Here is a 1,153,433-nt window from a genome sequence, read left to right as displayed (position 1 = left end):
ATTCAGCCATTCCCCAACAGATAGATATCCATTCATTTTCCAGTTCCTTGCCACTACAAAAAGGGCTGGTACAAACATTGTTGCACAAATAGGCCCTTTTCCTTGTTTTATGATAAAAGAGAAAATATTTTTCTTAGAATTTTTTTGCATTTTGCATACAATTATTATACATCCATTTTATTGTTTTTGACTCATTTGTCATTTTCTAATGCTTCATGCCTCCATTTGGGGTTTTCTTAGCAGAGATACTGGAGTGGTTTGTCATTTCCTTTTCCAGTTCATTTTACAGATGTGGAAACTGAGGCAAATAGAATTAAGTCTCTTGCTAGTATCTGATTTTTTTAAAAATAGCTTTTTATTGACAGAATTCATGCCAGGGTAATTTTTTACAACATTATCCTTTGCACTCACTTCTGTAACAATTTTTCCCCTCCCTCCCTCCACCCCCTCCCCCAGATGGCAAGCAGTCCTATTACATGTTAAAGAGGTTACAGTAGATCTTGGATACAATATATGTGTGCAGAACCAAATAGTTCTCTTGTTGCTCAGGGAGAATTGGATTTAGAAGGTATAAATAACCTGGGAAGAAGAACAAAAATGCAAGCAGTTTACATTCATTTCCTCATGTTCTTTCTTTGGGTGTAGCTGCTTCTGTCCATCTTTGATCAATTGAAACTAAGTTAGATCTTCTCTTTGTCCAAGAAATGCACTTCCATCAGAATACATCCTCATACAGTATCGTTGTTGAGGTATATAATGATCTCCTGGTCCTGCTCATTTCACTCAGCATCAATTCATGTAAGTCTCTCCAGGCTTTTCTGAAATCACCCTGCTGGTCATTTCTTACACAGAAATAATATTCCATAACATTCATATACCACAATTTATTCAGCTATTCTCCAATTGATGGGCATCCACTCAGTTTCCAGTTTCTAGCCACTACAAACAGGGCTGCCACAAACATTCGTGCACATACAGGTCCCTTTCCCTTCTTTAGTATCTCTTTAGAGTGTAAGCCCAGTAGAAACACTGTTGGATGAAAGGGTATGCACAGTTTGATAACTTTTTGAGCATAGTTCCAAATTGTTCTCCAGAATGGCTGGATGTGTTCACAATTCCACCAACAATGTATCAGTGTCCCTGTTTTCCCACATCCCTGAGCCCAGATTTGAACTCAAGAAGAAGTCTTCCTGATTCTAGGCCCAGTGCTCTATCCATGTGTCACCTAGCTGCCCAAAAATATATTAAGTGTATTAAAAACTAGGAGAGATATAAAGTTCAAAACAAAATCCCTGCTCTCCTAAAATTTTGTTGTAGCATTGTTAGATTCCAGGGAAATTAGTTGAAAAAGTGGAACCTGTAGCATGTTCCAGAACCAATTGGTTTGTAATGTCACAAGCATATTCATGAACATCATAGTCACTCAACATCAGAGAAAGAAAAGATACCACCCAGGAAAATGAGCTTTTTGGATGTTCTGATAAAGCACAAATGGAAAATTGGCCTTATAAACAAGGTGACTGAGTTGTTATAGAAAGCCCTGATATGAATGAGGGATAGACATTGACCCCAAAGGGATTCCAGTTGAGAAAGAATGACTAAGTCTCTGAGAATCACACTGAGGCTTCATAAAGAGAAACTATGAATGATTGGTCCTGTGTGAATCTTGATTTTGAGGGTACGGGGAGAGAATGGTTGCCAGCAACAATAACTGTAATAACTGTGGCTATCTGCCCTTTGTTTTTGAGGACCCTGACATTAGGGAGGTGATGCCATAACATGTAAGTAAATTGGATTTAAGGGAGGGAGGACTGAGCAAGTCACCTGCCTCACTTTCCCCTCCAGAGTCAGCTGGGCCCAATGATGAGATATAGAATAGTAGGACTTTAGATTGCCCTGGATGCAGTGGAAAACCTTCATCTTTTTAAGCTAAGGTCTCAGTTTGACTGAAGCAGTCACAGATTAGGAATAGATAAGAAATGAGGTACAATATGTCCTCTTTTACCTAGTTTAAACTTTACCTAGTTTTATCTAGTTAAATAGACATAGTATGTATGCAATACAATGAATGTTGATAACTTCTGTTTGGAGAAAGCAAAGATCAGAGATCTGATCATATTCTAGGTATCTGAATGGCACAGTAAGTAGAATCAAGGACATGGAAGTGGGAAGACCTGAGTTCAAATATAGACATAGACTCTTATTAGCTGTTTGATCCATAGCAGATTTCCTAGCCTTTATTGTTTTCAATTTCCTCCCAGAGTTGTTGTGAGATTCAAATAAAAAGTAAATATAAAGCACTTTGCACAATTCCTGGCTCATAATAGGTATTGCATAAATGATAACTATTATTATTATTATGGAATTTTTTCTAGTTTTATCACATCCTGATTGCTTGCATTTTGACTTTAACTTTGTGTTGTTGTTGTTGTTTTATTTTGTTTTTGGTACACGGAATTACCATGGAGGAACTTCCTCTTCCAAAGTATACTGGTTGATGCTCTACATCTTCTCTTTTAGGGAGGTGTCTGGGGAACTGAGCTATTCAATGCTTGCCCAGGGTCACCCGGTGTCTTGCCCAAAGTCACCCATTCTCTATATGTCTGAAGAAACGATTGAATTTGAAGCCAGCTCTCTAGGTACTATACCATTTCGCCCTTGCTTGAGTATATAAAAGTATATGTCATTATATCAGTGTAGAACTAAGCACATGTGTAAGAGCTGAGGGAGAAGGTTATGATCAGAAGGGAAGGAAAGGACAGACTTCTTGGAGAACATTGCATTTGTACAGAAATTTGAAATATTTGAAGGAACTCAAAAGGCAAAAAGAAAGCAGGATGAGATTTGGAGCCATGAGCAAAGTCAGGAGAGCAAAGAGAGTGTTTCCACATGTACTAATCCCGTGGAAATAGTAACACAATGTTCTTTTTTTCCTAAATCACTTTGAATTTTTTTACTTTATATACTCTACCACATTTGAAAGCAGCCATTCATGTAAAATCTGTTGCTCTGCAAAATTCAATAAACAAATTCTAATATTTGCATAGAATGTTAACTCTATTATTATCTTGTTCAATTTTCAGAAATGTATCATACAAAAAGAGAAAACATGCTGATCCCCATTTTCTAGATGAGTTGGTAAGACTCAGTGAAGTGAGACAGCCCACTTAGCCAGGATGAAAAAATTGTTTAAAAATAGCCAGAGGGCAAGAGTAGAACCCAAGACATCTGTTTCCTTTTCCAGGGGCATTTCCACCTCTCACTAATGTGCTTTATTTTTGTGCATCTGTTTGACTCTGATGGAGTCCAGAAAGAGTCAATAGAGCAAGAAAAGAAACCTTAAGCCCTACACAACATGGTTGATATATGGCTCCAAGAGAAGAAAAATAGATTAAAGGAATTCGAGTAAGTAATTATCACTTTTTGCAGATGATATGATGCTTTATGTAGAGAACCCTAGAGAATCAACTAAAAAACTATTAGAAATAATCAACAACTTTAGCAAAATTTCAGGATACAAAATAAATCCACATAAATCATCAGCATTTTTATTTATAATTAACAAAACCCAACAGCAAGAGATACAAAGATTTAATTTAACATTTAAAATAACTGTAGATAGTATAAAATGTTTGGGAATCTATCTGCCAAGGGAAAGTCAGGAACTATATGAACAAAACTACAAAACACTCTCCACACAAATAAAATTAGATCTAAACAATTGGAAAAATATCAAGTGCTCTTGGGTAGATTGAACAAATATAATAAAAATGACAATACTACCTAAACTATTCATTTACTGCTATACCAATCAAGCTCCCAAGAGACTATTTTACTGACCTAGAAAAAATAACAACAAAATTCATCTAGAAAAAGAAAAGGTCAAGAATTTCAAGAGAATTAATGAAAAGAAAAGTAAATGAAAGTGGCATAGCTACACCAGATCTAAAACTATATTATAAAGCAGCATCCATCAAAACCATTTGGTACTGGTTAAGAGTTGATCAGTGGAATAGGATAGGCTCACAGGACAAAATAGTCAATTACTATAGCAATCTAGTGTTTGGAATAAAAATTTACTATTTGACAAAAAGTGCTGGGAAAATTGGAAACTAGTATGGCAGAAACTAAGCACTGACCTACACATAATAGTGTATACCAAGATATGTTTGAAATGGGTTCATGATCTAGACATAAAGAATGATATTATAAACAAATTAGAAAAAACATAGAATAGTTTACCACTCAGATCTATGGAGGAGGAAGGAATCTGTGACCAAAAAAAACTAGAGATCGTTATTGATCACAAAATATATAATTTTTATTATATTGTTAGAAAGGTTTTGTACAAACAAAACTAATGCAGACAATATTAAAAGGGAAGCAATAAACTAGGAAAATATTTTTACATTCAAAAGTTTTGATAAAGGCCCCCTTTCCAAAATATATAAAGAATTGACTCAAATTTATAAGAAATCAAGTCATTCTCCAATTGATAAATGGTCAAAGGATATGAACAGACAATTTTCAGGTGAAGAAATTGAAACAATTTCTAGTCATATGAAAAGGTGCTCCAAATCTATTGAGTAGAAAAATTCAAATTAAAACAACTCTGAGATACCACTACACACCTCTCAGATTGGCTAAGATGAATATTATTATTCTGTAGGGAATGACCAACAGAATGATATCAGAGAGTCCTGGAGAGACTTACATGAACTGATGCTAAGTGAAATGAGCAGAACCAGGAAATCATTATAAAGGGCAAGAAGACTATAAAAATGATCAGTTCTGATAGATGTTGCTTTCTTCAACAATGAGATGATTCAAACCAGTTCTAATTATTCAGTATTGGAGAGAGCCATCTGAACCCAAAGAGAGGACTGTGGGAAGTGAGTATGGACCACAACTTAGCATTTTCACTCTTTCTGTTGTTGTTTGCTTGCATTTTATTTTATTTCTCAGGTTTTTTTTTCCTTCTTGATGCATTTTTTCTTGTGCAGCAACATGTGTATAAATATGTATACATATATTGGATTTAATATATATTTTGACATATTTAACATATTTTGGGTTACCTGCCATCTAGGGGAGGTGGGGGGGGGGAAGGAGGGGAAAATTTGGAACAGAAAGTTTTGCAAGGGTCAATGTTGAAAAAATACCCATGCATATATTTTGTAAATAAAAAGCTATAATAAAATGTAAATAATGTAAATTTAAAATTGTAAATAATGTAAATAAAAAAATAAATATATTTAACAAAATATATGGCCCCAAGAAATGAGATTTAGTCCGTGGTCTCTTTTTTTATTTTCTATTTTAGGTGAGTTGATTGGACCTTCTCTTGTAGTGAATTTCAAAAGATGAGAAGAATGAGTGACAGATCTTCCAGATACTCTAGTGTTGGAACATTTGAGTTCTGTAACTTCATAGGACCTATGTAATGCTTTGTCGAGCTTCCTGTCCACAAAGACCAGGGAAATATAAGAAAAATTAAATCACTGAGAGTTTTTTGGGGAAATATTATACCTTTCTTGTTCTTATACTTTTTTAAGTAAATATTTTATATGAATTTAAAAAATAATTTAAATATACAAATTAAACAAGGTACAAGTCACTGGTACCTCTCAATTTAGAGGAGTAGAGTTAGTAGAGGTTTAAATTGTGGGTAGAAGAGAAATGAAGAATAAGAATCCTTGAAGATTCCCCTGGAATCATGAGAGGAGTTAAAAGCAGTTTGACTCTGGAAAGGTGAATCAGAGCATACTTGATATAATATAATAGTGAATAAGTGGTACTTTGTTTTATTGTTAGTCATATTTTAATTATTTTCTCTCACCCTTTCACTGAAGAGAAAAAACAAATGCATTTTATGTAACAGCAGAATTAAGCAAAACAAATTCCTCATATAAACCATGTACAAAAATGGTTGCTTTATTCTATATAAAGACTTGTAAGGGTAATAGCATTCTTCATCAATATTTCTCAAGAATCAGGTTATCCTTGCATCAAGCAGAGTTCTTCAATCTTTGAAGTTGAATATGAATATAATGAAATACCACTGTATCATAGAAAAACAATGAATAGAATATTTCAGTGGAAACTGGAATGAAATGAGGCAGAATTAAATGAGAAGAATCAGGAGAACAAGTTATCTGATAATGAACTGTTTTGAACATAGCTAGGAAAAACACTGTTCAAGTAAAACATAGAAATATACTAAAGGCTTTTTAACCATATGGGAAATACTGAGAACTATCCTTTATTGGAATGGTGTTCAAACATTCCAAGAGGAAGCTTAAGAGAAATGCTTTGCTAATTGAAGAATATCACAAATCATGATTTGATAGATTTGGAATAGGGAGAGAACCCAGAGGTTAGATACTATACCAGTCCCCCATTTTAGAAATGAGAAAACAAAAGAGAAGCTAAGTTTAGTAGCTTATCAGTAGCTTTCTCATGGGTTCCAAGGGAGTAAATGTTAATGTTAATGTTTGAATACAAGTTCTTCTGATTAAGACCCTGATCTCTTTCACTGTATGGAATATTTTCATTTTTTTATTAGCAGTGAAGAAATGTTGATATTACCTTTAACATTTTTAGCATGATATATCTCAGAACATGTAATTGATTGTTACAAATATCAAATTACAAAAAGCACAATTCCTTTTAAATTTTTCAGAAGCAAGACTTCTTATTTTTTATGTATTCAAGAACTGTGTTAGATATAAATTGATCATTTGAAATTCAAATGGGCATAGTTATAAACCTGCTGACTCATTAAAAAAAAAAAAACTGGAACTCTAGCAAATACCAGGATCTTAATGCAATATATGATTTACTGAACTTTTATGATAATTTTGATAAATTATTGAATCAACTCTGTAGTTTTACAAATATGCTTCAAAAATATTCAAATAGTTCCAAAATTGAAAACCATTTTTCCATCTGTGTCTTTTGCCCTACTTAGAAAAACACATTTCTGCTGACAAGCAAATGTGAGACATCAAACTGCTCATCAAAGAACAATAAGATTAAATTATTTAAATTTTTGCAAGTTCTATCCCTGGGAAAAAGAACTCAGATCCTTGTTGCTGAAGTCGACTGTACTGGTCATCAGTTAATGTAGGGCTCAAAAAGACATAAAACTTCTATTATCTTTTTGAACTGTCATGTGAAAAATAACCACAATATAACCATAACAAGAAACAAGCAATCAGCACTGGATTTGAAATCAGAGGATCTGGGTTCAAATGGTAGCTCTGAAGCTTACTATCTATGTGATTATGAACAAGTCAGGTCTGTTTCCTCAGATGTAAAATGAGCACACTGAACTAGATAATCTATAAATTGCCTTCTCATTCTAAATTACATGTTTCTATAATTTATTTCTAAGAAAATATTTAGTCTTCTTTCTGAATTTGGCAAAGAATAACTAAGAGTATTGGTCTCTGGAAAGCTGTAGTTTCCATTATCAGGAAGTAGCATCTGTATCATCTTTATTTGCTTTCCAATGACAACAGGTGCTGAAATGTGAGTCAACCATTTTACATTTTGCTGATGTCTACACAATGGAACAGCTTTGTTTGTACAAATGTGACTGAATTGAAAAACAACTGAAAAAATTCATTTGGCTCAAGTTAAATTCATTTATTGATGTGCCTAAGACCTTACTGAGAACCAGATGACCTTGTCATGATATTTTTATAGTTGCTGGTGAGCCCAGAAAATCAGATGGAGAATTTTTGGGTCCTAGCGTCTTAGAAAATTGGCAGATGTCCAGCTACTCTGCTAATTTATGTAACGAGATTCTATCTACAATTATATAAGGAATCTATATGTGAAGAAGGAAGTAAGGAAAGAAGAAACAAAGGAAGGAAAGATGGAAGGAAGGAAGGATTTCAAAATTAAATTATTTGTTTATACGGCTTTAATTAATTGGATAGCTCCCAAGAAGATCTCCTTAGTTTCTTCCCATTTCAAGTGAGTGGATTGGATTAAGGGATATCTAAGATTTATTATACCACTAACACTCTATGTATCCATCACTTTAAACTTATTACATTCCCTTTAATAACAAACATTTCTTAATTCCTATGGAGAGGGGTGACCCGATTTTTTTATACTGTCTTCATTTCAATTAACTTCCAGCGTTGCTGTGATGATCAAACTGAATTAATATTTTTAAAGCTTTTAGCAAGTTTCTTGACCTAGAGAAGGGGTTTAATAAATGTCGATTTCCTATCCCTTCCCTTTCCTTTCATACCATTGTTCTCTTCTCTGGTGTACTTATGCTGCTAATCATTTTGTCAAGTGTCTTTAATTTTATGTTACTCTATGAATTGTTCTTCTTTCAGTGTGAATGATCCTCAAGATTGTATCTTAGGCTTTGTCAACTTCTCTCTTCATTTTATCTCAGTGATTTCATCAAAATTCACAAGTTCATTAATTTTCTCTTTGCAGATGACTTTCAAATCTATATTTTCAGCCCCATTGTCCATTACGATCATTTAATCTAGAAGTTTGAAGGGCATTTATTGATCTTCTTATCTAGATACTAGAAAAAAAATCATCCATACTATACCCTACAACTTTTAGATATTTTGAATGAGAAACACAATGTCTTTCTATTGAACTTGGACTTGGCTATCAAGTGGTAGTATAACTTTCATTGAATATTTCCAATAGAACAGAATCCACAATTCCTGAGACAGCCAATAACACTTCTGGCCTACTTTAATTATGAAATTATTTGTTTTCCTTTTTACAATGTTTGCCTCGTGGGATTTCTATCTACCACTTTTAATTCTCCCCTACAAGGAAAAAGAAATGAACAAACAGCACCAAAAGTTAATTCGTACACCATAAGGTATATGAAAACATTTGCAATATCCCAATTGAAGTCTTCTATTCTCCAGGTTGAATAGCCTCAGTTTCTTTAAAAGATAACTATATGTCATATACTAAAGACACTTAACCATTCTCATTACCTTCCACTGGATGCTTTCTGATTTACCAATATCCTTGCTAAAATATGATTCTAAAAACTTAACATAGCACTGTGGATGTAGAAATTTTGAGCTGCCAACTTACATGAACAATTATCTCTTGACAATTATCATCTGGTTAAACAGTGCTCTCTTCTTTTTCATTCCTTAATTTTTTTTAAATCAAATTCATTTTATACCTGAACCTGCTGTCTATGTATGTTATAGCTCCCTGATATTTCAACTATTTCTTTTTGGTCACTAGAAAAACTTTTTCCTCCAGCTGAAAATTTGGAAATTTGGATATAATGTTCATTAGAGTTCCTATTTTGTGATCCTTTTCCTGAGGTGATCAGAAGATTTGTAAATGCCAATGTTGCTTTCATGTTCCAAGAAGTCTTGGCAGTATTCCTCGATGATTTCTTGAAAAATGAAATGCCATCCATCCTAAGGATGACTTTCAAGTAGTCCAGTGATTCTGACATTATCTGTTCTGTATCTATTTTCCAGGACAGTTATTTTTTCCAATGAGTTATTTTACATTTTTCTTCCTTTTTCCCAGTTTTTGAAATTTGTTTGATTTATTCTTAAAGTCTCAGAGTCATTAGCTTCCACTTGCTTAATTATAACTTTCAAAGAAAGTTATAATTTTTCAGTTAACTTTTATACTTCCTTTTCCATTTGGTCAATTGTACTTTTTAAGAAGTTCTTTTCTTCAGTGATTTTTTTCCAATTTGGCCAATTCTATTTTTCCTTATAACAATGGCTTTTTATTTTTCATAATACATGTAAAGATAGTTTTTAACATTCATCCTTGCAAAATCTTGTGTTCTAATTTTCTCTACCTCTCTTCCCCTCCCCCCCCTTGGACAGAAACTAATCCAATATAGGTAAAGCATGTGCAATTCTTCTAAATGTATTCTCCAAATGATGGGCATCCATTTAGTTTTCAATTCCTTATCATTATAAAAAGAGCTACTATAAATATTTTTGCATGTGATTTCTTTCATATTTTTTATGATCTCTTTGGAATACAGATCTGGAAGAGATAGTGCTGCATCTAAGGGTATGCACAGTTTTATTATCCTTTGGGTATTTTTCCAAATTGCTCTACAGAATGGTTGGATCAGTTCACAACTGCACTAACAATTACTGTCCCAGTTTTCACATATCCCTCCAATATTTATCATTACCCTTTCCTTTCATCTTGGCCAGTCTGAGAAGTGTCAAGGGATACCTCACAGTTGTCTTAATTTTCATTTCTCTAATTAATAGTAATTTATAATATTTTTTCATATGACTAGAAATTGCTTTAATTTTTTGAATATTGTCTGTTCATAAACTTTGACTATTTATGGATTGGGGAATGGCTTATAATCTTATAAATTTAAGTCAATGCTCTCTATATTATTTTAGAAATGAGGCCTTTATCAGAAACATTGGTTGTAATTCTCTTCTCCCCATTTTTCCCCTTCCCTTCTAATCTTGACTACATTTTTGTTGATCTTTTTTCTGTACAAAATGTTTTAATTTAATATAATCAAAATTATCCACTTTCCATTTCATAATGTGCTTTTGTTCTTCTTTGTATGTGAAATCCTTCCTTCTTCATAGATCCAAGGGGCAGGCTATCCCTTTTTCTCCTAATTTGCTTATAATATAATCGTTTATGTCTAAATCATGAACTTATTTTGATCTTGTATTGTTATAGGTTATTAGATGTTGGTTATTTGCTAGTTTCTGCCATGCTATTTTCCTGTTTTCCCAGCAATTTTTGTTAAATAGTTTTTATCTCAGAAGTTGAAGTCTTTAGGTTTATCAAACACTAGATTACTATAGTCATTCAGTATTGTATCTTGTAAATCTAATCATTTCCACTAATCTAGTATTCTATTTCTTAGTCAGTACCAAATATTTTTGGTAGCCTCTATAATATAATATAATACTATACTACTATACTATACTATACTACATAATATAATACTATACTACTATAATATAATATAATACTATAATATAGAAAGATAATGCTTTGTTTTGCTGTGTAATTAATTCTTGGTTATAGTTCACCTGTCTTTGCCTTTTAAAATATCTTTTAAAATGAAAACTGTTACATCCTGGATTATCCAGATTGTAGTTCCTTGATATAGAAATTGTTTCTTTCTGGATGTTAACAGTATTTTCTCCTTGATATGATAGTTCTGGAATTTATTTACAATATTTTTGGAGTTTTCCTTTTGAGATCTCTTTCAGAAGACAGTCAGTGCTCTTTGAACGATTATTTTACTCTCTAGTTCTAAGATATCAAAATAGTTTTCTTTGAGGATGTTTTGAAAGATGTTGTCCAGTCTTTTTTCATCACAACTTTCAGGTAGGACAATAATTCTTAGATTATCTCTCCTGGATCTATTTTTCAGGTTAGTTGTTTTTCTAATGAAGCATTTTGCATTTTCTTCTACTCTCTCTCTCTCTCTCTCTCTCTCTCTCTGTCTCTCTCTCTTTCTCTCTCTTTCTGTCTCTCATATTGTTTGACTGATTCATGATGTCTCATTAAGTCATTAACTGCCATTTATCCCAATGTATTATTCACTTCCATTTGTCCAATTGTAATTTTTACTAAATTTTCTTCATGGTTTTTTTTTTTTCTGTTCCTTTTGCATTTGGTCAGTTGTACTTTTAAAGGTGATGTTCTTGTAGTGTTATTATTGGTTTTCAGGAGGTCTTGGAGCAGCCTTTATTTCAATAGAGTAATCACCACAAGAATATCCAGGTGTTAAAGTCTAAATTCTTTATTGCCTCCTTGCCTGGGGTCCAGCTAGCTTTCTTGAGGCCCTTCAGACAGACCTTAGTCTCAGTCGGGGGAGCAGGAGGAAAGGCCAGACACCATGAAGTTGATGAAGATAGAATGAATGTCTCTGAGTCTGAAGGTTTGTGCTCCAACCTCCAACCACCAAAAAGGTGGACAATGGAATTAATCTGTCTCTTAGTCCCACTCTGGCTGAGTTTGTCCCAGTTTATATGCTCTATTAGAATATACACTGAATATAAACCAATCATTATATCACTAGGGAACCATTATTTGTGTAAGATTAAATCAATCATACTGAACTAGAGAACTATTAATCACCATGCTAAACTAGATAACCATTGTATTATTAATTCCTTAACACCTTGTAAGAATCCTTGTTTCAAGTACAGAGTCCTGGCCCATAACATCTCCCACTTTCTTTTGTTTTAGAACATAGGTAGTCATACCTTCCCTGACTTCTCAGGGAGGTGAGAACCCCCAAAATGAGGTGATCACACCCCTCCTGACTTCTCAGAAAAGGGGGATGAAAACACCACTAAAGGAAGTGATCACACCCTCCCTGACATCTCAGGAAGGGAGATGAAAACACCAAAGGGAAATGGGTAATCAAACCAGATTAGTGGGTTTCTGAAGGGTCTTACTTGAAACAGGTATACATAAATCCATCAACATTGGAATTATTACAAAAGCACATAGGAATATAGCACAGGCTTGTAATGATTTAACAACAACATGAATCAATATGAGCAATTATACATGTCTATAAGTCCTAGAAATAGTCCAAAACCAATCTATTGTGCATTACTTCATGTGTCAAGGAAGTCAATAATTCCTGCAAGTTTTGAAGTCCTGCAATAGTCTCATCTTATGTTAGGGAATCCAATAATTACTGCAGATTTTGAAGTCCTGTATCAGTCTTATCATGTATCAGAGAATCCAATGATTGCTGCATATTTTGAAGTTCTGCAATAGTTTTATCAACAGTTTTTCATCTTAGGGAATCCAGTGATTCCTATGGATTTTGAAGTTCTGTAACAGTCTTATTATGAGTTATCTTTCAGTGCCAAATGTTTCTTAGGTCTTCTCCTTTGTTTTGAGGTTTTTCTCTTTTTCTGTCTCTTTCATATGGACAAGGTGAATACGGCTTGTTGGCACCCATCTGATTCCTTCCCCATTTGTAGAAATACAAGCAAACTCTCTCTCCCAAGCAGTTAATCTATCTAGTTCCTCCCATTCACCACTTTTGGGATCTCTCCACATCACCCGACAATTATTTTGAAGTTGTTTGCACTGGACACTCCCTTTTTGTCATGTAAAACCTGTATTCTCTCCAATTATAATCCCTTTCTCCCATCTGGTTGCTTCTCTGATGATTGATTATATCAGAGTATTGAACTTCTAAAGACTCTTGGGGTGTAAACTCGTCTGCCATCATGCCCCATCTGTGTTGTTTTTTGTTTTTTGTTGTTGTTGTTTTTGTTGTGGAGCTGGGCCCTGCTTCTCATTTTCCTGGGTCAATCTACCTTCTGAGGTCCAGTGGAAGCCCTTATGGCATTTTGGACATGGGGTTTTGGGTCTTGTTCTTTCACCCTGTCCTCTGACTCTATCTCTTTGCCTACATTGAGCTTTTAGATGCCTTATTTTACCACATTGAAAGCATTGACAAGTCTCTCTAGAAGTCTCTCTGGAAGTCTCTTGCCAAGAGGGACCCGCCCCATGTTCTGCATCATAGCCTGAGTATAAAAGGCATTTGTGCCCACTGTGGCACAGCATTTTATGATCTCTTCTAAAGGAGCATCCTTGTGTAGTCCTGGAATAGTTCTTCTACAAACCTCAGTAGCATTTTCTCTAGCAAGTTGTTTGATCATTATTCCTGTAGCTGTATTTTCAACAATGGTTCTTGTGACAGCTGTCTGCAGATGTCCCACAAAATCAGCAAAGGGTTCATTTGGACCTTGCTCTATTTTCATGAAGGCTCCTTGAGGCTGATAAAGATAGAATAAATGTCTCAACCTTTAAAAAGTCTGAGGGCTTGTGTTCCAGCCTCCAGTCACCAAAAACAATGGTATGAATCTGCTTCTTAGTCCCTCCCTGGCTGAGTTTGTCCCAGTTTATGTGCTCTATTATACTTAAATTATTTGCAGTATACTGAGTATAAACCAATCATTATATCACTAGTGAATCATTATTTGTTGTAAGATTAAATCAATCATACTGAACTAGAGAGCTATTAATCAACATGCTAAAGTAGATAAACATTTTCTTATCAATTTCACTGACTTAACATCTTGTAAGATTTTTGTTTCAAGTAGAGTTCTGGCCCATAACAGTCTGTTCATTGGATTTTTCCCCCCATTTCACCAATTATGTTTTAAGGAGTTGCTTTCTTTTTCTGTTTACCAATTCTACTTTTCAAGGATTTGCTTTTTCTGCTTTTTGCCAAATCTCTCTTTTAAGAAGTTGTTTTTTCAATATACTTTTTTTTTTTAAATTTCACCAAATGTATTTTAAGGAGTTGTTTTCTTCAGTAATCTTTCCTTTTTCAAAGCCTTCTGTGAATCTCTCATTTCTTTCCCCCATTTTTTCTAACTTTTTAAAGATCATTTTTGAACTCTTTCAAGAGAGTCTTTGAGCTTAAGACCAGTTTATATCCTTCTTTGTAGCTTCCCCTGGAAACTAACTTTGCTTTGGAATCCTTTTCTGAGTTTATGTTATACTCTTCTCTGTCTTTATAATATCTCTCTGTGGTCAGAGCTCTATTCTCTTCTTTGATTATTTTTAAAGGTTGAGTTCTGCTTTTAAGGCACAGGGGAGATTGTCCCAAAATTCTCTACTAGATGACGGGCTTTTCACTTTTTATGCTGGGGTTGATGGTGCTGCAGACTCACCCACTACACCAGGTGTTTGTTTGCTTACTATTTGCCTTTGATAGTTACATTAAAGGTTTCACAGCTAGTATTTAATCTGCTGGGCTTCTGAATCAAGACAGAGTAGTCAATGCTGCTAAATTTTGACTAAGTGTTCTCTATTAGGTTTTCTGCACTGGTCCTCTTGGTTCTAAGACTCCCCATATCATATCTGTGATGGGTCATGTTCCTCCCCTTCCAATTTACAGAAGTAAAACAAAAATGCAAACAATTTACATTCATTTCCCAGTGTTCTTTCTTTGGGTGTAGCTGCTTCTGTCCATCATTGATCAATTGAAACTGAGTTAGATCTTCTCTTTGTCAAAGAAATCCACTTCCATCAGAATACACCCTCATACAGTATCATTGTTGCTGTGTATAATGATCTCCTGGTTCTGCTCATTTCACTCAGCATCAGTTCATGTAAGTCTCTCCAAGCCTCTCTCTATGCATCCTGCTGGTCATTTCTTACAGAACAATAATATTCCATAACATTTATATACCACAATTCACCCAACCATTCTCCAATTGAGGGGCATCCATTCATTTTCCAGTTTCTAGGGCTGACACAAACATTTTGGCACATACAGGTTCCTTTCCCTTCTTTAGTATCTCTTTGGGGTATAAGCCCAGTAGTAGCACTGCTGGATCAAAGGGTACGCATAGTTTGATAACTTTGGGAGCATAATTCCAGATGGCTCCCCAGAATGGTTGGATTCGTAACCTAATTGATTTTTAAAGGAAATTTTTGTGTTCTTCCAAGAGGACTTTTTTAGTTTAAGATCAAATCATATTACTCTTTTGAGGATTCATATGTAAACATTTTAATATTTTCATTCTCTTCTGAGTTTGTGTTTCTATGATTTTTAACACCATCATTTTTGGCATTGAATTATAAAGTTTCCAATTAACTTTAGTTGATCTTTCCATGACCCTTTATTACATGTAATTTTTATTGTACTCTAATCTGAAAGGGAGTATTTAGCATTTTTGCCTTTCTGCATTTGATTTTGAGATTTTTATATCCAAAAATAGGGTCAGCTTTTGTGTGGATGTTATGTGCTGCTGACAAGAAGGTCTATTCATTTCTATCCTCATTCAGTTTCCTTTAGAGCTATTTTTTAGCTTACTTATTTTGTGATTAAGTTTTTTTCTGATTCTGAGAGGCGTATGTTGAGTTCCATCATTAGTAATATTTTGTTGTCTATTTCTTCCTGTAACTCAGCTAACTTCTGTAAGATTGTGGATGCTGTATCACTCAGTGCTTATACATTTAGCAATGATATTATTTCTTTGCCAATAGTACCTTTTAGCAATATAATTTCCTTCCATGTCTCTTTTAATTTGATATATTTTTCTTTCCCTGAGCTTAGAATTGCTATGCCTCCCCCAAGTTGAAATACAATAGTTTCTGCTCTAGTCTTTTACCTTTATTCAGTATGTGTTCTAGGCTTCAGTTTTTTATTGTCAACAACATATTGTAGGATTCTGGTTTGTGATTCAATCTGCTATTTACTTCAGGTTTAGAGGAGAATTTATTCCATTTACATTCACAGTTAAGATTTCTAACTATATTTCCATTCATTGCCTCCCTCAGTCTGTACTCCCTTTTATCAGCTTTCTCCTTTTTTCTTTTCTCTATCCCCTCCTACTTTTATTCTAGGATAAGATGATTTTTTTTTTTTTTTACACAAATGTGTATGTTATTCCCTCTTTGAGGCAAATCCACTGAGAGTAAAATTCAAGCGATGCTCATTCCCTCCCTTATATTGACACTTACTGTGTATGTTTACCACCCTAATAGAAATGCAATTCTTAAGAATTACAAGTATCATCTTGCCACATAGACATGTTTACCCTTATTGAATAACACATCTTCCCTCCCCCACCCCATCTTTTCTGTTTAACTTTTTATATTTCTGGGGCTAGTAACTTGCCTACTATTCTAGGGATACTTAGCCTGGTCATAATTTTGTAAATGGGGTTTTGAGTTTGGCAATTTTCCTGGCATTCTGGGGCTGGAATCTTGTAATTGGCCTGCTGTGATACTATCCTGCTTAGCCAGGACTAAAAAGCCTTGGTTACTACTGATCCATGCTATGACCAAGTGCTTACCGCTGGTTTGCCCCGATACTTCTAGTACTGGGCTGCTTTGGCCCAAAGAAGATAAACCTTTGCAGCAGTCCTTTTAAGTTATCTTTGGCTGTAACATTGTTTGTGCAATAAACTGGGGATAGATAGCTCAGGGAATTTCCTGGTTTCAGTGTTGTTATTGTTGTTGTAATTCTTCTTCTTCTTCTTCTTCTTCTTCCTCTTCCTCTTCCTCTTCCTCTTCCTCTTCTTCTTCCTCTTCTTCTTCCTCTTCTTCTTCTCCATCTTCTTTTTTCTCCTTTTCTTTTTCTCCTCCTCCTCCTTTTCCTCCTCCTTCTCCTCTTACTTTCTGTTTTTCCTTTTCTTCCTCCTTCTCTTTTCCTCCTCCTCCTCTTTCTCCTCACTTTCCCTATCTTCTGACTTTATGTTTATACTAATACATACCTCTCATTCCTCCATCCCTTCTTTCCTTCCTTCCTTCCTTCCTTCTTTCCTTCCTTTCTTCCTTCTTCCTTCCTCCCTCCCTCTCTTCTTCTCTTTCTTTCTCTTTTTCTCTTCCTTTTCCCTCCCTCTTTTCTTTTCTTCCCTCTCTCCCTTCCTTCCTTCTTTCTTTCCTTGCTTGTTTCCATACTTCCATCTTTTCTTTCCTTTTCTTTCCTGTCACTTGGAGACAAACAGGAAGTGAGATAAGCCACAATACCTGTGTATTCTCACAACTCATTTAATTGTCTTTTTTCCTACCCTGTCTAATTAATTAATTATTCATTTATTTGGGATTCCATTAGGGACATTGCAGATGAATCAGAAGGATGTAATTGTATCTTCAAAGAGCAAGAAGGGGGGAGGCAGCAGCTTAGATAGATAGATAGATGAATAAAATAAATAAAGATGTTTTTCAAATTCTAAAGTGGGTTAGTATGCAATATTATTAAAACTAGCTCAGACACCTTGTACTGCCCTTCCCTTCTCACTGTCCTGCCAGGACTGATACTTCCAGAGGGCAATAAGGAAAGGTAGAAATGGTATACAGCCAGAGTTATGACCAGGCAGGCACAGATGTAATGGACTTCAAGCCATTAGAGAAGGAAGAGTAAATTAAGTTTGTGAGAGTGACTGCTCCTATTATTTCTTGAAATCAATCTCTTTCTGGAAATTCTAGGTCTATCTTTTCTCTCTGCATCAGAGCAAAATCAGGGATCAGAACATTACAGAAAAGTTTAAAATGACCAAATGTATAAGGTGGGATAAGGTCTTCTCAAGGAGGTCTGATTAACTCCTCCTGATCCATGCTATGACCAAGTGCTTACCGCTGGTTTGCCCTGATACTGCTAGTCCTGGGCTGCTTTCCTCATTGGCCCAAAGAAGATAAACCTTTTTATTCCTAAAAAACTAACCAGGGGAGATGACAATTGGTTAGTTTTTTAGGAATAAAATATTCCATATTTGGGTTTATGGTTACTTATCAAAAATCAAATAAAAGAACAGAGACAGCATCCTGTGAATATCTTCCCTGGACTCGCTCAAAATGCTCATTTATAACATTTTAACAATTATTTCTATGTAACTAATTGTTCCTTTTAACAATTTCTCTAGTGCAATATTTTTTCAAGACATTAATTAGAATACAATAATATTTTGAATGTTATGTTGGCTTGTATCTACAGTAAGACATCTGTATTAAAGGAAGAAAAAAAGAAGGATAAACATTAGTTTATTATAGGTAACAAGGACTTAGACACACAGGACTAGGGAAGATAACTAAATGTAAAGTAATAATTGAAACAAAATATGGTATGTAGACCTATATTGATTATTAGGACAAACAGCAGAACTAATATTGTTCTTCATTCATAACACCCTAAGCGCTTTAGAGTCCAGACTGCTTTACTGTCATCAATGAATAGCTTGAGGAAGTTGTGTATTTTATCCCAATAAAAAATATAAGGTAGGAAAACTCACTTATCTTAGATTCATTTCTTGGTACAAAGTTACCTTATTAAGATATTATGACATTTTTCTATCAGAAATAAAACATCATGTTTTCAATTCTATGATCCAGAAAGGGTTTGACTACAGTGGCATATTATTATAATCATATATTCATAGTTAAGTTTTATTTTGAATCATTTTATTTACTTTTTGCTAACGTTTTAATATTACACAATACAGAAAATTAAAATCATATAAGCAACTTGTTAATCACCTCTTATCTATACTGTTATTCATATATGACATTGCATGATGTTTCATTTGTAAATAAAATGCATCAATAAAATTTGTTATATCATATATATCATATAAAAGGCAATATGATAGTAGATTAAAATAGTGAAACATGAAATCAGAAAGACCTTGGTTAAAATCTGCTTCTTATATTATAAAAACCTAGATAAATAATTTAATCTCATGCAACTCTTTATGGATTTTATACTGTTACAAAAGGCACATGTAATCATTAGCTCTGTTTTTGTTTCACTGGGGAAAAAATTAAGCCTTCATCCACTGATAATTCTCCCTGGTAATATATTGTTACAACTATTTTTTTTAAAGGAAGGAAATGACACTAAGACATTGGGTACATGAAATATCTGCAATATTATACATCTATGAGCCCAATTTCCAATCCAGTAACTCCAAACCTTACCCAAACAGGACTGCTTCATGGTTAGTGACTATTACCTTGTCTCAAAAATACTACTAGTGACAACAATAACAATCAACATAATAATAGCAGTAATTTGTTGTCACTAACATTATTGTTGTTGAGGTAATAAAACAGGGGATTTAACCTAATATGTGTGAACATCTGCACAAAGTAAAAAATTCTATATGTATGTCTTTCATTATGGCCAGAGAATCATAGCATCATAGTTTTAAATAAGTAAGGCACCTTAGAATTCTTCTAGCCTGGCCTCATTTTATAGATCATACAAGTACTGATATCTAAGGTACAGAAAGATAATTTTTACAAAATCATAATGATAGTAGGTAGTAGAACTGGAATTGTTTTTGTGTCTTTTTATTATTCTTATTATTTTAATTTTAACACATTATGAACTATGTTGGGAGAGATAAATAAAAGCACAAAGTAAAAAAAAAACATAGCAAAAATAAAAGGAAAACAGAAAGAAGAAATGAACATAACATGTGTTTATTTATATTCAGTCTCCTTAAGTCTTTGTCTGGATGCAAATGAAATTTTCTGTCCAAAGGCCATTGAGATTGCTTTGAATTACTGAACTACTGAAAAGAACCACGTTTTTCATATGTGATCATCATAAATTCTTGATGTTATTGTGTGCAATGCATTCTTGATTCTGCTTGTTTTGCTCAGCATCAGTTCATGTAAATCTTTTTAGGACTTTCTAAAATCGGTTTGTTCATCATTTTTACAGAACAATAATATTCCATTTCCTTCATATACCGCAACTTATTCAGCCATTCCGCAATTGATGGGCATCTTCTCATTTTCCAATTCTTTTCTACCACCAAAAGAGTTGCTACAAACAGTTTTGCACAAGTGGATTCTTTTCCCTCCTTTATGCTTTTCTTGGAATACAGATCTACTAATGGCACTTCTGGGTCAAAGGATATGCACAGTTTTATAACCCTTTGGGCAAAGTTCCTGATTGCTTTCCAGAATGGCTGGATAATGTCACAACTCCAGCAACAATGCACTAGGTGTCCCAGTTTTCCCACATCCCCTCCAAAATTTTTCATTATCTTTTCCTGTCATCTTAGCCTATCTGAGAGGTGTGAGATGGTGTCTCAAAGATATTTTAATTTTCATTTATCTAATCAATAATGACTTAGAACATTTTTCTTATGACTATGGATGACTTTAATTTCATCATCTGAAAACTGTCTGTTCATATCCTTTAATCATTTATCAATTGGAGAATGACTTGTACACTTATAAATTTGTCATATTCTTTATATATTTTAGAAAGAAAACCTTTATCAGAAAGACTGGCTATAAAATTTTTTTCTCAGCTTTGTACTTCTCTTTTAATCTTGTTTCTGCTGGTTTTCTTTGTGTAAAACTTTTTAGTTTAATGTAATCAAAGTCATTTATTTTAACTTTCACAATGCTCTCTAGTTCTTCTTTGGTCCTAAATTTTTCCCTTCTCCAAAGATCTTATCGGTAAATTATCTGTCAGTTTCCAAATTTATGGTACCACTTTTTATGCCCAAATCATATACCCATTTTGATCTTATTTTGATATGGGGTGTGAGATGCAGGTCTTTTGCGAATTTCTGTTATTTTTCAGTTTTCCCACCAATTTTTGTCAAATTGTGAATTCTTATTCCAAAAGCCAGAGTTTGGGGGTTTATTAAATACTAGATTGCTATAGGTCTTGATTATTGTATCATGTATCTGTTTTATTCCACTGAGCCACTACTGTATTACTTAACAATTACCAAATGATTTTGACGACTATTGCTTTATAATATAGTTTTATATTTGGTACTGCTAAGCCACCATCCTTTATTTTTTTTTTTCATTAATTCCTTTGATATCCTCAACCTTTTCTTTTCTTCTGTTGAATTTATTATTTTTTCTAGTTCTATAAAATTATGTTTTTGGCAATTTGATTGGTATGGCACTGAATAAGGAGACCAATTTTGGCAGAATTGTCATATTTATTATATTAACTCAGCCTACCCATGAACAATTGATATTTTTCAAATTTTTAAGATGTAACTTTATTTGTGTAAGAAGTGTTTTGTAATTGTGTTCCAATAGTTCTTGGGTTTATCTTGGCAGGTAGATGTCCAAATATTTTATTTTATCTACCATAGTTTTAAATGAAATTTCTCTTTCTATCTCTTGCTGATGGGCTTTGTCACTAATATATAGAAATGCTTATGATATGTGTGTGTGTTTTATATCCTGCAATTTTGCTAAAGCTGTGAATTGTTTCCAATATGTTTTTGAATAATTGTTTTAGGATTCTCTAAGTATATAATGATATCATTTGCAAGGAGGGATAATTCTATTTTTCATTGCCTATTCTAATCCTTTTTTTTTTTTATTTTCTTATTGCTAAAGCCAACATTTCCAGTGCAATGTCAAATAATAGTAGTGGCATCTCTTTCTGATCTTATTTCACTTCTGATCTTATTGGGAATCGTTTCAGCTTCTCTCCGTTACATATAATACTTTCTGCTTTTTTTATTTTTTGTTTTTTTTTTTAGATAGATACTACTTATTATTTTAAGGAAAGCTCCCTTTATCCCTATGTCCTTTAGTTGTTGTTGTTTTTTTTTTTTTAATAGGAATGGGTGCTATATTTTATCAAAAGCTTTTTCAGCTTTTAATCTTTTGAGATTATCATATGATTTGTTAATTTTGTTATTGATATGGTCAATGGTAGCAAAACTTTTCCTGATATTGACACAGCCCTGCATTCCTGGTATTAATCCCAATTGATCATATTATATTATTCTGCTGATAAGTTGTTGTAATCTCTTTGCTAATATTTAATTTAATTAATTAATTATTTTTTTTTTTTTGCTTCAAGATTCATTAGGGAGATTTGTCTGTAAATTTCCTTCTTGGTTTTGGCTCTTCCTGGACCTCATTTGTGTCATGGAGGAATTTGGCAGTACTCTTACTTTACCTATTTTTCCAAATAGTTTACACAAATTTGAATTAATTGTTCTTTAAATGTTTGCTAGAATTCACTTGCAAATGAATCTGGATTTTTGCTTGGGAATTTCAGTAATGACTTGTTCAATTTCTGTTTTTAAAATGGGACTATTGAAGCAATTTATTTCCTCTTTTGTTAATCTAGACAGTTTTTAGTTTTGTAAAGATTCATCATTTCAATTAGATCGTCAGATTTGCTACCATACAGTTGGGTAAAATAGCTCCTAATTATTGCTTTAATTTCTTTTACATTGGTGTTATCCCTTTCATTTTTGATGATGGAGATTTGATTTTGTTCATTCCTTTTTCTTATCAAATTTATCAAAGATTTAACTATTTTGTTATTTTTTTCATAAAACCAAATCTTAATTTATTTAATAGTTCAATAACTTTCTTAGTTTCAATTTTATTAATTTCTCACTTAAGTTTCAGAATTTCTAATTTGATATTTAATTGCAGGTTTTTAATTTGTTCTTTTTTCTTGCATTTTATTTGCATGCCTAATTGATTGATCTCCTGTTTCTCTATTTTATTCATGTAGCTATTTAGAGATATAAAATTCCCCTAGTAAATGCTTTGGCTGCATCTCATAGGTTTTGGTATGTCATATCATTATTGTCATTCTCTTGAATGAAATTATAGATTGTTTATGTGATTTGTTATTTGACCCACTCATTCTTTAGAATTGGATTATTTAATTTCAACTGGCTTTTAATCTCTTTTTCCCCGGTCCTTTATTGAATATAATTTTGATTGTATTGTGATATGAAAAGGAAACATTTATTATTTCTGCCTTTCTGCATTTGATTATGAGGTTTTTAATGCCCCAATATATGTCAGTTTTTGGGTAGGTGCTATGTAATGCCATAAAAAGGTGTATTCCTTGCTATCCCTATTCAATTTTCTCCAGAGGAATATCATATCTAAATTTTCTACTATCCTACTAGCTTCCCTTGTTTGTTTCTTAGATTTGTCTGGTTCTGAGAGGAGAAGGTTGTGGTACCCCATTTTTTGCTGTCTATTTTTCCTGTAACTGGCTTAAAATCTTCTGTAGAAATTTGCCTGGTCTACCACTAATACATACACATTTAAGAGCATTACTACCTCATTATTTATAGTATCCTTTATCAAGATGTATTTCCTTCTTTATCTCTTTTAGTAAACTTTTTTTTAATTTTTATTTTATCTGAGATCAGAATTGCTACTGTTTCTTTTTTTACTTCAATTGAAGCATAATAAATTCTGTTCTAGTTTTTTTACCTTTACTTTGTATGTGTCTTTCTGTGTCAAATGTGTTTCTTGTAAACAACGTATTGTAGGATTCTGTTTTAATCTACTCTGCTGTTTGCTTGCCTTTTACGGGAGAGTTCATCCTATTCACATTTATAGTTGTGATTACAACTTCTGTATTTCCTTCCATCCTATTTTCTCCCTTGTATATTCTTTTGTTCTATCTTTCCACCTTGCCTTCAGTGACTTGCATTTTTTTACCCACCCTACCCACTACCTTATCTCCTATCACAACTCAATCTTCTCTTGTATATTTTTTATTCCACTTCACACACTACCATATCTTGTACCAACCCTTCTCTTACATTTTCTCTAGTGTTTCTGAGCCTCTTCTATCTTGTTCTTCTCTTTTCCTCTTTATCTTCCTACTTCTTCATAGTGTCAGATAAATTTATATACCTAACTGAATGATTAAGTTATTCCTTTTTAGAGTCAAAACTGATGAAATCAAACTCCAGACAATGCTCATCCCTCTCCCTTTTTTCATCTATTGTGACGGGTCTTTTGCATCTCTTCATGTGAATTAATTTTCCCATTATACATCCCCTTTCCTATTTTTTTTCAGTACAGATCTTTTTTCACCCCTTAATGTATTTTTCTTTGATGTCATCATATCAGAATCCATTCACAACCACATCCTCAATCCATGTGATCACCCTCTCTGTCTACACCAGTGACAGATACAGTTCTCAAGGGATAAAGATACCATTTTCCCAGCTATGGATGTGAACAGATTAACCTTTAAATAACACATATGTATTATGTATTAGTACATATAATACAATAATACATATGCATATGTATGTATTTTCATCTATTTATTTTCCTATGGTTCTCTTGAGTCCTGTGATAATAGATTAAATTTTCTGTTTAGTTCTGGTTTTTTGAAATCAGATTGCAAGTCTCTTACTTCATTGAAGTCCATCACCTCCCCTGAAAGATGATGCTGAATCTCCCTGGGTAGTTAATTCTTAATTGTAACTCCAGGTCCTTTGCCTCCTGGAATATAATATTGCAGGCCCTCAGATCCTTTAGCATAGAATCAACTGCTTCTTGCTCCTTGATATTTGAATTGTTTTTGTCTGCTAGCTTACAGTATTTTTCCTGAACATTCTAGTTTTGGAGTTTTGCATAAATGTTCCTTGGGGTATATTCCTTGTGGGATCTTTTTCCAAAGGTGATCAATAGATTCTTTAAAACAGAATTTCCCCCTCTGTTTCTAGAATATTGGAACAATTTTCCTTAATAATCTCTTGTAGAATGCTTGCTAGGCTCTTTTTTTATCATGGCCTTAAGATAGGCCAATAATTTTTAAATTGTCTTTTTTGGATTTATTTTCCAGTTTGGCTTTTTTCCAGTGCATTAGTTAATATTTTCTTCCATTTTTTGTTTCTTTTCATATTGTTTGATGGGTTCTAGTTCTGTCTCATAAAGTCATTAGTTTTTAATTTGTCCTGTTCTAGTTTTAAATATTTGATTTTCTTCAATTAGCTTTTGTATCTCTTTTTCCAATTGGTTAATTCTCGTGTATAAGCAGTTGTTTTCTTCAGACATTTTTTCCTCTCCTTTTCCAAGCTCTTGACTCCATCATGCATGTCTTTCATTTCCTTTCCATTTTCCATTTTCTCTCTTATTTACCTTTTTAAAGTCTTTTATGAGGTGATCTAAATCATTATTGATTAGAGAAGTCCAAAGTAGGACAACTCTGAGGTATTATTACACACCTCTCAGATTGGCCAAGATAACAGGAAAAGATAATGATGAATGTTGGAGGAGATGTGGAAAAACTGGGAGACTAATATATTATTGGTGGAATTGTGAACTGATTCAACCATTCTGCCAAGCAATTTGGAACTATGCCCAAAGGGATACCAAACTGTGCATATTCTTTGATTCAGAAGTGTATCTAATGAGCTTTGGCTATGAACACAGGGGCCCTTTGTGTTTGCAGGGATTGGCTTTGCCTTCTTTTTTCAGAAAACAGCCTGGTTTCCCAGAATTTGACTTCTTAGCTAGGACTAAAAGCTGACCCACTGATTTGGTTCTCTACTGAGTCAGGACTGGAGGTCTTAGTTGTTGATTTGTTATGATTAGAAACCTCTCACTAGCTTTCCCACAATCTATTTGAGCTGGGCTGACCGTCTTTTGCAACCCAATGAGACTGATCTTTCTTGATGTTTGTTTGTTTTTAGTCTATTTTTTGCTAGAGAGGGGTTTCATTGTGTCAGACTATGTTCCAAGACTTGATTTCATGTGATTTTTGCAGGAAACTGGGAGATCTTGAGCAGCTTCCTAACTTTACTCTATCTTGGCTCCAGAGTCAGAAGTCCTATTCTTGTGCCTTTTGAATCTAAATCCCATATGTTTCCCATTATACCAAAATGTGTGTCAAACATCAAGCAGAAGAAAGAAACTCAAATTTATAATTGTACCTTACAAAGCTGTTAATATATTAATTCATTTTAATTTTGTTCTTTTGTGACCTCTGCCCATTTGTTCTAGTTTTTGCTCCAAAGCTAGGCATAAACAAAGGAATGAATGTATTAACAAATAATTAAAAATGAAACAAATAAATTGAAACTCTCTTCCTTCTAATAATCTTCTATGAAGTGCTCAGAACTAGTGCACCATGTTTGTTTATTACCTTCATCTACTGAAATATCACTCGTTAAAGGTATAGTTTCTAATATATTCAACGTCTGAACACTCTCTCCTATATGTACATTTCCAATGTCTTCCTAAAAGGTTTTACTCATTGATTATAATACTAAAGACCTTATCCCCTACCAGACCAGAGTACATATTGGAGGGTTGTGACTACTCTTCATTCAAACTCCATTTCTATTAATTGGCACAAGTTGTAATGAGGGGTCTAAAGCAGTCAGTCACATAAGAATTTTATATGCATAGAGCTTTTAGACAACTAAAACTTCTCTCTTTTCCTACTGAATGATTCTTTACCATGACCTGTCCCCCTATCAACTCTATACCTGTACTTATACCTCTTGGCATTTTAATCAATCTTTAATGCAACAAATTTACCCCTTTGAAATTACTATTTGGTAGAGTCATATCATTCTTTCACTTTTGCCTAAAATTAAACTCTTCCATATCTATCTATATTTCTATCCCTTTAGAAAATTGAGTAACTTGAGGGAAATAGTGCCACCTGAACATTAAATCCCCTCTAAAGGCAAAGAATTGTATGGATAAAAATAAATGCTTTCTAATATTTGACAATCATATATGTTTTAGATATTTTTTTCAAAAGCCCTTGCCTCAATTAGTCATCACCTGATAAATTGTACCCTAATCTTAGCTATCCTGCCACTGGGCTATGTAACAACAAATCTCCTACAGGACATTTCCAAGTTAATGTAAGCAGACCACATCACTCTAATTTGTCCACAAGAATACCATTTATAACTTCAGCAGATGTTCTGAAATTTAATTAGGTTTTTCATTTCTACTACATTTCCCTAATTTACCATTTTAATCTCCTTGTCCCAACAAAAAATGGAAAACGAAGCAGTTATTTATGCCTTATTTTTAAAGAAACTATGCTGTTTTGTAGTGACCAACACTTCTCTTTCCTAATTGTAATGGGCTGAAGCTCGAGTTGATGTACTGAGGTCCCAAGCACGTGGGGCTAAATAGTAATTGGACCATACTCTATTAATATATATGCTTGGAGAAAGAATGGCCCCCCACCCACTCTCTGTGCAAGTCCTGATGTGTTGTATAGTAAATGATGATTTTGGTGGGTGGAGGCAGAGGGGCGGAGAGAGGAGCGGAAAGAGAAAGCTGGCTTGGTTCTGGTCTGACTGGTTTGTGACTCAGTTGCACACATTGCAATCATGAACCCCCTTTCACCTCTGATCGCCCTTTACCTCTGATCTTCTTCACTTCTACTGAGAATAAAGATTGTGAAGATTTTCCCTTAACCTGAATTCCTGACTCCGACTGATTTTAAAATACACGGTCATCACACCTAATGATTATAAACCAATTCTTTATTGAAATTTTGAAACCATTGATTTCAAACTCCAGTTTAGATTTTATGGAGTCTATGTTTTTCTTTAGATATAGAATAAGTGCACTTCCTCAGTCTTTTGTACCCTATCACAATCATCAAGATTGCTCAAAGACCATTCACACTGATAAATAAACCTATTTCAAAGCTTTTTTTCAGGATTCTGGATTGGAATTCTTTCCTGTCTTACCACTACTATCAAGGAACTAGCTAACCACTACATAAAGTAACTAGCTGCCCTCAGAAGTCCATTTTTTATTTTTGACATTCACTTTATCCATTCATGTTTTTTATGTCTTTCCATTCTTAAATATTGTCGTCCTTGACAAAGAAGACAGCAAAATATAGAATTTCATACAGTTGGAAGGACCAAAGTATGCTCACACAGTAATATCACTTCTGCATTTGTACCTGACTTTTTAAAAAATGCTGACTTTGCAGTCAACTTCTGGCCATATTTCATCTAATGGCATTAGGATAAGTCTTCCATTAAATAATAAAATAGCTATCATGGAAATGTAGTCATATGAATTTCTCTTGTCTTTGTGATAGCCTGCTAGGAATGTACTATCATATTTAGATGAAAAGTAAGAAGCAAAACTGACAGTACTTTAGAGCCAGAGTAATAGCATTTATGGGCATAGCTACCTTTTAAAACTGAATCCATTGAAGCATGACTGATTTAGTCAATTCAGCCATTTTTGTGATGGACCATGCATTGATCAGTGGAATTCATCATGCTGCAATCTGCATTGATTTCTTCAATAGAAGAAATGACCTGATTGACTACTACAAACTTGTCACTTCAATTGTATGGACATAGTCTATAGCATAGGAGGTCATGAACTGTATATATTACTATATGTGATGATCATATTGATAGAAAACTGCCATGTTGATGTTTCTACTCAATTTTGTCTTGTTAACCAATGGAATAATTGAAGATGATTTTTTTTTAATTTTTGCTGCTAGTAACCAGAAATGTACACAGCAGTATAGTTTTATGGAATGAGAACTTCATTTGTAGAGCAAGGATCTGGCTTTGAGTACTCTGGTAATTGATCGCTTCCATAACTAATATAGGGCATCATTTACAATTATTTTGAAGGTTCCAAGCTCTTCATATATCTTATATTCTAGAGACACTGAATGCTATATAAGAGCCATAGACTCCAACTCTCCTATGATCCCTGTATTTATTCTCCCAGAGAAGAGTAACTTGTTTAAGATTAGAAAGTAGAAGAGTCAGTACTATAATCTTTCATTTTATCCTCATAACTCTGGAAGAAAGATAATATTTATACTTTAAAAATAATGAAAAGAGGCAGGCAGAGGTCAAGTGACTTTCTCTAGGATCACATAGTTAATGTGTCCACTGGATCTGAACACAAGTTTGCTTTGCTCAAGATCCAGTGCTCTTTCTACTGTACCATCTTGTTTTTCTTTAAGAATGTTTTCACAGTTATTGAGAAAAAGCAAAAAATCAAGTTCAAAGTAAATGTACCACTACTCAAGAACTTTCTGTATAGGAAAAAAAAAAAAAGCAAAAAGGAAGTTTATCTTTGCAGTTTCCATAAACAAGGGTAACAAACAGAAGACAAAAGATTGAATAACATGATTATGTTTCTTTAAGAGGGCAAGTATTTCTAATAAGTTATACCTGTGTTTCTGTCAATGCCAAATAATAAAAATACAAATACATACATAAAGTTGTTTTATGTCTTAGAAAAGAAAGTAAAAAAGAGAACCAAAAATAGTTGATAATTTGTTGACTTGACAGAAAACAGAAGATCATCTCTGGGAAAAACCCAGCATTTATAGAAGCCAACACTTTGAATTTGCCAGACCCTTCCAAGAGTTTTTTTTTTTTTCTTTCCTATAGAACCTGAGGAATGGTTGAGGTATTACATTTTCTCTTTCAACACTGAAAGCCAGAGGAGCAAGATCTCACTTTTGACCAACTCCCACTAACTCTACCACTCATAAATAGGCATGGGATATTGAATAATCAGTCTGCATCAGTGAGAAGTTCTGTACACATTGGTTTTGAGGCTGAAATTGAACGCACATTCTTCTGACTTTTGTTAAACATTTATCAGCACAGCTGGTATTGCTCTATATGCATGGCTTGATCTCAGCAAGAAGGTTCAGAGAATGAAGCCATCACCAAAACTAAAGCTTAGTGTACATAGGATTAGCATAATATTGACTAATACCTAAAAGGCACTATAATTTTGTGAAGTGCTGCATATCTTTTATCTCATTTGAGTTTCATAGCACCCCTGAATTACAGAGAATCTCCTGGATGTCTTCTGCAACTGAGACATGTCATAGGAATTAGCAATCAAATGACAATGAAGAAACTAAAATCTGATGACTTTGATCACCATTTGCCATGTTTTTTTCTCTTTTATAAGTGCATCGTGTATCTCCTTACTGCTATAAAATTATGGCTTATTTATATGTTTGCTTTTTTTAGAAGACATGAAAAATGTAGAAAACATGTCTCCTTCCTTCACAGAGATTAAATTAATGTTGAGGATAAAAAGACAGTTGGGGCCTGCACCTAACAAAGTTATTTAGCTAACTAAATCACAAGGAAGCATAATAAGATGACACTAGAATTTTTTTTATCAAATCAAATAATTTTATCTCTGCAAACCTGTATGAATTTGGTCGGTTATTTATCCATTCTGCACCTAAGTTTCCATGTCTGCAAAGTGATAGTAGTGGTAGACTAGTTAGTCAATACAATTCCATATGGACAATCTATTATTCTGTGACACTGATTACTTAACAAGTAATATGATGGAAAAATTTGAGAATTACATGGGATCATAATGGAAAAGTATGAGATACAAAGTGAAAGAACTATAGAAATTATAAATGATGATATTAATAAGAGCCAGAATATGATTGAGGCTTCCTTGAGAAGGTAAGATTTGATGTGACCCCTAAAAGGAATTGACAATATTTGAATAGGTAGGAACAAACTGGATTTTTTTTCCAACCTCATCACTGACACTAAGAAAAAAAGAGGTGTTTTCTCTGTCAGAGAAAATGGGAAACAATTTCAGTCTGCATTAGCGTATAGCCTTTGCTATTTCACCCCACACTTAGTTGTGGCCTGGGGAACCCAACTGTCCAAGAGCTCAGTGAGCCTGGGGTTCTGTCTTCAATTCCATTTGACACTTTCTGACTTTCCAGTGCAAACTAAGTGGCTGTGAAGACTGACATACCAAATGACTCCACAGTATAGAATCAGGGAAAATTACTCCTAATACACTTTCACATTTGGAGTGCATAAGTATTTGATCAAGTGTTTTCAGTAAGCAGAAACAAACCACAGGCTATATGGGCAATCTCAGCTCAAGGCTTGCTTGGTGACAACAATCACTCAGGCACTGGCATTCAGACAGGAAAGTGCTTGTCAAGATCAAAATGCTAATCATTGCTTGCTGGGAAATTCAGTTGTTCCCAGCTGTAGCAAATGCCCCACGTTGATCTAAGCAGCTATACAATATCATTAGTGCCTACTCCTAACTGAAGTTGAAGCCTCATAGAAGAACAATCTGAAAATGGCCCTAGGTTAAATCCAGGAGAATGTTATTGACTGTGTAACTATTGAGGGTGCTGTAAATGTCCATAGATTATTGGTACCAAAAAGCTTCTAATTCCTAAATTACTATATTCCTTGATTCAAAAGTTTACCCCAAATGCCTTGTCTGGGAGCTCCTTTGATTGTCCCCATGCCCCAACTATTCAGCTATACACAATGTATATCTACATATTGAATGCATCTAAGATGAAAGTCGTAAGTCTAATTCAGTTTATCAGACTTTACCATCTAATAGGATTTTAATATTTATCAGAAACTCATCCTAAAAGGGTGTGGGGGAGCAATAAAGAGAATGCAAACGATTTTTGAAGCCATCAACAACAACAACAACAAAATGTTCTAAATTGCTGAATTATCACAGATCGCCCCTTAATGGTATAATATATATCCAGATCTCAAATAGTTCTGAAGCACATACATACACAGTCAACTCCACTGCCCCCATACCAACATGATGCTCATATGACAATACAAACTTATTACTAGTCATAAAAGGAGAAGCTATGAATAACTCACATTTCTATAACACATTAAAGGTTACAAATCACACATATCTTTTTTTTTTTTTTTTCAAAATAGACTTAGGAGGTAGGCACTTACTAGTTTATTTAATTTACAACTAAGGGTATCAAGGTATATCTAACAGCACCCAATTAATGAGTGTTTGAGTCAGAATTATAATGATTTCGTTAACTCCTCTGACTTTGTCTACTGAAATAACAGCTATGGTGTATACTATCTTTATCTCATAGCTAACAGATACTCGGAATAAATATCTGATAGCTATATTGCTTTATTGTGACAAAGTTTCACCTTGCTCCTCAATGCTGACCCCAAGACCACATGGAATTTATCATGCAGTGTGCTTAGATTTAGTTTTCGTACATCAGCAGTGGGGATATTTGTTGATGTCATTTTCTAGAAAATCAAGTGGCTGGAGCACTCTTCAAGGCTATTGGAGGCAATTATTCCCTTGCTACCTCACTGCCCAGTTGGAATGCCTTTGCCACTGGAAATACAATTACGCCTTTGGGTAGTTAAGAAGGAAGAGACAATTACCTCAGTAGAATATAATTTAATATTCCTCTGTTTTATGCTATCTACAATTATATCTTTTCTCCTTTTTAGTGTTATTAGTGAGACAAAATAATATTTTCAAACATCTTATGCAGTTTTAGAAATCAAATGAAGATGAATGATACTTTCAAAAATGTATTTCTCTGCAGGGGTAATGCTGCAGGTAGAATGTGAAAAGATCAGGAGAGCTGGCAAAATGAAAATTGCTCCTTTAGAGAGGACTTATAGGAACGGCAATGTAATAAAATACCCTTTCCCTAACTGTTTCTTTGAATGGGAATTTCATGAGAACATGGACTACTGTAAGGCAGTGAGTGGTCTTGGCTGATCAGTGAAGGGAGAATGAAGAAAAAAAACCTATACTAATAGAAGCTTCTTTATGGGGAAGAAGGTAGATGTAGAGGGCCACAGATAGTGGGGGAACTCTGGATGAGGTTTAAGACCCTTCAGTCCAGATGGAACCTGCTAACAATGTCTGGTTCAGCTCCCCATGTCTCCTAAGGGCTCTTGGCCTTCCTAAGAAGGCAGGAGGCAGTGTGACAACTTGTGTTGCAATTAAAGCAGAGTAATACTAAAGTGGCAAAGAGTCATCCACATACAATAGCAAATTGTTTATATGGTCCAGTTAGCACATTGCAGTGTGCTTTAATCATATAAGAATATTAGGATATATAAGGCTGAGAGAAATTGGAATTAATGGACTCCATATTTGACCAACCATGTAAGTCTCCCCTCATCACTCCTTTTCTAAGACCAAGGACTGAAGCTGGCACTGAGATCGTCCAGAGAACTAGTCTGGACACAACAGGAAAAGTTTAATAAAACTGCAATTCTGGAAGTAAAGACATAAAAGTTAGGAACAAAAACCCAAGGGACATCAGCTTTGACTAAGAAAGAAAGCAAATATTGAGTTGAAGCCAACCTATGAGAGGCACATATGCCTATAGATTTGAAGGTCAAGTGGCATTTTGGGAAAAAGCTCTGGCTTTGTAGAGAGTGGACCAAGGTTCAAATATTACCTTTCATATTTATTGCCTACATCAATTTGGAAAAGTCAAAATCTATTTAAATATCACTTTCTTCAGAATTGGATTAAATGACCTCTAAAGCTTTTTCCAACTCTAAAGGTATGAAGCTCTGTCCTCTCATGTGGCAGGACTAGAAACAAAGCAAATGATAATGACACATACACATATTTACAAAGGTCATTTGGACTTAGGAAATACTATATAGTTATCAAACTGTGCATACCCTTTGATCCAGCACTGTTGCTACTGGGCTTATATCCCAAAGACATCATAAAGAAGGGAAAGGGACCTGTATGTGCACGAATGTTTGTGGCAGCCCTCTTTGTAGTGGCCAGAAACTGGAAACTGAGTGGATACCCATCAATTAGAGAATGGCTGAATAAATTGTGGTATATGAATATTATGGAATATTATTGTTCTGTAAGAAATGACTAACAGGATGATTTCAGAAAGGCCTGGAGAGACTTACATGAACTGATGCTGAGTGAAATGAGCAGGACCAGGAGATCATTATATACTTCAACAACAATACTATATGATGACCAGTTCTGATGGACCTGGCCATCCTCAGCAATGAGATCAACCAAATCATTTCCGATGGAGCAGTAATGAACTGAACCAGCTACGCCCAGAGAAAGAACTCTGGGAGATGACTAAAAACCATTACATTGAATTCCCAATCCCTATATTTATGCCCACCTGCATTTTTGATTTCCTTCACAGGCTAATTGTACAATATTTCAGAGTCTGATTCTTTTTCTACAGCAAAATAATGGTTTGGTCATGTATACTTATTGTGTATCTAATTTATATTTTAATATATTTAACATCTACTGGTCATCCTGCAAACTGGGGGAGGGGGTGGAGGGATGGTGGGGAAAAATAGGAACAAGAGGTTTGGCACTTGTCAATGCTATAAAGTTACCCATACATATAACCTGTAAATAAAAGGCTATTTAAAAAAAAAAAGACAACTCAGGTGATTGCTATTCTATATTTGTATGTAGCTTTCCACAGTTCCTCTATTTGTTCATTTTTTCCTCCTCAGTTTTCCTTAATCTGTATTTATTATATATATATATATATATATATATATATATATATACATATATAAACACACATGGAGTTTCTGTACTGTATTTATACAAATAAAATCATGGTCTAAAACACAGCAAAGAAAAATGGAAATAAAAGGAAATACTATATATATAGTTTAAGTTATTTGGCCATGACCCCAGAGTAAGTTTTAGGGTAAAAATTTCAATTCAACTGACAATCTCATTGCTCTTTATATTCCATAATAGAATAGGACCAATAATCTGGGAAGTTATGATTCCATTAGATCTCTGAATTTAGAATTAGAGGTATATATATATTTAATATATGGAGTTTACAAGAAACATATTTGAAATAGAAAGATACATACAGAGTAAAGGTAAAAACGGCTGAAGCAGAATTTAATATGCTTTAGCAAAAAAAAAAAAAAAAGCAGGGGTAGCAATTGTAGTATCAGATGAAGCAAAAGTAAAAGTAGATCTAATTATAAGAGATAAAGAAGAAAAGTATATCTTGATTAATAGTACCTCAAATATATTTGAGACTTAAGACTACTATGAGCTTTGCATGGATTTTGATTACTCTAAAGCACAATTAAATAATGATGGAGTTAGATTAGATGATGTTTAAGGATCTTATAGACCATGTCCATTTGTGATTGTAGTATAAAATTTTTATTCGTTGTGAGTCAACAATCTCAGAACAGTCATTGACTAGTTAAAAGATATAAAACATTACTGCTACCATCATCACCACCTCACTCCACCCCATTCATATATGCAGTCTCGATAGAATTCAAGGCAATATAGTAAAGAAAAACTCGTGGAAATTTTAAAGATGACCTGGGATCATTCTGTTAAAGAAAAATATACAAATTTCTTCCATGGGTGGAGCCAAGATGACAGAGTGAAACCAGGAAGAAGAAACCAGTTTCCCTCAAAAATGACATGAAAGCAAGCCTCTGAACAGAATCTGATGGAATGAAACTCCCCTCCAGCTCAAGATATATTGGAAAAAACTTCAAGAAAGGTCAGTCTCCCTGGAGTGAAAAGGGGGGTTCTACAGTTCAAAAAGAGATTAGGAAAGTCAGTGACAGGTTCTTAGTCAGAGCTGATCAGCAACTATGACTCTCGGTCCTGGCTTGGTTGTGAAATAAACCAGGAGAAGCTTTCAGACCTACCTCAGAAGAAAAATTCTTGGAAACCAGACTGTTTCCTGGAAAGAGTAGGCAAAGCTACCCCTGTAAGCAAAAGAGGATCCTGTTGTACAGAAAGCTTGGGACAGCACCCCCTTTGCCCCAGGAGCAGAGTTTAACCATAAAAGTTTAAAAAGTGGAAATAAAAAAAAAAAAAACGGAATAAAGTGAGCAAGGAACCAAAAATAATATAGACCCTAGAAAGTAAGTACATTGACAATGAAGACCAAAACACCAGACAAGGATAAAGTGGCACAGAGGAAATTCCAAAAAGTGTTATGAATTGCTCTTGAGTCTAAAGAGGCTTCTTGGAAGCGCATTTGAAAGACTTTAGGCAAATGAGAGAGGTAGAAGGAAAAAAAATGAGAAAATAAGTGAAAGGTATGCAAGAGAGTCAACAGCTCACAAAAGGAAGGCAATGTCTCAAAAATACAATTGGCCAAATGAAAAAAATATATACATATGTATGTGTATATATATATATATATATATATATATATATATATATATATATATACTGAAGAAAACAGCATCTTGAAAAGTAAATTTATTTTTTCTTTTTTTTATTATACCTTTTTATTTGCAAGATATATGCATGGGTAATTTTTCAGCATTGACAATTGCAAAACCTTTTGTTCCAATTTTTCCCCTCCTTCTCCCTATTTCCTCTCCCAGATGGCAGGTTGACCAATACATATTAAATATGCTAGAGTATATGTTAAATAAAATATATGCACACATGTCCATACACCCATTTTGCTGTACAAAAAGAATCGGACTTTGAAATAATACACAATTAACCTGTGAAGGAAATCAAAAATTCAGGTGGCCAAAAATAGAGGGATTGGGAATTCTATGTAGTGGTTCATACTCATTTCCCCGAGTTCTTTCACTGGTTGTAGCTGGTTCAATTCATTACTCCTCTATTGGAAATGATTTGGTTCATCTCATTGTTGAAGAGGGCCACATCCATCAGAATTGATGATCATATAGTATTGTTGTTGAAGTATATAATGATCTCCTGGTCCTGCTCATTTCACTCACCATCAGTTCATGTCTCTCCCAGCCTTTCTGAAATCATCCTGCTGGTCATTTCTTACAGTACAATAATATTCCATAACATTCATATACCACAATTTATTCAGCCAATTGATGGACATCCACTCAGTTTCCAGTTTCTGGCCACTACAAAGAGGGCTGCCACAAACATTCTTGCACATACAGGTATCTTTCCTTCTTTAAGATCTCTTTGGGATATAAGCCCAGTAGTAATACTGCTGGATCAAAGGGTATGCACAGTTTGATAACTTTTTGAGCATAGTTCCAAATTACTCTCCAGCATGGCAGGATGTTGTATTCCCAATTCCACCAACAATGTATCAGTGTTCCAGTTGAAAAGTAAATTTAATCAAATGAAAAAAGAGATGCAAAAACAAGCTGAAGAAAATTACATATTAAAAACTAGAATGGGGCAAATGGAAGTTAATTACTCTATGACACATCAAGAATTAGTCAAACAAATGAAAAAGGGAGGAAAAATGGAATAAAAAAACAGCTGAACTTAGAAAATAGATCCAGGAAAGACAATTCAAAAAACATTGATCTACCTGAAAACCTTGACCAAAAAAAAAAAAAAAAAAAAAAAAAGCCTGGATAACATTCTTCAAAAGATCATTAAGGAAAACTGTCACGATACATCAGAAACAAAGGTGGAAATAGTCATTGAAAAAAATCCATCATCCATCATTCAGTTCTGGGAAAGAGATCCTACAAGAAAAAAAAAAAAACAAAAAAAAACAAGAGACATTGTTGGAAAACCCCAAAACCATAATCTCAAACAAAAAAACATTACAAGTCACCAAACAAAGGCGAATCAAGTATCAAGGAGTAACAGTCAGGATTACCCAGGATCTGGCAACATCTACAGTAAAAGTTCAGAGGACTTGGAATGCCATATTCTGGGAGGCAAAGATCCTGGCATTACAACCAAAAATTAGTTACCTAGCTAGTCTGAGCATTATCTTTCAGGGGAGGGGATAGATCTTCAATGAAGTAAGACACTTTCAATTGGTTCTATTGAAAAAATCAGAATTAAACAGAAAATTTATTCTTCAAACACATGACCCAAAAGAAGCATAGAAAGGTAAGCAGGGGAAAATATATATGTTATTTAAAGATTAAATGTTCCATCCTTAAATGGTAAAATAATGTCTGTAATTCTTAAGGACAGTGTTTTGTTGGGCAGTCACAGAGGTGGGGCATCAAATTGATGAAGGGTGCAATGTTGATTGGACTCTGAATTGATAATACCAAATTAAAAAAATATTGAGGACTGGAAAAAAAATTGTACTGGGAGAAGAAGAGAAAGGTTATATAATGGGAGAAATTAGATCACAGGAAGAGGTTCGAAAGACTTTGCATTAGAGGGAAAGAAAGGAGGGGAATGAGCATTTTCAGAGGCTTGGTCCCATCACTTTTGGCTCTAAAAGGGAATAATTGAATCATTAAATTTGGTATAGGAATATATTTTACCCTATGAAGAAACAGCAAGAGAAAGAGGGGAAAAAAAGGAAATGGATACATAGAAGGGAGAGTGGAAACACTAGGAGAAAGGTATAAGAGAAAGGAGAGGGATGATAGAAGATAAAGCAGGCAAAGGGTGGGGTGATTAAAAACAAAACACTGCTAAGGAGGACTAAGGTGGAAAGAGAAAACAAAAGTATAAACAGGGAAAATATGGGATGGAAGGAAATATAGAGCTAATAATCATAACTATGAGTGTGAATAGGATGAACTCTCCCTTAAAGGGAAGCAAATAACAAAGTGGATTAAAAATCAGAATCCTACAATATGGAGTTTACAAGAAACATATTTGAAATAAAAAAATACATACAGAGTAAAGGTATAAAAGGCTGAAGAAGAATTTAATATGCTTTAGCAAAAAAAAAAAAAGTGGTTAGCAATTGTGGTATCAGATGAAGCAAAAGTAAAAGTAGATCTAATTATAATAGATAAAGAAGAAAAGTATATTTTGATTAATAGTACCATAACAATGAAGTAAAAATGATAATAAATGTGTATGCATCAAGTGGTAGAGCAACCAAATTCCTAGAGAAGATTTTAAGTCTGTTACTGGAAGAAATAGCAAATTATACTAGTAGGAGACCTCAATATTTCCCTCTCCGAATCAGACAAATGTAACCACAAAATAAATCTGAAAGAAACAAGGAAGGTTAAAACTTAAATGTTATAGACATCTGGATAAAATGCAAAAGGGACAGAAATGAATAGTTATTCTTTTTTCATTTTAATGCTTTTTATTTTCAAAACATATGCACAAATAATTTTTCAACATTGATTCTTGCATAGCCTTGTTTCAGATCCCCCCCTCCCCTTCCTCACACCCTCTCTCCTGGATTACAAGCAATCCAATATATGTTATACATGTTAAAATATGTGTCAAATCCAACATGTGTAAACATATTTATACAATTCTCTTGCTGCAGTGAAAAATCAGATAAAAAATAAATGAGTAGGAAAACAAAATGCAAGCAAACAACAACAAAAACGAGTGAGAATGTTATGTTGTGATCCACATTCACTTCCCACAGTCCTCTCTCTGGGTGTAGATGCCTCTCTTCATCATAAGATCATTGGAACTGGGATCACCATCTCATTGTTGGAAAAAATTACACTCATTAGAACTGATTGTTGTATAATATTGTTATGTACAATGATCTCCAGGTCCCGCTCATTTCACTTAGCATCAGTTATGTAAGTCTCTCCAAATGAAAATTCTCTAAACCACTGTTGATTAAACAAATGCAAATTAAAGTAGTTCTGAAGTACCACATCACATATCTCAGAATGGCTAAGATGACATGAAAACTAATGATAAACATTGGAGGGAATGTGGGAAAACTGGGACACCAATGCATTGTTGGTAGAGTAAGTGAACTGATCCAACCACTTTAGAGAACAATTTGGAACTATGTCCAAAGGGTTAAAAAAAATGCAGTTTTTGATGCAGCAGTGCTAATACTGGATCTATACCCCACGGAAATCAAAAAGGAGAAGAAAGGATCCACATGTGCAAAAATGTTTGTAGCAGATTTTTTGGGGAGCAAAGAACTGGAAAATGAGTGAATGCTTCAACTGGGAAATGGTTGAACAAGTTGTGGTATATGAAGTTAATGGAATTTATTGTTATATAAAAATAATGAGCAAGCTCATATGAGAATAACCTGGAAAGATTTACATGAATTAATGCTAAGTGAAATAAGCAAAACCAGAAATATATTATATACAGTAACAGGAATTTATGCAATGATCAACTACAAAAGACTTGATTCTTCTCAGTGATTCATTTACCAAAAGCAATACCAATAAACTTTGGATAGAAAACAAAACAAACAAACAAAAAAGACAATTATACAAACATTGTGGAAAGGGGGAAAATAGCACTATAATCCAGAAAAAAATCCAGAAAACTTTTATCATATCTCTTCTCTAATTTAAAACAAAACAAAACAAAACCAAAATGAACAAAATCTTTCTGTGGTTTCTTTATTGGTAGCATATAATCTTGGCATTAAAGACCCTCTATAATTTGACTCTATACTACTTTTAAAAATTATCAAATAATGTAGTTCTTTATTAATTCTCTATTAAAACAAACCAAATTATTCTTCATTCCTCATTTTCATTCTATATATTCATAATTCCATGTCTTTGCTTATGCTGTGCTCTATGATTGAAATGAACCCTGTTTTCCTTAACCATTTCCATACTATGACATACTTCTTTCTTTTTGAAGGAAACCTATGATATATCACACATGCTCTGATATCTAAAGGTAAGTGATTTCTCTACACTCAAATGGTATAGCCCATTTCTTTCGAATATTTTTTTTTAATTCATGCTACAGGTGTAGCTATACAATGAACTTAAACTCTTCGAATCAGACTCAGGTTCCTTCACAGTAAAATTAGTACAATCATATTTTCTCTAATTATCCCAAAGTTTTATTACGAGGAAAAGACTTTTCAAACTGAAAAGTATTGTGCATATGTTAAGTTGTTACTGTTTTTATTGTTAATTTTATGATTATAATTTGATACCTTTGCTATAACTGAGGTGTTAGGAAAGTTTAATTGTTGTTGTTGTTGTGGTGGTGGTTGTTTTTTCCTATATTACAACCAGGTTTAGCCCTATTCAGACATGTTCTTCTTGCTATAATCAACAATGATTCGTTCCACTAGTTTTAATTTAATCAATTAAACAATTAATTTACAAGGATATATTTATTATAAAAACATTGCAAGAACAGAAGTACAAATATTTTTCACACATACAAGAACACATTGTTCCCTTTATCCCTTTGGTCCATGGAGAGAGTAGGTTCAAATTTAACAAAGTTTAATAATATTCACTGGTACTACTGAATTCATTTCTAAATGATTCATAATTATTCCAATATTCTTGGTTTCAGTTAATGCTGGGTTAAAATCACAAAAGTTGTCCCTCTGGGTTGATTGCTAGGCAAACTGGCAATAAAATGCAACAGGGACTCCAGTCTCTGATTTCTGGTACTTTTTAGATTAGCTTTTGAGAAACAGAAATATATAGTTTTTTCCTAAATTTCTTCACCCAGAAGTAGGAAAGATTAGAAATAATGAGTGTATAAGCAACAGCAAGGTTGTGTGCTCATGGGATACATTACAATGACTAACAGAGATAAAGACCCCAAACCTCTCATTTCCCTGAAACTTTCAACAACCCTTGCATCTCTAATGGAATATATCCAGGCAAGAATAAGAACCGAAGACACTTTGTCTGGTTACTACTTTCAAAATGTGGCTGAGTTCCAGCTCTACAGTCAATCAAAAAGTTTCTGTTTACCAGTTATTAGAATATAACCAGGTAAATAGTTTCTATATTCCTATATCCATGTGAGGATTATATTGGCCAAGCACTCCAAACAAGCTTTTAAAGCCTAGAAGTATGGTATAGTCCTTGCATTTTATTTTGATCAATGCCATTGTCATTTTTCTACAGACCTTTACCTGTATTTGACTGCAAAATCTCTCAGAGCAGAGTACATCACTTTAATTTTTATTTATCCTTAGTGAAAACTACAATGTTTTGTAAGTAACTGATGCTTAATAAATGTTGAATTACAATGAATTCAGTTAAATAGAATCAAAAGAACTTTATAGATAGGAAATTTTACAATCTATAGCTATTCAACAGTAATTCTTTGTCTTTCAGGATCTTCTAGCTGTAAATCTAGTGAAATACAATCTATATTCACAATCATTCCATGGATGTCAGCCCAGACCTCACTGAACCAGATCTGACTTGATTGTCAAAGTAGTTTTCCTAAATAAGCTGACCATTGGAAGCCTGCCTTTTTATCCTAACTGACTATCTGGCAGGATTTCAGTACATATGCTAACTAATAACATCCCCTCCCATTTCTCCACTTCCCCTTTGAGAATGAGCTTTTTACCAATAGAAGTATTCAAAATGAGCCCAGTTCCTCCAAATAGAAGTACTTCTTGGCCAGGAACTAAACAATCAATTTGCCTTTATTTCAGTCTTCAGGGGAAATGTCAAATAGTGAGTCATTTTCCTAAGGCTAAAAAATTTGCCCTAAGGTATGACACAGATTCAAATATTTCTGTGACAGAAGCATATTTTCCTTTACTGCCATTCATATCGGGCTTGGATTATTCATTTTAGTCAAAAGATATACCCAAATCATGTCAGGACTCATAGCTTCCTTTTAGTAGATTGTGAGTTAGGCCATATAAAGCCTACAAGGAGTGAAACTATTTCTAGAACACAAAATGTTGATATCTTGAAATTGCCAAACATTAGGAAATCATAAAACAACTGTATTTAACAATCAGAAAGCAACTTTTCACATCATGTAATCAAACCCAAGTATGAGAAGTCATCTTCTTTATAAGATAAGTGCTTTGTAATGTAGCTTATTCAATTTCTGACAACTCTAATTTCTAGGAAGAGAAACATTTCTTTATCATGATCCAAACATTGCCTCAATGTGAATTTTATCCATTGATCCTAGATCTTTTCTATGGAGCCAGGAGGATCTGTTTTCAAACATTTCCACTCCATGACAACTCCTAAAATATTTGAATATAGTGATTCTCCTCTTCCTTTCCCCATGATAAACCCTTTATCTTCTCTGGGTTAACTAATTCCATTTCTTTAATCATATCTATTTGCCCCATTATTGAAAATCTCTTTCAGATCCAAATTCACATTGTTTGAATCTATTCTGGTTATTTAATATCTTGTTAATGTCTTTGCTGAACAATGAAGTCTAGAACTGGTCAAAATACTGCAGATATGTCTAAACAATGCAGGAGACAGTGGGACTATCACTTTATTTAATATCCTAAGTATTTATTAATGATCCTAAGTTCTCAATATTATTTTTGGCTGTTCCCTCTTACTGTTGACATACTCAGCTTTCCATTCAGAAAAAAAGTGAATTATTTCTTGCTATATAAGCCTCATATTGTACTTGTACAGGTGACGTTTTGGAATGCTATTGAAATTTACATTTATCAACATTAAAATGTGTCTCATTAAGTTTGGTCAATTGCTGTAAAATGATTTTCCATTATCAAAATAACTTACTCTTTGAATTTAACGAAACAGGAAACTTGGGGAGAAGAATCCTAGAGATTGAAGCAGTCCTCCTAGTTAAGGGATTAAATAGAACTTCTTGAGATATTGGTTTGACAGTTCCTATATACTACCTGACTCTTTGTACTTTTATTAGAACTTTTCATTATAATATAAAGTCCTTGAGGGCATAGATCTTTTCATCCTCAGTTTTAACCCAATGTATGGCACATAGTTCCATTTAATAAATTCTTGTTGATTTAACTTGTCTTGACTCCTGAAATACATTCTAATTTTCAATTATGAAAATTTCTTATATCATAAACCTTAGGGCCACCTAGGTAGCCCAGCAGATAAAGTGCTGGGCTTGAAAATAGTTTATGAGTTCAAATCTGGTCTCAGACATTTCTCAGATGTTTGATATTGGAGATGTCACTTAAGAGTGTTTATCTCAGTTCCTCATCTGTATAATAAACTGGAGATGAAAATATGTGTATGCCAAGAAAACCTAAAATGGGGTCATGAAGAGTTAGTCACAACGGAAAAAATGATTTAACAACAAAATTGTGGAAAGTACAATGGATTTGGAGACTGAAAAATAGCTACACAACAAAAATGATACTAAGCCTTTTTTTTTCTGACACTTGTGCAGCTGCCACCTCTTGCAAGCCCTCATCAGCTTCCAACTGAATTATTGCAATGGCTTTCTCATTTGTATCTCTAGCTATGATCTTGTCCCACTCCAATTCATCCTCCACTTAGCTGCAAAAGTAATTTTTCTCAAGTATAGGTCTGACCATATTATCCATCCCACACCAACTGAACAACTCCAATGGTTTCTTATTATCTCCTGGATCAAATGTGAAATGGTCTATTTGGCATGGAAAGTCAATCATACTGTGAGCTCTTTATTTTTACAGTCTTCTTAAATTTTATTCCCTTCCAGTATTTTACAGTTCAGTAATATTGGTCTTGTTCTTTCTCACAGACAACATATCATTCATATCTATTTCACTCAATGCCTTTCGTTCTTGGGATGTTCTACTTATTCACTGCTGCCTTTAGGCTTCCTACTCTCCATCAAAACACACTTTAAATCATACTTTCTGTGTGACATCTTTTCCAGACTCTCTCCATTCCCTTTCCACTTTTAGCACCTTCTCTTTGAGATCAACTTTAAGATGCATCACATACATTTTACATATATATATATGTATATGCATATACATTTGCATGCATATATATATATATATATATTCATGTATGTGCTTTTTCCTTGTTGAATAACCTTAAGATTTTCATAGCCCTATAAAACTAGAGGATAACATAGGTTTATGACAATACAAGATTCTCCAAAGAGGGAAAAAAGAGTTCCTTTGACTATTCACAAGTTGTATCTGTTGGACAAATAATCTTTAGCCTGTTTTTCTTTCATTCTGAGCTTATTTCCCTTCATGGGATCTAGAATTTTTTCCCCATTGTATAGAAACTTAGACACAAGCCAAATTCTGAAATGCTCAGTGAATATCTTTTGTAGGGAGAGGATTCTTCTCTCCAAATAACTGAGCAATTGAATCTAGTCCATATAATAACGAAGTTGATTAATGGCTTGCACCCTAGATTGTATCTAAAATGCTGTAAATCAAGAAATTCTTAGTTTCCAGTTGTTTAACATATTCTAAAAATGCTATAAAGAAAATGTTAGAGACTTCCAGCCAAGATGGCAGAGAGGACACATACATTTATCTAAGTTCTTTCTTGACCTCAAAATATTTTTTAATGACAAGGCCTCAGAATTAGTGCTTGACTGAAAAAACCCATGAATACATTACCAACAGAAGATATTCTTGAAATTTGCCAGAAAAGGTCTGTTTTTTGCTTGCAGGTAGGGATGGTTAAATCAGATCCAGACTGCAGGAAGGCAGCGAGAACACAACAGGCAGTGAGAGCACAGAGGACAGCTCACACTGAGCAGACCAGAGGGGAGGTGGATGTAGTCTCAGCCAGCAGAAAATCCATGGGGAGAATTTTACCACAGTATGGCTATTTTGTTCTGGCAGCAAGCCATTAGATTGGCAGAGAAGCTATAAACACATGGGGGGAAAGACTATAATCCTGAAATGCTAGGGTCTCTTGGGATCTGGCCACACTCACCCAGTACTGGGAATGACTCAGCACGCTCTCAGAGTCTCAAAGCACAGATACAGCATAGCCATTGCTGTCCTGCTGCTGCCTCACTGCTATCTCCTGTAGTGTGCAGAGGAAGCTTGGTAACACCACACTCCCCAAAAGGCAGACCACATTTGCTTTTTGTTTGTTTGTTTTCTTTGATTCTTCTTTGACAAAATGAGCAAAAAATTAAAATGGGGTCTAACTATAGATAGATATCCACACATGGATAGAGAGCAGACTTCAAACCCTGAGGAGACTAAAAACAGAATGTTTCCAGATGAATCCCCAAAGGGGGATATGGCCTGGTCCCCAACACACAAGACTCTCATAGAAGAAATTAAAAAGGCTTTTACAAGAGATCTAGAAGAAAAATGGGGAAAGGCAAGGGAAGCTTGGCAAGAAGGTCTGGATAAGTCATCCCATTCATTTAAAGATAGAATGGTTAAAGAAATCAAATCCCTAAAAAACAGAACTAGTGAATTGGAAAAGGTAAACAATTCCAAGGAAAATAGAATTACTGAACTGGAAAAAGAGAATAGCTCTCTAAAAAATAAAATTGGTAAAATGGGGGAAAAAATTCCATAGACCAAACAACTCACTTAAAAACTCAACTGGACAATTACAAAAAGAAATAAAAAAGTAAATAAAGAAAATAATTCATTAAAAATCAAAATTGAACAAATGGAAATGAATGATTCAAGAAGACACCAAGAATCAGTCAAGCAAAACCAAAAACAAAAAAAAAATTAAACAATGGAAAAATGTTTCCTCTATTTGGTAAAACAACAGATCTGGAAAATAGATCTAGGAAAGATAATCTGAGAATTATTGGACTTCCTGAAAATTATGATGATAAAAAGAGCTTAGACCCTATTTTCCAGGAAATTATAAGAGAGTACTGCCCAGAGGTTACAGAAAGAGAGGGTAAAATAGACATTGAAATAATTCATTGATCACCTACTGAAAGAGACCCCAAAATCAAAACTTCAAAAAATATTGTGGCTAAATTCCAGAACTATGAGACCAAGGAAAAAAATACTACAAACAGGTAAAAAAACAATTCAAATATAGAGAAGCCACAACAAGGATTACTCTGGATCTAGCAGCATCCACATTAAAGGATTGAAGGGCCTGGAATCTGATATTCTGAAGGGCTAAGGAACTTGGTATGCAGCTAAGAATAATTTACCCAGCCATTTTTTCCCCCAGGGAAGAAGATAAACATTCAATGAAATAGATGAATTTCATCTATTTCTGATAAAAAAAAATGGAATTGAACAAAAAGTTTGATCTCCAAATATAGGACTCAAGAGAAACATAAAAGGTAAAAAAAAATGTTGGGAACCATATTTCTGTCATAAATATACATAAAGAACACATATATAATTTGGTTTTACAAGTATAATATAAAAAAATGAGGTAGAAAGAAAATTGTACCAGAAAAAGGGTAAAACAGAAGTACTACATCTCACAAAGAAGCAAAGGAAACCTATTGTATCTGAGGGAAAGAAGGGAGGGGGATGAAGATAGTGTCAATCTTACTCTCATCAGAATTGGCTTAAAGAGAAAAATATTAGACATATTAAATTTAGGAAGAAACTTCTCCCACCTCATTGAAAAGTGGGAGGGAAAAGTGAAAAGGGAAGGAGTAAGATAAGCAGATGGAAATATAGAAATGGTGAGGAAAAGGGGTAAGAACAGGGAAGGAACTCTAAGGTGGGAGGAGGGATCCTAAAAAGGGAGGGCTGTGAGAGGCAAGTGGTGCTCACAAGTTTAATACTGGGGAGGGGGGTAAGGGAGAAGGAAAAGAGAAAAGCATAAGCAGGGGTTAATAAGATGGCAAGTAATACAGAATTAATAATTTTAACCATAAATGTGAATGGGGTAAACTCTGCCATAAAGTGGAAGCAAATAGCAGACTAGATTAAAAACCAAAATCCTACAATATGGAGTTTACAGGAAACATATTTGAAGCAGGGTGATACATACAGAGTAAAGGTAAAAGGCTGGAGCAGAATCTACTATACTTCAGGTGAAGTAAAAAAAAAAAAAAAAGCAGGGGAAGCCATCCTGATCTCAGATCAAGCAAAAGCAAAAATTAATCTAATTAAAAGAGATAAGGAAGGGCACTATTTCTTGCAAAAGGTAGCATAGATAATGAAGCAATATGAATATTAAACATATATGCACCATGTTGTGTAGTATCTAAATTCTTAAAAGAGAAATTAAGAGAGCTGCAAGAAGAAATAGACGACAAAACTATTATAGTAGGATATCTCAACCTTGCATTCTCAGAATTAGATAAATCAAACCACTAAATAAGAAAGAAGTCAAAGAGGTAAGTAGAATATTAGAAAAGTTAGGTATGATAGATCTTTGGAGGAAACTAAATGGAGACAGAAAGGAGTACACTTTCTTCTCAACAGTACATGGAATCTACAAACATTGACCATATATTAGGACATAAAAACCTCAAATTCAAATGTAGAAAGGCAAAAATAGTAAATCCATCCTTTTCAGATCATGATGCAATGAAAGTTACATTCAATAAAAAGCTAGGGGAAAATAGGCCAAAAAATAATTGGAAACTAAACAATCTAAAGAATGATTGGGTGAAACCGCAAATCATAGACATAATAACTTCACACGAGAAAATGACAATAATGAGACCTCATACCAAAATGTATGGGATGTAGCCAAAGCACTAATAAGGGGAAATTTTATATCTCTGGAGGCCTACTTGCATAAAATAGAGAAAGAGAAGTTCAATGAATTGGGCTTGCAACTGAAAATGCTAGAAAAGAAACAAATTAAAAACCCCCAGTCAAACACTAAACTTGAAATTCTAAAAATAAAAGGAGAGATTAATAAAATTGAAAGTAAAAAAAAAAAAAACTATTGTATTAATAAATAAAACTAAGAGTTAGTTTTATGAAAAAACCAATAAAATAGGTAAACTCTTAGTAAATCTGATTAAAAAAATGAAAGAGGAAAATCAAATTGTTAGTCTTAAAAATGAAAAGGGAGAACTCACCACTAATGAAGAGGACATTAGAGCAATAATGAAGAGTTACTTTGCCTAAATTGATGCCAATAAATTCGACAAATTAATGGAGGATGGAGGAAAAAATGGAGGAATACTTTCAAAAATATAGCTTACCCAGATTAACAGAGGAAGAAGTAAATAGACTAAACAGTCCCGTTTTAGAAAAAGAAATAGAACAAGCTATTATTCAGCTCCCTAAGAAAAAGATCCCCAGGACCAGATGGATTTACATGTGAATTCTACCAAACTAAATAGGGATTGACAGAATCCTACTAAATTCCTTTTATGACACAGACATGCTACAGATACCTAAACCAGGTAGTCTGAAAACCGAGAAAGAAAAGTATAGACCAATCTCCCTAATGAATATTGGTGCTAAAATCTTAAATAAAATATTAGCAAAGAGATTACAGAAAATCAGTCCAGGATAATACATCATGACCAAGTAGGATTTATACCAGGAAAGCACGCTGGTTCAGTATTGGTAAAACTGGTATTATTGGTAAAAAGTTGGTATTATTTGATTATTTGATTTGATTATTTTTTTGATTATTAGATTGTTATTATTTTGATTATTATTATTGATTATTGATAATTAATTATTGATTATTAATCAATAACTATAGCAATCTAGTATTTGACAAATCCAAAGATCCCAACTTTTGGGATAAGAATTCACTATTTGACAAAAACTGCTGGGAAAACTGGAAATTAATGTGGCAGAAAGTAGGCATGGACCCACACTTAACACTGTACAACAAGATAAAATCAAAATGGGTTCATTATTTATGCATAAAGAACGAGATTATAAATAAATTAGAGGAACATAAGATAGTTTACCTTTCAGACTTCTGGAGGAGGAAGGAATTTGTGACCAGAGAAGAACTAGAGATCAATATTGATCACAAAAAAGAAAATTTTGATTATATCAAATTAAAAAGCTTTTGTACAAACAAAAATAATGCAAATAAGATAGAAGGGAAGCAATAAACTGCGAAAACATTTTTATAAGTAAATGTTCTGATAAAGACCTCATTTCCAAAATATATAGAGAATTGACTCTAATTGATAAGAAATCAAGCCATTCTCCAATTGATAAATGGTCAAAGGATATTAACAGACAATTTTCAGATGATGAAATTGAAACTATTTCTACTCATATGGAAGAGTGTTCCAAATCACTACTGATCAGAGAAATGCAAAGTAAGACAACTCTGAGATACCACTAGCCACCTGTCAGATTGGCTAAGATGACAGGAAAAGACACTGATGAATGTTGGAAGAAATGCAGGAAAACTGGGATGCTGATGCATTGCTGGTGGGGTTGTAAATGAATCCAACCATTCTGGAGAGCAATTTGGAATTATTCTCAAAAAGTTATCAAACTGTGCATACCTTTTGATTCAGCAGTGTTACTACTGAGCTTACATCCCAAAGAAATATTAAAGAAGGGAAAGGGACTTGTATGTGTCAAAATTTTTGTGGCGGCCCTTTATATAGTAGCTAGAAACTGGAAAATGAATGGATGCCTATCAATTGGAGAATGGTTGGGTAAATTGAGGCATATGAATGTTAGGGAATATTATTGTTCTGTAAGAAATGACCAGCAGGAGGGATACAGAGAGGCTTGGAGAGACTTAAATGAACTGATGCTGAGTGAAATGAGCAGAACCAACAGATCATTATACACTTCAACAGCAATACTGTATGAGGATGTATTCTGATAGAAGTGGATATTTTTGACAAAGAGAAGATCTAATTCAGTTCCAATTGATCAATGATGGACAGAATCAGCTACACTCAGAGAAGGAACACTGGGAAATGAATGCGGACTTGCATTTTTGTTTTTCTTCCCAGGTTATTTTTATCTTCTGAATCCTATTTTTCTTGTGCAACAAGAGAATTATATGGATCTGCACATGTATATTGTATCTAGGATATACTTTAACATGTTTAATATGTATGAGACTTCCTGCCATCTAGGGAAGGGGGTGGAGGGAGGGAAGGGAAAAGTTAGAACAGAAGTGAGTGGAAAGGACAATGTTGTAAAAATCACCCATGCATATGTTCTGTCAATAAAAAGGTATAATTTTAAAAAAAGAAAATGTTAGAGAAATATATGTATTATGGAAGAATCACTGATCAAGTATTAATTATTAAGGGCTAACTTTTAAAGGACCATTTACTATTCTTAGTACTAATAATAAAACAAAAGGGAATAACAATGCCTACTTTCAAGCAACTTACATTCTCTTTGGTAGACAGCTTTCAAATAGTTGTTCATTCCTTCTTTTTAAAGATGACCAAAGGCATCATGAAATTGAGGTCAGAGTACAGAGTGTTCAATTGTATCTGATCAGTCTAATGTGAGTTCAGAAGACTCTACGACAGCTCAGGGACAAGTACAGAACAAGAATATATGGGATGGATCTCCCCCTGGATTTTAACAGCTCACGTTTCCATTATGTTATTCATGTTACTTCTTTGATGCAGCCATGCCTTTCTAAGGGGCTCTTTGCAAGCATCCCCCATATCTCACAATTGATACTTAAGTTCTTCAGAGAGATCTTGTGAGTGTCCTTTTGCCAGTTCTCCTCATATCTATGTGGGCACTTGCCTTCTACAAGTTCTTTTTAAAATAGTCTTTTAGGAAAGTATGCATTTGGCTTTTGTGCTACATAGCAAGCATATAAGATTCGGTCTTTCTTCAGGAAAGTTTGAATATGTGGTAATAAAACTTGAGAGAAAAAGTCAATTTTGGGCACATTATCATTCCATGTAGCCTTCAAAATTTTTGTAAGACAATTCAAATGGAAAGCAGTTCAGTCTTTTTGGCATTAATAGACTGTCTATGTTTCATAGGCAACAGGGAGGTCAGCATAACATCTCTGTACATATTCAGTTTAGCATGGAGTCTAAAGATTATTTTCTACACTTTTTTTTCATAACCTCCCAAACACTGATCTACTTCATCATCGCTGTGGACATATGTAGTCTTCTGGTTAGTTTTCTGGAGGTCTTGGGACCAGCCTTCATCTCAGTTCAGTAATCACCACAAGAATAACCAGGTATTAAAGTCCAAATTCTTTATTGTGTCCTTGCCTGGGCCCTGGGCTAGCTTGATCTCAGTGGAGGAAATGCAGGAGGACAGCCACCATGGTGGTATGAGATGGAGTGAATTTGTCTCTGAGTCAAGGGCTTGTGCTCCAGCCTCCAGCTACCACAAAGATGGACAATGGAATGAATGTGCCTCTCCTTGGATCCGAGAGCTTGAGCTCCCACCTCCAGTCCGCTGTCTTCTCCAAGTCTGACCCTGGCTGAGTTAGTTTCAGTTTATATGCTCTATTATAATTAGATCCATTTACAGCATACTGAGTATAAACCAATCATCATATCACTAGGGAACAATTATTTGTTGTAAAATTAAATCAATCATACTGAACTAGAGAACTATTAATCACCATGCTAACCTAGATAACTGTTGTCTTATCAAATTCTCTGAGTTAGCATCTTGTAAGAATCCTTGTTTCAAGTACAGAGTTCTGTCCCATAACAGACATACCTGGAAAGTATATTGCTATGGTAAGTAAACTGATGCATAGCATTGAAAATTTCTCCATTCACTATAACTAATGGTTTTATGTAAGAATGTTGTGATGCTGACTGGTGGAAGAACTTTGTTTTGTTGCTGTTGTGAAAAAATTAGCACATATGATAGGACAAAATATATAAGTAAAGGATAAAATTGGACAGAAAGTACTAGAGCATGAGGTTGGAGAGATAATCACTAAGACCAGAAAAACCCTCATTAAGAAGCTGTGATTTGAGATGAGTCTTAAGAGAGTACAGGGAAGTCATTAGTGAGTAATGAGCAAGGAGTGGAAAGGAAAGGGGAAGCATAGTTAGTATAAAATCTATGTCTGATCAACAGCAAGATCAGAGAGAACATGGAGGAGGAACAAAATGTGAGTAAACTGGAAAAGGTAAGAAAAAGGGACATTGATAAAAATCTTAAGTAATAAACAAAAGATGATCCTTGATTTAACAAGGGAGTCTGGAGTTCATTGAGTAAGGTCTGGAAGAAATAAAGAAAAACATTATGATACCTGTTTTAAAAGGAAAAAATCTTGAATCTTGACCCTAATGAAAGAGGTAAAATTAAGAAAAATAAAAATAATTAAAAGAAAAGTAAATGCACAAAATATTGATGGGATGTCTGTTGGGATTAACACAGAAGACAAATCTTAGGTACTTTTTTTTTTTTGGAAAAAAAAAAAACCACCCTTGTATAATTAAGAATAAAATTCCTAAGAAGCATGTTTTTACATGCTTATTTTGTCTCATTTTGTTTCAACTATTCCCATTTTGCCACATTATAAAGAAATGAAATTAGAGATATGAGAGTGGGATGAACTCATATACATGATTATCTTCAGATATCCAGGTAGGGTAAAGGAACCAATAGTACATGTCTCAAACTAGCTGATTTCCCCAAAAGAATAATTAATGCCATGTGCTGATTTGAGAGCATCTTTAGAGACAAGACTGAAAAAATGGGATCACTTAAAATGGCTCAACATAAATTTTAATAAATATGCTTTAAGAAAATAACTTTGTCATCCAAGTTTGAAGATCTAGATTTCACTAACTTGTTGATCCTTTCAGAGTGGTTATGAAAAAACAAAATCCCTGAAATCCAAGTTTCTCACTTATTATTTGGGTTGATACTTGACAGGATTATGATTATGAAAGTGACCTTTTTCTCTCAAAATCACATATTAATATGATTAATAACAATAATAATAAGCAATATTTACATAGTACTTCATGTTTTGCAAAGTTCACTACATGTATGATCTAATTTTATACACAGAACAAGCCTGAGAACAATGATCCCCATTTTTTTCAGATATGGAAACTGAGGCAGAGAGGTCAAGTAATTTTTCAGGGTTACGTGTTAGTAAATATCTGAAGCTGATTTTGACCTCAGGTCTTCCTGACTCCAATATTAGTTTTGTAACCATTTTACCACTCAGCTGCTATGCAAAATGAAACCTGACTTAAAATAAAGTATTATGTAATATTTGTGAAATGAAGGAAGGTTTCTAAATGGGGGGTATAGGTTTGAAGTGAATTTATGAAGGAAGCAGCATTTGACCTGATTTATAAAGTCTTCATAGTGTTTCAGCTTATAAAAATATTAGAGTTGAGATAACAATATTCTAAGTATAAGAAGTAATCTGAGCCAAAATATGAAGTCAAGAAACCATGGAATGTGGTGTTCTTTTTCCAAAACACAGCCAGGTGATAAAAGAGTTCAGATCTTTTATTGTTTTCTCAATATATCCCGGTTAGCTCAGAGGCCTATCTCTCTGCTTGGTTCCAAGAGATCTTGCAGCTTTGTCCTTAGCTTCTGCCTCTGCTTTCTTCAGCCCCCAGTCAGCACCAAGTTGGAAGATGCAATGAATCTCTTGCCTCGAAAATAGGGCTTGTGGGCTTCCTCCCAGAGTGCTCCTCTCCGACCCCAGTCAATGTTCCCAAGAAAAACTCTCAAGCTCTAAGAGCTTCCTGTATATATATATATGGTCTTCCAAAGGTTAACTCCTCCTTCTGGAGAGAGAGGGATTCTGGGTTATCTCCCAGAGTGGTCTCTGGCCCTAAGGGAGGTGTGAATTCAGATATCTCATACTAAGCCATACTAATCCCTGAAATCTCCCAAACGTGTGAACTCCATTGAGTACTTAAATACTTAAGAGCTCTCTAAAGGTGTGAACACAAGCATTGTTTCTGTCAGTTGTACTTGTTTCAAGTTCTGGCCCAAAATATCTCCAAGATCAAATCAATCATATTGAACCATGCCAAATTAGATAATTATTGTCTTTATCAACTCTAATGGCTTAACAATTTGAAAAGATTCCAATATCTCCTCTTTTCTTTTGATTTAGAACATAGGTGGTCATGACCCCCCTGACTTCTCATGAAGGGAGATGAAAACACCAAAGGAAATAGAAAATCAAATCAGATTAGCGGGTTTCTAGAGGGGCTCACTTGAAACAAGTATGAAACAAGGTGTACATAAATCCATCAATATGGGAGACATTACACATAATTACATAAACACATAGCAATATAACACAGGCTAGTAGTAATGTTAACAAATAACATAAATCAACATGAAGAATTTACACATGTTCATAAGTCCTAGAAATAGTCCAAAAGGAATCCATTGTCCATTAGTTAATGTGCCAAGAATCCAATAATTCCTGTAAGCTCTGAAGTACTGCAATAGTCTCATCAACAATTTTTCATCTCAAGGAATCCAATGATTCTTGCTGGTTTTTCAACAACTTGAAATAGTCTCATCTTGTGTTAGAAAATCCAATGATTCATGAAGATTTTAAAGTTATTTTAACAGTCTCATTATCAGCCATGCTCTTTCAGTATCAGATGTTTCTTGAATCTTCTTCTTTGTTTTGAAGGACTTGAAACAGTCTCTTCTTGTTTACTACCTTTGGGATTTCTCTTCATCACCTGGTAATTACATTGGAGCTGTTTGCACTGGACACTGCACTGTTGGGTTGAAAAATCTGTATTCTCTCCAACTGTAATCCTGATTGCTTTTCTGTTGATTAATGACATCAGAGTCCTGAATTTAAAGACTTCTGGTAAACCAGTTGCCATCTTGCCCCACCTGTCCTTTTTTGATTGATACTTAGGAGTGACCCCTCTTACTTCTCTGGGTGTCTACATTCAGAGTCCCAGGAAAGCCTCAATTAATTTTGATATGGAGTTTTTGGGTTTTCTCCACCCTGTCTTCTTTTATCTCCATATCTACAATGAGCTCTTAAATGTCCAATTTTCCAACTAAAAACATCAACAAATTTTAGGTCCCTTGCCAAGAGGGACCCGTCTTTTCTGTTCATCATAGTTTGGGTAAATAAGATTTGTGCCCACTGTGGAAAAGGTCTTATGATCTCTCAAAGGAGTATCTTTTTAGTCCCCATATAATTCTTTTTGCAAACTAGGCATTTTCCTTAGACAGATGTCTTGTCATTTTGTAGGCATTATTCCAATGGTTCTAATTATAACTGGAAAACGTCCCACAAAATTGAAAAGGTTCATTGGGCCTTTCTTTTTTTGTGAAAGCTTTATTTATCTTTTCTGTCCAGGGAGAGAATTTGCTTTTATTGAGCCTTAGAAATCTTTCTTACAGTTAATGGGATAATAAATTTTCTGAATTTCTGCATACGACCCTTCACTAAAGAAGTTTCAAAGTGATTGTCCAATAGTTCCTGTTTGCCTTATTGCATTGGGCTTGAATCACATAATTATGAAACTCTGAAAACACAAATTTTGTCCCGTTCTAAGATGTCCTCGCTATGAATTTCCAATATTAGGGTTGATTTTATAACACAAATTATCTAGCAAATGTTACATAAGATGATGTAGCCCCATTAAGAGGCAACCTTTTTTTCAAATCTTTTAATTTTTCCAAATTAAGAGGAGGTATCTTTCTCTTTTTGACCTGAAGGGCAAGTTTTCAATCACAGGATATACATGTATAAAATCAGATATATTTTCTCCTTCATTTTTTGCCTTAATTTTGCTTCTTCTAATCTTGTCATATTCTGCTTCACAGGAGACATGACTGTTTTGGCCTTTTCCCTTCCCCTTTTCCTCCCCCATGAAGGGCAGGGTCATGAGATGAGGAATGATCAATTCCTCCTGCTGTGAATATCCATAGAATTGTACTTAACTCCATTCTTATCTGAATTTTCCTGCTTATCACCTAGTTTAGTTGGCACTTTCTTCTTTTTCATTTTAACACTTAACAAAATTTCTTTGTTATACTCACTCTAATTTCTGGGTTGAGGAGACTTCCACTCAAACAGGGTCACAGGCTTTTCCACAAATCAGGATTTTGTCCCACGTTCAGGGTGCCAAAATGTGGTGTTCTTTTTCCAAAACACAATGATAAAAGAGTTCAGATCTTTTTATTGTGTCCTTTTAAATAGCCCAGTTGGCTCAGGCCTATCTCTCTCTTGGTTCCAAGAGATCTTGAGCTTTGTCCTTGGCTTTTGCCTGCTTTCTTCAGCCTCCAGCTAGCACCAAGGTGGAAGATGCAAAGAATCTCTTTGCCTGAAATGGGGCTTGTGGGCTCTCCCGATGCTCCTCAAACCCCAGTCAATGTTCCAAGAAAACTCTCCGCTCTAAGGCCCTTCTATATATTGATCTCCCAAAGGGTTAACTCCTCCTTCTGGAGAGGGATTCTTTATTCCGAATGCTCTGGGCCCTAGGGAATGTGAATTCGGAATCCATCTAAGCCATACTAAGCCCTGAAATCTCCCAAAAGGGAATCATTGGACTTGTACATGAGCTTCCTAAAGGGGAACACAAGATCGTTTTTAAAGTTGTATTTTAAATTTTGTTTCAAGTTCTGGCCCAAAATATCTCCTTCTAAGATCAAATCAATCATATTGAACCATGCTAAATTATATAATTATTGTTTCTATCAACTCTAATGGCTTAACAGTTTGTAAAGATTCCAACAATGTGGTGGAGTTGTGAACGAATCCAACCATTCTGGAGAGTAGTTTGGAACTATGCTCAAAAAGTTATCAAACTGTGCATACCCTTTGATCCAATTTTTACTGGGATTATATCCCAAAGAGAAAAAAGAAGGGAAAGGGACCTGTATTGGAATGTTTGGGCAGCCCTTTTTGTGGTAAAACTGGAAACTGAATGGATGTCCACGTTGGAGAATGGCTGAATAAATTGTGGTATATGAAATTATGGAATATTACTGTTCTGTGAAATGACCAAAGGGATTTCAGAAAGGCCTGGAGGTTTATGAACTGATGCTGGTGAAATGAGGGACCAGGAGATATTATATTTCCAACAATGCTATATGATGACCAGTTCATGGACCTGGCCATCCCCTTACTGAGATAACCAAATCATTTCCAATGGAGCAAAAGGAACTGAACGTTGCCCAGAGAAAGAACCTGGGAGATGACTAAAACCATTATGAATTCAATCCCTATTTATCCCACCTGCATTTTGATTTTTCACAATAATTGTACAATATTTAAGTCTGATTCTTTTTGTACAGCAAAAAATTTTTGGCAGTTATCTTTATGTATCAATTTATATTTTAATGTACTTAACATCTACTTCATCCTGCCACTGGGGAGGGGTGGGGGGGTAAGAGGTGAAAAAATTGGAAAAGAGGTTTGGGTTTTTAATGCTGTAAAGTCCATCATATATCCTGTAAATAAAAGGCTATTAAAAAAAAAAAAAAAAAAAAAAAGATTCCAACAATGGAACCTAGTTGACAAACAATAAATAATCCCATATGGTTAAAGGAAACTTCACTTGAATTTGTCTGCCATGTGAACTGAGAGAAAAACTTTCTCTCTCATTGATCCTGTTATTTCAGTTTTCAATATGTTGCTTGCTTCATTTCATTAGAAAAGCTGGAGACCTTCTACTAATCCCAGGTTTCTAATTCAATTCTATGGCTTTGGGAGTATTACTTTGCTCCTCTAGGTTCCAATTTCCTCATCTATCAAATGAGAGTTGTGCTAGATGAGGTACTTCATTCCAGTTCTAAAATTAGGACATCTCTGAGACTTTCTTTAATCTGTGAATCTTTATATACTATGTGATTACATGGCAAATTATACCCCAAGAAGAGATGAGAGGAGGCTGAGTATCAGAATATGAGTCATTGCTTTCCTCAGTTATCAGTCTTTTGTTGATCTAAGCAGACATAGCTAAGAAAAACATAGCTTGAGGTTGACACCCCTGGAGTGGGATCAATTAGTAATGGCTAAAGTAGCCCAAGATCCATGGTATGGTTAGTAAAAGCACTGATTAAGCACTCATTATATGAAAGATGTCATGCTAATCTGAAAGAATATAAAGAAAGACATGTGAGAAGTTCATAATCCAAAGGGAGAGATAAAATGCAAATCATTAAGAATAACTAATATGCAGAAAATTTAGATTGAAAATAATCTGAGGGGGGCGGAGCCAAGATGGCGGAGAAGTCACACGCGACTTTCTAAGCTCTTCTCTTACCCTCTTTATCAATATTATATCGAGCCTCAAAAATAGTCTTGACTGCTACAATTCGTAAAGATAAGAAGTAGAACAACTCACCGGCCGAAGAAAATCTGCAGTCTCACCAAAAAAGGTTGGTTCCGGGGCCAGGGGGGAGATCGCGCAGACGGGAGAGAAATTAGGTTCCGAGGAGAGTCCAAACCGAGGGTGAAGGCACGATCTCAGCACAAGGCAGCCCCAACCCGCAGTACGGGCTTTTTCCTTGGGGCAGTTGTGATCCTGCAAGGCAGGAGGACGCAGCCCAGGTTAGCCTCCAATCTGCACAGTGGAGCTGGGCTTGGGCCCATAGAGCTTTTCCAGGGCGATTTGCATCAGGCAGATACCTAGGTAGAGTTTGTGGCGGTCTGCGTTCTGCAGTCAGCTAAACCACAGTCCCAAAGAGGTTCCGCTGGGGCGGTGACACTTTCACCCTAGTCTCTAGCCAAGGGCAATCGATAATCCACTCAGCCCTACTAAGCAGTTTGATAGTTCGGCCAGTGCTGAATCCACCTCCTGTTGGGGAAGGGAAAACTCCACACGAGCACTCCATACCTCGGAGCCAAAATCGTTTACATCTTTCCCTGCTCTGCAGAGGAAGCTGGTAACCCCTTGCCTAGGAGACCTACCTAAAGGCTTTCAAACATGAATAAAAAGATGAAAAGAACAATCGACAGCTTCTATGCAGAAAAAGAGCAGGTCAGCAAACCTGAAGAGACCTCAAACAGCAAAAATGCATCAGACTGTCCTCCTTTACATAATGCTCTAAGAAGAGACCATTAAAGTCCCAAAGGAGTTAGAAGATAAATGAGGAAAGGAAAGAAGCCTTACAAGAGAAACAACTTCCTGAAATACGAATTGAAAAAGTAAAAATCTCAGGAAAGTAAGAATTGTGAATTGGAAAAAATAAAGAATTCACTATAAAGTAGGATTTGTGAATTGGAAAAGACAAAGAACTCAAAAGAAAGTAGGATCCGTGAATTGGAAAAGACAAAGAACATGAAGAAAGTAGGATCTGTGAATTGGAAAAAGAAAATAATTCACTAAAAAAAATTAGTGAAATGGAAAAAATTCCACAGACCAAAACAATACATTCAAAAACCAATTGGACATATACAGAAGAAGTAAAAAAGCTATTGAAGAAAAATAATTCTTTAAAAATTAGAACTGAACAAATTGAAACTAATGATTCATTGAGACAGCAAGAATCAGTCAACAAAAACAAAAAAATGACAAACTGGAAAAACCACGAATTATCTACTCACAAAACGACAGACGGAAAATAGATCTAGGAGAATAATCTGAGGATTATTGGACTTTCTGAAACTATGATGAAAAAAGAGCCTAGATACTATTTTACAAGAAATCATCAAAGAACTGCCAGATGTAATAGAATCAGAAGAAAATAGGCATGAAAGAATTCATCGAACACCTTCTTAAGAACCTAAAATAAAACCCCAAGGAATAGTGGCAAAATTTCAGAACTATAAGATTAAGGAAAAAATTTTAACAGCCAAAAAAACCATTTAAATACCGAGGTGCCACAATGGATCACCCAAGATCTGGCTGCTCTACATTAAAGGAAAGAAGGGCCTGAATATGATATTCTGAAAGGCACAAGAACTTGAGATGCAGCAAGAATAAACTACCCAGCTAAGCTGGAGCATTTTCTTCCAGGGAAGAAGATGGACATTTAATGAAACAAATGAATTCCATTTGTTTCTGAAGAAAAAACCAGAACTAAACAAAATTTGATCTCCAAAGAATAGAACTCAAGAGATGGCAGGGTAAAATAACTCTTGAAATTGTATTTCTTTGTGGATATACAAAAGAATACATGTATAATTTGATTGTACTGATATAAATAAAAAGTAGATGGAAAAGGGATGATGGCAGAATAAAGGTGGGAGGAGGATAAAAAGAAACCACATCCCACAAAGAGGCTAAGGAAACTTATCATATCTGAGGGAATTTAGGAGGGAGGAACATTGTGTGAATCTTACTCTCACCAGAGTTGGCTCAAAGAAAAATAATTGACATTTGTTTTGAAGAAATTCTCTCTCCTCATTAAAACGGGAGAGGAAAAAGGAAAAGAAAAAGTAAATAAAGGGAAGGAAGGGAAAGACCCAAAGGGGGAGGGAGGATTATAAAGAGAATAAGTATCGTGATACAAGAGGGTACTAAGTTTAAAAGGGAAAGAGGGTTGGGGAGGGAAGAAATAAGTAAAAGCACAATCTGGGGTTATTAGGATGGCAGGAAATACAGATTTAGTAATTCTAACCGTAAATGTAAATGGGATGAACTCCCCCATAAAGAGGAGGCAGATAGCAGACTGGATTAAAAGTCAGAACCCTACAATATGTTGTTTACAAGAAACACATCTAAAGCAGGGGGATGCATATAGAGTAAAAGTAAAGGGTTGGAGCAAAATCTATGCTTCAGGAAGTCAAAAAAGAGGTAGCCATCCTTATCTCAGATCAATCAAAAAGTAAAATTGATCAATTAAAAGAGAAAGGAAGGTAACCACATCCTTAAAGGAGCATAAACAACGAAGCAATATCAATAATAAACATATATACCAAGTGGTATGGCACTCAACTTCCTAAAGGAGAATTAAGAAGAGTTGCAAGAAGAAATAGACAACAAAACTGTAATAGTAGGAGATCTCAACCTTGCACCTCAGGAATTAGACAAATCAAACCAGAAAACAAATAAGAAAGAAATTAAAAAGTAAATAGAATATTAGAAAATTTAGTATATTGATCTTTGGAGAAAAATTGAATGGAATAGAAGGAATATACTTTCTTCCAGCAGTTCATGGAACCTTATTCAAAATTGACCATATATTAGGACATAAGACCTAAATTAAATGCAAAAAGCAGAAATAGTAAATGCTTTCTTTCAGATCATGATGCAATAAAACTACATTCAACAAAAATTAGGGAAAAACCAAAAATTGAAACTAAACAATCTCATCTTAAAAAGATTAAAGCAAATATAGATACAATTAATATTTCATAAGAAATGACAATGATGAACATCATACAAAATTTGTGGATGCAGCCAAAGCGTATAAGGAATTTTATATCCTTAGAGCTTCGAATAAAACAGAAAAGAAAAGATTAATGAATTGGCTTGCAACTAAAACTAAAAAACCAAATTAAAACCCCCAATCAAATACTAAATTGAAATTCTAAAACTAAAAGGAAAATTAAAAATATTGAAAGTAAAAAACTATTGAACTAATTAATAAAATAAGAGTTGGTTCTAAGAAAAAGCCAAAAAATAGATACCTTTGGAAATCTGATTAGAAAAGGAGGAAAAATAATAGTAGTCTTAAAAATGAAAAGGAGAACTTTCCACCAATGAAGAGAAATTGAGAAATAATAAGAATTTTTGCTCAACTTTATGAATAATTGATAACCTAATGAAATGGATGACTACCTCCAAAATACAGACTTCCCAGACTAAAGAGAAGAAGTAAATTTTGAAAATCCCATTTCAGAAAAAAGAAATAGAACAGAATTAAATAACTCCCAAGAAAAATCCCCAGGACCAGATGGTTTACATTGAATTTTACCAAACATTTAAAGAACATTGCCTAATGCTATATAAATTATTTGATAAAATAGGGAATGAAGGAGTCCTACCAAATTCTTCTAACACAGAAATGGTAATGTACCTAAACCAGGTAGGCTGAAACAGAAAGAAAATTATAGACCAATCTCCCTAATAATATTGATGCTAAAATCTAAATAAGAATTAAAAAGACACGAAAATCATCTCCAAGATAATAACACTATGATCAAGTAGGATTTATACAGGAATGCAGGTGGTTCAATATTAGAAAACTATCAATATAATTCCATGTCAAAACCAATTAACAAAACCATATTGATCATCTCAATAGATGCAGAAAAAGCATTTGATAAAATCCAACATCCATTCCTAAAAAACACTTGAGTATAGAAAAATGGATTTTCCCAAAATAATCAGCAGCATCTATTTAAAACCATCAGTAAGCATCATATTAATGGAGACAAACCAAATCCATTCCCAATAAGATCTGAAGGAAAAATTTGCCCACATCACCGTTACTATTTAATTTCATTAGAAACGCTAGCTATAGCAATAAGAGCTGAGAAAAGATTAAAAAAAAAAAGGCAAGAGAAGCCAATTCCTCTTTGCTTGAATATGGTATACTTAGAGAACCCAGATTCTGCTAAAAAGTTTGAAATAATCACAACTTAGCAAAGTTGCTGGTTATAAAAAACCCCATAAGTCATCCAGCATTCTTATTATCACTAACAAAATCCAACAGTCAGAGTTACAAAGAAATTCCATTTAAAGTAACACGATAATATAAAATATTTAGGAATCATCTGCCAAGGAAATTAGAACTTTATGAGCAAAATTACAGACCACTTTCACACAAATTAAGTCGATCTAACCAATAGGAAAATATTAAATGCTCTTGGATAGGGCAAACAAATATAATAAATGACAATATTACCTAAACTAATCATTTATTTAGCGCCATACCAATCATACTCCCAAAAACTATTTTAATAACCTAGAAAAAATAACAAACAAAATTCATATGGAAAAAAAAAGGTCAAGAATTTCCAAGAATTAAGAAAAAAAAAATCAAATGATGGTGGCAGCTACCAGATCTAAAACTATATTATAGAGCAGCAGTTACCAAAACTATTTGTAACTTGAATAGATTAAGTTGATCAGTGGAATAGATTAGGTTCCGGGATAAAAATTACCAAATAGCAACCTAGTCTTTTAAACCCAAAGATCCAGCTTTTGGGATAAGAACTTACTGTTTGATAAAAATCTGGAAAATTGGAAACTAATATGGAAACTAGCATTGATCCATACCAACACCGTACACCAAGATAAGGTCAAAATGGGTTCATACCTAGGCATAAAGAATGAAATTATTAATAAATAGGAAACATAAAATAGTTTACCTTCAGACCTGTGGAAGGAAGGTCTTTATGACAACAGAACTAAGATCATTACTGATCACAAAATAGAAATTTCGATTATACCAAACTGAAAAGTTTTTGTACAAAACAAAACTAATGCAGAAATTTAGAAGGAACAATAAACTGGAAAAATTTTTACAGTCAAGTTCTGATAAGCCCATTTCCAAAATATAAAATTAACTCTAATTTATAAAATCAAGTTTCTCCAATTGAAAAATGGTCAGGATATGAACAACAATTCTCAGAATGAAGAAATTGAAACATTTCTAGTCATATGAAAAGATGCTCCAAGTCATTTTAATCAGAAATGCAAATTAAGACAACTCTAAGATACCACACACACCTGTCGATTGGCTAAGATGACAGGAAAAATAATGATGATTGTGGAGGATTGGGAAAACGGACATTGATTCATTGTTGGTGGAGTTGTGAACAATCCAACCATTTGGAGAAAGTTTGATCTATGCTCAAAAGTTATCAAACTGCATACCCTTGATCCCAGCAGTGTTACTACTCAATTATATCCCAAAGAGATTATAAAGAAGGAAAGGACCTGTAGCACGAAATGTTTGTGGCAGCCCTTTTATGGCTAGAAACTGAAACTGAATGGATGTCCATCAGTTGAGAATGGCTGAATAAATTGGTACAAGAAAATTATGGAATATTACTTTCAAGAAATACAACAGGAATTTCAGAAAGGCCTGAGAGACTTACATGAACTGATGCTGGAGTGAAATGAGCAGGACCAGGAGATCATTAATACTTTCTACACAATCTAGATGAACCAGTCTGATGGATCAGGCCATCCTCACAACGAGATCAACCAATATTTCAATGGATCGAATGAACTGAACTAGCTATACCCAGAAAAAGAACTCTGGGAGATGACTAAAAACCATTAACATTGAATTCTAATCCCTTGTTATGCACTGCATTTTAATTTCCTTCAAGCTAAACATAATTCAAGTCTGATTTTTGTACAGCAAAAAATTTTTGGTCATGTATACTTATTGTGTATCTAAGTATATTTAATATTTTAACATCTACTGGTCATCCTGATATTTAGGAGGGTGGGGGAAGAGGTAAAATTAAACAAGAGGTTTGGCAATTGTTAATGCTGTAAAGTTACCTATGTATATCCTGTAAATAAAAGGCTATTAAATAAAAAAAAATAAAAAAAAATCTGAATTGGAAGTGAAATAGTAATCATTCACACCTCTATCGCCTGAAGGCTGTGTATTATATTTCCATCCCTCAAGCAAGTTTTTCTAGTACCATGTGGGCTTTAAGAAGCTATTTACCTTCTGTTATTGGATCTAACCCTTATCAGCAATCTTTCCAAGTGTTTGACATTCATGAATCCTAGTTCCATTGAAAAGATTTAAAATTCAGGTAAACATTTATCTAGAAATATTTATTCAAAAATATAATAGAAACACACACAAGAAACATCTCGGGAGATATAATCATCCTTATATATCTGTGGTGTCAATCATTTAGAAAGGAATTCTTGGAGGCCAGTATCATAACAAAGAAAACCACAAATTAACATTATGTTTTGTTTTGTTCTGTTTTCTTATTTTGTCGAACATTTCCCAATTAAATTGAGTGAAACCTATTGAAGTCATGAGCTTAATACCACTATTCTACTGCATCTTAGTCTCTGGCCGGAACAGGTAGATTAAATTCACGTTTAACTCAATTCTTAAATAGTATTATTACCCACTAAGTTCCAAGTCTAAAGTTATCCATGGTCTTAAATCCCAAGAGCTGGCGTTTCAGAGCTTCTACAATGATCTAGTTTCAATATCCATTCATGAAACTTAGGCTCTTAGTTTTCAGGGACTTAACATACTGAGTCTTGAATTCTGGTCTCTATACATAGAAATGAAAAAGATGAACAAATAAAACCAAAACCCCAAGGCATTTCTCAGGGTCACAGAGCTTAAGTGAAGGGGACAGTGGCTCTTTCCCACCTACATCATTGCACTGCATCATATTGAATAAATCATCTCTAGGTCCTGCTATAAAGAGAAAGAATGAAATTATGCCTCAATCAGGTATATTTAAACCAATTATGTGGCAGCTAATGCCGATTGCCCACAAATATACTAGTGCTTCCTTAAGAAGGTTCCGTGAGTCTCCCAGGTAAAGACTTAGCAATCTTAAGGAGTCTGGCTATGTCCCAAATTCTTGTAAAGAGACACCAGAAGTAAGGAAAAACCAAGAATTTTTTTTTTTTTTTTGCAGGTGGGAGTTTACCTGAAACTTTAAGGTAGCTAAGGAGACTGGAAGATGGAGATAAGGAAGGAGGATTCTCCAGACATTGTGTACAGTCAAGTGGAAGTGCCCAGTTTGGGGATTACTAACTTGCATGGAATAAAAAAGAATTCAGTTTCATTGAACAATTGAGGATGTGGAGGCAAGTGAAGTATAAGAAAACTGGTTTGGAGAAAGGCACCAGATTATGAAGGCATTGAAAAGCAAAACAAAATATTTAATAATTGATACTTGTTGTGATAGGGAGCTATAAGAATTTATTGAGTAGTATAAGGGACATGCTCAGAATTTTGCATTAAGATCACTTTGATAGTTAAGGGGAAAATATCTAGAAAGGGGAATAGAAAAAAGAAAGTAGTAAGACTAAGCAAGGACATTAACACAGACAGGAGATAATAAGGGCCAGCACCAGCCCTGGTAATGTGAGAGAAAAGAAGGAAGAGCATGAAAAATTTAGCATGAAACATATCTTGTGAGACTGGATGAATGGGAAGGAGAATGATGGAATTCTCAATAGTAAAAAAAAAAATAGGGAAAAGGGAGGGTATGTGGGAAAATGTAAGTTTAGTTTGTGGTATGTTGAGCTTGAGTTGCCCATGAGACATGATTCAATATATTCCTTAGGCAGTCAGATACTAGAGACTGGAGGTTGAGAAAGGTTAGAGCTAGATAAATAGATCTTTATTAGAATAAAGGTAATTACTGAATTCTTACAAATGTGAGAGAAAATGTATAGACTGTGTATGTATCACATGTGATTAGTAGGCATGAATTGGATGAAGCTACAGTGAAAGAAATGAGCAAACATTTTGTAATAAGATAGCTAAAAGAAAAAAAGAAAGACAAGAACAGTATTAAGAAGAAAAAATGAGCAAAAAAGAGAGAAAATAAAACATCAAGAAGAATGTGATTGACAATACTACTTGCTACAGAGAGCTTGAGAAGTATAAGGATTGAGAAACGGTCATTAGATAGGATAATTAAGCAATTGTAAATAAATTTGAGGAGCATAGCATTGGTTGAATGAAAGGTGAGATTACAAGGGATTTAGAAGTGATTGAGAAGACAGGTCATCTACAATAGGTACCTCCATTTCCATTCCTTTTAATTCTTAGCTGAAACTGTCTTAGTGTTTGGCAACTAAAAGAACATTAAAGTATTTGGAGAGAATTGTTTTAGTTGAATAGAAATCTGAGAAGAAAATGAGATAAAAAGCTATGGAAGTAGCAACTGGAGATGGTTTTCTCAAGAATTTTAATTATGACAATTTAATTATACCAGAAGTCATATATTTCATCTAGTTTAACAATCATTTTCTTTTTTCCATGTTATCAAAACATCACACTAATTTCTTATCACTATTTAATGTCTTACAATGGGATTTGTATCAACAGCACAGACCTTGAAAACTATACTAGGGAAATGTTAGAGAAAGTTTTAAATATGTGAAAATCTGTTGACTTTTATTTGGTTTTATTTCAAAGACTTTAATACACATTTCAAACTCTACGCTAGATGGGTGTTCAAGGAGGTGTAGCATTGCTGGTGTGGGAACTTGTTGAGTCTTTATGAGGCCTATTTATCCAGGCCTCTGGATGTTAACCTGCCACCCAATTTTCACCTGAGGCTCCAAGAAGCTATAGCATGCATAGTGGTCACATTCTGGTAAAATTGCCTTATCAGTTTGGCTAAAAAAAATCGAAAGTAACCAATAGGCTTCAAAACCTTAATGAGCTAGAGGGACTTGGAATTATCCCAAGCATGTGGGAATGGGTGTATGAGAACAGCTGAAGCAGGTGGGATAGAGAAATTAGAGCTTGGTCAGAAATCACAGATGGCAAGGTCATCTACTGCACTGTGGGCCATCATCAGCCCTCTTGACTTTTTTTCTTGTCACTCACTTTGGAAGAGAAAGTGAGGCTGAGAACTTTGTGTAACTCTACTTACACAAATCCAGCTTGCACACAAATCAAGACTTAATTCTGTGATTTCATTAGTCCTATTTAAAATTGAAAAACAAACAACAATCAAGACAGGGAGAATAGAGTCAATCCTCAAATTCACAGAGATACCATTCTTTTAAAATGACACAAAAGTAAAAATAGCATGAATAACCTATGGAAAATATTTTACTAAAGATAACTATAGAACTAGAGGAAAAAATGTTTTATATGTTACTAATTCTATGTACTACAACTTATGGGTTATTTAATTATTATTGGGTTAGGTAAAGTATTTGTTGTCAGAACTAAAGTTTCATTATAAAAGTTGTAAGTAGAAAGTACAGCTTTTATGCAAATCTGCTTCCCCTACTTGGGCTTCTGGAATAGAGGGTTCTGTAATATGAAGGGTCAAAGAACCCCCTTGAAGAAGCCCTTTTCCCCTCTCCATTTCCCAGCAATACAGGAAAATCCCCAAACTTTGTTAGCCAGCCTGTGTTCTCTTGCTCTGCCTTCAATGCCTGGGGAGGAAGAAGGGAGGCAAACCCTTAGTACCCAGCTACAGGGGATCCTGCCTTGAACAGTCTTTGAACTATCCTAGGAATAGCCACAAAATGACCCTGCTTAGGTAACATAATTCCAACAAAAAACTTGAGTATTAAAAGCAAACAAGGAAAATATTCAAAGAATTCATAGAGGACTATATACAATGGTTGAATAAACCATAAGCATTGTAACACCTAGGAGGGCACCAGCCTCTCTCTCTCTTTCTGTCTCTTACACATAGCCTTGGATGTGCATATTTCAAAAACAAAAATGAAAATGACATTACCAATACAATCATATAAATGCTTGAAGTTGCAAAAGTTAAAGGCACAAAAGTTGAGGATTGGCAATATAGAATGATTAGAAAAGAAGGGATATGTGGACAAGTAAACTGTGGACATGTTTGTAGGAAGAAGCCAATAGCTAAGGAGAGATTGAAAATTAATGGAAGACTAGGGATGATAAAATTTGCAGGAGAAGATGGGGTAGTATGGGATCACTTGTATGCATAGTATAGTTTGCTTTAGAGAGGAGAAAGGTTATCTCATTATGCGAGATCAAAATTTCTTTTAAATCATCTTTTAAGCACCCTTAACTTGGTTATGGTTACTATTGACTAATATTGACTAGGTTGAAATTTACTGAATTAGAGAGGTGTTTGTCAAAGAGATTAAGACTATGAAGGAAAACAATATTTGTTAGCAGTGACTCTGAGAAGGTCATTTAGTCCTTTGGGCCTTAGTTTTTTTCAGCTATAAAAGGAAGCAGTTTGACTCAAAGACCTCTAAAGTCCATTCTAGAGAAGGAAATAAGTGAGAGAATTTATCTGAGTGATGTGAGTGGAAGAGAGAAGAAAGGGAGGGGGGATGTAAGTGAATAGCTTCACTTTTTTCAGTGACACATGAGAAAAAATTCCCATCTTTGAGTCTTAGGAATGGGAGTCATGAGTGATCTGAGGATGGTTAGTAATGTTTGGGAAAGTTATTGTGGTGATTGAGTTAGTAAATCAACTGAGGTTTGATAAAATATTCATTGAAAATTTAATCATGGCTACAATCTAATATTCCAGAGTTAGCCTGATAGGTTTAGTTTAGCATAGAACATACCTATGTGTCTAGAACAAATTCTAATCTACTAGATCACAATTTATGAAGACTTTAAACGTGTTCCAAACTTAAGATAAAATGATTTTGGGGTCTTTCTTATCTAGGGTCTCTTTCTTTTTACCTACTAAAGTTTTGGCTTTTATCCTTCGATCCAGAATTTTTGTCTCACAATGAATGTTTAATAGATTTAGATTTAAAAGAGATATTAAAGGTCATGTAATCAAATTCCATCATTTTAAAGATGAAGAAATTGAGGCAAGGGAGCAGAAATTACTTAATTCAGTTTTCAATGATAGTAAAAATCAGTCTTTGCAACATAGTTTTTCCAACTCCAAATTGATGGTCTTCCATTGTACCATGTTTCCTTACTTTATATCTTAAGTACATATTTTGATATATACATCCCTGTTGTGTTAGGAGGAAAAAAAGAAGAAAATGATTTTAAGTCATAGAATTACACATTATTGCTGGAAAGGAGTTTAAAATTTGGAATATTGGAACTGGAATAGATCTTAAAACAGAATGTTACAATTATAGTGTATTAGATATCAAAGTGAGTCACTTTATAATATTGTACGTGAAACCCTTAAAAGATCTTCAAGGTTATATAATTCAGTGTATTAATTATCCAGCTTAAGGAATTTAGAAGTGAAGTCATCTACCTAAAAGAATAATTTGTGGCAAAGGTAATTTGTGGCAAATCCTCTCACACTCAGTTTGGTATTCTTGCTACCATGCCACATAGTTTCTAAATGAAAAGTAATTATTTTGAATCACTATATGTAACTCTTTCTTTCTTTATTACAGAACTCCTGAGAGGAAGGAATAAAAGTAGAGGGGTGATATGTGAGAGTTTGGGTGACAAATATATCAGCATTTGGGCATACAAAAAGATGGTATTTCATTTGAAGCAATATTCCCCGGAGTTCTTCTTCAGTCTATCAGTTGTGTCCAACTCTTCATGCTCCCATTTTGGGTTTTCTTGGCAAAGATAACTGGAGTGATTTGCCATTATCACATCAATCTTAGTTTAGTTGAGGAACTGAGGCCAATAGGGTGAAGAGCCTTGCCTAGGATCACATAACTAGTAAATATCTGTGGCTAATTTTGAACTCAGGAAGATGAAACATTCTGACTCCAGGAAGAGTATTTTTAGCTCCTGTGCCAAGTAGCTGTCCCTCACAAGTGACCATGTATCTATTTCAGGGAGAATGCTTTAGATCAAAAAATATGTCAATCTAGTAGTAGTGAGTGGAAATAGAGAGTATTTGAAGGAGCCAAAACGTATGATTAGCAACCTGATTTTAACCAGGAATTATCTCTGTGATCTTTGTCAAATCTTCTATTTTCTCATTTTGTAAAATCCCTTCTAATTTTCTTTCTGTGTTGTTAATTAAAAAAAAAAATGCCATCTACTACTCAGTGCTTCTATTTTGTTTAGTATCATTCACTTCTAAACTCTTTGAAAACTGTCTTGGATCTTCATCATTCAGCCCTCTACAAAATTACCAATGGCTCCTTAATTGCCAAATGTAATGAGCCGTAACTAGGGCAGGGTGATTGGTGCTTTGCCCAAGGGTGCTAAAATTTAGAGGACACTAACATTACCATTCCAGCAAGCATTTCAATACCTCACATTCTAAACCCAGTTATTCTTCTGGCTCCATATGCAAAAAACCCAATGTTATTTAATGCATTGCCTTATAAATATTATATGTTAAATAAATTTATGCACACTCAAAAAGTATAGAATCAGATAGGCATATAATTTGGAAATGGAAGATATCTGATCAACATTATTTTTGTACTCAAAGAAACCTTTTTTGTTATTTTACACTGTCAAATACCTTTACCTAACACTCTTTCCTCTCTGGGTTTCCTGCTTTCTTTTGGTTCTCCTACTAGCAACTCCTTCTCAGTAATCCCCAGCCTCAAACCATGATCTCTTTTATCCCTAACTCTGAGTATCCTCAAGACTCTGCCAAAGGATCTTTGCTCCTTTTTTTCGTTAGTGTAACTCATTAAATGATCTAAGCAAGTACTGTAGCTTTAGCTAATCAAATTAGACGATCAATAAGCAATTATTAAGTGGGTGATACATTCCACCCACTATGCTTTGTGTTAAATGATGTGAATAATAATTTCATCTGTATCTATATACATACATATATCTATATCTATATACTTATATACACACATACATCTATACCTAGATATTTATATCTAGGTATAGATATATACATATATATCTATATAAATTGTCTGTCTTTTACTTCTCTTCTGCATCTCCTGCATCTTCTCTAGGTAACTTGTTAAATCTATAAATTGCCACAAAGGAGCTGAACTATGCTGGTAAGAAAATTTCCTTGCCTGGAAATTCCTTAGATTAATGACATCACTAATTCTCATCCTTGTTGTTAACAAAGACTTACCTCAGTATGGCCTAGGGAAGAATCAAAAACATGACTTGCCTTTTTGTTCTTCAATTATACTTTCCCTCTCTGTCTCTGTCTCTGCCTCTCTGTCTCTGTCTCTTTCTATCCCTGTCTCTCTGCCTCTCTCTCTGTCTCTATCTCTGTCTCTCTCTCTGTGTCTCTCTCTGTCTCTCTCTCTATACACACACACACACACACACAACAGATAAATATAGATATAAATGTAGATAGATAAATGGATATAGAAGATGCAGACCTAAAAAGCACCATAACAATGTTCATTACTTGGATATTATTTATGCCCTTTCATTTGACAATAACTGGATTTGTATTATTTCTTCTGGGATCACAAGAATCTAAATTCTTCTGAAATGCTTTACTATGGGAAAAACTTAGTTACACTTTTAATTCCAAATGTTCAGTACTCTTTTTTTTTCCTCTTTCTTCCTTGTGTTATTATTTTCTCTCCTATTAATATGAAAAATATATTTCTGAAACTCTCAACTTTTTATAGGCTTTTAAACTTCTCTTCATTGCATTTTATTCTTTGTACCCCCCCACTCTCTTACAAAAAAAAAAATAAAACGAAATGAAATTCACTTCATCGTCCCTGTGTACTATAATGAGACTACTCTCATTGTCAATAATTGCCTATTGGCCTGTTTCAGAGAGACAGGATATGCCTGTACATTAAGTACTGAATAGAATGATCTTTTAAGAAGCATAAGTTGACCATGGAAGCCAAGGCCTAATAAGTAAACAAAGAAATGAATATATAATAATTGATTAATTAATATTTTGGTATTTTTAAAGGCACATTAGAGGGGAAGATAATAAAATTTAAAAGATGTGGGGGTGAAGAACTACTCCTTAGACTCATTGAGACAATGGTTATTGATGCCGAAGATGTGCTATTAATACTACAATTTCTGCTTTTTTTTTTGTCTGACAAGAAGAATGATTGCTATTCAGGAAAGCTCCAAACAAAAATAACTAAAAGAGATTTTATACTCAGTACAAGTAAGGATATAACGAGAGAGACTAGCTGGCCTTGATGAAAAAGAAAACAAGAACCTATTCACGTGAAAAAAGTTAGCAGAGAAAAACTCACTATCTGAACTGTTTCAAACAGTTTCAGTGTTTTAGAGGCAGAATATCCCCCAAACATCCGCCAATTTATAGGTGAGAATTAGACAAGACCAAATTAGAATGCTTAAACTTGGCATGCATCCCAGAAAAGTTAGCTAACTATTGTGTTAAGTCTTTGGTTTTGGTTGCCTGAATAACTATATGCCAAAAAAAGTACTTATTTTTTGTGATAATATTAAAGAATGTGGTCCCTCCATCCAAGCTCTAATAAAAACGGAATAAAAAAGAAATGAGAACTTTTCAGCAAGATACTTCTGACTACTTGACTGTAACTAGAAATGTTATATGAGCAGTCATTCTATTTCATCTATTTTTTTTTCTTTATTCTCTTTGTCCAATAAGAAAAGGATAGAAGTGGGGGGGGGAAACAAATAAAAATACAGAGATAAAAAGACTATGTCTCTCATTCCTGAGATTTGTTGCAGTGAACAAATGATGAAATTTATGAATTTTATAAATTGTATGAGTTCAGTGCATATTATTATGAGAATGAAAATGAATCTGGCTAAATCTATGTAATATACTATAACCATAATGTGAAATTCCCTGGATATCTTTCAGCATAAATTATTAGATTAGAAACAGGAATTTTAAGGAATTTGGATATTTGTGTTGAAATGCTTTCTACCTTTAGACCTTGTTCATGTTTTTATTTTCTCTTACCTTATACCATCATTGCCCACTGTTTCAGAGATGAAAAAACTATAGGTTGTCGCAGTTTTTTCAAGACATACAATGATTTTACTCACTGTCTGTTTGACAGTAATGCAGATATATTTTAAATATGTTTTACTTTCTGGGAACTGAACCCACACAGTAGAGGAAGTTTATTGTTCTGACTTATCACAGAGAACAACTGTGATAGAAATAGTATATGATTTATTACTGGAAACTAAGGTGCCCCTTTTTTGGTGAACATAACTTATTGACATGAACTTCTTCCCATTTTGTTGAAAAATGATTTGCATATTTATATTTGAACTGAACATTTTCAAATGTGATCAAGGTATATTTTATTTCAGTTTAGGGAAAAAAACTGAACTCATATATAACAGGTATAGCTTTGAAAATATAAATTGTTGATTATGCTCTGTCCAGACAGAATATTGCTCTGTGTGTATGTGACAGAAAGAGAAGAAGGGGGACAGAGAGAGAGAGAGAGAGAGAGAGAGAGAGAGAGAGAATGAGCACTTTGGAATTTGTGTAAAATTAGTGACTAGCTAGTGAAGTACATAGTGTACTAAATTTGGAGAATTAACTTCAAATTCCTCCTCAGTCACTTGTACCTCTGCAAACCTTGTCAAGTCAATTCATCTTTCTTTGACCCAGTTTCCTCATCTATAAAATGGGAATAACAAAAGCATCTATTTCATAAGGTTCTTGTGACAATCAAAGGTGCCACATGCAAAACACCTTGCAGTTTGGGAAATCATCTATAAATACCAGCAATTAAATGAGTTTCCATTTTTAGAGTTTCTGAATATATATATATATATATATACATATATGTATATACATATAAAGCAATCATGTTTCCATATATAATACAACACAAACCAAACACTTATACACACATACACAAACAGACACATACATATTCCTAAACAGAACATTCAGGCAATAGATTGCCTAGATACACTGACAATGTTTTTGCATTTGTGATTTGAATATAATTTAGAATACTATAATTTGAAATACTTAAACTATAATTTTGATATTGGAAAGTACACAGTATTCTGATACAAATAATTTTGTATCCATGATGCCCTGATCTAAATCTAAAAATGAAACAAATAATTTCAACATTTTAAAATCTGATTCCTATATCAGCCAGTGGGCCACGAGAATATAGAACTGTATATAGCATTACACTACTGCTTAAACCCCCCCCCCCTTGCCGACTTTCAAAACAAAAGTGTGTTTCAAGGGAAGAGTTGTTAAAATAGAATCTCAAAAGATTTTTGACCTTGAGAATTTAGCTTCCCTAAATGCCAATAGTATAATCCTAAAGTTAAAAAATTAATGAATGAAATGTCAGACAAGGACTCAGTTCCCCCCCACACCCTATTTTCTATAATACTTAGAGGTGTATTGTTGAAAGTGTGACTTTTATCCTGACCCATGTTTACAAATAAGAATTCTCTACCGAAAAAAATATTTCTGTCTTATCTGGTAAAATCTCTACCTTTAATCACCTTCTTGTAAAACTACATTTTTCCTACAACCACCATACATCCTACAAGCTTTTAGAATATAATGAGACAGATTAATAGGGGAAGATGACATTGGTGATTGCATGTGCTTTATAAGAAGAAAGCTTGAGATCTTTCCAAAATGATTTTTTTTTTTGGTGGTGGGGAGGAAACACCAAGATTAAACAGAACACAAATTACTGCAAGAAATCAAATGAGTCCATGGTAACTGTAATGGGGGAGTAGAAATAGCCATTTATTCCTCAACTACTAAGAAAAGAAGGTGAGGGCATCTTTTCTCTCTCTGATTCCCTACTAGTCAATCTACACATGCAGAGGTATTGTTTTTGTACTCATTTTTTTTCTCCTCCAAAGTTTTCTGATTATTTAACACAGACCTTTCCAATCACAGTTTTATAATTGTTGTTATTTTTGTCTTTAACTTTGAATCATTTATATAAAAGATTTCTTCTCTATTGATGTGTTGAATATGTCTGTAAATGCTAAATAATTCTTAAAGTTGACTTCCCTAGGTTTTTTTTTCCCTTTAAATTTCACAGAATGTACAATCTAGGTAGTATAGTATAGAAAGCACTGTATCTGAAATTAGGGAGGCCTGGATTCAAATTTAGTTTTGTAAACTTCCTAGCTGCATGACCCTGGAAAAATCACCTAATTGCTTCTTGCCCCAATTTCCTCATCTGTTAAATGGAGAAAACTAGAGGACCAACTTCCATTGAAAAAATAAATTGGGGAAAAAAATGTAACGTGATCTGCAAATGTTAAAGAGCTGAAAAATGGCCACTGTCATTAACAACTAGGATCCTCCCGTTCAGACTTCACATCAAGTGACCACCTGGGGCCATATTTTAATGAGCCATTTATTCTACATATGCTTTACAACTAAACTCCCAAGGTTAGAATCAATGTATATCATAGTTTACTTTCACTTTGCTCCTCTAAAACATGAGTCTGTCTTTCATTTTTAATTGTGGTAAGTACCAACCATGGCTCCCTGGGAGAGCCTGGAAGTCCTCTAAAGCTAATTGTTTTCCTTTTCACTCAGTCTTAAGAGATAAAAGAGAAAGAACACAGGAAGGAAAATGAGGAGAAATGATTAGGGGAGATATCATTATTGGATTTTGGGACTTTTTTTGGACTATATTCATTTCTAGGCAGGAAAGCCCAAAAAGATGAAGATACCGCCATCCAGGTAATACAGAGAAAATCAGAGCCACAAAGGAAAGAATCAGACAGATATGTTGTTTGAAATCCAAATATTGATAGTTGATATGTCATGATTAGATGGCAAACAATTACCACTGAACGAAAGGATACTGACTTCATTGATTTTGGTAACCATTCAGTAAGATTCAGAAAGATAAAACAATCCAAAATAATGACAAAAATGCTTACCATTTGCTTTATGCTTTACTGTTTAAAGCACTTTCACATTTATTAGCTTATCATCCTATAAGATAGGCATGAAAGGTATTATCATCTACATTTTATATAGAATGAAACATTATCATATACAGAGAATTGTTTCCCAGAGTGATGTGACAGAGTGAGAATCAAAAGCCAAAATTTGTAGTTTCTTGTTTAATACATTTTCTAGAGACCTGTAGTTCTTGACTTACAGACCTATTATTCTGAAGGCTCATTGAGTTATTGCAAGAAAACATCAAATCTATATGCACAACAACTATAGCTTTAATTTTATTTGTCTCCAACAAAATATTCAGTGCAAAATCAGTATTATATATATATATATATACAGATACATGCATGACATTTATTCTACAAAATTGTATTTGCTTTTTATTATACTATTTTTATTATGCTATATTATTATTTGTTATATATATATAACACTTTTTTCCAAATGTATATAGAGGTTGTTGAGAATAGAAAATAAAAAAATAATTTAAAAAGAATGGTGAAATCATCATAATAATACCTGACTAGAGCATATTTTAAAATTGGGGAAAATCATGTATAAATTGAATTGAGCCTCTATGAAGTAGAATCTACAGTCATTATTCAGCATTGTTATTTTATAGATAATTACATATATATCCTTGCCTAAGATCATACTTGTGAAGGGTTGGACATTGATTTTGAACTCAGTACTTCCTGATTCCATATTCAGCACTGTATCTAATCAACTATATTTTGTGTCTCTTAGTTTTTTTTTAAATGCAAAATAAGTACCATTTTTTCATCATTAATTTTCTCAGTTTATGGATACAATTAATATTTAGAAAGATGGGGAAAGTCTGAAAGGGTATTTTTAAAGTTTAAAAAAAATGACTCATTCTTGATAAGGTTGGGATTACTATATCACAACACACTTTCCTCTCATTGTATTTTTGCATAAATAAGGAGAGAAAACCTTTTAAAAAGTTGAAGCAAACTCAGAAGTTGTAGCTAGAAGACTTTCACACAAAAAGGCTCCCCCATTGTTTTCCTACAAGAGATGTCCACTTTTGAAATGGTGCCCTCAAAACATCTCTCTTTAGATTGACAACTATGTCATTCCAATTTCCATTCTGAAAAGAATAGTAACCCCCTTTCAAAAGCAATGTTAAATTTCCCTGGGTACTGCAGATTCTTGTAGGAGACTAAAACTGACATGTTATTCTAGCAACAAGCAATTTTTTTGAATAATCAGATCCTGAGCACCTTTCTAAAGTGGAGTCAGCTGGAATGTTACAGCTGAATTGCTCACTGTCAACTGCTACAAAATGTATAACTCATTTGGTGAAGGTGAAATCATTTGTTTTCCCCATTCTTTATGTGTATAGGAAGTAACACTTTCAAAAAACTATGGAATCACAAATATCAAGTTTCAAAGGAACCTCAGAGGTCATCTAGCCTAAGTTAAATTTCATGAGAAATCTCTATTATAACATTCAAAATGTGGTCATCAGTTTCTTTTTGTTTACCTTTAATGAAAGAGAACTTTCTACATATCTGGGAAACCAATTCTACTTTAGGACAATTCTAATTGCTATAAAAGTATTCCTTACCCCTCTTTCATGTGAACAACAGCCCTTCAAAAATTTGAAGAGAGCAGGTCTAAACAAGAGGATTTCTTCTTCTAACTGAAGTAAACTGAGATCTTTTTGGGGTCCTGGATCTCCTTCTGGGGAGCTCCCAGACCCTGGAAAAAGTCTGCAAACTCCCAGTTAAGTGGTCTCATTCAGTGGGAGATCTAGACAGAGATATGGCCCCACTGTCTATTGAGTTCAAGATTATCCTGGAACCACTCCCAGTGGCTCAAACTCTTGAGAGAAGTGATCCCTTCTAAGCCCAGGGCATTGACAATATTGAAATAATCTCATTCAATTTTGAATGGAAGCCCAAGCCTCAGAGGGCTAATAAAAGATAACTCTGCATCCCAAATCTTTACAGAAGTCCTAAACAGGATTATGCTTTGCCAAGGCAGCTCTCTTCTTAGCAAGGCTGTCTGACAGGAATTTTTCCTGCTGTGAAGATATTCTCTTCTCAGTGTTAACCTTTGCTACCTCTCTAACAGGACCTTTTGACTGATAAGTCTGATTTCCTAATAGGCTGGCTTCTCAATGCCAATAAAAATTCCTTTTGCCACTCAGATTTCTGGTTTATGAATTCTTTCACACTGGCTCTATACCAATTAGAGGGGATTCCCCACCCCAACTCTCACACCTCATCACAACTACCACTAACCTCATCATAACTATTCCTGTTTCATTATGATATCCTTATATGTTGCAGCTGCCAGTCTTGCTCACCTTTCTTTCAACTCTAAATTCTTCCTAAATTGTTAAGAAATGAATAGAAGTTAGATGATACATTTTTAGTTAAAATAATTTAGATTATCACTTAGGTACTTTTTCACCTAAGCTGCCATCTGGTCATATTTCTCACATGTTATATTGGATCATCTGGGGAACTTCTTATTTCAAGTAATTCTCAGACTATAAGTTATACTAACTGCTGAACTTCATCTGAGGAGAAAAATCTCCACATTAGAACTTTCATATCCTGAGATACATAATAGAAAGCTAGATGATAGAAATTAAAAACAATGTGTGCATAATACATATGCTAAAATATTCAAATTAATCCTATGGTGTCATAGATTTATTATAGGTAAAAGAAGAAATGACTGAGGAAACAAAGGCATGAGCTTCCAAGCATATTGATTTGTTAAGCCTAATAAATCAGGACCAACCTCCTCAAGTGGGTTGTGGATCCTGAATATAGAAGGAGATTGTTTACATATTTAAAGAAACAACTTACAGTATATAAGGCAAGATATATTATTAGATAATCTGATTTCTGATACATAAAAGATTAAAAGCTTTCTGAATTGAGATAGGTGAAATTCTCTGCAATGAGAAAATACAAAGCAAAAACATATCCCACTCTTCCAAAGTGCCTGTATTCAATCAAACAAAACAAAACAAAACAAAACATGGAAACAATGACTCATTGGTCCATATGGGTTCAGTTTTCTGATAAAATATATGAATAGTTTGGTGTATAAAACATGCATCAATTTTCAAATCCTACTGAGTTTCTGGTCAGTAAAACATCCATAGCTTAGGGTCTCTAAACAAAAGATAAAGGTGCTCCTCATCCAAGCAAAACTACCTTCAAATAATGTAATGAAGTTTTCCCACAACTCTCAAACTTGATTTGTTTTCACAAGACAGAAATTGCATTAGATCCATAACTGAACAGAAAGATAACTCTAGGATGGGGTCACATGATGTCAGTGTGATTCACTCAATTCCCATAATCCCCTCAGATTTTGATACTCTCCATAAAAATAATGACCAATTCCCATTCATAACTGTCTCATTCTATGCAACTCTTATCCAAGCTCTAAAAGTTCTTCAGAGGAGATTGACCCAGCATACTGGGGATCTTTTAAACACTGTCAAGATACTCATGAAGGATTGTCTTCATTCACATATTATTCTTCCTTCTTATTCCTTTGCCAAACATTTTTTCCTCATGTATTTACCTGGTAATGTCCTTTATTCCATTTTTCTTTATAATAGTACCCATATTTTAATTTCCTTAAACTCATTATGTCATTTTGTTGAGACTATTTTTAGTATCCCAACTTTTTCATTCATTTTATTATCATGTTATCTTTATCATTATCAGCTATCTTACCAAGCTTCATATAATTTTCACTAAAATAATAACAATGACAAAAAAAATGTCCATTGATGTGTGATACCAAGGAAGGCATTGACAAATAATTTTGAACAGAAGTGAGGATGATGTTTGTTTTAATTTTGTACACATATTCCCGTGTTAAAAATAGGTGAACAGACAAAAAGAAAGAATACACACACACACACACACACACACACACACACACACACAAGGAACTGGAAATATTTAGCCTACAGAAGATTAGGGATTGTATTTGGAACAGGAATAATACTTGTCCTCAAGCATTTGAAGGACAACCAAGATCAATTATAATCTTTCCCTTAAGTCCAGTAGCAGAAGCAATAAATAGTAGAATTTGAAAAGAATTAAATTAACTCATAATGTTTAGAAGAATACACACACTAAATGCACACACATTCTGGACAACTCTAACTGTTTAAAAGTATAATTAGCTGCATAAAAATGGATAGGTTTTCTCTGCTTGTAGATTTTAAAGCATAGCATAGATGACTATTTATTAAGTATGTCAGGGAAGATTGCTTTAACATACTGTCTAGATTAGATCACTGCTGAGACTGCTTTCAATTCTAATTGTTTACAGTTTTTAAGGACTTCTCTTTTTCTCCCAAATCCTTTCTTCAGCATTCACCTACTATGTCTGATATATACAGCTTTTTCTTTCTTTCTTATAATATTGAAGAGACTGTAAAAATGCATATTATCTTGAAGACAGAATGTTGATTTTGATTAGCCACCATTTGCTCCTTAGTTTGAAATGAATTATTAGGTAATTCAATCTTTTTCCTAATAAAAATGGTTCCTCTCATCATCTATATTACTGAATTTTGGTTTGGACTCTCCTCTGGACAGTATATTTCCAAAAACAATTAGTTTTACATGTATGCATTTTTCTTTCCCTTTCCCCTCATCCCACAAGTATAGCACAAGCTTTTTGAATGCAGAAATTTATCTTTTTATAATCCTTATTACATTTGAATTGAATTGAATTTAACCAGACTCTAACTGGATGAAATAAATGTTCAATTTGATCTTTTATTCAGTTATCTTGAAATTGTCTAGAACTATTATTTTTATATTTTTGATTCTTCATAGGTTTTTCTGAGTTTTTTGTTGTATGCATTTTTTTTTTTGACTGAAGAAATTGGGGTTAAGTGACTTCCCAAAGGCCACACAGCTAGGAAGTGTTAAGTGTCTGAGTTCAGATTTGAACTCAGGTCCTCCTGACTTCAGAGCTGGAGCTCTATTCACTGTGCCACCTAGCTGTCCCTGCTTGTTTGTTTTTAATTTGTTTGGTTTTGGCCTTCTTAGATCAAACCCTGGAAATTAATAAATGTTTGTCAGATGATTAGAAATAAAATTCTGGTCCAGTTAATATGTTCAAGGTAAAAAAGAGTTACTGCTCGGGCCATTAATTAATAAGCAACTTTTTTTTTTCATTAGGCAAGCAAAAAAAAAATTGTGAATGAATTAGGAAATAGCAAATAATTTGTGTCAAAAAGAAGGCAATTTGCTCATATGCTATCAAAGGGTAATTAATCTGTACTAAAGCATTTGCATCCTGACATTTACCTGCTAGTCGATCAAAGGTGACTCGTATATTAACTCCAGTTTGCCTATTTTGTTGGGCTTGTATTCTGCATAGTTCACTATACTCAGAATGCCACAACAAGTTATTTCCAGTTTCTACACATGTCCTTGCTATGGATTTCCAATCACTAGGAGTTAAAATTTAATAAGTCAAATCCTCTAATACCATCTTAACTTAAGATGATGAAGCCCCATAAAAAAAGTGCAACTGTTTTTGAAATCTTTGATTTTTTCCAGAACAAAAGGAATGCATCTTCTCCTTTTTTGACCTGAAAAATCAAATTCTTCAGTCACAGGGTATAGTTCTTTTAAATCAGATATATCCTGTCCTTTTTAGCTTTAACTAGTATCTTTTTTAATAGTGTCATAGGCTGCTTCAAAGGTGGTGCTGATTGTGTTACTGCCCCTCCCCCTCCTCCTTCTCCCTGCACGCATGAAGGGTTAATTGATGGGGGAGAAGGCCATGAGATGGGGAATGCCTTAATGGCTCCTGCTGTGAAGCACCACACTTCTTAATTTAATCAGAATTATACTTAACTCTATTCTTGTCTAATTCTTTATCCTCCCCTAGTTTGTCAGTATCCTCCCACTCCTGCACGTTCTTCTTTTTCCTTATTCTATAACTTAATGTAATTCCCTAAAGCCAATTGTATTAAGTTAAATGTATAGAATGTTTCTTTAGGAAATGAATCAGGACCACTACCAGTGTAATATTGTATCCATTGCTCTCCTACTAATTTCCACTTGTCTGGTTCTAATCCTTCTTCCTTTGAGAATCAAGGGGATGAGTACTGTAATGTTTCTAAAAGTCCAATCATTAGCTCCCAAGTTACAACCAAACCTTGGTTTTTCATGAGTTTAATAATGCTTTATATACATTTTCCTTGAGGTGGAAAAGGCTCCTTTTCCACATTTGTCCCATTTCAGCTGAAATACTAGTTTAGCCCTTAACAAATTTTCCTTCTTGTCTATTTTTTTTTACTTACCCTAATTTCTGGGTCAGGGAGACTTTTTCACTGAACTCAGGATCATGTCAGTCTGGCCTTAAATCCTTAGCCCCATGCTCAGGACACCAAAATGTGGTTTTCTGGAGGTCTCTGGACCAGCTCTTATTTCAGTGGAGTAATCCCCAGGAGAATAGCCAAGTATTAAGTCCAAATACTTTATTGTCTCCTTCACAATCTAGTTTCCTGGCCTGGGGCCCAGGCTAGGTTTCTTGGAGGCCTTTTGGAGTCTTTGGTTTCAGTGGAGAAGTGAAGGAGGAGAGGCCTGCCACCACAGTGGTGTGAGATGGAATGAATCTCTCTGAGTCCAAGGAACACAAGCCCTCCAGCCACCACCGAGGTGGACAATGGAATGTATCTGTCTCTGAGTCAGCCTTAGCTGAGTTTTTCCCAGTTTATATGTTCTATTATAATTAGATTATTTACAGTATACTGAGTATAAACCAATCATTATATCAGAGGGAATCATTATTTGTTGTAAGATTAAATCAATATATGGAACTATTAATCACCATGCTAAACTAGATAACCATTATATTATCAATTCCACTTAGCACCTTGTAAGAATCCTTGTTTCAAGTACAGAGTTCTGGCCTATGACAAATATGATAAGCTTTTATAGATGATTCAAGATCATTGTAAGATCCTGACCTTGCAGAATCAAACATATCATAGTTTCTATATTCTTGGAACTTGAAGTTTCATGTGTTGGTAAGGTATCTATAGTACATTCTTGAGATCCTTTCCAGAGCAATGTTTATATCAGATGGATTCTCTGCCTTCTGATTCTTAGATGACAAGAAGAGTTTGAAATCTATTTAGAGATATTCAACATCAAAAGGTACTATCCAAAAGATACATCCTAAATAGGACTATAACTTATTACAATAAAAGGGAGATTTCAAGCAAATAGAAGTGATTGGGGGGAGGAGGAGGGAAGGGGGCCTGGGGAAGCCACAGCAGATAAACGGAATTGAGAGGAATTATGAAAGACACAAGATGATAAAGAGTGATCAACAATTTACATCAAGAATCTTAAGATTATAATAAGGCCCCTAAAAATGTGTTTTCTTTCATATCCCTATCAATGATATGAGAAGCCATAAAAAGTATGAGGTGCTCAAGAAGACCAGGCACCTCCAGTGTGAGGCCTTGCTGAACACTTTTCAGTGACTCTCATGCACCCAACTCTCACCTATATCTCCAAGAAGGTATAGCATGCTTAGATGTCAAAAAAAATGATATAAATCATCTCAATAGATATGTTTAATTAGGTGAAGGGTACCCAATAGGCATCAAATCCGTTGCTGAGTTAGAGGGATGTCTAAGACCTCAAGCATGTTGAGGATTCCCCAGGTAGATGAGAACAATGTGTTTCAATATCCACAAAGGTGCCTGAAACAGACTCTATAAAGTGCTTAGAGCTTGGTCAGACATTAAGACACCAAGGTTATCTATTCACTGAATTGTGGGCCATCACCTATGGTTTTGACTTTTGTCCTGCCACTGGACTTCAATGACACTGGAAGAGGAAAAGCTAAAAAATGTTTGCAACTTTCTCTCACTTAAATCCAATTCGTGTATCAGGCAAGACATCACATGGAATATATTTAGTTCTCTCTGAAAATAACTGACAAACAACAAAATGAGAATCCATGGACATTAATTATAAGGAAGCAATAATTGATGGAGGACTATTGATTCCTTATTTCACAACTAGCAGAGTTATGCCATAAATATCAGCTAGTCCAATTTCCTCATTTTGTAGGTTACAAACCTGAGTGCCAGAAAAGGGCAATAACTTACTTGAGGTCAAATAGGTAGCTAGCTAGTATGAGAGCTGGATTCAGTTTGTTCTTCTTTGGTCTAAAGGTTTTCTAGGTTCAGATTTATTTTTCAATACCAAAAGTCTAGCATTTGAAAAGAAGTATAGTATAATTGTCAGAAGAAAAATTCTTCATTTGAGCTATCAATTTTGTTAATGAGGACAAACTAAGGAAAAAAAGATTTGAAATGAGGTTATTATATCAAGGTAGCAACACATTGTTGGGCTGATCACTGGAAATCAGAGATGGCTTCAAGATGTGGCCAATTTTTATTGCTAACCTTCATAACATTGACTTGAGATAGGTCAACATCAGCAAAGATGTTTGGACTCTTGTATTTCAGTTAGAGGCCATTTTTATGTAAGAGAACATGACAAAGAATAGATAATAGAAAACCCTGCACGTTGGGTTTTGTCTCCCCAATACAGACTGACATGCAGGTAAGGAACAATGATTCAGTGTCAACATAATTTTCATTATAATCCATATTAGGCAAATGCCTCAGCAAATCTAATTCTTTCGATTTTTTTTTTCATTCTACCATTTTTAAAGAGAAAATCATAGAGCTTTTCCCAATGCCCAAATTTATGGGCATTCCAGGCAAACTCCCACTTAATTGTTTGAAGTAACTTAGATGAAATACTGTCTCCAATGGTACTGATATCATTACTTCAGCTGAGTTTGGGGTTCCTGTTTACCAATGTGAAAATTTCCTAAGGTCTTTCCTTTTTTTAAAGAAATAAATTTAATTTCAAAAATCCTACAATTGTTTCTCATATGTCAGAGGTAAATTGTTTGTGACACAGTCTTCTGATTATCTGAATTGTAGGGGTATCAGAGTAAGTTATCATCTTCCATCATTACTACTTAGAATTTTGATTTTATCTTCAGTATTTTCTTTCTATAGATATAGTCCTCTCCCCATTCTGTCATTAGTGACTCTGGAAAATAGCATGAATGAGTATTTTGCAGACCTCAAATTTCATATTGAAATAAAGATTTATTCTCCCATAGATTTCTGATAGTTTTGTTCATGTGGGAATTGAGAGTTAAAGTTATTGTGCAAATTTAAAGATGTCTGTATTAACAAAATTGTAGTCTGAAAAGTGCATTTGCCATTCAAAACCTGCTGGGTCACAGTGAGCAAAAGTAAAAGCAGACTCATTTTACATCTAAAGGCTACATTTTGAAATATTTATTTATTTCATGCACCACACACATAGATAAATGTATGCTAAATAAATGAAATGCAAATATACAACTACTCCCCAATTTTTGTAGTGAAAAGTACTTGAGAAATAAATATTAAAGTCTATATTTTGATGGCCAGCAACTCTTCATCTATACTTATTAAACCTTCAGGAGACTGGCTCTGAAGGGAAGTGCTACCATAGTAACCCTCCAAGGGAGAAATTATCCTCTGGTCTACAAGGACTTACAGCTGCAGGAACAATATCATTGAATTACATCTTCCTTTCCCTACTTTAGCAGCAAAACATATGACGAAAGAGAGAAATTATATGAGTAAATATGGTCCTTTCTCAAAGAGACCATCTCAAGTCCCTTATTGAAGTTAAAGATCTCATAAAGTAGAAAAAATATATTATGAAAAGGACAACTCACACCTATTTCTTGTTAATAATATGTGGTTCTTGTAATAGTAAGCAGATTGCCTCAAAAATTCTATAAAATACCATATATAGCCTGAACTGTGGGAAACACAGAATCAATAAACCTCCAGAAGGTGCTACCAGAAACATCCTACCAGTTTTCAACTCCAAGTACAAAGAATTCAGGTAAATTAGAATGGGGATAAAAAGTAGTCTGATAAATTTTGCAAATATAAGACTGGCCTAAAATCTGATTATTATAAAGTTGTCAGCCTAGATTTTTTACTTTTAGATTTTGCATGTATGGGAGAAATGTTCAACATGACTGAGTAAATGGTTCCCACACATTAAAGATGCTTAGATTAGGTCCAATCTGTAATATATACATACATGTAAAAAGAATGCTAACATATAAAAGGAAATCTTTATCTGATGGGTGGCACCAGGTGTAATATTAATCTTGATGCTGGTCCATTATACATACATGTAGGTGAATCCGTATATGATAGACATGTGATACATATGCTTGTGTAAATATGTTTCTATATCAGTATGTTGTGCTCATTAGTATATATATATGTATATATATCAACTATATAATTATGTATTATTTTATAATATTTATATTATGTATACACTTAAAATAGCTAGCATTTATGTATCACTTTAAAGTTTTCAAGGTGGATTCACAAATACTAACTCATATCCTCAGAACTCTGGGAATTAGGTGCTATTATTATCCCTATTTTACAGAGTAGGAAACTGAGGCTGACTGAGGTTGGGATTTGTTCAGAATTATACAGCTTAGAAATAATTGAATCAACCTGTGAATTCAGATTTCTGGACTCCTTGTCTTATCTACTCTGTTATCTAGTTACTTCATATGTATTTTTGTATGTATATAAATGTGTTCTTGTGTATGTTTCCGTGTAGAGAGACAGATGAGGCAAGAGTCACAGAAACAGAGAAAGGACAACAGAAAGCCAGAAGAGGAGAAAAAGGGCAGCAGAGATAGAAAGAAAGAATCAGAAAAACAGACAAAGAGACAAAAATAGGTAAATGGATGGGTAAAACTCATTTGTTTATTTTACTATTCTAAAAGATTATTTTGGTTTACCCTGCCATTTTCCAGAAGGAATTCAGGGGCATCCTTCTTTCTACCTCACCTAAGGTCTCCTTGGAGAATAAAAGACAGAGAAGGCAGTGATCAGGCAGTCCCATCTTCTCACCTGGCACCCTATCAATGCAATATAATTCACATCCTAGTCAGCTCCCATTGATGTCTTGATCCACCCCCCCAAAAAAAGAAAAAAAACCCAGAGACCCCTTAGATCCCACTATCCAATTTCCAAAACAGCAGCTTCTACTATGACTGCAGTTCCTCCACATGGTTAAGGGCAAGAAGGATTCTCTGTATATGGCATTTTATTCTCTGGCTTTTTTCTTCCCGAAGCCATTTAAAGCTCAAATCCCATCAGGTGCCTGAAATTTGGCAATGGTTAAAATTACCAAACTACATCAGATCAATCTCTTCCTCAAGTGATTCTTCTTTACCTGTAGTTTGGTCAAAGACAGGCTACACCAGAAAGAGAAATATGATGTGGTAGGAAAGTTGGAAGTTGTGGTTGGAAAGTTGGATTTGGAAGCCATATTTCTATTCCCAAGTGAGTTTGACCTACACTGAAACTGCTTCTCTTTAGTGCCATTAAGTTACTTTTTATAGATTCAGTTTAATTGATATTTGTAAAGTGCTACCAGGTATATGAGCCAGTGTGGCATAGTGAAGACAGAATTAGCTTTGAAGTTAGCACCACTTAGGCTGAAGTCCTGTTTTTTTTGGTATATATTGGCTGAGACTAGATAGGTCACTTCCTTTCTCAGACCCTCAGACAATAGCCTAAGATTATAAATTGCAGAATAAATGCTCTCATTGACTTTATTTGAAGAGTTTTATCACTAAATATTCCCTATGTTAATGAAATTATAGACCAAGAATATTACACTTCCCCCCCAAAAAAAATCATTTCAGCAATGTAGACATGCAATGGAAATACAAAGAAGCCCTTGACCTCAATAGGATTACATTCTGCTAAAGAGGAGAGGTATGTGTACTTTAGTAAGTTCAATGTAAGATAACACTATGATGGGGGAGAAAAAAGAGAATCAGACAAAAGGAAATGTCATAGAGGAGAATAGGCTACATAAAAAAGGGGGAGAAATCACAAGGCAATAAAACTTTACTAGCTATTTTCCTTTTTATTCAAATGTAGACATCATGAATGAAGCTATATGACTATGGACAGAGAGCTGGCCTGGGAGTCTAGATGATTTAGATTTAAATTCTCTTTATGACATATATAAAGCATATGGCAATCAGCAGCTAATTGAGTAGTGAATAGAATGTTTGCCCTGAAATCAGGAAGATCTGAGTTCAAAGCTAGCTGTATGACTCTGGAAAAATCATTTACACCTGTTTGCCTAAGTTTCTCATTCAGAAAATGAAATGGCAAACCACTCCAGTATTCTGGATAAGGAAAAGCCACATGGGGTCTTGAAGAGTCAGATGTGACTAAACTGACCCAACACAAACAATAGGACATTTAACTAGGTGTCTGGAGAAGTCTAAGATAAATTGTAGAAATTGCCAGTTTCAATATTAAGAGAAAAGTTTCCACTTCAGATAATCTCTATGCCAATAAAATTATAGATCACAGCAATAGCATGAAAAAGTCATGATCTTTAGACAATCATGATTCCCCAACTAATAAATGTCAAATGATATGAATAGGCAGTTTTCAGATTAAAAAAATAAAAGTTATTTATAGTCATATGAAAAAATGTTCTAAATCACTATTGATTAGAGAAATGCAAATGAAAACTTCTCTAAGATACCACGTTATATCTATCATGTTAGCTATTATGACAGGAAAAGAAAGTGATAAATGTTGGAGAAGTAGGAAAATTGGAGACTTAATATATTGTTAGTGGAGTTGTAAGCAGATTTAATCATTCTGGAGAATAATTTGAAGCTGTGCTCAAAGGGCTATAATATTGTCATACTCTTTTAACCAGAAATACTAATACTAGTTCTATATCCCAAAGAGATATAAAAAAGGGAAAATGACACACATATAAAATATTTATGGCAGCTCTTTTCATTTTGGCAAAGAATTGGATATTGAGTGGATGCTCATGAATTAGAGAATGGCTGAACGAGTTGTGGCATATAAATAGAATGGAATATTATTGTTTTATAAGAAATAATGAGCTGGTGGATTTCTGGGAAAAAAAAAAAAAAACAACTTGAAAAAGTTACATGAAATGATGCTGAATGGAGTGAGCAGAACCAGGAAAACATTATACACAGAAACAGCAACATCATGACAGACTTAACTCTTCTCAGTATTTGGATTAGTAAAATGATCTAAAACAATTCCAATCCACATCCAGAGAAAGAAAACAAATGAACAAACAGACAACAAACTAAGGAGTCTGAATGGAGATTAAACAGACTATCCTTTCTTTCTTTGTCATGCTTTTCCCTTTTCTTCTAAGTCATCTTTCACAATATAATTAATGTGGAAATATGTTTAACATGATTGTATATATATCCTATCTCTGAGTGCTTGCTTGTTTTGGGGAGGGGGGAAAAAAGGAGGAAGGGAGCAAAATTTGGATCTCAAAATCAAACAAAAATTAATGCTGAAAACTATATATGTAGTTAGAAAAAAAATAAAACACTATTAAGTGAAAAAAAAGATAATCATATACTTTTTATGCTCCCATCTCTTTCATGAATAAAATAAAGAAACTGGACTACATGACCATATTTGTTTCCATCTATTAGATCATTTGACCAGTTAACAGTATTAACCATTTCAACAAGCAGAAATCACTGTTGCTTTGTGGGATTTTTTTTTAACTTATGGCTACATTCTTTTAACTAATCATTCTGACAGATGTGCAATTAAAGTTTAGTCACAAAAGCTATTTTAGCTCATTTCCAAAAAAAAAAAAAAGATTATTGTGGGGATGCAGAAAAACTTCAAAAAGCAAAATAAAAAGAATGAATATAGCCCTTTCTATGGGAAATTTGAAGGAATTTTTTTTCTAAAAGTATAAAATGCATTTTTCAAATAAAAAATATAGATTTTACCCATCTTTTCAACAGAAAAATTGAAAGAGTAAATTACAAGACAAAGTTTGTACAAATACTAAAGAGGCATTTCACTTGGAAAAATGTTAATGAAAAGAAAATACATGGAATACATAAGATATTGCCTTGAAGACTGACAGTAGCAGGTTTAAAATGTAGGCAGATGACTATTAAGGTGCCAAATTATTGAAAGCATTGGCATAATAATACCTATTGAAGAGCCAAAATGATTCTCAATGAAAGCTTCTGAAAGACACTCACAACATGCAAAGATTTCTCAAATATTGTCAGAGCCCAAAATTGTTTTATTAACATATTATACAGTTTATTGACTTTAAAGTCTTCTGGTCAGAAAAATAGAGATTCTGAATACCCAATTCTTTGGAGAAAAAAACAAATGAAGAATTAACAAAAATGATCATATTTATAAAAATATAATAGTAATCATTATTATAAACATAATTTTATAACCATAAGACTATGTGTGATAAAAATATTAGTATACATAGTACATGTCTACATATATGCATGCACAAATACATATATAACGTACATTATAGTATGTTTGTGTGTTTATGTGTATGTATATCAGCATATATTATCCATACAGTCCTGGACATGGCAAAATATGCAGCTTGTGTTGATATGTTGGCACCATTTAAATTTCCTACATTAGTGTAAAAATTTCTATGGCCTTATGTAAGTCAAAAGCATCTTTCTACTTCAGAACTGGACCCAATAAAAACCCTAACCGTTATGCCTCTATGGACTACTCTAACCTGGTAGCTCCCCTTTGAGCTACTCTTAATGCCCCTCCGTTGATGGCACGGCTAGGCCACACTTACCCGTCTTTGGGCATTAACCCGGATCCCACAGAGACAGATCACCAGTAGGTTGGGGTGAAGCAAAAAAGAACTTTATTTTTAGATAGCACATATTTATACCCCATCAGGATCTGGGGGAAGCAGGAGGTCCTTTAAGAACCTGGCATAATAGGACTGGCCCAAGAAGAAGAAGGGGTGTGTGCTAGGCTTTGAGAGCATTAAGGAGGGAGAAGTGGTATCTGGGGTTAGACACTACCTCCTGGGTCTACGCCCTATCTCCACGCCTGTGCCTTGGTATTTCTCATCCCTCAGGTCCTACCACATGCCTTGAACTGCATTCCTTGCACCCAGAGGCTTTTTAACCCTTACACATAACCAAAGTTCCAATAAGGAAAAAAAAATATCATCAGTTTTCCTCATGTACATATGAAACTTCCAAAATGTCAAGCATTAAACTGCATTCAATAAAGAAATCACATGTAAACTGTATCAGAGCTGAAAGAGTAGTGGAATTGACATAAAACTTTCTCTTTCTTCCACTCATCTGGCAATGATCAAGACATACCTTTTTGATAAGCTTCAATTTTTTATCATTAAAATGGGAAAAACCAGTAGATAGAATTAGACTTGGATTTCATTGAATGAGTGTATCATTATTCACGTTCTGGTTCTTCTCCTTCAGACATGAATAGTTATAGAGATAATTAATAAATGTTTATTGAATTAAAATAAATTTAAACTTTGGGCTTCATTTTCGTTCTTTGATCCCTAAACTGTTTTCAAGTTTGAGAATCCAATGTCCTTTTAACCAATAATTATATTGTGTGCCTCAGCAAGTTATTGAAAAGATGGAATGATAATCTAATAAGCATTATAATTAATCAAAAAGCCTTATATAAATTTGTCATACAAGTTCTTATCATTTAGGGGGAAAGATTACATAATGAAATTCCTTGAAGTTAAAAAATCTAGGTTCACAGCTTGTCCTTTTAATAACTTGTTCAATTTTAAGGAAATTACATGATCCCTTACTGTCTGTTGGCTCATTTGTAAATGACAATAGCCATTTAGACAGACTTAGACTCCTTTAACTTTGTTCTATGATTCGATCATAAAATTCCATATTTGACTGTTTATGCATGGACTCTACAAATATGTACAGAGGAAGCATATTAAATAGAGGTCTGGACTTGGATTACAACAAGGATCTTTGTTCAGATCACATTTCCAGTGCTTCATAATGGTGTGATCCTGTGCAAGTAATTTACACATTATTCATTCTTTACAATCTGCCTGTGACTTAGGTGATATTATTGTTATTATTGTATAAATATGGAAACTGATAAATAGTGAGTTGCCCATGGTCATAAAGATTTGAACTAGGGTCTTTCTAAATCAAGCATAATAGGTGTTTTGTCTATCAAACAACTTCCCTTTTTTGCACTTTTTGCTAATGAGGTGTTTCAGTTGTAGCTGATACTCTGCGATCCCACTTAAATTCTTAGCAAAAACAGTAGAATGGTTTGCTATTTCCTTCTACATCTTATTTTGTAGATGAAGAAAATAAGGCAAATAAGCTTAAGTGACTTACCCAAGGAAATTACACAATTTGAGGTCTATTTGAACTCAGATCATTGTTGTAATCCAATAGATGGCTATCTTAGGTTCATTTCTTTTGGCTATCATATCACATTCTTCCCTGAGGTTGAGCTTGAGCTAAAACTTCCAGAGATTCATTCTCTCTATCTCTCTCTCTCTCTCTCTCTCTCTCTCTCTCTCTCTCTTTCTCTCTCTCTCTCTCTCTCTCTCTGTATTATCTCTGTATCTTTTTTATATACGTTTCTTTATATATATATATATATATATATATAAAACTATACATTTGTCTATACCTATATATGTATCTATATACCTATAACCATACTTGTACATATATCTATATGTATACCTATATTATGCCTATATCTTTATTTAGACCTATACCTATATTGATATCATACCCATATCTATATTTATACCTCTACATATATATCTACATCTATTAGATATTTATATCTATTTCTATCTAATCTTATCTCTATATAGATGTCTATAGAATGATAGATTTATCTCTAACTATATTTATCTATTTATCTATCTATGTATATGTATATGTCTTTGTGTAAGCAATTTTCCAATTGGACTTCCTTCATAGTCTTTTTGATAAAGATCTTTTTAAGTGTCTCTAGTGTAAGATTTTTAATTTATCTCTGTTAAACTTCACTTTCATAAATTTGATCCATTATTCTGTTTTCATGTGAACATTTTCATTTATAATTCTACTATCCAATAAATTAGTTTCTCTCTACTCTGTCCTGTCCCTTTCTGCCTTCTCTTTTTTTCTACTTCTTCTCCCTCTGCTCCTGTTTCAATCTCTCTGTTTCTGTGTCTTTTTCTGTAAGTTATTGCTTATGCCTCTGTCTTTCTGTTTCTGTCTTGGTCTTTCTGTTTCTAGCTATCATTCTCTCAAACTTAAGTTGTCTACATTTTTTGTAAGCCTCAAGGCTTGTGTTCATCTAACTAATCAATAAAAATAATGAATAAAACAGTTTGGAGTTACGCCTCTAAAATCTTACCTCTGGATTGATATTGGTTCATTTATTAATACTCTTTGAGTCTCATCACTCCATTGGTGCCAAATCTGCACATTTGTTGTTGTTGTTGTTTAGTCATTTTTCACTTGTGTTTGACTCTTAATCCCCATTGGGGATTTTCTTGGCCAAGATTCTGAGTGGTTTGCCATTTCCTTCTCTGTATCATTTAAGATGAAGAAACTGAGGCAAACAGGATTAAATGACAAGTTTTTGAAAGTCATAGCTAGTAAGTGTTTGAAAGCTTATTTTTAACTCACAAAGGTATTTCCTGAATCCAAGTCCATTACTATATCCACTATACCACCCAAATTCCCACTAATAGCATCAGACACACAATTCTCCATTTTGTCCACAAAGATAATGTGTAATACTTTCTCAAATAACTTTTTTTTTCATAACCATGGCATTACCTTACCTACTAATCTAGCAATTCAGAAAAAAAATGAAAAAAGAAAAGGAAATTAATTTAATACGCCACAACTTGTTTCACAACCATCCTTTGTTGACTCCTAATCTAATCTCTCTTTTCTTTTTAAATCTCTCTCTCTCTCTCTCTCTCTCTCTCTCTCTCTCTCTCTCTCTCTCCCCTCCCTCCCTCCCTCTTTCTCCTATTCTTTCCTATTTTTTCATTATTTGCTAATAATGAAAGAATGAAAATCAAGTTTATTCTCATGTACTTTCATAATTGTAGAAAAATTTCATTCACTTTATATTCACCAAATGTACTCTAACTACATCTACAATGTTAATAAAGATAAATAATTATTTTAACTGCCTAGTTGAATTGTGTGAAAGTAAATGAAAAGCATTAAGCTATTTGTGATAATCTTGTTACAATAAAGAGATCAGGACCATATCCACCCATGTCTAACTGTATAATATCTCTCCTTTTATCACTAGTTTTTAAAGACAACTCAATAATATTTAGCAATCATATTCACAACATACAGAATCATAAATACCTTGCAGAATAATGGATCTTCATATTCAACTATATCAACCCCCACATTTTACATAATAAGGAAATTGAAATTTAGTATAGTCCAATTACTTGTCCAGAGTCAAAACATTACCAAGATAAAAGACCAAACAGTTAGTCTTCTGACTCTAAATCCAATATTTTTTCACTATGCCAATTTATTGGGATTGAATTTAATTCAATAAACATTTGTTGAGGATTTTCTATGTCCCAGGCTCTTTGCTAAGCACTAGAGGCATAAATAAAATAGAATAAAGGCAGTCCTTGCCCTTAAGGAGCTTACAATCCAATGATGACAAACAAATTGAATACTGGAAGGAAGGACACAATGAATTACTTGTTTTATTGTGGAGATAAATCAAGTAAAGCTGCAGATGGAAAATGTCTTCACTTTCATTGGAAAATATACATCCCTGATGTCTACAAAGGAATGCTTTGGCGAAGAGACTAATGTTCCTCCCTCTAACTATCCAATCATAGAGCAAAAGAGACTGAGGAAGTTTGGAAGGTATAAAATGGCTGGGTGGACCAGTGAATAAAATATTGGGCCTGAAGACAAAAAGTCTCTATTCTTGAGTTTAAATCTGACACCAGAAATTTATTAGCTGAATAAACTTAGGGCAAGTTACTCTGTCTCAATTCCTCATCTGTAAAATGAGCTGGAAAAGAAAGAAATGTCAAACTATTCAAGTATCTTTGCCAAGAAGACTCCAAATAAGTTCAAGAGTTGGATACAGCCAAACAATAACAATGATCTCTCCATGCTCTACCTTATTTAAATAATATGACTATATTGTAGCACGTGGTTCTAGGAAATCTGTTTTAGGACAGTTAGGTTGTACATGGATGAAGTACAGAGTCTGAAATTAGAAAGACCTGAGTTCAGAACTTCCTTCAGACACACACTAGCTGAGTGACTCTCACCAAGAAATTTAACCATGTTTGCCTTATTTCCTCATCTGTAAAATGGGCTGGGGAATAAAATAACAAACTACTCCATTATTTTTGCCAAGAAAATCTCAAAAGGGGACAAGAAGAGTTCAAATAAACATCAACAAAAAATATTTAAACAAGACGATGAGATTCCAGTTAACCAGCTTATGCTGGGATGGGCATATTTTCCTGTGGGGTTCAAACTAAATAGAGCTGCCAATGTAAATTGGCAAGGAAGCTATCATGTTATGTATATTAATTCCTTTAGTACCTTTGAATGTAATATATCTAATGATTTAATTTGTCATACAGTCAGTACCATCTCCTATTCCATCCATTTAGTTTAGTTTTAATTTCTTCTTACTTTTTCTTTTTCTATACTCCTCAACCTAAGGACAATTCTTATTGGTAGAAAAAATAGAAGAAAAATACAAATTCAGTAACTTCATATTCTTATGTTATGTTTCATTACTTCTTTGATCTGTTTCTTATTCTCTCCAAAGTAACATTTGAAAGAAAATATTTTGGATTTTCTTTAGCAATCATAGCCTGGGTGTTTGCATCTCAGACAGTTTTATAGGACCATGGCATTTATAGGAGTGGGGGAAGTGCATTTATTCCCAGTGAAGTTTTTTCATACACCATTCCAAAACCCAAGTTGGCCAAGGAGTTTTCTATGTGGCCACATCAAATGAAATGTCAAGTTCTCAGTGCAAGTGTACTTTTGTCGAACAAAAGTGAAACAATATATGCCAATTTTATGATCTATTGGTTTCTGGGCAGCTCATTTAAGATCAAATGCATTCTATTTAACTTTCAAATAGTTGAGCCACAAGCTTAAGAATGAAGAGTGCATGTTCAATCCTTCTTAACATGTGGCAAAGGACTTCTGACTCTGGTGCCCGGAAACCCTTGACATTGGTAGATTATTTGGAACAGAGAAGATCTGCCTGCCAGTTTCCCCATATAAAACTGCCAACACATTGTAATCCAAATCTGAAACCTCACAAATTCCAGTGCCAGTAGCCTCTTGAGAAAAATCTAGCTATCCTGCCAAGGCTTGTTGTGATGTTTGGAAATCTACAAAGCACAAGTGACCATGAGCCTTATTTCCATTCCATTTCTGACTTACTCAAGAGAGGTGGATTTTATCTCTCTCCAGAAAGAAAAGCCAACATACTAACTCAATGAGCTCCCACCCCACCTTGAAACACCTTGATACTCATGAATGCTGGTTTAAATTTTGTTATGACATGGTTAGTGATTAAATGAGTGAGCATGCAAGTTTGACAAACCATAAATCAACAAATAATCACAGGAATGAAAAAAATATTGGAGCGTCATTTCATGACACTTCATACATCTGCATTTGTCTGGGCAGGATACAGCCCTCCCAGAGTTGTTCTAAAAATCATCTTTTATACCTGAATGAGGAAGAAAGTGGAATTAAGCTTGGAGATGGAAAGCTGTGGCTAGGAACTTTTTATATACAAGCATAATACTTATAAAGATGGTATAATTGGGAAAGTATTCCTATTAACTGTGAATTTATAAGAATGTTGCAGATCATCATTAAACATGGGAAAAATGCTGGGTTTGGATTCCCAACACTTGTGTTTAAGGTTGATTGCCATTTAACAAGTGATTAGGAGAACATCACCTAAATCCTTTGTATCTCTTTACTCATTTATAAAAGGGGTTGAGTTAGATGATCACTAGGGTCACTTCCAAGTATGACAATTAGTATTTTGATAAATGAATAGATAATTAAGCCTCAGCTATATCAGGTACCTCAGAGGTTGTCTTTATGCTGTGATCTGTATCACTTTTACTTGATGTTAGTGGGATATAACCTCCTTAAAGCAAAAGGCTGATTCTAATTTTGTCAGTTTAAACCCAAGCACAATACCTTCTATATAGTGGATAATAATAGTAATAAACATTAATAAATTATTATTAAACTCAATCAAAATGAAATTTTCCCTCTTTCAAGCTTGTTTGGGTTTCTGGACCCACAAATGGTAGTTCTAATCCTTTTCCCATATAACTACCCTTCTAGGACATCAAAAGAGCTCTTATGGCCCATTATATTTTCTCTTCTTCATACAAAACCTCCCTAGTTCCATGAGCTAAAGAGGTTTGTGTCTATAGCAAATATGCCTGCAGTCCCCTAATTGTAGCATCAGTTCATTGGTTCCATCCTCCCAAAAGGCCTCAGTTGGCTCACAAACTTTAATAGGGGAAAATAATTATTCTTTGGGCCTATTGTTTCACCATAAAATTGTTTGAGTAGTTGGGTGCTGATTGAAGAAATTCACATGGAACCAAGAATGATGTTGAATTTTTTTTTTAAGATTCTAGTCTTAATTATTCAATTTCCTCATTTATTAATGAGATTTGAAATTTGATCCTAGAAATCAAAGATACAGGAGCATCAGATGATTTTAACACCTTGACATCTCATATTGATGGAAAAATGTAGAGATTTTAGGTATTCTGACAATTTGTCAAAGCCATTTGAAAGAGTCAGACTTTCCCAAAAGTCCTTACACTTGTGTCCAACTTTCGTAATATCCAGAAAAAGGCCCAGCTCTAGATTCTTCTCCCAAACTGGTCTTGGCAAACTTTGATTTTAGAGAATATAGGGGAATATAGGTTTTTTCTCCTTTTTTCTCTCTCAGCCAAATTTATGTTCAATTTCACAAAAGAATCATCGAGGCCAAAGTAAACTTTCAGAATTGTCAGGAGAATGTATCCTTGAGTAAAGGGATTCTTTGTTTTGTTTTTTGTGTGTATTGTGTGTGTATGTGTGTGTGTGTGTATTTTATCTTAGAATCCCCAGCATAATTTATATAAAGATAGAGATTGCAACTGTAATTTCATTGGAATATGACATTCCCAGATGAGGAACATGAAAGTTTGACAAGCCATAAATCAACAAATAATCACAGGAATGAAAAAATATTGGACCATGATTTCATGACACTTCATACATCTGCATTTGCCTGGGCAGGATACAGCCCTCCCATCTCTCAATTAATATTACATCTGTTCTACAAGTCATAGTCTCAAAGAGATTTTGGGGAGCACTGAGAAATTGTGATTTTTTCCTGAGTCTCCCCAGCTAGTATGTGTCAGAGGGAATTGAACCATACTTCAAATTTCCCAGCTCAGAATCTAAGTTTTGTGGTTCAGTGATTTCAATCATGTATGATTCTTCATGACCCAGTTTGGGGTTTTCGTGGCAAAGATAATTGAGTGATTTGATATTTCTTTCCCCAGTTCATTTTATAAATGACAAAACTGAGGCAAACATAGTTAAGTGATTTGGTGAGGGTTATACAACTAGTAAGTCTATGAAGCCAGATTTGAATTCAGGAAAATGAGGTTAACTTTAGGCCTAGCACTGTATCCCATCTTGCTGGCCTCTAGAAAAACAAATTCTCTACTCTCTATTCTAGACTGCCTCTCATATACTAGTGTATCTACAAGGTGCTTACTAAATGTGATTTATTATTGCTGCAACTCAAAAAAAATTAAAACACAGATCCCAAGGGTATACCCTCCAGTTTATCTTTCCTGAGTCTTCAGAAGGAGAGCTTTCCCATTCTCAGGCTTTACCTATCACTTGGTATTATATCTCTATAAAGCATGTTTCACATCCATTAAAGAAATTTGTCTTTTAGTATTATCCCTCTATTAATCTAGTCCCCATGAGGGAAGAAGTTGTCAGTTTTATCTGTAAAATGAGGGAACCAGAATGAATCAAGTGAGCACACATAAAATAATAATGAGGATGAGGATGATGAGGATGAGGATGAGGATGATAGCAAACATTTATGTAGAATATGTTATAAGCTCTGCTTTGTGTAGATAGTTGTTTTTTGTTTGTTTGTTTGTTTGTTTACAATTATTATCTCATTTGATCCTTACAACCACTCTGGGAGGAAGGTGTTATTATTGTCATTATTTTAAAAATAAGGAAATTGAGGCAGACTAAGGTCAAATGCTTCTCCAGGATAATCTAATTAATAAATGTCTGAAGTTCATTTGAAATTGATTCCTTGAATTCAAGCCTAATACTCAGTCCACCAATCTACTCTGACATTGTATCCACATTGCTGTGGATACAATTATTAAAATGAATGAATTTCTGCCCTAAGAAAGTCTATGTTCTCCCTTGAAAAATAAATGTAAATATAAATGTGTTTTAAAAGCTATATAAGGTGAATTAGGGCCACTAATATCTGGGGAAATCAAGAGAGGCGTCAGAGATGATGGCAACTTGAGCTGCATTTTAAAGGAAGTTATAGATTTCAAGTGATAAAAGACAGAAAAAAACCATAATTGGCACAGAAAGACACAAAGTATTGTTTTATTTGAATGTATAATATTGGTAGCAAATGTAGACTGGAACTATGACTTTGACTGACAGAATGCGTTTTATCTTGGGTGAAACAGAGTGGTGCTAGAGCTTTTAATGTAAGTGAATAATATGATCAAATCTGTGTTTGTCCCTAAATCATGAAAGTTGGTATCATGAAAGTTGGTAAAGACATAGAATCATTAAGATTCATCAATTGAAGAAATGTGATTGAATACAAATGAGGAAGAATGGAGCCAAATTTTGAACCTGTAGAAGCAGGGTAGTATCTTTCAAAGAAATTTAGAAGATATACAATTAGTTTTTTTTTTTTTTAATTAGTTTATCTTTTGTTAGAGGGGGCAGATAATAAGTTCTACTTGGGCATATTAAATCTGAGACATCCACAAGATGTCTTGATTCAGATTTCTAGTGGGCAATTGGTGATGTGATTCAAGAAAGAGCTTTGGGTTACCCAGATTATCTGAGAATCATTTGCATAAAATTATCATTAAACTCATGAGACCTAATGAGATGAACATAATTATACATAGAATTGAAGAGAGATTAGGTGTATGCTCTAAAAAATATCGTAGAGGGGAACATACATGCATACATGATTATTTATAGCAACTCTTGGTAATAGCAAAGAATGGGAAATTAAGGGTGTCCTTATTTATTGGGGAATTCCTAAACAAACCACTTTGCATATGAATGGAATATTAGTGTGTCTGAAGAAAAGACAAAATGGATAATTTCAGACTTGAACTAAAGTCTGATTAAAGTCACTTAAGTGACATATATAATCTGATCAAGAGTGAAGTAAACATAACAAGGAATTATGCAATAATTACATTATAAGAAAAACTGAAGTACTTGGGAACTGATTAATGTAATGATTAAGTACCATTCTATAGAACTGATAAGGATACATGCTGTTGTTTGTCTATGCTGTGCAAGGTCATCTGAATCACTTAATCCTCCAGAGTCATCTGCACCCACTGACAAGATATAGAGAAGGACTTCTAGATGAAATAGGAGATCTTTTTTAAGATTTTATTTTAAGATTTTTAAGATTTTTTTTAATTATAGCTTTTTATTTAGAAGTTATATGCATGGGTAATTTTACAGCATTGACAATTGCCAAACCTTTTATTCCAATTTTTCCCCTCCGTCCCTCCACTCCCCTCCCCTAGATGGCAGGATGACCAATACATGTTAAATATATTACAGTATAAATTAAATACAAAATAAGTATACATGTCCAAACCGTTATTTTGCTGTACAAAAAGAATTGGATTCTGAAATATTGTACAATTAGCCTGTAAAAGAAATAAAAAAAATTCAAGCAGGCAAAAATATAGGAATTGGGAATTCTATGTAATGGTTCTTAGTAATCTCCCAGAGTTCTTTCACTGTGTGTAGCTGGTTCAGTTCATTACTGCTCCATTGGAACTGATTTGTTTCATCTCATTGCTGAAGATGGCCAGGTCCATCAGAGTTGATCACCATATAGTATTGTTGTTGAAGTATATAATGATCTCCTGGTCCTGCTCATTTCACTCAGCATCAGTTCGTGTAAGTCTCTTCAGGCCTTTCTGAAATCATCCTGTTGGTCATTTCTTACCCCACAATAATATTCCATAATATTCATATACTACAATTTATTCAGCCATTCTCCAATTGATGGGCATCCACTCAGTTTCCAGTTTATTAAGATTTTTGTTTAAGATTTAGGTCTCAGTTTGCCTGAGGCCACAGCTATTCAGTGATTAAGGCTAGATAGTAATGGAAGCAAAGAATCTCCTCTTTCACCCAATCCAAAGAAATCTAAATAAATGAATGAATAAATCAGTGAACAACTGAAAGCTTTCTTTTTTTTTTGAGGATGCAGTTGTGAAAAAGATTTCTTTTCCTTTCAATGAGATGGAGTGAGAGGGCAAAAAAGGATAGGTTGGCAACAAATAGGGGTGAAATCAGAGAAGACCCAAGTAAGTATCTTACTTCACACTCACAATTAAATGGGGGGGGGGGGGGGGGGGGGGGGGGTGGGACACGAAAAGAGAACAGTCCGCAGTGTGGCTATGGTAAAGCAAAGGATACTTTGAAGTGTTCTTTAGAGAGATTTTTAGACATTTGTTAGACTAGTAGAAAGGACACCAAAAGAGAACAGTCCATAAACACCTAGTAACAAGACAGTCACCTAATGAAAAAGGCAGTCAACACTCTTGACTGCTGCAAAAAAGTCAAATAGGATGAATAATGATTAAAGTAGATTGGATTTGTTATTTAATAAATGCATGTTACTTTGGAGAGGGCAATTTTACTAGAGGGATGAGATAATAATTCAGATTACAACATGACCCAAAGTCAGGGGAAAGAAAATAGAGGTCATTCATGTAGATACAACTTTTTTCTCCTTCTCCCCATCGTACCTCACAAGAATTTTGGCAGGGAAATGGAAAAGAAAAGAATCAGGATATTAGAATGCAGGGATCTGGACATTTTATTTGGGATTATTTCATTTTCTCCTTTTGTATTCCTCATGCTTAGCATAGTCTTAGGCATACAATAAAAATTAATATTGATGAGAAATAACTTGAGGGATATAGATTTTTGTTGTTGTTTTTAATTTAAAGGACAAAGTAAGACCTTGATATAATGTTAGACAACAGGAAAAGGACCAATAATGAATAGAAAAGTCCCTTATAATTCTAAAGCTATGGCTATTACATTTATTTTAGCCAATTTTTGTCTATGTCCTTGTTCAGAATACACTGCCAAACTTAAATAAGTCTTCCTTAAATGTACTAATTTGAGTGATATAAAATTATATATAGTTATCTATATAATTGATACAGGTTTTAGGAGTTAAAACTCTTAAGTATTATTTAACCTTGTATGAATAACCTTGAATTATTCTACTTCAGTTTCCCTGAATTGTTTTTGCCTCAATGGCAACTCCCCTTCCTGATCATTAGAACTGATATAAATTAGGGCTGGAAGTCCTGACCATTAGCATTCCATAGAACCAGTATGTTAGCTAACTTCTTAAATTTTTGAGGGCTTCCTTTTATTCATAGGTATACATGGTCCCTCAACTAGACTCTATCAAATTGTTAATATGATATTACTACCTGATGACCTTCAAATAACAGAAGCATGTTGCGGGAGGGGGGGTGGGTCATATTAGGGAATAAAGATTATACAGCGTCTGTGGAAACCTGAGTTCCTCAGACTCAAGGCTTTCAAATTGTGAGTCTTCAGAAGACTTTTGAGAGTTACTTAGATAACAGAGACCAAATAATTCAGTATTTATAGAAATTAATTCAGATTATTCATTGGAAAGACAAATATTGGGAGCTGCAGTTTAAATACTTTGGCCACATAATTGTTATGCCAGTTTCCTTGAATTTTTCTGCCCCGGTTTCCTTGAATTATTCTACTTCAGTTTCCCTGAATTGTTTTTGCCTCAATGGCAACTCCCCTTCCTGATCATTAGAACTGATATAAATTAGGGCTGGAAGTCCTGACCATTAGCATTCCATAGAACCATAAATTGCAGATAGATTATTTAGAGCTAGGTAAGCATATCTCCTATTTCAGACATCCTGGCTCCTAGGTCCTCCTAAGTTATCAGAATTTATGATCCTTACTCCCGATCTGTCAGAACTGAATTTATGGTCCACTCCTGAAAGTTCTTGCTAACCATTGCTCTCTGCCTTTGTTTCTCTTAGCACCGAAGTCCTTTAAGAATCCTTGGAATCTGACATTCAATCTTTGAGACACAAATCCAATCCAGTCAGTTAACCCAGGCTCTCCAATAAAATATTAAAACTCTCTAATCTCTGCGTTGCCTCATTTTCTCTGGCATTACATAATGAGAAGACATAATTCAGTGGGAAAGATGATAGGAAAAATTGAAAGCAAAAAAAAAAATGCTAAGAAAGATTGAAAGCAAAAAAAAGGGGGGGGGACAGAAGAGGATGAAATGTATAGATAGTATCATGGAAACAATGAAGATAGGCTTAGGCAGACTTGAAGAGATAATAGGGCTCAGGAGGGCTCATTTGGGAACAACTAGATAACTGAATAACTACATTTTACAAACACTATTTCATTTGATTCTCACAACATTCTCTGAGAGATAGAAAATCATTTAATATTTCACCCATTTAACAGTTGAAGAAACAAAGGCAAAGAGAGAATAAGTGCCTTACCCAGAGTCACATAATAAGTGTCTAGGGGTCATTTGAAGTCAGGTTTTCCTCACTAGTTTAAGCCTAGGGTTAATGTCTCCTGCAACACCTAGGAGTCTTGGAGGCACTTGCTGCTTCTCTCTGCTTTATTACTTCAAAGCTCACCAAATAAAATATACTATTATCTCATTATGTTTACTAAGTAGGTAGAACATGTATAAGTAAATGGAATTGAGACTTATAAAAGTTAACCAACTTGTCTAAAATCATATGACTAACAAGTGGTAGATTTAATAGATGAAAGTTTATCATACTTAAAGTCCATTGATATTCCTAACATATCATGATTACATTTTGGTATACTATATAAGAATGTATAGTAATTAAAAATTTTCATAAAATTTCATAACATATTTTGATTCACTGAATTTTTTTCCAATATCATGCCTATGATTGCTAGTCATTTTAGACTAAAGCTTTGAGACATATTCCCTGAAGAATTCTCATTCCATCTCTTATGGCTTGATTTTTGGGGAGATAACCCTGTCATCTTGAAATTCTCTTTTTAAATATTTAATGTTTATACCACAATCAATGTAAAGAACACTTAATTTAGAGCCAGACATGACAACAAAATAGAAATATTTTGTAACCATATAATCATATATATGTCACTTCTTTTTGATTTAATTCTCAATCTGAAAAATGTTGATAGATTTACTAACCAAGCTCTGCTATGAGATTATGAAAAAACAAAACAATGTATGTATAATGCTTAATAAAATTTTAAGCATCACATACATGACAGATTCAGTTGGAAAAAATAGTTCTCAATTCTTTCATATTCAAACAAATAATAAGATAGGGGAAATACCTTACTTCTCTGGGTTCCACTTTAAAATGAGAGAGCTGGTGAGTTACTAAGGCAGATAACTGAGTTTTAGCATTTGATTTTCTGGCATCTAATTCCCCCAGTAAAGTTTCTCCATTTGTGGCATTCTCTGTTGTGAAGTAGCTTCCACCTTCATCAGTCTTTGCTCTATTTTCTCTCATTTTATGAGGCCCATTCAGCTTCATTTATGAGATTGCAGATGAAATACAATGGATGAAAAATTTTGAAGACTGAACTACTATTGATCACTGGGTAGTTAGCCTTACTGCTACCAAGAAAGTCTGGTTATTATGAAGATCAAAGTTAAAAGACATGAGATGGGGTGAGAGATATATTTTCTTGCTGATTCCTACAAGCAAAACACAGTAGAAGTCCCTTTTCCATATTGATTTAGCTACCAAGATAAATCCTACATGCTTTGATTCTATAAGTTGCTTTTAACTGTTCTTACCATTTTGATGTATTGATTTCTGAGAATTGAACTGATCGTTGTTGTAGGTATATAGAGGAAGAAGAGCCATGCAGGGTTTGCCATTTATGTGAAAAGCAAAGAGATGGTTTGGTCTATGCTGTCCAATTGGCACTACCCTGAATATCCTAGGGAGAGAATCTCTGGCAAAGAAAATGGACATACTATGCCAATCCTTAGGTTACACAGTTGAAATTGCCATGTGCCTCCCATCTCAACAATATTTTCACACTATTTATGCCATTAATTAAGCTTCTTCATCCTCCTCAGAGCTTTGAGGAAACATACATACTTGAGTGTTCAGAAGCATTTAAAAATATTCATTTAAAACAAATAAAAAATAGGAAAAAATTGCTAAGCACAGCAGAACTTGAGAGGATTCAAAATATGAAACAATCAATTTCCATTTCAAGAAAACCTATATATAAATAGTACACATTGTGTTAAGAACTATTATCTTTTCTTTGCTTCTTTTAGATTTTATTTTGTTCTCTGCTGAGCACATTTTTTCCCCTTTCCTTCACAGTTCCCCTAAGGAGAGTACAATTAAGCATGGATACATTTATATGTTCATATTGCATATACAAACATATATACATACCCACACTCATACAAACATGTTTATACATAGATATCTATCATCATAGATGTATACATTCATAAACATCCATATAAGACTGTGCTATATTTGTTTGTCCTCTTTCTCTAAAGGACAATAACATCATCCTTCATGAGTCCAAATTTTTCCTTTTTTTTAAAAAATCCACCAACTCGTCATTTTCTATATCACAATAATATTCCAACTTATACTGTCTAATTATTTTAAATAGTATAAAATAATATTCATTAATATGGCTGACATTACCATAATGTCTATTGTGATACAAATATTTAATTTTTTTTTTCCTGCCAGTGGCTGCTGGAGGTCTAAGACCTGTAGAATGGATCTCTTCATGTGAAAAGATGATGATGATACAAGAAGATTGAGAGCAGTTGTGTTCTTTGACCTCTCTCCTTTTCCTTCTGACTCCAATTCATTTCATTCTCAATCCACAAGGAACATCTGTGTTAATAAAGGCTGGTGTTTGCAACTCCTTCCATTGTTACAATTCACACCTGTGGAGGCTCTCAGAGAATTGATCTGCCGCTTCACTTAGGCATTGTCCTTAAAAATTCCATTTTTTTGTTTTATGAGACTGTGATTATTTCCCCCCCACAGCACAGTCAATAAGTTTATGCCTTAGCTGTTATGTGAGTCCACATGCTAAGGTATCTGAGTCTGCAAGCAAGGGAATTCAAATAGCAACATAGGCTGTGTTGAATCTTGTGAGATGTCAAGGAAGCAAATTTTCAAACAGTGAAGAGGACTATGGTCAGAACAAGCATTTTTCATAAGTCTCTCATCAGTCTCCTGGCTCAGACCTTTGATGTGTTGGCCCATTTACTTATCCTGATGAAAAAAAAAATTACAGGGTCTCTTCTCCCTTACCTTTCCCATGGGTTACTGAAGGAACTCTGGGAGAATCCTACTAACAAACAGCTCTTGGGTGTTGTTGCTTCTTTTTTTTTTTCCTTGTGATTCTTGTGTCCCTGTTCAGTGCCATATGTTGTGATACAGGAACCACCTGCCAGTGGCTGCTGGAGGTCTAACTCAGAGCTGTAGAATGGATCTCTTCATATGAGAGAAGGATGACAATACAAGGAGATTGAGAGGCAGTTGCATTCTCTGACCTTTCTCCTCTTCCCTCTGCCTCCAATTTATTTCATTTCCAATTCACAAGGAACATCTGACTTAGTAAAGGCTGCTTTTCAACTCCTTTAAGTGTTATGATTCACAACTGTGGAGGATCTTGGAGAATTGACCTGCCCTTCAACTTAGGCATGGTCCTTAACAAATTTCCATGTGTTTTCTTTTTTGATTAACTTGGTCTTAGATGTATGGTTGCCAACCCTACTTTTTTTCCTAATAAATTCTACTCTTGAAAATTAGTATTATACTTGTGTATATCTCTTGTTTCTTATCCCTGCTGTTTTGTTTTATTTTGTTTCTGTTTTGTTTTTATCTAGTGCCTATCCCTCCCCTCTCATGATTCCTCCCTTATTTCTCCTTCTACTCATCCTCTCCCTCTTTATCTCATTTCTATTAATTTACATATCTTATCCCTTTCCAGTTAATATGCACACCCTTCTATACTATCTTATCCTATTCTCTCTCACTCTTAATTCTTTATAAATTTGGAAGACTTTTATTCCTTCTAAATAACATGTAGATACAGATTTAAATAGAGATAGATAGGTAGACAGACAGATAGGTAGACAGACAGACAGACAGATAGGTAGATATATTTGTTCTTTTTTTTAACCCATTCCCAGTGGGAGTATCAGGCTTATTCTTTCATCTAATTTTTCATTGTTAGTTCTTCTTTATTCTCATTTTTGTAAGATAATTATTCTTTTTTCCCTTTTCCTACATGATTTTTGCTTTTTAGAATCACACCATATTTATCTATCTCCCAATCTTTCTTTTGAACTACCCATTCATTAATGACAGTCTGAAACATAAACAATTGTATTTCTTTTGAATATTATATGTCAAATTTTCTATTAAGTTCAGTTATTTTTGCAACAAAATCCTGAAAGTCTGGCAGTTCATTGAATATCCATGTTGTTGTGTTGTTATTATTGTTGTTCAGGATTACATTTAATTTTGCTGGGTATGATATTTTATACTGCAACCCTACTTCATGTTTCTCTACAAAATATAGTGTTTCAAGATCTGTAGTCTTTCACTATAGATTTTTCTAGGTCTTGTGTGATTCTAATTGTGGTTCTATCATTTTTGAAATTTTGTTTGCTTGTTTCTTTTTCCTTGATGTCCATAGTACTTTCTCTGTGACCCGGGGTTTTTGGAATTTGGCAATAATGTTCTGTAGATTTTCTTCATAGGATCTCTTCTAGGTGGTTACTGGTGTAATTTTATTTCTAATTTTTTTTCTTGTTCTAACACTTCAGGATAATTTTCTTTACTTATTTTGGTATTATACTTTTTTTTTTTCCCTTTTTGGTTATAGCTTTGAGGTAGACATTTAATCTGATCTTTTCTCTTCATGATCAGTTCTTCAGGTCAGTTGTTTTCCTTGTGAAATGTCTCACATTCTCTTTTATTTGTTCATTCTTTATATTTTATCATATTATTTCTTCATCTCTTATAACTTCACTGCTTCTCCTTGCCCAGTTATACTTTTCAAGTAGTTGTTTTCTTTTTTAAGATTCTGGATCTCATTTTCCAGTTGGTTGATTCTTTTTTTTTCTCATAATCTTGTTTTGCTTTGATTATTCTTGCTTTTTCCCTTGATCACTGTCATTTGTTTTGTTATAAATCCTTTTGAGTAAGTAAGTGATCATTTAACATTACTCTATGAGGTAGAATATGCCCTTTATTTTGCTTGTTTGTTTGTTTGAAATATCCTTCTCTGAAGATGAATCTCAGTCTTCTTTATTCCTGTAGTAACTTTGTGTAGTTGGGTTATTTTTTCTTTGCACAATCTTTTTTTTTAAATAGACTGTTAACAAAATCATCTCTAATCCCGTGGTATGTATTGTCCTCAGGTTCACTTCAATTTTTCCTCAGTCCTGGAAGCCAGAAACAAGAACTCTCCACTCCTATAAGTGCCAAATGCTAGCAGTATCCCTGTCCCACTCTTCTGGAGTCACCAGGTGTTTTTTGGTTCCTTCTCAGATGAGAGTACTTAACAGCACAGGTGGGCCTAGTAGCCCTTATCAGTGGAAGTTCACCAATATTCCCTGACTCAGAGACTGGATTCCCTGCACAGCCTGGAGCTACTGCCAAATCCAAATAGCCCCACAGCTAGGTGTCTGCTCTTTCAGTAATACTAGCCTGGAGGCATTTAAACTTCCCACAGGGCAAACCTCAGTCCTATCTTTCTTTCAATTTTCTTCAGCTGTCACAGGAGGAATACCATTCTACCTTAATTCTTATTATTTTTACAACTATGTTTTACCCGTGTCAGTATAAAAAGCTTGTGTTGTTTGTGGGGAAAATCCACACAACTTTGAATTTTCTGACCTACTCTACTATTTCCCCAGAATCCTCTCTTGAGAAGATTTTTTTTCTGAGGCAATTACAGTTAAGTGTCTTGCCCAGAGTGTTATACATCCAGGAAGTGTTAAGTATTGGAGGCTAGATTTGAACTCATTTCCTCCTGACTTCAGGGCTGGTGCTCTATCTGCTGCACCACCAAGCAGCCCCTACCTTAAATTTCAAATCATTTTCATATGTATTACTCCAATTGTATCTCATAATAAATTATGAAATAGTCAACACAATTCTTATTATCATCAATTTATAAATGCATGAAGGACTGAATTGTTATAATATAAGAAAGGAACTAGACGTATAAAAGGGATGGTAGACAAAAAAGAGGAAATTAAAGGTAAAATGAGGGAAATTACATCTCACAAAGAGGTAAAGGAAAGCTATAGTATCTGTGGGGGAAAAAGGGAGGGAGATGAACATTGTGTGAATCATCACTCTCATAAAATGTGGCTCAGAGAAAAAAATATTATACATAAAAGTGGGAGGGCAAAAGTGAAAAAGGAAGGAGTAGGCTAAATAGAAGGGAATACAGAAACAGTAGGGGAAAGGGATAAGAAAAGGGGAGGGACTTTAAGGGGGAGGGATTCTAAAGGGAGAAGGATGCTTGAGGCAAGTGGTGCCCATAAGTTAAATACTAGGGAGGAGAGTAAGGGGTAAAGGAAAAAGAAAAATGTAATCTAGGGATAATGAGATGGCAGGAAATAGAAAATTAGTAATTTTAACTGTAAATATGAATGTGTTTTGAACTGTTCCATAAAGTGAAGGCAGATAGCAGACTGGATTAAAAGCCAGAATCCTACAACATGTTTACAGGAAACACTTTTAAGGAACGGTGATATATACAGAGTAAAGGTAAAAGGCTGGAGAAAAATCTACTATGCTTCAGGTTTAGTAAAAAAAAAAAAAAAAAAAAGGATAGTGATCCTGATCTCAGATCAAGCAAAAGCAAAAATGGATCTAATTAAAAGAAATAAGGAAGGAAACTATATCTTTATGAAGCAATATCAATACTAAATATATATGCATCAAGTGGAATAGCATCTAAATTCCTAAAGGAGAAGTTAAGAAAGCTGCAAGAAGAAATAGATAGCAAAACTATAATAGGATTTCCAGCCAAGATGGCAGAAAGGAGGCACACATCTACTTAAACTCTGTGTTTTCTCTAAGAATTTAATTTATAACAAGCCTCAGAATCAGTGCTTGACTGAAAAAAAACCCACAAATAATCACGAAGAGAAGACATCCTTGAAATTCACCAGAAAAAGGTTATGTTTTTGCTCAAGGGCAGGGACGGTTTTAGATTGAGCACAGGCTGAGGGCAGGCAGCAAGAGCATGTCAGGAAGCTCACAACTGAGCAGACCAGAGGGGTGTGGGGTGTGATCTCAGGAGTCTCTGTGGGTAGAGCTTTACTACAATATTGAATAGTTTGCTCTGGCAGCAAGCCAGTAGATAAGCAGAAAAGCTAAAAACACAGGGGATGAAGACTATAACCCTGAAAAGCTAGCGTCTCTTGGGACCTGGCTGCACCCACACATAGTGTCTCAGCACACTCTCTGACTCTCAAAGTGCAGACACAGTGCAGCCATTGCTGTCCTGCTAGTTCATCGTTGCTGCCCCCACAGACTGTAGAGGAAGCTTAATAACACCATCCAGCCTCCCCTTCCCCCCAAAAAAGCAGATTGCATTTGTTTTTGTTTTTTTGCTAATTTGTCTTCTTTGATTCTTCTCTGACAAAATGAGCAAAAATTTAAATGGACCTCAACCACTGATAGCTTCTATATGGATAGAGAGCAGACTTTAAACCCTGAGGAGACTAAAAACAGACTGTCTCCAGATAAATCCCCAAAGGAGGATATGATCTGGTCTTCAACACAGATGAATCTCATAGAAGAAATTAAAAAGGCTCTCACAAGAGAGCTAGAAGAAAAATAGGAAAAAGAAAGGGAAGCTAGGCAAGAGTCTGGAGAAGTCATCCCACTCACTTAAAGATAGAGTGGATAAAGAAATAAAATCCTTGAAAAACAGAATTAGTGAACTGGAAAAAAAAAAGAGCTCTCTAAAAAATAAAATTGGTGAAATGGGAAAAAAATTCCATAGAACAAAACTACTCACCTAAAAACTCAATTGGACAATTAGAAAAAGATATAAAAAAGTGAACAAAGAAAATACTTCATTAAAAGTCAGAATCAAACAAATGGAATTGAATGACTCCAGTTGACACCAAGAATAAGTCAAGCAAAACCAAAAAAAAAAAAAAAAAAAAAAAAAAAAAAAAAAAAAAAAAAACCATGGGAAAAAATGTTCAATACCTTCTTGGAAAAACAACAGACCTGGAAAATAGATCTAGGAGAGACAATCTGAAAATTATTGGACTCCCTGAAAAATATGATTGAAAAAAAGAGCCTGGACACTATTTTCCAGAGAGATTATCAAAGAGATTTGCCCAGAATTTATAGAAACAGAGGGTAAAATAGAAATTGAAAGAATTCATCGATCACTTACTGAAGGGGCCCCTAAAATCAGACCACCAAGAAATGTAATGGCCAAAGTCCAGAACTATCAGACAAAGGAAAAAATACTGCAAGCTGCTAGAAAAAAAATCAATTCAAATACAGAAGAGTTACAATAAGGATTATTCAAGATCTAGCAGCATTCACATTAAAGGATTGAAGAGCCTGGAATATGATATTCCTAAAGGCTAAGGAACTTGGTATGCAACCAAAAATAACTTACCCAGCCAAAATGATCATCTTTTTTCCAGGGAAGAAGATGGAAATTCAACAAAATAAGCAAATTTCACCTATTTTTGATGAAAAAAAAAAAAAAAAACAGAACTTAATAAAAAATTTGATCTACAAATATAGAACTCAAGAGAAATATAAAAAGGTAAAAAGAAGTCTTGGGAACTATATTTCTGCTATAAAAATATATAAAGAATACATATATACCTTGTTCTAGAAACTAGAGGTGGAAAGGAAATTGTACCCATAAAAGGGTAAAGCGAGGTTACTATATCTCCTGAAGAGGCAAAGGAAACCGATTATATATGAGAGAAAGAATGGAGGGGGATGAACATAGTGTGTATCACACTGTATTCTATATCATCAAAACTGGCTTAAAGAGAAAAAATTTAGACATATTTGATTTATGGTGAAACTTTTCCCACCAAATTGAAAAGTGGAAAGGAAAAAGTGAAAAAGGGAACGAATAAGCTAAGCAGAAGGGAATACAGAAATTGTGAGGAAAACGAGTAAGATAGGGGGAGGAATTCTAAAGTAGGGGGAGGGATACTAAAAAAGGAGGGCTATGAGAAGCAAGTGGTGTTCACAAGTTTAATACTGGGGAGGGGAATAAGGGGAAAGGAAGGGAGAAAAGCATAAATAGGGGTTAACAAGATGGCAAGTAATACAGAATTCGTAATTTTAACTATAAATGTGAATGGGGTAAACTCCCCCATAAAGAAGAAGCAGATAGCAGACTGGATTAAAAGCCAGACTACTACAATATGTTGTTTACAGGAAACACACCTGAAGCACAGTGATATATACAGAGTAAAGGTAAAAAGTTGTAGCAGAATCTACCATCCTTCAGGTAAAGTAAAAAAAAGCAGGAGTAGTCATCCTGATCTCAGATTAAGCAAAAGCAAAAATGGATCTAATTAAAAGAGATAAGGAAGGGCACTATATCTTGCTAAAGGGTAGCATAGATAATGAAGCAATAACAATATTAAACATATATGCACCAAGTGATGTAGCATCTAAATTCTTAAAAGAGAAATTAAGAGAGCTGCAAGAAGAAATGGACAGCAAAACTATAATAGTGGGAGATCTCAATCTTGCACTCTCAGAATTAGATAAATCAAACCACAAAATAAATTTTAAAAAAAGTCAAAGAAGTAAATAGAATACTAGAAAAGTTAGATATGATAGATCTCTGGAGAAAACTAAAGGAGTACACTTTTTTCTCAGCAGTTCATGGAACCTATACAAAAACTGACCATATATTAGGACATAACAATCTCAAACTCAAATGCAGTAAGGCAGAAATAGTAAATGCATCCTTTTCAGATCATGATGCAATGAAAAGTACACTCAATAAAAAGCCAGGGGAAAACAGACAAAAAATTAATTGGAAATTAAATAACCTCATACTAAAGAATGATGGTAAAAGAGCAAATCATATAAATAATTAATAACTTCACCCAAGAAAATGACAATAATGAGATGTCATACCAAAATGTGTGGGATGAAGCCAAAGCAGTTATAAGGGGAAATTTCATATCTCTAGAGGCCTACTTGCATAAAATAAAGAAAAGGTCAATGAATTGGGCTTGCAACTAAAATACTAGAAAAGAAACAAATTAAAAACCCCCAGTCAAACACTAAACTTGAAATTCTAAAAATAAAAGGAGAGATCAATAAAATTGAAAGTAAAAAAAAAAAAAAAAAACTATTGAATTAATAAAATTAAGAGTTGGTTCTATGAAAAAAACAACAAAATAGACAAACCCTTAGTAAATCTGATTAAACAAAGGAAAGAGAAAAATCAAATTGTTAGTCTTTAAAATGAAAAGGGAGAACGCACCACTAATGAAGAGGAAATTAGAGCCATAATTAGGAGTTACTTTGCCCAACTTTATGCCAATAAATTTGACAACTTAAATGAAATGGAAGAGTACCTTCAAAAATATAGCTTGCCCAGATTAACAGAGGAAGAAGTAAATAGACTAAACAGTCCCATTAAAAAAAAAAGAAATAGAATAAACTATTAACCAACTCCCTAAGAAAAAATCCCCAGGACCAGATGGATTTACATGTGAATTCTACCAAACATTTAAAGAATAATTAACTACAATGCCATAAACACTATTTGAAAAAATAGGGGTTGAAGGAGTCCTACCCAATTCCTTTTATGACATAGACATGGTACTAATACCTAAACCAGGTAGGACAGAAACAGAAAAAGAAAATCATAGACCAATCTCCCTAATGAATATTGATGCTAAAATCTTAAATAAAATATTAGCAAAAAGATTACAGAAAATAATTCCCAAGATAATACACTATGATCAAGTAGGATTTATACCAGGAATGCAGGGCTGGTTCAATATTAGGAAAACTATTGGCACAATTGACTATATCAATAACCAAAGTAACAAAAAAATATATGATCATCTCAATAGATGCAGAGAAAGCATTTGATAAAATCCAACATCCATTCCTAATAAAAACACTTGAGAGGATAGGAATAAATGGACTTTTTCTTAAAATAGTCAGGATAGTCATATTTAAAACCATCAGTAAGTATCATATGCAATTGGGAAAAACTGGAACCTTTCCCAGTAAGATCAGGAGTGAAAAAGGTTGCCCACTATCACCATTATTATTCAGTATTGTATTAGCAACACTAGCCTCGGCAATAAGAGTTGAGAAAGACATTAAAGGAATTAGAGTTGGTAATGAAGAAACCAAACAATCACGCTTTGCAGATGATATGATGGTATACTTAGAGAACCCCAGAGATTCTACTAAAAAGCTATTAGAAATAATTCATAACTTTACTAAATTGCAGGGTACAAAATAAATCCCCATAAATCATCAGCATTTTTATGAATCACCAATAAAATCCAATAGCAAGAGATACAAAGAGAAATTCCATTGAAAATTACTGTCGACAGCATAAAATATTTGGGAATATATTTACCAAAGGAAAGTCAGGAATTATATGAGCGAAATTACCGAACACTTTCCACACAAATAAAGTCAGATTTAAATAACTGGAAAAAATATTAAATGCTCTTGGATAGGCTGAGCGAATATAATAAAGATGACAATATTCCCTATTCTATTTATTTAGTGCTATATCAATCAGACTTCCAAGAAAATATATTAATGACCTAGAAAAAAATAACAACAGATTTCATATGGAAGAACAAAAGGTCAAGAATCTCAAGGGAATTAATGAAAAAAAAATCAAATGAAAGTGGCTTAGCTGTACCTGATCTAAAACTATATTATAAAGCAGCAGTCACCAAAATCATTTAGTATTGGCCAAGAAATAGATTAGTTGATCAGTGGAATAGGCTACATTCACAAGATAAAATAGTCAACTATAGCAATCTAGTATTTGACAAACCCAAATATCCTTACTTTTGGGATAAGAATTCATTATTTGACAAAAACTGCTGGAAAACTGGAAATTAGTATGGCAGAAATTAGGCATGGACAAACACAACACCGTACACCAAGATAAGATCAAAATGGATTCATGATTTAGACCTAAAGAATGAGATTATAAATAAATTAGAGGAACATAGGATAGTTTACCTCTCAGACTTGTGGAGGAGTAAGCAATTTGTGACCAAAGATGAACTAGATATCATTATTGATTACAAAAAAGAAAATTTTGATTATATCAAATTAAAAAGCCTTTGTACAAATAAAATTAATGCAAATAAGTTTAGAAGGAAAGAAACAAACTGGGAAAATATTTTCACAGTTAAAAGTTTTGATAAAGGCCTCATTTCCAAAATATATAGAGAACTGACTCAAATTTATAAGAAATCAAGCCATTCTCTAGTTGATATATGGTAAAAGGATATGAACAGACAATTTTCAGATGAAGAAATTAAAACTATTTCTAGTCTTATGAAAAGGTGCTCCAAATCATTATTTACCAGAGAAATGCAAATTAAGGCAACTCTGAGATACCACTGCACATCTCTCAAATTGGCTATGATGACAGGAAAAAGATAATGCTGAATGTTGGAGAGGATACGGAAAAACTGGGATATTGATGCATTGTTGGTGGAGTTGTGAATGAATTCAACCATTCTGGAGAGCAATCTGGAATTATGCCCCAAAACATCAGCAAACTGTGCATACCCTTTGATCTAGCAGTGCTACTACTGGGCTTATATCCCAAAGAGATACAAAAGGAGGGAAAGGGAACTGTATGTGCCAAAATGTTTGTGGAAGCTCTATTTGTAGTGATTAGAAACTGGAAAATGAATGGATGCCCATCAATTGGAGAATGGTTGGGTAAATTGTCGTATATGAATGTTATGGAATATTATTGTTCTGTATGAAATGACTAGCAGGATGAATACAGAGAGGCTTGAAGAGACTTACATGAACTGATGCTAAGTGAAATGGGCAGAACCACAAGATCAGTATATACTTCAACAACGATACTGTATTAGGATGTATTCTGATGGAAATGGATTTCTTCCACAAAGAGAAGATCTAACTCAATTTCAATTGATCAATGATGGACAGAAGGAGCTACACCCAAAGAAAGAACACTTAAGAAATGAATGTAAACTGTTTGTATTTTTGTTTTTCTTCCTGGGTTATTTTTACCTTCTGAATCTAATTTCTCCTGTACAACAAGAGAACTGTTCAGTTCTGTACACACCTATATTGTACCTAGAATATACTGTGACTTATTTAATATGCATAGGACTTCTTGCCATCTGGGGGACGGGTTGGAGGGAGCGAGGGGAAAAGTTGGAACAGAAGTGAATGCAACGGATAATATTATAAAAAATTACCCAGGCATGGGTTCTGTCAATAAAAAAGTTATAGTTATAAAAAAAAAAACTATAATAATGAGAGATCTTAACCTTGCACTCTCAGAACTAGATAAATCAAATCACAAATTAAATAAGAAAGAAGATAAAGAGGTAAATAGAATACTAGAAAAATTTGGTATGATAGATCTTTGGAGAAAATTAAATGGAGACTGAAAGAGTACATTTTGTTCTCAGCAGTTCATGGTACCTATACAAAAATTGGCCATATATTAGGACAAAAAATCTCAAAATGAAATGCAGAAAGGCAGAAATAGATTTCAATAAAAGTCAGGGGAAAATAGACCAAAAAGTAATTGGAAATTAAATAATATCCTTCTATTGAATGAATAGGTGAAACATCAAATAATAGACACAATTAATAATATCACCCAAGAGAATGGGTGATGAGATATAATGAGATAACATACCAAAATTTGTGGGATTCAGCCTAAGGGGTAATAAGGGGAAATTTTATATCTCTAGAGGCTTACTTCCATCAAATAGAAAAAGAAAAGATCAATGAATTGGGCTTGCAACTAAAAAAGCTAGAAAAAGAGCAAATTAAAACCCCCCAATCAAATACTAAACTTGAAATTCTAAACATAAAAAGAGAGATTAATAAAACTGAAAGTAAAAAAAAAATTGAATTAATAAATAGAACTGAGTTGATTTTATGAAAAAAAAACAACAAAACAGATAAAACTTTGGTAAATTTGATTTAAAAAAGGAAAGAGGAAAATCAAATTGTTAATCTCAAATAATGAAAAGGCAAGGGGGCAAAGTCAAGATGTCAGAGAGGACCCATGTATCTATCTTACCTCTCTTTTAACTTTAAATTGTTTTTTATGAAACTCAGCTTCAGAATCAGTGCTTGAGTGTGAAAACCCATAAATATTGGGAGTACAAAACATTACCAACAGAAGACAATCTGGAAGCTAAGGAACTTGGTATGCAGCCAAGAATAAGTTGCCTAGTCAAACTGAGCATTTTCCTCCAGAGAAGATGGACATACATTGAAATAGGTAAATTCAATTTATTTCTGATGAAACAACCAGAACTAAACAAAAGGGTTTACCTCCAAATGTAGGACTTAAGAGAAGCATAAAAAGATAAAAAGAATTTCTAGAAACTATAGTTCTGTTAAGAGTTCACATAAAGAGTACATGTATAATTTGGTTTTACTGTTATAATATAAAAAAAGAATCTAGAGGTGGAAAGGAAATTGTACCAGAAAAAGGGAAAAGTGGAGGTACTATATCTCACGAAGAGGCACAGAAAAACTATTATATCTGAGGGATAGAAGGGAGGGGAGTGAACATACTGTGAATCTTACTCTCATCAAAATTGGCTAGAAGAGAAAATATTAGACATATTCAATTTACAGAGAAAATTCTCTCATCTCATTGAAAAGTGGGAGGGGGAAAGCAAAAAGGGAAGGAGTAGACTAAATAGAAGCAAATAAAGAAATTGTAAGGGAAAAGTTTAAGAAAAGGGGAGGGACTTTAAGGGGAAGGGAGGAATCCTAAAGAATGAGAGCTGCAGGAAGCAAGTGGTGCTCACAAATTTAATGCTGAGGAAGAGGGTAAGGGGAAAAAGAAAGAAAAAAGCATAATCTGGGGTTAACAAGATATCAGGAAATACAGAATTAGTAATTTTAATCAAAAATGTGAATGGGGTAAACTCCCCCATAAAGCAGAGGCAGATAAGCAAAGTGGACCAAAACCTACAAAATTTTACAGGAAACACATTTAAAACAGAGAGATACAATCAGAGTAAAGGTAAAAGGCTGGAGCAGAATCTATTATGCTTCAGGTGATGTCAAAAAAGCAGGGGTAGCCATCCTTATCTCAGATCAAGCAAAATCAAATATTGATATAATTAAAAGAGATAAGGAAGGGAACTATATATTACTAAAGGGTAGCATAGATAATGAAGCAATATCAATATTAAACATATATGCATCAAGTGGTGTAGCATCTAAATTCTTAAAGGAAAAGTTAAGAGAGCTACAAGAAGAAATAGACAGCAAAACTATAATATTGGGAGATCTCAGTCCTGCACTCTCAGAATTAGACAAATCAAACCACAAAATAAATAAGAAAGAAGTTAAAGAGGTAAATAGAATACTAGAAAACTTAGGTATAATAGATCTTTAGAGAAAACTAAATGAAGACAGAAAGGAGTACATTTTCATTTCAGCAGTTCATGGAAGCATAAAAAATTGGCCATATATTAGGACATAAAGACTTCAAGGTCAAATACAGAAAGGGAAAAATAGTAAATGCATCCTTTTCATATCATAATACAATAAAAATTCCAGAATTCCTGGAAACCATATTTCTGTTAAGAGTATACATAAAGAGTGCATGTATAATTTGGTTTTACTGTTATAAAAAAGAGTTTAGAGGTGGAAAGGAAATTGTGCCAGAAAAAGGGAAAAGTGGAGGTACTACATATCACAAAGAGGCACAGAAAAACTATTATATATGAGGGATAGAAGGGAGGGGGGTGAATATACTGTGAATTTTACTCTCATCAAAATCATAAAAATTACATTCAATAAAAAAGTCAGGTGAAAATAGACCAAAAAGTAATTGGAAGCTAAACAATGTCATCCTAAAGAATGATTGGGTGAAATCACAGACACAATTAATAATCTCACCCAAAAGAATGATAACAATGAGACATCATACCAAAATATGTGGGATGCAGCCAAACCAGTAATAAGGGGAAATTTTATATCTCTAGAGACCTACTTGCATTAAATAGAGAAAGAGAAAATAAATGAATTAGGCTTGCAACTAAAAAAAGCTAGAAAAAGAGCGAATTAAAAACCACAAATCAAACACTAAATGTGAAATTCTAAAAATAAAAGGAGAGATTAATAAAATTGAAAGTAAAAAATTATTGAATTAATATAAACCTAAGAGTTGTTTTTATGGAAAGAATCAATAAAATAGATAAACCCTTGGCAATTTGATTAGAAAAAGGAAAGTAGAAAATCAAATTGTTAGTCTGAAATGAAAAGGGAGAACTTGCCACTAATGAAGAAGAAATTAGAGCAATAATTACAAGTTACATTGCCCAACTTTATGCCAATAAATTTGATAACTTAAATGAAATGGATGAATACCTTCAAAAATACGGTTTGCCCAAATTAACAGAGGAAGAAGTAAATTGGTTAAATAGTCCTATTTTAGAAAAATATAGAACAAGCTATTAATCAACTCCCTAATAAAAATCCCCACCACCAGATACATTTACATGTGAATTCTACCAAACATTTAAAGAGCAATTAACTCCAATACAATATATATTATTTGAAAAAGTAGGGAAAGAAGGACTCCTACCAATTCCTTTTATGACACTGACATGGTACTGATACCTAAACCAGGTAGGACAGAAACAGAGAAGGAAAATTATAGACCAATCTCCCTAATGAATATTGATGCAAAAATCTGAAATAAAATATTAGCAAAGAGATTACAGAAAATTATTCCCAAGATAATACATTATGACCAAGTAGGATTATACCAGGAATGCAGGAGTGGTTCAACATTAGGAAAACTATTAGCATATAGAATATATCAAAAACCAAATTAACAAAAATCATATGATGATCTCAATAGATGCAGAAAAAATATTTGATAAAATCCAATACCCATTCCTATTAAAAACACTAGAGACTATAGAAATAAATGGACCTTTCCTTAAAATAGTCAGTAGCATGTATTCAAAGCCGTCAGTAAGCATCATATGTAATGGGGAAAAACTGGAACTATTCCCAATAAAATCAGGAATGAAACAAGGTTGCCCACTATCATTCATTGCTATTCAATATTGTATTAGAAGTGCTAGCTTTAGCAATAAGAGATGAAAAAGAGATTAAAGGAATTAGAATAGGTAATGAAGAAACAAATTATCACTCTTTGCAGGTGATATGATGGTATACTTAGAGAACCCCAGAGAATCTACTAAAATGTTATTAGAAATAATCCACAACTTTAGCAAAATTGCAGGATACAGAATAAATCAACATAAATTGTCAGCATTTTTATGCATCACTAACAAAATCCAACAGCAAGAGATAAAAAGAGAAATTACATTTAAAATAACTCTTGGGGCGGAGCCAAGATGGCGGAGAAGACACACACGACTTTCTAAGCTCTTCTCTTACCCTCTTTATCAATATTATATCGAGCCTCAAAAATAGTCTTGACTGCTACAATTCTTAAAGATAAGAAGTAGAACAACTCACCGGCCGAAGAAAATCTGCAGTCTCACCAAAAAAGGTTGGTTCCGGCCAGGGGGAAATTCCAGGACAGGGAAAAATGGGTTCCAGGAGAGCCCAAACCGAGGGTGAAAGGCAAGATCCAGCAAAGGCAAGCCCCAACCCGCATGGGCTTTTCCTTGGGGAGTTGTGATCCCAAGGCAGGAGGACGACCGGGTTAGCCTCAATCTGCCCAGTGGGGGAGCTTGGTTAGCCTTAATTTTTCAGGGCCGGTTTGTCAGGCAGAGACACTGGGCAGGGGTTTGTGGCTCCCTGCCTTCTGCGGTCAGCTGCTTTACCACAGTCCCACAAGAGGCTCCGGCCTGGGCGGTGACACTTTCACCACCAGTCTCAGCCAAAAGGGCCTGGTAAATCCACCAGCCCTACTTAAGCGGTTTGATAAGCCCGGCCAGTGCTGAATCCACTTCCCGTTGGGGAAGGGAAAACTCTCCTCCAGAGCACTTTTAATTGGCCGGAAATCGGTTTTACATCTTTCCCTTGCTCTGAGAGGGCTGGTAACCCCCCTTGCCGAGACCACCTTAAAAGGCTTTAAAATGAAAAAAAGATGAAAGGGAATTATCTACAGCTTCTATGAAAAAGAGCAGGTCAACAAACCTGAAGGACCTCAAACAGCAAAATCACGACTTGTCCTCCTTTAAGCTCTCATAGAAGAGACCATTAAAAGTCTCAAAGAGGGTTAGAAGATAAATGGGGAAAGGAAAGAGAAGCCTTACAAGAGGCAACAACTTCCTGAAATACCAATTGGAAAAGTTAAAAATTCCCAGGAAGTGCAGGGAAACAAAAATTGGTGGAAAAAAATAAAAAAATCTGGAAAGTAAAGAATTGGAATTGAAAAATAAAGAATTCACTAGAAAGTAGGATTTGGAATTGGAAAAGACAAAAGAACTCGAAGAAAGTAGGGATCCGTAATTGGAAAAGACAAAAAACGCAAGAAAGTTAGGATCTTGGAAATTGGAAAAGAAAATAATTCACTAAAAAAAAAATAGTGGAAATGGAAAAAAAATTCCAGACCAAACAATAATTTAAAAACCCAATTGGACATATGAAAGAAGTAAAAAAGCTATTGAAAAAATTTTTAAAATTAGAACTGAAAATTGAAACTAATGATTCATTGAGACAGCAAAGAACGGTCAACAAAAACAAAAAATGACAAACTGAAAACCGAATTTTCTTTGCAAAAGACGGACTTGGAAAATAGGTCTGGGAGATAATCCTAAGGGATTATTGGATTTTAAAAACTATGATGAAAAAAAAAGGCCTAGATACTATTTTACAAGAAACAACAAAGAAAATTTCCCAGATGTTTAATAGGAATCAGAAGGTAAAAAGGCATTTGAAAAGAATTCAAGAACACCCCCTGAAAGAAACCCCTAAAATAAAAACCCCAAGGAATATTGGAAAATTTCAGAACTATTGATTAAGGAAAAAATTTTACAAGCCCAAAAAAAACCATTTTAAATAACCAGGTGCCACAATGGATCACCCAAAGATCTGGCTGCCTCTACCTTAAAAGGAAAAGGGCCTGGAATATAGGAATTCCGAAAGGCACAAGAACTTGGGATGCAGCCAGAATAAACCACCCAGTTAAGTTGAGATTTTCTTCCAGGGAAAGTATGGAATTAATGAAACAAATGAATTCCATTTGTTTCTGAAGAAAAAACCAGAACTAAAAAATTTGATCTCCGAATTAGAACCCAAAGGATGCAGAAAAGGTAAAAATAACTCTTTTGAGAATTGTATTTTTTGGATATACAAAAAAGAATACATGTAATTTGATTTTGATATAAACAAAAAGAATAAGGAAAAAGGATGATGGCAGAACAAAGTGGGAAGGAGGGATAAAAAGGGGAAAACCACATCCCACAAAAGAGGTTAAGGAAACTTATCATATTCGGGGGAATTTAGAGGGGAACATTGTTGAATCTTTACTCTCATCAAGTTAGTTTCAAAGAAAATTAATTGAATTTGTTTTAGAGAAAATTTCTCCCTCATTAAAAACGGGAGAGGAAAGGAAAAAGAAAAAGTTAAGGGAAGGGAAGGGGAAAGACTCAAAAGGGGAGGGAGGATTATAAAAAGAGGATAAGTATCGTGATACAAGAGGGAATAAGTTTAAAAAGGGGAAAAGAGGGTTGGGGAGGCAAGAATAAAGTAAAGCACAATCTGGGGTTAATTAGGATGGGGCAGGAAATACAGGATTTAGAATTTAACCGAAATGTAAAAGGATGGAACTCCCCCATAAAGAGGAGGCAGATAAGACTGGATCAAAAAGTCAAAACCCTTACAATATGTTTTTAAAAAACATTTAAACAGGGGGATGGGCATAGAGAAAAGTAAAAGGGAGCAAAATCATTATGCTTCAGGTGAAATCAAAAAAAGAGGGGTAGCCATCCTTATCTCAGATCAAGCAAAAGAAAAAATTGATCTAATTAAAAGAGATAAGGAAGGAAACCACATCCTTAAAGGGTAACATAAACAAAAGGGAAGCAATATCAATATTAAAAATATATGTTCAAGGGAAAGGGCACCCAACTTCCTAAAGGAGAAGTTAAAGGTTCAAGAAGAAATAGAAACAAAACTGTAATAGTAGGAGATCTAACCTTGCAATTAAATTAACAAATCAAAACCAAAACAAATAAGAAAGAAATTAAAAAGAAATGAATATTAGAAAAATTAGGGTATGTTGGACTTTGGGAAAATTGAATGGAGATAGAAGGGAATATACTTTCTTCCCTTCAGAACCTTGTTAAAAAATTGAATATATTAGGAATTTAAAGACCTCAAAATTTTAAAGGAAAAGCAGAAATAGTAAATGCTTTCTTTTCGGACCATGCAAAAAACTTCCATTCAAAAAGTTAAGGGAAATAGACCGTAATTGGAAACTAAACAACCCATCTTAAAAAAGATTGGGTGAAGCAGCAAATTATAGAACAATTAATAATTTCACTCAAGAAGGTGACAATGATGAACATCATACCAAAATTTGTGGGAAGGCCAAAGGGTAAAAGGGAATTTTTATATTCCTTAGGAAATGGAAAAAAAAAGAAAAGATTAATTTATTGGGCTTTGCAATTAAAAAAACTAAAAAGAAAAATTAAAACCCCAATCAAATACTAAATTTTTAAAATTAAAAGGAGAAAATTAAAAATAATTGAAAGTAAAAAAATATTGGAACAATTAATAAAACTAAATTTTTAAGAAAAAGCCAATAAAAAGATGCCCGGGTAAACTGATTAGAAAAAGGAGGGAGGAAAATGAAATTAGTTCTTAAAAATGAAAAGGGAGAACTTTCCACCAAGAAGGAAATTAGAAAATAATAAGGAGTTATTTTGCTCAACTTTATGCCAATAAATTTGAAACCCAAGGAAATGGATGACTACCTCCAAAAATACAGACTTTCAGACTAACAGAGGAAGAAGTAAATTGCCCGAATAGTCCCATTTTCAGAAAAAAAAGAAAGAACAAATTAAATAACCCCTAAAAAAATCCCCAGGACCAGATGGTTACATGTAATTTTTGAAACATTTAAAGAAACAATTTGGCCCCAATGCCATATATATTATTTGATAAAAAGGAATGAAAGTCCTACCAAATTCCCTTCTAACACAGACATGGTTTGATAACCTAAACCAGGGAAGCTGAAAACGAGAAAGAAAATTTAGACCAATCTCCCTAATGAATTATTGATGCTAAAACTTTAAATAAGATATTAGCAAAAAAGACTACAGAAAAATCATTCCAAGATAATTTAATATGATCAAGTAGGATTTATACCAGGAATCGGGGCTGGTTTAATATTAAGAAAATCAATATAATTAATTAACCAAATTAACAAAAACCATATGATCATCTCAATAGATGCAGAAAAAGATTTGATAAAATCCAAACATCCATTCCTATTAAAAACACTTGAGGATAGGAAAAATGGACTTTTCCTTAAAATAATCAAAGGCATCTATTTAAAATTAATGTAAAAATTATATGTAAGGAGACAAACTGCAAACCATTCCCAATAAGTCTGGGAGGTGGTTGCCCACTATCACCGTTACTATTTAATATTGTATTAGAAACGCTAAGGCAAGAATAAGAGCTGAAAAGAGATTAAAAGGAATAAGAATAAAATAAAGCCAAATTTATCACTCCCAATGACATATGGTTATAGAGAACCCAGAGATTCTGCCAAAAAAGTTATTAGAAATAACCACAACTTTAGCAAAGTTGTTGGTTAAAAATAAACCCACATAAGTCATCAGCATTCTTATATACTAAAAAATCCAACAGTCAGAGTTAAAAGAAAATTCCATTTAAAATTTGGAAATATAAAATATTTAGGAATCTATCTGCCAAGGGAAAATCAAAACTTTTGAGAAAAATTACGAAACCACTTTTCACACAAATTAAGTCTGATCAACCAATTGGAAAAATATTAAATGCTCTTTTGGATAGGGCGACAAATATAATAAAGATGACAATATTACCTAAACTAATCTATTTATTTAGCGCTATACCAAATCGGAACCAAAAACTATTTTTGACCTAGAAAAATAAAACAAAGTTCAATGGAAAAACAAAATTTAAAATTTTAAGGGAATTAATAAAAAAAAATCAAATGATGGTGGCTTAGCTGTACCAGATCTAAAATTATATTATAGAGCGGCAGTTACCAAAAACTATTTTGATTAAAGGAATAGATTAGTTGATCAGGGAATAATTGGGTTCAAGGGAAAAACAGTCAACAAATATAGCAACCTGGTCTTTTGACAAAAAAAAGAACCCAGCTTTGGGATAAGAACTTACCGTTTGATAAAAAATTGCTGGGGAAAATTTGGAAACCAATACTAGAAACCAGATTGATCCATACTTAACAACACCAAGATAAAGGTCAAAATGGGTTCTGAAACCCTAGGCAAAAGAAATTATTAATAAAATTAGAGGAACATAGGATAGTTTACCTTTCAGACCTGTGGAAGGGGAAGGTCTTTAAGACCAAAGCAGAACCAAGTCTTAACCATCACCAAAATGAAAATTTCGATTATCCAAATTGAAAAGGACAAACAAAAAGGGACAAAGAATTAATAAACCAGAAAATTTTTAAACAAAGGTTCTGGATAAAGGCCCCATTTCCAAAATATGAAAATTAACTTAATTTATAAAAAATGAACCATTCTCCAATTGAAAAATGGTCGGAGGAACAGACAATTCTCAGATGAAGAAATTGGAAACTATTTTCAATATAAAAAATGCTGCTTAATTAAAAATGCAAATTAAGACAACTCTAAAGATACCACCACACCTGTCAGATTCTAAGATGAAGGGAAAAAAACAATATTGTTGGAGGATGTGGGAAAACTGGGACAACATTTTGGTGGGTTGCAAATCCAACCATTTTGGAGAGTAGTTTGGAACTATGCTCAAAAAGTTATCAAACTGTGCATACCCTTTGATCCAGCAGTGTTACTACTGGGATTATATCCCAAAGAGATTATAAAGAAGGGAAAGGGACCTGTATGTGCACGAATGTTTGTGGCAGCCCTTTTTGTAGTGGCTAGAAACTGGAAACTGAATGGATGTCCATCAGTTGGAGAATGGCTGAATAAATTGTGGTATATGAATATTATGGAATATTACTGTTCTGTAAGAAATGACCAACAGGATGATTTCAGAAAGGCCTGGAGAGACTTACACGAACTGATGCTGAGTGAAATGAGCAGGACCAGGAGATCATTATATACTTCAACAACAATACTATATGATGACCAGTTCTGATGGACCAGGCCATCCTCAGCAACGAGATCAACCAAATCATTTCTAATGGAGCAGTAATGAACTGAACTAGCTATGCCCAGAAAAAGAACTCTGGGAGATGACTGAAAACCATTACATTGAATTCCCAATCCCTATATTTATGCACACCTGCATTTTTGATTTCCTTCACAAGCTAATTGTACAATATTTCAGAGTCTGATTCTTTTTGTACAGCAAAATAACGTTTTGGTCATGTATACTTATTGTGTATCTAATTTATATTTTAATATATTTAACATCTACTGGTCATCCTGCCATCTAGGGGAGGGGGTGGGGGGGTAAGAGGTGAAAAATTGGAACAAGAGGTTTGGCAATTGTTAATGCTGTAAAGTTACCCATGTATATATCCTGTAAATAAAAGGCTATTAAATTATAAAAAAAAAAAAAAGAAAAAGAAAAGACCATTAGATTTGACAATTAAGAGAATTTGAATAAAAAGAACCCAGTTAATGGAGGAAAGAAAAAAAAAAAAAAAAAAACACACCATGAATAAAAACTGTTGGTTGACAAGAAATTGAATTAAGGTTATTGCTAATTTATTTGATGATGTTCTGGCAAATATTTACCAAATTTATTTTTTTTAAGTTATATACCAAATAAAATTTTCTTTGTGAAAAAAAAAAAACAAAAAAAAAAGATTTAAAACTATATTATAAATCAATGTGCTTAGATACTGGCTAAGAAATAGACTAATTGATCATTGGAATAGGTTCGATTCACAGGACAAAATAGTCAATAACTATAACAATCTAGTGTTTGACAAACCCAAAGACACCAGTTTTTGGGATAAGAATTCACTAGTTGACAAAAAAATCATGGGAAAATTGGAAAGTTGTTATAGCAGAAGCTAGGTATTGACCCACACTTAACACTGTATACCAAGAGAAGGTCAAAATGGATTCATGATCTCCAGGGATCTTCAAACTATGGCCTGCGGCCCAGATGCAGCAGCTGAGGGCATTTATCCCCCTCACCCAGGTCTATGAAGTTTCTTTATTTAAAGGCCCACAAAACAAAGTTTTTGTTTTCACTATAATTCAGCCCTCCAACAGTCTGAGGGACAGTGAACTGGCCCCCTATTTAAAAAGTTTGAGGACCCCTGATTCTAGGCAAAAAAAACAAAAACAAAAAACAAAAAAACAATGAGATTATAAATAAATTAGAAAAACAAAGGAGAGTTAACTCTCAGATCTGTGGAGGAGGAAAGAATTTGTGACCAAAGAAGAACTAGAGTTCATTATTGATCACAAAATAGAAAATTTCGATTACATTGTTAAAAAGTTCATGTACAAACAAAACCAATGCAGACAAGATTAGAAGGGAAGCAAAACACTGGGAAAAGAGTTTTACATTCCAAGCTTCTGATAAAGGCCTCATTTCCAAAATATATAGAGAATTGACTCAAATTTATAAGAAATCAAGCCATTCTCTAGTTGATAAATGGTAAAAGGATATGAACAGACTATTTTCAGATGAAGAAATTAAAACTATTCCTAGTCATATGAAAAAATGCTCCAAATTATTATTGATCAGAGAAATGCAAATTAAGGCAACTCTGAGATACCACTGCATACCTCTCAATTGGCTAAGATGACAGGAAAAGATAATGATGAATGTTAGAGGGAATGAGGGAAAACTGGGAAACTGATACATTGTTGGTAGATATCTGAATTAATCAAACCATTTTGGAGAGCAATTTGGAACTATGTTTAAAAAGTTATTAAACTGTGCAAAAATGTTTATGGCAGCCCTTTTTGTAGTGGCTAGAAACTAGAAATTGAATGGATGCCCATTAATTGGAGAATGGCTGAGTAAATTGTGGTATATGAATGTTTTAGAATAATATCATTCTATAAGAAGTGGTCAGCAGGATGATCTCGAGGAGGCCTGGAGAGATTTACATGAATGGATGCTAAGTGAAATAAGCAAACCCAGGAGATCATTATACATAGCAACAACAAGATCATATCATGATCAACTCTGATGGATGTGGCTATCTTCAACAATGAGATGATTCAAACCAGTTCCAGTTGTTTAGTAAAGAAAACAATCAGCTACACCCAGAGAGAGAACTATGAGAAATGACTATGGACCACAACGCAACATTTCCACTTTTTCTGTTATTGTTTGCTTGCATTTTTGTTTTCCTTGTTTTTTTCTTTCTTTCTTTCTAGATCCAATTTTCCTTGTGTAGCAAGATTAAGTGTATCAATATGTATACAATTACTGGATTTAACATATATTTTGGTATATTAAATATGTATTGGACCATCTGCCATCTATCAGAGGTGGTGGGGGAAAGGAGGAGAAAAATTGGACAAAGGTTTTGCATGGGTCAATGTTGAAAAATTACCCATGCATATGTTTTGTAAATAAAAACCTATAATAATGATAATAATAAATACAATTTCTTCTCATTTCTTTTTGCTTTTTATATCATTGTGTATACTTATCTTTAAAAATATTTTTTCATTGGCAAGGAAAGTTTCTCCTTTGAAATAGTCTTCATGATTTAAAAGTTATTTTTAGCCTTAAAAATACACCTCAACTTTCTACACATGACAAGCTGAGTTTATTCAAAATCTGTTTCCATAATTTTTGCAGCTCCAAAAGCACTGAACTTTCATTTAAAGCACTATTCAAAAGTGACAATGAAGAATCAAATTAGGCCTTCCATGAAATATACAAAGTCATGATATCCTTTGAAGACAAGGAACTATTCAATAATAGCTACTATCATTCAAGAATGATGGTGTATGTTTGTGTTCCCTACTGCTGGGTAGACTGACATTAACTTAGGTTTCTAAATTAAGAAATATTGTTCAGTTTTCATTGGGTGTTCAACCATTCATAACCACATTTGAGGTTTTCTTGGCAAAGATGCTGGAATGGTTTGTCATTTCCTTCTCCAGCTTATTTTCCAGATAACAAAACTGAGGGGTAATTAGAGTTAAGTGACTTACCCATGGTAACAGAGTCAATCATTGTCTACAACTAGATTTAAACTTAGGAAGATGACTCTTCTTGATTTCAGGCTCAGCACTGTATCCACTGAGCCACATAGCTTTATAAGTTCAGTAATTCAGTTAGATGCATTGATCAACACCTAACACCCTATACCAAAATAAGGTCGAAATAGGTTCATGATTTAGACATACAAAGTGATAATATAATCAAATTAGGAGAATATAGGCTAGTTTACCTCTCAGATCTGTGGAGAAGAAAGGAATTTATGACCAAAGAAGAACTAAGGAACATTATGTAATGCAAAATAGATAATTTTGGCTATATTAAATTAAAAAGTTTTTTTTTTTTTTTTTTACAAAGAAAACTAATGCAACCAAGATTAGAAAAGAAGCAAAAACCTGTGAAAATATTATATGCAAGGGTTCTAATAAAGACCTCATTTTTAAAATATGGAGAAAACTGACTCAATTTTTTACAAATACATGGCACTCAAAATGATCAGTGGTCAAAGGATTTGGACAAACATTCTTTTTTTTCCCTAGTAAATTTATTTGTCTTTAATACACATTGTTTTATAAATTGTATTAAGAGAGAAAAATAATAACAAAAGGGAAAAACTATAGGAGAGAGAAAAAAAGCAGAGAAAGGAAATGAACATTACATTCAATCTCCATAGTTCTTTTTCGTGATGCAGATTTCCTGGTTAAAAGGCTTTTAGTGTTACTTTGGATCACTGAACCATTGAGAAGAACCAAACTTTCAAAAGGTGATCATCACACAAACCATCAATTAAGGCCATCAGTTAACTCCACTGAGTCAGTGCAGTATTAAATCAATGGGGCAGCTCCCAATCCCAGCTTAGAAGGCAAAGTCTGGGAAAGGAGACTGATTGTAGGGGATAAAAGCAAACAAAGCTATCTCCTGTAAACACAAAAAACTCCTATGTTCAAAGACAAAGCTCAGAGCTGCATAGGAAGCATGAGACAGTGCCTCCTTTACCTCAGGAGCAGAACTCAACTATAAAATTTTAAAAAAAAAAAAAAAAAAAAAAAAGGAAAGAAAATGTGGAAGAAACAAAAAAGAACCTTGACAATAAAAAACTAATATGGTGGCAGGGGAGACTAAAAAACCAACTCAGATGAGGTCAAAAATGTTCACAGAAGAAATCTCAAAGAATGATATGAATTGGTTTCAAGTCCAAAAAGATTTCTTGGAAGTACTCATAAAAAATGTTAAAAAGAAAATGAGAGGTAGGGAAAATAAATGAGAAAGGAAATGAGAGGTGTGCATGATAGATTTAACTACTTGGCAAAGGAAGAAAAACATTAACTGAAGAAAATAATTCCTTAAAAAATACAATTTTGCCAAATGCAAAAAAAAAAAAAAAAAATCCACTGAAGAATACAATACCTTCAAAAATAGAATTAACCAAATAGAAAATGATATAAAGGTAACCAAAGAAAATCATACATTAAAAGTTAGAATAAGGTAAATGGAAGCTAATGACTCTATGAGACAGCAAGAATCAGTCATACAAACTCAAAAGAATAAGAACATGGAAGAAAATATGAAATACTTCAATGGAAAAGCAGCCAGTCTGGAAAATAGATCCATAAGAGACAATTTAAAAATTATTGGCCTACTTGAAGGCCATGACCAAAAATAGAGCACGGATAGCATTCTTAAAGAGATCATTAAGGAAAACTGCCCTGATATTCTAGAAACAGAAGGGGAAATACTCATTGAAAAAATCCATCAATCGCCGTTTGAAAGAGAACCCACAAGGAAAACTTCTAGGTACATTGTTGTGAAAGTGTAGAACCACAATCTCAAGAAAAAGTGGCCAAAAAACGCCCAAAAAACAATTCAAATATCAAAGAGCAACAATCCGAATAAATCAGGATCTGACTGCTATTACAATAAAGCATCAGAGGGTTGGGAATATCATATTATGGAAGACAATGGACCTAGAGTTAAAAACAAAAGTTAACTACCCAATTAGACTCAGCATCATCCTTCAGGGAAGGCAATGGAGCTTCAATGAAGTAAGAGATTTTTAATAATTTCTATTAAAAAAAAAAAGAGAGAACTTAAAAGACTTTTTTTTCTACAAACACAGGACTCAAGAGAAGTATAGAATGGTAAAAAAGGAGGGAAAATATATATATGTAATTTAAAGGTTAAACTCTTTATATCCCTAGATAGAAAAAACAAAAAGATATCTGTAGTTCTTATGAACTGTGTCTCTTGGAACACCTAAGTGGCACAGTGGATAGAGCACCAGTCCTGAAGTCAGGAGGACCTGAGTTCAAATCTGGTCTCAGACACTTAACACTTCCTAGTTGTATGACCCCGGGCAAGTCACTTAACCCCAATTGCCTCAGCAAAAAGTAAAAAATAAAATAAAATAAAAAAGAACTGTGTCTGTCACTGGGGCACTCAGAAGAGGGTATCATATGGACTGAGGGTGTAACTGTGAATTGATTCTGATGTCATGATCATTGTCATGATATCAAAGAAAAAGAATTTTAAGGGATGTAAAAAGGTCTCTAGTAGAAAAAGAAGAAAGGGGAGTTATAATGGGACAATTAAATTAAATGAAGAGACACAAAAGACATTACAATCAAGGGAAGAAAGTAGGGGAATGAGAATTGTCTGAAGCTTGATCTCATCAATTTTCTTCTAAAAAGGAAATAGCTTAATCATTCAACAAATGCTATCAAGAAGTAAGAGGAGAAAGAGGATAAGAAAAGGGAGAGACAGGATAGAAGGGAAGACAAGGACTATGGGAAAAGATAGGAAAAGGAGGGATGAGTAAGAGAAGATAAAATAGTGGGTGGAGTGAGTTAACAAAAAAACATTACTTAGCACAAGGTAGGAGAGAACAAATGTATATAGTGGTAAGCATAACTGTGCATATGAATGGGATGAACTCTCTCATCAAATGGAATTGAACAACAGAGTGGATTAAAAAACAGAATCCTACAATATATTGTTTACAAGAAACATATTTGACACAGAGAGACACATACAGATAAAGCTAAAAGGCTGGAACAGAATTTATTATGCTTCAGCTGAAGTAAAAAAAAAAAAAAGGAGGTATAGCAATTCTGATCTCAGATAAAGCAAAAGTAAAAAATAGATCTTATTAAAAGAGAAAATGAAGGAAAGTAGATTTTGGTAAAGGGTACTTTAAACAATGAAGTAGCAACTATTCTAAATGTGTATGCAACAAATAGTAGAGCAATCAAATTCCTAGGGAACATTTTAAGCCACTTACAAGAAGAAATGGACAGCAAGCCTATACTGGGTGGGAGGGGGAACCTCAATCTTTCTCTCTCAGAATTAGACAAATCTAACTAAAAATAAACAAGAAAGAGATGAGGGAGGTTAATAGAATTCAAGAAAATCTAGATATGATAGACCCCTGGAGAAAATTGAATAGGTACAGAAAGGAATACATCTTTGTCCCGGCAGTGTAGGGCACCTACACAGAAACTGGACATATATCAGGGCATAAAAAACTTTACAATCACATGAAGAAAGGAAAAAATTACACATGCTTCCTTTCCATACCACAATGCCATAAAAATTATATTCAATAAAGGGGTAGGGAAAGATAAACTAAAATCTAATTGGAAATTAAACAACCTAATTTTTAAAAAATGAGTGGGTCAAACAACCAATCAGAAACAATTCATAAATTCATCCAAGAAAATAACAATAATGAGACAACATACCAAAACCTGTAGGATGCAGTCCAAGCAATTCTTAGGGGAAATTGTAGATCTCTAAATAGCTATATTTACAATGAATAATGTAGAGAAAGAGGAGATCAATGAATTGGGCATGCAACTAAATAACTAGAAAAAAAATTAAAAACCCCAAATTAAATAAGAAATTTGTAATTCTGAAATTCAAAGGAGAGATTAATAAAATTAAATTAACAAAACTATTGAACTAATAAATAAAACTAAGAAATAATTTTAGGGGAAAAAAACAAAATAGATCAACCTTTGGCTAATTTGAATAGAACAAGCTAAAAAATAAATTAACAATATCAAAAATGAAAAAGGTGAACTTACCACCAATGACAAAGAAATTACAGCAATAGTTAAGAGCTATTTTGCCCAACTGTATGGCAGCAATTTTGACAATCTAACTGAAATGGATGAATATTCACAGAAATATGAATTGCCCACATTAACAGAAAGGGAAATAAATTATTTTAAAACTCCCATTTTAAAAAAGAAGAAATGTAAAAAGCCATTAATGAACTCTCTAAGAAAAAATCTCTAGGGTCCAGATGGATTCACAGGTGAATTCCATCAAACATTTAAAGAATAAGTAATTCCAATATTATGTAAAATATTTGGAAAAATTAATAAAGGTGTGCTGCCAAATTCCTACTATGACACAAATAAGGCACTGATACTTAAATTATTAAAAGCCAAGAAAGAAAAAGAAAATTATAGACCAATCTCACTAATGAATATTGATGCAAAAAAAAAATTAGCAAAGATTACAGCAACTTATCAGTAGAATAATATATTATAATTAAGTGGAATTTATACCAGAAATACAGGGTTAGTTCAATATCGGGAAAACTGTTACCATAATTGAACAGATTAGTTATAGAAACAAGAGAAACTATATGATAATTTCAATAGATGCAGAAAAAAGCCTTTGACAAAATACAGTAGCCATTCCTATGAAAAACACCAGACAGTATAGAGATAAAGGGAGTTTTCTTTAAAGTAATAAACAGCATCTGTATAAAATCAACAGCAAGCATTATTTGTAAAGGAGAGGAGCTAGGCACATTCCCAATAAGATAAAAGATTAAACGAGGATGCCCATTATCACTACTATGGTTCATCATTGTACTAGGATTGTTAGCTTTAGCAATAAGAAAAGAAAAAAAGAATCTAAATGAATTAGAATAAGAAATGAGGAAAGAGAACTATCTGTCTTTGTAGATGATATGATAATATACTTAGAGAATCCTAAAAAATCATTGAAAAACCTATTGGAAAAAATTCATAGCTTTAGCAAAATTGCAAGATATAAAATAAATACACACATATCATCAGAATTTCTATGTATTACTGACAAAGCCCATCAGCAATGGATAGAAAGAGAAATTCCAGTTAAAACTACTGTAGACAAAGTAAAATACTTGGGGGCCTACCTGCCAATGCAAACCAAAGAACTATTACAACATAATTATAAAACACTTCTCACACAAATAAAATAATTTCTAAATAGTAGGAAAAATATCAATTGCTCATGGGTAGTCTGAGCAATAATAAAAATGATTATTCTGCCTAAATTGGTTTACTTGTTCCGTGCCATGAAAATCAAGCTGCCAAAAAAATTATCTTATAGAACTAGAAAAAAATAATAACAAAATTCATCTAGGACAAAAAATCAAGAAAATAAAAGTAATTAATGAAAAAAAGCAAATAAAGGTGGCCTATCTGTACCAGATCTAATACTAGAAAAGCAGTGTTCATCAACACCATTTGGTCCTGGCTAAGAAGTAGAGTTTGGGATCAGTGGAATATCATATGGATATATCCCCCAAAATGTATCCTCCAAACCCCCAAATTTCAGGTTCTAAAATAACAACTCACTAACAAAAATTGCCAGGAAAACTGGAAAATAATATGTCAAAACTTGGGATAGACCTACATCTCATACCACATACCAAAGTAAGGTCAAAATGGGTACCAGATTTGGGCTTAAAGGATGATACCATAAATAAATTAGGAAACCATGGGATAATTTACCTATCAGATCTTTGGAGAAGGGAGAAATTTATAACCAAATAATTAGTAGAGAACATTATGATAGACAAAATTGACAATTTTGATTCCATTGAATTAAAAAGGTTTTGCACAAACAAAATCATCAGAAACAATATTTAAAGGGAAGTATAAAGTTAGGAAACAATCTTTACAGTCAATATTTCTGATAAGGTCTCATTTCTAAAATATATAGATTTGTGTCAAATTTATAAGAATACAAATCATTCCCCAATTGATAAATGGTCAAAGGATATGAACAGATAATTTTCAGATGATAAAATTTAATCCATCTATATTCACATGAAAAAAATATTCTAAATCACTATTGATTAGAGAAATGTACATTAAAATAACTCAGAGATACCACCTCACACCTCTTATATTGGCTAAGATGACAGGAAAAGTTGTAGGGGATGTGGGAAAGCTGGGACACTGATACATTGTTGGTGAAGTTGTGAACTGATGCAACCATTCTGCAGAGAAGTTTGGAACTATGCCCAAAGGGTTATAAAACTGCATATTCTTTGACCAGCAGTGCTATTAGTGGATCTGAATCCAAAGGAAATTATAAAGGAGGAAAAACATCCCACTTGTACCAAAATGTTTGTTGTAGCTCTTTCAGTGGTAGCAAAGAATAAGAAAATGAGTAGGTGTCTATTAATTGGGGAATGACTGAACAAGCTATTACATGGAGGTAATGGAATACTATTGTTCTTTAAAAATGATGAACAATCTTATTTTAAGAAAGTCCTGGAAAGATTTATATGAACTGATGCTGAGTGAAACAAGCAGAACCAGCAATACATTGAATTTAGGGTTATTTTTAAAAAGGCTAGCAACAATATGATGAGCACCTGGAAGCCAAGGACCACAAGTTTGCCAAGAAAGGACTTACTGGTCAGGTTAAAAAAATAAGAAAGTTTAAAACTTTTCCTACTGATCAGTAGGAATCTGCTTTATTTCTAATTTAGGTGTCATGGAAGCCCAGTTTGTGGGGGTGGGAGGGTAATTACACCAAAAATAAAATTTAATAAAAGAGATACATAGCAATATAATAGAAATGTGTAAATATTACATTATCGTGCAGTCCCATGTAATCAAGATGAATGAACAGTAGACTTTTAATCAGAAGAACAGCAGATTCTGTCATTTACTAGTAATATAACCCTGAATAATTTACACAATTTATTTCTTTATTTGTAAAACAGAGAAAATCATATTGGAAACACATTTCTAAATTTGTCTTTAAGTATCCAATGATCTTAGATATGGAAAAGAATTTAAAATCATGTCCAAATTTATCCTTTTATTGATAAGGGGAAGTGGGACCCAGAAAGCAGAATTGACTTCCAAGGTAACTCCCTCAGTAAGTAACAGAGCAGAATTTGAGCATAAATCATGACAATAGATATGAAAATGTTTTGAAAACTATAAAGTTTTATATAAATGTGAGATATGAAGGCATAGATGGAATGCTTATCAAATTTCCACATGACACAAAGCTTAGAGGAATAGCTAACATATTGGATGGCTGTCAGGATCCAAAAAGATCTTGGCAGGCTAGAAAGATAGGCTATATCCAAAATAAGAAATGTAATGTAGGGATCAAGAAAAAAGGTATATATTCACATTTTAATCATTCTAGTGTGCCAGTAGAGAATTGAGAAGCTTTTGGTACATGTATTCACACCAAATTAGAAAAAAAAAAAAAAAAGCATGGCCTTCATGTACCCTTCTATACAATGACAATCCTTGCTGTTCTCCAAATAAGACATTTCATCTTGTTTCTTCACCAGTTATCCCCCATCTTTGATACTGTTGCCTTCCTCATCTTTTCCCTAGCTTCTTTCAAGTCACAGCTTAAGTCCTATCTTTTACAAGAAATATTTTCTAGTCTTCCAGAATATAATACCTTTCAGCTTTGGAGTATTTCCAATGTATCTGATTTACCTTTTTATTGCATAAGGTAATTTGCATGTAGTCTCCCTCATTAGATTATGACTTCTTTGAGAGTAGGGTATATTTTTATCACTGTTGGTTTTCATGTGTTTTCCCCTATTTCTTTTTATTCCTTAGTACTTAGCACTGTGTCAATCACACCATAGGTATTTAATACATGCTTGATGACTTGGATTCACTTCTGAATGTTTTAGTTGCACATAGAATTATGTGGTAATCACAAAGGCAGACACTTTCAAAGGCTGTATAATCACTGAAGTAAATAAAGTGACAAATTTGCTTTCTTGTATACTAGTCAAAGTCCAGTTGTAGTACTTTGCTATTTGAAGGACACCACATTTATGGAAGAATATTAATAAGTAGGAGCCCATTCAGAGAAGAACAACCAAGATGGTGGGAACACTTAAGACTATGCAACATGAAGAGTTGTGAAAGGAAATAACAATGTTCACTATAATGGAGAAAAAAAATGTTACAATGTATTGGGTGTCTTCAACTATTTGAAGGGCTGTTATCTAAAAAAAGGAAGCAGGATTATTCTTCTTAACCACTGCAAGGAAAGAAGGAGGAAGAAAGGGAGGGAGGGAAAAAGAGAGGGAGGGAGGGAGAGAGGGAGGAAAGGAAGTCAAAAAGGAGGGGAGGAAAGAAAGGAGGAAGAAAGTGAGGAAAGAATTGGAGGGAGGTGTGGTGGTTTTCTTGGAGGCAGCCTTAGTCTCAGTTGAAATAAATAATTACTCCAAAATCGCAGCCAGCTGGTAAAAGTGCAAATGTTTATTTCTCCTTCCAGATTAGCCCGGTTAGTTGAGACCTAACTCTTTGCCTGAGCACTAAGAGATCTTGTAGCTTTGTCCTTGGCTTCTGCCTCTGCTTTCTTCAGCCTCCAGCCAGCACTGACTCATGGCTTCTCAATCTCCAACTGAGGTGAGTACCCTCCTATATCTCCCAGAATGCTCTATTTATGCTACTTCTCCGAGAGTGGGATTGTGGGATATCTCCCAGCATGCTCTCTGGCCCTAAGGAAGGTGTGAATTCAGATATCTCTTTCTAGACCCTGAATCTCCCAAACTGTGAACTCCATTGAGTACTTAGATACTTATGAGCTCTCTAGAGGTGTGAACACAAGCATTGTTTCCATCAGTTGTACTTAGTACCTAGTTTAAGTTCTGGTCCAAAATATCTTCTTCTAAGATTAAATCAACTCCAATGTCTTAACACTTTGTAAAGATTCCAACAGGGAGGGAGGGAGGAAGGGAGGAAAGAAAGGAAGAAAGAAAAGGAAAGAAGAGAAAGAAAGAAAAAAAAAACTTCCCAAGATTAGAGCTATTAAAAAATGGAATAAGTTTTTCTTTGGAGGACAGTGGATTCCACCACAGTAGAGTGAGCTTGATTCCCATTGTTGGGTTTGTTGCATATATAAATATATTGAAATATAGGCTTTACTAAAAGTCCTATGAGATTCCATTCAACTCCAAATCTCTGATCTCTGAAGGCACTTCTAACTTTAACATCTTTAACATTCTAAATCTCTTATTGGATTAAAATAGAAGGTGGATGATCATTTGTGAGCTAAATTTTAGAGATTTGTACTGATATATATATATATATATATATATATATATATATATATATATATATATATAAACTATAACTACCTCTGCTAACCCTGAGATTCAATTATTGCATAATTCTAGATAGTGTCTATTTATCCTTTTATCAGAAGATATAATTTGCTGATATATTTATCAGATATTCATAAAATCAGTGTTTTATAGAAAGGTGTTACCCAGTAAACAGGTTCCCAGTTGCCATAGAGTTTTATGAGAAACTAAGTACATATTTTTATGATGCGGCTTGCTTGCATCATAAATTTTAATAGGCTTTTGCATAGGGAAAATATGATTGTGACTGACACTGTATAATGTATACCAAGACATAGAGGAGTCTAAATAATACAGCTAATATGGTGATAAGGGATTCCTCCCTGCCAGTTTTGTTATATGTCTTAGTAAAGCCTTTTGGTGAGGATGTGATCCTACATACCCTTTTCTCTCCATGGATCAAATATGCAATTTGGATTTTAAAAATAATACTTTCTATAGCAAGGAGATAATTAATTGGTCCCAGTTTTAGGTGATTAGAAACTAATTTTTTGATCTGTTATTTAGTCATTAAAACACTGAGGAAAAATAATTTAGAAAAACATTCTAACAAGATTTTGATCCAAGTTTTGTACACTGAGTAGCAAAAGCAATCACATAAAACAAAAGAGAATCTTCAAAACTTCTGTTGACATTTTATCATAAAATTATTCCTATCTGATTAAATGTCATATATGGAGCTGGAAATTACAGAAATCATAGAATGGGATTGGTCTCATTAAACACTCCAACAAAAACAAAACAAAAATCTCATTCACTAAGGTTTGTTCATGTGCAAATATTCATAATATATGAACTATATATTTTTATATATATTATATTATATGAAATATATTACCTATAGTCATGGACTTTTTAAAGATTTGGGTTGGATCCTTATTGTTTTAGATCAAATTGTTTTTGGTCCTTATTTTGATTGTGGTGATTAGAAAACAGCACTGAACATTGGTGTTTGACCATATCCATCATGATGCTCAATAGGAAAATTGAAAGATATTGGCTTTACTCATGAAGAGTTTAGCAATCAAATACTTTCCTCCTATTCTTGTTTCCCAAACTTAGAAGAAAAAATAAATATTATTCTCCTTTGTAAACTGATATAGTTTGGAATAGTTTGGAAACTATTACTTAAACACATTTTATGATTGTGTCTAAAATTAATAATTATTCTCATTCATTCATTTATTCATTTATTTACTCTTTCATACTTATAGTCATTTATATACATCTTTATTAAATGTTGATTAGGTATTAGAAACACATAGTTAAACAATATTATAGATCCTGTCCTATCATTCTTTCTACTGGAGCAAAGGGATGATATAACATACATACAAATTAAGTATAAAAGATATCATCATGAAAGGGAGAAGTCAAGAAAGGTGCTCTAAGAAATTTTAAAGTAATACTAATTCTTTTTATGTGTTTTTTCCTAGTAAATTTATTTAATTTTAATACACATTGCTTTATCATGTTGGAAGAGAAAAATCAGAGCAAAGGAGGAAAAAATGGGAGAGATTTAAAAAAAAAAAAACAGGAAAAAGAAGTGAACATATCTTCTTTTTCTGGGTGCAGATAGCATTTTCTGTCCAAAGTCTATTGGGATTGCTTTGGATTTCTGAGCTACTGAGAAGAATTTCATAATTGATTATCTCACATTCTTGCTGTTATTGTGTGCAATGTATCCTTGGTTCTACTTGTTTCATTCAGCATCAGTTCATGTAAATCTCTTCAGGCCTTTCTATAATCAGCTTTTTCATCATTTTTATAGAATAATAATATTCCATTATTTTCATATATCACAACTTGTTCAGCCATTCTGCAGTTGGTGGGATCTACTCATTTTCCAATTCTTTGTTACCACAAAGAGCTGCTACAAACATTTTTGCACATGTGGGACCTTTTCCCTAACCATTATGATTTCTTTGGCATACAGACTCAATAATAACCCTGCTGGGTCAAAGGGGTACCATTAATTCTTTAAGTTTATAATGATCATTGAAGATTCATTGAAAAGAAAGCAATTGAGCTATGCTTTAAAAAGTAGAGTGATTCTTAAAGGAAGAGATGAAGAAGGAATGCATAGCAAGCATAAATCAGGGATTACATGAATATATCAAAATGGGGAGGAGAGATAGCACATTGAGTTCAGAAAATAGTAGACTGTAGCACAGAGAACCTGCATGAAATAATGGGAAATTTCTGAGAAGGCAGATTATAGTCAAGGGTCTTAGGGTTTTATATGCTAGGCTAAGAAGTTTTTTTTTTTTTTTTTTAATCCTAGGGAAAATAAGAAACCTTAATTATATTGGAAAAAAAAAGAGGTGTCATAACCAGAGTTGTTTATTAAGAAGATATTTTTCTCCTAAAATATTCAAAAATTCTGCATCATATTTGGAAAAAAATCTAAGGATAAAAATGCACTTAATGTCATTTATTTAACTCTAAGATTTTTAATCTTAAGTTTTCCTCTGTATATGTATGTATGTATGTATATATATATATATGTATATACCAACCAGAAATGTTGAATATATTCCTAATCTCATTCTTGTCATCTATCTTATCATGCCTATCCTGTATAACTACTTTCCATGTTTTCCTATAATTTTTTTTTCCCATTATGGGCACACATAATGTGTTGGAGTTCTTCCTCTTGATTTCTTAGTAGTCCTTTAGTAGCTCTGCAGTAACTGGCATGATGCATAGGTGGTGCATCTGTTGTTGTCTTTCTTCATGAGAGGTAAAAGTTCTGAAAAGATAAAAAATCTTCTGGTGCCAGGGAAAATGGAGGGGGTAATTTTTTTCTAATTTGGAGCAGTCAAATAATAGGAATCTTGTTTAATATCTAATTATTCCAGCTATTAGGAAAGACAAAGACACTGAACTTTTTAAAATAAAAATGCTACATACTTAGAAACCAGTGGAGATCATTGAAAACTTGCAAAAAAGTCAGTTTTTTTTCATTCCATGTAGCAATTAGACAGCTGCATTTTTCACAAGCTAAAATTGATACCATGAACATTGTGCCAGAATGGCATGAGCTAGAAATAGACTTTGAACAAGAGAATCGTCCAAAATGCCCGTGATAGGGTAATGTAAGTATCAAACCAGAAGAAATTTTGGCTGAGCACAATCTATGGGTAAAATAAAAAAAAATTAAAATATGAAGACTGTTTTTAAAGGTCATTTGATTATCTTACTCTTCTAAAATTGTCTTGATTGTAACCATTGAGTTTTTCTATAAAATACCCCATAGGAATGAGGGTCTCTACATAGTTTCTTTTCTTGCATTTTCCATAGGATTCATATTTTCCTGTTAAATTTTCCAAAAAGGCAGGAATATATTATAATATAAAGAGTACTAGAAATTAAATCAAGGAAGAAGAGTCTTCAAACTTGTCTTCCATAATTAGGTGGTTAAATAAAAGCAAAATATAAGCATGAGATTTTTCAAGACTTATTCAAAGTGAAATTAGAAGCAGAATAATAATATATAGCATAAATGATAAAGGTATCTGAATTCTGGGTAATTAATAATCCCAGAAAAACAGATATAGGAAACAATAATCATTTTGGCAGAAAGAAGGGTGCTAAAAGTACAGAATTTCAAATAGACTTAGACATGGCAGTTATCCAATGGTTTTCCTCAATTGTTTTTAGGTAGCTGGGTCATTCAATGGTAGAATACTGGACCTCAAAGGAGGAGACCCTTAGTCCAAATCCAGATTCAGATACTTTATTATTTTGTTTCTGAGTGATCTTGGAAAGCCTCTAAATCTTTATCACACTTTCCTCATTAGTAAAATTACAATTGTATAATTATATACTAGGAAATATATATATTTCCTAGTTGTAGGAGGATCAAACAAGATGATATCAAATAACATGTAAAGTGGAAAGTGCTCAAGACAGTGCCAGGAACATAGTAGGCACTTAATAAATTATAGCTCCCTTCTCTAATTTCAAGGGAAGGTTAAATTTCAGAGTTCAGAATTAGCAATATTATTTAAGACATTGTGTGTGCATGTGCATGTGTATGTTATAAAACTAAAAGTCATCAATAAGATTTGATTTAGTCCTTTTTTTTAACACTTAATTAGCAGTCTGACCATGAGTCTCTCTGAGCTTCAATTTTCCCATTAATAAAATTGGAATAATGACCACATCTCAAAGATGTTTTAAAGCTTAAACAAGAAAATGCCTAAAACGTAGTCACTTTGCAACTCTAGGTCTGATTCAGGAAATCTAAATTCAAATCTAGCCTCAAGACACTTATTAGCTATGTGACTCTGAGCAAGTTTCCCCAACAATAAAATGAGCATAACAACAGCAACTAAGTTATAGGGTTGTTTTAAGGATGAAATGAGATACTTTTTTTAAAAGCACTAAGCACAATGCCTTGTTCATTGTGGGTATTAAATAAATGCCAGTTTTCTTCCCTTCCTAATACCATTCAGCATATTCCAAACTTCAAAAATTCTTTGGGAATTGTGTTTTCCAATATGTCTTTTGTGGTTTTCTTTTATAGTGAACAGGATCTTGGAAGTGGATCTCATAAAGTGTAGATTCAAATACTATTTCTAGGGGAGCAGAGCCAAGATGGTGTAGAAGACACATGCATCATTCTAAGCTTCACGTCTATCACTATGAATTACCAAATTCAGCCTCAGAAATAGTGCTTGACTGGTAAAATCCACGAATATTGGGAGTACAACAAATTCCCAGCCAAAGATAATCTGGAAGATCACCAGAAAAGGTTTTTCCTAATGGGGCAAGCAGGTCAGTGCAGACAGGAAGGTAGAATGAAGAGGCTAGCACACTGAGCAGATAGGGGTGGGGGCAGCATCCATGGGTGGAGATTTTGCAGGGAGGACTCTACCACAGGTTGGCTGTTCTGCTTTGGTTGCAAAGCAGTAGATCAACAGAGAAGTTACAAAAAGGCCAAAGGTAGAGTGTACTGCAAAAATGCCAGAATCTAACAGGATCTGGCTACACCCACCCAGCACCGCAAGTGACCACAGACCACAGCACAGCTGTGCAGCCCCATTTTGCAGCACAGGTGTTTTGCCAGGAGCAGCCACAAATTTGCATGTGGTAGCAAAGCTCTGCACAGGGCAGCCACAAATCTGCACAACAGGAGAGTTCTGACTGGGGCAATAGAACTTCTACTGCATTTCCTAGGGCAGAAACACTCCCAGTGCAAGGCTCTTCCCAGGGCACTTCCACAGCTCAGCCACTCTTAGGAGCCCATTTGCAGGACAGCTATTGTCCATATATTTATCCCTGCTCTGCAGGGGAAGCTGGTAGCCTCCTTGCCCTGAAGGCAGAATCTAATTGCTTTAAAAAAAAAATTAGTAAAAAGGCCAAGCCTATGATAACCATGGATAGCTTCTATATAGAAAGAGAACAGGTTGTCAACCCCAAGGAGATTAAATAGCAGACAGTTTCCAGACAAAACCCCAAAGGGGGATGTAACCTGGTCCCTATCATACAAGGCTCTCCTAGAAGAGGAGAAAATTTCTCCTTGAAAAAATTATAAAAGACCATAAAAGAGAGCTAAAAGAAAAATGGGGAAAGGAAAGAGAAGTCCTGCAAGAGATTATGGAAAAGGCATATCATTCAATTAAAGAAAAATTTGATAAAGTGGAAAAAGAAAACAACTTCCTGAAATGTGAATTGGAAAAGATAAAGGACTCCCAGGAAACAGACTTTGTGAATTGGAAAAGATAAAGAACTCCCAGGAAAGTAGGATTTGTGAATTAGAAAAGATAAAAAAAAGATAAAAAAAAATTCCAGCAAAGTTGAATTTGTGAAGTGGGGAAAAGAAAATAACTCAGTAAAAAAAAAAAAAAAAAAAAAAAGAAAGAAATAGTGAAATGGAAAAAAAATTAGCATAGAGCAACAACTCATTTAAAAACTCAATTGGACATATACAAAAATAAGTAAATAAAAAGCTAATGAAGGAAATAACTCTTTAAAAATAAAAACTGAACAAATAGAAGTGAATGATTCATTGAGACATCAAGAATCAGTCAAGCAAAACCAAAAAAAAAGAAAAAAAATAGAACAAATGTTAAATGTCTATTTGGAAAAACAGCAGACCTGGAAAATAGACCAAGGAGAGATAATCTGAGGATTATTGGACTTCCTGAAAATTATGATGGAAAAAATAGCCTAAACACTATTTTACAGGAAATCATCAAAGAGAACTGCCTAGATATAATAGAATTAGAAGGTAAAATAGGCATTAAAAGAATTCATTGAACACCTTCTGAAAAAGACCCTAAAATAAAAACTCCAAGGAATATTGTTGCTAAATTTCAGAACTATAAGACTAAGGGAAAAAATATTAAAAGCAGCCAGGAAAACAAAACAAAACAAAACAAAAAACAATTCAAATACTGAAGATCTACAGTAAGGATCACTCAGGATCTAGCTGCTTCCACATTAAAGGATCGAAAGGCCTGGAATCTGATGTCCTGAAAGGCAAAAGAACTTGGAATGCAGCCAAGAATAAACTACCCAGCTAAGCTGAGCATTTTCTTCCAGGGAAGAAGATGGACATTTAATCAAAGAGGTGAATTCCATTTGTTTCTAATGAAAAAAGCAGAGCTAAACAAAAAATTTGACATACAACTATAGGACTCAAGAGAAGCAGAAAAAGGTAAAAAGAACTCTTGAGACCTGTATTTCTGTTATAGACATACATAAAGAATCCATGTATAATTTGATTTTACTGATATAATATAAAAAAGAGGATAATATCAGAAAAAGGAAAAAGGGGAGCTAAAAAGTGGGAAACTACATCCCACAAAGAGGCAAATGAAACCTATCATATCTGAGGGAATTAAGGGGAGAGGGAGAAACATTGTGTAAATCTTACTCTCATCAGATTTGGCAAATAATTGACATATTTGGTTTACAGAGAAATTTCTCTCAACTCATTAAAAAGTGGGAGAGGAAAAGGGAAAAGGAAAAGAGTAATAAGGAAAAGGTATAAGAAAGTATAAAGGATTCAAAGGGGGTGGTAGAGATTCTAAAGAGGAAGAGCTGCATGAGGCAAGTTTTTGTACGAATAAAACGAATGTAGACAAGATTAGAAGGGAAGCAACAAACTGGGAAAACGGTTTTACATTCCAAAGTTCTGATAAAGGCCTCATTTCCAAAATATATAGAGAATTGACTCAAATTTATAAGAAATCAAGCAATTCTCTAGTTGATATATGGCAAAAGGATATGAACAGACAATTTTCAGATGAAGAAATTAAAACTATTTCTAGTCATATGAAAAAGTGTTCCAAATCATTATTTATCAGAGAAATGCAAATTAAGAAAACTCTGAGATACCACTACACACCTCTCAAATTGGCTATGATGACAGGAAAAAGATAATGCTGAATGTTGGAGAGGATGTGGAAAAACTGGGACACTGGTACATTGTTGGTGGAATTGTAAATATATCCAGCTATTCTGGAGAGTGATTTTGGAATGATGTTCAAAAATTTATCCAACTGTGCATACCCTTTGATCCAGCAGTGTTACTGCTGGGCTTATATTCCAAAGAGATCATAAAGAAAGGAAAGGGACCTGTATGTGCAAGAATGTTTGTGGCAGCTTTCTTTGTAATGGCTAGAAACTGGAAATTGAGTAGATGTCCATCAATTGGAAAATGGCTGAATAAATTAAGGTATATGAATGTTATGGAATATTATTATTCTGTAAGAAATGACCAGCAGGATGATTTCAGAAAGCCTTGGAAAGACATGCATGAACTGATGCTGAATGAAATGAGCAGGACCAGGAGATTATTATATACTTCAACAACAATACTATATGATGATCAATTTTTATGGACATGGCTCTCTTCAACAATGAGATGAACCAAATCAGTTCCATCTATTCAATAATGAATAGAACAAGCTACACCCAGGGAAAGAACTCTGGGAAATGAATGTGAATCACTACATAGCATTTCCAATTGCTCTGTTTTTGTCAGCTTGCATTTTTTATTTCCTTCTCAGATTAATTGTACATTATTTCAATGTCCGATTCTTCTTGTGCAGCAAAATAACTCTATGGATATGTAGACATATATTGTATTTAAGATATACTTTAACATATTTAACATGTGTTGGTCTACCTGCCATCTGTGGGAGGGGATGGGAGGAAGGAGTGGAAAAATTGGAACAAAAAGTTTTGCAATTGTCAATTCTGAAAAATTACCCATGCATATATCTTATAAATAAAAGGCTATAATAATAATAAAAAAAACAAATACTATTTGTAATACTTTCTAGACAAATGACTTTTGAAATGTCACCTATCTTCTAACAGAATCATTTTCTTTATTTGTAATATGTGATGAACTGTAAATGATTGTTTTAGAAGCTTAAATGATATCATGTATAATAAATATTTTGTAATCTTCAAATCATTACATATATCAGTTACTCTTTTAGTTTTCTCAAAATAATAATGTCTGAATAAATGTAATCTTCGGGCTAGCTTTCTGGAGGTCTTCCAGATGGGCCTTGGTGTCATCAGGATAAATACCAAGAGAATGCACAAGATTAGAATCCAAAGTCTTTATTGTCTCTTACACAGTCTGTTGTCTGTCATACTCTGACCCGGTCTCTGTCTGACCAATCTTCTCCAGCAGTCTGACAGTTTGCCAATCTCAACCAGTCTACCCCTGAACCTGATTTTGTCCCCAGTTGAAATACCCTATTACAATTACATCATAACAATATACTAAACATATGTGAACTAGAAAACAATTACATCATCATGCTAAGTACTAAGTACATATGTGAACTAGAGAATGATCATCTCCTCAATTCCATTGAGTTAACACCTTGTGTCAAGTATACTTGTCCAGAGTTCCAGCCCTCTACAAATAAATCATTTAATCAAAGGATATTTTTAAGCTTCCTACTAAGTTTAGGCACTAAGAATTAAGGATATGCACAGAAAGAATAAAACAATTTTGGCTCTCAAGGAGATTTTTGACTCTGATAGACCCACCAAAATGTCATCAATATTCTGAATATTTCAATACAAAATCATCAATATGTAAGGACAAGACTTTAGATTCATTTATCTCAAATAATTTTAAGTTAGCACATGAAAGAAGAATCAAACTTTTATTTTCTATTTTTTGGGGGGCATACAGAAGATGAAACTTGGAAAAGTTCTCTTTCTTGGCCCTCCAGTCTTATACCACCAACAAATTGCTTTTCATTTCAAACTAGATGTCTTACTGCATCCTGAAATCAACATGTTCAAATAAAAATCTAATTGTCTTCCCCAAAAGCATGATCATCTCTATCCCTCCTCCAAACTTTTTTTTTAATTTCTGATTTTCTAACAAATACAATCATAACATTAGAGTTAGAAGAGATCCTTGAGATCATGTAGCCCAATACACATCTGATAAATTAATCTCTTCATCTAATTTTGAGTAATTACGATTTCCTAGCTCTGAAAGAAGTCCATCTATGTTATCATCAAGACAACCTCAAGTGTAGCACAGAGCCCTGGTTCTAGACTCAAGAAGTCCTGAATTCAAATTTCAGTACTCTTCTCTTAATACCCACACTTAGAATCATTTGCTATCTTAAAAGATCAAGTCGGGTGAAATTTTCTACTGTAAGCCTTTTTGTAGCTCTTAGTGACCCAGATGACCAAATTAGTAACTTTTCTTTTTAAATGTGGAATTCATTTCCTCCTCATAGAATATAAACTCCTTAGGGGATGAAATATTTCCAATTATTTTTGGAGGGGATGTATCTAGTCTAGCATAGTTTTGAACATAATGAATACTAAATAAATGTGTGTTGATTCAAATTGTCTAAAACTTACAAATAACAAGTGAGTTAATTCCAGCTCCCTACAAGAGAGGGAGAAGTTTGGAATGAAAGAAACAAATATTTATTAAATGCTTACAATGCGCCAGACACTATGCTGTTCATTTTATGAATATTTTTCAATTTAATCCTCACCACACCATAGGTATGTGCTTTGGGGATCATCATATTATAGTTAAGAAATCTGAGGTAAACTGTTGAGATGACTTTCCTAAAGTAACATAAGCACTGATAAGGGTCTAAGGTAAATTTGCATTCAGGACTTCTTGATTCTAGATCCAGGCATCTGCCCTACACTTAAGGTTGCCTGACAATAAGATAGTTGGACTTCTTTCAGAGCTAAAAAATCTTAATTGCTCAAAATCCTTCAGTCAAAACTAGATGAAAAGAATAATATATCAAATGTGCATTGACCTAGATGATCTCAAAAATCTCTTCCAACTCTAATGTTATGATTATATTTGTTAGAGAAGAATTCTAAGTCCCAAAATAAATGTAAGCTCTTTATGGTCTGGAGCTAGGTCTTTTCCCGCTTAACTTATCCTAATATACCAAGATAGTATAAATGGAGAAGCTGGACTCAGAATTAAAGAGATGGGGCAGAACATGTTGAGTGTAATGAATTGTTTTCAGAAAGTTGCTTTATATGTGGTTTTAGTTTTTGTTTAATACCCTTAATTGCTTCAAGTTTCTTTTAAAAACAATGACACATCATATCTCCATTTTCTCTGGGTGTTTTGGCTGAAAGAGAGAGAACATAGCACCTCCTGCAGTGGCAAATTCAAGGGAAATTAATGGTAAGAGTCCTACAACATGGACAAGCATGAAAGCGTCATTATCTGTATCATCAAAGGGAATGTACAAAATCATTTAAATAATAATTATAGGATTATACATGCAAAGTTGAATGAAATTTCTAGTGCCATCTAGTTCTATCTCTTCATTTTAAAGAAGAAGGAGCAGAGATCCAGAGAAGTTAAATGCACAATCCAAGGTCAAACACAAATATATGTCATAAACATCAGCTGTCAGATTTGAACCTATGGTTCAAACAATATTTTTCTTCCCAATATATCATGAAAGCCTTCCTTCCTTAGAGTATCCAAAAGCAACTGACAATATTTTGCACACCTAAGTACCTAAATGTTTATTGAATTGAAATGTAATTTACATTAAAGAGAAATTACTTAAAGCTACTTCAGAAATACAAGTTGTGAATACACACACACACACACCATGAATTGATGGAAGAGTTCTTTGATTTATGTCATTTGAGAACTAAATATGTCAAGAGCCAGAATATTCCAATTTCTGGAAAGTGTTCATTAAAAGACCACTGTGTATAATACTTAGAGTGAAGATAAAATGTTTTTTGTTTCCTTAGTACAGACATGACAAGAAATAATATGACATAGCTCTTCAGAGTTAACTAAAGATATTACCTATTGCTGAAAAGGAGATGTTTAGAATAGTGGTATTTAATTCATGTATTAAATATTTAGAGGAAGAAATAGATAGCAAAATTTAGTTATGATGCTATTTGGTTTTTCTTCAGAAGCATCTCAGAATAAATGTCTTGATAGGGGCAGACCGTCAGAGACTTTATCTTCTTCTAATGTATATTAGGCACTCCTGGAGACAGAATAACAACATGATGGAACAATTGGGGCTACATGTCATATGTTAAAACAGGCCCTCTTTTCTTGAAATCTCAGGGGAAAAAATGCATCCAGCATGTTGCATGACAAAACCTCCATTAGTGTTTTATTGTAAAGATGATGAAGTGATTACTCAGACATTTCATCAAATTCTTTGCATTGTCCCATTTTGAGCAATGTCTTAATAATATATGTAATAGCATTTTACCTGTAGTAGTAATATTATTGATCTCATGCCATTAAGGTTTGCAGCATTTTAAAAACCCATTACCTACTGTATTAACTCTTCCTGGCAAAAGCACATCACTTTTTCTGTTAAAGTTTGGCAGACAACAACACACAAAAAGGCAATTCTACCTGCTACAGTGTCTGTCTGACTACTTGATAATGTCAATCAATAAGTGAATCTGTTTTCCCACAGTCTCTGGAAAACAAGATGTCTTCTGCTGATTCAGATGCAAAGAAAAAGTAGCCTGGCAGAGGATATGATGAAGCAATGTGGATAATATGTTATACCTACCAGAATCCACCTCACTCTCCTTACTGGTGGTATATAGGACAGTGGAAGGACGACTGACCAGAGAGTTAAAGGACTCAAGTTCTAGTCCAAACTTTACTTCTAAGCAAATTAGAAGTGATTTAAGAATCTTTTCAGCCAGTCTAGAAAATATACCGAAAAGGGGGCCATCTGGGTTCTTATGTTTTAATTTGTTTTTGGATAGTTCTAGTTATTAGGAAATTTTTATTTGGTTGTTTTCTTCAAACTTAAATTTGTGCGCACAGTATCCCTATTTCTGCTATCCTTCTATGTTTAATTTATCTTCTATTTATTAACTATTCAAATACTTGCAGATATCAATCATGAAAACATATATGAAAGAGTCAATGATGGTACTATTAAGAGATGATTTTATAAGGATTGGGGATTTTGGATTTTTCACACGTACATATCTTGTGAAGGTTAGAAAAGTCATTTTGCATCAATTATTTCATTTCATCCTTATAGAAAAGATATGGAGACAATGCTATCATAACTCCTATTTTGAAGATGAAGAGACAATTGTCCATGAACCTCGGCTACAAAGCAGGAATTAAGCCTAGGTCTTCCTGAATCTAATTCTAACTATTTCAAGCAAGCAATGGTTTCTTTGAAGGTGAGGTAATTGTAGATATAAAATGACAACTCCTTCAGATGATTTTAAAGTAATTGTGAGATTTCAACAGTTGTTTTACTTCCATAATGCTCAATTTTTTCACCTTTCAAATGAGTTCATTCAGCTGACCTTTAACTCTCCTTTTTAATTTTAAGTTCTATGTCTCTATGCTATGTAACACAGGCAAATCTTAGAAGGAATCATGGCTCATATTAATATACTAACTTACTTTTTACAAAGAATTTTACCTTTATTTTTTCTATGTGTTTACTTATGGTTACTTTGTAACCATGGACCAATATCATTATTGCTATTATCTAAAAGAGGTATTTATTTTACTCAAAGATATGATCTAATTTGGCCTGGGCCAATAAAATTGAATAAAAGAGATCTAAAATTCAGATTTATTATTGTATTAATTTAGTCCCTTTATTATCAAATGTAATGGCTTTTTCTTTTCAATCTTCATCCTTCTTAAACATTTTGCAGCCTTTGATACTGCCAAACATATTTTCCTACTAGATACTTTGTACTCTAGCTTATAGTGACATCCTTCTCCCCTACTTCTTCTATTTGTCTCTCTCAGTTAGTCTAATGTCAGGTCTGTTTTCTAAGGTTAGTTCTTGGCCCTTCTTTTTTTTTTTTTTTAATTTAATAGCCTTTTATTTAATGGATATATACATGGTAACACAGCATTTTTCCCCTCTTTTCCAATTTTTCACCTCTTCCCCCCCCTCCCCTAGATGGCAGGATGCCATACATTTAAATATATTAAAATATAAATTAAGATACACAATAAGTATACCTGAACAAAACTTATTTTGCTTGAAAAGATCAGACTCTGAAATATTGTACAATTAGCTTTGAAGGAAATCAAAAATCAGGTGTGCATAAATTATAGGATTAGAATTCAATGTAATGGTTTTAGTCATCTCCCAGGTTCTTTTCAAGGCATAGCTGTTAGTTCATTTATCCATTAGAAATGTTTGGTTTGATCTCATTGCCAAGATGGCTGATCCATCAGAACTGGTTATCATAAAGTACTGTTGTTGAGTATTAGTCTCTGGTCCTGTTTCACTCAGCTCAGTTCATTAAGTTCTCCAGGCCTTTCTAAAATTATCCTGTTGGTCATTTTCTTATAGAACAGTAATTTCCATAATTTCCATATACCACATTTATTCAGCCTTCCCACTGATGGACATCCATTCAGTTTCAGTTTTAGCCACTACAAAAGGGTCCACAAAACATTCATGCACATACAGGTCCCTTTTCCTTCTTTTAATCTCTTTGGGATATAATCCAGTAAGCACTATGGATCAAGGGTATGCAGTTTGATAACTTTTGGAAGGAGTTCAAATTATCTCCAAATGGTTGGATTCTTCATCCACCAACAATCGTCAATGTCAGTTTTCCCAATCCTCAACAATCATCCATTATTTTTTCCTGTCATCTTAGAATCACAGTGTGGTGTATCTTAAGATTGTCTTTTGCATTTCTTGATTAATAATGACTTGGGCACTTTTCATATGACTAGAAATAGTTTCAATTTCTTCATCTAGGAACTGTCTGTTCCATATCCGATTTTTCAATTGGAGAATGGCTTGTTTTTATAAATTAGAGTTAATTCTCTATATATTTTAAAGTATAATTTATAAATATTTTCAGTTTAATTTCCCTTCAATTGTTGATTGTTTTTTTACAAAAACTTTTCAGTTTTATTAAATCGAAATTTTCTATTTGTGATCAGTTAATGATCTCTAGTTTCTTTGTCATAAAGACCCCTTCACAGTCTGAATGGTAAACTATCTATATTTCTCTAATTTTTAATGTTTAATTCTTTATGCCTGGGTCATATTTTGATTATCTTGGTTCGGGTTAAATATGGATCAATGACTAGTTTCTGCCATATTGGTTTCAATTTTCCCAATTTTTTTCAAACAGTGGTTTTTAAAAGCTGGGATCTTTGGTTTTTATCAGAACTAGGTTCTATTTTGTTGACTGTTTTATCCAGGCTTAATCTATTTCCACTATCAATAATCTTTCCTTGGCCAATCCAATGTTTTGGACTGCTGTTCTATATATAATTTTGGATCTACAATAAGCCAATCATTTTGATTTTTTTCATTAATTCCTTAAATTTTGGACCTTTTGTTTTTCCAATAGAACATTCTTTTATTTTTTCTAGGTCATTTAAAATGTTTTTGGTCTGTTGGTATGGCCTTAAATAAATGATTAGTTTGGTAATTTATCTTCATTATATTTGCTCCCCTATCCAGGCATTTAATATTTTTCCAATTGGTTGATCAGACTTATTTGTGTGAAAGTGGTTGTATTTTGCTCATAAAGTTTCTGATTTTCCTTGGGATAGATTCCTAAATTTTTATATTATCAGTAGGTTGTTAAATGGATTTCTCTTTTGTAACTCTGACTGTTTGGATTTTTTAGTGATATATAAAGAATGCTGATGACTATGTGGGTTTTTTTATAACCAAACTTTGCTAAAGTTGTGGATTATTTCTATCTTTTAGCAGAATCTCTGGGTTCTCTAAGTATACCATCATGTCATCGGCAAGGTGATAATTTGGCTTCCTCTTGCCTTTCTTATTTTAATCTTTTTCGCTCTTATTGCATGTAGCGTTTCTAATACAATATTAATAGTAATGGTGTAGTGGGAACCTTGTTTCACTCAGATCTTATTAGGAATGGTTGGGTTGTTTCCATTAATATGATGTTTATGATGGTTTTAAATAGATCGCGATTTTTTAAGGAAAAGTCCATTTTATTCCTATCTCTCAAGTGTTTTTAATAGGAATGGATGTTGGATTTTATCTGCTTTTCTGCAACTATTGAGGATGATCATTGGTTTTGTAATTTGGTTATTATGGCCAATTATATTGATGTTCCTTATTGAACCACCTGCATTCCTGGGTATAAATTACGTTGGTTTTTATCTTGGAGTGTTTCTTAGTCTTTTGCAATTTTTAGATTTGTTATTTAGGAGATGGTCTTTTTTCTTTTTTTTGTCTTGTTAGATATCTTATGTCTGGTTTGGTAGGCTTTCATTTCCCTTTTTAAATATTTATTAGCTGGACAATTGTTCTTTAATGTTTGGTAAATCATAAATCATCTGGTCCTGGGATTTTTTAGGGTTGTTAATTTGCCTTTCTTTTTTGAATGGGTTTTAGTTTCTCCTCTTTGTCTAAGTCTTTTTGGGTAGTATCCATTTCCTTGGTTGTCAAATTTTGGATAAGTTGAAAAATTTTGCTTGTTTCTTCCATGGTGGAAGTCTCCTTTTCATTTTAGACTACTAATTTTTTTCCTCCTTTCTAATAGATTTCAAGATCTTTTTTGGTTTTTAAGAAACTATTATTTTTTATTGTATTTGGTTTTACTTTCATTTTTAATTTCTCCTTTTAATTTTAGTTTTATTAGTATTGTTGGGGTTTTATTTTTTTGTTTTAGTTGTAAGAATTATTAATTTTTCTTTTTGTTTTAAGTAGTAGATTTTTTTATTGCTGTTAATTGGTGATTCCATCATTTTATTTCTTGATTATTAATTGATATTATATTTGTTTCATTATTTTTTAAATTAAAATTTTGTTTCAATTTTTTGTTTTTCTACTTTTTGTTGAATTAGTTTTTTGATATGATCCTTGAAAAGAAAGCATTTTCTTTTCTTTCTTGCATTAATTTGAGACTTTTGTCCTAATATGGTCAATTTATGGTTCATGAATTCGGAAGAAATTTTTTTATTCCTTTTTTCCAAGATTCCAAAAATTTTTTTTTTTTTTTTTTCTTCTTTTTTTCTTTTTTTTGTTTTGGTTTGATTTTCTAACTTCTGAGGTGCGTTGGATTCTTCTATATTAAGTTTGTTTCTTTTTTCTTGAATTTTCTTCTCCTTTGGGTTGGGTGCTCATTGGTGCTTTTATATGTTTGTTGTTGTTTAGTACCTTTAGAGGATGTTCTTTTTCTCTTTTAATTGATCATTTTTTTTTGCTTGATCGGTAAGGTTGCTCAATTTTTGGTTCATAAGATAATGATTTTTGTCTTTTTTTATTTATTATCCCTTTTAATGTGTTTCTTTAAAAACAATTGTAGGGTTTGACTTTTGGTCAGTCTGCTATCTCCTCCTCTTTATGGGGATTATCCCATTACTTTGATTAGGTTACTTAATCTGTTTTTTCCATTTTCTAATCCCCGATTGTGCTCTTTTCTTCCTCCCCCTTTTCCACTTTTAAATGGTATCTTTGTATATGTATTATTTTTTACCCTCCTCCCTTTGAGTTTTCCCTTCTCCCTTATTTATCTTTTTTTCCTTTCCCCTTTTTAATGGGGAGGAGATTTTCTTAAAACAAATTATTTTTTTTTTTGAGTAATCATGGGTAGTTTCAAATGTTTCCTCCCTAATTCCTCAGATTGATGTTTCTTAGTCTTTGGCGGGATGTGGTTTTTTTTTCCTCAACTTTTTTCATCATCTTTTCCATATTACTTTTTTTGTTATTCATTTATCAGTTATCATGTTTTTTTTGTATATCACAAGAATACTTTCAGAGTTTTTTTCCTTTTCTGCATTTCTTGGGTTTCTATGCTTGGTAATTTTTGTTTAGTTCTGTTTTTTCAGAAAAATTGGAATTTCTTTGTTTCATTAATGTCCATTTTTCCTGGAAGAAAATGTCCTTTACTGGGTAGTTTTTCTTGCGTTAGTTCTTGTTTTCAAGGATATCATTTGTTTTTGGCTTTTTTGAGTAGGGCGTGATCTTGGGTGATCTTTTGTGCATTTTTTAAAGGTTTTTTTGGCTGTAAATTTTTTTTAATGATGTTTCTGAAATTTTTGCCAATTTCTTGGGTTTTTTTTAGGTTTTTTTGAAGGTGTTCGATGGTTTTTCATGCTTTTTTCTTTTCTTTCATCATGGCGTTTCTTTGTGTTCTTGTAAAATGTATCTCTTTTTTTTCATTGTTTTTAGGAGTCAATTTTAGGTTTTCTCTAATCTTTTTCAAGTTCTGTTTTTGGAATAATTTGGTTTTTGTTTTTTTTTTTGGTTTTGTTGGATCTGATTCCTTTTGTTCAATTGATCATTGTTTTGTTGTTTGTTTTATTTTTAAAGGGGTTTTTTTTAGGTTTTTACTTTCTTAAATGTTCTTGAGTTTTTGATGTGTTGTTTTGGTCTGTGGATTTTTCCTTTCATGTTTTTTTTTTAGTGTATTTTTTTTCATTTGGATTTCCCTTTTGGGGTTTTTGTTTTTCATCCCAAAATTCCCTTTTGGAATTTTTATTTTTCATTCAATTTTTTAGTTTTTACTTTTTCCTTCGGTTTGGGTTGTTGTCCTTGTAAGGCCTTTTTTTCATTTCTTTAACTTCTTTTGGTTTTTGGTCTCTTCTAGGAATCATGTAAGGAGGACAGTCTGATGATTTTTGGTTTGGGTCTCTTTGGTTTCTGACCTGTTTTTCTTGCTAGAACTTTTGATCATTCTTTATTTTTTATTTTTAAGCTTTGGTATGTCTCCTGAAGGGGTTACAGCTTTCTGCAGAGAGGAAAGATTAAAGTTCAGTCGAGGTATGGGTTCTCTGGTGAAGTTTCTTCCCTCAACAGGGTGGATTTGCATGGGGGATTCAAATGCTTAGTGGCTAGTGGGTTAGGATGCCCTAGGTAGAAGAAGGGTGAAGTGTTACTTTCTAGGCCGGAGCTCTTGTGGGATTGTGAGTATACAGTGGACTGGACCACAGGACCTCAGAAGGTCCGGAATCTGCCTCAGTGTTCTCCAATGCACACCCTGGAAAAGCTCTATGGCCCCAAGCCGAGCTCCCACTGGGCAGATTGAGCTACCAGGGCTGTGTCCTCCTGACATGCAGAATCCAATGCCCAAGGAAAAGCCGTTACTCGGTTGGGCTTGCACTTTGCTGAGATTTGCTTTCACTTTGTTTGAGACTCTCCTCAGAACTAATTTCTTCCTTGCCTGATCTCCCCTGGCCCTGGAACCAACCTTTTTCAGACTGATTTTCTTCGGCCTAGTTGTTCACTTCTTATCTTAGGAATTGTAGCAGTCAAGACTATTTGAGGCTGATATAATATTGATAAAAGGGTAAGAAAAGCTTAAAAATGCTGTGTCTTCTCCGCCATCTTGTCCTCCCAGTTCTTGCCCTTTTTCTCTTTCTATACTATACATGAGTACCTCATCAAATCCTTTGTGCTCATTTCTGATCTTAGTGTAATTATCTATGTTTGAAGATAATTTGTTTTCTTATTATGAAGGTCAGATCTTGAAGTAAATCATATACTGTATTGACTTCTATTTGGAGAATAATGAATCCTGGGCGTTAGAGCTGTCACATGTTTTGTGACATTGGCAAGTAACATGGGTTTCTTACATTCCACTATCTCTCCAATAAGAAGGATTCAATGATCTCTGAAGTTGTTGTTATTGTTGTTGTTATGAACTTCTAAGCTTCTAGGGTAACAGAAGATTTCTAATCCTTATCTTGCAAATGGAGCCATTTCTGAAAAGTTATACAGTAGTTGGAATCTATCACTTTGCAACAGATTGGTTTTGGATGCTTGTTTTCCTTGTAGGATGTGCTACTAAGAAGAAATGAAGAAAATATAGGGCCTAAGCCAATAGTAAAGACCTGAATGGAAGCTAATTCACTTTCTTTTCTTCATACTAACCTGCCACATCCTCAGATCTCAAAGTTATTCCTACTATAGCCAGAAATCTCATTAGAATTTATAAATAGTTGTGAGAATCTTTTAATATGGGGGTGGATAAGATAAGATGGTAACTTCTACAATGGTGCTCTAATAAATCTTCCCTAGTAGCATTTTTTGGCATCTATTTTTTTAAACAGAAGTATATGCACATGTATATATGCATACACATGTTATATATAATATAACATATATAAATACACACACATATATAAATATACATATATATTTTATGTGAAAAACTATAGCATTTTCAAAATACTAAAAGCCCAAATTTGTTCAGTATCAAACATAGGTTTACAACCCAGATTTTGCCTAGTTGTTTTCTAGCTGATAAACTCCCTGATAAGTAGAAATGTTGATTAGTGTGGCCTAAATATGAAATCATCCTGGCAATAACCTGGAATTTGCTATTGATATGGATACCTTGTTTCTATTAGATTCTCATTTAATGCCTTGTTATAGAAAACAAGCCATCTGGATTTTAAAAAATCAAATTCTCACAGGACAAGTTCCGAAAGTTTCCTCCAAGACATAAAAATTTTCAGTTCAGATCTTGGTATGGTCTATCTTTATTCCTAGAAGATTGGCACCCGATGGCTGATTTGTGGAAACTAAATCAAATAAAAATAAGTCAGTTATTTTCTACAACTTTGTACTTTGAGGTACTACAATCTGTACCCATTGTTTTAATAATACATAGTAGTAATTATTTCACCCTCAGAGCTGGTTAGATCCTAAAGCCAACATCAAATAGAAGAAGGGAAGGAAAACACAAGAGTAAGGGTAACAGTGAGGAAGGGCAGAGAAGAAAGGAAGGGTGAAAAGAAGGAAATGTGGAAAGGAGGAAGAGAGAAAGGAAAGGAGGAAAGAAAGGGAGGAAAGGAAGGGAGGAAAGGATGAGAAAAAGAAGGGAAGATGGAAGAAAAAAAGGAAGGAAGAAAGGAAGAAAGGAAGGAAGGAAGGAAGGAAGGAAGGAAGGAAGGAAGGAAGGAAGGAAGAAAGGAAGGAAAGAAGGAAGAAATTCACACAAATCATCAGCATATCTATCTATTACTGACAAAGCACATCAGCAAAAGATAAAAAGAAAAATTCCATTTAAAATTATTATAGAGAAAATAAAATACTTGAGGGTCAGACAGCCAAGACAAACTCAAGAACCATATGAACACATTTACAAAACACTTCTCACATATAAAATCATATCTAAACAATTAGGGAAAAAAATCAATTGTTCATTACTAGCATATTATAGCAAATATAATAGACATGACAGTTCTGCCTAAATTGGTCTACTTGTTCAGTGCCATATCAGTCAAACTATCACAACATTATTATATAGAACTAGAAAAAATAATAATAAAATTCATATGAAAAAAGTCAAAAATTTCAAAGGTATTAAAAAAAATACAAAGGATAGTGGCTTAGCAATATCAAACCTAAAATTATATTATAAAGCAGAAGTAATCAAAACCATTTGGCACTGGGTAAGAAATAGAATGGCAAATCAGTGAAATAGATAAAATATACTCATCACAATAGACAAGGCCTATAGATATCTAATGTTTGATAAGCCCCCAAACTTCAATTTCTAAAATAAGAACTCACTATTTGACAAAAAGTGCTGAGAAAACTGGAAAACATTATTTCAGAAACTCAGCTGAGTTTGTAGGTCTACCTGAGATGTAGGTCTACATCTCAAATCCCATATCAAAAAAAAAAAAAAAAAAAGTCAAAATAGATACATAATTTGGGCATAAGAGATGATACCATAAATAAATTAGGAGAAAAAGGGATCATTTACCTATCAGATCTTTAGGGAAGAGAGGAATTTATGTCCATAGAAGAACTAGAGAACATTATCAAAGATAAAATGGACAACTTTGATAGTATTAAATTAAAAAGTGTTTGCACAAACAAAATTAACAGAAACAATATTAAAAGGGAAGTACAAAACTGGGAAAAAAAACCTTTACAGTCAGAATTTGTGATAAAGGTCTCATTTCTAAAAAAAATAAAAATAAAAATTGAGTCAAATTCTAAAGAATACATATCATTCCCCAATTGATAAATAGTCAAAGAATATGAACATACAATTTTCAAATGAAATTTAATTAAGCCTTCTATAATCATATGGAAAAATATATCACTATTAATTAGGAAAATGCAAATTAAAACAACCCTAAGATACCCCCTCATATATCTCAGATTGGCTAAGATGACAGGAAAAGCTAATGATAAATGTTGGAGGGGGACACTAATTCATTGTTGGTAGAGTTGTGAAATGATCCAACTCTTTTGGAGAGCAATCTGGAACTATGCCCAAAGGCTATAAAACTGTACATATCCTTTGACCCAGCAGTACCATTACTGAGTTTGTGTCCCAAGGAAATTATAAAGAAGAAAAAAAATGCACATGTTAAAAAATGTTTGCTGCAGCTCTTTTTGTGGTAGCAAAGAATTGAAAATGAGTACATTCTCATTAATTGGGGAATGGGTAAACAAGTTATGATATATGAAGGTAATGGAATATGGAATAGTATTGTTATACAAAAAATGATGAGCATGCTGATTTAAGAATGTCCTGAAAAATTATACAAAAACTGGTGCTGAATGAAACAAGCAGCACCAGGAATATATTGTACATAATAATAGCAAGAATGTGCTATGATCAACTATGAAAGATTTGGTTCTTCTCAGTGGCTCAGTGATTCAAAGCAATCCCAATAAGCTTTGGACAAAAAATGCCATGTGCATCCAGAAAAAGAACTAAAGAAAATGAATTCAAATCAACACATGGTATATTCATTCCTTTTTATGTTTTTTATGTCTTCCATGGTTTTTCCTTTTTCCTCTGATTTTTCTCTCCCAAGATGATTCATAAATCAATGTGTGTTAAAATATTTTTAAAAAGGAAAAAGCAAGACAGAAGGGAGGAAGGAAAGAAGGAAGGAAGGAAGGAAGGAAGGAAGGAAGGAAGGAAGGAAGGAAAGAAAGAAGGAAGGAAGGAAGGAAGTGAAAAAAGGAAGAGAAGGAAAGGAAGGAAGGACGAAAGGGAGGAAGGGGAAGAGGAAGGGAGAGAGGGAGGGAGGGATGAAGGAAGGAAGGAAGGAAAAGAAGGAGGATGGGAGAACAGAAAGAGAGGGATGGAAACATTTATTTAACATCTACCAAATTTCACAAATTGTGCTAGATGTTAAATGAATATAATCTCTTTTGCTCCTCATACTATCCCTGGTAGGTAGGTAGTATTATATCCCCATTTTTCATTGAAGAAACTGAAGCAGAGAGTTTGTGACTTGCCCAGTAATCAACAACATAGTAAATGTCTGATGCTGCTCTTGAACTCGTCTTTCTGATTCTAGGTCCAGTGCTATATTTACCATGCCACTAAACTACAATGATGGAAAGAGAAAGAGAGTTAGAGACAGAGACAGGGACAGACAGAGATTCAGACAGACAGTTACAGAGACAGACAGGGAGACAGAGAGATAAGACAGAGAGATACTTGTGGATCTTGCTAATTCATTTCCATGTACACTCTTTTTGACTCCATGAGCCATAGCACACTAGGTCTTTCTAGTTACCACTGTCTTTTGAAATTTGTCCATGTTCATCTTTGATGTTTGCATTACACTATTCATTTTATCTTCTACCATCCCTTTTTCTTTTTGTCTTCAGTCTTTTGGAATATTGGGCTCTTTCCAATGAATTTCATGTTTTTATTATGTGGCCAAAGTATATATATTTCAGTTTCAGTAAATATTCTGTGATAGATTGATAGATAAATACGCATATGCATACACTCACATATCCACACATACATACATACACATATATGTAATATACACGAATATAGATAGATTTATGTGTACTTGTATATGCACATACATGTATATATAAATATGCAGAAATTGCCTAGCTCTTATATCTAAGCTCTGGCACAATTCTTGAGGAATTGCTGCGGTTTGACAAAAGGCTTCTTTTGTCGGCTCTCTGTCTCCAAGAGATGGGAGAGAGGCTGCAAGGATTTGGAAAACTAAAAGTTTTTACCTGTCCACAATCTAGACACTTCCCTGCCTCTAAAATCTTTCCTGGAGCAGATTCTTTACTTGAGGAAACTCCCTCTGTCCAAATCCTTTCCAGAGACAAAGGCCCTTCCTTTGCATCTCAAAGCATTTCTAATCTTTTTTTCATCACTAGAAAGCCCTGTTCTCAGGCAGGGACTCCAAGACAGGACAGGAAGTGTCTCTTTAACACCCACCGACCCCCCCAGACCAAGGAGACACATGGCCGTTCTGCGGACCCCATCCTTCTCGGGGGTCCCAGGCCAGTGCTCTCTTTGATCTGTGCTGGGGAGATAACCGGAGAAACATAAGAGGAGCCGTGTTTGAGCCCTTCTCCCACTCCACTGTTAAATGCAATGGAGTTTCTAATGGTCAGGCTCCAGCTACGAGGAGAAAGGTCCCTGACTAGGGGTGAAGTTAGAGAATGTCTCTGCCCACGACTGCTACTCCCTGGACAGGGGTGAGCGGTCTCTCCTCCAGGCCCAATCTCTCCCAGCTTCTCTTCCTGTCTCTCTCTCTGCCTCCACCCACCAAAATCGTCATTTCCTGCACGGAGAGTGGGCAGGGACCATTCTTTATCCAATCATGTATATTAATAGAGTATAGCCCAATTACTATTTAGCCTCACGTACTTGGGACCTCAGTGTATCAACTCAAACCTCAGCCCATTACACTTATATATTTCTAAAGATTGACTAGTTGAACCTGGTTCATCAAAAACTCTAGCTTTAAGATTATAGAAGCTGATAATCTTAGAGTTTGATGAAACCTGAGATATCACCTGATCCAAATCCCTATTCAATGAAAGAATTGACTCCACCTGTTCTCAAAAATGGTTATTTAGTTGTTACAGAAATAATTCCAGTTTAAAAAGAAGAAAATCTGTTCCTAGGATCTTTTAAAAATATATTGAGGTACTATTCTTAGACTTAAAGATTTATTCATAATGAAATCCAGAAGTTTTATTTGTTGTGGTAATGTTTATGTATGAATAAATGTCATTTTAACCCCTAAATTACTCTTGTGCACATTGTAAAATGACTGATCTATGTTGCAAAATCAACATTTCCACCCTATACTTCTTCCTTTATTATTTGCTTCTACTAGCTTTAAATGTTTTGAAACCAGATTTATTTGAAATAATAATAATAAAGGCCACTGATGTGTTAACATTCAATTTTCATAATGCAGGTATCAAACAAAACTTATTTATTGAAATATGTTCATTTGTGTCATGCCAGTGTCCTGATCATGAAAATAAAACCAAGCAGAGATTTGAGTGCAACTAGAGCTTCTAGAATTTCTAACAAGAAGGCAGCAGGGTCATATAGTACTATTTTTTTTTGTCTTCTGACCATGCTTGTGTTCATTTTAAAGACTGCTATTTTTCTATTAATGATAGAAGTTGTTGGTATAGTAATATATAGTGCAAAGCAGACTTTTTATTCAATAGGTCTACATGTAGGTATATACCTTCCCTCTGTGTGAAGACTTCCATTGATTGGAGGAATTGACCAATTTCTGAGACAAGCTATTTAACTTTTGGAACATATTCGTTATTTATTTATTTAGTTAATTTTTTGTTTTTTTGCTGAGGCAATTGGGGTTAAATTAAGTGATTTGCCCAGGGTCACATAGCTAGGAAGTATTAAGTGTGTGAGGCCAGATTTGAACTCAGTTCCTCCTGACTTCAGGGCTGGTGTTTTATTCACTGCGCCATATAGCTGCCCTGGAACATATTAATTCTTCAAAAGTCTGTTGTTTCCTTAAAATCTAGTCTACATCAACTTATCTTGATAGCTTCATTTTTTCTATCCTCTGGGGCTAAATGGAAAAAAAAAAAAAAAACTAATCATTTTTATTATCTACAATCTTGACAGACATTTAATATGTTAAATTTATCTCTAAGTTTTGTGCAAACATCAAGATCCACAAACATAGCCTCTATAGATTCATTTAAAAATCACTGATAAAATACTATTGAGTAAATCAATAAATTAATCACATCAAACAAGATATGAAAATCCTAATTTAAAAAAGAAAATTTTCCAGCCATTGGATAAATGAAAAGGATAGTTTGAAGAGACTTAGTCTGCTCTGTGGGGCTTTGATGTTATAGAAAACCACTTCAGAATTTGACATTCTAGTGTTTGCTACCAGTGGTAGAAGCAGCTTCATTTAATCCTCTGAGTTGGACATACTTAAAAAGGCAGGGAAAGAAGATAGAGAGCCTTTGTCTCCCTGTATTACCATTTTCATATTGGCAAAGAAAACCTTGTGAAAAGCCTGAAAATTTGTATTTTGATAGACATCTTAACATTATTCCCAGGATGCCAGTGTTGATCTAGGATCTACTTATAAAGACACCCCATGAAAAGGGAGTGTCTCTGGAAGAAGCCCAACAGAAAGGTATACTACACTTAATGAGGACCAGATGAAGTAAGAAAAGGATTTTTAGAAATTGAGAACAATAAGTTGCCTTTTTTTCATACGTGATCAAATTTAAGCCCACTTTCCTTTTGACTCTGTATGTACTTGTGGGAGAGAGTGACTCATGTTTTTTGCGATGGAGGAGAGGGGAGTGTTTTTGTATTAATTGCTCTTTCTATAATCTTTTGTAAATTCTTGATTCTAAAATTTAATTAACTCTTGCAGGCTAATTGATACACAGTTGATAATTGATAATCACTGGAGGAAGGGAATCAGTATGAATCCATAATTTATAACCTCTATGGGCTGTTCTTAGAACACTGAGGGGATAAACAGTAGTTGAATTGGGGAGACCCAATCTGCCAGTGTGAATGAGGATTAGGAGAATAGTCCCACAGCTTGTTCAACAATCCACTTGGCCATTCTTATATGAAAGGTTAGGCTAAACTTCTTAGAGTGATTTAAAGGCCTGATTCAGGAGGCTTTGCAGTCTCTCAAGTTTGTTTGCAATCAACACAATGCCACTGGCAATAAGAAACATCTGGTTGGAAATTACCATATACAGGGAATTCTTAGACTTCAATTTCACACTAGATTTCCATGAAAATGGAAAGCAAAATTGTAGAGTGGGTACCCTCTGTTTCATGCCTTGCTTAATGGTAGAATTATAGAATCACAGACTTTCAGAGTTTGGAGAAATCTTAATGGCCTTCTAACCTAACTATAGTATGAATGAAATTCTCACTACAACATATACATCACATAGATGGGAACCATAAGATTATTGATCTAGGAATATAAGTAGGATTGTGTTGGTAAATGTCTAATAATTAGATCTTTTTGTAAAGATGCACTTTTAAATCTAATCTGCGTCATATTTTTTTTCTCCATCATATTTTTGTCTAGACATTTAACAGAATAATAAATCAAGCCTTGCTTATAGTATTCTCTGATTTGTGATGTAAAAATGTTCATACTTTCTCATAAACTAATATGAGCCAGCTTCAGCATCTCACTGGGAACTCGGTGGTTATTGGGTCTAATCCCTTCTATTTACAGATGAAGAAAAAGGCCCAAGATGGTCAAATGACTTGTACAATCTTGCACACTTAATGAGTGTTCATTAGGCCTCAGCTTGAGCACTTTTAATGAAGGGGAAATCACAGTTTTTTCTAGCAGTCAGTTCCACTTATAGATAGTTCTAATTGTTCAGAAATGTTTTCCTAACACCAAGTCTATATTTGTCTCTCTGTGATTTCCAAATGTTTTTCCTGGATTTGCCCTAAGAACAAAAAAGCAAGTCTAATTCCATTTATATATAACATTCTTTCAATATTTGAAGATGGTTTTCTTGTCTTCTTGAATCTCCTTTTCTCATTATAAATATCGGTTGGTCTTTTAATCTATCCGCATACAACATGAACTTAAGTTCATTTTCTAACCTGATTATGTGCTCTTAGATGATCTTCAGCTTGTCATATTGTACCCTAAATGTGGCACTAACAACTTCATAATCCTCTAGCTCTCCAGTTTTCAATCTGATTTTATGACCCAAAATGCAATCTTATACCTGAAAATAGGGAATGCAAAATTATGATTATTATCAGTAAATGTTTGATATGTATACATATTTTAGATTATATTCCTGGGATCATTTAAAATTTCTTGGGCATAAATGGGTTATGAGTGGGAAAAGTTTAAGAAGCCTTGATCTAGATGAAGCTTTGATCTATATATTCCCATGTAACCAATCCATCAATCAACTTAAAGCAAACAACAACAAAACCCAAGCATTTATTAAACAGCTACAGAGTGAGGCATTGTTCCAAGCACTGAGCATACAGAAACAAAAGTAAAACAGTCCTTCTTTCAAGGACAGCACAAATTAGGAAAAAATTTGCACACATAAGAATATACAAAACACAGAAAATAAAAGGTGGTTTAAGAAATGAATAACAGATTATTAACAGAATCAGAAAATATTTCATATAAAAGGTAGTGCTTGACTTGAAAATCCAAAAAAATCTATTGATTCTCAGAAGTGGAGAAGCAAAAAGCAATGAACACAAAAACATAAAGTGAGTAATATGAAATTGTTTATGAAGAACAGTAAAATGTACAGCCATGTTGGATCATAGTGTGTGTGGAAAACAATGTGTTAGAAAGTTAGAAAAGCATGTGTGGTCAAGATTATGAAGGGCTTTAAAGGCTATTTTCAGTTCAGTCATTTTTCAGTCAAATCCATGATCTCATTTAGGGTTTCTTTGTCAAAGATATTGGCATGGTTTGCCATTTCCTTTCTCAGTGAATTAGGGCAAGTAGAGGAAACTAAACTAAGGTCACAAAATGAGTATGTGTCTGAGGCTAGATTTCAACTCAGATCTTCCTGACTTCAGGTCCAACACTCTAGCCATTGTAACAGTGGCTGCCCCTTAAAATCTTTGTAAAAAATTTATTTGTTCCTAGAAATAAAGGGCAGGCATTGAAATATAATAAATATGGGAGATGACATGATCAAACCCAATCTTTAAAATAATAACTTTGACAAATAGGTTGATGAGGCATTAAAATTCATATGTGTAAGAAGAGAGACCAATGAGAAGGGTCTTTTAATAGTCCATTTAAAGAGTGCTGAGAGTCTAAATGTTGATGGCAGCTATGAAGATGGTAAGAAATCTGAGAAATGTGGATATAGATACTAATGATAAAATGTGTCAACTACTGAGTATATGGGGCAATAATTAGGGATAGGCAGAAAGATGGTGCTCAATAGTGATAGGAACATTGAGAAGAAACATGGATTTTGGGGTAAATGTCTAAGAATCCATACACTATATTTTTATGCTGAAATTCATTTTTAAATCCGACTTTATAATTTATATTCATTCCTATTAAATTTCTACTTATTGTATTCAACTCAATGTACTTTCAGCTGTGGCTTCTTTTTTAGATAATCTGTCATCCAATATGGTATCTATATCCTTCATCTTGATATTATCTGTATATTTGATAAACATAAGAATTATGTCTTTATTAAAATCCTAATAAAAGTAATGTCATACAGAACTAATAACAGTTTCCTAGAACCCTGCCTGATGACCCCAGGACAAGGTGACATGGAACATAGTAATTCAACCAGTGCTGAATCTAAATAATTTTATGGACATACAGTTCACATTTCTCCATATTTTCTATAGTAATACAACAAGTTATTTTATCAAAATATTTGATAAAAATCTATGCATGTTATGCTTATAGTTTTATCCTAACCTTATCAGTTTAAGGAAAAAAGAAGAGAGAAGGAAATAAGATGGGTCTACCATGAAACATTGTTTATGAAGACATTTGGCTTTTTGTAAGCCTGTTTCCTTTTCAAAATCTTCATTAATCATCTTTTATAGTGATGTGTTCTGGAATTTTACCATGAATTAAAGTTGAACTCACTGGCCACTACTATGCAGATCATATTGTCTTTCCTTTCCTTTTTTTCATTTATTTAGTATTTTATTTTCCCCTACAATGTGTAAAAATATATTAATATTCATTTTTAAACTTTGAGTTCAAGATTCTTTCCCTTTCTTCCAATTAATTTCCCTTCATTGAGAAAACAAGCTTTATATCTCTAGATGCTAACTTGAATAAAATAGAGAAAGAAAAGATAAATGAATTGAGACTGCAACTACCAAAGCTAGAAAAAGAACAAATTAAAAATCTCTAATTAAAATATCAAAATTTGAAATTCTGAAAATAAAAGGGGAGATAAAATTGAAAGTAAGAAAACTGTTAACCCAACAAATAAAACTTTTATGATAAAAATTTGATAAAATTTTAGTTAATTTGATTAGAAAACAGAGACAATGAAATTGCCAGTATAAAAAGTGAAAAGGGTAAACTTACCACCAACAGGAGGAAATTAAAGCAATAATTAGGAATTATTTTGTCCAACTGTATACTAATATATCTAATATAATCTTAGCTAAATGGATAAATATTTTAAAAAATATAGATTGCCCAGATTAACAGAAGAGGAAATAAATTACATTTGTACTCCCATTTTAGAAAAAGAAATTGAACAAGTTATTAATCAATTCTCTAAGAAAAAAAATCCCTAGGGCCAGATAGATGTACAAATGACTTCTACCAAATATTTAAAAAAACAATTAATTCCAATGCTACACAAACTATTTGGAAAAAACAGGAAAAGAAATCCTATCAAGTTCATTTTACAGCACAATATTCACATTTGTAAATATTAATACAAAAATCTTAAATTAAATATTAGCAAAGAGATTACAGCAACTTATCCCCAGAATAATACACTCTTGTCAAGTAGGTCAGGAATTCAGGGCTGTTTCAATATTAGGAAAACTATAAGCATAATTGATTATATCAATAACCAAACTAACAGAAATCATATGATTATATCAATAGGTGCAGAAAAAGCATTTCACAAAATTTAACAACCATTCCTATTAAAAACACTAGACATGTTAAATGCAAAATGGAGTTTTCCTTAAAATGATAAGTTTCATCTATCTGAAAGCATCATAGACAATGGGGATAAACTAGAAGCTTTCCCAATAAAATCAGGGGTGAAACAAGGTTGTTCACTATCACAACTAATAATCAATGCTATATTAGAAAGGTTAGTTTTAGTAATAAGAGAAGAAAAAGAAATTGGAAGAATTAGACTAGGTAATGATGAAACAAAATTATTTCTCTCCACAGATGATACAAAGCTATAATTAGAGAATCCTAAAGAATCAATTAAATAAACTACTAGAAACAATTCATAACTTTAGTAACATTTCAGGATATAAAATAAATCCATGTAAATCACTGGCATTTCTATATGTTATCCACAAAGTCCAGCAGCAAGAAATAGAAAGAGAAATCCCATTTAAAGTAACTATAGATAATATAAAATATTTGGGAGTCTATCTTCCAAGACAAAGCTGAGAATCACATTAACACATATACAAAACACTTTCCACACAAATATAGTCAGATCTGGTCAATTGGAATAATATCAAGTTGTCATGTAGGACTAATATAATAAAAATGACAATTCTACCAAGATTAATCTACTTAGTGTCATACTAATCAAACTCCCAAGAACTTATTGTACAGAGCTAAAAAAAAAAAAAAAAACAAAATTTATCAGGAAGAACAAAAGACCAAGAATTTTATGGGAACTAATGAAAAAATACCATATTATAAAATAGTGATCATCAAAAACATTTGGTACTAGCTAAGATATAGAGTAGTTGATTATTGAACTGAGTAAGGTTCACAAGACACAGTAATCGATGGTTTTAATAACCTAGTGTTTGACAAATCCAAAGACTCCAGCTTCTGGGATAAGAACTAAATACATGACAAATATTGTTGTGAAAATCGAAAAATAGTATGGCAGAAACTAGGAGTTGACTGACACCTAATAGCCTATACCAAGATAAGGTTGAAATGATTTCATGATTTAGACATAAAGGGGGATATTATAAGCAAATAAGAACAAAGGATAGTCTGTATCTCAGACCTGTGAAGAAGGAAGGAATTTATGGCCAAAGAAAAACTAGACAACATTATGAAATGCAAAATGGATAATTTTGAGTATATTAAATTTAAAAGGTTTTGGACAAACAAAACCAGTGCAACTAAGATTAGAAAGGAAAAAGAAAACTGGGGAAACAATTATACCCAGCTGTTCTGATAAAGCCCTTGTTTCTAAAATATATAGAGAACTGACTCAAATTTACAAAAATTTAAAACATTCTTCAATTGATAAATGGTCAAAGAATATGAACAATTTTCATATAAAGATTTAAAACCATTTTAAACCCTATGAAAAAAAATGCTCTAAATCACTATTGATTAGCAAAAATCAATTTAAGACAACTCTGAAGTACCACTACATATCTCTCAGACTGAGTAAGACAGGATAATATCATAATAAATGTTGGAGGGCAGTGGGAAATATTCTCTTTAAAATGTAATCTTCTCTTGTTGGAATTTTCTTGGGGTCTCTGGAGGCAGCCTTCCTTTCAGTTCAGTAATCACCCTAAATGCATCCAAGGTTAAAGTTCAAATCCTTTATTTCAAAGTCTTGTCTCCTTCACTTAGGGCGTGGCTAGTTTTTCTGGAGACCTTCTGGATCTTGATTTCAGTGGAGAAGTGAAAGGGGACAACAGCCTGCCACCACTTCTCTGGTCTTCCCTCATTCTGATTCTTAAAGTAAAGATTCTTTCCCCATCAGCTGGGGAATGGTTGATTAAGGTAAAATATATGAATGGAATGGAATGTTGATGTTCTATAAGAAACAATCAGAAGGATGATTTTAGAAAGACCTGGGAAGACGTGGATAAGCTGATGCTAAATGAAGTAAGTAGAAGCACTACACACCAAGATTATTACTTGGCTCTTTTCAACAATTAAGTCATTCAGGCCAGTGCCAATAGACTTGTGATGGACTATCTTTGCCTGTTTTTCCTCCCTTTTTTCTTTCTTTTTTTTTTTATTAAAGCTTTATATTTTCAAATATATTCAAACATGTTTTTCATCATTTATCTTTGCAAAACTTTGTGTTCCAGTTTTTTTTTTTCCTTCCCTTCCCATAACCTCCTCCCCTAGTTGGCAAGTAATCCAATGTGTTAAATGTACAATTTTTTAAAACATATTTCCACATGTGTCATGTCCACATTGTACATGAGAAAAATCAGATCATAAAGGGAAAAAATAAGAAAGAAAACAAAATGCAACAATAAAAAAGATGAAAATAATGGGTTGTGATCTATATTCAGTCTTCTCTCTGGATGCAGTCAGCTATCTTCCTTTATCCTAAGATTAATCATCATGTAATATTTTTGCATGTATTTTAAAAATAAAAAGCATTTTAAAAGTATGATTTAATTTATATTCAAACAACATCAGTTCTTTCTCTGGGGATGTATAGTATTTTTCACTATAAGTCCTTCAGAGTTATCTTGGATTACCGTATTGTTAAGAATAGCTAAGTCATTCATAGCTAATCATTTCACAATATTGCTGTTAGTTTATACATGATATATTTCACTTTGCATCGGTTCATGGAAGTTTTTTCAGATTTTTCTGAGAGCTCCTACTCATTGTTTCTTATAATAAAACAGTATTTCAACAAAATCAAATACCACAAATTTGTTCATTCATCCCCTAATAGATATCTGTGCAGCCTTTCAGTTTCCAATTCTTTGCACCCAGAATAAAAAACTATTATAAATATTTTTTGCATCTGAGTTTTTTTCTTTTTCTTTTTATTTATAGTTTTTCTTTTTAATCTCTTTTGGAATATAGGCCTAGTTGTGGAAATTCTAGGTCAAAGGGATGCAGGATTTTATAGATCTTTTTGTAGCTCTATGAACATAGTTCCCAATTATAATGCAGAATGGTTGAATCAGTTCACAATTTCATCAACAGTGCATTAATGTTTCATTTTGCCCAAATTCCCTCCATCATTTTTTATTTTCCTTTTCTGTTCTAGTACCCATATGTGGTGTTTTCTTCTTTAAAATATAATGGTTCTCTCTGGGAGCAGGTTTCTTGGGGAGGTTTTCTGGAGGCAGCCTTGGTTTCAGGTCCAAGTAATAATCACCTCAAATACAGCCAGCTGATAAAATCCAAACATTTATTTTCTCCTTCCTTGATTCCAAGAGCTCTTGCAGCTTGCCCTTTGCTTCTGCCTCTGCCTCAACTCTGATTAGTGGTTTTCAATCTTCCGAAATGACTTCTGGCTCTAGCTCAACTCCCACTCATGGCTTCTTCTGAACTGACTCTGACTGGCTCACTGAAGCTCTTTTTATGTTCGGTGTAAAAGGTTGACTCCTCCTCCGAGAGAGTGGGATTGTGGATTTCTGACTTGTGAATCTCATACTGAATACTGACTTATGAATCTCCCAAAAGTGTGAACTCCAATGAGTACTTAAATACATTAGTGAGCTAGAGAATTTGCTAAGTACCATGCTAAATTAGGCAACTGACATCACTTTGTACGGCTTCTAACACCCATATAGTATAAAAGAGATATTTTTTCAGAATTGTTTTAATTTTCCTTTATCCAATCAATGGTTGTTGTCCTTCATTCTTGAAGAGGACCAAAATGACATTTCTATGCTAGAGTCAAGTTACAGTGTGTCTGATTGTGTCTGATCAGACCAATAAAAGTCCTGAATGATCTGCCATGGGTCAGACACAAATAGTTTTTATGAACTTTTGGGGTAGACTCTCTGACTTTGCACATTTTGCATTTCTTCTGAGCTAATTCACTTCTGCTTTGCACCTTTTCTGATGAGGGCACATCATGCTACAGGATCCCTTGCCAATGTCTCCCATGTAATACAATTAATTCTAAGTTCTTAGCAGAGACCTTGAGAATGTTCTTGTATAACTTTTTCTGACCCCTTTGTAAGCGCTTTCCCAGTGTGATTTCTGCATAAATTGTCAAGCATTTGACATTTGAACAATGTAGCCTCATGGTGGTGTGCATTCTGTAGTAGAGTTGTGATGCTTTATTGTTAGTTAATGAAAATACCTTAGTGTTTGATATATTATCCTGCCAAGTGATCTTCAGAATCTTCCTAAGACAAATCAAATGGAAGCAATTTATATTCATGGCATAGCACTGGTATACTGCCCATCTTTCTTGATCATGCAGCATTGAGGTCAGGACAACAGATCTGAAGACATTCAGTTTAGTAGTTAGCCTAACACCTTTTCTTTCTCACACTTTTCAGTCTCCAAAACACTGAACCAGCTTCAATCTCATTATCAATATGGGCATCCCTGAAAAGTATATGACCAAGGTAAGTGTACTTAACTAGAGCATTCAAAACTTCATCATGTGATGTAACTGATGGTTCTACATATGGCTGCTGTAATGCTGCCTGATGTAGTACCTGTGTAATAGCTCTATTGGTGTTAATTTTTAGGTCAAAATTCGCACAAGTTGCAGATAATCAATCCATACTATACTGCATCTTGGCTTTGGAGGCTGTTTTGAGTGCCCAATTATCTGTAAACAAAATATCATGCACCAACACTTCCTCCACTTTATTTTTGGAATGTAATGTTTTCAAGTTGAAGAAGTTATTATCAGTTGTAGTTGACTAATTCCATGTTTGTCATTTCTAATAAAAGAGGTTTTGGATGGTTTATTTTAATATGACTATAAATATCTTTAATTGAAAACTATTCATATCTTTTGACCATTTATCAATTGGCAAATGGATCTTTTTACTATATAAATTTGACTGATTTTTCTATATGTTTAAGAAATGAGAACTGTATAAGAAAAACTTGATTAATTTTTTTCAGCATTTTTGGCTATTTCATTCTAACCTATTACACACCCCTCATTTGTTCTATTTTTTCTCTCCCTTTATCCTGTCCCTTCTCAAAAGAATTTAGCTTCTGATTACTTCCACCAACAATGTCCCTTCCTTTCTATAATCCTCACTTACACTTAACCCTTTCTTCTCCAAATGTCTTATGTGCTAAGATAGACTTTTATGTCCAATTGAGTTGACTGGCTAATCCATCTTTGAGCCATTTCCTTTTTTTTTTTTTTATTTAATATTTTTTTATTTACAGGATATACACATGGGTAACTTTACAGCATTAACAATTGCCAAACCTCTTGTTCCAATTTTTCACCTCTTACCCCCCCCACCCCCTCCCCTAGATGGCAGGATGACCAGTAGATGTTAAATATATTAAAATATAAATTAGATACACAATAAGTATACCTGACCAAAACGTTATTTTGCTGTAGAAAAATAATCAGACTCTGAAATATTGTACAGTTAGCTTGTGAAGGAAATCAAAAATACGGGTGTGCATAAATATAGGGATTGGGAATTCAATGTAATGGTTTTTAGTCATCTCCCAGAGTTCTTTTTCTGGGCATAGCTAGTTCAGTTCATTACTGCTCCATTAGAAATGATTTGGTTGATCTCGTTGCTGAGGATGGCCTGATCCATCAGAACTGGTCATCATCTAGTATTATTGTTGAAGTATATAATGATCTCCTGGTCCTGCTCATTTCACTCAGCATCAGTTCATGTAAGTCTCTCCAGACCTTTCTGAAATTATCCTGTTGGTCATTTCTTACAGAACAGTAATATTCCATAATTTTCATATACCACAATTTATTCAACCATTCTCAACTGATGGACATCCATTCAGTTTCAGTTTTTAGCCACTACAAAAGGGCTGCCACAAACATTCGTGCACATACAGGTCCCTTTCCCTTCTTTATAATCTCTTTGGGATATAATCCTAGTAGTAACACTGCTGGATCAAAGGGTATGCACAGTTTGATAACTTTTTGAGCAGAGTTCCAAACTACTCTCCAAAATGGTTGGATTTGTTCACAACTCCACCAACAATGCATCAATGTCCCAGTTTTCCCACATCCCCTCCAACAATCATCATTATTTTTTCCTGTCATCTTAGCCAATCTGACAGGTGTGTATGGTATCTTAGAGTTGTCTTAATTTGCATTTCTCTGATTAATAATGACTTGGAGCATCTTTTCATATGACTAGAAATAGTTTCAATTTCTTCATCTGAGAAATTGTCTGTTCATATCCTTTGACCATTTTTCAATTGGAGAATGGCTTGATTTTTTATAAATTAGGTTAATTCTCTATATATTTTGGAAAATGAGGCTTTTATCAGAACTGACTGTAAAAATATTTTCCCAGTTTATTGCTTCCCTTCTAATCTTGTCTGCATTAGTTTTGTTTGTACAAAAACTTTTCAGTTTAGTATAATCAAATTTTCTATTTGTGATCAGTAATGATCTCTAGTTCTCTTTGGTCATAAAGACCTTCCCTTCCACAGGTCTGAGAGGTAAACTATCCTATGTTCCTCTAATTTATTAATAATTTCATTCTTTATGCCTAGGTCATGAACCCATTTTGACCTTATCTTGGTGTACGGTGTTAAGTATGGATCAATGCCTAGTTTCTGCCATATTAGTTTCCAATTTTCCCAGAATTTTTATCAAACAGTAAGTTCTTATCCCAAAAGCTGGGATCTTTGGGTTTGTCAAAGACTAGGTTGCTATATTTGTTGACTGTTTTATCCCTGAACCTAATCTATTCCACTGATCAACTAATCTATTCCTTAGCCAATACCAAATGGTTTTGGTAACTGCTGCTCTATAATATAATTTTAGATCTGTAAAAGCTAAGCCACCATCATTTGATTTTTTTTCATTAATTCCTTGAAATTCTTGACCTTTTGTTTTCCATATAGAACTTTGTTGTTATTTTTCTAGGTCATTAAAATAGTTTTTGGAGTCTGATTGGTATGGCGCTCAAATAAATAGATTAGTTTAGGTAATATTGCCATCTTCATTATATTTGCTCGCCCTATCCAAGAGCATTTAATTTTTCAATTGGATTTAGATCAGACTTAATTTGTGTGAAAAGTGGTCTGTAATTTTGCTCATAAAGTTTCTGATTTTCCCTTGGCAGATAGATTCCTAAATATTTTATATTATCAGTAGTTACTTTAAATGGAATTTCTCTTTGTAACTCTGACTGTTGGATTTTGTTAGTGATATATAAGAATGCTGATGACTTATGTGGGTTTATTTATAACCAGCAACTTTGCTAAAGTTGTGGATTATTTCTAATAACTTTTTATTTTTATTTATTTATTTTTTTTTATTTAATAGCCTTTTATTTACAGGATATATACATGGGTAACTTTACAGCATTAACAATTGCCAAACCTCTTGTTCCAATTTTTCACCTCTTACCCCCCACCCCTCCCTAAATGGCAGGATGACCAGTAGATGTTAAATATATTAAAATATAACTTAGATACACAATAAGTATACATGACCAAAACATTATTTTGCTGTACAAAAAGAATCAGACTCTGAATTATTGTACAATTAGCTTGTGAAGGAAATCAAAAATACAGGTGTGCATAAATATAGGGATTGGGAATTCAATGTAATGGTTTTTAGTCATCTCCCAGAGTTCTTTTTCTGGGTATAGCTAGTTCAGTTCATTACTGCTACATTAGAAATGATTTGGTTGATCTCGTTGCTGAGGATGGCCTGATCCATCAGAACTGGTCATCATCTAGTATTGTTGTTGAAGTATATAAAATGATCTCCTGGTCCTGCTCATTTCACTCAGCATCAGTTCATGTAAGTCTCTCCAGGCCTTTCTGAAATCATCCTGTTGGTCATTTCTTACAGACAGTAATATTCCATAATTTTCATATACCACAATTTATTCAGCCATTCTCCAACTGATGGACATCCATTCAGTTTCAGTTTCTAGCCACTACAAAAGGGCTGCCACAAACATTCGTGCACATACAGGTCCTTTCCCTTCTTTATAATCTCTTTGGGATTTAATCCCAGTAAGTAACACTGCTGGATCAAAGGGTATGCACAGTTTGATAACTTTTTGAGCATAGTTCCAAACTCTCTCCAAAATGGTTGGATTCGTTCACAACTCCACCAACAATGAATCAATGTCCCAGTTTTCCCACATCCCCTCCAACAATCATCATTATTTTTCCTGTCATCTTAGCCAATCTGACAGGTGTGTAGTGGTATCTTAGAGTTGTCTTAATTTGCATTTCTCTGATTAATAATGACTTGGAGCATCTTTTCATATGACTAGAAATAGTTTCAATTTCTTCATCTGAGAATTGTCTGTTCATATCACTTTGACCATTTTTCAATTGGAGAATGAGCTTGATTTTTTATAAATTAGGAGTTAATTCTCTATATATTTTTAGAAATGAGGCCTTTATCAGACAACTTGACTGTAAAATATTTTCCCAGTTTTTGCTTCCTTCTAATCTTGTCTGCATTAGTTTTGTTTGTACAAAACTTTTCAGTTTGGTATAATCGAAATTTTCTATTTTGTGATCAGTAATGATCTCTAGTTCTGCTTTGGTCATAAAGACCTTCCCCTTCCACAGGTCTGAGAGGTAAACTATCCTATGTTCCTCTAATTTATTAATAATTTCATTCTTTATGCCTAGGTCCTTGAACCCATTTTGACCTTATCTTGGTGTCGGCGTTAGAGTATGGATCAATGCCTAGTTTCTGCCATATTAGTTTCCAATTTTCCCAGCAATTTTTATCAAACAGTAAGTTCTTATCCCAAAAGCTGGGATCTTTGGGTTTGTCAAAGACTAGGTTGCTATATTTGTTGACTGTTTATCCATTGACCCAATCTATTCCACTGATCACTAATCTATTCCTTAGCCAGTACCAAATAGTTTTGGTAACTGCTGCTCTATAATATAATTTTAGATCTGGTACAGCTAAAGCTCACCATCATTTGATTTTTTTCATTAATTCCCTTGAAATTCTTGACCTTTTGTTTTCTATATGAACTTTGTTGTTATTTTTCTAGGTCATTAAAATAGTTTTTTGGGAGTCTGATTGGTATGCGCTAAATAAATGGATTAGTTTAGAGTAATATTGTCATCTTTATTATATTTGCTCGCCCTATCCAAGAGCATTTAATATTTTTCAATTGGTTAGATCAGACTTAATTTGTGTGAAAAGTGGTCTGTAATTTTGCTCATAAAGTTTCTGATTTTCCCTTGGCAGATAGATTCCTTATATTTTATATTATCAGTAGTTACTTTAAATGGAATTTCTCTTTGTAACTCTGACTGTTGGATTTTGTTAGTGATATATAAGAATGCTGATGACTTATGTGGGTTTATTTTATAACCAGCAACTTTGCTAAAGTTGTGGATTATTTCTAATAACTTTTTAGCAGAATCTGGGGTTCTCTAAGTATACCATCATGTCATCGGCAAAGGTGATAATTTGGCTTCCTCATTTGCCTATTCTTATTCCTTTAATCACTTTCTCAGCTCTTATTGCTATAGCTAGCATTTCTAATACAATATTAAATAGTAACGGTGATATGGGCACCTTGTTTCCTCCAGATCTTATTGGGAATGGTTACAGTTTGTCTCCATTACATATGATGCTTACTGATGGTTTTAAATAGATGCTGCTGATTATTTTAAGAAAAAGCCCATTTATTCCTATACTCTCAAGTGTTTTTAATAGGAATGGATGTTGGATTTTATCAAATGCTTTTTCTGCATCTATTGAGATGATCATATGGTTTTTGTTAATTTGGTTATTAACATGGCCAATTATATTGATAGTTTTCCTAATATTGAACCAGTCCTGCATTCCTGGTATAAATCCTACTTGATCATAGTGTATTATCCTGGAGATGATTTTCTGTAGTCTTTTTGCTAATATCTTATTTAAGATTTTAGCATCAATATTCATTAGGGAGATTGGTCTATAATTTTCTTTCTCTGTTTTCAACCTACCTGGTTTAGGTATCAGTACCATGTCTGTGTCATAGAAGGAATTTGGTAGGACTCCTTCATTCCCTATTTTATCAAATAATTTATATAGCATTGGGGCCAATTGTTCTTTAAATGTTTGGTAAAATTCACATGTAAATCCATCTGGTCCTGGGGATTTTTTCTTAGGGAGATGTTTAATTGCCTGTTCTATTTCTTTTTCTGAAATGGGACTATTCAAACAATTTACTTCCTCCTCTGTTAGTCTGGGAAGTCTGTATTTTTGGAGGTAGTCATCCATTTCACTTAGGTTATCAAATTTATTGGCATAAAGTTGAGAAAAATAACTCATTATTTGTCTAATTTCCTCTTCATTGGTGGAAAGTTCTCCCTTTTCATTTTTAAGACTACTAATTTCATTTTCCTCCCTCCTTTTTCTAATCAGATTTACCAAAGGCTTATCTATTTTATTGGCTTTTCATAGAACCAACTCTTGGTTTATTAATTAGTTCAATAGTTTTTTACTTTCAATATTTTTAATTTCTCCTTTTAATTTTAGAATTTCCAATTCAGTATTTGATTAGGGGGTTTTAATTTGGTCTTTTTTAGTTTTTTAGTTGCAAGCCCAATTCATTAATCTTTTCTTTTCTGTTTTATTCAAGTAAGCCTCTAAGGATATAAAATTCCCTCTTATTACCCTTTGGCTGCATCCCACAAATTTTGGTATGATCTCTCATCATTGTCATTATTTTGGTGAAATTATTAATTGTATCTATAATTTGCTGCTTCACCCAATCATTCTTTAAGATGAGATTGTTTAGTTTCAATTACTTTTTGGTCTATTTCCCCCTAACTTTTTGTTGAATGTAGTTTTTATTGCATCATGATCTGAAAGAAAGCATTTACTATTTCTGCTTTCTTGCATTTTAATTTGAGGTCTTTATGTCCTAATATATGGTCAATTTTTGAATAGGTTCCATGAACTGCTGAGAAGAAAGTATATTCCATTCTATCTCCATTCACTTTTCTCCAAAGATCTAACATACCTAATTTTTCTAATATTCTATTTACTTCTTTAATTTCTTTCTTTATTTGTTTTGTGGTTTGATTTGTCTAATTCTGAGAGTGCAAGGTTAGGATCTCCTACTATACAGTTTTGTTGTCTATTTCTTCTTGCAACTCTCTTAACTCTCCTTTAGGAAGTTGAGTGCCATACCACTTGTGCATATATGTTTAATATTGATATTGCTTCGTTGTTTATGCTACCCTTTAGCAGGATGTAGTTTCCTTCCTTATCTCTTTTAATTAGATCAATTTTTACTTTTGCTTGATCAGAGATAAGGATGGCTACCCTGCTTTTTGACTTCACCTGAAGCATAATAGATTTTGCTCCAGCCTTTTTACCTTTACTCTATATGTATCCCCTGCTTTAAATGTGTTTCTTGTAAACAACATATTGTAGGAGGTTCTGACTTTGATCCAGTCTGCTATCTGCCTCCTCTTTATGGGGAGTTCATCCCATTCACATTTACGGTTAGAATTACTAAATCTGTATTTCCTGCCATCCTAATAACCCCAGATTGTGCTTTACTTATTCTTGCCTCCCCAACCCTCTTTCCCTTTTAAACTTATGTACCCCTCTTGTATCACGATACTTATCCTCTTTATAATCCTCCCTCCCCCCTTTGAGTCTTTCCCTTCCTTCCCTTATTACTCTTTTTCTTTTCCTTTTCCTCTCCCCGTTTTTAATGAGGGCGAGGAGAATTTTCTCTAAAACAAATGTCAATTGTATTTTTCTTTGAGCCAACTCTGATGAGGTAAGATTCACACAATGTTCCTCCCCTCTAAATTCCCTCAGATAGTGATAAGTTTCCTTAGCCTCTTTGTGGGATGTGGTTTCCCTCTTTTTATCCCTCTTTCCTACCTTATTCTGCCATCATCCCTTTTCCATATCTACTTCCCTTTTTTATGTTATATCAGTACAATCAAGTTATACATGTATTCTTTTTGTATATCCACAACAGAAATACAATTCTCAAGAGTTATTTTTACCTTTTCTGCATCTCTTGGTTCTATGCTTGGAGATCAAATTTTTTGTTTAGTTCTGGTTTTTCTTCAGAAACAAATGGAATTCATTTGTTTCATTAAATATCCATCTTCTTCCTGGAAGAAAATGCTCCAGCTTTGCTGGGTAGTTTATTCTTGGCTGCATCTCAAGTTCTTGTGCCTTTCGAATATCAAATTCCAGGCCCTTCTTTCCTTCAAGGTAGAGGCAGCCAGATCTTGGGTGATCCTTATTGTGAGCATCCTCAGTATTTAAATGGTTTTTTTGGCTGCTTGTAAAATTTTTTCCTTAATCTGATAGTTCTGAAATTTTGCCACAATATTCATGGGGTTTTATTTTAGGGTTTCTTTCAGAAGGTGTTCGATGAATTCTTTCAATGCCTATTTTACCTTCTGATTCTATTACATCTGGGCAGTTCTCTTTGATGATTTCTTGTAAAAATGAGTATCTAGGCTCTTTTTTTCATCATAGTTTTCAGAAAGTCAATAATCCTCAGATTATCTCTCCTAGATCTATTTTCAAGTCTTGTCGTTTTGCAGTAGATAATTCATGGTTTTTCAGTTTGTCATTTTTTGTTTTGCTTGACTGATTCTTGCTGTCTCAATGAATCATTCATTAGCTTCTATTTGTTCAGTTCTAATTTTGTAAAGAATTATTTTCTTCATTAGCTTTTTTACTTCTTTCTGTATATGTCAATTGAGTTTTGAATGTATTGTTTTGGTCTGTGAGAATTTTTTCCATTTCACTAATTTTTTTTTTTTTAGTGAATTATTTTCTTTTTCAATTCACAGATCCTACTTTCTTGAGTGTTCTTTGTCTTTTCCAATTCACGTATCCTACTTTCTTGCGAGTTCTTTGTCTTTTCCAATTCATAAATCCTACTTTCTAGTGAATTCTTTATTTTTTCCAATTCGCAATTCTTACTTTCCTGAGATTTTTTTACTTTTTCCCGTTCATATTTCAGGAAGTTGTTGCTCTCTTGTAAGGCTTCTCTTCCTTTCCCCATTTATCTTCTAACTCTCTTTTGATACTTTTAATGGTCTCTTCTATGAGAGCATCATGTAAAGGAGGCAGTCTGATGCATTTTGCTGTTTGAGGTCTCTTCAGGTTTGCTGACCTGCTCTTTTTCTGCATAGAAGCTGTCGATCGTTCTTTTTCTTCTTTTTATTCATGTTTTAAAGCCTTTAGGGTATGTCTCCCTAGGCAAGGGGTTACCAGCTTCCTCTGCAGAGCAGGGAAAGATGTAAACCGATTTCCGGCTCCGAGGTATGGGAGTTCTCTGAGTGAGAGTTTTCCCTTCCCCCAACAGGAAGTGGATTCAGCACTGGCCGAGGTAGCAAACTGCTTAGTAGGGCTGAGTGGGTTAGCGATTGCCCTCGGCTAGAGACTAAGGGGTGAAAGTGTCACTGCCCCCAGGCCGGAGCCTCTTGTGGGACTGTATATTGACTGACCGCGGACCACAGACCGCCAGATCGCGACTGCAGCCGTAGATAGCAGACCATGAGGCGCCCAGAACTCTGCCCATGTGTCTCTGCCCAATGCAAATCAGCCCTGGAAAAGCTCTATGGCCCCAAGCCGAGCTCCCCACTGGGCAGATTGGAGGCTAACCCGGCTGTGTCCTCCTGCCTTGCAGGATCACAACTGCCCCAAGGAAAAGCCTGTACTGCGGGTTGGGGCTGCGTGCTTGTGCTGAGATCTGTGCCTTCACCCTCGGTTTGAGACTCCTCGGAACCTAATTTCTCTCCCGTCTCTGCAGATCTCCCCTGGCCCATTGGAACCAACCTTTTTGGCAGACTGCAGATTTTCTTCAGCCAGTGAGTTGTTCTACTTCTTATCTTTAGGAATTGTAGCAGTCAAGACTATTTTTGAGGCTCGATATAATATTGATAAAGAGGGTAAGAGAAGAGCTTAGAAAGTCACGTGTGTCTTCTCCGCCATCTTGGCTCCGCCCCCCTCTTGGCTCCTCCCCCCGAGCCATTTCCTTTGAGAGAAGGGTTCATTCACTCCTCCTCAGGTCACCCTTCCCCTCTATATTAAAATCTTATTTTTTGCTTTTTTATGTTAGATAATTTACTCCATTCTATCTCTGCCTTTCCCTTTCTCCAAATAGATTTCTCTCGCACCCCTTAATTGAACTTTGTTGGATATCATTTCTTCACATTCAATTCATAAATGTCCCCTATCCTTAATTATAAAAATAATTGTTATGAGTTACTTCTCATATAGGAATTTAAACAGTATAACATTATCAAATCACCTTCTGGTTTACCTTTTGATATTTATCTTTCTTTTTTATGTGTTTCTTGTGTTTTGCATTTGACAGTCAAATTTTTCTATTCAATTCTCGTCTTTTCAACAAAAATTCTTGAAAATCCTCTATTTCATTGAATATCCACTTTCCACCAGAACGATTAAGCTCAGTTTTGCTGGGTAAATGCTTCTTGATTGTAATCCCCAAAAAACATTATACTCTAAGGTCTTCTGTCCTTTAATTGTTATTGATTTTTATGAGTTTCTTGAATCACTCATTTCTGAGCCATTTTCTCTCCCTTTCTTTTTTTATATATTTAATGAAGTTTTTTTTTATTTCCAAAACATATGCAAGTATAATTTTTCACTATTGACCTTGAAAAATATTGTTCCAATTCCCAAAATTTGCAAAGAGATTATACAAAATCATTCCCAGGATCATACACCATGACAAAATAGAATTTATACCAGGAATGCAGGGCTGGTTCATAATTGACTATACCAATGACCAAATTAACAAAAAAACATATGATTATCTTAATAGATACAGACAAAGCATTTGATAAAATCCAACACCCATTCGTAATAAAAACCCTAGAGAGTATAGGAATAAATGGACTTTTCCTTAAAATAGTCAGTAGCTTCAGCAAGCATCATATGTAATAGGAATAAAATGGAACCATATCTAGTAAGATCAGGGGTGAAACAAGTTTGCCCACAATCACCATTACTATTCAATATTATATTAGAAATGCTAGCTTTGGCAATAAGAGAAGGAAAAGAGATTAAAGGAATTAGAGTAGGTAATGAGGAAACAAATTATCACTCTTTGCAGATGGTATGATGGTATATTTAGAAAACCCTAGAGAATCAATTAAAAACTATTAGAAATAATCCACAACTTTGCTAAAGTGCAGGATACAAAATAAACCCACATAAATCATCAGCATTTTTATATATCAATAAGAAAATCCAACATTAAGAGATACAAAGAGAAATTCCTTTTAAAATAAGTGTTGATAGTATAAAATATTTGGGAATCTATCTGGCAAGGGAAAACAGTATCTATATGAGCAAAACTACAAAACCCTTTCCACACAAATAAAGTCAGTTCTAAATAATTGGAAAAATATCAAGTGTTCCTGGACAGGTTGAATGAATGTACTAAAAATGACAGTACTCCCTAAACTAATCTATTTATTTAGTGCTATACCAATCAAATTCCTAAGAAACTATTTTACTGATCTAGAAAAAACAACAACAAAATTCATCTGGAAGAAGAAAAGGTCAAGAATTTCAAGGGAATTAATGAAAAAAATAAAGCAAATGAAGGTGGCCTAACTGTACGAGATCTAAAACTATATTATTAAGCAGTGGTCATCAAAACCATTTAGTACTGGCTAAGAAATAGAGAAGTTGATCAGTGGAATAGGTTAGGTGCACAGGACAAAATAGTCAATAACTATAGCAGTCTAGTGTTTGAAACCTCAGCTTTTGGAATAAGAATTTACTATTTGAAAAAAAACTGCTGGGAAATTTGGAAACTAGTATAGTAGAAACTAGGCATTGACCCACACATAACACTATATACAAGATAAGATCAAAATAGTTTCATGATTTAGACATAAAGAATGATATTACAAAGAAATTAGAACATAGGATAGTTTACCTCTCAGATCTGTGGAGGGAGGAAGGAATTTGTGACCAAAGAACTAGAGACCATTGTTGATCACAAAATAGATAATTTTGATTATGTTATGTTAAAATATTTTTGTACGAACAAAACTAATGCAGACAAGATTAGGAAGGAAGCAATAAACTGGGAAAACATTTTTACACTCAAAAGTTCTGATAATGGCCTGATTTCTAAAATATATAGAAAACTGACTCAGATTTATAAGAATTCAAGCCATTCTCCAACTGATAAATGTTCAAAGGATATGAACAATTTTCAGATGAAGAAATTGAAACTATTCATAGTCATATGAAAAGATGCTCCAAATCACTATTGAGTAGAGAAATGCAAATTAAAACAACTCTGAGATACCACTACACACCTCTCAGATTGGCTAAGATGACAGGAAAAGATAATGATGAAACTTGCAGAGGATGTGTGAAAACTGGGATGCTGATATATTGTTGGTGGAATGGATCCAACCATTCTGGAGAGCAATTTGGAACTATGTTCAAAAAGTTATCAAACTTTGCATACCCTTTGACCCAGCAGTGTTTCTATTGTGTTTATATTCCAAAGAGATCTTAAAGGAGAGAAAGGGACCCACATGTGCAAAAATGTTTGTGGCAGCCCTTTTTGTAGAGGCAAGAAAATGGCAAAATTGTTTGCTTTCATTTTGTTTTCTTTCTCAGGTTTTTTTTTTTCCTTCTTGATCCAATTTTTTTTGTGCAGACAGACAACTGTATAAAGATGTATACATATCTTGGCTTTAATATATACTTTAATATATTTAACATGTATTGGACTACCTGCCATTCAGAGGAGGGGTGGAGGGAAGGAGGGAGAAATTTGTAACAGAAAGCTTTGCAAAGGTCAATGTTGAAAAATTAACCATGCATATGTTTTGTAAATAATTATTTTATTATTATTATTTATTTTATTAAAGCTGTTTTAATAAAATAAAAAAGAAATACAAAGTAAAACAATTGCAATATCACTTCATACTTATCAGACTGATTAAGATGAAAAGACACAAAATTATAAATTTTGAAGATGTTGTGGGAAAATTGGGATAGTAATATTCTGTAGGTAAAATTACGAATTAACCTAATCATTCTAGAGAGGAATTTGTAAATATGGTCAAAGTGCACCCAAATTTTTCATTATCTTTTGATTCAGCAGTCCTGCTACTAGGTCTATATCTGAAAGAGATTATAAAAAAAGCAGCTATATGTGTAAAACTATTTATAGCAGTCCTTTTCATGGTGTCAAAATATTAGGAATTGATGGGGGATGGCTGAACAAGTTATTGTATATAGATATAATAGGATACTATTGGATAATAAGAAATGATGATCAGGCAGATTTAAAAAAAAATAAAAGATTTGTACAAACTGATGCAAAGTGAAGTATGCAGAACTAGGAAAATATTGTACACAGCATCAATACTGTGTGATAATTTAGTTTTTCTCAGCAACACAGTAATTCAATGCAAATACAAAGGACTCATGATGGAAAATGCAATTCATATGCAGATAATGAACTGATAAACTCATAATGCAAATCATAGAATACATTTTAACTTTATTTTTTTAATGTTTTCCCTTTAATCTGTTTCTTCTTTCACAACTATGACTAATATGGAAATAAGTTTTACATAATTTTGCATGATAACCTATATAAATTTTCCTTCCATTTCAAGAAGAAGGAAAGGGAAAGAAGGAGGGAGAGCATTTGGAATGAAAAATCTTGTAAAATGAATGCTAAAAATTGTTTTGACATATAATTGGAGAAAAATAGTATTGGAAAAAAAAAAGCTGCTGTTACAAATGTTTTGTACCTGTGGGGGGTAGGAATCTAATGGCATATATTAATAGAAGTCAAAAAAATTCAGGCTTTACATATGCAAATCTCACTATTTCTCTCTGTATTTGAAAATAAGAATAGTTGCAGTTCATTTAGGCATGCTTTTCTTGTAGATTTCTACAATAATTTAGTTTCATCAAAAGAAAGAAAAAGACAGCTAAGCTACTTTGACAACAGCTAAAGCTCCTCGTTTTTGTCTGTACATCTACTAATGTTTCAAACCTCTATATCAAGATGGTATCTTCCTGCTTAAATGCTAATTAACATTGCTAATTGAAAACATACAGATCCTTTAAAACTAGTAACTTATTCTCTTCAATTAGACAGAGATTACTATCTAACACTCTACTTCTGTAGCATTTCCTCTTTAATGGTGAAATATCAAGTCAACATAAAAGAGCATACATTAGCTTATGAGTAGTAGGCTTTAAAACGTCACTAGTTGATTACACACTCTAAACCATTAAAGATAAAATGTCCTATCAATTTGAATGACAATGATAGTTTGGCATATCCATTAGTACATTAATACTACATGAAGCCATTACATTATTTCCACATATCTATTAATATAATTGGTGATAATATGGGGAAAACTCAATAATTTTTGAAACCTTAAGGAAAAAAAAATTCTCTAAGTGAACTTTTCACACTATAACATGATTATACTGTGCAAAGATCGTGTATTTTTAAATCAGCAGGAGTCAGGAATTCAGGTTAGGGGAAAATCGTCAGTCTTTATTCTCAGTGAAGAAGGATCAGAGGTGGAAGAGAATCGGCGATGGCAATGTATGCAGCTGAGTCAAGAAGCTAGCTCGACCAGCAGCCACACAACCAGCTGCTCGGAGTCTCGAACCCAGGCCCAATCTCCCCCAGCTTCTCTTCCTGTCTCTCTCTCTGCCTCCACCCACCAAAATCGTCATTTCCTATACAACACATCAGGACTTGCACAGAGAGTGGGCAGGGAACATTCTTTATCCAATCATGTATATTAATAGAGTATAGCCCAATTACTATTTAGCCTCACGTATTTGGGACCTCAGTGCATCAACTCAAACCTCAGCCCATTACAATACTGCCTTTATTATTTTTTTGTTTCCATGAAAAATTATCATAGATTATACTTAAAAAGTATTTCAGAATATTCAATATACTCCTCACCAAGCCAGGTCAGATAAGTAGGGTACTATAGAATCATAGAATGTCAAAGTTAGAATGAATTTATAAATATTCTATACATGAATACACACACATTTACATATATACAAATGTTCACATATACACATATACCCTTAAAAAATCCCCCAAAATGTTGTTTTCTTCTTTCATTTCCCCATTTTATAGATACAAAAACTGCAAAATGATGCTGTCCTCCTACACACACTTCTACTAATCAAATAGGTAATAAATTCTAGAATTAGAATTTAAAAGTAGTACTTCTAATTCAATACAAATATACTTTCTACCATACACAAGTAGAAAGTATCATGACACATAAAATAATAATCCCACATTTTAACATCATTTTCATTTGTACATTTTATTTAATGCTCCACAAAAATAAAAATGCTTGTCTTTTTTTCTTCCCATATTGTAAGTACATACAAATAAATTAAGCCATTAAGTGAATGCATAAACAAAATTCCACATGAATATTATGTGGTATTATTATGTCTTTATAAACGTATGTGTGTGAACAAAAACAGAATAACTTAAATATAATAAGGAAAAGCATTTGTAAACCTTGTACAATGTAACAGCAAGTCTTTATCCTGGAAGGGGATCACACTTTTATCTTTCTCATCTTTTGTTGAAGAGCTGGACAACTAGCATTGTAGAATGCTACAAAATAGTGTGAAAACTTTGTGATGCTTTATTTGGTTATAATAGTCTTTCTTTTTTCCTCTCCTCTCTTTTAACCTATATGAGAGATCAAGCTTATATATAGAAATGAATGTAATATGAATGTAAATGCATCAAAAATGTTAAAAAAAATAGAGAATTCTTCTATTAATTAACCATAAGTACTTTTTTTTTCATTAAAATCTTCCATTTTAAAGCAAGTTAAGTAATATCCATTTTTCAATCCCATTTAAAAACTCATCCTGCCTAATCTGGTGTACCAGTTATTTTGTATCTAACATTACACTAATTATTAGTGTTTCTGTATATTATAAGACCCTCATATTCTCTCAGGCACAAAGCATTAAGGAAAGGCTAGTGATATAGTTAAATATCAACAAGACTCAAGACTCTTTTTTTTTTTTTTTGTTTCATACTTGCAATTTAAATGCATGAATAGAAGCTGGTGTTTTCAAACCGTGAAGTGACAGTCGAGTATTCTTCAAGCTTATATTTGGAAATGAACTCCTGCTCCCTCAAGGCTTGTGCAGAATCCATACTCTTTCATATGTCACCCTCTTGTGTAGCGTGAACAGAAAGCTCACTGAAAAGGTCGGGATCTGGGCAGACAGGTTGAATCTGTCTGAGACGAAACTTCATTTGTTTCCACTTCGTATTATTTTATTTGAAAAGGGGTGTTTAAGTGATATTTGCTGGCGGGTTGCTTGAGAAACCACAGATAGTAGACAAATGGGTCAGTGGAAGACCTCAAGGTTTTTGTTCCAAGACTCAATTGAGAAGTCTGGAGTAAAAGTATCATAAGTTATTCTTTTTTTCCCCACACTGCAATGAGAAGTATATCTTTGTACAAAGTACTTCTTTAACATCAAAAAGGGACTTTAAAGGTCCTAAGAAATATGCTTATTGTACAGTTTAATTTTTGAGCCTAACTCAATAATTTATGTTTAATTTTTTTCTCTAGGCATAAAATAAAGATATTATAAGAATATGCTTTAGTACCGAAAACAGCATTGATTTCATCAGTGTGGATGCAGACTCCAGCAACACAGCAAGTAGATTTTTTTTGTTTGTTTTATTTCTTTCTTTTTTTTTTCCTTTTTTTTTAAATTCACAATTCACAGTTTTTGGGGATATCTCTAGCTGAGGGGGAAAAAATCCATTGACAGAGGAGAGAGGAGGAAGATGCAGTACTATGGATGGCTTCCCCATGGTTGACTAATTGTTCATCAGGCAGTAGGCAAACAGATCAGTGCTGGGCATATAACACTAAATGCCTTTACAGATTGGTTTGCTAATGATGACCTTTGAGAAACCAGGATTATTCTTATACCATAATTGGCAAGGCATGGAATAGCATTAATTTGTGTTATATTTTTAGGGTTTTTCCCAAATAATTCTATTTGTACTTAGTGGTACTTTGGATATCTTGTAGAACTTTCAAGTCCAGAGACTTGAGTTCATATACTACTTCAGACACTAACTACCAATGTGACATTTCTCAAGTCATAAAAATTTCCCTGGCCTCAGTTTCCTCATCTGAAAATGAGGATAGTAGTAACACCTACCTATTATGAGGATCAAATGAGAGAGACAGTGAGAGACACAGACACAGAGAGACAGACAGAGACAGAGACAGAGAGAGTAAAGCTTAGATGGTTATACATGCTAGGTAGTTCTTCATCTATCTGTACATAGATTTCAGCGTATGCAACGTTGCGCAAACTCATTTCATTAGGAGGAGGGAAGGAACTGCTCGAATTTCTCAGAAAAAAATATTAATATCACCCTTCATTTAAGTTTATATTTTTCTGTTGTGGCCACATGGTTATAACCTTTGAATGAAACCTCTGGATCCCTTGCTGATATAAAAATCATATTACAAATGGTAAATTTCAGTTAGAGGTTAGTAAAAATTAAGGCATATAAATATATATATATATATATATATATTTATAAGTGTATATACACATATATACTCACATACATATAAGTGTATATATATGCATGTATATGTAATATTAACGTGTCACATTATAATTAACAGTATATCTAATATGTTTACATCTTAACATTCATATGTAATATAATAAATCATACTATATAGGATATATTAATATAGAATAATATGCTAATATAATAAAATATAGCAATATATCAATTTTAGGATATGCTATATTATATAGTGTCTATACATATAATGCAAAATACATATATATGTGTGTATATATATGTAATGTGAAATATATTATAGCAATGAATGAACCAATTTCTAAGCTCAATTGATTTTATGCCACACAGAGAAGAAGTATTTTCCTTTTTCATTTGCTCAATTATTTCATTCACACATGATTGTTACTGTATTTGGAGTTTTCTTGACAAAGATGCTAGAGTGCTTTGCCATTTCTTTCTCCAACTCTTTTTAGAGATGAGGAACTGAGGGAAACAGGGTTAAGTGACTTTCTGACAGTCACACTGCTAGTAAGAATGCTATGTAAGATATGAACTTAGAAAGATGAGTGTTCCTGGTTCACCGTCCAGTTCTCTATCCACTGAGTCACCTAGTTATTCCATTCAATTAGTCATGTCTGATTCTTTATTACACCATTCAGGATTTTCTTGTCAAAGATATTGAAATGGTTTGTCATTTTCTTATGCATCTTATTTTATATAAGCTGGTGAAGTGACTTGGCCAGGGTCACAGATAGAAAATATCTGAATTTAGATTTGAACACAGGTTCTCCTGACTTCAGGACCAGTGCTATTATCCAATGTATTGCTTAACTACCCAAGTATTTTCTATATCTATACAATTTTTGCCCTGTGGGAAAAAAAGTACCACGTATATCACCCTGTTTATAATTCTGGAAGGGAGTTACTGAATTCAAAGTTTTTGTAATTCCAAAATAATAAATCTTTATATATTCATGATAACGTTCACAAAGTACTTTCCTAACAGCAACCCATTCTACGTAGCCATCTACATGATGGGAAAAGCCCCATCATGACTGCTAATGCCCCAATTGACTGCTAATATTGATTCCTGCAGAATATAAATAAGTCCAAAGAGGTAATTTTTTTTTTACTTTTAAGCTTCCAAACCACCTGATTGACATTTTAACCATACTTTTTTTATTAGATAAAAATGTGTACAATGGTAATCACAGATCATCATTATTTTTATTCCAATTGGATAATAAATGCTGAAATAGCAATTTTGTCCTGATTACAAACTGTTATTTTGATTAAATAAAATATGCTTAATATACTAACCTCTGGAGACCCCCTACTTTGCCCTCTAAAATTGCTTAGATCATGGCTGTACATATCTGCTATATTGCTATGATTCTCATATTATCCCTCCATTTCCAAAAGGTCCAGCATGACCAATACATATGATCACTTCCTCATCTTTGTTCTAACTGGATACTGATATTATTTGTCAGCCATTCATGTCAATATCCATGACAGGTTTTTCTATCCTGGCTAACCCTTGATTCTGAGTATACCTATGAGCAATCATCCGACCTCACTTAGCTTTTATAATGCTGGAGCAAAAAATGGAAAAGCATTTTATACAGTACTCAGAAATCATTTACAAACACAACTATTCCACAGCTTTAAAAACATCTGTGTTAATATTTCTAAAATGACCATTGTTTAGAATTCCACTGGCTAGGCATTTAACAGGAAACAGATTCTGATTAAACTATCTTTTTTTTTTTCTTTTCTGAAATACATTTATTTAGGGACCATTCATTCAGACATGTAGCAAATATTTAACTTTCTATGAAATGCAAGCATTGTACTAAGTTCAAGAAATATATAATGCTTAGCTAGGCCGTTGTTTCTCTGGAGATCAGTCTAAGAAGGTGATGTCATAAAAGCAGATAACTGTAATATTAAATATCATGTGATAAAATATATTAGAAATGGGCAAGACAGTCCATCAGTCAACACTGAGTGTTTATTAAACACTTATTATGTGCCAAAGATGTTGCTCAGAACTAAGAATACAAAGAAAGAGTAAATTCAAACTTGACTTTGAGGACTTAGGGAGATGGGGGGAGGGAAACAGAGTGTGCATATAGATCAGTATTTTTGAAATACATAGAGAAGAAAGGTTATCTTTAGGAGAATTTATAAGCAATCAAGGGGACCAGGAAAGGTCTCTTACAAAAGGTAACATTTGAGAATAGTTTTTAAGGAAGCCAGAGTCCAGGGTTCCTTAGTCCAGAGCTAAAGAGAAAGAACATTATTACTAACAAGGGAAACAGTGAATAAAAATATACAGAAAGAGGGATATATATATAACAACAGCACATATGTCACGTCACTGTGGTTGGATAATAGATGCATAGATGATAATGTCCAAAAAGACTTCAAAATCAGAGACAGTTTGTGTAAAGTTTTTTTTTTTAATGTAAAGAAGAAATGGATTGAATTAATATTGATTATTTTTTAAAGTTTAATTGAGAAGAGGAATAGATGTGTGTGTGATGATAGTGTGAATTATAGTATCTCTGGAAGATTTTGTTTTGAAGATGAGGGAGAATCAGGAATGGTTCTTCACAAAAGGGAAGCAAAAATTGATAAGGACCAATTGAAGATTACCTAGAAGTGACAGCTGATGATGGCAGCAATCTCCTGGAGAATGTGGACCTGGACAAAATCCAGAGTATAAGTATAGGTCTTTTTTCTTTCAATATGTATCACCTCCTCAATAGAGAATAAAATGGAGGATAAGTCAGGAGTTGTTGGCATATGAGATGAGAAGGAAGATATAAGAATATTTTGAGGAATGCCCTCATTCTTTTTCAATGAGATAGCAGTCTTCAGTCAACATGTTCATGGAAGGGGTTCTTGGCTTGAGGATGGGAGAAAAGGTAAGAAATAGCTTTGGTGAGATAAGCAAACGTTTAGGGAAGGATAGAATGATTGCCTTGCTGGAGCAAAGACCCACATGAGATTAAGCAACATAAAATTTGAATGGATTCAGTTAGCATCATTTCAGGACTCTCATCAAGCTCTTTTCTTTCCTAGAGGTGTAGGATTAAAGGAGCCAGATGGTGGGAGTAATGTGCAAGGATAAAATCCAAGAGAAAGAGATGGATTCTATAGAAACATTTAGATCAGAAAAGAGCTGACACTTGTCAATTTTCAGTTGTGTCCAACTCTTTGTAACCTCATTTGGAGTTTTCTTGAAAAGGATACTAGAGAGGAGGCAGAGCCAACATGAAGTGAAGACAGGAACTCATCCAACCTCTCCCCCAAAACACTCCAATTCATTTTTAGAATGACTCTAAGCAAATTTTAGGGCATTTGAATGCCCCAAAAGATGGAGTAGAACATTTTCCAGCTGAAAAGAACTTAGAGGATCAGCAGGAAAGGTCTATGACAGTGGGGTGGGAGTCCACTGTGCAGTCCCCAGGACAGGTCATAGCAGCACATCCCCGGTTCAATACCTAGCTCAACCTTTGAATTCATGGCAATATTGGTGGCTTCCAGACTTAGCCTAGAGACATCAAACAGCACCTGGAAGGTTAGCAGAAAAGGTTGGTGGAACCAGTATGGGAACCCAGCACATAATCCCAGCACAGACTTCACCAATACAGCCCTAGCTCTGGTCCTGGCCCCAGTATCAGCCAGGCTTTAGACTCAGCCTAATCCAAACCCTAGCATCCATGAGGTAGGGCCTGTTATTCAGCAGAGTGCTAGAGGCTTCTGAACTTTTGGCCTAGGAATAACAGGAAGGATTCCAGGGTAAGTGGAGAAGGTCTGTAGTAACTGTGGGGAGTCTATTGTGCAGTTCCATTGTAGGCTATGTCAGCACAGCCCCAGACTTAACCCTGGACTGAGCATCAGCAAGACAGAATTGGGTTGATTTAGTATAATATATCTTATAGCTACAGTAGAGCAGGGACACACATAACAGCTCCAGGGCAGAAAAGAGTGCTTCTGGTCAGATTCCTCAAAGGATCTCTGAAACAGCTGCACAAAACTTCTGAAGCCTGTGACAATAAAAATACCCTGAAAACAGAACCTTACGTTGAGTAATAAGCTAAGAAAATGAGTAGAAAATAGAAAAGGTTTCTGACCATAGAAAATTACTCTGGGATCAAGATCAAAACGTACTCAGAAGATGATAACAAAGTCAAAGCTCCTACATCCAAAGTCTCCAAGAAAAATAGGAATTATGGTCAGTCCATGAAAGAACACAAAAGGAACTTTGAAAATCAAGTAAGAGAGATTGAGGAAAATTTAGGGAAAGAATTGAAAGAGGTACAAAAGGAAATACAAAAAGCTAATGAGTTGGAAAATTCCTTAAAAAGCATAATTGGCCAATTGGGAAAAGAAGTACAAAAGCTCACTGAAGAAAATCATTCCTTAAAAATTAGAATTGAGTAAAAGGAAGCTAATGACTTTATGAGAAATCAAGATACAATAAAACAAAAACAAAAATATGAACAAATAGGGGGAAAATGTGAAATATTTCATTGGAAAGCAGCTGACCTGGAAAATAGATTCAGGAGAGATAATTTAAAAGGTATTGATATACCTGAAAATCCTGATCAAAAAAAGAGGATATTATTTTTCAAGAAATTAACAAGGGATGCTCTCCTGATATTCTGGAATCAGAGAGTAAAATAGAAATTCAAAGAAATAACCTTCTGAAAGAGATTCCAAAAGTAAATCTTCCGGGAATATTATAGTCAAATTCCAGAACTTCCAGCTCAAGGAGAAAATGTTGCAAGCATTCAGAAAGAAGTGGAACCAGTCAGTATGCACAAGATTTAGTAGCTTGTACATTAAAGAACTGGAGGACTTGGAATATGATATTCTAGAGAGTAATGGAGCTAGGATTACAACCTAGCTTTTTGTATCCATAAAAACTGAGTATGAGCTTTCAGAGGAAAGGGTTATCATTCAATAAAATAGAGGGTTTTCAAACATTTGTGATCAAATTGTGACCAGAATTGAATGGAAAAAAATTGATTTTCAAATACAGAACTCTGGAGAAACAAAAGGAGGTATATCATAAAAGTGATATCATAAAGGATTTAATAAGGTTTACCTGTTCACATTCCTACATGTGAGGATGATACTTGTAACTCATTAGAATTTTCTCTTTATTATGGAAGTCAGAAGAAATATATATAAACAGAGGGCACAGGTGTGAGTTGAATATGAAGGGGTAATATCTTTTTTAAAAGAAATGTAACTGATTGTATTTGAATACAGATTGAAGCATTGTCTTTTTCTCTCTCTCTTTTTTTAGCATAATTTTTCTTGAGGGTTTTTGTTTTAATTCAGATGAGAGATCTATATTTGTTTTTTTCACAATTTGACTTTTATGGAAATGTTTTACATAACTTCACAAGTGGTTTCTTAATTGTGGGTGGGGATGAAGGAGAGAACCTAAAAACCCAAAATAAAAAATATATATGTAAAATAATTTTCTTTAATGAAACTAGGGGAAAATACTAAATAAACAAAAACAAAGAAAAAGAGACTGGGGTGATTCGACATTTTATTTTTCTTGACCTTATTTTATAGATGAGAACCTGAGGGAAAGAAAGTCAATTGACTTTCCCAGCTAGTAAGTGTCTGAGGCCAGATTTGAACTTTGAAAGATGAATCTTCCTGACTCCAAGCCCATCTTCTATCCACTATAACAACTAGTTACTCAATGTTACACTGAAGATAGAATTTGAAAGAGTAATAATAAGTTAACAAGTATCAAAGGAACAGAAAATATTTTGTAGTAGAAAACAATGAAACCAAAAATTGTTATCTCATTTTTGAAGAGGTCTAAAGTGACACTACTATGTTAGGATCAAGGTACAATGTGTCCACCTATGGCTGATTAGACCAATATAAATTCAGCAAACTCTGCCATAGGGTGGACACAAAAAGCCCTTGTGAATATATGGAATCTAAATTCTAAACCTGTGCATTTCATATTTCTTTTTGAATGACTACAATTCTTCTTGGCTCATAGAACAATCTTCTTTGATATGAGCAGCCCATGCTGGGTGTCTGCTATGTCTCACAACTAATTCCAAAGTTCTTCAGAGAGAACTTAAGGGTGTCCTTATATTGCTTCTTTTTGGTAACAAAGTGAGCACTTGCCTTATATGAGTTCTCAGTAAAACAGTCTTTTAGGCAAATATGCTGTTGGCATTTAAATAATGTAATTGTTCCATTAGTGTTATGCGCTCTACAGCAGAATTTGAATGCTTGGCAGTTCAACTTGAGAAAAAAAAAAATATCTCAGAATCTGGAACCTTATCTTATCAGGTGATCTTCAGAATCTCTAATATAATTCTATTGGAAATTATTAAGTTTCTTGTAATGGCGCTGATATGCTGTTCAGTTTTCACAGACATACAACAATGAGTCAGCACAACAAAAGGCTCCATAGAACTTTAGTTTGATAAGCATTCTAATACCTCTTCTGTCCCCTATATTCCTTCATAATATGCCAAACACTGAACTACCTTTAGCAATGTGGTCATCAACTTCGTCATTTATGTGGACATCCCTGGAAAGTATACTGTTGAAGTAAGTGAACTTATCCACAGCTTTCAAAATTTCTCCATATGGTTCCATGTATGGATGGTGTAATGCTGGCTCGTAGAGAAGCTGTGTTTTCTTGGTGTTAACTCTTAGAGAAAATTTAGCACAAACAACAGAGAATTGATCCATATTTCTCTGCATCTCACCATCAAAGGGTACATTAAGTGCATAATCAGTGCCAAAAGTACAGATATAGAAAAGAATAGAGTCTGTTTGGAAATACTGATTTTTATTTGGACCATAAAGTTAGTAGAGAGATGAGAGAAAAAATATAGAAGATTTTGATCACATGAATGCAAAAAAGTCACAATTTTATTTGGGGAACAATTAGGTACCAGTGAAGTTTTTGAAGCAGAACAATGAGATCACATCTCTGAAATATTAGCTGATAGCCACATGAAGAATGAATTTGAGAAAGGAAATGAGAGAAACGGAATAGGGTTAGGAGCTCTTGAAATTTTAACAAAGTCACACTCTTGAAGTAATATCTGCTGAAGTTTGGACTATTGTTTGATTAGATGAGTTAAAAATTCAATGTTCCCTGATTCTACAGGTCTACTCAATCATGCTTACACATACTTTGGCTATTTCTCATGTTTATTCCAATATGCCATATTAGTAGTCTACTGTCTCATGCTCTAATGCACCTGTCACCTCTGAAAAATAATTAAAATTGTGGAGTAGCACCATTCATATTTGTCAACTTCATAAGAACTCTTTCAAAATAGATCCCAAATATAACATTCTTTTACTGAGATTTGATTTTTGGACTTGGGTTTCCCCAAATGCTACTATTACTACACCAACTGGAGGATGTCTTCTTATCTCTATACCTACAACCCACAGATACTCAAATCAAGATGCATTCACTTTGAAAGAAAATGGGCCTCTGAGGGTAAGTCCTTTATCCCTCTCTTTCTGGCCTATATATTGCCCATAATCTTCTAGAAAAGAGGTATGGAGGTAAGGAGAAGAGACTTTTGAGAAAGTCAAAGGAGCCAAATTGTTTGATATATTTTATTACCTCATTTATTCATACATTTTAATCCATATGCAAAACTGTGGAATACAGGCATATATATATATACATATATAAATATATATGCATACACACATGCATATGTGATACAAAGGTGTGCATATTCACCTATAGACACATGTGTGTATGCCTATTTATAAGCCCTCTACATGTGTGTATGTGATCTCTATTGATAAGCAAATGGTTAGAGATAAATTTTCAGGAAAATAGTTGAAATACTAAAATAATTCCTTGGAAGGACCATTTGAAATTTCTCTCATATCCCATTCTTCAGAGAGCATTACCAAATATCCAAGTCATTTAACTTTAATTAACAACTCACTCAACTATACCTTAATGTTCTCAATTGTGAAAACATAGAGAAAAGCTATCTTAAAGGTATAAAGCATGGTAACACTTTCAAGTAGGCCAGAATTAGAATAAAATATAATTTAGAAATATTTTAAAAAATAAATAAAAATGTAATAACATAAGTCACATTAACTTTTAAACTTTAAAATTAAATTAAAACTAAGTCAATATTTGGTAGGTATATTTATGTATGCATTAGTAGCCTGATTTCTATTTAAGTTCAACACCATGAAGTCAGATGATTTTTCAATTGTCTTCCAGTTCTAGTAAAACATGAATAACTGCTCTCCAGTAGATTATATGTTACCTCATTCAGACTCCATGTATTCCCATGCTCCCTCCCTATGGCTACCATGTCTACTGGTCTTTTATCTAAATGTATCTTTCTATGTATGTCACCATGATGAAAATAACATGAAACAAGATAATATAAAAAAATAATTTATGTGAATGGAAGATGAATACCATTTACTTTCTTCTAATATAAAAATATATATATATATATATATATATATATAGTCCTACCAGTTGTCTTTTGAAAATAATATCCCTAGCTTTTTTGTTTTTTTCCTCTATCTCTATCTTGCTTATTAGTTTTGCATAAGCAGTTTTCTCTGAGTTTCATGAACTAGACCAGATAATCTCTAAGAATTTGTAACTCTAATATTCATGATTTTTTAATAGCAGTTGCTATTTGGATTGTCATAGATGGAGCATTATAGAGTAATATTATTGATTATCAGCATAATGATTGACACAGCAGTAAACAGGAGTCTGCAAACTCAAAGAGTAAGTCAGGGATTGACATATATGCTTTGCATAAGAAATGCACATTGCATTTCTATTATCATGCTTATTCTTTATGGTTAGTATTGGCTGAAACCTAAAGCAAGATTTTTTTTTTTTTTTTTTTTTTTTTGCAGCATGCTGTTAAAGTAGAGACATGTTGAGTGAGACCAAAAGAGTCAATTCTGTAGAAAAGAGTTACTGTTTGTTAATTTTGGAAATAAAAAAAATATAATACCAGAGCATGAAAAGATTTTACAAGATGACAAGACTTCAGAGATTATTCCCACCCATCTGTCCCCCACTTTTCTTATAAATAAGGAAACTGAAATTTATTGAGATAACGTGAATTACCAGATATCACATGATTACAGAGTGACAGAGAACAGAATAGAGCCCTTTTTCCTGACTGCTAATCAGTGGTCTATGCACTCATCAAAACTGACTTCCTTTATCTGTTTCTTCACTGAATTTGATCTTGTGCATACCCTTTTGGCTAGAAGATCTTAATGAAGGGTCTCAAAAGAGAATTGTAAGGACAAGTAAAGTAATTTACTTGGAAAGTTCCATGCAAAAAAAAAAGCAATGTAAAGAAAGTGTTACAAGATTGAGAGTCAGGAATGTAATCAAGTGCTATCTCTTGAGACTAACTCAATTTGTGACCCTGGTCAAGTCTTTCTACCTCCCCAGTACTCAAATTTTCCCATCTTAAAAGAAAAATCACTGGTTTATTTCTCTATCACTCCTTTCAGATTGAACATTCTATATTTGAAAGTTCCTTCTGGCTTCAACCTTCAATACTTTTAAGTGACTTCCAACTCTCATACTTTGTCTTTCTATGACACTAGGTTCTTATACTTTAGTTGTATAAAAATTATCAGGGCCTACAAATAGCTATAGTGTCTTCATTGGTATCAGGTCCCAACAAACTAACTTCATTTCCCTTTTGGAGGGTTCAGTTACTAGATTCTTAAAACTGGGGAGTGCTGAAACTCCTTGGTTTCTCCTTGATTTAACATAGATATCATATGCATGGATATTGTCATGATATATATTTATATATATACATATATGCATGTGTGCACATATATGTACATACATATGTATGTGCACATATGTATAGCCAGGTATACCCAATATTATACATACATTAACATTGACTGCCTATAGCATGTCTAGTCATTTGAAGGGATTTGTAATCTGTGACTCAGGAAGACCAGTTTATAAATCTTTCTAAAAGGCAAACATCTTTTCTCTGAAAGGCTTTCCCTGCATCTACTGGTTCCACTCCAGCTTGTTTCTCAGCCTCATGTCTCCTTGTTCTACTAATGAGCCTGTTCTGGCCCCATGGTGTTATTTTGCCATCACATCCTCATCAGAGAATTGTCCTTAGGAAAAGCATTAGGCTTTCTTTTTCTCTGTGCTTATCACATAATTTTTACTCATTGTTTTTCCTTATTCTCCAAAGGTTAATTGATGCTTCTATTATCACTTTCCCCTCAGTCTTTTAGCACATTTTATATCAAGCAAAGCAGTGTGGGTAGGGCTGATCCTGATATATGTGGCCAACCAATGGACAGGACTTTTGAAGCTCTGATTGAATGATATTGGGTTACAATAAGAAAAACATAATATATAGATCTGGAAAAGTAATAAATTGCATCACCTCCCTGATGTCATAGTCCTCTTCAAGAACAAAGACCAAGCAACAACATTTCTATTCACCACATGAGAAACCTGACCTTAATTTAACTTACTCTACAGTTGACAAAATATCATCTTTGGCTAAGGTTTCTTTGATTTCTAGAGGTCAATGTAATTCCAAGGTAACATATTTATGAACAATTTTCAAACAGAGAACGATATGACATAATGGGTGGAAAACTGGATCTGATCAAGAAGACCAAAATTAAAATTTTGATTCAAATATATTAACATTACTTGCATGACCCTGGACTAGACATTAACCTCTGTTTGCACTGTTTCCTCATCTATAAAATATAGGTAATAGTAGCACTTTTCACCAGGGTTATTGTGAGGATTAAATGAAATAATATTTTTAAAATTCCTTACAAGCCTATATAAAATTGATATATTAATATAAGTGATTGTTGTTGTTTTGTTATTTCTATAAATAAAAGTGGAATTGACATTTTTGCATAATAACTCATAGAGACTGAGAAAAGATGACCAGTCCCATCAAAAATTCTAAGCCTGAAACGTTCCTCATACACTTCTGTGAGCCAATCTAAAAACTGAGCAGAAATTTTCAGGGTAATCTGAGAACCAGCTGCAGTTTTTGTGTATTTATGACACCATGATATAGGGAGGAGTTTTTGGTGTCTTTTTGGTCATATTGAATTCTTCATGACTTTTGGGATTTTCATGGAAAAGATACTTGAGTAATTTGTCTATTCTTTCTCCAATTCATTTTATAGATGAGAAAACTGAAGCAAATAAGATTGAATGTCAAACAAACTGTGGCAGGGTTTGAACTCAGGAAAATGATTCCTGATTCCAAGCCTGGTCATTTAGACTCTATGTTATGCTACATAGTAAGGATGTTTAAAAGATGGAAAAGTTAATGCTTCTACTGATGCATGATTAGCCTGATTTAAAACCTTATTTCCTCCATGCATATTTGGTGATTTTAAGACTGACAGCATGATCCTATTAAGACCTTGAAGCTTAGAAATGATTCTTCATTCCCAAAATATATTTTCTCAATTTTCTGTAATATCCCTAAAATGAATACATTATTCTTGATTTGATTGCAATGGCATGATAACTAAGGGGAAAAGAAGATATGGGGACAAGTCTATATTGGGGGTAGATCTATATTTAACCCTTAGGTTTGTTTTTCTGTTTTCCTGTGGCAGATGGTTGGTTGGTTCTCCATTACACATGAGTATACAATGATAAGGTCATTCAGAAATACCCCAGATGTATTACTGGTATGGTACTTCTTCAGAGAGCCACTTAATCTATCACTCTATTTGACTACTTATTTGAGAACCTAAGCTTAATGCTTAATGGTCAAATCTTTGGTAAATCACTGAAATGTCAACTTTATGCAGAAAATTCTTAATAATTGACACATTACCCAGAAACCATGAGTTTTTTTGGCATGGTTCAAAAAAAAAAGTCTGCATCTCTCATCATTAACTATCAAACACCACCATTTTTTCAAATACTTCTAACTGGGTTGAAATCATCTTGGAAAGGTCAAAGTGGCAGTAGACTAGATGCTTAAAAGAGATTCAAATTTTCTGAATGCAATTCTTTTCAAAAAAAAAAGTAATTTAGAAATGTCCTTAAAGGGGGAAGAATGTTAACAATTTAATTCCTCAAATTGGTATTTTTTTCCCCTACACATAAACTTTGCTGCATGTATGTGCAAAGGATTTGGATTATATTGTAGAATGGGGCCTTTCTCTTTTTGAATTGAGTACCAAAGAAACCACAGCTTTAATTAAAATGATAGTATCACCATTTAAAGACTAAAATACCTACAAGGACACAAGTAATAATGGGCTAGTTTTATGTGGCTTAGCAGGCTAGCTATCGCAATACTGGCTCTTAAGCACATTGCTTGCTTTGTGAAAGAGGCAGGCTGCTCTTCTAAAGATATGAATTCTGTATCTGATTGCTTCTGTGAAGAACATTTAAAGAGGGTTAGGCACCTCTGGCTGGGAAAAAATATATCATTTTGTGTTAAAAGTTTTAGAGTATAACTTCAATATAAGTCTGCTAAACTTTTCTGACTGAACTTGATAGCCTGAGAGAAAGCAGGATACCATGAAAACAACACTGGATTTGAAGTCAGAACTGACTCTAAATCTTGTTCATGAGATGGCCATAGACTACAGACCATATGTCCACAGACAAATTCCCAACCCACTCTGAATCTTTTTCAATATGTAAAATAATATTTCTAAATCATATAATATAATTGACAGAAAGCTATTCTTAGAGTCAGAAAGACAAAAATTCAAGCCCTGCCCATGAAACATACTAATTTTGTTACCAAGAACATGAAATTTAGCCTTTTTTTGCTCTATGTAATTCACCAAGACTATAAATTAGAGGCATTGCGATTCAAATTGGTGGAAGGAGCTTTCATATAGGAAATTTCTGATGCCATTGAAATTTTTGATCCAGACCAATATGTTATTGATACTATTCTTACCACTACAGCTGTCATTACTCTTATTACTACTACTACTACTAATAATAATACCTCACAAAGTTTGTGTTACAAAAAATGTAAAATTTAAAGCATTATTGAAATGTGTTATATTAATTATTACTGTTATAAGAAATTGATGCCTGTGAAATGGTTGCTTTAGCTCATAAACTACTAATAATTTACTACTTCTATGATTACTACAAATAATACTAATGCTACTATTAATAGTAATAACAATAACTATCTCACAAGGTTTTTGTTAGGAAAAAACCATGTAAACTTTAAAGCATTATTGAAATATGATGTATTAGTTATAGTAATTATTGCTGTTACTGCTGTCATTGTCATGGAAATATATAAAGGTCTTTATTCACGGGAAGCTAGCTAGGATGATATGATTATTAATAATTAATGACATTTACATGCTGCTTCTTAGTTATAGTATCTTAATTCCATTACTTCTGTTGATTTAATGTGTAAGAAATAAAGGCAGATTTTGCTTCAGTGGGTTTTGGGGTGAGAGGAGAATAACAAATTTTCTGATGATTTGGAATGTTTAGAACTGAATTGTTCTACTTTAAGAGGAAGTGAGTTCCACATCACTACAGGTTAATTCTATAATAAGGAATTCCAGCACCTGGAATAAATTCAGATTAATAAACATATGCTTGTGTTAGTGAAGGTGATATTGAGAACATAAAAGACCAGCTCTTTGTGTTGTTGATAGAAGCTTGGGACAGAAGTAATGTTGTCTAGGGAGATTAAGGAATCGCTTCTGGCTGGCAGGATTAGGTAGACGGCAAATCTGTGAACTAGGTATTGAACTTTCTGGAGAAGACAAAAAAATCATTTAAAAGTTCAGTGGTGACAGCAATAAGGATCTGGACAAGACTAGTGAATTTTCAAAAAAAAAAAAAAAGCAGTAGTTACTGAATTAAGCTAGCAGAGAAAAACTCTAAAAATAGCTGTGGGGTACAAGAATTGCTACAATTACTTCTCTTTGCTTCAGGAGGTAGTAAAGAAGCCACATGGAGTTGTAGCGAAAATATCCAGATATGTAGTAGTTAAAGGGAAATTTACGTTTCAATGAATGATATGAAATAGAAGTACTGCAAAATTAAGAGATCTAAAATCTCTTTTATTATTTAGTTATTAGTTAATAATAAAGTGTGGTTTCTGAGAGCATTCTGAAAACAAAAGAAAGATTTTAAAGATCATTGTTGATTATTTTTTAGTCATTTCTGACTCTTCATGACTCCTTTTGGAAATTTTCTTGGCAAAGATTCTAGAATTCTTTAACGTTTCCTTCTTTAGCTCACAGATGAGGAAACTGAGGCAAACTGGATTAAATGATTTGTCTAGGGTTATACAAATAAGTTTCTGAGATGAGTTTGTACTCAAGAAGAGTAATCTATCTGACTCTAGGCTCAGTACTTTACCCATTATATTTCCTACCTGCCCCTGAAGTAGAATGGAATAGGTATTTATTTAATGTTTATTCTAAGCCAGGCACTTTACAAATATTATTAATATGATCATCAAAACAATCCTGAAAGGCAAGTGCTATTATTATTCCATTTTACAATTAAAGAAATTAAAACAGACAAAATTGAATTAATTTACTAAGGATCACATAGCCAGTAAATGGGTGAGGTCAGATTTAAACTCAAGTTTTCCGGACTGCAGATTCAGAATTCTATCCACTGTGCAACCTAGCTGCCTCTACATAAGAACATTGGAGGACTGGGTTGGAGCCACATAGGCTCATGGAAATGTAGCAGAGAAAAGTGCAAGGATAAGATAGGTGTGTCCTTGTTCAAACAGTTCAACTTGTTGGAGAGTGATAAAGGCTGGTACATGCATGATGGAAGAGGGTTGCATATTCTCAATCTTTCCTGCCCCTCTGTCTCCCTTCCTTATAGATCCCTTCCTCTCCCTAAGATTCTATGAGGGCATGTTTGGAGTGTTTGAGGTGAGAGGAACAAAAAGAGTGTTCTGTAGAGCACCACACCACTCAGAGTAGAAAAAAGAAGCAGGAATACTTCACTACAAACCATCATCAAATGTCTTTACTATGGCTCTGAAGGAATGATCACTTCTCAGGGATGATATCTAGGGCAATTCCAGGTTCACATATAGGCTGTATTAGGTGATATGTCATTCTTTCCAATTGTACTATTCTTACATTCCATATGGAGAAGGTAAGTAACAGTATTATGGACTATTACACTGAATTTTAGTAGAATTAAGAGATGGAAAGTCTCACAATTATTAAATGATGGAAGCAGAATTTTAATCTAGATCATCAGAAATCCAATTCTCTCCTCATTCCATTGGCCACATTGCCCTACTGAATAAAGGGAAATTGGCATTCCCATTCCTTAAGTAGTATATTTACTACTTTAAAAATACTTTTAAAGATACTTTACTAGCTGTATGATCCTCCTTCACAAGTCACTTAACCCCAATTGCCTCAGCAAAAAAAAAAAAAAAAAAAAAAAAAAAAGATAATTTAGAACATGTTAAGTACCATTGGGGATTCATAAAGGTTTAAAGAAATATATATTGAAGTCAAGGTCTTTGGACAAATAACTTTACTTCTCAGAAGTTCCTTTTCTCCACTTGAAGATAATGTCAGATGCTTCATTTTATGGTGATTTCTGTGAAGATTAAATGAAATTATGAATATAAAATGTTATATGAATATATTTTATATTTATTATTACTCCTGAAATGGAGTCTTCCTCTTAAACCTTATCCCACCATGAAAATAACCTTGTACTACTTAAAGGTAAAACATAAACTTTAACAGTTTCTACTAAATCAGAAAAATGGCTGATGTAAGTCTAACTTGTTTATCTATCCATCAAGACCCATTTTCATTAACTGGAGAGAAGCTTATTAGCAGAAAGTTGGCCAATTGGAATAAAATTTGGGGGGCGATCATATAAGGCCTTAAAAATGTTTATTTTGTTCTGAAGGGATGGTGACCTATATGAATTATTCATAATAATGATCATTCTTCCACCAATATAAAAAAAAAAATCATTGATCAACTCAAAGAAAGCTTTTGTGATAAACACATAGGAATATTACTGTCAAATTTTGAAATCCCCACATCAAAGGGAATATTTTGCAATAAATGAGCAAAAGGGGCAGCTGGGTGGTGCAGTGGATAGAGCACCAGCCCTGGAGTCAGGAGGACCTGAATTCAAATTTGGGATCAGACACTAAACACTTCCTAGCTGTGTGACCCTGTGAAAGTCACTTAATCCCAATTGCCTCAGGGAAAAAAAAGGAACAAGCAAAACACAATTTAGATATTCTGGAGCTACAATTAGAATTGTACAGTACTTATAAACAATAATAATAAAATATCATAAGTTTTGGAATTATATATACTGGCAATAAAAGAATTAGGTCTGCAGCTAAAAATAGCATATTGAGCAAAATTATCTATAATATTGAATGAAAAAACATGGACATTTAATGAACTTATAGATTTTCAATTTTTTCTTTCATTCCAATCCAAATTCAATAGAAAATTTAACATATAAGAGCCTATATCCAAGATTAATTTCAAGGAAATTAATATGTAAAAATAATTTAAATTTTTTTTTATGGTTGTTGTTGAATGCAAGAAAGATTTTATTTTGACATACTTGTGAGCATGAGTGCTTAGGTTAGTAGACACACTGTTAGAACCATGAAGGCAGTATTTTATTTCTTATCCTGAAGGGCAAGTCCCTCCCCTCATTGCCCATTAATTAGATGTTATAGAAGTTACATATGTGACTCTCCACCCCTCATTACATACCCAGTCCCTGCCCCAAAGAAGGTTACATTTTTTTTCCTTATTTATATGTTTGCTTGTTTGTTGGTTTTTCTTTAATGCACATTGCCTCGTGAATCATGTTGGGAGAGAAAAAAAAAAAGACTATGGGAGAGGAAAAAAAAAAAAACAAAAAAGAAATGAACAAAGCATATGTTGATTTACATTTAATCTCTACAATTCTTTTTCTGGATGCAAATGGCATTTTCTGTCCAAAATCTGTTGGGATTGCTTTGGAACACTGAACCATTGCAAAGAACCAAGTCTTTCATAGTACATGATCACACATTTGTACTGTTACTGTATACAAAGTATTCCTGCTTCTGCTTGTTTCACTCATCATCAGTTCATGTAAATCTTTCTAGGCCTTTCTAAAATCAACTTGTTCATCATTTTTATAGAAAAGTAATATTCCATTTTATTCATATTGAACAACTTATTCAGCCAGTTTCCAACTGATGGACAGCTACTTATTTTCCAATTCATTGCTACCACAAAAAGAGCTGCTATAAACATGTGGGTCCCTTTTCCTTTATGATTTCTTTCAGATATAGACACAGTAGTGATACTATTGGGTCAAAGAATATGTCTTTGGGCATAGTTCTAGACTGCTCTTCAGAATGGTTGTATCATTTCACAACTTCATCAACAATGTATCAGTGTACTAGTTTCCCCACATTCCTCCAACATTTCTCATGTTTTTTCCTGTTATCTTAGCCAATCTGAGAGGTATAAGGTGGTACCTCAGAGTTGTTTTAATTTGCATTTCTCTAATCAATCATGATTTAGAGAAATTTTCAAATGACTATAGATGGCTTTAATTTCACCATGTGAAAATTGTCTTTTCATATACTTTGACCATTTATCAAGTTAGAAATGAGTTGAATTCTTACAAATTTGACACAGTGACAAAAGAATTGAGATCTTTACCAGAAACATTGGCTGTACATTTTTTCCAGCTTTGTATTTCCCTTTTAATTTTGTTTCTGTTGGTTTTGTTTGTGCAAAGCCTTTTTAAATTAATGTAATCAAAGGTGCCCATTTTGCCTTCCATAATGTCCTCTAGTTCTCCTTTGATCATTAATTCCTTTCTTCTTCAAAGATTTGATAGATAAATTAATCCTTGCTCTCCTTATTTGTTTATGGTATCATCCTTCATGCCCAAACCATGTACCCATTTTGATCTTATTTTGATATGGGCTGTGAGATATAGGTCTATTCTGAATTTCTATCATACTATTTTCCAATTTTCCCAGCAATATTTTGTCAAATCGTGAGTTCTTATTTCAAAAGCTGGAGTTTGGGTGCTTATCAAATACTAGATTACAATGGGCCTGTGTCCATTTAATCTATTCCACTGATGTACCATTCTATTTCTTAGCCAGTACCAAATAGTTTTGATGACTGCTGGTTTATATTATAGTTTTAGGTTTGGTGCTACTGAGCCTTTGTATTTTTTTTTTCATTAATTCCCTTGATATTTTGATCTTCTTTTCTTCCAGATGAATTTTATTATTTTTTTCTAATTCTATAAAATAATTTTTGGCAGTTTGGTATGGCACTGAACAAGTAGACCAGTTTAGGCAAAATTGTCATTTTTATTATATTAGCTCAGCCAACCCATGAGCAATTGATATTTTCCCAATTGTTTCTATCTTACTTTATTTATGTGATAAGTGTTTTGTAATTGTCTAAATATAGTTCTTGGGTTTATCTTGGCATATGTATGTATATGTGTGTTGGTCTGTGAATGACCAACCTGTGAATGGGTGTGAATGTGTATGTGTGTATTAAATATATCTGTGCTTATCTATAGCCTTTTTGGGTAAGATGGGGAGGGATTCTAGGGGAAAGAAGAATAAAATTTTAAGTGTGCAGAAGAGAACAATGAATATTATTTCTTTTACTATTATATATCCTTTCTTGAAAGAGAAATTTATTGTTATATATTTTGAATCCTCCTTGATGTCCTTCTGGATACAAGACAGCATTCTATTCTGTTTTGTTTTGTTTTTTTTTTTCTAATTTTTTTAATAAACTGGAAAATTAAAAAAAAAAACTATATACCCAGCATCTTTCTTTGCATTAAGCCAATATTTCTCTATATAGAGAGGATACTAACTACAACCATAGATCTTTTGATGTATTTATAGGGCCAAACATTGAGAAGTGGAAGGAATCCCATAGATTATCTAGTTGGATCCTCTCATTTTACAGATGAGGAAACTGAGGTCCAGCAATATTATGTCACTTGTCTAAAACCAGAACACTATTTAACACTGTTCCCCTTATTCTAGAAACAGTGTTCTTTTCAATAAGCCAAGCACTCTCCCTATTGGATTTTTATTTTTGTCACTAACCATTTACAAAAAAAAAAAACCTGGGCTATTCTAAAATAATGTTAGTAATAAATCAATGGTAAAATTGTTGAAGCATTATCCTCATGCATCGTATAACAGCCTATTCCTCTTATGTACTAAGTGCTTGATGGGGCTCAATGGATCTGATTTTGACCATCTGTAAAGGATAATAAAACTCTTTCATCAAAGTTCCATTGATGGATAATATTCAATATCACATTTGAACTCTTTGATTTCTGAAGGGGTTTCTCACCTCGGATTTGGCTCTCTTGTGAACTTTGAGAATCATCTAATCAAACTTTTTATTTATCAATAAATTGAAATGACATGTTCACACACCCACACTCCTCCAAGTATCAGAGGTAAGATTTGATTCCTTTCCCAGTTCTATAAGTTTTCTATATTCTTCTCAGAGGAGTTTGTATACTCTGTCAATATTAAAAATTTTGCATTTTTTTTGTTTTTTTTTCAGAGAAAAACTATGTTTTTCACAGTTCAGAGGAACTGTGGTATAATGTTCAAAAAAGTTTCAGAGTTGGATTTGAATCCACACCTAATTCAATTTTTTTGTGCTACATCCCTTTCAGAGGATAGGTTGGGAAATAAATGTTAGAATGAAAAATTAGACCTTGAGTGAAGAGAGTTTTGGATTTAAATCTGACCTATGAAAATTATTTGTTATATAACGCTGGATAAATCACATTGACTGAAATTTAATTTCTCCATTTACACAATAGTGATAAGATTACCTTTAGCACCCTCATTTCAAAAGTTATTGGTGATAGAGTAAAACAATACAATACTTCGCAAATCATAATAAAATGTCATTGTTGTCATAGATAATTCCATTCTCCCATGATAGTTTTCTTATTTTAGAGTCATCACCAATCCCCTCACATAAAAGCAACCACATCCAGGATCCTCTGTTTCCAGCTTTGACTAATCATCCCATTCATTTATTCAAATAGTTGTCACACAATTGTCTCTAATCTACAATATGGATCTTTTCCTTCCCTGCATTACAGAGCTCTCTATTACACAAGATATAGTCTGTTCCACTACAGGGACTCTCAGCACCATCAGCAGGTTATTTATTTATTTATTTATTTTTATATTGGACAGGTAAAGAATATGCAATATAGAGATCAGCAGCTAGGATAAGAAAGAAAGAGTATAGATTAGAAAAATAGAATTTTGCCCCAATTTTCCTTATCACCACTTTTGACTCAGCTCATCAGTAACATCCTCAAAGGTTTGTTATAGGATGAACATATGTCCTGCCTTTTCATTTAATTTCAGCTTAATTTTATGCAAGGACCAGTCATTTTTCTGAAGTCATTTTATTACAGTTCATGCAAGAAAGAGCTCTTGCAGGTAATTACTTCATAAAAGTGAAGGGAATCAATCATGAAACTTTAGAATTTGTAGAAATTGCATCGCATGAATCTCCTATACATATCAGGGAGAACCTAACTACTGTCCTGCCTAGAAGAATGTATTAGATTAAATGAAGACTCTTCTCTACCACCAACCCAATACACACATAACACACACACACACACACACACACACACACACACACTACAGTTTTATAATAAAGTAATCTGATTAAGTTGAAAGCTTTATAAGTTTGGAGTTCTAAATCCTTGGTTCAAATCTGAAGTCAGGTTTCTGCTACTTGCTTACTTTTTGCCCAAGGTACTTTACCTTCCTGACCTGAAGTTTCTTCACTTATATACAAGAAACAATGTTTTTACAGCCTATTTCTGAGAGAAATGTTCTTTGAAATCTGTAAGGCTACACATTATATGATCATCTTTATTAGTCATATCTACACTTGTCTTTGCTTGAGTCAGTCAATAAACATTTTTAAATTCCCACTTTGTGACAGATACTCTGCTATATACAGAGAGTAAAGAGGCTAAAGACAATGCTTGTCCACAAGAAGCATTTAGTCAATTGAATAAGACAACAATAAATATATACAAACTAGCTCTGCATTTCTCCCCCCAGTCCTTTCCCAGACAAACACACACACACACACACACACACACACATGCACATGTGATAAATAGTTATTAGTCCAATATCCTGAAATACAACTAGAGTCAAGAATGCAACTGTGAAGGAAATGGATCAAATCATATAATTTAGAGATAGAAGATAATTTATAAGATTTTAGTTAGTACTTAAAGCAAGCCAATAGGCAGAGAAAAGGGAAAACATTTCAGGAAGATAATACCTGATAAAGTAGGAAGAATGCCGAAAATGAGACATATAATGTCTTGCTCTTGGAACAGCAAAGAGACCAATGTCACAAACTGAAGAGTATATAGTTGTGAATAAGGTGCAAGAAAATAGAAAAGGTGTTGGGGAAGAGAGAAAAAGCTTAGAATACCAAACAGAATTTTGTATTTTATCCTGGAGGGATTAGGGACCCACTAGAGTTTATTATGTAGAGGTGACAAGCTCAGACCTACAGCTTGGCTAAATAGAGAATGGATTAGAGTGGAGAGAGATTTGAAAGCAATTCACAAGCAGAGTATTCCTATAGTCCAGACAAAAGATAATTTTCAAATCCTGCATAAAAATTAGAGTAGTGAATGAGGAAAGAAGACATATACAAGAGATGTTACAAAAAAAATGAAATTAACAGGTCTTGTAAAAAGACTGGATAGATTGATAAGAGATATTGGTTGAAGAATTGAGGAGGACATCTAGGTTTTGAGCCTGAGGGACTAGGAGAATAGTAGTGCTCTTTATAATTAGAGGAAAGATAGGAAGTGGAAAATGGTTCAGAGGGAACAAAAATGAACAATAATGAGTTGAAATTTGGACTTGTTGATTTTCAGATGTCTACCAGTCAGTTTGAGATGTCTGAAAAGCAGTTATAGACATAGGAGTAGAGTTTAGCATAGAGGTTAGAGCAAAAACACTCATTGGCTGGAGATATCACTAAGCAATTAAGAATTTAACTTTTCAAAAGTGTTTGAAGCAAAGTTGAGGAAACAAAAATACATCAACTAGATTGACCCCAAAAAGAAATAATAAGTCGAGGCCAGAGAAGAGAGACATATATGGACTCACAAAAAGACCTCCTCCTGGAAATAGAGCTCTGCCAAGACAAATTACCCAAGACTTATGATAGTGAAGAGGAGGTTCCAGTAGGATTTTTATAGCCACTGTCCTTATAATTTATTTTTTAAAGACTTTGTTAAGATTGAATTATCCTCACTGTTAATTATTAAGGGGAAAACACACTGCAGATGACAAATGAACCACAGTAATAGCAACACAGATGTATATCTCAGGGACCCCCATGTCAATATGAGTGCCAATTTGGTGACTAACCTAAGGAGGATGCTTTTTACGAATCTCCACTCTGAATTTCTCTCCCATATCCTTACCCCTTCTCCCCCTCCCCCACACACCAGCTAAATGGTCATTAATCTGGTTTGAGAGATCACTGGGTATAGGAATGTAATCATTAAGAAAATAGCTCATGTCATAGAGGTAGAGGAGATTCTTTCTTCTTCAATTGATGAGTAAAATCAGTGGAGTGTTTGCTAATTATTAACAATCACCAAGCTAATAAGTAGAATGACTAAATTCCAAGCCTGATGCTCTCAAAATTGATCAAATGTAGGGCCTTGTATATATTGCTTAGAAAAGTTCGAAGTTATATGTAAATGCTTAGTATAAATAATATAAATAATAAACATAAATAAAGCCAATACTTATAATACTTTTAATTATTGGGTAGTTCTTAATGTGTGTGTGTGTGTGTGTGTGTGTGTGTGTGTGTGGAGGGAAATCTCATTATTGCCAAAATCTCAGTCCTTTTAACTTCCATTTGTACTTCCTATTTTTGCTTGCTTAGGACTACTAATCAGAACAAATAATCTTAATGGCTTTTAATGGCTCATTGAATAATATAGACATGACTACTTGTAAGCAGGACAATTTTGTGTATTGGTCACAAAGCAATACACATATTTCTTTCTACTCAAAGTGGAAACCATTGATCTATATAAGTGCATATGGGGATTACAATATGCTATAGCAAATTAGAATATGGAATTTAGGAGTAAAAGTTCATACTTTAAACAGTAGTTTAACTTCTTGACTGTGAACTTCAGAAAGTCAGTTATAGTCCTTAATTTCCCTACCTTTTAAGTTAAGGAGGCTGGATGAGGTGATCTCCAAGGTTTCAGTGAGTTCTAATATACTATGGTCCTGTGTAAATGTAAAGAAAAAAAAAACTAATGTGGGATTCAAAATAATGATGGTAATCTGAAGCTGAGCAAGTTAAGAAGCATAGATGACAATTGAAGGAGAACTGCAGACTTTTTGATGCAATAGATGTAATCAGAAGAATAACAAAGGTAATTTGTAATGTTGAAAATACAAAAATAGGACAAAAAAATGGGCAGTATAATTGCAGTGTCAACTAATACGTGCATTTAAACAAATGACACTTTTAATCTTGTGCATAATATATCATTTGATCTGTAAAATAGTTCTGTCTGGAAAGCACTACAGACAGTTGCTTGTATATCTCCTTTCTATACATGAAGAACTTAAGATTCAGGGAGGTGATGATACTTGCCAAAAATCATACAGCTAGGAAATTCTGAAAAAAAAGAGTCAAGTCCAAGTCCCTTCTGATTGACTCTAAGTTCTAATGATTTTTCAATAATTCAAATTGCTTGGACAGAAGCATAGCAAGAAAGCCAGGTTTACCCTTCCAGTTTGCTCCAATAAATTCACCAACAACTATATTTAACTGCTTGAACCTGGTTGTTCTAGTATGTTTACCTCCAGGAAAAATGGGAACATATCAATCAATCAATCAATGTATTAAGTATCAATTTTATTACAGGCATTTTATTAAGCTGTGGGAACATAAAAAAGGAGGAAATGACAGTCTTTATTTTCAAGGAACTTGCAACCTAATAGGACAGACATTATGCAACCAAATATATACAAAGCAAATACAGACAGAATATGTATGTCTTGAATGAAGTGGCATTAAGTATAATGACATATTATTATGGGTTCATAGATCTAGAGCTGAAAATTACCTCATAGGCTATTGAGTTCAGTCATTTAACAAAGGAGGAAACTGAGGTCTAAAAAGAGTAAATATCTTGCTCCTAGTAGCAAAGTGGATACAGTTCTGTGGTGGAGTGGATAGAGTAAGGAGACTGGAAATGAAAAGATCTGAATTCAAATTTGACCTCAGCTGTATAATCCTGAACAAGTCACTTAACCTCTTATTTGCCTCATTATCTTCATCTATAAAATGGGAATATTAATGGCTTCTCCTTCCCAGGGTTTTTGTAGAGATCAAATGAGACAATATTTATAAAGGACTTATAATTGGGCATTATAGGTGATTAATAACTGTTTATTTCCTATCTTGCCCTTTTCAAGGACACCCTAAATAACAGATAAGAAAGCCAAGATTTGAACTTAGGTCCTCTGACTCCAAAGACCATGCCTTTGTTGCTTGTTTCTTGTCCTATTCTACCAGTCCCTTGAACTTGGTTACTCCTTTAAATTTTCTGGTTCAGCCCCAAATCCCTGGTATTAGTCTCTCCTCTCTATACTATAATCTAAGATAGTTGAAAAAAATAAATTTCTTAAGATAGAAACATGATTACTGGTATTAAATATTTCTTTTTCTTAAATGTTTGTTACCTTTTCCAGTTCCAAAGGCTGTCTTTTACCAATACCATGAGATACACACCTTCATAACTTGACTCCAACTTATGTTTTCAACCTTATTTAGCATCACTACACTTCATAAAATCAACAATCCATCTGAATTAACTCTCTTGTCATTGCCTAGTTTGAGTGTACCATCTCCTTTGTATGCTATCTGCATATCTTCTTCAGAAATCTTCCTCAGTCCCTGAAGGATTCTAATTTCCAGAAGTTTTATGGTCCTTCAATCCACAGCTGCCACCTATTCCAGAAAACGTTCTTTGTTCTTCCTCCCTCATATTTTCTAAATTTTTGTAGTCTCTTATCAATAATCATAGAACATTATCTCTACTTGTCTCTTTGTCCCCTTTATTCTCTTAGCTATATTATATTGATCTAATTCATATTATTTGCCTGACCCATACAATAGAACATAAAATCCTTAATGATGGAGACTATTTGTTCTCTTCTTTTTCCTTTTATTTACTATCAATTACTATATTTACCTATGCCATGTTTTATTATCGCTCCCTATCACAGTAATATCATATACCCTTCAATATGCATTAGATTGATATTACTTATATTAATCTATAGACATTGAATTAATAGATATCAAATAATATTAATTCTTGGTTAAATATCTTTAATAAATGTTAAATTGACTTTAAATTTCTCATAAATTTGTGTTTCTTCTAGACAAAGCTGGGAAAAGTAACTTGTGGTCTTAAATACTAATCAATAGAAAGCTAATTGGTACAGTACATAAAGAATTGGATCTGAAATCAGGAAGACAAGTTCAAATCTGGCCTTGATATTTGATAAATACGTGATCTTGGGCAAATAATTTAATCTCTATCTGTCTCAGTTTACTTTATTGAAAATGGGGATAATGATAATATCTACCTTATTGTGTTGCTTTAATGATTAAATAAATTAATATTTGTAAAGCGCTCAGCATAATATTTGACATATAGTAGGAACTTAAAAAATATTTCTTTCAAATGACCAGTGGGATGATTTCAGAAAGGGCTGAAGAGACCTACATGAACTGATCCTAAGTGAAATGAGCAGAACCAGGAGATCATTATATATGGCAACAAGATAATATGATGATCAATTCTGATGGGCATTGCTCTCTTCAACAATGAGATGATTCAAACCAGTTCCAATTGTTCAGTGATGAAGAGAGCCATCTATACCCAGAAAGAGGACTGTGGGAACTGAATATAGTTCACAACATAGCATTTTCACTCTTTTTGTTATTGCTTGCTTGCATGTTTTTTACTGCTTTGATTTGATTTTTTTGTGCAGCCCAATAGCTGTATAACTATGTATTCATACATTTGATTTAATATATATTTCTTTTAAAAAGTGTTTCTTTCCTTACTAAGCCTCTTGGTTGGGTAGGTGATAATTTTTGATAAAGGAAAGATACATTCAAAGTTTATTCTCTGGATGACAGAAATTGAGGATGAATGAGAGATTTCAGCTCTCTTATAAGGTTTTCCTTCTAGGGAAAAGCAGCCTGCTGAGTCCTATTGTTAGGTGTTTTTACCCTCCCTAGTCATTGTTTCCTTTCCATTTTCAGCAGCATTCCAATGTCTATGACAGTTCAAACTTGCCTGATTTCCAAAGCAGCAAACAATAAGGAACCAGCTGAGTGCTTGATTGTATATGTAATTGAAAAGAAAAGAGAAGCATTTACTTTCAGCCCTGTCAATCCTTATCTTAACCAGTCCCAAATTGATAGATTAACCAAGCTTAAAATTATGAGCAACACATAGTTTCAAGAAAGATTTTTTTGCCATTAAATTCAATAAAACTCATAAAGATTGATTTCTCCTGCTTGTGAAACGACCACCTAAACTTTTGTAGCAGAGAAACATGGTTAGTAATAGATATATTAGAGACCTGAAAAGTTATATGGTTTTAGGAAAGCATGGTGTGTGTGTGTGTGTGTGTGTGTAAGCATAATGAAGTTCAAAGAGGGCAGCTAGGCAATACAATGAATAGAGTCCCAGGCCTAGAGTCAAGGAGACCTGAGTTCACTCAGACATTTACTAGTTGTCTGACCCTGGACAAGTCCTTTAAACCTATTTGCCTCAGTTTCTTAACATGTAAAATAAACTGAAGAAGGAAATATAAATCAACTCTAGGATATTTGCCAAGAAAACAGCAAATAGGATCAATCATGACTGAAAAATGACTAAACAACTAAGTTGAAAGAGCAATGGGTTTGTAGTCCCAAAAGACTCCCAAGGATTTATATCCTACCTCTACCACTTGCTAAAGGTGACATCTTAAAAAAAAAATCATTTCTCTTTTGTAATGTCCGGGCTAGCTTTCTGGAGATCTTTTGTAGACATGCTTCTAACCATTTGCTCCTCAGGTGTACATCCCAAGATATTATCCATGTAATGTAACAACATTACTTTTGGAAATGATTCTCTTACTGGAGGAAGAGCAGCAGCAACATACATTTGACACACAGGAAGGCTATTTTTATTCCCTTTTGGCAAAATTGTCCATTCATGTCTTTTATAAGACTCAGCTAAATTAAATTTGGGCACTGAAAAGGCAAATCGTTTCATATCCTCCTTTCTAGAGGACTAGAATAGAAACAATCTTAATATAAGATGATATAGACCCATAAAGAGAGCAAGTTTTTTTCAAATCTTTGATAATTTCCAGATTAAATGGACTGATTTTTTTTCTTGACCTGAAAAATCAAACTCTCTAATCACAGGGAATACTTTCATTTTTAAATCAAATGTATCTTTCCCTTCCTCTTTAGCTTTAATTAATGCTCTTTGTAATTGTGTCATAGAGGGTGGACAAAACTGCTGATAAGTCACTGCCCTTCCCCCTCCTCCTTCCTCCTCCAACTTGGAGGGCAAATTGAGGGAGGATGGTCAAGAGATGGGGAATGTCCTAAGGGCACCTGCTCAGGTATAACTGAGCTCTGAAAGTGAGAAGCACCACACCTCTTAAGTTCATCAGTGCTGTTCTTGTCTAATTCTCCATGCTTTTCAACTGCTTTGTAAAAACACCCGGAATTCTTTAAAGCCAATTGTAATATATTGTAAATAAGGAATGTTTGTTTCTTCAGTAATTGAATCAGGACCCATAGCTTCATAATGTTCAATTAGTTGCTCTCCCATTGGTTCCCACATATCTGGCTCTAATTTTTCTTCCTTGGATAGCCAAGGAGACATGCACTCAAATATATTTGAGTCCAGTGATCTGCTTCCAAGTTACCAACAAATCTTGCTTCTTTATTAACCTAACTATGCATTCTGCATATTTCCCTTGGGATGGGGTAGATTCTTTTCTAAACATTTGTCCCATTTCTTCTGAAACACTAGTTTAGCTCTTACCAAAGTTTCCTGCTTGTCTACTTTTGTATTAACCCTATTTCTGGGTCACAGGGACTTCGCCACTGAACTCACAATGTCAGTTGAACTGCTGAGTGTAAATCCTTACATCTACTTTTGGGCACCAAAATGTAATGTCTGGGCTAGCTTTCTGGAGGTCTTCCAGAAGGGCCTTGGTCTCAGCAGGATAGACACCAGGAAAATGGACAAGAATAGAGTCCAGAGCCTTTATTGTCTCTTACACAGTCTGTGTCTGCCAGTCCCCTCCAGCAGTCTGCCAGTCTGCCAGTTTGACTTCTGTCTGACTGCCTGTCCCCAATTCTTATATACCCTATTACAATTACATCATTATAGCCTACTGAATATGTGTGAACTAAAGAAATATTACATTACCATTCTAAGTACTAAATATATGTAAACTAGATAATCATTGTCTCATTAATTCCACTGAGTTAACATCTTGTTTCAAGTATACTTCTCCAGAGTTCCAGCCTTCTACACTTTTTGGGCTTTAGTTTCACATATATAATATAGAGAAAGATTGTGTGATGCCCCTTCTAGAAGAGGTCTATTATAATTCATGGGCACTAGACTTGGTGCCTTAATGTAGGGTACACAAATTTTAAAAAATATATTATTTTCATATTTATATTTAAATACAATTGGTTCCTTTAACAATCTTATATATTTTATCAAAAATGTTTAAATCATTAGTCTAATAAATGGTACATAGGCTTCATCAGATTTTCAAAGACATCAATGGTGCAAAAAGGCCAGCAATATTTGCTTCTAGAGCTTTTTATTGACCCATTATTGCCCCCATCTCATTACAACTGCTCCCCTTTAACATAGGTTGCTTAAACTTCATTTAATAGTAAAGTCTAATACTCTAAAATGAAAACATAGTGATAGGAAGAGAATGTATTAGCAGTAACTAGCCTTCATGTGACCAAATCAACCATGTCACCTCTCCTCAAACACTGTAGGAGAGAAATTTGTGAGTTCAGTCCTTTCTTCATTAAGGACTAGACTTAACCCTGAAGTCAATCTAGGCAAGCTAGGAAAATTGAGATAGCAACTTGTCCCTCACCATAGATAGACAAAGTCTTTAGGTAAAGCATTGTATAGACTGTTATAATTAAAGTTAGGAAGACCCGAATTTAAATCTTATCTCAGTTATAAATTGCATCACCTTGAGATAAGTCTTTTCAGCTCTCAGCCACAGTTTCTTAAACCAAAATAAAGGAGTTCAATTTGATGCTGCCTCTAGTCTCTTCCAGTTCTAAATCTAAATCATAAATGATCTTATGAAACAGAAAACTTCCACTTCAACAGAAACATGACTATCACAGAAACTTTTATTTCTCATGGGAGCTATAGTCTAGAAGTCAAATTATATAAATTGTAGTGGCCTGGGCTTTGGGATGTGTTGATCATTCCGACTCTATGAGTTGGGAATAAAGCTCTACCTAGTTGTTCTGTGTCTCGTACATATGAAAGACAAAATGTACTACTATCTACCTTAAAGTAAATGTGTGTCTATCTATATCTCTGTTTATCTCTCTAACCCTTCCCCCAGTATTCCTTTCCTTAGTTCTTCTTTGCCTCACTGAGAGTATCCTAAAGATAAAAAAGCTCCTAAAGCTCAGCATTTAATAAGGACCTAATAAATGCTTTTTGACTAACGAGTCCCAAAATTTCATGGGACAAATAATTGGGATCACCTTCCCAAGAAATATGCTTCCCCAACATTAGAATCATATGAAAAAAGAATAATAGTAGTTGAGAAAGGATGAGGACAAAGAATAGTACCTAACTATTTTCAGTATTGGATGGCAGTATTAGACCAATAATCATGCAATTTTTTTTAATCCGATATACCTAATATCTAAAACCGTCAGACAAAATTAGATTTTGAGTTTTAATTTATCTGTGATTCAATTCTCCATCTCAATAGTGAACAGATTGTACAAAATGATGTCTATATTCCATTTCCCATTTTTACATTTTCTTAATAAGTAAGTGTAGGGAACTTCTATTAACAAAATTCCACATCTATATAAAGTCATGTCAATATGTCTGTTATATGGTAGATATAATACTGTGTTCATACTTGATCCATATGTTATAGCAGGGATATTGATCAATTATGGGGTTTCCAAAAGAGGAGAACCAGGATAATAAAGGAAATCTAAATAATATCATACTATAAATAATTAAAAGATTAGCCAGATGGCTCAATGGATAAAACACTGGACCTGGAGCCAGGGAGACTTAAATTTAAATTTGGCCTTAGACACTTAATTCATATGATTTTGGACAAGTCACTTAAATTTTGTTTTAATCTACTGGAGGAGGAAAGGGCAAATAACTCTCTCTATGCCAAGAAAACTCATCCATAAGATCACAGGGAGCCAGACATGTTTGAATAGCTGAACAACAAGGAAATATTTGAAGAGAATAAAGATATTTAACCTGGAAAATTAAAAGGTTATAGTTAGTTATATATAGTTATTGTTATATAGTTATAGTTAGTTGGTAAAATTTCATGTGGAATAACTATGAAACTTATTTTGTTTTTCATCAGATAGCTTAATCAGAAGCAATGTTGAAAATTATAGGTCAGGAAGAAATTTTCACTTCATCATGAGGACAAATTTACTGACAATTAGAAAGCCAAGCATTGTGCTCAGGTCTGGAGATCCCAAGAAAGGTAAAAAGAGTCTGCTCAAGATGCTCTCAAGAAGCTCATATTCTAATGGGAGAGACAATACATATATATACACACACACACACACACACACATATATATGTATACATACCTAGGTGTGTGTGTATATATATATATATATATATATATATATATATATATACATGTATATATGTATACATACCTAGGTGTGTGTGTGTGTATATATATATATATATGCACATGTAAATATGTATACATACATACCTAGGTGTATATATATATATATATATATATATGCACATGTAAATATGTATACATACATACCTAGGTGTATATATATATATATATATATATATATATATACATACACACACACACACAATAAACTGGAAACCTTGATCAGAGACATGGCATAGGTAAAATGGAGAGAGTATGTGTTTTTGCTAGAATTTGAAGAAAGCAAGGGAAGAGAGTTTTCTGTCCTTGGAAGTGTTAAAGTAGAAGTACGTATTGGAATATTATAGAGAGGATTTATTCTTCTCCCAAATATTGGGCTATATCATTTTTGACATCCCATTTAATTGTAAGATTCTCTGATTTTGCTCATTTTAAAAACTTATAAAATAACATAAATGCAGTCCAAAGAACAGTGAAATACATATGTTAATCCCAGACATATTGCTAACCAGACCTTGGAAAGCAATAATGGTACATACAAAAAGCACATATTGCCTGCAGAACACCATGCTTAGTGTCTTCCAGTGGAGCTATAAGTCTTGAACATCAAAGAAACTGTAGCTTTATAAGAGAAGATTCTAACAAAAATAGCTATAATGCTCAATTTCCTTGTTAAAAAAAAGCATTAAAGTTACTATATCAGGTATAGAAGAGGGAATTCAACTCAGAGCTCTCCTGACTCAAATTCAGAACTCTTTTCATTATGTCTTATTAATATCTGTGCAGATGGGAAAGTTTAGTGAAATGAATGCTACTAAACACTGAATAATACAATAATCATGTGTATTTTGTGTCAGAATTAGATCACCTTATTTTATTATTAATATTTAGTATTTTTTGACAAGGCAATTGGGGTTAAGTGACTTACTCAGAGTCACACAGGTAGTAAGTGTTAAGTACTTGAGACCAGATTTGAACTCGAATCCTCCTGATTTCAGGGCTGGTACTCTATCCACTACACCATCTAGCTGCCCCTTTTTTTTAGCATGTACTGAATAAACAGGAAAATAAAGTGGCTAGAAGCATACCAGAGTATAGAAGTACCACTAAATGGTACCTGTGTTAGCTTCTAGGTGATGGAGACAGAATGGAAGCAGGGGATTTTGTCTTTGGGAATGCTGATAGTACATTGAACCAGGTTAGGATTTAACCTGAGAGACCTATAATTGGAACAGTTACAATACTAGAGAAATGGTTGATTAGACATGGTCATATTGAGTTCGTTACATGTACCCACAGGGAGTCTTAGTTTTCCCAGTGGAGCTGTATAATATAGAAGGTGAAGAGGTGGGGGGAGGAAAGAGATAACAATTTAATCTTTAAACATATGCATATTCCAATAGGGAAGTAACATGAACAGTGTACATAGGAGCAGCTTTCAAGTCAGGAATACCTATGTCCCATTCTTAGTATGTAACCTTAAGCAAGTCCTTTCCCAAGCTCCAAATGACACCCTAAGACTTGATACTATATATAAGTAGGCAATTTTTACCAAAGATTAGAGATGTTTTTATTATTGTTTTGTTATGCTGTGATTTTTGTTGTTATTGTTGTTGCCATGGTTTTTTGTTTGTTTTGTTTTATTTTTTATTGGAAAATCTCCACTTTAATTAAATCACTAGTATGGACCTCTATCCATAAATAATCTATCTAATTTATAATCACAATTTCACTATATTTCTCCAAAGAAACTCAGCTATCCTGTTTTTGCTTTGTATTTTTTTTCCCTTTTATCTCATTGTTTGCTTCATTTTGTTTTGGTTTGTAAATTTAGGTTTTATTGGACTATGAAAAGTGACTTAAGTGATTAGGCATGGCTTCGAATGGCAGGTATATTTGCTGTGGCTTAACATTTTTCTTAATAACCAATAATAAAAAAATTGAATCAATAAATAAAACATGGTAAGAGGTAAGGTAAAACATTCCCATTTTTATTAGCCAAAAAGCAAAAAATTTGGGTCAATAAATCCCAAAACATTTCTGCCATTATATGCTCATGATTTCATATCTCTTTATTATTTTAGAAGAAGATAGTATCATAAAAAACTTTCTATATCATACATCTCCATGGGGAAAACTGAAGTTCCTTGTGGGTCCATGTAATAAACCCAATAGGGTCATGTCTGATCAAGCAGTTCTCTATTATTGTAACAGCTTAAATTATAGACCTCTCAAGTTGAATCATAATATCAACCATGGACCATTAACACTCACAGAAACAAAATCCCCTGCCTCCATACTCTGTCCCCATAATCTAGCGACTAACACAGGTACCATTTAGTAGTGCTTCTGCACTCTGAGACAATGAACAGGGAATATCAAACACCATCCTCACATGCACTCATACACACCTCCATGATATATATATATATTTTTTTTCAGTTAAAAAGACTATCTTCTCTGTACTCATTTCGATAGCATCTTACTTCTTGATCTCACATAACTCCATCTGGGCAATTTCAATAATTTTTTAATGTCTTGATCCTATCTCAAAACTTTCCTCTTTAATCAGTTCCCTACATAGCTTGAAAAGTGAATTTTCTTAAGTTTAGTTCAGACCATACCACCTCCCACTCACAAGTGAATTCCTATTGAATCCTTTTTGGTTGTTCAGTCAATTCCACTTCATGACCCCATTTGGAGTTTTCTTGACAAGATGATTTGCCATTTCCTTCTCCAGTTCATTTTACAGAGGAGGAAACTGAAGCAAACAGGGTTAAGTGACTTGTCTAAGTCACACAACTAGTAAACATTTGGGACTGATTTTAATTCATGAAGATGAGTCTTTTTAATTCTAGGCTTGGAAACTCTATGCATTGTGCTACCTAGCTATCCTTATATTCATTAGGCTGTTAGAACAAATGCATTTTAAACCTTTATCTCATTCTTTAGGAAAAAAAAATCTATTTTCATAGGCTTTATTATATATGGAATTCAGTTTAATAATATCCTTACATGATTTTAAATAAATATTTTAAATAAATATTCCTATTGTCATAAATTTCTGTTCATTTTTAATTGAGAAAATTGCATAAGTCTTTAAACAATAGAAATAATAATAAAAAGTAGTTGGAAGCCAATGATCTACAGTTTCTTTTCCAGTTTTCCTATTCATAAAATGGAAATAATAATAATATATCCCTAAGTGTTATTGTGAGGATAAATAAGATAATAATCATAACTGTAAAAATTTTAGCACACTGTTAGTCACCACCACCATTATTACTAATACTAACTGTTGCTGCTGTTACTCTCACTGTCATCATCATCATCATCATCACTTTATAAAAAACCTGAGACTCAGAAAAGTTAAGAGATTTGCCAATTGACACACTAAATAAGTGTTTAAGTGGGAACACAAATCCAATTTCTCATGCCAAGTTTAATTTTCATTCTATTACTTCATATTATTCTTAGGAACGTAACCCTTTCATGTGTCTCTTTAGAATGATGACAATAGAAAACCATTTCTTTCTCTTGAAAATTTTTGATCATATTTAAATGGACTTAATAGAAAACTTTGGATAAAAAGGATGGACAGTCATAAAATTGAACAGAATGAGAGTTGAAATTTTTCTTTCTAAAAATTATCTTGTATTTCAGCCTTTGGCATGGCAAGTACATAAAAAGCCATCCAAATGTGAACATTTTTATTTTTAAAGACTGAAGAGGTGCTTTTATAGTACATACCTTGTTTTGGTTTTTTTTTTTTTTTTTTTTTTTTTTTTCACCATCTTGATTGTCAAGGTCCCCTATGGTGATAAGAATACCTCGCAAATTAGGAGCCCTGCCATGTGAAGGGACAAAGTAATCCAAGTGTCCTATATAAGGCAGGGACTATAAAAATCTAAACCTATGATTTAATGGGGATGGAGTTTTGTCTCTCTGATCTCAGTTAATATGATAATCTATAACCTGATACCTTTATCATGTAACAACATCTCATTGCCTTAGAGAATTATTTAGTCAAATTGACATGATGTATAAAGAAGATAGTCTGCTGCCTTGGGTCCAAAATTTTTTTGGCTCAAGAAGGAGAACAGCATGATGGGCTAGCCAAGCAAGCTAAGCATCCATCTGGGAGTTTTAAATAGCACAGAAATTTCAGCAGTTTCCCAGTACAGAGAAGTCCAGCTCATTAATGAAAGATTTCAATCTTGGAGTTCAGTATTCTAATTTGAGCTGTAACCTCAACAGGGAACTAATATTGGGGGAAGAAAATAAAGATTTTCTTTTTTCCTTTTCTGCTTCTTGTCATTCCCCATGTGATTGGACCAAAAGGAACCTTAGAATATAACAGATTAGACCAAGGACACACAGAGAGAGGTTCAATGAGTAGAAACGAATATACAGATAAAGAAGGATAAATGCCCCAAAGAGTAAGAAACTTCAAGGAATGTGATTCCTGGTAGAATAGAGAATTCTACCCATAAAAGAAAAAAAATTCTATCTAGTTTATAATATTAAAGATAGTTCTTTTCCACATTTCCTACAATGCTTTGCTTCATTTTGTATTTTAAATTTAATTATGCTCTCCCCAGAGATTATGTGTGTGCACTCTAGTTTGTGGCTGGGAAGACATTTTATACCAATTGTTCTTTCTTTGTGAATTTAGGAAATGCATTTGGTAAAAGCTAATTGAAGTTATCTGCTGATAATCAATTGGAAATACACTGTTTTGGATTTATTAGAAATAGTCCAACACAGACCTTTTTGTAGTGGCTAAAAACTGGAAACTGAATGGATGTCCATCAGTTGGAGAATGGCTGAATAAATTGTGGTATATGAATATTATGGAATATTATTGTTCTGTAAGAAATGACCAACAGGATGATTTCAGAAAGGCCTGGAGAGACTTACACGAACTGATGCTAAGTGAAATGAGCAGGACCAGGAGATCATTATATACTTCAACAACAATACTATATGATGACCGGTTCTGATGGACCTGGCCATCCTCAGCAACGAGATCAACCAAATCATTTCCAATGGAGCAGTAATGAACTGAACCAGCTACGCCCAGAGAAAGAACTCTGGGTGATGACTAAATACCATTACATTGAACTCCCAATCCCTATATTTATGTCCATCTGCATTTTTGATTTCCTTCACAAGCTAATTGTACAATATTTCAGAGTCTGATTCTTTTTGTACAGCAAAATAATGGTTTGGTCATGTATACTTATTGTGTATCTAATTTATATTTTAATATATTTAACATCTACTGGTCATCCTGCCATCTGGGGGAGGTGGGGGGTTAAGAGGTGAAAAATTGGAACAAGAGGTTTGGCAATTGTTAATGCTGTAAAGTTACCCATGTATATATCCATTAAATAAAAGGCTATTAAATTTAAAAAAAATTAAAAAAAAAAAGAAATAGTCCAACAAACTCAGCCCCTCAGGATTACCATTGAGCCTTGAGGGGATAAGCTTTCATTGACCCTCTAGGGGACATTTCATACTAAAGTAAATGAAAACAGGGAAAGTAGTCACTTGGAGTGACTACTTAAAGTGTGAGAGTGGTACTATAATTATTATGTATATAATGACCTACATTTCCCCATAACATTCTGCTTTTGTTTTGTGAGACTTTTTTGTTTTGTTTTATTTGTTTGTTTTTGAGGCAGTTAGGGTTAAATGGCTTGCCCAGAGTCACGAAGTAAGTGTTTGGTGGCTGAGGCTGGATTTGAACCCTACCTTTCCTGATTCTAGGTCTAGAGCTCTATGAATTGCACTATCTAGCACTCCACAACATTTTGAGCTAAGGAAAATAATTCCACTTAAAAGAAGAGAAAATTTAATCTCAGAAAGAAACAAAAATAACTGATGCAAGTAGACATGGCTCACAAATGTTGGAGAAAGATCCTCAACTTAGATTTCTTATTACCAAAAATAACATTTTGGTTAGTTTACAAAAGATTAAAGAGCATATATTTCAAAGATTGTAGATTTTTTTTTAAACCTAGTCCTTCATTTTAGGGAAGTGAAAAATGAGGCCCACTGAGTTTTTTAGGCCCAAGCAACAAAGTCCCAGAGGAACTAAGTTAGGAGATTTGCTTTTTTTTTTTTTTTTTTCTTTCTCTTTTTATTGTCTCTTCCTTTGAAGCTAGTATTCTCAGGGAAGTCATTTTCTGAGCCTAAATATATTTTAATCTACAGTAGAAGAATATGTGACATTGCTACCTTATTTCTTTGTCCATTAGCCCCATAATTTTTACTCTTCTTTCCCTACACCAAAACATTCCTGTTACAACAAAAGTCTTAGAAATAAGCAAATGGATACAGTTATAACAACCATATACTTGATGGTAGTGGCAACAGATTCATCAATCTCTTATATACTCCCACAAAGAAATCATTTACAACAGCATTTCCCATCTTTAAATTTACTATACAAACAAGATCATTTAAGGAAGTTATAAGTTTCCAAGTTCTGTTATAATGTGGGGGGAAATGGAGCAGTGACCTCTGCTTACCCCAAAGGGCAGGAGTGTGCAGTGCATACTTAATATATGCATTCTACTAAGAAGTTTTTTTTTTTCCTTTTGCTGTTGTTGTTTTTATAAGTGAGAGCAGTGTGGTATGCCTCCATCACATCTTCTAAGAAACATCAAATTCTCAAAATTATATTTTCTTTTTCTATGTTTTTCCAATAATGCTAAATGGCTGTGACCAATATTTTGAGAATAGTTCTTTCATGCACTATCAGTTACTTCAGTCTTCAAGAACTTGAGTAGGTGGAATTGAGGAGGAGAAAGGAAGAATAACCTAAACCTCCTGCTTTGATCATAGGATTCAGCATTGTATGGTGAAAATATTCCAACTTTTAGAATCAGATAATCCAGGTTTGAGTGCTACTTGTGACACTTAGTAGTAATTGTGGGATATTCAATTCATTTACATCTCTGAATCTCAGTTTCCTCATTTTTAAAAATGGTGATGGTAACATTTTCAGGGCATTCCCTTTTTAATAGCTTTTTATTTAGTAAAAATACATGCAAAAATAGTTTTCAACATTCACCCTTGCAAAACCTTGTGTTCCAAATTTGTCTCTCTTGCTTCTAACCCCTCCTTCCCTAAAACAAGTAATCAAATATAGATTAAACATCTGCAATTCTTCCAAATGTATTTCTACATTTATCATGCTGCACAAGAAAAATCATATCAAAAGAGGAAAAAATGGAAAAGAAAAAAATAAAAACAAACAAACAATAACAACAAAGAAGTAAACATACCATGCTGTGATCCACATTCAGTCACCATAAGTCTTCTCATTTGTCGCAGATGGCCCTCTCCATCACAAGTCTATTGGATCAATGAATTCTTAAAGTGGTGAAGGATAAGCGTTCTGTCAACCATAATGAAGTGTCATTATGGTAAGGCCTTGAAAGAGTTAAGTTTTTCAGGCATTGGAGGAGGGTCTATTCAATGTGTTCAAAGCAGAGCTTATTTTTTTTCCTTGTAAACCATCAAATGTTTGTACTCACTAAGTTATTTCCATGAAAGCTTCATAAGGGATTTTCAAAATTGAATTAAGTGGAGAAAGAGATAGATTCTTATGGGCTCAATTTTGTTCATGTGGATCCTTAAGAACAGGGATTATTGTTCCCATTCAAGAACTTTTTATGACACTTCTTTTCTTTGGCATTAGTGGCTGGCAATTGGCTCTGAAATCAAGGAGGGAAAAAAAGAAAAAAAAAAGGAAAAAAGGAACTAAAAATAAACAAGGCTTTCCATTCACAGGGCTAATGTAGTTACATAAGTCAATGTGTCAGGTCATAGAATGTTTTTTCTGATTCCTTTCCTAAGGAAAGAGATTTCCTCTTTCCTTATTTCACTGGACTGCTAACAGAAAAGGAGGTGGGAGAAGAGGGCACATATATTTTTCAATTACATTGTCAATATTTTGACCAGAGAACCTATTTATAACACTCTGGATTATGGTTCTGCTTACAAGGCTCACCAGATGCTGCCATCCATTTGAAGCTAGCTTTGCAAAGGGAAGTAGCATGATTAAGTAAGGTGCATTACATCCTTTTCCATGCCTTATCTTCTGTCACTGAGGGAAGTATAAACCATTCATCTTTATGTCTGATGGTTTATCAGTTGCACTTAATTGCTTGCAGGAAGCCACCCACCATTAAGTAATAGTTTCTAAATTGTTATTTTGTCAAATTTACTCATTTATTTAGAAAACTCTAGGTAATGAGAAACAGTTGAATAAATAGCTGTTTTTGCTTAATGGCAATATATTGAAAGGAATTATAGACTCACAAACCCTCTGATGTAGAAAGGATCTTATGGGTTATTGATTCTTAATTTTTGCTCACAAGAATCCTCTCTAATGAGTGATCATCCAGGCTGAGCTCAATGGAGAGCTGACTTCTTCCTGATGCAGGGGATTGCATTTTTAGACAGTTCTAATTGTTAAAGAATCTAACTTTACATCAAGCAAAAATCTGCATCTTTTACCTCTATGAATTTTTCTAAGTTTGTCCTCTGGGTCTAAGTAATGCAACAGTTTTTCTTTTGTTTTGTCTTGTTTTTAAGTATCATGTTTTAATATTGCTTAGAATTTTGGGAACATTATCTCAATTGTTCATCATAACAATTCTAGGAAGTAATGCTATTGTCATACCTATTTTACTAATGAGAAATTGAGACAGAAAAGTTAAGTGACTTGTTCAGGATCACAAAGGCACGAACGAGTGTTCAAAGTCAGATCTAAACTCAGATCTTTGTAACAGGTTCAGAACTCTTTTTACATAGATGATAGTTATCATGCTTTCATTAATTCTTTTCTCCAGAATAAATAATTCTCCATTCCTCTCACCATCATGAATTTTTTGGGTGAATTTCCAGATTATCACTAACCTTCCTAATTTATACTCTCAAATTTTAATGCAGTATTTCAAATGTACCCCCTCATTATCATTCTAGGTATTCTTTTTTTTTTGTGAGATTAAAATTATGTAATTACTTTTTGTTGCCACATTGACTCACATTGAGTTTTCAGTCCATTAGATCTTCAATTACTTTGTTACATAAATTATATAGCTGTATGTTTCCCATCTTTTACTCATTAAACAGAATATTTGAATCTAAGTATAAGATTTTATATTTATCCATGTTAAATTCACCTTATTACATTCAGCCCATAATGCTAGGCTGTAGTTTTGTTGTTGTTGTTATTGTTGTTTTAAAATTTATACTCTTTTACTTAAAGTATGAGGTAATATTTTATGACATCTGAAAATTTGATAAGTCTGCTATCTATGCTTCATGTGATTTATCAATCACAAATTTTGGTCAACACAGGCCTAAGCTAGATTCATGTAGCACTACATTAAGAGTTTCCTTCTAAATTATCATCAGTGACTTCCTTGGGTCTGTTCATTCAGTGTTTCTAAATCCATCTAATTACATGCTGCAATTTAGTGTACATATATCCTTTTTTTCTTAAAAGCATCATATGAATACTTTCTAAAACATTTGAAAATATCTAGCTGTGCTACACTTACAAATCTTATCAAAGAAAGGAAATAAGGTAAGTCTAGAAATTCATAAAATCTAGAGATGAAAATTATCTTTAGAGTTCATCTGATCCAAACTAATATCCAATGTAGAAATCTTATCTACAATATTTCTGTGAAATGCAGATGAGGATAGCTAGTTCATTCTGTCAAAAGGAATTTTCTATTTTTATAACAAAATTCTAAGCACTTTAACTGAAATTCAGTTCAAAAGATGATGATGCCTACTTCACTGCATAGAGTCAGAACATATAAAACTCAGAAAAAGAAAGATATGGGTTCAAGTTTGAACTGTATCATAAACTGACTTTGTGATTTAAGGGAAAGTCATTTAATACTGTTATGGTCTGTGCAGAAATCTTCCTGTGACCAATCTCAATGGCTACTTTTGACCTTCTTCAACCTACCATCTCTCCAGTTTCATAGGGTCCTAGATTATGGACAGTCTGTTAGTGTTCCTCCTAAAACTTAAGTTCTAGAATTGAACACTAGAATTTACTTGCCAGTTTGACGATATTAATGTTTCTTGTATCTTACTCAGACACTAGCTGTGTGATCCTCAGCAAGTCATTTACCCTGTCAGGTCCTCAGTTTACTCATCTGCAAAATGAAGAAGTTGGAGTACCTGAACTATAAAGTTTCTTCCAGTTCTAACTCTATGGCATTAAGATCTTTTTTGGCTTATTTTTATTTTATTTTTTATTTTATTATTGAGTGTACTTCTATGAATTCAGATGTGGCAACTAAGTGAGATTTCCTGACCCAACTAAAAATTCAAACTGATTCTAGAAATGATACCTTCAGAGACAGTCAGATTAAAGGACTGCTGTTCTTTCATCTTTCAGATTTTTAAAATCTTTTGTAAATATCATTGTGCTGAATCTTAGGTTTTTCTAAGACCTCAAGTCTATGGATAGGAAGGTCCCACCCTAGGTCAAATGGTGCCTTGCCTTCTCTAAATTGTTTCAGTGACATTGTACATTCTCTGTCATCTTTTCACTTTGTGTTTAGGCAGGAGGGCTCTCTGCAATGGTTTCCATTTCATTTATTCTAAAGTCTCAATTGTCTGCTGATTTTCCACAGGGGGAAAAAAAGGAAACGAAAAGCAAGAAAAGATTTGTACATATATATTTTCATATCTGTGTGCTTTTGATTTACTTTTTCACTTTTTTCTTTATTTTTGATTTTTTTTTTAATTTTGAGTTTCAAATTCTCTCTTCCTTCCACCAATCTCTCTCCTATTCATTGAACAGACAAGTAATATATCAATTATACACATGGAATAAATATGCATGCCTTGTCTCCACTGAATGGTTGACTGCCTAGTTTTCCAAAAGAAAGCTTTTTATAAGAGAAACAAGCATGTTAGTCCTTATATGGCCCTTTTATCCACCACCATTTACCTGGGTTCCAGAGTAAACATGTTTGAGATAAATAAGCATTTAAACATGTTTGAGGTAAGGGGAGAACTCATACAACTTTGGTCCAAAATAATTTGTAGGAGAAAATATTTCAGAATGCTGCTGTGTAGAAGAGAAGAAAGATACCAGCACAATCCAATGATATTCTTTAGTTGGATGGAATAGAGCAGACCTGGGAAGATTATGAAAGAGTTTTTAGGTGATGACAGAGGGCCCTCTACTCCATTTGGAGTTTGCTTACAGATTTAGTTATCACTTTCATCCCATTTGAAGGTCAGAGTATGTAGTGTTCTTGGTTGTTTTCTGGAGGTCTCCGGACCAGCCTTCATTTTAGTCAGAGTAATCATCACAAAAATAGCCATGTGTTAAAGTTCAAATCCATTATTATCTCCTTCACAATTTAGTTTCCTTGCATGGGGCCTGGGCTAGCTTTCATAGAGGCCTTCCAGAGTCTTGGTTTCAGTGGAGACGCTAAAGAGGAGAGCCCTACCACCAAGATGGTGTGATGGGATGAATGAATATGGCTCTGAGTCCCAGGGCTTGTGCTTCAGCCTCCAGCCGCCACCAAGGTGGATGATGGAATGAATCTGTCTCTCAGCCCCTGCTGGCTATTATATACTCTATTATAATTACATTATCATAGTTGTGAACCTTGTGGAACTATATTAAGTACTAAGTACATATACTGAACTAGAGAACTATTAATCACCATGATAAACTAGATAACCATTGTCTTATCAATTCCACTGACTTAACAGTTGAGAATCCTTGTTTCAGAGTTCTGGCCCATAACAAGAGTATAGTAGGTACCTCTAAATTCCTCAAAATTCTTAACCAGAGGAATCTCTTTTACCTTTTAAGGGGTGGACTTCCCAACATCTATAATGTTATATACACACTATAACAATATCCTGATGAATTGGCTACATTATTAGTATCACTGGTGTCCAAAGATACACTGGAATCAGGCAAAGAAACTATGTCATACTCAAAGGAAAGTTCTTGAGTTTTCCATGGAAGAAGAGCATTTTGAGAAAGATGGAGCTGTGAGTGATCCCTTTGACAAATGTGCTTTCTGAATTTGAACTTATTTTCCTATGAACTCTACATATGCTTTTGGGAGCGTGTGTCACAAATGTTCAAGGGGGTATTTTATGCCAACTAACCTTAATACACTATCTTTGCTAAGAAAACTACATACATGTTTATGATGATTCAGACAACTGAGTGACTAACCAACAAAAAAACTGAGTATAAGAGAAGAAATCAGGTTTATTGAAGGTCTATAGATCCCCCCAAAATAGATGGGGGCATCCAGACGGGGTCTCTTTTAGAGGGATAAAGATTACTTAAAGTTTTGAATAGATAGTCAAGCATAAATTGAGAATGGACCATATGGACTATATATATATATATATATATATAGTTCCTGGGTTTGTCTTGGCAGATAAATGTCTAAGTAGTTTATATTGTCTGCTGTTATTTTAGATGGAATTTCTCTATCTCCTCTGGATGGGCTTTTTCAGTAATATATAAATATATGTATAGAAATTCTGATGATTTGTGTGGATTTATTTTATATCCTTGTAATGCAAACGTTGTTCATTATTTCCAATATTTTTTTTGAATGATTTTCTAGGATTTATAAGTATATCATTCTATCATCTGCAAAAAGTAGTACTTTTATCTTCTCCTTGCCTATTCCAATTCCTTTAATTTCTTTTTTTCCCCCTTTCCTTGCTAAAGCTAACATTTCTAATGCAATATCAAATAATAATGGCGATAATGGGGATCCTTGTTTCTCCCTGTTCTTACTGTGAATTCCTTTAGCTTTTCTCTATTACAAATAATGCATATTGTTGGTTTTATATAGATACTACTTATTTTTTTTTAAGGAAAACTCCCTTTTTCCTATGTACTTTTGTTTTTATTATGAATGGATGCTTCTGCTATGAAGAATAACAAGACCCATTATTTACTTATTTTTTTCTAAATAATGTACATAGTATTGGCATTAATTGTTCTTTAAATGTTTGGTAGAATTCACTTGTAAATCCATTTTACCCTGGAGATTTTTTCTTAGGGAGTTTATTATTGCTTGTTCAATTTCTTTTTCCTAAAAGAAATTTCTAAAAATTACTATTTAAGTAATTAATTTCCTCTTCTTTTAATGTGGACAATTTATATTTTTGTAACTATCTACCCATTTTGGTTACATTGTAAGAATTGCTGCCATACAATTGAGCAAAATATTTCCTAATCATTCCTTTAATTTCTTTTTTTTTTTTATTGGTGATAAGCTCACCCTTTTCATTTTTGATGCTGGTGATTTGTTGTTTTTTTGTTTTTCTTTCCTTATTCTAATCAAATTAACAAAAGGTTTATCATTTTTTTGTTTTTGTTTTTTTTTTCATAAAGCTAACTCAGTTTTATTAATTAAATCTGTATCTATAGATATCTATAGATATCTATCTATCTATCTATATATATATATATATATAGTTTGTTTTAGCTTCAATTTTATTCATCTCTTCTGTGCATTTCAGAATTTCTAATTTGGTATTTAATTAGGAGGTTTTAATTTGTTCTTTTTCTACTGTTTTTAGTTGCATGCCCAATTTATGTATCTCCTCTTTATCTATTTTATTCATGTAACTATTAAGAGATATAAAATTTCCTCTAAGTACTGCTTTGGCTGTATCCAACAGATTTTGGTTTGTTGTCTCCTTATTTTCATTCTTTTGGATGAAGTTATGGATTGTTTCTGTGATTTGTTGTGTGACCCATTCATTCATTAGAATTAGATTATTATTTAATTTCCAATTGATCTTTTCTATCTCTGGACCATTTCTTGAATATAATTTTTATTATATTATAGTCTGAAAGGGGACCATTTACTATGTTTGACTTCCTGCATTTGATTGTGAAGTTTTTATGGCCTAATACGTGGTTAATTTTTGTATAGGTGCCATGTACTGCAGAGAAAAAAGTATATCCTTTTTTGCACTTATTAAATTTTCTCCAAAGATTTATCATATCTAGGTTTTCTTGGATTGTATTAATCTCCCTAGTTTCTTTTTTTTTGTTTGTTTGTTTATTTTGTGGTTAGATTTGTTTGACTGTGAGAGGGGAAAGCTGAGATCTACCAGTAGTATTGCTTTGCTGTCTATTTCTTCCTGTAACTGGCTTAAACTTTTTCTCTAGCGTTACCATTGGTGCATATATATTTAGTATCCTTACTACTTCATTGTCTATGGTACCCTTTATCAAGATGCACTTTCATTCCTTACATCTATTTTTCTTTTGCTTTATCAGAGCTCAGAATTGCTACCCCCGTTTTGTTGTTGTTGTTGTTGTTTTGTTTTGTTTTGTTTTAGTTCACTTGAAGCATTATAAATTCTTCTCCAATATTTTACCTTTACTCTGTATCTTTCTGAGTCAAATTTGTTTCTTGTAAACATATTGTAAGAATCTGTTTTTTAATCTACTCTGCAATTCATTCTGTTTTATTGGAGAGTTAATCCCATTCACATTCAATTATGATTATCAACTGTGTATTTCCCTTTATCCTATTTTCTCCTCTGTATATACTTTTATTCTGTTTCCACCCCCTATTAGTGTTTTGTTTTATACCCACCCCACCCACTACCTCCCCTATCTTCTATTAACCCTCCCCCTTTTCTTACTGTCAATATTTTAATGTTAAGTCAATATTTTGTCTTGTCATTAAAATGGAATTTAATGGTTATACTCTTGTGATATTCCTCTCATTCAAATTTGTGGGGTAGATAGAGGTATCAGTTGCATTTTACCTTTTTTGCTTCCTAGTATCTCTAATTATGAGAACTTCTTTGTCCTGTTTTAGATATTGCCAATCTCTGATTCAGCCACCCATAAAAGCATTTTAGAGGCTGATTCTGCCACAGCTGTGAATTCCCATAAGATTTTGACTTGGTTTTCTTCTACTAGGATCCTTTTGAGATAAGGCTGACCTAGTGAAAAGCAGTCAATTTACAAGTCAAAGCTTACCTTCCTCTGAGGGGCTTTTCTCAAGCTCTTCCCTCCTGGAGGTGTAGGTCATAGAATTTCAATCCTCACCTTGGCTTTTCCTGAATAGACTCCATCTCATAGAATAAATCTCAGCCTGCTCATTCATCTCATTCATCTCCCTTTGTGAGAAGAGAGGGGAATCCCACTTTATTACAAAGCACCATGAGGAATTCACCAAGAGACTGACTGCTTACACTTTAGTGCCTGAGATGGTTTCTGCCCAGGGGCCAGGGACAGCTTAATTCCACAGTATTTTTGAAATACTTTGGGCCCAGCCTGCCATTCTCTCTTAAAAAGCTAGTGTGATTTCAAAACCAATCAGAACAACCAAGTAGTAAGTGAGGAACAGAAGAAATAGTGGAAGTTTTGGAGTCAGAGAGCATAGATTCAAATCTCAAATATATATTAGCTGTGTGACCCTATGGAGTAATTTCCCCTCCCAGTATTTCATATTTCTATGCAAAATAAAGACATTGCATCACTTAACCTGTAGTCATTTCCAAATAGTGTGATACAGAATACCAAAGTAACAAATATACTTTTCCAAACTGGAACCCAGGCTAAGTAGTTAAACAGGCAATGTTTATCTTCAGGTCTTGATCTCTAGCCTATCCTTTTAATATAATTAATAGAACTTGTTTCTCTTTCAATAAGGAAAAGGTATCTGATGTTTTTCACAGTATATCATAGTTGAAAGGGAGCTTAGATGGCACCTAATCTGATCCCTTCATTTTATCAATGGACAAATTAGAGAAGGGATTTAAGATTATAGATCTAGAGAGTGACACACCTTGAGGCAGTTAGGTGGCACCATAGTGCACAGAGAACCAGGCCAGGAGTAAGAAAGACAAATCTTCCCAAATTCAAATATAATCTCAAGCACTTACTAGCTAGGCAAGACTCTTAAATCTCTTTGTCTCATGTTTCCTCACCTGTAAAATTACCTGGGAAAACAGTTGTCAATCCATTCCTGTATCTTTGCTAAGACCAAATAGGATCACCAAAAGTTAATACTTGACTCAACAACAAGTGGCAAAGCCAGGTTCTCCAACATCAGTCTCAATTTCTCCAAGAACAAGGTTCTTTATGTAGCAGAAACTTTTTACAAACTAGAGAGTTGTTAAAACCACACAATATGAGATAGCAACAAAGCAAATTAATAGGACATGAGGTTTTATGAAAGAACCTGGTGTCTAACAAAAGAGAAAGATGGAGGGCCTATAGTATTATCTGTGGGGCAGCTAGGTGGCATAGTAGATAGAACATCAGTCCTGAAGTCAGGAGGACCTGATTTCAAATTTGATCTCAGACACTTAACACTTCCTAGCTGTGTGACCCTGGGCAACTCATTTAACCCCAATTGCCTCAGATAAAAAAAAAAAAATTGTCACAGAAGAAAGAACACTACCTCTAAAAAGCCATGAGTCAGAATTTAAAATCATTTTCACTGAGTCTCATTTCCCCCATCTTAAATGAGAGGTTTAGACTAAGTGAAATCTAAGATATTTTCAAATTTTAAGATATTTTAATATCAAAGGAGATAATGTTTTCAAAATAAATCCCTCTATTACTCCTTCTCTTCCTTTATTCCTCTCTCCCTTCTTTCTTTCTGTTTCATTCAGAAATGGGAGGGAGGCAGCCTAACACAAATACCTGACCACAAACGCCAGCATGGACAGCGCAGAGTCCTGGGGTGTTGCTGACTCCACCAGCATTGCTGACTCTGCAATGATTGCTGACTACATGGGGTGGTGCGGACTCCCCATGGCAGAGAATCTACAAACTGGAATCTACAGGAATCTATACTAGTGTTGGCCACTCTGCCCCGGTTGCAAGCCAGTAGATCAGCAGAAAGTTATAAAACATCCAACACAGACACAGAAGATCAATAGTGAACCCCAAAACACCAGAATCTCACAGGACCTGGCCACACCCTCCCCCAAACAGGAGTGAATCAGCATTGACCCATTGCAGCTGTGGCCACTTAGAAAATCTCCTCCTTGCCATAAAGGCAGAACTAAACTTTTAAAAAATAAAATGAGTAAAAAAGTAAAGTGAACTCTGAGGATAGACAGTTTTTATGTTGAAAGAGAAGAACAGATTTCAAACCCTGAGGAGACTTAAGGCAGATTGTCTCAGATGAAGCCCCAAAAGGCAATATAACTTGGTCCCCATCACACAATGCTCTCCTACAAGAAATTAAAAAGTATCTTAAAGGAGAGCAAGAAGAAAAATGGAGAAAGGAGATGAAAAATTTGCAAGAGGGTTTGGAAAAGGCATCACAGAAACTATCTGAAGAAAATTCACTACAAAATAGATGTAGTGAAATGAAAAAAAAAAAAAAGCATATAACTCATTAAAAGATGGATTTGATAAAATGGGAAAAGAAAGCAATTCCCAGAAAAACAGAATTTGGGAAACAGAAAAAGAAAAAAAACTCCTTAAAAACAGAATTTTTTTTCAAATTAAGACAACTCTGAGAAACCACTACATACCTGTCAGACTGGCTAGAATGACAGGGAAAGATAATACAGAATGTTGGAGGGGGTGTGGGAAAATTGGGACACTGATACATTGTTGGTGGAATTGTGAATACATCCAGCCATTCTGGAGAGCAATTTGGAACTATACTCAAAAAATTATCAAACTGTGCATATCCTTTGATCCAGCAGTGTTACTACTGGGCTTATATCCCAAAGAGCTCTTAAAGAAGAGAAAGGGACCGGTATTTGCAAGAATGTTTGTGGCAGCCCTTTGTGTAGTGGCAAGAAACTGGAAACTGAGTGGATGCCTATCAACTGGAGAATGGCTGAATAAATTGGTATATGAATGTTTTGGAATATTATAGTTCTGTAAGAAATGACCAGCAGGATGATTTCAGAAAGGCCTAGAGAGACTTACATGAATTGATGCTGAGTGAAATGAGCAGGACCAGGAGATCATTATATACTTCAACAACAATACTATATGATGATCAATTCTGATGGACGTGGTCATCTTCAGCAATGAGATGAAACAAATCATTTCCAATAGAGCAGTAATGAATTGAACCAGCTACACCCAGTGAAAGAACTCTGGGAAATGAGTATGAACAACTACATAGAATTCCCAATCCCTCCAATTTTGTCTGCCTGCATTTTTGATTTCCTTCATAGGTTAATTGTGCATTATTTCAAAGTCCAATTCTTTTTGTGCAGGAACATAACTCTATGGACATGTATACATATAATGTATTTAACATATACTTTAATATATTTAACATGTATTAGTCTACCTGCTATGGGGGGGGAGGGAGCCTGGAGGAAAGGAAGGGAAAAAATGAAACAAAATATTTTGCAATTGTCAATGCTGAAAAATTATCCATGTGTATATCTTGTAAATAAAAAGGTATATATATATATATAAAAAGAATTTGTGAAATGGAAAAAAAATCCATAGAACAAAACAACTCATCTAACAGTTCATTTGGACAAATACAAAAAGAAGTTAAAAAAAAAAAAAAGTAAATGAAGAAAATAGTTCACTATAAGTCGGAATTGACCAAATGGAAATGAATGACTCCATGAGACAATAAGAATCATTCAAGCAAAACCAAAAAAAGGAAAAAAAAAAAAGGAAAAATAATGTAAAATATCTAATTAGGAAAACAACCAACTTGGAAAATAGATCTAGGAGAGACAGTCTAAGGATTATTGGACTCACTGAAATAGATGATGAAAAAGAGAGCCTACCCACTATCTTTAAGGAAATCATTAAAGAGAACTGCCCGGATATAATAGAAACAGAAGGTAAAATGACCATTGATAGAATTCACCGAATGCCTCCAGAAAGATACCCTAAAATTAAAACCCAAAGGAATATTGTGCCTAAATTTGAGAACTATTGGACCAAGAGAAAAATATTAAAAACATCTAGAAAGAAACAAATCAAATACCTAGGAGCCACCATAAGGATTACTCAGAACCAAAGAGGTTCCACTTTAAATGATCGAAGGGCCTGCAATCCAATATTCCAAAAGGCAAAGGAACGTGGAAGGCAACCAAGAATAAATGACCTACTGAGCATGTTCTTTCAGGGAAGAAGGTGGACATTCAATGAAACTGGTGAATTCCTTTTATTTTTGTTGAAAAAACTAGAGCTCTACAAAAAAAGTGACCTCCAAATATAGAACTTAAGAAAAGCATAAAAAAGTAAAAAGTAAAAAACAAACAAACAAACAAACAAACCTCTTGAGAACTCTATTTCTGTTATGAGTATACATTGAGAGTATATGTATAATCTGATTTTATTGCATTAATATAAAAAAGAAACTAGAGATGGAAAGGGGATTGTAACAGGAAAAAAAGGGGGGAAAAGTGGAGGTAAAATGAGGGAAATTACATATCAGAAAGAGGCAAAGAAAACATATTATAATTGAGGGAAAGAAGGGAGGGTGACAAATATTGTGTGAATCTTACTTTCATCAGATATAGCCCAAAGAAAGAATATTAGATATGTTTGGTTTTACCAAGAAATATCTCTCATCTTATAGAAAAGTGGGAGGGGAAAAGGGAAAAGAAAAGGGGGGGGTTAGATTAAATAGAAGGAAAAAGAGAAATAGTAGGGGAAAGGTATAAGAAAGAGGGAGGGTCTCTAAAGGGAGAGGTCTGCTTGAGGCAAGTAATGCTTATAAGTAAAATGCTGGGGAGGAGGGAAAGGGGAAAAGGAAAAGGAAAAGTATAATCTGGGGATAATAAGATGACAGAAAATACAGAATTAGTATTTTTAACCATAAATGTAGTGAACTCTTTCATAAAGTGGAAGTGGATAGCAGATTGGATTAAAAACCAGAATCCTATAATATGTTGTTTACAAGAAACACATTTAAAGCAGAGTGATACTTACAGAGTAAAGGTAAAAGCCTGAAGCAGAATCTATTATGCTTCAGGTGAAGTAAAAAGAAGCAGGGGTAATCATCCTGATCTCAGATCAAGCAAAAGCAAAAATTTATCTAATTAAAAGAGATAAGGAAGGAAACTATATCTTACTAGAGGGTACTATAGATAATGAAGTAATATCAATATTAAACATATATACACCAAGTAATGTAGCATCTAAATTCCTAAAGGAGAATTTAAGAGTGCTGAAAGAAAAATAGATAGCAAAAGTATAACAGTGGGAGATCTCAACCTTGTTCTCTCAGAACTAGTTAAATCAAACCACAAAATAAATAAGAAAGAAGTTAAAGAGGTAAATAGCATACAAGAAAAGTTAGATATGATAGATCTTTGAAGAAAATTGAATGGAGATACAAAGGAGTACACTTCTCAGTAATTCATGGAACCTATAAAAATGATCATATATTAAAATATAAAGGTCTCAAAATCAAATGCAAAAAGGCAGAAATAGTAAATACATTTTTTTTCAGATCACAATGTAATAAAAATTACATCTAATAAAAAGCCAGGTGAAAATAGAACAAAAAGTAAATGGAAACTAAATAATCTCATCCTAAAGAATGAAAGGGTAAAACAGCAAATCATAGACACAATTGATAATTTCATCCAAAAGAATGACAATAATGAGACAACATACCAAAATTTGTGGAATGCAGTCAAAGCAGCAATATAGGGAAATTGTATATCTCTAGATGCTTATTTGCATAAAACAGGGAAAGAGAAGAACAATGAATTGGACTTGCAACTAAAAAATACTAGAAAAAGAACAAATTAAAAACCCTCAATCAAATACCAAACCTGAAATTTTAAAAATAAAAGTAGAGATTAATAAAATTGAAAGTAAAAAAGCTGTTGAATTAATAAATTATATTGAGTTGGTTTTATGAAAAAATCAACAAAATAGATAAAACTTTAGTAAATTTTATTAGAAAAAGGAAAGAAGAAAATGAAATTTTAGTCTTAAAAAATTAAAAGAAAGAACTTTCCACCAATGAAGAAGAAACTAGAGTAATTATCAAAAGTTACTTTGCCCAGCTTTACTCAAATTAAATTCACAACCTAAGTGAAATTGAGGAATACCTACAAAAATATAGATTGCTCAGTTTAACAAAAGAGGAAATAAATTACTTAAATAGTCCCATTTTAGAAAAAGAAATAGAAAAATCTATTAATCAATTTCCTAAGAAAAAATCCCCAGGACAAAATGGATTTACATGTGAGTTCTACCAAACATTTAAAGAACAATTAACTCCAATACTAAGTAAATTATTTGAAAAAATAGGAAATGAAGGACTCCTACCAAATTCCTTTTATGACACAGACGTGGTACTGATTCCTAAACCAGCTAGGATAAAAACAGAAAGAAAATTATATGTCAAGCTCCCTAAAGAATAGTGATACAAAAATCTGAAATAAAATATTAGCAAATAGATTACAGATAATCATCCCCAGGATAATACATCACAACCAAGTAGGATTTATACCAGGAATGCAGGGCTGGTCCAATATTAGGAAAACTATTAGCATAATTGACTATATCACTAACCAAATTAACAAAAACCATATGATTATTTCAATAGATGAAAAAGCATTTGATAAAATCCAACACCCATACATATTAAAAAAAACACTAGAGAGTATAGGAATAAATGGACTTTTCCTTAAAATAGTCAGTAGCATCTATTTAAAATCATCAGCAAGCATCATATGTAATGAGGATGAACTAGAACCATTTCCAATAAGATCAGGGTGAAACAAGGTTGTCCACTATCACCATTGCTATTCAATATTATCTTAACAATGCTAGCCTTGCCAATAAGAGAAGAAAAAGAGATTAAAAGGAATTAGAGTAGGTAATGAGGAAACCAAATTATCACTCTTTGCAGATGATATGATAGTATACTTAGAGAACCCCAGAGAATCAACTAAAAAGCTATTGGAAATAATCTACAACTTGAGCAAAGTTGCAGGATACAAAATAAATCCACATAAATCATCACCATTCTTGTATATCACTAACAAAATCCAACAGAGATACAAAAAGAAATTCCATTTAAAATAACTGTCAATAATATAAAATTTTTGGGAATTTATCTGCCAACAGAAAGTTGGGAACTATATAAGCAAAACTATAAAACACTCTCCACATAAATAAAGTCAGATCTAACCAATTGGAAAAATGTCAAGTGCTCATGGATAGATTGAGCGATAATCAAGATGATAATACTCCCTAAACTAATCTATTTATTTAGTGCTATACCAATCAAACTCCCAAGAAAAATTTTTGCTGAATTAGAAAAAAAATAACCAAAAAATGAATCTGGAAGAACAAAAGGTCAAGAATTTCAAAAGAATTAATAAAGAGAAAATCAAATGAATGTGGCCTAGCTGTACCAGATCTAAAACTATATTATAAAGCAGTGGTTATCAAAACCATTTGGTACTGGCTAAGAAATAGAGAAGTTGATAAGTGGACTATGTTAGGTTAACAGAACAAAATAGCCAATGACTATAAAAATCTAGTGTTTGACAAGCCCAAAAACTCCACGTTTTGGGATAAGAATTCACTATTTCATAAAAACTGCTGGGAAAATTGGAAACTAGTATGGCAGAAAGTAGGCATAGACCCACACCTAACCCATATACCAAGATAAGGTTGAAATGGATTCATGATCTAGACACAAAAAAATGATACTACAAACAAATTTGAAGAACATAGTCATAGTATTGTACCTCTCAGATTTGTGGAGGAGGAAGAAATTTGTGACCAAAGAAGATCTAGAGATAATTATTGATCACAAAGTAGATAATTTTGACTATATTAAGTTAAAAAGGTTTTGTACAAACAAAACTAATGCAGAAAAGTTTAGAAGGGACGCAATAACCTGAGAAAACATTTTTTACATCCAAAGGGTCTGATAAAAGCCTCATTTCTAAAATATATAAAGAATTGACTCAGATTTATAATAGTTCAAGCCATTCCCCAATTGATAAATGGTTAAAGGATATGAACAATTTTCAGATGAAGAAATTGAAACTATTTGTAGCCACATGAAAAGATGCTCCAAATCACTACTGATCAGAAAAATGCAAATTAAGACAATCTGAGATATCACTATACACCTGTCAGATTAGCTAAGATGACAGGAAAAGATAATGACAAATGTTGGAGGGGATGTGGGAAAACTGGGACACTAATACATTGTTCATGGAACTGTGAACGAATCCAACCATTCTGGAGAGCAATTTGGAACTATGTTCAAAAAGTTATCAAACAATTCATGTCCTTTGATCTAGCAGTGTTTCTACTGGGGTTATATCCCAAAGAGATCCTAAAGAAGGGAAAGGGACCCACATGTGCAAAAATGTTTGCAGCAGTCCTCTTCGTAGTGGCAAGAAACTGGAAACTGAGCGGATACTCATCAATTGGAGAATGGCTAAATAAATTATGGTATATGAATGCTATGGAATTGTATTATTCTGTAAGAAATGACCAGCAGGATGATTTCAGAACATCTTGAAGACATCTACATGAATTGATGCTAAGTTAAATGAGCAGAACCAGGAGACCATTATATATGGCAACAATAAGACTATATGAAGATCAATTCTTGTGAAGATTGTGTATTTTTAAATCAGCAGAAGTCAGGAATTCAGGTTAGGGGAAAATGGTCAGTCTTTATTCTCAGTGAAGAAGGATCGGAGGTGGAAGAGAATCGGCGATAGCAATGTGTGCAGCTGAGTCAAGAAGCTAGCTCGACCAGCAGCTACACAACCAGCAGCTCGGAGTCTCGAACCCAGGCCCAATCTCTCCCAGCTTCTCTTCCTGTCTCTCTCTCTGCCTCCACCCACCAAAATCGTCATTTCCTATACAACACATCAGGACTTGCACGGGGAGTGGGCAGGGACCATTCTTTATCCAATCATGTATATTAATAGAGTATAGCCCAATTACTATTTAGCCTCACGTACTTGGGACCTCAGTGCATCAACTCAAACCTCAGCCCATTACAAATTCTGATGGATGTAGTTCTCTTCAACATTGAGATGGTTCAAACCAGTTCCACTTGCACAGTGATGAAGAGAGCCATCTACACCCGTTATGGGCCAGAATTCTGAACTTGAAACAAAGGATTCTTACAAGGTACTAAGTCAGTGAAATTGATAGAGATAATAGTTATCTAATTTAGCATGGTCCAGTATGATTGATTTAATCCTATGAGGAAATGTTATGGGCCAGAACTTGAAACAAGGTACTAAGTGGAATTGAGGAGACAATGGTTAAATCTAGTTTAGCATTGATTTAATCCTACAACAAATAATGGTTTCCTAGTGATATAATGATTGGTGTGTACTCAGTGTGGGACATACAAGCAAGAAGCTCTCAGGGCCAGAAAGACAAGCGCACTAAAAGTTCTAGGAGCCTCAGCCATGATTTGGACAGGGAGATTCAGAAGACAGAGAAGGCAGGCAGGAGCTCAAGCTCTGAAAACCAAGGCAAGACTGGAAGGCTCTCCAGAAAGCTGCCTATCCCCAGGAAGGAGATAATAAAGGATCTGGACTATAAGAAAGCTAACCAGGCTCCAGGAAAGGAGATAATAAAGGATTTATACTTTAACACCTAGCTACATTTATGGGGATTGCTGAACTGAAATAAAAGTCTGCCTCCAGAGACCCCAAGAAAACCCCAAAAGAGAAGATTACATTTTAGAGAGAATATTATATACACCCAGAGGGAGAACCATAGGAACAGCATTCTCACTCTCTTGTTTTTATTTGCTTGCATTTTGCTTTCTTTCTCAGTTTTTCTTTTGCTTCCTTCTTGATCTGATTTTTCTTGTGCAACAAGATAACTGTATAAATATGTATACATATATTGTATCTAACATGTTTTTCAACATATCTCACATGTATTAGACTACCTGTCAGCTAGGGGAGGGAGTGGGGGGAAGGAGGGGAAAAATTGGAACAAAAGTCAATGTTGGAAAAATTACCCATGCATATGCTTTGCAAATAAAAAGCTTTACTATAAATAAATGAATAAGAAAAAAAAAGACAAAGATTTAAAAAAAAAGAAGAAGAAATGTGAGAGTTAAATTTATTCTCCCTAGAGGCGGATGCTAGTAAAGAAGCAATAGGGGAAGAAATGGGAATAGGAAGTTTTATATACTATAAGGAAAAACAAACAAACAAACAAATTCCTAATAGAGTTGTCCCAAAGTGGAATAGTTTAAAACTCAGGAAATAGGGATCTCCTCATCACACAAGTTTTTCAAATGCAAGGAAAATGACCTTTGGTTAGAGATGTTTTCAGTTGCATTTTCTGCTGAGGTCTGAGCATGTTTCATATCTGTTATAGACCTCAAATAATAATTATTATTTGATTGATAGCCATGCTTTTAAAAGAACTGCAACTTTCTTTGTTTTGTCCAAGAAAATGTGGGAAAGAAATGATAATGCTAAGAAGTGACACAGGGAAAAAAGATAAAACAGATGGATCATAGTGAATCATTTATTCATTCATGCATTCATTCACTAAAGAATTATTGAATATTTCTCAATGTACAATGTTCTGTGAGCTTTTAAAGCTTTCTAAAAATTCTTTAGAAAACCTTTGGCTTTGTTGTAGGTCACCAGGAAAGTGACTATCCTAAGAGGTAGATGCATATTTAAACTTAGAATATATCCAGGGCTGGCAAGAAGACCTGGAAGTGAGCTTTGGCTCTGTCACCAGATATGTGGCACAGTGAAAGCCAATTACCTTCTCTGATACTTGATTTCCCCAACTCTATATCTAAGATAATATTTTAATATTATCTTATTTAATAAATTAAATTTAAATTATCCTTTCCTATCACTGAGAGTTATGAGGATTAAAAGAAATATTGGCTTGAAAGGTCTTTTTTGAAAAAAAATTAACTAGACTAAAGTACAAGATTACTATTAATATTATCAAATGATTAGGAAGATTATTAGGAAAAACTTGAATTCATATTGAGTCTTCCAAAGCTACTTGTATGATGAGCTCTTACATTTTAATAAATTTCTATCTAAAACTTATACTCTTGTGCTTCTATATTGCTTAGCCTGCATTTTATACAATTCTGACATTTTAAATTGGGTTTCTAAGCAAATCTTTCTAAAGGGATTTTATTTACATTTTAAACAACTGAAATCATGCAAAAATCTGCATTTTGCATCTTTAATGACTTATGCTATGCAATCAAAATGATGTGCAGAGGGACCCATTTCACACTTCCCCAGTTCTTAAAGCCTTTGAATTTATGCCAAGCTTCTAAAGTAGCTAAATATTTTGCTATTTAGGTCAATTGATTATTGACATTGATTATTCCCATTTCTCAGATAGCCCCTTGAAATAAATACTGCCCAGAGAGAACAAAGGCAGTTAAATTTCAAGAGGTGATTACATTTTCAGACCTAATTATCCCCTTTGGGACTCCATGGAAACTAAATGCAACTCAAATGCTATAATGCGCTTTCAACTTTTCTTCAATAGATGGCTACTCATGGGCAAGCTAAGTATTATGGGTGATTAATAGCTGGTATAACTAAAGGAAACTTTATGTATATATCTTATTTTCTGGGAACATTATATATATATATATATATATATATATATATATATATATAAACTTTCAATTTCTCTTATTAAATAGCTGGAATATAAATTAAATATATAGAATTATATTTGATTACCAGTGAATACTTAGAATCTCATAATCACAGAACTGGATATTTTGAAGGGACCTTAGTAGACATCATTTAACCCAAACATCAAAGTATTTTCCCCTTAACAAACCTAATGCATGATTTTTCAGCTTCCATTTATAGATCTATAAAGAAGAATCCATAACCTCTTGTAATTTCTCATCTCACTTTTGTTAGTTCAAATTGTCAGTGAATTTTTTTCAGAATTCATGTATGTCTGGTATATATACATATTCCTTGTTTGTAACATTATTTCTGGTTTGCCAAAAAAAGAACTAATCAAAATCCTTTTCTCTATTATTGTCCCTCACATACTTCAAGACAATTTTTTTAGGTCTCTTGTGGGTATCCTGTTTTCCTAATTATACATTCTGAGTTCTTTTAACTGATAATTATGGGTTATAAAATCAAGGCCTCTAAGCACCTTGATTGCCTCTTCTATAAGGCATTCACCTTAGTATTAGCCTTCCTAAACTGTTGGGCTCAGAATTGTGTATAATGTGGAAGCTGGGATCAGGCAGGGCAGAATCTAGTAGGGCTGTCACCTCCTAAACCCTGGATACTATGTCTCTAAATGCAACTTCAGATTAATTTATCATTTTTGCTTGCCATGTCATAAATCAAATTATGATTCATTAAAACTCCAGGTAATTTTTTTCAGATAAACTTCTCATTATGCCTCTCATCTTAGATTTATGAGGTTGATTTTTTGAATCTGTGTGAGATTTTGCATTGATCTACTTTGAATTTGATTTCTTTAAAATCAATCTATTGTTCTAACCTACCAAAATACTTTTATATTCTAAGTTGTATCTAGTATGTATCCTTTCCCATATAATTTTCTGCCATTACAGAGATGATAAATTTGTCATTTAGTCATCTATTCAAGTTAAAAATGTCATTTGGCAAAGGGCTGAAGAATGATTCCTGAGACATTCCATTGAACACTCCTTGACTGGTAGGCATTGAAGAAAGATCTCCATTTACATAATAAAGGTCAGGTTTTCTTTCTTCAAAACTGAATTCTGCTTGGCAGTTTCTAGTGGAACTAGACATTGCTTTATCTTCATGAGTACAGTTGAAAAGCCAATACAATGAGCAACATGTGACTTAATTTTAGATTTAGAAATTTTGGACTTTTTATGAATTGTGAATGATTATATTATTGGGGCTTATTTCACTATCTGTATCAGGAGAGTCCCTTCCATTTCCAGTAATCTAGTCCCACAGTCAGAAGAACAATGGACTACAAAGGCTACATATCAGAAGACCAAAGTCCAAAATCTATTTGTTTTACTTATTATGCTAACTCAAGTAGGTATTTTAATCTAAGTATCTCTAAATACTTGTTTGGAAATAAAAGGAAATTATAATATTTGTTCTACCTATCCAATTATTTTGTTTAATTTTGTTAAAAGGAAATGAGAAGTGCTTAGGAAGATGAAAATATACATACAAACAAATGCATTTGCTTAAAAGTTTAGGGGTTCTTCTCCCTTCAGGCATCATGCTTTTCATTATCAGCTTATTTGAAAATCTTAGCTATTACACTTGTCTAGTTCCTCTATGATCAGGAAAAACTTAAGAGAATAACCATCCTATTTGTCCTGTGAGCAAGTTATATAAATATATATTTCAATGTAATACAAGGAAGAATTTTCTAATCATTAGAATTATCCAGTCATATAACCGGATACCTCAAGAAGCAGGAGTTTCCTGTGGCTGCAGATGTTTAAGAAGCCAATGACAACTTGGTAGAGCTTTTGTAGAGGGGAAATTTTGCTTCATGTTGTCAACTGGAATAAATGACTTTTAAGGTGCCTTCCAAATTTGAGAACAGATAAAATAATGAGAAAGAGAGATGGGAATATAACTAGTAATTGTTTGAAGCCAGATTTGAATTTACATCTTCCTGCCTTCAGGCCTACCCCTCCATTCCATCATACTACTTTGCTGCCTCATTATGATGATAATGGCATTGACATAGCAATTTAAGTGTTATAATGTGTTTACAAATATTTCTTTTGATCAAAAAACAAAACAAAAAACTTGTGATGTAGGTACAATTACTATCCCCTTATAGTGCATTCAACAAAACAAAACAAAACAAAAAACATGAGGAATTTAAATATTAAGTGACTTGTCCAAGTTATATATCTAATAAGCATTTGCAGATAGATTTGAACAAAAGGAAGGAAGGAAGGAAGGAAGGAAGGAAGGAAGGAAGGAAGGAAGGAAGGAAGGAAGGAAGGAAGGAAAGAAGGAAAGAAGGAAGGAAGAAAGGAAGGAAGGAAGGAAGGAAGGAAGGAAGGAAGGAAGGAAGGAAGGAAGGAAGGAAGGAAGGAAGGAAAGAAGGAAAGAAGGAAGGAGAGGAGAGGACAGAAAAGGAGAAGAGAGGAGAGAAAAAAAAAAGTTTGCTAACTAGGGGAAAAGTGTATTTAGCACACTGGTATTGGAATCAAGAAAAGCTGGGTTCAAATCTAACCTAAAAAAGCTGCTATTTTTGTGATCCTGGAGTACATAATTTAATCTCTCTGCCTCAGTTTCCTCATCCCAAAAATAAAGATAATAATAGTGCCTATTGCTCAGGGTTGTTGTGAAGATTAAACTGGATGTTGTTTGGACAGCACTTGTAAATCTTAAAATATTTTTAAGTGCTATCTAATGCCAATAAAAACATTTTATAAAGAAGATCTAAAAGGGATACAAAGAGGGTAATTTTGCTATTTGTGTGAAATTCAATATATACTTTCAAAGCTCACAGTTGAATATAAAGTCCCTTTTTTTGTTATTCTTTGTACTTTGTAATGTTTTATATTTGTTGATAAAATTAGTAATGATTAATGACAAAAAGGTATTTGGGGTATGACAAAATACAATATAAGTTGTAGTAGTAGTTATAAATAAGCTTAAGTAGCAGTGATAAGTTGTAGTAGCAACTTGAGGATGCAACATTTATGGTTCTGGCAAAAGAATCCTCAAATTTGTCCCAACCATTCATTTTGACAATGATTGGAGATTACTGTGAGTTTCACTATGATCTAGATGCTAATTTTTCTTCATTTTCATCTTTTTTCTCATCTCTCATCTGTTTATCTGTTAGAGTAACATGACCTTTGACTATTAAGTTCCCCAAACATGGCAAAAACAAATATCTAATAGTCTAAAGAACATAACTTTCTCTAACTTTGTGGTTCAAATTCTATGATGTTTTCTATAAAGATCCACATTTCAGACAGTTTTCAGTATAAATTCATCCCAAAAAATCCTCTAGGGACATGTGTGTACACACACACTCACACAGAAAGAGACAAGAGACAGAAATAGAGAGAGAGATACTGAAGCAGACAGACAGAGATAGAGACAGAGAGAAAGAGAAACAGAAAATAACCAATGAGAACCATTGTTCAGGATTCACTTTCTGCCAAAAATAAGACTTCCTTGGTTTTCTTGTTCTGCTTTGCTCTCATATCCTTAGCTTTTCTAATCATAATACAATGAAATAAGCTAACACCAGTTCAGAGCACCTAGTTTTAGCTGATTTTATCTGAGGTACCAACAGGTCACCTCAATGTAAGAAAGAAGAGAATAACATTGGTAGGACTATCCTAATAGCTACTACCTTAGATCACCTGACCTACCTTACCTTCTGGTTTATGATAATATGTTCTCAGGTTAGTTATCTCTCCTTGGCATCATGTATATATAATTTTATTTAGCTCAGACTCTCAAGTTTGGATGTAGTGAACATACTACTTAGCTGTCTCCTGTCTCCCAAATCTTTCTCATAGAATAATAGCCTATAGATTTATTCCCATAATAATTCTCCACTAACTTCAACAATGAGAATTTCTCCCCAGAATAATCATATTGGTAGGTTCCAAAATATATAGTTACATAACTGTAAATGTTTCATTCTTCATTTCCAGATGTCCACTAATCAGGTTTTGACAAAGAATTACTTCCTCTCATTCAGTAATTGAAAATGGATCCTGGTAAAAATGACAAAACCAGAAAGTTCCTTTTGTCAATAGGAAGAGACTGCATAGATAATAGTTATGCAACCACAGGCCTTGTTAAATTCATATTCATCCAAAATAATCAGGATCATAACAATATTTTAAAAAAACCTAATTTTCAGTTTCCAAATGATGATTCCTTAACTTCTCTACATTGCATCATTAACCTGTCAAGAAGCAAGTTTTTATCATTATATCTGAGACACTTTTAAAAATTAGTAATTGTGTTTTCATTGCAATCATCAGGGGTACATCAGAGTTCTTATTTTTTCTTAGATTTTTATGTCATTTTAAAGGATATAATAGTTTGAATAAATATGCAGCATCCTGATGCCTAATAGCTTTCTATTCTCAGGCTCCTGTCTTCCTTTTAAAATAGAATGAAAGCATTTAGTAGGTTCAACATTTCACAGCAAAGTGAGGTCTCCAGAAGTTCAGTGGATCATCTAAAGTCATGAAATTTTTAATTTATGTAGCTATGTCTCTGTCACTTCACCTCTTAAATTCTTCAGCTGAAACATCTTCAAACAACCTGCTACTACCGTTCATCCCAATATTATTTCTCTAATGTTATTCTCTCCTTTCTACTCTCTGACTTCTTCACAAATGAACACCTAGAAATTATATTGTCTTCTCCAAACACAACTTTCAGAGAAGAGGAAATGAAAGTGCATAGTGAGAGGCACAAAGGGATAAGAATTGGTTTGGCAAGAAGGAAATTAACCAAAATAGAAATGGAAAATATTTAGTCCCTTATAGATTTATTATCAGAATAAGAAAGTATTTCTTTTTTCAAGGGAAGGAAAAATATTTTTAATTGCAAAAATATTCCTTTAAGACAAAACTACAGGGTTTCTAATTCAAGTATAGCAAGAAGTAATTACAAAAATGGATAAGATCATCTATTTTATTTTCCTTGCAACATTATAGGCTTTCTAATATTAGGCAACTAGGTGGTTGGGAAATTTCTATATGAATAGGTCATCAAGATGTCATAAAACAATTGTGGTTTTCATTTTTGCCAACAAGATTATCATAGAAACCATAAGAAATTATGAAGTGAAATTTTATAGAAGAATATATATATATATATATATATATATATATATAATATAGAAGAAAATACAGTGGATATCATATGATTGAAAATCCAGCAAAAGAGACAGAGAAGAAGAGTTCAGAAATGTAGGAGGAGAACCATAAAACAGTAATGTCATGAAAACCTGTAGAGAAAAGAATACCAAGGAAAAGAGTAACGGACAGAGTTGTTAAGGGGCAGGTCAATTTTCTGAGAATCTCCACAGCTGTGGATCGTAGCATCTGAAGGAGTTGCAGGACAGCCTTTACTGACACAAGTGTTGCAGTCTGAGATTGAAATAAATTGGAGGCAGAGGGAAGAGGAGAGAGGTCATAGAACAGCAACTGTCTCTCACTCTCCTTGTATCATCCTCTCACACAAGGAGATCCATTCTGCAGGTCTGGGTTGCATCTCCATCAGTCACTGTCAGGTGACTCCCATGTATTCCAACAGACATTGTCAAAGGTTATGGAGAGTTGAAGAGAGTTGAAGATCAAGAAAATATTGTGAGATTGGCCAATTAAGAAATACTTAATTTTGGAGAGGGCAGTTTTATTTGAACGAGGTCAGAAGCTAGAATGAAGAGAATTAAGAATAGAGGAAGAAAACATTAGCATGTGTTAAAGACAAATTCTTCAAGGAATTTATTCACAAATAGGAGAGATACATAAAGCAATACCACAGTAAATAAGCTATCTTTGATAGTAAAGAAATTTCTTTCCTTAGAGGTCTTCCTGTGAACTTGGATGACTTCATTGTGTATTATGCTGTACAAGGGGTATCTGCTCAGGTGTGTTTGGACTCTATGCTCAAGCAACTCATAGGTTTTTTTTTTTTCTTTCCTTTCTAAGATTCTATGTCTCTGAGTAAACTCCTCTCCTGAGTGATGGAACATTGTATCTGACCACTATTTCCTTCATTGTACTTCAATGTTCCAGGCTATTTCAGATATCTATTCCTCATTCTCTCAATTTCCCCATCTCCTCATCCCAGTTTTTTTTTTTTTTTTTCTGGCACTCTGCTTTTTTCCAATGTGTGTTTTCTTCCTCATTAGAATGAAGTTCATTGAGGGTATGGGCTGTCCTTTATATTTCCATTTCTATAAATTATTTCATATAACAAATCCTAGTACAGAGTAATATATAAAATGATGCTTTCTCTATCATTTTCTCTGTCTCTGTTTCTCTCTATAACTCTGTCTCTGTCTCTTTCTAGGTCTCTTTGTCCCTATCTCTCTGTCTCTCTCTCTGCCACTATCTCTCTCTGAATGTCTCTGTCTCTCTGTGTCTGTTTCTGTTTCTCTCTTTGTGTCTCTTTATATGTATCTCTAGTTCTCTCTGACTCTTTTTCTGTCTGCCTCTGCCCCTGCCTCTGTCTCTGTCTCCATCTCTCTATCTTTCTCTGTCTCTGTCTCTGTCTCTCTCTGTCTCTCTGTCTGTCTCTCTCTCTCTCCAATAAGGCTGAAAGTTTCTTTAATGTACATGATTAAAATATTTTCCTTGTGTGGCTAGGGCAGAGAAAACTTTCCTCCTTTGATTAGTCTAAAGCTACCTAAAAAGACCAGTGTCATAGATTCTTAAATTTAGAGTTAAGAGAGATCACCGAAAAAAGTACCCTCATTTTACAGATGAAACTCATTTCCAGAGGTGTAGGGACCAGTCCAAGGTCACACAGATAGTATTTGGCAAAAATAATATTGGAATTAATGTTGTCTTAAAATCTAGTTCCTTTTTCCAAAGAAAATCTCTTCCCATGTTTCAGCTTCATATTTTGTTGATACAATATTCAATTTCTAGGCTCTAAATGTGCTTACACATAAAGCCCCAATAGGATAAATTTTCTCTTTACTGCTTAAAACTCTGTGGGTTTATTACTGTGATGTCATTAGTACCTCATTATCTCAAGAGCTAACAGTTCTTTTAGTAATGGCCAAAATTTCTAAAGCCTCACACATTGACATAATAACAGCTAATTAACCCTCAACTGAAGTCATTTCACTTTTGTCTCTACTTTGATAAAAAATATAGACAGAAATGCTAGGGGTGGATTGAGGGAAGAAATAGTTAGCCAAGATTCTATACATCATACTAACTCTGTTCACCAGATTATTACATGTACCTAGTTGGTTTTATACTTACTGAAAAAGATTAGTTTAATTCCATATTCTTAAGCAATAAAGCATAATATAATTAACACTGAAAGAGAAAGCTTGTTCTCCTATGGACCTGATAATGTTGTCATGGATATGTCCAATCCTATTTTACCCAAGTATTTATTAAATATTTGAGATGTGCAAGGAATTTTGCTAAGTCTTAAGGATACAAAAAACTATTTATAAAAATTATTTATTTAAAAATTTAAAAATTATTTATTTATAAAAAATATTTTCTGTTCTCAGAGACTTATATTCTATTGTTCCTTTAATTTCATACCCTTTTAGACTCTCAGATTGTGTGGACCAAGCGAGATGGAATATATTTCAGATAGCATCTCTCTGCATCTGCTTATTTATCTGGAAATAGTCATCATTATTTCAAAAGATTTCATAGATTGTCTCTACCAGTAAAGATCATAACCCCTCCATGCCTTGAAATTTTTTTGTGGCTACCAAAAAAAAAATAACTTGATGACTAAATTTCTTCTTCTTCTTCTTCTTCTTCCTTTTTTTTTTTTTTTTTTTTTTTTTTTTTTTTTTTTTTTTTTTTTTTGGCTTGGCTGGTCTTTAAACAATAAATACAATTCATTAAGGGTTCTGTACTCAACACTACAACCATAACTGGGAGGGGTGACTATTGTTTTATCTCAGGGTGCTGATAATACATATTCTCTCTGTAGACAGAAAATGAATTTAGCATCTAAAAGTCAGATGAAGACTTCTGATTATGTCCTGCCTGGTTCACATATCTGGTCATAGCTTTTTGGTATATCTCTGTCTAAAAAAAAAAAAAAAAAAAAAAAAAAAGGCAATTTCTGGCAATCTTCCATAAGGTTTCATATGCTATTGCAAGAGGAATTGGTTCCTCCTGTAAAATAAAACACTTATGGTCATATTATTTAAGTCATTAATTTAATAACCACAGGTTCCCTGACTGACCAAGACTCATTCAATAAACGTATGATGAAAGTGACATAAATGCTCATTCTGTTAGGTCTAAGGTTGTTTTTGTTTCTTTTGTTTTCTTTTTGGTGTTTTGTTTGTTTTGTGTTTTTTTTCTTGTGCATATTTAAGAAGTCTTAGATTTGTCTAGACTAGAAAGCACCAGGTAGGCAGCAGATAGGGATGTACAGTTCTTATATGCTCCATAGAAAAAAAGAAATCTCCCCTCTAGATCCACATAAGTGCCCACACCTGAATCTCAGGATTTAGCTACTCACCTACTACTATTGTCCCTCCAGGTGTCTGCTCCCATAAGTGCCCACACCTGTACCTTCACATATAGGTATTCACTTACTTAGTATTCACTACTAATATAGTATATATATATATATATATATATATATATACTAATATAATGAATACTCAGTATTCACTACTAATCAATTTTTGGCCTAAATTGTGTTCTAAGGTTAAAGATATCCCCTTTTTATCTTCTCTCCTGCTTCTTCCCTATTAAATTTATCTTGTCTTCATTCTGTGGTGCTTATCCCAAGTGCAAAAATTACAAACTATGAATCCATGTGCAATTTTCTAGGAGCTTTTGGATTTTTTTTTGCTAGTATTGGCTTTAGGAAGTGAAGATCACTTCCAAGCAATGCTGAAACATCAAAAAAATAAAAAAGGAAAATATAACCTTTCTTATTTATTTTGCATAGGTGTTAACGATCAAATTACCAATGAACATAAATGAATAATTTTTTTAAAATGAATGCATAAATCCAAAATAATATTGTCTCATTGAGTCTCATTGAAGATTCTGGACAATTCACTTGAAGATATGACTAGTGAATACGGACAATCCATATGGAAACATGATCAAGACTAGCACTATTTTGAACCGTCTCTAGAGCACTGATGGGATATATTGATCACACCAGAAAAACTCTGTTTAAAGGTGCTACCACAATCAGGAAAGCATTAAGGTGGCAGCTGCTGACAATTTTCCTCATAAGTGCACTTATCAACTGCCATTTTGAGGCAGCAAATAAAAACAGAAGGAATCCAGCCTTTTAAGCATGTGTTCTCAAACTGATTGTATATGCTGTGATTCTATGAGTGTATTGATGGAATGGCAGAAGATGAGATGAGATGATCTTCTGGTAGGTTAGTGTTGTTCAAGGATATTTAGTTAGTGACTTTCCCTATACTGGTAATGGTTCCTTTGTGCAATATAAACTTTAGAGAACTAATGCTCTTGGTTTTCAGGGACTGTGTTCAATTTTGGGAATTTTTCATAAATAATTTTTTGAGTAACCATGACTTCCCTGGGTATGTAATAATACGGTTTATCCTTATACCTCTAAAGAAAAAAAGAACTTTCATCTTCAGTGCAATAATACAACAAATAAATTAAAGTTTTTTTTTTTATTTAATCCAAAAGGGGGGGAAAGGGAACCACAAAACAGAATTAATAGTCAAGACTTTGAGAAGTCAAATAAAAATTCTTCCCTTAATTTAATTAAATATTTCCAATCTGTGAACTGACCAGTAACTCTAATGAACCTTACCTTCCCAGTAAAATGTATAGTTATCTTATATCTCTAAGATCACATATAAAATTCTCTGGTGTTCAAAGCAATGCCAAATCTTGCTCTCTCCTTACCTTTCTAGTCTTCTTACATCTTACACTCCTCTATAATCTGTGATAGTGACAAATTTTCCTGCTGTTCTTTGATGAAAATATCTCAACTTCTAAATATGTTCTTTTTTGTGGTAGGGATTAACTATTTCTCATATTTGTAATTCTCCATTTCATCTTCTTCTAGTTTCTGTCTTCCTCTACTATCTATAGGATTATTTTTCTGATCCACCTTAATTCTAATATTTTCCCTCTCTTGATCATTTCCAATTTATTCTGTATATATAATGTTTTCATGCAGTTATTTGCATGCTATCTTACCCTCTTACCTCTCAAACAATAAGTTCCGTAAGCAAAGTTTTATTTGTTTTTGTTGCTGTTTTACTTTTTTAAAAAACTTCTTTGCATTCTAAAATATGTCTGGCACATAGGTGTTTACTTAAAAAAACCACCACCACCACCAAAAAAAAAAAAAAAAAAACTGAAAGTACTAGCCTGATACAACCCCCATACTTTTAGAATTAAAGGTTAATAAAGGTCATCTTTGCCTCATCCTTATAATCTATAATAGTAGTCAAAGGCAAACTCAGGCATGAGCATAAGCCTTAAGCACTGGGCTATTATGAACTAAATTTTTAACCACAACTACCCAAAGGTTCTTTGGGATTGTGCTTTTGTTCCTAGGTCAGTAATATTGATAACATCTTCTAAACCCTTCCCTTTTCTGGGTGACTGTGCCAATGAGAGAATAGTGCTACTAGAAATGCTAATAAAGGCATTCTTCTAAAGGTTATATAAACAGAGGAGGGCTGGTACTTGATCTATCATATCACCCAAAAGAAGACAATTACAAATGGCTGTCTTATAAATAGAGCCTAACCTACATTTATAAAAATGAATTTTATGAATTAGTAATGGTACCAATGGGAAATTTCACAGTTCTGTAACCGATTCCTAAACATAAAAAAAGTTGTGTTGCAAGCCTGTTGGAAATTATCCACAGTCTTAGAGGCTATTTTCTAATTCACATAATTAAGGACAAATCCTATATTCTTGTAAGGTGATAACTCCTGTGAATATTCTTCATCTGAGCTTATTCGTTCATTTATTTTTGTTTGGTGTCATTTTTTTTAAAGACAAGACTACAGATGAACAGTGGATATATAATACTTTAACCTCAAGAGAAAGAGGGATCCTAGTCAACAGAGGAAAATATTGGTGGTAATTAATAAATACACAGATGTGGTCACCATTTTAAATTATATAAAGTACACAGAACTTTTGAATCTACAAAGTGTAATGGGTCTTAATAATAGGAAAGAATGTAGACCCAATCATATAATTGTTCATTTTATCTACCATTTAATGTTGCTGAGAAAGAAAAGGAAAGCAAAGCATCTTGAGTCCTCATCTGAGGTCTAATTGGGAAATTTGTCACTTGGAGGGAAAGAGGGAGTAGTGGGGATGATGTATACAGTGTAGATGGGTCTTGAAAAAGAATTTAAATATTATCTTTTCTGAACAGGATAAAGAAATTACTTCTCCCACCTCTGTACCCCCCTATATTTTCTAGCTCACAAAGTTACTTCTTCACCAAAGCTCTATCTAGGCTACTTTTTTCTCCCTAGTTCCTACAAATTGTTTTAAGATATAGATATGAAGGTTTCTAAATCAAGGTTGATTCCTTCTAAATCAAGGTTGCAAAGTCCTACCTGCATCTGTGTTACTTATATTGAAGAAAGGGTTTAGTTCTTTGCTAATCAAGACTCAGTATGATTACTCAATTATAAAAGACTCAATTACAAGATGATATTTTGTCTTTTGTTTTGATGAAAATGGAGGTGGGGACTTGGTAGTTTATCACAATCCAAATGGTTTTATATTTTGGTCTTTGTTTTAATTAGCATTACAAAAGAGACACATTGCATATATTAGGCATAATTTCCAACTTCAGATCTCAAATGTTGCTTTAAGTTCCAGAGCAAACACAATTTGAATTACTGTTTCCGCTCTGGGGAGGTTATATTTAGGCTTGTTTATAAAGTGTAAATTAAAGAAAGTGCTATGGTGTTGTACTGTAACATTGGTACCTGAATCTAATCAAAGGGGAGCTTATTTCCTTCCCAATGAATGGGAGATGAGATAGAAAGTTAAAGAGAGAGACACATAGAAGATAGATAGATAGTTTTAAATAGAATGATAAAAGCTGAAGGAAAAGGGAGCCTCATGAGTAAGTCTGATATATCTTTGTATATTTGTAGGGGTGTGTGTGTGTGTGTGTGTGTGTGTGTGTGTATGTGTATGTGTGGTTTTCCCCAGTTATGTTAAAAAAAATTTCAACCTTAAAGCTGGGGACTCTAAGGGAAGTTTAATTAGAGTTAATTACTGTTATTTAAAAATAGACCTGTTTTACTAATCAGCATTGTTTCAATGGGTTCTTGGTCTCATTTTTGCAGAGAAATTGGAATTGAGGTATTTTAAAGTGACAAATGAATCTGTATATTCTTTTTTTCCACCCCATGCTGACATAGCTCCTACCTAATGCACCACAGCATTTACATCTCCTCCTCTCCACTTTCATTTTTAGCATTGTTCATGATTTGAACCAAAAAACACATACTTAAAACTGCATGTTCCAAACAAAGCTTTTTTAAAAGAACAAAAAAATTCTCTCATTCTAAGTAGAAAAAATGTCTTTTCCTTTTTTTTTTTTTTTTTTTTTTTTTTTTTTTTTTTTTTTTTTTTGCTAAAAATTCTTTATTTAGAAGGGGGCCTTTCACGGGATTCCCTCTCTCATCCCCAGCCCCTCAACCATTTCTAGCGCCTGAGATTACTTTACTGTCAAGGGATAGAAAGTGTTGCATTTGGAGTCACAGAAACCTATAGATGAATCTGGCCCCAGATGGTCATTACTTGTGTGAGTCTGGATAAGAAATTTATGCTTTTATTCCTCATAATAATACTTGGGATATATGGAGTATTACAGGAAGAGAAGCACTTCTGGTCTGAGAACTTAATGAGTCCTTTTCAGGGCTACTTTATTCACCCACCATGTTGATCTGCTTCCCAACTCTCACCTCTGACTCCAAGAAACTGTCACAGCCACAACTCAGTAAGACTGAAGGTAAGTGACAGGCCTCAAACCTGTTGGTAAATTGTGGAGTTGGAGGTTGGCTAACCCATACATGTGAAGGCATTCCCAGATGGAATGAATGGATGAGAACAGTTCATTCCAATGACCATGAAAGTAGTTGAAGCAGGTGCATGGAATGTCAGACACCAAAGATACCAAGTCATCTATCACAAACTGAGCCATTGCCAGATGAATTGACTTTTGTCTTGCTATTAAACTTTGATGATTGGAAGAAAGAGTGAGGTTGAAGACTTTGTGTGCAATTCTACCTCACTTAAATCCAATTCATGTAAGAGTTAAGATTTTACCCAATTTGCCATTGAGCCTCTTCAAAAACACCACCACCTTCTAATTCACAGGTTTTTGTGAGAAGCAAATGAGATAAAATATAAAGCCCTTGGCAAACCTTAAAGTGCTATATTAGTGATAGACATAATTACTTTCTATTTATATTGTGTGTCTTGTATATACAAATTTTGTTTTCTGTAATTTCTGCCCTCTTCTGTCTATAAGAATATGAACTTTATGTTTTTCTTTTTATCCTCAATGCTTAGCATAGCACCTATGACATAGTACTGTTTAATAATTGATTTAAGATTGATTCTTCAATTATTAGAACAAATTTCACCTCCTTATGAAGGCTTATCAGATTGCAAGATGAAAGTAGATAGTCTAGAAAGCTAAAGCAACTACATTTTGCCAATAGTTCTTCTATATTGCCTTTTACAATGTTTGTTTTGCAACCCCCATCCCCATCTATGACCTTCCTTACTGTTGAAATATGCAGGAGAGTTCTATTAAGGCAGTTTTAAAAGATAGCTAAACATAAGGAAAGTCTTTCCTGCTACTTACCTCTAGGAAAGACCATATCCAACCACAAGGTATGAAGTAGGCAAATTTACCTCTTGTTTAAATTTAAAGCTACATAAACTTTGTCCTTTTGTTCCTTCAAGGAGTTTTCCCCTTACTGTCAAAATCAACACTCTTGTTGGTTCCTATATTTTTGAGTTTGGATTTGGTTCTGGTTCTGGTTTATTCTAGCACAGATAAGTTTGCCCACTGAAGTGATTCCTTTCCTCCTGGAAACTCACAGAATATTATTGCTAGAAATTATAGCAGAAATTATATAATCCAGGTATCTTATTTTAAACTATACATAATGAGGCTTGGTGACAGAAAATGACTTGTGGAAAGTCACAGGTTAAATAAAATCAGGGCAGAAATAGATGTCTCTTGAATTCTAATTTGTCTTTTTTGTTGTTCTTTTTATTCATTGTCAAGAAACAGTAAATCATATACTCATTAGATGGAAAGGCACCATTGAGATCACTAAGTTTAATCCTCTTTAAAACCATTCTTTCTAAAACTCATTTGGCTTTTATGCAATATTACCTCCTTCTGTTTGTTCTAAAAGATGCAAAGTTGTATATAATCAAATGAGCACTATATTAGGAATTAGAATAGCTGGATTTAACCCTTGACTTTGCTCCCAACTCGTAGAGTGACTTTCATTTAGCATATTTGTATCAGTTTCCTTGCCTGTGAAGTGAAAGGGATAGACTATATAATATCTAAAAATATTTTTTAATTCTAAGAATGTATGAATTTTTTTCTAAGTGTTATCCTGAGTCTGAGAGACTATCTTCTCATTACCATAATTAAAACAAATTCCATACTCCAGTGAGGTAATAGTCTTTATTAAATAATCTTTCTTCATCTTTTTGTATATGTATGTGTGTGTTGTGTGTGTGTGCGTGTGTGTGTGTGTGTGTGTATTATTTGGTTTTTACATAGCATTTTTTTTTAATTTTCAGGCAATGTAAAGAAGCATTTAATAGCATTTATTGAGTGGAGAGGGTCAGTGAACAGGGTGAAATACTATTGGTATTCAAAAAATATATAGAGCACTATTTCACAATATTTATTAAGCATTATTTGCATGCGTCTATAAAATACTTTAGCTATTAATGTAGAGAAGAATCTAGAAGTAGCTCTGCAATATTTACTGAGTACCCATTTGTGTGCATCTGTAAAGTACTATAACTTTAAGTACAGAAAAGAAACCAGAACCCGTCATACAGTAAAGGTTCGTTTTGTTTCACATTTGTATCTTTCTTTTCTTTTTTTTTTTTTTTTTTTACTGGACTAGAACCTACATGAAGGTGAGAACAACATGTCTTTGTTCTTTTGTCTCCTATAATATTTAACATAGCTTCTCACATATGCCTAAAATTCAAAGAAATTGATTGATCCAACATGGTGATTATTATTGCCATATAAAGGTTTTAGAATTCTAGTGGACTTTTAAATTCAATGTGAGTCTACAATAAAATATGTTAGCCAGAAAAACAAAACTACATTAATAGACTTAGCAAAGTGGGTGTATAATGTAAAGCTTAACATGCTCTTTTTGGAGTCAAGGAGACCTGGGTTCAAATTCTGATTTTTCTGTTGGCTCTCATTGTAGCAACTTCTCTTTATCCTTGAATGAATAACATTTCTTGGTTTCTTAAGTTTGGCAAAAATATGTAAGAGATTATTATCTGTTGTCATATTGCCTTGGAGAACACCAGCAGCAAAAGAAAACTTCCATGGAAATTGAACAAATATCCTATGCCCCAAAATACCTGTAGTCCTAATTTCATATCTGAATCTTTGAGCTATACTGCTTATCTCACTCAACATGTCTACCAACTGAAAATATTTTCATGATAAACAAAATTCCTTTGTACCAACAAATATATATATCTCAATATTTAGTATGGAGAAGGTAAAAATTAAAAAAAATTTGGAGGAGTAGACATGTAACTTGCTCTTTAATTCAAGTCTAATCACCTACTTGGTCCATATATAACTTCTACAATACCTTGATTAGTTTTTAGTGAAAAGGAAATTTCTGAAGATTACCCATTGAAAGAGGTTGCATTAGCAGAATTTTTAATCTGGATCCATGGATTAGTTTCAGGTGGTCCACAAACTTGGACTAAGGGAAAAAAAAATCTTAGTTTTTCCCTAACCTTTGATTTCCTATTGTACTAAATTATCTCTAAGGTTCCTTCTATATTCAAGATTCTGGAATTCTGTGGGGTTGATGTTACTGGCTAAAGTAAGGGATTTTTCTGTATTCCAATTATTCATAGTGACTCAAGTCTCCCACTGCTCTAGATAATTGAGAATTGGCTGCTTTAAGATAAAGTGTTTGTTATTTCACTCTTTGTGAAAAAGTTGGCCATCCTGTTGGCAAAATGGATAAAAGCCCTGCTGTCTTGAAGCCTTAGACCAACTAGCACACCCTCATTGACTGGATGTAATACCTAGGTATTTCTACTTGTCAGTGGGCAAAAGGTCAATTTTGCTTTCCAGCACTTCTCACTCATTGTAGGTAGCTCTTTATAGCCAATTCTATCATTTATGTCATTTTAGTGTACAGATGAAGCTATCTTTTTACAGCAAGATCAAGTGCAGAGTAACAGCTGTTAGCATTTATCAGGTGTGGTTGTAGAATATTCAGATAATCAGAAAAATGAAAGTGAATCTCAGAATGTCATCTTAATGGGCATTGCTTCTGTCTGAAGGGGTTCTCTCTGTGGGATCTCTCTTGACCTGTCAAAAAAAAAAAAAAAGGCATATTGCAGAATATAGTATTTTTGCCCTCAGGGGTTTAAGAACTTATTTTCTAGTCATATTCATCCTTTTAAAAAATGGTAGGCTCACTTTTACTCTAAAAATATTTATAAATTCTCACAATGAATTCCACTCTCTGGTATTTTATGGTTGAGACAGCCATATATTTGGGATCAGAAGGCCTGGATTTGAATGTTGCCTTTGTTACTTACATGGCCTAAATTCTTTGGGTCTCAATTCCATCACCTATAAAATAATCTGATTAGATTTAATTATCTTCAAAGTCTCTTCCAGTTATCATCCCTATGAAATATTTCTATCATTTTGATTAGTTAACTTTGGATATTAAACACCTTCTCAACTAGCCTACCCTCACTTCCCATCTAATTGGAGGACTTAAAGGTAGAATATTGAACTCCTTCCTAAGCTTTGCTTTTATAAAGGCCTGGGATCTAACTTTCCAACTAACTTCCCAATGTTCGAAAGCAATACTGCTTGAGTTGGACTGTATAGAAGATGATACTCCAAGCCTCAGTATCTCTAACTTTACTCAATCTAGGATTGCAAACCAAAAACCTAGTTAACTGACCCCTATTGGGGAATACTTTATAATGACTGCTATTCTTCTCACCTCATAAAAACTGTGAGGTAAGCACTGCTTTTCCCCAAAGTTTTTTTTTTTATTTTTTTTTTAAAGTTTATTGAATAGGGCAGGTAGGTAAAGCTGTGGATAGTATGAGAGCCCTGGACTCAGATACTTGATAGCTGTGTTGTCCTGGGCAAGTCATTTAATTGTGTTTGCATTTGTTTCTTCATCTGGATAAATGAGCTGGAGAAGGAAATGGCAAAACTCAACTATCTTTATCAAGAAACATCAAATGGGGTCATCAAGAGTCAGGACATAACTGAACAACAAGTTTGCCCCTCCTCCCTCCCCCCCCTCCCCCCGCCATGGGCTTTTTGTTAAGAAAATGAAATAATTTGTTAATACTTTCTCATTCCTCCAATAACTGCAATTTGTATCCATGCTGAATTCTTTTATTAGCATGTAAGTATATCAAGTAAGGATAAATTGTCATTTGTCTTTTTATCCTCTGCATCTAGAATAGTGCTTTGAATGAAGTGGTTATTTCATTTATGTTTGTACAGTTCTAGTCAATTCATAACCGTCATAAGAAGAACATTCCTACTTTGTATTTCTTTGTTGAAAATTTAGCATAAGAATCTCTACCACATAAATTTAATGCAAGTTTTATTGTAACAATGGAGATGTGTAATGTAGCATTAGCATTAAAATCAGAATCTGTGGGTCCAAACCCAAATCCCCTACTTTCTAGCTATATCAAAAGGATAAATCATTTCATTTTTCTCAGTTTTGATTTCTTGTCTGTAAAATTAAAACCTCGATATCAGTCTTCGAGATTTCATTATAGAGATCTAGAATGTTAGATCTAGATCTAACTCTAACATTCTAGTGTTAGAGCTAAAAAGGAAGGATTTCATACAGGCTGATATGTTAATTAATGAAGTTTGAGACAACCTACATAAGATTTTTTCATTTCAGTAGTGGCTTTCTATACCTTAAACCTGAGACATAAGTAATGTCCAGATTTGAGGTCCTATAGCATGGATAGAGAATGGGAAAATTTTGGAGGCAAAATTCATTTCACGGTACCCCTTGAAGTAGACATTTGAATGACAGCATTTTTCTTATGAATAAAGGCAGCAACAACACCTTACTAAGGAAAATAAACATATGTCTAGTAGGAAAAGACTGGTTTCTCATCTGAGGAATGTAAACTAACTGCCTCAGTCTTTCCTGGATATTTGAAAACTAATGTTCCAGTTTGAAGCCATGAATATAGGTGGCAGAGGATAGCAGATGCAAACCTCAAATAATTCTTCCTTCACCTGATATTAATGCCTCCAAGATGGTAGATGATAGAGGTTAATTGCTTTGACTTCAAAAGAACTGGCCCTTTTTTCTTTGGCCTTTGGAGAGATTTTTTGTTTGGTTTCGTTTTAGCTTTTTATAAAGAATTCAAATTGTTCAGGTTTCACCACTTGTTTTCCTCATACTTCAGATGTACAATTAGATGGTTTACTACAATTACTGCAACTTCAGAGTTTAGATTCTGTAACCACACCAAGTGAAAATATTCCAACTAGAGTAAGCATTGATTCAATCCTTCTATAGTATATAGATCAGTACTGTCTGTTGATTTAAAGGTATCCTTTAGTTCCCTACATTCATTAATACCAACTGAAGCATTGTTCAAGAAAAGCATTTGCAAATTTCTGACATTATTCTTTGGCATTAAGGAATGAGAAATGAAGATGCTTGGAAATTATTGTGCCTTCTCAATATAATCAGTAATTGTGCATTTTCATACTTCTTTTGCATGTTTTAAAATAATGTGTTACCATGATAATAAAAATATTTTTTTCTGTGATAAGCTGAGATTTTCTGGAGGGGGGGAGGAAGAAAGATAGGAAAATAGGAAGAGGGAGAAGAGATACTAAAAGATGCATGATTTATAATTATTATGAAACAATTATTTTTGTAAGTGTTTTAAATATTTGGTAATAACTGCTTATTTAGTTTATCTTTCTTAAAATATTTTAAACATTCTCTATACTCCTTATTCATTATCATGGATGTCTAGAAAATTATCTAGTAAATTAAAATATTAAATATTAAAGAAATAAAATAATGAATTAAATTTTTGAAAGGTTATTAAGTGCACATGGTTGGGCCATGCTAAAGTAATTCCCAAATTTAATGGCATACTAATAAAACTCTTATAGGATGATTTATAGAACATGACAAAATATAAACAAAAGTAATTATAATGAACAAAACGTCTATAAACTTTGGGTAAACAATGGAGGAAAAGAAATGAAGGAAGATTATTTCTAGATTTCAAAATATAATCTGACGATATAACTATCAACATTATTTGGTACTAGTTTTTAAAAATACAAATTGGTAGAAAAGACTAGATGAGGAGAGACCATAAAAATTGATCTCAACAGTAAAGTAATGAATTGGAGAATATAAATCACAGGGGAGAGGAGTACCCTTTTTTGACAAGAGCTTCTGGGAAAACTAAAAACTAGCTAGAAAGAAATTAGTTACATAAAGATTTTACACCAATTACCAGAACTAGTTCAAAATGGATACATGGCCTAAATGTAAATTAAAAAAAACCCACTTTTCTGCCTTTTAAAAATCTATTTATACATATTGCTTTATGAATCATGGAGGGAAAAATAATGAGAGAGAGGAAAATAAGTAATGAACAAAGCATGTGTTGTTTTACATTCAATCTCCATAGTTCTTTTTCAGAATGTAGATGGCATTTTCTATCCAAAGTCTATTGGGATTGCATTGGACCAATTCTAATTTGTGCTCAGTTAGTTTTTTGTAGTTCCTTTTTCATCTAAGTAAATGTACTTTTTAAGGAATTTTTTCTTCAGGAAATTTTTGCATCTGCTTTTCTGTTCGGTAAATTCTACTTTTTAAGCAATCATTTTCTTTTTCAAAGCTGTTCATTTTTTTCCATAATTCTCTTGATTCACTCCCATTTCTTTTCCCAATTTTTCTTCTACCTCTCATGTAATTTTAAGCTTCTTTTTTGAACTTTTCCATAAGTTCTTTGGAGATTTTAGGACATTTGTGAACTTGGGTAAAGGAAAATATAGCTTAATTTCAATATTTTAAATTTTTTCTTCCTATTTTTAATGCATTTAAAAATATTTTTGCATGAGTTTATTGATTCAGCAGACTGTCAAAAGAATCCATAACATACACACACACACACACACACACACACACACACACACACACTTTAAGAACCTTTATTTTAATGGTTGGGATGAATTTGCACTTTTCTGTCTTACAATCCTAAGAAATATTATTTGGCTTTTTATATATCAGACACTGTGCTGTTAGGTATATACAAAGAAATGTAAAACCAAAACAAAACAAATAAACATAAACAAAACAAAACAAATAGCCATTGCAGTCAAAGAGCTCACATTCTAATGTAGAAGACAACATGCAAACAATTATGTATAAAGAAGGTATGTGGAGGATATTTGAGTGTAATCTCAGAGGGAAGAGAATAAAAAATAAGGAGCATTATAAAAGGTTTCGTGCAGAAGGCAATGCTTTTTGAGACAAAGTTAAGGAAACTGAGATAGAGATGAGGAGGGAGAGTGTTCTGGAAAGGAGGACAGTTAATGAAAATATTTAGTCAGGAGATGGAATATTCTGTGTGAAGAATATCAAGGAGAAAATGACAAGGACAAAACCTTGGGAAATCTTCAAGATTATTGATAATTTGGTTAAAGCTAGAGGAAAGGGCAGGACAGGAGAGGAGAAAGAAAAGTAAAATTTAAAGAGAAGAGATTATTAGTAAGAAGAAGGTATTGACATTTTGAGAGTCTGAAAAAAATGAAGTGTTAGAGAAAGCAATTTTGACAAATAAAAGATCATTAAAAGCTTTGGAGAAAACAGTTTTGATAGACTGAAGTCAAAAGTCATAATGAAAAGAATTAAGAGTGAAAAAAAGTGAAGTGAGAGGAAGGGAATGGAATGAGCATTTAAATAGTACCTACTATATGTTAGGAACTTTGCTAGGCAATTTTTGTAAATATTTGATTTGATCCATACAAACTACAGAAAGAACATATTATCCCATTTTAAAGGTGAGGGAACTAAAACAGAAGTTAATTGACTTGCCCTATTTAACAAAGCTAATGTTTCTGAGGTTATATTTAAAATCAGGTTTTCCTGATTTCATTCCCAGATATTCTATTTACTATGCCATCAACTTCCTGAACTCCACTGGAGGTAATGATTCCTTTAGCCAGGTTTATCATAAACTCTGTGTGTGTGTATATGTGTGTGTGTGTATGTGTGTGTGTGTGTGTGTGTGTGTATTTGTGTTCAAGATGTTAATGCTGATACCCTTGAAGAAGGAAATGATAAGTTTCTTACAGAAATACTATCATTTATCCATTCTATTCATGCAATTCATTCTCCTGTCCTTTTTCTTATCCCTTCTCCATAACTTTACATGATCTATGTCTATTATTGTACTATTCCACACATAGCGGGAATTCAATAAAACTCTAAACCAACTCCTTAACTTTATAATAACTTATTATCCTAAACACACTGCAAACAAAAAGACTGAACTTATTTGTAAATTAAATATAAAACAAATATGTATTCCAGCCTTTCTAATGAGAGGAATGTTACTAAGCTTCATATTTCCCTTTCCTGTATCTGCTTTCTATCACAAATACTACTAGCTTAGCCTCCAGCTCCTGAGTTCCATTCAAAAGGAAAATAGTACTAGTGACTTCCCTCTAAAATTGGACCAGATGTTCCAGTTGCTTCTAGGTAAGGAAAATTAACATTTTAAGCAGTCAGTGGTAGAAATGTTCAAATCTCTTCTTTAATCTCTACTTCATGGCAAGCTCACTGAATGGATTCAGACTAATGATGAAAAAGAAGAGACATCAGAGAAAAAAAACTGATGGACAAAAATTGGCAAGCTTAGAGGCACCCTACCTGCCTAAGAACACCACTAAAGTGAACAGTTTGATAGAATTGTAGGTTTCTTCAGTTCTTGCATATTGCATTTTAGCCTGGCATTAGAATCTGGCCATCCATAAGGGTGGTCATTTATATTAGGAAGATTTCCTAAAATCCTACCTATTTAACATTAGGAAAAAGAAGAAAATAGGTTCCATACTTTTACAGACAAAATTGAAGGACTCCTTCATCCTGGCAACTAATTAGCTGGAGTCTCCCTCACTAAATATCCATAAGGAAGGGGAAAAGAAAGGATGAAGAAGAGGGAAAGGGGGTAGAAGGAGGAAAAAGAAGTGAGGGGAAGGAGGAGCAGAAAGAAGGAAGGGGAAGGAGGAGAAATAAGGAAAAGGGGGTAGGAGGAGTAGGCGGAGCCAAGATGGAAGAGAGGACACAGGCTTCTTTCTGATCTTCTCCCACAACCCTCAACTAATTAATAAATTTAGCCTCTGAATTAGTTCTGGACTGGTAGAATCTATGAATATTTGGAGTGCATGAAATTACCAGCAGAAGTTAATTTTGAAGGTTGCCAGAAAAAGTCTATTTTGGTGAGGCACAGAGGGAGGGCCAGGCACAGGCAGACAGAGCATGAATGCCAGCACACACTGTGCAGACCTGGGGTAGGGTGAAATCTCTACAGGGTGGTGCAGAATCCTTGCAGCAAAGAATCTACGCAGAAGAACCTGCACCAATTTTGGCTACTCTGCCCTCGTTGCAAGCCAGATCAGCAGAGAAGTTATAAAGCATCCAACACAAACACAAAAGGTAAATAGTGAACACCAAAATGACAGAATCTCATGGGACCTGGCCACACCCACCCAGCTCTGGGAGTGAGTCAACACAATTTCAGCACTGCCACAGCCACTTCACTGCTTGTAGAGAAAGCTTGGAAAACCTCCCTTGTGCTAAAAGCAGATCCCAACTAAAAAAAAAAAAAAAAAGAAGAAGAAAAAATAAGTATAAAGGAAAAGAGAACTCTAACCATAGATAGTTTCAATGGTGAAAGACAAGAACAGATTTCAAACCCTGAGGAAACTAAAAGCAGATTATCTCTACATGAAGCCCCAAAAGGTGATATACCATGATCCCCATCACACAAGGCTCTCCTAGAATAAATTAAAAAGTATCTTAAAATAGAGCTAGAAGTAAAATAGGGAAAGGAAAGGAAAACTTTACAAGAATTTGGAAAAGATAGATTTGACAAAATGGAAAAAGAAAACAACTCCATGAAAAACAAAATCTGTGAAATATAAAAGAAAAATAATTCCTTAAAAACAGGATTTGTGAAATGGAAAAGACATTCTCATTTAAAAACTCAATTGGATAAATACAAAAAGAAGTAAAAAAAAAAAGTAAATGAAGAAAATAATTCACTAAAAATCAGAACTGAACAAATGAAAATGAGTGACTTGATGAGACATCAAGAATCAGTCAAGCAAAACCAATAAAATGAATCAATAGGAAAAAAGATGTAATATATATACTCGGGAAAACAACTGACCTGGAAAATAGATCTAGAAGAGAAAAATCTAAGGATTATTGAACTCCCTGAAAACCATGGTGGAAAAAAAAAGAGCATAGACACTATTTTTCAGGAAATCATCAAAGAGCACTGTCCTGATGTTATAGAATCAGAAGATGAGATAACCATTGAAAGAATTCACCAAATACCTCCTGAAAGAGACCCCAAAATTTAAGCTCCATGGAATATCATGACTAAATTACAGAACTATCAGACCAAGGAAAAAAATATTGCAAGCAGCCAGAAAAAAACAAATAAACAAATATTCCAATACCAAGGTACCACAATGAGTATTACCTAGGATCTAGCAGCTTCCACTTTAAAGGAAGGAAGGGCCTAGAATCTGATATTCTGAAAAACAAAGGAGCTTGTAATTCAGTCAAGAATAAACTACCCCATTAAACTGAGCATTTTCTTGTAGGGGAGAAGATCGACATTCAATGAAACAGGTGAATTCCATTTATTTCTGATGAAAAGACCCAGTGATAAACAAAAATGTTGACCTCCAAATATAGGATTCAAAAAAAGCATAAAAAGGTAAAAAAAAAAGCCACTTGAAAAACTGTATACACAGAGAGTGAATGTATAATTTGATTTTATCATTATAATAGAAAAAAGGAACTAGAGGTGGAAAGAAGATTATACCAGAAAAAGGAAAAAGTGGAGGTAAAATGGGGGAAATTATATCTCACAAAGAGGCAAAGGAATCCTATTACATTTGAGAGAAAGAAGAGGGGGGTGGGGTGAACATTATGTGAATCTTACATCAGATTTGGCTCAAAGAGAAAATATTAGATATATTTGGTTTACAGAGAAACTTCTCTTACCTTATTGAAAAGTTGGAGGAGAAAGGTGAAAAGAGAAGGGAAAACAGAAATAGTAGGGGAAAGGTATAAGAAAAAGGGAAGAACTCAAAATGGGGAAGGGCTGATTGAGTCCAGTGGTGCTTATAAGTTAAATACTGAGGAGCAGGGAAAGGGGAAAATGAAATAGAAAAGTATAATGTGGGAATAATAAGATGGCAGAAAATACAGAATTAGTAGTTTTAACCATAAATGTGAATGGGGTGAACTCTCCCATAAAGTGGAAGGGGATAGCAAACTGGATTAAAAGCCAGAATCCTACAATATATTGTTTACAAGAAACACATTTAAATCACAGTGATACATATAGAGTAAGGGTAAAAGGCTCGAGCAGAATCTATTATGCTTCAAGTGAAGTAAAAAAAAAAAAAAAAAAGCACGGGTAACCATCCTGATCTCAGATAAAGCAAAAGTTGATCTAATTAAAAGAGATAAGGAAGTAAACTATATCTTGCTAAAGGGTACCATAGATAATGAAACAATATCAATACTAAAAATATTAGCACCAAGTGGTATAGCATGGAAATTCCTAAAGGAGTAGTTAAGAGAGCTGCAAGAAGAAACAGACAGCAAAACTGTAATAGTGGGAGATCTCAACCTTGATCTCCCAGAACTCGTTAAATCAAACCACAAAATAAATAACAAAAGTTAAAGATGTAAATAGCATAATAGAAAAGTTAGGTATGATCGATCTCTGGAGAAAATTGAATGGAGACAGAAAGGCGTACATATTTTTCTTTGCAGTTCATGGAACCTATACAAAAAGTGACCATACATTAGGACATAAAGGCCTCAAAATCAAATGCAGAAAGGCAGAAATAGTAAATGCATTTTTTTCAGATCACTATACAATAAAAATTGCATTCAATAAAAAACCAGGGGAAAATAGACCAAAAATTAATTGGAAATTAAATAATCTCATCCTAAAGAATGAAAGGGGAAAACAGCAAATCAGAGACACAATTAAAAATTTCATCCAAGAGAGACAATAATGGGACAACATAACCAAAATTTGTGAGATGCAGTCAAAATAGTAATAAGGGGAAATTATATATCTCTAGATGCTTACTTGCATAAAACAGAAAAAAAGATCAAGTTGCAACTAAAAAAGCTAGAAAAAGACCAAATCAACCCCCCCATACCAAACTTGAAATTCTAAAAATAAAAGTAGAGATTAATAAAATTGAAAATAAAAGAACGGTTGAATTAATAAATAAAAGTAAGATTTGGTTTTATGAAAAAATCAACAAAATAGATAAAACTTTAGTAAATTTGATTAAAGGAAACAGGAAATTCAATTTTTTAGTTTTAACAATGAAAAGGGAAAACTTTCAACCAATGAAAAGGAAATAAAACAATTAAGAGTTACTTTTCCCAACTTTATGCCAATAAATTTGATAACCTAAGTGAAATGGAGGAATCCCTGCAAAAATATAGATTGCCCAGATTAACAGAGGAGCAAGTATGTATTAAAAACACTAGAAAGTATAGGGATAAATGGACTTTTCCTTAAAATAGTCAGTAGCATCTATTTAAAACCATCAATAAGCATCATATGTAATGGGGATAAACTGGAACCATTCTCAATAAGATCAAGGGTAAAACAAATTTTCCCACTATTACCATTACCATTCAATATTGAATTAGAAATGCTAGCTTTCGCAATAAGATAAAAAAAAATGATTAAAGATATTGGAATAGGTTATGACAAAAACAAATTATCACTCTTTGCAGATGATAGAGAACCCCAGAGAATCAACTAAAAAGCTATTAGAAATAATCCACTATTTTAGCAAAATTGCAGGATACAAATTAAATCCACATAAATCACCTATATTCTTATACATCACTAATAAAAATCCAGCAAGAGATACAAAGAGAAATTCCATTTAAAATAACTGTTGATAATATATAATATTTAGGAATTTATCTGCCAAGGGAAAGTTAGGAGCTATATGAGCAAAAATACAAAACACTTTCCACACAAATAAAGTCAGATCTAAACAATTGGAAAAATATAAAGTGCTCTTGGATAGGTCAAGCAAATATAATAAAGATGACAGTAGTACATAAACTACTCTATTTGTTTAGTGCTATACTAATCAAATTCCCAAGAAGCTATTTTACTGAGCTAGAAAAAATAACAATTCATCTGAAAGAACAAAAGGTCAAAAATCTTAAGGGAACTAATGGGAAAAAAAATAAATGAAGGTGGCTAGCTGTACCAGAGATAAAACTATATTATAAAGCAGCCATCATCAAAACCATTTGGAAATGGGTAAGAAATAGACTAGTTGATCAGTGGAATAGATTAGGTTCATAGGACAAAATAGTCACTAATTATAGCAATCTAGTATTTGACAAACCCAAAGACCCCAGTTTTGGGGATAAGAATTCACTATTTGACAAAACCTTCTGGGAAAATTGGAAACTAGTGTGGCAGAAACTAGGCATTAACCCACACTTAACACCATATACCAAGACAAAGTCAAAATGGCTTCATGATCTAGACATAAAAAATATTATTAATAAATTGGAAGAACATGGGATAGTTTACCTCTCAGACTTGTGGAATAAGAAGGAATTTCTGACCAAAGAAGAACTAGAGATCATTATTGATCACAAAATAGATAGCTTTGATTATGTTAAGTTAAAAATTTTTTGTATAAAAGACTAATGCAGAAAAAATTAGAAGGCAAGTAATAAACTAGGAAAACATTTTTACATTCAAAGGTTATGATAAAGGTCTCATTTCCAAAATATATAGAGAACTGACTCAAATTTATAAGAAAACAAGTCATTCTCCAAATGATAAATGGTCAAAGGATATGAACAGACAATTTTCAGACATAGAAATAGAAACTATTTTTTTCATATGAAAAGGTGTTCCAAATCACTATTGATCAGAGAAATGCAAATTAAGACAACTCTGAGACACCTCTCAAATAGGCTAAGCTAACAGGAATAGATAATGTGGAATGTTGGAGGGAATGAGGGAAAACTGGGATGCTGATACATTGTTGGTAGAATTATGAATGGATCAACCATTCTGGAGAGCAATTTGGAATTATGCTCAAAAAGTTATCAAACTCTGAATACACTTTCATCCAGCAGTGTTAATACTGGACTTATAGCCCAAAAAAAATCATTAAAAAGGGAAAGGAACCCATATGTGCAAAAATATTTGTGGCAGCCCTTTTTGTAGTGGCTAGAAAGTGGAAATTGAATGGATGCCCTTCTATTGGAGAATGGCTGAATAAATTGTGGTATATAAATGTTATGGAATATTATTGTTCGATAAGAAATGACCAGCAGAATGATTTCAGAGAAGCTTGGAGAGACTTATATGAACTGCTGCTAAGTGAAATGAACAGAACTAGGAGAGCATTATACACTTCAGCAACAATATGATATGATGATCAAATCCATTGGAAATGGTTCTCTTCAATAATGAAATGATCCAAATCAGTTCCAATAGTTAAGTAATGAAGAGAACCAGCTACATCCAGTGAAAGAACTATGGGAAATGAGTGTGGACCACAACATAACATTTCCATTTATCTGTTATTGTTTGTTTGCAGTTTTTATTTTTCTTCTCAGATTATTTTTACATTCTTTATAAATCTGATTTTTCTTATGCAGCAAGATAATTATATAAATATGTATACATATATTGTATTTAACATATACTTTAACATATTAACATATATTGCATGCCTGCCATCTAAAGTTGAGAGTGAGGGGAAGGAGGGGAAAAGTTGGAGCAGAAGATTTCACAAGGGTCAGTGATGAAAAATTACCCATGCATATGTTTTGTAAACAAAAAGTTATAAAAAAATAAAGATTATCAAACTGTGCATACTCTTTGACCCAGCATATTACTACTGGGCTTATATCCCAAAGAGATCTTAAAAGAGGGAAAGGGACCCACATGTACAAACATGCTTGTAGCAGTCCTTTTTGTAATGGCTAGAAACTGGAAATTGAATGGATGCACATCAATTGGAGAATAGCTGAATAAATTACTGTATATGAATGTCATGGAATATTATATTTATGTAATTAATGACCAACAGGATGATTTCAGAGAGACCTGGAGAGACATACATGAATTGATACTAAGTGAAATGAGCAGAACCAGGAGATTATTATATACAGCAACAACAAGATTACACAATGATCAATTCTGATGGACGTGGCTTTCTTCGACAATGAGATGATTCAAACTAGTTCCAATTGTTCAGTAATGAAGGGAGCTAGCTACACCCAGAGAGAGAAGTTTGGGAACTGAGTATGGACCACAATATTGTCTACAATATGTGAACATAGCACTTTTACTCTTCCTGTTATTGTTTGGTTGCATTTTTATTTTTCCTCTTAGGTTTTTTTTTTCTCTCTAGATCAGATTTTTCTTATTCAGTGAGATAACTGTATAAATATGTATACATATATTGGATTTAACATATATTTTAACATATTTAAATGTATTGGACTACCTGTCATCTAGGAGGGGGGGGGGAAGGAGGGGACAATTTGGAACAAAAAGTTTTGTAAGGATCAATGTTGAAAAAATTACCCATGCATATGCTGCATAATAAAAAGCTATAATAAAAAAGAAAAAGAGGTGTAGGAGAAGGGGGGAGAAAAAAGAAAGATTAAGGAGGAGGAGAAATAAGGACGGAAGGGAAGGAGGGGGAGGGGGAGGAGGAGAACAAGGAAGAAGAAGAAAAGGAGAAGGAGAGGTAGGGAAGAGCAGGGAGGACTAATGAGAGGGAGAAGGGGAGAAAAAGAAGAAGGAGGGAGGAAGGAGGAATGGTCCCAGAGTGGAAATATTTATTTTTATTTTATGTAACTTCAGGTTCTGTCATCAGTCCTTTCACTTTCAAGGAAAACTAATTGCTAGTATTTCCAGTTACTCATGGATAGAGGAAGGAAATGTTATGTTTTAGATAAAAAACAAGAAGAGATATGGCACATAACATAATGGATAGGTCCCTGTTGGTTCGCCATTATAATCTGCAGATAATTCTCCTATACTAGGACAATGCCTTATTTCTCTCCGAGTTCATATTAGTGGATTTGGATTCAAAAGACTTGATTTGGATTTTGACACGCCTACTCCCTGCCAATTGCCCTTAAAAAGTCACATTAGCTCTCAGTTTATTCATTTACAAAATGGGGGGAGAGGGGAATTAATGGTTTCACTAACATTGCCTTATAATTAATACTTCTATTTTTTTCTGTGAAGGATCAAGTAAAATAGATGAACTTTCTTGAAAACATAAAGCAATGGCAAGTATGGAAACTAAAAATAGAATTATGATGTTGTTCGTGATTTTCATAATACTTTGTATATGTTATCTCATTTGGACCTCACAACAATCCTATGAAAGAAATGCTATATAATTCCCATTTTACATATAAAGAAACACACTGAAAATGGTTTAGTAATTTCCCCAGGGTCACACAGTCATTAAGTGCCTAAAGTAGGATTGAACCCATTTTTTTGAATCTAAATCAAGCACTTCATCTATTATAAAATCTAATTGCTTTTATATTATATAAAAGAGTTCAAACTGCAATGGAAGAATGGGAAGGGATCTAAATAATTAAAGTTTTAATGGACCTGGCTATTCCAAACTAACTTGGTGAATGTTGGTAAAGATAGCTTCAAGAAGATTTCTCACTATAGAATGATTTCCAGATTTTCCATTTAAAATAAAAGCTATGATCCAAAGTTGAGCATTATGACTCACTATATAAATGAAAATAATCATCTCAATCCAAAAAAGATGTAAATTAGTTGGATACAATTTACCAAAGAACTTTGCAAAGATGAGGGTCAAGGATGGAATTAGTTCTAATTGTAAATGCTTATTCAAACAAAAGAAAATATTCCTATAAAAAAGTAAGTTGAAAATCATTCTTTCTCAATAATCCTGTTAATCTTCAAGCTACATGACACAAACATTTTTGATTCATCATAAAGAAAAAAGCAATAACTGAGTCAATTATTTTAATATTTCAGTTAATGCCTCTATAAATTTTTATAACATATTTATAACAGTATAGAAAACTCACAGAAGCATAAGAATTATAACAGAAAGAGTCTGAATCAGAAATCAAAGGAGTAGGCCTGAAATATATTAAAATGTCAGTGGGAGGACAGGAAGGAGAGGGAGAAATGTGGATAGTTAATTGGTGGTTCTCCAAGTCCATATGTTGCCTTCAGGAATTAAACATTTCCTTAAATTATCCTATAGTAAAATTGCCTAATATTTCAGATGAGAAAATATGCCCAGATCCGACAAATGACTTGTTTATCTAATGTCACTCAGCTTGTATATATCAAAATTGGAATTTGACCCCAGCTGCTCTAATCTAGCATTCACATTGTACGCATGCAGAACCAAAGGACTCTAGAAGTTAATTAAATTCTATTCTAAAGTTCTATTTCTAGAACCTGAATCTGTCTTCTGATTACAGGTTCAGTGCTCTATTCAATGTACCCCATTGACAAAGAACACAGATGAAATTTGGAGAAAATTATTTCTGAGATGACTTCAAATGCATTCTGTAATTTTATAAACAGTTAAACAAGGTAATGTGTCAATATATTCCAACTTTAACAGCATTGAGACACCTGAATTCAAGGAGTTATAAGACCTGGGCTTCATCTGAACTTGGTTTTTCCTACTTTCTTAGCTTTTGGAAATCTATTTAAGATTCTAATATTAAACCTCTTGTTCTATGTAACATGTACTCTCTGACATCACCCCAGCCCCAAAAGCAAGCAGGCTGCATCTCTCCTGAGGGTACTAGGTCATCCTGAGGGGATAGTCATTCATTTAATCCCTCAGTGGTATTTCCCCTCACTGTCAAACAAGTAAAAATTTGCCCCAATTTTATTCAAACACTTAGTAGTACTTTTACAAAGAAATATTTACTACAAATTATATCAAGAATGATTATATCAACATATTTTCTGAAACCTTCAATTTATCTTCTCCTTTATATTACCTTGGATTTGGAGGTTAGGGAAGGTTCAAAACTTAATTTAGATCCTAGATAGCCTTGGTCTCCCCAAATATGTCTAATTTTTTTTTTCTATTGAAAATGAATGAGTCCTCACTTCAGTTTTTACTGGCATAGGACATAAAGATTGGCTTGTCAAAGCTGGACTAGTTGACACATTCAGCTTGGATTCTTACTGTAATACTCTAATGGCTAGCTGTAAAGTTTGGACTAGCCCTGTGGAGGACCTGGGACTTAGCCTGAGTCCTTGGTCTTAGTGAGGAGTGAAGGAGGCAGGAGAGCTACCATGTGGCTGGTCAAAGATGGAGTCTGGAATCTGGTGTCTTCTCTTGTGTCTGTGGCTGAGAGAGAATCTTCTGTGTCTGAGACTCCATTAAATACCATAGTAAGAGTACATCACTACTAACACACTGAGTACATGCAACCATTACATCACCATATTAAGTACTAAGTATATGCTTAACCTTGCTGACCTAGATTCAAGTATACCTTTTGAGAGTTCCAGGCTTCTACAGCTAGCTCTCTTAACAAAGATTGGAATACTGTTCTTTGAACACAAGACAGAAGGGGGAAAATGAAATAAAAGCAAAAATCTAAAGATTGAGTACTATTTTTTGAGTCAATATGGAATCAAAAAGGACAAAATCTGTGAAGCAATTTCTCCATACTGTAAAATCTCTCACCAGGTTCTGGATGTCATGAGCAAAATCAAAATCACTGAGCTCTTTCAGAATCAAATGAAACAAAGTGTTGCCTCAAAGTGAATGAGCTTTTTTAAATATATTGATCTTAATGGCTATGAAGCCAATTGAAAATGGGTTCCCCTAAATATGTGATTAATCAATAGACAATTAAGCACTTATAACTTTCAAAAGAGATAACAGACATTATACCCAAAGAACTGAAAATCTAATAGGGCAGAATGACCACATATATTCCACAGTCTCTCTCCCTTAAACCATTGGTATCAAATTCAAATAGGAACAGATCCCTGCAGCTGCATGTTAACTTAGAAAAACATAAATCAATATTAGCTATATAGTAATGAATTTTTATTCATTTTGTTGAACATTTTTAATTTGGCTTGGATACCAAGGAGTCTTTCTTATGATTGGTTGCTCCTGGAGCTAGTTTCCTCTAGGTTCTCCATTTGGAGACACTGCATCAAGTGAACAAGTTGATGGAGTCCCTATATGTTCCATATACCAATGTTACTTACACATTGAAATCAATGGATTAAATGATTTTGATGATCCCTTCTAGTTCCAAAGCCTATAATTATAAAATTCAAATTTGCTACCATTAATTTATAAAAATTAATTAAAATTTAGGTAATATATTTCAATAGAATTTCATGGTTACAAAAATCATACATGTGAACACATTAATTCCTCTGCTTCCCAAAAAAAAATCTTGTGAGGTAGAGAATGCAACTCTTAATATCCTCAACTGACAGGAAAAAAAAAATTAAGGTTTTTGCTAAGTGTCATGTTCTATTAGAAAGAGGCATAACTAAGAAGAAACTAAACTCGGGTCTATTTATTTATTTTACATGCTAGGTATTTTCTACTACACCATGTCAGGATTTTGAGAGAAAAAAATGTTTATTTCCTTGGGTTTTTTTGTCATGTAAATGTCAAAATTGTTTGGAAAAAGTCTAGCACTGAACATTCTTCTCTTCCCCTTACCCCATTTTCAGAATGGCTCACTTTGCCAAAACTACTTATTTGTACAAAATAGCAGCATTTTCCCAAGTCACAGGAAAAGAAAAGGAGAAAGAAATCCCTGAAAGACTCTTCCAGAATTTGCAAGCTATTGATTTATTTTGTTCTCTTTCTATTATAACCCTTTGATCTATGGTTTTATCATTTGACCTGCTTTAAATTAAACTGGAGGAACATTGAAGGAAATGAGTGATTGAAAGTGATAAGAGTTTGTCTTTATAAATCTGAAATGAAGAAAACAGGCCACTTCCTAACCTGTGCCAATTGTTGAAATGCTGGTTTTTGTAATGTCTTCAAATTGGCAGTTGTTACAGAAAGTCATATTGGAATTAAATTCACTTTTAAAACATACATTTTTCAATGTTTGGGAAAAAACAGATGCTCATCCTGCCAAAGGGGTTTTCAGTTTTGTACTTCCAATTCCTGTCTGATGGAGCTGGATTTCTTAAATATTACTGAGGAAGAGACGCTTAGGAAGAGGTGCTGATAGAGAGTGATTTATTGATATGGTGATAGATAAGATTTATATAGGTTTTTGTTGCTTTTGTTATTTGTTTACAAAGCAATTTGCTTGAAAGAACTAGGTGAAATTTTCAGTTCAATTAATAAAATCAATCATAAACAGTTAACCAGTACCTACTATGTACCATGCAGTGCAATTTGTGTTATTTCCATTTTACAGGTAAAGAATGTGTCATACAAGTCTGATGGGGGAGGATTTCCATCTGTTTCTCATGATACTAAAACATATTATTTGTTTGTCTGTTTACCTACTTATTCATTCATCCATTCATTTATTTGTTCATTTATTTTACAATGCCATGGATCTTATTAATCCACATTTTTTTTTCTTTCTTCCAGCAATTTTCGATTTCCCTGAAGTAGGTAGCCCAGTGGGAAGACTACTAGGTCTAGAATCAGGGAAAAAGATCTGAGTTCAGATTTGGATTCAGACATTTAATACTGTGTTTCCTTTAAGCAATTTATTCAACGTCTCTGTCACAATTTTGTCAAGTATAAATTGGGAGATAATAGAACCTATCTTCTAGAGTTTTTGGCAAAGATTAAATGAGATAATATTTGTAAAGTATTTAGCATAGAATCTGGCACATGGTAGATGCTTAAATAAAGGCTTATGCCTTTCCATTCCCTCCTGCCTCCCTCCTTAGTAGAACCATCATCAAGTAAAAAAAGAACTGGATTTATGTTTTATTTTTTCTCCATAACATACACGATTTTTGGTGTCAAATGCTCAAAAAACCAAAAATAAATAAAATATTGGGGAAAAAAGATTATGTATGTATGTAAACATCTTAGTTGATTAGGTCATTGAAGTTGAAAGATGAAATAATTCACTTATGTTAGCCAGTTCTTGAAGATAGTCTTCTACAGAGAAGACACAATCTAAAACTTTTAGTTTTAACTAATCTTTATTATTAACAATATGTGAAAATAATCTCTAACAATTGCTATCATAATCTACTAAATTTTGGTGTCCTAAAGAAGGTTTATTCTCTCTGCTCAATTTATGGGTTGTATGTGCTAGTTCATGAGCCTCTGTTTACCAGAGCATTTCACAGGATGGTAGGGTATTTTTTTTCCTATTCTATCTGATCTTACCCCCAAATTTGTTCTGATTTAATAATCTTTATATTCTAATAATATTAAATACTCTTTTTCATGATGTTTCTGAATTATCAGCTGGCTAGGAAGAAAAATTACTGAAAAGGATCAATTAAGTGAAGGATTCACAGGTGTGTTTGTGATAGAGTCAAAAACTGCATTTTCAAAGCCTTGATGGTTAATTTTTCATAAAAATTGCAGAAGAAAACAAGGAAGGAAGGAAAGAAGGAAGTCCAAAATTAAAATTAAAATTTTCCTCTCTTTTTTCAAATCTTTTACAGATTTCTTTAGTTGCTAATAGATTTGTCATTATCATCAATTAATCCAAGTATATTTATTAAGAATCTATTATGTACAAAGCATTTTGCTTTAAAATAAGGATATACAGATAAAACAAGGGAATAGAGAAAAAAGGAAAGAAAGATAAATGGAAAAAAAGAAATAAAGATAAAAAGAGAAGGAAAAATAAATGAAAAGTGAAGAAAAAGTAGTAGTGGATCTCAAAAAGCTTACATTGTTCTGGTCAGGAACCAACATATACAGGGATTTGCTAGTAAATGATTAATAATTAACTATTAAAAATATTAACATTGTATCACCACCATTTTTTCCATAACTTAAATCTTCACAATCAAAAAAATAAAAACAATAAATCAAGCCTTTATTTTCACTTTGCTGATTTCTCAGTGCTTTTATTAAGTGTATATAAACATGTTTGCATGTATGCACGCAAGCATGTTATTTATGCATGCATAAATTCCATATGTGTTTATGTATTATATATACACATACACATACTTAAATATTAAAAATTTTTTTGAAGGATGGTATTAGGCATTTGGAGCATAAAAAAGGGAATCCAAAAAAATGTCTTCTGTATAAGGTAAAGAACTGCAAAGGATTCTATGAAGGAGCAGTGAGGAGATACTACAATAGTATCCATTGGAACTGGTCTAAAAAGAGATGATACAGTTTCACCTGAATTTACTTATCTCTGAAGTTAGAAAGACTTTCTAAGTTCAAATCTGGCCTTAGACACTTAGTAGTTCAGCAGATAACTTAACCCTCTTTGCCTCAGTTTCCTCAAACTGGAAAAGGAAACTGAGTATCTTTTCCAAGAAAACCCTAAATGGGTCATGAGGAATTGGACTTGACTGAATTGACTAAACAACAGAACAACAAATTATCTGCTATTAGACTATAAATCTCATACATTTTCATACAAATTCATACATCTTCCCCTTGAAATCCTGAGAATATAGTAAAGTATACTGAACATAAGCACTTAATAAATATCTATTGAAAGAATAGATGACAATTTAAGCAAAAATATAAAATTTAAAGTTTGTTGTAAAGTGACATATGTATTTGTCAGTATGAAATAAAATGTACATAGCATGAATGCACAATCTAGGTATAAATACACACATGAATACACACATCCATATATATGGATGTGTGTTTATGCATATAATTTTCTGTCTTAATTGAATTTATGAGTGTATTATCTATTATGTCATAAAATGAACAGATATTGATGCCCTCTATTACACTCTTAATTAGAGGAATGATATGTGGTTTGTTTGTTTGTTTGTTTTGTTAGTAGTGGTAGTTTTTGTTTTATTTTTTTTTTTCTGAGGCAATTGGGGTTAACTTACTTGCCCAGGGTCACACAGCTGGGACATATTAAGTGTCTGAGGCCAGATTTAAACTCAGGTCCTCCTGACTTCAGGGCTAACACTTTATCCACTGTATCATCTAGTTGCCCCAATTGTGGGTAGTTTTAATGATAGGAAAAAAAAAAACAAAAACAAAGGGAAAAACACAGGGAGGGGTAGGTTCTTTTCTTTGTAGCCATGAGTAAACTTTGACATGAGGACAAAAAGACAAAGTGACATCAATACCCGTTTCCAAAATGTGAAAAGCATTTCTCACAATAAGACAGTTCTTCATAATCAATAAAGATTATGTTGTAATTAGGTGAACTAATATATGGCAAAATTGTGTTATGGTTGGGTTATACTCAAGAAAATCCTGATGCTTTTTTCTTCATTCTCCCTTTATGAAAGAAGTCTCTTCAATTCTTTAGTGATCCACTGCATGAGTTCCTATGAATATTTTTTTAAAAAATCACTACTTAGTGACTAGGCTTTCAGTGTTAACCCTTTCCTCCTCTGATGTGGCTTCAAGTACAAAGACTTAATCTATCACATGTTCATATTTGAAACTTTTTTATCTTGTTACGATCAACGAATGTTCTTATGGCCTTCTAGAACTCATCATCACTTTCATGTCATGATCAAGTTTCTTATCAGGACATGCTAATTTTATTCTAAATTAGACATAAGGAAATATTTTATCATTTCATAGAGCATGATTCAGTAAAATAAATAGACATCGAGTATTCTCTGTCTCTGGTTGGTTCTTGATCTTCTGAAAGGTCTAAATGTTATTGATCCAATTATATAACCTCACTTCTTTTCTAATGCAAACACTAATAACAATTAATATTACCTTAGGTAATTTTTTTTCTTCCTCTTTAGCTTTAATTTTATTACCTGATAAATTATACGCCTGTATGTAGTACATTATCTGTCTTTTTTTTTTTTTTTAGTTCTATGATTTTAAATCAATTCAAGCAACTATTTTTCAAAATTTTCTCTTTTTTTGGTAACTTTAACACAGGAAGGTAGAAGACTTAGGTAGGAGAGACTATAGACATAGTCTATTTTAAAACCTTCATTTTATAGAAGGAAAGCCTGTGCTTCAGAAACAATTTTGCTTGAGGGCACAGAAGTGCTAGGTCTTCAGTCATTTTTCAGACATTTCTAACTTCATGGCCCCATTTGTTTTGGGGTTTTAGTTTTGGTTTGTTTTTGTTTTTAAGGGGCAGAGATACTGGATTTGCCATTTTTTTTTTTTTTTTTCATTTTGCAGATGATAGTAAGGAAAGCAGAGTTAAGTGACTTGTCCAGGATCATAAAGCCAGTAAGTTTCTGAAACCAGATGAGAGGTCCAACACTCTATCTACTGCGCCATCTATCTGTCCTACTAAATATCAGAATTATGATCTAAATACAAAATTTCAAGTTAAGTATAACAAGATCTGAACACAGAATTTCTGATTTTTGATATTGTCCTTTTTCCTGTACTTTACTGGCTAACTTTTTTTCTGAGGGTATGATAGGATCACACCACCACCAACACAATAATAACAAAAATTCCTGAAGTCATTGATACAATGAAATAGCTCTGTCTGTGGATTCAGATAATGAAGGTTTGGAACTTGTTTCTGAAACTTACTACTTAAATGACCTTGGACAAGTTTCTTGAGCCCCATCTTCTTATGCCTGAAATGAGGTCTAGATTAGAGGCTAAATTGTCTCTCATCTACCTTGCAACCTTGGACATACGGTCTTATAATCCTAAATTTCAAGGAATTGTTGATTATAACACTGAGGTAATAGATCAGATGTAACTATGTAATTGAATAGAAAATAAAACCAGGAATTTCCTTCTCTGTCTGTCTGTCTGTCTGTCTCCTTCTGACCCTCTTTGTCTCTGTGTCTGTCTTTGTCTTTTTGTCTCCATCTCAGTCTCTGTGTCTCTGTCTCTTTGTCTCTCTGTGTATCTGTGTCCCTTTTCCCCCCTCTTTCTCCCTCTCCCCCTCTCTTCCTCCCTCTCCCTCTCCTGCCCTTTCACCCTCTCCCTTTTCCTCTCCCTCCCTTTCCCTCTACTGTCCTCTCTCCTGTCCTTTCCATCTCTTTCCCCTGTCCTTTTCACATCTCTCTCTCCTCTCTCTCTCTCTCTCTTCTCTCTATCTCCTTCCCTCCCTCCCTCCTACATACATACACACATACACACAATTACCTGTAGTCCCAGACTGCTAAGAAATAGCAAAAAGAAAAAAAATAGAGTCAGAAATTGCAGGGTCTAATGATAGCTTTAACAATAGTTGCACAACCTCAAGTAAGTCATTTTCCCATCTGGGTCTCAGTTTCCTTCTCTGCAATATTTTGTACTAAAATTTTCAAAGGTGTCAACACAGGCACAATATTCCTCATGGTACTAGAATAGGATCAAAATATAATTGGAAAATATTTATCAAAATAAATAAAGTACATTTTGTAAGATAAAATTACAAAAGTATTATAACATCGCAATTATAGTACATTGCATAGATAATATCACAATTTAATTTAAGTCAATAAAACAGGCAGTGATCTTAATGCATGTATTCTTGTTCATTCTGTCAGTTCTGACTCTTTGTGACTTCATGGATCTTAGCATGCCAGACCCTTCTAACCTATGTTCTCCCCAAGTCTCCTTAAATTCATACTCCTTGACTCCATGACAGTATCTATCCATCTCATCCTTTGCCACCTTTTTCTGTTTTTGAATTCAATCTTCCCTAACATCAGGTTTGTTTGTTTGTTTGTTTTTTCCAATGAGTCTTGTCTTCTCATTATGTGGTCAAAGAATTTAAGTTTCAGCTTCAGTATTTGTTCTTCCAGTGAATAGTCTGAATTAATTTCTTTAAATATTGACTGATTTTATCCCCTCGCTGTCCAAAGGACTCTCAAGCAGGACTGTCTAGCACCAAAATTAGAAAGCATTTATTCCATGGTGTTCAGTTTTCTTTATAGTACAACTTTCATAGCCAAATATAACTACTGGAAAATCTATAGCTTTGTCTATAGGAACTTTTGTCAGCAAAATGATGTCTCTTTTTTTTTTTTTATGATTTGGTTTTTGTTGTTGTTGTTGTTATTTTAGAATGTTGTCTAGATTTGTGATAGGTTTCCTTCCAAGGAACAAGCTTTTTTTAATGTCACAGCTGTGGTTGCCATCTGCAGTAATCTTTGAGCCCAAGAATACAAAATTTGATGTTGCCTCCATTTCTTTTCCCTACATTTGCCAGGAAATATGAGACCAGTTGCCATAATCTAAGTTTTTTTGTTCTGTTTTGCTTTTGTAAATGCTAATTTCAATCCAGCTTTTACAACTTCCTCTAGTTCTCATCAAAAAGCTTCTTATTTCTTCTTCACTTTCTGCCACCAGAATGCTATTATCTGAGATCTTTGTGACACCAAACTGAAATCTGGCTTTTGATTTATCAAGCCTGCCATCTCACATAATGTACTTGTAATATAAATCAAATAAATAAGGTGACCATATATAGCCTTATTGGATTTTGTTACTTCTTGGCCCATATACAAGCTCTTCAAAAGAGTAGTAAGGTGATGTAGCATCCCCATGTCTTTGAGGACTTGCTACATTTTGTTGTGCCCCATACCGTCAAAAGCTTTAATGTATTCAATAATTTGGGAGTATTTTTTTCTGTAACTTTCTTAATTTCTTCATTATCCAACAAATGTATACAATTTTGTCTTTAGTTCCATTGCCTCTTAAAAAAATAGCCTACATTTCTTATAATTCTTGGTTAACAAATTACTGAAGCCTTCCTTGTAGAAGGTTAAATAGAACCATGTTGATATGTGAAATGACAGCAATTGTTTAGTAATTTGAACATTTTTTGCATTGTTCTTTTTAGCATTAGGACATAAGATGAGGGATCAACTCTACACATTTCCCTAGATCACTGCCTTGTTGTGGCAGAAGGATTTGTACAGCTCAATTCCCATTCCAGTGGCTACAGTTGAACTTTCCAAATCTGTTGGCATATTATGTGTAGCACTTTAACAGCATTATCTCTTAGGATTTTGAATACCTCAGCTGAAAGTCTTTCATATTCACTAGCCTTATTGTCAGCTTTGCTTTCTAAGGCTCATAAGAACCTGATTCTCCAGGATATATGAATTAGTAACCACCCCATCATAGTTCTCATGGATATTAAGATTTTTTATGTAATTCTTTTGTTTATTTTTCCATATCTTAATCTCTTGTATTTCTATTAAGTCCCTACTATTTTTATCTTTTATCATGTCCATTTTTGCATGAAATGTTCCCTTGATGCTTATAACTTTTTGAAGGGCTCTCTTATATTTACCATGCTGTTGTTTTCTTGTGTTTCTTTGTATTGCTCATTTAAGAAAACCCTCTTATGCCTCCTTGCTATTCTTTGAAATTTACTTTCAGTTGGTTATATCTTTCCTTTTCTACTTCCTTTGGTTTTCTTATTTTCCTCAGTTATTTGCAAACTCTAAGCAGAGAACTAGTTTGTTTTCTTATTCTTCTTTTCTTTAGGATGCTTTTTGTTGCTCCATCTTGTACAGTATTTTGAATTTCTGTACACACTATGTCAAACATTCTATTTACCAGATCTAATCCCTCAAATCTATTCATATTTGTAAGAGAAGTTACTTGATCATATATTTATAGTCTAATGGTTTTCTATACATATGTAAGGATCATCTAATTTAAGTTTACCCATTCCTATCCATTTAAATTCACTAATACCACAAGATGTCAATGTTTAAACTTTCTGTCTCTTGTTTGAGCACTTCCAGTTTAACTTGATTCCATACATCTTACATTTCCTGTTCCTATGTAGTAGTGATCTTTGTAATCTTAGATTCATTTTTTCATCACCAGACACATCCACAGCCAAACTCCTTTCAACTTTGGCCCAATTACTTCATTCTTTCCAAGCTACTTTTAGTTATCCTCCATTCTTCCCCAGTAATGTGTTAAGACATTTTGCTACCTAAGGAATTCCTCTTCTGATATCATACACACACACACACACTTATAAAAATACACATGTACATATAGTTATATATGAAAATGTATGCATGTATGTATAGATAGATTTTTTTTAATGCTATCTATGAAGTTCTCTTGGCTAAGATATTGGAGTGGTTTATCATTTACATCTCCAGTGTATTGCCTTTTGTTTGCATGGCATAGTTTATAGTTTCATTGAGCTGTACAAATCCTTCTACCACAATAAGGCAGTGATCTAGGGGAATGTATAGAGTTGATCCCTCATTTCTCTGTAAGTTTGACACCACTATACTAATGACCTAGGTTCTTCCCAATTCTAAACTTTTTTTAAATCTATCAATACTTAAAAGTAATTTTGATTATTTTGTTGGCTTCAAACACTACTTCAGTGTGGAGTAATAAAAACATACCCCTGGACAAGAAATCAAAAGACCTGGATTCTCGTCCCTTGGAGCAAGGAAAGATTTGGGAGGAACTCTCAGAGACCCAATCCCCATCATCTTTTATCAAAGAAGATTCCCTCAAGGAACCCAGACTTCTCTATTGAATCAATTAATCAATGAATGACTGGTATGGAATATTTACAAAAAAGTCCTTACTCAGTTTACAAGGATTGAAATCTGTCAGTGCATAAAAAAGAGATGAAATATGTTAAATTTGGTTGAAGAAAATCAGACATTGCTTGTGGGACAATATTTAACATATAAATAGTCTTCTCTTATTAACTTCCTGTGTAACATTGAGTATAAATCCCTTTCTTTCCTTTGCCCTCTCATGTCAAATAGGGAAGCACTGTACAAGATGATTACTATGATATTTTCCATCCATTAGGTACTCTGATTCTTTTAACAAAATAAGCTACTTTGACTGTTTTTATGGAGTACCAAAGTTCAAGATTATAGCTTTAGAATAGAACTTAGTGAAACAGAATTTCACTCATTGAAATTAGTGCAAAAAGCTTCAGGTTCTAAAAATGATAATTTTTTTCAAAGTTTAAATATTTCTTAAATCAAGATAATCCCAATGCTGGGGGAAATTACAGCGAAGACACCCTTAAATAATTTCAAAAGCAAAGATTAAATCCTTAAATCTTGCCTTTCAGCATACATCAAATCCATTGAACATTTAAGATGATCACAGAATGTGAAAGGTTGAATAGACCTTCTGGGTTCAATAATTACTCTCTTCCAAATGTTCTGTCATCTGGGGGAAAATATTGTAATGGTTGTAGGAGGTGGCATTAGAAAAGGGAATGGTGGAAAGTACATTATATTGAAGCCTGTAGGGCTTTTAATTTTTTTCTAGTTATATTTTTTAAAAAATAGATAGACAAGATCTACAAATCCATTATTTTTATTGTATAGCCTCTTCAATTGCATAGCAAATTCTTACCTCTAAAACAAATATTTATGTGTATTTTCAAAGAAAGCATTTATGAGTTCTAACTAAATGTTTAACTTTTCTATCTTATTTCAGATTTAACATGAAAATTTCCTTTTCATTGAATTCAATAAGAATTCATATAGCACCAATTATATTCCAGTTACTAACCTAGATGCTGGTAATAAGAATTAAAGAAAGTCACATCTCAAGGAGCTTCTATTCTTCCAAAGCCAATGAGATGTCTTTCTTCTTTCATAAATTGACCCTTAATCCAAGAAAGAGAGAGAGAGATTCTTCAATGGAAAATAATTTTCTGATTTCACATGTACCTATATAATAGGAAGAATAGCCTGTGAAGAAATAAAACTAAAACCAACCTCAGATTTTTCCTTCCTAATACATTGAACAAAACTCTCAGGTTATTCTCTGGTTAATTTGAATCTAGCACTTGGGAGGTTGCTGAGATTTCTTTCAGCTAAGAATGACTGAAGGATGGCATGAGATATTTTCTGGTTTGCATGAAAACCAGAGGAATTGGCACTGTGAGTGAACACTTGGCTTTTTCCCCTTGGCCCCAAGTAAAAAGAACCATTTGTAAAATATTGGGTCTCAGGAGGAAGGAAAAGTCATTGTCTACTTGCTGATTCCCCCCTCCCCTTTAGGTGACTACTATATGTGCCTGAATGTATGATGATCCTCCCCTGTATGTGTGTGTTTATATGTGTGTGTAATTTTAATATGGTTATATATACTTCATCTTTTATGAATGAGTGTGTAGAAACAAAATTTACTTTGACAGATTCTGAAGTATGAAAAATCCTTCAGAGATCTCTACAGTAACCAGAGCATAGAATAGACTACAAGACTGGGTACAAAGAGCAGATCAATAGGAAAACTATGAACTTATATCTTATAAACTATAATTCACAAGATTCTTAGCTAAGCTGTCTGTACTCATGTCACAAGGAAATCAAACATTCTAATTTACAAAGTAAAAGAAAAGAAAACATTATTAACTATCTTAGTGTGCTCTAAGAAAACTGCTATATACAACAGCAGCATCCAACTAACATTTAGATAGTGTTTTGAAATTTGAATAGTACTTTATAAATACTCTTATTTGGATGTATAAACTATTATCCCCAATTTACATAGGAGGAAAGTAAGGCAAAGAGAAGTGATCTGCACAGAATAAAATGGTCTAAGATAGACTTTGAACTATTATTAGTAATGTCTAGGATTTATAGGGAATTTTAAAGTTTGCAAAGCCATTTACAACAGGACATTTCAATTATTACAACAATTAATTCAATTATTACAACAAGATTATTTCAATCCATATAGTAATCCTGGGAGATAGAAACAATTATATTTATTTTATAAATGAAGAAATTGAATTTGAGAGACTTTAAGTGACTTGACTCAGTCCATATAACTAAAAAGTATATAAGGTAAGATCTTCCTGACTCCAGGATGGGCTTTTTATCCATATACTACCATGTAACTTCCTCTGGGCAGCTAAATACATGTCTTTTAGGGAAGAAAATAACCATATAGATTCTAACTTCCATGCCCTTAGGAATATAGCAATACAAATTACAAAGTTTAGCACACATAAACAAAAATGCAAAACAAACGAAGTCTAGCATTGAATTAAACACAGTGGAAAATGATTATTTGCAATCTAAAACCAAACAGATTTTTTAAATTTTACTAGTGCATCAGAAATGAGATTCCCAGATGGAAAATCTCCCCCATGGGTCTTAGCAAATAGTCAATAAATCATTTAGTCAATAAATATTTATTAAATGTCTACCATGTTAGTTGCTAGGGATACAAAGAAAGGCAGAAGACAATTCCTGCCCTCAAGGAGAACACAATATAATGGAGGAAGACAATAGACAGAAACAAGCTTTTTTTCAAGCAAAGGGGGGAGTATCCAGGCTCAAAGGTATAATGAAGCCTTGTGTAAGGTGTCAGGGAAGGAGGGGATGGAAAAAAATGGCTTTCCTTGGAGCAAGGAAAGATTTGGGAGGAACTCTCAGAAGTCCACTCTTCATCATCTCCTATCAAAGAATGGATGATTAAACATCCCCTCCAGGTGCTTGGACTTCTCTATTGAAACAATTAATCAATGAATGACAGGTGTGGAATATTTGCAAAAAGAAATCCTTAATCAGTTCATAAGGATTGAAATCTGTCAGTGTATAAAAGGAGATGATAGGATGTAAGAAATACATTAAATTTGGTTGAAGAAAATTAGACATCCCATGTGGAACAATATTTAACACTTAAAGCTAATTGGAAGCACTTTATTCAGCATTAAAACAGTTAAGCTTTGATGTTTTCCAGGCTTAGTAAGACCCTTAGGAGGCTGAAACTGAAAGAAAAAAAAAATCATAGATTCTAGAAATGTATCATCGAACATATTACCAGAAATTAGATTTCTGAGACTTAACATAGATAATAGACAGACAGTTTTTAATATGGAGAGAGTAAGCCTCTATCTTTTTTCTCCTAGAAATTTAGATTCTAATGGATCTTTATACTGCTCAAGCAGGCCAATAGTGTGAGTGAAATTTACATATTACCATTGCTTATGTATCATCAATTGCTTAGAGAGAAAAAAGATAGCATGGTGCATAGCAGAAATTTAATATCTATTGATTGACATAATCCTCAAGGATTAAAATGTTCTGTGGAAGATCGATTTAAATATATATTGTTTGTTTACCTGTTTTTGTTTTCTCCTGCTTAGGCTTTGAGAGAATAATTTACAGGTATGAGAAAAGGAAAATTTGGACTTATTATCATCAAAAAATTCTTAAATTTTGAGCTATCCAACAGTAGAAATAAGTACTTCAAAAATAATTTCAAATTTACTGAAAAGTATATAGTCTGATGCTGAATGATCATCTGTCAGATTTATTTTATATATATATATATATATATATATATATATATATATATATATATATATTGTTAATTGGAGAGGAATATATTATAGATTGAAATACATTTTATCCCTTACAACTTTTAAAAGCTTGTGATTTGGGGATAAAATTCAGTATTGATAACATTGTGAAAATATTATTAATGATGTCATATGGGGCAAAAACAAATACAGTTGCTTACCTACCCCCAAGAAGCTCCAAGTGTTTTGAGATACAAGTGCAATGCAACTTGAAATATGTCTTTTCCAAAAGAAACATACAAGCCATAGGGAAGACAATACAACTATTGAATGTAATTTTATTTGCTAAAGAAAGGTCCTTTTGGTAGATAAAACTTTTGGAGTTTTATCTCAATTACCATGGGCACTGATAAGTGTGGTCAGCAGAATGTTAGATGGCTATTGATTTTAGGCATCCTGATTCTAGCTCCATCTTCCACTAAGAAGTGAGCTGATCAGAAAAATTGGCAGCATTTTAACCTGAGAGTGCAAGGGGTACATTTTATGGTTTGAGGGCTTTTTCTAATTTTATCAAGTCAAGCTCCTATTCCAGTGTGTTATCTCCAGTATCAATTTCCAGTTTTAGCATGTCCCTGTATTATTCATTGATCTATATAGTAACTGTAATACATATAAACATAATTCCAATTAACTTATACAAAGAGGTACTGAAAAGTTTTAGCAAGAACAGAAGTAATTTTTTAACTTGAATCTGAAGATCCCTACCCTTTAAACATGTAATTATTGGAGTATAATACATACACACTTAAATCATTTGCTACAAATGATTTTGATTATGAGTTGGACCATTGAACAATTCTTTCCTTTACTAAGGAGACTCAGCAGCTTACCTACTCTATCACTTAGCACAATGTAGATATGCTACATCTACACACACAGTAGATGCTTAATGTTTATTCACTGACTATTGAGCCAATATCATATTAGATCAATGAAGTTGCCAAAGGCTTTGGCCTCTTTCTATGATCAACTACATGAAAACTGTCATAGATCGTTAAATTTAACAAAAACTGTGGTTATATATAATAGTCCTTCACTTTTTTGTTTTTTCATTGTTTTTGAAGAAAAGCAATGATATCATGGATGATGACTTGGTTTATGGGTTTACTTGATTGAAGGGAGGCACAGTTATATAAAATCATCATTATCTCTTCTAGAATCTCTGAAGTTTAATAGCATGACAAAAGTCAAGGTGACTGGTGATGGCCCAGGATTCAGTAGATGACCCTGATGTTTATGATATCTAACCAAGCTCTAAGAGCTTCACAGTGCCTATTTCAATTGCCCTCATGGCTATTGAAACAAATTGTCCCCAATTTGGGAAGTCTCTACATAATTAGAAAAGACATCCCCCTAACTCACCAATGAGTTTGAGGCCTGTCAGTTACCCTGAACCAGGTTCAACCTGTCTGCCAGGATGGTTTACCAAAGAAATTGAATATGCTACAACTTCTTGGAGTCTCAGGTAAAAATTGAATACAAGGTAGATACTAAAGAAAGGTGAACAGACCTAAAAAGAGCTCAACAAGACCTTAAAGCAGAGGTAATAGTTCTGAGATACCCATTCTTCTTGTTAAAGTAAGAATATATACAACAAAGTATTTCCAGAAGGCAGGGTATAGCCATTTCTTATCTTTTCTAATGTGTATCTCTTTCTCCTAATAATAAAATGTGAAGAAGTATCGATTGATCTACTGTTCTTAGTTTCAAACTAATCACCACCATATATTTGATTGGGACCAGTCAAAAACCATAATTGGTTCTATATAAATCTTAGATTCATAGAAGTCTCATCACATTGACAGGCATCCTAACCTGATTATTGGTTTCACTAAGATGCAACAGGCATATATAGTCCTGATTCCATAAATAAATAATATAGCCCTTGAAAAGCAAGGTAGCCCAAAGGTTAACATTCAACCTGGAATCAAAAACACTTGAATTCAAATTTATCTTTAGCATCCATCTCTAAATGTTATTGTGAGAATTGAGTAAGGTAACATTTGTCAAATATTAACAAATTTTGATGTTGCAATGTGCTGAAAGAGGAACACCTAGGAGAAATGGGTGATACTTGTGGGGAGTCCCAGTTAAATATGATAGAAGCAAAATTTATTAATAATCACATCTGTCTAAATGTGGTCTGAGTAGACCTGGAAATTAAATTATTTCATATCACTGGATATCATCAAGAGGATTGTGCATGACTGTTTGTAAGGGATATTGTGGAGGTGAGACATAATTAGATCAGGGTTGAACATCTGAAGTTTCTGCTAATTTTGAGATTCAATGATTCTGTGATTTTTGTTTTTTGTAATCCAACTCATTGTCCAGTGTCAGACAGAGCAAAATAGACTAAGACTAAATAACTTATGAATATTTTAAAATCTAGCATGTCTCAAAATATTCAATGTATCTATATTTCCAAGTATTTGGTATTGAGTAGAAGAAAAGAGGAAGAAAGAAAGGAAAACAGAGAAGAAGAAAGAATGACAGATACCCATCCAGGTTTGATTACCACTGGGAACAGCAAGAATAAAAGTGTCTTAGTAAAAACTTGTCATTTTTAATAGTCATTTGCCTAGCAAGAATTGCTGGCTAGAATTGCTCTTTCAATTCCTCAGCCTATCTACACAGGTGGTCTCCATAATCTAATCCTTTAATCTTTTCCCCATTTGATGTTGAACTGATGGTAATTACCTTTTTTATTGTCTGTCAGTCAGGTTTATGAAGACAGACTTCAGTACTTTTAATCAGACAAAATGATTCTCATTTCTCTATTAGATTTCCCGACAGAACTATATTGAATGGTTACTAAACTCTAAATAAATTAAGTCTTCTTACCTTACAAATGTGCCAAAGAAAGCTATCGGTTTTGTCTGTCATGATCTGTGTTTTAAAAACCAGCACTTCTTGTCAACTATCAGACATTTTATCTCCAAGAAGAGTCTTTGTTCCATTCATTAAAACTGCCACAAATGTTGCTGGAAGCTTAGAGTGAGGATAAGAATTGGATGCAAATCTATTATGAAATAGACTGAAGATTAAATACCTATGTTCCTGTCTATGGACACAAAATATGTACAAATTTGAGAAATTTGCAAAAATAGTCCTGAGAAAAATCTTATGAAAATATTCAACTTATGTAATTTGAGCTTGAAATGTCATACACTGACTTCCTATAAAAATCTCCCTACAACAAGATATATTCTCTCAGTAATCTTTATTACTTCTTTTATGATATGGCTCAAAAAATGTTCCTCTCTCAAAGAATCTACCCTCACTTACTTCTTCACATATAAATAGTTCTGTATTCCAAATCCTCAAGTTATAATATGATACTATAATCAATAATTTTATTAACACTTATTCTGTACCTACTATAGTCAAAGTCCTGTGCTAAATGTTAATGATGTATACATTAACATTTTTAACATGTGTTGGTCTACTTGCCATCTCGGGGAGGAGGGAAGAGGGAGGAGAGGAAAAATTGGAACAAAAAGTTTTGCAGTTGTCAATGCTAAAAAATTACCCATGTCATATATCTTGTAAATAAAAAGTTATAATAAAAAATGCTAATGATGGGGAGGGGAAAACAAAATGAAATAAAAATGACACACCCAGGTCTTAATGTTTTATATTACAATAAGAAAAGGAAGTTTAAATGCCAAATTGAGAGAACAGCTTAAAGGAGGGGGTAGTATATAATTCTGCCCATATTCACCTCCAGTTAAATTCTTTTTGAGGTGATTTTCTATTGTTTTATCTCTTCAAGAAAATTGTAAAGTTTGCAAGAGCCTATGTTAATTATACCATATATACTTCCATTCTCAGAAGTCCTCAGCTAAATATAGTGCCAAGTTCCGTGAATGTATTTATCATTTGTTTATCTCTTTTATCTACTTCATCTCTTTAGACATGGCTAAGACTTGCACTCCTGGTATAAAACCTATCTTATTTTATTGTATGATCTATTTGATGAATTTATATTATTTCCTGACTAGGATTTTATTTAAGATTTTTGTCTCAGTACCCATAAGGAAAATTGGCATATAGTTTTGTTTATCTGTTTTTGCTCTTCCTAGTTTATTACAATCATATTTAAATCAGAAATAAATTGGTAGGAATACTTTAATTCTTTTTTTTCCAAATGGTTTGTATAAATTTGGATTAATAATTTCTTAAATGTTAGGTAGAATTCACTTTTAAAGCAAGTTTCTGACATATTATTTTCCATTTTTTCATAAGAATTTTGAGGAAATAGTGAATTCTTATCCCTGAAACTGGAATTTTGGAGTTTATCAGATACTACATTATTATAGTCATTGGTTATCATGTCATGTGTACTGATCCAACCTTCTATTTCTTAGCCAGTATTACATGTTTTTAATGATTGTTGCTTTATAATAGAGTTTTAGATCTACTGCTAGATCAACATCTTTTTTTTTTCATTAATTCCCTTGACATTCTTGAAGTTTTGTTCTTCTAGATGACCTTTGTCATTTTTCTAACTCTATAAAATACTTTTTTTGGCAGTTTTATTAGTATGGCATTAAAAAGGATTTTCTATTACCTTTTATTGAATATTTTTATTGCATTATGGTGTGAAAAGAATACATTAAATATTTGCCTTTTTTGCATTTCTGAAAGTTTTCTTCCCTGATAGATTGTCATTTTTTTTTGAAATTTCCATGTACAAATGAGAAAAAAGAATACTTCTTTCTATTCCCATTCATTTTTTCCAGATGTCCTTCTAATCTAGCTATTCAGAAATTTCTGTTCATCTTCTTAAATTCATTCTACTTTTTTATTATTATATTTGTCTAGTTTTGAGAGGAGAAAGTTGAGGTCCCCAATCAATATGGTTTTACTTTCTCCTTTTTTTTCCTATAATTCCTTTAGTGTTTCCTTTAGCAATCTGTATGCTATGTTATTTGTTGCAAATATTTTTAATATTTATATTTCCTCATTGTCTATGGCATCTTTTAGCAAAATGTATTTGTCCTACTAATCTTCCTTAGATAGATCTGTTTTTGCTTTTCCTTTGTTTGAGGTTATGATTGCTACCCCTGTTTAATTGTTTTTAAATTAGCATGATATTTTCTGCTTTAGCTGTTTATGTTAATTCTGTATATTTCTTTCTATTTCAAATGTAATTTCTGTAAATATTTTATTGTTGGATTCTGGTTCCTCTTTTTTACTTGTAGTAAGTTTATTTCTTTTTAATATATATTACTTTATGAATCATGTTGGGAGAGAAAAATCAGAACAAAACCATGGAAGAATAAATAAACAAAATAAATAAAAAAAGTGAACCTAGCATGTGTTGAATTACATTTTGTCTCTTTAATTCTTTTTCTGGATGCAGATGGCATTTTCTGTCCAAAGTCTATTGGAATTGCAATGGATCATTAAACTGCTGAGAAGAACCAAGCCTTTCATAATTGTTTATCAATCTTGCTTTTACTGTCTACAATGTATTCCTGGTTCTGCTTGTTTCACTCAGCATCAGTTCATCTAAATCTTTCCAGGCCTTTATATAATCAGCTTTTTCATCATTTTTTTTAAGGAACAATAATATTTCATTATCTTCAAGTACCAGAACTTCATTCATTCCCCAATTGATGGATATCCATTCCTTTTCTAATTCTTGCTACCACAAAAAGAGCAGCTACAAATATTTTTGCACATATGGGTCCTCTTGCTTCCTTTATGATTTCCTTGAGATACATATACAGTAATGGCACTGCTGAATCAAAGGATATACACACTTCTATGGCCTTTAGACATAGTGCTAGATCTCACTCCACAATGGTTGTATCATTTCATAACTCCACCAACAAAGCCTTAGTGTCCCAGTTTTCCCACAAAACTCCAACATTTATCATTATTTTTCCTGTCATCTTAGACAATATGAGAGGTATGAAGTGGTACCTCAGAGTCATTTAAATTTGCATTTCTCTAATCAATAAAGATTGAGTATTTTTTCATATTACTATAAATGGCTTTATTTTCATCATCTGAAAATTGTCTGTTCATATCTTTTGACCATTTATCAATTGGGGACTGACTTGTATTCTTATAAATTTGACATAGTTCTTTATATATTTTAGAAAAGATATCTTTATCAGAAATACTGGCTGAAAATTCCCCAGTTTTGTACTTCCCATTTAATCTTGTTTCTATTGGTTTTGTTTATGCAATAACTTTTTAGTTTAATGTTATCACATTTTTCTGTTTTGCATTTATACCATTCCCTAGATAGCCTTTGCTAATAAATTCCTCCCTTTTCCAAAAATCTGATAAATTATTGCTTGTTCTCCTAATCTGTTTTTGGTATCCACATTTATGCCTAAATCATGTATCCATTTTGATATTTTGGTATAGGGGTTTGAAATATAGGTCTATTCCTATTTTCTGACATATCATTTTCCAGTTTCTCAGCAATTTTTGTCAGTGATTTCTTATTCCAGATGCTGGAGTTTTGGGATTTATCAAATACTAGATTGCTACAGACTTTGATTTTTGTGTTGTGTGTATTTAATCTATTCCACTAATCTACCACACTTTTTCTTAGCCAGTTACAAATGGTTTTGATAAGGGCTGCTTTATAATATAGTTTTAGGTTTGGAACTGTTAAGCACCATCCTTTGTAGTTTTTTCAAAGATTTCCTTGATATTCTTGACCTTTTGTTCTTCCAGATGATTTTTGTGATTATTTTTTTTTCTAGCTATATAAAATAATGTTTTGGCAGTATGAGTGGTATGGTACTGAACATGTACTCCAATTTAGGCAGAATTGTCATTTTTGTTACATTAACTTAGCCTACCCATGAACAATTGATATTTTTCCAATTGTTTAGATCTGATTTTATTGGTGTGAGAAGTGTTTTGTAATTATGTTCATATACTTCTTGGGCTTGTCTTGGCAGGTAAACACCCAAGTGTTTTATTGTGTCTACAATAATTTTAAATGGAATTTCTCTTACTATCCTTTGCTGATGTGTTTTGTCAGTAATATATAGAAATACTGATGACTTATATGGGTTTGTTTTATATCTTGCAACTTTGCTAAAGTTGTAAATTGTTTCCAATAGATTTTTGAATGATTTTTTTAGGATTCTCTAAGTATATCATCATATCAACTTCAAAGAATGATAGTTTTATTTCCCCATTGCCTATTATAATTCCTTAACTTATTTTTCCTTTCTTATTGCTAAAACCAATATTGTAGTATAATGTTGAATAATAGTGTTAATGGGTCATCCTTGTTTCACTCCTGATCTTATTAGGAATGCATACAGCTTATCTCCATTACAAAAAATGTTTGCTATAGGTTTTAGATAGATACTATTTATTATTTTAAGGAAAGTTCCCTTTTTCCCTAGATTCTCTAGTGTTTTTTAATAGGAATGGATGATGTATTTTGTCAAAAGTTTTTTTTTTTGCATCTATTGACATTATCATATTATTTCTTTTAATTTTGTTATTGTTATAATCAATTATGGTCATAGTTTTCCTGATATTGAACCATCCCAGCATTCCTGGTATAAATTCCACTTGGTCATCCTGAAGATAAATTGCTGTAATCTCTTTGCTAATATTTTAATTTTTTTACAACAATATTCATTAGGGAGATTGATCTGTAATTTTTTTTTTCTCTTTTGGCTCTTCTTGATTTAGGTATCAATATCATATTTGTGTCATAGAAGAAATTTGGCAGGACTCCTTCTTTACCTATTTCTGAATAGTTTACATATTACTGGAACTAATTGTTCTTTAAATGTTTGGTAGAATTCACTTCTGAATCCATCTGGCTCTGGAGAGTTTTTTTTTTGAGGGGTGGAGTTCATTAATGACTTGTCTAATTTCTTTTTCTATAATGGGATTATTTAAGTAATTTATTTCTTCTTTTGTTGAACTGGGCAGTTGTATACTTTTGTAAATATTAATACTTTTTGGTTAGATTGTCAGATTTACTGCCATGCAATTGGGCAAAGTATCCCCTAGTTATTGCTTTTTTTTTTTTTTTTTTTAACTAGGTGGTAAATTCACCCTTCTCATTTTTCATGCTGATTTTTTTTTCTTTACTTGTTCTAATCAATTTACCAAAATGTATCTATTTTGTAGGTTTACCAATTCTTAGTTTTATTAATTAGTTCAATAGTTGTCTTAGTTCAATTTTATTAATCTCTCCTTTAAATTTCAGATTTTATAATTTGGTATTTAATTGGGGGTTTTTAATTTAATATTTTTCTAGCTTTTTTTAGTTGCATGCCCAATTCATTGATCTCCTCTTTCTCTACTTCATGCATATAGCTATTTAGAGATATAAAATTTACTCTAACCGCTTCTTTGGCTGTATTCCATAGAGTTTGGTGTGTTGTCTCATTATTGTCATTCTCTTGGATAAAATTATCAATTGTTTCTATGATTTGTTGTTTGACTCACTCATTCTTTACAATTATTTAACTTCCAATTATTTTTTTTTATTTAATAGCCTTTTATTTACAGGTTATATGTATGGGTAACTTTAAAGCATTAACAATTGCCAAACCTCTTGTTCCAATTTTTCACCTCTTACCCCTCCACCCCCTCCCCCAGAGGGCAGGATGACCAGTAGATGTTAAATATATTAAAATATAAATTAGATACACAATAAGTATACATGACCAAACTGTTATTTTGCTGTACAAAAAGAATCAGACTCTGAAATATTGTACAATTAGCTTGTGAAGGAAATCAAAAATGCAGGTGGGCATAAATATAGGGATTGGGAGTTCAATGTAATGGTTTTTAGTCATCTCCCAGAGTTCTTTCTCTGGGCGTAGCTGGTTCAGTTCATTACTGCTCCATTGGAAATGATTTGGTTGATCTCATTGCTGAGGATGGCCAGGTCCATCAGAATCCAATTGGTTTTTAATCTATCTTTCCCTGCCCCTTTATTGAATATATTTTTATTTCATTGTGATCTGAAAAGGAAGCTTTTATTATTTTTGTCATTCTGTAATTTATTGTGAGGTTTTCATGTCCTAGTACATGGTCAATTTTTGTATAGGTACCATGCAGTGCTAAGAAAAAGGTGTATTCCTTTCTGTCCTTATTCAGTTTTCTCCAGAAATCTATCATACCTAGCTTTTCAAAGATTCTACTAACTCCTCCAGTTTCTTGTTTATTTTGTGGTTAGATTTGTCTGATTCTGAGAGGGAAAAGCTGAGGTCCCCACTAGAATATTTTTTGCTATCTAGTTCTTCTTGTAACTGGCTTAAAATTTACTCTAAGAATATGCCTTGTATACTTATTGTGTACCTAATTTATATTTTAATATATTTAACATCTACTGGTCATCCTGCCATCTAGGGGAGGGGGTAGGGGGGTAAGAGGTGAAAAATTGGAACAAGAGGTTTGGCAATTGTTAATGCTGTAAAGTTACCCATGCATATATCCTGTAAATAAAAGGCTATTAAAAAAAATAAGAATATGCCTGCTCAACTACTTTGTGCATATATATTTTATTAGTAATTCACTGTTTACCATAACTCTTATCAATCTGTACTTCTCTTTCTTATCTTATTTTAATTAGATCTATTTTATTTTTGCTTTATCTGAGATAATAATTGTGATTCTTGTTTTTTTTTTAATTTCTTCAGCTGAAGCATAATCAATTCTCTCCAACTTTTTACCTTTACTCTGTACATATCTCTCTGTCTCAAATGTGTTTCTTGTAACCCACATATTGTATAAATTTTTTTTTTAAATCTACTCTATTATTCATTCCATTTTATAGGAGAATTTATCCTATTCCCATTCATAATCATGATTATCAGCTCTGTATTTCCCTCCATCCTATTTTCACCCCTAGATATACTTTTGTTCTGTCTCTCTACCCTGTCCTTAGTGCTATTTTTTTTTTACCCACACCATCCACTAATTTATCTTCTATTACCCCTCCCCCTTCCTCTTTCCTTTTTTTCCCCAATATGTTTCTCCCCTCCCTTCTATCTTGCCACTCCCTTTCCTTTCCTTTTTGTCCTCCTACTTCTTCATAGAGTTAGATAAATTTCTATACCCTATTAAATATGTTATTACCTCACAGAGCCAAAACTGATGAGATCAAGCTTCAGAAAATGCTCATCTCCCTACTTTTGTGTCTTTTCATGTGATCTAATTTGTCCCATTATACTTTCCCTTTCCTCCTCTTCCAATACAGACCTTTTCCCACGCTTTAATGTCTTTTTCTTTGATATCATCATATTCAGAGTTCATTAACAACCATGTTCTCTGTCCATGTGATGTTGTGCCTCTGTCTGTCCAGTTACACATACATTTCTCAAAAATTATAGATATCTTTTTCCTATCTAAGGATGTAAACAATTTAACTTAAATAATATATATTCTCCCCCATGTTTACCTTTCTTTGTTTCTCTTGAGTCCTGTTTTTGTGGATTAAATTTTCTGTTTAGTTCTTTTTTTTTTTTTTTTTTTTTTTTTTTTAAATAGAAATGATTTAAAGTCTCTTACTTTATTGAAGCTCACTCTCCTTCCCTGAAAGATGATGCTGAGTCTTGTTTGGTAGTTAATGCTTGGTTATAACCTTAGGTGTTTTACCTTTTGGAATATGGTATTCCAGGCTCTCTCATCATTTATTGTACTGGCTGACAGATTCTAGTAATCTTACTGTTGTTCCTCGATATTTGAATTGTTTCTGTCTGGCAGTTTGCAATATTTTTTTTTTTCCTTGAGATTGTAATTCTTGAGTTTTGCAACAATGTTCTTTGGGGTTTCCTTGTAGGATTTCTTTCTGATGGTGAGCAATGGATTCTCTCAATGTATATTTCTCCCTCTGTTTCTAGAATATCAGGACAGTTTTCCTTGATGATCTCTTCAAAAATGCTATACAGCTCTTTTTTTGGTCATGGCCTTTGGGTAAGCCAATAATTTTTAAATTGTCTCTTTTGAGTCTATTTTCCAGTTCAGCTGATTTTTCAATAAAATATTTCACATTTTCTTTCATTTTTTCAATCTATTTAGTTTCTTTGACTAATTCTTTCAGTTTCATAGAATTATTAGCTTCCATTTTTCCCATTTTGTTTTTTTTAATTTGTGATTTTCTTCAATTAGCAGTTTTATATCTTTTTCCATTTGGTTAATTCTACTTTTAAAGATACTCTTTTCTTTAGTGTTTTTTTTTTTAATTTGGCAAATTGTACTTTTAAGGAGTTGTTTACTTCAGTTAAATTTTTCTTCCTTTTCAAGCTGTTGATTTTCTCATGTATACCTCTCTTTCATTTCTCACTTTTTCTTCTATCTTATTTGCCTTTTCAGGTCTTTTATGAGAACTTCCAAGAAGTCTCTTTGGGCTCAAGACCAATTCAAATTACTCTGAGATTTCTTCTTTGGACATTTTGTCCTTCTCTGAGTTGGTGTTTTGGTCTTCCCTGTCACTATAGTAGCTTTCTATGGTCAAGATTCTTTTCTGTTTCTTGATCATTTTCTTTCCTTTCTTTTGATATCTTTTGATATTTCCTTTTTTTTTTTTTAACTTTTGTAGTTAAGCTCTGCTCCTGGATTAAAGGGGGCCCGGCCCAAGCTTCCTGTGCAGTTCTGAACCTTGGCTTTGAGCACGAGGGACTCTTGTGTTTACAGCCTGGTTTCCCAGAGTTGCCATCTGAGTTGGGACTGGAGGCTACCACATTGATCACTGAGCCAGATTTAAGAGTCTCAGTTACTAATTTGCTGTGATTAAACCCTGTCACTAGCTTTTTCAGAATCTGTCTGAGCTGGGCTGAATACCCTTTTCACCCCAGGAAGACAAACCTTTCTTGAATTTTTTACAATCTTGAGTTGGAAAGTGATTTCATTCCATTAGATTCTTTTCAGACACTTGGTTTCATGTGATTTTTGAGAAAAGGTAGGAGAGCTAGAACATTTAATTGTGGAAAGAATTCTCAGGGGTCTTGGGTACAATTTGCATTTTTTTTCCTTTGAGAGGCTTTGTATGTAGCCATATTCTTGATGTTGTCTTCTTCTGCATTTATGTATGTCTTCCTGCCACTGTGGTACCTTTTTAGGGTCAATTTATTATTGTTATTCCTGCTTGTTCATTTTTCTAATCTAGTTCTTGAGTTTGAAATTTATGTTAAATTTGAGCTCTGATCACTGTGGCTTAGGGAGAAACTCTCAGAAACTTCACACTTTTTCAGAGCTAATTTTGGGGATCTGCAAGTTTTCAATGTTTTCAAAGTAATGTGATGTAAGTCCTGCTGACCTCCTAAGTTTTCTTAGGCTAGAAAAAATTCTCACACTGACCTTTGTTTGCCTCTGCTGTTTCAAAATTTGATTTGAGGCATTATTTTAAAGTTGTAGGTGAATGCTGAGAGAGTTCAGCTGGGTTACCTCTAATCTTCTGTCTTCAGCATATTCTCTTTTTTTGTCATATTTCCTTCTCCTAAAACAATTAAAAATCACCTCCAGGCACTTTATCATATTAACTTTCTCTCTTTTTATTTAATACATTAAGGTTCTAAAAGTAATGTTAATTCTCCCATATTAGAATATAAGCAATTTATCATTTAATATATCCAATAAATTAAGTGTATTTCTCTTTCTGCATTTCTTTTTACTCCTATATATTTGATACAAATATCTACTCTGTTCAGACTTATCCTTCAGAAAATCTTGAAAGTCCCCTTTTTTCACTGAAGATTTAGTGTCACACATTCTCTCTCCAGCCACACTCCACACCAGTATGTTCATGTGTGAATGACATGCTTCCTGTGATTTCTAGGAACTGTGGTTTATTGTTGCTACACTGATTTGCCCCTGCTTTACTTGGAAACTTCTCTGGTCTTGTCATTCACTCTGGCTCTGGAACTGAATGATCAAGTATTATGTTAGATATTTTAGACTTTTCTCTTGCTCTCTGTCTACATGGCCTGTGCACTTAGGTTTCAAAGTACTCTGTTGGAGTCAGAGATTTCTTAGGATTCTGACACTACATTTGTATGGTCCTGCAGTAAATGAAGGAGCTTAAAGCTGTTTCTCTTCAGTATGTTTTATTGCTAGCTCATTCTCTGTTGCTCTCTCCTTCTCTCTGTTCCTATCTGTCTCTGTCTTTCTGTCTCTGTGTGTGTGTGTCTGTCTCTATCTCTGTCTCTCTGTTTCGGTCTCTCTCTCTCTCTCTCTTTTTCTCTCTCTCATTTTTAAAGAGTGACTAGAATTTTGTTTGAGATATAGATTCCTCAATGTCCTAACACGCCACCAATTTCACCTGACTTCCTGTTTATTGTTGTTATTTGCTGCAGAGATAATACATTTATTATGTGCTACACATTGTGCTACATTTTAGGGATACAAATATAAGTGAAAATGATAGTCTTACTCTCAGGAATAACAATATATAGAAATGAACTTAAAGGAGGAGGAAAGGATACAAGCCTTGGAGACAAAGCTAATATGAATAGAATTGGAATAGAAGGGCCATATCCTAGAGAGGGGCCAAACCCAAGCTGGTTCTTTGATTAGGAAGCTGAAATGCCAGGTTAAATTGATTAACAATCAAATGCCTTGGGTGATAGGAGGAATCACATTCTTCATCCATTCCAGTTCTGACTGGGAAAGACTTTCTTTTGAGCTTTACCGAGAAGTTGGATTTGACAAAGCAGGGAATGGAATGAATTATAAAGGAATATTGATTATTAAATGATACTATTTAATAATATATTAATATTTCTTACAAGGATGATCTCTTGGTTGTTGTCCTTCAATCTTGAAGGGGAACAAAATGACATCCTGGAGTCAAGATACAATCTGTCCTACTATGGCTGATCAAACCAAAAGAAACTAAATACTATCACAAAGAAACTTACCTTATGGCCTTAGTTTCCTTAGTAAAATGAAGGACTTGGCTACTTGATCTCTAAGGTTATCTTCAGTTCTATTTCCAGAATCATATCCTTCTTAATCCCAGTCCTCTCCAAGCCATGCCCTTTTCTATTCTTCCTTTTCATTACAACCTCTAAAATCCTATTCCATTTTAAAAGAATGCACCCCTCTCCATCTTAGATCTTCTTACAGATACTGAAACCTAATTATATCCTAAGACATTATGTCTGTTGGTATCTTTTTCAAAATAAATTGCTATTTCTTGTACTTCTCTAGCAGAACAGGGGAAATTGGCATACTTACTACTTCCCATTGCCATTTTAAGGCACTTTTATCACTTAGAAACTATCTTTCTACTCTCAAAGAGTACTTGATTCTACATAGATTTTTGTGGTGTTATTTCTGAACCTCCAGGCTCTCACCTCTCCCAAACGGTCAACATTTGACTCAAAGTCATCTTCATGGCTTTTAACTACTCTGTTCTAATAAATGCCATGCTCTCCCAAATCCTTGCAATTTCTCAACTTTTTTGAACACTATATCTAGTTTAGTCCAATTATGCATACAAAAGAGTTGTTACACCTCAAATTACACTTCCCCCATGTCCAAATTCCTCAGTATAGATCTGAATCTCTTGGCTATAAAATTATAAGAGGCCCAAAATGAGTCATTATTTAAAATACAATGTATAATGGTAAATGAAGGGTTAGGGCACTGTGACAGAATCCCTTGAGAAATTATCCCTTTTGCCATTATGTTAATCCTCCTTTGTCTACAGAGAATTAGAAACATCTGCTAGTATCTTTTTTGTTCTCTTCTTATTCCTGAGAGAGATTTTGAAAAGCAGTTATGTTCAGAATTGCTGATTTGCCACTGATTAAAGTGTTTGAAAAGAAAAAGGTGAGAAGACAGTAGTCTAAATATGTAACTATCAACTTGCAGATGTATACTTGGAATAATCACATTGACTCTAAGCAAATGTTTTCCCCTTTATCCTGAAGGAGAGTTTTGATTCTTAAAAAAAAATAAAATGAAATAAAAACTTTGTGTCATCCCCCTGCTAGCACAATGATTAGAACACAAAAATATTTAATCAATATTTATTTAATGAATTAATGATCTGGGTTGAAATTTGGTGACTTTTTGGAATAAACAGTTTCAACAAAATAAAATACAATTTGACCAGCTTGTCTTAATTGAAAATTTTTGTAAATAGTTTTGCTCTCAAGACAAAACAAAGGTCAACATTTACAATAATTCGGTATTTCAATGCTTTGATGGATAGATTTTCTCATTGATTTGTCAACTCCTTTAATAGAGCAGATCATAACACATCTTTTTTTATGAGATAGTACTCTTATTCAGATGCAGACGTGCACATGTGCAAACACACAGACACACACACACACACACACACACACACACACACACAAAGTTGTGAGGCATGATGAACATAAAAATCAAGCCAATAAATAATACCAGATGTTGAAATTTAAATGCAGAGCCTGCAGACTGAATCTGAGAACATTTCAAGTTGACCATAGCCAATCAGCAGATTCAAAGTAGAAAGACAGGAACCATTGAAACTCTCCTTAAATTCCTACAAATGGATTTAGGAAATGCATCAAACAGAATTTTGATGGGGAAATTCAGAAGAATTAAAAAAAAAAAAAAAATCATCAGTCCAGCCCAGTTTGATCTAGATTAATATATGGGAATGAGGTAAATCTAGGAATTGGGGTCCAGGAAGGAACTTGCTATGCAGACAGTATGGTAGAGCCCAAGAATAACATCAGCTATGTAATCAGGAAATAGGCTGGAAGAATGAGATGGAATGTGAGTGCCCAGGAAAAAAAGAAGTAGCCCTAAGATAATAAGTAATTATGATGTTGGAGACATTTAAAATATAAATGAAAAAAAAAAGCCTTAAAATATCTTTAAGAAATAGATGGGCATTTTGGATTTCCACAGTTATAAAAATTAAATTGGAGAAATGAAACCTACATGGACATCAAGGAATAATCGAGAATGTAAATTATATTCCCCCAAAAGAATGTAAGCTCCTTGGAATGGTGGACTGACTATGTAATGAGGAGTGGAGATTTATGCTATGTAACTTCCATAACCTCCAATTAATGGGGAATCAGGGGAGGGACTTGTGTTTCAGGATAGGAAATAAAATGTTGCTTTTGAAGTTTCAAAGTTGTGTCTACTCACCTAGGCATCCTTTCTTGCAAGAATGTAAGATAAATCTTTCCTGAATTCATCAGTGAGTCAGTGGAATTCTTGGTAAGATATTTTGTTTCTTACAGACTTCCCCCAATCATAGACTGACTAAGATCCCAGGACATCATTGGGAAATAAGGTTACTGATGAATCCAGGAATGGGGAAGGGAACAAGAATAAGTTGTGCAGCAGCCAGGCAACTCTGTGCACAGATCAAAGATAAGAATGTAAACTATCTAGTATTGCCTGGGGCCATTTTACGGGGTGTGTGGTGCCACACAGGTTAGCAAGATTGGGATTTAATGTTTCTAAGAAGTAAGAACTCCTGAGACATATCTCTCATATAGTCCTAGAAGAGAGGAAATGTCTAGAAATCTAGAGTTGAGTAAATATTAGTGACCTGGGATCACTGGAACATGTAAATCTCCATGCTGCAGTACAGGAAGGATCTTTACAAGAGAGATTTATAAGATATTCTAGTAAAGTAAGAAGTGGGGTTCCAGAAGAGAAGACGTTCTCCTCTTGGAAGTAATGGAAGGAACAACTCTTTATTAGACATAAAGAAAAGGAATTTCATAGCAGTTTGTGTTTATATGTGTATGAGTCTTTGTTTTGTCTTCTATTTTTTCTCAGTTAACAGAATTACAAAGTAAAAGAAATAGGTATTTTGAGATTTAAAAGCATTTGTTTTGTGCATCTTGATGCAAAATAGCCTGAATTTTTTTTAAGTTTTCAAGGTTCTCTCCCTAGGTGGTATTATCAAGGGTGCTGCATGTGAAATTAATGTCTATTCTAGTCTTTTCAAATAACAGTCTGCTTCCCCAAAACCTCAAGCTCAGGAGTCAGTCTCAGTTCCTTTCTAGATGGGTCTCTATGTTCCCCAACCTCACAGAGTCCCAAAAGTCTTCTCAGGGGACTCTGGATTCTGAAAAAAAAAAAAAAAAAAAAAAAGTATTGTCTATATCCATGTGGCTTGGCTAAATCTAGGGAAATTCATTTTACCTTTTAAAATCTTTCCCTCTTCCCAATACAGCAGTTCACAGAGGGAAGAATACAAAATTCAAGAGAGAGAATAGAAAACATTGCCATTTTTCTTCCATGGGCCTGTGTCTCCATTTCAGGTCTCAAATAGTTTATTGCCATTTCAAAAATGTTGGGCAGTCTAGGAGAATGGAGTTTTTGAGGGGAAAGAGGAGTTTTCTCCCAAAAATGTGACCTAAATTATAGTGTGTTTAATTTCAATGGTATATGATAGAATTACTTTCAACTGATGATTTTGGGAATATATTTTAGAAACATGTGTGCATTAATACCGTAGTATTACTACTAGAAGTTTAAATCTGTATTTGATTTTAAGTTTAAAAAAAGAATATTAAAATAAAGCTCCCTGATAACTTACCTAAAGAGGTCACATGTTTGTATCTCCTAATTAGATGAAATATATTACTTTCTAAATTGTATATTGGGCAATTTGTAAAAATTATGAGCTATGCTTTAAAATTTTGTCAGCTCTGCTGGACATGTGTATAAGTTTTATTTTTTTTTTTTTTTTGAAATTTGGGCCAAAGTTATTTAGATATTATCTATATTATGAATCTTAAAGTTTAAAAAAGGTGATGTGAAAAACAAAAGACAAGAAAGATTGATTTACAAAAATAAATAAATAAATAAATAAGGATAGTTTAAATGGAATCCAGTTAGAACATCACAAACTAAAGTACTGATTTTTAAAATTACTTTTTTTTTCAATTGGTGTATATATTAAAATTGGAAATGACTATAAATTATGTTATGTTCATTTGGCTCTCACTTATGAAAATTAGGAGGTTGCTATTTAAATTATTTGGGGTTAATGCCATAATAATGAAACCAAAAATTGATAAAAGGTCATGGGAAGAATTCATAAGGGGTTGTACCCAAAATGGAGGCATACAATAAACACCAGGACTGGTAAATATGAAATTTAGTGGGAGAGTATAAAAATGGGTTTTAATAATGATGGAGGAGGGGTCAGAGCCAAGATGGCAGAGAAGACACATGATCATTCTAAGCTCCTCTTCTATCGTCACTACTAATTACCAAATTCAGCCTCAGAAATAGTGTTTGACTGGTCAAATCCATGAATATTGGGAGTACAGCAAATTACCAGCCAAAGATAACCTGAAAGATTGGCAGAAAAGATTTGTTGTGATCAGTGGCAGCAGGCCAGCGTAGGCAGGGAGACAAAACACAGAGGCTAGCACACTGAGCTGACTGGGATGGGTGAGGTCTCTGTGGGTGGAAAATTTGCAGGGAGGACTTTACCACAGGTTGGCTGCTCTGCTTTAATTGCAAAGCAGTAGATCAGCAGAGAAGTTACACAAACTCCAAAGGTAGAGTGTAATCCAAAAAACACCAGAATTTAACAGGGCGTGGCTACACCCACCCAGCACAAGAAGAAACTGATCATGGACCCCAGCACAGCTGTGTAGCTGCATTCTGCAGTGTGGGGATTTTGTTCAGGACAGTCACACTTCTGCACAGCAGGAGGGCTCTGCCCAGAGCAGCCACAAATCTGCATGGGGGGGAGGGAGAGGCAGTAGAACTTCCCCAGCACAGCTGCACTTCCCAGGGTAGAGACACTTCCGGTGCAGGGCTCTTCCCAGGGCACTTCTGCAGCTTGGCCACTCTTGCAGGTTGTTTGCAGGACAGCTACTGTCCATATATCTATCCCTATTCTGCAGAGAAAATTGGTAACTTCCTTGCCCTGAAGGCAGACCCTAAGGACTTTTAAAAAAATGAGTAAAAAAGACAAGCATACTCGAACCATTGATAGCTTCTACACACAAAGCAAGCAGGTTTTCAAACTTGAGGAGACTAATAGAAGACAGTCACCAGACAAAACCCCAAAGGTGATGTGGCAAAACTGGGACACTGATACATTGTTGGTGCAAGTGTGAATACATCCAGCCATTCTGGAGAGGAATTTGGAACTATGCTCAAAAAGTTATCAAACTGTGCTTACCCTTTGATCCAGCAATGTTTCTACTGGGCTTATATCCCAAAGAGATCTTAAAGAAGGAAAAGGGACCTGTATGTGCATGAATGTTTGTGGCAGCCTTCTTTGTAAGTGGCTAAAAACTGGAAACTGAGTGGATGCCCATCAATTGGAAAATGGCTGAATAAATTATGGTATGTGAATGTTATGGGATATTATTATTCTGTAAGAAATGACCAGCAGGAGGATTTCAGAAAGGCCTGGAGAGACTTACATGAACTGATGCTGAGTGAAATGAGCAGGACCAGGACATCATTATATACTTCAACAACAATATTATATGATGATCAGTTCTGATGGACATGGCTCTCTTCAACAATGAGATGAACCAAATCTGTTCCATCTGTTCAATAATGAATAGAACCAGCTATACCCAGTGAAAGAACTCAGGGAAATGAGTGTGAACCACTGCATAAAATTTTCAATCCCTCTGTTTTTGTCTGCTTGCATTTTTGAATTCCTTCAGAGGTTAATTGTACATTATTTCAAAGTTTGATTCTTCTTGTGTGGCAAAATTACTGTATGTATTTTTATACATATATTGTATTTAACATATACTTTAACATATTTAACATGTATTGGTCTACCTGCCATCTGGGGGAAAGGGTGGGAGGGAAGGAGGGGAAAAATTGGAACAAAAAGTTTTGCAAGGGTCAATGCTGAAAAATTACCTATGCATATATCTTGTAACTAAGAAGTTATAATAAAAATTAATAATAATAATGATGGAAAGGGCAAGTTCCTTAGTGGAATTTGCCATCTGACAAGAGAAGAGAAATACTCCATGAAACTGGTGTGCCCTTAGCTGACAGGCTAAATTCTGAAAGGGATTTAGCACTCTAAAAGAGTTAGCTAGCTATAAGGAGAAGTGAGGCCAGGAAGCATAGTGGAATTAGGAGAGAGGCCATGTAGCATGGGGGAGGAGAAGAGGGAAAGACACCAAATGGTGAAGTTTTCTGGCAGTCTGACCCAAGAAAAGGCAGCAGTCAAGTGATAGCCCATAAGAAGATTTTACAAGGAAAATTTAACCTCAAGTACATGACTGGAATTCCTGACAAGACATGGCAAAGCAAAAGTGTTCAAGACTTTTTTTTTTTTTTTTTTTTTTTTTAATTTAATAGCCTTTTATTTACAGGTTATATGCATGGGTAACTTTACAGCATTAACCATTGCCAAACCTCTTGTTCCAATTTTTCACCTCTTACCCCCCTCCCCCAGATGGCAGGATGACCAGTAGATGTTAAATATGTTAAAATATAAATTAGATACACAATATGTATACATGACCAAAACGTTATTTTGCTGTACAAAAAGAATCAGACTCTGAAATATTGTACAATTAGCTTGTGAAGGAAATCAAAAATGCAGGTGGGCATAAATATAGGGATTGGGAGTTCAATGTAATGGTTTTTAGTCATCATCCAGAGTTCTTTCTCTGGACGTAGCTGGTTCAGTTCATTACTGCTCCATTGGAAATGATTTGGTTGATCTCGTTGCTGAGGATGGCCAGGTCCATCAGAACTGGTCATCATATAGTATTGTTGTTGAAGTATATAATGATCTCCTGGTCCTGCTCATTTCACTCAGCATCAGTTCGTGTAAGTCTCTCCAGGCCTTTCTGAAATCATCCTGTTGGTCATTTCTTACAGAACAATAATATTCCATAATATTCATATACCACAGTTTATTCAGCCATTCTCCAACTGATGGGCATCCATTCAGTTTCCAGTTTCTAGCTACTACAAAGAGGGCTGCCACAAACATTCGTGCACATACAGGTCCCTTTCCCTTCTTTATAATCTCTTTGGGATATAAGCCCAGTAGTAAGTGTTCAAGACTTCTACAGAGGGGGAGGGGGAGGGTGTCTTGGAAGTTTGCCATAATCTGGATTTCACACTAGACCACCTTCCCAAAGGGTGGGGCCATCAAGCTAAACTCAACCCTGCTCTGGGATCCATTACCCTGGTTTGTGAACTTGCCAGATTTAGATGAAACTTGGTTCTGGGTGTACAGTACCAATCTTTTCATCTTTAGGTTTCTGAAGGTTTTTGATTGGGATGTTTTGTAGTTAATCTGAAATTCAGAACTGAAAATTGTTTACTAGTTATTTTCAAGATCTGTTGCTTTGGGAAGATGAATACTTAGTCAACACTCTCACTGGGTGTGGCTGCTCCTTAGAAGTTGAAAAAAGCAATCCCATTCACTGGTGTTCACCCCCTCCCCAACTTCTGCCCTCCCCTGCTGGTTACATGAAATTACTTTAATATTCATTGCTTCTATTGTTTAAAGGAATAGTTTATGTTTACAAGGTGTTGATAACTAAATATTTGTTTAACAAGTCTGTGATTGTTTTAAGCTATATTATATCAAAGGTTCTACTGCTTAGCAATGCAAGGAATATCTTGAGAAATTTGTTAGATTCATGGTATACTACAAATTTTTCTGAAAATGGTTATTTCAAAACCCATTCAGGAAATTATCCAATATTTATGAAGTTCATCATGATCACATTGTTTAATGAATATGATAACAAATGTGCTTTCTTGAAGTACCTAAAGCAGAATTTCAATCTGACTGTCCTGCATCTAGTTTTGGATGTAGAATTAAGGATTAGGATCTAAAACCTCTGATTACTGAAACTTGGTATCAAGATAACATCTCTTAGAATTATAACTGATACTGTTTTGAGTTTTGAATTTGGGAATGATTATCAGAATTAAGTTAGTAACCCACCATTTGAGAAAAATACCATTAAGTTACTCAAATAGATTCCTGAGTTGGCTATAAGGTAGGATTGTTAGCTATTATAATCAAGCCCCTGCTTTTTCTTCTTACAACAAATTTCTAAAGTCATAGTAAATGGTCAATAGAATCCATCAGCACAGTTCAAGTATGTAATATCTTGTTGTTTTCAGCCTGAAAATATATAGTCATTATATATTATAATTAGGCAGATGAGCAATTTGGCTTAATCATCTATCTGTTGCTAGATATATATGTCTGTATGACATAAGGTCCTTAAAGGACCTTATGTAAATGTAAAAACAATTGATACAATTGTTGGTGGGACCTGTTATTTTTACTGATCATTGAAACTGAAGCTGAAATATCATTCATATGGTTTAGAAAAGAGGATTTTAGTGCACTCAAGTTTTCTTAAAGTTATGTAATTTGTGGAATATTTTACATATTAGTGGGAAAGTTATTGGAAAATTATATGTGTTATTAATGTGGGAATAATATTTGCTTGTATAGTGTTGCATAGTATGTATAGTGTTTTCTTTTGAATGATATGTATTGAAAAGCTACTGACCAGTCTATACTGGTCTCTAAAGCTACTGACCAGCCTATATTGGTCTTTCCCAGTCCATCCTATAATAGACCTTACAAAAAGAAGAGAAATATCTTTTTAAAAAAAAATACTGGCAGAGAGGCTCATGCCTCATGTAAAAGTTTGGGTTAATCTCTCTATCTCAATGATCTGATTTTGACAGATAAATGAGACCTGCTAATGAAGGATTTTGTAATATTTCTGTTCTGATGGTATTCCCCTTTTTCTCAAAATAGCTTTTGGGTTATAATATAATCCCTATTAAAAGAGATGGTGCTTAACTAGCTATTTGGATCTGAGTAGATTCCCTGTGAGGAGTCTGACAATCCTGTGAAGGGGGAAAGTTATCAGTGCTACTTCCCTGCTGCAATAGTATTTGGGACTTAGGATGGGGACATCGAGTTAAGATTTGGGTTAATATTACTGAAAAGTGATAGCCCATAAACTATTCAGTTTGATGTTTTTCAAATTATAGAATTGTAAAGGCTTGACTAGCCTTGACAAGTAAGTACAATTGTGTCCTAAAAGAGAAAGAGGTTTTTATAGAACTGCCTATCTAATTTGGAATAATGTTTGGTTTGCTTCAAGGGCTAGAAATTTAGAAAATTCAGATCAAAGTGTAAGTTGGTTATATATAATAGGTATAGATCTATTAGGAAGATTTGGAATCAAGTTAAGGACTTAAGGTAAGTGATAGACACCAGTGCTCCTGTAGAATTGGTAAAATAGTCTGTAAAGAATCTGAACAAAAAACAATTTCTACATCTGTGATACAGATTGTAGGTTTCCCCTTACCCAGATCATATCATTTCCTTTGGGTATGGAAAAAAACAAGAGAGTGAATTCTTTTTATTCCCCAAATAACTTATCTGAGGAAAATTGTAGTGCTTTTCTCTATCTTTCCCTTCTGTAAGGGAATAAACCAGGCTTTACTAGCCCCTTAGCTCTGGAGATTTATCAGCTTTCCTCTCATGGCAGGGTAAAAGATTCCAAAATTTAGGGATTATAGTGGCATGTATTGAGATTAGCTCTGGCAATTTTCAGAGATGAGCGTATTCCAAGCAAACCTTAGGTGGTATTGTGGAGGCAGTGATGCGGGTAAGCTCTGTAAAAAATTGTCCCTTTTTGATCTGTAATATTAACACTCTGAAATTATGTACCCTTTGATCTGTAAAAAAGGCAGATTCAAGTCTCAGGCCCTCCTGGAAAGCGTATTTCCCCAGACAAGTTAAATGGTATCATCTGACTGGACCTTTTCTAAGGCAAATCAGCTCCCCTCCCCACCCCACCCCCATTGTAGCCAGATCCTCATTCAGGAAGCCTTAGAAGTGATTTCCATTCAATTGAAGATCTGGGCCTGGGGACATTGGCTTTCTTTTCAACCTGAAACTTGACCCTCAGATTTCTATAAAGGATATTTCTAAACTCCTGATCCTTGCAGAAGTCTGGAGTAGGGCAGAGCTGCCTGCCAGGACTCCTGTCTGCTGTGAAGACATTCTCTTCTCAGCAAAAAACTTTTTGTTATTTCTTTGCCACTGAGGAAGTGTGTCTCCTAGCAAAGCTGACTTCTCATCCTACAATAAATGTCCCCTTTTGCCATTTAAACCTCTCAAGTTCGTGAATTCTTTCATGAAGGATCTGTGTTGACCAGAATGGGATTCCCACAGCTCTCTAAACTGCCTCATCAGCAGCACTCTTAAATCTGCCTTTCCTGGAAACTGAGTGTGCACCAGTGCACCTGTGCACTAATCCAATTGGCTACTCCTTTTACTTTGGCATTTGATGAAATAAGAAAGACTGAATCAAGAAGAATTAAGTCAAGAATAGTAACTGATAAATTCAATGCTAGAAATCTAGTTCTGGATTTAGGTCATTCCTTCTCTGGTGAGTAAATATTATTGGACAAGTTACATCAGAAAGGTACTGAAGGGAATAGCAGAGTAGTTAGATGCCACCAGCAGAATGGCATGAGAAAATAGAATGATTGTAGGAATGTTATTGGCAGGAAAAAATGGACATGTGTTACAACTGGAAATTTCACTCCTAGTAAAGGCCTATCAGAAGAATTAGCAGATAATTCAGGGATTAATTATCCATCCTATGTAAAGATATCTGTGCAGAGGTTAATAGACTTTTATGAAGTGGGTTGAAAAAACTTAGCTAAATTTGAGGGGTTAGAAAATGGTATGGAAACCAAGTTATTAAAAATAAAAAATGGGGAAATTGTGAAAAATGGATGGGCATTTTGGGTTTTCACAGTTATGAAAATTAAATTGGAGAAATGAAACTTAAATGAAAAAACTGAAACCCACATGGACATCAAGGAATAATCAAGGGTGGAGGTTATCTTCCTCCAAAAGAATTTAAGTTTTTTGGGGTCAGGGACAGACTTTTGTAATGAAAAATGATGGCCTGAGATTTGAAAAGAATCTTTTGTTCTTTGTCCCTAACCCTCCACTATTATTAGAATGTAAGCTTTATAGGAGCAGGGACTGGCTATGTAATGAGGGATGGAGATCCATATTGAGTAACTTCTGTAACCTCCAATTAATGGGGAATCAGGAGAGGGACTGATAAAATAAATCTTTCCCTCATTCATCAGTGAGTCACTGGGGTTCTTGGTAAGATATTTTGTTTCTTACACAACTATAGATAATACCTCAGAGAACAACATCTTGATCACAAACTCAACTATAATTGCTGAAAGACATAAATCAAGATTTAAAAAATCATTTATTTATCTATAAAAAAGAAACAAAAGCTGTTATGGGACAGAACTTGAAAACAGGGATTCTTACAAGGTGTTAAGTCAGTGGAATTGATGAGACAATAGTGATCTAGTTTAGCATGGTGCTTAATAGTTCTCTAAATTCAGTATAATTGATTTAATCTTACAACAAATGATGATTTCCTAGTGATATAATGACTGGTTTATACTCAGTGTAGAGCATCTAAGCTGAGACAAACTTGGCCAAAGGAGGCAGAAAGAGATTCATTCTATCGTCCACCTTTGTGATGGCTGGAGGCTGAAGCACAAACCTTTGGATTCAGACTCACTTTATCTCACATCACCATGGTGTCCTGTCCTCCTGCATTTTCTTCACTGAAACCAAGTGCCCTCTGAAGGCCATGCGATAGCTAGCTGAGCACCAAGTCAAGGAGATAATAGAGAATTTGGACTTGAACACCTGGTTGTTCTTGTGATGATTAACCTACTGAAAGGTGCTTCCAAAGACCTTCCAGAAAACCAACCAACAACATTACATTTTGGAGCAGTTCCTTAACACAAGATGAGACTACTGCAGGACTTCAAAACTTGAAGAGCCTTGAGAGTGTTCTCTTATCATTTTTCCTGATCACTTTGTGAACATTTGCCCTGTGTGAGTTTTCCATGATTTTTTTTCAGCAAGCACATATTTGGCATTTAAACAATAATGCCAGCTCAATAGAGTTGTACTCTCAGCAGTAGAGTTGGAATGCTTGGCAGTTTAGTTTCAGAAATGACCTCATTATCTGGTATCTTATTCTGTCAGGTAATCTTCAGAATCTTCCAAAGACAATTCAAATGGAAGTGGTTCAGTTTCCTGGCATGGCACTGATGTATTGTCCATATTTCATGGGCATATAACAAGAAAGTCAGCACAATGGCTATATAGACCTTCAGTTTGGTAGTCAGTCTAATAACTCTCCTCTCCCACAGTAATCAGAAATAGCAATGGTCAAATGGCTAAAATAAATATAAAATACAAAATATCTCATAAGAAAAACAAAATAACTAATCTCAAAAAAAAAGGATCTAGGTAAAATAAAATTAAAAATCACTAGGTTGTCTGAACCCCATGCAAAAAAAAGAATGAAAGGAATGAGAAAAAAAAATTTCAGGAAATCTCAAAAAAAATTTAACCTGGATCTTTTAGAACAAGAGGCAAAGTGGAAATGGGGGATACACAAAGGGAATAGACAATTCACTCTCTGAAAGAAAAAAAAATGAAAACTACAAATATCATAGACAAAATTCAGGGCTTTCCAGTAAAAGAAAAAAATATTGCAAGAAGCCCCAAAGAATACAAGTACCAAAGAACCACAGCCAAAATCACATCTGATTGAGCAGCCCTGACTAGAAAGAGGTAAATAATTTGAATAACTTATTTTCCAGAAGTCAAAGAATATTGACTTATAGTCAAGAATAACAGAATCAGCAAAAATAAGTGTAATATTACAATGGGGGAAATGGATTTTTAAAGAACAAAGGGGAAAGGATACTGGGGAAATCAGAGTAGGTCAGACAACTTTCAGCTTTCTAAATTTACAGAAAAAGACAAAACATTGCCTCAAAGCGAATATAGGGCAGCAGAAATAAATAAAAGTCAGGGCAAAGCAATAGTTTCTCCCAAGTAAAAAGAGCCCAGTAAAGATTTGACCTACCAGGGTGGAGGTTAAACCTTAGTGACATGCAAACATCTTTAGCCCAACTCTGCAGAATCAATAAATAACAATCCTTGAAGGAAAATGGGGTTGGGAGGCAGCATCAGCCTTAGAAACTTTCATCTCATGAATTATATTGTGTGGAGGGTCTGACCACTGAATAGGAGAAGATAGAAAGACCTTCCATTATTGGAAGCACAGCTGTGCTGAGTGGACAGATCTGGGCTGGGCTACTGCTACTGGAGAAAGGGGGCTGCTAAGTACTGTAGCAAGGGGAGGTTGTGAGCACTTGCAAGGAGCAAAGTCCCTGGTTTCAGTTGCAGAGGAAAGAGGACAAAAATAGTTTGTAAGCATAGAAGGGACCTCAGGGAGTATGACCATTTGTCTGACAGCACAGGGGAAGGGAAGGAAGGTGGTGGACTGGTTGGGAGATATGTGGCTCTACCCGTGGTGTAAGAGTGTAGAGGAGAGGCCAAGGTTGAACCCAGGACAGACTTTAGAAAATAACAGTAAAAAGAACCTAAGGCTTAAGGTATAATTCCCCTTAGCTCTAAACTAGAATTTGATCACAATAATAGCTAAAAGTATAAAAAATTAAAATGATCAAGCATACAAAAAGGAACACCATCATAGATAGCTACTATGGTCATAGAGAGAATGAGAATTCATATTTAGAGGAAGATAATGAAGCTAAAAAAAGCTACTCTTTTAAAAATTAAAAAAAAAAATGTTTGTGGGTCAGTATCCCAAGGAAATCATAAAGGAAAGAAAAAAAAACCCACATGTGTAAAAATGTTTGCCACAGTTCTTTTTGTGGTAGCAAAGAGGGAAATGGCTGAACAAGTTGTGGTAAAGAAAGGTAATGGAATATTATTGTTCTACCAAACATGATGAACAAGCTGATTTTAGAAAGATCTAGAAAGATTTACATAAATTGATGTTAATGAAACAAACAGAACCAGGAATACAGTGTATAGAGTAACAGCAAGAATGTGCAATGATCAACTATCAAAACTTGGTTCTTCTCAGTAATTCAGTGATTCAAAGCAATCCCAATAGACTTTGGACAGAAAATGCCATCTGCATCCAGAAAAAGAACTAAGGGAACCGAATGTATATCAACACATACAATGTTCACTTCTTTTTTTTTTTTTTAATCTCTCCCTGTTTTGTCCTTTTTGCTCTAGTTTTTTTTTTTTCTCCCAACATGATTCACAAAGTAATGTGTGTTAAAAATAAACAAAAAGGAAAAAAAATCAAAATATCCAATGTTTACATAATAAATACAATAGATTGTGCCCATAGATGTCCATCTTTTCTTTGCTTCCTTGTAATTTTTCTTTTCTTCCCTACTTTGCATTTTTTATTTTGTTCCCCCACCCATGTTTCCCTACCCTCAAAGGCTATAATTAAATTCAGATTATATACACACACAGATATATGTTTTTGTCATACACATCCACATGTATATGAATTCATATATATCTATGGAAGACCTTATTATATTTACATATTCTGTGCCTCTGAAGATAGATAATATCTTCTTTCATAAGCAAAATCCTTCCATATATTTTTAAATCCATCAACTCTTCATTTATTACACCATAGCAGTGTTCCAGTCTTATACTGTCTAGTTATTTTAAATCATCTAAGACAATATTGATTAATATGGCTAAAGTAGTGTAGTCTCCCTATTTTTCTCTTTTGATTGAATCTATTTTAGCTTACTTTTGTCTGAAATCATGAGTAATACTCCTGCTTTTTTTAAGCTCCTGATGTTTATTCTTATGTATATATATATATATATATATATATATATATATATATATATAGCTTGTTTCCTATCCCTCCTGACTGCTCTATTTTACTTCTACCTGCTATTCTGTCCCTCTATCACTTAACTTATCCTACCTCTAAGTCCGCCTGCCTAATCTTCTCCCCATCTCTTATCTGATTTCCCTTAATATACAAACTTTATTCCACTCCCATCAGTCTATATACTCTTCTATACTATCTCTTATCCAATTCTCTCCCTTGTATTTCTTCATAAATTTAAAAGACTTTTATTCCCTTCTTAATGTATATATTGTTCTCTCTCTAACCCTGATGTGAAATGGTTCCTAAAAATGACTCCCTTATTCTCTTTTCCCTCCTGTTCTTATTTCTTTCAGAATTTAGAAGATTTTTATGCACACACACACACACACACACACACACACACACACACACACATTTCGTTTTCTGTTTAACCTATTCTGGATGAGATAGGATTCCAGAATTACCAGCGGTCTCCCCAATCCAATTCCTCTGTGTTTCCTATAAGTCTCTTTGTTTTTGCCTTTTAATATCACATCTAACTCAGTTCTACCCCAATCTTCCTTTCAAACTTCCCAACTATTAATGACAATCTTAGACATATGCTTTCTATTTCCATATATAAAACACAAATTTTGGTTCTTATTGAGACGCTTGTAATTAGTTTTTTTTTTTTTTTGTTTACCTTATATTTCTCTTAGATTTGATATGTCAAATTTTCTATTAAATTTATGTCTTTTTGTAACAAAATCCTGAAAGTCTGGGAATTCATTGAATATCTTTTTTTTTTCATTCAGGATTATGCTTAAATTTTCTGAATATATTTTCAGTTGCAATCCCAGTTCTTTTGCTCTATAAAATATAGTGATCCAAGATTTGCAGTCTTTTAATGTAGTTGCTGCTAATCTTGTGTGACTATTTCCCTCCTTTATTTCTCATAACATTTTCTCTTTGACCTAGGATTTTGGGAATTTGACCATGATATTCCTGTAGATTTTCCTTGTAGAATCTTTCTTAGGTAGTGATAAATTTTTTTTTCCTATTTCTTTTTTCCCATCATGTTCTAACATTTCAGGATAATTTTCATTTATTATTGCTCATATTTCTAAAATCAAAATTCTTTGTTTTTAATTGTAGCTTCAGGTAGTCCACTTATTCTTATGTTTTCTTGATATAGTCTCCAGCTGTTTTTTTCTTATATCTCACATTCTATGACAATTCTTTATATTTTGTTTTATTATTTCTTGTCTCATAACTTTGCTGGTTTTTCCTTGCTCAATTTTAAGGAGTCTAGTTTTAAAGAGCTTTTCAAAAGTAAGGTTTTTAGGAATCACAGAAGAATTGGATGGGGAAGACCAACTGATAGTTCTGGAATCTTATGTCATCCAGAATAGATTAAAGAGAGAACTCTGTGTGTGTGTGTGTGTGTGTGTGTAAGTCTTCTAAGTTTAGAAGGAAGTAAGAGCAGAAGGGGATACACAGGAAGGAAGAGAGGATAAGGGAGGTGTTTTTTCTTCCTTGAGATTCTGGATCTTCTTTTCTAGTTAGTTGACTTTCTTTTTATAATCTTATTTTTCTTGAATTGTTCTTCTTAAAAGAAAAATTCCCCCCTTCAATTTCTCTCATTTTGTTTTTAAAGTCTTTTTTGAGTTCTTTTATGAATTATTTTTGGGCAGGTGACCATTTGGTATTCTTTTGAGGGGCTGGAGGAGTTTTTTTTTTTTTTTTTTTTTTTTTTTTTTTTTTTTTTTTTTTTTTTTTTTTTTTTTTTTTTTTGCTTCAGTATCCTCCTCTGCAGAACAGTGATGCTCTATTCCCATGGTAACTTTTCATAGTATTCTTTCTCCATTGCCTGCTTTTCTTATTTATTTTTATGTATAACAGATTGTTGGTGTAATTACCTCTATTTCTTGAGAGAGGGTGGGTTGTGCTTATAGTCTCATGTTCTTCTTCAGATTTCTTTTCTGACCTAGAACCCAAACCAAGAACTCCACTCTCCTGTAAGTGTCTACACTCAACAGAGTGCTCTCCCCACTTCTGAACTTAAAGGAACTATCATATATCCAATAGTTCCTTCTCATCCAGAGAAAAACATCTCAGCAACACAGTTGGACCTGGTGTTCCTTGTCAACAGAGCTTCCCTCAATCTTTCCGTGTGAGTCAGATGCTGGACTTTTTATGCTGTCTGCCAAACTCCTACCATTGTCTGGGAGGTGAAAATTTCTTTGGCTGAGACTACCTCCCTACTGAGCTAGGATTCTCTGCTTGCTGTTTCATTAGAATTAGCCTGTAATTAACAAGAGTCAAACCTCCATCCTGGTATCTTTCTTTTTATCTTTTCAAATTGTCACAGTTAGGACAATCATTCTGTTCCAATTCTTATTTTTATTGTTCTATATTTTCCCTAAGAACTATTTTTTTGTATTGTTTGTTGTGGAGATCTAGAGACCCTGAGATTTTCTGACCTTCTCTGTCATCTTTCTAGAATTCTCTTCAATCAATCCTTTTTTAATAAGACTTTTAAAAAACAAGAGAAATGAAGAAAAAATAATTAAAATAAAAGAAAATCAAGAAAATTATGTAAAGCAAGTTAACCAACTTGAAATAGAAAATCAAAAAACTTAATGAAGAAAATATTTCCCTGAAAATTAGAATCAAATAAAGGGAAGCTAGTAACATTATCAAACAAAATGAAATAATTTTAAAAAATGAAAAAAATAAAGAATATGAAACCTCTCATCAGAAAAAAATGATTTGGAGTACTGATTAAGAAGAGAAAATATTAGTTCAATTGATTGAAAATTATAATAAAAGCTGAATCTTAATACAATATTATAAGAAACTTTCAAGAAAAATTATTCTAAAGTTCTAGAAGAAGGCAAAACAGAACTTGAGGAGGGGGGAGAATCCATTGATGACCACCTAAAAGGCATCCTAAAAGGAAAACTTAATGGAATATCATAACCAAATATCAAAGCTTACAGGTGAAGGAAAAATATTGGAAGCAATAAAAAAAATAAATATTGTATAGCTACGATAAGAATTGTGCAAGGACTAGCAGCAGCTGCTTCAAAGAACCATAAATCTTGGAATACTGTTATGGGATTATGACCAAGTACCACTTAGCCAGCTAAATTAAATATAATCCTTAAAGGAAAAAAGGATATTTAATTAACTGAATGTCTTTCAGATATTTGTGACAAAACTAACAGAACTTGAGCAAAAATTCAATTCATAATTTGCAGGAGAAATATAAACATTAGGAACAAATTATAAGGTACTCAATAAGGTCAAATTGCTTACATCTTATATGTGAAAACATGAATTTTTTATGATTGTCATTTTTATTTGTGAAGTTAAATAAAAAGGCTTGGTCTGATCTTAGTATGATAGAGTGATTAAAAAAAACTGTTAGTGAAACAAAAAAGGAACAATGAACTTATTCAAATGAGGCTGAAAAAGGAAAAATAGAAAAAACCTAGTATAATAGTGTTTCAGCAGGTACTTCTGAAACCTTACTTTCATCAGAAATGGGTTAAAGAGTGAACAACATGAAGGCATGAATAGGTTGAATGAATATGAGGGCAAGGTAGCAAGTAGAAATAAAGCAGAGGAGTGAAGAGGGATAGGAACAGAGTGAGATGGATAGAAAGAAAAAATAAAAAGAAGGAAAATATATAAGTAATTATGATTTAGAATGAGAATGGGATCGATTTACCCATAAAATGGAAACTGATAGAAGATTAAAAATTTGTATTCAACAATGTGTTGCTTCTCAAAAATGCCAGAAGAAGAATAGAGAGAAGAGAGACACACACACAGAGAGACAGAGAGAGATAGAGAGAGACAGAGGGAGACAAGGCAGGAGGGAGGGAAAGAAAACTAGACAGACAGAGAGACAGAAAAAAGATTCACAAACATAAAATAATGGTCAGAATTAGAGTATTATACAAAAAAAGAAATGGTAGGAACCATTATTTCAGACAAAGTTTGAGGTAAAATAGTTTAAGTCAAAAGAGAAAAAAAAGAAAACTACACTATCACCCATATTATTCAATATTGTTTTAGACTACTTATAATAACTAGACAGTACAAAATACCCAAGAATATTACTACCAAAGCACTATAAATATAAATATAAACATAAACATGTTTATACAAAGTTAGATTTAAAATATTGAAACTATATTTATTGTTCATAGGTAAATAAAACCAATATCATAAAAAATTATAATTTTACCTAATTTATTCATCAAGTGCTATCCTAATTAAGTTACTAGAAAATGATCTTACTGAGAGGGAAAAAAACTACACAATTCATTTAGAGGAACAAAAATTCGGGAATTTCAAAGAAATAAGGGAGGAAAAGAAGGAAAGGAAGCAGATTTTGCATTATCAGATTTTTAATCATATTAGGTAAGAACATTTTTGAAGTATAAAACAGATAATTGTGATAATTTTAAATGAAAATATTTTATATAAAAACCTATACAATCAAGAATAGAAAGAATGCAGAAAATTTTCACAGGCAATCTCTCAGATAGAATATGATTGGATTGGAATATTGCTGTGGTCTAAGAAATGATGAGTTGATTGATTTAGAAAAACATGGAAAGTCTTGGACTTACAAAAGAAACTAGTAACCAAATCCAGAGAAATAGATCACAAACTAAAATAAGCATAGTGTTATATGTATATGTTTATATTTATATATGTATATATACATACAATATATTTATATGTGTGTTCATCCTGTTCACCATTTTTTAAAACATAATTGTATCCCATCACAAACACATAGCACAATCTGTTTAACCACTCCTAAACTGATGGGGAACTTTTCAATTTCCAACTCCATGACACAAAAAACAATTGATATACATAATTCCATATATACAGGTACTTTTCCCTTTAAAAAGAAATCTTTTTTTGGATATAGATATAATAGTGGCACTTCTTGATCAAATAGTATTCATAGTTTTATAGCCCTTTGAGCATCGTTCCAAATTGCTCTAAAGGATGGTTGAATCCTAACACTTCCTAGCTGTGTAGTTGTGTGACCCTGGGCAAGTCACTCAAACCCATTAACTCAGAAAAAAAAAAAGAATGTTTGAATCTGTTACAACTCAATTAACAAAACATTAATGTCTCATTTTTCGCACACCCCTTCCAACATTTGTCATTCTTCATTTCTCTCTTATTAGTCTAATAGGTTTGAGAGAGTACTTCAGAATCAATCAATGTGATTTGAAGAACTTTCTCAGACTTTGATTAACTTATTAGAAAGCAATTCATCTTGATCATTTATCAAATGAGAAATGGTTCTTATTTTTAAAAATTCCTCACTTTTCTATGTTTGAGAAATGAGGCCTTTATCAGAAAAATTTACTTCATTACTTCATTTTCTTCAGTTAGCCTTGATAAGTCTTTCCTTCAATCCTATTACTCCCCCCCTCTATTTTTTATGTTCTCTTTTATTACCCTGTCCCTCCTCAAAAGTGTTTTGCTTCTGACTACGACCTTCCCTAATCTGCCATTATTTTTATTGCCCTTCTTTCTCTTCTCCTATTACCTTCCTATTTTCCTGTAGGGGTAAGATAGATTTCTATACCCACTTGTGTGTCATTTTCTATTTTAGCCAATTCTGGCAAGAATAAAGATGACTCTTCCCTCTTATGTTCCCTATTTTCCCCTCTACTGTAAAAGCTTTTTCTTGCTTCTTTTGTGCAACATAATTTGCCCCATTTAACCTCTCTCATTCTCTTTTTCACAATGCATTCCTTTTCCACCCCTTAATTTTGATTTTTAAAAAGCTATCATTCCTTCATTTTCAATTCACACTGCTGCCTTCTGTCTATACATACTACTTCTAATTGCTCTAATAATGTGAATATTTTTATATAAAAGAATCATCTTCCCATCTAGGAATGTAAATAATTTAACCTTATTAAGTACCTTATGGTTTTCATTTTCCTTTTTACATTTCATGTTGGTCTTGTATGTGTAAGTCAAATTTTCTATTCAGTTCTAGTATTTTCATTAAGAATTCTTGAAAATTCTCTATTTCATTGAATAATTTTTTTTTATTCTGAAGTATTATATTTAATTTTATTGGGTAGATGATTCTTGATTGTATTCCTAACTCTCTTCAGAATAGCATATTCTAAGTTCTCTATAATTGTTGTTTAAATCTGTGTTATTCTGGCTGTCTCCACAGTATTTGAATTGTTTTTTTCTGTCTGCATGCAATATTCTTTCCTTGACCTAACAGCTTTGTATTGTGGCTATAATATTCCTGGGAAATTTCTTTTTTTTTTGATATCTCTTTCAGAAGGTGATGGATCAATGGGTTTGTTTAAGGTCTATTTTTCCTTCTGATTCTAGAATATCAGGGCTGTTTTCCTTGATAATTTCTAGAATGATGATGTCTAAGCTCTTTACACATATATCTATATTTATTTATTTATCTATTGCTATACGTATATAGCTATAAATAGGTAGATAGATATAGATCTATTTTCCAAGTCAGTTGTTTTTCCAATGACATATTTCACATTGTCTGCTATATTTCCTGAATTTTCTTTTTGGTTTTGTATTATTGTTTCTTGATTTTTTCATAAATCATTAGTTTGCTCAATTCTCATTTTTAAGGAATTATTTTCCTTGTTGAAAATTATCTTTGCATATATTTTGGAAATTAAAAGCTACTTTTGAAAAAGGAATTATTTTCTTCAGTAAGTTTTTGCATCTTCTTTTCCATTTGGCTCATTCTATTTTTGAGGATTCATTTTCTTCAGTGTATTTTTGTGCTTTTATTTCCATTGGGCAATTCTGCTTTTTAAAACATTTTCCCCTCATTGGCTTTTTGTACCTCCTTTAACATTTAGTCTGGTCTGCTTTTTAAGATATTATTTTCTTTAACTTTTTTTGGTGGATATGCCTCATTTACCAAGGTGTTGATTTTTTAAAATGATTTTCTTGTATTACTTTCATTTCTCTTCCCAATTTTTCTTGTACTTTTCTTGATTTTCAAAAAAAAATTAAAATGAGTCTTTCTATGACCTGAAACCAATTCTTTTTTTTTTTTTTTTTTTTTTTCATTTCTTGGAGGCTTTGGATGTAGGGTCTTGGATTTTATTATCTTCTAAATGTGTGTTTTGATCTTCCTTGTTACCATAGTAACTTTATATGGTCAGATTTTATTTCTGTCTTTTTGCTCATTTTTCTCAACTACTACTTGACTATTAACTCTTTGTTAAAGAAGGGCTCTGCTTCCAAAGTGAAGGAATGGACAGTCCCAAGCTTTGGGGATTTTGTTCATCAGTTTTCAAAATTCTTCTAAAGACCTATAAGTTTTAAATTCTTCCAAGGTAGTGTGATCTAAGAAGTATGGTTACTAATCTTGCCTGATGGTGTGGTCTCTGAGTGATCACAAGCATTATTATCTGACCTAGAATTATAAGAAGGATCCCTGATCCACTGAGACCAGATGTTCTAGTGTTACTCACAGCCAGGGAATGCCATCCAGGGCAGTGATCCAGATTTGACAATGGGCAAAGCAAGTTCTCTCTGTGTTCTAGGCCCTTGCAATCTCCTGATCAGTCGTTCAATCCCCTTACCTCTTTCGGCTGAGATTGCAGAGTACATACTGCCACCACTGATTCAATGACTCATAAGGCTTGGTTTGCACTGTCACAGTTCATGACTGTGCTCTATTCTTACTTAGGTATCAAAGACATTTCCTGTCCACCTTCTATGTTGTCTTTGACTAGAAAATTGCTTCAACCCATCCTTTTGCTCATTCTGCCACTTCAAGAATTGTTTTATGGTATTACTTAAAGGTATTCAAAGAGGATTTGGTGAGAGATCAGATGAGCCACTGTCCTTACTCCGTTATTTTAGCTCTTCCTCTAAACATAACAATTTGTAAGGATTAAAAAAATCTATACAGCTCTTTTGAAGGGGTAAAAATGGAATTCTGAAGAGATAACAATAAATTGGGGAATGGATGAACAAGTTATGGTACATACATGTGATAAAATACTATTGGTGTGAATTGTTTTCAGTATAATGACCAAACAGGATTCTAGAGGACTAATGATAAAAGATGCTATTTGCCTCCTGATATAGATTTGAAGGACTTGGAAGGATTTTTTTCCCTTTTAGATACAATTAATGTAGACGTGTATATTGATTGGTTATTTATGTGCATAATTAATTTTGTTTTTCTTCCTAAGAATGGTGATCTTTAGAAAATGGTGCAATTCATGATAATTTTAAGACCTACAACAAGAAAATTGAATGGTTGGACAACTTAATTATAAAGCTTATTGTTTTTAAAAATGTACACACATACACACACACACATGCAATGATGTAGCAATTGGATGATTTATACATAATATTTTAAATTCTTATGTGTGATAGATTTTGGAGACCAAGTCAAAACAATTAGTAGCCAAGAAGAGATGGCTTTTTAAAGTCACTTTAATAAATTCTGACTCTTCCCTACACTACTTCTAGCTGTTTCTACAAAGTATAAAATTACCTAATTCTATATAATAATATTTTTTTTCCTTAAAGGTTGAGTTCTACAAAAGAAAAGCTGTGTTACAATGTTTGTAACTCTCCAAACAAAAGTATCAGCCTATCTCTCAAAGACAAGTTCTAGCAAATGACAAAGATTTCTGGACAATAGAACTGCTGTTTACCAAAAGATTGGTAAATTTCTCTCCTATAAATATCATGCAATTGTAAAAACTGACTGCTAATAAGGCAATTGACCCAAAAGGTTATCCTCAAAGCTTCCCCATTATTTGCTTAAGGAATTAATTTTTATTTCATCTATGTGTAAATTGACATTCTGCATATGGTGATGAGGTGCCTTACAGGCAGGGTGGAAAATATAGATTTGCATTATGGAGACATCCTTGTGGTATTGATTTTCTTGAAGATACAATTTGAATAGGTGATACTTGAAATTCTATCAAGATACACAATTTGACCCATATTGAATTGCTTTCACATAACCTATCACATCTGATTATCCAGAAATTGTTAGCAGAATGCAGAACTGCCAAATTTAGAGGCAGAAGAGGGAAGGGAATAAATGCCCTTTTATAGTCTTCAGGATATACTGTCAGATTTTAACTTCCAATATCACACAAAAACCAGTATTTTTATTTATTTCTTTTCTGTTCTTTTATTTTAAATAGCATCTGACCATTAGATAACATGGGAGATAGCATGTTGAAAACCAGGGAAAAAGAAATAAAAGCTTTTGTGTAAAAGTTTGAAAGTATTTTCTCCTTGGAAAATACAAACATTTGAATACAACTATTAAATTGAGCAGATACATTGAAAAGTAGTATTTTATGTTCTCAAACATTTATAGAAAGTCTCTTTGTGGTGACAAAGAACTGGATATTATAGGGAATGGCTGAACAAGTTATGGTAAATAATTATGATGCTATCCTCCTGTGCTTTAAGAAGTGTTGAGCTCAATGATTTTAGAAAATCATGAAAAGATTTGCACAAAATAATGAAGAGCAGAATGAGTAGAACCAAAAGAATATTGTATACAATAACAGTAATATTGTTTTAACAACTTTGAGCAAATAAGTAATTTTGACTACTATACATACTCAAATGAACTATAAAGGTTACATAAAGAAAGAAAATATCCACATCCAGAGAAAAAATTGATAAATAAAAGTATATATAGAAAAATTATATATATATATATATATATATGTATACACACACACACACACACACACACACACACACACATACACACATACACACATATACCTATTTATGTCTAATGGTAGCTACCTATATTTTGTCCGGATGATCATCTCTAGTTTTGGGGTATGGAAAAAAACCCTCTTTAAGTTATCCCTACATGGCCTAGAACCTAAAACCAAGAACGTCACCCTCTGGTAAGTGTGTTCATAGTCAGAACTGTTCCTATCTCACATATTCTCCAGGAATGTGCTGTTTCCTTCTTCCCAGGGCCCTTTTGCAGCAGCAAAGCTGAGCCTGCTGTTCCTTATCAACAGAGGATTCCTCAGTCTTTCCCAATTTAGACTATTAACTCCCCACACAGTCTGGGAAATGAAAGTTCCCCTGCATAGGTGGTAAACTGCTTTTCAACCCACTTCAACCCCTGGGTTTCTATGGTTTCAAGGGAACTAGCCTGTAGGTATTTACACTTGATTCAAACATACTTCCTGGCAACTTTCTAAGATTTTCAATTACCCCAGAAAGACCACTTTTCTGCCTCAACTTCTATTTGTTTTTAACTGCTCTCTGTTCACTTGAGGCACGATCTTGCTTTGTTTGAAGGGAAGATTTGGAGAGTTTGTAATTTTGTGACAAACTCTTTTATCTTCCCAGAATTCTTCTTAGCATAGATTTATTTGTTTAGTTAGTTTCAAAGTCTCTCCTTCCTTTCCTTTATTTACCCTTCCCTGAGATAGTAAGCAATTTGTTAGAGGTTATATATGTACAATCATGAAAAACTCCTTCCCATAGATTATTATGTGGAAGGAAAAAAAAAGACAAAAAAACCTGCCAAAAAAGAAAAATAATACATTTTCATCTGCTTTAAGATTTCACCACTTCTTTCTCTGGATGTGGATATAAATTGTTATCATGAGTCTTTTGAAATATTTTCATATCATCATGTTGCTAAAAAAAAAATGAACTCATTCACATATAATTATTGAATAACACTGCTGTTTCTGTGTGTAATGTTATTCTTTTTGTTCTCACTTTACTGTTCATCAATTCATCTAAATCTTTCCAGATTTTTCTGAAATCATTCTTCTTATCATTTCTTATAACACAATAGTATTCCTTTACAATTATATATCACAAACTTGTTCAGCTATTCTCCAACTGTTAGACATCTCCTTCATTAACATTGTTTTTTGTTACACAAAAAAGCAGTAATCTATATTTTTGTATAAATGGGTCCTTATCCCTGTTTCAAAAAAATCACACTTTTATAGTCTACATTCTCCAGAATTGTTGGGCAAATTCAAAACTCTACCAGTGGTGTATTAATATCCCAATTTTTCTACATTCCACTAACATTTTTTTTCTTTTCTGTCATATTACTAATTCTGAAAGGTTTGAATTGTTATAATTTGCATTTATCTAATCAATAGTGACTTTGAACATTTTTGTATGACTAAAGATAACTTTGATTTTTTTTAAATCTGAAAACTACCTGTTAATATCCATCTACCATTTGTCATTTGGGAAATTATTTGTAGTCTTATAAATTTGACTTAGGCAAACTCTTCCCTGCTTTCTCAATTTGCATATAGTATCACCTTTTATTTATATATACATTTGGACTTTATATTAGTATACAGTGTAATGTGTCAGTCTGTCCCTAATTTCTGTCATATTGGTTTTTTTTTCTGTTTTCCAGAATTTTTTTGTTAAATAATGAGTTATTGTCCCAAAATCTTGAGGCTTTGGGTATAATCTATTCCAGTGATCCACCATTCTTTTCCATTCTGTTTCTTAGTCAGTACTATATGGAACACATAAATCTCATCTATTATATTACCAATCTTGACTTGCAGGAAAAGAGAGAGAAATAAAAGATATAATGTAAGATTAAGAAAAGAAATACATGAGCAGAAATGAAATGGAGTTAGACATATAGCATAACAATAGTTGACAAATAAATAATCCTAAATCTGTACTGATACCATAGAGTGTCAAAAGACCATTAGTAATACTTATAGCACATTGGACAAATACTTAAAATAGAACTTATGGGAAAACATACAAAAGCTTTATATGGGTTAAATTGTAGATAGGCTGTAATCTACACTGTTAAAATGAGTACTCAGCTCTATGAATTCACAGATTCACTGAATTATAATGAGTACATTTAAAAAATTGCAAGATACAAAAATTATAATAAGTGCATGTTATAAAAAGGGAAATGAAATCATGTGAAGTCAAAATTACTTCCAGCTTGGAGTTAGAGGTGTTGAGTTGAGAAGACTTTATTGAAGGTAAACATGTATGAGCTGCATCATGAAAGATCAATGGAATGTCAATATATGAAAAAAGTTGATAATGATATATTTATATTGCACTTGAAGAGGAAGATTTTGAATAATCATGGCTGCCATCTATATCAGGATTTTAGAGATGAAATAAATAGTACACTAGATTTGGAGTCAGGAAAAAATGACTTCAAATTCTGTTGGATATGTGAGACACTGGGAAAGTCACATAAATCTCCATGCTTCTCTATCCTAACTGTAAAACTATGTTATTATAAGAAAGTTCAAATTTTACCTTGGACACATAAATTTTTTTGATTCTAACCAAGTCACTTAATTTTTCAGTGCTCTAGCTAATTCACTACTAGTCTAAGTTCTGGTATTAGATGCAGTTTCCTCACTCAGAAATTACCGATATAAGTAAATCAAAGGTGTAGTCCATATCCCTCTCAACTGTGCAAAGTTATATTCTCATTTTGTATGGTTGAAAGGAAACTATTATCAGACATGAATAGGGAATGCACAAAACCAGAAGGTCACAAAGTCTTGGTATGAAAAAGTGCAGAGAAATATCCAATTTGAATGGAAAATAGTTACACAAAGACAACTGAAATGAGATATATAGACAGGTAGGCTGGAATCAGACTAGGAATACTGTTGAATGATGCTAAGGAATAAGTTTTGTTTTTTAAATTAAAGATATATCTAACAGCCCCTAATAGTTTTAATTAGTAAAATATTACTTTAATTTTTGTATCAGGAATTTGATATGGAGGTAGTGTATAGGATGGGGGAAATAGGGAAGACATTTAAAGAGTTTTACAGTAATGTGTATTGTCAACAAGCATTAATTATTCACCTATGATGAGCCAGATGCTGTTCTAGATTTTTAGGAACTTAGATAGAAGAGAAAATATTATTTTCTTTTTTTTTCCCTGAAGCAATTGTGATTAAGTGACTTGCCCAAAGTCACACAGCTAGGAAGAGTTAAGTGTCTGGGGCCAGATTTGAACTCAGGTCCTCCAGACTTCAGAGCTGGCACTGTATCTACTGAACCATTTAGCTGCTATGAAGATGATTCTTTATTCTCAATGAACATATATTCAATTGGGTGATATAGAGAGGATTAAAGATGGAAGACAGGTTAGGTGAATTTTTAGAAGACAATAGTATATATACTAAGGAATAAGGGCTTTAAAAAAGTTGTATCTGTAGAAATATTAAGGCAGGGATCAGTTGTTGGATATCTCTCCAGATTTATTGTATATCAATCATCCTTGTGTATCCTGTGATCCAGCAAAACTGATCATCTTTTTAATTCTGGAAAACAGTATTCACATTCCATTCCTCATTTCTGTACACTAATTATCTCTCATACCTGGAATGTAATCCCATCTAGCTATCACCTCTTAGAATCTTTTCTCCCTTCAACACAAAGTTCAAGTCTGATCTTTTAGATGAAATTGTTCCTTATCTTTTATACTAATTCTTTCCATAAATACTTTAATGTTAATTGTATGCATTATTTTTCATATTTATTCAACATATTATGTAGATGCATATTTTCTTGTCCAGAAGAACAGAAATTAATAAGGATTATTTAATTTTTAATAATTTCCATGTCATCAGTATTGAGCACAGTGCTTTACATGGAGTAATAAATGGTTTTGATTAGTTGGAGTGTGCAATGTTATTGATCTGCAATTTACAGAACTGGGTGGTTGCTTCACTGTCTGTAAGGAAGGAAGGAAAGAAAGGAGGGACGGAGGGAGGGAGGAAGGGAGAAGAGGTAAAATAAATGATTTATAATTTATCAATTTAGGCAAAGAAAAGAATGGGCATGTCAGAAATTAGGAAATTAGGAAAAGAAAAAATATGTACATATATACATGTATATACACACATACATGTATACATATGTATATATGTGCATATATGTGTGTATGTCCATACACACTCTATATATCTTCTATTTGGAATTTCAGTAGGAGAAATCGAATGCACAGGACAAATATTATTGGGGAGCTCAGGAGGCTAGATATGTGGAGGACAATAACAGCCCACATTAATATATTTATTTTTTACTAAGTGCTTCCTACCAAATATATACAACTATTATATTGCTTGGTAATATAAGTATCAATAAACAATTTAACAGGTGAAAACACGGAATATTATCTGGGTTAATTTGCTTTCCTAGGCTCACATAGTTAGCCAGCATGAGAGCTGAAATTCAAACCCATGTCCCTGTTGACTTCATTTTCAGCACTTCTTTCATTATATCACACTGCCTCTTACTTTAGGGAGCCAGTCATGATTACTGAGTCATTCATGCAGGTGATAGTTTAACTAATGAGGGAGAATGAAATTGCCAAGTTAGAAAATGTAGATAAAGAAGAAAAGAAAGATAGGAACAGATTGGTAGAAAATATTTTATTTAAAAATAATGTAGAGAACATATTTTTGAAAATCTAAATCCCAAATAAATGAGTTAAGTTGGTCATATTGTTAGATCCAAGTATATCAAATTCTCAATTCAATGGTCATTATGCTAGTTCATTACAAAAGTGGATCTAATGATTTGGGTATTATATGTGCCAATCTATTAGTTTAATCAGAATTATCAAAATGAGTCTTTATAGTTTCCTCTTTGTGAATGTAATTTTAAGAGAGAAAATAGTAATACAAATAAAATACAGAAGGTAAAAGCATAGATTCTTTTTTTTCCGACTTTGTATAAATCACTTCATTGCTCCTGTCCTTGGTTCTCGCTTATGTAAAATAAAAATCTTCAAGACACTTGACAATAAGAAATCAATTTTTATATCATAATTTGGATAAGCTCAGAAATTTACTTCCCCAATTCCTACTCCCACTGATGAATAAGGTCCTAGAGCTCTTCTACACTTGTCCCTAAAATGACTTAAAGTGTATAATTTCAAGGTAAGTAGTAAGACAACTGGCTTAAAATTCCACCACTGTACTTAACTCTGAGGTTATCAATTGAGAATTACTGAGTCAGTTAAGCAATAGTATTCACTAAGAGGATTCATTAAAGTAGTATATTGAGAATTGTTGGTACAAACCCATTTCCCCCCAAAAAAATAAAAGAAAAGAAAAAAGAAAGAAAAAGAAAACTAATATAGTCTCATAACAATACATACAGAGGCCAGAGAAAAGTGAACTCAAAGTGAAGCATAGATTGCAGAGGGATCACAACCACGTTTTAACTTCTAGAATTCTAATTATCTTCTATTTGTGAGGTACTTTTAAGCTCCCCTTAAGCATCATGTAGGTTCTTTACTGAACTCTTTGTAGAATTGTACATTCACTGTCATGCTTTGCCAAAGCATGAATTTTAGAAGGCTGGAGAATTAGATGAAGATTCAGATTTAAGTGTTTGGCATAGAATGTTCATCAATAGAGCAAGTGAAAAGGTATTTAAGAGGAGATTATAGTGTCAAGATTAGGAAGGGAGGTGGTAATTAATAGCCAGAGCAGGGATGACTTAGATGTAATCTATAACCTAAACTAGAAATGAGGGATTAGATTAGGATTAAAGGTGAGAATAAAAGTTAATTTAGGAAGATTGAGGCAAAGAGAAAGACAAAATAGTATAATCAGATAAAGGCAATTCAGAATTGTTGAATATGAAAGTAGAACACATGTAGATTACAAATCAAAAGAAATAAACCAATGTTGTTTATACCTAAGTATAGTATATTGTTGAGAGTTGAATATAAATTGGAAATATTGAAGAACTGGGAAGTTGAGATGTTTAAGAAGTATATATGGAAGTTCCTAACAACAAAGGAATGTTAATAAAGAAAACCCTACATATTACCTAGACCAGGGATCCTCAAACTTTTTAAATAGAGGGCCAGTTCACTGTCTCTCAGACTGTTGGACGGCCAGACTATAGTAAAAACAAAAACTATGAACAAATTCCTATGCACGCTGCATATATCTTATTTTGAAGTGAAGAAACAAAATGGGAACAAATACAATATTTAAAATGAAATAAAGTTAAATCAACAAACTTACCAGTATTTCAATGGGAACTATGGGCCTGCTTTTGGCTAATGAAATGTCAATGTCTGGTTCCATATTTGTCGCTGCTAGTCATAACAAGTGATGCAAGTGTGCATCCGTTAGTCTTGATCTGGTTGGAGATTTCAAATGTTTCATTCTAGAAAAAGTCTGTTCATAGACATAAGTGCTGCCAAAGATGGTTGCCATTTTGAGTGCATGGTTCCTGAGATGAGGATATGTCATAGAGGGGAGAGATGCATAGAAATTATGAAGGCTGCTTGACTTGAATGTGTCTTTCAGAGAGTCACAATTCTGCAGTTCAGCCAGTTCCATTTGGTAAATTGTATCCACATTTTCAATGTCAATAGAAAATGGGTTACAGAAAAGCTATAAGTCCTGTTCATGGAGATGAAGCTGTTTAAATCTAAATTGGAACCCCTTTTGCAATTTTCCCAGTGAATCCACACATGTTTTGTTTGGGAATGGAAACAGCATTTTTTTCCACTAACAGATTTTGAGTTGTGGGGAGATGGCAGAAGTTTTCCTCCACTTGTTTAATGAGGAGGCCTATTTTACTTCAAATGCTTTGACATGTGATTGCATATCAGAGATGAGCGTCCTCTTTCCTTGAAGTTGCATATTGAAATAGTTGAGTACTTCTGTTACATCTGTCAGAAAGGCAAGGTGTCATTTCCATTCTGCATCATTGAGCTCTGGTACTTTTTTGTTTTTTTAAAGCAGAAAAGTTGTAATCTGTGGAAGTAAGTCATAGAAACATTTCAAAACTCTCCCTTGACTCAGCCAATGGACTTCTAAGTGTGATATGGAACATCTTCATATTCAACATTTAGCTCAGACAGAAATTCCTAAAATTGTCTGTGATTTAATTCATTAGCTCTAATGAAGTTAACACAAGATACCACAATTTTCATAATAGAGTCCCACTTCAGTGATTTACTACACAGCACTTGTTGGTGGATGAGGCAGTGTATGGCTATTGGATGAGAATGTTTATGTTTGTCCATCTCTTTGTTAATGTGAGCAATTACTCCTTTCTTAGACCCCACCATGCTAGGAGCACCATCAGTTGTCATGCTGGCTAGTTTATCCCAGTCCAGCTCCAAACCATTGATAGTTTGGCAAACCTTTTCATAGATATCTTCTCCTGTAGTTGTTCCTTTGATGCTTTGCAGTGCAGCAAGCTCTTCTATGACTTCAAAATAATCATTCATCCCATAAATAAAATTTAGAAGTAGTGCAGAATCATGAACATCATTGCTTTCCTCGAGTGCCAAGGAAAAATAGGAAATTTTTTTTTATGGATTTTTGCAAATGCTGATGCAGATTGTCTTCCATTTCTTCAATCCTCCATATAATTGTAGGTCCTGAAAGACTCATTGTACTAAATAAACCGGCCTTCTCTGGACACATCTCTTTGGCAACAGAAAGAAGGCATTCTTTAACAAATTCTCCCTCCACAAATGGTCTGCCAGTGCGTGCTATTAATTGGCAACTTGAAAACTTGCTCACAGTGATGAAATATTTAGCAACTTCTGCTTCACAAAAGTATTTTGCTGAGTTGTCAATGTATTTTTCAGTTTTAATATTTTATCTTTTCTCACTTCTCCAACCAAATAATCATATTTATCTTTATGTTGAGTTTCATAGTGTCTATGCAAATTATATTCTTTGAACACAGAATATAGTGTCTGGCATATCAGACATACAATTCTTTCCTTGTATTGCACGAAAAAGTAATCATAAGTCCACTATTCTTTGAATATCCTAAAATCTTTCACGTGCTGATAGAAGGCAAAATATTTTGTCCCTACTTTGAATATGCTAGCCTCATTGGCCAAGTCCCCATTACATTTCCATTATTGATCTGGAATGGCCACAGATTTTCAGTCTGCCTTTAGTCTCCTAGGTAATCAAACTTCTGTGGGATTCCTTTCTCAATGAGAATCCCTCTGATAGGAATGAATCTTAAGTCAATTTTTCTTTTTCTTAACATCATTATTTCCTAGGGATTCCAAATTGCTATTAGTAAAATACCAATATATGTATATATGTGTATATATATATATATATATATATATATATATATTACAGCGCTATAAAAACAATATACCAGCAATAACTTTGCCCACACAGAGACATACAGACTGCAATGCCCAACTTCCTCCAAGCTGCTTCTGTGCTGTGATACCTCCATTTCCCGCACTCTCTCTCCAGTTCTTTGTGCTCCCGCTTCCGAACTTCACTGCTGCAGTGAATTCCCCCTGCAGCAGCCATGACATGTGCAGCATGCACTGTACATCCCCGCACCTGTCTATTGTGGTGGCTGCCATTACTGTACGAGGCCGCGGGCCATTGGTTCTGTCTTCTGCATCTCTTTCCCTTCCCCACACCTTATACCCCGGCCTGGGAACTCACCTCACCTCGGTATCGCCTCACACTCTGTCTCCGCCACCTCAGCCCAGAGCCGGAAGTGTGTGTTGCTTAGGGGAGTTTAGGTTGAATGTCACTTCTGGTCTGATTTTGCCATAATCCGGCGGGCCGCATAAAAGTCCTTAGCAGCCACATCTGGCCCACGGGCCGTAGTTTGAGGACCCCTAAGCTAGACTAATTCTTTCATTACTGTTAAGATGTTTAGTAGTTTATTCAGGTTGTTTTCTGCCTGACGCTTAATCCAGTTTCTTTTATACCAAATCTCATTAGATTGTGGACAAGAAGGATGTACTTGAGCCATTTGTATGAGCCCATTATCATCTTGTCTTGGGACAAGATAGGGATAGAACTCTCTAGAATGTAGACCCATACATGGATGGTAATTAGTCCATTTCATTGACTTATCCACCACCAACACCCTCATCAACAGTAAAAGGGGGAACGAATATTCTTGACTTTGTGTGGCTGACAGAGGGAAACCAGGTTTTTCTAATTAACAAAGAGTAAATTCTACCAAGATTCATTCTTATCAGAGGCATTCTCCTTGGGAAAGGAATCCCAAAGAAGTTTGATCACCTAGGAGACTAAAGGCAGACTGAAAATCTGTGGCCATTCCAGATCAATAATGGAAATGTAATGGGGACTTGGCCAATGAGACTAGCATATTCAAAGTGTGCAAAAAATATTTTGCCTTCTATCATCACATGTGAAAGATTTTAGTGCCTGCTTTTGGAAAAGCATGATAGTATTTAATAGAAGGATCTTCCTCTTTAATTATATAAACAAATATTCTAATCCTTTCTGGTCCCCTACTGCACCTAACATGTAGAAAATTGACTTGATTGAACTGCTGAGTTACTGGGAGTGTATACAAGAAACTCCCATGGAAGAGTTTTATTCTTCTTTCCCTTTCTTGTGGTAAGCAAGGATGAGTTAGTATAGATTTTCCATGGATGGGAAAAAGTCCTTAGTCTTCCTCTCACTTGAAGTTTTTGTAAAGTAGAGATTATATGGATCAATTGTTACTGAGAGAGATTGAAGCATTGTGACTAGTGGCCTTCAGTTTCCAGCTATCTCCCCATCCAAGTTGACACATGGTCCATGAATATTCACAGTTTTCCTTTTCCTCTTTGCATTTGTTCTTTTTTGTTCTTAAATGAAGAAGTTTGAAACCAGACTGTACAATCTTGTGAGCTTTGAAGTGAAAGGAGAATGATCCAGCAGAGGTTTTGGAACTGGAGTCATGCTATAGACTGTAGAACACCAAGCCCAGTAAGGATAGATAAGCTTTTCAATCAGGACAAACTTGGCTGAGAATAGAAATAGATTAATCTCCAATCAAAATTCCAGTTCTTCTTGGAAGAAGATAGTAATCCATTACCCATGACCCTTTTTTTTTTCTTTTTTATTTAATAGCCTTTTATTTACAGGATATATGCATGGGTAACTTTACAGCATTAAAAATTGCCAAACCTCTTGTTCCAATTTTTCACCTCTTACCCCCCCACCCCCTCCCCCAGATGGCAGGATGACCAGTAGATGTTAAGTACATTAAAATATAAATTAGATACACAATAAGTATACATGACCAAAACGTTATTTTGCTGTACAAAAAGAATCAGACTCTGAAATATTGTACAATTAGCTTGTGAAGGAAATCAAAAATGCAGGTGTGCATAAATATAGGGATTGGGAATTCAATGTAATGGTTTTTAGTCATCTCCCAGAGTTCTTTCTCTGGGCATAGCTGGTTCAGTTCATTACTGCTCCATTGGAAATGATTTGGTTGATCTCGTTGCTGAGGATGGCCAGGTCCATCAGAACTGGTCATCATATAGTATTGTTGTTGAAGTATATAATGATCTCCTGGCCATGACCCTTTTTTAAGAGAAATTGATGGATTAAATGCTTTGTAGAAACTGTTTCAAGTACAAACCCACTTTGCCCAGTAGCTGAGATAGTATTAGAAGAGACTCCCCAGATGCTGGGGATGGGTCAGTATTTGTATTTCCATTTTTGCTATATCTTCTCAATCAATATCCCTTTGTAAAAGTTAATTGATGTTAATTGATTAAATAATACTTGGGAGTTAATCTCTGTTAATAAAAGAAAACACATCAGAAAGGGGGGGTTCTGGCCAAAAGCATTAAAGAATCATTACCCTGACACTTGGAGGGCATCATTAGTACTCTTAGGGATCTGACTCATTAGTAAATTTGAAGAAAACCTCTAGAGCTTTATATGGGCTATACAAACAAGGAAAAGTAGAGTCAAGGTGAAACTTGACCATCAGGATAGTTATAAGGAGTGAGGAATTCTTTGGCTTACTGATTTGTTAGGGATTTAGGTTTGAATCATAGCTCTGCTACTTTTTACTTGTGTAACCTTAGATAAATTTCTTCTGCTGTCTAAAACTGTTTTCTTATCTACAAAATAAGAGTTTGAATTGAATATTCTTTACAGTTTCTTTCAATTCTAAGTCCTATAACAAACTTTGTGTCATAGATCTATGAGTTCATTGAAATAAGGAAATCTTGGTGATGAAAAATCCCCTAATAAAACAGCTCATTATCTGTTTGGAAATTTATACTCATAAACATTTTTCCTAGAAAAATGAGAAGTCATAACATAAATAGTATGGATAGGAATAGATAGCTAAAATTTTAACTCAATACTTTCTAATATTTAAAATTGTTCTTAGTCTTTATGGCACACTACCACTCATGATCCTTTTAAAACACAGGAAGTTTGTTGGTTTTTCCTTTATTCATTACATCTATATGAAGGGTAGAGTAAGAGCAAGTCAAGTTCATTCTAAATAAGACAGTCTTTGGATAAAGAAAAGAAAGCCATAACTATGAAGAGAGCCAAAAATGTCTTCAAATTTTCAGCTCCTTCCATTTAATGTAATGTTCATGAATTAAACAAGAAAATCAGATTGTAGATAGACTGGTGAGACCCCATTTATATTCAGGCATCCCCATGTTGTTAATCAAAGCTGTATTTGTATGTGTGTGTGTGTAGATAAAAAAGCTATATCCCTGAAGTCTACAATAGTAGAGTACTGAGCTCAGGATTCAAAGTCTCCATGGAAATGGGTCGAATTTTTGTCCTCTTTCTCCTTCTTCATTGCATGATAGTCGTTTTCCTCCTCTGAATGTGAAAGCTTCATGAGTACCTGAGTCTGCCAAATTCTAACCTATTTCAAAGAGCCTTCATTTTCTGCTTGAAATTTTATGGAACCAACTCTTTTACTGAGCAAGGTAGCAGAGCCACCATTTGACATGCTTGTTTAAAACAGTGGGACCATAGAGGCTTTTTTTTTTTTTTTTTTTTAAGACTCAAGTAATGCTTAAATTGCTACAACTGTTGTGCCACAGTTCCCTTTGATTGCTCTGCCTCAGTTTCCTTAATTGTCCTGCCTCAGATTCCTTGAACTATTCTGTTTCAGTTCCTTGAATTGCTCTGCCTCAATCCCCCTGTTTGAAGCCCTCTTTCTGACCATTAGGACTGAGATAATTTGGGCTATAGCTGGTCACTGTGACATTCCAAAAGAGTCCTAAAACTCCAGATGTCCTATCTCTGATCACTAATTGGTATCCTCTATGTCTATCTCTCCAGACGTTCTGACTCTAGTTGGACACCTCCCTAACTCCCAATTTGTAAGAATTTATGGTCCTACCCCCAACCTATCAGAACCAGACTGATGGTCCTTTCCTGGAAATTCCTGCTCTCAGTGTTCTGACTCCGGCTTGCCTTTTTTTTTTTACCTGATAGTTTAGAGCCATATATAAGTCATGGGAAACTCACTTTGAGACTTATTCAATCCTGGGGACAAGATGATACTGTTTTGCCCCCAGCACAATCTCTTCCTCTCAAATAAAATATTAAAAAACTCTCTGATCTCTATCTTGCCTCAGTTTCTCCAGCACTATACAAAAATATTCCTTTGTGCTAGTCATCTGACTTTTTTTTCTGATGACTACCTCCAATCAATTCAGTTCTACCTTTTGTGTTCCAACAAAACAATTGATAGAATTTATAATCTTAAATTTATAGAACATTTATTCTATCTGTGACATAATCTTTCTGAGATGAGCAGGTATTTGTCATGTTCCCCTTGAATCATTATTCATTATTCTGTCTTATTTTTTCCATATAAGGAGGGAAATAACTTGTTAATGATTAGATATGCCAAAGTAGAATTGATTGCCTTGGGCAGTATGATTCAATCAATATGTATTTGCCTAATCCCTGAGTGAGACTTGCATAAATTGAAGAGGTACTTGTGAGTGACACTATATGCTGTGTTTTCTTTTTGGGTATAGATTGGACAGCAACAGATACTCAGTGGGTAGAGCACTATGCCTGAAATCAGAAAGATCTGAATTCAAATCCTGCTTTAGATAATATCTATGTAATCCTGGGCAAACCATTTAACTTTGTTGACTCTAATTCACTGAAGAAGGGACCAGCAAACTACTCTAGTATCCTTGTCAAAAAACAAAAACAAAACAAACAAACAAAAAAAAACAGGCAACATTAACATGATGTGGTTCATGGGATCATAAGAAGTTAGGCATGACTGAAATATTAAACAACAACTACAGGTTGCTTTGTTACTCTTAAATTCCTCAAATTGTATAGCTTATAATTTTCTGAAATTCCTTAGGACTCTGGAATTAGAATTAGGCTTTTAGTTCATGGCCATTGTCTTCTTTAAAGACTCTTTAATGGCATTAGTTTAAGTGACCTTGAAGACTGGATTTAGAACTGCTTGATTAGTTGAGCCCAATAAGTGCCTAACAAATACAGTATCACTCCAATCATAAGCAGTATTATATAGGAGATAGAGTACCTGACTTAGAGTAAAATAATCAGAGGATTAATTCCTGGTCATAGCATTTTCTATCTTATAATAACTAATAACTAATTAATATTTGCATATTAATATATTATGTAATATTATTTTAAGTTATAATCATATAATAACTAATATTTATATATTAATATAAACATTATTGTTAATATATTCTATAATACTATTTTAAGTTATAATCATATAATACATAGTAATTATATTATGATTATATAATATTATTAATATGTATATATTTCAGAGTAGCTAGATGGTGCAGTGGATCATCATTAGCCCTGAAGTCAGGAGGCCCTGAGTTCAAATCCAGCATCAAACACTTAATGCTTACTAGCCATGTAACCCTGGGCAAATCCCTTAACCCCAATCGCCTTGACAAAAAAAAAAAAAAAAAATCATCAAAAAAGAAAATTAATATGTATATATTGCTTATTATTTGCCTGTACTAAGTACATTCCAATTATTATCTCATTTGATTTTCCCAGCCATAGGAAGTAAATGCTGTTATTATCACCATTTAACAGATGAAGAAACTGAAATAAGAAGAGATTAAATGACTGTCTTACACAACTAGTTGAGTAAGCAACTTAATCACACAGCTATTAAGTTTTTGAAATTGGATTTGAATTCAAGTCATCTTACAGAGACAGCACTCTATCCACTATACCATCTAACTTCCCAGTTTTATACCTATAAAACGTTAGAGTTTTATTAAACTCTCTAGAACTATAAGATCTAAAACTAGAAGGACTAGTTCAATAAAAAAAATTGGGGGAACAATTAGTCAATATGCAAATAAGTATAAATTAGTCTAGTCTTTCATACTTATTAAATATATTTAAATTTTTTTTGAAGCTATGGATATTTTATTTTGATCATGTATGCTTGCTCAGATGACTGCAGAGCTAAAAACACAACAAAAACAAAATTAAAAATAACTGAACAAATAGAATGTAAAGGAACTGGTGGTCCTATTTCCCTTCCACTGCCATACTTTAGCTCCCTTGGACAAGTATATTCTATAAATGACAAGTATATTCTGTCTTTTGCCTCTTTTTGAACCCTCAGCCCTTAGCACAGTATATGGCACATTGTAAATTCTTATTAAATACTTATTTATTAATGCAATCTAAGATTATTTTTCATAAATGTCCATGTTGGATTTGACCTTTGTATTTCCTTATGTACTTTTTTTTTTCCTTTTTTTTTTTTATTTAATACCCTTTTATTTACAGGATATATACATGGGTAACTTTACAGCATTAACAATTGCCAAACCTCTTGTTCCAATTTTTCACCTCTTACCCCCCACCCCTCCCTAGATGGCAGGATGACCAGTAGATGTTAAATATATTAAAATATAAATTAGATACACAATAAGTATACCTGACCAAAACGTTATTTTGCTGTACAAAAAGAATCAGACTCTGAAATATTGTACAATTAGCTTGTGAAGGAAATCAAAAATGCAGGTGTGCATAAATATAGGGATTAGAATTCAATGTAATGGTTTTAGTCATCTCCCAGAGTTCTTTTTCTGGGCATAGCTAGTTCAGTTCATTACTGCTCCATTAGAAATGATTTGGTTGATCTCGTTGCTGAGGATGGCCTGGTCCATCAGAACTGGTCATCATATAGTATTGTTGTTGAAGTATATAATGATCTCCTGGTCCTGCTCATTTCACTCAGCATCAGTTCGTGTAAGTCTCTCCAGGCCTTTCTGAAATCATCCTGCTGGTCATTTCTTACAGAGCAGTAATATTCCATAATTTTCATATACCACAATTTATTCAGCCATTCTCCAACTGATGGACATCCATTCAGTTTCCAGTTTTTAGCCACTACAAAAGGGCTGCCACAAACATTCGTGCACATACAGGTCCCTTTCCTTCTTTATAATCTCTTTGGGATATAAGCCCAGTAGTAACACTGCTGGATCAAAGGGTATGCACAGTTTGATAACTTTTTGAGCATAGTTCCAAACTACTCTCCAAAATGGTTGGATTCGTTCACAACTCCACCAACAATGCATCAATGTCCCAGTTTTCCCGCATCCCTTCAACAATCATCATTATTTTTCTGTCATCTTAGCCAATCTGACAGGTGTGTAGTGGTATCTTAGAGTTGTCTTAATTTGCATTTCTCTGATTAATAATGACTTGGAGCATCTTTTCATATGACTAGAAATAGTTTCAATTTCTTCATCTGAGAGATTGTCTGTTCATATCCTTTGACCATTTTCAATTGGAGAATGGCTTGATTTTTTATAAATTAGAGTTAATTCTCTATATATTTTGGAAATGAGGCCTTTATCAGAACCTTTGACTGTAAAAATATTTCCCAGTTTATTGCTTCCCTTCTAATCTTGTCTGCATTAGTTTTGTTTGTACAAAAACTTTTCAGTTTGGTATAATCAAAATTTTCTATTTTGTGATCAGTAATGATCTCTAGTTCTGCTTTGGTCATAAAGACCTTCCCTTCCACAGGTCTGAGAGGTAAACTATCCTATTTTCCTCTAATTTATTAATAATTTCATTCTTTATGCCTAGGTCATGAACCCATTTTGACCTTATCTTGGTGTACGGCGTTAAGTTAAATATATTTAAATCTTGGAGGGCAACTGTAATTTCCATGCTAAGTTGCCTCCTTCCCAGAATAAACATGCCCAATTCCTTCAGTCAGTTATTGACTGACTTGACATGACATGTTTTTCAGGGCACTCATCTGTTTGGTGACTTTTCTTTTAAAATATTATAGCTCAGAGATTCCCAACTTTTTATTTGTTGATTTCATGCACTCCTTTGGAAGTCTAGTGAAGTCAATAATAATGCTTTCTAAGTGCATAACATAAAATAAATAGGGTTGTCAAGGAAACCAATTACATTGAAGCAGAATTTATATATATATATATGCATATATATATATATATATAATATACACATATACACTATACAGTGCATACAAATATATATATATATTCTGCATATAGATACATTGTCAATATGTGTGTATATATTTATACACATATAAATAAAAGCAGTCTTTTATAGAGGGCTTTGAACTTTCAGAACTTTCCAGGCAACTTTCCATTCTCTCGCTAAAGTTTGGACTTTAGGTAACATGATGCCTCCAAATCAGTTATCTTCTAGTCTACTTCCCCTTTGTGTGCATTGTCTTTACTTCATTAGCCTATAAACTCCTTGATGGCAGAGCACTGTCTTACTACTATGATTTTTTTATTATTATTCATATCCTCAGCATTTAGCAAATAGATCCTATTTGACCTGTCTTTGGGCCTTAGAAATGGGCAAGAGGCCTGAAAAAAAAAAAAAAAAAAAAAAAAGATCTAGGGACTGAGCCAAAGGCTTTATACAACAGGAGCTCCTTAAACATTTCCTCTCTAGAGCCAGAATTGGTCTCAAATTTCACAGACCCTTTAAGCCCACAGGTAGAGGCAAATAGGGACACCTGGCAAAAGAGTTGGAATGAATGGGCAGAGAACCAGTCAGCTTCTGACAGAAGGGGAGTGTTGGCTTGGAAAATGGCAAACCACAGATAATCTGTTTAGCTGGCTTAGAGTCATAACAGCACTCTCTGGACCAGGAATACTTTTCATGGGGTATAAACCCAGCAAGAATGAAGGTAACTATGGCTCTGGCTTGGAATCTTAGCAAGTTTTGTCACTGTTGGGGATGGGACAAAGGCTCTAGAGGAGTGGGGAGAATCCATGAAGTGGATAATTAAGAGGGAGCTAGCTGATCAGTGCTGATCCATGAGCTCTGGGAAATTGGCAAATCTTAACTCTGAAGTTTGGTGCTTCATAGATAGAAAAGAAAACAACACACAAAACTCTGAAAACAAGCTCTTTGTAAAGTGATTTCACTGGTGCTGATTTATATGATCTTTAATATTTCCCTCATTTAAATATTGTGGACCCACAGGCCATGGTAAACATGTCATGGTCACATTGTCTCTCTAGAAAACAGAGAAAGGATAAATGACTTAGATTACTATAGTATTCAGTGACACAGAAAGATATCAAGCAAAGAAAGGATAATAAATAAACCAGCTCAAAAGCAAAGGGGGAACTATATCTTAGAACTGCACAATGTTAGAAATGAAAAGCATTATTTCTTGCATCTATGGTAATGTTGTGTCCTCTTTCTGCCATTTCTCATCATCATTATGGGTAGTGCAGAGATTGAGAATTCCAAAGATAAATCTGAGAAACTTTACTTAGGGGACAAGGAGTACAGAAAACTTACTATCCATTTCAACTTCCCAGAGGCTTTTTTAACCCATCTTTTTTATGATGCAGTTACATCTTGATTTTATTTAATTTGCAGGCAAATTTACATTAAGCCATGCAACTTCTAAACATTTTTTCATGGTTTTATCCTTCTAATTCATCTTTCATTTGATATTCCTTTGGTTAGAGCATTAACTTATAATATTTTCAGTTAAGGCAAGTGGGTAGAAAGAAAATGAGGTGAAATGATGGGGAGATAATTTGGGATTTGGTAGTACAAGTAGAGTTGGGAAAAAATAATCCTGATTTATCAGGAATTTTCTGTATTTCTAAAGAAGTGACCATTTTTACAAAGAGATGTAGTAGAGGGAAAGAGGTATAGAAGAAAATGTTAAACTTGTTGCAAAGAGGCAGTATACTAAAACTTTTGGTGGTAGAGTTAAAAATGGAAGAAAAGCTTCCTAGGAATGTGTGTAGAAGTCTGGAGTAATCTGTAGAGCAGAAAAAGCATCCAAGGATACATCAGGTCAAAGTGGTAGAGAACTTGAGAAAATTATATCAGTACTTTTTAAAACTCCACCCTAGAGCAAAGTCTCACCTACTTCACTCTTAAACAACTCAGTCATTAGTGTATTTTTGTATATATTTTGTTACATATTTTTGTACCCAATACCAAGTCATTATTTAAATGAAAAGTATAGGGAAGTCCAGCAGAAATAGACCTATAGTATCACACTCATCTCATAATAAACATTACTTTAAATCTTCCTAAATATAATTCAACTTTTATCTTTGTGTCCTGTTGATGAGAATACATACAGTAAAAAATTCTGCCAAATGCCTATGTGAAGATAAGGTTCAATTACATCTATAGTAGTCACCTTTTCTACATATCTAAGAACATTTTAAAACTAAAATGTCTAGTCTGGCATGACATTCATGTTGACTTCTAATGATCATTATTTCTCTTTGTAGGTGCTCATTCAACAATACATTCTAAAATTTTGCTAGAAATCAATATTAAGTTCACTGATCTATACTTGTAAAATATAGTGTATTTGTTTCTCCCTTTTGAAAATCAATATCACACTTGCCCATTTTCAGTACTGAAACAGTTTTCCTATTTTTCAAAAATGACAAACATCAGCTCAGCCATAATATTTACATGTTCTTTCAACATCCTGGATTAAAAGTTTTTGGAATAGATGAATTAATTTCATTAAGGACAATTAGAGTTTCTCAACAGTATTTGAGTTTAAATTCTCTTTTGAACATTATGCACTATTTTTTGTTCCCTGATTTTGAAGGTCATACTTTTCACTGGATTCTACATCTAAATCATTTCATATCTTTATTCTATCACTATATCATCTCATATCTGTGATGTTTTCTCTACTCATCCATATACTTCTCTTAGGGCATTATCATTTGATTTCCATATTCTTGGGACAGACTCTTAAATGGTCTCTTTGCTTCCAATTGCTGTCATTATACATGAAACTGCCTAATTAACATTACTTAGGTCTGACATAAACTTTACCTACTCAGAAATTTTCATTATCTCTCTATTTTCCTCTACAATAAAATACAAATGTTTATGCCTGACATTTAAAAAACTCCACAAGCTAGTTCTCTACCATTCTAAATTTATTTCATGTGATTCCAACTTATATATTCTAAGGATCAGCCACATTAACTTACACTGATCTGCTCCCTGAATTTGACATGTCATTTCCTATCTTCATATCTTTGAAATGACAGTGCCCCAAATCTAATCTTCTTTCCTTTCTTACTTTTGTCTCTAAGAATCTCTACCTTCTTATCTATAATCATATGGAAAAAAATTCTCTAAATCATTATCAATTAAAGAAATGCAAATTGAAATGACTCTGAGATAACACTATATATCTATCATACTGGTGGATAAAAAAAATTTAAAAATGATAAAGTTGGAGGAGGTATGGGAACATTAGGGCACTAGTGCATTGTTGGTGAAGTTGTGAACTGAAACTACCATTTTGGAAAGCAATTTGGAACTATGCCCAAAGGTATATTCAATTTCATAGATTCATCAATAACACTGTTAGGTCAGTATCAAAAAGATTTTTCTAATGGAGGGAGGAGAATTTATTTGTAGAGAAGTATTTATAGAAATTCTTTTTTGTGGTAGCTAAGAATTGAACATTCAAGAATATCCATCACTTGAGGAAAGGTTGAAAAACATTTGGTATTTGATTATAATGTAATATTATTGTGCAGTAAGAAATGACAAGCAGGAAGATTTCAGAAGAACCTGGGGAAAAACTTACATGATGTAAAGTGAAGTGAGCAGAACGAGGTAAACATTACACATAGCAACTTCAATATTGTACGATGAATTGTGAATGATTTAGCTTTTCTCAGCAATACAATGATTCAAGAACTCCTGATGAAAAATAATATCTGTCTTCAGAGAAAGAACTGATGTTGTCTGATTATACTTTGAAACACATTATTTTTCTCTTCTCTCATTCTTTCCTTCTCTCTCGCCTTCCCTTCTTTTCTCCTTCCTGCCTTCCTTCCTTCCTTTTCTTTTTTCTCTTCCTTCCTTCCTTTTCTTTTTTCCCTTCCTTCCTTTCCTTCTTCCTTCCTTTTTTCCTTTCTTCCTTCCTTTTTTCCTTTCTTTCTTCCTTTCTTCTATTTTTCCATCTTTTCCTCCTTCCCACCTTTCTTCCTTCCTTTCTTTCTTTCTTCCTTCCTTCCTTCCTTCTTTCTTTCCTTCCTTCCTTCCTTCCTTCTTTTCTTTTTTTCCTTTCTTCTTTTCTTCCCTCCTTTTTTCTCTTTTTTATTAGAATTTTCTTGCATAAAATGACTAACATGGGAATGTTTTACATGATTGTATATGTAAAACCTACACAGATCACTTACTGCCTCAGAGAAGGGGGAAGGGAGGAAAAGATAGAATTTGAAACTCAAAACTTAAAAAGATTAAAAATTGTTATTACATATGATTGGAGGAAAATAAAATATGAAAAAATCCCTAGCTGCTTTAGCAGTTATTTTTAATGAAAAACCTTTCAATATTTTCCTAGTTATTTGTACTCTTTCTCTCTTCTGTTGCCATATTGCCAGAACAGTGCAATGTAATCTCCCTTAGGACAGAGACTGTGACATTCTGTCTACATCTCCTCAGTATCTTGAGCAGTAGATTCTTAATAAATGCACGCTAGTTTAAGTTGGTGAAAAATAGAAACAACATATAAAATGCTTAACTTTTTTCTGCATCAGCCTTTGTCCTTATTTCCTACACTTCAAGTAGGAGAGTTATACTATCTTTTTTTTTGGTCCTAGCCAATTGCCATTGCTTTTGTTGCTGGCTTTTTTTTTTTTTCAGAAAACACCAATCATTCTCAGCTTAATCTTTATTAATATACCATAAGGGTATGTAACTTGGCTATATTCTGCATTCAGTTTTGTCTTTTAAAAAAATCTGATCAAATCAATGTCACTTTCCTTGAATGTCTTTTGCCATTTCTTCAAAATAATTTTCAATTTTCAGTAAACATTATTTTTGAAGTTTTCCTATTTTATTTATGCAAAATTCCATATCATGGCATCATAAGACTACTATGTATTTTTGGAAATCAGCTGAGTAAAAGTCTTGTCAAACTATATCCAAAATCCTTTCTAATTACACCTTCACTGGCATAGACACTTCCCTAGAGTCAAGTCATTTCCACTTTCTTATTGAGTTTTTTCTTATACTCATAGGATTTAGACCTGGAAGGATTTTTAGTGATCATAATTGATCTATCAATGAACCAGTCAAAAATCATTATTAAGAATCTACTATATAACAACTCCATGCTAGACATTTATAGCATAAAGAAAAACATTAAAGAGTCCCTCTTTCAAAGGACATTTATAATCTATCATCTAATCTAAAACCCTCCTTTTATGGATAAGGAATTTAATGATGAGAGAAATGTGAAGAATTACCTGATGTTACAGATCTGGGATTTGAAGCAGGCCCTCTGATTCCAACCTAGTATTCTTTCTATGACATCACACTGACCTCTGTCAATTATTGGTCAGAATCAGGTTCAGAATAGCTATACTTCTTCCTTCCTTTAACAAGGACAATGGAAGAAGAGTGACAATGAGACAATGATATGCTGAAAATGACAACTCCAGAACATTTGCCACTTATGATTGTCTGAATCCTGCATGTAAACATCAGGGCAGAACAATTCTCCATTTATCACCACTTTACCAGTGTCATAGCTATAATTTTCCCTTGTCCCTTCTATTTTTTTTTTCTCATCTGATCCCTTTCCTTGGACTGTTGATTTTCTTCCATGCTATCCCTCTAATGGCATTCTTTACAACATCTCTACCTAGGATGACTATAATGATATTGTGTTAGTTATGATTGCTAGACTTTCTCTGCAATTTGCTCTACAACATTCTGGTGACATGCCCAGTAGAGGTCAGTCCTCATCATACTGTGATTAAAGAAGGTTCATTCAAAAAAGTCTGATATTGTTATTTCTAATTGCATATCTATAACAATGAATGGGCTCCAAGTATTTTCCAGGAGTTATGATACTCTATGTATCTTTTTTATGTCTTTTTCTCCCTCCTGTATTTTTATTTATCTGTCTTTTAGTGTTGTTTCTTTATATTATTGTCTTTCTCTTTCTCCATCTGTCTCTGCCTCTTTTTATCTCTACTCATCTTATATTCCATATTTCTTTCTCTTTTCCTGTTTGTTTCATTTCTTTGTTTCTGTCTCTGTCTCACTATATTTCTTCTCTCGTTGTCTCTGTTTCTCTGCCTCTGTTACATTACTTTTCTGTCTCTGTCTTTGTGTCTCTCTCTGTCTCTTTCTGTCTCTCTGTCTTTTCTTTTGAATCTAGACATTCATTACAAACAATACAAATGCTCATCACAGCTATAAGAGTCACATCAGTATTTCACCAAAACAAAACCAAAGCTAGCCAACATTACCAGTTGCCAAAGCAACAAGCTATTGTGTTCCCTATTTGCTTTTCCTCTTTATATATAATTATTTTAGTGAATACCAGGCAGTTTCATTCCCTTCTGTGAAAATGTTGTTCACACGCATGGAGAACTGTTTAAAAAGAGCATCTACAAATTGGACTATATCCAGAAAAGGGCAACCAAGACATTCACTGGGGGAAGGAAGGGGTCTAAAAAGCATGTCATGTTAGTATTTGTAAAAGGAGTTGCCGTTGTTTAGCCACAAAAGGGAAGATGGAGCAACAGCATGACTCACTTTGCTTAAATATTCAAAGGGTTATCACAGAGGAGAGGTAATAGATTTGTTCTATTTGCATCTAGCATAGATATTTTTCATTAACCATGGTCAACAAAATTGGATTTAAAAATAATAATCCCTGTATTACAACAGAATTTTTTTCATTTTTAATTCTAAATATTTTAGATCATGTTTTTTAAAACATCTTCCTAAGCAAAGTTCCAGAGTTCCATTGTTTTTGCCAAATTGCCAAAGGAGTTGCACACACACGCACACACTTTAAGAATCTCAAGGAAAGAACTAGAATTATCAGAGAGGATCTACAAGGGAGAAATGCTGACAATTAGTTTGGTTTTATATTGTGAGTTACTAATGATAAGATGAGGGCAACTATGTTATGCTGTTGATAACTCTATCAACAGCCTGGCCTAGAGTCATGAAGACTCATCTTCCTCAGTTCAAATCTAGCCTCAGATATTTATTATGTGACCCTTCACAGGTCACTTAACTCTGTCTCAGTTTCCTCATCTGTAAATTAAGCTGGAGAAGGAAATAGCAAATCACATTATTTTTTTCTTTTTTTTTTTTTTTTCCAAAAAACCCTCAAATTGGGTCACAAAGAGTTGGATAGGACTTACTGAAAAAACAACTGAACACAACAGTTAAGAATGTGAAGGGAGAGAAGGGAATACAGAATGGGGGAAGGAGAAAAGAATGAGAAGAACAATGATAAATTGAGGGACTGGAGCTTCTGTTCAAGACAAATAAGAGAAGTGAGGAAAAGGGGGAGTTTAAACAATAGGAGGCTAGAACAGAATTCTGGAAAAGGTTGAAGGATACTGTTTGAAGACTTTTACCACCTAAAGTATAAAGAACCAGCTAAATGAAATTTGGTATCAGAAGCTTTACCTGAGTATTTTCCATCCTCTAACAAATTCTTTCCTGATCTAGCTGAGTGTTTTCTGAGCTGATTTAGAAGGAAGGGAAGACTAGTACTTTCTTTATTTTTTTATATTCCATCCCTTTAAATGATTTTTAAATCACATATTAATAAAGAATGTTTTAATGGCAGTTCTTGCATCTATAAAGTGATTTTATTGAACTAACCATTGAAGCTGAACTCACAGGACTAGTTTAATTTTAACCTGGTCTATGATAAGTGAGTACTAATCAAGGATGATATAGAGACCATTGATGCTTCAGACAGAAATAGAAATAAGTGATGAAGCAGGGATGAGATCATTAAATTTGGAATGCATTGACACAGATTAGAATTTTGATTTTGTACTTACTGACACTGTGATCTGAGACAAATCATTTAACTTCTTTGGACCTTATTTGGTTCCTTATTTACCAAGTAAGGGTTAGATTAGGTAACTGATAAAACCTCCTCCAGCTCAAACTTATAGATTCTCTAGTCTCTGACAACTCTTTCATCAATAGGAGTAAATATCTCTACAACTCTCTTAGCATTAGTAAAGTGAAAATAGCCTACCTTTGGGGTGAAAAAAGAAACACAATCTAATAAAACTCAATTTACTGTATATTTATATATGAAGTGCTTTTGATTTTTAAAGTACTATGCTAAGCAATAGAAATTCAAACATATACTCAAAGATATACACAAATATAAATATTTACTCTCCACATACTAGGAATTTGGAGTCTCCTAAGTAATAATAGCATTTATTGTCAGAGTATAACATTTTGAAGTGCTGATTCTTGATTTCCTGGGAGAGAGACCCCCCAACCCTATAATATCCCCCAAGATGTATTATGTATGACTTGGGAAATCTCTGCAGAAGCAACATTCAGTTTTCCAGTTGCTTATCCTAGGATTTTCCCCACTCTCTTCATAAAGAATTTCATGGTATTGAACGATTTTTTTAAGAGGGGAAGAAAATAAGCCTTCCCAGTTCACTTTCTTCTCTTGCATTTTTCTACTTAAAATTAATAAGTGAGTATTCCATTTCCTTCCTTCAAGAAGGATTTCATTTATGATTTCATTAATGAAAGTACTCCATCCTCCAAAAGGAATCACAGCACTCTTATCTTAACTACCAATTTCATGACTTCTTGTGGGCAAATTATATCATAGTTTCCTGACTATCCTTCTGCCACTGATTCTTTCTGTACTTTAGCTAGTCCTAGGAGAACAAACCCATAGACTGCTCCGGGCTCATACTTCTGTCCCTCATGCTTGAATATAACGCTTACTTCTTCCTTATATGGACCCTCTCATCCTTTGAGACACAGCTCAATAGATATCTTCTGTATGAAGCCTTCACTGATACCCCTATCTTTTAGGTTCTTTCTTTTCAAACTACCTTTACTTAATTCCTATATATATATATATATATATATATATATATATATATGTCTACAAACATACATAGACACATGTAAACAATCAGCATTCTATAAATGATACACATATGACTTCTTCCCATTCCAGTTTTTTCTGGTAAAATTTGGCATATGAATTGTTATCAGTTCTTTTTTTTTTTCCTCCAGTGCCATGGAGGTGAAAACAGTATTAAAAATGAGAGAAAAGAAGGAATAAATACTAGATAGAATAGACAAAGATAGATAAATGATAGATATTTAGCAAAATTATAAATTTGGACTAAATTACAAGTTATACTTCTTGCTCTTATATATTCTAGAGCAAGTAACTGTATTCCAATGAGTTTTATTTATATGTGTAATTGGGGTTCAAAACCATTTGTGTAAGAGCCTCTTCATTGTGGAGAATAATCACTGATCATTTTCTGTTAGCTCAAATATGGGGGGAGACAGAGAGAAAAACCTAGAGGCAGACAGACAGAGACAGCAAAAGAGGCAGAGAGACAGAGATAGAGACAGAAAAAAAGACAGAGAGAGAAACAAAGACTCAGAGAGAGAAAGAGAGACAGACAGACAGAAATTCCAAGATGATGCTCAAGGTAAAATTCTCCAAATTCTCAATCTCAGTAGGCTAGAATGAGAAAGATGATTGAGGCTCCACCTCTTCTATGAATTCAGATTCTTCTTAGTTTTCTTCGTTCAAAGACTCCTTTCTGCAAAGACACCTTAGAGTTCCTTCTGGAACCTTTCTCTCTGGAAACTGGAAAACAGAAGTCTTTATCTTCTCCAGTTTCGACCATCCCTGGCTTCTCACAAATGGTCAGAACATGAAGAAGTTATTTACTGCTAATAAAGAGATCTTCAGATCTAGGTTGCTTATGTGTTTAATGATTTCTTTCTTTTTGGTTTTATTTTTAGTTTCTTTCTGAATAGCTTTTTATTTTGCAAAAGGAAAAAAAAATCAATATTTTTTCTGTACTTAGATTCAAAGAATATGTAAAAAGTAAAGTTCAAGTGATCTAAACTTTAGATCAATAATTAATGTGCTTGATTTTAACTGAAGAATTACAGAATCATAGGCTCTTAGAATTGGAAGAAAGTTTGGAGGTCAAAAAGATTGACCTATAACATAAAAATTACATGTATACATATTAACAGATATATTTATAGGCATATATAAGATCCAAAGTCATTATTCAAAACCTAAATGGTCAAAGTATGTGAACAAATAGGACTTAAAATAATTACAAACTATTACTAAGCATATAAGAGAATGCTACACATCATTAATAATAAAAGTACTACAAAATTTAAATGATCCTGAAAAAACTTACCCTGACACTACAAAAATTAGCAAAAACATAAAAAAAATTGACTCAATTTTTAAGGAGCAATGAAAATATAGGTTCACCTCTATAGTGTTAATTAAACTATGTATCTACTTTGGAAAGCAATTTGGAACCATGGAAAGGGAATAAAGTGTCTATAACTTTTGTCTTGAGATTCATTTAGACACAATACCAAAGACATGACTGATAAGAAAATAGTTCCCTTAATATTCAAAAATATTTATATGTGCTTATGATTTCTATGATCCTTTGGAGATCTGATATATATCATGCTAAAATTTTATTGGTGATATGTGACAATGGATGTGACAGCTTTTTATATAACTATGGGGGACAAGAGAAAAGAGAGAAATTCTATTCTCATCCCTAATCAATTCCATTTCAAGGGTGACTGCTACTATAGTCACCTGTTGTTGAAATATATGATTCCCAACTATTTTGCTGTTTTATGTATCTTACTCTGTAGAGGACCACAGATATTGGGGAACTCTGAGAACAGTATACTTGAAGCGAGGATACTTACAGCAGGGTGTTTACTCAGTGTGATTGATGAGATAATGGTTCTCTAATTCACATGTACTTAGTACTTAGTGTGATATGGTGATATCTCTTCTACTGTTGGCACATGCTCAGTGTGCTGTAGTGATGTTATTATACTTAGGTATTTAAGGGTTGGGAGGACTGGAGACAGAGTATGTGCTGGAGCTCAACCTCAGACTCACAGACTCCAGACTCCAGACTCTAGACTCTATTCTTAATCATCCTCATGGTGACTCTCCAACTAACACCAAGGCTGGTCCAGAAATCCTCCAGAAAGCTAGGCCACACATTACATTACTCTTCAGCTAATGTTATTATTTCCCATGTGGAATTATCTGTCTTTATACAATGATCAAAGCGTCCACTCCAAATTAGTAAGAACTCATTTACACTTCAGAGAGAAGCATAAACTCTCCCATCTTATAAACTTACACAAAATAATTCCAAGAGGTTGAATGTACTATTAGAAGTAACACTTAATCTGTGTTTTGAAAAAACTCAGATATTTTTTCAGGTAGATGTGAAGAAGGAGGCTATTTCAAATATATGAGAGACACGTGTAAAAAATTGGAAAGAGATTGGATACAATGCACATAGAATAGCTAGCATCTCCATTCAAAAGGAATGGAGCATGCAAATAGTAATAGTAAATAATATATTGGTGCAAAACAAAATTTGGGGAGCATTAAATGTCAGGGAAGAACTTTGTATTTATCCTAAAAACAGTTACAAATCACTGAAGATTTTTAAGGGTGAAAGGGGCACATGATTAGATCTATGACTTAGGAATAGCAACTTAGCAGTTGGCTGTGTTGGGAAAGAATGTGAATGGAGAGAAATTTGAATCATGAGAAAAGTTAGACTGTTCCCATGAACTAAGAAAGAGGTGATGAGTTCTCAAGTTAAGCCAAGTTCGTACACAAATGAATAGAGAGGAAGAATGAGAGAGAGATGTGATGAAAGTGCAAATGAAAGGATTTGGTAACTTATTCTATGTATTGTGGTTGATGGAGCTCTTATAGTTCTACATTCTAAAATTTTAACTTTTTGTTTTGTTTCAGCTCAAACATTCATTGTTCCTATCTTTAGTTTGCCAATTTATTTTTCTTGAATTCAAATGCATGCTTAATGATTTTTCTTCTTCTTTGTCTTATCATGTCTTATTAGGAACTGGAAAATATCATCTAAGTATAGAATTAGTTTCAAGTTATAATTAAAATCAACATGCTTTTATTATGTTCCCCTTTATCCACAAAGGACTTACATTTTCCCAAAAGGAACAAAACATACAACATAAATAATTATAAAATATTAAAAAATCATTAATTCACAGACATAGATTAATCATTCAACTCCAAATATTAACTGAGAAGAACATCCATTTTTAGGGCATACTCATTCCTAGGATCTCAGAAGATTTTAACCAGTGAGTCTGGGAGCAGATATTTCTATTCAAACTAGATTGTAGAATGAGAGCTCACTAGGCCATGAGGGTATAAATTTCTAAGTAGAAATGTGACTCCCATCCAACAGCTTAGTCAACTAGTTATTAGGTGGATATAAAGTAAAGAACATGGAAAAGCTGATTATATAATCTTCATATTCAACATATTCTGATTTTACTATTGGTGGTAGTATAGTGATTATAAACAGGAATAATATATCTATCTTTATCCATGTTTTACAGTATTGATACTACATCAGCCACAGTAAAGTACATTTAATATTTGCCCTTTTGTGTCAGTGTTTACTCTCATTATGAAAGGAGGACACAACATTTAAGTCAGCATGAATCAAGCCAGGGTATCTCATGGGTATGCACAACTGTGTGGCAAGCTCAACAGCTGGTCAGTCAGATGTCCTGAGCCTTTTACTTCCACCCACAGATGTTACTTCACTAAGCCTAAAGCTAACATTCAAATCCCATGATTAGACTCATGGATTGAGTATCAAGAATCCATAGGAATATGATATAGTGTAAAATATTCCTAGGCCTTCTTAGTCTTGACTCCTTGAATAGGAATTCTCAGTTTTCTCCAATGACTATAAGAGAGATGAAGAAAGAGACAAAGAGAGAGAAGGAGAGGGGGAGAGGGAGAAGGAGAAAGAAAAAGAGACAGAGACAGACAGGGATAGAGATACAGAGACAGATAGAGAGAGAGACAGAGACACAGAGAAACACAGAGACACAGAGAGAACAAAATAATTCAAAAACTAGCACATGAGAGGACAAATTCAATTCAAAAGCAAGCAATAAGAAAAGCAGCCATCTGGGGAACATCTCTCCCAAAGAGTTTAGATTTTTATATCAAAAAACTTGACAGGTCTCTTATTTAGAGGATTCCTTTGAGGTTCGTATTATATGGAAAAAAATCATGAACCCATCACTTATTGTCTAAATCAGTGTCTCTCAATTGAATTTCTATTACTAAATGTCTTTGCCTTATGCTTAAATCTTAAAACCTTATGCTAATTTTCCAAAAGATTCATGGTTTTGTAAACATGAATTTTTCTTCCATTGATGCAGATGGCCTTAGTAGTCAATTTTAAAAGTTATTGTGACTGGAAAATCAATCACTTAGTGGTCAATACTTTAATGATGAATTTCTCAACTCAACTATGATAATTCTCATTCTAAAAATACAAGGACGTCTCAGACTATCTAGAGAGATTTTGCAACTATTTTCCTCTCCCCTCATCATCACCCATGAAAAAAGTTGTTCATGTTTCTGCAAAGATAGACTAACAGGTGAATGTGATTGGTGTATTATTTATAACTTGCTAATACTGATCACCTATATGTTCCTCTCCCCACAAATTGGAAGATAATTAAATTTATAAAATGGTCATAGGACATGCAGGACTTTATCTCCAGATAGTATAGTCTCTTTGAGAACCTTGGGTCATCTTTGTTCTACTCCAAGACTTCAAAGGAAGGTTCAACTATATGAAATCTTTTAGACCTGTATACATACCATCCATAGGCATGTATATATATGTATAACATGTGGATTAATGTATAATGTGTGTGCTCATATATACACTGTAATTATATGCACATGAATTGACATGTATAAGCAGATATATATATATACATATATGCATAAATACATAAGCATATGTATACAATATAGGACTTCCAGCTCAGTATTTATGTCAGATAACATAAGTATTATTATTCCTATATGACAGATAATTTTCTGACACTGAAATAGATGACATAACTTGATCATAGTCATACAATGGCTTTTCAGCTACACATGGGTCTTCTAATATAAACATTTTAATTTTCCTCTCATCTGAAAGATTTTATCACCTCTTTAGCTTTCAATACAATTCATAACTTTATAGTTAAAGCAAAAAATGAAACAAAACAAAACAAAAAGCTAATGTGAGTAAAGGTTATGTAAAAAGAAGCACATCATCCAGACAAGGGCAGGTGATAGGTATCATACCTATATTTTCTTCAAAAAAAAGTATTAAGCACATTTTTCTTGCTAACAGTTTGAGCAAACCTGTATTTCTTTAATTTACTATTTAGATTTGAATGACAATTGTTTTAAAGTCAATTAAATTCAATATAGTAAAAATCTAGTGAACTTTTTTTATTGTTGGTCTCTAAACTAAGTTTTCAGAGAAATACTATAGGTTCTGTTAGTGATTTTACTGCTATATGTTTACTTGATAGTCTGTGTATTCCTTCCACTGTGTGATTCCTAACCATGAGTTTTAAGGATTATTGTAGCTTAGATCTTTATTCATAATGGTTTTCTGTTGTTGAATTTCCATTTATTAGCTATGATGATGTTTGGACAATAAAGACAAATCCATTCCAAGACTAGTGAAAGCAAATCTTTTCCTCTCTGGTAGGCCTTGCCAAAATTTGTATTCCTTTGACCTTGATTTTGAGAACCCAGGACCTTGCCTACTCCATGAAAAGCTATCAGATGAAAGATGAAGAGTTATATTCAGTCAGTAAAATCTTTTGGATATCTGTGATGTGTAAAAACTCATACATACCTAATTCAACAGGTTCTGAACAATGACCTTTTGCATGACGTCTGACCTAACTCTAAATGTATTTGTCATTGAGGTACATGGAATTACTGAGTTAAATTATATGCAAAGCACACACACACACACACACACACACACACACACAAATACAATCATGTACCCACATATACAAATACATGCATGTATGCATGCACACATGAATACAACAATTAATAGTCCAGTGTCCCTGCTGAAAACAGTTCTACAATTGAATAACTGTCATCCATCTAGAGTGATGGAGCTCTGAGCATTTCTTAAATCCCTGAAACAGTCCCCAATGCTAAGTTTTAGACTGAGTGATATCAGAAATGAGTATCAATGCTAGCACAGACATATACTCCCCATGGGATGCTTATCTGAGGAGGCTTCTGTGATAATTGTTTATTCTAGCAAAAGCTGTACACATACTCACACAAATGTGTTTTGCTTATGAAATGAGTAAGGGTCATATTTGTTTGTAAGGGCAGATCAAAAGAAAAGGATGTTAGGAAGTCTGAAATCAGTCACTTGGGGATAATATCAGAGTACAGACAAATTTGGTATGCAGAATCAGGACAATAAAATAGTGAAAATTCTCATTCCTTTGTTACTTCCAAATTTTCAAAGCATTCATCCCTCAGAATCACAGAATTTATAAAAACATTTTTATGGCACTTTAAGGTTTACAAAAAGATTTTATATATGCTATCAAAAAGTATCATTGTTATGCACATTTTAAAGATGATAAAACTGAGGCTAAGGGAAATTAAGTGATTTAAGAGCTCTAATTCCAGATGCGACAGCACTACCATTGCCTCCTTGTTTATGTTTCTATTTAGAGAAACTATGCCATAATGAATAGTGAATTTGTCAAAAAGTCAGGAAGACATAAGTTCAAGGACTGTCTCTGATAATTACTGTCTGTGTGACTATTTCAAATCACTAAGTGCCCCCAAGACTTAGCTCTTAAACTATAAATTGCAAATCTTACTGATTTGAACTGAAAGTTTCCTACATCTATTAATGTTTCTACCTGCAACCCTCCCAAAAAATTTGAATTTTTAACTATTTTCTTCTGTTGATACAAATTGAGCTTGTCATTCATTATCATCCTTAAATCTTCCCTCACTCCCTCTTGAAGAACTATTATCTAGTAATACTGACCCTTTTTATTTTAATCTTTTGACCTCTGAGCATTCCACTCTGGGTCTTGCTGTCCTGATTGGTGACTGCTTTTTTTGGGGGGAGGGGGGATCCAGTGTCTCAGGAAAGATCCAGGAATGCTTTTCTTTATATTTACTCCCTAAATATCATCTCCATGTTGCCAGTGATGGCAAAAAGAGGGAAGGGATTAACATTTATATAGTATTTCCTATCTGCCATATGCTGTACTAAGCTCTTTACAAATATCATCTCATTTCACTCATACAACTTTGGTTGTATGACTTTGTATACCTTTGGTAGGTGCTGTTATTATGCCAATTTTACAAAAGGTAAATGACTAATTCAAGGTCATACAGTTTTTAAATTTGTAAGGTTATATTTGAACTCACATTTTACTGACTCCAGGCCTGATGCTCTGTCCTGTACTCAGGTAGCTACTTTCTTGTAGGAGCTTAACTTGTCCTACTGTTGACATATTCTTCTGATGACTGATCTAGGGATATGTGAAGTTGTTGCTGCATTGGGGCACTCTCTAGGAAGGAATAGTTGGTCTAGGAACAGTTGAGAACAATTTGTCTAACTCTCTCTTCTGCTGTATGGGACAAGAGGGTGGGTGAAACTCTTCCTATTTTGCCTCCCTTTGCCTTTTATTTTTACCTTGTCCAGACCAGGTTTCTGTTAACAGGTACTTGGCTTGATCTGTAAAGGGTTTGCAAGTCTGTTTACAGCTTTACCCCTTGAAGCAAGAAAGATCCAGCAAAGTGAGAAGTTTCCCTTGAGCTGTTGCTGCTCTGAGCTAGAAGTTCTGAATTGTGACCTGACTTGATATTTGCAAACTATGTGACCAATTGTAATTGCTTAAATTATAAGGAAATTGTGAAGAATTGGTGTGTGTGTGTGTGTGTGTGTGTGTGTGTGTGTGTGTGTGTGTTTGTGTAGAAGACTTAGCTTGGAAAAAAAAAAGATTAGAAAGCATGATGAATGTGTATGTGTAGGGTATTCACATAAAAGAGAGATTAGACTTTTATCCTAATAGGTCTTTGGTCTGAGAGGACACTATTATTTGTAAAGTAATATTAGAGATGGATCCTTTCCAGGTATGGATTGGGCCAAATGAAACCATCCAACTCTGAAATTTCTAGGTGGTAACTGGATACCAAATGGACTAGTAGATTTAGATCAGAAAGTCCTTGTTCAATTATGTCCGATTCTTAATGACCCCATTTATGGTTTTCTTCCAGGAGTGATTAACCTTTTCCTTCATCTCATTTTACATATGAGGAACCTGAGGTAAACAGAATTAAGTGACTTGCTTACTGTCCCACAGGCTGTGTCTGAGGCTGGATTTTAATTCAGGTCTCTTTGACTGTAGGCCTGGCACTCTATCCATTGAACCACTTAGCTGGTCCATGAATCAGGAAGACCTGAGTTCAAATTTTGCCGCAAGAACCTTTATAATTGTGATTTATTATCTAGAATGAGTAAGGCAATGATTTCTCCTTGGGCAGTTAGGTAGGCAGGAGAGAGAGAGAGAGTGCTTGGCCTGAAGTGAGGATGATTTAGCTTTCTAGGTTCAAATCTAGCCTCAGGCACTTACTAGGCAAGCCACTTAACCTTGTTTGCCTCAGTTCCTCATCTGTAAATGAGATGGAGAAGGAAATGGCAAACCACTCCAGGATCTTTGCCATGAAGACCCCCAAATGAGGTCACAAAGAGTTGGGCATGACTGAAACAACTGAACTTGCTTTGTTTTATTTAGGTAATATGATTTTAGTATAGCACATGATTCTGGGAAATCCATTTTAAGAAAGACTTTTAGCAAACAAGAATATTCAGAGAAGAATAGTTGGGATGATGAACAAATTTGAAAGCTATTCAATATAATGTTAAAGTAGCTCTGAATATTTAATCTGAAAAAAAAGGTTTATATGGAATGAATAGATGGCCACAAATATTTGAAAGGAATGAGATCTATTCTACTTGACAACAAAAGGCAAAATTAGGATCAGTGAATTTCTGCCTAATTTCTGGCCAAATTTCTTCATAATTAGAACTATCCCAAAGTAGCATATTATGTGTCAGGAGTTAGTGGTCTTCCATTTTTTTGAGATCTTCCAGAAAAGGCAGAGATATTGAAGAAATTCCTATTGAGACACAGCTTAGACTGAATGATCTTTGATATCTTTTTGAACTTTGAAATTCAATGATTCTCTATTAGGGAATTGAAAGACAGTAATTGGCAAAGTTGAACTCTCTGCACATTTTGGCAGTATAAAGAGAGTATTCAGCCTGAAAATCTTGTAAAAAAAAGTTTATTGGACTTATCTGAACCTCTAGTGAACAAAGCTAATTACAAAACTGCCATGGAAACATCAGCACTGTTCCAGCTGATTGATAGCCTTTGTTATCTTCTAAAACACAGAAAATGAGGAGGAGTAAGTATTTAAGTAAATGAACAATGAATAGATGTGAGGGGGAAAAAGGTTAACACATTAGTATTGAGTCTTGCTAAAGAGAATTGTATATCATACCAGTAAATATTTACTTTCCTTATCCATGGTAGTGGGGGCTGGTAGTGGAAAGGATGTGACTGAGACAACCAAAGAAGCTAGCATGATCTTCCATTGTTTTCATAGAAACAAAATGTCTTGAATGAGGGAAATGAGAATCATTGTTTTCTGCTCAGGTAAGACTGCCTCTGTATTATCATGCATTGAAATTGTCACTGGAATTCAACTTTGAAAAGTTCAGTCAAAATGGTGAGAGAAATAAAGAGCAGACCAAGAATGGTCTAGAGAAGCTGGGAATATTTAACCTGAAGAGGCAAGTCGCACTAGTTGTTTTCAATTATTTATAGGACTTTCAGGTTCAGAGGGGGTAATTTTGTCCTACAAGACCCAGAGAATAGAATTAGGATCAATGAATAGAAACCTTAAGGGCAAATTTCATTTTAATATCAAGATTGACTTCCTAACAATTTATAAATCAATACTTCCTGTGTTTATTATTTCACATGAGTATGCTTACCTATATTGCAACTACTTTATATCTTAATTGATAATCTTTGTAAATTACTATGGCTAAACATACATTGTTAAATTTGTATAGAGTGTTCCTTGACTAAACAATATACATTTGAGTATTGTATCCACAATTAAGCCCTTTCCAATTTGGTATATCTATTCAGAAGAGATGTGAATCCAGACTCAGGGACATACTAGCTGTATAACTGTAAAAAAATCATTTGACCTCTTTCTCAACCTTCATTTTTTAAAAAATGAGTATTATTTACCTTTGCTATAGGGTTGTAAAAATCAAATGAAATGAGGTGTGTAGGATATTTTGTAAAGCTCAAAGTACTGTGTTGTATACTGCTTTCTATAACCCCCAAGTTGGGGAGACAAAACATAGAGTTGCTTTCTAGAGGTGATTATAATATACTGTCCTTGTGGAGAAGTGATGAGGCAGAACTCCTGAGGATGGTGGGAAAATGGAGTCCATTTATTACAAGGTCTTTTCCCCTTTTATACCCTCATACCCTTATGTAACAAAAACACTGAGCATGTGCCAAGTATATACTACGCATGTGGGACCACATAAACGACTTGCTATTGTAGGTAGTTTGCCACCTGGTATCACTCTGCCATCCGATAATACTCTACTTCAATCACAACACAGGTTGTCATACCCCCTGACTGCTCAGGAAGGTCTAGAGCCCTTAGGGGAGATGGGGAGCCGAATCAGACATTGTCAGCCGGTTCCCTGTGGGCTGAAGGGTCTTATATCTCACCTAGAGTTCCCCCACTCCCTGTGACCCTCCACAATGCTGTATAAATGTTAGCTATTATTTGTCTTTTCTGTGCCCTTAAAGAATCTGTAATCACTTCCGTGCCATGATTGTTGTTTTTCATTCTCAAAGAGGACCAAAATGATATCACTATGTTAGAGTCAAGTTACAGTGCGTCCAACTGTAGCTTATCAGACCAATCTGAACTCATAATGCTCTGCCACAGGTCGGATAGAAAGAGTCTCTATGAACATCTTAGATGCCAGCTTTGCACATATTGTACAAGGAACATCATCAAAGGCTGCTTTGCAATTCCTTCAAGTGTTATTATGATCCACAGCTGCAGAGGCTCTTGGAGAATTGACCTGCCCCTTCACTTAGTCATGGTTCTTAACAATTTATTATACATTCTCTCACTATAGTGATATTCAGAGATTGAATAATTACTTCTTTTATTATGTTTTTATGGGATTAAGATGCTTTTTATTCAGATATGGTTTGAACAAGATGGTGTCATTAGGCTCCTTCTGACTTAGAACTTCTGTGGATCTTTGAAGTTATCAGTATCTCCAAATTCTGTAATAAAATACAAATGAAATTCTGATTTCTATTGTTTTAGATATCTGGATATTGTATTATATGGCTGATTGCTATGGCATAATACATAAGCCTTTGGAAAGAAAATGGCTAATGAAAAGTCTTTTGATAGAAATGAATGATCAAATAACTCACTGGTTCAAAGGCTGACAATTATGGCACTTCAGAGCCATATAAAAGCACTTGTAGACAACTGCTTCTTCATATTCATTCTGATGCTTCCAGGATAGGAAAGAGCAAAGACCAGACAGACTATATTGTTCTATAAGTACTAATGAATAAATGAGATCTTGTATTGGGTATCCTTAAGCTAGTGAGTATACAAACCTTTTTAAAATATACTTTTATGTATATTGTGTATATATAGGGATCTGTGTGTGTATGGGTGTGTGTTTGTATGAATATAAATAACTCCTTGGTGAGCTGGATAAAGGATCACCTTTATTCCTTAAAAAAAAAGATATAGGAAGTACCTTCAATTGTAGGGAAAAAAACTCACAAGAAAGCTCTGTCCTTTTTTATTTCTGTTTTATGTTTGTTCAAAGGAAATCCAAGGGAGCCTCTAAGATGGGTAATTTTCTTCTTTCCTCCTCCCACATAGGTGACTATGTCCATAAGAAATAGTTATGCTGCAGTTTTTAGGGCATTCAGTTGCAGACTGACTAGTAAAGTATATTCCTTTGATTTTCTGACTGTTCCTTTAGATCATTTCAATGTGTTTCTGTAGATAAGTGTGGAAACTGGTGAATGGTTCTCTCCATATTTCATATTCACATGTATGTTTTAGTAAAAAACAAAGCTTCCACTGAAGAACCACATGTCATAAACATGATGTTTTTCCATCTAAAACCTAATATATTTTAAGCTCCTGGAGATCTGAACTTCTAAAATTATTATTATTATTATTATTATTGAATCTAACATCCAGTAGAATGTCTTGAACATGGTAGGCAGTTACATGATAATAGATTGAATGTACTCCATAGATACATACATATGACCATAAACATTGTCCTGAGTCTTTTGCATTATCATTAATTCATTGATAGTTCAATATGTAATATTAATTGTACAGATATTTCTTAATTAGAAATTATACAAGGGGCACTGTGGTCAAATCTGGAAGAGTTTCAGTTTTATTAAAGCATTAAAATAAAGAAATATTAAAGCATTTAATAAATGCCATTATAATAGCATTAGTATATTTTTATAAGATTTATAAAATATTTCTTCAGTATCTTATTTGATTCTCACAACAACTCTGTAAGGTAGGTGCTGTTATTATTTCTGTTTTTCAGGAAAGGAAATAAGCTACCAAACCAGGAAGAATCTGAATTTGAACTCAACTCTACCTGATTCCAAGTCTAGTAATCTATCCACTGAGAATAGGGAGCAATGCTACCACCCACATGCCTTTAATACATATCATAATCTCAACTGGGGGCTGTGGCATATCCAAGAATTATTATAATAAAAAAATAGCATGTAATTTCCATGTCATTCCATTAATCATGTATAAAAGCAAAACTTCTCTAAGTTCCTAGAGATCATTACTGATAGGAGAGAAAAAAGAAAAGCTTCATGGAGCAAATTGTATTTGCACTGAGATTTGTTTGGATTTCAGATGGGGATTCAGTATTCAAATATGATGGATGCTCCCATCCATGGAGGAGTACAAGTGTAGAGGGCTATTGATAGTGCGGGAACTCTGGGTAAGGTATAAGGACCTTTGGCTCCCCATTTTCCTTTGGTGCTCTCACCCTTCCTGAGAAGTCAAGGAGAGCAAGACCACCTGTGTTCTACTTGAAGCAAGGGATACTCACAGTAAGGGGAATTTACTAATCACTTTCATTTTTCAGCCAAAATGAGGCAGATACTAAGAAAGATTCCCTCACAAGGGAAGTATGAAGCATGCTTAGTTAGGTTAACAGAGAAGAAAGGTTTGTTAGTAACTCAGAAGCAGATCAATGAGTTCTCAGGTGCTCAGAACAGCATGTTTCCTTGGCTCTTGAAGGGAACGAGATTAGAGCTAGAGAGGTGGAAGTTAATGGAAGAACTGAATTAATGGAATGCAATGAGTTAAAATTGGTTTTAAGAAATCCCACAAGTTTTAAAACTAGAAAAGATTTTTACTTGGATGGTGAAACAAGGAAGTATCAGGTGAGAAACAAGCAACGTACTGGGCTGTGGCCTCAGAGGGTACAGCATGTGGAATATAATTAAAGGAAGTCTTTTTTAGTATTTTACTGATTTATATAGCTGGTTACTGCTCTAGGAGATTTGCAGGACATAACCAGTTGGATGGGAAGAGAGTTAAGTATTTTAAGTATCATGGGGAATTGGGCAATAAAGGAATTAAGTACATTAAGTACTTTGGTGATGAGAAGGGGTGTGGTGCTTTTCACATTCAAAGCTTGGTTTCAATTTTGCCTACAGCTGAGCATGAGCCCTTAGGGTATTCCCCATGTTCTGACCCTCCTCCCTATACCCCATCTTCATGGGTAGGAGGAAGAGGAGTGGAAAGGACAACGATACCATCAGCACCACCCAGGAAGCAGTTTTGCCCACCCTCTATGACCTTATTACAAGAGGCAGGGCTCAGCTACAGGGCCCCAGGCAAAAAAATACTTGGGGTTTGATGGCAACTGCTATTACATCCAGAGAGTTTTTAAGCAAGCTGTTGGGGGAAGGGGATTGCAATTAGGGAGAATAGAGTTGTATGCAGCTGGGACTACTGAGATATCTTCTGGAGAAGTTAAATCTGTCCCTGCCTGGCCTATAGATCCTTTGTCTCCAGGCATAGTAGGCTAAACTATTTCACTTCCTGAGAGTACTTAGAAAACAGTGTCCATCCTTACAATGATTTTGGAAACTGGGGAATGTATACCTAATGTTCCAGTCACTAATACAGGTAGACAATGTGTGATCTATTGTCCAAGAGAACTAGTACCATCAGGCCTCCTGATTCATACTTCTGATATTCAATTTGGTGATATTTGTCTAGATTTTGACTCCAAACAATAGAACCCAGGAATATTCTGGACTGCAGCAGTTACAGCTGACCATGCTATGCTCACTATCTATGTAAATGGTATACAATTAAAAGGGTTGGTAGACATGGATGCATATCATACAGTCATTAGAGGTGCCAACTGGTCCAGTCATTAGCCAAAGATTACAGCAAACATCCATACGTCTGGCATAGAAGGATCAATAGTAGCTAAAATTAGTGTTACTCCTTTGAGATGGACATTTGAAGATAAGACAGGGATTTTTACTCCTTTTGTAATTTAAAAAAATCCCCATCAATCTGTGAGGAAGAGACTGGTTCTATTCCATCCCTCTAGATAAGGAGGATATGAAAAGATTTGTCTTTTCAGGGCCCAGTGTTAATTTAACTGTGCCTTATAAAAGATTTGAATGGACAGTTTTGACACAGGGAATGAAAAATAGGCCTACTATATGTCAAATGTATGTGGCTGCTGCTCTTACTCCTGTAAGAAAAGCATTTCTAAAAATAATGTTATTACATTACATGCTTGATATCTTGGGGTATGCATGCATCTGAGGAGCAAATGTTAGAAGCATGTCTACAAAATACCATAGAAACACTAATTATATAGCCTCAGAAAAATTCCAAAGGCATGCTCCTTTTCAATATTTAAGATATAAAGTATATCCTAAGGTGCTTACAATACAAAAACTTTCTTAAAGAACAGAGAAGCTGAACAATTTAAATGACTTTCAGAAATTGATAGAAGACATCCAATGGATGCATCCAGTATTAGGCTTGACTACCTATCAATTGCAACCATTATATGGTATTTTAATGGGAGACACTGCTTTAGACTCACCCCACCAGCTTACAAAAGAAGTTCAAGAGGCTTTGTGAGAGGCTGAACTGGTTTTATCGAATGTGGTTGAAAGAGTCACTGAAAAACTTTTAGAAATATCAGTTTTTGCTACAAAAGGGGCACCCACATCAGTCCTCCATCAAGGAGACAGTGTGATAGGGTAGGTGAACCTCCCAACACAACAGAACAAAGCCTTACTCCTTACCCAGTGCTTGTGGCTAAAATCTTATTAAAGTCCATTACAGGAATAACACAAATATCTGGGATAAGACCTGACAAGATATACACCTTTTATACTAAAGCACAATTTTTATTGGCCAGAGCTCCAAATTTTACACACAGGTCTCCATTAAAGATAACCAGACTATCACATAATTGGCGATGGATTCTTGAAGAAAAGATTTCTAAGGTTCCTCTTAAAGGATCTTTACAGATGTATCCAAATATAACATGTGTGCTGTGTACTCTTGTGACTCAACTATAAAGAGAGTAGTCAGAACTTCCTTTCAATTCACTCAGCAGAATGAATTGTATGCAATCATGCTAGGTCTTACCTATTACCCAGGAGATGTAAACATAAACATTTTGCACACTTTTGTGCCCAGTATAAGATTTTACACACCACTGGTATATCCTTTAATCCCCAAGGACAGGAAATTGTAGAGAGAAAAAACATCAAGACCCTCTTCTAAAAACAAAAGAAAGGGGAAGCCACAGGTAACCCTAGAGAACTTCAAAATTTAGCTTTTATACTATTAATTTTTAAAATTTTTGACAAACATGCACTGCCTCTGGCAGATGTTTTTATAACCCACCAGAAGGGCAATGTCCAGTGTGAGCAGCTCCACTATTTTTAGATAATTGCCAGGTGATATGGAGAGACCCATAAAGTGGTGAATGGAAGAGATCAGATAGGCTAACTGGTTGGGGGAGAGGGTTTGCTTGTATCTCCACAGGTGGAAAAGGAATCAGATGGGTGCCATCGAGCCATATTTGCCTTGTCCATTGTAGAGAGACAGAAAAAGAATAGACACTTGAAATGAAGGAGAAGACCCAGGAAACATCTGGTTGTTCCATCTCTGACTAAGTGTGCCACTGAAAGATCATGGCTGTTAACCCTCTGTGCAATTGACTCATGAACATCAAAAATTGTTAATGAGATTGTTGCAGGACTTCAAAACCCTCAGGAATCATTGGATTCCCTGACACATGAAGTGATGGACAATAAATTGGTTTTGGACTATCTCTTGGCTTCTGAAGGAGGCATGTGTGTGACTGTTGTTGCCATACTCTCCTTCTAGGACTCATGGACATCTTTTATAATATCATGTTGATTCATATTATTTGTTACATCACTATTAGCCTGTGTTATATTACTATGTGCTTGTGCAATACATCCCATGCTGATGGATTTATGTATTCCTGTTTCAACTAAATCAAGGGGGGTAGGAGAGAGAGAGGAGGCATGATCACCTGTGTTCTAATTGAAACAAGAGATACTTACAGTAAGAGGAATTTACATATTAATAGCAGGGTGCTTATATTTAACACATGCACAGTGTGCTATGGTGATTTAATGGTTCTACAGATGGCACATGCTCAGTGTGCTGTAGTGATGTAATTGTACTAAGGTAATTAAAGGCTGAGAGGAATTGAAATAAATAGACTCCATCTTTGACCATTCTCATGGGTCTCCTGCCTTCTTCACTCCTCCACTAAGAACAAGGACTTGGACTGGTTCCAAGATTCTCCAGAGAACTAGTCCAGATGGTATATTTTGGGACCCCAATTTGGAGGGTCTAGATAGCACATTACAAACAAGGACTCCAGCTTCTGCAACAGGAAAATGGAGGTTATATTTAGGAAAAAAGATTTATACAATGAGTGCAGATTATAGAAAATAATAGAGGGATAACTATAAGATAAAACTGAAAAGGTATAGGTGCTTTGGGATTATGAAGAACATGGCTATCAGATAATGACATTTAATTGAACTCAACAGACAATAGGGAACCACTGAAGACTTTTGGTGATATCATAGAATCTCAGAATGAGAAGGAACCTCAAAAGACACATGGTCTAAATTGTACATGAACAATGTTTTTTACATCATCAAAACAAATGATCAGCCATGTTCTTCTGCTTGAAGAACTCCATTGTTAAGGAGTGCTCCCTACATTCTAAATCCTCAGTTTCTTATTTTGGGCCACCACTCATTGCTAGGAAGTTCTGTTTTCCTCTCCAAGGTTTTTTTTTTCTTCTACTTCTAAACATTGTTTCCAATTGCACCTTCTTAGACAATCAAAACAAGTCACATCTTTTTCTTCACCATGACAATGCTTTCAAATACTTGGAGATGATTGCAATGTCCCCTATTATTTTCCCTTCTACAGTTTTAAAATTCTCATGGATTTTAAGTGAACATGGTTGATATCATGCGATGTGAAAATTAAGTTCACTATAAAATGTTGAATCCTTTTTGAATCATTATTCCATTTTTGCTCAATTTTATTCTGAATTAGGACACACCAAAAACTAAGACCTGTAAGAAACCTCAGCAGGCAAATATTCCAAATTATACTTTAAAAGCAATCCATTTTATAGCAGGAAGAAGAAGTGAGCATCAAATTATTTTTTTTCAAAAAGACTTAATAATTAAGGATCCAAGGCAGTGCATTCTACTTTGGGAGGTTACTAATTGCTTAAAATTTTTCCTTGGTTCAGATTAAATTTTCCTTTTTGTGAATTCTCCCCATCATTTTAAATTCTGCCCTATTAAACCAAACAGACCAATTCAAACTTCTCTTCTATATGAGATTCCTTCATATGCTTGAATACAATGCTCATATGGCCATGTATTTTTCTTTGTTTCTGACAAAATAAAAGCATTCTTTCAATATATCCTCATGGGGCATAAACTTAAGACCCTCTCCTCTAGATTCTCCAAATTTTATCATTGTTCTGCCAAAGCTGGAGTGCCAAGACCTGAACACAATGCTCTATATGTGATCTGCTCATGCTAAGTCATATAAAACTGCTGGTGCAAATTGATCTCATAATACACTAAAGTTCCTAGATCTTTTTCAGCTCAAGTGCTGTTTTAAATAATCCAAAATATATTTTCTAAGGAACAATTATATGTGATTCATTCTCCTTTATGTTGAGCAAATAAGGATGAAAACAATCTCAGACCTCAACGGTATTACACCGAAATTGGGATGGAGTATGAGGTTTATTTAATGTATTTATAATTTAGTGTAGTAGAAGGAAAACAAAGAAAAAGGGGAGAGAGAAATAACAAAATGTAGAAAAAGGGAATGTATAATGAGAGTGAGAATTAAGTATAGTTCATTTATGTATAAGTGCATAAAAGACTACAGAGAGGGAAGAGATGTAGCAGTGTGTTTGAAAAATAGCTTAGACTCCATTTGGACTGAAATATTTTTTGGGGGGAATGTTAAAGGAGGCTGAGCTAAGAGCTAAGGTTCTTGCCCAAGTGACCATAATTTTCTCCATCATCATTCTACCCACTGTTACTCTATTGTTTACTATACATCATGACCCCTACTGCTAGGAAATTTCTCTGGATTATTGTGTGAACTAATGGCATATTTCCATGAACAAATTACTATAATAGAGTCTACTTTCCCTTCCACAATGGGCAGGCATCATAGATCTGTAAGCGATTCAATTCAATAAATATGTATTAATTGCCTACTAGTCAGACACTGGGCTAAGAACTGAGGATGCAAAAAGAGGCAAAAGACACTCCCTGTTCTTAAGGAGTTTGTAATCTAATGAGGAAACAACATGTAAGTAAATACATGCAAAACAAAATGGGGAAGAAATAATTTTAAAATGCAAAGAGAGAGGTTATGGAAGACTTCCTGTACAATGAAAGATTTTAATTGATATTTAAAGTCAGTTGTTTGAAAAGAGGAGGGAAAATATTTCTCTATGGCATAGGTCATAGAGTCAGAATAGTTAGCATCAGGGTCCACATGGAGCTTATAACATACTAGAGTGCACTCTGAACCTGATCAAAAAATAACTGGAAATATTTAACAAAATTTTAAAAAGTACAATAAAACATATACTCTTTGACCCATGAGAAGTTCTTATGTTTGTTGATTCTGTTTCTATTTGAGTCTGACACCACTGATAGAGTTAATCTTTATTTTCTGAATGCTGAAAAAAATAAATACCAGAAAGACTGTTACTTAAAATAGCAAAGTCACTATTTGAATAAGAGCACTTTTCTTACTAAACTATGTTCTCTGCATACTTAGACTTGAAGTGAAGATCATAGGATTTTAAGACTCAAACTTGAAGGGTTTGAGTTTGAAAATGTGGTAACTGAATGCCAGATACTTTAAACAAGATAGTCCAGACCACACAGCTACCCAATCTAAAAGAAAGATATATGAAATGAATATTCCACATTCTAAGAGAATTGGTAATCAGTTTGGCATAGGAGAATATCTAGAATTTAGACTCACAAATCAGGTTTCTGTTCTTAACTTGGTAATGTGACCTTAATCTTAAAAGAACTCTAACTCTTCATCTTTAAAAGTGATTTTAATAATCTTTTCTTCTCTCCTTTAACGTTTTATTTTTGGAATCTAATGAGATAATTTGTGTAAAAGTGTTTGGTGAACAGTAACATACCATGAATGTATAAGGTGTGGATATAATGTTTTTGTGAAGTGTTATAATTTATTTTTTTATTATTGTAAACATGGATTTATTCTTCATTAAAACCCTACTTACAGTGCCTTGGTTTCTAAAAATTAAGGTTTTCTAATTCTATTTTAATTAATATACTATGTATCTATTTACATAAATACATGTTGTCTCCTAATAGAATATAATTTTTTATTAAAACTTTTTATTTTCAAAACATAGGTACAGATAATTTTCAATATTCACTCTTACAAAACCTTATATTCCATTTTTCCTCCCTTCTTCCTATCCCCTCCTCTAGAAGGAAAGTGATTAATATATGTTAAACTTGTGCAATTCTTCTATATATAATTCCACAACTATCATGCTGCATAAGAAAAAAATCAGATTAAAAAGGAAAAAAAATGAGAAAGAAAACAAAATGCAAATAAACACCAAAAAATAGTACTATGTTGTGATCTATGTAGAATTGAATTTTCTTAAGGATAAAGACTGTTTCTTCCCTGTTTTTGTGTTCCCATTGCCCAATGTAATGCCCAGTACATAATAGGTACTTTTTTATTATTATTTAATTATTTATGATTATCATTTCATTTATCCTTTGTCTGACTTAATTTTTGTATCCATAAGATAGGGATATTCATAGCAACTACTTTCAGGATTGTTGTAAGGACTGAAAGAGATAATATTTGTAAAGTACTTTGGGAATATTAAAGAACTAGATAAAAATGCTAAATGATGATCACAATGATGATGATAATTACAGTAATGGTGATGATGATGATGATGATGTTTGTTTGTGTGAATGTTGTTTGGTGATTGTTGTCCTTCATTTTCAAAGAGGAACAAAATTATATATATTATGCTAGAATTAAGTTACAGCGTGTCTGACTCTTGCTGTATCAGACCAATATGAGCTCAGAATGAGCTACCACAGTTTGGACAAAAATAGTTGATTTGAGGTACATTCTCTAAATGCATTCACTCACAGTGTTAGTAAATAAACTCACATTTCTTTTGAGCTACTTCAGTTCTACTTTGCTTATACAGCATAATACCTTCTCTGAGAAGGGCACAACACACTGGGTGGTCTTGTGCCAGTGACTCCCATGTCTCATAATCAATTCAAAGATTCCTAAGAGAGACCTTGAAAGTCTCCTTGTATTATTTTTTCTTAACACAACATGGGTACTTTTGTCTACTAATCCACATTGATTTTAAAATAATAATAATTCAAATAATTAAGTTTAAAAAAGTTTATGCTTACTATAAGTCTAGCCTATGTAAGTACTATGGCTACAAATAGAAAGATTAAGACAGTCACTACTTTCAAGTTCACATTCTACTTAGGGAGAAGAAACATATTTAAAAAATAGTTCAGTATAGGGCATGTGAAAAGATTTGGAAATTCTAAGGACAATAGTAGGTCTGATGGCAAGGACCAGTCAACCTTAAATCTGTAGTTCTGATGATAGTCCTGGAAGCTGAAAAAAAAATAGGGGAAGGGCAGACTGCTAGTTTTTGGCATGCTTCTTGGCACATAATAAGCACATAATAACTATTGTATTCATGTATTCATTTACTGTAGTGTACTTTACAGAGTCCCCATGCTGAGGTGCCAAAATATACCATCAGGACTAGCTCTCTGGAAGATCTCGGGACAGCCTGAGTCCTTGGTCTTAGTGGAGGAGTGATGAAGGCAGGAGACCCATGAGGATGATCAAAGATGGAGTCCATTTATTTCAAGTCCTCTCAGCCCTTAAATACTTAAATACTAAGGTACAACTATATCACTACAGCACACTGAGCATGTACTAACTGTAGTAGTATTATATAACCACAGCACACTGCACAAGTATTAACTATAAGCACTGTGTATTGACATGTAAATGCCTCTTTGCTATAAGTATCCCTTACTTCCAGTAGAACATAGGTGGTCACACCCTCCTTGACTTTTCAGAAAGGGTGAGAGGCACCAAAGGGAAATGGGGAGCCAAACCAGATATCGTCAGCAGGTTCCCTCTGGGCTGAAGGGTCTTATACTTTATCCAGAATTCCCCTACTATTTGCGGCCCTCTACAACTTACTTATTCTTTTATTCAGGTAATAAAGCCCAAAGGATCATATAATACATATTCCTATTTAGCTCAAAATGCTTTCCTCGTAAATTATTATTTTTATTATCTTCATTTTGATAAATGGAAAAACTGAAGTTCAGAAAAATGAGATGACTTTTCTTGATACAGAGCTTTGCAGTTCAGAATTCAAATTCAGCATCTAACTTTGTGTTCTTTCCTTTGCAGAGGATTCAAGGTTAACATCTCACAGAAAAGGCATTTTACTAAAACAATAATTCTGCTCTCTGTCTTTTCAATACATTCCCAAAGAAACAAAATGTGTGTTTCATAAGGATTCATTACTTACATCTTACAGCTATAGGATCAAATAAGATAATATCTACAAACCTCTTTAGTATAATGCCTGACATATAATAGACTACAACCCTTCCCAGTATGAAAAGAAATAATTTTTCTTGAAAAGAAATAATAAAATGAAATAAAATGAAAAGAAATAATAAAACAAATGTTCTATTTATCCCATAATACCTTGCAATAAAATAAATCTCATGAAATAAAGAGAAGATATTGCATTATCCTATCCTAATTGTTTATTAGGATTATGATTGTTTATAGGATAGATGCTATCATTCCTATATGCATGCATTGTATTGTTCATTCCAAAATGCAGCCATGTATTCCATTGTATGAGTTTATGGTACAATAATCTACTCAAACAATTGACCTTCATTTCCCTATTCAAGCATTCTGTGGGCACCATTATTATTATTATATTTTTTTAGTTTTTCTCCTCACATCCATTCTTTTCTCTCTATTTCCACTGTTGTTATCACATTCTACATGTTTACCATCTGATATATGGATTATGGAAATAGTTTCCCAACCATTGACCTTGAATTTAATCTGTTATTTTATCCCTCATGTCATCGCTGTTCTAAAATTGCCTTGATTGTGCAAAGCCCTTTTCTAAGAAACTTCTTATAACTACACATAGTTATAAGAATAAAGTCTAAATTCCATAGTCTAGGTATTTGAATGAAAATTGATCTGAAGTATTTGAATACTTTATGTTCCTTTTTAGTTGTTATCTTTATATTTATTCTACAAAAAAAGTATTTGTTGAATAGTTTTTGTTGATTGCATCTTACAATCTAAACTACTTGTGAGTAGGGACTGCTGCATATTAGGTACCTGTATTCCTAAAAGTTTTACATAATAGGAACTTCAAAAAAATATTTGTTGATTTATTGCACCTCAAAGGGTGAGAAATCTCTGAGTGATGGCAGTAGAGGGTAAGACTGAAACTGGAAGTTAGAATGAAGAGTTTCCACTTTTTCTCCTGGCTTATTTTGTCAATTTATGTAATGGGAGGTAGGAGTAAGGATAGGAAAAAGAACATGAAGTGAGCATTGTAGACAATGTTCTATGATAAGGTATCATTTTGACAACACAACTATGAGCAGAAGCAGATAAAGGATGAGAAGAGTCACAGAATGGTGCCATAGATAAAACATCTGGATTTGAAGAAATCTGAGAACAACAGAAACTGTGAGCAGAAGTAGATAAAGGATGAGAAGATTCAGTTTCCTCAAGTGTAAAATGAGAATAAGAATACAATCAATCTCCCAGAGTTTTTGAGAGGATCATAAGGAATATTTTTTTACCTTTATGTTTTAATATTTTTACTTTCCCATTTATGTGTAAATTCTTTTTACATTTGTTTTTTTAAATTTTGAGTTCTAGATTTTGCCCCTTCCTTCTCACTCCCTAACCCACATTGAAAAGTCCCCACATGGGATATTTTTTAAATGTTCAGCACAACACTCTTTTTCAGGATAAAAAATTCCCCACAATATTCTTTAATAATGACAAGCATCACTAAGTACAAATGAGTTTCAATGATATGAAATGTTAATGTGCTGTGTTGCACTGTGTCAATAAAAAGTTACTTCTCCCACTTTTTTTCTCTACCTTACCCCTATGACTCTCAACCCAGGAAAATAAATGATTGTCTACTGCATGACAATACCATTAGGTAAGAACCTTTAGTTCATGAAAAAAAAGTTTGCATCAGAACTATCAATCTCAGTATCCAAAGTCAGTTTTTGAACTTGTTGTCTATATTTTCAGCCATGTTTCTTCTAAAACATCAATTGAATATTATAGTCAGACTTACTAGGGACAAAAACCAGATCTATAAGATTATGTCTATCCAGTTCATTCAACCATTACATTTATCTTCCAAGAAGCCTGAACCCATCTTTAACTTTGTGTATTCAGACAAAGACCAATGGCTGATTCAACTTATCTGTCCTTAAGTTCATGATGTATAGATAAAAGTTGTCAAATAATAGGACAGTGATGTCTCCAAATCTAACAAATGCCAAATTCACTGACTTGTAAACTTGATAAATCTAAGAATATTGTAGTTGGCAAAGCTCACTGATAAAAGTGTGTGGACTGGATCTTAGCTGTGATATTTTTATCCTCAACTACAGATGATGTTTTTTTTTTTTTTTTTTAACAATGTTAGTTGATTTCCAAGCCATTCTTCAATTGATAAATGGTCAAAGGATATGAACAGATAATTCTCAAACTAAGAAATTGAAACTATGTCTAGCCATGTGAAAAGATGCTCCAAGTCATTATTAATCAGAGAAATGCAAATTAAGACAACTCTGAGATACCACTGCATACCTGTTAGATTGGCCAGAATGACACATAAGGATAATGTAGAATGTTGGAGGGTATGTGGGAAAACTGGGACACTGATATATTGTTCATGGAATTGTGAATACATCCAGCCATTCTGGAGAGCAATTTGGAATTATGCACAAAAAGTTATCAAAGTGTGCATATCCTTTAATCCAGCAGTGTTAATACTGGGCCTATATCCCAAAGAGGTTTTAAAGGGAAAGGGACCTGTATGTGCAAGAATGTTGTGGCAGCCCTCTTTGTAGTGGCCAGAACCTGGAAACTGAGTGGATGCCCATCAGTTGGAGAATGGCTGAATAAATTGTGGTATATGAATATTATGGAATATTAATGTTCGGTAAGAAATGACCAACAGGATGATTTCAGAAAGGCCTCGAGAGACTTACATAAAACTGATGCTGAGTGAAATGAGCAGGACCAGGAGATCATTATATACTTCAACAACAATACTATATGATGATCAATTGTGATGGACCTGGCCATCCTCAGCAATGAGATGAACCAAATCAGTTCCAATAGAGCAGTAATGAATTGAACCAGCTACACCCAGGGAAAGAACTCTGGGAGATGAATATGAGCCACTACATAGCATTCCCAATTCTTTTGTCTGCTTCCATTTTTTATTTTTTTTCATAGGCTAATTGTATACTATTTCAAAGTCCAATTCTTTTTGTATAGCAAAATAATTGTATGGACATTTATACATATATTGTACTTAACTTATACTTTAACATATTTAATATGTATGGGTCAACCTGTCATCTGGGGGAGGAGGTGGGGGGAAGGAGGGGAAAAGTTGGAACAAAAGGTTTTGGAACTGTCAATGCTGAAAAATTACTCATGCATATATCTTGTAAATAAAAAGCTATAAAAAAATGTTAGTTGATTTTTCTTCCAAATGCCCAAATCTTCATTTCACATTTGTCAGCACTGAGGGAATTCTACAGGGCTGTGCAAGAGACTTGATCTTGTACTTATATAAAACCACCTTGGTTATAGATTCAGTATGTCCAGTGAGTGTGTTCATGTAAGTCTGGTTAATAAGGCATATATTAATAAGGCACAAACTTTCACAGAAAATCCAAAGAATCATTCTCCAAGAGATCAAAGTTATCATTGTCATTCACATTGAATATTGAATCTGTATGTCTTCTAATGTGCTTTGTTCCAGCTCCTGAACTTCATTCCCAATAGGCTACTATGTTATCAAAATATCCTGCTCCAAGTTTCTGTTCATCAAACTTGTTTATCAAAAACAATATCACAAGTTCATGAGACATTGCATTGCAACTAGATTTATTATATGAAAAATGAACATGCATCTGGAACCCATAGCAAGCACAAAGAGTTCACAATCCAAAGAGAAATTTGTATATTTATGAAATTGTGACGAAGAGGAGAAACATACATTTCCACCTAAATGGGGATGGCAGGGGAAGAGAAATGATGAATAATCAAGATGGCAAAGCAGTAATCTTTTCCCTTGGGAACTGCTAGATTATGAAGATATGACAGTCTGACTATCTACAAGAGTCCCAGCTGTACAACCAATTTCCCCATATAGTTCAGATTTCCTTGGGCCTGTCTTGACTTCAAAAGTCACACAAAGAGTCCATCTCGAGCACAAAGAATAAATTATGTCAACTCAGAAGGCCCTTTATCTTTGACACTTTCAAAGCCTTCTATATTCTCCAGGACTTGTGTTTCTAAAAAAAGTATGGCAACTCAAGAAGACAAGTTCAGGGTACCTTCTAAGATTTTTTTTACAAACTTCACACCAAGTCAAGTGTGGTCTGGATGCTATATATGTTCTCTTCTGGGCTGATATGTTGGAGTTTTTTTAGACAAGTCATCTGATCCTTTACTGAGAAGTCCCTCTTTATAATAAAGTGCACTGTGCACTGTGCCCAATTAAAAAGAGGTCCCTCTATCTTCGTGTTCCTCCAATTGTCTCATTCTCAAAATTGCTTTTAAATGAACTTTCTTCCATTGTCAAAATATTCTGAGCAGAATCATGCATCTGTCAGTCCAAGTTTGGCTAGATGAACTGTAGTACTCTCTACAGGCACTTATAACTATATTTCACTAATTAGAGTTGAGGCAACATGTTAAAAAGGTCTGAGGAGTAAACTATTTTAATAAAGTAAAACTGAGTTCCTATGGAAGAAGTTTGAGGAAGTCTCACTTGATAGAAAATCTTTAGGTTATTGGAGAGATTTCTGACCTGGATTGTTCCACTGAGACAAATATATATATATATATATATATATATATATATATATATATATATATATATATATATATATATTTCCACTGAAGATATGCTCTGGGATCTTGAGATAGAAACACACAGCCTAGATACACCTGCTAGCAGAGTCTCACAATAGCCAGATCCTTTCAGCATCCATGGCACCATCTTACAGCATGCAGTTTAGACAACTCGATTTTCTTTGACTAATCTCAATATTAATTATTTTGAATAATCTTTGCTATTTTTACTTTTCTCTGCATTCATTCCAGGTTGTCATCATCCTTACTAAAATATGATGTTCAGAAATAGTAGAGACTCCTAATGAAATTGAACCCTCTCAAAATAAGATATTGCCTTCCATGTTCACTAAAAATCATATTAACTCTTTTGACTAACATGTTAGCAGCACTTAACCAAAAGCCCCAGCTTTTTTTTTTTAATATGGTGATTAGCCATGTCTTTTTAACCCTCTATTTTTGCAGTTAGTTTGTGCAATTCAAACATAGAAATTTGCACTTATTCTAATTATTTTCCCCTCCCCCCCTTTTTTTTACCTTCAATCTAGAAAAGTCCCTTTGGAATCTTCTTTCATCTCAGATATTGCTTGTTTCTTTTCATTTGCAAACATACTATCCACAAATTATGCTTTCACTCAAGTCATTTATGGGGATTAAAAAAAAAAGGTGAAGGTGAATGGAACAAAGCTAAAGAGCCTTGCAGATACTCTACTAAAGGTCTTTTTCCAAATTGTCATCAGTTTGTTAATAAACTAACAAACTGAATTTTTTCTAAGAGAAGGTTTTAAAAGGTAAATAGGTTTTTGGAGAATCAAATGCAAATTACCATGGACTGCATTTTTGTAGTAACAAAGCAGCTAATAGAACAAACTTTATGTGTAAAGATGTCAACCAAGGGCTTCTGTTTCTGTTGCATTTCAGTACACCAGGGATCTGCAATTTCTTCCTCTTTCTAGAAATTCCTAACATACATGCATATTCTGTCCATAAACATGTTTGGAAGGAAATAACACTTATAAAATGACCTATTAGATGTCAGTCACTGTGTTAAGCATTTTTAAAAATATATTCTCATCTGATCCTTAAAACAACATAATAGTACCCTACAAGGGTGGTAAGGACTATTACAATGCCAATTTTACAATAGAAAAAATAGACAACCAACAATTAAGGGACTTGACCAAGAACACATATTCAGTAAATGGGACGGCATGCTTGAACTCAGGCCCATTGCTTTATCCAATAGCCTATATTGGATATATATCCAAATGTATCAGCAGCTTCCATGCTGATACATTTTATTTGCCATTTCTTTGCCTCTGCCCAAGCAAACTAGAATTCATTGTCTTCTCAGATTTATTCAATTCTCTAATTTTCTTCAAAAAAATTAAAAGGTAGGAGGTAAAAAGCTACCTCCTACCACAAACCTTTCCTGATCCTTCCTTTCTTCATCTTCTATCCCTGTTAACAAAGTTTTATCACCTAAAAATTAATTTGAATTAATTTTATACTTATTTTCTGTGAGCTTATTAGCATATATTTTGTTTGTTTGTTTTTCAGTATTATATAAACTATTTGAGGTCAGGAATTATTTTCAAATTTGTCTTTGTATTCCCAGAATATCACAGAGTATCTAGCTCACTGTCATTGCTTAATAAATGCTTGTTGAATTCATTCAAATTAAACTCTGCATTAAGCCTCACAGATCCTCCTGAAACTCAATGAGTGTCCATTGTTATACAACTCAAGGATTTTAGAGTTTTCCTGATTTAGATATAGAACTTTTCCTCATGGTATACCATCTATGAGATTTTTTATAAAATTATAAATAATAACACCCAAGAATCTTTCACATAATAAAAGGAAAACTTGGGGAGTTTTCTCCAAGTTTTGTCCTTATTTTGAGGGATTTATTTACATAGCAATACAATTTGTAGAAGTGTAAAATTAACTGAAGTATATGACAAAAAAACATATTTTCAGTTCACAAATCTATTTGTTTTTCTTCAGCCCAATATCACAGGCAGGATATTGCCTTTCTCACAGCTTGAGAATTAAAGAAAAATTTCAAAACCTTGCCTAGATGCAAGGTGGTTTATGAACTCCGCATTTGTTATCCCACTGAGGTGCTTTGGACAGAGGACCAGCGTCAGGCAACAATAGATATGTCTTAAGGATCAACACTGGAATGGACTAGATTCATGCCCGTTTGCAGATAGTTCAGTATTGGAACAACATGAGACACTTAAATCATTCAATAATTAACAAAACAAGGTTACATAGTTATACCATAGCAAAAATATTCAACTATAATTCTGTAAGACTTACATTCAGGAGACATGGCCCCCAGTCTTCTCATCAAAAGATATCTGAAGATCAGGGCAAAGTCTGTAGGATCCAGTTCCTTCTGGCTGGAGCTTGTATTGCTTTAGTTGTTCAAGAAGCCACAGAAAACATGGCCCGAGAAATCATAATTTAAGCCTCAGCTTCCTGAACCTTTGAAATGTGTGATTACTTTGCCTTTCAGAAAACAACCAACCAACCAAAAAATAAAATAAAACAAAAACTTAGCCCAACTAATTTGGACAGTCATTGGTAGTGGAAAACTTGAAAAATATAGGTGTAGTCATATAATTATTGTAGGAGTGATCAATTCATGAGATAAGAATCTCTAAAAACTTTTATTCTTTTAGAAATGTAAATAGAAAAGAATTACCTGGGATGGGGTGAGGTGGGGGAATGGGAGGGGCAGAAGAGGAACTGTTATGATTATGTTCTTCAATAAAATATCCAGCCTTTATCATAATACTGACCTGAATATTTTCTAGGGAAGGCCATAAAGTCTTTCCTGCTTCCCAAGAAAATGGACAATTTCTAAGACCAAACCCAAACAAGATTCTCCCTTTTTTTATTTTCTTACATTCTTTTCACATACTCCCATCCCCTTCACATCCAGGAACTTATATGTTACATTCACATATATTCTTGTTTTTGTGCAATTGTCAATATATACCTGTTAACTGACAAGTAAATTTTAACAAACAAGGCTCTAAGTAGAAAATTAGGAATGAAGATAGAGGCTGTACCAGTGATTTCATTGCTATAGGGAAATGCTGATTGAGGAAGAATAAGGAAGCATCTCTGCAACTTATAATTTCAAACTATCCCCTAGCATTCTGAGAAGTTGAGAAGTTGATTTTCCTGTGGGCATACATCAAGATTGTGGGATTTCAATCTTCTTGGCTTGAAAGCTGACCATCCATTGTATTATCCTGAAAAATTTTAATTATTACTTTAAATTATATTATTCATCTCATTCTCACTATTAGGGTGTTTTGTTTTTTGGTTTTTTTTTATATGCAGGTAGCCATTGAAACACATTAAGTGTTATTTTTGGACACCATATCCGATACTAGTGTGATCTTGGAAGAATCACTGAAACTCTTTTTCTGACTCAGTTTATTTATTTATCTGTAAAATGGTATTATAATAATTCCTACCTCTCTGAGTTGTTCATGAGGATCAAATGAGAGAATATGTAAAATGATTTGCAAACCTATATAAAATTGGTCATAATTATTACTATTGTTATATTTAATATCCTTTAGACCATTGCATAAGTGGCCCAAATTACTGTGTTTCAAAACTGAATATAAAATCACAGAATACAACTTTCAGATAACTCTAATGACTCGAGAAATGACAATGATAATAAATACCTAATTCTGTTCCTCTATGGTTTTGAGTTCTAATTTGCTGTTTCTGTGTTTTTCAAAGCTTTCTATTCCATATAACATAGAGATTTATAAGTATTTTGGTGTGAAAAACTTATGAAAATATTGTTTTAAAATTTTTATGGATTGGTTTTTATATTGTTGGTTGTGAGCAAGAAATAGTTCTGTCTGTGGAATTGCTCCAGTTTCAAGTCAGTTAATTTGATGAATTCTCATAGATATTTTAAGATCTATTTTAGTAGTTTGGATGTTTACCCTCTGTGAATTCATTAGAAGTAGTGAGTTTTTGTTGTATATTTTTTGTCACAAGGTCATGTTTTCTTTAGTGTTTGGTAAATACTCAAATTTTTTAACCTGCTATGAAAATAGCCCAGTTTTTATTGTTTCCTTGAATACTTCTTATTGCTCAAAAATCTCAGACTTCTTAAGATCAACTTCTCTGTAATTCTGGTTTTGTGGTGAATAAAATATAATAACCAAGAAACTGAGGCTCATTTTTCTAAATAATGACAGTTTATTTAGAGTGGAATATATAGCTGTTAATAAAATGGTTCAGAGTAATACTTTCAGTTATGTCAGCAATGGATCAGAGAGAGAAAGAATCCTTTTTAATTGAGATTTAGAAAAGAAGAAATTCTGGGTGGTTGAGGAATGTCATAATTGTCTACAGCTAGGCAAGGTGCTTTGGGCTTCAGGTGATCATGAGCCTCTGACAATTCCTTAATTATTAATCATTTTATGTGATTCCTCTGTCTCTTGTTATCTTGGCTAGGATATGAGAACTACCATTTTGATCCTCATCAAGAGGGATCGAATTTCTCCTAAAATAATGAGAGACAAGGGCAGAACAATTGCCTTTTGGATGCAGGGGCTCCATTCCAAACTAGTTTTTATTTATAGACAACAAACAGTAGGGTCAGGATAAATTGTTTAGCTAGCAAATGTCCCAGAGGCTAGTTTCAGAAGTGACCACATCATTCCCTTTCAAGAATTCCTTTAAGCCATTCAAAGTTGGAGACAACAACATTTTTGAGGGGAGTGTATTCAGGTAGATACTAATCGTTTGAAGGACTGAATTACATTGTAAAAGAAATATAGTAGAAATAAGAGGAAATATTAATTTCTATTTTTACACAGTAGTGATGACCTGACCCTCCTTTTCCACAAATAAATCTACATGATTCACACATTTGTCCAACATGTGTTGGGATACTGTTGGGAGAATTCATATGGATGCTGCCCTTTTGATTGCATACTTGGAAGTTAGCCATTTCACAAGCCACATTTGGAAGAAAACCCTTTTAAATTACATTTTACGAATCCAGTGGTATATACCTACTATGAGCTTTTTATTGTTTTATGAAGTTTTTTTCAATATTTCTGGAACATTTAGTAAAGTAGTTCCATAACTTTTAGGATTAAGTTATTATGTCCTTTGATAACAGGTATCAAAACTTAGATATTTAGAAGAGATGTCTTGTGAGGGTGGGATAATGGATTGAGATTACTGTGTTCAACTATTTAAGGACCTTTTATGTGGAAGAGCAATTACTTATGTTCTCTCAGGCCTACAGATCGGACAGAGCCAGCTCTAAATAGCTCAAAAGAGCAAATTAAAAAAAAAATAATATGAACAATTTATGCCTCTGAAATCAGTGAATATGCCAATTAGGAGCTTGTATTGTTTTGTTGACTATCTAGACTTAAGAAGGTGATCCAGGAAATATTACTAATGCAAATTTAAATTTAAAGTGCATCCTGCATATTATTTATTTATTTATTTTTAGAAAACTAGTTGTTCAATATTTACTCAGAGGATTGCTAGGTAACAGAGTTAGAGAGTATGCTTTCAGATTTATGGAAGAAGATATTTCCTAATAATTAGGTGTTTCTTTTTTCTTTTTTTAAGTATTTATGTTTAAGTAATATGTTTCTCATAATCCCTTTTCCAGAATTCTTAGAAGAGATTTCTATTTTTAGATTAGATAATGTTACAAATTGTCCTCAGCCCTGAAATTTCCTAATTCTCTGTGGTGATGATGGGTTAGATTAAGGATGTCCTGAATACTACCCAAACCAGCTGTTGACTAGTGGACACTGACAGGCATGCAATATAGCACAGTTGCATATTCAGGGAGAATGAGAAAGGATGTACCAGGCAGGGCAAATTATCATTACTATTTTTCTTCCAGTCTTGGTGGCAACAGCCCAGAACTCAAGAGCTTAAGAATCTAGACTTTCAACCTGGCCTCTATGGTCAACTGTCTGAAGGAGATTTTGCAGAGACATACCCAATACCTTCCTCTGAAAGCTTTATACCTGTGTCTTGTCTCCTTAATAGTCACAGACGGTTAAAAAAATCTTGCCTCCAATACCCTTTCCAATTTCAAAGAAATCAAAAATAGATTTGACTTTATCAATAGTGATGTCACTCCCATGCGCTTTGTTGCTTTACACTATGCACTTGGCCTTTCCATCCGTCCTGTAACTGATCCTTCCTATGTATTTTGTCTCCCCTTATCTACATGCAAGGTTTTTGAGAGAAGGGAATGTCTCATTTTTATATCTGTCCAGAGGATTTAGCAGTTGAATTGGAACATAGAAGGAATAGATAGATAAAAAGATAGAATGAAAGAGACTAAAGATTTGTTCTAATTTATATTTAATGAAAGAGCATTTAAACATATTGATTAGAAAATCCAGGGAATTTGTGTATGCTTTCTTTTTTCCTTAATAAATAATCACTATCCTTCTTTTGTTAAAAAAAACCCTGTATTAAATGTGTCAGAGGGTTTTCTCTCTTAGAGCCCAGGTCCTTGACCAAGCAGACTTCCGTGGCCTATATATTGCCCACCTATCAGTTCGTTAAAACAGTTCAACATCAGTTCCCAGTTCCATTTTCATCTGCTACCACTCCTTTGATGTGTCTGTGTAAGAACAGCAATGGATGGTGTCATGGGTACTTGTCCCTGGGGGCAATCATCTCTTTAAACACCTCAATGGAGATCAGCTGGTGCCAAGATTTCATTTATAGCTGCAGGAATTGGATGTGAACCAATTACCTTGATGGGAAAATTCCATTGCTAGGGTTCTCAGCTATATGGCCCCTTCAGGAGAAAAGTTAACTTAATTAGTTCTCAAGACAACTCCAAAGCCTCAGGATTTTTTTTATTCTCTTTCTCTCTCTCCTACCTCTCTCTCTCTCTCTCTCTCTCTCTCTCTCTCTCTCTCTCTCTCTCTCTCTCTCTCTCTCTCTCTCTCCTACCTCTCTCTCCCCTTCCTCCCTCTCTCTCTCTCTCTCTCTCTCTCCCTCCCTCCTTCCCTCCTTCTTTCTCTCTCTCTCTGCAATTGATTTAGCTTTTTTTTTTCCTTAAAAAATAACCTCTGTAAAATACTTTTTGTCCCCTACCAAGGTCAACTACTTCTTTACTACCATTAATTTTTTCCACTATTTTTACTTTACTCTTTTCATAGTAGAATGTTATACATTACCAAAAGGAATTCTAAGAAATAAAAAGGGATATGAACAAGCCACAAAAAAAATCCCCTTCTATTAATGATTTTTATAACTGAAAAGTTTGTAGATTGTTTTGCATGCACCATCACATGTTATTCTCACCAAATCCTGGAGATAAAAGCACCTTATCAACATTTGAAAAAAATTTAAAAACTGAGGTCAAAAAGGTAAAGTGATTTCCTTACAGTCACAAGACTGTGACCCCAAATACAGCAGGATCTCATATTCCTTCATTCTGCATTAAAGCAAATGATTCTGCCCAACAAATCAAGTCAGTTGCTTCCTTTTTAGATTATTTTATTGTTTTGTAAGGAGTAGTTTGAGAAATTAGTTAAAAAATTGGAGAGTGTGAGATGTCATTAACATCATAAGATAATATATTATCTCTGAATATAGAATCTTAGAAGTGGAAGAAACCCTTCAAATTAAAAAAAAATGTTATCTTTGCAAATGACCTTTAATATCTAGGGGTATAAAAGACCACAGCAGGTCTATTTTTGCAGATGAGAAAACTGAGGCTTAGAGGAAAATTTAGCTGCTCAAGATTCCATGGTAAGATCAAATCTAATAAAATTAATTTTCTTCATAGCAGAGACTTTACCTACAGCAATCATTCCACTAAGCATAGATCCAGAACTGCCTTGAAAAAATTCCAGGGATTCTGAAAGATATAATGCTTAATTTGGGGGAGGGGAACTATTTGGAGAATAACAAAGTGCTTGGCCATATTGATAAATTTAGTGGCACAGGACTAAAAGTATTTGGCAATTTTATAAAGTGTAACAAGCTTTGAGTGGTCTTTGGCTCAGGGTGTAGGGTGTGTTCAGGAAACACTAGTACCTCTGGTGTGAAGACTGAAATAAAATTCATCTAGAAGAGCAAAAAGTAAAAAATATTAAGGGAATTAATTAAAAAATAAAACAAAGGATGGTGGCTTAGCAATGCCAGACAAAAATGGCTAGAGTAATGTTCTAAATCACTCTTGATTAGAGAAATACAAATTGAAACTACTCTGAGGTACTACTTCACAACTTTCAGAGTGGCCAAAATGACAGGAAAGGATAATGACAAATGTTGGAGGGGATGTGGGAAAACTGCATCACTAGTGCATTGTTGGTAGAGTTGTGGGATGATACAACCATTCTGGAGAGCAAGAGCATTTTTTTCATATAACTAAAATGACTTTAATTTCATCATCTGAAAATTGCTTGTTCATATCATTTGATCATTTTTCAATTGGCAACTTATATTCTTAAAATTTTGACATAATTCTTTATGTATTTTAGAAATATTTATTTATTTATTTTGTTTTGAAAAACATTTCTTTATAACATAATCCCTGCACTCACTTCTGTTCCGACTTTTTCCCTCCCTCTCTCCACGCCCTCCCCCAGATGGCAAGCAGTCCTATACATGTTAAATATGGAAATAAATATATTATGTATATCCTAGATACGATATATGTGTGCAAAACTGAACAGTTCTCTTGTTGCACAGGATTCAGAAGGTAAAAATAACCCAGGAAGAAAAGCAAAAATGCGAACAGTTTACATTCATTACCCAGCGTTCTTTCTTTGGGTGTAGCTGCTTCTGTCCATCATTGATCCATTGAAACTGAGTTAGATCTTCTCTTTGTCGAAGAAATCCACTTCCATCAGAATACATCTTCATACAGTATCGTTATTGAAGTATATAATGATCTCCTGGTTCTGCTCATTTCAGTTAGCATCAGTTCATGTAAGTCTCTCCAAACCTCTCTGTATTCATGTGCTGGTCATTTCTTACAGAACAATAATATTCCATAACATTTATATACCATGGTTTACCCAACCATTCTCCAATTGATGGCATCCATTCATTTTCCGGCTTCTAGCCACTACAAACTGGGCTGCCACAAACATTTTGGCACATACAGGTTCCTTTCCCTTCTCTAGTATCTCTTTGGGGTATAAGCCCAGTAGTAGCACTGCTGGATCAAAGGGTATGCACAGTTTGATAACTTTTGGGACATAATTCCCAATTGCTCTCCAGAATGATTGGATTCGTTCACAATTCCACCAACAATTCATCAGTGTCCCAGTTTTCCCTCATCCCTTCCAACATTCATCATTATTTTTTCCTGTCATCTTAGCCAATTTGACAGGTATGTAGTGGTATATCAGAGTTGTCTTAACTTGCATAGTGATTTGGGACACTCATATGAGTGAATAGTTTCAATTTCATCATCTGAAAATTGTCTGTTCATATCCTTTGACCATTTATCAATTGGAGAATGGCTTGATTTCTTATAAATTAGAGTCAATTCTCTATATATTTTGGAAATGAGGCCTTTATCAGAACCTTTAACTGTGAAAATGTTTTCCCAGTTTGTTGCTTCCCTTCTAATCTTGTGTGCATTAGTTTTGTTTGTACAAAGGCTTTTTAATTTGATATAATCAAAATTTTCTATTTTGTGATCAATAATGATCTCTAGTTCATCTTTGGTCACTAGAAATATTTAGAAATGAAACTTTTATCAAAAACACTAGCTGTAAAGATTTTTCCCAGCTTTGTATTTCTCTTTTAATCTTGTTTCTGTTGTTTTTGTTTGTGCAAAACCTTTTTAATTTAATGTAAGCAAAATTATGCATTTTGCTGTTCATATTCTACTTCTTCTTTGGTCATAAATTCCTCCCTTCTCCAAAGATCTGATAGGTAAATTATCCCTTGCTCTCCTAAATTTGTTTATGGCATCATCTTTTATGCCCAAATCATGCAGCCATTTTAACCGTATTTTGATATGGGGTAGGAGATGCAGGTCTGCTCTGAGTTTCTAACATTATTTTTCAGTTTTCCTAGCAATTTTTGTCAAATAATGAGTTCTTATTCCAAAAGCTGGAGTTTGGGGATTTGTCAAATACTAGATTACTATAGTCCTTGGTTATTGGGTTGTATATATCTAATCTATTCTACTGATCCACCGCTCTATTTCTTAGCCATTAACAAATGGTTTGATGACTGCTACTTTGTAATATAGTTTATTGTTTGGTACTGCCACGCTACCATCCTTTGTATTTTTTTTTCATTAATTCCTTTGCTATTCTTGACCTTTTGCTCTTCCAGATGAATTTTTATTATTTTTTCTATTTCTATAAATAACATTTGGTAGTTTGATTGGTATGGTACTGAACAAATAGGCTAATTTAGGCAGAATTTTAATTTTACTATATTAGCTTGGGCTACCCATGAACAATTGATATTTTCCCAATTGTTTAGATCTAATTTTATTAGTGTGTGAAGTATTTTGTAATTGTGCTCATATAGTTCTTGGGTTTGTTTTGACAGGTAGACCTCCAAATATTTTATTTTGTCTAGAATAATTTTAACTGGAATTTTTCTTTCTGTCTTTTGTTGATGGGATTTGTCGTGATACATAAAGAAATGTTGATGATTTGTATAGATTTATTTTATATTCTACAACTTTGGTAAAGTTGTGAATTATTTCCAATAGGCTTTTGAATGTTTTTCTAGGGTTCTCTAAATATATTATCAAGTCATCTGCAAAGAATGATAATTTTATTTCCTCCTTGCCTATTAATTCCTTTTTTTTTTTTTTTTACTGCTAAAGCCAACATTTCTATTATAATATTGAACAATAGTGGTGATAATGGACATCATTTTTACACCCCTGATTTTACTGTCAATGTATCCAGTTTCTCTCCATTACAAATAATGCTTGCTGTAGGTTAAAACCTACAGCTTATTTTTTTTTTTTTAAAGGAAAGCTCCCTTTATCCCTATGCTCTGTAATATTTTTAATAGGAATGGATGCTATATTTTATCCAAAGCTTTTTATATATCTATTGAGATTATCACATGATTTCTGTTGGGTTTGTTACAGATATGGCTGAATATGTTAATAAATACTACTTGGTCATAGTGTATTATCCTGCTGATAAATTGCTGTAATCTCTTTGTTAATATTTTATTTAAAATATTATTATTATTTATTAGGGAGATTGGTCTGTGATTTTCTTTCTCTGTTTTAGCCATTTCTGGTTTAGGAATTAGTGCCATATTTGTGTCATAGAAGGAATTTGGCAGTACCATATAGTTTACATAATACTGGAATTATTTGTTCTTTAAATGGTTAGTAGAATTCACTTGTAAATTCATCTGGTCCTGGAGATTTTTTCTTAAGGAGTTCATTAAAGATTTGTTCAATTTCTTCTTCCAAAATGGAACTATTTAAGTATTTTATTTCCTCTTCTGTTAACCTAGGCAATGTATATTTTTGTAAAATATTTATCCTTTTCAGTTGGATTTTCAGATTTGTTGCCATAGAGTTTGGCAAAATAGGTCCTAATTATTGCTTTAGTTTCTTTATCATTGATTTTAAATTCTCCCCTTTCATTTTTGATGCTGGTAATTTATTTTTTTCTTTCCTTTTTCTGATCAAATTAACCAAAGGTTTATTTATTTTGTTAGTTTTTTAATAAAACCAAGTCTTAGCTTTGTTTATTGGTTCAAAAGTTTTCTTTGTTTCTATTCTATTAATCTCTCTTTTGAGTTTCAAAATTTCTAACTTGGTATTTAATTTGGGGTTTTTAATTTGTTCTTTCTTTTTTTAGCTTTTTTATCTGCAAGCCCAAGTCATTGTTCTCCTCTTTCTCTATTTTATTCATGCAGCTATTTAAAGATATAAAATTTCCCCTGAGTACGGCTTTGTCTGCATCCCATAGGTTTTGGTATTTTATCTCATTATTGTCATTCTCTTAGATGAAATTTTGGATTGTTTATGTGATTTGTTGTTTGACTCACTCATTCTTTAGAATTAAATTTTAAATTTCCAATGGGTTTTTAGTCTATCTTTCCCTGGCCCTTTATTAAATATACCTTTTATTTCATTGTATTCTAAAAGGGAAACATTTACTATTTATGCCTTTTTGTCTTTGATTGTGAGGTTTTTATGTCCTAATACATGGTGTGTTTTTGTGTAGGTGCCATGCACTGCCAAGAAAAAGTTATATTCCTTTCTGTCCCTTTTCAATTTTCTCCAGAATTTTATCATATTAAGGTTTTCTAGAATTCTATTAACCTCTCTTGTTTCTTTTTTGTTTATTTTATGGTTAGATTTGTATGATTTTGAGAGGGGAAGATTGAGGTCCCCCAATAGTATAATTTTGATGTCAATTTCCTCCAGTAACTGGCTTAAAATCTTCTCTAGGAATTTGCTTGCTCTACCACTTGATGCACACACATTTTATATTGCTACTACTTTATCATTTACAGTATCCTTTATCAAGCTGTACTTTCTATTTTTACTTTTACTTTATCTGAGATCAGAATTACCATCCCTGCTTTTTTTTTTTTTTTTACTTCAGCTGAAGCATAATAAATTCTGTTCCAGCCTTTTACCTTTACTATTTATGTGTCTCTGTGTGCCAAATGTGTTTCTTATAAACAACATATTGTAAGGCTCTGCTATTCACTTCTGTTTTATAGGAGAGTTCATACCATTGCATTCATACTTATGATTACCAACTCTGTATTTCCCTCCATCCTATTTTATCCTTTTTATATACTTTTTTCTTTCTTTCCACCCTGTCCTTAGTCCTGTGTTTTTTTAACCCATCCCACCCACTACCTTATCACCTATTACCTTTCCCCCCTTGTCTTACTAATGCTTTTTGAAACCCACTCTATCCACTACCTTATCTTCTATCAACTTCTATTTTCTTACTTTTTCCCTTAGTGCTTCTGCCCTCCCTCCTATCCTTTCCCTCCCTTTTGTTTTCCTCTTTCTCCTCCTACTTTTTTATAGGGTTAGATAAATTTCTATACCCAACTACATGATTAATTATTCTCTCTCATAGTTAAAAGGAATGAGATCAAGCTTCTGACAATGCTTATCTCACTCCTTTCTTCCCCCAGTTGTAATAGGTAATCCTAATAAATTTTTATCCAATCTTTCATTTTCAGTCTCTATATTAAGTGTTTTTTTAAAATTATACCCTATGCCCTAATGTTCATAGCTATAATTATTAAATAAAGTCAGTATCTTAGTATGCACTGCTAAGTTGTCTTGAATTTTATAAGCATATACAAATCAAGGCATTAAAACACAGAGTTACATCACAAAACACACATAGGGGCATACCCACAGACACACATTCTACTCTAGTTATTGTAAACATACATACACAATTCAACATAGTTCTTCAATTACTTCTAATACTTCTATATATGTTTTTACATTTCCTGCCTGTCACCTTTTCTTAAGATAGCAATGTCATTTGGATTATATATCTCTCTGACTTGTTCTGAGATGCCCACAATAACAGATCTTATTTTTTCAACAGCTTATTTTATTGCAATGCATTGCATTTTTAAATACATATTTTAATCTATCACAATTCCATAAATCTATTTTTTACCTTTGTCAATTAAAAAGACGTCACTACATATTTTTCTTCAATGATTTCATCATTCAGAAAGCTTGTTTTCTTTCTCAAGTTGCTGTCTTTCTAGTCTTTAGATATCTTCAAATCAGAATAATGCACAATTTTTTTAACATGGTATTTTGTTTGTTTTTAATAATCTTGCCAAACCTGCTCTGAGAAAGAATATTATATATCATGTTTTGAAAGATTTATGGAATATATTGAGAGTAAGTTTCTTGATATTGTTCCCTCTTGTCCAATCATTATAAACCCTTATGTGGTTTTGATTAGCCTGTGAAGAATTAAATTGAATCGCCTTTAGTAACTCAGTAGTGAAATTCCATGAGCTGAAATAACTGTAACCAGTGTCCATCATTGACTTACAATAGCAAAAGTGACAAACTAGTCTGATTTTTCTAGGGATTAATCCAGAGATTTTATTATTTCATGGATTCATCTGTATATTGAAAGTATGAAAAAAGCTATCATTTCTCTTTTTTTTTTTTTTATTTAATAGCCTTTTATTTACAGGATATATACATGGGTAACTTTACAGCATTAAAAATTGCCAAACCTCTTGTTCCAATTTTTCACCTCTTACCCCCCCCACCCCCTCCCCTAAATGGCAGGATGACCAGTAGATGTTAAATATATTAAAATATAACTTAGATACACAATAAGTATACATGACCAAAACATTATTTTGCTGTACAAAAAGAATCAGACTCTGAATTATTGTACAATTAGCTTGTGAAGGAAATCAAAAATGCAGGTGTGCATAAATATAGGGATTGGGAATTCAATGTAATGGTTTTTAGTCATCTCCCAGAGTTCTTTTTCTGGGTATAGCTAGTTCAGTTCATTACTGCTCCATTAGAAATGATTTGGTTGATCTCGTTGCTGAGGATGGCCTGATCCATCAGAACTGGTCATCATCTAGTATTGTTGTTGAAGTATATAATGATCTCCTGGTCCTGCTCATTTCACTCAGCATCAGTTCGTGTAAGTCTCTCCAGGCCTTTCTGAAATCATCCTGTTGGTCATTTCTTACAGAACAGTAATATTCCATAATTTTCATATACCACAATTTATTCAGCCATTCTCCAACTGATGGACATCCATTCAGTTTCCAGTTTCTAGCCACTACAAAAAGGGCTGCCACAAACATTCGTGCACATACAGGTCCCTTTCCCTTCTTTATAATCTCTTTGGGATATAATCCCAGTAGTAACACTGCTGGATCAAAGGGTATGCACAGTTTGATAACTTTTTGAGCATAGTTCCAAACTACTCTCCAAAATGGTTGGATTCGTTCACAACTCCACCAACAATGCATCAATGTCCCAGTTTTCCCGCATCCCCTCCAACAATCATCATTATTTTTTCCTGTCATCTTAGCCAATCTGACAGGTGTGTAGTGGTATCTTAGAGTTGTCTTAATTTGCATTTCTCTGATTAATAATGACTTGGAGCATCTTTTCATATGACTAGAAATAGTTTCAATTTCTTCATCTGAGAATTGTCTGTTCATATCCTTTGACCATTTTTCAATTGGAGAATGGCTTGATTTTTTATAAATTAGAGTTAATTCTCTATATATTTTGGATGAGGCCTTTATCAGAACTTTTGACTGTAAAAATATTTTCCCAGTTTATTGCTTCCCTTCTAATCTTGTCTGCATTAGTTTTGTTTGTACAAAAACTTTTCAGTTTGGTATAATCGAAAAAGCTATCATTTCTCATAGAAATGCTTCTTAATGTTTTAAACAATCAAAAACTTATTTTTCTCTCAAAAACTATTAATGATACATCTAGGAGTACATTCTATCATAAAACCTGATTTTCAGTAAATTGTATTCCATATTTTCTATAATTTTCTGTCCTTGGTGAATAATACCTACATTTAAAAAATAAAGGTCATTGTTAAGTATTTTTTTTATTTTCTCTTTATTAATAAATCTTTGCTCTTTGATGAGAATTTGACTAGGTGAGTTGAAAATGTACTTCCTATAGTGATTTTTGTTGATCTGTATCATCTCTTCTCTTGTTCCCAATGCTTCTGGAGAGAAACATTTTTGCACAGTTTCCAGAGAGAGGAGAATATGTATTTTCAATTTATCTTTTGATAAAATTTGATGACTCATAAATGATCTAAACTCTATCCTTTTTCCCATTTTTATTTGTAAATCTTTCAAGTCTCCTTCCAGTTGAGGTCTTTTGATCGTATTTTCCAGTTTCTTTTTTTTTTTTTCATTTTTTGTGAAATTACCTCCTAGCAAAACAAATTTCTCTCTCAACAGTTTCATGTCTTTTTATTCAGTATTTAGACTAGTTTTCCACATTGTTAATTTTAAACACTTTATTGTATTATTCTTCTGTTGATGTATCTGTTTGTAAAGATATAGCTCTTTCTTTTCCTCTAAAATGTTTTCCCCTAATATGATATTTTATTTAAAATAATATTATTATTTTAGTGACAAGTATGTTAAAGTGAATCAATTAGTTTGACTTACCTGTGACTTCATTTTCTTGTTTGCTTATTTATATTTATTTACTTTCTGAAGAGGTTTTTTCCCCATTTAATTTTTAATTTTATTTTTATTTTAGTGATCTCAAATACTATATTTACTTGAAAAATTAAGATTTTCCTCTCCCTTACCTCCTTTTCATTTTGGGTTATTTCTATGTCCATTGCTATATAGAAGATCAAGTATCTAGAGTTGTCCATTATTTTTCACTCCTCCATGATATTTTTCTTATACTATCTCATAGTTAGGATTCTTTTGGTGCATATGTGATAACTTATCAGAGATGTCAAACTTGAAACCTTAGCCAATTAAAATGTGATTGGGAAATGTTTATCAAAATAAATAAAATACAATGAGACATAGATAAGTTTAATATATATTTTTAAAATCAATATGCTGCCACAGGGATATATTTCTTAATCTTTTCTTGAGTTTGAAATCATTGATTTAAAGGCCTACTAAAGTTCATTTCAAATCTTAAATTCTATAATTTGGTTTTATTTATTTATTTAAACAAATTAAAGTTCATTTTTTGGCATTAACTCCTGTAAAGTAACAAATATTTTGATTACCTTTTCTAATATTTATACATGACAGTTACAAATCAATTACCAAAGTAAAAAAAAATGAGTTGAATTGCTTTACATATTATCTTCTGTAACATCTGGTTGTTGTTACTACTCTTGTTTTCCAGCCACTCTTCCATTGCCCTGATTGTATAAGTTCCTTGCCCAATGGATTTTTTCCAATCTTTATAAAATGAAATAAATTCCATGCAAGAAATTTATAATTATGTTATTGTAAGCCGTGACCCAGAAAACCAAATCCATTTTGGTGTCACCCTAGTACCCAGCTGTTCAATTTCCATGCCATTCTTTCACTTCCAAAGTCATGATTTTTAACTAAATGAAAAGAGAACAATATCCCATATTCACCTTTCAAGTCTTTCAATGTCCTGTATAGCATTCCCAATTGACCAGAGATATATTAGAGATTCCTTGTTCTAGTATCATTTGTTACAATATACTTAAGAATATTTAAAGATGTTTGAAACATGTATGTAGAGTTGGAAGAAAAAGTAAGTAATAATTTTAAGGGGAAGTCATAGGGAAAAATGAATAAATGACTTAAAGAAGAAAGTGAAATTAGGGAAGAAACTAATTTAATATTTAAAACAACAGCAACAATAATAACTTTTCAAAAAGATCTCTTATGTATCTTGTGCTATGTACTTAACAAATGGTATCTCATTTGATTTTCAGAACAACCTGTGATATAGATGAGATTTTGATCCCTATTTTATAGTTGAAGAAACAGGCAAAGAGAGGCTAAGTAGCATGTCTGACGTCTCAGAGCTCTGATAATTGTGTGAGGGTATATTTTACTTAATTCTTCTTGACTGAACTCTATTGCACCACATAGTTGCCTCTAAACAAGGGGTCATCCAGCTTCTATTCAAAGATCTTCAGCAATGATAAAAACATACTATATAATGGCAAGCCTTTCCATTTTTAAAAAGATCTACTTGTTAACCAGTTTGGTCTTACATCATGCCAAAACTTCCCCTCTGCAACTTTCATCTCTTTCTGCCTTCTAGGGCCAAACAGACCAAGTCTTCCATTTTCCACATGACAGCTCTTCAAATCTTTAAAGACAAGTGATCTTCTAGTTCAACTATCTCATTTCACAGATGAGAAAACTAAGTCATAAAGAATTTAAGTGATTTGCCCATGGATACATTACAAACTAGTAAGAGATGGAATTGAACCATAGGTCACCTGACTTATACCAGCAGCAACTACTAATAAGATCATAATATCATAAGCTTATAGATTTAAAATTGGAAGGGACCTTAGAGGCCATTTATTCCCCATGCATACCCCTGGCACACATTTATCATATTATGAAAGAAAGGAACAAAGAGGTTAAGTGGTTTGCCCAATAGGTAGAAGAATAGTAAATGCTGACATTTAGCACAGATTTGGACTCTAGCCCTGTAATTCCAAATATGGTATTCCAACACACTCTCTCTCCTTTCCTCAGCATATTGTCTCAATACAATGGGCATGGGAGATGTGATTGAATAGAAGCAAAGGAAGGATATGAAAATATTTAGCTTTATGTTCACTTCTTTTTTCTGTTTTTTTTTTTAATCTCTCCCCACTGTTTTTTCTTTTGCTCTGATTTTTGTCTCCCAACATGATTCATAAAGCAATGTATATTAAAAAAAACAAGCAAATGAACTTACTAAAATGAAACAGAATAAAATTTAAAAAATATTTAGCTTTAAGATTTGTAAAGCACTTTACATATATTATCTCATTTGATGCTCACAAGCCTGGGACATAGGTGCTCCTTATCCCCACTGTAAAGATGAGGAAACTCAGACAAATAGAGATAAGATGACTAGTCCAGTGACAGAACTAGTGTCTATGGCAGAATTTCAACTTAAGTCTTTCTGATTCTAAGTCTAGGAAGCCAAAGATGACAGGCAATGGTCAATAGATGATATGAAAATTATAGAAACTCAGAAATGCATAAAATATGTGTATAATAATATCAATCCAAATTTTATAAGGTTGTAAACACCCTGCAAAAGAAAATGAAAAAGTTTAGACTTCTCTGATACATAGAGTGGTCCCAAAAATTTTATGTGGATTTTTCCAGATAGCAGAAACCACATCCCCAATTCCTACAATGTAGGAATAACTTCTTTGCTTTAGTTCCCCCTCTTTATTCTGAAACAGGGAAGTCAATATTTCACCTAGAATGCCTACCACACTAATAATTTCAACAGATTATAATCCTGAAAGAAAAGAGGATTTCAATCTTCATTTTATAATCAGCCTTTTAAATTAGATTTTTGTTTATTATGAAGCAGAAATAAAATTAATTTTAGCTTGATATTGCCCCAGTTTTTTTTAAACTTTACTAATTTATTTTTAATAAACACTAGTGCCAGAGAAAGGTCAGTCCCAGTATTTTCACTTTGAGGAGTTGTACCACTCTCTGATCTTGTATTGCTGCATGCAGTATTTGCATTTTAAATTATAGACTATAAAATATACTTGTGTAAAGTTAATTCATGGGGAATCAATCAAAATGAATCTGTATCTATCTATGTCTATAATATCTATTTTCCTATCTATATTACATCTATATTATGTGTCAGTGTATACTTTCTTGTTGTTGTTCATTCATTTCAGTCATGTCTGACAATTTGCGACCTCATTTGGGGTTTTCTTGGCAAAGATATTAGAATGTTTTACACTTTAGTTCTCTAGCTCATTTTATAGATGAGGAAAGTAAGGTAAACAGGATTATATGACTTGTCCAGGATCACATGATAAGTATCTGAAATCAGACTCGAATTCAGGTTTTACTTACTCTAGACCCAGAACTCTCTCCACTATACTATCATTTCTACTTATTTATTTGGTTGTTTCTTTGTTCATGCATGCATTAATCTATTTATTTATTTACTTTCTTATTCACTTATTTGCTTGCTTATTTATTTATTCATTTAGCTTTTTGTCTATTTGTTTGGTTTATTTGTTTATTCTCCATTTATTTAATATTCTATTTTCCCAGTTACATATAAAACAATTTTTAACATTGTTTTAAAACTCTGTATTCCAAATTCTTTCCTTTCTCCTTCTTTAATTCCCCCATTAAGAAGGAACACATGAAACTGTAGGAACAAAGAAGGAACAAAATTGTAAACTCCCACCATTACAGGTCACACCTAATTGCCAGGGCTTCAGATTATCTCTGACCACTGTTACACACAATGGTTCCTTACCAATCTTATCTCAATCAAAGGTCTTCAGAGATCTCTGGCCACTGCCTCACTGAGTGGTGGTTCTCACGTTCAACAGAGCACAGGAGGACAACTGCATGCAAGTTCAAGGTCTTTATTCCAGTTGTTCACACCCTGCCCTAGCTGACCTCCTGTTGACTAGAGTGCTTGTGGTAACTTACAGACCAGAGCATAGATCAGGAAAGTAGTAAACATACTTCTCCTTGGATTATATAATCTTAGAACAACTAAAAATCCTTCCCTAGAACAACTGAAAATCCTTCCCTAGAAATGCAAATTAAAACAACACTGAGGTATCAACACATACCTTTCAGATGGGCTGAGATAACAGGAAAATTTCTTGAAAGAGGAAACAAGAAAATTTCTTGAAAGATAGTGTCTAGGCTCCTTTTTTTGTTTTTTGATCATTGCTTTCACATAAATCATGTTTTTATTTATCTCTCTTGGATACATTTTGCAAGTCAGTTGTTTTTCTAATGAGATATTTCACATTGTTTTCTGTTTTAATTCTTTTGATATGTTTTATTGTTTCTTGTTTTCTCATAAAGTCATTAGCTTCCATTTGCTCAATTCTAATTTTTAAAGAATTATTTTCCCCAATGGCCTTTTGGACTTTTTTTTCATTTGACCAATTTTGATTTTTAAGACCTTTGTTTTCCTCATTAGCTTTTTGTACTTTTTTTTTTTTTTTGGCATCACTCTCATTCCTCTTCTCAATTTTTTTCCTGACCCTCTTACTTGATTTTTAAAAGTCCCTTTTGAGTTCTTCCATAGCTAAGAACAATTTTTAATTTTTTTTTTTCTTGGAGTCTTTGGATGTAGGAGATTTGATTTTATATCTTCTTCTGAGTGTGTGCTTTGATTTTCCTTATCATCACAGTAACTTTCTATGGTCACAATATTTTTCTGTTGTTTGCTTATTGTCCCAACCTGTTACTTGGCTTTTAATTCATTGTTAAAGTAGAACTCTGTTTCCAGGTTGGAGGGAGCAATGTAAAGTTTCAGGGGCTTTATGCAGCTGTTTCCAGAAGTTCTTCTAGGATTTTTTTCCCCTGGAACTGTAAGGATTGTTCCCAATTTACTATAGCTTTAAATCTGGTGTTCCAGTGTTTGTCCTCAGCCTGGGATTCTGAAATAGGACTCCATCCTGGATTTCAGTATGGGCTTTCCTCCTTAGGTACATCCCCTTTGCTATTATTTTATATTTGGAATTAGAGAATTTGTGCTCAAATTCTGTATCTGCCTCTTACTATTTGTGTAACCTTGCTAACTTCTCTGGACATTAGAATACATACATACATACATACACAAATATCAGCAAATCTGTAAATACCTTCTGGTTATATTTTATCATTATGAATAATATATGATATATTAGCATAATATATTGTTACATATACTTTATTTTAACTAATGTATATATAGAGAGATGGAAATATAATGATAAATCATAGCAAGAAATTATTTTGCCAAGGTTTGCTTGGCAGAGAAAATAGATAAACAAAAAGCAAATGGAAAGAGAACTAACCAGTGCTAGCCTTTTATAAGGTACTGCTAAATAGTCTCAGAATTTCATTATTTTACATTTAGAAAGCACAAGGTTGAACCTAGATGGAGGATAACCTTTCCCATCAATTCTTAATTCCAAATATCAGTTTCCACTCAATTGATCTGTACCACCTTTATCCCCATTGTTATTCTAGTTTTTGGATTCTTCCAACTCTTTGACACTCTTACTAGACTGAGTAACATTGTATAGATTTTTAATCATGGCTAAGAAGATGAGAAAAAACAAAAATCAAAGAAATCTCATATAAGTATACAACCACACCTTTCAATCTGAAGATATAGGAGAAAAACAGAATAGATCTAGAGAGTATGTTATAGTTGAATGAGTAAATGTAGATACTGCTCTTGGGAACTGAGAAATTTGACTTTAATATATATGGAAAGCTAATTATATACCTGATGATAGGCGAAGTAATAGAGAGATATTAAAAGAAGTGATGAAATTAATGATGTTAAGTGTAAGACAATGTTTAAAATTAACCAACTGTAGTATATTGTGAATGATAAAGAATACAAGATGATAAATTATTGATTAACAATCCCATAGCATCTATTAGTTGATTCATGTGCTCCATCCTGAATCATTATTAAGTATCAGGTGCCTACTGCTTGAATAATCAGGTTCAAAGACTTCAGTACCTAAAGAAAATTAAATGACAAGAACATTAAAGATCAATGAAGGCTTTGCGTGTTCACCAAATATAGCAAGAAATATTGTCTGGCATCTCATCTTCTTTAAATCTCTCAAAAACCATTGAGCAATTTTCCCATGTGGGTAAAAATTTTCAAGCACTAGGCCTGCATCCCTTTCTAGTTGCCTATAGGGCATTTCCTACTCTATGTTTTTCCATGCCATCAAATTTAATGTGTCTTAAAAAATCTTTCCTCCGGGACCTGTATGTGCACGAATGTTTGTGGCAGCCCTTTTTGTAGTGGCTATAAACTGGAAACTGAATGGATGCCCATCAGTTGGAGAATGGCTGAATAAATTGTGGTATATGAATATTATGGAATATTACTGTTCTGTAAGAAATGACCAACAGGATGATTTCAGAAAGGCCTGGAGAGACTTACACGAACTGATGCTGAGTGAAATGAGCAGGACCAGGAGATCATTATATACTTCAACAACAATACTATATGATGACCAGTTCTGATGGACCAGGCCATCCTCAGCAACGAGATCAATCAAATCATTTCCAATGGAGCAGTAATGAACTGAACCAGCTATGCCCAGAAAAAGAACTCTGAGAGGTGACTAAAAACCATTACATTGCATTCCCAATCCCTATATTTATGCACACATGCATTTTTGATTTCCTTCACAAGCTAATTGTACAATATTTCAGAGTCTGATTCTTTTTGTACAGCAAAATAACGTTTTGGTCATGTATGCTTATTGTGTATCTAATTTATATTTTAATGTATTTAACATCTACTGGTCATCCTGTCATCTGGGGGAGGGGGTGGGGGGATAAGAGGTGAAAAATTGGAACAAGAGGTTTGGCAATTATTAATGCTGTAAAGTTACCTATGCATATATCCTGTAAATAAAAGGCTATTAAATTTAAAATAAAAAAGAAAGAAAAAATAAAAAAACAAACAAACAAAAATCTTTCCTCCAAACTTGTTTCTCTTTTTTTTTACCCCATTATTTTATAGGATCATCACTGCATACAAAATCTCTTCTATTAAAAAGCTTGATATCATCTTTGGATTCACCCACCTTTTTCACCTATTGTAATTAATCAGTTACTAAGTCCTTTCAATTTGACTTTAGCAATAGCAATCAAATCCATTCTTTTCTATCTATTCCCACAGTGAGGATACTAATGCAAACCACATTAACCTTCTGGACTATTTCAATGCCCTCTTAATAGATAATCTAAATTCTTTGTCTCTAATCCATCTAATACACAGCTGTCAGATTGATTTTTTAAAAATTTTATACATATTTATATTCTGAAATATAATACCAAAATGATGCATTTCCTGATACACAACACAACACAAAAAAGGACATAATATATGGATCATGAATTTTCATTTAATAATGCTTGCTGTTTTAAAAGCATATCCTAAATTCTAAAGTACATATCTAATCATGTAACTCACCCGGTGAAAATTCTTCTTTGTATCTCTTTTATTCACATACTAAAATTTATATTACTTAATCTGTCATTCAAGGCTATCTATCCATTATTTGTTGCTACTCAGAACCTTTTCAGCCTTATCTCAATGACTCCCCTCTAGTTCTAGCCAAACTGGACTGCTTGCTTCTCCTTTTATAAATTGTGTGTCCTCTTTTGCAGTGTTCCTGATGCTTGAAATATGTTCTTTCTCTACCCTCCCTTAACGTTTGAAATTTTCCCCATACTTTAAAGCATGTCTCAAATGTCATATGAGACATTTTTTAATCAATTCTTTGTCCAACAATAATACTTTTGTATTTCTATTCATATCTACATTGTAAACTACCAATGATTCAATAAACCAAAAAGTCAGACAACATGCTTGAAGCATTTCCTCTGGGTCAATGGAAAAAGATCTCAAGCAGAACTTGAAGTAGTACTTGAGTTAAACTGTGAAGGATAGGGATTCTAGGAATTCTAAGAGGCACATGTTAAAATACAGTACTCTGGGGCCAGCCTGAGCAAAGGCAGAGAGATAGAAGATGGAAATCTATATATGAGAAACAGTAACATAAATAATTTAGTTATACTGTAATGTGCATAAAGAAGAAAAAAGATCTAATAATCCTGAAAAGGTAGTCTGAAGTTATATTTATTGTGTTAGGCTTTAATACTAAAAAATAAAAGTTTGTATTTTATCCTAAAGATAATATGGAACCATTGGCACTCTAGGAATGGAGAAAAGTCAGAGCTATATTTTAGGTCTATACTTTGGCTTCTGTGAACTTAACAGAAATGTTCAAGCAGTACTACCTATCGTCTTTGAAATATTTTGCTCCTCTTGGGTCTGATGTATCTGCAGTGTCTGTTGATCAATTAGACTTCCTAGGCCAGGTCCTTTCTGAAGCTCATTTCCCAATTGTCAATTCTACTGCTCTCTCTTGTTTGTTTGTTTTTTTTAATTGGTACTCTTCTGCCATTAATGACACTCTTCAGAGCTGCCTACATTGACGGTTTCTGATTTTTTCTGAGTGGGGTTTCATATTTAGGCAAGTAAAGCAATTGGAATAAGATATGGCTAATGATGAAGGATAAAAGAAATCCCTTTCTCTAACTCCCCTGATGCCCTCTGGTGCAAGTGTGAAATGAAAGGGAAAGGATAATTACCTGTCAACAACTGTGTTCTTCTATAAGTGATTCTACTTTAAAGTGGCAGGATTCAATTGCTACAAAGCTTTTGTTTCTTGATTTCCACCAGAACTGGTCAGTTGACTTTTTTTTTTCAATAAAAATATGTGACCAGTCATTGACTGTCCAATGACAAATTGTCTTCCATTTCCTTAAGGGAAAATATCACCCTTTATGAAGTTATAACTATGTATGTATATGTATATATATATATATATATATATTAATCTCATTTAACACTCATTGACATATTATCACTATTATCTACCCCATTTTATGATCCCATCGAAAGGACTGAGGAAATGTGCTGAACAGGGGTTATCTGACCAAGAGTCCAGTCTCCCTTATTTTTACATGGTTTTGAATTGAACCTGAGAAGATTATCTTTACCAAGGATGGTCAACATCTCTTCCCAAATTTAAAAATTTAGAACTTTGCCTGGGGTATTGAAAGGTTAAATGAATTGTGAAGGATCATATAACTAATATATATGAAAGGTAAGATTTGAAACCAAACTCAACTCTGTATTCATTACATCCCATGGCCTCTTAATAGGCAATAATAAATGTATTTAATTTAAAGTGGCTTTTGTTGAATTTAATGCCACCATGTTAGAATATAAGAGCCATAAGGCTAGATACCATATTTTATTTATCTTATCCAATTTCCTCAGGTCCCTAAAATAGTGCTTTGCTCATAGTAAATGCTTATTAATTACTTGTTTGAAGTTGTAGAAGATAAAATATGGATGAAGGGGAGATATCTTTCTTGACAATTGGGAATTCTAACCTTTTTATTCAGATGTGACACAAAAGATGTACATTTATGAAACATAATGACCAAATTATCATGAGAGTGAAAAGCCAAGTCCAGGCATGGTAAATGCAGTCTTCATTCATATCTCTAGATTAATAAGTAAAACAAGGTCAGCACCAATAGTGGAAGAAATTACCTATTTAGTAAATGCATAATGAAGCACTTCCCTCTAGGAGCTTTATTAAATGATTTTATTCTTTAAAAAATCTCTCCATATTCAATTTATATACATTTTACATTAATACCAATTAGACAAAAGGTGTTCTGAACAAAATATATTGCCCAGATCAATTTTTAAAAAACTCACTTTTGGAAAGTAAATTAATTCCAGAGTTCAAATTTGCTTTAGATAATTATTCCAAAGCTAGGGACCTAATTTTCAGGTTTTTTTTCAAGCTATCTCCATTCTGAAACTCTGTTCACACAAGAAGTTCATGAATAGAAGTTGTTTTTTTTTTTTCCCTTGACATACTTTATACTGTTTTTCCAATCCAAGTTTGAAAGTATATTTAGAAAAGAAAAAAGTACTGTTTGGGCTTGGAAAATGTCAGGATCTATTTTGGTGTAGATGAAAGAAAGAAGGGACCAGCATAAGCAGGTTGGAATGGTCAATTTGTAATGTTCAAACTCATATAGCTTAATGAGATGCTGCCACAAAATTATCAGGCTTTCATAGATGAAAGGCATCCAAGAACTTTATAGAATTAGAAAATGATAACAACTGAAAGAAACCAAAACAAAATATTAAAACTGGAAAGGATCTTAAAATATAGACTGCAGTACAGGTCCAAAAAGCATTGAATTCTAATTCTAAATTAAGAAATGGAAGGAACTTTAGCAATTATCTGATTAAATAATCTTATAGATAAAGGATTTGAGACCCAAGTGGAATCTAAGATTATAAATGAAGATTCTATACCAGCGAACAAGGCACAATGGAATGAATACTGGCTGAAAAGTCATATGAACTAGGTTTAAATCTCTTCTCTTAAAATTATGACCTTTGTTACCTTGGAGAAATCATTTTATCAACCTGAATACTTTTTCCTTCATTTCTTAAATGAGGGGATTGGAATAGGTGATCAATGAAATTACTTCTAGATATATAATTTCATGACATTAACCCCCTAAGAACTTTAATGCCCAAAGAAGTAAAGTTCTTACTGAAAGTTACACAATGGCAAATAAGAATGGTAGGATTTAAATCCATTTCTGATTTTCTGACAGGATCCAGATACTATTCTCTTTCCATTCTGCCTTGATGAACAAGACTGAAAATAAAACATTAATATCCTAATTTTACAGATTTTTTTTCAGTGATGCTAAGCAGGGAAAATAACATACTGGTATTATACAACTAGCTATTGAAAGAGCTGGGACTTTCTCGTATGGTGTTCTTTCCAATTTACTATGTAGTCATTGTGAAAATGTAGATAAAATTCCTATTAATTTGTCACTAATGGAGCAATAACTTTATTTTTTTTCTCTGATCCAGATCTTCCTTCTAAATCTCTAGGATTTAGGAAGAGCTGTTATAGGGCTCTGGAAAAAATATAAGCTCCTAAGAAAATCGCCTTAATTTGCAGGTAATTTGCAGGTAGTTCCGTACATAAAAGTCAGCTCTGAAAAGTGAATATACATGGAATTTCTAAACTCCTGTGAATTTAGTCACCAACTCAAATAATAAACCTGCAGTGCCTCCATGTTTTAGCTATAACTGACACCATAGAGCAATTCCTGTTTTCAATCAAAATATCAATTACCAAGAATGTTAAGATAGTGGTGCATGTGTTTACTAACCATTGTCACTGTTCTCCTCTGCCTAGTGGTCAAATAGTCTACTAAATGGGAACAGGAAGAAGGATAATTGCTGTTCCATAGCCCAATGTCATGGTAAACAAGCATACTGCATTTTCACAATGACTACACATTGAAACAGAATGAATGACTTGTAAGTCAAAGTGACACTAACTCAATTTCCATAAACTGAATAATTACAAGTTGAATTATGTAAGCAACAGCTCAAGGGAAAAAAAATAAGTATGACAAAGTGCAGTTTATTTGTCTATTCTGTCTTTTCCAGCTCTGCTTCTTCCCCATGTAATGTCAGTTCAGGCAAGAAAGGAGTTACTGAAAGCTTTGATGTGATATGATGGGCTTCTATTTAGCTCAAATGCTGACAGGTGTGAGTCAGTAACTAAATAACTTCATTCAGCAATTCCTCTTCTCTTGCTGAATTCGAATGCAGTTTTCTCCACAGTTTGTGAGTAATATCACCTAATTACTTTAATGCTGGTATGCCCAAAGATTTGATGAAGAACTCTGCTTAACTTGAGTAGGTAGTTATTTTGTAATGAGTTTTATTGAAGGAAAATTCCTGAATGCATCATTGATTCAAAATTTATAGCTTCACTTATAAAATATCCCAGCATCCTTTGCAACTCTCCATTATTGCTTTGCCCAACTATGTTAAGAGGATGAGAAGGTTTTTGCATGAGTGATAATTACAGAGGAAATATTTGAGGAGAAAAGGAACAGACAGAAGAAGTGATACCTTCCATATGAGGATAAGAGAAGGGAAGACTGTGTGAGCTCATTAATGAGAACTTAACAAAGCAGGATCAGTGAGAAAAAGAACAAACAAAAAAGATAGCAAATACTCTTATGGAACCTAAATTAAAAAACAAAAATGGGACTGTTAGAGAGATAGAGGATGGGACATCAGCATCTCTTTCTCAAAGACTTGCATGTAATAAGCAGTACAAAATTTCTCATCAAGGATGTTTGTTATAGGAAAGAGGTAGGTTGGCCATGTAGTTGTGGTGACAGACTACGTATGGATAGCTTGAATGCTATGATGAAATTTCTAAGATACTAAAACACTGATGGGAAAGCCTCCAGTGTTTTAATGTACTATAAAAGATTTATTGAGAACAATGCCTTAATATTTCAATGGATATGTAATCTTACTGAAATAGACATAGGATCTTTCCAGTGCTATAGAACATTTTTTAAACTCATTTTCTTTTCTTGACAATGTCTTTATTTTCCCTAAATCCCTCATCTATCAGATTTCCTCTTCTTTGGAAAACATTCCCTAGATTTCTTGAAATTGTATTAATATCAGTTGAAGAAGCATAGTAATTTAACAATGACTCAAGGGATATATGTATGCATGTACACACATATACATACACACATTTATACACATACATATGTGTATGTGTATGAAAATATGAAATATTTTCTTAGCATGGTAGAAACTAATAAAGGTTGTTTTGTTTTACTTTATTTTGTTTTGAAGGATTAGTTCTGTAGGCAGCAAGAAAAGAATCAGTATGTATGGAGAGATTCAAGATTTGAATCAGAGATATCAGTTGGTGGAAACAATCTACTTGAAAATATGGGACAGCATGCTATCATGGCTTATATGTGGTAGAGTTTATTGAAAAGTAAAAGAACTACTTCATCATTAGACACTGGAGTGAAGGAATTTAAGATAGTTGAAATGATGTCAGAGAGATATGGAATAAGGAAAAATCAGTAACATTTTTTCATGTTTTACTGGGGTCCAACTTGTTTATGGTTGTTTCATATTAGTTGTTTTACTCTCTTGTTCTTTGTACATACATTATTCTAGTTATTGCAAACATTGTTTTATTTTGGATCTATTTACTTTGATCTTTACTAGATCATATAAGTTTCCTTATGCTTTTCTGAATTCTTCATTATCTCTAGCATTATAGTAATATTCCATTATATTGATGGATGAGAATGTTTTTAACTGGTTCCTAATTGATGGTGGTCTACTTTGGTCTTTGCTTATTTTTCTCTCTTTTTTTGTCTGTCTCTCTCTGTTTCTGACTTTCTCTTCTTCTGACTCTGATATCCCCCACTCTCTGTGTCTTCCTGTCTCTATCTCTTTCTATCTGTCTCTCTATTCTCTCTGTCTTTCTGTCCACTTACTCTGTGTGTGTGTCTATGTGTGTGTCTCTTTCCTTTTGTCTCTTTCTCTGTCTCTGTCTCTCTGTCTCTCTCACACACACAAACACATACATACACACACAGATGCACACACAACACGCACACATACACACACACACACACACACATACACACACACGTTCTGCTACAAATATTTTGATGTACATTGAAGACTTATTCTGCCCTTGACTTTTTGCTACTGTCTTAACTTAATTCTGAATTGATTTCTTGAATGTAGAGGCCCATTAACAGTTTCAGAGTACAGTACCTTTTTTCCTGCCTTACCACAACTGAATAGTCTTACCTTGATCATTTTTGCCAATTTGCTGATTGTAAATTGAAACCTCAGAACTATTTTGATGTACATTTCTCTAAGCCTTAGTTTTGAATTAATGTTTCATATAATTATTAATAGTGTGCAATACTTTTGAAAACTTTTCATGTCTTTTGATTACTTATTTATTGCAGAATTTCACTTGGTCTTATATATTTCTATTAATTCCCAAATGTTTTATATATCAAACCCATAACACATATTTAATGCAAACTGCATAATTTTTGCTATTTAAAAATTTTAGTATAATTTCATTAATATATATTTAAAATACTTCAATTTCCCTTCTTTTAAATAGACACCATTTATAACAAAATATTTTTTAAGGAAAAAGTGAAAAAGGAAATAGAGAAAAAGAAGCAAAATTTTAAATATCACATATATTTTACATATTATACATATATGTGCACATTTGTATGTATATGTGTACATATATAGAAAGAGAACCATATATCTATATCTATATTTCTCTATTTATCTATACATATGGATATACATGTGTATAGATGTTTGGAAGATGTCCCCAAAATCTGGACCTCATACTTCTTAAAGCAAAGAAATTCAGGTATAGCTGTGATGGTGGTGTTGCAAGATATTTCACATTTTTCTTAGGAGAGGCAGGGAGATAGAGTTGATTTTTATAATTTTGCTAATTCCATTTTCAGCTATTTTATGGTAGTCATTCTCTTCATTTATAATGTTGTATCCATGGTATGTTTATTACTTTCTTGACTCAGTTTATTTCACGTTGCATCAATTCAGTTAGTCTTTCCATGACTCTCCTGAATTATCGTTTTGGTTATTTCTTATATTCTATTACATCATGTATCCTTCCCTCCTTCATCTCCCCTCCTCCTGACACACACACAAAGTGCTACATATACTTTTTTTTCTTTTTCTTATTATAGTTTTTATTTGCAAGTTATATGCATGGGTAATTTTATAGCATTGGCAATTGCCAAACCTTTTGTTCCAATTTTTCCCCTCCTACCCCTTTCCCCTCCCCTAGATGGCAGGTTGACCAATACAGCTACATATACTTTTAACACTTAATTATGCAAAAGAAATAGTTCCAAACTAGGAAACCTTTTTGAAGTTGGTTATCACTTGGAAAATACAAATTCTTAATAGCTGGCTAATGTTGGGTAGGATGAATAATTGAACAGTAGTTTCCCAATCACATCAGTGGTAATGGAGGAACAACAGAAAGGATTATGAATGCAAAGAGGGGCTGGGAATCCTCAGTCTTTTCTTCCTAGACAAATGAACCAGCAAAACCTGATATATTTTTTTCCAAGTCCATTCATTTGACAAAACATAAGGCAGTTAATCCATCCTTTTAAAATCCCCCTTTCTTTAAAGAGATTATGAATCAAAGCCATCAGCCTAAAATAAAAATGTTCTAGGACAGAAAAGAAAATCAAAGGTCCAAAATAGAAACATAATCCTGATTTCAATGCTTTCTCTCTGGAAACAATGTTGCTATAGTCGACATGGAAAATTGTGAAAGAGGCAATCACATATTCTTCTCTTCAATACAATAAAAGAGAAGACATGTGGTCTGGTGCTGTTGGATATTTAGGTATTATTATCAATGAGATGGATTCTTGGCATTGTTGGGGGAAGCTGAATAGGAGTAGGAAGATCAAATTTCAAATTTTAGCTCTTCTACATGGATGAGAATATGTATGTTAATGCCTCTTAGCTTCAATTTACTCACCTATTTTAAAAAATGATGATATACTTGTAAAACACATTTCCTAGTGTTTTTTTTTTTTCTGAGCAGACTTTTAAAGTTTCAAAGACAAAAATGAACTCTATTTTCCTTAGCAAATATATATTACATGAAAGTTACATAGAATAGCTAACATTTACTGAGTTTCGTGGATAAGTCAAGGGTTTTGTGATTGTTTTATCATCTATAAAATAGGCATGTTAATGCTTGTACTACCTGCTTTCTAGGGAAAGCATTGTGTCCAACATCAAGTGCTATATAAACCTGCCACAAAGTTAATTTTCTCATATGAAAGATTTTTTGTTGTTAATACATTACAGTCAGATCTGACCCTTTGTCACCCTATTTGGAGTTTTCTTGGCAAAGACACTGGAATGTTTTGCCATTTCCTTCTTTTTATAGATGATGCCATTTAAAGTTTGGGAAAGTTAGTGTATACATGATCGTTGATATCAGGTAATTCAAAGGCTAGCATATGGAAGAACATTTAGATTTGTTTTATTTGTTGCCAGTAAATAGAACTATAAGGTTACAATGTCAAGTTTTGGATTAAAAAAAAAGGCAAGCAAGATTGAGAGACAGAAAGAGAGGGAGGAAGGAAAGAAAGAAAGAGAAAGAAAGAAAAAGGAAGAAAGAAAGAAAGACAAAGAAAGAAAGAAGGAAGGATAGGAGGGAGAGTAGGAGAAATAAAGGAAGGAAAGAAGGAAGGAAGGAAGGAAGGAAGAAAGGAAGGAAGGAAAAAGAACAAAGAGAAAAAGAAAGAAAAAAAGTGAAAAGTTATAAAAAGTAGAATGGATTACCTCAGGAATTAATGAGTTCATATCATTTTTGGTCTTTACATGATGGGAAGGAGAAGATGGTAGAAGATTATTGCTGGTGATCTGAAATTAGAATTCATAATTTAGGGGACAGTTAGGTGTCACAGTGGGTGGAGAGAGCACTGGCTAATGAAGTCAGAAGGACTTAAGTTCAAATCTGACTTCAGACTATTATTAGCTGTGTGGCCCTGGGCAATTCACTTTGCCTTAGATTCTCATCTGTACAATGAGCTGGGGAGGAAAAAACACCAATTACTCTGGTATCTTTGCCAAGAAAACCCTTAATGGGGTCATGGGGAGTATAAAATGACTCAACAACAACAACAAAAGTTTATGATTTAAGGTTATACTTCAGTCCCTATAAATTAATTTTATTATTAAAATTTCTTTTTAAAATAGTTATAAGAAGTTCCATTTTTATTTATAATAGTACAAAATATAGTAATTTTCAGAATGATGAATGCCCAGTAATTTCCAAAGTGTGCAAAATAATATTGAAAATTCCAGGCAAAGAAGTATAATACCAAACTGCTCTAAGGGGCTGCTAGATTGCAAAGCCATGAAATATCTGATCACACATTGCTCCCTGACCTTCTAATTGTCCTATTTCTGAGTACTGTATAATTGTCCTTCCTTGTCATTGGCATAAGTTAATGGTTTCCCTGCTGCTTGGGGTATAGGATTCAGAGAGACAGTAGCTTGTCTAATGAGTTCAAGATAGTTCTCTCTGGAATGGCCATAGACTCTTTATTGGATCATATATCTAATAGACCTGTCTCCATATGACGCCCAAATGAAGTCTTCTTGAAAACTTTCAGTACATTGATTCCTGTGGGGAAATCTTATTTAGATACTCCTAAATTAAAGTGGAGTCAGAGGTCTTATTCTTCTCTTTGTTTTCCTGTTTTATTCCAAGAGCCTACCATGATGAGAGATTGAATTAAACTCTCTTTGGAGGAAATTAGGGGTCTTTAAGATTCCAGATGTGCTAGGATATTAGAAGAAGGTCTAATCTGAAACCCAATTTAGTGACTATTACCCTGCTTCCCTGTAGTCGGTATCTCTAAATGTGAAGAAAGGACTTTCAGCTAATGAAGGAGATGCCTTCCAAGCAAAGGTCACTTCAAATCATCAAGCAGGGAGCAGGTGGCAGGTTTTCTGATTCCATGAGGTTACTGTCACTCCAGTTATTGTTCCAAAGCTTGCCTGGCAATAGTCTGGGCTGTGTTCTCCAGGCATCAGCAGCAGAAAATTCATAAAACAAAAATGGGGGTGGGGGCACGCCACTGAAACTATATGTTGTCAAGATATGAAAATGGCTTTGGCATTTATTCCTCCCTTATAATTCATGCTTGTTCTTAATTAAGGAAATAGAGAAAAGTAAAAAAGATATATAAAATGAAAAGAAGTCTTCACTATCTCTTTCAGAAAGTCCTTTCTTCACTCCATAACCCCCATCTCTTCAATCTATGATTGTTGGGCTAAGGAAAAAAGAATGAACTCTAATAGAATCCAATGCATTTTCATATGACTGAGAACAAGACTCCTGAAATATAGAAGGAATGGCCAAAGAGACCTCAGGAAATCTCATAATGTACTTGGGGAGAAAATAGATGCTATTCAGCAGAAGACCTTGCCAAATGATAATATTGTGGCCTCTGCACTAGGAATGGACACTTATTAGAGCTAAGGTGAAGTCATTTCTGTGATGAAGAATGGAGATTTTGATAGTGTGAACCCTTGAACATGTACAATATTTCAGGTAGTTGATTTTAGAATATAAACATAATCCACTTTAAAGATCATGAATTTAATATAAGCAAAGCATTGCTCCTTTGTAGAAAAAATATTATTTTTCACATTGCAATTTAATATCACTGACCCTCATCACAATATTTCTGTAGTATTTACTTGAAATTCTATATTTAAGAAACACCACATAAAACTTTCATTCCCATATGCGTTGTAGAATAGAGCCTATGCCTTTTTACTGGACTGGCTATCTGCCATTGTTGGAATTCTCTCCTTTCTCACTTCTATCTCCTGATTAGAATTTCCTTTATGATTTATTTCAAACTCTGTCTTCAACATGAAACCTTAATTGCTCTCCCCAATTAAAAGTACTCTCTGTTGGAGATTAACTCCCATTCATATTGTTTGTATTGTGTATGTGATAATTTTTTGCATATTGTCTCCCCCATTATAATTTGAGTTTCTTGAAGGCAGGGATTGTGTTTGCCTTTTGTTTTTGATAATTGCAACATCTGATAATGCCTAAATACAGGGGTCCTCAAACTACGGCCCACGGGCCAGATGTGGCAGCTGAGGACATTTATCCCCCTCAACCAGGGCTATGGAGTTTCTTTATTTAAAGGCCCATAAAACAAAGTTTTTGTTTTTACTATAGTCCGGCCCTCCAGCAGTCTGAGGGACAGTGAACTGGCCCCCAATTTAAAAAGTTTGAGAACCCCTGGACATAGTAGGCACTTAATAAATACTTGTTTATGAAAGTGATAATAATGCCTCTGTTCCCATAACTCTTAATGTCTGCAGGGAGTGTTTTGCCTTCCTTTTTTTGTTATTCAGTAGTTTCAGTTGTATCCAAATCTTTTTGGTCCCATTTGTGATTTTTTTTGCACTTACATTGGAGTGATTTACCATTTCCTTTTACAGATGAGAAAACTGAGGCAAACATTATTAACTATCTTACCTGGCGGTCATTCACATTTGAACTCAGGTCTCCTGACTCCAGGTCATATTCTCTCCACTGCACCACCTCCCTGCTCTCAAAAGTCAATAGAATCCTATCCCATTCTTAAAAACACTGTCCATAAATTAATCATTCCAATAGCCTTTTCTTGTCTCTGATGCTTAATGGTAATTATCTCAATAAGTACGCTGTCTTGTACCTTATAAGAGTCTATCAGGGGTCCTCAAACTTTTTAAATAGGGGCCCAGTTCACTATCCCTCAGACTGTTGGAGGGCCGGACTGTAGTAAAAACAAAATCTTTGTTTTGTGGGCCTTTAAATAAAGAAACTTCATAGCCCTGGGTGAGGGGGATAATCATCCTCAGATGCTGCATCTGGCCCACGGGCCATAGTTTGAGGACCCCTGCTTGCCTGTGGCTTTACCTCCTTCTACACCCCAACCCTCACTCCACTGTAAGATCTATGAAGAAAGGAATAATATCTCCCTTAAGTTCCACTTCTTCCCTCTCTGTATAATAAGCAGAGCTTAATAAATACTTGTTTAATAAATTCAGAGCCAGGTTCCTGAACTCAATCAACTCTTTAGGACTGGTAAGAAAGAGAGCAATAATATTGATTATACAGTGTCCCTGAGAATGTCTGTTGTGTTGAAAGGAGGAGGAGAGAGACAGGTGAGATGAACCTGATTATAGCTTTAGGGACTATGAAATATTGCATTGAAAAGATTAGATGCATCTGTGTTTCCTCACCTAGAGATGTGGCAACCTTTGGGGAATCTAAGATCTCTAATGATTGTGCTAATGAATTCTGGTATCCTTTAATTCCTTCCTCAGAAGGAACTGGGAGACTTGATCAATATTAAAGGAATCAGGGGACAGCTGTATTGCATTGCCAGGAAGTTAGCAGATGCTTGAGAAGGTCAAGAAAAATGAACTGACTTTGTCCTCTGCAGGACTAATGTCACTTCCTGAACCTATTTTTAAGAACACTTTGACATTATAGGCCCAGAAGCTCAGCATGTAATATGCATATGCATATAGACATGCACATGCACACCCATTTAACAGGCCTACAAATATATACTTATGAATATACATAGGTATGTGTATATTTAGTGATATGCATACATGCATGTTAATATATGTGGGTGTGTATGTACACATACACACAGAATTTAAATTTCCCATGAATATTATGCTCCACTTTCTGGGACATAAAACTGTAAAAAATAAAGCTAACAAAGTCACAAAAGACATCCTACAAACAAATATTGGGTTTAGTGGATAGAACATTGCACCTAAAGTCAGGAGAAGGTCAAATCTAGCTTTGGACACTTACTGACTATGAAACCATGGGGAACTGTTTGCCTCAATTTCCTCAAATATAAAATGGGGATAATAATAGTACCTAATTCATAGGTAGATTGTAAGAATCAAATGATAATATTTGTAAAGCACTTCTCAGAGTACCTGGCATATAATAGGTATCATATAATACTATCATTATTATTATTATTAATAGTGTTGTTATTTGCATTTTTCATGCACATTCATGATATGTATATATTTGTATCTATACATATTTATGCATATACCATGACCATTATTATATAAATACATGTGCTTGTAATTTTCAGTCACATCCAACTCTTTGTGATCCCACTGGGGTTTTCTTGGCAAAGAAATTGGAGTGGTTTGCCCTTTCCTTCTGCAGGTCATTTTATAGATAAGGAAATTGAGGCAAATCTGATTAATTGACTTCCCAAGTCACATAAGGAGAGTCTGAGGCCAGATTTGAATAGGCACATCACTGTGCCACCTAAATGTCCATATTTGTACATAAAAATGTATATATACAAGCACATATATACCTATGATGTTATATACATAATGGTGGATATAGATATTTCTATAATGTAGTACTGAGCACAGGATAGCCTGTCTCATTTTAAAAGCCTACTCAGAGTTAGACTGGACCTGAAAGAACTTAGTTACTCATTCTGCCTATGGGAATACTCCTCTGAATTGGGATGAATGAAAATCTAGGCAGTGAGCCTGAGGCAATTTGGAGGAAGGCACAGTTGGCATGTTTATAAAATTTTCAGATGACACAAAGCTGGGAGAAATAACCAACATGTTAGATGGGAGAATCATGATCCAAAAAGATCTTGATAGGTTAGAACGGAGAGCCAAATCCAGTAAGATAAAAGTTAATAAGGATAAATATAAAATTTTACATTTTAGTTTACAAATCTCAACTACACAAGTATAATATGAGACATCATAGCCTGGTTAGATAGCAGTTCATGCAAAAGAAGAAAAAAAACTTAAGGGGTTTAGCAAGCACATGAGTCAAACATGTTAAAAGTTACTATATACAGACTATAATAAAACAGTAATGTTAAAAATGAACATCACTTTTCTTGGTTCTGATCAAACAATATTTTAGAATATCATCTATTGAAATGAACACTTACATAGATGTTGTTGAGGAAGAAGAGAGCACTTTCATCTAGGGAGCAGGATTTAAGAAGAAAGCAGAACTTGAACTAAACCTTCCAAGAAAAGGCAGATTAGGAAGGAATGAATAAGAAAGTCTCTGGGTAGAAACATACAAATACAGTTATAGCCATCTTGTTAATAATATCTGTAGTTAATAGTTAATAATATGTCAAATTTGATTTGTTACATATGATGTAGGCATTAAATTTCCTCCACAAAAGACATTATCAGTAAAAATTCCCCACCCAAATCTTCAAAAAGTCTACTAAACCTTGGATTTTTTTTTCTCCCAGAATAAACCTTTCCATATTGGCACTTCTGAAGTAGATTTTTGAACCCATGCATATATCTGTGAATTTATCCTTATTAAATTTTCTCATAGTAGATGACATGTATTTAAATTCTTATTAAAAATGAGTCAGAAGATGGTAGTTCTTTTTTATGATCTGCCTCTGATTCACTGTGAGATTATGCACAAGCCATTTAATTTCTCTATGCCTCAGTTTCCTTAACAATAAAACGAGAGATTTGAAAAAAGATGATCCTCAAAGTCTCTTCTGACTCTAACATGTTATAATTGACACAAGGCTAATATCAATACAAAACTATCCATTGATTTTATTTCTTTTTTTTTTCTTTTTCTTTTTTTTTTTATACTTACTAAGTTTGTTTGGTTCCTCATTCTATACCAGTTCTACTACTAGCTACTACTTTTTTTTTTAATTTAATAGCCTTTTATTTATAGGTTATATGCATAGGTAACTTTACAGCATTAACAATTGCCAAACCTCTTGTTCCAATTTTTCACCTTTTACCCCCCACCCCCTCCCCCAGATGGCAGGATTACCAGTAGATGTTAAATATATTAAAATATAAATTAGATACACAATAAGTATACATGACCAAACCATTATTTTGCTGTACAAAAAGAATCGGACTCTGAAATATTGTACAATTAGCTTGTGAAGGAAATCAAAAATGCAGGTGTGCATAAATATAGGGATTGGGAATTCAATGTAATGGTTTTTAGTCATCACCCAGAGTTCTTTCTCTGGGCGTAGCTGGTTCAGTTCATTACTGCTCCATTGGAAATGATTTGGTTGATCTCATTGCTGAGGAGAAATGCAAAACCAATTATTTCCAGAAATAAGATCACAATCTAATGAGAAAGGATCATAGGGTAATAGGACCTAAGATCATGTCCAGATCACTTAATTTGGTGATCTGCATTCTGTGTTTTCCTATGTTGTGGATGAGAGCAGTCAACTGTTGTGAACGAATCCAACCATTCTGGAGAGTAGTTTGGAACTATGCTCAAAAAGTTATCAAACTGTGCATACCCTTTGATCCAGCAGTGTTACTATCCATTGATTTTAAACTACAGTAATAGAATAGTGTTCAGAATGGGGTTGCAATGGAGTGAGAGACCTGTTGTTAGCTATCCTCTCTGGTCAGAAGAATCTAATCACCTTCAGGTTAATAGATCTATATTATTTATTCATAGAATTTTGGCTCCACATTATTGGAAGAACTCTAATGAACTGGAATGTAAACAGAGATATTAGTAGGATAGTAGGTTGCCATGCAAAAATTCTTAAAGGAAGTGAAAAAATGATTATATGGTGGCTTCTTTGTGATCACATATAAATAATCAAATCAGTACCATGGCTAACCAAGTGAAAGAAATGGTCCTCTCTTTCATCCTTACTTTGTCCCCAGACTTCCTATTATTTAATGTCTTTCCTGTTGTATTCATTTGCTTATGAAACCAGATAAATTATTGACTTTGGAAAATTGTCAGGTTCCATGACCAAGAGAACACGTGTTTTATTGTTGTTGCTGAAAGGGCAGCCTCTAATTTGATGTTTACTGAGTACAGGTTAGCTATCAAACATTAAAGTTTGTGATAAAAATTTTGCCATCAGTGAGAAGGAAGAAAAAGTGAAAAACAGATATTAAGCTTTACACTACTATCTAACAAGGACTATTCTTATTTTTCAAAGAGATAGTACTGGGGTCAAGGAATTACCTTTTGAACAGGGATTTTCTATTTCATCTTAGTATCTGAAAACAGATAGGTCATGTTTAGTGTAGAAAAGGGCCCTTATAATCCTCTCTCAATCTAATGACTGGATGCATTAGAGTTTTGACTTTTTGAAAGAATTATAGCTTCATCCTAACCCATAAGATAAAAGAACTTGTATATATTTTTATAGTTTGATTTAAAGCCAGAAGCTGAAGTTAGAGAGAAGTATCAAAATTCATTGATTAGTAGAGCTACACCTAATAGGGATCATCAGCCATCATGAGTCTAATATTGAGTATAGTACTGAAACACAATAGCCACATGAGCTCAACAATGAATAACACACGGCAAAGCCTTTGCGCCAGCTATATCACCAGGAATATCATGTCACATGAGATTTGCAGGAACAACACCAGGGCACTTTCATGTTCATGCAACTTCAGAGCTATAATTTTCCTCTCTAATCATAAGTCTTGCCCCAATATCTTCCTTAATTGTGTGTCTATCCACACATGATCTCAGTCCAAAATAGTATTCATATATGTTTCTCCCCATATGTATTTTTATTTATGTAATTTTTCTATGAATAGTATATGTATTTGTGGAAGGTATATTTCATGTCTATATGGATAACATTATACACTGATATTTTATTACTATATTATTTGATTTAATTGCTTGAAACCAATTGTATACTCTGAAAATAAAAAGTAATCTTGTTGATGTATATAAGTTTCAATGGATATGGAACCATAGAATAGGTTCAGCCTAGAGTAGTATTGCCTAGGGGACCAAAAGTTGAAGTCCATAGGTGCCCCCGGATGTCACTTTTAGCCTGGAGACCAAAAATCTAAGAAGAACATGGTAACTATTTTTGAAGAACTACTGTATGAAAACAAAAATCAGTTTTATACTTTGATTCACTGTAGAAGACAAACCTAAGGGAAATGAGTGGTAATTGGAGAGAGGTGAATTTTGATTCTATCTAAGGGAAAATGTCTTAACAATGATTCTGTCCCCAAAATGTAATAGGCCCCCTGGTGAAGTAATGAGTTCCCCATCACTGGAGGTCTTGAGCAGAGGAAGGAAAACCACCTATCAGAGATTTTGAAAAAAGGAAAATCTTGTTCAGGCACAGAACTAGACAGTGTTTGAAGTGCCTTCAAACTCTTAGATACTGTGTTTCTGTGAAGTTACAGGGTGGTCTATTTCACCTTGATATAAGGGAGAAAAATCTTCAAAATGAAAACAGAAAGGCTCTAAAAGTAGAAAGGCTTGTCTAGGCTGTTAGCGGATTTCCCCTTAACTGAAGTTCATCAGGCAGATTGTGATGACCAATTATTTATGATTTTCAGGAATTCCTATTTAGATATCAGTTACACTGGATGGCTCCTGAAATCAATATTAAACTTTGGCTAATCAACGATATTTAATTTAGGACTTTGAATTGGTTGTTGTGCCATATACAAACTCTAAGTCCAAGAATTCTGGGTAATTACCAGTTATTAAGTATAGGTAGTTTCTACTATGTATTGTGTAGGAGTTCCTTCCAGCCAGCAGGGGAATGCCCTTTCAGTGCAAGGCTATATTTGATGTTGCCCTGTTGACATCTTCATCATTTTGCTCTCTAATCTCCTCTATAAAGTTTTAGTAAAACTCCCAACTACTGAGTGAAGGTCTTGACTTAGAACCGACTCTGTTCCTAGCAGTTAGATCCTACAATCGCCCTATAATATGACTGGAGGCTCAATAAGAGTATGGAAGCAAATACAGATAAGGAGATATAGTTCTTTTCCACTTACTACTTCATTCAATACGTTGCACTGAGAAAAGTGTGAATGGGGCAACTAGGTGGTACAGTGGTTAGAGCACCACCCCTGAAGTCAGGAGGACCTGAGTTCAAATCTGGCCTCAGACACTACACTTCCTAGCTGTGTTATCTTGTGCAAGTCACACTTAACCCCAATTGCCTCAGCCAAAAAAAAAAAAAAACAAAAGAGAGAGAGAGAGAGAGAGAGAGAGAGAGAGAGAGAGAGAGAAGAAAGGTTTAAAAAGGTTATGTGTGAGTTATTTCTGGAACTAATTATTTTTAGTTTCCTTATTTGTAAAATAGAAACAGAAATATTTTAACCATAAGCCAACAACATTACTTTGGAGTTAAAAGGAATATCAGCTACTCATTTTACGCACAGGAAACTGAAATCTAGATAGTCTACATGAGTTGCCTAAGATTATATAAATGTCAGAGACAGATTTCAACCAGAGGAACAAGTAAGTGATGCAATGGATCATGTTGGGTCCGAAGACTGGAGTTCAAAATCAAGCTTCACTTATTTAGTAGATTGTGTGACTCTGACCAAGTCACTTTACTTCTATTTTTCTCAGCTTACTCATTTATAAAAAAGGACTAATAATAGCATCCACCTCCTAGGATTTTATAAAGATTGAATGAGATAATTATAAAGCATTTAACACAGTGTCTGGCACAGTAAGCACTATATAAACATTATTATTAAACTTACTGTTGCTGCTAATATTCCTCTGTCTCAGAAATTTGTACATTTGTGGAAAATGTTATAAAGCTGAAAAGGAAGAAAGCAGCATAGTATGTTAAAACAGAACTCTAAACTGATATCGTTACAATTTTTTCATCTCTTATATTGTATATTATTATTTATTTAGTCAAGATATCTAGATTCAGTCAATTCCAGGAATTTGTTATGTTATATTGGGCAAGTCATCTTATTTCTTGAACTCAATCTAATCATGCAAAATGAAAGACATGGACCAGATGATCTTTGATGTCTACTCCATGTCTGATATATTAGTGTTTCAAGAATAAGAACATAATGAAAATCATATTAAAGAAAAAGTCAAAGAACTCAACTGGAAAATCATCTATCAAATTTATTGTGAGTTAAAGGAGGTACATGAGGTAGCTCCTATTATCTAGAAAGATTATCCACTATCATTATTATTGTAGTTATTGTTATTATTAAATTCATGTGCTAATTCTTTCTATAAAATGTTTGATATAGACTGGATCATGGGGCAGTTAGGTGATGCAGTGGATAGACTACCAGCCCTTAAATCAGGAGGACCCGAGTTCAAATCTAGCCTCAGACACAACACTTCCTAGCTCTGTGACCTTGGGCAATTTACTTAGCCCCAATTGCCTAAAAAAAAATTTAAAAAATAATAAAAAAGAAATAAATAAACTGGATCATGGAATACATCATACCATGGTCTTCAATTTCCTAATTTCATAAAAACTGAAATCTAAAACTGATAAATCATTTGCCCAAAAGTCACATAGCTATTTGGTGACAGAGCTAGACTTACAATTTTCATTTTCAAACTATTTAGGTAGTACCCTAGAGACTCCAAACAGATTATCATGTTGAGATCATGCCTAATTAATAACATATTACCTCAAAAATTATTGATGTGCCCCTATCTCACCATTACTGAACATCTTTAAACAGACCTCATAAGCTTCCAGAATACTTCATTTCTCACTAACTTAGGTTATGTGGAGAATCATTGGGCATAGTGAGAGTTTTCTGGACTTGAGGTTGAAGGATTTGATTTCAGATTCTAATTCTGTCACTTACTACATATATTTAGTACAGACCATTTGTTGTTAAGATTGTTTCACTCTTCCTGACCTCATTTGGGATGTTCTTAGCAGAAATACTAGAGTGATTTGCCATTTCTTCCTCCAAATCTTTTTACAGATAGGGAAAACTAAGGCAACCAGACTTAAGTGACTTGTCTAGGATCATACAACTAATAAGTGTCTGACGCCAGATTTGAACTCAGGAATATATGTCTAGGATCAGCATTCTATCAACTGCACCACCTAGCTATCCATAGCATAAGACATAAAGTTTGGCAATCTTCATTTCCCTGAAAGAATCTTATATTCATCAGATAAAAAGTGAGTCAATTGGATTAAACAATGCCTATAGATCATTCCAACTCTAATTTTTGCTCTTTGGAGATCTCCCATATAGTCCAAACTCTCTCTGCTCTAAGCTCTATTTTAGGCAATCACATATGCTCTGCTATGATGATTGCCAAGGTTATTGTTTATACTGAAGGTTTACCCGGCTGGCAATACTTTGCCAGATTCTAGGAAGTATGACATGCTAAATCAGGAAACCATACAAAGAAAGTTCAAAAACCTTTGAGCCAATGTTTACAAAGCATATCCTGTGGTAGTCAGAAACTATAAACCAGGTGAAAATTATTTATTGGGGAATAACTTAATAAGCTATTCTAAGTGGAAGTAACAGTATACATGTGCCAGTGTAAGAGATTACAAATATGAGAAATTTCAAAAAGTGTAGGAAAATATGTATAAACTGACATATAACAAAGTAAGCAGAATCCAGAAAAAGTATACCACAAACCCAAAAATGTAAATGAAAATGACCAATAAGGATAACTAAACTATGACTAATTATAATAACTGATCATTGTCCTAGAAAAATAAATGAAACATGTTTCTTATGTTTAGGGTCTTCATCCTCTATACCATTTTTTTGTTGTTCTTATCCTGCAATTTCATCAATATAAGAATCTGCCAATATACCTCAGCATTGATTGTGATTTATTTAAAGTATTATTTGTCTAAGGCACTAATAATATAAATCTTGCTAGAGGGCACATAGCCAATATGTCAGAAATGGTGCTTGAACTTAATCTACAAATAAAGAATGATTCTAATGATTTCCTCTCAAAATGCATCAAAAAAATATAATGCATATATGTGTATGTTGTCAATATATTACATTAAAATATATTTAGCTTTCAATGAAGATGGCTATAAAGTATGTCACTATTGAGACATCTATGTGTTAGGGCCATTTCTAATGTGTTAGCTACTTAAGAGAGAACTATATCAGCTTCTGTGTTGCTTTTCCTTCAGAAAGTACTAAAGAATTGGCCCATGGTTCATTTTAGTAAGTGAGGAGGGCCAGGGTGTGTTTGGAGCTTAATGACGTTATTTACATGTCTTTTGTGGAAGAGGCAGTACTTAACTTGCATTTTATGAGACATTTCTGAAGATGTCTTCATTGCCTTTCTATAAAAAGGCAATTGTCAGTGCTTTGATAATTTCTCATTGAGAATCCTCCGACACGATTTTTAGCGGGATGCGCAGCCCTACAGCCAGTATCAGCATTGGATAATAGAACAGCTAGGTTCATTTTGCAGTGTGATTACAAAACCCATCACTGTGAATTATACAGCAAGCAAAATTGGTTTCCACCTTCTGCAAAGCCAGAATATTATCTTGCACAAATAGTGTACAAATGTAGAAATAATATGAGTCCAACTTATCTGAACGATAGACTACAAAAGGCTTGTGCCGTTCCCTCCATCAGCCCTCTGTATGCTGTTAATGGCACCTACTCTATTCAGAAAGCAATCCCTAATCATGGTGAATGCCCTCACTCCCACTAAGCTTCAATAGCCCAGATTTGCCTCCAACTGCTGCCAAAGTCTATGAAACTGACAATTAATTTCAAAGGAATTTCTATCCACATCTTAAGGTCAGTCCAAGTGTGGCCATGTCAGCTTACAAAATACATATGTCCCATTAAGTGAAGTGACCTCTCTGGCATTATGGACATGATGTAGGTGATATAACCTCTTAACCCTTTTTAGATTGGAATTGGTCTTTCTAATGCTTCCTTTAGCATATTTAAAATAATTTTGAATAGTATTTCTTTTTTTTTTTACCATGAATTATGAGTCTTCAGTGAGCATTCTATATTTCTTCTATATTTTCTATATTTCTTCTAAAATTTAGACATATAAAATTGTATAATCATAGAATCTCAGAGTTGGAAAGAATATGATTCTATCTGAAGCAGAAACCCTCTCTATGACATCCCCAAAATAAAGTAATTTGTTTATCTTTGCTAATGCCAACACCAATTGCCACCACTGAAGTTGGCAAACTGGTCCATCCTAAATTGAAAGTCATCCTGAGAAAGAAATAGGAGAAAGCATATGCCAGGCAAGTCATGTAATGCTGGAGAAACTGAGGTCAGATAGAGAATAGAGAGTTTTTAATATTTTATTTATTGAAGAGCTTAGTTGATTGACTGAATTGGACACTCATCTCAAAGTATCCAGTATTGAATGTGAGACTCCACGGATGTTTATAGAACTTCAGTGAGAAGAGAAATAAAGGCAGAAGGCAGAGAGCAGGAATTTTCTTGGACAGACCATAAATTCAGTTCTGACAGGTTGGGGGTAAGAACTATAAATTCTTATATATTGGGAGTTAAGGAGGTAGTCAAACTAGAGCCAGGAAGTCTGGAGAATAGAGGTAGAGGATGTCAATTAGGTATCTGAGATGGGATATTTGGAGTCTTATCTTTTGGAAGGCCAGAGTGGCCAGATCTCTCCAGGCCTAATTATCTCATCCCTAATAAACAGAAAAAAGAGGGAGGCATAGCATACTAACTCAGCGAAATTGAGATATTACAACTGAGGGAAACTAATACAGGGAAACCGAGATAGAACAATTCAAGGAGGCTGTGGCAAAACAGTGAGACTACTACCATTAATTGCCTCAAAACTCTATCACAACAGTCCAGCATTCTTTCCACAGAAATTCAGAAATAGTAATTTCTCTGTCTCTCAGTTTCTCTCTTTCTAAGTGCATTTCTCTGTTTCTGTTTGTCTTCCTGTATTTCTCTCAAACCCTTGGACATATGCTTTCAGCTTTCTTCTTTTACCATTATCCAGGGAAGTACATATTATGGAGATGGGTCCTGACAAATGTTATCTTAGATGTTATATTTGCAGCTTCATTAGCAATCACAAATCCTGAAGGCCCAATATGAGAAAGTTCTCAGTGCCAAAGTCTTTGAAACCATGAAATGGTTCATTATCATAAACAAACATTATTTTAGTAATAGAAATTATAGTACAGAAGATAAGTGGCCAAGTATCTTTACATTGTACACCTTTCTTTACATGTAGATCTTTACAGATCTTTACATGTAAATCTGCTGAGATTCTTGATGGGCAAGACTCAGGGAGAATGAATGTTAATTAAAACAACAACCACCACAACAACTCTATGATTCATGTTATAGTTTAAAAAGTGAGAGTAGAAAATCTGAAAGCCTTAAATTTCCATCAAACCATAAACTCAATAAATATTTTTTAACTGAGATTTCTCCACTCTGAGCTAACACTATCATATGCAACATAATGAACATCAAAATGAGACTTCCTCCTATGTAAGGCCATCTTCACAACTACTATTTGAATATATAAAGTTTATCATACTTCTCTATCAACTCACTAACTATCAAGGGACTCAATTTGTCTGTTTTGTTATTTTTTGTTTTTTAGCAAATCTTTTTTACCTTGAATCATTTAAAGGTACATGTATAATTTATATTTCATTCCCAAGTAGCCTGCCTCTGATGGCCATATATTTGTATAGTATCAAATACAAAAAGGATCCAAAATCTGTCTGCAATATGGGGATTTCCCAAACTTATCATGTTAGGATATCTTTTTTTCTAAGTAATTACACCCACTCTCATAGTTTCAACTTACTCCTCTAGGTGGATAACTCCAAAACAGATGTATCCTTCTCAATCTTCTTTCCAGTCCCTCATTTCCAGCTGGTCAATTAATAGAGTCACAGAACCTTTAAGTGGAAGCAAGGCTTGGAGACCTTTTATTCTAATTCATATCTGAGCAAGAATGCCACTACAATATGCTGAGCAAGTAGTCAACTGACTTTTGTTTGAATATGGCCAATGAGGGGGAAATGATTAACTCCCTAGGCAGGTCATTCTACTTTTGGATAGCCTTATTATGCAATGCAAAGTTTTCTTTCTACATTTGCCTTTCTGTAATTTCTATTCATGGATGCCAAACATGCTTTCTTAGACTGAGCACAGAATCTAAATTCTCTTCCATGTGACTGTATATAAAGGCACAATAGAAAGAGCAGTGACTCCAGAGTCAGAGAGTCTAGATCCAAATCCTGTGTCTGATACTACCTATATAATAATGGGCATGTCATGAAAGAAAGATGACTTTGGAGGCATTGAATCATATTCTAATCCTGATACTGCTACTTATTACAAGTTTGCCCTTGGACAATTCACTTAAACTGTCTGTATCAGTTTCTTTATTTGTAAAATGAGAGTGCTTCAGATTGAAATCCATGATTATATTAGAGTAAAAATATTTGTCTTCTAGTCATCATTCTATGGATGTCTTCCAGCTTTCAAAAAAGTGTTTCTTAAAATGTAATATTTAGCATTAAATATAGCATTGAAGATTTGATTTTACCAGGATAATTAATTTATTTGTATTTCCTTTATTAACATCTAATATTAATATGACTCATCTAATGTACTAATATTATATCAATTAATAAAATTAATTAATGTTATTATTTATAATCTTTATCATGCACAGAATATGTATGAAACAGTATGCTATGGAGTAGGGAGGTAAGACAAAAATATAACCTTTTCTTACTACTAAGAACCTGAGAGACAACATGTATGCACTATATGTGGGCCATTACAAATTTGTTTTAAAAAAACCCCAAAGATAAAGTAGTTTTGTTGAGAAGATGCTAGCAGTTGGGAGGGAGGAGGTGTTTGGATGAACCGTCATCCAGGAGTGGGAGACTCACAAAAGATATGAGAAACTACAAGAAAGCCAATTTAGCTGAATTAAGGTGGTAAAAAGAAGAGAACATATAACTATAACAGAAAGTTAGGTTTAGAGTTGAAGCTTAGTTTTGATAAGCTTTAATGAAAAAGGAATTCATAATTGATATGGAATCACTGAAGTTTATTGAGCAGAAAAGTAAAATGGATTGGCCATCACTTTATCTTTTTTTTCTTTTTTTTATTTTCAGTAAGTTTATTTATTTTTAATACACATTACTTTATCATTCATGTTGGGAGAGAAAAATCAGAGCATAGAGAAAAACCATGGGAGAGATGACAAAACAGAAAAAAAAAAAAAGTGAACATAGTATGTGTTGATTTACATTCAGTCTCCTTAGATCTTTTTTCTGGATGCAGATGGCCTTTTCTGTGCAAAGACTTTTGGGACTGCTTTGGATTACTGAATTACTGAGAAGAACCAAGCCTTTCATAGTTGATCATCTCACATTCTTGCTGTTATTGTGTACAATGTATTCCTGGCCCTGCTTGTCGTATTCAGCATCAGTTCATGTAAATCTTTCTAAATCTTTCTATAATCAGCTTGTTCATCATTTTTATAGAACAGTTATATTCTATTACTTTCATGTGCCACAGATTATTCAGCTATTCCCCAATTGATGGGCATCCACTCCTTTTCCAATTCATTGCTTATCACAAAAAGAGCTGCTACAAACATTTTTGCATATGTAGGTCCTTTTCCCTCCTTTATTATTTCCTTGGAATACAGATTCAGTAATGGCATTACTGAGTCAAAGGGCATACATAGTTTTATAGCCCTTTGGGTATAGTTCCAGATTGCTCTTCAGAATGGTTGGATAGTTTCACAACTCCATGGCCATCACTTTAAAAATGAATAGGTTAGAACAAGTTTGATATGAAGAGGAAAGATTTGAATAGTTACAGATTCAAGGAAGGAAGGTCAATTGGGAGGCAGTTGGAATCGATCAGACAAAAAGTAAAGAAAACCTAAATTAAAGTGGTCACTATGTGTGTGTAGAAAAAAGAATGGATTTAAAAGATTTTGAAGCAATAGAAATAACATTTTTTTTTTTTTTTTTGCAGGGCAGAAAAGACAGGCTGCTCCTAGTCTTAAGCATTATTCTTCTCTTAATACTGTCCATCCAGTATCACAGTAGAAGTACCAGTAGAAGGGGATATTGTTATATTTCCTGATTCATATAAAAATTTTAATTCTGAAACCTCTAAACCATCTAAATATCTTACAAGTACATAAAACCCAACATTCCTAAATCTAAATTTTTCTTTTATATCAAATATTCTTTTTGCTGACTTTGTTTTTCTTTTTGTTAATATCTTTACTATTTATTCAATCACTAGTCTTAAAATTTCAGAGTCATCTTTGACATTATTTTTGCTTACATACATATACTCAATTGTTAACTTCTAACCTTTCTATCTCTTTCATGGCATACATTCGAGATTACATAACATATAAGCTACCTACCTTTATATAGTACCCTAAGGTTTACAAAGTGATTTCCTTCTAACAATTCTGGAACTAGTAGTGGAAGTGTTATTACCATCTGCTAGGTCTGAGGAGACTGAGGCTCAGGGAAATTGAGGAACTTGTTCATGATCATGCAGATATTATCTAACTGAGGAAGGAATCCAACCCTGGGCCCTTGCCTCCAATTATAGCAGTTCCCTCTACACTACTCTACCATTACCAATTAGCTCTTCATTATATAATGCATTGTATTGTTCTCTGGAAAGATACTATGCCGTAGGCCAAGAAGACCTAGATTCATGCCAACTAATCACAATGAGATATATAAAATATAGGTAAATAACAAGGACTTTAAAAGCTTTCAGACAATTCTTTTGGACTTGAGGATAAAACTCCAAATTCAATCTCCCCCCCCAAAAAAAAAATCTTAATGAATTATTTAGTGTGTATTAACTTTAATTCTTACAAAACAAATAACATCTCCTGAATGCCATGGGAGCTAGTCTGTTGTAATGAAAAGGACTCTGAATGGGAGTTGAGAAGACAGGAGCCTGGAACTGACTCTGCAAAATATTATATGACTTTAAGCAAATCATTTCTTTTAGTGTCAGTTTCCTTCTCTGCTAAATAAGGACATTGAATCAGAACTCTGTGACCCAATTTGGCCCTACAATTTTCTACTTTAAAGCTGTTTCCACATCTGACCTTCTATGAGGCTATAACTATATAGTCCTTATGCATGTGTGTGTATGTATCGGGGGGGGGGTGTATGTGTGTGCACATGTGTCCATAGCAAAGAGTTACCACAGGCTTGTTCTTCATTAAATATCTGTTGGCTTTGGCAAAAAAAAATGAGAGAAACTTTTAAAGGCATGGGCCTTTAAGCTATGTTCATTTCTCAGGAAGTAGATTCACTTTACAGTAAGTAGTGATAAACTACAAATTGAGTCTGAAGAGCCTCATTTAATATTTTTATCAGTGCCAAACCACCAGTCCAATAATGCTCTTATCCTTGGGGATTAGTACTTAGACCACAGAGGACTGATGTACCTTGGGAATCATTCCTGGAAAACATATTTCTGTTTATATTTAAAACTACATATTTCTTTACCCCTCTATCAGAGTGGATATAGACTAATGTTACAGAACATTATTTCCATTAAGGGAATATTTCCAGTAAGTGAGCCAAACAATCCAGCCAAAAATAAAATCACTAAAGTGAAGTTATTTTTTTTTCATTTCTATAATGCTAAAAAAAAATAGAATAATCTCTTTGGGTACATTAGCCAAACCTTTGATAGCAGACACTAATTATGCCTCTTTTGACCTTATCTACCACTATTCTTAGACTATATTCTATAATATACTATATTCAGCTGGTATAGATTCCAAGGGATAGAGGTAAAGTTCCCAACTCTGATGGGATACTTAAAATCAGATAATGTCAAACCTAGAAGGGACTTTTGACATTTTCACATTCATAATTTTACAGAGGGAAATTAAGTTATTTGAATTAAAACAGCAAAAAAAGTCATGACAAAGAACTCAATAAAGACCTAAGATATTCTATTTCCCAATTAAATGCTTTATCCACCCAACCCAATCCCCTCCTCAAGGCAGATATTTATTCACCAAACATATATTCAATGTTTACTCTTTTCAAGATATGGTTCTAAGAACTGGGGTATAAATATGCAACTTAAAAACAAAACTCATGGATTAATGGAATTTACTGTGTATTAGGGAACAAAATATGTTGACAGTTAACTATAATACATAATATTATGTAATAAGTGCAGCAATTGAATGTAAAGTGTTATGGAAGGCCTGAAACAAATATTTCTACCAACTGAGAGACCCAGGGAAAGCACAGCACAGGGTATTGAATTTAAAGGATAGACAGGAATTCAATAGTTAAAGAACAGAAGGAATGTCATGCTAGTCCCAAGGAATGATATAAAATAAAGGCATATATGAAGAGCAAAATGGCACATTAACAATGTTTTAAATAAAATTTTTAAGACATTTAAAACAAGTTGACTATTAAACCTTTTAATAATTCATGCAGATATATATTTTCCATCAGAAAAGACTTAGAACACATTGCTAAAAGATTATTAAATCTTGGATATTAAACTGAAATACTTAGTGGTATTTCTATAGGTTTTACCAATGGAATATAGAGATTGGAATAGGTTGGGAAGAATCATAACAAAAATCATTTATGTTAAAATAAATAGATACAAAAACTGAAGAACATCGTCAGAGTTTATTGTAAAACTACCTCAATAGAAATAAAGAATAAAGTTTAAAAAAAATTCCACCACAGAGGTTTTTGTAATCTGTACAATTGTAGGAACTCTTTCTTTCTCTTTACTGAAAAGGGCTCTAGATTTCTTTTTCACTTTATGAAAATTCCATCCTTCAAAAGATGGATAGACAAAATCAATTGAATTAGATTTTTTAAAACATTTATTAAAGGCCTACTATGTGCTCTACATATTACACAGTGCTGAGGACAAAATATAATAAGTGCTATCAAGAATCTTACATTCTCTTAGAGGAAATATATACATATGCATCTAGGCAAATAACAAAATGTAAATATACAAAGAAAAAGAATATAAAGTAATTGGGGGGCATTGAAAACTCTGATATTTAAAAATGTACCTTTAAGACAGATTTCAGAAAACCTGGAAAGACTTGTACAAACGGATGCAAAGTGAAATGAGCAAAACCAGGAAATCTTTCTGTGTGGTATCAGCAACATTGTGTGCTAATCAAGCAGGAATGATTTAGCTCTTCTGAGTAACACAGTGATTCCAGAAGGTACGTGAATCATGTAGGGATCATGAATGCTATCCATAATCAGATCTTTATCTGATAGACCCAAAATGCAGATTGAGGCATTTTTTTTTACTTTATTATATATGTGTGTGTGTGTGTGTGTGTAATATATATATATATATATATATATATATATATATACATATACTTGATTTGTTTCTTTTTTTCAAAGCTGTGATATGGAAATATGTTTTAGATGATAGTATATGTGTAAATTTTCAAACTCTCTATCATATTCAGAAGAGGGGAGGAAAAGGAAGGAAGGAGAAAAATTTGGAACTCAAAATCTTATAAAAATAGATGCTAAACATCTTCATGACATATAACCAAGGAAACCTTTAGCTTATTATTTTATTCTTTTAAGTTTATTTTATTGTTTCATGGTATCATATGAAGCATAATCTTCCTCTTGCCCAATTCTAATTTTAAAAAAATCACTTTCTTTAGTGAGATTTTGTACCTCTTTTTCCACAAATTTGACCAGTTCTGCTCCTTTTTAAAAACAACTCTTCTCTCTTTTTATTATTTAATATTTTATTTTTCCCAATTACATGCAAAAACAATTTTAAGATTGCTTTTTTTGAAATTTTGAGTTTAAAATTCACTTTCTTTTTCCCATTCCCCCCTCATTGAGAAGGCAAGCAATTTGACATAGGTTCTACTTTTAGTCATGCAAAATACATTTTCATATGTTGTTCAATAAAAGAAAACACAAGATAATTAAAGAAAGTAAACAACATATATCTTTGATCTCCATTTCCAGTGCTTTCTCTGGAGAGCATTTTTATCATAAGTCCTACAAAATTGGCTTAGATCACTGTATTGCTGAGAATAGCTATCATTCATAGTATATCATCATACAATATTGCTGTTTTTTATGTACAATGTTTTTCTGCTTGTTTATTTCAATTTGCATCAGTTCATATAAATCTTTCCATGTTTTTCTGAGAGCATCTTGCTCATCATTTCTTATATAACAGTAGTATTTCATCACAATCACATACAATGTTTTGTTCAGACATTACCCAATTAGTGGATATCCCCTTAATTTCCAAGTCTTTGCTGCAAAAAGAGCTGATATATATTTGGTACACATAGATCCCTTTCTTTTTCTTTTCTTTCTTTGGAACCAAGCAGGATAATGCTTGATGAGAAAGTATAGCTGTTTGGGCACAGTTCTAAATTGCTCTTCAGAGTGATCAATTCAGTATACAACTTAACCAATAATACATTAATGTTGAATTTTCTCACATTCCCTCCAAAATTTGTCATTTTATTTTTTAAATTGTCTTTTTATCTATTATCTTGTTTTATTATCCAATCTGACAATTTGAGGTAGTATCTCAGAGTTGTCTTAATTTACATTTCTCTCATCATTTTTTTTTTTAATATAACCAAACCATCACATTTGACTCATACCTTTGCTTTTTATCTCTATATACACCTTTTCAGTGCCCTCATGATGGAAACATTTTTAGTGACCATGAATATCATTTTTTCATGTAGGAATGTAAACAGTTTAATTTTTTTAAATTCCTTATAAATTCACTTTCCCATTTACTGTTTTACTTTTCTTTTGCATCTTGTGAAGGCCAGATTTTTTATTCAGTTCTGTTCTTATCATCAGGAATTCTTGAATGTCCTCTGTTTCATGGAATATCCATTGGGGATGGTATTTTTTGCTGTAATTCTAATTCCTTTGCCCTTCATGATATTATTTTCTATGCCTTCAATCTTTAAATGTTAATCCTGCTAAATCTTGTGTTATCTTGATGATATTTAAATTGTTTCTTTGTTGACTGATTGCAATATTTTCTCCTTGACATGAGATCTCATTTAGGAAGTAATCTTTTTAATTGTTTAAATTTCTAGTTTATCCTCTGGCTTTAGAATCAAACAGTTTTCCTTGATAATTTTTTGAAAGATAATATCTCAACTTTTTTGTTGTTCATGATTTTCAGGTAGTTCAATAATTCTCAAATTATCTTTCCTGTATCTATTTTCCAGAATTTATTTTGTTGTTTTTCTAATAAGATATTTCACGTTTTCTTTTTTCCATTCTTTTGATTTTGTTTAATTGTTTCTTAATGCCTCATAAAGTCATTATTTTACACTTCACCAATTCTAATCTTTCAGGAATTATTTTCTTTGGTGAACTTTTGTGTTTCCTTTTCTATTTGGCTAATTTTACTTTTCAGTGCTCTTCTTTTCAGTGAATTTTTGTATATCTTTTTCAATTTGGCCAATTCTGCTTTTTAAGGCATTCTTCTCTTCAATGAATCTCTGTTCCTCTTTTACCAATCAGCTCATTCTACTTACTAAGGTGTTATTTTCTTCAGTATTTTTGATTCTTTTAAAGCTGTTAACTTTCTTTAAAATAATTTGCTTGCTTCACTCTCAACTATAGCACTCTTCTTTGCCTTGAACTTAGATTGTTGTTACTGTTCCCTTGTGACTGATTTTCATTGCTTCATTTTGGAACTATAATCCAGAATTTTGCATTGGCAAGAGAGATGAATATTGGTGTCAGCTATACCCAATGCCAGAAAAGGATCTGCTGTAGTTTCTGACTAGTTTTCTGACCTTTTTACCATTTCTGGTATGACAACTCCCAATGCTATACCACCACTGTTGCTGCCATCATATTCATGTACTTAAAATAAGCCTCTCCCCTTTCCTGAGAACCTCCTATGTTTTCTTAGGCAAGAAAAATGCCTCAGCTTGGCCTTTTGCTAGCTTTGCCCTGTGCTTCTCAAAAATTTGATTTGAAAAGTTATCTTAGAGTTAATTGAAGAGCATGGTGAGAGAATTCAGCAAGGTTGCTACCTCTAATCCATCATCTTGGCTCTACCCATAGCTGTATCATTTTGGCAGATGTTTGAATGATAGATTAGAAAAGGGAAAAAATAAAAACAATAAAATCAGTACATTTCTTTAATCTATCAAAAAATTGCAAGTAATAAGACTAATTGGCAACTAGGTAGTAAAGTGGATAAAATACTGAATTTGTCAGAAAGAACTGAGTTTAAATTTGATCTCACAATTACTACTTTTGTGATTCTGGCTAAGTCACTTAATCATAATTGCCTCAGTTTCCTCATCTATAAAATGAGCTGGATAAGGAAATGACAAACCATTCTTATATCTTTGCCAAGAACATCCCAAATAAGGACACAAAGATTTAGACACAATTGACAAATGACTAAACAACAAATGACCAATTAAGATTACCTTATCACATAGATGTGGCTTTCTTCAACAATGAAATAATTCAGACCAGTTCCAATGGTTTTGTGACAGAGACCCATCTGCACCCAGAGAGAGAACTGTGGGAACTGGGTATGGATCACAACATAGTGTTTTCACTCTTTTTGTTGTTGTTTGCTTGCATTTTGCTTTTTTTCCTCACTTTTTTCCTTTTTGATCTGATTTTTTTTTTTGTGCAGCATGATATTTGTGAAAATATGTATAGAAGAATTGCACATGTTTAATATATATTGGATTATTTGCATTCTCAGGGAAATAATGAGAAGAAGGGAGGGAAAAATTAGAACACAAGGTTTTGCAAGGTTGAATGCTGAAAATTATCCATGCACATATTTTGAAAATAAAAAGCTTTAATTAAAAAAATTACATTTTCATAGTCCAAAAGAGAAGAGATGAGGTATGCTCTATGATGTGGTTCTATGATGTGTATGGAAAGAAGGAGTGAGATGTAAAACATGCAACCACAATAGATTTGACAAGACCGGGCAGCTGACAATATATAAAAATGAGTATGAATGAAGAGTTAAGAATGACTCCACATGTATGAATTGAAGTGGGTGGAAAGATAGTTAACAGAAATCAGGAAGCTAATAATAAGGGTAATTGGAGAGTTAATGAGGCTGATAGAATTATGTTTTGGTTATATTGGATTCAAATTATCTATGGGACAAATACATGGATATGTCCAATGCAAGTTTTCAATATAGGATTTCATCTCATGAAATAGATTTGTTTCCCATGAAGACTTTGAATACATCTGGTTAATGATGACAAGTACATGGAAACTAACAAAATCCTCAACAAAAATGACATAGAAGGAGAAGAGGAAAAGGTCAATGATAAAACTTGTTATATTCCCAAAGTTATTTGTTGTTATTTTGTCATTTTAGTCATATCCAATTCTTTATAACTCCAAGTGGTGTTTAATTGGCAAGAATACTAGAGAGTTTTGCCATTTCCTTCCCCAGATCCTTTTATAGTTGAGGTAACTGAGGCAAACAGGGTTAAATTACTTGCCCAGTATCACATAGCTGATAAGTATCTGAGGCTGGATTTGAACTTAGGTACTCCTGATTCCAGATATTGTGTTCTATCTATTGTACTACCTACTGCCCCTATCCACTGTGCCCCCTAGCTGTTGTAAAAAAGCTGGTGATCCAAAAAAAGATATTTCAAGGTATATCAAACACAAGGAGGATGAAAATGAGAAGTATATAAAGCCTTCAAAAATCTATGGACAAAATTTTCAGTTGGAATAATTTAGGAGAAAAGAATCATTAGAAACATGAAACAGTGTAGAAATATTCATAAGAATGAAGACTCTATTAGGATGTGAATCACAAAAATGTCATAAAGGGAGTGGTAGTGACTATTCCATTCATCACAAAATAAGATAGGGCAACTGGAATTAGTGTGACATGCAACAGCATTTGAAAAAGAAGATTTAAAAGTTTCAGGAGATAATTGTGAAGGATGTCATAGTCTACAATTCCAATGGGTGAGTCAATTGGCTCATTCTTGGCAATAAAGGGAAAAAAAGAAGAAAGGAATGGACAACTGAATGAACAAACAAATGAAGGAAGGAAAAAGCTCTTTTAAAAAGTGACCATTTCACATCTCTCAGATTGGCAAAGATGACAGGATAATATAATGATAAATGTTGGAGGAGGGGAAGTGGGACATTAATGTATTGCTGGTGGACTTGTGAACTGATGCAGCCATTCTAGAACAATTTCAAATATGTTCAAAAAGCTATAAAACTGTGCATACCCTTTGATTTAGCAGTGTCATTACTGAGTTTATAGCCCAAAGAGACCATAAAAGAAAGGGAAACACCCACAGGCACAAAAAATGTTTGTAACAGCTCTTTTTATAGTGTCAAGGAGCTAGAAATTGAGTAGATACTCATCAAATGGGGAATGGCTGAATAAGTTATGGTAACTGAATGTAATAGAATGTAATAGATGATCAACTCTGATGGACTTGACTCTTTTCAGAAATGCACTGATTCAAGACACTTCCAATAGACTTGAAATGGAAAATGACATCTACAACCAAAAAGAGAACTATGGAGACTGGATGTGGATCCAAGTATTATAATTCCATCTTTTATTTATTTGTTTGCTTGCTGGCTTTTTCTTTCTCATGGCTCTTTCCCTTTTTGTTTGGTTTTTCTTATGCAACATAACAAAAGTGAAAATATGTTTAAAAGCATCGTACATGTTTAACCTATATCAGATTTATTGCTGTCTTGGGGAAGAGGAAGATAAGGAAGGGAAAGAGAAACATTAGAATTCAAATTATTATTATTACTATTATTATAGATTTTTATTTATAAGTTATATGCATGGGTAATTTTACAGCATTGACAATTGCCAAACCTTTTGTTCCAATTTTTCCCCTCCATTCCCTCCCCCTGATGGCAGGTTGACCAATACATGTTAAATATGTTAAAGTATAAATTAAATACAATATAAGTATACATGTCCATACAGTTATTTTGCTGTACAAAAAGAATTGGACTTTGAAATAGTGTGAAGGAAATCAAAAATGCAGGCAGACAAAAATATAGAGATTGGGAATTCTATGTAATGGTTCATAGTCATCTCCCAGAGTTCTTTCACTGGATGTAGCTGGTTCAGTTCATTCCTGCTCCATTGGAACTGATTTAGTTCATCTCATTGCTGAAGATGGCCAGGACCATCAGAATTGATTATCATATAGTATTGTTGTTGAAGTATATAATGATCTCCTGGTCCTGCTCATTTCACTCACCATCAGTTCATGTACAACTCTCCAGGCCTTTCTGAAATCATCCTGTTGGTCATTTCTTACCGAATAATAATATTCCATAATATTCATATACCACAATTTGTTCACCCATTCTCCAATTGATGGGCATCCACTCAGTTTCTAGTTTCTGGCCACTACAAAGAGACCTGCCACAAACATTCGTGTACATACAGGTCCCTTTCCCTTCTTTAAAATTTCTTTGGGATATAAATCCGGTAGAAATATTGCTGGATCAAAGGGTATGCAGAGTTTGATAACTTTTTGAGCATAGTTCCAAATTGCTCTCCAGAATGGCTGGATGTTAGAATTCAAATTCTTATAAAAATGAATGTTGGAAACTATCTTTATGTGTATTTGGAAAAATAAAGTACTATGGAAGAAAGGCAAAAAAAAGTGAAAAAAATGATCACGTGCTATGACATAAAATATCATAAGGAAATTCAGAAAATGAGTATTAAACACATATTCCTTTATTGAATGTAATGATATAAGGAATAATTAGCAAATCCTTCTGAAGAAATGATTTCAGAGAGTCAAAATCATTTTACTTGTAAAGAATAAAGAATCCTAAAGAAATCCCAAAGAATGATGCTTGGAACCAATTGATAATTCTATTCTAGAAAATGATAATGAATTAACTCAAAAAATTTTTGGTATGTAGTCAAAACAATACTGAGAGAAAAATATATATCACCTAACACTTTCTTCAACAAAAGATAGAAATAATAGAATAATAAACTTTAAAAACATTGAAATTTAGGAAAATAAAAGCCCACTACAAATAGAAATTCTGAAAATTAGACAAGATATTTAAAGTAAAAGAAAAAATTTAAAAATAAAACAAGTGATGCAACTATGGCAAAAATAAAACTTCTTTTTAAAAAAGTAACAAATCAAATTCCAACTAATTTGTTAAAAAGAGAGGAGGAAGCAAATGTTGAAAATCATAAATGAAAAAAAAAAGATGAATACAAAAGAAATGAATAGGATATAAAGGATATTTTGAAAAAAGTATTCAAATTATATGTCAATAAAATGGGATATAGTATTTGTTATTTATAAATATTTACACAGTATTTATAAACATAGTATTTATATATTACAAATATATAAATGTTTGATACAATTTTTAATAAATAATATATTATTAAATAATAAATGAATGAATTATATTTTAAATACAGTATTTATGAATAGAGTAACCAAATTGCAAAGTATTATGAAATTAATTTCTAATGAGAATAGGGAGAATGATCAAAAGGATTTATAACTAAATTCTCTCAAATGTTCATGAATTACACAATTCTAATATTACATTATTTTCAAGAATAGAAAAAGTAGTGCTTTAACCAAATCCCTTTGAGGATGCTACTACAATCTTTGTACCAAAATAATGGAGAAATAAAGCTGAGAAAAAAAGATCTACCAACTTCTTTAATAAATACTGAATGAAAAACTCAAGAAAATAATGACAAAAAGGCTATAGCAATATATTAAAATATCTTCAAATATTACCAGGTTGAATTTATGCCAGGAATGCTGAGATGATTCAATACTGGAAAAAATGTAAACATAAGAGGCCACCATAACAACAACAACAAATAAGAATTACTATATATTGTTATCAATCCTCCCCCCTGCACACACATAAAAGTAACACCAATTTCTGCAAAAATGTTTTTTGTTTCATTTTTTTCAGTCTCTAGCTTTTTTTTTTTTTTTTTTTTTTTTTTTTTTACTAATTATAACTTTTTATTGACAGAACCCATGCCAGGGTAATTTTTTACAACATTATCCCATTATCCCTTGCACTCACTTCTGTTCCGATTTTCCCCTCCCTTCCTCCACCCCTTCCCCCATATGGCAAGTAGTCCTATACATGGTAAATATGTCACAGTATATCCTAGATACAATATATGTGTGCAGAACTGAGCTAACCTGGGAAGAAAAACAAAAATGCAAACAGTTTACATTCATTTCCCAGTGTTCTTTCTTTGGGTATAGCTACTTCTGTCCATCATTGATCAATTGAAACTGAGTTAGGTCTCTTTGTTGAAGAAAATCCACTTCCATCAGAATACATCCTCATATAGTATCATTGCTGAAGTATGTAATGATCTCCTGGTTCTGCTCATTTCACTGAGCATCAGTTCAAGTAAGTCTCTCCAAGTCTCTCTGTATTCATCCTGCTGGTCATTTCTTACAGAACAATATTTCTGTAAGGGGCTGAGGTTTGAGTTGATGCACTGAGGTCCCAAGTACGTGAGGCTAAATAGTAATTGGGCTATACTCTATTAATATACATGATTGGATAAAGAATGGTCCCTGCCCACTCTCAGTGCAAGTCTTGATGTGTTGTATAGGAAATGACGATTTTAGTGGGTGGAGGCAGAGGGAGACAGGAAGAGAAGCTGAGAGAGATTGGGCCTGGGTTTGATACTCCTAGCTGCTGGTCGTGTGGCTGCTGGTCGAGCTAGCTTCTTGACTCAGCTGCACACATTGCTATCACTGATTCCCTTCCACCTCCAATCCTTCTTCACTGAGAATAAAGACTGACGGTTTTTCCCTAACCTGAATTCCTGACTCCTGCTGATTTTAAAATATGCAATATTCACATTTGGTGCCCAATGGTGGGAACCAAGGACTGAAGAAGTCTCCGGTGACCAGGAACTTGGGTGAGTATTGTTAATAGACAAACAGGGAACTTATTTTCTTAAAAACTAAACCAGTAATCTTTTTTTGGCTAAAATGGGACAAATGCTAGTTAAAGACTCTCCATCCCCGCCCCCAACCCCTTTAACCCCTTCAACCCCACCCACTAATGGTGCTATAGAAAGCATGCTTAAGCTGACAGAAGGACAAGGGCTACTTATAACTTGGGAACAGGTAGCTAGACTTGTGGGAACATTAAACCGCATCTCCCCTTGGTTCATAGAGCAGGAACAGATCTCTCGAGATAACTGCTCCCTGGTTGGACAATAGGTGTCCAGGTATTACAGTGAAAAGGGTCCTCATTCAATTTCCATCAAGGCATTTTATTTATAGAATATAATTCAATTAGCACTAAGAAACCCTATCCCTAGAAGAAAGAAAAAACCCATTGCTCCAGCTCAGAGTAGCCAAAGAGGGAGGCCTGATATTAAGGAGGAAGACAATGAAGAGATTAATAACAATATCCCCACAGGGCATGGAGACTTAAGTGAGCAAGGGTGTGGTGACTTTCCACAGCTTCAGCCCCACCTCAGGAGCAAGTGATTGACTCTCCTCCATCAACTCCACCCTCTAGGATGGAGGGAGGAGGGGCAGTGGGGGGGCAGTGACAGCACCAGCACCTCCCCCCCAGCATCCCCAGTATCCAGTTATGAGTAGATTACAAGAGGGCTTAATGAAGGCCAAAGAAAAGGGCGTGGAAATCAGGGAGCTCCAGCCACATATCTTTCCTGTAATTTCCCACTTCAATGCCTCTGGTCAAGAAAGTCGAAGATACGCCCCTTTTAACATAGAAATCATCAAAGACCTGAAAAAGGCTTGCACTCTTTATGGGGCTACATCAGCTTATGTTAAGATGCTATTACAGAATTTGGCTTTTGAAATCTTGACTCCTAATGACTGGAAATCTATAGCAAGAGTATGCCTAGAACCTGGACAAAATTACATGTGGCTTTCTGAATATAGTGAGCTCTGTAGGATACAAGCCCAACAAAATAGTCAAAATGCTGTTCATGCTGCAATCACCTATGACCTACTAACAGGTATAGGTCCCAATGCAAACATCACAGCACAGATTAATTATTCAGTAGCAGCATATGAGCAAATTGCTGCTAATGCTTTCAAAGCCTGGACTTCAATTCACAATAAAAATGACAAAGGTGAGGCCTTCACAAAAATAACACAAGGGCCAGATGAGCCCTTTGCTGACTTTGTGGGACGTTTGCAGACTGCTATCACAAGAACTAATGGGGAAAATCCAACAACAGATGTTTTAATAAGGCAACTTGCTAAGGAAAATGCTAATGAGGTGTGCAGAAGAATTATACTAGGACTGCGCAAGGATGCTCCTTTAGAGGAGTTCATAAGACGCTGTGCCACAGTGGGCACAAATGCCTTTTATAGCCAGACTATGATGGAGACTTCCCAAGATCCCAACATGGGTAGACAGGGTCCCTTCTGGCAAGGGACTTCTAGAGAGACACGTCAATGCTTTCAGTGTGGTAAAGTAGGGCATCTGAAAGCTCAATGTTGGTACAGAGGCAGAGTGAGAAAACAGGGTGGGAGAACAAGACCCAGTACCCCATGTCCAAAATGCAACAGAGGCTTCCATTGGGCCTCAGAATGTAGACAGGTTCAGGGAAACGGGATGAGGGTCCCAGTCCCAGGGCCCCAGGCAAAAAACACTTGGGGCATGATGGCAGCCAATGGTGCACCCAGAGAGTGCCTAGACGGCCAATACTCCAATATGACCAATCAGCCAGGAAGCCATATAATGGGAGAAAGGGATTACACAATCAATCAGCCAGAAAGCAACATGATGGGAGAAAGGGATTACAATTAGGGAAAATAGAGTTGTATGCAGCTGAGACAACTGAGATACCCCCTGGAGAGGTGAAATATGTTCCTTTCCAGCCTATGGATCCCTTGCCTCCAGGCACAGTAGGCTTGACCATTTTACCTCCTGAGAGTATGTATAAAACAGTATCCATCCACACACTGATGTGGGAAACTGGGAAGTGTGTAGATAATATCCCAGTCACCAATACAGGCAGAAAAATGTGTGACTTATCACCCAGGAGAAATAGTAGCATCAGGTTTACTCATACAGAATCCTAATAAGCAGTTTGGTGATAGTCACCCAAATTCCGATTTCAGATCACAAAATCCAGCAATATATTGGACAGCAGCTGTAACAACTGACCGACCTACGCTCACGATCTATATAAATGGCCTTCCATTGGAAGGATTGGTAGACACTGGTGCAGATCGGACAGTCATTAGAGATGCCAGTTGGCCCAGTCACTGGCCAAAGATTAAAGCAGACACCTACATGTCTGGCGTAGGAGGATCAATAGCAGCTGAAGTTAGTGCTGCCCCTATGAGATGGACTTTTGAAGGCAAAACAGGAGTTTTTACTCCTTTTATAGTTGAAAAAATCCCCATCAATCTGTGGGGAAGAGACGTTTTACAGCAATTAGGGTTAAAAATGAGTACTTCGGTTTTTTAAGCAGGGGTGTGCCACAAGCAATAAAAACAGATAATGGTCCTGCTTATACTTCGAAACATTTTGCACACTTTTGTGCACAGTATAAGATTTTACACACCACGGGCATACCTTTCAATCCTCAAGGACAGGCAATAGTAGAGAGGAGAAACAGAGATATTAAGACACTCCTCCAAAAACAAAAGAAAGGGGGAGCCACAGGTAACACTAGAGAACTTGTAAATCTAGCCCTTTATACTATTAACTTCTTGATTTTTGACAAAGATGCACTGGCTCCAGCAGACAGGTTTTATAACCCACTGGAAGGTCAGTGTCCCGTGAGAGCAGCTCCACTATCTTTAGATAATCGCCAGGTGATGTGGAGAGAGACACAGAAAGTGGTAAATGGAAAGGACCAGATAGGCTAACTGCTTTGGGGAGAGGGTTTGCTTGTATCTCTACAGGTGGAGAAGGAATCAGATGGGTGCCAACGAGCCATATTCGCCTTGTCCATCGCAGAGAGATGGAGCAGTCCCTTGAAACAAAGGAGAAGACCCAAGAAATATCGGGTGGTTCTGTTGCTGATTGTGCTCACCATTGAAAGAGCATGGCAGTTATGTTGTTTGACTCATGGACATCAAAGATTGTTGGACTTGAAAACCCTCAGGAATCATTGGATTCTCTGAGACATAGGACTTGAAAACCCTCAGGAATCATTGGATTCTCTGAGACATAGGACTTGAAAACCCTCAGGAATCATTGGATTCTCTGAGAAATGATAAGACTGTTACAGGACTTCAAAATCTGTTGGAATCATTGGATTCCCTAACACATAAAAATACTTTTGCAGGACTTCAAAAACTCAGGGGGATCATTGGATTCCCTGACATGTGAAACAATGGACAATAGATTGGTTTTGGACTATCTCTTGGCTGCTGAAGAAGGTGTATGTGTGACTGTTGTTTACATACCCTCCTTCTAGGACTTCTGGTGATCTTTTCCAACACTATGTTGATTTATATTGTTTGTTATTCTGCTACTTGCATGTACAATTCATGTTTGTTACACCACATCGAGCCTGCACTAACTGTGGGGAGAGTCATCCCTAATAGCCTCTGCATTATTGCTATGTGCTTGTGTAATACCTCCCATGCTGATGGGTTTGTGCATAATAAGACCCTTCAGCCCAGAAACCCGCTAGCAACCCCCACTTCCCTTTAGTGCTTTTCATCTCCCTTCCTGAGATGTCAGGGAGGGTGTGATCATCTCCTTTTTAGTGCTTTCACTGCCTTTCCTGAGAAGTCAGGGAGGCTGTGATCACCTCCTTTTCGGTGCTTTCACCTCCTTCCCTGAGAAGTTAGGGAGGCTGTGATCACCTCCCCTTGGGGGCTCTGACCTCCCTGAGGAGTCAGGGATGGCATGACCACCTGTGTTCTAAAATAAAAGAAAGCGGGAGATATAATGGGCTAAGGTTTGAGTTGATGCACTGAGGTCCCAAGTACGTGAGGCTAAATAGTAATTGGACTATACTCTATTAATATACATGATTGGATAAAGAATGGTCCCTGCCCACTCTCAGTGCAAGTCCTGATGTGTTGTATAGGAAATGACAATTTTGGTGGGTGGAGGCATAGGGAGACAGGAAGAGAAGCTGAGAGAGACTGGGCCTGGGTTCGATACTCCTAGCTGCTGGTCCTGTGGCTGCGGGTCTAGCTAGCTTCTTGACTCAGCTGCACACATTGCTATCGCTGATTCCCTTCCACCTCTGATCTTTCTTCACTGAGAATAAAGACTGACGATTTTGCCCTTACCTGAATTCCTGACTCTGGCTGATTTTAAAATATGCGATCTTCACAATATTCCATAACATTAACATACTGCAATTTACCCAGCCATTTTCCAATTGATGGGCATCCATTCATTTTCTAGTTTCTAGCCACTATAAACAGGGCTGCCACAAACATTTTGGCACATACAGGGCCCTTTCCCTTCTTTAGTACCTCTTTGGGGTATTAACCTAATAGTAATAGCATTGCTGGATCAAAGGGTATGCACAGTTTGATAACTTTTTAGGCATAATTCCAGATTGCTTTCCACAGTGGTTGGATTCATTCACAACTCCATCAACAATGCACCAGTGTCCCAGTTTTACTGCATCCCCTCCAACATTCATTATTATTTTTTTCCTGTCATCTTAGCCAATCTTGTAGTGGTATCTCAGATTGTATTAATTTGCATTTCTCTGATCAATAGTGATGCAAAAATGTTTTTTTTAAAAGCATAAATAGACCTTACTTTAATATTGTGAGGTCTATCTAAAACCAAGAGTCAGTATAATATATAATGAAGATAAACTAGGGTCTTTCTAAAATAATTAAGTTAAATCAAAGTTTTCCATTTTCATAACTATTATTAGATCTCATTTTGGTAATGCAACTATAGCATGAAAAAAAAAACCCCAAAGAAATTGAAAATATCCACATAGTCCAAGAGGATTGAAAACTATATATGTATAAATTTGCAGAAAATATGATTATCTGCTTAGAGCACTCTAGGGGTCAGTCAGGCTCTCATCACTTCATGAAGTATAGTGTGGATTGGTTTCCCTGCCACAAACCTGTCCCCACTCCAGTTCAGCTTCCACTCAGCTGATCTACCTAAATAACCACATCACCCTATCTACCATTTAGTAATCTTGAGTAGTTCTTAATAAATTCTAAGATCAGACAAAATTCTCTGTTCCAAAGCCCTTCCTAATCTGGCATCTTCCCACTTTTTTTTTTTTTTTCATCTATTTATATTATGTATCACCTCTATGTAATTCTGTGATCCAGTCACACTGATATTCTTACAAAATATTTTATCTCCAGACTCAGATGTATTCATTTGCTGTCCCTCATGTGTGGGAATCTTTCCTTCCTTATCTCTACCTCCTGTTTTCCCTGACAAGGATATACTCATAAAATTGGAACCAATTGAGTAAATGATTCTCTAAAAATATGATGGAATAATATTGATCCATAAAGAAATTATGAGTTATAAATTGATGTAGAACAATGGCATTAAATTAAATTTGAATTGGATCCATTTCAAAAATCACAAATTAACATTATCTCTTTTGCATTGTATTTTTGTTTATTTTGTTAAGTATTTCCCAATTAAGCCATTTTGAAACAATGTCACAAATTTTATGGAAAAGAAGAAACTTCACAAGGAAACAAAAAAGTAGAATAACTTTTGGATCTAGAATACTGATTCAATTATACTTTTAAAATTCTGAAGGGAAGAAGGGAATAAACATCAACACAGCATATTTTCCAAGAACACACAAATTGTAAATGTCCCATATTGGATTTGAACCTAGGTATTTCAGATTCTAGGACTAGCATTCTATTCCCTGAAATACCAGAAAATTAATTGTTTCATTTATAACAACATATTTGATGTTTACATGTGGGAATACTGATATTTGTATTCATTAAATTCAGAATAAGCAAAAATGAATTATTTTTTAAATAAAAGAAATATAAATTTAGCTCATATCTTTGTGGCATTTGTTCAATTTATTGATTCATGTACCAGCTCTATAGGTTATCCATGCAACTGTATGGTATCTTGTGGACAATAGAAATTCTATATCCATTTGGTTTTTCATATTTGAATAGTTACATTATGATGTTTTGAGTAGTCATGGCTTTCATTTAGGAGATTCTGCCAAGTTCTAGCCCTGGAAGAAATCAGTACATGCCACCTGCAAACTATAACATCTGGAGAACTTCACCCTCTCTGGGGAATCACTCTTCAATTTAGACTCTGTGATGTGTATCCTTCATGACAGTAACACATATCTTTGGCAAGCATGTGCTTCCTTGTTTTATGCCTCATTTGCTATTAATACAACAAAGTTATCTCTGTTTTGTAAAAGTTAAATTACTTGGATTTTTGCAAAACAGATTGCAAAGTCCCTCATGCCATTCTTGAGGATAAAATAGAGAATTGTTGGCTAGCTGAAATAGGAATTGGTTAAGTCTCCAGACTTAATCATTAATGATTTGATGTCACTATATAAGGACCACCACCTTTTGATTATCCTTATGCTGTTTACATTGTGGTCTTTTTAATCAATAACAATCATGGAATATTTACCAAATTTGTAAAAAGCAAAAAGCCGGGAGGAATAATTAATATTTTGGAATGACAGAATGAGCATCTTGACACACAAGAATATTAGACCAAATCTGATAAGAATAAATTTAATGAGGATAAATATAAAGTTTCATACCAGAGATAAGAAAAAATGAACTTTATAAATACAACATGGGGAGTTATGACTGGAGAGCAATTCAGAGAAAAAAAAATCTGAGTTTTTCAATAAATTCTATGCTCATTATAAGCTTACAATGTGATATAGCATGTCAAAAAAAGCTAATTCAATATGATATTCTATTAAAAAGGCATGGTGGCCAGGATTACAGATGTGGTAGTTTTGTATTCTGTGACATTAGATTGCAATATTTTTTTTTATTGTAGTTACAATATTTTGATAAGAACATTAATAAATTGATAGAATCAGGAGGAAGTAAACCTAATAAGAAGGTGATGATCCTCATGATCATTGCATATTAGATTATGATTTCCCTATAAGGTTTTTTCCTTTGTTTGTGTTGTTGTTGTTGTTTTGTATCTGTAGCATATGCCAGCCAGAATGTAAGGATTTTATAAATTCTTTTTTTTATTATTATTATAATAGTAACTTTTTATTGACAGAATCCATGCCTGGGTAATTTTTTTTACAACATTATCCCTTGCACTCACTTCTGTTCTGATTTTTCCCTCCCACCGTCCACCCCCTCCCCTAGATGGCAAGCAGTCCTATATATGTTGAATATGTCCTAGTATATCCTAGAATCAATGTATGTGTGCAGATCCAAACAGTTTTCTTGTTGCACAGGGAGAATTGGATTTAGAAGGTAGAAATAACCTGGGAAGAAAAACAAAAATGCAAACAGTTTACATTCATTTCCCAGTGTTTTTTTTTTTTTCTTTGGGTGTAGCTGCTTCTGTCCATCATTGATCAATTGAAACTGAATTAGGTCTCTTTGTCAAAGAAATCCGCTTCCATCAGATTACATCTGCATACAGTATCGTTGTTGACCTATATAATGATCTCTTGGTTCTGCTCATTTCACTTAGCATCAGTTCATGTAATTCTCTCCAAGCTTCTCTGTATTCATCTTGCTGGTCATTTCTTACAGAACAATAATATTCCATAACATTCATATACCACAATTTACCCAACCATTCTCCAATTGATGGGCAGCCACTCAGTTTCCAGCTTCTAGCCACTACAAACAGGGCTGCCACAAACATTTTGGCACATACAGGTCCCTTTCCCTTCTTTAGTATCTCCTTGGGGTATAAGCCCAGTAGAAACACTGCTGGATCAAAGGGTATGCACAGTTTGATAACTTTTTGGGCATAATTCCAGATTGCTCTCCAGAATGGTTGGATTCGTTCACAACTCCACCAACAATGTATCAGTGTCCCAGTTTTCCCACATCCCCTCCAACACTCATCATTATTTTTTCCTGTCATCTTAGCCAATCTGACAGGTGTGTAGTGGTATCTCAGAGATGTCTTAATTTGCTTTCTCTGATTAATAATGATTTGGAACACTCTTTCATATGAGTGGTAATGATTTTAATTTCATCATATGAAAATTGTCTGTTCATATCCTTTGACCATTTATCAATTGGAGAATGGCTTGGTTTCTTATAAATTAGAGTCAGCTCTCTATATATTTTGGAAATGAGGCCTTTATCAGAACCTTTAACTGTGAAGATGTTTTCCCAGTTTGTTGCTTCCCTTCTAATCTTGTTTACATTAGTTTTGTTTGTACAGAAGCTTTTTAATTTGATGTAATCAAAATTTTCTATTTTGTGATCAATAATGGTCTCTAGTTCGTCTTTAGTCACAAATTTCTTCCTCTTCCACAAGTCTGAGAGATAAACTATTCTATGTTCCTTCAATTTGTTTATAATCTCGTTCTTCATGTCTAAATCATGGACCCATTTTGATCTTATCTTGGTATACGGTGTTAAGTGTGGGTCAATGCCTAATTTCTGCCATACTAATTTCCAGTTATCCCAGCAGTTTTTGTCAAATAATGAATTCTTATCCCAAAAGTGAGGATCTTTGGGTTTGTCAAACACTAAATTGCTATAGTTGACTATTCTGTCTTGTGAACCTAACCTGTTCCACTGATCAACTAATCTATTTCTTAGCCAATATATAAATTCTTTTTAACCTGAGCAAATGAAGAACTGATGCTGAATCATTATTGTTTTCTTCAAAATATTGAATAGCTGTCATATGAAGAGAGATAAGATTTGTTCACCCCGTTTTCCACCAGCTACACTATTTTTGTGTTCTTTGGATCTTTTCATCATTCCTTTTCCCCCCAGAAAGCTCATCTTTGGGAAATTTCACTCTTCTGCAAGAATGAATTTACCTGGTTTTCATATCTCTTTACTATCCTCTGGTTCTGTAATTTGACCCTATAACTAAAACCTCTGTTTAAAGAAGTGCCTCAGCACAATTTGTTTTTTCTTCTCCATCTCTCATCAGCTACACTGTTTTTGGACTTCTTTGGAATTTTCCATCACTGCCCTATGATTGGTACATTAATAGATACTTTCTTCCCTCTTCTAACTCTCTTACTCATTCTGTTTTCACCTTCTTTTTATGTATTGTCTTACTCCATTAAGTGTCATTTCCTGAGGGCGGGAATAATCAGTTTTATTTGTATTTGTATCCCCATCATTTAGCATGGTAATAGGTGCTAAATAATGCTACTTTTTTTGCTTTTACATATATCTAATTGAGAATACATACACAGACAAACATATATCTATATTTTATATATGCATATATATGTATATATAAAATTATTAAACTGAAATCTTTGTTCCTGTAACTAGTGCCTATTAATCTCACTTATGTCCTCTGGTACCAAAAAACATTTTCCAAATGACAACCCTTTCAAATACCACTACTTGATATGAAGAATAAAGAAAAAATTAAAAGGACCTCGACTGAAGAGTGGCTGAACAACTTAGGTATATGATTGTGATAGAATTCTATTATGCTATAAGAAATAATAAAGGGAATGGTTTCTTTAAAAAACTAGGAAAATTACATGAACTGATGCAAAATGAAGTGAACTGAATAAGAACAACATAATAATAACATGAGTATTCTAATGACAATGACCTATGAAAGACTTGGCAACTCTGTCCAATAAAATGATATACAACAATACTAAAAGAATCATGATGAATAATGTTATTCATCTCCAGATTAAAAAAAAAAATGATATATGCTGAGTGCATATTGAAGCAATTTATTTTCACTTTCTTTTTATTGCTTTTTTTCACAGTAAGGCTAATGTGGAAATATTTTTTTCTTTTTTTGTTCTTTATATCTATAATAGGTATTATATTTTCTGTCTTCTCAATGAGTAGGGGAGATATGAAGGGATAGAATTTGGAACTTTTTTTAAAAGGCAGCATATCATTATTTTAAAAAGGCAGCCATGTTGTTCCTAATTTTTTTTCTAGGTTATTGTTCTACTTCTTCAATTAATAAAATGATATATAAATTCTAGTGATACTCCTATTGATTTAAAATACTCTAATTATCACCATTTTTCTTTGAATGAGTTCTAGTGTATCAATTCACTTCCTAAAATTTGATACCCTGGTTTGAATACAATAATTTAAATATTATCCGCTAGGCTAGAGGTTACATTTTTACATTCTTCATTTTGGATCCTCTTCCTCCATTAATTTAGTCTACACCCTATCTACTTTGTTTACTTCTATACCACACTTGTTGATGAATATTGCTCTTGGCTGCCTTTTTTTAAATAATGATATCTAAAACCTCTATTTTTTTCCTCATCCAAACTATTTTCTCATGAACCATGTCTCACTTATTCCTCATTTGACTTACTCTTCCAAAGAAAGTACCTTACACATCTACCTTTCACATTCAGCTATCTAAACTTTGATGTTCTAAGAACCTTATTAAGTTAACAGTATTCAATGATAATTCACAGTATATATATGCTTAAATTATGATGTTCTTTTAAGCATCAATAATTTGGCATAATCCTAGTTATTACAAAATGGAAAGCCTAATCACTATTTATTTGAGAAATACTTACCTTTTTCAGATAAGCAATATTTTCTTGGAAGATATAAAATTTGCTCAAGAGAATACCTGATAAATAGCATAATAATAAAAAATGTGCTCTCCTTTTGTACACAAACAAGATAAAACAACTACCCTCCTTTTGTAAGATAATGTCTCCAAAAAATGAAGGGGATCATCTTTGTGTTTTCCACAATATCTGATACATATAGAAAAATCACAAAAAAAAATTGTTCCAAACACCACCTAAATGAAAATCTCTTAAATCCATGCAGTTTTAAGCTCTAAATTCATGGTTAGGCATTTTCTGCTTCAATACCATTAGCAAGGAAAGGAATACAGGGAATCCTTTGGCAACACATTCAAATGTTTTCAGATTAAATTTGTTTCTTTCCAAGATCTAGAAAAATTACTTCTACTTCTGACATCTGGAGTTCAGCAAAGCAAATCCATTTGTTATGCTGTGTTATATTCTATTAAACACCCGAGGACAGGTAGCATATTTGTTTTACACTATCTCTTTTCCAGGGTAAACTTGTATAATTCTTGCACCTGATCTTCATGTGGAATTATCTGTTCCTCATCTCACTGCCTTCCGCTTGATGTGATCTACATTGTTACCATCTTTTCTCCACTAAAATATGGCATCCAGATTAGAACATGATATTTTACATATGGCTTAAAGGAAAAATATGCAGAATCATACCCCATATTTTGTATCTCATGATAAAATGTAAACTCTATGAAGACAAAGAATATTTCATTTTTGTCTTTGAGTGACCAGTACTAAGAACTGTACCTTGCTATACCAAGAACTTAATTGAAGCTTGTTTATTGATTCTGAATATTACATCTCATTTAAAGCATCTCATGATTTCATTTGCTTTTTGTGCTACAGTGAATAAATTAAGCTTTGTTCTCTAATGGAGGATAGAGAGCATGGTAGGTTAGGAAGCACATGATAGTATCTAAATTAGCAATGGGAAGGATACAAAGAGAAAAAAACTCAGTAATTAGATTTAATTAGATAAAACTCTCTTGGTAATTCAATTCCTGCTTGGAGACCCCACATAGGAAAGGCTTCCTTTTGTATTAAAACTTCATTGGAATCTGCTAGTTAAGTATCAAAAGCAGCAAGAATACTGTCCTGTGGTAGTAGAATGAGGGAAAAACCATGAGAAATAGGAATTTATTTATTTACTTGTTTATTTTTGTTCAAGAACCTCTAGTAACTGAATATCAATACAATGATTGGGTAAGACAAATGGAATTTGCCAAAACTTTTAATGATGAGAACTAAAATTAAGAACAGCAAAAAATTGACAATTTCCCTATTCACAGCCTTGGAGAAAAAGTGAAATTTTGCAGTGATCTATAGAGTGTTTGCTGTGTTTGTATTTCTACTAGTTATCAAGTAGCAGGTAACTTATCACAATGTAAAGATTTGTCTACTCTGGAAAAAGATGAAAAATCCTGAAGGAACATCTCTCTACTATTCAATTCACCAAAGGGGGGGAAAATTTTGAGAAAATAATGGAAGGATTGGGGAAGTGTTTTTAGGAGGAAAAAAATCAAAAAAGTAAGGGACAATTTTAATTGGTATCAAGAGGTGAAAATACTAGTTTTTCAGAGAAACAAGAGAATAATTTGATGTACAGTGAAACACACAGTTTTCTAAAGTTACAGTGAAAACGGGCAAAGTTAGACAGATTTCATTACTTCATATTTGCTTATCATAATACTTCATGAATGAATGAAAGGCCAGTATATCTAACTGAAGATGTCAAATAAGAGATAAAATGTAGATAACTTGATATCATGACATCTTTTTTAGCCTATCACTGATCATTTTCAGCATGCTATACTAAGGATTTGTTTGTTTGTTTGTTTTTTCATTTAGGATTAAATTAGGTATCTACTGAGGTCTCTTCAAATTCAAATTCATTGATAACAAGAATGCTACCCCTGCCTCTGCTTATAAGGAGGTATTATCTTTTGAAACACAGCAGATGGGTTTTTCTTGCTTTCAAAAAGCGTATGCAATTTATTCTGAGTTGAAATTCTATTTTTATTTTACCCTCTTAGCACTTGGTGGTTGAAAGCTGTTATGTAGTTTTTTTTTCCTATGATATATTAACTGACAAATATGTAAACATCATCTCTGCTTTCCCTAAAAAAAAAAAAAATGATGTCAATATGATCCATATTATAGATCAAATGGAAATTAGATTAGAAATCAAAAGACTTATTTGGGTTCGAATCCTGTCTCTGGCTTTCACTACATACTAATTTTGAAAAATTCATTTTCCCTGTCTGAATGAGTTCCCTAGAAATGGATTAATAATATGGGCACAACTTATATCACAGGGTGTGTTGCAAATAGAATACTTTGACAGCTGTAACAGCAGTGACTAAATGTCAGCTCCTGTTATTAAGCAACAGCTATTTTCTGCAATGACAAGGATGATAAGATAGATTCATCAAATCCCAGTTTCTCATTATGGTGGCCATGATTCTAAACTTGAGAATTATAAACATCATCAGCATCACACACAACTTTAAACTAATTTCCCTAAATTTTTCCATAGATAGTTCAATTCCTTTCATAAGTCTATATATAATTTCCTTCCTTCTAAGAAGAAAGCTAGCTAGGCAAAGGGGCCACTGTATCCCCTTTTCCAGAGAGAATGGGAGTCAGAGGTACTATTATAAATTACCAATGCAAATTATCTACAGGTTATTTTGCTCTCACAGGTTAGACCTGTTTCCATTAAAACTGTCATTTTGAAGAAAGAAAATTGCATGTTCCCATTTGTGGACCCAACAATAGCTTATGTGTTTTTTTTTTTCCTTTTCATTGTTGATATTCATGTTTAAAAGCTGTATAAATGCACAATTTGAAGTGACACCCACTGATAGTGGTTACCTTATCTTTTTGACTGACAATGATGAGATTTCTGTCATGCTCGCCTCTCCTACAGTGCTAGTGATGGGATTTTTTTGAAATCTTATTACTGGTTGCACTACCGTGGTCTCAGATGGAACTTTCAATCAAAAAGGCAATCAGAAGGTTATACATTCGTGAGTTTCCCTACAAAGGAGCCCTGCAAAGCAGGAGAGTGTATAATATAACTCTGTTGAAGTAACTGCTTGCCTTCAATCCATTTGCAGTTAGAAACAATAATAGGCTGCTTAGCTCACAGCACCGTCTTCTACTCTACCAAACGTGGCTTCACCTAGAACTCAGTCCAATCTCAGTATGGAATCAGGATGTCATATTTCTGGCACTGGTGAGATTTCCATTTCTAATAGAGAGCATCACCTTATACAGAACAACTGATTAAAAGAGATTTTCTAAGGATATACTTTGCTTTCTGAAGTTTGACTGAGCACATGTCTTCTTTCATTTGAATTGCTTGTACAAATAGTATTTTTTCTTCCCCCTTTCCCCTACTATATCCCATTTGTCCTTCAGCCATCTTTTCAGTTATGTCAAACTTTTTATGACCCCATTTGAGGGTTTCTTAGAAAAGATATAGTAGTTTGTCACTTCCTTCTCCAGCTTGTTGTTTAGATAAGGAAACTGAGGCAAACAAGATTGAGTGATTTGTCTAGAGTCACACAGCTAATAAGTGTCTGAGGACAGATTTGAATGAAGGGAAATAAGTCTGTTAATAATTATTCTGATTGTAGCATTGCAATTATAGTTCTAATTATTATAAAGTTCAGAACCTTGAAGATACAGTATATGCCAACAGTAACTTTTCAGAAGATCAAAGACTTGATCAGTAGGCATACTCTCTATTAATGAAGATCATAAAGTTAATTTTTGTTTAAAATGGTCTTCATGTGAACCTGCAGTGGAAAAAGAAAATCATCATCTAGTGGCTAAAGCCAGAATTTTAAGCATTCCCCTATCTAGTTAAACTGGTCCTCTATTAACATACACAGAATACCAACAAGTCTTATATTGCATGACTTTACTATATCTGCTCATAAGGCAAAAACCTTGATAAATTATGCGGTAACTTCATGTCTAAAGGAGGTATCATAGGAAGATAATGAAAAGACTATTTTACCTAATTACATGAAAATAGAATCAAGTGAAATCTTGGTTAACAAAAGAATGTGCTACTGCTATAATATAGTATAGGATAATATGACAAATTGTACTGGGAGCCCTGAATTCCAGTTCTTGTTCCTCCCCTAATTAATTGTATAACTTCAAGCAGTTACTTCAATTCATTGGTTCTACCTTAACTAAAATTCTAGAGTTCCATTTACAATTGATCATTTTTTTAGGGCATGAACCAGACTAGAAGAAAAGATAAGACCAGAAGTATTTATAAAAATATATTTCACAAAGTAGGAAACAATACAGGAGTTTCTTTTAATACAATACATGAAGTAAATAAACAAACAATATAGCATCAAAGCAAAGTAGAAAATTAAAATGATTTGCATGTAATACTTGTTTATTTTACAATCTCTACTTCTAAATGGCAAGTTTGCAATACAAACTGAGTATGCTTGCAGCTTCTAGTGCTGTCTTGTCTTGGAGTGCAAAAGCCCCTGTGCATAACTATGAACATTAGATAAAGAAATGCTAATAACATAAGTAATAAAGTTATGTACAAACTGGTTCCTTCTCTAATACATTCTAATACATTCTAATACTGGTTCCTTCTCTAATACATTGGAGAACTATAAGCATGTTTCACTTTACTGTGTAATGTGTGGGCTTCTAAAAGGCTAGAGTTTAAATATTCACATGAACCAGTAGATTTCCGGATGTTTGTGCTTGTAGTAAAAACACCATATACTAGAGTTATGAACAAAATAGAAAACTGTTCAAAAGTTTCTCTGGGAAAATGTTATTCCTGACTTCATCAGTCACATAAAGCTTAACCACTCAAAAGAGATTGTTAGCTTCCCTTTTTTAATACATCATCGGCAATCATCCTTATCTGCTCATCAAAATGTACATATATTAAACATTCATTTTATATATATAGAAAACAATCTAAAGGATTATTAATGGATATAATTTTTTTCATATAGTCCCTTAATCTATAGATTACCAACCTTAATAAATAAAAGCAGTAATGGACATCAATAAAATATTTATCTCAAGGATTAAACAAATAAATTCACTCATCAATGATAAAACCAACAGTCTTTTATATAGTCCATCCATTCTGTGATACAGTTCATTTTGTGTCCTTGTGGAAGATGATGAAGTGAAAGATAAGAGTAATCCTTCTTCTAGAAACAAGCCTATTTTAATGGGATTTCTCCTTTCCCATCAATGAATGTGCAACCCTCCCCCCACCCTTCCCCTGGAATGAATTAAGAACATGTGAATATTTTAAGGCTTGACACAATATTTAAAGATGAGAAATAGTCTGTGGTTATTGGGCCAACAATTATGTACAATGGATGGTCACTGTACAGTAGAAGCTAGTAAGTCTTAACAATGCTCCTCATAGCTAGCATTGTACAGAAGACCAGGTATTGCTTTAAAATTTTGGTGACAGGATCTTTGTTGGCATTGAGGAAAAAACATGTTACTTTCTACACCCTGGCAGATGACATTATTCAGTAGCAATATCTCTGTAGGTCCATTTTTCTACAAAAGCACCATTTGTTTTGATTTTTTTCCTCTATTTCTTACATTGAAGACTAACCAAGATCCCAATCTCCATGTCCATGGTGGTCAAGTGAATATCGGATATCCAAAGACTTCTAGACACTCCACATACTTTACTTCACACTCCACAAGACTTATAAACCTCCTAACATATACTTTTGTAATTATTATTATTTTTTGGTTCAACATTACAATGTAGTTGATTTCATAGATGACTGGCGCTAAACTTGCCTCTAAAACAAATGACCACATTGGTTGTAACTAATAGGGAGGACCCTAGAATATTACATGAGTTTTCAGTTTCATAGGGAAGTTTATAATCCACTGTCAAGTTTCTTTGTCGCTTTCTCCAACTGAATAGAGTTCTCCGAGTCTTTTGAACCGAGGACCCCATTCACTGAGGTAGTCAAAATTCTGATCTGAGTCTGATGTTGAGGACTCCAGAGAACTGAGAGAGCCAGCCACTGAGCCTCGGCCTTCATAACCATAAATCTGAATGGAGTCATATGGCGGAGCTGTAGGATCATTATCAGCCTCATGGAGCCTCACGTTAATAAATTCATCAACATCCACACCATTTGGAACAGGTGCAAGTCCTTGTCTGGGCATAAATTGCAGATCAGGTTTTATATCTTTCCGGGGCAAAAATCCATTTATTCCATCTGGATTCTGTAAAGTTGCAATGTCAAAAGCTTCTGTATCTTCTTCACCACCTCCTTCATCATCATAACGGATGATATTTTCCCTCACATCTTCATCATCTTTAATAATCAGAGGCTCATTTTTATGTCTTCTCAGAGTTACAAACAACACCACAATGACTGAAAGGAAAATATTGGATGAGAAACAGATTAGTCAAAACAAGGTACAATCAAAGAAAAATATGCTAATCGTTTTTCAAGAGACATATTCCTTATTATCTTCCAAATTAATTTAAAAGATCTTATACATGCATGGTAAACTAGTGGAAAAAAAAGAATTCTGTGCTATTTCTTATATTTAGACTTTAATATAACATCACTACATTTCATATCAAAGGAAAACAGAAGAGGGGAAAAGAAATATCAGAAGCATATTAACTGATAGGGGTGAGGGAATGTATAGTGGAGAAGCATTGATGTAAACTTCAGAGTCTTGAGCGATGAGTCCCATTTTTTTAACTTCTACTTTGGCTTCCTGAATATGTTGTGCTAATTAAGCCCAAATAAAATATTTTTATTTCACATTCTAATATCCAATTTATTTAAGGATCTTCCATTCCAATATCATAGACAAGTCACATGAAGTAGCCATTTTTTTGGTATAATATGGCATGTGTATGTGTGCTTATATACATTTAATGTATACATATAATGTATTTAATATATACTTGTATATATACAAGTAATGTATATAATGTATATACATTTAATGTAATAGTGTCCTAGTATAAGTAATATTAATTTTTATACATTTCTCCTCATCGTTTATAAAGTGTTTGGGAGAAAAGGGACTTAATTTCCAGTTTTGTTATTCCATATGTGGGAAAAAAAAAAAGTGTTTTTATAAGTTACCCAGAGGTCTTCAATGAAAAGACTAATCTGAGGAATTTCTAAGTTGATTCTCACCATCTCTAGCATGCCTTTTCATTCCATGTTGTCAAAGATTCCAGTTCAGAACACTGAATCCAATCCATACTATTTCTATAACTCAGGAATATTATTGTTTTCTTCCAATATCTGCCCTCCTTTCAAAATATAAACCATAATCTCAAATATTTGAGAAAAGGAAAAGTAGTGCCCCCAAAAAATAAATTTAAAAAACAAAACATTGTGAACCCTTGGTCTAGAGAAAATCAGTGTGCTTGAGTTATTTCTATTCATTTATATACCTGACAGATATTAGTTATCAGATTATAAAACAGAATACATACCTAGTAGTAGAATGATGCATGCTAATATAGCAATTAATGCTCCCATACTGAGTCCAATTGGAAGCACGTAAGCTTCAACATTACAAGACTGTACAACTCCATCACTGCTGCAACCACAGACACGAATGGTTAGAGTGCTGGTACTACTCAAGGGAGGGTTTCCACTATCACTGATTATGATTGGTAAAAGATAGATTTCTTGCTTCTGGCGGTTGAATCCACTATGTTTTGCCAAAATACTGAGAGAATTATCTGGAAAAAAAAAATCAAGAGAATTTGCATCATTTCAAATTAGCTGCTCTTTTTTTTTTTTTTTTTTTTTTTTTAATTGTGCCATTCCAGCTGCTAAGCTTCCCCTTGCCTCCTATCGAACAGCATCATTTTTGTTCCTTAATTTAAAAGTCATTTATTAAGTAGCAATAATATGCCAAGAACTGTGTTGGGCCCTGGGGATATAAAGATAAGACTGAAACAGATTATGCCTTCAAGGAACTTGTATGTTAACTAGAACACTCACACACACACACACACACACACACACACACACACACATTCTCAAACACACACATTATCTATGACTTTTCAGGCTCCAAGATCAACAAGTTGATTATGGTTCCAGTACCCTTTAGCAAATAACTTTTAAGAACATGATCCAAGTGTACTTTTCATTAAAAGCAGCACAGCGTAGTAGATAGAACACCTACTTTCACAGAACCGGGGCAAACAAGAAATAGTATTAAAGAGTTTTGCAAAATTCCCTATGCTATATAAATGTGAATTACTATTATTATATTTATGACTATCATTATTAATTATTATTATTAGGCATTCCTAGGAATCCAAAATTTTATCAGATTCCCAAAGTACAGTAAAACTAGCAAGAAGGCAAGAATTAGAAATTGGAAGAAGAAAAGCAAAAACATTGGAGGCAAATGTGAGGATGAGATATATTTGAATGCCTTGACAAATGCTCTATCAGAGGGAGGTTAAACAAAGTCGTTAGATCAGCCATGCTGCCTGGCATTAAGGTTTCAAAGAATGAGTCACTGACAGTATGATTTTCACATCCATTAAAATATAAACATGTCTATAATGCCTTGCTGATCAGCAGTCAACCTGACATGATGTGCTCATTTGTTTAATATGTTCTATGGATTTCCTTTGGTTATGCCCCATTATACAATGCTTTTGGGAAGAAGGATATCTACAAACGATATTAAGCCATGGTGTACCCAATGATCCAAAGATCTTTATTTTACATGACCTAGAAGGCAGACACAGCATGCGAGAGAACAGTCCCTGAGAGCAGACAATAAATAGCTGTGCTCTATTTGGGGAATGTCTGTGACACTTTGGAGCACACTTAATTAGCTCATGGAACATTGGTAAAAGATTTCACATGCTATAGTTCAAAACAGAAGATGCGAATTGTTCTTCAAAATGTAATTAATACAAATCATAATGATGCTTGTATCTTTTGATAGTTGACATTATTTGTATGTAGTGCTATCTTTGCACAATCTTATTTCTTTGACATTCATAATAATAACTTACAGACTGAAGCAGGAATATAAAAATGAGATCTATTTCCTTGACTGCAAAGGAAGCATTATAGTATTTCTAACAATAAAGTCACATCAGTTCCCTTTATCTTCCTGCTTTGGAGTGGGGAGAAGGATTGCAAGGGGGGGAGAGGGGGAATAATACCAAAAGAACAAAAACCTTCAAACGAAAAAAAGAAAAAGACAAAATAAACCAACTAAAAATCCCACAGCTATTCTGCATAAGAGTGTGTGTGTGTGTGTGTGTGTGTGTGTGTGTGTGTGTCCCTCCTTGCAAACCTCTCTAAAGACCAAGGTATTAATATTGTCATTTTGTTATTATTATCACTGATATATTTTTTTCGGGGGTGAGGGAGGATAATAAGGATTTGCTTATATGGAAAGTGAGTAGGCTCTCTTTGATCTATTTTGAACCTCTATTAGTAATAGGCGGGAAAATGAAATTGCATTAAGTTTGTGCAACAGGTTATATATCTCTCCAAATGAAGATCTTTTTTAAAAAGAAGGGAACAGGGACAGCTGGATAGAACAGTGGATAGAATTCTGGCTCTGAAATTAGGAGGACCTGAATTCAAACCTGGCTTCAGATACTTAACTTTCCTAGCTGTGTGACCTTGGACAAGTCATTTAACCCTAATTGTCTCAGGAAAAAAAAAAGATAAAGAAAAGAAAGAAAGAAGAGAAGGCAACTGGGAGAAAAACTATGAGGTCTTGTATTCAAATACTTGAGTGAAAGGTTATTCTATATACATAGACTTTCCATCTCATCCTTCTATCTGTGCCTTTACACTTGCTGTTCCCATGCTAGGAATAATTTAGCTCCTCAATTTCACCTCTAGTCTACTTTAACACTGTGTTTAACCTTTCTGTCTTATTTTTTTTTTCTGTCTCTGCCTCTCTGTGCCTCTGTGTCTCTGTCTCTCTATCATTGTCTCTGTTTCTTTTTATCTCTGTCTCTGTGTCTGTCTTTGTCTCTGTTTCTCTATCTCTCTCCTTCTCTCTCCATACATACATATATGCACACACGCACATACAGAGGCAGAAAAGTCACTCAACATTTGGAACCTCAATTTGTTCATCTGAAAAAACTGACCTAAAACAGCACTTTTGTGGTGTCTTTTAGTACTCATTTGAGAAAAGGTATTTTATAAATCCTAAAAAGTTAATGAGTGAATTATTATTCATATTAAGAATAGAGAAATGTACACCAGGTAGTACCTCACTGGGTTGTGATAGAATTTCTTGAGAAATTGTATATTTTATTTGGAATATGTTTTTATTCAACAACAACCACAACAAAACAAAACAAAAAAAAAATTATCCAAATATCCACTTGGCACCACTAAGGGCCTGGAGGATAAACTAAATATAATTATCAGATCACCTACCAGGAAATACTATCAACACCTTCTCTATTATTCAAAACACAGATGAAATAGAGTTGCCCTTTTCTTTTTCTTTGCCTTCATATATTGTGATGTTTCCCCAAAGTGTGACTCCAGAGCTGTGGCCTTGGGTAACTCAAAGATTATTGTGGCAAAGTAAAGCTTTGATTGATCCCAGCAAAGTATAAAGGATTCAAATATAGTTTGTGATAAACAAAATTGTTATCAGCTATCAACAAATAAAATCACCTCTAGCAGTAAGTTGGCTAAAGGGTGATAAATTTTTGGCAGAACAGCTATTGAAGCAGATATTCAATGCATATTAAATCATGATGCAATTTGTTATATGTGGCTGGAGTAGGCCCAACTACTAGTAGGTACTATTATTATCCTCTTTCTACAATTCTGGCAGCATTGGTTAAGTGACTTGCCTAGAATCACTCAGATAATGCCTGAGGCCAGATTTAAATTTGAGTCTCCTTGACTCCAGATTCAGCATTCTATCCATTTTACCACTTAAGCTGCAAAGATCAGTTGACAGATCTGGAAATATTTAGAGTGGAGGAAATAAATAAGCTACCTTTAAAGAGGAATAGTTTCCAGAGTGATAGCATTTAGAGTACTGCTCTCTAGTAAACTGCTCTGATTCCAAGTCTTATTTTATTCAGTTCTGGCTACCCTATTCCAAACAAAACAAAACAAAACACTGATAAATTGGAAAATACACAAAGGAGAACTAGGGAAGTGAAGTTTTATCTAAATCAGTTGAAGGAACCATGGATGTTTAAAAAGCTGGTATATGCGATTTCAGAAGTCTAGGTAATTCCTTCTTGCAATTAATTGACCCTCAGAGTATAAGACAAATCAAGTTTAGTTTGGTGAGATATTCAATTGATAGAAGTTGTGACAAGCATTATTTATGTTTGAGGTAAGGTGAGGAAAAGCTCCCTGACCATTAATGTTCTGCCAAAATGTAATATAAGGTCTTAGGGAGCAATTTCTTTTCATTTCACTGAAGGTCTCCAACTAAAGATAGGAAGGCCACTAGGGTATATTGTAGTGAATATTAATTTTCATATTTGGATAGAACTACAGTGTTTTTGAGGTACCTTTCAGCTTTAGGAAGATGATTAAGTTGGAGAATGCATTTAATATACTAACATTCACCATGTTCAAAAAGAATGTGAGGGATGGAATAAAGCAATTAAAAACAAAAATAAGAAATAAGAAGAAACCTACCAAAAGGCAATGTCTATGGAAAATAGAATAATATATAATACATTTATATATGCACATATGCACACATGCATACATGAAACAGAATCCCAAGTTGCCAGTTCAGCTCAATTTCTATAACTGCACTACACTACTCATTTTTCAGTGACTATTCATGGTGTCAGACTTCCTGCTCTGAGCTCCACAATTCTGTCACTACTTTTGAGTCTTCCTCTCCCTTCCTACAAATATTTCAGCATCCAACAGTAATTCAGCTGAACTCATCTATCCCTTGATAAGAAGAGGCTGGTTAACTTGTCTAATTTCAATGATATGGATGGGAGAGTCAATAATGTAAAATTGGGAGAAATTATATTAATGTTGAGCTGACTCAAATAATTACTAATCATTTATATGCCTACTAAATGCCAGGCACTCTCTGAGCCACTGAGAATACAAATGTAAAGGTATAAATAATATTTATTTGTAGAAAATTTATATTTTAACACTATCTTAACAGAAAAAAAGAGTAGGCTTCTAGGAAGACAGATGAATAAAAAATGGGTTATAATCATGAGTTACTTTCTACATCCCAAAAATAAAGGACACAAAGGGCACCAAAAATAAGGAAACAACAAATCAATTAGTGGAAGGTAAAAGTACAAAGCAATATAGTATAATGAGAAATGATGTGCAAGCAAATAATGATTAAAGTTGGTCCATGGACCAAGCAGAGAGTAACAAAAAGAATTACCAATGAAGAGGAGATGGTTAAGATTTTCATAGAAGAAAACTCAACAATAAATTTACAGAAAGTAAAAATAACAACAAAATAAACAAACACTTCTTAAGATGAAAAGAACAACTATTTTAGAAGAAAATAACAAAGTCTTTAAATGAGAGAGATGCTGTAATAACCATGCAATATTATAAATTTCAACTAAAAGAACCATATAAGTAATGATTAAACAACTGCAAAAATCTCAAAGAACATTAAAACAGATGAAACATTTTCGAAGAAGAAATGTTTGGAAAATGGGAGGAAAATTATAGATCTCAAAGATTAAAAAGACAAACTTGATAATAGACAATTTGTATAAATGATTAGAGACTACTTCCAAAATAGATGTGAAACTATGTAAAACTCTGTGAAACATAATAAAAGATGAAAAAATTTAAAAAGATGTTATAAGAAAAAAAGCAAATAAAATAAAAGTAAATTTAAAATGGGAAAAATGCATATTTTGTCTACAAAGCAAACTAATTGACTAGCGTCCTGGAAATAATAGAGATAGTTGCAGGATTGCTTTCCAGAAGAATAATGCTTAATGGATGGTGATGGATTCTTCGAGCAATTACTACCTATGCTTCATGTGTAGTTCACAATTATAGAAACTGAAGCAATGTTATTTTTTTTTGATGATTAAAAAAGTAGCTCCTATAACCAAACCATGGGTAGATGAATCAGAAAAATAGAATTATAAATCCATATTAGAAATGAGCATACGTACATACATTTAGGATACAATTTTAGCAGAGTCTAGAGGATTATACCAAGATATGACCAGACTGGAGTTAAATGAAAATTGAAAGGATGGGTCAACATTTGGAAACATTTGGTATACATATAAACACACACACACATATGCACATATAGTATTTGCAGAGAAATATGTATATGTATATAATTAAGGTCCGTATATACATTTAAATATATACATTATATATACATATATATATATATATATATATGTATATATAATGTATATATTTAAATGTCTGTTGGGGGGAGAAGCTATTTAAGGGAAAAGAAAAAAGTCAATCTAACAATAAGCAATTAACTGAGCATCTACTATGAACAAGATACTCTGCTATATAGAACATCCTATGAACAAGTCAAAGTTGTGGAAGTCCGGGGAAAGTCAGAAATGTAAATAGAATATTTACATTTCATGTAGCTGGGAGGAGATTCAGAAACCAGGGAAACAAATTAGATTCATATGGAATTCATTTTTGTATTCTTTGATCTAGCAGTCTCAACACCATATAACCCCAATAGAGGGATAGTAATAGAAATAAAGGCCTACATGTATATCAAAATATATTACCAATATTTGTAATAAGCAAGTTTGAAACGTACTATATAGCTATCAATTGAGAAATTTCTGAAAAAATTGTGGTATATGACTGTAAGTGAATATTATTTCACAATATAGAATTCAGTTACATATGAGAAAATTTATATGACATAAAAAGAAAAGAAAAGAAAAGAAAAATAGCAAATACAGTTGCTATAACATAATTAAAAAATGCATCTAAATGTAAAGATCAGTGGTTGGTGGTTAATGTGATATTGATATTCATTTCTTACTTTCTGTTAAGAAATATTAAATCATATTTGCAAATACATATTCTGTTGGTCACAAAGGCTTTTTCAGATGGTTTTACTCAACTTTTTTGGAGGCATAGAGACAGAGAAGTTTTATTGTTGGAGGCAGAGTGGGTTGTTCAAAAGTGTTGAATGAAAATAAAATGCATCACAGTTGGGAGGTAATGTCTATTTACAAAAATCAGAAATACTGTCACATAGAAGAGTTTAAAATAATCATCTGTGTTTCTTTAGATTTAAGAATTGAGAACAATGGAAGGAAGTTATAGGGCAGAAGATTTCAGTTTCAACATAAGAAAAAATTTAAAGCAATTACAAAAACTTAAATAGACCATTCAACCTCAAAAAGCATTGAAAATTCTCCATCTATGCAGTAGATTCAATAATAGAAAATGAGCTGGAAGCAATTTTGCAATACAGAATGTTAGAAAACAGAATGTTGAAACTGGAAGAGAGCAGAAAAATAATCCAGTCAAATTACCTCATTCAATAAATAATAGAATAATTGAATACATATTAATTGTAAGGCATAAGCATTAGAGACTATATATTTTGACCTTTATTTTAATAAGAAGCCTGAACAAGCATCCTCTCCATACATCTCTCCCACTCTTACTCCTCAGTAAGTAGTCACTGAACTAAGGTCTATTTGAATCAGTTCCATGAGGAAGCAGTGGATATCTCCCCTGACTTTTTGGCTGGATTTTTCTTTTAACTTTCAATTTCCCCCTTACATTAAGCTTAAATCTGTTGCTTTCAGGCTTCCATCCATTGTATCTAGGTTCGAACTCTGAGGTCACATAATCAATCTCTTTATAGAATTATGGAATTTTACAGTTAGAGGAGATCTTTGAGGCTCTATAATCTATTCCATACATGAAATGAACATTCACCGTACATTATGACTGTCATTCAAAGTTGGTAGCTATCATCTTTCCCCTTTCCCTATCTTTTCTTAATAATAATTTCTTTCTCTACTTTAGCTGCCTACTAAAACTATCATGTATCTTTCAAACAATTATTACCTATACATGACTCTCAGAATCATGCATAATTCCAGAGCAATAATTAAAAACTTTGTTTTTCAAACCTAAATTAAGAATTTTGTTTTTCCCTATTAAATTGCATCGTTGTCCATTGCTCTAGCATGTTAAAGCCTTTTTGAAAATGAAGCTTTTTGGTATCTACAAATTTTTATAAGTATATCTTTTATGTCATTGTCACTTTTTTCAATATACATGAGATTGATCACTGAAGGAATGTATAAGAACCTTCCTCAATTTTTTTGTTCAGTCATCTTCAGTTGTGTCTATTTTTTCGTGACCTGTTTGGAGTTTTCTTAGCAAAGATAGTGGAGTAGTTTGCCATTTCCTTGTCCAATTCATCTTACATAATAGGAAATAGAGGCAAACTAGGTGAAATTTGTCTACTAAGTGTCTGAGGTTAGATTTAGACTCAGGTTTTCCTCACTTCAGGCCCAGAACTCTATTCACCAGGTCCCTTAGGTGCCAAGTCCCTCAACTTAATACTGCCCATATAGATGGGTCTTTCAACCAATTGAAGTCACCTAACTATATTAGTATCTTAAATATAGATCTTCATTTTGCATAAAAGTATGTCACAAACGATGACAAAATAAGGAAACAGAGGCCCAGCAAGGGCAAATAAAATACATAGTAAGTTATAAAGTCAGATTTCAACCCCCTAGCCTTCTGATTTTAAATTTAATATTCATGCCATTACATCAAACCAAGTCATAATTCCCATATATCAGGGAGTATATAAATAATTTTTTGCACTGCATTTGAAAGTCAAATTGAATAGATTCTGATTTTTCTTCCAACTTTTCATTTCTTATATGCTAGGAGGAAATGTCTATAGACAGTTGACAACTGTGCGATATACTTATTGAAAAACTAAGCATTCGAAATCAAGAAATAAATGTTATTTTTCTTTTACTATTCTTTTGTAATGTAACATAATCATATGGCAATAATTTTAGGTTTTTGAGTATTAAGGTAGGGAGATAGCAATACAAGTCTAACTAAGTGTGGGAGACAGATATTGTCCAGGGGATTAAAAAAATAAGTTTTTCTCTCACGCACACACAACACAAATACCATCTCAGTATTAAGATATATATATATATATACATATATATACATATATATATACATATATATACATATATATACATATATATACGTATATATATATATATACGTATATATATGTATATATGTATATATATATGTATATATATGTATATATATGTATATATATATGTATATATATATATATATATATAAGTTCATAAGATAGTACACCCGTGATCTCAGTTAATCATATAGTCCAGATCCCTCATTTTAAAAGTAAGGAAATCATGCCTCGGAGAAATAGAAAGATTTATCCAAAAGCATAATCTGGTATAGTTGGTTAGTTAATGTAGTTCAAATGACTTCAACTTCCTTCTAGGTATTAACTCATAAAAAAATTACTAGAGGTGTGAACAAATACACTGAGATAACGATATGTCCCTGAAACCAGACTGTTTGATTCTAATGATTCTTGAGAGTCAATGGACTTGAATTCAGAAGATTTGGGTTCAAACTATAGTTCTACAACTTGAAAATGGAGCAGCCATGAACAAATCATTCTGATTTCTACATCTTATTTTCCATACATGTATTAGATGGTACAGTAGAAGGAATGATAGACCTGGGGTAAAAGAAGACCCAAGTCTGAATCTGGGCTCACACACTTATTAACTGTGATCCTGGGCAGGCCTGTTTGCTTCAGTTTCCCCATCTGTAAAATGAGCTAGAGAAGAAAATAGCAAACCATTCTAATATCTTTGCCAAAAAGACCCCCATTGGGATCAAAAAGAGTTGGGCCAAACTGAAACATAACCAAAAAAATGAAGGTAATAAATCCAGCCTAGCCAACCTCAGATAATTGTTGTAGTGAAGTGAAATATTGAATACAACTGCATTTGTTTCTACTGGGCTTATATCCCAAAGAAATCTTAAAAGGAGGGAAGGGGACCCACATGTGCAAAAATGTTTGTGGCAGCCCTTTTTGTAATAGCAAGAAACTGGAAACTGAATGGATGCCCATCAATTGGAAAATGGCTGAATAAATTATGTTATTTGAATGTTATGGAATATTATTGTTCTATAAGAAACAATCCACAGGATGATTTCAGAGAGTCCTGGAGAGACTTACATGAACAGATGTTAAGTGAAATGAGCAGAACCAGGGGATCATTATACTAGGCAACAATAAGATTATATGATGATCAATTTTAATGGACGTGGCTCTCTTCAACAATGAGATGATTCAAACAAGTTCTAATTGTTCATTGATGAAGAGAGCCATCTATACCCAGAAAGAGGACTGTGGGAACTGAATGTGGTTCATAACAGCATTTTCACTCTTTTTGTTGTTGATTGCTTGCATTTTATTTTGCTTCTCTTTTTTTCTTCTATGGCATGATAATTGTGTAAATATGTATATGTATATATAGATATATATATAATATTGGATTTAATATATATTTCTATCATGTTTAACATATATTGAACTACTTGCCATGTAGGGAAGGACATGGGGGAAGGGGAGGGAAATTGGAACACAGGGTTTTGCAAGGACTAATGCTGAAGAATAATCCATGCATATGTTTTGAAAAATCAAAATCTTTAATTAAAAAAAATTATGTAACAGCATTGTAAACTTTAAGGCACTAATTAATGGGAGTTATTCTTTTTGAAAGATACATGTTGACTATCTACATTGATCAAATTTATGGCTAATTACTTAGATATTTCTTATATTTGGGCTAATTTTATATCTGTTTGGCTTAATTCACAACTCATCTATCTTTTGGTATTTAGATCCAGAAGGACATTTAGCATGTGTATGAAAAAGTGATCTCATTCAATAGTGTGGTACTAGTCCAATTTGTCTTACATTGTTAGCTGTGGCCTATGACTAAAGACAGTCTGAGAGGCCTATGGAAAAGTGGCAAGGAACCTGGGTTAATAAAGGCACATGGTAAACAAGAATGCTTTCTTTTATGACCAAATTAATGGATGAAGAGAAGATCAGTAGATATTATGTCTTTTTGAAAAGTGGCTCCTGACATTTGACTTGCAAATTGAATCCAAATTGTTTTAGTTGAGTCATATGGAATGCAAGTGACTAGAAGGTCAAAACCAAGGGGAAATGGCAGTCTATTTAGTCAAGGATGGCAATCTGAATAGGGAGAGCTAATTAAATGATTATTCTTTATAAATAAACAACAGATACAGCACAAAAATCTAGCAAAGAACATAACAATACCAACATAAATACTTGCACACACATTGGGAAATAGTTATGTATACAATCCAGTATTAAGGATTAACAATAAAAGAAGATCTATAGGATGAGTATTTTAAACAGTAGGATATGTTAGAAAGAGAGAGGCAGTAATGAATTAATAAAAACCAAGAATATGTTAAGCCAGATTCTCCCAGAACCATTATAACTTCCTGCATAATTCAGTGACAATATACAAGCCACAGTAAATACGCCATAAGCTCCTGGATATTTCCAGCAGCCTAATTAGATCACTAGTTTATTTGTTGCTACCTTCACCTAGTCCTCTACCCATCTGAATTAGAATATCCAACATTTAGCCCAATGATAGTGAACAGTAGTTCTTCTGCAAGGGGGTATTGTATGGGAGAATCTTGGAGACAGGGAACCTAGATCTGAATTGCGGCTCTGACATTAGTTGTTATTGACCCAATGCAAATTTTTTCACTGCTCTGGACATTACTTTTATTCTCCTTAAAATGACAAAGGTGACAATAGATAAACAAAAATCTCTTCCAAATTTCATAGTTTCACTGGATGCTGTTTGTTTCAATGGCTGTGTTTATATTTTCTCTCAGTATTTCCTAAAGGTTCATTAAAGTCATCCCTTCAAAAATCTTCAGATCATTGTGAGGACCCTAAATTCCTGGTAACTAAACCAGTAGAGATCAATTTATCAAGGCAGGAAAACTTTTACATATGGTCTTAGTAATTAATGGACATAATATTCTAAATTTTAATCTTCAATTTGAATCAAAGTATATGCCCATTAATCAGGAAATGCCTAAAGAAACTGTAATATGTACATATAACTAAAGCAACTTTATAGGAAGAAATGACATTTATGAGGAATTCAGGGAAACATGGGAAGATTTGTATAAATCCATTCAGAGCAAGAAAAGTATAAGCTGGAGAACAATATAATATACTCAATAACTATAGTGATGTCATTAAAAGAACACTAATTAATTTAGTGTTAAATTCAATGAGTAACCTTTTGCCTAGATAACAAATACAGAAACACAATTTTCCACTCTCAGTATTAATATGACATCTATAGCTATGGAATTGTTTTATGCTAATGTATGTGACTATGGTGTCTCTTGCTTTTAATTAGTACGTTTGTTTTGTTAAAAGAGAGCATTTTTGTTGGGGAGACTGAAAATGAGGACTGAATAGGGAAAATAGAAGTGTTTTTGTACTGGATAAAGTGACAGTCTCTGGGTCCAAAAGATATAGATCTAAGGTCTGCTTGTAAAACAGACTGATGGTGTGATAATGGAAAGTCTATTAATGTCCTTCTGGAACTTTGTAATTTACAGAATACTCATTCATCTGAATCAGGAGTAGTAGTTTCCTTATCAAGTATTTCCTATAACAATAATTTCATAGGTCCAGACCAAAATAAAAGCAGTTACAGTTTTTAGAGTAAAGTGTACACAGTGAATATATGTGTGTGCACATATGTACATATGTATATATCAATAATACATACACATGTATATTTATATGTATCTATATGTACATATCAATGTGTCTGTATACATGGTATTTTATATATACATATATGCATACACATATATAGAAATAAAAAAAGAAAAAAATTATAGATTTATTGCTGGACACCTAGGTAGTATAGTAGATAGACTACTGGACCTCTTGTCAAAAGGACCTGAGTTCAAACCCAATGTCATAGAAATCCTAGGAGATACATGCTATTATTTTCCCAATTTTACAGATGAAGAAAACCAAAATAGACAGATTCAAGTAGTCTGTCCAAGATCTTAAAAATAATAAATGTTTGAGACAAATGTTAAATCACATCCTCCACATGCTAGGTCCTGGGATCCAGACATCATGCCCTCTAGCAGAAGGAATGAAAGATTGTATTTGGTAGCAAGGCAAGATAAATGTTAGGATGAGGTAAGAGTTTAAATGCTAAAACAGAAGTGTTTGTATTTTATTATATAGGTAATAAGGAGACACTGGAGTTTCTTACAAAAGGAGGAATGTGATCAAACCTATGTTTTAGGATAATCATTTTGGCAATTGTGCGAAGAACAGATTGTAATGAGAAAATATTTAAGACAAAGGCATCAATGAAGAAATTTCTATAATAGTTCAGATAAGAGATGATGAAGATTGAATCAGGAAAGTTGTTGTGTAAATGGAGAAAAAAAAGTAACATGCAATAAATATTACAAAGTTTTGACAATTTTTTTGATAATCAATTGCATTTGTGAGGTCAGTAAGAACAAAGAGATAAATAGAAAAAGGCAGAGAGAGACAGAGATAACAGAAAAAAAAAAAAAAGGACATAGGGAGGTGCAATGTGTTGTAAACTGAATTATAATGTAAGGTTTCTAAAATTGGGTTTTTCCTCCTCTAGGCTTACTCATCTATACATGAATTTTACTTTGTGACATTACTACTGAAATTCCCTAATAACTATTGTTATAAATAAAATATGCCCAATTCCAGATGTTTAAACAAAAATGGGGAATTACTGTTATTTTTAATGTGGAATCTTTTAAATACCTGCTTTCACTACTAAACTTGAAAGTGAAACCACAAACATCTTCCTTTGAAGGCAAAGAAAACAGAATATAAATATAACCAGCTCTGGAGGGTAGAATGTATTTCCACTTGTATCTATGCAGGAAAGCAAAACATAACCATAATATTGTTTTCCACGTGAAACTTTCCCCAAATGGAATAACCAGGGTATTTAATATGATTTCATGCTAACATTTCAGAAAGAAAACAACTCCAAATTATTCAATAGCTATTTGTTAGGATATCAGCAATGTGTCTGGAGGGTGAACCCTCCACCAAAGCTTTACTGAATGAATAATTTCTTCTAAACATTTAACATCAGAGGAGTTAAGAATTAATTAACACTGCAATGGATCTGATAACTATTCTCATTACCACATTGTATAGATGGTATACTAGATACAAGGTCAAGGGTACTGGGTGGAGCACAGCAGGGAAAGAAGTATTAGGCTACATTCCCTCAGACTGCCTTAAAAAGTCTGAGAGAGATTTAGAATGGAGAGAAGCACAGAGTCCCTGGTATTAGGACAACTGGGTTAAATGCCTTAAGAGATGCCAGCTGTAGGGCATTCATCAAGTTATTTTACCTCTAAGAATGAAGGATTCCTCATCGGAAAAATGTTGATAAATGACCAACATCTCCAAGTTGTAATGAATACATGGTGAAATATGGGTTATTACTGTGACCTCTTCCAAGCTATAAAAGTGACAATCTTATGATTTATTTTTAAGATTGATTGGAGATTATGGGGATTTTTTTGAGCACACCAGATACTACTCTATTACATAAAGATACCCTCCAAGTATTCATTTGCAGATAAAGGGAGAAAACGAAATCAAGGGACTAAGCATATACTAAGCACCTATTATGGGTTGGGTATTGCATAAAACACTTTATATATCTATATCTGTTATCTATGTTTATAAATATAAACATATATATATATATATATAATTATCTCACATGAACTTTGAGAAGCAGGAATATAGATAAAATGTTTCTATATTATAGTTTAGGGAGACTGAGCCCCAAATGAATTCTTCAATACCCTCTCACATTGAAAATCTGCTCCTTAATTCTATATTCATAGCTGCTGTGAAAAAGTGTCACCCACTACTTTCCAATGTTACAAACACATACACATATGCACACATACATATACATGTATGTGTATACATACATGTAAACATGCATGCATATTAAAGTTGTGAAAAATATTTTTGTTAGTAAACTGTTTCAGTCACATCTCACTCTTTGTGTCCCCAGTTGAGACTTTCTTAATAAGAGCACTGGAATAGATTGCCATTTTCTTCTCCAGATCATTTTACTGATGAAGAACTAAGACAAACAGTATTAAGTGATTTTCTCAGTTCACATGATTACTAAGTGCTTGAAGTTGGATTTGAATATAGGTCTTCCTGACTCTAGATATGGTGTCCATTCATTGTGCCACCTGGCTGTCCCCAAAATAATATGTGAAAATAAAAATTTGAGCTAGATGTTTTGTGGCTGCTGGCCACAGAATTATGGCCTTTAGAAAACCTTCATTTTATTGATAAGCCCAAAGCTGTTAAAGAAGTTGCTTAGGCAATAAATGAAAACATAATGCCATACATTTGATTTCAAAAAAATCAATTCCTCAAGTATAAGATAGGGGAGCTGTGGTTAGAAGGCAATTTCAATGACTGCGATTTCACTAGGAGTCAAACAGTATGATATGGCAGTTAAAAACAAACAAATCAACAAACCAAACCACAACAACAATTGGTTGAAAACAGTATTAAACTTAGAGTTGGAGGGGGTATTACCAGATCTCAATGTGACTCCCGTTTCTAGAACTTACTATCTCTTGGATATTTGGAAAGACATCTAATGTCCTTGCATTTCATTTTCATTATCTTTAAAATAAAAAGGTTGGACAAGGAAGTCTCTGAGATTGGTTCCAGCTTTCCTTCTATAATCAAGAATGTGCTGGAGCCAGATGTTATGGGCTTGAAAGAGCCAGTTATTAAATTTTCAATAGGAGAGTGTTACATCTCAGGAATAAGCAAATTAAGATTTGTTTTGTTTATTATGTACTTTTAAGAAAACAATTTAAGTTAATGATGAAGATTAACTTTACAAGTGTCATAAATACAGTCTTCTTTTCCTCCTCCTCCTCTTCCTTCTTCTTCTGTTTCTGCTTCTTTCTTCTTCTGCTTCTTCTTCTTCCTCCTTTCTTCTCCTCTTTCCCCCAGATCTGATTTTTTAAATATTTACTGATTTGTAAAAATATTTAATATAATACTATGCTATAATCCTTCAATTCTAAAGCTCAGATTGAGGAGAGTTCATGAAGAATTGTTAAGGACAACTAACTTGTAAAAAGGCTAAATTAAAGTCGATATACAAGGAAAATGCTTTTTAACAAATGAAACTCTCACAAGTGGATTGAGAAGGCTCAAAAGCATGAAACTTCAGACAGAGGATAAACAGCTACTTACTAGTAATGTTATCAAAAGGATTTCTATTCATATTTAGGCTGAACTCAATAGTCTTTGAGATCCCTTCAAATGGGAGAGTATGTGAATCTGTGAAGAGAAAGCAAAGCAGCCTGTTTGCTGAAAGTGAGAGTTTTAACAAACAAGTTTCATGACATTTTCATAAGTGCATTATCTCATTGGTTTTGGAGATTTTTCCATGGATACAGCCCTAATCTTTTCACAATTTCCTTTATTATATAATCCTTCTTTGTGTATTTTCAGAGACATTTCAGGGAACCAGTAGACCTCTTCCCTTTTCCTGGCTTCTTTAATCTGAGGTATGTATATTGATGAAGTATAAGCATGGGTTAATTACTCTGCCCAAAGATTCAGAGACTTTACAAGAGAAGCCTCTCATCTTGGTGACATTTGAGAGAAATTTACCCTTACATATTTCCCTCCTCTTGTTTCAATAGTAAAATAGATGCTTCAAAGGAGGGATATTATGCAAGGAAATTCAGCATCCTACAGGGTGACATACAGTGTACAGAGACTCATGTTTGTCCTTGAATCATTTTAAAGATTAATACATTGCATTAAACAGCTTGACTAAACATACATCTGCGGATATAGGTCTTAATATACTTTGGAAGAGAAAGAGAGAGAAAGGATGCAAAGTAGCTATGCGGATACAATTATCATTCTAGCCATGACCACATTATCATTCCTCCCAGGTCACTGAGGATAGTACAGACCTTTGAATCTCAAAAATTCAGAAGTATCAGAAACACTACATGTAGTATCCTTTTGATCATACACATATGCACATGTATATACATATATGTGCATAAGTATATATATACCTGTGTGTATATGTGTATGTGCATATGCATATGTATGTATGTATGTAAATATATATATATGTTTAAAGACTGTACAATTGAGGTCAGCCTTATTTGTTTCCCCTTAAATTCACATACATATTAGCTCATTATCAAAGCAGGAGAATTCAAGGGGCATGCTAAGAACTTCCCTTTGTTTAGGTCAGCCTCACAATAGAAAAAACAATCATTTTCAATTCTCTCTAATTCTTTGTTGAAAATGTAATCTGATAAAAAAAATCCCTATTGTTACATCTCTTTTTTTTTTTTTCATATCTCTAGTATAGATTCTCTTTTTTTTTTTTTTTTTTTTTTTATTTAATAGCCTTTAATTTACAGGATATATACATGGGTAACTTTACAGCATTAACAATTGCCAAACCTCTTGTTCCAATTTTCACCTCTTACCCCCCACCTCCCTAAATGGCAGGATGACCAGTAGATGTTAAATATATTAAAATATAACTTAGATACACAATAAGTATACATGACCAAAACATTATTTTGCTGTACAAAAGAGATCAGACTCTGAATTATTGTACAATTAGCTTGTGAAGGAAATCAAAGATGCAGGTGTGCATAAATATAGGGACTGGAATTCAATGTAATGGTTTTAGTCATCTCCCAGAGTTCTTTTTCTGGGTATAGCTAGTTCAGTTCATTACTGCTCCATTAGAAATGATTTGGTTGATCTCGTTGCTGAGGATGGACTGATCCATCAGGACTGGTCATCATCTAGTATTGTTGTTGAAGTATATAATGATCTCCTGGTCCTGCTCATTTCACTTAGCATCAGTTCGTGTAAGTCTCTCCAGGCCTTTCTGAAATCATCCTGTTGGTCATTTCTTACAGAACAGTAATATTCCATAATTTTCATATACCACAATTTATTCAGCCATTCTCCAACTGATGGACATCCATTCAGTTTCAGTTTTAGCCACTACAAAAGGGCTGCCACAAACATTCGTGCACATACAGGTCCCTTTCCCTTCTTTATAATCTCTTTGGGATATAATCCCAGTAGTAACACTGCTGGATCAAAGGGTATGCACAGTTTGATAACTTTTTGAGCATAGTTCAAACTACTCTCCAAAATGGTTGGATTCGTTCACAACTCCACCAACAATGAATCAGTGTCCCAGTTTTCCCACATCCCCTCCAACAATCATCATTATTTTTCCTGTCATCTTAGCCAATCTGACAGGTGTGTAGTGAGTATTTTAGAGTTGTCTTAATTTGCATTTCTCTGATTAATAATGACTTGGAGCATCTTTTCATATGACTAGAAATAGTTTCAATTTCTTCATCTGAGAATTGTCTGTTCATATCCTTTGACCATTTTCAATGGGAGAATGGCTTGATTTTTTATAAATTAGAGTTAATTCTCTATATATTTTGGAAATGAGGCCTTTATCAGAACCTTTGACTGTAAAAATATTTTCCCAGTTTATTGCTTCCTTCTAATCTTGTCTGCATTAGTTTTGTTTGTACAAAAACTTTTCAGTTTGGTATAATCGAAATTTTCTATTTTGTGATCAGTAATGATCTCTAGTTCTGCTTTGGTCATAAAACCTTCCCCTTCCACAGGTCTGAGAGGTAAACTATCCTATGTTCCTCTAATTTATTAATAATTTCATTCTTTATGCCTAGGTCATGAACCCATTTTGACCTTATCTTGGTGTCGGCGTTAAGTATGGATCAATGCCTAGTTTCTGCCATATTAGTTTCCAATTTTCCCAGCAATTTTATCAAACAGTAAGTTCTTATCCCAAAAGCTGGGATCTTTGGGTTTGTCAAAGACTAGGTTGCTATATTTGTTGACTGTTTTATCCCTTGAACCTAATCTATTCCACTGATCAACTAATCTATTCCTTAGCCAATACCAAATAGTTTTGGTAACTGCTGCTCTATAGTATAGTTTTAGATCTGGTACAGCTAAGCCACCATCATTTGATTTTTTTTATTAATTCCCTTGAAATTCTTGACCTTTTGTTTTTCCATATGAACTTTGTTGTTATTTTTTTAGGTCATTAAAATAGTTTTTGGGAGTCTGATTGGTATAGCGCTAAATAAATAGATTAGTTTAGGTAATATTGTCATCTTTATTATATTTGCTCGCCCTATCCAAGAGCATTTAATATTTTCAATTGGTTAGATCAGACTTAATTTGTGTGAAAAGTGGTCTGTAATTTTGCTCATAAAGTTTCTGATTTTCCCTTGGCAGATAGATTCCTAAATATTTTATATTATCAGTAGTTACTTTAAATGGAATTTCTCTTTGTAACTCTGACTGTTGGATTTTAGTTAGTGATATATAAGAATGCTGATGACTTATGTGGGTTTATTTTATAACCAGCAACTTTGCTAAAGTTGTGGATTATTTCTAATAACTTTTTAGCAGAATCTCTGGGGTTCTCTAAGTATACCATCATGTCATCGGCAAAGAGTGATAATTTGGCTTCCTCATTACCTATTCTTATTCCTTTAATCTCTTTCTCAGCTCTTATTGCTATAGCTAGCGTTTCTAATACAATATTAAATAGTAACGGTGATAGTGGGCAACCTTGTTTCACTCCAGATCTTATTGGGAATGGTTGCAGTTTGTCTCCATTACATATGATGCTTACTGATGGTTTTAAATAGATGCTGCTGATTATTTTAAGGAAAAGTCCATTTATTCCTATACTCTCAAGTGTTTTTAATAGGAATGGATGTTGGATTTTATCAAATGCTTTTTCTGCATCTATTGAGATGATCATATGGTTTTTGTTAATTTGGTTATTGACATGGCCAATTATATTGATAGTTTTCCTAATATTGAACCAGCCCTGCATTCCTGGTATAAATCCTACTTGATCATAGTGTATTATCTTGGAGATGATTTTCTGTAGTCTTTTTGCTAATATCTTATTTAAGATTTTAGCATCAATATTCATTAGGGAGATTGGTCTATAATTTTCTTTCTCTGTTTTCAGCCTACCTGGTTTAGGTATCAGTACCATGTCTGTGTCATAGAAGGAATTTGGTAGGACTCCTTCATTCCCTATTTTATCAAATAATTTATATAGCATTGGGGCCAATTGTTCTTTAAATGTTTGGTAAAATTCACATGTAAATCCATCTGGTCCTGGGGATTTTTTCTTAGGGAGTTATTTAATTGCCTGTTCTATTTCTTTTTCTGAAATGGGACTATTCAAGCAATTTACTTCTTCCTCTGTTAGTCTGAGAAGTCTGTATTTTTGGAGGTAGTCATCCATTTCACTTAGGTTATCAAATTTATTGGCATAAAGTTGAGCAAAATAACTCCTTATTATTTCTCTAATTTCCTCTTCATTGGTGGAAAGTTCTCCCTTTTTCATTTTAAGACTACTAATTTCATTTTCCTCCCTCCTTTTTCTAATCAGATTTACCAAAGGCTTATCTATTTTATTGGCTTTTCATAGAACCAACTCTTAGTTTTATTAATTAGTTCAATGTTTTTTACTTTCAATATTTTTAATTTCTCCTTTTAATTTTAGAATTTCCAATTTAGTATTTGATTGGGGTTTTAATTTGGTCTTTTTAGTTTTTTAGTTGCAAGCCCAATAAATTAATCTTTTCTTTCTCTGTTTTATTCAAGTAAGCCTCTAAGGATATAAAATTCCCTCTTATTACCGCTTTGGCTGCATCCCACAAATTTTGGTATGATGTCTCATCATTGTCATTATCTTGAGTGAAATTATTAATTGTATCTATAATTTGCTGCTTCACCCAATCTTTTTTTAAGATGAGATTGTTTAGTTTCCAATTACTTTTTGGTCTATTTCCCCTAACTTTTTGTTGAATGTAGTTTTATTGCATCATGATCTGAAAAGACATTTACTATTTCTGCTTTCTTGCATTTAATTTTGAGGTCTTTATGTCCTAATATATGGTCAATTTTTGAATAGGTTCCATGAACTGCTGAGAAGAAAGTATATTCCCTTCTATCTCCATTCAATTTTCTCCAAAGATCCAACATATCTAATTTTTCTAATATTCTATTTACTTCTTTAATTTCTTTCTTATTTGTTTTGTGGTTTGATTTGTCTAATTCTGAGAGTGCAAGGTTGAGATCTCCTACTATTACAGTTTTGTTGTCTATTTCTTCTTGCAACTCTCTTAACTTCTCCTTTAGGAAGTTGAGTGCCATACCACTTGGTGCATATATGTTTAATATTGATATTGCTTCGTTGTTTATGCTACCCTTTAGCAGGATGTAGTTACCTTCCTTATCTCTTTTAAATAGATCAATTTTTACTTTTGCTTGATCTGAGATAAGGATGGCTACCCCTTTTTGACTTCACCTGAAGCATAATAGATTTTGCTCCAGCCTTTTACTTTTACTCTATATGCATCCCCCTGCTTTAAATGTGTTTCTTGTAAACAACATATTGTAGGGTTCTGACTTTTGATCCAGTCTGCTATCTGCCTCCTCTTTATGGGGGAGTTCATCCCATTTACATTTACGGTTAGAATTACTAAATCTGTATTTCCTGCCATCCTAATAACCCCAGATTGTCTTTACTTATTCTTGCCTCCCCAACCCTCTTTCCCCTTTTAAACTTATGTACCCCTCTTGATCACGATCTTATCCTCTTTATAATCCCTCCCTCCCCCTTTGAGTCTTTCCCCTTCCTTCCCTTATTACTCTTTTTCTTTTCCTTTTCCTCTCCCCCGTTTTTAATGAGGCGGAGAGAATTTCTCTAAAACAAATGTCAATTATTTTCCTTTGAGCCAACTCTGATGAGAGTAAGATTCACACAATGTTCCCCCCCTCTCTAAATTCCCTCAGATATGATAAGTTTCCTTAGCCTCTTTGTGGGATGTGGTTTCCCTCTTTTTATCCCTCCTTCCCACCTTATTCTGCCATCATCCCTTTTCCATATCTACTTCCCTTTTTTATGTTATATCAGTACAATCAAATTATACATGTATTCTTTTTGTATATCCACAACAGAAATACAATTCTCAAGAGTTATTTTTACCTTTTCTGCATCTCTTGAGTTCTATTCTTGGAGATCAAATTTTTTGTTTAGTTCTGGTTTTTCTTCAGAAACAAATGGAATTCATTTGTTTCATTAAATGTCCATCTTCTTCCCTGGAAGAAAATGCTCAGCTTAGCTGGGTAGTTTATTCTTGGCTGCATCTCAAGTTCTTGTGCCTTTCGGAATATCATATTCCAGGCCCTTCTTTCCTTTAATGTAGAGGCAGCCAGATCTTGGGTGATCCTTATTGTGGCACCTCGGTATTTAAATGGTTTTTTTTTTGGCTGCTTGTAAAATTTTTTCTTAATCTTATAGTTTTGAAATTTTGCCACAATATTCCTTGGGTTTTTATTTAGGGTTTCTTTCAGAAGGTGTTCGATGAATTCTTTCAATGCCTATTTTACCTTCTGATTCTATTACATCTGGGCAGTTCTCTTTGATGATTTCTTGTAAAATAGTATCTAGGCTCTTTTTTTCATCATAGTTTTCAGAAAGTCCAATAATCCTCAGATTATCTCTCCTAGATCTATTTTCCAAGTCTGTCGTTTTGCAAGTAGATAATTCGTGGTTTTTCCAGTTTGTCATTTTTTGTTTTGCTTGACTGATTCTTGCTGTCTCAATGAATCATTAGTTTCAATTTGTTCAGTTCTAATTTTTAAAAATTATTTTCTTCAATAGCTTTTTTACTTCTTTCTGTATATGTCAATTGAGTTTTTGAATGTATTGTTTTGGTCTGTGGAATTTTTTTCCATTTCACTAATTTTTTTTAGTGAATTATTTTCTTTCAATTCACAGATCCTACTTTCTTGCGTGTTCTTTGTCTTTTCAATTCACGGATCCTACTTTCTTGCAGTTCTTTATTTTTCCAATTCACCAATTTTGTTTCCCTGCACTTCCTGAGAATTTTTTAACTTTTCCAATTCGTATTTCAGGAAGTTGTTGCTCTCTTGTAAGGCTTCTCTTTCCTTTCCCCATTTATCTTCTAACTCTCTTTTGAGACTTTTAATGGCCTCTTCTATGAGAGCATTATGTAAAGGAGGACAGTCTGATGCATTTTTGCTGTTTGAGGTCTCTTCAGGTTTGCTGACCTGCTCTTTTTCTGCATAGAAGCTGTCGATTGTTCTTTTCATCTTTTTATTCATGTTTTAAAGCCTTTAGGGTAGGTCTCCTAGGCAAGGGGGTTACCAGCTTCCTCTGCAGAGCAGGGAAAGATGTAAACCGATTTCCGCTCCGAGGTATGGGAGTGCTCTGGGTGAGAGTTTTCCCTTCCCCCAACAGGAAGTGGATTCAGCACTGGCAGAGCTAACAAACTGCTTAGTAGGGCTGAGTGGATTATCGATTGCCCTAGGCTAGAGACTAAGTGGTGAAAGTGTCACTGCCCAGGCCGGAGCCTCTTGTGGGACTGTGAGTATTAGCAGCTGAGTGCAGACCGCAGAAGGCAGACAGCCACAAACTCTGCCCAGTGTCTCTGCCTGATGCAAATCGGCCCTGGAAAAGCTCTATGGCCCCAAGCCGAGCTCCCCTGCGCAGATTGGAGGCTAACCCGGCTGGTCCTCCTGCCGTGCAGGATCACAACTGCCCCAAGGAAAAGGCCCTTACTGAGGGTTGGGGCTGCACGCTTGTGCTGAGATCTGTGCCTTCACCCTCGGTTTGAGACTCTCCTCGGAACCTAATTTCTCTCCCTGTCTGCGCCTATCTCCCCCCTGGCCCCGGAACCAACCTTTTTTGGCAAGACTGCAGATTTTTTTCGGCTGGTGAGTTGTTCTACTTCTTATCTTTACAAATTGTAGCAGTCAAGACTATTTTTGAGGCTCGATATAATATTGATAAAGAGGGTAAGAGAAGAGCTTAGAAAGACGCGTGTGTCTTCTCCGCCATCTTGGCTCCGCCCCCTCTAGTCCCTATTGTTACATCTCATAAAGGAATTGGATTGTATGGAGAATAAATGCACAATTATGCTTTAATTCTTTTTGCAGAATAAAATGATGTTGGTTGTTTTACAATATTTTTTTTTGATTTTGCTTTTTCTAACTTGTCATCCAGAATTGAGAATGTACAAAATGAAGCAGTTAGTAACAAGAAATTGAAGACATAACCCATTCCCATCTTATTCTCTATATCTCAGAAATACAAGTAGAATGTTTGTTCACTAAAGTTGAGTTTCAGGTGTCAGTACTTCAAAAGAAGACATCCCAAACAGGGGCAAGTTCTTTAATTTAAACTCTCCAGACAATGTACTTCAGACTGCTAAGATAAAAATTATATGTATGGATGGAGTCACTAATTAGCCATGTTTTCAAATATAGTCATTAAAAAACCCCACAGTTTTTCACAAGAAAGTACTCAAAAAAAAAAATAAAACAACCAAATTTCAATTAATAACAAAAATCCTATAGCTTTTTACTCCAATTTTAGTTTTTTTTCTAGTTGAACTATGATTTCCAGATATAAATTTAGAATAAAAAATCTGAGTGAGAACTTCATTTCCAATTTTTCTGTCTGATACACATTTTGATGTGGTTTGAATCTTAAAAACAGTGGAAAGCATCATCTCAAGAGATTTTCTTCTCCTTGTTTTACTCTAAATCCAGTGGTTCATGGTGTCAAGCTTTCCCTTACTTGAAAGAAAAGACTTTAATGAAAAACAATATTGCTAAGTTTGATCTGTCTTTCTACTAAATCTCCAAAAGAAAGGCACAGAATTAAAAAGAAGAGTATGTTCATCTTACACTCCAATCACTGATGGTTTTAAGCTTCTTAATGATATTTCAGACTATGAAGATTGGATATTTTGGATGATCAGACAATAGTTTGTTCTCTTGTCTTTTGACCCTTTGTCATTAAATTATCTCTATATCTCTCTGACTTTCTCTCTCTCTGTGTAACTGTTATCCAGGGTTTGTCCTAGCTAGGCCCAGTAGGGATTATCATCAGAAGGTTGAGTAGTACTAAGAGATTCTTCTTCTTTTTTTTTTTTTAAATTCTCACAATAAATCATGAAAATATCCCCCAAGAGGCATGATCAAAAGAAAGCCCACTACTTATGAAATTATAATAGATTCTTTATTTGTTGTTGTTGTGGTGGTGTTTATAAGGTAAAAAGATTGTCTCTGAATTGTTTTATCTGCTGAATTATTATCCACTTTTCACTTTTCCATAATTTGATGGATAACTTGCGCCTTTAATTAAAATACATACACTTATGGTTTTTGAAGACTGAGTCTACACAAACCTAAAATATTTGTTAGAAAACTGAAAAAACAAATCACTTTTTTTCCACATAATGATAGGCAAAATTTCTAGTTTAGATGTGGTTTTGTCTATAAAGAAAGACAACAACAATGGTAGAGATAGAGGGAGAGAAAAAAGACAAAGGAAAGGAGGAAGGAGAGAAAGAGAAAGAAAATTAGATGCGAAGAGGAAGGAGAGTATTCATGATGTTATATTCAATATATTACAGTGGATAAAGATAGGTTCAAGCTCTGACTTTGATACATCCTGACTCTGTTACCCTGGGTATGTCATTTTCCCCTAACCAAACTAGATAAGTCTCTGAGAATATAAGTTGAAGTAAAAGTGCTAATTTATTTTAGTTGAAGAAATTTCTTTGGCAGAATATGACTTAAAACAAGGAAATCAGAATTATGTCCTATCTATATAGAGAGATAAATAGCACCTATTGCTTTTATTATTATTGTTATTGTTCTCATTATTACACAGTATCTTGGTACTTGGATAATTTGGTCTTAATGGAGCATTTATTTATGTAAGAGTGATTAATAACTGAGTGAACTTTTCTTCATTGCATCAATGCTGCCTCCTTTTAATTTATACATTGTTATGTTGAAGGGATTAATATCATTTTATATGACTCCTAAAAATAAAACTATGAGAAATGTGTGGAAATTACATAGGGGTAGATATTTTTGTATTTTATCATTCCCATATACTTCAGTAAATTTTAAATCATGTTTCTGAAATAAAGAATTTAGAAATTATATCATGGGAGCAGCTAGTTGGTGAAGTAGATAGAGCACCAACCCTGAAGTTAGAAGGACCAGACACTTAACACTTCCTAGCTTTGTTACCCTGGAAAAGTCATTTAACCCAATTGCCTCAGGAAAAAAAAAAAAGATTAAAAATATTATACCATAGGTACTGATTCATGGTCATATATATCAGTGTTCTCACTTTGAAAATTCTTCCTTTCACTGGAATTTATGGTAGCTAAAAAGTCTTTTTTTTTTCCTTTCTTCCTTTCTTCCTTCCTTCCTCCCTCCCTCCCTCCCTCTCTTCCTTCCTTCCTTCCTTCCTTCCTTCCTTCCTTCCTTCCTTCTCTTCCTTCCTCTTCTCTTCCTTCCTTCCTTCTTTCCTTCCTTCCTTCCTTCCTTTCTTCCTTCCTTTCTTCATTCCTTCCTTCTTCTTTCCTTCTTCCTTTCTTCCTTCCTTTCTTCCTTCCTTACCATCCTCCCTTCCATTCTCCCTTCCATCTTTTCTCCCTCCCTCCCTCCCTCCATTTTTTCTTTCTTTCTTGACTAAGCAAAAATGTCTCTTCTATACATTGGGAAGGTCTACTTGCATTATGTAGAACACTTTACAATAATTCCATTACACTTTATATGTTGATATTCCCAGTAAACTATTCACATGCTAGATAAAAACACATACTGTGGACACTAATGAATGAAACTTGGGATCTGACTTAAAAAATTCATTCTATGTATCATGTGTTACTTCCACCCATTCTACAGAGGCAGTCCTCTGGAGCCATATAGAACATTCTTAATTCCACTTTCATGTCACAACTTTTTAGGCTTGTGAAGAAAGCAATCTTATCCCTCCTCAGTCTTTTATTCTCTACTTTAAATTTTCCTAGTTCCTTCAAATACTTGGTCACTTTTCTTTGACATACTCGTAATGTAATACTTAAAAATAAAGACAATATTCTAGATGTCATTTGAACAGGGCAGGAATTGTCACAGAAAATACAATATTGACAGGTCTTTGACAACTCCCAATATCACATAAGATGCAAAAATCTTCCCTCAAATAAACCTTAATGACTCTTTCAATCTCAATCTCTCTCTCTCTCTCTCTCTCTCTCTCTCTCTCTCTCCCATTTGATGTTTGATTTTAGTTCTAAATATTTAATAAAACAAACATTAATAGAAAAACCTACCTTTAAAATTTGAAAATATGTTGGAAAATATAAATCATGTTCTTAAACAGCAATATAATTTAAAATGAAACAAATGCATGAGGTTATAAGCTATTATATGATTTCAAAAAGGGGGTGAATCATTTCCAACTCAGGGGAGGGAGAGTAGGAGTAATATTATCAATGAAGAATTCTTGGGGAAAGTGACTGATCTTAGAAGGATTTTGACCAAGTAGTCAAAAAAGAGTATAATTTCAGTTTGAGAGATGTTGAGTTCATAAAAAAAAACAGGATATTTAAGCAGACATAAATGTCTGGGACTTTGAAGAAAGGCTATGTCAAAAGATAAATACAATGGCAATTTGTAGAGAGGTGATGACTCAAATGGTGGAAATAATTAGACTATGAGGGAAGAACATATAGATAAAGGAAGGGGGTATGTATTAAAGTTCTTTGTCTTGCAGAATGACATTAAAAAGGAATAAAAGAAGTCTACAAAAAATGAAGACAGGACTGTCAGAGAATTAAAAAGTAGATTGAGAAGCAACATAATATAAAATAGCACTGAAATAAGAATCAAGAGCTCTAGCTTCCTACTCTGACTTTACCACTTCATTACTGCATGACATTGTAAAAGACATTCTAGTTTCCATTCATGCTTTAGTTTTCAGCTACATTCTTATTTATATAGGCTTTATATAGACTTTTGAAAAAACTGCTTCCTTCCAACTTAGTTCCCCAATTTAATTCTTCCATTTCCTCGGAGTTAGCCTTGTAGGTCATTACATCTACTGCTCATCCTCTTTGCTGCCCAGGACAAGCTAACTACATAAGAGAATAATTTCTTCCATTCTCTATGCCACATTTCCCCCAGAATTGTCACTAGAAATAATAAAAAAATAGTCTTTGATATCAAAAAAAAGTAATTTCATGGAGGGCATGAGACAGACTCTTTGGGAGATAGATTACAGCTTCCCCAATATGATTGTACCAGACTGTAGAAAATTGTGTGGAATGGGACAAGTTGCTTCTCTATTCAGATTTTCCATTTCTTTGTCAACCTAATAAAAAAAGTTTAATTAGATAATCTCAAATATCCACTCCAACACTCAAATGGACTCTAGGTTTGGTTCTCTAGAAACTTTTCATGAAAAACCTTATTGCTTTTTAAAACTCTATAAAATTTCCTTTTCATTCAGTTCTAAGGCATGTCTAGCTCTGTTTTTTTTTTTTTTTAATGATAATCAGAATTAGTTGATCATGGAACCCCTATTTCCTATTCCCTTAAATCCAGAGTCCATTTCTGGTTTTAATATGTACATTCTATATTCAAGTGCCAACTACCATGGGGGCTTCCCTCCCATATTATCAAGCTGTGTTCTTAGCATATGAGACTGTCAATATTGACCACTGCCCATGAGCTCAGATATGGCTATAAAGATATTAACTAGATTTTTCTGCCATATATACTGTTGGTGGAATTGTAAACTGATTCAATCATTTTGGAGCATTTTGGAATGATGCCAAGGGGCTATAAAATTTTTCATGAAGCAATATCACTACTAGGTCTCTTTCCCAAAGAAATAAAAGAAAAAAGGCACATATTTGCAAAGATTTTTCTAGCAGATTTTTAAAATGATGGCAAAGAATTGGAAAGAGAGATGATATCCATCAATTGGGGAATGGATAAACAAACTGTTTTACATGATTCTGGAACAGTATTGTGATATAAGAAATGATGAGCAGGATGCTCTCAGAAACATCTGAAATGACTTACATGAACTGATGTAAAGTCAAATGAGAAATATCAGAAGAATATTGTAGGGCAGCTAGATGGCCGAGGGGATAGAGCACTGGCCCTGGAGTCAAGTGAATCTGAGTTCAAATCCAGCATCAGACATTTAAAATTTTCTAGCTGTATGATGATCCTGAGCAAGTCACTTTAACCCAATTGCCTCATTGAAAAAAGGAAAAAAAAAAAGAACAATGTATACACTGACAGAAATAATGTATTGTAGAAGGACTCAGATAGTGGAGGAACTCTGGGTAAGGTATAAGACCCTTCAGCCCAGAGAGAACTTGCTGATAATGTCTGGTTTGGCTCTCCATTTCCCTTTGGTCCTCTCCCCCTTCCTGAGAAGTCAGGGAGGGTGTGACCACCCTTCTACTTGAATCAAGGGATACTTACACTAAGAGGAACTTAGATATCAATAGCAGGATGCTTATAGTTAAGACAGGCAGTGTGCTCTGGTGATGTAATGCTATCATAGCACTTGCTCAGTGTGCTGTGGTGATGTAATGGTTTTATAGTTGGTATATGCTCAGTGTGCTGTAGTGATATAATACTATTAAGGTATTTAAGGGCTGAGAGGACGTGAAATAAATGGACTCCATCTTTGACCATCCTCCTGAGTCTCCTGCCTTCTTCACTCCTCCACTAAGACCAAGGACTCCTCCACAGAACTAGTCTGGATGGTATATTTTGACACTCCAGCATGGGAGATCTAGAAAGCATAGTATATTTTGGCATCCCAATTTGGGGGCTCTAGAAAGCATATTACATTTATGATAATTAATTGTGAATGATTTAGCTATTCTCGGTAATTCAATTATCCAAGACAATTTTGAATGACTTATTAAATGCTGTCCGTCTCCAGGGGAGGGGAAAACCAGTGGAGTCTGAATGAAGATTAAAGCATACTTTTGCTTTATTTTATTTTATTTTGTTTTATTTTTATCTTTAATAACAAGACTAACATGTGTTTTCTTTAATAACAAGACTAACATTAAAATAAATCAAATTGCTTCCTTTTTCAGTGGGTGGTCATGAAGAGTAGGAAAAGGAAAGAGGAAAAGAAAATAGAATTCAATTTTTAAAAAGGTTTAAAATGTTTGTTTGGTTTTTAGATGTAGCTGAGGAAAAATAAAATATTAAATAAAATATCATTACATTTTAAAGCAAAAAAAAATAAAATTTGATTCAACCTCTATGAAAAAGAAGCCCTCCAAGCAAAGAAGATAAGCTTCCAGAGTAATCCCACATTTCAACCATGATATATAAACATTTAGAGCATAATATGTAAAGATACATGTATGTATAAATAACCACATGTATATGTTTTTGCACATATTAATACAACTATAAGAAGTCTTTCCTGTTTTACTTACTCATCTATCTCAGAAAGAGCTTGTTCAATATTTTTTTCAAGTGTAAAGTGAAATTGAAGCCAATTTTATTGAAGTAGAAAGAGCAATTTACCTTTAGAAAAGCCATTCATGACTCAAAACAATTTCTCTGGACTTTTAACAGCTTTTTAGCAGCTCATTATCGTGTGTGTGCACAGACATATGAACACATAATCAGAAGCAATGGGAATCTGTTTACTAGGGAAACAAGTCATTTGGATTTTTTAAAAATTGTGTTGTAAATTATTCAAAGAGGACTAAGATGGGTCTCCCAAAGGATGCTCAGTAGCTGATTTGACTTGCTTCTATTTAGCAATTGTTCCACAGTCTTACTTATGCAACTTTCACCTTCTAATTATTCCACCCGGTCATCAGGGGTGAAGAAGACAAACTTAAAGGTTGTTTCTAATTCCTTTTCTTTTTGGTGGAAGAAGATCTATTTCTTCCTGATTTTTAGCAGCAGCATCTCATAATAGTTTTTCAACTATTCTTTTTTTTTTTTGGGGGGGGGGTCTGGAGTATTTTAACAATTACTTTTTTCTTGTTGGCTTTTAATTAAATGTATTTGGGAAGAAAAAGATTCATAAGTTTTCTGTTCAGATATGTGTTTGTCTAAATGTTCGCTACCGTCCAAGAGATAACTTCAACATTTTAAATGAAGTTGCAAAACTTTAAACTCTAGGAAAATAGACAAACCATCATCATTTGTTGCCACTTTTGTGTTAAAAAAATCATCAGTATTTCCCTATTGACTACAGGGTATTAAGTTTATTCCAATCTCTTCTTAACTTTATTTCACTTTTATCTCTCTTCACATACTCTAATTTCCAGCCAAATTGAGCCAGTAGCTACTCAGTGATCAAATTCTGAAGATTCCCACCTCTTTGCAACCATGCAGATTGTCTTTCCTATCTGAAACATACTTCTTTAATGTGAATCTTTTTTTAAAATTCTTCTGTTCTATCAAGGCTGAAGCTTTCTCCATAAATCTTGTCTTGATCTCTATATAGAAAGTGACTTCTTAGCAAATTTTCTTAAAGGATTTTTGTTGACTTTTCCTTGAATACCACTGAATTTATATATAGATTAAAGTAATACTTATACCTGTTATAATCACAAGTATCTTGTAAGCTTCTTGAGGGCAGGAACTATTTTGATTTTTCTTTTTGTATTTTTGATACTTAGCATAGAAAAACATAGCCAGTGATTAATAAATGTATGTTAAATTGGATTTTTGTGTGTGACTTAGTTGCGTGTAGCATATCATATTTCTTGAAATCAAAACTCAAAGATCGAAGATGGATGTTAACTTCACATTTAGAATCTTACCATTGCTACTATAACTAATTTTTGGCCCCAAATACATAAATCATTAATTTGAGATTATGAAAGCAAATTCACTTAAATGTAACACTCAAAGAAGACATTTAACTTAGTAGGATTTTTTTTCTTTTTTTTTTTTGCTGGGGAATTGGGGTGGAGTGACTTGCCTAGTATCACATAGCTAGGAAGTATTAAGTGTCTGATGTCAGATTTGAACTCGGGTCTTCCTGATGTCAGGTCTGGTACTCTATCCATTGTATCACCTAGCTTCCCCTTCGGGATATTTCAATACTCAACAGTCTGATATTTCTTTAGTGTAGACATCTTCTCTATTGGTAGAGACTGCAAACCATGCATCCATTTTTTGTTTTGTTTTGTTTTGTTTTTGCAGTAGTTTTTTGAGAATTTCTGTGGTCAAGAATATTGTCAGCTTTTGGTCATTTTGAAGATGAGCCTTTTGAGATTTAACTAGGCTAGCTCTTGAACAGAACCAGAACTCATCATGAGGGCTACACTTAAAGTCTTTTCATCTTGATATGGGCTATCCCTTAGTATGCTAGTGAATATTTAATACACAGCTTACTAAAAACAAACAAAAAAAGTATATGGTTCACCATTGTGTTTAGTGTGGATAAATTACATTTTCTCCATTACTCTTTTAAAAGGCATAATAATCAACAAGACAATAAATCAAGTCCTATTTTGTAGCATTTGCTGAGTTCCAAAATATAAAGCTCATTTTACTCCTTGACTCAGGAGGCAATACAAGTTGGATCCACTAAACTTGATCCAGTAGAACATTTCCTATTCTGGTTTGGCCTTGGAGAGCCTACTGTCTCCTATACACTACAAGAAAGCACTGGAATATAGTAATTGAGAATGTAGGGAGAGATAAATGAACAAATCATTAAAGTCCCTCTGCAGACATGATTCTGGAGGTTTCTGGAGAAGGGTTACAGTTGTTTAACTCTGACCATATCTACTATTAGCTAAGAGATGAAACACAGCTGATGATTCCAAACTGTGATTCAAAATAATCTGAGCAAGGAAATCAATTCCAAACACCATGAAGAAGTTTGCTTTCTACATAGACAAGTGGCTATCCATTTCCTGGAGATTTTTCTTCATTACTTACTGAAGCTAATTTTTGATCCCCTAATTCTAATTCACAGTGTGTGTGTGTGTGTGTGTGTGTGTGTGTGTGTGTGTACATATTAACAAGATTCTAAGCTATTTCATTCTGGAAATAGATTTCAAACAGAGTTTGTATGGGTGATAATCATATTATTTCTATTCTCGTCAGATATTTCAAGAAGGCTACTTAAACAAGGAATTGAAGAAAAAAATGAGGAATATGGCTTTTGTTCTTAGCCCAATTCAAGCCTCAGATCAGAAATCTCCATTGATGTTGTTATCCTAACCAATCAGACACAACAAAGACTCATTTCCCCCCACTAATTTAGAATCTATTCAATACATAGAGAAATCGTTTGTACAAGCAATTTGGGGTACAGACATATGATATAGTTATTACCTCATAATCAAAAACAAAACCACTAGCTTTAGGTGTTACAATTCAAAAGTAGGGGTCACAATTTAGAATTGGGCCAGAAATCAGCCTGAATAATAAAGTTATCTGAAACCATAGCATAAGATACTAGGTTTACAAGTAACTAAATAACTAACAAAAACAAGTACAACTATAGTTACAAAATGTATTTAATAAACTAGGATTCTTTCAAATAACTATCTAGGTGTTGGCGAATATCTAATGTTAGACAAGAGAGGATCCCTGGCTTTGTTGAAGTTGAAGTATTATAGCTTAATGGAACTGGAGGTGGGAGAATTAGCCTGGAGAAGAGAATATTTAGGATAGATAAACATAATTGTCTTCAAATATCTTAAAACAGCTAGATTTGACTGCACACATCCAGAAAGTCATAAGGTCCCGTGTTTTTAAAACACCCTTAGGATTAAGTTTCAAACTATGTCAGTATGGGACATATTCCAAAAGAATTGCACATATATCATGAATAATAATTTTGACTTTCCTTCTCTAACTTTCTTACAATAATTTAAAAAAGACTGGAAAGGTATTAATAACTAATAGCCCATATATGAAGCCCTTCAGAAATAATTTCTACAGCAGGCTATATCTTTATAGTAATATAATTAAGAGTTGTGGAAAACAAAAATTCCTGTTATTTTATCATTTTTCATTATAAAGAACACCTTTAACTTAATAGAGCAAAACACAGCTTTAGGCAACCTCCTTCAACAAAATCTCTCTCAAGCATATGTTTGTATGAAATCATACAAAGATCTTTAATACAGCAACAAGGGCAAATTAATTCATTGATTTTCTGATTATCTCTATTAAGCAAAGCTTTAAACATAGGCAGGTATGGTTCCCAAAGGTGCTTGCTGGTGTCATAGAGAATGTCCTGGGTAAATGCCAAATAAGAGAAAGATCACCTAAAAGTAGCAAGTTTTTCCAGATGTTTCAGTTCACTAATAAAATTTGTTGACTACATTACATTCAAGAATATTACAGGGATTCCTCAGTGAAATTTGTGACAATTAAGAAGGAACTGCAGCAATCTACCCAGAAAATATTATGCGAATGAAAAAATATCTAATTCATAGATTTGGACATACATTAGTGAGGGGGAACCTCATGAGTTATTCCATTAGCCCATTTATCTCAGGAAGGTACAGCAAGTTGATGACAGCTTAAACAAGAATTGGACAGAAGAACCGTGAGAAAAAGTGGAAAATTTACAGCAGTTTCAATACCCCAAAATATTCTTTGGAGTCAAAGCACACACAATATTTTTTAAAAAATAGAAATAGTCTGTTGGAAAGATTACATAGCTGTGAAACATTAAATATTACAATCTTAGAAAATTCAAGGTTTCAGGTAAGCCAATAAGCAATAGAAAGAGTTATAGTAGGTAGATGTAGGGGGTACCATATTTCCCATGATTACTAGAAAAAAATTTATTTTTGTTTTTGTTTTTGTTTTGGAGCATGCCCAGATCATCTAAAAAAAAATCCTTGTTTTTGAGAGAATTCCTGTGTTTTCTTACCAAAAGAGTGGGGGCAACCTCTTTTGAGGTTATGGCTATTTATTTATTTATTTAAACTGTTCAACTGAGACAGTCTTGCTTTCTTTTCAGCAACATCCAGATAGTATGAAAATCACAGTTCACCCACAGCATGAACTAAGTTGGTGAGAAAGGCTGGATGGGATAGGGGTTTTGTTTTATTTGTCCTTTTCATTTCTGGATACAGCTGGTAGAATTTCCATTGAACCTGGATTTGAGCAATGGAAACTTTTGTTGTTGTTGTTATTTAATATATAATGTCTATATTGTCTTTTTCTTATAGAGATCAATAAATGAACAACTCAAGGCATAATTGTTTAAAAATGAATTTTACAAGCCAAACTTTTGAAATCTCCTGGGCATGCTTAGGCTACACTGACTTACTGAAGGTCTCCACATGTTGGAAGATACATACTCAAGACTTGACAACACAGTTATCACTGAAGCTTACTGCAAAATGTATATTTTAGGAAACGACCAACTCTATGTAATCATTGCAGGACAATCTTAACAGTTAGCTAGCCAAGGAGGGAAGCCAGAATACTGAGGATTCAAGCCAAAGGGAATGAGGGAGAAGGGTGCTTTAGACTTGCAATTTGGAATTTTGTTAAATAGAAAGTGAACTAAATTACAAATCTAATCTCACCTTTTGTAGAGTAGGAGGTGGGTCAAAGAACAGATTATGCCCTGAGTATTTGTTCTTGCTATACTTTGGAGGAGATATTTCTTCATAAAAGCTAATTTGACTTCTAAGTAAATGGAAGTGGAGTGTAGGAGAAAGAACAATTAGAGGAACACTATTGATAGGGGCTAGAGCCAGTGACAGAAACCAGCTATTTTCAAATCTCTTTCATGTAATAAAAGCACCCTAGGAGAGGCATAAAATTTAGTAATATTAATCTTTAAGAAGTGGGGACCAAGGTTAATATTTTTATGTTTATATGTAAAAATGTCATGGAAGACATAATCAAGTCCCCATATGCCCATATGTGAGCAAGTCATTTGATGAGAACAAGGAATAAAAGATAGAACTAACTGGTGTTAAACTATTATTGAAAAATCCAAAGAAAGGTCTCTGGTGTATTGAGCGGATCATCTATGGAAACCAAGACATTTTGGTCTCCTTGTCTTGACTCTAATTGATTCATTATTCACATTACTACCCTGCCAAATCCACCATTCATAAAATTATCAAAGGAACTTTCCAAAAGCAAATATTTAACCATACCACTTTCTCAATTAAATCCAGCAACTTTCTAGTATGGGTAAAAATCAAATACAAGGTCTTCCTTTTGATGTGTAAAGCATGGATAACCTGACTCCTATTATCATTCCAATATGCATTATGTTATTCATTCATTCTATAGCCCATTCATTATCGTTTAACTTTTTTTCTCAAGTACAACATTGCATCTCCTACCTTCATTCCTTTGAAGTTGAGATCTCTCATGCCTAGGATTCTATTCTTCCTCACCTCTTAGAATTCTTAGTTCCTTTCACTGCTCAAGAATTGCCTTTTATGGTCCTAGATATCAACTATTTTCCTTCAAAACTGTGATGACCATGTTAGCACTCTGGATACTTTAGAATCAGCCTGAGTCAGGATAAGCAAAAGTCCTTAGTCTATATTCTTGGTCTTTAGAGGTAGTATTGAATTGGATGGAAGCAGAATCTCCACAATCTCCTTCTTCATCTCCTGCCCAGAGAGTGACCCTGGCTAGTCTTACTCTACCCCCTAGATCCTCCTACAATTCTCTGTATCCACCATTTATCCAGCCAGCACAGGATAGTGGGAAGGGCCATTCCTTAAGCACATGCCCATAAAGTATTTTCCAATCGGTAATTAGCCCTAAGTTCTTGAACCAACCTCAGTACAATAACTCAAGAGTTTCAGCCCTCTACACAAAACTACTTTGCATTTTTTTTGCATATTTTAAAGATATACACATGGCTTCTAACTAAATGATAGTTGGTCATTAAATTGTAGCAACAATTTCCCTTCTGTTTTGGTATCCCCTAGGATCAATCATGGAAAAGAATTTCATAAGATTATAAGGAACAAATGATTTGTGAAGCAGAATCATGGTAGAAGAGTCCTAAGTCTAATTATGGTTCGTCCCATAGGACAAGGCAACTAATATAAAGCCAGTTATTTGTGAAGTTCCTTTCACTGCTTTAGAGACATTTGAGCCCTATTTGGAGACATTGAGCACTATTTTTAAATCCTGCCTTAGATAATTAATAGCTGTATGATCTTATGCAAGTCATTTAACTTCTTTATATTTCAATATCCACAGCTGTAAAATGAATGGGGTGTTGTAAGAATTGGGCTCAATTGCTTTCTGTTTTAGCTCTAAATCTATAATTTAATGGTGAAAATGAGGAGATTTAGTTTTTTGCATCAGTTTTACATCAGCTCCTAGAATTGCCCTAAGTGAAAAGAGCCACTTCAATGGGAAGCGATCACCTCATTATTGAGAGTCTGCAAAAGGACAGTAGAACCCAACTTGTCCATGATTTTGGAAAAGAGTTCGGATTCCTATTCAATTCTATATAGATTATACAATGATCTTTGAGGTCCCTTTCAGCTAGAATTCCATGACATTGGTATCAGCTATAAGAAAAACATTTTTGAGTTTTATTCAGCATGATTTATAAAATTGATGCTTATGCACTCAGCAATTTCCTAATAATTGAAAAGTTTTAATGTGTTTTAACAAGGATATATGTAGGAAAAGAAATGAAAATGTCTGATCAGATTAATTCCCTCTTATGTAATCTTATAGTAATGCCAAGTGTTAGATTATAGGAACCCCACTCCAGCCCTTTTGAAGACCACAAACTTTTTTTTTTTTCTAGAAGAGTTGGCCTGACTGAAAGCTATTACTCCTATAACATAATGAATTTAAAAATAGTTTCAATTTCCTCATAGTCACACACTTAATAAAGTAATATTAATTTATTGTCATTGTCTCTAGAAACCTACCTTCTTGCAAGATCACATTAACTCTGGAACTCACATCTTCTCAATACTCCCTGCTCTTGGATTCCCTTCCTTATCAATGATTGGAGAAAATGTACAGTGGAAATCAGAATATTTCCAGGTCTTCCATTTAAGGAGGGAGCTGGGAACAGCCATCTTATGCCATTTTAATTACTACTTAAGGAAGGAATAAGAGTATGTGGATATAGCTGGGAAGAGAAAGATAATATAGCTGAGAAGAGAAAGATAATCATGATATTTTATATAAAAATAACTTGATATGAACCATCAGCTTCATATGAGGAAAGAAACTCACCCTCAAAGAGCTCATATTCTACTTTAGAAGTGGGAAATACCTAGTCCACAAGCCTTATCATTTGCTAAGGCAATTGATGATGAGTTGAAAGCTAGGTATGTCAAATTTCCACTGCTTCAGTGGTATAAGTTTATAATTTTGTATGGCCCATGAATGATATTATAAATATCTAAATGGCCCTTGGCAATAAAAGGCTCTACATCCCTGTTTTTCTGGATGGATAGGCTATGGTGATAGATAAATAAATAGAAGATAGGTGTAAATTATACATTTAAAAAGCAATCTGAGGAACAGACGGCTAACAATTTGAAGAATCAGGCAAAGCTTTTAGACACATTTAGCTCTCCAATTGAGTCTTGAAGTGAACTAAAGAGTCCAAGAAGCAAAAGTGTGAAGAGAAAGCACTCCGGGAATGAGGGACAACCTGTACAAAGGAAATTATGTGCTGCATTTATGGAACCACAAACAGGATAATTTGGCTGGACTGGAGTAGAAGACAAAATAATATATAATCAGTCTGCAAAGGTAAGTTAGACTTGAATTTCAGAGGTGTACATACTTTATATTAGACACAATGAAAAGTCTCTGAAGTTTAGAATTGATGAGTAATAAAGTCTAACTTGAACTTTGGGAATATCAATTTAGCAATTATGTGCTGGATGGATTTGGATGGGAGGAAGCTGTAGGAAACATTTGCTTTAGATGCATACATATTGTGAGGCAGCTAGTAAAAAGAGTTTTAGACTGAAAGTCAAGAGACCTTGGTGTGAATTCTGTCCATTATCTTAATTAGTTCCATAACTTAATATAAATCACTTGTTTGATTTCTATTGCTCAATTTTCTCAATTTCTAAAATGAAAGAGTTGAGTATGTAGTAACCTAGGTTCTCTCTATTTTAATCTATGAGTTTAACTCTTAGGAAAGAACATATCCTTAATCTCAAAGGAATTCATGTTTTCAAGCAGGAACAAAATGATTTCTAAGTTCCCTTTCAAATTTGAGATAACTAGTTTAAAAAAAAAAACATAATACTTGATATCTAAAGTTCTCAGTTCTAATCTAATTTATTCTATTAATTTGATAGAAGGGGGCAGAAAAAGAAGGGGGAAAAGGAAGGAGATGATTTATATAGTGTTTTAAGGTTTGCAATGACCTTTAGCTTCACTTTTTCTGTCTGTAAAATGGGACAGAAATGAAATTGGTCTGAAATGAATCATGATGAAGTACATTGAAAAGAATGAAGGCAAAAATAGATATCATCAACTTCCAATAATGTCCTTTTCTTATATTTCTTTGTTGTGAGGAGATCATGCTGGCTCCTTGAATAGAGACAATGAAGTGCTAGGAATGGCCTTACAGAACTGTTTGGCTTGACACATGGATTTAGAGATGGATGGTATTCATGGTCTGAGAACAATATAAGTAATTTTTGAGAGCTTTAGCACCAGAAGCTTGAACATCAGGGAAAAACCGATTTGGGCTAGAGCACTTAATAAAGATAATCTAATAAATGGGAAGCCTTACAATGTACACAGGTGGTAGAAGCAGCCATTATGATGAAATCATAGATCTTTTTTAAGCACAGATATGAGATGCTAATGGAGATTTTCAGGGAAGTTAAATAAAGGAATAAAGAATATATGGACGCTTTATCTTCAGAAGAGGGAAAATAAGATAGTTGGTGATTTTTTTTGTCTGTCCTTTGAAGAGTTACAGGATCACAAGTTTGGAAATTTAGAAATTAAAGTCATCACAAGGGACAAGTCTAGCATTTTTTAAAATTTTACTTGTGGGAAAATAAGCTCCTAGAAGTTCAATAACTTATCTGATATCACATAATTAATAAAAATAATAACTAACATATAACATCTACTATGTGCTAGGCACTATCTAAGGGATTTATAATTATGATTTTATTTTGTTATTCTATTACATTATTGATTATTAATTACATCCTCACAACAGCCCCGGGAAGTGGGTTATTATACCTATTTTATAGATGAAGAAGAGGTAAACAAAAGCTATGTGGATTACTTAGGTTGTACAAATGGTAGAGTTAAGATTTTTAACTTAGGACTTCTTACTCCTAATTGAGCAATTAAACCATAACTTAAATAAAAAGGGAAAACTAGAGGAGCCCTCATTTTTCATTTCATACTCTGGGTTCAAGTTGGTTAAAATCATTTCTAGAAATCTCTACAGACTGTGAGAGGCAAATAAGGTTTCCTCTTTATTCTCTGGTCTTTTGGTTTGTTATGTAAGTTTTTAGGAAAAAAAATTAAACATTACCACATATATCCTGAATGATAAAAGTCCTATTCAGAATCAAGAAGAATGAAATGATTTTATCTTCCTGGAGTCACTGTCAGGCCAGGAAACTGTGCCCTATGGAACCCCAAAAGAAGAACAAGATAGAATGACTTTTTTTTTTTCAGAATAGATATGGTATGTATTTCACAGCATGTGGCTTATGAGAGAAGATGAGGCTACTGCCTGATTGACAGGAACTAAGGCAATTAGCAATAAGACTAGCAGGTTAATAAAAGTAACCCTACTCTTTTCCCCAACCATGATTGGCACCCAGGCAATCCTATGCTTACACTGAACAACCTTTTCTCCTGGATCAATATGGGTTCTAAGATGCGAACAGTCAAATCTTTACTCGTCCTTTTTATTTAGTTCATAAAACTTGAATCTCACAAATACATCATCGCACCAACTGATTAGTAATAAATTCAATTTATATAATTTGCTTTCTTTCCCTGTGGACACCTTCTTTAAAGTACTTGTAGCTGGGGAAACAGCAGGTGGCCAATGCTGCAGCAGCAACCAGAACTGCTACACGAATTAACTAGACAGCAGGTGCTCAGCAGGGTGGAGGAGGCTGGCTCTCCACTCATCTCCCTAATTAATCTGCTGATCCTTCATTTTAGCGCTGGTTTGGGGTATTTATTTATCTGGGCTACTGTTAACAAAACAAAGAAATTACATGACAAATCCCCTCCCTGCTTTATGAATGAGGTAGAAATCAAGTCAAATTGAAATGAAAGAAATAAAGAGGTAAATTGTTTCTTGATTCTGTCTTTACCTCCTCAACTTCCTGCTATCATGCTTGAAAAGTTCTGAGCCCATCCCTGACTCTAATGATCTTATGCCTCATCTGATGCAATGGACTCTTAGTAAACCTCACTGTCACCTGTTTTTTACTCTTCCAATATCCTGGGCATACTGCTAATCTCATATTGTAAAATCCTTTTAGCCAAGCAGCTTAATCCAGGGTCACCATGGCAGTCCACTTAGCACACAACTTCATTTGTTAAACTTTGAATGGTGTAGATTTAATTTGGGTTGGTATAGCATGGCAATTAGGTGATATAGTAGATAGAATGAAGGACTTGAAGTCAGGAAAACACATATTTCTAAGTTCAAAAAACTCAGACATTTATGCTATATATATGACATTTAAGTTTGTCTCGGTTTCTTTATTTGTAAAATGGTCTAGAGGCAGACACTGAAAACCATTTCAATATTTTTGCTAGTTTAGTTGTCGTTGAGTCATTTAGGGGATATCCAAAAAATTGCGTTCCCATTTAGGTATGTCTTGGCAATGATACTGGAGTGATTTGTCATTTCCTCTCCAGATCATTTTACAGATAAGGAAACTAAGGCAAACAGAATTAAATGACTTGTTTGGGGACCACATAGCTACTGTCTGAGGTCAGATTTTAACTCAGGTTCTCCTACCTCCCAGGAGTAGGACTCTACTCAGTGTGACACTTAACTGAAACATGAATGGGATCACAAAGAATCAAACATGAATAAAACAACTGAACAACAAAAATATCTTCATGCTATGCCATCCTATGTGTGATCCTTAGCTATATTTTTACATAAATAACTCATGAAGAAACTATATAATATGCTGAAAGTTCTCCTCTAGTTCTTAGATAGTTTTTAGGATACTAATATCCCACTGTGAGCAAATTGATTTTTACTTTGGCTCAAAAGTAAAACATGATATTTGTGAGAGTGATTCTAAATCTATGTGTAAAATGGGACATCTATAGTTCAATTAAAGTAGATGCCTGCCAGCAACACTATTTTTAACATAAAAAAAGAAGATGCAATATACTTTAATGAAGTAGAAAGATGCCTGGATTTGTACTAAGAAGATCTGCATCTGAACAACTTATTAAGTGACCACAAACAAGTCTTATTACCAGTTGTTTGAAAAGATGATGTGATATAATGAATGGTATGATAGATAGGTGGCATAAGACCTGAGTTTTAACTATGGACTATGACAATCCATTGGTTTGTAATTGAGCATGAGCTACTTCATCTCTCTAAGCTCTGCTTTCCTCTTGGGAAAAATAAGGATAATATCTATATTGCTTACTTCAATGGATTATGGAGATTTATAGCAGTTCTTTTTTATTGTGGATATGAAATGGAAATTGAGATGATGCCCATCAACTGGGGACTGTACTAGCCATGATATATACTTGTGATGAAATATCATTGTGGTATAAAAAATGAGAAGCAGGATGATTTTAGAAAACTCTGGAAAGACTTATGTGAACTGATATAAAGTGAAATGAGCGGAACTAGAAGAATGTTGTACAAAGTATCAGCAATATTATAAAATAAAGAATTGTGAGGATTTAGCTATTCCTGAGCAATATAATGATCCAAGACAATCTCGAAGATATGATAAAACATGCTATCTACCTCCGGCAAAAAACTGATACTGTTTGACTCAGACTGGAACTTATTTTCTTCTTCCTTCCCTCCTTCTCTCCCTTCTTCTTTTCTTTCCTCCCTTCATCCCTCTCTCCATCCATTCCTTCTTTCCTTCCTTCCTTCCTTCCTCTCCTCCTTCCTTCCTTCCTTCTCCCTCTCCTTCCTTCCTTCCTCCCTCTCTCCCTTCCTTCCTTCCTTCCTCCCTCTCTCCTTTCCTTTCTCCCTCCCTCTCCTTCCTCCTTCCTTCCTTCCTTCCTTCCTTCCTTCCTTCCTTCCTTCCTTCCTTCCTTCCTTCTTTTCTTCCTTCCTCCCTTCCTCCTCCCTCTTTCCTTCCTTCCTCCTCTCTTCCCTCCTTCCTTACTTTCTTTTCTCCTTCCTTTCTTTCCTTTTATCCTTCTTTCTTTTCTTTTCTCTTTGTTTTCTTCTACATTTACAAGATGATTAATATGGAAATGTTTTACCTGATTGTACATTTGTGTGATCTATATCATATAGATTGCCATCTCAGGAAGGGGGAGGGAAAGGGAGAAAAGAAGGATAGGGTTTGGAAAAAAAAAACACAAAAATCATTTTACCTGTAAATGGGGAAAACAAAATGTTATTTTAAAAAAATGTTATGAGGGATATATAGCAAATAATAGGAAACTTCCATGATCAATTCAAGTCTACCTCTTCTTCCCTGTACCACTAAGAGGCATAGTGATATTTTTAGGGTCATTCATCCAATATACATCAGTGATGAGACTTGGCTTCAAGGCTCGTTCTCTATTATATAACACCATTTCTCCACAAGGTCCACAACTTATTGGTGTGTTAATTCCTGCTAATAGTATTATTTTCATTGGTTAGTTTATGCATAGACCATTAGGACAGGAAGAAATCTTAGTCCAACCTTTAATTTGATTGATGAGGAAACCAAGGTCAAGGGAATGGAAGTGCCTTACTTAAGAGAAGTGGGTAAGTGATTTACCCTTATTCCTAATAGAATGTGAGCTTTTTGAGACTAGGGACTGTTTTGGACTTTTGTTATATTCCCACTTCCTGGCAGAGTGCCTAGCATACTTGCCATGATACTCAATAAATGTTTGTTGACTGAGCATTAGAAATTCCATAATTGTTCCACATAGAAAGTTTTGAGGAACACTTTAAATCTTTTGAAAATATGGAGAAGGAAAAGTGTTTATTTAAACTGCAGAAGAAGAATTTAATAATAAAGATATCACCTCATCCATTTCAATTACATTTTGTTTAGTGGATTCAATAGCCTAGCAAACATCCTATGCATAATTTCTGGTTTTCTCTATCCTCTCCTCCCTAAAAAGAATAGGGTCTTATAAAATTCTAAATAGTCTGAATTCTAACATATTTCTTTTAGTCAATAGTCTCAGTTACTTATTGTATCCTAATGAGAAAACCCAATCCAAATATAAACTTTTGCAGCCCCAAGTTAAAAGCAATTTCATAATTTTCTCTGTGCCTCACAGAGAAAAACATAGAAGAAAAACATTAGTCTAAAAAGCTTGGACAAGACGATTATTCTTTTAAAAATTCAAATAACTGAAGCTTTTATTTTTAAAACAGTTATTTACAGATATAGTCTGAAAGTGCACTTAAGATGCTAGTTACAGCATCAGAGGAGCAGGATCTACCACGTTCTAGTGGTAAGACTTAGTTGCTTAACTGATTTCTGCTTTAGTTTTCTTATATTTAAACTAAGTATAGCTATATATACATAGATAGATAGTTATAAATATATGCTATATCACAAGGTTTGGGAAGGAAAATGCTTCAAAAACTTAAAGGATATAACAATATTAATCTTCATTTTATAAATATATTTCCCTTGGTAGTTTCATATTCATTTTTTAAAGTTTTCTGACTTTGTAGCTTTAAAAGGTATACATAAATCGACTTAAAACTCAATCCTTAGTTTAGTTTGTTCTTGCTTTCTCAGATCTTACTTGTCATTCTCATGACTTTAACTCTTCAATATTAATGTTTCCAAAATCTTTATCTATAATAGTTTTTTTCTTATCTGAGTTTCAGTGAATTAAAATTAAATAAAATCAACAACTCCATCAAAATATTTAGTACACACTTTGTACATCACTGTTATGTTCCCCATTAATAAGAATCTCCTTGAGAATACATTTTTTTGTATCCACACAGGAAGGAGCAGAGCTTTTCACAAAGTTCACAGTCTGGATTTGAATCATGGCTTGGTTGTTTACTATGTGCATAATGTTAATTAAGTCATCTTCCCCTTTAATGTTTCAGGTGACTCATTTGCTCAAGTAAAGAGGGAAACTGTAATACCAGCTTTCCATTTTGAAATCCTCTGAACTACAATTTACAAAATTGCAAGTCTTTATCTCAATTTATCTATTTTATTAATTGACTTACTATCTCCTGAATTTCAACATATTCCAAATTTAAATTATCATCACAGAATCATAGTTGTGAAAATTTAAAGTTTATAAGATACCCTGGAGGCCATCTAGTCCTATTCCATAAAGAAAAAAAAATACAGTTTAATTTTATCATTCTTTCTTTGTTTTAGGTCCTCCAATGTGACAGAGCTCACTATTTCCAAAACTTTTGCTTTTTATGGTCAGCTCTCAGAATTAGGAAGTTTGTATTGTTATTGTTTGTTTTGTTTTTCCCGTCATCACTTCAACCTAAATTTGCAATCTCTATCCTTTGGACTAGGTCTTCTCTCTGTGTCCAAAGACAATATAACTAATCATCTTCCACACTAAAGCCTTTAACATACCTGAAGACAAAGATCAGGATTTCATTAGCTCTCTTCTTCTCAGTGCTAAATATCCCTATTTCCTTTAACTAATCCTGATAAGACTAAGTTACTGTCTCATCGAAATCTACCATCCAACAGTATCATTACCATTTTCTTGAAATCAGGATATGTTTATTTTAAGAATATACTATTCTCTTAAAATAAATTAGACTTATTCTGTATTTTGTCTTTCTCCCTGTCCTCCTTCCTTACTCCTTAGATAGGAATAGCCATTCATCAAATCACAGTGATCTTTCAAATATTTGATAAGACCTTTGGTTTTATCAGTGTGGGCACTCACTCTCTAACTAAAGGGGATCTCCAAAATTTTCTTCCTCTAGTGATCAGTCTTTTGATAATGAATCTTTCCACACCTTGAAAAACTTGCTCCTTAAATGACAGAGGAAAAATGATGGACCACTTCTTGAAGATGTTCTAGTTTAATTGGAATTGCCCAACATGTACTCCATTCACATAATCTTCAGAGAATTGAATTACCTCCAAGTCATGATGTAGCATCAGAGGAAGATTGCTTATAATCATTTCTTTTTCTGAATGTCCTTATTTACATCTTCAATCTTTGACTCTCATAACTCACTTGTTGAATAATTGCAAAAGCTTTCTAGTCATCTTTCTGCCTTATCTCAAATATCACCAAGCCATCCTGCACATATACCCAGACCATTCTTAAATATGATTTTTATCATATCATAACTTTTATCAAAATGCTTCATTCAATAAGTCTGAATTGCTGACGCTACTGAGACCTGAGTCTTCATTTCACTTTCAAATCTCTTTATGAGACAATCATGTTTCCCACTGCAGGGGAACCTCTTCTCCTCTAAGGTGGTTGGTTTTTGTAGGAAATTATGGGAAGCTATCACTGAATATGAAGTTTGAGAATGGGAGTTCTTATTCCCTTTATAATTTCAGCCAACTTCTTTTTACCTGTATAATCTCAAGCAGGTCTCTTCTTCTCTGGGGTACAGAGTGCTATTTTTTCTCATTAAGGGGTAAAACAAGATAACCCCCAAAGTCCCTTCAAGTTTAAAAAAAAAGTCATCCTACAATCATTTTTTGATCATAGATTAAAAAACAATTAGGATCATAGAATTGTATTTGTTTTATAATGATATGATATAAGCTCATTTATATCCTATTTATTTGTGCTTTATCCCTCTACTGAAGCAAAGTGAAGTGTGGAACAGGTATTTTTTTAGTCCCCAATCCACTTCCTGATATATGATATTAGTTTACTCTGTGGAATTGTATAATATTCAATCTCAGAGTTAGAAGAAGTAGTGAGGTTATTTTTCTTTATGTATATTGGGCTAATGTATTTTAGGCTAAATAGGTTCTATTTCAAAATCTTAAGGCCATTATTTTGATTTTGCATATACAATTTTGAGATAAAAAAAAGAAGTAACTACAAAATACGAATAGTGTCTCAGAACATTTGACAATATAATCTTGCAAAAGATTTTGTTTTGCTTTGTTTTGCATTTTTAAGTGCTCAGGCATTTTCTGGAAAGTGAGACACTAGACAATCCATTTCCTATCTTTGTAGGAATGAGATACATAAAATCTCCAATAAACAATTATCAAGATAGTTTCCAAAGATTCTAGTAAAGGAGAACTCACTATAATTTGAGATTATTCATTCCACTTTTGAGAAAGAAAACAAAATGTCATAAGTAATCTTAAGATAAGTAGAAGCATAATATTCTTCATTAAAAAGGACCTAAAACTAGTATAACAACCTAATTGTACAAATCAGGAACCTGAGGACTGGAGAAAACAAATAATTGATCCTTGGATTTCTCTGCAACATGACTTTGTACCTACTTCTGACAGTGTCAGGCATCAGGATTTGAACTAATGTCTCCCAACTTTATTATAGCCTTCTCTCTATTGATGATCCATCATTTATTCTGCATAATACTTACATATAGTTTTCTGCCTGTTGCCTTCCCTAAAAAATTGTGAGCTCTTTGAAAGCTGTGACTGTTGTCTTTCTTTGTATGTTCAGCTCTTAGCACACTTCTAGTTTTAAATTATCTGAAGTTTTTTGGTCCTTTCCCTAATATGTGAAATGAGTGAGTTGAACTGCACCATTTCTAAAGTCTATTTTAATTTTCCATTATGGGTATGACTTCAGGTTATAGCAGTGACTGATCATTTAAACAACAGTGAACTTCTTTCTAAACAAACAAACAAAAGAAATTAACTGCAATGTGAAGGGAATAACATAGATAACCTGATCACTGCAAACAGCCTATCCAGAAAATTCAGACCCTCAATTCAGACATCTCCTCAATTTTCTTCAAAAGTAGACATCTGGGGTTGAGTTACTAGGAAATCAGTAAAACTCAATGTTTCATTTTACCAATGGATATAAAAATGTAATTTTTGGTTTCTTCAGTTTTATTTTTTTAAAAAAGCAGCCATTTATTCCCATGTGATTTTATAAGTAACCCTTATCCTGTTTCTTTAACTCAGGCATTCACTCTTTAATATTTCAGATCACTCATTTTCCCTGCTGTGTAACCTTCACCTACCTAGATCTGTTTCTGTCTCTGTCTTCTACCCTCTTTCATAATATCTGCCCAAAGATCAAATCATTAATGGTATTAAAGCCTTCACCATAGAAATTGTTATCTATGCTGGAAATGTTACTTGTGTGAAGAAAGGGGAAAAATTAATTGGAAGCTTTGCAGCTGGAAATTTCAACATAACTGGGTTTTGTGTTTCTTTATGTTTATTGAGGCTAATGTACTTTAGGTTGGGTCAGGACCTGTTTAGAAATCATAAGACCATTATTTTGATTCTATATATACAGTTTCAAGATCTAAAAAGAAGTTCCTACAAAATCTGAATAACCTCTTAGAACAATTTATAACATAATTATGTAAGAGTCATTTAAAATTATCAGATTTTTTTTTTCAAAATGTCTTAGGGTTTTTGTTAACAGCAAGTAAGTGATGAGTGTCTTTGGGGGTTTTCTGAGTAAAATGGAGACATTATTGGGAACTTCTATCCTAAGTTCTAATCTAACTAAGGCTGAAATCAGCATTGAAATTCAGTATCCTGGAAAGGAGAACCAAAATAGTTGTTTAACCCTTTAGCCATCTCATGAACTCACTTGGATCACAAGATTCTAGACTTAGGATGGATTATAAAATTCATCTTATACTTCAACCTTCTTTATGGATGAGGCCATTGAGACCCTAAAAGATGAAGTCTTTTTTCTGAGATAGAAACAAATTGACATAGTGAGGATAAGCACTTGGGTCTTTTGACTTCCAATCTATTGCTCTTTCAATCATTTAATAAGCATTTAATAAGTTTCTCCTATAGTTTAAGCATTTAATAAGTTTCTCCACTTATGAAGACCGCGTATTTTAAAATCAGCCAGAGTCAGGAATTCAGGTTAGGGGAAAATTGTCAGTCTTTATTCTCAGTGAAGAAAGATTGGAGGTGGAAGGGAATGGGCAATAGCAATGTGTGCAGCTGAGTCAGGAAGCTAGCTAGACCAGCAGTCACACGACCAGCAGCTGCTAGCATGGAACCCAGGCCAATCTCTCCCAGCTTCTCTTCCTGTCTCTCTCTGCCTCCACCCACCAAAATTGTCATTTCCTATACAACACATCAGGACTTGCACAGAGAGTGGACAGGGACCATTCTTTATCAATCATGTATATTAATAGAGTATAGCCCAATTATTATTTAGCCTCACGTGCTTGGGACCTCAGTGTATCAACTCAAGCCTCAGCCCATTACATCCACTGTGTTAAGATCTGGGGATACAAAGAGGCAAAAAACAAACCTTGTCCTTAAGGAGCTTACATTCTAATGAGGGAGACAACATGCAAACATATATATACATATAGCCAGCTACAGAAAAGATAAATAGGAAATAATTAATAGAGGAAATTGTTCGATTATGGCACACTACCTCTTTTCTAGTTTTCTATCTATTGCCATTATCTCAAAGCCCAAGAAGCCAATCTAGCTTGTACTAGTGCTTGTTGAAATAGAAAGAAATGGCAAAAACCAGCTGAATAAACTATCATACACATGCTCTTTGAGGTTACAAATAATAATGCATTTCTATTAAGCCCTATAGTATATAAAGCACTTCATTCAGTTATTTTCATTTATTTTTGACTCTTCATGACACAATTTGTGTTTTTGTTGGTTTGTTTTGTTTTTGCAGAGATGCTGGACTGTTTTTTTTTTTTTTTTTTGCTTCTTTAGCTCATTTTATAGATAAGAAAAATGAGGTAAGCAGGGTTAAGTGACACACCCAGAATCACACAGCTAGTAAATGTCTGAGGCCAAATTTGAAGTCTTCCTGACTCCGATCCTGACTATCTACTATATCTACTACACTCCCTAATTATTCATAAGGCATTTACTCACAATAAATATGTAAGTATATGTATTAAAATATTTCCCAATTTTACAGATAATAATAATAGCTAGCATTGTATTATATACACATATATTATTATAATATAATATATAATACTTCCCACCTTGTATTGTGAGGATTAAATGAATTGATATTTGTAAATGCTTTGCAAACTTCAAAAGTGTGTATAAATACTAATTATCATTATTCTTCTTACTATTATTATAATCAATTATTCATTAATTACTGAGTAATTATTACTATTACTATCATTAATTTAAAACTGAGGAAACTGAGGCAAACAGAACTTGTGATTGTCCATGGTAAAGTTAATATGTGTCTGATACTAGATTTGAACTCAGGATTTCCTAATTCCAGGTTTAGCACTCAATCTACTGTTACTTATCTGCAGAACTCGTATGGAAACTGAGCCATAAGTTGTCAATGATTTTGTCAAGGATAAAATGATAGTAAGGGTTGTGAATGGTATTTAAACCCAGGTCTACTGACTTGAAATCCCTTGTCATTAAATCATATTATTTTTTTGTATGTCAAGGGATTGAGTAAAAGACCCAGAGAAGTCTTTAGCCTGAATAAATATATAATCATAGTTTTCCATGTTTCTACCTCCTGTGATGCATAGCCCAGACATTCATTCTACATAGAGTCTTGTTTTCAAGAACATTCAAGGAAGAAGTGTTCTGTTACATTTAGAAAAATACTTTATTCCCTCCCCCACTTTTTGATGGGGAAGTATAGTGGGCAGGAGAACATAAGCAACCCACTGAGCAGATATAGGTAATAAGAAACCATTATTCTTAAAGAACCCTAAGCAATAGCCCCTAAGGTCTAAAGCCACCTGCTAGAATTCCCATATGAGACTCTGCCTTTCATAGAAATACATCTAACTTAGAATGATCCCACTGAGATGGAAAGTGGGAGTTTGAAACTTTGAATGGTATAAATTTCCCCACTCTGCCCCCATTTAGAGAACAGTCTGTACTAAGGGACCTTGAGTTTATTGATAATAAAAATAGAAAATGATTTTAAAATTGTGTTAAAAGTGATTTAACCACCAAAGATGGAAAATACACTCAATTCCAGTGGGGACTTGCATATTGGAGATGATAAGGAAGTCATGACCTCCTTCTTCTTTTCCTGTCTATTGTTCTGCAGATGGACTGGCAAGGAGCAATTTTCCTTTGGGCTGGAAGAAAGGAACCCTGATTATTTTTCTTCCTTTTTTCTCTTTGCCCAGGTCTCTCCAACTCCCAAAACCTGAATGTATCAGGTTTAGCCTAGAGAGGTCTGTGAAAGAGAACGTCTCAGTTTGACAAGACAGGAGTGGTGAACTTGCCTAGTTGTAATACTTGTGTTCCAGAATTCAGTCACTCATAGAATCACAGAATACTAGAAATAGAAAGAAACTTAAGATATAGAATTCTGGAACAGAGTTCTTAGAATAACAGATGGGCTATCTAATCTAATGTCTTCAGTACACAGAATGAGGATACTGAGGCATAAAGAGGTAGTGACTTCTCCACAAAGTTAGAAGGGTTTGGCTCCAAATCCAATATTCGTTCTGCTATCTCCCATCTGCACACCGTACTTCTAAAAAAAATTCAAAATTATATGAATTTTTTTATGTGAAGAAAAGCCCAGAATTCCAAATCTACCCTGGGGAAAAACAGGACAAAAACAAATCATCAATTTTTCTTTGCCTCAGGGAACTGTAAAGATTCCAGTTATTATAATACGTAGCTGACCAACTACTCATGCCATTTCCCCTCAAAAAAAAAGTATTAGTAATTTCAAAATCGAACACCTTTCCTAGTATTATCCTAGAAAGTCCCTTTTATTCCAATTACATTTTTAACCTTTCTGGATTTTTATCAACTTTCTATATCACTTCAGGCACAAGGCTACAATATGTTTGAAAAAGTTTTATTATTTACAAGGGGGCATCTTGACCAGGTAAGAACCCTTAGCATTCTATGGACCTGGTCTCTTTTAATTTACAAATAAGAAGTGGACCTTTGAAGTGAAAAGTTTTGCCCCTGGTTTTGTAGTTAGTAAGTGACTGGGATATAAGCCCAAGTTCTCTGCTCCCAAATTCAGAGCTTTTCCTGCCAACCTACATTTCTATTAATCTACAGAAGTACAAAATGATACACAAAGTTAGAGAAAGTTAATTATTTATCAAAAGCAAATGTGTCCAGAGCCAGGGTTCTTAACCAAAACTCTGTCTTGACTGTCCAATAAAACAGATTCATACGGTATGATTCTAATGAAGTCAACCCCCAACCTCAGTCTGCTTCTCCTCTGAGAAGAGAAACATCTCTATATGTCAGGCATATTGATCTCAGGCACCACTGCTCCCTGTCTAATCACAAAACCCCATGAATTCTTTTTCTAAAGAAGCTCTGGGAGGTCTCTTAACACTGTTCTTCTAGTATACTTTTCTTGGCTCATTGGTATGGTTATGACCAGTCAGTCTAACTAGGTCAATCATAGAAAGTCAGTTCAAGACCCTTTTCTAAGTCTTATCCATACCCACACAATACTTATCTCAACAAATTTTGTTAGTACCATTTTAAGGCAATATAGTATAATTTTATGTTCACAATAACACTAAAAGGTAGATGACATTACTATTCCCGTTTGACAAATGAGGTAATTGAGGCAGACAGGGATTAAATAACTTGTCCAACTCACATATGTAGAAAGTTTTGGAGACCAGTTTTTACTCATGATTTCCTAATTCCTGACCCAGCACACTCCATGGAATACATTATCTATCTTCCAGACCCTGTACTTACTTATCAGTTCTAGCTTTAAATCATTCTCACACTTATTAGAAGTAACTAAATAACCCAGTGGATGTAATACTGGACCTGGAATCTAGAAGAACTTACTTCAAATTGAACTTAGCCTGTGACACTTAACTGCTTTCTTCTTAGATTTTCTTGTCTCTAAAATGGGGATAATAATAACACTTACACCATAAGGTGGTTAGGAATTAAATGAAATCATATGTGTAAAGCATTTTGTGAAAGTACTGTATAAAAGTATATTGTTGTTGTTGTTCATGTTATTATCTGTAACATCATGAATAAGCTTATTGTTTTTTGTGCTATGGACTTTTTTGCAATCTGATGAAGCTTATGGTACACTCTTCAATAACTTTTAAAATACTGTTAAATAAAACGTAGCATATTACAAAGAAAATCAGATACATTGAAATAATTATTAAGATATTTGTAAAACACCAAATTCACAGACCCTTCGTGGAAAAAAAAATCTCTGTTCATCCTTTGAGAATTTTCAACTTTTTCTTACATAAAATGAAATGAATAATCCTTGTATAAGCTACCACATACATGACTGATTCAAATTTGTCAGGAAACTACAATTCTAATATGGTAGTTGAACTCTGGGGTTGGGCAAAAAGCTGTTGGTTCTAATAGCTCTAATATGGAGCACAAATATCTTTGTCACTCTTCAATGGCAGTATTTGAAAGAAAGCTGCCCATTTATATTACTGTGGTAGAGTTGTATGATTCATATGGAGGGAAAGTCAGAAAAGTAGGGAGAGACTGCTGTGGCAAAGGAGTGTTAATCTGTGTCTTGCAGTTATCTGAGAATCATTTTCTCTGTGTCTGCATGTACATAGATTTGTAGTTCCTTGTATCATTTGTGGATCTCTGGGGAAAGTTATATACTTTTATCTATTTACAGGGAGCCATCTGAGATCTCTGGCACAAGGACAATCAAAGCCTTTGGCAATCATGTCATAAAGTCAATGAGATCTGCATCCCTATAATCTCTTATCATAACTACTTTCTCACTCTTACAAGTGTACTCACATCAGAGACATAGGACATTGGTACTGAGCAGTCATGGGAGCATGATTTACTTCCATATTTTCCCCTTCTACTAGAGATGCAGCAGAAAAATCATATGGTCCATAAACATGTTAATAGAGACACTATCCACTCCCCACATACACTAGAAATAACATTTCGTTACAGCTTGTTAGGGAATACTATGGGAACTACAGATATAAGCTGCATATGTGGCTATAAAAGTAATCGGATGCCGTTTCTAGAGCCAAAGGAAATTCAAAAGTGAGGAGGGTACACTACAATATGTGTAATTTTCCTAGGGCAGTATATGCAATGACTTTATTGATATTTTGGCAGGGTAGCATCCATATTTGAAAGACAATAAAATCGGCCACTTCAAAATGGGCTCTGTAGTAGCACTATAGCAGTAGGGCAGACATTGTGTGGGAGGTATAGAAATAGATTCTAAAGGTTAATGATGCTTCTCACTCTCTTGCTGGCTCTTCTGCTCATATATTGATCTCCATTGCAATTTTGTTGCTATTGGCTTTCAAAAAGTCTGCTGAATTACTCAACACAGTGGTAAGTGAGTAATAAAAATTCTCAGCTTAATGGGTTTCCCCTATGTCTAGATATTCCCAAAATGGTCTGCCCCATCTATATATATATTTTGTTTTTACTTGACTACTTCATATAAGCAAAAAAATGTTTAAAAGAAAACAGTATTCATCAATACATATGATATGATTCTCAGAGCTTGGTGAGGTTTTGCAGAAAGGAGAACTATGCAATATTTATGTTATGTCAATAAGTGCACACCTTTAAGGTTGTTATTGATTATACATTTGAAATAAATTGCTTAGCACTATGGCCATTTTATATGGTTTATTATTTTTTTGCCCCAAGCAACATGTTTATTAAAGGTATCATATTTTAAATTGAAAGGAAAATGGAAAAATCTTATAAACTTTCCACATATGATTTATAGAAAAAAGAAGTTATTATTCCATATTATGTGAATAGTACCTCCTTCAAGAGTAACTATACAGTAGAAAAAATTCATGCTTTATCAAAGGAGAAAGAAATACAATAAAGATAGTAATTTTATAAATAAAAAGAGAAAAATCAATGCTGTAAAAATTGTCAAGAGAAGGTTTCCTCTACCCCTTGGGATCATTTCCTTAAGCATGAGAAGGGAAACCTCACATTCTGTTAAATATAAGCTTCTTGTCCAAGAACTTGCAGATAGACTTCAGCAAGCCACACTTTGCTTTGTGATCTAACCAATCCAGCTTCTTTACTGGGTAAAGCAACTCATCTTTACTACCCAGGACTAGTAAAAGATATGCAGATACTTCTCCAGACATCTCTACTGCCCTGTAAACTGATGGGATTCTCCTATTGGCCCTGAAGTAGAAAAAAAAATCATAAACTCTACTCTGAAAAGTAAATGGTCAGGAACTGGAAGCCAAGTGCCAGAATCCCTGGATCCAAATCTTTAGAAAGACTTATTTTGACTCACACCTGAAATAAATTAATTTCCAAATTACCAGTTTCAGAGAAATACCTGTTTTGTCTTCCAATAGTTTTTTTTCTCAATCTCTGACATGAAATTAGCAAACATATGCAGTTTGTCTTTGCTAGTGTGCCTTAATATTAAACTCCATACTGACTATCCAAATTCTCTGTCATCTTCTGATGATGGCTTTTGCTACCTAGCTGTGACCTTATTTATGTAAGACTCTAGTAAAAATAGAAGCAGTTATCATATACCTTCTGAATCTTCTTTCAAGTTAAACATTTCCAATTGGTTTGATTCAATGGTTTCTCATAAAAAATGGACTGAACATCATTCATCAATTCAGTTGCTTTCCTCTGGACATTTCAATTTATTAACCTGTGGCACCTGAGCTGATCACAGTACCCTTGATATGGTCTGTCCAGGGAAGAATACAATGATACTATTACCTTTGATTTTCTAGAAGTACTGTCCGCTTAATTCAAACACTGTTATAAAATAAGGACTGATGGTCTTGATATCATTCTAAGTCTCCCCCCTTGAGTAAGGCTATAGTTTATAGAATCTAGACACAGAAAATTCTAAGAGTAATATTTGTGTACCCCAAAATAATATTTTGCCAAACATCAGGACCTTTTTTCCCCTGAACATTCATACTTGAAAAAATGCCTTGTGTACCCCGAACTTTGACATGAAAATTGGCAAACCATCAGTTTTGGGGCTTAAGATTCAAACTCTCAGAAGAATATTTAGGAACACACCTCTTTTCCCCAGGAGCATTCTCTCCCATGAAAACAAGTCTTCCCAGCTGAATAGACTAGTGTCTTTGTGTCCCCCAACATAGTGCTACCCTTATATAAGTTTTACTCTATGTTAATTCTGAGTTGTAGTCTATAAGCCTTCTCTATCTCTCTCTTCCTTTCCCTCTTTCTTTCACTCTTTCCTATCATTTGTCAATAAAATTTTGCATTGAATATTTTTTCCTTTGTCATTGCATATTATCCTTGGCTTCCAAATTCAATAAGGGGCTTGTCTTTCCCAACATCTTAGGACAGCCTACAAGTCTTTTTTTAAACAAAAACTGAATTCCTGAAAAAAAAAAAAAAACTTTATCTGTTGAAAGGATTCAATCCTAGAAATTGAGTCAATCTGGGAATTCAATCTGGGAATCCCCTCAGAAGAAGATCCCTTATACTAGAGAACTGCCACGTCACATTGCTGACATATGAGGATACTGACCATTTACATATCCATATCTCCTTAAAACCCAATAGATTCTAGGATACTTTGGAGGTTGTCTAGTGTCTGGGATATGCCCCTAGCAGCAGACTTTTCTATTGTTATCAGGCTGACAAATTGATGACTTAGTATCCTTCAGCAGAGAGTGAAAAATTGCTACCATTAATATCTTCAATTTCCTCTCTTATATGGAGTTTTTAACTCACTTCTCCTTATGTCATTCTTTCATCTTCCAAAATTAAGCCAGGAATCCCCTCTGCCATTTTTTCCCCTGGTTTTCATACTGAAAACATTGTTTTAGTTTTTTGTTTGTTTTTTTTTTTTTGAGGGGGGGGGCTTTCATTGTCCTAGGAAATCCACAAAGGTTGTCAATCTATGACCAATCACTGGCCACAGAACTGCAAATATGATATATTCAATGAAGATTGCTCTTCAGATTCTCCCATACTTGGTAGTGAAAAGCTTACCAGGTGATGCTTTCTGGATATTGAAATGAGAATGTAAAAGACACTATCTGTTCTACATCTATGTCCTGCCAATAAGCTCTCCTATTAAGATTGTGAAACCCTTGAGAAAAAAACACTAATACTTTTATTGTGTGCTTCCTCAGTATTAAGCACAGGGTCTAGCACATAGTAGGCAGTTAATGAATGATTATTGACCGCATGTCAGTGGAAATGGTCTCCAAATGAGTGACTATTTGAAGGGTCAGCTTACAATTAAGGGTATGGGGAATGATCCCATTAATCCACAGATGTGCTCCTCCAACGTTGTGTCATGTTGCCTGGACTGAGAAGGTAACTTATTGATGCTTAATGGGCTGAAAGTGGAGTTCATAATTAGACGCATTGACATGCTTGGCAAAGAGAAATAAGAAGAAAGGAGCTGAGGAGCTGATGTGATTAGAAGAATCTGCCCTACTTTGACTAAAGTAGGTACTGTGGTTTCACCCAGGTCCTTTCGATATTGATCTCTACTTTTTTTTTTTTTTTCCTTTCAGTAATTTGAGTCAGGAGATAGCTCAACTAGTTCTCCATTCTGAATTTTTCTTACAATGGAGCAGAAGAAAACCTGAAACTCTTCCTGTGGTCACCAGGACAAACAAATTTCCTAATTCCTTTGTGAGGTTGAGTATGCAGAAGGCTACTCTTTTAAGGGATAGTCTAAATCAATCTCTTCTTTTTCTTTCTCTTCATTTTTGTTGGGTTTTGAGAAGTTTATGCATTCTCATGCCTAAGCAAGGTCTGTCTGATTGAGGACAGATATTGTATGTAATATTTTTTATGAAATTAACTATTTCTTATATGTTTAGGATTATTGCTAATAATTGTTTTCATTATATGAGAGTCCTTTTAGATCGGTATGTATTAAACTAAGAATTCTTTTATAGACCATGTGCTGTTATACTCTCTATTCTAATTTCTCTCTTTTTCATGCTAAATTGCATATTTATTTTGTAAATTCATTTCTAAAGGTACATAAAACCAAGGTCAAAAGGTACCAGGAATCCTGGAACTTAAGGTAGACTTGAGGCTCCATTCTTACTTATAGAGCTAAGAAATCTCCTATAGAGTATTTACTAAAAATCCCCATTAAATCTCTCTTTCTCAACTTAAATGATAGACTTAATTGGTGGGCTTAACTTTCCACTGCATATTAAGAATAAAGTAAAAGGAAATTTCGGGAATGCTGAAATTTGAACAAATTTAGGGATACAAAAGTTGGAGCAATCTGCGGTGGGGACGGGGTTCTCCTCTTCTAGCAAGGATATTAACACCTTTCATTTGTTGTGAGAAAGACCATCAGTCTATAATAATACCTATTTCTGGGTGGTTTTAAGTTGTAGTTCTCAGTCCCTTAGCATTTTATTAACATCTTAAGAGTTTGTTAACACTCAAATAATAATTTTCAACTGATTTTCCCTTTCCTTCTTTGCTTTTTGTTTAACTTCATGTTGCCAATTTGTTTTGATTTATCATGATTTACCAGCTATTTATTCCTTCATGCAATTTCTCTTTCCTCATGTCCTTCAGCTCCTTTATTTTCAAGTGAAGTCATAGTATCATAGATAATGAGCTGGTAGACACCTTGAAGACTACTGAGTCCAATGCCCCCCTGCCTCATATTAGGAAACCGAAACCCAGGAAAGCTAATATTTCCCCAATATTATACAGTGAGTAAATAGAAGTAGAATTTCAACCCAGGTCCTCTAAGTCTAAGACTCGTAGGAGTCAGGACATGAACCAAAGTTTCCCAATATAGAATGAACTCAGGATCTTGCTAACAGTGAGGTGAAATCTCTTCATTCATCTCAGTACTTTCATTTACAAATTTATTTGTTCCTTAAGAACAAAAAGGCTTCATATTTTTCACATATCCAGATTTTTCATATCCTATTAGATTTTTTGTTACTTCTTTAGAATATGAAAATAATTAGAGAAAAATATTATTTCATATACAATTCTGTTGCATATCAAAATTGTAAATGACAAATTTAAATTCAACCCAAATACATTAGACTTTCATAGCCATAAAATCACTATAAAATTATGAATAAGCATTGTGTACATGTTAGAATGGGGATTCTTTAAATTCTCATAGTTTTCGATTATATTACTATGACATTGTAGATCAAATACGGATGAAAAGCAGTAGGAAGGATTCCAATCCAAAAAATCTGTCTTATTTCAGTATAATTTATCACACTATAAATGAAATTGATTCAAAAAGGAAGAAATAAGCAAGTACTGAAATGTTATCCTGATTATAAACATACCAAAGTTTTATACAAGGCAGAGAAAGAAAGAAAGAAAGAAAGAGAGAGAGAGAGAGAGAGAAAGAAAGAGAAAGGAAGGAAGGAAGGAAGGAAGAAAGAAATGAAGGAAGGAAGGAAAGGAAAGGAAGAGGGATGGAGTAAGGAAATAAGGGAGAGATGAAGGAAAGAAAAAAGGGAAGGAAAAGAAAGCTAAAAATGGGAGAAAAAAAGATATTTAACAGTAGTTTTTGGCAGGTTAAAAAAAAGAGAGGGGGGCTATCCAAGCAGTAGTCTTGGAAGATGAATTTTGGAGTGAATTATGCCAGTTTTACAGTATTTTTACTGATTTATTATTACTGAGCTTTGCAGGCACTGAAGTGTTTGTGGATGTTTCAAAATGACCTGCTTTTCATGAGTATCAAAATTTTGATCTAGCTACTAAAAAAAAAAAAATGGATTGATGGTTGCTATCAAATTTGATAGCAGATCCCGGATATAAAAAAAGTTTTCTTGCTGTAAAATTTTAGCTGCCTGTCACTTACATTATATTATGTCACATCTCACAGTGACATATTGCAATGTAATGCAATGTAAGTCGCATAATAGACAACGGCAATACATAACATTTCTAACAGTGAGATCCATTAGACTACTCAGTAGTTTCCCAAGGGAAGTGAAAGGAATCCCATTGCTTAGGTCATTCAAAATACATGAGAGTGTATTTTGTTTTTAATTTAATTTTTTTCTTCCCTTCTTCCTCTCAATATTTTGTACTACCTCCACATATAGCCAGTGGAAGAAGAGAGATTCACATTCACATTAGCATCGAGTTCACAAATACTTTCTTCCTGTTTTCTTTCTTTTCTTTTCTCCCTTCTGTTTGTCCTTAATTAGCAGTGTGTTTATTCCTGGATGAAATTTTTAAAGTTCATATGATACATTGTTCTGGTCTTCATGTTGCTAACAATCTAGTCACAGTTAACACACACATATACACACATAGCTAACAATCATAAACAGTATAATGTGATTCATGAATTTATTCTAAATGTGTTGTTTCATTCCTGTATTTTTGGTTCCTTGCTGAGACTTCTAAATCACTTGAGCTTAGGAATTCTTTCCTGCTGTATAGCTAAAGTTATTAGGTATTTTTATTAAGTCATATAGCAATATAGTTTTCCACTCTTTAGGAAGAGGCTGTCTAAGGAGGGCCAAAACACTACAAGTTAGAAAAAAGTTTTCAGGGAAACCCAAAGCAGTATTGGGCTCATGAGTGTCTGCTGTGACAATAGACTGGAAAAGACAAAATGACCCAGGCTCAAAAAAATAAAATAAAATAGTGCATTAGACATAAGCAAAACAGACTCTTCTGTTGGTTTTAGGGGGACAATTACTAATGGTTGCAAGATCCAGGGAGGGCTCTTGGTGGAAGTAATATTTTAGTTAGTATTTTTTGAATTAGTAGAGACTGAGTAATACTGAAGGCTGATAACTAAAATTTATGTTGTAAATTAAAAATTATAAGGCATGAGATAACATAAGCAAAAGTATGATGGCCTGAGAGAAGAGGATATTCCTGGAATTAGAGAGTACTTTAATTTGCCTAAAGCATCCAGTATATGGCTCATAGTAAGACCTAACATGATATAGTAGTAAGACTCCTACAACAGAAGTTAGAAAATATATATTATAGTATTGTCAGGCTGGAGAGGATTTATGGAGAAGTAGTAGAAATTTCATGTAGGGGTGAACATTTTATGAAAGCATTGAATTCACAGCAAAAGCTTCAACAAGTCAAGCATAAAGGAAGAGTAATTCAGGGGGGGAAAAAGAGTAATCTCAGGGTAGAGGTAAATATAGGGCAACAATTTGGGAAACAATGACTATTTTAATAGGGAAGAGGTTTTTATCCTGTAGTCAATAAATTTCAGGAGATAGAATTTTTAAATATATCTTAATAACTATTTCTATGTAATTGGTTTCATTTGTAATCCTATACATTTTGTTTTAAACATTTAAAGACTTTATTTTAAGAAGGGACCCTATACTTCACTAAACTGAAAAATATACATGATATATTAGAAATATATCTAGAAATATAGATAGATATCTATAAATATATAAATATCTATCTAGATATCTAGAAATAATATATAGAAAACCTGGTGTGGGTGGAGAGGGGTGCTTAGGAGTTCTAAGTTCTATTGTTCAGGCAATAGAGTGTGCGGTGAAATGGAAGAGAAAGAAATTAGAAATGGAATGACCAGTTAGGAAACAATTTCCCTTTATAACATATATGTTGTCTTCCCCTTTAATTAAGTTCCTTGAGAGCAGGGACTGTATGTTATTCGCTTTCTGTTTTTTTTTTTTTTTCTTTGTATCCTCAACACTTAGTACAGTTCCTGGCATAGAGCAAACATTTAATAAATCATTGTTGATTAGTAGAATAGAATTAGCCTATTAGTAGAATAGAATTAGTCTTAAGAGGGTCATTGGCAGTGTGAATGGAGAATAAGAATATACATGCCAGTGGTATTATCAAAGTTGAATCCACAGGATTTCTTCCATAAAATTGAAAACAGGACACGCCAGATACAGTCTGACAAGGGCAAAATGCAAGGAGATGATTACCCTATTCTTGGAAATTTTTCACTTCTTACGTGAGTATCAAATTACATTAGGATTCTGGGCTATTGCACCAACCTAATAACTCAAAATGTGCTTTCAGGCCACTAAAACCCCTATATTATTTTCACAGCAACTTTTGGCTCTCCATGTTTCTTCTAGCTTTGTGCTTATGAAGATTGTTTTTTATCATTGTACTTAAATGCAAGACAATCTTTATCTTTATTGGATTTAATGTTATCAGGCTCAGCCTAATACTCTTCCAGCCTATCAAGATGACTTTGTATCTTGATTTTAATATTCACTGCACTAGCTATCACTTTCAGCTTTGTGTCAACTGCAAATTTAATGAGAATAACATCTATACTTTAATCCATGTCATTGATAAACATGTTTTAAAAAAGGAGTTTCTTTTTGGTGGGAAAGAAACCAATCTGTTTTTGTACATACTGACTTGCAAGGCCAATTAAAAGTTACAGAACCCAGTGACATAATTGTCAACTAATCTGCTATTAATCAAAATATAGCAACATCTCATTTATCTAGGGTCTTTTAAAAAAACTAACTTATTTTGCAATGTATGTCATAGATTTAGAAGAAAAGGAATCTAACTCATATTTAAAATTAGAATGACATCTTAGTAATCATCTGTAGATATCAACATGAGAAGACTGAGAACCAGGGAAGAAAAGTCATCAATCAACAAGTATTTGTGAGTGTTCCTTTGTGCTCAGATCTCTGATAGGTGTTGGAAATTTAAAACAAACAAATTTTCAAGGAGATTATATTTCATCCTTTAAATGTAACTAAGAAAACACAGATCTTCTGAATCCAAATTCAATGTTCTTATAACTGTTTTACAACTTTTGAAACTGAAAAAAAAAATTGTTTTGGAGTAAAAAAAAAAAAATCTGGACTTAATCCCAAGTCTTATGTTGCTTCAGGGAAATCATCTCACTTCTCCAAGGGATAGATGAAATAATCTATGAATAATGTAATAAAACAAACAAATAAACAAATATTGTAACACGGGACTCAGGATTAGGCAGATAGATTAGAGTTCAAATCCTATCTCAGACACTTCCAAACTAAATGATCCTTGATAAGGTACTGTGATTTCTCTCATTTTCTGTTTCCTTCCTTGTGAAACAGGAATGAGGGTTATTACGAGGGTCATTTGTAAATCATAAAGCACTATACAACTGCTGACTATTGCTCATTTATAAGGACCTTACAACTCTAGAATTTTGTATTCTAAGGTTTATTTCTTATAGCAGCAGCCTTATAGATCTTTCAGTCAATGTTTGGTTCCCAGATCAAGCATTGTAATTTTCTGTTTGCATATTATATATTTCAAGGTCCTTTCTAGTTCTAATATATATCGTTATATAGTATTGTTAGAAGCTTTTCTCCTCAATATTTTTATTATTTTTTAATATTAGTTATTTCTTTTACATGCACATGCACAAACACAGGTACACATACAATTATGTTCTTGCTCTCGGTTTTCTTCTTGGGAGAAAAAAATGTGAACTTTAGTTAACTAAAAGATTTTCTGTTCTTTTCCTTTGGAAAAAAAATGAAAATTTTATATAATTTTCTCTTAACTATTCTAAAACTTTCTTTTTGACCTTTAGGTAACTCAGTGTTAAATTGAGGAAAATAATAGGGCCATTCACAATACTTACGTTGTCTTTGTGAATTAAAATATAAGCTTTTTGAGGAACAGAACTATCTTGCTTTCTATATTTAAATCTCCAGTCTTCAGTACAATGCCACACATATTTTAAGTGTTTAATAAATATTCATTCCTGTATCTTTTCTTTCTTCTGTGGATTCATCTCATTCTCTTTCTTTTTCTTTCTCTCTTTCCTTTTTTCTCTCTCTCTCTCTTTCTTTCTTTCTTTTTTCTTTCTCCCTTCCTTCCGTCTGTTCCCTTCCATTCTCCTTTCTTTCCATCTTTGTTTCCTTCTGTCTTCCCTCCCTCCTTCTTTTTCTTTCTTCTTTTCTGTATTCTTGAGATTTTCCTTCCTTTCTTCCCCTTCCTTCCTCATTCTCTACTTCCCTCCTTTACTCCTTCTTTCCCTTTCTCCCTGTCTTGCTTTTGCCCTTCCTTTATTCCTTCTTTTTCCCTCTTCCATTCTCCTTTCCTTCTTTCCATCTCTTTTTCCTTCTCTCCCTCTTTTTTGTATGCTTTACATTTTCTTTCCTTCATTTCCCCTCCTTTCCTTGTTTCTTTCCTTATTCTCTTCCTCCCTCCCTTAATTTCTCCTCTTTCTCCCTGTCTCTCTTCTTTCCTTCCTTCCATGCTGTTAACTTGATTCTTCCTTAACTCCCTTTTACTCCTTTTCTCTTACTTGCTTCTTTTCTTCCTTCTTCCTTTCCTTTCTTTTCCTCTTCCTCTCTCATTTTTTCATATACAATATATAATTACCATTAGTGTCTTTTTATTTATTCTTCTTAATATCCTCTTAGTAAATAGCAGAAAATCCATAGATATTATTGCTGTCCATGAATCTGATCATGTTCACCATGTTCAACATATAAGATCTTGCCACTTTCTTAAGTTTCATTGTTGAAATCACAGGAAAAAGAGTGAAATCAGAGGTTAACTCTGTAGAATTGACCTTCCGCTGAGTCTATATGAAATGTATTTATCATAGCCAATTTCTGATAGTAAGGTTTACCTGACTGGCTATGTTTCCTGAATCTACAGTTTTTAAGGTAATGGACTTCAAGTAAATAAACAGCTTTGACCAGAATTCAGAACTAAGATGAAAAGGAAGAAACAAAAGAAAAATATTTTGTTTTCATTGGATAAAGACTAGATAAGGATTAGATCTGTTTTGTCATTTGTGAAGAGCACCTTCAATTGAAGGATCTCTACCACTTGTTTGTAACTTATAATCTTAAAGAATTACCTAGAACATTCAAAGTTAAAGTGACATGTCTAGTTTTATCTCAGTTAGTATGTATTAGAGCCAGGATTTAAGTATGTATTCCTGGCTTCAATTTTAGCTCTCCCTTCAATTCATGTTATCTCCCTCCCTATGTTACCTCTCATGTCATTTTGATATAATGGGGTAAATATTAAACAAAGCAAAACAACAATAACCTTCCTAAAAATTTGTTCTTGTTATTCAGTCATAGAGTTGTGATTTAATGTACCATAGCAGGGCTTTCCACTATCTCTCAAAGTCTATACAAGTTTATTTTGTTGTATCCATGACACTATCTATCCATCTTATCCTCTGCTGTCCTGTTTTTCCTTTTTCCTTCAATTTCCCAACATCAAAGTTTTTCCACAGAGTCAAAAATTTTAAAGTTCATCTTTAATTTTTGACCTTCCAGTGAATAGGCTCAACTGATTTTTTTAAGTACAAATTGATTTGATCTCCTTTCTTTTCAAGGGGCTCTCAGAAGTCTTTCACAGCACCACAATTCAAAAGCATTAATTTTTTGGCACTAAGATTTCCTTGTAGTTCAACTGTCACATCCATACAATGTTACTGGAAAAAAGTGTAGCTTGGACTATACAGATATTTGTCAATAAGATCATATTTCTGCCTTTTAATAAGCTATCTAGATTAACAGGAGCAAGTATCTTTAAATTCCATGGCCAGAGTTGTCATCTGCAGGGATCTTTGAGCCCAAGAATATAAAATCTGCCCCTGCTTCCATTTCTTCCTCTATTTTCTAGGAAATAAAGGGACCAGTTACTAATTTTGTTTTGTTTTGTTTTGTTTTAATGTTAAACTTCAAGCCAGCTTTTACATTCTTTTCTTTCAATCTCATCAAGAGACATCATAATTCTTCTTCATTTTCTACCATCATATGTTATCATCTGCATATCTGAGATTATTGATATTTTTCTCAATAACCTTAATTCCAGGTCTGGCATTTTGCAAGATGTACTCTGCATATAAGTTAAATAAATGACACTACACAGTCTTATCATACTTTTATTTTTTAACAAATTTTAATCAGTTGTTTTATGTTTTGTTCTAACTGTTACTTCTTGGACTGCATAGAGTTTCCTCTGATAGTTCCATCTCTTTGAGGAAGTCATACTTTGTTGAGTCTACATGGTCAAAGTCTTTAGTGTAGGCAATGAAACAGAAGGAATTCCTTTACTTTCTCCATAAACCAGTAAATATTGGCAATTTGGTTTCTAGTTCCTCTACCTCTTCAAAAACCAGTCTGTTCTTTTGGTAATTCTTGTTTTATTATTATTAAAGCCTAGCTTGAAGAATGTTAACATTGTTGATGCATGACATGAATGCAATTCTTTAGTCATTTGAACATTATTGGAATTATCCTTTTGTTAGGATTGGGATATAAACTGATCTTTTCCAATCCAGTGTCCATTCTTCTGTTTTCCAAATATGCTGGCATATTGAGTGCAACACTGTTAGAAAGCAAATGTTTAATGATCAATTGTCCAGAGTGTTGTGAAGAAAATTCTTATTTGGGAGTATGTTGGATGCAGTGACCACAGACATCCCTTCTTACACTTGAACTGTGATTGTTTCCATGGTTACTAATTTATTTCTTTATTTAATTCTCTTCTTGTCTATGGACTACATTCTTTTATAGATTACTGCTACTATTCCTAACCTTGACTTTTGCAAAGTACTTTATATGTATCCTCATCAAATGCACACAACGATATTATGAGCTAGGTCCTAATAACAACAAGTATCAATAACAACAAGAAGTAACATTTATAAAGTACTTTTTATAAGTTTGTAAGAAACTTTATGTAAGTTATCAATCTTTTAAGGTTGGTGCTATTATTATGCTTATTTTACAAATGAGGAACCTGAAAATGAGAGAGTTTTAGCCAGTCATCTATGGTCATGTAGCTAGTTAAGTGGCAATTAAGTTCTTTCTCGATGAAGCCTTTTCCTGTCTACTCAATACAGGCTCTAGTCATAGCAACAATTACAATAACCATCTCCATCTCTTGTCATTTCCAATTCTCATATTATCTAGTACTTTCTATACTATGTTAGTTGCAAGACTGTCTATTACCATGTTTATTTTAATAGCTTTTTATTTTTCTAAATACATTCTTCTAAACATACTTCCATATTTATTATGCTGCACACACCCAAAAAAATCAGATTAAAAAAAAAAACAAAACAAGCACCACCATCAAAAAAATGGAAATACTATTCTTTGATCCACATTCAGTCTCTACAGTTCTTTCTCTGGATGCAAATGGCTCTCTCCATCACAAGTTTATTGGAATGACTTGAATCTTCTCAGAATTGAAAAGAGCCACACCCATCAAAATTGGTCATCACAAAATCTTATTGCTGTGGACAATGTTGTCTTTGTTCTACTCACTTTGCCTAGCATCAGTTCATGTAAGTCTTTCTAGGTTTCACTTGCTAGTTATTTCTTGTAGAATAATAACATTCCATTATATTCATATACCATAATTGTTCAACCATTCCCAATTGATGGGCATCCGTTCAACTTATAGTTCCTTGATACTACCAATAGGGCTGCTGAAAACATTTTTGCATATATGGATCCTTTCCCCTTTTTTATGATTTCTTTAGCATACAGACCCAATAGTGAGACTGTTAAATCAAAAGGACTATCCAAATTGATAGTCCTTTCTCATAATTCCAAATTGTTCTCCAGAATGTTTGGATCCGTTCACACCTTCACCAACAATGCATCAATATCCCAGTTTTCCTACATCCCCTCCAACATTCCTAATTATCTTTTCCAGTCATCTTAGTCAATTTGAGAGATGTGAAGTTATTGCCATACTTTCTAGCAAAAGATCTCTTTGTGCTTTAAAATAACCAATCTCTTTCACCATATATTGTTGTCAGTTGGTATTTTTTCTAATGCTGTCCCTCTTTCTAGAGTCCTCTCTATCTATATCCTGTTATGCAAGTGTCAGTATTTCTAAAAATGGGTTTATAAATCTATATTTTCAAATTGGAAATAATTAGATGGTACAGTGGATAGTAAATTGAGACTGGAGTCAGCAAGATGAAACTTCAATTCCAGACACTTCATTTCAGATATTTATTAGATGTGTGATCTTGGTAAAGTCACTTAATCTCATATTTCTCTCAATTTTTTCAACTGTAAAATGGGATAATAATAACATATGTCAGGTTTTTTATGAGGTTTAAATGAGACAGGATTTATAAAGTATTGAATAGAGTACCTGGCAAATAATGATCAACAATTATTATTAGTGTTATTGCTATTATACTTTTTTGAGCTATTTTTCCCACTTAAACTATCATATTAAGCCTTTAAGATTTTCAAGAATTCAATACATACTTTGAGAATCCTCAGTATTGCCCTTGAGTATTATGGACATAGAATCACAGAATTTTAATACTCTATAGGACTTTAAATATCATATAGGCTAGCTTTCTCATTTTACTGATGAGGAAATTGAGACCTAAGGAAGTAAATTGATTGCCTAAGATCTAACAAGGAGTTGGTAGCAGAACTGGAATTATACATTTTCATAATGGTGTTCATTGGTTACAATGCCTTAGATATTTATATCAATGCTTATTGGATACAAAAATAGTTTATAATTATTATTTCATTTGAACCCTATAACAAGTCTTCAAAGGAGATAGTATCAACATTTCTGTCTCATTATACACTTTCAGCTACCGGGGAGCAGACAGTCCAGATAATTTCCCAGTGTAATATATCAGTAAATAATGAAGATTCAACCAGAAGAATGAAGGCCTCTTCACTCCAAATACACCACTTTTTAAATTGATGCATTAGAAACCAAGTCAGTAAGAACTGCTTTTGCAAATGAAAAACTAAAATCAAGAGAAAGGCATATTATTGCAAGAAAGACTTCTATAAAATCTACTTAATGACATCCCTGAAATAAACAGAAATAATAAGAACGAGTATTAAGAAACTAGTTTATGGTTTACAAAGCTCTTCATTACCACAAGTCAATACAATTTCATGAACTCAGTGGTGCAGAATAGTCCCTAAAAAGTTACATTTATTTAGTAAAGATATGTTTTCCCTTGAAGCTAAAACTACCTTTAAAACACTTATTTTTGTTTTTGTTGTTTTTTTTTATTCAGCCAAAGGGCTGAATTTTATACTAAGAAGATCCAACTATATTACTTTAAGGGCAGCCATTTTGCTTTCCTTCGTCTCAATTTCCTAACATATAAAATTTGGAATAATAAAACCTTCATTCTCTATCTCACAGGCCTTATATGAGATCCAATGAGATCACATTTGTAACATCTTTTGCAAACTTGAAAGCTCAATATATGTCTTTTATTATTATTAACCCCATGTTTTATTTTATATTATAATTATTTTTGCATTATGAGCTCCTCTATTAGAATATAAATTCAGTGAGGGTACATAATATATTTTATTTAGCCTTATATTCCTTAAACTATGAACTGCATTTTAAAATGCCTACTCTATACTAGGTACTGTTAGGGTCTAGATTCACAAAGAGAGAGGGATGGGGAGGGAGGGAGATAGAGGAAGAGAGAGGGAGATAGAGATACAGAGACAGAGAGAAATAAAAACAGAAAGGGACAGATAGACAGAGACAGAGAGAGACAGATAAAGGGATGGGGGGAGAGAGAGAGAGAGAGAGAGAGAGAGATGAATGGAGAGATAGATAGATAAAATGGGTCCAGTCTTCAACGATCTAAATTTGTAGTTAGAATAACAATATATTCACACATAAGTCGATATAAAGATTGTTCAAATTGCATACAAAATTATTTTCATGGGGAGGACCATAATAATTTGCAAGAGGAAAAGAAAGGGCTTATGTAAGAAGGAACAACAACCTGAAACTTTAAGAAATCTCCCCTCTTCCCCCCTCCCCCGAGGCAATTGGGGTTAAGTGACTTGCCTAAGGTCACACAACCAAGAAGTGTAAAGGACTGAAACTCTGAGTTGATGCACTGAGGTTGGACAATGGCGCACTTAAGGCTAATTACTAATTGGACAATACTCTATTAGTATATGCTTGAAAAATGGTCCTTTCCACTATTCTGTGCTGGTTCAATCTTTTGGTGTATACAGAGAATTGTGGGAAGGATTAGGGGATGTAGTAAGACAAGCCAGAGGCATTTTGGCAGTAGAAGAGGAAGAAGGAGGTTGTGGAAATCCTGTGTCCATACAATACACTTCTACCCCTAAAGACCAACAATAAAGACCAAGGATTTTTGTTTATCCTGACTCTGGCTGATTCTAATGAATCTATAGACTCAATAACAACATACTAAAAGCTACCATATTACCTACCCAGCTTTCAGGATACTCTTCAGTCGCTATAGCAGCAGTATAACCAAACACTACTAATATACCTCCTAAATAAATCAAAAACACAATTAACCCCAAAAACGTGCTATTCAAACTAACAATGATAGCACAACCCAAACCCCCACTGACTACAAGACTCAAACCCCCATACACAGGAGAAGGTTTAGAAGCAAATGCCACAAACCCAAAAATTAACATTAAAGACAATACAAAAATAAACATCGTTTCCATATTAGTTTTAGTATGGACTTAAACCATAACCTATGACCTGAAAAACCATTGTTGTAATTCAACTACAAAAACTAATGATTAACATTCGAAAAACACATCCCCTCCTAAAAATTATCAACCACTCTTTTATTGACCTACCTACTCCATCCAACATCTCTGCATGATGAAACTTCGGGTCTTTATTAGGAATATGCCTAATTATTCAAATTCTCACCGGACTATTCCTAGCAATACACTACACCTCTGACACACTCACCGCCTTTTCCTCCGTAGCCCACATTTGTCGTGACGTTAATTACGGCTGATTACTACGTAATCTACACGCTAATGGGGCTTCCATATTCTTTATATGTTTATTCTTACATGTTGGCCGAGGAATTTACTATGGATCTTATCTATACAAAGAAACATGGAACATCGGAGTAGTCCTCCTACTTACCGTTATAGCCACAGCATTTGTTGGCTATGTCCTCCCTTGAGGCCAAATATCATTCTGAGGTGCTACCGTAATTACAAACTTACTATCAGCTATCCCTTACATTGGCACAACCCTAGCAGAATGAATTTGAGGGGGTTTCGCAGTAGATAAAGCAACTCTTACACGATTCTTTGCCTTCCACTTTATTCTACCATTTATCATTATAGCATTAACCATTGTCCACCTACTCTTTCTACATGAAACAGGCTCTAATAACCCATCAGGCATCAACCCAGACTCAGATAAAATTCCATTTCACCCATATTATACCATCAAAGATACCTTAGGGTTTATATTTCTCCTCTTAATACTCCTTCTCCTAACCCTTTTCTCACCAGACTCCCTAGGTGACCCAGACAACTTCTCACCTGCTAACCCCTTAAATACTCCTCCACACATTAAACCAGAATGATACTTCCTATTTGCATATGCCATCCTACGCTCTATCCCTAACAAACTAGGAGGCGTTCTCGCTTTACTAGCTTCTATCCTAATTCTCCTAATCATTCCACTACTTCACACATCCAATCAACGAAGCATAATATTCCGCCCAATCTCCCAAACCTTATTCTGAATTCTCACTGCAAACCTAATTACACTTACCTGAATCGGGGGCCAACCAGTAGAACAACCGTTCATTATCATTGGTCAGTTGGCTTCTGTGCTTTACTTCCTACTCATTCTCGTCCTCATACCTCTCGCAGGTCTATTCGAAAATTATATACTAAAACCTAAGTGAAGAGTCCAAGTAATTTAACTAAAATACTGGCCTTGTAAGCCAACTATGAAGGTAAACTCCTTCCTAGGACCAATCAGGAAGGAGGCATTACACCCCACCATCAACGCCCAAAGCCGACATTCTAATTAAACTACTTCCTGCTTAAATTTATTTTTTTTTTTAATTTTAATTTATATACTATCCCAGTATTAATTTTTTTTTACAATTTTTTATAAAATCAATTTAAACAAATATACGCACATTCATATAGATTCATCCATATTCTGATATACAAATCAATATAATATGATATATTTATGTATATAGAGCATACATTTATATTCCTCTATCATATAATTAATATAATAATAATTATATATTAAATACATTAATATAATATATTACATAATTAATTAATACATTCATATCTTTTACTAATATAACCTTATAATTAGTATATTATATATAATATTATATATTATATAAGAATATAATGTTGGCGTACATAGACATTAACTCCATGAATCAAGACCACTAAAACTATTTCTCTAGCAGATCATTACCATTATGGATACCTTAATCCCCAACTCACGAGAGATCAGCAACCCGCCATCTAAAGATACAATATCCTTCAGAGCAAGCCCATAACTTGTGGATGAACCCTTCTTTCCTACGACTGGCTACTGGTTGCTACTTCAGGCCCATTCGTTCCTATTTCAGCTAAACCATGCTTTTCGTCGAGGCATTTGTGATGGTAGCAGTACTACCATCTGCTACCTTGGTCTTCACAAGGAAGTATTAAGTGTCTGAGACTAGATTAGAACTCAGTTCTTCCTAACTTCAGGGTTCGTCCTCTATCCTAGCTGCCCCTATTTTAAGAAATCTAAGAATTCTAAAAAATAAAGAAGACATATATTGCAGGTATAAGGAAAAACTAGAGAAGTAGAATATTACATATGGGAAATATAAATAGGGCAGTTTGAAAGGAAGAGAGGAGGAAAAGGAAAGCAGGGGAAGGTTTTTGCTAGGAATTTGAAAGATTGGCTAGAAATATGAAAGAAAATGTAGATATAACATTATACCTTGATGGGATTGTAAGATCAAGTTTGTTTATTTGTTTTATTGATCCACAAAAATGGTTCTACATTGTCTCCATAATTTGGATGAAGACTTGTGAAGGTGATACTCACAAGCTGGCTCTGTGATCTAGTTATCTCACAGTTCGCATAGATGAGAAGTAGAGCTGAGACCTGAAACATACTATTAATTGTAAATCTAATTTTCCCTCCTGTTGTTCCTATTCATTTGCTATATCAACTGAATATCCAACTGATGGAATTTCTACCAGTTTTATGAGGTAGACTTAACATTTTAGTTTAATTTTAGGAGGGGAGATAATTTTGAACAAAGGGATGGCCATAGCCATACCTAGAGAGGAAAAAAATTATGCAGTAGGAACCCAAGGGTGCTGATATTTTTTAGTTCATTTTCTCATTCAATGGCCATAACCTGAGGTCCACACTAGCGGTTCACATTAATTTACTTTATATATATATATAGATATATATATAGATATATATATATATATATTTCTATTTCTCACTGTTGTTCCTTTAGCAGTATGATAGAGACTTTTCAAAGCAAGGAAAAGAAAGGAAGAAAGAAGAATTTTCAGTGCACATTATTAGTATGTAAAATATCAGTAAAGAAAGTACTTTTAATATTAGAAACAATGATCGTATTGATCAGTCAAGTGAATTATATACCCAAATGGAATAGTGCATATTCCTTAGTAAGTCAATAATTGAGTGGGACTTATATTTTGAAGAGACATTGTAATGCAGGAAAAAAAATGACTCAAACTGAGAGGCAGGAGACTTGAATTTGAATCTTGGTTTGATTGCTTCGTAGTCTCATGATCTTGGACAAGAAAATGAATATCCCCCCAAGTTTCAACCTCTTATTTACTTTGAAATAGACCATGATACTTGTTCTACAGACAAACAGACAGAGACAGAGACAGAGAAAGAGACAGAGAGAAATTAGAAATGAATGGATAGATAGATAGATAAAATGTGTCCAATCTTTAAGGACCTAACCCAAAAGTGCTATTTAAGTTACTATTTTTTTCTACTTTTGTAGAGAATAATTATAGTTAATAGGATGCTAAAATTAGATAGAATACTTTGTATGAAGTATAGCATCATTTAGCATGTTGGGAGCTGAACTACATAACCCAAAAAATCCCTTTAAAGCTGATATTGGCTTAGTGTTTGATCCCTTGGTGGAACTTGCAGATAGCAACATTATCCTTTTGTTGGTGTCCCTCTCTCTTTTAAGTCTATTAAATAGGCTCTCTTCTTGGTCTAAGAAACCAATAAAGGAATAGCTTACCATTCTAAAGTACAAGTTCTTTATTATTAACAAGTTATTATCATGTGTGTTGAAAAGAAAATCTAAGTCTGATCCTTGTACCATGGATTTCAAAGTTGCATGGATCATGGAGGTCATCCAGGGAGGAAAAAGGGAAGAAGAGAAGGAGGGAGAGAAGGAGGGAAAAAGGGAGGGGAGAAATAAAGAAAGAAGGATGTGGGAGAAAGAAGGGAAAGAAGAAAAAGGATGGAAGAAAGAAAGTAGAGAAGGAAGAGAGAAGAAAAGAGGAATAAAGGGAGGAAAGGAAGGAAGAGAAGGAAGAAAGAAAATTAAGGAAGAAAGAGAAGGAAGAAAGGAAGTTAAGGAAGCAAAAGAAGAAGAAAGGAAGAAAGTTAGGAAAGGAGAAAGGGAAGGGAGAGAGGGAAGAAAGAGAGAGACAGGGGGAGGGAGGGAAGGAAGGGAGATTGGGAGGGAGGTAAAGAGGAAGAGAAGAGAAGAAAGAAGACAGGGAGGGAGATAGAGAGGAAAAGAAGGGTAGAAGGGAAGGAAGAAAGAAGGAAGAAAGGGGATTTTAAAACAGTTACTATTTTCCAGGTCTTGTTCAGAGGCTAAGTGACTGCCCCCAGATCTTCAGATAAATTTCTGAACTAGGAGTAAAAATGAGGTCTTCTTGACTCCTGGTCCAGTGGATTCCCTGATTGTCCATTATCCTACATCCTTACTATTCAACTGAGGAAATAGAGACTAAAAGAGATGAAATTGCTTCCTCAGGAAAAATTTTTAAAGTGTTCTCTATATATGTATGTATGTATGTGCATATATGTATATACTCATATGTATACAATATGTATATATTGTATATACATATATAAATACATACATATACTCAGAAATGCAGTATATACTAGTATATATAGATAAGTTTATATAAACATGCATACATGTGCATATATGTTTACATATACATACATATATACATGCACATGCAGATAGGGATATAAACATATTTACAGATATATGAATATAGCATTTAGCTACTGAGGAATAAACGCTATTTTCTTTGCCAGTAATGTTATCAAAGGGCACAGAGGGGGAAAAAAATCTCTCCTCCTTTGCCTAAGCCATAGTTACCTACAAACAACTATCTGCAAATCATTTACTAAGTAGTGCCTTCAAAATTAAGGGGCAAGTAGCTAATTGTACCTTCAGTTTCCTATTTATGGAATACAGAAAACTTCATATGTAGAGAGTCAGTGAATGACCAAGAGAATCTAACATCTCTCCCATTGTTTCAGATAATACATTAAAAAAAGAGAGAGATTAGAATCAAAATCTAGCCTTGAACAAATTTCCAGGTAAAGATATGCATGTACTGAATAGGGTATATTTGTATATACCTTTGTATTTTATTACTTAACTAACTGAGGCAAAAATCAGTCTCTTAACTTCTATTCACAGATGTGGACAGGATTAGTTTATTGTATCTGTGGGTTGCACAAAGTGCCTGTCACTCAAAGTTTGGAAAATGTCTATATGCTACCATTTCCAAAATCACAATTTGTATATTTCTAGATATCTGCCTGGAAACTTCCAGGAGAAGAGTTCATCCATCCATCCCTCCATCCATCCATCCTTTGTCAGCATCATCATTACTCCTAAGATTTATATAAAGTTTAGAAAATGCTTTTCTCACAAAGTTATTCCTAATATGGAAGTTATTTTCTCTTTTCTATGGTTTTAAAACAAAAGAAAACTGAGCCTGGAAGGCTGGGAATGATTTGCAAGGGATGGCATGTCTTTTAAATGCTAAATTAGAATATGAGTCCCTGTATAAGTATTTCAAAGTCCAGTCTTCTTTCCATCATAGCACAGAAATACAATTGTAGAACCTTTCCAAAGAGTTTATAAAGAATAATGTTGGAAATCAAAGTTTAGAAGGAAGGCAGCATTGGATATAAGAAACATGGATATCAAGAAAGAAACATGGATTGATTAGATTAATAGTAAAGATCTTTTTTTTTGGATTATTTAAGTTTTATAAAATATTTTCTCCTGCACAGTCTTATAAGGCAAATAATATAAATAGCACCACAAGTATTTTGTAAATAAAGCACATTATTTTAATCAATAAAGAAAGGGCCTTGAATCCAGGAATGTCTAGATGCAAGTCCTTGGCCTGATACATCTTAGCTGTGTGACTGCTGGATAAGTCACTTATCTTTCATTTGCAGAATAAGTTTTGATAAACAACCAAATCATAGGTATATCCTTCTCAATTTTCCACATAAAGAAACTAGGTATCTAATAGAAGTACTTTGCTCATGGTAATAAGATTAGTAAGTATTGAAACTGGGATCCTGATACACATCCCTCTCAATTTCTGCTCTACCTATACTGGCTCTCTAAGCTTAGTTTATAGTTGACACTGTCCTCGTGGGGATAAAGTGTTGAATCCAATGCCATTGGTCATTCAATTTCATACAGAATATCAGTTCAGTGACATGTCACCTGAAAAGCCTGAATCTATTATACCCAAATCTAAGCTGAATGAAGTTACTGAGAGAATCTCATGGCCAATCACCAACCCTTAAATGTGAGGCAATTCAAGGGGCATACCTTACAGATGATAGATGGGTTAATATCAGAAGTTTTTTATCCAAAATATTAATTTATTGATATTGACATTGGAGGTTTTTAAAACATTTAAAATTGATCATTATTTAAGGCATATGTACCTTTTCCAACCCTATGTATATATGTACCATGCCTGGCATAAATCAAAAGCTTTCAGGACTTTAATCATTCTTTCTATCCAGATGATTCTCAAATTTATATCTTCACTCCTCATTTCCTCCCAGGGTCTTGTCCCATGTCTCCAACCATCCACATTAATGCCTTACTTGAAACTCAAACTCAACATGAACAAAATCAAACTCATTATCTTCCCATAAAAATCTAATAATGATACCATCATCATTTCCAGCATGAAAATGTATATCTTCAAAAAAATTTTATTCTTTTTTCTTTTGTACTCTTTATATCAGTCTAATTCTGTCAATTTTGCTTCTATAAAATATTTTATTTTCATCCTTTTCTTTATACTTTTGTAAATGTCACTTTAACCCATGCCCTTATTTCATCTTGACTAGGTTATTATAATAATCTTTTCTTGAGTTGTATGCCATAAGTGTTTTTTTTTTATGCAGCATTTCATCTCTTTAATCTGCCTTAAACTGGACTAATGCATAGTCCTAATGCATGCCTATTGGCAAGATGATTCCATTCCCATGCTCCCCAAAGTCTACTGTTCTGAACTATAGAATGCCTAAGAAAATATAAACCTCTGATTCAAACTACATATTGTCCTCAAATCCTCCGTCACTTCCATATTCCATATCCAATGAGTGGTCAAGTCTTATTCTTTCTACTTTCATCTATTCCCCCTTTCCCTCTTTGGCACTGTAATCACTCTGGGGCAAACCCTTATCACCTTATCTCCAAAGTATATTTTGCATTAGTCTTTTGGTTGGTCTCCTTACCTCCCCATTACAATGCAGTTTTCATTCAGATATCACATTGCCTTTGTAAAATACAGGTCTGACCATATCATTCTATTTGAAAAATTTCCCCAGTAATGTCCTATTACCTCCAGGATCAAAAATAAAATTATATGTTTAGTTTTCAAATCCCTTTATAAATTTATCCTTTTGTACCTTTCTAGTCTTCTTTTATCTCACACACTCCTATATATTCTTCAATCCATTGATACCGGAATCCTTTGAAATTCCACTCCATCCTTCTAAAAGACTCAACTCCTAAAGACTCCTAAAAGACTCAACTAAAAACTTAACTGAAATAATTAATAATTTCATCAAAGTAGGATATAAAGTAAATCCATGTAAATTATCAGTATTCCTGTGTATTACCATCAGGATCCTGCAGAAACAGATTATTAGAAATAGCCCCATTTTAAAAAAAAGGAAAAAATGGACATTAAAAAATATGTGGGAATGCTCCTACCAAAACACAAACCCAGTATTTATATGAACAAAACCTTAACAAAATTTATATACACATATATAATCAGATTTAAACAATGGAGAAACGTTAATTGTTCATGTGTGGGCAGGGCCAATATAATAAAAATGAAAATCTTACTAAAATTTATATATTCAATGCCATCCCAATTAAAGTATGAAAAATATTTTACAGAGCTAGAAAATTAATAACCAAATTCATTTAGAAGAAATAAATGTCAAGAATATCAAAGGAATTAATGGATAGGAGAGCATAAAGGAAAGATATTGAGCAGTATAAGATCTTAAACTATATCATAAGGCAATAATTATCAAATCTAACTAGTTTTAGCTAAGAAATAAAAAAGATACTTCAATGGGGTAGGATAGACACATGATCTATAACAGTCAACAAATATAATTACTAGTATTTGACAAATGTAAAGACTTAAATTTGGGGGATAAGAATTTATTGTTTGGCAAAAATTGACAAAGCTGGAAAGCAGTATGGCAGAAATTGGGCACAGACTATTCAATATCTTAGACCATTTATCCAGATAAGGGCAAAATGGATACATGCCCTAGACATAAAAGAGATATTGTAAGAAAATGTGAAGAGCATGGAACATATTATCTATCAGACATATGGATAGGTGAACAACTTATGAACAAACAAGAGATAGAGAATGTTGTGAGATATAAAGTGTATAATTTTGATTATATTAAATTGAAAAAACAGTACAAATAAAAGAAATTAGTCAAGATCAGAAGGAAAGAAGGAAATGGAGTAACAGAAATGTTATAGACAATTTCTCAAATAAGGGTCTAATCTGAAAAATGTAAAGAGCTTTGTCAAATCTATTAGAATGAGAATCATTACCAAATTTATGGATATTTATATTTATGTGACAAATGTTGGATGGGATGTGGGAAAATGAGGACTTTAACTTATATGTGTGTATATGTGTATATATGTCTGTTTATAGATACAGATATAGATATCATATAGATATAAAAGTGTCTGTATCTACATATACAACCATGCTTAAGTATAGCTTTCTTTAGTGGGGAACGGGGGAAGAGAAAGGGGAAAAAATAAAGTTAAAAAATATACAGTAGGAAAGAAATAACAAGGAAGCAAAGAAAAGCTAGACAACTTGAAAAAAATGCATAGTATTTATTATATGAATTTTCTGGAAATGGAAATTTATTGTTTCATATTAAAATCTATTTTATGATCTTTTTATTTTGTATTTAAATTTAATTTTTGAAAATTATCAAAATTAAAAGGGAAGTTTTTCTCATTCTTAATCTTAGTGCCTCTGAGAATACCACTTTTCAATTTATTTTGTATATATCTTGTTGGTAAGTATTTGTATATTGTCTCATATTAAATTATGAGTTTTTTTGTATCCTTAGCTCTTAGCAAAATGCTCAGAAAATAGTTGGTGTTACAATTTTAGCAAAGTTTCTGGTTATAAAATAACCCCACATAAGTCATCAGCATTCTTATATAACACTAACAAAATCCAACAGTCAGAGTTAAAAAGAGAAATCCCATTTAAAGTAACTACTGATAGTATAAAATATTTAGGAATCTATCTGCCAAGGGAAAATCAGAAACTTTATGAGCAAAACTACAAAACACTTTCCACACAAATTAAGTCTGATCTAACTAACTGGAAAAATGTTAAATGCTCTTGCATTGGGCAAGCAAATATAATAAACATGACAATACTACCTAAACTAATCTATTTATTTAGCGCTATACCAATCAGACTTCCGAAAAAACTATTTTGATGACCTAGAAAAAATAACAACAAAATTCATATGGAAAAATAAAAGGTCAAGAATTTCAAGGGAATTAATGAAAAAAAAAAATCAAATGAAGGTGGCCTAGCTGTACCAGATCTAAAATTATATTATAAAGCAACGGTTACTAAAACTATCTGGTATTGGCTAAGAAATAGACTAGTTGATAAATGGAATAGGTTAGGTTCAAAGGACAAAACAGCCAATAACTTTAATTATCTAGTGTTTGACAAACCCAAAGACCCCAGTTTTTGGGATAAGAATGCATTATTTGACAAAAATTTCTGGGAAAATTGGAAATTAGTATGGCAGAAACTTGGCATTGACCCACACTTAACACCATACACCAAGATAAGGTCAAAATGGGTTCATGATCTAGGCATAAAGACTGAGATCATAAATAAATTGGAAGAGCATAGGAAAGTTTACCTCTCAGACCTGTGGAAGAGGAAGGAATTTATGACCAAAGAAGAACTAGAGATCACTATTGACTACAAATTGAAAATTTTGATTATATCAAATTGAAAAGTTTTTGTACAAACAAAACTAATGCAGGCAAGATTAGAAGGGAAACAATAAACTGGGAAAACATTTTTACAGTCAAAGGTTCTGATAAAGGACTCATTTCCAAAATATATAGAGAATTGACTCTAATTTATAAGAAATCAAGCCATTCTCCAATTGATAAATGGTCAAAGGATTTGAACAGACAATTTTCAGAGGATGAAATTAAAACTATTACTACTCATATGAAAGAGTGTTCCAAATCACTATTGATCAGAGAAATGCAAATTAAGACAACTCTGAGATACCACTACACACCTGTCAGATTGGCTAGAATGACAGGGAACGATAACACGGAATGTTGGAGGGGATGTGGGAAAACAGGGACACTAATACGTTGTTGGTGGAATTGTGAGTACATCCAGCCATTCTGGAGAGCAATTTGGAACTATGCCCAAAAAGTTATCAAACTGTGCATACCCTTTGATCCAGCAGTGTCTCTACTGGGCTTATACCCCAAAGAGATACTAAAAAAGGGAAAGGACCTGTATGTGCCAAAATGTTTGTGGCAGCCCTGTTTGTAGTGGCCCAAAGCTGGAAAATTAATGGATGCCCATCAATTGGAGAATGGTTGAGTAAATTGTGGTATATGAATGTTATGGAATATTATTATTTTGTAAGAAATGACCAGCAGGACGAATACAAAGAGGATTGGTGAGACTTACATGAACTGATGCTGAGCGAAATGAGCAGAACCAGGAAATCATTATATACCTCAACAACGATACTGTATGAGGATGTATTCTGAAGGAAGTGGATTTCTTTAACAAAGACAAGATCTAACTTAGTTTCAATTGATCAAGAATGGACAGAAGCAGCTACACCCAAAGAAAGAACACTGGGAAATGAATGTAAACTGCTGGCATTTTTGTTCTTCTTCCCAGTTTTTTATACCTTCTAAATCCAATTCTCCCTGAGCAACAAGAAAACTGTTCGGTTCTGCACACATATATTGTATCCAACATCTACTGTAATCTATTTAACATGTATAGGACTGCTTGTCATCTTGGGGAGAGGGTGGAGAGAGGAAGGGGAAAAATCGGAACAGAAGTGAGTACAAGGGATAATGTTGTAAAAAATTACCCTGGCATGGGTTCTGTCAATAAAAAGTTATTTAATAATAAAAAATGTAAAAAAAAAAAAAAAAAAAGAAAATAGTTGGTGTTTAATAAGTACAAGTTGACTGGCCAACACTCAACCATTGTCCCCCAATTCAATTTCAAGTTATTTTTTTTTCTAATTTCATATCATATTCTTTCTCTTTATATACTCTCAATTCTAATTTAATTAGAATAATTTTTGTTATTTCTTTTATCCTGTTTTCTCTCATTTCAGTCTCTTTTCTCTTCATATTGCATGAGGTAAACTCCACTTCACCAACTCTCATTTGTGCTTGTTGAAAAATCTTTCTTACTCCAAGTCCTACTCAGATGTAACTTTTCCAGATACTCTTCTTCACATAGCCCCAATGAACATTTTCCTCTTTTGCATCATTCTCATTCTTCATTTCAGCAAAATTATTGTTCCATAATTATTCCTATTTAAGTTCTAATTTCATTTAGGTCTGGAAGTCCCTTCAAAACAGGATCAATGTTTGCATTCCCCCAAGCTAGCATAAGCTTCAGACAATAATAACACTAAGACAGCCCACATTTCTGAAAAACTTTCCGTTTTAGAAAACATTTTTCATGCAATATTAGGAGAATGTTGAACTTGAAGTCAAATTTGCCCTCAGATATTCAAAAATTATGGGGAAGCAAGTTTTTGGCCTTTCTTGACTATAGTTTCTTCATCTGGTAAATGATGATAATCACAACACTTTGAACTGATAATTAATTTATGAAATTATGATATCATGAAATGGGCTGAATCACACCCAGTTCTTTTAACTACTTATACAAAAATGCCACAATCTGTATTGGAAAACAGGGCAACAATTACACTTTAATTAGGTATAGGATTATGAGGGAAAAGTCTTATAAAATCAGAAATAAGATATAAAAAGATGTAACACAGAAGTAAACAGCATGGGAACTGGGAATACAATAGTGAAGTAAGGTGGAGAATATGGGGAAAATGATGGGAAGGAAAAATGGATAAAGTGTAATGTAATACATGTAATCATGGCTAAGAATAGGGATCACTTGATGCCATGGACTTGATGGAGATGAAAGAGAGTTATGATAGGAGGGAGAGGGAAAGAGAGGACAGAAGTTGAGGACTCACTTTTATAGGGTTTTATTTTGGTGAAAAGAAATAAATATTTGTGCTGTTTTGAGGCTAAGGTACTGGCATATCCAAGTCATCTCAAAATTATCAAAAAAGCCACAAAATTAACATCCCTATTATTTCAAAGTTATCAACTTTTGATGTTCTACAGAGGTCTATAATTTTTCTGGGATTTCTATACCATAGGACCAAAAATCTTGAATACTTAGTAGCACTTGATTGAACACATATTACCAGGATGTGACTATATTATTCAATTTGTAAATTATACTCCTTTGAATTTTAGGATAGTTTGTACATGAATCCAGGTTCCCCTGTGGATCCTTATTTCCTGATAATGTCCCATATATTAGCTAAATTTATTCATTATACTAACTGGGGAGTGTGATCATGGAACCAGAACAAGACTGAATTTTAAAACATACCTATCTCCCAATCTGTGGTGAGAATAAAATGAGATGATATTTTTAAAGTACTTTATAAGTCTTAAAGAAATTTATAAGTTATAAACTATTCATACTTAAAATAGTATGAAGTACTAGGTGCTCAATAATAACTGAGTTAAATTTGGTGAAGGTAAGACTTTTTCATACAGACAGATTTGGGAATTCTTGAAATTTTATCATTTTAAATTATTTCCACCAGTAGATAGGAACAAGTCTTCCATAGTTTGGAGTCTTTAAGAATTTCCCTTAAGAACCGAAAATTGAGGGGATGACCATAAGGTATGGAATGTTTGAATAAGGTATGGTATATGAATGTAATGGAATATTATTGTTTTATAAGAAATGACAAACAAGCTGATTTCACAAAAGCTTATCAAGTTACATGAACTGATGCTAAGTGAAGTAATTAGAAAAAAGGGAACATTATACACAGCAAAAAGATTATGTAATGATCAACTGTGATAGACTTCATTCCCCAATTAATAAATGGTCAAAGGATATGAACAGAAAATTTTCACATGATGAAATTAAAGCAATCTATAGTCATATGAAAAAATGCTTTAAATCACTATTGATTAGAGAAACTCTGAGGTACTACCTCACATCTTTCAAATTGGCTAAAATGACAGGAAAAAATAATGATAAATGTTGCAGGTGATGTGGGAAGAGTGCAATTTGGAACTATGCCCAAAGGACTATAAAACTATGCATATCCTTTGACCCAGCAGTCCCAATACCGGGTCTGTATCCCAAGGAAATCATAAAAGTGGGAAAAGGACCCACATGTGCAAAAGTTTTTGTAGCAGCTCTTTTTTGTTAAGGACCATGCTTATTTTTTTTTTTTATTTAATAGCCTTTTATTTACAGGATATATACATGGGTAACTTTACAGCATTAACAATTGCCAAACCTCTTGTTCCAATTTTTCACCTCTTACCCCCTACCCCTCCCCTAACTGGCAGGATGACCAGTAGATGTTAAATATATTAAAATATAACTTAGATACACAATAAGTATACATGACCAAAACATTATTTTGCTGTACAAAAAGAATCAGACTCTGAATTATTGTACAATTAGCTTGTGAAGGAAATCAAAATGCATGTGTGCATAAATATAGGGATTAGAATTCAATGTAATGGTTTTTAGTCATCTCCCAGAGTTCTTTTTCTGGGTATAGCTAGTTCAGTTCATTACTGCTCCATTAGAAATTATTTGGTTGATCTCGTTGCTGAGGATGGCCTGATCCATCAGAACTGGTCATCATCTAGTATTGTTGTTGAAGTATATAATGATCTCCTGGTCCTGCTCATTTCACTCAGCATCAGTTCGTGTAAGTCTCTCCAGGCCTTTCTGAAATCATCCTGTTGGTCATTTCTTACAGAACAGTAATATTCCATAATTTTCATATACCACAATTTATTCAGCCATTCTCCAATTGATGGACATCCATTCAGTTTCCAGTTTCTAGCCACTACAAAAAGGACTGCCACAGACATTCGTGCACATACAGGTCCCTTTCCCTTCTTTATAATCTCTTTGGGATATAATCCCAGTAGTAACACTGCTGGATCAAAGGGTATGCACAGTTTGATAACTTTTTGAGCATAGTTCCAAACTACTCTCCAAAATGGTTGGATTCGTTCACAACTCCACCAACAATGCATCAATGTCCCAGTTTTCCCGCATCCCCTTCAACAATCATCATTATTTTTTCCTGTCATCTTAGCCAATCTGACAGGTGTGTAGTGGTATCTTAGAGCTGTCTTAATTTGCATTTCTCTGATTAATAATGACTTGGAGCATCTTTTCATATGATTAGAAATAGTTTCAATTTCTTCATCTGAGAATTGTCTGTTCATATCCTTTGACCATTTTTCAATTGGAGAATGGCTTGATTTTTTATAAATTAGAGTTAATTCTCTATATATTTTGGAAATGAGGCCTTTATCAGAACCTTTGACTGTAAAAATATTTTCCCAGTTTATTGCTTCCCTTCTAATCTTGTCTGCATTAGTTTTGTTTGTACAAAAACTTTTCAGTTTGGTATAATCGAAATTTTCTATTTTGTGATCAGTAATGATCTCTAGTTCTGCTTTGGTCAAGGACCATGCTTAAGTGCAAAATCTAGAAAGCCTGTAAAAATTTAAAGGGGATTTAACCATTAAGGGGTAGATCAGTTCCCTGAAAGCCCCCACAAATGTGAATCATAACACACTTGAAGGAATTGTAGTTTAGCCTTTACTGAAGCAGATGTTGCTTGTGAATTGGGAATGAAATAAATCAGAGGCAAGAGGGAAGAGGAGAGAGAGGTCAGAAAATGCAACTGCCTCTTGGTCTCTTTGCATCATTATTATCCTCTCACATGAAGGCAACTATTCTGATGGTCAGAATTAGGTTCCCCAACAATCACTAGCAGGTGACTCCCATAACACCTTTTCTTGTAGCCAAGAATTGGAAAAGGAATGAATCCCCATCAAATGGGGAATGTCTGAATAAGTTGTGGTATATAAAGGTATTGGAATATTATTTTTCTATAAAAAATGATGAACAAACTGATTATAGAAAGGTCTGGAAAGATTTACATGAACTGAAGTAGAACCGGAATACTTTGTATACAATAATAGCAAGAACATGGGATGATCAACTATGAAACTTGGTTCTTCTCAGTGGTTCAGTAATCAAAGCAATCCAATAGTCTTTGGACAGAAAATGTTATCTGCCTCCAGAAAAAGAACCAAGGAGACAATGTAAATCAACATATACTATAATTCACTTCTTTTTTCTGTTTTTTTTTTTTTTCTCTCTCCCATGTTTTTTTTCCTTTTGCTCTGATCATTCTTTCTTTTTTTCTTTCTTTCTTTTTTCTTTCCCAATATAATTCATAAAGTAATATGTGTCAAAGACAAAATTTATTTGAAAAAAGTCATCCATAAAGAAAATAAAACAAGCCAAAAAATTGTGATGGACTTATCTCTTCTCAGCAATGCAGTAATTCAAGATAATTCCAACAGGCTTGGGATGGAAAATGTCATCTATATCCAGAGAAAGAACTTTGGAAACTGCATGTGTATCAAAGCATAATATTTTTGCCATTTTGTTGTTGTTTGCATTTTTTCTCAACTTTTTTCCATATTGGAACTGATTTTTCTTGTATAGGATAAATATGGAAGTATTATTTAACCTATAGAGGATTGTCTAGGAGGGGGGGAAGTAGAGAAGGAAGAGAGGAAAAATTTGGAAAGCAAGGTTTTGCAAAGATGAATGTTAAAAACTATTTGCATGCATTTGGAAAAAAATAAAAAAGTTATAAAAAAGTTGCCTTGAATATTAATGTGGTAAGTGACTTGTCTATAATTACATAACTGGTATTTTGAATACTAGAACTTGATCTCAGGTATCCTTGCCTTAGAGAACAGTCTTCTACCCCTAATGCCACACTACAGGATAACATGATTTATTAATAACTATTAAATAAACTCTCTTAAGAGACATGAGTTTTATAAGTCTCATTACATCTTTATCTAGATCAGAAATGTGTAATTTTGATATCCAAACCTCAGGTTATATGAATTCAGAATAATCTTGAAAAAAGAATCACAGATTTAAAAAGACACTGGTTTAAGTCAGTTTTGCTGCTCACTGTGATTCTAAAGTCATGTTAACTCTTTGTAGCTTAATTTTCTCATCTGCAAAATGGGGATTATATTACTTGTCTTCTTTTCTGGACAGGGAAAATTCTGGAGAAAGCACTGGTAATAGTACAATTTAAATATTATAATCAGGTAGAAGAAAAATCTAAACTCTTTGAGAACTGAAGTAGAAATATTTTCTCTCTTCCACATTTCTGAAATGATTTCAGAGAGAGCTAAGTATGAAGAATCAGACTGATAAGACATGAAAAACCCCAGTGGTTCTCCAACTATGTATCCTGAAGCCCTACTCTAACATAAACTGAATAAGCCACATGCTATTTCTTTATCCTTCTATTCTTATGATTTTTTTCTTATACTATCTATTTTTTAGATTATAAATTATTATTTATGTATTGAGTTATAACACAAACCTATTTTCTGGGCACTAGAAACTTTACTTTGAAGTATTTCTTAAAGAAATATATAAGAATGCTATGCGAAAGACCACCATTTTCTTGAAACACCTTTACCCCACAAGCCAGCCTGAAAATAGCCAGCCTCAGCTCATTCACTTTAAAAGGTTCTCTGCTGAATCTGAGCTTTGTTTGCTCAGATAGCACAATAACCACATAAAAAAAACAAACTATTTCAGTTTTAGTCTGTGTTATCTTATCTTTACTTTTTTACCTGGCATTTCTTATCCTTTAAAGAGAGGATGTGTAAAATTCTATTTTGTTGAAAAGTGCAAAGAGGGCATTCCATGCCGAGTTTCCCTAAAGAGACAAGAACACATAATGGAGGAGTACCTTGTCATAGAAAGAGACCTGTGTAAGTGAGTCAGAGGAAGTATACTCAAATCTACCTCTTCCACAATCATCACCCTCTATCTCGCCCTGCCACCATGTGATCTTGAAAAAGTCCTTTAACTATCTGGGTCTCTATTTCCTCACTTATAGAATGAAAAAATTAGACTAAATAAACTCTAGGTTTTTTTCATACATCTAAATTAATATTCCTCTATACTCCAGGAAACATATAACAACAATATTGGTATATAAATATTCATGTTTGCCCAGATTAAATACTAAAAAGAGCCTAGTTCAATTTTGTTTTTTGGTTACATGAACTTTGTATGCAACTCTAGGACAATAATTTCAGACTATCTTGGTTCTTAGCCTCAAAACTGCACTGGTTTGAACACAGGATATTATTTTCATCCTTAATCCCAGAACTACAATGATTATCTATTTCCTTTTCAGTTATGGGTAGCACAATTAAGGAAACAACCTGTTAAAATGGAAGAGAGACTGAGGAAGATGTCTGAGATGGCAAAGGAACTTGAAATCAAGCCATTTAAGAATTGCTTTAAATAACTTAAGTGTTTATCCTATAGAGGAAGAGTCTTGATATTGTGAATGGGATGGGCAGTGAGGGAGGCAAGAACACAAATCTGAAATAATTTGAGAGTTTAATGTAATAAAGCAATCATATTTGTTTTGCTTGTCCCTGGGAATTATAATTAAGAGCAAAGGTTAGAAAATTTATTAGGAGGCAAACATACACATACACACAGAGATAAAGACAGAGGGAGATGGAGGGAGGGAAGGAGTGAAGGAGAGAGGGAAAAGGAGGGATGGAGGAAGGGAAAGGGAAAAAAGGGATATGGAGAGAGGGAGAGGAAGAGAGAGAGAGAGAGAGAGAGAGAGAGAGAGAGAGACTTAAAACATTTAAAACTGTCCCAAAATGGAATGAACTCCCTCAAGAAGCAAGAAACTTTTTGGCACTGGAAGTCTTTTAGAGAGGCTGTTGGAAAGAAGGAGAAAAGTGAATTTGGGGTGAGGGATTGTACTTCAGAAATGGATTAGACAAGATGACTGCTGGGTTGTGACTTTAATCTCTAAGAGAATGTGATCCTATTTTCTTCTGAGTTTGATTTTTAAGGTTGTTTTTGATCCCTCATGCTATTTCACTTTCATTCATTTGAAATGAACTTCTTCCCAGAGTCAAAATCTTAGCTTTTTCTGCTTTAGCCTCAGGTGCCAGCTGCTAAAGGAGACTGAGAGACACAGGACTGCTTACTTGCAATCATATTTCTGACATGGAGTGCTGTTATTCAGGTCATATCTCTATATGGCGTGTCATGGATTTTGAATGATGTGTCTATAACATGTTCAGACTCTAAGTGCCAGCCTTCCATGGTGAAAGAAGATTAATTGGTCTTCAATTGTAATATTAACAAAAAGAATATAATTTGCCTGAAATTTTGTTTCAAATGACAGATGGTATTACCTCTATCTTTAGTGTCAATAGGTGGATCTGTTAACTAAACTACTACTATCAATATATGACTGAAATCTAGTAAATTGTAAAATCTATTCTTCTCTATATGACCCACCCGTTTTAAAAACTAATTCTGTGTTGTTGTGGTAAAAGATGTTCTGCTGACTGCACATCAAACCCAATGGTCTAGTTAAGACTGTTTAAATAGTAACCATCTCTGAATAAATTGTCAGACTTCTGCTAACTGGTTTCACAGGGAATACATGTTCATTTCTAAATGAAGATTTGGAGGTAAAAGACTTAGAGAGCCAAAGGCTAAAGCAAGACAGGCAGGTGCTATGCCCAAATATGGTTTTAAGATGACAAAAATTAGCCACTTATTTTTTCAGAAAAAAGAGAAGCCCTGAGATAATATCCATGGCTAAGACTGGAAAATCATGATGGCAAATTAAGGGGGAGAGCTTTGATGCAATGAACAATTTCCATTAGCATTATGACCAGCCACATGCCTCAATCTTGGACCAGACCACTGGAAGTATATCCCCCGTTGTCAGTAATCTGCACATTAAATTGTCTCTAACAGTACATATTGAAAAAAAAATTGATGGTAAAAGCCCTACTGTGGCTAACCAGAGCAATCATTTTGGGATTTTGAATATTTGCAAAAGAAGCTCTTCATTCCAATGGTACTTTTTCCTTTTGATTAAAAAGCTAAAAGAAAGAAGATATGGGGATGACACAAAAATAGCAAGGTCTGACAAAAACCACTGAAGCAAAGACACTTATATTATCTGCTGATCCCTTATGCCTTTGCTTTGTACAATTTATTAGGTAATGATGACATATCCATTTTCTATTTTGCTTAGTGTGTATTTGCCTCTTAATTACAGATTAGTTGACAAAATGCAACATAAATGACTTCTTGTCAACATTCTCTTGCTCTAAGCACAAATAATAAATTATGAATAACTGAAGTGAAGGCCTTTCCTAATCATATATGCATAATGGGAGTCTACATATTTAGGACCCACATTGCACAAACTAAACTCTTTCTGGATCTTGTGCTTTCAAGGGTCTGTGACAGAATCAGTATGATTGATTCCTTCTCCAATGAAATTATAAATCGTTCATGTCTTAGAAATCTGTCTTCCTGAGTTGCTGAAGATCCCACTCTCCTCAAAATCATCATCCATTGTGAATTGTCTAGTGATGAGTTTAACTGCATATAGCTTGTTTGTATTCTTGATTATAACTTAAGAGAGTCTGAAATGCTTATGCTTTCTTGGTAAAAATTTCAAGAGCCTAGACTCATAACATAACATAAAGGAAAAAATAGAGGAAGAATCTAAGGAAGGAGCTTTTCTGATTAAGAAATATCATCAAGAGGTTAACCATTACAGACAGGATATCATACATACTTGTTAATTCTTGTAACATGGGGATGTGGACAGATTCATGTTCAGGAAATGAACCTGTGTATAAGTGATAGCATTAGAGAAAAATGCCATTTTGTAGACAGGATTCAAATTGTGGGAGAAATCTACACATACATATACCCACACAAACACACACATGTATATATACTATCATATATATATATAAAAACCAAAAGGCTATGTATGTATATGTATGTGTGTCCATTATGTTTTCTAAAGATTTTTTTTTTCTCTGAAGGAGACGGGGAAAACAACAAATAACACACTAATGTGTTTCAGATGAGGGAAATTTAAAGGCCAATCAGGAAATAGAGTGCTCTTGTGTGAGCACTCAGCTAGCTCTGAGTTAGAGCAAAAGTACGCAGCAAAGGTCAAGAGGCCTGAAAGAGGACAAATGGCTTACCAGGTGGCCCCCTCCTTGCTGTCTGGATCATCAGGATGGCCTTTCAGGTCCAATGAAGCCTTGATGGATCACATCTGGCTTAAGGCGAGGAGAGAGGGGCTCTGTCTGGCTGGACGCCTGCATCCTGAATACAGGAGAGGAGTGAGTAAGGATTCAGCTGGACAGAAGAGAGAGCAAGGTCACAGGGATCATCGACAGCTGGATTAGAATTTGGATTCCAGGTTCAATGTTTGGCAGCAACTTTTAGTTTGAGAAGAGAAAGATCCAAGGGAGACTAACTGTGGTCAAAAATATTATAGAAGACCACTTCCTTCACCCTTCCAGGACTCTGAACATTGTTTCTAAGAAGAGTTAGTGGAAGGTAAATGAAAATATTCATATTCAAATTCAAAGTGAGCCTAATAGGTTGAATTCAGAAATGTCTAATATGCTTAGGATAAAGATATGTTTTTCATTCTTGAATGTATTTCTAGGGTATAAGGGATTTTTTTCCTTTGTTTTCTGAAAATGATGAAAGAGAAATCAGAGATATGATGTTCTAAATCAGATCTTCCAAAACTATAGCTATCTAAATGGGTCTATGATAGGTTTTGTATATATGACAGATTTTATCATATCACAATCTGGTACAAAACAACTATTTTCTAATAATTTTGGCTCCACTAAAAATGAGAGCAGTTTTAAAGTTCATAAAAAACATTATGGAATTAGCAAGGTCCAAGTGAGAAAGAAACATGGGTAGAATGAAAGTAGGGAGGAGATACTAGGTAGAATGAAAAGGCAATAAATGAAATGATTCATGGTAGGAGAAAGATGTAACACTTGATGGTTCATTTCCTCAAAGGGTACTACTTAGAGATGCTCATTTCAAAAAGGAGATAGAGTTTCAAACTTCCAAAGTTGAGTAATGAGTCAAAATAGAAATTATTGGTTTTGGAATAAATTCTTTTAATATTCCAAGGATCCATGTTTTTGTTAGTGAGGTTACTACCTCCACATATGCAAATGGTGCCTTTTCTATGCCTTAATAGACTGTCTTACGGAGTTTCTGATACCAAAATATAATAATTGAAATAATTTCATATGCAGCTGCCTAATAAGAAGCCTCTCTGCACTGTGGTCTAGTCCCTGAATGACACACAGTCTGTACTCATATTCTTCTCAGTTTGGCAAGATCTGAAGGAGCTGGCATTCTGCTGGCATAGCTTTCAAGAAATCAGGCTCACATCCATGCCCTAATGAGATATTGTAGGAGGATTGGATTGGAGGAAATGAACTATATTCTAAAAATGTGCAAAGCACTATAGACATGAAGAAAATGGAAGAGAAAGTGAATATGAAGTTCCAGCTGGAACCTACCTTCTGCAAATTGATCATTATAGTAATGCCCTAGTAGCTGGTCTGTTGAGTCAAAGAAAGGATATCAACATTAAAGCTGGGGAAAGAAAGACAGAATTTCAGCATCATCTGATGCTCTAAATTTGCTGCTATTTTGTGAATGTAAGGAAATATATTGTGTCACCATACTGTTCTTCATTGCCTAGAACCAAAGCTTAGCCCATCCTTCTTCCTTACAAGCTGTCCTCATGTGTCAGAAAGTTGGATTTTTTTTTCAATTTCTTACACACATGGTTCAAATATCTTAGTAGAAAACATGAAAACTCCCATTACAGTTCACTGCTCCCTGGCAATTCCAATCAAATCTATTACCTACAGAACACAAGCTAGAGTTGAGCAAGTTTCCAAAAAGCAATACAACTCAGACTTTCTGCAAGCGAATCCTTTCAGTGTCTGTAAAAGGTTCATTTATCTTCCCTGTCTCGTTATATTTAATTGTTGGGTGTCTTCCATTTTCACGGTTGCACTGGATTCCTAAATGCCAAGATGTGGTGAGCAAAACTCTCTTTTTTTAAGGTTCACCCAACTGGAAGGAGGGACCAACATTTCTGGCTATGTTCCCAGACAAACTGTGAAAACTCAAAATGCTTGGATTGTTTGCTGTTAACTGAAGTTTTTAATGACTCACTGAAATTTTGATCTTTACTTCCAACTTTATCTCCATGGGAAGGAATAAATCGTACTACTGTTTCTGGAAGACAAATTATCTTTTACCTATTCAAAAGTAATACTATTTGTGGCATCACAAAACTGTGTAAAAAAAGATATTATGCAATGTTTTTCACTGGCATTTATCCTTTATTAGGTATCAATTCTTAGAATAACTAGGTGGCACAGTAGATAAGAGTGCTGGGCCTAGAATACCTAATAAAGGATAGGTGCCAGAGAAATAGGTTGCATTTGAACTCATGAAGATGACCCGTATGCATGAATTCAAATCTAGCCTCACTAGCTCTGAGACCCTGGGCAAGTCACTCAATCCTGTTTGCCTCAGTTCTTCATATGTAAAATGAACTGGAGAAGTAAATGACAAACCACTCCAGTATTTCTGCCAAGAAAAGCTCAAATGGAGTCACAAAGAATTGGACAAAATTGAACAATCAGATTAATCGGGTATCAGTTGTCTTTAAAATACAGTGGGAATCTCTATTTGTAACAGAAGCAGAAATTACGACACACTGGAATTGGAAATGAGTTTAGGAACCATCAATTCCAATCCTTTCATTTTCAAAATGAGGAAACTGAAATTTTTTGAAGTATTAAGTGACAATTAGTGGTAGAGCCAGGGTTTAAATTCATATCTTTAATTCCCATTCTAGTTTCTTTGTCACAATGACTAATTCTTGTGAGACATTTCTTGTGAGTGTTCTATAAACTAAAATTGATTCTTCAGGTTCACAGTAGATATAAGTTCTTTAAGTTTGAGATAGTTACATTTTTGTCTTTGTATACAAAATACCTAGTTCAGGAGATTGACATGTAATTGATGACTAATGAAAATTTGCTAAACTGAAGTCTTCTTTGGCAATATGTGGATGCATCAATAAGTGATTTTTATTTTATTTTATTTTAGATCATGGTCATGCCAGATATAAGAGAGATGGAACATACAGTTTCTAGACAATTCTGCCAAAAGTCCTGATAGTGTATGATTAACTCCCTGTTTATCCTGAAAATCAATAGAGTTATTTTTCCTTTTCATAAAATAGACTCATTTAATCGAAATACTTTAAAAGAAAGATTTTTACTATAATGTTTGACATGCTTAAAACTTCATAATGGTGAACAACTTTTTTTAAAGTTATTGCTCACAAAACCTTTGTGATGTTAGGTCATCATCATCATTATTATTGCTGTCAAGAAAAAAAAGAAAAAAATTTCAGTGAAAAGAAAAATAATAAAGTAAAGATTATAAGTAGCCTATCAAAAAGTTATGCTGGAAGTCACTGGGAGATCAATAACTAGAAATAGTTTCTTTGACGCTCAGCTCTCTATTCTCTACTGGTTAAAGATGATTTATGGTGTACTAACATTTAACAAGAACTTGTGATATTTCTTCATCTGTTAATATAAATTCATTAGGAGACAAAATCCCATCTGTTAAAGAAATCAGGAAGTTGCAATGACAAATTTAAATTTATACTTCCCAAAGTTCCCACTATATCAGAACTTATGTCAGCTTCTCAAGGGCAGGGACTATATTTGATTTTTTATTTGTTGTTTTTTGTTGATTTTTTGGTTTTATTTTGTATCCATAGTGCTTAATACAGTATTTGGCACACAGTGAGCTTTCCTTCCATTCTTCCTTCTTTTCTTCTTTCTGTCTTAATTCCCTCACTACCTCTTTTCCTCCTACTTTCCCTTTATCTCTGCCTTCCTCTCTCTCTTTTTTCCTTTCTTCCTCACTCCCTTCCTTCCAACAGGAATGTTCTTGGGACTTAGCATGGTAGAATGAATGAGACCAAATACATTTACACTTGGCTGCAAATTCCATTTATATTAGATTTATTTTGAGAAAAAAAAATTGAATATACCTAATGAATAGAACAATCACCACACAAATGATACAGTTGTGGAACTCTCAAATTGATAACATGCAACTGATCATTTGGATAGTCCAAAGTTGTCTCACACCTATTCATCTGAATGCCTCTACTGTTTGATACTTTGTTATGGAAGAAAATTTGATGTGTAAAATTTATTGCCTTAATGCAATTTGTAACAATGTTATTTCTGATAAAAAAAATAAAGGGAAAATTGTTCTCATTTTCTGTATTAGTAAAGGCCTAAGCTAAAGACAACTATTTACATAATACTCTTCTTTCTTTTGCTAGGGTAACTCAACATTAATTAAAGCTCCTTCAGAGAACTAAATAGAATTGTGTTCAAAGGAAAAATCATGATATAGTTGGTAAAATTCATGGAATTTTCATTTATATCATAAAGGAATATTTATTAATGCTATCTCTTTGAAATAGGACCACATACATAAAATAATAAAAAAAGTCCATATTACATAATTTTTGAAATTGTGGAATATGTCAAACAAATATTTTACAAACCTTTATTAATACTATTTTAATTCATCAAAACATCATCAGTAAGAATACTTTTTCCATTAATGTAGATCACAGAGAATCCAGGGACTTAATTGGCTTGCCTGGGTTAAGTTTGCCAAAACAATCAATCGACCATTACCTTGTGGCTAACCTTCTGATGATACCTCTTTTATTTAGTTAGACTGGTGCTTAGACCATAGACATTTGACATAAGTCAAATTTTCACCCTCTCTCCCTGACATAGTCTTTTAGAACCCAAGGTTCCTCCATGCCACTTTGAGATATTAGAATATTTTAATGGGGGAAGAGCTAAAGAAACATCTACATGAATAAGAATAGATAGATTTAAACCACACATTTATCTTATTAATCATTTCCAAAAGGTTACATAATGGATCTAAGTACAATCCAAACCAAAATAAATATATTTTCAAAACCTTATTCAATATGCACTGACTTAGGAGAGGAAAATATATGAATGCTTTGGTCATTTATTTTTTAATCTTTACACTCTCTGACCTTCACACATAATAGATGAACCCTAAGTAAAAATTTTAATCTAAACGGTACAAAAAGTAAAACAAACTGAAATGACTATCAAGACTTATTAAGAGTCCACAATAGGATCTGACAGCATTAGCTGCAAAATACCACAGACACACATTATCTTTCAGGAGGTTGTTGGCCCATTGACATGCTGGGTACAAGTGTCATATAAATGTCTAAAAGGCATAAATACAATGCAGGCAAAATTATCAAAAATGGCTTCCCCTGAAAGTCTGATAAACATTGAGTTATGAATGGGAATAACTCTAAGACATAAATCAGGTCCTCCTACAGAAGCATATCTCCATATCCCCAAATTCTGGGAACTTTCAGAGGGATTTAATCTGTCTCTGAACCTTTTCAATAAAATGGGTAGGGTTTCCTTGGGATGAAATTAAACTTTCACATTAACATTTTTTCTTATCTCTTCTTCTGATATTATAAAAGGTAAAGTGATGTAATTACCATGATAATACATTGATAAGCACAGCTCTAACTGCACATGGGAAGGGGAAAAATGGGAATTAAGTTGCAACTGAACAATGCAGCAGAAAACAGCATGGAGAGAACATGAGTACTGGCCCCGTCTCCTAATGCTTTTATATTTACCTTCATTTTTTTTGATGGTGAAATTTGGGTTGTTGGCCATTTCAGGAAGAAGACTATATAGGAAAAAATGTCCAGTTTTGGGATCATCTTTGTCTATGGCGCTGACTGTTTGGATCACCTGTAATATAAAAAAGTGTCATCAGCTTTTCAGATGATATTAGTTCTCTAAAAAATGCTAATTTATTGTGTTAGACCTACAGGACTTGCCATCATTAAAATAAAAAGACAGGCTTGAAAAGCTGCTAAGAATAAAGATCTTGACCTGCATTTTGAAACTGCTGTGGTTTGGAATATCAGAATTATTACATTCATAAATTGCAATCAGCTTATTATAGATTTGAGCATTTGTTGGCCCCCAGTAACAATGTAAGCTCATGCTCCTTTGGGAATGGCAGAAGACTATACTGTGTGATGTGGGGAGGGTAAGGTATTGAAATCTGGAAACCTTGGCACTCTTATTAAGATATGCTCAGCAGCCTCCCTTCTCCTTGCCAAAGAAGGGGACTGTTTCCAGGAACAAACACCACTGCAACAAGCCTTTCCAAGCATTGAAACATAACCCCCACCCCCCAAAATGAATACTGTTTTTAAAGTCAGTGGATAACAAATTCAAACAATGCTTTGGAGTGTATCCTGAGCTGAATAAATTATAGGGATTAGAGGAATTACCACTGTGAAGAGAGCTATTTGAATAGATGCAGATACTTGAAAATGGATCGGGTTGAATGTGCTTGTTTCATCTGCAAGAACCTCAGGAAGATGGGGTGGAGGTAGTTCTTATGATATCAAAACATTATCTTAGTCATTCATATTTACTATGGTTATGACTTTAATCGCTTATCCTATGATAGAGTATTTGCAATGTGGAAAGATGTAATTAAAATAGAGTTCATATGAATGGCTTAAGAAATACAGTATCACTGTTTTTATTTACTTATGCATACAGCTAATATGATTTAGTGGAAATAGTATTAAATCTGAAGGTAAGTTTTGAGTTCAAATTCTGGTTCTAACACTAACTTTCCAAGGGTAGGTCAATTATCACCCTTATTCTAAGATTTTTCATCTGTATAATGAGAATAACAAGCACCTAATACATAGAATTCGTTTGAAGTTTAAATGAAATAAAGCACTTATAATAACATAAGTTTCTTAAATTTAAAATGTTTTATAAGTGTTTATTATTCTTGTATTATTTTGTTCTTCCCCCAACTGAATCAGGTCTTGAGAATTGTTTACCAATTCATAAAAAAAATTGCATCTTGCTTGAGTAGAATAACTACCTAAAATGACAAATCAGAGATCCAATGTTAATTTTATATATGTATCCCTTATTTTTGTCAAGATAAATACTGATACAAACTGAAACTTCTTTAGAACTTAATAAGTCTTCAGTATTTGCTTTGACTGAAAAATTCATAATGCTGTAGACATTTTAGTGATGAATTGCTCTGATCTTAGTAAGGTTGAAACTTAAACAAGAGACACATAGTTCATGTAGTCTAGCACTCAGAACCTAAGATATGGAAGTGATTGTGCTCTGCTATATCTAATTTCAAGAACTTAAGTTTACCTTCATAATGATAAGGAAACAGAAAAGAACATTCATTTTCATATATATGTGTATGTTACAACCATATGTATATGTATACTAGTACATATGTGGATATATAGACAATATGTATACATTATATGCATTATATATAGTCTTTTATACAAATTATATGGTAAAAGTAATAAATTTGAAATATTTTTTGATGCTAACAGTAATAATTGGATGCTTCTACTGATATAAAATTAACCCAGAATTTTAAATGACCAAATAAAATTAGATTAAGCTGCTTTCCCTGCTACCTTTAGTCAGCTCACTGTCAGCTAAGTGTTGGAATTTGTGTCACACAGAGAGATATGGTTCATTTCTCTCTTTGCTTGTGTGTTAGTTGTGGTTTTGGGGGGAAAAAGTCACTCCAAAGAAACATGCCAAAATCACAGTTCTTAAAGAACACTTGGTAATGTCTCATAGAAATGTTGCAAGGGCTGTTGGCACAGAGATATCAACTGTTTAAGAATCATTCAAGCTGATAATGAAATAGAATCAATCAAATGAATCACAGAGCAAAATATGGCCAAAACTGATACATTAAAAAAAAAAAGAAGAAGAAAATTGTTATGAGTCAACGAACTATTTCTGCTAAATAGCCTAATCAATTCATAGAAACAATGACTTTTAGAGGAATTTGGCAGCTAGAGGTAATGTTAATGATTTTTTTTTCTATGGTACATTTTATAATTCTTTAAATTGGAAGAATAGTAGGAAAATTAGCTTAACACACACACACACACACACACACACACACACATACACACACACACACCCAACACAAATATACATACAGCAGCTATTAAGCAATGCCATTAAGAAAATGCTTGTTGTGGATAAAACACTACCAAAATTATGATATAAAAGATCAGGAAAAAGTTGTTTTTACCACTGAAACTCACTCTTCCCTTCAAGGTTATAATATATATTTTTTGTTTTATGAAGAAGCTTGAATTGATCTTTAAGATCAGGACAATATTCCTAGATTACTAAATATCCACCCTTCCATAAAAATTTTATTTGGGGATTTTTGACTTGTGATACCAGAAGTCTTTGTCCCATTGAGGGGAAAATGAATCTTGAATATATATTAGTACAATGAAAAGCAGCATTATTCTGGAATTATACCCATTCCCAAATGCCCTTGTAATGCTGCAATAAAACCTTGTGCTTTCCTACAGATAATAAAAGATTAATCCATTTATCTAAAAGATGGAGATAACTTGCATTGATAGTCTTGGAACTCAAATGATTAAAACACTAGCATGTTTAAACATGGAAAAAAACAGAATGCTTATTAAAGTATACTTAATATCTAATGTATTACAGATATTGATAAAGGATTCAAAAATATGTCATAAACTTTTGACTCAATACCAAATTGTATAAAACATGAAATTCAACATCAAAAAGCCTTCTTAATGTAAAAATTATCAATTGTATTATTGAAATCAATTTATTTAATGATTTTATTTTATCTCCCAGTTAGTTTTCACAGGCTTATGCACATCACTATACACACGTATACATTTTCACATATGTATATAGATGAATTAATTATGTGTGTAACATACACACATTTTTATTCATTCTTTTTTTTTGAAAGAAGACCAATGACATTTTGAAGTCATATTTTGACTTGTGAATTGAATTTAAGTAATTTAGTGTTGCACAGAGTAATTAGCCTCTCTCTTTCAGAGTCACTGAAATATAGTAGGAAGACAAAAGTCAAGATGACTGGTAAAAGACTGGATTAAAGTAGATGACTTTGTCGTCTTCAATGTCTGACCAAACTTTAAGAGTTCTATACCATCTGCTTCAGCTGCCTTCATAGCTGTTGATACAAATTGTTCTTTTCTCCCCATTCTGCCAGATTATCTTCACAACCTTGGGATAGATATCCTCCTAAGTCATCAATGAGTTTGAGTCTGTTGGCTTAGCCAATCTGCTGAGACAGCTTTATTGGAATATGGCTCTGCACATGTTGTAACTTCTCAGCACCTTATCTGACAGTTGGGTGAAAGGGTATTCCAAAGGAGGATAAACAACCTTCATTTAATCATTCTTATGTACATATATAAACAATGATATGCAAATTGACTGAGAGATTAACAAATTCATTTAATAGCATATATGTATATATACACATATCTATGTACAGACACAGAGATGTATATATAGGTATATTATCCTAAAAGTCTTAATGCAGTTTTATACATTAGTAATTTAAAGCTTAAGAGAGAAGATTCAAGATGATCAATTCAGAAACTTCGGGATGTACTAAGAATAAGTGGACAGCAAAATTGAATTTAGTTTTTCACTTAAGCTTTAATAGCTTAAAACTACATTAAGATTTTTGAGACATGGTATGATTTTCCTGATTTCTCTTATTATGTAAGACAAATATGAAATAGTTGGAAATCTTGAAACTTATGATGATCATTCAATTTAAATTTTTGAAAAATTCTCTTTAGTGAGTAATATTTGAATAGTAAGCTGATTTTTAAAATCCTATTCTATTATTAGTAATAGTAATTTTAGTATTAATAATAATAATTGTTGGACCCCCATGATGATGTCCCTCCTTCTGAGGGAAAATAAAAGATGATGAGTGACTTTCCACTTTATTCTTCATGACCATAAGAATTTAATGGTGCCATGGGTCATAAAATACAGAAACAAAGTGACAGTTCTTTATTTGACCTGAGTGCCTTTAACAACCTTTCCAGGTCAGTTCTCGGAAGGTCTAACCAAGGCAACTTCTCTAAAGAGTCATTTTCTTTTATTTCTCACTGTTGTCTTTCTTTACTCTGTGACTGTTAGCTAACATCTATGGTAATGACTCTAACTCCATCCATTCAATTGTCTGAAATATAAACAATTATTCTAGGTCACCTTCTGATATATACAAGATTTTTTTTTTTTTTTTTGTATAGAACAAACCAACAGTTAGGGAAGAAGGGAGTTAATAGAGTTGTGAGAAGAGTGGAAGAAAGTGTGATAACAGACATACACATTCCTATTTATGTCTGCTTGACTTACTAGAGTTTCAAACATGGAAGTAGGAATGTGTATATAAGGATAAGGGTCAGAGATAGAGAGGGTAGAGTATGAAATTACTGCCTTGGATCATCATGAAGGAAATAGGCCATTGCTACAAAATTCAGAATTCTAAGTATTGATGACTTCTTTTTATTTAGTTGAAGAGAGCTAAATTGTTGTTTGTCAGGTGCATTTAATCTTCCAAACATGTGCATGCAAGTGCGTGCACACATACACACATAAACTCACAAAGTTTTCAATCTCTTGAACTATTTTTAAGATAACTACTGCCAGGTAGTAGATCTGGACACTAGGAAAGGAAAAATGGGAAAAAATGTCCATGGTATTCTGAATTGGAATATGGGTTTATTTTTCTCAGAAACATTGATAGCAATGACTATCTCTGTGGAGATAAAGGATTCAAAAATATGTCATAAACTTTTGACTCAATACCAAATTGTATAAAACATGAAATTCAACATCAAAAAGCCTTCTTACTGTAAAAATTATCAATTGTATTATTGAAATCAATTTATTTAATGATTTTATTTTATCTCCCAGTTAGTTTTCATTTAATATAATTCTTCATATATTGTTATGATTCTTACAAAGTACTAAAACAGTGGAATTAATAGAGACAATAACTATCTAATTTAGCATGGTCCAGTATAATTGATCTGATCCTACAAGGAGATGTTATGGGATAGAACCTGAAACAAGGTACTAAGTGGAATGGTGGAGACAATGTTTAAATCTAGTTTAGAATTGATTCAATCCTATAACAAATAATGGTTTCCCAGTGATATAATGATTGGTGTGTACTTAGTGTACAGCATATAAGCAAGGAGCTCTCAGGGCTAGACACACAAGCCCACTCTCAGAGGAAGAGACAGATTCATTCCATTTTCCACCTTTGTGCTGGCTGGAGGCTGAAGCTGGCAGAGGTGAAGGACTAGCACCAAGAGCTCTTGGAACCAAGGAGAGAAATAGGCCTCTAAGAAAGCTAACCAGGCTATTTTGAAGGAAACAATAAAGGATCTGGACTTTAACTCCTGGCTGCATTTGGGGTGATTACACTGAACTGAAACTAAGGCTGCCTCCAGAAGCCCCCCAAGAAACCTGCTCCCAGAGAAGATTATACTTTAGAGAAGAACATTACAAAATATCATGTAAAATAAATAGGCTTTATAAGCTAATCTATGATTCTAATCATATCCATGTTTCTTTGGAAAAGACTAGTCTCAATTTCATGCAATGGACTTTAAAATACTTCTGAATTGTAGCTCATTGGTAAGTTGCAACCAACAGATTTATCAGAGTACCAGGGACCCCATATCTACACAATAGAAAGACCATTAATGGGGGTGAAGTAAGGGAAATGGAGCAGGTAGAATTAAGCGCTCACCTGTTTTATGGCCAAGTTGAGATAGGAAAGGAGAAACTTGCTTTCCAGTAGCTTCCTCTTTTATTTAGTTATTCTTGTTAATTATATGATAATGTCTTCAAAGCAAAAGTTTGCAAATGATCAGTTATCAAAGATGGAATTAGTGATGTGTGTATAAGGGTCAGAGATGGAGAAGGCAGAGTATGAAATTAATGCCTTGGATCATCATGAAGGCAATTGACCATTACTACAAAATTCAGAATTCTTCTGAATAATTATTCTTCTAAAATAATTAATTAAAATGCTCTCAAAATTTCAGTGCTCTGAAGAAATTCTCAGTTGTCCTGTCCTGTTTAAGGTTTAAAGGATAGGATTGCATTCTGAATAAGAAATTTATGTTATTATCTCAATCCTTTTCGGTTTTACTTTATGTTCCTTGAGTTATTTTTTTTCAATTTATTGATAATTATATTAATAGTATCATTTGAAAGTCACTCTGTTTCTCCTTGTTAACTATAGATTAAAATTCCCAGAAATTTTAGAGTAATTTCAAGATTACCTTATCAAGCATATATTTGTTAGATTTTTCTAGAAGGATTCTAAAAAAAATAGCTTGAACAAATATTAATAATAAGAATGCATAGCCACTTGCTCCCCCATATTTTATGAAAACAGTTTCATTTCCATTTACTTGATTAATCCATCTATAGAAGTCCTATTAGATTAAAAACTACATGAGGGCTGGGACTGACTTCTTTCAACATTATATTTCCAGTTACTTGTATGTCATAAAATATTTGTATGTCAGTAAATATTTGAATAATATTTATTGAAGATCATAATTCTGGATATTGAGGTGGCTTCTTTATTGGATAAAAACAGGGAGAAACCGGGGTAAGTAAGTTTGGGGTAAATTGCTCCAGATCTATTCTGTATGTAAAAATCAACAGACTGATGATTCTGACTCTCAAGAACTGCCATGGCCTTTAAGATTAATAAATTATTTTGCTATCAAAAGGTACCATCAAAAGATATATAATGTATTATATTCAAATCCCACTAAGCAATAATAATGTTATTATGTTGGTAAGAAGAAGGGAAAGCACCCCAGATTATTGAAGTCTCTTTGCAGACAAAGATTGACAGTTTCATTTTCATGTTCTTAGCACGGTTACTGACCATACTAACTTAGTTAAAAGATTTTTTTTAATTGAATTAAAGTATCATGAAAAGATGCCTAACTCTTAACTGCTAACCTACTTGTTTCAAGCAGTTCTCAATTCTGCAGAATTTCAGGACAGCTAAGGAGTGTGAAGTCTTCTGCAATACAATTTTACTCAAATATGTTCCAAAGTGTGTTGTGGAACCTCTTCTTGTCGTATCAGTTGAATTTTTTTCCAATATCACATTTTCATTGCATTAGCACATTTTTGATTTTAAATGATCAGATACCCTGCTTAAATTCAGAAATATGTCCTTTAAAATCTGACCTGCAAATAATTCAGAAATTTCAGGCAGAAAAGGTGCTGGCTATGTACTTTGTGTACTCAGCATGACTCCTAGGATTCTAGGCAGATATCTAAAGCCCATACATCTATGTATCATGTTTATTCTCCCCTCCCCACCATCCAGCACACAGATACACTAGTGATCTAATGCTGAGCTCACTCAATACTCTCATTTTCCTTTCTTCTCTTAGAATTGCTTGAATAAAATAGACCTTAGGGACTAGATCTCTGATATAGAGAACCAGAAATGTTTTGAAAGAGGATTTTTGTTAGAGTTGAGGTTCCTGGAAAAGGATAGATTGTGATGTAAAAGAAACCAAAATTTCCCACTGCTAGCAGTAGTTCCCAACCCCACCCCTTGAACCAATTTCTATAATTGTATTGATTGTTAATTCTAGTTAGGTGTAGTGGTATGAAATGACCTCTGGTGACTTTTTTAACAATGGAAGATGAAGTGGTTATCTGACCTAAAACTAAAAATTCTGAGGCCTGGAGCAAAGAGCTTAAAAAGTCCCTTAAATAATTTTTAAAAGACATTTATAACTAGAAGCTGGAGAGACAAAAAGACTTTTAAAGGAAACTTTGGATGCAATGCCCCATGGGGGAAGAATATTTTGGGGACACTGTGGGGCTAATCCTGATGAGGTCACATTGAAAGAAAAAGAAAGCTGTAAGTAAACCAGATGAGTCAGTAACTATGGAGGAAAAGGGTTAACTGGTATATTATGCAGCATGATACAGTAGAAAGATTATTAGTAAGAGTCAGAGGCTTTGGGTTCAAACCCCACCTTGGATATTTACTATCTGTGTGTCCTTGTACAGATAACTTAGTTTCCTTTCTGCAAAATGATGGGCTTAGACTGGATAATCTCCAGGGTCCCTTCTAAAACTAGCTCTAGAATCCTCTGATTTCAACTAATTAGTTTTGCTATTAAGGCACTAACCTCTAGTTTTTGCTACATAATAAAGGGGGATAAATGCTAACAATGCCCTCTGGATTTTGTAACTCTAGGGAAAAGCTCTGATCGTACCACTCTAATTACAACTCTAGCAGTGTTTGAGTTAGTGGAGTAGAACAGAAATGAGTGTGAAAGAGTCGGTACATAACAGAAATGTGTGTGTATATGTGTGTGTGAATATGTTGTGGGGAAAGTGACTAGAAAACTGAAAATCTGAGTATTAAAATGGGAACTGTAGAACACTGGGGTTTGGGAGCCCTTAAATTAGGAATTTGGGGCCACAATTCCATATGGGAGAAAAAAGCTGGCAAGAGCCAATGGTACTTAAACAATTAAACTTGAGCTTGTACACTTCTGCTTTATCCTTGAAATGCTTTCTCATTGTTTTGGATACTGGTATTACAAGTCTTTGATAGATGTAGTCATTTAACTAACATACTTCTGAGTGCCCAATGGTATCCTTTAAGAAAAAAGACTTAGAAAGAAATAGAAGACTAAATTTAGATATGAGGGGTTTTGGAAATCAGAAGTGCTTGTGTGTGTGTGTGTGTGTGTGTGTGTGTGTGTGTGTTGGATAGGTTCAATTTCAGACACTTTTTGTTCTCATATGAATCCTTCATCTTGAATTATTTCCTTTTCAAAGAAAATTAATCATATCAGCATAGGTTTGGTGTTTGAAAGGCTCTTGGTGGCTATAGAATCTAAAGTTTTCATTTGACGAATGAGGAAACTATGATTGTGAAAAGATAGTTGATTTGTCCAGAGCTATACAACTAATAAGGACCTGAGGTAGGATTTGAATAAATTTTCCTGGTTCCAAATCTTGTACTTTACTGATTATACCACTTAACTGCCTCTATTACCTTGTTTCTCTTTGTAAATTCATTGGCATGAACTATCTTTCTCACAGCAGTCTTTCAGACCTACTGCTAACTGCTCCCCTAAGCTTATGTAGAAATGACAATTTCACCCATCATTTGTTACCAGACTGGACTATCTCCTCTGAAAACAATAAAGAGATCAACATTTCATAGAGGTGTGTGTGTGTATGTGTGTGTGTGTGTGTGTGTGTGTGTATGAGAGACAGAGACAGAGTCAGAAAAGACAGAGAGACAGAGACATTGAGACAGAGAGAAAAAAGGGTACAGAGAGACAGAGAGAAAGAAAGGGAAAGGGAAGAAGGACAGGGACAAAGACAGAGAGAAGATAGAGAATGGAACTGAGACAAGGACAAAAACAGTACCATCCAGTTTCCTTTGCTAAAGTGTGCAAAATACAAGTCAAAAGAAGCCTAATAGCACCTTTAAAACTCACACAAATTTATACACTCCAGTTCAATAGAGGTAATAATCTAATTAATATCTTTAGGCAAATAATACAGAAAAAGTTACTCAAACCTAAATACTACTTCCTTAAAGGCACTGATTAAAGAATAGAATTGTAAATATGGCTTTTCTGCAAATACACACATACACATACACAATGGTACCATTGTAATCCTTTTCCTTACAAAGATTCTTACTAAATAAGAATAAAGAGTTAAGAAGCAATAAAAAAGGAGTAGAATAAAGAAATGAACTTGGTTCTTGTCTGACATAAAGTACTATCTGAAATGAAAATAGTTTCCTTTTGCTCACAATCCTGTGTTCTAATCTGATGAATTGAACTTCTGGTTCCTTGGGGTGATCAACTCTACTTCAATACATTGATGAATATAGGCTTCAAAGATCCAGGATCTCATGCATGTGGATAACTCATCCCCTTGTGGAAATCACAGCCTGTCCCTGCCTTCTTACCATATGGTTCTTACCTACATCATTTTAAAATTCTTTTATGGGGGGCCACCCAGGGATGGAAGTGTCCCTCTGATTTACGTGATATTTTGTGAATATCATTGCAAGTCTCAGTCTATTTAACTGTTACACTTCATTCTTGTTGGAAGATTGGACTCCTTCTTTATCAGTTTTATATGTATTATATATTACCATATTCAAGGCAACGTGCCAGCTAGTATAAACACCACTCTCCCTCTCTTTCTCTGTCTCTCTGTTTTTTGTCTCTTATTCCCACCTAAAACCTAAAATTGTGGGGGAAGGATCAGAGGAGGTAGAGGTAGGGAAGAGATTGTGGAACTCTGAAATTAACAGCCTTATAAAAAGTCTCTTATTGTCATAATACTTTTGAATACTCTTGTTTTGAAGAAAAGAAAAGATGGATACATTTAGATATAATGTCCCCAATGTTCAGTTTTAAGCTTTAATAGTTTAAAGCTTATACATCTGTATCTGCATGTACATATGACTTTAATAACTTTAGTATCTTATGCATTTGTATATATGTGCATGAATATATGCATATACATATATTCAAATCATAATATTCTGACTTTAATAGATACATAGATAGGTGAACAGACAGTCAGATTGTCGAGGCTTCAATGCTTCAAAAGTTTGAATGTAGTTTTAAGCTATTAAAATCTAAATTTGAATTAAGACTTCTGGAGAAAGTATATCTATATTTAAGAACATAACATATATGTTTTAATGTATATGAAGATACAAATGTGTGTATATTACATATCTGTAATTATATGTATGTATGTATATGTATATGTATACAGGCCAGGTAGGCAGCAAAATGTATAGAAATTCAGTCCTGGAGTCAAGATTGAGTTCAAATCTGATACTAATTATGTAATCCTGGGCAACTCATCTATGCCTGTCTTGTCCCATTTCCCCCTCTGTAAAATGAGCTGGAGAAGGAAATTACAAATGACTTCAGTATCTTTGCCAAGACAACCCCAAATGAGGTCACAAAGAGTAGGACATGACTGATATGAATAAACAACAGAATGTATGTATACACATCCATATATGTGTATAAAAATGTATGTTATTCACATATATTCACATCTAATTTTGATGCCTCATAAAAGCCTGAAGTGACTCTATGTCATCAAAGATTTTGTCAGTAAAATATAAGGTCCTACAAACTACAATCTGGGTGCTTACTGTCTAAATTGAAAATGATTCATACTAGAATGAAGAATTTTATGGACATGGTGATTTCCAAAGGCCACCTAAGTCACATAAGAGTTTTATTCTTATGGGGAGTATTCACACCAATGAAATTCCGAATCACTACAAGTATTGAAGTATAAATAATTATATTAGGTATTTTAAAATATACATGTAGCATGTAATAATGATGTTATCATTTATATAGCACTTTAAACATTTTAAGATTTGCTAATCTTACAAATATTTATTTTATCCTCACAATAGTCTTGAAAGTAGCTGTTATTGCTTCCCCTTACACATGATGAGCTAGTGAAGTTAAGTGACTTCTCCAGAAATAGTTATCTATTAATTATCTGAAGGTGGATTTGAATTAAGTTCTTGTTTCTAAATCCATTGCTCTTTCCATTGTGCCAGCTAGTATAAATACTGCTCTCCCTCTCTTTCTCTGTCTCTCTGCTTTTTGTCTCTTATTCCCTACCTCTGTCTCTCTGTCTCTGTCTTTCTGTTTATGTTTCTATTTCTGTCTCTGTCTCTGTCCCTGTCTCTTTTCTCTGTCTCTGTCTTTCTCTATTTCTCTCTGTCTCTGTCTTTGTCTCTCTGCGTCTGTTGCTGCCTCTCTGTCTCTGTCTCTCTCTGTGTGTCTCTCTCTGTCTGTCTCTCTCTCTCTGTCTCTGTCATTTATGTATCGATCTATCTTGAAGAGAGGGCAGACCTGAGATTTCATCATTATTAGAAAATTTCCTAATAGAACACTTGGAAAATGGAACTCTCATAGTTAATTCAGTCAATGTATTTAGGGAGCACAAATGTAGTTTGTAGGTTCAAGAAAATTCTCTCTAACAGAAGAGATAGGCAATAGTTGGGTTTACTGACAATTTTAGAGTTGACAGGAGCATGGAAAGGTTAAATGACAATGACTTGCTCAGTCATGTAGCCACTATGTGTCAAGAATTAAACCTAGTCATTCTGATTCTGAGGTCAATTATTGATCAAGGGTACCACAATGCCTCTCAGATGTTATATATATATGTGTGTGTGTGTGTGTGTGTGTGTGTGTGGTATGTGTATACATATACATGTATAATTATATATATGTATGTGGTATATATATAGTTATATATTAATAGTATGTATATATACATGAATATACACATATTTACATGACTATGCAAATTTGCTGGTTTGTAATGATAGCAACAGCTGAACCTAATAAGCAGCACTCTTGAAATCCAAATTTCTAGTGGTAATCCAAACTTTATTTCATGTATAGTTTCCCCAATTTTTGTTTTATGTGTGGTATTAATATACCACTTCTTCATTCCATGAAAAATGTAATGGAAAAAGTATTTTTCTCATTTTGTTAGGCCATCAATTTAATCTCCATTTGTAAATTAATCATATCCCCCTTTTGTGTATGCAAATTGATCTTGAAAGATGCCTTCTGGCAGGGAAGGTAAAATTAAATTTCCTATATTTATTGTTTTCATGAGTGTTGTAAAGATCCTAATTTTATTTTATTATTTTAAATTTATTATCAAAAGACCTAGAAAACCTAAATGTCTAACATCCATCCTTTCTTTGTCTCATGGCAGATTACTTTTGCTATTTTTTTTTCTTATGAACTCTGTGTCTGGCTGAGATACAGAAATAGAATTTCAATTTCTTTACTTTTTAAGTTGTGTTTCCTTTCCCAAACTCCTTGTATAGGAGATTTGTTCCCTCTAGCCTTTTTGTAATTGATGTGTCACACTTAGTACTGAAATTTCAATGTTCAACATTTCTGTTTCATAAGTGTGCATCTTTGGCTACAGGTGAATACCAAGCACTTCCATTCTGACAATTGGCAAAAAGGAGATTGTAACTTTACTTTCTCATAAGACATATTGTATGCAAATTATAATTTCTGCTATGAGTTATTCAAGCACTGTGTACATAAAAAGTAAGGACTTAATTTTTTCTCTACTAAAGAAAAGAACAACATTTTTAAAGAAATCTTGAACTGTATACTGTTAGACCAAATATTTTCTGCCATATTTTGGCTAGAAAATGCCAAGATTTGAAGATATTCATGAGTTAATTTATTTGCAACTTAATTTTATAATACTAATAGGTTAAAAAAATACCCTGATATTGAAAATGAGGGGATAGAAGCAGTAAATAACATAGTTAGATCCCTAACAATAAGTGATTTTGGTCATGTGAATGAGATGGAGCCTCAGAGTTGTATATATATATATATACAGTGCTTTTCTTTTTCTTCTCTTCACCACCCCTGCAATCCCCACCCCTTAGGCAAGAGTGGTGGTGGGAGGGAATATGGTAAAAAGAGAAAATAAATGCTTGTTAATTTTTTAAATAATAACTATAACAAGAAAAATACTCTGTAGCCTAACTAACCTTACCACAAGCTGATCTGTCTTAATGGGGAGGGATCATATGACTAAACTCCCAAGTGTTCTTTCCAATAATTCCATAATTCAGTACACGTTATTTCTAGAAAGTAAACAATAAAGAATGACCTGAAGATAAATCCTACTAAAATATAGGCAATGAAACTTGAATAACAGAAGGTATTTTGATAAACCATTAAAGGTTATCTATATTCCTAAACTAATGATACCATGAGATTCTTTTTGTTTAGGTCTCATCATGATGTGAAGATGACCTTTTGATCTCAATAAAACACAAAAGTGTCAAATTCTGACAGCCACATGCTGCTTGCAAAATACCAGCATATAACCTGAACTAGAATAAATCATATTTAGGAAATGCTTATCAAAATAAAAATACAACATGGATAATGATAATTTTGATTAATTCAGCATGCAGCAAGGATATATTTCTACTTATCTGACACCCCTTTAAATCTTTAGCAAGATCTGATTAGTCTTATTGATCTAGAAAGATTTCAGATACAAGTACTGAAATAAAGTAACTAGATGTCAGTCATATATGAGCCTACTGATTTTAGAGTTTTTACCTCTAAATATTAACTTCTCATTGATTATTTTTTTTCTCTTAATTTGGTAGCAGGAAGAATTCACTAAAGCATAAAGGATAAATACTTTTGATGAAGGGAATACTCATACCAAAAAATTCATGATGTCATTGAAACAGTAAAGAGGTATAATTCGATTTTTTTTCTTCTTTTAGGGGGAAGAGCTTGTATGGCTAGCATAGGTAGCAGTAATATGGCAGAGACAAATGCAGATTGGCACTAGCTCTGCAACTAGTTGCAGAGAATGCCTGGGACACGGACAAGTGATGTGTCCAGAAATAGTACAAGCAGGATGGGTGTTATGAATCCAGTTCTTATAAATTCTGAGGTCAGTTCACAATTCATACTGCCTGTTAGGCAGTGGTGAATTCTCAACATCTCTCACATATTTTCCCAGTGCTAAGTCTGGCTTCCACCTGTCCCTTCAGCCTCCACTAAACTTGAAGTTTTAATCTCAAATTGGGGCCCAAGTATAACACATGATGTATGGCAGATTTCTTTCTTGGGGATATCTAGATTTCTCTCTCGCCTTAAACTGAATTGGTCTGACCTAGGGGAAAAGATATAGGCCTTGAATGTAGGTGAAACCTCAATTTGAATCCTATTATGTCTCCTATCAGATATTTGGCAATAGACATGTTCAAACAATTAAGTTTCAGTTTCCTTCTTTGTATAACAGAGATCTGTATCATGTGTTCCCCAAGTTTATTGTTTTTATAATGAGATAACACACAGAAATTACCTAGGAAATCTGAATAATGTCAGCTGTCATCATCACCATGGTCATCAAGGTCATCACCTTTCTCATTTCTTTTCCACTCCAATAGACTGACTAGTTGTGAAAAACTACAGTATCCAGGACACCCTGAAAGGACTTTAAGTTAAACTCTCTATCAGGTAGTACATGTGAATTGCTAAGGAAGAAAGAGATTATAATGAAGTCTAACCCTCTCATTTTATAGACAGGAAAACTGAATCTCATGCAGAGGAGATATTTAGCCCAATATCTTCTCCATACCAAGTTCCAGGATAGGTCTCAGTTCTGTATTTGGCTGATGGAAAGCACATATTTTGTAAGTGGTATGTATGCATATATATGTTATGTATATAAAAATGTAACAGGTATATAAAATGTCTGTATATTTACATTATGCTAGATACAGGGAGCACGTTTATATGTTATATTATTTACAATAATATATAAATAATATATTATAATCTAGTTATCTATTGTAGAACTTGCAATGTAAATTTCTAACATGAACAGATCCATAATATAAAAGATTAAGAAGTAAATGCTTATTTGGATTTAAGAATTTAAGATGATTTTTCAAAAATTCTTTTCCTTTAGAAAAGAAACTATTAACAATGATTTTTTTGAGCATCTATTACTTGTCAGCCACTCTGTTGTGTTTTACAAATATTATCTCATATGATTTCATAACAACCCTGGGACAGCTATATTAATCTCATTTTAGACTTGAAGAAACTGAACCAAACAAAGGTTAAGTCCCTTTCTCAGATTTCTATAGCTGATTAAAGTTCAGGGGTCCAAAATCAAATTTGAACTTGGGTCTTCCTGATCTCAGTTCCTGTTCTATCAGCTGAGACACTTAGCTATCTGCAAACCTCTTTTATCCCAGAGTGATCTCTTTAATAATGAGAATAGCAATCTTTGACATTTATATTAAGGCGTTAAAGTATGCAAAGTGCTTTATATCTCTTATCTCACTTGAGCTTTACAACAGTCCACTGGGAAAATATTACAGGTCTCATTATCTCCATTGAGGAAACAGAAGCTTTGTGACTATATTTTTTTATCTTCTGGCTAAGGAAACACTTTATTCAGTCTGATTTATTCACATCATTTTAAGATTCAATTGGCCTTCTGAGCAGTGTTTTGAGGTTTCCCAATTATAAGCATGCAGATGAGCTTTAGTGAAATGGATTCAATTTATGCTTTTAGTTTGGAACTCTTTCACATTAGTCAAACAGAAGGAACTCCATTCTTCTGATAAAATTTAACTATGCCTTAAAATGGAACCAAAATTTTGCCTTCAAACCTTATAGAGCAGAATGTATTAGAATGTTGGAGTCCAAATATCAATAGCATAGGATATGAATGTGAATTTAAAAGGAAAATACATTCTCATGTGCATTTTTGGAAGTTTCCAAAAGGATCATAACAAGTATATGCTGTGATAGGTTTTGACTTATAGCTATTTAACTTTCAAAACTAACCAATTGGATTGTGCTAACCATTGCAATAATTAAATATAAAAGTGTTTGTTCTTGAAAGACAGTGATACTCAGGAAATTCTTAATGGGAAGCATAGATAGTTGGAGAAAGAACACGATTAGCAACATGAGCCATGAATTCAACGTTTGAATAGTTCTGAGGAAGACACTGAATAGTTTCTTGCAAAGCAGCTTCCTAATTTGTAGTTTGAGATTGTGTTTTCTATAAAGTTCTTTCCAAGTCTAAGTCCTATGATCTTTTTTAAAGTCAATTATTATCAAATTCAATGTTACCTTCAACAAATGTAAAAGGTGGCTTGTTAGAGTGGAATCCTAGACTTGAAGATAGCAGAATTAGGTTTGATTTCCAGTTTTCTCACTTACTACCTAGGGCAGTTTAATTGTTTTGAAAATGAAATGATTTGACTAGATGACCTCAAAATTTCATTCCAATTCTAAAATATTGTATTGTCTTTCTTAAAAAGAGTGTATTGTCTTTGATAGATAGTTCATAAAGTATTCATACCCATCATTCAAAACACAGTATAAAAATGTTGAGATTTATTATATGTATTTGTGTGTGTGTGTGTGTGTGTGTGTGTGTGTGTGTGTGTGATCATTTTGAGTATAAGGGCTAAAGGCTTCAATTTACTAAAAAATCAAAATCAAGATAATTCCAGAAAAATATTGAAACGAAGTTTTTTGAAGGTCTATGAGAAGTGGGACTAGAGCTATGCCTTTGTGTATGTATGTGTGTATGTACATGTGTATGCATATCCATATATATAAATCCCTCAGTATTAACAAATATTATGAGTATAATAAATGAACAAATATTTGTTGTTAGATATTCTTCTAGGTTCTGAAGTATAGAGAAAAATATATATATATACACATACATATATATGTATATATATATAAAAGAGTATGAAAAATATATACTAGATAATTGATGGCAGGAGGGGGTGACATCTTTGGATAGCATGAAAAGTGTTTTGTAAATGCTAAATAAACACAATGATTATGTCATATAATCTCAGTATTTAACAGATACAGAAAATCTAAGTCATATATCTTTCCAAGAGAAGCTGGACACATCTACACATCTACACACAACAAATACATGTGTGTATATATATATATATATATATATATATATCATATAAGTAATACATATATATGATATTCATTGTTTATATAGCATATATTAGGATGCCATATTGTGAATATATTTTTCATGTAGAATATTTTAACAGAAAAATGAAAAGAATCATATGACCAGTAATTCTTATATAATATGTAGATATATATATATATATAGATAGATATCGCTATACCCAGACACATTATATATGTATTGTGTATATGTATATGCATAAATGTATTCTGAAGACTCATTCATACTCACATATATGTACACGCACATACATATATATATATATTCATACTCACATATATGTACACGCACATACATATATATATATATATATGTTTGTGTGTGTACATATATGTGAGTATGAATGAGTCTTCAGAATTCTTGACATGACACTGTCTTAAAAATCACCATTTCAAGAACTTTTGAACAAAACAAAACAAAAACTTTAAAGAGGAAAGCAAATAGGTGAAAAATGGAATAGATCTACCATTTGTGGCAATCATTTCATTGATAAAAATGTTACCAAGAAATCATCACTTGGTGACTGATTTGCTATCTGAAGAAGTAAAATTATAAATCAAAAAGTAAAATCCAAAAAGTCAATCCAAGAAGAATTGCTGGACCAAACAAAATGAATACAGTGAAAATCTGTTAGGAAGTGATCGTTTTAAAGATAATGATTCATCAATTTTAAAAGATACATCAAATTTCATCTGATTTCTTTTAAATCAAGAAAGAAAGGATAAAAAAGTGAAAAACACCAGTATCTTCTAATAGATGTCTCTTTTTTTTAGAACATTGTTTTAAATGCCTTATGCACACATGTAGTATATCTTTGATAGAGAAATGAAAAGAGAACAGATCACATGATCAGTAATTTATTATGAAAACAACAGCTTTACCATTACACAAAGTTTAATTAAAAGTGTCCTTACTTAGCTTATTCTTGACTGATTAATAAAAAGTTTTGCTAAGTAGGGCAAAATACAATACTAAAGACTCTACTACAACAAGATGTCTTCCTAGGCATACATTAAGATCATATGAGGTTCTTTGACAAATGATACCACAGTGATTTTCTGATTATCGAAATAATAATGTGTTGTTATTAATAATGACAATGATATTGGTTGGTTTGATATATGATTTTGAGGTTTGCAGCGTACTTTATTATTTCAAATATCCTCAATATAACCAGATTAAGTACCAAAAGAATAGAAATATTCATTTTATTTAAGGGGATGTTGAGGTTCAGAGAGATTGAAATTTGCTTATAGTGTCACAATTTGCAAAGACTGTGTGAGAATTAAAGGTGTAGCAAAAATCAAGGGATGAAACAGGAAGACATACAATTGATGAAGGTATCCACTAGCAATATTGAGGATGCCCTGAACAATCTAACAAGCAAATAATCAAAATGGAGGGATTCCTAATAAATGTCAAAGTCAATGGTGAGATATATTAATTAAGAAAGCTAATAAAATCTTGGTTTTCACTAAAATAGTCATAGAGGTTAATACTAGTAGAAGATAGTACTCCTGTCCTTTGCTAAGATGAATGTGAATGGTTTTTATAGATAAATGACAATTTAGGAGATATGTGATAATAATCTTGAAGTGTTTTAGGATTATCACTTTAGAGGGTAGGAATTTGTCTACCTTGGCCCCATAGAGCAAATTTCTATGATTTAAGTTGTCCTGATGAAGGCAATAACTTAAAACCTCCTGCTTCTGAGGGTGATGAGTTCCTTTTCTCTAGAAGTCCTCCAACAAGACTTGGAGGAAGACTTGTTGGTTACAGTGTGAAGAGTGTTCCTATCCATGTACAGGCAAGAGGGCCTTAACTGCAAGATTCTCTAATTGTAAATTCCCCAATTCATATTTATGCTGACTGCATCAATCCCCAGAATATTAAAAAAGAATTCTCATGGAAATTTGAAAGATACTCACTTAATGATGCACACTAGGGGAGGGAGAAATAAATGAAGAATGCATATTTACTAAATTATGATAATAGCTTGAAGGAGAATCCACTTAGTGCATCAATACAAATAACTTTGACAAGCACAAAAATAGACAGTGACCCAGATGTATAATTGAATAGGATGAAAGAAAGGCTGGGTCACATTTGACAAATTTTATAGTCCTTTCAACTAACCTGATTCCAAAGAATGCATTTTTTACACTAGTATTCTCTATTCTTGTTGTCATTTTGCAAATCATACAAAATCACAATTTGAAGAACAATGACTTTGGGTATTCCAAAGAATAATATTAAGTGGATATATGGTCATATAAAATAATAATAATAATAACAATAATTAGAAAAGGAAGCAGTTGTTTTATATAGTTTAAGAAAAGAAAAGTAGGTACATAGTCAAACATAGCTTGAGCATCCACAAAATATGCATGACTTTAGAAATGGCCCATTTTCACATTTGGTGTATTCTCTAGGGCTAACTTCTCAAAATATGAGTTATAACCCTATATTTAGTCTATAAGTGAATATGAGGGTAGTAAAATTATGATTTATTATCACTAAGTACTTGATTTGTATACCTATTTTATAAATCTATATATAGAGTCACATAAAATTCTTTTCAGGCAAAAAAAAGGGTCCTGAGTGGAAAAAGTTTAAGAATTCCTGATATAGGGGATGGTCATTCAAAGACATGAATTAGAACCACAAAGAATAAGAAGGCATGAAAAGGTTATGATCTTTCCTAGTAAAGAGAAAATTCTCATCAGTGAGATCATGTTCCCATTAAACTTTCAGCATAACATGTAACAGAACATGATGCTACTAGGCTAAGTTAGAAACCAAAATGTTAAAATGACCTCTGGAAAATTCCTATCTTCTAAAGACATAATGGGTTTATGCTAAAATTATAAGTGAAATCAATATTTTCTCCCATTGATAGCAGGTATTTAAAAATCATTGATTTTAGAGCTGGAAGGAACATTAAAACACCTTTTGGTCCAGGGGTTCTTAACCTAGAGTCTATGAATTTATTTTTATTACTTTAATAAAGGTATTTCAATATAATTGGTTTTCTTTCTGACCCTGAATATTTTATTTTGTGCATTTAAAAATTATTTGTTGAAGGAATCTAAAGGCTTCACCAAACTACCAAAAGTTCTGTGACATAAACAATGTAACTCTGCTTCATGCCAATGCTCTCATTTTATAGAGAGGGAAAATGAAGTCCAGAGAAATGAAATGATATATTCAAAGTAATATTCTTAGTCTATATTAGGGTCATGCAGCTAGAACCATATTTTCACCCTCAGTATTTTACACCATCCCTTACCCCTTTTGTTTATGTAATATTCATCCTATCATGTCAGAGTCAGATGATAATGTGACACAATCTCTGAAGGTAATTCCCAGGAATTCCCAAACATGTTCTGACCCAATCTTATAGCACCTTTGAAGTACATGCCTCCCAGGATAACCATTTTGAGGGGAACAGCAGTCATGTGTCTGTTTATATTTTAAATCATTGTGCTACTTTAAATTTTGGATTTGAAATATATTATTTCATAAAATAATTATTTCATAAAATAAATAAGCTGTTATAATTATAACAAATGTAGATATCTCAAATGCTGAAATAGTTGTATAGGAAAATCCTCGTTTTCCTGGAAGGTCAAAACATTGATGTTTTTTAATAGTTTAAAAAAGGCATCAAGCTACAGTATTTCTTATTTTGAGGGGAAAAAAAAAAACAAATCTGACTTGTCAGGTACCTGCTTTGGCAAATAGTAAGTTTAATTCCTAACACCCACATGAGGCACAAGAATAGTTAGATTAACAACTCTAGTGTCATACTGTCAGCTGCTGTTTATTTAAATTAAAATGTCACCATCCAGAAATAAATGAGGAAGTTGAAAAATGGTAAATTTCAAAAACATACAGTACATTGGCAGCTTGGTAAAAATGATATTACATTCTTGTTTCTGTTGAACTTAACATTGGCCTATTTCCATTTTAACATGTAGCAAGATTCTAAGATTCTGCCCTACCCCACCCCCATTATTTCTACATACACTACTGTGAAGCAAAAAATAAATAAATAAATAAATAAAAATGGACATAATGTAGGTAAAGCATTTTGCAAACAAACCTAAAAGGCTATATAATTGTCAGATATTATTAACTGAAAAACATGAATCATTTTCATAATTATCAACTTATTATTCTTCTTATTATCTAGATTTCAGTGTGGATGCTCCCTCTACTGAGACAAATCACAGACTTTTCAGACCTTAATAATTGATTTCATGAGGTTCTGTATCCCAACAGATTCACCACCTGTGATGAATCTTTACTCCCTAAACTACCTTATCATTGACCTCAAGATCTATGGTCCATTGAAAAGTCCCTAGTCAAAACCTTTTTAGTATCTGCCAGAGAATGTTCTTTATTAGGGAAGTCTTCAAGAATCTAGTCTGTATCTACCAGAGAATGCTCTTTATTGGAGAAGACTTCAAGAATCTAATCTGTCTGTAAAAATGGGGAAGAATTTTGTTTAGGAAAGTTTATGAATGAATAATAATATGGATTGGTAGCAGGAGTCTCCCAATTGGTGATATTGGAGCTCCATCAAAGTTAATTCTCTACTCAACTATGAAAAGAAAAATTCCCTCCCCAAAGTTCACTAAAAATTTGTTGACTAAAATTTTGTGCATATTGCATTTATCTATTCTACATTTTTGGAGGTTTCTTGTGCTTTTCTTTCACATATCTTCATTTAAATATTTTTTTCTTTCTTTTGAGTGTAATAACTCAGGTTCTGACATAATCAACAAGAGTTTCATGTTTTTCCTCTTTTTCTCTTACCCTATAAGGTCAAACAGTTTTCCTATCCTAACCTCAAACCACATTTTTATTTGTTTCTCAAGTACCCTTTTCCAAAAGATATCTCTAATATGCTGTTTCCCTTTTGTAGAAATGGAATAGCTAGCTATTCTACTTCTGAAGCCAATTTGACTATCTTAATTCTACTATCAGTAGGATGAGCTACCACACATGACACAAGTACAAGATCTATATCTAATATCCTAATTGACATATTCCTAATTGTTTTGCTCACATATATATTAAAAACATGGGCTATACTTTAGGTTATTCAATCATGAGACAGTGGTATAAAAACACATTCAGGATTAACAACATGGAGATATTTACTTGGCCAGGCTTTCCATTCTCACATAAAAATGCCTCATATTCGGATGCGAATTCGGGGGCGTTGTCATTGACATCCAGCACTTTAATAGCAACAGGTACTCGAGATATTTGACTGTGGTTCCCTATGGGAAGGAAAAATAACAAGCATTGAGTGTATTTTACTTTATTTTACCTTGCATGTACAATTTAATGGGTTCAAAAGATAATTTCCCATAAAGTGAGGGTGTGTGTGTGTGTGTGTGTATCTATCTATCTATGATATTCTAAAATAGCACACTTTAGTCAAAGCATATGTTGCATCTGACCATCGAACAAATAAAATTAGTCAGTGCTACATTGCCAAAAAGAAGAACAAATCTACCTCAAATAGTCTTTGGAAAGATATTTACTTAATGACGACCTTCTTTGACTAAATAAGATTTTTTTTGTCCTCTGGTGTATCAGGCTTTGTTTTATTGATAAAGTGCATTATACACGAGGGAAGGGATGTTGTAAACAACCAGGATTGATTTCTTTGTTTATCTTTGGCAGAACACAGTATATTTTGCTCTATTAGTCGCTCTGACTGCCCATATATTATGTTCAGCCCTTACAAAAGATGATAGCTCAGACCAATTGTATAAGATGAAGGGTGGACTTAGAAAAAAGTACAATTAGACAATATTGGGAATATTTCTAGCATTCCATTTTATTAATATTCAATGGTCCAATTGATGCTTGTATTCTTCTTGATAGGAATAAATCCAGATCATCTTTAATAGTATTCATTATTTACTGTGTTAGATGGTGGAATGGATGGAATACTGAGTATGAAGTCAGGAAGACCATCATTCAAATCTGGCCTCAGACATTTGTTAGATCTATGAATCTGGGCAAGTAACTTGATTTCAATTTTCCTCAGTTTCTTTCTTTGTAAAATGAAGATAGTAATAGCACCTACCTCTCAGGATTGTTGGGAAGATCAAAGTAAGTACTATATGTTAGCTATTATTATTATTATTAATAATCTTCATGTGCAATTTGAATAGCTGAGACCTTCACAAATAATTATTTAAATAAAATATATTTTCTTTCCTCTTAATTTCTAAAATGATTGATAAATTGGCCAGGATAAAGTGCCATTATTTTCATACCTCTTTTTTTCTAAATGCAATGCCATTTGCTTTTCACTCTAGAGTATAATGATCTTGTGATCTTTTGTAAATTATATACAATGCTTTGGAGATGGCTGATTGTTTATTTGTCTTTCTATTTGCATGACACTGAATATTAATAAGAAAATTAAGTGAGAAGAAATATTTGGTTTGGGAATGTATTTCAAAATTCTGACCTTTCTTTGTAATGTTGATAAAATCTAGATCATTACAAACCATCAAATTTTATTTTTTTAGAAAATAACTTTTTTATAGCAAGAAATAATGATTATTTTAAATAGCATGGTGATACACACAGACACACACATACATACATAAACACGCAATTATATATGATAAAGATAGGTGAATACCCTGAATTCAGTAACCTAATCACTCCCTATAACCCAAATACTGCTTCCCTGATTAATTTGTTGAACATTTTATCTAATCTTTTCTTTTTTCCCTTTTCACATTTATCTCTCCTTCTAAAACCCTCTTTAGATTTCTCTTTCTAATCTCATCCTAAAGTGATGCCTTTTGCTCCAAGACTTTACTTTTTTTAACCTGGACTTCCATATCAGCCTTATATATTTCCACTTAGATTTTGGCTTCTTAATTATCTTCAGTATCTCCTTTTTTGATAAATATATTCTTCAAATTAGTAGGGTTCATTCTTAGCTTAAAGGTGTCTTTACTGGACCCTCTTAGTACCCTATTTTCCTTTCTTACTTTGTTTCTCCCTTTCAATTTCAAAATTATTGAATTTGTGCCATGATAATAAACATAATTCATACATACAAACATACATTCGGGCACTTGTGTTTAAGTTAACTTGTTTAGTATCACAAACTATTAAGTGTCTGAGCCTGTATTTGAATTCAAGTCCTATTTACTCTAAGGCCAGTGCTCTATTCGCTGTGCCAATTAGATGCCCCATTCACATATCTTTTTAAGTAAACAAATTAGCACATTTTGAATGTCTATTATAAGCTTGGAATTCTTTTTTAGACCTTTGAAATGTTTCTTTAACTTCCTACAACATAACTCCTATCCCTGCCAATATATTCAACACTTTCTCAATCTATAAGTATTTTGCCAAGCCAGAGACAGAGAGAACACTGTACTATGTTGCTGAAGGTTGTATAAAGATTAATAAGACATATCTCTAATATCAAAGGGCTTCTAGTTTAGCAAGGGCAATGCCTGGAATTCAAATAATTATATTATAAAGTAAAGAATGATAAATGCCTAAGAAAGGAAAAAATGTTATTCAAGAGTTCAGAGAAAGAAAAAAACCTATCTTAGTAGAGAGATCAGGAAAGACATCATGGAGGATTGAATATTGAAATTTAATATATCTTAATCTGAAAACACTAAAAATTATTTAGCCTTTTAATGTTTTGTTTTTATTAATTATACAATGATTTTCCTCAAGGTCAAACTATTCCTTTGACTTGGGATATTCTGAACACCTTATTCCTAATCATATGTGTCTTGGTGTTCAAAAAATAAAACAATGGCTATAATCAAGAAGATCTGAGTTCACATCCTGCCACAGATATTTATTAGTTATGTGCTCCTGGCAAGTCATTTATCTTCTGTTATCCTCAATTTACTGAACTGTAAAATGGGAATAATACCTTATAGAATCAACTGAGATATAGTTGTAAAGAGTTTTGCTCATATTAAAGTGCCACAAAAAATGTAATTATTTTTATTACTACAGAGTTTATTATATTCCCAAATCTTCCTTTCCATATTTGGTGCTCCCTTTTGCTATAGGGATTTATACTATGCCTGGATTTTTAAAAATTTGCTAATAAATTAGCTTTCCCAGTTCCTGTGGGAGTTCAGAATTTCAGTTTTATATCTCCCACCCTAGAATGAGATGTTTTGATTGGTAAATGACTAAGCACACACTCAAGTGGCCACCATATCTATCAAACTATAAACCAAAAGGTCAGACTATCTATGCTTGATATCCCACGCAGCTATCTACCATAGCTATCTTTTCATTTATAATTTAGTCTAATCCTAATCTACTCACTTTACAGATAGTAGAACTGAAGATAATTTCTGAACCAAGATTAAATATTTCTTAACATTCAGTTTATTGTGCTTCTCTCTATACCTTCAGTCTCACTTAAGCTAATGTCATGAAACCAATTAAACTTCAAGGGGGACCACATGCTTTTCTACATGCATGGTAACCAGTTAACAACATTTAACATACTATTAGTTTGTTGACTAAATTACGTGAATGGAAAGAAAAAATGATTGCCAGTGGTTGCCTAAGAAAAATGAGAGCTCTATTCAAATGAAATGGGGTATATTATAAAATAGTAACCTTTTGGTCAACATGTTTGAGTGGAAGCTGAATACCAGAAGTATTTATTCATTATAGTGACAGGTTGGACTGGATCACCCAGCTTTTAGATTTTATGACTATGCTTTAATTTAATGGGACATTTCTTAGCACTCAGCAAGCATTCATTAAGCAACTAATTTGCTCTAGATTTTATGGTTGAGATAACAGACAAAAATAAAGTCCTCCCTGCCTTCAAGACAACTCCAATCTAGCTAGAGGTGACTATATATATACAAGTAAAAACATATAAAAAGTTGATATAATTTTAGAGAGAAAGCACTAAGCATCTGAGGGGATAAAAAAAGTTTTCACATGGAAGGTAGCTCTTGATCTAAGCCTTGAAAAAAATCTAGGGAAATTATAAAAATGCATTTTTGGCATTTGGGGATAGCCAGAGTAAAGGAATGGAAGGTTTTGTGAGATAGAGTTCCATGGATGAAAAACAGTAAGAAAGCTACTTTGGAATCTGTCTTCCTCTCCCTCAGTTTCCCCATATATAAAATGGAAATAATAATAATAGACTTTCCTCAGTAGTTATTGGGAGAAAAACAAATGTATAAAGTTTTTTTTTTTTGCATACCCCAAGGCCCTATGTGAATGCTAATTATTATTGTAATTTTCAGTTAGAGGACCTTTCATCCATTAATATGTATTAATATGACCAAAGAAAGACAGCAGAAGCAGCAGCAGCAACAACAAACAACAATAAATCACTCAGTTTTATAATTTATCATGCTGCAGTACTATAGAAGGCAGAAAAGTTCAAGGATGAAGATACTGGCCTCTAAAGAAAGAAACAGGAACATGAACCAGATATTTGCCTGATGCTTGGTTCATTTCCAATTTTAATCCAATAGTCCATATGTTAAGTCAACTTATTTTCTTTTTTGCACCTTCTATCTTTATTTCTACCTTCTCTAGGAGGCTTTTCTACCTTCACCTCATCCCCTATCTGCTAGAGTCTTCCCCTCTCAGATTACATTTGCTTATGCTTAGATATTTACATTATTGTCTCCATTAGAATATAAGCTCCTGCTTTTCTTTTCTTTCTGTCACATAGTAAATAATTAATAAATTAGTAAATGTTGGTTAACTAACTGACTCATTGATCTTTTCTTATCATTCTATCTCTTGCTTTAAACTATGGAACATAAATATACAATTTACTATTGTTATTTTTCTTCCCCCCACTAGAAATAGTTACATTAATGATCTGCATCTTAGCACAGTACCTGACATATAGCAGGTATTTAATAAATGTTGTTTGAATTGAATCGTGTGTCAATCTATTTAGGCAGGAAGACTCAAAAGTTTCTTGCAATTTTTCATTTTTCTAAAGTTCTTTATTTTTGTTCTCCATGTGTTAATGACAACAATACTCATAATCCTCAATCAAATAACACAACCTAAGAACATGGCCTGGGTATCTAGCTTTCAACCTTTCTTGTAGATTAAATCTCAGATGAATGTATGATTAAGCCCTTTGTTTGAAGTAATAATATTTGGTTTGGAGTTCAGTTTATTATTTGTGTAACCTTGAAAAAGCCACTTTGTCTTGACAATGCTCTAGATTCTCTACTCTAAAAGAAGAAAATTATTATTTGTCCTATCCAGCTCACAGAATGGTGGCATTTTGCTTGACTGCAAATATTTGTTACAAGTATTTCTTTAAATTTTTTTCATAGGAATGATATGGGAGGGAAATAATTTCTTGGTACTTGAAAAATAATTTAATTTAAAAATTAATAAAAGCCTTTGTTGGTATAAACTTCTAAAAAAAAAAAGAATTGTGATTTAATTTTGTTATAGCTATTCCTCTTGGTTTGGAGTTTACTCAATTGCCATCTTCTGTGTAATTATTCACTACTTGGGGTTTTGTTTTCTTCTCTCTAATCTACTGTGTGTTATACCCTGGGACTATAAGGATATATAGTCTTAGTCAATAAAAGAATACCTGAAGAATGGGTGAGTAAACCCACAGAAGTGAGGAAATGCTTTATGAAATCTCAACAAGTTTTAAAAGAGAATGTTTTTATACCTTCCCTAGATATATTTGGTAGATAAAAATAGTCTCCCCAGGTCCTAAAATCATATAATCTGAGAATTACAAGGGATATGAAAGGCCTTTTAGTTTGACCTATATACAAAAATAATCCCTACTGAAATATACTCCAAAAGGGGTCATTCAGGTTCAATTTTAAGATCTTCAAGTAGGGAGAATCCGCCATTTTTTGAGGTAGCCCATCTTTTGTATAATGCTAACTTGAAGGATGGTCTCATATCTCACCTCATATTTACTTTACACTTTACTTCTTTGCAATTTTGCACATCATTTTGGGTTTTGCCTTCTGGGGAAGGTGGAGGAGAGAAGAGAAATTTTAATCTTCCTGCATATACCAACCCTCAGATACTTGAAGACATCTTTCATTATTTTTCTCCTAACTCTCCAGATTCTTCTTTTATCTAAGCTAAATATTTCAATTTTCTTAAACTGATAAATCATGTGGTATGTAATTAAGGCTCTTCATTATTCTGATTGCCTTCCTGCCCACTAGATTCTCACTAGTTTATCAATTCTATTTGTTGCTTCAGAACTGAACATAATACTACAGATGAGGTATGGCAAGATCAAAAGTACAATGGGGTTATCATTCACTCTATCTCTATTACTGGAAGTTATACACTCAATATTCCAATAGTCTGATGGTGGTTTATTTTCTTACACTACCACCCTTGAGTGCCTTACTTCTTACATGTTATATTGATGTCTTTTTTTCCCCTAGAAGGACTCTTCTTTTCTCCATTCATCTAATTTTTCTCTCTTCTTAAAGGATTAAACAGTTTAATAATTTAGGTGTCATCTAAATTTTAATTAACATGAAGATGTAGATGCAAAGAAAAGAAATGGCTTTCATGGTCTCATCAGCTAATAATTTGTTTGTCAGGATAAGAATTGAGGTCCTTTGATTCCATTCATGGATTAAGCAATGAGATGCAAGCAGATATAATGATTCATTTGATGTCTACAAATCACAGAATGGACCAGATCATCTTTTTCTTTTTCTTCCCTCTAATACTCCATGTCCCAAGCATTCTTTGGTGAAAGAGTTAGTTGATATTCCCTTATGAACATTGTGCATGTGCCATAAATGGCCTTCAAAATTACTTCTTAATGGGATAGAAAGAGTTGAGACAGAAATCATCAGCCCAAAACATTCTGAGCAATCTTTCTTCCCTTTATCTCCACTGGATAAACACACAAACAATGAATACAGTGTCTTATCAGGATTTTCAGCACAAGTGTCATATTTAAACACTAAAGATTTACTTTTATCTAAATTAATAAAATGACGGGCAGTTCACATTTTAAAGACATTACAGAGCAGTGTAATTAATTAGATAAGCTTCTAAAGAAATTATTCATGTCCTTTGTGACTGCCCCCCAAATGTTTGTCTTTCATCTGAAAGACAAATATTAAACATAAAGATATTATAATTAGAAACTTGATGAGAATTCATTAAAAAAATAATTTTCTCAACTCAAGAGATGGGGACAAACAGGCATGGGAACCAAGCTTTGGAAACTCATTTTGAATGAAGTGGAAAAAAATGCATATACATATATGTATATGTATGTATATATACATACAATATATATGTGGACCCATAGACCAAGAAAATACAAAAGAATTCTCTCTTTTTCTCTGTATAATACACACACACACACACACACACACACAATGTATACATACAAAATCTATTTTCTTCTTCAATGAATCTTCTCCAATAAATGCAGTTGATGAGCCTTGAAAGCTCTGGGATTTTAGCCTTCCCCCTTGCCCATTACCCCTCTCTCAGACACTTCACCCCAGAAATTGTCCAGCAACTTCTCCCCTTCCCTTAATCAAAGGTAATCATCAAACTGTCTCATCTTCATTGTCTAAATATGGTTCTAATTAGATTCCATGGGTTTGTGTTAAATAGTCAAGATTTTTCAGTATTAGAGGGGGAAAAAAGAACTTGACTGACTGAAATAGACTGGTGAGGCTTGATAAATAATTCTTGAGCCTTCCACAAGCAGAAGGATAGAAGCTATGAGCAGTAAATTACAGTCAACAGGGGAATGCAAAATATGTGAATTTATAATTGAATAGGGGATGAAGGGAACAGTGGAAGTTTATAAAACAGGAAAATGTGAACTGAATAATTGAAAGACGAGACATAGGAAAACAAGAAAAAATATTCCCTTCCCTCTTCCCAAAACAGTAAAATTATGGGGACACATGAAATGGGGTACAACATTAAGGGTTGTCTGTTGACTATAAGGGAGGAAAGAGATTGCTGACCTTGCAATTAAATCTTGGATTTGAGGCTTACTTCTGGTACTTTGACAGTTTTGTGATATGGGGCTACTTTTGCAGTCCCTGTTTCCTCCTCTTTAAAACAGATTTTATACTTACATAGTGTACTTCAAGGAGTTGTTAAAAAGAAAGTGTTTTGTGAACCTTAAATAGTCGAATAAATGTAAGTTATTATTATCTTTTGGAGACATTATCCCCCAAGGGCTTTTGTTCATTTTTAGATCTTTAGGGATTGAAGCAATATAAAAGAGTGCTGCTTCTTGAGTCAGAGGATCTAAATTTGAATTTCCTTCTTTAATATTGCTTTATTTACTGTGTGACCTTGGATAAATTGGTTAACTTCTCTGAGCCTTATTTTTTTTTCTATTTATAAAATAAAGTGGTTGAACTGGAGGCCTACAAAAGTCACTTTTAGTTCTAAGCTCTCTTTGCCATCTATCAGTATATGATAAAATGAAAGGAAAAGAAAAGCAATAGGGAATTGGATTTGAAAAAAGGACATTTTATAAAGTAGAATCATTAATAAGCATGCCTTTGGTGTTCCTTCTTTTAATTAAAAACTTTCTCTTATTTACATATCAATATTTTAAAATTGTACATCATCTAAATAGTTTAGATTGCCATAACTATTAGAATTTTATTAGCTTTTGTTCTTGATTTTAAAGAGAGTATCATAAAAAAGACATATTTATTACTCCTCATCCTGCAAGTACCTTTAAATATTTTGATATGGTTTTTGGTTTTGTTTTGAGGGGAGATATGTAAAAATCCACTCATCAAAAATCATTTCCTAATCTGACCGAGAAATAGAAGTATATATATATATATATATATATATATATATTTATATATATATATATATATATATATATATATATATATATATATATATGTTGTCCAACCAATATATGAATAAGAATCTTTTCTATGAAAAACCATCAAAATAATCAATTCAATGGCAGGAGATGAAGAACTTGTTATCCTCCTAGAAAGTTTGAATGATTAGAAATACTTTTATTACATTCAGAGAAACTGTGACTTCTACCCATTTTTCCTAATTCTGTTTTTTAAATTCAAGCACAGAAAATCTAACCACTTTCCCACCTAACAGTCCTTGAAATGCTTGGAGTTAGCTGTCATCCTGGACCCTTTCCCAGCCATGTCTTCAATAGACTAAATATCCACAATTCCTTCAACCAAACATCTTGGGTTACCATTCTATGATTAGCGTTCACTACTCAAAACAAAATACATAGTCTGGCCAAGAATTAAGAGAACAAACTAATAACTTTTGTCATTCTGAATACTGTCTTAAAACAAGAACACATTAACTTTTTTGCTTACCATAATACTTCTGCCACATTGAATTTGCAATGCATGGGAGACTTGCTAGATTTTTAGATTTATATATTTAAAACACTTTTAAAATTTCTTGAAAGAATTGGCCCTAAATAAAGATCATCCTAGTTTAAAACTTTATCAGTGTCTCTTTTGGTCTTTCTCTGTCTCTGACTCCATCTTTCTTATTTATTACACATTAAAAACAAGCTATCTGAATTGTGCTGTTGATATCTGATTTTAATAATAAGTAAATCTAAGAAAATGAACAGTTCTATGTTAACATTTGCCTGCTCTCAACTTTCACAATTTAACCACCATGATAAATGTAAACATATGTGTTTAATAGACTCAATTTAAATCTTATCATCAGATCAACAGAATGAAAAAGTTCAGTGAATATGACCCATGTGTGTCTATTTGTACAGTATATCATTTAGAGGGCATGATCTTAAAACCTTTTCATAAGGCTTTTCAAGGATATGCTGTACTTCCCATGCCCAACACCCATGCTCACATATTCACAGGCTAATATAAATTCAAATATTATGGTGTCAAAAGAAGGGTTTCATAATTGCATTAAGATGGCACATTGCAGCAATTGAATTCATATCCAAAATATTGCATTCATTTGTCTTTTAATGTCTGGAAAGCTTACATATCTCCATTTTAAAAAATCATATTTTGATACACTATTTCCATTAATTTCCCAGTAATTAAGGCATGAATTGTATTGCTTCTTGCTTACGCAATGATACAACGTTTATTATGTTACAACCTTGAATCCCTTTTGAATTGGAGTATCCTTGTGGTCAATAACCTTCAGAATTACTGAATAGTAATTAAGGGAATGTTCTCCTCAGTGAAGGCTCTGACTGCAAAGGCAGGAAGACTCCTGGACCCTGGTCTTCTCTATGATACATTTCGGCCACAGTGAGTTTTATATTCATTGTGACATGTAACTAAGATATATGTGCACATCAGTGTAAGTAAACAAATACATTATTCAGGATAAATGACTAACATTGTGGTTTGAACTGATTATACGCCAACCTACTACCTCAGCATGGAGCGTTTGACAATAAAAATGATGATATTTCACCCACAGCTGCTAATATTAAGTACTTAGAATATATATGAATGTAAAGAGAACTACATATTCTCATCCATACATCATCACTCCCTCCATCTGCATTATGATCTGGACAGCCATCTGTCTATCCATGTATTGGTGAAAGGTAAATACTGACAGAATATTATGAGTTGTTGAAATCTGATTTAAAAAATAAATTAGTCCTATAAATGCAAACCTATGAGCAATGTAAGACAATCTGTTGTGTTAAATTTTTAATGAAGCCACTGAGGTTATGGATAAGAGGCTGCTGTAAAATACAGTGTCTGTTCTAGAGAAGTACTCTGAGGTGTCTTTGTACTGCTTAACCACTGTGCATCCCAACCCTGAAGCTCTCACTCATATATAGCATGTTCCCTTTCACAAAATATATTCCTCCAGGCAACCCTGTATTTGGCAGTATAAAAATAGTGTTGATGCCATTTTGCTTATGAGTAAGCTAAGGTGAAAAGGAGAAAAATGACTTGCTTGAGATCAGAGTTGGTAAGTAACAAGGCTAGAATCTGAACTCATGTCAGAAGATATAATGAAGACATAGAGTCAAAGGAGCTATATACTGCTCTTGATTGCCTACTTATTACGTTTTTGACCCGCAGGTCACATAACTTTCAGAGCCCTCCATTCTTTTATCTATTAAAAGTTCATTTGTTTTCAAGCATGCCCAATTTTCACAGCCCCATTTGGGGGTGTCTTGACAAAGAAACTAGAGATTTGTCATTTCTTCCCTAACTCATTTATCAGAATAGAAAACTGAGGCAAATGGAGTTAAATTATTTATCCATGCTCACACAGCTAGTAAATGTGAGTTTGAATTTGAATTCAGGTTTTCCTGACTCCAGACCCCGCATCCTACCTACTATGTCACATAGCTGCCCAACTATAAAAGGCAATTGGACCCATGACCTCTGAGTCCCTTCCAGCTATATAGATTACTACCAATTATAAATGCTATCTATCATATTAAGTATCCATTCTGCATTTCTCCTCATCTTTTCTACTCTGTCAGATTAAATCAAAGAATGCTAGAACCAGAAGAAACTTTAGCAGTTATATATTCCTTCATTTTATACACAAGGGACTTAAGACCTAGAGAGATGGCTTTGAGCTGGATAACTTATGGTGTTCCCTTCAGCTTTCTTGTCTCTTTTTATGTGTTGTCTACTTCACCATCTCGAAGGCAGGGCCTATGTTTTGTTTTATTAGTTATATCCCTAGCACTTTAGTATAATACCTGGAACAGAGTTGACAATTAATAAATGTTTATTGAATATTGAATATTGGAATTAAGAGTGATTAGAGAAGCTTCCTATAGAAGTGGTAACTGGCAGTGTTGAAATTGAAAAACTCATGTCTTCTGGCTGAATCTCTGACATTTTACTTTCTCATGTTGTCTCTCAATCCAATTAAACAAACATTTATTAAATTCTTACTATATTTAAGAGATTCTTCTACATACTCAAAATCCAAAGATAGATGCTGTACAACATTGGCTCTTTTATCAAGGCTTTATATTTTAATGGAAAAAGAGGACAATATTTGTCCAAATAAATTGTAATTCAAGAGATAATAGGGATTTTTTAAAATGGTACAATTTGGGGTTATTTTTTCCTTTAAAAATCTATATATAGGGAAATAAATTACTTTCAAGTTGGGAAAGGAAATGAATAAGCATTTATATAGTGCCTACTATTTGCCAGGCACTGTGCTCTCTGTGTGTGTATATGTGTATGTGTATTTAATAAATACTGTTTCATTTGATACTTATAACAGCTCTTTAAGGAAGGTGCTATTCTTATCCTCATTTTACAGATGAGGAAATTGAGACAATCTACTATTAGGTGATATGTATAAGTTAATTCAGATAGCAAGTATCTGATGTCAGATTTGAATTCTGATTTATCATAGTTTAGGACCACTATGCCATCAGTTACTTCTAACTAAAGGAAGAAGGGAATATTGCACTAGAGAAGTATAGAGCTTGAATTTTGTCCCATGTGATTTGGGGCCTTAAAAAATATTCAATCTTTACCAGATTTGAGAATGCTAAACAGCATAGTCTATTAGGTCATGGAATGCCATGGGAGGAATTTTTGGATAGAGTAATAAAAAGATGTTGCTGGCATATTATGACATGTATAGAGGCAGCATTGTGGAAGGTAGATAAAAGAGAAATTATAATGGAAAAAGGAAAACTGGTCAGAAAGTAATTTTAAAAGCCTCTAAGAAAAGTTATGAAGAGTTTTATTTCAAAAGCATTTCCTATGATGGGAAGGTTAATAAGCTGATTTTGGACACACTAAATATATCATGTAAACTAGCAATATAGAGCAACAGTAATTCTGTTTGTGAGTCATGCAGATTTGGAAATATTATGAGAAAGTGAAAGAATATGGGGCAATTTCTGAATCATAAATGATACTAGTAAAGCAATTTCAAGTAATGATGAAAAATTTAGCTTGATGTCAGAAATTAGTATTCTGTTCCTAGGATAGGCTAGCCAATAATACATTTAACTTCCAGCAATTCTTTTGTTCCTAGAAAATAATACTAATGCTAAAGATGCAGATGAAAAGGAAGTTCCCTCAATGACTTCAGAGGAGAACTAATTTAAAAATTATAAACTCTCTAAAGATCTTCCTAACATTATTTGTGTCATGGATCTCTCTGCCTTTCTAGTGAAGACTAGGGACCCCTTCTCAAAATTATGCTTTTAAATTGATAAGATAAAATACATAGAATTAAAAAGGAAACCAGTTTACAAAAATTTATTTATGATGGCACCCATACAATGCATATATATGAATCTTCTTTTCTTTAAGATTAACCACAAGTTTCTCTAGCTAAATCTCATTATAAAGGAAAATGATGCCTTTTGACATCATGGTTGCCTACTTTGACTGCTCAATGTTTCTCTTACATGGTGGAACCTATCATTGATCATAATACCTCAAATAGAATGTGACCAGATAGTAAATGTGTACTATTATCATTTTATTTCAGGATATTATGATTTTTAAAGACCATATTAACTTCTTGGGATGCAACATCACATTGTTGACTCATTCTGAGTTTGTAACCCATTAAAACAAGATTTAAAAAATTTGTTTTCAGAAAATAGACTAAAACATATCCCTGACCATCCTATAATTTTAAAACTGACTTTCTGAACCCATGTTTAAGGTGGTGTATGTGTCCTTATTGAGTTTCATTGTATATGTTTTTCACATTCACATACAATTGTGGTAATGGATCAACAAAGAAATAAATATAGTTTTATTGATAGCATTATAGAAGATATCATTACCATCAAACTTAAAGATTCATTCTAATGATCACTGGGCATTTCCACTGAGTTTGTAGCCCAAATGTTCCAGGTGGGTTGTCTCCCCCTATCAGAATGAGAACTCTTTGAGAACTGTCTTATTTTTCTGTTTGGAAAATACACAACCTAGGATATAAAGTGAAATTTACATTTGAGGGCACAAAGGCAAATATATTTTTACAGATATAATTTAAAAATAATTCACTTCTTGATATTAAGGCTTTCTATTGTATGAGGGGGGGAAATTGAATAGTAAATGTGGATTTTTCTTTCTTTTTTTTTCTTTTATTTGCATTATACATTAGGTTGAAATAATCAGCTTAAAGAAATTGTTGACAATATCCTTTCTCCACTCTAAGAAAATCAACTAAGGGAGTGGTTATTAATGGAAAAGACAAAGAGTGGGTAAAGTGCTGGATTTGAGTAAGGAAGAACTGAAACTGAATCCTGCCTGTAAACTCTCTAGCTTTCTAACTCCGAGTAATTCACTAAACCTTTCTCTTGCTCAGTTTCCTCATCTGTAAAATTGAGATAATAATAACAACTAAATCAGAGGATTATTGTAAGTTACAAATGATATAACATTCATTTTTCTTTCATAGTTTTCAAAGAGAACCTATGACTTGTATATAAATTGATTTTAAGTGAGTCAGAGTTGCATAAAGTCATCAGCTGCAGTCTCTCTTCCAGTCATAGAAATATACAGCAAAATAGAAGTCAGGACAACTGGCAATACAAGATATGTGAAATGCTTTACAAACCTGAGAATACTATATAAATGTCAGATGGTCACGACTTTTCCTAAAGGGGTGATTAATTTTAATTTTAGAAATATGAGAACACTATAAACTTGCATAATCCATATTCTTATGTTTCAATTATATTACTGCTTTGTGCATAGAAAGATGGAGGCAGTTGAAATGAGAAGGAGAAAATGGGACATGAGGAAAGGGTAGCAGATGTAATGAAGGGAAGCCAACCTCAAGGTAGGAAGACTTGAATTGAGTCTTTGACACATACTAGCAGTATGGTAAATCACTTAACCTTCCATGACCTTAGGTTATCATTTAAGACCATGAGAGTTTCCACACTGAGGAAGGTATAAATCTATGACATTACAGGTCAAAAAAGAGAGAGGGGGAAAGAGACAGAGAGAAGAAGAAAGAGACACACACAGAGAGACAAACAGATATAGAGAAAGAGACATACAGAGAATGAGAGACAAAGACAGAAAAAAAGAGACAGAGACAAAGACAGAGTCAGAGACAGAGACAATAGCTTGAACCTTTGAGAGAAAGAGAGAGAGAGAGAGAGAGAGAGAGAGACAGAGACAGATAAAGATTGTATTTATTGAAACCTCTGTTTTCCTTTTGCCCCTCCCATATTAACAAGGGAAAAAAAAAAATTACATCAAAGACATCTCTGTGCCTATATTTATCTTATTAACAAAATGTATCTTTACATCCTGTTCATCTATTCTAAATCCAAAGTTTATTGAAATCAGGATGATTGCTCTTCTTGTGTAGAATCATATTTTGCAGCTGATAGAAAGTAGCTGATTCCCTCCTAAATATTGCACAAATGGATTTATTGTATATCTCTTTTCATACATACATTCACATATAGATATACATGTGTATGTATGTGTGTATAGATGTGACTACAGGAATATTCATAGTCTGTAAAACCTTATGTTGAAATAGGAATATATATATATATTATATATATATATATAAAATCCATATGCATATACAAACACATAAGTATATATTTATACATAGCATTTTCATTTTAAAAAATCACTGATTCCTTGTTTATCTTTGACATTCAATTTGTGACTGATCAAATTTCTGTCTACACACCTGAGTTTGAAAACATAATAAGCTTTAGACATAAATAAATTGTCAAGTTAAGATGGGTCCCACATTTCATCCTGAATTTGGACAGAGTGGAATTTTAGAAACAGATTAAGTAATTCCCTATGATCCTCATGTGTCATGGACATAGTGGAAAGTAAGAGGAACTTCATAGCCAGTATAATGAAATGAGACTTCTTATCTAGAAGAAAAGAACAAAGAGACAACTTTGGAGTTCCAGAAACTCTTAGGATCTGAATCCCTGTTTTTTAACAATCAATCCCCTAGGAATAAATAGTAGAATTAAAGTCAGAAATTTGTTATGGCCAACAATTTACCATAAGAGATATTTTTTTTAAAGAAAATTCATTGCTAAATGATTAAAAAGATTATGAGTTTTTCCAACCCACTCCCCACCCCCCAATACAAAGACCATATATAAGTTTCCCCTAAACTCATGCTGAGCCTCAGTTTCTTCAAGGGAATATAAACATTTGAACTGTGTTAACCAGAGAGGATCATAGTGAACAAATCCCTTTAATGAATCTTAAACTTAGGGGCAGTGTGACCTATTATTATTATGGTGACCTCAACTCCAAATAGAGAGTGGTGTGAATTTTTTTGTAGAATGTCCAATTAGTTTTTACTTGTGACAGTACAGATTCAAATTCAAATTCAACAAACAGTGTGACCACTTAATATATTCCAGGCCCCAGGCTCAGGGACCTGGAAAGCTAATTACAGCTTAGGGAGATCTAAGTTTCACCACAGAGGGCATTTAGATTAAAATCTGGGGAAATTCTATGAATATTCTCAAGTGTAAATAAAATTCTTGCTTTTCTCATTATTCACCACTTAAATTCTAATTCATGTCATTAAATCAATTCAACAGATATTTATTAACTCTTGCCAGTCTTTTTCTAAGTACTAAAAGAAATGCATAATTTGTATATCTATGCCCTCTTAGATTTAGTACAGGTAAATATATGAGAAATATGCAAATAGCTGTGGTACTGTTTACATATGTGTATATATATATATATATATATATATATATATATATATATATAACAAATGCATAAGGGAAGGGGGGATAGTTAAGTTAGTAGTATACTGAATGACTAAGTAGCTAGATGGCACAGTGAGTAGAGCTAGACTTGGATTTGGGAAGACTCATACTAATCCTGTCTCAGACACTAGAATGGAGAACCTGGGCAAGTCATTTAAATTCTATTTGTGCTTGCTTATCTGTTAAATGGAGATAATAGCATCTCTCTCCTAGGGTTGTTGTGGGATAAAATGAGATGATATTTGCAAAACTTTTAGCAGACTACCTGATGTGGAGTAGGTACTTATTTTAATCCTGAGGCAACTTATAGTTAGTATTTAATAATAAATAGGTGGCATAGTGAACAGAGTGCTGGGCCTGGAGTCAGAAATATTCGTATTCCTCAGCTAATGATTATGATTCTGGGCAAGTCATTTAACCTTATTTGCCTCAGTTTCTTCATCTGTAAAGTGAGCTGGAGAAGAACATAGCAAAGTACTCTAATATCTTTGCAAAGAAAACCTCCAAAGCGGTCATAATTCATTAGACATAACTGAAAAATGACTAAAAAGCAAAGCATTTATATAATGCTTTAAGGTTTGCAAATATATCTCACAACCACCCTGCAAGGCAGACTATTATCATTTTTTAATTTTATAAATTAGGAAACTAATCTGTAGTTTCTAAATCAATAAGACTTCCTAGAGGAAGCTGAAGCTAATTTAAGTTTTAACAGTTTATTAGTAACTCTATGGGCAAAAAAAAAAAAAAAAAAAAGAAATTCTGGGGAAAAGTTGCACATACAAAAGCTGGATGATGAAGAATTTGCACAGGGAATAGCAAGTGACTTATAGTCCAGCTATCTCCCAGCTTAAAAGACTGAAGTCAATCAAAGTTGAGTGATTTGCCAAAATCATGGATCTAGTAAGTAGTAAGATGGAGATGACAATATTATCCACTTCAAAAGGAAGTTTGGAGAATCAAATGAAATAACTCATTAAGTACTTTATAAACCTTAAAACATTATTTAAGTACTGGCTATTAATGGTATTATTATTATTATTATTGTTAGTAATAATAATGATGATTAAACAATAAATAGAACTAGACTTAGAGGAAGTAGACATATGGGGTTAAACCATTTATTATCTGGTTGAGTATAAGCAAATTACTTCAATTCCATGAATCTAATAATACATTAATTATCCCTACCCCATAGTGTTTTTTGGGACTCACTGTTATACCATATTCTCTTAGATACTAGAGACAGAAAAAAAGGGAAAAAATAGCCATTACCAACAAAATGTTTGCATTCTAACTCCAGATATCTGAGGTCCAATCTGCTTATCTGTAAAACAGAGATGGATTTGGACTACCCATTTCAAAGTATTATTTTGAAAATCAAACAAGGCAATTAATGAAAATGTAAAGTACTTTATTCATTTTAAAGCAAAATACAAACACCACCTATCATTCACTTTCCCCATCAGAATCTCAAATTTTGTTATCTAAAAAATAGGTTTAATAATACTAAGGCTATCTTCTTTATGTGGTTGATGTGAAGAAAGTATTTTGCCAAACAGGATAGAAATGTTAATTCTAAGAGACAGTAGTTGAAAGGTGATATAGGGAATGGCTGAATGATTTTGAGTAAAGATACATGATCATTTGTGCATAAGGCAGAGATATTCTGGCAGCATCTGAAAGTCATTAAGTGTGGAATGATTTTTCCATACTTTTTGACTCAATGGACCTCAATTAATAATCATTTCAATGCTTTCTAATTATTTCTGCTCCTAATTTTAAAGGAAATAACATATAAAGAATGTATAACCTTCAAAATCCACCCCCCCATTTTTTGTGAATTACTTGAAATCTGTTCTTTTCTAAATTCTTCCTGATTTTCCACCATCATAGAAAGGTATTGAAATTCCAAAACTTAGATACCCTGTAGATACACAGGCAGTCTGAAGAACTGAGTCCCAAAACCTTTGTTTTTCTTAGACTGATTTTTTTTTTCATGAAAAGAAAGGAGAAAAAAAGAACAATAAGTTTCCTTGACTTGTTCCCTCATTCTATTATTCATATTCATTTGTTAATTAACTTCATTAGCATTTTTCTTCATTTCAAATGCAGTCTATCCAGGTGAATTTCCCATAGCAATATTAGAAAACAAACCACAGTGCTGAATTTCTGACACATGCACTTTTACTAGAAACTGTTTAATCTTTCTCAACACTAAAAGGAAATTAATTGTCTAATATATTAAAGCAATTAAACAAACCACTATAATTATTGTTATCTGCAATGATGACACTTTCATAATAGCATATTAAATCAAATTAAAATAAACTTTAAAAGAGAAACTCTCTTAGTAACTTTAAGCTTCATTATCAAGCCGATGGATGAGGCAACTTGCCATTCACCTGCAAAGAGGAGGTTTTCTTGTTTCAGTCTCTGGAGCTGGAGATCTGGCAATGATAAAAATCAGTCCTTTTTTTCCGCCTCCAACCAACAGTGATTTTAATATCTCCTGAGACTTTTAGGTTACATTTTTGCATTCAACATAATTTAATCACAATAACTGATGTTATTACAGACTTTTTAATTTTTTTTAAATTAAAGAACAATATCTTGAACCTGTATAGTACTCTCTTCATATTTTATTTGTGAAAAGACATGCTGCATGTATGACACAGGAAAATAGCACTGGAATCATTCTCCCCATTTACATAAGAAGAAATTGAGATCTAGGAGAGATAAGTGATTTACATCTAGTCATTGAAAAAGCTGGGTATACACTACACACCTCTTAGATTGGCTAAAATGACAGACAGGAAAAGATCATGACAAATGTTGGAGGAGATATGGGAAAACTTGGACACATACATTGTTGGTGGAACCGTGAACAGATCCAGCCATTCTGGAGAGCAATTTGTTACTATGTTCAAAAAATTATCAAACTGTGCGTACCCTTTGACCCAGCAGTGTTTCTATTGGGCTTATATCCCAAAGAGAGCTTAAAGGGAGGAAAGGAGCCCCATGCACAAAAATGTTTGTGGCAGCCCTTCTTGTAGTGGCAAAAAACTGGAAACTGAGTAGATGCCCGTCAATTGGAGAATGGCTGAATAAGTATATGAATGTTATGGAATACTATTGTTCTGTAAGAAATGATCAGGGGAATGATTTTAGAGACCTCTGAAGAGACTTACATGAACTGATGCTGAGTGAAATGAGCAGAATTAGGAAATCATTATACATAGCAACAATAAGATTATATGAAGATTAATTCTGGCTCTTTCCAAAAATGAAATGATTGAAGGCAGTTCCAATGATCTTGTGATAAAGAGAGCCATCTACACCCATAGAAAGGACTGTGAGAACTGAAGGTGGATCACAACATAACATTCTTACTCTTTTCTTTTTGTTCACTTGCATTTTGTTTTCTTACTCATTTGCTTTATTTTTTTTTTATTTGATTTTTCTTTTGCAGCAAGAGAATTATATATGTTTATACATATTGGAATTAACTTATATTTTAACATGTTTAACATATATTGGATTGCTTGCATCTAAGAGAGGAGGTGGGAGGAAGGAGGATAAAATATAAATCATAAGGCTATGCAAAGATCAATGTTGTCAAATTATCCATGCATATGTTTTGAAAATAAAAAGCTTTAAAAACTTAAAACAAAAAGAAAAAGCTGGGTATAGAAATGATGTATTCTGCCTTCAAGTGTAAGAAATCCATCCCCATCATCGTAAATTTTAATTTACAAATAACAATATGTATTCATTGGGCTGAGGGAGTAAGATATTATTCATTTTGCATGTAAATTCAACTGAATTGCGGGAAGGGTAAGAAAAAGATTTGTGTAAGCAAATAAAATCACCTTGTGAATAAAAAAAAAAGTCTTTGAGATAAACTACCGAGTAAAGACATGAAAAAAACTATTTTGGGGACCATATAGACAACTATCACTCAAATTAATGTAATGTAAGGACCTGTGTAAAGGCAGACCAAAGATTGAAGTGATGACGATTATAAGTATTTATGGTCTATTAGCTCATTTGAATGTTGATGATTTCAGAGTTTTAAAGGTTGCCATTGAAAATAGTAAATCAGATAATTATTGAATACAGTGGGAAAATAATATATGGTGCACTGGATTCTTAACCAAAAGAAAAGTGAAATTATTAAAGTTCACTTCATAAATTGGAGACAAATAACTGCTTATAAAGAGTTATGCATGTGAAACAGGAAGTGAGATTGGATTATAGGAAGAGAAAGACAGAAGTTTAAAGTAGAGTAAACTGAGTAGTACACAAGAAGCTAGGAACAGAAGCAACTAGAGAGAAGTTTTTTTCAGCTGTGAAAGCTAACTCTTTAGCAGCTTTCTAGGAGCCTGATGATTGGAAGAGAGGCACTGTTTGCATATTGATTATAGGAAGGTTAGGTCTGCTTACAGAGGTTTTTAGCTACCATAATAATAAGAAGAAGGCAACTATTGCTGCTATGTAGAGCAGCAATATCTCAGCTTTATCTCATTTCTTTCTAGTACCATCTAGAGAAACACTTTTAAGGGGCCTTGTTTTCTACTGACTGCTATGATTTATAAACAAAAAATAGAAATTGGAACTGTGCTAATTGGAAAAACAGTTTTGCTTTGCAAGAAGCTGATTTTGGAAAGAAGAAACCTGTTGAGTAAAAAGCTAGCTGGGTTTATCTATATTGCTCAGAGAGCAAACAGGAAGAGCTTTGCTGTTTTTTAGTTTTCAAAGTTGTAATATACACAAAACATATGACCATTTTTTAAAAAATTAAACAAAACCAAAACAGATTCCACTTTTCAATGCCCTGTTAAAAGTGGCTGTGAACTAAAATAACTTGTCTTCATCTACTTAAGAGCAGTAAAGAGATGATTAATAATAAAAACATCTTCATGTGATATTGTTTGCTTTAGAAGGAATTGAGGATATTAAAACTGCAAATTACATTAGAGTTGCCCTCAGCACGTGAATTGTTACATTCATGTGCTTCCTTGTTAAGTATGAATTCACCTTCCTCACAGAAAATATACACATAATTGGGCATGTTTCTGAATGTACTATGAGGTTTTGATTATTTTTGCTTTTGCTATATAGAAAGTAACTAAGTTTGGGCAATTCTTTCTTTTTTTTTTCCCCTTCTATCTAGTAAATGTCATTATTTCCACTTTTGCCTTATTATTTGTTAAATGTTTATTTTAAGACTTCATAGTGTCATAGTGGCTGATTTTGTATAAATTATAAATACAATTATTTGGGTTAGAATGACATTTTGTAGTAGTATATTTTCCAACCCTTAGGGTTGGGGGTAGGAGAGATACAGAGACAGAAACTGAGAAAAAGAAAAGAGAGTTTCTATCCAGTTTCTTTTTTTTTTAAAGTGTGCAAAATATGAATCAATGAATATAAAATATCATTTTTAAAATACTGGCAATTTGCTCATATGAGCACAGAAGAAATCATAAATTGGTTTATGGCTTTGGGGAAATAGTATGAAAAATATTCAAATCTAGAAATAATTCATTTTTCTTAAAGGCCCTGATTGAAGAATAGAGTTATGAACATATATTCTTCACAAAGACACACACACACGCAAACATGCATTCATGCACAAGCACAGGAATGCACGCTTTCTCCTTTAGCTAACTCTGAGTTGTATAGAAAAGTGGTCATGGCTATGGATGGCCTTAAATATATGGTGGAATGGAGGAGTTAAGAGAAGAGGAAGGATACTTTAACATACTTGATACTGATATGCAGACAATTTGGATGCATGATCCAGAGACATAGAAGGGTGCTTTAGATTTCAAATTAAGGGTCATATCTATAGGCTACACTGATTGCATAGGTTGATCTGATGCCTCACCAAGGGTCAAATATTTACTACCAAACAAACTCTAGTCTATAGATTGTCCGTGTATCCATCTTAACAAATCATTGTTCCAATATGAATTTTTAATGTATTTTGATATTCTCTCCCACAACCTTCTAATATGAATGGTTAAAACCAAATACTTCGTATTTGTTATGAAGAACTTTCAGGAGATTCTGAGATTTGGGGGCTTTATGTAAGCAGTGTATTGCCATTTGCAAACAGAAATGTCTAGAAGACTTCAAATACAATGGGGAGACACTCTTTAGTTTGAGCTCTGTGCTGAATCACCTCCATTAAAGTGGTAAATATCTTTGTTGAGGATGCACCTCTTTGTTTTATGATCCAATAGACATAAATAATCAGACACTAGCTGAACAAAGTTGATATGTCTATTCTTAAGTCTTTCAAACAATCTTGAATAATTTTGATTTATTCTTTAAAGATGTCTTTTTGAGAAGAGTAGTACTTTGCCTTAATGAATTAAATGTTGTTATTGCTTTGTTTTTGATATACAATTAACAAATAATAAAAATGGTAGAATTTCATATGCTCAAAGAAATATAAATTAATACATGGTCCATTTTGGAACAATATTTATCTTGGCTTGCCTTTTTCCCTACCTGTAATGAGGTGAAGCTCTTGAAGCTCTCTTCACACTGAGGTCCCTCTTAGCACTTGAGGCTAAATAGCAATTGGACAATACTCTATTAACATATGCTTGGAGAAAGAATGGCCCTGCCCACTCTGTGCAAGTTTGATGTGTTGTATAGGAGATTGTGTAGAGGATTTGGTGAGTGGAGTGAGAGACGAAGGGGCACTGCTGGCCGGTTCATGTTGAGATTGCTCTTACTTCGTATAGCCATTCCCCTTTACATCGGCAAAGAATAAAGATCAAGCATTTTCCCTTATTCTGACTCGGGCTGATTCTAATATACTCGGGGGGTGCTAAACCCAGTCATCACACTACCCAGAATTTCACTTATAAATATTCTTAAAATATGTGGTGTATATTATTCCCACTTAAAAATATATATATGGACAAGAAAAGTAGGCATATATATCAGTAGATGGTTTTTGTTTTTTTGACCACTTCTTTTTTAAGATTTCAATAAGAGCCATGATTTTTCCATAATTTTATCTTTCTTTTTTTAACTGTTTCGAATGATTTGTTAATTATTCATTCAGAAATGTGTAAATTCCAGCAACTGTTTTCCATACATTTAACTCTGTTTCTAGCTGATGCAGGAGATAGAATGTCAAGTCTGAAGTCAGGAAGACATCCCTTTGAATTCAAATGTCACACTTACTGACTGTGTGACCCTGAGCAAGTCAGTTAACCCTGTTCGTCTCAGTTTGCTCATCTGTAAAATGAGCTTGAAAAAAAAATGTCAAATCACTCCAATATCTTTGTCAAGGAAACAATAATAGGGTCATAAAGAACTGGACACAACTTTAGAAAACTGAACAACAACCCAGCTACTTTTCAAATATTTGCCCCTTTTGTGTTCTTCCTATTCCTTCTGTAAGAACATCCAAGACTGTCACGTGAAAGCTCAATAGTAGTATCTCCATTTTCTTCTTTAAAGGAAATTTAAAGGTGATTTGGTTTGGTTACATCTGTAGACACAGGTCTGTCTCTGTCTGTCTGTCTGCCTCTCTTTGTATCTCTTTATCTTTTTCTCTCTCAACAAATCAAGCAAATACTGACCAAGGCACTTTTTTCATTTCTTTTGTAATTATTAGAATTTATATTAGAATTAATTCACAATTGTTAAATTTCTACTTGATAGTATTATTATTGTTGTTGTTATTGTATATGTGTCTAAGTACTAACTTCCATATGCATTACACTTGTATTTTCAAAGTTTTGTTAAAATAGGTAACGATGTAATAGTTTTATTTTGCATTTCATGTTTTTTTATTTTATTTTTTCTTTTATCAATATAGATCCAATTATAGTTTACCTAAATATGTAACAATTTTTTACAAATAAAATCTTTTGTAAATTAAAGAAAGTTATGAGCAAACTGAAAAGTAAAATAACCATATAACTATTATTGTGTGAATTTTTAGGACATTTATTTCAATTAAAAATTATTAATAGATTTGTTTTTATTGTAATGTGACTTTATCACTTTATTAAGAATGGAGTATTAGAACATGTTAACATTCTGTAAAAGACAGTTCCTTTTTTAAAGTTTGCATTCTACTAGAACCAATATAACCCATGAAACAAAATTCTATTTCCCTCTTAAATAATCTGGATTAATGGTACAAAATTTGATTAAGATATTAAATAATTTCACAAATGGTTGACAGAGTAGTAGAAATATAGAGAAATGGATTTCTACACATTATGTAATATAATATGTTTGTAATATATGTAGAGAATATACATTTTTTATTTTCTTCCAATTAAAAAATATATGTGTTTCATGACTGATTTCATAAATTAGCAAATATTCACTAATTATCAAAACTTAAATACCTAAATAGACCTCTAATTTTATGAATGTGAAGATAATCTCCATAATTGCATACCATAATTAATTCACATCTGGCCATCCTCTAGGATATTGTTTCTGTTCTCACATAAGGTCAATACAGAATAGTCACCCAACAATGCCAATATCTCAGTGGCCATCTTCTGTTTTATCTCAACTTTTTTATGCTGCTACAAGAAGACATAGTAACACAAGAGTGTCAGGAGACTTCAATATCCTTCTCTTAGTTTTGGATAGGCATATCAGAAATATAAACAAAGGGAAACAATGAAATTAAACTAATTCCTGGAGAAACTAAAGTTAAAAGATTTATGGTATCTTCAAAGGGAATTGTAAAAGAGTACACATATATACTTTGTAGGAAGCTAGATGGCACAGTGGTTAGAACACCAGCCCTGAAGTCAGGAGTATTTGAGTTCAAATGTGGCCTCAGATACTTAACACTTCCTAGCTTTGTGACCCTGGGCAAGTCACCCCCAGGTTAAAAAAAAAAAAAAAAAGAAAGAAGGAATAGAAATATGTAAATTTATACATATGCATAAATATACATGTTTATATATGTGTGTAGATGTATATTTCTCAATACCACATGGAACTTTTTCAACAATTTATCATGTAGTAGGGCACTGAGATATTATAGACAAATTATGTAAATAGTTACTACATCTCATATAGAGCATAATGAAAAAAAATAGCAATTAATTAAGAAATCACAAACCTTAGATAGATAGCCAAAGTAATACAACAATGAAATCTTCAAAAACAAGTGACTTAGAGAACAAATTATAGAGAAAAAAAACATGTAAAAGAAAATTATACTGATATAACAATATGCCAAGATTTCTGATATTCAATTAAAATAGTCCTCAAAGGAAAAATAAAATATCTATAAATATATATCAACAAAACAGAAAAAAAGAGAATTAATGAAATGAAAATATATTATAAATATTAGAAAGCCAACAAAATTGCAAAATAATAAAAGTGCAATATTAAAAATTAGAAGGGAAATGATAAATTAGAGAGAAAACTCTCCAGAGAAACCATAAATAAGACTAAAAACTGATTCTTTTTAAAGACCAAGCAAACTGATAATCTGATTTAAAAGAAAAGAGTAGAAAATAAGATCATAAAAAAGCAAACGAGCAAGGTGAATTCATTGCAAAACCAGAAGATATAAAAAGATTAATCAGAACATATTATGCACAGTTATATGCTAATAAAACTGAGAACACAAAATAATTAGTAGAATGCCTTCAAAAATATAAAATACCTAACGTATCAGAAGGCTAATTAGATTTCTTAAAAATCCTGATCTCAAAAAAAGGAAAAGGTGTAAGGAAACTACTGAAAGGGAAAAATAACAACACACTTCTGGTCTTGATGAATTTAAAGGAATATGCTAATTAACTTTGAAAGAATAGTTGGTACTCATACTTCACAACTTATTCTCAATATATGTAGAAGACAAGAACTCTACCAAAATCTTTTTTTTGAAACAAATAGTCTTAATATCTAAGTCAATAGAAGATAAAATAAAAGGTGGTGCAGTGAATTGAGCACTGGCCCTAAAGTTAGGCAGACTTTATCTTAAATCTGGCTTTAAACACTTTATATATAGTAGAACTGTGGCCCTAGGCTAGTCACTTAATCCCATTGACCTCATGGGAAAAGAAAAATGAGAAAAGAGAGAAAATAAGGAAAGAAAACTGTAGTCCAATATGATTAATGATTTATGGATAAATTGTTTTAAAGAATATCCTCCCAGGGGTCCTCAAACTTTTTAAATAGGGGGCCAGTTCACTGTCCCTCAGACTGTTGGAGGGCCAGACTATAGTAAAAACAAAAACTTTATTTTGTGGGCCTTCAAATAAAGAAACTTCAAAGCCCTGGGTGAGGGGGATAAATGTGCTCAGCTGCTGCATCTGGCCCGTGGGCCATAGTTTGAGGACCTCTGTTAGACCTAGCAACTTACCAAAAAATGAAAACTATGTGGAGTTTTTAATGTGGATACAATCATGGTTCAACATTAGGAAAATAATTGAAATTCATTATAATAAGAAACCAAACTTCCCAAACCTACATGATCATACCAATAGATGCATAATAAGCCTTCAATTAAACATAATACTCATTCTAAAAATGCAATAAATTTAGATTTAGAGGGACTTTCTAAAACTATTATTAAAAAAAATGTGTCTAATATCAAAAACAAGCATCCCATGCAATAGGGATACAACAGAAACTTTTCCAATAAATAAAGAAGGATGAATACAGAGAGGCTTGGAGAGACATACATGAACTGATGCTAAGTGAAACGAGCAGAATCAGGAGATCATTATATACCTCAACAACGTATTTTGTATTCTGATGGAAGTGGATTTCTTTGACAAAGAGAAGATCTAACTCAGTTTCAATTGATCAATGATGGACAGAAGCAGCTACACCCAGAGAAGGAACAATGGGAAATGAATGTAAACTGTTTGCATTTTGGTTTTTCTTCCCAGGTTATTTTTACCTTCTGAATCCAATTCTCCCTGTGCAACAAGAGAACTGGTTGGTTCTGCACACATATATTGTATCTAGGATATACTGTGACATATTTAACATGTATAGGACTGCTTGCCATCTCGGGGAAGGGATGGAGGGAGGGAGGGGAAACGTCGGAACAGAAGTGAGTGCAAGGGATAAAGTGGTAAAAAATTACCCAGGCATGGGCTCTGTCAATAAAAAGTTATAATTATTTAAAAAATTAATAAATAAATAAATATGCATAGCAAAGATACTTTCTATTATTTGATATAGTTCTGAAAATGCTTGCATCAGTTATATGAGAAGAAAAAGAAATTAAAGGGAAAAAAAGATGGACAAAGAAGAAACAAAATTATTCCTATTTGTTGATAGGATTTCCTTAAAAAATTCTTGCAAAAAAAAATAATAAATCCTAGCCAATCAGCCAAGACACTAGTATAGGCATTAATAGGTTTAAAAAAGTTACAGGGTATAAAATAAATTCTGAAAAATCAACAAAATTTCTTTAAAGTTATTACAAACACAAGAAGCAATAATAGAGAAATATCATTTTAATAACTATAAAATACACAAAAAACCTGGACACTGATTTATCTAAGCATATCAAAAACTTGTATAGATTAAGCTTCAAAGAATTTTTTTAAAGAAAAAAAGAATTTAAGTAACTCATGGCTAGGCCATGCCAATAAAATAAAAATGACAACATTATCAATGTTTATTTATATTTTTAATGTCATTCCAAATTCAAATTACCAAAGAAATACTTTATAGAAATTAATTAAATAATAAAATTAATTTTAAAACAAAAGAATTAGGACATTAAAGGAAATGATAAAAGGAACTAGAAATGAAGAAAGAATAGCATTTCCAGACCCTAAACTATTTTTAAAGTAGTAGTCATCCATACCATCTGGTTAGAGAATAAAGAAAAAAATCAAAGGAACAGACTAGACAAAGAAGAATCATATAATCTAAATCTTCTGTATTCAATAGTCAAGTATTTGAGACATATATAAAGATATATCACTATATGTCTATGCATCTATTAATCCCTATGAAATTGTTTTTCTCCAAAATATATGCTGTTTCTACAAATTATTTTCATATATGGTGTGGTATTAATATAGTATGATTCAGATTCAGTAATACTTGAGTTTAAATCTTTCCTCCTTTGTTTATTCCATGTGTAATTTTGGAAAAGTCACTGAACTCCTCTATTACCTATATTATAAATATGGATAATGAGAAAAGGTTATGTGATTCAAATGAGATCTGACTCATAAATCAAGTGATTTATGAAAATCATATGAGAGTGTATATATGCGCCCATGAGTGTATATTTGTATAACACTTTACCAACTCAAAATTGCTACATAAATATCAGTTCTTATTATTGTTATTATTATTATTATTATTATTATATTGAACCATCTAGTGGTTTTTTACAATCCTACTTACCTTGTTATAGATACTCTTTAGTTTTCAATATTTTCCCTAAAGCATTGCACTTAGAGCACTCTAAAGGTGGCACAATCAGGGCAGAGGAAATTGTGGTTATCCAATGTGTTGCTGGACAGTAAGAATCTCTCTTGTTGCTTAAATTTGTAATTATACAGCAATACATTAGCTGTTTTAGCTATCATTTTACTCTTGCCTAGGAATATGCTGGCAGTCCATTCTGATACTTTAACTTTTCATCCCAGATGATCTACTGTTTAGCCATTAATGTTTTGTAGAGCTTTGTGATTGTTTATTTGTTTGGGGTAGAATTTTTGAAATCAAATGTAAGACAACACATGCACATTAAATTTCATTTTTTAAAATTCAAACCAATGTTCTAGCCTGTCAAGAACTTTTTTGGATCCCAATTCTTCCTCAAAATGTGTTATCACCCTAAGCTTTTAGTATCATTGACAGATTTTATAGGCATGTTTACAAACATAACTTTGTCCTAGTTATTGATTAAAAAAAAAAAAAAAAAGCTAAAGAGTATAAAGGGAAGTAATACTATGGGAAGAAAGATTGTCCTATTTTGAGGTTGATATATAAATTAAATAATTATGGATTGCTAAAAACTTGAATTCTTAACATCTTTTCTGCTACTATCTTACCATCACTGAAGAAAAATGTAAAGAGTTCATGTAAGATTGACTTTCATTTACTGTTTATTATTGAACAATTGCTTCCCTGAAAATAACATTAAAACTGTCATTTTTTCCATGTTACTTAAACTTCTACTTAAATCTGTAAGTTGTTATTCTTAGCATTGTTATGTTGGTGATGAATAACTACTTCATAAATATAATATTCTAAATGTACATAAATACATCTAGAAAGAGAGAAAAACCAGAGAAAAGGCAGAAAGAGACAGAAAGGAGGAAAAAAGAGAGAAAGAAGATAGGTAGATTGTCTCTCACCAACAAACTTTAAAGTATTTGTGGGAGTGAAGGACTAATGCACTTTCTATAAAGAGAGCTTAGAAAATAGATGTAAAAATGTAAAGTTGAATTTCTTATGGTGTACCCATTTTAGAGCTTTCTATAATGAGAACAAATGTAGCCTCAGTGTAGAAAGAAACTTTGTCTTCCTTATACTTTAAGAAATCAACAGAGAATAATGAAAGATAGGGTAATTATAGAATGAAAATAAATTGTAAATTAAGGTAAGTGGCAGACTGATAATTTTAAAACATATTGGTCTATGTTTTAAATATATATATATATATATACACACACACACACACACACACACACACACACACACATATATATATGTATAATTGAGAATCATGAGTTTTATCCATGTTTTTATGATTGTCCCCAAAACACCACCAGTTAGTATATCCCCACTGCCATATAATATACTTTACCAACTTCATTTTGTACAATTCTCCCTGTTGCTTCTTCCCTATTTCCCAATAACAGTCAAGACCTTTCAAATTTCCAAGTGGGATAATATGAATTTGACTTTACCAGCAGAATACTTTCTTCCTAGATTTACTTATTTACAATCACTGACAAAAATCTCTCATTCAGGAGTTCTCACTAGAAAATCACCAGTAAAATGAAAGATGCAGCTGGAAGCATTATAGAAAAAACACATACCTTCCAGATAAAAAATAGAGTGGAAATAACCAGTAATCATTGAAAAAAAAAGTAAAAGTGCTTTAAATATAAATATAGATATATAAACAATTATAAGTGACCTATCATAGCAAGAGAATATAATGGAAGAGATCTGAGAACACTGCTCCTAGAACAAACAAAAATTGCTTTAAATATGGCCTCAGTCTTCTTAACTGTAAAATGAAGATATTTGCATTAACATGTTACATGATGGCCAGGACTACTATTGGGAATCATAAGGCAGTCAGCATTTGAAGACAGCTCTAATATCTGTCCATGAAGAAAAAGCAAGCTTGTAGATGAAGTATGTCAATATAGGATTGATTTACTATTGAATTCAATTGCATTCATTTCAATATTTATTGAGCATCTATTATATATTATCAAATAATAGTCTATTAAAGTTATTACTTGGCTATGAATGAGGAAACATCACACTTTTATAGAATACAAACTTGTAGATAACTTTGGCCAAAGGAAATGCTTATAAGGGATGTAAGGAGACTGAAAGTTTAAAAGTATATATAAGTAGGAAAGGGAATGAAACTACCAGGGAGAATAAGAAGAAACAGATGAAGAACAGAGTGATACAGTGGTATCTTTGAGATATTAAATTAGCCAGAAAAAGGCATCTATGCCTCTTTGGAAAATTTATGAAAGGGTACTGACAAGGTTTTATATGTCCAGACTAGGGACTAGGAACTTTACTGATTAAGGGGATTTCTATATGACACAAAAATAAAAATCTACCAACATACTGAACTTTTTCCTTGGCACTTTGGATACAGTTACGAAAAAACACATTATCCGTATTCTATAAATATAGAACATATAATCTAACAAGGACTTCATTAATTGTTTAGTCAATTCATTTGTGAGCAACTGTTCATAATCCCATTTGAGGTTTTCTTGCCAAAGTTACTGGAGTCGTTTGCCATTCATTTTCCAGCTCATTCTATAGATAATGAAACTGAGACAAAAGGGTTAAATATATTGCCTAGGGTCACACAATTACTGAGTTTCTGAAGTCACATTTGAACTCAGGTCTTCCTGACTCTAGATCTGGTATTCTATCTACTGTTCCCCCTAGCTAATTTGTACTAAAATAAACATGATAGAACATAGAATATAATGACAAATGACAGCTCCATACAATGTGTTTTATAAGACAGATGAGGACAACAGGAAAGATTTCATGGAAGTTTTGCAGTTAAAAAAAGGTTGTAAACATTTAATGAGCTGCTACTGCATGGCAGTTTCTATGCCAAAAATTTTACAAACTTTATTCCTTTGATTGTCACAACTTTGAAAAGGAGGTGCTATTATCATCCCTATTCTACAGATGAGGAAACAGGGGCAGGCAGCAGTTAAATAACTTGCCCAAAGTCATATAGCTGATACATATTTAAATACATATAGCTGAGATCATATTTAAACTCTGATCTTCCTGACTACACATCCAGCCTCTGTTATCTAACTGCCTCTAGTTCCAGCTAAAAAGGTAAAGACATCTCTAACAAGTAACAATATAGAATGATCAACTAGGGAAGCAGAGGTGGAAAAAAATGAGAAAGAGAAAAGAGGAATTTTGTCTAGAGTGAAGAATGCATGAAAGAAGTTTTAAATGATCCTGGAAAGAAAATAACTTTGTAACTTGGAGGGAAGAAGCCAGAAGTGGTGCCTATTAAGAGGTAAGTTTCCAATGATTCTGCTTGAGCTGAAAGGTTAGTGGGAAGAGTGTCATGACTGATAATAAATGATATTTGAAAATAGGAAAGGGAGAGCTGTGGACAGGATGGGAGGAAAAAGGATGCAGAAAGATAAAGGCTGAGGACTTTAAAATAGAAGTTATATAAAGGGAACACGGACAGAGGTTTATATCCATAAAGTAGACATTAATGGATTAGAGAATGAGAGTGCTAAAAAGGTACCTAGGAGACTTCAGGACATAGGAGATTTAGGCTACGGGCAAAGCTGTAACAAGGAACATTATACATAATAGTCTCTTAGTGAAAGTGTGACATGGGGACCACAAAGGTTAATGGAATCTTAAGCTACATTAATAGAAGTAGAGTATCTAGAACTAGGCAAATGATAACCTTACTGCTCTGCTGTCCGAATCGCACTGCATCTGGAATATAGTATTTTCTCCTGGGCACCATATATTAGGAAAGATATTGACAATCTGGGGAACTTCTACCAAAGGGTGACCCAAAATGATGAGGAGATCAGACATTACAACCAACAAAGGTCAGAACTGGGGGATTATTAACCTAAAGAAATGAATTTGGGGTGGATAGTGAATAAAAAGTTATAGAAGTACTAGTTATAATTTGAAATATAGATGATAGGGGAAAAATTTTAAATTATAATCACCTGAAATTCAAATGTGCATTGGGATAAAAGGCAGGATTAATAGGAGGTTTTCAAGAGAAGAATGAATAGCCACCTGGGGGAGCTGTTGTTGAAAGGTTCTGGTTCGAATGAATTAAAGTCTGAGATCCATGCTAACTCTAAGATTCTAGGTGTTTATGAATATAACATGACAGGACAAGAAAGAACATGGGATATAAAAAGAGGGATTGTGGGGAGATCAGGAAACATTCACTGGTAATGTATGGTAGCAAAGAATTTTTGGACCTGTTGATCCGGATTTGCTGGAGATGGTAAGGAAAGAAAGGAATGATTATTTATTAAGTGCTTACTTATGTACCAGGCATTGTGCTAAGTGCTTTATACATTTTTTTTTGATCCACTGAAACTGAAACCCTGAAAGATGAGTGCTATTGTTATCACCATTTTACTGTTGAGTAAATCAAGGTGGACAAAGGATAAAGGGTTACAAATGCTAGATTTAAATAGTTCTTTACTCCAAGCATTGTGCTCTATCTACTGTGTCATAAAGTGACAGCTTTTAAAAATATGAAGGAAAAATAAAAAGAATAGATGTGTGCACACATATAGTATTGATGTTGATTTCTATAAGCATAAAAAAGTGTCAAAACAGAAAGAATCCCATTTTCACCGTGAAGATGAGACAAAATATGAAAATGAAGAAAATTTAACCATAGTGGAAAGAAACAATGAATTTCCAATCAAAAGTTCTGTTTTTTGTTCTGTGTACCAAGAAGGGAAAACACAAGGGTATAAGCATTTATATCACACTTATTATGCACCAGATACTGCCTAAAGTTTTTTACAAATATTATCTTATTTGATCCTTACAACCATGGGAGGTAGATACTATTATCATGCCCCTTTTAAAGTTGAGAAAACTGAGGTAAAGAGCATTTGAGTCATCAGCTTGATACAGCTAGTAGGTGTTAGAGACTAAATTTGAAGCCGGGTATTTCTGACTTAGGCCCTACTCCTCTATCCCACTTAAGCCGCCAGCTGCCTTTACTACTAAGCCAGGTCACTTCCCTTCTCTTAGTCCCAGTTTCCCTATCTGCATAATGAAGTTATTTAATAATCTCTAATTTTCCTTTCAGTTCCAAATCTGTGATCCATGATTTAATTTTTAGTTTATTGTACTTATAAGAAATAGTGCTATTAATTAAGAAAATTAGATTTATTTGATGTTTGAAAATTATTATATATACATATAAGTGTATTTTAAAATAAAAATGGCTTTGGGATCACTTATGGTAGTGTTGATATAAAGATCAACTAAGATATAATAGTATTCTTAGAACTAGAAGATTAAACCTAATTTTACAGAAGTGGAAAGTGAGTATCACAAAAAGATATAGTTTACAATTCATCATAAAACTAGGAAATGGCAAAACTGGAACTACAAACTTCATTTCCTAATGAAATCCAGTGTTCTTTCCAATACAAATGTGAAAATTTTTAATAAGTTATAAAACTCTAAAGCATTAACATTCCTTTGGAAACAGGAGGAAATGTAACTATTTTACTTGTCTAAGCTTTTCTATCTTTTAAAAGAATTCATTCTCTAGTACACTGTCTCTTAGAATACTACACTCTACATTAATTAGATATAATCCAACAGAATCCAATTTTTTCTTCTAATTCTTTTTAAGGCTATGATAACCTTGTTTTAAAGCTTACTTGTGCTATGAAGGGAAGTAGAATAATCTGCCTTATCCTTATCATCATCATCATCATATTTTATTGCACTTTAAGTTATAGGAAGGACGGTCCTTACAACAATCTTGTCATGTAGGTTTCAGTTTTCTCATTTGACAGATGAACACAGAGACTAATACTAAAGCTATTCAGTTGTTAGTTACCTTCCCTTTGCTAATTCTTATCTCCAAAGTTTGTAAAGCAGAGTGCCATTTATTACGTGTCAGGGTTAGGATGTATGGTACTACTTACTCTCACAATTCTGGATGGATAGTTATTAAATCAGACATAAAATAAAGAAAATATTAAGTCCAGGGCAAGAAGCATAAAATTCACCCTCAATTCTACTGAAAGACCCTCAATTCCATTTGGGAGAAAAGGGATGATGAAAATATAAAATACTGTGGGACTTTTCCCAGGAATAAAAAACATGGGAAAATTGGAGTAGAGGTAAAATAGCAAAGAGTTCACTTGGACATAACCACTGAAAAAACTTCTCCATCTTCTGTTTTTTTAATTTTAACTTGCTAAGTAGGAAGTAGGGTCAACCGTTTCTATGCTGCTGAAGTACTGAAAATTCTGGATTTTTCCCCATAAGTTGCAGTTACCTAGTGTAAAAATCCTACTTTCTCTACCCTAGTCATTTGAAATACTAATTCCCATGTATCTTATTAAATAATGTATTGTTGAATTTTGGTATCATGTGTCTTAATGCAATATTTTCTTCCCCTTTGGCTTTCACTGATGTCTTCCCAAGAAAGACATTTGCCTATCATTAGCTAACACTTCATACAATATTTTTTAAAAGTATACTGTATTTTTTTTTCCAAATTAAGTTCTTTTTTTGCATGTTCATCTTTCAAACTTCATTTCTTCATAAATGTCTAAGTAGAAAGTGGTACAGTGTGGATTCAAGTAATTCAAATGACAGCATAAAAATCATTTAACTTTTTGTGCGAATTCTTATAATTGAAATGACAGCATAAAAATCTTTTCACTTTTTAATGTTTAGGTCTTAACTCCAGTGGGATCACAGAGATCTTAGTATTTTTTTCTTTTCTTTTTCTTCCCTATAAGTTTTTTTTTTCTTTTTTTCTTTTAGGCACAAGTGTTAAGACATCACTAGAAAATGGTTCTTCATGGTATGAAAAAGAACGGGATTCAGTGTGAGTCAGAGAATTCTCATAAGTGATGGGGGTTATGTCTGTGCACACAAAATGAAGTGGAGAATTGATTATCAATGTTCATTATAATTCTGGTCTAAACTCCAGTTTCTCTGAAAGATTCAGATAATTGATGCCATGCATAGTTCCTACTAAGTTTCCTGTCCAAAGTAAGATAATCTCATGAGCATTTGATATTTCTTCATAGAATTCTGGGTCCTTTCCTATGAAGAAGATCTCATCTCCAATAAGAAAGCAGGGTAGTTGGACAGTGAAATGGGATAGCAACAACTGTTGGGAATAGCCAAGATGAGAAAACTAAGTACCATACTATCCCACTCTCAGACTGCCTAGGGGCAGCAAAAATAAAAATAAAAATATAGGGTGAATCCAAACCTTTGAGCTGCTCTTCTTTAAATTAAACTATAGATAATGGCAGAAGCCTGAATGTGTTAGGAGGAAGGAGAACAAGTGACTTATTCAAAATTTCTTTTTACTTAAACAAATGCAGCTCTGAAGCATCTGCCACTCACTTTCTGCTAATCTGAACAGCTTTGCTCCCCTTATGAACAAATCTAAGGAAAGATTAGTTCACTGGACTATGCAACAAACTACCTGAGACTTTGGGCATGCAAGACATCAAAGGAATGAGTAATGATTATGACCTCGTTAGGCCAACTGATAACTAGATTTTAGACAACACCTTCTGAGCTAATATACTCTCTCTTTGGAACAACCTACTTTCATAAATGGATTCCTTAAATGGATATGGAAGAATGAAGAGAAGAATGTTTTCACATGGAGTTATAGACTGTAAGACTGTAAGAAGGTTCAAGGTGGCTCCACAATTCAGAAGGATGTTTGGGTGAGGAAATACTATTTCAGAATTAGAAAAACTGACATTCCTCCTTAATAATAAAAAGCATATTTATATGGGGAAGAGTAACTATTTTTATAGGAAGTGAGAGGCTAGTACCAATCTGTGATACTTAATTATTAGTCTTTTCTATCCCTGGCTCTTATCTTTGGGGATGTCATGGACCTTTTTGGAAGGCTGTTGAAACATGAGGGTACCTTCTCAAAAATAATGTTTTAAAAACGTAAAATAAAATGCATAACATTACAAAAGTAAGCAATTATATTGAAATACATTATTAAAATATGTTTTGTTTTGTTTTTAAATTCACACATCTGAGGCCAAAAAACCTATTCTGAGTCTTTTAGTTTTGTCCTGATACTATTCGTTTCCCAAAATGTCTCCATGAAATTCTCTACTCATGTTTTCTCCCACCTATTTACTACAAAAATGATATGAATAACTATGAATGGGTATCAGATTAAATTGAATGAATCTTTGATTATGACACAAAATTCTTCATATCAGCTCAGGCTTCATGGTGTCTCGCTTTTGAGGCAAATTTAATTCAAAACTGTCTCTTCATAAATCCAGTTTGCAGAGTTGTCTGTTAGACGGGGGAGATATAAAGATTAAAAAGAAAATCCATTCCTTCAAGAAGTTTACATTCTGTGAGAGAATTCATCTATGAGTGAAATTATCAAACAGAGAAATAAGAATGACAAAGGAAAATGTCACAATTTGAAGAAAATCAGAGGGATTATTAATGGGAAAGTTTTGTTTTAAAGAATCTAGGACATGGTGGGGAGGAAGAGCAAAGGAGTGGTCAGGAAGTTTAAGTTACCTTAACAAATATCTTAATTTGGATTTTTCTCTAACTTTGAAGACACAGCTATAATATTTTCCATTGTAAAATTTGAAAGAAACAAAAGCAACTTTCAAAATGATTCTCTGAGGATTAATGAACTAATATTTTTTTAATACTTTGAGGCAATGTAGGCACAAAAACTGCAGCAAGCTTGGTCAATCTCTTATTGCAACATTAGGAAAATGATTTCTTCCCTCATTTTGTCTCGATTTCTGCTCTTGAAAAATGGTTCTAATAATACCTGCCCTTTAGTTACTTCAGAAAGATGCTGTGAGGATTAATGAAATATGTGTAAAGAGCTTTAAGCTGGATAAAGAAAGAGATCATCATCATTATGAAATACACTAGATCCTTCAGATGAAATTTTTAGTAGAACTATGACCCTTCTGAGCTTTAAGAATTATAAATCAGACACAAGAGTATACTACGAAATGTAATTTGATGGGGGGGGAAAGTCCTTTATTAGAAGAGAATAGTGTTTAATTTGTATTCTGGATCAGAAAATAAAAAGAACTTAGTAAAATTATTAAGTAAATATAAGAAATGAGAAGCAGAATTGGAAGGAGTGAGTAATCTTGATATCTGGCCAAATGATAGCAATTGTCTGTCATCTCAAATGATTGGTAATTCCTCAAATATTCAGATTAAAGATGAGATATTCTGATATAATTGAACCAAAGAGCTATAAACTAGAGTTTGTAGACCAAAATCCAGCAGTCCTTACATAAACCAGATCAAAAACAGGCAGTGGGCCATAGTTTGGCAATTCCTAGAGCTCCAGAAGATGATCTGCAAGTTAACAAATTTGGCTTGTCTACTTCATTACAAAATGTCCAGGGGAAACATGAGAAGCTAAATCAACTATATGGCTGTATCAAAATATCAAAATGATTCCCAGTGTATAAAGGAAATGTAAGATAATTAATTAAAATTTCCTATTTGTTAATATATTTTGGGATATGTAGACAAGAGGTTAATTTGACTTTTTAAAACATATTTTTACAACTGTATTTCAGAATGATTAGATTTTTTTAACTTTCTCAGTTATGTTTTATTCATTTAAAAGCATTATTTGAAGTCTACAAATTTAACCATTCAACCAAAAAGATTTGCAACACAAATAAAGTTTAAGAACCCCTGATGTAGAAAGTTGTTACATGCAAATCTGTTCAGAGTGAGGAGCAGGAAGTAAGGGAGTAAAGCTCTTGAGACCATTTCCAACAATTCCAGTGGGAGGAAAAAAATGTTCTAGAAATATGGTATCTGTTTGTTTTTAACAGCCTTAACTGTCCTCAAGAAAGTTATCTTATTTATATTAATGTGTGTTACCAGTTTCTGTGTTTTCAAATACTATTAAAACTTTAGGAGTGGTGGAGACACAATGGCAGAGACTACACACGGTTTTCTCTATCCTTCTCTACAATCCTCACACTAATTAAGAAATGCAGCCTCTGAATTAGCTCTGGACTGGCAGAACCCACAAATATTGGGAATGCAACAAATTATTAGCAGAAGATAATTTCAAAGATCACCAGAAAAGGTCTGTTTCAATCAGAAACAGGAGGGAGGCAGCTTAACATAAACAGCTGAGCACAAACACCAGCCCAGAGAGTTCAGAGTCCCAGGACTTACCCTGCTTACTCTGAGGGCATTGCTGACTCCAAAGGGAGGTGCTGAATCCCTGTGGCAGAGAATCCACAGGGAGGAATCTACTGGAATCTATAGCAGTGTTGACCACTCTGATCTGGTTGCAAGCCAGGAGATCAGTAGAGAAGATATAAAACATCCAACACAAACACAAAAGATGAATAGTGAACTCTCAAGCACCAGAATCACACAGGATGTGGCCATGTCCACCCAGCAACGGAAGTGAATCAGCATTGACCCAGCACAGCTGGGGCCCCTTGGAAAACATCTCCAGCCCTAAAGGTAGACCTTAGCTTAAAAGAAAAAAAAAGAGTAAAAAAGTAAAGAAGACTCTGATGATAGCTTTTATGGTAAAAGAGTAGAACAGATTTCAAATCCTGAGAAGACTAGAGCTTATTGTCTCCAGATGAAGCCCCCAAAGGTGATATAACTTGGTCCCCATTACACAAGATTCTCCTAGAAGAAATTTAAAAGGATCTTAAAAGAGAGCTGAAAGAAAAATGGGGAAAGGAAATGAAAAATTTGCAAGAGGGTTTGGAAAGGCAACACAGAAACTTTCTTAAGAAAATTCACTACAAAATAGGCTTACTGAAATGGAAAAAGAATATAATTCATTAAAAGTTAGATTTGATAAAATGGAAAAAGAAAGCAACTCACAGAAAAATGGAATTTGTGAAACAGAAAAAGAAAATAATTCCTTAAAAAACAGAATTTGTGAAATGGAAAAAAATTCCATAGAACAAAACAACTCATTTCAAAATTCAATTGGACAAATACAAAAAGGAGTAAAAAAATGTAAATAAAGAAAATAATTCACTAAAATTTAGAACTGAACAAATGGAAATGAATGACTCCATGAGACAACAAGAATCAGTCAACCAAAATCAAAAATAAAAGAAAAAATGTAAAAACATGTAAAATAATTAATCAGGAAAATAATAGACCTGGAAAAGAGATCTAGGAGAGACAATCTAAAGATTATTGCACTCCCTCCAATACATGATGAAAAAAAAAAAAAAAGATCCTAGACACTATCTTTCAGGAAATCATCAAAAAGAACTGCCTGGATATCATAGAAACAGAAGGTAAAATGACCATTGAAAGAATTCACTGAACACCTAAGAGACCCCAAAATTAAAAGAAAAAAAAAAAGGCAATATCATGGCTAAATTTGAGAACTATCAGATCAAGAAAAACTATTATAAGCAGTCAGAAAGAAACAATTCAAATACTGAGGAGACACAATAAGGATTACTCAGGACCTAGTAGCTTCCATTTTCAAGGATCAAAGGCCCTAGAATTTGATATTCCAAAAAGCAAAGGAACTTGGAATGCAGCCAAGAATGAATTACCCTGCTAAACTAAGAATTTTCTTTTAGGGACAAAGATGGACATTCAATAAAACTAGTGAATTCCATAAATTTTTGATGAAAAGACCAGAGCTAAACAAAAAAAATTGACCTCCAAATATAAAACGCAAGAGAAGCATAAAAAGGTAAAAAGAGGGAAAAAAAAATCTTGAGAACTGTTTCTGTTATAGTTATACATTGAGAATGCAAGTATAATCTGATTTTACTGTTATATAAAAAAGAAACTAGAGATGGAAAGGGGATTGTAATAGAAAAAGAAAGACAAAAATGAAGGTACAATGAGGGAGATTACATCTCAGGAGAAACAAAGAAAACATTATAATTGAGGAAAAGAAAGGAGAGTGACAAATATTGTGTGGATCTTACTCTCATCAGATTTGTCCCAAAGAAAGAATATTAGATATATTTTCACCAAGAAACATCTCTCATCTTATAGAAAAGTATGGGGGCAAGGGGAAAAGGGAAGGGGTAGGCTAATTAGAAGGGAAAAGAAAAATAGTTGGAGAAAGGTATAAGAAAGGGGAAGCATTGCTTGAGAAAAGTAGTGCTCATAAGTAAAATACTGGGGAGGAGGGAAAAGGGAAAAGGAAAGAGAAAAGTATGATTTGGGGTTAATACAATGGCAGGAAATATAGAATTAGTAGTTTTAAGTGTAAATGTGAATGGGGTGAACTCTCCCATAAAACATAAGCAGATAGCAGACTGGATTAAAAGCCAGAATCCTACAATATGTTGTTTACAAGAAACACATTTAAAGCAGAGTGTTACATACATAGCAAAAGTAAAAGGCTGGAGCAAGATGTATTATGCTTTAAGTAAAGTTAAAAAAAAAAAAAAAAAAAGCACAGGTAGCCATTCTGATCTCAGATCAAACAAAAGCAAAAATCGATCTAATTAAAAAACATAAGGAAGGAAACTATATCTTGCTAAAGGGTCCAAAATAAGAAGAAATCAATAAAAAATAGGCAAAATGGTATAAAAACCCCTAAAGGAGAAGAAGAGAGTTCAAAAGAAGAAAAGACAAAAAAATAATGTGGAGATCTCAACCCTGTTCCCTTCCGAACTAGATAAACAAACCACAAAAAAATAAGAAAGAATTAAAGAGATAAAAGAATAATTAGGAAAACTTGATTGAAGATCTTTGGAGAAATTAATGGGAGAAAGGAGAATTTCTTCTTAGAGTTCATGAAACCTATAAAAAATGACCTTTATTAGGAAAACACAGACCCTCAAAAAAGAAATACAGAAAAGAAATAGTAATGACCATATCACAATGCAATAAAAATTACATTTGATAAAGAACCAGGGGAAAATAGACCAAAAAAAAAAAAACTGGAAACTAAATAACTCATCCTAAATAATTAAAAAATTAGTCCCTGGATATGAGGAATATAAATGAAGAGGAAACCCCTAAACTAATCCATTTATTTAGTCATACCAATGATTAAAAATATTTTAATGATCTAGAAAAATAACAAAAAACATATGGAATAAAAAAAAGAATCTCAAAAGAATTAATGAAAAAAATCAAATGAAGGTTCTGCTTTAAATTTGACCTAAAAACTATATTATAAAGCAGCAGTCACAAAACCACTTGGATTGGTTTAAGAAATAGATTAGTTGACGTGGAAAGGTTAGGTTCACAAAACAGAAACAATTATAGCAACTAGTGTTTGATAAACCCAAAGATCCAACTTTGGGAAAAGAATTAATATTTGACAAAACCGAAACGGAAATTAGAGGAAAATTTAGGGGCATGGACCCACATTACACGATACCAACATAAGATCAAAATGGGTCCATGATTTAAAAGAAGGTTATAAAAAAATTGGAGGAAATAAAGATTCAGATTTTGGAGGAGGGAAGAAATTTGTGACCAAAAAAATGAGACCCATTATTGATCAAAAAAGGTTTGATTTAACCCAAAAAAAGCTTCTTGAAAACAAAAATAAAAAGATTAGAAGGGAAGCAACAAAACAGGAAACATCTTCACAAAAGGTCTTAAAGGTTTCCAAAAAATAAAGAATCCAAAAAAAACTTTTAAATTAAAGGGCAAAGGAATGAAAGCAATTTCAGATGAGAAAATTGAAACTTTCACCTTGGGGAGTGTCCAAATCAATTAACGAGAAACAAATTAAGACAACTTGAGATACTAAACACCTTGGATTGGCAAGATAACAGGGGGAAGATCCCTCCAAATTGTTGGAGGGGATGCAGGAAAACTGGGACACTGATACATTGTTGGTGGAGTTGTAAGAACCAACCATTCTGAGAAATCTGAATTATGCCCGTTATCAAATTAAAGACATTTGACCCAGAGGCACACTTTTAACCCCAAGGAAATACTAAAGAAGGGAAAGGACCGTATGTGGCAAAAGGGGCAACCCTGTTTGTAGTGGTAAAACTGGAAATGAATGGATGTCACTTGAGAAATGGTTGGGTAAATTGTGAAGAATGTTATGGAAAATTATTGTTTGAAGAAATGACCGAGGATGAATACAAGAGGCTTGGAAAGACTTACGAACTGAGTAATGAAATGAGCAGAACCAGGGGATCATTTAATATGTCAAAAGATATGTATGAGGGATGTATTCTATGAAGTGGATTTTTGCAAAGAGACTTAATTATTTCAATTAAACAAGATGGAAGAAAAGCTACACCCGGAAAAAAATTGGGAAAGAATGTAAACTGTTTATTTTTGTTTTGCTTCCTGGGGTTATTTTTTACCTTCTGAATCTAATTCTCCCGGCAACAAGAAAACTGTTTGTCTCACACATAATTGTATCTAGGATATACTAGGAATATTCAAAATATAGGACTGTTCCACCTGGAGGGGGGGAGGAAAACCCAGAACAGAAGTGAGGAAAGGATAATTGTAAAAAAAAAAAAATTACCCTGGATGGGTTCTGTCAATAAAAAGTTATAAAAAATAAATAAATAAATAAAGTTAACTGGGCTATTTTGGAAGAGACAATAAAGGACTGAACTTTAAAAAAAAAAGAATGAATGGGTAAGACAGCAAATCATAGGCACAATCAATAATTTCATCCAAGAGAATGACAATAATGAGACAATATACCAAGATTTGTGAGATGCAGCCAAAGTGGTAATAAGGGGAATTTTTATTCAGATTTTTTAAAAAAATAGAAAGAGAAAGCAAAAATTTTAAAACAAAAAGCTAGAAAAGAACAAATTTAAAACCCCTAATAAAATACCAAACTTGAAATTTAAAAAAAAGAGACTAAAACTGAAACTAAAAAAAAAAACTATTGAATTAATAAACAAAACTAAGAGTTGATTCTATGAAAAAGCCAACAAAACAGATAAAATTTTAGTTAATTTGATTACAAAAAGGAAAGAGGACAATCAAATTGTTAGTCTCAAAAATGAAAAGGGAGAACTATACACTAATGAAGAGGAAATTAGAGCAATAATTAGGAGTTACTTTGCCCAACTTTATGCCAATAACTTTGATAACTTAAATGAAACAGATGAATACCTTCAAAAATATAGGATGCCCAGATTAACAGAGGAAGAAGTGAATTGGTTAAATAGTCCCATTTTAGAAAAAGAAATAGAACAAGCTATTAATCAATTCCATAAAAAAAATCCCAAGACCAGATGGATTTACATGTGAATTCTACCAAACATTTAAAAACAATTAACTCCAGTGCTATATAAACTATTTGAAAAAAATAGGGAATGAAGGAGTCCTACCAAATTCCTTTTATGACACAGACAATGTGGTAATGATACCAAACCAGGTGAGAAAGAAAATTATAAACCAATCTCCCTAATGAACATTGATGCAAAAATCTTAAATAAAATCTTAACAAAAAGAGTATAGAAAATTATCTCCAAAATAATACACCATAACCAAGTAAGGTTTATACCAGGAATGCAGGGCTGTTTAGTATTAAGAAAACTATTAGCATAATTGACAACATCAATAACAAAATTAACAAAAAGCATGTGATTATCTCAATACATGCAGAAAAAGCATTTAATAAAGTCCAGCACCCATTCCTATTAAAAACACTAGAGAGTATAGAATGAATGGACTTTTCCTTAAAATAGTCAGTAGAATCTATTTAAAACCTTTAGCAAGCATCATATGGTATGAGGATAAACTGAAACCATTCTCAATAAGATCAGGAGTGAAACAAGGTTGCTCACTATCACCATTACTATTCAATATGATATTAAAAATGCTAGCCTAAACAAGAAGTGAAGAAAAAAGAGATTAAAGGAATTAGAGTAGGTAATGAGGAAACCAAATTATCACTCTTTGCAGATTATATTATGATATACTTAAAGAACCCCAGATATTCTACTAAAAAAGTTATTAGAAATAATCTACAACTTTACTAAAGTTGGAGGATGCAAAATAAATCCACATAAATCATCAGCATTCTTATACATCACTAACAAAATCCAACAGAAAGAGATACAAGGAGAAATTCCAGTTAAAATAACTATTGATAATATAAAATATTTGGGGATTTATCTGCCAAGGCAAAGTCGGGAACTATATAAGCAAAACTACAAAACAGTTTCCACACAAATAAAGTCAGAGCTAAGCAATTGGAAAAATATCAAATTCCAATGTATAAATTGAGCAAATATAATAAAAATGACAACATTCCCTAAATTAATCTATTTATTTAGTGTTATACCAATTAAACTCCCGAGAAAAAAATAACAACAAAATTCATCTGGAAAAACAAAAGGTCAAGAATTTCAAAGGAATTAATGAAGAGAAAAACAAATGAAGGTGGCCTAGCTATACCAGATCTATATTATAAAGCAGTGGTCATCAGAACCATTTAGTAGTAAGAAATAGAAAAGTTGATCAGTGGAATAGTTTAGGTTCACAGAACAAAATACCCAATGACTATAACAATCTAGTATTTGATAAACCTAAAGGCGCTACCTTTTGGGATAAGAATTCACTATTTGACTAAAACTTCTGGGAAAATTGGAAAGTATTATGGCAGAAAGTAGGCATAGACCCACACCTAACACCATATACCAAAATAAGGTTGAAATGGGTTCATGATCTAGACATAAAGAATGATACCATAAACAAATTAGAAAAAAACATAGGATAGTTTACCTCTCGGATTTGTGAAAGAGGAAGGAATTTGTGATCAAAGAAGAACTAGAGATCAACATTGATCATAAAATAGCTAATTCTGACTATATCAAGTTAAAAAGTTGTTGTACAAAAAAAAAAAAAAAAAAAACTAATGCAGACAAGATTAGAAGGGAAGCAAAAAACTGGGAAAACATTTTTATATCCAAAATTCTGATACAGGCCTCATTTCTAAAATATATAGAGAATTGCCTCAAATTTATAATAGGTCAAGCCATTCTCCAATTGATAAATGTTCAAAGGATATGAATGGACAATTTTCAGGTGAAGAAATTGAACCTATTTGTAGCCACATGAAAAGGTGCTCCAAATCACTAATGATCAGTGAAATGCAAATCAATACAATTCTTAGATATCATTACACATCTGTCAGATTGGCTAAGATGACAGGAAAAGATAATGATGAATGTTGCAGGGGATGTGGGAAAACTGGAATATTGATACATTGTTGGTGGAACTGTGAATGGATCCAACCATTCTGGACAGCAGTTTGGAATATGCTCAAAAAGTTATCAACTGTGTATATCCTTTGATCCAGCAGTATTACTACTGGCTTATATCCCAAAGAGATCTTAAAGGAGGGAAAAGGAACCACATGTGAGAAAATGTTTGTGACAGCCCTTTTCGTAGTGGCCAGAAACTGCTAACTGAGTGGGTGCTCATCAGTTGGAGAATGGCTGAATAAGTTACGATATAGGAATGCTATGGAATACTATTGTTTTGTAAGAAATGACCAGGTGGATGTTTTCAATAAGACTTGGAGAGACCTATATGAACTGACGATGCTAAGTGAAATGAGCAGAACCAGATCATTAATCATGGCAATGACAAGACTATATGATGATCAATTCTGATGGACGTGGCTCTCTTCAACATTGAGATGATTCAAACCAGTTTCTCTTGTGCAGTATGAAGAGAGCCAGAGAGAGAACCATAGGAAAAGAGTGTGGACCACAACATAGCATTCTCACTCTCTCTGTTGTTATTTTCTTGCATTTTGTTGTCTTTCTCAGTTTTTCTTTTTCTTCCTTATTGATCTGATTTTTCTTTGCAACAAGATAACTGTATAAATATGTATACATATATTGGCTCTAACATGCATTTCAACATATTTAACATGTATGAGACTACCTGCCAGCTAGGGGAGGGAGAAGGGGGAAGGAGGAGAAAATTTGGAACAAAAGGTTATGCAAGGGTCAATGTTGGAAAAATTACCCATGCATATGCTTTGTAAATAAAAAGCTTTAATTAAAAAAAAAAAAAAAAAAAAAAAACTTTAGGAGTACCAGTGTTGCTTTGGAGAAAGAATGTAAACTTTCCATATAGGGGAAGAAGAGGTTAGAAATAAAGAAATATAGAGTAAACAGAATCATAGAATATTTGAGTTCAAATGGGATCTAGCAATGATCTTGTCTTATCTTGTCATTTTACAGATGATATAATAATGAAAGCTCAGAAAAAAAATAGTTTTCTCCAGGTTGTTTAGTAGATTGGATTAAAACTCAGATCCAGCATTCTTTCTACTATATCACAAATAATGAACTCTACTATCTTCCTCAGGGAAGTCTCATGCTTGCTATAGTAAAATTGTAGAACTGAAATAGAAATGTATCACTGCAGGGCAAGTAAGTGGTACGTGCATAGAACATGAGTCAGGAGCACTTTAGTTCAAATCCAGACTCAGATACTTATTAACCAAACTCAGATAACTTATTTTCATGGGCAAGTCACTTAACTCCTATTACCTTTAAAAAAAAAAAAAAAGGAAAGAAGTACATCACTACAGGTAGTATGACTTAAGAAAACAACATTAACACAATCTCTGTTTTATTATGTATATATTTTTTATTTTGCTAAACATTTCCTAATTACATTTTAATCTAGTTCCAGCATCACTTTGGAATTTTATTTAACATCACTGCATAGTAAATATCACATGCATTCTGAGTCAGAAGACCCAAGTTCAAATTTGAAGTTAATCTAAAAAGGTGTAAATTAAGTGCATGCTCCATGTATTATCTTTAGTGTTAGACTTCAAAGACCAAAACAAAACATTGTGTACTTTTATGTAGTTTATCTTCTTGGGGGTGGGAAGAATAGGAGAGGACTGGATGGGGAAGGGTAAAAAAGCATTGATTAAGCTTCTATTATATGCTAAACTCCTTACAAACATATACCATTTGATCTTTTTAACTACCCTGTGAAATAGGTTGACCATTCTTTTACAATTGTTGAGACTGAGGCAGGTAGAAATTAAGCAATTTGTCCAGAGTCACACAATAAATGTGTCTGAGGCCAGATTTGAATCCAAGTATTCCAAACTTCAGGCATGTCAACTCTAGACATCATGATATCTACCTTCTTGCCATTTATGCTCAATTGGGTTACTCAGTTACTTAATTGTCTACCATGTAAGCAAAGGTGGTAATGGAAAAACATTTTTTCCTATTATAACCAAATAAGGAAATATAATATATATAAAGCTATATATTCCCTGTAAAAGGGAAATATTATTCTAATATTTATTATTGTTGTTCAATCACTCAGTCACATCCAACTGTTAATGACCGTCTGGATTATAGTGTACTACTTCCTTCTACCTTCCACTAGCTCCCAAAATGTATCCAAGCTTAAGTTCATATTCATTGCTTTATTCTATTATAAAGAAATATAAAAGATGATGATGATATGTAGGTCCACTCCTTTTATTTGAATGTTACATGGACGATATGACAATGAAGGGTTTTTTGTGTGGTTCAGGTCAAAAAGAAACCAAGAGGAAAGAGTAATGAGACTCTGGGAGGACACAAACACCCTCTTTTAAATATTCTCATTCATTATGATGTAAAGGTCATATGGGGTAGCTGAAGTGGAAGATGTTATTAAATAATGTCTTGAAAGGAAAGAACATTTTTCTGATGATCTCTGACTAGCTCAAAAGCATTTTTTAAGTGCTCTTAACAATCCATATTTGTAGAAGAAAGCCTTCTTTCATCATACATAAAATTGAGGACTATAGTTAAATCAACTAAATGCCAACTTTTAACAAATTAACTCTGCTAAAAGAAATCTATCAACATCAGTCAGCATGAAGGACATCTTCAAATTCTTCTCAGGGCTACATAGATACATCATACTGTAAGAGCCATCAAGGGATACTGGCATAGAGGCATTACAAATCCATACAAAACTGATTTGCTAATATTTGTCCATTTTTATTTTGTCAATGAATATTTTGTCACAATATGGACAGTGTACTCACAAGTGATGAGTTGGTTCTGTATAACTGGATTGCCTAAAAGAGAGCATTTTCCTAGTGCCTAGGTTATGTTTATTATTATTAGTTTGCCACAGGTGGGCTCTTCCTTTAGAGATATCGTAGGTTATTCTTCACTACCACATATAAGTATTTTCTCCTAACCCTAAAGTACCCTTCTTCTGTTAGATACTTTTTCCTAAACCCCCCTGAGGAAGAAACCAAAAGCAGTTATTTTTCATTTTTTTCAGACTTCTGTTCCATGATCCCAAGGGAATTTCTTCACCTCCCCTCTTTCACTTTTAGGTTCTCTTGTATGTGTCTATGTTCCTTCATTATACTGAAAGAATCTTGAGGACAGAGACTATTTTTATTTTGTGTATGCATTTATCATAGAGCTAACTATTATTTTCTTGACTGTTATGTCATCACCGACATTAAAATAATACCCAAGATGAGCAACTCTGAAGGGATACTTGACAAATTAAAGACTAACAGCCATGGTCCAAAATAACAGACAGATCAATCTAGGGTTTGAGATGGAGAATAGGACTATGTTTAGTAATCCTTTTGTCATTTTCAAAAAGGAACCTGTTGACATTGTAGGGATATTTTTGGCAAACTTCTGCCTAGTTTTATGTGGGTGATATTGTTCACAGAGTATGTGGAAATATCATCAATCGACAAGGCTGACTATGATGGGCTTTGTGCCCAACAGATGCCATCTATTATTATTGTTGTTGTAATATTTATTACTCCTATCAATCTGTTGTTAATGCATCATAAAATATTGATATTAGCAAAGTTTATTATGATTATCAACTCATGAAACTCTCATTTATTTTATATCTTATCCAACAACATCACTTGTGTAAAATTAAACATCATCTAAAATATCTACAGATAAAAATATTTTGTGCATTATAAGTGTTTAATAAATGCTGATTGAGTAAATGAGTGAATGAATGATGTTTGTCAGAGCAATGGACATTTATCTCAATAGTTGAAATGGCCTTACTCTGGCTTGACTTTTGAGTCATTATCCTCTTTAGATTAGCTAAGAGCCTTAAAGCAAAGAACATGTTTATTTTCTTTTGGGGGAAAAAACACAAGAGAGCATTGGCACATTGGATAGAGCACTAGGCTTGAGGTCAGGAAATTTCATCTTTGTGAGTTTAAATCTGGCCTCAGACACTTACTAAGTGTGTAACCCTGAGTAAATCTTCAATCTTGTTTGCCTCAGTTCTTCATCTGTGAAATGAACTGGAAAGAGAAATGACAAACTACTCTAGTATCTCTGCTAATAAAACCCCAAATGAGGTCATGAAAAGTCAGACATGACAGAAAAATTACTAAATAAATAAATGCACAAACAAATAAACAGATAAATTAATGAATGAATGAGAGTATTAGTGGAAGACTCATTTGTGGAGAACATAAATATTTCAAAACTAAAAGAGACCTCAGATCAGAGAATCAAAAAATCATAGACTTAGAAGGAACCTTAGAGACCACCTAGCCCAAATCCTTTATTTTTTGAATGAGGAAACAAAGAATAAATAACTTGTCAAAGATCACATGAATAATTAGTATAATATCCAAATTCCACACTTAGGTGGAATATCTTTCCAAATTTGGCTTATTTTACTCTTTGTACCAAGCATTTTTCCCAATACAGAAGGATAAAAAGAATGTTGGCCATAAATGAGGTTTTTGAACATAAAACAAACAGCATTAGAAAGGATTCCAAGACATTTTAGATGTGCTATCTCATTATATCCTTTGTACAATTTAGTGAGAACGTGATGCTATTATTCTCAATTTACAGATGGGAAAACTGATGTTGATATAGATTAAGGAGTTTATCTAGGGATATAGAGGTATTTGAAGCCATATCTTTGTGACTCAAATCTAATGCTCCAACCACTAGAGCATTTAGAATCTAGAATAGCAAAATTAAAATACAAGAACATTAAAGTTTGAAGATATTTTAGACCATAAAATCTTCAGAAGACATTAAATTTATTTAATTATTTTAAGGGCACAGGGTATGATATCATCAGAAAGAACACTGGAATAGAAATTGAGAAATTCTAGTTCTAGCTCAATTACTTATTAGCCGTGTGATCTTGGATAAATTATATAACTTCTATGAACTTCAGTTTTCTTGTATGAAAAAAGAAATAGTATTCACATATATACATATGTGTGTGCATATATATATGTTTGTGTGTATATATATATATGTATGTGTGTGTATATATATATACATGTATGTATATTTCACCTGCTTAATGGATCTGAGAAGTAAACAAATACCACAATGAAAATACTTAGAAAAGAAAGTAGCAGTAAGCTAATCATTAAATTTGGGCTCTGGAGAGATGTGTATCAGTCTCCCTATGGATGCTGTTCCTCTGGATGATGGAATGACCACTTTAAGTTAAAACACATGCACACATATATACATACACGTGTGTATATGAATTTGGGTATGCATGTGCATAATACATACATATATCTATACACACACACATAAACTGTAGTTTTGTCAGAGTTTAACACTTGCAAACAAGTTTCCATTTCATTCCTTATAATATTGAACCCTCTTTCAGATGGATATATTAGAAAGAATAAGTGAATAATCAGGGCTGATGATCTGTCTTACTCAGTGAAGGAGGAAAGAGCATGGCTACTCCTTGTTTTAGCTATTATTTTCCTTATTACTTTTCCTTTCCCCCACCCACAATGTATTCATGCTTCTATTAACATCCCAGTAAGGGCAAGTCCTTGTCTTTTTAATATATCTAAATGACCATTTCCAAAAAGTCTCCTATTTTCAGAAAAAAAAAATTAAAACATTATTTTCTCTGACAAGTCACCCAGCACATTACTTTCTATCTTAGTTGCTTTTTATATTCCCTCTTAAATAAACAAATGTGGGTTTCTATGGTACTCTGTGGAATTCACTCTTTGTTTCATTGAAACTGCAACATAATTATATTGGAAATGTGAAAAACAGTTCAGCAGGAAATCAAATGCTTGCTCAGTATGGGTATTTTTATTTCCATAGTCACCCTGATAAGTGCGAGTGAAGAGATTTGGATACTGTGCCTAACATAAAACCTAATGATGGGGCTTATTTAAGCAAAAAAATACTTAAATAGAATTCTCTTCCCCAACACAGATCTTCTTTAGGGAGCACACAGTTTCTTTTCTCAAAGCAAGATTGTGGAGACAAGGCAGCTGTCTTGATGCTGTCTAACCTGCTAGATAAGGTAAGGAAAGAATCCAATTCAGCCTTTCTCCTTTTAGTCCATATTTAATTCCCAGGCCCCCCACCCCAGCCGGTAATTAAACTCATGTTTCCTGATTACAATATGCTGGCTGGTGAGGTACACTTGAACATCATCCCAATGGTCTCCATCCAGCAGACTGATTTACCCCAGTGGGTGGCTGGTACATTCAATTCACAATTGTATTCACTCATTAATTTTTCTTAATCTTATTTTTAGGAATGTGGGGGAGGGATGGTTCAATATTCCCATTTCAAAACAGGAGGAGAGCTCATACAGGCAAACTTGTTTCAAGTATATAATTCATTTTTCCAACAGAAGTCACAGAATCATAGGCAAAGTGAGAAGGGCCCTTAGTCTAACCTTTTGCCAAGTTATGATTTAAATACATTTCTCACAATGTATTTGAGTAATCAGCCACTACTCAGCCACTACATGAATAACTCCAGTGCTGGGTAACACATTACATATATGCTAAGGCAACTCATTATATTTTTGTACAACCCAAATTATTTGGATTTTTCCCAATTCTTATATTGAGTTAAAATCTAGCCTATTACTAATCTACCATTTCAACTGGACTTTCTAAAGTCAAGAAGAACAAGTTACTTAAGTCCTTCTTTCCAAAGACAAATGTTCAAATATTTGAAAATAAGGATCATTTTCCACTCATAGATTCTATTCTCCATGTTTGGCACCCTAATTTTTCCCAAGAAGGCAATTACAATCTTTGCCCTTCTCTAGAAACATATTGTCTTTTTTTTTTTTTCTTAGAGTGTCACATCTAGAATTGGGCATAGTATTCTATGTGTGTTCTGACCAAGGCAATGAACATCAAGACCAGTAAATACTCAAAGAATTTCCTTGACTTGGGCAGTTTAACATCTATAAACAACTCTAGAGATATAGCATTAACTAATAAAAAAGACTATCACTCTTATTAGAATTTCAAAAATTGTTACAATATCTGTTTGTCATATCTATGTGATATTGATAGGCAGAGAAATATATCAGAAAGTAAATCTGTTTTGGAATCAGGAAGATCTATATTGAAATCCTGAGTTGAACTGAATAAGTTCTGATACTAGTTGTGTGATGCTGAGAAAAGCACTGAACTCATTATTCTCTGACAATTTTGTAAGATCTGAAATTACATAGACTTAATAATCTGCAAGTATACATACATACATACATATTTAATTTTTTGTTGTTTATCTTCTATCACCTTAGTTTCTTCATCTGTAAAATGAATTTAATAACATTTGTACTATTTGTCACAGTTGTCTCATATCAAGATGGAATACCACAACAGCAATTGGTAATTAGAGTAGGAAATTCATGCTAAGATATTTGAAAATGGCTTATGCATTGTTTGACATCCTCTAAATGGGTCTTGAGCAAGAGGGTCGTGGGTTAGGGAATTTTAAAGTGTTTTCAAAGGTTGAGTAATTTTAGGAAGTCCCCTAAACAGTCCTTCTCTTTCTTCCTTTTATTCCATTTCTATAGGGTAGAAAGAGTTGGTATACATGAGAATGAGCAATCATATGGTCATATGATTTGAGATGGCAAAGACCTTTGAATACATAGGAGAAAGAATCCTCTAATTTAACTGATGAAATGATATAGGTGTAGAGAGATTTAAAAAAAAAATGACTATTCCAAGGTCTCATAGGTAAGTGACTGAGTCAGAATTCAGAGACAAGATCTTTCGTTCCAGGGTTATTTCCATTGTATCATTCTAGCTTTAGATTTGAATCCCAGATTAGTAGAACTAGAAGGGAATTTAGTGAATAAATTTGAAATCCAGAGAGAGAAACTGATCACCAAAAATTTAATGCAGGTGGTAAGTAGACCTTGTTCTCCTAACTCTTGTAGAATTTAAGTTACTGAATCAGAGACCCTGAATCACTGGTTTACATATTAGATATATGGTCATGTGTGATTCTTCAGGGGTCCTCAAACTATGGCCCACGGGCCAGATGCAGCAGCTGAGGACCATTATTCCTCTCACCCAGGGCTATGAAGTTTCTTTATTTAAAGGCCCACAAAACAAAGTTTTTGTTTTTACTATAGTCCGGCCCTCCAATAGTCTGAGGGACAGTGAACTGGCCCCCTATTTAAAAAGTCTGAGGAATCTAAATGGACAAGGGTAGCCAGGAAAAGTGGCAGTCACTCATGGGAGCACCTAGAAACAGCCCCATCTGAGGGTCTCCTTAGATATCTGAAGATCCTAGATTATGAAAATGTCACATGAGACTGGAGCTTTTTCCAAATTGAAACATCCAGCAGAGGGGAAAATGACAACCCGACTCAGCACTGGCAGGAGTATGTGTTGGGAATGCCCAAGGCTTGTAAGGGGACAAAGGCAAATGGGGGATTGTTAAAGTACAAATGGCATTTTTTTTTCCATTTTTCACAGTTGTGCTTAGGATTAGGGATTTCACTAGTCAGGAAAAGTGATGCAGTTTAAGTTTCTTTTTCTCTGGCTCTTTATAAGTAGCTTCTGCTTGCTCAATACAAATCAGATTCAGTGATAAACTGGCTTGTTGGGTAATGAGGTGTGTGCTGGCATTATTCAGAGTCTGTCTCTAGGAAAGTGTGGGGAATAGAGGTTCTTCAATCAGAAGAAGTCTGACCCCTTGGGGAAAGAGAGAGGGGACTTCAAGCTTCTCTCTGAAGGCACCTTTCTAATAGCCTATGACTCCCCAGGTTGTTTAACATTCTGTGGGGATACTTCCCTGAGAGTACAGTCACTGCCCCACAATTTCCTAACAAGGAGAGCATGCTAGTCCCTGCCCCAGAAGTGCAATGTTCAATCACTCAGGAAAGAATCATTTTAAAACCCAAGTGTGTCTGTCTGCCTGAGAGTTTTACTGAAGAGGAGAATGAACCTTATTAAACTAAGGTTTTCTTCCGTTCCTCAACCCAATTCAAATATTGACAAGAAATGCCAGCCATCGATTCCTTATTTAACAATCTACAGGCTTTTATTAAGGGAACGAAATAAGGATTTATTAAAACCTACTATGTGCCAGTCACTGTGCTAAGCCTTTTATAAATATTATTGCATTTGATTCTGACAGCAATCGGGGGAACTAGTTCTAGGATAATTCCTATTTTACATTTGGCAAGCAGAAGTTAATTACCACGAGTCGCATAGGAAGTATATAAAGCTGGATTTGAACTCATTTATTACTCCAGGCAAAGTGTTTTCTGTACTGAACCACCCAGCTATAGATGCTCTTAGGTATGTATTCCTCCAGTTTTATATAAAAATAAACATAAATTCAAGTATAGTATAGTTTTCTTTCCCCATTAAAGAATATAATGTCAGAAATCACCTTCATTTCAGCTTGTATATTCAGCAGTGAAACAATTCATGGTATTTTTTGTTGTTGTTTGTTTGTTTTTATTTTTTGAGGTTTCTTCTCTTCACTGGATCAAATAATCATGGAACCACAGAGTTGGAAGAGACCTTCCTTATATGATATTTGTGATATTTATGATATGATATTTAAATTAGGCCATACTTATATAGGAATTCCTTTTTCTCAGCTCCAAGTGGATGTGAAGTTTCTTTTTAAAGACTTCCAGGGAAATCTAGTATCTCCTAGGGCAGCTTATTCCATTTTTGAATAGGTTTCATTATTTAGAAGTTTATCCCCACATCAATGCTAATTCTGCCTATCTTATCTCCTTGTCTTATAAATCACTATTATAATTTATTACTCCTTTTTCTCTGAATGGACAAAGAATTAAAGTTTTTTTGCTTCAGAGGGTACAATAAGAAACACTAGGTGGAATTTACAAAAACGCAAAATTCAACATAATCTGGGACAAAGTTTGCTAATTTGGAACTGTCCAAGAATGGCAGCCCCAAGAAATAGTTTGGTATTTTATCAATGGAATGACCATCAATGGTGTAATAAAGTGTAAAACTTATATTTAGAAAAATCTATGTTTGCATTCTGACAGACATTTAACTTGCTCTCTGGTTTCCATTTCCTCAACTATAAAATGAGGAGGTTAATGATCTTTAAGATCTCTTCTAATTCTAAATTGGTGACACTCTGATCCTATAAGTCCTCTTCAGCCAAGAGCTGGATAATGATTTTATGCATATGGTATGGTTCAGCTTCCAGATTCAGGTAAGGATTGAATAAAATAACCATTAAATTTCCTTTGAGCTCTGGTATTCTAGGATTTATTCAATCAGTGGGTCTTATAAATCCAGCACAGTATAAAGGGGGTAGAATAGTCTTGCAGGTGGGGGGAAACTAATAAGTTGTTAGAAGAACCTTCCTGGAAAAAAAATGGTTTCTGACTAATCTCGTCCTGAATGTATCTACAAGGTAATCAGCTCCCTTGAAAATCCATGGCCTAGTTTATATGGTGAATTGAATACTAAGCATGAGTTATTAGCTCACACAAGTGATATCTTTCTTTCCATGTAGCCTGGGTTGGATGAAAACAATAATTCTGTCATCCAGGCTCAATGCCAAGAGCAAAGATTCCTTAAGGGCTATCAAATTGGCATTTGCCTACTAGATTTAGCAGTAATTAACAAGAAAGCATTATTTGCAATAATGTGTTCAACGCACAGTAGTAGCCCATAGTAATGCATTATCTCTAACACAGGGGAGTTTAATTTAATGGTCAATTATGTGCCTCCTGTTTAGAAACTAATTCTGGTGACCAGTCATAGCTTGCTTTCTGTTAATGGCACCAGCATTATTCTAGCTTAGATTCAAAATTTGGTAGTATATTTGACTCTTGCATTTACTTAACCATCTATAACCAAGTAAGGATTTTTACTTTATACCCCTCTCATCTATTTCTTCTTTTCTATTCTCACTACTACCTTCTCCCAGCCTCTAGTCTTTCCAATCGTCAATCTTCATAGCCAATAGAATTACAAAAGAGTACTCATCTCGATCTCACAGAAGCTATTCGTTAAAAGGAAAAATCAAAACAAAAAAGAAAAAGAACAAAAGAAAAACCTCAGGTGCTACTTCCTTAAATAGGGTCTTCATTGATATCCCTTCTCCATGTATCATTAGAATACCTTTCTTTTGTTACTTTATAGATACTTTGAATTTACCTTGTCTGAATGTAAAATTCATCAAGCATCATGGAATCTCCATGAAAATGGGAACTGTTTCATATTTATCTTTTTTGTCCCTTGAGTAAGTTAAATGCTGTATTTAATATGTACTTGCAGGATTATTTACTTGCACTACTTTATAGAGATAGAAACAGCCCTAAAGATAATATGGTTCTGTGGCCCCATTTTAAAGATGAAAAAAAAATGAAGTCTTGAGGCCATAAGTAAATTATTTGCCCATGCTAATTATTAACTGAACTGAAACTAGATCATATAACCCCAGCTCTTAATACAATATTCTTTCTATTTCTTTACTATTACTTTCTGAGACCACTCTTTGTATAAGACAAATCTGACCACTTCACCTTTTGAATTTAAGACATCACTGCTCCTCACCAATATAATAAAATCCAAAGTATTTTCCTGAAATTCAAGGAACTCTATAGCGGGTTCTAGTCTGTACTGCTAGCCTTGTCTCTTACCATATCCACATAGTGGAACCCTCCCTTCCAGCTAAAATCTTCTTTATGTACTAAGAATTTACTCTGGAAGAGTACTGCATGTGAAACCTTGTTTCTGATCCTGCTTCTGCACTAGTTATTAATAGGTCTTGGCACATTCGCTTTCCTTCTTATTTGGACCTCAATTATTTTGCCTTTTTTGTATGCTAAGTACAGTGCTTGGAATGTAGTAGATGCTTAGTATTTATTAAATGATATTATCAGGGCTTTTGCTGTCGACAGAAGTCTGTATCTTATCTTAAAAGCAATAGGCAATCATTACAAAATTTTTAATAGAGGAGGGAAACCTCCCCCCCCCAAAATTTTTTTTCTGACTTCAGTTTAAATCCTACATTTCTCCTTGTTGCTTTAGCTAAAAATGATCTCTTTTCCTGAAGTGCTGTATTGGTAATTGTTTATTATGACTATTTGAACCTTATTATATACTACATTAATTGTTTTTTCATGCACTTATGACTCATTCTCCCTTATACTAAAAACTTTATGAAAGGTATTATGCAAATCTCCCCATCCCCACCCCCCATTGCCTAAAACAGTGCCTGTCATACATAAAGTGCTTAATCCAACTTCATTTTCAAAAATGAACATGGCAGTGAGGCGCCTGGGTAATGTCTCCTAGTCCTATTATCCTCACATCTAAGAGAAAATGTTTTTAACTAATGAAATCATAATATTAAAATCCTGGTCATTTTATTCATATTAAGTCAATGGTAATTAAAATAGAACAAATGACTAACAGTAGGAGTAATATAAGGTGTGCATTGGGGGCTTAGGAAAAGTGGGTTACCTCCTTAGCAGCTCCATTAGGAATGTAACAACTTTAGAAGCCTAATCTACTGTTAACACATGTGCATCTAACTCCCAGTTGCAGTAATGAGATTTACACATTTACTGTGATGGCAGAGTAGATCTATTACTGCTTAAGTACTTGGGGAATGCCTATGTACAACCATCTTAGCCTCTGTTAAGTGAATTTGACACAAGAGGATGAGGAACAGCTTCTCCATTCTCATTATAAGATAACAGATGAACTTTTCTAACATTTATTTTTTTAGCTTAATTTCATTTGTTAAAGCTTTTGTCTGAAGAGATGCCACTTTTGAAGCAATTTTAACTCTTTCTTCGTATACCCTCCATTCCCTGCCTTTCCAGAATGCTTTTTTTCTTACTGCTTTTTTAAAATAATCACTCATTCTAAATATATTGTAGTTTTCTAAAATGATTTTTCTAGACTTTCTCTGGGATTTTGGAAAATAGATGCTATAAAATGTCATCAATAATCAAAACAAGTCATACCAATTTGCAAGCAATTTTAAAAGTACATTAGGCTTTCTCTTGCCTTTGGTTACTGATCACTGTGATCTTTTCTTTAATGGCCTAGATCATGCATGGCTAATTCTGCATTTGCATCCTTATCTATAGATTTGTGCTGAGACTTGTTTGCCCTTTTCCAGGAAGGAATTGGTGTCAAGTATACCTTACTGTTTATCTGTAGAAGGCTTGTTTTAGATAGTTCTCTGCCTGATGGAAAAAATTTTCTGTTTCTTTATTTTATATATATATATAAGATATAGCCTGGAATGGTATGTATGTATGTGTCTGTTTTGGGGGAGGGTGTAGGGAGGGTTGAGAAGATAATTTCTCCAAAAGAAGGATATCTTATACTTCCCTCATTTCCAATCTTATCCTCTGGGCAATCTAGTCATAGAATTTTAATTATGAAACTTTCAGTGTCTTCCATGAAAAGCCATTTCCTCTTTAAATTGTTAGACAAAATAAAAACAAGGGGCCAGGCACCAATTACTAAGAGATATATTTGAAAAGGAGCATCCTTCATTAAGTCATCCCTCTGACAATTTAGTAAATCTATTATTTCATCCATTTGACTCTCCTCTTCACAGAGGCAGAATGTAACCCTTTTTTTTTTTTCCTCCCCTGAGAAATCTCATCTAGGGACTGACTTCATTTGATCAATATCAGAAATGAGGCAAAATCGAATAAAAAGAATGGACAAATCCAGACACTTACTAATTTCAGTAGCTATGATCGTAATGTTGTGCCACATACTCGTCTCTCGGTCGAGGGGTGTTGCCAATGTTATCCTCCCATCTTCTGCATTAATGTTGAACTGTCTCTCAAGGTCAGTATGCCGATCAATGGAAAACCTACAAAATGGACATCTTTGTAATCTACTTAAATATGTTTATATGAATTGTACATACTGTAGCAGGCTTTAAGTAATCCTCTGAGAACCATAGTTATGAAGCCAAATGAATTGAGAGGCTCAGTGGCCTAATCATTTATAAAACGAAATGACTGACTGAGACTTAAGAAACTTAATAATTATTGTCCAAGGAGTAATTAGCTGTATACTCAACATGAAGGTCATAAAGTGCCATCAGGTTCAGTAGGTAGCATCTTTAAAAACGGATGCTGATGAAGAGTTAATTAGACAATCCATCAAGTTTATTGGACAGCTTATATAGTATTTCTTAGCAACTGCTAATGATTGTAGCACAGTGCATGCAACCCCAAAGTGGGATGGGCCTCATGATTATTGATAGCAGTTCTGAAAAAAGGTGCCTTGCCAAAGAACTTCTATTTATCAGAGATTGTCTTTCCCTCCCTTCCCTCAGAATATATTATGTGTTTTTGCCTGGACTCTTAGAGTCGGAGGTGGAGGTGTGTAGTGGGGAATGTAATAAATGATTCCCCGTTCACCAGTAAAAGATTTAGGAAGTAAGAATTGATACTATTTAATTCTAAAACAGCAGCCAACTCAATCTAACAGCCTGGTGGGGGCTTACATTTGCAGTCTACATATGCTTAGTCAAATTAACAAGAAATCCAGTCTTGGGACTAAATTTTTCAGATTGCAAGTTAAATGTACTCATGATACAGGATTCACACAATTATAGAGTCTGATAAATTGATAATTTTGTATGTCAAGTAAAAGATAGCAGCCACTTCTGTAAGATCTTAACCAAGCAGAAATCAAGACTATCTAAAGATCTCCAGAGATGGGCAACTCACCACCTCCCAAGTCAGCTTATTACATATTTAGACAACTGTAACTATTAGAAGATTTTACTTTATAGCAATCTAAAATCTACTTCTTCCAGTGGCTTCTGATTCTATATTGTGAAGCCAAACAGAATTAGTTTAATTGTTCTTCCACAGGATAATCCTTAAAATATTTGATGGCAGTAATTTTGCTCTCCCCTAAGGCTAAAATCCCTGTCTTGATTCTTGTGTGTTTTATTCTATAGGCATACCACCATGCTAATTACACATATCTGAATAGCTTTTAATTTCTCTAAGTACCATCTAAGTGAAGTTAAAATCTGATACTATCCTCCATTCATGAACCCTCAGTTTCTTTCTTTCTTCTAAGTTAAGAATACATATTATTCAACTTGGCATTTAAAGCACTTCCAGACCATTTTTAATAGATTTATCTCACATTGTTCTCCTTCATACAAAATACGCTGCTTAGTATTCTCTAAAATCATCATTACATTATGAGCTTCTCTCTGCACAAACTGTAGAGTATACTCCTTCCATAACTCCATCTCAAAGAGCCCTTAGCTTTTATCAAGGCCAGCTCATATTTCAGCTCCTATTAGATATGTGTTTACCCCTTGATTGTAAGTGTTCTCTCTTGCTCAGATTATCAAGACATATATAGAGAGATGTTGTATATCTTAGAATACATACATATGTATAACATTTTAAAAATATATGTTTTTACAATTTATGTCCCCAAAATAAAATGAGTCAGTTGAGGAAAGAGAACCCTATTTATCTTTTATCCTGAGAATCTAGCATATAGTGCTATATACATATTAGGCACTTAATAAATGTGTCTTAGTGAGGATTAAATAATATGTAGTAAGGGTTTAGCTACATGCCTGGCACAAATTAGTCACTTTATACATGCTTTTGTCCTTCTCCCTTTCTTCTTTCCTTCCTTCTTGTCTCCTTCCCTCTCTTTTTGTTTCCCCTCTTCCTTCATTCTCTCTCATCTTCCCTCTTTCCTGTCTTTTCCCCTCATTCCTTCCATCCTTCCTTCCCTCCTTCCTTTCTTTTTCTTTCTTTCCTTCCTTCTTTGTTTCCTTCTTTTCTTCTTCCCTATCTTCCTTTCTTCTTTTTTCTAGCTTTCCCTCACTCCCTACTTTCCTTTTCTTCCTTTATTTCTTCATTTCTTCTTCCTTTCCTTTTCCTTTCCCTCTCTCTTTCCTCCATCCCTCCCTTTTTCCTTCATTCCTTCTTTCTTTCCTTTACTCCCAACCTCCCAGCTTTTCTCCTTCCCTCATTCCTTTCTTCCTTGTCTCCTTCCTGCCTGCCTTCCTTTCTTCTCTTCTTTCTTTCTTTTTTCTTCTTTCTTGCCTTCTTTCCTTTTCCCTTTCTTCCTTCCTTCTTTCTTTTCTTCCTTGTTTCCTTCTTCCCTATCTTCCTTCCTTTCTTTTTTCTTCCCTCTTCATTTCCTTCCTTTTCCTTTTTTCTTCCTTCTTTCTTTTCTTTCTTCCTTGTTTGCTTTTTCCCTTCTTCCTTATCTTCCTTCCTTTCTTTCCTTCTTTCCATTTTTCCCTCCCTTCCTCCTTCCCTTCTTCCTTACTTCATCACATCTTTCCTTCCTTGCTTGCTTCCTTCCTTCTTTACTTCCTTGCTTCTTTTCTTCCTCCATTCCTTCTTTCCTTCCTTCCTTTCTTTCTTTCCTCCTTCCTTCCTTCTTTACTTCCTTCATTGTCTTTTTCTTTCCTTCTCTCCTCTTTTCCTTTCTTCTTTATATTTTAACACAACTTAAAATGGTTTAATTCTTTTTTTTTTTTTTGGCCACCATATCCTATCATACCTTGCCTTTCATACAGTTTTGTTGAGTTTTCTGAAATCTTATTTTCAGGCAATTACTTACTAATGTATTCCTTCATAAAAAAGTATATTTGAAAAATTAAACTTTCCAATTTGTTGGCAGCTTAGCCATTAAAATATCTCAGGCACCGATTTGCAACAACACTTGCAGAAGTTTACACAATCCCACTGAGAAGTTATATGGAAGTCTATAAAGGGTTTTTTCTTGGGTACTCAAGTCCATAAAGAGATGCTTTCACAGTATGTTCAGCAATTTCTAAGCATGATGGGATGAATTATGAATATTTTCAGCTTGAATTACTTGTCTTCCAGGGAAGGGAGGAGGAGAGACTTTTTCTCAAAAGAATAGCAACTTGTTAGGACAGAAACTATTCCTGGGGAGGAGTAAGTAACAGATCTGTATATTTTCCTGACAAAGCACACATTAGTATGGCACTGAGGGTGACTACTGCAGAGCAAAGATAGGTGTGGATGATCAGCTATTCTTTCCCACCTCATATATCATTAATACAACTGCCAGCCAACTTCAGATTCTTTTTTTCCCCTTTACACTGCTGATATCATAAAGAGAACAAAACATATGTACACATACACATAGGCTTATATGTGCACACAGAGAAGGCAATTTTGCAGATGTCATAGATAGCTGAGGATTAAATTAGAGATGCTGTGTATCAATTCTAAATCTACAATATTGCATTAAAATATCATTACCTAATAATTTCATTATTTTATCTATCTATTTATCTATCATCTATCTCTATGTGAATTTATTTGAATATTTATTTTGGTGGAAGTGAGTTTCTATCTAGAATGCCTGGATTCAAGAACATAATGAGAACAAAATATTAAAGCAGCAGCAACATCAACAACCCATATTTATATGTCTTTTTACAACAATGGAGACTCAGTATAAAATAGTGAATGGAAGACAGTTACAAAGAGAAGAAAACCTGGGTTTAATTCAACCTCTGATGTATGCTAATCATGTGATCTGGGGCAAGTCAGTGCCCCAGGAAACTCTGAGATTAAATTGAAGAGAAGGTGCTAATTGTCTTTAACAAAGAGAACTTTTTCATCTAAAATATCCCTCTATCAGAGACCCAATTTTTATCCTTTACAACTTCCAAAGTACTTCCCTGTGAGAATGAGGATGGGTTTGATGCTGATGCTTATTATCATAGTTCATATTCCTTCAGACATTAAGATTTACAAAGTGTTTCCTTATGAAAGCCCCATGAGGTAGTTACTGAAGCATTTTATACATGAGATAACTGGAAGTCCAGAGAGGTTGTCACCTACATAAGTAGTCACACAAAAGAGCACCACATCTTCTCACTCTAGGTCTAGTGTCCTTTCATTTCCCAATACTACCTTATATAATAATGATTTTTTATAATTATAATTAATTATACCAATGTAACAATTATGATTATAATTTAATAATGATTGCTATCATTATTGCTGTGTGAATTATAGAAGTCATTTATTCATTACACACTGTAGTCAGCTTTGTGCCAAGAATTGTGGGTACAAATACAAAAAGCAAAACAGTCCCTGTCTTTGAGGGGCTTTCATTCTAATTAGAAGAGTCTCTCTCTATATATATATATCTATATATCTATATCTCTATATCTATATAGATATAGATATATCTATATAGAGATAGAGATATAGATATATATAAATGAAGTCAAGGAGACATATTTTATCTGAGAAATCTCCAGACCTAGTGACTGAAAAAACAATGGTAATTTATTGCCATGCTCTTTCTAGCAATTATATAGTTGATTAGAAAAAATTGTGCCCAGAGTTAGAGGTGGGATAAGCATGGAGGTTGAAAGAGATGGTAAGTAGGGATGAAAAACTATGGAGTCAGCATAGCATAGAGAGGGATAGAAAGCAGCAAGCTGGAGTCCTGGGTCTGGTCTAGCCAATCCTAAAGAATGTTCATTGAGCCAGAGCTGTATTGCTGCACTGGAAATAGAGGAAAGAGTCAAGAAGTATTTACTGAGCAACTACTATGTGCCAGGTGGAGGGGAGTTACAACTCCCTATGCCTATCTTATCAGATCTAATCCTTGAATAACCCTGAGAAATGTTTGTTAAGTTTGATGATCTTCCTGTTATAGATTGGAAAGTGGACCTCATGCAGCTATTAAGTTACCAAACTGATACTACATTCTACTACAGTACAAGGCTGGAGACAGGAAGATTCATCTTCTTGAGCTCAAATCTGATCTCAGCCACTTATTAGCCTATGACCCTTGTCAAGTCACTTAACCTTGTATGGCTCAGTTTCCTCATCTGTAAAATGAGCTGAAAAAGGAAACAGCAAACCATCCCAGTTACTCTGCCAAGAAAATATCAAATAGGGTCACAGAGCGTTGGGTCACAAAGACTCAATAACAGCAACTAATATACCAGGCATAATGCTAAAAACTGGAGAGACAAAGAAAGGAATGGGGAAAAATGACTTATATTTGCATTGTAATTTACAATTTACAAAGTGTTTTATTTTACCCTGACTTGTACTATATGTGACTATGCTTAATCATACTTAACTTCAGTGTCCAAGTCTCTAAAATGGTGATAAAATATACTATTGTTTCCTTCACAGTATTGTTGTTAGGAAAGCAATTTGTTAGTATAAAGTATAGCATACGTATGAGCTTTTATAATTTCCATTATTATTATTTGTAAGAATAATTCCTCTATAATCACATATTCCAATATCATCATGTTGTGGAGTTCTCAAATGCAAATCTAGCTGAATATAAGCTCTGGTAGATATTTTCAATATGGAAAGTTTACCAGGATATTTTAGGAGTTAGCCCTTGGTCTTGTCATTGATCAATTTGAAGGAGAACATTCCTATAGGTAGATGGAACTTTTCACTTAAGTTGTCAGTATCATTGACATATAGTTGAAATAATGTAGCATCTGCCAGATAAAACCATGGATTCTTGAAAAAGTTATCACTGATTCTTACAACAACCCTGTGATATCATCTTCACAGATGGAAAAAAAATTATCATCTCTTTATGTTACTTCATCATTACCAATTCAATGAAATTTTAGCAGTCCCTTGACAGAGAAGCAATGTAAATTTATAAACAAGTAGGGAAGGGACACGACATATTGGTTTTAATTGCCCCCTTCATGGCTTTAATAGAAGCAGGTATATTTTTCTCATTTTTCAAGCACCAATTCATGACAGATTTTATGAGCTGAGTCATAAGAATTTATAAATTCAGCTATAAATGCAGCCCTTTAGTAAGATCAGAGATAAGAATGTCATAATATTACTAGATTATACAATAGAATGAACTTGAAGGAAAAAGTAGTCCATTTAAAATTCAACTTATATAGCTTAGCTCAACTGTTTGGAGAAGCACCTAGATGCTTGTAAAAATTGCACACAAGATCGTGCCTAATAACCTTATGTTAATAACTACAAAAGATTGTACAACATCCAGAATTGGAAAAGAGATCATGATCAACATTCCATAGGAAGTCTCCTCTTCCCTAAAATGGTTGATTAACAAAGTGGCAAGCACAAGAAGCTTTGTGTACTGTAGGGAAAAGATCCCAGAATGTTGTTAACAGATATGAATGTAGTGTCAGTTTGGTAACTTAATAGCTGCATGAGGTCCACTTTCCAATCTATAACAGGAAGATCATCAAACTTAACAAACATTTCTCAGGGTTATTCAAGGATTAGATCTGATAAGACAGGCAAAGTACTTATAAAAAAAGAAGTGTCATCTATTATTATCATTTCAAACTTTGAGATTGCTGCTATTGATTCTGATACCTCCACAGTCAATAAATTATCTTCAAGATAAAATATAAAATCTTGCTTAGCATTTAAAGCTTTGCTTAAATAATATTACCTCTTCCTACCCTTTCAATCTTTTTACATTTCATCCCCTTATCCATCTTCTATGACCTAATGACAATGACTTTTTGATGTTCATTCTATAAAATATTCCATGCTGGAGTCTAAACTTTTCACTGCTTGTCCCCCATTTCTGCAGTGCTGTTCCTCCTCACTTCTGCCTACTTACTTTCCTGGTTTCCGTCAGTACTCAACTCATATCTCAAAGGGGTCCTTTCCTGGGTTTATTCTCTTCCAAGTCTGCTAGTGTCTTCTCTCTGAAATTATATCCTATTTGTGTTATTCATGCATGAATGGATGAATATACATACTCATGTTCATAGTTACTTCCATGTTATCATCCCTATTAGAATGTGAGGTCTTCAGGACTAAGAACTGTCCCCCATCCCCTTTCTTTGTATTTCCAATACTTACCACAATGTAGATACATATGGTAAGCTTAATGAATGATAACTGATAAGACCTTTGATTTAATTTGGAGTGAAAAACCATTCATGCTGATGAAGATCTACAAATCTTTAATTTGTAATAATATACACACTTACATTTTATAGATATAATCTCATTTGATTCTCACAACCATGTGAAGTAAGTGTTATTATTTTCTTTGTTCTGCAGATGAGGAAACTGAAGTTTAGAGAGGTTAATTGCCATATTAAGGTCACACAGTTGGTAAGCATCTTCTAGATTCTAGATCCAACATTTTGTCATCACCTAAGGACACTATTTTAAAGTGCTGCCTGAAGCATTTAATGGTTACATGAACTGCCTGTGGCTGCCTGTGGCTGCCTGTGGCCACCTGAACAGTGTGTCTCACATTGCAAGTTGAATACAGATTTTTCTGACTCCTATATTGGCTCCACAATCTATTACATCATACTGTTTTTGCAAATTAAACATGGGCATCTTTGATTATGTTAAATATTAATGCACTCAAAGCAACTCTTGTACTACTAAAAAATGTCTACTACGGTTGACAAAATTATTTAAAAATCTGAATTGCCCTGCTTGTGGCATTCACTGAAATCCAATATTCCCATTTGCATAATTTGCATTTTCCTATAATTTACACCATGTTTTTTTACACATAATACATGGCTTATGTCAAAGCATAGGGAACAACTAAGACTGCAGGCCATGCAAATCACCTGAATTTTTCCAATGTGCATTGTAAATCCCTCTGAGGTGTTGTGAAATTAACATGTGAAAGAGTCAATATAAATGTTAGTGCCTTGTTTAGAAATATATGTTTGCCCTAAAGCCATCCCATAAACCAGGCTATGTATAGAGACTCTTGGTACAAAAATAAATGATCGATTTGCAATGCCAGCATAAGAACTTGGTCCAAGGAGGTAGATTCTAGTCCATCTGTGATTCAGTAAATAAGTGCTAGGAATTTCCAGAAACAAACAGAAGTTATGTGTCCTTTACTGGGTCCCACATCTAGTAAGAAAAAGTAGGATTTGATCCCACACAAAGCCTAGTCCTTTATTCACTAAGCATAGCTACCTCAGAGATTTTAAATATTTCAGAGTTGATACCTTCACAAAAGAAACTAGTTTTTAGATGGCAGAGTACAGACCTTATCCAAATGAATTTTCCCATCAAAATAATTTTGGAATGTTGCCTTAAATCACGTTTTAGAATGGCAGAGTCAACAAAAGGATAGAGGGACACATTTTCCCAGCCCAAGATAACTTAGAAGATCCACAGGAAAGGCTGGGATGTGCAGAGGCCTGAATTCAGTGATGGGCCTTGGAAGCAGCCAAGACAGCAATAGCAGTTTTGTGAACTCTCAGTTGAGTCTCAGTAAGAAGGTCAGAAAGAGATTACAGGGAACCCTTTACTGCCACCAGATGAAACTTGCAGAGTTCAGCAACTCTATTGCTCATGAGCAGTTCCACCCAAGATGGAGAAGAGCACTTGTGATCTATCACAAGGAAGAAAAGGGTCCTGCTCACAGTTATAAGGTCAAATGGGGCACTAGTGTTTGCAGTTGCATGAGAACAGGAGCTTTCCTGAGCTAAGCCTGAGTACTGACCAGAAAAGCTTTGACCACATTTCTCCCAGCATACCTTGGAAATAATAAAAATTTGCAAACTCCAAAACTGTCTCTGAAAATAGCCTGAAGCTTGATATAACAACTTCCCACCACCAAGTGAGTGGAAAACAACTTTAACATAAAGTCCAAAGTGAAGAAATAGTCTGGGAAAATAAATAAACAAAGAAAGAAAAAAACTTGCCTGCGGTAGCAGGGAAAACCAAAATATAAGCAAATAACTTGGTAAAAGAAGTACAAAAAAAAAAAAAATGGAAGGAAATATCAGCTTAAAAACAGAATTGATCTAATAGTAAAAGAAATATAAAAATTCAATATGGAAAAGAACTTAAAAAGCAGAATTGGCCAGAAGGAAAAGTGGTACAGAAGTTTACTGAAGAAAATAATTTATTAAAAATGGTAATTGAGCAAGTGGAAGACATGAAATTAAAAAAAAAAGTAAAACAGGAAAAAAGAAAAAAAAGAAGAAAATGTGGAAGATCTTATTAGAAAAACATCTGACCTAAAAAAGTGAATCAAGGAGAGTTACATCTAAAATGATTTTGAAAAAAACAACCTAGGCATCTTAGTTCAAAATATTTTTATGGAAAACTGCTCTGATAGCTTAGATCCAGAGAGGAACATAGAATTCACTTATCACCACCTGAAAGAGATACCAAAATGAAAACTCCCAGGAATATTATTCATGTATATATGTAAATATTATATATGTATATATTTGTGTATATGAATATTTATGTCTATACACACATACATAAATACATACATTCTGTTGGATATAGAACTTTATTTCACCTAATAGGAACACAGGAAAGAAAGCATTGAGATATTAGAGTGATTGTAGGGGATGGTTAGGAAGAGGACAATTTGGGCATAGCAATAAAAAAAAAAAAGACTGGCTCTTGAAAAAAGACAGGATTAAAAGAGAGAGGATAAAGAAAGGAAAATGGGATAGAGGAAAAAAGTATAGTCAGTGATCATAACTGTGAATGTGAATGAGATTCACTACTATATAGATTGGAAGAGGATAACAATGGATTGGAAACTAGCAATCAACAATATGTTGCAAAAAGACACACAAAATTGAAACATTATTTCAGACAAAGGAAATGAAAAACTAAACCTAACTAAAAGCAATAACCAAGGAAAATATATTTTGCTGAAAGGTATCATAGACAATAAAGTAATGTCAAATTATTCTATAGCCATTTTCTCTATTAAAGGCTTTATATCTTAATGCATAGGTGAACTAAGTGAAATTTATAAAAATAAGAGCCATTACCCAAATGATAAATTCTCAAAGGATATGAATAAGCAGTTTTTAAAAGAAGAAATCAGAACTATCTTTTGCCATATAAACAAAAAAATCTAAATCACTATTGATTGAAGAAATGAAAATTAAAACAACTCACACCTATCATAAATGAGAAATGCTAGAGCATATGAAGGAAAATAGGCACATTAATGAATTGTGGGTGGAATTGCTAATCATTCTGGGAAATAATCTGGAACTATATCCAAGGGGCTATAAAACTGTGCATATCTATTGACCCAGCATTGTCACTACTAGATCTGCCAAAAAGTCAAAGAGAAAGGGGAAAAAAAAGATCTATGTGTACAAAAAATATTTATAGCAGTTCTTTTTGTAATGGCGAAGAATTTTAAATTGAGAGATTGCTCATCAATTAGGGAATGGCTGAAAAACCTGTGGCATATATATGATTGTGTTGCAGTGCCCTAAGAAACAATGAGGGGTGGTCTTAGAAAATAACAACAAAACAAAAAACAAACAAGCAAAAATGGCAAGATCCATGTGAACTGAAGCTAGTGATAACCAAATCATTGTGCATAGTAAGAGCAATATTGTAAAGATGATCAACTGTGAAAGACTTGACTACTCTGAACAATAGATACAAGGCAATTCCAAAAGACTCATGATAAAAATTGCGATCCACCTCCAGAGAGAGAACTGATAAACTGAGAACAAATTGAAATATACTTTTCTTGATTTCTTGAATATTTTTTGGTAATATGGTGAATATGGAAATATATTTTTCACGATTTCCCATACACAATCGATATACTACCTTGTCTTCTCAGTGGGTAGGGAAGCATAGAAGAAAAACAGAATTTGGACTTAATTTTTTTAAAACAAGTTACTATAATAAAAATTTTAAAATAAAGCATTTTAAAACATTATATTCCTTCAGAAGGCCATTTTTGATTTTAACAAAGAACTCAATGACAATTTTATAACAATGGCATATGATTCTAATCTGTATGATTGTTGCTATTAAAGCAAGACTACAATTCTTAAAAACCTTTAATGTATTCCTTTTGCCTACAGTCAAAACCTCTTATCTTTCTTACATTATATATGTATGTATGTATACATATATAATGTATAAGAATATATGTATATATTAAATATATATGTGTACATTTAAGTATACATGCATATATGCAAATTCAGATAGATGCATAAAATATGCAAATGTATTAATGGGTATTTTATATTTGCAGACATACACATAAGAGCTTCTTAGTAACCCAGTATGTTTGGTTATTTGTGTGTAAGAAGCAAAAATATATTACATTTTATTGACATGACATTTTGCAAGTATATTGTATGGCTAAAAGATTTTCTGGCATCAAAAAGTTTTCACTCTATCCAAACTGTAAACAAAGAAAAGGAAAACAGATTTTTAAAACCATCAAACAAATATTAATAGGAATAACAATGCTTAATCACATGTCTATATTGCTTTATAGTTTGTAAAGAGTTCTTCACCAAAATCTTATTTGGGATGTAGTATAAATATTATCTCAAATTTCTAGACTAGTCAGGTGAATTTTGAGTGAAATGCCATGGCAAAAGTCTCATGGTTAAGAAATGACAGATACCAAAGTCTTCTAACTCCAAATAATGCTCTTTTCACTGACTTTTCTTCTTATTACCGCTTGTAAAACCAGAGGAAAGTCCCTTTATCTGCCTGAGCATCATATTTTTCTTCTTAAAATGAGTCAATTAGACTGGATAAGCATAAGATCCTTTCTTATATTAAGCCCTCCTACACATGTTTCAGAATCAACTTTCAGATTCCTAGAGCCAGATTGTCTTTAGGGAGTTACACATTTTTTTTTTAATCCTGTGTTTAAATAGAATAATTTTTATGCAAAGCTGGGTCTCTTTGCTTTAAAAAACATCTGGATAATAGGTTAAATTATAAATAGCATAGTATAGTGGGAGAGAGTTGGATATATGATAAGAATATTCTGTTTTCCCCTATTAATTCCCCAAGTAACTCTTAAAGACTGCCAAGTTACAAATGGCAGATCTAAATTGTTGCAGGGTGTTTCCACACTGGGAATTTCCTGCCTAATAAAAATATTTTTGTTGAAAAATATGCTAATGACATAGATTTATAAAATATGGCTCAGCTATTCTGAGACTTATGGATATAGCCTTCATCCTCCATAAAGCTTCATTTCTAGCATATCATTGTGCAGTGTTCTAAACTGTTCTGCTGTTAAAAAAAAAAAAAAATCAAAATAAACCAAGTCCTATCCTCAAGCAGCTGACATTCTTCCAATAAAGTCTGAAGTATGACTTGGATAATGTACTATTGTCTGTATTTCCATCCTTTGAATTTTCTAACTTATTTTTTGATGTAGTCCAAATGTATCTAAGAAAAATAACATTCTGAAAGAATGAAGATAACTATTTCCAATCTTTTTTATAGCTTCAAAAACAAATTTAAAAGTTCACTATGAATCCTAAATTGTTTTGTTGTGTCTGACATTCTTTGACCCCATTTTGGGATTTTTCTCAACAAGGATACTGGAATGGTTTGTCATTTCTTTCTTCAGCCCATTTTCCAACTGAAGAACTGAGGGAAACAAGATTGACTTGGCCAGGACCACATAGCCAAGTGTTTGAGACCAGATTAAACCATAGGAAAATGAATCTGTCTGATTCCAGGCCTGGTACTCTATCCAGTATGCCACCTAGCTGCCCACAAAGTGTTTTACACACACACACACACACACACACACACACACACACACATTATCTTTTTTTAACTTTCAAAATTCTTAGTTGATCACACAAAATAAGGGTTCTGTCCCCCTTCTTGTGCAATGAACCTCTAGTCGATCTGGTGAAATCCTCATATCACTCTCTCAGAAGATTTTTTTAGATATATAAAATACATAAAATTATAAAGAAAAATAATAACACCATATTTTTATTGAAAGAAATTATAAATCCCAGATTAAAAGCTTTTTTTAACTATTCAGCTTCTAAAACATTCTTGTTGTTTCACTTTAGGTAAATTACTCAACTTTTAGAACTTCAAACAACTCTCTAGAAATATGTTATAGAAAAAAAAAATAGAAATTTGTACTGAAAGGAAGACTTTCATCATCTAGGAGTTCTGTATATTGCTGAAATATGCTAAAAAGTTCAACACTAGAAATAAATAATATTAATGAAAATGACAATAAAGATGTTCATGTCAGCTATAGAGTGTCATATGTTTTCATCTAACTTCCAGATGAAATCTCCTATATTTGTTCTGCCTCTTTTAGAATGTAAGATCATTATTTGAGAAAAGTGACTTTCTCTGATTTTCCATTTGTATCCCTAGTGTCTTCAATTTATTCCTTCATTCTTTCATCACAGATCTATTAATTATGCCTATCCTGTCATCCAGTTTTAACTGAAATGACAAAATTTCAAAACAAAGAATAAAATCTCAAATTGTTCAATTTATACGACCAAGTCACAGATCAACTAAGGGGTAGAAGTAGAAGAGCAGGGCATTTATTCAGTTTTCTTTCCACTACAACATTTAGTCTCCATTAGTTGTGATGTTCATCATTGAAAAAAAGCAAAAAGAAAAACCCAACTATTAATGACATCACAGATGTATTTCAGTATTTTATTATATACTAGATTTAGACCTCAGAATGACATTAGAGATTGTCTAAACCAACTCCCTCATTTGACAGATGAGCAAATTGGGAACTCAAAGTAAGGTGACTCATCTAAGTCCACATTACATTTATACATATAGTGACTTGCATAAAAGGATCCAAACCCACTTTCACTAATTCTAAATTCAGCACTCATGCAATAAATCCCATTATTGTGTTCTTTTCTCTCTGCTTAACACAGTCCAGAAGAGAAGAAGAGAAATTAATCAAATGATTATGGAGTCAGGAGGGAGAAGATTCTTGTCCCATTCCTTATAAGGTACTTTATGGCCATTTTCACTTAAATAATGTTTGTATAATATCAATGTCATGCAAAAGAAGGGAAAACAATCCCCTCAAATTTAACATTATTATTTTAAATATATATTTGTATATGTACATATATATATATATATATACATGTATATCCATATCCTAGAATTTGAAAAGTACTCCAATATCAATCAGACCAGCCAGCATTGGTACTAGAATCTTTTCTCCAAATGCTCAACAATTAATAATAACTCAGCATTATTTAATACATCTAATAATGGGGAAGAAGAAACCAGGTGGCATAGTGGAAAGGGAGCTGGCTCCATTAGGAATATCTGTATTTAAGTTTTTGTTCTGCAATATATTTATTGGTGATATGACCTTGAACGAGTCCATTAAAATCTTGGTAAGCCAACATCTCTCTAGGTCTAGAAATTGTTAAGCAAATACCCATATACACTGGCAGAAAACATTTTAACCTGAAACTCTGTGTGTCAATAAAATCACAGGTCCTATCCAAATTAGTAAAATAATAGTGCAAAGAAAAATAATGGGTCTACTATCTCATATTTACAACAAAGAATATAAAATATTATAATAACAATGCATTATTTATATTAGCATTGATAAATCGTTTAATTTAGCAAAATATTATAGTTATATAATAATGAATTATAATATATTTATGTTTTATAAAATAATGAAGAAATACTATTTTCCTGCTACTCTAAAAGTTCAAAATGTATCAAAACAGTAGGGGGAAACAAACTTTCCTCACTATGCTGTATGTTGTTTAAAGAGGGTAGTTCTCCTACTATTATTCAATTTGATAATGATGGAGTAACCAACTACTTCTAGAGGGAAAACAATTTGGTAAATGTTTCCCACAGAAACCATCAAAATAAAGAAAGGAAAAAAAGCACTTGGAAATCTTATAGTTAGAATTGTCATTGAAGTACTGTGAATTATTTTCAGCTTTTTAAAGGTTCTGGCTCTCTGATGATTGGAGAATAAGGAATATGATGATAGATCTCTTGGGCTGAAAGTTCCCAGATGAGCCTCTTTCCTATCTTTTCTGCTGAGGTCTGAGTCAAAAACCTGATGTAAATTATTCCATGCTCAGGATGCTTGGCCAAAAGGGCATGTTTCTTAGTGATAGAGATAAACAGATGTATCTTTGCAGAGGAGAAAATATTGGACCCAGAGTGTTGGGCATGCTAGAAATTAAGAAACCAATCCTATTGCCAATGAAGATTCTCCAAAGATGGGAACTGGACAGTAAAGAGCCATGGTGGAACTTGCTTCTGACAGGTAAAGTCGCTGAAGGTCAATGAGGATTTCAAAATTTATAGGAGGGCAGAGATGTCAGGAGACAAGGAATTTATTGCTTATGCTCTCTCTCTCTCTCTCTCTCTCTCTCTCTTATATATATATATATATATATATATATATATATATATACATATATAGACCAGACTTGGGCCACTGTAATTTATTTCAAATAGAAAATGGTTATTAAAAAATAACCAGAAATAAGAAATAAATATTGCTGAAATATATCAGGAAAGGATCTCTGGAAGGCTAATAGACACTGGTCTGAGATGTTTAAGTCCTTAGTTTAAGTCACTAAGTCTCTTAGTGAAAGTGGAACACAAAGGTACACATAAGCCTCTTGTCCCCAAAATAAATTGTATTTTCTTGTAAGATTTGTCCAGATAAAATTCTGTCTCCATACCTTCCTCTGTAAGTATCCAGTCACCTATTGTCCATGCCTGGAAGAAGTCCTTACCATACTGGAACCTTTTTTTTTTCTTGACTGGTTAAGAAAAATGCCAGCCATAGGCTTACCTTTATTCTCTAGACATCTCAATTATAGTTTTTTGGACAGCTCTCATATTATTCCATTATATTCATATTCCTCCATTCTCTCTCTCTCTCTCTTTCTTTCTCTCTCTCTTTTTCTGTCTCTCTCTCTCTGTCTCTGTCTCTGTTTCTCTGTCTCTGTCTCTGCTCTCTCTCTCTCTGTCTGTCTGTCTCTCTCTGTGTTTCTGTCTCTCTCTGTCTCTGTTTCTCTTTCTGTCTCTGTGTCTCTGTCTGTCTCTCTCTCTCTGTCTCTCTCTTTCTTTCTGTCTCTCTGTGTTTGTGTCTTTTCTGTTTCTGTTTGTTTCTCTTTTTTCTGTCTCTCTCACTTTCTATCTCTGTCTTTATTTCTTGTCTTTCCAGTTCTTGAACCATAAACCAGAATCAACTCAACTCTACCATTATGTCTGATTGAAATATGACACGCTGCTTCTTTATGGTCTCATTCTCCATTCATGCAACTTACCTACCTCAGATCATCACTTCTCTCTCTGTGTTGTTTGCTTCTTTGGAAGTTAAGTTCAGTAAACAAAAGGAACATCTCTGTTTTTAAATCTTTATGCCTAGTACATAAACTAATGCTTGGCATATAACAATTCTGAAAGTCCATTAATTCATGAATTTATTAATCAATGTTAGTGCCTTTCCTTTGTTATTTTCAGTCGTTCCTGTATTTATTCTGAATGTGTGTAGTCCATTGCATATTGTCTCCTGCATTAACTTGTGAGCTTCTTAAGAGTGAAGCTCTTCTGACCCTTTCTTTATACGTACAAGCCTAGCACAGTACCTAGAATATTAAGTGTAATAAAAATTTATTGAATTAGTAGGCACCTAATATATGTTTATTGACTAAGTGACTAAAACTCTGTCCCTCATTCATAAAATATATTGCTACTACCACTGCTGCTGCTAGAATGTTTATATGTCATTATTACAATCATTATATATACACATATGTATATGTGTATATATAATACATATTATGCATGTCACTTTAGAAATGAAGACACTGAGTCAGAAAGAAGTTAAGTGATTTATTTGTTCAGGATCGAATGGATCACTTAGTCTAAGATGGAAATTTTAACTCAGATCTTCCTGGATTTTAAATTCAATGTGCTATTTAAAACTATATTCAGATGCTTCAAAGAAAAAGGCAGGGAAAGAGAGAGAAAGAAGAAGAGAGAGACAGAGGCAAAAAGAGAAAGAGACAGCCAGGACAGAGACAGAGAGATAGAGACAGAGACAAAAAGAGAGATCGAGAAAGAGAGAGATAGAGAGGAGACAGAAACAGAAAAAAAAAAAGACAGAGAGAAAGAGAGAGAGAAGAGAGAGAAACAGAGACAGAGACAGAGAAAGATAGAAACAGAGAGAGATGGGGGGGGGGGAGATAGAAAGAGAAGAGAGGAGAGAGGGGAAAGACAGAGACAAGAAAGAGGCAGAAACAGAGATGCCTTTAGAGAGCAGTGATTTTGGAGTTCAAGTCCGCCTCTGACACCTACTACCTGAATGACACAGGCCTAGTCATTCACCCTGCTAGCATTATCCTATCATATATGGTGAAGAGCTTGGACTAAATAACATTTTAAATTCTTTCTAATACTAAATCGATATTCCTATTGATCTAGGAAAATTGTAATATGATTTACATGAATCAATTTGTAGGGTCAAAGTGGAGTGGAAGTATCTGAATAAAATGTTTGCATTTCAGAGAGTCAGTATGGTCTACAAATAATTCCTACTCCTATAGAACTTTAAGGTTTTCTGGTTTTCCTCACAATTCCTCTGCAAAATAAATAGAATGGAGAAATAATAATGAATTGGAATCTATGTTCTAGTACTTATTGTCTCTGTGTCCATGGGCTACTATTTTTTTTTTTTTTTGCCTCTGTGAACTTCATTTTCTGTAACTGTAAATGTGGTTCCAAATGCTTATATTACCTACTTCAGAGGGTTCTCAGTAGAGTAGTAGCTTAAGGCTAAAAGTATTATGTACAATATAACATAAATGAATATTTATATATTTTTTCTCTCTCTCTTTGCTACAGTCCTGACGAAAAATAATAGTACTAGGTAACATTTAAATAGCACTTAAAAGTCTGAAAAGCATTTACATAAAATATCACATTTAATTCTCTAGCCAACTTCTGAGGTAGGTAAGAATAATTATTTCCCCCCCTTTGCATATAACAAAATTAAACCTGAGAGATAGATAAGTGACTTCCTATGGGACACACAGCTAGGAAGTTTCTGAAGTGAGATTTGAACTTGGGTATTCCTCCTTCCAGGACTAGTGTTCTATCTACTATGCTATTTTTTAAATTTAAATTTAAAAAGGCAAATGGTTTCCATTCTAAAGATTTATAAATTGATAAGCATTTATTTATTCTATTAGATTGTTACCTCCATGAGAGCAAGAGCTGTTTTTGCTTTATATATATCCAGTTATTGATACAGTGACTGGAAAGTAGCAGGTGCTCAATTAATACTTGTTAATTGATTCACTGATTCATGAAAGCACAATAATAAGAGTTCCACAATAGCATAGTCAATAGGTTATGCTAAGTTTGGAGATTGTCAAGGGAGGAATATTTTCTGGCTAAGGCTTCCACTTTAAAATCAGCTTCCAAAATGTTGTTAAGCAGACATAACCTGTCAAAGTTAAGGACTTAACCCTGGCAGTGGTGATCAGCATACAGTATCCAAAGACTGCCTCAACCTGCTTTGATTCTATAAATCGCATAACTGATTCTATAAATCCCAAATCAGTAAGTACTAATAGCTGGGGTGGGGAGGATCTAAAAGGAGAATATCAGACTATAAATTATCACAAGTAATCAGTGAATTACCAACTCCAAATAAAAGCCTCAATATTTCTCTGAATGTTCTTCTCTACCACCGTGGGAGAATTGGAGTTTTTTTGTTTTTTTTGTTTTTTTAACAACTATAAAACACATAATCCCAAATTATTATAATGACCTGAATTTGAGTGCAATTCTATCAGAGGCCATGGAACTGAACTTTCCTGGAGTTCTGGAGGTAAGTATGAGAGAGATAATTTCCCTGACTCCACAGAGGAGGTCAAAGGATTTATTTGAAAGCTAAAGGTTTTAAAATGTCATTATATACTTCTCTTTAAGAAGTCTACGAGGCAAAGCAGGATATTTGAATCTTGTGGAAGATATGGATGCATAATATTTCTGAAAATCTTTGCTCAAATAGGATTCATGCTTTGGGGAGGGGAGTTGACTAGATGATCTCTTATGGATTCTGTGAAAAATTGTAGCTTATTGTGATATTATTAATGTTATTATGATTATGATTGTTATGTTATTATTAATTAATCTTATGGCTTATGATAATAATATTTTTGTATAAGACATTATTTTGTGTAGCATTGTGTAATATGAAGGGCTCTCAGTTTGGATTCAAAAGACCCAAGCTTCAAATTCTGGTATTTATATAATCTTAGGCAAATTATATCCCCTTTATAGATGTCAATGTTCTCTTCTCTGAAATGAAAGGGTAGATCTAGACAATGTCTAATAGCTTACCAGTTGCCTATCTCTTAGCCTATAGTTAAAAACATTAAACAACCAGTTTTTTACTAAAGGATGTCATCTTTTAAGACTAGGATGCCTTCTTAAAATCATCTAATCTTCTGCAGTTCTTCCATTTTTTAAACTAGAGGAGATCAACACCTAAAGAGGGCTTGTGCATGCTTTGTTTCTATGGTAATCCTTACACTCTTCCCTACACAAGGAGTGAGTTGCCCTCCCCTATTTTCTTTGTGTATGAAATTCCTGCCCATTTTTTAACGTTCAATACACATTACACCTATTTCATGATGCTCCACTTTCCCTTGTCAAAAGTGATCTCTAATCTCCTACCTGTAGCTTAGTCAATTTTCAGTTTTGTCTGACTTTTTGTGAACCCATTTGGGGATTTTCTTGCCACCAACACTGGACAGAGGCAAACACGATTATATACCTTGCCCAGTCACACATCTAGTGAGTGTCTGAGGTCACATTTGAAACCATCAAGATGAGTCTTTCAAATTCCAGACCCAGTTCTTTGTCCACACCTTGAATTTTATAGATCACTTATTATCACAAAAATTATCTCCAATTATCATTTATTTTAGAGACACTTACTTTAGAGCTGACCTTGCTGCTATTTTATCTACTTCTCAGACTTTAAGTTTCTTAAGGGTAGGTAACAAACTTTTTAACTTTCAATAGCTTTCTCCATAACCTAATCCAATGCTATGTATAGTTTTGTTATTGTTATTATTGTTGTTTGTTTGTTTTTAATTCGTATCTTCAACTCATTAGAGAAACTCTGATAAGCAGACTCCTTCTCATAATACAGATTGCCACCTGCTACCTCAGGGAGATGAAGTGATCTGTTTTGAGTCACATAGCCTCTATGTATCAGAGATGAAAATTGAACCAGACACTCCTAATTCAGAAAGAATCACAGAATTGGGAAAGTGACCTCAGCAATCCAAACCAAACATGAGAGGAATCTCCACTAGAGCATCTCTGTTATGTAGTTATATAGTTTCTGCTTGAAGAGATCTAGGGAAAGAGCACTATCACCCTTCTGGGTAGTCAGTCTATCATCTTTGAACAACTTTGTTAAAAAGGTGTTTTGTTTTGAAATTTGTTTTTCCTGATATAATAACTATTTTGTCTAAGAAGTAAATTTATGCAAAAGGACCAGTATTCATAGTGATTCTGTACTTAGAAGGCTAGGTATGAAATGGCTTGGTTATACCCATTTAAATATTTATTTTAAAATCCCCAGAATTTTTAATGACCATGCTCCCCTATCAATCAGGGAGTCACTGACACAGAGCCCATATTTGGCTCTTTGCAATTTCTATCCAGAGCAGTTTCCCTATGTGGCCTTGCTTAACAAAGGCCTCGGCCAGTAGCCCTGCAAAAATTTGAAGAAACCTATTATGTCTTCGTTAAGTTTTCTTTTCAGACTGAACTCCCCCAATTCCTTTAGTCAATTATTATATTGCATGGACTCAAAATCCTTCACCATCCTGACAGTCTTCCTGTCCACATTCTATAACTCATCAATGTCCTTTTTAAACCATCATTCTCAGAAAAGCACACAGAACTTCAAATGAGGTTTGCTGAAGGTAGAATACAGTGGAATATCATCTCCATCTTCTTGCAAACTTTGCCCTTCTTAAAACAGTTCAAAATCCACACTAATTGTATTGGATGCCACATCTGTACTACAAACTCTTATTGATTATTTTTTTACCTGCAATAACTAATCCTGTATTCCCTAGGACATATGGTCTTTATATACAGTATTCATCTAATTGTATTGTAGTGTTGTTATGTTTTAGTAAGTGATTTTCCCAAGGTCACTCTGTGACTAACAAAATTAGAGATGAACCCAGCTCTCTTAATTTTACTTTATATCATATTTGTTCCATATCAATAATGCAATGGGTCTCAATCTACTAATGCAATAAAGGGTTTTGAATCTAAAACCCAACAATGCTGAGGGGAGAGATAATAGAGATTGTTTATATGAAGGCTTACCATTTACTTTGAACTGCAGAGCTAGTGTCCTCAGTAGGACCTTTGTCAGAGGACCCTTTATACTTCTCATTAGAGCAAGGACTAATTTATGTTTGTAAAATTATGGCAAAAATCTTACCTGATTGACTTCCATAACACCTGATAAGAATGACAGTCATTTCATTGCTGAGACCTTTACAATAATGACCTCAAATATTCACTAACTCTGACAAAGTTACTCAACTGCTCTGTGTCTCAGTTTCTTTACTTATAATAGGGAATAACAATAGTATCTATCTTTTAGATGTATTGTAAAGATGAAGTAAGGTAACTTGTAAAGTTTTTGTAAACCTTAAATCACTGATTAAATGTTAGTTGTTATCATCATCATTATTAAGCTTTTAAAAATTAATAAACTAAGGCTAGAAGAGATAAAATGACTTGCCTAGAAGGCTAGTAAGTGACTGAGTCAGGATATGAGGCAAGTTCTTCAATTCTAAATCTAATACCCTTTAAAGCATACTCATTTAAGCATATTATAATAAAAACAACTCATATTTGATTAGGGTTTCCCTGATAAAGATCCTAAAAGGAGGATATGAATATTATTATCCCCATTTTACAGATGATAAAATTTTATAGACTAAGAAACATTAAGGAACTTGGGATCACCACTAAGAAATGAAAGGACTAGCATTAAAACTCAATCTTCTTTCCCCAAGTCCAGTATTTTGTTTGTTTTTTGTTTTGTTTTTTTCTTATAGTACCATTCTCTCTCTCATTCATTGGACAACTACCATGAGTTACATAGCACTTTAATATTTACAAAACATGTCCTTTTTTACAAACTTATGATGTGATTTAAACAATTACTATTTCCATCTTATCAATGTAAAAATGGAAGTTTGGAAATTCATTAACTTGCTCATGTTGATGTATTGAAGCTTAATGAAGCTTGGATATTCACCTTACTCTCTGGATTCCAAGATAAGAAAACATCAATTGCTATGAAAAATGACATTATTTCTTTAATATGATATTACTAACCTTACCTTTGAATAGTCTAATGTAATTTATGTAATATAGATGATAATTTTGTATCACTAAAAGCTGTTTCCAAGTTTATTTTATTTTAAATATGTTATGTCACTTCAAATATTAAGTGAAAATTTGAAACTTTACAGTTCTAAACATTATGTGATTATGTTGTCTTGATAATTTTCTATCCACAATTATAATCCTTGACTAGAATTTCTATAATATGTTATAGTTTTCAAAGATTTATCTTCATAATAACTTTATGATTTGCAAATGCTTGCTTTAGAATACCTTGATGATGTAATGGATAAAGCACTGGACCTGACAGCCCACTTCAAACTTCAAAGACATCCTCAGATACTTACTAGTTGTATGAATAAGGCAAGTCACTTGTCCACTGTTTGTCTCAGTTTCCTCATGTGTAAAATAAAGACAACAATAATATCTTTCTCCTAGTTTTATTATGAGATTAAAATGAGTTAATACAAAACTCCGCAAACTTTAAAGTGCTATAAAATGCTATTAGTATTGTGGATATTGTTATTACTGTTACATCTCTACTACTACTGCTACTACTACTATTACTACTACTACTACTATTACTACTACAGCTTTTATTAGTGAACAAAATGAATGGCAACTTCACTGCCCAAAATAAGGACAACTAGGATTTGTACCCAGGGCTTTTCACTTTTTATCAAACTACAATCAAGATCCTGATTTCCTTTCTCTCTTGGCTTGCTTCTTTTTCTCTATTTCACATATGCTATGATAATCTTGGGTGGATAAGTATTATAGTGGTTAGCTTGTAGAGCTTGAGTCAGGAAGATCTGAGTTCAAATTCAGCCTATGATACTTACTAGCTGTATCACCCTGAGTAATTCACTTGATTCTGTTTGCCTCAGTTCCTCATCTGTAAAATAAGCTGGAAAAGGAAATGGTTAATCACGCTAGTATCTTTGCCAAGAAAATTCAGGAAGGGGTCATGGAGATTCTGAAATGACTGAACAACAACAATGATCTCACAATAGAGAATGGGGACCAAAAGGTGTAGTAGCATCATTAAGAAAATGAAAAACAAAAACCAAACGTTTGTTTTAATCCACTCAGAATTATTTTAGCAGTCATATCATTCATTTATTTTTGGAAGGCCAGCCCTGCAGATATCAGCTTTTCGTTTTTGAATATGTAGGGAGAGCAATTTCAATTATCACCAGCAACTAAATGGATTTTAAGTACATTAATCAAATACGTAGGCATTTCTTCTTTGGTAGGTAGTCAGGATAATAGTTTAGATGCATTAAAACACATCAGCTACTCAACTATATCAGTATATCAGCAATTGTGTTTAAATGATAGTAAAAACAAATTTAAGGAAAGACAATATTCATGCTAGAACCTATTGTTTATTTTTGTTTATACTTCATTCTGGGAAAAAAAAAAAAAAAAAAACTGATGACATCAAGAGGGTGATGTGTTGACTTACAAACGAACCGGAAGAGCTGTGCAGAGACATCAGCCTCATACTCTTTTCCAGAACCAATGGAATCCAATGGCAAGAATGACATGGGTCAAGATGACTGCTAATGGCTTCAGGTGCAGCAAAATTTAGAGTAGCTGATTATTATCTAATCTTGGACTTTTTAGATAAAATCTGTGAATTTTTTTTTTTTTTGGCCTAACACTGCCTCACTCTTACATATTTTATTCTTCTTAGCATCTTTATTCTTGGACTTTCCCATGGTGAGCTGACCTGGATGCTTCCTTCTGAATTCTATTCCTTCCTGAATTGCTTTCTATTTTGGTACTCCACTAATAATCCTGAGTGTCATCTGCTTCAGGAGGGATCTCGAATATTGCCTTCCTGTTCCATAACTGCCTTTGATCTTTAACTGCCATATATGTCATTATGCCACCTATAATAAATATTATTTCTTGGATTACTGAAAAAATATTGCTTAGAAATAGCAACTAAATTTTCCCATCAAACTACAGCTGGTATCTCTTACTCCTTAATTTAACCCTGGATTTCTTTATTCTGCTTTAAATGAAATCTTTATATCCCTTTCAGATATGCTTAAGAGTAAGAAAAAAAAAAACAGAAAGCAAATGAAACAAAAAAACTTGCCCAATTTTGTGCCTTGTAGGCACTAATTGCTCTGTTGCTACATCTAATTGCTCTAGCAAAAAATTTTTATTGTTATTCTCCTAATTCCAGAGGCCTAAAAGTCCCTGCTCCATCTTTGCACAGTGGTGAACAACTCTTAACTCTATTCAATGACTTCATCTTGTCTATTCATCTTCTCTCAGCTAGTGAAAAGAGAATGATAGCATGAATCTCCAACAGCATGAATCTCATATATATTTTTTTTCTCCAGTTAAGAGTGATATCCTGGCAACCAAATTTACTCACTTCAATTATCTTCCCTCCCTTCTGCCACATACACTTCTTTATCGATACCTAATCCAAACACAAAAGGAGTTTTGACATTTCTAACAGATTTTTTGTTTGTTTGTATATATGTTCAATCTAGCTCTTAATAGGACAGTCCTATTACTTTCCTTTTCAAACATTTAAACTCATATTAAATAAAACTTCAGAACTGAAAAAAAAAACCCTCAGCTGTCATTTGGCACAATCATTACCTGAAACAAGAATTAACCTGACAAGTAAGCATTCAACATCAAAAGACTTCCATTAGGAAAATATTTGAAGACCAGTGAAGCAGCTCAAGGACATGCTAATTTTTAGGAAGGTGTTCCTTATATTGAATTCAAATCTACTCTGTTACTTTCATATACAGGTTCTACTTTTGCCCAGTTTGGCAAAGCAAAACATGTAGAATCTACTCCTCCAAATATTTGAAGACAGTTAATTTGTCATTTAAAGCCATTCACAATCTGGCTCCAAACTTTTCCCAAGTTAATTATTCAATACTCCCTTTCTCACACTCAAAAATATATCCAAACTGGCTTTCTTGCTATTCCTCAAACATGACATTCCACTTTCTATCACCATGCCTTTGAAAGTTCTTTTTGTCCATTTTTGGAATGCTTTTCCTCATGCCTGTATTTCTGAAAATTATCATATTTCTACAGGAATCAGTTCAAGCACACACACACACCCACCCACACACACACACACTCAAACACATATACATCCATATGCCTCCACTCATACCACCATGAGTTATTTGTATATCTAGTAAGCCATTAGTGCATCGCCCTCAAGTACTTGCATTGCTTTTTACAATTTTATATAAATGTATATGTGTCTACATTATTTACCTTAATTGAATGCAAGCTACTTAGGAGCAAAGTTTGTGTCCTTTTTCTTTTTGCTGGGGCTATAACTTCCTGGCACATAGAATTAAAGATGTAAACCTCGAAGTCATTTTGTTTTGACTGATTAATTAGCTCTAACCCTTCTCTTCTTTGGGCAAAATATTGTTGTTACTATTATTTATTTATTTATTATATTTTTATTCTTCAAAAGGACCACGATATCAGAAAGATGATGTCATGATATGCAAGTGAATTGGATTTAAGTGAAGGAGGACTGAATATTAGAAACAATATAAGAATCCAGTAGACTGACTTTTAGTTCTTTTCTCTTCATAACATTCTCTTTCTAATCCCTCTTTTTTATTATTGTTATTAAACAGTTAAACTGTATAAAGCTTTCCAAATACAGGTAAAACCCTCTGAAATGATTGAGATTTCCCAGAATAAGAATAAATGTAATCATGGCTTGGATATTGGAAAGAACACTGGATTTTAAATCAAGATTTCAAATTTTTACTCCAGAAATCAGTTAATTGACTGATTTTGGATGATTCCCTTAACTTTGTTTTACAGATTACTCCCTAAAAAATCATTTTCTTCAATGATCACATGAGAATAATAGTGCTTTTTTTCTTCTTCTTCCTCTTCTTCTTCTACAATAGTGGTAGAAAAAAGCACTTTGCATTTGGTACTCAATTCCACAGCCAAGGATTAAGAGTGCCAAACTATGTGAATCACTCCAGATAGGAAGACAAATCAAAAAATGTTCCCTCTCTCAAGCAATTTATATTCTTATGTAGCCTCTTAAAAATCTTATATGAATATGAATTACAGCATTGTGAATGGGCAGCTGGGTAGCATAGTGGATACAATGGCAGATCCAGAGTGAAAAAGACTCATCTTCCTGAGTTCAAATCTGGTCTCAGACACTAGCAGAAAAGTTGTTGATCTGTATCATTTGATGGAGTATATTCTTTTGGAGATATCTACATCAATTATTAATCATTTGGAGTTATCTACACCAATTATTAATCACTACCACGATCACCACCACCACCATATATTAAGCTGAAATCTCATGCTTTATAACCTCTTCACACCTTATCCTGAATAATTCTTATCCTAAATTCTTATCCTAAAAAGTATCACACAGTTCTACTAAATTCCTGGGAACCTTACTCCATTTCTTATATTTTAAAGAGATACCAATGTAGGACTCTAGTTATTTATCTATTGTTTTTCACTCTTCCTAAAAAACAAAAACAAAAACAAAAAACAGCTCCTTGTAGATTAACCAATCAAAAAACATTTATTAAGTGCTTATGATGGTCCAAGCATTATGCTAAGTTCTGAGGATACAAAAAGAAATAAATGACAGTTGCTTTCTTTAAAAAGCTTACAGCTTAATAGAGGAGACAGCATTCAAATGAATAAATACAAAGCAAGCTATCTACAACATAAATAAAATATAATTACAAAAGAGAAGGCACTGGCATTAAGAGGGATAAAGAAAGCCTTTCTGTAGAAAGTGGGATTTTATTTAGTACTTAAAAGAAAGTGGATGGCAGTAGTCTGACTAGAGAAAGAAAAAGCATTCTAGATTTTGGGTATAGCTGGAGAAAATGCCCAGAGCTAAGAAGTGGAGTATCTTGTTATTGAAATAGTCAGAAGGCCAATATCCCTGGATCAAAGAATACATGTTAAGAAATAAAGCATAAGAAGATGGAAAGGTAGGAGACAACTAAGTTTTAAGGTCTTTGAATGTCAAACAAAAACATTTTGTATTGAGCATGTTTGTTGAGGATAGAGGAAAGGCAATGAAGGAAGAAGGGGAAAGGGTAACATGATCAGATTTATACTTAAGAAAATCAGTAGTTGAATGGAGGATGGTTTAGAGTTGAGACAAACTTGAGGTAGGCAGACCCTAGGCTAGTGCACTAATCAAGATGTTAAGTGGTAAATGTTTATACCCAGGTGTGACAGTCTCAGAAGAGTGAAGTGTACCTGGGAGATGTTGCAACAGTGAAATTGGCAGGTCTTGGGAACAGCGTGGATCTGAAGGATGAGAGATGGTAAGGAGTCCAGGATGATTTGTAGCTTGTGCACCTGAGGGACTGGAAGAATGGTATTAACCTTTATAGTAATAGAGAAGGAGGAGAAGATTTAGGAGGGAAGATAAGGAGTTCTGTTTTAGACATGTTGAGTTTAAGATGTCTATTGGACATTCTGTGCAAGATGTTAGAAAAGCTGTTGGAATTATAAGATTGGAAATCGACAGAGAAAGGCAGGAAAGGTAAATTTGAGAATCTTTAGCATAAAAATGGTAATTAAATCCAGAGGAGTTGATAAGATCACTAAGTGAAGTAATATGGAGAGAAAAGAGAAGAGAACCCAGGATAGAACCCAGAGGGACATCTACACTTAGAGGACCTTGATTTGGAAGGGGATCTAGCAAAGGAGACAGAAAAGGAATAGTTAGGTATAAGAAAAACTAGAAAGTAGTGCACCAAAAAACTGAAGAGATATGAGATAAGAGAATATGAAGGAGGAAAGAGAGTGATCAACAGTGTAGGTTATAGATTGTTTAAGGAGAATGACCCTTAAGAAAAGGTCATTGAATTGAACAAGTAAGACTAAAATGCAACAGAGACATCATCTAACCCAATCCCTTCATTTTCAAAATGAAGAAACTCAGGCTCATAAAATGAATTTGTTCTTCCAAAGTTGCCTACCAAAGTGAATAGTGTGGCTGAACTTTGAACTTATGTGTTCTCACTCCAAGTTTAGTGTTATTTCCACTACTCTATTTTGAAAAATGTCAACACCTTCCTGGGTCTACACTGTATCTTTCCATTGTCTTTTTAATTGTGTAGATTAATAAAACAAAATGTTCATACAAACTCAAATATCTAATAGAACTAAGACTCAGTAAATTATAAAGAATCACATTCCTTCTTAAATTTATTAAAACATGAAAGAGTGGGATCTGTACAAATGGAACTAACTAAATAATAAGATGAATCACTTTTCCAAGTGAAGTTTTCATCCTCTACAATTATATCATTATCTTAAGTAAGATTTCCTAAGAACTTTACATTCTATTCAAATTTATCTCTAAATTTTCATTTAAGCACACACACATATAAACACATAATTTTAAAAGCCTCTATAAATTTCCTACAAGGTGCCAAACTTTGTGCCAAGTACTTAGATATATCATAGACAGCAAAAATATTCCCTGCCACAAGACGCACATATTTTAATGTGAGAGGCATCACATAAGCAAGTAGTGGCTATAAGAAATAGATCGGTTTTAAAAATTATTGGGATGATGATAAAGTCTATAGGAGACTATATTGACACACCCTTCATAGAAATAATAAAAGAGTTAATATGTTTATATCCCCAAAACAAATTGTAAGGGATAGGTACATGGAAGATGGGAAGGCATGGATAACTTACATGAAGATGACCAAGGAATTAAGTGAGTGAAGCATCACAAGATCCAGGCCAAGATATAGTGGGTAATGAAGGCACTATCCCTTGCAAAAGCACTATCCATGTTTGACTTTCAGGCATGACGGGCTTGTCTTCCAACGCTTGGTTTTATTCAAAAGGATATCAATTTTTTTTTCCTCAGGAACAATTTGGCTCCTTGACAAACCATCACTGAACCCAGATGGAGGGACTGAAGGGAGTCTGTGGGCCCACACAGCCAATGGGCCAGCTGCTGCTAGTCTGAAATGTTTGTCATTCCTAAATTCTAGGCTTACTTCTTCATTTTTGGTATTGTAGAACCTTGGTAAGAAGGGAACTAAGCTGTCTCTGAAAGCATTTAGGGCAGAAATATGCTATTTTTCCTCTTCTTAGATAATTTAAACTAATCTACCATTACTTATGAAAAGCTGTAGATGAAACGATAGAAACTGTAATAATCCAATGTCAAAATCCTGACTGTATTTGGCTTATTAGGCTTTTATGTATGCAGTTGTTATAAATGAAATATCTCTTTTCATTTATTGCTCTCAAAATGTAATTTTTAATTAAAAACATATATTAAGCTAGAATTTGAATTAGAGATTTGATGAGGGACTAGCTGTTATCATTTGATAATCAATAACCTAGAAAATTATGGATCATTTCAAAGTGAAAACTGCTTCATAAAGGCATATTTCCCAAGGGAAAAATGGGGAGGTCATGCCTCCTTGTCACAGCACATATTTTTTCCCCTGAAAGCACTATTAAAAATACAAGATGTTACTAGTATCTCCATATATGTTACAGAAAAGATTCATTGCATCTCCAAGGCAGTCTGGACAGTAGAGAATGTAATGTGGCATATGCTCTGATATGTATATATTTCTTATTGAATGACAAAGTAAATATTTGCATAAAAGATGAATACATTTTTGTCAGCATATAAAATACTGCTGTCCCAGAGCTACAATAACCCAGTCTTCTTTTTTTTTCCTTCTCTCCTCCTCCCCCACCAATATTTTCCCCCTGAATATGTATGTCCTCCAGATAAAGCAAGGTTAAATTGCTGCCTTTTTTGAGCCTGACAGTTTGGAAGCTCTGAATTGCACTGGCTAGTTGGAAAATTCAGCTTTGCACTCAAATTAACTTGATCGTGTGTAGAGAGGAAAACATAATCTATCTGAAACTATATAGAAAACACAGATAATAAATAACAGTCTGCAAATCACTTCTCTCCTTCATACTTGTCCTATGGAGTCATATTACATTTAATTTGATGCCAAACTGAAATTTGGGAGCTATGTTATTTAAATTACACCAAAACATTTCCCTCTTCTTTTTATTTCTTGGTAGAGACTGTGGAGTAAATGAGAAGAATAGAAGACTGTTGCTTCCTCTTCTCTTTCTGTCCTCCCTTTTCTCCTCCCCTAATACAGTCTCTGTTGATTTGGAGAAATATTCACAGGGGAAAGAGAAGATTTACATATAATAAGTACATATCTCTTTATTGTGTAATTTAGGAGAAGAAAGAAAAGGAGAAATGCGGAACTCTGAATTTGTTCACATCTCAGCAGGCAATCTCAGTGACCTTGAAAGAGTGACTCTATAGCCCTCTAATCAATCAGAGAAGAAATACCAATAGTTTCCTTCACTAGTTGTTGCCTTCTCTATTATTTGTCATTATTCCTTTATAAGTGTATATATAGGTTAAATGAGAGTAATTATGATGCCCACAATACATTGAATTTTTTTAGGTCTGAGAAAGGATCAAGGAGATCCAATCTTACCATGTGAACAACACACAATTCCCCAAATGATGATTTTCCTTCTCTGAGAGAATTATCTTCTGATGAAAAATTAATTTATATCCCTGTGATATAATCTTATGATCACAGGTCTAGAGTTCCAGAAGATTTCAGTGACCATCTATGTAGTGCAGCTTTCTCATTTTATAGATGAAGAGAAACAAATAGTCAGAAAGAGCTTAAGCCATTAGCTGGAGGTTACTGGTAAAAAACCATAGAGGCAAGTTTCAAATCCAAAAATAGTAATTATGTATATTATGTCTTAAGGTATTCTTTACAAATAATATCATATTTTTTCCTCCTCACTACAACCCCGGGGGGATAGACTTTATTATTATCTCTGTTTCACAGATGAGGAAATTGAGGCAGACAAAAGTAAAATTACTTATCCTACAATGAAGCTGAATTGAACTCAGATCTTCCTGATCATTACTCTATCCATTTTACTACCTAGTTGAAAAAGTAAAGCATTTGTCTTTTCATGTTTGTTAAATATCCTAAACCTTGGAATGGAGAATAAAACAACCACTACTATAATAGAAATATTTTCAAGCAAAATGGTCCCACTGTAAATGTCTGGTGGACTTCTCTTTGTACAAATTCATGCTTTAGCAGCAGACTGGTAAATCCAGTTTCCATTTCAATGTGAAATCATTCACCATCACAGATTTAGCCACTTTTCTGGGAGGTGAGAAAGTAGTTAGTATTTTAAAACTGAGTTTAATAAATAAGATAGCTAAGCAGAATTCTGGCTATAGTTTTCTAGAGTCAAATAATTAAATGGGAATTGGGCTTTTAAACTTGTATACAAAAGCAGGCATGAGTTACTATCTATTTCATGGTTTAACCTATAAAATTCTTTGAAAAGATATCTTCCTTCTAGGTATTTTTTTTAATACCAAAAAAAAATCTCTAAGACTATATTTGAAATCCACACTCAAACACATCATTAGCCAAGCCTTCACCCCTGGAGACCAGTGAGCAAGTTATAGATTTTCAGTGTTCTTTGGGAAGAAATCTATTTAGCCAGAGTACCTGTCCTGTCATATGGACGATTGGCAAAGGGAAAAAGACATGTACAAGTTGGAGAAGGACCAGTGGGAGGAGAATTTAGCTTCATTTTTAGAAAACCCATATGAAAGATTATTTCCCATTCTCAGAAGAATTCAGAAGTGAGAAAGTATAAACAAAGGGATTTTTTTTTCCAAAGGGTATTTTAGAAAACACACAAAACAATATCTACCCTATGGCACCATTCCAGAAATGCTAACCAATCAGAATTATCCACTTAAAGATCAGAAGATTATTTAAAAGCCAAATAGAAAAATGATAGAGGTGCCTCCTGAGGGGTTAGGTCCAGCTGTCTCATTCCTCCACTTTCTTATATTTAATTCACCATAACTGTCAAAAGAGGAGAAACAATCAAGTGCTTTTTGCATTTTTTATTGCTAAAAACATGTAAACAGAGCAACAAAATCAAGTGAACTCAACCAGGATGTATAAACTTTTGCCTCTCTGCTTTTTCAAAGGGCTGAAGGGGGGAAACTGTCACAATTTAGCATGATCTGGGAAGAAAGCATAGATTCTAACAAACTTTTACTCTGTATGCAAATACCCTTGGTATGCTAACCAAACTAACTAACATACTTCCCAAAACTAACTTTAAAGAAGAAATACCTTATAGGACTGGAAGAAATATCAGGGTCACGAGCAGTCACTTGACCAATCACAGAATTAATGGCAGCATTTTCATGGACTTCCAGAAGATAAGTAGGTGATGAGAAGACAGGAGGCTCATCAGCATCCTCCACTACGATTTTTACTGTAGCTGTATCCTTGAATGGTCCCCTACTGCTGAAGCGGGGATCAATATGAACATTGGCTGCTTCTACCTTCAGCGTATAGGATTTTTTGGTCTCAAAGTCCAGAGGCTGTTAAGAATGACAAAGATGAATGTCTCTCACTAATGACCACAGAAGCAAGAACAAATGAATATAATGCTGATGGATGAAAGTTATGTGCATTTAAACACATTCAGTGAGCTTTAATGCAATTGCTTCCCATTCCCAAGGATCCAACCTGTAAATTTTATAGGCATTTATTGATATCTGTTTATTATACAGGCTCAGTGAAAGCAATCTCCTATTGTTTTGTTTTGTTTTCCTCTTTTTCAGGGAAATTCACAAAATATTCTTCGTCATGAATTGTACCATTAAAATTTCACTTTGGATCTGTAATAAAATTTTACTAGTGTTGATGTGACCTGCATACTAATCATACATTTAATCGGTCCTCTGCTAGTAGGAGATAAGGAGGCATTGCACACCATCTCTATCTGGGAAAAATATTTTATTATTTCTACAACAGTGTGTGAAATGGAAAGGGCTAGAAATAACCACTGTTTGGTCTAAAGAGACATTATAAAGTGGAATTTAACACTGATCCTAATAAAAAAAAGTATGTGTGCTTTAAAAAAAACAACACACAATTCTGTTTCCAAAGAATTCCTGCACTACTAATCAGGAAGCCAAATGAAGTTTATCTTTCATCAGGATTTCCTTGAAAGCATTCTATCCTGTGATTTGTATTACATAAAGAGGTATCCTTATGAAGAGATGTATGTGTATATATGTTGATGTGCTTATTTTCTTACTAGACTCTAAATGACAAGATAGAGGATGGTATAAATAGATTTTTGCTTATACCTTTCCCATCCTTTTAGAAGCCATCTGAAGCTTCCTCATTGCATCATAACTGCTAAAATTTTGGTCATTCATATTTCATATCTTTAAAAATCATAAAATTATAGTTAACGAAAGGCACTAGGTAAAAAAAATGTTCCTTGAATAAATCCATATTAGCAACTTGACACACACATCTGCATCTGCATCATCACAATACCATTCTCTACCTCTCATAATAATTTCAAATTTCAAGGACACAAATTTGGAATGTCTCAAAAAAGGTAGTTAGATTTACATCACAATTTCTCATAAAAAATAGAACTTAAGATTTGAGGTGGGATAAAAATGGGAACACGAATAGAAATTATCAGACTCTTTCAGAAAGTCTGTGAAAGCTTAAATATACATTCTTACTTGAAAAAATTTGTGTTGATTTTTGTATTTGAAAATTTCCTAGTAAACAAGCCACGCACACACACTTTTCTTGTCTTTTCTGAAATTACTAGGCTCTTGTACCTATGAATAGATTATTCAACATCAGCATATCCATAATTTGGCAATCATCCCTGCTGCACATATTTGTGATCTCAGATTCTTTGCAGAAGTCTCAGAATACATTCATATATATTACATACATACATATTTGTAGGTGTATCATAATTTCTACATTCTTATGCCATGTGAATTTCCACTGGTAGAAAACTATTGCTTTTTGTAAATAATACTCCCTAAGAAATTGCTCACTGCAATACTACTGTAATACAGAAGTGACTGGTGGTGCAAAGACAAATATTCACAGTGACAATTTGAAGGCTTTCGAGTTTATGAATAACTCTGAAGGGAGCTAGAGCAAAAGGTTAATTGCTTTAGTTCATAAAAAAGTCTCATAATATATAATAGATTACTAATGATAACAATAAAAATGACATGGGGGACCCTTGGCATCTTTTTCTCCCACAGAAACATATCTTGGTTGGTCAATACTCAATTTAACTATCCCTTTATCACGCTCAGTTTCCAACATAATTCACCTTTACACACCTTTCCATTACTATTCATTCAGGACTCTTGGTGCTCAGAGTCTGTAGTCCCCCAAAATAGTCCTGCTGTGTTTAAAGCTACCCCACAATAATCAGCCAGCTATTTTTGGCTAGTAAATTATATAAACACTTTGGCGTGTAGTAATCACTGCATAATTAAAATCAGAGGGATCAATATTAAGAATGCTTCCATTTTTCACATAGGGAAATATCTGAAGCCAATTGGCTGCAAATACTTCATCACATTGTGCCTTAAGTTGCTTTCATTCATCTATTTGACAAATGGAAATTGAGAGGCAACAAGGCTGTGGCTCATTATAATGTGAAATCTTCTGCTCACTGGGTCATTAGGTGCCAACTACCACTAGATGATTGAGAAGGTGAGGAGGGGGTTAGTAGGGTATGATGGAGAGATAGTATGCCAGAAATTGAGGCAGATATAAGATTAGATGGGTTCTATAGTCCTTTCCAATTCTGGAGATTAATGGTTCTATGATTCCTTCCTCTAGAGAATGTGGAGGAAATTTGTGAATGGAAATATCTCTGATTTGTGTATCAGAAAATCTAGCCCTACTTCTTGTTCTGCCACTAATGATCTCAATGGTGGTAGTCAAGTTCTTAAACTTCTCTGGACTTCAGTTTCCTTATATGGAATAGGAGATAGTTGGACTAAATGATGTCTAAATTCTGCTCTCTAAAATACTCTAGAGTGTCAGGCACACTCATATATCACTCAATAAGGCTGTCATATTTTATTATTATAAACAAAGTGGCCATTTAATAAATATTTGTTGAACCTTGGTTAAAGCAGACTGTTCAAAGGCATTGAGATGTGATAAGTAGTACTGTGTATAAGAAAAAGAAAAGAGGTTAAACTCTAGAGATTGCATAAAAGAAAGTAATATAAAATAAATCCATAAAGATTCAAATCTATTTACTAAGAATACTTAGTCTAACATAATTATTCTATAATGCTCATACTATCTCGGTACTTTAACAAATTAGATTTATAAAACATTGTTTTAAATACATCAATTGCTCAATATGAAATCTGTTCGAAATCTTAATTAATATTTACCTTTCTCAGCCTAATAATGCCATCTTGGGCCTGGGCATCTGAAGTAATTTCAAACAGAGCTGTCCCATCACCATCAATGATGTCATAAGATGACCTGGCATTCTCACCAATATCTTGGTCATTTGCTTTTACTCTTCCTATTGCGGTACCAAGAACAACATCTTCCGGTACTGAGAAGTGATACAGACCTTAAAAACAAAGGGAAAACACTAATATTAAATCAGGTTGCAACTTTTCTATCATAAGTCTTCTTCTTTCCTGACCTCCTTGAGTGGATAGATGGGATTTGAGCTAAACAACCTTTATTTATTCGAACTATGTACTTAGAGCAGCATAATGTGGGAATACTTGGTTGATTCTGTGTGAATGCTTCTCTTTTCTATTGCTATATTATCCCATCTACTGCCTGTGGGGATGTTCAGTGTTGCCAAACATAAAATATTAAGCTATTTTCAGCACAGAAAGATGCAATGTGTGACACACTGCAAGGCACTTTTGAACTTACCTTTGTATTTACAGACTTGTAGCCCATTTTTGATAAAATCCAATTACTAAACTTCTGCTGTGCCCTCCAGCAAGCTGTTCAGATACATGAAAGATTTCTCTTGTTACTAAAGTCCTCACCGCTCTGATGACCACACACCCTGCCTTCAAACCTCTCCAGACAGAATACAATTACAGTGTGTATTTATTCTTCTGTGGAGTAGAAAACTGTCTAATTAGTAGAGATTCAGGAGTGCTCCCATTCATATTTCAAAAGATACAATAACTACTTCATACCACGAATTACTGTGTTCATTGGTTTGCCAAGGACATCTTAATGCCAATGAAAAACCCAGCTGGTGGGCTTTAATATTTAGAAAGGAAATCTCAGCAAAGCACTACCTTAGACTCAATCCTAAATTTGACTAGAAACATGTGTGTCCTTAAGGAAGGAATTTTTTTTTCTTCGAGGCTTAGTTTCCCCAGCTGCCAAATGAAGTGATTGAACTAGTTAATCTCAGGTATTTTTCAGCTTGGAATTCTTTAACTTCTTTAACCATATGAATTCATTGCTATTGTTTGGGGGTTTTTTGTTGTTAAAAATGAGATTTTTCTTTTACATCCCTTAGACTCTATTTAAAATTATACCTTTTCTTTCCTACTCACTACTTTCTCTCCTACGTTCACACATACAAAAACAGAAATGCATGCCACCAAGACCCTTGGGTTGTGGGAGTAGAGGAAGAAAACAAAGATTATTCTCTATTTCCAAATAATTTTAACTGAAGTTCTGTTACTGGTATGTAGAAGATGAGTTTAGTTCACATTTTCCAAATCCTTAATCAGTGACTTAATTGGAAAATTTAGAATGGTATTATTGATGCAGTGTTATACTTAAAATTCAGAAGACATGGATTTGAGCAAGAACAGAAACAGGAAGTTTTGTCCATGATCCAGATGATAGAGTAAAGGCAGGAACTCACCCAACTTTTCTTCCAAATTACACCAAATTAAAGATTCCAGACAAATTTTAGAGCTTCAGAACACAAAAGCCAGAGTAGAACATTTTTCAATTGAAAGCTATTAAGAAGGTCAGTAGAAAAGTTTTATAACATCACTGTGGGACTCCAGCATACAGTCCTGGTGCAACCTTAGTTCCAGCCCAAGCCCAATCAGCAAAAATACTGGTGGCTACCACCTTTCAGCCCAGAGACCAAAAGAGGGCTTGGAAAATCTGCAGAAAAGGTTTGTGGAACCAAGGGGAGAATCTAGCATGCAATCTCAGCATGGGCCCTGCCAACACAGACCTGGCCAAGGCTCATTGTCAACGAGTTCAAATCTTCAGATCTGAATCAATAGAGGGGCTGATGACTTCTGGACCAATCAGCCCAGGCACACCAGGAAAGACTTGGAAGGTCAGTAGAATAGGTCTGTAACAACAAGTTGGGAGTCCTGCATGTAGTCCTCATCCTGGGCCTAGAGTCAGCAAAGCAATGGACTTTGTTACTTTAGCACACTAGAGTTTACAGCTACGGTAGGGCTGGATACTCCAAACAGCTCCAAGGCAGAAAAGAATGTTTTGTGGTCAGATGCCTAGAAGGATCTCTAAAAAGAGCTGTATAAAATCCCTGAAGTGTGGGACAATGAACCCTCCACTCTGGAAACAAAGTTAAAAGCCCAATAATAGTCTAGGAAAATGAACAGACAACAAAAAAAGTTTCTGACTACAGAAAGTTACATATTGACAAGAAGAACAAAACACACACTCAGATGTGGAAAAAGTCAAAGCTCCTACATCTAAAGTTTCCAAGGAAAATAAGAATTGGGTTCAGGCCATAGAAGGGGTCAAAAGGGATTCTGAAAATCAAGTAAGAAAGATAGAGGGAAAATTAAAGAATTGAAAGTGGTGCAAAAGGAAATGTGAAAGAATTATGAGGAGAAAAATGCCTTAGAGGGCAAAATTGACCAATTGGAAAAGGAGATACAAAAGCTCACTGAGGAAAATAATTCCTCAAAAGTTAGAATTAAGCAAACAGAAGACATGCCTGTTTCAGATATTTACTAATTGTGCAACTGTCAATAAATCACTCAACAATATGTGTATATGTATATATATACCTAGAAAGAGAGAAAATCTTTGAAACATGTTTTATTATACAAATAACATAGAACTCTAAATTTTGAACAACGTGTCACTTAAATAATTTCAACTCATTTCACAAAACATCTATTAAATGCCTATTATGTGCCAGGACAGAGAAGGAAGTGGTAAACTACTCCAGTATTTTCTCCAAGAAAATCCCATGGATAGTACATACATAGTTCATGAGAACACAATCGGATATAGTTGAATAACTGAAAAGGGAAAAAAATGTGCCATGCACTGTGCTAAATGTTGGGGATAGAAAAAGAGACAAGAAATGATTTTTGCCCTGAAGTATTTTACAATACAACGGGAGAGATAACACCCAAATAAATATATGCCAAGAATGTCATGCACAGGATAATTAGGAAATAATAGAATGAAAGCATTGGTATTAAGGAGTTAGGGAAAGATTCCTATAGAAGGTGTGGTTTTAAATGGGAATTAAAGGAAGCCAGTGATGTCACTAATTGGAGTGAAGGAAGGAGAATATTCTAGGTGTAAGATACAGTCAGAGAAACTTGACCTTCACTTCCCTACGGATTGGTGCTATAATTATCCCAATTTTCCAAATGACAACACTGAGATTTCAAGATGTTAGAACTCATCTCAAGGTTATGTAACTCTTAAGCTTCTAAGGTGGGAGGAATTTTTCCCTTGATCTTCCCAGTTTCAAATCCAGGCACTCCAACCCCTATAGTCCTCTGACTCTGATTCTAAGGAATTTGATAGCCCAGGTAAGGATAAATGCAATCTCATTCAGTTATCATTTTAATTAAGACAAATATCAAGGGAACAAATTCTGCTACTTCTAGAGCTACCATGGAAATCTTTAAGAGATATTGCAAATGGCACCTTCTGAACTTGTTATTTTCCTTTTTTCTCTGAATTAATGTTACTATATTTGATATTGATTTCTTCTAACAAAGGGAGTAATCTGCTATTACTGACTACAAACAATAATTTTCTGAGGAAGAAGAGCTGCTAATTAGAGCATTAACTACACTGGCAACCCTAAATGATAAGTCAGAAAGTGGAAAGGGAGGGAATCTCCAATTCAGATCTCACTCAAAGCATTCATCAAAGGCAGTCTACTATTTGAAAACAGGTTTTTATTTGAAGACAGGTTCATCAACATTGCCCCTCCATTCTTTCTCTACTTGAAGTTCTATAGAGGAAAATTTATCTATTGGAGTTATTAGGGTATGTATCATTTTGATTTGAGGGCAGCCAATTTATTGAGTGAATTAACTAGTAGCCACCCCAATCCATAATTACGTTTTCCCTTAGTAGTACTTAGCCTGAAAAATATAATTTAGGTGGCATTAATTTCTTCCCCCAATCCATATCAAAAAAATCCCCTAAAATCTTAGAAGCAATGAAGACTAAGGAGGAATTAGTTTTTTTTTTTTTTTTCCCCAGAGAAGCAAAATGAATTTATTTCTGAATAAAGGAACTTTTTCCCCCCTGAGGCAATTGGGGTTAAATGACTTGCCCAGGGTCACAAAGCTAGGAAGTGTTAAGTGTCAGTGGTTAGATTTGAACTCAGGTCCTCCTGATTTCAGGGCTGGTACTCTATCCACTGTGCCACCTACTTACCCCTATGTTGCCTTCTTTCTAGCATCTTCTCCATAGCCAGATTTGGCTGAAATTACATAGTTTAAAGATCTTCAAACATTTATTATATCCAAAATGTATCCCTAAGCATCAATTTGTTGACTACTGAATTTAAAAGCCCCTTTGGTTAGTAGACATTTGTTACTGTTGTTGTTTATTCTTTAATCTCTAAGAAGACCATGACATCAGGGAGGTAATGACATGCAAGTGAATTGGATTTAAGTGAAGGAGGGCTGTGTAAGGTTACCTGCCTCACTTTCCCTTCCAGAACCATCTGGGTCCAGAGGCAAGATATAGATCAAGATGACTGGCGATGGCCCAGGATGGAATGGGAGATATGAGCCTTTTTAAGCTAAGGTCTTAGAGTCTCAGTTTGACTGAGAGTATACCTTTTCAGTGATTAAGGATAGGTAGCAATTGAGGTAAAGAAAACATTTAGTTGGCTCTCAACGGTGTATTCTGATAAAACTTTGTGGAATTTCTAAGAGACCTATGTTGAATGACCCACTTCTTATTCTATGCTCAAAGCCACTTTTAATCCTAGTCAGAAGCTGTCTCTCTGCTTGTGTGATTGTTCACAATAACCCCAAAATGACTTTGATTTTCCTTTGCTGTCGCATCATGATTTATACATTTCTTTCACACATAAGTTTATCCAAGTAGAAGGAAACATTGAGAATTTCTGAGAGAAGTGGGTAAAAGGCATCTCAGTTTTAATCTATCTAAAAAGATAAAGTTAGGTAGGGTGGAACACTCTAGAAGTAGTACCAAGAGGAAACCCAAGAAATGTAGAGCAAAGATAGAGAGGAAGAAGCAAGGGAGTGAGAGATTTAAAAGAATCCAGAAAACAAAAAATACAATCTTGCCCAGGGATGGCCCAAACCATTCTGTCCTGCCACTGTACCTCAAATCTGCTTAAGAAGTAATCCATCATCTCTCTTCACTTCTCACCCTTTCTGCTGAGATGGACATAGGTGACCAACTAGTCTGAATGAGTATTTAATGAAGAGGCCAAGTTTCTTCAAGAAGCTGGATGACCCTCACTGTCATTTCACAGTCACTGAAGCTGTGGCAGGTAGCTTTTTAAAATAGGAAGAGCATTACCCAGCTATTCAGGAAAGCACAGTCCTAGTTCCAGCTCAACCCTGAATGAATCATTTCCCTTTGTTTCTTTCCAATTTTCCTCTCCTTCCCCCCAAAAAAAAATTCCTGTTCTCTGCTTTTGTGGGATGTTTTGATTTTTACCATTTGAGATTCATTCTTTTGACTGAAGATTGTTTTTCCTTGTTAAAATGTAGGTAAAAATAACTCTATTTTGGCTCAAACATATTAAAGAAAACATACTAAATTTAAAACTGGATCTGGGCTTAAGAATGAATATTGTCACTGTAAAGCTTTATGCTTATAGGAAAATCATTGAAACTACTCCTTAAGGTCAGTGTGAAGAAAGTACATTTAAAGTTGAAAAATATGGTAGAAATGTGAGTCAATTTATGTGCTACATATTCAATTGTTTCTAATATGGATAGCTACCAAGAACCATGAAGACTCTTGGATACCTTCTGTCTTTGTTTCAGCACTAAGAAATAGGGATCTATGCTTATATAGTGTATTAATAGTTTAGTGAAAATGAGAAATCCATTTATAGATCAGTGTTGGCTGTCTTGGGGGGAAGCAGACCTCATTGGATTGATCTTAGAAAAGGTATAAAATCATTGTACTTTGACTTTGGCCCTATCCAACACAACTGGGGTGTGTTTCCTTCCCCTTTTTTCTTTTTATTCTCCAATAACCCTTTCAGTTATCCATTATAGAACAATAGTCTCAGTAGTGAAGAGTATGCCAGATGTCAGCTGTAAAATGCCCTCTTTTTACAGATGAGCAAACAGACCTAGAGCAATTAACATGCCCAAAGTCACAGAGTCAGGAAACTTTAGAGGACAGAATTGTCATAATTCCTCATACTTAACCTCTGGTTCCTATTAATTCCTTTTCTTGAGAATTCATTTCTATAAAAATGTCCATGCTTGATAAGGTTTAGAGTGTTATTCTTTTATACACATACCTGCATTTTAACAGGGAACAAAATGTTAAGCCAAAAGAATGAGGCTCAAGTGATAAGTATTGAAACGTCCCACTAGAGCAGAGAGGATGTATTTTGGAGGGAAGAGGACTGGAGATGGTACAGAGTTTAGCCTTCCCAGTATTCCCCTCTACCTCCTTAGAAAGAGTTTTTCAATGAGATTCAATCCCAGAAGTTAGAAAAAAAATAGATCTGAAGGTGGGGATGGAAGGGGGGAAGGAGGAGATACTCAACACTTAGCCCAGTGACTGAATCTGCCTCACTATTTAATAAAACATTTGCTAATTTACATTTTGAGTCATATATGAGTTCAATTCCCTCATTTTACAGTGAGAAAATTGAGGCCATGGATGAAGTGATTTGCTCAGTTACACAGCTTTTAGTGGGGGAATCAAACCTTAGATCCCCTGGCTCCTGGGCCACTGCATTTTCCCTTTGACCATATGTATTCATTCCTGTACTCTTCTTTTCCATCAGAAGCATGGTTGACAAATAATAAGGGTCAAGCACAAACTGAAGGAAAGAAAATAGACTGTGCAAATGCTTATGGAGAGACCCTGTGCGGTAGTCCCAACCCAAAGAGCTGTCTTTTGCCATTACATTGATGTGCTACTCTGTGAAACTCCCCATAAAAGTGTCTGCATCATTAGACACATGCTCAAGTCTATTGAACTCCTGCCCTGCCCTGACTTCACAAGTGAGAAAGCATAATCCTCACTTTGCCAACTGCAGAAGGGAAAGGAAAGAGCACAGTGATTGCATATCTCCTTGCCAGGCTCTGTGTCTCTTGAGTTAAGCACAAATGGGATTTCTAGTTTTGATGAGTGGCACAATGAAAATCTGAAGGAGAAATAGAACTGTTTACATACCACTGAACTGGTAAGCACAATTTATGACCTGGAAAAAATTGGTTTCAAAGAAATTACCACCTTTTTAGAGCTTATATTTACTATGCACTTAATTGTTTGCACTATATCTTTCGCTGATTGAAAGCAGAGACCAGATTTGTTGTTAATAGCCTCCTCCACCCAAAAGCTTAGGTCAATGCCTGACATATAGTAAATCATTACTAAATTCTTTTTGACAAATGACTGACAGTTGGTCTGAAATATTTCCAGGCAGTGTGACTGAACTCCAAAGGAACTTTGGTAACTATATCCTGAGCAGTCATCTATTCAATTTATATAAATGTATTGTTTAAATGGAAATTCAGCTCTTATTTTCTATCAATATCTTTCCCCCATTAAAATATTATATCAATATTAAAATGTTTGGCTTCTCTTCCCCCAACAGAGTCCCTAGAACTTTCAATAGTAACTTAAAATTATATAATTCACAAAACATTTTCCATATTTGATCTCATCTACTCTTAACAACTCCTAGAATGGAAAATACTGGAGGGATTATATTTATTTTAAAGATGAGAAAATTCAGGCTTTTATAAGTAAAGTGGATTGCCCAAGGTTACACAAAAATAGCAAGGAACAGAGTAAGGGCTCACTTTCAAAACTTCTAACTCCAAAATCCAGAATGTTTTCTTCCAGAAAACAACTGCCTTTCTACTGAAATTTATCCAAACTTTGAAAAAAATGTTGTCAAGGAGAGAAAATCTTCACTTGTACCTGATTAAAGTTAGGCATCTATATTGTATATACTGTTCCCTAAGCTAATCTGCAGTACACAACAAAGCATACTAAAGCATTTCCATCCTGCTTAAATCATGGCTGCTGATGTTTCTAAAATATCCACTTGAATTGTCTTTATGTGTATTTGACCTGGAAGTCTTCAAGTAGGGAATGGCTGGTTAATCATCTGGGATGTTCCAAAGAGGCTCCCCACCTAGGGTCAAAGATGATCTAAAGCAATATTGTCAAAATAAAAAAAAATCAATATTTAAAGATTCCTGTAGGCCACAAGTTGATGTAGTTTTAAAATGTAATGTTATATGTTTTTTTATATTTTATTTACCTCATTAAATATTCCCCTAGTTCACACTACTTGGGAATCATTGCTAGCGCAGGCCATGTATTTGATACATTTAATCTAAAGGACCTTAAAGTTCCATTTGACCTCTAGAATTCTCTGAATCTACAACTGTTTTATAATCAATTCAGTCAGATTCTCTACCTTTTATAAAGAAAATAGGGTTGGCACAGAAACATATATCAGTCTAGCTATTCTCCTACACAGATAGGCATTTGGCTGCTTTTGGCAGGCAGGCAGGTTTTTCTCCTGGGGAATCAAATAGTATTCCAAAACTATATGAAGAGAGGGCCAGAGACTGAGTCTTTGGGTTGAAAGAGACCTTGAAAATCATTTTATCAGAACTTTTTGTAGAGGACAGAACTAATACCAAGAAGCTGTCAATGGCTCAAAGCTATCCAGCTTTGGCAGAACTGGTACTTAAGTTTACATCTTCTGATTGTTGTTCTAATACTTCTATCATTATGGTAAGACTGTTTTTTTCTACCACCTTCCTCAAGCTCCCACACCCTAAAACCAACTCTGAAGAATTAAGGAAAGAGCATTTACTGTCCATATGAAAGTCAAAAACTATAGGTGTCTCTCTATTTCTCCTTGTGCTAAAATAGATACCTCTGGTATTTATATTAATTCAGGATTCAGGAATATTAGAGCAATAAAATTACTGAGGTAGGTATATCACACACTTAAATATACATATTCATATATATTCCAAATGAAACTTACTAATAGTTATGTTGTTATAATTGATTTGATATTATTGATTAATTTTATAGGAATGCAATTTCCAGGTAACTGAAGTCTTCAAAGCCATTATTTAAAAGAGAAAATAATTGTGATGTCATTATCACATTTTCTTGCCTTCTTAAATACATAGGATACATCAAGGAGCTATGACTTCAACTATATAGATATTGATGAACTAACATGTTAATGTCAATATCAACTAGCATTTTAATCCTTTAGGAGTTTGGTTAATGAAGTGAGTTTTTGTTGTTGTTTGCTTATTTATTTGTTATTAATGGCCAGATAATGATATTCCCTGTGGCTAAAACTTTTATTAAAGAGCCTTTCTGAATTGACCAGGTTCTCAGACAAAGGACATGGGACAGTCCACTGGTAGACCTATGTCTGAAGTCTCTATAGCTTTAATGAACAACTAAAGAATTTGTTCCATAATCCAATGTCACCTATTTACCACCATAAGGCATCTTAAAATAATTTTTGTTGACTAAAAACACTGGACATTATTTATTGATAAACTATTGATGAATTAAAATATTAGGAATCAATGATTATCTGCAAGCACATATTCTTGGAGCCAACTGAGGTATTTGTCCCTATACTAAATGACTCTCATACTTTTGTAATTTTCCTCCTCTCTATGTTAACTCAGTTTTTATTGACTTCACTGAGTTATTCCTACATACCCCGTGCTCAAAGCATATTTGAATATATAATCTAAAATATTTAATATTTAATTTGTTATTAAATATATATTACTAATTAAACAATATTTTCAAAATAAGATTACCAATTTTCTTTATTTTACACATAATTTTTAGTTAACAGGCTAGTATATTGTAGTATCCTAATGGAGTTTTAGACCCCTTTTCTTTGAGAGCATAGATTTTATGATAGCTATTTTTCTTAATCAACAAAAATCTTTTCCCCCTTTGTCTCTTGTAACTTGTTTCTAAAAGCTTTAGTTTTCTTGAAATCTAACCTACTTTATCTGTGAAATTTTACTATAACTATGTTTGAAGTTATAATTCATTAATATATTAATTCATCATAAGCATAATGTATTAAATAAAATTGGTGACTTCTTGTGCCCAAGTTTGAATCAGAGAAAAGCTTAGACTATAAAAGACACAATCTTGACACATTAGGTACAAAATATAGACAACTATTGTGCAAACTCAATGAACTATAATATATATATAGAAGTTCAAAAATAATTACCAGCCCAAAGTAGCAATTTCACTTACTCTGTGCAAACTTTGGAGGATTGTCGTTGACATCAGTGAGTGTAACGGTGAGAGTTGTAGTTCCAGACAAGCCCCCTGAATGTCCACCCATATCTTTGGCTTGGATGACCACCAGGTATTCTTCCTTTGCTTCTCTGTCCATGTTGGGAAGAGCTGTTTTAATAATTGCTACAAAAAAGGGGGGAAAAAAGGCAGCATATCAAGCCAGAGACAACATTAGAAATGGAACTACGTGCTGATTATGTTTTTATTCTTTTTGAAGTCCTACATATAATCTCCTATTTGAAATTATCACTAAGTTATATCAGATGTCAATGGAGTAGAAATATTGAATTTAGAATCAGGACACCTGAGTTCATAACTTTTTTTGTGATTTGTAAGCTGTACAGTCTTGAACTGCTTAAGTCATTTATTTGGACCTCACTTTTTTCTATCTGTAAAATGAAGACAATAATAATATTCATAATGCTTTCTTATAAAGTTATTATCAGTAGAATATTTGTCTAGTGAAAAGCTGTTTATAATTTATTCTTTGTTATTCAATATTGTTATCATGATCACAAGAATTACCTAAGGAAGAACTTGAGAAATATATACTAACACATAATCTAGGTTTTCTTTTCTCCAAATTAAAATATAAATCATGCACTAAATTTATATTATTGTTCCGTGGAAACAATTACAAGTAAATGAATCCTAAAATCTATTATACACTGAATCCTTTTGCAAAAGGACATAAATATAGAAATAGCTGAGTTTTGGTATCAAAGATAATTTATTACAAAACCAATAAATATATTAGAGAAATAAAATATACACACATAAATATACATATAAATTCAAATTCAAAACTACAAGAAAATGACAGTATCAAATGAAACAATAAATAACAATAATAATAATCTCACTATAGCATATATACTCAATAATTACCAAGTTAAACATGATATTTAAAGCTTTAAAATACAGAGAAAAAAACAAACACCTAAATAAAAGACAGGTAAGTACATATCATGATGTTTATTACTACAATTTTCCCAAAGGTATGTTCAAGGAGCTGGAAAAAGTTGAACTTATGGCCCAATACTTATGTTCAGTTTCAAAAACAAAAACTATATTATACACCTATGCAAGTCTACCTAATGTTGTGAGAAATATCAGTACTAAGATATCTATTTTTCTCAGTAGTATTTATGTTTGAAATTTGTTGAACAAGAAAATAAAAATGAAATTATGATGATGATAATAATGATGAACAACTCATATAATTTTATATTTTTGCAATACTCTAGAGTTTACAAAACATTTTCTTTAAAAAGAACCCATAAGATAGATCATCCAATTTCTATCACATAAGTCATTAATTAGAGATAAGAAACATTTGGTTCAGGAAGATATGGTAACTGGCTCAATAATGATAATAATAATAACAATAATGGCATGCCACATCAAGGTAGCTGGTAGCATAGTGGATAGAGTGATGGTCCTGGAATCAGAAAGATCTGAGTTCCAAATGAGCATCAGATCCTTTATTGATGACGTGACTGAGCAGGTCATCGAACCTCTGCTTCCTTCAATTTCCTCAACTGTAAAATTGTACACAATTTACTGTGTACAACTCTAAAACTTAGCACAACATCTAATACATAGTAGGTATAATATAAATGCTTATTCCTTTCCCTTTAAGGTCTGCAAATTTTATCTAAATTATCTCATGTGCAGGTGTTATTATTATCCCCATTCTACAAAAGATAATACTGAGGCTAAGAAAAGTTTAGGCTTTTTTCAGAATTACGTTGTTAGTAAGCACCTGATGAAGGATTCAAATCCAGGTGTCCTGGTTCCAAATAAATCATTCTATACCATGCTTCTTCTCAAAGTTATGTATGCAAGAAGGCAGACCATTGAATAAATCAATCAAATCACCCCATTCTATGCAAAATAAGTATTAAGATGCTAAACCTTTGTATTTTAATGAAAAATAGTCTACAATTGAATCAATCAATCAAAAATTTTACATAAGTTTTTATGCTCCTTTGATCATTTGAAATGATGTCATGCTTCAAGTACAGGAAAAATGTTCAGATTGGTCAAAGAAATCTAGTCATGCTCTATGGATCATGTATAAAATATTGAGCCAGCTCAGAAACTAGAGATTTGGATGTCTGGTGAAGGAAATAAGATAGAGCTATCCTTGAGAAGAAATTACTTGGTAAGAGAGGAGAGCATCTGAGTCTTAACTTGGGTATATTTCCCTTTCTCTTAACCAAAGGAGGAATTAGTGAACTCAGAGGGACAGAGGATTTGGACTTTTCCAGTAACACCCTAGCAACATTCTCCAGAACAGCAGTAGCTGGTGAGAATATCTCCATAACAATATTATAATAATTGTTGAAATGTGGAAAGCAGATTCAAGTCTCAAAATTCAAGAGGATTCAGAAATAGAAGAAAAGATATACTATACTCAAGGGGAAATAAGGACCCCCATAAAATAATTTCAAGAAGGTATTATGTTACCCTTTTGCCACTTACTCTCTAAGCTTACACTACAAATTCGTGGAATTTGAATGTATTTGTGAGAGAGTGTCATAGACTTTTTGGGTTATTGTTATACCAACTATGCTTACTAGGCCAGCTTAGCTAATTAGTCTGGATAATTAATTTATGATAATTGATAATTATAGTAAGACGCGTCATAGTATGTCCTAGTAATTAATAATACTCTTCACTTCCACTCCAGCCATTTCCCAACTCAGTTTGGAAATGTAGCTAAACTTTTAGGGTACCAACTCATCCAATGTGAATGGAAATGAGGGGATTAATCCCAAAGAACAGGATCATATATAAGTATAAATGTTGAAAGCATATCTTCTGACTCCAAAAGTCAGTACTTTTTTTTTTTTTTACTATTGAAAGATTTTGAACTGGGAAGGACACCAATAATCTCACAAATTATTTTACATAATTAAGGTACAGAGAGAATTAATTACTTAATCTATAAAATATATAGTTAGAAGCAGAACCAGTTTTCAATCTCAGTTTTTTGACACTGAATTCTTTTGCCATCACACTGAACTTTCTTTTTAAATCAGCACATTTCCTCTTATCTAGGGAAAAGACAACATTTTCTTCATTCCCTTAGAGAGTCTATAAATGTTAAACACAATTGGAAGATGCGACATTTTTTCTGTGACTATTTTTTATTGTAATCTTGTTTTTTGAATCATATGTTTTAATGAAATCATCTGTCTGTAAAAAGAGTGCAAAGAGTTCATGTTACTGAATCATTTGAGTTGTCAGAGCGCCAAGGGAAATCTAATCCACCTGGGCAGTAGGCTTTTGAAAGAAAGCTCAGAGCTCTAGGGCTCTTTATTAGACATAGAGATGACTTTTCTTTCAGGGGTTCTTATTCAGAGAGCACTCAACTAGAGGACATTGCTTATTTGGAAACATTTACTATAACTCAATAATATGCTGGGATTCAGTAGGTTGTTTCAAAAAGTAATCATATTATACTGGGATTCTATGGATCCTACAGACATCATTATTTCTCTATTTGTTTTCTCCATTATTTAGAGACAGAGACAGAGAGAGACTGAGAGAGAGAGAGAGAGAGAGAGAGAGAGAGAGAGAGAGAGAGAGAGAGAGACAGAGACAGAGAGACAGAGACAGAGAGACAAAGGGAGGATAAAGAAGGAAAAGGGGGGTTTCAGAAGAGAACATATGGGGAGGGTAAAGAAGGAAAGATTGGATAAAAGGCAAGAAAGAAAAGACAAAAAAAAGAAGGGAAAGAATGAGGAGGATAGAGGATGCAACAAAGAGGAAAAGAAGAATAATGGAAGTAAAAATCTAGAGCTTGAAGAAATGTTAAAGGTCATCAAATCCAATACTCATTTTATTGAGGAGGAAACTGAAGCAGGAAATATAAAGAGACCTGCCCAGACTTACATAGCTAATAACTGTCAAAAGTAATATTCAAACACAAGTCCTCCGGGGAGGAGTGGATAAGGAATGAGAGAACATGAGAAAAAGTGAAGTAGAAGGAATGAAAAGAAAAGGAAGAAAAAGACAAGGAGGAGAGGAGAGAGAAAATGGGGGGTGAGAAAAAAGAGAAAAAGAAATGGAAGAGAGAAGAGGCAAGCAAATGAAGAGATTGTGGGGAGCGGGGCAGTATTTAAGACATCTACAAAGTATGGTAGTAAGAAAATATCTTAATTAACATATGAATTATAAAGATATCCAGATGGCAGAAGTGCTTTAGAAAACACATACACACACATACACACACACCTGTGTCTCTGTCTGTGTGTGATTACTTCATCTTCAGGGTCAGACTTTTTGGAAGGCGGGGTTAGAAAATTGCTTCTTTTTTGCAATATTTCTTTTGGGAAAACTATTATTCATCTATTTTAGATCTTTTTACTCTATCCAAGGATGACCTTGCAAAGTTATACTATCATTCTAAAGACTGACAGTGATGTAGGTGAAAATTAGATGGTATCCTAAGGGAAACTAGCTCAAACCATGTTCTAAGGCCCAGGTTAGGGCAAGGCATGCACTCAGAGGCCCTTAGGTCACCTCAGACATTGGTCACTTGTGGTTTGCAGGGTAAGTCAATGATTATGTAGCTACCTTATGTCCTATATAATCTTACTCACAGCATCATCTCAGAAGATTCGAAGCCCTATAACTCTATTAACTATTTTTGAAATGAAAATGCCATCATGAATAGCAAGTAGTTGAAAGTAATGTCAATTTTATATCATGGCTTGCTTTATTTGACTCAGTCAGAAAGGTTAGGGACTCACAATTTCCAAAATGAAAGAATTCCTTAGTTTATAAGACCTGGAAAGAGAAGTTAAATAAGCACTTCTATCAATAAGCCATAGAACTAAGAGTCATGGAAGCATAGGATCATAATCCAATATCTTTATTGTTGTACATATTAGAAAGCTGAGGATTTACTTGTGTGGAGCCACACAATGTTAGGATCTGGAGGAAGATTCAGACACAGGTCTTAATTAGCCCAAGTACAATATTCTATCCAATAAATCAGAATTGTCAGCCTCAAGGACTGCATATTGACTTGTTCTTCCACCATTCAGTCACATCTGCCTGAACAATACGGTTTATGGGATTTTCTAGGCAAAGATACTGAAGTGTTTGTCATTTTCCCCTCTAAAAGTTAAATAACTTTTTAAAATTAGCAAGTGTTTGACACCAAATTTAAACTTGGGTCTTCCTGAGAGCCCAGCTTTTTACCAACTGAACTATCTAGCTGTATAGCATATTGACTTAGAAAACCACAAATTAACATTTTTTGGTTGCATTGTATTTTAAATTTATTAAATTTGAATCTTCAGTTGAAAGTTTTACTTTCCTGCCAAGGTTCTCTGGTGATAGCTTGGTACCAGTACCCTAAACCATTATGGAATATATATTCAAAATCAAGTTTTCCTAGGCTACCCCTAACTTTTTAGGGATAAGATTCTGTAGGCACTATGCCTAAAATGAACTTGTTCAAGGTTATTAAGCTAAATGAAATTATCTTGATTAATTCTAATTTATATAGATATATGGTTTCTCAAATCAGAGACTATAATGGGTTTAGCCAAAGTCACTTAACTGGTTAATAGCAGCTGTAAAACTATATTTCATAGATTACTGAGTACAGAATATTGCTTTTTGATCTTCATTTTTGTGGAGGATCAATGACATCATGGAGTGATATCTTACCTGGGGTGTATTGGACTTAAATGTGGTAGAGTTGCACAAAGTGGTCAGCTTCACTATCTCTTCCAGAATTATTGAAATTCAGTGACAACACAAAAATCAAGATAAATGATGATGGTTGAAGGTACAGTGGATGATCTTGCTGCTTTCAGTGTCTGACCATGTACTAAGTACTCCATACTATTTGCATTAGCCATTTTCAAGACCAATAGAACAAATTGTTCTCACCCAGTCATTCCATTGGGGAAATCTTCACATACTTGGAATAGACATGCCCCTAATTAACTGAAGGATTTGAGGTCCATTAGTTGCTCTCAACCTGGTTTACACCATCTGCCAAGATGGTTTACCTTGAGTCTGCTGAGCATGCTCCATCTTCTGGAGCCACAAATGAGAGTCAAATGTCAGGTGAACATCAAAGGTGCATGAGTAGCCCTGAAAAAAAGCTCTCATACCAGAAGTGCTGTTTTTCCTTAAATACCCCATACACTCCAATGTAGAATATTACTGATATTCTCAAAGCACAACAGGTCAAAGGCATCCATGGTTGTGAGTTCTATAAAAATGTGAATGCTTTTGATTAGCATTTAAATTTCTCTGCAAACTAGCTCCATCCCATATTTCCAGAATGATTTGACATTTGTCTTTCTCATACATTCTGTTTACTTGGAAACTTCATACAGGCTTTATGCCATGCTTGAAATGCTCTTTTTGTCTGTCTCTGTCTCTCTCTGTCTCTGAGTGTCTCTCTCTGTTTGTTTCTGTCTGTCTCTCATCTCTGCTTCTCAGAATCTCTACTTTCTTCATGGATCACCTAGAGGGTTCCATCCTATACTAGGTCTCCTCTGATCTTTGTTCATATGAACATTGCATTCATTTTGTATTTTATTGTTATTTTATGTTTGACTTCCTCCAAGTCAAATATATGTTCCTTGGGGATAAAACTATTTTATTTTTTTAATTTTTGTATTGTCCAGGCCTAGACCAGTATCTGACATATAGTAACAGGTATGCAATGTTTGGAGAATGAATCAATGTGTTAGAACTATCAGAAAAATTTAGTTTCTCTTCAATTACCAATCCTTTCTTAATATTGATCCTTCTTCTTTTCTCTGAAGCATTTGATAGTGTTGATCACTCACTTTCAAGATTTTCATAAGTTTCCTCTGTTCAGGTTATCCTTCTATCTTTATAACCATTCTTCCATTTCTCTCACTATGTGTGCCTCTGTCTCTGTGTCTCTCTCTGTTTCTCTCTGTTTCTCTCTCACTGTTAACTTGTGTCTGATCTTTCCTTTCTATTGCATCCAAAGAGAAAAAAACAAAACAAAACTCCAGTTCACCCACAGTGCAGGAGCCACAAAATGAACCAATGAGGGACAAAGAAAGAATTTCCCTTTTTCTTTTATTTTTTGATTCTGAGGTTTCCCTTGGCCTGGGATTTGCATTTCTATTCTGCATTGCTTGCCCTTCTGATGAGATAAAAATACCCCATCAAACCTGGGGTTCAAATCATGGTGACCTTGGAATCAGATCTGCAAATAGGATGTTGTAGGCAGGCAGTCAATCATGGAAGCCTAGCACTTGAACACAAGGGAAGATTTGAATTCAGATCTGGGATTGTGTATTCTATGGGCATAGAACTAAAAAGAACCTAATGTTCACTCTTTCCAAGAGTATGAGGCCCTATAAGGGAAGATTATGTCTCCCACATGTTGAATGTTTAAATTTATATGTTTATGATTGTACCTTTAATGTAAATATTCCTTTACAAGTTTCCAATAGTGTATAGTCATCCTTTTCACATTCGTTAACAGTGAATTTATTCTAAATCTCTATATACTCTCTTTTGGTGATCTCATCAACTTCCATGTGTTTCATTATCATATCTATGCAGATGATTCCACAATCTTTTTTATCTATCTTTAGTCTTTCTCTAGAGCTCTAATCCTATATTGCCAACTGTCTATTGCATATTTTAAGCTGAATGTCTAATAAATAAAGCGATACCTCAAACTTAAACTTTTCAAGAGAGAACTCACTTCCTTTTAAACCCCACCTTTCTTCCAAAACTCCTAGTACTGTTGAGGAGCTCACTATTCTTTACTCTCCCAGGCTCAAAATTATGGTATCATATTGTATGAGATGAAGGCTCTGTGTTAAGCAATATGGACATGTTTCATCATGTCTGCCATCATAGGGAGCATCAGCTAAGGTCAAAAGATATCACTATCTTAGGAGAAATGGATATGACCAGAAGAAGCTTGGATTACATGGATTTGTGATATCAGAATTTTTCCTTGATATACCAGGTAGTTTTATAGATCTTTCTTTCGAAAAATGTATTATTAAAAAGGAAACAAGAGGTAAGTGGCAATATATAAAAGGATATGAAGGAATTATAAATGTGTTGGATAAAATAAAATTAAATTAGTTTGATAGTTGTATGGCAGCATTTCTGATCCTTTTTTTGCCAGCATGATCACTGTGCACCATAGAAAGTTCTGGGAGAGATTTTTAGGGATTATGCCAACATCCTCTTTTATATATATAGGAAAACTGAGGCACAAAGAGATAAAATGACAAATTCGTGACTATCGAAAAAGAAAATTTCAAAGTCAGATTTGGGACTGACAACCCATCTTCTAACATTCTCTGCTTTTATGGCATTACACTACCTCTTGTGCTTAATAAATATTTTCAGTTGAATTTAATTGGCATATCAAAAAATGGCTTTTCAAATTAATGATACTGATGTCATTTTGATGATAATGCTTTAAGTAATGCAAAATGCTTTAATAAATCACTTGTTTATCACAGAAACTCTTTGAAGCAAATACTACAGTTATCTCCATTTTATAAATGGAGAAATTTTTCTCTTTGATACAGTAGGAAAGAGAGATCAGGCAAAATTTGAAACTGTCAGAAACAAAAAAAAAAGTTTACAAGTGTAAAGATATTTTCAGTTTACGGACAAATTTATGTGGCTATATTTAGGAACTTGCCACATTTTGTAAATCTTCAGTCTTCCTATGCAGATAATTTCTCAATGGAAGACCTTTGGACTTGGAGAAAAGAGAGATTCAAAAGGTCAAAGGCAAGATTTGAATAATTTTTTTCTCTAAATCCAAAGATCTTTTGTTTCCTCATTTTAAAAAAAAATCATTATGATTCTAAGTATTAGACAAAATAGTGTACCAAAAGTCCTATTTTAGCTTTTTTTTTCAGTTAAAATTAAAGTTTTAGCTTAAGTCTATGCTAAGAATTTAAAATTAATTTGTATTAGATTTATTTCATATATTTCACATTTCCCCCCTTTATCTTTTTGACAGGCGATATTCAAAAAACAGTATGTTTCAATACTGAGGCAATTATGTGCACTAGCCCAATAGATAGAGCTTTGGAGTTGCAGTCAGGAAGACCTGAGTTCAAATTTGGCCTTAGACATTTACTAACTGCCTGACACTGGGAAAATTAATTAATCCTTTTTGAACCTTAGTTTCTGGAATAATAATAGCATCTTCTTCTCAGAACTGGAATGAGAAGCAATTATATTTGTAAAGTTCTTTTGTTTTATACTTTAAAGTGCTATGTAAATGCTAGCTATTAATAAGTAGGAGTCTACCCGAGAGGGGTGTAAGTCTTGTGAAATAGTCAATTTTGCTATGATTGAACAGAGAAATCATAGGTCATTAATGGCATAAAACCTCAATTGTGTGGAACACTTAATCCGAATTTGTTTGTTTTAAGCTTTACCAAATGGGAAAAAGAAATAGATCATTTTAAGGAATTTTTTTCTTTTGATTTTAAAATTTTATTTAGTATTCTATTTCCCCCCCATAACATGAAAAATAAATTTTAGTATTTTTTTTTAATTTGAGTTTCCAATTCTCTCCCTTTCTCCCTCCCCATCCCTCTTCATAGAGGATGAAAGCATATTAGGTAGTCATGTAAAACATTTCCATAATAATCATGTTGTAAAAGAAAACAGACAAAAATCTCAAGCAAAACAAAGTAATATAATTATGTTTTAATCTGTCTTCAGACACCATCAGTTATTCTGAGAATAATTAAATCTTTCACAGCTGATTATCTTACAATATTGCTGCTACTTTTTACATAGTATATTTCACTTTGTATCAGTTGATGTAAGTCTTTCCAGGTTTTTCTGAGAGCATCCTGCTCAGTGCAGAAAAGTATTCTATCACACTTGCATACCACAATTTCTTCAGTCATTCTTCAATTGATGGACACCTCAATTTCCAATGCTTTGCCCCAGAAAGGAGGTGATATAAATACTTTGGTATACATAGTTCCTTTTTTGCTTTTTATCTCTTTTGTGATACAGACGTGGTGATGAGTGGTATTGCTAAACTAAAGGATTTGCATGCTTAATATTCCTTTGGACACAGTTCTGAATTACTCTTCAGGATGGTTAAATCAGTTTACAACTCCACCAACAATGCATTAATGTCTAATTTTCTCACCCCTCCTCCACCATTTATCAGTTTCCTTTTCTATACTATTAGCCAATATCCAATATCAGAATTGTGTCAATTTGCTTTTCTCCTATCAATAGTTATTTAGAGCATTTTTTTTTCAATATGGCTATAGATGGCCTTGATTACTTCATCTGAAAATGTTCATAGTTTTTTTTTTATCATTTTTCAATTGGGGAATGACTCAATTTTTTAAATGAATTTTGACTTAGTTTTCAATATGTTGAAAAATAGGTCTTTATCAGAAGGAAATTGCTTCTTTTTTTCTCATAGTTACTTTTGTTAACTCTATTCCCCTATCCCTCCCCCTTTATTCTATTTTCTCTTTCCTCAAAGGTGTTTTGCTTCTGACTACTCCCCCAATCTGCCTTCCCTTCTATCACACCCCCACCCCTTTTATCTACTTTTCCTCCAACTTTGCTGTTTCTCTACCCAGCTGAGTGTGTATGTTATTCCTTCTTTGAGACAATTTTGGTAAGAGTAAAGTTCACTCCCTCTTCCCTTTAATTTTAAAAGCTATATTTTTTTACTTCTTTTATTAGATAATTTGTCCCATTCTTCTTCTCTCTCATCACCTTTCCTCCAGTACTTTCCTCTCTCAACTATTAATTTTATAGTGTCTCTTCAAATTCACACCTATTTCCTCTGTCTATATATACTTTTTCTAACTGTCCTAATAATGAAAAAAATTTTACGAGGCATAAGTAATATTTTCCCATGCAGGAATGTAAACTGTTTAATCTTGTTAAGTTAGCAGGAAAAGTCTGTTGCACCTGACTGTGACTGGAGCAAGTACAACACTTTCCAAGCTGTCTTTGGTGTCTGTGGGATGGGAGACCTGGAAATCACCACTGCTGTCACAGATTCAGTTGTCCTGGGGTCTGCTCCCTGTTTGCTGGGGCTGGTACCAGAACTATACTGCTCTCCCATCCTGGTGTAACAGAACTTTCCTGTTGACTAAGTTGTCTGGGGCTGGAAAAAAATGTTTCATTCCATCTTTTTATGGGTTCTGATACTCTAGAATTTGTTTAGAGTGATTATTTAAAGTTATGTGTAGGTATTAGGGACAAACTCAGTCAAGTCTCTGCCTTTACTCTACTATCTTGGCTCCTGTGTTCATTTCAAGGAATTATTAAAACAAAAGTAAAATCATGTTCAGAAAATAGCTGAGTCTTTAATCCACCACTATTTGTAAAGTTTGTTTATTTAGGAAATATGGTATGCTAGAAGGCAATGAGAAAGGAAGGGAGATATTTTAGCCTTCTAGGGACTAATTCTCTGACTTGTGGTAATTTATTTAAATTCCTGGTGTCTCTATTTTCTCCTTAGCAAAATGAGGTGATAAGAGAAGTTATTCCAGGTCGCTTCAAGGACTCATATTTCTGAGTTCTATATTCTAAGATTCCTTATGACTCTACAATACTAAATTTCACATTTCTTCCAGCCCTAGCATTGTTTGACTCTATGAGTCTTCTACTCTTGGTTCAATCATACAGACAAGAATGATAATTGATAATAGTTACTGTAGTTATCATGTTTAAATTTTGCCATCCTTTTTTTACAAATGTAATTTTATTTTATCCTTACAACTCTGAGAGATAGGTGCTATTATTATCCCCATTTCACAGAGGAGGAAACTGAGGCTGAGAGATTAAATGATTTGCCTAACTTCACACTGCTACTATTAGCAACAGAATTTGAATTCCTCTTCCTTACCTCAGGGCTGTTGCCCTTTAATACCTACCTGTCCAAGTTCTAGTTTTGGAAACATAAAGTGAGTTGTTGTCCCATTCCCCCTACCATCTAATCACATAACCTTAAGTAAGTCATTTCCCCTTGGAAGTCCATCATTTACTCAGCTTTAAAAAAAAAAGGGAAAAAAAAGACAACAGTAGAATAACATGATGCTTAGTATCTCTAACATGAGATTTTATGACAAACTTATACTTGATTTTTAGACATGAAATCCTGAACTATGTAAGACCTCTTTTCTTCCAAACAGATTAAATTATGTTCAATCTCTTTCAAGTTGAGAAAGAAATATGAATTGTCACATTTTAACAACAAAGGTAGGTGGAAAACAGCAACAACAAACAAGTGGTAATGATTTTTCAATTCATCTCAAAAACTCACATAATCAGAGCTGACCAGTCTTGATTTAAATCATCAATTCCTGAACTTGTTTTGCTCTACTAAAGCAAGGAATCTGTCACAGTTATCATTCCGGAATTCAGTTCCTCGCTGATGATACACAGATCCGTTTGATTCTCTCTCCTATTTTAAAGAGATATTTTTAGTTCTTATTTTCTCCCAATCAAATGCAGATTTTCCTGGTGCAGAAGTTTATGAAATTAAATCCTTCTAGCACCAAAGTTCTTATCAGTTTTGAACATCTGTTCAGCATGAGTCATCCTCTGGGGATTACTTTTGATTATAATCCAATTTTGTCATCTCCAAATTTTAAAATTTGTATTTTTTCCCATCCCATTGTCTTTGACATTATCTTTTGAGAGGTTATTTTGTATTCCTCAAGAAGGCTTCTTTTTCTGATTTTCATGATCTCTCCAGATTGAGGCCTGTGGCTCCATGTGAAAGATATGAAGATGTTGATTAACTCTTTTGTTATTTCAAAGGCTGATTACTGTAATTCACTCTTCTTGGGTCTCTGAGATTGTGCTGTTCAGAGATTGCAGTTAATATAAAATGCTGTGCTAGGCTTCTCTTTGGAATAAGACTTGTTGAGTATATTATCCTAGTTATAAAACCACCTGCTATGTTAGCCCTAAAATCCCCCATAGTTTCAAAGCACAGTTGTTGACCTAATCCCTGTGACTGATGAGCTCAACTGGTTTCTGAATCTTGTGAATGAATCTAAAGTTTACCCTATGCTATGGGGAGATAACGATCTCATAGTTGAAAGCCTACCCATGACCAATCTGTAATAGAATTTGGATAGAGGCTGTGGTTGGCCCAATATAATAATTCTCCACTATTGGAAAATGATCCAAGAAGGCTGACCTGTAGTAGTAGATCAGAAGCAAATTTATACTAATTGTAAAGCAATACTTTACTTTTATTAATAAAAGTCAGTTAATGAATCTGACCAACTATTTGGGAAACTACTTTTCCTATTTTGGAACTAAAGTTGAAAGTTTGAATGAAGTCTAGCAATCTCCTTTCAAATTTTACTTTATTTTTTAAATAGCTAAAAATTTCCTTAGAAATAGTTTTATTCTCTGCTATAACCCCCTTTGATCTTTCCCAGAGAGCCATCCCTTGAAATAGAGGGGTACAGGGGAAAGAAGAAAATAGATCATCCAAACTAACCAAATTGTCAGTAAATGTTTAACATTTTATCTCATACCCATGATACACAACAGCTACAAAGAAATGAACAGATTCATCTACTTATTTCTCTTTTGGGGGGGCTGAACTTTGTTGTAGCATTCTTTAGCATTCAATTATTGTTGTTATTATTGTGTTCACTTAAACTATTATCATCTTTGTATATATTGTTTTCCTGGTTCTGCTTATTTCACTTTACAAGAGTTTAATATGTCTTTTTTAAATTTTCACTATATTTGTCATGTTCATGCAGTGATTTTTTTAAAATCTATTTTATTATTAATAGTTATTTTATCATTTTTAAGTTAACAAGTATTTATTTTCTCTGCCTCCCCACCTCCTTCCCTGGAAAAACAAAACAGAACAAAATCCTTGTAACAAATATGCATAGGCATGCAAAAATAAATTCTCATAATGTGGCATGACAAAAAATGTGTTTTAATTTGCATTATTTAATCTGTACATTTAGTTCATCATCTCTCTACCAGGAGATTGGTAGATTTCTTTATTATTAGTTATGTAGAATTATGGTTGATTATTTAAAAATCAGAATTCTTGATGCTTTCAAAATTCATTTTTATAATGATTTTATTGCAAATGTGATTTTTCTACATCTTCTTACTATACTCTGTACCAATTCTATAAGACTTTTCATGTTTTGTTTTGGTTTGTTTTTGTGAAAAGATTGTCTTCAATATATCTTATGATTCAATGTTATTCTCTTGCAATCACATAAAAATAATCTATTTAGCTGGTTATCATTTAAAAAATTCTACTATCTGGATGAGCCAAAATTCATTTAGGCATTCCCCAATAGTTTTGTATCTACTTTGTTTCCAATCCTTTCTACTAGAAAAAAAAAAAAAGTCTGCTATAAATATATTGGGAATTGTTGCTGTTCTTGTTGCTGCTGACATCATTAGGATATATTCTAGTTTTGGAAGCTCTGGTTTAAAAATTATGAGTATTTTAATCTGTTTTTTTTTCATAATTCTAAATTGCTTTTCAGAATGGCTTGGCCAATTCATAGTTCAATCAAGAATGTATCAACATGGTTTTGTTTTCACCTCCCCTGTCTTTCATCATTTTTTGTCAATTTACTGGTTATGATATGAAACCTCAGGGATTTTTTCATTTGCACTTCTGTTATTATTAGTTATTTGTAATTTTCTTCCATATGGTTGTTAATAGTTTGAAATTCTTTTGAGACTTGTTAGTTCATTTTTTTTTTAGTGTTATACATTTGTCAGTTATCTAAATGCCTTGCAAAGTCTTATAAGAGATAATTTGTATGCCTCCCCCCAGTCAACCTCTTCCTTTCTGTTGTTTTTGTTTCTGTAAAAATCTTTTCAATTTTATGCAATCAAATTTATCTAGTCAGTATTTTATAATTGTCAATAATTGCTATTGAGCCTTGTTTGGTTAACATTACTTACCTTTATCCCTGAACATGGAAAGTCTATGATCTGCTTCTATTCTAATATCTATTTTTAAAATATCATTTAATATTAAGGTCACAATCTGATTCTGCCAGAATACTTCTCAGTTTTCTTCAAAATTCTGGTCAAATCATGATTTCATTTCCAGGTTACTTTTGTTTTCAGTTTTTTTTATTGAATTCAATTCTGATTTTGATAACAACTACTTTGTAATATACAGTTTGAGATCTAGGAATGCAATTCCCCCTTCACATCTACTTTTTTTTTTCTCCTGAGAAAGCAAAATATGAGTCTAACCAATTTCTTCTAGTGCTATTTCTTGCACATTTTATACAATTACAAATCCATAGAATCCAACTTCTAATTATTTCATTGCTAAAAGAAATATATTATTATACCATATGAGAACAATAAAAGTAATTTCAACATTGGTCATATGTTTGGGGTTGAGTCAAACTGTATCTAGAGCTAGTTAAACTTCAAACTAACTGTATGAACTAATAAACTTACTTCCCCTCTTTGATTTTCTACTTCCTCCTCTATAAAATTAGAAGTTAATTATAAACTTTAAGAGTCATCCTAATTCTAACATAAGATATTCAAACATTCTGTACTCCACAGCCCTTCCCAAATTGGGCATTTGTGTCTCTATTATTATTCTGTCTTGCATTTATAATTTCCCTTGCCAAAATTATTTTGCAAAGGTCCATGTCTTAAGCACATAACTATGTAATAACCAATAGATGCTTCTTAAACTGCCTATTCTTAGGGGGAATTAAGATCTATAATTATTTCCATTCAGAATTAAGATGAATATTCTTTTCCCCAAATGAATACAAGAAGTCCTCAATCAACTGGAATTATTAAAATGAAGAACTAAACATGAATATGAGTGCAGAGAACAATAGCACTACTTCTAATTATATTAATAAAATTTGGATGGTTTCAAAACCTAGAGCCCAAAATCTCTTTTCACATTAACTTCCATTTCTCTTTTTAAATTTCATTTTTATTACCTCTTTTTATTTTCTTTCAAAATTTGAATTTCTTTTAATCATCAATATGTATGAACATTTCCCTACACATGGAACAGAAAAACAGGGCTACATATAAAACTGTGAATCTCTGCTATATAAGTTTGTTTTTTTAAAGTACATTATAAATGAAATATAATAGTTTCAACACTGGACAAAATTGTGTGACATCTACTGAACTTCCTTCTTCTCTTTGATGTTTTTAACACTAGTTCCTATTGATATATTCTTTGTGATTCACAAAGTTTTTCCTTACAAATAACACTGTAAAGTATATAGCAATAACATTAATAGCCCCATTTTTCAAATGAGAAAACTGAGGGTATACTGATTATTATAGTAATGCCATATTTTACTAAAAAATCATTAAATGTAAAAAGCACTTTCTCCAACCAATTAAGAAGTTGTGAAAATATCATTAATTGTATCATTGTCCAGTTTCAAACAGTTGAAGTGACTTTGTTCCTAGTCACATCATTCTATAGTTAGCTGATAGAGCACTAACTCAGATCTAAGTCTTTTGACATCCCAATGCTTGTTACACTCTGCCAAATACCTTTCAATGCCCACCAAAAGCAGTCCATAAATATTGCTTTACTGTGAGACTCTCTGTTGATTGTTCTATTCTGGGTCCTACAGAGAATCAAGTTGTATTCCCAATAACTTGGGAAGAAAGAAGTCTTCATATGGTACTCTGCTCCAGATGAGCTAAAACACTTCAGTGAACTCTTGATTCCTGAGGGTGCTTCTCTGTGACATGTTAGTCCTGATTTCAATTTGTCTCCATAGAGGACCAGCAATACTACAGTGGGGAAATCGGCATAGAGGAGAGAAACAATTCCAAACTTGTGTGAGTTCTTGCCCCTAGACTCCCAGAGGGCTTGAAAATTAATATATCAGTGTATTGCACAGTGGCCTACTGCATGTACCAGCAGCACCTGTCACCGGACTTGTTTTATTCACCTACCAGCTTGGTATCTCCATTCATAAAATCATAGCCAGTGGCAAAGAAACCAGAACAAATGTGGCAGTAGTATCATTGAAAACAAGTTTATTTCCTGTGCTGAAACCGTGGGGAGAAGTTCTACTTCATGATGAGAATGGGAAAGGAAAGGAAGGTAAGACAAGGCTGGGGGAAAAAAAGTAAGGAAAGAAAAATCTGAATTAGGTGTTCTAAAACTCCTCCTTCCATCAACATATACTGACAAGCTTTGTAACTTAAATGATTAAATTCTTTAAAACTTTCTTACTGAAATCATCCTTCCATCTCTGAATATAATGTTTATCTAAGATGATCCACACACATGCACATACACATGCACACACATGGAGAGAGTTCTTCCTCTGTTACTTGTTACATGTGAGACTTTGAACAGGCAGTTTGACCTATATGAGCCTAGTTTCTTCATCTAGAAAATGTAGTGGATATGAACCAGATGTCCTTCAAGCTTTTCAGCTTTATTCTAAGATCCTGCAACTACGTCACACACTATTCAGAAAGAATACCACTTTCCCCATACAATATCTATTTTCTTTCATTCCTTCTAGTTCTTATTTGCTCTTTACTCTATCATTCTCTTTTCTCAGAGAGAACTATTATTTATTTTTCCTTTTGCTACTTAGGTCAGATATCTACAATAGATATTGGCCCTTTCTTTTTTCCCAAAAAATTTTAACATTTTTCTTCAAAGTTTTGAGTTTTAAATTTGATCCTTCTCTCCCTACCTTTTCCCCCTATCTCAGGTGGTAAATAATCAGATGCAGTTATTATCTAAAATATTTCCATATTAGTCCTTTTTGTAAAAAAGAAAGAAAGAAGGAAAACTAGCACACTTCAGTCTGTATTCAATGATCAGGGTTTTTATATTGTTATTATTTTTTTTGCTAAGGCAATTGGAATTAAGTGACTTGCCTAGGGTCACACAGCTAGGAAGTATTAAGTGTCTGAGATCAGATTTGAACTCAAGTCCTCTTGATTTTAGGGCTGACGCTCTATCCACTGCCCCCCCCCCCCCAGTATCTGGAGACAGATAATATACTTCATCATTTGTCCTTTGGAATTTTTGGGGGGGATGATTTTATTGCTGAGAATAGATAAGCCATTCACAGATCTTCATCAAACAATATTACTGTTATGATAATAATATTCTTTTGGTTCTCTTCAGTTCACTGTGTATCAGTTCATATAAGTCTTTCCAAAGTTTTTTTCTTTTTTTTTCTGAAATCATCCTGCTTGTCCTTTTTTGTAGCACAATAATATTCAATAATAATCATATACTATAATCACATACTACAGCTTGTTTAGCCATTTCTTGATGGGCATTCCTTCAATTTCTAATTCTTTGCCACCACAAAAAGAGCTGCTTTAAATATTTTTGAACAGATAGGCTTCTTGCCAATTTTTTGATGTCTTTGAGATAAGCAGTGGTATTGCTAGTTCAAAGCATAAACACAGTTTTATAGCCCTTTGGGCATAGTTTCAAATTGCTCTTCTCAAATGTTTGTATATGTTTACAACTTCATCAACAGTGTATTAGTGACCCAGTTTTTTCACATCTTCTCCAACATCCAACATTTTTTTTTTGTCGTATTAGTCATGTTGATAAGAATGGTATCTCAGAGTTGTTTTAATTGCTCTAATCAATAAAGATTTAGAGCATTTTTACATATTTCTAGTTAATAGCCTTATTTCTCCATCTTAAAACTGCTCATTCATAGAGTACTTCTCAACTGGGAAATGACTTGCATTTTTTATTAATTTGTATCCATTCTCTAAATAGTTGAGAAATGAGGTTTTTATCAGAGATGTTTGTTACAAAAAAAATCCTAGTTTTCTGCTTTCCTTATAATTTTGGTTCCATTGGGTTTGTTTGTACAAAAATTTTATTATATATAATAAAAAATCATGTGTTTCACATTTTGCATATCTTCTTCAGTTCTAAATTCTTTCCATATCCATAAAATCTGACAGATAATTTATCCCATGCTCTCTTAATTTGCTTATACTTTCATCCTTTATATGTAACTCATGTAGACATTTTGACCTTCTCTTAGTATGTGGTGTGAAATGTTGATCTATATGTAATGTCTGTCATACTGTTTTCTAGTTTTCCCTGCAGATTTTGTGAAATAATGGATTTTTGTTCCAAAAGCTTAGGTTTGGTGCTAATCATATATCTGGTTATGCTGGTCGTTTACTATAATGTAATTTGTATGTAATCTATTCCACTGACCTACTGCTCTATTTCTTAGTCAGTATCAGACTATTTTGTTAATGACCACTTTATAGTTTGAGATCTGGTATAGCCTTCTTTTTCTTTTTTTTTTTTTTTTTTTTTTTTTCAAAAATTCCCTTGATATTCTTGAGCTTTTCTGAATTTAGATGAATTTTAAATTATTTTTTTAGCTCTATAAAATAATTCTGGTAGTTTGTTCGCTATTGCATAGTACAAATGGAGAAATGTAGATAGAAGTGCCATTTTTATTATGTTTACTTGGCCCATTCTTGAGCACTTAATATTTTTCCAATTGTTAAATCTGATTTTATTTGTGTGAAAAGTTTTTTTTTTTTTTTAAATAGTTGTGTTCATATAGTTCCTAAGTTTATGCTTTGTTTACATTTGCAGTATGGTTGTTTTCTATAAGCTTTTGTTTAACATGTTTTATTTAAAAATGATGACAATTGAATATCTAAAAATGAATCAATCAAACCTTAATGTGAGTTGATAATATGGACAAAAAGGAGACACTGAAAAAGAAAGGTAAACTATGACTAGATATATATTGAGGACTCCTGTAGGTTTTTGTTTGTTTGTTTTGTTTTTGTTTTAATTAGAATTGGGTTGAATCATAATTGTAAGTTACTGGGAAGGAGATATGGTATTAATCTAAGACAGATAATCTGGGCTAATTTGAAGCTTTGTCATGTAGACTCCAGGCCACTCCATTTATTTTCTTTTTATTTATTTATTTAAATAACTTTTTATTGACAGTACATATGCAAAGGTAATTTTTTACAACATGTACTCACTTTGCACTCACTTCTGTTCCCTTTCTCTCCCTCCACCCCCTCCCCTAGATAACATATGTTATAGTATAGCCTAGATACAATATATGTGTGCAGAACCAGACAATTCTCTTGTTGCACAGGAAAAAATGGATTCACAAGGTAAAAATGACCGAGAAGAAAAACAAAAATGCAAACAGTTCACACTCATTTCCCAATGTTCCTTCTCTGGGTATAGCTGCTTCTGTCCATCACTGATCCATTGGAACTGAATTAGATCTTCTCTTTGTTGAGGAAATCCATTTCCATCAGAATACATCCTCATACAGTATTGTTGTTGAGGTATATAATGATCTCCTGGCTCTGCTCATTTCACTCAGCATCAGTTCATGTAAGTCTTTCCAAGTCTCTCTGTATTCATCCTGCTGGTCATTTCTTACAGAAAAATAATATTCCATAACATTCATATACCACAATTTACCCAACCATTCTCCAATTGATGGATATCCATTCATTTTCCAGTTTCTAGCCGCTACAAAGAGAGCTGCCACAAACATTTTGGCACACACAGGTCCCTTTTCCTTCTTTAGTATCTTTTTGGGGTATAAGCACAGTAGTAGCACTGCTGGATCAAAGGGTATGCACAGTTTGATAACTTTTTGGGCATAATTCCAGATTGCTCCCCAGAATGGTTGGATTCGTTCAAAACTCCACCAACAATGCATCCGTGTGCCAGTTTTCCCGCATCCCCTCCAACATTCATCATTACTTTTTCCTGTCATCTTAGCCAATCTGGTGTAGTGGTATCTCAGAGTTGTCTTAATTTGCATTTCTCTGATTAATAGTGATTTGGAGCACCCTTTCATATGAGTGGAAATAGTTTCAATTTCATCATCTGAGACTGCACGCCATTTATTTTCATCTGAGCTTTAGTCTCCTCATATGTAAAATGGAGATAATAATAATTCTTTATAAGATGGTTATGAGGAAAGCATATTATGAACACTAATGTAATTTAGAAATGTGAATTTTGTGAATGGATGCCCATCAATTGGAGAATGGTTGGTTAATTGTGGTATATGAATGTTATGGAATATTATTTTCCATTTTCCATTTCCACTGGGAAATGAGTGTGAACTGTTTGCACTTTTGTTTTTCTTCCCAGGTTATTTTTACCTTCTGAATCCAATTCTTCTTGTGCAAAACTGTATGGTTCTGCATACATATATTGTATCTAGTATACACTGTGACATATTTAACATGTATAAGACTGCTTGCCATTTAGGGGAGGGGATGGAGGGAGGGAAGGGAAAAGTCGGAACAGAACTGAATGCAAGGAATTATATTGTAAAAAATTACCCATGCATATGTTCTGTCAATAAAAAGTTATAATAATGAAAAAAGAAAAAGAAAAAAGAAGTATACCAAAAGGGAAAAAAAAAAGAAATGTGAATTTTGGTAAATCCTCTTTCAATGCTTCATCATAGTATGGAAGTGACTGTAGAAGTTCAAATTTCATGTCAACAGAGTACAATACAAGCTTTAGAACTAATTTCTGTCATGTGATCTATTCATGAATCAAACTAGCTACATCCTTTTAGTTTATCACTAAAAGCTTGGATGGAGATGGCACAAACACACACACACGAATATATATATATGTATATATATATTTTTTTCCTCAAAAAAGCTCTCTCCTGTCAAAGAAAGGTCATACTGCTGAAAATTGATTTAGGAAGACAGAGATTCAAATCCTCTGCCTCAGAGGCAGCTAGGTGCACAGTGAATAGTGCTTGACCTACAGTCAGAAAGCTGACACACACACACACACACACACACACACACACACACATATATTCGTGTGTGTGTATATAAATATATGTGTATATACATATACAAGATTCATTACAAGAGGAATTGATTTGCTTGATTATCCATATTTGATTATCCTAGCTGTGACTGAGGATGCGGTAGATTGTAGAGAAATGAAATACTTGTCAATTGGGGGAAAATAACAATGTAAAAGTTACATTTTAAAAACAGATTATTAAATGCAATCCGTAATCTTTATCAGTGATTACACAATCTTCCCTTACCAAGGTAAATATTCATTCTTGGATTCAATTTAAATTAACAAACATTCATTAAGCACTCCATGTGTATAAGACATCAGAGGCTAATCACAGCAGATTAAAAAAAAAAGTCTTCAAGGAATTGACAATATGATGTTATATAAAAAGACAACATGTAGACAAATAAATATTATATTTATACCATAATGTTTGATGGGAAAACCTATAAATTTGGAATTAGAAGGTCGGGCTTAAAATTCCAGATCTGCTATTTAGGCAAGGTATCTCATCTTTTTTGTTCTCAGTTCTTACATCTATAAAATGTGTTGCATTAGATGACCTCTATATTCCTTTCAATTTGTAAGTACTGACACTGACATGATATAATTTTGGGATAGCATTTTAAGCTGTAACCAGTCATTCTCCTCAATATAATGCTAGTTGTGATAAATATCTGTAAGAGTTATTTCCTGCTATTGACCTGGATTTTTTTTTTCTAGATAGAGCAAAAAAAAAAAAAAAAAAAAGGCAGAACCTTGAAAATATTTGATATGTCTATATTCCAAGGGAAGATAGGGGTGAGATTAAATATTTACTCCTAAAATGGTTGGGATGAGATTGAAAATCATGATATTCACATCTTTTTTTAAAGTATGATTGTGGGTTACTGAATCCATACATCAGGTGTTTACCATGCACAATTTATATGATAGAAAAGCTGGAAGACAAGAAGGAGGAGGGCCAAGTTTGGCTGCTCAAGTTCCTACAAAGAACCAAAAGTGTAGTTCCCAGAGGCATTTTTTTTTTCCAAAAAAAAAGGTCAAAAAAAAAAAAAGAAGAAAGTTCCACAACTGCAAAAATAATAGAATATAAATATTATTCACAAGCAATGGTTCATTCAGATACTAAAAGAGACTTAAAAATTGATGTTTGTCCTCATTCTCATAATACCATGACATGCAAGTGAATTGGATTGAAGTGAAGGAGGGCTGTTCAAGGTCAGCTGTCTCACTTTCTCCTCCAGAGCCATCTAGTCCAGTGGCAAGATATAGATCAAAATGCCTGGAGATGACTGGCCATTTTGCAAATGGCCTTTTTAAGCTAAGGTTTTCAACAGGTTCCATTCAATATAGCTAAGGCTGTACGCATTCAGTGATTAAGATTAGGTGATATTTAAGGCAAATTATCCCCTCTTTCACCTAAAAAAAAAAATCTAAATAAATAAATGAATCTGGAAGGGAAGATCCTCAGGGTTTCTGGCCAAAGCAGAAATAATTACTATTCATATGCAATCTGAGTCAATCAGGACCCAAATAATGGCAAATGGGGCTTGGCCTAGGACCTATTGGTGGCCAATTAGAATCAAATTGGTTTTGTTTAAAGTCTTGGTACTTAAGAAAGAAATCTAACCAATAAATCTCAAGATATCTTGGAAGGGTTCAGAGGTACAAAAGAAAAAGAGTGAGGAAAGAGAAGAAGAGAAAAGAGGAAGGAAGGAAGGAAGGAAGGAAGGAAGGAAGGAAGGAAGGAAGGAAGAGAGGGAGGGGAGGGGGAGGGAAGGGAGGAAGGAAGGTGGGAAAGAAAGAGGGAAACAAGGAAGGAAGGAAGGAGGGAAGGAAGGAGAGAAAGAAGGAGGGAGGGAATATCCTCCCTAGGAAAACCATCATTATATCATGAGGACACTATTTTAAAGAGTATTTTTCTTTGTCCAAGGTCATATAGCAAGAAGAAAAGAAGAGAAAAAGAAGAAAGAAGTACCTTTATATCATAATTTAATGTTAACAAAATAATTTCCTCACAAAAGCTCTCTCCTGTCAAAGAAAGGTCATACTGCTGAAAATTGATTTAGGAAGACAGAGATTCAAATCCTTTGCCTCAGAGGCAGCTAGGTGCACAGTGAATAGTACTTGACCTACAGTCAGAAAACTGAGTTTTAGTATGACTTAGATACTTACTAGTAAGTAAGCTTTACCTTAAAGTCATGTCTCACTTAAAGAGGCTGAACAAAACACTTAATTTCTATCTGTCTCAGTTTCCTCAATTGCAAAATAGGGATAATAGTAACACCTACTTTCCAGGACTATTGTGAAGATTAAATGAGGCAATATTTATAAAAGAAGAACATATGTTGTGCTAATTAATGTCTGGTGCATAGTAGGAACTTAATATTTATTTATTTCCTTCCTTCCTGATACTTAAAAACCTGCCTGTCACTCTAACACTAGGGTCTTAAACTATGAGTCTCAGTTTTTATTTATTTATTTATTTTAACTTTCTAGCTAGGGACAATTATAACTGCAGAATCAACTATAAAAGTTGTGAGAGTCAAATGGGGAAATATACATAAATTACTTTCTTAAATTTTAAGGTGGGTATAGATGTCAGCTATTTATGGCATATTGTCCTCCACTGAGGAAAATGGATTATTCCAAAGATTCAGATGGACTGAAAATAATCACTATACAAAACTGGTCACAAACAGTTCATGTCTAGGAACAAATGAGTTCAAATGTCTGATTTTTACTTTAGCCTATTTTCCAAGCAATATCTATCAGTCCCTTGATTTCCCTTCTCTCTTTTACCATATGAGACTTTCTCTGCTCTCCTCCTCCTGAGCCTCTGGCTTTGTTGCCTTTTTCTTTTTCCTCCCAGTCTGTTTCCTGTGGCACTGGTCCCAGGGACCTGAATGGAGGTTTGTACTGGGGGAATAGTTGAGATGGAAAGCTTCTACAATGTTCTGCTCCACTGAATTCTCTGTGGAGAGATTTTATTGTAAATAGCCTTATGTTGTCCCCCTATTGGTATATTGGAAGGCTCCATTTAAAGGCTTTTTATCCTTATAGGTAGAGAAATTGGATGATTTGGCAGAGGTCTAGATAGGATTTAGTGGAATGGGAAATATGTAGCTTGGAAAACTTTTTTCTATCACAAATAAGAGAATTTTTTTCTTTATTTCTTTCAGGGCTGTGCTTATGGGAGAAAGGCAGAGAAGATAGAGAAGAACATTTTTAAATGTTATATATCTTCAAAAGCCAAGTTCTATTGATTTTACCTTGAAAATCTCTCTTCATCTGTTCCTTCTTTGTTAATCATGATGCCACCATTTGATTCACACTTTCATACTCTCTTATCTGAAGTTTTACAGTCTTCTTTCTTTATTTTCATCACTTTTCATCCTAATCTTCACACAACTGACTTAGTCTAACAAAACTCTAATCAAATCATTCCTTGCCCATATGCCCAAATGCCCCCAAATCCTTTAGTGACTTGAGTGGCTACTGAATAAAGATAAACTATTTAGCCTGATATTCAGTAGACCTGCATAATAATAATGATGATTCCAATTTTCAAATGTGTTAAAAAATAAAAAAATAAAAACTTCCCCCTTACATATTTTCCAGACCAGGAATTTTTTTTTTTTGGGGGGGTGAATTTGACTTAAATGATTTGACTAATAGCATTTCAACATGTATTTTCTTTGCAATCCTATGCTTTTTTAAAAAATGCTTTTACAAATTTATTCTGAGAATGGATCTGTAGGCAATTCAAACTGCCAAAACTTGACACACAAAGGTAAAAAACCTTTTGTTTAGGCCAAATTGGATTAATTTTCCACTTTCCAAATATATCTCATGCTTCCCCACCTCAAAATCTTTGCTTTTTTTTTCTTTTTCTTTATTTTTTTTCCATTTGATTAGGATACCACATCCATTTCCACCCTAGCCCTGTGACAGCCTACCTACCTTTAACAAATCAAATGCTATCTCCACATGTGAAGTTTTCCTTTATCATTCTAACTGAAAGATGACCTTTGCTCACTTAATCTCAAACATTTTATGTTCCTTTTAGCATATTCTGAGCTTGTTATTGTTATCTATATTCCTGTCTTATCTCTTTTAGTAGACTGAAAGCTCATTTAAAGTAGCCATTTTCTACTTTATCTTTGTATCTGCCTCAGTGCCTAGAAAAGAGCAATAAAGCAGGAGGCACTTAATCCATGATAATTGAACATTTTGGTATTCAATGAGTTTAGGAAATTTATATATAGATCTTAAATCCTAGACAAAGAGTTCCCTTTAAAAATGTAGGAATGACTACAACAATATAAAAGGAAGAACAACCACCATCAAAGAATCAAAAATAAATCTTGCAAAATATCAAAGAACTGCTTTAGTCCCAAGGAAGAGACACATAAAGATACCTTTCTTTCCCTCCTCTTTTGAACAAGTAGGGAATGGGGCAGCTACATAGCTCATTGGCCAGAACCTCCACCCTTGAGTCAGGAGGAATTAAGTTCAAATCCAGCCTGACATGCCTAATGTTTAGTAGCTGTGTGACCCTGGGCAAGTCACTTAATGCCAATTGCCCAAAAATTTTTCTAAAAGTTTCCTAAGCTATAGAACACATCAGAGTCATAGGATGGCAACAGATCTTTCTAGAAGAAGGGACATTTCTATTGTTTCCCATACTGCCTTTTATCTGTAAAAGGGGACATTCCTCTTTTGTTTCATCACTGTTATCAAAGGGGATTGCCTCCTTTGATTTCTGTCAAGCCTCATGCATTTTTCCATTTTTTCCTTTCTCATAATTCCCAAGAAATCCTTGATGAAGTATTTATTTATTTAAAACAGATGGCCAAATGACCATTCTTTTCAAATTAATAACCTGTTGGCCTTGTTAATAAAATTATTAACTTCCCCCCAAAAAATGAACAAATCAAAAACAAAAGACAATGAGAACAAGTGAGTAATTCACATCATGGAAGATATCAATTTTTTTCAAAGGTATAGGTTAATTCTACTGATATTTTCCCTTTTTAATCCCTTTAAAAAAATTTAACAAGGAATGGTTCTCTTGAAAGAGTAGCTGGGAAGCAGTAGAGGGTGAAACCTAGGTCATATAAAACAAAAGATATCAATAAAATATATTAAGATAAATTATGTGGACAAATGTTTTATTTATAGAATATATTGTCCTGGAACATCATTATGATCACATTACTAAATTTATCCTCCACTGACTCACCATAGTATCCTAAAGCCCTAGATTTTCCATTGCCTAGAAATGGACCTAGAAACACCAGTGGGTCCTTATTTCCTATGATCAAACATAAACTCCTCCATTTGACTTTTAAAGCCCTTCATAACCTGGTTCTGCAGTAGCAGCAATATTGTATTAAGAATGACTTTGAAAGACTAAGTTATTTTACCTATTATAAATACACAAATTAAAAATAAAGGACATGTGAAGAAAAACACACAGAAAGAAGCAGAGAGAAAGACAAAGACAGGGAGCAAAGAGAGAGATGGGTAGAGAGACAGAAAGACAAAGAGAAATAGACAGAGACAGACAGACAGACACAAACACAGAATAACTTGATCCCAATCTAACTTCCTTAGTTTATTATGTATTTGATCCCCTTGGTAATCTCTATGAACCACTCAAACTGGCTTTTCTATTCTTCTTAACATAGGACTCATGATTTCCAATTCCTATACTTTTGTAGAAGTTGTCCCTCTTTCATGGAATATACTTTGCCTTCATCTCTTCCTCTCAGAATCTCTTATTTCCCTCAAAACCCTATGAGGCTTTTCCTTATACTTACTCCTCAAGATGGTGGTGACTTTCAACCCAAATTTTCCTTTATATTTATTTGATATATATTTTGCCTATGTTTATTGTGTGTGTGTGTGTGTATGTGTATGTGTGTGTGTGTGTGGTCTCTTTTGAGAGAATGGAAACTTGTTAAGGAAGATATTTTCATTTTTACCTGTATATGACAGTGGTCATCACTATGCCTGCCACATGGTATACAGTTTAGCAAATGTTTATTGATTGGCTGATTGATTGATTCTTGAGTGTTTTGCCAGAAAAACACAAACTCTACCAAGTGAATCCAAACTGAAAAATTCAAATATGAGTCCAGTGATGGAGTGTACATCTCTTGTTCAAAGACCAGTCGCCAAAGAGTTGATCATCTGGCAAGGAGTTTCTTTAGTTTCTTTCTTTTTCTTTTTTCTTTTTTTTTTTTTTTTTTTTTTTTTTTTTTTGGCAAGGGGGAGTGGGGCAAGGGTAAGAGCATTAACAAAATCCATTGAACATACAATGATTTTAAGTACAGAGATTATCTAATGAAGTGCAAGCATAGATTTTTCACATGACTGAACCACTGTCTTCCTTGTAATCATCACCCACAACACATATTTATTACATTATTACTGAATAATAAATGTGTAACAAGGTATAAAAAATATCCCTCAGTGTGCTACTGTAGTTTAGTTATGCCTTTCTTTTGTTTTTTTGTTTTTTCTTTTGGTCAGAGATAATGACACCAGATAAATGTTGACTACAAAATTAATTACAGACAAAAGGGTGAAATTAATTTTCTCTCAACCAATTCATTCTTTTCCAACAGTTATCTGATCACCTCTCAGCCTCATTATATATTTCTCATTAAACTCAGTGGTACCCAATCAGTTTCAAGAATTCACCTTCTATACATTAATATCTAACTCCAATTTTTCATTGTTTGTTAATTCATTGGTTAATATTTATATGAAAAGCTTCTTTGCTGTACAAATAGTGGCATTCCCTTAAGTGGATAAAAGCTAATGGTCTCCTAGAGTCCTCCATTGAAGTGACTCATTCAGGAAAAAAAAGGCAGGATTGGGATGGGAATGGGGTTAACCCCAAATGCCAGACCATGAAAGGAGAACAGAATCATTCTACATTGGAGGAGCCACATTAAAAGTTTAATTATTGATGTAAAATTACTTTACACAACCTGTTTTTAAGATTCTTGTCTGACCTTAGACCTCAGACCACCTTTTGATATTATTTATTTTTCCAGCTTTGGATCCTGATGTTTCTATCTTCTCAGTTCTCTAAAGGAGATAGTCAACTGAATGTCCCAATAATACTATGTCATATTCCCTAAGACGGCAAAACCTAAATTCATTATCTTTCTTCCCTTAATGGGTCCTCTCTCCAACTTTCCCATTTCTTTTGATATTTCTGCATTCTCTCAGTTGTCTAGGTTGGAAACCTCCAGATGATCTTGGGGTCTTGTCCACTATTTTATATTCATTTTAACCAGTATTGATGATTCTCCCTCCTTAAAAAGTTCTCAAAATCTACTCTACTATTTTTCATATTGACCTCTTGATATCTTTACTAGATTATTGTTTCTGTTGCTAACTAGTATCTCTCTACACCTGTAGCCCTTTTTTCCTCTTTAATCTACCCTTTACTTGACTACCAGAAGAATATGCCCAAGGTGCCAGAATTCTTCAATAGGTATCTAATGCCTCCAGAAAGAAAACAGTTCCTTAGTCTGACATCTTTTCAGCTGATTATTATATTATTCCCTATTATACAATCTATATTCCAGTCAAACTAAAGTTCTGAATTTCATCTCTCATCTCTGTACATTTCCAGAGGATATGTCTTTCTGATCAGACAATACTGGGGACCCTCCAGCAATTTCAGTCCAGACACTAAGCTTTTATCAGTATAGCTCAGGACATTAGTTTCTTGACTATTTATACTGTTGACTCATTTTGGTCCCTTAGTCCACATTTCTTTTATGTAAATTATTTATTTTCTAGCTATGTTTTTCATTTATGTCATATATATATATATATATTTTTTTTTTTTTCTCAACTGTCTCTAAAAATTCACACAGCTTCCATATACCTTGAATACCACCACCTCCACTATACTTCCCTCCCAAGGAACAGCTTAAATATATATCTTTCAGGAAGTCTCTTTAGATTTACTTGCTAATCTCTGGTCACTTGGTCTTTTCTCAGCATCTACTCAGGATTTATATTTTCAATATCTTAACATACTGCTTTCTCTCATAGGGGTTGATGGTTAAAAAAAAATATATTTTGGAAATTTTACTTCAGGTAAAGAAAAAATAAACATAATAGGTTTGGAAACAACTCAGAAATTTTGTACCCATCTAAAAGAATGTTTTTTTCAAAAATTTTGAGGGTGATGAACCTCCCAAGTGCTAACAAAACCAAACATAATAAAATAATCTACAGCTTAAAGAACAATAATTCCTGGGTACTGATTTGGATTTCATTTCACAATTAGTTATACATTGTAGTTAACTTATTGATTGGTCAAAATACCCACTAAATTAGAAAGATGATAATAAGAAGATAATCCACTTATTTATAGCTTCAAGCAAGTTTTTTAAACAAATAGTTGATCCTTAGAGAGGGAAAGGGTTTATATAAGTAATTACGTTCCTTCAAACTATGACCATTATTTAAGATTATTTAACTACTTCATAAGAGACAACTCAAAAGAACCACTCCTTGTTTCCAAACAGTTAATCTTTTAGTCAAATAGAATGCTGTACTATCAAATGCAATGTCTGTTTGGAATCAAGTCAGTAAATGTTTATTAAATGCCTACTGAGAGTCAAGCACTATACTAAGCACTGAGAATATAAAAGCAAAAAAAAAAAAAAAATTAAGAGAGTGTAGTTATTTGTAAAAAGAAAAATAATACATATGATTATTCACAATTTTAGGGAAAAAAAACAGCAGTTTAAGAAATAATCAATCTTAAAATGATTGTGGAAAGAGGTTAGCATAAAATGCATGAAGATAAATAATTTCTAAAACTACCCAGAAAGATATTGAAGTGTAAATGAAAAATGGAACATATCTCTTGGTCTTTCTCTGATCTTCTACTTTCATCAGTGAAAATGATGGAATAATGTTTAGATTACTGAATCTGGACTCCACCAGTTCTGTATTTGATAAATTAGCAAAGAAAGTAGAAACAACAGAAGAATTAAGTGTAGGTAAAACTCAAAGGGGAAAAAATGTACAATGAAAGCAACATAGTACTAAGGAATTAAGAAGTTGACTTTTAAGATTTCTCAAAAAGAATATTCAAAATGCAAAATATAGGAAATATTTTAACAATAACCATCAAATAGAATTTAGAAGATAAAACATACATGTTGTATCTTTTTGTGTCCTGCTATCTAGAGCCCCCAATTTGGGGTGACAAAATGTACCATTGCTTTCTAGAGCACACACACCAGGTGATTAAAATATAGCTTCCTAGTGGAAAAGTGATGAGGTGGGACTCCTGAGGATGGTGGAAAAATGGAGTCCATTTATTTCAAGGACTTTCACCTTTTTATAATATAACAAAAACAACACTGTGCACGTGGGACCATATAAACAACTTGCTATTGTGTGTTGTTTGTCACCTGGTATCACTCTTCCACCTGCTATCAGTCTGCTTCAATCTCAACACAGGTTGTCATCACCCCTTGACTTCTCAGGAAGACCAAGAGCCCTTAGGGGAGACGGGGAGCCAAATCAGATATTGTTAGCAGGTTCCCTCTGGGATGAAGGGTCTTATACCTCATCCAGAGTTCCCCCACTGACTGTGACCCTCTATAGTACCTGTCTCAAAGAGCAGTTATCAGGCACAAGTATCATGCTATATGTAAAGAAATTTGTGAGCTTTAAAGCACTATAGAACTCTCACCATTATCATTTTATAAATATTATTTTCCTTGACAAAAAATAAAACGAGTATGTAAGTAAGAAGAAAAACAGTTTTAGGACAATGTTCTATAGCATATTACCATGTAACCTGGTATGCAATTGAATGAGAATATAAAATCAAATAAAAATGAAATATTTGACTTTTTTTTGGGAAAAAAAAATCACCTCAAAGGCTTCCTTAAAGCTAGATTGTTCCCATGTATTTATTAAGATCATAAAAAAGATTATATAACTGAAGATATGAACTATTCAGTAGCCTGCTGAGTATAAACAACAAAAGAGCAATAAAATAGGGAACAGGGAGACTTGCAGTCACCAAAGGTATTTGCCAAATTCATGATGTCCTAGGCAAAGAGCTATTCCCCATTTCTCTCCAAATTCTCCTATTCATAGATAACCCTACTGTTCATTGCAGTAAGTCCTAAAAAGACCTTTAATATTTCCTTAATTAGATCCAGTCTATGAAAAAAAAAAAAAAGCAACCCATTCACAGTCTAAATAAGTGGGGAATAAATGTGTTTTGCTCAGATTGTGATATGTAAATAGGCAGGCATTATATTTAGTTAATTATCACATGAGTCTCTTGATAGATAATGATCTAATTACAGAATGGAATAGGAAGAGATCAGACCAGATTTCATTTGGGAAGTTTTGTAGCATTTTCAGGGATTACACTCTGACTTCTATGACAAAAGTCTATATTTTTAAAACTGATATTTCAATAGATGCTAAAATGTTCAGCTTCATAGAACACTCCAGCCTCGAAAAATAAAAGGTTGATGGTCTAAAGAACAACAGAAAAATGAATGGTGAGTATATGTACATTGCATCATAACATGACAACTTCTGTCTCCTTTGCTGGATCCGCATCCAGATTATGCCCACTAGCAAGGACTATCCCTCAGGATACTGTTATGAGTCCTGTTCTCTCTATATACTAGTTTACCTGATTATCTCATTAGCCTCCATGGATATAATTAATATATGTTGAATACTTTTAAATTTACCTATTGTACCCCAACCTCTTTGATGATCTCCAATTTCCTTTCAGATTTCTGCAACTAAATTGTCATAGACGTTTTTAACTAATTATGTCCAAAATACATTCTATACCTACCTTCCCTTTTACAGTAAAGTATAACACAATCTAGGAATTATTCTCAAGTCTTCATGATCTCTCACACATCATATCTTGTTACCAAGGCCTGTCAATTTCATCTTTGCGATATCTATTGAATATACCTCTTTCTTTTGACATTACTACCACTTTTGTGAAGTCTTTCATCATTTGGAGGATCAGCTTGCCTCAAGTCTTTCCCTACTCCAGTCTGCATTCCATTTAGCCACCAAAGTGATTTTCCCAAAACACAGCTTGAATCATGTTACCCTTTACTCAATAGACTCAATGCACTTCCTATTCCAGGAGAAAAGGCAAAGTGGTCTATTTGTCATTCAAAGACCTTCATAATCTTGCACACTATTACCTTTCTAGTCTTCTCTTCACCACACACTCTTTCCTCCAGTGATGGTTGCTTCTTTGTTATTCCATCAACAAGATACTCCATCTCTTAACTCTGGGCATTTACTTTCACTGGAATACTATCCCTCCTCAACTCTACATATATAATTTTCCTGGTTTCCTTTAAGTTTCAACTAAAATCCAACCTTTTATATGAAAACTTTCCCAACCTCTCTTAATTGTAGTATCTTCTCTTTGTTATTTATTTCCTATTTATTCCATTTACAACTTGTTTTTATGTATTTGCTTTGCATGTTGTCTCCACCATTTAATTGTGAGCTCCTTGAGTGAAGAAGACTATCTTTTACCTCCTTTTTAATCTCCAGAATTTATCATAGTTCTAGGAACATGTTTATTGACTGAATAAAATGATTAAAATGTGATGAGCCAGTTATGGTTTCCCATGAACTATAACAATGGGAGGGCAGCCAAAATGTTGAGCTTAAGTCTCTGTAACATTAAATTAACCAAAGGAAGTACTCCAGTACAATGGGTGATATTCTACACTGAATCTATGGTGAGGATTGACCAGAATCACATAGAATGATGGGGGCAAAGATTGCAATCTTTAGTAATTATTTTTAGTAAAGTCTTCAAAAATTGAAATTAACTTAAATGATGAAATTAAGGGTTAGCTACATAAAAAAGTCCCAAAATACTAATACATAGAGAAATGCAAATTGAAGCAATTGTGAAGTGTCAACTACCACCCACTAGATTGGAAAAGATGACAGAAATAGAAAATCACAAATGTTGGAAAGGCTGTGGTAAAACAGGCACATTAACTCACTGTTATAAAAGCTGTGAATTATTTCATTCTTTTTGGAAAGCAGTTTCAAACTCTTAGCTACTCCTTCAAATCTGTACCATTAGAAGGCCTATAATCCCAAAGAGATCAAAGAAAGAAGAAAAGGACATATATGTACAAAAATATTCATAGAAGCTCATTTCAAAGTAGTCTCCATCTCAGACTCTAAACCAAATGCATATACATTTACTAAGAAATGACTAAAATAGGCTAGATTAATATAAAAGATTTGTAGTATATCATGAAAAAGGACAAATTGGACTGTTTTAAATGAAACTATGATGGCCTTTATGAAATGATTCAAATAAAAGTGAGCAGAACCATCAGACCAATGTATACAATAATATCAATATTATAATCACCTTTGAAATATTTAGGAATTCTGATCAAGACAATGATCATCCACAAAAGGACTTATGATAAAAAAAAAATACAATCTTTTTTTTTCCATATGAAGCTAATGGATGTAGAGTACAGCCTGAAACTCAATCTCTGTCTCCTTCTATTTCTGTCTTTACCTCTATGTGTCTCTCTAACTTCTCCCTCTTAGCATGGCTAATGTAGCAAAATATTTTGCATGATGATACATATTTGTAATATGTTTAGTTTTGCTTGTTTTCTCAATGTGAGAAGGGGAATAGGAGGGAGAAAAATTAAGAACTAAAAGTAACATATAATTGGATTTAAAAGGCAATATTGAAAAGAAAAACAACTATGAGGTGCTTTAGAAAACTAATCAATATAATGACAAATCACAAAATCAGAAAACTGAAGATGAAACACATTATGTATCCAGCAAGAGATATGATGAATTTAAAGCACAATAGAAGACATACATTTTGGATGTGGCATCTCTCTTTCTCTGTCTGTCTGTGTCTCTCTATCTATCTGTGTGTGTGTGTGTCTTTAAAATACTATTCTCCAAAAGTAGGAAGGTGAGATTAATATGAGAAAGACAGAAATAAGAAAACAATTTAATGGGTTGGTAAGGATATTTGGGGGCCAGTGATATGATAATATCTTGATATCTCTCCAAAACATATCACATGGATTTCTATTTATGAGTTCTTAAGTACCATATAGTCCTATTCTTTTGTACATGCTCTATTCAAAGCCTGTCATAAGATTCCATGAACAGTAAATGTCTTATACATGACTCACTACTAACAAAATAATATATCTCAAAAAGCACTTTTGGAACAAACTTTGGTTGAATTAATCTCTTCCTCTCACTGTAATCCCATCTGAGTGGTACTTTCTGCATTTTGTACATGTTGGAAGACAACTTTACTCTCAAGATATGTGTATGTGGAGTCTCATAATCTCCTTAAGGGCAGGGACCATGTCTTTTTATTGCTTTTATATCCCCCATAGCACCCAGTGTGATGATGTGAGCACAAAAGACAATTGACAAATGGCTTTGATTGGCTCTTCACAGATTTCAATAAAAGCACAACACTGAGAAAGGCCAAGGTGATTTGTTTGTTTGTTTGTTTGTTTGTTTTGTTTTATTTTGTTTTTCATTCCTGCCACAATTATGTTAGAAACCTTGAACAGCAATAACCAAAAATGCTACAAATTTTTTTTAAAGGAAAAAAAAAGCCTTGCTCCTTTTGACAAGGAAATGGGAAGCTTAATTAATTTATGGCTATAAAATGTTTTGAATACCTTAGGTGCAAATTACTATTATGCTTATTCTCAACCTTATATAAATATTTGTGCATGTAAAAATTCAGCACATTGACATTATTGAAATGGTTATATATGAAAACATAAGACAAGTTGACTTTGAGATAGGTGTTAGCAGTCAGCCCTGGCTAAGAAAATACTTTGTCAACAGAACAGCTACAAGTGGGTCTACTAATGTATAGAAATGGTGATCTATGAGTTGGAAAATATAATTGGATTCTATTCTCTATCCAATTCCCTTCATCTCTATGGGAGAGTATAACATTGTTAGGACTGTGGGTGGTCAGGGACAGAGTAAAGGAACTGGGTAGGCTCAGGATACTGAGTCTTGATCTACTAGGAACTGGTTTCAGTCTAAATAAGGATAAACAGGTTCACTTATAACGATAACCTGTAGTAAAGATCAGTTTCAATGTAGTGGCTTAAATAAATGACTTATTAAGTAATGTTGTTTCTAACTATCTTCTAATTTCTAGAGATAGAGAATTGTCTTTTTAAAATTAAAATGTTATACATGTTTGTATCTATGTGTACAAGTAATATCATGGAAAGAGCACTCAATTTGTTATCAGAAGACTGGGCTTCAAATTCTAGCTTTGTTTTTTACTGACTAAATGACAATATCTATAAATTACAGACACACACATATATGTGGGTAATTGATAAATGATAGCTATATACATATACATATGTTTACACATGCATAAGTATTATGATTTTGACAAAGTGATTTTAAATCCATTATTTCTTTTGATCTCACCACCTTTATAAAGCGTTATAATAGATGGTAAGGCAAATTAAACAAAGGATACTTTTAAGTGAAGAATAATTTTGTGATCTGATAAAGTCATCTATCCTTTCATTGCCCCAAGTAATCAAGTAATCCACTAAGCCTTCGAGTCATGTAACAGTTACCAACTTCTAATAACATAGGAAACTTTCTTACCAGGGATTGCTTCCACCCCATGAATTAATGGGGAGAGGGAAATGACATTATTAAATTTATCAGATTACTACCAATTTCTTGGGAAATAATTCAAATATCCTTGTTCCCAGTTTATAGATGAGAATATTGAGGTTTGAAGAGACTAGGTGATGTATTTACAGTCACATGGCTACGAAGAACAGAGATTTGAACTGTTTTTTTTTTTTTTTCTAACTTTTGGTCCTAAAATATTATATGATTCTCTAAATTATTATCATTAATTACAAATTTAAATAATCACTGTAAAATCAAACTTGAAGGACCTTGAGAGAATTCAACAAGGAATTTTATATGACCTATTAATTTTAATTCAGTCAATTGACAAGTATTTATTGACTATGTACAAGAATTTGAAATGAATTGGCAAGGAAATTAAAGACAGCTCTACCATTAATCAGATATGTGATCCTAGTCAATTGACTTAAAGATTTGGTTATCAATCTCCTCAAGTCTTTAATGAGGATTTTAAATGAGAATTTTCAAATACCTTTCAAATTTTTTAATCTGTGGTATAAGCCCTGTGTTCTATTCACTGCATTACCTTGATGAATTAAGCTTACTTTCTGCCTCTCTAATGAATAAAGTATCTGCTATAGAAACCTAATGACCATCTCAAGTTGACTTTGTCAAAAAAAAAAAAAAAAAAGCACAAACAGGCAATTGTTTAAGTAATATGGACCTTATGTTTGAAAAACATGCCATTTAGAAAACAAAGAGGCAGTACCTTGCAGTGACAATCTTCAAAAACTGTTTTTCAGAGTGTAGGAGTTATAGTACTTTACGGTTCATATGAAATGTAAATAAGACAAATTCAGTTTAAAATGTATTTTTCACTGTCCTTATTTTCAAATGTGATGGAAAGTGATGTCATCTCAGAATGTGCTCCATTATGATCATTTTAATGCAATATTGTAGCAATTTAGTATAGCAGGTAGATCTGCAAATGGATTGAAAAAAAAATCTTGAAATGCTTCTAACCTGCCTAAAATAACTACTGTGGTAAAAGAAGACATGTCATGGCAGAAAATGTAGAATTCATAAACATTAATAGAGAGTGGCAGTTTGCCCACCTGGTATTGATTAAAACCAAAATGTCTATTAAGGATATTTTCAGAATTATGATTTCTAAAGGTTAAATGGATTTAGTTTCCCATAACTAGCAGTGTAGAATGATGGAAAGAGCAGTAAATTTGGAATCAAAAGACCCTGGTACAAGTCCTTGCTCTGTATTTTGCTGCCTTTGTGATTATACCTATGTGTAGATCCATATGGAGAGGTAGATAGACACTCTTATGGACAGATGTTGATGAAGATATAGATATGGATATAGACATAGATATAGATAAAGAGATTGAATACTTGTAAACTTACAGATATAGATACAAACATATTAGATACTGGGCAGCTGAGTGATTCAGTGGAGAGAGAGTTAGTCTGAAGTCGGGAAGAATAGTATTTATGAGTTCAAATCTGACCTCATTTAATTAGCTATGTGACCTTAGGAAAGTCACTTACCCTGATTTGCCCCAATTCTTCATCTATAAAATGAGTTGGAGAAAGAAATAACAAACTATTACAGCATTTTACCAAGAAAACCCCAAATAGGGTCACAAAAAAGTTGTACACAACCAAAATGATCAAAAACAGTGACATCTTAAACTCTTTGACTCAGTTTCTTCCTTTATAGGAAGACAAGATGAGACAAAAAATGATCTGTTAATTCATTTACAAATTTCAGTTCCATTGAGCTAGATTACTAATTATATCATCATTAAAATCTTTCAAGTTATGATTTATTCCATTTGAAGATATAAAGAAATTGATATTGAACATTTGACATTTCATTTTTTAGAGAAAGGAATCATCATAGAAAGGACACTTTTATTTGACATTAGAGTTAATGGGATTGTTCTCTATGGCCATGTAAACTCAAATGGTCGAATAAATGTTTGTTGAATTGAATTTCTAAGAAGCTAAATTGTATTGTCTGACCTCACTGTCCCTCCTTCATTTGTTCACTCTGATTGCTATTTTCTTGCTGACAAATGACCCCTTAGCCTTTTACAACTCTTCATTTGTTTATGACCCTCACTGTCAGAACTACTTTTACTGAAATTGGCCCTAGATAGACTATGTTGTCCTTTCAGCATCATAGCAGCCAACCCTTAATAAATATCTTAACCATAGTCCTACCTGTTCCTGGTCCAGAATCCAACCCCAGATGTGGTCAAAGGATCAGTACAGGACAGTGTGTTATATATAGTAAGTGTTTGATAAATATTTGTTGAGATAATGGATCTTCCAATGGACTTTCTCCCCCACCCCATTTTCCCATGAAACATATGTAAAAGAAAAAATGTAAATATCAATTTCCATTCTTGAAGAAATTAACACTGCCAAGAATGAACATGTCTACTCACTGGCTATTCAAATGTTTATTTAGGCAAAGGTGATTGGGGAACATAAATATTTAGATGATTGGCTGAATTTTGAATTTTATTTTCTATCAATCAGTTCACACAATCTCCATGTTTTACGAATAATGTGAATAATTTCTTTTAGAAAACATTGCTTATCTTATTGAATGTTTCTAGTTATTTTAATCTCTTTTCTCTGAGTCATTCATTCACCAATACATATTTCAACCCCTTTGACTTTAGTTAAAGGTCTGCATGAGTTAATGTGGCCCTGGCAATCTTCTGCTAGGAAGTCTTTCTCCATTTGTCTAAATGTGTATTTGAGCAGTACAATATTTTACTGGTTCTTAATGAAACTATTTTAGCTCAGTAGAGTACATGAATCATCTCAATTTAACTGGTATTAATTAAATGACTATTTTGTGACATATGTTCTCCTAGGTGCTATAGATGTGGGGTAAAAATAACAAAATCCCATATTAGTTGATTCAAAATATATAGAAAGTAAATTTGTGTCAGAGGACCAACAACAAGGATATCAGTGTTTATGACTGATAGAAAATAAAATTCAGAATTCATCTAGTCATCTAAGTGTTTCTGTTTCCCATTACCTTTTCCTAAATTATTCATTTATTTCAAATGGGAGTCTTCCTCAAACAATTTTTTTTGGTTATCTAAAATTGCTTTGATCCTGTGTCCAGTATTTCACATATTCTTTCTATGCTCAATTCAGTTACACAGCCAATTAAAATGATAGTAAATAGTTAATAAAAAAAAAAATAAGAAGTACTTAGTCTATCTGGAATGAAGGTAGAGGTTTTAAGAGGCAAAAATGAAATTAAAGTGCATTCCAAAGCATACCCACTGTATATAAATGAATGAAGGCAAGAAATAGAAAGTTCATTGGTGTTTTTTTTTTTCTTTATGAAAAATAGAAGGTAGGCCATTTAGGTGGGAACAAAAAACACATGATAAGAAGGAAGATAAAATAATTTTGCAAAAACAAATTGGATCTCAATGGCAACAGCTTTTAAATGATAAAAATGGATTTATATTTTATGTAAGAAGTTATAGTTGTTGTTTTTTTTAATAGTAGCTGATTTTTTTCCATGTTATTTTTTAAAAGAAGTAGTAAGCTTCTGTAATTTTTAATAACTAAATAACTTGGTTACACTCAGGCTTTCATTAAAGTTTACAACTTTAGACATCTGTCATAAATCTATTCATTTATGAAACCCTCTTTAGAACTTTTATGCATGCCATGTCTATTTTCAAGTGCACTAGTTTACATATAATGCCGCTACATGGATATTTAGCCATAAGAAAAAAAAAAAATTCCCAAAAGACATTTAATCTGAAATATTTCTGGAAATCCAGTTTCCTGTGACAGTGGAAAATCCCATAGGCTTTTAGAGTAGGAAGGATTAATTCCCTCAAGAACTATAGCTCTCTTCATGAAGTTAAATCCAAGCTTTTTTTTTTCCTTGCCAAATATTGCTGATATAATTTCCTCACTTAGCTACCTACAGCCAAATTACCTGAGAATACCATTTAAGTCATCACTCTCCCTTATGACTCCACCAGCCAATCTTAAAGGAGAAATTGTTTGGGAGGAAGCAATGAACCTCCTTTCTTGTGGCTTTATTTTATCTTCCCAGACCCCATATCAATTGATTTTTGTTTCTCTTTGTTCCTAATCTTCATAGTCATGGTAGCATAGGGTTATTTGGTGCTGCCTTTGGAGATCTTGTTTTTTTTTTAGCATTCTCAGGAAACAAATGAGAAAAAATAAAAATGCTTCCACATGATATGGTATCAATCATCATGACTATTGCTCCCAAATGTTCAAATGTCAAGAAGATGGACAATAGAGTGGCTTTTCCTATTAAGATATGCCACCATATTTTGAGTTAGGCAATGTTATATAATGGAAATATAAATGATTTTGAGTTAGGAAAACCAGGTTCCATGTTTGACTTAGCTACTTTGTGAGTGCATAAATGTTCAGATCAGTTGAATGCATTGGATTTTGATTTCTTTTTCAGTGAGATAGGATTGATAATCCTGATAGTTCTTTATCTCACAGATCATTGTGAAGCAAATGATTTGTAAACACAGTCCCATGCTTTAGGAATATGAGCAATTTGGGGGAAAATACCTTGTTTTAGACTCATAATGCCATAAGCTTTGAAAGTGACCATTATAAACTTTATTGTATCAAAACCATTGTACTATAGGGTTACCAATTATTTTAGTTCTAAACTAGCTGGGATAGGGTATATATATTTTTTATTCCATCTTATATGTGAAATCAGGGGACAGTATAGCAAGGGGTATGTTTAGAATTTCACTTTTGGGGTAGCAGATGGATAAGAACCAGTTGCCTGTGGGAGTTAAATAGCACAATCAACTCCCTTGAATCTTGATACAATTATTAATTTGGAACAAGGAGCATGGGATTTGGGTGCATAGAAATAAGAGTCATTTATATTTCTTCAGAGTTTCCAATTCACATGGGAGTTTTCCTAGAAATAACCCTTTGATGTAGATAACCGTATATAATTCTATAACATCTTAAGGTTTAAAAAATCATTTTCATTATAGTAACCTTGTGGTTTGGAGAGAAAGACTATATTATCTCTATTTTTTTTTCTGAAAAAGGAATGTAAGGCTTCAAGAGAAGCAGTTTGTCTTACCTTTTCCATAAGCTATTAAATGATATTACTTGAGATTTAACCCTAGCTCCTCTTACTTCAATAAGAAAACTATTTCCATTATCCTATCTTCAAGTATTATTATTGCCATTTGCCAAGGAAGAAACTGGGACTAAAAGAGTCAGTTATTTGTCTTGGTAATATGGTGAGTAAATTTTAGAAGTAAGGTAAAATCCAGGTCATGAGGGTTCTTTCCACTATAGTATCTTCTTTCTATCAAGATTGCTTTATATTATCTCAATAGATGCAGAAAAAGCATTTGATAAAATCCAACATCCATTCCTATTAAAAACACTTGAGAGTATAGGAATAAATGGACTTTTCCTTAAAATATTCAGCAGCATCTATTTAAAACCATCAGTAAGCATCATATGTAATGGAGACAAACTGCAACCATTCCCAATAAGATCTGGAGTGAAACAAGGTTGCCCACTATCACCATTACTATTTAATATTGTATTAGAAACGCTAGCTATAGCAATAAGAGCTGAGAAAGAGATTAAAGGAATAAGAATAGGCAATGAGGAAGCCAAATTATCACTCTTTGCCGATGACATGATAGTATACTTAGAGAACCCCAGAGATTCTGCTAAAAAGTTATTAGAAATAATCCACAACTTTAGCAAAGTTGCTGGTTATAAAATAAACCCACATAAGTCATCGGAATTCTTATATATCACTAACAAAATCCAACAGTCAGAGTTACAAAGAGAAATTCCATTTAAAGTAACTACTGATAATATAAAATATTTAGGAATCTATCTGCCAAGGGAAAATCAGAAACTTTATGAGCAAAATTACAGACCACTTTTCACACAAATTAAGTCTGATCTAACCAATTGGAAAAATATTAAATGCTCTTGGATAGGGCAAGCAAATATAATAAAGATGACAATATTACCTAAACTAATCTATTTATTTAGCTATACCAATCAGACTCCCAAAAACTATTTTAATGACCTAGAAAAAATAACAACAAAGTTCATATGGAAAAACAAAAGGTCAAGAATTTCAAGGAATTAATGAAAAAAAATCAAATGATGGTGGCTTAGCTGTACCAGATCTAAAATTATATTATAGAGCAGCAGTTACCAAAACTATTTGGTATTGGCTAAGGAATAGATTAGTTGATCAGTGGAATAGATTAGGTTCAAGGGATAAAACAGTCAACAAATATAGCAACCTAGTCTTTGACAAACCCAAAGATCCCAGCTTTTGGGATAAGAACTTACTGTTTGATAAAAATTGCTGGGAAAATTGGAAACTAATATGGCAGAAACTAGGCATTGATCCATACTTAACACCGTACACCAAGATAAGGTCAAAATGGGTTCATGACCTAGGCATAAAGAATGAAATTATTAATAAATTAGACGAACATAGGATAGTTTACCTCTCAGACCTGTGGAAGGGGAAGGTCTTTATGACCAAAGCAGAACTAGAGATCATTACTGATCACAAAATAGAAAATTTCGATTATACCAAACTAAAAAGTTTTTGTACAAACAAAACTAATGCAGACAAGATTAGAAGGGAAGCAATAAACTGGGAAAATATTTTTACAGTCAAAGGTTCTGATAAAGGCCTCATTTCCAAAATATATAGAGAATTAACTCTAATTTATAAAAAATCAAGCCATTCTCCAATTGAAAAATGGTCAAAGGATATGAACAGACAATTCTCAGATGAAGAAATTGAAACTATTTCTAGTCATATGAAAAAGATGCTCCAAGTCATTATTAATCAGAGAAATGCAAATTAAGACAACTCTAAGATACCACTACACACCTGTCAGATTGGCTAAGATGACAGGAAAAATAATGATGATTGTTGAGGGGATGCGGGAAAACTGGGACATTGATGCATTGTTGGTGGAGTTGTGAACGAATCCAACCATTTTGGAAGTAGTTTGGAACTATGCTCAAAAAGTTATCAAACTGTGCATACCCTTTATCCAGCAGTGTTACTACTGGGATTATATCCAAAGAGATTATAAAGAAGGGAAAGGGACCTGTATGTGCACGAATATTTGTGGCAGCCCTTTTGTAGTGGCTAAAAACTGGAAACTGAATGGATGTCCATCAGTTGGAGAATGGTTGAATAAATTGTGGTATATGAAAATTATGGAATATTACTGTTCTGTAAGAAATGACCAACAGGATAATTTCAGAAAGGCCTGAGAGACTTACATGAACTGATGCTGAGTGAAATGAGCAGGACCAGGAGATCATTATATACTTCAACAACAATACTAGATGATGACCAGTTCTGATGGATCAGGCCATCCTCAGCAACGAAGATCAACCAAATCATTTCTAATGGAGCAGTAATGAACTGAACTAGCTATGCCCAGAAAAGAACTCTGGGAGATGACTAAAACCATTACATTGAATTCCCAATCCCTATATTTATGCACACCTGCATTTTTGATTTCCTTCAAAAGCTAATTGTACAATATTTCAGAGTCTGATTCTTTTTCTACAGCAAAATAACGTTTTGGTCAGGTATACTTATTGTGTATCTAATTTATATTTTAATATATTTAACATCTACTGGTCATCCTGCCATCTAGGGGAGGGTGTGGGGGGTAAGAGGTGAAAAATTGGAACAAGAGGTTTGGCAATTGTTAATGCTGTAAAGTTACCCATGTATATATCCTGTAAATAAAGGGCTATTAAAAAAAAAAAAAGATTGCTTTATATTTCTTTGAGTACAGGATAGTTATAGTATAGCTGGAACAAAAGATGCCTATTTGGTAAGTTTTAGGGCACAATTCCAAATTTTTCCAGAATGATTCAACCAGTTTATAACTATGCCAATAATGGAATAATTTTTGGAAATAATGGAATATTTATCTATTTTCTTTTTTTGGTCATCTTTACAATTTGGGTAAGAGATAAAACTGTTAAGTGGGTAAATTTGAATTTCTCCAATTATTCTCCAATTATTGTCCTCATCCACTGCCCCTATCATTTTTTTCATATGATAGATTAATGTTCTTCCTTTGAAAACTTTCCTTTATATTCTTTGATTATTTTTCTTTTGGGGAATGTTCATTAATTGGAATAATTTTCTTGTATATCTCACAAATTAGACTTTTATTAGAAATATTTGTTGCCTGATTACATAACTCTTTTCTATTTTTAAAATTATATTATTTTTATTTATGTAAAAATTTGTCATTTTTGCATAATAAAATTTTTCTATTTTGAATAACAATTCCCCTTTATCTTGTGTAATCTTCTTTATTATGTGTATAATCATGAATTCTTTACCTGTTTATGTGAAAGGTACTTTCTTCTTTGATGCTCTAATATATTTACAATGTGACCTTTCAAATCTAGGTTACGAATCATGCAACCATTTTGAATTTATCTTGGAATATGATGTGAGATGTCCAAACATAATCAGGGTGCTGTCCAGTTTTTCTGTATTCTTTTATGAAATAATGAGTCTGTCCCCAATAACTTAAAATAATTAACTTGTATTTAGAAAACACTTTATAACTATGTTGAGGTTTATATTTGTTTTGTTTTCATTCACTTCTTTGTGTTCTGTACTCAACCATTCACCTTCCTTGTTTATTATTTAACCAGTATCATCAAAGTTACAATTGGAGTAAAAAATAGGAATTCATCTTATGAATAATGGTTCATCATTGAGCTCTCTTAGAATGAGTATTAATATATATTCTGGGTGAAAAAAAAGATATTGATAATTTAATTGAAGTGAAAATTGAAGAGGGAGGGGGAAGTAATTTAACAGGTCTTTCATTTTATTCAGGTTGAGCTTATGCCATCAGGATTTTCATTGTTTCTGTCTAAATCAAGGCTGGACCTGAATAACAGAGTCAGATATGAATTTACAGCTCACCTAATCTAAAAGTTCTTAAACTTTGGGGGTTATAAACCATTTTGTCAGCCTGGTTAAGACTATGGGTGTCTTATCAGAATATTTTAAAGGCATAAGTTAAAATATATAGAATTATAAAGTATATACAATATGTTAGCAGACTTTGTTTAATGTTCAGGCTCTGCCAATTGGTAGCTATGAGATTCTGAATGAGTGACCTTACCTGTTTGAACTTCTTGTTTAGCTGCTTCAATCATATCTAACTCTTTTTGACTTTATTTAGGGTTTTCTTGGCAAAGATACCATTTTCTTCTTCATTTTACAGATGAGGAAACTGAGGTAAAGAGGATTAAATAACTTGATCAGGGTCAAAAAGCTGTAAATATCTGGGCCCATTGTAAATTTAGGAAGAGGAGTCTAGATTCTATCCAATTTGCCACTCATTAAATGTAAAATGAGGCAACTAGATTAGACTACTTCTATTGCATTCCTTCTAGTTTTAACATGCTGTAATGGGAAATTCACAGTGCTGTGATGTAGTCTATTCCATTTTTTAAATAGCTCTAATTGTTTAAAAAAAAAAAGCATTTCCTCATAGGGAACCAAAATATTCCTCAAAACTTTGTTTTACCCACCAGTCTTAGTTTTTCCATACAGTCATCTAATAGAAAGTTCTGTGTTAATGTTCCAAATATTTGAAGATGTATATTATATCTTCGTTAAGTCTCTTCCTTAAAATAAACATGTACATTTTTTTTGAATTGTTTCTATTATCTCTAATTATCATTTTCTGGACCTTCCCAAAGTTGTCCATGTCCTTTCTAAAATGTAACACCTGGAACTGGACATAGTCCTTTAATCATGATCTGACTAGAACTGAGTAAAAACTGCTTCAACACATTTGGTATGGCAACGTTACAAATAACCTTTCTGTAAGGATAGTAAAAATGTCCTCATCCACTGCCCCTAGAGAAACATATAAACTGGAAAATAGGCCAATATTTTAGGTCACTTTTAATTCTTCTTTTTCTCTGTCCTCTTTCTAGCAGCATTGGATAGCTCTTTATAGACCAAGGATTAGTGATTTCTCAAGAATGGTATTTAAAATCAGAAGGGAGTTTTGTTCCTCACTAATTTGATGAAACGTTGAAACATTCATTTTTAAAAAATGTTCCTGATCACATTTTCTCTACCAGTTCTCTCTAGACAGTAAAAAAAAAAAACAATAAAACAAAACCATGGTAGAAATGTATACTCTTGTGGGTAAAGTTTTGGAATAAGGAAGACCTATGTTCAAATTCTGAAATTGACATTCACCAGTGGTGGGACCATGGACAAGTCATTTGATCTCTTTGAGTCTCAGTTTACTAATTTGCAAACTGGGCAGAATTATGACTAACTCAAAGGGTTACATGCAAAGTTGTTATGGGCCAGAACTTTGAACTTAAGTGGAATTGATGAGACAATGGTTATCTAGTTTAGCATGGTTCAGTATGATTGATTTAATCTTACAACAAATAATGGTTTCCTAGAGATAAAATGATTGGTTTATACTGCATATAAGCAGGGACTGAGAGCCACAGAAGACAAGTGCACCAGAAGCTCTCAGAGCCAAGGAGACAGAAATTCAGTTCACCTTCAGTCAGGATTCTGGTGGCTGGCCTGGCCCCCTGCACTTCCGCTTCTTGAGACCAAGGCTGGTCTGAAAGGCTCTCCAGAAAGCTGCCCAGCCCCAGGAAGGAGATAATAAAGGATTTGGACTTTAACAGCTGTCTGTCCTTGTGATTACTCTGACTAGAATGAAGGCTGCTTCCAGAGACCCCAAGAAAACTGAACCAAGAGAACTTTAAACAAAGTAACAAATTTTAAAGTCCTATGATATAATTTTACTGGATATAATTTAACATATGATAGTCTCACTTGGATTTGATCAAAAGAGAACAGAATATTATAGGAAGAAAAGTGAACTTAATGGAACAATTAGGTACCAGAAAAAAGATGATGAACTCTGATTGGTGTATGTTAAATATGAGATGTTTACAGGTACAGGTAATCAAATTATTGATTTGAAAATATAGTTTATCCTTTTCTATTCACATTATAACTATTAAAATAAATATTTGTATAAGGGCTTAAATTATACCGTTTCCTCTTTTCTCATATCTCCATTTAACACTCCAACTCTTTTCTCATAATCACTTTCTCCCCTTTTAACACAGCTAGTTTAGATTCTTCACACTTTATTTTCCTCCTTTTCAGCTAAGAATATGAATTTAGAGCACAATATAATGCATTTTTAACCTCTTATGATGCTATTAGTTCTATGCAATGTCCATAGTAGGAAACAATTAGAAGTAAGACATATTACACAAAGTCTAGTTCTGTATCTGGAATAGCAAAATGACCTCTTCCTCTTGATTACTTCTACCAGTTACATGTAAAGCGACATTTGTACATACATGTACATTATTTTTAAAACATATTTCCATATAAATCATATTGGGAGAAAAAATTCAGAATAAAAGGGAAAAACCATGAGAGAAAAAAAAAGTGAACATAGAATATCTTGATTTACATTAGTCTCCATAGTTCTCTTTGTGGTTGTGGATGACTTTTTCCATACAAAGTTTGTTTGGATTGTCTTGGATCACTGAGCTGCTGACAAGAACCAAGTATTGTAATATCATCTTTAAAAACTTTTTTAAAAAATTTATTTACTTAATATTTTCCCCACTTACATACAAAACGTTTTTTACATTTGTATTTAATATTTTTGAGTTCTAGGTTCTCTCCCTTTTTCCTACCCACAATTAAGAAACTATATGTGAAACTATGCAAAACATTTCCATAAAAGTCAATTGTGAAAGAAAACATAGCTCTCCTACCCTAATGAAGATAAAAATCCTCAAGAAAAATTAAGTTAAATAGAAAAAGAGAGAGAGAGAGAGAGAAAGAGAAAGCAAGAGAGAGAGAGAGAGAAAGAGAGAGAGAGAGAGAGTAATAGAGAATGCTTCGATCTATATTCAGACTCAATCAGTAACTTCTCTGGGTATAGTTAGGATTTTTCATCATCAGTCCTTCAGAGTAGGTATGGATGATTGTACTATTGAGAATAACAAAGTTATTTATAGTGGATCATCTCAGAACATTGCTATTATTTTGTATACAGTATATTTCACTTTGTTCATGGGGAACTTTACAGGTTTTGTTTTTCCTGAGAGCATCCTGCTCATCATTTTTCAAAGAAAAATGATATCCCATCATTTTCTTTTTTTTCTTAAAGCCCTTTGGGTCTAAAAGGAAGAATCGGAAACATGACTAGGTAACCATAGCATACAATAGACAAAATGATAATGATGATGAATATTAAATAGAAGTCATAATGTGTTAGAATCCTTACAAGGTGTTAAGTCAATGGAATTGATAGAAACAATACTCATGTTTACACCTTTGAGAGTTCACACATTAGCTCACACATTAGTTCACAAGTTTGGGAGATTTCAGGATTCAGTATGAGATTGACAAATTTACACCTCCCACAATCCCACTCTCTCAGAGGAGGAGTCAACCTTTGGGTTCATACCTTTAAGAGATCATATATAAGAAGCTCTTAGAACTTCAGGATAAGTCAAATGAGGAGATTTAAAAGCCAGAGAATGCAGTCAGGCAGAACCAAGATTCAGAGAGAACTGAAGGCTGAAGCTGGCAAAAAAGCTGCAAGAGCTCTTGGAACCAAAGAAGGAGATAGGCCTCTAAGAAAACTAACCGGGTTATTTTGAAGGAGACAATAAAGGATTTAAACTTTTAACACCTGGCTGCATTTGATGTGATTATTATATTGAACTGAAACTAAGGCTGCCTCCAGAGGCCTCCCAAGAAATCTGCTCCACAGAGAGTGATCATATTTTAGAAAAGGAAGAGAACACCACAATAATGAATAGAAAATAGAGAGCTAGCATAATGGGAAGAAGATAGGATCAAGCCCTTGCTCTGATACCTACTAGGTAGGCCAAACTTATGGAATTAGACAACTCTCTAAAAGCATAAGTCATAGATCCCTTGCCCTCTGCATTGGCAGAGGGACTCTATTCACTGGAAGTTCTTTACACCATTGACATCACAGGTTTGATTCCCAAACAAAAATCATGGTCATCGTCATCATTATCTTCTTCTTCTTTTTCTTCTTCTCCTTTTTTTTCTGCTTCTTCCACTTCTCCATCTACTCCTTTTTCATCATCATAGGATTAAGATCTTAAAAAAACCTAAGAAATTGTCCACTGAATCTTTATCTTTTTAGAAGAAATCTTGGGCCCAAATGGATTAAGAAACTTGTCTATAGTTATGTACTTTCCCATAGTAAGCATGCAGGTTATGGATTTCAAACTTATATCTTCTAAATTCAAAGCTTTCCCCACCCCCACACCCCCTAATGCTTCCTCTATGCATTAGAGAACAAAACGATCTCTGAAGGTTCTATTGCCAAATTATAGTTTAAATCAAAAGATATAACATTTTTCAGTGTAGGTAAGGCATTCCCAAGACCATGCCTGAATAATATTCTTTTATCACACCACAAAGGGAACCCACTCATTTGCTATTTATTGTAGCACATCTTTCTGATTTCATTTGAAACAAATATTATCTCTAGCTAATGATGATGGCCTGTGTTTCCAAAAAAGGGCAATCAAATTGTTTATTTCCTTTACCAATGAGTCATTTATCTGTCCCCTCCAATCTTAACAGCAGCAATGTTTGGGATATTGTATCTTTTTTTTTTTTTGGTATAATATGATATTTGTTATTCTGATGTTCTATAACTCACTTTGACTCAGCTTCTTAAACCACTCATGAAATGCTGCAATGACTCTCACTCTCTGTTGTTCTAAAATTAGTGTTTTTCAATGAATGTCATTCTTTTCCCTCATTTGATCCCAAGATATTAAAAGAAAACATATGGTATTAGAGGAAAGGAGATGCATTTTTTTCAAATATAAACAAGCTGTTTTCAGCATTATTAAATATTCTATTAGTACTACTCACAAAAAATATATATGTATAACTGTTACTTTTCAAGGCCTTTCACTGCATATTTTCACTCATTGGTTATTTTTCTTCTGATCTCAATGCCCTCCTGAATAAAGGGATTTACTAATAAGCACTTATTAATAGTAAGCTTCTGCTTGTTCCAGATATATGGCCAATTCAGAATGTAAATAGGCTGAAGAGGTTATCACAATGTCACAAGATTCTTTTTTGAGCATTTTTGCTGCTGAAAAAAATGAGATGTCTGAATACTTCTGAGAATGGCATGGATGTTGTCTCTTAGTGTTTCTAGCTATGGGAGTTATAACTGAGAATTATCACTACCATCACCACCACCATCTGATACCTCTATAGTAGCCTATGATTACAAATTGCTTTATGTACTTTATCTCAGTGCTACATCCCTACCACACTATCCATATTCATCCAGCTCTACCATCTGTAATCAATTTTATTTTGACCATCATTTCTACTTCTACCCCGTGTAAGAATGAGACAAGCCAATGGAGCCACTCTAATAGCACAGATATGGTCTATTTTGCTTAGATCTAAGTCTTTGCCTTATTTTTTTAAATATCTCCAGTTATGCTACAGGTAGTTTGTGAATTGTTTTAATTGTTCTTATTCATATATCCATTACTTAATAGTATGCCTAGAACATAAAAAGTAAATGAATGATCTATCTATATATCATTCTATCATCTGCATACCTATCTTTTCCGAACCTAGTGAGGTGAAGAATTATTCAATATAATAAAGATACGTGAACTCATCAGTGTGAGTTTCCTTTCATTAATCAATAAGAATTACACATCGCTACTATGTGTCAGGCACTGTGAACATTAAAGTGGAAGATGGTAAAGTCATATTATAGGTTATTGAGATCTAAGTTGATATTTCTTTCCTCTACCAGTAATGAAATACCATGTGCAGAGAGAATGGATCAGAATATGAAAAACTCACAAAGGCTGCTTGTAGCTATAAGAAATTCTTGAGGATCTAGTTGCTGGTTGTGAGGGATTTTAGTGTCAGGGGTGAAGAGGAAAAGGGGAAGCAAGGATGGGATCTAGAGAGTTAGATAAGGTCCTAGTGAAGAATGTGCTCATATGTGCATTATGTCTACTTTAGCAATTGCATGAACAGGAATACAGGAAGAAAGATAGGCTAATACAGGATAATAAGGGTGCTTTCATCAAAGAGGTTACTTGTAGAAAGAGTATTTCTAGTCCTTCTCAGAGAAGGAAAGGTCCCTTATTTGTAGGGTACTTACTGATTTGATGGGTTGTACAAGCTTTGGTCACACTGATAAGATAAAAGAATCCCATAAATGAGACCTCCCTTTCTATGGGATGAGGTTGACAGTGGGAATAGGGTAAGGTCATTCCCAAGGACTGCACCAAATTACAAGGTGTTTTACCAAATATGTGTTTTACCAAAAATGTGTACTATTTTGATTTTTCCAAGCATAGCACTCTATATCAATAAAGCTCAAATGGTACAATTGCCTTCTAAGTTGCACAGGTTGATAATTAACTCCTCACTATTTCTTAACTGCTTCTCCATATCAAATTAATAGTCTCCCTGACTAATCTCTTCCAATTCTCGTTCTTTTCCTACATGATCTTCTTAGGACACTGATCTAACCATGTCATCTCCTACTCAATAAACATCCATGACTCTTTGTCACTTCCAGTATCAAATGGAAAATCTTCTGTTTGACTTTTAAAATCTGTCATAAATTGGCTTCTTTTTTTAACTTTCTTCTTTCTACCATCTCACTCTTCCCATATATTCTGTAATACAATACAAGCCAGTGTCAACTGGCTTCTTTGTTCTTCCTCAGGAATGATCTTTCTTCTGCTTTCTGCTCTAATATCTGTCTATTCTCTTTCTGTCCCTATGTCTAAAATGTTCTCCCTGTTCATCTATGTCTTTAGGCTTCCCTGGATTCCTTTAAATCTTAGTTGATATCCTGTTTTTTGCAAATAGACATTCTTGGTCTCCTTTAATCCTGGGTTCCTTGTTTCTTTTTTTTTTTTTTTAATTTATTTAATAGCCTTTTATTTACAGGTTATATGCATGGGTAACTTTACAGCGTTAACAATTGCCAAACCTCTTGTTCCAATTTTCACCTCTTACCCCCCTACCCTCTCCCCCCAATGGCAGGATGAGCAGTAGATGTTAAATATATTAAAATATAAATTAGATACACAATAAGTATACATGACCAAAACGTTATTTTGCTGTACAAAAAGAATCAGACTGAAATATTGTACAATTAGCTTGTGAAGGAAATCAAAAATGCGGGTGAGCCTAAATATAGGGATTGGCAGTTCAATGTAATGGTTTTTAGTCATCACCCAGAGTTCTTTCTCTGGGTGTAGCTGGTTCAGTTCATTACTGCTCCATTGGAAATGATTTGGTTGATCTCCTTGCTGAGGATGGCCAGGTTCATCAGAACTGATGAAGTATATAATGATCTCCTGGTCCTGCTCATTTCACTCAGCATCAGTTCGTGTAAGTCTCTCCAGGCCTTTCTGAAATCATCCTGTTGGTCATTTCTTACAAAACAATAATATTCCATAATATTCATATACCACAATTTATTCAGCCATTGACTGTTTTATCCCTTGGGGTTCCTTGTTTCTAATATTGCCTCTCAATTTTTTGCATATTTCTTGTCTGTAGTCATATGCATACTGCCTTGTTCAATAGAAGGTGAGCTTCTTGAAGTTGAATATAATTATGTTTTTTTCTTTCTTTGGATCCCTAGTATTTAGCATAGTAGCTAACTGACCAATTGTTGAATATATGAAGAAATAATTGAGAAAATTATCATCCCTAAAAGTCTTCTTAGGGAATGAACTTCACATATCTAACCACAGTCATCCCCTTTCTGGTTAATTTTCAGATGATGTGCACTTGTATTTCCCAAATAACAGAAAAAATTTTGCTGGGGCTGTTCTTGAAGCATTTCTAACTTGAATTTTTTTTTTTTTTTTTTAACCAGAGCATGGTGTACATAGACATAGCCTTCAAGAACCCAAAGAACTTCTAGGACATGATGGGATATTATGATAGAAAATAAAATTCTAATAATGTTTGTGTTATATGTATATATGTATATGCAAACATTTACATTTTATATATATATATACATATATATAAATAAAGCTTTACTTTCTAGGATACATAGTAATCAGTTTTACTAGTATGTATCTATGTCTATATGTTTTATTTCATATCTTTTATATTTCATATCTATTTAATACACTTTTGTATCCAGTATTGCTTTAAAATTTCTCAGGTGAAAATAACCATGAGTGGGAAAAGTTTAAGTAGCCTGCTCTAGACAACTCAAACAATTAATTGTAGAGAAGGTACCATCCTGAATTAAGGATTTCCTCACCTGGGAGTTCCCTATATTATTAAAATTACATGATATTTTCTTTTACATTACATTATACTGATTTAAGGTTTATAAAGTGCCTTATTCATATTATTTAATTGGTAGCAGGAGTCCCTTCTACAACTATAGCTATGAAACCATGATATTAGCAATACCATCATGGTCTCAATAGGGTAGTTATAATTTCCCCCTTACTTATCACAAACTGAGGCTTTGCAAAATAGAAAAGGGGAAGACAGAGGGACAGGAAAAGCCATCAACAGAACTTGAGATTTGAGATGAGTCTTCAAGGAACCCAGGGAAAGCAGACACCAGAAGAAATGTCATTCCAGGAATGAGAAATAGACAATAAAAAAGCAAGGAGTCAAGTACTAGAATATCCTATGCAGGATAGCAGGAAGACAGGTCTTGCTTAACTATAATTTACAAAGAGGGAAAATGGATGAAGTTGTAAAAGCCTTCAAATGCCAAATGGGACATTTTTTCATTTGATCCTGGAGATAATAGATGGTCATTGTAATGTATTGAGTGATGGTGGTAGGAGGGATGATTATCAGACCTGCACTTTACGAAGATCACTTTGGTAGCTGAATCATAATGGAGAGAAATTTGAGGAAAGATAACCCAGAAGAAGAATATTATAACAATATAGGTCCAGGCAATGAGAACCTGAAGCAGAGTAGACCTAATGGATACCTACATGATTGAAAGATCTTTGAAGTTTGAAATATATATCTCTCATGTTGCCACTCAAGACCATTGCTACAATAGGTACTCAATAAACATCATTCCATTGACTTTAATTGAATCAAAATATACAAGTGACTCCTTGGCACCATCAAGAATAATTAATTAAGTACACAGACACCATTTCCCTGCCCAATCACAACTATTAATTAAAATCTAGAAATGAAGAAGATACATAGTGTGGCATCCTGGAATAGTAGAAATTATGTTGAAGTGTAGATATGCAGAGTTAAATTTGAATCCCAACCTCTAAGACTTATAGATATTTCTATATAAATTTAATTTATATAAATAAAAATCATTTAACTTTCTCCTTTCTCCAATTCTCTCCACACTGTAACACAGTAGTCTTGGCCTCCTTAATTTCATCTGACTCTGGATATTTTCACTGGATATGCCCTCATGCCCAAAACTCTCTCCTTTCTTATCTTTTCCTCCTGCCTTTTATGTCATTCTTCTAATGTTCTCTAAAGCGTATAGAAAGTCATTTCCAAGGTTCGCTAAATTTACTGATTTCCTTCTGAGACTTCCTCAAATTCACTTTATATTTGTCTTTTGTGTGTATTGATTTCCATTTTACTGTGAGCTCCCTGAGAGCATGGATTTTTTTTTTTTGTCTTTGTTTGTACCCTACACACATACCACTACATCTAGCACATAAGAATCCCCTTAATAAAAACTTGCTTGACATGACTTGACTTCTTTTCTTGAGTCTAGTTTCCTCTTCTATTCAGTAATAATAATAATACTCATTACCATCTTTTTAATAATATTATCAAGAAGAATTTCAGCGTTAACCTAATCTAATCAGTTATTGTTGGAAGTAAGAAACAAGCATTTATTAAGCACTTACTACATGCTCGGTACCATTCTAAGCATTTTAAAAATATCTTATTTGATTTTCACAACAACTTTTCAAGATAGGTGCTATTTTCCCCTCATTTTATATTCATAGAAATTGAAGCACATAGAGATTAAATAACATGTTCATGTAACAGAACTAGAAAATGTTTGAAGTTACACTAGAACTCAAGTCTAGGCCCAGACTTTTATCCCTAGTACCAGTTAATAGAGAAAAAGTGAATAAGAAGATTAATGGGAAGTTTGGAAATAGTTTAACCTTTGATTGAACTACAGATGAATTGAAATGGGTCACTTCATTTCATTAATTTAACCATTTAGCTCCTACCCATTATGCTCAGAGTACAATATATATCAGATCACTAAGTTGAATAAACCAAAAAAAAGGAGTAAATAGGTCATTCTTCTTAACATTTCCTGTTTACCTTCTTCCAATCTTTGCGCAATGACAATCAATAAATCAATGACCTTTATCAGGCGTCTATTATATCCCAGAGCCTGTATTCAACATCAAAGATACAAAACCAAAATGAAACAGTTCTTCAGAGTTCTTATGTTCTTTTAGGGGAGACAGCATGTCCATAGACAAATCTAGATAAAATATAAAGTGAAAATATAAGGGAATTCGGAAAAATAAGAAACAGGCAGTGAATGGTAACTAGTTCAAGCCTACATTATGAAGATAACATCAATTAGGTTGATCTTAGAAGGAACCTGAGAGGGGGCGGAGTCTTCAAGATGGCGGAGAAGTTATCATCAATGACTTTCTCAATGCTCTCTCTTACCCCTTTATCAATTATTATATCGAGCCTCAAAATAGTCTTGACTCAACAATTCATAAAAGATAAGAAGTCAGAGATCAACTCACCGGCCAAAGAAAATCTGCAGTCTCGCCATAAAAGGTTGGTTCCGGGAAGCCAGGGAGGAGATCAGCTGCAGATCGGGAGAGAAAATTAGGCTTTAGAGGAGAGCCTCAAACCGGAAAGTGAAAGCACAGATCTCAGCATTAGCTTTCAGCCCCAACCCCTCAGTACGGGGCTTTTCCTTGGGTAGTTGTGATCCTGCACGCAGATGGAGCTCGGCTTGGGGCCATAGAGTCTGCTTCCAGGGCGGATTTGCATTGGGCAGGAGACACTAGGGGCAGAGTTCAGGTGGTCTAGGCGGTCCGGTGGTCGCAGTCTGAGGTCATGCGGTCTCGCGGTCAGCTGCTACATCACTCACAGTCCCACAAGAGGCTCCAGCCTGGGGCAGTGACACTTTCACCCTTAGTCTTCTAGCCTAGGGCAACGCTAACCCACTCAGCCCTACTAAGCAGTTTGATAGCTAGGCCAGGGCTGAATCCACTCCTGTTGGGGGAAGGAAAACTCTCACCAGAGCACTCCCATACCTCAGAGCCAGAAATCGGTTTACATCTTTCCTGCTCTGCAGAGGAAGCTGGTAACCCCTTGCCTAGAGACCCACCCTAAAGGCTTTCAAACATGAATAAAAAGATGAAAAGAATAATCGACAGCTTCTATGCAGAAAAAGAGCAGGTCAGAAAACCTGAAGAGACCCTCAAACAGCAAAATGCATCAGACTGTCCTCCTTACATGATGCTCTCATAAGAAGAGACCATTAAAAGTCTCAAAAGAGAGTTAGAAGATAAATGGGGAAAGGAAAGAGAAGCCTTACAAGAGAGCAACAACTTCCTGAAATACCGAATTGGAAAAAGTAAAAAATCTCAGGAAAGTAAGAATTGTGAATTGAAAAATAAAGAATTCACTAGAAAGTAGGATCTGTGAATTGAAAAGACAAAGAACTCCAAGAAAGTAGGATCTGTGAATTGAAAAGAAAATAATTCACTAAAAAAAAAAAAATTAGTGAAATGGAAAAATTCCACAGACCAAAAACAATACATTTAAAACTCAATTGGACATATACAGAAAGAAGTAAAAAGCTATTGAAGAAAATAATTCTTTAAAAATTAGAACTGAACAAATAGAAACTAATGATTCATTGAGACAGCAAGAATCAGTCAAGCAAAACAAAAAAATTGACAAACTGAAAAACCATGAATTATCTACTTGCTAAAACGACAGACTTGGAAAATAGATCTCAGGAGAGATAATCTGAGGATTATTGGACTTCTCCGAAAACTATGATGAAAAAAGAGCCTAGATACTATTTTACAAGAAATCATCAAAGAGAACTGCCCAGATGTAATAGAATCTAGAAGGTAAAATAGGCATTGAAAGAATTCATCGAACACCTTCTGAAAGAAACCCTAAAATAAAAACCCCAAGGAATATTGTGGCCAAATTTCAGAACTATCAGATTAAGGAAAAATTTTACAAGCAGCAAAAAAAAAACCATTTAAATACCGAGGTGCCACAATAAGGATCACCCAAGATCTGGCTGCCTCTACATTAAAGGAAACAAGGGCCTGGAATATGATATTCTGAAAGGCACAAGAACTTGGGATGCAGCCAAGAATAAACTACCCAGCTAAGTTGAGCATTTTCTTCCAGGGAAGAAGATGGATATTTAATGAAACAAATGAATTCCATTTGTTTCTGAAGAAAAACCAGAACTAAACAAAAATTTGATCTCCAACTAGAACCTCAAGAGATGCAGAAAGGTAAAATAACTCTTGAGAATTGTATTTCGCTGTGATATACAAAAGAATACATGTATAATTTGATTGTAATGATATAACATAAAGGGAAGTAGATATGGAAAAGGGATGATGGCAGAATAAGGGGGAAGGAGGGATAAAAAGAGGGAAACCACATCCCACAAAGAGGCAAAGGAAACTTATCATATCTGAGGGAATTTAGAGAGGGGGAGGAACATTGTGTGAATATTACTCTCATCAGAGTTGGCTCAAAGAAAAAATAATTGACATTTGTTTTAGAGAAAATTCTCTCTCGCCTCATTAAAAACGGGGGAGAGGAAAAGGAAAAGAAAAGAGTAATAAGGGAAGGAAGGGAAAAAGACTCAAAGGGGGAGGGAGGGATTATAAAGAGGGTAAGCATCGTGTTACAAGAGGGGTACATAAGTTTAAAAGGGGGAAAGAGGGTTGGGGGAGGTAAGAATAAGTAAAGCACAATCTGGGGTTATTAGGATGGTAGGAAATACAGATTTAGTAATTCTAACCATAAATGTGAATGGGATGAATTCCCCCATAAAGAGGAGGCAGATAGCAGACTGATCAAAAGTCAGAACCCTACAATATGTTGTTTACAAGAAACACATTTAAAGCAGGAGATACATATAGAGTAAAGGTAAAAGGCTGAGCAAAATCTATTATGCTTCAGGTGAAGTCAAAAGTAGGGTAGCCATCCTTATCTCAGACCAAGCAAAAGTAAAATTGATCTAATTAAAAGAGATAAGGAAGGAAACTACATCCTGCTAAAGGGTAGCATAAACAACGAAGCAATATCAATATTAAACTATATATGCACCAAGTGGTATGGCATCCAACTTCCTAAAGGAGAAGTTAAGAGAGTTGCAAGAAGAAATAGACAACAAAACTGTAATAGTAGGAGATCTCAACCTTGCATCCTCAGAATTAGACAAATTAAACCACAAAACAAATAAGAAAGAAATTAAAGAAGTAAATAGAATATTAGAAAAATTAGGTATGTTGGATCTTTGAGAAAATTGAATGGAGATGAAAGGAATATTCTTCTTCTCAGCAGTTCATGGAACCTATTCAAAATTGACCATATATTAGGACATAAAGACTAAAATTAAATGCAAGAAAGCAGAAATAGTAAATGCTTTCTTTTCAGATCATGATGCAATAAAAACTACATTCAACAAAAAGTTAGGGGAAATAGACCAAAAAGTAATTGAAACTAAACAATCTCATCTTAAAGAATGATTGGGTGAAGAAGCAAATTATAGATACAATTAATAATTTCACTCAAGATAATGACAATGATGAGACATCATACCAAAATTTGTGGGATGCAGCCCAAGTGGTAATAAGGGGGAATTTTATATCCTTAGAGGCTTACTTGAATAAAACAGAGAAAGAAAAGATTAATGAATTGGGCTTGCAACTAAAAAAACTAAAAAAGACCAAATTAAAAACCCCTCAATCAAATACTAAATTGGAAATTTAAAATTGAAAGGAGAAATTAAAAATATTGAAAGTAAAAAAACTATTGAACTAATTAATAAAACTAAGAGTTGGTTCCATGAAAAGCCAATAAAATAGATAAGCCTTTGGTAAATCTGATTAGAAAAAGGAGGGAGGAAAATGAAATTAGTAGTCTTAAAAATGAAAAGGGAGAACTTTCCACCAATGAAGAGGAAATTAGAGAAATAATAAGGAGTTATTTTGTTCAACTTTATGCCAATAAATTTGATAACCTAAGTGAAATGGATGACTACCCAAAAATATAGACTTCCCAGACTAAAGAGGAGGAAGTAAATTGTTTGAATAGTCCCATTTCAGAGAAAGAAATAGAACAGGCAATTAAACAACTCCCTAAGAAAAATCATCAGGACCAGATGGAATTAATTGAATTTTACCAAACATTTAAAGAACAATCTGGCCAATGCTATATATAAATTATTTGATAAATGGGGAATGAAGGAGTCCCACCAAATTCCTTCTATGACACAGACATGGTACTGATACCTAAACCAGGTAGGCTGAAAACAGAGAAAGAAAATTATAGACCAATCTCCTATCGAATATTGATGCTAAAATCTTAAATAAGATATTAGCAGAAAGACTACAGAAAATCATCTCCAAGATAATACACTATGATCAAGTAGGATTTATACCAGGAATGCAGGGCTGGTTCAATATTAGGAAAACTATCAATATAATTGGCCATGTTAATAACCAAATTCAATAAAACCATATGATCATCTCAATAGATGCAGAAAAGCATTTGATAAAATCCAACATCCATTCCTATTAAAAACACTTGAGAGTATAGGAATAAATGGACTTTCCTTAAAATAATCAGCAGCATCTATTTAAAACCATCAATAAGCATCATATGTAATGGACACAAACTGCAACCATTCCCAATAAGATCTGGAGTGAAACAAGGTTGCCCACTATCACCGTTACTATTTAATATTGTATTAGAAATGCTAGCTATAGCAATAAGAGCTGAGAAAGAGATTAAAGGAATAAGAATAGGCAATGAGGAAACCAATTATCACTCTTTGCCGATGACATGATGGTATACTTAGAGAACCCCAGAGATTCTGCTAAAAAGTTATTAGAAATAATCCACAACTTTAGCAAAGTTGCTGGTTATAAAATAAACCCACCTAAGTCATCGGAATTCTTATATATCACTAACAAAATCCAACAGTCAGAGTTACAAAGAGAAATTCCATTTAAAGTAACTACTGATAATATAAAATATTTAGGAATCTATCTGCAAGGGAAAATCAGAAACTTATATGAGCAAAATTACAGACCACTTTTCACACAAATTAAGTCTGATCTAACCAATTGAAAAATATTAAATGCTCTTGGATAGGGCGAGCAAATATAATAAAGATGACAATATTACCTAAACTAATCTATTTATTTAGTGCTATACCAATCAGACTCCTCAAAAACTATTTTAATGACCTAGAAAAAATAACAACAAAGTTCATATGGAAAACAAAAGGTCAAGAATTTCAAGGAATTAATGAAAAAAAATCAAATGATGGTGGCTTAGCTGTACCAGATCTAAAATTATATTATAGAGCAGCAGTTACCAAAACTATTTGGTATTGGCTAAGGAATAGATTAGTTGATCAGTGGAATAGATTAGGTTCAAGGGATAAACAGTCAACAAACATAGCAAACTAATCTTTGACAAACCCAAAGATCCCAGCTTTGGGATAAGAACTTACTGTTTGATAAAAATTGCTGGGAAAATTGGAAACTAATATGGCAGAAACTAGGCATTGATCCATACTTAACACTGTACACCAAGATAAGGTCAAAATGGGTTCATGATCTAGGCATAAAGATTGAAATTATTAATAAATTAGAGGAACACAGGATAGTTTACCTCTCAGACTTGTGGAAGGGGGAGGTCTTTATGACCAAAGCAGAACTAGAGATCATTACTGATCACAAAATAGAAAATTTCAATTATACCAAACTGAAAAGTTTTTGTACAAACAAAACTAATGCAGACAACATTAGAAGGGAAGCAATAAACTGGGAAAATATTTTTACAGTCAAAGGTTCTGATAAAGGCCTCATCTCCAAAATATATAGAGAATTAACTCAATTTATAAAAAATCAAGCTCATTCTCCAATTGAAAATGGTCAAAGGATATGAACAGACAATTCTCAGATGAAGAAATTGAAACTATTTCTAGTCATATGAAAAGATGCTCCAAGTCATTATTAATCAGAGAAATGCAAATTAAGACAACTCTAAGATACCACTTACACACCTGTCAGATTGGCTAAGATGACAGGAAAAATAATGATGATTGTTGGAGGGGATGCGGAAAACTGGGACATTGATGCATTGTTGGTGGAGTTGTGAACGAATCCAAACCATTTTGGAGAGTAGTTTGAACTATGCTCAAAAAGTTATCAAACTGTGCATACCCTTTGATCCAGCAGTGTTACTACTGGGATTATATCCCAAAGAGATTATAAAGAAGGGAAAGGGACCTGTATGTGCACGAATGTTTGTGGCAGTCCTTTTCGTAGTGGCTAAAAACTGAAAACTGAATGGATGTCCATGAGTTGGAGAATGGCTGAATAAATTGTGGTATATGAATATTATGGAATATTACTGCTCTGTAAGAAATGACCAACAGGATAATTTCAGAAAGGCCTGGTGAGACTTACATGAACTGATGCTGAGTGAAATGAGCAGGACCAGGAGATCATTATATACTTCAACAACAATACTATATGATGACCAGTTCTGATGGACCAGGCCATCCTCAGCAACGAGATCAACTAAATCATTTCTAATGGAGCAGTAATGAAGTGAACCAGCTATGCCCAGAAAAAGAACTCTGGGAGATGACTAAAACCATTACGTTGAATTCCCAATCCCTATATTTATGCACACCTGCATTTTTATTTCCTTCACATGTTAATTGTACAATATTTCAGAGTCTGATTCTTTTTCAGCAAAATAACGTTTTGGTCATGTATACTTATTGTGTATCTAATTTATATTTTAATATATTTAACATCTACTGGTCATCCTGCCATCTAGGGGAGGGGGTAGGGGGGTAAGAGGTGAAAAATTGGAACAAGAGGTTTGGCAATTGTTAATGCTGTAAAGTTACCCATGTATATATCCTGTAAATAAAAGGCTATTAAATAAAAATAAAAAAAAAATAAAAAAAGAAGGAACCCGAGAAATCTAAGAATTGACAGTGAGGGAATATATTATAATCATAACAGACAGCCTGTGTGAAAGCGCAAAGACAGACAATGGAACATCTTGTGGGAAGAACAGCAATTCATCCAGGTTGTGTGGGCACATTGTGTCTGGATAATTTGTCTGAACGGTTTGTCAGTAGCAAATATATTTCATGGAAACCAATGCCCTTGGAAAAGAATGAGAATAGGCTTGATTTTGATTTCTCTTCTCCCTGAACATCTAGAGTAACTTTTTTTGTTCCCCAGTTCAAGGAGTGCTCTTGTGGATGAGTCTTAATAGAAAAGAGTGAATGTGGGAAGGGGTATAAATAGTCAGAACTGATAACTCAAAAACTCAGCTGGCAGAACTAAAACTGCTGAAAGTTGGTAAACTCAGCTATTTGCCCTCTATTCCTCTTGGTCATATCTTCCCATTAAAGATCTATGACTTCAAATGTTATCGTCATTTGGCTTATTCCTGGGTTTTTAATGACCTGGGTATTGACTTTCTATTGGATTAATAGATTTATCTAAAGGGGACCTCAATTGGACCTAAAATTGTTCATATTGACAGGTTTCTTCTTGCTTATGCATCTCTTTGCTCCAGCACCACCATGGAAGGGATCTGTGTTTTACAACAGGCTGACCCCTTTCCTGATGTGGTAGCAAAAGGGACAGTTGATGGCCTGATTCATTAGTTTAGCCACCCCCAGTTATCTTACAGGTACTTTCTCTACTGTTTTAGATTTTGCCCCTTTGATTATAGTACAGGTACATATCTATACAAATAGATTCTCTCCTTAGACAATGGTCAAGATTGTTCAGTTGATTCTGGAAAATGTTCTTAAGTACACAAAAGAGTATAACACACTTGACTTTCAGTAACTTATGTGTGTGTGTGTGTGTGTGTGTTTTTCTTAGACATCTTATGCATTGCAAGTGAACTTAAACACATATGAATGGATATTCACATAAGACTGCAGATATAGTGAAGATAGTCCACAAATGCAGATGGACATATGAATTTAGAAGTGACAAGGATTGTTGATGTGTAAGTTCCCTTTACTGATATAAAGCGCACTTGCGTGTGTGTGTGTGTGTGTGTGTATGTGAAAGAGAGAGAGACAGAGACAGAGACAGAGAGAGAGAAACTCAGTTTTGTTTCTGTAAAAGAATTTGGACTAATGCATATGAATAAAGAAGGTGAATATATTGCCTACATATGAGTGAATAAGGTATGCAAAGAAATGAGTTCATCCCTAACTGTTATAGTCAAGCCCATTATATCTTAATGACAGGCAGTAATGATTGCCATAAACTAAGAAAACCTAAGTTTATTACTTAGTTACCCAAAAGTGTTTTCTTAGTTGAGAATAAGATTACAAATATGTTCCTAATTAATTTTCTAATAGGAACTTGATTTTAATTCATTTTTAATCATTTGAGTTAGTATACAAAAATATTCATATGCATATACTTATATGTGATGATAAATAGAATATATGTATGTGTAGAAGTTATATTTTTAAATACAAAATGATTTTAAGGCAAAAATATGCTTGCAGTGTTCTGAGTAGTAATTATTATTTAAGAAAGAATACAGAGACAAAAAAAAATCTTGACATTATCCAAACTTCTGGCTCCTAAATGTTTCTTTGTTAAGCTCCATTTACTGAGACTAGTTTGTTTAGATATTGTCAAATACAACCTGTACAAATTCAGGGAAAGTCTTAATTTAGGACTTAACAACAGCTAACTTTTTTGTCTTCAGAAAAACAACAAATATATGCCCTTTACTAAATTGATATGGTTAGTTAAAAAGAAATTCTTTTCTTCTGTTTTAAAGGAAAAAAAATCATGTTCATTTGCAACTCAATAAGTGTCAAAAATAACTTCATTAAATTTTAATTTTTTTCCACTTAAAATTTGCCTAGAAAAAATGGTTTCTGAACTTTGTAACTCCTGCTTGTCAATTAGTACATGGGTTTATCTATTTTTAAACTCTTCAATGTCTATAGAAGAGTCTTAGCAAACACACAGTATGTCAAAGATTATTATGACCATAATATTTTCTCTGTTTACCTGCAACTCTCTGTGCTGTTGTAAAATAACTATGATTATTCTTATTATTATAGCTCATATCATTAAAGTTTTCTCTAATTTGTAAAGCACTTTTCTATGTCAGTTCTGTAAAGGAGACATGTAAATATTGTTATATCTGTTTTAATTTATTTTTATAAATGAAGTAACTGAGGTAATCTCAAAATGGTTAAGTAAATTGTCCAGAATTTCAAGGCTAAGAAGTCTCAATTTGCAACCATGTTAGTTTCTAATAAAACTGATTCAGTCATATATTCCTCTTCATAGTCAGAGCATATAAAGAGTGGAAATACCTTTGTGATGAACTATGTCATATAACTTTTATACATTTTAAAGATGCACAAATGGAGGCCACAGGGAAATATATCTTTTCCAAGGTCAGTCACATAACTGATTAGTAAGTTGAAGTAAAAATGCAATTCCAATGACATTTGCTGTCAGGTCCTCTTACCTGTTTCAGGTTCAATGGAAAAGTATGGCTGTCCTTCCAAAATACTATACACCAACTTAGCACTGTTTCCATAAACAGGATCATCAGCATCAGTAGCTGTTACGTTGGTTACAGATGTACCTGATTGAAAAGAAAATTTTAATTAACACCTTATTCTTTGACAAAAAAAGAAACTTTTCAGTCCATTCCAGAGGTTTCAAATATGTACAGAAGTGTATGTGAGGGAAAAAAAAAAAGGTGTGGGGGGGAATGGGAGTATTTTTATAAGGCAGAATAATGCTCTCTATATAACTAACAAAATGCTAACCTTTGAAAGGATAAATTCTGCCAGACTGGAGGAGTGTGTAAAAGCAAATCTTCTTTAGTAACTGCATTATTTAAAAAGATCTTTTGTAGCTTGCATTCGAAAGAAAGTATATGATCCATGTGGACTTTAAGAATATGCAAAGAATCTTATCAAAAGAATATGAAACACATGGTTAATAATGCAACATGACATGTTGCCTTTGAGTGTTACAAAAACCTATCTGAAAAAAACCTGGAAAACTTTGCTACAGGCCTCCTCTAGCTCACTGTAGCCATGTGGGAGGATAGTCACATTTTAAACCTTACCAATCCTGGAATTGCACTAATATCTAAAGTTCGACCCACAGGGGGTCTGTCATTCCACTTTCTCAACTTCCTTTGTCATACAAGCATAATCTTTTGAACCTTATTTGCATCTTTGGTTGCCTCCTCCATATGAAATCTCCCAGTCCTTTTCAATCAACAACTGTTTATTACATGCCTAGGAAATAAAAGGCATGATTACTAAAAATTGGAGATACTAAAAATAAACAGTTCCTCTCTATAAGGAACTCCCAATTCTGAGGAGACTGTGTATACACACATATACACAAAATTTGTACAAATTTTTAAAACAATATTTATGCAGGAGGAAGATTTTAACAGCTAAGGGCTCAAGAATGTTTCCATGTATTTAAAAGTAAGGTTGCCTCATTTTCCCCATTATTATTTCATATAGTTTTTAAAAATGCTAACAAGAGCCAAAGACAAAAAAAAATAAAAAAGAAAGGCATAAGGATAGATAAAGAAAAGACAAAATTATCCTCACTTCCTGATGGTATAATAATATAATCAAAAGTCTTAGGAAATCAACAAAAATTCTATTTGTCATTAATAGCTTCAGCAAAGTTGCAGGATACAAAATAAAGCCTCAAAAATCAACAGCATTTCTCTATAATAATAACATTCAAGAAGCAAAAATGAAAAAAAATCCATTGCAAATAACCATAAAATACACAAAATATCTGGGGATTGAACTACCAAAGCACACAAAAGATCTGTATAGATTCAATTTCAAAGTGTTACTTAATATAATAAAAACAGCTTAAATATCTGAAGAAAATATTCAGTAATCATACCTAGGTTGTATGAATATAATAAAAATAATAATATTGCCAAAGTTAATTTATAATCTTACTGCTATAACATTTAAATTACTAAGGTGATACTTTAGAAAATGTAATAAAATAATTTTAAAATTCATTTAAAAATACAAGATATAAAAATGATGAAAGTAAATATATATGAAGAGGAAATAGCACTTTCAAACCTCAAATTATATTATAAAAAATCAGTCACAAAACTATATGGTATTGGTTTAAAAAATAGAGGTGAATCAATGAAACAGACTAGAAAAAATCAGAAACAACTGAATTCAATGCAGTGTTTGATGAAGTAGAAAACATAAATTATGTAGAAAAATCTCTTTATTTGATTTTAAAATAAACTCCAGGGAAAACTGGAAAACAGACTGTTAGAAATTAGACATATATCATTATCTTATACCATACTGTGCAACATATTCTAAATGGATATGTGACTTTAATATTAAAATGATTCTATAATAAAAAATAGACTAGAAAAAGATAAAACACCTCTCATAGTTATAAGTAGAAGACATATTTTTAACTAAACAAGACAGGTAATTACAAAAAATAAATAAATTTAATCACATGAAACTAAAAAGCTCTTTAGGACAACATTAATACCTTGAGACCATGAAAGGAAGTGATCAAATGGGGGGAAATTGTATCAAATTTCTCTGAAAAAGGTCTTGGTACCTAAGACTGTCTCTCTAATTCTATCTATTTATATCTTTCTGTCTCTATCTATAGAGCAACTACGTCATGTGGTAGATAAAATACTAGGCCTGGAGTCAGGAAAACTAACCTTCCTGAGTTCTGTCTACAGAAAGAAAAAACATTGCACATATATGCATACATGTGTGTGTGTGTGTGTGTGTGTGTCATTTTTCAAATTTTAAGTGGTCAAATGATATGAGCAGTAATCGAAAAATTATAAAGCATTTAGAGCCACATGAAAAATGCTTTAAATCAATAATAATAAGAGGATTGTAAATCAAAACAAACCCAAAGTTTCACTTTATACTCTGCAAATTTCAAGAAATCACACACACACACACACAGACACACACACACAAATTACAATAGTCAACGTTGTTGAATGATTGGCACACTAAAATATTATCAGAGGAGCTGTGAAATGATATAATCATTTTTTAAAACAATTTGAAACTGCAAATAAAGTGACTAAAATATTCATACACTTTGAACTTGCAACTCCATTACTGGGCTTCTACCACAAAAAATTAACTATAGGAGAAAGTCATATGTAAATAAAACTGATAGCCACCATCAGTTGGAGAACAGATAAACAATTTGTAGTACATTAAAATAATGAAATATTTCTGAGCTATGCAAAATGATGTATGTGTGTGATGAATATAATGTGTAAAAATGAACATGAATTGATGAGAAGTGAAAAATTCTGAGCCAAGAAAGTAATACACATAACTACAACATAGTTAATGGAAAAAACAACTAACCAGAAAAAAAATCAGAAATGAATGTAACTCAATTATGAAGATCAAGGAGGTCTTTAATAAAGAGATACAAGGGAACAATCTTAACCAACCTCTTCATGGAGGTGGAATTTCTACTGATGTTACACATGGTACATTTTCAGATTTTTTCCAAGTATCAGTGAATTTTGTCCATTTTTAAAAATTTAAAATATTACTTCTCATAGGATGAGTCTCTAGAAGGGACAATGGAGAGATAACTATGATGAAGTCAGAAAAAGAAGACATTCATTAAAATGATCAAATACAAAAATAAGAAAGGATGCTGTGTAAAAGGTGGCATTTAATATTTGGGCTTAGCTTTCAGGGAAATAAAGATTCTATAAGACAAATGTAGAGGCAGCAAAGGAAGATTCATTTCATGTATTGGAATTTTGGAGTAAATATTGGAAATTTAACTTTGCAAATTCATTGAGATGGGAAATAGAATATTATCTGTGAAAAACAGCAAAAAGTTCTCTTTGAATTATAAAATTCTTGAAGGATAGTAATATATAATGAAGCTAGAATAATGAGTAAGATTCAGGCTGTGAAGGCTTTCAAAGGCACAGAGTAAGGTTTGTATTGGATACTAGAAACAAAATAGAAAGTTTATTGAGCAAGGGACTACTATGGTCAGAACTACACTTTAGAAATTTAGTATTTATTTTTTTTTTACAGTTATTTTATTTTATTTTTATTTTATTTTTTTATTAAATAACTTTTTATTGACAGAACCCATGCCAGGGTAATTTTTTACAACATTATCCCTTGCACTCACTTCTGTTCTGATAGAAATTTAGTATTTAGCACAGTATCTAGTATATAGTAGATGTTTAATAAGTATCTTAATGAATAAGAGAAGGGCATGAAGCATGGAATCAATTAGGAATTTGTTTTTGATAGTCCAAGAAAAAGCAGAAAGAGGCCTGAATGCGGGTAATAGCAATTAGAGGAAAGGGAGGTATATTCTCCATTTTTTTTCAAAATGTGAACTTAATATTGCAAGAACTGAATTTTACTTATTCTGATGTATATAGTAAAAATGTTTGTTGTTGAGCAATTTTTAGTTGTATCTAATTCTTCATGAACCCATCTGGAGTTTCTTGGACTTTGCAATTTCCTTCTCTAGGCCATTTTATAGATGAGGAAACAGAGGCAAATAGGATTAAGTGACTTGTTCAGTATCAAACATCTAGTTAGTGTCTAAGAACTGATTTGAACTCAGGTGTATGAGTCTTCCTGATTCAAAGACTCAGAACTCTATTTACTGTGGGACATTTAGCTGACCTTTAGATAACATTGGTGAAAAATAGAAAAATTCAATTGTTTCACTTTTTACACAATTGTTTTCCATAAATCAGCTGGTCATCCTTCTTTATCAACAGACTTTCTCCACTGTTCTTCCTAATTGTTGTTGTTTTTTTTTTTCCTTTAAAAAAAAAAATCTTATGGTGACACCAAAACTGGTTCAGGACTTTCTCCTTACTCTTAAAACCTCAAGACTTGAAATTTTGGTCATGGTAGTTTTGTATTTGTTGATAGCTATTGAGCTCTTTCATCCTAAATTCAGAATAAAAACCAGCATAAGTCAATGCAACAATCTGGTTGTGTGTGTGTGTGTGTGTGTGTGTGTGTGTGTGTGTGATTATGCACATAAGTCACAAGGATTCTGTTTGTTTTTTTTTTAAAAGAGAAGATAAAATAATTTTTTAATTGAAAAACACTATTCAATTTGAAAAAAATATATAAAAAAAAGGTAGAAAAGATAAGTACCAGAGCATTACAATGAAAATCTGATATGATCTTGTACAGAGTTTCAGGAACAATAAAATACAGAATGAAACCTAACTGGTCAGAAATGATAAGAACATTTTGTTTTGGTTTGGTTTGGTTGTAGTGGTTTAGGGATGTGAAGAAAGGTTAATAGTATTGGAGAAAAGAGAAGAATCAAAGAAGTGATAGGATCACTACTAAGATTGGGTACCACAATGAAAATTGAATATAGAGAGAAGGCACGATAATTCAACTCATTTTGTCTCTGTTTAACCTGCTAAAATAATATGTAATCTGTGAAAGAACAAAAATTACTAATGGAGAACTGAAACTCAAAATAAGTAAAATGTTATGAGAGTACCTAGTGATGCTCTTGATGAGTTCAAATCATATGATCAGACAGGAATACACCAGCCACTGAAAGTTCTTACAGATATGATTACTATACTCTTTCTTTATCATTTAACATCTCAAATGTTTGGCTTCAGTTCTAGGTACCGCATTTAAGGAAACATGGTACGAAGTTAGAAAGCTGAAATATTTCAAGGTAAGTCAACCAGCATGATAATAGGACTCCAGCTTCAAAATCATGCTTAAAGGAAACTGATTGAAAGAATTGGAGTGTTTAGCCTAGAGAATAAACATGATAGCATTAGGTATATGAAGAGTTCTTATGTGAAAGAGGCATTAAATGTGATTGCTGAGCTTTTGTCAGTAATCTTTGAAAGATCACAGGGAATGGCAGAGAATCTGTAGAACTGGAAAAGAGTAACTTTCCTGATTTAAACAGAGATAGAAAAGGAAGGAGGGTGAGGGGGATAAGGAAGAAGGGAGGGAAAGAGAAGGGAAGAAAAAGAGAGGGGCAGAGAGAGACAGACAGAGGCAGAGAGAGGAAGAGAGAGAAAGAAAAAGGAGAGTGGTAGTAGTAATGGTAGTAGTAGTAGTGGTGGTAATGGTGGTGGTAGTAGTAGTAGTAGCAGTAGAGTAGTAGTTGTTGTTGTTGATGTAGATGATCTATATTCCAAGCTGATGGAATTTATTTCAATTTCTGGGGAAACTTTTTGAATGTATCATAAAAGCAATGGTTAATATGTATCAAAAAAAAAATAAGACCAGATCACTGAACATTATTAAAAGCCAGATCAACTTCTACTGCTTTTTTGACTAGTCTGATATATGAAGAGAAAAACAGTTTATTTATATGCCAGGAAAGAATTTCAAAAAAGTTTTTCATCCTCTTCTTAATATAGAAATTATATGTTTTAATTTTACTTCTTAAACAGAAACAATAAACACAATGACTTCATCTGACAATGCATGCAATATTCTATGTTCATAGTTCCTTCAAAGGAAAGATGTGTTTTCTCATCACTTGTTCATAGACTATACTCCTTAGAATTATTCAACATTAAGACTTTGTTTTATGTCACTTACATTATTAGTAACTGTGTGTATTTTTCCTCCTACTTTAATTATTTCTTCCTACATTCCTACAAGTATCATTTTTCTCTAAATCCCTTACATGTGCTGCTTTTGTGGTATAATGATAATCCATAATGTTCATATGCAATAATTTTAAGGTATTTTTCTATCAATCAAGATCTGCAACATTCCCCATTTTTTGCTACAACTAATCATGCTACTTTAAATATATTTGTATAAAAGAGAATATTTTATCTTTAACTCATTTTGGGTAGATGCTTAGCAATGAGATCTCTGAGCCAAATGGTGTCACGTTCCATAATGGTTAAAACTGATAGTTTTGCCAAATGTGTATTAGTGGGCCTTTTTTCCTACAGCCTTTCCAAAATCATTCATGACCATTCTTTGCCTTTTTGACAGTTTCTTTGGAGTGCAGTGAAATCTCATTTTCTTTTGATTTATTTTTATCTTATTTTCAGTGATTTGAAGCAATTTTCATGTGGTTGTTGATAACCTGAAGTTCTTCTTTTGAATAATTTTTTTCATATTTTTGACATCTATTTATTAGAGTATGGATTTTGTTCTTATATCATTGTGTCAATTTCATTGAATCCCAAATGTTAAATTACTATCAGATATTTGATTCAATGATTTTCTTTTTTTCAGTTTTACAGGTTTACTTTTCCTACTAGCTGTGTGATTTAGTTTCTGTAAAAGCTCTTTAAATTTTATGAATTCGACATAGCCTATTTATGTTTTATGATAATCTCTCTCCTTTAATTAAACAAAATTCTCCCTAGTCAACTGGGAAAAGTACTAAAACTATACCCCAAAGAGATCAAAGAAAGAGGAGTAGGACCCATATATACAAATATGCTTATAGCAAAATTGTTTGTGATGGCAATGGATAGAAAACTGAGAGGCTATCTAAAAACTGGAGAATGGCTAAGCAAATTATAATATTTGAATTAAATGGTAGATGAATTAGATAAAAAGGGGAAGAGTTTATAATAAAATAATATTTTCAAAACAAAAAAATGATCAAACATGATTCTATTAGACTTACAATGTAACATGCTATGAAATCAGAGTACAGATTGAGACTTTTTAAAAATTTTGGTGGGGGAGGAGTTGGGACACGGATAATTTTTCATGAAAATGTATTTTACTTTGTGATACATATTTGAAGAAAAAGAAGGGGAAGGAAGGAAGGAAGGAAGGAAGGAAGGAAGGAAGGAAGGAAGGAAGGAAAGAAAGAAGGAAGGAAGGAAAGAAGGTACTTCTTTTTATCCTCCAATTTCAAAGATATATAGATATAGATATAGATATAATGTGTGTATGTGTGTATAAATGTCAAATGTCTTTTAAATCTTCCTGACTTAAGCTCCATATTTCATTTATTGTGTCACCTAATTTGTCAGCATTGCATAATTTTTGTGTATCAGGAGTAGAATTCGGAATAAAATTTTCTGATTCTAGATCAATTTCCCTATCACAATGCTACAGGATATGAGGGAAAATTCCTTTAATATTAGAGCTATCCAAAAATGAAAAAAATCTGCCTTGATATGTAGGGAATTCTCCATCTCTGGAGCTCCTCAGCAGATTGTGGCCACTCACCAAGTATATTTTTAGAGATATTTTGTTCAAGTATAGGCACGTGAGAATCTGTAAAGTCTCTCCTTACTTTTTTTTTTTTCTGTGTTATATTGCAATTTATTCCCATTTCTATCCTATTCTTCCTAACTTCTCTACTGTTCTACTACCTTAACCTGCTTGATCCAAATTTGATCTCATCTACACTATCTTTTTTTTTTTTTTTTTTAAATAGCCTTTTATTTACAGGATATATGCATGGGTAACTTTACAGCATTAACAATTGCCAAACCTCTTGTTCCAATTTTTCACCTCTTACCCCCCCCACCCCCTCCCCTTACTTTTAAACTCTGTGTTTGTAATCAGGGTTTATTTTGAGTATTTGAAGGCCTTGTCATCCTCCAATTGTACTCAGAAAAAAGGTAGGTGAAATGGACTCTGATTTCATGCAAGGAATTGATTATGAAGTAACTAGACCAGACTTTGCGTGTGATGGTGTATTCGCATGCACGTGTGTGTGTGTGTGTGTGTGTGTGTGTATCTTTCATGGACTAGGCTCATCCAGATTTCCAAGTGCTACTTCATTTAAGTTCATTTTTAAACATAGTACTGTTATCTTAACATTATGCTGGCAACAAATCTAAAGATAAGATAAGAAACAATTTTTCAAAGGTTTCATAGTTAATTTCTTGCCCTGAGTTTTCTTATACACAAAATGAAGCAGTCAGATTAAGTCAAGAAATCTTAAACTGAGCTCCATGAATTAAAAAAACAAACAAACAAAAAAAAAAAAACGATAATTGTATTTCAGTACAATTTTTCTTTGTAATCCTTTATATTTTATTTTATGTATTAAAAGGCATTATGCTGAAGAGTCCATATGATATCAGACTGCTAAATGTGTCCATTACAGAAAATATTTTGAGAAACTCTAGATTATTTTATTTTTAAATTCCTTTTGAACTCTAACAGATCAAATTCAAGAGATCAGGTGCTTTTGTTTTGTTTTGTTGTGTTTTGTTGGAGGGGGATTATTCCACTTTTTGACCTATCTTGGGGGAGGAGGATCAAGGGGAAACAAGAAGGGTATAAATATAATGTAATAGTGACAACCAGCAGGGCACATAACTTGAATTATATGGCAGCACTGGGACAATTTTCATGCTTTGAGTTTGATTTGCTTCATCTTTGTGTATGAGTAGGGGATTAAAAGAAAGGAATGACAATTGATATGACAAAATAACAATTCAATTAAGTTAGATTTAGCAATTATTTATTATTGCCATTTGAATTGGGAAGAAGCATAAAAGAAGATCTCTTCTTTGAAGGAGCAAGCATTCAAACGTAGAATAGCAGTGATGAAACTTACAGATGAATAAGTATAATACAAAGCAGAACAAAAGTGCAAGGGAGAAGTCCAAAGTGCTCTAAGAAATTTGAATGTGGAAAGATTGTGGGGGAGGATCTTTAACTAGATGATCACTGCAGGGGAAAAAAAAAAGTGATGTTTATGAATTGGCTCAACACTAACTCAAGATTAGGCTGCTTTAATAAAAGCATTCCACTTAGTCTTCATCAGGGACATTGTATTCAGTTATGAGAATCACAGACTAAAAAGGGTATTGAAAATTAGGCAGTGTCCAGAGGAGGACAATAAAATAATGAAGGATTTAGAATTCCTGTCATAGGAAGATCATTTGGTCATTTGTAGTCTGGAAAAAAAGAATATTTGTGGGGGCATAATAACTATAGTCAACAGTGAAGGCAGATCATGTGGAGACAGATTAGACCGATTCTGTTTGGTCCCAGAGGAAAGAACAAAAATAATTGATGTAAGACATTTCAGGTTAAATGGGAAATATATATATATATATGTATGCATGTATGTATGTTTGTTATACATACATATACATATAAACCCACATACACAACACCACTGTCAACACCAAATACAACAACAATAGGAACATTATTTTTTTCTTTAATAACTAGAATTGCTCCAAAGTAGAATGGCTTGTTTAGAGAAGTAGTACTTTTCCCCTCCTTAGATGTTTTCAAACAGAAAAATGTGTTTTTTGTTTTGTTTTGTTTTGTTTTTCCCTTTAATACAAAAGAAACCTCATACAACTCTTATCATGTTATCTCGTTCTCAGCGTTTTATGTGGAAAATGATGTTCTTGAGCATGAGAATTATCTGTATATTCCATTACCTACAGATTCTTCAATACACCCCTCACCCATTTTAAACAAGTTGGTTTGAGTCAGGACCCCACAAGGACAAGACAGATACAATTCATCTCCCATCATTCAAATGCACTTCTGTCTTAACTCTCTCTCAAAATACATTTCTTTCTTCAGGGATTGATTCAGATGGTACATTATTCTCTCTTCTTTAATTTTCATCTAAGATAGAAAGATATATAAACACACACACATATACAGAGAGAGAGAGAGAGAGAGAGAGAGAGAGAGAGAGAGAGAGAGAGAGAAAGAGAGAGATCTTCCCATCCTCCTCTATGTATATGGATTGTAAGGTACTTTATAAAGATTGCTTCATTTGGGTCAAAGGATATGAACAATTTTCAGATGATGAAATTGAAACTATTTCCACTCACATGAAAGAGTGTTCCAAATCACTATTGATCAGAGAAATGCAAATCAAGACAATTCTGAGATACCACTACACACCTGTCAGATTGGCTAAGATGGCAGGAAAAAATAATGTTGAATGCTGGAGGGGATGCGGAAAAACTGGGACTCTGATGCATTGTTGGTGGAGCTGTGAATGAATCCAACCATTCTGGAGAGCAATCTGGAATTATGCCCAAAAAGTTATCAAACTGTGCATACCCTTTAATCCAGCAGTGCTACTACTGCGCTTATACCCCAAAGAGATACTAAAGAAAGGAAAGGTACCTGTATGTGTCAAAATATTTGTGGCAGCCCTGCTTATAGTGGCTAGAAACTGGAAAATGAATGGATGCCCATCAATTGGAGAACGGTTGGTTAAATTGTGGTATATGAATGTTATGGAATATTATTGTTCTACAGAGAGGTTTGAGAAGACTTACATGAACTGATGCTGAGTGAAATGAGCAGAACCAGGAGATCATTATATACTTCAACAACGATACTGTATCAGGATATATTCTGATGGAAGTGGATTTCTTTGACAAAGAGACCTAACTCAGTTTCAATTGATCAATGATGGACAAAAGCAGCTACACCCAAAGAAAGAACACTGGGAAATGAATGTAAACTGTTTTCATTTTTGGTTTTTGTCCCGGGTTATTTTTACCTTCTGAATTCAATTCTTCCTGTGCAACAAGAGAACTGTTCAGTTCTGCACACATAGTTCTGCACACATATGTTGTATCTAGGATATACTGTGACATATTTTAACATGTATAGGACTGCTTGGCATCTGGGGGAGGGGGTGGAGGGAGAGAGGGGAAAAGTTGGAACAGAAATGAGTGCAAGGGATGATGTTGTAAAAAATTACCAAGGCATATGTTTTGTAAATAAAAAGTTATAATTATTAAAAAAAAAAGATTGCCTCATTTGTTTCTCATATGTGTGGGAGGGAGATACTAAGATATCATTGTACCCCTTTTACATATGGACAAACTTAAGTTCAATAAAATTATATGATTTGTTGTAGAGATAAAAATTCTATATTTAGCAAAAGATGAGGTTTGAAATTCTAGCTTTGTTGTTTACTATCAATATTATTTTGTTCAAGATATCTCTCAAAGACAACATTTTCTCATCTAAGAGGTGAGGAATTAGAATAAATGATCTGATAATGTTTAATCTATGACCCTATCATTTAATTATGGTCAAACACTTAGTGAACATCTGAGGAAAGATTATAATCCTGGTATTTCTGACTTTAGAGTGAATTCCTATGGGTTTTTATTTGTTTATTTAGTCATTTGTACTCTTTCTTATTTGTGTACATATCAGATTATCTCTAGCAAAATTAACTTTTTAAAGAACAGGAGCTATCTTAATCCCCAAGATCTAACATTATTCTTTTCATATTCATATATATTCAAATGGATCTAAGATTTCATAAGAAATTATCATCCTAATATTGCTGGTCATATGTGTTCCAATCCATGTATGCCCATTCTTTGTGATTCTTGTCTGTAACTTGGGATGAACTCATAATGAATTCATAAATGGCAGTTGGAGATCGTTCACCTACTGTGTTTAAGGCTGTTCTTGATTTCTTTTGATATTTTGAGTCTACCAATGAAGTACATGTACTTTCCATTGGTTAGATATCTTATATTTCACTCATGTTTCTTTACAGATAACCACAGTTCCACTTCTGATTTGTAATTCTTATTTGTAGTGTGTTGTAGTATGTCCATGCTCATCATATGCTTTTCTGTGAAACCAAACATTGTACAGACTAGGCACTTGATAAATGTGTTATGAATTAGATTGTTGCTTTTTCCCATACTTTTTTATACTCCTAGATGGTAGATGTCCTGGGAATATACATCTTGTCATATGGTCCATTTGAAAAATGAAAAGTAAATCACTTCTTTTTTCTCAAGGAGGATATTTCTTCTAATAGTGATTCAGTACAGTTGATAGGCCTATATGCCAGGATAGATGTGTGGGGAGTTTTCTTTGAAGCATTTGTCAAATTCTTACCCATAGAAAAATGAATATTTTGAGGTTAATCTTGAAGCAGCAAAGATCCAGAGTCAAACTGCAGTAGTGAGTTTCCCCTGAATGCCAACCGCAAAAGCAAAATGAAAAAGTAAAAACCTTGCAGGATAATGTTTCTTCAAAACATCAACTGTTGGTTTGTGATAAATTGAGTCCCAAGTAATACTCAGGAAATATCACCACCAGAATTCTCTGTTTGCATTTTCATTTGAAACTCTTTTTTTGTTGCTTTGTCAAGGCTACAACAAACTCATTTAGCTGGTGACTATAAATTTGACATGGTGCCATTTCTACAAGAAAGACGCTATTCTAGTCCAAGTTGATGTTGATCCTAATTATAATAATATAGCTGTTGTATTTCTAACTGTAGCCAACAAAATAATCACTGTTTTCACATCACAATGTGCTGGTGTTGCTGCATATATGAACACTTGGCTATCAAGGTGAATTCCATTTTTAATAAACCCAATTTTCACCACTTAGTTGGCCTAAGCCATGATCTTGCAACACTAATGACATCCTGATTAAATGAAAACTGCCAATATGGAGCTTGGATTTTAATTAATGGTGATCTGTAATGTGACTTCCCCTCCTACTCTCACCCGCACCCCCACCCCTATACACTGGAGGGATTCATTCAACTGGCAGTAGATTCCATAGGGTTTTGCTCCAGCAGAGAAACAGAACCACAGACAGAGTTAGCAATCAAAGATTTTACTCTGCCAGGGTGAGTTGGTTTCAATTTGCTGACAAACTGAGATGAAAGGCCTTCATAAAAGTAAGATGTTTGTGTTTGGGTAGGCTGAATCTATAAGCCAGACTATACGTTTTTATGAGCAAGTCAGTGTGCTGATTCTGAGCATTATTCAGAAAGAAAAACACCAACAAGGTCACAGCTAGTAAAAAACAAATATCTTGCTTGGTCCAGGCAGAGATGCAAGGTGTGCATGGGAAATTCTTAAACTCCTATGAGTTAAAGAACCAAATTATTCATTCACAAGTTCCATTTATTTATGTACTATATTCACAGAAGCATTGTCTTCTCAGTTTTGTCTTTTAGAATTCTTTTCCTTCAAAGTTCTACTCCTGTTTTGCCAAGAAGACTTCTTTTATCCCACCCAAGACTCCCTTGATTAATTCCTAATCATAGTGTTTCTTCTTCATTCTTTCCCCAGAATAAATGTAATATATTTGTATAAATTAATACATATAAATACATGTATAAATTTGTAGCAAAATATAACAAATATAATTTCTTTTACTTTCCCAAATGAGTGATCGTCCAATGCTTGAAGCATTTGGGCTGCTGCTCCATCTTTATATGTATTTGGGTAGTACCAACTTAAAGACTGAACCAGTTCCTTTGGTCCTGAAAATTAGCACATCCACTTTTTTTTTTTTTTTTTTTGAGTTTTTACATGACCCCTTATCCTCAGAACACTATTCTTATTTTAATTCAAGTCCTCAGGAGACTTCTCATTTCCTTAATTCTTGAATCCCTTATACTTATGAGAGCCCCCAAGATACTTGCTTCTATAGAGAGCTTTTTTATACACATTACATGTACCAAGCTTTCCAGACATATTAAACATCATTCTTTTTTTACCCCTCTATACTTCCTTTATACTCTTCTTCATGTACAATATTTTCTCTCTAGTCTGTATAACTATGCTTTTATCTTTGCTTTTTTCCTGTACCTCGAATAGACTGACTTCTATTCATTTATACCACTTAGAAACCACATTTTCCTTCAAAGATCAACTTAAGCTTCACCTTCTAAATGTAGATAATTTTTATCTTCACAGCTATAGTCACCTTACTCTCTCAGACTTTTGTTTAGTCTTTAAATTTTTTGTTTATATATATATATAATATTTTATGTGTGTAAACATACACTTATATACATACATATCAACACAAAAACATACACATATATACATATACAAATACATGCATATGTAAACAAACACACACACATATATATAAAATATATATATATGTAGTCTCTTCTAATGGGATTTTAGAGGCTTGCTTTTAAAACAAAAACTTTGTATCTCCAGCACCTCCTATAGAGCTTCATACATAAAAGTTAATGAATTAATACTTGTGGATTGATCTTTCTGTATATGTATATAAATAATATAGCTATATAGATTGACATAAATGTAGATTAGAGAAATAGATACAGATGATATGATGATAAATCAATATAGCTGTGCAGATAACTTTAGATACATATAACCATAGATGAATATATAGATATTGTGAGAATTGATTGGGAGGTTAATTTCCACAGTTATAAAAATTAAATTAGCTAAATACAGAGAAATGAAATGTAAATAAGAAAATAAAATAAAAACCCAAGAAGAATGGGTTAGGATGTGATGAAGGAAATAAAAGAATGTAATCAAGGGTGTAGATTTTAGATTAGAAAATGAAAGAAATATATCATTAGAAACAGAGAACCACTTATACATTGTGGGAAGGGGGTGTGCTATATGCTATGATATGAAGAGAAAACTTAGACTTCTGTGGGGTAATTTGCCTTTTCAAATAGGATAGTACTCAACAAACAGGAAATTAGGGAAAGAACTGAACTATTCCCAAATAAGGTGAACCCTGAGGAAGGAAAAATGATGTAACCAGGTGTGGAGATTCACACTCAAGTCATGGTATTTTGTATTCTTGATAGGTTTGACCTCTGGTACTCAGCTAATGTGGTACCAAGAGTGATACTTGCATACCAGGGATAAAAAAGAGAAAGAGAATTAATTCCAGGTGTTCCTATTCTATAGGAAACCCACATTTGCAGATGAGAAATTAAAGACATTTAACTTCACTCCTTCCAATTCCAATGAAGTTATTTCTCACAATGTAGATGTAGAAATAAGATAGACATAGAATCAGGTATACTTTCTTAAATTATTCAGGGCTATTGGTCATTACCACCTAGATGTCTCATAGTATTATGCATCAAACATATTCAAAATATAACTAATTACCTTACCTTTTAAACTAATCTAATTTTTTCTACTGAAGCCACAACAGCCTTTTTATCATTCAATGTATCAACCTCAGAGTTTTTCTCAAATATTCCTTCATGCTCACTCTTCCTTCATCCAAATAATTGTTCAATTTTATCATTTCTACCTCCATAGTCATGACATATCTCACATCCATCCCTTTTTCTCCCCACACTCACATGGCCACTATTTCAGTTCATATCCTCATCCAATCTGATCTTTCTTTTTAGACTTCTAGTTTCTAACTTCTCTCCATTGTTTTCCACAAAGTTGGCAAAATAGCCTTTCTGAAGAACAAATTAACTATGTCATTACCCTGCTCTAGAAACTTCAATAGATTTTTATTGCCTGGTTTCATTAGTTTTCAAAATTAACATCTTGCCATTCTCCAATTGAAAAATGGTCAAAGGATATGAACAGACAATTCTCAGATGAAGAAATTGAAACTATTTCTAGTCATATGAAAAGATGCTCCAAGTCATTATTAATCAGAGAAATGCAAATTAAGACAACTCTAAGATACCACTACACACCTGTCAGATTGGCTAAGATGACAGGAAAAAATAATGATGATTGTTGAGGGATGCGGGAAAACTGGGACATTGATGCATTGTTGGTGGAGTTGTGAACGAATCCAACCATTTTGGAGAGTAGTTTGGAACTATGCTCAAAAGTTATCAAACTGTGCATACCCTTTGATCCAGCAGTGTTACTACTGGGTTTATATCCCAAAGAGATTATAAAGAAGGGAAAGGGACCTGTATGTGCACGAATGTTTGTGGCAGCCCTTTTTGTAGTGGCTAAAAGCTGGAAACTGAATGGATGTCCATCAGTTGGAGAATGGTTGAATAAATTGTGGTATATGAAAATTATGGAATATTACTGTTCTGTAAGAAATGACCAACAGGATAATTTCAGAAAGGCCTGGAGAGACTTACATGAACTGATGCTGAGTGAAATGAGCAGGACCAGGAGATCATTATATACTTCAACAACAATACTATATGATGACCAGTTCTGATGGATCAGGCCCTTCTCAGCAATGAGATCAACCAAATCATTTCTAATGGAGCAGTGATGAACTGAACTAGCTATGCCCAGAAAAAGAACTCTGGGAGATGACTAAAAACCATTACATTGAATTCCCAATCCCTATATTTATGCACACCTGCATTTTTGATTTCCTTCAAAAGCTAATTGTACAATATTTCAGAGTCTGATTCTTTTTCTACAGCAAAATAACGTTTTGGTCAGGTATACTTATTGTGTATCTAATTTATATTTTAATATATTTAACATCTACTGGTCATCCTGCCATCTAGGGGAGGGGGTGGGGGGGGTAAGAGGCGAAAAATTGGAACAAGAGGTTTGGCAATTGTTAATGCTGTTAAGTTACCCATGTATATATCCTGTAAATAAAAGGCTATTAAATTAAAAAAAAAAATTAACATCTTGTTTCTTACTTTAATGACAGTACATGTACCATTGAATCCAATATCTTATTTTTACAAATTGGGTTTTAATTGTGCTTTTCCTTTTGAAAGAATGGCTTCTTAATTCAACCTGACTGTGGAGATTGCAGTAAAGCTCCAAGATGCTGAAGACATTTCTTCGTTTCAGTAAATCATATAGGGGTACCAATACTCTTTAGAAAGGCTATGAATAGAGCCCAAAGTTGCCTTAATCGCGATAAAAATTAATGCAGTTCACTATTTTCTTTTTTAAAAAAGTTATGCAGAATATTTATAAGCAGAGAATGTTTCCTTTAAAATAAACAAAACTGCACAGAAAACTAGAACCTCTTGCAGTTTTTCGGGGCCCTTTTTTGACTTCTTAAGTCCTGACTAATTTTTTTCTATCAAATTTAGTAAGGTTTCAAAACACCATTTTCATTGCAAATTGGTTTTTTTTCTTTCAGTAAAATTTTGTCAAAATAATTTCTTTTTGCCAGTGTAGGGAAAGAGCAAAATCTTAATTGCAACTAGAAATGCAAGAAACCACCCAGTTTTAGCTAGTTCAATGCATTTAGTGCAATAAAACAAAATTATTTCTGAGTTAATACTATCTTTTCCATTCTAAGTTTTTTTTTTTTCCATTCTGATAAAAGAGTTCCTTTTTTAGCAACTGGAGTTAAGTATTGATTGACCAGCAAAAATAGAAAAGAGATTGAAAAAGCCTCCTCATATCATTCTTCTTATTTCTAATACTCATTTTCAACATCAACTTGTCTCACTTTAATGTCAAAGCACGATTGAATTGAATGTCTTCTGGTCCTTCCTTCTTTTCTCTCTTCCTTCCTCTCTCAATCTCTGAGGGATTCAAAGGTTAGATTTCTTTGTCAAGGAGCATACCTTAAACCTAAAACATCCTGGCTCTCATACATTGGCCAGAAAAAGGTTGGAGACTTGATCTTTGTTTTGGCCTTGTCTCAGAATTAATGTTTATAGCAATTGTTACTGTTTTGATCAGAATATTTGAGAGTACTGCCCCTTCCATATTAATTTTTTTTTTTTTGACTAGAGGAAAATGCCTTTTTGTTTTGTTGTTTCCTTGAATGGAAGATTATCTCAGTCAAACTGATAGCTGTAAATACCTTGGTTTTAAAAGGTCAATGTCTTCACTACATCCAGAGCCATATCCAATCATCTTTATCTATAATCTATGTCTGGACATTGTACTCAAATGGCTCCAGAAAAGAAGGGCTTTGCACAGTCCTCCCTGACTCAAATCCAATTCACTTGCATGTCATGGCATCACCTTCCTGAGTATGGAAGGGCAAAAACAACAATAACAACAGTTGCCTTTAGTACAAACCCACAATCTCATCAGCTTGACATTTAAAGTCTTCAGATTATTCCTATTTACATACTGTACATTCATGATAGTATCTCTTCTCCTAATTTGACCCCATGCTGCTGATTCCATCTTTATTCTATCTGCTTTATTTGAGATTTGATTTTTTTCTGGGAAAAAAACCAGGCAAGATGTAAGACTCTCTTCATACTTTTAGAGATTTTGTGTATTTATTTTCATCTCTGCTCTGTCCCTGTTACCTTTTATTTTCAATTATAATTAACTGTGTTCAAATTATATTTTCACCAGTAGAATGAAAACTTCCTGAGGACAAGGATTATGACACTTTATATCACTGTAACCATAACCTCTTGCACAAAACACTGCATGCAGTAGAAACTTAATAAACATGTGCTACAAGGTTGCTAAAGCAACATCAGCTGAGAATGTAAAAATATAACCTTTCAAATGGAAGGGAGGAAAATTTTTTAAAAAATAGAAGTATTCTGAATACATTTTGAAAACACATGCATTTCTGGCTTCCTCCCATCATCTTTCTACTTTTGATTTGACAGTTTGATCTGCTCATCTACTACTGGTTTGGTAGACACATCTGTAGAGACAATGTATCCAATGTCATTATAGAAAAATTTTGCTTTAATATTCACATTTATTTTAAGGAAAAGAAATAATACACTCTAAGTGACACTGATACTGACCACCAAGTCAAGAAATACCTACCTTTGTTACACACACAAAAAAGAACCCCTTCCACAATTAGCTTCTTATTGCTTAGAAATTCCACAGGTACCCCTATGTGGTACAATCCATAGAGTGCCAAAGATGTTGTCACGGCAACCTTTTTTGGTTGTTTTTGAATAGCAAAGCAGTAATTTCAGACGGCCTGTATAACTTGTTGACGTTTAAATTATTGCCTCCTTGAAACTGAAGGAATTCATTCTGGTTGTTTTAAATTTATCAGACTGAGCCCAAGATTTTTCTTTCTTTCTTTTTTTTTTAAGTTTTGGTTTTAGGAAAGAATGTCCCTTGATTGTTCACTGACAAGAATGGCAATTGCTTATTTAAGTCTACAATTATTAGATTCCATCAAGAATGCAGGTATAATAGCTTAGTGGGCTTACTGGGGAGAATGAGAAATAAAAAGAAAAGATGAAATTCTTCAAACAGTTCCTTCCCCAGATCCCATGTATTGAAAGACAGCTTGAGTTAGTGCATGGGACAATGTACTTGGACTCAGATCTTCCTGGATTTAAATTCTGCCTCCTATATTTAACAGTTTGGTTATCCTGGGCAAGTCATTTAACCCCTACCTACCTGAGTTTTCTCACTTATAAAAGAAGGTTGAACTCAAAGACTCTTATAGCTAAATCTATCCTATGAAAGAGAGTTGGAGTTGGAAAAACTATGAATTATATATTTTGGGGTGAGTTACAATGTATGAACTTTCTTATATAAGTATTATGTCTCTTCAGTTCCAAATTAGTTTATTTGCTGAAACTTAAATATATTTTAAGGTCTATATTGCTATGGTTAGTTTATGAAAGATAATTTATAATGTATAATTCTTGCTATGATGTTATATTTTGTTATTATCATTAACATTCTTATTGTTCTGATTCTTATTATTAGCCATTCTTCTAAAACAATATATTCCCCTCATTATACCTAACAAAATCCTCTGTGTTTCAAAAGATCCAAGTGAAATAAATGTTTCTTTTTCTTTTCTTTTTTTTTTTTTTTTTTTGGTCTATTCATTTAATTATAAGTCAAACATGCTAAATGCCAACATGATGCTTTTATAGTATATGGAGTAGTAATTTTGAATTAATATAAAGGAGAGACCAAACTTCAATTTTTCCCTTCCCCTGCCCTGGGACAGAGATTTCTTCTCCAATCAAACTATAAAGGAATGAAAGAGAACTGAAGTATTGACTTGCTATTTATTGATTATTTGAATTTGAATTTTTCAGAAAAGAGTCCAGCCACTGAGGCCAGTTAACTAGAGGAATCATGTCAGTATTGTAATAGAAACACATTGAACTCCCATTTTCCTTTCGGTTTAGACTTGACAATTTTTGAAAAGCTAGTAATATAAAAAGTAGAACCAGAGTGTAAATTATAGGTGAATATGTATGTGTATATAAATATACATACATACATACATGTGTGTATAGACTTGTCCAACATTTTACTTTAGAAACTTACCTTCTAAGGCATGTAAAAGGCAAAGAAATCAAACATGTGTTATGGGCCAGAACTTGAAACAAGGTGCTAAATCACTGGAATTGATAGAGACAATGCTTATGAACTAAGTAGTTCCCACCTTTAGAATTCACACCTTTAAGAGAGTTCACACATTAGCATTCACACCTTTAGAGAGCATATATAAGCTAGGAGCCTCAACTAGAGACTTTGGGAGATTCACAAGACAGAAGCCCATAATCCACTCTCAGAGGAGGAGTCAGATTCATTCCAACTTCCACCTTTGTGCTGGCTGGAGGCTTTGGATTCAGAGGGAGCTAGAAGCAGAAGCTGGAAGAGACAAAGGACTATCAGCAAGAGCTCTTGGAACCAAGGATAGAGATAGGCCTCTAAGAAAACTAACCGGGCTATTTTGAAGGAGACAATAAAGGACCTGGACTTTAACAGCTGGCTGCATTTGAGGTGATTATTATACACAACTGAAACTAAGGCTGCCTCCAGAAGCCCCCCAGTAAACCTGCTCCCAGAGAACACTATATTTTAGAGAAGAGAAGATTACAACATGGGCCTGGGTCTTTTACAAAAACCTAATTATTATTCAGAACCTGCTTACCTCATGTGTCAACTTCCTGCTTTTACTGAAATTTTTCAGTCAAGTTCTCAATTTCCCCAAATTCAATTTATTATGGAAGCATGGACACAATTTCTTAATAAAGCCCAGCAAGTTGGCACCATTGAAAATGAATCCTGACATTCTCTGGTTCTTTGGACCAGGACATAAATAGATGAGATAAGCATATTGTTACCATCTTTTATTCTGGTGTGTTTGGAAATGTAAACAGTTTTGTAAGTTAATGAAACATTTCAGAACATTTAAAATAATGGCTCAAAAATGAATCCCAAACTTTCTGAAACAATTAAATCCTTCAAAACATATATTTGAATATGTGGATGTTTTTGGTTCACCCATGTATCATTCTAATGAACATCTGTAATGTGTTTTGGAGAGGGGAGGGTAAAGAAGAATATTGTATGAAAATGCATAACTTTAAAATCTTGAAGATGTTTACTATGCATAAGAGAAAGCTGCCTTCTGCACAACACTCAGACAATAGACCAGTCTGGCAGCCTACATCCTTTTACAACAGTATAATGAGGACGATTGGAGGCCTGGTTGTGGAAACTAATAAGCTGCATATTTTACAGTTTTATGTGCATAAATAAAGTGTTTGAGAATAGAAATGCTGCTTTTCTGCTATGTTAGAAAAAGAGAAAGTAAATTTCTCATTCATAGTCTGCTTATCCCTAGCAATTAAACCCTTGATAATCTGTTACCTATGGATTACAGCCTCATGAATGGGCTAAGAAAGACCACAATGACTCTGGTTCTCAGACTGAGAGAACTCTCAAACACAAAGCAATGCCATTAGATGCTTTGTAGGTGTTCTGTTTGAACAAGCTGAAAATGTTTTCTACCAGATTCAGTAGTTACAAAATAATGCAACAATAGCAGATGTAACTGAGAAGAATTAACATTTCTGAGAGATAGAACTTCTGGGTAATTAATAATCAATTTATCAATTATGGCCTGTGAATCATCGATAAATGATAGTTAGTTGTTCTTCTCAGCCATCAAAAGACTTTTCATAAAGAATATTGAATATATTTGGAGAAGAGGATGTACCTGAAAGCAAAAATAAATTTTGATTGGCTAACAATTGATAAGAGAGTGGATACATTAATGAGGAGGTGGGGGAAAAAAAGTCTTCAGTTCTTCCACCTAAGAAGATGAGATTTAGCTGTTTCTCATTGTCTAGAGGAAGGAATATATCTCCACCCAGACCTCAATGGGACAGAATTTACTTACATTAGATCCCTTTTACCCTTTATTCAGAAATAAGCTTTCCCAACTGGGTGGCATCCCACCAAAAATTAAGGACAATAATAACCTAATCTCAGTATTAGTAGAAGCTACATGGACCTAGTCTTTAAATGAAGAAATAAGGGGAAAACACACACACACACACTCACTCACACATACAAACACATACCTCTAGATTCCCTTGCCTCCATAGTAATAATTGCTTTTTAATAATCCTTTCTCTCATAAATGTCTGGGACTGTTCCAGCTTCAGATTTTCTGTGCCATTGTCTCATAAGTCACATTTCCTAATTGATATATGTATGTGTGTATATATATATATATACACATACATATACATATACATACACATATATACATGTCTTTTCTTCCTTGGTAGAATGTCAACTCCTTGACAATAAAAATTGCATTATTTTGTAATATTTGTTTCTACAGATCCTAGCATATTACCTACCTTGTACAAGGTACTTAATGAATGCTTGTTAATTTCTTCATTACCATTTCTATGCAATTGTAGAACTAAGAACTATGCAATTTCAAAGACTTTTTAAAAATCTCTTTCTGAGTGCTTAATGACTACTCAGATATAGTATGTGATAAGAACTATAATCAAAGGTTTTCCAAACTTGTATATCCTTCCAGAGACTGTACTCTCTTGACAAGCACCAAAGGAAATCACTATACTATATAATGAAGCATCAAAGGAGATATTTTGGATTTTCCATATTTGTCATCAAAATGTTTTAGAAATTCCAATATTTTCACAGGATTCAAGTCTCAGATTTGGAAGTACTATCAGATCGTTTTAATCCAAAGCATCTTTGATTCACAATCACTTTTACAACTATCAACCATAAGTGATCATCCAATGGGCTAAAATGAAGGAAAGTTTACTAATCGTTAAGGATAGCTATTTTTAGAAGATTTTACATATACTATCTAAATTTTATGCTCGCAACTCCTGCTAATTGTCCCTACTTTTACAGCCAAGTGCAACTTTATTCAATTTCCCACATGACAGTTCTTTAAGTATTTAGACATCTACCATTCCTACACTGCCTAACTAACTAGGTGGTGCATTGGATAAAGTGTCAGGTCTGGAGACAGGAGGACTCATATTTCTGAATTCACTAGTTACATGACCATAGATAAGACTCTTAACCTTTCTTCAGTTTCCTCCCCTGAAAAATGAGCTGGATAAGAAAATGGTAAATTACTCCAATATCTTTGCCAAGAAAATCCTAAATAAGATCATGAAGAATCTGACATGATTAAAAACAATTAACAAAACAACTAAAAATTTGCCCACCCTAAATAATATTCCTCAAGTGATTTTTTCCTTTTACTTTCTCCAAGTGATCTTTATTTAGCATTGTTTCTAGTCCTTTAATCTTATTGTTCACTTATGGATATGCTCCATTTTATCAATGTTTTCCTGAACAGGTACTTAACTGAATACAATACTATAGAAATGAGCTCATCAGTACAGAGTATAACATATACTTTGTACTTCCTCTTAGCCATAATGCTCCCAATTTAGCTTAGGACAACATTCAGTTTTTTTGTCTGTTTTCACTGCTAAGTCACATTACTGATGACTTCATATGTCTTGAATCAACCAAAATTGTTTTCATATTGTAGACAAATCCAGTATCTGAAAAGCTTTAAAAAAAAATCATGCAGAATATTACATTTATTCTGATTAAATTTTATTGTATTAGATTAGGCTCATCATTCCAACCTGTTAAAAAACAATTGGATGTCACTTACTAGATTAACTATCCCTCCTAGCTTTGAGTTATATGCAAATTTAACTTGCTATTTATGCTCTCATGCATGTTACAGATGATATTAAAAAGTACAGGAACAGAGCCTTTGAAAACTTCCATTAGAAAGCTCCTTTTGCATTGACTTAAAAGCAATCACTCTGGATTTAATAATTTAAAAGTCCTAAATTCATCTAACTGTACCATTTAGTATCTATGTCCTACTTCTATCTACATCTTGTTCACAAGTTTAACAATTATTTGGTAATTATGTGAAAGAATCAGTTCAGAGAAAATTACAATAGTACTATGCCAAGAGTTAGAAATACAAAGATCATGAGACAAAGATGACCAGTAGGAATGATCATCCTACACTCATCTATTTTCATTCACTTTATGATAGGGTTTATTCAAGTTTTGGTCATCTTACTTTAAAATAATGTACTTGTTCTTGCTGTTGTTGGGGGGGGATGTTTGTGTATATTTGCAGTATAGTTGGAGACATAAATAATTTGGATTTAGTATAAAGTAGATAAAAATAGGGCATAGATGTTAAATGGTATTAACTTGGAGAATACAAATCGAAGATTTTGCCACTGGACTTTTGATTTGTTAGTCAAGATCAATTTTTTTTTTTGTCTTTTGTTTTCAAAGCGGATCAGTGACATCTTAGGGAAATGTCTTGACTGAGTTATATAAAGTTAGCCTTACTCTCTCTTTCAGAGACATCAAAGTCCAATGTCAAGACAAACTGGCCTGGGATGCAAGGGATGATATTGGTGTCTTTTACATGTAAACAAGTTCTCAGTGCACAGTGCCTGCTTCTGACACTTTCATGGTCATTGAACTTATCTACCCATTCCACTTTGGGGATGGAAGGGAATCTTGACATGCTTGGAATAGACATTGCCCTAATTCACCAATTAGTTTGTAGTTCACTGGTTACGCTCAACCTGGTTCAGCATTTAGGACTGAATGCTAGATGAACACCAAAAGTTTTAAACATCCCTGACAAGGACAGGGCCAGCCCTCACAACAAAGACCATCTTCCTTGAACCCCAAATACATCTCATAAACATTTGTGTCATCTTAAAGGGATTCTGTCCCTATTCTCCTTAGGTACCTTGTATTGAAAATAATCTGACATCTGTCTTTTTCTTGGGTGGGATATGGAAATATGAGAGACGAAGGAGTATCTCAAATCACAAAGTAGTCAGCAAGTTCAGTTTGGATCAAACTTTTGGAGTCAAAGTCTGAGTTTAAACATTCAAAGCAGGTTAGAAATTTGAGAACAAAACTCAGACTTCCCTTTTCTACATCTTCCCCAGGCCGAAATTGCTTTTGTATGAAAAATCCAGGTGGCACAATGGATAGAATATTGGACTTGGTGTCAGGAAGCTGGGTTTAAATTAGCCTCTGGAACTTACTAGCTGTGAGACTGTAGGAAAGTACTTCTCTAAGCCTCAGTTTATTCATCTGTAAAATGAGGATAATTACTAGCACTTACCTTACAGAATAGTTGTGAGCATCAAATGAATCAACATACATAAAGCCCCTGACAAATATAATGCTAATCATTATGAGATAAGAGCAGTTAAGATGTTTTGCTCATTCATAAGTGGGGTTTTTGTATTTTTCACATTGGTATATCTGAAATCTCAGTTCCTTCTTCAACATTGCTTGTGTAGCCAGAGTTTTTGATGCACTAGTATGTTTTTTCCTTTCTAAATAAGAAAGCCTGCATTTGTCTTATCAATGACTCCTTTTTTCATCAATATTCATACCCACCAAGGTGAATTGCCTCCGTTCTACTAAACTATTAAGCTATTGAAATTTGAAGGTCCCCAGGCAAAAGAAGCAAAATTGGAAAATCACTATACAGTTATATTTGCAAGAAAATGAAAAATCACTTCATTGTTTGCTAACTTGCCTAGGATATCCCATATTGTATATACACTGTAATTGTCTCTCTCTCTCTCTGTTATTAAAATATGCAGAAAAAAATTTGAAATGCATGCTTCTTGTAAAAGAGTCAAAGAACTATAAATTGTGGAGGAAAAAAATATAAAAGATCATCTTCTGCAGATCTCTACCTCCAGGCAGTCAGGACATGAAGATATTTTTATTCCTATTTTATAGATGTGACCACTGAGTTATGATAATTTGAATTGCCACCAGTCATATAGTTAATTTTACCTATAATCCAGATTGTCACAATACTTAAGATCTTGTACACAAAGTGTCAATTAGAGGTATCCAGAAGGCAATGACCAATGTCCTCAACGTTCTAGGGTTACCCTGATCATTGTTGGGGATTTCTAATAATCACGACACATCACCAATCGACCTCCCATTGATTATTGTTATAACAATGATGTAGAGATAAGCTAAGGCTTCCATGTTTCCTTTGACTTGTTTATTATGAGATATGAATGAAGCCCCCTCTTCTTGGTGTTGAGGGAGGGGAGAGAAGTGCTTAAAGTAAGTCTGCAGAGCTTGCTAGTACCTATTTTGACATGTGCCATAGAAATATACCAGAATCAAAACAGCCAGGAGGCAAGGTAATGAGAATATGTTTGCCGAATATGTCTGTTTTTCCATCAATAAACTAGAGCTAGCTTAATGGTTCTTGTCCTAGATCAAATGCAATACCCCAGCAACTTGGGAATACCTGTTAAACCACCAGACCAACCAGCAGGTACTTGGGTCCCCCAAGGCTTTTATGTCCTAAGTTGCCATGGTGATGTCTGTGGCCAGGAAAACACTCAGGCTGTACTAAGTAAATTCTTATCAACATAAGCTTGTAATGCCATCTCCTTGGAATCCAAAATCCAGCTCTTTTTCTATGTTGCATAAAAGAATTAATATTTAAATAGATAACTACTTTTAGCTTGTTTTCTAAATCATTTTTCCCCTGTATTTCCTTGGTCTTTTATTTCATTAGTTGTGTGCTCCCAGCTCCAATACAGGTTGTAGTCTCTTTATAGATTGGTAATATTTCATGAATTCCAATGCTCAAAAAAATCTATCATCTCATAGTCAGCTCTTTGATGATGATTTTATTTTACACTTAGGCTCATGCACAGAAAGTGAGCGCACAGTTCATTGTGAAATCTATATTCTAAGTTTTTCCACCTTGATTGGACCTGCAGAATGTGTGTTCTATTCATATAATCCCACCCCCACCCCAGATCCTCACTTTAGTATCACTTTAGTGAAATGAAGATACAATATAGCAGAGGTTTAAGGGTAGATCTGAACTACTAATTCTCTTTATTTTCAAAAGCTCAACGTCTCTGAAATTTCCCAAGAATCTTGCATTATTTAAGGTATTTCCTACTTGCAAGACTGAGGAAAAAGAAACAGGGAAGGCATCTGAGCACAGTTGCCAGCATATCTGTCAATTTTTCAATTGAAAAAGAAAGCAAGTGGAAAGAAATTAAAAGCTTAACTGCACTTTGAAAGATAGATTTAGACCAACATAAATTCAAAAGCATTTACTTTAGTATATTCTCTGCCTCCCTATTCTACCTAAACTGGTCCCTAGTCACAACCTGCTTGCGTGTTTCCTAGAACAAACTCATCTTGATTTTCAGAAACCACACCCTGTCCAACTTTGATCCTCAAAGTAATGTCTAACAAAGTATTTTTCAAAATATAGTTCAAAGGCACAAAACAAAAAACAATATTCAGAAACAAATTTGGACTATCACAGTTTTTTTGTTGTTGTTGTTGTTTGTTTTGTTTCTATTCTTTTTAAAGACCTCTGTTGGCTGAAAAGTATTTTTCTTTTCAAATAAAAATATGGATAAATATACTTGACTTAAGTTTCGTCATCAATACACATCTACAGCAAGGCATAGTAGTGATGGTGGAAATCAGAAAGACTTGAGTTTGAATTCTCCCTCTGAAGCTTATTTGTTTGAGTGACTCAAGGTAAGCAATTTTAATCCTTAATAGATTCAGTGTGCTCATTGGTAAACTAAATTTTAAAACAGTTCCTGTCTCATAGGGATCTAGTTGAGAGTAGTTGATAATCCTTTGTAAACTTTAAAGAGCTATGACAGTGTCGTCAATTATTATTATTATTATTATTGGGTCCCAGATGTTGAGAAATTTGATACATAGTTGGGGAGACTATCCTTTCACAACACGCAATAAAATTGTTAAAGGAATTTTTTTTAACTTTAGACAAAAACAACCCTCCTCCCAACTTTGATTCTCAATTTAAAGACTGACAGTTTCAAAAGTGGTGAGGGTACTGATAACTGTCTGCTTTCAGACATCCCAATTTCTGAAATGTCAGAGGTGAGTAAGAAAAACTCATTAGGACCAGTTATGAGGATAGAGGTTACATTTACTCCAAGAAGGAAACCATGTCTCCCCACATGCACTGGCACACTGGAAAAAAATTCTATTCACCCCTATACAAGTTATGACTGAAGAGCAGATGACTCAAGTGACTGACTTTCTGAGGCTTTCTTTACATAATTAAATTCTTTATTGTGAGAAACTCATAGTGTATTGATTTACTTGGTCTTTGGTTGGGAATTCATACCCTTCAGTCAAATGGAATAGGAAAATTCCACCCTTTCTACCCCCAATTTGTTTTTCTGTTCAATTCAAAAGTATGCTACATAACAGATTCAAAAAATAGTGCTTGAGACTTTAAAGAACCTGATTATTTCCAAGTTTTTACAAATGGAAAGAATAACTTTAGCTTGAATAAATGAAAACTGATCCACCCCCTCCCTACACTCTGCTTATTATTTTCTTCAATGTCAAAAAAAGTTAAATATTGTTTTAAAAATTGACTCAAGGGAAATCCTTCATGTTATTGTTAAAGCCATTTATTCCTCTTCTAATAATATTTGTATTTATTCAAAGACTGCTAAAGCTAGAAAGGAACTTAGGATACACAAAGTTAGATGTAGAAAGGAATTTACACCCAGAATGTCAAAACATATAATTTCAGGATTTTGGAGTACAAAAAATGGACCAAACTGGTGAATGTGTCACCTGGGCAGCCAAGAAATATCATTTAGAAACCTATAAAATCACAGTATTAGATATGGAAAGAATGTTAGGTTCCATCAAGTCATCCTTTTTCAAGAATAAGGAAATAGAAATACTAAGAAGTTTGGTTATTTGTTTAGGATTGCATAGCTAGTAAGCTGAGGCAGCATTTGAACCCAGAAATTCCTAAAACTCCAACCCTACACTTATAAGAAAAGAAAGAAAAAAGTACAGAGAGAAGAAAGGAAGGAAGGGAGGGAGGGAGGGAGGAAAGGAGGGAAGAAGGAAAGAAAGGAGCAAGGGAGGTCAGTCACATAGGTAGTTAGCTCTCATTTCCATACTGTTTTCTTGTCTGAAATTTCAGCATATTTAAGAAAGGGTTGGACAAGTTGTAGAGCAGGAGGTAAGGATGGGTAAATTTCCACACAGCTGTTCCTTGGCAACCATATTTTATAACATCTGCTATTTTTTTTCCTGAGCATTTGTACTACCTTGGTGTTTACCCTTTGGGCTAATTTGCAGTTGACCCTTGTAATATAGCCCTTTTAGCCAACATTTTTGTGACAGAGTCTCATTGATTGAACAGTCATGTAGAGTGTCATAAAAATCAATGTATACAGAGAAAAGAACTGTGGTGGGACTTCATAATATCACATCTAGTTTTTATCACAACTTTCCATTTTACCAAGTTACTGTCTCATTATTTATACCAGACAGGCATCTAGATGAACTACAAAACATATTTTGTAGCTTTTGGCAACTCATTTATAACAGGCATACAATTAATATTTTTACAACTGTACTTGAGGCAGAAAGAAAAATGTAGTAGCATGAATTTTGGCACGTGTTTGAGGGTAGCTATGTGAAATAAAGGCTAAGAGTTGATTTTTAGTAAACAATTTCTAGTAATAGATGACTTTTGTGTAGAGCTTTAAAGCTTGCAAAACAATTCATTCCTATTATGAATCTATCATTAGTCTTAATAACAAGTCAATAAGCACTAATTAAATTCCTTTATAAGCACAGAAGATACATATATGTGCGCATATATCTATATCTATATCTATATATATACATATATACCTTGGAGGGAAGATATTAGCATTAAGCAGGAGGAGGAAAGGCTTCTTATAGGGCCTAAGTTTTAGCTGAGAGTCAAAGGAAACCAAAAAGTCAGATGGTGGAGATGAGGAAGGACAGAATTCCAGGCAGTGAATTTAGATAGTGAAAATTCACAAAATCAAGAGACAAAATATTATATATGAGGAAAAGCATGGTGGGGAGCCCCAAATCACTGGATCATAGTGTATGTGAAGGCACATAAGGTATTAGTAGGTTAGAGAAGTAGAATGGGACTAAGTAATAAAGGGCTTTAAGACAAAACAGAATTATATATTTTGTCCTGGAAATAAGAGGGAATCATAGGAGCTTATTGAATGAGGGAAGGGTGTTGACATAGATCTAGAACTGCATTTTAAGAGGATTACTGTCAGTTGGAAAATGGGCTGTTCATTTGAAGTTCTTGCTATTCATATCTACCACCCAATTGTCAACAGTCTACAAACTCAAGTTCCTTCTTTAAGAAATTTAATACCTTGGCAGAAACTAGGCACTGATCTACAACTAACACCCTATATCAAGATAAGGTCAAAATGGGTTCATGATTTAGACATAAAGAGTGATAGTATAAACAAATTAGAAGGACAAAGTATAGTTTATCTCTCAGCTCTGTGGAGAAGAAGGAATTTGTGGCCAAAGAAGAACTGAAACTCATTATTGAACAAAAAATAGATAATTTTCATTATATTAAGTTAAAAAGTTTTTGTACAAGCAAAACTAAAGCAGATGAAGGAAACAATAAACTGGGAAACCGTTTTTACATCCAAAAGCCTTTGATAAAGGCCTCATTTCTAAAATATATAGAGAATTGTCTCAAATTTATAAGAATTCAAGTCATTCTCCAACTGATAAATGGTCAAAGGATATGAACAATTTTCCGATCAAGAAATTAAAATTATTTCTAGTCATATGAAAAGGTGATCTAAGTCATATTGATCAGAGAAATCAAATTAAGACAACTTTGAGTTATCACTGTACACCTGCCAGATTGGCTAAAATGACAGGAAAAGACAATGATGAATATTAGAAGCGAAACTGGGACACTAATACATTTTTAGTGAAGTTGTGAAGTGATCCAACCATTCTGAAGAGAAATTTGGAACTATACCCAAAGGGTTATCAAACTGTGCATAACTTTTGATGCAGCAGTGTTTCTACTGGGCTTTTATCTCACAGTTATTATAAAGAAGGGAAAGGGACCCACATGTGTAAAAATGTTTGTGGCAGTCCTTTTTGTAGTGGCAGGAAACTGGAAGCTGAGTGGATGCCCATCAGATGGAGAATAGCTAAATAACTTATGGTATATGAATGTTATGGAACATTATTGTTCTATAAGAAATGATCATCAGGATGATTTCAGAGAGGTCTGGAGAGACTTAGATAAAGTGATGCTAAGTGAAATGAGCAGATCCAGGAGATCATTGTATACAATAATAAAAAAATTATATGATGATCATTTCTGATAGATGTGGCTCTTTTCAACAATGAGATGATTCAGAACAGTTCCAATGATCTTGTGATAAAGTGAGCCATCTACACGCAGAGAGAGAACTGTGAGAATTGAGTATGGATCACAATACAGCATTTTCACTTTTTTTATTATTGTTTGCGTGCATTTTATTTTCTTTCTTATGTTTTTCCTTTTTGATTTAATTTTTCTTATGCAGCAAGATAATTGTACAAATATATATGCATATATTAAATTTAACATATATATATATATATATATATATATTTTTTTTTTTTTACCATGTTTAACATATATTGGATTACTTGCTATCTAGGGGAGGGAGTGAGGAAAGGAGGGGAATTGGAACACAAGTTTTTGCAAGGGTTAATGCTGAAAGATTATCCATGCATATCTTTTGAAAATTAAAAGGCTTTAATTAAAAAAAAAATAGACGTTTGATACTTTGCTTGCCATTTTTCTCTCCTCCTCAAATTCATTCCTCATACTAGAGGACTTCAACATTCATATTGATTCTCCCTCAAATACCCTAATTACTCATTTCCTCAGTCTACTTACTTGCTATAGCTATTTCTCCACTTCACTTCAATCATACACAAAGATATTAATATCCTTAGAGTTGTCATCACTCACAAATGTACCACTTTCATGTGTAAGAATTCTGAAATCCTTTTATTTGACCATGTTCTGTCAACTTTTCACTCTCCCTCTGGCTTCTCTTATGTAACTCTATTCTTTTAAGCCCACCATGACCTCCAAATGCCCTTGACCCCTCAATTCATTCTCAATATTAGCCACTCTCTCCTCTTCCCTCCATCTCAATTCATTGGTGAATCAATTCAACTCTACACTGTCCTTCTTTCTTGAATCCCTAAGCTCATTATCAGACAGCTGATTACACCCACCTAGGCCTCACTCTCTTTGTTGCATTTGCTCCTACACACTTGCTGCTAACTAAAAGTGGAGAAAATCTTATAAGCATTCTGATAAGGTAACCATGAATTTATGTTACACAACCTCAGCTGGATTCTCATTTCTGCTAGGCAATCCTACTATTTTTCCTTTATCAGCTCACTATCTCATTCTTCACAATTGCTCTTCTAAACCTTTTCATCCCTCCTTAAAACTTCCAAGGCTCTCTATTATCCCACTCTCTCAACTAAGAACCTTGCCTCATATTTTACAGAAGAAAAAAAAAAAAAAAAACTAAGCTAACCAGTGAAATATCCTTTTCCCAGTCTTTTATCATTCAGGTGACTTTTACTTCCTGCTGCTTCACCTTTCTCTCACATGATAAAGTGACCTTACTCCTTACTAAAGCTAACCCTTCTACTTATTTAAGCAATTAAATTCCACTCCATCTGCTCTAATAAATTGCCCTGCCTGGCATTCCCACTCTTTTATTTTCAATCTCTCCCCTCTGTTGGCTCATTTCCAACTGCCTATAACAATGCTTAGGTCTCCTTTATCCAAAAAACAAAAACAAACAAACAAAATACCAAAAATATCAACCCTTACTTTATTCTTCCATTCTTATTAGCTATGATCTTACATTTCTTTTACTTTTTGTAGCTAAGCTCATTGAAGAATCTATCAAAAATAAATGCCTTCTCATGTGCTCTGCTCATTCTCTTCTTAAGCCAATCTGACTGTGTACTTTATCATTCTACTGAAACTACTCTCTCCAAAGTCACTAATGATCAATTAGTTGCCAAATCCAAAGATCTTTTTTCTCAATCTTCATTCTCCTTGATTTCTCTGCAGTCTTTGTCACTGTTGATCACTCCTCCTTGATAATCTCTTCTTTCTAGGTTTTCAGGATGCCACTCAAACCTGCTTTTTTGTTTTCTCTGTTTCTACATTTCTGGATATTCTTGTCTCTCATGCTAGATCTTCCTCCAGACCATGCCCTAAAATCATAAATTTCCCTAAGAGTTCCATCCAGTGCCCTCTTTTCTTCTTTTCCTCATTTTTTATTGTTTCCTTTATTTTTCTGATTTTATATGTAATATGTATATGTGTAATTTTTTAAAATATACAGTTCTTTATGAATCATGTTGGGAGAGAAAAATCAGGACAAAAGAGAAGGAAAAAATAGAAGAAAAAGAAAAAAGTGAACATAGCATATGTTGATTTACATTCATTCTCCATAGTTCTTTCTCTGGATGCAAATGGCATTTTTTGTCCAAAGTTTATTGGGATTGCATTGGATCACTGAACCACTGAGAAGAACCAAGTCTTTCATAATTGATCATCACACATTCTTTCTGTTACTGTGTACAATGAATTCGTGGTTCCCCTTGTTTTACTCAGCATCAGTTTGGGTAAATATTTTCAGGCCTTTATAAAATCAGCTGATTCATCATTTTTATGGAACAATAATATTCCATTATCTTCATATAACACAACTTTTCAGCCATTCCACAACGGATGGACATTTACTTCTTTTCCAATTATTTGCTATCACAAAACGAGCTGCTACAAACATTTTGAATAATATACTTCAACTCTAGTTTTAGTTATTTTTCTTTGTCTATCCCCCATTCCTGGTACATTATTTTTCCTCAACTCTGATTACTAATCTCCTTCTTTTAAATCCCAATTAAAGTATTACCTTTTGTAGCAAGTTTTCTTCAACTCCTCTTATTTTTAGTATCTTTCCTTTTTTAATTATTTCCTATTTACTGCTATTTTTTATTCAATATCTATTTGCATACAAATACATGTCTCCCATTTGACTGTAAGTTTCTTGAGGGCAAGGACTGCCATTGCTTCTCTTTTCTATCCCTTGCACTTATCCAAGTGCCTGGCACATAGTAGGTGCTTAATAAGTGACTATTTATTAATTGATTGATTGAAATGGGGAGAAACATGAGGTAGCACAATTCATCAAAGGTACATTACAATAGACCAGGAATGAGATGATGAATTTCTGCCTGCACTAGAATGATGGAAAATGTCAAAAAAGCAAAGTAAAATATAAATTCAGATTTCCTGTCATTTCAAGGGTACTGTTTCTTCCTCTGTTCTATATAAATTGAATCTAGACCCTTTTTCCTAAAAAATCTCTACATATAAATCTTTCACATTTGAAAATGGTAACACATCTTTCATAGTTGCACCTACTACTTTTGTGCAATCTATCTCCCTTTCTTGTAGAAATACCTAGACATTCTTCTCTGTTCTTCACTGCTGTGGTGGTAAAGTAAGAAAAGTATGATTTCTGTCAAAGAATGAATCCTCTGCCTCTGTAAAATGATGGTAGTATTCACTTAATCAGTGGAAAGAGTGGTAAATTTAAATTAAGAAGTTCTAGCTTCAAATATCAGTTCCAGCACCAACTGTACAGTCATTTAAGCCTTCTGGGCCTTGGCCTCTGCAGCTATAAAATGTGAGGATTGGATAAGATGGTTCCTAAAGATAATTTCAATTTCTAAAGCTGTGAAATATTCTTACCAAAGGACCTGGGACTTCAGTGTGGTGAAGCTATACAGTTTGATTTTCTGTTGCCATAGTTTATGTTGCAATAATTAATAGTTCTGTAGCAATATAATTCAATTGCATTTTAGATCTTTCTGGCCCTTATCTGATGTTGATAGCTGACATATCATATAATCACAATTTGATAGTACAAAAAATGTTTTTGTTATTTTTTTGTTAAATGCAGAGCTATATCAAAAGGAAGTTTTGTACTTTGGGAAATGAGTAGGAAAAGTTGGATGGAATGTTGGTATAAATAGACACCCTTATCTTCAAAATGTGAGATGGTAGGATATCAGTTTGAGAATATTCAAGTGATTCTTGAATCAATCCAATTCAAACAAGCAAGCATTCATTGTATTTATTCTTTATAAGGCAGACAGTTGGTCAATCAACAAATATTTATTATTCATTATGTATCTACTATGTATTAGGGTTACTACATGGAATGATGAATAGAGCACCAGATCTGAGTTCAAATCTTATCTTAGATATTTACTAGCTTGTGACCCTGTTCTTTGCCTCAGTTTCCTCATCTGTAAAATGAATTTAAGAAGGAAATGGCACACCACTCCAGTATCTTTGCCAAGAAAACATCAAATGGAGTCATGAAGAAAAAGATATAGCTGGACAAACATGACAACGGTGATTACAAGGTGAGGAAACTAGGTGCTGTTAAAATGAATAAAGTGCTGAACCCTAGACTCAGGAAGTCCTGAGTTCAAATTCAGTCTCAGACATCTATAGGCTGTGTATTCCTGGGCAAGTCATTCAATTTCTCATGTGTAAAATAGAAACATACTGGATAGAGCAATGCAAAACCACTTAAGAAACATTGCCCAAAAAACCTCATGAACAAAGTCTATGATGTCACATTAAAGTCTGACACAGCTGAAAACTGAACAAAATGTACTAGAACATAGAAGCTAAGTAGTGGGGATAGAAAGAAAGGGAAAAAAAAAAGAAAAGAAATCTCTCAAAGACATACTGCCCTATATATTGAGAATAGAAGATTAATTAATTTAAAATTCCTGACATCAACAAGCTTGCATTTTAATAAAGCAAAGGAATTGAAATTGAACCTGTGATTTCATTGATAATGAGAACTTTTAGGTAAGGAAATCCTCTGTCAATCATAAGATCATAGACTTGAGCATAGAAAGGACTTAATACCAGCTGGAACCTTCTCTGAAACTTACAATCTTACAGAATTGTCTTTTTCATAGAGAGATTGAGTAATTTACCAGGTTTCCTATAGCTAGCATAATCAGAAATTTGATGGGAACCTGGATTCAAGGTCAGTTTTCTATTGATTACTCATTGCTATCTCATTTAAATGGTGTGTGTGTGTATACACACAAATACTTAAATGTTGTATAAGTTTATATGTGATTATTTGAGAAGGAAGAAAATACTAAAAGCTAAAAAAATCAGAAAAGGTTCAAATGTTAAACCTTAAAGAAAGATAAGACTTTCAAGAAATAGAGATGAGAAGAAAAAGCATTGTGGTATATAAGGCTGGAGGACCATGTCCTCCAGACAAGGGCATGGAAGTAAGAAATATAATTCTGAGATTGGAAAAAAAATAAGTAGGCCATTTTGACTAGAATGTAGAATTAATGAATGGGAATAATATGAAATAAGTTTAGAATTGAGCTGTCATCTTTTAAATAATCAACTGATGGTTCGTTTGTTGCTATTATTATTATTATTATTTTTGTCATATCTGACTCTGTGATCCCATTGGGCTTTTCTTGGCAAAAATATCAGAACAATTTGCCATTTCCTTCTATAACTCTTTTTACAGATAAGGAACTTAGAGTCACATAGCTAGTAAGCATCTGAGGTCAGATTTGAATTCAGGAAACTGTGTCTTTCTGACTCCAAGTCCAGCAATCAATCCACTTTACCACCTAGCTGCCTTAATAATTTTGTTCATTATCTTTTAAAAAAATACTGATAGTACAAAGAAGTTTAAAAAATTCAGAGCTATACCAAGGACTTTTTCAACTTTGTGAAATGAGTGGCTAAAGTATCCAGAGCTGATTGAATCCATTGACTATATTAAATATTTTAAAGCAAGTAATTGACTTCGGCTTATTTTTTAGAAACTTTATTCTGGCAATTATGAATAGAATAGAAAGAGGGTATTAGAAATTAGAATCTAATATTTCAATTAGGAATCTTTAATAAAGGCCCATTCCATATGTAATAAGTTCCTGAATTAGGGTTATGTCTGTTTGAGTGGGAAAAAAAGAGGGAAGAGTATGAAAATAGTTGTTATTGCTATTGAAAAATTTGTCAACTCATTGTGTCTTGAGTATTAAGGAGAAGAAAGATTTGAGGATAACTCCAAAGTTATTACTCTGCTCGAGTTCTCCCAGTTTCCTTCAAAAAGCACATTAAACCAAGCCTCTGAACAGAGTCTGACAGAATCAAACCATTCTCCAGCTCAAAATAGAATGGAAAAACTTCAAGAAAGGTTAGTCTCACTGGAGTGAAAAAAGTGTTGAGTCCAGGTCAGAAAGACTGGGAAAACTGGTGAGAAGCTCTTAATCACAACAAATCAGCAACTTAGACTCTCACTCCTGTATCAGCAGAAGAGCAAATCAGTGAGGCAACTTCCATTCCCAGATCAGAATTAAAACTTTGGGAAACAAGATATTTCTTGAAAAGAGTAGACAAAGCTACCCCTGTGAAAAAAGAGGATCTTTTGCTCAAAGCAAAGACTCAGAGCTGCATAGGAAGCTTGGGACAACAACCCCTTTACCCCAAGAGCAGAGCTGGACCTTAAAAGTAAAAAAAAAAGAGGTAATACCAAAAGAAAAGATAAGAAAATGAGCAAAATACTTGACTATATAAAGCTACTATGGTGACAGAGAAGACCAAAATATAAACTTAGACAAAAACAAAACATCCACAGAAGAAATCTCAAAGAGCAATATGAGTTAGTCTCAATCCCAAAGAGACTTCTTAGAAGTGCTCACTTTAAAAGGCAAATAAAAGACATAGGGGAAAAAAAATGAGAAAGGAAATGAAAGGTATGCCTGAGAGAGTCAATAGCTTAGAAAAGAAAGGAAAAAAATTGTCTGAAGAAAACAACTTATTAAAAAGTAGAATTAAACAAATAGAAAAAGAGATAGAAAAGCTATCAGAAGAAAATCACACATTAAAAACTAAAACTGGGCGAATGCGAGCTAATGGCACTGCAAGGCAGCAAGAATCAGTCAAACAAACTAAAAAGAATGAAAAAAAATAGAAGAAAATGTGAAATACCTCATTGGAAAAATATCCCACATGGAAAATGTATCAGAAAGAGACAATTTAAAAATTATTAGCCTAACTGAAAGCCATGACCAAAAAGAGAGCCTAGATAACATTGTTCAAGAGATCATTAAGGAAAACTGCCCCAATATTCTAGTAATAGATGGGAAAATACTCAGTGAAAGAATTCATCTATCATCTTCAGAAAGAGATCCTACAAGGAAAATCCCAAAGAACATTATTGTGAAACTCCAGAACTACAATCTTAAGGAAAAAATTACTACAATCTGCCAGACCAAAAAAAATTCAAATATAAAAGAGCAAGAGTCAGGATTACCCAAGATCTTGGCAGCTTCTACAATAAACAATATGAGAACCTATAATACCATGTACCAGAAGGCAAAGAACCTAGGGTTACAACCAAAACCAAAAATTAACTTCCCAGAAAGATTCACCATCATCTTTCAGGGGAGACAATAGAACTTCAGTGAACTAAGAGACTTTCAATCATTTCTATTGGAAAAAAAAAAAACAGAACTAAATATAGCATTTAATCTACAAACACAGGAATGAAGAGAAGCATAGAAAGTCAACGGGGCAGATAGAGAGGGACATCATATGGAGTGAGGGTGCGCTTGTGAATGAATTCTGATGTGGTGACATCAAAGAAAATGACATTAAGGGTTGGGAAAAGGTCTGTACTTGGAAAAAAAGGAAAACGGAGTATAATAGGACAATTGGTTCACATGAAAAGATACAAAACAACTATCACAATTGAGGCAAAGAAAGAATAGGGATGAGTGTTGTCTGAAGCTTGATCTCATCAGTTTTGGTTTTGAAGGAAAAATTCAATCATTTAGTTGGTAATAGAAATTTATCTAACACTATAAAGAAGTAGAAGCAGAGAAAGAGGGAAAGAAAGGGGGGAGGTCAGGATAAAAGGAATAGCAGAAACACTAAAGGAGAAGAGAAGGGGAAAGGAGTGATAGAAGATAAATTAGTGGGGGGGGGTGGGCAACATATGGGACCAAGGAAAAGGTGAAAAGAGAGAATAAACATATATAGAGAGGAAAAAATAGGATGCAGGGAAATACAGACCCAGTAATCATAAGTGTGAATATGAATGGGGTTAACTCTCCCATAAAAAGGAAGCAAAGAGCAGAGTGTATTAAAAAGAAAAACAGAATCCTACAATATGTTGTTGACAAGAAACATATTTGATCCAGAGAGACACATACAGAATAAATGTAAAAGTCTGGGACAAAATTTATTATGCTTCATCTGAAATTAAAAAATGAAAAAAAGGCAAGGATAGCAATTCTACTCTCAGAAAAAGCAAAAGTAAAAATGGATCTTATTAAAAGAGATAAGGAAGGAAAGTACATATTGATAAAGGATAGCATAAACAATGAAGTAGTAATAATACTAAATGTGGATTCAACAAGTGATAGAGCAGCTAAATTCCTAGAGAAGATTTTAAGCCAGTTACAGGAAGAAATAGACAGCAAAAGTATACTGGGGGGATCTCAACCTTTGCTTCTCAGAATAGGACAAATCTAAGCAGAAAATAAACAAGAAAGAAACTAGGAAGGCTAACAATATTTTAGAAAACCTAGATAGAATAGACCACTGGAAAAAAATGAATGGGGACAGAAAGGAATACACTTTTTTCCCAGCAGTATATGGCACCTACGAAAAATTGACCATGTAGTAGAGCATAAAAACCTCACAATCAAATGAAGAAAGCCAGAGATAGTAAATATTTTCTTTTCAGACCATGATGCAATAAAAATTATATTCAATAAATTGTCAGGGAAAGATAGATTAAAAACCAATTGGAAATTAAATTATCTATTTCTAAAAAAAAAAATGAGTGGATCAAATGAGAAATCACTGAAACAATCCATAATTTCATCCAAGAGAATGGGACAAGACACCAAAACCTATGAGATGCCACCAAAGCAGTTCTTAAGGGAAATTTTATATCTCTAAATAGTTACATGAATAAAACAGAGAAAGAGAAAATCAATGAATTTGGCATGAAACTAAAAAATCTAGAAAAAGAACAAATTGAAGCCCTCCCAATTAAATACCAACTTAGAAATTTTGAAACTCCAAGTGGAGATTAATAAAATTGAAACTAAGAAAACTATTGAACTAATAAATAAACCTAAAGAGTTGATTTTATGAAAAAAAAAATAGATAAACATTTGGTTAATTTGATCAGAAAAAGAAAAGAAAACCCAAATCACCAGCATGAAAAATTAAAAGAGTGAACTTACCACCAATGAAAAAGAAATTAAAGAAATAATTAGGAACTAGTTTCCCAAATCTATGGCCACAAGTCTGATAATCTAACCAAAATGGATGAATATTTACAAAAATATAAATTGCTCAGGCTAATAGAAGAGGAAATAAACTGCTTAAGTCGTCCCATTTTAGAAAAAAATAAATTGAACATGCCATTAATAAACTCTATAAGAAAAAATCTCAAGGGCCAGATGGATTCATAAATGAATTCTACCAAACATTTAAAGAACAATTAATACCAATACTATATAAAGTATTTAGAAAAATAGGGAAAGGACTCCTGCCAAATTCCTTCTGTGACTCAAATATGGTACTTACACCTAAAACGGAAAGAGTCAAAACAGGCAAAGAAAATTACAGAACAATCTCCCTAATGAATATTGATGCAAAAATTTTAAATAAAACATTAGCAAAGAGATTACAGCAATTTATGAGCAGGATAATGCACTATGACCAAGCAGTATTTATACCAAGAATGTCAGACTGGTTCAATATCAGGAAAACTGTTGCCATAATTGACCATATCAATGAAAAGAACCAACAGATATCATATGATAATCACAATATGCAAAAAAAGCTTTTGACAATATACAGCACCCATTTCTATTAAAAACATTAGAAAACATAGGGATATAGGGAGCTTTACTTAAAATAATAAGCAGTATCTAAAACCAAAAGCAAGCATTATTTATATTTGGAGAGAAGCTGGATAAATTCCCAATAAAATCAGGGGTGAAACAAGGATGCCCATTATTACCACTATTATTCAACATTGTACTAGAAATGTTGGCTTAGCAATAAGAAACAAAAATTAAAGGAATTAGAATAGGCAATGAGGAAATAAAACTATTACACTTTGCAAATGATATGATAATATATATAGAAAATCCTACAAAAGCATCCAAAAGCCTAGTGGAAATGATTAATAGTTTTAGCAAAGTTGCAGGATATAAAATAAACCTACACAAACCACCAGCATTTCTATATATTACTGACAAAGCCCATCATCAAGAGAAGAAAGAGAAATTCCAGTTTAAATTATTTTAGACCAAAAAAAAAATACTTGGGGGGGTTCTACCTGCCAAGACAAACCCAGAAATTATATGCACACAATTACAAAACACTTCTCACAAAAATAAAGTCAGATCTAAACATTTGGAATAATATCAATTGCTCATGGGTAGGCGGAGCTAATATAATAAAACTGACAATTCTGCCTAAATTGTTCTACTTGTTCAGTACCAAACTAATCAAAATGCTGAAAAGTCATTTTATAGACCTTGAAAAATAATAACAAAATTCATCTGGAAGAACAAAAGGCCAAAAATATCAAGGGGATTAATGAAAAAATACAAAGGATGGTATCTTAGCAGTACCAAACCTAAAACTATATTATAAAGCAATAGTCATCAAAACTACTTGGTACTGGATAAGAAATAAAGTGGTGGATCAGTGGAATAGATCCAATACAAAGGACACAATAATCAAGGCCTATAATGATAGACTAGTTAGTATTTGATAAACCCCTAAACTCCAGTTTCTGGAATAAGAACTCACAATCTGACAAAAATTGTTGAGAAAACTGGAAAATAATATGTCAGAAACTTGTCATAGGCCTCTATCTCACACACCATACCAAAATAAGATCAAAACATTTACATGAATTGGGCATCAAGGATGATGCCATAAACAAATTAGGAGAATAAGGGATAATTTACCTATCAGATGTTTGGAGAAGGGAGGAATTATGAACAAAGAAGAACTAGAGAACATTATGAAAAACAAAAGGAACAAATTTGATTACATTAAAGGGTTTTGCACAAACAAAACCAACAAAAACAAAATTAAAAGTGAAGTACAAAGTTGGCGAAAAATTTTTATAACTAATGTTTCTGATAAAGGTCTCATTTCTAAAATATGTAAAGAACTGGGTCAAATGTATAAGAGTATAAGTCATTTCCTAATTGATAAATGGTCAAAGGATATGAACAGAAATTTTTCAAATGACAAATTACAGCCAGCTACAGTTATATGAAAAAATGCTCAAAATCACTGTTGATTAGAGAAACACAAATTAAAAGAACTCTGAGTTAGCACCTCACAACTGTCAGATTGGCCAAGGTAATAGGAAAAGATGATGATAAATGTTGGAGGGTATGTGTGAAAACGGGGACACTGACACATTATTAGTGGAGTTGTGAAATTATCCAAGCATTCTGGAGAACAATCTGAAACAATGCCCAGAGGGATATAAAACTGTGCATGCCCTTTGACACAGCAGTGCAATTACTAGGTCTCTATCCCAAGGAAATCATAAAAGAGCAAAAAGGACCCACATTTGCAAAAATGTTTGTGGCACCTTTTTTTTGTGGTGGCAAAGAATATGAAAATGAGCAAGTGCCTGTCAATTGGGGAATGGCTGAATAAATTGTGGTATATGAAGGTAATGGAATATTTATTGTTTTATAAAAAATGATGAACTTTAGCTGACTTTAGAAAGGCCTGGAGATATTTACACAAACTGATGCTGAGTGGAACAAGCAGAATGAGGAATATATTGTATACAATAACAGCGAGAATGCGCCATGATCAACTATGAAAGATTTGGTTTTTCTCAGTGGTTCATTGATCTAAAGCAATAGATTTTGAACAGAAAATGCCATCTGCATTCAGAAAAAGAACTAAGAAAATTGAATATAAATCAACACATGCTATGTTCACGTCTTTTTTCTTTTTTTTTTTACCTCTCCCATAGTTTTTCCATTTTACTTTGATTTTTCATTCCCAATGTGATTTATAAAGCAATATGTTTTAAAAATAAATAAATTTACTAGGAAAACAAGAATAGCTTAACCTATAATTCATTACAGCTGATAATTGCAAAAATATTAGAAAAAAATCACTGAATCTCTGAATTAAAAAGAACCTATATGATTCTATAATGGAAAAAAAATGAAGTTATATTTATTTTGACCTCTATTCTATATGTGTGACTTAGGAGTACTCATTCAACTAAATATCTAGGTTCTTTATATATAAAATGAATATAATAATACTCTTACCATCTATCTCAAAGATTTTTATTGAGAAAAACACTTTGAAAATCTAAAAGCAGTACACAACTGTGAATCTTTATAATTTTGCATGTTTTTCTTAAATAGCCATCTTATGTACACTATCACCATTTAGTCAGTGAGCCTTAGTTCTCATACTTCTAGCTTTTTCTTGTGTTATGGGACTCCATTTATCAGGGATTTTTTTTTAAACTTCAATCTTCCTCTTTACATCAGTCCATCTCTCCTTGTTCTGCTTTCTAAGACTAAAATGATCAAATATAATTTACTTCTTTTACAAAGAATTAAAGCTACCTATTTTGTTTCTTCCATCTCTCATGCTAAACAATGAACACATTAATGAACAAAGGAATGAACATTTACAATAAATAAACATAAAACAGCATATGACATAAGAAAAAAAGTTATATTCTATTAAGAATATCTAGGATAATTCTCTCTGAAGAAGTGTCTTTGAGTAAGCTAAGCTAAGTTAGGGACAAATAATGATATTGCCCTTAAAGTGAATATCAAAAACACTTGAAAATGAGAGAAGACTAAGAGTCATACAGTTCCATATGTTAGAGGAGTCACCTTTGGTCAGGAGGAACTAAGAGTTACATGTGCCCTTTATTGTTAAGAGAAAATAGAGGAGAGGTGATAAAAAGATAATTAAAACCTGCATTCTAAATAGCAATTTAATTCCAACTGGAACAGATGGGACCAAAAACAAGAAGAAAAAAACTGTCCTGGGGCTGCCCATAGGTAGGAGAAATATAAACAAGGTTGTATTTAGAGAAGTGAAGCTTATAACAGTTAAATTAATGGTGTAATACTTAGTTGGTACTTAGATGTTATTGTTACTTTTAATTCTTTCTCAGATTGGGATTTTTCATTTCAGAAAATGGAGAAATCACATATGAATTAAAAGAGATAGTTTCAAATGTTCTGTTTACTCTCAATTACTCAAAATTGAAACTAGCCTGAGTTACAGAAATAAATCAGAAACAAATGCAGAATTTAAGAGTTGGAAGATATCTCAAAGATCATACAGTTCAAGCTACCCTGAAGTAACTAGCTTCTCTATAAAAATAGCATCCAGCTTCCTCACTCTGATAGGGGAAATTCACTGTCTCCTACTCAGTCTCCTCTCTGGACCAAAAAAATAAAATAAAATGAATCCTCTATGTATTTGAAAACACCAATATTACCTCTCAAGTCTTTTATTCTTCAGGTCAAATATTCTCAGTTCTTTTGAAAACTAATCTACTTTTAATCTACTGTGCTTTTCATTTTTTCCCCACTCTGTGTACCATTTTCTGTGGATTCTTCAATTTATGTGAGTGTCCTAATGTCATTCCCAGAATTAAACACAACTGCAAATGTGGTCTAAATAGGGGAGAGTGTGGTAAAACAATTATCTTCCTGGTTACAGACATTCTTTTTTTCTCTTAAAGCAATCTAAGTTAACTGCACTTGTTTTGTGATTTGTTTTGGGAGAATGACTGAGGAAAATGTTTTCAGTGTTGACTCCTGTATTCATGTTACTCTCATTTAGTCACAACTTTTTACTTCATACAACTGCTCACAATAGAATCTTAGAACCTTAGAAAAACTAGAGACCATCTCTTTGAACTGTCCTAAATTTTTCAGAAATAGAAAATCACACAATTAAACATTTAAATGGTTTATGAATGTTTCACTCTGACTCTTCTGAATTATAAATATATTAAGTTTATAATACAGAGATATTGAAAGTGACCTATCTCCTATTTTCTACCATATAAAGTTTGGGACATTGATTATGATAGTCTTTATAATGTGGACCCCTCTTTTCTTTTCTTTTTTTTTAACCTTGTTTCTTTATTTCTTTTTCTTTTTTATTTGTTCATTTGTTTTTTACTTTGTTTGTTACTATTCTCCTTCATATCTTCTATACTCATGGAAGAATAGAACTAAAGTTTTCTCTTTTCTCTTTGTTTCAATCTTTCTGCAAAGCTTAAATTGACCTTTTCACTTCACATATCTCTAGTTGCTGTAAAAGTCCCTTGTCTTCTTTCAAAATCCACACTGGGTAACTCCTTATCCACAAAATTTGTCTGATTATTCCCTTTCCCTAGTTAAAGACAACACTAGCCATTATTTCCATAATATTTTGCCTAGATCTCTCTATTTACCTTATTCTCCATTGCATCATAGTATTTGCGTACCTTCTTCCCACTTTTAGTTGATTAGGAAAGACTAGGTTTTTCTATCTATGTTTGTAATCCTAGAACCTCAAAAACAAAAAAACAAACAAACAAAAAAAACCTTGAATCTTGTTATTTTTTTAATTGTTGGCAGTAAATATTCCTGATTAGAAACTTTCCAAATTTTTGACTTGTAACATTAGTTTTTAGGTTTGAGTTTACAGTACTAGCACTCATGAAACTGTTTATTTCTCTTTAGATACTTGACGAATTATGGTGTACTAGAAAGATTAATGTACTTTAATATCATAGCCCTGAGGTCAAATTCTGGCTCTAAAATTTACTAGCTATGTGTTTGGCCATAGGCTGGTCACTTCACTAATCCTCAATTTCCTCATCCTTAAAATGGAGATTAGAATGCTCTAACTCACTAGATTGTTATTAGAAGGAAAAAAAAGTTTTAAACCTTAAAGGAAAGGAGATTTAAGCAAAACTGAAAGGTCTGAAGCGAGAAGTGCAGAAACTTTGAAAAATAAAAAGGAAGGTTTTCAGATGTGGAAATTAACATTTCATATATTAGAAAGCCTTGAAGGCTTGAATAACTCTATTGAATATGGAGCAACCAACAAAGCCCCCAGGGTACAGGCTTCATTCTAGCTTTGTCTTTAGACTCTCATCTGCAGGAGGCCTTTACAAAAGGAATATTGGGTACAACTAAAAGAATTGGTTGGTGCTCAACAGCCTAAGCCCAAATAAAGAATGTAATTGAAGGAACTGACTTTAAAACTGGAAGGATTTTTGAATTAAAAAAGATAGGCTGTTTACTATCTGCAAGTGGCTCTCAGGGAACAAGAGAAAATATTTGGGCTAAAACCTAAAAGATGCTCTTTTAGTTTAAAGGCCACAGTATCGCTCCAGTTAAAAAGATTGCTGTAATACTTTGGGTTAACCTCTTGCCTAATGGCATGAAGATGTGAATTTAGGAAAAACTAAAAGGACATTGTGGGAAATAAAGAGCAGACTAAATATTTTTTCCTCTTTGGAGCCAGAGCTCTTCTCTTAATAAATACAAGTGAGTAGACATCATGAAAAATCAATCTAATAATATAATATAATTATAAATTATATAAAAATAAAATGATACACTCCCATTTTAAAAAATAAGTTCAATAATCTTCCCATTATTTCCCTTCAATATATAGGAAAAAAGATGGAGTAAAAGACTTCTTTGTTTCCATTCACCTTTTCACCTACTTCACAAAATAATGTTTAAATAGTAAATGAAAAGTCATGAAGAAGAATAAAACAAGGGATAATATGCTAGCTCTTCTACTTATTGATTGTGTTACTAAATGAAGTAAATTCTCTAAGCCTTGGTTTCCATATTTTAAAAAATAGTGATATGATCTTCAAATCAGGTAGAAATTTCCAGATCTTAACCTTGCTGATTCTCAGACTAGCCAAGTGACCTCGAAGCACTCTAAATGGCTCTTTTAGACTATAAAATGCAGAATAAGACCTGATCAGCATTGGCCAAATATGTTTCTTCCCTGAAAGTGCCTTCACCAACAAAATCCCAGGCCCATATAATAACTCCAAATCAAACAAACAATATATTTATAATATATATCCCTTGTTTATTATATGTCCTCTTCTCTGGAAGCAATGCATAGTTGTATAATGGTTTCAGTTATCTCTAAGTTAAGAGAAGGTTTAAAAGGCAAGTGACCTCCTTTTCTCATAATAAAATCTCAGATGCTAGGATCTAACTCCTAAGTACTGAACCAGAGACAGCTTGAATTCTATGGGCTGAGAATAGGTGTAAAACCTGGCTGATGATAGTAGAGTCTCTCTTTGAACTTGAGGTGGAAAGGTCATGATCTGTAGTAAATAGACTTTTTTACCTCATTTTTTATGGTCTATTATGTCCACTTCTAAATCAGTTTCATTCTTCTGTAAAGATGCAAGGGAAAGCAACCCCTTGGCCTCCCTGGCAGTATATTTTTCTTTGGTACTTACTCCTTTTACTCCTATTAAAGAGAGCTTCACTCTTTAGTAGCTTCCATTTAAACTGTCATTTCTTCCAAAGATCAACTTATTTTTCCTTTCTTCTATCTTTTAAACACTTTCTTTATCCCTCCCTTACAAAGAAGGTGATTGTGCTATTGAAAAAATTACAATAATTCACAAAAATTTGGCATTACAGGTAGCTCATTTATGGAGGACTCTGACATATTTTCATTTTATATATGTATGGTTTTTTTAGGCTATGGAGGTAAATATATTCATGTCCTCCAGAAGCAAATGGTTGAATTCCCAGACAGTGCTGCAGCTGGTGCTGTTTGTTCAAAATAAAATATAATCTATTAGATGGCATGGGAGAGGCACATTCATTGTACCCTACAAATGTCCAAGTCCATTGTGTTACGTAATGCCCTCTCACTTATACTCTAACTGTTGCTAAATTCAGCCCAAAGTCCCCACTATCTAAGCTAAAATCATATAAATCAGGAAATTTTGTATTATTCTGCCTTACACTAGGTGACTTAGATTCTAATATTTGTGTACAGTTTTTATTGACTGACTTCGGACAATTAATTTCATCTCCCTGAGCCTCAATTTCCTCATCTGTAAAATGGGAATAATGATATACTTGCATTGTTATAAAGAGAAAATTTTGTTTTAAATTCATAATCATGAAAACTCTTATTTTCAAGTTAGGGTTTTTTTTTGCTTCCAGATTCAGAAAAATCTCATTTCTTAGGAAACAAAATAACTTTAACTGTTCTTTCCTAATCACCTTTCTTGTTTTCTGCCCTTTCTTTTATCTCTAATGTATTCCCTTATTCATTCCTCTTTCCATCTTCCTTCCTTCTTATCTTCTCTCTATGTCTCTGTCTGTTTTCTCTGTTCTCCCTCCCCCATCACTTTTTGTTAATGTGAGACATTATATATGTGTATGAGGACAGGAAAAATTGTGGAGATATCTTACTCATGAGCTCACACATGAAAGTTGTTCCTCCTTTTTTCATGTTTCTCATCATTATTTCTGGAATCTGCATTCTATTATATAGGCTCCCAGAGTGGGTATGTTTATATTGTATATATACTGCACAACTTCTATAGAAAATTCTGTTTTCCTTTCTAAATTGGAAAGAAAGATTTGCAGTCTGGGGGAAAAATGCATCAACTCTCAGTAATCTCCACCCAACCACTATTCTAGTCTGTCCTGTAGGAATTCTTTCCCTTGTACAACTGCATTCACAGCATACATACACATATATTGAAATATGTGAGAATGCTGAAGTATTCATGGAAACAAGATAGCTCATCAATCTTACATCATCTTGTAGAAAAAGAAAATGAAAAATGTTTTAGAGAGCTGGCTGGGCTAAAAGTGAATTCACATTACATGGATTTAAGTTGACAAACATTTTAAAAATATTTCTATAGGAACCTCATATTAACTTGCATTGCTCTTTGTCAAGATTCTCAAATTTTTCATTTTTATACACATAGGATAATCTATGAATTTTATCTTTCTTTATAAACTTTCCTACCTTCTATGTATGTTTATTATTATATTTAGTATACCCCTGTATTCTCTTCCAGAAGCTTTAGGTTAGAACCCCCAACTTGCTATTAAAATTTAGTCAGGAAAGATAAGTAGCTCTCAGCAAAGACATTTACTAAGATTGTATGATATAAGTAGGAGATTAAAAACACATCTCCCTTAAATTTGGGATATAATGTTCGATAAATACATATAGCATCTATAGATCCCAAATTTAGGAAAAAAGTAATAATAAGGGACACATATAACCAATCTAATGCCTTTGGTGGTATAGGCTCTTGATATCCTTTCTTCTAGAGATCCTCAGGAAGCATCTCCCTGGGTAGAGAGTCTCTGTTGAATGGGATAATGGGATCTTCAGATGGAATCTGTGTTAGCTGTACTTGAAAACTTGACGCTTGATTGCCAGTGTTGGACTTCTCTTAGTTATTCACTGCCATATTTTTGAAGCTGAAAGTTGCCTTTCTCTGTTTCTCTCTGGAGAGTAAGCATTTTTTATTTAAGTAAAATGTGGTATATCTTACTGTATAAAATAGCTTTCCAGCAAGATAGCACTATATAGTGGTAGGAGAGGGGGGAAATGGCAATCCATCAACCAACCAACCAAACAAATAAACAAACAACAACAAAATCTCAGGTGATTCTTGACAGAAGAATAAAGAGCATGTAGACTCCTCCCATAAAGAGGAATGGCCAATTTTTGCCTGATTAATGGTGTTACCTCTTCACTTTGATAAGGGAAAAACTATTCTCACTTCATAAAGGAATAACAGAATATTAACATTTTCTTGACACATTAAAGACTCTACATCTATAATTATGATTTTGATAGGGAAAATCAATTGGTATGGGACCACCTCATTTTTTAGATATAAAAGTTATGTTTATGGTAATATAGTTCCTTTAATAGTGTGATTAAATATTAAAGTAGGCTATCAAAGTTTCAGGGGAACTGAAACTTATACCTTAAGCAAAATTCAAAGTTATTTAAATTAATAATAGAATAAATAGTACCTTATATCAAAAAACACTCTAAAAGCATTCAGGATTTTGGAGTTTCCATTGATATGCATGTTTATGATAATCAGTGTGTGTTCTGTGTGTGTGTGTGTGTGTGTGTATATATATATATATATATATATATATATATATATATAGTAAGGAAAACTCATTTTCCTAAGTTCAAATCTAGTCTCAGACACTTCTGAGCTATGTGATCTTTGACAAGTAGTCACTGTTTGCCTCAGTTTTCTCATTTGTAATAAGAGATGGAGAAGGAAATGGCAAACCATTTCAATACTTCTGCCAAGAAAACCCCAGATGAAGAGCTGGACATGATGGAAAATGACTAAACAAAGGTGGTAAATCAATTTTTGTTTTTATAGGTTCAAAAAAGTATAATAAATGGCAAAAATGACGAATACTTAAGGATGTTTCTGTGAAGGTTTTCTGGAGGCAGCTTTAGTCTCAGTTGAAATAAATAATTACTCCAAAATCACAGCCAGCTGGTAAAAATGCAAACGTTTATTTATCCTTCCAAATTAGCCCGGTTAGCCCAGAGACCTATCTCTCTGCTTGAGCTCTTGCAGCTTAGTCCTTAGCTTCTGCCTCTGCTTTCTTCAGCCTCCAGCCAGCACCAAGTTAGAAGATAGGAATGAATCTCTCTTGCCTCGAAGATAGGGCTTGTAGGCTTTCTTCCAGAGTGTCTGTCTCCGACCCCAGTAAATGTTCCCCCAAAACTCTCTCTCACTGGAACTGTATTTATGCTACTTCTCTGAGAGTGGGATTGTAGGATATCTCCCAGCATGCTCTCTGAAATCTCCCAAACATGTGAACTCCATTGAGTTCTTAGATACTTATGAGCTCTCTAAAGGTGTGAACACAAGCATTGTTTCCATCAGTTGTACTTAGTACCTAGTTCAAGTTCTGGCCCAAAATAACTCTTTCTAAGATTAAATCAACTCCAATGGCTTAACACTTTGTAAAGATTCCAACATGTTTCCCCAAGAAAGAATAAACCTTCAACCCCATAGTCCAACCAACCCTTCCCTACCCAGTTCCCCAGAGAGGCAAGTGGGGCTTGGAGAATGGAGCTATGGAGAAACAAGCCAGTTCAGCCTAGCCCAGCCCAGCCCAGTCCAGCTGGGCTGCTCCCTTCTTGACTCCTTTTCTGAGAGGAACTAAGATATTTATACTCTCCCTCACTGTACAGTGTCCCAGCTTCCTTGATGAGGGGGAGAGGAACAGGGAAGGGAAGGCCGGAGAGGTGGAGGGAGAAGTTTGGTCTTGCACCCTGAACTCTGTAGCTCAGGGCTGCCAGAGTCCTGGGTCCTCCTCCTTGGTTCTAACTATTGTTGCTCACACGACTTCTGCTGCTTCTGCTCCTGCTGCTTCTCTTCCTGCTGAGCCCTGAGTCCCTCAGTGCCCTTCCAGTATTACTGTTTTAGGAACCAGGAGAACGTAACCAACAACATTGTCCTGCAGGAATTGCTGAGAGACCTGCCCAATCAATACACACAACCTCAGTATCATGGGCTCCAACCTGATAGTTCTGAATGCTAGTACCTTTGTTAGGGAGGAGCTGTCAAATGCTGAGGAGGGAAATGGGAGTGATGCAGTATACCTGGCCAACTTTATATGCCTATTGCTTAGCCAAGATAACAATCAAGTAGGATAAACAAGCTCAAGAGCTGAAGCACTTTTTTCTCATCAAAATGCATCAAATACCAAATTCCATGAGTTTTGAAGCAGATGGGTATCAAGCGAAAACTGTGTGTTTGTGTGTACATATAGATATAGAATATACACACACTTTTATGTGTCTATATACACATATATGTACACAAACATATAAACAGGCTTAATCTGTGTCTTCTTATGAAAGAGGAGGGCATGAAAATAATATAATTCAGTGAAAAGAACATAATAGCTGTATACTATTCCTTACTATACATTTAACTAACCAGTTGTATATCTCTAGGCAAAATAATTTCTCTTCCAGCCTTATTTCTCTCATCTGAAAAATGAGAGAGTTGCACTAGGTGATTGCTAAGAACAACTTTTGTGTTTATATAAAATACAAGCATTCAATCTTGGATTAAAGTCACAAAAGATTTTTGATTTATTGTTTGAAAAATAATATTTATTAATTAAAGGGCATTATAAATAGAGATCTCTATATCTGTAGATATAGATCTATCCGGATATAGACCTATATGCATATCAATCTTCCAGTCTATGACTATTTTCCTTCCTTCCACTTCTAATTTTTTTCTTTGTTTCTTCTTCCCTCTTTCTTCATTCCTACCTCCCCCTTTTTTCCTTTCTCTCTTCCCCCTTCTTCCTCCCTTCTCCTACCCCCTCTCTCCCTTCCTCCCTCCCTCCCTCCCTCCCTTTCTCACTTCCTTCCTTCCCTCTTTTCTTTTTTTCTTTCTTTTTCTTTCTTTCTTTCTTTCTTTCTTTCTTTCTTTCTTTCTTTCTTTCTTTCTTTCTTTCTTTCTTTCTTCCTTCTTTCTTCCTTCTTTCCTTCCTTTTTTCTTTCTTTCTTTCTCTCTCTTTTTTCTTTCTTTCTTTCTTTTTTTTTTCTTCCTTCCTTCCTTCTATCCTTCCTTCCTTCTTCCCTTCCTTTTCTCCTTCTATAATATATTATATGACATCATCCAGCCTCTTCTTGATGATTTTTAATGATAGAGAAGGGAAAACCTATTTTCATTTCACTTTTTTTTTAGCCACAAATATTAAGAATTTTTTCTCCTTATATCAAGCCTTAAATTTGCCCTTTTTCAGTTTCTCTCTATTGCTCTTAATTCTACCTTCTGGAACTAAATAGATCAAGTTGACCCATTTCCCACATAATAGTCACATTTTAAATACTTGAGGATAACCATCTTTAATTCTCACCCTCTCCCTCACCACCATGAGACTTCTCTTTGGGAACGAAAGATTCCAAGTTCTTCCAACTGATCTTCATATGGCATGGATGTCAGACACTTCATCCAAGTTGCTCTTCGAGTGTGTGTGTGTGTGTATGTGTGTGTAAGGATTCAAGGGGTGTATGATTAATTGCTATCTAGATAATTAGGTCTAAGAATACAAACAACAACAATGACAAAAGCTGAATTACATAGCATTTTAAGTCCTGTGCAACAATCTCAGAAATACATATTAATACTTCTAAGACAAATGATTTAAAAGTCATTTAGGGCTATCCCTGGATAAAAGTTACGTAAGTAATATTTGTTTTCAGTATTTTCCCATTCTAAATCTCATATCTCTTTCCATATCACTTTGAAACCCACTGAAAAAATTATGACTCATTCAACACAATTATATAGTCCCCTCATGATTCCTCTGGAACTTCTTCCTCTATCAAAACCTTTTCTCCTTTTCAACAGTCAATATAAGATACTTATTTTTTATGATTTACTGTATATATATATATATATACATATATATATATATATACATACTATATATATATATATGTATATATATATATATATATATATATATATATATATATAATCTGTCCTCTAAGGGGATTTTTCCAAAGTTAAGATGATAAAGTTACTTGTATAGGCATTAGTCAATGAAGGGAAGAGTCTTGTTTTGTTTTGTTTTGTTTTTGTTTGTTTGTTTGGGTTTTTTAAGGCCTTTCTGATGCCTCGTTGCTAATTTTGTCAATAGATAATAACCCTGAAATTACTTCTTAGTGAAAAGACTTGAATTCAGAAGGCACAAGTTCCAGTTCTTATAAAAGAAGCTTAATCTTACTTTCCCTTCCATCTGTCCACAAAAGCTATTATGTCCTCACCTGCAAGCATTCTGCCCAAAAGAATGTAAATTTTGATTACTAAAACCTTGAAAGATATCTCGATTTCTTTCTTAAGGATCATGGCTTAAACCCAAATCTCTCTAGCTCTCAGTATCTCCCATATCTTATGATCAATTACAAAGTTCTTAAGAGAGACATTGAACGTGTCGTTGTATCACTTTTTCTGACCACCTTATGAATATTTTTCCTGTGTGAGTTCTCCATAAAATAGTCTTTCTTGACAAGCATACATTTGGCATTCAAAGAGTCCATCTGAGTTTTGTTCTTTGCAGGAGAATTTGAATGTTTGGCAGTTGAGTTCTAAAAGATCTCAGTGTCTGATATCTTATCCTGCCTGGTGATCTTCAGAATATTCCAAGAAATTCAAATAGAAGTGATTCTGTTTCTCAGCATGGTGCTGGTATAGGATTCATAAGTGTACAACAATGTCTCAGAGAAGATGGAAGTAACTCAAAAGACATTTGAGATGTGCAAATTTAGAGAATCCACCCCAAATGTTCACATGGACTATTTGTGCACAACCTATGGTAGAACATTTTGAATTCATATTGATATGATCAATCACAGTTAGACACATTATAATTTCACTCTAATACTGTGATGCCATTTGGTCCTCTTCAAGAAGGAATGAAAACCAAAGAAGCAATTGGCCAACAATAGATCTCAAGCCAAGTCCCACTTGATTGTTGTTTGGATCCTGATTGGCTCAGAGAGAATGTAAACAATAAGTGTTTTTGTTTTGGTCAGAAAAGTGTCTTTCCCTACTAGATCATTTTTTTTTTTTAACTAAGAGGCCATACTCTGTCTCCTTTCTTAACATAGTCTTAATCAGTGAATGGATATTTCTTCACTGGCACCTTAAGCTTAAAAAAGGCCATAGTCTCCCCTTTCATCCAGGGCCATCTCCATCATCCTGATCTATATCTGGTCACTGGATTTAGATGGCTCTGTAGGGGAAAGCAAGGCAGGTGATCTTGTACAACTATCCCTCATTTAAATCTAACTCACCTGAATGTCATGGTATCACCTCCCTGATGTCATTGTTCTTTTCCAGAATGAAGAACAAATAATAACAACCACAACAAAAATTATCATGGGCAAGTGATAAGTATGCTGGGACTCAATTTTCTAATGTGTAAAATAGAGAAAATGATACAGGAACTGCCTAATCACAAGATTTCTGTGAAGAAAGTGCTTATATAAAGGTAAGCATCAATAAAAAGTCAGCATGTAGCTACATATTCTGTCATTAAATGACTGTAAAAATGTTCTTAAAACATTCAAAAGATCTATTCATGTCTTAAAGGCTAAGTTCAATGGCTATGCATGCACTGTCACTGGGAAACACCACCTGAGACACGAGTGTCTAAAGAAGCCAGATCACAGCATATGTGATTCTCTGATAATAACAGTAAAACCAACAGCTGTATGAAGGAAATCTGTCAGGGTAGTCTGACCCTATAGAGAATTAACTCTAATTTATAAAAAATCAAGCCATTCTCCAATTGAAAAATGGTCAAAGGATATGAACAGACATCTGGTGTTAGATTCCCTTGATGTTTGAAATCTGGGTGCCCCTAGGGGACTCTAAAACATATACACTTTAATGAGGAAGGAGTGGTTCAGAAGGTACATTTAAAGATATAGTGATTATTGACCTAATCATACAGATGAGGTAGAGCTAAGTGTCTGATATTTCCCTAGCCACAGATTTCAGTCATCTAAGCAGAATGGTCGCAAACATAGGTCCCCATAGAACAACAATCACAGCATGGGTAAAGAACACAACACTCAGAAGAAAAGATGTTTAGGAACATATGATCCCCACAGCTGGATTGCTCTACAGGCTCAAGGGCTTTACTATCTCTTCTAAAACTCCCAGATTCTGTACAAACAGTATCGTTTCACTCATCAGTGAAAGGTCTACTTGAAAGGTAGTCTGGATAAATGGTTCAAACCCAGGAATTCATGTCAGGAAGATTTGAATTCAATTCTCCCTAAAAAAATAAAACAAAAATAACTAGTTCTGTAATCATAAACAAACCATTTCATCTCAATGAACTAAAGTCTTCTACTCTATTAAACAAGACTAATATTGATATCTGTTACTGAATTGTCATAGCTTTCTTATATTTTTGAACTTGTGCTTTGGTATAGGTGATAAAATATTAAAATTTTGCAACTGAAAGTTCTTTTAGAATTTTCATGGAGGCAGTAACAGATTAAGTGCGGACAGGATATAATCTCTTCTTCTACAATGACATTGTGACACTTCACCGTCATGTGGTTTCTGTGACTCTGACTCTGTCTCTGTTTGTTTCTCTCTCCCCGTATGTTTCTCTGTGAATCTCTATTTCTCTCTCTCTGTGTGTATATATATATATATATATATATATATATATATATATATATATATATATATATGTTTGCTTATATACTATATGTACATGTAAATATACATATAACATATACACACGTGTGTGAATGAACCCCTATGTATCCTTTTTGCAAGCCGTTAATGATACATAAATGCTAGTTATTACACACCTAGATTTAGAGCCAGAATGAAACTCAAATACTATCTAGTTGTTGTGATTTACAGATGAGGAAACTAAGGCCCCAGAAAGGTTCAGGACTTTGCTGTTGGTCACATAAGTAGTAAGTATCAAAGATCGGATTTGAACTCACATGCCTTAATTCCAAAACCAATTCTTTTACCACTTTCTTTAACAAATTACCTATTTTTTTTCTGATCTTATGAAGTGTTTTTTAGAGAGTCCCATGGTGGGAGGGAGGCTGGACCCTCTGCATGGTTATCATGGTTATTACAATGTATTGTTCTATTGCTATCTGCCTCCTATAATAGAGTGTCAAAGTCGGCTCCAAGTAGCAGATATTATTTTTTTTCTTCTTCATCACTATTTATTCTTTTTTTTTTATTTAATAGCCTTTTATTTACAGGATATATGCATGGGTACCTTTACAGCATTAACAACTGCCAAACCTCTTGTTCCAATTTTTCACCTCTTACCTACCACCCTCTCCCCCAGATGGCAGGATGACTGGTAGATGTTAAATACATTAAAATATAAATTAGATATTCAATAAGTATACATGACCAAAACGTTATTTTGCTGTACAAAAAGAATCAGACTCTGAAATATTGTACAATTAGCTTGTGAAGGAAATCAAAAATGCATGTGGGCATAAATATAGGGATTGGGAATTCAATGTAATGGTTTTTAGTCATCTCCCAGAGTTCTTTCTCTGGGCGTAGCTGGTTCAGTTCATTACTGCTCCATTGGAAATGATTTGGATGATCTCGTTGCTGAGGATGGTCAGGTCCATCAGAACTGGTCATCATATAGTATTGTTGTTGAAGTATATAATGATCTCCTGGTCCTGCTCATTTCACTCAGCATCAGTTCGTGTAAGTCTCTCCAGGCCTTTCTGAAATCATCCTGTTGGTCATTTCTTACAGAACAGTAATATTCCATAATATTCATATACCACAATTTATTCAGCCATTCTCCAACTGATGGGCATCCATTCAGTTTCCAGTTTCTAGCCACTACAAAAGGGCTGCCACAAACATTTGTGCACATACAGGTCCCTTTCCCTTCTTTAGTATCTCTTTGGGACATAAGCCCAGTAGTAACACTGCTGGATCAAAGGGTATGCACAGTTTGATAACTTTTGAGCATAGTTCCAAACTACTCTCCAGAATGGTTGGATTCGTTCACAACTCCACCAACAATGCATCAATGTCCCAGTTTTCCCGCATCCCTCCAACAATCATCATTATTTTTCCTGTCATCTTAGCCAATCTGACAGGTGTGTAGTGGTATCTTAGAGTTGTCTTAATTTACATTTCTCTGATTAATAATGACTTGGAGCATCTTTTCATATGACTAGAAATAGTTTCAATTTCTTCATCTGAGAATTGTCTGTTCATATCCTTTGACCATTTTTCAATTGGAGAATGGCTTGATTTTTTATAAATTAGAGTTAATTCTCTATATATTTTGGAAATGAGGCCTTTATCAGAACCTTTGACTGTAAAATATTTTCCCAGTTTATTGCTTCCCTTCTAATCTTGTCTGCATTAGTTTTGTTTGTACAAAAACTTTTCAGTTGGTATAATCGAAATTTTCTAGTTCTCTAGTTCTTCTTCTAGATCTAGTTCTTCTAGATCTAGTTCTAGATCTCTAGTCCTTCTTTGGTCATAAAGACCTTCCCCTTCCAGAGGTCTGAGAGGTAAACTATCCTGTGTTCCTCTAATTTATTAATAATTTCATTCTTTATGCCTAGGTCATGAACCCATTTTGACCTTATCTTGGTGTACGGTGTTAAGTGTGGATCAATGCCTAGTTTCTGCCATATTAGTTTCCAATTTTCCCAGCAATTTTTATCAAACAGTAAGTTCTTATCCCAAAAGCTGACGTCTTTGGGTTTGTCAAAGACTAGGTTGCTATATTTGTTGACTGTTTTATCCCTGGAACCTAACCTATTCCACTGATCAACTAATCTATTCCTTAGCCAATACCAAATGGTTTTGGTAACAGTAGCAGATATTATTGTTAAATTGTTAAATTGCCCCTTGGAAATCTGCAAATGTTATAAATCAGGGCTTTGTTTATTGTTTTGTTGATTGTTTAGAATCTAAACTTAAGAAAGTGATTGAGAAAATGTTAATAATGCAGATGAAACTTAAAAGGATGTTTCCTTTTCCAGTTACTCTGCACCACTGCTCTCCAACCCCAATTGTTCTTTCTTCCTTATTACCCAGTCAGAAGGGTACACTACAATTGTGACCTTTTTGAAATTATTAAAGAAATGAGAATTCTTCACTATATTTCTCTGACAATATGGAGGTGATTGTATTCTCCAAGATAGTGCCAGAAGAGCACAAGCTATGGTAGGTAATACTACAGCTGGAAAGACTCTGAATATCAGTTTGGCAATGAACTATTTTTAAGTCAACCCCAAATCCTATTTTGCCAAGTGGGAGAAGAACTCATTTCAGAAGCTGAGTCATTGGGAGATATATTTTCATGCTATGACATAAAGATTATTTCCTCTGACTTGATGGCATTTAAAGCTTTGTGATATTCCCACTAATAAAATCACACCTTTTAAACTATTAAGATACTGAAGTAAATGTGGTAAAATTATTTTTCAATCTTATGAGTATTACTATTAGTATTAATTATTCATATTAATAAGTAATCCATTACCAAGAAAGATATATAGATTTGGAATGGATTTTTTTTGCTATTTTGGGGTCACTTATAAGGGCATACTGCCACTGAGGAAGACATCATGTTGTCTGGAAAGATCACTGAATACAGAGTAAAAGCTCTAGATTTAATATTAGAAGAATATAGCTTAAATAGCCATTCTAGAATTTACTACCTATATGATCCTGGGCAAGTCATATTGTATTTCTCTACTAAGAACTAAAAAGACTGAACTACATCCATCATTAATTAATCAATAAGCAAATATTTATTCAGCATCCATTCAGACACTGTGCTAATAACAACTAGAAAGCAATTCCTTTTCTTAAGGAAGTTACATTCTAATGGGGCAGACAACAAATTATAAATATGTAAAAATGAGAGTCAACATGCAAAAAAGTCCTCACATCTAGACTGAATATATCATTCTATAAAAACTTAAGTATATGAGTCCTTAATTTGAAAGGATTGTAGGGATTTATGTTACTAAATGGAAGCAGATGATACCACAAAAGAAACCATCTTGTGACGTTGAAAAGATGTTCAATAATGTGAAATTAATAATAACAACCACATATATAAAATTTTAAAGTTTGCAAAAGACCTTATGAATAATATCTTATTTCATCCTCACAACAACTCTGGGAAGTAGGTTATATTATTACCCCATTTTATAAGTAAGGAAACTGAATCAGCAGAATTGATTGACTTGACCAGAGCCACACTTACTCAGTGAGTGATTATTAATAAGGCAGGATTCGAACTTAATTCTTCTTGACTCCAGAGCCAGAACTCTTTCCATTATCATAGGTATATGACCCTGAGTAGCTTCTACCACCTCCATTCAACTCCTCAGAAGAAGGAACAAAAAAGCAAATTGTGGGAGAGATCTAGTATGGACAATTGAGTGTAGATAAGGACAAGTAATTTATGAGGTAATCTCCAAGGGATCTTCCAGCTCCAAATTCTATACAATCATGTCTTATGAAGGGATGGTACTTCTCTTTTTTTTATTAGCACTCCATTGTGTAGTAGGCTGTGGGCTCTGAAAGAACAGGGACTGTCTTTTGCCCTTCCTTGTATTCCCTGTATTTAGCCCAGTGATTGCCATATAGTAGACAATTGTTCTTTGTCCTTTGTTCTTCAAAAGGACCCATGACATCCTGGAGTTGATACAAGAGAGCTAAAGTCAAGTGAATATAGGCTTTGCAAAGTCACCACACTTGTGAATGATTGGTTTCCTGCAGTATGTCAGCACTGTTAGGAAACAAGTCAGCACCATTATTAGTGATAGCATATAGAAAGGATCACTGAGGGCTTGGGAATCATCATATCCTAACTGATTCTGTTTTAATATAGGAGTATTGGTCATTTATTTATCAAGAGAGCAAGACTATTACTAGTGGCTCATGTGTTTAACTTGGCTAGCCATTTTTGTAATTTTAAATTACAAATTAAATATAATTGTAGAGGCTCAGTAAGACCCAGATGATCCTAAGAGACTAAGGAAGATTGGTGGAAACTGTCTTACTTAGGTTTCCAAGGGACAAGTGCCCTCACTAATATTAAATCTCTAGATCTTTTACCAAGTATCCTCACCACAAAGGAAGCTACTTGAGGGAGAATATATATATGCATATCACTTCACTGAGTGTCTGGTTTTCTTGTGTCACTACTTAGTATCATCTCTATGCAACAAGGTTTCAGTGTTCCAAAATGAACTGTGTCAGTGAAGGGCCTCCAAAGGTTGTTCAATGAGTTCCAGAATCATTTCTTCTTCTCATCCTGTCTTAAGGGCATCACTGAAAACCCAGAGGTAATTAACACAAAGGATGATGCAGGTATTCTTCTCCCTACTTCCAGATATTATGACCGCAAAAGGGATACAAAACTGAGATTAAGGGACCAGAGGTATCACCAGGTAGCAATACCTCCTAGGACTAAAATGCCCTTCTGAGCCTCTGTGGCTGCACACAGAAGATACCATGCAGTTTTATCTGTTTGCAGCTGCCATACAACTGAAAGGAAAAACCTTTTGTTTCCTTAACTTTTTTTTTCTTCAGGACATTTGAGTACACCTCCAAGACTCAAAGAAAGAAAAAAATGTAAGCTTGTTTTTGCTTTGTGGACATTTGAATGAAAAAAAGAACTCAGTCCAGTGTAGATATTTTTATAAAGAAATAAAGAATACAACTATCCCATATTAACTTAACTCTTCCTACACTGAATATCATCTTTCCCAAGAAAACAACACAAAGTGAATTTCATTAAACTTATTAATTATTAATTTTTTGAAAACACAGCCATAACATATGGTGTATGTACCAAAATAAACACAAACCCCAAACCTAACAGGAAGCAGGTGGTAAATACCTCCCAGATATTCCTTATTATCAATATGTTAAGGCTTTGTGTGTTGTTGTTATTAAAGTATAGAATTCAAAGCCATTTCTCCAAAAAAATATATATATATAAAAGGACAGGTGAAAATTGTTTACAAATTCAAAATATTCATGGGAAATGATCATCAGTTTTTCATTCAGGATAGCTGTTTCCCATCCCTGATTTTAGCATTATAGCAATTGTTTTTTGTAGGAAGAACAAAATGCCAGACCTTTTGTGAAATAGGAAAACAATACCAATTCTAATGTTAATTTTAATGTTATTACTGATCAATTATCAATAAATGAAGCATATAATATGTATCAAGAACTGTGTTCAGCATCCAGAATTAAAAAAATGTCCCTCTCTTCAAGAAGTTTACTATCTAATGAGGGAGACAACGAAAAACAAACCTATACAAAGCAAGCTATATAAACTATAAACTGTATAAACATGAGATAACAAAGTGAAGGCATTAAAATTAAGAAGAGTTGGAAAAGATCTTCTGTAGAAGATGCAGTTTTAGCTGGGAATGGAAGGAAGAAAAGGAGGTAAGTAGTAAGAATGTAGAAGGAAGATCATTATGATTATTTTGTTAGATATTTTATTATTAATTATAATGATATTTAAATTCTACCAGTTACATTTTTCAGCTGAGAAATCTCAGATCTTGTTTTTAAATAACAGTTCTTCCAATTATTATCTGAATAACCTCTCTGAGCTTCAATTTCTTTATGAACAAAACTAGAAAAGTGGTCTATATAATTATTAATGTCCCTACCAGCACTAAATTTTTGATTCCATGCAGTCTTTAGAATAAATGTTTTCTGGTTTTTTTTTTTTTGACTGATGTTTATGGTGTTCTTTATAGGTTCTAATGTGATTAACACAGTTATCTCATTTGATCCCTAACAATATTTCTTTTAGCTTGTACAGGCATTTGTAACTTAATTTTACACAAAAAGAAACTGAGTCTGAGTGATTTTGACTAGTCTCATCTCAGACAGTTACTAAATGTCAAAGATAATGAAAGAGATTGGTTTCCTTACTCTGGGTCAGGGCTCTTTCCATTACAAAACGTCCTTCCCCTTTTATTACAAGTTCCTTTGATCTCAGTTTATTCTTTAGATTCAAAGATACCTCCATGGGTTGACAGAACATAGTATGATATAATGGAATTTGGACTCCAAAGTCCAGCTTTACTACTTAGTAGGAGAAAACTTAAGACAGATGATTTCTTATCCCTGAAGCTGAGTTGTTTAATATGCAAAAATCAACTAATGTTTTTAACTCTAAAAATATTTTATCATAGGATTCCTCTACAACTGGTCCACAAGGAGTCTGAGAAAGCCTATTAATAATAAGGAATTCTCATATATTTCATACTATGGACAAAGCTACAATAAGTACAAAGAACAACTTTGTGAGATAATTAATATAAGGATTATCTTCCTTTTTATAGAGAGAAACTGAACAACAGAGAGCAAAATAACCTGTCACACACACATATAAAAAACATCTAAGCCTCAATTTGAATTTAAATCTTCTTATACCAAGTCCAGGGTCGTTTCCATTCCTTAGCCATTCCAATCTGCCTTTATTTCTAACTTGGTCCAATTTTGCCCTTATTTTATAGGTTGGAAATCTCCCAATAAAGATGACTCACCACAATAACCACACTTGATTAGCTTCGCATACTTCCTCTCACATCTCACCAAGAGATGCACCAGCTTCACATTTGTTGTGTTTTCTAAACATTTTCTCTGCTTTACCCATCAGAACTCTTAACATCATGTGAGAATGAATTTATTGCATGGCAGCCTGAACAGTCCTTAATGCTACATGTTACAATGAAATTATAATACCATGAGAAAATTTATTATACATTCTTTTCCTGAAAGACAATCAAATTTCTTAAAACTCACCTGGCTGTTCATTTGAAAGCAATGAAAATCTCCCTGAATTTACCCAGTTCAATTAGGTTCATGCAGTGAGGAATGATGTCTAAATGCTTTCTTCTTTTAAGGGATCAACCTTTTGGCAATTAAGTATGGGGAAAAGATTTAATAGACAACATATAATCCAATCTCCTGCAAATATTTGGGTACCTAATTTACAAGTAGAGGTAAACAAAGACTTTTTCTTGTTCTGATTTATGAATCAGTCTGAGCTACTTATAACAAAAATAACAAAGCACTGTGTTAAAATGCAAGAGACCTGGTTTATATTCCTGAAACCTCCACCAATTTATTGTGTGACTTTGGGAGAAAGACACCTTCGATTTTATGATACTCAACTTCCTTATCCTTTAAATGAAGGTGTCAGGCTAACAATTTTAAGATCCAAACTACTTCCATCATTCTCTGTATTCAAGAGCAACTTTTGAAGGAAGTAGCCTTAACCAGGTCATTCCTATAGGCTAGGAATCCCAAACCTTAGAATTGCAAAGAAACTTAGAGATCACTTAATCTAATCATCTCATTTTGTACATAAGGAAACTGAGAGGAAGATCAGCTTGTGCAAGGTCATACAGCTATCTAATAGTTTTGCTGGAATTTAAACAGGAATCTTCTAATTTCATTGTGCAGTCTTTAAATTCAAAGCAAACTTTTATGTTCCTTAAGACTTGATCAAAAAACTGGTATTCCCAAAGCTAGATAGTAATACAATTTAATGAATATGTTGATGTGGAATCCCCAAGTATTGAATACAGAATCAGAAGATAAGAATTTAAATACCTTTATGTGTGTGTGTGTGTGTGTGTGTGTGTGTGTGTGTGTACAGAGAGAGAGAGAGAGATTGTTTGTCCTTCGTTCTTGAAGAGGATCAAATGTGTTTATGTGTGTGTGATATCTAAATGAGAGAGAGAGAGAGAGAGATTGTTTGTCCTTCCTTCTTGAAGAGGATCAAATGTGTTTATGTGTGTGTGATATCTAAATTTCTCCATATATATGCACATATATGCATGCATGTATATGTATATGCTTATACATATCTTTAGTTATACACATATACATGTAAATATACACATATAATTACACATATTATATATTTATATTTATTATATATGTATATAAATTTATATCTACATAAATCTATAATTCAATATAAATTTATTGGACTATAGCCTGCCAATAGTGTGAAGGTTTTATTTATTAAGCCAAAGATATTGGTGTAGTTTACCATTTTCTGCTGTAATAAATTAAGATTAGCTAAGGTTAAGTGATTGCTGAGGGTTACAGAATTAATGTATCTGGGATGAGATTTGAACTCAGGTCTCCTGCTCTCTTGGTTCAATGTTCTTTCCACTGAGCCATCTAGCTGCTTCTGTAAATAATTAAATATTTTATTTCAACTTCTTTAAGAGATATCATGTGGAAGAAGAATTGGAATTACTTGACTTGTCTTGGAGTATAAAACTAGAAAATGTATGTTGAAGTGGCAAGAACACATTTCTCAATAATTAGAACTGTTCAAAATAAAATACATTGACTTAGGAGAGAGCAGGTTCCTCATTGACTTACTGTTCAGGTTTGTGAGGTGTTATTGCTAGGTGGCATGGTGGATAGAGTACTGACCTGGAGTCAGGAAAACAAATTCAAATTCTACCTCAGATACTTAGTAGCTTTGTGATCTTGGATAAGTTCACTCCAACCTTGATCTCAATTTTCTCACTTATAAAATGGGAGCAATAATATTATCTATCTCCCAGGGATGTTGAATGGATAAAATGAAAATAATAATTGTAAAATACTTATCAAAGAGTCTAGCATATAATAAGCAGTATATAAATATTCATAAATGCTTATTCCCTTACATCCCAAGGCCAAAAATTATATCTGGCTCAAAAAAATAGATATGTAATTCACGTTTGATGAATTGACTCCCAATTTTATAATGAAAAATATTGAAAGCCCGAAGATAATAATGACTTACCTAGTATGAGAAAACTAGTTTCACTTTGAAAGGTGTTATTAATTTTCTATTTTGTAATTGAAGAAACTGAGTCAGATAATCATTAAGTCATTTGCCAAGTGTCATACTTTCAGGAAATGTCTGATGATGAATCTGACCTCAAATCTTCCTAAACCCAAGCATAACATTTTATTTTATTCTCCAAGGATATCAGGTGTTGCAATTTATGGAGCATAAGGCCTGAAATCAGGAAAAACTGAGTTCAAATCCAGCCTCCCTCACTAGTCAAGTGACATTATAAACAAGTCACTTAACCTTTGCCTGACTTAGTTTATTCAACTCTAGACTGAGGATCACAATAGCACCTATTTCCCAGGATTGTTGTGAGAATTCACTGAAATAGTATTTGTAAAATAGTGCCTGGCACATAACACTTTTTAAATGTGAGCTATTATTAATCTTGACTCCAGGCCCAGCTATCTTCTGACTACTAGCTGCCTTGGGATATAAAGATAAAAATTAGCCAGTTCCTGTCCTTAAGAAGCTGACATTCTAATAGGGGAAAACCAAAAAACAATTTGGTTCTTCTTCACATAATTCCTGGAATACAGAGGTGTTTTACAAGTATGTACTTAATTCTTTAAACAATTCCTGGAATATAGTAGGTGTTTCATAAATGTTTATTGACCAACTGTTACATGTGCAAATACAAACTATTCCTACATAAGGATTTTTTTTCCAAGAAAGGGAACTATCAAGTAGGAAAGATCCCATTTGGGAGTTAAGGCATTAATTGTCCCTAGAGCAATGCTTTATAACCTGTAAAGCACCAATGGCAGGTGGATATTCACTATTATCATTTCCCTGCACTATAACACAGATTCCAGAAAAGTACACCAGCAGGTATTTTTTTTTTCTATTGCATTTTAACATTGTAACTTATTCTATACAAAAAATGCACAGAAATTGTTGATATCATTTCCCTGTCATTTAACAGCAACAGTTGTGCTAACTGCACAATAATGACATCAGAAAAATTCTCATCAGGTGATTATCATTATCAGATTATTCTGCCAAGGGGAAGAAAGTGGCAATAGAGATAGTGCCAAGAACTGAATTCTGTCCTCTATTTGAGAAACAAAAGAACACATGACTGAAAACAAAGAAAGGAGGATGACAGCAGGATACCTTATTTCCACTGCTAGGATTCATTTTGATAGATGTGGTCTGGAATAGCAACATGATATTCAGAATGATGACTCTCTCACTCTGACCCAAGTGATTATTGCCCCTTTTCTATTCCAGGTCAAAGAGATGTATTGTCCTTTCACATGCCTGGGGAGAGGAATATTTTTTTTCTGTCTCTCCTGTTCTTACTTTCCCCAGAACTCAGAGTTACTAGGCACAGCTGAAAATGTTTTCTCTCCATCCATCTGGTTTTATTGAGGAAGACATGTATGCTATTATGCCTGCATGACAAATATACAGTGGCTGTTTGTTTCTATCTCCCACACACCTCCCTCCAAAAAAGAACTAAGGGTATGTGGGATATTGTCTGTTTTCAGTTTATTTTCTGATACACTAAGAAAATGAATTCATATTCACCACTATTATTTGAAAAAATGCACAGAAATCACAGAATCCTGAACTATTAAAAATGTAAGAGATCATAGAACAGAGAATGTTTAAATCTAGAATATCAAAGATGAAAGGGATTTTTAGAACATAAAAGACTTAAGATGCAAAGGACTTTAAAATATGAAATGGAAAAGCTGAAAGATTCTTCAGAAAACAATATTAGGCCTTTCAGTGACAATAGCGCATAGCAAGTTGAAGTTAGAAGAGACATTGAAAATAAAATATGAGAAGTAAAAACAAGTATATGAACTTATAATTTGGTACTAGCAAGCATTTTAGAATTTAGGATTTTAAGGCTAACATGAAACTTTAAACATAGAACACTAGACCAGGAAGGAATCATGAAATATAAGATACCTCAAAGATAAATAATACCAGTCAAAATTTGACGTCAAATCTTGTTATAACTCAAAAGTTTGTTCTTTCTATATAGTACACTTTCTTCACTGACTAGAAATTTTAAAAATATATTTTAGTTGAATATAGAGATAATCTTAATAAGAATTATATAATAATGGTATAAGAAGGCAGTGGGCTCACCATCACTTGTAGTTGGGCATCAAAGTTTTGCTTCAAGATTTATCTTTTTCTTAGAAATTCTGCTCAAGAATGTGTTGCTATATTTCCTGCCATCCTCAGAATATATTTTTCTTTTTCTTTCTCCCCTTATCCCCTTCCCTAGTCTTAAACTTATAGGTACCACTTGCCTCATGCAGCTCTCCCTCCTTAGAATCTCTTTGAATGCCTTCCTCTTTCTTATACTTTTCTCTTATTAATTTTTCCTTTTCCCTTTTCCTCTCCCACTTTTTAATGAGGTGAGAAAAGTTTCTCTGTAAACCAAATATGTCAATTATTTTCTCTTTGAGCCAAATCTGATGAGAGTAAGATTCACACAATGTTCCCCCCCTCTCTAAATTCCCTCAGATATGATAGGTTTCCTTTGCCTCTTTGTGGGATGTAGTTTCCCTCTTTTTATCTCCCCTTCCCCCTTTTTCTGATACTATCCCCTTTCCATTTCTACTTCCCTTTTTTATATTATATCAGTAAAACCAAATTATACATGCACTCTTTATGTATGTCCATAACAGAAATACAGTTTTCAAGAGTTCTTTTTACCTTTTTCTGATTCTATTGCGTTCTATCATTAGAGGTCAATTATTTTTTTGTTTAGCTCTGGCTTTTTTCATTAGAAACAAATGGAATTCACCTATTTCATTAAATGCCCATCTTCTTCCCTGGAAGAAAATGCTCAGATTAGCTGGGCAGTTTATTCTTGGCTGCATTCCAAGTTCTTTTGACTTTCAGAATATCAGATTCCAGGCCCTTTGATCTTTTAATGTGGAAGCAGATAGATCTTGAGTGATCCTTATTGTGGCTCCTTGGTATTTGAATTGTTTTTTTCTGGCTGCTTGTAATATTTTTTCCTTAGTCTGATAGTTCTGAAATTTAGCCACAATATTCCTTGGAGTTTTTATTTTAGGATGTCTTTCAGAAGGTATTCGATGAATCCTTTCAATGCCTATTTTACCTTCTGATTCTATTACATCTGGCCAGTTCTCTTTGATGATTTCCTGTAAAATAGTATCTAGGCTCTTTTTTTCATCATAATTTTCAGGAAGTCCAATAATGTTCAGATTATCTCTCCTAAATCTATTTTCCAGGTCTGTTGTTTTTCCAAATAGATATTTGAAATTTTTTTTTGGTTTTGCTTGGCTGATTCTTGATGTCCCAATGAATCATTTATTTCTATTTGTTCAGTTCTGAATTTAATGAGTTATTTTCTTCATTAACTTTTTAAACTTCTTTTTGCATATGTCCAATTGAGTTTTTAAATGAGTTGTTTTGCTCATTGCAGGAAATACAGAATTAATAATTTTAACCGTAAATGTGAATAGGATGAACTCTCCCATAAAGCAGAGGTGAATAGTAGACTGGATTAAAAGCCAAAACCCTAAAATATGTTGTTTACAGGAAACACATTTAAAGCAGGGAGATACAGAGTAAAGAAAAAAGGCTGAAGCAGAATCTATTATACTTCAGGTGAAGTCAAAAAAGCAGGGGTAGCCATCCTTATCTTAGATCAAGCAAAAGCAAAAATTGCTCTAATTAAGAGATAAGGAAGGAAACTATATCTTGCTAAAAGGTATCATAGATAATGAAGCAATAGCAATACTAAACATACATTTACCAAGTAGTATAGCATTTAATGTCCTAAAGAAGAAGTTGAAAGTTGCAAGAAGAAATAGACAGCAAAACTATAATGTGTAAGATCTCAACTTTGCACTTTCAGAATTAGACAATGGAGTATTAGAAAAGTTTGGTATGATAGATCTTTGGAGAAAACTGATGGAGACAGAAAGGAGTACACTTTCTTCTCAGCTGTTTATGAAACCTATCCAAAAACTCACCATATATTAGGACTAAAGACCTCAAAATTAAATGCAGAAAGGCAGAAATAGTAAATGCATTCTTTTCAGATCATGATGCAATAAAAACTACATTAAACAAAAAGTTAGGGGGAAATAGACCAAAAAGTCATTGGAACCTAAATCATTTCATCCTAAAGAATGATTGGGTGAAACAGCAAATCATAGAAACAATTAATAATTTCACCCAAGGAAATGATAACAATGAGACATCATACCAAAATTTGTGGAATGCAGCCAAAGCAGTAATATGGAGAAATTTTATATCTTTAGAAGCTTACTTGAATAAAATAGAGAAAAAGAAGATCAATGAATTGGGCTTGCAACTTAAAAAGCTAGAAAAAGACCAAATTAAAAACCCCCAATCAAGTATTGAACTTGAAATTCAAAAATTAAAAGGAGAAATTAATATAATTGAAAGTAAAAAAAAAACTATTGAATTAATAAATAAAACTAAGAGTTGATTTTATGAAGAAAAACAATAAAATAGATAAACCTTTGGTAAATCTGATTCAAAAAAGGAAAGAGGAAAATCAAATTATTTGCTTAAAAATGAAAAGGGAGAACTTTCCATCAATGAAGAGGAAATTAGAGCAATAATAAGGAGTTACTTTGCCCAACTTTATGCCAATAAATTTGATAACCTAAGTGAAATGATTGAATACCTTCAAAAATATAGGCTTCCCAGATTAACAGAGGAAGTAAATTGTTTAAATAGTCCCATTTTAGAAACAGAAATAGAACAAGCTATTAATCAACTACCTAAGAAAGAATCCCCAGGACCAGATTTACATGTGAATTCCACCAAAGATTTAAAGAACAATTAACTCCAATGCTATATAAACTATTTGAAAAAATAGGGAATGAAGGAGTCCTACCAAATTCCTTTTATGACACAAACATGGTACTGATACATAAACCAGGTAGGTTGAAAACAGAAAAAGAAAATTATAGACCAATCTCCCTAATGAATATTGATGCTAAAATCTTAAATAAAATATTACCAAAAAGACTACAGAAAATCCCCCCCAGAAAATCATAATATAACATGATCAAGTAGGATTTATACCAGGAATGCAGGTATGGTTCAATATTAGGAAAATTATTAGCATAATTGACTGTATCAATAACCAAATTAAGAAAAAACACATGATTATCTCAATAGATGCAGAAAAAGCATTTGATAAAACCCAACATCCATTTCTATTAAAACCACTCAAAGAGTATAGGAATAAATGGACTTTTCCTTAAAATAATCAGTAGCATCTATTTAAAACCATCAGTAAGCATCATATGTAATGAGGATAAATTGGAACCATTCCCAATAAAATCAGGAGTGAAACAAGGTTGCCCAATACTATTCATTACTATTCAATATTGTATTAGAAATGCTAGCTTTGGCAATAAGAGTTGAGAAAGAGATTAAAGGAATTAGAGTAGGCAAGGAGGAAACCAGATTATCACTCTTTGCTGATGATATGATGGTATACTTAGAGAACCCCAGAGAGTCTACTAAAAAGCTATTAGAAATAATCCACACCTTTAGCAAAGTTGCAGGATACAAAATAAACACACATAAGTCATCAGTATTTTTATATACCACTTACAAAATCCAACAGTTAGAGTTACAAAGAGAAATTCCATTTAAAGTAACTGCTGATAGTATAAAATATTTGGGACTTTATCTGCCAAGGAAAAGTCAGGAACTATATGAGCAAAACTACAACACACTTTCCACACAAATAAAATCAGATCTAACGAACTGGAAAAATATTAAGTGCTCTTGGATAGGGCAAGAAATATAATAAAGGTGACAATATTACCTAATCCATTTATTTAGTGCTATACCAATCAGACTCCCAAAAAACTATTTTAATGACCTAGAAAAAATAACAACAAAATTTATCTGGAAGAACAAGAGGTCAAGACTTTCAAGGGAACTAATGAAAAAAAATCAAATTAAGGTGGCCTAGCTGTACCAGATCTAAAATTATATTATAAAGCAGCAGTTAACAAAACAGTTTGGTATTGGCTAAGAAATAGGCTAGTTGATCAGTCGAATAGGTTAGGTTCAAAGGACAAAAATCAATAACTTCAATAATCTAGTGTTTGACAAACCCAAAGACCCTAGCTTTGGGGATAAGAATTCACTGTTTGACAAAAACTGCTGGGAAAATTGGAAATTAGTATGGCAGAAATTAGGCACTGACCCACACTTAACACGTACACCAAGATAAGGTCAAAATGGGTTCATGATCTAAGCACAAAGAATGAGATTATAAATAAATTAGAAGAACATAGGATAGTTTACTTCTTAGACTTGTGGAGGAGGAAGGAATTTGTGACCAAACAACTGGAGATCATTATTGATCACAAAATAGAAAATTTGAATTATATCAAATTAAAATGCTTTTGTACAAACAAAACTAATGCAGATAAGATTAGAAGGGAAACAATATACTAGGAAAACATTTTTTCAGTCAAAGGTCTGATAAAGGCCTCATTTCCAAAATATATAGAGAATTGACTCTAATTTATCAGAAAACAAGCCATTCTCCAATTGATAAATGGTCAAAGGATATGAACAGACAATTTTCAGATGAAGAAATTGAAACTATTTCAAGCCATATGAAAAGATGCTCCAAGTCATTATTAATCAGAGAAATGCAAATTAAGACAACTCTGAGATACCACTATACACCTCTCAGATTGGCTAGGATGACAGGAAAAGATAATGCTGAATGTTGGAGGGAAGGTAGGAAAACCGGAACACTGATATATTGTTGGTGAAACTGTGAATACATTGGGCCATTCTGGAGAGCAATTTGGAACATGCTCAAAAAGTTATCAAACTGTGCATGCCCTTTTATCCTGCAGTGATATTACTGGGCTTGTATCCCAAAGATATCTTAGAGAAGGGAAAGGGACCTGTACATGCACAAATGTTTGTGGCAGCCCTCTTTGTAGTGGCCAGAAACTGAAAACTGAGTGGATGCCCATCAATTGGAGAATGGCTGAATGAATTGTGATACATGAATGTTTTGGAATATTATTGTTCTGTAAGAAATGACCAGCAGGATGATTTCAGAAAGGCCTGAGAGACTTACATGAACTGATGATGAGTGAAATGAGCAGGACCAGGAGATCATTATATACTTCAACAACAATACTATGTGTTGATAAGTTCTGATGGACATGGCTCTCTTCAGTAATGAGATGAACCAAATCAGCTTGATTTGTTCAATAATGAATAGAACCAGCTACATTCAGTGAAAGAACTCTGGGAAATGAGTGTGGACCACTACATAGCATTCCCAATCCCTCTATTTTTGTCTGCCTGCATTTTTGGTTTCCTTCACAGGTTAACTGTACACTATTTCAAAATCCGATACTTCTTGTGCGGCAGAATAACTTTATGGATATGTATATGTATATTGTATTTAACATATACTTTCACATATTTAACATGTATTGGTCTACCTGCCATCTGAATAGGGGGTGGGGGAAAGGAGGGGAAAAATTGGAACAAAAAGTTTTGCAATTATCAGTGCTGAAAAATTACCCATGCATATATCTTATAAATAAAAATATATAATTAATAAAAAGAATGTGTTGCTATAGATCAATTCTGAGACATCTTCCAAAACTAAGATTTTATAAAATCATCCAAAGTCATGAAGGAAAAATAGGGGTTCAGTTCTGTTACCAGTATAGTTGGGAATCTTTATCATCAGTGTAATGTTTATATGTAGAACTATTTTGTTTTACAAATATTATGAGCATATTCTTCATTCTACCTCATGCAATCTAATATTAAACTATTAGTCAGTCAACAATAATATAGTAATATATTATTATTTTAATAATATATTTAATAATAATAACATTAAAGTGTTTCATGTATAAAAAAAATAGCTCATTTTCAGAGATCACCAGAAAATGTGTGATCTTCTTCAATTATATTAAGGAAGAGAAAAACTCATTTGGCTATTCAAACAAGTTAACAACACTTTGAATACTTTAAATAACTGAGGAACTTTAGCAGATGATAGTTTAACAATAGTCAATCAAAGGATGACTGAGTTCTTTAGCATCTGAATATGAATCTTACTTTAGACACTTACTAGCTATGTGTTTATGGGAAAGTCACTTAACCTCAGTCTACTTCAGTTCCCTCATCTGCAAAATGGGAATGATAATAGTACCTATGGGTTGTTGTGAGGATCCAAGACATAATATTTGCAAAATGCTTAGCATAGTGCTTGAAACATTATAAGTTGTTAAGGAATGCTTATTCCTTTGTCCTTGAGGAAATAGTTTCTTCTGCTATGCATAAAAAATAGTAGAAGTAAGTCTGGATATAATATCATATTCTTCCTACCTCCATTGACCATGTTATTAGACCAGGAGAATATTTTTTTACAAACCAGTAGGAGCAACATATTCAATTGTCAATGGAGAGAGATAAGACAAATATAATCATGGAGCAAATACAGACAGATGTATACAGAAGGAAAAAACCTGAAAGAAGAAGCACCTCATTACTAAGAATAATGCTAGCTCTGTATGCTATAAGATCACTGACTCCTGAAACCTTTATTGGAGTTATACCCAGAAAAACCTCATAAAGTCTCTACAAAGAGAAAAAGGAACTCTCAATAATCAGGAAACATGCATTTACTTTTTGGACATATATTACCCATAGATGAGCTTCATGACATTCATACTTTTAAGGTGAAGGTCATTATCCCCAGGGATATTTTGTTTACAAAGGGAGACGAATCCCACCATAGAAAATATGCTTTTGTAAGAACAATTCTTGCTACAACATTTACGTAAATACCTTTGCTAAAAGTTTCATTGATGTTTACTGGCTGAAATGAGAACACTAATGAAGATGCAAGAACCACAATACTAGAAATTGAGCTCTTTGAGTTTACCTTCTAGAATACTGAGAGAAATAGCATATGTTACTTTCTGAGAACTGACTCCATCAATAAGAGTGGGAGTTGTGGCAAGTATCCAGAGAAGAGGTATTACAATAGATAGTACTATTAATTATTATAACTAGGATATCTTCTTTGACCTTTCAAAAGTCCCTTGGAATAAAAAAATAAATGTTAACTCCTCCATCTGCATTCCCTAATCCCATTTTCTCACAATGGGTTTTTTTCTGTTTCTGTCTGTGTCTTTCTCTCTCTGTCTCTTATCTCCAACTCTTTTTCTCTCTCTGTCTGTCTCTGTCTCTCTCTCCCTCACACATACACACACATCTCATTTTATCTAATTTAATATCTTAATTTAATAATTATCTATTTATTATCCTAATTAAAAAAAAAAACTAAGCCTTCTCTATATTTAAATATAAAGTATTTATGCCTCTCTAAGCTGTTTTTGTCTTTCTTCCTCTTAATCCAATTAAATTGATCATCAAATGACATGGACTTACCTTGATTGATTTTCTCTGAATGTTCTCCAGTTCATCAAATTTGTTCTAAAGTTGTAGTGTGTAGGACTGGACACAGTACTCTAAGCTAGTTCTGATAAAGAACTATAACCTCTTTATCCCTACAAATTTTGCTTTTGTTAATTCAATATATTATATACAATTCATTATTCCTCCTACTCTTGAACAAGTCTTTGTAAGGCACTATAAATAATGTATCAAAAAATCAAAGAGACTTATGTTATCATTCTGGTCCTACTGTTTTTAATAATGTTCAGTTTTTCATGATCCCATTTTTCTTTCACAAAGATACAACAGTGATTTTCCATTTCCTTCTCCATATCATTTTACAAATGACAAAACTGAGGTAGACGGGAATAGGTAACTTGCCTGGGATCCTATTACTCATAAATGTCCTGGGCAAGATTTAAACTCAGAAAGATGAGTCTTCCCAACTCCACATCTAGCACTCTGTCATATAGAGTCTTGTATAATGTTCAACTAGTCAAAGCTATATCTGATAAAAGATATGCATTAGGGAAGAGAAAGGGGAGGAGAGGAGAGCATCCTGTACACATTATAAAAAGAAATATATATGCAGGAGGGGAAATATACACATTTAAAGTATAGATGGTATTTAACTATCAATATCAAAATAGAAATACAGTATCCTCTGGTATAGAGGAGCCAGATCAACCAAGATGGTGAAGAGTTCTGTATTCATGTCACATGAAGATAGATTAAAGAAAGAGACTCAGAAAAAAAAAATTATGAGGAACAAAAAAGCTATATTCTAATATTTGAAAGCATCTCTTCTAGGAGAGGAATTATTCTGATTATTCCCAGAGAACAGTACCAGTAATACGTGGTGGAAGTTGTCAACAACTCACTTTGAATTTTATGTCAGTAAAAACTTGTAAGATAAGTTGTCTATAGAGAGAGTAGATTTTTCATCTCTGGAGATCTTTAAATAGAGGGCAGAATACCACTTTTGTACATGTGCATTCTTTTCCCTCCTTTATGATTTTATTGAGATCCAGACCCTGGCAGTGCTGGGTCAAAGGGTATGCAAAGTTTTATAGCCCTTTGGGTAGAAGCAAAATTTTTCTGAGAAATACAACCAAAATTCAATTTGTTCTTTTGAAATATTTTGATAAACATATGGAAGGCCTTTAATAAATATAACATTATAATTGCTAAACTTTAATTTAGATTCATTAAGTATGTATACAGTGGTCCAAACATTTTAGGTTTAATAACTTAAAAAAGACCACAAAAATGTTTATAGCAGCTCTTTTTGTGTTAGCAAAGAATTGAAAAATGAATGGATGCCCACCAATTGGGGAATGGCTGAGCAAATTGTGTTATATGAAGGTAATGGAATATTATTATTCTATAAAAAAGATGAACAAGCTGCTTAGAAAGGTCTGGAAATATTTACACAAACTGATGCTGAATAATACAAGCAGAACAAAGAATATATTAGATGCAGTAACCGCAAAAATGTGTAGTGATCAACTATGAAAGTGCTTCAGTGTTCCAAAAGCAATCTCAATAAATTTTGGATACAAAATGTCATTTACATGCAAAAAAAAAAAAAAGAACTATGGAGACTAAATGTAAATCAACACATGCTATGTTTATTTCTTTTTTCTGTTTTTTTTTTTTTAAATCATTCAAATGTTTTTACTTTTTGTTCTGATCCACCATGATTCCTAAAGCAATGTGTATTAAAAGTAAATTAATTAAAAATCAAAACAAGTTAAATAAAGATTTTGCTTCTCTTTCTGGTAAGAGCATGAACACCACCAATAAAACATTTGACCAATATGTGACACATCCATTTGAAGTCAAATTTCCAGGATTTCAGGAATATGTATGAAGGTTGAATTGTTTGTATTCTTCTCTTCTGATACTTCAAATTCACATTTAATAAAATGACTAAGGAAAGCAAGATAAATTCGGTACTAATTAAGGTTTAACAGATTGTGGTAATTTATAAATCCCTGTATAGGAAAACAAATGTCCCCAGTGTATTTTTATTCCCCTTGTGGCTATTAATAATAATTGAGACCATTAAGACTGAACTTGGGAAAGATGATAGATTGGGAGATATGATTAAGATTCAAATAATTTGCTTTCAACTCAAAATATCTCTAAGTATACTATTAAGAAAATACCTGGACCAGATTTTCCCAAATTAATTTTCCACAGATAAGTCTCTTTTTATCACAAATGAAAGTTACACCAATGGGGCATTATTAGAAATAAATAATTTCATGTTTATTCGTTTATAAGAAAATATGTCATTAGTTTCAGGATTTTTATAATCCACTTATCATCTAAAATATCAAGGTTCTATACAGCTGAGTTTGATAATTGTTATAATATATAATAGGCAGATTAAAAAATTTCAGTTCTTTATACCCCTAACATCATGGGTTTAGAGATGAGCATACTTATAGATCAGCTTATCTACTACCTCCCTAATTTTACAGATAAACAAATATAGAGTTCTACAACAGGGAAGTGATTTGATAACCATCAGATCAATTGTAAATAGGCATATACTGTTCTCAGACTTCATTTGTCTGACCCTCAAATCCAGTTTACATTCCACTATACTCTGAACTAGAAGATGATCTGAAGAAAATAACAAGTATACTAAATTAATATTCATTCTCTAAAAGGTAAATATCACTAGCTAATTAATCAAATTTCTGAAAAATAATTTAAAATCTTTTGAATACTACTGCTACAAATGTAGATTCAGAATAAGACTAGAGAAATGTCAAAATTAGTCTCTACTATTGGATACTAGAACTGTAAAAATGACTATTGACCAATTGGAACTCATTCCACTCAGTAGAAGAAAACCATGATGGAGAAGGAATGAAAAACCACATAATATGTGAATATTGAAGGAACAAATATTGTTTGGCCTGTAGAAGAGAATGTTTTGTGTTGAGGATTGGGCTTGCTGAAAATGGATAAGAGCCTTCAATTGAAAGATATGAAAGCTTATCAGATTAAAAAAAGAATTTAATTTATTTTTCTTGACTTCATAAGGGTTGAACTAAAATTAATTAGTAGAAGCTATAATGAAGAAAATTTCAAATTGATTTAAACAAAAATTTATTAACAATTAGAGCTCTATAAAAGTTGAATAGACTTTCTCAGAAGAGAGTGAATTCTCCATTAATGGAAACTTTCAAGTGAAGACTGATTACCTGCTTGTAGGTGGTTCTGCAATGATTTCTGTTCAAGTATGGATTGAACTGAATGATTTTGAAAGTCCCTTCCAATTGAGGATTGCTATTATAATGTTAGAAACAATTGAGTAAATCAACCAAATCATTTCATCCCATGTAAAAATATGCGATAAGATACTACACTTTGGACTCCTAATCATGTGGGAACTTGTTTAATTCAAATGAACCAGTGAAAGGCTTTCCAACTAAGTATGAAAAAATCATAATCTATTTAACTGTCACTGTTGAACTACTGGATAAATTAGAATAATGCTCCCAGAAAGAGGGAATAGATTGACTAAGGGAAAAGTTATATCTCGCAACTCTTCTAAAAAATAATAGACCAATAGAAAAAGAGATATACAGAGATTTCATTGAAAAGTAATCAGGAATGAGCATTTCAGCTAAACATTCTGAAAAGTTATTGGAGATTAGGGGCAGAAAGGACAAAAACACATTAATTTATGTTTTAGTCACTACCACCCCCACAGACCATTGATTAGAAGATATTCAGAGTTCCATAATACTCTTTTTTTCTTTTGAATTACAGTAGAATCTTTGGAAAATTTGTCAGTCAATTTGGCATCAGAAATCAAAGATAGATTAGATACAGATTTGTGACTCCCCAAGAAACCTAGAAAAGATACACAATTCATAAGGAAGAATTAATTGATATATGCTCTTTATAAGATTAAGCATACTTTTTCACTGAACTCTGTGCAATTTGTGGAAATATGTGGAAACGTGTTTTGTGACAATTGTTTCAACTGTATCATCTTAGCAAATATGTCTTGTTAAGCAAGTGGATATCTAATATAAATATCACCATGATCTGGATGGAAAGTTTATTTTTGAATGCTCATAAGCTATATCAGTAGAAAAAAATAATTTCCTCAACTCCTCAGAAATATACTTAAAATCCCAAGGGAATGTTGTATTCATGTTCTGGGACCCCGACTTAGCTGTTCAAATGGGAATTGGGATAATTATCTGATAATATGTACTTCACTATTGTTCTAAGTACTTTCAAATTCTAAGACTCACTGATTCTATAATTCTTTTCTCTCACATTATCACTAATGTTGCCTACCACCTGAAACCTCAGAAAATCTCAAAAAAAGTTTCCTCTAGAAAATATATATCTCTCATGTTCATTTTAAATGCTAATACTCTAGTGCTCAGAAAGAAACCAAGCATCAAGTAATTTTTTTTTCAAACTTACATGCCGTATTTGTCATCTCATTGGCACACTTTCTCTTGAGATACCTAATTAATTAAATGTATTAAATCGAATTTTTATTCCTTTATCTTCTTTTCTTCTTGTTTTTGTTGCTCTTCTTCTTTTCCTTTTCTTCCTCTTCCTTTTTTCTCTCCTCTACTTCCTCTCTTCCATTTCCTCCTTCTCCCTCCACTTTTTTCTCTTTTTCTCTTTCTTTCTTCTTCTCTCTCTCTCTTTTAAATACATGCACAAACACACACACATACATACATGCACATACAATAGACTCTCCTCATTCTCCCCATAATGGAGTCTTTCTTCTGGAATAAAAAACAAGTCCATCTCTGTTTTAGTGATAACTCTTCATTTAAAGAAACAATTTTCACAAAGACTTCTCTTCTTGAGGTAAACAGCTCTAAACAAATATCATATGACCTAGTTTCAAATTCTCCAATCATCTCTGATATCCTCCTCGAGATTCATCTTTCAGATACAGCCTGACTTTGTCAGAGAACAGTGGGTCTACAATTATCTTCATTCTTAATTCTTTTCTTCTATTAAAGAAATTTAAGATTATATAATATTGCTTTTTGTTTGTTTGCTTGTTTGCTTATTTTTGGTCTGTCATGTTGCATTGTACATTGATTAAATTACTAAACTACTAAAATCCTCTTGTCTTTTCCTCATAGACATTATCAAGATATGCATCTTCAAATCCAGTATTTTAAAATGATTTTTTTAAACCAAGTATACTTTATCTTTGCAAAACTCTTCTATTTTTATTCAAAAGCTGTCGGATTATTATTTAAATTAGCATAAACTTTCTTAGAATTCATTGTTATCTTTTTTTAGACAGAATGGATACCTCATTCTCCACCCTATCTTAGAGGTTTGTGAACCACAGATATTATAGCCATTCAAATCAGGTAGAACAGCATGAAGCCAGCTGGTTTCCTTTTGAGAGTGTTTATTTCAATCCACATGATTTCCCACCCATGTTTTCCCCAAGAATTTCTATTTCATTCAAGTCTCTCTGAATCAAGAGAGACAAAAAAATAATCAAAATCCATCAAGAGTTTCTTTTTTTTCTTTTTTTCAATTTACATCTCTTTTTAAAAATTCTGTTGAATTCTACTGGGCTCATTTGAATTCTAGACCATTGACTGGAATAGTATCACAAACTCCAAATTAAAATAAAGAAATATGTTGAGATTAAGATAGTATGTAACTGAAAATGTATTTCAGTCTATTGAACTTGTGTGATAAGACAAAAATAATTAAAAGAACTCTGAAAAATAAACCACTTAATTACTATTTTAATTTAATATCTAGGCATAAAATGATTTGTCTACATTCTGGATAAAGTCTGGAACAGCATTGTAATGATTAGTCAATTAATTTAAACATTTACCACAAGAGCATAAGATTTTAAATGATACATAAAATGATGCATTTTGTCGTTCTTAGTTAGTGTTTATGTCATCCAGATAAACAAAATTATTCTAACTTTAGATGCTGTTTGGATTTTACATACATATTTTATGCAATGTGTTTCAACACATGGGAGAATAGATATCTATCTATAGCTGTCCTATATCCTGCGTGTATGTATACATTCAGATAAATAGATTTGTAGATGTAGTTGTAGATACAGATACAGATGTAGATATACAAATAATTATGACTGTATATATTTTACCTATAGGTATATTTATGTGTACATATGTATATTTACATGTGTGTATATATGTGTATGTGTTTAACAGTTTTGGACACATGCCCAAACATCTAAAATGGAGTTATCTACGTAAGAGAAGACAGGGACCTGTTTTGGTAAGAAAGGAGACAAGACTACCGTGTTATCTTACCAAATGGTTGAGAGTTACCTCTTTTCACCAGCTGCAAAGTAGAAACTGGATACTTAACTTCCAGATTAAGATATACTCATTCTCTTTTCTGTGGTATCCAGGAGTGAAGGACTTGTTTACTCATGGCAGGTACTGCATGTATACTATGAGGTAAAAGGACAGAACTTAATCTTCATTTCCTTCCCAATTCCAGATGTTCCCAACAAACACAGAGTTAGAGTTTTTTAGTTCTAAGTATTGGAAGTAGTACCAGACTTGAGATATCCAGCTCTGAAAACATTAAAGTCCAGGCTTCTATACCAACCCAACAGGGAATCCCTAGCCAAAAAATCAAGAATGTGTTTTGGACTTGGTGTTTGTTGTGACTAATGCTTTGTGTTAACTAAATTTAGCTGTGAACATAATTCCCTTTACTACCCAAAGACTCAAATGATATAAGTGGGATTATGTCATTGAGGTTTGGGGGAAATTATTTTAAAATTTATTCTGGCCATACTTTTGAAGTAAATATTCATTTGTAACCAATTTGACTGTTATATGGTTAAATATATCTAGGGTGCTTGGACAATAAAGTTTGAGGGCATATAATCAGTGGATGTTTGAGACAAAAGCTAAAAGCCCTTGAACCCCCTTCTAGATATTGGAAAACTTTGGGGAAAGGAGGACAGTGGTCCTCCTTTTTTGGCTATCATGCAGAAATGGATCAAAGAATCACTTTGTTTTCTATGCACATATGTATGTGTGTCACATATATATCACATGAACAGGAACATTATATATCCACATAGGTGATGTAGATATATAATGTTTTGATGTGTGTTTAGAAATGCAAATATGCATGTACAGATACATACTCCAGAAAAATATTCAGACATTTTCTGACTATTTCCGGGCTTTTTACCTTGTGGTCAGAACTGAGCACAAAATATCCCAGTGATTCAATCTTGGCCCATTTATTGCCTGATTATATTTAAATGTGGAGGCAATAACTGCCATAAGTCTCCAGGTAGAAAGGTGCTAGGGATCTCTATTGTTCACATTTCTATTGACATGAAGGCATGAACACATGACCCTCCTATTGTTTCTTTCTCTGTGTTGTATATATTTTCTGCCTTATGTGACACAGTGCCTGGCACATAGTAAATGGTAAAAATTTCTCATTCTTTAATTATTAGAGATATAATGAATTAGATGAACTAGGCTGTGATCATGTGAGCTTAAAAGTTTGCAGGAAACACCAGAGATCTGAGGGTTGAGTACATGTCAGAGTTTGTGGGCAAACAAGTTTGGTCTGCCAGCCAATATCAGAGTAAACAACCAAGACCTTGTCCCAAACTGGACTGATTTTGAAATGAAAATGTAAATTCCTTCAAGGTCTTGTCCTGGCTCTGCCATTTTTGTATAAGAATCTGATGGGATAAGTTATTTCTAGCAATTACTCTAAAAGATTAAATCCACTCTATCTAAAGGACAAGATAGTATGGGAAGTCTTCTCCTGTTGGATGGAGAATAAGTTATACTTTTATTCTTGTTGTATCTTCTCAAGGAATATCCTTTCATAAATTTCTCTTAACTAGGGCACTAATAAATGATTATCAGTTTTATAGAGAACATATCAATGGCATTAATTATAGGACATTGAAGTAATAATTGATGATTGACTCTAGAAATGATATATTAGAATGGAAGCGAGTCAATGGCATTAGAAATATACTCCCAACTATGCTCAAAGGGCTATTAAACTGTGCATACCCTTTGATCCAGCAATGTTTCTACTGGGCTTATATATCAAAGAGATCTTAATGGAGGGAAAGAAACCCACATTGCAAAAATGTTTGTGGCCGTTCTTTTTTAATCCCAAGAAATTGTAAACTGAGTGGATGCCTATCAGTTGGAGAATGGCTGAATAAGTTATGGTGTATGAATATTATGGAATATTATTGTTCTATACGAAATGATCAGCAGGATGATTTCAGAGAGGCCTGGACAGATTTACATGAACTAATACTGAGTGAAATGAACAGAACCAGAAGATCATTGTACATGGCAAAAGCAACTAATGTACGATGATCAGTTCTAATGGACATGGCACTTCTCAACAATGAGATGATTCAGAACAGTTCCAATGATATTGTGATGAACAAGTCATCTATATGCAGAGAGAGGAATGTGGAAACTGAGTATGGATCACAACAAAGCATTTTCACTCTTTTTTATTGTTTGCTTGAATTTTATTTTCTTTCTTATTTATTTTCTTTTTGATTTGATATTTCTTGTAAAACAAGACAATTATATAAATACGCATGTGTATTTTGAATTTAACAAATATTTTTTACCATGTTTCACATATATTGGATTACTTGGTATCTAGGGGAGAGGATGGGGAGAAGGGGGGAAATTGGAACACAAAGTTTTGCAAGAGTTAATGTTGAAAACTTATCTATGCATATCTTTTGAAAATTATAAAAGAAAATATGTGGATCAGGAAAGTGTGAGTTTGAAATCCAGTCTTAAAATTTTATTAGTTGTGGCACTAAACAAGCAACTTATTTTACCTTAGTTTTCTCACTTGTAAAAGGAATAAAAAACAAACAAACAATAACAACAACAACAACAATAAAAAACATATGCATTTGGGGTAACTCCAGGGTTGTTGTGAACAGCAAATATTATAATAACTGTAAAGTGCTTAGCACATGGTAAGCACTATATAAATGCTAGCTATTATTAATTTATTAAATGTAAGTACTGTATACTGGCTTTTGATTGAAATTAATATAGAATGCCAGATAGGTGATGATTTCTATATGAGGAATGCATTCTATATGAAGAATGCATTCAATTAATTAATTATCAGACTGACAAAATGTTTTGTGTTAAAATTTTAGAATCTATAATATTGTTTCTGTTATTTTTAGGCTTCTAACTTTTCTTGAGTTATGAAATTGGGAAACCATTGTATAAGAAATTCTGTTTAAAAAGTAACTTCTTTAATTTTGATGCTATTAGATTATGAATTGAACTACTTAAAATGTTTGAAAAGTGTTAAGCATGTTATGGATATATTTTGCTTTATGATGGATAGTTGTGGGAAGAGAGGGAAGTAGCAAAAATCTCTTAAGCTGTCCATATCTGTGAAGTTTTTAGGACTTACTATTTGGGTAGTGTTACAAAAATCTTGTAAGTCCTGCGGATAGCATGTTGTAATCTAAAATAAGGAAGTCTGAGAGAGTAGGACCACTATCAGTCAAAGTGGGAAAACTTACAAATTTGCTTATAATAAAAATGAATTTTATCAGATAAAAAAGAAATATACTCCTAGGGCTTCCATAAGCTACTTTTATATATGAAAAAATATATATACAGTACATACAATATGTGCCTACATATGTGCAGGTGTGTTCATAAAAACATATATTAAAATACAATAGGCTTCTGCAAATTTATACAGCAGAGGTATATATATATATGTATATATATATATATATATATATATGTATATATATATATATATATACAGACACATTTATATACACAATACTATATATAATACATAATTATTTATACATACAAAAGGTTTTGAGCTATTAAAAATTAAAACTACATTGATGATTTGAGAACATACATAAATATTTAAATATACAGAAAGAGATGAAAAGTAGGTGGCTCAGTATATAGATAGATAGATAGATAGATATTCACCCATTGTATTTATATGATGATATATATATATTTCAAACAAATCTTTGAACTCATCAGGTTGTAATTCTCTACAAAAACAATGCAATCACAACCAAACCTCTATATGCTTTCTCATTTTATGTGACTCCCACCTATATTCCCCTATGATAGATTGTAACAAATAGTTCATTCAGTTTTCTAGGACCCTTTTTCCCTTTTTCCTGACATCAAACCTGTGTATCAATGTTATTCCCCATCATCACTCATGCCATGTAGTCTCATCTTTTTGGATCATAATGATGCATTTCTTTGTTGGTATTCTTTACTTAAATTCTTCTTTGAACTTTGTTGTTATATACCACAGCCTGCTCACACATTCCATGCTCCTCTCCATTATCCTGTGTGTGACACTCATTTTAATTCTTTAGGGACTATAATGTTTTGTGATTCATCATCACAAAACAACACTAATAGAATACTTATATTTAGAATAAAAACAATTCCCTTTAGGTGATATTAGGAACAAATAAAGAAGTTTCATAATTTCTTTAACACAATACAATCTGTTCAGCTCCTCCTATTTTAGCCTGTAATTTACTCATATTTCATTTGTATTGTCTTCCCCAGATATATAATTAATGGTTGATGAGTTCTTTGAATGGTTTATCAAACCACATATCAAAATCTATGTAATAGAACTTCTCCAACCACTTGGTTTCTGCTATGTGAATAGTAAGAGTGAACCCTTCTGGGTGATTACAGAGCTCTTCCAGGAAATTCTGCAGAGTTCTGAAGATTAACACAAAATCAAAATGATTGTTGCTATTCAGTCATAGATGACTTTGTGATTCCATATGGGGTTTAGTTGGCAAAGATACTAGAATGGTTTGTCATTTCTGTCTTCAGTGGATTAAAACAAACGGAGGTTAAGTGGCTTGCCAAAAATCACAATTAGTGAGTCCTTGAAGCCAAATTTGAATTCATTTCTTCCTGACTCCTGGCTCAGTGATCTAACCACTGAACATCCAGGCTGCCTCATGTAGCATGATTTATTTGCTAAATGAAGAATTTAGAGTTCTTTATCATCCATAGAGAATGTGTCCTCAAACTGAAATCTAAGCTCAATTTTCTCTATTATAGTTGTAAACTTTATTGTTTTTATTATATTTTATTGTTGTATTTTATTATGCTTTATGTTTCACCTGATTTTGATTATAAGGTAATTGAATAAGATCGTCTCTATTACCGAATCTTTTAAGGAATCTTGAATAATCAGGTGCTTGTTTGGGAAAAATCTTTTAGGAAAACAACTTTTATCTTATTGGGCTCTATTTAACAAATAATTTTTAAATATCCCATAAAATATAAGTACAATGCAATTGTATTCTCTATCATTCCCAATTAATTTTGCAGTGGTCAGGATTTGATGTACTGTGGAATATTCTTTGTGAAAGTTGGCCCCAAACCCACTGACATTCTCCTCAAAAATAACTTCAATATTTGTGTGTAGACAATTTTCATTTTTTTAAAGTGCAAAATAAGGTACTTAAGTCAGGATTCATAATTGTCCTCCTAGTCATTTAGTTTTAGGATTAATAAGGTCCAAGATTTTTTCTAGACTTTGGTATCATTCCCTCCTTCAAATATTTTATGAATTTGTTCCTTCATACTTAACACACTCGTCTTGTCCCTAACTTGGATATTCTCTCCCTATTCTTTGTCTAAAATAATACATTTTCCTGTCTTTGACTTCTTTAATGTCATTTCTACTTTTTTTTATATAAAAAAGACAAAGGTGGCTATCTAGTTAGATAGATGAATAGATGATAGATACATAGACACAGACAATATATAGTTATACAAACAAATTCAAAACGTATCTAAAAAAAGATACTGACGTGAAAATATTGTACCTTATTAATTCATAAAATAGGAAATTGAGAAAACATTTACAACTATCAATTTATATGTCTATATATCCATTTTCTCATCTATATCCAGTTTTATGAGAATCTTATACATTCATTGAAGTGATCTTTTATGTGGTTGTCAGTAGAACATGCAGACTTTCAAAAGTAGTGCTGTATAATAGATCACAGCTTGATAATAACAAAATTAAATGGAATTTGTATAAAATACAAGATTCCACTATGCACAAATGCATTGTAGATACATATGTATATGACAATAAGTACATATATATGCTCATGAATACATGTACACATACATACACATCTTTAATTGAGTAAAACATCTTTTTAAAGATGTGTTCCATCCACATGACAATTTTAAAGACTCCTTGAAAGGTGTAACAACAAAGATACAGCTAACAAGGGTACAAATAACATTATCATTTGACTAAAATATCAGGTGAATTATAAAATAGGGATATGAATATATAGACATAGATCTTGATATGGAGTATTTTTTCTTGTAATGTTCAGGGTATTTCATTCTCTTTACCATTCTTTTATCCCTAGCTATTCCATTTGTATTCCAGTTACTTTGAAGTCTTTGAAGCTACAGATCTTTGTTTGTACTGGGTTCTAGTTAGATGACATACTATTAATTTCTTTCTTCTTCTTCTTAGTTTATCACTTGTCATCTCTCATTCAAAAATCCTTCTTCACAATGCTTTTCTTTTCTTCTGTTTACTCCTATCCTCAGTTTCATTTTCTGTGTTGGAACCATGTGCTTGGGTCAAACTTTCCTCCTCTACTTCTATTCAGTATTGCCTAATAGCAAGTTTTGCCTCCTGAGAGGATTATTTGGCCTTGTCTCCTCTTGTGTTTCAGGCTCAGACTGACTTTTTTGTTGATCTGGTTCTGTCTCTGACTACAATCTTAAGCACTTCCTTGTTCTGAATAGTAATTATAGCCATTTTTATGTTTGGGTTTAGGGCCAGCTTACATTAAGATGAGATTGCATTGCACCATGTCTTCCATCTATTCTGGGATGATCTTCAAGTCTTTTGTAAGATTCTGATTTTTAAGGGTTTTTTTTTTGTCTTGCACTGAACAGAGAAGTTTACAGTTGATTTTCTTTATCATGTAAATCTAGTACATTTTACAACTTAGATGAGATATTTTGGGAGGAACTTGTCTCCTACCACACTGCCATTTTCTCATACTCATCTTCATTGGGTCACCAATAGATTAATTTTCTTGACCTTAGACACACAGCCAGAACATATTAGAGGCAAACTTTTGACCTATGTGTTTTTAATTCTGTGGCTACATCTTCATATACTATACTACTACTGTAGTCATGGCACAAATCATTTTTTTCTCCTACATGTTAAATGAATTAGAAAACACCTTGTACAGTAAGGGAAAGCAATGACATTTCAAAAAAAGAGGAGTCAATAAGAGTAAATAAGGTGGATAGGATCAAATAGAAAATTCTTCCTTGATCAATATAAGTAGGTAAGACCTAAAATTCCTTCTACTATTTTATCCATTAGGTTATTCTGTCCTCTCACAAGATGGACCAATGATCTATGCCTTTGTGTGTGTCTCTTTCTGTGACTCTTCATCTGTCTGTCTCTATCTCTGTCTTTCTGTTTCTGCCCCTTTTTTGCCTGTTTTGCTGTTATGCATATTAAAGAGTTGCTTTTAGTTCTTAACACTTAAAATTAAAATAAATAAAATTTTCTCTAAAATAAATAATTGAAGGTAATACTAAATTTTACTTAGAAGCTGGCAAAAAATAAAGCTTATTTTCCCATTCAAGCTTATAGAATTCCAGAAATTTCTCATTAGATAGCTTGGTAGCCCAAATATGCCAGCTTAAGAAAGTCTACTTTAAATGAAGATGGAATCACCAAGCAAACTTATTCAGTATTTCAGGTTTTTCGTGGTGACATTGGGAATCCCAAAGTTTAGGACTAAATCAAATTAAATAGTGATGATTTTTATTGATAACAAAAGCACATTAAAATTAAGCATCAACCAAAAATGTTTCCTTGGCAGTAACTAAAGTATCCTTTCTGTGATCCAACCAGAAGACATGAGTTACTGAACCTTAGATAGTTATTTGAACAATGGTGTTGTACCTATTTATGTGAGGACTCAGAAGTTGATCAACTGAATTCAATTTCATAAACATTTGTTAACTTATAATGTGTGTGCATTTTTGATTTCCTTCACAAGCTAATTGTACAAAAATTCAGAGTCTGATTCTTTTTGTACAGCAAAATAATGTTTTGGTCATGTATACTTATTGTGTATCTAAGTTATATTTTAATATATTTAACATCTACTGGTCATCCTGCCATCTAGGGGAGGGGGTGGGGGGGGGTAAGAGGTGAAAAATTGGAACAAGAGATTTGGCAATTGTTAATCCTGTAAAGTTACCCATGTATATATCCTGTAAATAAAAGGCTATTAAAAAAAAAAAACTTATAATGTGTGACTCCTATGTTTGCCAATATAATTTGTCTCTTCCAAAGATTCTTTCTGGTTAGAGCAAAGTCCAAATAGAAAATAGATTTGCTCTCAATTGTATCTTGCAATACCACACTACTTTTGTCAATCTCCAAAACATTGTTAAGTCTCCTAAATGAGATATGTAATTACTCAAAGAGAATTCAGCTTAATTATTACCCTAGAAAAACCAAAGTGGATGAAGAATGCCTATTGAGCTGGAGGACAACCCATAGGGTTGCTTCATTAGTACATGTCTCTTGGAGAGACCCTACATGTGGATAATAATCCTGGACCCAAATTTGAACAGTAGGAGGATAATAGGCTAAAGAGCCTTTGTGTAACTGTGAAGTGATTTTAATGATCCCATATTTTCCCCTAAAATGAAGTTGCACATTCCAAAACTGACTTTTTTTTCTGGTTATGTTGACTGTCTATGAACTATGCACAAAGACATTCTACAAAAAAATATTTAAGTATCATCCAAAGATTAAATCAGGAAAATGGCTTATAGAGATGTGAGAAGTCTGCAATATAAATTCCAACAAATAACTTTATAGGAGTAGCATGACAGATATCATAAAAACATCTAAGTAGAAAAATCATATTTTTCTTTTAAGAGCAAGGGATAACTGATGGACAGCTCCCATGCTTCACTAGAATCCCCACAAGACCAAAGGATTTAGAGAAAAGGAACATTTACTTCTGTGGAGAATTTGTAGAAGAATGTGGATGATAAACCCAAAATAATAAAAACAAGAATCATAACAATATCTAGAGAGATATCCTAGACTGAAAACTGAGTCAAGAATTTATCACCTCCAGTTGTTTTTTGATACATTGTGGCAGTTAGAGTTTCCTAGTGCCTGAGTGAACTCACTACGAGTATATAGTGGTGTTGATCTGCATTATTAGATAGAGTTTCTTTTTTGGAAGTAATCTGTAACATTGATGTAATGTCTGGATTAGTTTTCTGAATGTTCTCTGGACAGGCCTTGGTCTTTAGATGGAGAAGTGATAAAGGCAGAAAAGTCACCACCAGGCTGGTCAAAGATGGAGTCTGGAGTCTGGAATCTTTTCTCGCGTCTGTGTCTGAGACTCTTCTATATCTCCTCTGTGTCTGAGACTCCCAGTTCCCAGTCCTCTTAGCCCTTAAATATCTCAGTTAGATTACATCACTAAAAACAACTGAGCATGTGCCAACTGTAGCCATTACATCACCACATCACACTAAGTATATATATGAGTGATTCCATCATTATATCACATTAAGTACATGTTTAACTAGAGAACCATTACCCCATCAATCACACTGAGTAGGTGCTTAACTACAAGCACTCTGCTGTCCTTAATTCAAGTCCATGATTCCAGAGTTCCAGCCCTCTCTACACATTGATATTTCAAATGCAGCTTAAATAACAACTCCAACAAGGGCTATGCATATACATTAGCACTTTCAGATTGGTATTACATAGTGTTTGAGTGGTGGATGAATGGATGGCCTGCACTAAGAAAGGAAATTCTCACACTGATGTGATCACAGACTTATCAAAGTTGTTTTTTGTTTGTTTGTTTCTTTGCTTTTTTGTTTGTTTTCTTTTGTTCTGGAGTGTGTGTGTGTGTGTGTGTGTGTGTGTGTGTGTGTGTGTGTTTCTTCCAAGGTCCTTGAAATAAAGCCAGATAGATGGCTCTGTAATATAAAAATGGTAATTCAGATTTTGAGATCCTACCTTCTAAGAACTTGAAGAAGTTATCATTTCCTTCATATGGCAGATGAGAAAAGTGATGTGCAGCTTCCAGAATAAGGAAAAGTCTTGCTTTTTTGTATTTGTATCTCTTGTACTTAGCATATGATTAAAACTGGGTAAGTGTTTAATAAATGATTTTTCATCTAACCATTCTTTCATCCCTTTATTCACATAGTTGGTATGGGAGCTAAAGTTCAAATTAGGTTTCCTGTATAAAAGACTAGTCCTTGTCCCTTACACTACACTATCTCAATGAGAAAATATGACAATGTCTCTGACCTCAAGAACCTCACAAGATAATGAGAAGAGATGATAAAATAAGGAAGCAAACATTAAATATCAACTTTTATTTAGCCAAATCACTTTTTAATCTCTTTTGTGTTGTTATGGATTGTATAGTGTTTTTTGTTTCCTTGGTTTGTTGTCTAGGTTTGGTTTTCTTCTTAATAACTTGGAAAAACAAAACAAAACAAACATCTGAAACAAGATTTACATTATATCTTTGTGATTATATAATTTTAAAATGATTAACAACTTAATTTTATTTTTTGGTGAAAGACACTGACATTGGAACCTAAGATACATAGAACAATTTCATTTGGAGTGACTAGTAGATAACAAATCTGGGGAAAATACAATTGAAAAGGAAACCCAACTGTGCTATACTATCACCATTGCTCCAAAATCAAATGCAAATAAATCTGCACAGAATAAATAATTTTACTGTACTAAGGTATGGTGTTTCAATAAATGATACTGCTGTACCTTTCATGAAAATTGTGATGCTAAAATTTTTAATATATTTCTAAAACAGGTCAGCTGCCATTTAAACAAATATAGGTATATATTTTGTTCTGAGAGCTTATAAATGGAAGACAATTGTTGGTCATCAAATATATTTCAATTTAATATTGGCAATTTTAAGATATAATTATTCTTAATTTTTATGTAATGAAATACATATATATATATATATATATATGTGAGTCAATCTCTAGGACTAATATGTGTAGAAATTGGCATTTCTGAAGGAGAAGGGAAGTTAAAAAAACAAAAAGCAAAGATGAGGAGATGTAGAAATTAGAATAATGGAAGAGAAAAAGAAAAGAAAGAAGAGAAGAGCAAAAAATGATAGATGTTGACACCATCATATTCACCTTCATGGTAAACTAAAGAAATAATTTATATTTATTTGTAAAATAGTAAATATTTTTAATCCACATTATCGTGAATAGATAACAGATGTGGTTGTACAAATGTTTGAACACAAGTCTTTAGAGAAAACCTGAAAAAACATTCTTATTCCCAGATTAAGCTTCTCTAAAATTAAACATGTCTGAATGATATTTCTGTTAATGTGCTTATTTGTTTAGTTTGTATATACAGTCTCAGGGATTATATGAATGGAATATTTCTGGAAAATAAAAAGAAAACTCAAATCCATTATAGTAGAGGGATTACAAAAAGGAAGAAAGAATTTAGGTAAAATTGTTATAGGGCAGCTAGGTGGCACAGTGGATAAAGCACTGGGAATGTAGTCAAAAAGACTCAAATTCAAATCTGGTCTCTAACACTAACGAACTATGGCACTCTGGGAAGATCTTAATGTTCTTTGCCGCAGTTTCCTCATCTGTAAAATGAACTGAAAAAAGAAATAGCAAACCAATCCATTTTCTGCCCAGAAAACTCCATCAGAAGCAATGTAATAATAACAAAAAAAGTTGTTTATATGTCTTATTCATTCTTTTATTTACATGAAGAAGTTATTTAGGGAACAGCAAAATGGAAGAATGGATAGAACACTAGCCTTGAAGTCAGGAAGACCTGAGTTCAAATATAGACTCAGACACTTGACATTTACTAGCTGCTTGACCTTGACCTCATTTAATCCCAATTATCATATCAAAAAAAATTATTTAGGATAGAACAACAATCCTGGCATCTGGAAGACCGGAAGACTTAGGTTCAAATCCAGCTTCAAATACTCCATAATTGTGTGACTCTGAGCATACAATAAATAAATAAAAATAAAATGCAAAGAAGTAATCTAATTAGATGATGCAGCTGTCATATAGAAATTTTATTTCTTCTTTTATTTTCAAACTCCTTTTCTGAGCATGTCTTAAAATTCATATATTTCCATGTATTTTTTCTTTTTCCATGTATATTTATTAAATATATTCAATGGATAGAACCAACATTAGTTGGCTCTGAGTTTATAATCATGTTATTTAAAAAAACAGTTTTACACACCAAGATTTATGATTTATGCTTCAAAATACAAAGAAAAATGCTCTTTAACCAACATGAACTTCAATCATGAGAATCTGAACAATACATTGAAAGCTACCATTAATTCTTGAATCTTCAGTTGGTGGTAAGGTGGTAAATTGGATTTGGTATCTAAAGATTTAACTTTACCTCCTGGCTTTGCCATCTGCTAACAATGTAACTTTGAACGAGTCATTTAAATTTTCATAGTTTCCTCATCTGTTACAACAACAATAACAACAGCAACAGAAGTGTACTATATGATCTCTAAGACTTTTGCAAGTTTCCAAATCATATGGGATCAGCATCCCAGCTGCCACTATTATGTCCTCCTTTCTTTCAACAATAAATTTGTTTCCTACCTTGTATTTTAATTTTGTTGTCGGTATCTATTCTTTTCCTCCACCCTTCAAAATCAGTTGCCAGACTACACAAGCTTAAGCTTTCTTATTTGCAAACTGGAAATTATTAAATTATTACAAGAAAGAATCAAAAATACCTGCAGATGGTAAAGACTTTAGGGAATTATCTAGTCTAACCCTAATCTTATTTATAAGGAAACTGAGGCCAAATTAGATAAAGAAAGCTGCCTGAGATTTAGATATTTCATAAGAATGAAGTTATTTCCTGGATAGGAAATTCCAGACATTAAAATAGAGCTGTCCACAGTGGAAATTTATTTGGAACTTCTAAGGTACAACATCTAGCACCAAATGTTGGGGAGATTGTTATGTATGACATAATGCAAATTAAATGAAATATGCATACATATAATTATACATGTGTATATTTTCCATACTCCCAAACTTAATTCATATCTATTAAATATATAGATTAGAACTTGCAATTGAATTTGTCAGCTTTCCCTTTAGAATCTTGATCTCTTAAATTTGCTTCCAAATTTGTAAATCACTTCCTATCTCTATCTGCTATCTAATGATAATCTTATAAGAAGGAAGATTGTTATCTCACGTGAATTGTCACCTGTTTCTTGTCCCTTGCTTCTGGAACTATTGTTATTAGCACTGCCAAATATACCTGTCCAGTGAAGATTATTCGGCTGAGTAACAATTTGCTCCATACAGAGCTATTAGAAATAACTTCTAAAGAGAGCAGTCCTTGAGTCCATATAAAAGAAGGGTCAATAGAAAAAAAAAAAAATCAGGGTCACAAAGGGTTCTAGTGTATGCTCTACCTTTTAGTTTATTCAGGTTTCCTGTTTGCAGCTACACTTTTTAAAAAAGCCTCTCATGGGCTAATGTCATGTCTTTATTTTAACCTCAAATTTAGAGTGAAAGTAGATAAAAAAAAAACTTTCTAAATAAATACATACAAATATACACACATATACATATATTCATGTTATGTATTTATACAAATATATGTGTGCTTTTAGGGAGAAAAAGTATAATTTTTCAAATATGATACCATTATGTCCTTAGAATTGTGTATGCTATCACTAATCATTTTATATTCCCAAGTTTTGATTCCACAAATATGCTATGAATATTTAAAGATCAAGGATTATTTGTTATATTTCTGTTCCCTTCACCCTCACAATACCTGAATACCAGTATCCAAAGCCAATAGAAAATGAATAATTTACTAATTACTTCCTAATTGATTGGTGAAATTTAAGTGTCTCACTTTGCCATGTCACACTTTGACTCAAAAATCATCAGGGACCTTCCATTTTGTAACACATTATTTTTAATACTAAATAAATCATACTCATGACTTTGTATAATATGATTCCAAACTCTTTTTTTCATTCTTGTCACATACTATATATGTCTGCTTTAGTATCTGTGTTCTAGTCATACTCATTTATTCACATCTGTTTTTCACATGACTATACCTACCTTTAGTTTTTAAGGTCCCTCACTTCCTCCCACATGCAACTTTATGCCTCCTCCATTATGACTTCCTTGATTCACTTAATGGAGGTTATTTGTCTCATCCTCAATTCATTATATAAATTTCCTTTGCCCTTATTGTGTATTCTTTTCCACACTACTCCCTGAGAAAAATCCACAATATGATTGTGCTGCATCATATTCATGTGTGTAACTCATTTAATTAACATGGAACTTTAATAGATAATAAATATTAATTGAAACAAATTGAATTAAATACCTATTACTTTGCTACCCACACATGAACAGGCTCTACTATAATTATGCTATTGTTTTATATTACATTTAGTTGCCTCATATTTTTAATATGGATGGCTTTTGAAATTAATAGATCCTATTGTTATATATCTAAAAGGATGTTTCTTTAATTTGACTTTTGTACTCAGGTTGGCTAGCCATTTTGAAGTTTAGTTAAAATAATTTGCAAGATGCTCACAATGTAGTTTATCTAGTCACTGGCCTAAAGCCACTGTTAATTGACTAATCTCCTTTTCTGTGTCTAGTCTCCAGCTCAATCTTCTGTCTTTGGATTATGACATTCAATGTAGACTTTCTCCAAGTGTGTAAGAGCTACATCTGCATGTGAATATACACAAATAAATAATTAGCCAGCAAGCAAATATCAACAGGATTAGCCTAGCATGTTGGAACAAATCTTGATAAATCCGCCTCACTAACAATACTCTAACTACACCAGCATGAATAAAATATAAATTCAATGTATTTGAAGTATAGTTGTGTCAGGAAAGATATTTTAATATAAATGTTATTCAGCTTTTATTATTGGGGGACTAAAGCTATTGAACTGGGCTACAAAAAGGGAATTTGAAAATGAAAATTGGGGAGAAGACAGTCATAAATATCTTTTATTCATCAACAAATCCTCACCGATGTAAGAAACTATTTTAATGGATGACTTTTAATAGCTCTTTATACTTTCATGCATACATACCCAAAATGGACATCTCTGGAACAGTAGCATGATATGGTCCATTAAGAAACTCTGGTGCATTGTCATTGATGTCTTGAACTTTAATAATGAATTCAGAAGGAGGCTCCAGAGGTTTGTTTGTATCCCAATCGACTGCTTGAGCTGTTAGCGTGTATTCAGCCTTTTCCTCACGGTCAAGTCTTTTTATAGCATGAATATCTCCTGTTATGTCATTGATCTGAAAGATAGTCCCAGCTCCATCTCCCGACAGAATGTACTTGATTTTTTTGCTTCCAGGATCCAAGTCAGTGTGGAGCTAAAATAACAAATTAGTATTTTGTTAGTGAGGAAGCAGCATCTAGCTTTGCTCTGTATCTTTGCTCTTAATCATGTATTTCTTCAATTATTCTTTTTTTTTCTTTAATCTCTGTTCCAGTAACCCCTATTTCAGTTTACATGCACAAAAAGATGATGCATTTGTATGCATGCTAATCAAAATGGATTGTAATCATCAGTACCTAATGAGCCTGCTTATTTAAAAAAAAAGTTGGTATAATATATTTTTAAATGTTTGCTTTTAATTATATCTTTTGAGGAGTTATCATTCTATTCAAATAATTGATTAACATCCCTACTTAACCAGTTCACAGATTCTCACATTATTGCCTTTGATCTGACTTTTGCCAGGTTAGGCTTTTTTTATGATCACTTTCACTTGCCACTGTTTGGGAAAGAAGAAGAAAGGCCATAACCTAAAATTCCACTGGGTATTGTAGTAAAAAGTTGTCTCCATAAACTATGTTAGTAATTGCAACCATTGCTCAAATACACATATAAAGAGTTTAGTCCAGTTACTCATCCAGTTCTTACAACTGAAAATTTTCTTTTCCTGGAATTCAAAACCTGAACAAGAAAAGAAACAAAAATAATGTGTGGGAGCATCTAGAGATTCAAAATAAAACCTTCCCTCAGGGTCCTTTTTGTTTTGTTTTGTTTTTACTCCAAACAGGCTTTTTTTCCTGATTTGTCATTTAAAATTTTGTTTAGGATTTCAATGAATAAGAAGAAAGAGTTATCTAAATAACAAAGTAAAACTTCAGATATATTCCAATATAGTTTATTTTGAATCCCTTCCCCCAAACTCAGTCATCAGGGTATAGCAAACATTTATGTAATCTTAAAATTTCTTTTATTGTATTCAATTTATTAAGAAGAATAAATATTGAAATGTTATTTTATCTTAATGAGTATGGGATTGTAATTCATTTAATATATTAATCCTAATTTATGATCATTTTAATTTATATACATAGTTAACATGTCCATTAGCATTTTTATTAAAAAGAATATTTGAATAATATATCACTAATGGATGGTTTCCATTCACATTTAAGACATTCCTATTACATAAAAATAATTTAGGTCGCATATTAATATACTCTAATAACAGCTGAGCAATTTCAATTGCTTTGGGATTTATTTGCATTTATCTTGATGATACTAGAGAGGGTGGACCATTGCTTTCAAATTGTTCAACAATACCTGCCACTATTCTGATTGGGAGATGTTAGTTTTGAAATTCAATTTAGATCTTGAGTGCTATGATACCAAAAATCTCTTTCAGTCAGAATTATGAAAGTGAAGCCCTTGAGAGATGATGCCTGTGAATAATTCTGAAGTAGAATTTTGTCAGAATAATGATGTGTGTGCCATTTTGTTTTCCATATCACAAGATTTTAATTTGGGGGACTGTACAATAGATAACTTTCAGTTTTTTGGTCCAATGTATTTGGGGGTGGGAAGAGAAGGCAGAGTGGATTAGGAAAGGCAGGGAATCAAATAATTTCAAATATATTTCTTGTCATCTTATGATTTGTAAATCTTTTTTTTTTTTTTTACCTTGACAAAGAAAACATGGAACTTGAAAACACTGTGTGAAAATGACAGCAATGTTGTAATGATGATTAATTGTGAAAGACATGCTATTCTGATCAATGCAAAAATCCAAGATAATTCCAAAAAATTCATCTTGAAATAAAAATGTTATCCACCTCCAAAGAGAGGATTGATGAGCTCAGTGTAAATTAAAGTATAATTATATTAATTTCTTTTTCTTCTTGATTTTTTCTTAAATTTTAATGAAATATAGCTAATATGGAAATTGTATAATTGATATAATATTCCATTTTATTTTTTATTTTCCCCAGTTACATGTAAAAACAATTAGTTTTGGTTATACATGTAAATTTATTTTTATATATTTCCATATGAATCACATTAGGGGAGAAAAAATCTGAATAAAGGAGAAAAACCATGAGAAAAAAAATCAAAAGAAAAAAAAAGTGAACATAGTTTGTATTGATCTACCCTCAGTCTCCATAGCTTTCTGTATGCGGCTGGAACGTTCCATTCAAAGTTTATTGAGATTGCCTTAGATCACTTAAACCATTGAGAAGAACTAAGTCTATCACAGTGTTGCTGTGTACAATGTCTTCCTGATTCTGTTTGCTTTACTCAGCATCACTTCATGTAAATCTTTCTAGGCCTTTCTAAAACAAGTTTGTTAGTTATTTTTCATAGAATAATAATATCTCATTATTTTCATATCTCATAACTTATTTAGTCATTCCCTAATTGATAGATATAGACTCATTTCCCAGTTCTTTGACACCACAGAAAGAGCTGCTACAGTTTTACACATGTGGGTCCTCATCCCTCTTTGATGATTTTTTTGAATACAGACCCAGTAGAGACATTGCTACATCACAGGGTATGCAATTTGATAGCCCTTTTTTTTGGACATAGTTCCTAATTGTTCTCCAGAGTTGTTGGATCAGTATATAACTCCTCCAGCAATGTGTCTCAGTTTTCCCACATTCCCTTCAACATTTGTTGTGATTTTTCCTTGTCACCTTGGCTGATTTGAGAAGTATGAAGTGGTACCTCAGAACCTCAGGTTCAACTTTGCACTTATCTAATCAATAGTGATTTAGAACATTTTTATTTGACTATGGATGGTTTTTAACTTTTTCTTCTTCTAAAAGTTGTCCATTCATAATCCTTGACCATTTAATAATTGAAATAACTGTTATTTGCCTTTTTGGCAATTTAGGAAGGAGTTAGGAGAGAATTTTGAACTAAAACTTGAAAAGAATGCCACCCCTCAAATAATAAATTGACGTTACAAAAATATGAAACTTGAAAACATCTTGAAGACAGTCTACAAAATTTTCAATTTCATTTATATACTTCTTTTATTCCATAAATTAAAAATGAAATAAATAAAGGTAATGTGGCATAGTGCATGCAATAATGGATTTGGTATAGGAAATTAGAGTTTAAATTTAATGCAATACACCAAATAGCACCATACTGACCTGTTCCTGATACTTTCTGGCGAAGTGACTGTATGTGATTCATTTAACTTCTTTAAGCCTCAATGTTCTCATCCAAAAAATAGAAACAATAATATCTACAATTTATACCTCACAGGATTGTTGTAAAGCTCAAAGAGCATAATGAAAGTAAGTTCTTTTCAGTTAATTTGTTTCTGACCTAATTTGGAGTTTTTGTTTGTTTGTTTTTGCCAAAGATACTGGAGTGGTTTGCAATTTCCTTCTCCAGTTCATTTTACAGATAAAGAAACTGGGGCAAACAGAATTAAGTGACTTAGCTAGGTTCACACTGTTAATAAGTGTCTGAGGACAAATTTGAACTCAAGAATAGGAGTCTTCCTGACTTCAGGCCCATTTCTATTATTTACTATGTTGCCTATATATCTGAGTACAAGTAAAGAACTCTTCAAAATTTGTGCCTTCATATTGATGATATTACAAATGACTTAATGTTTGATCATCTAGTTTCTTTATAAAAAGAAAAGATTATATTTGAATTATGTAATCTTGACTAAGCACCCAAGGCCCTACCTCTAGATACCCCAACACTTCCCACTATATACAAACCAGCTGTTGCTTCTTTGACTTTGCTTCTCCATTTTTATAGGTTTTCTCAATTCTAAATTATGCAGTCCTCCCATCCTCACCTTAGGATGCAAATTCATTGACTCCTGGACAGACAGTAGCCCTGCATTTCAAATATTTAAAATTTGTAAATTAACTTGGAGTAGCAGGAGTGAATTCCATTATCATATATACCCCAAGAATTGAATTTATGTGTTTTATATGGAATGAAAAGGAGGGACTTTTAAAATATCATTGTATTAAAAAAACATTGTATAGAGTGGTTCTTATTTTTATTATTATTATCATCATCATGATAAGAGATTCATTAAGTTCTACATGGCCAAATAGCCTTTCTGAACAAGAACTTGAACTTTGGCATTCCTCTCTCTAAGCCTAGCTATTTATAGCATTAAGGTTCTTTGTCACTATTATTATTTTTAAAAAAAATAAGAGGTAACACTTTTTAAACATTTAATAATATAGCAGATATCATTATCAAAATTTACGGTTTGCAAAACACCTTGTCTCACTATATGTTATCTTGTTGCATCTTTGAGGTTTGTATGATTATCTACATTTTACAAGTAAAGAAAATAAGATACAGGGGAAGCTAGGTCACTCAATGGATAGAGTACCAGACCTGAAGTAAGGAGGACCTGAGTTCAAATTTGGTCTCAGACATTTAACATGTCCTACATGTGTGACCCTGGGCAAGTCACTTAACCTCAATGGTCTCAGCAAAAATAAATAAATAAATAAGATCCAGGGAGATTGAAAGAACTTGTTAAAGGTTCCATGGGATTTGGTCTCTTTCATTAGCTATGAAATGTCACAGGCAAGATTTGAATACACATTTTCTTAACTTTTATTGCTATGCTCTTTTCACTATGCTAAAGCTCTTCTGCTGAAAAGCTTAAAAAAAATTCCCTTGAGATTGTTATCTCCATGGAAAGATGAGGAAATTAAAGTGAAGAGTATTTGAATGGCGTTTAGAAGTTCATGAATTCAATAAATGGTAAAGCCTAGGGTTGAACATGGTTCTCTTGATTCAAAATCTAGTATTCACCAAGCAATATAGAAGAGAAAATCAATATCAGAACTTTAAATGCCTATAAGAAACTCTTAAGAATCTGATGTGTTCAATTTAGGGGAGCTACACAAATGAAATTAGATAATGAAAGGTAGAATATTGAAAAAAGGGAATAACACCCAGTGGAAAAAGTTAACCCCCAAACTGAAAAAGTCAAATGCAGAATTAATGTCTCAACTTTGTAAAGGCAGACAATGATGGTTCAGTGTTCAGAGAGATAGGGAAATCCTTAAAATTTTCATAGTTTTTGAGACAGGCATCTCACTGCTAAGAGAATACCACAAGGAAAACTGAGACAAAAATAAATGGCCCCTATATACCAAATATTTATAGCAGCATGTTTTATTTAGTAGTAGATAATAGGAAACAAAGTAAATGATAGCCAATTGGGGAGCAGTTAAACAAATTTGATACCTGAGCACTGGACTTGACCTAAGTTTAAAACTGCATTTTGATACCTACTTGCTGAATGACCCTGAAAATTCCCTGAAACTTTCTCAGCCTCAGTTTCATCTTTAGACTTGAGATAATAAAAGAACCAACTTTACAAAGTGGTTGTGAAAATCACCTGCAATCACATGTGAAGTGCTTTGTAAACTTTTAAGTGTTAGCTAAATCCTAGTTATCATTATTATTATAAATGTAATAACTTGTAGGAAATAATGAATAAAGAGAATTGAGAGAAGAATGGAAAACATTACAAAATAAATTTTCTTATATAGTGCAGAGTGAAGTAAGGAAGAACAACAAAATTAAACACAATGATATAAATGGAAAAGAAAACAGAATAAACCAGCATCAAAAAAACCTGGTAGTGAATTATTATAATGATCCTGAAAGTGGTCCTGAAAGAAGTGTGAAAATAAATCTTGCTTTCTGCTTTGCACAGGTGGTAATCTGTGCAGGACATTTCATATACTGTCAGATTTTTCTGATAGGTTGGTTAGTTTTACTGAATTTTGGTTTCTTTCTTCTCTTCCTCATTCTTTGTTATAAAGGGTAACCCTTTAGGTAAGAGAGAGGGAATATCTTTGGGAATGAAGGTAATGTTAATTTTTTTTAAATCAATATTTAAAATTTGTTCCCAAATTTACCCAAATATGTCATTAGGGAATGTGGGGATTTACAGCAGGAGACTAAAATCTAGGGAGTACTAGTAGCAGTTATACTCTTTTAACAGGTAAAAGCAATGAGGATAGTACCTTGTTAATTCTCATTACCTCAGATAAGAAGCAACCAGATAATCTGCTTCCTATGCTGTGCAGTTCCACCACTAGTACATCTGCTCTCCAACTTGGTCTTCACCATCGGGTCTCTTAGGGTGTCTAGGGACGTTTCCTTCTCTTGGTATTTGTGTCTCAAAGTCTGAGGCATCCTTGAGGTTTTAACTCCCACTCCCCTGACTGAATTTGTCTGTACTGGTTGTTTTATGTCATCAATCATGATCATCCTCAAGGACATATTTTATGCAGCTTCCTTCTCCTCTGCTTCCTTATTCTGCCATTGCTCTCTAATAGAAATACAGTTATAGCTCTAGAGTCACCCAATAATTTTTTGGATTCCCCCCTTTGCTTAAGGCATGTGATGAAAAACTTTTGTTTACCATTCTGGAGATTCCCCCTGGGGTCTAATAAGTATACTAGCTGGGCCTCTGCTGGGAATCTATGTGAGTTACTGCATTCAAATGGAGGAACTATGTCACAAATCTCTTTAGTCATGGCCCTGTTATAGACATATACTTGGACTATTCCAAAAAAAGCCACTCACAGTTTCTTTCTGCCACCTGTTTCTCCTTTGCACAAAGCCATAAAGGAATCCTGAGAACAGAGTTTAATGTACTGCAGCCGTGATATACCAAATGGCACCCTAATGGCATGAAGTGTTTAATGGGCCTCCCTAAGTGCTCAATTTACTACCAACCATGATGGTAAAAACGAGCTGAATTTGACTAGACCTGTCCAGACTTGGATTGACAAGGATAAAAGGAACTCCCACTTCCTTCCAAACACAATGGAGGTACATAGGGCACCCTTCAAACAGCAGAGGTCCGACTTAATAAAGCACACAAATGTATACTTTTCTATTCCCCATTCCCAATGACATTATTTTAATGCCTCTAAATGCTTAAATATCTACTATGAAAGGCCTCAGGCAGTACAGAATCAGGATCATTATGAAAGGTAACAGAGTTTAGCAGTGATTAACACAACCTAAATCAGCTTTACTTGCTTAAAATAAGTATTAACTAACTATTCACAGAATCCCAAAGAATCATTGTTAGGAGAGAATTCAGCAATGCTCTGGATGTGATGTACCAGAAAAAGCACTGGGCCTAAAATCAGGAGGAACTTGAATTTCAATCCTGGATCTTCTACTTGCTAACTGTGTTATCATGGGCAAATCCTTTCCCTGAGTTTTAGTTTTCTGCCCTCTAAAATGGGATAAAATCTCTTTTACCACCCATTTTCTAAGGTTCTTATAAGAAGATAATTTCACAATGGAAAATTGTTGTAGAAATATTGATTTCTGAAGGCTTATTTCACTATTTACTCTGCTTTGTTCTTTTAATATAATCTACATTTTATAATCTTTAGTCATGGGCCTTTGTAATATTTTTAATATGAGCTCATATACTAAGTCACTTTCATCCTTGTCCATAGGGTTTCTCCACTTATCCAATGAAATCAAGTGTTTGTTGATTTGAAGCAATTTCCAAGGTTTTTAAACATCATTATTGTAACTATTCTGCTTCAGCTAAATTTCTCCTTAAAAATAGTAACATTTAGTGTCTTAATTTTTATTTACTTCCTATTTTTTGTAGTGAGTAGATTTTCTAAATGGTACATAGGTTCTATGTTAGAAAGGGGGGATTCCAAAAACAAAAATGAAACAATCCTATTCTAATATCTTCAGTAAGACCTGCTAAAATCATATCTGATTTCTTCTTATTATTTTTATTGTTCCTTCTAAATTGCCATTTATTTTGATCTTTGTTCTAACCAGATCTTTTGTTCTAAAATGATCTGTCTGCACACACTATTTCTGAAACTACTCCCACAATAATAATTAGTCTGCTTCATACATTATTGTTAGTTTTTGGTGATGTTATTTGGTGCTCCCATGTCAAAAAGCCTTCTGCCTTTCTTTGAAGAAATTATGTAAAGCTTAAAACCATGATATTTGTGGATAGTCTGCTAACTTTTGACCAAAATCATTTCTTGATACAGAATCATATTTTCCGACATAATTTCTACCATCCTTCCAAGTAAGCACCTCAGTAATATCAAGGCATTTATTGACTTGGATTAGAAGATCTTGCCAAATAATTAGTAGAATTATTTTCATTTTTTCCAGCTTTTGTAATGAATATTGGTTACTATATTGACTTTTAAAATTAAATGATCAATTCTCAGATGTCTATTTTCATAGGATCAAAAACTAAGAGCAGGAAGGAGCTTTAGAATCCATCAAGTGTTGAACTCTGCCATTTTCATGATGAAGAAGCTGAAGTCCATGAAAGTTCAGTGCCATGTTGAAACACATAACAATAGTAAGCACTAGAGATGAATTGTGGACATAGATCTTAACTCTTCAAAGACAGTGCATTACTATTAAAGGCTACCTATATGACCTTATTGTAATTGTTATTATTATTATATGTAATATTGTATATTATAAAAGATTCAAATGTTATAAAAATGTATTTTTTCTTGACATCATCCAAATGATGAAACCAACTCCTTTAAACTCTTTTCTAAGGAGAACCTGTGAACTGCCCACTCATTCAAATGTAAATTTAGTGTTCTCTCTCATTCCAATTACAGTGAGAATGTCAATATAAATGAAGTTTAGTTCCTTCAATTCCATATCATCTCACTGGTTATTGGATAGTGATTGTATGTTAAATATAAATGCAATTTATGGTTTTGTTTGGTATAAAAACTGTTAAGTTCTTAGCAAACTATGTTCCCTCTCAACTACTGGACAATGGATATATAGAATTTCTAATCTATTTTTTCTCTCTCTTATTTTTTTTTTTTTTGGTTTATGAATCACCAGAGACAAAATTGTCATCCATGTACTGGCCAAATTTCTTTCAGGTGTTTCTAAATAATATTCATTCATAAAACAAAAATCACAAAATAGGAAAATTAATATATTTATTCCAAATTTGGAATATCAAGTTAAAAGTTTGAAAGACAAACACATACACATACATATACACACAAAAAAACAAAATATGACAGTTTAACATAGACCAGAACAACATACTGAATAAAGAAAAAAAATCAGTATTTATCGAGTTCTTTTTCTGATAGAGCAAGAAAATATATGCCACTCTAGTGGGTCAGATTCCTTCCTACTATTTTGTTGTAGTTTCTGGCTCAGAGGATTAAACAAGTTAGCCAGAGGTTCTAGCAGCCCTACCACACTGAAATATATCTTTGGCAGTGGTTCAAGGTGGTGAAAGGAGGAACACATTCAATGAAACACACTTCAAGAAATAAACTCAAAGGGGAAACACATTTATTGATGCACACTGTAGAATGGACACTGTAGGAAATAATTTGAAGAGAGTACATATTTACTGAAGATTGGATGCTTGAGTGAACTAGGAAATTTTATAAGTATGAAGCAAAAAGGAGCATATACCAAAGATTCCTCTGCTATATAAAATTCATAAAATTATGATATATTGAAGTGATTTATAACAATACTGCATTTTTCCTGAGTCTAAAACAATGCCATTTGGTCCCCGCCTTTACTGTTTACTACTCTAGGATTAGGAGCTAGTTTTTGCTTTTTGTTTTATTAAAAGGAGTAGAGGTTGAATCATAATAATCATGAGAAAATAATTCATCTTATTCCACTGTGCAGATGATAACACAATGTCCCAATTAAAGACATACTCTTTGGGTAATCTATCCAGGTGTAATGAATGAATTAAATCTGGCAAGCATTTATAAAATGCCACTGTATGCAGTCCAGAATACTGAGCAAGTGGTACTACAAAGCCCACATATGTATAACATAAGTGCACAATTTGTTGGCACCCAACGTGAGCACATTTATGTGGCTGATAAAGAACAGGAACAAAATGTGAGCAAAACGAAATGTATTTCAAACAGATAAGGAAATATGTTCAGCACATATTCCAAAGGGCAATGAGCAGCAGGGTGTTCAGTAGCACTGTGGAAAAGGGAGGAAAAAAATGATTAGAGAAGAGAAAGCTTTCCCCATGTTCTTTATATTTCAAAAGGACTTAGTTAACTACAGTCCTGATAAGAGTAAAAAAAAAAAAAAAAAGATAAAATTCTTATTTGCTAATGGCAATTAGTTTATAAACAGAATTAGTTTGATTCAAATAACCTACATAAGTACTGCAGAACAGAGGATAGTGTTTTAACAGAATGTCATTAATGATACAGACTCTCTCTCATATCATTAGAATGTAAGCTTCTTAAGGACCTAGACTGTTTCAATTGATTAATTAGTTAATCAATAAATGCTTACTATGTTCCAAGTACTGTTAATTAAAGAAGGGAAAGAAGTAAAGAACAGTTCCTGATCTCATGGAACTTATAATTTAATAGGGAAGTAAACATGGAAAAACATGTATACAAACAATATTTGGAGAAAATAAATAGGAAATAATTAAAAGAAGGAAAATACTAGATGGAAGAGGGATTGGGAGAAGGCTTCATGGTAGGAATTTAATTTAGATTTAAAAGAAGTCAAAGAGGTCAACAGTCAAAACAGAAAAGAAAAGGATCTAGAAAGTGAAAATTCCTGAAGTTGAGAGATAAAGCTTCTTGTTTGTGGAATAGCTAGGAGGCCAGTATCACTGAATGGATCAAAGAGCAGAGTATGTATTGGAGAGTAAGATGTAAGAAGACTGGAAAGATAGATGTAGATGACAGTTTGAAGGGCTTTGAATACCAAACAGAGGATTTTAATTTTCATTCTGTAGGCAATAAGAAACCAGTAGGAAACTTAGTGAAGTAGTACAGACATAGAAAAGAGGGCCCAGACAGGAAGACAGGAAGAGATAGCTATGGTTAGAAAATGTGTTGCCATGAAGCTCTTCTGCATCCATACTTTTATCTGTCTTTTACCTAGTTTATAAAGTTCAAATTCTTCAGCTAGGCAATCTAGACTGTGTCATCTGGTTCCAGCCTACTTTTCAAACTGTGTATTCCCTACCTTCCAGACAGATAAAAATATGCATAATCTTCTTGTTCAAATTCCATACTTTCCTGTGTCCATGATTTTCTCAAATCTATCTCTATGCCTTGAGTAACTCATCTTTCCTTCTCAACTGATATCAATTAAGATCTAATATTGTAATGGGTTGAAGCTTGAGTTGATGCACTGAGGTCCCAAGAACATGAGGCTAAATAGCAATTGGATGATTCTTTATTAATATATGCTTGGAGAAAGAATGGTCCCCGTCCACTCTTTCTGCAAGTTTTGGTGTGTTGTATAGGAAATGACATAGAGACAATTTTGGTGGGTGGAGAGGGAGAGGCAGAGATTCTGCTGGTCAGGTTTGTGTTGCAAATGCTCTCACTTCCTATCACCATCCCCCTTCATTTCCACAAAGAATAATGATCTAGTATTTCCCTTAACCTGAATTCCTGATTCCGGCTGATTTTAAAATATGCGGTCATCACATAATATGAACACCGCAACCACTATGAGGTCTTCCCTTTTCCTTTTTTTATGTTGAAATTAATAAATAAAAACATTTTTAAAGAAACTTTTGTATGCTAGTCATTGTGTTGAGGTCTAGATATGCAATAAGCAAAGTAAGATATATAAGGTGAACAGGATTTTTAATTTTTTAAAAAAAATTTGTACTTGACTACCTCCCCCCCAAAAAAGGGGATGAGAAAGTATTTGCATATTTACAGCAAAACAAGTAATTGTATACTTAACTGTGAGTCTTTCAATTTCATAATGCTTCTTTCTTCCTTAAAAAAAAGTATTACATAAATTCCATGTTACTTCCAAAATTATCCTACCTGTCTCTTTCTAAATATCATTGTTATTTTTCTGTGCAATTAAAAGAAAAAATAATAATAATACCTTTTTTTTTGCTTCACTATTGCTAACTGACCTTCTCAATCCTCCCTAACATAATCTACACCATTTTTTAAAATAAAAGGTAAGGGGAGCAAACAATCATAGGAAAAAGAAACAAATCTGCTTAGTGGCCATGTCCAAAAATTCATATATATATATATAAATACAGATATGTTTCTATCTATCTCTGTGTGTGTGTGTGTGTGTGTAAATTAAGAGGATCATCTCTCTGTAATGTGGATAACATGCTTCTATTCTAATAGTAAGAGACAACTCATAAGGGAGTGGTGACCAGGGAAGGCTTTCTTTTTGGTCTGGGAAAGCAGGGAACATTTAGTGAAATAATAGGGAAGTAAATTGACATGTCTTTTCTAGAAGCAATTCTAGTGTTGGTTTGATTACTATTATCTGAACAAGAAGTAGATGGGGTGTGGGGTGGGAAAAGATAGCAGAACAACAGGTCAGAAAATGACTGAGATAAAAGAGAACATAGCTGGGTATGGGGCCAGCTAGATATAATACAGGGAAGGAAATACACTATTTCTGTTTTTGCACTTCCAGAGATCTTCATTTATGTACCTATCTTATGGAACTCTTTACGGACCTATCAATTTCTCCTTTGCAATTGTGTTTATATGGGTTTATGTCATAAACCGTTCCATACCCCAATTGCAAACATCAAGAGAACAGAGACAACTCTGATTTAATCTGAGTACCTCCCCTAACTCCTAGCACAGTATTCCTGTAACAAGTGCTTAAGAAATATTCATGAGATTGAATATAAATGAAAATTATTCATCATCATCATCATCATCATTATCTCTGAAAATTAAGAAATAAAAAAAATTCCTTTGTAATTTTGGTCCAATTTTTATTTGGAAGTTAGAGTTCATTTGAAGAATTCATATTTTTAATAACACTTCAAATTAGACAGATACTTATCAAGACACAGAGAAAGAAAATTTATTAAGACCTAACTATGTCAAGTATGAACGAGATGAGGTGAGATCTTTCAAGACAGTTGTGAAAATTGAGTAAGGCTTCATCTATTTCAGAGTTGGAGTAGGCCTGAAGGACTTTAAGCATCAAGTCAAGGGCATACTTAAGTCCCCTCCCTGCTACCCCCTAAGGCAAGCAGGGGATAAGTCCCCTTGTTATCCTCCTATGACATCAGTCTCTTTCTGTTTAGGTCATATATAAGCAACTATGTACTTATTGGTTAAGTTCAATTTCTTGGGTAGTTCCCGAGTTTAGAATGTAAGATCCTCAGCCAATAAGGATGAGGGTCAGTGGTGGGAGGGGGTATTTGCATTAGGGATAAAAAGTGTTAACCCTGCCCCCTACGGTGCTTCCTCCCTTTGATTGTCTGTTCATTGTCTGCTCAAAGGGTGGGATGCCCGAGTCTTGGGAGATAGTATAATAAACTTTGCTTTGCTTCTAGATATCTCTCCAGCTTTTTTATTAAATGCTATCTGAACTACACAGGTATAATGATAAATATGAGGGATACAAATATAAGAAAGCCTGGGTTTAGAGTACTTTTTTTCTAATGGTAGGAGAAAAAAGAAAGAAAACACATGGAAAGGTTTTAAAAGGTAGTACAATGAGATGAGTGTGGCAGCATGGAAGTTATCAAAGCTATGGAACCCAAGAACAGAGTCCAAATTTCCTAGTGTAGGGAAAAAATGAATATAATTTTCTAAGAGAAGAAAATACAGAAAAGAGACTTTAAAAAGTGGCACAGAGGTCTGTGCTCTAGCAAGCTAAGGTGAACATCTCACCTCTACTTGCTTTAAAAATGCTTATTGACTAACTGACTTTATGTTAATTTCTATATAGTCTTACAATCTCTTCTTGATAGTTAGGGGTACAGATGGCTGATAGTACATTTGATCTAATGTGGTACATGATTTTCCTACAAAATCTCTCTTACATAAAACTTGAATTTATTCTTAAATGAGGAACTTAGTGAGCTTTTGTGGAGACAAGGTACTTGGAGGCAGGAAGATGGGGTTTTATTCCTCACTTTGAGGATTACCATTTTTGTGGTCTTGATTAAATCTGTTAATCTGTGTGACTCAATTCTCTGACTTGTGAAGTGGAGAAAATTATAATTATACTCTATAGGTCAAAGACTGTTATAAGCATAGAGTTTTTGCATACTTTCAAAGCTTACATAAATACAAATTGCTAAAATGGTTATTTTTTGTCACATCTATGCCTATGGACTTTTGCTGTTTAAAAAGTTCCCATCTTAAGAGTATAGCCTAAACTCAAGGCAAACTCTATTTATATGAGTTAGAGACCTTGAAGATCTTTTAGATCAATAGTTCTCAAAGTATGGTCCTGGGAATTCCTGACATTCTTTTAGAGAATCTAAAAAGCACAAACTATTTTCATAATAATTTCATTTTAACTTCTAATATGGCAAATACAATTCACATAAATAAAAGTTTTGGGAGATTCCTCAGTAACTTCTTAGAGTTCAAAAGGGTCTTGAAACCAAAAGAGTTTTAAAACCCAAGGCCAACTCCCTTGTTTAACAGATAAGGATGCTGTACTTTTCAAAAGGGAAAAATGCTTCTCCATGTCATGCAGTCATCTACTGACAGGCCTGAGATTGAATCTGGATCCTCTGCCCTCAAAGACAGCACAGTGACCACTGTGTCTATCTTTTGTTAACTCTATTTCTTAAGTTCATCACAAACAAAATCCAAGTTAGATTCACCAATAAAGTTTGTACCCTTAATATTCAAATAAAACAAAGATGGGGAAGTATTGCTAAGATAGGAAAATTATATGATTACTAATTTGCATGTGAAATAAGTGATGAACAATATCAGATTTGAAGGATGAATAATCCATTTCCAGTACCACCACTTCTCCCTCCCAAAGAAGAAAATATATCTGTTCATAAACATATCATTACATTGCTTTCCCTTCACTGGGGAGATGACTTAATAATAAATTCCTAGGACATTTCTGGAGGAATAGAGACATTGTTATTTATTCAGTATCACATAGCTAATAACAATCATGGAATTTTAACCCAGATCTTTCCAGTAAGTTCAACATTATACCCCCCACATCATGTTATTTCATGTCATTTGTGAATATTTTGGAACATGTACTTATATTTTCGTATTTCTAATATGTGCACATATACTTACACATCTGTATACATAAGACAATATATATATACACATACTCTATGTGGTGATAGAAAGTATCAGTGCAGTTTTAAGCTTTTAGAGCTTAAAAGTGTACTAAAAGTTTGGGGGTACCTCTTATTGCTATCATATATTTTATCATAGTTATTTGATGTTTCAGAGATTATTTTATCAATGTAATCATTGATATGATCTCTACGACAATCACATTCTCTCTTTGTTATAATGGTCAATATGTGTTACTGAGACTATTTTATTTCTCACAGGGACAATTTTTTATGTGAAGTCCTTCAGCACCTGACTAACCTGTTTCTTGAGTATTGAAACTAAGTTTACACTCACAGCTTTTCCCTGAAGTATTCACATTTTGGAAAGAAATACTAAACCTTACAATTCATTCAGTATCACTACACAACAGTCCAAATTTAATGAATAATTCTTTCTTTGAAGCTGTGAAAATTTAAATTCATGTGGGTATTTCTCATAGTTAACTTGTTAGTTGACATCACAGAATCACAGAAGATGGAAGTTTGAAAGATCTCACAGTCTCAGTCAGTCTCTTTAGTTCAACTAAATATATATATATAAACTCTACTACAAAAAATCAACAGTGTCAGAAGATGAGTGAACAATGCAATATTCACAATGAAGTGATTACTACATGTCAGATATTGAACTCTGCTATGGATACAAATACAAATAAGCAAGACAGATTTTTCCTTCCAGGATAATCTCCTGAAGAGTATTCTTATGGAAGGAAGATGACATGCAAAGGAGACATAGAAGGAGGGGAACACTGGCAACGTGGTTTGGAAATGTCTAGAAAATTACATGGAGTCCTAGTTCCAGGCAAGACTAGGTTACCTATCAGAACCAAGATTTCCTAAGTGTTGAGGATCTGCTGGAGGAGTGATGAGAAAGATCGGAAAAGCTGAGGACACATGGTTTACCAGTTTCTATTACAAAAGCTGCCATAAAGAGTGATATTATAAGCAAATCAGAAGAAAAAAAATAGTCTACCTATTAGATCTGTGGAGAAGAAAGGAATTTGTGACCAAAGAAAAATTGGAGTTCCTTAATGAACACAAAATAGATAATTTGCACTAAGTTAAAGAGTTTTTGTATAAATAGACAAGATTAGAAGGGAAACAATAAACTGGGAAGACATTTTTACATTCAAGGGTTCTGATAAAAGCCTTATTTCTAAAATACAGAGAGAATTGATTAAAATTTATAAGAATTCAAGAAATTTTCCAATGGATAAATGGTCAAAGGATATGAACAGACAATTTTCAGATGAAGAAATTGAAACCATTTCTGGTTATGAAAAGCTGATCTAAATCATTATTGATCTGAGAAATAGAAATTAAGGTAACTCTGAAGTATCACTACACACTTCTCAGATTGGCTAAGAAGACAGGAAAAGATAATGACGAATGTTGGAAGGGATGTGGGAAAAACTGGGATACTAATACATTGTTGGTGCAATTGTAAACTGAACCAACCATTCTGGAGAGCAATTTGGAACTATACTTAAATGATTATCAAAATGTGGATATTCTTTGATCCAACAGTGTTTCTACTGGGCTTATATCCCAAAGAGATCTTAAAGGTAGAAAAAGGACTCATATGCAAAAATGGCTGTGGCAGCCCTTTTTGTAGTGGCAAGAAACTGGAAGCTGAGTAGATGCTCATCACTTGGAGAATGGTTGAAAAAGTTATGATATATGAAGGTTATGCAATATTATTGTTTGATAAGAAACTATCAGCAGGATGATTTCAGAGAGGTCTGGGGAGACTTACATGACCTGATGCTAAGTGAAATGAGCAGAATCAGGAGATCATTTTACACAGCAATAACAATCATGAGATGATCAATGCTGAGGGATGTGACTCTCTTCAACAATGAGCTGATTCAGGCCACTTCCAATGATCTAAACCTATAGAGAGGACTGTGGGAACTGAGGGTGGATCACAACATAGCATTTTCACTCTGTTTGTTGTTGTTTGCTTGCATTTTATTTTCTTTCTCATTTTTCTTCCTTTTTGATCTGATTTTTCTTGTACAGCAAGATAATTGTAAAACTATATATGCATATATTGGATTTAACATATATTTTACCATGTTTAACATGTATTGGGTTACTTGCCATCTAGGGGAAGGGGTGAGAGGAAAGGGGGAAAGTGGAATGCAAAGTGTTGAAAAATTATTCATGTATATGTTTTCAAAATAAAAAAATAATTAATTAAAAAAAAAGCTGCAACGTGGCATAAAGGGAATGGACCCACAATCTCCTAAATCCACTCATTCCAATTTGGATAGCTTCAATTCTTAGAAAACTTTCCATTTCACTAAACCAAACCTATTTGTTTACCATCCTTGCTTTTGAGTCTGTTTTTTGGAGTCATATAGAATAAGGCTTATCCCTATTCACAATGAAAGTCTTTCAGATATTTGAAGACAAGTACCATGTTTCCATTCATGACTTTTGCCAAGTTATTTTTATCCTTGTCTCTCATGAAATTCTGCATCTTGGGAAGTCCTCCTGGAGGTGCCTTCTAGCACGTAAATATCCTTAAACTGGGATGCCTAGAAATGAACATTGCATTGTAGATATCTACAAAAAAATAGCTTCCATATTTTCCCACCTGAAGTTATATTTCTTTTAATGCAACCTATTTTATTAACTCTATGTCCAATCACATTTATCTTTATTCTAATCTATATTTAATAACTTTATAAAAAATATGAATCACGGTGTCCAGCATACGGTCAACAAGTTATGATTTTTGTTGTGTATCTTTTTATATCTGGTTTTGTTTTTGTTTTTGTTTGATTTTAGTTTTTCTGTCCCCAGATAGTCCAATCTTATATATAGTCCAATTTTATACAAGCTGTTTGCCTGTTCTCTCCCCTATTAAACTAAAAATTTCTTGAGAGCAGGGTTTTTTTCTATTTTTCTTTGTACTACTTAACATAAAGTCTCTCATATAGTATATACTTAATAAACAGTAGAGGTTTGACTAAAATGAATTCCTGTATGCACTTAGAGTAGTTAGACACTAACCACTGAAATCACAGATCCTTGAAATACAAAAATAACATGAATAATAAAGTTTATTAAAGATTAAATGAAAATGTTTTCACAGACCTTTTAAATATTAGAGAAATGCTCAAAGACATTTGAAAAAATGGCTCTACTTTGTCCTTCTAGTGAATTTTCAAGGTCTCTAATCCAAGTAGCTTCTAAAGACATTAATAGGCTTTGATCTCAAATGCTGAAACATTGTAGTAAACAGCCTACCTGTGAGTCTGCAGAATGGTTCCAACTGTTGTATTATCTGATTTAGCAGACAATTTACTTCACATTTTATGGGGTTAAATTGCCAGTGGAAGCAGTTTTGTTCCAAACCCTATATCTAAGTAGATTTTAACTTTCTAATAACAACTTCTCTGTTCTACAAGTGTTGAGGGGGGAAAATCACAATCTAATTCAATCATCAAGCTTCACCAGTTTGTATGGATGTGAAGGTTAAAAATCATTAAATTCATCATTATATAAGGTCTAGGTGAATGATGTAGAAGCATAATCAGCTTAAATGAATTTTAGTTTCTGTTTTTAAAAGAATAATAAATGCTTTAAATGACTGCTTTTTTCCTCACATGTGGAACCTTATTCATCTCAATTCTGTCTGAAATTCAACCTGCTATTTTTACTATCTTGGACTATTTTAGCAAGGAAGCATGTTTAAACAAAGGATCCTTAGTTATCTTAAGAACATGCAGCTTTTCATGACATTTCTATTAATGTAAAGTCCTAATCTAGTTGCTAATTGTTCATTGTTTTAATATTCTTTATTCTAAGAAGTAATGAGATGCATTGAGTATTGTAAATATCCAACAGGTAGAGTATATTATACTGTATTAGCATTCACATTATTATTCAACCATAATTAATGCATTTCTAAAATAGAGTGTTGACAGCACTTTTATTCAAATATATAGCATATGTTTATAGTCTCACACATTGAGGTACACACATAATTACAATATATGTGAGAGGGAAATTGCAATGACAGCCCCATAAACACTTGCCAAAGACAACTGTGTATTGTACTAATTGAAAAGTGCCACAATGAACAATTACAGCAGGTGAGACTATCAGACGATAACACTGTGAAATACAGACCAAACTAACCTGCTAAAAAGCCCCATTGCTCTTTTTCTTCTTAACAAAGCTATTGCACATCAGAATACAAGCTATCTTTTTCAAGACAGAGTAAGATAGGTTCCAAATGTAATGACTTGCTATTAACTTTTACACTATTTGAGAACTTGAAAAACTGTGACTCAACTTTTCACCAAAATGTTAGGGTTAAAATGCAACACAAATGTCATTCACAAAAAAGGAGAAAATTATTTTCATTTATTAGATATGTGCTTTTGGATATTTTTAATTAGAAAAAGAAAAGAATGTTCCATTACTTTTCTTTTCCACTTAAGCTCATTAGGGAGTAATTAATTTATTCATTTTATGATTAGAGAGTAACTACCCATAACTTACTTCAAAGCATTATGCAATATGCTTTTTAAATGGAGTTTAAACCTGAGGTCATTCCTGCCAAAATACAGAAAGTTATTCTTGCTTTCAGAATTTTTAAGGTAGCACCATATTGTTGGATGATTCTTGGACTTAGAGTCAAAAGGTTTGGGGTCTAGATCTGGCATTATAATTCCCTCTACTGGTGGGTCATAAACTCATAAACCACATTGTACGGAAGTCTTAGGAGGTCAGCTATTTCATGAAGAACTCAAATCATGGATACTTTATAGACATTCCAAGAAGTGGTTATCTAACTTCCATTTGAAGATCTCCAATTATAAAGTTACTTCACCTTTCTTCCTTTAGATGGGGATACCACTCACATTACCTACAGCATCAGATTTTGGGGATAATTGGAAGAGAAGGTGATAGTGATGATGATTTTGATCACAGATATACATACAGGGTTTTGGGTTCATTAAAAACCTATGTCCATATCATCTCATTTGATGTTTATTAAAATACCAGGAGGCAAGTAGAATAGTTATTCTTACCTCTCTATTTTGAGTGTGATGAAACAGACTCAGAGACTAAAATAATTTATTACTAATGGTTACACAATTAATAAAATCACAGGTAGGATTCAAAGTTGTATCTTTCCTGACTCCAAATCCACTATTCTCTCCACTGTACAAAACTGACTTCTCAGACAATGTCAGTAAAGTACACTGACTTCAAAAAATGGTGTAGAAATAGCAGTCACTGTTTTTCTTATTATTCTATAAAAATTAATGATGATTCCTCTGTTTGTTGTGCCTTCCTACCAAATGCAACCCTATTTTCTTATAATGTTTTTACTTCTTCCCCTTTTCTACCTCTTCCCCCTTCAAAAAAATTGAAGTCCATATTTTGTACTCTTTATAATAATATAACACAAAACATTTTTTAGTCACCTATCTTCTCTTGTTTTGAAATATCTATATTTATATAGACAGGTCAATAGATACAGACAGACATATGATATATATATATATATATATATATATATATATATATATATATATATATATTATAGAGATAAACAACAAACAAACATACAAGCACTGTCATCTGAATTTGTTTATATATAACTTGGACTCCCACTATAGTAACATTTTCCTAATTCTATGAATCTATTCCTTGTTATATCTCCTTTCTAGGAAGCTGATTTTTGTATTCACAACACAGACAAAAGTCTAGATGAAAGATAGTGGAAGAATAATTTATTTTTATTTTGTTTTTTTTAATCTTCTTATGTTTCTGCAACACCTCACAAATAGAATATGGGCTCATGAATGACCTAAGATTTAAAAAAAAAAGTTCATTATTAGATGAGTGAGACTAGGTTAGAGCCTGTCCAATCACAAGGAGAAGTTCTTAGAAGGTTTATAATTTTGATTTACTAGGGTCTATTATTCCTTTTGTGGACCTATATAGATATAATTCCTAGTAATGGCAGTTATATATAAATATGAACATGAAACTGAGATGCAGTACATGTTAAATTAAGATGGAGGCTCTTAGTGGGGATTGGTTAGAAAAGGTCTCATTTAAAAAGTTATACTCTTTCATTTGAGTCAGCTAATTACTGTAGTTAGAGTATTGTAACTGAGGTGGATTTATCAATTTTGCCACTAATACCTTTCTATTACACATTCAAAAAATCTCAGGAATAAAATGTGAAAAGAAACAAAGATAATGAATATATTATATGGACCATCACCTATGATCTAATTTAGTATAATGTAGCTTAGGGTGGGGGAAATACATACTTCTTTTTCTCCTTGAATTTTGTTGCTTTCAATTTATTTAACATGCAATTCAGTATAATATATCTTTCCCCACATACTTTTTTTTAATCTTTCTATTCACAGTGCCTCTGAAATAGGCATTTAATAGTTTTATACAAACTGAATTGCTGTTGTTTTCTATGCAGGTTTCCATTTGTGAATATTATCATATATGATCTCATAGCTTATGTATATTTATGTGTGTGTATATGGATATAAATAATGCTTCCTTCCCTTATTTCCCTGTGTTATAGAGGAGATAGATATCCACATATTTATGTAACAAACAAGAAAAATAACCCTCAAAGAGATTTATCAAAGTTACTTGTCTAGTAACCTGGAATTAGAACTCATAGGTTTTGGTTCCAAGTCTAAATATCCTTTCAGCCACATCTTGCTTTCAATGACCTTTTAAAATCCCACACATATCTTTTTATTACAAACTCCCTTGCCTTTGTACTCTTCCCCCAAAATAACATCTACTCAAATTCCATTTAGTTTTTGCTTAAATCATAGAGTATATATTAAACAAAAATGTGAAGCTGTTTCAGATCTACAAAACACATTCTCAAGTGAGTACCATAACCATATTTAATAATAATATGCACTCCTGGGATAGAAGCCTCAAAATAGAAAGGCAACAGTTAATCATAATGGAACCACAGTGGTAATTAGAAAAGACTGCTCACTCAACCTTGTGTTGTGAAGCTCGGATCAACAAGGAAGGAAAACTTAATAGCCCAAATATGTATGAATAGTAAAAGTAAATCCATTACTAATTTGTGCTAATTAGGGGTGAGGACTGTCTAAATTAGTGTAAAGTCTGAATTATGAAATGGGTTTTAAATCATACTTTTTAATTATATTCAAGAGCATTTAATAACATATGAGCTGTTTAAACATAAAGATATAGTAAAAAAAAAAAAAAAGCAAGGAGTGTCAAGAGACATGGGTTTTAGTTCGTTTTATTATTAACCTACTAGACATTATATGACTTTGGAAACAGCACTTAACCTTGCTGAGTTTTAGTTTCATCATCTAAAACATGGGAATAATATTATGTGGGCATGTGTATGTCTAAAGAAGAGTTTATTGGAAAGGAAAGCTGACAGTTATTACACACTGCCTTTGGAGCAGGTAAAACTGTTGTTCTTAAACCCAAGTGAGGTAATCTCAAGAAAGAGATATAATCCTGAAACCCTGAAAAAAGTCTGGATCTAGATGGGGTAGTAGTCCCATTAGGAAGCCAATCTACATAAAATGTAGGATGGAAGAAGAAGGAAGCTCTTTCTTTTATGGATCCTACCTTTTTCCTGCCCCCCTTATAATACTCTTGATAAAATGCCCTCATCATCCCTGGGAAGTTCTGGCTGCAGATAATAGGCCCATCTAAATAAATAAGTATTCCAAATGCAACATTCCTAAACCTTCAGAGAATTTCAGCCAGAATCTGAATTCAGACAGTGTGTGGACTTTTATTTCTCCCAAATAAAGTATAAGCTCTAACTCTGTCCTGGTAAAGAAATGTTTCGATTTTAAAACAACTAAAGTAATAGATTGCATTACGTAGCTCCTTTCTCCATGGACCTTAAAGTATTTTTACCAATACCATCCAGCTACTTGAGAAAACTGCTCTCTAGGTGGTGACAGCATGAGGAGATACCCAAGGGTATAATTAGGGCATCACTCAGTGCCCTAGAGCAGTGATTTGTAGAATGGCCTAAAGGGCTGGAGGGACACAATAGAGGTTTCCAACAGTACCTCACTTGCTTTCAGGAGCACCTGGTTGGCTCTAAATTTGAAATTAATATTTAGAATGGTCTGGGAGCTAGACAGGTTGCCAGGCCAATCAATCCAAATGATTGCCCTGGGCCTCCAGGCCTGCTGTGAGGGTTCAGGACCCAGCAGCTAACCCTTTGGACCAGATTACTCAGTAGCAAAGGAAGCAGAGGAAGTAAACTGAGAAATATCGGTAGATTTTCTCTGCCTTTTTTCTATGCTGCCCTCTGTTGATAAAAGAGTTTGACCTATTTGCAGAAACAATTGAAAAATAGCTGGGTAACTGAAGGGGGAAAAAGTTAAGGGTGATAAAAAAAAAAAGTCTTAACATTTTTAGTGTTAGAACCAATCATAAGTCTGAAAGAGAGGGTGAGATCTATGTGTTCATGGACCTTTTTAAAATGGGTGCAATAATAATGACAGTAGTCCAGAAGCATTTAAGTTCTAATGATGTACCAGACAATGTACCAAATGATGAGCATTATCATCATCAAAAGAAAAAATAACAATTACTTGCATTTGAATAACTCTCTTATTGTTGGAAAGTACTGTCATAAGCATTATTTTGTTTATGTTTCACAATGATCCCTTGTCAATGAAAGTCAGAAAGCATTTATTAAAGACCTATCAAGTTTAGGCACTGTGCTAAAGGTTTGGGGTACAAAGGAATGGAAAAATAGTTCCTGTTCTCAGAAAATTCACAGTCTATTGGGAAAGATAGCATACAAATGGCTACATACATACAGAAAAATTACATATAGGATAAACTAGGGACAATCAACAGAGGGCCAGCATTGGCAGTAAGAAGGTTGGTAAAGACAACTGGCAGAAGATGGAATTTTAGCCAAGACTTGAAAAAAGCTAAGAAGGCCAAAGAAGCAGAGAAACAGTGAGAAAATTTTAGATATGGGCAAGCCAGTAAAATGCTTAGAGTCAGGAAACAATGTTTTTACAACAAGAAGGTAGATATCACTGGACTACAGGGTATCTGGAAGTGGGGAAGTAATGTGATAAAAGACTGGGAAAGTAGCAGAGATCCAGTTTATGAAGGGCCTTACTTCCCAAACAGAGATTTTTATTTCTGATCTTGGAGGTAATAAGGAGTCATTGCACTGGAGAGACTCTATTATTATAGTAAGTCAGTATAATGACATAAGGGTTACCGCCACTTTACATATAAAAGAAGTGAGACATAAAGAATATTTGGACTAGAATCTTAGAATGCTATTATTAACCTTATTAAAGACAAAACCAGCTGTTCTTATTTCTTAATTCAATTCCCTTCAATAAACATTGTTAGGGGAAAAGTACTGGATCTAGAATGAGACAATCTAGGTTCAGATCTTGGCATTGAGATTTACTACATTTATAAACTTGGAAAAGTCATTCAACATCTTCTATCCTCAGTTTCCTCAACTATAAAATAAAAGTTGGGTTAGATGGTTCAAACATCTTTTTAAAGTCAATATTTATGATTAAAGTCAGAAAAAATGCAAATATCAAGGAGCCACAATCAGGATTGTTCAAGACTTAGCATCATCTACATTAGAGGGTAGGAGGGACTGGAATATGATATTCCATTAGGCATTGGAGATTGGACTACAAACAAAAATCAATTGTCCAGCAAAATTAAGGATTATCATTCAGGGGAAAAGATGGATATTCAATGAAATAGATGATTTTCAATCATGTAAAGACCATAGCTGAACAGAAAATTTGATCTCCAAATACGACAGGTACAAGTATGAGCATGAACCCAGCTTGCCTCTTTTATATTTATCCTCTGTCAATCTCGGATGAAATTGTATCATTCTTAAGATGTGGGCATCCAGATTGGAAGAAAATGCAGTTAGTGTGAAAGGTCCTGGTTCCATCAGATTGGAGCAAGTAATATAGGAAAAATTCTGCATTAACTATTCCAACATTCTTAGAGGGGTGGCCACCAAAGAGAGAAAGAGAAAAATGGAAAGACAGATAGACAGAAAGAAAGAAAGACAGAGAGAGAGAGAGAGAGAGAGAGAGAGAGAGAGAGAGAGAGAAGGAGAGAGAGAGAAGTTGACCATGTGTGGCCATTTTATCAGCAGAAATGTATCAGGAATTGTCTGTATAGTGTATAACTGTTATAATATATAAAATACCTAATTAGAAGTCCTGAAAACTGCTTTATGTTCTTATGAGTTTAAAATATCATCCTTCTAGCAGATTGTAACTGTATTTCAAAGTTAGTGAATTCTGTTTTAAGTTGTTCTATTAATATGTTCTCTTAAATCTTTTATGTTTAGAATTTCATTTGTATATAGGAATAAATTGTCAGTCCCTTACCTGATTACTAGTGTCCAGTGAGTATCTTTTTATTTTCTGCATTTTGGTCAAATCCTAGATGCAAACTTGATATTAAAATCTAAGTTTCCCCCTAGGAGCCCAGGGTAGGATAGTTTATGAGCCAATAATCTGAGAAAAAAGAACTATTAAAGACCAGATTCTTCACACCCCTCCCTCATGCCAGTAGTATAATTAGTCAAACCAAATGCTTGGGTCCAGAGGAGAAAGATCTCATAGTGGGGGGAAAATGCATGATCTTCCTAATACCCAGCTAGTCCAACAGAGATAACTTAAGGTTAGGATATGATTATATGACTTTCATTTTTCAAAGAGAAAATGTGAGGTTCAAAGTTCTTAAGAAAAAAATCATCAGTATATAAAAGTATAGTGGAAATAGAAATGTATTTAGAGGCAGAACTTAATTTAAATCCTGGCTTCACTATTTATTCACTATTAGTATAATCCATTAGAATCATTTCACCACACTAAAACTCAGTTTTCTCTATAAATTGAAAGAATTAAATTAGAAGAATATCTGATCTTTTCCAGTTTCAAATCATATATTCCAGATAATATATGTGAAAGCCAAGTAAGTCACCTGAATCTAAATGTAGTCTTTCTAGAACAAAAGGCTTTTTTTTGGTTTCTTTTAATCTCAATCTTTTTTTCTGTGATGTTTATTAACTTGTTTCATCCACTGAAAGAAGAAAAAAGTTCTTTCAGGAGACCCACAATGAGCATCATAAGGAATAATCTGATTCCAAACCCTCTCACAATGTGATACACTCTCTTACATGGAATGACTCATAAGAATAAATTTTATTGATTTATTTTATTTTTCTATCTCCAAATTCTTTCCTAGTATTCTGTTTTTTTCTGTTCCTTTACAGAAAGAATAACTTTTTAAAGTATTTTCTCCCTTCTTGTAACCTTCTACTGATACAGCAATGAATTAGATGCTAGAAGGTTAAGATATTTGATTTAGTTAGATTTCAAACCTCATTAGATTTGTGATAAAGAGTGAAACTAGCTCTAATGGACTAAGGTTAGAGAATGGCAGATTTCAGTTTAGTATAAATAAAACTTCTTAGTATTTAGGTCAATTAAGCAAAAGAATTAAGGGATTATGAATTTTTGGTCATCAGAAGTGTTCCAGTAGAGGTTTACCATCAACAAAGAACAATAATAGTAGTGTGTGGATATGCAATGTAATAGATTACCAATATGTTATATATGTGCATATATATGTATGTATTTATATGTATGTTTATGTGTATATATACACACATGTATATAAACATATTTATACACATATATAGATGATACTTTAAGCATTATCATGCATCATTATCTTATTTGAGCCTCATAACTGCTATATGATATGAGATAATTATTTCATGTTACATTTCCAACTTAAAAGAGGAAGAACATGAGCCTGAGAGAGTGATTAAGCATCATTAAATAATAGACAAATTAATTAAATTAAATCATGGTAATTCTATGGAGACAATCTTAAATGATACTTCTTAATATCAGTTTCCTCCTTTGTAAAATGGAGATAATAATAGAACCCTCCTTCAAAATACTGTTGTAGCAAATGAGATAATAAATGCACAGTACTTTGTAAATCTTTAATTGTCATATAAACTGGGCAGCTAGCTTGTTCAATGGTTAGAGTGCCAGTCCAGCAATCAAGAAAACTCTTCTTCCTGAACTCAAATCTGGCTTCATACACTTCCTAGCTGTGTGGCACTGGGCAAATCACTTAACCCTGTTTGCCTCAGTTTCCTCGTTTGTATGAACTGGAGAAGAAAATGGCAAATTATTTAAGTATCTTTGCCCATAAAACTCCAATTGGGGTCCCAAAGAGTTGGATATAACTGCGAAATGACTGAACAGCCACAACATTTATTATTATATGATATATTTCGTACAAAGATTTGCTGTTTTGATTTTTTTCCCTTTTTTTGGGGGGGGGGAATGAATTAAAGAAGAAAAATTGAATTTAATGTATATACACATACACATACATATATTTGTCTATAAAGCATGCGATCATAGCAAGGAATCATGCTTCAGGTAGAGTTTAAACTTCATGACTTTGGAGAAGACTTTGAAATCTAGACTTCTGTTATATAATGTATATATGCATACTTATATGCACATATGTATAAAGTATGCTTTTGTAGCCACGATTAACACTTCAGGTAGAGTTTAAACTTCATGACCTTTGGAATTTGAAATTCTGTTATTCTATCATCATTTTGTAGTCAGGTTCTGTGAGGGGCATTTGGACAATTTTAAAGATTGTTTCTCCTTAATGGCCAGAATTAAGCCATTAATATGGGATCCCATCCTGTTACCTCTTCTGCTCCTTCCCCAACATAAATCCTTGAATATAGGGACTTGATTAGAAAGGTCTTGATTTGGTAATTGCTGGCCCATTTTTATGTTACCTTTTATTTCAGAAGCTTTATTCTTCATTTATTTCTGGCCCTCCTCCACTATAGAGGTTCTCTGGCAGGCCAGGCAAGGTTAACCAATTCTAGAAGGCATTGATTTAATAGTGACTTTTCTGCCAGTGCTCTTTCTATTTTCTATGCTTTCTTCAAAATAGCAAGACTGTTGATTACATTTCAATGACACTGCTTGCAAATAAATGAATATTTACCCCTTGAAAAAAGATCATCTACTAGATTTGGTAATCATCATATATCCAAAAACATAATGATCATAATGTGCATTATTCTTGGAAGCCACATCCTCTCATTTACCCAAAAAACTTAAAACTAGTCCTCATTAAGTGAAGTACAAGAATGAAGCTTTAAGATATTCACAACAAAAATCCACTGAAAACAAAAACAAGCACATAGCATTTAAAAGACTTAGCAGAAGTTTAAATTAAAAGTAATAAAGACAATATGCCTAAAAATTAAAAATTACAGTGGGCCTAAAATCAGAAAATTCAAGTTCAAGTTACTCGTGGAATGGCAGTTTGTGTAGTACAGTTCTTACTTAAAAATAAATTCTCTCCCCAACATATCAAAGAGATCATTCAACTTCTGTTTTAAATCTTTTCAATGAAGTGGAACTTCTGAGGAAAATTATTTAACTTTTTCAATAGTTCGAATTCTTAGGCCTCCACCAATAATATAGCCCCTTTGAGGGAAAAAAAAAAAAAGCTTAAATTTAATTTTTACAACATTCACACATCAACCAATTCTGTTCTTTGGGGTCAAAATCTAACTCTTTCTCACCTCAGCAGCCTTAAAAAAATAGGAATATAGTATTCCAAGTTCTCATATTCTTTATTATAGAAGCTTTCAGATCCTGGGTAATCCTGACTGTTGCTCTTTGATATTTGAATTGTTTGTGTCTAGTAGCTTGCAGTATTTTTTATTCCAGATTATAGTTTTGGAGTTTCCCAACAATGTTCTTTGGTGTTTTCCTTGTGGGATCTCTTTCTAGAGGTGATTGATGAATTCTTTTAATCAATATTTCTCCTATGTCTCTAGAATATTGGGGTAATTTTCCTTAATGATCTCTTGTAGAATACTATTCAGGCTCTTTTTTGGTCATGGCTTCCAGGTAGACCAATACTTTTTCAATTGTCTCTTCTGGACCTATTTTCTGGGTCAGGTATTTTTCCATTGAGCTATTTCACATTTTCTTCCATTTTTTACTTCTTTTTAATTTGTTTGATTCTTGCTGTTTCACAAAATCATTAGCTTCCATGTGCTCTGTTCTAGTTTTTAATTTGTGATTTTCTTCAGTTAGCTTTTGTATCTCTTTTTCCATTTGGTTAATTCTACTGTTTAAAAAGTTATTTTCTTCAGATTTTTTTTCCTTTCTTTCTTTAAGTTCTTGAATATCTCATGAATACCTCTCATTTCCTTGAGATTTCTTTTGTGGACATTCTATCTTCATTTGAGTGTGTGTTTTGATGTTCACTGTCACCATAGTAGCTTTCTACGGTCAACGTTCTTTTCTGTTTCTTGCTCATTTTCTTTCCTTTTCCTCTTTTCACTTTTAAGATTCAGTTTTGTTCCTGTAGTGTAGGGAATGCTGTCCCAAGCTTTCTGTGCAGCTCCGAGTCTTGGCTTTGAGCACAAGAACCCCTTATGTTTGCAGGGAGTAGCTTTGCCTTTTCTCATAAGGAAACAGCGTAGTTTTCCAAAGTTTGCCTTCTGAGTTGGGACTGGAAATTGTCACATTGATTTGCTTCTCAACTGAGCCATCACTGCAGGTCTTAGTTGCTGATTTGCTATGATTAAGATTTTCTTACCGGATTTCCCAGAATCTATCAGAGCAGGGATGAACACCCTTTTCCAGTGAGACTGACCTTTCTTGAAGTTTTCCCACTCTATCTTGAGCTACTATGTGACAGTCAGAACTGAAAATAATGCCTTTCAGACAATTTGACCCAACCAAGTAGAATGTATTCATCTCCTCCCAACCTCTTCTGGCTGTTTGTTTTTGGAGAAGCTTTATTTATTTTTGAAATCACTTTAGACCTTTATTTTCTCATCTATTAAATGGGAGAGGCAAAGCTATGTGCACCTTATGATCTCTAAATCTCACTTACTGCTTTCTAAAATGTTAGATGTAGAGATCTTCAAGAATAGCATAACCAAGAACCAGACAGACAGACAAGACACACACAGAATGAGACTAAACAGAAAAATATATTGCACTGGGGTTAGAGCCATGACTTCTGGCTTATTTTATTCTCTGCAATTAATTATCTATTTTATCTTAACCCAGTCATCCTAAGCCTCAATATACTTCTTCTTGTGTGTGTGTGTGTGTGTGTGTGTGTGTGTATGGGGAGAGACTTTCAAGGTCTTATTATATGATTATACGACTTTCAAAATTCTTTCTCATTAAAACATTCTAAGCCAGCCCCTCTCACCTTTTGTTACCCCATCTCCAAACAATACAGGGCTCCCTTGGAACATAGGAAAACCTATTGTTTTCACTTCCCTTTGTTGATCATAGCTGACATTTGCATAGTGCTCTAAAGTTTCAAAGCTGCTTTATATAAATTATAATAATAGAGCTTCATACTAAATTTGTTCCAGAGAATTTAAGAAAAAGACTCAACACAAATTTATGAATTCTCATCTCCTATTTGAAGGTTAAATAGACTGAAGAGCTAAGATTATGATGTGCTAAAGAAACTGAGGCATAAAAATGAAGTCCTAGAGAAAATTGAACCCAGGAGTCCTGCCTGAGTTAAAGGCTGATTCTCTAATCACACTTCCTTTTCATACCAAGGTACACCTGCTCTTAATTGCTTTCTTTATTTCTATTTGTATTTTTAGCCTGGAGGAGTGCTAGGAGGATTAATTACAGCAGTTAATGTTTCCATTTGAAGGGAGATGATACCTTATAAGTGCTAAATATTATTATATTTAATAGAATTAAATTGGTTTAAAAGAGGCAACTGGTGCATTTCAAATGTCTCATTGAAGCCCAGGAAAACTCCAACACCTCACATTAAGTAATCGAGATAAAGTAATGGAGATACAATCTCAGCCAAATCGTATATAAAATAATTTCAACATTGAGTGTCTCTCTCGCATTACTAATGAGCCACAGATATATGCAATACATCGGGTAGCTGCAGACGTGCTGATGAGGAATGAATTAATTACCCAGTTATCCCAAAAGGCACCTATTTTATTATATACACGAACTCCATATTTTTAGCAATCATTTTTTAAACTGTAGGAGTTCATTCATAGAGAAAAATACCATGAAATTGGAACTATTCACTACCAGGTTTAGCTTCTGGTGATAATATATTTTCCCATACTGTCTCTGTCTCACTGAAGGAAACAATCTTTGGGGGGTAATGAAAGAGTAAAGATGCTTTTTCCAAAACTGTTCTTTATTTCCAAGTATTATGGCATTTCTAAACGGTTTGCATGTTTTAGTTCTGGTAATTAATCTATATTATAAAACATAATGGTCTTAGGCATAGACATGGAAAGGGAAGGAAAACTATACAGCATGAGCAGGCATGGAGGGGATTGTGAAAAGATTTAGTGTCGGGAATACTTGCATTGATAAGATAAAACATATTAGAGTATAAAACAAAGAAAAACATTCAAGGATACTAATAAGTACAAATAATTAAATTTCATTTCATATGTAGCAGGACTCAAGAAGATGGAATTAGAGATATTCAAAGAAGTGATATTGTTTTCCATTACATTATTATATTATACTCCAACCCCCACCTCATTTTACAGATGAGGATTATGACACCCCCTCCCCACCTCCCACCCGTCATGATACATGGTCACATAGATAGTAAGGGTCAGATTTAGAACTTTTCTAATTTTCTTTCATCAGCTATAGATGTTCCAGGACAATTCATACTCTAAAGTGGTCCATGGGGTAGAAGTCAAGAACACATGAGTTTAATGCCAACCTCAGATACTTAGTAATTGTGTAACCCAGAACAAGTTACTTAACAATTTGAGATCCATGTATTCCAATGATGATACAAAGTTAATAGCAGAGCTAGTCTCTATTGAACTTTTTAAAAATTTAATAATTGGCTAAATAATGATCAGTTTTTAATCATAAGTAAACTCCTCCCTCCAATAGTAAGAATAACACAAAAAAGTATTTATATATGTACATCTACACCATTCCCCTACAAAACTTAGCACAGTGATTGGCATACACTAGGCACTTAATACATTTTTATTGATTGATTCCCTACTTTAGAATCTTCATTAATTTCCTGTTGCCTCTGGGAGGAAGAACATAGAAAAAAAACAAAAGGAGCAAAAGGAAAGGAAAATCCTCCAATTGACTTCTAAAAGCCAATCACGATTTAGATCAATTTTACTTCCCCAGGCTTATTTCATGGCATTGGCCTTCATGTATATTGCAGAGGATGTCTGTGTGTATAGAATTTATTCTCTCCTCAACTTTGCCTCTGAAATCCTCTAATTTCATTCCAGTCTCAGCTCATGTATTGCCTCCTTTGGGAATTCTTTCCTGAGTCCCATACTTTTTATTGCTATTTCTGTTGTTTTTCAGTCATTTCAAAGTTGTATCTGACTTTGTGACCCAATTTGTGGTTTTCTTCACAGATACTGAATCAGTCTTCCATTTCCTCTTCCAACTCATTTTACAGATGAGAAACTAAGGCAAAGGGATTAAGTGACTTATCCAGAGTCACAAAGCTAGTAAGTATCTGAGGCTGGATTTGAACTCATGAAAAGGAGTTGACCTGATTCCAACCTTATTATTATATCCATTGCATCACCTACTTCATCCTTAAAATTTTATTTATGAATATATGTACATATGTTTTTCCCCACTAACAGAAGCTTATGGAGATCAAAACTAAATATCATTTTGTCCTTCTTCCCAGTATTTGCATATTTAATCACCTAATAACTACTTTTTGGACTGAATTATATTTAGTTAATAATAATATTAATAACAGCTAGCATTAATATAGAATGTCTTATATGTCAGACACTATGCTAAATTCTTTACAATTATTGTCACATTTGGTCTTCACAACAACCATAAAAGGTAGATGTTATTATTGCCATTTCACACATAAGAAACTGTGGCACACAGAAGTTAAAGAAGTTGCCTAGGATTTTATATAGCTGGTATGTATCTGAGACCAGATTTGAATTCATTTTCCTGATTTCAGGCCCTGTGCTCTATCCACTGTGTCTATGACATCTACATGTCTCATTGGATTGGACCAATAAACACATTTGGACAATGAAAAGCCTGCATTTAATTCAACTAAGTTTAAGTAGGCTCAGTTTAATTCAACTATATAAATATTTATTGAATACCTATTAAGTATAAATCTCTGTGCTCACTGGAATCTGATCTTTAGCACAGTTTTCCTCTTAAATTTCTTCATTATAAAATGAGAATTTGTGTTGATGATTTCTAAGATCCTTAAAAAAGTAACATTTTACGTTTTAAGTCCTCATCCAGGTCTAAAATCTATGTTCTAGGCTCTTAAATATTATGTTTTAAAGTCCCTTCTGGTGATAATATTTTGCAATTCTGTGATTAGTATTTCTGCTTTAATACAGTGGTTTCCAAATAACTAAATTCAGTGGGTCAAAAGGAGCTTATTTTTTTTTTTTTAATCCTTTGAATCTATTGGGCTAAATCTGTGTTATATGCATTTCCTGTCTCCCTCTCCCCATTGCCCCAGGCAAGATATCTAATGTTTTATGTAATAAACACAAATATTCCAAGGCTGCTTTGTCTCCTCTGAATTTCACTGGAAGGTTACTATACAGGTTATACACTTTCTCTCTAAAGAAGTCCTTGAAGTTATAATCCACTACTATGCCAGTTGCGAACTCTTTCTCACCCGACTGCTCTTGAAGATATGATAAGAAAAAGGTAAAGCATCTCTTTATTGCCTAAAGACTCATTTCTAAGATACCAAGAAAGGTAATGGATTTCAAAAGTAACATCTGAAAAATCTTTCTACAATATGTTGGTTCAAATATAGTTCTCCAATTATAGGCTGTAAAATTAAAATAAGACTTCTTTGAAAGGGAAACATACATACACACACACACACACACACACACACACACACACACAGGTTATACACTTAAAAGTTGAACTATTGTCCCTTTCAGACTAATTTTAGTTAGTTAGAATTTATTTAGAACAATTCTAGAGGTCATATTTGGAGCAAAAATTTAGTCTACAATTGGATACATCAGTATTTGGCAAAATATTTCTTCTCCTGTTTATTTTGTACTTAGAGAAATCGTATTTTAGGAGAATAAAAAACTATTCAATATACCCCCCCCCCCAAAAAAAAAAAAAAGTTTGATTGACCTAAAGTCCTTTCATCCCTTCTGTCCTTCTTTCTTTCCTTCCCTTTTTCCTTTCCTTCATTCCTTTTACTTCCTTCTTTACTCTTTCTTTCCTTTTCCTTTTCCCTTCCTTCTTTGTTTTTTTTTATTTCCTCCTTCCCTCCTTCTTTCCTTCCTCCCTCCTTTCCCCTTCTTTTCTTCTTCTTTTTTGTTTCCCTTCTTTCTTCTCTTCTGTACTTCTTTCCTTTCTGCTTCCTTCTCTTCTTCCTTTCTTCTTTCTTCTTTTCTTTCTTTCCTTTCTTCTTCCTTCCTTCCTACCTTCCTTCCTTTCCTTCCATTCTTTCCATAATAATAAGTGTAAAATATTGTTAAGTTCTATCTACGATACAAAGAAATGTAATAAATATTCTCTGTAACTAAATTACAAAAGAATATGTAATTAATTGAAAATTAATTGAAATTGAAACCAGAGAGCGTCAATTCAATGAAACAAATATGCATTAAGCATTTTACTTTGTATAAGGCTCTTCGTTAGGCAATGAAAAAAAAAAGAACACTTCTCCCTACCTTCACACATTTTAAATTCCATTGAGTTTGCAAGGAGGATTAGAACATAAACACATAAATATACAATATAGGCTGAAAACTACACAAATTGCGGGAGAGTGACTTTGTGAGGAAATGAAGTAGAGGCCTGGAACACACACATTAATTAATGTGTATATTAATATTATGCAAATTTGGAATTTCTCAGTTCCTCTTAAAGGAATAGAGAACTTGCCAAACGGCTAATGATCTTTGGGTGAATGATTTAATAAGTACCTGGTAGTAAAACCAGAAGGTTATTGAGCTATCAATCAATCAATCAACAATCATTTATGAAATGCTCAGTTATGCGCCAAGCACTCTGCTAAGTACTAAGGATTAAAGAGAAAAGTGAAATTTCTCTGCCCTGAAATAACTTCCATTATTGCTGAACATATATTCACATGGGAACATGTGGGAACACATGGGAAGGAGATGCAAATTAACCTTAAAGAGAAAAGCATTAGTAGATGGTAAAGGGCTTCAAGGGAAACCCGGAAAAGCTTTAAAGAAAACAGAAATTTCATGAAATGGGGGTGGCTATGAAGAACATTTTGGATATGGTGGACAATGTAAAAGCATAGAGGCTAGAAATGTAATCTCACATGTGAAGAAAAGCAAGAGATATTTAAATCCTTGCATCTATTATAGGAAATATTTAAGTTAAATTGTTTATTATGAGTGAAATAAAGTGTTACTATGTTGTAAGAAATAAATGATTTCAAAAAGATATTGAAAGACATATGAACTGATGCAAAGTGAAGTGAGGAACACCAGATGAACAATATTTATTATAATACTAATAATATAAAAATGAACAAATTTGAAGATTTTAAGATATTAATGAAGAATGAAATAAGCAGAGACCTAGAACAATTATTCATTAACAAAATTATAAGAATAGCAACTTTGAAAGTTGTAAGAAGCATTATCAATTCAATGACTATTCATGATTCCAGAGGACTGATAGTGAAATATGCTATTCAATGAAGAGGGAATGAATTTCAGGTTCAGAATAAGAAATATTTTAATGTGTAACCTTTGATGGAAAATGTTTTACTGGGTTATGCTTGTTACATAAATGGCTTTCTCCAATGGCATATGATTGTGAGTTAGTAAAAAACAAATTTATCTTAATTTTTTAAATTAGAGATTAGTATAAAGTACTATGAATATGAAATATAACCTGCATTTTCAGATGAAAAAAACTGTATTATTAGTTTTATTCATTGCTCTATTTTGTTATAGAAGATCTCTCATGGAGTGGATATAATCAGGAAAATGCTTATAATAATAAAAAAATTAATTCAACTTTTAAAATGTTTAATACTTATTCAATAAATATTTATTAAGTTACTATGAAATGAAGACTCAAAGTTTAGCAAGGAGGATGGAAAGATGAAAGTTAATAAAGAACACAATCTCTTCAATGAGTTTAGTAGCTAATTGAAGGATAGGTACTTAGCATGTAAACAGATAAGTATTATATGTAACAGAATAAGATGGAGGTAAAACAAAAAAATATATATCTGCTGTAGCCAAGAATAATATGAGAAGCACCAAAATATTTTAGTTAGAGAGAACAGATAAAACTTCATAGAGGAGATGGTTCTTAACATGGGCATTGAAGGAAGAGATGTATCATGGAGAGCTTTAAATACTAAAGTAATTGGTTTTAATATTAATCCTATAGATAAAATGAGTAGAGCAATAATATATTTCACTCCCAATCAACAAAAATAAAACAAGAACTGACTAAATGGATAATATCATGGCTAGCACTAAGGGAGGGAGAATATTTGAATTAAAAAATGGTTCCTGCCCTCCTAGAGTTTATGTTCTACTAGCAGACAATCCACATACAAGAATGATGATAAACATGATTACAAAGAATGTGAACTATCCAGATAAAAGTAAAAGTTTTTCATGAAGTGTAGGGAGAAAGGTTATCTGTTCTGAAGATTAGTTTGGCAATAATCTATCTAGTTAGCAAATTTGTACATTGAAAAGTTTGCTTGGACAGATCTGCTGAAAATGACCTGTGAAGGGAAGTAGCAGAAAAGAAGAGGGTATTTAGGAGACTTAATATCTAGGTGAGAGTTAGTGAAGCCCTGAGCAGTGGTCTTAACAGTAGAAAAGACGGGTATGAGTGATATATCAGAGGAGAAAATGACAGGGCTTAGCAACTAGTTTTAAAGGGGAAGCGATGAAGGTAATAGAAGAGTCAAAGACAACTTTGAATTTCAAGTATAGTTGAATGAATGATGAAATGGTGGTATCCTCAACATGTTTCACTACAGTGAGCTATTTGCAAATATCAAAACATAGGAAAAATACTTAATGTTGGCTAATCAGAAGCCAAAAGATTTCTGGAAATAGCATCATCAGATTTATTGTGGTTCATATCTGTTTGTTTTTGCAATGCATAAATTCAAATTGAAATAAATTATCTTTGGGATGGCAATGCATTTCTTCTTTTGCAGAGTTCGTTCTGACAGCCAAGCTTAATTTATGCTATTATTTGGTATATTTTCATTAGGTGACTTTTACTCTGCTGTTTGGGGAATCCAGTTCTTATTTCCTAAGATGATATTATAATTTATTAGCATTCCAATTAAAAACATAATTTATCTATAACCTTCAAGTTTATTATTTATATTGCACCATCCTAATAGCTAATAAATCATTTGTAATTGACTTTAATACCAAAAAGCTAAATACCAAGCCCTACAATAATCTGAAAAAGATGGGATATGCAAATAGACCTGCCTTTCCTGTTACAAATTTAAGCTAAAGGAAAATGCTTTGAGTGATCCATGAGGCAAAAGGTTTAACAATATGAAAATAAGGTCTTTCTGATGCAATAATTTTTTTTTAAAATGACTCATTCTTTATGCCCAAAGGATCAGCCTCCTAATAAATCAATTTTCAAATGATCTTTAATAGCAAGCACAATGGTAAAGAAACAATCAGCGGTGATGCTCTATTTCTCAGTTTGTTTATAGAGTTTCGTGTTCTAAAGGAAATCATATATCTAGGATAAAACAGTATGGATGATATTCCCTCAGTTATATTCCTTCCTCTTAATTTCTAAATATAAATTTTGTCATAAATCAATCACAGCATGATCAAATCACATTACTCCTTTTTTCTCTATCTAATATTTATTTGCACATTAAAGATCTCATTATTGACCACAACTGGGTTCTCAATGCTTATACTTATTTCTCATCAGGCCCATGGTTTAGGGGTTTAGCCAGGAAAGCTTGGCTAATAGGTTGCTTTTTCATCAATAAAGTCCTGAATCTATAGAAAGAGGATTCTGGAAGCCCTAATCTCCTTTACCATGCTGCATAAGCGCTGTTGATTAGGGAGCAACTTGTTGGCAAGAAGGCTCAGCAGGCACAACCCCAGGAGGTCTCCTTCCCTGTTATGTTTTTGGTTTCTGTGTGTTAAAGAGCAAGTCAGTCTTGAGAAGGCTAAGATAAGAATTCAAGAAACAGATGGGGGGGGAAAATAATTAGGATGATTTGGAAATAAGAAGTAAGTATATTAATACGATGTCATTTTAAACAAGTGTCAAACTCAATCAAGTTGAACTTGACACAAAGAAAAATATATAGTAATTTCACGGTAATGTGACACTGTTTTCTTATAATTTTGTAGTAATCCACAAGAAAAATCAGCTCTGTCTGAGAACTGCATTTCTTTTTTTGTTCCACATTTTCTTGATATACACGCTGGAAAAAGCAAACTCAGTCCAACAATGAAATTTTCATAAAGATAACCCAGAAATACAGCAAATCCTTTCTATTTATTTCAAGTTTGGTCATGAATACCTTAAGCAGCCCTTGCTTCAATCAGAACTCATTTTTAATAATAAGGAAAAAGGATCCAAATATCATCACAGGCAGCCTAATAATAGGGAAGAAAGTCAATTTATTGAGATGAATTTCAATCAACTAATCATTTGCCTAAAAAAAGTATAATTCAGGGATTCAGTAGCTTGCTCTCCTGCAGCAGACTAACTCGTGACTGGTCAGTAGGTTTCAAATCAACCCCACATCTCCAAATCTCCACCTGGAATTCCACACTGTGATCATTCTGGGCTCTGTCAGATCTTAGATGCTACCATGAATACCAAATTATCTCTCACCAACCTCTAGACAAGAGCCAGGCTCAGACTGAAGAAACTGAAATCACAGCCCTTCTGTAAATAAGAAAAAGGAAAGAACTTCAATATATGAGGTGACACCATAGTTGCCCTCTTTAGCACTGGCAAGAAAGGTGGTGCCACTCAAGTGGTAGACGGAGAATGAGAATGAGAAATGACTGGGGTGAAAACTTCAATTGCTTGAGACAAAAATGTTTTTATATTCATGAAAAACTGAGATAAACTCAAGATTGGCTGATGAGTTTTAGCATTTGTATTTTTTTTTTTGTTTCCTCTACCAAAAGGAAAAGGGGGAGAGGGGTTCTTCTGTGACACTCTCCTAAAAAATAAGACTAGACAAACAGTGTGAGCTTCCCAGGAAATACAAAGAGATGAATATGAAGATATAAGGAAATGGAAATTTCTAATCACAAAACCACAGAAAGAGCTTGGAATGATAAATCAATAAGCATTTATTAAGCTCTTCTTATGTGTTAAGAGGGTTGATTTAACCTATGAGTCAGTCCCATCAGAAAATGAATAATATTCAGCTTGATAGCATATGTGCTAAAATCTGGGAATATAAAGACAAAAATGATAAAAATCCCAGTGCTTCCTTTCATGGTGGGAGACAATAGGTATACATACAAGCTTATGTGGATATATATAAAATGAATAAAACATAGGTGTAGGAGGGAGTTAGAAGCTGGACAGGCAACTTAATATAGTACTTGAGATGAATTCTGGAGAAAAATAGGGATTTCAAAAGGAAGGAGTGAGAAGTACATGGGAATAGTTAAGGAAAAAGCAGAGAGATGAAAGTTGAACAGTCTTAAGTATATGGTTAGCAAAGTACAAGGAGAAGAGTAAAATATAAGAATACTGGAAAGATAGTTAGGGGACAAAATTTGGAGTCTTTTAAATGTTAAAAAAAGATTTTATATTTGATCCTTGAAGCAATGCGAAATATGGGAAGTCGTGGTATTGGAGAATAAGGGAGCATGATCATACCTACACTTTTAGTAAATCATTTTAATGACTATGTGTAGGATGGATTGGAGGTTACCACAGTCAAAACACAATAGCTGTGGTAAGTAGAGAGAGACATGAGGCATGGAGGCAGAGTAAAGAGTATTCTTTGATTATCACTTAAGTAAAAATAGAGTGTAGGAAAGTTTTTGTTGACAGCACAACAAAAAGGGAAAAAAAAATGCAAACCAAGAATTACAGAATGACTGCTGAAAAACAGATGGTAGCCATCTAAATCTTTATATTGAGGAATTTCCTGAGATCCTGGGTCAAAGGTTATATTATGAGTCAGAGAATAGAGAAAGATTAATTATGTTCTCATGAAGAAGTGGTTAAAAGTAATGGGAACATGTGTAGGAGGAAGGTCTTTTTTTTTTTTTAGTTGAAGTTTATTTTCAAAACATATACAAGGATGATTTTTCAACATTTACCCTTGAAAAGTCTTGTGTTCTTTTTTCCCTCCTTTCCCCCCACCCCCTCCCCTAGATGGCAAGTAATCCAATATATGTTAAACATGGTAAAAAAAAAAAAAAATGTGAAATCCAATATAGGCATACATATTTATACAATTATCTTGCTGCACAAGGAAAAAAGGTAAAAGAATGAGAATGAAAATAAAATTCAAGCAAACCACAACAAAAAAGAGTGAAAATGCTGTGTTGTGATCCACTTTCAGTTCCCACCGTCCTCTCCTGGGTGTAAAATGGCTCTTCTCACAAGATCTTTGGATCTGGCCTGAATCATCTCATTGTTGAAGAGTCATTTCCATCAGAATTGATCACTGTATAATCTTGCTGTTGCCATGTACAATGATAGCAGGAAGGTTTTAAACCTAGCTAATTCTTGATTTCTGAGTTTGAATGTCAATTCACCATGATATTAGTAGCTCACATATGATTTTATATATATATATATTGCAAATAGGTCATAGCTTCAGGAGAACATAACATTTTTATGTGAATTTTTCATTGTCTTCAGTGCATACCACAGTACTATGTCTATAAGAGGTACTTAATAAATGTTTATCAGATAGAAATGTACCATATCAGATTGATTTAATTGTGAATGAACACACAGATACGCTGATTTGTTCACTTGAGCAAGGAGTGTGTTGTGCTCTTAGGAGGCTACTGCTGAAGGCACTAGCAAGCAGGAGACAGTGAATAATGGAGAGGTCCATTGGGCTTCTTCTGACTCTTACTACTATTGATTTAGAGAATTCATTGTCTTCTTCTCATCAAGTCAAAAGAATACTGTGGAATTTCTGTTGATGGTTGTGTCCCATTGTCTCATTTGTTTTTACTACTAAAAGTAATCTCGTTATATTAAAAAAAATGTAAACCTGAATAAATTTTGCCCAAAGATTATCTGTGGGACCTCCATATGTTTAAGCCTTAATGATTTGACTAGACAAGGGAGATCACAGTTGGTTAGAAAGTCACAGAGGTTCTGACATTGTCTTTAAGAAGTGCAAGCACATGGGCATGATCAGCAAAGGTTAAGAGAATAGCTTCAAGGAACAGCAGCTATTCCAAGACACTGAGGAAAAATTAGAAACGACCAGCTGGTGCGAATCAAGGAAAATATGCTGCTAAAAGGTGGGGGAACAAGTTGTTTACAGATAACGCAGCTTCATAACAGCTTTCACAGACATGTCCCCCTCTCCCCCCACTCTCCTCCTCCTTCCAAATCTTTCAGAAGGGAGCAGAATGAATGGATAGAAAATGTGAAAAGAAACGTGCCTGATTCAAAAGGATGTCTTGTGATTTCCCTTCAGTTTAATAAGTAATGGGCAGAATGGATCTCATCACATCCACAATAAGTGCCTGTCATTCCACACTACTCAAAACCTTAAGCCCATTTTCTTCTGTTTGCTACCTTACTGCAAAGCTCACAAGCCTCCCCCTTGATACTTAAATCTCTTTTTTTTTTCCCCCAAAGTGAGTCCCACTGGTATTGAAGATAGCCCTAGGAAAACAAAAGCCCTATATAGAGAGCCCAAGGCAAAGCTATTGCCCAGCATCTAGGCCAGAGAGTTCTGAGTTAACCTATGAGTCAATGCCATTAGAAAATTAATAATATGCAGCCTGATAGTATTCTGAAAGTTTTCTCACCTTCTTTAAGTTCCTTGAGGCAGGGACTGACTGTGTGATATATGCCATAGGAGCTCAAAGCTGAAATGGAAGACCGAATGCAGAGAATGGATTCCATTTAAACAAGTGATAACTTACCACTCTCCCCACCCCCATTTCAAGGCTTCCAATCTTAGAGAGTGCACTACTTCCTCCCTCCCCTAAAGGCACTACATTCTATTTTGGACAGCTCAAATGATGAGGTTTTCTTCATACTGAACTAAATCTGCTGTTCTGCAACTTTGCTCCTAGTTTTGCTGTCTGTGGCCAAGCAAAACGAGTTTAATGTTTTTACAATGCCCTTCAAATACATAGGGAAATATATCAGGTTCCCTATCCAGGATCTGATGTCTTCCCTTTTCTAGGCTAAATAAATCCAGTTTTTTCAATGGCATGATCTATTATGGTATGATCTCAGTCTTTCACCAAAGTGTTTTTTCTACTTTTTGCATTCCAATTTGTCAATGCCCTTCCTAAATATGAAATGCAGTACTGAACCAGTCTGACAATGACGAGGCAAAACATACTAGAACTATATATTCCTTCATTTTCTAATTTTTGTTTCTGTTCAATTGTTTTCAATCATGTCCAATTCTTTGTGACTCCATTTGGGATTTTATTGGTAAAGATACTGAGAATGGTTTGCCATTTCCTTCTCCAGCTCATTTTACAGATGAGGAAACTGAGGCAAACAGGATTAAGTGAATTGCCTAGAGTCACATATATAGTAAATGAGCTAGATTTAAAATCAAGATGAGTTTTCCTGATTTCAGGTCCAGTACTCTATCCAATTACCTAGCTGCCTTTCATTCTCTCATAGCACCTGATAATGCAATAGAAATATGGTAAAATTAGGCAAGCATACTTTTAAAATTTAATTTGTTAAAAGTAACATGGAACTAGAGCTGGGGAAAGCATCAAAGGTCATCTAATCTAATCCTTTCATTCAACAGATAAGGAATCTGAAGTATAGGGAAGTGAAATGACTTATGGTCACACAGGCATTAGATAGGATTTGAACTCAAGTCCTTTGATTCTAGCATCAGAACTCTGTATCTGTTCCACAGTGCCTCATTAATTGTTAGTCTTAATCACTGAATGGGTGCAGCCACAGTCAAACTGAGACCTGTGGAAGATAGCTGAGTTTATGCGACCAGGTTAGATAATAATAGCTAGCATTTTTTATATAGTACTTACTATGTGACAGGAACTATGCTACATGCTTAAAAATTATTTCATTGAATCTTCACAACCTTTGTAGGTGGGTGCTATTACTGTCTTCATATTACAAATGAAATAATCAAGGTTAAGTGACTTTTCCAAAGTTGTACGTCTAGTAAGTGTCTGAGGCTGGATTTTGAATTCAGATCTTTAACACTGCAGCCTGAACTCTCTCTCTACCCACTGCACTGACTAGCTGCAAGTAGGATTCAACAAATTCACTTGATTTCAGTTGACTTTTACATTGTATATTCCTCTAAATGATTGCTCAACTTTCCCATTCTCATGTCTAGGCAGCCTGAAAGTGGAAACAGTGATTTGGGTTGTGTTTTGTTGCTGTTGTTTTTGTTGTTGATTTTATTTGTGTGTCACAACAAGTAGATCACAATCACAGTAAGTATAACATCAATTCTAAAAGTAACTACTACATAATTTCTAACAGAAATTTGCATATTAGACACTAACTATTCTTTCTCTGGATTTATCTGAAATGATATGAGTTTAACCACACCCTTTCTAATGTTTGTAAGCTGAAGACATGGGTTTTTGTAAGTCTCCAGGAAAGCAAAGGATTTCAAGACCCCTCAAGTTTAGTTATAAAAGAAAACATACTATAAAACTTTTATTATTTTTCCCACCCACACCAATTCTAAATTAAGATACATTTGGCTTTGGGCATAAGCACTATTGTTCACACAGTGATTATGAAGAAATAATGCAAGTGGAAATTTTTCATAAGCTTTGTCTCCAACAGACAATTACTGAGCTTTCTTTTGAAAAAAATTACAACAGTCTGAGTAAAGATTTTGTGGAATCCTTCAAAAGATGGAGTTAGCCTTAAATTCACAGAGTATATTTATATAACCATAAAATATAAAGTTAGATTAAGTTTATTTTCAGTATTATTTAGATTTACTTCTCTTTCATACTTAAATTATCAGGATGTAAGAATCTTGAACCATGAATTCTTTAAGATGCCAGATTTGGGACAATACCTATATTGGGGTAGAAATGGGTTAAAGGCATTAAAAAATTCACTGTCAAAAAGTCAGGAAAATATTTGTTCTTATCTTATAGGAACCCATTCTAATACATCCTGATTATCTTCACTGTGATCCTCAATTTGCTTCCATTTAGCAGTTGTTTTCCCTTTCCTTTTTTCCTACCCAGCTTGGTCATTTTTTCCTGGCACTGTGCCATACTTGAACTAGTCTTTGATCATGGGCTTCATTCATGGTCTTCCTCAAAGTTTTAAAAACTCACCTTCCTTCTCTTCCAGATAGTTCTCTGTACTCCTCCCAACCCCTCCCCCCCAACACTTTATACCTATTTCCCTAAACAGAAATATATGGGAGTATTTTAGTGGCTCCCCCATTGGGCTAATACTGCACTTGCTGTCCATAGCACATCACTAGTGGGTCTTACCAATAGTTCACTGTTGATCTATCTCAAATGGGACACAGATGCCCTCTGCTGGTTTCTGCCGGTTAACTCCTGGCCTCCCAATACCTATATAAAGGCTCTGATAGAAATGTTTTTTCAATCAGAGGTGGGAAAAACAATTGAATTCTTTGAAAGGGCAAACCATCTGAGCTCAATTGCAGGTCGTATAAATAATAGATTTTCCCTACCTCCACCCCTGCTAAATGGAGTACAATAGTTATTTTCAAAGTTAATACCAGTTTATTCTATCAAAAAGTCAATACATCATGGATCTGTTATACATCAGTTTGGGAACTCCCTTCCCCTACAAAATACAATCTGTCTATTTATTACATAAATCTTAGTTGCCTGAGGCTCAGGAGAGGTGAACTAACTTGCTTATGACCTACAGCTAGCTGTAGTCAGAAATAGAATATGAAACTTGGTATTCCTCACTGACAAGTCCAAGAACTTTTATCCACTATACCACATTGCCTTCTCTATTTAAAAGTAGTGATTTCCATTTCTATCTTCTATTTATAAAAAATAAAAATGTTTCTTGATAACTCAATAAAGATGGAGAGATGTTGACTAAACTTCATTTGTTACACTCTCATCATCTCAATTATGTCTGCCACAAAATGTAATTCCAAACAAAGTAAACAGTGTGATTAAATCTCACCACCAAATGATTTCATTGATCTTACAGTCTTCTAAATAGCAAAAAGAGCACTGAATGCAGTGGGCCTCTTTTCCAATATCTACTTGCCTATCAATGTTTCCTTGGTCTAGTCACTAAAGTCTCCCTGTGCCTCAATTTTATCTTCTGTTAAATGAAAGGGTATCTGTACCCTTAAAGTAAGTATTATACAAAGAGTAAATAACAGACCTGGTATTTCGTGAAAGGTACTCAGATTGTAAATCCCAATGCAATTTTCATTATGTAATACTGTCTCAAAGCTTCATATGACATATCCCCTGAATGGATTCTGTCAGTTTTCTCTTCAGTAAAATGAAGATAAAAATACCTATCACTCGAGGAGAATGAAATGAAATAATAGTAAAAAATGTTTTCCTAGTCTTTAAGCTCCATGTTAATCCCTAACTACTATTATAAATAGTTAAGGCATGGTAGCCAAAAAAGCAACCATGCCTCAGACTTCATTAAAAGAAGCATGATTTCCAGAACCTCCTATGAAAATCATAGATCTGTGGTCAATATGCTGTCCTGGTAAAACTACATCTTTTCAAAGTATTGTGTTCAGTTTTGGACAGCACATCTTAAGAAGGATATTGATAAAATAAAGAGAATAAATGGTATGATAAAGAGACTCAATATCATGATGTTGTATTCAATCATTTTCAGTTGAATCCAATTCTTCCTGACCCTATATGAGATATTCTTGCAAAGATACTGGAGTGATTTGTCATTTCCTTCTCCAGTTTTTTTTTTAACATGAGGAACTGAATCAAATGGGATTGTCACTTGTCCAGGTTAACACAACTAGAAGTATCTGAGGCTGGGTTTGAAGTCGGAGTCTCCAGGCTTCAGGGCCAGTACTCTACCAACTATGCATGGGATGTATTTGTTCTATACAATGATATATGAGAATCATTTGAATAAGCCTGAGATGTTAAGTCTGGTAAAAAGGAGAAAGTGTCCTAACAATTTTTTAAAGCATTTGAATGATTATCATATTAAAGAAACCTCTAACCCAATTGGCTTAGGTTCAGGATTAAGAGAATTAAGAGAAATGGGTAGAAATTACAAAGAGACAAATGCTGGCTACATGTCACAGGATGAAGGGGAGATTCCTAACAATTAGAGCAAACGATTAGAACTGTAAGCAAATAGACATTTATTAATACCTAAGTGTACTGAGTATGGTGCTAAGCACTGAGGAGAAGAGAGGGAAGAGAAAGAGGAGGGGGACAAAAAGATATAGTAACAAGAAAAAAATAGAAAGAAAATGAAAGTAAAGGAGAAGAAAAAAGATAAAGAAATCAGTATCTGCTCTCAAGGATGTGAGTTTGTGTGTGGATGTGTGTGTGTGCATGTGTTTATATGATATGCTGACTTAAATGGAATACACTGCCTTGAGAAATAGTGTGGAATGTTTTTTTAGGAGTTTTCAAGAATGATCATATCTTATTGGGATTCTTTTTCAAATATTGTTTGGACTAGATTTGAGATCTCTTCCAACTCCAAGATTCTATAAACTCTTAGTATGTGAAACTTTTGGGGGGTATTGGGAGAGGAGGAGAATATAACCAGCAAGAGGGGCCAATTTTCCTATGACACAAATGATCAAAGATTCATAGAATCACAGGGCTAATGGAGATCTCAGAATTTACGAAATGAAACATCTTCATTTTGAAAGAGGATATTGAGATCAGTGAGGGAATGACTGAACTAAGACTTCTCAATTCAGCTCTCATTCATAAAATCACCCCCAGCTTCAAGAAAGACTTTTCCATTTGCAAAAATCTTATTTCATCTCACTCCATGACAGCAGCTAAAATCACAAAAAAAATAGATCTTTCATCCCAACCCTTCATAAATTGTTCAGAGTTCCAGCTTGAGTACATAAAATTATTCAGATTAAAAAAATCAGAAAAGTTCAGTCAATAATATGTGTTTTGATAATAGCATTTAATGTGCTATAGGAAAAAAAATCATATGGTTCTCTGAATTCTTAACTGTCTGCTCTGACATTCTGGTATCGTATAGATGTGGTCTTTATCTGTTCTCTTTATCTCCATCACTTTCCTTGACTAATGATGTACAAGAAAAAGTCTCCTTCCTCATCATGTGATTTTTACATGGAGGCACAGAACAGTAGAAATCTTTGAACAAGGAAATCCTAGCAGGATATATCTTTTAATATTCTGTAGGAAATCAAGATCATCTTTATTATACTGCATAGATTCCTGGAAAGATATGCCTTATAAGACTCATGGGAGAACCAAAGCTATTCAGCTGTCTCCATGGTAAATGCTTAACTAAAAGAGGCTGCACTTGACCATTAAATGCTCCAACATTAGTGGGCTCTGTTATCACAGTAGGTATGTGAAATATAGTAAAATACTACTCTACAAAAAATTTAATCTCAACAGTATGTAGTTTTAAGTCTACCATTCTCTTATTAAAATTTCATTATCATCATTTATAGGAATGAAAATTAAAGATTTACACTAGCACTAATGATAATTTAATAGAGTAAATACTTTTTGATAAAGGAAACACATTTTACTGACATTGATTAGATGCCTACTATATGCAACACATCAAATTAGGTGCTGGGGATAATGATAATGATAATTTGCATTTATGGAGCACTTTTTAGTTTACAAAGAACTTTCTTCACAAAATGTTTGAGAGAAATAGTGTCAAGTATTAAGATTCTCATTTTATAAAAGAGGACATTGATGGTCAGTAGAGTAGATCCTTTTCAATCCATAAAGCAAATATTAAGTACTTGTCATTCAAAAGGCTCCATAGTAGACTAGATAAAATGACAAAAAGGACAAAAAAATCCACAAAGAACAATTCTATTCAAGAGCTTTTAGTCTATTAGAGGGGAAGGTAGGGCAAATTGTTTAGTCATACTCAAGCAAAGCATTAGAGTCCAGAATGAATATCACAAAAGGTTAGAACTGCTGGCTTCTTTTCCATTTTGTTTATGTATTTGTCTGAGACACCTAGCACAGTGACTTCCACATAGTAGGTAGTTAACAAGTATTTATAGATTAGATTGGAGTTTGTAGAAACTTTAAACATCATTTGATTAAACTACATTATTTTTATAAATGAGGATATTAAAGTGCTTGAATTTAAGTTGCCTTACTGAAAGTTCCTGGTCATAATGTGTATATATAAACATATATTTGTGCATACATACACGGATGTATATTTAAATATACATATGTATATGCATTCACATATATACATATACATGTGTAACTATATGAAACATCTTTGTTAATGATTTTTTCAATAGTTTTAAATAATTGTTTACTAAAGGTATTGGATTTCTGTTTTTGTTCTTTAAAATGGTAAGGATTCATGATATGAAATCAGAAGACCTGGGTTTGAATATCAATTGTGTCATTTACTCCTTCTGTGTGCTTGGACAATTTACTTCATCTCTCTTGTCCTCATTTCCCTCATCTATGAAATGAAGGGATTAATGTGGAGAATTTAAAGGTCTCTTTTAATGCTAAGATTGTGACTTTATGATTCTATCATTGCATAAATAGTGAATGTCAAAGCCAGAGCTTTTAAGTCCAAGTTAGTATTTTTTTCTTCTATGCCATGCTGCTATGCTGCTATTCAGACATTTTTATTTCACATCCAGTACCCTTTCCACTTCCCCATGAAGTCACAAAAAGAAAAGAAGAAATGGCCTCAAATATTCCCATGAGTTTACAAAGAAGCTAGTATAAATATTCTCACTTTCTCCCATTTTGTGATTTCTTTATTTTTGAAATCAAAGACTCAAATTTACTTTATATCTCAGAATACCAAAATAATTAGACTCATCTATAGTCTTTAAATATGGAAAAGACATTGGAGACTATAGGATGCAGCTCCTCCTATTCTAGATTAAGGTTGAAGAAAATCTGTATATAAACAGAGACATGTCCAATGTCAAGGTCAGATAGAAAATATCAGATCCAACATTAGAACCCACGTTTTCTGATTCCAAATCCAATCTTCTTTCCAATACAACACAGTTTCTTAGTAAAATGTTTGCTAATTTTGTTTGTTGAATATACTTCAAACTGGGAAAGTGTATAAGTATATTTTGGCATTTATTATATCAAAACATGGGAAGTGTTATATGTCTAGCTCTATCTCTACTTGTTCTTCATGTGTATGTCTATATAATATATTTAAATATAATATAAATGTTATATACACACATGTGTATGTATGATATATTTAAATAATATAACTATATCTTTTTTATATATTATATATATCATCATATTATTAAAATGTTTATATAATACCTAACAAATGCAAGATAATATCTTAGGTCTGAGAAATAGAAAAACATAATCTTTTTTCCTTGAGGGACCTATCTTCTATTGTAATTTACATTCAAAGTCCTGATTTTTTAATTCACTTATTCATTCAATAAGCATTTATTAACTGCCCACTATAAGGTTACAGCAAACTCTGCCCTCGAGGGGTTTGCATTCTATTTGGAAGGAAAGAGCAGAGGCATATATATATATATATATATATATATATATATATATATATATAATTACCAATAGTTTAGAGAATAATTTCTAGGGTAGGACAGTAAATATCTGAGAAGAGTAAAACCCGTCACTTGCCTTGAACTATGAAGCAATTTACTGATGTAAGAGGTAAAGGTAAAAAAAGAGTAAAATCCATGCATAGGGAATTCCATTGTTAAAGTCAGGGAAATGGAAGATGGAATGTTACATACAAGGAAAAAAAAACCAAGACAAGGTAGTCTGGAATATAAGATTTATTAATGGAAATAGCATCTAATAAGCTTAGAAAAATAAAAAAGAATCCAATCATTTCTTCATCCCTATCCCTCACCATCAGCCTTAAATGTGTGTGTGTATGTTTTCCCCCTTAGTGCTCAGAAAGCTTTTAATTCCTCTCTTTTGACATTTCATTCTCCAGTTTGCATTGTGGATATTTGACTTTTTACCATATTAGTCATAGTGAACTGTCAGCTCCCTGAAGATAGGGATTGTTATTTTTTTTTTTTACTTTTGTATCTCTTTTATTAATTAGAGCAATGCTCTGCACATAATAGAGACCTAATAAATACTGTTTGAAATAATTTAATTTAGTTAGTTGAATGTGCTAGGGATGACATATTCGAATATAGTACTTCTTGAAAAGTCTTAGATGTATAGAGCATTTTTTTGGTTACTTTGTTTTTTTGTTTTTTATTAAGCATGCTATAACCTTCACATAATAAAAGTAAAAAGTTGCACAACAAAAGCTGATGAAAATGTAGATTTAAAATGGACTGTGATTAACTCAAATCCTCAAAGGTACAAGTTATTTTGGAGGGAGGAAGAAGAGAAGATGCAAACAAAAGTTTCCTTGAGACTTTCTTTAGATTCCATTTTTGACAAAAGCAAAACACCCCAATGCAATGCAAATTATGTTTCATAATGACAAATAAAACCTTAGTTTTCATCAGCATAAAGCAGAATCTATTTTTACAGTATAAAATACTGAATCCCTAAGCAATTTTGAGGTGATATCTGCTGACAATTTTGTACTTAACGGGCAAGAAGAAGCTATTTTACATATCTGATGTAAAACTAGAAAGCTGTGATAAAAAATGCTCAATTATGTGAATTCACCTTCATCCCCAGAACTCTGTTTATTGGTGTGATTATTCAAATCACTCTGAATTTATGGGGACTGTCCTTAGGCCCTTCTCTGCATACAGGCTGCAGGGCAAGATCTGACATATTATTAAACTCAAGATCCTCTTATTACTATCTATGTAGAGTCACTTCCTCTTTCAATTTTTTTCTTATGGATAGAGTTAAGGATGTAAAGCTATGCCCTGTGATATTTTCTCATGTTAATAATAGAATGTCAAAAACATTCAATCTTCCAACCTTCTGATTTTTATTTAAGACAAACTAAAATATGGAATGATTTACCCTTAGGTCAGATAAGCTAGGATTTGAATCTCAATCTTTTCTATTTTTGTTATGTATAAAAATTCAAAGTAAATATTTTTTTGGCAAATAACATTAGCATTTATCATACCCAGTCTTAGGAAGTGAAATCTGAAAGGTTTTCTTTTGTACTTTATGTGACCATCTCAATCACCTGGACAATTTATTATTTCAAACTGATTTTCAGAGTAGATTAGGTGTTAATGTAAGATTGCCTGGCAAATCATTTCAGTAGAAACTAGTTATCGGAAGTGGTTATATATTCAAAATTAGGTTTTGCTCAATTGATTTCTAATTACACAATCAGAGACTCAAGAGATCAAACTTAATAGCTCCTTTCCCCTCCCCTCAGACAAGTATATATACACATAAACAGAAACACATGGAAGCTCTCCCTGCTTTCCAGAGTCTCCACCAGCCTAGCAGTATTTGTCTAAGAATAAAGCTTTAAATGTCTAAGTATAGACCACCTACAGTCTATCTGATTGTTCCCTTCAAGTAAGCCAGGAAGAATGTCGATTTAAGAGCCATGTATGGCAGCTAAGTGTTCTTTAAAGGAAATATATTGGAAACCTCTCTCCTCGGCAGGTCGACTATTTTATTTTTTGAGAGTAAAAAAAAAAAAGAGAGAGAGGGAAAGGAAAGAGTAAGAGAAAAGGAAGAGGAAAAGGAGGACAAGGACAAGGAAGAGAGAGACAGAGAGAGACAGAGACAGAGAGTGAGAGAGACAGACAGGCAGACAGACGGAGACAGAGAGAAACAGAAAGACAGAGAACAATTAATAAAATGTGATACACTATAGACCATTTTCCTGACAGGTTATTCAGGTACAAATTTAGAGACCTAAAAATTTGAGGGTGTGAATGACTACGTCATGTTTATTCTACCCCTTTCCCTTTCCAGGTCCAATAGTATAAGGCAGAGTTGGGTAGGAATACTGTATTAAGAATCTGAGAACTTGGATTAAAATTCTAACTCTTGATCTTGTTACCTGTGTAACCCTGGATAAGAACATTTAACTTCTCTATGCATAATTTCCTTTGATAAATTACCAGGAATGAATTAAATAATTACTTCCAACTCAAAATCTATGATCCTAAGTCTAATGAAGTCTTTGTCAATCCATCTTTTCTGATCCCCTTTATCACCCTGAGAAATAAAGAGATAAAAGGAAGATTTTTGAGCCATTGGGGATCCCTGCTCAGGAGGAAAACAATAAGGTAGAATCATAGGGAAGAGAGAAGAGCAGGTCTACTGCAGGGAACTCTACAAGAAGTACAAAAAAAGAGAAAGTATAACCAGAAAAGAATTTATAAGGGAAGAGATCTGGATTCTAGTAGACTACAAGCTCACCATGAAGCAATGTAGTATGGCATCTTTTTAAAAATGTAGACTTAGATTACATTAACAAAAATATAGAGTGTAAAGTGAAGATTTCAATAGCCCCAATGTAATTATCAATGATAACATCTGTAGTATTGTACTCAGGTCAGGAAGATACCTTGTAGATGAGACATTGATAAGATAAACCATACCCAGTATAGGGCTTGGAATATAATACATGGATAAATTGAAGGAATTGTGAATGTTTATTCAATAGAATAGAAGATCTATGAATGGCATTGTATTTATCTTCAAATATTTGGAAGTTTATCCTAAGGAATTACTCTTTCCCCTCTCAGCATCAGGTATAGAATTATTGCTGATGAAAATATGATATATAGATAACAGAGTTTTAAAAGCTGGAACATGACAAAGGTAAAATGTGCTGCCTCAAGGTTTTGAATTTCCTATCACTGAGTTTTTTAAGAAGCTAGGTGAATATTTCTTGAGGATGTTATAAATATGAATACCGATTAGGGTGTGAGTTGGAGCAACTGACCTCTCTAGTTCCTTCTAATTCATGTCTGTCATCCGCTAACAGATTATCCACATATATGAGGATATAGATTTTTTAAAGTGCCAAATTAAATGTGAATAATTCATTTCAGTATCAAGCCATATAATGTGTTGCCTTAGCAACTTTTCCATATGGGTATATTCATAGAATCTCAGGATTGGAAGGGAAACTCAAGGTTATCTGAATCCAATTTGTACCTTGACAAGCATCCTCTATATGACATGCTAAATGAGTAATCTTTCCTTGAAAAACTCTGAGAAGGAATCTACTACAGCTCAAAGCATTACCCATTCTACCCATTCTTTTAAATAGCTCTTCTTGTCACTAAGTCCCTCCACACCCCTATTTCCCTTAAACTTCTGGTCTTCTTAGCAACTTAAACCCATTCCTTCAAGTACTGTGCATAGTGATCAAACAGAGCAATTCTATAGAATCAAGAGATGGTATAAGATTTAGGAAGATTGGAAATTTGGATGGTGATAAGTTAGGAAGGGCTTTGGATTTCAATCAGAGGAATTACTATTTAAGTTTGGAAGAGATAAACAACTAGAGTTTGTTAAATTGGGGAAGGGGATAATACAATCCAATCTAGACTAAAGAAAGATCACTTTGACAAAAACTAAATGGAAGATGAACTGCAGTGGAAAGAGATGTGTCAGGGAGACAAACTACCTGAATATTACAGTGTTCTAGACCTGAGTTGATGAGGTCTCCATCAACCAAGATGGTGACAGTGTCACAGAAGAGAAGGAAGAAATATGAATTACCATGTGGAGTAAGCATATAAATTTCAGGGCAAATATAATAAAATCTTCTATCTTGCTCAGCTAATACCTCATAATAAAAAGGATACAGGCAAAATTTACCCTTTAAAATCATTAACCCCAAATTGAACACTTTGGTTTCACTCTTCAATGTGAAAGATCAAATGATATGAAGTTAGATAAAACTAAAAGCTTACTCAAAAATCCATTTCCAAGAAATCACAACATACATATAATTATTGTTCTTTTTGTGGTGTTTTATTTTAGAATCTTCAATGTTTTCAAAATCAAACAACTACACAGAAACTTTAACTTACATTTCAATAAGGTATGATTGGTAATCAATTCACATTTCTATCAAACCACAATCAGCATTGGTTGTGCAATTAATTATAATATTTATCATGGTCCATTTTATGAAAAAGTGCCATTTTCAAATATAAAAAAAATCCTAAAATGTTTGTGGCAGCCCTTTTTGTAGTGGCTAGAAACTGGAAACTGAATGGATTTCCATCAGTTGAAGAATGGCTGAATAAGCTATGGGTATATGAATGTTATGGAATAATATTGTTCTGTAAGAAACGATCAGCTGGATGATTTCTGAGGAGCCTGAAGAGACTTACATGAATTGATGCTGTGTGAAATAACAAGAACTAAGAGATTATTGTACATAACAACAAGAAGATTATATGATCAATTCTGATGGATGTGGCTCTCTTGAACAATGAGATGATTCAGACAAGTTCCAATGATCTTGTGATGAAGAGAGCCATCTACACCCAGAGAGAGGAGTGTAGGAACTAAGTGTTCACAACATAGTATTTTCACTCTTTTTGTCATTTCTTTCTTGCATTTTATTTTCTTTCTCCTTTTTTCTGTTTGATTCGATTTTTCTTGTAAAGCAAGTTAATTTAATAAATATGTATGCATTTTTGAATTTATCATGTTTAATATATCTTGGGTTACTTGCCATCTAGAGAAGGGGAAAGAGGAGGGAAAATTGGAGCACAAAGCTTTGCAAGGGTTAATGTTGAAAAATTATCCATGCATATGTTTTGAAAATAAAAAGTTTTAATTAAAAAAAAAAGAAAAACAATCATAGGAGTTCTAAGATTAGAAGAAATCTTTGTTCTATAAATAGCCTAAAAGTGATCTGCCCAGAGAACTACTTCCCAATTTTCTGTTCCAGTATTCCTCTCCATACTCTCTATGAAAATCTACGTGATTTGGTGAGTTCTTGAGGACTTTGCCAGTGGAATACAGACTTTGACAGGACCTCACAAGGTGGAAAGACTGCATGTATAGGCCCAGAAAAATTTTCATTGACAACAAAAACCAGGCTCACTGAGAGCACAAAGTTCATAATGATGATGACAATGATGATGATGATATCTATTATTTGTATAGCACATGGTTTACACAGAACCTTGCATAAGTTATTTCATGTGATTCTAATGAGACACCCTAAGATATTTTTATTATTATTATTATCCTCACTTTACAAATGAGGAAATTGAGGCTGAACAGTTAAGTGATTTGTTCTTTGTTACATATATGGTAAATGTTGGAGAAAAGATTACAATTTTTTCTAGCTATAAGTACAATCTGTTGTGCCAACCAACTGCCTTTTATAGTTAAAAATACCAGCTATTAAGAGAAATTGATATCTGGGTCAGTAGATAACACATGTATACTAATGAGATAATTTATTCTTGCAATTTTAAAATTATAGTAAACTTTTGGGGAGAGGGGCTTCTTTTTAAGGATTTTGAAAATACTTCTATTATGCTCAATATACAGAAAATCAAGAATTGGGACCATGAAAAGTTGTATGATTCTGTTAATCTGTGACATCTGAAAACTGAAAACTAACAAATGAGGGAAACACATCAATGGTCCTCAAAAATCCTGTTATAGTCTTCTTTCCCCATTAATGAAAATGCTTCTCCTTTTATGTAAAGTAAATTAAAATTATTTTCCCTTTACACAAAGTTTAATTATTCACCTTGAGGGTAAGAATGTTGTAAAAGTCATCAAATAGATATAATTTAGATATTACATGTATGTCACTCATTTATTCTTCTATTAAAACCATTCTCTGAAAATGCATCCTGACATAGAGATTGCCTAACATACTTGAAGACTAGGTCAGAAAACATATGTCTTAGTAGTCCTATGCATCTAGAAAAGTTTTAATAATTGTTCTTGGGCCAGACTACATAGCATCAAAAAATCTTGTAGATATAAAGGGAAGTTTTTCATAGTACTAATCAATGAACAAAAAAAAATTGTGCAAGTGTTCACAATTCTTGAATACTAGCTCTCTTTCTAACATAGAAAGGAAAGGATCTCAGGCATACTGAATTACTTCCTCATTGTTGCTATTGTTGTTCAGTTATTTTTCAGTTGTGTCTTACTCTTTAGGATCCCATTTGGGTTTTTCTTAGCAAAGATACTAGTGTGGCTTTCCATTTCTTTTTCCAGCTTAGTTTTACCAATGAGGAAACTTAGGCAAACAGTATTATGTAACTTGCTCAAGGTCACATAGCTATAAATATCTGAGGCCAGATGAACTCAAGAATATGAGGGTCAGCACTCTATTCACTGGGTCACATAGCTGCCAATTTTCACACTGACAAAAGTACAGATCATAACTTCATCAAAGGATCATAAATCTGAAGATGGAAGGAATCTAAAATTTTTCTAGTCCAACTCTTATCTTGTCACAGATGAGAAAATTGAGCTCCAGCAATTTTCAAATGACTAGATTAAGTTCACATTTGTGTTTTTGCCTGGGGTCAGATTTGAACTCCGGAAGACAAGTCTTCCTCAATCCACTGGACCACTAAAATGTTGACAATTTTGTGCTATGTCATTTTGTCATGTGTCATCATGTCTGACACATTGTGACACTTGGGGTTATCTTAGCAAAGATACTGGAGTGGGTTTGCCATTTTCTCCACCACATCATTTTGTAGATGAGGAAACTGAGGTAATGAGGGTGACTTGAAAGGCCCAGGATTACAGAGCTAGGAAGTGTTTGAGGCCAGATTGAATATAGGTCTTCCTGACAGCAGGCCTGATACTCTATTCATTGTGTCACCCAGCTGCTCTATGGCCTGGATTCAGAGCATGTTTCCCTATACATATATATTTCAAGTATATATGTGTATATACATATATATATATATATATATATATATTTCCAATTTTAAATATGGAATGATTAATCAAACACAAATTCAACAGTCATTTTTTAAACCTCAATTTCTATTAGATATTCCCATTGGCAGCTCTCAGTCACAGTTCCCTTATTTGACTGACATCATCCTTTGTATCAGTCAAACATTATTTCAAAATCAGTTTTCTAAAGCAAACCTTCTATTGATTTTCTACTAAAATATATGGAAATCACCAAATGAACATAAAGATCTTATAAATGAAAAATTAAACTTTTTCTGCTTGACTACAGAATGTAAAACATGGAGCTAACAATTTGTGAACATGACAAAGAATCAAATACATGGGATGGAGAAAAAAGTAGCACTTCCTTATATTCAATGGATTTTCTTTGAAAGTTCTGAGTTCCTGCTCCCTGAAATGTTAAAATAGAGGTTTACTGATTAAGTTTATGATAGAAGGGATTCCTCTATAGGTACAGGTTATATTAGATGATCTCTGAGGTTTTTTCCTAGCTCTGAGACTCTATAATGCCTTGCAATTAAAAGTCTGAAAGTTTACAAAAGCAACAAAAAATTCTATTTAAAGATCTTCATGGTGAAACTGCTGACAAGGATACAGCAGGAACTAGGGTACATTTGTGAGAATTGCTTCTGCACATCTGTGATGAGGTGTACTCATTTGCAAATGGGCATTTACCAGAAAATGAGTTGTAATGCATGTATTCTCCATATATGTTGTACTAAAGAAAACTGCAAGGAAGACTAATTGGCTAATGTGTAAATTATCCTTCTGTTTATGCCTCAATTGTGAAAGCTAATTGTTGACATAGGTTCTTAAGCTTTTTCACAGCAATTACTCTCAAAAAGTATTAGATAAGCTTTGTTACCTGCTTTAAATTATAAGGGGTGGTATTAAAATATAAAAATGAATTAAAACATGTTTTCATTTTTGTTTACAATAGCAGAACCCTTTTTTATTTTAGAATAGTAAAATAAACTTGATGATAACTAGATAGAAACAGCCACAGTCTCTAAATATTGATCTTTTTCCTTTCTTCTCCAGATAGTATATCAATCATTAAAATAAGCTTCAAATTGAGACAATTTAGTGAAAAAATAAGCAGGGATATGTCACATCTACTAAACCAAAAGTTACATTGTAATTTTTTTTTTCATTTTTAACTGGCTGAGTTGATCTCAAATAAGCTTTGTTTACATAAGGCCAACAAACCCACATATGTAGCACTTTGTCTCCCCTGCTTATCATTCTATTTTGCAACTTTATTAGCATGGATTACCATTACCATGGATTATTGTTTTCATTACTATCTATATATCCGTTCTACACTATACATTAAACACCTAAGTTACATAGTAAATAGAATAATAGGCTTGGACACTTAACCATTTCTCAACCACAGGTTCATCATCTGCAAAATGAGGAGTTTAAACTCAATAGTCTTTAAAATCCCTTCTCGATCTAAATCTATGAGTTCTATAAAGGTAAAAATATGCTAAACTTTAGATCTTTTCCAGCATTCAGCATACTATTCTACATTCAACAATAGTTGAATAAATTTTAACAAGATTAAATTGAAATAATAAAGTAAATGAGAAAAAAACCATCAATATAACAAATGATTTTTTTTATTTAAAATTAAATTGTTGAGTGAATTTTTAATATTTTTATATTGGGTTGTGGAGACAGATTCAAATGTAACCAGCATTTATCCACTTGACTACAGTGCTTAAATATTTGCTTGAATTCAGGGTACAGTTTTATCTAAAAATCCCTCACATATGTTATTCTTGGCTTCTGTTATCTCTTCTTCCATTTCTATCTTTATTTTATTTTTATTAGCTTTTATTGATTTATTTTGTTTTTTATAACATTATAGTTTTCTTTCCCTACCCTAGAGTAATCACATATGACAAAAATATTTTTTTAAATAATTAATTTATTGATGCTTTGGAAAAGTCTAAAAACATGAATAATTCACAATAATTGTGAACCTCTCACTTCCATGAAGAGATGGGTGGGATATCTTCCCATATTTCTGGATCATTTTTTACTTTATAATACTTTTCAGTTTCTCCTATCTTGGATCACTTGTTTCCCTGAAACTCTTAACTAGAATTTGCACCCTTGATGCCAAGATCATTATATGATCTTCAAAATTTCACCTAGTCTACACTACATCTTGCCATCTAGTTCTTACTTTTCCAGCTTCTAAAGTTCTCCACATTTAAACATTTAATAATATACAAACTCTTCTGTTGGATCCAATGACTACAAAGTATATGTCTCAATCAAACTTGTTAACAAGTATGCAATTGTTCAGTCACAAGCACATCATCTGAGAGACTATGAAGTTTAGTGGTAAAACTACTGGACTTTGAATCAGGATAGACATGTGTTGGAATCTTGGTTCTGTGTCTATGGAAGCAAGCTTCACAATTTTAAGGTGTTACGTGAATATAACTCTTGCTCTTTGGGGGCAAAACATTTCACTGTTCCTTATTCTTTTGTATGATGTTCTTCATATTATGCTATTTATTCTCATATGAAGGAGATTCTATTGGTCCACCATAATTATATCATATTTTGAATTGTACTAGGATTCATTCTTATGCCTGACTTGGACTCCTCTTTCCCCATCATAATGTGTTCAAAAATAATAAATAAACTGTGGTATCTCAGCATTACATTAAATCTCAGGAATTCATCATCAACCTTAATTCCCTCTACAATATCCTTCATCCATGACTATTAGTCTCATCAAGGACATCAGAGCAGAGAAATCAACTAAAATTTAAGGTAGCCTACTTTTAAGCAGCCCAGAAATATTGCCATGAAACAACACAAAGTTACTTGACCAAATGAAGAATGGACTTATGAATGTGAACTTTCTAATAACTGCATCAGCATCATTATCATCAAAACTTACATTTTGGTTATTATTATCCCTCTTTTGCTGATTTAAAAATGAAGGGTCAGAGAAGGAAAGTTACTGTCTCAGTCATCATTATTTGAGCTTGGACTAAAACCTTTATCTTTTAACTCCAGATCTAGAACTATACACAAATGAGTACTATTAAAATAAAAAATCAAGGATCTGGATATGATGATCCACATCAATAATCTCAGATGTTGGGATGGCAAAGTCTAGTGGATCACTTAAACTTCAAGTTATGAGATATGAGTTTTAGTAGACTAAAGCAATCAAGTGTTTGTACCAAATCTAGTACCAATACCAGAAACACCCAAGAAACCTATAAGCTTCCTAAGAAAAGTGAAACAGTCTAGTTAGAAAGAGAGTATGTCAATACTCCTAAATTTACAAGTAGTGGAATTGAGCCTATGATTAGTCCGTATACTGTCACTTTGTAAAGAATATGGATATCTAATCTCAAAAAAGTGAAAGAACTATTAATATCTATATTTTTTCCATTGTGGACTATGAGCAAAGCACTATGATTCATTGGGTTGAAAGTTGACCTCAAGCTGAGGCCCATGTTTAAGCCATACTTCTGATACTAACTGGCTCTTTGACCCTAGGAAAGTGATGATGACCCCTAGACACTCTCTAAGATTAAACTTCAGAGAAGGTGTATTCTGCAATTGCAAAGGGGAGTTTCTTCTATAATAGTTTTGTTTTGTATGCCAATGAAATTACATATGGTCCAAGTTCTAATGCCTAAAAATTCTAGGAGAACTGAAAAAAAAATAACATAAGGGAAGTCCTTTCCTCAACTCAAAGTAACTCTTAGGTAGAATTTTCTATTATAATTGAATTTCTGAGTACCTCATATTTTGTATAGAAAATTATTCGGGCAAATAATTGAAAGGACCCCATACAAAAATGCCAGGTATGGACATTTTAAATTGTAAGTTAGAAAGGCTAAATCAGAAAGAGGACCTTAGGACATATCTGTTAGAACATGGAATATATAATTTAATATAATAAAGCCCTTGGAAGAGAATTTAGAGCATGGAATATTAGAACTGAAAGGGATCTAACAGATTATTGAGTCTAAAAGTTCTTTACCTGGAATTTATAAACTTGTTTTTATTTTTTTAAAAACATTCTGATAATTATTTCTATATAACTGGTCTTCTTTATAATCTTATGTGTTTTATATTATGCATTTAAACACATTGATCTAAGAAGGGTTCCACAGGCTTCACCAGATAGCCAAAAGGACCCATAACACAAAGAAACCTATAATACAATCAAAACACTTCATTTTACAGATGAAGAAGCAAAGACCCAAATTATTTAAGCGACTTGTTTAAAGTCATACAGTTAGGAAGCAGCTGATAGAGAATTCAAACTTACATCAAACCCAGTCTAAACACAATACTTTTCCAACTACATCATTTTGTATTATCAGAATAGAATTTCTATGGTTTAATTTAATAAATGAGGCATCATTTTTGGTCTCTGAGCATAATAAACTCTCATTTGCACTGACTGGATTCATAAATTCACGCTGTTAAAAACCTGTTTTTGTCAGGATTGGCCCATGCCTTTCACTCATATTCCAATTCAGAACAGCAGGAGGGAGTTTGCCCATCACAAGCATCAGTTATCATTAGCTCATTTCTTTCCCTGCTGTTGAAGAAGGCGACAAATGCCCTGGTGGCAAGCTAACTGCTCATCTCAGATGAGGTACCTGGTATTTACCAAGGAGTTTGTTTTGTCCATATAATGCCCATTCTTCCTGGCAGTGGATGATACTGAAATGTTAAAGACAAGTCTACACAATGATCTCAGGTGTCTAATGAGAAGGGAAGGAATAATCTATTACATTAGAGACAGGGGTTTCTATGGGTAAATAAGATACAGCAAATGTAAGGCAGAGAAAAGATCACTACCTGGTACCACATGTCCCAGGTTGAAAGCCTACCTCTGCCACCTGTATCACCTCAAGGATATCACTTAATTTTTATGTGTTTCAGTCTCCTAGTACTATATGTCCAAGTTTGAAAGCCTATCTCTGCCACGTGTATCATCTCAAGCATATCATTTAATTTTTATGTGCTTCAGTCTCCTAATCTATAAAGTGGGGTTAACGATAATCTGTGTTATTGGATTTATTAGAATATTGTGAAGACTAAACCTAAAATGCTATGTAATTATCACTCTTTATTGGTCCATATTTTTTAAAAAGAATAAATAAATAAATGAGTCTAAATATAGGCTATTCTGAAATATAGATTTGCCTATAAAGTATTATTTCTTTGAAAAGGATAGAGACAGAGACAGGACAGAGAGAGACAGAGGGAGAAAGACAGAAGTAGAGAGACAGAGGGAGAAAAGCAGATGAAGAGAGAGAAACAGAGACAGATAGAAACAAAAAGAAACAGAGTGACTGAGGAATGAAACCTGTGATTTCATTGATATCTCTAGTCTAGGGAAATCCTGCGTGAGGAAACTTCCCCTCAACCAATGCAGATCAGTAGCTTTTCCCAAATTACAAGTCTCACAAAGCTGCCTAGAGACCTGAAAAGTTAAGGGAATGTCCTGGGTCACACAGGGAGTATTCCTCAGAAATGGGTCTTGAACATCTTATGCCTTTTAGATTGTGGCATTTGTTGTCCACCCACTCTGACATATCACTTATTATACATGGATAGCTAGATGATAGATAGAAAGATACATGTTAGAAGATAAGAGAGACATGAGATCTATCCTGTGAATATCATCACATCATGTATGTATACATATACATATATACATATATATGGAAAATCATAAAATTGAAATCAGTCAGCAAACATTCATTCAGTTCATACTCTGTGCTTCTATTTCTCCCCACTCGAGTAAAACAGAGCAAGCAGAATCCCACTTTCACATGACAATACTTAGAATACTGAAAGATAGATACATTCTTCCTCAATCTTTTCTACTCTTAAGATAAATGTCTTCAACCAATACACACAAGCCACTATCTTTTCTCCAGTATCATCTCCTCTTTCTAATTTTCTTTCTCTTTTAAAAATATCAGATATTTTCAATTATGCAGGTTTGCAAACCTCAGAATTATTTTTAACTCTTTCCTTTCCTTTATGTCTAATTGATGGTGCCTCCATTGTATCGCTTGTATTCATTGCCTTGTCTCCAATCAGAGGATTAATACCTTAATTCATGCTTTATTATTTATTGTGTGGATTACTCTAATGGTCTCTTGATAAATTTCTCTGCCTCTAGTTTCTTCCCTTTCTTCAGTTCATCCCCCACAGAGCTGCCAATCTGAAATTTCTAAAGCATAAACATATCTACATTTCTCTCAGGCTCAAGAAACTCCAATGGCTTCTACTTCACACTAAGATAAAATACAAACTCTGACTTTCAATGTGCTGAAGAATCTGCCTCCTGTCTACATAGTCTACTTTCCAACTAAGCTGGTCCAATAGTTATATCCTGTCCATGACATTTCACCTTCCATCTTCATCCCTTATACAAGTTTTTCCTCATGTGTGAAATTCACTGCTTCTTCACCTCCACTTCACGGAATACCTAATGTTCTTCAAAACTCAGTTTAAAACTCACATCACTCTCAAAAGTTACTTTGGACATATTTTATATTGCATTTTCTGCATAAAAGTTGTTTCTTCTAAGAAGAATGTAAACTCCTTAGAATAAGGGATTCTTTCATTATTTTTTATTATTTTTAGTGCATGAATATGGCATGGGAGATAAAGAAGACAAGAAGACCTATGTTCAAATCCCATCTTTCCCACATTTTCATTATCATCCTGAGCAAGACATTTAAATTCAAAGTGCTTCAGACCACTCTCTGAGACTTTAAGTTAAAGAGAAGTTACTGACTTTCATTGGCAGAGGTATTTTTCTCATTTCAAAATTTCATTTATTAAAGATGTCAAAAGTCTAGTTCTGCTTCTATTTTTCTCTCTAATGAATAGCACATTGACTTTAATATAGTTGCTTAAAGAATATCAATCAAATTGAAAGATAATTTAAAACATGTTTGTGTCTTGGACCCTTTTGTCAGTCTTATGAAGCCTATGAATGGCTTCTAGCAATTATGATTTTAAATGCACAAAATAAAATTAATAAGATTGTAATGGGAATTAATTAAAATAAAATATAGTCATCAAACTATTAAAACCAATAGCACTTGGATTGATATAATATATTGTAAGATCAACTAGGATTCCGTGGATCCCAAGTTAAGAACTCCTGATTTAAAGAACTCAAATTTGTAATAAATATTTTACTTTAGTAATTAATTTAAAATCCCCAAAACATGGATTTGAGTATATAAATTGAATTAGGACCTGCTACCTAAAAAGTGAGCATTGAAATTACCTCAAGTATAAGTTTTAGGATTTATCTATAGAGATTATTCATCTCCTCTAACATAGATATAAGATATATGCCCCCACACCTTTATAAGAAACTGAGACAGAATTGGAGGTAAAGGGCAAGTTGCTTATTTAACTAGGTTGCCCACCTTTCCTCGATGTCCCCTAAACTAGCATGGGATTATAACTCCTAATCAGAAGAAGAGCTTTCTAGGTCATGATGTTTTCAGGAGTCAAATCCTTATTTTCAGAACTATAGTCTAAAAAGTTTCCTTTTTATGTACCTAGAAGACACTTCTTTGGGACTTTTTTGAGACTTGAGGAGAAATTCAAGCTATCTGTCCTTGATTGCTTGATTGCCGTTACTATATAGAATTCTATGCCCATTCTGCAGACATAATCCAATAATTCTAATTTTATCTGACTGCATGTAAAGAATGAAAAACATAACTATTCACAGCCTTTTAATATCCTCTGAACACACACACACACACACACACACACACACACACACAAATTAGCCAATGCAAGTGAAAAAAAATGTACTCCACTCAAATATTTTAAGTGGTACTTTTATCATGGGCAGTAATTCCCATAGTTGTGACATACAGAATGATAATGCTCACCAGATCTGAGATCAAACAGAGAGCTCTAAATGCCAATCCCATCTGCTTGGGCAGATGGCAAAGTGCACTGAAGTCCCCTGAATTTTTCTCTCCTTAGTGCCCCATCAGCACATTGATTTCCTGATAAGACTATAAGAAAGGTTTAAGAAGAGAAGGTTTTGCATTTTTTTTCACACAATATGTTGACAATAAGTCTATTATTGTTCCTGATATGACCTTAAAAGTAATGAACAAATAATTGTAGAATAACTCTTCTTATGGAAAGAAAGATGCATATGACCCAAGAATAACAAAAAATGTCAAGGATATAGAAGTATCATATACAAAGAAGTTAGTTTGCATGGAGAAAAAGCAGTTGAGAATCAGGAAGATGCAACATTTTTTTCTCTTTCTTTATGCAATCAAGATGAAGAAATAAGAGTATCTCTTGGTCTGTGAGACTATCTGGAATCACCAGAGGACAAATGACCTTGCAACAAAAGTGATTATTTTATATTCATAGCTTTAAGCATCAAAAAATTCAGAAGGAAAATAAAATACAAGGCTTCTTTATTATTGCTGAACTGTTCAGTTATATCTAACTCTTCATGATCCCATGGACCATAGCACACCAAGGCCTTCTCTCTTCCATTATCTCCTAACATCAAATTCAAGTCAATTCAGTTCAGTTTAACAGTCAATGGTTGTGTTTTCCATGTGCAGGTCTTTGTGCTAATAATTAGAAATGAAAAAGTGAAAAAAGATATAGTTTTTACCCTCAAAGAACTTGTAGTCGAATTGGGAAACTAAAGCTCTGTGCTAGGAAGTAAGTGGAAAAATGAGATAAATCCAAAAGAGAGGATTAGACAAAATTCTTTGAGAAATTTGAACAGGGAGTATAGTTACCTATTTTTGGTGTGGTTATAGAAAGGCTTCATAGAAGCTATCATAATCAATAAGCATTGAGACAAGAAGGGACCTCAATAAGCAGAGATGAGATGAAGTTAACTCAGGGCAGGAAAAATGATAAATACAAAGGCATCAAATCATGAGAAGGCAGGAGAAGAATGAAGGGAGGGAGATATTATGTAGTCCAGTTCTATGAAAAACAAAATATATAATGTAAATATGTGAAATATGCTTTAGCGATGCTTTCATTACTAGTGGAACAAACTATAAGGAAACAGTTTAGCTTGGATACTGTCTTTAATGAAAGATGTGACCTCAGATCAGAGGCTAATTCTAGTCAGTTCTATTCCATTTTAATCAGATAAATTATTGACCAAAACACCAATGATGCAAATCCTCTAAATCCATCTAAATTGATGATGTAAAAGATGTCATGAAAAGTAGATGGGAATAGACATGGAGTCAGGAAAATTTAGGTTTCAATCTCACCCCTGCACACTCTCTGCATGATCCTGGCTGATTCATTTAGTCTTTCTGATCCTAATTTCTTATTCTCTAAAATGGGTTTGTGAAGATTTATGGTCACAACATACCATTGTCACATTGCTTAGACGCAGGGGTCCTCAAACTTACGCCCACGGGCCAGATGCAGCAACTGAGGATGTTTATCACCCTCACCCAGGGCTATGAAGTTTCTTTATTTAAAGGCCCACAAAACAAAGTTTTTGTTTTTACTATAGTCTGGCCCTCCAACAGTCTGAGGGACAGTGAACTGGCCCCCTATTTAAAAAGTTTGAGGACCCCTGAAATTATGCTACACATAAATTGAATGAACAGTGACTATATGAGCACCACCAGTAGCCTTGGAGCCTTTAACCATTATTCTCATAATTTTTCTCAAGTGAAAAACTGCTTTACCCCTTTATTTTTGCAGCTCTCCATTCATTTTGAGGCAATTTTATATTTGTGGAGAAAATTTGGAAAGCCTCAAATCTTCTGACCTCCTCCATCAATTTTAATTTGCATCAATCTTTCATCATCATATCATATACTTCATATATAGAGGTAGGTAGATGGTAGTAGACAGAAGACTGAGCTGGGAATCAGGAAGACATGAATTCAAAGGTGACTTCAGGTACTTATTAACTGTGTGACTCTGGACAAGTTAACTTCTTTTTTGCCTCAGTTTCTACATCTGTAAAATGAGGATTACAATACCATCTACCACCCAGGTAATTGGGAGGATTAAATGAAATAATAATTATTAAGTGTTTAGCACAGTCCATGACATATAGTAAATGCTATATAAATCTTAGCCATTATTAGCTATTGTTATTATTCTATTCTCTCCCTGTTCATAGATCTACAATTGGAAGGGATCTCATAGAAAATCCAATCCTATTCATTTAACAGATGAAGAAAGAATAATGTTATATAACTGGTCTAAGATCACATGAATGTTGTCTGAGAGGTGGAAACTAATTCAGACATTGACTCTGAGACCAGTAAACTCCCCAATCTATCATGAATCCTTTTTGGTTATAATTGCTCTCTCCAATTATCCTTTCTTCTTATCCAATTAAAAAAAAATCAGATTTCTCTTATTTAAAAAAGAGGTGGGGGCATTTCCCTTGATCCTATCATGTCCTCAAGTTCTCACCATTGGTCTTTTTTCCCTCTTTTACAGCAAAATTCTAGAAAAAGCTTTCTATACTCTTAGCTTCTACTTTCTCACTCCCTATTCATTCTACTCTCTTGCAAATTGTTTTCGAACTTATTCTTAAACTAAAACTCCTCTCTCCAAGATCATCAATGGCATTTTAATTGCTAAATCTGATGATTTTTATTAGTCCTATCATTTTTGGCTTTATATCATCCAAGCTTGTTGCTTACCTCCACTAGAGTCTCTATCATCACATTTCTTTTTTTTTTTTTTTTTTTTTTTTTTTTTTTTTGCTGAGGCAATTGGGATTAAGTGACTTGCCTAGGTTAACACAGCTAGGACGTATTAAATGTCTGAGGTCAGATTTGAACTCAAGTCCTTCTGGCTTCAGGGCTGGTGCTCTATCTACTGCCCCTATCATCACATTTCTTGATCTTGATTTTTCCTGATTCTATTCATCAGACCACTCTGCACTCTGTCCCCTTGTATGATCATAATTTCTATCTGTCACTTTTGTGTGAATATGCTCCAGAGCTTTGCCCTTGATATTCTCATACCTCTCTGACTTTCTCTCTACTTTCAGGGATTCACCTATCACACTGATACAGACACACCTGAAATCTGTATATTACTAACAGTCTCTCTTCTAACTTTTTTCTTGCCTCATCAGAACAAAATCAGTGTACAAACAGAAGGACCTTAGAGACAGCCACTTAGTTCATACATTTTTAACTTTTGTTTATATCATGGACCCCTTTGTCAGTCTATAGGTGTAATCTAAAGATTCCTTCCTAAAATTATGTCTTAAATTCATAAAACTAAATATATAGCATTACAAGGGAAACCAATAATTGTATTCAAAAACAGGTCTCAAATTAGCCATGAGGTTTAAAACTCCTTTTGATCAAATGTAATCTGCTCATTTTATAGATGAGCAAAGTGAGGTCTAGGGAAGTGAATAAGTTCTATGTAGTACCTATTATATGCCAGACACCATGCTAAGTGCTTTATAAATATTATCGCATAACAACTCTGAAGTTGATGTCATTATTGTGCTCATTTTAGAGTTTAGGAAACTGAGGTAAACAGAGTTTAAATAACTTGGCCAGAGACACATAGCTAGTTAGTTTCTGAAGTTAGGTTTGAACTGAGTTCTTCCTTACTCCAAGACCACAAGACCACAATAGATAGTGCTCCATTGTGCCACCTAGGTGCTCACAGGGACATTAAAAGACATGCCAAAGGTCACAAAGATCTTTGTCAGAAGTAACATTTAAATCCAAGTCCTTTGACTCCAAATCTAAGGCTTTACATATATATATATATATACCATGATGTCTCTATTTACCACTTTCTCCAAAACTTTTGGACATCTAAAAGCTAGATTCTGTGTTGGCTTTCTAATTCCAACATATCCAAAACCAAACTCAATTTTTCTTTCCCTTAGTATGCCACTTTATAATTCTACTCTTTCTGTTAGGGCTCCACCATCTTTCTAGTCACACATGGTCACAATCTTGGGATAATTCTGATTCTTCATTCAGTTGCCAAGTCATGTCAAGTTTACCTTCACTATTTCTCTCCCACTTTTCTTTTTAAAAGATGAATCCTAATTCAGGCCCTTATTTTATCTCTTCCTAACTGACCTCCCTGTTTACACTCTCTCTTTTCCTTTCCAATCCATTATCTTTTTGTTTTGTGGTCATATCTGACTCTGTGATGTCATTTTGGATTTTCCTAGCAAAAATACTTAAGTAGTTTGACTTTTTTTTTTCTCTAGATGATTTTCATAGAGGAGGAAACTGAGGTAAACAGAGCTAAGTGACTTGTCCAGTGTCATATCTGGGGTAAGTGTCTCAGAGCAGATTCCAGTTCAAGAAGATGAGTTTCGCTGACTCCAGGCCTTGCACTCTATTCACTGTACCACCTAGCTGTGCATCTATCATTTACACAGCTGCCAAATTGATATTCACAAAACATAGGTCCGATCATATCATTCCCATGCTAAAAAGCTCTAGTGACTCATGCTTGTCTCCAGCAAAACACAGTGTCTATTTTTAAGTCCTTCATAATCTGGCTCCTGTATCTCTTTCAAGATTTATTGAATGTTACCAGCAAGTAGGTGGCACAGTGGATAAAGTAGTAAGCTTGGAATCAGGATAATCAAAGTTCAAATCTTGCTTTACATACTGTATAACTATGTAATACTCACTGGGTAAGTCACTTTACCTCTCTCAGACTCTGTTCATCCAAGTGAAAAAGAGGAAAATAATAGCTAGCTCTTAGGGTTATTGTGAGGATTAAGTGAGATAATTAATCTCCATATAGTATTTAATAGCATATAATAGATGTATAATAAATGTTTCTTGTCTTTTTTCCCTTGCTTCAAGTTAAGCAGACCTACATGCTGTCTGTCTCAGATGTTGTTTCACCTCATCTCTCTGTCTTTGTACAGACTCTCAGAGTCTGACAATATACCTATTCTTCATCTCTCCTTCACAGAATTCCCAATCACAAGACTTATATTCTACCATAGGTCTGTCCAGGTCTCTTAATTTGCTAAATTGCTTTCTTCACCACCATTCTCCAGTCTAGAAATTACTTTTTTTTTCAGCTTCAAGCACTTTTTTTTTCTATTTACTTTTTGGATATGGTTTGTTTTTGTCCAATAGAATGTAAGCTTCTAGAAGGGAAGGACTTTTATTTTTTTATTTTTTCCCAAGAATGTAGTAAAATATCTGACAGACAGTAAACTGAAAGAATAAATCACAAGAAATAGTCAAGCACTTGATGCAATGGCAATAAGAGCAATCTGATTTACAAATATTATCATAAAATAACAAAATTTGAAAGGTCATCAAAGGTCATTTAGAACACTTAACTGAAAAATAGTTTTTTCATCTTTACTTGAAGCCTTGTAGAAAACCAGAGCTCCCTGTCTTTTGAGATAATTCAATTCTTATTATTTGATAGCTTTCATCCCACCCATATCCCCATATTTGAAACTGAAATGTATATATCTTTGTAAAGTTTTAACACATGATCTAGTCAGGCTCTCTCTAACCAAAAAATAAAATATAATATCCTTATTCAAACAATTAGGATTCACTAAGCCTTTATCTTATAGCAGATGACTGGGAAAGCTTGAGAGCATTATCCATTGTCCAGAATCAAGCATGACATCATGAAATTGATGTATTATACTGATGAACTTACTTGGGCAATCAAATTTTGACATAATTTTCCATAAGTTCTCATAATTGACAGTATCAAAGTTCTGGGTCAGATCTACAAATCTATACAGATTTCTATTCTGCTCTTTGCATTTTTCCTGAAGTTGTCAGGCAGTAAACACTATATTGCCTGTTTCTCTGTCCCTTCTGAAGCCACACTGACTCTCAGGACTTTTTTCCAGGTGTACAATCAGCCTATTAAAGAGGAGGACTCTAGCAAGAAGCTTAATAGTAACAAACAAAAGAAATACTCTACTATGATTATCACAGGATAATCTATTCCCTTTATCTTTATAAAGTAATGTGCTAAAATTAAGTTACTCAAAGAAAAAACAAAGACCACTTTCACTTCAGCACTTATTATGCCTCTTCCTTCATCTTACATAGCAAATAGCCTCATTTTCTCCCTATTATTTTTATGGCTATTTCTAAATTAGTTGCCCTCAACTAGTCTAAGAAGGATCATGAATAGTTAAACTATTCTGAAGATTAGTCCCTTGTTATTCAAGCCCATGCTATTCATTGCACTTTTGTCAAGGAGATATCCATGCAGCAAACAATTCAAATATGTCTTAGAAAAAATGCAAACTAATCCATTCGAGAAAATGAACTGGAATACAGACATCCAGTTTAAATACTAGTTTTCAGCATACCTAATAGCACATGCAATCAATGGCCTTCAGAACAGCATATTTTAAGAAGGAAGCATTGGAGAGAATAACGCACGGCAATTGGAGTCAGGAGACCTTTCTCATACAGAATGTATCACTGACTTGCTGTGTGATTTGAGACAGCTCACTTAACTTTTCAATGTTTTAGCTCATTTTTTTCATCTGTACCCTTCTGTTAGAGTGATGCTGAGATACTATCTCTAAAGAACCTTGGGGGAAAAGAAAGAGTGTTGTAAAGTATAAGATTATACTGTATTTTTTTTTTCAATCTCCATTCACTTCAAATGCTTCCTCATAATAACCTGTTCTGACAAGGGAGAAAAGTCATGTCCCACTAATTATTGAGAATAAGGGAGGAAGAACAAGAAACAAAAAAGAAATCAACATTTAGAGGAGTTGGCTCCAGAAAAAACAATTATAAAGAAGGATTAAATCATAGAGCAAGGTAGGTTTGGGGCATGGGAGGACATAGGTATCGACATAATGCAGGGAACTTTAGAAACTGTAAGCAGTCTAACAGATAATATCCATTTAATTGTTTTAAAATATGGAAGTAGGATGTTATCTTCAGATGACAGAGAAAACTAAAAAAAAACATCATGGCCAATAAAAACAATTTTTTTTTCATTTTTACTTTCTCCCAAATCCTACTTTAATGCCAGAGTCAGTTATATGAAAGTAAATTCCATACTATATTGGAACATATACTAGAGAGGGTATGAGAATTAGAATTGACACACAGCTCTTCTGCTTTTCTTTTTTCTGCTATTTTTTTCCAAAGCATTTTGTAAAGCTTGAAGTGCTCTAGAACATTTATTATTGTTGGTCTTTTTCAACATTACCAAAGGAATCATCAAGTTTTCATATAGTACCACAGAGGTGTCAAATGTGAAGCCCTGAGCTTGTAGTCCAAACTAGGTTGAAATGTAAATGGTAAATATTTTTAAAATAAGTAAAAATACAATAAATCGTTAATAATAGTTCAATTTAAAACTCTATGTGGTCAGCAGGGATCCTTATGTACAGTTCAGTGTCCCCCATTTCTCTATGATTTTGATACCTCTTCAAAATAGTATTTTACTTGAAGACTATATATTATATTCAGAACTCACAGGATATGGCATAAACACCAGATGCAGTCCATCAGATTAGGGGAAGAACACATAAATGGCTATTTACATTTTTGCATAAAGCAAGTAACACCACAGTTGCCATTCTAAAATTAGGCCAAAACTTGACTAAAAATAATGGCACCTGATATGTCTCTAAATTTTAATTGTTAAGAAATGTTTTTATATGAATTCTCTGTTTCTATCTCTCTGTTTCTGTCTCTGTGTGTCTCTGTCTTTCTGTCTTTGTCTCTTTCTCCTTGTTTCTGTCTGTCTCTATATCTTCATCTCTCTTCTTCTGACTCTTTCTCTCTCTGTCTCTCTCTCTGTGGGCCTCTGTGTCTCCATTTCTTTTTCTCACTCTTCATCTCCCTCTGTCTGTCTTTCTCTCTCAAATGAGAATTCTGTATCAGTTCTGCAAGATTCAACAGTTGAGTTATACACCAGAAAAAGTACTTTGTGTGTCATAGGCAAGATTTTAAAACTCATGTCCTTTCTGACTTTGGAAGATTGATCCTCCTATATTCTCTACATTTATTAAGTTTCCCATTATATCAAAGGTGGCCAGTTTGGCAACAAAGAATCTAGAGTTGAATCCTAGCTCCCATGTTTATTGTGTAACCTATGAAATTTACTTTGCTTTTCTGAACCAAAGTTTCTTCACCTGTAAAATGGGTAGAATAATCTTGAAAAACATTTCTTAGGATTCTGTGGGACAAATGCTTTGAAAAATTTAAAGAATTGTGGGTATGTGACTTGATGTTAAAATGAAGATAATGATATAATTTCAGTAAAATCCAGAGGATTAATATGAAGAAAGCAAATGGCAAACTTTATAGCTCTTCATAGAGTATCTATTAATAAAATGGATATAATGAAATAGATATGCTCTCTTATTAGAGGCAATGTGATGTAGCTAATGAAGAAATGCTCTTGGAATAATGAACTTTTGGGCTCAAATCTTGCCTCTAAACCATATCATCTCCCAGGTGACACAGTGAACAAACACTGGGACTTGAGTCAAGAAGATTTGTGTTCAAATCAGGCCTCAGACAATTACTAGTTGCCTAAATTGTAACAAAGGTTATTGAGATAACATTTGCAATGCATTTAGCATAGTTTTTGGCACATAATAGATTCTTAATACATATTTGTTTCCTTCTTTGGTAATCTTGGACCCTTCATGAACTAGATGAGTGTACAGTATAGGAAAATGAGTAACATATAATAAGACTGGAAAAGGTGGATATGTGAAAATGTTATCTTTTTTACTTTATTACTTTGCTGTCACAACAAGGACATTAATTCATCACCAAATACTGCTCTTGAAGGGCAGAATTTCTTGGTATCTCAAAAATATATCCCCAAAACAAAATAAACCATTCTTTTATACATTCTCCTTAGTTCTATATTCTTAGATACTTTCTTGATTTATCCTTGCTATGACTTGCCCTAAGAAAGGCACTTGCTCTCTACCTCTGTTTCTTTCTCTGTAAAATGAGTTTGATAATAATATATGCCTCCCAGGGTGGTTGTACAGATAAAATGAGTTAATATTTGTAAGACACTCTGCAAATCTTCAAGCACTGTATACATGCTACCTATTTGTTATTTATTATTTAATTATTTTAATTATTATCATAGAGCTTTCAGTAGCAACTTTTGCAAAACACTTCACTTCACTGCAAAAAAAAGCACGAGACTTTGAGCCCACTTATGTGACTGGAATAAAAGGAGACACAGAATCAAAACAGGAATCCCAGAGTTTCTAGTATAATACTTCTTGGATAGAACCAATAGAAAGGCTACAAATGAAAATCATGTTTATGGTGTAATTAGTTTTAGTGCTAGGATTTCCTGCATCAATTGTGGGTTTAGATTTTAAAAGACTTTTACACTATAAGTGTTGATTCCCATAGCTTTCAAATTGTTGCTTAGATTGAATTATATATGACAGTTATAAAATTATACCTTCATCTATTGATAAATCAGATCAAAATTCTTAAGACCAAAAAAAAAAAGTAATAAAGTATGCATTTGAATCAGGGAATAAGAACTATTGTCCAGAAAGCTTTCATTACCACCCTATATCCATGTAAGACATAACTTTTGCCATAGGCTCACATTGCTCACAATACCATGATTCATTTAGCATGCACTTATAGTTATCTGTGTCTCTTTTATATGCTCAGCTTGAATTCTGATCTTAATAAGGGTATTCTGGGAGTAGTTTGCCATTTCCTTGGGTACATTTTACAGATGAGAAACTGAGATAACAGAGTTAAGTGACTTTTTCAGGGTCACATAGTTAGTAAGTGTTTGAGGCTGGATTTGAACTCATGAAGACTGAGTCTTCTTGATTCCAAGTCCAGTACTCTAGTTACTGTGCCACCAAGCTCTGTGTGTGTGTATATGTGTTTGTGCACACGTGTGCCTGCACATCCCTGACAGATTAAAGGCTTTGTCCAAAATCAGACATTCTTCTCAGCCTCAGTTTCACTACATTAAAAAACTGAAATAGTAAGGTAGGTAATATTTAAAAGTTACAATTTTACTCAAAACCTCTGTCTCTAAATACCGTGCTCCTTATAGGGTATTTCATTGTTTCTTTAGGATCTATAAATCAACAAATAAAGATAAAAATCATGTTGGACTCTATGTATAGTAATAAATCTTAATTCAGTAATTGGGCAGATACACAGTGATCATATTTGAGATATGATCTAAAAATGATTTAAAACATTTAATTTATGGTAACCATTATTTATTAGATTTTTAAAAGGCTGTGTAAAGGATAGAATATTTCAAGTTCAAACTATTAGGCAAAATCTGGAAGAGTTTATCACTACAGAATGCAAAATAAGTCGATTAAAATTTTCAGAATATCAAGAAGCTCAACCTATATTGACAAATACGAATTTACCGTAATTTTTTTTTTTTTTTGGTTTTAAAATATGAATCTGGAAATCTCAGGGAAGTTCCAAATTCAAGAATATCCAAATAGGAAAGGGTCTCAGAAACCAATCAGCTTATACCTGACTACAAATATCTCCCAAGTTTTTGCTAAGGAATACCAGGATGGAGAACTCAGTTTTCTGAGGTATTTCATTATGCTTTAGGATGCTTTAGAATGGCTCTAATTGGAAGGAAATAATTCCTCATATTTAGATAAATTCTACCTCATCAGGATCATGACTCAGTCAATAAACTGAGTTAACAAACATTTATTAATTGCCTACTATGTATCAGCACTGTGCTAATTGAAAGATATACCACGTCTAGTTTCTATCCTGTAGGTTCAAGAAATACAAGTCCACTTATTTTTCCACAATGGGGGAGCCTTTCAAATTTTTGAAGACAAAGATCATATCCATCTGACCTGATTCTTATTATCTTTAAGCTAAGCATGCTCCTTCCTTCAGATGATCCAAATTTGATATGGTCTCCAATTTCTATTGCCATCATTTAACACAATACCTGTTCCACAATTAGTGATCAATACTTTTTTTATTTATCCATTCATTCATTCATTCATTCATCAATCTCTGAATCTTTACCAGATTGTCATTAACCTTCCTACAATATAGTCTTTTCCAAATCTGGAATTCTAAGATTCCATTCACTGAGTCTAATTATATAAGAATAAAGAGCATAATAAAATGTACTATCCAGAATTCAATACTATATTGCAGGACTGTCACAAATGTAATCACCTCCCAACACACACACACACACACACACACACACACACACACACACTTATTTTATACTCTGTTTCTATTAATATAGTCAAAGATGACATTTTTCTTTTGTGCCTGATATTTCCAGCTAATAGCTTATGTGGATGTAATCTGCTTATGGGTATTTAGAGGAATATACACATTTGCATATAAACCAGCACCTATACATTCATACATACATGCATATGTACATGCATACATGGTACTCATACCCACATGTCAAAAGGCAGAAAGAGCCTTGAGCATAGGGGGAAAATTCAAGCTACAATGAATATGTCATCCTTTCTGAATACAATTTCAGCCTTAATTTGAACTGAGTGTATCTCCTAAGAATTCTCTTCTGTAAATGGAAATCTCCACCCAAACAGAGCAATAGTCAGTTAAAGCATTGGTATTCGAGTCAGCTCTACACCGAGTGGCATATACAAAATATGACTTTCTCTCCTTGATTAAACAGGTGCTCTTTAAGCCAAGCAGCACTGAATTTTAATTGTAAATATTCTTGTAATAACAGTTTAAAACCACCGCAGATAACATGTAGCAGTTAGTCACAGTGCCAGGGGCTTCCTCAGGCCTGTCTTCATAAGCTATAAGTATGTATTAAAGAATCCTGTTTGTAGATCTAAGGGTATCTTCCCTGGGGGGAGGGGAGGGGAAAATATCATCCCAGGTGAGAGTCTTGTTCTATTTTTCTTGTCTCTTTTATTTTCTCCGGTGAATCTGAAAAAAAAGAACTGTCTGGCAACTCTTTTCTAGAGATTTGAACCCTGATTCTTAAATCCCTTTTAAACTTGTGAAGAGTAGCCAGGAATTTCCAGTCAGACTGCCTGAGAAATAATGAAAGCTGCTGTGGCCATTAATGCCAACACATAAGATCACTGTATCAATATAATCTCAATTTTCCTTAAAACAGATTTTTTTCTAGGATGGGGAGGGGGCAAATAGAAAGGTAACAGGGCATAGGATAGAGGACTCTGCCTTGAATAGAGCTTCTATATGTGGTAGGGATAATAGACCATAAAGGGAAAAGGGGAGAACATTATTTTTATATACATAAGAAGGAAAGTGGAACAAATTGAGGGAAGGGAATATATGTATATTATGTCTCATAATTACCTCAATTCTAACAAACTTATTATTGAAATTGACTATTCAAACTTCGATATTGCTGTCATTGACATCCTCATATATGATCCATGTTTGTTAGTTTTTTTCCCCCCATGTCTGTATCATTACTTGAGTTCATCCTAATACCTAGTCATCCATCCAATGGAGTTATTTCAGTTTAAGTTTGCTCTTCCCCGCTTACCTTTCCAACTAGATCAAATTTAAGTTTTACCTCTTTGGAAGTTTTCCTTCATCTCCCCAAGCGACAAGCTTCTTTCTTTACTCCCAACTTACACATCTCTCTTATCATGTTCCACTTTTATTATATATATATATGAATTTGTGTATTTCTCACTAATGAAGAGAGAGTGGTCAAGAGATCATTGAACTTCAAATAACCAGGATTTTGTTCATGACTTTACCATCTATATGTTCTGTTGCCTTGGGAAAATCACACCACATATTTGAACTGTTGTTTCTTTCTATGTAAACAAAGGGATAACAATATAAAGCATCTCATAGGCTTTTAGAATCTATAGCTCAATAACCATTTATGAAATAAAAATGAAATAATCTCTATAAAGTTATTCAGAAATATTAAAGGTCTATCCAAATGTCAATTATTATTTTATTAGTCATAGCAATAGCCAACGAATAAAAAGTATTTGGTTCAGGGCCCAAGCTCTGCCACTTACTAGTTTTGCATGATCTTTGGGAAATCCTTCTACCCCACCGAGATTCAATTTTACCATGTATAAAATAGAGAGAACGCTCTCGATGCTATCCACATCAAAGGGTTAGTGTAAAGATCAAATAATAATGTATGTGTAATGCAAGGATTTTTGAGCTTAAAAAAATCATTCAAAGGCTATCTGGCCCAATCCCTTTCTGAAGAATAGGTCACACCAACAATACCCCTAAAAACTAATAATCTCTTCCCAAAGTTAAACTTTCCAGTAATGGGAAAGTTGCCACTTCCCACTCAGTCCATTCTACATTGAGACAGCTCTAACCATTAGCTTATCATCTTTCAAATAACATACTTCAATTTGCCTGCCTGTAGGTGCTACCCACAGAGTCTATTTCTGCCTTCCAGGGCCATGTGGAATAACTTTAATCCATCTTCCAAAGGTCTTTCAAATATTTGAAAACAGTAGTAACCTCCCACCCCTGGTATTCTCTTTTCCATACTAAATATCCCTTTAGTCTTTTCAAGTTATCTTCAACTGACATAATTTCAATTCAACCAAAATGGTTTGTTGAGCTGATTTATTGAATTATAGACTTGTTTCCTCCAGCTACTGTACTCTTGCTCAAAATGTACCAATGTGAAAAAAAAAGAATCAAAGGTACAGTCATTTGAGTTCCATATATCTAGACTCTTCTGCAAATGTGGTTATACCTTTGTCTTTTCTTTTTTTTTTTAAAGAGAGAGCAGTTAAAAATATTTCAGATCAATCAATACCATGATTGATTGAAGAAGTACAGCATATGTAGGGGTTGGTAAGCAAAAAATTGCTGAGATCAGACTTTTGCCTGCAAGCTCTGATAGAGCAGGGAGCTCCTGAGACATGGAGAGATATTGAGATTAATAGGAACTTTTACAGGCTGTCTGAGAACAAGCAGGGCAGAGTGTCAGAATGAAGAGGCAGGAATATACTTGCCCAGGAATTGGAGAAGGTTATATCATTTCAGCTCTCCTGGGTAGGAGACAGGCTTTGGCAGGCATGGGTCCTGAATATGGGCAATTGGAATACGTTAATGTCTTTAGACATCTGTCAGTACTTCCTATGATTTATCTTGAAGGTAATGAAAAAATTAACCATGTAGAAATTACCTTACAATTCAGGGAAAGTTGAGAAAATGCCTGTTCCTTCATTTATTTTGTATTCTTATTCAAATAAATTAAGTACTTTACAAATATTAATTAAGCTTTCTCTGAAAGTCTGGGTGGTAGATGTTTAAGAGAACTACTTTGGTAGTTGTCTGTATTAAACAAGGTCTTATTAGGATGTTAAACAAAGTCATATGGTTGTAATTGTTTGCAAGAATCCTATGCTCTTATATTTAAGTTGGCTCCTAAGACTAGAGGAAGGGATAATTATATTATTAATTATTGATATTAATTCTTCAGGACTTCATTTTTTCATTGTTGTGAAGCCTAAATCACAGTCCTTTTACACTTGAGCTATATCATCAGGAGGACAACTGCTATTGATGGGCCACTGAATCTTAATCTGACTAGTTCTCAGACAATAGTCCCATAGTCCATTGCCAAACCTAAGACTGACAACTTTGTGTCTTGGTAAAATGGATCAAAATTTTCCCTCCATTAGGACACTCTTATAGAGTTTTGGAATGCTTCTACATTATGAAGAGGCACTAGAAAAGGATTCCAATGGGAGATTGATATTAATTTTTTATAACAAACAGTTATTGAGAAGTAATACTAATGGTTTACATGCTATCATTCTTTCCAGAAACATTTATAGACATTATCTTATGTGATCCTCAAAATAGCCTTATGAGGTAGGCAGACTATACCTTTCCCTGTCTCCCCCATCCTCCCATTTTACACATGAAGAACCTAAGGCTAAGAGACTACTTGCTCAAACTCATATGGGGGCCAAATGACAACACAAGAATTTGAACACAGGACTTCTGAGTATTTCCTGAGTATGAGGATTTCTGACTCTAAGTACACTTCAAACCTTTTTGTTGTGCTGGACCTGTAATTTTTTTTCAGTATGAGCAACTTGCTGCAAGGAAACAATATCTACTCAAGCAGATTCATAATTCGTTAGGATTTCTAATGAATTTCTGATTAGAAATGAAATTTCTAATTTCAAACTTAGGATTTCAGAGAGTAGGCTAGAAGATTGAGAAATTAAGTGCCAGTTCTTAAATCCAGGTTTTTCTGACTCTTCAAGCTCTATATTAATTGTGTTATTTTGTTTCTTACCAGGATATTCTACTTTTTGAGCAAAAATAATAATAACACCACCTCATATTTGCTTAGTGGCTTTACTATAAAAAGCACTTTCCCATATATAACTGCACTGTCATCCATCAATAAATTTTTTATGATTACCCATTTTGCATATATGAAAACTGAGATTTAAGGATGTTAAATAACTTGTATTGCCATAGCTATTAACTAACTGAGTCATGTATCCAACTCATATTTCTTGAATTTCTTTCTTTCTTTTATTTCTTTCTATTATTCTTTCTATCTTTCCACTATTTTAACTTTCTTTAGCTTTAGACTTGTAAGAATAAAATTTAGTTGCAAATTATATACACAAAAATCTAACATCTTCAAAGGATAGCTATCTTCGTTTTAGGAAAAAATGGAGTTATTTCAGTTTAAGTTTGGTCTCCCCCATATATATTTACTCCCACATTTCCAGACACCAGGTGATAGGCAAGAAAATATTTACCTATCTTCAGGCTTATACAAGATGTTGCAAGTTACTGCAGAGTTCTCTTGTACATAAATAAAAAAAAAAACTGACACCAGTCACTTAAATAAATTGTTTTAACAATTATAACTAACATTTTATATAGTTCTTTGAAATCTTCTTTTATCCTCACAATAAGCCTCAAAGGTATATACTATTTTTATCCCCATTTTATAGATTATAAAAAGTGAGGCTTAAACCTAGGATCAAACAAATAGTAAATAACTAAGGAAGGATTCAAACTCAGACCTTTCTGAATCCAAATTCAGCACTTATATAGTGACTGACTACAGCACTTAGCTGTTCATTATGTTACTGTGTTCCCTCCAAATAATGAAATGAAATTTTGGGATCTGTAGAAATAGAAAATCATACTAACTTTCCCATTTTACAGTTCAAGAAGATGAGATCCATAGAAGCTACATTATTTGTTCAGGATTAGACAAGAATTAAACTGTCTGAAGGCTGATCTAAGGTATTCTGATTCTAAATGATATGGTATCTTCATTTCATTTTGATTTTCCTATTCTCCTCCTCTTTTAATTCCAATTCCAGTGATCTACATACTTCCCTACCTCCTAAAACGTTTGTTTTAATAAAATGTAGTTGGGGGTGGGAGTGGGTTTCCTATCTTTAGTAATGTCTGGGTCTCTTATGAGGTTTTTTTTCCCCTTGAACCTTGAAAATACTTAGAAATGCATAGAGAGCACTAGGTTAGAAGTCTTAAGGTTGGTGTGAATCTTAGTTTTATGAAAGTTTAGCCTTTGTCCTTGGACTGGATACTTCCATTTTTGGCACAACTACCCTGCCTATATCATGGGTCCCCAGTGAAGGAAGCATTTGTATTTTGTAGTTCTATAGAAAGAAAACCCTACTCTCCTATATCACATAACTTATTCTTCTAGAGGCACATTGAAATAAACTTCTAGCATGTAGTCCTGGGATGACACAATAACTCTTTCATTTATATTTCCTTCAAAAATCTTATTGAAGTTCTAATTGTGTCCCACAATACTTCCTATCAGAATGCAGGTCTGTCTCAAGGTTAACTTTGGGTCCCAGTGAGATTAAGAAAAATGAATCTCCACTCAAAAGATTTGATTACCTGTAAAGGATCATGCTCATTCTGTTGTTTCTAGCCAAGGTACTGCTGGGCCAAGTTAGATTAAAGAGGGAATACAAATAGTATACGTACAAAGAAAATATTTTCCAATTATGTTTCATAAGACATAGAAAATATTACTTGTGATAGAGGATTATGAATGAGATAATTACCTGAAGCCTAATGTACCTAAAGCTTCACTAAAGAAGAGAGAAAAACATTATTAAGTTATTATTGACTAGCGTTCTTATTTTTTAATGCTAAAAAGGTTACATGGAAAAAGTGTGATGCATATAGGGAAATGCAGGGATAACAGGTCTCACTCTTTGTGTTGTCCATCATTCTACTATTTCCTCAGTTTCCTCAAGTGTAAAATGGTTAATATATCACCTTCCCTCAGAGCTGTTGAAAAGATCAAATGAGATATTTGAAAAATGTTTATCAGGGATAGAGCCAATTTTGCAGAGAATAGACAAATCTTTGATTGAGCTCTTCCTGACTTCTATCAGATCAATACCAGATCAAGCCTCTGAATGGGCTTTAGAGTGAAAAAATCCACAAATATTTGAAGTGCAAAAAATTTCTAACAAAAGATATTTTGGAAGAAGTTTGGGAAAGGCCTATCTCAATCAGACTGGTGGTGAGGGTAAAGTGGCCCAATGCAGGTGCAATACAGGAAAGTTCAGGGTAAAGACTCCACCCCTAAGGTGGGGAATCTCCTAGAAGGTTCTTAGCCAAAATACAGCAGCATTGGCTATTCTGCCCTGGTTCAGAAGCCAGTGGATCAGCAGACTGTAAGACCTCCAATGTAACTACAGAAGAAAAATAGTGAGGCCCTGAATCCCAGCATGACAAATGGGACTTGGCCTACTCAGCATGGGAAAGCAGTTGGCAACAATGGCCCCAGAGCAACATGAAATCACTGCTGTCTGTAGAGGAAACTTAGAATAATCTCCCCAATGCCCTAAGAACAGACCTTCAAAAATGAGCAAAAAAGCAAAAAGAGTTTTGACCATAGATAGTTATTATGAAGATGAGGAAGAACACACTAAAGGCAAAACATCTCCAGATGAAGCCTAAAAGGTTGATATGAGTTGCTTTTCAACTCAAAAGGCTCTCATGAAAGAAGTCAAAAGGAATCTTAAAAGGGAGTTAGAAGAAAAATGGGGAAAGGTATTGAGAGCTTTGGAAAAGGAAACACATAAATTGTCTGAAGAAAATCATTCCTTAAAAATATATTTAATGAAATGAAAAAGAAAACAACTACTTGGAAAACAGAATTGCTGAAATGGAAACTGATAACAATTCCCTAAAAAATAAAGTTGGTGAAATGGGGGAGGGGGAGGGAGAGGGGGAATCAAATGAACAAAACAACTCATTTTAAAGTTCAATTGGTCAAATGCAAAAAGAGGCAAAAAAGCTAACTGAAGAAAATAATTCACGAAAAATTAGAATTAAACAACTGGAAGTGAATGACTCAATGATACATCAAGAATCAGTCAAACAAAACCAGAAAACTTGAAAAAACAGAAGAATATATAAAATATCTCATCAGAAAAATTACTGACCTCGGAAATGGATACAGAAAAGACAATGTAAAAATTACTGGATTAACTGAAAATCATGATGGAAAAAAGAGCTGCAACAACATCTTTCAAGAAATCATCAAGGAAATCTGCCCTGATATCATAGAACCAGAGGGTAAAATATCCATTGAAAGAATCCACCAATCACCTCTTGAACGAGACCCAAAAATGAAACCTCCAAGGAATATTGTTGCTAAATTACTGAATTATCAGATCAAAGAGAAACTATTGCAAGTGGCCAGAAAGAAATCATATATAATGGGGATAAACTAGAATCATTCCCAAGAAGGTTAGGGGTGAAACACTGTTGCCTATTATCACTATTACTATTCAACATTCAATATTGTATTAGAAATATATGAATGAAAAAAAATACCAAGAATGGCAGCTTAGCAATACCAAAGCTAAAACTATATTATAAAGCAGCAGTAATCAAAAATCATTTGGTACTGGAGCCAAGATGGGGGAGAAGGCAAGTGCTACTTTCTAAGCTCTTCTCTTACCCTCTCTATCAATATTATATCGAGCCTCAAAAATAGTCTTGACTGCTACAATTTGTAAAGATAAGAAGTAGAACAACTCACCAGCCGAAGAAAATCTGCAGTCTCGCCAAAAAAGGTTTGTTCTGGGGACAGGGGGGAGATCAGCCCAGACTGGGAGAGAAATTAGGTTCCGAGGAGAGCCTCAAACCGAAAGTGAAAGCACAGATCTCAGCACAAGTGCGCAGCCCCAACCCGCAGTACTGGGCTTCTCCTTGGGGCAGTTGTGATCCTGCACGGCAGGAGGACACAGCCAGGGTTAGCCTCCAATCTGCGCAGTGCGGGGCTTGGCTTGGGGCCATAGAGCTTTCCCAGGGCCGATTTGCATCAGGCAGAGACGCTGGGGCAGAGTTCCAGGGCAGAGTTCGGTAGAATCAGCAGTCAGCAGTCAGCTGCTAATACTCACAGTCCCACAAGAGGCTCTGGCTTGGGGCAGTGACACTTTCACCCCTTAGTCTCTAGCCTAGGGCAATTGCTAACCCACACAGCCCTACTGGGCACTTCGATAGCTCTGCCAGTGCTGAATCCACTTCCTGTCGGGGGAAGGGAAAACTCTCACTCAGAGCACTCCCATACCTCCGAGCCGGAAATCGATTTACATCTCTCCCTGTTCTGCAGAGGAAACTGGTAACCCCCTTGCCTAGGAGACATACCCTAAAGGCTTTAAAAAATGAATAAAAAGATGAAAAGAACGATCGACAGCTTCTATGCAGAAAAAGAGCAGGTCAGCAAACCTGAAGAGACACCAAACAGCAAAAATGCAACAGACTGTTCTCCTTTACATGATGCTCTCATAGACGAGACCATTAAAAGTCTCAAAAGAGAGTTAGAAGATAAATGGGAAAGGAAAGAGAAGCCTTACAAGAGAGCAACAACTTCCTGAAATACGAATTGGAAAATATAAAAAATTCCCAGGAAGTGCAGGGAAACAAAATTTGTGAACTGGAAAAAATAAAAAATCTCAGGAAAGTAAGAATTGTGAATTGGAAAAAATAAAGAATTCACTAGAAAGTAGGATTTGTGAAATGGAAAAGACAAAGAACTCACAAGAAAGTAAGATCTGTGAATAGGAAAAAGAAAATAATTCACTAAAAATAAATTAGTGAAATGGAAAAAAATTCCACAGACCAAAACAATACATTTAAAAACTCAATTGGACATATACAGAAAGACGTAAAAAAAGCTAATGAAGAAAATAATTCTTTTAAAAATTAGAACTGAACAAATAGAAACTAATGATTCATTGAGACAGCAAGAATCAGTCAACAAAACAAAAAATGACAAACTGAAAAAACCATGAATTATCTACTTGCAAAATGACAGACTTAGAAAATAGATCTAGGAGAGATAATCTGAGGATTATCGGACTTTCCGAAAACTATGATGAAAAAAAGAGCCTAGATACTATTTTACAAGAAATCATCAAAGAGAACAGCCCAGATGTAATAGAATCAGAAGGTAAAATAGGAATTGAAAGAATTCATCAAACACCTTCTGAAAGAAACCCTAAAATAAAAACCCCAAGGAATATTGTGACCAAATTTCAGAACTATCAGATTAAGGAAAAAATTGTACAAGCAGCCAAAAAAAAAAATAAAATAAAATAAAACAATTTAAATACCGAGGTGCCACAATAAGGATCACCCAAGATGTGGCTGCCTCCACATTAAAGGAACGAAGGGCCTGGAATATGATATTCCGAAAGGCACAAGAACTTGGGATGCAGCCAAGAATAAACTACCCAGCTAAGCTGAGCATTTTCTTCCAGGGAAGAAGATGGACATTTAATGAAACAAATGAATTCCATTTGTTTCAAGAAAACCAGAACTAAACAAAAAAATTTGATCTCAACTATAGAACTCAAGAGATGCAGAAAAGGTAAAAATAAATCTTGAGAATTATATTTCTATTGTGGATATACAAAAAGGATACATGTATAATTTGATTGTACTGATATGACCTAAAAAAGGGAAGTAGATATGGAAAAGGGATGATGGCAGAATAAGGTGGGAAGGAGGGATAAAAAGAGGGAAACCACATCCCACAAAGAGGCAAATGAAACTTATCATATCTGAGGGAATTTAGACAGGGGGAGGAACATTGAGTGAATCTTACTCTCATCAGAGTTGGCTCAAAGAAAAAATAATTGATATTTTTATTAGAGAAAATTCTCTCTCGCCTCATTAAAAACGGGGGAGAGGAAAAGGGAAAAGAAAAAGAGTAATAAGGGAAGGAAAGGGAAAAGATTCAAAGGGGGAGGGAGGATTATAAGAGGGTAAGCATCGGATACAAGTGGGTACATAAGTTCAAAAGGGAAAGAGAGTTGGGGAGGCAAGGAAAAGTAGCATAATCTGGGGTTATTAGGATGGCAGGAAATACAGATTTAGTAATTCTAATTGTAAATGGAATGGATGAACTCCCCATAAAGAGGAGGCAGATAGCAGACTGGATCAAAAGTCAGAACCCTACAATATGTTGTTTACAAGAAACACATTTAAGGCAGGGAGATACATATAGAGTAAAGTAAAAGGCTGGAGAAAATCCATTATGCTTCAGGTGAAGTCAAAAAGGAGGGTAGCCACCTTATCTCAGATCAAGCAAAAGCAAAATGCATCTAATTAAAAGAGATAAGGAAGGTAACTACATCCTGCTAAAGGGCAGCATAAACAACGAAGCAATATCAATATTAAACAATATATGCACCAAATGGTATGCATCCAACTGTAAAGGAGAAGTTAAGAGATTGCAAGAAGAAATAGACAACAAAACTGTAATAGTGGAGATCCAACCTTACACTCTCAGATTGGACAACCAAACCACAAAACAAATAAGAAAGAAATTAAAGAAGTAAATAGAATATTAGAAAAATTAGGTATGTTAGATCTTTGGAGAAAATTGAATGGAGATAGAAAGGAATATACTTTCTTCTCAGCAGTTAATGGAACCTATTCAAAAATTGACCATATATTAGGACATAAAGACCTTAAAATTAAATGCAAGAAAGCAGAAATAGTAAATGTTTCTTTTCAGATCATGATGCAATAAAACTACATTCAACAAAAAGTTAGGGGAAATAGACCAAAAAGTAATTGGAAACTAAACAATCTCATCTTAAAGAATGATTGGGTGAAGAAGCAAATTATAGATACAATTAATAATTTCACCCAAGATAATGACAATGATGAGACGTCATACCAAAATTTATGGGATGCAGCCAAAGCGGTAATAAGAGGGAATTTTATATCCCTAGAGGCTTACTTAAATAAAACAGAGAAAGAAAAGATTAATGAATTGGCTTTAAACTAAAAACTAAAAAAGACCAAATTAAACCCAATCAAATACTAAATTTGAAATTTAAAATTAAAAGGAGAAATTAAAATATTGAAAGTAAAAGCTATTGAACTAAAAAATTAATAAAACTAAGAGTTGGTTCTATGAAAGCCAATAAATAGATAAGCCTTAGGTAAATCTGATTAGAAAAAGGACAGAGGAAAATGAAATTAGTAGTCTTAAAATGAAAAGGGAGAACTTTCCACCAATGAAGAGGAAATTAGAGAATAATAAGGAGTTATTTTGCTCAACTTTATGTCAATAAACTGATAAACTAATGAAATGGATGACTACCTCAAAAATATAGACTTCCCAGACTAAAAGAGGAGGAAGTAAATTGCTTGAATAGTCCCATTTAAGAAAAAGAAATAGAACAGGCAATTAAACAACTCCCTAAGAAAAAATCCCCAGGACCAGATGGATTTGCATGTGAATTTTACCAAACATTTAAAGAACAATTTGCCCCAATGCTATATAAATTATTTGATAAAATAGGGAATGAAGGAGTCCTACCAAATTCCTTCTATGACACAGACATGGTAATTGATACCTAAAACCAGGTAGGTTGGAAAAGAGAAAGAAAATTATAGACCAATCTCCCTAATGAATATTGATGCTAAAATCTTAAATAAGATATTAGCAAAAAGACTACAGAAAATCATCTCCAGGATAATACATTATGATCAAGTAGGATTTATACCAGGAATGCAGGGCTGGTTAAATATTAGGAAAACTATTAATATAATTGGCCATATTAACAACCGAAATTAACAAAAACCACATGATCATCTCAATAGATGCAGAAAAAGCATTTGACAAAATCCAACATCCATTCCTATTAAAAACGCTTGAGAGTATAGGAATAAATGGACTTTTCCTTAAAATAATCAGCAGCATCTATTTAAAACCATCAGTAAGCATCACATGTAATGGAGACAAACTGCAACCATTCCCAATAAGATCTGGAGTGAAACAAGGTTGCCCACTATCACCGTTACTATTTAATATTGTATTAGAAATGCTAGCTTTGGCAATAAGAGCTGAGAAAGAGATTAAAGGAAAAAGAATAGACAATGAGGAAACCAAATTATCACTCTTTGCCGATGACATGATGGTATATTTAGAGAACCCCAGAGATTCTACTAAAAAGTTATTAGAAATAATCCACAACTTTAGCAAAGTTGCTGGTTATAAAATAAACCCACATAAGTCATCAGCATTCTTAATATCACTAACAAAATCCAACAGTCAGAGTTACAAAGAGAAATTCCATTTAAAGTAACTACTGATAATATAAAATATTTAGGAATCTATCTGCCAAGGGAAAATCAGAAACATTATGAGCAAAATTACAGACCACTTTTCACACAAATTAAGTCTGATCTAACCAATTGGAAAAATATTAAATGCGCTTGGATAGGGCGAGCAAATATAATAAAGATGACAATATTACCTAAACTAATCTATGTATTTAGGCCATACCAATCAGACTCCCAAAAACTATTTTTAATGACCTAGAAAAATAACAACAAAATTCATATGGAAAACAAAAGGTCAAGAATTTCAAGGGAATTAATGAAAAAAATCAAATGAAGGTGCTTAGCTGTACCAGATCTAAAATTATATTATAAGCAGCAGTTACCAAAACCATTTGGCTTTAAAGGAAAGAATAGTTGGATCAGTGAATAGGTTGGTCTAGGAAAACAGTCAACAAATATAGCAACCTAGTCTTTGACAAACCCAAAATCCCAGCTTTTGGGATAAGAACTTACTATTTGATAAAAATTGCTGGGAAAATTGGAAACTAATATGGCAGAAACTAGGCATTGATCCACACTTAACACCGTACACCAAGATAAGATCAAAATGGGTTCAATGACCAGGCATAAAGAATGAAATTATTAATAAATTAGAGGAACACAGGAAGTTTACCTCTCAGACGAGTGGAAGGAAGGACTTTAACAAAGCAGAACTAAGAGATCATTACTGATCACAAAATAGAAAAATTTCGATTATACCAAACTGAAAAGTTTTGTACAAACAAAAGTAATGCAGACAAGATTAGAAGGAAGCAATAAACTGGGAAAAATATTTTTACAGTCAAAGGTTCTGGATAAAGGCCTCATTTCAAAAATATAGAAATTAACTCTAATTTATAAAAATCAAGCCATTCTCCAATTGAAAAAAATAGTCAAAGGATATGAACAGACATTCTAGATGAAGAAATTGATACTATTTCTAGTCATATGAAAAGATGTCAGTCATTATTAATCAGAAATGCAAATTAAGACAAATCTAGAATACACACATATCTGTCATATTGGCTAAGATGACAGGAAAAATAATTAATTGTTGGAGGATGGGGAAAACTGGGACATTGATGCATTGTTGGTGGAGTTGTGAACAATCCAACCATTCTGAGAAGTTGGAATTATGCTCAAAAGTTATCAAACTGTGCATCCAGCAAAAGGATCCAAAGCTTGGATCCTTTGATCCAGCAGTGTTAGTACTGGGCTTATATCCCAAAGAGATACTAAAGAAGGGAAAGGGACTTTTATGTGCACGAATATTGTGGCAGCCCTTTTGTAGTGCTAAAAACTGGAAACTGAATGGATGTCCATCAAGTCGGAGAATGGCTGAATAAATTGTGTTATATAATATTATGGAATATTACTGTTCTGTAAGAAATACCACCAGTTTAATTTCAGAAAGGCTGAGAGATCTAACGAACTGATGTTGAGTAAAATGAGTAGGACCAGGAGATCTTATATACTCAACAACAATACTATATGATGACCAGTTTGATGGACCTGCCATCCTCATCAACTAGATCAACAATATTTCCAAGGGCGAATTGAAGGAACCAGCTCGCCTAGAGAAAGAACTCTGGGAATGACTAAAACCATTACATTGAATTCCCAATCCCTATATTTATGCCCACCTGATTTTTTATTTCCTTCACAAGCTAATTGCAATATTCAGAGTCTGATTCTTTTATACAGCAAAATAATGTTTTGGCAGGTATACTATTGTGTATCTAATTTTATTTTAATGTATTTAAATCTATGTCATCCTGCCATCTAGGGAGGGGTGGGGGGGTAAGAGGTGAAAAATTGGAACAAGAGGTTTGGCAATTGTTAACTCTGTAAAGTTACCCATGCATATAACCTGTAAATAAAAGGCTATTAAATAAAAAAATAAAAATAAAAATAAATCATTTGGTACTGGCTAAGAAATAGAGTAATTGATCAGTGAAGTAGGTTATGTTCACAAGACACAATAGTCAATGACTATAGTAATCTAGTGTTTTATAAACCCAAAGACTCCAGTTTCTGGAATAAGAATTCAATATTTTACAAAAATTGCTGGGGAAATTGGAAAATATTTTGGCAGAAACTGGAATTGACTAATATGTAACACCTTATTTAAAGATTAGATCTGAATGGGTTCATGATTTAGACATAAAGATTTAGACATAATACTATAAGCAAATTAAAAGAATAAATGATAGTCTACCCCTCAGATTTATGGCCAAAAGATTTGTGGAATTTATGGCCAAAGGTGAATTAGATTACATTATGGAATGCAAAATGCATAATTTTGATTATATTAAATTAAAAAGGCTTTGTAAAAACAAAACCAATGCACATAAGAAACAGAAACTGAAGGAAACAGAAACAAGGAAAAATTTTTACATTCAAGAGTTCTGCTAAAGGCCATACCTCTACTGGGCCTGTATCCCAAAGAGATCATAAAAAAGAGAAATTATTATTCTTTAAGAAATGATTAGTAAAATGATTTCAGAAAGGCCTGGAGAGACTTGTTTGAACTGATGTTAAGGGAAGTTAGTAGAACCAATAGATTATTGTACATAGCAGCAACAAGATTATGCAATGATTAATTCTGATAAATGTGACTCTTTTCAACAAGAAGGTAATTTGGCCAATTGCTATAGACATGTGATGGAGAGAGCCATCTGCATGCAGAAAGAGGATTGTAGGGACAGAATATGAATCACAACATATTATTTTCGTCTTTTCTGTTGTCGTTTATTTGCTTCTTGCTTTTTTTCTCATTTTTTTCTTTTCGATTTTGTTGGAATCCTTACAAAGTGTTAAGTCATTAGAATTGATAGAGACAATAATTATCTAATTTAGCATGGTTCAGTATGATTGATCTGATCGTACAAGGAGATGTTATGGGCCAGAACTTGAAACAAGGTACTAAGTGGAAATGAGGAGACAATTTTTAAATCTAGTTTAGAATTGATTTAATCCTACAAAAAAAAATAACGGTTTCCCAGTGATATAATGATTAGTGTGTACTTAGTGTGCAGCACATAAGCAAGGAGCTCTCAGGGCCAGGAGCACTCTGTGAGATACAGAAGCCCACTCTCAGAGGCAGAGTCAGATTCATTCCATTTTCCATCTGTGTGCTGGCTGGAGGCTGAAGGATAAACCTTTGGATTTGGACATTCAGAGGGAGCTCTTAGAATCAAGGAGAGAGATAGGTCTTTATTAAAGCTAATGGGGCCCAAGGAAAGAGACAGGACTTGGAAGGAGAAAATAAGCATTTGGATTTTATTAGCTGGTTGCGTCTGAAGTGATTATTACTCTGAACTGAAACTAAGGCTGCCTCCAGAGAACCTTCCCTGAGAAGCCTGCTCTCACAGAGAACCATCATATATTATACAAAAGAAGGAGAACACCATTTTTCTTGTGCAGCATGATAATTGTGAAAATATGTATAGGAGAATCGCACATATTTAACATATATTGGATTGCTTGTTGTATAGAGGAAAGAGTAAGGGGAAGGAAGGGAGAAAAAATTTGGAACACAAAGTTTTCCAAGCATGAATGTTGAAAACTATCTTTGCATATATTTTGAAAATAAAAAGCTATTTAAAAAGTATTTAGCATATTGTTTGGCATAGTAGGTATGTAACAAATATTTGTTACTTTACTAAGAACTCATTTAACTATAATATTTTATTTTCCCAATGTTCTTTGTTCCTCCAAGCAGAAGTATATGGTAAATGTGGAATCTTATGCACAGAGGCTAAAGATACTCAGCTGAGTTCAATACCTTGGGGACTTATTTACTGTGTGACTAAGGACAGGTCATTTCATATTTCTTTGCTTAAATTTTCTTTTCCTTAAAGTGAGAATAGCAATTCCTATAGGATTTATTCAAATTACAGAGTTATTTTAAGAATTAATTGAGATAATGTTTGAAAAGTATCTTGCAAATGCTTTTTAAAAAGGCAGTTCTTAGTAGTTCTTTGCCAACTTAATATTTTATGTTCTTTGTTTTCTTTAAGTCCCAAAGTAGGGATTTTTAAAACATTTTTGGCAGTCTGATGAAGCCTGTGGTCCCTTCATTTTTATAATTGTTTTTTAAATGAATAAAATGAAATGTATTGCTAAGATAACACAAGGGCACTTAGGTAGATCAGTGAATAAAGTGCCAGGCATGAAATTAGGAAGACTCATCTATCTGAGTTTAAATTTGATCTCAGACACTTAGTGATTATAAAATTAGCTAAAGAAGGTAATAAGTCACTCCAGTATCTTTCCTAATATATTGCCAAATGGATTCATGAAGAGGCATACACAAATAACTACTGAACAACATCAACAACAAAGTCACAAAATAAATCAGGTATACTGAAATATAGTGATATATATATATATATATATATATACACACACACATATATAGTGATTGTGTGTATATTTACACATACATGTTTATATGTGTGTGTGTATATATGTAGAGAGAGAGAGAAAGAGAGAGAGAGAGATGCCCAAAGATAAAGAGGTAAAAAGAATAGCTAGATGATAGATAAATAGATAGATAAGTAACTCATAGAACTTAAGGTCAAACTTCCCTGGTCTGACATTTTGTCTTTTAATATTCTTTGTTTTCAAGTTCTTTTTTTTGAGAGACAACTACAATGTAGTAGGTTCTGGATAACTTGAGATTCAATCCCCTACCCAAATGACCTGTGGGAAATCATTTAATTTCTTAGTGTTCCCAAGGCAATTCTCTAAGACTGCTAGTAGCAGCTAAATACTGAATAATATTCACAGTTCTGCCCCTTTGTTTTTTGCTTTTTTCCAACTCCACAGAATAAAATGCCCTTCTGTTTGTTAAACTCTTTAATTCTAATCTCATTACCATTTTGCTAACTAAAGCCTTGACTGTACCCATTTCCCTGAGCTTTCTCTTCTCTTTAATTAGAAGACTGGGAGGTAGCATAACAAACTCCTCCCAATGCCTTCCTTTATAGAGGGCAATAACTGGACTTTGGCGCACTCCAGTCTATATCTGCTGCTTTGTCTGATTTCCACTCCAAAATAAGATAACTGATCTCAGATCAGATACCCACTGGTGTCAGTCCCTCCCTACTTATCCTGCTTCCTTTTGTGTGTTGTCTCCCCTTTGTACTGTATGTTATCTTCTCTTTAGATTGTAAACTTATTGAGGATAAAGAAAGTCTTTTCTTTTTATTAGTTATATCATCAGTACTTATCATAAACAGTGCCTGACACATAATAGACACTTAATAAATGTTTACTGAATTGGATTGGGTTGAATTGGAGAGTTTTCTCATCAGTAATCCCTTATCCATAAAATCATAGATTCAGTCTTTTAATGTTTCTTTTTAGTTTTGACATAATTTTTGTGATGAGAGGTATTCTTCAAAATTCAATAAAAAAAATATTGAGTCCTGAAAAGAACTTGGAACTAGTGGCAGGGCTGGTCAGAAAATTCAGGAATTGTTCCTTTTTGAAATGATCAGTCCTCTGACAGTTACAATAAAGCAATTTTAGGAGGGCTCATCTCATTAGTTCTTACCTGGAAAAGTGCACTCATGCAATATTAATGCCTACTATTTCTAGTTATGTAGCAGTTGCCATTCCATGCTCTGAAGGTGTTCTAGAAACAGTGACCTAGATCAGGGGTCACCTAGTGGCAGAGAAAAGCTGTCCCATTTAGACAACGTACTGTGTGCTTACCTCATTTTGTGCCATAGAACTGTCTGAAAAGTTAAGTGAGAATAAAAATTTTATAAGTTGAATTAATTTTCATCTCTGACTTACAAAATCCCAGCAAAAGATCATTCCACTGCTGATAGAACTTTAATCAGAAGATTTGTCTTATTGTTATATTCATATCAAATATGGAATTAGTGATTTGTAAATAAACACTTTCATGTACTTGAGAAAAAACATAGTATATTAGAGTTCCAAAAATAATTACTAAAAAGGAAAAATATATATAGACATACAGACTTACAGAATGTTAGTACTGCAAGGGACCTTATAATATTTGCTATTAGAATAGATAACATGGAACAATTTAAATAGAAAGATGACTAGATCATGGAATGTTAGGATGTATAAAATGGGAATTTGGAAGAGGAATAGAATATAGAATATTAGAACATAGAATTATGAATTTGAAAAGAGACAATGTGTATGTGCCTGTTTGTATATTCAGTAGAATACGATAATTATACATCACATATATAAGAAAAAAGTACAATGGAAAGACAAATTCTTGATATACTTACTTGGAGGATAGGGAAATATACAGAGAAAAAAGTAAAATATCAAGAATTAAGAAAAAGCCCTAATTTTGTGGATCCCACATTTTAGTGTGTTTTGTTATTTTTCCTTTGAATTGTGCATCAAAAAGCATATTTAGATCTTACCAACAATCCTTGTACCTTTTCTATCTACCATGTGCATTCAGCATACTTGACACTCTTTAAAATGGCAGTATTCTTTTTTAAAAATGTAATGTTATCTTATTTTGGCTAAGCTGAATATTTGGATATGGCACTGGAGAGAATGGTTTATTGTATTACTTAAAGTGTTTTGGAATAAGTTGATTTGGATCAAAATCCCCCTTTTTACCATAACTAGCTGTATTATTTAGGCAATCATTCTGAATTCCATTTTCTCCACTACCACCATCAATATCACTACTACCACTTCTATTACTAATACTGATGATGATAATTAGGGTGATAACATAAATAATATTATTGATGATAATAATACAAATAAGGATAATATTAAAGATGAAAATAATGATGATGATGGTAATGTCTAGCTTACTTGAAAGGAAAATAGATGGGGAAGTTTTAACACATTGGAAGTTTACCATATTGAAAAAACTCTGAAGTACTATAAAAATGAGCCATTATTATTATTATCTCTTATCTATAAATCTTAAACAATCACTTCATAAAGTGACCTAGACTGACCAAGAGGCAAAGTTGATCAATTGGAATAAAAGTTTATTTCTTAGTCTAAGATAGTCATTTCGTGTTGTCTGGGAACCTCTATGAGTCTCTAAGATTCTTTAAATTTGTCTACAATATCAAAATTATCTTCATAATAATTCAAAGGCTTTAAATTTATAATGTAATATATTTTGAGAAATATAACACATACAAAGTTCTTTGAAAGAGTTCTCAATAAGTTTGAAGAAGTAAAATGGCTCCTAAGGCAAAAAGGGTTAGGGAACAACTAGTCCTCATCATGCCCTCAAATAACTCATTGGATTAAAAGTTTTATTTTTAAATCAATAAAGCAAAAAATCAGAGGAACCTTGAATATAAGTGAATATAGATACTAAAACATGGGAGCATGACATGGTATAAAAGTTCATTATAGATATAGATTCAATTAGCAAAGAAAACAAAGTGAGAATATGTTAATGATTCAATATTTGAGGATGACTATTATTACAGAATCTCCCAAAACCAATTGTTTAAACAATCTTTGGTAGGTGAAAATTTTAAGAGAAATAGGACTATAACTATCCCAAAAGACATCTTCTCAAGGATCCATTTCTTTAAGTAAGTATTTTTAAAGATCTGGAGTTTTTACTGGATTTGTGAATTCAATATGAATCCATCTTGTGATAAATCCCTTCAGTTAAGGAACATATTAAATGTATAAGAAAAAATTGAGATCTATTCAAATTTATATTACTGTAGCAGAAGTGTGCTAATTCAAATAATGAATAATAATACTATTGTTCTCTATCATCAGACCACATCTCAAGCCTTGTATTCATTCCTGAGCTCTATATTTCCTTTGGAAACATTAACAATTTTGAACTTGTCCAGAATCAGATAACAAGAACTTTATATGATGGAAATCATGGCCTGTGAAGTTTGATTGAAGAAAGTGGTACTATTAACCTCAGAAAGCTAGGTAACATAGTGAAAAGATTGTTAATAAGGAGGACCTGAGTTCAAATATAGCCTCAGACACTTACTGGCTATGTGACTCTGAACAAGTCATTTAGCTCAGTTTGCCTCAGTTCTTCCATAAAATAAGCTGGAGAAAGAAAGGCAAAACACTCCAGTACATTTGACAAAAATAAATCAAGTGGAGTCACAGAGAATCAGACACAGTTGGAATAATTAAACAACAATAATAACCTGGAAAATGTAGGGTTGTAATTGACTTTGGATACTTTAATATTATTCTTTTCAGGGAGAAATAAATCTTGTTTTAATGTTTCTAGAACCAAAAAGTTGAAGTCATTGAAAGAAAAAAATTTCATAATTAAAGTTGAAAGTAGAGTAGGTTTCTTTGAGGAATAGTGAGCTCATCTTAGAACTTCAGGTTAAAAAAAACTGTTATGTATGTTCATTGGGGATTTTGTGGAAAGGATTCTTGCTCATGTACATGACAATATTTATTTCCCTTCCAGCCCCTAGATTCTTTCTGAATCTGAAGCCAGGATGTGATTCATGGATTGGACAAGATGGCTTCTGATACCCCCTCAAACTTTGGGAATGAGATTTTATTATAGAGTCATCAAAGAGTAAAATGCTTTTGCCTTTAAAGTGTCAAACACCACAGGGGTTCAAGTTACATTCTTCAAAATCTTCTGTGTATATTTCAATCGCTCCTGCTGCCTCCCCCTCTCAAGAGAGAAAGCTATTCCTATTTAAAAACCAAGCTCCTCTAGAGACTAGGCTATAATTATGCACTTGATAATCCTCCCTGGCCACCTGGATGTCTTTAAAGGACCTAAAGCCCAGAGCAAAGACATAGAAATATGGCTCATATATTCACAGACTTCACAGTACAACAAAATGTGAAAAATCAAAATATCATGAAGCAAGTTGTTTTTCTACAAAATAAAAAAGTGATGTGATGCAAAAGCTAGTGAACTGATATATGCTGTATTAATAGTTGTATGCCTTTGATGAAGTGATTTCTTCTATTTTGACCACAAAATTTAAAAAAATAAACTATATAATAAATTCTTATATTTATTATAGCTCTTTAAAATTTCCAAAACATTCTTATATCCTGTGAGAAGATTTCATTTAGGGAAAAAACATTGAGCAAATCATGTATATCTTCTCAGGTTCAAATCTCAATCACAAACAAACAAAGAAAATGTCAGCAATATTTTCTGATATAGTAACTAGATCACTGAAAATCATTGGATCACTGGAATCAGAAAATCTGGGTTTGAGTTTTTGCTGTGATGCTTTCTAGTCCTGAGACCTTGGATAATCACTGCATTTCTCAGAATCTCATTTTACTAATCCATGAAATGAAGATTATCATATTGAAATCCCATCCCCAATTATTATGAAGATTAAATTAAATAACTGATATAACTCTTATCATTTTTACCATTTGTCTAGCACATCATATTTTATATATACTTTTGCTTCTAAAAGAAGGAAAAGAAATAAATCTTCCTTAGGGAAAATGGATTGCTTAATGCTCATACAGTTAACACTTTCTTTGAATAATCCCAATTCACCCAAATAATTCACCTCTTTCCAATACATTTTTCCTTGATTCAATTAATTCAGTTTAGCAACCATTTATGAAATTGTGAGCATAATTCAGTGGCTTTTTTATGTTTCATATACCTTTGATATTCTGTTGAAATCTAGTGGCCACTTCTCAGATAATCAGTCAATAAATATTTATTAAACACCTACTAAGCTCCAGGCACTGTGCTTAATGCTAGGAATATAAAAAAAAAAAAAAAAAAGCATAAAATAATCCTGGCTTTCAAGGAGCTCACTGTATATTGAGAAAATGAAGTACATATTGAGGGAATTGAATTACAAAAAAAAAAAATATATGCAGACATGCTTTCTCTCTCTGTATATATACATGTATATGCGTGTATATACATATATATATATATATATGTATATATATGTATATACAACATGTATTGGAAAAATCAAAAGAGGCATGTCACTTTAAGTAAGAGGGATCAGGAAAGACTGCCTGTAGAAATTAAGATTTTACATGGGACTTGAAGGAAACTAAAAGGCAGAGATGAGAAGGGAAAACATTCTAGGCATGAGGGACAGCCTGTAAAAATATCTAGAACTGGGAGATGGAGTGTCTTTTTCAGAGAATATTAAGGAGACCAGTATACCAAATAATAAAATTCCCATCCATAAAGATTCTAGGTAATTGGTACAAGGAATTGAATGAAGTTAAAAGTAAATTTAAAATTGATAAACTTTTTTAAATAGTCCTATTAAACTACAAGATTTAGAATTTAAGTTAGACTGTGACATATATGAAGAAGTTTAGTACAGTGTAAAAACATTATTTAGCATATAAAAAAACTAACATTGTTTCAAATGTCATCATATCCAGAATGTGAGAGGTAATAGTCCTGCTGTATTTCCCCAAGTCAGACAACATTTAATATATTGTATTTTAGCAGCAAGTACCACATTTTACAAATATCACTGATAATTTGGAATTTGCCTGGAGGGGAATGACTGGGCTATGAAAAGAACCCAAAACATGTTCTAGAGACAGTCTGGTACAGTGTTATGATAAAAAACTAAATTCATAATCAGAAAACTTGAATTTTGAGCAGCTAGGTGGCACAGTGGATAGAGCACCAGCCCTGAAGTCAGGAGGACCTGAGTTCAAATTTGATCTCAGACACTTAATACTTGCTAGCCATGTGACCATGTGACCTTAACTGCCTCAGCAAAAGAAAAAAAAAAGAAGAAGAAAAGAAAAGAAAGAAAGAAAAAGAAAACAGAAAGAAAACTTGAATTCAATTCTAATTTATTGTGATTTTATTTAAGATACTTAATATCTCTGGGCATGATATTTTCATATGTAATATGAAGCACTTGAACTAAGTTATCTCTAAGGTGTCTTTCAGTTTCAATTCAAATTGATAAATCAGTTGAAAGAACCAGGTCCGTTTACCCTTGAGAAGAGGAAGATCAAAGGGGAGGGAGGTAGAATGAACATTCTCACTTCCTTCAAATATTGGACAAGTAGGAAAATTGTTCAGATTAACCATAAAACATAGAAGTTAAATCTGTGATTATATAACATCTGAAGTTCCCAACTATGCCAAAGTTCTATGGGTTCCAAGTTTTAGAGGTACCATAGCTTTAAAGTATCTTATGAAGGATTTATTATCAGAGTTATTTAACACTGGAAAGTCTATCCCGAAAAAGTGGGAAAGTACTAAGCATAACCACATTTGACTTAATATCCAAAAGAAGAAAAACAGAGAGAGAACTTCTTTGGCTAACTTTCCAAGGGCTTTCCAAGGGCTTGGAGAAACACACAGAGACAAACTAATGTCAGGAAAATTTTAAGAAATCACAATAATGCATTCATGCCCTTCTATAATCCCAAAGCCTCACCTGGGTCTTAATAACTTCCTGAAAGCAAGCCAAACTACTATAATGCTTCAAAAGTTCAAGCAGTTGATCTTTAATAGCCAGCGGCAAAGTCTACTTTTCCTCCTCCTTAAATACCCCTTCTAAATTCAGGCTCTATCCATCCCCCCAATGGTGGCCTAAAGCAGCTCATTTTCAAATACTTTAGCTCTACACTTCTTGCTAAAATGCCAATTCAGCTCACAGCTTCCTGTTTCACTCATGCCACTGGCCATGGTGCTGACAGTTTGAACGTTTCAAGGAAGACTGCAGATACCTAAACAATATAGAAATCCACATCCCAACAATTAGGCTAGTCAATATGATAAGGATTGCCTAAGGAGTCAAAAACATCCTATTTTTTAAAGTTCTTTAAATAAAGATCCTTTGTTGAGCATATTGAGTATGGGCTTAGAGTCGCTGACCTCTAAAACTTCTTCCATCTCTAGGTTTCTATGATTTTCTACCTAATTGTTAAATATATTTTGGATTATGTGTAAGGATAGGCCATGTTTACACAAGTTAAAAATGAACATTTGACTTATAAAGGCAATATTTTCTATAATATTTGAAATGTCTATGATTTAATCCACATGGGTATTTCTACTAATCACACAATCAAAAAAATAAGTATTTTTAAAGAATCTACTATATGCTAATCTCTGTGCAAGTTGCTGAGGTTACAAATAGAAATAATCAAATCATCAATAATCCCTATTCTTATGTTTTCACAATGCAAATCACCACTTCTTTGTGCTTGGAAAATTATTTGTGAGTTACTATGACCAGAAAATACATGTGTGCATAAACACATATGTGTGTGCATGCACATGCTCTTTGATCTTAGTCTTTACAGCTTGGTAATACCCTGCAGACTTGTATATGTTGGTAGGACTTTTAGGAATCCAGAGTTACCTCTATGTCATGATAATGTATTAAAGTCATTTGAAAACCATGTTTCCTTCAATGATAGGAAAGAGTCAATCAATTCATTTTGTTCTGTTTAGCTAAAAAGGTATTTGTTATTTTAATTATTTTGCTTGAAAACTATTTTTAGTTGTTATGTTTTAGTCATCTTGCTTGCCTGGAATTCTGTATAAGAATGGCAAAGAGAAAGGCAGGCTGGACTTCAGAATGGTTTAGGGAATTGACATTTTACTATTCAGAAGGAATACAAGACCTACTCTTTAGAAGAATATGTTTTTCACATTTGAATCTCCACCTGATAAATCTGCATCTTTTAAAAAAGCTATCCCAAGGAGACAATGAGCCTGAGGTAAATATTCAAAACATACATTCTGCTTTTCACTTCAGGCTTAACTTGTCACTGATAATGATTTACATAGTGATTCCTTCCCTGCCTAAATAAGTTGAATTAGCTTTAAGCTATTTGCTCCATGGAGAAGAGTTGGGATAACTCCCTCAATTCAGGCTGATTATGATTAGTAAACTTTGTCTAATAATGATGAATGTACTGAAAGGGATTGACTTTGGTGACCCTTGGGATCGAAGTCAATGTTAGATTAAAATATTCATGAATTCATTAAAAAATACATTTATTAATACTAGTAACTAACAGCTACAATTAACCCAGCACTTTAACATTTGAGAAATGCATTATATAAATTATTTCATTTGAAACTCACAATACTCTTCTAAGATCCTAACATTATTACCATTTTGCCCATTAAGAAACTAAAAGCAAGGGAGGTTAAGTGACTTGCTCAGGATGACACAGCTAGCAAGTGACTTAGACAGAATTAGAATGGAGATCTTCCTGACTTCAAACTTGGCACATTACTCATTTTGCTAAATAAGCACATCTTTTATTAAGCACTTATTTTGTGAAAAGAATTGTGCTACAAATTGAGTGTTTATAATATATATTCCATTCCCTCATGGAATATACTTCTAAACAGACAATTATAATATATAATGCTATACTATTAGTTCATTAAAGGTATGTTAAACTTAGTACTAAATAAAGTACACAATGGAGTGGTAATTTGCTATAAAAGAACAAAGGAAAACTTATATGAGGTGCTATTTTTTTTTTTTGTATTTAAAGGGTTTAAAGGAATGCAACAGAGTAAGGGGGAGATATGCAAGCATTCTAGGAATAAGAAGAATAAAGACAGGGGCCAGATAGTACTATTTTTTCTTGAGGAATAAGGACTAGCTCAAGTGGACTAACTTACAGATTGTTTAGGGGGACCAAATAATAGGAAATTTTATAAAGGGATTGTGTCACTAGATTGTAGATTGCTTGGATTAACCCAAAAAGTAATTCAAACTCTGTTTTGTAAAAAAAAAAAAAAAAAAAAAAAGAACAATGATAAGCCAGGTAGTGTTCAGAAAAGGGAAATCAGAATAGTGAAGGATCTACCTCCATTGAGGATCTATTCAAGAAATGGAGGTTGTATAGTCTTAAGAAATTAAGAAAATAGAATTCCAGGATGGAGAAGATATCATATTCACATTTAATTATTTGAAGGGACTAAAAGGTATAACAAGATTTGTTGTTTTTAATGTCATAAAAAGGTGGGAAGTTACAAAGAGTAACAGATGGGTTTCCTCTAGTAGGTTGTATTTCCCCCCTCTTTGGGGATTTTCAAGCAGAGGCTGGATAGTCACTTGATTAAAAAAAAAAAACTGTATAGTGAGGATTTTTTTTACGTACAAGTTAGAATGAATGAAACATAAGATCCCTACCAATGTTCATTCCATGATTCAATAGGCATTCCTGAACAGTTTTGAGAAGAGTTAACATCTGACTAGATATATCAGTAAGGAAAGTTTTTTTTTTTTTTTTTTTTTTCTGACATTGTCATAAAGTTCTGGCTGTGGGAAAAGTGGAGATTGAAAGCAAAAAAAAAAAAAAAAAAAAAAGAGAGAGAGAGAGCGAGCACCAAAAATTGAGACACACTTTGGTGGTATATGATAGCTATTCCTTCTTTGGACAAAGAGAGAAGAACTATCAAAGTTGAATGATGATTGCATAGGGATAGGGATGGAGCATTGAAAGTCTGGAATAATCAAGATGATATTTGGTTTGTTACAAGCCAGATTTCCAATAACTGACAACTTGTATATACACTGATGTCAATTAACAAATAAAAATACTATAACGATTCCCAAGGAACACAATTGTTTTGTTATTTTTTTTTTGATGAAAGAACATAATTTGAAATTTCTTCAATGGATCCTGTCTTCTTTGTTCTACTATCCTTAAGCTAGCAGTAGATTAGTGCCTTGGAAACTAATTGAAAGTCCAATAATGAATAAATCTTATGTGCTAGAAAGTAAATTCTTTACTAAACATGAAGTCTTCATAAAACATAGAAAATGAGAATAAATAGACTAATATTTTAATATAATTCCATTGAATAATGTAATCTTAATAAAATTGAACAGTTCTGTTATTGCCTTTAATTCTAGTTCTTTTTTAAAAGGAAGTTTAGTATCTTATTCTCTCCAATTACATGTAAAAACAATTTTTAAATTTGTTTTTAAATTGTGATTTCCAAATTCTCTCCCTTTCTCTCTCCCTACTGAACCCCACCCTTCATTGAAAAGGCAATTTCATATAGGTTTTAGCTCTGTACTGATGCAAAACATTCCTATATTAGTCATGTTGTGAAGGAAAACATAGACAAAAAACTCCAGAAAACTTAAAGAAGTAAAAAAGAGTATGCTTCAAAATGTATTCAGATACCATCTTTCTCTAGGGATAGATAGCATTTTTCATAAGTCCTTCAGAGTTGTCTTGGATAATTGTTGTGCTTAGAATAACTAAATCATTCACAGCTGATCATTTTATAGCATTGCTATTACTTTATATACTGTACCTTTCACTTTGCATCAACTCATGTAAGTCTTTTCAGTTACTGGGAGCATCCTGCTCAGCATTTCTTATAGAACCTTTAGTGTTCCATCATACTTGTACCACAGTTTGTATGGCCATTTCCCAAATGATGTGGATCCCCTCAATTTCCAATTCCTCAATCTGAGAAAAGAGCTGCTATAAATATTTTTGTACATGTAATTCCTTTTCATTTTTCTAAAAAAATCTATTTTGTGATACAGACTTGGTAGTTGTATTTCTAGGCTATAATGTATGCACACTTTGATAGCACTTTGGTATAGTTACAAATTACTCTACAGAATGGTTGAATTAGTTCACAGATCCATTAACAACAGTACAACAATGTCTCATTTCCCCCACCTCCCCTCCACTAGTTTTCATTTTCCTTTTCTGCCTTAGTAATTAATCTAGCAGGTATGAAATAATACCCCAGAATTGGTTTCATCTACCTTTCTACAAACAATAGTGAATGAGATAACTTTTTCATATGATTAGAGAAAGCTTTGGTTACTTCATCTGAAAGTAATTCATGCCTTTGGAGCATTCATCAAGGAAATGGATCTCATTTTTATAAATTTGACTCAGTTGTCTAGATATTTGAGAAATGAAGTCTTTATCAGATAAACTTACTTCAATTTTTTCAGTTATTTTTGATAACTGTGTTTCCTTCTATCCTATTCCCCCCGCTCTCTTTTTACCTTGCCCCTCATCAAAAGGGTTTTTGTCTTTGACTATCTGCTCTCCCAATCTGCCTTCCTTTCTATCACTCCTGCCCTCTTTTATCCCCTTTCCCTACCGCTTTGCTGTGGGGTAAGATAGATTTTTCTACTCTATTGAGTATATGTGTTATTTTTTCTTTGAACCAGTTTTGATCGGAGTGAGATTTGCTCACTCCCTTTTATCTCCTTCCTCTTCTGCTCCATTATAAAAATTCTTTCTTTCCTTTTTGATGTGAGATAATTTATCTCATTCTACCTCCAACTTTCCCTTTATCTCAATACATTCCTCTCTCACTGCTTAATTTTATTTTTTTAGATATTCTTTTATACTCAATTCACATCTGTGTTTTCTGTCTACATATACTCCAATTGCACTCAAAATGTGAAAATTCTTATGTTACAATTATCATAATTTAACCTTCACTCCCTTATGATTTCTCTTTTTTTTTCTTTTTCTTGTTTTTCTCTTTATACTTCTCTTGAGTCTTGAATTTGAAAGTCAAATTTTCTATTGAGCTCTATTCTTTTCAACAAGAAGGCTGGCAAGTCCTTCATTTCACTGAATATCCATTTTCCTCATGAAGGCTGATGATCAGTTTTCCTGGATAGATAATTCTTGATTGCAATTCTAACTCCTTTCCCCTCATATTATATTCCAAGCCTTCTGATCTTTAAAAGTAGAAATTACTAAATCTTGAGTTATCCTGATTTGGTCCCCTGATACTTAAATTGTTTGTTTTTGGATTCTTGCAATATTTTCTCCTTGATCTGCAAGCTCTGGAATTTGTCTACCCCTGGAAATTTTAATTTGGGATCTCTTTCAGGAGGTGATTAGTGGATTCTTTAAATTTATATTTTGACCTCAGTTTCTATAATATTAGTGAAGTTTCCCTCAATTGGGAAATAATGTCTAGGCTCTGTTTTGATCATGGCTTTCAGGTAATCCAGTAAATTTTAAATTATATCTCCTAGATTTATTTTCCAGGTGAGTTATTTTTCCAGTAAGCTATTTCACATTGTCTTCTATTTTTTTTTTCATTTTTTTTTATTTCTGATAATTATCGTCTGTTGGTTCAAGTTTAATGTTTAAGGAATTTTTTTTTTCAGCGAGCTTTTGTATCTTTATTCCATTTGGCCAATTCTAAGAGTTTGTTTTTTCAGCGAATTTTTATGCCTTTTTTTTTTTTTCATTTATCCAATTTTTGCTTTTTAAAGTATTACTCTCCTCATTGTTTTTTGTACTTTCTTTACCATTTAGCCTGGTCTTTTTGTTTGTTTGTTTTAAGGTGTCATTTGTTGGCGCATTTGTTTATCTCTTTTATCAAGTTGTAATGAATGATTTTTTTTTTCATTTTTTATGATTTCCTTGCATCACTCTCATTTCTCTTCCCATTTTTCTTCTACCTCTTTTATTTGATTTTCAAAATCTGTTTTGAGCTCTTTCATGTCCTGAAAGCAATTCATATATCTTCTTGAAGGTTTTGTATATAGAAACTTTGGTTTTGTTATCTTTTTCTGGGTGTATTCTAATCTTCCTTGTCATCATAGTAACTTGCTATGGTCAGAAAATTTTTCTGTTTCTCCATTTTTTCTACCTTATTTCTTGACTGACTTCTAATTCTTTTAAAAATTAAGGCTTTTTCCATCTGCATCCAGAAAGAAGACTGTGGGGATTGAATGTGGATCATGTAGTATTTTAATTTTTTGCTGTTGTTTGATTCCTTTTTTCTCATTTTTATTTCCTTTTTGATCTGATTTTTTTTTCTGGGCAGCATGATAAATGTGGAAATATGCTTATTAGAATTGCACATGTTTAACCTATATTGAATTGCTTGCTATCTAGGGAAGGGGAGTGGGGTAAAGGAGAAAATTTTGGAGCATAAGATTTTGTAAGTGTGAATCATGAAAACTATCTTTGCATGTATTTTGCAAATAAAAAGCTATTGTCAAAAAAATAGGGCTCTTCTTCCAGAGTAAAAGGTGCACTGTCTTAAGTTTCAGGGGGTTTGTGCAAGTTTTTCAGAGATACTCCTAGAGACCTGTAATGTTTCAATTCTCCCAAGATGCTATTATATCATCTAAGAGAAGTGTTCACTATACTTCTGGTCTCTGATCCGATCTGATAGTGAACACAAGCACTCTTTTCTACTCTGGGGCTATGAAGAAGGTTCCTGTACCACTGTGTCCCCAAATTTTGGTGTCTTGGTGCTACTCCTCTCCCTGAAACCATCATCTAGGAGTGGAAATTGAATCCAACTATGAGCAGAGCAATAGAGTCCTGGCTCACTGATAACAAAGAGATCCCTTCTGACCAGTTGTTTCATCTTCCCTACTGTCTGTGCATTGAGAGCTCTAGAAGCAGCTATTGGCACTGATGATTCACTGATTCACAATGCCTGCTCCTGGTTTGCTGGAAGTCCATTTGCACTGATATGGCTTATGTGGGATTGTGTTCCATTCTCACCAGCACAAAATAGACCTTTACTGCTAACTTTCTAAGATGTTTTTGGCTGGAATACTATTTCACCCCATCCTTTTATGGGGTCTATTACTCTGAATATTGTTTTATGGCATTATTTAAAGGTATTTAAGAAATGTAGGGAGATCTCAGGCAAGTCACTGACTATTCTCTGCCATCTTAGCTATGCCCTGAGTTCTTTTCATAAAAATAAAAGTCACACACACACAAGAAAATTAAATGGGAATAGAGTTTGTGGATGTAAAAGGGTTTAAGTAGTAAGTTATTTCATATGTTCAAGTATTCAAATGAAGCTAGATGAACAATTGATAACAATTCATCAGAGAATGAAAAGGGAATTTTTCATTTGGTCTACCTTTCATATAGTTAATCATTATTTGAAAAGTTTCATTGGTATATCTTGTTTTTAACATTACAAACAATTACATATTACTACGTCTATCTAAAAATCCTTTTATAACAATGTAAAAACAAATTCAACAAAACTAATAATAGTGATTTTCTCTGAAAGTATATGAAAAATTTCATATCTATAATATACCCTTAATACTCTGGGGGGGGAGGAAAGAAAGTAAATTTATTATAACAAATATGGATTGTCAACAACAAATTTACCCAATGACTGACCACAAATTTATATATTATACTGTGTATCCTCAAGTATTAGCTCTCTGTAATGGATAACATGTTTCATGATAAGCATTCTGGATCATAAATGGTCTTTTTTATGGTTTTAACAAGTTAGAAAGTTGTTTCTTTCTACAAAGATATTGTCATTGAATAAATTGTTCTCTTTTGTCTTCTCATTTTATTCTTCATAAGTTTATAGTCATCAAAATTGTTCATTTTTATAATGTTAATATCATCATATAAATTGTTCATTTCGTTAGCCATTCTTCAATTGATGACCATCCATTTGATTTACAGTTTTTTGTCACCACAAAAATACATGCTCTAAATATTTTGGTACATAAAGTCTTTTTTCTTTTTTTGACCTATTTTGGTTATAACATTACTAGACTTGTAGCTAGGTCACAGGGCACACATTTAAACAAATAATTGTATGGTGTTTAATTTCAAATTGTTTTCTGGAAGTATTGTACTCATTCACAATTCCATCAATAGTATATCAGTATGCCTTTTTCTTTATCAGTCCCTCTAATATGTTTTTTTCTTTTAGGTTAACTTTGCAAATTTTATAGATATGAGTGAACTACATTCATCTAGTCTATCCTCTCTCTCCATTTTATCTTTCTGAAAGTTGTAAAACTATGTTAGCAAAGCATGTATTAGCATTCTTGTTTTGAGTTGTTTTAACCATGTTCAAATCTTTGTCGTTCCATTTGAGTTTTTTTTGGAAAAAATATTAAAATAATTTTCCATTTTCTTATTCAGCTCATTTTATAAATGAAAAACAAGATTAACTTGCCTAGTCATGAAGCCAGTAAGTATCTAGGATTGGACATCAACTCACAAAAAATGAGTCTTCTTCACTACAGATTCAATGCTCTAATCATTGTGTCACAAAGCTGCCCTTACTATCCCATAATCTTGCTAAAGAATTTTCTGTGGCTCCCTATAACTTTTATGAAAAAATACAAACTCCTCAGTTTGGTATATAAATCTCTTCATATTTTATCTCCAGATTGACTTTTCAGATATATATCAAATCATTTCCCTTCATGAACTATGTTTAGCCAAAATGACAAATTTCTTACTGTTTAAAATCAATGTGAACTTAAATGCCTTTCCCTATGCTAATTCTGATTGGAATGTCTTTTTTTCTCACCTTTATCCCTTAGTATTAATTTCCTTCAAGGCTCAATTTACGTACCACCCTCCTCAGGAAGTCATTCCAGATTTTGCAAATTATTAATACTTTCTTCCTTCTCAATTATATTGTGCTTATTTGTTTACATACTTATTCTGTGTCTTCTCTCCCTTTCCCCATACAAGTAAATTGTAAACTGTTTGAGGACAGGACTGGTTTCCTTTTACCTGTCACATATTGCTTAATGAATGAATGTTGACTTGTTATGGTGGTCATAAGGAGGTAATCAGGGAACTAATATTATAAGAGAATTAATAGGTTTATCTGTTTATATTCCTACATGGCAGGATGATACTTGTAACTCAGAACATTCTCATTATTATGGCAGGTAGAAGAAGTATATATAGACAGAGGGTACAGGTATGAGTTGAATATGAAGGGATAATATCTTTTTATAAAAAATGATGAAATGAAGAGGTAAGACAGAAATGTACTCCGAGAAAGGGACAGGAAGTAGTGGAATGGTGCAAATTATCTGCCTTAAAAAAAAGAGGCAAGAAAAAGCTTTCACAGTGGAGGGGAAGAGAAGGAGGAGAAGAGTAGTGAGTGACCCTTATTCTCAGCAGAATTGGCTCAAATAGGAAATAACATATATACTCAATAGGGGTAGAGAAATGTTACCCTGCAGGAAAATAAGAGGGGGGTGGAATATAGGAAGGCTGGGGATAAAAGAGAGAGCATATTGGGGGAGGGAGTGGTGAGTAGCAAAACACTTTTGAAGATTGTCTCCGTGAAAGGAAAGAGATGATAAATAGGGTGGGGGGGATACAATTAGCAATAGTAGTTGTAAAAACATTTTTGAAGCAAGTTTCTCTGATGGAATATTACTGTTCTATGGGAAATGATAAGTAGGAGACTCGGGGAAAAAACAATAACAACAACACCAAAACCTGGAAAGCCCTCCTATTGTATCCAAAGTAAAAGTAAAGTTCTGGGATGACCAACTGTAAATTATTGTTATTTTCAGTAGTGTAATCATCCACAACTAGTCTGAAGGATTTATGATGAAAAATACTATTCATACTAAGAGAAAGAACTTTTTGAGTCTGAATACAGACCAAGGCATTCTCTATTTCTCTCTCTATCTCTCTCTTTATTTTTAACTTAATTTTCCTTAACAGTTTTTATTTTCATTAGGTTAGGAGATCTATGTTTTTTTTCACAACTTGTCTTTTATGGAAATGTTTTACTTAACTTCATATTTGGTTTCTTAATTGTGGATGGGAATAAGTGAGAGAATCTCAACTCAAAAATCTTAAAAAAAAGAAAAATTTGCTATGAATGTAAAACTGGGGGAAAATATTAAATAAATAAAATTAGAATTAATAAAAAAGAACAAAAACTATTTTGCATTTTAAGTTCCAAACTGTCTCTCTCTCTTTCTTCATCGCATACTAGAGAAAACCAGAATTTGACAAAAATATATAAATAGATAACAAACTATTATATGCATGCTTTTATTTATCAGTTATCCCTCTGGAAGTAGATAGCATTGTTCATTGGTCCTTTGTAATTGATTTGAATATTTATAGTATTCAGAATAACTTGGTCATTCACAATTATTCTGTGAATGATATACTTTCAATGATATTGCTAGTTCTTATTTCATGCAAGTCTTTTCATGTTTTTCTAAAATCAACCAACTCATCACGTTTTACAGCACAGTAGTATTCTATCACAAGCATATACCACGACTTATTTATCAAGTAGTTGGTTTCTAAAGACATTATGACACAATAAACACAAGGTTTGACTCAGACTCAGAAAGAACTGGATCCAATCCCACTTCTATAACACTGAGCAAATCAGTTAGCTTCTATGAACTTCACTTTACTTTGTATAAAATACAGGTAATAATAACCTCTACTTCACAAGGTGGTTATAAGGACTGAATAAGATACTATAGCTAAAGCACTTTGCAAAGTTTGATGCCATGCATAAAAGTGAGATGTCATTTATACTAAAATTGTCAGTATAGTTCAGATCAATAATACACATGAATATGATATCTTATAATTGTTAAAATTTAAATCAAACAGAATAAAATAAAGTTGCTTGCCTAAAGTACTTGTGGCAATTATAGCCAATAAATGTTATTTCACCTCAATTATCCAAGTAATCTGCAAGTATAGAGTCAGCCTGGATTTAAGGATGATTCTAGTGAATCTCAAACCTCTAGTTCTGTATGTTGAAGGACTCTACTGATTGAGCTTTTAGGGGAAAAAAAATTAAGTAGTTGAATATAGTTAAAGCAATTTAGATGTAATAGCTTTTTGAAGTGTGTTTTCATAGGCTGCTCCCTTTCTTCAGCCTACTTACAAAGCTGTATAGATTTATACATTTCACTGTAATTAGTATTATTGTGATGGTTGTGACTTGTATTTATATTTCAGGAATACTCCATAATACCTGAGTTTCTTTTGTTTTTTTTTGGGGGGGGTCGCAGAGAGGAGGGAGGCAGGCAAGGGGAATAAGAAATAATTTAAACTCCTACACAACTCAAAGAAATGATCATTTTTTATCTGTCTTGGGAGGCGGCCTTCAGCAGAGGTGCTGAGGTCTGTTACTCAGTGAGGGGGTACTTCTTAAAATGTTAATCCCCACCACAGACATTACTTAGTTCTTTTGACAATATGACTTTTTTTTTCTATTGCATGATTATTTACATACCTTTGTTCTGTCTTATTTTTTCTAAATCTCTTTCACAACTGATGAATAGCAATAATTAAACACATAATTAAATGAATGCCTTCCTATGGGGAAGCAAGCTAAAAAGAAAAGTTCTTTATTGCACTAGATTTATTTAGTCCTTAAATTGAGCTCATTATAAATTTGAATGACTAAGAATTATAAAGTCATACAGTGTTAAAACTAGAAGTGACCACAGAATATAGAATGTCAGAGGCTGACTTTTAGAACTCTGAGCAGAAAATTTATAACATAGAAAATCAGAACTGGCCAATGATTTTGTAATGAAGAGAACTATCTACACCCACAGAGAGAATTGTGGGAACTGGGTGTGGTTCACAACATAGCATTTTTATTCATTTTGTTGTTGTTTGCTTGCATTTTATTTTCTTTCTCATTTTCTTTTCTGGTTTGGTTTGATTTTTCTTGTGTAGCAAGATAATTGTATAAATATGGATGCTTATATTGGATTTGACATATATTTCTACCATATTAAATATATATTGGACTACTTGCCACCTAGGAGAGAGGGTGGGGGAAGAGGGAGAAAATTGGAACACAAGGTTTTGCAAGGGTTAATGTCAAAAAATTATCCATGCATATGATTTGAAAAATAAAAAGGCTTTAATTTAAAAAAAATAAAAATCTATAAAAAGAATGAAATGTAAAAAAAGAAAGAAAGAAAGAAAGAAAGAAAGAAAGAAAGAAAATCAGAACTGAAAGGGGTCCTAGGACAAAGAATGTTAGAATAAAGAATTAGGATTGTATAGCTAGAAGGGGTCTTAGAAAACAAAATGTCAGCACTTGGAGAAAAATTATAGAATACCTATTCCTATTGCCACATTTTACAATTGAGAAAACTGAAATAACAGAAATAGCCAGTGAATGACAATCTGAAGGTCTCTTTTGTTAAGTGGGGAAGAAATACTGAGACACAGACTGGTTTCCACTTGTTAGCTGTGAAATAAGACACTTAGAAAAAGATACAAGTTAAGTAATGGACACAGAAGACTCTTCTCTTGATCTGCTGGGGTGATTTCTATTACAGTGAGTTATATTCTCCATGAGACATTCACCCCATGAGAGAAAAAGGAAAGCAGGGAGGTCATTGGGGTCATAACTACAAAGAAATACAGAGGAGTCTTAGACACTTATTACTCTTACATATAGGGGCCTCTTGTGCTAAGTATAATCTATAAAATGTGTGTGTACCTTTCGGTGTGTGGGTCTGTGTGCGTGTGATTGTGCAAGTTCAGTTCTGCACCTGTACTGAAAGTTTCGATCTAAGACAAGGCCAGTTTAGATGAGAACACTATAGGTGGGCTCCTGTAAATAGGAATTTATAACAAGCAGGGGGTCCAAATTGAAGATTTTAGTTTAGCAATCTATTGGCTGGAGACATTTCATAGAAATCTTAGTCCCTTGTTGTAAAGAGGAAGCCTAGCCAACTGCTTTTTCAACAATTCCCTTGGTATTTTCCAGTAATGCAGTGACAGGAAAAGGAGCAAAGGTAGGAGCATAGGGAAACTGTAAAGGAGAGAAGACAAGGACAGGAAGAGGAAGGAATGAAGGAATGAAGGAAGAAAGGAAGTCAGGAAGGAAGGAAAGAAGGAAGGAAGGGAGGGAGGAAGGAATGGATGGATAGAGGAAGGGAGGGAAGAAAGAAAGAAAAAGGAATGAAAACAGAAGATTGAAAATAGAGTATGGAAGACAAAGAGGGAGAATTAAAAAAAAAAGAAGAAAAGTAAATGGGAAAGAATAAAACAGAAGAAAATCCAAAAAAGGAAGAGAGTTGAGGATGTTAAAAAAAAAAAGGAGATGGGAGATAATTTGAAAAAATTGAAGAGTGGAAGGGAGATAGAGTGAGATTAGTGAGGATTAAAGGAGCATAGAAAAGAGTACAAAACAGGCAACTGGGGAGGAAGAAGAATTGGGAGATTTAAAGTGGATGGAGATAGGAGGGTAAAGGAGGGAAGGAAATGCATGTCAGAGGGAAAGGTTGGACCAAAAAAAAAAAAAAAAAAAGATGATGAGAGGTGGCAATGACTCAGGGAAAAGAGCAAACATTTTTTGACTCCAGGTGACTTTTGAGCAACATAATATTTATCATGTTTTCAGCTTAATAAAAGGATATGGATACTTAACAAAGAATACTTAATAAAATATGGCATTATTGAACCTTGGAGGCAAAAAGAGACATTTTAGAATCTACATAGTTCAAGTATCCAGAGTTCCCATGAAGAATACTCCCCAACAACATCTCTCAATGTTCCCTACCAACAGCAATAGCATAGACTCATAGAAGTCTCCCTCTGTAGCTAGAGTTTCTCATCAGTTTTCATTATGGCATGATTTCTTTTTTTCTTTCTTTCTTTTCCTCTCCTTTAAAGTAAAGATGTTTCTTTTTTTCTTTTTCTCTGCTAACTTCCAGGTAGGAGTCCTATGCCTAAATATATAGTAGATCACTGCTGAGACATTGGCTCCTGCTGCACTACTACTGCCTTTCCCCCTGCAGCTAAGCTGGTGACCAGTTCCCATACAAAGATTAAACTGTGAGGCCTTTTCTGGACCATTAACTAGAGAGCAAAAACAGCAGGCTCAGATTTGTAGTTCCCAGGTCCAGTGTACAATGTCACTCTGTGCTCTCCAGGTGCCACCAAGCTGACTAAAATACAACCCCTTCTGAAAGCTTCATTCTTTAATTTTTACTTAAGCTCAACAATTATTCCTCAAAATTCTTATCACACTTTCTTTTTGCATTCTAAATGGGGATGCTGAATGCTTCCAGGCTTTCTGAGATAGTACAAAAACTAATAGGATGGTGCCATTTAAATGCCTCGGCATCATATGCATGTACATCTTTTCAGCGGTGGGGATTTAGCTGAGGTTAGAGCTTCTGTGACTGCTCAGTGGCCCATACCATAGAAATGAGGGAATAATCTTAAAACTGTTCCTAATGTGTATATGGAAAAGGCATTAGAACATCAGAGATTTAAACTAGATAGGGACAGTGAGGTTGAGGAGTCATTCACTCATTGTACAAAGGAAACAAACTGAGAGAAGTGATTTTATCTGATATCACACAAGGAGGACTTGAAGTCAATTTTCCCTAACTTCTCTTCACACTATTCAATGAACTATCTAGCTTCCACTTACATGTATATTAATAATGATATATAATAGGCAATAGGAAAAAAATGCTTGAGGAAGGAAGGAAAGAAGAAAGGAAGAAAGGAAGGAAGGAAGGAAGGAAGGAAGGAAGGAAGGAAGGTAGGAAGGAAGGAAGGAAAAAAGGAAGGAAGGAAGGAAGGGAGGAAGGTTGGAAGGAAAGAAGGAAGGAAGGAAGGAAGGGAGGGAGGAAGGTAGGAAGAAAGGGAGGAAGGAAGGAGGGAGGGAGGAAGGAAAGAGAGAGAGGACAAGGTATTGTAAAAGGAGTCCAAGAAGTGTGCTACATATAACACTGGAGTTATTATCAATAGCATTACCAAGTTTTCTAATATGCTCAAAGACCATTTCCTGAAACATTAACAGAAATGAAACTTCTGGCAAATTAAGAAGTATCTTCCTTTTTGTTCTCTCTTCTTTCTCTCTCTCTCTCTTTTTTTAATGGAAGTCTCTCTGGATTAGAAATGGAAAAATTGGCCTGATGCTTTCCTCTTCTGTCTCTGCCTCCCCAGTGCATGTGTCAAGATGGAATTTTTTTACTCAGTTCACTATAAGGAGTGGGAGGAGAGACCAGGACTTATACATGACACTTGTGGAGACAGGTACACTCTGCTTCATGGACAGGACTATGACTGTGGACAAATTGCTCTCTTTGAACTAGTCTCTTCATCTTCAAAGAGATAATAAATATCTTTGAACAACATACCTCACAAAGAAACTAGGTGGTTTGTGGAAAAGAAGGGTCTTTGCAAGCCTTAAAATTCTATCTAAACACATGACTACTGTTATTAATTGCAAATTATGTATTTAAGATGGCTTGTGAAATAGTAGAATCATGAGTATTTTACTTACCTTGACCACTCAAATCTTTTCCATTGCTATCTCTTCTGAATTAGCCTCTTTCCCCTCTTGACTGCTTGGTTAATCAATTCAATTCTACACTACTCCTCTTTTATTGAATCTCTAGGTCTCTTACCATATCACTAATCATTAAAGAGTCAGCTCTCAGTCTTGGATCACTCCCATCAGTCACTGAATTTGTGTCTCCACACATGCTTTGCACAATGTCTGGCACAAAGTAGGTGTTAATAAATGTTTACTAAATTGTATCACTGATGATTAAAAGTGGAGAAAATTACACAATCATTTCAACTGAGTCCATTGCAAAATTATTACAAAAACTTAACTGGGTCCTCATTTCCACCAGCTGATCCTATTATCTCTCTCTAATAAACTTACTATCATGCTCTCCACAGCAGTTCAATCCCACTCAAACTTGCCATTGTTCCTTCTCCCCCTATTCTCTGACTTTGACTTATACCATAAAGTAAAAAAATAAAATGAGACCATTTACTATGTATGAACTCTCTTTTTCCCCTTCCTTGACTCCTATCACTCAGGTGTTTTCTACCACTATCTCCTTCTTCAGTTCTATCTCACAGGATAAAGCATCCTGACTCCTTACCAAGGCAAATCCATCTACTTGTTTAAATGATCCTATCTCACCCCTTCTCCTCCAACAGATTGACTCACTTGCCACCTTCACTATTTCCAATCACTCTTTTGTGCTTCATTTCCTACTGACTACACATTTTCCCTGTGTCCTCTCTGAAAAAACAAAACAAAGCAAAACAAAACAAAGCAAAGCAAGATCGGGCAACCCTTAGTTGATCCTTCCATTTCCTATCTTCCTACTTAAACTCCTCAAAAATGTCATCTATAATAGTGTTTCCACTTTCTTTCTTCTCACTTTTTTTAAAAATCCCATAAATTGGCTTCCAACTGTATCATTCCACTGAAAATGTTCTCTCCAAACTTATTAATGATTTCTTAGTTGCCATATCTAGTGGCCTTTTTTTCAATCTTCTTTCTCCTTGACTTCTTTGCAGCTTTTGACACCACTGATTGCTCTTTCTTCTTTTACATTTGTTTTTTCTAAGTTTTTGGGATACTACTCTTTTTCTCATTCTCATCTTCCCTAACTGACCAGTCTTCTCTGCCTTCTCTCCTCCAGTCAGATCTTCTAACCATAAGTATCATTCAGGTTCTATTCTGAATATCTTCTCTTTCTTTTCTCTTCTCTTCTCCTTCCATATTACTTCACTTGATAATTTCATCAGATGCCATGAACTTTATTGCCATATCTATGCAGATGATTTTCAAATCTGCTTTTCCTGTCCCGATGTCTTTATTAACTCCTAATCGCATATCTCCAATTATTTTTACCAGATACCACAAATTGCAGGTCCAGTAGACATCTTAAATTCAATATGTCCAAAACATGACTCATTATTTTTTCTCAAAATTTTCTCACTATCTACCCTATTACAGTAGAAGGCAACACCATCCCCCCAGTCCCTCAGGCTCACAAACTAGGAATCATCCTGAATTTCTCACTCTCATCCCCCAAATCCAAGCTGTTGCCAAGACCTGTGCAACATCACTCAAATATCTCCCCTTCTCTCCTCCAACAGCTACCACTCTAGTACAAACCTTTATCACTTTATGCCTCAATTATTGTAATAGCCTCCTGATGTTTGCTTCCATTTAGGCCCTAAAGTGATTTTCATAAAGCAGATCCAATCATTTTACCCCCTACTCAATAAACTCCTATGGCTTCCTATTGCCTACAGGGATAAATACAAAATATTCTGTTTGACATTTAAAGTCCATTTTGATCTCATGGTTCCTACCTTTTCTGTTTATTTACATATTATTCCTCAACATCCCCCAAAATACTTCTCAATCCAGAAATATTGGCCTCCTGGATATTCCATGAACAAGAAAATGCCACCTTTCAGATCCATGCATTTTCTATAGCTAGCCCTCATCACTGGAACATTCTCCCTCCACAACTCTGAACTCTGATCTCTCTGTTTTTTTTAAGTTTTCCCAAAAATCTTGCCTTTTACAAGAAGCCTTCTTAATCCTTCTTAATTCTAATGCCATCCTTCTTAATTAATTGTTTGCCTGTTTTCTCTCACATTAGACTGTAAATTTTTAAGGGTACTGATTGTCTTTTACCTCTTTTTTATATTCCTAATACTTAACATAGTGCCTGGAACAATGTAGGCACTTAGTAAATGTTTATTGATTAACAAAAAGCATTGTAAATTTTTAAATTACTCTATAGAAAAGCTGTGTTATTTATTTATTTAATTTTTAGTTTACAGACTAAAACAAGCATTTCCATAATATAGCATAATTTTAAAAAATGATTGTACATGAAACTGTAACTCTTATGTACAACTTGCTATTCCTTTTAAATAATAATTATCATGTAAATTTTAATTTTTTTCCCTTAACAACCTCCTTCCACCCTAGAGAAGGCTATTATTAAATACAAATATGTATATATATATGTACATATGCATATTCATATGGTTATAGTTATATTTGTATATCATATATTATATTTTACATATAATATGTATGTTGTATATTTATATTCTACATACATATATAAAATTATTCCATATATATTTCTATATTACAGAATATGGTGCAAGACTCCTTAAGTCTAGTTCATCAGGGATTCAGAGAAATTTAAACCTGAGTATTAGGCCATGACTTGTCATTAATTCTCTGTATACTTCCCCTGTGATCAAATTTTACTTCTCATACTTACTAGCTGTGTGACTATGGTCAAATTTCTGATCCATTCTCATCCTCAGACCACTCCCTAAAACTTGCTTACTCCATGCCTGGCACATAGTAAATGATGAAGAAATGTTTCTGGACTTGACAGATGGTTGTGAATGCTTCTAATTGTGTAGAGGGGGCTACCATCACTAATAGACCCCAATCTTCAGCATATTAATATGAAATATTGATACTAGACCTATGTAGTTGTCAGAGACAATTATGTGGGTTATAAATGATATGGTGGAAAAGGTACTAGATAGGAAATGAGTCTGGGGACACTGTTCCAATCTGCTTTGGTCAAGTTGGCCACAACCCTTCTCCTCTTTCAGTCTAAGTATCTTCAAATGCAAAACTAAGAGATTGGACTAGGTGATTTTTATCATTCCTTTGATCTCTCATAATATTGTGCTTCCTGTTGACTTACCTAAGTCATTTAGCAGGTAAAACAATAGGGCCTACGGTCATCAAGTTCTGAGTTGAAATCCAGTCTCAGCCACTTATTACTGATATGAGGCTAGGCAAATCATTTATCCTCTGTCTATCTCAAGTTTCCTTAACTCTAAACTGGGACTAATAGTACTTACCTCACAGGATTCTTGTGAAGAACAAAAAAAAAAAAAATTGAAAAGCACTTGGCATATTGTGTGACACATAGTGAATGATTAAAAAATATTTACTCTCTCCCCTTTCCTTCATGAGATTATTATAAAGATCTTGGTATCTTAGTAAAGAAAATTTGAAGTTATGTAAATGTAAAAGATCATGATTACAGTAACATAGCCTTGTAGAAAAAGAGACATTCTTTTGAATATATTCCCAATATATTCTTGGAAGGGAGGGGAGGTGAGTACAAGATTGTGTGTGTGTGTGTGTGTGTGTGTGTGTGTGTGTGTGTGTATGTGTTACTACACTACCTGTCTTGACACTGAGATCATTCTAAATGAGTCTTTAAAAATACAAAACACAAAACGGCCAGAAGCTCAGCCAGGAAATGCAAACTCTAATGAAACAGCTTATTTATTTCTTTTTCACTATTCTAAAAAATGCTACAAGGTTTTGGGGTTGCTGTGGGAAAATCTGAGGGTTTCAACATGTTCCTTCCCCCATATGCCAATGTCGTAATAGATAAGTTTGAACCTTGGAATAACTTTATTTAATGAGACAATGTCAGACTATTCTGCTCCAGATGTGACCCAAGGTAAAATGTGCATGATCTAGTTTCTGGCTCCTGCCCAGTAAGAACGTCATTTTAAAAACTGCTGTTCTTTCCCTGGAAAAGTTTTAGGGGGAAAATGAGGGGGGAAAATCACCATCATGTTTGCAGGTTCCCTCAAATTGTTCTGACTCATACGCCTAGTCCTGCCAGCAGGAGTTATTCAACAAATGCTATATGCCAGACCCTGAATCCTCCTATTCAGAAAAAAAACAAAAAAAACCCCATACCATTCATGATCAGAACTGCCATGAAATTATTCATTATATTTAAGCCAAGTTCCTAAAAGAAATCAAACTGGGGCTAATAAGGATCTTAAAGAAAATTTCTTTTTTTTTTTAATTTAATAGCCTTTTATTTACATGTTATATGTATGAGTAACTTTACAGCATTAACAATTGCCAAACCTCTTGTTCCAATTTTTCACCTCTTAACCCCCACCCCTTCTCCCAAATGGCAGGATGACCAGTAGATGTTAAATATATTAAAATATAAACTAGATACACAATAAGTACACATGACCAAACTGTTATTTTGCTGTACAAAAAGAATCAGACTCTGAAATATTGTACAATTATCTTGTGAAGGAAATCAAAAATGCAGGTGTGCATAAATATAGGGATTGGGAATTCAATGTAATGGTTTTTAGTCATCTCCCAGAGTTCTTTTTCTGGGTATAGCTAGTTCAGTTCATTACTGCTCCATTAGAAATGATTTGGTTGATCTCGTTGCTGAGGATGGCCTGATCCATCAGAACTGGTCATCATCTAGTATTGTTGTTGAAGTATATAATGATCTCCTGGTCCTGCTCATTTCACTCAGCATCAGTTCGTGTAAGTCTCTCCAGGCCTTTCTGAAATCATCCTGTTGGTCATTTCTTACAGAACAGTAATATTCCATAATTTTCATATACCACAATTTATTCAGCCATTCTCCAACTGATGGACATCCATTCAGTTTCCAGTTTCTAGCCACTACAAAAAGGGCTGCCACAAACATTCGTGCACATACAGGTCCCTTTCCCTTCTTTATAATCTCTTTGGGATATAATCCCAGTAGTAACACTGCTGGATCAAAGGGTATGCACAGTTTGATAACTTTTTGAGCATAGTTCCAAACTACTCTCCAAAATGGTTGGATTCGTTCACAACTCCACCAACAATGCATCAATGTCCCAGTTTTCCCGCATCCCCTCCAACAATCATCATTATTTTTTCCTGTCATCTTAGCCAATCTGACAGGTGTGTAGTGGTATCTTAGAGTTGTCTTAATTTGCATTTCTCTGATTAATAATGACTTGGAGCATCTTTTCATATGACTAGAAATAGTTTCAATTTCTTCATCTGAGAATTGTCTGTTCATATCCTTTGACCATTTTTCAATTGGAGAATGGCTTGATTTTTTATAAATTAGAGTTAATTTTCTATATATTTTGGAAATGAGGCCTTTATCAGAACCTTTGACTGTAAAAATATTTTTCCAGTTTATTGGTTCCCTTCTAATCTTGTCTGCATTAGTTTTCAAGTGCTCTCTTGCTTTGTTTTTGAAGGGAGAAAGAGTACGGAAGCAGAGCCCAAAACTAAGATTTTTTTTAACCTAGGGCAAAAAGGAAAAAAAAAATGTTTTGAGGAGAAGGTTTCCATGAAGGGCAGTCTTAATGTCATGGTGCAGTTGTATTAGAAGTCAGAGTTGTTGGAGCTCTCACAGATGCACAGTTTGGGAAGGAGGGTAGTGTCACAGTTAAAAATCTTATGGCCTTGAACATAGTATTGTACTATTTGTTTTTGATGCCCTTCAGTTACTATTGCTGCCTTGACCTGGGCTGCTCCATTGAGGACCAACAAGGACCATGAACTGAAAATCTCAGCTGCTTAGCTCTGTGCTCTCTGGAAGCAGAAATCTTCAGCTTCCTTCTATTCCCACTACCCGCTCCCCCAAATCATTTTCCATTTTCCACACTGCAATGACCACTTTCTCTTTTCCAACTCTTACTCTGAGAAATGTAATCAAATGAATAGTATTATGGCTTCCAGAAACTCAATAGCAATAGATGGTCCTATTGTCCCATTCTCCATTTCTGTAACTTCTAGTATCAAGACAATATTTCTGGCTATTATTCCCTTTATAAGTTTTATTTTTCTATTAGAATATGAGATTATTGATAGCTCTCTTTTGATGTTATAAGTCCAATGCTTAGTATATTAGTATATAGCAATGCTGTACATGGTAAGCATTTAATATATATTTTTTCATTCATTCATTCATTCTTGGTCTCAGTTCCCTTATGTGTAAAAGGGAAGCAATGATATTTTTACTACTCACCTCATAGGAATGTTTAAGGATCAAATAACACATTATGTATAAAGTGCTATTTAAAGTGTCAGATGAAACTTCCTTAGATTTAAGTCATCCAAAATGCAATGGATTTTCCTAGGAGGAGTTCATGATCAAAGTAAATTCATCTTTAAAAAACAGAAAAAACAAAAAACAACCAAAAAATACCAAAAACTGCTTTAAAAAGGTAAAGATGTTCAAGTCATTAAACCAAAAGAACTTCTAACACCAAAGGAGGAAAATGAGGGAAAAAAATATATGAGAAAAAAGCAACAATGAGAAATTTATTTCTACTATTACTTCCAGAAGTAAATGATTGGGGTAGGGATTCAAAGAGAAGAAAAACTCTTCTCTACATATCATCTACAAACTCTACATAAAGACTTCCTACATAATGTGGCAGTGCCACAAAACATGTCCCATTTTGTGGAGTGGCAAATTCTTGACTTGTTCAGTGCTACTAATTACTTATCCATGTAAATGATTTTCTCTGAGGTACTTTTAATCTTCTGTCTGATGTTCCTATTATCTAAAGGATAGCTATTCGATATCAGGAGAGGGTAGCCTTATGTCAACCTGAATCATGCTTTTTTGTTTCATTTTTTGGAGGGGTAGGCAAAAGGAATGATAGAATAGAATAGATTAGGAATTCATTTTAGTTTTGGTAAGCAACAAGAAATTTGTTGAGCCATGGGACTTTGGGAGACATGCACCAGAGAGTATTATAGATTACAAATTGTGCCTTTTATCAACCTGAGTTACCCTTGACCAGGTTCCTTTCTGGGAGAGCAAATTGTTACTAAATTATTTACCCTTAAAATAATTAGTTGAAGTGACTGTAGAAGAAGAATTTGCTGTATCTTTCTGTTCCAGTCTTTTGGTTTGGGATTTTATTTTTTATTCTGACCAAACTCAAGAGATTAAGGAATCTTCATTCTGCCCTTTCTTTGATCCATGACTGAAATGGAATCAGGGCCTGGTTTAAGATGAAAACTATTCAGCTTTAATTATCAATTTTTGCAACACCCATGAGGGAAGTTTTAACAAAATATATCTCATAAAGTAGGATGCTCACACACTCAGGCCCTCATAAGGAAGTCTGTTCATGTCCCTGAAGGAGGGTATGAATGCCATATCCATACCTTATAATGAAGGGAACTTATGCCCTATAATTCAAGCTGTATGTATCCCATGAGATACATCACATATGTCCTGTGAGGCATGTTTTGAAAGTCTTTTAAAGGTAGTTGGTACATATACCATCAAGCAGGGTGTTCATATATCATAAGGCACTGTAGATAATCTATAAAATAGGGCATGTGTTGTACATAGCCCACAAAATAGGTATGAATGTCAAACTTCTGTTCAATCATATAACTTTAAAAGATTAGGTCCAAATGAGACATATGAATGTCAAACTTTTGTCCAATCATATAACTTTAAAAGCTTAGGCCCAAATGAGACAATGCAAAAGCAGTGGCTACTAAGAAGAATTATGACTTACACAAACCTACATTTCAGCTTGGAAATAATGGAAAATAATACTTTCTCCCAAAATGGGAAAATCAGGAAGTTTCGATAGTTTTTTATTTCGTCTAACAGTGGCTTTCCTACCATGATGTCCCCCATTTATTACATCAACAAGTGTATATATAATATATACTGGGGCTCTATGACATGGAAACACAGAAAGAACAATGATATATCTATACATGGGTTTCTATCATGCATCTCCTCATATTTCTTAGGCTTTATTATCAGCTTCATTGTGAATTCTGCTGTTGTCTTAGTGAAAGAACAGTGACATTTGAAACACCACAAATTTCATAGCACATCTGTTGTGGAGTTGTAAATGCAGACCAAGGAGGCTGAGAATGCTCAGTGGCATATATCACGTAAAAGTTCCTTCTGACTAATCCAGTCCATGGGGACAGTCAGCAGTGTCACACAACACATCACTCCATAGCTGAATGAGATCATCAGTTACCCCCAAAGAGCTACTGCCATCCCTTCCATTCTGCAGTACCCAAGAGCTAGAAAAGAGCGGAGATGAGAGGTCTCTGCTTTTCTTTCTCAAGATCATGTCTTTTATGATGCAAGTATTTGATGCAGCATTAATTCACTACTAGTAGCCAAAGAATAGTCCAGAGCACATTCAGAAAAATCTCAGTTCTGGTGGTCTTTTTAGGGAATAATTATAATTCGCATTTATATAGTGCCTTAAGCTTTAGAGAGCATTTTACAAGTATTATTTCTTTTCACAACTTTAGGAAGTATGTGCTGTTATGATCTCCCTTTTAGAAATGAGAAAACTAAAGCAAACAAAACTTGAGTCTTGTCCAGGGTCACACAGGTATGTGTCTGAGGCTGGATTTTGAACCCAAGGTTTCCTAATGTGGGGCCCAGGGCACTCTCTACTGTGCCATCTAACAAACAACATCATTCAGAATCATACACAGGTGCTATCTTACCCTTGACCCTCCTTCATTTGCTTAACCTCCCCTCAATCCTTTCTTACCACCTTTACCCACCTCTTTAAACTTAATTTCTCCCAAAAATCCAAAACAATTTGGAAATCTTTCACCTACTCTCACCATATTGAACTTGATATTATTTCTCTCTTCTTTTATATTTTCTCCCTCCTGCCAGGTGGCACTTGTACATTTACTGCTCCTTAACAGGCGTACTCCAGTTCAAACTTCCTAGCAAACATCCAATTAGCATATACAGCTTAGCTCCTACATTTGACATGCTTTTCATCAAATATCTCCTGTGGGTCTCTGGGGCCCAATTCTACTTCAATACTTCTAAAAATGATTACCACTGACCCTGCTATTTGGCAATATATGAATCAAAGGAAAGAAATCACAAGATGTAGAGGTCAGAGGAAAAAAGGTATCCGTTCAAGCAAACTGGTATTTATTTATTTATTTATTAAAAAAAGATCAATTTAGATCTTTACAGCAGAGGAATAAGAATTCATCATATCCTAAGGCTTTTCTTTCTTCCTTTCTTCCTTCCTTCCTCCTTCCATCTATCTATACCTTCCTTCCTTCCTCCCTCTCTCTCTCTCTCCCTTCCTCTCTCCATTACTTCCTTCCTTTCCTTTTTTCTTTCTTCTTTCCTTTCCTTCTTTCCTTCCTTCCTTCCTTCCTTCCTTCCTTCCTTCCTTCCTTCCTTCCTTCCTTCCTCCCTCCCTCCTCCTTTCTTTCTTTCTTTCTTTCTTTCTTTCTTTCTTTCTTTATTTCTTTCTTTCTTTCTTTCTTTCTTTCTTTCCTCTCTTTTTCTCTTTCCTCTTTCTTTCTACCTAGGATAAAAACATGAAAAGAAGTCCTATAGGTGTTAAAATTAGTAAAGAAACAATATGAAGAATTACTGCTGTTCCAAATATTGATGTGTTTTTTGAGCCCTACATAAAGTTCCATGACTTTGAGTTGGAAAGAATCAAAGAATATAGATTATTAAGGGCTTTAGAGATTATCTAACCCAATGATATGAACCACGGAATCTATGAAACCCTCACCAATATGGTCTGAAGCAGATTAAAATGTAATTGGGAAATATTTGACAAAATAAATAAAAATATAATTGAACATCGATAATAGTAATTTTTGGCTTTCTAAATCAACATGCGGCCTGCAGTAATCCTTACATTTGATTTAATGGCCCTATTTCTATTTGAATTTGACAACACTGATCTCATACAATCTATTTACTCTCCAACACTGTAAACTATAGAGGACATTTAGATATGTTTAATTGTTCATCAGATGAATTCTTGTCTATTACTGAACATTATGGATCCATTTTTTACAAAGAGGAGATTTGCCAAATATTTTTCAAAAAACTTATTATATAATCAAAATGCCATGGAATTCTAGAGACATACTCACGGTTACCTAATCCAATCCATAGATAGACAGGAATATAGCAGCATAACACCCAGTTCCCTCCTTTTTTTGTTTCTCTAGTAATGAAAAACTCATTAGCAACTACAGTCAAACATCCATTTTTGGAATAACTATCATAGTTAAGGAATTATTTTTTCTCACATCCAGCAGAAATCTACTAATCTGCAGTTTCCAAACATTTAGATCTAATTCTTACATACAATAGTTCTTCAGGTACTTTAAGCAACAATCTTAAATCATCTCTTTTCTAGACTAAACACCGGCAATTCATTCAATAAATGTTGGATGGCATAGTGTTTCCCCTCACTACCACCTCCTGAGTTCTTTGGTTTCTTCCATTTCTCAGTTAAAATTATACCCTTTGAAAGAACCCTTTCCTGACCCCCCTTAATATTAATTCTTTCCCTTTATCGCTCATCTCCAGTTTATCTTTTATATAACTCTTGTTATTTTTGTCTCTCTAATTAAACTGTAGGTTTAATTTGTCTCTCTTATTAAACTGTAGGTTACTTGACATCAAAGGCTGTCATTATTTAGCTTTTTTGTATCTACAGCACTTAGCACAATGCCTGGAACATAATAGGAACTTAATGAATGCCAGTTAATAAAATAATATAATAATAATATTACATCATCACATAATCATCATCATCATCATCATCATCAATTTGTTCTGATTTCTGGATCTTCATTATCCTGATTTTTTGATCTGCTTTCGCTTATGATTTTTTCTCCCAAAATTTCTTCTTTCTTTCTTTTTCTTTCCTTCTTTCCTTCTTCTTCTTCTTCTTCTTCTTCTTCTTCTTCTTCTTCTTCTTCTTCTTCTTCTTCTTCTTCTTCTTTCTTCTTCTTCTTCTTCTCCTCCTCCTCCTCCTCCTCCTCCTCCTCCTCCTCCTCTTCCTCTTTGTCATCATCAATGTCTTATTCCTCTTGTTCCTTCTCATCTTCTTCCTCTTCCTCCTCCTCTTCTTCCTTTTCTTCCTCCTCCTCTACCTTCTTCTTCTTCTTCAAAATGTATGCTTAAATACAATAGTCATATATTTTTCATAGATCATCAGATATTCCTTTCAAGCCAAAATTGAACCTTTCTGCCTTTAGGACCCAAAACACATTCTCTTTTTTCCTTTGTATGATATTGAGTTTCTGTCAAATTTTAAATGCATTTCATTCTATAGTGATGTCATATTTTTACAATGCTCAACATTTCTTTCTCTTTGAACAATTTCATTATAAAACCTATTGAAAGATGTTTGTGATATGTTAATTTCTTGATTAATAAGAGTAGCTCTTCCAGGTCTTATGAAAGTTCATTTAAAATTCCAAATAAGGTTTTTAAAAAGAAAATTATATTTACTGAATATTTTCCTTTAGGGTACCCATAACTTAAAAAAATCAGTAATGAGTCCCTACATTTTCTATGACCTGATCATTATTAATTAAAGAATGCATTAAATATAGAAAAGTCTTAAACAAAGTAAAGTGGGTTAAAATAAGAAGCCCTAGATTCAAATTCCATTGTAGTACTCACTGCCTATATGATTTTTGGCCAAGTAACCAACCTTTCTTGATTAATGACATCTATTAAGTAAATGAGATAGAGTATATAATTTCTAAAGCCCATTCCATATCAAAATATGAAGATTATGCAATAATAGCTGACCTTGGCTCATCATTGTGGTTACAAAGTACTTTGGATTGTCTCATTTGGTCTTTCTAATCATCCTATAAGATTTATGTAGTCAAATATTGTTTAATTGTTTCAGGTGTGTCCATTTTTGTTACCCCTTTTAGGGTTTTCTTGGCAAAGATGCTGAAGTGATTTGACATTTCCTTCTCTGGCTCATTTTATACATAAAGAACTAAGCAAACAAGGGTTAAATGACTTGCTCAGCTTCCCATAACTATTAAGTGTCAGAGGCCAGCTTCGAACTCATGACAATGAGTCTTCCTGATTCCAAGCCTAGTATTCTATCCACTGCACCCAGTCAGCTACCCAGTACAAATATGGTTATTCCTATTTAGTGGATGAGCAAATTTCGACAGAGATAAAATGACTCACTCAAAATCTCAGGGTGAGAATGGGGAAAAGTTCACTATTTCCCTAAGATAAGAATTATTTTTATTATTATTATATTTGTTTAACACTGACTTTCTGCATACTATTTGTGGCGAAGAGGGTTCCTTTTTGAAATAGAAGTTGCATTAAATGACCTCTGAAACATTTACAAGAACTAAGGATCTTCAATGCATATAAAAGTTCAGAATATCAGAAATGACTCAAAATTCACTGAACAGATACAATAAAAAGCATTTTAGGCATTTATTAACTGCTTGTTATGTGCCAAATGCTGTCTATGCCCTGAGAATACATGTAAACAAATAAAAATCTTATCTAGACACTGAAGGATCTCTCAGTTTAAATAACTATATAAATCTTTAAGATTTTATAAAGCACTTTTCCTTAGGAGTCTGGCAGTTGGTTAAATTGAAGTATTATTATCATCCCTATTTTAGTGATGAGAAAAACTGAGGCTCAGAGAGTGAATTATGGTAATATATCTGGTAGGTATGGAAATTGTAATTGTGATCCTCAACAGCTATACAATCACAGGCTATAGAACTGGAAGGAATCTGCAGAATTCTCATCCAACCCTTCAATTTAAAAAGAAACCAAAGACCTAAGAAGCTAGTCTTCACAAGTAGGAAATAACAGAATCAGTTTCTGTCCAAGGTTTCCCAAGTAATTAGCAGAATCAGGATCTGAATCCAGGTCCCCTTAGTCCTATATTCTTCCATTATCCTTAACCAATCCTAGTCCAATATACTTATTTTACAAAAAGAAGAAACTGAAGTATTGAAAAATAAAGCAATTTGAACTAAAGTTACTAGACTCCATGTCCAGAATTCTTGTCTCTATATTATATTATCCTGCTTCTTAATTAGTATTAATACTTAGAGCTGGGACTTCATTTTGTTTACTTATTTTATTCTATTTTATTTTTATTTTACTATATTTCATTTTATAAATTTATCTTATTTATCATTTCTCAGTGAATAATTTCTTTTTTAATGGTCTAACAAATTTCCTTTAGATTTGAGACTCTTGAACCAATGCTACTTTGCATAACTGATATAATTCCATTGATTGTAATAGACTTCAGCACCAAGCAATCTCCAGTAGTGTTGAGACTCCTGTTTTGGGAGGGGGGGTTTGTGTGTTTTTTTGTTGTTGTTTTCCCCCTATGAAACAGTCAGCCAGTGAGTGATTCACAGGTGAGATATTCTAGAGTCCTGAGTTGGGGGGAGGAGATGCTAACTTGCAATGCCTGAAAACAGGCTGGCTGGCACACCAACAATGAGTAGGCAGGAGCTTCACTGAACCGAAAATGAATTGTACTCCCAAGACTGGGAATACAATTTTACTCCAACTATTTGGCCCAGTACACTTAACATGCAGACGGCCAGCAAAAATAATGGTATGTCAAGTGTAATTTTCTCAGCAGCCACTGACACTGTATACCATAACACAGGGTAATTATTTGGTATTCCGTGTCCTTCATATAAAGCACCACCCAAATGATTTACCAGTTAAAGTGAAGGAGGAAGGTTAGAAGGTCAAATTTAAAGAGAGAGAAAATGAGTCAGTGCCTTGAAGGGAGAGAATTATAAATAGATGTGGCATCACAAGTGAAGGAGCTATATCCAAATAAGGAATCATTGGGTAGGACCAGGTAGGAGGAAAATATAATGAGAAAAAGGAGAGTGATAGGATAATGAAAGAAAAGGGTTTAGAATAAGGTTTTGAATGCTAAAGGAGCAATGTTTGGCTGGATCCAGAATTAGGGGGTAGGTAGAATCAGGAAAGAACCCAAGGGGTCAGATATCTGCATGAGGTACAAATATTTATATACCATCCTTGGCAAATCCACCAACTGCCTGAAGAAATTAAGGGAAGAGCCCCCTCCCCCCGAAAAAAAAATCCCAAAGCAGTCCTTTCTGGGCAGCTTTAACAATTAATTAGTATTTTCCTAAAATGCACTATTTCCCTATAACTTGTATTCCATTAAATTCTGAATGTTTCCCTATAACTTGTAATCCATTAAATTCTGAGTATTAGGGTCAAATAACACAAATCCACTTTCTCTACCATATGGGAATACTTCAGATTTTGTGACAAAGAATATGTCTCCCTTCCCCTTTGTGCTTTTTCTTCCTCAGTTATTCCAAAAGATGTTATTGTATAAATATTATATGGAGTTGGGCTGGAGCAGAAAGAAATCTGGAACATTTTTTTCTCTCTCAGCTCTGATGTTGTTCAGCCCTTAAAAAAGGTTTTTTAAAAAAAGGAACTCTGAATTTCATGTATCTTACACACATCTTAATTCATATATGGAGAAAACCTTCCTCAATTTATATTCTGTGGCTTTTGAACTTGTGATAATTTGCATGAGAACTGGACTGGTATTTAACATTTTTTCTGGCAAATGTTTCTTTCCCAGAAATTAAAATTAATAATAGAAACAATTGCAAGGGAACCTTCAAAATACTTGAGAGTACAAATTGTGTTTATACTTTTTTGGAAATCCTCATTTTCATTTATAACAGTTAATGAAGACTCTTTAAGAAGCATCCTCATCTATCAATGAACTACCACTTAAGAGGAATCATTCCTTTAACTCAATTTGAGTTACTGTATGACTTTGAAAGTGGTAAAATAATATTTCTAGTTTTCTATTACAAGAGATTATACTTGTTCTGCTTGGCCCCAGAGGGCAAGCCAAAAAAGCAGTTGAAGAAAGTTTCAGAGAAGTCAAATTCAGCTCAACATCAAAGGGGGAAAGGGTGTCTGCCCAGCATTTAGACCTGTCCAAAATTGGCAAAGACTGCCTAATAAGGGATTGAGTTTCTCATAAGTAAAAATCTTTGAGTAAAGACCAGACTGGTACTTACCAGGGAATGTTTGGAACACTAACTTTATCTAAATAGGAGGTTGAGCTAAATAATCTCTGTGATTTCTTCTAACTCTGACATTTCAAGATTAAAAATAAACAAATAAATAAATGAATGAATGCATAAGGATTAATAGTAATTCTGATTGGTCTCTGCCATCAATGAATTTTAATTTAATTTAATTGAGCACTATATATTTTGCTTCAGTTTTGTGTGTGGCATATACTAAGCACTTAACTATGTTATCTGTTTTCAAAGATGCTTCATGCACAAAAAAAGTCATATAACTAACTAGAATGGTGTTTTTCATATTGCTTGCATATAAATATTGTCCACAAGACTTTACCCCTCCTTTTTTGGCCAACTTTTTTTATTTTCTTTTTTGGTCTGGGAAATTCTTAATCTAACACTAAATGGGAAAACAGCCAAGTGATGAGGAAAAGAGAACATAACTCCTTTAGAGAATAAGAGGGGAAAGGTAAAAATCCAGTCCACCCACCCACCCAAGGCTTTTAGTAAGCTTACTGTTACTGACTGATACTACTTACATAATACTAGACATTGAGCTTGGCAAAGATTAAACAACAAAAAAGCCTTCATCAAAAAATTCCTCCATAAAAACTACATTAAAAATAAAATAAAAACCTATATCAAGATATCTACAATCCATTTCCACAATGTAACAATAAGGCCATGCATTAAAAGAAACAGTTCTAGCCTTACAATCAAAAAAATCAGGTTTAATTTTCTCTTAATTACTAATAGTATTACCTTGAAATATTCATTTTTCTTTCGTGTCAAAGAAGGAAACCAGATTAAATGATGTTTAAGGTTTCTTCCTGTTCTAACATTTTACTTACTGTTTTATCACTCTATATTGTCTTCTAACATATTCTAAAACATATTCTAAAATCTCATCTAGGTCTAAAATTCTATGTTCTAATTTGAATCAGGTCAAATTAAAAAAAAAAAAACTAAAACCAAAAATCTCGATCTAGCCTTCAGTTGAAACTCAACTTCCATCACCTTTCAGCTCTAATACTCCAGTAGTTTATGTGAGAACATTTGAAAGAGCATGCTTGCTTTGGTGATATAAACAAATAAACATTGTTTCTCACCTTGATCCCAAGGAAAGGCTCAGTAGTGAATTGTATTAAAGTTTTGAAAGTAGAACAGTATGCAAGAAGGGAGGGGAGAAAGCTATTATAGAAGGTGTAAGGACCCCAAAGCAATATTGCTTCAAGCACTTAGCCTGCCTCTTATTCTGAAGCAGTAACCTGAAATGTATTTTTGACTTAGCTACAATTCAGTTCCACAAAGACTACAGTAGAACTGTGCAAGAGCAGTTTTCTTTGAGAAGAAAAAAAGGAATTATTTGAAGTGCTTTTTGAAAGTTTTTTTTTCTCTCCAAGTTTAGAATCAATTTAGCTCTCCTACAGGGGAAAAAAGTTAAATTATACTACCCTCAGTACAAATAATTTCCCCAAACTTCTAATTATTTTGGTATTTATCAAATACTAATGAATAGATATGATCACTCTCTTTCAAAGACATAATTGAGATTCTAAAATAGGATTTTAGATAGAAAATCTATGCTCCCAATGCCTCATTTGAGAAAAAGAATAAGAAATAGTACCATACTTGGGAAGGGCAGGAAAATGAGGGTGGTAGAGGAAGTTGATGATGGATGATAATTAATATGAATATGGACCAATTGGAAGCATCATGGCTCAGTGAATGGACTGCTTGGTCTGGAGTCGGGAAGATTTGGTTCAAGTCCTATCCCCCATAACTACATCACTAGGTGTGGGTCATGGATAGGCCCTTTAAGATCTCTTTACCTGTATACTAATGAGTGAAACAAGATTCCATTTACATTAGTATTTAAAATGCTAGGGGAATGCCAGATATCCTCATTAATGTAGAAATGGTCCATCATGGGGAGAGATACAATGCTATTGGGAAGGTAACATCAAAATTACAAAGGATGCTATTGTCAAATATTATTCTAGAAAGAATCTTCAAACAGGTAGTGTCACATCTAGAAGCTATCTTAGAAAATGGAATATGAAATAGAAAAAATAGGCTAGCTGAAAGGATTCTTGAAGAACAACATAATACAATCTCTTCTTTTTGCAGAGGAAGGAATTAAAGGCTGAAAAGATGTGACTTTGCCAGTAACATAATGGGCATTAGTTAATGAGCACTAGCTAAAATTCCATTCTACTCAATCCCAAAGAACCATTTTTTCCCAAAGTCCCCAAAAAGCAATGTAATGATAAAACTCAAATAAGATCAAATGAAATGGCATTTGATACCAATGACAGTTGGGTATTCTGATGATTATTAAGCAAAGAGCTATTCATTTTTCATTTTGAGTTGAAGAGCTTCCTTCCTTCCTTTTTTTCTCTGTCTCTGTCTCTCTCTGTCTCTTTATCTGTTTCTGTGTCTGTCTCTGTTTGCCTGCCTCTCTGTCTCACACAAAAAGTGTGTCTCTTTGTCTCTGTGTGTGTATCTCTCTCTGTCTCTCTGTCTCTGTCTCTCTGTATCTCTCCTTGTGTCTCTATCTCTCTCTCCCCTTCCCTTTCCTCTTTCCTTCCTTCTCTCCCTCCCCTTCCCTCTGTCCCTTTCTCTCCTTCCCTCTGTCTCTGTCTCTCTGTCTCTCTGTCTTTCTCTCTCTCCCTCACATAAAATACAAGTCTAAGAAATCCTGAGTACAGTATGGCTCATCATTCTTCTAAACATGGATAATTTTTAAACTTTTACAATTTACTTCCCACAAATATTCTAAGGGTAGAGCTCAACTAACTTTGTTCAATTCTCTTTATCTAGTGTTCATAGAAAACTTCTGTACTCTATCAGAAAGAGATAAACATATATATGTTGTGTTTTTTCTTCATTTACTATTATGTTACATTGTCAGTGGTCTATATGTGGATGTGACATAGATTTATGTGCATGTGTGGATGTGTGTGTGTTTGTGTGTGAGAAAGTTTAAGAACATCAATATTTCTTATTTATTACTTGTCATATCTAACAGTGTGTTTTTCACCTGAATGTTTAGGTGAAAACAGAACAAGTTTGGTTTGCTTGTTTTTTGTCTTTGTTTTGCTTTGTTTTTTGTTACATTCCACATAAGGCTATGTTAGAAAATTATTTCCAACTAGTTATTAGAGCTAGGATTGTGAATGATGGAACTTTATGGATAGCAATTTCAAATAACTCAGAAGTTAACAAGCAAGCAGTTCGTGCACTTTGACCTAACTACAGCTCTGCTAGATCTAAAAGATCCAAAAGAAATCAAAGGGAAAAAAAATGCCTGTAGTGATTACTTTTGTGGTGGCAAGAAACTGGACACTAAAGGGATCCCTGTTTATTGTGTAATGAATTAATAATTTGTGAAACATAATTATGATGGAATATTATTTTGTTGTAAGAAATGGAGGGGGGGATTGTTTCAAAGAAACATGGACAAGCTTGAATAGACAGAAGCAGAAGAACAAGTTGTAACAATAATATTATAAAAATATTCATTTTGATAGATTTAAGAAATTTAATCAGATTCCAGAGGATCAATGAGAAAGAATGCTGCCTCTCTCATGACAGAGAATAGACAGACCAATATACAGAATAATAAATATAATTTTTGGATATGATCAATATAGAAATATGTTTTGCTTAACTGTCCTCTTTTCCTCTATTCCTCTCTTTTTCTTTCCTTTTCATCCTCCCTTCCTCTGTTCCTTCCCTTCTTCCCTTTCTTCCCTTCATTCCTTCTTTCTTTCTTTCTTTTGCTTGTGTTTTTTTCTTTCTTCCTTCCTTCCTCTCTTCCTCCCTCCTTCCCTCCCTTCCTTTTTCCTTCTCTCCTTCCTTCCTTTTCTTCTTTCTTTCTTTTTTTCCTTCCTTCCTTTTTGCTTTCCTTCCTTCCTTCTTTCACAGAAGATGTAAGGAAAAATGCCAGATTACTGAAAAAATAACCTTTAAAATTATTTCCTCCTCTTTAGCACTGTCCTTTATATTCCTATCATCTGAAGGCTTGAGTTCTCAAAGCATTGGAAAGAATTTCTTATTTTAAGATAAGTCCCTTTAGTCAAGGAGAAGGGGGATTTTCTGGCATTCAAAATGTATACATTTTTAGAAGATATATTAAAACTACGACAAAATAGAGAGTATTTGATTTGCTATCAAAGGAACTGAGTTTGAACATTTATTTGCACTTAGTACCTGTGTGACCTTGGACAAATCACTTGATCTTTTAGTTTCTCAATTACTTAAATTGTAAAAGGAAGCAGATGATCTCTAAATTGCCTTGCATCTATAATCCTATTTCATTTTACCATCTCCTCACTTGCTACACCTGTTACCTACATATCTTGCCTATACTTAGTTCTGAATTGGTTGTCACTAAAGATTGGCTGAGTAAAATATTAATTCGAATTGTGTTATTAATCTAATTTGATAATTCCATATAAAATAAAGGTTGATAGTTTCATGCTGGCTTGAATTCCAACAGCAATTTTACGTACAAATTTTTTTTGGGACCTGGATTTGAAGTCCAATGTAGTGTAAAGGAAAAGTATATAGGATTCAGATCTAGAAAAATCCCAATTTGAATATTAGCTCTGCTGCTTATTATTTGTATCATGTGGGACAAGTTCATTCACCTCTTTAGGCCTCGGGTTTCTCATTTGTAAAAATAAGATGGTTGGAGTAAGGACTCCTACCAATTCCAAATATTAATCTACTAGTTCCAAATATTATTCTCCCATGTTTTCCCTTCACTATGATCTCAGAAGTCCGAATTAGGTCATAAGAAGAAATCAGGCTCTCTCTTGAAGTACATTACCTCTTTCAAATCCCTGAGGTAACAGAAGGGAAAATGAACAAGATGCACACTAACATCATTTTCAACTTTTATGATTTTTTGATTTTAATATCCTCATCAAGTTGGAAGAGCAAATGAAACTCTCCAAGTGTACTATCTAATCTCTTTGATGAGGATTCTGAAACCTTTCAAATTGCTACCCTTTCGAAGAAAGGACTTGGCAGAGTAACATCTAGATTTTACTTATCAGAAAATAAGCCATGGCAAAGTACCTCCGATCATGGCGAGCTTTCTATTTGTGAGCATTTGGACAGAGATTGAAGAACGGTGCCGAGCAGCTGCCTGGCATTTATGGCATCTAGCAGAGCTCCGTGTAATTTAGGCTAGCAGATAGCACGCTTCTACTGATCACTGCTGTAGCCCAGAAAATGCTGATTGAGAAAAACAATCCTAGCTAGGGGGGGAAAAGAGAGCCAGACAAGATTGAAAAGGCTCAGAGATAACACCTACATGTTATCCAGGCAAATACACACATACACACACACACACACACACACACACACACACACACCATCTCAAACACATGAAAAAAAAAAAAAAAAACTTCTCAAGCTATCCTAAATCCTAATATTTTCATGTGTGTATGAACTCTACCATAAGGAAAAGCAGTATCAAAATGTTGTGATTCTCATAATACATATCCACTAAACCCTGCCTTTCCTATTACTTCTAATTACCTCTGAGAAACAGCATAAATCATTACTCATAAAACTGTACAAGTTATAGCCAGAAGGGATCTTAGATGATCCAATAACCTTATTTTACATATTAAGAAACTGAGTCCTTAAAAATGTAAAATATCTTGCCCAGCTGAGGTCTGAACAGAAGGGACCTGGCTAAGCTCACCCATTCAAGATAGTTGTTGACAGAAGAACAGAAATACAAGCCTTAGATAAGGAATAACCTAGGAAAAACATAAAATGTGAGCTCCTGTAGGTCAGAGCTCATTTTTAAAGTTTGTTTTTAGTCTGTGTTCTTTCTTCCTGATATAGTACTGGGCATATAATAGACACTTAGAAAATGCTTGCTGTGTTGTATTTAATTAAAATGAATTGAGAACAAACAGGTCAGACTATATATCAATACAGAGGGGGGAAAACACATTGGGGTTTAAATCTGGATCTGACACTTTCTAGCTCTATTTAGACCATTTAATCTTCCCAAGTTTCAAATGTTCTCATTTATAAAAGGTATATAACACCTTTACTACCAATTTCCCTGAATTGTTGTGGGAAAAACACTGAAAAGTTCAAAGTACTGCATAAATGGGAGTTTATTAATATAATTATTTTTGTCATTTTTCCCATTAATATAGCTACTAAAATACAACTCAGGAAAATAAGTGGTATTTTCAAGGTATCATGTAATTTGGATATAACAAAACTGCATACATAGTTATTTCTATTTTAAAATTCTAGGAAATCACTTCCCTCAAAATGCTCTATAATTAATAATAATAATTAAACAATTATTATTATCATTACCATCACTGAAGATCAAATCTCCCTATCTCATTGAAACTAAAAGTACAATGTTCACTCACAGTTGTAAACTCACTAATGCTTGAAAATTTGATTCATTCCATTTCATCCTGGGCTGGTTACTACCCTACTTTTGGCAGCCTGGTACCATTCATAGTGAAAGTATTTGATCGGTTTAGAACACTGTCATCCAGAAGCCTCAAACTGAAGAAATCCACCAGTCTTAGAATGCTTGGTAATGGCGATTACAGGAACATACCACCCTGCTTGAAATGATCTATGTTATTAAAGAGACATTAAAAATGAACTTTTTAAACAAGTAATCTATTAAAAACAAAACAAAAAACAACAAATAAAAAATTCCTTTGATTTTGTGTCAATAGCAAATACTATGGATTGACTATTAAGCTCAAAACAAAAGAAAACAAAACAAAACAAAACAAACAACAAAAACAAAAACAAGCTTACCCGGCCAACTAGTATTGGTTCAGGTCCAGAAAATTCTTCCAGGACAAACATTTGATTCCAAACCCAGCCTCTCTTGGAGCGGTTCAAAACTCGTTGTTCTTCATTCAACCCATTTAGTCCCAAACTGGATCCACTTGGTAAAACCTGAGATGGGGCCATTGGAGCCATATAAATATATGGAAGAACAGTAATCCACAAAATTATTAATGGAGTCCAGAGATCCAAGAGCATTTCTGCTAGGCGTTCTGGCATTGTACCCCCAGTTAAGCAAATTGCCACAGAAATGAAACAGTTATTTTGCTTGCCTCCAGCCTTTGGCCATCCAATTCATCATGTAGTACCAAACATTCATTTACAGTTCCACCAGGCGTTTATGGCACAGAAAACATGAATAAAAACAGCTCAGAGTACAAGACCACAATCCATCAGATTTCCTGGTCATTGAAGATTCCTGCCAAAATAAGAAAAACACCAGCTAAAAATACATGGAAATAATTCATAAAAAGTCACTTAGGTTCAAAATTCTTTAGCTGAAAATTTTAATTGGCCAATCTAGATGCTTGCCACTTTTCTTCAGGTAAAAGCAGTGTTTAATGTTAGTATCATATCAATAGAATTTATAAGCATTCACTTTCTATAATGACATCATATAATCTTATCATTTGGAAAGGATCAAACTCCATCCTGCTTAAACCAGAATATTCTTTAAAAGCTTCTGACAAGTAGAAGCAACGGATTTTTTCTCAATAAAGGTCTTCAGGTCAATCCTGGATGACCACTTGTTGGGAGTATTATAAAAGGGATTATTGATCAGTCAACCAGTATTTATTACCATCTGCTCATATGCCAGGCAATAAGGATATAAATTTTAAAAGAGAGACAGTTTACATGGTCAGGCAAAGATTGGATTAGTTGACCTCTGAGGCTTTTTTGATAACTCCAAAATTCTAATATCCTTTCATGAAGGCTCAGTTCAAAAACCTCCAGTTACATAGAAATAACTCTCCATAGATTAAGACAGTCAATTGTTGAACAGTTCTAATTATTTTTCCTGTGTATTAAAGTAAAATTTTCTTTTCTGTAGCCTCTTCCCAATGGTCATAGTTTTATTATCTATGTTCGTCAAGTATAATCTTTCTTCTTCATGAGCTGCTTATTAATAAGAACTGTAACAGGGAATTATTTTCTTTCCACATTTTTTTAAAAAGGAAGACAAATCAGTTCAAGGTTTTGAAATGCAAACTTCCATGGATATTAATGAAATCATTGAAGCCCTATTTCTTTATAAGAATTCAAACATTATTTCCCAATTTTCATGGGAACAATTATTACTATTAGGCAAGCAAGACAAAGAGATTGGCTTTGTCAACGCAAAAGAAAAATAGTCTATGATTTCAAGAAAAAAGGGAAAAATCTCTAAATGCTGCAATTTTCTGCTGTTATACACACACACACACATACACACACATACACACACACACTTTTAAAAATTGTTCCAATTCAGTCTATAAATGTGATCCTCCACCATGATACTAATAGTGACTGAATAAAATTAGAAAGTTCCCAGAAGAAATTCTATAGTGTCCAGTTTGTACACAGAGATAATCAAGGTCATGCCAGGGCTCCTAAACTAAATGCACAGTTGAGCTGGAGATTTAAATTATGGAAGGGGGGGGGGAAGCTCTCCTTTGGGAATAAAATGTGTTAAAAATGCAGTTTTTCAATTGGGAAGGTTTAGAAATGGATGGGATGGCCAAAATAAAATTAAATAAATAAAAACCCATTACTGGAGATGTCAAATAGATTTTTGTTGCTTACTTCTATGTGGTAAAAATATATTTCTTTCCCCCAAGAGTACATTTTTAATAGGACACAATCACTCCGGTTTTTTTATTTATTTTTTTTTTAAGAGGAAATCCTACTAGATTGGATTAAATGTGAAAGTAATTCTTTAGGAAACTAGAGGGAACTGGTTGACTCAGGGAATTCATAATGGGATAGGGAACCTTTCACTTTTAGGTCACCAGTTCAAATCTGTACCAGGACTGCAGTGATAGAAAGTCGTTATCTTTGGATGAGCTGGTTAGCCACCTATGTGAAAAGAGCTGATTGCTTTGGGACTGATTCTGCTACAAATAAAGGCAGTGTCTCTAATTTAACAAGATGACCGCTGTAATCACCCCTTTTGTCACTCTTCCCATGGGCTCACAGGTTGAACTGAAATATCTTTAACCTCAAAGGGTCACTATTCATAAGACTGACGTCCTGAGTCGGCCCTAAGCAAGGCCAAGCTCTCATAAAAATTTTTTCTGTGCTAGTTATCCTCTTCTTTTCCCCCAAACTTGAGTCTGAAACACAGCTCATAGAAAATGGATGTCTTTCTGAGAATTAGAAGTTTGAAATTCACAAACACCATTTTCTCCTTTCCTTTCAGGTGTTAATTCATAGCCTTTAATTCCCATGAGAACAGTCTACTCCAGACTAACAGAACCAAACGTTCTAAAATTTTATTTTTTAAGGCCAAAAAGGAAATTCAAAAGCGTTATTTATTTATTTTAAGGGTAACAACTACATATTAACTATATGGGGATTTTGATTAAATTATGAAGCACATTAATATTCATATTTTCATTTGACCCTAGAATGTAACTATCAAAACTTCTATTTTACAGATAGGGGAACTGAAGCTTAAAGAGATTAAGTGATTTGGTCCCAGATAATTCAACTAGAAGTAGCTGGGCAGGGATTTGAAATGGGGTCTATCAGATCAGAAATTGAAATAGAAAAAAAAAAAATAAGGGATCTTAGAATTAATTGGCCAACACATATTTATTAAGCAACTACCAGATATTAAGCATATAAAACAGGATGCCAGAGATTATCAGGACCTCACATCATAGAATAGTAGATCAGGAAGGCATTTTACAACAAAGGGTTAAAGACTGATCTCAAATGTTAGAATGGGGACAGATTTTAGAATCCATACAAAACTATAATCATATAATCTTAATCTTAATCTAGAACATAGAATAATAGATTTAGAAGGGACCTTAGAACATATAATGTTTTGATATGTATGTTAAAATGAATGAATGAATAAACGAATGCATGAATGAAAATAAATTAAGGAGGCATTTACTATATTCGAAGCATTGTGCTAAATTCTGGGCATAAAATTAGACAAATGAGACAATTCTTGATGGCAAGAAAATTCACATTATAATGGGAGAGAGTAAAGTAAAACTACAGTGACAAGTTAGTAATACATCTTTAGTTGTATAACTTGGTAAGGAGGAAAATTCTTCCATGACACAATTTCTGATCTTTACAGTCAAACTGAAGCTAGAAGGGACCTTAGAATAAAGAATGTGGGTTCTATAAAAGGTCTGAGATGTCATTTAATCTAAGCCCCTCATTTTATAGATTTAAGACCAGAGACAGAATTTTTAAAGATATTCTATAAGTGAAAGATGGGATTAAAATTCAGATCTTCTAATTACGAGTTCAATATCATTTCAGTTTTATTTCATTTTTATTAGCTTCACAGTAAGGTTACTTTGGCAAACACATGCATGCATACTTTTATATACATACATACACAAATGCATGTACCCATTTATAAAATTTGTACCCATTTTATATACTTACATACACAAAAGCATGTACCCATTTGAATTTCTCAGCATAAATGTACAAATCACAGAAATGGGGAAAAGAAAGATAACAAAGCTATTCCATATGAGGCTTCCCAAAAAGTATGTGACAATGCAGTGTAAATCTCAAAACCATCTTAAATAAATTCTAATCCAGTTGCTATTGCCATGCTTCTGTTTCCATCCTGGATTCCCTGAGTTTCCATGCTAAAAGAGGAACTGCTGTTAGAAAGAATATCTCCCCACATAGCCCAAGATTCTTCTGTTTAGTTTCCCTGACCTTGTAGTGATTGTAAGGTATTGAAGAAAATTAAAAACTAGCTTTGCCTCACAAAAAGATTGGGGAGTGCCTGAAATAGCTCAAAGTTCTCATTTTTTACAGATAAATGAACTGAAAGTTTAAGAGACATACCCAACAACATACGACTCATTTGCCTGCACTCCAATGAGAGCTCATGTCTCTGACTCCCTAGAATCCTTTAATAAGTTGGGGCAATCATTTCAATAGTATTTACTCAGAGTAAGTGCTGTCACATTTTGGACTCCATCAGTGACAGTATCTCTCCCATCTGCATTATTTCGAGCACTTGAGGGAATTGCAATTGCTAGCTGATGTGACCTCATTCTCACACATACCATCATAGCAAAGAAGAACTTGACTTTCAAGAATTGAGGCTGAGCTGTTAAGAAAGATAAGATTTAATAGTGACAATTACAAGCTCCCAGAATGTCATCGCTGGAAAGACTCTGGAGAGATCATCTAGTTCAGCCCTCTGATTTTAAAGCCAAAGAAACTGAGGCTGAAAGAGTAAAAAGGACTCCAACCTCCTCATTATATAGATGAAGAAAGTTAAGCTTAAAGACTATCAGTGATTCCAACCTACTTATTTTTTAGATGAAGGAACTGTGACCTAAGGATATGAAGCAACTTGACCGATTTAATAAACAGCAGAAGCCCAGTAAGCATTAGCAATGACTTTTGTGAAAAAAAAAAAATGTTCTTTCATAAAGCTGAGGGAAATGAACTAAGCCATTTTACCTCCACTTGGACCTTAATTTCCTCCTCTGAAACAGGAGTATATCAGACTAAATGATACACAGTGTACTCTCTGACTTAAAAATGTGATTTTATGAAGTCTTCTTACATGTTCTCCAACTAAGCAAAGCCATTGATTTGTTTTTTCATTTATTTGTTTGTTTGTTTTGTTTTTGTAAGCCATTACCAAAAGCACTAATTAATGCTTTGGGGGTTTAGATGAGAGCCTTGAGTAGGTTTCTTGACAGAGGAGAAAATTTTAAAGATCTCTTATCAGAATTAATAAACTTTTTAAGAAGTAGTTGAACATAAAAACTGCTTACCTATATTCAATGAGAAATAAATTGAGTAAGGTCATAAAAGCTTGGCAGGAAAAAAATCAATTTATTTTTAGATTTTCCAACCACAATATGATGTCTGGCCAACTAATCCACTTCATTATAATGCTGCAACATTGATTCACACCCCAATAGCAAAAGGAGAAGAATATACATCCTCTTCAGAATTCCTACACATTGAGACTGTTTAGATTTCACTTTAAGAACTACATCGTCTCCAGGGCAATTTACTGTGAATCCCATTCTTCCTTCATTACTCTTTTTGTAGATGCTTCTTATTACAGTCTCCTGCTAAGTCTGCTGACCCCAACATTTTGTTAAGGTGAATTTAGTCAATTCTTGATTGTTTGTGCAGTTATGTAAAAATATTGGCCCATTAACTTCACAAACAATGTGAATTAGAGACTCAAATCTATTAAACTCTCAAGTCTAAAGCAGATTTCTACAGGTACTTCAAAACTTAATACATTAAATAATTAGAGGTGAAAGCAAATTATGCTTTTATTGCAGATTATTGACTACATCCTTTCACAGAAAATATGAAAGTTGGTAGGGACTTAATACTTAATCTGGCTAGTACATGGTGTAGAATTCCCTTTCTGCAACATCCTTGACAGGTAATGAGCCAGCCTTCCCTTGGAGACCCTCAGTGATAGTGATTCTTGCTCACTCTTTCACTTTCTTCATTGGAGGGAACATTTTTCTTTTCAACAGACTAAATTGTATGGAAGGTTTTTCATCATAGCTACCCCAAAACAGTCTCTAATATTTAGACCCTGTTCTAAATATTCTGGTTGTTCATGTGCAAAAAAGGAGATAAAGATAAAAAAGATTTCTTCTAACAGACAATGAGGAATGTGTTTTGTAAGTTTTATGATGTTCAAAAAGTTTGATTTTTGTTTTTGTCATTAATATCAGAATACTGGAAATGATATTCTTGTTTGCCTTTGGCTTGATAAAGTATACTCAAAAGTATACTTTTGAGAATCCTTAATGATTTCTACTCTCATCATTGTTGATTATACTGACAATAAACCTTAGTCTAGTTTCATGACTCATTGCAAAATAAAAAGGGATTCGGTTTTGGCTTTTTTTTTTCTCTCTCCACCCCTTTCCATATTGTTCTGGCCTTCCTCCACAACTGCTATGTTCTTTTCAAATTCACAAAGGCTACCTTATTTTATTAATGTTAGAAGCAATCTACCTGTACCCTGAGATGTATCACTCTCTCTGTAGAGGTAAATTCTTATTATTTATAAACTCACAATGTTGTCTATGATCCATATAAGTATTTTATAGAATCTAAGTCCTTTCAGAGTGTACTACATACTTGATATGTGATTGCTTCCTACTATGTACTACATTTTCAAAACCATAGTATAAAAAAGCAAAGATGTAGCTCCTAATCATTGTAAATGGCTATATGTTCCACCTAAATTTCTCAACCAGTACCAAGAAAAGTGTTTTTGAATTTATCACTCTTTAATTCAGTTAATTAGTCTAAATCTGTTTTTATTATAATCTTGATTTTATTTCCTATTTTCTTTTAGTCATAAATCTGTATGAGAGAATATTTTATAATAAATAAAATTCCATATATAAGTATATAACTTATATATATTAATATCACTTAATGTACTAATATTATTATTGAATGCTTTATTCTATTATTATTCAATAAATAATTTTATAATTTGCATTAATAATAATTATTGTTATTATATAATGATATATAATAGCACCTACTATGTACCAGGCACTATGCTAAATACTTTGAAAATATTGTGTTAGTTGATTCTCACAACAAATTTCTGAAGTATATATGCTATATTAGTATCCCCTTTTTTACAGAAGAGAAAATTGAGGCAAACAAATTAAGTGACATGTTCAAGGTCCCACAGCTAGTAAATATCTGAGACTGGATTTGAAATCAGGGCTTCCTAACTTTAAGACATGTGCTCTAGCCACTGGGTCACATAAATGTCCAATGTGTGTGTGTGTGTGTGTGTGTGTGTGTGTGTTAATAGTAATTCAAAATGCATTTAAAAGAAAAAGCATTGCATTTTCTTTCTACAAAAGTCCTTAACACACCATAGATTCTTTTGGTCAGAGGAAAGATGCATATGCTATGGATTCATTATTTAGACTTTTCATTTAAAATTAAATTATAATAACTAGGACATTAAATTTTGGATTTGTATTTATGGTTGATCATTTTTATAGGAGAGACCAATTGTTATATGATTCTGGGCAAGTCATTTTAAATATCTGTGTCTCTTCTTTGTTTGTTTGCCACTTTCTTTTCATTCCTTCTTCTTTCTTTCTTTTTCTTCCTTTCATTCCTTTCTTTTATTCCTGTCTTTTATTTCCTTTCCACTCTTTCCTTTCTCTTTTGTGAACTTATTTGCCATTTATTTTTGCAAAAGAGATCCAATTAAATAATTTCTAATGGTCCTTCCAGCTATATTTCAAAGTCCCCTATAACTCTATTTCAAAATAGTCTATATTATAGTACTCTAAATTCTAAAACCTTTTCCAGATCTAGTATTCTTTGATATAACAAATCAATATATTCTTTGTCTCGTGTGTGTGTGTGTGTGTGTGCAGATTACTCTTTTAGTTTCCTAAAAATAAGACATAAGATCCATGGTCTTAATACCATATGTAATAATTATACACATGTATACATAGTACTTTAAAATTTTAAAAATGATTTACATATATTATATCATTTGATCCTCTCAATAATCCTATGAGGTGATTTTAATTGCTATTGTCATCTTTATTTTATAAATGAGGAATTATAGGAATTTATGGAATAAGCAATTTGTCCAGAGTCATGAAGTTTGAACCCAGGGTTTCCTAACTCTTAAGTGTCTGCTCTTTCTGTTATGTCACACCACCTCTCAAAGGAAAATTTAATGGCAAAAAAGTGAACAAGTCCTGTGAGTATCACAACAACCAGAATCTTAATACGCAACACTAGTATTCTTTACAAATTCATTTCATTTTATTCTAGTATCACTGTTGGGAAATAATAGAAGTCAGTACTTCCCAGAGGTAGAGGAGAGTAGTGGATAGTGATCCTTTCCCAGCTTTCCAGCATTCTTATACTTTTCTTCCTTCCAGGTATGTTGTGATCCAGTGTTACCTGTATTCTTGGTGTTTCTCACATACAAAATTCAGTCTCTTTACCCTGAACATTTTCACTGACTTTATGGAACAATCTCTTCCTTTTCAGCTCTTTCTCTTGATTCTTTTAAGTCTCAGTGAAAGTCCTACCTTCTTCAAGCAGCTTTTTCCCATCCCTCTTTAATCTTAGAGCCTTCCCTCTGAGAATTTCTCCAATATATTCTGTGTATATCTTAATTGTACATTGTGTTTGCATATTGTCTTCCCATTAGACTGTGAGTTAATTTGAACAGGGAGATTCTTTTCACTCTTTTCATATCCCTTAGTGCTTATTAGCACTGTGCCTGGTACATAGTAGGCATTTTAAAAAATGTTAATTGACTGACTGATTGACAAAGAGCTAGTTTAAAAGCTAAAAAGGCCTAGCCTACTGGCTATTTGACCCTGAGAAAGTTATTTAAACTCTCTGTGGTTTAGGCAATTCTCTAAGTCTCTAAGCTGCAGAAAAAGTACTGAGCTGTACTGATAGAGCATTACCTCACCTGGAATTTCCTTACACTGATAAAATTATGTTTTCCTCTCTATTCTTATTGATGTTAAATCTATTCAAGCCAGTTAATTATTTAACCTGGGTAAAACAGCCAGATACTCACTTTGAAATGGAATGAAAACTTCTAATATATTGAGTTATCATCTTATTATTAAATAATATTGACTAGTTGCTATCCTTACAAATATATCTTACCTATAATTCTTTTCCTTAAAAATGCTTCTAGATTAAAAGAAAAAAATGCCACCTACATATTCTGGAAAACCTATAGGAAAAATTATAGGTATATCCTTTGTCAAAAATAATATTGAGACATTGCACAGAAAACACTCATTATATATAGAGAGAAATTTGCTAGGAGAAATTCTAAAATAGTATTTTATCTTCACATGGAAAATCATGTTAATGAAACACTATACAGACCTCCACAAGTGTTTTTGCACCTCCCATCAAAATATCATCATCTCAAGGGGGGAAATAATCTTGCTTTGAAGACAAGAAAAATAACCCTGACACAGAGATGTTAAGTGATTTTATCAAAGGAACACAGCTATACTTTGGTTAAAAAAAATCAGGAAGAGACCAGGTATTTCTCCTCCAAGTTGAAATTTACAGATAGAAAATGATCTTCTGTCCTATTTGTAGTTGTCCTGTAAATGAACTGCAAAATAATTCTATATCACATATTGGATATTAAAATGATTACAGAGATTACTCTCTCTGAATAAAAAGAACCATTCACTTATTGAACCTGATATATCATTCCACCTGCCCTTGACACCCAAAAAATTAATTGGGTATTATCTTTGAACATTTTCTATACTGTTAATATTCAGGCATGACAAAAATTGCAAAATACACTTTTTATGTACCTTTTACTTAGAAAGAAGAAAGATATGAAAACAGATTATCTAGTAATAGTTACAAATAATAATAAAGCATTCAACCTATTAAAAATAGGGGAAAAATTGCATGTTATTTGGTGTTCACACATGTTTAAGCTTTTATAAACAAGGAAAATTAATCATCTCTTAGAGGACTAAAAAGTTTGCTTTTTTTGTTCTTGTTTTTTTTTTTAATTTTTTGGTATTTTAGGGACAGCTCTACTGATTTAGATCAGTGCTGAGCAACATACATGAACCTCAAACTTTCAACTCATATATATATATACAGCTAAAGTGAACTCTTTTCTGTTGAAGATCAAAAAGTGGGTAAAGGAAGAGAAGAAAAGGAAGTGAGCCCAGAAGACATTGTCATGGAAAAAAAATCAGTCATATCTAAAGCTGTTTGTTTTTTCCTATACATTGAAGTAAAGGTACGTCATTTTTCTTTTCACCAAACATAGCTTGGGACCACACATATGAAGCGCAATAGCTCTCCTTTATACCAGTCTAGTCTCTGAGATTCACTTACTTTTAGGAGGTTCTATCTCAGTTATGTGACTGTAAATTCCCATTCTACTTTTAAAGGGATAAAGATGAGATTGGGGAATAGAGAGGGAAATTAATTATATGTAAGATGAATAAAAATAAAACAAACAAGTTATGTGTAGGGGAAAACATATCCACAGAGTTAAGAAATGTAATTAAGTGATAGCATGGAAAAATGTCAAGAGTTTCCCTATTTGAAATAGAGGTTATTGTATATTCTAGAGGTACTAATAAAGATATAGTAATGGTATGTTTACTGATCTGTTGATGAGTCTTCCAGTCCTTTTTCAATATCTTAAATTTCCTTCCAAGAAAATTATTTGCTTGCTTAGAAGCAAATGAGACTGGAAATGAAATTATATTTCTCTACCTACATATATAAAGTGGACATAAGGCAAGTCATGCATCAAAAACAAGGATGCTGTTTGTGGTTTGAAACCACATGTGGCCCTTTACTCTGAAAACAAAGGCTCGTATGTAAGAGAAAATAATATTGATAACAGTTTGGGACCACACAGAGGCAATGAAGATTTAGTTAGCAACAACATATGGGGGAAGTAACTAAATGGCATCCCTTAAACTTATTTCTTTTCTGACCTTTTGAAGTTTCCAGGTTCAACTAATTTTCTCTCCTCTGTTATATTTGAAGCAGGATCCCAGAGGCAGGAGCCTACAGTTCAAAAGCAATATAGTTCTCATGATAACTTTACCTGAGAATTAAATGATAAAGGACTAATAACCTTTTGACTAATTAAACCCCACTACTCAGAAGGTAGCTTTATCTCCTCAAAATCAAGCTTGTTCCCCACCACCACCTCCATGGACATTTGCTTGCTGGAACAAATCTATGATCTGCCTAGAGGAATCTGATTTTCTGAGTTTGTCCAAAGTTACAAAAACAATACAAAGACAAGAAAGAATTAGGCTCAGTCATCTTAGTTGGGCAGGCATAATAACTTAAGAAGGTCAGATAAAAATTTAGGATACAAATCACTAATGAAATGAGGTGACTCATATAAGTATATTTTCAAGGAATTGGCTAGAGATGGGGATGGTAATAGATAGATGCATGGGAGAGAACAGAGACAGCTAGATGATACTTAAAGAGATAGATAGATAATAGACAAAAAGATATAAAGGCTGATAGATGATAGTGAGAGAGATCATAGAAAGAGGCAGAGAGAGTTAGAGAGAGAGAGAAAGAGAAAGAAAAAAGAGAGAGAGAGAGAGAGAGAGAGAGAGAGAGAGAGAGAGACATTTGTGTTGTTCTTTACAAGAAATAGCATTGAAAACATAAGTTCTTCAAAGGCTTCTTTCCCTTTCAGATTCAGAAACCAAGTGAATCTCTTTCAAGGGAGCATGAAAGTGCAGAGTGATATGTCTGTTTTCCTCCCCTCTTGGACACACTTAACTTTTGATAAAATGGAAAGTGGCTAAAGTGCACATTTGGAGCCCCAGTGAGTACAATATTTTCTAAAGGAAGCCTTACAAACTCCAATTGCACCAGTAATTGCAAAACTACTGTGCTTGCTCCTTTGCCTCCATTTGTCAAACTAAAAACTATGCTGAAGGCCTGGGAAAGAATAGTGGAAATGTAAATTTGAATGTCATTTTTTTTTTTCTGGGCACAACCAAAGCTTTGAAAGGCTAAATTTCCTCAAATAGGTACATGGATAAAGCTGCAGGCTATGCTACCTTTTCTATGGCAACAACACATAAGAAAATGAGGAACATTAAACACACACACACACACACACACACACACACACATACACACACATAACAGAATATATTGGTATAGGTTTGAGAATCAGGGATGAAGATTTTCTTTGCCCTTTGAATTGGACTCCTTTTCTCCAAACAAAACCATACTTACCTTGAAAGTCCCAGCAATCAAAAACAATTTCCTTAGTTGAATCATTGCATGCATTTCTAAAGCTGGAGGTGTTTCTTTGCTACAATAATTAGTACTATTGACTGGGAAGATCAAATCCTAAAAAGTTAATGTGTAGTCTAAGATAAAACAGTTAAGTAGTAAACAGCTCTCCATATAGGCATACTGTTATAAGAAAAAAGTCTGCATGTGGGGCCAGATTATCTAGTTTAGCTTCTTATTTTGAATCTTACTAACCTTGTGAACATAGATGATGCAGTTTTCTTCTCTGAGCCTCAGTTTTCTCATCTATAAAATGGGGGTGATAATAATAATGTTGGAAACCTAGCTCACAAGACCATCTTGAAGTAAAGGCTTTGTAAAGCTCAGAGTGCTATATGAGTTTTAAATATTGCCCTGTATGCCTCAACTTACATGCAAATCTCTTTCAAAATAAGTTGCCTCACTCAACCAATCATGATTTTTAGTTTCTCTATGTGCTTATCAAACATTTAATGCATGTTCAACCATTATCCCTGAAGAACTGCTCTAGATAAATGCTATTTCTTGACAATACTGCCATAGACCAACTAACATAAAGTTACTTGGTGGGTTGGGGGAGGAGTAAAGTGTTCCCCTTCATAGGTGATATTTAGGAACATAGAATTGCCATCTTACTATTAGAGTATTTCCAGAAGAATATATTATCAAAAGCTTTCAAGGATTTAATGGTCATATTCCTAATGCTAAAAGATGAATTAAAAAAAAAAAAAGTTTTACATTGTCTTTGTGGAGAATTAAAGCCTTGAAGCCTAAGGGTAGGTATAAAAAAAGATCTTTTTACTATGTTCACAATTCAACCTAAAGTAAAATCATTTATGGGGGAAAAGCCCATAATGCAGACTTGATCACTCTGATGTATTCATTTAGAATTGGTTACAGTTCCCCAGAACATTAGCTATACCATGAGTGTTACAATTCAAAGAAGTTCAGTCTATTCATAAATTGTTTGAGATTGTCTTTCCTTTTTTTTTTATCATAAAATACAAAGAAGTAATTTTAAATGTGAACTGGGCTACTCTGACAATCCTTCCATAGCTATCAGGGAAAAGGAATAGTGAAGATACAATGGTATGCTAGGTATGCAGTAACCAGAGACAGAAGATGAGGATTCCTTCTCATGTTGTTATAAGGGGTTTTTCCTCACTTCTCTCTTTCCCAACCCCATCTCTCCTCCCCATCAAGGTCATTTTTATTTAATATCCTTGATCTTTTCAACATAAAGTGTCTATGGTTGAAGGGGCTTCAGCCCCAAAGAAATAGACTGTCAGAGTGAAATTACTATATTTCAGACATTTTGCTAAATTAGGGATTTCTCCCAAATTTCTTCCTGCTCCTGGTCTCAGGGAGGTTGGTGGAAGGAAAGAATGCTAGTTGTCAAATTATCAAGGGACAAGCTCTTACAGAAAATAGCTCTCACAGAGTATCCTTTAATATATCAGTCTTTTGAATTACTCCTGCCTCCCCCCAAAAAATTCTTAATGAGATCCTTCAAAACCCTTTATGCTGTATTTAAAACCAGTATGGGGCACAGTTCACTAAATGAATGACCAGGCAAAAATTCCATCTGTGTTTAGAATAGAAGGTTATGGCTCATTTTACATTCAGTGAGGTACAGCCTTAAGCTTGAATGGGCAGACAATTGTATAGAACATTACCTAAATATCTATTTTCCACATATAGTTTTTTTCAGTTGAAAAGCTCCTATCAAGAAGCCAGGAGATGAGAATGTGTAGCTACTTCGAAAACATCCTATGTGCTGAAAAGGATGAGGCTCCTGGATGTGAAACAAATATCAGCTCTTGATTTAAGAGCTTTCTGAGGTTTGGATTATTTTAGGGTATCTGAATACACAAATATGCATACATAGGTAGATACATGCACATACTGATAGATACATAATATACATTTGCATACATTTTAATTTTTCCAAACTGGCTTAACTTTGGATAATCCCATCTAAAGCTAACATTTACTGAGTAGCCAGGCTCGGAAAATGGACTGTGAATCTGATAACATCTCCTCAGATAACAGTCACATGGAGATATTTCTGATTGCTGCTATAAAGGAAGAAACTCTTTCAGAATCTTAGCAAGAGAATGATAAAGTTGAAAGCCTCCTTTGTCCATTGCTCCCTTCATTATCGGCTATATCCTTTAATTGGTGCTAAAGTGAGCAGCTGCCAGCTTACTTTTCCATTAAGGACTAATGTTGTACGTTTGCAACAATAAACAATTAATGTTGTTTGATTTCTTACATTCAGCAACCCAAGCAAACATCTGGCATCCGTACCCCAATGGATGCAAATGGCTAGTCATTTATGTGCTTATCCACTCGCCAGTTGCTAAAGGTCCACTCTAGTCAAAGTTCTAGGTCTGTGCCTACCTTGGAGGGTGGGAAGAAGGGTGGTGGTTTTAATTCTGGGAAGGGGAGAGAGGAAGTCTTTGGTACCTGTTGGCATCGGTGTTGGTTGTACATTTTCTCTGTCTCTCGATCTTGGTTTTAACGTGGAAATGTGGTCTCCATTGTACTAAACCTGTTACATACACACTGACAGCGTGCACACACTGTCATGCATGCATACATATACACATAAATGCACATATGCAGGAAAACACCTACATAAAAGCACCCTCTTTTCTAAGTAGTGTTGACTCCAAGATCACGGTTCGCTCCACACTTTCGCTAGCTCCCCCTGGCAGAGAGCTCTCTGTAAGAGGAAGTCCCCCGAGTAGCCCCCGGGTTTCCCTTGGCGCTGAAGGCTGGTGTGGCTCCGGGCTCTGCCGGTCTCGGAGGTTGGTTCCCCAAGTCCTGGCACAGCTCTAGCGCGCTCCAGCCTGCATGCAGGGCTGCCCGCTAGCCACGAAAACTCACTCTCTCTCTCTCTCTCTCTCTCTCTCTCTCTCTCTCTCTCTCTCTCTCTCTCTCTCTGTCTCTGTCTCTCTCTCTGTCTCTCTGTCTCTCTCTCTGTCTCTTTCTCTGTCTCTCTGTCTCTGTCTCTCTCTGTCTCTATCTCTGCCTCTGTCTGTCTCTCTGCCTCTCTCTCTTTCTCTGTCTCTTACTCTCTCTCTCTCTCTCCCTCTCTAAATATATATGACCCCCCCCCAATCCCTGCATGGGGCTGCGCTTTTCTAGCCCTAAGGGGTTGGCCCTACAAGGCGGAAATGGTGCCTGTTTGCGCCCCAAGGAAGGGGCAGCCGGCGACATGACCCTGGGTTTGGCACTGCACTGCCTTGGGAGATCTGGAACTGAACCCCCAGTCACAATCCTGGGGAGCGAGAGAAGTAGCTGTGGCTAAGGCAGCAATGGGAATAGACCCAGACTGAGGTGTGAAGCGGAACAGATAAGCTATTTTCTCTCTCAAAGCACTGGGGTGATGTTTTAACCCATTAGCCCACAGGTCCGCAGCCAAAATGAAGCAAAGAGCTGGATTCCCTTCCTCTAGCCTCAGAGCCCGCGCCGGGGACGGTTGCCAAGTTTCAGGTGGGCACCGCGTCTCCCCACTAGTCTCGGGCACTGGAGCGGGGATGCCACTTGTGGGAAAACCCCCTCTCCTCTGAATCGTTCCAAAGACGGCTTGCCTCCTAGCCTCGGTCAGCGGCTCGCTTCCGCTGCGGGTTTACTCACCTCCCAGAGAAGTAAGTAGGAGCACTGTCAGCCGTAGACAGAAGGAGAAATGGAAGCGGGGGGAGGTGTAGGGGCTTCCCCTCTCTTGCCTCCGCTGCTCCTTGTCTCCCAGTGATTCCATAGCCGGCTGCGGGGTGTTTTCTATTCTCTGCACGGGAACTGCAATGCATGGTAATGCGTGGCTGCAGCCCCTGCGTGTACCAAGGAAAGCACCCCGAGGTGTCTCGGACTAAATAAGAAAGCCAACAGAGATGGGATAGGTTGGGGGTGCGGGCAGCCGGGTAGACAAAACTCCTTCTGATCCTCCTGCAGAAACCGATCTGAATAAGCGACTGGCAGCAGCTCTCTTGACATCTCCATTAATCAGGGATTTTTTAAAGAATGCGAATGAATGAGCCTGGAAATTTCAGTTTGGAGATCCTATTTCTCGTCTAGGGAACATATTCTAAGGAAGTAGCCTGTAAAGCCTGTAACCCTGCATAAGGTCTAGGAAGTAACACGAAAAGAAGAAGAAGAAGAAGGAGGAGGAGGAGGAGGAGGAGAGAGAGAGAGAGAGAGAGAGAGAGAGAGAGAGAGAGAGAGAGAGAGAGAGAGAGAGAAAGGCTCTGCTCCCATCCTCTGTTCCCCTTCCCTCCTCTCTAGACAGAGGAGGAAAGAAGAAGAAGAAAAAGAAGAAAACAAAAAATACTTACTCTTTCAGGGATCCGATATGACAGATGACACCCAGTTCACAAATGGACGCGCTGGGTCGGTTTCCGAGAGAGGACAATATTGTCCAGCCCCCGAAGGATGGTCAGACTCCTCCGGATTTCTCTCATGCCTTTTGATGCTGGTGATGTTGGAGACGATGCTGGTGGGTACTTCCACTCTCAGGTTGCTGAGCCCGCAGAGTAAAGTGCAGTTTGTATTTCTCCTTTTGCACAAATCGGTGGCGGCGGCCGCGGTAACAGAGCTCCAAGGAAGCGGTGATATTCCAAATAAATTCACTAATTCAGGGTCTGAGCGTTCCAGTGCGCGGGCCGGCCTGCCTGCCTGCCTTCCTGCCTGCCAAATGTAACTGTGAAGTGATGTGGAAAAGTGAGCAGGGAGCCTCCCCTGACAGCTCTTATTGGGCTGATCTCGGAGGCAGGTCTACCGCTTGGAAATTCATGTAAGCAGCCCCCACCCCCCACCCCCACCCCCGGTCGTCTCTCTCTCTCTCTCTCTCTCTCTCTCTCTCTCTCTCTCTCTCTCTTTCTCTCCTTTCCTTTCCTTCAGTCTCTTTCTCATTCTCTCTTGTCCTCTTCCCACTCTCTCCCTTCTCCTTCCATCAATTCTATCACAACTTTTCTCTATCATTCCTGCAGAATATGCCCTGCTATAGAGTTGCCTTTAGTGGGGAGTCATCACCTCTGATATTTCATGGGTGAAGGTGATTTGGGGAAGAAGACATGGAGGAGGCTGAATGGGGTTTGGGAGCAGTTCAAGTCCAATGTGAGAATGAGGAAGGAAGGAAAGAAGGAAGAGTGATTTCTCACTTCTTGATTCAGTGATGAGTTTCTAATCTGTGCTCTTAGAGAGATTTCCAAAGACATAGACCCTGCCCCCCCCCCCATAGAAGCCTTATTTTGGAGGAAGAATTTACAGTATGTTGGCAATGGGACAAGGGCCCTCCTTTCTGAAAACATTTCCAATTGGTTTTCCTATCCCCTCACCTCTTAAGCAATGTGACAACATCTTTAGCAGGAAGACCTAAGAAATTGAATGCTCTCAGTCTTCACCATGGTAATGATATCCTTTTTAAGTTTGTTTCCTTCAGAATCCCTGGGCATGGAAAAGTGAGATGATAAAGGATAAAGTAAACAAGAGAGTCAGCTACCAGGGGGAAGAATGATGGGAAAGTGTGAGAGCCTTTTTTATGATAAATATGAAAAGAAAATCATTAGTTTTCTCCAATAACCTTGCCTTCATATTTAGGATTTTCAAAGCCACTTAACTAAAAAATCTGGAAATGTTTGTAAAAGCTGGGAAGTAAGGAATGAAGGTTGTCCTGAGCAGACTGTAAAGACCTCCTCATCAGCTAGCTAGCTGTCACTTTTATTCAAAGGATTTAAAAACTTTCTGGGAAATTATACCCAGTTAACATCCCTACTTCTTCCTCTAAAATAGAGCCTAAATCTTAATAAGTGACTTCATCAATTGGGCAAACCTGCCAGGACTAAAAGAATGATTTAAGTTACTGGAGGTCTGGATTCTTTTTCTATTCTCTCCAGCAGAGAGAAATAAAAATAAAAAATAAAAATCTGAAGTCATTTTGCTGCTTTTAGTCTCTTGGGAGTGGATGCTATTTAAGACTCACCAAAAATTAAGTTTTCCCCCAAATCTGTGCCTGCATACCTCCTGCACACCACACTGCTCTTCTTGGCTAACCCTTGTGCATGATAAAATTGGCAGGGTTTCTCACCTGGAAACATTTCAGAAAAAGGAGAAGGGGATAAGGAAATAGACACTAAATCCAAAGACTTTCTTTTGTAGTCCTACTCAAATTAATGAAAGTAAGTGAACAGAATAAGAAAATGAGGACAATATGCTTATAACATTTATGCAAATTTGACATTTTTTGTGCTGTATCCCATTGTGAAGCATTGAAATGAATATTGACTGGATATCTAAAATTTTTATATTCTTGCTGTCACTAAAAAGATGCTGACTGAATTCGTTCTAGAGGGGGAAGCCAAAGAGGGCCTTTGAATGTCTTGTTCTGGCCTGAACTAAATATATATTTACTCTTTGCAAAGGCTGGGCTCCTTACAAAGTACTCTGAAATTGAGTAATTCTGTCTTGGAATAAAAACTGAATTCAACTCTCAATCAAATGGTAACTGCTTCTTGACCATAGAGTCCCAAGTAGGCCAAGAAATAAATACCATATCTGGTTGTGTGCTTAATTTTCAGAGATGTATTTTAATTTGAACAAATGGTCCAAAAATTCCCTTGCTTCACCAAAGCTACCAGGAGTAAAAGAACCAAAATAAGGGGAGTAACTTGGTAAGGGAAGTGGGATTGAGAGTACTGCCTCTGATGAGCAACCTTGTGGATATGATGGCATAAAGAAAAGAGCATTGAGCTTAGAATCAAGAGACTTGGGTTCAAATGCTGGCATTCTCACTTACTAGTTATTTGGATCAAAGCAACTTATCTCTTTGGCAATTCTTTTTTCTGAAATGATGGAATGGAGGGGATTGGAATGGATAGATCTGTAAGGTTCCCTTTTACTCTAAAACCTAAGATTGTTATGAAGTCCAGAATTAATATAAACTATGAATGGAAACTGGGAAGAACCTTAGAATTATCTTGTGTAAATCTAGCATTTTGATAGATGAAGATTTAAGACCTAGAAAGGTGAGGTAACTTGTTCAACATCATGCAACAATCAGAAATCTAATAATCGTGGACTTTTAAAAAATTTATCTCATAGACATCTTTTGTTTTTATGTCATGTACATTTTGTTTTTCTTTGAATTTCTCTCCCTCTATCCTCCAAGAGAGTCAAAGAATGATTTTTGAGAGGAAGAAAAGAAAAAAATGTAACAAAAACAAAACATCAAAAAGAATCTTCCACTATATATAATGTGCCATACCCACACACACCCCACTTCTACAGAGAAGATTAGAGAGAAGTTTTCTCATGTCTTTTCTTTGTAGCCAAGTTTGGTCTTTGTTGTTACTCTTTCCATTTATATTTCCTATAAAAATTATGCATATTGTTTCAGGTCTGTTTACTTCACTTTGCATCAGTCCTTCCATGCTTCTTTGTAGCTAGGTGACACAATGGATAGAGTACTTGGACCTGGAGTCTAAATTCTTCTTAGAAACTTACTTGCTGGGCAATTCACTTCATTTCTATTTTCCTCAGTTTCCTCATCTATTAAAAAGTGGATAATGATAAGACCTATTTCCCAAGGATTTGTAAAGATGAAATAAGATAACAATCATGAAGTGCTTAGCACAGTGCCTGACATATAGCTAGCACTATGTCTAAGTAATTAGCTATTATTATTATATGTATTGTTTCTTATAGCATAGTAATATTCTATAGCATTCATATAAAGACATTTTTATCCATTTCTCATAGAGCATCTAATTTATTTATAATTCTTTGCCAATATAGAAAGTGCTATCATAAATATTTTGAAATATACTCATTTTTCTTTTTGCCAGTGACCTCCTTAGGGTATATGCCCAGCTGTGGAATCTCTGGGATATTTTAGCCACTTTATTTGTACAATTAAAAATTCCTTTCCAGAATGTAAATATTGGTCATTTTATTCCAAGAGTAGTACTCTTTATATTAAAGTCAGCTACACCCCCCCCCATCCTCAGATACACACAATATAATGAATTAAATAAAATAGCTTTTAAGAAAAGTAAACTATGTGGCATGGTAGAAAATATATTGGTTTCAAAGTAAAAAAAAATAATGTCTTCTTTGGTTCTTATTAATTGTTTGTAGTTCTAGGGAACTATAACTCTAAGAAACTCAGTTTCCCCATTTATAAAATAAAGATGAACATGGCTATAAGGAAAACACTTATCAATCAAGTTCAACAAATGTGAAACAATCATCTTCCCTATAAAGAGTTCAGAGAAGGCAGATACAAAGTTTGGAAAAGGCATAAGTCCTGCCTACATAGAGTTTAAAATCTAGTAATGATTGTAAATAATGACCTCTAGGCCACAGAGAAAATCAATATGGTATTATATAAAGGTCAAAGTTTTTGTTTATCTGCTTTATTAATCAATGGACTCTGGTTCAAATCCTTTCACTATCACTTATCATTTACATGATTTTGATTAAGTTACTTCATCTCTCTGGGCCTCAGTTTCCTAATCTGTGAAATAAGGAGATTGGACTACATAACTTTTAGTGTCCCTTCTCATTCAAACTCTGTGAGGCTTATGGCTATATTGGTACATTAGAAAGTATACAAAAATCTGATGAGGAATGCCATTAGTGAGGGGGAATCCTTCCTGAAAGAGGCAGTATGTGAGATGAAATATAAAGGATGTCATCCTTCCCCAAGAGAAATGGGACAAAATTGCTCATATTGGCTGTGTTTATCTCTCTACCTGCTGATCACTGCTCAAAGAAAAAAAAAGGCATAGACATTTCCCTTCTGATACACAGGAGGAAGCAGGATGAATAAGCTATTTGGAAGAGCATTGAGATCACAGGAAAACAGTATAAGGATATTGCTAAAATAAATGGGGTTGCTGAAAGAGGAGGCATTTGCCTCTTTAACAGTTCCACCCACTCTTAATGGTATGCAGTGTAATCTCATAATGGTGAGAGCACACTCCTTAAAGAAAGTGTTTTCATTTTTACATCCTCTTGGTGTGGTTACATTCAGCTGAGGGGAAGTATTTGCTATGTAGACTTTTTCTAAAAGGACAACTGAAAAACGCATGTTCTACGTTTAGATTTTTGAGAGGGAGGACCAGGCCTAAGGAATTTTCTTATGGGGTCCTTTGGATAATTAAATACTTTGTTATTTAATTAAATAACTTGAGATTAAAATTTGTTATTAAATTAAATAACTTTAGATACCCCTCATAAATAGTAGTGCAGCATTCAGTGTCTGCAAGCTGAATCTTATTGGTCTTGATGCTTATTTTCAGGAGATTGTGGAAAGCTCAAAGATAAACCCAGAATAAAGGATACAGGGAGGTGGGGGCAAAGGGGGAAAGGAGGAATGGAGAAAGGAAGGGAAAGAGAAAGACAGAGAAAAGGAGACAGATAGAGACAGAGACAGGAAGAGACAGAGATAGATAGAAACAGAAACAGAGAGACACACACACAGAAAAAGACAGAGACAGAGAAAGAAACAGAGACAGAGAGACAGAGAGAGAAAGAGACAGAGAGAGACAGACAAAGAGAGACAGAGACAGAGAGACCGAGATCGAGACTGAGAGAGACAAGGAGAGAGAGAGAGAGAGAGAGAGAGACAGAGAGAGACAGAGACAGAGAGACAGAGAGAGACAGAGACAGAGAGACAGAGAGATACAGACTGAGAAAGAGAGAAAGAGACAGAGAGAGAAAGAAAAGGAGGGAGGGAGAGAAGGAGGGAGGGAGGAAGGGGAGGGAACTTTCTTTTATAAAACTAAGTCCTTTGATCAAATTTTAGCTCTTGTTGCCAATAATCCAAATGCAGTTTCTGCCAATTTGGTTGGTTACAGAGAAAGGGAGTAGCATCTAGATGGCTCAATGGATAGAACACTTGGCTTGGAATCAGGAATTGTCATCCTTGAAAGTTCAAATTCTGCCTCAGACAGGCACTATCTGTGGGTAAGTCTCAACTATATCTGCTTCAACTCTTCATCCATAAAAGTAGTTGGATTAAGAAATGAAAACCAGGTTCAGTAAATCTGCCAAGAAAACTCCAAAATGGAGTCACAAAAAGTCATACAGAACTGAAATGACTGAACAACAGGAGAAGGGAAAACAGCTGGCTCTAAGGAACAAACATCCTGTGAAGAGAGAGTGCAAACTAGGCAATTCCCAAAAGTTTTCACAGAGCAAGAAGCATTAAAGAATCCTTCTTTCTGCTTTATTTTTCAGACCTATCTATATCATTATATCATAAAAATGCAGATTTTCTGTCCTTCCCTGCTCCCATGCAATAAGTAACAAAGTAAACTCTATTCTCTGTGGTGCAATCACTCAATTCATTGAGCTCATACAAAATCAATAGCAATGACAGATTAAAATTATCTTATAGTGGGTTGATGTCATAACCAGTAGCAAAAAGGTTCTGTTTATTCTCATCTATAGTAAAGGACCTCTAAACTCCTTCCAACTCTGACATTAATTGTAACTATAGGTGGTAATAGTCTATGTTCTAAGATCTCTGAAAGCTCTAATGTCAAGGTCTTGTGCTCTACCAGAGATGCTTTCAATTCTTACTTTCTTTGCAATTTAATCTAACATTTTTTGTTAAAAGGACCATTCCAGGTCTAATACTCTATGTACCATATTGTAAGATCCCTGGATTTTAGTTCTGTTAAAAATATATTTAGAATCATTTAAATAATATTATAAAACTTAAACACCTGAAACTTTAGAAAGAAAAATAAATGTAACTTTGAATTAATTTCTCATCTTCATTAACATTCCAGGCCCTTTTTAACCCATTAAGTGATTATCATTTTGATTCCCAAAACATTCTGGAGGACATATCAATCACAAACCTGGGGATATATACCTAGAGTTGGGGAGGAAAGATGTAATTGCTTGATAGCTATAATATCTGATAAGTGACATTATGATATGGAAGTTTGACATTTGGCATATGGGAAGTGGAAGAAAGGTGTGGGAAGGGTAGAGGAGGAAATTGAAAGGGAAAGAGAAGAGAGAGAAGAGAAAAAAGAGAGGGAAAAGAAAGGAGAGGAGAAGGAAAAAGGAAGAGAAAGCAAAGAGAGGGATAGGGAAGGGGAGGGAAGGTAATGTGAAGTAAAGAAATAAAAAATGAATTGAAGGAAAAGTAAAGGGAAGGGAGGGAAAAAGAGGGAAGGGAACTAAAAATATATATGATGGATATTGACTAATTTTTTTAGCATCCAAATATAATCAAGGTGATTCAAAATATTAATTTCCTAAAATGTCTGCTAATGTTTCAGTAAGGAAATATTATTTAGTTGTTATTATGACCAAAGAGTAGGTGTTAGTATTACTGACATACTTATCTAGGTATCTAATTTATTGAAACTCAATTCAGATTATATCCCATCTCATTAGACTATGTTCTGAAAATCTTGGGGGGGGTGGAAGGGAGATTGAGGTGAGGAAATGTTGCTATACAGGCATGTCCCACAAGATGTCATTATTGATTTACTTCAAATAGGTTCATTAATATTTAACTTTAGGTGAAATACCTATGATCATCAGATCATGGAACTTCTAGATATATGCAATTTCAGAAATTATCTCAACCCATAATTTTATAGATGAAGAAAATAAGGCCTCAAAAATTAAGTGACTTCTTTCAGACCGTGCAGGTTTCATATAGGGGAAACTATTACTGTAAGACAACTTCCTCTTCAGCTCCACATTCTAGACTTTGTGTAATATCAAACTAGTTTCTACACTATAAAAATGAATGGGTGACCAAACAACATTGCATTGAGCTTTCTCAACTTTACAAAGGAATTTGTTATAAATAAATTTTACATTATCCTGAATCCTTTTTTTCTTCCCTCCCTCCCTCTCCCTCCCTTCCTCCCTCCCTCCCTTCTTTCCTTCCTTCCCTTTCTCCCTCCCTCCTTCCTTCCTTCCTTTTTTCCTTTCCTTCCTTCCTTTTTTTCTTTCTTTATCTCCTCTCTTTCTCTTTCTTTTTTTCTTTCTCCTTTTCTTTCTTCAAGATCTATGATTTCATGCTTGTAGGAAACTACTGGTGAGGGAATTCCCTCCAAGTAATACAAGTTTCATAAATTTTTGTTGAATTTAAATAATTTTGAATTAATACTCACTTGGACAATTCTGATAACAGATAGTATAGGAGAAAAGAGAACTGGTCCAAGAACCAGGTAGTTCAGCATTCCAGTGTTGCTTTTGATAAAAATTTCCTGGATAACCTGGGCAACATTCTGGGACCATAAATTGTAAAGAAAATCTCTTCACAGAGACTTTTTATATCAGTATAATTAGAGGTCAAGTCCCAGAGCAACTTTACACTAGTTATTATGATAAATAGAACACTGTCCTGGAATCATGGTAGATCTGAGTTCAACTTTGGCCTCAAATACTACATGCCTTGGGCAAGTCACTTAAATTCTATCTGCCTCAGTTTCCTCATCTGTTAAATAATAAGAGTACCAACATTCCAAGATTGCTGTAAGGTAAAAATGACATTTTATTTGCAAAGAGTTTTGCAAACTTTAAAGCACCATATAAATGCTGGCTATCATCATCATTTTGGATGATTATCATCATTATGGTAGATAGGTGACTCAATGGATAGAGTGCTAGCTGGGCAAGTCACTTAACCTATGTTTGCCTTAATCCACTGAAGAAGGAAATGACAAACCACTCTAATTGACTCTTAGTAGTCCCATTTGGGGTTTTCTTGGCAAAGTTACTAAAGGAATTTCTCATTTCTTTTTCTATCTCATTTTATAGGTGAGGAATTGAGATAGCTTGGGGTAAATGACTTACCCAGAATCATAAAGTATTTGGTCAGATTTGAATTCAGGAAGATGAATCTTCCTAACTCCAGATTCTGTGCTCTATCCACTGTACCACCTAGATGCCCAACCACTTCATATATTTGCCAAAGAAAACCCCATGGACAGTATTGACATGCTATGGTTCATGGAATCACAGAGTCAGACATGACAGAACAATGACAATAGTCATATTCATATATATATATATATATATATATATATATATATATATATATGATTTCCCTTCATCTATAAATAATGGAATAGAAAGAAATGGAGAAGGTAAGACATAATTTTATAATGATTTAGACAGATCTATTTCACTTATGCATGTCATGATTTTGTCATATCCTTTTTTATCCTTGGGCTTCCATTAATTAACTTTTGAAGATTCTCCTGATATACTGAAACTTTTCCTCCCTTTCTGTGAACATTTTGATGAGATTTGAGTAGCATTTCAACTATCCAATTATTATGTCTCTTTTTTCTCACATGACTGGCCCAGTTCCTTTGCCAAATTTTTATCTTCTTAATGACATATTTTATGCCAGAATTTTCCTCACACTTTCTCCATAATGTGTTTTGAAGTTTGTAGTTAACTTGGGAATATCCCTGTGTTTCTATAGATCCTATGGAAAAGTCAGGAAATAAAAGCATACTGTCCAATACATATTATATGTTACTACTAGCCAGGTATGTTATAATCTTCATTCTTTTCAGGGATGGGCTCAACTAAAGGGTCACCAAGGTGCCTCTGAACTACAAATTCAATAAACATTAAACATTACATGTATTTTCTTGGAGATAAAGAGATTGTGGTTTACTAGGGAACCAAGTGATGTATGCATACATTAAAGATTGTTTTCCAGTTAATATAAACAGTAGATAGCATATAAATTATCCTAGAGATGAGGTGTTGTATCTTTTAAAACTGATTGTAGTTTCTAGTCTGAAGCTTAACATTACAACTTCAGTTAGCATTCTTTATTTAAAAAAAGAAAAATCTTTATTGAGACTTTTGGAGAAGGCTTTCAAAACAACATTATCTGACATCTTTCCAGGTGTTGAAGGGAAGATAAGATTCAACAGAAACTCAAGAGGATGGACTAGCACAAAGCTATCACAGTAATCCTGCTGTGGAAAAATAAAATAAATAAGGCCTCTGGCTATTATGGATAGCACATCTGGCATTTTAGGCTTCTCTAAGTGGACAGTTGCTGGAAAGGGATTTAGTCTCCTCCTTCCTAATTGTGTGTATATTCCAGGTGAAGGTGAGAAGTAAGTGTTCATTTAGTACATATAGGTCACCCTATGTCCTGTAGCTATTCTTTCTCTCCAGTGCCTCATAGTCCCTTCTGCTATGCTGCTTCAGTGTCCACTAACCAGACATACAGATTTAAAGTCTGACCTGTGAAAAAAGGGGTGTGATCATTTGCTTACATCCTAAAAATATAACACAGTTATTCACACAAAATCCATATAATAATCCAGTGTATACAAAAGAAAATAGCACCTACCTTTCTTCAATCCCCACCTCCCTAACTCTGGGCATTTAATTTTACTCAGAAAGGAGTTTGCAATTCCAATTCATTATTATTAAATGAGTTGTTGAGGAAAAGACTGGGATAACTGCACTCGGGAAATGATCCAAGGAGTTAAAAGAAAAATTGCATTAAGAAAAACATGAATAGGATTTCTTTGTTTCTCAAAGACTGCATACGTTAAGGACTTCTTTGTTTATTAAAGACTCAGCTGCTATGAGAGGAGCCTGAGCAACTGTGTTTAGTTCCACACATCTCTTTCTCATGCAGGTAACTGGCCCTGTTACAGTGAAGATGAAGGGTTTCCTTTTTTTCTTTTTCCTTTTCTTTCTTTTTTTTTTTTCCTTTTTTTTAATTTTTTTTTTTATTCTTCCTCAAGTGCCCTCTAGCGTGCAATAACTATGCAGGTTGCAATATAGAGGGGATCAGAAGGAAATATTCTAACAGTCAGGCTTCTAATTCCTCAGTTGTTCTGTGATTTCTTTTCTCTCTCCATCCTCCTCTATCCCTCCAAGAAGGGTCATTTTAACTTAAGTATTCAATAAATGGGTGTTTTTTCTTCGGTGTATAAAAGTAACAGCCATTGTTTTTATTTATTTATTTTAAAACAAGAAAACACACTCTGATCTTTCTTAGGGCTTTCTATGGAGCACTGATCATTACTTCCAGAAGGTCTGTAAGCTCCACTAATCGGAAAAACAAAGGGAGGGTGTTGTTCCCTAGGAAGGACTTCTATTTTATTTCTAACACTGCAATAGACCAGCTGTAAGACTGGAAGCAAGCTGATTAACCTCTCGATGGGTTTTAAGTTGATGTCTCCATAAAAATGTCTAATGTTTCTCTTCTACCTCAGGGGGGAGGTATGAGGCCTAATTGAGGTTTATAAAACAATTCCAGCTCCTCGGATAGAACTTGATGTACAGTGAAGCCTTCCTTTATCCCATAGATCCTAAAAAGATTTCAAACTCTCTTTAGGAAGTCCACAGGGAAGGCCTTATTGAGATATGTATTTTCATAAATGTGTTGTAAAAACCGCTCTATTGTAAAAAGAGGAGGCACTAAGGAGACGTTTACTAATCTGAAAGAGGGAAGAATACTTTTAGAAGAAAAATATGCTTTCCTTTGCAAACAAAGTTCTCTCTTTAAAAAAATCATAATGATAATAACAATTACATTTTTATACTGGGCTCTGGTACCTCCTCATGGTACAGATCTGAGTGAGTGAATGCTCAGGTACTCCAAGGAAGCGGGAAAAGTTGGGAGTGCCATCCCATTACAGGATGATATATGTGTCTGCCATGGACTATTCTAACTAAAAATAGGGAATCTCAGAACAAGAAGGTTATACTAAGCACTTTCCAAAGTGGCAAAAATTTTGGTCTCAACAACTTTTGAAAACAAATAATAAAATACTGGGGATGGAGAGAAGAGATAGGAGGAGGTTGTTCCAAATAACTTCAGATATATCTAGGAAGAATTAAAACTTTAATACCATGGAGATCTAAGTAGTATTTTTGGACCTAGTCACTTGAATTTAAAGGAAAGAAAATAAAGACAGGATACTTATATATAAACAGGGACTTTCAGTGCCTCTCACTTATTGAAAAAAATCCAAACTTAGCTGGACATTCAAGGTCCTTCAGAGGTTGGTTTCAATTTAATTTTTTCACTTTTAGTTTTTACTGTATTAAAACACATTTTATGCTCTTGTCAAATTGGTTCCCTCACCTTATATACTCCCTCTGCTCCATCAGTCTCTTTGGTTATATGAATCTACTTCCCCGATCACACACACACCACACACACACACACACACACACACACACACACACACACATACATTGTGTTCACTACCTTAAATTAACACATTAACAACCATCTTTAAGGCTCATTTAATTGTCACTTTTTCCATGCGTGATTCTCTGATCCCTGCAACAAGCAATAATATCTGTCTCTCCTCTTAAGTCACTTTTAGTACTTTGCTTACAACTCTTTTGTGCATTCACTTTTACACACTTTTAAACTTTTATTTTTGCATCACTTTTATTTCTGAATACATCCCATCTTATATAATTGCCACCAATGTCTCACTAAAAATAAAGAAAAGAAAAAAGGGAAAAAAAGGCTACTCTATAAAATTAGTTTATTTGTCAACTGATTCTGATAATATATACAATGTTCTACAGTCAAAGTTCATTTTGGAAAAAAATGTTCATTATAATTGTATAACGTTCAGTTTCATTTGTCATTTTGCTGTTAATCTGTCCTTTTATATTGTTATAATAATATGTATTGTTTTCCTGGTTCTGTTACTCTGAATTAATTTATATAAATTTGCTAATACTTCTCTGAATTCATAATATTCATCATTTTATAGCAGTTAATATTCTATTTCACTTTTGTACCAAAATTTGTTTTTTTATTCCTTATAGATTAACACCTACTTAGTTTCCAGTGTTTTGTTACTATAAAATATGTTTCTGTGGGTATTTTGGTATAGTGTATGAAAGTTTTATTTCTGTCTTCTACAGTAAAATGTGTGGATCAAAGGGTATATGCATTTTAGTTCTTCCCTAATTATAATTCCAAATCACTTTTTATAATCATTGGTCCAATTCACCAAGGGTGCATTAATTAATGTGCCTATCATCTTTCCAAAACCCCTCCAACATTGACTAATTCAATCTTTTGTAATTTTTGACAATTTATTGAATGTGAGGTGAATCCTCAGATTTGTGTTGATTTGCATTTTTCTTGTTGTTAGTGATTTAGATTCATCTTTTAAATGGGTGTTAATAGCTTAAATTATTTTTTGGACAAGTGTTGGTTCTTATCTTTAGACTACTTATTCTATTGATGTTTTTCCTCTAGTCTTAAATATTTGTGTTAATTCTCTATGTATCTCAGGTACTGTGAATTTATTTTAATTTACTTTATAATTATTTGTGTATTATCCCCCATACTAGACTTAATCTAAATTTTATTCCTTTTGAAGTCATCATACCATGCCAATACCATGTACTTAATAATTTTTTTTTAAATTGAATATCAAGCTACAGGAGAGGAATTGAGAAAATAGATCTTGCAAGATAAACAGGGATCTATCTTCATGCATTAGAGTTATTTTTAAAAGGGCAAATTTCTAGTACAAAAAAATTTGAAGCTGGAAAGGACATTAGAGGCCCCAAACTCTTTTAAAAACAAACCCAAAGGTGCAGTTAATTGAATCAGTGGAGAGAACACTTAAATCTGACTTAGGACACTTATCATTTAACATTTATCAGCTGTTTGATCCTGGGCAAGTCAATTGCCTCTCAAAAAAAAAGAAAAGGAAAAAAACAAATAAACACCCCAGTAAGTAAACTTGGGCCCAAAGAGAGATACATTTACTTGCCTAACATCACATAGTCAATGATGACTTGAGTTAATATTTAAACTTATACCCTCTGACCCCAAATCCCACATTAGTTGCTTCTGGATGGCTATTATATAACCAGGAAATATATGTACCAATATAAGTTGCTTATAAATGTAAACATTTTGTGAATTTGCCTGGAAAGGAAAATTTTTAAAAAGCTTTTCTTTTTCAATAACTTTACAACAGTATTAATCCTCTCTTACCTATATTCTTATGACAGTACATATTGGAAACTCATTGGTATCATGAATTGATAATGAAAAATGGATTTAGAACTAAAAAGGACCTTAAAGACTAGCTATTCCAGCACTCTCATTTTTCAAATGAAGAAACTAAGCATCATGGTATATAAGTAACTTAATTAGACTCACATACAAACCCACCTCTCAAGTATATATAAAGGATAGTATTAAACCAAGGAAATTAGCAGAATTAACAGAAAAGCAAGTAGCATTTAGATATAAGAAGTTCAACCCTTTGAAAGAATCCCTGGACTTGCACTACTTAGATTTGGAGCACAAAATCAAATGGAGAGAAGTTATTAAAAAAATTTATTTTTGCTTGCTAAAAGGCAACATCTCTTATGTACCAACAAAGGTTTTGAATTGATGAATTTCCTATTACTAGATGGCCAGTTGTCAGAGATATTATAGCTCCTCATCCTAATCAGATAAATTTGGACTATATTACTAATGGAGTCCTAGAAAATAAGAAATTCTTTGATTCCACGATTGTGTTAGTCCATATTGCTTCAATATTCAATTTTCCATTCCTCCCTCAGGGATTATAAATTAAGGTTAACATTTATATAGAACTTTGTAATTTGAAAAAGAGTTAGAAGGAGGGACAGTGAAGCATGAAGCATAGAAGGAGTAAAAGTGAAGCATGTACTCCTATAGCCAATCAGTTTAAGGAGAAGAAGATCCTCAGCATGTTTGGTCCAGTCCCTATGGAAGACAAAATTAGGAGGACATAATTGGAGTCCCACAGTATGGGCAGGCTTGTAACTGTGAAATTCATCACTGGAGAGCTAAGTTGTTGTTATTATTACTGTTCAGTCATTTAGTTGTGCCCAACTTTCTGTGACCCTATTTGGGGTATTCTTGACAAAGATACTGGAATACTTCACCATTTCCTTCCTTCTTCAGTTTGTTTTACAGATAAGGAAACTGAGGCAAATAGATTTAAGTGATTTGCAAGGTCACACACTTAGTGCTTGAGGCCAGATTGGAACTCATGAAGATAAGTCTCCCCGACTCCAGGTCTGATATTCTATCCACTGTGCCACCTAGTTGTACTTATAGATAAGATCCTAGATCAATTCAAATTCTAAAGTTTGCATTTATTATCTTATTGGAGCTTCATAGCCCTAGAAAGTAATATATGCCAATTTTCATTTTACAATGATGATGATGATGATGGAGACGATGATGACTAGAATTTATCTAGAACATAATATGTGCCAGAAACTATGCTAAATACTTTACAATTATTATTTCATTTGATCCTTACAATAATTATCAGAAGTAGATACCATTTTTCTCCCCATTTTACAGATGAGAAAAATAAAACAAACAAGTTAAATGATTTGCCCACAATCAGACATAGTAAATATCTGAGGATTGTTTCTTAACTCCAGGTACAGCTCTCTATCCACTCTGTCATGTAGCTATAGGTGAAGAGGCTAAGGTTCAAAGATTTTAAGTAATTATTGCCAAGATAAAACCAATTACTGATAGACATAGATTTTTAGAGCTAGAAGATACCTTGAGGATCTTCTATTTGAAGCTCTTTATTTGACAAGGGAGGAAACTAAGACACCAAATGATGGAGATGGTACTCAAACATAGATCTCCTGACTCCAAGCCCATTATTGATTCTATTGCAACACATGTATTTTGGGGGTTGTGCAATGCATTTTGTGTTGTGCAGAATGCAAAATTTAATGTGGGTCAATGTCATTTTGCTTGAAGAAATCAGGATGAAGAAAAGCAAAACTTTCATCTAACTATCTATTTGTCTGTCTTATCTACAAACACACACACACATATATAAAATATATATAGATATGCTTGTAAATATATAATATACACAATATATGTATATATGATATATAAATAGGGTCATACACAAAAAATCTATAAAACTGAGATAATTATTTAATAAGCATTTATTAAGCACCTTCTATGTGCAAGGAACTCTGCTATATTCTAGGAATACACAAACATGTAACTGAGACTGATTAGGTATAGCTTTAGTTTCTTTACAAATAGGTTGCTAGTGAATGGGAGGGACTAGGCTTTACAAGGGAGTGAGCTCTGTCAGAAGAGCTGTCTCTTTTCCTGAGGCATTAAAACAATCTAAGACACCAGCTCAGTATCTTTGTTCCCTTTCTCTCTCTCAGATTTCCAGACCAGAGTGCAGCAAAGGCTATAAGGGAGCAGAAAATGGTGACTGACAGGAGAAGTATATGGCAGGCTGCCAATGTTTCCTCAGATGGTTTGAGAGGGGAGTTCATGGACTCCATATTCCTGGCCGCCTTCTGCCTTTCTGTTTTCTTTTCTAGGCATGGATCGGAGAATACAGTTCCTGAGAATAGATGCTCCCATGCCTTAGGGTTTGCCTTGTGGAAAATTTTAAGTGCCAAACTCTGCCCCCTTAAGAGATAGAAGTGCGTTCTGAGAAGGGAAGATATGCTTAACAGTTGACATTTCAGCTTAAAGGAAAGGAATCTTTTACCAAGGGTTAACACTTTGAAGGACTAAAAATCATGGCAAAGTTGAGGAGGGAACCCAAGAGATCTGGATCTTGCTAACCCTGATAGTGCTGTGAATTATTCAGTTAGCAAAGCCGTGTGGTGAATAGGGAATTTTGTTCAGTAGACTCTCAAATGTCTTTATGCCCTGAGAGATGTGGGGCGGGAGGTGGGGGAACAGGGGAGATAATTCTGATGGTTTCTGATTATTTATATTTCTGGATACCTCTTTATTACTATAAATTACTGAGAAGTTGCTGATCTGTATTGTAAGAATAGGTTGTTTCCCACTCCCATCTTCCAGGAGTTCCCTAGATCAAAGAAATCACAGGTCTCTTAAAAAAGAAGAAAAAGAAAGAGAGAGAGAGAGAGAGAGAGAGAGAGAGAGAGAGAGAGAGAGAGAGAGAGAGAGAGAGAGAGAGGGAGGAAGAAAGGAGGAAGGGAGAGAGGAAGGAAGGGAGAGAGGAAGGAGAGGGGAGGGAGGAAAGAAGGAAGAAACGTGGCTCTCCGAGTCAGAAAAGACAGAGAATTCACTAGGTATAAGGTGGATTTAAGGGAAAGGAAAGGTTTTTAGAAAACAATGGGTTTAAAAGCAGAGGAAATGGAAAATATAGTACCAAAGGGGTTTAAACATTGAGAAAATAGAAGAGTTAGGTGACATTTGGTTCTTGGAACACATTCTATGAGTATTTAAGCATTTCACAAGTAGCCACATACGTGAGATAACCAGATTTAATTCCACAAACAAGTATTCAGTTCCAGGGTATTATGTTCAGTAAAGGGGGTAAAAAATTTAAAATAGGAAAAAAAAAGAAAGTGTCCCTCCCATCAAGGAGCCTAAAATCTAATAAGGTATACATACTGGTATATAAGTATATATATATATACGTGTATGTGTATATATATATATATATATATATGATTTACTGGATGAGGTTGACACCTGAATTTAGCTTCGAAGAGATTTTTTTAAAAATGTAGATGGGAGAAAAAAAATATGCCATAAAAATATTGTAAAAATGACCAGCTTTAAAAGTCTCTGGTCAATGAAATGATCAGTCATGATTCCAGATGATGATAAACTATGATCAAAAAATATCTATTGGGGTAGATTCTCCATCTATCTCCTGACAGAAAGGTGATGAGCAAAATCTACAGGATGAAAAACACAGCTTTGAATAAGGCCAATCAGAGAATTTGTTTTACTTAAGTCTGAATATTTGTTTTGATATTCCCCTATTAGCCACCATTCAGAAGTGGGTGAGCAAGAGAGATAGTGGATGCTTGCTAAGTGAAAAAAAAAATTGTTGATGAAAAGAAAATGGATTCCTTGAACTGGGGCTATTCTGAAGTGATCTCTACACTTGGGAAAGGGTGGGATGAAATTAAGAAATAGATTAAGTCTACTAAGACTAAAACATAGAATAACAAGTAAAAGAGACAGATTGGTTCCCCTCTCCTACTCCAATTTCATGAAGTCATAGAAACTAGCAGAGATAATGAGGTAGGGATATGTTTTTTAAGGATGTGTTAATACTTAGTGATCCATCTATGGTATTTATTCATTCTCTATATTAATCAAAATGGACAATATCATGGACTTTGCTGAAAATGATTTAGGAATTTGGGTGAATTCAGTCTAGAAATTGATTGTAGGACCAATCCCAGTAAGGATTGGAGAAGGATTTATCTCTCTTCTCATGTCTTTTCCTCTCCATTATCCATGGTATCTAGCTATAGAACTTAACCATCCCAAGGGAAACCCCCTTTCACCAATGGAAAGTCAGTTCAAGAGAGTTTCTTTAGATACAGGTGAAGGAGAAGATGCTCAGTTGCCAAATAGAGATGGACATAAAGAGACAATGACTTGAGGTCAGAGTAGTTTCAAGAAATACGATTCCTGGCAGCAGAGGGAGTTAACTATAGATTCAAGAAAGTGCTAGCCCTGCTAATGGAGAGTCAAGCTTTAAAGGGGAGGTGTGTCTGAGGGTATAGCTGAGCAATCTGCCCATGAAGAAAAGTTGTGAAGACTATGAGGAAAGAAAAGATAACAAGGTTCTGCAATGGCCACATTTGATCCCTAAATGAGTACCTTACTGACATAGTATTCTTTCTGAGATCACTTTTCCCATAGATGTCTTGTATTAATAGGAGAGTAAGGTCCCAGATTGTGTGAGGGAAGGGGGAGAGGAGAGAGGGAGGGGAAGGGAAGTGAAGAAGGAAGGAGGAAGGCTAAAATCCATAGGACTTAGTAACTGATAAGATAGTGGGAAGGAGATAGACAATGGAAGAAAGGGAATTATTTTTTTTAAATGGCTCACACATTTTGGGAATGGATGATTGGGAGTATTTTAATACTGTACAGAGACAGATAAAAATCAAGGGATGGGTCAGAATTTGGAAATATAAGATGAATTTTATTTAGCCTGAGATGAGCTGCCTTCAATATATTCTTTAAGTGAAGATATTCAACAGACAAAAGGAAATACTAGACAAAAATTTTTGAAGTAGATTGGAGTTGAAGATACCAATTTGGCAGCTATCTCTTTTGAGGTAATAACTGAAGTTTGAGGAGGGGAGGATTAATGATTCTAAAGAACATGTAGAAAGAAGAGAGTAATATAGCTATTGCCTAACAAAACCCAGAAGATACTGAAGAAAAATTTTTTTCCTTCTTTTTTGACAAAAAAGAAAAAATACTCCTCCCCCCACATACATACATCCCATTAAGAAGTGCTTCTTTACAGTATTTTGTTGATGGCCCAAAGGCAATCTCACATAGATGGATTATTTCATTGCTATGTATTTTCAGCCATAATAGAACATAACGTTCTCCAGGCAGAGACTGTCTCATTTATGTCTTTGTATTTTTAGCATTTAATACAGTGTCTGCCATGTAGAAGGTACTTACTTAATTCCTATTTATTTATTTGTCCATTGACAATGTACCCAAACTCCAATCCTCACCTTATACTAGCTCAAAGCAATGAAAATGGACTGAGATATGTTGAGAGCAGATGATAGCCTCAAATTTCCTGTAAAACTTTTAATATTATGGAAACAGGAAAGGCATTTACATCTACATTTTAAAATCCATGTGTATTCTAAGGAAAATTTAATCCATGCATTTCTGATTAATTTACACTTAAATCAATGAAGTGTTTTGCAAAAGCTATTTGATGTTCAAGAAGCTTTTTGAGGAAGCCTAATGAGACTTTTAAAGCTTTTTTGCCTTAAAAACAGGAACTTGTTTTTTTCCTAAAATAAATGATCTTAATACCAAATGATTTCATTTGAAAGTTTCATTTTTGAATGAGCTTTTATTGCTTCCAAACATTCCTTCTACCCAGTGATAGTTCATATTATTTCTTAGGTGGAAAGCTTCTTGGTGATGATGATACTTGGGACCCCTACCATTTTGCAGTCCAAAGTGAAGGGATGAATTGTTGAAATTATCCTGTCCTCTTTATATACCTGAGGGGGAGGTGTGACTCAAAAGGGGAGGGCAGGCAGAGGTTTCTTGGCGCCAGCTCAAACTGGCAAGTGAGAACTCATTGTTAAATTTTCAAAATGAGTATTTACATCTAGGAAACTAGGAAATGCTACATATCAGGACTTGATTTATTGGTTTTCTAATAGTCTAGATTTTAAAAGTAGTGAAAAGAATATCAATACTGTAAAGGTCACTTAAAGTTTGCTATTGATATACCCTCCCAAGGAGATCTAGTTGTTAAATATTTACCAAACAGGATATGCTATACAGTATTAAGATGGTCCCACCAATCCCTAGCCATTATTATATGACTCATTCTAATTTTATACATATCCCAGATAGAATGGTCATGGATCTTCTTTGCTGGATCCTCATCCAGATTATGCTTTCTGACCATAGGAATCTCATAGCATTCAGTCCTGTGCTCTCTTTTCTACTCTCTCTATAATACTTCATTTACCGATCTCATCAGTTCTTATGGATTTGACTGCTATTCCTATGCTAATGATTCATAAAACTATCTTTATACTCCAACTTTTCTGCTGACCCCCAGTCTCACATCTCCACCTGCCTAGATGCCTAGATATCTCAAACTGAATGTGCAGGAGATATCTAAAACTCAATCTGTCTAAAACAGATTTCATTATATTTCACCCTAAGCTCTTCACTACTTCCCACATCATCTATTGCTGTCTCAAGGCCCCGCGGGCCAGATGATCCCCCTCACCCAGGGCTCTGAAGTTTCTTTATTTAAAGGCCCACAAAACAAAGTTTTTGTTTTTACTATAGTCCAGCCCTCCAATAGTCTGAAGGACAGTGAACTGGCCCCCTATTTAAAAAGTTTGAGGACCCCTGTGAGGGTAATACATCAGGACTACAACCTTGGAGTTATCCTATACTGTTGTTGTATTCTCTTGTAGTTGATATTTAGTCATTTTTCAGTCACCCATTTGAGGTTTTCTTGGCAGAGATATTAGACTGACTTGCCATGTCTTTCTCCAGCTCATTTTACAGATGAGGAAACTGAGGTAAGTAGTATTAGGTAACTTGCCTGGGGTCACACAAGTGGTAAGTGTTAAGGGCCAGATATGAATTCATGAAGATGAGTCTTCCTTACTATAGACCCAACATTCTTTCTCCTGGGCTACCATACCCATTTCTAATCTGCTATTGTCCCTGTCAGTTTTTCCTTTGCAATATCACTCAGACACTGCCTCTTTTTTTTTCTCATAGTGTCTCCATTCTAGTGCAACCTCTCATCATTTCATACCTGAACTCTTGCAAAACAGCTTTCTGGTGGGACTATCTCTCTCACATCATTCTCCGCACTAAACCATCCTTCATTCAGCCTCCAAAGTTATTTTCCAAAAACACAGATCCAATCATGTCAACCTTCTACTCAATAGACTTCATTGGTTTCCTATTGCTATCTTGAAATAAATACAAAATGTTGTTTGGCTTTCAAAGCCCATCATAACCTAATCCCCTCCTGTAAGAACTCTTTGAGTCACTTCATACATTCTTTGATTCTGTGACAGTGACTTCTTTGTTGTTCAACCAACAAGACATTCCATCTCTTAGTTCTGGGCATTTTCTTTGATGATCTGAATTTCTAGAGTGCTCCCCCTCATCATCTCTGCCTACTGGCTTCCCTGGCTTCCTTCAAGCCCCAACTAAAATCTTATCTTGCATAGAAAGACTCTTTGAACCCTGCTTAAACTAGTATTCAATCTCTTAACATTATTTTCTATTTTTCCTGTATATAGCTAATTTGAACTTTTTTCTTCTTTTTTATTAATTATCTCCCCCATTAGAGTGTGAGCTTATTAAGACCTAAGATATTTTGTCTCTTTTTTTGCCTTTTTTTTTGTATCATCAGGGCTTAACACAGTACCTGGCACTTGATAATCCTTAAGAAATGTTTATTGAATGACTCCCTCATTGGCAGGTGTTATATGATCACTTTCTAATATGTAATTTGTGATCCTGTCCTCTTTAAAGGGACATTAATATCAATGAAATACCCACAAGTTAACAAGTTTCAAGAGATTTTTGAGGCACCAATTATTGTGTGTGAGATATGATTCAGGCAACTAATTTAGGCAGGCCTAGTAGAAAGAATTAGGAATCCTGTTTTCAAGATTTTTTTTCAACTGCTTTGTCAGTTATTCCTCATAGTATGTTTGGTGCTATAGCTTTCTCTTTTTAGACGTCAGTTTTACCACCTGTTAAATAAGAGGGTGACATCAGTTGGGGAATAGCTGAATAACTTATGCTATATGAATGTAATGGAACATTATTTTTTATAAGGAATGATCAGCAGAATGATTTCAGAAAAACTTGGAGAGACTTACATGAACTGATGCTAAGTAAAGTGAGCACAACCAAGAGATCATTGCACACAGAAACAACAGGATTATGTGATGAGTAACTATGATGGATTTGGCTCTTTTCAATAATGAGGTGATTCAGAATAATTCCAATAAACTTGGGATGGAGAGGGCCAGAAAGAGAAGTATGGAGACTGAACAGGATCAAAGCATAGAATTTTCACCTTTGTTGTTTGTTTGCTTGTTTTTTTTTTATTTTCTTGTGTTTTTTTTTCTTTTGATATAACTTTTTATTGCATAGCATGATGAATATGGAAATATGGTTAGAAGAATAGTACATATCTAACCTATATCAAAGTACTTGCTGTCAGGGATCTCCCATCCCTGATCCCATCCCATCCCTCCCGGGAGGGAGAGGGAGATGGAGAAAAATTTGAAACACAAGGTTTTGCAAAGATGAATGCTGAAAATTATCTTTGTATATATCTGGAAAAATAAAATACTATTAATTTAAAATAAATGAATGAATGGATAGATAGATCGATAAACAAATAAAGCCGCTAAATTAAATAATCTTTAAGACCCCTTCAGGTCAAATAGCTATAATTCTCCCTTTATTTTTCTTGAAACCTCGTGTATTTCTTTTACTTGTCCCAGTTCTCTCCATATTTCTGATCTGCAAGATGTCCTGGATCACAGTCACAAACTTCCTCTCTTTCTTTAGATACAACCAGAGGTAACTGTGATTCTTTTTTCACAAGAGAAGCAAACCTTTGTTGGTTGTTTTTTGTTCAACTTTGTCTTTGTTACTTTGTTATAAAGGAGGAATCAGTAGGTGGGTTTGGGGAAAAGGTTCTGAAGTTTTACAAAAAAAAAAAGAAAAAAATTACAAGATAAAGAATTGTTTTCTCAGGGAAAGAAGAAAATAATAAAGCTTTAATTATCATTGTGAATATTCTAGATTTCTCTGGTTTACTGTCAAAACAATTCTAGAAAACCAAGTTATAGCACGTTGGTGTTATTTAAAGGTTCAAAAAGATCTTTGAATCTTCCATTGAACAATACAATACTGCCCTCAGCCTGCACGTGTAACTATGCTTTAGAACAGTGCTGAGTCTTTCTTTCCCCAACATTTGGGGACAATAATCATCAAATTCAGTTAATATACTAGATATGGATTGATGAAAATCCCATGATGGTTTCTTTTAGGGAAAGGCCTAACTAAATAAATCAAATAAATGTCCCCAGCAGATAGATTTGAAACCAAGGATATAAAAGTAAACTCAGATTTACCTCACTCTGATCCGGTTTGTTTTATTTGTTATATCACCCAATTTCATTTCTGTGGATGTCGTCCTTTTCAATGAAAGTTTATTTTTATTTGAGAATTTTTTTTTTGCTGTTGTTGTTTTGAGCAGTACAAAAAGAAGCCAACATATTGCTCATAAAGTGTTAAAGTCTTTATGAACTGCTGATAGATACTAAAATAAATACTCCAAGGATTAAAAAGGTGATATTTTGGCAAAATGTCTACTTCTGCTAAATATTACCTTCAGTAGCTTTATAGCAAATATTACTGAAGAAATAGAATATAAATCACTTAAATCCCCCAGGACTTAATGCTGAAGTGCCATTTATGCTTTCCTTTTGTTTGAACAACTGGCTAAGTCTATGATGTACAGACACATGCACTTTATGGAAAACGGCAAATAGATCTAATGTTAAAGCCAGAGGAAAGTTCTCATGTTTTTCTTTGTTTTGCTTTTTGTTTGTTTGTTTTTTTTAAGGTAGAGGGGTTTTGCAAGGAACTTCAGAATTTCCACACATAACACAGAATCAGGGTTCTGTGAAGCCAGAAAAACGTTCACTTCCTTCATGGCCATGCAGGAGAAAACAGGGAAGGTCTGAGAATGTTGTTCAGGATACAGCTGTCACTCACTTGTGATATAGACTCATAATTATTCATCCCACAGTTATATTCTGTGAATAAGACCTCAAGTGACTTATAGGGCAGTACACTGCATGAGGCTCTTATAGGGATACAACCCCACACAGAAACATAAGGAAATCGCCTCAATAAGTTTATTCCCAAGAGTTTCACTGGGCTGCCAAAAAGAGGTCTCATCTATCTCTCTTATTCTCTTTTCTAACAAATACCAGTCACTGTAATATTAGGGTCAATTTAAGGGGCAATAGCCCTGGGGCCTAAGCTTTTCTAGGGAAAATTATACTTGTTTTATTCCTCTAGGCAGTTTCAAACTAGGAGAAAGGGTGGTTTCCCTTTTGGCAGCAATTATCTGCCTTCCTGTAGTTCTCATGATTTAAATTGCCCAGTCTTCTTGATAGTGATAATGAATAAAATAATATCATTACATTCTTATAAATCAGGTAGGAACAGATATATACCTCCCCCCTCTGCCTCCCAATGTCACCACTGACAATATGGTACAGAATGAAATCTTTCATAACTACATCTTCAGTGACCTGAGAAATATTAAATGGAGAAAGAAGAAATGTTTAGGATATACAAGACAGCAAAATGTAGGCTACTTGTCCATCATTGTTGACCTCACATATGTCATTGGATCAGGATTAAGAGTTATATCTAACCATTATATGCCTGTGTGATGTGATTTCTTTTTTTTTAATAATATTTTATTTTTCCCAATTACATGTGAAAACGATTTTAAATTTTTTTTCAGTTTTGAGTCCAAATTCTGTCCTTTTCTCTCTCTTCCTCTCTCCTCCCTGAGACTGTAAGCAATTCCATATGCTATATATGTGCAATGTATGATGTATTTCAATTGAATAATCACAAATTAGAGATGAAAGTAAACCTGGGGATCATAAAAATCACCTAGCATTGCAGTAAGGAGTCTTAGAAGTCCTCTAGCCCATTGTTTTCCAAAGTAGGGTCTAGGATGGTTCAGTGGATAGAATTTCAGCCTTAGATTCAGGAGGAACGGAGTTCAAATACCAGCCTCAGACATTCACTAGTTGTGTGATCTTGGGCAAATCATATAACTTATTTGTTTCAGTTTCCTCATCTGTAAAATGAGCTGAAGAAGGAAATGGCAAACTACTCCAGTGTTTTTGCCAAGAAAACCTCAATGGAGTTACAAAGCGCCAAATGCCACTGAAAAATGCTTCACCAAAGACTATTTCAAGGGGTCTAAAAGGTTAAAACTATTTTCATGATAATACTAAAATGCTTTAATCTCTAATAAGGTAAATATTTGTAGAAAGGACCCACATAAGCAAAAATTATTTTGAATTCTCAATAATTTTTAAGAACATAAGAGGTTCACAGGACAGCTAGATGGCACAGTGGATGGAGCACTGACCCTGAAGTCAGTAGAACCTAAGTTGGAATCCAGTTTTAGGCACTTAACACTTCCTAGCTATATGTCTCTGAGCAAGTCACTTAACCCTAATTGCCTAGCAATAAATAAATAACTAAACAAATTGATAGATAAAAGAAACAAAAGTACAAGAGATTCTGAGACCCCCCCCACCAAAACAAAATGAGAACCATTAAACTAAAATAATGTGATCACTTTGCAGATAAAGAAATTTAAGCCCAGATAGAATTAGTATTTTGGAAAGATTACCCATATAGTTAAAGCCAGACTTTCTGATTTCATGTTGAGTGACTGTTTTTCATTGCATCATATGCATTTTGGTCTAACCTCCTCATTTGACAAATATGGAATCAGAGTTTTAGAAAGGGAAAGTATTTTTCCAAGTATCATGCAGCAGTTAAGCTCAGAGCTCAGACTGGAACCCAGGTCTCTTGTCTACTTCTCAGTTCTCTCTTCACTATGTCAAACTTTCAAAGGTATACTTGATCCAAATTCCCCTCCTAGGTTGTCTTTGTGTGCTTATAACTTCATTGCCAGTGTTAACACTCTCTCCTTAAAGGTTGACATTATTTTTATCATCTGGGCAGAGGGAGAGGATAAGGTGAGGATTAGTTTGCTTGAATTATTATCCATTCATTACCTCAGAATGTCATATTGGTGGAACAGGGCCTGAAGGAAAAGGGTCAGGACCTGGTCATGAATCACTGCTGTTCAGATCAAGCCCCTTGAAATCTCAAGAAGAAATAAAACCAAAAGAGATCATTGGGTGAGAGATCTTTAAGAGGTCTCAGCCAAGCCCCAGTTGGTCAGATTGGGCCCTTGATTGATGCAAAATAAATGGTAATGATAAGTGTTTCTGATGTGGTCAAAAACCCTGAGGCTCTTCCTTTACTAGATTGGATTTTTTTTTTTTTTAACTAAGTGAAAGAGGTCCTTCTTTGCTGCAATTCTTTCCTATTTACAAAATATGTGTTGCCTCAACCAAAGGAAGAGCTGTTCAAAAAAACTTTAGCTTAGAAAAGATAAGAGCTCCCACTACATTCAAGGCTATTTCAGTTGTTTTTTTTTTTTTATATCTTACCACTGGACCCATAAGTCTTTGGAGAAAAGAATGAAACAAGAGACCTTGCACAGCCCTTCCTCATTTAAATCCAACTCACATGCATTTCATGCTGTCACCTCTATAATGTCATGATCCTCTTTAAGAACAAAGGATAAATAATAACAGCAATAGGGGAAGTACAATTTTCACTTGACATCTACCATCTCACCCCATCTCAAAATCTCCACAGTGTGCTTCATCTCAGTTTTCTTCTCCTATTCCCATTTCACAGATTTGCCTCATTTAATAAAATACAGAGCCCCCCTGATTTGTATACTTAATCAATCTGATTACTAAGAAAAATCTTATCTTTCACCTTTCCTCCTTCAATTCCATGTGACCTCAGCACTGTTCCTGAATCTAAAAGTCAGTGTTTTAAAAATAAGCTTTTGGATTACTTTAAAACCAATGCAATGAATTTCAACAGAATTTTAAGACATTTCCCATGCTTAGTGATAAGAAAGTTCATATAAATGACAGAATCTGATATTTAATGATCTCCAAAATATAGCTTCAATTTACTTCTCTAGCATATCTTGCATCCTCTACTTGAATTTTCTGTTCCAGACTTTCCTTGATTGTGTCTCCTTGCTTCCATTTCTTTGAACTGTGACCCTGTTAGCCCATGCCATTTTCTCTACCCTGTTTGCTTCGAGACTCAGCTCAGATGCTATCTTTTGCAGACCTTTCTTTGTCCTATATTTAATCCCAGAGGCAATAGGAAGTCATTGGAATTTGAGTAAAAGAATGACATAATCTCATATGCATTTAAAAATATATATTTTTTACAGAAGTACAGAGGATGAGCAGTTTCTCTCTGTCTCCATTCCTCTCTATCTCCCCTTCTCTCTCTGTCTCTATCTTCCTCTCTCTATTTCTCTCTCTGTTTCTGTCTTTGTGTCTCCTCTCTTCTCTCTCCATTTCTCTTTGTCTTTTTCCATGTCTCTCTTTCTCTTCATTTTTTCCCTTTTTTTCCCTCTCTCTCTTTCTCTGTCTCTCTTTCTCTAATAACATTTTTCTTTGTAGATATCTTATGATTCTAATAAAGATGCATTATTCATGACAATCATCACTCTTCATCTTTTTCAGAAGAAAGCTATGATGATCAATTCAATGAACATTTATTAAATGCCGAGCATGTGCATAGTTTAGTTTTTTCTTCATCATAAGTATACAACTATCGGCCTAACTTAGGTTTCTTAGCTTTGGAGGAAAACTGTGGCCTTAGATATGGACCTATATGCTAATTGCCTTAAAAATGTCACCTTCATCACTGCCTTGATTTGTGCCTTCAATCTGAATAAATACCTTGTCAGGAAAACAGACAGACAGACAGACAGCTTCGGTGTAGATTAAATAATCAGTCAAGTGAAAAGCCACTCTTGAATATGACTGCAGAAACACTCTTATTTCTAGAATAATTATGAAAAGCCGCAACAAAAGCAGCTATAACAAGGTTGAAACATTGACTTACTGATCAAAAGAGACACTAATACTCAATCCTTGTGGGGGAAATTGTTAAATTTTAACATGCATACAAGGGAGACACTGTTGCTTTTTTCATTTGCCTGTGCTGTGGTCAGAGGGGATTCTTTCCCCAGTGTAATCTTTCTTGTCACTAGAATCTTACCCTTCTTCTAATGAATTGTGTTCTCTCTTTGCTGCTTATCCTTTAATATGTCTGTCCTCCCATTTTGGTTTTCCTTGACCTTGTTTCTGTAGAAAGAAGAGTCTTCTTTTCTATTATCTTTTTTCTCCTTCTTTCTCTCCCTTCCCTTTCAATTCATCTTCTTTATTGTCATCACAGAAAACTTTCTTTTCTGGCACACAAATGAATAATATGATGTCAAGAACACTGTCATCATGCACTCTAGGTACTGAGGTGAATATTAAGGATCAATGCAAATTAACCCTACCAGGCTACTCTGGATTTGGGAGGGTGGAATGGGGGAGACAAAAGTGAGGGGGGTAGAAATGCGACTTCTTTTGCGGAGATGTCTTCAGTCATCAGGCACATTGGGCAACTGTCATCTGCAACACAGCAACATTTATTTCCACTTGGCAGCTAGAGAGGGCACCCAAGTTGTAAACTCTCCTAATTAAAATGTATGATGCTGCAAATGTATAAAGGATAGTGGACTATAAACAAATATTGCCTGCCCAGAGCAGACAGCTTTCTGCAAAACATACCCTCCCTTTCAGTAGGAGATAAAAACAGTTTTGTAAAAAGAAAAAAAAATCCAATGCCCATCAAGAATTAAGTATTACAATTAAATTCACTTGACTGCATAAGCTGTTACAGATTCAAATACCAAGTGAAACTGAAGGAGTTATGGTTTCCTCCTCCCTACCAGTCACATATATTCCATCTCAAATTTAAACCACTTTTGAAAAGAATTTTTCAGAAAAATTATATTCTAATTTTTTCTTTTTTTCTTAAACATAGGTGAAATTTGTTACCTATTTTTCCCATATAAAATTACCTGGGTCAATTCATTTACAGGATCACAAAATCATAGATATGGAGCTGGAAGAAATCTTAAAGTACATTGTGTTCCCACCAATCTCCATTCCACATTTTATAGATGATGAAATTGAAACAGAGATGTTAAATGATAGGAGAGAGTGGTATAGTGAATAGTAGGCAGGACCTGAAGTTAGGAAAATGAGACTTACTAAGTTCATATCTGACCTTAGTCACTCACTAATTGTCTTATGACCCTTGGCAATTTACTTGTTTCAGTTTCTTCATCCATAAAATGATCTGGGAAAAAAATGACAAATCACTATAGTATCTTTTCTCAACAAAACTCTAAATGGAGTCGCAAAGAATCATTTACCACTGAAAAATAATTGAACAGTAACAGCTACCACCAGTCACAAAAGTAGTAAAAAGTTAAAACAAGATTCAAATTTGGGTCTTTGTGATTCCAATTTTAGCTTTCTATTTGCCTCTATTCAAAGAAGTGGATCATAAGATAAAGATCTGGAAGATATCAGAAAGGTCATTGATGAACAGTAGCATGGTTTAGTAGCAGAATGTTGGAGCAGAATTCAGAAGGCATCTGCATTCAAATCCCTGATATTAGCTGTGTGATGATGGAGAAAGTAGATTAAATTTTCTGATCCTCAGTTTTTTTTCCATAAAATTGACTTGAAAATATCATTAACTATTTCATCAGAGTGTCATATACACAGAATGACAAGTAGGCCAATTTGGATGGCACTTATTGGGCCATCTAGAGCTTATGAAGGGGAGAGGGACAATATTAGGCGAGGAGAGAGAGACAGAAGGATAACAAAAATAAAAAAAAAGGAATTAAAAAAAGAATTGACACTTTTGTTACAGTGGGAAAATAATTTCTTCATCAATAAAATAGGGATAATTATTCTTACCCTCTATCTCTATCAATATCAATGGCTAACCAAATCTTCCCAATACTCCAAGGGATAGGCAAGTCAACTTCACTTGAAATAGGAAAGACTCCTACAGATGATAGAGGAAGCAGCATGTACAAATAAGGCTAAATTCCTGCTGCCACTTTTATCACAAACTCTCTTCAGATTCTAGTGGAGACAGCACAGGAGTCTGAAACCAAAAACTAGAGAATCAGTCACTGACCAAGTGACAACAAAGGGCAGATGCACCTAAGGTTCACCAGGAAGAGCAATGTACCTATAACTATCATGAATCCTGAATCTATCATCTGAGATAGCAAAATGTAGGAATGGGACCTACTAGCTTTCTCTGCAGTTGTTATAACCCTGCATCATCAACAGTCACAGCTACTTGAGACTCAGAAACAAAAATCCTTGCTAAAAATCCTGTGCAATGTTGAATCATAATACCCTCCTCTATAAAATCTTCCTGACTTCCAAAATGGACTATTCTCTATTTGCCATTTTCATTCTGCCATCTCTCATCTTTGATTTTGCTCACATAGTCTTTTTATTCTCTTTTATTTCCCAGTAACTTTTTTTTCAAATTCTGTTTTGTATGGTTTCTCTTTTCCTAAAACAACATTAATATACCTATTGTTCAAGGAGGGTCACAGGAAGCCAGAAAAATAAGAAATGAAACAAGAAAGTCAATGAGTCATCCTTTTATGTTATTTATGTTATATATACATAAAACATGTGTAAGGAATAGAAAAATCCATTTATCTGCTTGTCTGCAAGGAGTCAGTGTGTAGGACAGATGGGTAAAATGAGGACTTTGTAAATTATCTCTTGCAATCCCTTTCTTCTCTGACTAGGATTTTTCTTCTAAGTTTCCATACATCTTTAAAAATGTTGCCAAACAGCCAAATGTGGGCATTCTGCAAATGTTGTATTATTCAAAGGCCATGCCTCACTGCAGGTAGGATGCTTTAGTCTATAGTTCTCAGTTACACAAAAGGGGGAGAAAATAATACTTTCAATATAGATAAAAATATGGCATGTTTCAAGTATTAATAACACTGAAGTCCTAAATTTCTCCCCTGATGCCATCTTATGAGATGGAGATTAGATTCTCAAAGATTATGCCAATGGAAGATAATAATAGATTCTAAAAAAATGAGATTCATTTCAACTATTAGTCTAACAATGAACTAATACTCTCTTTCTTCAATGATCCAAGAAAACCATGTGATAAAAGCTCACCACTCATTGGTAGGATTGCCATCACAACTAAATTAGTTTGGACATTGCAGCTCATTGAAGTCAATCAACTAAAGCATGGATTAATTTGAATTTGTTGACTAAAGAAATATTGATGGCAATGAGACCACTGATTATGGCCACTAAATGCTAAAGGATTATAATGAAGATCATTTTTTCAAAGTATAAGAAAGATAGAAATATGCATATATATATATATGTGAGAGAATCAAAACATTTGTTTTATCATAAAACAAATATTCTGATTCTCATATTGGGAAGAGGAATGGTTTGAGAGTGTATAAGAATGAACAATAGGAAAAAGATAATGTAAGGAGAGAATTAAGACTAAGAGACGAGATAGATTAGCAGAAACACTAATGTGATTCTTCCTCATCTATTTTAAGACACGCTTTTCTCAATATTGTTTCCAGTAGTTTAGTAGAACACATATATTTGGCTTTAGTGCATGGCTTTTAACACCAAACTGTCTATGGAAGTGCCCTCAGTACAGCTCTCATGTGCCCTCCACTGGGATTCTGGCTCCTAACCACAAATGGCTATGCACCCTTGCCCTGAGTTGCCTCATTTATAATTTAAAAGATTAATGCAAAAAGAAATCTACCATTAACAATACAGGAGATCTAAGATGTGGTAGAACATTTTATTTCTTAATGGGAGAGAAAAAATAAAACAACAGTCTGGAAACTTCTAAAAGATCATACAAATCCAGAAGGAGTTGAGATTTTCTAACTTATCAAACCCACTCAGGTCAATTAACTTTTTTTTTTTTAATGAGTATGGGGAAAGACTATGGAGATCATGGAATTCCAATGATGTAAGGACTCATGAGGGTTCTAATTGTTCTTTCTTTATATAACATAGGAATCCTCTCTGTAGCAGTCCTTGTAAGTGCTCATGCAAAGGTATCCCTAAAACTCAAATTCCTTGATATACTAACTATAAATTAAATAGGTACAAATATTATACTAAACTTTGGGGTTTCTCCAAAAGACCTGCACATAAAAAATTATTTTAGTAATGGTTTGTCAAGTAGAATTAAATGAAATCTGGTCTCTGTTTAGTGACTTGAAATGATGATAAAATTTCCACCTTCCAAAGCCCTCCATTTTATTTTGAGATAGTTGTAATGTTTAGGAAATGTATTCTTATATTAAGATTAAATTTATCTCATGATAATTTCCATCCAGTGCTCTTAATTATGGCTTCTGGGGTATAATAGAAGTTGATTTCCTCTTCTATATAATAAGCCTTAAAATTTTCAAAGATAATAATCATAGATCCCTTAAGTGTTCTCTTTCCAAAACTAAAATTCTGCACTTAATTTGACCAAAAGGGACATGACAAATGGTTTCAAGTTGTGTCTACCATTTAGGTCATCCTTCTCTGAGAATCTCATAGTTAAAAATGGCCTTCCCATCCTGTGGTGGTAATAAACACTAAACTCCAAATGTGGCCTGAGATGAGTAGAAGACTATGAAATAATGACTTTCCATTTCATGAAGACTCTTCCTGCTTTAATGCAATCTGCCTTCATTAGAGATAACTTTTAGCATGCACTCTAGAAGCATGTGTGTGTGTGTGTGTCTATGTGTGTGTGTGTGTGTGTGTGTGTGTGTGTATGCTGGATGGACTTTTTTTAAAAAATTAGTATAAATTACTATCTCTAAAAACATAGTTGATACTACTTTAATTAATTTTAATGAATCGGATTGGTAATCTCATTGATATGGATTAGTACATCATTGTTATAGATTGATACCCATCTCTCATGCTTTCTTAAAACAACTGACTTTTGTTTGTGTTATCCCATGAATTCATTTTCTGTGCTCATTATTTGCTCTCATCAGGCTGTCTGTGTGGAGGAGGAAAGAGTATTCTCTGGATCGGATCTCTAAACATTTTAAAAACAAATTTGGGGGAGAGGGAAACAATGAAAAACAATAAGCAAGCAGTTTTGAATAAGCTTTTTTGTTTTGTTTTGTTTTTTGTTTTTATAATTTGGAATAATTTGATTATGTCCGTCTTCCTGAAGAAGTTGCTTCTTGTTTTTTGGAGAGAAAATATAAACTTCATTGTTAGACTTTTAAAACCCTTCAGTAGATGGTATCTTTCTAGACCTTTTAGACATAATGATGTTTTCTGCACTCTTATGTTATAGCCCCATTGGTGTGCCTGCTGCTTCTACATGTTATTTCATCTCTGCTTTCATGGGTTCATATAGAATTTACTCCATCATCTCAAACTCAGAAAATGTCCCTTTCTTCAAAACTCATGTCACCTCCTAAAGAAGACTACCCCAATTTCCCTTCCCCATTGCTAATGTCTTCTCCCTTGTAAGATGAAGTCTTTCTAGACACTCTCCCTCCTTAATTGTCTTACTTTTGTTATTTTTAATTTATCTAGTATAGAACTTGCTTATATGCTCAATTGCATATCCCCTCCACTATTAAACTAGCATTTGCTGAGTATTTGAGAATTCATGATTAGGTATACGGTATGAAAACTGATTTGGTTCTTGTATAGGAAAAATGAATCTATTTATATGTGAAGAGAGATTTGACTGTCTTAGAATGCATAAAGGACAAGGTGGAATGAGAGCATTCTTTTAAGTATTTATGTGAGAGAATAAATGAGTGATGGAGAAGATAGGTACTGGAGTGAATGTGGAGTCATTGTGCCAGAATTAAGAGATTCAGGGATAGACATCCATAAGTCTCCACCCTATATACAACTCTCCATGTATCAGGAGAGAAAATGGATGAGAAATATGCACTCTTGCTACTAATCTACGTTCTTTCCAATTTGTTTTGGGAAGAAAAAACGTAGAGAGAGATAGTAATATTAGGGAGGGAGTAGACTGCAAGAGATAATGTCATGACATTATTAAAAGATCTGTGGAATCTCTGTAATATAAGCAAGAGGAAGCATAGTATGGTAGAAAGGTCACTGGACTTGGAAATGGAGATATGGCCCCATGTTATACTTCTGACATATATGTGGTCTATGACTGTGGGTGGTTCATTTTGGCAAACTAATCCTTAGGTTAGCTCTTTCTAAAATGTTAATTATACTTGTTTTAACTACTTCACAGGATTCTATGCTATAATTTATATGAAAATGTTTGTATACTGTAAACTACTGTATAAATGTAAGGTCTCATGCTGAGCAATGTAGATATAATGAGTCATCATGGAATAGTGGATGGAGAATCTGATGTAGATCTGGGATGATCTGGGTTCAAGTCTCACCTTGGTGCTCAATAGTTGTGTAATCCTGGTTAAGTCAGATAACCTCTTTGATGGTCCAGACTGGAAGTTGCAGATTTGAATTGGTTGATATTGGTGCCTCATAAGATCTTTATAACAATGAAACCATAGTTAAAAATAAGATAGATAGATAAACAAGCAGAGACAGTGTCATAGAGACAGAAATAGAAATAGAAACAGAGAGAGAATCAAAGACAGACAAAGAGGGAGTGAGAGATAGGGACTAATAATAATATTAATTACTGACATCTGTATAATGCCTAATAGTCAGTCACTACACTATGGTAGGTTCATTTTATCTTCACTACAACCCTGGGAGGTAAGTACAATTATTAGGCCCATTTTACAGTTGAGGCAAGCTGAGGCAAACAGAGGTTAAGTGACTTGTCCAAGATGACATGATAAGAAAGCATCTGAAGCCAAATTGTAATTCTAATTTTCCTGACTTTATGTGGAGTTAGGTTGTATGGTGGCCAGAGTACCTGCCAGGCCTGAGAAGATTCACCTTTAAGAGTTCAAATTCAGCCTCAGACACTTACTAGCTGTGTGATGCTAGACAAGTCATTTCACCCTCTTTGCCTCAATTTCTCATCTGTAAAATGAACTAAAGAAAAACGAGGAAAATTATTCCGCTATCTATGCCAAGAAAAGGCCAAATAGCGTCATGAAGAGCCAGGCAAGACTGAAACAGCTGAATCACACCTTCCTGACTTTATGCAATGTATCATCTTGGGGCTCCTAGACTGAGAAGCAGAGACAGAAACAGACAGTTTAATAAATGTCCAATGAATGAATGAAATTAAGATTGCTGTTGGAAATTATTTTATTTTGATTATTTCTCTATTGTTTAGGAACCAGGTTAGCTGAGTACAAAGGGGTTCATCTTGTGAGAGTTGACCCCCTGATAATTGGATTTTGGGACAAAGGAATGAATAAAACTCTCTGCTACATAGGAAGTAAAATTCTTAAAAACCTGTATTAATGTACACTTCATGGATTGCTTTAAGTATAGATGTCTCAATTTACTGGAATAATTTATATTGAATAATTCACCCCAGCCATGAATGTAGGTGACACCAGTAAAGTCCAATGGGGCAGAATTTCTTTGATAAAAAGTATGGAACTAAATGGGTTATAAAACATCCTAATTTATGTTAAGATCCAGGTATCCTCACTATAGAAGTATGAAGCCTTATGGCAGTATTATAAATGTTTGTTCTTAAATATATTTTCAGTGTTTTAAGATAAATATTTAGTTGGATACATCTAATTTAAAATGTTCCTTATAAATAATTCTGTACAATTCCCAAGTTACTACTTTTCCAAAACTATAGGAATTATGGTTACAAATAAGATGATTATTCATTATAATAAATGTAAATCTAGATGTTCTGCTTTTCTTGGCACCAAACTGTTGCATTGTAATAATTCAAAAGAAGAATATTATTTGGGTGATACTACGATACCGAGTGGGGTCAGTAAGTGGCATAGTAAATAGACTGCCAGCCTGGAGTGAGGAAAATGCATCTTTCTACATTCAAATATGACCTCAGACACTTACTGTATGACCCTGAGCAAGTCACATTACCCTATTTGTCTCAATTATCTCATCTGTAAAATAAACTGAAGAAGGAAATAACAAACCATTCCGGTATATTTGCAGGAAAATTTCAAACAGGGTCACAAAGAGTCAGACATGACTGAACAACAGCAATACTGAGTTGATTTGGAGGATTTTAAAATATATATATATATATATATATATATAATTTTTAAATTTCCCATAAATATCTCATCAATGAATGCATCAGAAAATGAATATCTGCCCCATTATGGAATTTTTTTCATTATATGTTCATATTCTGATTATCTAAAACACTGATGCATGTAGTATACAATTAATGAACCTTTATTGAATGTATCAAACTCTACTTCATATTTAAAATCTTCCAACTAACCTACTTTAAGAAAAAGAAGGGAAAAAAGTAAGAAAGGAAAGAAGAGATAAAGAAAAGGAAAGGAAGAATCAAGGAAGAAAGGGAAAAAAGATAGAGGGGGAAATACAAGAAGGAAGAAAGGAAGGAAGGAAGGAAAGAAAGAAAGGAGAGAGGGGAGCAAAGAGGAAAGAAAGAAAGAAAGAAAGAAAGAAAGAAAGAAAGAAAGAAAGAAAGAAAGAAAGAAAGAAAGAGAAAGAAAGAAAGAAAGAAAGAAAGAAAGAAAGAAAGAAAAGAAAGAGAAAAAAAGATAGAAAGAAAGAAAGAAAGAAAGAAAGAAAGAAAGAAAGAAAGAAAGAAAGAAAGAAAGAAAGAAAAAGAAAGAAAGAAAAATGTATAATCATGCTGATTAGAAGAATCCTCATTTGCTGGATTGGGAAACCTCTCTCAGAGCTAGATTTTTGCTAGGTTTCCTTTCTGTGAGTCATGTGCTCTAGACACTTGACTTGTGGAGATGATACAGTAAATCCTGACTAATCACAATTGACAGGGATTATTGAAGAGTCAGAAGGAGGTTTCTCTCAGTAGGCCATAAAAGAAAAGGAGGAGAAACAGTGATTGTTCTTGCAATTAATAAATATCCAATGTCAACCCTCCCTTGGGCACTTCATTCTCTTCTTCTACAGTCTAATTCAGTGGTCCTCAAACTTTTGTTCTCAATATCTTTATCCCACTAAAAATGATTGAGGATCTGTCAAAAGAGTTTTTGTTTATGTGGTTTATAGTTATAAATATTGATCACATTAAAAATAAAAACTAATTATGAATTTGTAGACTCTCTGAAAGGATTTCAGAGATTCCCAGGATGCTCTAGACCAGACTTTGAGTACCACTGGAATGTTTGGGCAGATCTTCCTCATTTAGTTATCTCTAGCACATTTTCCCTCCCTTGCTTCTCAGTCATGGAGACCAGTGCACGACTTCTGCATCATCTTAAGTCTTTCAGAGGTTAGCTAGAACTCATGGGACATGTATTTCTTCAGAAATAATCCAATTATTTCCTCATTTCATAGATAAAAAAATTAGACCTAAAAGAGGGAGAATGACTTGCTTTGCCCTTTATTTTTTTATCTTTTACCTTTCTCTATCTAGTGCAATACCTGGCACATAGTAGTCACCTATTAAATATTCAATGAGTGATTAAATTAACAAAGGTTTGCATGGCATGATAGTGGTAGAACATAAGTCCTAACTCCTAGGAGTGCAAAGATGTATGATATTACCTCTAGGTATTGAAGAGAATGAAAAGAATGTGGCCCAAAGTGAAATTCCAAGGTAATGACCTTGCATTAGACAAGCTTGAAGGACATTCCACTACTACTCCCCCTTTAACAAATTCTCTTTCATTTTCATGTTCACATAACCCAGATTAAGAAGCTAGGACATAAGGGTCATAGGCCTCTGGGAAATTTGCCCATCTTGTCATTAGCATTAGACCAACAAGATTTTGTGATTTTCTAGTTGCTTACACAGTACTCTGAAATTCCTACCAAGTTTCTGAGAAGGATGTTCTATTTGAGAGTTTGCCTTGAAAGCTGACTTTGCCTTCATTTATTTTTACTTTTTTTTTCATTGTAAAATGAAGCAGTTTATCTCCACTTTTTATACTAATATCATTAAACATTGTAATCGCATACCCAGTGACTTCTGGCAGAAACTAATTTTTTACATCAGTTACAGATAAAGAGAACAGATGGAAGCAGTTGCAACATTCAAAAGCCCTCCCTGCCCCCATCCTTCTCCTTTAGCCTCCATTAACACCACTGGATTTTGGATTTCTTTTCCCCCCAATATTTACCTTGCCCCCCCATCTTATCCAAACTCATTAATAACTGTTACTCAAAGAACTTGTCGTTCATTTGAATATCCACAGGGGTGAGCCAGTCTTAATTTCTCTAAAGGGAGGGTGGCTTTTGATTATTTCTAAGATCTATTCCAACTTTGACAGGCTATTTTCTAATATTCCATGTCTCCAAGCTCCATCTAGCATGAACATTCAAATTTCCAAGGCTCTCCTATCTCTTTAATAGTCAGTTTTGAAGTCCTTTGCCAGCTGTAATTTTATATGTTGTAAAGTCCCTAGCAATTCTAACATTTAAACTCTGAGAAAGAAAAGTAGATGAGGTCTGAGTCTAGAGATCAAAAAACATGAGTTCAAGTCCAGGCTCTAACACTTCTACCTATTTGATTCTAGACAATGCATAATTTCTCTGTACCACTACCAATGCACTTATAAAATCCTTACATTAATAATCTTATTCTATTATGAAGAAAGCCTTTTTTTTAAAGGGCTATGGTATTGTATATTGGTGACCAAGATTAGCACAGAGGAAGATCACATTCCTGCTGGGAGCAGAGAAAATTGTCCTGGCTCCTTCAAATGCTGTGCTCTCTTGGCCTGCCTTCCTCCAAATTGACCTCTCTGTGCCAGATGACTAAGTTAAAGGAGGGAGCTCTGTAGCTAAAAAGAAAGAAAAATCCTTTTGGATTTCTTCCATGAAAGCTAAGGCTATAGCAGAGGTTCATAGAAAAAAGTAGTACCTGTCATGGAAGCATTGACTGTCACAAAAATGTTTTAGATGAGTGAAAGTACCTTGAAACTGTAATTTGCTTATTAAAGCCTAAGTTAGAATGTAATTCTTTGTTTTGACTCATGATATTCCAAGAGCAAAGGAATCACTTCTGTTAGATAAAGGAAATTAGTTTAAGCTTTTAGGATTCTAAAATATCAGCACTTGAAAGGCCTTCAGAACATAGGACTTTAAGCTAAAAGAGACTTTGGAACAGAGTTTTGTCCTAGGAAAAGAAAATTTAGAAGCAATACAGAAATAGCTGAACTTAGGTCCTAGTTAGCAAGAACAAATATTTAAAGGCAAGAGAGACATATATTTTGGAGAAATATTAGTCATAGGAAAACAAAATATATCAAAAATATATTTAAAAATCATTATGACTATAGTGGCTTTGTAAGAGGGACAGTGAGAGAGAGAGAGAGAGAGAGAGAGAGAGAGAGAGAGAGAGAAACAGAGAGACAGAGAGAGAGAGAGAGAGAGAGAGAGAGAGAGAGAGAAAGAGAGAGAATTAGTGAAATGAGTTGTTGTGGCTTTATAAAAACTGAATTATTCTTTAGCCTCACTCTGACCTATTCCCTCTTTATAGATAGATAGATATAGATATAGATATCCTCTTCCTCCCATTCCCCAGTAGTCTCATATTACCCCAGTTTCTTTGCTTATGGGGATGTTTCTGTCTCCAATTCAATTCGTAATAAATAGTACATTTAAGATTTTATATAATCCTGAATTTATATACTTATGTATCTATGATTTATATGTTTATTTATATGCTTTTCATACCTCTAACTCTAAGATTGCTTTGTGAAATTTAACTCAGGGGCCAAAATATAGAAGCACAGCTTTGTTTTGGCACAGAATTTTAGAACATCAAAGATTTAGTACTGAATCAAACCTTAAGATTGTATTACATTATGAAGAAGCTCACTTTATAGCTGAAGAAAAGTAGACACAGGGAGAGGAAACCTAAAGCTGAAGGCCTTTATTTTCTTCTGGTGAGTCAGGTGAGAGCAGTAATATCAACACAGAGGATCTATGATGTCCTCCAGAAACTAATAAGCTCACAGCCACAAAATAAATAAAATAAACTAAAATTAAGACCTCTGTTTTTTGTTGCATTGTTAGTATGATCCCCACCAATACTTCCAGACTATCCTCTGCTGTCATGGCTTAGAAAGATCTTTTCCTTTGAAATTTATTTCATATTTGTTAGTTTCATCCATCCTCTCTTAAAAGAATTTTATTACTTTACTCAATCTTTCTGTCATCTGAAACACTGATCTTATAGTTAAGTACTTCACAATATATATTGTTCCTACATGTAAGATCCTGGCCTCCAAGTTCATCAGTGTCAATTCCCATGACTTACATATCCCTATTTTACAAATAAGTAAACTGAGACTAAAAGAGAGTTTAAGTGATTTGCCCAGAGTTACAGAAACAGAAAATATTTGAGGCAAGTTTTGAATTTAGTTTTCCCTGACTACAAACTCAAGGTTTTATATTCTGGCCACCCAGCTTTCTGAAAATGTGGCCCACGGATAGGTGAGCTGCACACACGGTAATGAAATGGACACTGAACTCAGGTTATTTTATGACACATTTGACTCATTGACTTGCCCAGTTTGTTCCACATCATCTCCCTATATATTGTTACTCTCTCTGGTACCAAGACTACTCTGGACTATATCTCCACTCTATCTTAATCACTTGTAGTAGTAGTCTTGTCATAGCAAGCACCATTACCTAAGTTCAACAACTTTTAAGATCTTGAGCCATGAAGTTCCCTTCATATATTTCTTCCTAAGTTACTGAACTCTGTCTAACATCTCTGGTTTATCTTTTTTTTTTTTTTTTTTTTTTTTTTTTTTTTTTTTTTTTTTTTTTTTTTTTTTTGCTAAGGCAATTGGGGTTAAGTGACTTGCCCAAGGTCACTCCATCCACTGAGCCACCTAGATGCCCCTAGTTTACCTATTCTTTCATGTTCTTTCAGGCCTATTCTGTCTTTATTTTATTCCCTGGATAGCACTGACATTATAATTAATCAGTTCTATTATATCTTTATCATTTATCCTTGAAATTTCTTGACCTCTTTTCTTCCCATCATTCAAATCTTGAAAATCCTCAACCTTTCTTCATCCACATCTACATTTTCTTTCTTTACTGTTGAACACTAATGAAGAAAGTTACAATCTCATTTCAACTGGGCCCATTACAAATTTTAGTTATTTAATCTGTATTGGGAACGCATTTTGATAAAAGCAATCCTTTTTGTTGTTTCTAATTTACTATTGTGTTTAAGCCAGGGACTATCCAAATCTTCATTTCTTTCTTCTTAAACTCCCAATATTATCCTCAAGTGTTTGTGCTATAAGTGTTTACAATAGTTGAGCATGAGCTTGAGACTAGAATGAATATCAGAGAAGCTGGGAGTCAAGCTAAGATTTGGCATTCAGTTTTATAAGCCTTGAGCTCTGGCCTCTTTTTGTAGAATCTGCCCAGGGAAAGCTTTTCCCTCCTCATTCTGGCCAGGAGAGGAAAAGTAAAACTATCTAATCTTATATTTCATCACATAGCCAGTCCTTCTATGAGTCCAGGAAAGATATCCAAGAAACTTCAACTACCAGCAGAGTAAAGCAATCTTTCCCTGTCTGCTGTCTCTGAAGCCAAGACATGAATTAGGACCAGAGAAGAGTGGTTGACTTGTCCAGATTTTTACCCAGTTCTATTTCTCTGATGTCAGGCATGTTGAAAGCTCTGGGGATTGGTCTTGTCCTGAACAGGATCCATTTTATATAGTACAACAAAATTTTGGAAATGATGGACTGTATGAATGTCTGTACAGGGTAGAAGAAGAATACTTATCCACAGATAGGAACAGGGTCAGATAACTCCTGAGATTTTCCCCAAAATTTAGAATTAAATTATTCCATTCAATGATTAAGGCTTTTACTATTTTGAAAACAAATTATGAATATTATTCTCAATCCAGAATTTGAATTATCTATTTTAACATTTTACCAATTTTTTTCTAAATAGTTTTTCTCCTTATTCTTAGTTTCCATTGAGTTTCTCTTGAAATATTATTTTCCTTCTTATTTTCAAATGGTGATATCCTAAATTCTATTAAACCAAAGTAGAGACTTAATAGTTTAGTAGTTCAAAGAATCTGTAGTTTCATTATTATATATTATACCTTCAAAGGCTCAAATGGCAATTTATGACCAACCTCTAATTCTTTGTAACTTGTATTTAGATCCTCCCATACATTCTTTGTATGAGTTGACTCAACCCCTGAAATCCTTCCTCTAAATATGGAATTCTAGGGCATATGTGACTAAATTTTGAGATGGCACATTATTCTCTTAATATTGTAATAACAGGATAAATTATATATATATATATACAAACAAATATGTATGTATATATAGAGGATAAGTTTATATATGTGTATACATGTATAATTGGTTTCTTTTATAATGCTTTGTATGCATTTTATTGCCTTAAAATCATTATTTCCAGGACTGATCCTAGCCTTCACCAGATTTCCAAAGAGATTCATGATACTCTAAAAGAGGTTAGAACTTTTGATTTTAATGTAAAGTGAATTTAATCCTTTTTCTGGATCCTTTGTCTGGATGGCAATGTTGTCTGTGGCATTATTTGTATACAATCATTGTTGTCACTGTACTACAGATTACTTATATATCTCTCAGTTGCCCTTTGGTTAACTTGCCACTTAAATCTTGTAAGATGCTGACATAAAATGTAAAAACATATAATGTGAGGACTGGAAGACACCTTAGAACATAGAATAAAAAGCTAGAAGGAAATTTGGATCATAAAATATGAGGGCATAGAATATAAAACCTTATACCTAAAAAGGACTGTAAAAATGAGTATTTTTTTTCAAAATACAACATATCAGAGTTATCAAGGACCCTTAGAGATCATAAACTTCAAATCTCTCATTTCACAGTCCTAGGTGTTTTACCTAATATGAATTTTATCAATATTCCTTACTGCTTGACACCTGCATGTTGTCACAAGATTAAAGTAAATAATTTTTGCTATTAGCTTCTGCTATTATTTACTATGCAATTGGCAGATGCATTCTAAAGGCATTCATTTTCTTTACTGTGAAAACTCAAATATTAACTTTTACTTATAAATGAAATAGATATGGCCAATTCCTTATGCATTTTAACCCTGAGTAACCAACCCTTTGATTCTGCTTTGCAAAATAAAATCCAGAAATTTGTCTGGCTAATAAAATGTTCCAATAGTCATTAATTCCTACAATGCAAAGAAATGCTTTTTAAAAAGTAAAAATGGATGGTCACTTCTTAATGGACCCAGTGGCATAGTAAAATGATTATATTTCCCCCCTATCAAATATCAGCACACAAATCAGCCTTAATTTGGGGAATGAGATGAGGTGGGGAGAAGAATCAAAAAAATAAGTGAACTCTGAAAGGGAAGTAATGTAAAAACAAAACAAAACAAAACCCAAAAGCCTGGAGCTAAATTCTGAGCATGTGGCTAATTAATGGTGGGAAGAATATATTTATTAAAATTTACAAAGTACTTTTCCACCAATGATCATATGAGTTGGTAGTACCTGCTTCCCACTTTACAGAGGAGGATGCAGAAGCACAAAATGTTAAAATGAATGACCTATGACCATATACTTAACATGTGACACAACTTGGACTTTGAAACCTAGAACTCTTGGTGGCAAATGCAAAAACTCTTTCCATGAGATTAGATTGCATCAAGAAAAAACTTTATTTCTGTATCATATTATTAATGTTACACAACTATTCAGACAGAAGGAAACATTTAAAATGGAAGGAATTATGAAAAGCAAAACAGATATTAAAAGAATTGCATAGAGTTCAGAGATCTGGCTTCAGAATCAGGAGGAAGTGATTTTAGTTGTCATCAGGAAAACAGGTTCAAATCTCACTACTGAAACTCACGACCTTTGTGATCATGACCAAGTCACTTAATGTTCAGATGCCAATGAGAAGTTTGGTGTTCCTTTTATCTCTGAGTCTCTGATCCTATGATCTGACACACACTGATTCGATGACCATGACTGAATCAGTTAAACTTGGTGTCCTAGGAAATTTTGTGAAGACTATAAGTCACAGTTCTCAGAAAATGTATTTCTAAAGGGAATTTATTTACCAGGAGAACCATATACGAGTGGTATCTAGCTGAAATAAAATGTCTGTCTATGGACAACATATTGACTTAAAAATAGCACTATTTGTGTTACATTGTGTTTTTATTTATTTTTAAAACATTTCCCAATGTAGTTTAATATGTAGTACTTTTACCTAGAGTTTGACTCCTCTGTCTTACATCACTGAATTCATTACTAGACCTAAAAATATTTTTAATTAAAAACAATATTAAAAAACCAATCATTTTTCCTCAGAGAGCTCTAAACAAAAAATAAAAACATTCAAAATTTATTAAATGATCCAGTCATATCTGAAGGACTTTGTGGTGATCTAATGTTCTAAGTCCATAAGCTAAATTATTGCATAATCTCTAACATTTCTCCAACTCTAAATCAAGGGATTCTATTAATTACACGAATAAGACAGGCCTCTCAAATGTGTTGTTCTGCTTACTGTTCCACTTCTTGTTCCTTGCTTAGTAAATCTTCTTCACTTTTGCTTTCAAACTGATGAAATGGTTACTGGCTCTTTTTATTAACTATCACCTTTAACAGGATGCTGAGACAGTGTTTAGCTATTAGAAATGTTGTGTACAGACCTCTGTTCTGTTCCTGACATTTCTCCCAGAGTTGTTAGGCAGCAAACACAATAAAGATCCTTTCTCATTCCCTTCTGAAGCCACACTGACTTTCAGACAGGTCACCTAAATCCAAGTGTAGGGTCAGTTTATTAAGGAGGACTTTAGTAAGAATATTGCCAGCAATAACTAAGAGAGAGATCCCCCTCTAAGACTGTCACAGGACAATTCATTCCCTTTATCTGTACAGAGATGGACAATGTAGGCATCCTTCAACTCTTGGGGCATAGCCTCCTCTTGCCATATAATGCAGAAAATTTCAGTCTATCTTTTATATAAGCAATGGACACCCCACATTATAAATCTCATGTAGAAGAGAATCAGCAACAGCACATGAAAGGAGTCTAATGACATTCAAAACCTTTTCTTCAGTTGTAATAAAAGCTAAGATGGGATTGATTTCAACCATAGGTAAACAGTCCATGACTTCAACAGTGATTATTGAGAACACTATGAAAGTATTCAGCCCATAGGATTATCTTTTTCACTAATCAATGTAGCTCCATCAGCTCTGAGTATTTGATTTGCACCAGAGATCTTTGGAACATAAAAAACTTTCAGTATATCATCAAATCCCTTTGTATTGTTACTATCAGCATAAAACTAAATTTCATTTCCCTTCTTCCTTAGCCAAGACTCCTGTATCTTGCTAAGTTTCACTTGTAGATGGAATCAAATGCTATTTTCTTACAGATGAATGAACTATCTTACTAGTATACTCCACAGAGTTCCTGCTTTTCATTTAGCAGCTTCTAAATTCCCCTATCATTTTCATCAAACTAGTCCTAATGTTTTTTTTTTATTATTAAAGCTTTTTATTTTTCAAAACATATGCATGGACAATTCTTCAACATTCACCCTTGCAAAACCTAGTGTTCCAATTTTCCCTCCCTTCCCCCATGCCTTCCCCTAGATGACAAATAGTCCAATATATGTTAAACATGGTAGAAATATATGTTAAATCTAATGTATGCATACATATTTATACAATTATTGTGCTGCACAAGAAAAATCAAATCAAACCAGTAAAAAAAAAAAGAAGCAAAATAAAATGTAAGCAAGCAACAACAAAAAGAGTGAAAATGCTATGTTGTAAACCACATTCAGTTCCCACAGTCCTCTCTCTGGGTGTAGATGGCTCTCTTCATCACTGAACAATTGAAACTGGTTTGAATCACCTCATTATTGAAGAGAACCACGTCCATAAGAATTGATCATCTTATAAGTTTGTTGCTGTGTATAATGATCTGGTTCTGCTCATTTCACTCAGCATCAGTTCATGTAAGTTTCTCCAGGCCTTTCTGAAATCCTCCTGCTGGTCATTTCTTACAGAACAATAATATTCCATAACATTCATATACCTTAATTTATTCAGCCATTCTCCAATTGATGGGTATCCACTCAGTTTCCAGTTTCTTGCCACTACAAAAAGTGCTGCCACAAATATTTTTGCACACGTGAGTCCCTTTCTTTCCTTTAGGATCTCTTTGGGATATAAGCCCAATAGAAACACTGGTGGATGAAAGGGTATGCACAATTTAATAACTTTTTGAGCATAGTTCCAAATTTCTCTCCATAATGGTTGGATCAGTTCACAACTCCACCTGTATCAGTGTCCCAGTTTTCCCATTTTCCCTCCAATATTCATCATTATGTTTTCCTGTCATCTTAACCAATCTGAGAAGTGTAGTAATCCCAAAGTCTGTAAGTGTTCTGACCCAGATAAGCAAATTCAGTGCTGTACACCAAATATACGACCAAAGCCTCAAAGGACTAGGTCAAAATTTGGTTGCCCAGAAAAGTTCATCAGTATTGTACATCATTTTCATGATGGCATGCTTGCCCTGGTTCTGGACAATGGAAAATGCTTTTGTGCTTTCCCAGTCACCAGTGAAGTGAAACAAAGCTCTGTGTTTGCTCACATGATTTTTAGTATGATGTTTTCAGCCATGTTGTCAAATAATGCCTTCAATGAGAATGAACATGGTGTCAAGGTCAGCTACCACACTGATAATAAATTCTTCAACTTGAAATAGCTCCAGGATAAAACTAAAGTAGAGGGAATATTGATGCATAATTTTTTGTTTGCAGATGATTGTGCACTCATTTCAGTCTCCAAAGCTGAGACACAATGAAGTATGGATCAACTCTCTGCTTCTTGTGTAAATTTTGGACTAACAATTAATACCATGAAAACACACTATTCTATCAACCAGCACCATATCATCCATATGTGGAAACATCAGTTACAAGAAATGGAGAAGTTTTGAATGCTTTAGATAAATTCACTTAATTTGACAGTATACTTTTATGAAATATCCATATTGATAATGAAGATGAAACTTGTATTGTCAAAGTTAGCTCAGTATTTGGGAGACTCTGAAGGAAAGAGTTAGACTGATCACTAAACTGAACATCTACAGAGCCATTATGAAGACCTTATTGTTTTGTGCCTGTGAAACCTGGACAGTCTACCAGCCACAAGCTAGGAAACATTTGAATTGTCTTAGGAAAATTCTGATGATCACCTGGCAGGATAAAATACCAGATGCTGAGGTTCTTTCTCTAAATAAACTGCCAAGCATTCAAACTCTATTGAGCTGGTCATATTATTGGAATGCCAAATGTATGCTTGCCAAAAAGATTATTTTATGGAAAACTCATGCAGGACAAGCATTCATAAAGTGCTCAGAAAAAGCAATATAGGAGGCTCTGAAGTCAGGAGGACTCGAGTACAAATCTGGTCTCAGACACTTAATATTTTCTAGCTGTGTGACCCTGGGCAAGTCACTTAACTCCAATTGCCTCAGCAAAAAAAGAAAAGAAAAAGAAAGAAAAAGCAATATGAAGACACTCTCAAGATTTCTTTTAAAAACTTCAGAATTGATTGTGAGAAACATAGGAGACACTGGCAGGAAATTGTCTAGCATGTTGTGTGTCCTTATCAGAGAAGATGCTGTGCTCTGTGAACAAAACAGAATTGAAATAACTTAGAAAAAATGTGATATGCACATAGAGAATCCACCTCAAATGTTCATATAATCTATTTGTGTCTGATCTGACCTGTGGTAGAGCATTTTGAGCTCATATTGGTCTGATTAGCCATGATTAGACACAGTACCTTGGCTCTATCATAGTGGCATGTCATTTTGATTCTCTTTGAAAATGAAGGACACCAGTCTAACTACCATAGTATCAAGTAATGCTCAGAACATCCTTTGAGCAATGTACTCAAGCCCATGACTCATTAATAAATAGTATCTTGATTCATCCAATTAGCTCTCTTCTAAAAGCAAAGAAATAAAGATGTTTTTCCCTTCCTTTTCTCTCCATTGAACCATGGATGGCAGTAGAGAGCAGCCAGCATCTTTGAGAGGTTTTATCTCCAAATAAAGATGACACTGGAGGAAATGATCAGAATCCAGTTTTTCTGATGAGTTCTAAATGTTCTCCAGAAAATCAATAAGTCCAAAATAGCAGCTAAAGCCTTTAACTAAAGTTGATTCTGCTGATGGTCTACTGAATACTTCCTGTTGCTGTCTTATTTCAGATCCTCGAAGCTAGTCATTTCCACTTATCTTCTCTTGATTTCTTATAATACTTTCAAAAGTTCAAATCACTGTTCATTGAGGAATTTCCCTTATGAGATCATATCCAAAACTCCTCTTTTTTATTTAATAGCCTTTTATTTACAGATTATATGTATGGGTAACTTTACAGCATTAACAATTGCCAAACCTCTTGTTCCAATTTTTCACCTCTTAGCCCCCCCCTCCCCAGATGGCAGATGACCAGTAGATGTTAAGTACATTAAAATATAAATTAGATACACAATAAGTATACATGACCAAAACGTTATTTTGCTGTACAAAAAGAATCAGACTCTGAAATATTGTACAATTAGCTTGTGAAGGAAATCAAAAATGCAGGTGGGCATAAATATAGGGATTGGGAGTTCAATGTAATGGTTTTTAGTCATCTCCCAGAGTTCTTTCTCTGGGCATAGCTGGTTCAGTTCATTACTGCTCCATTGGAAATGATTTGGTTGATCTCATTGCTGAGGATGGCCAAGTCCATCAGAACTGGTCATCATATCAAAACTCCTCTTTTTCATTCCACTGAAAGGAAGAGTCAATTCATTATTCCGTAGACTTCAAATAATTTAATTCTTAAATATGGGCAAATTCTCTTAAGTCCCTACTGATTCAATAGATGAAAATGTTCTATTTTCATCTTTGTATCTGTGGAATTTAGTGTAATGGTTAGATATTTATTAAATGCTTAGCACACCGTAGGTATTTAATAAATGTTCCTTAAGCTATACAACTGAATTATAAATCTCTGCTTCTGTCATGAGTACCAAGTATTTACCTATAACTAGACAATAATGTCAATAGCAATTCCACACCTATTTATGTGCTTTATAGGTTTCACATAAAGAATTATATATATGTATATATATATATATATATATATATATATATATATAAAATTTTATGTATTTACAAATTATAGGTGTATATATAATTATACATACATAAACATACATGCACACTAATCCTCATGTTAGGAAAGACTGAAGACAAAAGGAAAAGGAGATGGCAGAGAATGAGCTGGATAGATTTTGTCATGGAAGGAAAAAACCATGAATTTGATCAGGCTTCTAGAGATAATGAAAAATAAAGGACCTGGTGTGCTATAGTCCAGAGTCATGAAGAATCAGACTAAATGACTGAACAACTACTTATATATGTGCATTTGTATGTGTGTGTGCATGTGTGTGTGTGTATATACACAAATACATTTCTATGTGTATAGATATACACATATACCTATCTGTATAAATACATATGCACATGCATATAATAATATTATTTTATAATTTTATTAATGTAAATATGTACTATATATTATGTATACATGCATTTTTATATACAATACATATATAAAGAATATATACTTTTCTTTATTACTCAGTCAGTGTACTCAAGAAACATCTTCTTTCATCATGGATTTAATCAAATTTGAATCCTAGAATCACAGATACAAGATTATGCAGCTTGAAGAGATTTGAAGCAATCCATCCTTCTGCTTTCAAGTAAGCAAGTGCTTATCTTTACAGGTGAACCAAATGAGGCTGAGAGAGGCCATCTGATATAGCTTTATAATGATATTCACTACCAAAAATGTTTTTTAATTGACCCATTTGTAACTAGATAACTAGAACTGCTTATTAGTAAACACAGTTATTATGAAGTATCTTAATTAACCCATTTCAATTGCAATACCCAATCTTCTGAAATAAAAATATTTTATTGAATGCCCTTTGTTTTATACAACATAGTGTGTGTGTGTGCATGTGTGTGTATATGTTTGTAATCCAGATATATTCTATCACATCACTGATCTCACTGTTTTTTTCCTTAGACAAAAACAGTTAAAGAAGACCAGCTATCCCCTCTGAAGGATGATTATGTAACATCCACACCCATAGTCTCCTACCTCTTGAATTCAGGAGAGGTGCATTTTTACATCTCTTTTCTGTCCCAAGATTAATTATTTTAGTTACACAACACTTGGATTTATTTCAGTCTTTTTTTCCTTTTCATTATTGAAGTCATTGTTTATATAGTCTTCATGATTCCCTTCCTTAATTCTGTGCCAATTTATACAAGTTTTCTAATTTACCTGCTTCATTTCTTATATTTCTCATTTCTTACAGCACGGTAAAATCCTTTTGCATTGGCCTAATTGTTCAGCCATTTCCCAAGCAATGGGTGCCATCTTATTTCCAGTGTTTTGCTACCACAAAACATTCTAATGAAAATTAAAATAATCAGTTTCAAAGCTACTTGATATCTCCATCTAAAATATAAGATTTAGAGCTGCCAGAAACCTTAGGAAATCTAAATTTGAATCCTGCCTTATATTCTTACTAGCTGGATTTTAGACAATCTGCTTCTCCATTCAGAGCTTCTGTGTCTTCATTTGTAAAACGGTGATAATAATTCTTGCATTATGTCTTACAGGGTTGTTGTGAGATAAGCCCTCCATAACCCTGATTTTTCTTATTAATTTTATAACTGAAATGCAGAGAAATCTAATATCTGAGTGTTACACAGATACTAAATACGACAGATGGCTTTTGAATAGAGGTTTTCTGATTCTATTTACTAATCCATCCTACCTCCTCAAAGTGGAAACATTCTTTTCTCCTCTAGAAGAAATGATGATCATCTTCATTCTTCCATAGACCTTTTGACCCATCTCCTTTTATCAATACAGGCATAGTTTTCTCACCCTCCTTTCCTAAGCCTTCTGATCAGATCAAAAGTTTTCATCAAGTTTTCCATCATATGTCATCAGCAATCTTTTGTTCTTGTAGTCACTATCATTTTACTCATCAGTCTCCATGGCAGGTGGTTAGAAATGTGGAAGAAGGTTGTCAAAGTGTGTCGACCGTTTATGGAAATCAAGGACAAAAATAAGCAGTTAGCATGGATCTACATAAAATTGACAAGACAATGTGCACTCCAGATCCACATAAATTTTAGTATCCAAGTTCTAGTCCAGAGTACATCTTTAAACTTTCACTGCAGGGTTGTAAGTACAAAAACAGCAGCATTAGTAATATTAGTGAATGGCAGGCTGTCATATTAAGAATGTACATACTGTGCTGGCATTCTGCGGAGAAGTTCTTAAATTATGGGAGAAAGAAAATATGTAATTAGTGTTTATATTAGCATCTGACCTTTTTAAAATGAATTTTTAGAAGGGGTACAAGACCACTTTCACTGGGTATGTAATGTTGCTTAGTAAGCAATTTTCAAAGAAATTAGTCTATAATGATACTACTTCATGAAAATGAATTGGTATCACTGACATTAAATAAAGAACAACCAAATAAAAGAAAAGGAGAATGCTTCAATGTCCTTTCATAAGCCTCTTTTTATTCTCCAACTCTTTTCCATCACAAAAAAAAAAAAAAAAAAAAAAAAAGCAGTTGCTCAGTGGCTCTCTGGGATTAAGGGACTGAAAAGTCTGACACAATTGTCATCATGTCTTCATTCAGGAAGGTAATGCATCCCTTTCTTCCTCCTGTCCCGGTTCTCACAGTTAGTCACACACATCATCAATATGTCTGGCAAGAGGAAAAATCTACAACAGTAGCTACAAAAGGGACAATCAATCTCTTCAAAAGTTGTGGGTTTTTTTTTTTTTTCCTCAAGTGCCATCACTGTTTTGTTATTTTCCCATTGTGACTTTCTGAATTCTGGTTGGGTTTGTGATGTGGAATCATTCAGGTTCTTGCAGAATGGACAGAGTCTCATTGAAAGTAAATAAATAAGCAAACACACACAGAGAGATCTATAGAAATAGTTATATGGATGTATGCTGAGATCTATATAACAACATCTTTATGTATGTATGGATGTGTAAATAAAGCAGCATATTTATGAACCCTGGAACACACATTTTTTCCTGATTCCTACATAGTAGGTTCTCTAAGACAGTATTTTCCAAATGTAAATACGTATACAGCAAATGGATAAGTTAAAGAAAACTTTTTATTTACATTACACCAAGCATCACTTGTGGCTCTAGATAGTTCAGGAATCAGAGACTGGAAATCAGGAGAAAAAAATAGCTGGGAAACTAGATGAGAAAGAATGCAGCAAAAAGGGAGAAGGAACTATCTGTTTGTAAGTCTATATGATTTATAAGTAGTGAGAATTCTTGGTAGTAAATGTTTTGCGGTCTGAAAAAAATAAATCCACAAACCAATATCAGGGGAACTTTGATCTAAGATCTTCTGGAGAAGGGTAGCTAAAAAGCACTAAATAGGATTTCTTTACCTCTTTTGTGTCAAAACTCTTTTGGCAGTTTGAATAAGCATATGAACTGTGTCTTAGAATAATGTTTTTAAATGCATAAAATAAAATATATAAGATTACAAAGGAAACTAATCATTTTGAAATTCATTAATATTAATTACATTAAAATTTGTTGAGGAATATTTTTATTTTTAATTCATTTTTTAAATTTAATTAAATTTTAAATTAAAATTATTATTATTATTATTATTAAGTCGATGGTCCCCAGGTTAAAATTCCCTGGTACAGATCACCGCACACTTGAAATCAGGAGACTAGATTTTGTACCCTTTCTTCACTATATCATGCATCTCAGATATGTTATAGCCAGATTTGATTTGTATATATTTGTTTGCACATTGTCTCCCAATTTAGATTGTAAGCAATTAGTGTGTAAGGATTGTCTCTTGTCTCTTTTTGTATCCACATTGCTGAGCAAAGTTCCTGGACCACAGGTGCTTAATTAAATGTTTATTGATTACTCAATTGTTTGATTCTAAAGCTTGAGCTTTGGAAGTGGTTTGAGTCATTTAACCTCCTGAGGTTCATTTTTTTCATCTGTAAAATGGGCCTACTATTATTTTATATTTTCTACTTCACAAGGAAGCCTATTTCATTTTAGTGAAAGTTGATTTGTTAGCAATATTTCCCCCAAGTGGAGTAAAACTTACTTTTCTACAAATTCCATCCACTGCGTTTAGAGCCCTAGAAAACAATTCTAATCCTCTCTTTGTTTTTCCCACCTCCAGGCTAAAAACACTCAGACTTCTCAATAAATCTTTTTATATTCAGATTTCTTCTTCTTGCACTCCTTCTATCTCTCAAATTTTCCTTGCCAGACTTTGTACTTTAAGACGAGTCATAGCTTTTTTTTTCTATTATATACTGCATTTATCATTTTTTAAATTCCATTTTGGCCTTTCCCATCTAACTCTCTGCATGTCTTAAAAGTTGTGTTTATACTATTAATTTAAAATTAGTAATTATAAGTATTTGCAATCATATGCAGGAAATTTAAATAAAGGACAGTCTTGGATTTATACTTACCAAAAGCTATTGTAATTGCTGAATTTTAAGGAAAGCAGATATTTAAAATTTTGACTACCCAATATTAACTAGACATAGTCATATCACGGATCCAATTTTCTTTTAAGTCAAATGATAAGTATTTTCTTTAAGATCAAGTGGTCAGTGAGAGGCCTGATTTATTTCCAAGAGAGAAAGTTTAGAAGTATAGTGGAAAAATCAATCAAAATGAAAATGTAGTGATATTGAGGACATATAAACAGCTGGATTAACGCTAAACCCATAGTCTGGTCCGTGTGAGCCAGAAGGCAACATGCTATCAACGATATGTAGGAAATACTCTGGGTTTATGATGCCCTCTGAGAAAGGGAGGGCAGGTAATGTGGGCTAAGACAGAAACTACATGTTATAGTCTTGAAGAAGGCATTGGTAATTATCAGATGGAGGGGCGGGTATGGGGAAGGGAGCATTATGTATAGACAGTACATAAAATGAGAGAGAAGGCTAACACTGTGCATTTTAATGTACAACCTCATCATAAAATGGGTTATCTAGGCTATTTTGAAAGTTGCAGAGAGGATACATGTAAGACTTCCTTATGATGTAGAGTTTGAGTTTATTCTCTACTCTTGTGAGGAAGAAGCCTGATAATTATCAGTCATACCAAGTTCCAGACTAGCTTGTTTATATAGAATAACTGTAAAACTGGAATTCTATCAGCTTTTGTTGTCCATCCCTCCAAAAAAAATAGACATCTTTAAACAAATTTTGAGAGACTGATTAGTGTATTTTTAAACAGGTCTAGGACCTGCTCTGCCAGATGCATTCCATCTGGTTCCATCTTGATTCCTCTCTCTGACTTACCAAATTCTACCCTGGTACTTGCCTTCCTCCCCTGGGAAACCCCCAAGGTTATATTTCCCCTAAAAAAGTTGTGCTCATGAAGATCTTTACTGAGTCCTTTTCAGGACTAAGCCTACTATAAGGTACTCTCTCTTCCTAATAAATAGTGTCTTCTTTTTAATGACATCGGTCTCCTTATTGTAGTTAACTCTGATTATTATGTTAAACTCCTCTATGGATTTAATCTGTCAATCCATGGTGTACTCAGGCCTCATGGAATATTCTTTTAATAGATTCTTCCAAACTCCTTTCTTTGGTAACCCAATTTTTCTCCCAAATCTATTCCATATTTTTCATTCCTGATACCTATTTTACCTTTTTATTTTATCTGTAACCTTTTCTCCTAAATAAATGTCCCTCTTGGCAAAGAGACTTGCCTTTGTGAATTTGTCATATGTTTATGTTAAACTAGGACTTACTACCCTGTTCTCATTAGTTACGTTGGATCAGGATTTCCAGCATTTCTAGGTATTTTTCTTCTGTGTGCTATAGAATGCTAGAAAGAGAAGAGAACTTGAGATAATCTCTTCCAACCTTATCATTTTACAAAAGAAAAAAATGTTATAGAGAAGGAAAGTAGTTTATCCAAGATCTTTCAGCAAGACAAGGCCAAACCCAGAGCCTAGACTGGGGTTTCCTAAATCCTAGTGCTGTGCTTTTCTTACTATATTATTTCTGAGGTTGTGTTTTTCTTGTATTGTGAGCACTTTCAGCTACCTAAGTCTTGCTGGCTGATACAGCCCATGCTGTCAAATTGTATAAGTTATGGAACATAGAGAATTAATGTGTCACAAAGTCAGTCATAAGCATCTTTTTTGACAGTGATTTCTGCCCCATTTCCTTTTCTCAATGGTATCTTTGTCAGGCGAAAAGAGAACTTTGAAAGGGATTCTGGTTTTTAGGTTGTTCAGGTGACAGGGTTTGCTAAAAGTTTTCTCATAACAGAGGGCTACTTGTAATCATTACTTGGAAAAGGAAATGTCTTATTGAAGATGCTGAAGTGGATCTAAAGTCAGGAAGAACTGGGTGTGAAACTCCATTCAAATGTGGCTTGTGACTATGTCATTCAATATTATATATTTCTCCAAGCCATTCTCCAATTGATGAATGGTCAAAAGATATGAACAGACAATTCTCAGATGATGAAATTGAAATTATTACCACTCATATGAAAGAGTGTTCCAAATCATTATTAATCAGAGAAATGCAAATTAAGACAACTCTGAGATACCACTATACACCTGTCAGATTGGCTAAGATGACAGGAAAAAATAATGATGAGTGTTGGAGGGGATGTGGGAAAACTGGGACACTGATACATTGTTGGTGGAGCTGTGAACGAATCCAACCATTCTGGAGAGCAATCTGGAATTATGCCCAAAAAGTTATCAAACTGTACATACCCTTTGATCCAGCAGTGTTTCTACTGGGCCTATACACCAAGGAGATACTAAAGAAGGGAAAGGGACCAGTATGTGCCAAAATGTTTGTGGCAGCCCTGTTTGTAGTGGCTAGAAGCTGGAAACTGAGTGGATGCCCATCAATTGGAGAATGGTTGGGTAAATTGTGGTATATGAATGTTATGGAATATTATTGTTCTGTAAGAAATGACCAGCAAGATGAATACAGAGAAGCTTGGAGGGAATTACATGAACTGATGCTAAGTGAAATGAGCAGAACCAAGAGATCATTATATACTTCAACAACGATACTGTATGAAGATGTAATCTGATGGAAGTGGATTTCTTTGACAAAGAGACCTAATTCAGTTTCAATTGATCAATGATGGACAGAAGCAGCTACACCCAAAGAAAAAAACACTGGGAAATGAATGTAAACTGTTTGCATTTTTGTTTTTCTCCCCGGGTTATTTCTACCTTCTGAATCCAATTCTCCCTGTGCAACAAGAAAACTGTTTGGATCTGCACACATACATTGTATCTAGGATATACTAGGACATATTCAACATATATAGGACTGCTTGCCATCTAGGGGAGGGGGTGGAGGGTGGGAGGGAAAAATCGGAACAGAAGTGAGTGCAAGGGATAATATTGTAAAAAAAATTACCCTGGCATGGATTCTGTCAATAAAAAGTTACTATAATAAAAAAAAAATATTATATGTTTCTGTTCCCAAATCTCAGAAATATAACAAAGTACCTGCTATATAATCTTGTGATTAAGAACAAGTAAGATTTTATAAAAGGATTGATTATAGGTGAAATTTTGTATAGTTTTTCAATTTTGTGTAATAGCATTATTAGCAACAATTAAATAAATTTTGTGTAATAACATAATTAACATTTTTAAAAGAGTTCCAAAATCTCTTTTTCTCCCTTCCTTAAGAGGATAAGAACTTTGTACAATGTAGCCATGCAAAACATTTTTCTACATTAGTATCATGTTATGAAAGAAAATAGACAAAAAAAATGAAAAAAAAGAATGCTTCAATCTGCATTCAGACTGTGTTTTTTTTCTGGAGGTAAATAGCATTTCTCATAAGTCATTCAGAATTATCTTATGTTGTTATATTGTCAAGTCATTCACATATGATCATCATACAATATTGCTGTTACTATGTCATTGTTCTCCTTGTTCTACTCACTTTATTTTGTATCAGTTCATATGTCTTTCTACATTTTTCTGAAACCCATTCTGCTTATCATTTCTTATAACACAATAGTATGTCATCACAATTATGCAACACAATTTGTTTAGTCATTCCCCAGTTAACAGGCATCCCCTCAATTTCCAATTCTTTGATAACACAAAAAATGTGCTATAAATATTTTTTTACATTTAAGTTGTTTTCCCTTTTTTTTTAGTTTCTTTATGAAAAAGATCTAGCAATGATATTGCTGGGTCAAAAGATATGCAGGGTTTTACAGGCCTTTGGGGCATAGTTTAAAATTACTGTTCATTTACAATTTTACAAAGAGAACATCAGTGTCCCAATTTTTTCCACATCCCCTCCAACATTTGTCATTTTCCTTTTCTTTTTTTCTTTTTTTTGGATTTTCCTTTTCTATCAAATTAGCTAATCTAATAGGTATGAGGTATTAACTCAGATTTGCTTTAATTTGTGATTCTCTAATCAATTAGTATCTTTTTTTATATAATTGTAGATAGGTTTGATTTCTTCTTCTGGAAACTGTAACTTTTTATTTTTTTCAAATTTAGTAATCTGATAAATTTGACTAAGTCCTCTACATATTTGAAAAATGAGATCTTTTTAGAAGGGAAGCAATAAATTGGGAAAATATTTTTACAGTCAAAGGTTCTGATAAAGGCCTCATTTCCAAAATATATAGAGAATTAACTCTAATTTATAAAAAATCAAGCCATTCTCCAATTGAAAAATGGTCAAAGGATATGAACAGACAATTCTCAGATGAAGAAATTGAAACTATTTCTAGTCATATGAAAAGATGCTCCAAGTCATTATTAATCAGAGAAATGCAAATTAAGACAACTCTAAGATACCACTACACACCTGTCAGATTGGCTAAGATGACAGGAAAAAATAATGATGATTGTTGGAGGGGATGTGGGAAAACTGGGACATTGATTCATTGTTGGTGGAGTTGTGAACGAATCCAACCATTTTGGAGAGTAGTTTGGAACTATGCTCAAAAAGTTATCAAACTGTGCATACCCTTTGATCCAGCAGTGTTACTACTGGGATTATATCCCAAAGAGATTATAAAGAAGGGAAAGGGACCTGTATGTGCACGAATGTTTGTGGCAGCCCTTTTTGTAGTGGCTAGAAACTGGAAACTGAATGGATGTCCATCAGTTGGAGAATGGCTGAATAAATTGTGGTATATGAATATTATGGAATATTACTGTTCTGTAAGAAATGACCAACAGGATGATTTCAGAAAGGCCTGGAGAGACTTACACGAACTGATGCTGAGTGAAATGAGCAGGACCAGGAGATCATTATATACTTCAACAACAATACTATATGATGACCAGTTCTGATGGACCAGGCCATCCTCAGCAACGAGATCAACCAAATCATTTCTAATGGAGCAGTAATGAACTGAACTAGCTATGCCCAGAAAAAGAACTCTGGGAGATGACTAAAAACCATTACATTGAATTCCCAATCCCTATATTTATGCACACCTGCATTTTTGATTTCCTTCACAAGCTAATTGTACAATATTTCAGAGTCTGATTCTTTTTGTATAGCAAAATAACGTTTTGGTCATGTATACTTATTGTGTATCTAAGTTATATTTTAATATATTTAACATCTACTGGTCATCTTGCCATCTAGGGGAGGGGGTGGGGGGGTAAGAGGTGAAAAATTGGAACAAGAGGTTTGGCAATTGTTAATGCTGTAAAGTTACCCATGTATATATCCTGTAAATAAAAGGCTATTAAATTAAAAAAAAAAAGAAAAATGAGATCTTTATCAAAGAAATGTGCTATAAAATATTTTTTTTCAAGTTCTAGGTTTCCTTCTAATCTTGACTGTGCTGGTTTTATTTGTACAAACCTTTTAAATTTAATTTAATAAAAATTATCTGTTTTATGTCTGCAATGCTCTCTATCTCTTATTTGGTCATAAATTAATTTCTTAATATAATAAACAAATTTCTTACTCATAGATTTATTGAGTAAAATATTCCATTATTCCCTAATTTGCTTATGATATTAACCCTTCTGTCTAAATTATATACCCATTTTGATAAACTTACTTTACTTACATAAACTTACTTTCTGTTAAATTACTTTCTAATTTTCCTAACCATTTTTATCAAATAGTGTATTGCCAGATAAACTGAGGCAAGATAGAGATTAGAGAGTTTTTAATGTTTTATTTGAAAGGGAGAGATTTACTGGGACCAAATGGATCTATGGTTTGGTCCCGGAGATGAATGAGACCATTGTTTCCAAGAATCCAGCACCCACAGTGAGTTCTCAATGACATATATACACATGGCTCAGCTACAGAAGTAGACTGAGACAGGAGCTCAATTAGAGCCCTAAGTTCTGACTTAGGGTTCTGACAGGGAAGAGGGAGGCACCTGACATTCTGATAAATTGGGATGACATAATGGGGAGAGCCACAGGAGATGGAGAAGTACCTGATATTCTAAGATATAAGATTTTTATCCTATCAAACATTCTGATGATTAAGAAGGAAGGGTGGTATTATAGGATTGAACAGAACAATTAGGAGTCAGGACAATTAGGGAAACTGAATGAGGACAATAAAAGGGAACTATGGCACAACAATAGCTCTTGTCCAAATGCTACATCATCCAATATTATGTATTGTATACCTAATCTATTTCACTGATATAGTTCTTTATTTCTTAGCCAGTACCAGATTGTTTTGGGGTTTACTATGTTGCAATACAATTTGTGATGCTGTGCTACTAGGCAACTTTCCTTCACATTTCTGTTTTCATGCATTCTTTTAATATTTTTTGTCTTTTTCTTCTTCCAGATGAATTTTATTACTATATTTTATAGTTCTCCAAAGTAATATTTTAGTAGTTTGATTGATGTGGCATTGAATAAATAAATTAATTCAGGTAGAATTATCATTTTTGTTATACTTTCTGGCTATGGGCTACTAATATTTCTCTAATTGTTTAGATTTGACTTTATTTATTTGAAAAGTGATTTATAATAGTGTTCATAAGATCTCTGAGTTTATTTTGGCAGCTAGTCTGCCAAGTATTTAATATTTTCTATGGTTATTTTAAATGGAATTTCTCTTTCTATATCTTCCTGTTGGACTTTGTTGGTAATGGATAGAAATTCTGATGATTTGTTTTATCTGCTGAAACTTTGATGATGTTAATTATGATGACCGCATATTTTAAAATCAGCCAGAGTCAGGAATTCAGGTTAAGGGAAAATCATCAATCTTTATTCTCAGTGGAGATGAAGAAAGATCGGAGGTGGAAGAGAATCGGCAATAGCAATGTGTGCAGCTGAGTCAAGAAGCTAGCTAGACCAGAAGCCACGAGACCAGCAGCCACCAAAATAGAACCCAGCCAGCAATCTCTCTCAGCCTCTCTTCCTGTCTCTCCGCCTCCACCTACCAAAATCGTCATTTCCTATACAACACATCAGGACTTGCACAGAGAGTGGTCCGGGGCCATTCTTTCTCCAAGTATATATATTAATAGAGTATAGTCTAATTACTATTTAACCTCATGTTCTTGGGACCTCAGTGCATCAACTCAAGCCTCAGCCCATTACAGTTAATTATTTCAACTAATTTTTAAATCATTTCTCTAGGATTCCCTAGGTGTACCCTAATGCTATCTGCAAAGAGTGATTGTTTTGTTTTGTTATTGCCTTTTCAAAATCTTTCAGTGAGTTTTTCTTCTCTTATTGCTAAATCTAGTTTTTCTAGTACAATATTGAATAATGGTGGTAATAATGGGACTCTTTGCTTTACTTCTTACCTGATTGAGCAGGTTTCTAGATTATCCTTGTTAATGATAATGTTTACTGATAGTTTTAGATATTATTTATTTTAAGGAAAGCTCCATTCACTCCTGTTTTTTCTAGCGTTTTTTTTTTCCTAATAGGAATGAACACTATATTTTCTCAAAAGCTTTTTTTCTGCATCTACTGAGATAATCATGATTGTCTTTATTTTTGCTTTTATAGTTCATAAAACTTAAAGTGAATAAAATTGAAGTTTAAATAAAGTGGCATTATTACAATTAAGTAGTGAGGTGACACAGAAGGAAGACTATTGAACTTGATATCAGGAAAACTTGAATTTGAAAGACCTGGAATCTTACTAGCTACATAATTCTTAGTAAGTCACAGATGTTTTTAGTCTCAGTTTCCATATTTATAAAATACAGGCAACAGTAGCACCAACTTAATCATGGTGACTATAACATTTGTAATCCTTAAATTGAATTGTAAATGCTAACTACTATGAGGGTGCTAATGGTAAGAGTTGGGAAAAGGTAGGTAGAAGGTAGGGTGAGTGGATAAAATGTTGATTTTAAAATAGGTCAGACAGAAGGGAGTTATTTTGAAAAAGAACTATTAGTCACTCTTATCTAAAAAGAAAATCTATGAATAAGGGACTATGGAAACATGTGTACTGTAGCCATTTTAGTGAATTAAGAATAGACTTCTACAAAGTTCATACTCAGTATATGTTTATGTCAGTGATAAATAGCTAGCATGGGATTTCAGCTGTTGATGGGAAGAGTCCTATTAGTGAGGTGGTAATGTTTTTTAGGAAGCACTTTCAAAGAAATTGGCCAGTAATGATAGCACTCAGAGGAAAATAGGTGGGTTATAAAATATATTTTTAACACACTGGATATTTATTTGAAAAAAGCAAGTGGATTTAAGTAGAGGTGAGAGTTGACTACATAGGCACAAATGGTACCAAACAGGCTGGATTTTATTCCCTTGCAGGGCCTAGAAGGTCAACACAAATCAGCCCTGTGTGAGGAATCAAGGAGAAAAAGATAACTAGGATGGTCTTTTCCTTTTTCACTTGTGAAAGATAAAAATTGAGGTCTAAAAGCTTGGATTTGAATCATGGATGACTCTGGGCAAATCAATTCACTTAAACTTTTTTTTTCTTTGTAGATTACAGATAATAATAAATTTCCCTATTATTGGTATAGTGAGTGAAACAAAAGACATTGAACCATCTTGTTTTCATTCCTGTTATCAACATGTACTAAAAAAGTTCTGACAAAGTATAACAAAGCTTGAACAAATATTTAATTATTTTGAATCTCCATGTACTACTATTCTTGTTCACTTCATAAGATTGTTATTAAAATCAATTGAGATAGTATCTTTTTAGCCTTTGGGATATAAAACAAATCAGCTGTTCTTTTGTTAAAATAGTTACTGATTTACTTCTACATTCATCTCTCAAAGGGCAGTTTATGTGTACTGTTATATGTTGATCTATGTCAATGTTTCCATGAAATATTCTAGCACACAAACTTTGTTGTAATTCATATATAATTTGTTGTAAATGTTTTAATACATATCACTACTCTGTGAGATAGGAAATTAATATTTTTGTATGTGTGTTTTGTAATATCTGCATTTGAAAAGATGGCATGGGAGACTCAAACAATTTGTATTTTGACCAGTTATGTGGTTAGTAGATAGTATGTTAAAGCAAAGTATTGAATTCAGTGCTTATTTAATCATGGAATAAGAGAATGGTGGAGTTGGAAAAGGGACTCAGAAGTTAATTAATCTTAGAAGTATGTAGTCAGAGGCTGAGAATGCCCAGAGTCAGAAGTAACCTGTGTGTCTGAGGAAAAATACCTTCTATGTTGTACTCAACAAATATTTCTAAAATCTTTACTAAAAAACCTCTGGTGAGAATGGGGTAACCCATTCATTCATTAGAGATTTATTCCATTTTTGCATATCTCAATTCTTTTTTTCTTTTTAATTTAATAGCCTTTTATTTACAGGATATATACATGGGTAACTTTACAGCATTAACAATTGCCAAACCTCTTGTTCCAATTTTTCACCTCTTACCACCCCCCCAGATGGCAGGATGACCAGTAGATGTTAAATATATTAAAATATAACTTAGATACACAATAAGTATACATGACCAAAATGTTATTTTGCTGTACAAAAAGAATCAGACTCTGAAATATTGTACAATTAGCTTGTGAAGGAAATCAAAAATGCAGGTGTGCATAAATATAGGGATTGGGAATTCAATGTAATGGTTTTTAGTCATCTCCCAGAGTTCTTTTTCTGGGCATAGCTAGTTCAGTTCATTACTGCTCCATTAGAAATGATTTGGTTGATCTCGTTGCTGAGGATGGCCTGATCCATCAGAACTGGTCATCATCTAGTATTGTTGTTGAAGTATATAATGATCTCCTGGTCCTGCTCATTTCACTCAGCATCAGTTCGTGTAAGTCTCTCCAGGCCTTTCTGAAATCATCCTGTTGGTCATTTCTTACAGAACAGTAATATTCCATAATTTTCATATACCACAATTTATTCAGCCATTCTCCAACTGATGGACATCCATTCAGTTTCCAGTTTTTAGCCACTACAAAAAGGGCTGCCACAAACATTCGTGCACATACAGGTCCCTTTCCCTTCTTTATAATCTCTTTGGGATATAATCCCAGTAGTAACACTGCTGGATCAAAGGGTATGCACAGTTTGATAACTTTTTGAGCATAGTTCCAAACTACTCTCCAAAATGGTTGGATTCGTTCACAACTCCACCAACAATGCATCAATGTCCCAGTTTTCCCGCATCCCCTCCAACAATCATCATTATTTTTTCCTGTCATCTTAGCCAATCTGACAGGTGTGTAGTGGTATCTTAGAGTTGTCTTAATTTGCATTTCTCTGATTAATAATGACTTGGAGCATCTTTTCATATGACTAGAAATAGTTTCAATTTCTTCATCTGAGAATTGTCTGTTCATATCCTTTGACCATTTTTCAATTGGAGAATGGCTTGATTTTTTATAAATTAGAGTTAATTCTCTATATATTTTGGAAATGAGGCCTTTATCAGAACCTTTGACTGTAAAAATATTTTCCCAGTTTATTGCTTCCCTTCTAATCTTGTCTGCATTAGTTTTGTTTGTACAAAAACTTTTCAGTTTGGTATAATCGAAATTTTCTATTTTGTGATCAGTAATGATCTCTAGTTCTGCTTTGGTCATAAAGACCTTCCCCTTCCACAGGTCTGAGAGGTAAACTATCCTATGTTCCTCTAATTTATTAATAATTTCATTCTTTATGCCTAGGTCATGAACCCATTTTGACCTTATCTTGGTGTACGGCGTTAAGTATGGATCAATGCCTAGTTTCTGCCATATTAGTTTCCAATTTTCCCAGCAATTTTTATCAAACAGTAAGTTCTTATCCCAAAAGCTGGGATCTTTGGGTTTGTCAAAGACTAGGTTGCTATATTTGTTGACTGTTTTATCCCTTGAACCTAATCTATTCCACTGATCAACTAATCTATTCCTTAGCCAATACCAAATAGTTTTGGTAACTGCTGCTCTATAATATAATTTTAGATCTGGTACAGCTAAGCCACCTTCATTTGATTTTTTTTTCATTAATTCCCTTGAAATTCTTGACCTTTTGTTTTTCCATATGAACTTTGTTGTTATTTTTTCTAGGTCATTAAAATAGTTTTTTGGGAGTCTGATTGGTATAGCGCTAAATAAATAGATTAGTTTAGGTAATATTGTCATCTTTATTATATTTGCTCGCCCTATCCAAGAGCATTTAATATTTTTCCAATTGGTTAGATCAGACTTAATTTGTGTGAAAAGTGGTCTGTAATTTTGCTCATAAAGTTTCTGATTTTCCCTTGGCAGATAGATTCCTAAATATTTTATATTATCAGTAGTTACTTTAAATGGAATTTCTCTTTGTAACTCTGACTGTTGGATTTTGTTAGTGATATATAAGAATGCTGATGACTTATGTGGGTTTATTTTATAACCAGCAACTTTGCTAAAGTTGTGGATTATTTCTAATAAATTTTTAGCAGAATCTCTGGGGTTCTCTAAGTATACCATCATGTCATCAGCAAAGAGTGATAATTTGGTTTCCTCATTGCCTATTCTTATTCCTTTAATTCTTAAAAAGTTTTTCTTTACATTTACAATTTCTAGGGCCAAACAGAATAAATAGAATTCCTCCTTCAGGTGACAGCATTTCAAACAATTGAAGGCAGCTATCACATCTCAGCTTAATTCTGATCTAATTCATGAGGCTAAATATGCCCAGTTCTTTCAACCAATCAATCAGTGTTTATTAAAGACCAGCTATGTGCCAGGAAATTGCTAGGGACTGGAGATACCAGTTTAAAAAAAAAAAAAAGCAAAAGTGTTCTTACTTGCATGGAGCTTGCATTCTTCCACAAATACATATTAAAATGCAAAGTATAAATAATGATTATACCCCAAAATGTTAAATAAAAAAGGAGTTTGGGAGCTTTAGTAGTAAGTGACATCTTAAAAAGAAAAGAGAAAATCTCTAAGGCATAGATAAGTCAGAAATGAATTCATTACATGTGGAATGGATAGTGAAAAGGCACGGAGATGAAATATCATGGGTGAAAATCAGATAAAGCCATAGAGATGGATTATAAAATGGAAAAGGGGGAAGGTAATGCCCATTGAAATCAGAAAGATTAGTTTGGGAAAAGAGACATAAATCCTTGAATTAAAGAATAGAGTTGATATTTTATCTTAAAGACAATAAGAGTTTATTGGGAGATGTGTGGGATCATATGATCAGATGTGTGCTTAAGGAATATTACTTTGACAGCAGTAGAAGTAGCATGGATTGGTTTAATGAGAGATTTGAGAAAAGGAAACCAATTGGGAAGCTGTTGCAGTAATTTAAGTAAGAGGCAATAAAAGTCTGAACTAAAATGATAGCTGTATGAAGGAAACAGATGTGAGAAAGGTGTTTAGAAATGGCCTTATTTGACAAAAGATTGGATATGTGGGGGAGGGAGACTGAGGAAGCATTGATAAAGAAGAATCATGTTCCAAACCTTGTAGAACATAGAATGAGTGCTTTCACCAGAAGGAGGGATGTTTGGAAGAAGTGAGTTTTGATTTAAAAAAAAAAAAGTTCTATTTTAGACAGATTGAGTCTAAGACATCTCTGGAATATTCATTTTGATATGTTTACTAGGTGATTTCTATGAGTACTCATATATTTTGAACTTAAGACCCTTCTATCTCTTTACATCCTCCTCCTGTTGTACTCTCTAATTCATCAACATGCTTTCTAAAATGTAGCAGCCAGAATTGAATACAACACTCTATACATATTCTGACCAAAACAAGTCAATAGGGCTGTTACTGCTTTAATCCTCAATATAGTGCTTTTCTTCATCACATTAGCTTTCTTGCCTAAGACATCATACTGTGGACTGATACAAATGATAACAATTGACATTTGTTGTAGAAGTTTGCAAAGCAATTTATTATGTGAAACTCTATATACTCCCATGTAATTCTTACCACAAGGCAAATGCTAAAGCTATTTTAATCTCTACTGAACAGATGACTAAACTGTGAGACAGAGAAGTTAATGAATTTGTTCATGGTCACATAGAATGTTATGTCCAGAAAGCTAAGTGGTAAAGTGAATGGAGTACCAGACTTGTAGTAAAGAATACACGATCTCTGTCTGCCTCAGTTTCTTCATCTATAAAATCAGGACAATAATATCATCTACCTAGCAGGGCTATTGTGAGAAATAAGTAATATAACCCATGTAAAGTAATTAATTGCCATCTACTTTACCATTACTACTTACTACAACTGTTACTACTACTACTCCTACAATTGCAACTACTACTACCAGTACTAATATTATCTAACACTCTTAAGTTTGCAGTCTACCCCAGATCTCCCCTTCCCCACATATCTTTTTCAGTTAACCTGTATTTTTTTCCTCATGTACTTGTGAACATCATTTTTTGAATCAAAAAAACAAGATTTGCATTTATCATTTTTGAATCAATTTTAGTTGATTTGGCCCTATGTTCTTGTCTATCAGTCATAGTGATACTATCAGATGTATCTGCAACCTCTTCTATTGTGATATTCTCTCTAATTATGTATATCACAACATATCAACGTCTATCCATCTATACGATTACTGCCTTTTTGCTCCCATAAATTATCCACAAGTGATTCATCCAATATGTTGGTGGTATACATATGTATGTATGTATATGCATGTATATCTATGCATATGTTTGTATATATCCAGTGTGGCACATGTGATTTCTTAAGGAACCATATTTTGAAGTTATTTATTCAAACAAAGACACAAACAGAAATCCAACCAATTTGATCATAAATACTCAATGTACATATTTTTATACAAACTCCTCTGATTCCCATGTTTCTGAATATGATAATTATTCCAGGTCATATTGTAAGTTTTGATCTATATCAATTATATTTCAGAATAATGATTAAATGGGCAAAATTTCTGGCTGAGAAATAAAAGATATCAATGATCCTCTAGTGAGGAAGGTGGCATTTCCACACTTTATTTATCCTTAGATTTGTTCTTTTTGTTCTCAGATCAAACCCTAACCTTCTTTTTTTAACTTCACTGGTGATTCAGGAAAGTTCCAATGGTCTTATGATGGAGAGCGCCATCTGCACTGAGACAGAAGACTTCAGAGACTGAGTGCAGATAACAACATAGTATTTTTTTTTTTATTGCTGTTGTTATTTGTTTGCATATTGTTTTCTTTCTCATTTTTTTTCCTTTTTCATCTGATTTTTCTTGTGCATCATAATTGTGGAAACATGTATAGAAGATGAGATGTTTAACATATGTTGGATTACTTGCTATCTAGGGGAAGGGGGAGGGGAAAGGAGGGAGAAAAAAATTGGAAAACAAGGTTTTGCATGGGTGAATGTTGAAAACTATCTATGCATATGTTTTGAACATAAAAAAAAGTTTATTTTAAACCAAGTAATCTCACTTTTAATCTTCTGCCTCCATCTTTTTGTATAAGTGGTACCCAGAATCTTGAATGCATTCCTTCCTCACATTTTAGAATCCATAAACTCCTGTTAAAACAATAGCTTAAAGATATCTCCCTTTTCTAATTACCTATTCTTCGCTCCAATTATCTATATCCTCTACTTCATGTATATATATATATATATATATATATATATATATATAATGTTACTTTGGATCTATTTTACCTTTATTTACTTTTGTACATGTTTTATCCTCTTATATTCCCCAGCAGAATATATGCTTCTTCAGGGTACAATAATTTTCATTTTCTTCCCTTTATATTCCTATTACCTAATACCAGACCATTGGTTCAGTCAATGCTTGAATGTTTGTTAAATTTAAAGGAATTGTCCTCCCCCAAATACCCTTTATATACCTCAATGTCTCTCTGTCATCATTACTCACTCTGTCATGATTCCTATCAGTTTCATAAGATTTTGTATCCAGGGGCCAAAATAACACAGTTATTTGTACAAATTAGGTGCATAATTAATTTTGTTTGTTATTGAATTAAATTAAAATCACACATGTCCACACCTTTTTGAAAAACATAGAATACATCCAGGATATTGTCAGGCATCTACTCTCTATAGGATTAATTCTGACACTTGCCAGTGATTACGGCTAATTAACAAGGAGTGAACCTGCTTAGGCAGAAAAAGAACATGGTTCAAGGAATGATGCCAATGGGTAAGTTGAACATTTTAGAAAGGTTATACTAAAGACTTCAATGAGGTAAATTAATTTGAAGGCTTGGTAGGAGTGGAAAAACAGAGACTAGAGCCAAGGTCAAATGCCAGAGGAATTTTGGCATAGATCAGGTCAAGAAAACATGATGGAGGGAGGACCTCCTATAGTTAATGTGTATGTGTATGTGTATATATATATATATATATATATATATATATATACATATATGTACATATATATATATATATATATGTGTGTGTGTGTGTGTGTGTGTGTATAATTTTTTACATGCACGTTTCCACCCAAAACTGTGGCCTTTAATAATGGGACATTCTAGCAATGCCCCATCCTCATCTAGATTAATTAGTGCTGCTATAGGACCAGACAATTACATCTAAAATAGCTTGAAATAAAACTCAAGATTTAATCCTCATATTAATAACACTTTTACATAGAGTTCTAATAAATAAGAGGATCTAAAAGCTGGCACTGTATCTAAAAAAGAACAAATCATAACCAATTCAGTCATCAGTAAAAAAAATAATATTTCAGTTAATCTCAGTTTATTTTTTAAGTGATTCTATATGATTGATTTGATTTACTTCTTGGATTGAAACCAGTGAACAAATATTACTTTCTAACACTTCTTAGCCAGATGTTATATATTTCATCTCCACAACTCAGGTTCCTCTTTTGTAAAAGGATAAAGCTGGACCAGATAACCTTATATAATCTTTTCTAATTTAAACATTTTTGTTCTTTATTTTTAAGGTGCACACCAGTATTATTCTTCTGTGTTTGATGATTCAAAAAACACACAAAGAAACCCTTATTCTTTGCTAAAGTCACTGTCTATCATCATTTCAAATGACCTACTCCCTGTGTAAATTCTATATTTACATGATGCTTAAATTAGTCACTAGTTCATTTAAAAAAAAATAAAATCCCACACTTGCATTATAAAGACTTTGCAGAATGTTAGCAGATCCTTTCTCCACATGTCTCTCCCAAAGAGTCTCTGAAACCACATCTGTCTCTTTTTGAAGGAGCTCTGGCAACAACTCCATCCTTGTTTCAGGAACACAGTATGGTGTCAGTATTCTCCACACCAGAGGTGTCAAACTTGAGGTTGGCAAAATTCCGGAATGAGATTGAATAATTAAGAAATGTTTAACAAAAAAAAGAAAATACAATACAATATAGGCAATTTTAATTTGTGGTTTTCTGTTATATGCCTGCCAGGGAAATGTTTCTATTTGAGTTTCACACCACTTACCTACACTATCTAATTAGGAATTGCATCTACTTCCACAGAAGCAGCCACACACAGACTTGGTTGTTAGCCCAGAGACATAAATCTTGGGTGTGTGACTGAGAATAGTCTGGTCAAATCTGTCAAACTAATCCATTAGCCCAAACTCCTGGATTCACTCAGAACTAATTCACTTCTAGGTGATTTATAATGGTAAGCATAGGTAACGGAATGGAAGTGGTTTAGTTAGGTATACTGGAGTCTCATATTAGCTAGTAAGGGAAAAGGGAGAGTTGAAAAGACAAAACTAAAGATTGAGAATTGAATATCCAAAGCATTTCCTTGGAAATGTTGACAAAATCTTCTCTTGCCTTCTGAGCTGTTCTATGGAGTGCCTGAAAAGAGAAAGGGTACTTTAGTATATCTGGTGGGAAAGAAAAAAATAATCCTTCATTAAATTGTTCATTGACTCATTCAACAGATTTTGGCTAAGGACTATGTATAAAAAGGAACTATACTTAGTGGTAAGGTAGCAAAGACAAAAAAGAAATTCATTTTGTCCTCAAGAAACCAATATTCATTTAACATACATTCAGATAAGTAAAGACAAAGTATATATACCTAGGACATATTTCTAAAGCAGCATTTCACCTCTTCAGGACCTAAGGGATCCAAAAGTTCCCACAAAGAGAAACAGAACATTTGAGAAACCTAGAAGTTATGCAGTCTTGTTGGTGAAATCTATGAAGTCAGAGGTTGTAATAAGGGCATCAAAAAAGCTGAAGCTATTCAGGCCTGGCTGTTTTGTTCTCTTTTCTAGTGCCCTTAATCTTTGTATTTCTTGATTGTCATGTGTAAAACTACCATGATTTATGGATTGCCCTTGTTGGGGAAGTCATACCATTCAAATATTAATTTTCACACAAGAAAATATGCATCTAAACTTATGTGTATACATATTTGCATGTTTATTGATATATATTATATATATATATATATATATATATATACACACATGTTATAAGTATATATAAATCCCATCACTTTGGTTAGAAGAAGTTGTTAAAAAGGCAGTAAAAGAGGAGATATATTTGTTCATAATTTGGATTCCAACATTTAAAGCAAACTAGTGATCATGGGAAAGGGAAGAAGGAGGAAGGACAGATAATTGATCCTTTGATGCTAGTAACTAGAAGTTATTTGTTATGTGTTTCTCAAAAGCTAAATCAGAAAGGATTCTATCCTTGTTTTGGGGAAGGATGGATATCATGGTCATCATTCCAAAGCCCTTTCAAACAGCCAAAGTTCTGAAACATGGAGAAAACATTGAAGGTCTATACCATTAGGTCACTGTCCCTCTCAACAATTCTTAATTTCCTTTGAAAAAGTTTGACTTGTTTGTGTAAGTAAAGAGCTGGTGGGTTCAGGCTCTGAGCCTCCTCTGAAACCTTGCATACAATTATGACTTAGGGTAAAGGAAGTAGTAACAAAATCAATATTCCAAAAATGTATTTTTGTTGGTTTTGTTGTTTTGTTTTCCCCTTGCAAGAAATTAGGGTGGGTCTTTGTGTAACTCACATTTACTTCCTTATCTTGGCATTCAATGTAAATAACAGATATGCAGAAGAAGCTAATGGAATCATGGAATCATTTTCACTGGACTCTCACAAATAACCCTTCACTAAATATATATAAAATCTACCATTTGGAACAATTGGATGACATAATGCTTCTGAATAAATTTCTGAATAAAGGAAAATATAGCTTCACAATATCCAATTTGATATAAGGTGGATCATTCTTATTTTGCCAGTATGTATTTCAAAAGCTACCTGAAAGTTTCATGAATGTCTATATTTTCCTTCATTGTTATTTCAAAGCATCCCACCAAAACATTTTCCTTGACTCCATTTTTAGGAGTTTAGCCTTGTTATGGCCACTTTTTTTTTTGGCTCACAGAACCTCAGAGTCCAACTAATTTTTCCATTCAGTCATTATGCTGAATGTCTCTGACCTGGTAACATCAAAGTTGGTTTGTTGCTTTGTTGGTTTTTTGATCCATGAAATCCAGGAGCTTGAGGCATAACATGATTTCAGGTCCTAGTAGAACACTTTAGAGCTTAAATCTACTCTGCTAGTGGCCATATAGCACAATAAGAAATTCTGGTACACCAAGGGCCTGATGATATTAGCTTGCCCATGCCCAAGTTCTTTATCAACAATAGTTTACAAAGATGTTCCCTTTGGTGATTCTGTATTCAGCCTGCTCCTACCATGCCTGGTTATTCCCCCAAACTGGCACTAATGACATGCCTAATCAAAGTGACACAATAATTTAGTGACATCCCGTTTAGTGACTCTCTTTAATAGACTAGAACTGACCAGGCTAAGCTGGCATCTCATGTTTGAGACTAAAATAAAATCAAGCATTCATAGTCCATCTAATGGTTAATAAAAGATTTACTTCACTATATCAAGAAAAGGACATTCAGTGAAGAAAAAGGATATTCATCCATGAATAGAATATTGATTCAGTTGGTTGCAGCTTTCCTATATTGTGTGTGGCCCATTGTAATTTATAGGTTAAATTTCAGGTCCTAGGTTGGACTCCTCTTGCTTTTTTGTACTCATCCAACCAAATAGTTCCAACAGTGGCCAGACCTTTCAGTCTCCTGAGCTAATTAAGCTTCAAGGGCAGTTTTGATGCAGTTTTTTTTTTTTTTTAAAAAAAAACTAGTTCATTCTTTGTAGATAAGGATTCTGATAGGTATTTTCTACTACTATATTCCCTTAGCCCAATTCCAAGTCCTAACAATATAGGATTAAACAAACTAATGCAGCTGTAAGGTACATGGAAGCCAAGGAAAAAGGTGAATAATTAAAACATTGGCAGTGTGAATTTATCTCCTCTTTAGCACCATGTGATGGACAGAGAGAATACTATATCCTTTTGTGCGGCTACTTCATGTATATCTCACAGAGACACTGAAATGAGTACTGGGAGGAGAGTTCATGGAGAATTTTATCTATTGTATAAAAAAATTTAGATATTATGCTTTCTGGCTAGATATTTTATTCAACTGAAATGCTGTCATACTGATGGTTTTGGTAAGGCAAAATATTTACTGATTTGAACTCCTTACACTGTAATATCCCCAAGAATTTCTTGATGGGCACGCAGAGGTTACATGCAAAATGATTTCAAGAGAAAGAAAACACGAACAAGTTGAGTGATCAGGAAATAACCTGTACATGACTGTGTTGAGCTAAGGATTACAAGAAATAGAAATGAGAAGAGCATTTCAGACAGAGGTGATCACCTTTGTAGAGACACAGAAAAGGTAAATGGAGTATCAAATGTGGGCATGGTTAACAGGTTAACTTGACTAGAAAAGTATATGTGTTATAGTAATATAAATAAAATTGAAAATATAGGTGGGAGCCAGACTATGGGTTAGTTTAAAGGTAATATGAAGGGCATATTTTATTTTAGAAACAAATGAGACTTAATGAACATATTTTAGTGAGTGAAATGGTAAAATATGTGTTTTTAGAATATTAGTTTGGCCACTGAGGAATGAATTGGAAAGAGACCTGTGTAGATCTTCTTCACTTAAATACAATTCACTTCCTTTTTTTTTTTTTAATTGACAAACCATATGCATGGGTAATTTTTCAACACTGACCCTTGCAAAAACTTCTGTTCCAACTTTTCCCCTCCTTCCCTCTACTCCCTCCCCTAGATGGCAGGTAGTCCCATACATGTTAAATATGTTAAAATATATGTTAAATACAATATACATATACATATTTATACAGTTATCTTGCTGTATAAGAAAAAAGGGATTTAGAAAGAATGTAAAAATAACTTGAGAAGAAAAACAAAAATGCAAGCAAACAATAATAGAAAGAGTGGAAATGCTATGTTGCGGTCCACACTCATTTCCCAGTGTTCTTTCACTGGGTATAGCTAGTTCTGTTCATTACTGATCACTTGGAACTGATTTGGATCCTCTCATAAATACAATTCACTTTCAAGGCAATTCATCACCCTGCTGATGTCATTGGTCCTCTTTGAGAATGAAGGGTGAACAACAGTCTGTAAGTATTAGTAGATGCCCTCCTAGTAACCCAACTAGCCAGTTCCAATTGGTCTTTGCAATAATTATTTCATTTGATCCTTACAACAACCTCAGGAGCTAGATATTGTTGTTATCTCTATTTTAGAGATAAGAAAACTGAAACAAATAAAGACTAAAGAACTTGCCAAGTATCACACAGCTAATAAGTGTCTGAGTATGGATTTGAACTTAGGTCTTCCTGATTCAACCCTCAGTATTTTGTCCATAGTTGAGCCAATCATAATGAATTTAATTTCAGATATAGATCCAAAAATGTAACTGATTTTTCATCTGTAAAATAAGTGTCGGGTTAAAGACTGTCTAAAATATTTTCGATTGCTACATTTTATCATTTGATAAGTATAGGAGCAAATATTTAATTTTAAATGAAAGTTCCACATTGAATATGCGGATCATACTTGTTGAACCAAAACCAAAACAAAATAGCAGCCCTTTTTGTAGTGACAAGGAACCAGAAACTAAGTGAATGCCCATCAGTTGGAGGATAGCTGAATAAGTTATGGTATATGAATGTAATGGGATATTCTTGTTCTATAAGAAAGGAGCAGCAGGATGATTTCAGAAAGGCCTAGAGAGACTTAAGTGAAGTGAGTAGAACTAAGAGAACATTATACATAGCAGCAACAAGATTATACGATGATTAATTCTGATGAACATGGATCTTTTCAACAATGAAGAGATTCAGGGCAATTATAATAGACTTGTGATGTAGATAACCATTTGCATTCAGAGAGAGGACTATAGGGACAGAATATGCCTCAAAACAAAATATTTTCGCCTTTTTCTTGTTATTTGCTTGTTATTTGTGTTTTTTCTCTCATTTTTTTCCCCTTTTTGATCTGATTTTTTTTGTGGAGCATGATAAATGTGGAAATATGCTTAGAAGAGTTGCACTTGTTTAACCTATTTTGGATTACTTGCTGTCTAGGGGAAGGGGGAGGGAAGAAGGATAGGAGAAAAATGTGGAACACAAGGTTTTGCAAGGGTGAAGATGAAAATTATCTTTGTGTGTATTTTGAAAAAAATAAAAAGCTATTATAAAAAAGAAAAAAATGAACTACCATAAAAATATTGAATATGAGAATAATCCCTCACATCCCTAAATTACATTAAGAATCATAAAAGTGCTTTCCCTTCAATCATGCTTTGAGATAATTAGAGGAAATAGGATATTTATTTAATGATGAGGAAAGAAGAGGTTAAATATTCTCAGTCAAAGATTTGGACTGCAAGTCAAGATATCTTAACCTTGGAGAAGGTTCTTTACCCCAACGGCACACAATGTTTTTAAAAACAACCTTTGTGATCATATTGTCCAAATCCCTTCTTTTATACCTGACAGAGACTCAGAGAGAAGTGGATACCCCAAGGCACACAGTTCATAGGGTAAAGAGTAAAATCTATAGTTTTATTTTAGTGTCACGTTAAGAGCATTAACTTGGCTGCATATTCTTGATTCCTAATTCTGGTTCTGTCTTTCATAATAAGTCAGATGACTTTATCCTCTTTGACTTTCAGTTTTCTGCCAATAAAATAAAGAGGTCATACAAAATGATAACTAAAATACTTTCTACTATGAGCTCTCTATGATTTCCAGGCTAGTACCTTTTCCCTTTTATTGGGCTTCTTTTCTTCTTTTTATCCCTCCCACAATCTAGCATTTAACATATGATAGACACTCATTTGTTGATCATGGGGAATACAATTTATACCCTCCCAGGAATTAAACATATAAGACTATAGCAGCTAAAACTTCAGGTAGGTGGTGGGTAGGCCTTAGACAAAATATAGAGATGGACATGTACAGGCAAGGGTAGAATCATAGAATCTTATATGCAGAAGAAAACTTTAGAAATATTATAATTTCATCTTTTTCACCCAAAGTTCAATCACACAACTGGTCAGAAATAGAGGTAACAAAAGAACCTAGTTGTATGACCTGCCATTATAGTATTTTTCCACATCAGCAGTTAATAAGAACATTTTCCTCTCAGAGAATTTTTTGTTTGACTTATATTGGATCTCCAAACGATCAGATTCAAAAGAGATAGTTAAAAATACCTGCCCCTAAGCTCTCATAACATGGAATTCCAAAACCAATTTGAGGATTTTTTAAAGAGTCTATGGTAAATAAGCTTGAAACATAACAAGAATGGAAATGTACTTTTTTTGCTGCGACTGATTTTTGCTGTGACTTACTCAGTTCAAAGCAATTCTGAAAGGAGATGTACTTTTTCACCTTAGTAGAATTATGCTACTTATATTAGAGACTAGGAAATAAACACATTATTATCTCAGTTTATGAGGGAAAAAAAACAAACCACATTTAAAAACTTCTGATTTTTATAGAGCACCATAGCACCATCTCTCTCTCTCTCTCTCTCTCTCTCTCTCTCTCTCTCTCTCTCTCTCTCTCTCTCTCTGTTTCTCTCTCTCTCTCTCTCTCTCTCTCTCTCTCTCTCTCTCATCAATGTATCTATCTCTAGATAATAAATCTTCCCACCAATCTAACCAAGGATCCAACTGAAGGGAAAACTGTTTCTTTGGGAAGGAGAGTCATTGGTTAATTATTACAAAATACAATTATAAAGCATAACCTTCAGGATTCTTTTGTTCAGTCAGCTGACCTCCTGGTTTCTCAGATTGAGGGAGAATTTAAGGGCAAATTGGCATGGAGTGGATTAAGACTCAGGTGTCTATTGAACTGATGACTTCTGGAGCCCCTTTCAGATCTGAATTTCTATAAGGGCACAATGATTGATTTGGGAAGAACATGACCTTGAAGATCCAGGTGTGACATTCTATCACAGTTTTTCCATGACAATATTATATCTAGTTAAAAGATGAAAAGAAATTGAAGTTCAATAAGCCAAATGAACCTGTTTGTTCTTTGATTTGTCTAGGAATCTATCATTTCTTCATGAAGCTAATCACATTTTAGGATGAATTAATGAATTAAGGTTCAGAAGGAAGAATAAAAGACCTTCTTTTTCCTCTGCTCTGGGAAAACCAAATCTCTACTCCGTTTTCAATTCTGGGTGAGGAAGTTCTAGTTGAAGTGTTGCTGTATGGCAATGAGACATGGGAATCTTAGAAGAATTAAGAATTTAGTATCATATAGAACAAAATGGTGAGAGATAAATGATAGGTATGATTAGCTGCATTATATAACTAATGAGAAATCTTAAAGAAGAACAGGATGTCTTCAAGGAAATATATGACAGGAAAAGAAGGTAGACAGGTCATGTGGTGAAGGAAAAAATTACGTGTTTTTTTTTGGAAATAGAGGAGGGACTATGCTTTATTACCTAACTGTTCTGAAGGATTTTTGTTGTTGTTGTTTAATTGATGAATTATTCTGTTATTGTTCTTTTACAGGGGGTGTAAGGCATGTGGGAAGGAGAGAAAAAATGTTTATAGTTGAAAATATAGTGAATTATATGTGTGTGAGGGTATGTATGTTTTGTGTGTGTGTGTGTACACCTGCCTCAATCAGAAAAAAATGTGAAATTGGTGCCATAACTATGATAGGGCAATAGAGATTTTGCTAAGGCAGAAAATGTACAGGTGGCTAATAGCACCATTCTGGAGACATTTTCTCTCTTTCTAGGTCCCATTCCTGTGGTCCCAAAAGCCACATTCTTAGGGTGCTTCTCCTTCTTTTGGTAGTATATACATCTTATAGTGTCCTGAAATGCTTTATTCCCCTATGACTATAGCCCTAAGTGATTCTACCCTTCCGATTTCCCATTGCTCTCACTTGTCCTGAGAATAGAAATTGATAGCTATGTTTTTATATGATGCAGCTGATCATTTGTTGATATCTATATAAAATTGTATTAAATTGCTTAATTTCTCTGTTCTCATTTGTAAAATAAAGGACTTAGATTAGATAGTCCCTGCATTTTATTCTAATGATTCTATAATTTTTTTTCCAATTTCCTAATAGTTTCTTGATTTGAGTTATCTGACATGGCATTGTTTTCTCCCCTTTAATGGCATTTGCTCTCTCTAGGCAAGTTCTCTCTAACTATTATTTCCACTAATTATTGGGACCCTCCAACCATCTTCTGTTCCTTTCTTTATAGACCTGACTGAAGCAATAATTTAGCAACAAGGATAAAAAAAAGGATAAAAAAAGATTCTTCTTTTATACAAAAAGATATTGGGCAATTTTGTCCATTGTTTCTGATCAGTAGACAAGCCAACCTAACCAAAGCAGTGATGTATAATAAGGGAGACCCAGGAGGCAAATCATACAAACTGTCTCAATCCTTATCTCCCTTTAGTAGCAAGGGGAGACATTCCTGGTCCCTAGATCTAAGAGTCCTGGGAAAAACACCCCCCATTCATGCTTCAAATTCTGTTTCTAAACTTTAGGGGAACTACTTGAATACAGTCATTCCCTTTATGGATGCTGCAACCACAATCACTAAAGACCCAGAAAAAAAAAGAACGTTCTTACACTTAAAGTTTTTAGCATTATCCTTTGTATAATATTTATTCACAGGTGCCTGAATCTATTTACTAGATTGGGAGGTCTTGTTTCCTTCTTTTGTTAATATCTTCCCTGTTGGTTTATCTGCTTATACTCATTGTCTTTTAGGTTTGTTTGTGTGTGTGTTCGTTTATTTTTCTTCTTGAGATTTTTGATCATTTTATTATTCTTTTCTTCCTTATTCTCTCCTTGCCCATTTTCATGATTTTTCTCTCTGTTGGTTATTTCCATAAAGATTACATCTTATTGTATCTTTGCCTTTTCACATGATAAACAATTCATGGTTCAACAGCCTAAGACTCTATCCTAAGTGACTTTTTGGAGAAAAGAATTGTTCCCAACTGGAAGTTGAAATCTTTTCTTCAAGTTTAATGGAATGATAAACAGACTCCTTCACTCTCCCTCTTCCCCACCCAGACTCATCTATATCCCTTTATCCCTCAGTTCACTAGCCTTGCAGTATAGTATGGCCATACTATAGCCATGATGATGCTATTGAAACTTAAGTTGATTTCCTGAGCTGGACCTCCTTGGTACTTACAAGAAAGAGGAAATGGAGGTGAGCATGGCTCAGGGTATGGGATTATATATTGTTGCAAATCTATGAATTGGATGACTAGGGTAATTCTGCTGCGAGTATGGCTGAAGGGGAAGAAGTACTGAGTGACTTCTAGTTAAGCATTAGTTCTTGGGATTTTTACCTTCTTTTGCATAGGCTATGAAAACAAGTGAACTTTTTTTTTTAATCTGTAGTACATAATTTCTGCTCTGAATAATTTTGAGAGGATATAAGGATCAAAGAAAACATCTTTATCTTATTTTGTTATTGTTGCTCTTTTATTTGTTTGTTTGTTTTTAATTTTCAACAGTATTTTATTTTTCCAAATACATGCAAAGATAGTTTTCAACATTCAGTTTTGTAAGTCTTTTATGTTCCAATTGTTTCTCTTTCTCTTCCTTGCTTTCCCTCTTCAGCAAGTAATCTGATATAGGTTAAATATGTACAATTCTTTTAAACATATTTCCATATTTGTCATTCTAATAGACTTGGGATGGAAAATGCCATTCACATCCAGAGAGAGAACTATGGGAGCCTAAATATGGAATGAAAGATAGTATTTTCCTCTCCTTTGTTTCTTTCATTCTCATAGTTTTTTTTTTTTTCCTTTTTGGTCTGATTTTTCCATATTCCAGGTTTTTCTGAAATCAAACTGCTTATTTTCTTAATTTCTTATAGAACAATAATTTCCCATTTAAAAAAAAAAAAGATTGTTACAAATACTTTTGTACATGTGAATCTTTTCCCTCTCTTTTATGATCTCTTTGGGATACAAACAGAGTAGAGACACTGCTGGATCCAAGGGTATGCACAGTTTTATAACCCTTTGAGCATAGTTACAAATTGGTCTCCAGAATAAGTGGATCAATTCAAAACTCTACTAACTATGCATTAATGCCCCAGTTTTCCCACATCTCCTCCAGTGTTTATCATAATCTTTTCTCTCATCTTAGCCACTCTGAGAAGTATGAAGTGATACATCAGAGTTGTCTTAATTTTCATTTTTCTAATCGAGTGATTTAGAATATTTTTAATATGACTAGAAATGGCTTTACTTCCTTCATCTGAAAATTGTCTGTTTATATCTTTTGACCATTTATCAACAGGACAATGACTTGTATTCTTATTTATTTGATTCATTTTTTCTATATATTTTAGAAAGGAAGAAAGGAAGAAACATCAGAAACATTAGCTTTCTGCTTTCCTTCTAGTCTTGGCTGCATTGATTGTGTTTGTAAAAAAACCTTTTGAATTTAATATAATCAAAATTATCCATTTGGCATTTCATAATCTTTTCTAGTTCTTCTATGGCCACAAATTCTGCCCTGCTCCACAGGTCTGACAGGTAGACTTCCCTTGCTCTCCTGATTTGATTATAAGATCACCTTTTATGTCTAACTGTCTAAATCAACCTATTTCAACCTAATCTTGGTATAAGGCAGTGGTTCTCAAAGTATGGTCTAGAGAATCCTGGGGATCTCTGAAGCCCTTTTAGAGGGTCTATAAATTCAAAAATAGTTTTTATTTCCCATATGGTAAATGTCTATAAATATAATTCAGATAAACAAAAACTCTTTGGAGATATCCTCAATAATTTTTAATAGGATAAAGATACTGAAAACAAAAGTTTGAAAACCACTGGTATAAGGTCTTAGATGCTGGTCAATATCTAGTTTTTGCTACATTATTTTCCAATTTTCCAAGGAATTTTTGTCAATTAGTGATTTCTTATCCCAGAAAAAGAAGTCTTTGAGTTTATCAAATACTAGATTACTATAGTCATTTATTATCATGTCTTGTATACCTACTCTATTTCACTAATCCACTACTCTATTTCTTAGCTAGTACAAATGCTTTTGATAACCACTACTTTATAATATAGTTTTAGGTCTAAGTATGGCTTCTTAGATCACTGCCCTCTACTCACTCCACATACTAATTACCTCCCAATGAGGTAAATTTACCCACCATGTATACCCTATCAAACCAACATTTACCTGAGAACACATGCTAATAGCATTACACTTCCTATCCCTACTAATTATTTCCATCAGGCCCAAATTCATTCTTGGCCCTACCTACTACAAATATAGTTTAACAAAAACATTAGATTGTGAATCTAAATTTAGGAGTTTAAACCTCCTTGTATGCCGGAGAAAGTTACAAGAACTGCTAATTCTTGGCCCCAGGCTTATAAACCCATGGCTTTCTCACTTTTAGGCCTTCATCTTGTTGATCACATGACTCTCTTTTATACTATCAAATGGCTTAATGCCATAAAACAGATTAGGTTTTATCATTGAGGGAAAAAAAATCTAAACAAAATGATTACTTTTGCCACTATACTCCAAGCCCATAGGCCCTTTGGTCTTGCTTGCAGTTGAATCCTATTCTATATGTTGTCTCCCCCTATTAGAAGCTAAGCTCCTTGAAAGAAGGTATTTTTTTTTTAATTTTCCAGAAGGACAAACTGTCTATAAACATGTTTCGGAGAATCCCAGAATGTTAAAATTAAAGAGGTCATCTGGTCTGACATGTGCCTTGAAAGAAATCTGCTCTAACACTTACCCAACAGACATTCATCTAACCTTTACTTGAAGAGCAGGTTGTAAATCTCTACTACTTTCAATGTGTGGAGTTGTCAGATTTCACAGCAAAAATATATATATATATATATATATATATATATTTTTTGAAAATCCTATAGTGTAGCAGGGAAAAATAGGACTTGGTGTAAGGATTTCATCATTCTAATTTTGGCCCTTCTATAAACTAGATTGTGACCTTAGGTAGGTCATTTAACCATGCTGATCCTCTATATCCTCATGTATTCAATGATAGAGTTAGATTAAAGGATTTAAAAAATCCCTTTTAGACCTGACATTCTGTGTCTGAAAGTCTCAACCAAATCTAACATTTCATGCTTTTATGATTGTATTATTCTAATTTTCCACCCAAAATCCTGCTTTTTGACTCACTGTAATTCAAAAAATTCATTTACTAAGACCTGGAGGGATCACAGGATATATTAGTAGAAAGTGTACTTTAATAGTTGAAATCATAGATCTTTTGAAGGATGGTAATTACTACTCTGCTAAAAAGAAAAAAAAAAACACCTTAACTAAATAGAACAGAAGTTTTAAAAAATGGAACATATGGTGCTATTGGCTGAAGAATGCTGAGAACATGGTAAAAATATGGATATGCCTGCATTATTGTGGTACTAAATAATTTAAGCATTCTTTGGGTATTTAATAAGAATATTTTAATAGATGGCATTTATATGGAATTTTATTGTTGCAAAGCCATTAGATGCAGTACTCATTTGATCTTTATAAGCATCTCAAAAGGTGCCTAGAAAATGTAATATTTTCATTTTATAAACAAAAAAACAGAGCTAAGGGATAGTAGGGACTAGTACCCAGGTTTTTTATTTCCTAGTTCAATGTCCTTTCTCCTAAATGCAACATGATAAAGTAGAATAAACAGGTTTGTTGTCGTTGTTCAGTTGTTTTTAGTCATTTCCTAATTTACCTGACTCCATTTGAGGCTTGTGGTCAAAGACAATGGAGTGGTTTGCCATTTCCTTATTTAGCTCATTTTTCACAGAAGAACAAACTGAGGCCAACAGAATTAAGTGACTTGCCCAGGAGCACACAGTTAGTAAGTATCTGTATCCAAATTTGAATTCAGAAAGATGAGTTCACTGTACCATGTAAGTGCCTCAGAATACTGGCAGTACTGGACTGGGTGGCAGACGATATGTTTGAATACTGGTGATCTGACCTTCCCTTTTTACATCTGTCAAATGAGAACTGAAGTAGATAGTCCTTTATGTTTTAAAACTGCTGAGCTCCTATTCTAGTAAAGGGAGCAAGCAAATATTAAGCACTTATTATGTGCCAGGCACTGTGCAAAGGGTTTTATAAATTTCATCTCATTTAATCCTCACAACAATGATACAAGGTAAGTGTTATTATTCCCATTTAATTATTGGGGAACCTGAGGCAGACAGAGGATAAGTGACTTGCCCAGTGCCTCATAGATAGTAAGTATTCTGAGATCAGATTTGAATTCAAGTCTTAACTCCAGTTCCAACACACTTTCCACTGCAGCCCTTAGCTACCTACATTGGGACTTTGTTATAGAACGGGAATCATTCTTATTTTGCATTATTGGGTAAAAAATTAACATAATGCCTAATTGAATGACAATAGCAATATATCTAATACTTGTTCCTTTTCTTGAATTTCAGACAAAACATGCTCTACCACATGCACCTGAGTGGAGAATTTTGCTGAGCTTCATTGTTCAATAAGAGGAATAAAGTGAATAATCCAGGAGGGGATGATATATAGATGTAGCTGTCAGGAACAATGTGAATTCTAAGAAACTCATTTCTCCAATGTGATAATTGCTATTTATTCTATAGGCCACCACATGACATATCATCATTAAAGGAGCTCCTAATTCTCCTTTTATTATTAACCACACTTTTCAATTCTTTATCGACCACAAGAAAGACTATTTTCTTTTTCACAGCATCAATAGAAAAGCTAACTTGAGTTTGCTTTAATAGAAATTAATCTCAAAGCTATTTCCACATTTTAGAGGTAGCTCATTTGAGAACTTCAGTGGCTGCAGTTAGGAATGGGATCTGCCTTCCAATGGCTACAAAAAGAGAAAGCTGTATCTGATAAAGACAAAATCATAGACTTATAGTTGGAAAGATTCCAAGAAGTCATATATTCCAACTTACCATTTATAAAGGATTTCTGCCTCTACTTAAAGATGTCCATGAGAAGACCTACTAAGCAGGCTCTATTCCATTTCAATTTAGGGTAGCTCTAATCAGAGAAGGGAGGAAGGGAGGAAGGGAGGGTCTGAGTGTGTCTGTGTGGTTGTGTGTTTTTAGGGTGTGGTAGATGTGTGTGTGTGTGTATAGATGTGGATGTTTTCCCTGACATCAAGCCCAGATGTTTGTCTTTGTAACATACCCACTAATGCTAGTTGTGCTTCCTGGGGACAAGCAAGATATAACAGCCCCAAATACTTAAATGTGCCTATCATGCTCCTCTTTCTCATCAATTTTCTCTCCAGAATAAATAACTCGACCTCCTTCAGTCAGTCTTCACACAACTCAGATTCAAATCTCTTCACCATTGTGGTTGTCTTCCAACATTGTGGATGTTTTCCAGCTTATCAATGTCTTTCTTAAAGAGTGATTCCTAGAATTCAATGCAATTCTTCAGATATGGCCTGACCAGGGCAGAATACAGAGAGACTATTGCCTCCTTCTTCCTGGAAACTGATTTTCTTCAAGCAGCTCAAGAGCTCATTAGATTTTTTGGCTTCAAAATCACAATGCTGACTCATCTACAGCTTATATGAGTCCACTAAAACTTCCAGTTTTATTTTGTTTTGGGACAAACTGCTATCTAAACGTGCCTCAACAAATCCTATACTTATGAAATTGCTTCTAGTGCTTGGCATTCATACAGTACTTTAAGATTTAAGATTTGTAAAACATTTTACTTAATGCTATGTGCTAATCATCACTACTATTTATCCTTTAGGTTTAGTTTTATTTCCATTTTACAAATGAGCAAACTGAGGCTTAGAAAAGTAAAGGAGCATACTCATGGTTGCAAAGCTAGCAAATACCATAGACAAAATTCCATTTTAAATCTTCCTGACTCCTTATCCAGTATGCAATCCACTCTGCTGGACCGCTATATCACCAAGGTCCTTAGAAAATCTATTCCAACTCCTCTTCCTTGATAGATAAAGAACTTACGAGTGAAAGGGAAGATATTCAGCTCAGGTACATAGGTAATTTAGTTATAGGGCTTGGAATTGAACAGAGTTATTATTACTCCAGGCCTTTTATTTTTCTAATGCAGAAAGCAGACTCATCCCTCAATACAGAGTCTAATTATCTATCATAGTTGCAGATCTTAAAAGGGACTTTTCAAGGCTTTTAGTCCAACCTCCTCATTTTTTACAGCTGAGGAAACTGAGGTCCAGAAAGTTTATGCCAAGAAGTTAGTGTCAGAGCTGGACAGTGAGCTGGGCATAATAAACAGAACATTGGACTTGGTGTCAAAAGACCCTGAGTTCAAATTCTACCTGTGATATGCATTAGTTAATGCATTACCTGTGACATGCATTAACCCTGGGCAATATGTCAGTCTTTGCGCCTGTAAAAGAAGAAAAATCACAATATCTATCATCCATGGTTGCCATAAGGATCAAATAAGAAAAATACTTTGTAACCCTCAAAGTGTAACATAAGTACAAGTTATTAAGATTATTCAAATTCAGAATTTCCATCACCAAATTCAGAATTCATTCTAAATCACTTTGACTCATTCTAAATCATTCTGCCTTTCTGGTCATAAAGTCAGTCAACATTTATAATGTGCTTGTTTTGTGTCAATGTCTGGAGACCAAAAGAACAAAATGAAAGACCCAAGTTTTAAGAGTTTTATATAGTTCTAGTACTAATTAGTATTAGTTATCATCTAATCATCCCTCTAAGCCTTAATAGTTAAAATCCTTGAGAAAAGGTATTTCCACATGTTCTCCTTTCATACTCTTCTAAACTCTCTGTAATTTGGTTTGAGAATTAAAACTGATTTCTCCAAAGTTACCAGTGATCTTTTAATTGCCAGCTCTGACTGTATTTTTTCAATCCTGACCCTTCTTGACTTTTCTGAAAACTTCTTCTGGACATTTTCTCTTCTCTTGGTTTCCACGATACTGTTCTCTTTGTACTCACACAATCATAACTTTAGTTTAGGCTCTTATCACTTCTCACAGGGACTGTTGAAATAATCTTCTGGTTGGTTCCCAGCCTCATCTTTTCCCAATCCAAAATATCCTGTAAGCTGATTTAAGCCCTCCTAAAGGGTATGTCTAACCATGTCACCTTTCTACCCAGTGAGTTTTAATGATTTTGTTTTACCTCCAAGATCAAATATAAATTCCTCTGTTTAGCATTAAAAGTCTTTTACAACTTAACCCCTTCCAAATTTTCTAGTTATCATATACCATACTTTCCTCCACAAACTCTACTTTCCAAAGGTACTAGACTCATTGTAGTTTCTTGAACATGATTCTCCATTTCCTATATCAATATTTTGAAGAAACTGTCTCCCAACCTTGGAAAGTTCTGTGTCCTCCCTTCTGCCTCTTCGTTTCTCTAATTTTCTTCAAAATTTAGCTCAAATTCTACCATCTTCAGGAGACCTATCTTGGTTGTCTCTCCTTTTCAAGGTGCTTCTATCCACTCTGCATATATTCTGAATGGAGCTTGTTATTTGGAAAGAGCTTCTCTCTTTAGAATGTGAACTCCTTGTAGGCAAGGGAAGTTTTTCTTTATTTTTTTTTCTCCTTTATTTTTATTTCCAGCAGATAGGGTAATATGTGTACTACATTGTTACTGTTCATTTGTTCAGTCATGTTTTTACTATTTATCATGCCAGGGACTATACTGTCTATGAGGTTTTCTTGATAAGGATACTGGAGTGTTTTGTCATTTCCTTCTCTAGTAGATTAAGGTAAATAGCAGTTAAGTGATTTGCTCAGGATCACACAACTAGTTAGTATTTGAATCCAGATTTGGACTCAAGTATTTCTAACTCCAGACCCAACACTATCCGCTGAGCCACCATACTGTCTCCTATGTATATTAGATGGTTGTGTATTGACAAGAACACTGAATTTGAAAACCAAAGACCTAGATTTGAATACTAGATCTAGTAATTACTAGCTATGTGATCTGAGGACAAATCAATTTCATATGCTTCATATTTCTTATCTGTGAAATAGTGATAATCCTATTTATATTATTGTCTTCAGAGTGTTATTAATTAGAAAATCTTCTGTTAATCTTAAAGGACTGTATAATCACAACTTATTTGCATTCTTTTTATAAACACAGCAAAATCTAAAACTTATATCATATCAGTCCTTCTCTTGGATAGTGTCACTAATGTCTGTCCCTGATGCATAACTGGGGATGTGTGAAAGTGAGCAAAGACTCTTGAAGTTGTAGCCATGGGTTGCAAACCTGATCAATGTCAAGAAGCCCTGATAAAAGCTGTCTGTTGAGCTTCCAAGTATGATGCTACCTATGGAATAGAGACATTCATCATCTGAAGACTGGCATGAGGGTGTGGAGAGAGGAGGAAGTGAATGTTTTGGCTTAAGAAACTCCTTAAGTCACTTATTCAGCTTCATGTGAATTCTGAATTGTATAAGAAGTATGGTCAACCACTTTGATGAATTATGGAACCTCAGAATATTGAAATAACCAGTACATATTGACATAAAAGTCCCCTCAACCTACTACAACTAATGCAAAGTAGACTGAGTTTGAGAGATTATTCAATTGTGCATGATGAAACAAAATATTCCTAGTACTAATAAAGGCTTACTTTCTGACCTGTGCATAAAAAATGTACAGATCAAGTGACAATCCAGGCAATTAGTCCTCAAAGAACTCCTATAGAGACAGAATTTTTCTGAAATAATTTCCATTGTGTCAGAAATGCAAATGACCTAAAAGGACCAATGTCACTCAGAAAGTTTAGTCTTCTATAGCTCGCCTTTCTTGGGATGACATTTAAATATGACAGAAAATTGATGGGGATGGACGCTTCAAGCAAGGTTGACAGAAGGAACAGGATGCTTAAAGAAGGGAGAAAACATCTATTGAGATGACAGTAATGAGGAGCTATTTGTCTTCTTTTCATGCATTTTGCTTTTTTTAACTACATCTTTCCATATATACATATATGTATTTTTGCATGTGTATATGTGCATGTGGCTGTACAAATGTGTTACATATATACATATACATTATATGCACATATGCGTGTATATTCCTATATGATAATATATTCATATTTATGTAAACAGCCAATTAAAATATGTGCATATTAAGTAGTTTTAATTGGCTATTTTCTCCTTTAGATACTTAATACATTTTAAGAGGCAGTGTGACTCCATAGAGTCAGAAAGGCATGAATTCAGATCTTACCTCAGATTTTCCCTGCTAGATCCTTTATCTTTTCAAGTCTCTCTTTTTAAAAGAGGAAAATTATAGCAACACAAGTTTGTTGTGAGGATCAAATGAGAAAATGTATATGAAAATTAGTATACCTTAAAGTGCTGCCTTAACATGAATTGTTAGTATTAATTAACAACTCATTTGAAAAGAAAGGACCCTGATTTCTCAGAAAGAATGTTGGTAAAGGACAAATCCTTGAAGTTTCTACTATCCTGGATAGGATTTCAGTTCCTCTGTCTATTATGTGGGGACCATTCTAGGTTTGGGTGGACAGGCTTATTAAAAGAAGCTGGACCACAAAGACACGAATTTCTTTGGCACCTATCAGCTTTGAAATATGTGTGTGGAGGAATTATCTCCATTGGTTGGGGAAAATCAACTACATTCATGAAATCACATATCTTTTAAATTTTGAAAGTGTGGTAATTACTATTCCACTTAAAAATACTTAACTAAACAAAATGAATGTTAAAAAAAAGAAGGACCATATGGTGCCCTCATTGGTAGAGTGCTGAGAACTTAAAGAAAATATGGAAATTATTGCATTATTGAAAATATATACATTTCAAAAAAAAGAATTTAGAAACTTTTCTGCAAACTTGCAAATGAATGAATAAATGAATGCATTTTAAAAATCAGGTTTTAGAGTTTACTAAACCCAGAAGATGCCAGTTCAAATCTAGTCCCTTAATCTAGCATCTGCATCCTCTAACTGCTACTGTTCAAAGAAGTGGCAAGTGGTGTGAAAAGAAATGAGGTGATTTACCTAATTCCTACAGTGAGCTCTAGTGTTTGGCAAGATAATAGAGACCGAGTCATGTATTTCCAAAAGCAGCAATCTGCTCACTGGGCCTTGCTTTCTCAGTAACAGCATCTCAGGGCTGATATCATAATTAATAGTTTAACCTTCAACATACCACTTAGCCTTTAGTACCCTCTAGTTATTGTAGCTAATGTATAATAATGGATAAAAGTGTTAATTTATTTGGAATACTTTAGGTGAAAATCTCATGCTATTCATATAAAATTAAAGAAATGTCAAATCAGAGGCCATCAGGATCACCTTAAAAATCATCTTATGCATGAGGCCTTTCTTGGTGTCCTTTTCCCAATCCCCTCCCTCCCATTTTAGTACCTTCAATCTGAGATTTCTTCCATTGATACTCTTTATGACTTGCATGTATAGGGTTGTTGTTTTGACAAGGCATATATATATATATATATATATATATATATATATATATATATATATATATGCATATATATGCCCAGAGTCACACAGCTAGAAACTATTAAGTATCAAGCTGTATGTATTTGGCTCAAATTCTCCTGACACCAGGCTCAATCTCTATCCACTGTGTCACTGAGCTATCTCTATAGTTGTTTTTTCTTGAGGGCAAGGACTCTGTTTTTTCTTATATTTGGGTTTCCAGGACTTAGCACAGTTCCTGCCACATAGTGACTATTTAATAAATATTTTTTTGCCTAAAACATTAGGAAAAGACATTGCACCTGTAGAAGAATCCCCTTTGCCATGCCTCTGACAAATAGTTATCTAATGTCTGCTTTTATATCTTCAGCAATGAGCAACTTATTATTTCCTGATGTGATCCATCAGAATGGGATTTTAATATAGCTCAAATTATTCTGAAGATGGTTAGGATCTGTTTGTTCCTTTGATTTTTCTTAAATCTAGACCAAGTTCCTCCCGCATGGCTTCCAGTCTGATGTCAAACTGAACAAGTAAAATCATTCTCCCAAACAAGAGCCTCTAAAATGTTCGTAGACCATAGTATTCACTTCCTCAGGCTTCCTATGACTCATTCATCAATGTATCATCTTTAATTTCCTTGCCATTTTGATCACTCTGGATAATATCTAGCTTGCCATTGTTGATCCTAAAAAATTGCAAGCAGTAGTGAAAACATTAATCTTTTTTTTATAAATTTTTAAAACTTTTATCAGTGTTTTTAATTTAATAATTATTCAAATATTAACTCAGCAGATACTTATTGAGTGCTTTCTATATAAAAGACCTTCTGTTAAGTATTGTGGGAGACATAAAGATGAATAAGACAGAGCCCCAGTTCTGAAGGAATTTATAATTTTATAAGAGAAAGAAGATGTGAACATACAACAATATGTCCATATAATAAATAAGTATAAAACTAATGCGAATGTGGTTTTGAGGATAAGAGTAGTATGAAAGGTTATGAAATCATATATTGTTAAACACAGAAAAACGTTCTTTTTGTACAGTTTTTTCAGTTCCCTTGGACTCTTTCGGATCTCATTTGGGGTTTTCTTGGTAAAGATACTAGAATAATTTATCATTCATTTCTTCAGCTCATTTTACAGATGTGGAAACTTAAGTAAACAGGATTAAATTACTTATCCAGGGTCACACAGCTAGTAAGTGTCTGAGGCCAAATTGAACTTAGGAAGCTCAGTCTTCCTGACTCCAGGCTTGGCACTTTCTCCACTATGGCACCTAGCCATTCCAGAAACGCCTTAGAGATTATCTAATTAAACCTTTTTCTTTTTATAAAGGAAATCAATAACATCTCAAATAAGTCCAGTGACTTGCTAAGGTCACATAGTAAATTAATGGAATAGTTGTTACTCAAACTTTGCCCATTTGACCCCTTAGTTTAGCATTCTTTCCATTTACCTTTGCACTAAATATGCCAAGTGATAAGTCCACAACTTTATTCACAATATTTCTTATGTTTGGAATGCTCTTTGTCCCTTCCCTTCCCTGTTGTGTTTGAACTCACCCTAAAAAGGCCCAACTTAAATATTACCTACTTCATGAAAACTTCTCTAATACCTTCAGACATTATTAACCTCTTACGACTTAACACTTATCTTTCATTCTTTTGAGATTTTTATTACTAATTATTTGGTATTGGTCATTTATTTTTAAATTTTATTGTCTTTTTAGGTCTTTAGGGGCAGGTTTTTGTCTTCACTAAATTTCATGTATTTCCTTCAGTCATGAATGTAATTAATGAGAGATGTTTAATAACTTTATTATTATTGATTTTAAAAAATTGACAGACAGATCAGATGGAATTCCAGCCATTTGAAATAAACCACTTGATTTTAAGTCTCATTTAAGAAAAAACAATTTGATACATATGGAATTTGCTTGAACGACTATCATGATTTCATTTTAACAGAAAATTATATATATAAGAGAGAGCTTTTATTGCAGTATTGCAAGCTTTACTGCAATTACAAATAATTCACTTATTTTTATTTCAGTTTATCTTCTCAACACTCTTCTGAAGGAGTGAGAAGTTAATTTCACATCCAAAAGAATGCCAAGGAGAATAGATTTCACTCTATATCATTTACATTGATAAAACAATATCTTTCTTCTAGCCCAGTGTGCTGTTCTTTAAAGTCATGCTCATATCACCTGATACTGGGCAAATATGAATCTGTAAATTTTTAAAAGGCATTTTTGATGTCCAGCATTAAAATAAAAAAAAATGAACAAATATTAGTATATTTCCCCCTTTCCTCCTCCTTAAAAGACATGTAGCTCCATGATATGGAAAAAAATGTCTCCAATATCAGAGAGTATCAAATAAATTTGCTACCAGGGATGATATGGAATTCAGTTTTTAAAAGCATGAATACCTAGTGCATTAATCCCTAATGTCACCACAGATATAGCCAAAGGATACTAGAAATTATACTAGCTCATATGACTATAATGCTTAAAGTTTCCAGTATGCTGGTCTTACAATAGCCTTATGGGGCAGTTTCCACACATATTCTCTACATTTTAGATGTGAATTAGCTGAGGCTCAGAAGAGTGAGTTGATTTGCCAATTGTTATATGCTTAAGAGATATTTTGGGACTAGGACCTGAAATCAGGTATCCTGACACCAGGTAAGACAACTTGTAACAATACCTTTTCTATTATACTTTGCTACTTTGGTTTGGTATTAGAAGACCCTAATTTTTAATATTGCCTCTAATCTTTATCACTTATGTAATAAAAGACAATTTTACCTCCCTGGCCCTCAGTTTCCTCATCTATATAACAAACAGACAAACTTCTGCACTCCCCATTTACTGGGCTACTGTGAGAAACAAATGAGATGATATATCTGAAGTGTTCTGTAAACCTATTGCAATGTGTAAATGTCAGCTATTATTATAAGATCAGCCAAAGTGTTTTCCCATGTGATGTTTTCTGCACAAAAGGGAGTAAGATAAACCCATATGAAATGAACGTGGGCATAATTTACTCTGAGTTTCATTAGAGCATTAAATTCTAATGTGTCAGGGTATCAGTCATATAGAACTCTCAGTTAATATTTGCCCCAATTGGCAAGTACAACACAACTCAGAATGTAATGTCGCATCCATCTCTGTTAGTGCATCTGTCAGCCTGTATTGGCATGCAGTTTTTAAAAAGCTAAAAGGAGGTATCAGCAAGATAATAAAATGCTTAGTGCTATACAAATGTAGTATGGGACTCTTTTCATTTTCTCAGTTCCAAATGAACAAGACAGTGCTTTAGTACAAATATTTGTGGCAGCAAAAGTCTCAGGACTCTAGCTAAGGATCAGCAACCTCCAATTTACAAAGTGCCAAGCTATCTCTTCTATTATTACTCTCCCCAACTCATTTATTCATTCGTTCTTCAATGTTATTATTATGTGGATTTTTTTTTCTGTTCTTAAGCATCCCTTTCAGCACCTGCACTCCCACTGAAGCACTTTATCCTCATATACCCACCCCCAACTTGACCCACTTGACATGCAAACCTTTATTGCATGGGATAAGGTACAAATTTCTGCAAGGAAAAATGTGAAAAACTTCATCTCACCATCAATCATTTGAAAAATAGAATGACGGGGGTAGAAACAATAGACATCTTGATTTTGTATCTTATTTCCAGGTGTCAGAAGTAGAATTAATGGGCCATAGAAAGGTAGGTGAGAGAGAGAGAGACAGAGAGATAGAAAGACAGAAGGACAGAGAGAGACGGAGACAGAGATGGAGAAAGAGAGAGACAGAGAAGTCTTTTGATATAGAATATTCAAATATTTGATAGAGATAGATTTACTAAAATGACAAAAACTCTATAGATTGAATGATGACTTGTGGAAATTGTTTAATAACAGTTCTATAAGGAAAACTCAGTTGTGTGCATTTCATGTTCATGCTTATAGAAAACTTTAACCCCACTGATCTGGTTTAATGCCTTTCTTATGAATGAAATCACTTATTTTCATATCTGAATAATTCAAAGATCTGTGATTTTATATATAGGTCCTCTCTTCACCAGCACAGATTTCTACCATCTTTCCACTTTAATAGATTATAGTCATGAATTGCTATGGCACACCTAGAGATGATACTTTATAAATTTATCTAGATTTGTCTTCTAATGGGAGGTATTTAAAACCAGAACTAGTTTTCTTCCCACTATACCATAATCCATGGCTTCTCTTCCTCAGCTCTCCAATGTTTGATACTGTAGCATATGTGGTACTCAACTCCAGATCCACATGGATTTCTGTGAATGATTAATGAATCTCATCTGGATTAAGCTCCCATCCTAGTTCCACTGGGAATCTCTAAGCTCATCTAAACTCACTTTGCACCAGGCTAGCAGACCAGACAATGAACATGCATTTTAAAAGTAAAACATTTAATCGGGACTAAATTAGCAAAGGAATTGGGAAAACAATCTCTACACACACACTCCTGGGATTAAAAGCTCATTCCCAGACCAATAGTGTAGGAAACAATATATTCTAAGACTCAGGCTTCTGAAATGGATAAAATTGCTCTCAGATTCTCTCTCTCTCTCTCTCTCTCTCTCTCTCTCTCTCTCTCTCTCTCTCTGTCTCTCTGTCTCTCTGTCTCTCTTTCTCTCTCTCTCCCTTTTCCATGTGTGATTTTGGCTCTTTATATATCTTGATCACTTTCAGTCTCTTCCAGTCTCCTTCTCTGCTTGTAACTGCCTATTTATTAGCCTGCTTTTCTGTCTTTCTGGATTTGTCCTTTTATGCCTCTCTCTGTTTCTGTGATTAACTCTGTATCTCTCTGCTTCTGTATATCTGCTGTGTGTGTGTTTTTGTGTCTTGTTTTCTGTCTCTGTGTGTCTCTGTCTCTGTCTCTCTGTCTGTGTTTATCTATCCCATTCTATTTGTCTCTCCCCCTTCCTCTTGTCTCTCCCCTGCTGCCTCCTTATCTTTCTCTGTGTGCTTTTGCCTATTTATCAGTGTGCCTTCCTATCCTTCTGTTTGTCTCTGTCTCTCTGTGCCTCCATCTGTCTCTCTCTCTCCTTCTGTCTTTCTGTCTTTCTGTGTGTGGGGATAGTGGGTGGTGGGACTTTTTTCTTTCCATTTTCTGCTTCTGGGTCTTCTATATCTCTTAATATCTTTTAGTGTCTCCCAGTCTCTTTTTGTGCACCTCTGCTTAATTATCAGCCTGCCTTTCTATCTTTTTCTCTGTCTCTCTGCCTTTCTCTGTCTCTATCCCTCTGTCTTTGTCTTTGTATTTAGTGTCTCTGTTTGATCTTTAAATCTCTGTCTGGTTCTCTCTGTCTTTGTCTCTGTGTCTCTGCCTCTGCCTCTGTCTCTGTCTCTCTCTCTCTGTCTGACTTTGTCTGTTTGTGCCTGTTTGTCTGTCTCTCTGGTAGGCATGTCCTTAAGTAGAAGCATCTTTCTTTAAATACTACATCTGCCAGTATCAGCTGCTCTAGTTTAGCTTTCTGTATTTAGAAGCCATCTCTTCTTGCTCTATGAACTGTTAGCAACATGTCAGGATTCTTAAGCTCTTGACTGCCACCACTAATGTCTCTCACATATTTCTTCATTCTTTTGTATAACATCTATTACTACGTGCACATAATCTTAGGGGGATCATAATTATGTAAATGTCAAAGTTCTTTCTTTGTATGTACCCAGGTTATAATACCATTAGCCACCATCTTCTTCTGGATATCTTTAGTAGTGATGAATTTTATAAAATGATCAAATCTTATAATCCTTGTCCTCATATCTCAAATGACTCCTTTGTCAACTTTTATTGCTCCTTCTTTCTCTTCACCTCATTCTTTTAATAGCTTCTGAAGGGCAGGAACTGTTTTATTATGGTATTTGAATTCTCAGACCTTAGAACAATGTATTACACACCTTAATTGCTTAATAAAAGTTTGTTGAATTGAATTAATATCAGTAGTCAGGGAAATTCTTTTTTAGAACCCTTTTTCTCTTGTCTCCCTCCCAATAGAGAACCAGCTTTAGTCTCCTAGTTTTTTTTTTTCTCTTCTCAATTAACTTCTTCAATTTTCTCCCTATATCCCAAGCATCTTTTTTTTTCTTTTTTCAGCATAATTTTTATTGTCTTCAAAGCTTCCCATATTTTGTTTCTTATTTTTGTGGCAAAACCAAAATGAATATCCCAATAGTTATATCTTTGTAATGTAGATTTACAATTTCAGAACTCTTAACATCCATGGAATTGTGACCTTGACTACTTCTACAATTTAGGTATGCTGCCACCAGATGGTGGTAGAAAATCAGGGTTTTATGGAGTTTAGTTGGGGAAGTCACTTTTTCTAAGTTTGCGATTCAGGACAGAATACTCCGTCATTGTTTTTTTTCTTCCTGGAGTATAAAGAATCATTATATTACCACAATTCTGCATAATAAATATATGTTTAAATAATTAATCAGACATATAAATGCAGAGACTTATGGAATGGGGGAGAAGAGAAGAAAGTACACATTTATTAAGCACCTACTATGTGCCAGACTCTGTGCTAAGTGCTTTACAAATAATATCTCATTTGATCTTTACAATAAACCTATGAGTTAGGTTGTAATTATTACTCCCATTTTATAGTTTAGAAAGTCAAAGATCAAGTGATCTGTGCAGTAATTGAGTAATTGAGTAGTAACTGAGGCTAGAGTTGAACTCAGAACTCCTTACTACCAGTTCAGTGTTTTATCTACTACCCTATCTAAAAAGATAGATAGACAATCACTTAGGAAGGCCAGGGTGGGAAGGAGATCTGAAAATTTATACTTTTTGACATATTTTATTTTTCATTATTACATGTAAAAACAATTTTAAACATTTTTTTTCAAAAATTTTGAGTTTTAAATTCCTTTCTTCCATTCCTCCCTGCCCCTCTTCATTGAGAAATCAATTGCTATAGGTTATACAAAAACAGATTTCCATATTTTTCAGGTTGTGAAAGAAAACACAAACCAAAAAAGAAGAAAAAAGTAAGTTTAAAAAAGGCTTGCTTTTATTTGCAGACTTCATCTATTCTTTTTCTGTAAGTAGTTACCATTTATTACACTGTCTTATTGTCTGAATCATTGTGTTGCTTAAAATAGCTAAGCTTTTCACAAATGATCATTTTGCAATTTCATTGTTACTTTGTGCACTCTTTTCATTCTTTTCACTTCACTTTGTATCGGTTCATATAAGTCTTTCCAGGTTATTCTAAAAACATTCTTCTCATCATTTCTTAGCACATAATAGTATTCTATTACAATCATATATCACAACATGTTTAGCTATTCCCCAGTTGATGAGCATTTCCAATTCTTTGCCACTTAAAAGAGAGAGAAAGAAAGAAAAGGAGGCCATTTAAATATTTTTGTACCTATAGATCCTTTCCCTTTTTTTTTAGTCATATCAATCAACATGATAGATGTAAGGTGACACCTTAGTTATTTTAAATCACAATACTCTAACCATAATGAATTAGAATATTTTAATATGATTATATATAGCTCTAATATCTTCATCTGAAAACTGCCTGTTTATAATCTTTGATCATTTATCAATAGGGGAATGACTTGCATCCTTATAAATTTGGCTCAGTTGCTTATATATTTGAGAAATGAGGTCTTTATTATAGAAATTTGCTGATTCAAAACTTGCTACCCAAAATACATTCTATCAGCACCACACTTCCATTATCTTCTTCTCCTATTTCTCTATACTGTAAGATAGATTTCTATCCCTGAATATGGATGTTATTCTTTCTTTGAACTAATTCTAATGATAGTAAGGTTCAAATGTCTGCCACCATTCAGTATTTTCCCCTCACTGTTTTTTGTGCCTCTTTTACATGAGATGATTTATTCCATTCTACTTTTCCTTTTCCCTTTTCTCCAGTGTATAATTCTTTCCTCTCCCTTGTTGTTCCCATTTTTTCATGTTTAATATTTTTATTTTCCCCAGTTAGGTTTATATATATATATATATATATATATATATATATATATATATATATACATATATATATGACTCATGCATTTGAGAAATGGAGTCTTCATCAGAGAAACTTGCTTCAAAATTATTTTCATAATTAGTTTTGCTAACTCTGTATCCCTTCTGTTTATTCTATTCTCTTTTTTCAATCTGTCCCTTTTCAAAAGTGTTTTGCTTCTGACCAATCACTCCCCATTGTGTCCTTTCTTCTATCACCTTCTGCCCTTCTGGTATCCCTTTCTTCTCCTACTTTGCTACAGGGAAGATATTTTTTTTACACATATTGAGTGTGTATATTTCCTCTTTGAGCAAATTTTGATGAAAGGTTTACTCACTCCCTTCTCCTTCCCTTCTTGCACTCCATTATAAAAGCTTTTTCTTGCCACTTTTATGGCAGATAATTTATACCATTCCATTTCTTCCTTTTCCTTTCTCAAAGTTCATGCCTCTTTCACTTCCTGATTTTATTTTATTTTTTAGATATTATTCCCTCATATTCAACTCACACTTATGCCCTCTGTCTATATGTGTTCCTTGTAAAGGCTTTAATAATTAGAAAGTTCCTAGACATTACAAGTATATCCTAACATGTACGAATGTAAATGAATTAACCTATATTAAGTCTCTTATTATTTCTCTTCTCTGATTACCTCATTATGCTTTTCCTGAGTCCAGTATTTCTTTATGAAAGTTTGAAAGTCCTCTGTTTCATTGAACTTCCACCTTTTCCCATGAAGGGTTTATACTCATTTTTGCAGAGTAGATGATTCTTGGTTGTAATCCTTGGTTCTCTGGAATATGATATCCCAAGTCCTTCCAATTTTTTAATATAGAAGCTGCTAAATCTTTTATTATTCTGACTGTGGCTCCACTATCTTTGAATTGTTTCTTTACATATTTCTATATATATTTCTACTTGAAAGACATGATCAAAAAGAGCCTGAACATCATCTTTTGAAAAATTATCAAAGAAAACTATACAGATATGGCAGAACCAGAGGGTAAAATAGAAACTGAAAAAAATCCACTGATCACCTCTTGAAAAAGATTCCAAGATGAATACTCCAAGGAATATTATAACCAAATTTCAGAACTCTCAAATCAAGGAGAAAATATAGAAACTATCCAGAAATATATATATATATATATATATATATATATATATATATATATATGACTTGCCCAGGGTCACACAGCTAGGAAGTATTGAGTGTCTTGAGACCAGATTTGAACTCAGAACAATAATTTTTAAAGTATTTCTCTTGAATCTATTTTTCAGGTCCAATGAGATAATTTCCAATGAGATAATTTCATTTTTTTCATTATTTGGTTTTTGTTTTTATTATATCTTAATTTTTCATAAAGTTATTAGTTTCCTTTCCTCAATTATAAATTCCTCAATTATAAATTTTAATGGACTATTTTCCTTAGTGTGTTTTTGTACCTCATTTCCTAGTTGGCTAATTTTGCTTTTTAAGGAATCCTTTACCTTATTAGCTTTTTATATCTCCTTTTGTATTACTTTCATTTTTCTTCCCAATTTTTCCTCTACCTTTCTTACTTAATTTTAAAAATCCCTTTTGAACTTTTCCATGGCCTGAGCCCAATTCTTGGATTGGACCCTGAACTCCAATTTTCTTGGAGAGTTTGGATATAGGAGTTTTGGCTTTGTTATAAGCTTCTGGGTTTGTATTTTGGTCTTCCTTGTCACCACAGTAGCTTTCTATGGTAAGAATCTGTGTCTATTGTTTGCTCATTTCTCCAGTCTATTACATGGATTTTCACACTTTTTAAAAGTAGGGCTATATTTCCAGGTTGGAGAGTCCCAAGCTACAGGTATTTTGTGCAGCTATTTTCAGAAATCCTTCTGGGGACCTGTTCTGTGAGCTGGCACTGCAACATGAATCTGAATATGGGCAAAGAAACAAATCCTGAATTGGTGCCAACAAAGAAGCCCCTGCAATTTCCCTGTGACCAGTTATTCCATCCCACTTACCTGTGTACTAAGATTTTGAGAAAGTACTGCTGTTGCTACTGCAATAACTGTTATTAGCATTATAGCATTGCTGCTACTACTGGCCAGTGGCTAACAAAGCCCAGTCCTGGGTGGGGCTTCCTTCACACCCTAGTTTGTCAAATCTTTTCTACTGAGTTATCCTTGGCCTCTGTAGGCTGAGAGGTCTGGAGATTGCTGCCTCTGCTGCCCATTTAGAGGCCCCACCACCTGTACCTGCTTTCCTCAGGGCCAAACTGTTCTGGCATAGCTTGGACCATAATTGTTCTCCAGACCCACCCTGATTTGACAGATCCCTCCTGCTGAACTTCCAAGTTGTTTTGGGCTGGAAAATTGTTCCACTCCATCTTTTTTTTTGTGGATTCTGATGCTCTAAAATTTGTTTAGAATTGTTATTTAAAATAATTTGGAAGAGTTTGGGGGAGAAACTGGGTGAGTCCTTAACCCCCTACTCCACCATTATAACTCTGCCTCTCAATTTATTTTTTAGATATCACCCCATCATAATTAATTCATACCCATGCCTTCTGTTGATATACACTAATTCTTAAATGTTTTAACAAGGATAAAGTTCCTAAGTTACAAGTATCATCTTTCCATGTAGGAAAACAATTTAACATTATTGAATCCTTTATGATTTCTTTTTTCCAGTTAATGTGTTTATGCTTTTCTTGAGTCTTGTATTTGAAATTCAAATTTTCTATTCATCTCTGATATTTTCCTAAGGAATATTTGAAAGTCCTCTATTTCATTAGAAATGCATTTTTTCCTGAAGCACTAAACGCAGATGTACTGGACAGGTAATTCTTGGTTGTAATCCTAGCTCTTTTGCCCTCTAGAATATTACATTCCAAGTCCTCTGATCCTTTAAGGTAAAAGCTGCTAAATCTTGTCTTATCTTGACTATGCCTCTAATATATTTGAATTATTTTTCTGACTGCTTGTGATATGTTTTCCTTGAAGTGGGAGTTCTGGAATTTGTTTATAATATTCCTGGCAGTTTTCCTTTGAGGATTTCTTTCAGAAGGTGATTAATGGATTCTATTTCTATTTTATCCTCTGGTTCTAGGATATCAAAGATGTTTTCCTCGATACCTTTTTTAAAAAGATGATGCCTAGATTCTTTTTAAAAACCATGACTCTTTCATATAGTATAATAAACATAAATGTTCTCCCCTGAAATTATATTTTTCCAAAGAGATATTTCATGTTTTCGTCTACTTTTTTTTTCATTTTTTTACTTTGTTTTATTTTTTTCTTGATATATCAGAGTCATTAGGTTCTATTTGCTCAATTCAAATTTTTAACAAGTTCCCTTCAGTGAGCTTTTGTACTTCTTTTTTGATTGAATCAATTCTACATGTTAAAGTGTTCTTTTCAGAAAATTTTCGTGAATCTTTTACCATTGGCTTAATCTGTTTTTCAGATTATTCTTTTTAGTATATTTTTGTGCCTTCTCTACCAAGATCTTGATTCTTTTTTCTTCATTATTTTCTTGTATCACCTGATGACTTATTTTGCTAATTTTTCCTTTACCTATCTTATTTGAGTTTTAAAAATTCTTTTTGTGCACTTCAAGGAATGTTAGGAGAAGGGTTGAGGCCAATTCACATTTATTTTAAAAAATAACAGAAAAAAGAGAAATAGAAAAGGAAAACAAAACAAAACAGAACATTGTCAAATGCCTAATAGGAACATGAGGGAACATTCAAAATATATAAATGACCAGTTCAAGAGAAGATATATGGTAGTAGAAAAAATTATATTCTTGAGTCTTCATCTTTTCTTTGTTTCTTAAGATTATTCTTTTGTTCACTGCTGTGCACTTTTAAATTTTATTATATTTTCCTCTTTCATTCCCTCTCACTTTCACCAAGCAGACTATAATTAAGCACAGACATGTGTTATATATAGATATAGATATATAGATATATACATACATACACATGCACAAATACACACACATACTTACATACATATATACATATACGTTCACACTCACCTATAGACCCACTTACATATATAAATATCTAAATATGCATATACATAATTATAATACATATCTACATATTCTCACACACATGTGCATTCACACACATATATACATACGCATTTACTCATATGTAAATATGCATCTAAAACAATATTAGTATGACTGACATAATGTAGATTTCTCTTGATTGAATCTGTAAATTTAACTTTTTCTAAAATCAATTATTACTAGATGTACTTTTTTTTCTAATAAATTCTACTCTTTATCCTTCTTGTAGTGTTTGTGTATATCTCTTCTTTCCTATCCTTTCTAATATTTCTTTTTTAATTCTGTTCCTTAACTTGCCCTGCTACCATTTAAGGTACTCCACCCCAATCCAAATTAATGTACATAATTTAGAATGATCAAACTTATAGATGATACTTCTTTGTACACTTCTTTTATAGGCAGATCCATCCGCATACAAGGCTCTTGGGAATTATTGCCAAGGTTATGTGGTCATAAGTACATTTGATGACATGAAAAATTCATATTCATCAACAAATTATTGTTTGATCCTGTCTTCCAGTGGCTTACAATCAATCAGGTTGGGAAGACAGAGAGAATGAAGCTCTACAACTGTGAGAAATGCCCTCTGGAATTTGTTTCATTATTAGTATTACTTTCTCCTGATGTAATTGGAATTAAGTGACTTGCCCAAGATCACACAGCTAGGAAGTGTTAAGTGTCTGAGGTCAAATTTGAACTCAGGTCCTCCTGATTCAGGGCTGGTGCTTTATTCAGTGCGCTACCTACCTGCTCCTGGACTTTGTTTTGACTAGTAATGCCAAAATGAATTATTCCCTGGCATTTGTGGAAAAAACATTGATAATAACACCTATAAATGGGATAAAAATGAACCAAATCACCCAGCAATGGGTTTTTTAATTCTGGAATTTGCATCTGCTTTGCATTTTCCCTCTTAAATAACCCAGTCTTATAAATAACCATGTAACAAATGTTTATTAAGCACCTAGTGTGTTAGACTTTTATACTAGGCACTTATTATTGATGGCATAAGTCAACCCCCCCTACTTTCATGGAGTTTATACTCTAGTTGTGATACCAATAAAAATAACCGTAAAATGTGATGTGATAAAATCATAAAATTATTCTAAGGGACTGTGTGTTTGGGGGAAATTAAGAGATGACTTTAAAGAAGAGATGACTTAAATTAGTCTTAAAATGAGGGGGGAAGCAGGGAAGAGAAAAGGGCAACCTAGGTAGAGGCAGCAGTGTAAGAAAAAATAATCCTTGAGAACACAAGATTCTGTTCAGGGGAATTTTGATTAGAGCATCAGGATCAAAAGGATATTATGACATAAAGCTGACAAGGTAGGGTGGTATTACCTTGTTCCAGGTCTTGAACTCTGGGGTCTCTGAATTTTCATGATGGTGAATGACTGAAAATATATTTGTATTTTGTTTGCTTGCCTCATTATTGTTATATTTTTGTTTCTAGCATAGAAATGACATCACCAGATCTGTACATAACGAAGATCATAGTGATAGCAATAATAAGGATGGATTGGAAAGAAAATCTGCAGATGCAAGAAAACAAAAAATAATGGTCAAGAAATAGTGGTGCCAAACTCAAATATAAATAGCCACAAAATGTTACAAAAGGATCCTTGTAGGGGAATTGGTTTAGAAAATCATTAACATTATCATCGTTCTTTTAATTTTTACTTATTTTGTAAAATATTTTCCGATTACATTTAATTCAGGTGCTGTCTATGGTAGAGTATTTCACATCTCTGGTCTAAAGCAAATATTAGACCTTTTGATTAGGAAGAGAGTGATCAATTGTCAACTGTAATCATTAGTAATATTCTTTTTGAATCCTTTTCCATCCTCTAAATGTATACATACATTTGTAAAGTCTATCATGGATCAAGGGAGTGTTTGATTTAGCATCAAAATTAGTGGACTCAGAAGAGTCAGAAATTCTAGGATTGCTTGAGTTTAGGCTCTGTTACTTACTGGCCACATGATCATGGACAAGTTCTTTAATGCCTCTGAGCTTTCTGTTTCTTCACCAGTAAGATGTGACTAGTGTCACCAATAATACCTCTTTCTTAGGTTACTGAGAGAAAGATTTGTTCTATATTATATAACTGTCAATCATTGCATCTTAGAGTCAAAAGAAACAGTATTTATTCGATCCAATTTGTACTCAATGCTAGTAATAATAGTTAATATTTAATAATATATGTGCCAGGATTAAGTGCTTTACAAAAATTATCTTATTTGATTCTCATGCTGACCCTTGGAGGAAAGTGTGATAATTATGTGAATATTATAGATGAGTGAACTGAGGCAAATAGAGGTTAATTTACTTACCTAAGAATACCCAGTTAATGCCTGAAGTTCAAATTGAACTCAGGACTTTTTAAATATGTGTGTTTGTGCTCTAATTACTTTCCCACTTATTTGTTACCAGGATTTGATTAATATTTGAGCAGGAATCTTCTTTATGATATCTTCTGCTTGAAATTGTCCAATAAGGGGAAATAGTTTTGCTTTTAGATACTCATGATTTTAAAGAAGTTGTTTCCTTTTACCAAGCCAAACTATGCCTTCCTCAAATTTCTATTCATTTCCCCTAGTTCTGTCTTCTGGGTTCAAACTGAGAAAAAATCTAATATTTATTACCCATATTATAGATAGAAAACTTTAATAGACCACAAAAGTCATCTAGTCCAGGCTTTTCATTTTAGTGGTATAGAAATTGAACCCCAGGAAAGTTATGTTACTTGTTAAGGATCACGCAGCTAATGACAGGAACAAGTCTTCTGACTTCAAAATCAATCATCTGTCCACTATGCCAAAGCTGTGTTCCAAATACCAAAAACTGTGGGTCATTATCCAAAAATAAGGACCAAAATTAATTCAGAATCAAACACATAATGAATCAAAGATAATTTCAACAGCATTTGCCTGTGTTACATCCTATAACTTCACTGCAGCCTTGATTCTTTCCACATAACATGCTCACTTTTTATTGTGCATGCACAAATGGTCCCAGAAACACCTCAGCTCAGGTTGGAGAAAGAGTCCCATAAAAATTCCTCAGGTGAAAAGGGGTCATGAGTAAGAAAAATTTCAGAAGCCTAAACAAGACCTCCTTGTGATAACTTAAAATTCTTGAAAATAGTGATTATTGTATTCCAACAAACATATGTATGTGCTCACACACACACACACACACCTGCATGAGTTCCTTCCATAGTTCCTCATTTGTCATTTGTTTAGAGAACTCTTTCTGTGTGAGTTATATTCTCCTTTTTTGGGGGGTAATGAGCAGCAAGGAATCATATTCTTCTGAATTTTGTCAATATCTTTCTTAAAAAAAATATAACTTCCAGGTCAGCTAGTTGGCGCAATGGATAGAACACCAGCCCTGAAGTCAAGCGGACCCGAGTTCAAATCTGACCTCAGACACTTAATACTTCCTAGCTGTGTGACCCTGGGCAAGTCACTTAACCCCAATTGCTTTAGGAGAGAAAAAAAAAAGTAACTTCCAGAAATAACAGCAATAAAGATGTGCTCTGACTAGAAAAAAAATACAGCAATTTAGAATATAATCATAGTCAATAAACATTTATCAAGTATCTACTTATGTGTGCTAAACCCTGAGGATACAAATAAAAATAGAGAGTTCCTGCCCCCCAAGGCTAGAAGACAATATATAAAAGGAAGCTGGAGAGAGGGTAGGAGTGAGAGATGCCAGAGGACATATTATTTACAAAGTTAAAACCAAGAAAAGCATTTGGTGGGAAATGAAGAATTGGCTGGAAAATTTTGAGCCTTTCATAAAGAGAAGCTTAGTCCAGCCTTCTAATCAGAGGGAAGGCATAGAGTATTGAAAAGTCATTGAGTCTTAAAGCTGAAATAATCTTTGTGATGATTAGATTTCTTATAATGAGCTTATTCTGGAGGAACAATGATTTTTGAGAAGTCCGAAGAGAGATGCTGGTGAGAAATGAAGAAGTAGCAATTCCTTTATTCTGGACATTGCTTCTCAATGCAACTCTTTCTTTGGGGTACCTTGACTCATATTGACCTCATAGTCCACTAAAACCTCTTCGTAAAAATCAAAGTTGAGACCCCAACCTACTTTTTGTTTTACTCCTAATGTAATCTATCAAACTTCTATGAAATTCTGAGTTTATAAATGAACAGTAGGTAGACTAAATCGCCAAGATCTCAGAGGGAGCAAGAAGCAAACCAAAAATTCAAGCTAAGTCCTTGACTCTAGTTCTAATCCATACATATACCATCTTATCTCTAAGAAAAGGACATGTAAAAGTGTGTTTTCCTATCATCTTTAAGAAGTCTTGACTAAAACTTCTTTCCAGTATTATACATTACAGAGAGCATTTAAGCTGAAATTATAGAGCCCCTGGGCTATTACCTTAACTTTGCCACCAAATTACCTCTATGACTTTGGGCAAATTGTCAAAACTCTCTAGGTTCTGGTCTCATCATCTATAAAATGAATGGGTTGGACTAAATGCTCTTTAAGGTTCTTTAAGAGATTAATATAATCTTGTGATACATCAAAAGGCCTCCACTTTTTAGAGAATGAGTGTAGAATGGCTGTTCAAAGTAGGCTAACTCTATCTAAAGTAGTGATGCTGCTAACACACGTGGACTCCACATAACCTGAAAGGGAGACAATTTCCCGACAACCAACTTTCTCATAGCTTGATCTCTAAGTCCGTATTATATGACAAGGTAACATTTTCATGAACAAGTCTAGTGTCTGTGATCTGCCTTCCTATGAAATTAGTTCCTTCCCAAATGCCTGTTATTCCAGTTGTTAAATTACTTCAAGTCATGCTCCAAAGCCTATGTCGTATACACTACAATCAAACAGCAACAACACTTTGCATATCATTAAATGCCAAATTTTCTCTGACACTGGAAGCTGAACAGCAGCCAAAAGTGTGTGTATGCTGTGGTTCTTTGCTATTCTGATTGCCAAGTGAGCCCAGGCTGGGAGATATTAGCTTGCCAAATGTCAGTGCTACGTTAATTCAGTTATTATTCTCTGGGAGCTAAGTGTATAATGCTATTTCCTCTAAAGGTATCGTGGTTGTTGAGACTGACCATTCCAATTGGGATAACTACTGAAATACCAGTGACTGAGCCCTGATCATCAAATATTTATGTAAGACACAGCTTTTGCCAACAGTGGTGATGATAGAGAGATTTAGTGACAGATCATTTGGTTGCATCCTTATTGCCCGACTGAATAATTTAATTTGAATGAGTATTTTTCAGCTGCACCTAGGGGCAATGGCAATTTGAAATACTTGGGATGCTTTTTTGTTTTTGTTTTTGTTTTTTTAAACAGTGATGTCGATGAGGAAAGGATAGAACATGGTTAAAATTGTCTTGCTTGTTAATCTGCTATCTGAGAGTATATACATTTATTCCCCTTGTTTCCAGAGGTTTGCATAATGAGGCATATTTGATAAAAGAAATAAGGTTTTTGAGCAAGTTACAAGAAGAAAAGTTATATAGTGACTGAAGTTAATAAGGTTCTTCCTTAGGTTCAATGTGACAGGAAGATCTTTCCAGAAGTTAGAATTGTTCCTAAATCTGATGGTCTGTTTCTAGATATAGTGAGTTCCCCCTCCTACGGATCTCTGAAGATGTTCCAGTAGAGGCTGGATTGCCCCTTATTGAGAATATTTTTGAGGAAATTCTTGCTTTGGTATGGACAAGATGGTCTTGCAGGTCCCTTATAACTTTGTGATTATATAATTCTAATATTTTTTCTTGTCTTTATTATTGATTCTCTGTCACTATCTCTGTTTTTGTTCAGCTCGCTGTTTTTTTCTCTTTTTTAGTCTTGCCTATCTTTATTTCTGTCTCTTTCTCTTCTATCTTTTTGTCCCCATGTCTCCCTTTGTCTCTGTAGCTCTATATCTCTTTCACTTACTGTCACTCATCTACTTTCTTTATTTTTTTTTTGTTTTCCTCTTCTTTAGCCAAAAAATTCTAATATTTTGAAAATAGTAACAGTATGAATATTCTGCCCTCTTGTCTCCACAAATCATAAAATGTAGCAGAAATTGTAATATTTTTCCATATAGCAACAGAATTAAAGGAATAAATAGGCATTAAAATTTTTATTATGCAAGTCGCAAAAATGAAAATTAGAAAAGACAAGAAAATGATTGATTACATGTGAAAACAATTTTGTGCTTATCTGTGTTTTATATAGTTGTGGATTTATACATATAGTTCCTTTAGGTATGTGCCTCAGTGATAATCATTAACCATGAAAATTCTGTTCTCTAAAATAATAACCAGTGTCCCAACTGTTAGAATATAATAGCTTGAACAATTTTCACACTTTGGAAAAAAGGAACCAGAAAGAAAATCCTTTCTTAGGAAACGATAGATTTGGGATTCAAAATGTAACAGATAATAACATTTTAAGATCATGTAACGTGACAGAACCCTAAGAAAATAAAGCAGATAATCACCTAAACTCAATCCCCACCAGTAAACTTTGATATTCTTATTTGGACTGTGCCACTCAATTTTCCAACTTTCACTTACTTGGTCTTATTCCTTTTCCCCCAAGATATTTCTAAAATGTTAGTTACTACACTAAATATCAGAGTCACTGTAAAGCAGCAGTTTAATTACATATGATAAAAGCATAATAAAATGCGAGCAAACAACTTATGGTAGAGTTCTAAATGCTACTGTCATCCCAAGTTCAAATTTGATTCTCTGATCCCACCCCTCCAAAGAAGAAGTTAAAACAAGAATAACAACACATCTCTGTTCCTATTTGGTGCCTTCCATTCAGTCGCTCCAGTTAAGATCTTGGTCAAGGGATCTACTCAATATCTAAGCATATAATTCCCAGTTATCAGATAGAAAATGAGACATAGGAAAAATATAGATATGAGGTCTAACCTCATAAAAGGTTCTCGCATAGAAGAATGTATCATTTGTGGTCTTCTCTGGACACTTACTTCATTAGAATTAGTGCTTATTTATTTATCATTGGATCAGTCTTTTCAATGCAAAGAGTCAGTGCTCAGAGGTTTCAAAGTTGAGCATTACCTTAAATTCAGTGACAGGATTACCAACTAGAAGAGACTCTCAACAATCCTTAGAGTATCCATAGGCAGGCAAGTGTTTCAGTGAATATGAGCACTGAACCTAGAAGACCTGGGTTCAGATTCTGCATTCAATACTTTCTAGCTTTCTGATCCTGGGCAATTCATTACCTCTGTCAACCTCAGTTTTCTCATGAGTAAAATGGGTCTAATGATATTTACCTGAAAGTATTATTGTGAGAATCAAATGAGAATGAATGCATGCAAAATGCTTTGCAAATATTAACATATAAAAGCTAATTATTACTTATATATGTTTCTTTCTCTTTGCCTTTAAAAATATGAACCAGCCCTCTATCTACCTTCCATACCCATGGCTGACACAAAAACATCTCTAGAGGAATAGAAGAAGATGAAACAATTTCAAGACATCAGAATCTTGGCAAGGGGACTATAATAGCCTTACCACAAGATAATAAGGTTACTGTATTTTTATGATATCTCAAAGGGAAGAGAAATATTTATTAGGTACTTTAAAAAAATAAATTTATTGTTTATGACATTATTTTCTTTTTTAAATTTTTAGTTCCAAATTATTTCTCTCCCTTCCACCCCTCTCCCACCCACTGAGAAGGCAAGCAAAATGATATCAATTATTCAGATGAAATCATGCAAAACATATTTCTGCATCAGCCATGCTGGGAAAAAAGGGCAAAAAATTAAAAAGTGAGAAAATTGTACTTCAAATTACACTAGGAATTTATCACTTTTCTCTCTAGAGAGAGATAACATTTTTTCAGCATGAGACCTGGGAATTGACTTGGATCATTGTATTGATTAGCAGAGTCAAATCTTTCACAATTGATCATTATTGCTATTACTATACACAATGATCTCCCAGTTCTCATTTCACTTTGCATTACTTCATATAGGCCTTGCCATTTTTTCCCTATAATTATTCTCCGTTTTTTTTTCTTATAGCACAATAGTAAATCCATCATAAGCATGTGCCTCAGATTGTTCATTTCTTCCTAGATAAGCATATCCTCAATTTCTAATTATTTGACACCATAAAAATTGCTGTTGTAAATATTTTTATACATAGAAATCCCATTTTTCCTCTAATGTTTTCATCTCTTTCTTTATGTCTTTCAGGAATCCTTGTTGGGTTTGTATCTAATTAACATTCTTTTTTTTTTTTAAGGTTTTGCTTGAAGCTATTATCTTCTGTCTTCATTATCTGCTGACTTTATATCTTGATTTTCCCTGTCATTATTGAATCTTCTTTCTCTTTTTCTTTGTCTCCAAGGTTTGCTCATTTTTTCAGACTAGTTTTGATTTTGAATTTTATGTTTATATTGGGCTCTATTCACCCGGGGGTGGGGAAGTACTATCCAAAGCTCTGTTTTCAGAGCTGGTTCTGGGAATACAACTTTTTGGTGCTTCTAAAGTGGTGTAGTTTGAGGAAAGTTCTCCTGGTCTGTACTCTACTCAAGAGGGGCTCCTGTTCCTCTACAATTTCAAGCTCTTTTGTGCCTATGACCAGTTCTCCTGTTCTCCTGAAACCCCAATAGCTAGCACTGTTCTTGGCCCTGGAACTGTGACCAGGTCCCCTGCTGCTTTGTAACCAATCACAAGTGTTCTTCTCTGTCCTAGAACTGTGACTCAGAATTGTTTATGGAGACTAGATTTTCTAATCTGTACCAGCTGCACCCAGTGCCAGCAAAAGATTTCCTGCAATCTCTTTCTGTCCTATTGTTTTATCCCTTTAGCTTTTCTGGGCTAAAGACTCCTGAATTATCTGATAATACTGCTTCTGTTGTGGTAGCCTCTTCTAAAATTCACCACTGCTGCTATCAACATACTCCAGACTGTTCACACTCTGGTATCCTAGACCCTTTCTGCCTGCCTAAATTGTCTTAGACTGGAAAAAAAAATTTTTTTCTCAATCTGCTGATTTTTTTCTTGGCTCCACTGGTCCAAATTTTATTTGAAGAGTTATTTTAAAGTTGTTTGGAGGATAATTTTAGGAGAGTTCAGATGGATTACTGCCTATATTCTGCCATCTTGATTGACTAGAACTTTTAAACTTGATTCTACATATTCCTGGGGCCACAGGAGGAAAACTGTGGTCCTAACCTAAACACATAACTGAATCTTTGGTATAGGGTGCTCTTTTAGAAGCACAGTGCCAGTCCTTGGGGACAACCTAGGATGTTAAGGAATGAATCACTCCCCGAACATGAAAGATCTGCTAAAGGACCTCCGAGCTTAGAAAATAAGTCCCAAAGTAGTTTGGTCCACATCATCAATAGGCCTATGATGGACCCTAACAAGAAGTTCCTGGTGGAATTATAATGTTATTAATGGGAAAACAGTATACCAATCCTTCAAACCTTCAAGGATCTTGTTTTCATCACTGAATGGACTCCTTTCTACAGCACCACACTTCCAAAAAATTGTTCTGTAAATTGCTGTATCCAGTAAAGCTGGTGGGTAACTTTCTGATGATAAGCTTCTCCGTATTTAGCTAACTGGATACTTACACAAAATCCCAAAATTAATCATTAGACCACTAGTCAGAGCCTTTCTGTCATGGTGGGATTTAATAAGAATAATAAATAATGATAAATTATTCAGTCATTTGACCCTTATTAGGCACCTACTATGTGCCAGGTTTCTGAAAACAAACAAAAATCCAAGGACACTACTGGATTATTATGGTTTATTGGATCACAAAAAGTTAGATACAACTGAACAACTGAACAACTCACAAGCCAGATAGTTTGCTAAATGCTGGAGATAAAATAAATAGAGAGATAATAGGAATAGATAATAGGAATAATAATGATCATTTCTTAACAGTCCAATTTTGCAAAACATTTTAATACATTATATCATTTAATTCTCACAAGTTGGATGCTATTTTTTTTATCATCAAGGAAATTGAAGGTAAGAAAGATTAAATGTCTTGCCTAGGGACACATAAAAACTCAGAATCTGAGTAAGAATTTGAACTTATCAACTCTAAGTCCAACAATGTACTTATTTTTTCACCTGGCCACTAGTATACACTAGTGGTACAGAGTATGACAATGTAATAGAGTGAATTGAGAGATGACTTCCCTATGTATGTGGTTCTTCTCCATTGAAAGAATGAGGTCTTTTAGAACACACACTATCTCTTTCTTGTATTTGTATCTCCAGAGGTTAGCATAGTACCTGACAAATGGAAAATTCTTAATATATTCAGTCTTAGCATTCATTCATTCCCAATTACCTGGTTAATGAATAACAGAGCTATACTTTAATCGAAGGCTATTTTGCTACCATGAGCATTTCATATTCTCAAATGTTGCACTAGTATCCTAGTATCCATCATTCATTGATATACTATTCAAACAAGAAGGGTTAACTCAAGGCCAAGAAGAAATATCAGTAAGTCTAAAATGGAAGCTTGAGTGAATGTGTGACCTAAACACTACATGTATTTATTTGAGATAGGGCCATAGGATCAGACTCATTTTCAGCTTTTCCATAAAAAAAAAAAAAAAAAAAAAAAAAACAAAAAAAACAAGCCAGGATGCCTACCACAATTGTACCATGAAGGCCATGGGTCATTAGCCTTCATTAGCAGAATCAGGACCCGACCTAACCCATGCTTTCTGTCTGATTAGAAAGACTGTGATACAGTCCATGCCACTTAATCTGGACTCAGGTAATAAGCACATCTTAATTAAGATGCCCTGTTGGAAGCCAATTTAATGAAATATATATAATAGGATTTCAATTCTACTTTAAAGCCTTTGTACTAGATAATAGGGGTGGCTGGAGTAGTATTGTGTCTCTAATTTCACAAGCTGAATACAATCTCAGGATCTCAGCATGAGTGTTTTTAAAACACAGGGGGGAAAAATGAAATAACATCAACTTTTTTTGAATGGTGTAAGGGAACAGCATTTTAAACTATTTTTCATTCATCAGGCTTTCGCTTTTATAGCTTATGTTTAAGTGCACTGATAATAGCATCAATCAATTCTTACACGCTTTGTTGCAGCTTTGTATGTGGTTTGGTATTTCTTGAATTTTTAAGAGTGGTCAAAAAAAAATGATTCTCTTACAAAAACCCTTGAAGTTTAACATGAGAATTTAAACCTCTGGGCTTGAAATAAATTTGTAAGACAAAAACAATTAAGCAGCTTATAAGAAAGATTTTAGTAGAAATAAATAAAATTCCCAACTAGAGTATGTCTTAATGCTACTTAGCCCCGAGAGCTGGTCAGTGGCATGTAAATTAATAAGACATTGGTCCTTAAAGAACATAAAGAAAGTGTAGTTGCCAAGCTGCCACAATCCACTCAAAGGCTAATCTTCTCACAGGTTGCCATTGTCCAATTCATTTGGCTTTGCTCTTCAATACTGATTCTGTCTTTCTTCTATCCCCCCACAAAGATCATCTTATCTATTTAGTATAGTCACCTTTGTAGTTTTACATTTGTGTCTTAGAACTATAAAGGAAGTTTAAATATTATCTACTTCTATACTTGTATTTCATCAATGAGAAAAGTGAGGTTTTGGGGTAATGTGGTTTATTTCCTCTCCTTCATCAAATTATTATGACATTACTTATCTGTAAAGAGTATATCCTTCATTTCCCATACACCATACCTCATCTTGCTAGAAAATATTTTTTTTTAAGACAGGGACTTAAAAAAAAATCAACTTCATATAGCCAGCACTGAGTAGTATATTAAATAAAATAAGCATTTGATTATAATTGTTGACTTAACTTTGTTCCAAAAAGTACCTTGAATATTTTTTCCATATTACTCAAATTTTATTCATCCATTAAGATCCAGTTCATAATCCACATCCTTTGTAAACTTTCCCTGATTATCTTTAAGATAAGGTTTGTAACGACTTCACTCCTACCATATGTGGTATTATAGACCCCATTTTAGAAAAGAAACTAAGCCTCAGAGAAGTCATTATCTCTACCTTTTCTAAAACCCAAATGATTTTGTACTTGACCATATGAACTCTTCCTTTTCTTCTCCCTTTAATATACATGTTCCATTTCCAAACTATCTGTCATCCCTCTCATTCTTTCTGAAACATTTGAGAATACAAAATGCTCATGGTGGCAAAATAGCCTTTGTTTAATGTATAGCTCTGTTATTTATTAACCAGGTAATTGGGAATAAATAAATGATAAGACTGAATGTATTAAGAATTTTCCATTTGTTAGGCACTATGCTAACCTCTGGAGATGCAAACACAAGAAAGAGATAGTGTGTATTCTAAAGGACCTCTTTGTTTCAGTGGAGAAGAATCACACACATAGGAAAGTCATCTCTCAATTCACTCTATTACATTGCCATACTCTGTACCAAAAATATTTTTGGACAGAAAGTATACTTTCTTAATTTTTCTTCAAAATTTCTTGAATCCCACTTAATCCCCCTATAGATCTGCTAGATCTTTGTGATGTTTGGGCAATATATTTCTAGCCCCAGAATGACCAGGCCTGAGTTAAATTGGGAAACATTGATTCCAGCATCCTTGAATATTGTATGTAGGACCATTTTTCTTATGTCAATATAAGCTGCAAGAAAGAACACTGTAGTTTTTTTTTCTATGGTAGAATAAAAGAAAAAAGATCAACTAGTAGCTCATATTTACATAGAAACATAAAATGTTAGAGTTCGAATGGGAACCTTTAAATTCAAGCTTTTCAATTGATGGATGAGTAATCTGAGCCCCACAAGGAATAAGGTGATGCTTCCAAATTCACATAGCTGATAATAATAATGGCCGCCTTAAGTTAGTGAAGCTGAATTTTAACACAGGTCTTCTGGATGAGAATTCTGGGACTCTTTCTACTACAGTTTGTGCATTGTATCCAGTTTATATTTGTTTTTTCATTGAATAATTCTCATTAATTTCTTGTAATGACTCAGTGATGTCAAAGCAAAGATTATTATCCCTATTTATTTTAGATATAAGGAAATTGAGTCTTAGAAAAGGAAAATTATTTATCCAATGTTGTACAACTAAAACATGGGTAAGGTAACTTAAGATTTGAATTCAGATTTCCTGAATCCAAATCCAGTGATTTTGTTCTTTTACCACACTTTGATGTGCCTGTTTAGAATCATGGTACACCAGTCAAACAACAAACCAAAAAAAAAGTCTAATTTAACTGACTGCTTCATAATCAATTGAATTTCCTGAACTTTTAATTCCATTGAATTCCAGAGTACATTAAATTACATCATATTCATCCCAGCAAGGCAGTTGCTTCATTTTTTTGGCTGTTAATTGGTACAAAATCCATAGGTTTCCCTAGGCTATTTTGCTTACAGTTATTTAATAAATAAGCCCAATTCGTAGGTTAACTGGTGCTAATGCAACATTTGTTTAAAAATGGGAAAAAAGGAAGCAATTTCTGAGAGGCATTTTTTAAATCAAAGAAGCTACATTTGCTATAGAAAAAAAAAGATTTAACAACAGTAATCAAGACATTCATGTAGCTCTTCTTCCTTTACCTCCCAAGAGAAGAAAGAGTAATTACATAAAGTATGATGGACTGAGAAAGGAATGGAGGGATTGTGGGATTAAAGGCCCTAGTGTGTATGAAAAATAGGAAAAGTAAGGCATAGGGAGTGTTGGATGATAGGGAGTTATGGTCTGATTCAAAGATTTTGGAGTTTTGATGGTGAAATTAGAATAATTGTGGGTGATGGTGAGATAATGACATTGTGATTGTGTCTATGAGGTAGAGTGGAGGATTGGTAATTTCAGTCCTTGGGAATATCAACATTTCTAAATAATTCTATTGGAGACTATAGAAAGCATAATTTTTAATGTAGTAAGGATTTGAGGTATCTAGCTTCCCTGTGATTAACAAAGCTAAAGAGTGTGTGTGTGTGTGTGTGTGTGTGTGTGTGTGTGTGTGTGAGAGAGAGAGAGAGAGAGAGAGAGAGAGAGAGAGAGAGAGAGAGAAACAGAGACAGAGACACACACAGAGAGAGACAGAGACAGAGAGACAGAGACAGAGACAGAGAGAAGGGAGGAGAGAGACAGAGACAGAAAAACAGACACACATACACACAGAGAGACAGAGACAGAGACTAGAGAGACAGAGACAGAGACAGAGAGACAGAGACTGAGAGAAGGGAGGAGAGAGAGAGACAAAGAGAGAGAGAGAGAGAGAGAGAGAGAGAGAGAGAGAGAGAGAGAGAGAGAGAGAGAGAGAAGAGAGAGAAGGGAGAGAGAGGAGGGAGAGAGGGAGAGAGAGACAGAGAGACAGAGAGAGACATAGGCAGATAGGCAGACAGATGGGTAGAGTAAAGTTAGCCTTTATCTACCCCTATATTTTTCTAGAAGTGGTCATGAGCAATTTGAATGTGGCAGGTCATGTATGGAATAGCCCTGGGTTCTGAGCACATACAGAGTACTTGTTTCTAGTTGAACAATTAAGCCAGGTCAGTGCTAAGGGTTCTTTGTTTGCTTCCTTGCAGTCATGTGTGATACAGCATAGAATGACTCAGATCCTTTTGAGATGATGAAGCCATCTTTTTATTGGGTACTGAACAAAAACTGATGGTTTAAGGGACTTTAAAAGAAATGACTTGCCTTTTGTTGCTATTCATGATTAGAGATTATGTCATTGAATCAATCATTAAAGAAATGAGGAATAAAAGGGGAATCCCTTCTTCACACTATTGGGAGAAATGAATACTGCTCCCATGTAAAAGCTAAAGCAAGTGTTTTGTTCTGGGCAAATTGAGCTGGAGTAACTTTCCCCAATTTTCACCTCTCATGCCCAGCTTTCTCCTTTGTTTCCTTTCAGCAATAAGGAGAAACATTTTAAGTCTTGGAGGAAACATAGTGAGTTGGAGGTATTGAAGATGCTGGGTCATTTGGTTTATACCTGATTGAGTATAAGTAGGATATCACTAATGAAACTGATATCACTAATGACTTCTTGATATGGTTTGCCAGAAAACATTCAACTGAAGGGGGAAATTTAGATAGTATAATATAAAATTTCTATGTTCAGCAATCTAGTTAAAAGGTTAATGTTCTGATGTTTAAAGCTCAACCTACTGGAAGAAAATTGTTATGTTTGTGTATATTATGTACTTTGTGTTATACTGTGAACTTATAAGTTTGATACCAATTGCTAAAGTCTTATCAATATGTACTTGTGAAAGCCTTTTGTGTTATTTCTTTGTTTCTAGGTAATGAATAGCTGTCCCATATATGATTCCTAGACATTAAGTCTCAGTTTAAGTAATTTTTTTGTGTGTTGTGAAATGATGGGAATGTAATAAGTCAACATTGTAAAATAAAGACTAATCTTTTCTTTTAGATGGTTGGGTTTCCTAAAGAAGGAGTTTGTTATGCATGGGTACAAATCTAAGAAAGGTCTCTTAATGGGAAGGGGAAAAAAGTGCATCCTGGTTCTTCTGGCCCAGTAGCAGTTTCTAATTGTCAAATGGCACTATTCAGTTTCCTCAAAGAGTATTTTGTAAAAAGTTAGAGATAGATAGGGAGAAACCAGGATATTCTTCCAATCCTCAAGAACAATGGAAAGTGCTGACATGGGCAATGAGCATAGAATCCAATGGTAGGCATAGATGGAAAATCATAGTGCAAATTCAAGCTGAGCCAATGTGATATTGGTATCATGAACATGGCAGTATTTCATAAAATCTATTATTTACTTCAATTTTTCTAAATGAAAGCATTTTTATAACCCAAATTCTTAGTACTTCTCCCTAAACAATCTTGTATGCTTTTATACATATAAGAATACATATATATATATATATATATATATATATACATACATTTATATATGCATATACACAGGTAACATGAATATATGTGGTATGTAAATATACATGTCTTTCTGTGTGTGTAGATGCCTATAATCTTTCCTGATTGAATGTAAACTCAGATGAAGGACTGTTTCATGCTGAATTTGCATCATACATGATAGGGACTTGATAAATGTTTGTTAATTAATTCATTCTTTATTAGTGGTTATAAAGGGCAAACTGTTTCTAATGTCAGAATATGTTTTTGTAAGGCTCAAGATTACATAAACATCACACAAAAGAAAATTTCAGAAAAATGAAAATAGCTTTTTTTGGAGCTTCATTTTATTGCTTTATTAATATGAGGGCTCTGGTATGAACTCCCCCATGGACTCATGATGGAAATATAGTTCCTGGGACAAGAGATTAAACCCTAATATCTTCTGGGAGTTGATATAAAGGGGGCGTGAAGGTGAAGTGACCTGCAGAAGAAAAAAGTTGGCATCATATTCTGAGAGCTAGAGGAAGATGCAGTGTGAATAGCATTCCACATTTGGTGGCTGAGAGCACCATGGTAGGGAACATGGTAGGGAACAGCAACCTGTGGGTCTGAGAGCTACAGGAAGCAGAGCTATGAGACAGCTAGTGTTAGATATCAGGAGAGCACTGCTGTACCACCACAGAGCAATGGGAAGAACTTAGGATCTGAATTCAAAATGTAGTCAGAGGACATGGGATGAAATCTTGTTACCTGTGTAACTTTGACTGAGTAAATTCACCTAACTGATATCTACTATATAAAGAAGGAACTTAGAGCATAAGAGTTCTTAAATTTCTTTCCCAATTTAAATCCTGTGCTCTTAAGGGAGTTCTATTTTTTGATTCCCGACTTTTCACTGATAGTCCTCTGTAGCTTAGAATAATGAATACATTATAATAGTCACTTATTAAATGTTCAAAGAATTTGGATTAAGCAGGACTAGGGTCCAAGAAATAGAAAGAATTTCAGGATTTTAATTGTATCTTTCTTTGGAGGAAACAAAGTGGTACATTAACACAAATCCAGCCACAGACAGTGGATATATGAATGAACCTGGGCAAGTCACTTAAATTCTGCCTCACCTATAAAATGAGGATAATAATAACACCTAATTCCCAAGGGTTTTAAGATCAAATGAGCTAATATTTGTTAAGCACTTTGAAAAAATTAAAGTAGCATATAAATGCTACAAAGAAAAAAAAAGCAGCATATTATAAAAGGTGTAACCCCTGGCTAGATCCCATTGGTATGGTACTATCTCTTCAAGGGTTTAGGTAAAGACCCTATCCTGTTTGAGGGACAGAGTGGAAATGGCAAGAGCAAGGGACTTTCAGACATTATTTGAGCTTTAAGGCATTGAGAACACTTCTGTCTTTTAGCCTCAAGAAGGAAGATAGAAGAGGACAACTCATTTCTGAAAGAAGACTTTGGGAAGAAACAAGAGACAATAGTGTCTGTTATGTCCCTCTCCACAGTTTGCTACACTCAAGACTTTAGGGCAGGGGTCCTCAAACTTTTTAAATAGGGGGCCAGTTCACTGTCCCTCAGACTGTTGGAGGGCCAGACTATGGTAAAAACAAAAACTTTGTTTTGTGGGCCTTTAAATAAAGAAACTTCATAGCCCTGAGTGAGGGGGATAAACATCCTCAGCTGTGATATCTGGCCCGTGGGGGTAGTTTGAGGTTGAGATCTAAGATTCTCTTTCTTGGATTATCAGTATCAAAAGTCTTAATTAGAAAATCTCTCTCTAGGAATTTTCACAAAAATAAAGGACCCAATTTTATCCCAAAGACTCACATATAACACAGTGGAACTGTAAAACAAAAACAAAACAAAACAAAAACATAAAAAAAAATGTACTTCAGAAAGCTTTGTTGTTGTTCAGTCATGTCTGACTTTTTTGAACTCTTTTGGGGGCTTTCTTCACAGAGTTATTATGTTTTGCCATATCCTTTTCCAGTAGAATAAGAAAAACAGAGCTTAGGTGACTTGCCTAGGATCACACACTGTCTGAAGTCAGATTTTAATTCAGCTTCTTCCTGATCCCAGGCCCAGCACTATATATACACTGAGCAACCTTGCCACTTTCATAAGCAATAACAAATATTCAAGCATACTCCACAAATTTGTGGATGGCACAATCTCTCTCCTTATTACAACACTTCAATCTCTAGAAAGGGGAAAAAGTTTGATTATATTCAGAATTAGTCTCAGCTGTGGTGGAATATACAGCAGAGCTGTTGGAATACAAGGGAGCCACCTGACTGGAGATCCTACTGGATCCAACCCAAAATGGATCTCCTCTTGTGAAAGGGTGATACAAGGAGTCTGAGAGGCAGTTGCTATTCTTTGACCTCTGTGACTGAGAGGCCGTTGCATTGTCTGACCTCTCTCCTCTTCCCTTTGCCTCCAATTATCTCATTCCCAATATGCAACACCTGTGTCAGCAAAAAATGTCCTGCAACTCCTTCAGATGTCATGATCCACAGAAGTAGAGGCTCTCGAAGAATTGACCTGTCCCTTAACAAGCCACTATAAAGCACAGTTTCAATTTCAATTTCCTATTTCCATTCCATACTTTTGGGGCTTAAGTGCTAGGAACAAAATACAACAGAGCAGGAATACTCCCAGACCCATTTCTCAGAACTAGGGTCAAAAGAGGGAATATGAGGAAGGTAAGTTCCTTCCCCCCTAACAGGTTCAGTTCATGGTATCCATACTAGGAGCAACAACTATAAGCACAGATGTAAAGGTAGATGGTGGAAAGATCAACTGGGTCTCATCAATTTTGAAGATGTAAGCAACCAATCAATCTGGTTGAGGATGCAGCTTGACTCTGTTAAGACAAACTGAGCATGTTTAAAGTCAGATTGCAAAGATAATGAACTCTTGATTTACCCTCTCTACTACACAGAACAGTATAAAAAGTTCATAAAGATACTATGCCATGGACTTAAAAGATACTCTTTAATAACATGCCATTTGCAGAAACTGCTATGTGAATACTATACAATACAAAGAAAGTTGCAAGATAAGAACTGGAACTATAATTTCACTGCATAGGCAACTCTTGGATGTGGACACTCTCTCTACAAATGCAGATTGACATTTTCTCTTCAAGATATTGTTTTAAAGAACTGCTTAAATAATAAAGAAATTACATGACCTGCTCAGAGTCACATTGCCAATATGAATCAAAAGCTGTATCAGAAATCAGGTCTTTACTTCTGTTCCAGGAAGGTTCTCTATCATACACTCAAATTTTGGGCCACAGTAACTAAGCATATGTGACCAACCTATTGATCAGTAGAAAGTCTATCTAATTTGTAGATTTTGATGATCTTAAATATGAAAGGGTCCTTAGAGAGTACTTATTCGAGCCTTTGTTTAAATAGAAAACTGTTCATCACAGTAGACATGATTACTTGTCAAAATGTCATTCAACCTTTACTTTAAGACCTCATGTGTGGGGGAATATATTACTAATCCTGACAGTTCATTCTACTTTTTGATTGCTCTCCTTATTAGAAATACACTTTAAATTCTTGGATGACCCTAGAGGGAAATTATATTTCTAATTTATTCTACATTGTCTAAATAACTTATTGTAATGGGATAAGCTGGTAAGGTATACATCTTCTTCCCATTCTATCCCATGATGTTGTGCATTTGTAATCCAGCTATGGAATACATACAGATTTAGATCATCTTTCTTTTTTAGTTTATTATTACTGTGTTATATTTTTCAATTAACAAAATATATCTTTTTTCCCTTTCACTTTCTCCCACTCATCCCAAATGAGAGTGAAAAAATTTTTACAAACATTTATAATCAAGAAAAACAAATTTCTATATTGGTCATGTGTAATGCTCTTGGTTGGTTTTCTGGAGGTCTTGGAGCAGCCTTTGTTTCAGTTCAGTAATCATCACAAGAATAACCACGTGTTAAAGTCCAAAGTCCAAATTCTTTATTGTGTCCTTGCCTGGGCCTGGTTAGCTTTCTTGAGGCCCTTCAGACAGGCCTTGGTCTCTGTGGAGGGAACAGGAGGACAGATCAGCTACCATGAGGCTGATGAAGATGGAATAAATCTCTCTTTGGCTGCAAAAGCTTGAGCTCCTGCCTCCAGTCCTCTTATCTTCTCTGCCTCTGACCTTGGCTGAGTTTGAGCATATATGCTCTATTTTAATTACATCATAGGTGTGAATCTTGTAGAATTATATTAAGTACTAATTACATGTACTGAACTAGAGAACTATTAATCACCATGCTAAACTAGATAACCATTGTCTTACCAATTCCACTGACTTAACACCTTGTAAGAATCCTTGTTTTAAGTACAGAGTTCTGGACCATAACAGTCATGTACAAAAAAAAAAAAAAAAAAAGTCTAATTCTATATTCTGAATCCTTCAACTTTCTTTCTTTTTTTTTAAAATTATTTTCAATTCAGGGAAGCAAACAAGAATTTCCATAACATGGTATAATGAAAAAGATAATTGCATATCAAACTGCATATCTACTATATACAACTTGCTATTTTCTTCAAATATAAAACAGTTATCATGTAAATTTTTTCTCCCCTCCCAGACCCATTCTAGAGATGTCTTTTTAAGACATTGTTGAAAATTACTTGATGGAAAAGTAAAAAAAAAATTTTTTTAAATGATTATGGGTGGATTCATATAAAATCACTTTCATCTATCAAAAAAAACCCTATCCACTATCAGATAATGTATTTCATCATTCATGTTCTAGAATTGTGATTGGTCATAAGTTTGATCAGTCTTCCAAAGTTTTTGAAAGTTGTCTGTCTTTACAATATTATTTTCTGGGTCCTGCTCACTCACTTCACTCTGTACCAATTCATTCAAATGTTTTCAGTTGTTTTTTGTTTGTTTTGTTTTGTTTTCTGAAAGCATCATTTTATTATTTCTATAACTGCCATTCAATAGTGATCAATCCCTCTCAATGTGTTGGAGAAAGTTTGAAAAAAGGGACAGAATTTAGAACTCAAAAATGTTTAATGAATGTTAAAAATAAACATTCCATTAAAAGGGTATTAATCAAATTTGTATGCAATAAATTGTTTAGCTATTCCCCAGTTGATAGGCACCCCTGCAGTTTCCATTTCTTTACCACTGAAAAAATGTGTGTTTTCTTATTTCCTTAGTTAGTACTGATTTATTTACAACTAATCTCTCCCTTAATCTATCCTTTTTATGCTGTCTTTTCTATTTTCCTTCCTGTTTTCCAGTTTAAATGGTTTTTTTACCCAACCATGTGTTTGTGTACACATGCATTCTTACTTTCTTTGACTAGTCCTGATGAGAGAGTTGCAGTTGCCACTAGCTTACTTACTCCTTCTTTGCTTAGATGTTACACAACCAAATGTGACATAATTTCCTTATTTTTCCTTTCCATCCCCCATATATACCTCTGTTCACTTTTTATTCTTCTTTTAAGATCATTAAGATAAAGCAAAATCATTTCCACATCCTTTGATGTAATCAGATCCCCTATATGAGCCTTAATGATGATAGAACTATAGGAGACACACATATCAACTCCAGTTTTAGAATACATATAGTTTAATTTTATTTATTCTTTTATGAGTGTTCTTTTTATGTTTCTTTTAACTCCTGTTTAACTTCTGTTTAACTTTTAACACTATTTTGGTGCTTCAAAATGTATAATTAGGTCTATTGTTTTCATCAGAAAATGTTGAAATTCTGTATTTCATTAAAAATCCATATTTCTTCCCTATATCATCAAACCTCATTTTATTGGGTAATTTATTATTACTTACAAATAATTGTATTACTATATTCTTTATCTTCTACCATATAATATTCTATATATTCTTTGGTTTCTACTATATTATATTCTAAGCTCTCTGCTTCTCTGTGGTAATGGCTGTTATAAGGTGTTTAATTCTCAACATGACTTCTTCGTATTTGGAAGTATTCTTCCTGACTGCTTGCAGGATTTTATTTTGATTTGGAAATTCTGAATTTTGGTGGTAATATTTCTTTGTTTTGAGGATTTCTTTTCTGAAAAAAGGTTTTCAGATTTTTTTTTTCTATTTCTATTTTATCCTCTGATTCCCAGAGTTCTAAGAAGTTGTTTTTTTTTAAATGATTTCCTGAAATATCATAGACTATTTTGTTGGTTGTGGCTTTCAGGTAGTCTAATGGTTCTTAAATTATTTCTCACATATCTAATTTTCTAAGTAAGCCGATTTTGTTCTTATTACTGCTATTTTTAATGAGATAACATATTTTCTTCTATTTTCCTTTTCCTTTAACTTTGTTTTAATATTTCTAATTTTCTTATAAGTCATTAGCTTGATTTTGGTCCATTTGAATTTTCAGGGAGTATTTTTTTGGACAAGGTTTCATACCAAGTTATTAAATTCATTTCAAAATGTCTTCCATACCAATAATTTCTTTCCCATTTTTCTTGTAGTATTGTCACTTGATTTATTAAATAACAATAATAATAATTCTTTTGCAATTCTTATTTAATAATTCCTAGGAATTTTAGTTGAACTTGTAACAAAGCTTTGTTTTTCTTTGAATCTTCGTAGACATTTCACAATTATTGATTTGTGCTGGATTTGTCTTAATATACCCTGTCACTAAGTCTCCCATTTCATTCTTGGTTAGGACATGCTCAGGGTGGCTCTCCAGCAGCATCAATTTTGCCTCTCCCTTCACCTATGGATCTGCATCCATCCTAACACACAAACACTATTATAAAGTTCAGGGTAGCTTTATCAAAGTAAGTCCAGGAAAATAGCCCTTCCCCAATGGAAATAAAAGATGTTGATGATGATGATGATGATGATATGTCAGAAGATGAAGAAAAAAGCAATGGAGAAGAGACTGTGGTGAAGAAGAAGAAGAAGAAGAAGAAGAAGAAGAAGAAGAAGAAGAAGAAGAAGAAGAAGAAGAAGAAGAAGAAGAAGATTATAGCTACATCAGTAATGTTTACACCCATCAAAAAGCATTGTTTGCTGCCATATATGCCAAGAAAACAACCCCCCATTCTGGTAAGAAGGTAGCCATGGCCTCTCCCAAGGAGATTACTACTCCAACCAATGCTGCCATTATACCAGTCAAGAAGGGAACCACTCTAACAAAGTGGTAGGCAACCTAGTGAAAGCAGTACCTCTGGCCATAGAGGCAAAAAATGGGAAGAATGCCAAGAAAGAGAAAAGTGAGTCTGAAGAAGACTATGAAAATGAGAAGAATGCAGAATTTGATATTTCTGATTTATATTTGGAATAGAGATGGACTTGAATCAGGAAAACCATCAGGAAACCATTAACAATTTAGTAATGGTAAAGACCAGAAGTAAAAAGGGCCTAAAACAGGTTTGAAGATATGTATAGAAAAGGTATATTAGTTACACATTCATACTTTCACAGCTTCATTCACATAGTATGGGTTCTACCTGCTCCTGTACTTAAATTTCCTCCTTCAATTTCCCTTTATTCACAAGAATTGTCTTCTATGCTTGGAATATATACTGTTTTCAAATTTCTAAATTTCAGAATCTTTGTCTTCCTTTAAAGATGAGCTTTACTTTCACATCTTCTGTGAAATTTCCTCTGATTCTCCCCACACCAAGTTGGTAGTGATCTCTACTTCTTCAAATTACCTTCTAAATGTAAAAAATGTTGTATCCCCACTTTCACTACTACTCCCAGGAGAATGGAAGTCCTTGAAGGTAAGGACTATTTCTTTTTTGATTTAAAAAAAAATCTAACACCTGAAACTCTTATTTGTACATAGGATATGCTTAATAGAGCTATGTTGAATTTTAATATCCACAGAAAAGCTAACTTATTCAAGCCTAAAACTGTATTGTATAATTTCAAATGCTTTTTTGATTTAATTCCCAACCTGTTAGCATGCATGCATAAAGGAATATGTCTTTTCAAGAAATTGTTAAAAATTACTTGAAAGAGAAATAAAAACATTTTTAAAACATGACTTGTTTTTAGATTCATATGAAAACCAACAATGATTTTTTCCTAATAAAAATCTCAATTTTCAACCAAAATCATAATACTTTTGGAACACTATTCTCATTCTCCAACCCCCTTCTGCTTCTATTCCCTTCTTTTTTTTTCCCTGGAAGAAACAACTTCTCTCAGAAACTAGTCTATGTATTCTTATCACCTAGCACACCTTGCACAATTGAATAGAATTGAAACTCTCACCCTAATTTGAGAACTTCTCTACTATGAAAAGCAGTGAAGGTGAATTGAGTCACTCAAATAAGAACTTTACCTGTGTGGATGATCTTTGCTTCTTTGGAATGAAGAATTAAGTAAGGGGATCATAGTGGTATTATGCAACTATATGAGGGTGCTTGCCAAATTTTCTGAATCAAGGATGCATTTCTTTTTTAGGTTTTTGTCTCAGTCTCAACCTATATTGCTTTTTTATTCTGGGTATATCAGAAAATTCATGAGTTGAAAAGTAATTCAAACTTTCAATATATATGAAGTACTATATAAGTGAGGGGAAACAGATAATTTAAAAATCTTCAGAGAAGGAAATTATGGTTTGCAACTGGAGATGATATTTTCCTCTTTTCATGTGATGCATTTATTGAAATAGGTTTTGGGACATCAAATTAAGAAATAATTCCTCAATTTTACGTATGTACACACATATCTATTAAATTAAAGAAATTATTTTATATCCATTATTATCTCACTTTATTATTTTCTTCAAAAAAGAATGGTATCAGATAACTTTAATATGCTTGCCCCTGCTCAAATCAAATATAAAAATCATGTTTTCATTTCAATGGACAACTGGCTATCAACCACACCTGTGAACCTACCATACCCAGAAAGAGGATAAAAGAGGACAAAGCAAATATTCCTTTCTCTACAGGTATAAGACTAACCAAATCTCACTGATATATGTTTATTCTAGACAATTTTTGTACTTCATCCCTTTTCTTTTCTCCCCAGAAATTCTGTCTGGGGGCTCTGCCTGAATTCCTGTTGATGTTCTTTCCAAGATATTATACTTTCTCTAAATAACACAAATAACTCAACAGGCAACATGTTACCCAAGTGTTATACAGGTGGCAGAAAAGGCAGTTTTTTTTTTCTTTCAAGACTTTTGCATTTTTTATGCTTTTTATCATTTTGATCAAAAGTTCCAGGAGAATGCCTCTTATGAAATGGTAAATATGTGCTCCCCCAAACCCACTTCTTGGATATCACCTTTAATTGAGAATATAGCCAGAAATAGATTGTACACAGTGGGATTTTAAATTCAATAGGGATGTTATCAGTTAGGAGTCCTAAGTAGAAGCCAGTTTATTACCTGCTAATCTCTATAAAATATCCTATCCTAACCACAGGCATCTCCAAACACAATAAAACTCAATTACCTTGAGAATAGGTACTAGTAGGACAATGACTAGTAACTAACTTTGTTCCTTTCGTTGTCTTCTTTGGAAAAGAATTCTTTTTAATTAGGAGTGAATAACATTTTTTAATTAGAAGTGAATAACATTACAGTAATGGATTTGAAAATTTGGATTTCTAGGTTTCCACGGTCATACAGAGAAGAACACATGAGAGAATAGTGCTATCCAAGACACTTCGCCCTTACCTTGTACCACAGGGTCATCACTGCCAAATTTTGGAGCATCTCCAGGGATCAGAATTTCAACAACTCCAGCAGCAACTTGCTGTAGGAAAAAAAAATCCCCAAGGGATATTCACAACACAAAATGGAAAAATAAAGACAACAATTGCAAAAGATTCACAATTATATAGTGTTTGAGGGTTTACAAAGAATTTCAACAACTCCACCAGCAACTTGCTGTAGAAAAAAAAATCCCCAAGGGATATTCACAACACAAAATGGAAAAATAAAGACAACAATTGCAAAAGATTCACAATTATACAGTGTTGTAGGGTTTACAAAGTACTCTCCTCATAACAACTCTGTGTGGGATAAAAACAATAATAACCAGCATTCATTTATTTCTTAAAAGCAGCAATGGGGTGGCACCAATGGGGGTGAGGAGAAGGAGGAATATTACCCATAACAAACTTTTAAGTTTAATCTTCATTATTAAGATTTCTTTTATCATTTTTAAAAACTCTACACAATCAATAAAATAACCAAGCTCTGATTTGATGTGTTTGATGATTTCCAAGAAGTAAATTGATCAAACCAAAAATTACATAATTGGCTTTTTTGTGAGTCAATTTAAGCCAAATTCAGCACACTCATGCTTGAAGGTGTGCTGAGAACTTTGGATACATGATCTCATTTGAAGTATGTAGTTCAATTATTACCATCCTCATTTTATATATCAGGAAACTGAGATTAAAAAAGTTGAAATTTTTTATTTCATTTTTATTTCAAAAGCTATTATTTGAACCCATATCACCTGACAAAGTCTGGAACTTTCTTCACTTTACTTACTATTGGAACCAAATAGGGAAAATTGCATAGGAGCCATAAGTCTTCATAAATACACTGCTCTGCTAAAGTGACAATTTAAATGGTTCTGTCATCATCATCATCATCACCAGGATTCATACAGTACTTCATCTAATCCTCAAAATAATCCCAGGGAATAGATATTATTATTATTATTATTATTCTATATTTTACTACTGAGGAAACTGAGAAAAGTTGTCATTCTCTCAGCATCCCACAGCTAGTAAATGACTGAGGTTGGATTGAACTCAGGTCTTCCTGACTACAGATACATCATTCTATGCACTGTACCATCTGGCTACTTCTTTGAAGATAATAATCTTAGCCAGAACAAATTAAACAGGAAATTCTATAACATATTCCTTGCTTTTTATTTCAACTATAGTAAGCCTTTGCATTGAAAGAAACACTGGTATCCTTGGTAGTAGCTTCTACATGATCGCAACAGCAACATGGCTAGGATATAGGAAGTAGGATATACTTCCCCATGCTTCAATTATCCATTAAATTAATAACTAGTCATTCTTCTTTATCATTTTAACTAAAGTCATGTTCCCCAGAATCACAGAAATTTCAGTTAAGTGGTCAAAATTATAGAATTAGGTTTAAGAGCTACAAAAGTCCTCACAGACCATATACTCTTCCCTTTATCTGAACAGGAATATTCTAAACAATACTTACCCCCAAAAGAATGACTAAGGACTCATCTGATTAAGAAAAAGCTCTGCTATTTGAGATACCTGATTCGAAGAAAGAAAAATGTGCTGTGGGTAAATGCAGACTGGAGGAAGGGATGCCTTGTTCTCTCCTGTCATTGAAAGAGAACAGCTTCATGGTACAAGAGGGAAGAAATTCCTCAAAGCCTGGAGAGAACAACAAACAAATAGGTGTGCAAATTTAGGGGACTAAAAGGAAAGATTGTAATGCTATTTGAACATGTATCCAATGATGCAGATTTAAGAAACCTACAGAATCCAGGCTCATAGCTGTTGTTGAATTAAAAGAGTTTGATAGTATTTCACCACTCCAAGAGTAGCACATAAGTGATTTCACTCAGAAGGAGAGCATAGAGGTTCAGACAAATGAAGATCTTACCAATCATATTATGAGTGGCATAAGTGTTCCCTAAAGAGACCATAAACCCTTGTCCTATACTTCAGAATCATGAATTGTCCAAGTCACAATGACTAAACTGACTCATGTGCCTCACTATTAAATGTCTGTGTTACATCTACCCAGAAATTATTCCTGAAATTTTGTGTATTGCTGGGATAATGACATAGTTTTATGAGAGAACTATTCTATTTAGATTTTTGCAATCTATTAAATAATACTATTATTCTTTAGTGTTTATTTTATTTTCTAAATTTCATAAATACCAAAAAAAATATGGTCATAAAGTAAACAGAACAAAAAAACAGAATTATAGATGAAACTGCTATTAAGTACAACTTTAAAGCATACAAACACAGTTCTATTCTAAATTCAGCATATTAAATTCAAAGCTTCTTGTCTGTGTTTCCTTCTGAATATTCATATATATGTTTAAAAATTATTCAATAAACTTCTTTTACTTCTTTAAAAAATAGTAGCACTAGCACTATCTCTAATCTGTCCTACTAATTCTCAAAATCTTTGTAAAAAATAAGCACAATCAAAGATGGCAGAGAGGACACATGCATCTTCCTAAACTCTCCTTTTCCCCTCAATCTATTTTAACAATACTCAGCCTTGGAATTGGTGCTTGACTGCAAGAACCCACGAATATTGGGAATACAACATATCACCAACAGAAGATATTCTCAAAATTCTCCAGAAAAGGTCTGTTTATGCTCATGGGCAAGGACAGAAGAGGATAGGTCAGGTGCAGACCTCAGACAGGCAGGGAGAGCTTGGGAAGCAGCTCATGGCTGAGCAGACCAGAGGGGGATGGGGGTGGTCTCTGCTGGTGGAAAATCTGCAAGGAGATTCTACAGACAGCAAGTGAGTAAATCATCAGAGATGCTATAAACACAGAGGGTAAAGACTATAAACCCAAAAGTGCTAGAGTCTCTTGGGACCTGACCACACCCACCCAGCACCAGGAGTGACTCAGTGTGATCCAGGTGCAGCTGTAGTTGTTGATGCCAGCATAGCCCTAGTAGCTGCCTTTCCACTGCTGTTGATTTCAGGACCTGATTTCAGGTCCCAGCACAGCCAGTGAATGCTGTCCCACTGCTCCTTCACTGCCACTTCCTGTTGTCTATTGAGGTAGCTTGGAAATACCCTACTGCATCCTTCCCCTACACCCCCCCTCCCCCATAAGCAGACCATAGTTTGTTTTTTGCTTTTTTTTCACAATCAGCAAAAAAGCAAAGCATGCTCTAACTATAGATAGCTTTAATATGGAAAGAGAGCAGATTCCAAACCTTGAGAAGACTAAAAACAGTTTGTCTCTAGATCCAAAGGTGGATATGATCTAGTCCCCATAACACAAGGCTCTCATAGAAGAAATTAAAAAGGATCTTAAAAGAGAGCTAGAAGAAAAATGGGGAAAGGAAAGGAAAGCTTTAAAAGGGGGTCAGGATAAGTCATTAAAAAAATATAGTGGATTTAGAAATCAATTCCCTGAAAAGCAGAATTTGCAAATTGGAAAACGAAAATAGTTCTTAAAAAAAAAAATTGGTGAAATGGAAAAAAATTCCATATAACAAAACAACTCATTTAAAAACTTAATTGGACAAATACAAAAAGAAATAAAAAATGAAGAAAATAATTCATTAAAAATCAGACTTGAACAAATAGAAATGAATGATTTGAGGAGACACCAAGAATCAGTCAAGCAAAACCAAAAAAGAAGAAAGAAAAAAAACTGTTAAATACCTACTTGGGTAAACAACAGACCTGGAAAATAGATCTAGGATAATCTAGGGATTATTGGACTCCCTGAAAATCATGATGAAAAAAAGAGCCTAGACACTATCATTCAGGAAATCATTAAAGAGAACTACTCCGATGTTATAGAAAAAAAAGAAAATAGACATTGAAAGAATTAATCAATCACCAACTGAAAGAAATCCTAAAATCAAAACTCCAAGAAATATTGTGGCTAAATTCCAGAACTATCAGACCAAGGGAAAAAAAATACTACAAGGATCCAGAAAAACAAAAACAAAAACAATTCAAATACCAAGGAGCCACAATAAGGATCATTCAGGATCTAGCAGCATCCACATTAAAGGATGGAAGGTCCTGGAATCTGATATTATGAAAGGCAAAAGAACTTGGTATGCAGCCAAGAATAACTTACCCAGCCAAACTGTGCATTTTTTCCCCCAGGGAAGAAGATGGACATTCAATGAAATAGGTGAATTCGATTTATTTCTGACCAAAAAAACAGAGCCAAACAAAATGTTTGACCTCCAAATATATGACTCAAGAGAAGCATAAAAAAGGTAAAAAGAACTCTTGATAACTGTATTTCTGTTATGGGTATAAATAAAGAATACATGTATAATTTGGTTTTATTGTTATAATGTAAAAAATGAACTAGAGGTAGAAAGGAAATTGTACCAGAAAAAGGGAAAAGTAGAGGTAAAAAGAAGGCAATTATATCTCATGAAGAGGCAAAGGAAACTTATTATATCTGAGGGAATGAAGAGAGGGGGATGAACATAGTGTGAATCTTAACTCTCATCATATTTGTCCCAAAGAAAAAGTATTAGACATATTTGGTTTACATAGAAACTTCTCCCACCTCATTGAAAAGTGGGAGGGGAAAAACAAAAAGGGAGGGGTTAGGGTAAATAGAAGGGAATACAGAAATTAAAGAAAAAGTTTAAGAAAAGGGGAGGGACTTCAAGGGGAAGGGAGGAATTCTAAAGAGGGAGGGCTGCATGAGGCAAGTAGTGCTCATAAGTCTAATACTGGGGAGGGAGTAAGAGGGAAAGGAAAGAGAAAAGCATAAGTTGGGGATAATAAGATGGCAGAAAATACAGAATTAGTAACTTTAACCCTAAATGTGAGCCCTTTACATAGTGCCTAGAAACTGGAAATTGAAGGTCCAAAAAAGTCCAAATTCTTTTTTGTCTCTTTGCCTGGGGCTCAGCTAGCTTTCTGGAGGCCCTTCAGACAGGTCTTGGTTTTGGAGAACAGACCAGCCACCAAGGTGTTGGGAGATGGAGTGAATGTCTCTGGCTGAGTTTGTCCCAGGTAATATACTTTATTATAATTACATCATTGTAGGTGTCAATCTTGTAGAACTATATTAAGTACTAAGTGCATGTACTGAACTAGAGAACTATTTATCACCATACTAAACTAGATAACCATTGTATTATGTATTCCACTGAGTTAACACCTTCTAAGAATTCTTGTTTCAGAGTTCTGGCCCATTACAGTCTTCCTTTGTTTCCAATTTTTTTTTTTTTAACTTCAGCACAAAGAGATGACATTATATAACAAATACATACACACATACACACACATATATATGTTCTTTTTCTCTTCTCTTTTTCATATAGGACTAGTAGTAGTTTTGCTAGATGTTGTTCATCCTTCATTTTCCAAGCCCAATGTTATCACTGGTGATGTCATGATTTGCAAATGAATTGGATTCCTGTGAGGCAGAATTTCACAAAGTCACCAGCCTTACTCTCTCTTCCAGAATCAACAAAGATCAAGGACAAGAGAAAACCCAAGCCAACTGCTGATCTGGAATGCTGTAGATGACCTTTATGGTTTGGATGTCTGACTAAACCCTAAGAACTCCACAGCAACTGCTTCACTTGCCTTCTTGGGCATTGGAATATTTTCACCTGTCTATTCTGCTAAGGGAAATTTTCACAGGCTTGGGGTGGACATCTATCTAACTCATTCATCAGTGTGTTTTAACTCACTTGCCAAGGTGGCTTTACCAAGTGCACTTGTTGTGTATGCTGTTGTTTCTGGGAGCCAGAAGCAAGCTCTCATGCCAGAGGTGCTAGTCCTTCCAAAGTGCCCTACATATCCTGTCACTAAATAAGTATACCAATTTAAATAGTATTCACATTTTTATTGGACTGGTAAAATCTAATCATGAAAAATGAATACTACACTGATTATTTAGCATTTTTTCTTTCTATAAAGAGTATTTTGTAGTCATATTCTTGATTACATCAACATCTAAGTATTTTATTTTAGTTATTCTGTTATATCCAACTTTTAGTAACACTATATGGGGGATTTATTTGCAGAGACATTGGAGTAGTTTGCAATTTCCTTTTCCATTTCATTTTAAAGATGAGCAAACTGAGGCAGAATTAAATGACAGGTCACACAAAAATATCTGAAGTCAGATTTGAACTCAGGACGATAAGCCTTCCTGACTCAAAACTTGGCACTATCTATTGCATTACCTACCTGACCAAGCATTTTATATATTTTATAATTATTTTCATTTCTCTTTAATTTATTCCAAATGGATTGTTTTTGATAATGCATAAAATAGGTAATGATTTTGGAGGAAATAGAGGGAGTAGTTTTACCTGTTGCTCTCTTGCTGAAATTATTTTTTAACATAAGTTTTTATTTGATTTTGATTAGCTCTGTATGCATATTATATCATCTGTAAAAAATGATAATTTTGTTTCTTCTTTGCTTATACTTATTCCATCAAATTTTGTTTTTCTAAATGTATGGGTACAGCAAGAATTTTAAGAATATGTTAAATGATGGAGTTCATATTGTATATTTTTTTTGTTTGTTTTTACGCTGATGTTACTAGAATGAAAAACACTTTATTTTCATTAAGCAAAATGCTAGGTCTTAATGTTTTATAAGTATTGTTGGTTATAATAAAAGGCTCATTGAGTATGCTTTTTTTAATGTTTGTGATGGAAAATTCCCCTTTATTTTGTAAAAACAATTTCTGAAAGCATTGAGAGAATCATTTGATTTGATTCTATTAGTAATTTTAATTTTTCTCTTTTTCAAACAAATATTATAATTAATTTTTCATTAACTGATTTATATAACTAATGCATTAAACAATATTGGCAGTTCTTATCCCCACCCTGAGGATAGATTTTATGGCTTGTTCACTTTCAAATTAGATTAGGAAAATATTTTTTTTCTTCTTTTGATGTGAAGTATTTTAAAAATTTTATATACATTTCATCCATTTCATTTAAATTTTCAGCATGCTGCATATAATTCAAAAATTTTAAATAGTCTACAATGCTTCCATTTGTTGCTTTTTTTTACCTTTTTTTTAACTTTAAAAGCCTTTTTTTTTTTTTGAGAAAAAAATTATCCACTCAATTGATTTTATTCAATTATAACAATATTTTATTTGATTTTTAAATTTTCTTCTTGAGATTTCTTTTAAAGTTGGGTTTTTGAAAGTTTTTTTTTTTTGCTTATTTTTTTTTAATGTGACCACTTTATTAATCTGTGCTTCAGGGCTTTTGTTGATAAAATTCTTAACAACAACAAAATTTTTCCTTCTCTTTGTATGTTGTATCATTTTTTATCAAAGAACAATTCAATCATATCTCTGTGTTTTGGTTCTTGAATTCTTTAGTATTTTTTTTTTACTTAAAAATTATTTTAATCCCTTTTCCAAAGGCCCTTTAATGATTTTATTGTTCTCTTTTCAGTAAAGAATATGTTCAATATTTCTGATATACAGTCTGCATTTAGCTTGTGAGATTTTTACTATTCTGATACATCGTTTTTATACACATGCAATGCAAAGTTTACAAATATATACAATCATTTTTGTGATATTCATTAAATATCAGAAAACAATCATACATGACATTTCTAAAATTCTATTCAGTTTTTTTATATCTAATTAATTCCAGGTGAGAATGAGATATAATGAAATCTACAACTATTCAATTTTTTTTATTTCTTTCTTCAAAATGATTAACTTTTCTTTTAAATATTTACATGTTGTCATTCAATATCTATATATCCATATCTTTCTGTTTTTGCACAAATACATGTATGAATATGTATGTATTCAAAATTGTTTAAGGTGCTTTTAAAAATAATGTCATATCTATTTTTATTGCCTTATCTGAAATCTTGATTACCACATTTGCTTGTTTAAGTTTTCTTGAAGTGTCATAAATTTTGCTACAGCCCCTTATTTTAATTACGTATGAATATTCCTGTTCCAGTGAATTTACACAACAAATTGCTCTTTTAAAAACTTTTAAGCTGTTCTAATACCTTCTTCCCTTTTATGATTGATTTCATTCATATTCATAATCTTGATTTTTAATTTTGCAATCTTCCTTCTTTCTGCCACCTTCTTTATAAAAATGAAAGTGTTGAACAAATCGTATATACTACTAGTAATCTATATTTACTACAATTTATTTCCATTCCTCTACTCATATTTTTCTTTTCTTGTCCTGTCCTCTATTCTAGAATTTTAAACCTTTATTTTGTTTTAATTCTCCTTTATATCTTTGATTCTAAAGATGGATTATGTTGCTTATGACTAATTCTTCCTGAATCTTCTCCCTTTACTTAACTTATTCTCTACTGAATTTCCACAAAAATGTGTGTGTGCATAAACTCATGCTTTTGTCTTAAGGCGTTTTTGGTCTCTCCAAATTACAGTGAACATACACCACTTCTCTGTTCATTTTACATGAAAGTGAGGTTTGTGATTATCCTGTTCTCCCCATTCTTTTTTCCATGTTTGAATAGTAAATAGTCTTCTCAGTTTCTTGGATTATATAAAATAGTAAATTATCCCAACATTCCTTTATTCCTTAATGTATTTCTTGGTCTTCCTTTTTTCTTTACCCTTTTAAGATTATTACAGTTTATCACAATTTCTTCCTGGATTTCTGATATATTCCATCTCTGACCATTGAAAATGTTAGGGTTCTGGGGGCTAACTTGTTTCTTCTTTTTTAATTTGAATATAAATATTTTTTCATTGTATAGATGAATTCCCTTCCAATTTTTCACATGAATTTTTCTTTCATTATTTCCCTTAATTGTTGTATTTTCATTTCAAAGAATCTACTAATTTCTGTTTTGTCTATCAGGAATATGTGGATATTTTTATTTCTTGAAGGTTTATTTTTTGTGGAGAAGAAGCTATGTTTTCATTCACAACATGACTTTTATGGAAATGTTTTACATAATTTCCTATGTGTCTTTTCAAGTGATAAGGGATAAAGGAGGAAGGGGGAGAACTGGTAACTCAAAGTCTTAAAAAACAAATGTTAAAAACTATTTCACATGCAACTGGGGAAAAGAAACTATTCAATATTTTAAAGGTATATGAGGAAATTGATTTCTTAAAACTCCATTTTCCTCCTATAATGCCATACTTAGATTTTCTTGGTAAGTTATTCTTTGTTATAAAATTAATTTTTTGCCTTCTGCAATATTGTATTACAAATTATCTTTTATAGAAGTTATTGACATGTCTTTTATGAACTGGAAGAATTCAGGAGGAATTATTTGACATAAAAACTTTGGATTTTTATTATGAAATTCCTGGAAGTTTTTATTTTAGGACTTCATTCAAATGGTGACCATTGGCTTCTTTCTACAGTTCTAATGGGTCTGAAAAGTTTTCATTATGATTTCTTGATAAAATATTGCACAGATCTCAAAATGATCTCTTCTTGACCTATTTTACATGTACATTTTTAATGAGATCTCGCATTGTCTTGTTTTTAGATTTTTGATTTTGTTCTAGCTTCACTTCAGCTTTTCCTTCTGACCAGGAACCTCAAACCAAAAGCTCTACCCTCCAGCATTTGCCCTCCCACCCTTTTGTACCCACCAGATGCTGGTTCATTTTCACCCACCACCATGTCTCTGCAACACAGCTGGGCCTGGTGTTCCTATTGAGCCAAGAATCATTCAGTCTTTCCAGACTCAGACCTCTGTCCTCCACAAACAATCCAGGAGGTGAAAGTTTCTATGCTTCCTTCTGAGGCTCCAGCAACACCCAGCTCACCCAAAGACGCTCCATTTGATGTTTCTGTGGAGCTAGTTCAGCAAAGGTGTTTGTATTTTATCAGAGTTAAACCCTCGCCTGGTGACTTTCTTCAGATCTTCTTGGGATGTTCCTAGAGGACATCTGTTCTTCCCCAACTTTTCTTGATTTTTCATCAGTCTATGTTTGCTCTGAGGTGCAAATGTGTTCTATTTGTGGGGAAAATCTGAAGAATTTGAAATTTTCCAACATATTCTGCCATATTCCCAGAATCCTCCCCAGATTTTGTGCTAGAATTACTTTTGTCTTATGGAGTTTTTGGTCTCTCTGAATTACAAATATATTTTCATGGTGTTTGAGGTAAGTTATGCACTTTCTGTACTGAATTTTCTTCTAATATTTAGCTCAGAACCCTAATTTACTTTCCTTTTTATTTTCTTCCAAAGATTTCATTTAATTTATGTTGTCATTTATATCAGGAATTCTAGCAGAAATAATTTAAATCTGTGATTTCTTTTGAGGATTTACTTATAAATTATATAGAATTTTTCTCTTCTGGGTATGTGTCTTAATTTCTGTTTTCAGATTTCTCTATCTTACTTTACCATGTTTTCTTTTATTTACTTATTTCTATTATTTTACTTCTAGAATTGAGCTTTATTTTGGGATCAGATTCGATGTTTTTTTTTTTTTAAATGTGAAATATTTGTCTATATTATTTGTGTCTGGGCTATTAAATACTATTTTCTTCAAAAACTGCTAGGGTTTTTGGGTAGTATGTGAAGCAGTTTGCTCCAGTAATGTATACAAGCAAGGCAATCTTTGCCACCATTAGTAGTATGATCCCTAGTTATTCCTTTATGATTGTTCTCTTGGTCTGATTTTTGAATCCCAATTTGGTATCTTTTGGAAGAGAATTATGCACTCTTGGACAAACTCTGGTCTGGACACCCATATCTTTTGTCTAAATGCAAACTTTCAGAATCTTTCTCAGTTTTCTTCAATATAAATGTCCAGATTCCATCATTTATAAGGTTCAAGCAAGTGTTGGATAGCTACTGATTGGTCCTGTTGTAGAAGTACTTGAGCTAGTTGGGATATAAACCCTTTTCAAAAATAGGATAACATGATTCATTATTATCAAGCATTTATACAGAGCGTTGCATTCTTCAAAACACTTATAAAATATTGGAACAGATTTTTCAATGAGTTAGGGAGTGTCTACTTCAAGTACGTGAAGACTTCTCATGGTGAAATGGATGGAGAACAATGTGTCCAACATTCATGAAGTTGGCTAAAGAAAGTGCTTAAAAGTTAATCAAACACCAAAGATGCTAAGGTCATCCACTGTGTCTCACACCATCACCAGTCACCTTGACTTTGTCCTGTCACTGGATTTCAATGACTTTGGAGAGAGAGGAAAACCATCCCAACTGTACCTCACTTAAATCCAAATTATATATGAATCAAAAGATATCCATACATACCTTTTTTCTTCAAACCTTCAATTTAGACAAATTGACAAAACAGCAGGTATAGATACACAGGAAACTGAAGTCACAACTCTACACATAATGAGCCTAAGTGAACTTCTAACTGAACTGAGGAAGCAGTAAGATTCAGCAGTATTCTTGGTATCTGAGCAGCCTTCTTGAGGATCACACTGCTCAGCTGCTAGAGTAAAGAAGGGACTAGAAATGGCGCCCTAAAAATCATTTGCTTCATCCAATCCTGACCTGCTTACCATAGCAGGTAGAAATCTCAACTTGTGGTTGAAATGTAGACTATTTGGTTCTGACCTCTGGTGGAAGCTTCTAATCTCTTAATGGTCTGATCAGCCTTAGCAGAATATACTATACAATGTTTCTAATATGATGATGTTATTTTGGTCTTTTATAGAATAAAGGATAACAACTATTACTATCTCCATTTTAAAGATAAAGAAATTTGGACTAAAATAGATTAAATATTTTGTCCAAAGTTACATAGCAAAAAAATCTTCTGAAGATGGATTTGAACTCTGGTCTTCCTGATTCTAAATTTGTCACTATATCTACTATGTTAATTAATTGCATAAATGACAAATGATTAGAAGATTAAGAATAGTTACAGAGTTAACGATTATTTGTATAAAAATATTAAAGTGTTTTGAGTTTGTTTTTTTAACCCAGAATATTTAATATTCACCAGACTTATTTCATAGTTCACTGACATATATTTTTAATAAACCTTTCAAATAAAAAAAAAACTTTTGTTTAATAAGCAGTGTCCTAATACTTAACATTACATTATCACTGTCAAACATCAAATTACATTAAATCCTAGCTAATCTGCCATGACCTTAACACATTGTTAATGCTCATTGAGTTTATGACTACAGAACATTTCTTTTAAAATATAGATAACATTTTTAATAAATATTAGGGGCAAATAGCAGCCTTTCTAGATATTGTAAAAGAAAGGTTGATAAGGCTTAAGCAAGATTACATTTTAACAAATCTCATTTGTGTTAGAGATAACTGGACCACATTCAGCAAAATGTAAGTGCTTTTCATCAGAGCATGTTCATAAACTCACAAACCTCAAAAGTGTTTCTGTGAACTACAATGCTGTTTGTTTGTTTGTTTGTTTGTTTCCCAAAACCAGTTTTTATTTTCCAATATTACTTAGCGTGAGAAACATGACATAGGATAAAGGCATGTGGATGAATTTTGGTTTGAACTGGTAGAAAGAACAAATAGGTTGAATAAATAGTATATCTATCATCATATTAAAGTATAAATTACCAGGATCATAGATTTAAAGCTTAAAAAATATTTTAGGTGATTACTTCAGCCATATTCCTAATTTTACAGATGAGAAAACTGAGGCACAGAGAGAAATTGAGAATGAAAGGATTAGAGCAAAGATTTAAATATTTAAGGGACTTCAAATGCTATCTAATATATCCCCTACATTTTAAAAGTGAGGAAACTGAAGTTCAGGGAGAGTAGTGCTTGTACTGTCAGAGGCAGGATTAAACAAAGGTCCTCCAATTCTAGGGCAGCTAAATGTCACAATGGATAAAGAACCAAATTCAGAGTCAGGAAAACCTGAATTCAAATCCAGTCTCAGAAAACTTACTGGTTTTGTGACACAGGGAGTATCATTTAATTTTGTTTGCCTCCTTTGTAAAAGAAATGACAAACCATCTCAAGAAAACTCAAGAAATCACTGAACAACAATTTGTCTCTTTAGTCGATGGTTTTTTCCCACTGCATTCCTTACCAAAGTCACATCCTACTTTCAAATCCAAATTTTTGTTTTAATTCAAAACCTCATATTTGTAAAGTCATTAATCTGTCAAGTAGACAGTGATAAACAAAACAATTAGAAAGTACAATAATGGCCTTTTGAAGGACCCATATGTGCAAAAATGTATGTAGCAGCCCTTTTTGTAGTGACAAGTAACTGGAAACTGAATGGATACCCATCAGTTGAGTAATGGCTGAATAAGTTATGGTATATAAACATAAATATTGTTCTATAAGAAACTTTATAAACTACAACTCATTGTTCAATAAGAAGCAATCAGCAGGATGATTTCAGAAAAGCCTGGAGAAACTTGCATGAACTTGTGGTAAGTGAAGTTAGAAGAACCAAGAGAACATTGTATACAGCAACAAGCAGATTATGTGATGATCAACTCTAATGGACTTGGTTCTTAATAACAATGAGGTTTTCAGGCCAATTCCAATAGATTTGTGATACAAAGAGCCATATGTATCCAGAAAGAGGAATATAGGGACTGAATGTGAATCACAACATACTATTTTCACCTTTTATGTTGTTGTTTGCTTGCCTTTTATTTACTTCTCATTTTTTTCTTTTTTTTTATCTGATTTTTCTTGTGCAACATGATAAATGTGAAAATGTTTAGAAGAATTTCCATATGTTTAACCTGTATTGAAGGTTGCTGTCTAGGGGAGGAGAAAGGGGAAAAGGAACAGAAAAAAAAATTGGAACACAGGATTCTGCAAGAGTTAATGTAAAAAACTATCTTTGCTTATATTTTGAAAATAAAAAAATATTATTTTTTTTAAATTAAAAACAAAAAAAAATTGCCTCTTGAAAACCTCAACACAATGAATGGCAAAATCAGCTAAATCAAGAAATTAAAGATTTTGTTGGAATATAGTGAACATACATTATTCTGTATCTTAATTTTTTATCAATGTGTCATATCACTCTGCTAAACAGTTGATTCAATTCCTCACATATAACATTTCATCTCTTGTCTCTATATCTTTGCAAAGTCTATCTCCCACTCCTGTAATGGACTCTCTTTGTACCTGTTCCTCTGTACTTTCTCTCAAAAATCTGAAATCAGATACAGCCTCCTAAGGAAGGATTTCCTGATCTGATCAGCTATTAATGCGTCATATATAATCATCCACTTATACGCGAATACAGGAAGTATTTTGGTTCTGCTTCTATCTTCAGCATATAGTACAGTGGTTTTGTGTATAGTAGATGCTTAATCAATGGTATGTTGAAAAATGTATATTTTCAATATACATGTATATGTGTAATTACATAATTTAACATATTTTCCTGCATTAATAAAATATAGCATTTAACAAATAATTGAAATGCATTACATATTAAAAAATCAAAACAGAATGTTAGAAATGTCTCCATATTGAATTTTAAGACTCAAAGAATTTTTAGCAAAAATGAAGGGATTATAAATTCTCTCTGTGGCCCAGAGAAATATGAGAGAGAGAGAGACAGAAACAGAGACAGAGAGACAGAGACAGACACCAAGAAAAACAAAGAGACAAAGACAGAGAGAGAGAGCTACAGAGACAGAGAAAGAGCTACAGAGACAGAGACAGAGACAGAGAGAGACAGAGACAGAGACAGAGAGAGAATTAAAGTAGAGAATAAGTCTAGATATCAATGAAATTTAACATGGCCAAAAAACTTCCTGTAATAGATATCTGTATAGTTGCCAATAAGAAAAGTGAGTTTTCCAGAGTGAGGATGCAGCTAGCAAGGAAATGCTAAAGTCCAGAGAATGAGTTGAATGAAACAAGAGCACATTTAGTCCTTTATTAAAATCTCCTCTGGGGACATAGGCAAGTTTATGGATTAGAGACAGCACCAGCTGAATTCTACCAATATTCCTATCCAAAGAACTTTAAAATAACTCAAATCAAATTTTGGATTGACAACATCAACAAAAGGTCAAGGTGAGATGTTTTTTCTGGCCTGAGGCAACTTAAATAAATGGAAAAAGGATATGAAATCAATTTAAAGAAGAAAATATCCAAACTACACATAGTTATATGAAAAAATATTCTCAATCATTATTGATTAGAGAAATGCAAGTTAAGATAATTTAGAGGTATCATCTCATGCCTATCAGAAATGGCAAATACTGCTGGAGATAAGGAAAATTATTAATAAACTGTTGGTGAAATAGTGAAGTGGTCTAAACCTTTTGTCAAACATTTTGGAACTAGGTTCAAAGTATTATAAAACTGGGCATATACTTTGACCTAGCAAGATGAAAAATTTCTTCTATTTCTTCAAAAATATTTATAGCAAATCTTTTTAAGGGCAAAGAATTGGAAATGGACGGAATGCTCATCAATTAGAGAAGGTTGAAAAAGTTTTGGCATATAATTGTGATGAAATACTACTGTGTTATAAGAAATTACAGGGGAGATGGTTTCAGAAAAAAAACAGCAAGACTTATATGAACTGAAACAAAATGAAGCAAGAAGAATCAGGAGATCATTATGCATAGTAACAGCAATAATTTAATGATGATCAACTTCGAAAGACTTGGCTATTCTAAGCAATACAATGATCCAAAATAATTCTACAGGATGAAAAAAATGCTAGATACTTTCAAAGAGAGAACTGATGAACTCTGAATGCATATTGAAGAATAAATGTTTAGCTTTCTTTATTGGTTTGCCTTTTTTGCAATATGCCTAATATAGAAATGTTTTGCATCATTTCACATAGTTAATGGGTACCATATTGCTTACCTTCTCAAGTAAGTGGGGAGGGGTTGAAAATATGTAATTCAACTGAGTTCAGTTCTAGAGAATCAAGGCCTCCAATGGGCACTATTAGATACTCAGGGTGCAAAAAATATCAAGAATAGAATCGTAGGGGCAGCTAGATGGTGCAGTGGATAGAGCACCAGTCCTGAAGTCAGGAAGACCCAAGTTCAAATCTGACCTCTGACACTTTAACACTTCCTAGCTGTATGACCCGAGGCAAGTCACTTAACCCCAATTGCCTCAGCAAAAAAAAAAAAAAAAAAAAAAATGGTAGATTTTTTTGTTTTGTTTTGTTTTTTTGCCTAGACACACAAATACATCACACAATACTAAGATGAAAAGTTCAATGTTCATTTAGAGGAAAACATACAATGAGATTCAGAAACAATTTAAAATTACTATTTAAACTTCTTTAAAACATAAAACTACTTACCTTGCTAATCAGGAATTTTACATTTCATCTTGGCTTTTGCATTATCTAATCTTTTGGTAAAATGGGC

At 33.6% G+C, this 1,153,433-nt stretch overlaps 1 protein-coding gene across 1 annotated transcript; it reads right to left on the bottom strand.

The window, feature by feature from the left end:
- Positions 1 to 463,729: 463,729 nt before the first annotated feature.
- CDH8 (cadherin 8) lies at positions 463,730 to 1,010,226 on the bottom strand. The gene is made up of 12 exons (XM_031950338.1): positions 1,009,779 to 1,010,226; positions 993,388 to 993,838; positions 854,969 to 855,263; positions 758,192 to 758,311; positions 692,577 to 692,744; positions 682,277 to 682,464; positions 679,152 to 679,405; positions 646,411 to 646,547; positions 586,410 to 586,531; positions 563,315 to 563,432; positions 466,945 to 467,196; positions 463,730 to 465,853 (listed from the first exon to the last, which is right to left on the bottom strand). The coding sequence occupies exons 2-12, from the start codon at positions 993,637 to 993,639 to the stop codon at positions 465,360 to 465,362; spliced, it is 2,400 nt and encodes a 799-aa protein (XP_031806198.1). The 5' UTR covers positions 993,640 to 993,838; positions 1,009,779 to 1,010,226; the 3' UTR covers positions 463,730 to 465,359.
- Between the last annotated feature and the right edge of the window lie 143,207 nt (positions 1,010,227 to 1,153,433).

This window comes from Sarcophilus harrisii, chromosome 2 (genome assembly GCF_902635505.1).
Source record: "Sarcophilus harrisii chromosome 2, mSarHar1.11, whole genome shotgun sequence".
Taxonomy (NCBI): Eukaryota; Metazoa; Chordata; class Mammalia; order Dasyuromorphia; family Dasyuridae; genus Sarcophilus; species Sarcophilus harrisii.
The sequence above is the reverse complement of the archived record's forward strand: the minus strand, read 5'-3'. Positions and strand labels throughout refer to the sequence as shown.

Coding starts and splice junctions, on each gene's coding strand:
- CDH8 (XM_031950338.1), bottom strand. CDS start 993,639: ATGCCAGAACGCCTAGCAGAAATGCTCTTGGATCTCTGGACTCCATTA. Junction 855,264..993,387: donor AACCAATACTAGTTGGCCGG/GTAAGCTTGTTT, acceptor TTGTTATTTTAG/CTCCACACTGACTTGGATCC. Junction 465,854..466,944: donor ATGCATCATTCTACTACTAG/GTATGTATTCTG, acceptor TTTTCCTTTCAG/TCATTGTGGTGTTGTTTGTA.